Source organism: Scardinius erythrophthalmus (assembly GCF_964197995.2).
Source record: "Scardinius erythrophthalmus genome assembly, chromosome: 17".
NCBI classification, from domain to species: Eukaryota; Metazoa; Chordata; class Actinopteri; order Cypriniformes; family Leuciscidae; genus Scardinius; species Scardinius erythrophthalmus.
In genome coordinates, this window is record NC_138237.1 from 32,066,894 (window position 1) to 33,177,206 (window position 1,110,313).

Genomic DNA, 1,110,313 nt, shown 5'->3' on the forward strand with positions numbered 1-1,110,313 from the left:
GGTGGAATATTTAAACCCCAGGGGTGGCAAGGTGGCTTGCCAAGGGAAAGACACACGCTCAAAAGAGACTTACAGTGGAATACACATGTGGGGGTCGCCCAAAGGGGGGACCATGCACATGGAGGCACCTAGTCAAGCGCAAGAGCTGTGTTATGGCAGATTGGCATAACTCAGGCGTTGACGTAACCAGTGCTGGAGGAACTCAGAGCTTATCAGACTCACCTGAGAAGATGATCGCACGTATCCCGTCCGTGGAGAGGAATGGCGAGCAAGCGAAGACACCTGAGCAGAATCTAGTACCGGCTGGTTGAAGCGAGTACATGAGAAGAAACTGGCTCTACTCGGAGATTATAGAATCTCGCGAATGTGTTGGGTGTCGCCCAGCCTGCAGCTCTACAAATGTCTGTTAGCGAGGTGCCATGCGCTAGAGCCCAAGAAGAAGCCACACTACGAGTGGAGTGGGCTTTCACACCAAGGGGGCATTGACGACCTTGCTGCTGGTATGCCAAAGCAATGGTATCCACTATCCAGTGAGATAACCTTTGCTTTGAGAGAGCCTTTCCCTTCAGCTTCCCACCATAACAGACAAGAGCTGGTCTGAGGTCCTGAAACACCGCGTTCTGTCTACGTAAGCACGAAGGGCGCGTACTGGACAGAGCAGTGCCAAGGCTGGGTCTGCCTCCTCCAAGGGCAGCGCTTGCAGGTTCACTACCTGTTCTCGAAAGGGTGTGGTAGGAACCTTGGGCACGTATCCAAGCCGGGGTCTCAGGATCACGTGAGAGTTAACCGGCCCGAATTCCAGGCACGCTTCGTCAACCGAAAATGCCTGCAGGTCCCCTACCCTCTTGATGGAGGCCAATGCAACCAGGAGCGCTGTCTTCATTGACAGGAACTTAAGCTCCACTGATTGCAAAGGCTCAAATGGAGCACTCTGCAGGGCAGTTAGAACCACTGAGAGGTCCCAAGAGGGTACGAGGGGAGGACGAGGAGGATTTAGTCTCCTCGCTCGCCTCAGGAACCTGACGATCAGATCGTGCTTCCCCAAAGACTTACCATCAACTGCTTTGTGATGTGCGGCAATGGCGGCAACATACACTTTCAGGGTGGAGGGAGACAGCCTTCGCTCCAACCCTTCTTGCAGGAAGGAAAGCATGACACTGATCGGGCATTTCGTGGGTTCTTGATGTTTAGAAGAACACCAGTTGACGAAGAGGTTCCACTTCAACGCATAGGCATGTCTCGTGGACGAAGCTCTAGCGGAAGTGATGGTAGCCACCACCGCAGGTGGTAGGGTACTCAAACCTGCCTCGTCCCGTCCAGGAGCCACACGTGGAGGTTCCAAAGATCGGGACGAGGGTGCCATAAGGTGCCCTGTCCCTGAGAAAGGAGGTCCTTCCTCAGAGGAATTGGCCAGGGAGGTGCTGTCGCGAGGAGTACTAGTTCGGAGAACCAGGTCCGGTTGTGCCAATACAGGGCAACCAAAATGACCTGCTCCTGGTCCTCCCTGATCTTGCGCAAGGTCTGCGCAAGGAGGCTCACTGGGGGAAACGCATACTTGCGTAGGCCCCGCGGCCAGCTGTGCGCCAGTGCATCCGTGCCGAGCGTGCCCTCGGTCAGGGAATAAAACAGGTCGCAATGGGACGAGTCGTGGGAGGCAAACAGGTCTACCTGTGCGTCGCCGAACTGATCCCAAATCAGCTGGACCGTCTGGGGATGGAGTCGCCATTCTCCAGCGAGAGGCCGAACTCGAGACAGCTCGTCGGCCGCCTGGTTCAGGTGTCCCGGGATATAAATGGCTCGAAGCGACCTCAGATGCTTCTGACTCCATATGAGGAGGTGGCGAGTGAGTTGCGACATACGGCGGGAGCGTAGACCACCTTGATGGTTGATGTACGCTACTGTTGGGGTATTGTCTGATCGGACTAGTACGTGCTGACCCCTGAGCAGCGCATGGAAGCGGTGCAGGGCGAGACGTACAGCCAGCAACTCGAGGCAATTGACATGCCAAAGGCGCTGGGGTCCTGTCCAGGAGCCCGCGGCAGCATGACCATTGCACATGGCGCCCCAGCCCGTGGTGGAGGCATCTGTTGATACAACAACATGCCGGGAAACTCGTTCTAAGGGCACTCCGGCCCGTAGAAAATTGAGGTTCGTCCACGGGGTGAAGGTCTGACGGCAGGCTGGAGTCACTGGGACTTGGAGCATGCCGTGTTGCCATGCCCACCTCGGGACTCGATCGCGAAGCCAAAGCTGAAGCGGTCTCATATGAAGCAATCCCAGCGGCGTTACTGCGGCTGCGGATGCCATATGCCCCAGGAGCCTCTGAAATAGTTTCAGTGGAACCACACTCTTGCCCTCGAATTGGCGAAGACAAGTCAGCAGTGACTGCGCGCGCTCGCTCGTAAGCTGCGCGCACATGGCGACCGAGTCGATCTCCATACCGAGAAAAGAGATCCTCTGCACGGGGCAGAGTTTGCTCTTCTCCCAGTTGACCCGAAGGCCCAGACGAGCTAAGTGCCGGAGCACTAGGTCCCTGTGTTCGCAAACCTGGCCTCGATAGTGAGCTAGGATTAGCCAGTCGTCGAGATAGTTCAGGATGCGAACCCCGTGTTCCCGGAGGGGAACAAGGGCTGCCTCGACGACCTTCGTAAAGACGCGAGGAGACAGGGCTAGCCCGAAAGGGAGAACCGCGTACTGGTATGCCTGCCCCTCGAAAGCAAACCGTAGAACCGGTCTGTGTCGAGGTAAAATGGAGACATGGAAGTAGGCGTCCTTCAGGTCGATCGCTGCAAACCAATCCTGCGGCCGTACACACTGGAGGATGTGTTTGGCCGTTGCATCTTGAACGGCAGCCTGTGAAGGGAGCGGTTCAAGACGCGCAGGTCGAGGATTGGCCGTAACCCACCGGACTTCTTGGGTACAATGAAGTAAGGGCTGTAGAAACCGGACTTCATCTCGGCTGGAGGGACAATCTCGATCGCACCCTTCGCCAGTAGGGTGGCGACCTCCGCTCTCATGACAGGGGCATTGCCCCCGACCATAGTGAAGCGGACTCCCCTGAAGCGGGGAGGAGATATCGCGAACTGAATCGCGTAGCCGAATCTAATGGTTCTCCCGACCCAGCGGGACAGTCTGGGAAGCTCTAGCCAGGCCTCCAGAAAGTGCACCAGCGGGGTCATACGAACCACAGACGTACCGTCGGTGGGGCAGCGAGGCGGAATGACCGGCACCGGCGAGGGTGGCATAGCGGCCCTGTGCGGGGGCACGGTCATAAACCGCATCCTGCCAGAGGAGGCCAGGGGAGGGCGCGCGTCCCACGGGGGCGTGCTCTGGCAGGGGTCTGGCGACAGAGGGGGGATGAGAGGAGCGTGGCCCGTGGGCGGCGCGTGCTGTCATCCACTGCCTCTTAAAGCTCAGAGAAAGAGCATCAGTTCTTTTAGAACAAGATTCTCCCCCAGCCCTCCACTGGGGGAAGGAGTGGTCCTGCTCCCAACTCCCCGAAGAACTGAGCCCTAACTCCAAGCTGCCCATCTTAGGAGTGCTGCTTAGCCAGGTGTTAGCCGGCTAAGGGGCAGAGACAGGCGGTGCCAGCCTCCAGCAATCTCCTCGTGCTCGAACCGGTGAAGGCTCGAGGGAAGGAGCCGCATGGAGGTGGCGTCGGCGGGAAGCGGACTAAGCAGACCACACCAACGGATGACCGTCAGTGCATAGCCTCAGTCCGCTTCTGGAGTGATCGAAGACTGTTGGGCGCAGTCCTCAACCACACCGCCGACCAGGCTGCCCGCCTCAAGGGTGCTGCTTAGGCTGACGTGGCAGTCTAAGGGGCGGAGACGGGCAGCGCCACCCTCCTGCGACTTCCTCCTACTCAGAGCTGGTGAAGGCCCGAGGGGAGCAGCCGCATGGAGGGGGCCTTGGCGGGAAGAAGACTAAGGAGACCGCACGGATGGATGACCATCGGTACAGAACCTGAGTCTGCTTCAGGTGGCCGAAGCCACCCCGCCAAAGAGCTCAGCCTGGGACATGGGGGAGCTGAGAAAATTAATTCTCAGACCCTACCACATCAACCTGGCTAAGCCCATGTCTGGACCACATAGTGGACATCACCTGACCCAGGATCACGCAGGTACCGATGTCGCCCGAGAGCGAGGTCAGAAGTGTGCGCGGCGGAACAACCAGGCCGGGCATGGGAGGCATAGCGTCCCAGCATAGGGGCGTGGTTAAAATTTTCCGCGTTCTGCCAGGGTTGGCCAGGGAAGGACAAGCGTTCCACTGCGGCCGGTTCGACAGAACTCCCGGGACAGCACTGCATCGAAGGCGCAGGCGACACACAGTACTGCATGACCGTGCCATGATAGTGACAGGGAACATACAGACCATGATCACCGTGCGATCGAAAGCAGCGAAGGCGGAGGACACCCGCGAGCCGCGAAAGTCACGTGGAGTCTCGCGCAGCGCAGGCGTCCTGATGCACGTCCGGGAGAAGCTTACAGCGCTCGGGGGGAGGGCGGGGCCACTCCAGCCGATGCTTTCAGCTGCCCGGGAAAGCATGGCTGACAGCTCTGGATCGGTCCCGGCAACGATGGCACTCCCGTGGGAGGCAACGCAGTCGAAACTTCATTTCCAGAGGAATCAAGCCCGCCTTGTGATGCTGTGAGTGCATGGTCTGCGATGTGGAGGGGGGTGTGGCCCGAGGAATTGACTCGTCGGTTGTTGTGCCACACCAAACCCTCAGATCACCCTGGCCACCAGCCAAAGTATCCCTTCTCGAGGAAGAGATAAATTGGGGTGTGGCAGAGGGGACTCTACTCACATGGAGATCATTGAGTCTTGATCTATAAACATCGCGATGGTCATGTTCCCTTCTTTTTTTTTTTTTTTTTGCAATGAAAACATGACTCATCAACGAGCGCTGCCAAGCGTGATTAAGCCTAACACGCAAAACAGCGCTCGCGACCGTTAGGCAGATGACCGCACAGTGCGCACACACATCCAGAAAATACACGGGCGAACCGTCTTGAAAAAGACGTGCCGCGTGCAGCTCTTTTAGAGAGTGGAAAAGCTCAGCAGAGTGCTGAAGCGCCCAGGGAGAAACACACTCACTGTCGGCAGATTACTGCACAAATCAGCAGCAGGAAATGCGATCTCGCTGGAAAGCGCCGTCACACAAACACACTGAAGAGCCGCTCGTCTCGAAGAGATTTGAGATGACACTCAAAAGGCTTGTGGAGTGAAGTACTGAACTTGGCTCCGAAGCGAAAACATATCTGCATATTGCAGCGTACTTCCTTACATACCCCCTGCGGTGGGCGGAGATACGCTATGCAAATTCCGCAGACCCATGGCATTTCATTGCCATTGGCTCGTTTTATATACTTGAAGGTGAGAGGCTTTCTAAGCGAAACCCCAATCGTCGTCATCCGACGTAACTCGGAGTGACCACGAAAGGGAACTGTCTTTACCTTCAAATTATAGAGCACAGCATCTTCTCGAAATGCTATCCAATATCCACAGGAATCAGCAACAGGTTTGAGGTTCAAGTTTTCCCTGGTGTCTGTGTGCACAATAAGTGGATGGGCAATATGCTAATGTTTCGTATTGACATCACAACGAAACGGCTTATTGACGTATTTCAATGAAAATATATGATATATTTCATTATATACGGTGCACTTTCAGATTTAAAACTTTGCAGAATGTTTTCATTCACTTAGAGCTATGTTACACACTACATGAAAGGTAATTTTAAAAAATCCATAATAGGGGCCCTTTAACTGTAACTAACTTGCTCAACATGAAAAAAAAGAAAAAGAAAAAAAATGTTTACACTGATGCCCACTATCTAGCGCCTCGTGTGGCAAAGCTGAGAATGTGACTAGCATAGTAACTCCTCTTCCATGAACTATTAACAGAACAACAATCTAGATGCTGAAAAAAAATTCTGATGACAATATTTCGCTAGTCCACTTTAGATATTCTATTAAACAATGTACAACAATGTAGTAAAAACAGAAAACCTCGGATCTAAGATGAGAGATGTATCAGCTTGTTATTCCACTAAGGGTATAAATCGGTAATGGGTCAGGTCAGTTGTTCTACCATTGGGGCAATGTCTCCATCTTTACAGGGTTTCGCAAATTGCTGGGAAATCAAAAGCAATGCTAAAGCAACTTCTCTCAAATTAACCCATCACAAATGCTCCCTTGACATGCCTGTGGAAGAAACTCAATATCAAAGGGCAAATCATTCCCCCTACACTTTCTCCAAAGGTCATTTGGCACAGCTGATAATTTGGCTATAATCGTGATGTATGGCCGAGGCAGCAAATTGTAAACATAGCAGATTTTTTGCGGCTTCATCAATTCACCTGTGCTCCAGCACAACACTTTACTTAAACCTTATTTTGACTTTCTTTTTTGACATTTATGGTACAACTTTTATTGCAAACATACATCCATGACGCACATCTTAGTAAGTATGGGACAAAAGAAGACCGTTCTCGCACAACTGCACTAATAAAATAGACATTGAATCATCCAGTATGTCAGAGAAAAAACTTTCCCACGTTCAAGTGAGTCAAATCTTGAGTCAAGAAGTGTCGCCTTAACGAGATTTAGAGGGATTTTAGTCGTTCCCTATGACATGGTCTATGTCGCCTATGTCCTTGTTCTATCAGCCTCTTGGTATTGAATCACAGTGTGACACGACATAATAAAATATCTAGCATGCGCCAGAGTACAACAAGCATGACGTGACGAACTACCAGGAGGTACAAGATTGATGTCTTCAAAACAAACCAACTGTCCTTACAAGATAATGTTCGTCTTAAACTATTACATTAATAGAAGCCTGGCTTTCCCACTACTATTTATCAAGAATAAAGCTTTTTGGAAAGAACAAGCCACATTTCAAACCCAGACATTGTGAAAAGAAATCAGAAAACTGAATAAGATAACATCTACCACGGCTCCACAAACCACAAGGTTGTGTCAGATGCAATTGGGACATGCAGCCAAAAATAAATAAATAATAAATTGTCTTTTTTCCTTCTTGATACAGTATATACAGGGAGCCTGACAGATTGTACATCTGCCTCTTCACAGTAAATGTTCAGAAAAGTGCACACAAGGTGGTACATCTGGCAAATCTAGCATTAGGCTAGTGTCATTAGCAAAGATGATAACCATTCAACATTACCCAGAAATATAAATTTCAGATCTGAAACACACAAGGGGGCAAAAGGGGGACTTCAAATGTGTAATCATCTTAACACCACTATTTTAAATAGTAAATCAGCATAATTTTGCAAGTTTTTCAGTTAGAATTTGTCAGTGATTACTTTACCAATTAGTTAACTAATATTAGCCTTTACATGCATGTAAAAAGCCAGATGTCACACATTTTAGACAAGTATGCTGACAAAATTTACAGTAAATCCAATATACAAGTAATATGGCAATTAACACAACTACGTTTCCCACATCTCTTATTTTAAGTTGGCTGACAAGATCTAAAAAAATATTACATCTTTTACTTGTTCTTATATTTGAATAAACTATTAAGACACTACCCTGATAGCACACGTAAGCTACATAACAGAGATGTATATTTGATGTGCATGTTTGGAAGGTGTATTTTTTAGTTTGATAAAAAAAAAAATAAATAAAAAAAAATCCAGTCAGATATTAAAGACATTTAGAAAAAATATGTTAATGATTTAGAATGTATGTAAAACTGCAAATTAAAAGTTGGGTTTCAGATGCTCGTATACAACAGATAGCCTATTTTCCAAATGAGGTGTTCTTTAACATAACTTGGAGATGTGCGTGTGCTATCTGGCATAGCTCTTCCCAATATTGTTTTTGTACATCTGTACTGAAGCTGTCAATGTTATGCCTTATACAGTAAAAGCACAGATAATGTATGCTATCAGATAAGTAAATAGATTAAAATTCCTATATAAATATACTTCTTAGATGTGGTTTTATTTATGATTTGTACTACTTGTTTCAACAATCAATACCAACACCAGCTGATCTAGCCCTACCATAGCTCAAATGAAATGTAAGGAGCCTATTGAATATGGCTATTTGAAGGGCCCTTACGAGATACAAAGGGCCCTTACGAGAAAAAAAAAACATGAAGCCTCATTCAGAAAGATATAGCTTATGTGATGATGTAACTAATGAAAAGATTGTCATGCATTCATTTATTCTTAACACATCCTAATAAATGGGAGAAAAAAAACTATTCTTATTTGGAATATTAAAATAAAAAAGAGCCCTATCTATTATTTCACTAATAAATCCACTTAAAACTGATTTTATGTTGTGTGTCTGAAGCTATTGATCAACAGCCACATTAATGGTTCATGAAACAAGTGAAATGGCAAAGTTAATGTTTTTTTGCTTAATATAGCTTGCTGTCACATAAGTACATACTTTACGCAACTTCTTAGTTTATCTACAAAAATGTCTCTATTTAAATTCACATGTAAACCTAGCACTTTCTAAGTGAATGCAAAAGATTTTTCGGTAACACTTTCTATGAAGACCATGCTTATAATGAATTATAGCTCCTTTTTACTTATTTATAAGTATGTATTACTATTTTATAAATACATTTATAAAGACTCATTAAGACCATTACTGCATAATAAGAACAGTTATAGTTACATTTAGAGTATTTTTATAATTCCTTATAATTCATGCATTTGCTTTTTCAATACGCATGCTCATAATCCATTATACACTGATTTATAAGTATTTATTAGTCAGTCGTATGGTTCCATGAATGTATTTATAAAGATGCAACCTGCATTGCTATAATGTTATTATATTATAGTAACAATGACTTTTTAGTAATTCAGATTTATTTCTGTCAAATAAGTAAATATATTGTTATTAATAGCCGTGTTATGTTCTTATAAATACAGTTACTGACCTCTATAAATGCATCATTGATGGCTTTCAAGGATTAGTTCACTTTCAAATGAAAATTAGCCCATGATTTACTCACTCTCAAGCCATCCTAGGTGTATATGACTTTCTTCTTTCAGATGAATACAATCAGAGTTACATTAAAAATGATCCTCTTCTATGTCTTATAATGGCAGTGGATTGCAACCAACAGATTGAAGCTCAACAAAGTGCATCCATCCATCATAAACAAACTCCAAACGTCTTCTGAAGCAAAACGATGAGTTTGTATAAGAAAAATATTCATATTACAAAGTATATATAACATGTTACAAAGTAAAATTCTAATTTGCAAATGCATGACTTATAAGGAATTAAAAAAATAATATAAATGTATATATAACTGTTCTTATAATGATATAAGGTCTTATAATAGGTCTTAATGAGCATTTATAAATATATTTATAGAATAGTAATACTTACTTATAAATAGGGCTATAATTCATTATAAGCATGGTCTTCATGGAAAGTGTTACCGATTTTTCTTCTAAAACCTGATGCACACAATTTTTTAACACACTATGTGAAATAAATTAAATCATAAGGAAACAATGGTGATAACAGCACAAATGCACATCCATGATGAGTGTTTGTACTAAGATTATCTAAAATATATGCTTAAATTAACATGCCATTGAAACTACTTCTACATTTTGTGTACATGACATCTCACACACAGGAAACTATGATATTGGCTTGCAGTTGCCAAATTAACAATGTTTTATGATTTAGAAAACAATAAAAATAGTGCATTCACAAACATGAATTCTGTATTGTACAATACATAAATCAGGAAATCATTAGTGTAAAGATCAAAACCACCAACACTTCAGTGTGAGGTAATGGAAATGCATGTTCCTTCATGTGTGGCACTGGCCCACATCTAAAATCTGGTCTTGATATTCTTCACAACTAAAATGCTTTATAGCCTGTTATAGTGTCATAATTCACTCACTACTTTCTCTGATCCCGGCTGCTCATACTGGCCATAAACAAAGAACCGTTGGCTGGCGCAGAGCCTTACGGTTAACCATCAACTCTAAATCAACTTGCATGCAGGACGACTCAGAGTTTAACACCAACCTGTGAGAAATCAATCAACACGGTTTTCAGTAGGCAGGCATAAGCTTGAAGACAATGTCAGCATGTGCCAAACTATTCATCTCTATGGCGAGTGATTAAAAAGGCACACAGTTTCTTTATCTTGGAGCCTGCTCAGGCTGTTTAAACAATAGTCACTGGACAGGTAAATGCACAGATATAGACCCATGGGGATAAGAACACAACTCTAGATGATATTACTCTGGGTCTGCGGAGTGTCAAAGGACAGATAGTTAATGATGCGCCTACAGGCATCGCTACTGGCTGCTGAAAGGCTACAGGTACTTGTCATGGCGACAGACAGCCAATGGTGACTGAAGTTTTCCTCCTGATGATAGACAGTGGGAGGGTTTTGTGGGTAAGTAATGATCATCCATACGAGACCAGTTATAAAGTCATAATATTAATTATTCATACTTTACCTCATGCAACACAGGAAATGTCAAATACAAATTTGGAAAACCACTGACTAGGGTTATGTTACATACATAGGGATAGGGTTACATGGCTGTTTGCCACTACTACAAAATGTAGGGGAAAAAAAGGATGATGGGAAATTTGGAAAATGAAAACAGTAGCATGGTAGACTGGCAGTTTTCCTCTTTTGGCAGTCGCCATGTTCATTTTTGTGGGCTGGACTGGTTGATGGTCGGCTTTCTGTTGACATACGTGGCCCAGTAACCCAGGTTGAAGATAAAGAAGAGTACTGGAAAGATGATACGAGAGATCTTGTCCACTTTGCTGACGCGATTGTATGACTTTTTTCCACCCTCTGGCACATATTCACCATCCATTTTGGGTAGTCGGATTTCTCGGACCGACTGTGATGGGGTGGATGTGGATGTGGATGTGGCACTCTTGGAGATGGTTGTCAATCCGGGATCTTTGGCTACGCCCATGCTGTAGGTGGTTCCCACAATGTTGAAAGTGTTGTTGGTCTTCTTGGAAAAGGAAGCTGACTCTCGCCTCTGTGGAAATGTCAATAGGAAAAATTAGAGCAATAATTATTAAAAGAAGTGAAAGTATACCTTGTCAGTTCTTTTGTAAAAAAGTTAAATATTCATCTTACTGATGGAGCTTTTAGTACATCTGTTTTCTACGGAAGAGTATTAGGGCCAAGCAAAAATAAAAAAATAAAACCATCTCAAGATTAAAGTCATTATAATGAAAGTCGAAATACAATCTTGAGAATAAACTCATTAAATATTGAGAATAAAGTCGTTGTGTTTCGAGAAAAAACTCGTTAAATTTCGAGAAAAAAGTCGAAATACAATCTTGAGAATAAACTCATTACATTTCGAGAATAAAGTCGTTGTGTTTCGAGAAAAAAATCGTTAAATTTCGAGAAAAAAACTCGTAATACAATCTTGAGAATAAACTCATTAAATTTCGAAAATAAAGTCGTTGTGTTTCGAGAAAAAAACTCGTTAAATTTCGAGAAAAAAAGTCGAAATAATCGTGAGAATAAACTCATTAAATTTCGAGAATAAAGTCGTTGTGTTTCGAGAAAAAAAGTCGAAATGAAATGTAGAGAATAACGCATTCGATCAGAGTTCATTGCATACGAGGCTGAATCCAGTTACTTATTCGTTATAGACTATTTATTGACGCTCGGACCTCCCCTTTAAATGACGCGACGCTTCCTTAAGCACCCTGTGTGTATGGCATTGGCATTGCTCGCACCAAGCTCTGTTAGAAATGAATGAAGAAATTCTGCATTTCTCAGCCATATGTAAGGGTGCGTTAAATCCGACTAAAGGGAGTAATAAAGCATATATATTGATCTAGTGGAAACCGAAATATTGGCACAAATTTCTGTAGGCTACCGGGGTTTTTTTATGGACTAAAGTTTTAAATGGGACAAACAAATTCAGAGTCGCCTTATTGCGCCATCATTCCTACTAGTTGTGCATTTTCTAGGCCGCATCAGAGGGTGCGTTAAATTGGACATTATCCCATTATAGAAGAGCTGTTGTCTAACGAAATCCAAATTTTAAGCAGTTTTTACTGTGGAATTATTGTTTTATGAAGCTTTGAACTTGACACATTACACAATGCACAAAGAGCAGTCTTGCATTTTCTGCATAATTCATGGCGCTGTTTCTCACCCGCCTATAGGGTGCATTATTCCATGATAGTAGGCTACAGCTCCTCCTCTAGCCGACCTAGACGGCTCCCACTGCGCAATGTGACGTCGTAGTGACGTCATTTTCATGTAATTTTTGGACGTCCAAATTTGGTCCATTGAAGGGGTTGTTTTGTAACGCCAGGCGACGTCTTTTTTCGACGTCTTCCGCACGTCATTTTTCGACGTCTTCCGCACGTCATTTTTCGACGTCTTCCGCACGTCATTTTTCGACGTCCATCCACAAAAGTTTGTTTACAATAAATCGCGCTCAGTGCTCTCAAACAAAACAGCGGTTTCTTACACACACACACACACACACACACACACACACACACACACACACACACACACACACACACACACACACACACACACACACACACACACACACACACACACACACACCTTGCTTTACCTGGGACTCGAACTCGTGATCATCTGCTCCACGTGCCAACGCTCTACTGTTTGAGCTACAGAGAGAGTGATATAATTTATGATTATCGCGTTTAGGCTAAAAATAGGTTCGGCGCTTGGATCACGAGCATCTTGCAGTACATTTAAAATATTTTAAATATAATATTTTAAATATTTTAAAAATTTATTACATTTTAAATATAGCGATTTGGAAACGTGGATGGAGCAGTGAATAGGTTCATTACACAGCAAAATGACACGACAAACTCGCGTTTTGGAAAAGAGCTCTTCATTTGTAAATTAAAAAAATTATAATAATCATGTAAATTTCCTGCACCTGTCATAGACGTCCAAAAAATTACCCAGTTCAGGTCCAATGTTGAACGTAAAAATGACGTCCAAGTTGGGTCATGGTTGGACGTCCAAATAGTGGACCTAGTTTGGACGTCGAAAAAAATCACCCAGTTCAAAGGTCCAATGTTGAACGTCAATATGACGTCCAAGTTGGGTCATGGTTGGACGTCCAAATAGTGGACCTAGTTTGGACGTCGAAAAAAATTACCCAGTTCAAAGGTCCAATGTTGAACGTCAATATGACGTCCAAGTTGGGTCATGGTTGGACGTCCAAATAGTGGACCTAGTTTGGACGTCAAAAAAAATTACCCAGTTCAAAGGTCCAATGTTGAACGTCTATATGACGTCCAAGTTGGGTCATGGTTGGACGTCCAAATAGTGGACCTAGTTTGGACGTCGAAAAAAATTACCCAGTTCAAAGGTCCAATGTTGAACGTCTATATGACGTCCAAGTTGGGTCATGGTTGGACGTCCAAATAGTGGACCTAGTTTGGACGTCGAAAAAAATTACCCAGTTCAAAGGTCCAATGTTGAACGTCTATATGACGTCCAAGTTGGGTCATGGTTGGACGTCCAAATAGTGGACCTAGTTTGGACGTCGAATAGATGTCCAGAATTGGTCATGGACCGACGGACCCAATATAGACATGATCTGCACGTCTATCCGACGTCCAATGTTTAGTGGGCTTTGTTACTTAAAGAAAGTCTAAAATATAGCTTGACAAGTGATCCAACTCTGCCATGTCCTCTAGGCTATGCAATGAACACTGATCGAATGCGTTATTCTCTAAATTTAATTTCGACTTTTTTTCTCGAAACGCAACGACTTTACTCTCGAAATTTAATGAGTTTATTCTCACAATTATTTCGACTTTTTTTCTCGAAACACAACGACTTTTTTTCTCGAAATTTAATGAGTTTATTCTCGAAACACAACGACTTTATTCTCGAAATGTAATGAGTTTATTCTCAAGATTGTATTTCGACTTTTTTTCTCGAAATTTAACGAGTTTTTTCTCGAAACACAACGACTTTATTCTCGATATTTAATGAGTTTATTCTCAAGATTGTATTTCGACTTTTTTTCTCGAAATTTAACGAGTTTAATCTCGCATTATAATGACTTTAATCTTGAGATGGTTTTATTTTTTTTATTATTGCTTGGCCCTAATCCTCTTCCGTAGTTTTCTCTTACTGCTCAAAATATGAATTTTTTTAGTAATGTGTGTACAATTTATCTACTTATATGATTTATTTATTTAGGGGAGGTAATCGCATTTGGTGCAGTAAGAAAAACTATGTTTCATGATACCACATCTGATCTGAAAGGTAAATACAATTTATTCAAGCTTGTGATGAAATATAACGTTCCAAAGATTTAAATCAAATCAATTTGCAATGATGCATAAAAATGTTACTGATTAAGCCAGAATATGGCATACACAGGAGGAAATTTACTAAGAATAAATTGTGGCCACTATTATAATTGTTTTAGCACTCATTTTACTAAAGGAATTATGCAAATCAGGTGCACTAGTGCAAACATGTCCACAGAATTTCTGCTGAATGTATTTTACACCTTGCAATTCCCATATCTTATGTGGAAAATGCAGCAGATTAGTGCATTTGTTACTTGGTTAAGCTGTGGGTATAGTTAGTGAGCAAGACACATGTTTTAACACTCAAAAACTGAAACTGCCATATTAAGCCTTTGTTATGTGTGCCTTTGTTACGACAAAGGCATAATAGGGCAGTTTCATTGAAATACATCTGAAAATGTATCAATTTATCAACAACAGAACTTGCTCATCAAGTTCTCTAATCAGGCAAATATATGGGTACTGTTATGACCGCAGGAGCCTTTGAAGTTTGTTTTTGACAAAAAAATATTCAATAGCCAAGATTCTTGTGAGAAACCTCTTTTTTCCCTCTCGAAATTAAGGACGTCCACAAAAGTGCCAGGGATTGTCAAAATGTAAAAAAAAAGAAGAGTAAAAATGAAAGGAAAATAGCATTAAACAAGCTTCACCCACAGTTTATACTTGCACATGAATTAGAGCAAGCAAAGAGATTCTTAGATTTCTCATTATTAAACTCACTAAATAGTTGTGTCTATAGGCCCTCAGTTTGATCAGTCCTGTGTTTGGTATTGTTGATGGCTGCTTCTGATATTGCATACTTCCCTACGATATAAGGTGAAAAACAGAATGTGACAAAAGAAAAAGTGTGTTAATAGTATTCATAAAAGAGCGGGCAAAAAGTACCCGGTTGTAGGAATGGGAAAAACAAAGCTTTTCAAAGCTTCGAAACAATTGAAGCGATTGGAGAGCAGCCGGCTGATTCGTTCTGCACAGCCTCTCCAGAGCGGCTGCACAAGCTCTGATGACGACACAACTGTTCCACGATTGGCCAAACCCACCGCATGACAACGATCACGTGTGTTTCGGGTTTATTCGAACACCTTCAGTTCCATTAATGTTCACAAATCAGTTTTTTTTTATAACAATAAAAGCTATTTTTATGAAGTCGCGATATTATATTGTGTCATGTTTATCAAAATAAAACTGATTAAAAAAAAGTAGACCCCACTACTGGTATTTCAATAGTATAGGCTTAGGTTGAACTTTATTCTTGTACAAACAGATGCTGTATTTAGCAGTGCATAAAGTATTAAATGTAAACGTATCTGAAACATCTGTGTATTTGACAAATATTGCATTTATCTCACTTCAGCTGTGGTAAAGTATGCAAACACAGTGCAAGCGTAACTACGGGAAGCAGAAAGTGTCCTACTTCACTTCTCCATTTTCAGCTCCTCCCACCTGCACGTGGCAACTTTCGCCAATCGGTTAAATACAGCCGCAGCTGATGTCGAACACACCTACACACTCCGAACAACTGATTCGAAACAAAAGAATTGTAAAGGTTTCAAAGCTTCATGAAGCAGTGTTTCGAAATTGACCAAGACTAACTGAATGACTTACTACTTCCTAAGAGATTCTGAAGTTTGCATAAGAACACATTTTACAATCCCATGAGGCCATGGGAGAGGATTTGTGAATGGCAATGAAGAGATGCAAATGACGCTGGTAGGTCACATGATAATGACAACATGGCGAATGTAATATGTCTGGATTATATTAATACTACACAAATTCATCCTATATAGAACATACTTTTTTTGCGGTTGTGAAGTAATTACTTAAATTACTGCAAAATATTTACCTACTCAAGAGAATATGCGATTTCGGAAACAGAAAGTCACCTTCATTTATATAGGGCTTTTAACAATATAGATTGTTTCAAAGCAGCTTTACAGTGATAATAGGAAATTAAAGTAACAGAGATTGTTTTGTTTTTTTCTTTACGGCAGCTCTAGAATAAAAAGTTATTGTCCAGCTAAAGTTAGTTTTGATTGATTCACTTTCGTCGCAACGATCATTGGTTATTAACTTAGGGGCCGCTAACACGACACTGTTCTAACAGAAAACCCTTAAGTTCTCTCTGCGCAAATTTTAAATATGCGAACCTGTTATAACGCTGATGGCATGCACATGCGTATTACGTGTTTAGTCTATAGGTATGCACGTTTGAATATATATGTGTGCAGGCGTGTAGTCCTTCTTTACAAACCAACCCTCAACAAACTACTTGTCTGGCCTTAAAATTTATAATACATAATTTTTATCGCTTCCACATAGCCACGTGAACCGGAATTATCCCGACAACGTTTTATCTGTACAGAGGTGAAGGGAAGGAGGCCTTCATAGGGGAGAGACTAGTTGACACTTTATTAATTAACAAAGTAAGCTGCACTTAGATCCTCTGCTGCTCTTCCTTTATCTGCCCACCATTGCTCATTCACTTTCAATCTATGGAAAAGATAATTGTAAACATTCTTATAATAAATATCTTATTTTGTGCTCCACAAAAAAGGGATAAAATAAAAGATGTGTGGGTGAGTAAATGATGACTGAACTTTAATCTGACAAGAATCAGACAATTAGCTGACTTATAGCTGGTTTCAAAGATTTTTACATCCTTTATAAATACAAGAAAATGAGAATCTTTAAACACGTCATTAAAGGGATAGTTCACCCCAAAACGGAAAATGATCCCATGATTTACTCACCCTCAAGCCATCCTAGGTGTATTTGACTTTCTTCTTTCAGATGAACACGATCAGAGTTATATTAAAAAACATCATTGCTCTTCAAAGCTTGTTAACGGTATGGCGGTCCTGATTTTGAAGTGCAAAAAAGTGCATCAATCCATCATAAAAGTAATCCATACAACTACAGGGGGTTAATAAAAGTCTTCTGAAGCAAAGCAATGGGGTTTTTTAAGAAAAATATCCATGTTTAAAACTAAAATAACTAGCCTCTGGCAGAAGGCCTACGCAAGTCAACTTACGCCAAAAGAGTAACCCCTGACGCAATGTAGGAGTAGCGTAAGCTTTGATGCCTCTTGCGGTTCAAACAAATAGGGTTGGGCAACAAACTCAAGCTCCTCTTCTCTTATACCGAAATCCTCTGATATTTTTCTTTAAAAATTCTCGTTTTAGAATTCTAATTCATGACTGGTGTTTTGTTTTGCTCTATCCTCTGCGCTTTCGTGTTCGCCAATACGTCAAGCATCAGGTCAGGGGTTACTTTTTCGCCGTAAATTGATGCGTACGGCCATCTGTCGGAAGCTAGTTATTTTAGTTTATAAAGTTTTAAATAAAGATATTTTTTCTTACACAAATCGCTTCACTAGCAGAAGGCCTTTATTAACCCTGCGGAGCCACGTGGTGTACTTTTATGATGGATCGCTGCACTTTTTTGGGCTTCAAGATCTCGTCCTCCATTCTACCATTATAAAGCTTAGAAAAGAGACAGGACATTTTTTAATATATCTCCAATTGTGTTTGGCTGAAAGAAGAAAGTCATATACACCTAGGATGTCTTGAGGATTAGTAAATCATGAGGTAATTTTCATTTCTGGGTGAACTATCCCTTTAAGTTACACACTGAGGATTTTGCTGCAGAAAATCAAATAGGAGGGTTTTGATGTAATGCTATCAGATGCTATAATCCTCAGTATAATAACTATGTGCAAACATTTTAATCTTTAGTTAGGCCTCTGATGATCTGTTCAGAAAAGCTGGAAATGTGGATAACATGAGTGTAATCCTCTGTGAAAAACTGATCATCTATGATTTAATATACAGAGTCAGCTTTACAGGACATGAGTGACTTATAAAAATAGGTTACCGAATCAGCTTGTTTGACAGCTATCAGAATAAACTAGATTAGTGGTGCTTACGCAATCAAAACTCACTGGCATAGTGCTATGCAGTTGCTAAGGTATTTTTAGAGCATGTGTTCTTATGGGATGTTAAGGTATTCTGGTTTCTATAAAGCAATATTTATTGTGAAAGGCAATACACAAATAAATTAGAACTATTCAAGGGTTAGTTCACCCAAAAATGAAAATTCTGTCATTAATTACTCACCCTCATGTTGTTCCAACCCCGTAAGACTTTCGTTCATCTTCGGAACACAAATTAAGATATTTTGGATGAAATCTGAAAGCTGGCTCACTCCTTCATAGGCTGCGAGGTAATCGATATCTGCCATCCCAGAAAAGTTAGTAAAGACATCGTTAAAATAGTCTAAGTGACTACAGTGGCTCAACCTTAAGTTTATCAAGCGACGAGAATACTTTTTGTGTGCAAAAAACTAACAAAAATAACGACTTTTTTGTAAAAAAATAAATAAGTTGGTCAAACAACTGGTGTCTATCCATAGCCATCTTGCAATGTTTACTAATGACTTCGAGGTCACAGTGCTGTCGTCATCTGTTTAGCTCGCCTCTGGCCAATCAGATAACCCGATGTGATTGGTGCAGCTAGGATACAAGGACATATTTTATGAGCATCATTACTCGACGCCAGAGTAAACTCGCTGAGCAAATTCAACTTGTGCTCTCGCAAGAACTCTGGATTTCCAGGGTACCGGTGTGGTGCACGTGTACCGAATGCATTACATTGCAACATTAAGGTCTCCTGTTTTGGAACACTTCAGTTTCCCGGTGAATTACGACAACGGACAAAGACAGGTGGATAAGATAAAAGCAGTACACGACAAATAAAGCATTGTAGCCTAACCACCAATAATCGCAATAAGCTCTGTGTTTTGTTACTTTTGATAAGAAACTAAGTGCCATTTTTTTAATTCAGTCCATTTTATCACAAAATTCAAACAGAAAATGCCGTTTTGACAATCTTTAATGTGGCGTGACAGATCTCTGTATAGGCGCCTCACTTCACACGATAGCATGGAGCATGAGTGAACGCGATCATCTCTTCCTAGTTACAGAATGGACATCTGAAGGTATGTTGAAAGATACAGTACAACTTATTGAAACGTATCGTATCTTGTGTAATCGCTCAATCAGTGTTTCAATGGCGGAAAGACATCAATAACAGCTTGTAAAAAAATATGTCACGTAGCATTACATTATTTACCTCAGGAAAGTCATTCAGTGTCCACAGCTTTTGTAGTTCGCTAGAGAAATTAACTCTTTCGCTAAATATATGCACTGTATTAGCCTATATATTCATTTTACTGAACCTGTTAGTGATGTCTTGATTATTTACTGTAGGTTTAAATAAATCTGTCATGAAAATGACAGCCACTGTGTATAAATGATTTTATTTCAACAATGAATTGGAGTAAAAACATAATTTTATAATTAGATTTAGAAGTTAATGCAAAAACTTCCTTATGTGCATCTTACATGTTTGCTTACAATTTGTTATTTGAGTGTTATTATATCTAAAAATAAATAGCAATTGAATTTAGGTAAATAATTTGGGCTCTGTTGTTAACTATGAAGGTAATAATGACGTCATAAAGAATCGCATGCGCAGAGTAAGATTTGTGAAAGTGTACATAAGATTGCAAGCGTAAATTAAATTAGCATGCGCAAGAGAAGATGCTGCATTTTACTGTTATTCGTAAGCAGTGGCGTGCACATACCTCCTCCGGGGCAGGGGCGGAAGGACCAAAAAGGACACTTTTTTTAAAAACATTTATTTTTCAAATAAATCACCTTTATTTAAAGCAGTACCCGTCTGTCTGTTGTGTTTTTATATATTTTAATAACTTCCTCACAATTATTTGGAATATCTCGCTCGATGGAGAGCAGCAGCAGGTCAGAGAGCCTCTCTTCATTACCAATGAAAAGATGTTGATACAATTAGAATGCATAACACATCAAACAAAAATAGGGAAATGATGATAATATTACTAAATATTATTTACTTTACAAAACAAAACAGAGAATCAAGTCGATAATTATGAGGAATTCATGTTTAGTTATGTTGATGTTATAAATTGTAGGCCTATGTATTCATTAAAGTGTGAGCTATCATGAAATCATTAACACTTTACAATAAGGTTTCATTAGTTACATTTGTTAACATGAACTAATAATGAACTGCACTTCTACACCATTTATTAATTTTAGTTAATTTTAATTTCAGCATTTACTAAAACATGATTAAAATCAAAAGTTGTATTTGTTAACATTAGTTAATGCACTGACTGTGACATAACATGAACAAACAATTAAAAGTTGTATTGTTATTAACTAAGATTAACAAATATGCCTACAGTAGCCTAACAAATGTTTTGCTCATGATTAATTAATGTTAGTTAATATGAATAATAAACAAATTAACCTTACTGTAAAGTGTACTATGGAATCAAAGATATAAATTCCTTACAATTTAGAGCTGGACATGGACTTGGAATTTCCTTTCACTAGATGTATTTACCTATGTTACCTGCTGCCCGCGTGCAGTTTGAAGACTCGCGGCGAACTGCTGCGTATGAGGCGCTGCAAAGAAAACTCCGCCACCACTTCACTTCCGCCAAATGTAAAAAATAAAACTGTAAAAAAATATGGACGTAGTGTCCGTGCCGTCACCCGTAGGTTTCTGAAGACCTTTTCTGAAGCTTAAAGTGGGTGTAGAGTCACTCCCGATTCCCGAATTTATTTATTTTTACAGTCAGACAATGAGCTGAGGTAACGTGACGGCTAACAGACAGCAGACAAACGGCTAATGATGACTAATGACCACAGAAGCGGGAATCCACCTGTCACTCAAAAGTGGACACCCTTAATTATGCAGAAATTTAAGGCTTGATATAATTTAAACGGATGAGTTATAAAAAAATTCACTCATTGAGTGTTGTTCAAGTTTATTCACAAGAATAAGCCAGTAATTATGGCTAAGTTGCCAGTAAAGACAATTTCTGTTGTGTTCATTGCTTGACTAGTGCAAAATAAATGCCTAATATTACATTTTTAATACATGTTCAGTTAATCATTAACTACTGGTGAGTTAATGGTTAACTACCACGTTAATTGATCCTTAAAATAAAGTGTTACAAAAATAAATAAGCACACAAACAAACAAACAAACTAACAAACACAATGCATTGTGGTCCATGTAAATCTCCAATAAGAGCAAAGGAACTACCGACACCAACACAAAAAGAAAACGGTTGCTTCTGAGTTCTGCATTGGGAGTGTCACGTCTCAATGCTCATTTGGACTTTAAGTTTGTGTTTTGATTTGTTCCTGTTTGCCATTGTTCTTTTCCTGCCACTCCTTTTTTTCTATGGTTACAATCATTATCAGTTCAGTTGTTTCACCTGTTTAGTCATCTTTGTCATCTGTCTCACCTGTGTTCTGTTAATCAGTGTAATCTGTGTTTGTATCTGAGTGCGCTTTCACACTGGCAGGTTAGTGCGGACCGGGGAACGGTTCGCATGAAAAATCGCTAATGTGAACGCTGTCATCGGACCCGGGTGCGCACTAGAGTACCGAACCCGAGACTACCTGGAGGAGGTGGTCTGAGCTCGGTTGCTCCCGAACCGTGGTGTGGTTCGCGTTAATGTGCAAGCAACACGGACTCGGGTGCGCGCTTGTTCAGGAAGTATAGTATCCCGCGCATGCGTATCACTGTCGATATCATTGTTTCCTCACACAAGACAACCAAAATAAAATAATTTAAATCGCGTTCATGTTTGAATGCCTTCTGTTTGTGATGCAAAAGACTATGCGCGCTAACCGTTACCATAGTAAACATAGTAAACGCTTGAAGATACGCATATTAAAAAAAAACATAGCGAACGCTTGAAGAAATCAGACCAATCTTAAAGGCTATCACAGTCATGTTTTTATTTTTTAAATGAGTGGCAGGGGAACGTTGTGGGACACTGAAGAGGTGAGGTGCCTCATTCAAATTCATACAAATCTCATTCAAAAAACATTCCTCATTCAAAAAAATCTTCTACGAGCAGCAGAAACACGGCGTCCCCTGGATATGTGCTGAATTACACCATGTAATGCACATAAACGTAGTTGTCTCTCACTATGTTGTGCATAATAGCACCAAAAAACCCGACAAATTACAGCTATGCTCAGTCGAGTTGTATTCTCCATGCGTTTTCCGTGTGCGTTTGCGATGACGTAAGATCACTGCAAACGCACCTGGGTTCGATACAACTAATTGAGTGTGAAACCAGACCAACGCTGCGGGGGGCGCCGGGAACTAGCGCACTCGGGTTCAGACCGCAGCAAACGAACCCAGTGGAAAAACGCCCTAAGTTCTGTCTGTTCTGTCAGTCCTTGTCCGATCTTCGTCTTATTTAGTGTGTGTTGCTACCTGTTCTGCCATCCTGTGTTTAATTACTAATAAACCTTCGTTGTGGAATTATATCCTTGTTTCTGTCTGCCTTCCTGCAACCCACTGTGACAGGGAGATGCCAGACCATTGGCCCTGTTTTCTGATGCCCATATCTGTGCTAGGGATTGCACAGTGGGGACTGCTGCAAGCTGCTTCCCCAATCACAGGCCATCGATCCCTGCTACTACACCAACACCCGAGTTTCTAAATCACAGGCTAGGCTTATGTCAGCATTAGTAAAGGATCCCAACTACACATCCAACATGACCCACACTGATACAACTGTTACTTTTGGCTTAGGTATTGGCAAAATAAGCTCCCAGAGTTCACTGAGAAAATACGTAAGAGAATTAGTATGTGATTAAGACTCCAAATTCTGCACAAGTGCTTTTGTTCTGGAAGTACAAAGAGATAGAGAGAGAATGAGAGAGAATGTTTTTGGATTTCAACACACCTTCATTAAAATTATCCTAAACTAATAAAATCAATTCCTACCTAAGACATAATACACATACAATTCATATCAAATACCCAAATCAAAAATCAACATACATTAAACAAATCATTTTAAAACATGTACAAACTGTAAACTCTCATTAATAATTTCACACAGAGCCCCCTAATACCACCAAATCAATTCAAAAAACAAAATATCCCCCATAGCCTTATAATACCAAAAGTCAATTAAAATTCTGGATTTCACTAGGTTAAAACCTGAAACAATGGTACATAGGGATGGGGCCGATCTAATCCAGTATCGGTATCGGGACCGATACCAGCGTAATTCACGTATCGGATTTTCCCGATCCAACCTGCGGAGATATCCGATATCCATGAGCCATGTCTGCGCTTTAACGTTGTCTGCTGAAATGACTCCAAAAGTGATTCCCGCCGGCGAGTCTGCTAGATGGCTGCAAACTGTGGAATGGATTTCCTGAACAGAGGCGCGGCTCAATGAGACACAGAGTTATGAGACACGCCCCCGCTCAGGAAATCCATTCCGCAGTATGCAGCGAGCTAGCAGGATAGCATTAAGCAGCATTGTGGCTAGCCAACATGTCCGCTGTGTGGAAATATTTCACACTAGAAACACCGCAGAGCAAGAGAGCAAAATACAACGTTTGCAAAGCCATAATTCTGAGAGGCGGAAGCTCCCTCGCGTCGTACAACACAACTAATGCAATAAAACATTTAAAAAAGCACCACGTTAAAGAGCACAAGGATTTTTTAGCCAGGGGGCAGAAAGACAACGGGAGCTGTCAGGAATCACTTCTGGAGTCCTTCCAGAAGCAAGGTAAACTCCAGGCAGACAACCTAAAGGCTAAAGGGATTACCGAGAAGTTGCTCAACTTCATCGTACTCGATGACCAACCATTTTCAGTGGTGGAAAACGCTGGATTTCGCAGCCTGATTGAACACTTGCAGCCACGGTATAGTTTACCATCCAGGAGATATTTATCAGAGACTGCGTTACCTGAACTATACAGCCGAGTGTCAACTAAGTTAGCTGATAAGTTAAAAGGAGTTCCAGCCCTGAGCTTTACTTCAGATATTTGGACTTCAGATGTCTGCCCAATGTCGCTGATAAGCCTCACAGTGCACTGGGTTGACTCAGATACACATGGCCTCTGTAGTGCGGTGCTTCAGGTAAAAAAGTGCAGGGGCTCACACAACCGAGCTACAATCGCAGCCTCCATTACAGAGATGTTAAATCACTGGGAGATCCCTCTGGAAAAAGTGCACGCCGTTCTACGGGACAATGCACATAATATGAAGGCTGCGATGGAAGACTTGGCAGTTCCTAGTTTGGGCTGTTTTGCTCACTCACTGCAGCTCGTTGTGCAGGAGGGACTAATGTCACAACGCAGTGTTAGTGATGCATTAGCAAACAGCAGTAAGATCGTAGCAAATTTCAAGCATTCACAACTCGCACAGTCACGCTTGGAAGACCTGCAGCATGAAATGCAAGGTGCGGAAACCACGACCACCCCAACTGTTCAAACAAGATGGAACAGCTCCTTTTATATGATCAAGAGCCTTCTGAAAGAGAAGCGACCTCTCTGTGCATATGCTGCTGACCACAACTTGCCGGCAACACTGTCAGCCAACGAGTGGGGTTTGCTGGAAAAAACAGTAATGGTAACTCCCTTTGAGGAGTTAACCAAGAAAATCAGCTCAGCGACCTCCACTACAGCTGACGTAATCCCAGCCGTCACCGTTTTAACACGCCTGCTCGCCGAGGAGAACAGTACTGACAGCGGCATCAAAACAATGAAAAGCACGCTCCTCCAAGCTGTCAGCAGGCGATTCAGCAGCATCGAAAGTGAACCCCTCTACGCTGTTGTCACTTTAGTGGACGCTCGAGACAAGGATAGGTGAGTCGTCTTTTTATTAATGCCCTATTTATTAATGTTGGCTAAGTTTTAAAACTGAAAAAGTTAAATCCTGCTAAACCAAAACTACATGTTGATTGATAGTTAATGTGTCCTACAATGAATTGGATAAGGGGGAGGTGTCTGTGTGTGTCTGTCTGTCTGTCTGTCTGTCTGTCTGTCTGTCTGTGTGTGTTTGTGTGTGTCTGTCTGTGTGTCTGTCTGTCTGTCTGTCTGTCTGTGTGTCGTCTGTCTGTCTGTCTGTCTGTCTGTCTGTCTGTGTGTCTGTCTGTCTGTCTGTCTGTCTGTGTGTCTGTGTGTCTGTCTGTCTGTGTGTGTCTGTGTGTGTGTGTGTATGTCTGTCTGTCTGTGTGTGTCTGTGTGTGTGTATGTCTGTCTGTCTGTGTACATGCATGCAGGCTGGGTTCTTGCAGCAGCAACAAATAAGTTGTACTCAACCTATTTAATTTTTGTGTCCATCAGATTCTTTATGGGTGAAGAAACTGCCAGGAGGGCGAAGGCTCTCTTGACACAAGAGCTTGAGAAGATGGAGCAAGCACTGCTCAGGGCATCAGCTGATGAAGCAGGGGCAACGGAGGCAGAGCCAGCAGAAAAGTTTGCTCGCATGGAAGCTGGTCCAAGTACTGGTTCTCCTCCAAGCACAAGTAAGAGCAGCTTCAGCAGTCTGTACAACAGAATTCTGGAAGAGCATGATGAACCTGCAGGAGGTACCCAGGCAGCAGTTATCCAAATGCAAATGTATTTGAAAGAACCAACTATGGCAGAGAAAGACAGTCCTTTCCAGTACTGGGCAAACAACCATGCTCGCTTTCCTCTCCTTGCTGCTGTTGCGGTAAAGTTCCTGAGTGCCCCTTCAACCAGTGTGGAAAGCGAAAGACTGTTTTGCACGGCATCCAATATTGTGGATGAAAAGAGGAATCGTCTGACAGCAGAGAGAGCAGAAATGCTCATATTCCTCAAAAAGAACCTGCCATTGTTTAAGTGAGATTTGTTGAACACTACATCACTCCCTCGGTGTTAACTTTTTATACATTTACTTTTTATTGTTTTCTTTTGAAGAATAGTTAGACTCTGGCGTCAAGCTTAATCCAGGTCATCTTCAGTGCCAAACCTCCTATACCGCACCTCCTATACTGGTACCTCAAATAGTATGATGATTTAGCATCGTTTGATAATCGTCATTGTCAAACCCTCTATACTTCTATTTGTAAATGTGGAGTCATTTGGACAATGGATGAATAATGGAGTACGACTAACGAGTATTCAGCTGACCGAGCCCAAACACGCACAAGTAAATTAAAACATCAGCCTTGAAAGTGTTGTTGGAAGTTGGTAAATAAAGTAATAGACCCAGTTAAATGGCTATATGTTTTCTCGCAAACATTTTCTGATGTCCATTATGCTCGCAGTAAATTTACTTGCAGTCGCAGTAACCTTGCGTAAAAGGCTTGCTGGTGCTGTATCTTAATACGTATCTCTGCTGCTGTATGCTAGTATTTTACTCCTGTGTCAAATGCAAGATTGTAAAACACCTTTCTTAAACAAATAAGGCATTGTTTGTTGTTTCATAGATTAAGCAAAGGTTAATATTTAAATGTGCATGTCCATCCCAGTTCTGGAACCCAGAGTTCCCAAAATTTAGTGATGGTGCTTAATGCAGATGCTGTATAGCAGTGTCCACCAAGAGAATAGAAATGTACTATGAACATTAGATTTACGAGTCATTATTTTATGATATTTGAGAAAGAACTCAAATATTTGAGCTGATATTCTATTATATCTATTGTCTGAGTTACACTGGTATTGCGTTACTACTCTGCATTTCATATCTGTCCCATGCAGTGGTTGTGTCAACAACACAATTTGAGAGTTAATCCCACATATGTCACTCCTGAACTTCGCAGCCTGCAACCGACTGTCTGTCCTCACCACAGCATGAACACTTATTCAATGAATGACATATAGTCGCTAGAGCGTGCAGCTGCTCACTCATGTCTGCCCGTGCGATTTCAGAAAGTGCCGCTACATCAGTGAGCTGTGCAAACTGCAATCTCCTATTTACACTCCTATTGTGAAGCAAATACTTCTGCGTTCTAAGTAGTGAGTGATTCTGACTGATAATAAACACCTCTGATGGCCACCACACATGATCAACGACATGTCTGTGATCGAAACGCCCACTGCTGCAAACGCACCACAAGTGGAAATCCTTGTTTGCATTTTAATAATGGTAATGTTTACATTTCATGACCGACTGATTAGCCGACACATGGACTCAAATTAGCAAACACGTACAGTGTCTACTTAACCGCAACGTCTGCTAGTGTTCTACTGCTGTTGATATTCGTTAACATTGCAATCTGATTGCTATAAAATACCAGGAATTGCTGTATTGCTGTATCTCTGTTAGATATGTGAAACAAACAAAAGCCTTTCACTTTAAAGAGTTCAGCAAAGCTTGTCTATGTATTCTTACATTGCCTGATTGCTGCTGTATAATGTAAAATGCACATTCTCTAGCTGCTAATGCTAGTGATTCACTCTAGCATTAATTCTGGACTGCTGACATGACACATGATTTTGACCTTGTGAATGATTAGTTAATGACGAATTTATTAAGCAGACTACACAAAACACAGTGATATAGCGTTAAAAAACCCATGCACTTAGCTTTGATGTTGAATTTCAGGGGATTTCTGAAAGCGCGCTGCACTGTTAAGGCAAATGCTACCCAAGTATTTGAAGGTTGAGCAGCGAGCTCGTTGGCTACTGATGGCAGGAACCAATCAGCTGCGCCCTATAGATAACGATGTGATTATGAACAGGTGAGTAAAAGGACCTATTAGCCTGCACAATCTAGAATTTCATTCCAGAACTTTGTATCTGTCAATTGACCAAACTTTCATTTGACATCGCATTGGCCGTGAGACAGACTTTATGCGTTCCCTCCGGTGAAGGTTTTGCCTCTGGTGTTACACAAAGTCAGACAGGAGAGAGTGTCGGTGATCCTTGTTGCCCCGAACTGGCCGAATCAGCCTTGGTTTCCAGATCTGAGAGAGATCCTAGAGGCTCCTCCTTGGCGGATTCCCCTCAGGAGGGACTTACTTTCTCAAGGGAAAGGCACGATATGGCACCCCAGCCCGGAGTTGTGGAGCCTTAATGCGTGGCTGCTTCAGGGGTCTTAGAGGGGCTAGGCACCCTGCCTTCTCGTGTGCTCGATACACTCACAGAGTCTTGTGTGCCTTCCGCTAGGCACCTTTATGCTCTAAAATGAGGAGTATTTGTGAAATGGTGCCGTGATAACGATATCGACCCAGCAAACTATCCTGTGTCGAATGTTTTACGTTTCCTGCAGCACAGGTTGGATAACGGAAGCCTACCATGAACCGGTAAGCTTAGCCAAATGCAAACCTGAAGTACTTCTATATCTAGATGATCTGAAAATAGAATATGCATTCTTTAGATTAATAGTTATGAACCAACCTCCTGTTAGAATCTAGACAAAATGTGTCTCAGCATCAACATTATGAAACTGCACTTCCTCAGTGTGAAATTCAGCTGCAAAACCCCATCCTTTTTCGGTGCCAGAAAATATTATCATGTAAAACCTGGAATCCTTCTGGGAAGGAAGCACTTCCTCTATGGATTATTTCTCCAACAACGAGTGAATTCCTACCTCAACACAGCAATGACAATGGCTGATGTATTTCCATAATCTAATGCAAAAAGGACTTTGATGAGTATTACATGAACAACCCTTTTATTTTATACAACTATGTGCTTCGTAAATTCCCTGCCTGCAGCACAAGACTCTGGGATAGGCTCCAGCATCCCTGCTAGCCTAGAGAGGAAAAGTGGTTTAGAGAATGTATAGATGAATGGGTGGAACTATGTGCTTCATAAATTATATAAATGTGATATATTTTCATATTGACAGTATCTCTGTTTTTTTTTGTTTTTTGTTTTTTTTTTCGTCCCGGGGACATACTCAGATTAAAGCAGACAGACTCTGCATACTTGCTGTGCAAAGTATTATCCTCTATTTTAATGCACATCTCCTTACTCCTCATGTGGAGACCTCATTTGCAAGGGCATCGGAGCAGCTGAAAATAACTCTGAGCTGAAGATATCTGTAATGGTGTAGATAAATCTAACAATTTAACGCATAATCAGTCATTGGGTAAATATTAAATGTTCATATATTAACACTGTAATAAGCAATGGTCAATTTTAATTAAGTTGAGAACTTCAACCCTTCCTAATCCTAAAAATTTCAAATGTCTTAGAAGGATGTAACAGAACTTTTTAGGTGAATCATTTGGCTGGTATAAATTACTTGTTTGATCTTGCATTTTACATATTTAAAACCAGGTTGTATTTGTGTCCAGGAGCATGCTTGATGGTATGTTAACTTTTGCAAACTGTTTCCAAAAAATATAGGGCCAGATTATACCACAAATACCAGTAAATTGACAAGCGCAAACCTTAGTAAATCATTGATTTAAATACTCTCCCATAAATTTTGCATCTGATAGGGAAACTCCTACAAATGCATATGCAATAGGGTCAGCTGCAAAAATAACTGTGTCCACACCTTTTCAGCGCCAATTTTTTACTACGTGTCTTTAGTAAATCCTAACAGTATTTTTTTTAACACCAAAAGAGGGTTTGTGCTGGTGTTAGTAAATCTTGCCCATAGTGTTTTCTCTGTATGGGCTTTTGTGTTACATCCCATTTGTCAGCCAGAATGAATTAAGCATGTTTTAAAACTTTCATCAAGGTAACTACTGCTGTCTTCGCTACATGGTTGTTCCACACTGAACTGACTTCAGCTGAAATGCATAATTTTACAGTTATCGCTGTAAAGCTGCTCTGAAACGAAGCGCTACATACATAAAGGTGACTTGACTTGACAAAAATATTGTTTAAAAACAAGTAAAGATTCTGAAAGGAGATCCCATAATAATTTAAAATGGCTTAACACAAGCAACAATAAACATCATATTATATGAAACGAATAATATAAAATGTTTAAATATCATGGTTTCATTATAAATATGATGATTATCTCTAAGGTGGACACCCAACTTAATAAATTATATAAATTTTCTGAATCTTTGTCATGTCAACAAATAGAAAAGTCAGTCAGTTATTTATGATTGTGTAAATATATTTTTGTGCTATTAGTCCAAACGGCAGGGGAGCTTTTTAGCCCAAATACTATACATATTCTTCAGTTATTGAAAACCTGTTGTTGTTTTTTTTCACCTTGAACAAAAATGAAAATCATTAGCAAGACCTTTGTCTCAAAATACATTCTGCAATTTTAATGATTCTCATTTTCTACATACATCTATAACATAAAAACAAAAAAACAAAAAACTTACTATTAGATCAAATTAGCACAGAATCAACTTTGTATTGCTGATGATTGCTATCAAAAACTTTGACTGCATCAAAAATATGCTAAATTTCCGCATGCATAGTGAAACGTGGATATTTAGGAAAGTTTTTGTGCCTTCTAGTGGTTTACAGGAGAATACAATCAAATACATATTTTATACCAGTGAGCCTTTAGCCCTGTTGTACCATCTTATTTTCTTTAGAAACACAAAAGGAGACGTGTTTTTATAGTCCTGGACACTCTTTTCCATCCAATTATAATGAATTGGGACCCACATAAACTTGTCCTTTACACTAGGACATAGTGTGACACATTTCAAAACTATTTACCATAGCACCATTACATTGCATTGAGGACTACAGTGAACATTTTACACCTTCAAGTAAATTTAATTATTTATAAACAACAACAGCAACAACAATAAAAATATGTAACTGATTTTACCCTTTTTCTGAACTAAATATGAGCCATGTTTACTTGTGAAATATTTGCCGAACAATGCTAGGGGGTTGTTCTGAGTGGTTGCGCATTATGTAATCAAGTAACAAATAAAGAAAAGCATTACATTAAACAAACAAAGAAAAAACGGAGACATGGTCGACGTGTCGACTGATTGGGATCACGCTAGGGAGCCTGTCATCTTCGAGTACTGTAAAAACGAGCCAATGGACATTGGCGTGCGTGAATCGCTCACATGCCCCGCCCCGCAGCGCGGGTATAAATGTTGTTTTTCACTGAGGAGCCGAGCGGAACCCGGTCAGCGGAGGTACAGCAATAGTGGCTAGGGGACTACGTCTCCGTTCCCTCCTTCAGGGAACGAGGGTTACATACGTAACCGAGATGTTCAGTGACCGGTCAACCGGTCAGTGACAGCAGAGCAGGCTCTGCCAAGGGAAGACACGGGCTCGCCGCAGGGAGTCAACCCGTAGAAGAATACACATATGGGATCACCATAGGGATCACAACATATGGACCCCACCTAACACAAGTACACAAGCATACAAGTGATAGGTCTAGTATCGGATGCCCCACCACATCCAACACCATTAAAATCTGTGAATATATTGGCAACTTTACTGAACTTGAGTTAAGCACTGACTGCATTTCTTTTCTTTATATTTGAGTCCAAGTTCAAGCACTATGAAACACTCCATTGTTAACGTACGGAGCTGTCTGAAACACTGCCAGGGGGACATTAAACAGGAACTGTTTGTCCGAGCTCACAACGGGTTTTTCAAGTGAAGGCATATATCTTTGCGAGGGAACACAACAGGTTTTGCAAGGGAACGCAAATATCTTTGCGACGGAACGCAAAAGTTTTGCAAGGGAACGCAAAGTTTCTCGGGGGAACGCAAAAGTTTTGCAAGGGAACACAAAAGTTTTGCAAGGGAACGCAAAAGATTTAAAGAATATTTTTTTCTCCCATCCCACATTTTTCCCACCACCATGTCCCTTTAGGGGCTCTGTAAATCTTTAATATTTGGCAACTTCTTTTAGAAATGCTACAGCCACTGTAATTTTTTGAATAAGAAAATGTGGACATCAAAACATGCAAACTCAGAGCGAGGGTTTAGAATTTTATTTTGAAATCGCAATGAACAGTTTGCATATTTAGAAACATATAATGATGTATTCTCCTGTGTTGACGTAGGTTTATAAATGATTCACTTTACAAATCTGATGTAATGACGCACATTGCATTCCCAAATGAACATTATAAGCAACCTAAACACACAGCATATGCAGAGATGGAGTTTGAGATGCTCCACGCATGTAAATGATAACAGTTCATGTGGCGGCAGTGGTAGCATCTGTGAACGCTCTGAGAAGCATGTAACCTGTATGTAAATAATTAAAGCACTCAATAGCATTATCTATGCTGTAGTGTGTTTTTAAAATGGTTTTAATACATTGTGCAGCCTTAGAAAACGCTCTAATAATGTGGTTCATGGAACCTCATCCGTCGAATGCGTCACTTCCGGTATTTTGCCGCTAACTCGACACGGCTAAATTACAATTGAGGATTTTTTTTAAATCAAGTATTTGAATTTCCTATGATATTTAGTCTCTAAATATGTCCCTCCTTTAATATTAGTCTACAAATTTTTTGGCCATTTTTTTGTGTAAATAGTTTTGTAGTTAATTACATAATATGACTGATGTAGCAAGCTGAATATGTTATCAGATGTTACTACTATCCCTATCACCAAAACTGTGAGCCACTCTCAACAGTCGAGGCGAGACTTCAAAAGAGCAAACGGCCGATGCAGGACTTTCTTCCCACTCAGGTAAATCACATCAACCCCAATCTGTATGTCATTCCATGCTCCAAAGACAAGTGAACCTTAGAGAGCACAGAGGTCAGTGCCCAACTTGATCTACTGTGGAAATACAGAAAAGAATCAGTATAATAGCCAGTATCCAGTGTTGGTCCGTAGAGCGAGTTCTGTTAGATAATGTCTGTAGTTAGCCACCACTCACACTCTTGCTATCACCACTTTTTCAGCTGTGACTATGTGACCCCACCAACCCCTGCGGTAAAGCCAATGAGATGAGATCTCAACGGTTCAATTTCTCATCATGAGGCCAATGTTCAATACCAACCCATTTCTTGTTCCATTAATCATTCTCTTTTCCTTTCCTTAAAATGTATTCTCTTTCTTCCTGATTGTCGCATCTGTTTGTCTGTTGCTTGCTCTGCTCTTTCTTTTCTTTCATTTAACTATAACAAATCAGTTTTCATCTCTTTAGGCATAGACCCCAGTGTTTTCACTTTGTTTTCAATTTATCTTTCATCTGAGTGCTTTCTTCTGCTTTCGATCATTCTCTTTCTTGCTATAAATAGCCATTCATCTCAAAGGTCCAGCAATTTTAAACGGTCTCAAAGCTGCCCATAGCTGTTCTGCCTGTCATAGCCTGTCATTTGAGGAGTGAAGCCTGTTGTACTGTACATAAACAGTTATCAGTAGCTTTGCTTGATCCATTTAGCTTCACTTGATCTACCACCACCACACAATATGGTGACAGAATTATATTTGACCATATATACAGTGGGGAGAACAAGTATTTGATACACTACTGGTTATCCCACTTACAAAGCATGTAGAAGTCTGTATTTTTTATCATAGGTACTCTTCAACTGTGAGTGACGTAATCTAAAACAAAAATCTAGAAAATCACATTGTATGATTTTTAAGTAATTAATTTGCATTTTATTGCATGACATAAGTATTTGATACATCAGAAAAGCAGAACTTAATATTTGGTACAGAAACCTTTGTTTGCAATTACAGAGATCATACGTTTCCTGTAGTTCTTGACCAGATATGCACACACTCCAGCAGGGATTTTGGCCCACTCCTCCATACAGACCTTCTCCAGGTCCTTCAGGTTTCGGGGCTGTCGCTGGGCAATACGGACTTTCAGCTCCCTCCAAAGATTTTCTATTGGGTTCAGGTCTGGAGACTGGCTAGGCCACTCCAGGACCTTGAGATGCTTCTTACGGAGCCACTCCTTAGTTGCTCTGGCTGTGCATTTCGGGTCGTTGTCATGCTGGAAGACCCAGCAACGACCCATCTTCAATGCTCTTACTGAGGGAATAGGATTATTCCATCCATCCTCCCCTCAGTACGGTGCAGTCATCCTGTCCCCTTTGCAGAAAAGCATCCCCAAAGAATGATGTTTCCATCTCCATGCTTCACGGCTGGGATGGTGTTCTTAGGGTTGTACTCATCCTTCTTCTTCCTCCAAACACGGCGAGTGGAGTTTAGACCAAAAAGCTCTATTTTTGTCTCATCAGACCACATGACCTTCTCCCATTCCTCCTCTGGATCATCCAGATGGTCATTGGCAAACTTCAGATGGGCCTGGACATGCGCTGGCTTGAGTATGGGGACCTTGCGTGCGCTGCAGGATTTTAATCCATGACGGCATGATCATTTAATCCTTCCTCTTGATCATTGATGCCCCACGAGGTGAGATCTTGCATGGTTCCCCAGACCGAGGGAGATTGACTGTCATCTTGAACTTCTTCCATTTTCTAATAATTGCGCCAACAGTTGTTGCCTTCTCACCAAGCTGCTTGCCTATTGTCCTGTAGCCCATCCCAGCCTTGTGCAGGTCTACAATTTTATCCCTGATGTCCTTACACAGCTCTCTGGTCTTGGCCATTGTGGAGAGGTTGGAGTCTGTTTGATTGAGTGTGTGGACAAGTGTCTTTTATACAGGTAACGAGTTCAAACAGGTGCAGTTAATATAGGTAATGAGTGGAGAACAGGAGGGCTTCTTAAAGAAAAACTAACAGGTCTGTGAGAGCCGGAATTCTTACTGGTTGGTAGGTGATCAAATACTTATGTCATGCAATAAAATGGAAATTAATTATTTAAAAATTATACAATGTGATTTTCTGGATTTTTGTTTTAGATTCCGTCTCTCACAGTTGAAGTGTACCTATGATAAAAATTACAGACCTCTACATGCTTTGTAAGAAGGAAAACCTGCAAAATCGGCAGTGTATCAAATACTTGTTCTCCCCACTGTGTATATATATATATATATATATATATATATATATATACACACACACACACACACATATATATATATATAAATATATGTGTGTGTGTATATATATATATATATATATATATATATATATATATATATATATATATATATAATCAATTAAGAGGCACTTGCTTTAGGTTTCATCCATCCATCCACTTCATCAGCAGCTGCAGGTTCTTTATTGAAAAGAAAGATGGCGGACACTATCCCGCAGCCCTTGAACAATTAAGCAAATTCAGAATCTTCACAAACCTAGATTTAAGGAGTGCATACAACCTAATCATGATCCGGAGGTGGGACAAATGGAAGACAGCTTTTCTCACCACTAGAAGGCACTAGAGAGCATGTTAGGTTATGCTCCATGGCAGGGGTATTCAATTAAAGTTCCTTCTTTCCCATCGGAGGTCCGAACAATACTTTTTTTGGAACAGTAAATTTCCATCGAGGTAGCTGTAGTACTTTGTAAAAGAAAAATCCTAAACACTCAAAATATTCATCAAACATGGAAATATTGGGCCCCAAGAGCCAAATGGCAATTTTTTTTTTTACTAATATTTACCCCCCAAAAAGTAAATATTCTTCCAACTGGATATGTATAAAAGGGTAAGATCAGATGTTTTATCAGGGTTTTTTTTTTTTTTTAGGACACCTACATGGATGGCACATAGAAGGCCTTGGGGCTGAGAAAACATACTAGGAGTGCAGGGTTTACCTCTTAAGAAAAGTATGGACAATTTTTATATTTTGTTTTTGCTTTTATATTTTTATATATTAGAATAAACTACTAAAAACAAACAATGTACATAATTTAATAATCAAAACTCTCATCATGAGCACAAAAAAAGTTAAAGGGGACCTATTATGCAAAAATCACTTTTACATAATATTATAATACACATGGGTGTATTATTATTTTACATAAATGTGTTGTGTGTACACAACCACCCTATAATAATAAAAATCTACTGACTCCTATTTTAAATCCCCATAAATCTTAAGCAGTATCTCAGAACAAGCCTATTGCAAAGTTACGTAACTTTGTACAGGCCCCGCCCACGACTACTGACGGACTCTGCTGTATTAGCATAGACCCCGCCCTGAGCGAGTTGAACACTGTCCACCATTTTCTCCAGGCCGGAGCAGCTGTAGCGAGACAAGAATGTCTTGTAAGCCATTCAGGTGTTTTGTTGTTAGAAGTAAGAGTTAACATAACAGTCTTTGTGTACTCCCAACATCAGAGTCGTTGAAGACGCAGTGGATTAGTTTTATTTTTGAAAGTAATGCGCCCCCATATACCTAAGATAGTTTATGCCTGTGCAAATCATTTTACACATATAACTTATGTTGTCATCTTGCTTTTATCCACTATTAGTACAAGCCTGTTGTAGAGGACCCCGTCCGAATGATGGCCAAAACTTTACTGATGAATTTTTATGAAGTTTATTTTATTTCACACAAAAGATGAAGCATCTGTTTCACTTCAGAAAATCACCGTAAGTGCTGCTAGTGAGAACCAGCTCATTTGCATTCAAAGGGACACACACAAAAACAGTGCGTTTTTGCTCACCCCCCAAAAGTGGCAATTTTAATATGCTTTAAAAATGATCTGTAGGGTATTTTGAGCCAAAATAAGAATGATAAGATTGTAAAATGTGTACCTTGAAATGCAATGTAAGTCGCTGTGGATAATAGTTGGGGACCTTAAGCACATAAATAGGTAATTTCACGCAAATTCATCTAAAAGCACCAAATTTGGCACAGATGTAGCTCAGGTCATACCGAAATGATTTAGCTAGGGTGCCGGAGCCAGCGACCCTCGGGGCCAAGATGGCGGCCAAATCCAATATGGCCACTGCCCGAAAAGGGTTCCGGCTTTAACTTTTCAACCACAAGAGTTACAAATAGGGCTGTCACTTTTGTGAAAAAATCCTGTTTGATTTTTGAGACATAAGTGTTCATTGAATCGATTGTAAAATCGATTTTCCATGTCTAAAGACGTTTCCATTTTAAACGCAAAATATGGGCAAATCCACGGACAACTAACAGGCATTAGGACGAACGTAAAGAGGGCGCTTGAGACGCGCACAAGTCTGCAATATTTCGGATGATTTATTGGCGTGAAGTTTCGTACACAGTGACAAACAGGAGTGCAATATTCTCGAAAAACAATAAGCAGAGTGGACTGCCATAGCATAAATGAAAAACATTAACTCAGTCTTCAACATGGCTGTGTTTACGATTAGAAATGTCAAACAAATTTCGCCTACGTAGGCGATTGTAGATGCGTAGCCCGAATTTGTATCTGAATGCATGAGACTGTCTGCATACCGGCAGAATTCACAGTTTTGTAGTAAAAAGAGACGCATTATGCAGAAAGATAATTTGCTGTTATGCGTGTTTGTCAGAGCCTGCAGTTGCTGTATGACGCGCGTTCGCTGCGGGTGTATCGTGACGAGCTGGACGCACTGAGAAAAGACCGTTAAAATCGATTCCCTATTTTCGTTTTCGAAACTTGCGTTGGTTGGTCCAATCGATTGTGCAATCGATTTTCGAACGTAAAGTGACAGCCCTAGTTACAAATACAAACTTGATATGTTTTTCAGCTTAATTGATCATGAGAAACACATAGGAATGTTTATATTTATGACCCAGTATATCTGGACCCCTTGATCCTCCAATTCCAATATGGCCGCTGTAGTATGGGGCCTTACACCCCAATGTTCGCGCAAATTCATCTACAAGCACCAAATTTGGCACAGATGTAGCTGAGGGGATACTGAAATGATTTAGCCAGGGCGCCCGAGCCAATGGTCCCTGAGACCAAGATGGCGGCCAAATCCATTATGGCCGCCACCTGAAAGGGCTTCGGCAATAGCCTTTGAGCCAGATGAGATACAAATACAAACTTAATGTCTATTTTACCTTCTTTGACCATGGGAAACCCATAGGAATACTTACATTTATGATTGGGTATATCAGGACCCCCAAATTCCCTAAATTCAATATGGCCGCTGTCCGAAAAACGGTTTTGGCTACAAATTTTGAACCAAATGCGCTACAAATGAGGATGTGGTGTCTATTTTATGTTTATTGACCACAGGAAGTCCATTGGCATATTTATATTTATGCTTGTGTAAGACTGGAACCTGAATTCTTTTCAAGACTGTGGTTGAAAATCCTTTTTTTTTTACTTTGAAGGTTATTCTCAATGTTGATTCATTTCCTTATAAAAGTGAAATGGTTTTCAGTGTACTACAGGTGAATACATTTCAAAGTGTAATCATATAAGAAAGAATAAGACACAATTATTATTGCAAGGCATTATTTATATTATGTCAAATTGTTAAAATAATAATATAGTCAATTTTTCTAAAACTCTTAACCTGTTAAGCTGCAACCCCACTTTTGAAAAATCCCAAGAAATGACATACCCAAACTGAAACAGATACAGTTCATGAACCCTTTGTACTAAAAGCACAAGTATGATCTCATTTGAAAGCTGACACCTGGCAGTTTATTGTAATGTAGAATTAATTATTGTCATAATGACAAAAATTGTTATAAATAGCTTCAAAGTTTTGTAAAGTTATTAGAAATTATTTTTTATGAAACATCCTCATGAAAATAAAATTGAAGTTGGCCCTGGAGCAGTCTAGAAATGCACTACAGCTAATGCCACATGTCTAAACATTGTATGTTTAAAATCTTAAGATAATAAGTCCAAAACTCTGTATTTAGTGAAATGTTTTTCAAGACCATGTCATGTGACTTTATTTTGATTTGATGCTAAAATGCTACTGATATTTAGTGTCATCTTCTTACCATCTATGCAGTATATTGTCTTTATTGTTTTGTGGTGCAAACGATCCCCATTCAGTCTCAGTCTCCCCCTGCACACATTCACACCTCTCCAGCCTGGTTATGGCTCTAAATATGCATTTCTTTTGTCTGCATTAGTTACTAACGACTGGCTATTCACATGCTATTCATATGGTTTCAGTCACTAATTTATTTTCTCAAAGTTCACCCTTACATTCTAAACTGTTTTAAATGCATTTCTTGAATAAAGAAACATTTCAGTAAGCATTCAAAAAATAATAAAAATATAACTTCTAGGTGGCAGGTGCACCTAGGGCTAGCTAGCATGTTAGCTTAGCACACCATCAATACACAACAATTTATGAGATTAAAACCATGTTTGTGCTTATAAACTTACTTTATAAAGCAAATCGAGTATTTTAAATAATTTTCTGTGATCTAATTTGGCTTCAGATAAAAAAATCAGACAGAAAATATACTATTGTATACTGTTCTGCACAATGATAGTCTATATAGATTAGCATTACATTATAAATATAATCTATTATTATGGAAATACCTGGCATGGATTGAAAAACACAGGTAACTCAAATATCATAGCAAACATGTTTATTGTCTTCAAAACGACTGTATCTCCATGTTACAGCCATAGTTACAGCGCGATCTCTTGTTAGCTGTGTGTGTGTTCGAGGCTTCCTGGATTGTCACATGATTATGGCACTTCTTCATGTTCTAATACTGTGCACAGGGCGGCGAGGGCGCCCTCAGGCTATTGGTATGAATTGAAAACGCATTAACAGAGTATACAAACGCTCATAATGATTACATCGACGCATTTGGGTATAAATTCAATAAATATTATTCCTGTCTATAGAAATCTGATGTAAACCTATGAGAATATATCAATATTTCTCCAAATCTGCACAATTTTTAGCTAAAAGCCCGGAAGGACGTTGTTTTGTGTATCGCTGTCATGACGACGGCACGGGAGTTTTTTTATGAATGAAAGCGGCTGACGCGCATAATTCATATCAAAGGTATCGACTCATTTTTTCATTTCATAACTCCTGACACAAATTAAGAAATAACTGTCGCTATAAGTTTCTCAGAATACAATAGTGGTCAAATTCTGAAACTTGAGTCTTATATCTTTGTAATGATGTATAGTTTGTCAAGGTATAACATTAAATCTGATAGTAACTTTGAACTATTTATAAAAAAAACCGCTTCAGTGCGCCCGCGCTCTGGCAACGGTTAACAGGTTAATGGTTTGCTTAGCATAACAAAAAAACAGCAATAACATAAAAAAACAACAGTGAATTCTCATGGTCTCTCACATGAATTATCATTATCACTCACAATCACCGGATCTCTCATTGTCTCCACCATCATTGTTTGTACAAGCACCCTCACATGCATATATACAGTGGGGAGAACAAGTATTTGATACACTGCCGATTTTGCAGGTTTTCCTACTTACAAAGCATGTAGAGGTCCTTAATTTTTTATCATAGGTACACTTCAACTGTGAGAGATGGAATCTAAAACAAAAATCCAGAAAATCACATTGTATGATTTTTGAATAATTAATTAGCATTTTATTGCATGACATAAGTATTTGATCACCTACCAACCAGTAAGAATTCCGGCTCTCACAGACCTGTTAGTTTTTCTTTAAGAAGCCCTCCTGTTCTCCAATCATTACCTATATTAACTGTACCTGTTTGAACTCGTTACCTTTATAAAAGACACCTGTCCACACACTCAATCAAACAGACTCCAACCTCTCCACAATGGCCAAGACCAGAGAGCTGTGTAAGGACATCAGGGATAAAATTGTAGACCTGCACAAGGCTGGGATGGGCTACAGGACAATAGGCAAGCAGCTTGGTGAGAAGGCAACAACTGTTGGCGCAATTATTAGAAAATGGAAGAAGTTCAAGATGACAGTCAATCTCCCTCGGTCTGGGGAACCATGCAAGATCTCACCTCGTGGGGCATCAATGATCATGAGGAAGGTGAGGGATCAGCCCAGAACTACACAGCAGGACCTGGTCAATGACCTGAGGAGAGCTGGGACCACAGTCTAAAAGAAAACCATTAGTAACACACTACGCCATCATGGATTAAAATCTTGCAGCGCACGCAAGGTCCCCCTGCTCAAGCCAGCGCATGTCCAGGCCCGTCTGAAGTTTGCCAATGACCATCTGGATGATCCAGAGGAGGAATGGGAGAAGGTCATGTGGTCTGATGAGACAAAAATAGAGCTTTTTGGTCTAAACTCCACTTGCCGTGTTTGGAGGAAGAAGAAGGATGACTACAACCCCAAGAACACCATCCCAACCGTGAAGCATGGAGGTGGAAACATCATTCTTTGGGGATGCTTTTCTGCAAAGGGGACAGGACGACTGCACCGTATTGAGGGGAGGATGGATGGGGCCATGTATCGCGAGATCTTGGCCAACAACCTCCTTCCCTCGGTAAGAGCATTGAAGATGGGTGGTGGCTGGGTCTTCCAGCATGACAACGACCCGAAACACTTAGCCAGGGCAACTAAGGAGTGGCTCCATAAGAAGCATCTCAAGGTCCTGGAGTGGCCTAGCCAGTCTCCAGACCTGAACCCAATAGAAAATCTTTGGAGGAAGCTGAAAGTCCGTATTGCCCAACGACAGCCCCGAAACCTGAAGGATCTGGAGAAGGTCTGTATGGAGTGGGCCAAAATCCCTGCTGCAGTGTGTGCAAACCTGGTCAAGAACTACAAGAAACGCATGATCTCTGTAATTGCAAACAAAGGTTTCTGTACCAGATATTAAGTTCTGCTTTTCTGATGTATCAAATACTTATGTCATGCAATAAAATGCAAATTAATTACTTAAAAATCATACAATGTGATTTTCTGGATTTTTGTTTTAGATTCCGTCATTCACAGTTGAAGAGTACCTATGATAAAAATTACAGACTTCTACATGCTTTGTAAGTGGGAAAACCTGCAAAATCGGCAGTGTATAAAATCCTTGTTCTCCCCACTGTAGAAGTGCAACGAACTCCGGCTTTACAGCACTTACAGTGCCCTCTACATGCTGTCTTGCAGCCACAGTGGAGGAGAATGGTGCAGGCTTTACTGGCGTCTCCGAGATTAGTCCAGTAAGTTTCCCAAGTCTTGCTAGTAGAGTCCCGATACCATCCCCATGCATCGAACTCTGGGATATCTTGCTGGATAGTAGAAGCTGGCCTGCAGCAGTGCTCTCATGATGTGCTGAATCAGTGCAGCTTGGGTGGGTGGCAGGTTCTCGAGAGACTTGTGAAGAATAACAAATTTTAAGGTTCTATTTCAAATATGCATCCATACATAACATCACGGTAAATAATATTGTATTTAGCTTTTAAGGTTAAGATAATGATTCTGCTCAGCAAAGTTGCAATTCCTGTTTTCTCCTTATTGTCTTTAATGGCTCTTGGAGTCCCAGTTTCACTCAGACAGATGGGATTAGCACACGAATGATTCGTCTATGCAATTTGAATGATAGTGTTATGCTGATTGGGCCTGTTTCTCTTGAGCAAGCCAGATAACCTGCCTAACCGGTTTTCACTTGATAGAAAGATTCATCCCTACATTTGCATGCTTTGTTTGAGTTTGTCTCCACCTCCAAAAGTCCCTCCCCCTTGGAAGGTATATAACCTACAATGTATAATGTTTGAATTAGACTTGATGAACTACAGACTTGGAAGAATAAATCTCTTCTGCTTATAAGATCCATCTCAAGTCTCCTGGTCTTGCTTCGATGAAGGAATAAAAGTTTCCAACACTTGGTACCATTCGAGAAAAGGTGATGTCTAGCTTCATCTACACGGCTGGAACCACAGCTCTTGCTGTACATGATGACGACCATACGCTCCAGTCTTTGGACATGGACGTCATTGTTGATCTGTTCAGGCTCCAAGGTGAGGGTAACCAGGGATTCTGTGAGATCTGGTGTTGCCTCCTAAGCTGCCCATGCACTCTTTTTCCCATGGCCCAGGAAGGCTGAGGTTGTGTCACAGCCTGTTAAAGCGTGGAAGAGTGGTAAGGCTAGTGACTTCTGGGGACCAAGGTCCTTGCTGATTTCATGAGCAGGAATGTCCCTATAGTTTCTTCCACCTGCAAAGCCGATCCAGAGCTCTGTGAGGCCAAGTGTGTTGAAGAAGCGGATGGCAAGAATGACAACATTGCTGTCGACAGTTATAGCCATTGGCCCCAGCATGTGCAAGATGCAGGATTATTCTTGTATCTGCTTCTGGATGATTACAAGGCTGAAGGGCAGACATGTCATACCCTGGTCTGTTGGAGAGTACAGCATCTTTCTTGGTGGAAAGGAGGAGTTTACCTGACATGCCATGCTTGGTTATCTCTTCACTGATATATCCAAATAGTTCATCCTTGTTGTCCTCATTTTTCAGGAAGTCACTGTTCCAGTTACATTTTGGAATTGGAGTTCTCCCATCTACTTTAGTTCTTGATCCGGTTCCTCTGTGTTGGTGAGTTTGTGTTTTGAGGTTCTTCTCTGGATATGTATCAAACACAATATGCAATCGCGTGACAGATTCATAGCTCATGTGTGACCTCACAAACCCGTTAACCGTTTTTTGGACAGCGGCCATATTGAATTTAGGGAATTTGGGGGGTCTTGATATACCCAATCATAAATGTAAGTATTCCTATGGGTTTCCGATGGTCAAAGAAGGTAAAATAGACATCAAGTTTGTATTTGTATCTCATCTGGCTCAAAAGCTATAGCCGAATCCCTTTCAGGCGGCGCCCATATTGGATTTGGCCACCACCTTGGTCTCAGGGACCAATGACTCGGGCGCCCTGGCTAAATCATTTCAGTATCCCCTCAGCTACATCTGTGCCAAATTTGGTGCTTGTAGATGAATTTGCGCGAACAATGGGGTGTAAGGCCCCATACTACAGCCCAAACTGCTTTTTTGGACAGCAGCCATATTGGAATTGGAGGATCAAGGGGTCCAGATATACTGGGTCATAAATATAAACATTCCTATGTGTTTCTCATGATCAATTAAGCTGAAAAACATATCAAGTTTGTATTTGTAACTCATCTGGCTCAAAAGCTATAGCCGAATCCCTTTCAGGCGGCAGCCATATTGGATTTGGCCGCCATCTTGGTCTCAGGGATCATTGGCTCGGGCGCCGTGGCTAAATCATTTCAGTATCCCCTCAGCTACATCTGTGCCAAATTTGGTGCTTGTAGATGAATTTGCGCGAACAATGGGGTGTAAGGCCCCATACTACAGCCCAAACTGCTTTTTTGGACAGCGGCCATATTGGAATTGCAGGATCAAGGGGTCCAGATATACTGGGTCATAAATATAAACATTCCTATGTGTTTCTCATGATCAATTAAGCTGAAAAACATATCAAGTTTGTATTTATAACTCATGTGGTTCAAAAGTTAAAGCCGGAACCCTTTTCGGGCAGCGGCCATATTGGGTTTGGCCGCCATCTTGGCCCCGAGGGTCGCTGGCTCCGGCACCCTAGCTAAATCATTTAAATCAACGTTACATACATCAACAACATATGAAGCAGCCTCTATGGAAGACACTATAGTGTCTATAGCACGCATTTCAGACGTGAATCATGGCAGAGTCGACGAAGAAAAAGAAGAAAGCGCGGTCGGAAGAGTGCCGAGACGGCTAAATACAAGTAGACTCTAGGGGTCGCTGTTTGAGAAAAATGGAAAGTGCATAGTGTGCCTTTAAAATAACGTGTCATCTGTAGCTCTTCAGATCTGTAGAAACGGAAAAATGGTGCCATTATATCCCGGGGTCCCGAACCGGAACGCTGTCCGCCATTTGAATACCATTGCCCTATACGACTTGGCCAACCCACCAGCAGTGTTCCAATAATTAATAAATTTAATTTAATTTCATCAATATATATTTTGACAAATACGTCATCATATACATCGACGACATTCTGATTAAGCCAGGTGCACTCTGTATGATTTATAATAGTCCTTAATGAATGTTGCTTGTCACACTGTACAAACATGATCCCCGCTGTAAGTCATGTAATTTTGATCTCAGTTGTCATTGATGTCAGAGTGTACAGTAGTCAAGAATGTAAAAATGGATGCACACACAAAGACCCTTTCAGAGTTTTAAATCATCAATCTGTGACACGTTTGGTGATGGTTAGCTGCATTATATGCAGAATTAAAACAAGCATTAATTTTGATCATGGCTTGCCTTGGGAAAAAAATAATAATAATAAAATAAATAAATTTCATAAATGAAGCAAGTGGTGGTTTGTTGTTGTGGGACTAATTTTATCATCAATGAAAATTGTAATTTTCTCCTATTGGTTTTTGATCAAAAACTACAAATTTTAGCCTAGGAACAGATTAATCTTTTAGGATTCACAGAACTTGCCACAGATGGCCAAATCTTGGCATGAATCATATAGTTGGCACCTGGCTCAATCAAAATTGGATCAACACATCCAACACGTAAAAACAGAGCTATCTCGACTGCTGGAGAACCAACTTTATGTCAAATCGGAGAAGTGTGAATTCCACACCACAAACATTAGCTTTCTCGGGAAACTGCGGCACTGGCTAGAGGGGGCCACTCATCCCTTTCACGTAATCACTGACCACAAGACCCTGGAATTCATCAAGAGTGCAAAGAGACTGAACACAAGCTTGTTAGTCTTTATTCTTCACTTTCACTTGACAGTCTCCTACCGACCAGCAAAGACAATAAGGCAGATGCTCTCTCCAGAAGGTACGATCCTATGCACACTACTTAAGGTGAGTGAGTGTGTCAGATGATTCCTTCCCAAATGACTTCCTTCTCAGGAGAATTGTTGGTAACGCTTTACATTAAGGTTTCCTTTGTAAAGGGTTTATAAAGGTTTTCATTAATGACTAATTACTAATTTACAAATTGTTGATATTAACATTGACACAAATCTGCAATAATAAACACAATACCTGCCAAATAGTGATCCATTTTTAGCTCACGTTATAATGCTTATATTTATTCACATTTATTTTATTATACAATAAAAACAGACTATATATTCTCATTAATATCTCATGTCATTTACTGTGTTGCTTACCAGTAGCTATTCTGTGTCTTACCCATAATACTCTGCAAAAACTTCATGATACATATTCACAGCAATGTATAAAAACTGATTTATTGTTAATTAAAATGAAATGTATAGGGTGGATCATTTAATATATATGATTTCATGAATTATTAGCATTAATATTAACTTAAATAACCTATGAAAGTGCACCTTAATATAAAATGGACACATATGAAACATTTATTCATGAGTTACAAACATGAATAACCTGTGAAAGTGAACCTTAATGTAAAGTGGACACCTGTGAACCATTTATTCATAAGTTATAAACATTAAATGTTACATATGATTTATTCTGTATAATTCTGAAATTATTATTCCTAGTATAGATTAGTGTGGTTTACCGCAAATCTCTGTCAGGACAGATCATACCGAAGACCCAATGAATGGTAGCCTGGCAAGCCAGACCTACATCAAGATGTTAGGTCTGGAAACTCACCATAGTCACGGCTCAATCCGAGGGGCGGGATAAACGGCTGTCTTTCAAATTCCCTCTGCACGCAATAGGACAGCGCTTCAACCAACCAGAGCGTTTTCCCTACAGCGGAGCTAGTTGATAGATTCAACTTTTGCCATATCTGGCCGGCAAACCGACGAACACATCTTCCTTTTTTTAAGAATGACTTAAGTGCCGTTCTTTGCTCTTTTCTCAAAGAAAAACTTAACTCCAAGTCCTCCAGAGTCCCGGGCCAAAGCCGATTCGAAAGACCGTTGTTCTCCATCAGCAGCCGTCATTCTTTGTTTTCAAGTGGCAGCCAGGTAACCGTCGCAACTCTGTCGTCATATGTTAAGCCCGCCCCGCCTACTCTATACACGACGTGATTGGCCTGACCCAATTTGGGTTTTTGTAGCTAGAAGGTTTATTGAGAGTGTCTAGACTACCCTGGCTGCGAAATACATTTTGCTGCCGCTAGGGTGCATCTAGATTTCTAGGCTAAATGAATGGAGCATGGAGCACATCATCTGGGACCTTCCGATTTCTGACTCAGCAAGTTGCAGTTTCGTGAATATATTTTTTTTTTTACAATTTTGTAATGAGCAAGCAGAGAGCGGCTGACTTAATGGTAAAATAGATTGCCCTGCATCCTCTGTCTAATGTCATAACTGGCTAGTATGAGCTAATGATTCGGCCGATTTGCAGTCTCAATGCGATACCCTAATGAACGAATATTTGAACGTATGGGATACCCAGAATAATCAAAGATCTAAATTTATACATAACCAATATTAATGGTTAGTTTTTTAATGGAAACACAATCTAAATTTAATAATCATTTGAAATTGGAGTCAAATTAAACATGGAGCTAAAGTAAAATTGAAACTAATTTCTGAAAATTAAGTGAACTCTACCAGAGCGCTGAAAAGGCACACACACATTATACCTTCGCCCATGACATTGGATTCCGTCGTTAGTCCTTACATACTCAAATAAGTACTGAGTAATATTAATAACTACATGTACTCTATAGAGTTATGGTTAGGGTTTGGTTTAGAGTTAGTTAGTAATTATGCATAATTGACTGTTATTACTATAGTAAGTACATGTAGTAATGTGTAACTACGTCTCCCTAAAATAAAGTGTAACCTATATAACAACTTTGTTATAGTCATCACATCAGTAGCCGAAAGCACCATTACAGAACATTAATACATCAATAAACAGTCAATAATTATTTTTTATATCATCTGTAACTTGAGTATTTGGCCATCCACACTTGCAGCAGAGATGGTCTTAATATTGGGAGATAAGAGGGTCCGTGGCTCTACCATTGGAAAAACAGTAACAGCCAACTTGGATCACATGAACATTGATAACCAATCACATTACAGCCTCGCCGTCATATCGCTCAGAGTTGTGCGACAGTCAATCACTGGAAATGAGAAACCAGACTTGGAGACAGAGATGGAAGTGAATCAGACTGGTATTCATTGCACATATGATAAATGGCAGGAAACAGCTAAGCAATGCAGCTACAGTATAGTGATGTGGTAGGTGGGTAGGCAGTAGGGTAGGTGGGTAGGTGAGTGGTTAGGTGGGTAGGTAGGTAGGTAGATAGCCTAACTATGCACGTTTCACACTTCCTTTATGCAGAATTTTCCGACCATCAGTGCTTCAATGCCTGTTATCTCTAGACATGTATATGTCATTTATACGTGAAAACTGCAAAGAGCAACGAAATTGTCAAAGACATCCATTTAGCACGTTTACATATGAAAACAACTGCAGAAAAGTGCTGTTTGTTCTCTATATACTGTCTTGTTTGTTTTACTGACTGAGAAATCGCTTCAAATGATTCAGTGGGAGAGCGTTTTTTGCAAATGTGTTTGGCCAATTCACCGAAAAGAAAGAATTTACTCAAAAGAATGATTAATTCACAAATGACTGGAATCGCTGGTTCAGTCGACAGAAATACGGAACATAATAATAGCTGAATTAATCCCACGGAAAAGGTTTATCAGGTCAGTCAAGAATAATTCATAAATAAATGATTTACTTTAAGGTTTAATTTCACATGTTACTAACGTTTAAAACTTGTGAAAAATGGTTCACAGGTGTCCACATTACATTCAGGTGCACTTTTCACAGGCTATTAATGTTTATAACTCTTTAATAAATGATTCACACTAGGTTGACAGGTAACTAATATAGGAATTAAATTATTCATTATTAATATCTCATCAAGATATAGAGCTATTTTTTTCTTCAAAATAATGTTTGATAATTTCATTATGATAAACAAAAAATCAGATTTTATCCACTGCTGTGAATAGGCATCATGACCTTTTTGCAGAGTATTATGCTGCCCTACAAAGCAAAAAGGCAGTAACTACGCAGAGTACAGAACTGAGAAAAATTACTTTAAAGTTATCCTGTCATCCAGCCTAAGTAGTTATAGGTAGATTATTTGACATGTGGCTGTTTTGTTACTTTATATTAGCTTATTCTTTGTACATATCAATCCTCATATTTAATTTGATATTTTACCCCTATTTTGCAGTTACTGTATTCTTGCTTTGTAAATTTGCTTTGTATTACTTACCAAAAACGTGGCACCATACCAAGGAAAAAGGCAGTAACTACAGATTCTCCAAAAACTATTAAAATTTTTCTCCAAAACGACACACATTTGAGATAAGATGTTTTGTCACATAACAAAGGATGCCTTGAATGTCATGAAAATGATAATAACTCATTTTTGACCAAAAATGCAGTTTATGCCTTTTTGTTTTGTAGGGCAGTATGGGTAAGACAGAGTAGCTACTGATAAGCAACTAAGAGTTGAGAATATTAATGAGAAAATCACACAATTTGTAATTGCGTGTTTTCTACTCAAAATTCTGACTTCTTGCTCATGTGCACCTCTCTGTGAATGTTAAGCCTGGTTCACACAGGACGATTTTAAAATTGTCAGCCGATTTTCCAAACCTGAGAGACCCCACACACGGCGAAAAAAATCACGGGTCTAACAGTTTTGGTCGTACAGTACTGTGGTGTGCAGCCACACGGCAAAATCAACACATCACACACGAACCGATTTGACTCCCGAGCATTCCCAGCCAGGTCAGACGGGAAATCTCGCAAAATCCCTCGAGATCAAACGTAATTTAATACTGTGCTTACGAGGATACTCGACAAAGTGAACATTTTGGCATACTTTTGTGTGTTTTTGTCCGTTCAAGCGTGAAAGAGAACTCAATGCGGCTGCGCGCTGTCTGAAGCGGCAATCTGTGCGCATGAGTCCTGTGTGTGTGTGTGTGTGTGTATCACACAGAGAGGAGATTTACAGACAGCGCGCCGCCAGTACAGATTTAAGTTCTTGTTTTTGCGTTTTATCGCGCTTGTTTCTTAGCACTTGAATGAATGATAGCGTGATAATACTATAGAGCAGCCAATGGATGAAAGGAAAAATCTACACGCCACAGATCCGCAGGCTGCGTGCTCGTTTGTCCCCGGGGAACACCACACACGAGGAGAAATCGGGCCAAATCAATCCAACATGTTGGATATCCCCGATTTGAGATCGGAGCGGTCCCGACGTCCTTCCGAGCAGACGAGAGCAGTCTTAACACACCACACACGGCAGGAATATCTGATCAGATTATTTAACGATAATCGGAGTATCCTTAAGATTGTCGGAAGGGGTGAATCGGGGCTAAAATCGGCCTAATTATCCTGCCGTGTGAACCAGGCTTTAGGATATACAGTATACACATTTAGTTAAAATTTCTTTAGACACAGAGACCATGATCTTCTTTAGTAATCACAAGGTTTATCACAAGAGCAGGCAACAGCAAATGAAACTAGTTTCAAAGAAAAGTCTAGGTTACGACTGTAACCTCTGTTCCCTGAGAAACACTGCGTCGATGACACTATTGGGGAACGAAGTACAATCCCACCATGCTGAGGGGAGTGCATGCCAATTATGGCTCGTGACAAAACGTCAGAACTGGCCATTTCAACCTGAAATGCCAAGAAAACACTCCCCCTTATGGTCACTGCCCAAACTATATGTCTCAAAGAGGCCTCCAAACAAGGAAAAACCTGCCAAGGCCGCTCAAGGGCTTGAAACCAACAGCTTCCATGAAAGGGGTTCCTTTAACCCTCTGGGGTTGACAAAAGCGCCGGGGCTTTTTGCTGGATTTTTTTCACATAGCAGCAAAATAGACTTAAAATACTCCGTCATTTATGGTCGTACAAGACTTAAGAAATATGAAAAAATAAACTGTTAAATGTCCACTTTTTTATTTGTCCACTTGCAATCGAAACAAAACATTGTGCTTTTGTAAAATAAAGAAAATAAACAGGGTGTGCTTTCTGCCTCTCCGTCCCCGTGAACTTTTTTTCTGGAGCACGTCTCTAAACTTAAAACTCAGCGAATACTAGTCACACAGGCAAGAGCAATATATCTTTATAATCATTTAAGTGTCTACTTTTAAATGATCTAATTCAAAACGAAAACAAATATTCTCTGTTTATGTAATCTGTATGAAAATAGAGAAATGTCAGTCATTCTCATGGCAACTCATTATCTGCTAATGTTAACACGCACACAGAGAGCGCACGCTATTGAATATATATGATCTGAGGCAATCCATGCAAACCTGTCAACACCCACATCAACTCGATAAAACACATCAAGTTTAATCAGATTCATGTACTTTACGTCGTCTTGCGATGCTGTCAGGAATAAAAATAGCATAATAGTAATATAATTCTGGAAATATTTACCTCAAAAGTGCTGGTTTCGGTATCAGTTCAAGGAGCAACAGATCCAGCTGAGGATTGTGAATAGTAAGTTCTTTATTCTTAAGTGCTTTGTTCTAATCGCAATATAATGTATGTAAACCGCAAAAAGACTGTTTAAATATGAATCGCATGTCTATGTGTGAATGAACGGCACAGATGCACACTGTTGTTTACTACAGGCATTTACATTAGTAAACATGCTATTTTTACATGAACATGAACACATCTATTAGTTTAGCTTTTCCCAAACTATATTGCTATATAGAGATGAGTAAAAATCGACTGAAATATGTTGAAATAAAATGTCTTTGTATAAGTAATGTATTAAACTGCAAATTAACAATTATATCATAAAAACGATATGTTACAGACCAAATATGAATGTTTAGAAGATTTTGTTGACTAGTTTTGGATAGATTATAAAGTTTTTACAGTAAAATAGACTACTGCCACATAAAATAAGCTTTTGTTCTCCAATTTCTGCTCATATGTTAAATATATAGAATGGGATGTTTTGTCACAAATAAAGTAGGTATATTGAATTACCAACTAAGATGTTTGAGCGTGTTCCAATTCAAACTAATGAATCATTAACTTTGAAATACGTATGATAAAATGTATGCTTTTTACAAGGAAAAATTACACTTGAAATATTGTTAAAATTGTAATTGTTGTTGATTTACTTGTGAAAACTATTTAATAAAATAGCAAAAATATATTTACAAGGTAGATGTAAACAAAATCGTAATAGGTGAATATAAGCCTTCTCATTAAATTATTTATTATTGTGTTTTATTAGTGACGAATTTGGGGAGAGGTTAAATATTCCAAAACTTTATAAAAATACAGTATGAGAATTAACTGCACAGTTACTAGAAATGTTTACCTTGGATATAATACAATTTGCATGCACACAAAATTTGTTGAAAAAGACACATTTTTTCAGGATGCTTCCAACTCTAACTTTGAACCAATTCTCTAGAATGGCCCATATAGCCTATTTGAACAGGATTTGTTTCCAGGTAAGACTGTGTACTCAAAATGTGCTTTTGACTTTCATTTATATTTGGATTATATTGTTAACTATTTTCTAAATACATTTAAAGCAATATATATATATATATATATATATATATATATATATATATATATATATATATGTATATATATATATATATATATATATATATATTTTAGGGCTGTCAATCGATTAAAAATTTTAATCGATTAATCGCATGATTGTCATGAGTTAACTCGTGATTAATCGCACATTTTTTTATTTGTTCTAAATGTACCTTAAATTAATACTTTTCAAGTTTGTAATACTCTAATCAACGTGGGCATGGACAAATATGGATGCTTTATGCAAATGTATGTTTATTATTGAAGCCATAGTCAACATAGATCATGAAGACGAGACATGTTTCAAAGGTCATAGATGTTTTTCAAAGAACTTGTTCATGTCTATTAGACACATGTAGAAAGAACAAAGAAATACCAGGTTCCCATTACTTCTCTTTCTTTGCACTGAGCAATTAACACAAACATGTTTAGATTTTTGCATTACAGGGCAGCTCTTCTTCTATATATATATAATATAAATTATATATATATATACCTACAACGTAGGGCTGGGCGATATGGCCTAAAAAAAAAATCCCAGATTTTTTCACAAAAAATTCGATTTACGATTTAAATCGATTTATTTTTCTTCCCTTACTTAAAATCAATCTGCAGATGACAAAGAAATTATTCAAAACAAGTTTTAACTTTATTTTGTTTTGATTTTCCCTTCTGGGATTTGTATAAAGTGTATTGTGATTGTCAAAACATTTGGTAACTAAACAGAATTTTATTAAGTTTAGTGACAACACAATGTTTACATGGTACAATGACATGCTACTGTTTTTATTATTGCTTTCACAATTTCAATTCAATTCTTGTGATTTGATTCTGATCTTTATTCAATATCGATTCTTTTGGATAAATACTAGATACAGTAGATACATGTTAATTTAAAGGCCTGTCAGCTGGTATTATTATTAAAGGTTAAAAATAACATCTCAAATTAAATATTATGCGTTTTTTATAATAACAACATTATAATATTTTAATGATATAGGTAAAAATATAATAAATATGTAATATAGTTATCATATTTAGCAAAATACTCCTCTCTACAGCAATTATTTTAAAGTCCAACTAACGTGCTATGGTCATTAAATGGCTTTCCAGAGGTAAGTTAAATATTATGTTACGTGACATATTGTGCTCCAGCTGGTATTATAGACCTCTTTCCGCAGTTGAAAAACACAGATCGATCGATTTTATTTCATTTCGGTAAGTTGAACTGTATCTTTCAAATTCATTCGTGTTTATTTAGCCTAGTGATCGCTTGACAGATGATCGGTTCACGTGCCACTTGAACTCTGCCAGTGATCTGTCAAGCGCCAAAATGGTGTTTATTGTTTGAATTTCGTAATTAAATCGACAGAATCTGAGAGCTGGGAATTTGTTTCATAGCAATAGTAACCTTCTCTGTCGGTGTTAGTGTCCTCTTTGCTTCGCGATTTTTCTCTGCATGAGAAAATGGATGAGTGGCGTGAGAGCGTTTAAAAAGTGACGATTGCGTGAGTCTCACGGTGAACACGTGAGAGTTGGCAGCCCTGTGGATTCAGTTTGTAAGACTGTAGGTTTTTTTTTGGCGGGTGTGCATGTGCTGCCACGGTCTTGTTAATTTGCCATATTGTTTGTGTATCTCTATGGCAAACACGCGGGGGAAGGGCTGATAAGGTGTGCAAGTCTACCTATAAAAAAGGGAACTTCAGGGCCCTAATTCCTAATTTTAATATTATTTCCTACCAAACATACCCCTTAATACTTTCTAAAGAAGGAACCAAGGTCTAAAGTTTAACAACCTTACATAAAGACCAACCAAGATCATCCTGGCCTAAATGCCAACGGTGACATTTTAAAAATGTGAAAAAGTACTACTTTTGTTTTTTGCCCAAAGTTTGCATGCCTGCAACTCATATTACAAATATGTTAATATCCTTTTAGATTCTAAGTCTTAACAAACTTTTCTTTTGGTTTCTTAATTTTTAAGGCCGAATATGGTTAATTTTATAAGAATGTCTCAATATATAGGGATGTTAATGTGGCTCCATGAGTAAATTAGTACACGTTTTCAATGGTCGCACATTTTCTGAAGAACAAATAATGTTGAAAAATGTATCTTTTTTTTTTTATATCAACACAACTGAAAATTACTGAGTGCCATAAATAGTATTTTTCCAAAGTTTGTGTGCCTGTAACTCTAAAAGTAATAAAGATATCTTAATATCCTCCTATATTCTCATTCTTAATAAACTTAATTTTAAAGGCCCTATATGGTTCAATCCCATAGATATAAAGTGGCTCCATGTTCAAATTGTTGAATTTTACCCATTTTCAATATAAAGATACACCAACGGATATTACTGTATCATCAGTAATACCTCTATTCAAAACAATAAACATAAAAGGTGTTTTTTTTTATGTTTTTTTTGTCAGGAAGATACATATAGATGGTATAAATTATAAAAGCACAATAACTGAACGTCTTTGAAATTACAGCCAAAAAAAAAAAAAAAAAAAAAAAAAAAAGCATTTAAACAATGCATGTTTTCTTGCGTTACTAATGTGTAACAATTATCACATTGTCTGTAGTCGCCCAAACTGATTAGCCGGAATCAAACGCGGACAGTGAAAGAATGGATTTGCCGTTAGCGCGAGTCCCGAAGCTGTGAAGCGGGAGCGACAGCCGGTAAAAGATTCTGCTGGGTCTTAAAGCCTTCCGCGAACGTCTATGTTTGCAAATCAAACAAAGATTTGTCTCAAAGAAATTGTTAATTCTCAATTTAGAGCGTATGCCTGAAAATACGGGACAAACTGTGTTCCGTATGGCTTTCATACAGGACGATTCCGTATTATACGGAACGGTTGGCAACCCTAGGCATACACTTAAACCGATTATGGATAAGTACCTCATCATGCAAGCACACTTCAAAAATATTACACATGCCTTTAATACTTTGCACTGATGTATGAAAAGGTGGTTTCAGACTCCAAAAGCAGAAGGGGATTGTAGAGAAATCGCAGGCGATTTCTACATTTCTACAAATGTCAGTGTGGGGGCGCAGGGTAGAGCCTCTGATGCTGGAATCTTTGCACAGACAGATTGTATAGTTAATTCGGGATAGTTCACTTGGTAGAAACACTGTATTTAGTGCAAAGAAAATGCAGATTATGTTTTTTTCCCTACTTGCCTAGGTATCAGCAGATGTGGCATTACATGTAAATCAGATTTTATTTTCACAGCAATTATGCATATTCACACATAGACACACAACACCTTTCTCATCCCATTTGTTGCTAAACTTAATGTCCAGGGGCCTGATGTATAAACGTTGCGTACGCACATCTCAATAAAAAAATGTGTGCGTACGCAACATTTATACATTAATATGGAAATGATATGCAGATGATGTTATACATAGTAAAACTAGGTGGAGATGCATGTACGCACAATCTTCTGCTGACTGGGTTTTAAAAAAGGAATTTTGTGTAGGTTATGCAAAAAAAAAAGAAAGATAATTTATTTTGCCAGGAAGGAATCTTGTCCTTTGTAAAAAATAAAAAGATGGAGAACTATATATAAATGTATATTTTATTTATTTATTTATTTTATTAGTTTATTTGTCAGGGACAATGTACAAAATACATTAATCTTACGAAAAGCCCGGGGATCTTGCTGTGAGCAGTGGAGCGGGATGTTCGGTTCGTTTGTTCAGAATAAAGTTTTATGATTTTTTCATTGAGGGTGGAGCAATATTATTAACAATTTTGAAAACAGTTCTTAAATTTGTATATCGAATTAGAGAGTCAAAACTTAATATTTTATATTTACTGAGAATATTACAGTGATGATAGCGAGGGGCTTTTCTGTCAAGCACCTTTAAGGCCTGATTCTAGACCGATCTGAGCGGTTTGAGTGTGGTCTCGTTGGCCTGAGACCAACAGGACAAACAGTAGATGATGTGTGAAGAGATCATGGCATTAAAATACATGAAAGAAGCTTCAGCTGTCAAACTATTCCTAATGTGTCTAAAGATGGAGATATTATATTTAATAGAGTTGCACATTCTTTTAATATGTTTTTTAAAACTTAAAGTTTGGTCCAAATGGACACCTAGATATTTTATCTTTGTCAAGATGTTAATTTTTTGTCCATTAACATAGATGTTAGGCATATCTTTAACTTTGGACTTAGCGAAATACATTCCAACAGTTTTTTCAATATTTAGTGTTAAGCAAGAAGATTTAAGCCAATTACTTATTTTGTCCATGGCTGAGGACAATTTAGTGGCTACTTGCTCAATATCCCTCCCATGTACGTAGATGACGGCATCATCTGCATACATGATGATGTCTACGCCCTTGCACACAGCCGGAAGATCATTGATGTAAATACTAAATACTCAATGCAGTTGCTCAATGCTGCTCAATGCAGTTGCTCAATGCTCTATGGACAGATTATACTCAGAGAGCTTAGACAGGAGGACACGGTGGTTTACCGTGTCGAAGGCTTTTCGCAAGTCCAGAAAAACGGCACCCACCGTGCCCCCTCTGTCCAAGTTGGCCTTTATGTTTATGTTTATATCAGATAGCAGCAGGCTGCGTCGGTGGAATGGTTACGTCTAAACCCGAACTGCATGGAGTGCAACAAATTATTACAATCTAAGTGATCAGTTAACTGCTCTACGATAGCTTTCTCAATAATTTTAGATGCTACAGGCAATATACTAATAAGCCTGTAGTTGCTTATTTCATTTTTGCTTTCAGATTTATAAATTGTGGTTATAAACGCTGTTTTAAAGACACTGGGGAAGATACTCTCATCAATAGATTTATTCACAATATATGTGATAGCTGGTGTTAAAATCTCCCTATGTTTTTTAATGAGAGAGCTATCAAGTCCCCAGAAATCTTTAGCTTTTGAGTTAGATAAGGATTGTATTATTTTATCTGTTTTAGAATAATCAATGTGTTTAAAACACAGAACCTCATGATCATAAATGGAGGGCTGAGGTGATGAACAAGGATGAGGCAATCCAGATGCGTGTTGGATAATTTCCTTCACTGAATCAATAAAATAATTATTAAAATAGTTTGAAACTGTTAGACCATCTTTATGGCTTTTGTCATCTATTTTCAGCTCTATTATTCCACTCTTAGTTTGCATCTTTCCAGTTAATTTGTCTATAGTTTGCCAAAGTTGTTTAGAATTGCCCTTTGCTTGTTTAATTATATTCAGAAAAAACATTGCTTTTGCTTGTCTTAGCTGTTGAGTGACTTTATTTCGAAGTCCCTTATAGATCAGGCGATCAGTTGTGAATCCCGTTTTATGCTTTTTTTAATGCTGAATCTCGAGTTCTCATCAATTTCCATAGATTATCATTTAACCAAGGTAGAGGGATTTTGCCTTTAGGCTTTACCTTTTTTCCTTTAGAATATTTAAAAACAAGCTGCTGAAACATCTTTATCAACTCACTAGAAGCTGTATTACTGTCTTTATCATTTACCATTTCAAACCAATTTACCTTTCTTATTTCATTATCAAACTTCTCAATATCTTTCCTGGGGATATAGAGTACAGATTCATTAATATCAACCTTATTTAAATTTCGGTAGCGCGCTTTTGACAGTTTCCTTGCAACCAATGTTAAATTATGATCAGAAAGACCTGTTATTAAATTATAAACTTTACCGATACGGTCAGCTTTGTTAGTAAAAACTAAATCAATAAGCGTTTGAGATGTCTTAGTAATCTGAGTTGCTTTTTCAATCATTTGTGTTAAATTCAATTTTTGAGTAATCTCCTTTAGTTTTTTTCTAACATTTTTATCGATCCAATTTATGTTAAAATCCCCCATGAGAAGTATTTCTTTCGCATCACATTTTTTAAGAATATCAGTTAGGTGATCAAAAAATACATTAGTTGATGCCGGAGGCCTATACAAAACAAGAACAGCAAATGACATTTCTGGAGACAGCCTAATTTTTATCCCTACACATTCCAAAACATCTCCCACTGATTCCATTTGTACACATTGAAAAGTGTCCTTGACATAGATCATTACTCCGCCCCCTTTGCCATGACCACGGTCACGCCTGTAGATGTTATAGCCTGGAATATAAACAGCACTATTTGAAGTGGTGGGTTTTAGCCAAGTCTCAGAAAGACACAAAAAGTCAAGGTTGGAATGTGTTAGCAACTGTTCAAGTTGTTCAGATTTCGATACAGCGCTTCTTATATTTAGGTGTCCCCCAAATACACCTTTAGGTTTAACCTTTCGGTCCCAGAGTACTTTGGCATGATTAACAGTCTGAAATAGTCTGTATCTCTGTTGTTTGGTGACAGCATTTGAGAGACACATGGATAGATGAGACGAGTGCACCAAATCACATGCCGCTCCAACTTTCTCCACAGCGCCATTTCGTTTGTTTACCCCAGTATCCGGACAAAATGTATCTGTGCGTGGTGTCTCTATTTTTTATAGGGACACTCTGATCAGAATTTTACAGTTATTAATTCAGGGCCTAAATTTTTTTTTGGAAACTGGGGTGAATTTCCCCCTTAATTTATCAAAAAATACATAATTATTTCAGCTAAATGTTTGATCACGCAATTTTTGTTTTTCAATTGGGCGATTTTGTTGCACAATAGCTAACACAGCACAAGCTTGATTTCAAACTCTGAATTGAATTTACAAAAAAAAAATAGAAGTAAACAGTTAATAATAAAATAAGAACAAATAAACAAATTACAAGAAGTAGCACAAATAAATGCAACAATAATGATACAACTGAAATAGACAGTGCTTTAAGTTTTTTAAGGTAGGTCTACAGTAGTATTCAGGTAAGAAATAGTACAGAAATTGAATAATCAAATGTAAAATACCGATGGATAGTCAGATTAATCCTAACATTTAAAGTTACAAAAAATATTCAGTCAAGAGTTTAGCTGTCTTTTGTTGTTTGATTAGCATTAATGGCACAAACGGCAACAGGTTTATTAGACAGCTGTCACTTTAAAGAACGAATGCACAGATCCAATAAACTGTCAAGTAAATTAGTAAATTAAATTAAGTAAATTAAGTAATAATAAAGTTTGGTAAAACACAGAAACCATCATCGGGTGCATGTGATAACTTCCGACAGCGATTGTATTTTGATTGAATAATAGGCAGATGTGCATTATTTGTAGTGTTTTATAGTAAACTGATTGCTACACCTGCTAAGCATTTCTCATTTTTTATTGTTATAAAAATACCCTGAGCAGCATGAAAAAAACATACAGAACATATATCATCGTATAATCATATATTTATTTGGCTTCATGTTTCATCTGTGGAAATGTTTCTCTCAGTTGTATATGTGTGGAACTCAGAACGAGGAAATTAACACAATGTCGTCATTCGGAAGAGCAGGAGTTATGATCACATAATATGATTGACAGCTCTAGAGCAAATTAACTCTCTGACTCATAATAGACACGCATGGAAGAAAACAGCGTTCTATCAGTGTTCATTTTGGCATCATTTTGGCATCCATTTTGGCATCCATTTTCATTTAGTCTTAGTCTTCATCTTCAGTCGAAAATGCTTATTGATCTTAGTCACATTTTAGTCATTTTGTCTTTCATAGTTTTAGTTGACGAAAAGTCATTGCATTTTTTGTCAACTTTTAGTCATTACTTTAAGTCAAACTGCAGTTACCGACATTAATTTTGGTAGCTATTTTATATGTAGTCTTTATTAAAAATGTCATTCTAAGTTTTCTCTCTAGGCCAATTCAATTAAGCTTATGATAAATTAGAATCAAGGTAACAGGATGTATTGACATTGGCACTCTTTAGCAGTAGCACTGGTGCAATTTTACATATTCCTTTTCCTTAGTTCAGTGGTTCTGCAATTTTTTAGAATGTACGGTCCCCTCTTTTCCACTTAGACTGCAGTCACACCTTTTCCATTAAGGAACAATATTTGCCCCTTTAATCGATTTTTCCAGTTAATTTTTTACCTTTATAAAATAAATAATGCTTTAAATAAAACAATGTTCAATAAATATGCAATGATGGTAAAAACGAAGTGATACTTTTAAATATTAAATTAAAATCGCCAGTAGGTGGCGGTAATTCACTGTCTTTATGAGTGAGTCCTCGAGTCATTCATTCATTCATTCAGTAATGAAGCAAGTGGCTGTATTTATGAACTGATCATTGAATCTCACGATTCGTTCAAAGCCACAGATTCGTTCACGAATCACCGCTGTGTGCTGCAGTTCTGCTATGGCTTTCGTTGCAAAATAGAGCAATGATATAGCCTACTGACATCCTGTTTTTAATGTAGTACATCACTTAACAAAAGTTTCCCTTTTGCTTGTTGAACTGTTGAACATTGAAAATCAATGTCACATTTAAAATCTTGTGGATATTCGGGAAACATTGCATTCTTGCCCGTATAATATGATCAACATTAAAAACACTGCTGGATATCAGCCTGCATTTTGATCGCAGATTTAGTCGCACAAACAGCGCAAGCGGCTCGTGACAGAACACGGATCGACTGAATGACATTTTAATTTAAGTATAAAATCTCAAATGAAGATCGCTGAACTCCAGCTTACTTGTCTGTGTTTTCAGATCATCCGTGCTTCTTCAGCAGTGTAGAGAGTGTTGCCAGATGGTTGCCAGATACTATTGAAAAGACCGGGTAGAAAATGTGTTCTTTTAACAGAAAAAGAGCTCTGACTAGAGTTTAAATGATTGAAATCTGGCAACCGTAAGCATGAATGCTCGTAAAAACAGTCTGTAATGTGTTGTCTCCTCCTTTATTTGACAAAGATAAGTAGTTTTGGTCAAGTTTTTGTTAAATATTTTAAATACATTTCAGTCTCATCTTTTTTCGTCAACGATATTGCATGTGTTGATATAGACCCTTTTACAGTTGGTAAACATGGTGACGTATTTGTGTGGGCGGGGCTTAGCTGGAGGCAGAAAGAACCCTCTGGCCGCTTCACTAACGCTAGTTTGCAAGTTTTGTTAGCTGGTTTTTTTAACAATGACTGGAGAAAATCCGATTTTGTCTTAATGCGCGAGGTCACTCACTGTCCAGGACCGCGATTGTTATTTGCAAAAGTTAATTTTAACGGACGGAACCAGATGACCGTACACGCTCAGTCAATGGACGATCTGACAGGATTAACGTTAACGCTCCCTCCAGTTGAGTGGCCTGACTTCTACACCTACCCGATAGAGAAACCGAGGGTAAAGAGAAACTGAGGGCATATATTTAGATGCCTATAACTATTTGCTGAATGGTCATGTAAAGATTTGTGTGTATGATCCGCAGTTCTGCCTAACCAGCGCCAAGAAGAGTGACACTACGGTGTACCCAACAACACAACAAGATGACATTTAATAATAAAAATAATAATTTAAGCTCCTTATTATGTAGCCGAATCTGTGCTGGTTTGTATTGGCCGCCTCCAGTTTTCCGTTTGTTTTGCCTCCAGCTAGCGCCGTGACGTAACTGTGACGTCCGCGCAAAAGGGGTCTATAGTCACAGTTATCGTTTAATGACGTGGGTATCGTCTCTCATCGTCTTGTCTTGAAAAAAAGGTTGTCAACGAACATTTTTCGTCATAGTTTTCGTTAACGAAATTAACACTGCGCTCTATGCCATTTCAAGCTCTTCAGATTGCATAATTCAGTGGAACATGAATAGAAATGATAATCTATATAAAGAACGTGTAAGAATAAATCTGTTCTCAGACACCAATGATAACACTCAACATCCATTCTCTTCTCCCTTCCAGGAAAAATATCACTTTGTCGTGCTGCGATTGATGAATAGCTATAGAATAGATATGTGAATCGATTCACGACTCTTGACCATAGGGATCTATTGTTTCATCATTGCGACGTACATTCGCACCGTTTAATCGTGCTCAGTGTGAAAGGCCCTTTACACTTGCGTTTTCTTTATCGACTGTTTACTTTTATTTAAGACAGAACTGACGGTGTTTATGTGAAAACTTGGCAAGACAGTAATTTTGTACATGTGTGCATTTAACTATTAAAGCGCATTTTGATAATTGAGCTGTTAGGCGGCTTTATGTGTGCACGCTTTGAGCGTGCATGAGTGCCCCGTCTCTCAGAGAGCGTGCGAGTAGGCCTACTGAATGGTTTAAAAAGAGACAATTCCATCAACTGTGCAGCGTGCAATTCGCTTATGTAGTGTGTGATGTAGTGATGTGAAGCCATTTGCCCATTTAGAGAGAGAGAGCACTGATTCTCTCGTGCCATTTGTGAAATCACTTCTCACAGAAAGTTTTCACATTTATTTAATAAAGATATATGAAGTGTATCTCACCTTCAGTATTAGAATTATTTTTCCTGCGCCGACAGAGATTGAGACGACGCCACTGCAATTCATGCCGTACCTCTCAAGTTCACGATTGGCAAATTGAGAGATTGCCGATCGGCCGGTAGTCTATCAATCGGAGCACCCCTAGTCGTTAACTAAACGTTTTGCAAACATTCCCCCAAACTTCCATAAAGGAATGGGTTGTGAAAATGAGAATTTATTCAACTAAATTATGTTAGAAAAAGTTTTTCATCCATATTATACATAAATTGTCACTTTTTTCTTCAATACTACATTTTTAACAGCCGGCTTCAACTTCTATTGTCCAAGCCTATATGTGCTATCAGTTTTGCATTGTACTCTCCTTGAAGAGACTCTGCAGCTGTTCTCGACGCTTTCTGGAGACACACAACATTTCTATTCTATTGAACAGTTAATGAAGAAGTAAAGTGTTTCTCGATAGATTAAGTATGGGTTACAACAAGAGAACAAAACAGGAATTTATATTAGTGATTCCCAGGTACAATATCTCCTCATACTGTGAGCAATGCGGCACCTCGCTGAGCTTTCTCTGCAGCAATTCACATTCATTAGCTGTAAGCACTTCATTTCTCAGAGGTTATCAGGGCCAGGACAGAGGGTGGCAATAATCAAGAGCAAGCAAAAGCGGTGGTGGAAAAAGAGAGAAGGTTGGCAGCCCTTAAACTTATTGAATGGCAACAACCTCAACCTCAACCTCAATATTGTAAAAAATTACAATAGTGACAAGCTTGCTAACAAGAAAGCCCATGTTAGTTTAGGATTTATATGCTGAATATTTATTGCTTATTGTCTGGAGGAACTATGAAATATCTATCAATGAAAGTGCACTATTGTTGCTACCTTTAGTGTGGTAAAATAAGGGACACCCATTCACGAATCCATATTTTACGGGACGGTGGCAAACCTATAGTGCTCCCATTAACTCCATGACAGGATCTTAAAAGAATATAAGCACAGGAAGTGTACAGGAAGTACTGTGCTTTCACAGCATTGTGACATCCTACTCCAGCGTATTAAATGGTCTATCTTACCCGCATCTCCTGGGCCTCCTTCTGGCCATCCCAGGCCCAGCTGCGCTTTGTGAAGTAGTTGACGGTGGCAAACTCAATGAGAGCAGAGAAGACAAAGGCATAGCACACTGCCATAAACCAGTCCATGGCTGTTGCATAGGCCACCTTGGGAAGTGAGTTCCGGGCACTTATACTCAGTGTGGTCATAGTCAGGACAGTTGTGACACCTAAGAATGGAAATTGATAAGTGTTAGATCAATGCAAGCATCACCTGTTGTGGTGCAGATTACAGAAAATGTGGAGTAATCTATTAAAAATGTCAGTTTGCTTGACATTATAGTTGATTTAGCTAATATATTTTAAAAGCTGACAAGCAGTGACTGGTAAATGATGTGAAGTAGATTTTAAAAATGTGCCTTAGAAAAAAAACATAACTTGAGACAAAACAATGGCACTGACATATTTTAAGATATGTCAGTGCAAGTTGCTTTCAGTTAAAACAGCTCAAACATGCATTTTAATCTGGGACTACTTTTAAGCCTTGTCTGTGAAACCGGGGGATTGTTCCTTAAAGGGCACCTATTATGCAAAATTCACTTTTACATGGTGTTTGAACATAAATGTGTGTTGGCAGTGTGTGAGCAAAACCACCCTAGAATAATAAAAATCCACCCAGTAGTTTTTTTACTATCTCCATAAATCATAAGCACTGTCTCAGAACACCCTGTTCTAGATTTCCCTCACTGTGACGTAGAAATGAGCTAAGCCCCACCGACGTGATTTGATTGACATCTGGTTTTGGCATAGACCCCGCCCTCTGTGATCTTCATCCTCCATTGTTTCAAGGACAGCCGGTAATGTCTCCTAAGAAGTGTAACTTAGGTGTTCTGTTGTGGGATGTAAGAATGGACATACTAGTCTTCACTGACATCAGAGCCACTGAAAATGCAGCAGATGGATTTTATTTATGAAGAAAAGGCACCACTTAAACTTCCTAAATACGAGATTCATTCTCTGACTGACTGTTTATAGTGAACGAGGGTCAAAGTTAATCCTCAAGTGTGGATCGTTGCCTACAGTTCGCGATCCAACGTCACCTCCAGAAAAAGTAAGTGTATTTTATGATTTTTGAGCAAATAGTCATTTCAATCGATGTCAGCCAGTTCAACAACAAATGCGTCTAAAGCTATTTATTGTCGTCGTCATAGGATGTCTCAACAAACAATAGCTGTTTCTCAATGTCAAGGATACTTCCTTGGCAGGACTGGTCCTTCCAAGTCACTTCCTTCAGAGGCTAGGCGAGGCTCCTCTTTAGCATTCTACTGTCTATGGTTTTTCAACGGCTTTGGAACAGGCTAGCAAGTGCACGTCAGTGCGTCATAACGTCAGTGAAAATGAAAAACAGAGCGTTGCTATGGACGCAGTTCTGTTCACTCAGGCAATATAATCGTTTTTAAATCAATAAACTCCTTTTTAATCATATTGATTATTTGACTGTCAAGTGTGTTTAAACAGTGCAGGTCAATTTGACCCATAACATGTAATTATTTTTTTAAAACAAATGTTTGGTAACATAAATATATTTACATTTGAAAGCATATGACCCGTTAACGCTCCGACTCCGCGTTAGTCCGTTAACGTCCAACATTTTGAATTTTTTGAACAAGATAGCAAAGCTGCGCGCATAGGATTGTGGGTGATTTGAGAGCGCGAAGAGCGCGAAGGCTACACATATGCATCCTTTCCTGTGTATGGGATATTTTTCGAACGAAGGACTGAGTCCTTGGTGGAAATTCCGAGGATCCTCGACATTGGAACAGTCCTTCGACGGATGTCGATGACGTAGCATCCTCGAAATTCTGGCTTCCGAGGATCCTTCCTTGACATTGAGAAACGCCTAATGTCAGACAGTTTTATGTCACGTAGGCATTTTTTTTGCAGCATTTACAAATGTAAATAAATTAAGGTCTGCTCTATCTCTATAGACAGTAGGCTATATAAACGTCTATCTCCCTCCCCTTAAGAAATAAATAAATACATCGTTTGTACTTAGCAAACGTTATCACAGTAGTGTGTGTGTGTGTGTGTGTGTGTGTGTGTGTGTGTGTGTGTGTGTGTGTGTGTGTGTGTAGTTTCAAAAAATTGCGCGAACGTTATCACAGTTCGTGTGTGTGTGTGTGTGTGTGTTGCACATCCATAATGGCAAAGGGGACGCGATTAAAACTTTGTAAGTACATAAATGTATCAAATAACCATTCCGAGACGTTTAGTCCATTCTCATTCGTGTTTATTGTGTGCCAGACTCTCTTCATCATCTAGGTCCAGCAGCAGGGCGGGGATATGCAGCTCATTTACATTTAAAGTGGTACGCACAAAACAGCTCTTTTTAAAACAGGCCCCAAAAATGACATTTTCAAATGGTTATAATAAATTAACTGTGGGGTATTTTGTGCTGAAACTTCACAAATGCATTCTGGGGACACCCAAGACCAATATTTCATCTTCTAAAAAGGGGCATAATAGGTGCCCTTTAAACAAAAGTGAACAAAAATGTCCATGGAATGAAACACTGAAATGTATTAATATACACAATAATTCAATTAGCATTAAGTATGAATGTAATACACTGTAATTAATGGCATTTTATGTAATTTAATAATATTACCATCATTTTTATTTATTTTTTTCAAGCTTGTCTTTGTTGTCTGAGTGTTTGTTTTCTAAAATTCCCTCGGTAGCAAATAACTACAAGTTCATCGTAAAGTTCACACAAGTTCATCCTTGTTCCTATATTTAATGTTGTCTGGGTTGTATTTTCTTTTACACTGTGTAGCTTTGTTCCTTAGATATGAATTTATTATATGCCCTAAATATGGTTGCATTGTATAATTTGTTCCCCTGTTATGACCCTTATAGGTCTGTGACATATTTTTGGATCAGGACCCACTTGCTGAGAACCAATTTATTTAAAGGAATAGTTCAAAATAAAAATGTTGTTATCATTTACTCCTCATATCATTCAAAGCCTGTTTTGAGTTTCTTTTCATGTTACAAACATGGGAAATGCATCAGAATGGTATAGTTGCTTTTTTCAATACATTGAAATTAAAATTGTAATTGGTCAAGCTCCAAAACAAAAAAACAAAAACAAAAAAAAAAAACACTGTAAAAGCAGTCAATATGACTTCTGAAAACTTTTGAAGACTGATGATTTCTGAAGTCATATCTTTGTGTGAAAAAAAAAAAAAGAGCACTGAAAGATCCCATCTGCCATAACTGTCAAATCTCATTCACACTTGAAGTTCAAAACAGGGGCCTTTTTAGGGGGCTTCAGTCTTTTATCGATCCAGCCCCTCTAAAAAAATTGTGATTAACTCCATAATCATTAAAGACTGTCAATCAGTGACAGACAGCACTGTCAATGCACTTATTTAAATTTCTTTTCAGAGTAAATGACAGAGAAATGTGGAGTTATTTCGTTCAATTAAATAATGACCCAGCAGCTGATTGTGACACATTTATTAGCCTTAGAGTAAAGAGATTTGTGGTTTTTGATGTCACTTTGAATTATAGAATGGTAAATTGATTTTTTAGAAGTGGCACACGATTCATGTGCTGTTTTTTTATATCATAGTAATATACATTTTGTCCATATTGTTAAAGGTACAATATGTAAGAATTTTGTATCAAAATATCCAAAAACCACTTGTGTTAAAAAAACACCACAGTGTTATATTTCTTTCAATTGTGTACTTCCATTATCCCAAATGTTTCCAAGAATTTGTAAATTCAGAGAAATTCACAATTTTAAAAAGTACCCGTCCCTGTTTACTTGTCGCCCGTCAATGACATAATATCTGTGTAATCCCTGGTTCCCCTTTGTCAGGTAGATTCGAGATCGGCCTGTAATTGACTAATTCTGTACGATCAAGTTGCAGTTTTTTAACAAGCAGTTTAATCATAGCCAGCTTTTAAGTTTTTGGTACATATCCTAATGACAAAGATGAATTAAAGGGGTCATATAATGGGACATGCATTTTTACAAGTTGATTGTACTGAAATGTGTGTTGGCAGTGCCTGTACACAACCATCATAAAATGATAACAATCCATCCAGTGTTTTTTTTTTTTAATCTTCTTATATGTTTTCCCCGTCTCAAATCAAGGTCGGACGCCCCTCCCACGATTGTTGATTGACAGCAGCGTTTCAACACAGACCCGCCCTAGCTCGTGAGCGAGCTGTCAATCATAGTCCGCGCGTCATTGTTGAAACGCTGGAGCACTGTCTATGAGCAGTTGTGGTGTTCTGTTCTTGGGTGTAATAACGAACACAGCAGTCATTTTGATGTTCCTAAATCCGAACCGCTGAAGACGCAGTGGCTGAGTTTTGTTTTCGAAGGGAATATCGCCCACGATCAACGTCAATGCTTTCATGTTTGCGCGAATCATTTCACCAGACTGCTTTATAAACGAGAACATTGAAAAAGGTATTAGCTCCTGTCTGAGTATGTGTTATGTGCCTAATGACTGTCATAGTCTCACAGACTGCTTATTTTTTAAACAGATCAGTCAAATTTTAGTGCTTCAGCCCTGACAGTTGTACCTAACACTGTGTAGCCGGGTGACTGAATCCACTTATGAGGATCTCATTCACCTGTGCTTAGTTTAAGCCCCCGCCCCTTTCTTATTTGATATAAGGGATGTGTGGTTGCCACATGGCATGCGTCTTGGTATCGCCCTTGTGACGTCATCCGTGGTTGCCGCAGGCTTAGACTGTAAGCTGGCATCCTCGTCTGCTGTGTGCTGGCTGCTCACGCCTCACAGCATGTGTTCCTGACTGAGCTGCTGTACTGCAATATGGTGCGCGACTGCGCAGCGGTTTGTGTGCCGGGATCATCCCGCGGCCCCCCCTGTATAAATGAGGGTCTCTTGGGCTATTCGTGGGAATTGAGTATCAATGCTGAACTGTGATCACGTATAATTGCGACTGCGTCGCTGTTTTGCCTCGACATCCATCAGGATAGTAACTTTTAGCTGCTGTGTTTCTGTTGCACGTACGTCGCTTGTGAAGATTGTGCAATTCGTCTGACTGTGCGGGCGGGCTGTCTTCTTTGGCTGCCGCCTATTGAACTCCATTGATTCATAAATTTATATGTATGATTATTTGTTTTTGTTCTTTCTTTTTGTTTATTTCGTGTTGTATTTTTAATCACTAAAACCGAGTGAACTTGTTTTCATGTGGTATTGTGAGTCCTAATTCTAGGTTAAGTGGTATTTGACATCTTTGTAATCCTTGAAGTATTTGACATCTTGTCTTCCTGAGTTGTATTTATATTTTTGTTGTGTGTTTCTCATTGTTTTCTTTGTTGCAGGAGCTGGGGGGTTCTGGAGGGTGAAGGCGAAACTGCCATTTGTGTGGTGTGCTCACACCTAATGCTGTGTCTTCTGGCATCTAACCTTCACGTGTGTGTGTTTGGGTATTTGTAGTGGACTATTGGGGGGGTTCTATTTTCCAATTTGGCAGCTGGCCCTTACCTCATACCTCTGCTCTTGGTTGAGTTTCTTTAAATTGAGTGTTATTTGTTGTGTGTATATTTGAGTAGATTCTGATTGATGGTGTTCATCATATTATAATGCCAGTGTAAGATTTTTAACTTTGAATTTCCAACTATTTATTCAACATTGACAAAGAAAAAAAAACTTTTACATTTTTTCTATTTATATGACTCGTGTCCTCTCACCCACCCACTCAAAATGAACCTGTGTGCCCTTAGGGCTATTTCCCTGGTTTTCCGGGGTGGCATAGTCGATCATATATTGCCATTTCTGTTAAAAGTGTGGTAAACCTTTCTCAATTCTCTTACTCTCGCACCGCAACGCTACAGCTGCATAGATAACGTTATGCATCACTGACAAGCCTAACGTTACATTTACCGAAAAAAAAGTTTTTCATGACCATTAGCTGTAACATCAATCTTTCAATGAACTAACGTATAGACCCCTTTTGCGCCGACGTCACAGTTACGTCACGGCGCTAGCTGGAGGCAAAACAAATGGAAAACTGGAGGCGGCCAATACAAACCAGCACAGATTCGGCTACATAATAAGGAGCTTAAATTATTATTTTTATTATTAAATGTCATCTTGTTGTGTTGTTGGGTGCAAGAATCGCTGAAAAATGAGTATGCTGTATCTGGAATTTTTTTTTTCTAGAAAATATTCATATCATTAAAATTGCACCGTAGTGCCACTCTTTACATTGTCATCTTCTTGGCGCTGGCTAGGCAGAACTGCGGATCGTACCACACAAGTCTTTACATGGCCATTCAGCACATAGTTATAGGCATCTAAAAATATATATATATATATATATATGCCCTCAGTTTCTCTTTACCCTCGGTTTCTCTATCGGGTAGGTGTAGAAGTCAGGCCACTCAACCGGAGGTAGCATTAACGTTAATCCTGTCAGATCGTCCATTGACTGAGCGTGTACGGTCATCTGGTTCCGTCCGTTAAAATTAACTTGTGCAAATAACAATCGCGGCCCTGGACATTGAGTGACCTTGCACATTAAGATAAAATTGGATTTTCTCCAGTCATTGTTAAAAAACAAGCTAACAAAACTGGCAAACTAATGTTAGTGAAGCGGCCAGAGGGATCTTTCTGCCTCCAGCTAAGCCCCGCCCACACAAACACGTCACCATGTTTACCAACTGTAAAAGGGTCTATACATCAGTAAACACATAGCGTTCGTATCTCACTACTCTACCCTGTCAGTACACACAAACATAGATCAAAGTGACATTACGGTAACCAACCATTCAGAAACATCCTGTTTTTCGACTCCGGTTCAAATTGATACGGTTGCACAGTGTCCTCAGAGACTCCCGCAGCCGCTGCCATTCTCCAAAATATACCCTCAACTGTTGTCAAGGAAACACTCCACGTGTGATGATGTGGCAAAACGCCCCACAGAACAGAGGGGCGGGGTGAGCAAAGCTCATTATCATTTAAAGACACATGCACTTAAACGGCTTGCTGAAAATAGAGATGTTTTTGACCAGGTAAAATTAGTGTTTTCTTACAATACTAATGAGAATTTTTAATGAAAGTATATTACAAACTTTTAATTTAGACCCTAAAGAATCATATTAGCTTGTACAAAAATGTCATTATATGACCCCTTTAATGATATTAAGAAGAGGATTTATGACCTCTGGAAGCATCTCTTTCAGTAGCTTAGTCGGTATAGGGTCTAACATATGTTGTTGATTTGTTGTGGATGATTGTCCTGATATATACTGTATCTGTACACAAAGTTTCTCTGGAAATAAAAAATAATAAATAAATAAAAAATCCCTTTTATTTAACATTTAGGATTATTGTTTTAATTCGAAGATATTTAAAGAATTTTTATAAATTTTTATATATATATTATGTTATACAAAGCATGTTTGTTCAATGAAAACTAGGAAGGTAACATAATTACATTAAAAACCAGCTCCTCATGTAATTTCACAAACTTTTGACTAAAGCCCTGGCCATTTCTGGATTTATCCCAATACAGATACAGATACAAATCATTTTGAGATTGTTACAGATACAGATATAGGCTCTGCTACCATAGCAGAGCCACCATGTGTAGAGCTCAAAGCTATACATTTCATGATAATGTAATGTATGTGGTGGTCTGGTCTCAAAAAATCTGCTTTACAAATGTGATTAGAAAGTGAGCTGAACATTTAAGAGTGTTTCAAGGACGCGCATTTATTATACAGGTATATACCACTTTATTTTGTAAAGTGTTTTATTTGTTTTCACCTCAAAATGAAAGCTCTCCACACTGGGATGTATGCCAATGTGCACAGTGTCATAGGGTAAACAGACACATCCTTATACCTGATGAGAGTAAACACAAGGGGAGGCGAGTAAACACCCTACAGGAAATATGTGTGTCTCTGAAACCACAATAACATAAGAAAATATTATGGGCAACATGTTCTCAAAACTTTCTTCAATTGTTCAAAACCTTCATTATTCCAAAATTATGCTTTGTTTTTGTTTTGTCAAAGTTATGTTTTTAAGTATCTTGGCATTTTTTTATATGTTTATTAAGGCAGCTACAACTGAGGAAAAAAACAAATAGTTCCACTCTACAACATGTGGTTAAGGTGGACAAATATTCAGTTTTGTCAACTGGTTTCCCACTGCTTAAGTCATGCAGGTCGGCACAAATAAAATGTACGTAATTGATGCGGTTTCTAGATCCTTTAGTTGCTGCCACAGGGCGGCACATAATAATGCTTACCATTACACTCAACCTAACATAGCCTTTTTGTATTCTGTGAGCTACTGGAGGCGCAAAATTAGACGTACTGTACCGCTAAAAGGAGAGAAACAAACCACTGGAAGGATTGTTGTATTAATTAAATATTAGCTTAAAAATTAACTAGACATCTTGTTCAATTGGTTGTTGTTTTAACCTCAGTTGGACCTTTGTCAACTCTCTCAGTTTTTGTCAACTCCCTCAGTATTTAACACTGTCAGATGAAGGTTTCTGTTCATTAGGGCCCAAGCCCTGAAAGGGCGAAGGCCCTATTGTTTCCGGAAGGATTATTAGGGCCCAAGCCCTGAAAGGGCGAAGGCCCTGTTGTTTTCGGTAGGATTATTATTAGGGCCCAAGCCCTGAAAGGGCGAAGAGCCCTATTGTTTTCGGTAGGATTATTGTTTATTATTAGGGCCCAAGCCCTGAAAGGGCGAAGGCCCTATTGTTTTCGGTAGGATTATTTATTATTATTATTATTAAGTATTAATTATTACAACTAAGTTATTAGCTCCGCCCAACAGGAAGTCGGCTATTATGGGTTGTTTGAAAAACGCATGCTGTGGATTTTGATGTACTCCTCCTAGATAATTCATCCAATCACCTCCAAACTTGGTCAGCATGAAGTCAAGACATTGAGGATGCTAAATTGCGGACGGATTTTTGATATCTCGAACGGTTTGGCCGTGGCGAGGACACGAATTTATGGCGAGAAAAGAGAAACACGAAGTGGTATAACTTCTGCACACATTAACTGATCTTGATGAAACTTCAGCAGTGTGTTCGTGGTAAGAGGCTGATCAGATGGATGTAACTATTGTGAGTCAAAGTTATAGCGCCACCAACTGGCAGCAGGAAGTGTGTCACTTTCAAAATGTTTTTGACAAAAGTGGGGGGGTTACTTTTACCCACAGTTACAAAAATCAGTACCTATATTGTTCTCATCAAGCCGGACAACTTTCTAATTTACAGTCATTAGCTCCGACCAACAGGAAGTCAGATATTTAGGTCTGAATGTGGATTTTTTGGATATTTCAGACTCTGAGTTTTTACATACTCCTCCTAAGGAACACGAGTAAAATACAAATCCTATAATAAAGAATAGTTTAGCATCCAAATACATCGCAAATGTTGAAACATTTTGATTCTAATGAGAGGATTACATGAGCCCAACACTGCTGACCTTCGTTTTTATTTTTACATTAAATTTAAAGGATTTGTTGTGGAATATTTTGAGTGTATCATAAAATCAGAATAAGGTAAGTCAAGTAATATTTTCTGTCTTTTATATATACTGTGTATATATATATAAATATAGCTGCGAGCAGCGATTACGGGCCCAAGCCGGTGGCACCGCAACCCCGATGCCACCGGGGTGGCGGTGCTGCCGGCTTTGGCCCTTCATCGCTGCTCGCAGCTATATTTATTTATAATGTATTTTTATCATGTTGAAAAAGTTTGGTGTGAATAAAATAAACCACTTAGGAGGAGTAACTAAAAACTCAGAGTCTGACATATCCAAGAAATCCACATTCAACCCAAAATATCTGACTTCCTGTTGCTCGGAGCTAATGACTGTAAATTAGAAAGTTGTCCGGCTCGATGAGACCAATATGCGTACTGATTTTTGTAACTGTGGGTAAAAGTAACCCCCCACTTTTGTCAAAAGCATTTTGAAAGTGACACACTTCCTGCTACCAGTTGGTGGCGCTATAACTTTGACTCACAATAGTTACATCCATCTGACCGGCCTCTTACCACGAACACACTGCTGAAGTTTCATCAAGATCAGTTAATGTATGCAGAAGTTATAACACTTCGTGTTTCTCTTTTCTCACCATAAATTCGTTTCCTCGCCACGGCCAAACCGTTCGAGATATCAAAAATCCATCCGCAATTTACAATCCTCAATGTGTTGACTTCATGCTGACCGAGTTTGGAGGCGAGTGGATGAATTCTCTAGGAGGAGTACATCAAATTCCACAGCATGCGTTTTTCAAACAACCCATAATAGCAGACTTCCTGTTGGGTGGAGCTAATAATTTAGAGTGCGGAAGTTGTTCGGCCCGATGAGATCTATATGTGTACCGAGTTTCATATTAATTCATGCAAGAGTTTTTGATATATGGACCAAGTTTTCAGACCGTGTTCAAGTGGGTGCTGTTGAGCCCCCCTGCCACGCCGGGTACCAGCTTCAGCCCGGCCCTGATGACCGTGGGCTCTGACCTGTGTGCAAAGTTTCAAGAGTTTTTGAGCATGTTAAGGGCCCCAAAAGCCCCTGAAACCTTGAAAAACAAAGATTAAATGGAATAGACAAATCCCCCCCACCCCCTCCACACACACACACACACACACACACACACACACACAGAGACAGAGAGAGAGAGAGAAAATTCTCCAGAAAATCCACATTCAAACCAAAATATCTGACTTTCTGATGGTCTGAGCTAATAACTGTAAATTAGAAAGTTGTCCGGTTTGATGAGAACAATATACATACCAAGTTTTGTAATTCTATGAAAAACTAAGCCCCCATTTTTGACTAAAGGTGGCGCTACTGAGCCATTCCACCACGCCCGTTTCTGAAACTTTGCACATGTCTACTGGATAATAAATGTGATGTGTCTGTCGAGTTTCATGCATTTTCAAGCATGTGAAGAGTCTCAAAAGCATCTGAAAATAATATTAAAGTTTGATGCGTTGCCACGACAACAGTATCTAAGATATCAATAATCCTTTCACAGGTCTACATCTGCCGTGTCTACATTATACACATAAAGTTTGAAGCAAATCGGGTAAATATAAGAGGGGGATTTCAAAGCATTTTGTAAGTGACACACTTCCTGCTGCCAGTTGGTGGCGCTATAACTTTGACTCACAATTGTCACATCCATGTGATCGGCCTTTTACCATATACACACTGCTGAAGTTTTATCAAGATCAGTCAATGTATGCAGAAGTTATAACACCCTTCCTGTTTCTCTTTTCTCGCCATAAATTAGTTTCCTCGCCACGGCCAAACCGTTTGAGATATCAAAAATCCGTCCGCAATTTAGCAGCCTCAATGTCTTGTCTTCATGCACACCGAGTTTGGTTGTGATTGGACGAATTTTCTAGGAGGAGTATTTCAAATTCCAGAGGATGCGTTTTTCAAACAACCCATAATAGTTGACTTCCTGTTGGGCTTTTGTAAAACTTAGAGCACGAAAGTTGTTCGGCCCGATGAGATATATATGTGTACCGAGTTTCATATTATTATATGCAAGCGTGTTTGATTTATGGACCAAGTTTTCGGACACCATTCCAGGGGGCGCTGTCGAGCCCCCCTGCCACGCCCGGGTACCAGCTTCAGTCCGGCCCTGATGGCCGCGGGTTCTGACGTGTGTGCAAAATTTCAAGAGTTTTTGAGTATGTTAAGGGCCCCAAAAGTGGCAAAAAGGCAAAAAAAAATAATAATAAAAAATAATCCTACCGGAAACAATAGGGCCTTCGCCCTTTCAGGGCTTGGGCCCTAAATATAGCTGCGAGCAGCGATTACGGGCCCAAGCCGGCGGCACCGCCACCCCGGTGCCTTTAAGTAACTAAAGGCAATGGGGTTGCGGTGCCACCGGCTTGGGCCCGTAATCGCTGCTCGCAGCTATATTTATTATTATTATTATTTTTCTGTCAACCTTTCGGGCACTTTTGAGACCCTTAACGTGCTCGAAAACTCTTGAAACTTTGCACACGGCTCAGAACCCGCGGCCATCAGGGCCGGGCTGAAGCTGATACCCGGGCGTGGCAGGGGGGCGCGACAGCCATAACCCCCCCGCCCGCCTCCCAAAAAAATTTCAGTCTCAGGATTTTTTTTCACTTTAACCCCTGTAGATCTCATCGGGCCGAACATCTTTCGTACATTTACTTTTTACGCCAGCCCAACAGGAAGTCGGCTATTATGGGTTGTTTTGAAACGCATGCTGTGGAATTTAATGTACTCCTCCTAGAGAATTCATCCAATCGCCTCCAAACTCGGTCAGAATGAAGTCAAGACATTGAGGATGCTAAATTGTGGACGGATTTTTGATATCTCGAACGGTTTGGCCGTGGCAAGGAAACGAATTTATGGCGAATAAGGGACACAGGAAGTGTGTTTTAAATTCAGCATACATTATCTGATCTTGATGAAACTTCAGCAGTGTGTTCGTTGTAAGAGGCCGAACACAAGGATGTGACTATTGTGAGTCAAAGTTATAGCGCCACCAACTGGCAGCAGGAAGTGTGTCACTTTCAAAATGCTTTGAAATCACTCTCTTATTTTTACCCAATTTGCTTCAAACTTTATGTGTATAATGTAGACACACGGCAGATGTAGACCTGTGAAAGGATTATTGATATCTTAGATACTGTTGCCATGGCAACGCATCGAACTTAAATATTCTTTTTTGATGCTTTTGAGACTCTTAGCATGCTTGAAATTGGATGAATCTCGACAGACACATCACATTTATTAGCCAGTAGACGTGCAAAGTTTCAGAAACGGGCGTGGTGGAATGGCTCAGTAGCGCCACCTTTAGTCAAAAATGGGGGCTTAGTTTTTCCTAGAATCACAAAAATCGGTATGTATATTGGTCTCATCGAGCCGGACAACTTTCTAATTTAGAGTTATTAGCTCCGACCAACAGGAAGTCAGATATTTTGGTTTGAATGTGATTTCTTGGAGAATTCTCTCTCTCTCTCTCTGTATCTGTGTCTCTGTGTGTGTGTGTGGGGTGTAGGGGATTTGTCTGTTAGGAGAAAGTTGCTTTTATAATTGTTTTTCAAGGTTTCAGGGTCTTTTGGGGCCTTTAACATGCTCGAAAACTCTTGAAACTTTGCACACAGGGCCGGGCTGAAGCTGGTACCTGGGCGTGGCAGGGGGGCTCGACAGTGCCCCCTTGAACGGGGTCTGAAAACTTGGTCCATATATCAAACACGCTTGCATGAATTAATATGAAACTCGGTACACATATAGAGCTCATCAGGCCGAACAACTTCCGCACTCTAAGTTATTAGCTCTGCCCAACAGGAAGTCGGCTATGATGGGTTGTTTGGAAAATGCTTGCTGTGGAATGTGAAATACTCCTCCTAGAAAATTCATCCCATCCCCACCAAACTCGGTGTGCATGAAGTCAAGACATTGAGAATGCTAAATTGCGGATGGATTTTTGATATCTCGAACGAATGATTGATGAAACTTCAGCAGTGTGTTCGTGGTTAGAGGCTGATCAGATGGATGCCACTATTGTGAGTCAAAGTTATAGCACCACCAACGGGAAGCAGGAAGTGTGTCACTTTCAAAATGCTTTTGACAAAAGTGGGGGGGTTAGTTTTACCCACAGTTAAAAAAATCAGTACGTCTATTGGTCTCATCGAGCCGGACAACTTTCTAATTTACAGTCATTAGCTCCAATCAACAGGAAGTCAGATATTTTGGTTTAAATGTAGATTTTTGGGATATTTCAGACTGTGAGTTTTTAGCTACTCCTCCTAAGTGGTTTATTTTTATTCACACCAAACTTTTTTAACATGATGAAAATACATTAAAGATGCTAAATTGTGAACGGATATTAAATATCTCAAACGGTTTTGCTATGGCGAGGGATTAAAGGAATGTCAAAAAAGGAAACACTAAAAGCCTCATATCTTCTAAAAATGTAAAATATAATATATATATATATATATATATATATATATATATATATATATATATATATATATATATATATATATATATTCTTGTTACATTTATATATATATATAAATATAGCTGCGAGCAGCGATGGAGGGCCCAAGCCGGTGACACCGCCACACCGGTGCCTTTAGTGTAACTAAAGGAACCAGGGTGGCGTTGCCACCGACTTGGGCCCGCAATCGCTGCTCGCAGCTCGCAGCTATATTTTTATTCTTTTTTTTTATTTTTATTATGTTAAAATATTAAAACATCAACTGAACTACATGATGTTATGTCCGATTTACCTACAAATATTGGTTATATATGTTTAATATTAAAAAGGAGGGTAGATAATTAAGGAATTTAGGAACTAGATTGTTCATAATAACCCTAACCCAGGAAAAAATATGTAAAATGTAATGATGAAAACATAATAAATAAATAAATAGAGAAAGAGAGAGAGAGAAATGATTCTGAATAGTACTTGTGTTACCTCCTGCCCCATTGTCTGAGAAAATAATGCTGAAGGAAGACACTGATATAATATTCCCAGATTGCAGTGCAAATAAAACTACATAAGAGTGTTACATAAATAAAACATAGCTATATAATGTGCCATACATGGTGTGTTGTTGTGAATGGCTACTATTTAAATGAATACTGAGTGCTGTTTGCTCCCATAAACGTCAGTGGCTGGCAATTAAATTGAAATCTATGGCTGATGAGTAGCTGTAGAGTGACAAAAAGTTGAATGGCAGAGAAGATTCTCATTAAACTTTTCATTAAGCATTATCTCCATCTGGAAATGAAGTGAAAAGGCATTGGGGACATTAGAAAGAATGTCACATAAGTTCCTATTGTCTCTGCAGAGACAGACTGCTATTACGCGCAGCGTGTATTGAAGTCATAAATTAAACATTACACTGCAGAGCAGTAAAGAAAATGACACAACAGGATTGTCTGTGTGAAATGTCAGGATGGATCATCAGAGAACATCTGAGAAACTGGCAGTCATCCAGGAAATAAGAGACTGAATATCAGTCTCAAAGTGAGATTTTGTATCAGCCTATAAATAGCGACACAGGCTTTGCTTTTTAGGTGGGTGGATGAGATGTAATCTTCTCTGAATAATTTGTACAGTGGCCAATGCCAGGACTTTATGATTTTTTTTTAGTTATTAAAAAAGTTGACATTATATTTTCTTTAGATTTTTTAACATACAACCAAAAATAGAAGCCTAAACGGGTTGTGATATTTAATAAATATAAATCTACCCCTCTCTCTCTCTCTCTCTCTCTCTCTCTCTCTCTCTCTCTCTCTCTCTCTCTCTCTCTCTCTCTCTCTCTCTCTCTCTCTCTCTCTCACTCTCTCTCTCTCTCTCTTTCTCTCTCTCTCTCTCTCTATATATATATATATATATAATGAGTTTTGGAAAAATAACATGTTAAACTGATTTAATACATTTAAAGACCTACATAGGCCATCTTACATTTCATACAGTTGTTTGTTGATGAACATGTTTCATGGAAACAACTTACTGTGTGGTGATGTAGCCTATACAACATAGTTAGAATGCCTATAAGATTCAAGATATCAGGGCAAAAATGCCCCTGTAGGAGTTTTTGTCTCATATTTATATCATAAGATACACTCACCTAAAGGATTATTAGGAACACCATACTAATACTGTGTTTGACCCCCTTTCGCCTTCAGAACTGCCTTAATTCTACGTGGCATTGATTCAACAAGGTGCTGAAAGCATTCTTTAGAAATATTGGCCCATATTGATAGGATAGCATCTTGCAGTTGATGGAGATTTGTGGGATGCACATCCAGGGCACGAAGCTCCCGTTCCACCACATCCCAAAGATGATCTATTGGGTTGAGATCTGGTGATTGTGGGGGCCATTTTAGTACAGTGAACTCATTGTCATGTTCAAGAAACCAATTTGAAATGATTCGAGCTTTGTGACATGGTGCATTATCCTGCTGGAAGTAGCCATCAGAGGATGCGTACATGGTGGTCATAAAGAGATGGACATGGTCAGAAACAATGCTCAGGTAGGCCGTGGCATTTAAACAATGCCCAATTGGCACTAAGGGGCCTAAAGTGTGCCAAGAAAACATTCCCCACACCATTACACCACCACCACCAGCCTGTGGTAACAAGGCATAATGGATCCATGTTCTCATTCTGACTCTACCATCTGAATGTCTCAACAGAAATCGAGACTCATCAGACCAGGCAACATTTTTCCAGTTTTCAACTGTCCAATTTTGGTGAGCTCGTGCAAATTGTAGCCTCTTTTTCCTATTTGTAGTGGAGATGAGTGGTACTCGGTGGGGTCTTCTGCTATTGTAGCCCATCCGCCTCAAGGTTGTGCGTGTTGTGGCTTCACAAATGCTTTGCAGCATACCTCGGTTGTAACGAGTGGTTATTTCAGTCAAAGTTGCTCTTCTATCAGCTTGAATCAGTCGGCCCATTCTCCTCTGACCTCTAGCATCAACAAGGCATTTTTGCCCACAGGACTGCCGCATACTAGATGTTTTTTCCTTTTCGCACCATTCTTTGTAAACCCTAGAAATGGTTGTGTGTGAAAATCCCAGTAACTGAGCAGATTGTGAAATACTCAGACCGGCCCATCTGGCACCAACAACCATGCCACGCTCAAAATTGCTCAAAATCACCGTTCTTTCCCATTCTGACATTCAGTTTGGAGTTCAGGAGATTGTCTTGACCAGGACCACACCCCTAAATGCATTGAAGCAACTGCCATGTGATTGGTTGATTAGATAATTGCATTAATGAGAAATTGAACAGGTGTTCCTAATAATCCTTTAGGTGAGTGTATAGTTAAGCAATATCACACGAGTAATGAGCAAAATATCACACGAGTGTGCTGTTTTTGTCCTGAATAGCACGAGTGCAAATGTTATATTGGCAAGGCAAGGCAAGTTATTTAAATAGCACATTTCATACACAATGGCAATTCAAAGTGCTTTACATAGAAGAAATTAAAATAATAAAAAGAAATAAGAATAATTAAAACAGTTTATAAAATAAAATAAAATAAAATAAAATACAGTACAGTACAAACAGTCGGACGAACAGTGGCACAGTGCTCATTCAGTAAATGCATAGCTAAACAGATGTGTTTTGAGTCTGGATTTGAATGTGACTACTGTAGGAGCACATCTGATCTCTTCTGGAAGCTGGTTCCAGCTGCGGCTGGCATAATAGCTAAAAGCGGACTCGCCATGCTTAGAGTGAACCCTTGGTATTTCTAGCTGATATGATCCTAATGATCTGAGTGATCTGTTGGGTTTATATTCATTGAGCATATCTGCAATATATTGAGGTCCTAGGCCATTGAATGATTTATATACCAGTAATATTACTTTAAAATCAATCCTAAATCTAACTGGGAGCCAGTGTAAAGACCTGAGGACTGGTGTGATATGTTCATATTTTCTGGTTCTGCTCAGAATCCTGGCGGCAGCGTTCTGTATTCTGTATTCTGTCTTATGGTCTTTTTGGGAAGGCCAGTGAGGAGTCCATTACAATAATCCACCCTGCTGGTAGTGAAAGCATGCACAAGTCTTGTCTGGAAACAAAGCATCTAATTCTTGCAATATTTTTCAGATGATAGTATGCTGATTTAGTTATTGCTTTGACATGACTACTGAAACTAAGGTCTAACTCTAGTGTCACACCAAGATTCCTGACTTGATTTTTAGTTGTTTGACCCCTAGAGTGAAGGTATGCGTTCACCTTGAGAACTTCATCTTTGTTTCCAAACGCAATGACTTCAGTTTTGTCTTTGTTTAACCCTCAGAGGTCGGCAATCACGCCGGCGTGATCTGCTCGCTTTTTTCCTTATGAGTTGAATTGAGACCCGAAATACTGTTCTGACTTTGATTTTACAAAACAAGTTTCATACATCAATCGATTCTGTTAAATGTGTATTATTTTTGTGTATACTCACAATAAAAACAAAGTGTTGTGCTTTTTGCCAAATAAAGAAAAATAAACACGAGGCGAGTTCTGCCTTCTCTCTGCCAGTGTAGTCCATTCTGAAACGCGTCCAAAAATGAACAATAACTAAGCGAATACTCAGTCAAACAGGCATACAGACACACAGGCATGCAGCTTGAATTCTCTTCTTTTAAATGAAGTAATTTATATAAAAAACAAATATTCTCATCTTGTGAAATCTGTATTAAAAGAGAGCGATTCCAGTCGAGCTAATTACAGCTGATTCAGATGTAATGTGACTCCACCCACGGAGAGCGCACGCTATTCAAACGCAAATGGCTGAGGCAATCCAAGCGCAATCCTGTGAACGCCCACATATCAGCTCGAGAAAACACACAAGTTTATTCAGATATTCAGATATTATTCAGATAGGTTTATTCACTTGTTTACACCGTCTTGCAGCGCTGTGAGGAACTCAGAAGTGCGGGTATATCGAGGAGCGAGCTGAGGAATACTAGTAAGTTTTTTCCTTCTCACGTGAATTTCTTCACGTGGGTTTCTGTTTATGAATGAATAAACGGCAGAGATGCGCGCTGTTTACCACAGCTGGCAAAGACAGTTTAAATTTAAATCGCGTGTGTGAATGAATGATGATGTTTTAGCAAACTGTATTGCTATACTGAGATGAGTTAAAATCGACTGAAATATGTTGAAATAAAATGTAGGCTATTTGTATAAGCAACGTATTAAACTGCAAATTAACAATATGCCCTAATATTTCATGAAAACAACGTTACAGTCAGGTGAAATATGAAAGACAACATCTTGTTGACTAGATTTGGGTACAGTTTTTACTGTAGAATATACTGCCACGTCAAATAAGCTTTTGTTTAGCAATTTCTATATATAAAATACTATTTTTGTCAAAAATAAAGTCATCAACTAAGATGTTAGCTGTTCTATATTCAAACTAATGAATACATAGATAAAATGTAGGCCAATAATCATTTTTTTTTTTTACAAAGAAAGAGTACACTTGAAATATTGTTGAAATTGTAATTATTGTTGTAATTGTAACCTTTTTAATAAAATAGCAAAACATATTTACAAGATAGATGTAAGCAAAATCTTAAATGGTCAATATAAGTCTTCTTCTAAATATATCTTTTGTCCTTGCATTGTGGCTCAGTCAGTTTCACACCTGAATGAATGGCTCATTATGCAGAGTGGGTGGGACATTGTATTCTAAGGTGTAAACCACTCCTCGTTCATGCCCCCCTCGCATATTGGCTTTCCAAGCAAAACCTGTTTTACATCAATTTAAATCAATGTATGGTTTTATGTGAACAATAAAGCAAGACTATTTTCACATAATTTTGAAGAAAAAACTCTAGGCGAGGACATCCATTTGTCAAAAGTCTTATTGACACATATTTACTATGTGTTTTGTGGCCTTATTTCAGAAATTTTAGTTTTTAGTTTTTTCAATAACCATGCATAAACATTATTCTCTCAAAAATGAAAACATGTACATACACGTGGCTCACATATTATGGTAGCCCTGTTTGTGCTTTATAGAGTGAATTTACACCTTTGCCATTAATATGTTTATAAGCAACTGAAAAAAGCACAAATGTCAGGGCATGTCAGAACATCTCAAGGGCCCCAAAAACAGCCCAGACCCCAGAGGGATAACTGAAGAAAGTTTTGGCACATCCAACTGTTGACTTCATCAATGCATTGGCACAGGGAGTCAATGGGGCTGTAATTGTTAGGCGATAGGGCTAAGTAGAGCTGTGTGTTGTCTGCATAGCTGTGGTAAGCAATTTGGTTCTTTCTCATTATTTGGCTTATTGGGAGCATATACAGGTTGAACAGGAGTGGTGCAAGAATCGAGCCTTGAGGGACTCCGCATGTCATGGATGTCCACTCAGACTTATGGTCTCCTATACTCACATAATAATCTCTCCCAACTAAGTATGACCTGAACCATTTTAGGACTATCCCAGAAAGCCCCACCCAATTTTCCACCCTGTCAAGAAGTATGTTATGATCGACAGTGTCAAATGCAGCACTGAGCAATCGTCAAAGTATCCATTCGAGCTTAAGAATTTGTTCAGCTGATTGAAGACAACTTTTTCAATGATCTTGCCTATGAAAGGAAGATTTGAGATCGGTCTATAGTTGCTTAATATGGTCTTATCCAGATTGTTCTTTTTAAGGAGGGGCTTAACAACTGCAGTTTTCAGGGAGTTTGGAAAACTCCCAGAGAGAAGTGAGGCATTTACCACTTCTAGAAGATCTGCTTCTAGACTGTTTAACACACTTTTGAAAAAAGATGTGGGAAGTGTGTCAAGAGTGCAGGTTGATGTTTTAAGGTGCTGTACGGTTTCTTCCAAAATTTTGCCATCAATTTCTTTGAAATCAGACATAGTAACTACTTTCTCAGGTGGTCTGATCTGTCTGACCCCAGAGCAACTCAAGGATGTGCTGATCACCTTTCTGATATTATTGATTTTCTCAGAGAAGAAAGAAGCAAACTCACTGCACTTGCTGTCTGAGAGCATTTCACTGGGAATCTGGCTTGGAGGGTTTGTCAGTCACTCTACAGTAGCAAAAAGAGTGTGTGTGTTGTTTAAATTGCAGTTTATAATATTTGAGAAGAAAGTCTGTCTAGTTTTGCCTAGTTCCATATTGAAAGCATGAAGGCTGTCTTTGTAGATGTTATAATGGACTACAAGTTTTGTCTTCCGCCACATGCGCTCTGCTTTTCTGCATTGTCTTTTCATATTTTGCACTGCTGTTGAGTTTCTCCAAGGTGCTTTTTGTCTGCCACTCTTCTTCCTGGCTTTCACAGGAGCAATATCATCAATTACACTTTTAACTTTTGAGTTAAAAGAATCAAGGAGAAAATCAACAGAGTCAGCAGATATGCTTGGTGTTAAGGATATAGCCTTCATAAATAGTACACTAGTGTTCTCATTTAAGCATCTCTTCTTGACAGACACAGATCTAGCTTCAATGGCAGGAGAGATCAATATATCAAAGAAAATACAGAAATGATCAGACAGTGCTACATCCTTAATAACAATCGATGAAATGTTTAGACCCTTACTGATAAGTAAATCTAGAGTGTGTCCACGATTGTGTGTGGGTCCATGTACATGCTGAGTCAGATCAAAAGTTTTTAAAACAGTTTTGATTTCTTTTGCCATATTGGTTTCTGCCTTATCTATGTGAATGTTAAAATCTCCAGCAATGGCAAAACAGTCAAACTCTGAGGTAATTGTTGATAACAGTTCTGAAAATTTTTCAGCAAAGGCTGGATAGTATTTTGGAGGCCTGTAAATAATGATGAGTAAAATGCGTGGAGCACCTTTTAACACAATACCCAGATATTCGAAAGACGGGTAATTCCCAAATGATATTTGCTTACATTGATAGATATCTTTTAAAAGAGCAGCTAGACCCCCACCTCTCTTAACAGCTCTGCAGACACTCATAAAAGTAAAGTTAGGAGGGGATGTTTCATTGAGGATTGTTTCACTGCAGTTGTCTTCTAACCAGGTTTCATTTAGAAGCATAAAATCCAGGTTGTTTGCGGTTATTAAGTCGTTGACTAGAAGAGATTTATTTTTAAGTGAGTGGATGTTTAAAAGTGCTAACTTAACAGTCTTACTTTTTGTCCCAGCAGCAATCTTAATTTGACGTGTAATAGGCGCCAGGGCCCGGTTCCCCAAAACGTTCTTATCAAAACGAACTATTAAGTAGTTCTTAACCTATTCCTTAACCTCTCTCTTAATGCTATGTCACGATTCCCGACACGTTCGTACGCTAAGTATACCTTTTGTAAGTCACACTTTCGTAAGGTTGGTCTGGACCACTCTTAGCTTTACCTTATCACTGTTGCAGGTCTATTCGAATATAATTCTGAAGTTTTAATACACCCAGACAGTGTTCATTTAGGCTAATTCAAGTGTTTTCATGCAAAGAATAAAATTGTCATTACACTGTTGTTAGATTTTTAATTATATTATTATACAACATTATTAATTTAATTAAAAAGCGCTTTTAAAGGCCAGTGAAAGCATAGGCTACTGTCAGTTAAGTCCTATTAATTTTGTTTCTCATGGGCTTGTATGGTATTTTAAACATTTATGGGGTAAGTCGGTGATTTTAGTGCCGTCCGAATCCATAATATCAGTGTTTTTCTCACCCAACCCGCGTAAAAATCCCTGTCCAAATTAGTACCTACTGTTTTTTGACAAACAGGTCGTGTGGCAATTTAATTGCTGTCTGAATCCACATCTCTGAGTTTACAAGAAGAGATTCAAAATTCACAGTTTAAGGCGAGACACTACAGGTGAATAGAGTAAAATTTTAAAATAATAGATATCACCATGAAACTTCCTCAGTTGATTACTTACACAAGTATATAAAAAAATATATATTACAAGTTTTAGAAATGTGTATGTTTAATTATGCAAATTAGGCATTATCTCATTAAATATGCATGATTTATATGCATATATTTTTGGTAGATAGATCTGAACATATGATAAAGCCAGGTGCAAAATTTTTTTTTAATTTTTTTTTTTACACACAAGATGAAAAAAAAAAAAAAAAACTCAGAGGGATTTCAGGATATATGCTTTCATTACCTAGTCCTAGAAAATCAAAATATACTGTCCATAGCCTTAAAAAAATCGATTTTAGCCATATTTTTTTTTATTAAAATGTCACATAAATCAGGCCAGGAATGATTTATTAACAAATCCCTCTGAAAATATCTTCAGAATACTGCTAAGTGTATAACTGGAAAGTTTGGTGTACATAGGTGCTACATAGGCTGATATGTTTATACTGGAGAATGACAAAAAACTCATTTTGAGAAAACGGCAGTTAAAGATTTAAATAGCTCTAAATGAGAAATTGTCATTAGCTTTAAATCCCCCTTTGGACATTCACAATTGGTTACTGATAGAAAGGAAATGCCTATATTTGGGTTACATAGCGTTGTGCAGGAGACTCAGAGCTTTACAGCGATACCGGTCATGACAGACTTCAGTAAACAGACGGAGGCTCATGGAGCTCGGCATGTGGCGTTGGAATACTAACTTCCTGGTAAATTCGGGAGAAACTTACTGCCGCAAGTAAACAAAATGTAATAAAATAAACATCTTAATGTATATTTTCAGCGTTTTCTTTATAGCAGCTTGAAAGAACACATATTAAAGGAGTAAACTAGCCCAAAATCTCAAAACTGACCACTGCATGAAAAATCGATGTTTCACTGCCGAGCACCGTACGTAAGATGTAAACTTTTATTACTGAAATGCTGGAAAGTATTTACCAGAACAATATTTCATCGCAGCTCCACCTCAGCAAACAAAACTGGGAAAGAGAAGAAAGCACGTAATTTTTTTTTTTTTAAGGTTATTGTGGCAGCAATATATGTTACAATTTTAAAATATGTAGGCTAGGCTATTATAGGCTATTATAGTTTGGATTAATTTTTATAATATCCAATAGTCCTAATAAATATAATTTCAACTATTTCTGAAGTGCTTCTTTAATAAAGAACACCGCTTTCTCACATAAACAGCCCCTGCACGAGAGAATAATTGATTCTCGAGCCATCGATATCAACCAATTCAGCACCATCGCCACGGACAGCACCCGGTAACGTCGCACGTAAGAAGGTATATCAGCTTCCTAAGGTATAATTCGGGGAACACACTTAGGAACATAAACAACTTTGGTAAGATATATCTTTTGAGTCTTCTTAGCGCGCTAAGAGTGAGCGTTATCGGGGAACCGGGCCCAGATTAGTTTGGTTTGCTGTACGGCTATTGAAGGCCTTAGACTTTCTATCTTGTAATAGAACAGCAATAGAGAAAGATACAGGCACACTGGGTTCCCGCTTGTTCTGTAAACATTTGAGAAAGTTACTGTTATCATAGCGGAGACCCAACACATATCACTGAGAGCTGGTATCAGTTGTTTTTGGTTCACCTCGAGGAGATGGAGGAGGGTGTGGGCCCTGGCGTTGTGGCAGAGGCCGAAGAGCTCTCACAGAAGGAGGGGGAGGGCGAGCTGGGCCCGAGGCTTTGGTGGTTGCGGTGCCTGCCGTTTTTTGGTTGATATCTGGGGGCTTGCAGCAAAAGAGTGGGATAGTTTGGTTCCAGCATACACCAGTTCTTCCATTTTCTGTGAGAAGCACAGAAGTGGAGATGCTGGAGAGAGGGATAAAGTGTCTGGTGAGAGGGGCTGTTGCTCTGGTGTTATCGGAGGCTGTAATATGCTGTCCTGGCTTCCCTGGCTGTTTTCCAGGAAGTCGTCCTTGGGTGCTGAATCTTGGAGCAGTTCTAATATGTCTGTCTGTGGTGAGCTCTGTGGGCAGGGCTCAGCTGAGATTGTGTCCGTGAGCAGAGGTTGTTGTGGCTGAGTGGTGTTGTCATTGTCCTTGTGTGATATGTCAACCGCATGTCCATTTTGCTGCTGAAGTGAAGTCCTGTGGTCATTCATACTGTGTCCAGGTGTGTGTGTGCCGTTCAGATTGAGTGGATTGGCACACACTGCAGAAAGATGATTGAGGGAGAAGTAGATATTGTGCTTTAGCACTCTTGAACCAAGTTTGTTTGGGTGGTGGCCATCCTGATGAAACAGTTGTCTCTGACTCCAGAAAAGATTGAAGTTGTCAATGAAGTTCACTCCTTTTATACTGCAGGTCTTTTAAGTGTTTCAAAAAGTTCATTGAAATACTTCTTAAGGAGTTCTGACTGCTCTTTATGAATATCATTCTTCCCCATATGAATGATGAGTCGATTTGCAGTCTTATGTTTCATCAGAATGTTCTGAAGTTCCCTGTTTACATCAGAAGTTGTTGCTTGTGGAAGGCAGCACGTAGTTGTATCCCTGCTGCTAATGTTTCTGATTATGGAGTCACCCACTATCAGAGTCCTGTGCTCGACTGAGCTCTGAGCTGAGTGCCGCTGTCTGCTTGACCTTGAGCGCCAGTTAGCATCAGTGTTAGCTACTGGCTGATTCAGTCTGTGTTCGATCACATTCATCACGTTTGGGGATTTCTCATTTACATTCATTAGTACTTCAAATCTGTTCTCAAGATGTATAGGCGGTGGTAGGAGACCAGTGTTTGCAATCCTTGTCAGAGCTGTATCTGGGGTAGAGGATGCTACTGCGGCAATATGTGATGCTCGTGAAAATCTGATGTCTCGAGTGCCTTTGGGTCTCGCTCCCTGTTTGTGCCATCGATTTGTAAGTCGATCGGCTTGTTTCTCTACCTGTCGAGGAGCACTAGTTTCATGGGACTCACCGGCTATATGCTGAGAGTGTCCATGACGAAGCTCTGTTGTGTGTTCCATCTGGTTTGGTGGTCCCGTAAGTAACTTTGTTTCAAGAACTGCAATCCTTTGTAAAAGTCTGTGGCAGTTAGTGCAGCAAGTAGATTCTTGAACCAGAAGAGACATTTTCTCTCTTATCCTTATGAATGTAGGCAGTTGTGTTTTCCTTTCCCCGGAATGTAAGCTGGTCGGGTAAAATAATTCTGCATTTTTGTAGTAATCCAAACTTTGTCGTTTGAGTACTGTGCTGATTTGCTGAAGTTAAAATTAGGTAATAAAAGGAGATAAAATATAAAAATATATAAGATAAAATATAAAAGCGATAGAGCAAACTGCGGAGCAGTAAGCAAGAGCGTCCGAACTGTAGCTGAGCAGGAAGTCACCTTTGAGCAAGAAGTCAATATTGATTTTAGCAGTTAAATAAATAAGTTTCATACTGTCTGTTTTTGCTCTATTTTGCAAATGAAAATATTATAAAGCCAGAGCAGAACTGTTGTTGTACCCATTTATAAAGAGAGCCATTTACGGTTGCGTTTGAGTCAAATTTTTCAAATCCTTTCCCTCGCTAACTTCCCCCATCTCAATCACTTGTACATCATTACTTACATTGCACAAGGGCCCACTACTGGTGTGTTTAAATGGAACTACTGAGATGTGTGTTAAATGGAACACCCTAAGCCCTTGATCACTTGGAATCTGCTATGGAGCTGATTTATTATTATTATTTTTTTTCCCTTTTGAATTTGTTTTACACACAAATTCTATAGGGCTGTATGTATGCTTGGGCTTTTGAAAAAAAAAATATAAACAAATATTAAATATTAATATAAAATATTAAAAAAACACACAAACGAAAATAATAAAAATTAAGTGTAGCGTCAGTTCTGGCAGGTCACGTTAGTCAAGCTCGCATTAGCTGACTTTTAGCTGATACACGTCTACCTATAGGAATACGAAGCCTATCACTGTAAACATATATAAGCTCCTTCCGTATTATCAGCAGCTATCGCATTTCTCAGGAGCAAATTAAATGGCGAAATTCGGCAGGCAAACCACATTATCTCACAAGGAATCGTGCAATCGAAAATTTTGTAAGAATTCGTTCCCCACAAGGATTCACCTCAGATTCATTCATGTCCATGAATTTGAACACGAGATTTGCCGCATTGATCATAAGCAGCCTGATTTGGAAGTGACCTCAGTTTGCATTTCTTCTCACATCGCTGCATTTTTGACACAGGACTTGATGTGATTCACTCTCCACATCTCTGAAAGTCTTCACGAAGCTAAGCTAAGTTCATTTTTAATGCACATTGCTAAAAGCAATCCAGGGTATTGGCAACATGCTTGTTTGCTAATGCTATCCGTGTTGCTTGGGCTTATATATTCAATTTCATTAAAATGCTCTTGCTAGGCTTATGCGATCATATTTGCGTTACTTGTCATGGCAACTGCACACGTTGTATGCTGTCCTTTTAGCACTATGCAGCACAGATTCAAGCAACTTGCAGTGATAGTTAGGAAATAACAATTCATGGTGCAAACAGAATCATTTCTGCTTTGGCACAGCTTTAAAAATACATAGTAAACACTATTCAGTTGAGTCAGTTCAGCATTGATTCTGTCGGGTATCGGACACACTTGGTCTAAACACAGCATTCTTAAAGGTGGTATCAGTGATTTCAGGCCCAAAAATATTTTTATCACATTCATCTAATCTTTCCTAACGATCCGCTAGCTGCCCGCCCCATAAGCATGCCATCAAAAAACCGTGTCTCTGTAGGCAGCCTAGGCTCTGAGATCTGTACACAAAAACAAATGGTTTAGCCAAACACTCAAAACCAAAACAAATAGTGTTCCAACCAATCACCGACAGGGGGAGGGTGTTGTGAGGTTTTGAGCCAGCTTTTTCTTCAGCTCTGACTTCGCGTGCAGCCGTGCACGAGCATAAAACCTCACAACACCCTCCCCCTGTCTGTGATTGGTTGGAACACTATTTGTTTTGGTTTTGAGTGTTTGGCTAAACCATTTGTTTTTGTGTGCAGATCTCAGAGTCTAGGCTGCCTACAGAGACGCATTTTTTTGACGGCATGCTTATGGGGCGGGCAGCTAGCGGATCGTTAGGAAAGATTAGATGAATGTGATAAAAATATTTTTGGGCCTGAAATCACTGATACCACCTTTAAAGCTATAGTGAATTGGAAATATTATTGCTCTAAAGGCTATCTGTTGTTATTGAAACATGCTTGTATGTTAGACCCTATACCGACTAAGCTATTGAAAGAGATGCTTTCAGAGGTCATAGTTCCTCTTCTTAATATCATTAATTCATCTTTGTCACTAGGATATGTACTGGAAACTTTTAAGCTGGCTATGATTAAACCTCTTATTAAAAAAACGCAACTTGATCCCACAGAATTAGTCAATTACAGGCCGATCTCGAATTTACCTTCTCTGTCAAAACTAATAGAAAAGGCAGTATCCTCACAACTATGTCCCTTTTTAGAAAGGAATGGTATCTGCGAGGATTTCCTGTCAGGATTTAGACCATATCATAGTACTAAGACTGCTCTCATTAGAGACACATATTATTTACTATATACTATTAGTGTTACTGGATCTTAGTGCTGCATTTGATACCATCGACCACAACATTCTTTTGAATAGACTAGAAGGGTTAGGGTTAGGTTAGGATTAGTGCACTATTTTGGCATTAGTGGAATTGCACTAGCATGGTTTATTTAGCTGACCTTTATCAGTTTGTAGCAGTAAATGAAGAGATGTCATATCGATCAAAAGTCCAGTATGGCGTACCACAAGGCTCAGTACTAGGACCGTTGCTGTTCACTCTGTACATGCTACCCTTAGGAGATATCATTAGGAAGCATGGAATTAGTTTTCACTGTTAGGCTAATGATACTCAGCTCTATATTTCTTTGCACCCCAACGAAACGCACCAATTCACAAAATTAATGGAATGCATAGCTGATGTAAAAATTTGGATGACTAGTAATATCCTACTACTTAATTCTAAAAAAACAGAGTTTCTAATTATTGGGCAAAAAACCTCTGCACGTATTTATCAGTATATACTGTCTAACAATTGGTGGCTGCTCTGTGAAGTCTTCGTTGTCGGTTAGGAACCTAGGTGTGCTCTTTGATACCAATCTTTCATTTGAAAGCCACGTTTCTAGCATCTGTAAAACCGCATTCTTCCATCTTAAAAATATATCTAAATTACGACATATGCTTTCAATGAAAAATGCGGAACAGTTAGTTCATGCATTCATGACCTCAAGGCAAGATTATTGTAATGCTCTTATGGGTAGTTGCCCTGCACGCATAATAAACAAACTACAGCTGGTCCAAAACGCAGCAGCTAGAGTTCTTACTAGAACCAGGAAGTATGACCATATTAACCCAGTTCTGTTAACACTGCATTGGGTCCCTATTAAACATTGTATACATTTTAAAATATTGCTGATTACTTACCAAGCACTAAATGGTTTAGCTCCCCAGTACTTGAGCGAGCTCTTAATGCATTAAAGTCCTTCACGTCTATTGCGATCTCAAAACTCTGGCCAGTGGATAATAACAAGAATGTCAAAATCGACTTCTGGCAGTAGATCCTTTTCCTATTTAGCACCTAAACTCTGGAACAGTCTCCCTAACATTGTCCAGGAAGCAGACACACTTGGAGGACCTGCACCTAGACATGACCACAACGCATCCCTGAAGTGTCAGCAGAGGTTGTGTCAACTAGACTCCCCCCTGTGAAGGCCTCATCGACACGACAGCCATCGGCACTGATCCTCAACAAACCCGTCTCCATACCAGCGTGATGACTCCGATCTTAAACCAGATGGAACTGGATAATATTCTGATTGTTCCAATCCAATCTGACTTCTGACCTATAATGCTGCCTGAATCATAATCATAAACTGTTTGTTCGTTGGCCAGAGGAAAACTGGTCCCCCGACTGAGCCTGGTTTCTCCCAAGGTTTTTTTTCTCCATCCTGCAAACTTTGTTGCCGTTGGCTCTTGGCTTGCTTAGTTGGGGACATTAAATTTAACATTTAATTTAATATTCAACAATAATACTGATCTGCCAGCATTGACACCATCATATGAGAATTGAATTGAGCTGGACGATGACATTGCGGTTTTCTCCAGAGCAGCTATAAATATAAATTAACTAAATTAATAATTTAATTTTTACAGCAAAATGAAATATCACTGAATTTACTTAAGATGGACTGTGACGCTATTTTCTTCTGGAAACAAACTCTGTTGCATTTTCCTGTAATCTCTGTAAAGCTGCTTTGAAACAATCTGTATTGTAAAAAGCGCTATATAAATAAATGTGACTTGACTTGACTTGACTTGATGAAACAAAAACTGGACATTTTGGCTTCAATTTCAAGTGTCATGTCTAGAGAAAAATAGGCACCACTCATCACCTGCATAATACTGTCCCAAAAGTATTTTATGGTTGTGGTAACATCGTGTTGTGGGAGAGTTTTTAAGTAGGACTTGGGGACTGATTAGGATAGAAGGAAAGCTTAACACAACAGCATACAGACATATCCTTAATGAAAACCTGGTCCAGAAAACTCAGGACTTAAGACTAAGCCAAAGGTTCAACTTCAAACAGAACAATATGACCCTAAGCACACAGCCAAGACAACACATGAGTGAATGTCAATTCTGTGAATTTCCATGAGTGGCCCAGCCAGAGCCCGAACTTAATTCTATGAATTTCCACGAGTGGCCCAACCAGAGCCTGAACTTAATCCAGTCGAACATTTCTGGAGAGACCTGTCCATTGACAGTCCCCATCCAACCTGACAAAGCTTGAGAGGAGAAGGTTGGAAAAACAGAGATCTACAGAGAAGATTGGGAAAAATCCCCAAATCTAGGTATGCAAAACAAATCTATGTATGCAAAACTCATACCAAAAAATTTCTGAGGCTGTAATCACTGCAAAAAGTTCTTAAAATATTTTTTTAAGTTAAGGGGGAGCTTGAGAAAGGTTAACTAGAAGGGTTCACATATAATGGTATTAGGCTATAAAAAAAAAAAAAAAAAAAAACATGGTATCCTTGGAACCTAAAGGGTTCTCTCATGGCATTATATATACTAAAAAGGGGTCTTCTATGGCATCATAGAAAAAAAGTGCTCCTATATGGAATCGTATGAACCAACAAAAGTTCTCTTGTGGCATCATAGGAATCTAACAGGCATTCGTATGGACAGCACAGGAGCTACAAAGCATTTCCTATAGCCAAAAAACAAATGTTTTCCAAATCTATGGGCAGCAGTCAGAGAGCAGATTGTTTGGCTAAAGCTGCTGAGGTTTAGTGCTCAGGAGAGCTGCCTTTTAAGGCCAATACAGTAGAGCCTCCAGACACCTTGGGAAACACTACATTTAAGATGGCTTTTCTACCAGCCTGGCTACTCCATTACTTCAACGTCCAGCCTGCAGCCTGTTTCATCACATCTGCAGAAATCGGTGTGCAAGCCCTGTGGAATATCAATAAGGGACTGTTGTACACCTCATTAGTACCTCTCGATTGCAGCCTACCAGCATATCTATAGTGGTTGTCAACAAACATAGACACAACTGAGAACCTCAGAGAACAATGAATTTGATATGCTAGTATTACATTCACATGACGAGGACAAAGAAACTTTGAACAAAATGTTTATTAAGTATGTAAAATAAAATGAAACGTAAAATATTTATTTTATGCATTGCAGTTTCCTATAACACAACCCCATTACTTACATAATTTCTACCAGTAAATAGTCATTTAATTCTTTGCAACAGCACTTTATCATCTTTGAATGTTTAACAGATTTAGAACATGTTCTAATATTTATTTAAAATCATTAATTCATTAATCATTAATGTTCCCTTTCAGTCAGTCACGTTCAACGTTGCTTCAGAAGTGCACTGACGAATTGGGATCTCGCCTGAGAGCCCACTCACCTTTGAGTGTAAACTAAATGAGCCAGTGCACATTGGTGTGCAAGATTTACATCACGCATCACGATCCACGGGCATAGATACGGAAGCCTGTGCAATCGAACATTCAGCTTTTTTGCTTCGGAGCTGAGCATTTGGGAGCTCTTCAAGCAAGTGTTGGTGTGACGATGCGTCAGTGGTGTTTCTCGATCTAAAGAGCATTTCCTGCTGCTACTGCATTTTTTCTTAAAGAGTCTTCTGCACACTGCTGATTAAAAAAAGTATGCCAATTGTGATGTGGCCTTCCCCTTTGCGCTTCAGCACTTATGAAAGAGCAATTTCCTTAAAAGAGCAGTACGGGTGTGACACTGCATATTTTTCATTCCACCCGTGCATTTTTGGATGCGGTTGTTCCTATCCTCATTTGATGGCCACGATCAATGTCTTACATGCCTAGACATAGGCATGCTGAGACTGTGTTTGTGGGTGGTTCATGTTCTCACATGAGAGCATGACCACGTCAGCACGCTGGTCGTCTCGTCACGGCAACCCAGCGCTCCATCCGGCTTTAGTTGTGCGGTCGAGACTAGAGTACCTCAAACAAGGTAAAGCCCCCTTTGCTATGCCCCGATCTAGGTCCTCCCAGGGGGGACTACTTCGGCGAATGGCCAGGGTGCTTCCGGATGGGATTGCTGGTCTTTCTCATGGGGGACCTAACATTTCATTTGGGGCTTTGGCAGAGGATCAGATGTTGATTGCTGCATCGGAAAGAGGGATATTACGCTCTGGAGATGAGGATGACGCAGAGTTTGCTCATCCTGAATCAGATTCAGAGTTGCAGCCACACTTGCCCGGGCTGCTGTGCGCTCGGACCCGCTCTGAGAGAACGCAGTTGGACGATTGGTTTCTGGGGGAGCAGTATTACATGTAAATAGCCTTGCCACGCCCCGGTGCCTTTCTCCCCGGATGTGGGCAAGGAACTTTGGCAGTATGGAGATAAATATGTGCCAGTATGGAAGGACGATGTTGCCAAAATCTGCTTAAGTTTTTCCTCTCTCACTACTCTTGATGTTGGGGCGGTCAGAGTGTTGTGGTGACTCCCCAGGTGGACTGTGCAGTTGCAGTGCATGACCGCAAAGTGCTGCCACCTGTTGGGGTCATCCGCAAACCCATCCAGCACCTGCGAGACAGCAGCAGCTCTGGCTGCTGGGGCTTACAGTGCTGCTGGACAGGCCGGCTCTGCCCTGCATGTGATGGCCACCCTGCAAGTCTACGATGCCAAATCACAAGGTAATTCTGTACTCATAATGTACAAAGGTAATTCTGAGCCGGGGTTGATGAGGGAACTTCACATGGTGACTGACCGCGATGAAAGTCACAGCACAGGTCCTCGACCAGATGATGTCCACCCTGGTGGTCCAGAGCACCCCCTGGCTAACATTGCAGAGGTGTGAGATGTCGTCAAAGTGCGCTTTCGCAATGCTCTCATCTCACAAGGTGGCCTTTACGGTGATGCTGTTGAGGACTGTGACCAGCATTTCTCTGCAGTCCAGAAGCGGGCTCAGGCAATCAAGAGCTTGCCCCGACATGCCAGAACCACTTGTGGGCTGATGGCAGTGTGCAACGCTATGCCTTGCTACTGGGTCCAGTTCGAGAACACTTCTCGCACCGTGGAGCCAGGTAAGTATTGCATTGCGCACTCAGACCCCACTCTGGGACGCTGGGCCTTCCGGGTCAGGTCCCTGCACTCCACCCTCACTACCCCACTGCGGCTATGTCTGTAGTTCCTTTGACCCCACTTGCACGGACTCTGGAGGCCTGGTTTGCGCTTTCCAGACCATCTCGCTGGCTAATTCGGACCAGATGCGATTCAGTTCGCCCGGCACACTCCCAAATTCAGGCACATTTAGTTCACCTCCGGTTTGACAAAGATGCTCTTGCCCTGGGGGCAGAAATCGCAGTCCTGCTGGCGAAGGAGCCTGTCCCTCCAGCCGATATGTAGTCAGGATTCTACAGCCCCTACTTCACTGTAACCAACAAAATTGAAGTCAAGTCAAGTCACCTTCATTTATATAGCGCTTTTAACAATATGAGTTGTTTCAAAGCAGCTTTACAGTGATAATAGTAAACTACAGTAACAGATTGTTTTGGCTTTACAGCAGCTCTAGGATAAAGTTATTGGGTCTCATTCATGAAACACGAGCAGAACGAATTTTTGTGTAAATCGTGTGAAAAGTGGTTCTGGCATAAATTTTCGGATTCATTAAAATGTTCGTATTTTCCAAATGTTAGTTGGTACGAAAGAAATCTACACCTGCTCCCAGTCACGCGTAAAAAATGCGTTTAACATCCGAACGTTTTGCTCATTAATAAGGCTGCATTTTACCTTAATCGGGTTTATTTGATGGGGTTACTGTTATGAGTGGAGAGAAAGATGACCCAAGAGCGAGATGCAGCAAATCAGTCTTTTAATTAACAGAGTCAGAATGTCCAGAGGTAAGAACAGAAACTTTCAGCATATTATAATAAACAACGAAAATCTTCCGGAAAACTGTAGCCGGGAACTTCAACTCAATTTCTCCGTCAAAGCAGCGGAGCGTCTCTGGTAGTAGTGGTTACCGTGAGAAAGCCAGCCGACTCCGGGACCTCCAGGATCAGAACAGAAGGCAACGAGCGCAGTCACAGGTACTCTGTAACAAGTATAGCTTAGTAGCAATTCACAGTGGTAGAACAATCCTCTTACGTGCTCAGAACAGACAAAACAGGACAGGACAGGACTTCGACACGGCAGGATGTTTGGCAGAGAATTCGTACGCATAACTTCTGAAATAATCTGGCAAAGAGACAGGGGAAAACAAGGCTAGAAAAAGAGAAGATAATTAGGGAAAGTGATGACTGGTGTGTAACTGATGATGAGAATAATAAGTAATGAAAGAGAACACCTGGGAAGAAGGCGATGTGTGTGCGTAATGACCAATGAAGTAATCAGGGGTGTGAGAGCGTAAATGTGTGTGTTTGAGTGTGTGGGTGACCAGAGGGGGGAGACAAAGTAAAGGAAGAACCAGGATCATGACAGTACCCCTCCCTCAACGAGCGCCCCCTGGCGCTCCCGAGGAAGGGGACTGACGAGACCGAAGAAAATCATCGACCAGCGAAGGGTCCAGGATGTCCCGGGCAGACACCCAACTCCTCTCCTCCGGGCCGTACCCCTCCCAGTCCACTAAGAACTGATGACCACGACCTCGGCGACGCATGTCCAAGAGTCGACGGACCTTGTACACAGGAGACCCCTCGACACGAATAGGAGGAATAGAGGGGCGTGAGGGCGCACGAATCGACGGTTTAATGCAAGAGACATGGAAAACGGGGTGTACGCGACGAAGATTAGGAGGAAGCGACAGCTTGACTACGACAGGACTAATGATCTTACAAATGCGAAATGGTCCGATGAAACGAGGGACCAACTTACGAGATTCAGAGTGGAGTGGCAAATTAGACGAAGAAAGCCAAACCTTCTGGCCGCGAACGTAGCGGGGACTCTTTACGCGACGCTTGTTGGCTGTGGTGCTCATGCGTCTCCTCGAGCGACAAAGAGCTGATCTCACCGTTCTCCAAGTGCGCTTGCAGCGATCAATAAATGCCTGAACGGACGGGACATTAGATTCCGAATCCTGCGAGGGAAATAACGGGGGTTGATAACCCAGGCAACAGGAAAAAGGAGAGAGACCCGTGGCTGACGAGGGGAGCGAGTTATGTGCGTATTCAGCCCAGGCGAGCTGCTCTGACCATGACGAAGGATTACGAAGAGCCAGACTGCGGAGAATGCGGACGACAATCTGATTGGCCCGTTCGGCCTGACCGTTAGTCTGTGGGTGAAACCCGGACGAAAGGCTAGCGGAGGCTCCAATGAGACGACAAAACTCCCTCCAGAATTGTGAGGCAAACTGTGGTCCCCTATCAGAGACGATATCAGTGGGCAGACCGTGCAATCTAAAAACGTGATCAACCATGACCTGAGCCGTCTCCTTTGCGGAGGGAAGCTTGGAGAGCGGAATAAAGTGAGCGGACTTAGAAAAACGATCAATGACTGTTAGGATGACCGTGTTACCCGCGGAAAGAGGGAGGCCGGTGATAAAATCGAGTCCTATATGGGACCACGGGCGCGAAGGGACCGGTAACGGACGAAGAAGACCGGCTGGAGGAGAGTTACCGGACTTAGTCTGGGCACAAACCACACAGGAAGCGATAAAACGCCGCGCGTCACGGACCAAAGTAGGCCACCAAAAGCGTTGGCGGATCATGGCAAGAGTGCCCCGCACGCCGGGATGGGCAGACAATTTAGAGGAATGTCCCCATTGGAGAACAGCCAAGCGCGCAGGGACGGGAACAAACAGACGATGCTTAGGACAGGCGCGCGGGACAGCGACACGGGTTAGTGAACGTTTGACCAACCTCTCTATTCCCCAAACTGCCGCGCCCACCACACAGGCAGAGGGAATGATCTCCTCTTGGGTAGTGGCGGGAGTTGATGAATCAAAGAGGCGAGAAAGAGCGTCAGGCTTAACATTCTTAGACCCGGGGCGAAACGAGATGGTGAAATTGAAACGTGTAAAAAATAGAGCCCAGCGAGCCTGACGAGCGTTTAATCTCTTAGCAGAACGAATGTATTCTAAATTTCTATGATCCGTCCAAACAATGAACGGAACCGGAGCTCCCTCCAACCATTGACGCCACTCACCGAGAGCCAAACGAATGGCGAGTAGTTCGCGGTTACCGACGTCATAATTGCGCTCCGCGGGAGTGAGGCGGTGAGAAAAGAAGGCACAGGGGTGTACCTTCTCATCAGAAGGTGAGCGCTGAGACAGGACAGCCCCGACCCCCACCTCCGAGGCGTCGACCTCGACGATAAATTGTCTCGAAATGTCCGGAGTGAGTAAAATGGGAGCCGTAGTGAAAAGAGTCTTAAGACGATCGAATGAGCGTTGAGCGGAATCGGACCAGTCGAATCTAGAGTTAATAGAAGTCAAGGCGGTGAGAGGAGCGGCCACCTGGCTGAAGTTGCGTATAAAGCGACGGTAAAAATTTGCGAAACCAAGAAATCGTTGGAGCGCGACACGAGACTCGGGGGCGGGCCAATCGGTGACCGCCCGTACCTTGTTGGGATCCATACTGACTCCCTCAGCAGAAATGACCGAACCGAGAAATGAAACTGAAGAGACGTGAAACGAGCACTTCTCTGCTTTAACAAAGAGTCGATTCTCCAGTAAGCGCTGGAGGACTCGTCGAACGTGTTGCACGTGCACTTGGAGAGAGGGAGAAAAGATCAGTATGTCGTCGAGATAGACGAAGACGAAAATATTAAGCATATCCCGAAGGACATCGTTTACGAGGGCTTGAAACACGGCAGGAGCGTTGACCAGGCCGAACGGAAGAACCCGATATTCAAAGTGACCGAGTGGCGTATTAAACGCGGTCTTCCACTCGTCACCCTCCTTGATGCGCACGAGATGGTAGGCGTTACGGAGATCGAGCTTGGTAAAAATCTTTGCTCCCTGCAATAACTCAAAGGCAGATGACATCAATGGTAAGGGATAGCGATTCTTTACAGTGATGTCATTCAGCCCTCGATAGTCTATGCAGGGACGCAAAGAACCGTCCTTCTTTTTAACAAAGAAAAAACCAGCACCGGCTGGAGACGAGGACGGGACGATAGTACCCGCATTTAACGATTCTGAAAGATAATTCTCGAGTGCTTCGCGTTCTGGGGCTGACAAGGAATAGAGTCTGCCGCGCGGAGGAGTGGTACCCGGGAGGAGATTAATGCTACAATCGTACGGCCGATGAGGAGGAAGAGAGGTTGCCCGGGACCGACTGAAAACCTCCCGCAGATCGAGATATTCCTCCGGGACTCCAGACAAATCACCTGGCTCGACCTGTGAAGAAGAGACAGAAGAGACAGGAGGAATAGCAGAGGTTAAACAATCAACATGACAAGACAATTTCCATGATAAAATCGAATTATTAGACCAATTGATAAGGGGATTATGTTTGACCAGCCAGGGGTGTCCTAAAACCACCGGACTAAAAGGGGAAGAGAAAATTAAAAAAGAAATAGTCTCTTTATGGTTCCCCGAGACAGTGAGAGAGAGGGGGATGGTCTTCCTTTGAATCCTAGGAAGCGAACTTCCATCTAAGGCAAACAGGGGGGTGGAGTCTCTTAAGTCTATGAGGGGAATACCTTGTTCTAGCGCCCACGTCTCGTCGAGGAAATTTCCTTCAGCACCAGAGTCTATAAGGGCAGAACAAAAGACTGAAGTGTCAGGCCAGTGGATAGAGATAGGAAGAGAAGTACATGATCCAGATGGAGAGTCCTTGGAGTATGCGCTCGCCAGTAGCCCTCCGTTTACTGGCGAGCCCTGGCTTTTACCGGACAAGCGCTGACGAAATGGTTAGGCGCGGCACAGTACATGCACAGACGATTGGTAATTCTGCGCTCTCGTTCCTTTGCAGAGATGCGTAATCCACCAAGCTGCATCGCCTCCGGCTCAGAACCAGCAGAGGGCGAAGTAGAAACGACAGGCGGAGCAGACAGCAGAGACGAATCCTGGCGGCGCGCGCGGTGACGTAACTCAAAGCGCTTCTCTATACGGATCGCCAGGTCGATGAGCGAGTCGAGGCGAGCAGGTATCTCCCGAGCGTAGATCTCGTCCTTGAGTTCCGGAGAGAGTCCCTCCAGGAAGCGGGCCACCAAGGCTGGCTCATTCCAGCCACTGGTGGTAGCTAAAGTGCGGAATTCGACTGAGAAGTCCGCCGCAGAGCGCCTTCCCTGGCGAAGAGTAGACAGTAATCGTGAAGCCTCCTCTCCATAAGCCGAGCGATCAAAAACTCGGATCATCTCTGCCTTAAACTGGGAAAAATTAAACACACAGTCCGCGTCGATCTCCCAGTTAGCAGCTCCCCATTCACGGGCTCTTCCGGCCAGGAGAGAAATGACAAAGGCGACTCGAGCACGATCCGTAGCGTAGGTCGAGGGCTGGAGAGAGAAGACAACTTCACATTGCGTCAGGAAGGCGCGACATTGAGTGGGCTCACCGGAGTAACATGGAGGATTATTTATCCGCGGCTCAGGCAACTCACGATGATCCTGGGCGGCAAGTGCTTCAGGACGCAGATGAAGAACTCGAGAGGAGAGGTCCGACACCTGAGAAGACAGGGACTCGACAGCCTGTCTAGCAGCAGAGAGCTCCTCCTGATGTCGGCCCAGCATCGCGCCTTGGAGTTCGACCGCTGCCTGAAAGGGGTTGCTGCTCGCTGGGTCCATTCTTGGCCAGATTATTCTGTTATGAGTGGAGAGAAAGATGACCCAAGAGCGAGATGCAGCAAATCAGTCTTTTAATTAACAGAGTCAGAATGTCCAGAGGTAAGAACAGAAACTTTCAGCATATTATAATAAACAACGAAAATCTTCCGGAAAACTGTAGCCGGGAACTTCAACTCAATTTCTCCGTCAAAGCAGCGGAGCGTCTCTGGTAGTAGTGGTTACCGTGAGAAAGCCAGCCGACTCCGGGACCTCCAGGATCAGAACAGAAGGCAACGAGCGCAGTCACAGGTACTCTGTAACAAGTATAGCTTAGTAGCAATTCACAGTGGTAGAACAATCCTCTTACGTGCTCAGAACAGACAAAACAGGACAGGACAGGACTTCGACACGGCAGGATGTTTGGCAGAGAATTCGTACGCATAACTTCTGAAATAATCTGGCAAAGAGACAGGGGAAAACAAGGCTAGAAAAAGAGAAGATAATTAGGGAAAGTGATGACTGGTGTGTAACTGATGATGAGAATAATAAGTAATGAAAGAGAACACCTGGGAAGAAGGCGATGTGTGTGCGTAATGACCAATGAAGTAATCAGGGGTGTGAGAGCGTAAATGTGTGTGTTTGAGTGTGTGGGTGACCAGAGGGGGGAGACAAAGTAAAGGAAGAACCAGGATCATGACAGTTACATGTCGAACCATTTTCTTTCACTTCTGGGACTGTTCGATTAACAGATGAAACTCCATTAACTGCATCTGTAATATGCCGCCAAGCTTCCTTTTTTTAAGGACCTGATACACCACTATGTACGCTTGAAAATAAAATGTGGCGTTTTGAATGAACTTCTGATAATAAAACTTCAATTTCTGCATCTGAGAAATTTCTCTTTTTCATTCGTTTTTGAGAAGACATGTTGAAATCCTTCGTTTGGTGTCATGATATGATGCCCATATATAGTTGTCAGTCGGATTTAATAGGCGGGATTTATGGTTATTGAGAATGAGCGTGCACGCACGTCCCATTTACAACTGATTGGAATTCATTAACACACACACACACACACATTTCACTATCACATCTGACATTTACAAGTATTTGTGAATCAGGAGAAGAGTTTTCGGGAAGGTCTCTTTACGCGCAAATCACTCACATATTTACTCGTATATTTACGAATGTTTCATGAATGAGACACACTGTCCAGCTAAAGTTCGTTTTGATTGATTGACTCACTTCTGTTGCGAATATCATTAGTTATTAACTTAGGGGCCGCTAACACAACACCATTCTAACAGAAAACCCTCAATGTGCTCTGGCCGCCCATCCGCACAAAACAGTGCCTGGTGGCTCAAGAACGCACTCCCGGAAATAGGTTCCAAGGTGCAAACGATTATCAGTTATCTCTGCGCAAACCTAAGCAACCTCTGCGCAAACCTCTGCACAAACACTGACGCCGTGCACATGCGCATCACATGTTCAGTCCATGCACGTTTGAATATATATGTGCGCAGGCGTGTAGTCCTCCTTAGTTTCAGTAGTCATGTCAAAGCAATAACTAAATCAGCATACTATCATCTGAAAAATATTGCAAGAATTAGATGCTTTGTTTCCAGACAAGACTTAGAGAAACTTGTGCATGCTTTCATCAACAGCAGGGTGGATTATTGTAATGGACTCCTCACTGGCCTTCCCAAAAAGACCATAAGACAGTTGCAGCTCATACAGAACGCTGCCGCCAGGATTCTGAGCAGAACCAGAAAATATGAACATATCACACCAGTCCTCAGGTCTTTACACTGGCTCCCAGTTAGATTTTAAAGTATTATTACTGGTGTATAAATCATTCAATGGCCTAGGACCTCAATACTAGTGATGTAGTACTCGAGTCCGGTCTCGAGACCGATTTCTGCTTTCTCGGACTCGACTCGGACTTGTTCCTTCAAAGACTCGGTCTTGACTCGGACTCGACCCTTCAAAGACTCGGTCTTGACTCGGACTCGGCATAGGCGGTCTCGTCACCATCACTAGTCCACTAGAATACATACCACTATACAATTTTAATTTGCTCTGCATGTCCTAACTATGATTAAAAAAAGTCAGGTTGGGCTTAACATGTTGATGACAGAGCAGCACTGTTGAAGCAGTTTAGAAAAATAGGCAGAAGATGATGCATGTGGTAGGGATTTTTTTAATGATAGTAAAAGCATAGTCCATATTAAGACGTTAAGACTGCTCCTCTAAACAATTCCCAATCTAGCTTAGTCTGTAGGCCTAACTGTTGATTATTAACTGGGGTGATATTAAATCATGAATATGAAAACTGACATGTTTTTATGGTCTTGGTCTCGACTCCTAAAGACTCGGTCTCGACTCGGACTTGCTTCCTCAAAGACTCGGTCTTGACTCGGACTCGACTGAATTTGAAAACCAACGGACTTGGTCTCGACTCGGACTCGACCCTTCAAAGACTCGGTCTTGACTCGGACTCGGCATAGGCGGTCTCGTCCCCATCACTACTCAATACATTGAATATAAACATCACTGAATATAAACCCAACAGATCACTCAGATCATTAGGATCACATCAGCTAGAAATACCAAGGGTTCACTAAGCATGGCGAGTCCGCTTTTAGCTATAATGCCAGCCACAGCTGGAACCAGTTTCCAGAAGAGATCAGATGTGCTCCTACAGTAGTCACATTCAAATCAAGACTCAAAACACTCCTATTTAGCTGTGCATGTAATGAATGAGCACTGTGCCACTGTTCGTCCGACTGTTTGTACTGTACTGTATTTTATTTTATTTTTCTAAACTGTTTTAATTATTCTTATTTCTTTTTATTATTTTAATTTCTTCTATGCAAAACACTTTGAATTGCCATTGTGTATGAAATGTGCTATATAAATAAACTTGCCTTGCCTTACCTTGCCTTTACAAATCAACCCTCAACAAACTACTTGTCTGGCCTTAAAAATTTATAATACAGAATTATTTATCTCGCGTCCACGAAGCCACGTGGTGAGAGGTAAAGGGAAGGAGGCCTTCACAGGGGAGAGCCTAGTTGACACTTCAGGACTGTGTTGTTGTTGTATCCAGGCGCTGGTCCTTCATCAGATCTGGATACAGTCTGGATACAGCCAGACACTTTGGGCTTTGGGTCAACTGGGAAAAGAGCAAACTCTGCCCTGTGCAGAGGATCTCTTTTCTGGGTATGGAGTTGGACATGGTCAATCTGACAGCAAACAGGGATGTGCTTGGGCGGTGCTGAACTGCTTGAACTCGATCAAGGGCAGGATGGTTAAACTTCAAATCGCTTCAGTCGCTAAATCACGAGCACAGTTTATGCCATCTGGATACTAATTTTTGATCAGGGGAATATGCGTTTTAAACTGTTTCTGTACAAGTGATTTGCCGTACTAAACTAGCGTACTGCTTCCTTGTGGCTTAAACACACAAGTACAAACAGTAGCTCGCACATTACGTGCAGATCGCATGCAGTCACACACAGAATCATTAAGACCTTTTTGTTAAAGCTGTCCTGCGATTTATCAACAAAATTGCTTAGAAATTGTAAAGTTTTTGCATATATGTATTTCTGTTTTGAAGTAATTTAAACCTACAGCTTCACTATTGGTAAAGAGACGCTGCACAGTCTGGTAGGACAAATTCATACACGCAATCATTCTCACTAATACATTCAAATAAATGTAAACTTACCGTTCCACTTCATCTGTATCTGATTTAGCATGAACAGAAATCGGCAAGTAATGTAATGACCCTGTGGCGAGGGGGGGCGTGGTTTTGTGAAGTCTGTAGCGGGAGAGAGAGGACGGAGCCGAGCGGTAGGTAAGTAGGTCAAGTGCAGATGATAAACACCTGTGTCTGATTCCAGTAATTGGCGTGGAGAGTCCAGATATAAGCCAGCGGGAATGAGAGAGAGGGAGAGAGAGTTGGACTGGGACCTCGTCTGCTGCTGCTTTCCACAGAGAAATCATCGCGAGAGAATCTGGATTATTGATTTGTTTTTTGCTGTGCTGATAGCACGGAGAACGCGCTCTGTGCGCAACCTTCCTCTTTTGAACTTTTTACTTTAATAAAAACGAGTGTCCCAGTCTCGCCGACCCCTGTCTTCTTCCTTCCCTTTATTACAACGTTGAAACTCATCACAGACTCATAGACAGATAAATTATGAAAATAAACTGTTATGTTGAGGGTTCCTACTGTAAGGATGTATTTATCCTAAGACTGAATTCAAGAATTGCGAACCTGCAAAAAAACAATAAAATTCACTAATCTGAAGAAGGAATCTAAGAGAGCACACCACAAGTGACCTAATCTCATCTCTTCCCCCCATGCTGAGTTCCCGACTCCTCACACTGTTTCCTTCCCCTCAGGTATCATTCAGTCATACAAAATCTCATGAATCTACTGTCTCCAGCTGTTTTATGTGAGGTCAAAATAAATACTTCTGGTGCGAATGGTAAAGGGGTTTCATTCCTGCAGCAGCAGAACAGTCAGAAAAAAGAAAACAATGCCTGTTCTTCTGATGTGGGAGATGCCCCAATGAAGATCCTTGATAACCATTTGTCTTCATCCCCCAAACTCTGGCGTGACCACTTGGGGCACGAGAAAAGGTCCAAAAAAATCTGAATAAATATTTGGGTGCTACATTTTTATTGTTCTTTTGTTCCATTTGGGTATATAAAGGGAACTGGCAAACCAATCAAGGAAGCATTTTAAACAGAACTTCCCACACTGTTGCCAGGTATGCTGACTCTTTGAAACTATTTTGATATTGCATTTTGAGTTGTGTCTCTATTATATGCTGATCAGTTGTGTACTAGGTACCCTTTTTGGTAACACTTTATATTACAGCCCAGAAAGTACTGTGTAATTAAGATGAATTTACAGCATAACCTTTAGTAATTATACTTTACCTACACTACCGTTCAAACATTTGGGGTCACTTCGAAATGTCCTTGTTTTCAAAAGAAAAGCAAATTTTTTGTCCATTAAAATAACATCAAATTGATCAGAAATACAGTGTAGACATTGTTAATGTTGTAAATGACTATTGTAGCTGGAAATGGCTGATTTGTAATGGAATATCTACATAGGCGTACAGAGGCCCATTATCAGCAACCATCAGTCCTGTGTTCCAATGGCACGTTGTGTTTGCTAATCCAAGTTTATCATTTTAAAAGGCTAATTGATCATTAGAAAACCCTTTTGCAATTATGTGCTGATTAAAGAAGCAATAAAACTGGCTTTCTTTAGACTAGTTGAGTATCTGGAGCATCAGCAATTGTGGGTTCGATTACAGGCTCAAAATGGCCAGAAACAAAGAACTTTCTTCTGAGGCCCCGTTTACACGTAGATGGTTATTTTGAAAAACAGAGACATTTCCCTTCGGTTGTGCCCCTCGTTTACACGCAAACAAAAAAAAAATTCGCCTCTGAAAACGATTCTTTCTAAAAACTCCAGCCAGAGTGGAGATTTTGGAAAACTCTGCTTGCAAATTTGCATGTAAACTGAGAAAAACTGAGTTTTAGGCAGTCGACGTCACAGTATGCGACAGAACTTGCACTGCATCAAAGGTGCGACCTATATTTTCGGGATTCTGATTGGCTAACATGGGCTTGAGCTTCTCGTTACACTGCCACCTACAGGTTTGGCATGCTCTTGACGGCATATACACAGGCTTGTGTAAACAAACACTTTTCTGAAAACGGAGAGGGTGAAATGTCCGTTTATGAAAATAACTGGCCACGTGTAAACGTAGCCTGAAACTCGTCAGTCTATTCTTGTTCTGAGAAATGAAGGCTATTCCATGCGAGAAATTGCCAAGAAACTGAAGATCTCGTACAACGCTGTGTACTACTCCCTTCACAGAACAGCATAAACTGGCTCTAACCAAAATAGAAAGAGGAGTGGGAGGCCCCGGTGCACAACTGAGCAAGAGGACAAATACATTAGAGTGTCTAGTTTGAGAAACAGACGCCTCACAGGTCCTCAACTGGCAGCTTCATTAAATAGTACCCGCAAAACACCAGTCTCAACGTCAACAGTGAAGAGGCGACTCCGGGATGCTGGCCTTCTGGGCAGAGTTGCAAAGAAAAAGCCATATCTCAGACTGGCCAAAAAAAGAAAAGATTAAGATGGGCAAAAGAACACAGACACTGGACAGACGAATCTAAGTTTGAGGTGTTCGGATCACAAAGAAGAACATTCGTGAGACGCAGACCAAATGAAAAGATGCTGGAGGAGTGCTTGACGCCATCTGTCAAGCATGGTGGAGGCAATGTGATGGTCTGGGGGTGCTTTGGTGGTGGTAAAGTGGGAGATTTGTACAGGGTAAAAGGGATCTTGAAGAAGGAAGGCTATCACTCCATTTTGCAATGCCATGCCATACCCTGTGGACGGCGCTTGATTGGAGCCAATTTCCTCCTACAACAGGACAATGGCCCAAAAAGCACAGCTCCAAACTATGCAAGAACTATTAAGGGAAGAAGCAGTTAGCTGGTATTCTGTCTATAATGGAGTGGCCAGCACAGTCACCGGATCTCAACCCTATTGAGCTGTTGTGGAAGCAGCTTGACCGTATGGTACATAAAAAGTGCCCATCAAGCCAATCCAACTTGTGGGAGGTGCTTCAGGAAGCATGGGGTGAAATCTTTTCAGATTACCTCAACAAATTGACAACTAGGAATGTCAAAGGTCTGCAAGACTGTAATTGCTGCAAATGGAGGATTCTTTGACGAAAGCAAAGTTTGAAGGACACAATTATTATTTCAATTAAAAATCATTATTTCTAACCTTGTCAATGACTATATTTCCTATTCATTTTGCTATATTTCCTATTCAAACTCATTTCATGTATGTTTTCATGGAAAACAAGGAAATTTCTGTGACCCCAAACTTTTGAACGGTAGTGTATAAAGTACTTACATGTAAGTACTATATAAGGGAACAATATGTTAAGTTTGGGGAATAAAGGCATACAACCAGGAGAATAAAAATAATATTTATACTGTAAGTATTATAGAACTAAGGGGCACTTATTCTACTATTATGATACAACAATCTTACATTTGGGAGCAATTTAGCAAGAACATACCTTATTGTACCTTTTTGTAATAATGGTGCACCAATACATACTGTGTATGCTTTAAAAAAAAATACAGGGTGCATATCTATGGATTTCTACAGGGTTTTTGTTTTTTTTATAGGAAAAGTGCAGATGTTTAAGTTTGGGCTTACATGTTTCAAGGCAAGTAAAGCTAAAACTATTGCAATTTTTTTTTTTATACTGGGAAATGTTCTATGTAGTTACAGGGTAAGTGTGACATTGCAGGCCATAAATTAAAGTGGTGCTTGTGTGGTGCGATATTCTACAGTAAAAAAAAAAATATATATATATATATATATATATTGCAATTTGTCTTACAAACACTTATCGTTTCACTTCAGAATACATTGATCCATCCATTGGGGTCGCATGGATTACTACAGTTATTGCAGTATGTGCTGTTTGATGCTCCAACTTTTAGAAACACATGAGCTTGCATTATATGTATTCCCAAAGATAATCCCAATAAGTGCTACTTTCTGTCAAGACTTAAGCATTTGAAATGAATTGTTGATTAAAAAGCAGTTTTAAACGAAAAAGAAGTGTTGTAAATTTGTTTTGAATTAAGTTATTTTTCAAATAAAGGTTTCCGAGTCAGTGAAGATTGTGTGTATGTATTTCTATTGTACTTACCCTGTAACTACTTTTGAACAAGAGGTTAACAAGCACCACTTTAATTTACGGCCCGCAATGTCACACATACCCTGTAACTACATGGGACAAGAGGGTAACAAGCACAACTACATGAAACAAGAGTATCTTTCCCCAATATTTAAGCAAAAGTTTAAGCACTTTTGTTAAAAAGATTACTGTATAAATGCATAGATATGTACCCTGTAATTTTTAAAAAGCCTATACAATATGAATTGCTACACCATTATTAAAGGGTAACTAAACCCCTGGTCAGAGCCTGACTCCACCCACTGTCAATATTTGAAAAATGCTAGAAAAGTGGGCAGACCCCAGCGGAGAGAGAGGGGACGAACCGTGAGCGGGGGGGCGTACACCTGAGACCTGCTGTCAGACTCTAAAATGGAGTTTGCTCACAGGGTCGCAAGACGACGTAAAGTACATGCATCTGATGAGTTTTATCAGAGCCCGTCATTCTCTGATTTTATCAAGTTGATGTCAATAGCGCGCGCTCTCTATAGGCATATTCATATTTTGCCGCTATGTGAAAAAATCCAGCAAAATGCGGCGACGCGTTTGTCGACCCCAGAGGAATAACTTTAGCTAACCATAAATTTTGATTAAATATGATCACTCACATCAAGGCGCCGCTGCGGTGGTGGAGTCCATGCATGAGAAGCAGGGGCGCAACTACCCAGTGTCAGAGGTGTATGCAGCAACAATTTTGGCGCCCCCCCCCCCCCAAAAAAAAAAAAAAAACAACAACAAAGAAATAAATAACTGTGCCATGTGAGTGAGGAACGTGTGATAGCTAACAGATGAAATAAGTAGAAAATTGTAATTTATTAATAAAATTGAAATATATTTGACAGTGATGAATCCACTGCTGAGTGGACCTCTGTCCCTCTAGGGGGGTTCGGGGGCATGCTCCCCCGTAGGAAAATTTTGTGCTTTTTAATGTTGAATTCATCAATCTGGTACACTTTGAGTGTTCAAAATTAAAAGCTCCAACCCATATTCAGTGTGCAAATTAAACAAAGAAAAAATTCAATAGCCATATATTGTAAAACAAATGCACTGAAAACTAAAGGAAACTTTCATAATTAGTTTTGTACTAATTTCTATACTTCACATTAAAGATGTGATTGGGCCAGCCCAGTGTCAGTCAAGATCGAAAAGAACCAATGGGCTGATAATCTACGTGTGTAATTAAAAATGTAAAAAATAAAATAAAAAATAAAAATAAAAATAATGCTGACTTTTTTTTTTTACCAATGCATTACAACGGCACTAACCCAGCGGCGCCAATTAAGCAAAACAAAACGAATGGGCCGCCGATGTACGAGTTAAGACAAAGAAAAAAAAATAGCGTATTACGTTAGATGTACCCCACCGGGAATCTCCTAGCCTGGACGTCACACTTTAAATCCTACCTGTTGCCTTTGACCATCCACTTATTTAGCTGCTGGCGCATCAATTGACATGCCATCTCCTTTTCCCTCTTTCTTTTTCTATTTTTAGTCCCGACAGCTTTTTTGCTTTATCCATCTTTTTCGACTCGTGCCGGCTCGCTCAGCGCTCACGGCGCCCCTGCCTGCTCCGCTCGTGACGCGATATTACCCCCCCCTCTCTATGTCAAAATTATATGATGGAATCTTATGAATATACTACTCTATCCTGTTAGTCCTCTAAAAAAGTTATATAACATTGAGGAAATGCAGAAATTATTTAGAAACGCACAACAGCAGCTACATATAGATTTAAAAAAAAAAAAAAAAAAAAAAAACACCATCGCTTTGGCGCCCCCCTGGTGCTGCGCGCCCCTATGCGCCGCATATAGCGCATACCCACTTTTTGCGCCACTGATGAGAAGCCGCGTTTTGCACTGCGTCGCTTTTCAGCGCGAGCTGTGTGGAGAAGCCCATTTCCACCTCTATTGCGTTGGAGAAGCAATCCCGCGTTAAATGCAGGTTTCACACTCACGGTCTTCCAGGCCAAGTGCATGCAAACACTGGTTCCTATTTTCCAAGTCTGCTGGAAAGTTATGCAGTCCAGCAGTGCTGTTGCACCCAGCAACACTACACCTAGTACCCTCCTGCCCACTGTACAATACAGATAAATCTACGCTTGCTCATACCAAGGGCGTGGTGAGCTCGTACCAGGGGGCGTGGTAGAGCTGGAACCTGCTTACGTCACCTGCCACCTTTTACGTCACTTGCCACCGCAACATCCAATAGGAAAATTCAACTGCAGTAGCCACCGTTCAACCTTAAGAGGGCAGCACTCAGACGTTTTTACACCATATATTGTAAAATTAAAACACTTTATACCCAAATGTCAAAAAAGTTACTCGAATCAATGAACAGCACTAATAAAGCCTCATTCTTACAGATCATTAAATAAAAAAAGTTGGTTTAGGGTTTAGTTACCCTTTAAAGGTACGTATGTTCTTGTTTAATTGCTCCTAAATGTAAGATTGTTGTATCATAACAGTAGAATAAGTACCCCTTAGTTCTATAATTCTTACAGTATAAATACTTTTTTAATTCTCCTGGTTGTTACCACTTTATTCCCCAAACTTTACATAGTGTTCCCGTATACTTACATGTAAGTACATTTACATTTATGCATTTGGCAGATGCTTTTATCCAAAGCGACTTAAATAGCATTTCAAGGTACACATTTACATTCTTATCAGTTCTTTATAGGTACACTATAATTACCAAAAGTTGTGCTGTAAATTCATCTTAATTACGCAGTACTTTCCGGGCTGTAATCTAAAGCGTTACCCCTTGATTTATTCTGCATTATTCTGAAATCATTATTTTTAGTAGATTAATGTGTATTCTGGTGATTCCTCAAATCTCTGTCCATGATATTTCAAACTGCAGGCCCTAATGAATGGAGCATGGAGCACATCATTAAGGAGACCTTCCGATTTCTGACTATCACTGACTTAGCACGTTGCAGTTTGCGACTATTAAAAAATATACACCTTTGTTAGGAGTCAGCATTGAGCGGCCGCTTAGGGTAAAATAGTTCGCACTGCACCCTCTGACTAGTTCAGAACTGGCTAGTTTGTGTCCGTGAGCTCACATCCGCGACGTGCAGTCTCAAAGCAATACCGGGTCCTTAACCCTCTGGGGTCTAAGGGGTTTTTGGGGTCCTTGAGATGTTCTGACATGCCCTGACATTTGTGCTTTTTTCAGTTGCTTATAAACATATTAATGGCAAAGGTGTAATTACACTCTATTTAGCACAAACAGGGCTACCATAATATGTGAGCAACATGCATGTACATGTTTGTATTTTTGAGAGAATAATGTTTATGCATGGTTATTGAAAAAACTAAAAACTAAAGTTTCTGAAATAAGGCCACAAAACACATACTAAATATGTGTCAATAAGACTTTTGACTAATGGATGTCGTTGCCTAGAGTTTTTTCTTCAAAATGATGTGGAAACCATCCTGCCTAATCATTCACATAAAACAATACATTGATTTAAATCTTGTAAAACACTTTTTGTTTGTAAAGGCAATATGCGCAAAGGGTGTCAACGATCCAACACCATCATGCATATTTAGTGGTTCACACCTGAGGAGACAATGGGGCCCACATACTTAATGAGCCATTCATTCAGGTGTGTGACTGAGCCACAAGAAAGAATGCAAGAGCATTGGTTCACAGTTGGAAGCATCTCAATTTTCTTTTCTTTTTTTCACAAATTGTGCTTGCAAATTGTATAATATCCGAGGAAAACATGTCTAGTAATTGTGCAGTTAATTCTCATACTGTATTTTCAGTTTTGGAATATGTATCCTCTCCCCAAATTTGTCAATAATAAAACACAATAAAAATTATTTAAAGAAAAGGCTTATATTTACCTTTTACATCTACCTTGTAAATATATATTTTTTATTAAAAAGGTTACAATTACAACAACAATTCAAGTGTAATCTTTCTTTGTAAAAACTAAAGTATACATTTTATCATACATATTTCAAAGTTAAGGATTCATTACTTTGAATATAGCCTACATTGACAAAACATACTATATTTAACATATTAGCAAAAATTGGCAAACAAAAGCTTATTTGAGGTGGCAGATATTTTACAGTAAAAATATATAATCTATCCAAAACTAGTCAACGAAATGTTGTCTTTCATGTCTGTAACATAGGTCTTTAGTTTTTATTATAAGGAATATAAATGTTAATTTGCAGTTTAATACGTTGCTTATACAAATACATTTTATTTCAACATATTTCAGTCGATTTTTACTCATCTCAGTATAGCAATACAGTTTGCTAAAAGCGATCATTCATTCACACACGATTCGAATTTAAACTGTCTTTTTGCGAGCTGTGGTAAACAGCGTGCATTTCTGCCGTTCATTCATTCACACACACGAAACGCGATTCACTTGAGAATGAAAAAAACTTACTACAGTATTCCATCCGTTGCTCCTCGAAATACCAGCACTTCTGAGGTACATTTTCCGTTATTATTATTCCTCACAGCGCTGCGAGAGAGTGTAAACAAGTACAATGATCTGAATAAACTTGATGTGTTTTCTCGAGCTGATATGGGAGCGTTCACAGTTTGCATGGATTGCCTCATTCATTTGCATTTGAATAGCGCGCGCTCTCCGTGGGTGGGGCAGATTAAAACATAATGAGCTGAGATGAGAACGACTGACATCTCTCTCTTTTCATACAGATTACATAAACAGAGAATATTTGTTTTTTATAAAAATTACTTAATTTAAAAGAAGAGAATTCAAGCTTCATGCCTGTGTGTCTGTATGTCTGTTTGACTGAGTATTCGCTGAGTTATGGTTAATTTTCGGACGCGTTTCAGAATGGACTACACTGACAGAGAGAAAGCAGAACTCGCATCATGTTTATTTTTCTTTATTTGGCAAAAAGCACAACACTTTGCTTTTATTGTGAATATACACAAAAATAATAAACACTTAACAGGATCGATTGATGTATAACACAAGCATATAAGATAAAAATTAATATTAGAATTTTTATTCTTTTTTGCACTGATAAGGAAAAAACGAGCCTATCGCGCCGGCGCGATAGCCGACCTCAGGGGGTTGAACGAATATTGAAATTATGGGATACCCAGAATAATCCATGGTCTAAATTAAATCACAACTATTCTGAGGACCAGATGTTAAGATAGAAAATTTGTAAAAACAAAGAGTCACTTAAATTTAGAGTCAGATTAAATTATTCTTGGAGTCAGAATTAAAATTTGAAATAAACTGTTTAATAAAATTCAAGTGATTTTTCCAGAAGCCATACACGCAGAGTACCTTCAACCACGACATTGGATTCCGCAATGTCTCAAGCAGTGTGTTTTCACGGCAAAACTTTAGTGATCCATTAGTGATTGTCGACCACAATTGAATAAATTCAAGGTGCACAATTTTATGTAAAACTCTTTGTCTTTCACCATAAGTGAGTCTCTTTTAAACTTCACTAAATTAATGCGTGTGTGCCACTCAAACCAGCAACAGATAAAGAAACAAACAATCTAAATCAGACTTTACTGATCATTCAACATCAAACAACGATTACAGTATTAATCCGATGTATCAGACGTAAATATATGCAGGTTATTAAGCGTTTAGGCTTCTCATCATGTAAGCACGTTATCACTTCGAGAAACCAATGAAAAAAACAGAGAAAATAAGAATATTTACAAAAACGTTTAATAATCAATCTCTCAGCCTCGCACGATTTCCACTGAGCTCGAGATTCCAATTGCCCAGGTTAAAACAATGGGTCCAACCACGTCCACTGAATTCTGGGCATTAACTTGGATACAGTTAATTTCCAGGCCTCACTGCACAAGGAACAATTTATAGGATATTTCTGGTCAAGTCCACCTTCCCAGACAAACTGTTCTAAACGCGAACTGAAATCTTTGCTTGGCCACTTAAACTTCAGATGCCCATAATCCTGCAAGGCTGCCCTTTCATCTCTCACCTCCTCTTCCTCACGTCTTTGATTCACGAGCTAGAAGACGAGTGTCGGCCAGCCAGGCCCCACTTTCCTCCTCCTTTCACTCAGCTACACACCACAGCTTTTCCTGGCGCCACAGCCTCATTGTCTCCACATACAACAATGCCTGCCCCTCTCAATGAATGCCTTCCCCTTAGCGTGAAGTTGCCTCCGCTAATGGGACAATCTCAGCCATTTCATCCCGCCGTCTCTTCCCATTATCCATGGCCTGCAGCTCCTAGTACGAGGCTGCCTCCGCTAGCGACGCAGGCCCAGATAATACTTCCTTCTCCTCCCACTGCATCAAACCTTTTTAACTACCAGTGGCCTACAGCTCCTTCAGCAGACCCTAGCGTGAGGATGCCTCCACTAGCAATGCAGGCCCAGATAACACTAACTTCTCGTCTCGCTGCCTCTTACCCATTTCCCTACCAGTGGCCTAAAGCTCCTTCAGCAGCTCCTTCAGGCCCAGTTATCAGTGTCAAAAATTCTTCTTTGCCCTTGGCCTACAGTCGTAGACCCTAGAGTGAGCTTGCCTCCGCTAGCGGCACAGGCCCAGATGGCCTATTTTCCAACACAGCCTTCCTCTTCTTTTACCTTCCCCACTACAACCCAAGCCCCGGGGGCTATCCCAAGCATGAGGCTGCCTCCGCAAACTACTTTGGTCCCGGAGCTTCCTCCTCCTAACTCTCTTGCCCAGGCTAGATCATCATTTTCCCTCTTCTCTGTAACACAGATGCCCATACCACTGAATCCTTATCAGCTAAATTGTTCAGCTCCAGCTTGTTCTCTCACTAAAAACCTACAAGCTCACTATATCCGCCTCAATTAACATCAATCCACTAAAATTGTGAAAAAATTCCAATCTTCCCACCCGCTCCCGCAGGAGCCCATTCCGTTCTTGCACTGCCACAGCAGTGTGATCTCCTCTGCTCCCACAGGAGCAATGTCTCTGGCTAACCTTGCCTTCACGGCCGTAGCAGTGTTATCTCCACGTTCCCGCAAGAGCTCAGTTCATCTGGCTAACCTTCTCCACTGTCGCAGTAGTCCCTTCTGCTCCCACAGGAGTCCAATTTCTCTGGCTAACCTTGCCTTCACTGCCGCAGCAGTGTTATATTCCTGCTCCCACAGGAGCTCAGTTCTCTAGCTAAATTTCTTCCACTGCCGCAGCAGTGATGTCCCGCAGGAGCTTAGTTTCTCTGGCTAATTTTCTCCACTGTCACAGCAGTGATGTTTCCTCATTCTCCCGCAGGAGCTCAGTTTCTTTGGAAAATTTTCTCCACTGCCACAACAATAATGTCACCTTGGCTCCCGCAATTTCTCTAGGTAATTTTCTCCACTGCCACAGCAGTGAAATTCCCTCACGCTCCAGCAGGAGCTCTATTTCTCTAGCTAATTTTCTCCACTGCCACAGCAGTGATGTCACCTCTGCTCCCGCAGGAATTTAGTTTCTGTCTAACCTTGCCTTCACTGCCGCAGCAGTGTTATTCCCCCCCCCCAGGAGCTCAGTTTCTTTGGAAAATTTTCTCCACTGCCACAGCAGGGATGTCACCTTGGCTCCAGCAGGAGCTCAGTATCTCTGGCTAATTTTCTCCACTGCCACACCAGTAATGTGAACTCTGCTCCCGCAAGAGCTCAGTTTCTGTCTAACCTTGCCTTCACTGCCGAAGCAGTGTTACACCTGTCCTCCCGCAGGAGCTCAGTTTCTCTGGCTAATTGTCTCCACTGCCGAAGCAGTGATGTTTCCATCACTAATTATTTCCACTGCCACAACAGTGATGTCCCATCCACTCCCGCTGGAGCTCAGTTTCTCTGGCTAATTATCTCCACTGCCGCAGCAGTGATGTCCCCTCTGCTCCTGCAGGAGCCCATTTCTGAATAAATCTTACCTTCACTGTATATATATATATACTATTTTATATAGCTGATAGTTTATATTTACATTTACAATGTTTTCTAAACAAAACTACTAAAATAATACTACTAATAATAAAAATGATATATATATATATATATGAACAGGTCTAGGGACAGGAACAGGTCTAGGGACAGGAACAGCCTCTGACGTGGCGGTGGCCATCACCTGTTTAGTCATCTTCATCATCATCTGTATCACGTGTTCTGTTAATCAGTGTAATCTGTGTTTGTATTTAAGTTATGTCTGTTCTGTCAGTCTTCTTCCGATCTCTGTTATATTTAGTGTGTGTTGCTACCTGTTCTGCTGTCCTGTGTTTAATTACATTAAACCTTCGTTCTTGGAAATATATCCTCGTCTCCGTCTGCCTTCCTGCAACCACCCGTGACAAGAAGATTTGTCGCAATTGTTCAAGAGAGCACGGAATTTTTCTCCTTCATGGTGAACTTTGTCCGTCGAGCCGTCACTAGCTCCCTCAATGTTGAAATCCTCAAGCTGCTCTTCTAGATTGATTGGTGAGCATCGTGTCCCGATCCAGAGAACAACCACCATCACCAGCAGCCGCCGAGACCACCCTTCCAGAGTCTCGTCCCGCCCTGACCGCCCTTCCAGAGTCTCGTCCCGCCCTGACCGCCCTTCCAGAGTCTCGTCCCGTTGAGACCACCCTTATAGAGCTTCTTCACGTCATGCCTGTCGAGCCCTCAGCAAAGATGGCCGCCGCCTCACCGCCTGAGCCCTCGACAAAGATTGCCGCCGCCTGAGTCCTCAACCAGGATGGCCGCCGCCACATCAGAGGCTGTTCCTGTCCCTAGACCTGTTTCTGCCCCAAAAACTGTTCCTGTCCCAAGAACTGTTCATGTTCCTAGACCTGTTCCTGTCCCAAGAACTGTTCATGTTCCTAGACCTGTTCCTGCCCCAAGAACTGTATCTGTATCTGTTCCTGTGCCTGTATCTGTTCCTCTATCGGTTCCTGAGCCTGTATCTGTTCCTCTATCTGTTCCTGAGCCTGTATCTGTTCCTGAGCCTGAGATGGTTCCTGAGCCTGTTCCTGAACTCCCACCCAGCCTCCCTCTCCCACCTCCTCCCATCATAATCTCCTCATCCACGCCTCCGCTGCTTCCTGTCCCCTCAGCTCACCCTTATTCCACCATCAGGGATGTGGGGTCGCCATGTCCTTCGGGATCCTCAGCATCGCATTGGCTCGTCGGCTTCATCCGGGTCTCCTCTTCCACCTGCTCCACCTCCGTCAGTCGGCCCCCTGCAGTCGCCTGCCCTGCCTCCACCATGGCTCCTCCCTCCGTCTGCCCTGCCTGGCCACCTGCTCCACCCTGGCTGCCTGCGCCGCCTGCTCCTCCCTGGCCTACCTGCTCCGCCCTGGCCTCCTGTGCAGCCTGCTCCGCCCTGGTCCTCCTCCTGAGCCCCCTCCCTCCGCAGTTGGTCTATCTACGGTGTGAGGTCACGCCTTCTGGGAGGGGGAGGTACTTGTCACGTGTTAGTGTATGTTTTGACTTTCAGTTTGGGTTTTGATTTGTTCCTGTTTTCCTTTGTTCTTTTCCCGCCACTTCTTCATTTCCATGGTTACTGTCATTATCAGTTCAGTTGTATCATCTGTTTAGTCATCATTGTCATCTGTATCACCTGTGTTCTGTTAATCAGTGTATTCTGTGTTTGTATTTAAGTTCTGTCTGTTCTTTCAGTCTTCTTCCGATCACTCGTGACATATATGTCAAGACAATAGCATCAGTGAAGAGTATATTAGATATTAAATATGTGATGTATGATGAAAACAATAACAAATAAGGAGGTAAATGTCCCTTGTTAACGGATCACTATTGTTGTGTCATTTCCAATCAAACTCAAATTATATAAAAATTGTGAAAAACATTATCAGTTTTATTTCAAAAATATTTTTAAATGTAATTTCGACTACACAATACAACATTTAAATAAGGGATGAGGTGTAAATAGCTTTTCTTTTCTTTTTTGTTTCAGTGTGTTTTAATGGATTTTTTAAAAAAATGTTTCGTTTTTATGTAGTGCTCCTCTTCACCAAGGTGAATATCAATGGTCCAGACCGGGTCTCTACAAAAGTTGGCTACTATATTCAAGACAAAACATTCACAAGGCATATCATTGTCTCTGTGGGCTTCCCACATCTTTCTGGCATATTTTTTTATTAGTTGAAATGCTCCCCCTGGGCATGTGTTTGCACTCTGAACAACAGCAGGCTCCAGATCGCTGACTGGTTTACACAGTCGCCTGGTGGGAGACACTTGGGGTAGCTATGACACACTCCTCACCTCTGGACAAGATGAGCAGGAGTGAGTGATCAAGAATCTAATTCGTCCCACCCCCTACATTATAAATAGACTTTGAAGCTGCAGCTAAAATTGGTCACTTGTTCACAGGACTTGTTTAGTAAGATTTTACCAGAAAAGGTTTTAGAATTTTTATCATATGTTAATGTTAAAAATCTTGGATAATATTTATTGCTGTATTTTACTTGGTTTTTATTTTTATTGTATATATGTAACTTGTATTTTTGTAATTCAGTTTTCAAAATATATGTAATAAAAGCCGTCCAATCAGATTGTGAACATATCCCTGTGCCTTTAGATTCAGTGTTAAAATGTCAATGTGAATGCTAAGCGGACCAGGACTACATTTTTATTTTTATTTTTTGGTCAGGACCAAGCAAACCGAACTACAAGGGCCCTATCTTGCACCCCGCGCAATTGACTTTGTACACCGACGCATGTATCATTCCTATTTTGCACCCGCGCAAAGCGCGCTTTTCCCTCCACAGAAGCACGTCGCTAAACTAGGGAATGAATTTGCGCTTCCTGGGCGGTTCAGCGCAAAAAAGGAGGCGTGTTCCGGCGCAAACGTTCCTTCATGCTATTTTGCAGGTTTAGAAAACAATTGCGCCACTAACCAGGAAAAAATAGTTCAAAGTCAGTGGCGCGTTGCTCATGTTATTCATATGCTATTTTAAGGGCGCATGCTTGGCCATAATCAATGTAGCGTGTGCACAACGCGCATACACTTTGATTCTCTCATCTACACAGAAGCAGCAGTTTTCATTTTTGCAAATCATATATTATTACGATAGATAGATAGATAGACAGATAGATAGATAGATAGATAGATAGATAGATAGACAATTTATTATAAAAGCATACATCTAGCTTACACATTTACCCAAATTATCATACGCCTTTTTAACCTAAGTTAATTTGGGTGGGTTTCTCCATCCCCAACGTCCCTGACGAGAGCGTTGCTTTCCTCGGCTATGAACCGCTCCTGGCGCGCGCCTGGCAAATCCGCTGTTATAATAGGAATCCGCTTTAGAACAAACGTGCCTGCTCTTAAAGGGAATGTGAGATGACGCTCTGATTGGTTTATTTCACGTTACGCCCAAACCACACCTATGAATAATGAAGCTACTTCAGACCAACCCATTTTAGATTTGCGCCGGGCGCAAGAGTCATTTATCCCGCCGGGAAAATAGCAACAGCGCCAAGACCCGCCCACAAAGTTACTTGCGCGTTGCGCTTTGACACTTGCGTTTCAGATCGTTAAAATAGGGCCCCAAGTGTGTACACAACCTAAAAGACAACAGAGAATAATGAAAAGAAAGAATTATGAAGAACAAAGGGATGAAAAGGAAAATATAAAACACATACAATGGTACCAGTGGCAGTACAAGAACATCAGCAGCTTTATTCAATATGGGTAAATAACAACTTTAGTATAGGTGTAGAAATATTGGGGATTCTGAAAATGACCAATGAGAAGAAAAAAAAAAAAATAGAAGATGAAAGGATTGGAATAAGAAAAGTTTCAATTATTTATGTAACCCTGGAACTAGACACTTCATCGGTAGCTGATTCTATGGTGTAACTTACTGGTTGAAGATGATTGTTATAAAACCAAAGGTTACCACAACTTGTGGAGAAATTAAAGCAAACAAATTATTCCCATAAGAAAGTGCAAACGTCAAATCAACAAAATTCAGAACAGGGTATTGAATGACAGAGGTGGACAAAGTACACAACTTCCTTACTTGAGTGAAAGTGCAGATACTTCTGGTCAAATATTACTCTGTTACAAGTAAACGTTGTAAAGATGTAAAGATATATGTAGCCTATATTATGCTCTTCCTGCCTACCCTCATATCAATATCAATTTTATTTCTAGAACACAGTTCCAGTAGTGGGATTGAATGTGAGATTGAATAAGTGCACACAATGACGGAGTCGGACAGTCAAATGGCTGTTCCCTTAAATAGTGCCCCATTTAAAGTTGTTTGGCTTTTAGTATGAATATGTTAGCCTTACTGTTATCTATAAGCTAGTGTGCTCCAAAAACAATGACAAAATTCGCATTCAGAAGACCAAACCCAACATTGAAAATGAAAATCAGGTTGATGTCAGAATCCAACATCAGATTAACGTTAATCTCCAACGTTGGACAGACGTTGTATTCTGGTTTAAAATGAAAATCGGGCTGACGTCAGAAACCAACATCAGTCGGACGTCAGGTTCTGACGTCAACCCGACTTTCATTTCTAACAAAAATGCAACCCCTGCAACCAAAATCATCCCCTGATTGATGGTAATTTCTACTCAAGGACCTTTACAGAAATGTAGTGGAGTAAAAAGTACGATATTTGTCTTTCAAATGTAGTGAAGTTAAAGTAAAAAGTTTTCAGAAAAAATAATACTCAAGTAAAGATACAGATACAGATACAGATACTCAAAAAGTATACTGTAACAACAATGAGAAGGAACCAACCACCGACTCATCTTCTTTTTGAATATTAATTCAAATTCTCTGCTTCTCGATGAATGGGGGGGGGGGGGGGAAAGACTTGTTCAGAACGTCTCATGATCCTCATCCATCTTGTCATCGGGGCCAGGCGCCAACCAGTCGGGCTGTTTAAAACTGACCCCCAGCACTAACGAAATAACTGGTCAATACTATCTTTGTTGCCGAAATTACTGATTGGTTAAGAGAAAGACAAAGACCAAGGTCTCACACAAGAGTCCTCACGAACCAGAGCCATAAATCATCCAGTCTCCAGAAAGTCTGCTTACCAAAGACATTTTTATTGGTTAACTTAAGGAAAAACTGGTCAACGTTTGATAGTTTTGCAAGACGGATCAGTTCAGAAAATGGTACTGCTGACCCCTGCGGCCAACGGACCCCATCTTGGTCCCATGAGAGATGAACAAAACCTCTCTTCAGCAAGAACTATCCATGACCTCAGATTGGAATGTCTAAACTTTGCACACCAAAAAGACTTTACCTATCAAGATCCATAAAATCATTCAAGAACAATTTTCAATGGACTCATGATCAAACAATCATGCAACTACCTAATCCTGGGTTGTTTCCACCACTTATATGCATATTTTAATAAAATAATATGTTTTGATCCCATTTAATTCATGTAATTGTTATAATTATAATTATTAGACGTGTGAATGTGTGAAGTGTGTACTGTTTCATATCAATGCTATCTTACGAACACAAATAGCAAGATGACGGGAATTAAATCTGTTTAAAAATGTTCATATTCTGATAATTCGAAATCATGCCTAAACTGCATCTGGTCTTTTAGTTTCATTAGAAAAACCCCTCAGGGAATACATGATTTATGACTTTGAAAACAAAGAACAGTGTCTAATTGGTCCGCTCTCTTCAGAAGGGGAGGACAAATTTTAGTTAAAAACCTTAGACCCAAAACTCTCTAAGTTCTCTCTCTCGCTGCTCTCGAAGCTCTCTCTCCAAGTTCGCTCTCGGGAGTCCAAAAGTTAGTTCGTTCAAAATGTTCTGATACAGAAGAGCTCTCAACGAGTGCAGAACAAAGACGGAGACGGCAGACGATGGTTTTAGTAACCATGTAACGTTAACAGACGAGCAGATCAACCCAAATTAATATCAGATATGGGTTAGATTCAATTTCCAGTCATCTAGCTCCTTTCCGTATCTTATTTTCTTTCTTTCTTTTGTGTTATTCTTCTTTTCCGATTGAAAGTCTCGGTTTTAAGTTAAGTTTTGCTGCAAAGTTTCGTTCCACGATTCACGGCTGCAACGCACGCTTTCAACTTCAAAGACGCATCAACCATCCGCGACCGCCAGCCACACGTGACTGGTCCTCGCCCCATCTATCCAGGCACGAGGAGACTATAACCAACGAACGAACCCTGACGCTGACCAAAGGAATTCCCAAAAGGAACGCAAAAGCAAAGACGCAAGTAGACTACCTCCAGACTAAAATCTTAACTGGTGTTTTGATAAATGTAATAACCTGTCTAAGAAACGATAGAAGGGTTAAATTAATGATTGATGGTTCGTTCAGGTCATGTCTTACAAGTGCATATAGAAATTCGGAATTTCCTTCCTCTTACCCTTAAACCCATTCTTCCCAAACTCATTCTTCTGTTTGTATTTCTTTCTTTATTACTCTCTTCCTTTCTGCAACCTGTATGAATGTGTGTGTATGCGTGCGCGTGTGTTTGTGTTAGTTGTTAGGATAATCAATAGAGTCTTGTTTGTGTTAGTTATGAGTTAGTATATAATCAATAAAGTATGGTTTGTATTTGAAAAGATATTGCTTGTGTATGTGCTTATCAGATTTATTGTCTTGAACTTCGATCAAAAGTTACCTATGCTTTTACCCTATTTCTTAATTTACTGTTAGGGGGTTATTCTTTCTTGGCCAGGAAGATATTATATTTCCTAGAGTTAATAATTGTTTATGCCTTCTGTTCATTGGATGAACTGATAAATGATCATATTATTGATTCTGTTACAGTAAATTTTGAAAATAATTAAATTATTAATTATTGATCATAATTCGTTATGAATAATAATTAATTATATTTATACGTGGGCGTATAAACGCTACATTATTTATGGTGGAGAATGCGGGCAGTTTAACCTAAATTGTAAGCATATACGAAGTAATTTATATTTTCATTTTCATGCGGATGAGAGATCCGAACCTCTGAGGGTCTGTGTATGACGTATGCAGCGCGCGCCGCGCGCTGTTTGAATGGATGTCTGCTGCTTGAGCTGCTACTCTAGTCTAGTCTGCCTCCCTTCCCGTGTTATTTTATTTTAAACTGCAGTAAAATAACCCAAGATATAAAATCTCACACAATGATAAGGTAAGGATTGAGCGTGTCCCTCAATCTCTGAAATACTTTGATTATAGCGTACTGACGTCTGCGTGTTCCAGCGTCTTTCAAAGCTGTAACTTATGTGTGTTTGTATCAGTCAGAGAGCTGAATGAAATTAAAACTGCAGTAATTAAAATAACCATGTAAAGGACGGACGAGCGTGTCCCTCGTCTAACGTGAACGTTAGTCCTTATTTATCTGATCGTCACTCAGTGCGTGTTCCACTGGGACGAATATTCTCCTCACAGATTAGTCTTTATTTCTCAGGTTGTCCGTGCGTGTCCCACGGCAATTCCCGTGATAAACGATAAGCTTATCTGTGTCTGTTCAATTAATTCTCTTGTAAACACTGCGTATGTCCGAGTGTAGTTGAATAGGAATTATTTAAAGTTGTATTCAAGTAAAGCTTGACGTTGAAACTCAACCAACAGTTAAAAACCCTGTTGTCTTCGTGTGCTCAGATAAAATTGCACAGAGACGATCCACAGAGATCGCTATAATTGTTCCATCTATTACAGCACAAAGCGGCCCTTTAAAGTTAATCTCACTCCTAACAAACTGAGTGAAGCCCCACGTCGTAAAAACAGCTACGAGTGGCGTCCCATTTGTACAGTTTGAAATGCGCCGTCATTTCACATAATATTATCAACTGTACGTGCATATTTCTTTGAACATTGTTGAAATGCGCCGACATTTCATGTAACATGCATAACTGTTTACAAACTGCAATTCACTTTTTGCCCACTATCGTTTGTTTTGTCGCCATAGTTACAATCGTGACACGGAAGTCTTAACCAACGCTTCCGGGTGAACTCTGACCAACGCCACAGTGTAAACAAACTGAAACAAAACCCATTTGTGGCTAAGCTAAGCTAAGCTAAAGCTAAGCTAAGTAGTTGTTTACATTGAGGCCTAACCTATATGCTAAAGCCTTAAGCATTATCTACGTATGTCATTAGTATTAACATCAGTGGTTAAATAGGCTACCGTGTCTGTTTGAACAACGTTAAAGTGATTTAACCATTTAAACACCGACTGTTACACCTGTTGGGTTTTTCTTCTTTCCTATTTTACCTGTCTCATACTTTACCCATATTTGTCTGTGAAAAGGAAATTTCGGTTCACAATTATTAATTTCATTTACCTGCATTTTACTTGAAAAGAAAATACTGGTTTATGATTATTAATTGCCAAATTCTAATTTGATTTAAAAAAGGGAAATATTAAATCAAGATTGAAGTTTTATTTTTCTAAACAGGTAATTTCTAACGATTTCTAGATTTATTTTTAATAAATCTAATTTCATAATTTTCATAATTTCTAAATTTCTCTTTTGATTCCTAGCTTGGGAGTGAAACACCTGAGCCTCAATAGGAGACATTGGCATCTCACTACAAGTTTCAAATAAATCAGAGATAAACCTCTCTTACAAAGTTTTATTTGTGAATGTTTAGTTGTTGGAAACTATCAATTCTATACTCGTAGGTTGACAAAGGCTCCAGAGCCATTTGTGGATCCAATCTCCTTCCCTCCTTTCCTTCCTACATCCTTCCTGTTTTGTCCTGCGTTCCCATCCTTCACATTTGTGGGAAACAAATCTGGAAGAACCATCAATCGAGTCTAAAGAAAGAGAAAGATAATTTTTCCAAAGAAAACAATTTTAGGTATTTGATTTGTAATCAAACCCTTTCTTGTTCTCCATACTCTCTCTGTCTTTGTAAACACAATTTACAATTTAACATCTTATCCAAGATCAGTTAACAGAGACAAGTGTTGAGCAACCGTCGCCTTCATAGCATCCCAGCTGTAAGCGGTCCAACTGACGGTGTGTGGTGTCAATCCTGTAAAACTCGGAAAAAGGTATCAGCATTATTATTGTATTGTTTTTCCTTGTAAACATAAACAATAATATTGTTTACCTTTCTGGAAACAGATTCTCACCCATAGGAAGCATTTACGAGAAAAATAATATTTCTCCCACTTAAGAATTTTCTTTCTTGTTTTATTGAAATTAGTTTAACCTCTCTCTCTTTTTCCCTTACTCAGTGAGTGACATAGTCCTCACAGCACGAGTTTAAACCAGCTTTTCATTGATAGAAAATATTTATAAAAAAAAATATTTCTCCCATTGAAAAAAAAAAATTTCAATTGAGATTTGCTTTAACCTTTTTCTCTCTTTCCCTCACTTAGTTGAGTGACAAAGTTTCCACATCACTAACCTACCTGCCTACACTGAGACCAACACTTAGACATTACAACACTTCACTATTGTTGTACGGTCACTTAGACAACATTTAGCTGTTCAACCACATAGGCTTATACCCCACACAGATCTGTGTCAGTCTTTTCACCCCAGCGTGCCAACATGCCGTGGACGACGAACCCCACTGACGTGGACGCCTGGCTCAGAGGCATCACAGACTGCCTCACACCAAAGACAATTGAACTGTTATTATTTTTAATAATAATCATAATTCTGAGAAGACTCCTGACACATGATTCAAGCCAGAATCAGAACCACAACCACGTGGAACTAACCAAGATCATCTGTTCCCTAAGCAATGCCTTCACAGCCCAGCTGACACTAAGCGACAAGCACATCACCCACCTTCAGGAGGAGCTGACACGTGCTCAAAGCCGCATGGACAAGCTGGAAGTGAAAGTCCAGGACGACTTCAAGCGTCAGACTGCTGAGTTCCTGAGAGAGCTGATGCACACTCAACGCTGCACAGACCAGCTCAAAGCGAAAGCTCAAGTGCCTGACGAAGTGGAGCAAGAAACAAAGAAACAAATTGACAAGCTCCAAGAAGCCCTTGCAGTCACTGAACGTGACAAACAAGAATTAAAGACTGTCCAGATGCACCTGGTAAACCAACTCCAGGCTGCTGAACATCAGCTAGAGAAAGCCAAAGCTGACATTAAAGACAAGAACTCTGAAATTAATGCTCTGAAAGACCACCTGGAAAGGTGCAGTGCTGAAATTGACCATCTGACCCAACAGCGAGATGACGCCAACGACGAGCTCTACGCGGTCAGAGATGAACTCCAGCACATTTTCCAACAGAAACCAGAGCCAAGAAGGGAGAGACCTCCCTCAGCATCACCACTGCTGAGCAGAACAGAGTCCTCCATCCAAGAACTGGCATACAGAGAAAGAAGTGAATGGCCACAACCCAAAACATCACCAGCCTTCACCACAGAACCGTTCACTGCCAACAAGCAACGAGAACTCATCCAGGCAGACTCCAAAGCTGCACAGGGGATGACCTTTAAAGATCTCAACCAGCTGGTTAAGAATATCACTCAGTTCAACCCGAACTCCACGGAATGCCCGGACATCCAGTCCCACATCCGAGATATCAACTTCCACCTAGAGGTGAGACCACATGTGACTGACAGAGACAGGTTCTACCTCCTCAGATCGACATCCAGTTCAGAGGTACGAAGCTTCCTAGACCGACAACCTGCTCATGTCAAGTCAAATTACCAGCTACTATGTGAGACACTGATAAAAGAATTCACAGGCCCAGAGTTGGAACACGGTGTGTTAATCGCCTTGGAAACCAAACAAGGTCGACACGAGACTCCTCAAGCCTACTACCACCGTTTTCGACAAGCCTTCTTTGGTGCACATAACTCACCTGAACATGAAGAGGATGTGAATTTCAAAAACCTCTTCCTGAGAAACCTGCACCCTGGATTAAGTCATCATCTCGGTCTCGAGGCCTGCGCAGACACAATGACAATTCAGCAGCTACGTGACCTGACACACAAGGCCCACATCAAACAAAAGATGTCCTCAAAGAAAGGTTTGAAAACATCCACAGTTTCAAACTCCTTCAGCCAAGACACAAGCCTTGCACTGGAAGACAACCAGTGGCATGACAACTCCACAGTTCTTCGTAAGAAGCACAGAGAACGTGATTCCCATGCCGATGACAGATACCACACCAACCGCATGGAAAAGTCATGGGACCAGCCACGCTTCTCAGGAAACCCACCTCGGCACCACTCAGTTAAGCACAGCACTGAGTATGCCCAAGAACAAGACAGTTTAACCTCAGAAGACATGGAGCAACTAATGAGGCGACTGGAAGTGTTCCTAGAAAACAGGATGGAACGGGAGACCACCGATTCATCTGATACACCTTCATAACGAAGATGACAACCACTTGTTCTACAGCAACACAGAACAAAGTGGTCTCTCACAGTCAACCACTGAGGTACCAGAAAACACCATCCTGGCTACCCCATCACTCATAAAGAAACCACCAAACGAGCTCCAAACCCAAGAACCATGTGTGTGCTACAGCAACAACAGTAAGCACAGAAGGTCAGAAAGTCTGTCACAACCAGGAGGCATCATCGGAGGAATGCAACAACGGAGACAAAGTTTTGCACCACAGCTTCACGCAGCCATGCCAAACTGCCTCCCAATGTCTGCCAGAGAACTTCCTGCCTTACTGGTTTGACCCCAGCAGATCACAGAAGATCCCTTTTCTAAGGCAAAGAGGCAGCAAGCTCATCCAAGCTCAGCCATCAAGCAAAGGGGGGAGCGAAACAGACTGAACAGATCTGACCATACATACATACATACATACATGTACTACACAACACCCCTAACATACTCACTAACATACAGAAGTTAACCACCTCTGCCATGCAAAACATGCAACAAACATGTTTTCCCCCACAGATAGAAACTAACTTCAGAAACTAGCTTAACAACTTAGCTACACTTACCATAGGAAACATGGTAACTACCCATCCAACAAGTACACCTGAGAACACCTCTCATTACATCATGATCCCTGACACCTTAGCTGTGCAACAGTAGTTACAAGTCATATCCGGAGGAACACTCAACTGCTTTGTTTTGTTTTACCTCTTCCTTCCTTCCTTTCCTTCTTTTATTAGGTAAAAGGCCTGTCCAACCCATAAGGGTCAAGGTCACAGTAATAGGATTGACACACCACGCCTAATATTTGTAAGTCACCTTAAAACGAATGTGAGCCAAAGAACTCCCTGCATCATTCGTATCACAAATTGAAAGGTAAATTGGTCCAAGCCTAGAACAATTTAGAAGAGAAGAAAACAAACAAATCAAATTTAGTCACAAAATTGATTAATCACCATCCCAAAATAAATTAGGATAACGTCCTAAAATTGAACTAAACTTTATTCAACGTGATTAACTATATTGAGAGAGTGAACCTGTTTATGCCTAGGTAATCTAATGCCCTGCACCAGTAAAGTGACCAGTCATGGAGGTGTTGTCTTGTTGTTTGCTGTTTGTGTTTGCTTCCTCTACTCATTTCTCCAGCGTTCACCGATGCCTTCTACTCAACCCATCAGTGACCGAAGGGGGGATATGTAACAACAATGAGAAGGAACCAACCACCGACTCATCTTCTTTTTGAATATTAATTCAAATTCTCTGCTTCTCGATGAATGGGGGGGGGGGAAAGACTTGTTCAGAACGTCTCATGATCCTCATCCATCTTGTCATCGGGGCCAGGCGCCAACCAGTCGGGCTGTTTAAAACTGACCCCCAGCACTAACGAAATAACTGGTCAATACTATCTTTGTTGCCGAAATTACTGATTGGTTAAGAGAAAGACAAAGACCAAGGTCTCACACAAGAGTCCTCACGAACCAGAGCCATAAATCATCCAGTCTCCAGAAAGTCTGCTTACCAAAGACATTTTTATTGGTTAACTTAAGGAAAAACTGGTCAACGTTTGATAGTTTTGCAAGACGGATCAGTTCAGAAAATGGTACTGCTGACCCCTGCGGCCAACGGACCCCATCTTGGTCCCATGAGAGATGAACAAAACCTCTCTTCAGCAAGAACTATCCATGACCTCAGATTGGAATGTCTAAACTTTGCACACCAAAAAGACTTTACCTATCAAGATCCATAAAATCATTCAAGAACAATTTTCAATGGACTCATGATCAAACAATCATGCAACTACCTAATCCTGGGTTGTTTCCACCACTTATATGCATATTTTAATAAAATAATATGTTTTGATCCCATTTAATTCATGTAATTGTTATAATTATAATTATTAGACGTGTGAATGTGTGAAGTGTGTACTGTTTCATATCAATGCTATCTTACGAACACAAATAGCAAGATGACGGGAATTAAATCTGTTTAAAAATGTTCATATTCTGATAATTCGAAATCATGCCTAAACTGCATCTGGTCTTTTAGTTTCATTAGAAAAACCCCTCAGGGAATACATGATTTATGACTTTGAAAACAAAGAACAGTGTCTAATTGGTCCGCTCTCTTCAGAAGGGGAGGACAAATTTTAGTTAAAAACCTTAGACCCAAAACTCTCTAAGTTCTCTCTCTCGCTGCTCTCGAAGCTCTCTCTCCAAGTTCGCTCTCGGGAGTCCAAAAGTTAGTTCGTTCAAAATGTTCTGATACAGAAGAGCTCTCAACGAGTGCAGAACAAAGACGGAGACGGCAGACGATGGTTTTAGTAACCATGTAACGTTAACAGACGAGCAGATCAACCCAAATTAATATCAGATATGGGTTAGATTCAATTTCCAGTCATCTAGCTCCTTTCCGTATCTTATTTTCTTTCTTTCTTTTGTGTTATTCTTCTTTTCCGATTGAAAGTCTCGGTTTTAAGTTAAGTTTTGCTGCAAAGTTTCGTTCCACGATTCACGGCTGCAACGCACGCTTTCAACTTCAAAGACGCATCAACCATCCGCGACCGCCAGCCACACGTGACTGGTCCTCGCCCCATCTATCCAGGCACGAGGAGACTATAACCAACGAACGAACCCTGACGCTGACCAAAGGAATTCCCAAAAGGAACGCAAAAGCAAAGACGCAAGTAGACTACCTCCAGACTAAAATCTTAACTGGTGTTTTGATAAATGTAATAACCTGTCTAAGAAACGATAGAAGGGTTAAATTAATGATTGATGGTTCGTTCAGGTCATGTCTTACAAGTGCATATAGAAATTCGGAATTTCCTTCCTCTTACCCTTAAACCCATTCTTCCCAAACTCATTCTTCTGTTTGTATTTCTTTCTTTATTACTCTCTTCCTTTCTGCAACCTGTATGAATGTGTGTGTATGCGTGCGCGTGTGTTTGTGTTAGTTGTTAGGATAATCAATAGAGTCTTGTTTGTGTTAGTTATGAGTTAGTATATAATCAATAAAGTATGGTTTGTATTTGAAAAGATATTGCTTGTGTATGTGCTTATCAGATTTATTGTCTTGAACTTCGATCAAAAGTTACCTATGCTTTTACCCTATTTCTTAATTTACTGTTAGGGGGTTATTCTTTCTTGGCCAGGAAGATATTATATTTCCTAGAGTTAATAATTGTTTATGCCTTCTGTTCATTGGATGAACTGATAAATGATCATATTATTGATTCTGTTACAGTAAATTTTGAAAATAATTAAATTATTAATTATTGATCATAATTCGTTATGAATAATAATTAATTATATTTATACGTGGGCGTATAAACGCTACAATACTTAACCCCCTGGGGTCGGTGGGGTTGGTGGTATCGCCGGCGATACCAGCTTGCGTTTTTCCTTATCAGTGCAAAAGAGACTCTAAATACTCTGTTGACTTTGATCTTCCATACACGTTTCATACATCAATCGATCCTGTTAAGTGTGTATTATTTTTGTGTATACTCACAATAAAAACAAAGTGTTGTGCTTTTTGCCAAATAAAGAAAAATAAACATGATGCGAGTTCTGCTTTCTCTCTGTCAGTGAAGTCCATTCTGAAACGCGTCCGAAAATGAACTGTAACTCAGCGAATACTCAGTCAAACAGGCATACAAACACACAGGCATGAAGCTTGAATTCTATTCTTTTAAATGAAGTAATTTTTATAAAAAAACAAATATTCTCAGTTTATGTAATATGTATGAAAAGAGAGAGATGTCAGTCGTTCTCATCTCAGCTCGTTATGTTTTAATGTGACTCCGCCCACGAAGAGCGCGAGCTATTCAAACGCAAATAATCTGAAGGCAAACCTGTGAACGCCCACATCAGCTGGATAACACACACCGCGAGTAATCAGTCATGTACTTTACGATGCTGTGAGGAATAATACTATCTTAATAATAATCCTGGAAAATTTACCTCAGAAGTGCTGGAAGTTTCATTTCGAGGATCAGCGGATCCAGGAATAGGTCAGTTCCATATTTGCTTTGTTCTAATCGCAAGTGTCTGTACATGCAAAAAGACTGTTTAAATATAAATCGCGTTTTTGTGTGTGAATGAATGAACAGCTTTTACCAAGCTCTATTGCTATACTGAGATGAGTAAAAATCGACTACAAAAATCGGATAGATTATAAAGTTTTTACTGTAAAATAGCCTACTGCCACACATCAAATAAGCTTATACCGTTGCCAAATTCTGCTCATGTTAAATATATATGTAGCCTATATTATGTTTTGTCAAAAATAAAGTAATCAACTAAGATGTTATTATAGTGTTCCAATGTAGGCAATATTCAAACTAATGAATCCTTAACTTTGAAATACGTATAATAAAATGTATACATTAGTTTTTACAAAGAAAGATTACACTGGAAATATTGTTAAATTTTTTGTTGTAGTTGTAATTGTATAACCTTTTTAATGAAATATATATATATATATATACATATATATACATATATTTATATATACATATATATATATATATATATATATATATATATATATACATATACATATATATATATATATATATATATATATATATATATATATATATATATATATATATATATATATTGAATATATATATATATATATACACAAGGATAGATGTAAACAAAATCTTAAAAGGTCAATATAAACCTTCTCTTTAAATTATTTTTATTGTGTTTTATTAGTGACACATTTGGGTAGAGAATATATTCAAAAACTTTCTGAAAATACAGCATGGGAACAATTAACTGCACAATTACTAGAAATGTTTACCTTGGATATTATACAATTTGCAAGCACAATTTGTGGAAAAACAACAACAACTGTGAACCAATATTGTACATTGTATATATACTGTATATAGTCCTTGCATTCTTTCCTGTGGCTCAGTGACCTACTCTATATGCATGATGGTGTTGGATCGTTGACACCCACTCGCATATTGCCTTTCCAAACAAAAAGTGTCTTACAAAATTTAAATCAATGTATTGTTTTATGTGAATGATAAGGCCAATGATAAGGATGATTTTCAGATCATTTTGTAGAAAAAACTCTAGGCGACAAAATGCATTATTCAGAAGACTCGTGGACACATATTTAGTATATGTTTTGTGGCCTTATTTCAGAAACTTTCATTTTTAGTTTTTTCAATAACCATGCATAAACATTATTCTCTCAAAAATACAAATATGTACATACATGTTGCTCACATATTATGGTAGCCCTGTTTGTGCTAAATAGAGTGTAATTATACCTTTGCCATTAATATGTTTATAAGCAACTGAAAAAAGCACAAATGTCAGGGCATGTCAGAACATCTCAAGGACCCCAAAAACACCCCAGACCCCTGAGGGTTAAGTACAGTACTCAAGTAAATGTACTTTGTCACTATCCACCTCTGGAATTAGACAAACAATGTTAAATAAATACAGTGCAAACAAAGAATCAGATAGAAAGGATGGATTCAAAGCAGATAAATCAAACAAATGCAATAAATCAACAAGAATAACATGTGTATTTTATGAGAGAAGAGATATCCAGTGTATAGTCCAAAATGAAAGATAAATGTCCTTGTTGAGTCCAGAGTGACAAATCCAAATGGAAAATGCATTGCTCAGATTGGCTTTTTATATGGCACAACCATTTAGTATCTATTCATAGCATATACTTAAATGTCCTTAACGTAGCAATGTCACAGAAGACAGTGTCACAGTGTGTCAGGTGCTTTGACAGATGCTGAGATGCATGTGATGTTTAATGTGTGATGTTTCCTCAGCGCAAAACTTTAAATTTAAAAACTTTACTGAATGAGCGCTGACATGTGCATTTGGGTGAAATAGACGGGACACATTAGAGAGGGAGACAATTAATATTCAGTGCAAAAATATGAATTTTTCTGAAATATCTGTTGTTGGACATTAAATTTAGGTTTAAAAGTCAACATATATTTCAAGTATTTTATGAGAGTGGTAAATGTACAAGGATAACAGCATATAATTGAATATAAATGTAAGACATTTCCTACATTTTCTGGATAAAGAAATGACAGTAACAGGTTACTGTGCCCAGAGTGAAGAATGTGTGTGTTCCTGCAGAACATTCCTTTTATCTGAGTTTGTGTTTTTCTTTTTCTTTATTATCTTTATTATATCTTCATTTTTGATTTAGGGATTTAAACTGCCCTTTTGCTTTATAGCATTTTGCATATACAGTCACGGCCAGAATTATTGGCACCCTTGGCAAATATGATCAAAGATGGCTGTAAAAATAAATCTGCATTGTTTTTCCTTTTGATCTTTCAATCAAAAAATTGCTAAAAAATCGAATCTTTCATTGAAGTAAAAAATCATTATGAAATAAACGTTTTTCTCCAAAACATGTTGGGAACAATTATTGGCACCCCTAGATTTTTTTTATCAGAAAATTTGGCTTTTTTATCTGATTATTCGAAATAATCGTTAGTTGCAGCCCTAATCAGCAAAGTACCTGAAATCAGTCTTGCGAGCCCCCTAGTTCGGCACTTGAATCGGTCTCTGAGGAGATTAACCCTCTGGAGTCTGAGCTGTTTTCCGGGCCCTGGAGGTGTTCTGACATGCTCTGACATTTGTGCTTTTTCGAGTTATTTATAAACATATTAATGGCAAAGGTGTAAATTCACTCTATATAGCACAAACAGGGCTACCAAAATATCTGATCAACATGCATGTATATGTTTGAATTTTTAAGAGAATAATGTTTATGCGTGGTTATTGGAAAAAATAAAAATGAAAGTTGCAGAAATAAGACCACAAAACACATACTAAATATGTGTAAATAAGACTTTTGACCAATGAATTGTGTAGCTTTGAGTTCTGGCTTCAAAATGATGTGAAAATTATCCAGCCTTATCGTTCTCATAAAACAGTACATTGATTTGAACTTTCTAAAACAGTTTTTTTGTCAGAAGAGGTTTATGCATGGGAGGGGTAATGGCCCATCAATATTAATGAGATTCAGACCAGGGGTGTGACATACACTCTTCCAGTGGCTAATGGGCCATCAGGTGCCTGAACAAAGAAGAGGAGATTCAAAGGTTTTGTTCAATCTGTTTTATTGTAATTCCTCTATGTGGAGGAACTAAATGTTCTAAATTTGCTCTAAGCAAATCAAATGTGAGCAAAATAAATTAAATTAAATTAAATGCAGTTGCCTTGGCAGCTTGAGCATTTGTGTTGTGGCACAGAGTTGACACAGCACTTTCTGAAAAAAATTGTTTGAATAGACTCATAGGCGAATGTGAGTCAACAGGGCTCAGTTGTGGTCCAATTTCCCGTGCAGGACAGAATTGCACAGTCTGCGGAACCATGTCAACATCAGTCTCTGTTTTCCATGCCAGAGTGGACTGCCTGTTGCTTGCATGCTGGTTAGACTTGGCTCTCTTCGGGACAGGTGCTTGGACATGTTCATTGTCACATCTGTTAAAAAACAAACAAAAAAAAAAAAAAACACATGAGCATGCTGATAACACAATAAAAGAACTTGTATTATCATTATCAATCACTAATGGCCATGGATAAAAAAAGACAACGGTTTTTGTCATTTCACACAAGAATAGGTATAGGCTACTTTTATATTATTATGATGTAAACACAATTAGGCTACATTTCATCTGTAAAATATTACGTATATGTACTTACTCAGTATGATTCTCGATCGCACTGAGAACTGAACGACACCTGCGTGCCCCTCTGCGAGGTGCTGGAGAAGGAGAGCTTGAAGCAGACACATTCCTAAAAAAATAAAATTAAAATAAAACTGTTAGCATACATTATTCAAAGTAAACTGATGAGCAATTGATGGTTATGGACCATTGATGGGCCATATAGACCGCAATAATTTAGTGAAGCACGCAATAAACGGATCGTTCGCGAACGACACATCACTAAAACGTTTACACAGTCTGTATTCAAAAACATCTGCAGCATGATAAATACTGTCATAGGCCAACCAAAACCAGAACATTTATATAAAAATATAATGTATTTAGACAGTATCACATATTTTACCGGAGGCTGAAATATAGTTGCACTAAACCACATAGGCTATAACCTATAAGCAGATATTCGCAAACAATCTACATTATGCATAATGCAGTATTTTAGCATGAATCAGTGTCATAAGCTAATCAAAACTGAGTGAAATATATTTAATATACAAATATGTTTAAAGAGCAATATCACATTTAAAAAAAAGTTTACACTTGAGCATATAAGTTCCACGGATGTTAGGGATATTGTAAGGCAATCGTTCCTGTAAGTTGTCAAAAGCTAGCCAAAACTAGGGAAAATATAGTCTGAAAATTCAGAAATTAAATATATATAAAGTTCTATATTATCAGAAAAGGAATTATATAACAGTAAACAACTTACTCTGAACTTGTATCCTCTGCGGGATCAATTCGCTCTTGAAAATGCTGCCGTTCTTCGTCTGAATTACAATCTTCCTCTGAGGAAAAGGTGAATTCTTCCTCGCTGTCCAGAATCATCTGAAGGGCGTCTTTGCCAGAGAAACGAGCCATCCTCTCTAAACACGATGAATTATCAGTGAATCTGATCTGATGAAACTTCGTGTTTTCAAGGCATTGATCAAGGCATTCGCACGCGTGTGCGAAGCAGAGATTACCTAAACTATTTACATGTGAATAGCCGCCGGGGGCGGGGCGGCCTCAGCTCATTAGGAGATAATGAGGGGAGAAGGAAAAAAACGCACCTCTCCTTGCTTTCAAACGGATTACATGAGTTGAAAACATTTGTTTTTTATATTAATTACTTCACTTAAAAGAAGAGAATGCCAGCTTCATAAAGACATATCTCACGTGTCTGTGTGAGAAGTATTCGCTGAGTTACAGATCATTTTCGGACGCGTTTCAGAATGACAGAGAGGAGGCAGAACTCGCATCATGTTTATTTTTCTTTATTTGGCGAAAAGCACAACACTTTGTTTTTATTGTGAGTATACACAAAAATAATACACACTTAACAGGATCGATTGATGTATAACACAAGCATATAAGATAAAAAGTAATATTTTTTTTTTAAATTTTTTTTTCACTGATAGGGAAAAAAACGAGCCTATCGTGCCGGCGCGATAGCCGACCTCAGGGGGTTAAGATTCAAGATGTTAACTTTCCCACTCATCGTGAGTCAGATCAAGTCCAAGGACTGGTTTTTTGCGATAGATCTAAAGTACGTTTTATTATGGAGGTCATGGAGGGCCTCTTCACAAGGGGTCTGTGGAAAGAGATCATCATCTCTCATGGCACAAGAATTGTCTGAAGATAATGGCTGTATTTCTAGCACTGAGGTACTTTCTCCCAGACCTCAGGGGCCATCGTGCTCTAGTATGAACAGATAATATGTCAGTAGTCTCCTATATAAATCATAGATTGCGCCCTCTGTACAGACTGGCACATCATATCCTCCTGTGGTCCCAGATAAATTTGCTGTCGCTCAAGGCGATGTATATCCCTGGGGACCAGAATGTGGGGGCAGACGTCCTGTCGAGGCAGGGGCTGAGGCCCAGGCTCCTTCCAGAGATGGTGAAGTTAATCTGGAGGGTGTATAGCCAAGTGGAAGTTTGCGTTTCGAGACACAACCCACTGTCCTCTATGGTTCTCCCTCATGTATCCAGCCCTGCTGAGGTTGGAAGAGGCGTGGCTGAGGCGGCACATTTATGCATTTCTAGAGAGGGTCAAGAAAGACAGGATCAATCTACTACTGGTAGCCCTGTTCTGACCAACCCGAGTGGTTTTCAGATCTCATAGTGCTCCTCAGGTCAGCCTTGGGAGATTCCATTCAGGAGGGACTTTCTCTCGCAGACTAAGGGCACAATCTATCACCCTCGACCGGAACAGTTGAAGCTATGCTTCTGGCCCCTGAGGGGGACCAGCTCTTAGGTGTTGGTATCTACACTGAGGTTGTTTAGACCATCCTAAACTCTAGAGCTCCCTCCACGAGGAAACTATATGCGTTCTAGTGTAATGTGTTCACTTTATGGTGCAAAGAACATCAGTTGGAAACAGTTAACTGCCCAGTGGCTTGAGTGCTGGAGTTCCTTCCAAACTGGTCTTTCCCTGTTTACACTTAAGGTCTACGTGGCGGCCATAGTAGCTGACCCCGCAGCATTAAGTGATGGACCTTTGGGGAGGCACCACTTGGTTGCCTCTGAAGGAAGGTAGGAAAGAAAGAAAGAAAGAAAGAAAGAAAGAAAGAAAGAAAGAAAGAAAGAAAGAAAGAAAGAAAGATGGCACCGGTGTTGGCTTGCCGTCTGTTGCTCTGCTTGTTTGTCCCACTTACTTTCTTTCTTCCTAAATGCTGCACACTTTTGACCTGCGATCGTCAAACGCTGCTGGATATTCGTGCCTCTGTTTTTTCTACCAGCAAGGCTGATGCGGAACTGGTCATTTTAGAATTTCGTGGGGTGCCGCCTTCAGATGTATGGGACTGTATGTCATTGGCCTTTCGAACCAACACAGAGAAAGCGCAGGAGGAAACGCAGTAAACGGCTGGGATCTCCTTCCGATGGAAAGTACATCTGCTGGCGAGTTATGTATCTAGCCTGTTTCTCCTGGCCTGGAAGCCGGATTGTGATGTTGCTATCGTATGGCACCCGCTGAATTTTCCCTCCCGATGGCTTCTCCCTATCCGCCCTGCCTGCTCATCTCTCGACCCCTGGTTCGGCTCTGCTCACATTGGCTTTCACACATGGCAAGCTGGGGTGAATCCTGCCAATCTTCGCTCCCTGTGCAAAGTCCCGGCCACTTCCAGCGTCATCAGTCCACCGAAAATGGCTCTAATAAATGCTTGTTCCCTGGCAAATAAGACTTTTCTGCTGAATGATTTTTTCTCCTCTCACAAGTTGGATTTTATGTTTATTACTGAATCCTGGATACAGGTAGAAGATTTAAGTCCTTTTTCTGAACTGGCCCCAAATGACTGCTTTGCAAATGACTGTTCATTAACTCTCCCCGGCAAAATAGTAGAGGAGGTGGTTTGGTGACAGTCTTAAAACAGACTTTATTCACTCGCTGTCAGATGGTTTCTGGAATGGCTTTCACTAGCTTTGAAGTCCAGTTACTAAAACTTTAGTGGAATGGCCCCATTTTGTTAGCTGTGTTGTATCACCCTCTACACATGGTAACAGATTTAATTACTGAATTTACTGAACTAATGGGGTACATCACTACAAATTATGATAGTTTTTTATTAGTTGGGGATTTTAATATCCATGTCTGCTGTCCATCTAACTCCCTTTCAAAGGAGTTTCTAAATATCATTGAGTCTTTTAACTTAGTGCAATGGATAAATGAGTCTACTCATATACATGGTCACACCCTGGACCTAGTGCTTACATATGGATTTTTAATTTCTGATCTTGAAATTTCTGATACAATGATCTCTGACCATAAGCCAGTTTTATTCTCATTGTCACTTCCAAATATACTTTCTTTATCTGTCAATGCTGATAGGCTTTCTCAGGCTTATTCTTCTCAGTTCCAATTGGATTTTAATTTGCTTTTTAATGAACTAAGCTCTGTCATGGACATTTTAAACTGTATATTAAACTAACCATGTTTCTAACATCTAACCTTATTTAACATCTAACATTTGAACAGGATGTACTGTACGAAACCAATGGAAAACTTGTGACACTGAGTGTGTGTGTGTGTGTGTGTGTATAAATAGCATAGTTTGGGAAATGAAACTAGATAGTCTGTTAGAAACTTGTGATTAACAAACAAAGTCATCATTAAAACAAAGTTTGCTTTACCTAGTAACAGAGGGGTTTGCATATGAAGAACCAATCAAATAGTGTGGAAATTATAATATATAGTGTGTCTGAGATCCTCCAGCCTTGCTTCTTGGGAGAGATTCCCTGAGAAATGCTCGAACACTCTCCCGGCCATTAACCCTCTGGGGTCTAAGGTGTTTTTGGGGTCCTTGAGATGTTCTGACATGCAATGACATTTGTGCTTTTTTCAGTTGTTTATAAAATTATATGGGAAAGGTGTAATTACAGTCTATTTAGCACAAACAGGGCTACCATAATATGTGAGCAACATGTATGTACATGTTTGTATTTTTGAGAGAATAATGTTTATGCATGGTTTTTGAAAAAAACTAAAAACTAAAGTTTCTGAAATAAGGCCACAAAACACATACTAAATATGTGTCCACAAGACTTCTGAATGATGCATTTTGTCGCCTAGAGTTTTTTCTTCAAAATGATCTGAAAATCATCCTGCCTAATCATTCACATAAAACAATACATTGATTTAAATTTTGCAAGACACTTTCTGTTTGGAAAGGCAATATGCGAGTGGGCGTCAACGATCCAACACCATCATGCATATTGAGTAGTTCACACCTGAGGAGACAATGGGGCCCGCATACATAATGAGCCTTTCATTCAGGTGTGTCACTGAGCCACAAGGAAGAATGCAAGAGCAATATATATATATATATATATATATATATATATATATATATATATATATATATATATATATGTATATATATATATATATATATATATATGTATATATATATATATATATATATATATGTATATATATATATATATATATATATATATATATATATATATTATGATATACTGTATTTTCAGTTTTAGAAAATGTATCCTCTCCCCAAATTTGTCACTAATAAAACATAATAAAAATTACACTGTGTGCCTGTTTGACTGAGTATTCGCTGAGTCATGGTTAATTTTCGGACGCGTTTCAGAATGGACTTAACTGACAGAGAGAAGGCATAACTCACTTCGTGTTTATTTTTCTTTATTTGGCAAAAAGCACAACACTTTGTTTTTATTGTGAGTATACACACACAAAAAAAAAATACACACTTAACAGGATCGATTGATGTATGAAACTCCTATGGAAAATCAAAATCAACAGAGTATTTTGAGTCTCTTTTACACTGATAAGAAAAAAAGTGAGCTGGTATCGCCAGCAATACCGCCGACCCCAGGGGGTTAATAAAGGCATTTAAAGGACATTTGCTTAAAGTTTGTCTGTTATTACTGCTGCGCAGCAGGTCAGTTTAGGGAAGCAAGTAAGTTAGAGTAAGAGACTTGGTCATTTGACGACGGAAGACGCAGAGAGCTAGAGTAGAGCTAGTGTCGATTTAAAGACGCCAGATTTATTTATTAACCCTCTGGGGTCTGGGGGGTTTTTGGGGTCCTTGAGATGTTCTGACATGCCCTGACATTTGTGCTTTTTTCAGTTGCTTATAAACATATTAATGGCAAAGGTGTAAATTCACTCTATATAGCACAAACAGGGCTACCATAATATGTGAACAACTTGCATGTACATGTTTGTATTTTTGAGAGAATAATGTTTATGCATGGTTTTTGAAAAAACAAAAAACTAAAGTTTCTGAAATAAGGCCACAAAACACATACTAAATATGTGTCAATAAGACTTTTGACCAATGGATGTCGTATATATACGACAATATATATAGATATAACTGGTTCACAGTTGTTGTTGTTTTTTCCACAAATTGTGCTTGCAAATTGTACAATATCCAAGGTAAACATTTCTAGTAATTGTGCAGTTAATTGTTCTCATACTGTATTTTCAGATTTGGAATATATTCTCTTCCCAAATGTGTCACTAATAAAGCATAATAAAATTATTTAAAGAGAAGGCTTATAATGACCTTTTAAGATTTTGTTTACATCTATCCTATATATATATATATATATATATATATATATTTCAGAGGTGGGCATAGATTATTTTTTTTAATCTAGATTAATCTAGATTAATTTTGAAATTAATCTAGATTAATCTAGATTAAAATGGCTCATTTGAATTCTGCCGAAGGCATTCAGAATATGTGTGCTACCCAAATAATGACTATAAAAGTAAGTCTTTGAGAACGGGTTTGTCAAGCCAGGTGGCGCATTAGACCAGGGGCTCATCTCCTGTTTCCAAAATGCATCGCAAACTGCTTGAGAAAGCTGTTCGACTCACTGTAAAGGTTACTACTGTACTGTTACCGTCCGTAGGCAACATTAGGTAGGCCTATGTTATTATCAACTACTAGCGATGTTGCCTAAAATCTATATTGTGATATACATTGCAGCCTCTTGCAATAACTATTATAATAAAACCATTTCAGAACAGGTTACACAGACCCAAACAACTGCTAAATGTATTTTTTTTTTAAAGGGTGTATGTAGTTTTGAGAACATATATTGTGCAAAACTGTAAGTATACAACATCATTTTGCAGATAAATAAAATTTAAGTACACTAGCTGCAGAGACTTAAGTAGGTCTAATGTTTATTATGGCTTGGAGCTTATGAAACCCCAAATTTAAAATTAGAATATTGTCTAACTGATGTCTTTTCAGTTAAAAAGAAACACAACAACGATTCTTAAAATCGGGCGCATACAGAGATTATGTCCTACACCACTAAGATATATTGGGAATAATACGCGCGCGCTGGTATTCAGTGATATGTTTCGTTTTGAATTTGAGGTGGTAGAACGGATAAGTCACGTTTTAACTTACCGAACTGTTACACCACACACTCTGTCTATATAGTTTGCTGCTGCTCATTGCACCGATCTTTTTCACCAGTTTTCACTTTCAGCTGTGTTACAGTGTTTACTTAAGATGACGACGAATATGATCCGTTGCAGCCGGTTGCAGCCGGGTGTTCCTCGCGGCCGCGGGTAGATTGCGTCATCATAGCTTGTGTAGTATTAGCCAGCTCCCAACGCAACTTGGAGAATAGATTAACGGCGATATTTTTTTTATCGCGCGATAAGAGTCTCGCGTTAACGCAGCGCATTAACGCCGATAACGGCCCACCACTAATATATATATATATATTTTTTTAAAGGTTATACAATTACAACAACATTTAAAATTGTAACAATATTTCCAGTGTAATCTTTCTTTGTAAAAACTAAAGTATACATTTTATCATATGTAATTCAATTCATATGAGAAGAAATTGGCAACATTATAAGCTTATTTGATGTGGTAGTATTTTACAGTAAAAACTTTATAATCTATCCGATTTTGTAGTCGATTTTTACACATCTCAGTATAGCAATAGAGTTTGATAAAAGCTGTTCATTCATTCATACATAGAAACGCGATTCATATTTAAACAGTCTTTTTGCCAGCTGTAGTAGCTCCACAACAGCGCGCATCTGTGCGTTCGTTCATTCATTCATACACAGAAACGCGATTCATATTTAAACAGTATTTTTGCCAGCTGTAGTAGCTCCACAACAGCGCGCATCTGTGCGTTCGTTCATTCATTCATACACAGAAACGCGATTCATATTTAAACAGTATTTTTGCCAGCTGTAGTAGCTCCACAACAGCGCGCATCTGTGCGTTCGTTCATTCATTCATACACAGAAACGCGATTCATATTTAAACAGTATTTTTGCCAGCTGTAGTAGCTCCACAACAGCACGCATCTGTGCGTTCGTTCATTCATTCATACACAGAAACGCGATTCATATTTAAACAGTATTTTTGCCAGCTGTAGTAGCTCCACAACAGCACGCATCTGTGCGTTCATTCATTCAGATTAGAAAAAAGCAAATAGAACTGACCTATTCCTCAGCGGGATCCGTTTGCTCCTCGAAATGATACTTCCAGAACTTCTGAGGTAAATTTTCCAGGATTATTATCAAGATATCAAGAAGATATTATCAAGAGTATTATTCCTCACAGCATCGTAAAGTACATAAGTCTGAAAGTGAACTCGCGGTGTGTGTTATCCAGCTGATGTGGGCGTTTCACAGGTTTGTATGGATCGCCTCACATTTGCATTTGAATAGCGCGCGCTCTCCGTGGGCGGAGCACATTAAAACTTAATGAGCTGTAATGAGAACGACTGACATCTCTCTCTTTGCATACATATTACATAAACTGTGAATATTTGTTTTTTATAAAAATTACTTCATTTAAAAGAAGATAATTCAAGCTTCATGCCTGTGTGTCTGTATGCCTGTTTGACTGAGTATTCGCTGAGTTATGGTTCATTTTCGGACGCGTTTCAGAATGGACTACACTGACGGAGAGGAGGCAGAACTCGCATCATGTTTATTTTTCTTTATTTGGCAAAAAGCACAACACTTTGTTTTTATTGTTAGTATACACAAAAATAATACACACTTAACAGGATCGATTGATGTATAACACAAGCATATAAGATAAAAATATATATATATATATATATTTTTTTTTTTTGCACTGATAAGGAACCGACCTCAGGGGAGCCGACCTCAGGGGGTTAAGTGTCGATTTGCAGACGCTAAATCCCCTACAGCTCACAGCTGTCACTGGACTCGTCGCTTTCTGACCTGAATGTCAACCAACACCAAAACCTAGAACTGACCGGTGGCTAATTGCTGATATCCTGTAACGATCGTTACTGTGTATTCATGTTTATCACATTATAGTGCAGTGTGCCCTTTAAGAGAGATGGTTACGTCACTCATGACGTGTACTATGCGTGATGACGTTGTTAGATGTGAAAGAAGAATGAGTTAAGATCATTGTAGATGCTAGACGTGCTCTACCTTTTTTTCTGTATATTTTTATTTGTTGATTTTTGTGACGCTAAGAAAGAGCAGCTCTCATGTATGAGAGGATTGCATTCCCTGTGCACTTATCATTAAACGTGCGTGATACAGCCTTTTTCACCTTCAAGCTCTTTCTTCCCTCGATTTCTCTCGAGCTATCCGGTCCAAGCGTTACAATCCGCTCACTAAGACAAAAAGCAAAAAATGGAAAAAGGACAGACTTCATACTTCATTTGAGCTGCTTAAGTCAAAGTTTTTCTGGACTAATTTTAAGTAACCAAAGTAAGCCTAAGGCCTTGTTTTCAGTTATTAATGCTGTCTTAATCCTTCAATTGCACAATGTGAAAGTTTCTTGAGCTACTTTATTGATAAAATCTCTAATCTTAGGCCCCAGGTGATAACCACTTATAATGACCCTTCCACTGTTATCTATTCGTCAGCCTCTTGGGAGGCCTTCAATCCTATTTCTTTATTATCTTTAACAGAAATTATTGTCTCTCTCAAACCTTTCTGTTTTTATGCTCTTCTGCTCCAGTATCCCTGAAATTGGCCTCTGTTACTCCTTTGCTCAAGAAGCCTTCCCTAGACATGTCTGTTTTAAATAACTACCGACCTATCTCTGTGGTTCCTTTTATTTCTAAGGTATTAGAAAAAGTTGTGTTGTGTCAAATGCAGTCTTTTCTAAATACAAACCATGTTTCTGAAACTTTTCAGTCAGGTTTTAAATCTTGTCATAGCACTGAGTCTGCACTACTGAGAGCATTAAATGATATCTTAGCTGCTACCAATGCAGGCGACCCTGTGATTTTAGTGCTCTTGGATCTGAATGCTGCTTTTGATACTGTCTGTCACTCATTACTCCAGTCTAGATTAGAATCTGTGGGGTTAAAAGGTTCAATCTTGAATTGGTTTAAATCGTATTTAACTGAGAGATATTTTTCTATCAAGACGGGCAATTTTATCTCCTCTGCTGCTTCTCTTGTATCTGGACTCCCCCAGGGCTCTATATTGGTCAAATTTGTTTTTCTCTCTCTACATGCTTCCTTTAGGTTCGATTCTGAAAAGGCATGGTGTATCCTTCCATTTTTATGCGGATGACACCCAGGTCCATCTGCCTCTAAAAAGAAATGACCCTTCTGCAATTCAATCTTAATTTGCATGTCTTGTCGAGGTAAAGCTTTGGCTGGCTAGTAACTTTTTAACCCTAAATGACTCAAAGACTGAGGTTATAGTCTTTGGCCCATCTGACAATTTTAAATTTAATAACTCTATTTTAGAAAGTCTGTTACCTTTTAATTCAGGGTCTGTACGGAACCTTGGTGTCCTTCTTGACAGTCAGCTAACTTTAGATAAACATATATCCTCTGTTGTTGCCTCTAGCTTCTTCAAGCTCTGTCTCCTTTCTAAAATTAAACATTTTAAACATCAAAATTAAATATGATCACGCCACTCCTATTTTACAGGCTCTTCATTGGCTTCCGGTTCATATTAGGATTGATGTTTACACAACCTTGCACCAAGCTACCTATCTGAACTGCTGCATCCTTATAACCCTTCCAGAGTCTTACGATCAGGTAACCAAAATTTACTCATGGTTCCTTGTACAAGGATGAAACGTAGAGGAGATAGAGCCTTTTCGGTGGTGGGACCTAGTTTGTGGAACAGCCTGCCAGCACAACTTAGGGCTGCTGCCTCCCTATCACTTTTTAAATCTCTCTTGAAACCCCATTTGTTTTCTTTAGCTTTTAAATTATGTTGATGGTCTTATTTTTTATGAGTTACTTCATTTCCTGTTGTGTTTATCTGACTTGTACAGCACTTTGGTCAGTCCTCAGACTGTTTTTAAATGTGCTTTATAAATAAAAGAACTAGAACTTGGTTGTACATTTCCTTCATGGTGCCTTGAGGATGAGGCCTGCGGCTCATGTCAGGGTTCATGCCTGGGACCTGGTTCTAGAAGGGTTATCCCTAGCACCTTATGAACCCATAGAGTCTGTAACAGAATCAGTTCAGTATACAAGTAAACAATCTTTTCAAATCACTGTCAAATCATGGCAATCGTAATAGCCAGTGACACCCTATTACATAATACTAGTGCGTCCAGGAAGTATATAAGGGGTGCCTAGAGAACATGTCATACACTTATCATCTAAGGGGACTGTGCAGGAGGACTAGTGTGTGAAAAGAAGGGGTGAGTGGTTGTGGCATTTCTGTTGAAACTGACATTATTTTGTTATAATTAGCATGGCTGCGCGAGTATTTCGTTACCCATAAGCGTCTCAGGATGTTCTCAGGGAACAATGGTTACAGTCGTAACCCAAAAGGGAACTCACACTGCATCCTGAGATGCTTATGGGGAATGAAATACTCGCGCCTCCATGCTGAGGGGAGTGCATGCCAAAAAAATGACTCACCCCTTCTTTTCACACACTAGACTGTCATCGACAGTACTCCCTATGGCCAATGCCTGAGCTATCACACTTCAATGAAGAAGTACCTTCGTATAGTCACAGAAGGATTGCCTAGAGCTCAATAGAGCGGTGGCTTCAGCAGAGAGACTCTTTAAAAGAGAGGAACGAGGGAGTACCTAACAGCCGAATAAACACTGATCTACCAGGGAATTCTCATAAGAGTCCTTCGACCTACTGACCAGACTCAGGGAGTGGAGTCCTCTACAGAAAGAACCTCTCAAATGAGGGAAGTACTACCTAAGCTCAACTGAGTAGAGAACTCTAGGGCTAGTAACCAGGAGGCTCCTGTGAGGCCAGCAACATGATATCAATCTGCGCCAAACTAGGGAGCCAGGACACTCATTAGCTAGAATGCTAAGAGTCAAGCTCAACCAGGAGGATTGCTTTCAAGGCGGCCTTCGGAGGGTCAACTACTTGGTAGCAAATCAATTTCTAGCAGAGATAACCACCAGAGGTATGAAGGGCTTGGGATACTCATTTACAGTGCCAACACAAGCAATGTACTCAGCTTAGTGCCTTATACCCTTTAAGCAAGAGGACCACAGATCTCATGCACACAGACTGTTTGAGGAGGCCCCTATGTAGGCCCTACTCCTCTAGTATAACACAGGCATGTGCTCGGGGCAAATGTTTGAGCTCTAAGGGAGCCTACTTAACACCATCCTGGGGTGCGTTTCCCGAAAGCATCGTTGGCCAACTATGATCGCAAGTTCATTGCAATGTCCATTGGACTCTATTGGTAACGGCGGAACTTTTGGGAAACGCACCCCTGGATAGGAGGGAGTACTTAGTTGGCTCGACCTTAGCATCATTGGAGTCAAGGGTCTTCAGAGCTCTGGGAGCAAAGTATTCTTAAAAAAAAACAAAAAATCTTTTTTTTTTTTTGCAAAGGTAGTGGATATCAGCTTGACCCGAGATAAAACTCAAGGGTGGAGGCCTGAACAAATACTTGACTATCTCCAAGAAAGGTTGCTGTCTGAACTAAGCTCTGTAGAAGTGGAGGTCTCAACAGGATGAAATTCCATGGAAGAGAAACACTTGACTTGATGGTTGTAACGACTGCGAGTATGAACCAAACACAGACTAATCTTCCTCCAGAAGATTAATTCAAACTCTCCGCATCTCGCCGAATGAAAGGGGGAAGATTTGGTCAGGACTTCGCATCCTCATCAATCTTGTCATGGGGTCCAGGCGCCACCAGTCTGGCTATTTAAAAGAGCCCCCCAGCACTAACAACACTAACTGGTCAATGCTAGATTTGTTGCCGAATACTGATTGGTTAAGAGAATGACAGAGACCAAGGTCCCACACAGAGTCCTCACATTCCAGACTCAAATCACCAAACCCAGAGCCATAAATCACCCACAGGCTCCAGAGAGTCTGCTAACCAAAGACCCTTTTATTGGTTAACTAAAGTAAGTTTTGCAAGACGGATCGATTCAGAGATGGTACTGCTCAGGGCCCTACCAAGAGGTCACCTGACCCCTGCGACAAAATAGACCCCATCTTTCTTAAAGATCTCTGAATGACACAGAGTAAAATCTCTTCAGACCACAAGAACTGAGATTTTACCCATAACAATAAATAAAATAATTCCAGAACAATTTTTTTGATGGACTTATAATCAAACATCATGCAAATGCATAATCCTGTGTTGTTTCTACCACTTATATGCATGTTTAATAAGATTATATCCCATTTAAGTCCTTTAATGGTTATAACTATTAGATGTGTGAATGAAAGTGTGTACTGTTTCATATCAATGTTATCTTACGAACACAACTAGCAAGATGGCTGGAATTAAATCTGTGTAAAATGTTTCGTATTCTGATAATTAGAAATCATGTCTAAACTGTTGCATCTGGTTTCCTCTTAAAGCTAGAGAACCGACACACCCAGGGAAGATATGATTTACGACTTTGCAAACAAAGCAGCAGTCAGAACTCCCCTTTGTAGGAGGAACAAACCTCTTTTTGTTTTAAAATACCTTTAAAAACCAGCGCAGAGCGTTAGTTAAAAAAATGGAGTGCGCAGAACAAAAATGCAGCGGGAGATGAAGATCTAAATCAGACCAGTAACCATGTAGACGCAAAGAGAAAATGAACCAAAATTAAGATCAGAAGAACGGGTTCAACAGCTTTATTCAAGCCATCTTACTACTCTCGTCTCAATTTTCTTTCTTTTCTGAGTTTTCCTTTCTTTTCTGTTTTGAGTCTCGGTTCTAAGTTAAGTTTTGCGGCAAAGTTTCGGTCCACTTTTCTTCTGCAAAGCCAGCTTCAAACAAAGACTTCCATCCACTCGCCAGCACACCACGTGATTGGCCGCCTCAGACCCAGGCACGAGAAGACCAGCCAACGAACTCGGGAAACCCCTTTTACGTCCAAAAAGGGAATCCCAAGAGGAAAAAAGGAACGCAAACAAGCAAGTACTGCCTCCAGACTCTTAAACTGAACTGGTGTATTTGATGCAGATTAAGTAACCCACCTAAGAAACGAAGGGTGAAATTAATTATTGATGGTTCGTTCAGGTTATGTCTAATAAGTGCATAGAATCTTGAGATTTCATCATCTCACTCTTAAACTCTTTCCAAACTCTTTCTTTCGTTCTTTCGGCAACTTGTATGAATGTGTGTGTATGCGTGTGCGTGTGTTTGTGTTAGATATTAGTTTTATGTGTTAGTACATAATCAATAAAGTATTGTTTGTATTTGAAAAGAGAAGTATTACTTGTGTTATGTGCTTACGAATTTATTGTCTTGAATTGCGATCTAAGTTACCTATGCTTTTACCCTTGATTTATTTCTTAATTTACTGTTAGCTGGGGATTATTCTTTCTTGGCCAGGAAGATATTATATTTCCTAGAGTTAATAATTGCTTATGCTTTCTGTTCATTGGATGAAATGATAAAATGATCATACTATTGATTCTTCTACAGTAAATTCTGAAAATAATTAAATTATTAATTATTGATCATAATCCGTTATGAATAATAATTAATTATATTTATACGGGCGTATAAACACTACATGGTCAAAATCAAAGAGTTTTCACAGGAGAGTCCTAACCAGAGCTCTAGAGAGCATAGGCTTCAGCATAGTGCTTGTCACTCTCTAAGCAAGAGGAAGACTAACAACACCCAGGTGACAACCACAGGGGAGGCTTTTGAAGAAATATCCTGTAACACCTGTCTGTTTATCTGTTCCAAACACCACTAGGGAACTGCAGCTCAGCATATTGCTTTTACTCTATTATCAAGATGAGTCAGCTCAACCAAGGCAGATTGAGGAGGCCACGGGGCCTGCAACTCGCATTATTAGCCCAATGCAGAGGGCGGGCCCTGGCCGGGCGACTCTCACAGTGAGAAGAGGTGTACCAGGATCACTAGCTGCCAGTCTTGGGCTAGAGAGGCTCTCCTTCAGGAGTAACCTACTCTGAGCTACTGCAGACTAGGGGCCGGAGATGCTAGAGTAAAAACCGCCTCTGTCTAAGAGACGTATTCCTAAAGTACTAAGCCTAGGCCGGATATCAGGGCAGCCCAAACATTGAGGGCCGAACACACATGCATTCATGACCTTCCTGGAGCTCAATGGAGTGGTGGCCTCAACATAACGACTCTCTAAGCGAGAGGAGGCCAACTCACTCAATACAGGGGAACTGACCACCTGGAGCTCAGTGGAGCAGTGGCTTCAGCATTACGACTCTCTTAAGTGAGGGGGAAGTCAACTTCACTCACCACAGGGAAATTATCAAGATGGCCATACCACAGGCCTCCACTTGAAAACATCATCTACCTGGAGCTGAGTGGAGTGGTTGCTTCAACATACTGACTCTCTAAATGAGAGGAGGCCAACACATTCACCACAGGGTTATAGTCAGGGTGGCCTTATGATATGTCAACACTTAAGACATCATACACCTGGAGCTCAATGGATCTAAATGAGTGGAGGCCAACACACTCACCACAGGGTGATTATCAAGGCAGCCCACAGAGGACCATCATAATCTATCTGCAGCTCGGGGGAGCGGAGGCTTGAGCATAGTGTCCTTTACTCTCTTAACGAGAGGAAACCACTTCATTCAACCTAGCGTGGTTTAACAAGGAGGCCTCTCTGAGGGCCATATGCTTGAAATTGTGATCTTGCCTGGAGCTCAATGGAGCAGTGGCTTATTTCCCAGAATAACTCTCTAAAGGAGAGAAAGCCAACTCACTCAAACAGAATGATTATCAAGGCAGCCCTCTCTTTAGAGGGCCAAACGCTTGCCATTTAAATTATCTGGAGCTCAGATGAGCGACGGCCTTAGTAAAAATGACCCTCTAATTGAGAGGAAGCCAAGTTACTCACAGGTGATGTGTTTTGTTCTAATGCTACCCACCGTACAAAAAGCCTCATAAATGACTCTTGGTTGAGAGGAGGCAAATAGTAAGGGTGTCACAATAACCTTCCCTAAAAAATGGAAGCTCCAGGGCCCCAGTTCAATTTTGCCCATTTCATATTTTTCTGATTCGATGAACAAACATCCCCTTATTCCCTTTCTATAGGGAGCTGAGGTCGCTTCACAGTGTTTAATAAATCAAATTTTTACACTTTAAAAAGTTCTTGGTTTTAAAGCCTTGGGAGTGACTGGGGATTCCAGGGATCTTATTGATAGGATTCCTGTTAATTGTTGCGGGTATTTTCTTTCTCTTTGAGTAGAGGTTTAATCTATTCGTAACAGCACGTTTGGAAAAAAAAAAGCACAACATGACACAACCACCATAAACAGATACAATTTTTATTTGCCGGTTAACTTGCAGAACACATTTGTGCATTAAGAAACAATAGGAAAGAAAAGCTTACCAAAGACAGTGCGTGCTGGCACAGACTCCCGGTTCAGCCAGAAGGAGACCTGAGAGAGAATGACGGTCATTATGCAGGGGAGATACGTCTGGATCACGAAGTAGCCAATTTTCCTCTTCAAATGGAAATATGTTGTCATCACTACATATTCTCCTATATAAGAAATGAGAAAAAGAGAAGAGAGAGACCATAATAGAGATGAATTATTGATTATACATACATAGACTAAAATATTCCTTATTTATTTACGAAAAATCATTATTATTTATTTACCAAAGATCATACGAGTAAAGTAAATGAGATATAGAGAGATGAGGTCTTATGTTGGAGAAGAAAGTTAACTGCTTCCTCTATGTCAAAGTGCCAAAGATGGTGAAGGACTTTTACCAGGAAGTGTTTTACCAGCATGGTTGGGGCAGATTGGATGTTCTAACATTAACAGCAGGAAGAATGTTACTGTAAGAACTGATGTTTCTGCTAAGACAAAAGCTGAGATAAAACTCACCCTGCAATAAAGCAATAAAATGCACCCCGGACAGAAGGTTGCAAAGAAAGAGCACATGACATTGTCTTGTCCAAACTTATCTCCTTGTTTATATATGCATCCCCATCACCCTTCTCCCTTTCTTTCCCCCTGACTCAAGTCACTAAAAGTTCACTAAAAATGCCTATATATCACATATGATGTATCTTGTCAATCTATTGTTTTTCCTTTCATGTTTGGTATCATTTTAAATGTCTCAGTGAGATGGGTAAAATGGTCTTAATTTCATAGCAGTCATTGGTATTATGAGAAAGATTGAAAATCTTTGGGTGGTGTCTCTTCAAGATATCTGATAATTCTCTCCTCTCCCCTGAAACCCGGTGTTACCCTCTGGGGTACATGAATTAACCCAAAACAACTCTTTTGTTGTTCTGGTCTGGGTATTTAAGGGCAAGTGGCAGAGCAGTCTTTGGAAATCTGTAACCAGGAAAACCCCCATGCAGTGCTGTGTCAGTGTCTTCCACACTCACACAACAACGGGCGTGTCTCTATCAGGAATGCATTTCTTACACTTGGAGTAATATTTGAGGAAGTGATGTCATGTATTTATTATTTCTGAATTGGCTTTTAATCATTTACTTGTGTAATTGGCATGATACATTTTTTACCTGACAAATAAAATGTTATATTTGATTTATTTTGAACTATTCTGAAATCATTATTTTAGTAGAGTATAAGGAGGCTGATGCTAAAACAAATCTTAGTTAGGGTAGGTCAAACTAAAGGCGTATGTATGAACGGAGCAGTAGGCACGTCATCTGAATACCTTTTGATTTCTGTCTATCACTGATTTAGCAAGTTGTATGGAAGTGGCTAAAATAAACTACACTTTTTTGTACGAGTGAGCAGTAGGCAACTGACTTAAGAGGTATTAGCAAACCCTGCATCGACTGACTAAAGTCAGAACTGACAAGTTTATGTCCGTGAGAAACACGATCCGGCCGACGTGATCTCTATGCGGCATTGGGTCCATAATGAATTAATAATTGAAAGTATGGATACTCAGAATAATCAAAGATCGAAATTAAGTCATAATCAGTATTTATGAATATTTTCTAATAAGAAACACAATCTAAATTTGATAATCATTTGAAATTGGAGTCAGATTAAGCGTAGAGCTAAAGTAATATTGAAAATAATTCTAATAAATAGTGAACTTCACAGGAGAGCTGAAAAGGCATACACCATTATACCTTCGCCCGCACCGTTGAATTCCTTCGTTGGGCCAATGGGTGGTCTTTACATTACAGACAATTGACCAATATGGAAGCCCTACCATTTAGTTCTTTTTAAAGGTCTGATGGAGCATGGAGACCTGCGATTATGCCATTAAAATCAGAGGTAGGATGGCCAATTTGCTATGTTTAAGTCACATAACATATGTTAAAAATTTTGAAAATCCAAAATAAAGGAAATATTATTCCTTAAGGCTGGTCTATGGTATATCAGGAGTAGTAGGAGACTTTAAGTCTAAATTGTCTCTCATTTAATCACATTGCTGTCTAGAGATATTCAAGATATTATTTTCTTCTGAGAAAAAAAAAGAAAGAAAAGAAAATATGCCTTTTTTTGTTGTATTTTGTAATTTTTTTGTTGTTGTTGTTGCAGCTTCATACTAAAATTCTTTACATTTATATATTGTTTTCCTCATTAATCTAAAGAAAATTGTATTGACTGTAAATGTCTGTGAGTGGCCCAGCCAGAGCCCAGACTTGAACCCATAAATTTGCTGAATTTTCCCTATGCCACTTTTGTGCTATCTTGGCTGTGTGCTTATAGTCACTGTCCTGTTGGAAGGCCAGCCTTTTGCCCGCCTATGGCTGTGAGTTCTCGGAATCAGGTTTTTATTGGACATGTCTTGTCTCTGAAAAATAAGCCCAAAGCATGATACTATCACCACCATGCTTCACTGTTGGAATGGTGTTGTGCAGATGATGATGCGATGCCTGATTTCCTCCAGACATGAATTTTCAGTCTGAGATTAATTTAGGTGCATTTTTGTAAATTCCAAGCAGGCTTTCATGTGTTCAGCACTGAGGAGAGGCTTCCATCTGGCCACTCTGTCATAAAACCCAGGAGGTCAATCAGTGATGGTTGTCCATCTGCAAATTTATCTCATCGCCGCACATGATCTCTGGAACTCAACCAGAGTGACCATCAGGTTCCTTGCCACCTTTCTTTCTAGTGTCTGTCTTCCCTGATTGTTCAGTTTCGCCGGGCAGCCAGCACTAGGAAGAGTCTTGGTCATTCCATACCTCTTCCATTTATTGAAGTATGAAGGCCCCTGTGCTCATAGGAATCTTTAATGCAGGCGATTTTTTGTAGCCTTCATCTCTAAAGGTTACCTAAAATATATATTCAGTCATATGGTTCAAGGATAAGAATTTTGAATTTTAAAGTACTAAGAACTATTACTTGTGAAAATAGCGAAACAACAACATCTGTAAACATATTCAAAGTTGATGTGTTTGGTTACAAGACACTTGAGAACAAATGCCATAGTTTCATTGACAAAATCTGGTGCAGACCAAATTTAATAGTGCACATGTGCAAACGTGAATAATTAGCCTGACTTCGTCATACTCATATATTCTAGGCAGAATGTGAGTCTGATACTGCTCCATAAAGCTTTGATTATGAGGCGTGTCTTAACCGAACCAGGAAAAAAAAAAAACCCTCTGCACTCAATTGGATAGACCTACAACCAATCTGGGGTGCGTTTCCCGAAAGCATCGTTGGCCAACTATGGTCGCAAGTTCATCGCAATGTCCATTGAACTCTATTGGTAACGACGGAACTTGCGACCATAGTTGGCCAACGATGCTTTCGGGAAACCCACCCCAGAGCAACGCAGCAAGTTCTCTTACATTCATGATTTGTTATTAATAACTTTAAACAGAATCATCAGCTGAAATCTGCACGGATTATCAAAAATACGACACATTTATAGGACATAAAAGGGTCTCTGCGGCAAAAGTGAAAGTAAATCACAGAAAAGCATCCGTTTCAATAAAAGGATATATCAAAGTTTATATAACAGGGTCGGGAACAGACCATACACTCGCACATCTGTATAAAAGTGAAGTCAACGCATCTTGACCTTGTGGGTTTTCGTGAGAGGAGTTTGTCAAAGGCTGGAGAAATTATCCTTAAAAAAAGAAGTAGGCTAAGTCCTTCCACAGCAGAGAAATTAATATTTTTTTATAAAAAATCTATAAAAAAGTGAGACATTGTGGCTTGATTTCTTTTATTAATATTCATTTTTCATGACCAAAATAACATTATGCACAGTGAGGAGCCTACAGGTTACAAGCTTCACGTATTAGAAAAATACAATAATAAAAAAACACATTTTTAATGGCTCTTCAAGGTTGTTTCAGATCAGCACCTGCAAGTGTCGCCCGTTGAGACGGGTGTCGGATTGTTTCGAAGCCTCGACACAATATAGCACATTTGCTTCAACTGTTTCATTGTTTCACAAATCCTCGATCTGCCTACCACCAGTTCTCTGTTCGTCTTTTAAAATTAATGTGCTGTCGTTTTCTTTAATAACAGACGCGATAGCGGAATCTAAACATCTTAATTCTCCAGCTGCAGTCATCTTTTGTTGAAAACCAATTCAACCCAAGCGCTATTTGATGACGTGGGTGATTACGTAACCGCAGATCATCTGTCCATCATCGATTAAAGCCTGCCCTGGCAATTTGATTGGCCCGGCCTTCTGGGAGCCGAGCATAATTACTCCTCAACGGATCGAGTCCAGACCGAACTTCCCGACCAAAAATTTTGTGGGCGGGGTTCGGGCTGGCACCCAGGCTAGTGAATAATGACTTTTAATAATGAATCTATACCTCACCCACAAATCATCACATCGTATGACATAAGTCGTATGGACCACATTTCATGGTGCTTATTTATAATTTTTTGGAGTGCAACAGACCTCATTATGTGAAAGAAATCCCTCTGCATTCTGTGAAATATCTTCTTCTGATGACATCATTTTCATTTTTTTCATTTTTGACTAGATCTGAGGTTGAAATTCTAATCTCTGTGGGAAAAGCAATTTTCAACTAAGTTAGTGTTCTCTCCCTGCACTGGGAGGTAGAGCAGAGAACAATTAAAATGTCAAAATGAAGAATAAACGGATGCTTCTGGTGCTTTAAAAAACATTTTGTCTTTTCCATTTCATCTGAGGGGGGCAAGTCAATACGAAAGCCTTTCACCAGTGCTGACATACACCGAGAGCTTTGTCTCTAAATAATCACTGTCTCAGAACGTGGCTTTGACATGTGACTGACTAATGTGTTCATTACAGAATGAGTAAAAAAGGCTGCTTCTTATAATACCAATAAGGTGCAAAAAGGTTTGTATGGAAGGGTAAGATGGGGGAAGATGCCTACCTTAAGAACAAGGCCCATTTGCTTTAACATTTTAACATATTTAGATATTAGTTTAGCATGCTCATAGCACAAAATGTAAAATTATTCAAATGTATACACTCTACCATATATACAGTACAATTTATACACCCTACCATTCTCCACTGTGCCACTTGATTTCACAGAAATTGCTGGTTAGAATCTGATTGCCATTCTTGTTATACTGGAAACTATGGAGGAGTAGAAAATAAAGTTGTGGGTATCAGCAATAAAAAAGGATTAATGGCCACTACTACAATCAGAATTATACATAGCCTACAGAAGTATACAGAGTTGGATAGAGTCAGGCTGCAAACTGTTGATTAAAAAAACAAAAAGGAACTCTGAGCATACTCAGAATCGAAGGGGAGACATATTTTCATCTTTTGTGTACAGAAGAGCAGAGTGGCACTTCCACAGCAAAAAACGATACCAGGAAATAGCAGTGCTAATAATATATGGGTTTTCAAATACAGGGTAACATTTAATTTAAAGCAGGGGTCACCAAATCAGAAATCAGTGTTTTGTCAAGTGTAATGTCAACTAAAATAGTACATCATTCACATTTTTCTACTATTCAGTATATATATTTAAATTATTAAAACCTTATACGATATGATACACAAATGAGTGCACACTCTATGAATGAAATGAGCGTAATTTGATATGATAGGCCTACATTATGTTTCTCTGTCTCAGTCTCTGGAGCGGCCCCACACGTGAGCTAATGCTGTTTGTTCACTACAGTAATGGAGGACGCATGTTCACCAGCAGTATGAACGTCTAAAGCTGTTTAAAAGTACCAGTCATCACAATGGCTGATGATTTCGATGTAGCACTAGACAACGAGGATTTTTTTTGCACAACCATACTGTATGTGTTTGAACCAGAATACTCAGATCAAGAACTGAAAGAGGTGGAGGAAGCAGCTGCAGGGGCACGTATCTTACCCTAACCTTCATATATATATATTTTTTTGCAGCTATCAGGATAAACACAGGTAAGTGCCATTTTGATGAATGATATACAACACACGTCCTCCCTCTCTGTAGACAAACAGCGTTAGCTCATGTGTGAGGTTGCCCCCACACGCCATTATGCGACAGAGGCCAAGGCTGTGGATTAGAGGTAAAATTTTGTTAATAATGTTCAGTTTCTTGCCTAAACTGATAGTTTCACTTCTTAAGACTGCAATGTATTGTCAGCAGGCGCAGGTATTAATTTAGTTTTGTCTGCATATGTTTTATTTTTTTTTTATCTTAAAGGGCTGGCACCCATTGACTTCTATTATATGAATCACAGAGGACCACAGTTTCAGCTAAAGATCTTCTTTTTTAGCCACAACATTAAAACCACTGACAAGTGAAGTGTATCGATTATACATTGATTATATGCTTACAATAGCACCTGTCAAGGGTGGGATATATCAGGCAACGAGCGAACAGTCAGTTCTTGAATATCATGCTTTGGAAACCGGAATTTACTAGGAGTTGAAAATAAAGAAATTGAAAATAATTTTGTTTAAAATAATTGAAAATAATTTCTGAAATAATTTTGAAATGGCAAAGAATTACAAGCAGAGTGTTCCACCATGCCCTCGCTACATCACTAGGGATGATGAATGACAATCTTTGAGTCATCTGCTTGGCAGTGGAGCATGCTTGATCAGCTCTCGAGGGAGCCAATTGCCCTCATTGTGAGAAGCTCACTTTGAGGAAGCTCCGCTCACATCTTGATCTCTTCGCGAGCAATGGGAGTCAGGCGTCTGCGCCCCGTAGTTCAGGTCCTACATCTGCTGAGATGACTTAAATCCATTAAAATCATGATGTTCGCAGATGGATCTGGTTTATGAGTTTGAAACGGGCTCTGCCCTTTCTCTTTCTCATTTGCCAGAATCCGTGGACTGCGTTCTGGATCAGGAATTTCTATTGGTCCAGACGAGGACCTACTTTCCGCCGCCTCTTGTTCTGAAGAGCTGGGTGGCTACTCGGATGTCGTGAGTGCCACTCATTTGTCATCAGCACAGTTAAATTGTGCATTTGAAGAGCTTTTGGAAGTGGTCACTCATCCAGTAGACAAGCTCAAAATAGAATGGCCAGATGAAAAAAGGGATGTTAAGAGAAGCACGCTGGACGTTTGCTTCCTGTCTAGTGGGCGAAGTCAGCAGCCTCATAGGAATCTGCCATTCTTCCCAGACCTCCATGCTGAGATCCTGGGTCCATTACTTCTTGATGCCTCGGTTTTGCGTTCGGGCCTGTTCGGGAACACAGTCAAAACTGTCATCAACACGTTCCAGGTGGCCAAGAAGCAATTCATGCAGGTGACATTCATGCAGTTCTTGCTTTACCTCGCCGAATTAAAATAAAAGCGTCCCTTCTCAGAGTCAGAGGGCAACCTTTTTGGGCGTGGTATGGGACTTTTTAACCACTCTGAAGGAATATGCACAAAGGATTTTGTACCCTTATTGCGTGAAGCAGTCCCTGGTTTCTTACCTTGGGATTAGTTGGTAATGACAGATGCCTCCCTCATGGGTTGGGGAGTGATATCCCAGATGGTGGCCCAGCACAGGGAAACTGGGAAGACCAACATCTCTCTTGGCACATACATTGACTAGAGGTGAAGGCTGGATTTCTTGTCTTATAGCACTTTCTCCAAGATCTGAGGGGTTTTCAGGTGTGGGTGCAGACAGGCAACACGTCTTAGTCTCTTATATAAATCATTAGGGCGGTCTGCATTTATGCCCCCTGTTCAGGCTGGTGCATGGCAGACTTTTTTTTGAGAGTGGTTTACATTCCAGGGCACACAAATGTGGGGGCAGACATCCTGTTGAGGAAGGGGCTGAGGCCCAGGGAACGGAGACTTAACTCAGAAGTAGTGGTGCAAATCTGGCAGAGGTTCGGCAAGGCACATCTGTTCACCTCTGAGGAATCGGCCCAATGTCTTCATTGGTTCTCCCTCATACCTCCACCTCCGTTAGGGTAAGATGCTATGGTACATGTGTGGCTGAGGCTATATCTGTATGCCTTTCCCCCTATTGCTCTGCTCCCCAGAGTTTTAGCCGGAGTTCGTAAATTGCTAGTTGCTCCATTCTGGACCTAATGTCTCTCCTGGAAGGCTCTCCATGGGAGATTTCTAACAGGACAGACCTTCACTCCCAGGCTCGGGAGACAATATTTCATGCCCGGTCCGAGATATGAAAGCTGTGGGTCCGGCCCCTGAGGGGCACCAGCTCATAGATTCCGGTCTCTCAACTAAGGTTGTCGAAACCATTCTGAATGCTAGAGCTCCCTCCACTAGGAAACGGTATGCCCCGAAGTGGCGTCTCCTCGAGTCATGGTGTGCCACATGAAATTTGCCAATCTAACCCAGTCCACTATCCTGTTGGTTCAGTGCTGGAGTTTTTACAGGAGTGCCTTTCAGATGGTTTATCCCCTGCTATGCTTAAAGTGTACATGGCTGTTATGACTGCTTGCCATGACCAAATAGACAGAGTTCCTATGGGGAGGCATTCCCTGATATAGTATCTGGCTTTCTTCTTGATGTCAGACGGTTGAGGCCTATCTGCAGACTGTGAGAATTCGCTGGTCTACTTTGGATGCCATGGCAGAGGTTCCACCGTCTCCAAGCAGAGGTTGTCCCATTGGATTGTTGATGCTATTACCTATGGCTTCACCTCTAAGAATTAGGGCTCTCAATTAGGAGTGTCACTTCTTCTAAGTCGCTAGCTAAAGATGCGTCATTGCAAGATGTTTGTGCTGTGGCAGGCTGTTCCTCCCTGCACCCATTCATAAGGTTTTACATTATGGATATTCAGGAATACCCGTTTGGATTGATTCCTCTATATCAGTTCTTATTGTTTCTTATTGTTCCAAGAAAAAAAAAACATTCTTGGATTTCAATTCTAAAAGAGGTGTTGGGCTATGGATATACCCATTATTTCTGAATGTTTGTTGCAGCAGGTTCCACACACATTCTTAAAGTGTTTCAGCATCTATGATCTCGATTCCATTGATCTTAGGACATTCAACAACCTTATTTTACAGTGGTCTATTCTTTGCTTATGTAGCACGCAGCATGCTTCGCCTTTGGGCTCTAAGTATATGATTATGGAATTTGCCAGGTCTTGTTCCTTCAGGCCTGTGAGGTGCATGACATACTCAGTATCGCATCAGGCAGTGCATTGTAGTCTCCCGGAGGAAAAATTTGATTTGTTCGTTGCTATAGGAGAGGAATAATTTACTAAACTCGTTAAATCATCTAAATCTACAACATGTATGTTAGACCCTATACCGACTAAGCTACTGAAAGAAATACTTCCAGAGGTCATAGATCCTCTTCTTAATATCATTAATTCATCTTTGTCTCTAGGATACGTACCAAAAACCTTTAAGCTGGCTATGATTAAACCGCTTGTTAAAAAAACGCAACTTGATCCTACAGAATTAGTCAATTACAGGCCGATCTCGAATCTAGCTTTTCTGTCAAAGATACTAGAAAAAGCAGTGTCTTCACAACTGTGTTCCTTTCTTGAAAGAAATGATATCTGCAAAGATTTCCAGTCAGGATTTAGACTGTACCATAGTACTGAGACAGCTCTCATTAGAGTCACAAATGATTTGCTCTTATCATCCGATCGTGGTTGTGTCTCTCTATTAGTGTTACTCAATCTTAGTGCTGCATTTGACACTATCGACCACAACATTCTTTTAAATAGACTCGAAAAATATGTTGGCATTAGTGGAATTGCACTAGCATGGTTTAAATCATACTTATCTGACCGTTATCAGTTTGTAGCAGTAAATGAAGAGATGTCTTATCGATCACAAGTTCAGTATGGCGTACCACAAGGCTCAGTACTAGGACCGCTGCTGTTCACTCTGTACATGCTACCCTTAGGAGATATCATTAGGAAACATGGCATTAGCTTTCACTGTTATGCCGACGATACTCAGCTGTATATTTCTTCAAAACCTAACGAAACTTACCAATTCACAAAATTAACGGAATGCATAGCTGATATAAAAAATTGGATGACTCGTAATTTCCTACTACTTAATTCTGAAAAAACAGAGATTCTAATTATTGGACAAAAAACTTCCTCACGTAATAACCTAGAATACTGTCTAACACTTGATGGCTGCTCTGTTAAGTCTTCGTCGTCGGTTAGGAACCTGGGTGTGCTCTTTGATACCAATCTTTCATTTGAAAGTCACGTGTCTAGTATCTGTAAAACCGCATTTTTCCATCTTAAAAATATATCTTAATTACGCCATATGCTCTCCTTGACAAATGCGGAACAATTAGTTCATGCGTTCATGACCTCAAGGCTAGATTATTGTAATGCTCTACTGGGTGGTTGTCCTGCATGCTTAATAAACAAACTACAGCTAGTTCAAAACGCAGCAGCTCGAATTCTTACCAGAACCAGGAAGTATGACCATATTAGCCCAGTTCTGTCAAAACTGCACTGGCTGCCTATTAAACATCGCATCAATTTTAAAATATTGCTGATCACTTACAAAGCACTAAATGGTTTAGCTCCGCAGTACTTGAGCGAGCTCTTAAAGCATTATAATCCTTCACGTCTATTGCGATCTCAAAATTCCGGCCAGTTGATAATACCTAGAATATCAAAATCGACTGCTGGCGGTAGATCCTTCTCCTATTTGGCACCAAAACTTTGGAACAGTCTTCCTAACATTGTCCGGGAAGCAGACACACTCTGTCAGTTCAAAGCTAGATTAAAGACACATCTCTTTGACCTAGCATTCACATAATACATTATAGACTTCTATAATTCAATGTTAGGCTGCATAGATTAGGTCAGCTGGAACCGGGAACACTTCCCATAAATCCTGATGTACTCGTTACATCATAAGAAGAATGGCATCTACGCTAATTTTAGTGTCTTTGTTTATCCCAAGGTTTTCCCGCAGCCTGCCGGATCCAGGCCGTATCCAGATCTGATGAAGGACCTTCGCCTGGACCCGATGACAACGCAGTGCTGAAGTGCCAACTAGTCTCTCCCTATGGAGGATCCCTTTACCACTCTACAGATAAAGCGTTGTCGGGAAACTCCGACAAATTCGCGTATCTACCCCGAATTGATAAAATAAAATAAAATTCTGTATCAAAAAATATCAAAAGGAAACGCCAATACTTTGTTTAGGCTTGGTTTGTAGGGAATTCCAAACCTGCGCACATATATTCAAATGCACATAACTATAGAACCAATTCTTAATGCGCATGTGAAAGCCATCAGCGTTTCTCACAGGTTCGCGTTTAAAGTCTGTGTAGAGAGAATGGTGTCGTCTTAGCGGCCCCAAATTAAATAACAAATGATCGTTGCGACAGAAGCGAATCAATCAAAACTAACTTTAGCTGGAAAATAACTTTATTAAAGAACCGCTATAAAACCAAAACAATCTCTGTTACCTTAAATTATACGTTTATCTCTGTAAAGCTTCTTTGAAACAATCTACATTGTTAAAAGCGCCATATAAATGAAGATGACTTGACTTGACTTGACATACTCCACCTTCTGGTACTTGGGAACTACCTTCTTGGAGAAGGTTTATGTTTTGTGTCTCTCTCTGTTTGTTTCTATGAATGTGCCCTTTTCACACACATTCGCCACATTCGTTTGGATTGATTCCTCTATATCAGTTCTTATTGTTTCTTATTGTTCCAAGAAAAAAACATTCTTGGATTTCAATTCTAAAAGAGGTGTTGGGCTATGGATATACCCATTATTTCTGAGTGTTTGTTGTAGCAGGTTCGGCACACATTTTTAAAGTGTTTCAGCATCTATGATCTCGATTCCATTGATCTTAGGACATTCAACAACCTTATTTTACAGTGGTCTATTCTTTGCTTATGTAGCACGCAGCATGCTTCGCCTTTGGGCTCTAAGTATATGATTATGGAATTTGCCAGGTCTTGTTCCTTCAGGCCTGTGAGGTGCATGACATACTCCACCTTCTGGTACTTGGGAAATACCTTCTTGGAGAAGGTTTATGTTTTGTGTCTCTCTCTGTTTGTTTCTATGAATGTGCCCTTTTCACACACATTCGCCACATTCGTTTGGATTGATTCCTCTATATCAGTTCTTATTGTTTCTTATTGTTCCAAGAAAAAAACATTCTTGGATTTCAATTCTAAAAGAGGTGTTGGGCTATGGATATACCCATTATTTCTGAGTGTTTGTTGTAGCAGGTTCGGCACACATTTTTAAAGTGTTTCAGCATCTATGATCTCGATTCCATTGATCTTAGGACATTCAACAACCTTATTTTACAGTGGTCTATTCTTTGCTTATGTAGCACGCAGCATGCTTCGCCTTTGGGCTCTAAGTATATGATTATGGAATTTGCCAGGTCTTGTTCCTTCAGGCCTGTGAGGTGCATGACATACTCCACCTTCTGGTACTTGGGAAATACCTTCTTGGAGAAGGTTTATGTTTTGTGTCTCTCTCTGTTTGTTTCTATGAATTTGCCCTTTTCACACACATTCGCCTATACTTATTTTTAAATGGGTTTTCCCCAGGCTCGTCTCCTTTGGATAACCATTCTTCAACCATTAGGTTAGGTAAGCCTTCAGTATAGTGATGTGGGTATTAACATAGCATCAACGCCATAATTGAGTTCCACTCAAAAGGGACTGTCTCAAGTTATGTACTGTATGTAACCCAGTTCCCTGAGAGGAAATGAGACTCTGCGTCATTTTGCCATACTTCACGCAATACCTGTAAATGTCTTACTTCAGACAATTAGAATCTGGGGACATGCGTTTCAGGCATCCATTTATGGTCTTTGTGATGCGCTGATGCTATGTCACCTGACCACACTTCTGGCCATTACGATTGACCACAATTGAATCATGTTTCCCACACTGGCTCATGCAGGGGCGTTCCCATAGCATCAACGTCATGACGCAGCACTAATTCCCTTTCAGGGAACCAGGTTACATACGTAACCTGAGACGTTATTCGCTTACTCACAGTAAACTTACCCAGGTCAGTAAGTTGCATGACCTCCTTTCTGGAATAACCACTGTTTCAGGGTATGTATGCAACTTGCCATATCAGGTTATGTTCCAGGGTTAGTTTACTTCAGAGGTATTCAGCACATGCGTGCCATGGGAGCATGACAGATCAAGCACAATATTATAATATTACTATGACCTACGACTACGAGACTCTGAAGTGTGCATACGATGGACACTTTACTATTCCATGAGGCTATGGGAGGGGATTTGTGAATGGCAGTAAATCAACAAAACTGATGCTGGTAGGTCACATGATAATGACAACATGGCAAATGTAGTATTTCCGGTTACATTCATACTACACATTTATACTATATAGAACATACTTTTTAGCAGTCGTGAAGTAATTTATATTCAAAATAAGTACCTACACAAGAGAGTATTCAATGTCGGACGCAGCCTTGGAAGCGCATGTTTCCATGGTGACTCCTGGATTTGGCCCTCTGTTGAGAATGTCTTCAGGTTTTCATTGAGAACATACTCTGGGTTGACTGAACTCCTGGCCACATTTTTGGAACCGTATACAAGCAAGGTTTGGGGTAATTAACCGAGAGTTGAGGGTATACTGCATGTGGCGGTAAGTTAACCTTGCTTTCTGGGATGCACTCCTGAAGACATTTAATGCATTAATTTCTTTGCTAAATTAAATAAACTATTTATGTTTTCTATATATAGTTGTTTCACTGATAACTTAAGGGATTTCACCATGGTTTCCATTTATGTGACCATTCTCCGTTTTATTTAACCTGTTACTCCCTCTTCCAACCCTACACTGAGGAGGGGAAGTAACATTTGTTAGTCTTAAGATTACATAGCATTCAAGTAGATTGGAACATTAACATTACACTGCTTGAAAATAAATGGTTATATGTTATAAAATATACAGGCACAGGATTGGACCAGTGTTAACTCTTTCCTCGCCGCGCTTTAAAAAAAAGCTTGCAGCATTTTTAATAATTTTCACAAAATGTTTATGTCCTCCAGAATATTTTGTTGTATGAATGTCTGAATTGGGAATATATCAAAAGAAAGAACAGAGCCTCTGCTTAAAAAAAACAACAACTCGTTTTATTCTAGCTTAATGTATGCTTTATCAACACTTGAATGTGGGTAAGTTTAATTAAAAAATATATAATTTGCTCATACATTTTGAGCAAAAAGCGTGTTTTTAACAAAGACTACATCCAGATCGAATTCAGAATGATGAGCACAACATAGATGGAGTAGATCGAGTTCATCAACTAAGGTTGCACAGTCCAATACCTTGTCCTGGATCGACATTTTATTCAGTAACATTAGGCAGTTTTGATTTAAATGCTGTTTAATGTTGATGGTTGTGTTATTTTACATATGCATCTGCTTACATATGCTATCGCTTGTGTTTTTAAGAAGTATTAAAAATGTGCCTGTGATTGTGACCCTTGAAATACAACCTCAGTACAAAGCATGCCATTCATTCAGGTTTTCTGTTTATGAGAAGATATTGATATATGAAATTATTTGCATTTCACTGGCTTTAGAAAAAGTGCACCATTAATAATGTGTATTTCATCTTTGTTTCATTTTCATATGTGCACATTGTCATATTGAGCATGTACACTTCTTGTGGACTCAAACTGGTTTGGGTCCTTCTTTCTTTACAGAGGTTGAATGACCACAATAAATGAGGCATAAAGCAATTGATAAACTAGGTCCTTGTAAATCAGGCTAGATAAAACAGACAAAAAATGAATTTGTAAGCGTATGACAAGGCTGGAAAGGAAAGAGGGGAAAAAATGTGTGGGAAGCAAGCAAAATTAATTTATTCAGGTTGTCAGGTGCAAAAAGAAAGATTTCATAAAGGGAAGGCTACAGCATTACAGACTTGTGCATATAAATAAACTGTGTTAAAGATCAATAGAGGTTTTTCATTATCCAGCATAAATCTCTATGCCTCAAATACTGAAAAACAAAGAAGGCAGATGTTTCCATATCCTTCAGGGATAAATTTTAAAAGGCTGATTGCAGCATTCAGTGTAAATGCAAGAGATTTGGCAGTGTACAAAACTGAAAATAAGTAGGGCCAGGTACAGTATTGGCAATTATCTCATGATGACACAATATGTACTCTGATATACATTTTGTGACTCATATCACAATCCATACTTCAATATATCACAATATCATAACTGGATCGGGTTACACTTTACTTTAAAGGGCACCTATTATGCCCATTTTCACATGATGTAAAATAAGTGTCTGATGTCCCCAGAGTGTGTATATGAAGTTTTAGCTCAAAATACCCAACAGATATTTTTTTACAGTATTTTTAAATTGTCACTTTCTAAGGCTGAGAAAAACGCGTCATTTTAGTGCAGTGGTTCTCAACCCGTGGCCCGTCACAAATGTTGATGCGGCCCATGCTGACCACGTAAGAAAAAAAATAATAAAAAATTAATAACTTATAGTTTTACAATTCATATTTCATTATTGTTTTTTTTATGTATTAAACCAATTAAAGTTTGAACAATATTTTTTTTTTGTAAAATAATTTTGCTGATCATATGGTTTCAGATATGCGCAGTACTGACGCAACTGACAATTACACAGTTAACGCACACAATTACAAGCGCGCGCTCTGGCAGATTTAAAACTCAAAATGGACAATTTTATTATTAGAGGAGAAAAAAGATGCGAGGAAAATAGTGATAAAGGAGCACATGCAATTGCAAACAAGAAGAGTCGTAGCATCAGCAGTGAAGGTAGGAAAGTGCTTGAAGAATGGAAGAATCAGTTTGCTGTCAACGAGCGAGATGGACAGCCTTTCTGCTTGCTCTGTAATAAAATACTGGGAGTTTGCAAAACTTACAATCTCAAAAGGCATTTCGATACCACCCATGCAATTTTTGACACGAAATATCCACCTGGATCTCAGGAAAGAGCTTTCAAGATATCTAGTCTTGAAAAAAATGCCATTGTCGAACAGAATACAATGCGAGCTAGCTTAAAAGTGTCTCAGGCCGTGACATTAGCAACGTTCAAAATTTCCTGGCTCCTTGCCAAACACGGCAAACCATTCAGTGATGGAGAGCTAGTTAAGAACTGTTTTCTGGAATCACAATGTCTGTTTGATGATCTGAGCAACAAGAGCGAGATAATTCGCAGGATAAAAAGTTTACAGCTCAGCAATGACACAGTTACTCGTCGAATTTCTGAAATGTCTGAGAATTTGACAGAACAACTAAAAACTAAGCTAGCCACTGCTTCAGCACTCAGTTTGGCTGCGGATGAATCGACAGACATCGGAGATGTTGCTCAGCTTTGCATTTGGGTAAGATGTGTGAATTCAGAGACTTTTGAGGTTACAGAAGATTTACTGGCATTGAAATCGCTACATGAACGAACAAGGGGCGAGGACATTTATAGGGCACTTAGTGAAGCATGCAAAGACATGAACGTACCGGAATCCTCAGTTGTCTCCATCACTACTGACGGTGCGCCCTCAATGACGGGAAAACACAAGGGTCTCGTAGCTGAAATGCGAAAAATCTCCCCTGACTTGTTGGCATTTCACTGTATTGTGCATCAACAAGCACTATGCAGCAAGTTAGTTGATGGATACTTTGTGGAGGTTATGAACACTGTGGTCAAGGTGGTCAACTTCATTCGAGCGCGGCCTCTAATGCACCGCCGTTTTATTACGTTGTTGGGCGAACTGGACAGTGCTTACGGAGACCTCATTCTGCACAGTGAAGTGAGATGGCTAAGTCGTGGGAAAGTCTTGCATCGCTTTCTGGCTGTACTCCCCGAGATAGTAAACTTTCTTAATGACATCGGCGAGGGAGAAAGATTTCCAGTCTTGAGAGACAATGAGTGGAAAACAAACGTTGCTTTTCTTTCAGACGTCACAGCTCACCTAAACAAGCTGAACTTACAACTTCAAGGTGACGAAAAACATGTTGATGACCTGTTGGGCTGTGTTGAGAGTTTCAAAATGAAGCTAGGGCTGTACACTGCACAACTCAAAGATGATGATTTAACTCACTTTCCACTTCTGAATGACGCGTGTGAGGGTGTACTGGACATACAACAGAAAGAACGATTCGTTAAAACTGTCAGTCAAATGCAGGAAAAATTCACCTCTCGTTTTTCTGATTTTGAGAGAATAAAATCTGCAGGACATTTCATCAGAGAGCCATTGACTTTCCCTGTGGTAAAAATCAAGGACTTGGCTGCAACTTTCGGTTTGTCCCGCCGCGCCCTCGAAGATGAACTGATGGATGTTCAGGCAAGAGGACACAGCCATAACGCGCAACAGTCATCCTCAGTTACAGAAATGTGGCGAAACATCTCTGGACAAAACCTCAGATTATTAAGTTCAAAAGTGCTTTCCATATTTGGGTCGACATACATTTGCGAACGCACATTTTCTGCAATGACGCGCATCAAGTCACGTTTCCGGTGTCCCATTAATGGTAAGTAGAATTATACTCTCTAATAATAATAATAATAATAAATCTAACTGTAATCATTTAGATACCTTAATATCTGGTTAGTTTGCATTGGTGACGTCAAATGTCAATTATATGCGGCCCGTGAAACTTGAACTTAGACATAGTGCGGCCCACTGAAAAAAAAGGTTGAGAACCACTGATTTAGTGTATATCCATTTAAATGCAAATGAGCAGCTGCTGCCGGCACAGAGGGCGGAGCCTCAAAAGCTTGCACTAAATGTCAGGACAATCTCATCTCACGAATGATAATATCAAAACAGAAACTCTCAGTAGTGGTGTTCATTTCGACCCAGAGTTGGACAATAATGCCCACAGAGCCAGAGAATATATGCTGTACGGAGAACAGGTATAGTTTAGTTCAATTACGGTTAAAACTTATTTTTCATCTTGCTTTTATACACTATTAGTACAAACCTGTTGTAGTGGACCGCGTCAGAATGATGGGCAAAAATTTACTGATGAGTTTTATTAAGTTTATTGTACATCACACAAAAGATGAAGCGTCAGTTTTACTCCAAAAAATCACAGTACAAGCTGAATAAACACAGTATAAGAAGTGCACATTAAAGTCTAATTCATAAACTCTCTCTCTCCCTTTCATTATCATCAACATACGCAGCGAATTAAACAGAAACACTCGTTACAGCTAACAGTCAACAAATATATACACAGCTTTTCAGGGGCTGCTTAATAAACTGGTAAACTTAATATCCGTAAAACGATGAACTGTAATAAAGTGCACGCTCTCTCTTCCATTACTGCCGTGATCAGTAACGTTAGGCCAATCACTCCAGAGTCTGTAAGCTGGATCATGAACAGTTGGTACAGATCTAACCTTGAGTAACAACGCACAACACTTTGTTTTTATTGTGAGTATACACAAAAAAATAAGACACTTAACAGGATCGAATGATGTACAACACATATATGTAAGATCAAAATCAACAGAGTATTTTGGACTGATAAGAAAAAAAGCGAGCTCATCTCGCCGGCGCGACAGCCGACCCCAGAGAGTTAACTAGCCTAAAGATATGTGGGGGTTAATGCTACAATGCAGTTTAGTTGGTAAAGCTCAAGAAGTATGTTCTGCTTTGCCCATCGAGGAGTCTCTTAACCCTCAGAGAGTCTTCGTTTAGCAGTCACACTCAGTGCCTTCCCGGTCAGAAGTGACCGGACACCTAAAAATGAAACTTCCTCCATCCCAGTAAAAACCAATGCAATTTATTTTTGTTCTATAATATTTATTCTTTTTAATTTAGTATTTTGAGACAATTTGATTGAACTTATTAATATTTATGCAATATTTATTGTCCATTTTTTGCCATTGAAAATAATGTTTGTTTTTTTTTATTATTATTATTATTATTTTTTTTTTCTATGCGGTATTTTCGGTTAAAATAGAGACTAGGCTTTCATAAAAAAAATAAAAATAAAAAAATAAATCAATTTATTAAACATAAAATTAAATAAATCATGTTATTGCATGGGTTTACCACTAGATGCCTGTAATAGCTCTAAATGGAGATGCTTGTGAATTCTAGTTGTTTTTGGACCAAATTACTTACTTTTAAGATGTGGATTAATTTTATTTTTTTAGAAATTCTCAAATAATACTTTTTGCCAAGGTTTATAACATTTTATTAATTATTATTTTAATAATTTTAATAATTATTATATTAATTATATATATATATATTAATTATAATTATTAATTATGTTATGTTTTTCACTCTTGATGTTTTAGAGTTTCACCCCTTCATTGCTGAGCACTTTTTTTCTGCATCGTGGCCGATTTGTAGCGAATTTTTTTGTTTTTGTCAATTTCCCATTCATTTCCTATGGGGGTCATTTTTGACCGAAGACCATGAGTGTGACTATTTTTTTTACGACCACTTAGCATGCTCGGATCATGACCTCAATTTTTTTCTGTGTTCACATACCTAATGCCAGAAAAGTCACCAAGTTTCGTAACATTCCAATGAAGCTGTGATTTTTAAAAATTCAAAACAGATTGTTTTAATCTGAATTTATTGGTGTGTATGTGTATAAAAGTGTGTTTCTATGTGTGTGTGTGTGGGTGGGTGTGAATTTTTTGCACTCTTGATGTTGTAGAGTGTCACCCCTTTACTGCGGTGTACTTTTTTTTTTAATCGTGGCTGATTTGTAGATTGTACAGACAAAAATTCAGAGATTTTTTGTGTTTTTGTAAATTTCCCATTCATTTCCTATGGGTCGGTCATTTTTGACCGAAGGCACTGAGTGTGACTATTTTTTTTACGACCACTTAGCATGCTCGGATCATGACCTCAATTTTTTTTTGCATACACATACCCAATGCCATAAAAGTCACCAAGTATCATAACCTTCCGATGAAGCTGTGATTTTTTAAAATTCAAAACAGAAAATTTTTCGGTCAGAAGTGACCGAAGACTCTCTGAGGGTTAATTATGATTTGGTGAAAGCTGCTGTTTTGCGAGATTACGAACTTGTGCCTACAGGCGTACAGGCAAAAGTTTCGTAACCATACCAAATCGGCTAAACAAACTTTTGTGCAGTTTGCACATGATAAGTGAGCTCTATTAGAAAAGTGGTGCGCCGCTTCTAAAACGACTACATTTGAGCAATTTCAAGAACTGATTCTGTTGGAGGATTTAAAAAATTTAGTGATTTACCTAAATGAGCAAAAGGTTAAGTCCCTCTCAGCTGCTGCAGTGTTGGCGGATTAATATATTCTGACACATAAGACTGTATTTTCTTCTGCTGCTAGCCCGAATCATAGTACTTCGATGTCTTCAAGTGTGGAGAAACCTTTGATGTGCACTCGCTCAACGAAACCTATGATGCGCTCTGCAGTGCAGGGTAAGGAAGAGAGCAAGAGTGTTGAGAATAAGAGTTTGTTTTTAATGCTTAGACCCAAAACATCTTATTGTTGATTGTAAAGCTTGGAAGAAAAAGAATGCTGCCTTCAAACCTAAAAGTGTAGCTAATATTGTTCTTGAGCAAATGTCTGGTGTTGAGAATTGTTCAGACAGTTCTGCATTTACTCCCTTTGTATTTAAGGGTAGTGTGTCAGTTTCTCTTGATGGTACTATAAATTCAATCTTGATTTTGAGGGATACGGGGTCAGCTCAATTGTTTATACTGGAAAGTGCATTACCATTCTCAGATGTGACGTACACTGGAACTGATGTGTTGGTTCATGGAATCGAATTGAACTGTGTTAAAGTTCCACTTCATACTGTGTTTTTGACCTCTGATCTAGTTTCAGGTCCTGTAAAAGTAGGGGTACGCTCAAGACTGCCTGTAAGTCTAATCTTGGGAAATGACTTGGCCGGTGCTAAAGTTTTTCTCACCCAATTGTAGCGAAGAATCCGGTTTGTGATGCGGAGCTTGCCAGTCGATTCCCTTCAACATTTTCAGCATGTGCTGTTACTCGTGCACAGACACGCAAAAATGAGGATGTGATTGATCTGTCTGACACTTTTCTTGCTTCTCCAGATTCTCCCTCTGAGTTAAGGTTATCTGTATATTCCAGTGTGGGTAACACAGATAATGAGATTCCTGATCAAGAACCTTCTCTGACGATAGGGAGAGAACAACTTGGTAAAGCCCAAAAGTCTGACCCTTCTCTAACGAGCTGTGTTGAGGCCGTGGAGGGTAAAAGGGAAGGAGGTAATGCTGATGTTACTATCTGATATAGCTTTCATTCTCTAGGTCAAGTCATAATTTCGTAAAAATAATAAATCAGTTTGCCATGTCCAGGTGCACTGATGAATCGTTGTCATAGCATCCTTTCAAGGGTTAAGGAGATTTCACATGACAGACATCAGTGCTGGTCAATGTTACTGTGGCACTGCGTTGCTTGTCGGTTGAGCCTCGCTAAAGGTGGTGTGTAAAATTCTAATAATATCAAAGTTTAAAACCTTATTTCATTCCTGAATCAATTAGCGTTTGTGTATTGACTGGATGGACTATCGTCTCTCCCCACTATTTTATTGGTGAACACCCAGTCACTCAATTAAAAAGTTGACGAAGTTAATGCTCGGATTACCTTTCAGAGAGATAAGAAACTGCTAGGTGCTGGCTTTCAGTGAAATGTTGCTTCACAACACGGTGCCCAACGCAGCCATCACACAGCCAGGATTCTCTGTCTTCCATCAGGACAGGACATTAAACTCCTATAAGAGCTGATCATTTCACTCAATCTCTACCAAGTTTTGAGTTCACAATTGGATATTTATTTCTAAACCATAAAAAAATAAATAAAATAATAATATATACATCTGACTGGCACAAAAGAGAACAGTAATTACCTGTACTGGAGCTGATCGTCTCTTTGCCAATGACATGGCCCAATAGGTCATACTGGTTGAGTCTAGAGCCATCAGGAGCCACAGAAACAGATTTCTCATCATCCGCTGTCCAGATGTAGACAACCTCGTTGTTGGTGTAGGCATCTTAGAGAGACAAACCACAGTAGGCTACTAGTTTATTCTGACCAAACATTTAACTTGCAAACAATTGCAATGCTGTTCTGGTATTCTTAATGCAGCCTTTATAATTTTTGTATTTCTTTTTAAAGTGCTTTAAATTTAGCATTTTAGTGTTGCTTCAATTACTCTTAGAACACTCTCAGTCCTGTTCCTGGAGATTATATTTAGAGTTCAGCTCCAACCTATTTTAACACAAGCATCCTTACGTCATTTATTATGCAACTTTTTGTTTTGAAGAAAACTGGAATAAAAGTAATAATATACTGCCTAATAAATTTATAATTTATGCCACACAGCGATTTTCACTTGATGGTGCTACACGTATCAGAAGATTATTACAGAGGCAGCTGCCTTTGATGGAGGAATTTGCAGCTTACTCGCAAACTAATTCCTGTTCATCAATAAGGTAAGAACCAGACACTTATAAACCTAAATATACTTGAATTAATTATTTGAAAAGTGTACAATCCAAGTAGTAATAGAAGACGTTTGTTGTCGTAATAATGACAGTAACACACATAAGATTTCTGTGCTCCGGTGCGGTTAGCGATCACACTTCATGTGTACTGAGCCAAACTGAACCGTGCTCTGGCCCACCTCTTCCAAGCGGGCCAGGGACGGTTAAACAAACTGCACCCGGGCACAGTACGGAGCGATCACACTAGTCAAACGAACCAGACTTTTGGGGTCAAACATGCTTGGGCACGGTTCAAATCGCCTAATGTGTGTACATCCAAAACAATGACAAAATCAATATGGATCAATGATTTTGTGGACATCACTCTGCACTTCAGCTTTTCATCAGATTTTCTGTCCATTCAAATGCTCTCTAGAATCTAAAGCATCCCACATTATAAATAGATGCTGAAGCTGCGGTTAAAATTGGTCACTTGTTCACACATTTATTATTTTCTACATGGTGAATGGCACATAGTGCACTATATAGGGCATAGGGAATGATTCAGACAGTGTAAATATGCTTTCCATTGGGACAAGTGAAGTCTGGTTTCACGTTAGTGTCACATGAACCGCCGCAGTGCGCACACAGTCTGCTCCGGTTTAACCGTTTCTATTCTTAATCTCCATATCACTTTAAAATATAGGAATCTGTACAGAATATCCCCTATATAGTGCACCATGTGCCATTCACCATGTAGAAAATAGAAAATGTGTTAACAAGAGACCAATTTTAGCTGCAGCTTCCCGTGAAGGCCTCCTTCCCTTCCCTTTACCTCTGTACAGATAAAATGTTGTCGGGATAATTCCGGTTCACGTGGTTACGCGCGGAAGCGATAAACAATTTTTTATTATAAATTTTTAAGGCCAGACAAGTAGTTTGTTGAGGGTTGGTTTGTAAAGAAGGACTACATGCCTGCGTACATACATATTCAAACATGCATATCTATAGACTAAACATGTAATGCGCATGTGCACGCCGTCTGCATTTTTGCGGGTTTGCGTTTTTGAGGTTTGCGCAGAGATAACCTTTTTTCAACATTTTTCAAGGCTTGCATCTTGGAATCTATTTCAGGGTTTGCGTTCTCAAGCCACCAGCCACTGTTTTGTGCGGATGAGCAGGCTGGAGCGCGTTGAGTTGAGAACGGTGTCGTGTTAGCGGCCCCTAAGTTAATAACTAATGATCTTTGCAATGGAAGTGAATCAATCACCTTGATTAACTTTAGCTGGACAATAACTTTATTCTAGAGCTGCTGTAAAGCGAAACAATCTCTGTTACTATAATTTCCTATTATCACTATAAAGCTGCTTTAAACCAATCTATATTGTTAAAAGTGCTATTTCTGTCAGGACCACTATTGTCAAATACGATTGACAATTAGCATATAGTTTGGATTGGCGGTATGGTTCCGTTCTGGGCGAGAACTCCCTGCGCATCCATGCAGCCTAGCATGGATAGGCAAGGCAAGTTTATTTATATAGCATATTTCATACACTATGGCAATTCAAAGTGCTTTACATAGAGTGGAATAAAATAATCACAAAATAAAAGCAAGGAAAATTCAAACAGTTATTCAAAAGCTTTACATAGAAAGGAATTATAATAATCACACTATAGCAATTCATAGAGCTTTGCATAGAAAATAGACACAAAATAAAAGCAGGGGAAATTAAAATAGTTATAAAAGGAATTAACAGAGATCTATTATACAGTTATAAAATGAATTAGAGTAAAATGGATTAAAATAGTAAAAAGATGATACATATAATAAACTTCTCATCTGGCAAAACACTGGTGTATCTTATTTTGACTCTGAGATTTCCCCACGACGGTCAGTATTCTTCTGTGGATTTACAGTTGGCATATATAACTCTAGACGTCTCTAGAGAGGCACTAGAGCACTTGCTCACACATTTGGTCATCAGGACCATCAGGGTTTCCCCCACTACTACAGTACCGTGGATTTTCTGAACCCAACAGATTAGTAATCTGTACCAATCCAGACCAGTAATCTGTACTAGTCACCAAAGTGTTCTCTTGATAATCCGTACCAGACTAGTAATCTGTAATAGTCAACACAGTGTTCCCTTGACCGTCATGAGTCAATCCCTCTCAAACTCCACAGATTTAGTGCAAAACACCAGTTACCAATCAGTGCCATTTGAGTTCAGTTTAGAATCAAAAGGAAGAATACAGTAGTTTAGAATCAAAAGGAGAATGCAGACATAAAATACAGTGTAATCAGTCGGACGCACAGTGCTCAATCATTTAAATGCACAGCTAAACAGATGTGCTTTGAGTCTGGGTTTGAATGTGACTACTGTAGGATCACATCTGATCTCTTCTGGAAGCTGGTTTCAGCTACGGCTGGCATAGTAGCTAAAAGCAGACTCGCCATGCTTAAGGCCTATTTATACTTCTGCGTCAAACTTACGCCGTAGCTACGTCGTAGGCTGTGTGTAGCGCGCGTACCCTTCAGCGTACCCTGACGTGCACCTCTCCAAAAATGTAATAACGCGTCAACTCTACGTGGACGCAAGCTCTGTGATTGGTCTGCTAGGACCGCTCCCTCGGGTTTCACATGCTCCCTCTTCAAGTGTAATTGTGCGTCAACGCGGACAACGACGCAGAAGTATAAATAAAAAACCAACGCGTTGCCTACAGCGTAGAGGCTCCGGCGTAGGTCCGACGCAGAAGTATAATGAGGCCTTTAGAGTGAACCCTTGGTAATTTTAGTTGATGTGATCCTAATGATCTGAGTGATCTGTTGGGTTTATATTCAGTAAGCATATCTGCAATGTAGGTCCTAGGCCATTTAGTGATTTATATACCAGTAATAATATTTTAAAATCAATCCTAAATGTAAATGGGAGCCAGTGTAAAGACCTGAGGATTGGTGTGATATGTTATTTTTTTTTTCTGGTTCTGCTCAGAATCCTGGCAGCAGCGTTCTGTATGAGCTGCAACTGTCTTATGGTCTTTTTGGGAAGGCCAGTGAGGAATCGATTACAATAATCCACCCTGCTGGTGATGAAAGCATGAACAAGTTTCTCTAAGTCTTGTCTAGAAACAAAGCATCTAATTTTTGCAATATTTTTGAGATGATATTATGCTGATTTAGTTATTGTTTTTACATGACTACTGAAACTAAGGTCTGACTCCAGAAACACACCGAGATTCCTGACTTGATTTTTAGTTGTTAGACCCCTAGCGTCAAGGTATGCATTAACCTTGAAAACTTCATCTTTGTTTCCAAATGCAATGACTTCAGTTTTGTCTTTGTTTAACTAAAGAAAGTTTTGGCACATCCAACTGTTGACTTCATCAATGAATTGGCACAGGGAGTCAATGGGGTTGTAATCGTTAGGCGATAGGGCTAAGTAGAGTTGTGTATCGTCTGTATAGCTGTGGTAAGCAATTTGGTTCTTATTCATTATTTGGCTCAGTGGGAGCATATACAGGTTGAACAGGAGTGGCACAAGAATTGAGCCTTGAGGGACTCCGCATGTCATGGATGTCCACTCAGACTTATGGTCTCCTGAACTCACATAATAACTTCTCCCCTCAAAGTATGACCTGCACCATTTTAGGACTATCCCAGAAAGCCCGACCCAGTGTTCCAGCCTGTCAAGAAGTATGTTGTAATCGACAGTGTCAAATGCAGCACCGAGGTCGAGTAGTACCAGCACTAAATTTGGATAGTTTTCTTTTAGAAAGACAAAAAGTTCAGGTGGAGAAAAAACTTTTCCTTTACCTTGACATGTTTCGACTGCAACCTGCAGTCTTCCTCAGAAGCGTCATCTGACAGCTGTGACGTGTCGTTTATCAACAGTTATTTCCTGGGCGTCGACACGTCACACGCCTTAAACGACACGTCACAGCTGTCAGATGACGCTTCTGAGGAAGACTTGCAGGTTGCAGTCGAAACATGTCAAGGTAAAGGAAAAGTTTTTTCTCCACCTGAACTTTTTGTCTTTCTAAAAGAAAACTATCCAAATTTAATCATTAAGAAGACAATATGAAAATTTTTGTACTAGTACCAGCTTGCTGATCATTTGCCTGTATCAGTATTTAAGCGAATATCGTTTATTATCTTTATAAGCTCTGCCTCTGTGCTGTGATGCGGTCGGAAACCAGATTGAAAATTGTCAAAGTATCCATTCGAGATATACATATATGTTCTCATTTAAGCATCTCTTCTTGACAGACACAGATAGCTTCAATGGCAAGAGAGATCAATATATAAAAAAAAATACAGAAATGATCAGACAGTGCTACATCCTTAATAACAATCGATAAAATTATTAGACCCTTACTGATAAGTAAATCTAGAGTGTGTCCATGATTGTGCGTAGGTCCATGTACATGCTGAGTCAGATCAAAAGTTTTTAAAACAGTTTTGATTTCTTTTGCCATATTGGTTTCTGCATTATCTATGTGGATGTTAAAATCTCCAGCAATGGCAAAACAGTCAAACTTTGAGGTAATTGTTGATAATAGTGATGTGTCGTTCATGAACGATTTGTTCATTTTGAATGAATCTTTAATATGACTCGGGACTACCGAGTTGTCTCAGAGAGTGATTCGTTCATTTTGTGTTGACCGCGCAAGCGCACAACATCCCATAGGTTCTTTACATGAAACAGAACCTATGGGATGTTGTGCGCATGCACGGTCAACACAAAATGAAATTTTACTTCAGTGCGTCTCGAAGTTCGAAGACACGAGGCGGGGAACAGACGTGATCAATTTGAAGTTTTATAAGAATAAACGTCTCGGATCGGGAGGTGAGGTCAGGTGAACTAAACAGACTGCATTAGCTTGAACTTTAGACCCAACTAATCAATTAATTAAACATTTCTATTTCTTATCAATTTGGATTTGGCTGCATTACCCTATAGTTTATTTTTGTTTTTTCAAATGTAATCAACATTTTTGTAAGTACTAGATGTGTTGGGCTATTTAACATGACATTTTAATTATATTCTGTTGAAATGAACGAAATGAACAAAATGACTCGAACAAAGATTTGTTCATTTTGCTGAACGAGGTTCAAAGATCAGAGTCCGTAAAATGATCCGAACTTCCCACTACTAGTTGATGACAGTTCAGTAAAGTCATCAGCAAAGGCTGGAGAGTATTTTGGAGGCCTGTAAATAAAGATAAGTAAAATGCGTGGAGCACCTTTTAACACAATACCCAGATACTCGAAAGATGGGTAATTCCCAAAGGATATTTGCTTACATTGATAGAGATCTTTATAAAGAGCAGATACACCCCCACCTCTTCTACCCGCTCTGCATACACTTTTATAAAAGTAAAGTTAGGAGGGGCTTCATTGAGGAATGTTGCACTACAGCTGTCTTCCAGCCATGTTTCATTTAGAAACATAAAATCCAGGTTGTTTGTGGTAATTAAGACGTTGACTAGAAGTGATTTATTTTTAAGTGAGTGGATGTTTAAAAGTGCTAACTTAACAGTCTTACTTTTTGTCCCCACAGCAAACTTAGTTTGACGTGTAATAGGCACTAGATTAGTTGGGTTTGCTGTAAGGCTTTTGAAGGCCTTAGACTTTCTATCATGTAATAGAACATCAATAGAGAAAGATACAGGCACACTGGGTTCCCGCTTGTTCTGTAAACATTTGCGAAAGTTACTGTTATCATAGCGGGGACACGACACATATCACTGAGAGCTGGTATCAGTTGTTTTTGGTTGACCTCGAGCAGATGGAGGAGGGGTGTGTGGGCCCCGGCATTGTGGCAGAGGCCGAAGAAGTCTCACTGGAGGAGGAGGAGCGCAAGCTGGTCCCACAGGCTTTGGTGTTTGCGAGGCCTGACGTTTTTTTGGTTGATAATAAAAAATAAAAATAAAATAAAAAAATTTTGGTTGATTTGCTCGCAGCAAAAGAGTGGGATAGTTTGGTTCCAGCATACACCAGTTCTTCCATTTTCTGTGAGAAGCACAGAAGTGGAGATGCTGGAGAGAGGGATAATGTGTCTGGTAGTGAAAGTGAAGTCCTGTGGTCATTCATACTGTGTCCAGGTGTGTGTGTGCCATTCAGATTGAGTGGATTGGCACACACTGCAGAAGGATGATGGAGGGAGAAGTATATATTGTCGTTTAGCACTCTTGAACCAAGTTTGTTTGGGTGGTGGCCATCCTGTTGAAACAGTTGTCTCTAACTCCAGAAAAGATTGAAGTTGTCAATGAAGTTCACTCCTTTTACATTGCAGTTTTTTTGCAGCCATGTATTAAGCCCAACAACTGTGAAAACCTGTTTGTTCCTCTTGCTGGGAGTGGTCCACTGATGAATGTCTGAACTTTCAGTTTTTAAAGTGTTTCAAAAAGTTCATTGAAATCCTTCTTAAGGAGTTCTGACTGCTCTTTATGAATATCATTTTCCCCCACATGAATAAGTCAATTTGCAGTCTTATGTTTCAACAGAATGTTCTGAAGTTCCCTGTTTACATCAGAAGTTGTTGCTTGTGGAAGGCAGCACGTAGTTGTAACCCTGCTGCTAATGTTTCTGATTGTGGAGTCACCCATTATTAGAGTCCTGTGCTCGACTACGCTCTGAGCTGAGTGCCGCTGTCTGCTTGACCTTGAGCGCCAGTTAGCATCAGTGTTAGCTACTGGCTGATTCGATCTTTGTTTGATCACATTCATCACGTTTCAGGATTCCACATCTACATTCATTAATACTTCAAATCTGTTCTCAAGATGTATAGGCGGTGGTAGGAAACTAGTGTTTGCAATCCTTGTCAGAGCCGTATCTGGGGTAGAGGATGCTACTGTGGCAATAAGTGATGCTCATGACAATCTGATGTCTCGAGTGCCTTTGGGTCTCGCTCCCTGTTTGTGCCATCAATTTGTATGTCGATCAGTTACGGCTTGTTTATCTTCACTCAGCATGGCCTGTCGAGGAGCACTAGATTCATGGGACTCACCAGCTGTATGCTGAGGGCATTCATGACAAAGCACTGTTGTGTGTTCCGTCTGGTTTGGTGGTCCCACAAGTAACTTTGTTTCAAGAACTGCAATCCTTTGTGAAAGTATGTGGCAGTTTGTGCAGCAAGTAGATTCTTGAACCAAAAGAGGCATTTTCTCTCTTATCCTCTTGAATATGTCACGGTTCATGAATTCACTGTCTCTTCCTTGTCTCGTGTGATTGTGTAGTGTGTATGATTAGTGTGGGTGTGTCCTCTGATTACCGCTGATCATCAGCGCCAGCTGATTCCACTCTACTCAGCTATATATTCTCAGTGACTGGTGTCTTGTGTTGTCAGATCAGATTGTGGTGTTTCCGGTGTTTGTTCCTGTTCCCGTTTGGCATTCTCTCACGGTCTCCATTCCTGTTGGATTGTTTGTTGTGTCTTTGTCTCCGTTCTTTGTCTTCACTCTCTGGAACTGGACTTGTCATTCATCCACCATCCACCTTCAGCCCGGTTGCCCGTCTAAGTCCCTGCATCACTCTCCCGCCCCTGTGTGTCTTATTTTGTGTGGACCTGACCTTCTCTGTTTATTCTCGAATAAACGTGATTTGACCTGCTTTTGCCTTCTCTCTTTCGTTCATGACAGAGCAATCTGACCAAGGCATGGAGGCAGCAGATGGTTCTGAGATCAGCTTAAATTAATTCATCGCTCGCAGTATCTATCGGATGGATTCGCAGGAGGAGTGTATCGCGAACATAAGGCGGGCGGTACAAGCTTTAGTGGCGCAGGTGTCCTAGCTCACCCAACAGTTCCAACACCTGAGGAGTCCCGCTGCGTCACCCACACTGCCAGTTCAGCCCGCACCACCAGAGTCGTCCTTCCAGGCGGAGCATCGTCTTCCTGTCCCGGAGGCATATTCTGGAGAACCCAATTTCTGCAGGGTGTTCCTGACCAGGTGCTCCATGCAATTTTCACTACAGCCCCACACTTTCAACAACGAGAGATCGAAGGTGGCCTTCATGTTGACGCTGCTGACTGGGAGGGCGGCATTATGGGGAACGGCGGTGTGGGAGAACCAAGACCCATGCTGTGCCTCGTTCCAGGCACTCGCCGAAGAGATGAGAAGAGTGTTCGACCGGTCGATGGCGGGAAGAGAGACGGCCAGAGTCCTCGCCAACTTATAACAAGGTGATCGATCCGTGTCCAACTACTCAATCGAATTCCGCACTCTGGCGGCCGAGTGCCAATGGAACGAGGAGGCGCAGTTGGACAAGTTCCTGCAAGGGCTGGCTGACCGTGTCCAGAAGGAGATCTACGCGCTGGATTTGCCCACAAGCTTAAACGGACTCGTGGATTTGGCTCTCAGGGTGGACGGACGACTTGCCAGGATGGAACGTCGCGTTCTTCCAGTCCGTATTCCTGGAGTCATGGAGGGTCCACGAACCAGTGGCGGGGACACGGTCAGCCCAGTCGTTGATCACAAGCCCATGCAGGGGGGTAGGGCTCGGCTTTCCCGGGAGGAGAAGGAGAGGCGGAGATCCCTGAGACTCTGCCTTTACTGTGGGGAAGGCCAAGCCCGGTAGTAAACTTGAGGCTACTATCGGGTGGGATCTCCGCCGAGAAGACCTCATCACCATCGTCCACGCTCCTCCTGGTAAGACTGAGATGGGCAGCCAGCACTCACGGCTATCATGCCTTACTGGACTCAGGAGCGGACTATGGACTTACTGGACTGTGGACCATAAGCTTGCCCAGAAACTTCTCATCCCTGTCACCTCACTTACTCACAACATATCCGTCAACGCTCTAAATGGTCAAAGACTGCCCAACATTTCACTCACCTCCGGACCCATAACACTCACCACATCAGGCAATCATACTGAGACTTTGTCATTTCTCCTCTTGTACTCACCCCTGGCACCCGTAGTACTTGGTCACCCCTGGCTCACGTTACACAAGCTCAGGGTGGACTGGCACCAGCACTCCATCTCCGCATGGAGTACTCAGTGTTATAAGTCTTGTCTTGCGTCTGCTTGTCCGTCTGTACCTGTTTATGTGTTTCAGGAGGAGGCGGTGGATTTATCTAATGTGCCCGTTGAGTACCTAGACCTGAAGGAAGTGTTCAGTAAGTCCCGTGCTGCTTCTCTCCCTCCGCACCATCCCTACGACTGTGCTATAGATTTACTGCCAGGTTACTGCAAGGGCAAGTTATATTCGTGTGCTGCGAGATATGGTAGATCAGTTCATATATGTCTACCTGGATGACATATTGATTTTTTCATCTTCTCTCCAGGAACACGTGCAGCACATCTGACGAGTACTTCAGAGGTTGCTAGAGAATGGGCTTTTTGTCTCGTATGAGGGAGTGCGTATGGATCCTGATAAGGTTAAGGCTGTGGTACATTGGCCAAGTCCAGATTCTCGTAAGGTCCTACAGAGGTTTCTGGGGTTTGCCAATTTCTATCGGCATTTCATTCGCAATTTCAGCCAACTAGCTGCTCCTCTGACTGCCTTGACCTCCCCCAGAACTACGTTCAGGTGGTCTGATACAGCGGAGGCTGTATTCGCCAAACTGAAAAGTCGCTTTGTTTCGGCTCCCATCTTGATAGCCCCTGATCCCTCACGTCAGTTTGTGGTGGAGGTCGACGCGTCAGAGGTGGGGGTAGGCGCAGTTCTCTCCCAACGTTCTCCCACAGACGACAAGATGCATCCGTGTGCCTTTTTGTCCCATCGTTTATCACCTGCCGAACGTAACTATGACATTGGTAACAGAGAGTTGTTGGCGGTCAAGTTAGCGTTAGAGGAATGGCTTCATTGGTTAGAAGGGTCGGGGGTACCTTTTATCGTCTGGACTGATCACAAGAACTTGGAATATATCAGAACCGCCAAAAGACTCAACTCCAGGCAGGCTCGGTGGGCTCTTTTTTTCGGTCGTTTTGATTTTTCTCTCTCGTACCGCCCGGGTTCCAAAAACATCAAACCCGATTCTTTATCACATATTTTTGTCCATGGAATATATAATATACATATATATATACATATATATATATATATATATATATATATACTTATTGTCTTTGAATACTCTGGGACAAACTTTGCAAAAGAGATTGGATTTTTTATTTTTTTTTGGGGTCCATACGCAGAAGCAAACAACACACACATGCAGACCGACACCTGCACTCACATGACTCAAAGCAAGTGAGCATGAGAAAAGCTGGCAGGCTTAACACTAGAAACATAATTCACACAGCAGGCAGAGGTTGGCTAATTAAATTTTGATGGCCACAGAGAAAAGTTATTGTTTTATTCAATTAGAAGGTCATTAATCAAAAGCTAAACACATCAAATTTAATGCCACTTCATCCATTATAAATAGTATTTCATAATGAAGTGCATTATTCCATATTCAAATATATATTTGCATTGTACGACTGACATTGGTTTATATTTATGAGGAGTCTGGCCTACAGGAAATGGTACGAGCTGAAAAGGTCAGTGGTGTCACAGACTTTCAGCACATTATACAAGAAGTCCTAAATTTAGTTCCTGGGCTAAAATTCAATTAATACTGTGATGAGAGAGAGAAAAAGAATGGGACATGAGATGATGAATTAGAAGCCATTCAAATTGAATTGGAGAAGGAAATATTTAATTGAATATCAATTTCCAACACTGTATTCATGTGAATAACATTGTTATAAATTGATTAATAGTCCAATAATAGTTTATAAGTCTGAGTTTATAAGTTTATAATAGTGTTTCCTATTAATGCACAAAACACACACCACAAGTATTTGTATAATGTACAGTGTAAATATCCATTACATCTTAAATGAGCAGCTTGTTAATGAGGGAATAAAGAGCTTGTATTTATTAGGGGTGTGCATTGGCACTGCCCTCACAATTCGATTCGATTACGATTCACCAGGTAACGATTCGATTCAATTCGATTCTACGATGCATTGCGATGCATCAAAATTCTACTGCACACATCAAGGAAAATTTTTCATCAGTCATGAGGCAATACAAGCAGTCAGATATTGAACAACAGATTTTATTGGCTGCTATGTGTTAGGGCTGGGCGATATGGACCAAAAGTCATATCCCGATATATATTAGGCTGAATATCGATATACGATATATATCCCGATATTTTTTCCGCAAAGTGAGAGCAAATGTTCAGTCAAAGCCAAATATGACGTCACAAGTAGTTTTATTGAAACCGGCTATTTCAGTGAACAGTTGCAAAATCAAATGAATAAATAATCAACAGGCTTCTTCACCTAAGTTATGGCTGCACGATTATGACAAAAGTCATAATTGCTGATTATTCCCTTGTATAAACATGTTATAATTTGCCTATATATATATATATATATATATATATATATATATATACACATACATACATACATACATACATACATACATACATACAAAACACTAAATAGCAGACCCAAACTAGTTTTTGTTAATACAATGTTGGTATGAGCCACTTAAAAATATAAAAAAATAACACAAAGAAAAACAAAGTGGCATTTTCTGGGTTTTCTGAAGTAGTCATGATTCGCCTCTCATAACGTAACATGCTCTAAACACACACGCATAGTGAAAAAGGAGCGGGGGTGCGGGGAGCAAGGATCACAGTGCAAATTTGAACTAACATTATATCGATATATGCGATATGGTCTAATTCCATATCGCATTTCAAAAATATATCAATATATTGTTTATATCGATATATCGCCCAGCCCTGCTATGTGTGTATTATCACTCTCCTGTATCTTTGACATAAATGTCATTAAATAAAATAAAATTGAATGGTACAGGGTATTGGAAGTAATTGTAAAAAGTAATACCGGAAGTAATTGAAACGTCACAACTTTATTGTCCAACTCAAGGACCAGAAAATAAACAGTGACATAATCGATTATGGCACTTTGCCGCATCGATGCTGAATCGTGCATGCCCTCATTGCGATGCATCGCCGAATCGATTATTGTTGACACCACTAGTATTTATACACTCTACAATGAATCCTAAAGAGCATTAGCTCTGACCACCAGGTTTGAATGTGTTTTTTTTTTTTTTTTTTTTTATTCAGGCTTTGAATTTTTAACTACTCCTCCTAAGTGGTTTATTTTATTCACATCAAACTTTTTCAACATGATGAAAATATATTAAATATGCTAATTTGTGAAAAGAATATTGGATATCTCGAATGGTGTTGCCATGGCGAGGGATTAATGTCAAAAAAGGGAAACAGGAAGTGTTATAACTTATACATTGGCTGATTTTGATGAAACTTCAGCTGTATGTTCACTGTAAGAGGCCGATCACATAAATGTGACTATTGTGAGTCAAACTCTTAGCGCCACCAACTGGTAGCAGGAAGTGTGTCACTTTCAAAAATGTTATTTTTACACGATTTGCCTCAAATTTCATCAGTATAATGTCAAAACACGGAAAAAGTATACCTGAAAAAGGATTCTTGATATCTTAAATACTGTTGCCATGAAAACACGTCAAACTTTAATAATATTCTTGCGTGTTTTTGAGGTTTTTAGAATGCTTCAAATTGCATTAAACTCGAAACACACTTCAAAGTTGTCAGCCAGTAGACATGGGCAACGCCTTAGAAACAGACGTGGTGGAGGGGGCTCAGAAGTGCCACCTTTTGACAAGTGGAGGGCTTAATTTTACCTACAGTCAGCAAATGTGGTACATAGAAATTGTTCTCATCAAGCTGGACAACTTTCTAATTTACCGTCATTAGCTTTGACCAGTCTGAAGTCAGATATTTCGGTTTGAATGTGGATTTTTGGAATAATCAGGTTCTGAATTTGTATCTACTGTTCCTATGGTGACAATATATTAAATATCATGTCATTCATTTCAGCAGAATATAATTAAAATGTTATATGTTAATAAAATTCCCCAACACATCAACTTGATCACATTTAGAATAAGAAAAATATTTGCAATACAAGACCAAGGCCAAATTATGAGCAACAGAAACGATTCATTCATTGCTTATCTGGGTCTTCAGGCTTTGTAGTCTTTACCTCACCTCCCTATCTGAGTTGTTTGTTCATGCAGTGACATCCTCATAAGCTGAGCTAAGCAGTTGGTACCGGATACAGAAATTATTAGTTCACCTCTCGAGTCTTCGGGTTCGAGTCGTCCGTTCATCACATGACAGCCCCATAGGCTTATAGCAATACTATGTAGTCGGCTATGCAGTCAGTACTGGATACAGAAATAATTAGTTCACCTCTCGAGTCTACGGGTTCAAGTCGTTCATCCTTTTGTCATATAACTGTATTGTTACATGTATGCTCTGTGTCGTGTTTCCCTGTGACCTAGTTTTCCCAATCGGTTTGATTAGTCATTTCATTCTCCTGTGTCCTGTTAATTATCTGATTAAGCTACCTTGTTTGCTACATGTATTTAGTCCCTGTGTTCTCCCTCAGTCTTCGTCCGTTCTAGTTAATATGGTTTTGAGTGTTTTGGTCCTGAGTGTTTATGATTAAAGTCTGTTTCCTAGAACTATTCCTCGTCGTGTGATTTACTATTATACCACGTTACGTAACATGTATGTTCTTATTGTATGTAGGTATTTCCTTTTATCAGATGGATGAATTTTAAAGCATTACCAGCTCTTTATTACCACATTCAATGCTATGGAAAAAAAATGATAAATTGTGAGAAACAAAAAAGCTACACTTTGTTAAAAAACGGACTATGCTCTTGTTTGTAAGGACGTTTGGGAATTATTATATTTTCTGTATCCAATACAGCTGTAATGTCACATGACAAAAGAACAAATGATTCAGTCAGACCCGAAGACTCGGGAGGTGAACAAATCATTTCTCTTTCCAGTACAGACTGCATAGCCTCTATGGGGCTGTCACAGGATGAATGAACGACTCAGAACCGAACCCGAAGACTGGCATCCGAAATGATTGAGATGTGAACTATTCATTTCTGTTTTCTGTACAAAACCTATAGGATGTTGCACATGTGCGGTCAACACACAATGAACAAATCACTCTCTGAGACAGCTCGTTATTCATGAGTCATTTTAAAAATTTGTTCAAAATGAACGACAAACCATAGCAACTTTCCAAATGTCACCAGTACTGTTCTGCGAGCGCGAGGTCTTGCTTTCCAGCTGCAGTCACACCCACCTCTCTCTGCGTCTCCTCTGTTCAGTGGGCTGTCTGGCTGAGAGGAGCAGCACATTCTGTTGACCACACAGCTGACATAGACTTGAATGAGCTGAGCATGTGCACGCTGTTTTGCTATGGACCAATCACTTATCAGCTTCTACTTTGTTTTAAATTTAAACTATTTAATTTGACCATTTATTCTTTTCATGCGCAAATATTCCTAACTCACACTGCAGACATGTTTCAGAACATGTCTTCATAACATTCAGCTCATGCCAAACGGATTCCATATTGGTAAAACATGGATATATTCATCACACGTCCCAAAAGGAGTTGTGGCGACAATGCGTTCAACATTCAAACAAATACCGGTAGTGTTGCTGTTAGCAGTCTGCAGTGCACTTTCAGAAACCCTCTACCTCTCCCAGCGCCACCTGTATAGATCTGCAATGGGGGTTAATTAATTTAACGTGCAGCAGCAGCGGTATGTCTTATATGCTCACAGCAATGTCTGTGAATGTATTGGCAGAAGCAACTCTCGGTACTTGCTCTGCAGCAGCAACGTACTGTAGCAGATCTATTCCACCAAGACCAAATACATTAACATTGCCAAATCCATTACCATGCCAATCTCTATTACCATACCAATGTCCAGAGAGTTGTCATGATAGAATTATGCTTACAGGGCACATCTGGCCCTGTTGTAATTGAGACAATCTGTACTTTGACAATTGGCAGATTAATTAGTACCATAAAGTCATAGTCTTTTAGACAACAAAAAAAAAAAAAAATTATTACAAAAAGAGGGAAACATTTAATGTGAAACATCTAACATCAGTATCCACATTTTCACATCACCAAGTTAATGTATTGGGCTATTCATCACATCATGTGTATGATAGCTGGAGCTGTTCTCTGCTTGCTTTAGAGAGAATAAACTAACTATTATTAATATTGATGATAACATTTCTCCAGCAATGCAATGCAAAAAAAAAAAAGTTACATACAAATAGCCACTTTTCTACTACTTCTTAGATCTTTAAACAGAAATGAGAAAACATGCCTTGAGAAAAAGACAGATTCATTGTGAGGTGGAAACAAGGTTGATTGGGGGATAGAGGGAACAGTGCTTATAATCGACTGTAGTTAAAAAGCTAATTATGCAGCAGACTGTATGACATCTTATATCTCTTAGAGAGCCAATTGTTTGCTGTCTTTTGGCTTTATGCAATACAAATCCAACTAGATGTACCGCATCGCGGTACAAAATATGACCGCCGCTCAGGCCTGCACTGGCTTTCCACAAAAATAAATGATGTGGAGTAATTTGGCTGTATTGCGTGTTTATGTATATACCTAAAAAAAGTAATAGTATGTGCATGTCTGTCTGTGTGTGTGTGTGTGTGTGTGTGTGTGTGTGTGTGTGTGTGTGTGTGTGTGTGTGTGTGTGTGTTTGTGTGTGTTTGTGTATGTGTGTCTGTGTGTGTGTGTGTGTGTGTCTGTGCGTGTATGTATGTGTGCGTACATGTGTGCGCGTGTGTGTTTGTGTGTGTGTGTGTGTCTGTGCATGTGGATTTGTATGTGTGTGTATGGGTGTGTGTCTGTGCGTGTGGATGTCAGTGTGTGTGCATGCTTGCGTTTGTTTGTATTCCTGCATGTGTGTGTGTGACAGTATCATCCTAAACCAGCAACCCTTCGCTCAACAGCACCATCTACAAGCCGATGGGTGTACAGTCACTAAATGTGCACATAAATGAATTTATTTTATACCCCCCCATGGATGAAATTCTACAAAACTTAGCAGAGGATACCCCCAGAGGATGTCAAGTTAATCATACACATGAAATATGGTGCAGTTCTGAACATCTCCACTGAAGATAGGGGCGATTAAAGCAGAATAATATTGCATTTTCATTTTTTATGGGAGGGGCGCAAATCACAAATGAGTGATTATGGGCTAGGTTGATGTGGGCCCTTAAGAGCAACATACCATAAAAATTTCTTCATCCTCGGTGCCCTCGGAGTGGCCCCCGGGGACCAAACGAAATTTTTCCGTAGAAGTCTAGTGGGGCTACATGCCCACCAAATTTCATGTTCCCCGGTGTTTCGGTGTCCCTGGTATCGTTGACGAAAAATTTACGGGGGCCCCAGCGCAGGGGGGGGAAGTGGCCCCCGGGGACCAAACGAAATTTTTCCGTAAAAGTCTAGTAGACCAACATACCATAAAAATGTCTTCATCCTCGGTGCCACGGTTCAGGTAGTTATTTAGGAAAAACTGCATTTTTTTGGGTTTGGGGGGGCCCAGCGCGGGGGGGGAGTGGCCCCCGGGGACCAAACGAAATTTTTCCGTAAAGGTGTAGTGGGGCTACATGCCCACCAAATTTCATGTTCCCCGGTGCTTCGGTGTCCCTGGTATCGTTGACGAAAAATGTACGGGGGCCCCAGCACGGGGGGGGGAAGTGGCCCCTGGGGACCAAACGAAATTTTTCCGTAAAAGTCTAGTAGACCAACATACCATAAAAATTTCTTCATCCTCGGTGCCACGGTTCAGGTAGTTATTTAGGAAAAACTGCATTTTTTTGGTTTTGGGGGGGCCCAGCGCGGGGGGGGGGAGTGGCCCCCGGGGACCAAACGAAATTTTTCCGTAGAAGTCTAGTGGGGCTACATGCCCACCAAATTTCATGTTCCCCGGTGTTTCGGTGTCCCTGGTATCGTTGACGAAAAATTTACGGGGGCCCCAGCGCGGGGGGGGGGAAGTGGCCCCCGGGGACCAAACGAAATTTTTCCGTAAAAGTCTAGTAGACCAACATACCATAAAAATGTCTTCATCCTCGGTGCCACGGTTCAGGTAGTTATTTAGGAAAAACTGCATTTTTTGGGGTTTGGGGGGGCCCAGCGCGGGGGGGGAGTGGCCCCCGGGGACCAAACGAAATTTTTCCGTAGAAGTCTAGTGGGGCTACATGCCCACCAAATTTCATGTTCCCCGGTGCTTCGGTGTCCCTGGTATCGTTGACGAAAAATTTACGGGGGCCCCAGCGCGGGGGGGGAAGTGGCCCCCGGGGACCAAACGAAATTTTTCCGTAAAAGTCTAGTAGACCAACATACCATAAAAATTTCTTCATCCTCGGTGCCACGGTTCAGGTAGTTATTTAGGAAAAACTGCATTTTTTTGGGTTTGGGGGGGCCCAGCGCGGGGGGGGAGTGGCCCCCGGGGACCAAACGAAATTTTTCCTTAGAAGTCTAGTGGGGCTACATGCCCACCAAATTTCATGTTCCCCGGTGTTTCGGTGTCCCTGGTATGGTTGACAAAAAATTGACGGGGGCCCCAGCGCGGGGGGGGGAAGTGGCCCCCGGGGACCAAATGAAATTTTTCCGTAAAAGTCTAGTAGACCAACATACCATAAAAATTTCTTCATCCTCGGTGCCACGGTTCAGGTAGTTATTTAGGAAAAACTGCATTTTTTTGGGTTTGGGGGGGCCCAGCGCGGGGGGGGAGTGGCCCCCGGGGACCAAACGAAATTTTTCCTTAGAAGTCTAGTGGGGCTACATGCCCACCAAATTTCATGTTCCCCGGTGTTTCGGTGTCCCTGGTATGGTTGACGAAAAATTTACGGGGGCCCCAGCGCGGGGGGGGAGAAGTGGCCCCCGGTGACCAAATGAAATTTTTCCGTAAAAGTCTAGTAGACCAACATACCACAAAAATTTCTTCATCCTCGGTGCCACGGTTCAGGTAGTTATTTAGGAAAAACTGCATTTTTTTGGGTTTGGGGGGGCCCAGCGCGGGGGGGGGAGTGGCCCCCGGGGACCAAACGAAATTTTTCCTTAGAAGTCTAGTGGGGCTACATGCCCACCAAATTTCATGTTCCCCGGTGTTTCGGTGTCCCTGGTATCGTTGACGAAAAATTTATGGGGGCCCCAGCGCGGGGGGGGGGGAAATGGCCCCCGCGGACCAAACGAAATTTTTCCGGAAAAGTCTAGTAGACCAACATACCATAAAAATTTCTTCATCCTCGGTGCCACGGTTCAGGTAGTTATTTAGGAAAAACTGCATTTTTTGGGGTTTGGGGGGGCCCAGCGCGGGGGGGGAGTGGCCCCCGGGGACCAAACGAAATTTTTCCGTAAAAGTCTAGTAGACGAACATACCATAAAAATTTCTTCATCCTCGGTGCCACGGTTCAGGTAGTTATTTAGGAAAAACTGCATTTTTTTGGGTTAAGGGGGGCCCAGCGCGGGGGGGGGGGAGTGGCCCCCGGGGACCAAACGAAATTTTTCCGTAGAAGTCTAGTGGGGCTACATGCCCACCAAATTTCATGTTCCCCGGTGTTTCGGTGTCCCTGGTATCGTTGACGAAAAATTTACGGGGGCCCCAGCGCGGGGGGGGAAGTGGCCCCCGGGGACCAAACGAAATTTTTCCGTAAAAGTCTAGTAGACCAACATACCATAAAAATGTCTTCATCCTCGGTGCCACGGTTCAGGTAGTTATTTAGGAAAAACTGCATTTTTTGGGGTTTGGGGGGGCCCAGCGCGGGGGGGGAGTGGCCCCCGGGGACCAAACGAAATTTTTCCGTAGAAGTCTAGTGGGGCTACATGCCCACCAAATTTCATGTTCCCCGGTGCTTCGGTGTCCCTGGTATCGTTGACGAAAAATTTACGGGGGCCCCAGCACGGGGGGGGGGAAGTGGCCCCCGGGGACCAAACGAAATTTTTCCGTAAAAGTCTAGTAGACCAACATACCATAAAAATTTCTTCATCCTCGGTGCCACGGTTCAGGTAGTTATTTAGGAAAAACTGCATTTTTTTGGGTTTGGGGGGGCCCAGCGCGGGGGGGAGTGGCCCCCGGGGACCAAACGAAATTTTTCCTTAGAAGTCTAGTGGGGCTACATGCCCACCAAATTTCATGTTCCCCGGTGTTTCGGTGTCCCTGGTATCGTTGACGAAAAATTTAAGGGGGCCCCAGCGCGGGGGGGGAAGTGGCCCCCGGGGACCAAACGAAATTTTTCCGTAAAAGTCTAGTAGACCAACATACCATAAAAATTTCTTCATCCTCGGTGCCACGGTTCAGGTAGTTATTTAGGAAAAACTGCATTTTTTGGTGTTTGGGGGGGCCCAGCGCGGGGGGGGAGTGGCCCCCGGGGACCAAACGAAATTTTTCCTTAGAAGTCTAGTGGGGCTACATGCCCACCAAATTTCATGTTCCCCGGTGCTTCGGTGTCCCTGGTATCGTTGACGAAAAATTTACGGGGGCCCCAGCGCGGGGGGGGAAGTGGCCCCCGGGGACCAAACGAAATTTTTCCGTAAAAGTCTAGTAGACCAACATACCATAAAAATTTCTTCATCCTCGGTGCCACGGTTCAGGTAGTTATTTAGGAAAAACTGCATTTTTTTGGGTTTGGGGGGGCCCAGCGCGGGGGGGGAGTGGCCCCCGGGGACCAAACGAAATTTTTCCTTAGAAGTCTAGTGGGGCTACATGCCCACCAAATTTCATGTTCCCCGGTGTTTCGGTGTCCCTGGTATCGTTGACGAAAAATTTAAGGGGGCCCCAGCGCGGGGGGGGAAGTGGCCCCCGGGGACCAAACGAAATTTTTCCGTAAAAGTCTAGTAGACCAACATACCATAAAAATTTCTTCATCCTCGGTGCCACGGTTCAGGTAGTTATTTAGGAAAAACTGCATTTTTTGGTGTTTGGGGGGGCCCAGCGCGGGGGGGGAGTGGCCCCCGGGGACCAAACAAAATTTTTCCTTAGAAGTCTAGTGGGGCTACATGCCCACCAAATTTCATGTTCCCCGGTGCTTCGGTGTCCCTGGTATCGTTGACGAAAAATTCAGTAAGGTGACGAAAAAAAAAAAAAAAAAAACTTTGACAATCCCTATATGACCGCTTTCGCTAGCTACGCTAGCGGCGGTCATAATGAGGGCTCACCACGTTGCAACTGCCAAAAAGAGATATTGTGGGGGAAAAGGTACTAGTGAAAATGTATGAGCAGAGGACTTTTGTTTTATTGCCCAGTGCAATGTTTTATTCATAAAGACGTGACTGCTAGCTGTGTCATGGCGACTGTTATGTGGGAGTGTATTTACTTTGTGCTGTTGGGGAAGATGTATATATTCGTGGTCTAGGTTTCCCTAGTGTGTCTTTCTTTCTTTCTTTCTTTCTTTCTCTCTCTCTCTCTCTCTCTCTCTCTCTCTCGCTGTACTGACTCACAGGTGGAGCTGCTAATGAGTGACCTGATTGGTGAAGGGAGTGATTGCCGCTGTACTTAAGTCTCCTGAACCATGGATCTACAGCTCCCTGCTCTCATGGCTTCCTTGATGGACATATGTGTTCATTGTTTATGCAGCACAGATGCGGTGAGCACCAGATCTAACATTATGTACAATTTTGAGTTCTGAAGAAAGACACTGTATGATTTGGTTCTCTGAGCTGTGACCAGAAGATAAGTTATTATCAAATTGTCTAATCTGGACTGTCTTTAAGACAAAACAGGAGTCTGTCTGTAGTCATAGGCTGTTGGATGCTCTACCTGCACCCATCTAATCCAGTTCAGTATGCTACACAGATTCCGATGTCAAGCTTATCACCAAGCTAATTGTGCAGGGTACATGTGCTCAAGGCAAACATGTAATATACTAAAATACTCTAGAGAATCTGAAAAATGCACTTAGACAATCTAGACCAGTGGGTCTCAACGTTTGGGCCTGCGGCGCCCCCCTACCAATTATCTAAGTCCGTCCCCCCATCAAATAAAATGCAGTCTAAATGTCTTTCTTGAATATTAATGTTGATTATTATTCTGTGATTTATTATAATTAGGCCTATTATTATATTTACACTACCATTCAAATGTTTTGGGTCAGTGCAAATGTTGTGTGTGTGTTGGTTTCAAAACTACTTAAAGTATAAAAGTAATAGTAATGTAAGGAAAAAATGCCATTTGTTATGGGATTGCAGAGAGATGAACCCAATCGCAGACGGTATGCAATACACACAGATTTATTAAGACAAAACAGGGAAAACAAAACCCACGAGGGGGCAAAACAAGACAGGATAGACTAACAAGACTAGACTAAGACTGACAGAAAACAGAACAATAAACTAACAGCTAAGACAGGATCAAACACTTCACAAGACTTCTCAACAGGTTACTCACGAATGAATCTTCACATAAAGATTGGCAATGAACCGGCACAGGACAGCAAACACAAGGGGATTAAATAGGGAGAAACTAAAGATGACAACAGGTGACACAGATGATTAATAATGACTAAACAAGGGTAACAAGGGGGCAGGGTTATGTGACGAGACAACACAAGCACATGGCCCAAACAAATGGCCATGTGCTTGTACACAAAACATGGGTCTGTCATGATCCTGCCTCAAAACAAGAAAGATCTAGGACATGAAGGCAGAATCATGACAGAACCCTCCCCCCAAGGAGCGGCTTCCAGACGCTCCCTAGAGGGAACATGAAACACGGGACAAGACCGACTGAGACAGACACAAACCAACAATACATGACAAAAACTAATAAAGGCAGACATGAATACACAATGACAGGATTGGGGTGACATAATAAAAATAAAAAACAAGGAAGAGGAGGCGGAGACAACACAGAGTTCATGGGGGAATGTCCAGAGTGGGTGGGTGGGACTGTGGTCTTGGGTGGACAGGACGATGGCTGAGGGCGAGGGGTCCGGGCAGACTTGGATGGGGACACACGAGGAACAGTCTTAGGGGAAACAGTCCGGGGTGAAGTGGTGACAGAGGGAACAGCTACAGCCGGCAGCGGAGCGAAGACAATGGGTGAGGCAGGTGGTAAGGGAGTGGAGAAAGATGTAGACTGTGATGCTGGGACAGGGCTGGACATAAAATTAGGGACAGGGCTGAACACAGACATCCTCCTGTCAGCTGGGACAGGGCTGGACACATTAGCTGGGAGAGGGCTGGACACATTAGCTGGGACAGGGCTGGACACATAAGCTGGGACAGGGCTGGACACATAAGCTGGGACAGGGCTGGACACATTAGCTGGGACAGGGCTGGACACATCAGCTGGGACAGGGCTGGACACATCAGCTGGGACAGGGCTGGACACATCAGCTGGGACAGGCATCTCCAGAATCTTGGCTAGACTGGACAGATACTCGGACAAGGCTCTTGCAGCGATGACAATCGGCATCTCGTGGCTCGCCGAAACCGACCGCAAAACAGCCTTAGCAGCTGAATCGGCCGCTGCTCGCTCTGCAGCCTTCCTGACTGCAGACTCTGGAACAGCGCTTGCAGAAGCTGGCTCTGGAACAGCGCTTGCAGAAGCTGGCTCTGGAACAGCGCTTGCAGAAGCTGGCTCTGGAACAGCGCTTGCAGAAGCTGGCTCTGGAACAGCGCTTGCAGAAGCTGGCTCTGGAACAGCGCTTGCAGAAGCTGGCTCTGGAACAGCGCTTGCAGAAGCTGGCTCTGGAACAGCGCTTGCAGAAGCTGGCTCTGGAACAGCGCTTGCAGAAGCTGGCTCAGGAACAGCGCTTGCAGAGGCGGGCTCAGGAACAGCGCTTGCCGTGGCGGGCTCAGGAACAGCGCTTGCCGTGGCGGGCTCAGGAACAGCGCTTGCCGTGGCGGGCTCAGGAACAGCGCTTGCCGTGGCGGGCTCAGGAACAGCGCTTGCCGTGGCGGGCTCAGGAACAGCGCTTGCCGTGGCGGGCTCAGGAACAGCGCTTGCCGTGGCGGGCTCAGGAACAGCGCTTGCCGTGGCGGGCTCAGGAACAGCGCTTGCCGTGGCGGGCTCAGGAACAGCGCTTGCCGTGGCGGGCTCAGGAACAGCGCTTGCCGTGGCGGGCTCAGGAACAGCGCTTGCCGTGGCGGGCTCAGGAACAGCGCTTGCCGTGGCGGGCTCTGGAACAGCGCTTGCCGTGGCGGGCTCTGGAACAGCGCTTGGGACAGCGCTTGCAGTGGCGGGCTCTGGAACAGCGCTTGGGACAGCGCTTGCAGTGGCGGGCTCTGGAACAGCGCTTGGGACAGCGCTTGCAGTGGCGGGCTCTGGAACAGCGCTTGGGACAGCGCTTGCAGTAGCGGGCTCTGGAACAGCGCTTGCCGTGGCGGGCTCAGGAACAGCGCTTGCCGTGGCGGGCTCAGGAACAGCGCTTGCCGTGGCGGGCTCTGGAACAGCGCTTGGGACAGCGCTTGCAGTAGCGGGCTCTGGAACAGCGCTTGGGACAGCGCTTGCAGTAGCGGGCTCTGGAACAGCGTTTGGGACAGCGCTTGCAGTAGCGGGCTCTGGAACAGCGCTTGCAGTAGCGGGCTCTGGAACAGCGCCTGGGACAGCGCTTGCAGTAGCGGGCTCTGGAACAGCGCTTGCAGGAGCGGGCTCTGGAACAGCGCTTGAAGTAGCGGGCTCTGGGACAGGCTGAGACGAAGGACAAGAGGCTCCCCTTCTCCTCTTCTTTCTCTTAGGTCGTGGTGTGGAAGTCATAGCCGGACTTGTGACCGGTTGAAGAAGCTCAGCGGGATCTGTGACCTGAGTTGGAAGGGCAGTCTCAGGCAGCGCTGACTCGGTCGAGGATGACTCCGACGGAGAATCCCACGAAGTTCGCCTCCCTCGTTTGCCACGGAGATCAGCAGGTGTGGGTAAAACCTCGGGAGACGAAACAGTACCAGCCTGAACACCCTGGGCAACAACAGCCAGGACACGACCCTCCGGGATCACAGGCAGCGAGACGGATGGAGAGAAGACAGAGCCCCGCAACTCCCCTCGTGACAGGCCGTCCACCATGTCAGAAAACGGGCGATCTATCAACCTCTCCCGTTCAGCCAGAGGAGGAGGAGCGTTGAGACCCGCTATGAAGTAGCGGTTGAGAAGGATATCAGGGAGGAAGAGCCGCTTCTCATTCGCGACCCGGGCATACTCCCTTATCGAAAGCTCTCCCTGGGAGGGGATCGGGAGTCTGCCCCTCTTCGAGTCGGCGATGGTCCTGTGCCACCACTCCTTAAGAAGGTCCGACTGAGACTCGACGGGCGAGGACCTTCTGTCTGCTGGGTTCGAAGTTGGCCGGTTCATTCTGTTATGGGATTGCAGAGAGATGAACCCAATCGCAGACGGTATGCAATACACACAGATTTATTAAGACAAAACAGGGAAAACAAAACCCACGAGGGGGCAAAACAAGACAGGATAGACTAACAAGACTAGACTAAGACTGACAGAAAACAGAACAATAAACTAACAGCTAAGACAGGATCAAACACTTCACAAGACTTCTCAACAGGTTACTCACGAATGAATCTTCACATAAAGATTGGCAATGAACCGGCACAGGACAGCAAACACAAGGGGATTAAATAGGGAGAAACTAAAGATGACAACAGGTGACACAGATGATTAATAATGACTAAACAAGGGTAACAAGGGGGCGGGGTTATGTGACGAGACAACACAAGGACATGGCCCAAACAAATGGCCATGTGCTTGTACACAAAACATGGGTCTGTCATGATCCTGCCTCAAAACAAGAAAGATCTAGGACATGAAGGCAGAATCATGACAGCCATTAAGGACAAAAGCTTAGGCTGCGCCACAGGGGCCTATAGTGCACTACCCCACCTCCTCAAAAAAACAGTTTTCTAAAGGCCATAATGACTATAATGTTATATTAAAATGTTAATGTTGAAACATTTGGGATGCACTAGGCTACCTGTTTCAGCCGCATATATGCCCATTGAAAATGAATGCATTTTAGTACAATGCAAATACATTAAAGCCATATGGTAAAGATACCATATCCACCTTATTCCTGATGACCTTACTGCGATTTGAATTATGGGTGGCACTTCCGGTTTGGGGAACTTCCATCCAAAAAGGCTGAAACAAATCATTTCAAATCATAAGGTTGCCCTACAAATAAAGCTGATCACTCAGTTTGACTGGATGAGCTGTCAATTTTCCTTCATGATTTATTTTCAGACATCATGAGAATAATGTTATACTTGGTATTTTAACGTGATATGTCATAACAAGAATATCTATGGCAAGAGCTCTTTTCAGTCGCTGCTCCTTTTCCTCATGATTATTTTCATTTTTCCCTTTGCAATCTGCTGTAAAAGTATGAAAAAGGAAAATATATACTGCACATTTGTGGCACATTTAATTTACGATGTATTCCATTAAAGGGATGGTTCGGAGTAAAATCAACCTAGGGTCATGACCTCGAGCCAAACACCCCCCAGAAGCTTTTTTTTCCCTTGGTCGAACATTATTAAAGTTAGAGCTTATTTAGAGATATGTGACCCTGGATCACAAAACCAGTCATAAGTCACACGGGTATATTTGTGGCAATAGCCAACAATACATTGTATGGGTCAAAATTATCAATTTTTCTTTTATGCCGAAAATCATTAGGATATTAAGTAAAGATCATATTCCATGAAGAAAGGGAGGTGTTTGGCTTGAGGTCATGGTGCAAAGGACCCTGGGTTGATTTTACTCCAAACCATTCCTTTAATAATTCACTGGAATGCACAAAGAATCTCTCGTTATTCTCCCCAAATCCTCACGTCTCATTCCAGGTTTGTTTTCACAGGTAAATGCAATTTATAATCTGTCAAAATGACGGAAATCACTTTGAAATAGTATCACGTTATGCTGAAGTTAAAGAACATTTTGGATTAAGACAACATATGTTACATAATACAGATATACAGTATATTACTACAGTGATATTTAACCCGTCCGTTATTGCTGTGGAAAGACTTGCGCTTTTGTGGTTATTTGGTCTGTTGAAAGTACCTTGTTGATGCTTTTACACTTTTTAAAAATTAAAAATTTCCTTTTAATGTTCGATGGTTTGAAGGGTGAGTAGAATAATATCATCTCATTGTGACACTTTTTAACGTATTGCGTTCATGAGCAAGCTTTTTCACTGTTTGTTTACAGCTTAACGGAAGTTACAGCCATAATTCGTGCAAAGCATCATGGGGCGTAGGAATAAGGTTGATATGAGTACTACTGAGCATTAACGTGTTTCATGGAGCTGAAGATGATGATGACTAGTTGCCTATAAGTATGGTAATAGTGCACAGTGTTGCCAGATTGGGACGGTGATTTCCAGCCCAAAACCTCATCTAAACCTGCCCACTCTAAGAAAAAAACTCCCAAAATTTTAATGCCAAAATAATGTGATATTATTTTATTACCATGTCATTCCAGGTTTATAAGCACCATTTTTATTTCCTTAAAACAAAATAACGATGATAAAATTGAATACAAAATTAGGGCTGTCAATCGATTCAAAATTTTAATCGATTAATCGCATGATTGTCATGAGTTAACTCACGATTAATCGAACATTTTTTATCTGTTCTAAATGTACCTTAAATTACTTTTACTTTTAAATTACTTAAAATACTTTTCAAGTTTGTAATACTCTAATTAACATGGGCATGGATAAATATGGATGCTTTATGCAAATGTATGTTTATTCTTGAAACCATAGTCAACATAGAGCATGAAGACGAGACGTTGAAGATGTTTCAAAGGTCATAGATGTTTTTCAAAGAACTTGTTCATGTCTATTAGACACATGTAGAAAGAACAAAGAAATACCAGGTTCCCATTACTTCTCTTTCTTTGCACTGAGCTATTGTTTACATGTTTAGATTTTTGCATGACAGGGCAGCTCTTCTGAAAATGCTAAATGTACATTTATTATTTATTATACATTAGTTTGTCTCTCTCTGTGCCCATTTTGATTAAGTTAAATTCTCAATAAAACTGTTTTCATTGGTATATCTTACTGTTTCTGTTGTCAGTCAAACAACGGAATGAATATGAAATGGTGACTGAAACGCGACCCATTAAGACATAACCAGCTCTCCGTTCCCAGATGTTAATCTGCACAAAAATCCTGTTAATCGAGCCGTCGTCTGATGAAATCAAATACACATAAGATAAAGACAATATCTGTGCTATGATTTCGGCTATGCTTGCATGTACAATTAGAGAAGCAACATATTATCTGTGTTTAACTGAATTAAAGCGCTGCGAGACGCAGAGAGAGAGAGAGAGAGAGAGAGAGGTGCGCGCGTGCGCATGCTGGGAGAGCACCGGCGGTACCGGTAGATTCTCAGAAACTAAATAAGGTTTGGGCGCTTTTTTGAAGGGAAACAATCGCTAAAGGGGTCTGCAATGTCGCCAAGTTGGCAACACTGTGAATCTCCATTTCTCCAACTAGGGGTTGGGCCACGGGTCAAACAGAAAATACGCGCTGCGTTAATCGTGCTTTAAAAAAAATAGTGCCGTTAATATGATTTTGCGTTAACGCGTTAATAATGCGCTAACTTTGACAGCACTATAAAAAATAAATCAATATTTCAGGAAAACGGATCAAAACAGGGCAATAATTAAGGAGAATTAGCAAATATGACTAAAATGTCCAGGTGGACACTGTCAAAACGGCAATCAAGAAATTAACCAATGACTTTAACCTTCGGAAGTACACACTGCAGAACATAACGCAGAATTTAGCAGTCAAAACTGATTCATCGTTGATTCAAACCTTTTTCAACAGCTGTCAGGGACAAGTAGAGTGCATGCAGTCTGGACGGTGTAAAAGTTGCAGATGTCAGGTTAGGCTAGTGTGCACATGATCATGGACAGGAGTCGTCCCATATTTGATTTCAATTCAAGTCATTCAACTGTGCTCTCCTCTCAGAGTTATATTCACCATCGAGTCATCTCCCACCACATGTGCACGTTTTTAGAGTTGCTCACTATCTCCCTCTTTACTGTAGATACAACTTACTGTACAGTATGCCACTTTGGCATTAGCGATCACTTGGATATACAGCTACAATTTATTGTGCTAAATCGCGTCTGCCTGCTGATCGCTGATTGGCTAAAAGTGCGTGCTCGACGGTGACATCAACACCAACGCCAGCTGACTCTGCATGGGCGTGTGTGTTTAGAAATGTCATGATGACTGATTTTATGGACTACAATGCACACTTTAGTTTAGTTTTTTAACCAATTAGACTTTAAAATGTAGATGTTTGAAAACCGCCGAACTGACCCCAAACCGGCCCAAATTTTGTCCACCTGCCCAAACCTTTTTTTACCGCACAATCAAATTCAAAACCACCCAATCTCACGTACAAACCAATAGGGTGTTGGAATGGTATATTGTTTATACTTCTCATCCAACCACAATCAAATTCACTCTATCCCGATGGCGCGATCTATCTGGATAGTTTTTTTGTTTTTGTTTACGATGAAAAGCCGGAATGAAAACAAGCCGAAATGATATAGGAGTAACAAGGCTATTTTTAAAATGTAAAGAGTAGAAAGAAAATGTAAGGAGTAGAAGTAAAAAGTCGGCTGAAAAATAAGTACTCCAGTAAAGTATTTGTACTTTATTACTTGACACCTTTGGTGTTTAATAAGCAGAGTGTACACGCGTTGTGGACCCGATAGGCACATATTACTAACGCGCTCTTAAAAAAAAAAAATAATAATAATAATATTGTGCCACTGACTTTAGACCAGGTTTCAGTTGGTCAATGGCGCAGTCTATTTCTGTTGCCTCAAATAGCAACACGCCAACAATGCGCCAGAACACACCTCATTTTCAGACCAGCACGCCCAAGGGCGCACAAATGGGCGCAAATGCATTTGCTATTTAAACAACGTGGCGCAGGACGTGAAAATTGAAAAACGTGAAAAAACACTTTTGACACGTTTGGCACTCCATTGCCCAGGGTGTAAGATAGGGCTGTATAGTTTCTATACAGAATCCAATTCTCTATTATGAAGATGCTAGGAGGTGAAGGGGTGGAGGTGGGTGTAAATGTCTGTGCGACAGACTGCGGAGTATTCGTTGAATGAGCTTAAATACAATAGTTGATTAGAGTAGGTGGAGTAACAAATCAGCTGAGCGTCAGCTGATATTGTTTAGCGATCAGTGGTCTACCTGAACTACTCTTCTAATTCCATTCGATCACTCAAGCTCTATTTAATATGACAACATAGTAACAAAACAAAACAGTAACGAATGGCTCAAAAGTCAGAAAAATGCCTGTTTACTTCACGTATCTGCCATCAGACAGTCTGAGACTCCGTTGCCATAACATGTCAGTAGTTGCATATTCATAACTGTGACCACACAGTCTGTTTACAAAAGCGATTGAGAACTGCAGACCAGATATATGGCTCTCTCTGTGATTGCTAGTGTGTTGATTCATTTAAAAATAAAGCCTCTGGCTTGCTTCGTTGGGGACACGTATTATTCAGCAATATTATTGATCTGACTGTACTGGCACTGTTGTATGTGAACTGAACTGAGCTGGACGATGACTTCATCAGAACTGCTTTATAGATGAAAGGAACTCATTTAATAATTGATGATCTTTACAATGGATCTGAATCAACACTGAATTGACTTCAGCTGAACAACAGCAGAAATACCTCCTTTTTCCTGTTTATGACTGTAAAGCTGCTTTGAAACAATCTGTATTGTATTAAGCGCTATATAAATAAAGGTGACGACTTAAGAAACATTACATGTGTAGCGACTGGGCTATTTGAATCATTCGTTCATTTGATTCTGAATTAACAAATTCGGACTCTCTGTGCTTTCTAAGCACATTCCTCCCCAAAACGTTCTTTGCTAAGCTTACTAAAGCTTGTAACCTCTTGACTTCAAAATTACAAATCATACGCCGGCTCCAGAGAGACTGGAACAAATGGACTTTTACGACACTAATTGCACCTCAGAGACACTCCAGAACCTGAAACTAACATTCCTCTCTGCACCAAAGAGATAACGAAACTTTCTATGTGACATAGAACACACACACACACACACACACACACACACACACACACACACACACACACGCACACACACAAAACATCCTTTGGATGCAACTTCATATAGAAATATGCTCTTGAATACATACCTTCCGATATGTATGTGTGATTAGTTTTGCTTTATAATAGAGGTGTGGTTTTGAAATGTATTCTTTAATCAATAGTGTTTTAGTTAGAGAATGTTCACCAACATTCTCTGGCAATTGCCTCCCCCCCCCACTTTGTTTTATTGCCTAATGGAATGTCAAGCAACTAAGATTTTAGGAGTGGAGCAGAATTAAAGTGTTAATCTTTACTCCTACTTAAATCCTACATTTTCTATATGTATAACCAGAGGTGGGACAAAGTCATTGTTATGCAAGTCACAAGTAAGTCTCAAGTCTTTGCCCTCGAGTCCCAAGTCAAGTCGAGTCAAAGATGAGGCAAGTCCCGAGTCGAGTCAAAAGTCAAAGCCAACAAGTCTCAAGTCGAGTCCAAAGTCCTACCATTTTAGTTTCGAGTCATTTCAAGTCCTCTTTCTTACCACAGAAATAAAATGTATACAAATCAAGTATGTCTGTAAGATTTGTATTTATTATGACCGCTTTCGCTAGCTACGCTAGCGGCGGTCATAATAAATAGGTTTTTTAGGATTGTCAAAGGTGTTTTTTTTTTTTTTTTTCGTCACCTTACTGAATTTTTCGTCAACGATACCAGGGACACCGAAGCACCGGGGAACATGAAATTTGGTGGGCATGTAGCCCCACTAGACTTCTACGGAAAAATTTCGTTTGGTCCCCGGGGGCCACTCCCCCCCCCCCGCGCTGGGCCCCCCCAAACCCAAAAAAATGCAGTTTTTCCTAAATAACTACCTGAACCGTGGCACCGAGGATGAAGAAATTTTTATGGTATGTTGGTCTACTAGACTTTTACGGAAAAATTTCGTTTGGTCCCCGGGGGCCACTTCCCCCCCCCGCACTGGGGCCCCCGTAAATTTTTCGTCAACGATACCAGGGACACCGAAGCACCGGGGAACATGAAATTTGGTGGGCATGTAGCCCCACTAGACTTCTAAGGAAAAATTTCGTTTGGTCCCCGGGGGCCACTCCCCCCCCGCGCTGGGCCCCCCCAAACCCAAAAAAATGCAGTTTTTACTAAATAACTACCTGAACCGTGGCACCGAGGATGAAGAAATTTTTATGGTATGTTGGTCTACTAGACTTTTACGGAAAAATTTCGTTTGGTCCCCGGGGGCCACTTCCCCCCCCCGCGCAGTGGGGCCCCGTAAATTTTTCGTCAACGATACCAGGGACACCGAAGCACCGGGGAACATGAAATTTGGTGGGCATGTAGCCCCACTAGACTTCTAAGGAAAAATTTCGTTTGGTCCCCGGGGGCCACTCCCCCCCCGCGCTGGGCCCCCCCAAACCCAAAAAAATGCAGTTTTTCCTAAATAACTACCTGAACCGTGGCACCGAGGATAAAGACATTTTTATGGTATGTTGGTCTACTAGACTTTTACGGAAAAATTTCATTTGGTCCCCGGGGGCCACTTCCCCCCCCGCGCTGGGGCCCCCGTAAATTTTTCGTCAACGATACCAGGGACACCGAAGCACCGGGGAACATGAAATTTGGTGGGCATGTAGCCCCACTAGACTTCTAAGGAAAAATTTCGTTTGGTCCCCGGGGGCCACTCCCCCCCCGCGCTGGGCCCCCCCAAACCCAAAAAAATGCAGTTTTTCCTAAATAACTACCTGAACCGTGGCACCGAGGATGAAGACATTTTTATGGTATGTTGGTCTACTAGACTTTTACGGAAAAATTTCATTTGGTCCCCGGGGGCCACTTCCCCCCCCACGCTGGGGCCCCCGTAAATTTTTCGTCAACGATACCAGGGACACCGAAGCACCGGGGAACATGAAATTTGGTGGGCATGAAGCCCCACTAGACTTCTAAGGAAAAATTTCGTTTGGTCCCCGGGGGCCACTCCCCCCCCCGCGCTGGGCCCCCCCAAACCCAAAAAAATGCAGTTTTTCCTAAATAACTACCTGAACCGTGGCACCGAGGATGAAGAAATTTTTATGGTATGTTGGTCTACTAGACTTTTACGGAAAAATTTCGTTTGGTCCCCGGGGGCCACTTCCCCCCCCGCGCTGGGGCCCCCGTAAATTTTTCGTCAACGATACCAGGGACACCGAAGCACCGGGGAACATGAAATTTGGTGGGCATGTAGCCCCACAACACTTCTACGGAAAAATTTCGTTTGGTCCCCGGGGGCCACTCCCCCCCCCGCGCTGGGCCCCCCCAAAACCAAAAAAATGCAGTTTTTCCTAAATAACTACCTGAACCGTGGCACCGAGGATGAAGAAATTTTTATGGTATGTTGGTCTACTAGACTTTTACGGAAAAATTTTGTTTGGTCCCCGGGGGCCACTTCCCCCCCTGCGCTGGGGCCCCCGTAAATTTTTCGTCAACGATACCAGGGACACCGAAACACCGGGGAACATGAAATTTGGTGGGCATGTAGCCCCACTAGACTTCTACGGAAAAATTTCGTTTGGTCCCCGGGGGCCACTCCCCCCCCCCCGCGCTGGGCCCCCCCAAACCCAAAAAAATGCAGTTTTTCCTAAATAACTACCTGAACCGTGGCACCGAGGATGAAGAAATTTTTATGGTATGTTGGTCTACTAGACTTTTACGGAAAAATTTCGTTTGGTCCCCGGGGGCCACTTCCCCCCCCCGCACTGGGGCCCCCGTAAATTTTTCGTCAACGATACCAGGGACACCGAAGCACCGGGGAACATGAAATTTGGTGGGCATGTAGCCCCACAACACTTCTACGGAAAAATTTCGTTTGGTCCCCGGGGGCCACTCCCCCCCCCGCGCTGGGCCCCCCCAAAACCAAAAAAATGCAGTTTTTCCTAAATAACTACCTGAACCGTGGCACCGAGGATGAAGAAATTTTTATGGTATGTTGGTCTACTAGACTTTTACGGAAAAATTTTGTTTGGTCCCCGGGGGCCACTTCCCCCCCTGCGCTGGGGCCCCCGTAAATTTTTCGTCAACGATACCAGGGACACCGAAACACCGGGGAACATGAAATTTGGTGGGCATGTAGCCCCACTAGACTTCTACGGAAAAATTTCGTTTGGTCCCCGGGGGCCACTCCCCCCCCCCCCCGCACTGGGCCCCCCCAAACCCAAAAAAATGCAGTTTTTCCTAAATAACTACCTGAACCGTGGCACCGAGGATGAAGAAATTTTTATGGTATGTTGCTCTTAAGGGCCCACATCAACCTAGCCCATAATCACTCATTTGTGATTTGCGCCCCTCCCATAAAAAATGAAAATGCAATATTATTCTGCTTTAATCGCCCCTATCTTCAGTGGAGATGTTCAGAACTGCACCATATTTCATGTGTATGATTAACTTGACATCCGCTGTGGGTATCCTCTGCTAAGTTTCGTAGAATTTCATCCATGGGGGGGTATATAATAAATTAATTTATGTGCACATTTAGTGACTGTACACTCATCGCCCTGTAGATGGTGCTGTTGAGCGAAGGGTTGCTGGTTTAGGATGATACTGTCACACACACACATGCAGGAATACAAACAAACGCAAGCATGCACACACACTGACATCCACACGCACAGACACACATCCATACACACACATACAAATCCACATGCACAGACACACACACACAAACCCACACGCGCACACATGTACGCACACATACATACATGCACAGACACACACACACACACACACACACACACACACACACACACAGACACACACATACACAAACACACACACATACACACACACACACACACACACACACAGACAGACATGCACATACTACTACTTTTTTTAGGTATATACATAAACACGCAATACAGCCAAATTACTCCACGTCATTTATTTTTGTGGAAAGCCAGTGCAGGCCTGAGCGGCGGTCATATTTTGTACCGCGATACGGTACATCTAGTTTAAACCTCTTTTTATACAATGACATTAATAAAATACAGTAAAAAACAGAGAATTTAATTTTCACAAAAAAATTCACATGAATTTATTTCTTCTGCTGAACAGAAAGGAAGATATTTAGAAGAATGTCAGTAACCAGGCAGTTTCTGAGTCCCATTGACTTCAATGGGGGATGCAATTGTGATGCAATTATTAATGATTGTGATGTAATTTTTGCATCACAATAAGTGTATTGTGATTGTCAAAACATTTTAGTAACTAAACTGAATTTTATTAGGTTTAGTGACAACATGTTACAATGTTTACATGGTTCAATTTCTGGTAAGCTACGCTTTTTTATTATTTCAGTTCAATTCAATTATTGTGATTTGATTTAATATTGACTCATTTGGATAAATATTAGGTAGGCTACACAAGATAGGCATTAATTTTTCTCAAGAAAAAAACAACTCACCTAATGCTGTAAACATACAGAGAGCCCTATCAGCTGGCGGTATTATTTAAGGTTAAAAATAACACAAATTAAATATAATGCGTTTTTTTTATTATAATAACAACTTTATTTAATGATATAAGTAAAAATATAATAAACATGCAATATAGTACACATATTTAGCAAAATACTCTCTATAGCTCTTTTTTTCTAGCCAACTAACGTGCCTATATTATGGTCATTAAATGGCTTTCCTGAGGTAAATGTTATGTGACATAATTGTTCTCCAACTGTTTTATTGACCCCTTTGATTGATGGGTCGATATTATGTATGAGGAATATAAATTTCGGTAAGTTGTACTTTATCTTTCAACAGTGTTCATTCGTGTTTAACGTTATTTACTATCAGCTAGAAATGATCGGTTCACGTGCCGCTAGGGATCTGTCGTGTCACATTTACAAGCGCCAAAACGGTATTTATTGTCTGAATTTCGTAATAAAAGTGACAGAATCTGAGATCAGAGATTTTTTTATATAATAAGTAACCTGCTCATGCTCTGTCTAGTCTGTCGGTGTCCGTGTCCTCTTTGCTTCACGATTTTTCTGTGCGTGAGAAAATGGATGTGTGGCGTGAGAGCGTGTGAAAAGAATGCGTGAGAGTTGGCAGCTATGTAGCAGCTAGTAAGTTACGGTACATCCAATAAGGTGCTTAGCATTCGTTCAAATTCGTAGCATGCGTTGTTGCTTGTTGCGCTTCATTGGTTGTCTTGCAATGATGCTGTCGAATCAAAACAACGTGGGACTACAGTGATTGGATGTCGTGCAGGCAGCGCGCGTGCTCTCTGCATGCATACAGGTGGTGAACATTTTTTCACAGATGCAGATAAACTGAGAGCGGTGCGGCCGTGTGAACATTTTTTCCCCAGTTTTCATGGGAAGTAGCAAGTCTTCTCGAGTCAAAAGGCGCAAGTCCAAGTGAAGTCACGAGTCATTGATGTTAAAGTCCAAGTCGAGTTGCAAGTCTTTGTACATTTTGTCGAGTCGAGTCTGAAGTCATCAAATTCATGACTCGAGTCTGACTCGAGTCCAAGTCACATGACTCGAGTCCACACCTCTGTGTATAACCACTAAATAAATGTAAACATGGATGTAATTTCCCATCTCATAATTTTTCTTGTACGTGGTGTAGTTTGTGTATCCTGGTAAACTTTGGTAATAAGGTTAGACAAATCAGGTGTGTACCATGTTTAGTTCCTTAAGCCTCATCTCCATTTGTAGCCTAGGGTACAACACATTTTTGGTAAATCTTATTTCTAGCCATGTAACGAACTTTAAAATGTTTGTAAATATGCATATCTTATGTAACTTGATATTCTTAAAATCTTCATATGACGTGTGTGATATAATTGAAATTCTCTCAATATAACGGAGTCGAATTCCGATAGCAGAATGAAGTAATATGCATTATTTTACATTTTTTTATATTTCGGGAGCCGAACAGCTCAAAGCCCATATCCCTCATGACTCATTCGAGTGGGCGTTGTCTTACAAGACAAAGAAAAATCTTCCCGCCCGAGATGCTCTAAGATGATTGGTCTGCGTACGCAAAGTAGGCGTACATTAAGTCTTTCCATAAGAAGACCGAGCTAGAGTTCTTCCGTGAGCACTTTTACGAACCCTCTTCGTCAGCGAGAAGATCCATATGGCTCCCTTTTAGGGAGCATTCTCCGTTTTCTCTTTTATTTCCTTTAAGTCTTTTCTTTATTTTCGTCTTTGGACTCTACCTACGTTCAGTGAAGCGAACGTAGCCGGCAACTTCAACTTTAAAGAGACTTGAATCTCCCGCGGCCGCGCTCCTCTTCCTTAAGGACGTGCACGAGCACTGTGTCTGAGAGAATTCCTGGCTCCATGGCTCCTTAGGGAGTCCTCATCTCCGTTTTATTTTCTTTACTAAGTTGTATTTCCATATTTGCCTCTCCCTCCACAAAGGGAGATGAACTCTGAATCATGTTTCTGGCAACTTCACGTTCGGTGAACCTTTAAACTTTGCGCGAGTCTGCTCGCCCCAAAGACACGAGGAAACACGCCCCGCTCTAAAAAGAGCTCTTCTTCAGCAAATACAAAGAGAACCATACGCAAGTAATGATTTTTGATTTGATTGATGTGATTTCTTGTTGTCTCTCTCAAAAGGTTACTGTCTGTGATTTTGCCTAACTGTGATCTTTCTTTGATCGCACATGTTAGTTTCACTTTCTCTCTCTCTCTCATTTTCGTTATTCGTTTAGTCTTGTATTCGTTTACGTGTTCTGTATATACATACATATTTACTCTGTGTGAATCGTAGTTATGTATTCATTAGTTCAATTATTAAATTCCATATATTCCTGATTGTCTCAATGCCCATTTTACGAAGTCAATGATTTGTTGATCTTAAGCTACATGCTTTATCTTGTTACGATTTCAGTAACCTAATTTCATAAACACAGAGAGTTTTTTTTTTTTTCAAGGCCAGAAAAAAATACTCTTTCCTGCGTTTGTAAGAAGGATAATTTTCTTTGAGAAGTCGATAAGTTAATCTTACATTTAATGTTTGCTGGACAAACAGATTGTCTGATAACTAAATTAATTCCATCGAAAGTTATCCCATAACTTCGATTTGAAATAAGATTATTGATATATGAATGAGGAATTATAATTCGTTGTGATTGGTTATTCATATATACATATCGATCTAGTTTCAGTTTCGATAAATTAATGTAACTGTAATATGCAAAATATTAATCATATTCATGATTAATTATTAAAATTCCCTATAGATCATTTGAGCTAATGTTAAATGTACTACTAATGCCAGTGCGGCTACACATGTTTTAAAAATATTACATAATTAATCAATGACCGTTTGTCACAAATTATACACCAACCAATCGTGATATGGCACAACAAGCTCACATTTCATTGGACAATGTGAAGTGCTAGTTTCCCCGCCTTACTTAAATCGGTTGAAAACTTTTTTTTTTTTATTATTATTAATTATTATTTTATTTATTATCAAAGGTGAAATATCTAAAATTAAATGAATTGAATTGCGTCACTTAAAAATCGGATGTGAATTGACTACAAAGCACTCCGCAAAACCATGCAGAACCCGAAGTTGCCATTAATGGCAAGTTGTTTAAAATTTACACTTATAATTTACACTTAGAAGTACTGCATATTAATTTACAGCTTGATAAAACTATTATAGTTGGATAAATTAAGTTCAAGTGCCGTCTACAGGCTTATTGTATGAAATGTAGACTGTGACAGTAAACAGATTCTATTTCTGACGTTGTTCCCCCGTTTGTCTTTGAACGCCCCCATTGAGAAACGGTAATCTAGAAAAAGTAAATGACAATGACAGAGATCACTTACAGCTTCCGAACTTCAGTGGGCAGGCATGGGCATCCATAGGAAAATCTTCCAAATGCATGGGGCACTCAGCATGGATGGTTAATCTATGTAGAGAGGAACAGACACATAGAGAGATCTTTAAAGTCAGCATTAAACAGTAATTTCAACTTATTTTACTTTTGTAATGTGATGTATTTCGGAGTGAAACAAGAACTAATGTATGTCAGGACTTGTCTTGAGCCATCGGGAATTGACTATCATTGAAAGTGGGTGTTTCTGACTAGAAATAGGATATTAATGTTTGAAAAAATCTTAAAATCATCATGCCGTATAGTCACATTTAGTAAATTAGAGTTGGGCGATAATATAGTTTACATTTTGCGATGATACAAGCAATCAAGGAGTTGCGATATCTCTATAGTATCGCTGAAGCAAGTATACTCTCATAAAGTTGGACATACTTATATATCCACCTTTATATAAAGATCTGGGCAAAAATTGTATATAGTGAAACAGCACTGGCTTCCACATTTGAGGAGGCTTTTTGACTGGAATGAGGAGGATGATGGTCAGGTTCACCCTCTAGATCTGTACAGTGTCAAGTCTTGCTTTCATTTGCTATTAAATATTAGCAATAACAAAATCCAGTTCATATGCATATGTGCAATAGTGTCAGGATCCTGTGATCTCTCATACCTTTTATTTTGAAATTCATGTGTTCATTTGTAGTTCTGTCCTTGGTCTTTGTAGTTATTTTGCTCTTTGTAATTGGCTCCAAGTGTTCCTTGTTATTATTGTTTCAGTTAGCTATTTAACCTTGTGTCAATCCTTGCTTTTTGGTGGATTATTGTTTGTTTGCTTTCTCCTAAATTGAAAGTATCATGTACCTATTCTTCAAAGTTTCATGTCATGGTTATCATCGTCAAGTAATGAATTATGTATAATGTTTGAGCCATTAAACCATTTTTTATTAGCATTTAGATCCAGTAATCTTCCTTTTGTTTTTGAGGCTGTGTTACAGATTTGTTTCATGCTTGTACTGAAAATCATTTCAAATTTCATTGACTGAAATATGGTTAGTGTACTGTTGAAAGCATTTATGGTAAACTAGATTTGTTCCAGAAACATTTTTATGCTGGTTGAAAGTCTCTTTAGATCCTGATAGCAATCACTAAATTAAGTGGTCTAAATGTATTTGTATATATCTCGTCTGTGGAAGGCGTAGGACCATAAAATGTTTGTACAATATGATGTCCTACCTGCCTGTTAGCGTATGTATTTCCATACAGTACCTCCGCGAGTAAACGAGTAAACAGGGCTGATTATATTTTATTTGGACTTTAAAAACAAAGATTAGTCAACAATAAAGAACTGCTGAATCAAATGCTCAATTATATATTGTATTTCATTTAATCCAATGAAGAATCTCAGATAGTAATTCACAACATCTTGAGACAGATGCCAGGGAAGAAAAATCGAACAGAGCATGAGTGTTAATCTAGTATTAAGAAAAATCTAAGTAATCTAGTGGATGAAGTCTTGTGTTTGTACACTGCATGAGCCAATGCTTGAAATTAGCTGAGTCACAAGCTGACAGCTTGTATGGAGTCGGGTAAATTGACCTATAAATAGATCCCTGAAGCTTTTAATTAGCGAGTATCAAGGCCTGATCCATTGAGGTGAATCAAAGTCATTTCTCAGACAGTTTAATGACTGTGAGGTGCTTCTTGTTCACATCTGTGGACTAAAGGTGGTTCTGTAATTCATTCTGTTCCCCTCTCCACAGATTGATATAACATCGTCTGAGTTCGCTTTGTTCCTCCTTGACTCTCTCCAAGGCCATGGCTGTGAAACCAGAGGCACAATTTATATACAGCTCTCAGAAGGATGTGACATATTTTTCCAGTATAGGACAGAGAGAAGAGTATGTGTTTGTGCAATGATGTAAGTAGTCTACTGAGTGCCAGAGTGGATGAGTCTGTGAGGACATTAAAGGTCACTAAATTCGAAGTGTTCTAAGTTTTAAACATGGCAGCCCATGAGTATGAACATGTGCAAGGGTTTGAGGAATTCTCAGACATACTGTTTGTTGCCATTTTGCTTCTATACCTCCTCATACCTCTAGTGTTTGTGTACAATGTCATTAGAGTGTGACAGGAAGCCAGCATTTCAGCTCTAGTTCAGTGTGCACATGTGTGCCTATGGTCACATAGCACAGCTGGCCTGTCAGTGCGCATGCACGACGCTGCGGCTGCTTTACTGGCCATTTGTCAGTTTCACGGTCAGTGACCGTCATGGCTCTCTTGGGTAGGCAGCTCCCCCTGGGCTTTTCCTCCCGCTTTGCGCTAGGTCTCAGGCACTCCGAGCTTCTGCGCCTCTCATCTCCTCAATAACATATTGACCCAACGGTCCTCAGCACATTACCTGTTCCCGAGGCAGCCCTGACAAGGCCAATGGCAGGGAATTGCTTTCAAAAGTCTCTACTCTGGGCGTACAGACATATAATCCAGATTCATAATACTATTTGGTTCACCTGCTTCAACTGAAAACATTTACCCTTCATAAATATTTCATACAGCCCATGAAACTATAATTTATATTCTTTGATTACACGTTTTCCAAGGGCAGTTTTACCTTTGCAAGATTTTTTTTTTTTTTAATGAATGCATCATCTTTTAAATGGAATTCTTATATATAAATGTAAATACATAAAAAAATTACTTAATATGTATTGATTTGCAAGTAAGAAATTGACAAATTTGTATTACCAAAACTTACACTGATAACTACTAATAATAATTCAAGCGTGCAAACAAGTGACAAAATATACTATATAGTACGCCATTTTAAAAACAAGGAAAAGCACATTGTGTGAAAATGTGTGTTGGCAAATATAAACATAAAATATAAACCAGACTTCATATATGGGGCAAAATGTGTAAACATTTTGAGAAGAATGCTATTCAAAGATTCATTTACAATAATAAATCCTAAATTTCAGCATTAGCATTAGTACCTTATTTTCCATTCCATCAGTTGTGTGTGCACTCAAGTTCAGAGGATCTCCTGTTTTTGGCTATTTTTAAGTCAGACTTGTGAATTCAGTGGAGATTCGCTCTGACCGGATCATTCGAATCAGCGAGTTGTAGACTCGAGAACAGATGCAATCGGATAAAAGATTCCCAAAATAAAAAATACTCAGATAAAATACATATACTTGAAAAATTAGCTTAGGGCCAACTCAGTTATAAGGCAAGGCAAGTTTATATAGCACATTTCATACACAATGGTAATTTAAATTGCTTTACATAGAAGGAATTAAAATATTCAAGATATTACAGCAGATGCATAGGTATTAAAAAAATGCATGCTTAAGAAATAAAAATAACAATAAGAGTTAAACAAGTTCAGAATAAAAAATGAGGATACTGAAGGCTAAAATACTATTCCTGACCTGAATAACTAAGTTCGGGGATCCCTTGTCTGAAATGGAAGAGATTGAGAGTCAGGTTCACGATTTTACACTACAACTTACCGGCGTCTATAGTGTTTGCGTTATTCACTCTCACACAGAAACGTATAATACTGACGTATTGATAGCACTAAAACGTAAATTATTTACGTATGAACAACTTTACTGACAAACAAATTGAGAGGGGGTTCAGCGAAAAATCGGCAGCTGGCAGCAGGAAGTAGCTGTCACTGGCAGGTGACATCAGCTGCCGCTAATAACCGGAAGTCAGAGGTGGATGCCGCTTTTAGTCAGGCAAATAAGTTATTATATCAATATAAAATTTTAGTACTTATTTAAATAAAATACTTCTATTAGTAATTATTTTATATTATTTGATGAAAAAAAGGTTTATCAAATATAAATCAAGTAATGAAGATCATAGACACAGCCTAATACAAAAAACAAACATTAAGCTGCACTTAAAATTATGAATTTGTACGTGTATAAATATAATTTATGAATGAATGTACATGCTTGTTAAATAATGAAATCTACACATACAAGAAATGCCTGTAATCATATTGTATATTTATTAAATATACATACCCATTTATTAAACTTAAATAATGAGAACAGGCAAAGGCAAAATTCCTTTCAGGATAAATCTCTGTCCAAATAGGCCCTATCTTAATTAAATTATAAATATTGTAGCTAATGTAGCCTATTTAAAGGTTTTTCATAAAAAAAAAAAAAAAAAAAAACAATTGGAGTGTTCAATCCAGTTGTTTCAATTGGTTTCGCAGTTTTAGAATGTTTGAGCAGTGTGTATGATTGTCAACAATCTGGCTTATTTAAGCCTGAACTGTTGACGAAACGCGTTCATGCCAGCTAGAAACGAATGCGAGTGAGCAGCAGATACAGAGCGCTTTAATTCGCGATCAACCTCGTTTTATAGTAGTCCTATAAGGTGAATTCAAAAAGACATTCTTTTTCTTTGAAGCAACAAAGGCTAAATCATTTGTTATAGTTGTTTTTTTGTTTGTTTTTGTAATTGGTGCGGATGACACGCAGCAAAATATAATAGCCTATTATAAATATAATATATAAATTATGAATTTTTACGTGTGTAAATATAATTTATGAATGAGTGTACATGTTTGTTAAATAATTAAATATATACATACAGAAAGAAATGCCTATATAATCATATTGTATATTTATTAAATATATATTCTTTATACATATTAAATATACAACATTTAAACTTAATGAAAGTCCTGTCTAAAAGAAAAAGAAATAAGGACTTTGTCTCATCGATTACCTTTATTTAAAATCATATTTTGCTATCATTTAAGTTCAGTTTTACATTTGTAGTACTACTTTAATATATTCTTGTCTTTGTTTAATGAAGCAGCTGTAACTGTTGAAACAGGCTTTGTATTTGTTGTTCTGAAATCAGAATGATAGACCACAATCCTGAACTAGATGGTAAAGTTCGTAGACAAACTTTAAGTTGGCTTGAAAAAGCCTAGCCAGAAAGTTTTAAAAAGTTTTAAAATGTTCTAGTATGGTTTAACATGATTTACCATGTTTTATGGTTATCGTCGGCGCCACCATTGACCATTGGCCGCTGTCGCTTGACTTCCAGTTACATGTGATTGTTTGCTACTACGTTGGACGATACTGATTGGCTGCCACGAAATGGCAGGTCCATCGTAATATGGCAGGGATTCCGGCTGTCAACCGCAGCTACTTCCTGCTGCCAGCTGCCGATTTTTTTGCTGAACCCCTACTGTACAAATTTGTACATATTCCTATTTATGCATATTAAAAACGTGGCATTAATGTTTTGACTATTGTATTCAGTCATATCAATGACATGTTTTCAGATGCATTTATTAAATTCAGTTTATTCATTTACTTAAGTAATAATAACATTTCACTCTGTTCATGACTTCTGGTGCAAACTCGTTTCAAAGGATTACATAATGTTAAACAAAACTACACTTTAAAACCTTAAAATTAATACAATTTCTTTAATCGTTAACCTTTCTATAATATTTATTTTGTTTGCCGTGAGACACAAAAGGCGTGTTCTCCTATACAACGACTGACCATAGAACCATAAAATACACCAAAACACAACATAAATTCACAAAAGACATTCATTTTATCTATGGATTCCTATACGTTTGCGAGGAACAGATCAAGTCAGCCCTTTATCCTGCAATCTTCTTCTCCATTCTCAGCAGTAAATGTCAAATCCCGCGCTGGTTGTGATGAATTCAATAAGCGGTACGACTTGTTTTACAGCAGTGATATCAAACGCTCATTGGCTTGTTTCAGTCGGTGTACACTTGAAAATGGGAAATGCATGCCTTCACGGAGAGAAGCCGGGATTAACATTTTCATGGATTAATAGCTTAAATTCTGATCTGTACCTCAAACAAAACTATTATACACCGCCAGAGAGGATAAGCAGTGTTCTGTATGAGCTGCAGCTGTCTTATGGTCTTTTTGGGAAGGCCGGTGAGGAGTTTTAAAGTAAGTTTTAAAGCACTCTCTTTGGGTAGAGAATATAGCCTAGTATATATTTCACAGAATAAAAAGAAAAAGACAAGGAATCTCAATGCCTCTAACATTCTGGGCCTAGATATGGCTCCAGGTAAGGTATAACTTGGGTCAATGTATTATTTTGCAGTTCCTAAGAAAGGTTACCCAACTGACCAGTAAATCAACCATTTTTTATTGGCATTTGGGAATTTTTGGTACATTTATGTTATTTTTTAGCCTGGTTGCCAGCCCGAACCCCGCCCACAAAATTTTTTGGTCGGGAAGTTCGGTCTGGACTCGATCCATTTATGCTCGGCTCCCAGAAGGCCGAGCCAATCAAATTGCCAGGGCGGGCTTTAATCGATGATGGACAGATGATCTGCGGTTACGTAGTCACCCACATCATCAAAGAGCGGTTGGGTTGAATTAGTTTACAACAAAGATGACTGCCGCTGGAGAATTGATATTTCCGAGTTCACACTTACAAATAAGTCAGATAGAATAAATGCATAGGCTATATGAGATTTAACGAGTTCACACAAATAAGTCAGATAGAATAAATGCGTATATGACGTGCTGTCCGAGGAGAGGGCTGTGGGCTCGGTAGCCATACTCCCCCCGTATTCCTGGTTGTGAGAGAACAAGCCAAGACAAGAGTGAGGATTCGGGGTGGTGGAGGGATGCTGAAAAACTGTCAAGGACTGTTAGGTAAGTTGACAGAGTGAATATGCTTCCTCATGCTGATAGATAGGGTAACGTTAGACATGGTATTGTTTGATGACAAGTTGATATTGGATTGATTATTTGTATGTGCTCCTCCCGAACTTTGTTTATGAAACATCATGTGTAGATTCCGCCATCGCGTCTGTTATAGAAGATATCCACAGCGCATTCATTTTAAAAGAGGAACAGAGAGCCGCAACATTTTGTTGGTTGAAAAAATGAATGAAGAACATGCGTCATGTACTCCGTTGCTCTGATTGGTTGTAGGTCTATCCAATTGAGTGCAGAGTTGTTGTTTTTTTTTCTGGTTCGGTTGAGACACGCCCCATAATAAAAGCCCTATGAAGCAGTATCAGACTCACATTCTGAGTAGAATGTGAGTATGACGAAGTCAGGCTAGTTCTTTTTATTTTTTATCAAGTTTCTCACTCTCAATGTCATCTTAAAACCATAATAATTGAATTCTCTTTTCTGATCCATGTTGAGTAAAAAAAGATAATGGTTATAAAAGCCACACTGCATCTAGAACACAGCTGTCTCTCCTCCCGCTACATTCCTGTGATTTGATCTGAGCAAGGTGAGAGGTCCCTAAAGCCTGTAAGGACGAGTGAAACCATCTGTCCATCCTACACCTCTAGCTAACTGCACCCCAGGGCTGGAGAAGTGAGCTGTCTGAAAAAGGCCAAAAGCTGGTGAACTGTGTAAAAGTGCAGGTGGGCCCTGTCAGGATTCATGAGATGTGTTACTTGTGTAAAGGAATTTTGCTGGTAATGTGTAGTAGAAAACTAGTTAAACATTTAAAGGGTCATTTTTTTTTCTTGATCTTTTGACATATAAGAGATCATTGTATTATAAAAACATCCTGTAAGTTTTAGAACTCTGAACTTCCTTGTTAGTCCAAAAACAGCTTCTTTTTTTTAAACCATGCTGCCAAAAGCATGCGTTTTAGATTTTTTTTTTAGTATCAGTATGACGTCATAGTGCGATGAAAGACTGCCTCTGCAGATGATCAACGCCTACTTTTAAATCATTTCCTTTTTAACTTGCACATAGTAGGAGGTAAGTAAATATGAGAGAAGTAAACACAGGATTACTAAAGCAACAAAATGATTGAGATGCCTCTGACGATTATAAGTTGTGCTGTGTGATGTTGTGCAGTGGCAAATAGCCTACTGGAAAAACAGTCTTTGCATTGCTCTCTGTTTGATCCTAATGTTAGGAAAACGTGGATGAACTTTACTTTTAACAAAGTTCAAGATCACTTCAGTAAAATTGAGTAGTGATGGAAAAAACAAAGCTTCTTAAATCTTTGAAGCATTTCTCTGATCATTTCTGGAAAATTCAAAGCATCAAGAGTGTCAAAAACAGTACTATCTAGTGACAGGCAAAGTATTTCTGTTCAGCCTGGTCTCATTGTTAATACGTAGGTATTAATACGTAATTTTCAAAGATAGAAAACGTACTTTTTTGTACGTTTGGATACATGCTGAAACGTATATGGACGTATCTGCAACGTTTAAACGTAACATTATTACGTGTTTTCAGCTAAAAAACGTAAACTATTTACGAATATTTCATATCATAAAGATATCTGTATAATTTCCCTTTTACAGATTATAAATGTAAGATCCCTTAACCCTAACGTTACTCCCACACCTAAACATACCCATTTTATAGACAATATTAAAAGGATAAAACGTAACTGTTAATGGACAGATATGTGTAGGGAAATGGCAGTTTTATTAACAATATAGCATTAAAAGATAGTTTGAGCCACTAATCCTACCCCTACCCCTAAACCTAACAATTTCTTAAAACTACGTAACGTTAGGCTACAATTAAGTTATAAAGAAAAACAAAGCAGACACGTATAATCACAATAATGTATTTATTGAGAAAATGTCGAAACCGGTACCAAAAGTCGTTCACATGACGATGTGTCGCAGTCCTCTCTGGCAGTATATAATAGTTTTGTATGAGGTAACGTTACAGAGCAGAATTTAAGTTATTAATCCATGAAAATGTTAATCTGGTTTCGGTTCGCTGTTCGCTCTGTGAAGGCGCGCGCGCTTTTCCATTTCAAATGTAGTACACCAACTTAAACACGGCATGTCGCAATCTGTGACGAAGCATGCGAGAGCCAATGAACGTTTGATATCACTGCCGTAAAACATGTCGCAACGCTTCGGGCGCAATTTTTGAATTTGAATTCACCACACGAGCGCGGGATTTCTATATGGGGAGGCTGCTGCAGACCTGGAGCCGGTTGATATACTCTCTGCTGAGAAATGGAGATGAAGATCACTGGATAAAGGGCTGAATATGGATCTGTTTCTTGCAAACGTATGGATTCTAAAGATTTGGATTATATCAAGCTAATAAAATGTATGTCTTTTGTGAATTTATGTTGTGTTTTAGTGTATTATTATGGGTCTATAGGAGAAAATGCCTTTTGTGTCTCACGGTAGATAAACCAAATATTACAAAATGGTTAAACGATTAAAGAAGGTATTTTAAGGTTTTAAAGTGTATACTTGTTTAATACCATCATGTAGGCTAATCTCCCGAAACGAGTTGCAGCAGAAGACACGAACGTTATTATATGAGTAACGTTAAACTGTATTAATAAATGCGACTGAAATTTTAATTGATAAGACAATTGAATGCAATAGAGTCAAAACATTAATGCCACGATTTTAATATGCATAAGTTAAATAGGAATAGCCTACGTACAAATGTGTACGTCGGTAAAGTTGTTTACGTAAATAAATTACGTTTTTTTTTTGCTGTCAATACGTAAATAATTTACGTTTTAGTGCTGTAAATACGTCAGTATTATACGTTTCTGTGTGTATAAAACGTAAATAAATGTACGTATGGTAAAAATACACACGTATTCTCATGAGATCACGTTGTTCTGTTCGTATACCCTGAGAAAAAATCCTGCAGGCGCCCCTGTTTGTGGTTACTGCTTAAAGGAGAACTCCGGTCAATTTTAACATTGAGCTAATTTTTTTGTACATTTGGAGTGCTGTCAATACAGAGAACAACGACAAAAATCGGTGTTGCCTACACCGAGTTATTCTATTTTTAAAATTTGCACCCTGTTGACTTCAATGGGGCAGGTACTAAACCTGCTTTTAGCCTCTTAACATCCTTGATGTGTCATTACAAGTGCACAGAAAATGTGAGAGATTCCTTCTGAGTGAACACGAGTGAATCTGACTGCAGTAGATGTGAAAGATATGTATAAAAATGATGTTATTTAAGCCAACGCAAATACCTGTGTTTACATCCTGTTTTCGGTTGAAGTCCAAAGTAATCGATTGCCGAGTTCACGCGCGTGATCATAGGTAACTAAACCTATGCGCGTGAACTCGCGCATAGAACAACACCGATTTTTGTCGTTGTTCTCTGTATTGACAGCACTCCAAATGTACAAAAAATGAGCTCAATGTTAAAATTGACCGGAGTTCTCCTTTAAGAGAAGAGCTTGTGCTTAGGTTGTGGGTGTTACACATATTAGATTGCATGTTGCTTTCCTCAGTGAGTATTAGCTATATGAACGTAAGTCCAGGGGAGTAACTTACTTGTTCATTGCAAACATTTGCAATAAAGCAAATATTTTTAAAATTAAATAACAATCAAGGGTTCATATTACTTGGTTTTCAAGTAACTAAGTTATGTAATGTATTGGCACGTTAGATACTTTACACTGTAAAAACAAATTTAAAAAACAACCTCAATTTAACAGCTAGGACACATTAAACAAATCAGGTAATGTCGCGACACTCGTGTGAGTAACTTCAATTCTTAAACTGTATTTGCCTTGTAAAACTTATAAAGCATATGTAATACACATAAATATTTCACAGTTGGCACTTTCTGTAACATCTTTGTTTAAATAGTAAAAGTATCTCACAAATACACAAGGAATAAATATAAATAATGATGATTAATTCCCATGCTGTCGCAGACACTTAGCATTTGAAGTGTAAGTTCATTGACTGAATTTCATTGGTTGTAATTTTTCAATATCGGAAGTTTTCAAAACAATTCCACATGTGTAATGGTGTTTGAAAATTATTTTAATATGCATAACTGTTACCCAATCATAGCAAGTCTTGAATGCGATATGCCCATCAAAACATAGTGTTTCAAAGCAAGGGTCAAAAACAGGATAGAAAATAGCATATTACTTATAAATTAAGATATAAGATAAAAATTAAGCACTAGTTTACCAGGGGTGAGATATACTTTTACAAGTAATGCATGTGAATAGTGGAGCCAAAATGAAGATTGATGGAGATTTGTCCTCATCTAAAGAGATGATCTAAAGGCTTTCTCATTCCTTATACTTTGGTGCTGCTTGGGTTTGTGATAAATGAGCAGACAAAGCTATTTTACATGCGTTTTGCAAGATCTATATCTGAAATCCATGAACAATTGAGTTTGACGCAGTGCGCTGTAACAGACAGAAAAAAAAGAAGAAGCTAATGGTGATATTTCAGCTAAGCTCCCAAAAGATGCAGCAGACCATGCGCTGAGTACTACAGTTTGCAGCACAGACAGATTTGCCCAGTCATGGTGTTAGCACTTTTGTGTCTTTTTCTTCCTAAACTTTTCTTCAGCAAGATCCTAGCACCTTTAACAGTTTAATGAGATAAATATGATACCTCATGGGTATTGTGCCCACATGATGTTATTGGCCCTGCAAATTAACTTGCATTTGCATGTAGAAGAAGACTGTGGAATTTGACTATCAAATTAGTATTCAGGGGGATCCTGAAATCCTCCCTTACCCCAGCCAGCAACAAATCAATAATAAGGACCTAGAGATATTCACATAGTCTTTTGAAAGGACTTATCTGTGTACAAATTACCTCAAAAGAAACATATGAATGCACAAACTTTTCAAAAGCATTTTTGTTGTCACCACCTTCACTGCAGTATTGTGAATGGACAGGCCAGTTTCTTAAAAAAAAAAATCTTTTGTTTTGTTTTTGCTCAACTATAAAGTACTAATACAATATACAAAATATAAATATTATTTAAAACCATTATTATATATTCTGCACAATCTTGTTGTCACTGTTATGTTAAGTTAATTTCAGATTTCATGGACATCTATTTTGTTTTCATTTGTCACGTTCCTTTGTTTAGATTCCCGCCACTCTTTAGTTTATATGGTTACTATTATTAGTTAGTATGGTTCAGCTGTGTTAACCTCGTTATTAGTATATAAGGTCCTATGTGTACCTTTTGAGTTTGTCCGGTCATATTTCAGTTAAGTGTGTCTCTCCTGCTACCTGTTTGGATTTGTACCTATTTAGATTCTTATATTAAACCTTGTATTGGAACTTTATTCGTCTTTGTCTTCATCAGTCTACCGACGCACGTACACTGCAACAATTATTTTCTTAAGTATTATTATTATTTATTATTCAGTAATTTTGTGTTCCAGTAAGAAATTCTAAAGTTTGTTAAAACAAGATACATTTACTTGAGAAGCAGGTTAGGAATAATAAGACTTATTTTTAAAGAATATACCTTGAATGAACCCTTTGATACACATTATAAAATCTGTGTGATCATTTTAGCCTGATCTCTGGGGGTTCTCACAACAGTGGAATTTTAACATTCTACTCTTTATTTTTACGCTACAAACAGTGAATTAATAAAGTGCTAAGATAAAAGTTAATATTTTGAGTAGGGAAAATCACCTTTTGGAAGCAGTTTTGATGTTTAATTGGCTCTTATTTCAAGAACTGTCTAAAGGATTTTTTAAAAACGTGATTGACAAATGGTTAAATAAAATTATTTGGCAAAATATAAAGAAAAAACAAATGTATTATATAGGGCTAGATTTGCTAACAGCTTGCACCAGCACAGGCCCTCTTTTGTAGTGATGGGTCGGTCATGAACGATTCATTCATTTTGAACAAATCTTTAATATGACTCGGGACTACCGAGTTGTCTCAGAAAGTGATTCGTTCATTCGTAGACCACGCATGCACAACATCCTATGGGTTCTCGAACCCGAAGTCGATAGACTCGAAATGTGAACTAATCAATTTTGTATCTGGTACTACAGACTGCATAGCTCAGTTTATGAGGATGTCACGGGATGAACGAACCGAACGGCTTAGATCGGGAGGTGAGGTAAACTAACAGACTGCATAGCCTGAAGACCAAGATAAATTAATCATAATTTGATATAAATTATTTACATAAAATTTACATAATTTCATTAATTAATAAATTCTCATAATTTGGCCTTTTCCTTGCATTGCAATTTTTTTCTTTTTTTTCTAAATGCGATCAACATTTGATGTGATTGGGGAATTTGGCTAACATGTAACATTTTAAATACATTCTTCTGAAATGAACAAAATGACTCAAAAAAAGATTTGTTAATTTTGATGAACGAGATTCAAAGATCCGACTCAGTAAAATGATCCGAACTTCCAACTACTTACTCTTTTGGCGAAATTGGGCTGAAAAGGCGTAGACACAGTTATTTTTGTGGCTGACCTTATTGCATATGCATTCCTAGGAGAAATGTATTAGAGGAGAGTATTTAAATGAACCATGCAAGGTTATTTATTAAGGTTAGTGCCATTATTTACAGCCCAAAAAACATGTCTTAAACCAGATGCTAATTTGCGCTGCTCTTGGTAGATTGTATTGATTATTAAGTGTGCTTGCTGAAAGCAGCACACTTATTGATCTTAAGTTTTCTTATTATTATTAAGTGTGCTTGCTGAAAGCGCACACTTATTGTTCTTCTTAAGTTTTCTTATTATTATTATTATTATTAAGTGTGCTTGCTGAAAGCGCACACTTATTGTTCTTCTTAAGTTTTCTTCTTCTTATTATTATTATTATTATTATTATTCCCGGGAGAAAATTTTTGGCCAGCTCCTGCGCCTAGGCCCTTTGAGACAGAGACACCGTTCCAACTTTAAAACGTTCGGTCAGTACCGGTGTAAGTTGCTCGCGAAGATGACATCACAAGTCCATGTCGTTCGTCCGCCATAGTGGATTGAACAGAAAGCGAAACTAAAGTTTCACAGGTCACAAATTTGGTCCGAACTTCACGAAACTAGACGTACATGATCCTTGGAGCAAGCCTTACAAAAGTTACTAGAAGGATTTTTGATTTTCGGAAGCGTTTGCCCGTCACAGCCAAACGAAATCGGCGGCGCAGTCGCCAAAACAGGAAGTAGTTCATATCTCAGGAACGCTGTCACGTATCGAAACCAAACTTTATACATGAACTCGGGACTCCAATGTGAGGATGTACAAGATAAAAAAAAAAAAAACATTACAAAATTGTACATTATTTGGCATAATTTTTTATTTCAGGCTAATAGACAAACCCATTTACCTATGTCTATGCAAGAGTCTCACCTCACACTTTTAATGTTAATGCATTTAGACAGTAGGTGGCACTGTTGTATTACATTTCACAGAGCTGCCAAGTCAGTGTATATACTGCATTCGTTTTTACTAGGTTTGTCCTAATAAATGCAGGCATGAATTTCGTTTTTTGCATTGGTCTAATTTAATCTTCATCTGTATTTATTAATATATACAGATTTGTATGCATGAATTGTGCATTTCCAGTTCTCAAAGCAGTTAAAAAAAAAAAAAAAAAAAAAAAAAAAAACTTTATACAAAATACATCATGCTCTTCTTCGCTAACCGAACAAACAATTCATTGTCTGTGGCTGTGTTTGTGCGCACGGGAAATATGCTGCGCATAACAATAGAAAACAAGGAGAAACGCGCAGTCACATGCTCAAACAATCAACAGGTGCGTTCCATTTGACCATAAGTGGACTGCGAAGTGGACTTCACAGGGTTTTCCGCCATCTTAAGTTAGATTCTAATCCGAAGGGAGCGAACATGTTCAGTTCGAAGGGCACTGCGCATGGCATAGGGAATAAGGGAACATCGATACATCACTTCACAGGAAGTGGAGAGCGACGATCACCAACTGTAATTTCGCGCACCACGTCATCACCAGTCAGAACGGTCATAACTAACGATGGAGGAGTTTACGTATGTGTGTAAGTATTCATACATTTCGCCATTGTTATACAAATGACAGTATTTTTAACGGTTATTGTTGTGAATATTACATATACTATTTTTGATGATTATAATTTACCTCAGTGAATGCAGCCAGCTTAGCTAGTTTGTGAAGTAAAGTGATTTTATTTTAGGTAGTTGTAAAATAGTGCAATATAATTGTAAATATATAATATAATAATAAAAATAAAAATATGAATGTAGTCCTATATATATTTATGTTATATCATAATCTGCCCGAGCTCCGTTGTTGACTTTCTTTGATGACATTTGCAGGGCGTTTCAAATGAGCGGTTATTGTCAGTGAAGTCCACTTGTGGACACAGTGAACACTGCATATGGACCCTGTCAAATGGAACGCACATTAGATGTGTAAAAACAAGTGGAAAGCGCGAGCGCGCCGCTGTCTCCTTTCCACAAGCGCTTGTTCTCCTGTGGCGTCTGTCGTTGCTATGCAACCATGAACTGCACTCTCCATGATGACAAGAGCTGAGTCTGAAATCGCTCCCTATCCACTATATAGTGCACTATTTAGGGTGTCGGCCATTTTGTAGTGGTGTCCGAATTCTGAGTGAACGACACCATTCCCTACATTCTTCACTACTTTTACCCACAATCCTCTCTGAATTCGAGTGTACATACGATGTACACTTGCTGAGACACTATTTCCCACAATCCAACACAATAAGGCGATACAGTGCGAATGAAAAATAAACAAAAATGTCACCATGGCAACGGTGCACGCGAGTTAGAAAACAATCATTTATAAGACCAGACGCCTGGTTATTTATTTATATATACCGTTATATCTATATTTGAATAAACAAATGTGTTGTGTAGTGTTTTGTTCTCTTTTATTTTCACATATAAATGTAAAAAGTAAATAAATATGACAAGCAAGTGTTTTTATTATCTTTTTTTATCAAATAACGCAATAAACGTGAAAAATACATACATACAATTGTTACATACAATTCATACAGCCAAAAAAAGTAAATATTAAAGATGGGTAGGTAATGTTTATGACAAATTGTCTGAGCTCTCTGGCGCGTGATAATTATGTCAGCGTCCGAATTCTTTGCTGATGTAGTGCACTCAACTGCCATTCACTATGTAGGGATTAGTGAACGAGTGAGCAGTTTCAGGCACAGCTAAGGAAGTATCAGCAAAAGATTAATAGATTTCTAGCCCTTGCATTAGCTTTACTACTAGATATATTTATGGAGATGGAAAATAATAAGGCGCCCTGTACAGCTATGATCAGCTGTTCGGCCGAGCATTCAATGTTGTTACGCTGCAAGCTGATGGTTCGTTGCTGCCGAGCTCTATCACTCGCACACCATAAAGAGCAAATTGTTTTTTAATGTTTAAATTTCGTGATTAAAATGACATAATTTGGAAGCGGATAATTTCTTCACAAACAGCTCATTATGACTCAATGTTAGAATGCTGCACCTACACTCGATAGTGTGAATAAGATCAGCGCAACACAGACCACTGCATTGACAGGGTAAAACATATGATCTGTCTACGGCCAGGGCTCAGCGGAAGACAGAAAATGCCGGTCCAGCACTGATTGAGGAATTAAATTCGAAAATAAAAGACAGTTTGACATCTTTTTTCTCGCATTCTCGCATTTTTTCTCGCATCTCGCATCTATCCACTACCTGCTAACGTTAGTGCACTGCACCCGAGCAAGCACACTTTGCAGTTCCTCCGGAAATGCATTTTTCTAGTTATGGAAATTATCCAGCTTTGTCTGTGTTATTTAATTTGTGCATCGTCAGTAGATCATCTCGGTTTACTTGACTGTAACCTTGTTCCCTGAAAAAGTGGGAACTAGATGCTGCACTAGATTCAGTGGTCTGGGAACACTTTTTGTGTGCAACACATACTTTTATAGCTTAGGACAGTGGCGTCATAAGAATGCATGCTCGTCAGAGGCTATAATTAAATGTGCCACATGTGCATCAACAGGTACCATTTTTCCTGAAGAACAGTCCTGAGTCATCAATATCTGGTGAGTGGCACTAAAGCATGAGATAAAAAATAAAAAATAAAAAAAACTTTGCAACCATGCAGCTTTAGCTTACTTCCAAAAGACTTTCTGTCTGAGTTATTTTGTCGAGTGCCATGTTTTACGAGACTCCTACATGTGCAAATTAAACGTTGCACCAGGTGAGCAACCAAACAATTTTAATCCTGTGTCCTAACCAGACATGATGTGATTCCACACAGACAAGACGAGATGCAACAAATTAATAAAAAATCACAGCCAATCAGAAAAGCTTGTGGGCGAGCTTTCTCATTCTCTCACAAATATTACACGTTTTCAACAATATTAAAAATTCAAACTGAGTGACTATCATAATTTGTATTAAAAGGAAAAATTTATGCTTCTAACCAAAGGTTGAGAGCTGTAATTCCAACCACACAAGTTTGCACTGATGTTTGCAAATGTTTGTTGGAAATACAAAGCTCTGTCATGAAACTCTAAATGCGAAGGCTGATAGGTCCTTAACTCAATTTGTTAGCGATCACATCGTTATCTGCATAGCGCAGCTGATTGGTTGCTGTGGCATCAGCAGTCAATGAGCTTGCTGCTCAACATTCATATAGTTGGCATTGTTTGCTATTAGCAGTCCGCAGCACACTTCAGAAACACTCCACCTGTATAGATCTGCTACGGGGGTTATTTAGTGTATGTTATATGTGCAGTAGCAGCATCTCTATTGTATTGGCAGTAGCAAGTCTCTGTACTAGCTCTGCAGCAGCAGCATAACAGATCTATTCCGCCAAGACCATATACAGTAACACTGCCATATCAATTACCATGTGTGATAGAAATATTTTATGTAATGGATATTTTCAACATTAAATGTACAGAGAAATGCAGACTAAGGATGCTCATGTCAAAGGCCATATATACTTAAGCACTTTTTGGTTAACACAGTAGAACTAACAGTCATATGATTAGCTTGATTAGCTCACTTTGGTTGTTGTGGCCTGTGATCTCCCAGCCGAATAAAACTTCATTTCTACAAAGAGCAACTTGGGAGTCGTGTCAGGTATATGTTGCGCAGCTGAGAAACAGATTCTATGCTCAAAAGACAACAAAAGAATCTATGTGTGATTGAGGTAGTAATAGAAGTACTAAAGATTCTATGCTCAAAATACCACCGCAGAGACAGTGATAGTGTTGGAAGTGTGAGGAAGCCTCCCTCGGGGTGAGGCTGTAATACTCTGAGTTAGTATTAATGATCCTGTGTCGGACCAGCGTACACCTGAGAAGGACAGTGAGAGTGTATAGATGCTAAAGACCTGTGTGCTCATGTGTGATTGAGGTAGTGATAGTAGCTTCTTGATGGGAAGCCGTCACCTTATTTCAGGGAAGTATTGTATTGTAATTATTCAGGTAATTCAGGGAATTACCTCAAGATACAGTAGTTATTATTTTTAACAACTGGAAATTGTTTAAATTGTCCGTGGTGAAGAAGTCAGATTAAGTATGTTGTATTCGTATAAATAATTTCCATGACACATGCCAATCAATCGAAAGTTGTCATGACAGCACTATGGTTTTGCAAAATGTTGAACTATGTTGGTAACAATGAATCTTGTGACCATATTTGGCTAACAATGCTGTGAGGTTGGGGTGGGTGGTTATCTGTTAGTCTGACCCAAGCCAGGTGGGGAGTAGGAAATTTAGTTTATTAAAAAACTAAATAATCCCATTTAGGTTTTTGTAATCCCATTTGGGGGCTGATTACATCACCTACACCTTTGCTCTAATTGAATAAATGAGGTGCCCCATGATTTTCTGTACGCCTCTGAACCTTCCATGTTGTCAGTGAATCTATCAACACTCTTGTACTCACTAAACTCTGATTTGTTCATTGTTGTGCATGAAATAAACTGCATATTTTCTTGAACATTTCTCTGCCTCTTTATTCTCTCATGCTGGTAGGTTAACAACCACCACTAATGACCACCTCTGTTACACTATGAAATTAAGTGTCTTTCTCAAAGGCAAATATTTCAACAATAAACCAAACAAACTACTGGTGTCAGCTGTCTTACCCAATCTCTTACTTTAACATTGTATTACTGTAAGACTGGAACGATTACATCTGAAGATTTGTCCTTCCTCAGTCCTCACAGTGAAAGATTTTGGAGCTACTTCCTGAAGAACAGAAGCTTTTGTCTTCCAACCATCAGGATTTTCAATCCTGACTGTGTCATTAGTCAACAGAAGTGGAAGCTGCTTAGCTGTCCTGTCATAGAATAACTTCTGCTTCATCTTTTGTTGTTGTAGTTTTTGTTCTAGCCTTGGATCTTTGTTTTGTTTCATGTAGCTTGGCAGTGTGGTGCGTAGTTTTCGATTCATCAACAATTCAGCAGGTGACAGTCCGCACTCCAGTGGTGACGCTCTGTAGCTCAGTAGAGCAAGGTAAGGATCTGAGCCACTGTCAGCAGCTTTCTTCAGGAGCTGTTTGAGAATGTGGACTCTTGTAATGCTCTACTGGGTGGTTGTCCTGCATGCTTAATAAACAAACTACAGCTAGTTCAAAACGCAGCAGCTCGAGTTCTTACCAGAACCAGGAAGTATGACCATATTAGCCCGGTTCTGTCAAAACTGCACTGGCTGCCTATTAAATATCGCATCAATTTTAAAATATTGCTGATCACTTACAAAGCACTAAATGGTTTAGCTCTGCAGTACTTGAGCGAGCTCTTAACGCATTATAGTCCTTCACGTCTATTGCGATCTCAAAATTCCAGCCAGTTGATAATACCTAGAATATCAAAATCGACTGCTGGCGGTAGATCCTTCTCCTATTTAGCACCAAAACTTTGGAACAGTCTTCCTAACATTGTCCGGGAAGCAGACACACTCTGTCAGTTCAAAGCTAGACTAAAAACACATCTCTTTGACCTAGCATTCACATAATACATTATAGACTTCTATAATTCAATGTTAGGCTGCATAGATTAGGTCAGCTGGACCCGGGAACACTTCCCATAAATCCTGATGTACTCTTTACATCATAAGAAGAATGGCATCTACGCTAATTTTAGTGTCTTTGTTTATCCCGAGGCTTTCCCGCAGCCTGCCGGATCCAGGCCGTATCCAGATCTGATGAAGGACCTTAGCCTGGACCCGATCCAACGCAGTGCTGAAGTGCCAACTAGTCTCTCCCTATGGAGGATCCCTTTACCACTCTACAGATAAAGCGTTGTCGGGAAACTCAATTTGCGTACCTACCCTGAATTGATAAAATAAAATAAAATTCTGTATCAAAAATTATAAGGAAACGCCAGTACTTTGTTTAGGCTTGGTTTGTAGGGAATTCCAAACCTGCGCACATATATTCAAACGCACATAACTATAGCACCAATTCTTAATGCGCATGTGAACGCCATCAGCGTTTCTCACAGGTTCGCATTTAAAGTCTGTGTAGAGAGAATGTTGTCGTCTTAGCGGCCCCAAATTTAATAACAAATGATTGTTGCGACGGAAGCGAATCAATCAAAACTAATTTAGCTGGAAAATAACTTTATTAAAGAACCGCTATAAAGCCAAAACAATCTCTGTTAGGCTAAATTATACGTTTATCTCTGTAAAGCTGCTTTGAAACAATCTACATTGTTAAAAGCGCTATATAAATGAAGATGACTTGACTTGACTTGACTTGACTCCTTTTTCCGCTTTTCCATTTAACTGTGCATACAGAGGACTGGATGTCACATGCTTGAAGTCATACTGTTCTACAAAGTAATGCCATTCTTTACAACTGAAACATGGTCCATTATCACTCATTAGAGTGTTGGTATGCCATGCCTGGCAAAAATGGATTTTGCATGGGTTATGACACAGTTTGATGATGTGTTTGACAACAAAGCCATTTCAGGGAAGTTTGAGTAATAGTCAATGATCACCAAGTAGTCTTTTCCTTTAAGCTGAAACAAATCCATTCCAACTTTGTGCCATGGCATTGTTGATACCTCAGTTACCACCATAGCCTCTTTGGTTTGCCTGTTCCTGCGTTTTTGACACGTGTCACATATTCTTATCAATCTCTCAATGTCCTTGTTTATTCCAGGCCAAAAAAAACAAACAAAAAAAAAACTTTATCTCTCGCTCTCCGTTTGCATTTTTCGACACCGAGATGACCTTCATGGATCCTATGTAGTACATCCTGTCTCATCTTTAGTGGAATGACAATTCTGCTTTGCTTCAGCACCAGTCCATCAATGACGTTGAGTTCACCTCTGATGTGATAGAACTGTGTACAGGAACCTACAGGCCATCCATTTTTCATGTTATTAATAACACACAGCAGCTCTGTATCTTTTGCTGTTTCAACAGCTATCTGTCTGGACTTTGCATCTGATATCGGAAGTACAGAAGACACCATGCTCACTTGACACTGAACATCCTCTTCAGTGGTTCTTCCGATGTTACTTGTAGGAGCTTGTGAGAGCACATCTGCTATTATCAGGTGCTTTCCTGGCATGTAGATCAGCTCAAAGTCATACCTCTGCATTTCACCATCAAACGTTGAATCCCTGGTGACATTTCATTCAGATTCTTTTTGATAATGGCAACTAGTGGACAATGATCTGTTTCCACTGTGAAGGAGGGTAGGCCATAAATTTAGCTGTGGAATCTCTCCAGGCCAAACACTAGCCCCAGGCATTCTTTTTCTATTTGAGCATATCAACACTCAGTTGAATGCCAGCACAGGTGCAGTTGTCATGCTCATGTCTACTTGTCCATTTAAACTCAGTCTCTTTGTGTAGGAGTTCACGGATGCAAGATGTTTTTGTGGATACATTTGGAATAAATTTACCTATGAAATTGACCATTCCCATTATGCGTAACTCTCCAGTCTTGTCTTTAGGCCTTGGCATGTCTTTTATGGCATTGACTTTTTCTTGGTCGGGTTGAATGCATTGTGCAGAGAGCTTGTTTTATTTGCTCTTGTTTAGCACTTTTGTCAGCCTCACATTGTGTTCTTGGACTGTGAAGCCCCATACGATGATGTAACAATATTAGCTCAAAGGGGAAATATTAATAATAATCCATAATCCTGAGATGATGCTGAGATGCTGAGATGATGCCAAAGGGGAGTCTGGGGAAGCATTATCTGCCAAAAGGTGTTTTAAAGGTTCAATATTTGGTGCTGTTTTCATCCAATTTTAGCTTCCAGAAACCTTGTGATGCATCAAGTTTTGAGAAATATCTGGCACCCGCCATCTCATTTGTGATTTCTTCAAACTTGGGTATCTGATAATGCTTGCTCACGCCTAATGTTCTCATTCAGATCCTATGGGTCCATACATATTCTCAGGGTCGCCATTCTTTTTCTTTGCGCACACCATGGAGTTGACCCAGTCGGTTGGTTCTTCGATGTTCTTTATCACACCTAGCATCGTCATCCTGTCCAGTTCCTTTTTTAAACGGTCTCTTGCATGACTGTGCTTTAAGCTTCAGGTCGGTCAAAGTTATTAAAAAGTTTGCACTGTTGCTGCACTCGTGAGCGAAAAACATCTCTCTCATATGTCTTGTTCTTTTTCGGAGAGACGTGGGCATCAAACTTCTCAAGCACTTTTTCCAGCTTATCTTTATCATCTGCATTATCATATACAAAGGTATTGTACACTTCTATGGCTTGAGGGCCTGCTATAGTTAGCAGTAACGCTACCTTCCTTGTGTCCGGCTTCGTCTCTAGGCCCATGGCCGCGATATACAGCTGAAACTACTGCTTGAAGGTGCGCCAATTGCTGTCGACATTCCCCATTAGTTTTAAACTACCTGGTGGCTTCAAAGAATCCATGTCGCTTTTCACAATGCACCCCGTTTTGGTTTCTTGTACTCTTGAACTCTTTTCACTCTTGTCCAAGTATGCTCTTCATAGAAAGAACATCAACAATGACCTCTAGTCTGGCCTCTGGGAGATTTAAACCGCTGATGGGAAGTGAAAAGTGTTCTAGACGTGTGACAAATTTACCGTCAGTACAGCACAGAGTCATCCGTTACATTTATCATCATATCCCTAGACGTAGAATTTGATCAATGAAGATTTACAGAAGCTGAGACAAGATTCCCAATGCACTGGTTCTACTGTACTTAATGATGACAGTTTCTGGATTGAGGACTTTGATGCTTGCTCTCGACAACCAGTCTGCAGTCACATTAGAGTCGTATGGGACAAACAAAAGCCAGACAGAACAAGGATCATTACACTTCAGAGACAGAGAGGAGGAAAACTAAGACACGAAGCTGAACATTCCAAATAAAGAGAAAAAAATAACCTGGGTCAAAATGTAGAGTGAAAAAAGTGTTTAGCATTTGGATATTTTTACCCTATTTAGGGAAATCTTATCTCAATGACACACTAGTGATCACACCAATAACCTGCCATAATTTAGTCAATACTTGGTAAATAAAATATGTATAATAATACAAAAATACATGTCAAATAGGGAAATAAAGGGGAAATCATTGAAAGTAAATTCTGTTAATTTTCTGTTCCATTGTTCCATTCGACTCGGAATATCAGAATTTTAAGCTTTTTACTGAAAAAAAGAAGTATATTATGAATAGGGGAATAACAACCATTTTTCTAAGTGTAAATAGTTGTTATATGCTATTTATACTTAGTACAAATAGCGGCAGATGCTATTTGCACCTCAGTGTATTATAGTATATTATAAAACAGTATGCAATAACAACAACATATTCTGTGTATATGATGATATTTATTTAAATCAAAAATGGATGTTGCCTTATTGGGACCATATTGTCCCTATCCCTAAAGCCCTCCCCTAATCCTAACCATATTGAACCTGCTGATCGGTAAAGGTGTCTGGGAAAGGGAGAATGATGAGTTCGGAAAAATGCGGATTTAAACTAAATCAGACAGTGGTGGGCGGAGTTAGTGTAAATAGCCTATTTAGGACTGAAGCACAATAATTAAATGAATAAATGTTGAAATAACAACTAAATGTTGTTTTTTATATTCTTATTTTGTAATGGGCCTACTTGATCCAGATTGGTCAATTGTGGCATTTAGTAGTCGGATATAATCACTGTTGTCCTTGGCAATGCTGTATCTATTTTTTTTTTTTTTTTTTTTAAACAAACACATCTGGTTTTATTTATTGTATTGCAAAAAGATGTCAGAGAACTTTATTTCAATATAAAAATTAGGCAACTATAATATGGTTGCATCCTATTGGGATTTATTTTGTGATGACTTTAAAGGGTTAGTTAACCCAAAAATGAAAATTCTGTCAGTAATTACTCACCCCCATGTTGTTCCAACCCCGTAAGACTTTCGTTCATCTTCGGAACACAAATGAAGATATTTTTGATTAAATCTGAGAGCTGGCTCGCTCCTTCAGGCTGCTAGGTAATTGTTATCTGCCAGCCCAGAAAAGTTAATAAAGAGATTGTTAAAATAGTTTAAGTGACTGCAGTGGCTCAACCTTAAGTTTATCAAGCAACGAGAATACTTTGTGCGCAAACTTTATTCACTTTATTCAACTATTCATTTTCTTCTGTGTGGGCCTCTGAGTGAGTTCACTTAGTGAAACAGCGCAACGCTTCTGGGTTGTACGTCAGAACGTAGTGTGATGCTGGCTAATAATGAGCCTACATTCTGACGTACAATCCAGAAGTGATGCACTGTTACACTACATGAACTTAGTGACTCATAATCGATTATTAAATTCCACAATGCACTAATAATAGGAAATACATTTCGTAAACTGTCTTCTTTAGTGTGGGGAACAGTACATTCCAGGGCCCAGTTTTATGGCAGGGCCCCTCTCTTACTGCAACAGTGGAGAAAGGTTTGCTACATTTAAACTGGATCTAGGTGGACTAGCACAAACAGATGTCCAATACAATCAGATAAGGATGCTAGAAAAAAAAAAAAGCATATTTAAAACTTTATAAAGTGGAATAACTAGCTTCCGGCCAAACGAACATATGAATTTGACTTGAGTCTAAAGCGCAACTTATGCGAGTAATGCAACTTACTGCTGAGATTTACGCTATGCCATGATGCACCATGCTACTTCCGACCTCATAAGTAGTGCTTTAGGCACAAGTATACTGTGTATGGCCATTTGGCCGGAAGCTATAATTTTACTTTGTGTACGAAGAAAATCATATTTAACACGTTACAAACTCATCATTGTGCTTCAGAAGGCCCCAGAGCCATGTAGAGTTATTTTATGATGGATGGATGCACTTTTTTGAGCTTCAAATGGATGGTTGCAATCCACTGCCATTATAAAGCTCAGAAGAGCAGGGTGTTTATTAATATAACTCTGATTGTTTTCATCTGAAAGTCATATACATCTAGGATGGCTTGAGGTTGAGTAAATCATGGGGTATTTTTCATTTTAAAGTTAACTACTCCTTTTAAGGACGTTTTGGATGCACCAGTAGTGGCTGAAACGAAGGTAATCTGGTGGTGCTTTGGAAAGTAGGTAAAACTTTAAAGACAGTGAATTAATTGTGTGCGTTATATTATGCAAATGATATCTTAGCAAAAGAGTGCCTAAAAATGTTTTGGTGGACACACATTAATTGAATATTTGTTGTTAGGCATATGACAATTAGTCTCTTTAGCATTACTGCAATATACTGGAGTCAAACATGAGAAGGGTGTCCAGAAGATTCAACAGCATTCCTGAACACCTAATCTAGGTCATTGAAACTCATGGGCAGGGATTATGCTAATTGTAGATGAGAGTTCACGCCTGCCCTATTTATGAATGATTGGAATTCACTAACATACACACATTTGACTATCCAATCGGATGTTTAAGAAACGTTTGTGAAAATGGAGAGGAGAGTTTCCGGGAAGGCCCATTTAACGCCCAAATTAGGAAAGTTTAAGGAATGAGGCCCAATATGTGTACCCCCTGCAAAGGTGAGACATCACTAGATTACATGCTCTGAGTCTATATATTGTGAGGCAACAACAAATATGACCACGTTCTGAACTTACAAGTTTTAACCTGTTGCCCACATAGACCAAATCCTTACATTTATGGTGCTCATTTTAAGCATAAATCACTACTATCAGACATGCTTCTCACAGGGTATGTGTTGTTCAAAACTTGTAAGTTTGAGCTAGTAAGATTGGAATACCTTTGATGATAAAAAAAAAAAACAGGATTACTTATGATCCCAGAAGAATTCATTGAAGAATTGGATTCAGGGGGGCGGTTGTAAAAATAACTTGGGTGTAAGCTCTACACTGGGCTTCCGATAAAAAATGACACTAGTTGCACATACTAAAACTACTGTACAACCAGGCGCAACGACGGCCAGCATAGATGATGCACTTCAACACTGACACATTTTACCTCAGTTATATTTACGACACCATTAAAGGAGAACTCCGGTCAATTTTAACATTGAGCTCATTTTTTTGTACATTTGGAGTGCTGTCAATACAGAGAACAACTACAAAAATCGGTGTTGCCTACACCGTGTTATCCTCTTTTTAATATTTGCACCCTGTTGACTTCAATGGGGCAAGTTTTAAACCAGCTTTTAGCCTCTTAACATCCTTGATGTGTCATTACAAGTGCACAGCTAATGTGAGTGATTCCTTCAGAGTGATCACGGGTGAATCTGACTGCAGTAGATGTGAAAGATATGAATAAAAATGATGTTATTTCAGCCAGTGCACATACCTGTATTTTCTTCCTGTTTTCGGTCGAAGTCCATAGTAATCGATTGTCAAGTTCACGCGCGTGATCATAGGTAACTAAACCTATGCGTGTGAACTCGACAATTGATTACTATGGACTTCGACCGAAAACAGGAAGAAAATACAGGTATGTGCGCTGGCTGAAATAACATCATTTTTATTCATATCTTTCACATCTACTGCAGTCAGATTCACCCGTGTTCACTCTGAAGGAATCACTCACATGGCTGGGCACTTGTAATGACACATCAAGGATGTTAAGAGGCTAAAAGCTGGTTTAAAACTTGCCCCATTGAAGTCAACAGGGTGCAAATTTGAAAAAGAGGATAACATGGTGTAGGCAACACCGATTTTTCTCGTTGTTCTCTGTATTGACAGCACTCCAAATTTACAAAAAAATTAGCTCAATGTTAAAATTGACCGGAGTTCTCCTTTGATAAAATAAATAAATGAATTGCTCATGACATCATAAGTGAAGCCACCGTGCCATCTGATTTCAATGCATAGGCGTTACTGTCAGCAAGGCTGCAGGAATACACGAAGAAGAAAAGTTCAATAAAAATCCACACAGTAATCCACAGAAGGTTCAGAACTGACGCAATTTACAAACTCAAACAAGACCGGACTAACCCCTGGTTCACACAGGACGCCGAAGCGACACGGAACGGAAAATCACGCGCGGTCCGGCGCCTGCCTGTTCACACTAGAGGCGTATTCTCCGCGGCGGTCTACAAGCGCTTCTGCTCAGTTGTTGTTTATTCAGAGCTATTTTTTTACATCATGGGTAAGTAAATAACCTCATAAAATGAATACACCATGTTTCTGTAACCAAGAAGTTTGTACACTTCTTGTATTAATACTTTTTGTTAATACTCGCGGTATTTTAATTTGAAAATTGCTTATATTTTGACAATTGACCGGATGTCTCGTGTTTCTTGGTGTGACTCCCTGCCGGAATGGACGCGGATCACTCGCGGCTCGCGAAAAAAATAGACCAGACGCCGAAACTGGCGCTTCACGGCGCGGGCCGGCCGCGACGCGCCGCGGCGCACCGCGTCTGGTGTGAACGACACCATAGGTTAACATGGGCGCCGAAAGGAAGCGGCCTCCGTTCCGCGCCGCTTCGGCGTCGCTTCGGCGTCCGGTGTGAATGGGCCGTAACACAGAGTGAGGTTGAGGAACTTTAATCTTCATCACAGCTGATGGTCATTTAGTTCTTCACCATGTTTATTTGTGTCCATGGAAACTGATGAGTGGCGGGAAGCTCAAAGGAACACATGTGATTAATGAAAAAAACCTTAAAGTCCATGAAAATGAAACTAACAAACACAACTGATATATTATAACAGAACGCCCCTTCCTGGAGACGTGACCTTGTGGTGTGGAGAGGAGAAGGAGGAGGCAGACGACGAGATGGTGAAGGGATAAAGACAGGAGCAGGCAAAGGGATGATCACAGGAGGACTACAAAACCCCTGCGGTGGAAGATGGAGAGTGCCCGATGCTGAAGACCCAGAGAATGGCAGTGATGACAGCCCACGGCGGAGTGAGAAGCCATCGCTGGCACGGGAGACCTAGGCGACAAGTTGGAGTCAGAGTGCTTGAGGACTGAGATAGAGCCGGAGGGAAGGAGGAACACACTGTAGCCATAAGGGTGGAGGGATGGAGTGCAGCGGAAGGCTCGCAAGTCTGTGGCGGAAGTAGAGTGACGACTGACCAAGGGGGAGCCGGTGGGTTGACAGGCTGTGGTGGAGCGAAGGGATCAGAGGCTGGAGGCGGACCCTCGGGCGAGGCTGGTGGGGAAATTCCAATTCCCAGCAAGTCAACGAAACAGTCTTAGTGCTGTCTTGAAACAGCAATGATTCCAAACAGATCCATCTGTCCAAATCCATCAGCCTGTCCTCGTTGTCCAATTCCACCAAATTTCCCTCTGCCACTGATGTCGCTAGCTCACACCCCTGGTCAGACTCACTCAAGGGCACCGGCTCCGGGGCAATGGTCGGCGTTGTCCCTTCCTCTTCAGGCTCTGGCTTACTCATTGCGGCGGGTGGTCGCTCTCCGTCTGTGGGGGCTCTAGTGAATTCTCTGCGGTTGAAGGTGGTGGTGGGCTGGGCTCTGGGTCTGGCTGTGTCCTGGATCGGAGACAGATGCTCTCCAGACACTTGATGATGGCCTTCCTCCAGTCAAGTCCTGAGGTATCTGGAAGGTCTATAGGGTGGTTGTAGTTCCCCCCGATCCAGAACAGCGATTTGAGGATCTCGTCGTCGTAGGTGCAGGTGATGGCAGAATTGTTCATTGCAACAAAAAAATGATGATGATGATGATGATGATGATGATGATTCAAAACACAGTTTAATAAAAATCCACATAAGGTTCAGAACTGACGCAACTTATACACACGCTAACTCAAACAAGACCAGACCAACACTGAATAAAGGTGAGGAACTTAAATACACATGGCGATGAACTAAATAACAAACAGCTGTAATGAAAATTAGTGTCCATGGAAAATTAGTGTCCATGCGTGGCAGGAAACTCAAATAAAGGAACCATCATATTGTGTTTGGGGTCTATATGACCCCATAAGAAGTTTCCTAAGTAAAAAAAAAAACATGGTTCCCTTCATCTCAGCAGCATAAAATTGTCCCTTTTTCTATATTATCTATCTACACACACAAAAAAAATCTAGGCTTGATTCGGTTGTTCTAAATGTGATCGTGACCCAATCAACTTACACTAATAAAGCCCGTACTTGGGACCCCAAATTTTCAAGCCTCCCCGATAACAGGCTTTCAACTAAATGAAAAGGACAAGCAGAAACATAATGCCACAGACCACAAGTTTATTTATCAAATAGTTACTAAAACACAACACATGAGCTCAACATCAATAATAATAAAAAAACACTTTACACTTAAAATTTCAACCAGTAGGCGTAAACCAAAAGCAAACATTCACTGGCATGAGTGGCCAAAATACTTCACTTATGAGGTCGATAATACAATCCTTTAATCACTGTAAGTAAATCAGCCCAATGGGCTTCGTTTTAGTTAGATCACATGGACTGGCCACCCCTACGCTGGCCAAACACACACAAAACACAACAACAACAACAACAACAACAATAACAGCAAATAATAATATACTAACAAAAAAAAAGAAAAAAAAAGAAAAGGAAGATACAAAACTAACCAAAGGTGGTTTCTTTCTTTGGTGTTATGTCTTTGCACAAAACATTAGACTGCTAAAATTATAAAGAAAAAAAAAAAAATACAAATCAAAACACTTCAAACCAACCAACCAACCAACCAACCAAACCCAAAGATACAATAACTATTTAAACCCACTCAACACAATACACCAACCAAAGAAAAAGAAATCAAAAAGGACAAAAAAAATTGTCAGCTCCTTAATTGAGCAGTATCAAGGTAAAGCAAGACAAAGAAATGATATTCACAACTTTCCCGAACTCTGACCTTTCCCATGATCACTATGGCAATGTAGAACAAGCCGGTAACGAACTTCCGGTTTACGTTAGCCTGAAGATACTGCTATCAGAGAGCCTCAACAAGCCCAAACAACTTGCTTGGGTAATGACGAGTAGAGCTTAGATCGGGCCCAAAAAATCAAGCCCGACCCTACCTGAGCCCTTTGTGTCCGAGCCCGGCCCGGCCCAACACATTAACTGTATTTATGAGCCCGAGCCCGATCTAGACCCAACCATTTTTAATACGTGGGCCGTTATAACCTGGGGCGGTGCCAGATAATATTTTAACATGTGCTGAGGGGGTGCTAGATATATTATATATAAATACTTTTAATAAATGAGCAAAAATTGGCCACTTAATATTTAATATTCAATTATTTTAATTATCACAATTAAAGTATTCATTTTATTAAACTGAACAAGCACAACATTCGACATTCAATCAAATATTATTAAAGATTTATTATTATTAATAATGTTATTTCAACACAATATCTCGTTATTTCAACATAATATGTGTGCCGAGTGTGCGTGCAACAAGCAAGATGTGCATTTGTAAATCCGGTGACACGCGTGCATTGATTTTTATTAATAAACTAGTCTTTTCTGTCAGTCTGCTGCAAAGATGAAGTTGACGATCGCCATCTTCGTAGTGAACACGCCTATAGCCTAGAGAGAAATGCACATCTTGGATTACATAATCAGAGAGTAGCCTATTTATTTTCATTTTGAATTGTTTCGTTTAAAAGATATTTAAAGCTTTCTTTAGATAGGCTAGCCTACATTTCTCATGTCTGAGTTTCATTAATTTATGATGAGATGCGCTCCTGTTCATGTGCAATGCAAGCGACCGCGGCGCGCCGGCGCCTCCATGTCATGATTTATATTGTCTGCTATATTTGCTTCTTATTTATTAAATCCAGGCTGGTTGATGAAAAATGTATTAAAATTAAGATACAATTTATACAAAACAAAATTCACTTTAAAGAAAGGCTTTCTACAAAAAAAATTATAATAATGAAGAAAATTAAGTTTAATCATGTCTGACCCATTAACAAAATCATGTCTGACCCACTCTATGTCTCACGATGCATCCTATCATGGTGTTCACTTTTCATAATCAACATAGATGGAAAAAATAACATTATAATATTTGAACAAATATGAAACTAAATGCTCTTATTTAATGGCTACAACAAATATAGTAGGCCTACATACTCTCAATTTGTACAAATTGCTGCACATTCAAGTTAATTCTCGAATTAATTTTCAAATTATTGAAAACAATAAATATACCACTTAAAAAAATATATAAAGTTGTACTGCAGTTTTTTCCTAAGTACAAGAAACACTCTTTCTGCGTAGAGGGTCCGTTTATGTTGGAAACAGGTCCCATTCATAAAATTCTTCAGTTTTCGCGTGTTGTTTGTGCACCCAACAACGGTACATGTTGAGCCACAAGGAGCGATTGCTAAATCTGTCAGCATTACTACTTGTCAGTAATCAGTTTCACCTGTTTGTACCGCGACGTGAGTATCCCTTGTGTGCTAGCTTCATTAAGCGTTAGGCTAAACCGAAACTGAGATACCGTCAACAGGAAGTATCGAGTGTCATGGGGACGCCCAACAAGACTTGCAGGAAAGTTGTGAATACAACCAGAGAATGTCTAATAAGGGGAGAAGTTCCACTCTCAGTAAACTTCCGGCTTCTGAACTGGTTGCAGTTCCACTCTGGTTCCATATGAGGGCACTCACAGGATGAGTGCAGAATGAATGGAGTTCTATGGCGCTATACCCCTCAAAATCCACTTTTCTCAGGAAAAAAAAATTTTGTCTAGTAATTTGGATGTTGTATTCGAAAGGAGATGCAAAGAAATTACACATTGCTGGGTGTTAGATTTTTTAGAGTCACTTATTTGCTTTAAAAAGTCTTTTAAAATGTCAATGACGTCATACACATCGTACGACCAGAGATACTGCTTTACGGCAATCCTTCAGTCACTTTGGTGCTTTCGCGCACTGCACTTTCTTTTCTCTCGAGGCATTGACAACACAGCTGACACAGGTAAATACACGTGCTAGAAGAGTTTTTGTTTTGTTTGTTTCTGGTCCCGCTTCAGATGCCATGATGCCATCAAGCGGTATCTCTGGTCGTAATCAGTCCTTCACTGACCAATCAGCGTTCATTAGCAGAATGCTAGTATGTTATGGGCAACAACAACTCAACCTGTAAGAAATCGAAAGGACATAAGTACTCGTTAATTCAACTTTCAACCTATGACCCATGTTGAACTTGCAAAACCTACAATCAAATCTGAGATTTCTCAAAGGCAATCGGGTGAAAGAGACAAATTTAGCCGTCTAGATCCATAGACTCCCATTCATTTTGCACTCATGGGCGATCGCCCCCAGTGGAACTCTGGTGGAACTACAACCAAAATTCGGTACAATAGGACTTAATAGGGAGTTGGCAGGCTCTCTGTAGACAGGCTCTGATACAACCAACCCTTAATAACAGTATACAAACAAAAACCTGAACCAAATAACTTAACAAAACCTAATAATGATAATACAATAGAGCAAACCATTAAATAAAACTTCAATCCAACTCACTTTTGAACAAAATACACAAACAAACAAACGAACACAAATCAATAAAATTGCACAAGCAAACACACAGGTGGCGCCAGAACCAAAGGCCTCGGTTTTACAGTGCATCCAAGGTAAGCGGAGTACAGGCAATAGCGAATATGCAATCGCATGCAAGCAAAAATCCCGCGTCCCAAAACTGGAACCGCTATTTAAGCCACAGCAAAGCAGCAGCAGGCAACTTCTGCAAAACAACAAAGACATGTTTTCATTTGCTTTCTTCTCCCTCCCCACTCTTTTCCTCTCAAACATTGTATCACACAAATAGGATAAGGGATAAGAATGACCTTTCATATGCATGACACTTACTTACACTCCCACGAACACCCACATTCTAAATTTATAATTCCCTCCCGTCTATGAGCCTCAAAGTTGACAAAACATACCTTTCCAGGGGAGTGAAGGAGATACAAGACCTACACAAACAGGTCACTTCAGTGCAATGCCACGAGGAAACTAAATCTCACCTGTGTCTATATAGGTACGTGATTAGCTGACATAGCAATCCACGCAACATTTTTAAAGGGGCCATCCTACTACACACTCAGACTATCCTTAAAGGGGCAATCCCACTACATAAAGGTAAAAAAAAAAGCCACAGTCATGTCAATATGACCCCACATTGGCTACGTTTACATGTACAACTTTTGTTTAAATTGGACTGAATACATTCCAATTGATGAACCCGAACATAGTGTTTACATAAACGCTAAACATGTGATTGGGTTGATGTGCACAAATATATATAGAATTTCCTGCTGCCTGCGCATAATAACCATTCGCCTACATTGGTTCTTTATTTGTTTTAAACAGCAGACTTAATATTGATCCATTTCTGGTCATAATTTGGAGACAATGAGCATATGGACCGCTGTGCCGTGCTGCTTATATTTATCACGCAGTAAAAATGCCCCTCCCCGTGCCCAAAACCAATCGTCTGTGGATGAGAATCTGAAACAAGGACTGGTTGGACGTTGTCCTGCTCTACTTCACAGACGCTGAGTGAAAGGAGAATTTTAGAATGACGGGACACTCATTTATGACACTTTATTCAACAGGAAGAACAGCTTGCTCCGTGCGCCACACGTCATTACACTATTTCAACGTCATTGCACATGCGCAGTGCTTTCTGTTTCGGTTTTCAATCCGATAAAGTGTTTTCAAATTCCCTCGATCGGATTAGAAAAAGAATAAACTCCCCCTTTCAATCCGATCAAAATTTGGATCGAGCTCAATCAGATCGATTAAGGTGTTTACATGAAGGCTTTTCAGTCCGATTGAGCCGTCAATCCGATTAATAACAAATTATTTGGTTGCATGTAAACGTAGCCATTGAAAATGAATGGGAAATATTTTTTATAATTCATTTGTCAAAAAATCTATAAATCCATCTTAAATCAGAAATTTTCCAGACATAAATGAAGGCAGCAGCATCAGCAGCGCATGAGCTTTCTGCTCAACATTCAAATACTTTGTTTGCCGTTCATTGATAGCACTCTGCAGCACGCTTCGGAAACCCTCAAGTCTCTGTACTTGCTCTGCAGCAGTAATAATCAACAGCAGCAGCAGCGTAGCAGATCTATTCCACCAAGACTAAGTACATTGCCATATCAATTACCATGCCAATCTCTCAGAGAGTTGTCATGACAGAAATATATAGTATTATATATTATATGTAACCGAAAGTTGAGGTTCTCCACTGACTTACCATTAAACACACCCGGTATGTCACATAACCTGCTTTCTGAAATAATGTTTAGGTAGATGGAAAATGGCAAATTTAGGGTTTCCAAGCTGGAACATTGCCCAGAGTATCACAATCCCTCCACTGGCTTGTCTTTATCCCACAGTGCATCCTGGTGCCATCACTTCACCAGGTAAACAGCACACACATACACGGCCGTCCACGTGATCTACAAGAAAAAAAGGACTCATCTTGCCATAACAATTTGGCCCTTGTCAAAGTCGCTCAGTTCTTTATTCCTTCCCATTTCTCCTAAGGAGAACTGATTGTTTGCTTACCATCTAATCTACCCACACCTTAAAATGTGGCCTTGTTAGGAGATGATCAACGATATTCACTTCACCTGGCTCATCAATGTGTGTATGTTGTCAGATGAGGGGTCTGACTGTTTAAAAGAAAATGACTAAAAATGGAAAAGGATGTTTGTATTTGTTATATTTTGCTGAAAAAAGTGACCCAATGCTGACTAATCTACCTGTTGTTCTTTATATAGCTAGTAGCCTATATTCTCATGTGTAGTCCCATTTAGATCACTGGTAATCAGTAAACAATTTATCTGGTTTAGGATGATCTTATCCAATGTTTCTTTGAAAAACTGGCACAAAATTAATATGGATTACCTAGCCCTGGAGAGCAAAATATGAGATTTTCAAATCAAGATCACTCTGATCCAGATGAAACCTTTTGGGCCATGAATCTTGACATAATGAAACTAGCTTAATGTGTACACAGACAAAAGAATGAGAGAGAGCAGGAAAACTGCAGCAAGGGTAACCAATGGCAGGATTAATACAAAGCAGGTAAGTACTGACTTGGATACAGGGTTGCCAACTTTGGGACTTTGGCTGGAGTGAGACTCTGTAAAACTTCAGTGCGCGCGGAGAATTTTTTTGGCAACCATAATTTAAAAAATGTCAGTCCTTGTTTACTTAGTATAAACCCTGATTTAAAAAAAAAACAATAGAATGGAAACGTTTTTTCAAAATGTACAATTAATTTATTGATTGCACTAAAAAAAAATTAAGATAGAGGTGATTAAATAAACATGTAAAACAACAATATCAAAACAATAAGAAATCTCAAAACAAAAGGGACACATAATAGTTACTCCACCTCCCCAGAAAACCACAACACAAGTTTCACACATTAGGCCTGTTGTAGCCTATGCCACAGTGGCAGTTTGGCCTGCTTCACCACCTCTGCAGGAGGCTCGTATCTGAAGCAGGGTTCGATCCGTTCATGAGCCGTAATGCGTCTGTCACGTGACAAATAAACGAAAGACTCCGAAGGTAAAGTAATTATTTTTGTTCCCTGTAAATGATTTTTGACTGCATTATAATGATTTTTTAATTCAGAATATGATAAAGACTGCGTAGGTGGATGTGTTCTTGGAATTTGGCTGTTAAAAGTTTAACGTTTAAAGCCCCTTAAATGAACGAAATGACTCGAAAAAAGATTTGTTCATTTTAATGAACGAGGTAGAACAAGCGAGTCAGTAAAATGTGACCCTGCCTGTGAAAACCCAGCTAAAGTATTTTTTTTTGTGATTCAATGTTTTCTACAGAAAATCATTCTACAAAATGTAAAGAACATTCTGTGAAAATACAACCTTGATATCTTTAATATTGACCTAGTAAGGCCATGTCAAAGATTTGCTAAAATTCGGGCTCAGAAAATCATATTTTTGAGAAATTCCAATTTAAAAATAGGTTGTGTTAAAACTGCAACACATTTGATCCATAGGTATCCTGCATATGTGCCATATAACACATTAAAGCTGAGATTCTCCCCTTTTTAGTGATATATGACACATCAGTGGAAAAATTCTTAAAGTTTTGTAAAACAGGTCTATTTATTATGATGTGCATGTCCAAAAAGCATAAAAACATTGAAACGAATGGGGGTGCCACAAGAGCTTGATCATAACAACAATTACCATGTCAATTCAGTGGAATGATTTGTATAACTTTATTAGTAAAATGTAATATCAGTGAAAAAAATGTCAATAATATATCAATTAAATAACATAACATTTCTCATTCGCTGAAATTATCATTCTCTTACTGACCCACGGTGTAACATTTAGTAAATCTGGAGTAAATAAATAAATAAATAAAATTTCAAGGGATATTTTACCCAAAAACTACAATTCTGTCATCATTTACTCACTCTGATGTTGTTCCAAACATGTATGAGTTTCTTTCTTCTGCTGAACACAAAATAAGATATCCTATAACTGCAGCTTTCCGTTCCTGCTCATACTTCGGTGTTGCCTTGTCAGATGTCAAAACAACGCATTAACATTCAGCAAATAACACGTAGCAGGCCAAAAATGTCCTTAAAATAAGTTTAATAGTATTGGCAGAATACTGAGCTACAAAACAAATAAGCAGTGCTTAAAATATTGGTTATGACAAGAAAAAAATCACCACAGACATCTAAACCCGGCTTAAAACCGGCTTTTTTTTTTTTTCATTGTGTTGACCTGATTACCGCTCGCGGATTGATATTAAAGTCTGTTTTTAGTCTTTCTAATAGAAAAGACACAGAAACGAAGTTCCTGAACCGAATGATATACGAATCAGCAGTGTTGTTGCGCGAAATAAGCCCAGAGACGATTGAAATCAACGTTGAAAGCCCACGTCCGTTTTTTTTTCTTTTTTTTTTCGCAAATGTAGTGTCAATAAAATCATTAATTTCAGTATTTATCATGTTATAAATGAAAATGTAAGTATTGCATCTCAAAACCATTGGTATAATCTATCATTTACAGCAATAAACACACATAGCCAATTTTTTTCATTTTTATGGCTATGACTACTTTGACGCTCGTTAACTCGTAATTCGATTCTGCGACTTTAGCCGGGTTTTCACAGGCGGGGTCACAAATGATCCGAACTTCGCATCACTCACAGGGTGCCATCAAGTGACAGTCTGTTCCTGGTGTCAGTCTTGTTTAGGCCAATAACTGAAAAGGTTCGCTCAGCATCCGCATTTGACTGTGGCAGGCTCATCACAATCTGGGCAACCTTTGATAATTTAGGGAATTTTAAAATGCCACTTGCCCGATCTGCCAAAACGTAATTTGTACCATGAGCCTATTTTTATTGAGCAATTAGCTGGCCCACATAACGCACGTCAGACAACGTTCGCAACTATAGTTGAAGTCTGTACTCTCGGCACACAGACTGATTAGTCAAGGCTAGGTCTATAGTGACAAGGCAAAACCATTTTATTATCTGCTTATCTTGATTGTCATCCAAACTTTCAAACGCGCATCAGTGGCTCCGAATCCAAACCTATGCTCTGAACTCTCTATGAACATATCACACGCAACTGACGAATTAGGTGCAAGGTTTTCAGCGAATCAACGATCAGAGAACACTGCAGTGAGAACGTTGTAGGCAGATGTTACAGCTGTGGGCCTTAAACTCCTCTCCTGTCATTAATACGCTGTGGTCTAGTATAGTCATCAACAGAAAATTAACGGACTGAGAGGGGAGAAACAGAGTTGGCAACCCTGTGGATAACAGACTGCCGATAGAACAAACTGAATGATAACTTGAGTTTTATATTTTGCAGGTGGAGAGTGGAGCGCAGACAAGACGAGCACAGAGAGGATCACTGGGAGCAGACTAGTGATGTTCGATTCTTGAACATCGTTCTTTTGAGCCTGTACTCAGGAAGTAACCGGTCAAGCCGGTTCACTAATCGAACTGAATTGAACTTTAGTTCCGGGTTGATGATGCAAGACACACAGCCGAATTAGCACGTCCAACTCGAAAAGAACCGAATTAGCCAGTTTAACCAACTGTAGAAGTTTGCAGAGGATTACTGAGGAGTCTGATGAGTGAGTTGACAATTCTATGCAAGCCTGAGGCACATACTGGAAATATGCTTATTATGACTACTGTTATTAAATAATATTTTATTAAAACCTGCAAAAAGCTTTCTGTCGAGAGATGTAAATAAATGTTACTATTAATTGTGCATGCAGATTATATTTTAAGTTGTTAAGCAAAATCAAAGAGTTTATAAGACTGCTTTATTCTTTCCATATAGTTTAGACATTAGAGATTTTACTCCAAGGCCCCCCTCCTCTCCAAATCAATACTGCAAGCCACCAAACCCCTTTTTATTCACAAAAATTCTAGTGTTATTACTTTTCAACTCTATATGAGATTTTACTGTAATCGTCTTTACCTTCATTGCAATTGTCCTCCATTAAAACTTAATTAGTGACACTGGTTTTCTTTACCCAACTGAGAGATGTAGTTTGCGTATCCTATGTTCATGGAACGGCTTGGGCAGCTCCGAAACAATCACAAAATACGTACAAGAGAGGTGGTGCTTTTTTAAAATTATTTAACATATAAATGATAAAATTAATGAATTATATTAATATATTAAAATAAATTTTAAAACATCTCGCGGCCCCCCCCTGGAGGATCATTGAGGCCCCCTAGTGGGACGCGGGCCCCCGGTTGAGAACCAATGATATAAATCATATCCGTGTTTGTGCATCAATGACTGTAGGTGCGAAACTTTAAGGAATCTTGTCCAAGATGTAGGCTAATTAATTTGTATCCGACATAAAGGATCCATGAATTAAACTGACCACAAACACCATTAACTTGAATGAAAGGCAATAATCAGCAATATGCATTCACACAAATATATATATTTACTATTTCAATATATACGCTGATACTAATTATTTTTAGAATGTTTCCTTGATATAACATGACACTGAGTTGTTAGAAAAGAAATGTATAGTGACATCGTTGCGGGATGATGTTAGGAACTGATGAATCAGTTTTGGTTTCCCTTTATTTTGATGGTCCCTTTGACACATTCTGTTGACTATAAGTAACGTTATACCTACATGTCTACTGACTCTCATGAGTGTTAGTAGAGGATTTGTAGACTGGTATGTTTAGGGTTAGAGTAATTTAAGCCCGATTTAAGCCCGATTTGCAAGTTAATTATTATATTATAATATTATATATTATATATTGTATATATATATATATATATATATATATATATATATATATATATATATATATATATATATATATATATATAATATTATTATTATTATTATTATTAATTTATTTAAAAATTATAATAATAATTTACCGCCAATTTTGTCCCGCCATCCATTTTCAAATAGACAATGAGCCATTGGAATGCACCATTTCCCATTCCACTTCTTGCGCATGTTTTCGTGACAAAATGTGGTTTTGGGACAGGATAGAGTCGTTGGGTGACAGAGTTGTTGTCAGCTCATGTAGTGTGTAACCCCCTGTTGCAGAACATTTACGTAGTGTCACATAGTGTGAACACCACAATGACTTCAAGACTCCAGAGCAAGTCATGTAGTCTAAACAGCACAGCGATCTGCCAACGTTTAAAGTTGTGTAGTGTGAACTAGGCATAAGTTGATGTACTTGCATAGTTACTTATAGTCAGTAGAATGTCTTTTGGGGGACCATCACAATAAAGAGTTTGCAGATATTAAGCAGACAGTCTACTAATACTGTTAGTTGATGTTAGTTGACATGTTGCAAAGTTACTTATAGTCAACAGAATGTTCAAAAGGGACGATCAAAATGAAGTGTTGCCTCATTTTTTTTTTTTAACGGGTTCATTGAAATTAACTGTCCAAAAGGACCGGTTCGAGGAAATTAATCGGAATTTACATCACTAAAGCAGACGCAGAAACTAGGAGATGACTTGAGTGATATCAAGGATACAGCGTTGGTGATTGTTCAGCTAAGTTTCACCAGTGAGTCTGTTGCTCAAGACGAGGCCAGACCATGACTGTCTGTGTGTGCTGGGGTTTTATAGTGTGGTGAATGGAGTGATGATGAAGATCCATGATGAAGATCATGGGAAATATGGTTTGTGACAGAAATTGTGAGTTAATTTAATCAATTACACTAATATGTTATCTGTTAATATGTTATTCACAGTATTTTGAAGTGTCCATGGTAACAATATTGTGCATATTAATGATAAACGGTATTTTTTAAAATGGCATGCATCTAATATTCACATCACTGAAGCATGTGGCTCATGCAGACTATTTTATAATTCTATCACAGTCTTTTGGCAGAAACATGATTTTGTTTTTTATTTTGATTAATAATGCCATCCTACTTTTGATACGTAAATAAGCCCTAGACAAAACAGGAGAAAGATCACTGAAGCACTGTATAATGAAGATAGCAAGTTTATTTATACAAGTCAGTTTTGACTGGCTGCTTTCAGAGTTAGTCGGACAAAAAGAAAAAAAGAACTGGCCATCCTGTGAGTCCTTGAAAGAAGGGCAGCTAAAATGCAATGGCAAACAAATAAACCTGATGATGGCATACCGAACTGACAGACAGCTTACATGAGAAAATGAAAACAAAGTTTCTTTATACCTCATCATGCTCTCAAGGTTCATTGTGAAAACTGCCTTGGCAAGTGTTATTTCCAGGCTGTCTGACTTTCGTGGTGTGATTATACAGTGATGTCTGACTCATCCAAACAGAAAAAGCTCTCTGTTTCCACATCTCAACAGGTAGAACTCACAGCACCAACCAAATGAGAAGTTTATTAACCTGACCGCCACAGTTTATCAAAATACAAGATGTCACATTAGAGCCAAAGTGACTTTTAAGAAACCTGACATCTGGGTGCTACATTATGCAAATATTTATAGAGTTTAGCTTGGATTTGACATTTCTCTTGACATCCACAAAATATATGCCCCTCCCCAAACCCTGTGGGATTTCAAAGTGGTTTTGCACAGAGTGACAAGGAGACAGTCATTACATAATGACCGCAAACCCATAAGCGTCACTAAACCCTATTTAGAGTGGTTTAGCCCCCATGTCTTTCATCTCAGCTCCCCCAAAAATTAGCGATTAACTGTCAGCACTGTAAAAAATCTGTGATTATGTGGTGTTACCAGAGCTATCATATCATGTTTGCTGACAACAGCAGTTGCAGTGAGCTATCTGAGCTATCACTCTGAAAAATCCTATTACCGGTTATTAAAAATCATTGAAGTCTGTTACATTAAGTATTGTCCTTCTGTGTAGTTAGTGACAGACCCAGTCATTGGTAATATAGGGCAGCAATGGTCAGCATCAGGTGTTGCTGTCACAGATCTCTCATCCAAAACACTACACTGTTCCATCTGACAAACAGATGCAATTTTAATTCATTTAAAAACCTCAAGAATGGTTTAAACACCCAATCTCTTGAACTTGGGCATTTGTTCGGCTTATGCCACTTTCATGTCCCAGAAGTTGATATATATATATATATATTTTTTTTTGTGAAACTAATAACTTTACATTATTTTTGTTATATGAAGATCATTTTAAAACGGACTTAAAAATAATAATAATAAATAAAAACACTGCTTGTTTATTTTATTATTTTATTTTTTCTCTCCATTAGGTCACCTGATGGAGTTTTTCGGTTCCTTGCCACTGTTGCCTTTGGCTTGCTCAGTTGGGGATATTTTGGGGATATTTAATTTTAATTTTATCAATCAATAAATTCCATTAGAAACAAACCTTGTTGTATTATTTTAATTTAATACTGTGAAGCTGCTTTGATACAATTTGTATTGTGAAAAGCGCTATACAAATACACTTGACTTGACTTGACTTGACTTGTTTATCAAAGCGACAACAGTGTCAGTGCAGAGTATGCATGATATAAGATTTGACACATGTAATCAGTGTTCCCTTTCGTAAAGGGAACTCCCGCTGCATCGATACTCGATACTTTGGGGAATGCCTCTGGCATGAAGCGTCTGAAGTCAACTATGCAACTATTCCAATCTTGATTGGTGCAACGTCATTACGTCACCCGTGACGTCGCATGTGATGGTGATCCGGAAGCTATAAAACGGTCACAGGAACCAGGAAATGTTAGCTTCTGGTCTTCAGCAAGCGCTCTATGTACAACTTGTCTGTTCTATTTGGTGTTGTTTGTCCCGTGGAAAGAGTTATATTAAAAATATATTATGGCGGAAAAGCAGTTCAGGCAGTGTGCGTCCCCTTGCCCACGTTATCTAGCTGAGGGTGACACACACTCGCTTTGTGTGGTTTGTCTGGGAGCGGAGCATGCACAGGCAGCGCTCGAGGGTGCTGTCTGTGCTAACTGTGAAACCATGCCCCTAAGAACGCTCCGCTCCCGGCGAGCTATGTTTAATGAGGCCGGCCAGCCTCGCGATCCCCGTGGATCAGGCCCTGCGTCTGTTGAGGCAGCGCGGCGTCTGCATTCTTGGGGATCGCAGCGGGATCTAGTGGATGATGTTGAGACGGCTTCTGCCCTTTCTGAACATTCTGAAGATAGTTCCCATAGTTCCGCTCAGGGTGTGGAAGCCCGCGCTGCGGCTTCTTCCGCCCCGGTAGTGGAACCGATGCTCGAATTATCTGGTTCCGAGGAGCTAGATATTTTGGGCATCGAGGCAGGGGAATGTGAAAATTCGCCACCCCATTCCCCTGCCTTTGAGGAGCTGCTAGAGGTTGTGACCAGAGCGGTGGAAAAATTTAAGATCGACTGGCCACCTGAGATGCAGGAAGCGACTAAAAAAAGCAAACTCGATGAGCGCTTCCTGCAGTCTCGGTCACAACCTCTACGCCGGAGTCTGCCATTTTTTCCCGATCTCCACACCGAGGTGTCGAGATCGTGGAACAAGCCCTTCTCCTCAAAAATATCTGGCGCCAATGTTCATTTATATTCCAATATATTGGGTGCCAGGGAGGAGGGCTATGGGATGATGCCCAGGGTTGAAGAGTCGTTTGCATCGCACCTCTCCCCTGACGTTGCATCATCCCTGCGGGCTCCGGCGCTTCCCACCAAGCCCTGCCGTACAACATCGGCCTTGGTTGGGAAGGCATATATGGCGGCAGGTCGGGCTGGTAGTTGTCTGCATACGATGGGGCTGTTGCAGGCATACCAGGCCGACCTCCTCAAAGAGGTGGACGACAGCGGGGAGGTCGCCTTCGACGACATCCGCGAGATGCGTCGAGTGGTCGACTTGTCTCTCCGTGCTACCAAGGAGACGGCCCGTGCCATCGGCCGCTCCATGGCAGCACTGGTAGCCACAGAGAGACACCTGTGGCTGAATCTGTCGGGCATCGGGGACAAGGACAGGGCTTGTCTCCTCGATGCCCCGGTTTCGCCTTCTGGCCTTTTCGGCGACTGTGTCAACAATGTCGTTGATAGGTTTCAGGAGGCAAAACGACAGTCAGCCGCATTCAAAGAACTCATCCCCCGCCGTCGTTCCAGGTCTCGTGGGTCTGCTGCCAGGGGGCAGTCCCACGAGGCCGCCACCAGCTCCTCACACCTGCTGAGGCAGAAGGAGAGTGTTGCCTCTCGTGCTCCCCCCCAAGGGGCCTGGAGGCAGAGGCAACACCCTCAGTCGAAGCCTTCCAAACTGAAAACAGATCTGAGGACTGTTATTCAGGCGAGGAAGGCTTCGACTAAAAGGCCATGACGGGACGTTCAGGCCTCTGAGGGCATCCCCCTCCGCGTGGGCTTTTTAAAACTTCGCTCCGCGGAGCCCTCAGGAAATCGATGTTGCTTCCCGCCGTCAAGTGCGCTTCGGGACGCATCGACTTCTAGCGAATGTATCACACAGAGTGTTCCTATGAAATCTATGGCTCTGAAACATTCGCTACCTCTCACGAGGCCTGTAGAAAAAATGATTCGGTTAGTTCCTGCCAGAAGATTGCTTCAGGTCACCGAAAATGAAAATGAAAATAAGAATAAAAACGGAATTAAAGATGTGAATAAAACATCTGAGGTCAGTCCTGAGAGACTGATTCCCTTAGTAGATTATTTAGACACCTGGAAAGGTCTTCAAAATGTATCTCAGTGGGTCCTGAATACAGTTGAGAAAGGATATAGAATCCAGTTCCAGTATAGACCACCCAAATTTAGTGGTGTTATTCATACGCTGGTATCTCCTGATCAGGCTCAGGTGATGGAAGATTAAGTTCAGACTCTCCTAGCTAAGGAGGCCATAGAATATGTGCCCTTAGAGCAGAGGGATTCCGGGTTCTACAGCCGGTACTTCATAGTTCCAAAAAAGGATGGTGGGCTTTGTCCCATTATAGATCTTAGGGTATTGAATAAATCTTTGAGGAGATTCAAGTTCAAGATGTTCACTATACCTATGATCGTTCAACAAATCAGATCCGAGGACTGGTTTGTGCCGATAGATCTTAAGGATGCATATTTTCATATTTCCATCATCCCACATCACAGGAAGTTTCTTAGATTCACTTTTGGGGGAAAAGCTTATCAATACAGAGTTCTTCCTTTCGGCCTAGCCTTATCCCCTCGCACCTTCACTAAATGTATGGATGCTTCCCTTGCTCCATTGAGACTTCAGGGGATTCGTATCTTAAATTATATAGATGACTGGCTCATTTTAGCTCAGTCAAAAGAACTGGCAATTCAACATCGAGATGTTGTTTTGCGTCATCTGAGGTGCTTGGGGTTGAGACTCAATGTGAAGAAAAGTTCCTGAACTCCTCTTCAGAGGACTACGTTCCTGGGAGTAGAGTGGGACTCAGTCACGATGAGGGCACAATTGTCTCCTGCTCGTATTAATACTATTTTACACACAATGAAGATTATTAGGTTAGGCCAGGCTATCACTGTCAAACACTTTCAAAGAGTTTTGGGTCTTATGGCTGCAGCTTCCACGGTAATACCCTTTGGTCTGCTCCATATGAGGGCCTTGCAGTGGTGGCTCAGGAACAAGGGATTTTCTCCTCTGGGAAACCCTTTTTGCACGATCAGAGTTACGAGCAGATGCCTTTGTTCTCTTGTCATGTGGAAGAAACCATGGTTCCTGTCTCAGGGCCCGGTGTTGGGAGCACCATGTCAGAGAAAGACTTTGACTACGGATGCGTCCCTCACGGGCTGGAGTGCGGTTATGGAGGGCCGTTACACCCGAGGTACTTGGAAGGACCATCATCTCACATGGCATATCAATCGCTTGGAGATGTTGGCCGTATTTTTTGCCCTGAGGCACTTCCTTGTGGACCTCAGAGGCCATCATGTTCTTGTTAGAACAGACAATATGTCGGTGGTCTCTTATATCAACTGCCAAGGAGGTTTGAGCTTTGTAGACTGGCTCATCAAATTCTTCTTTGGTCCCAGGACAAATTTCTCCCTGTCAGATCTATTTATATTCCTGGGGTTGAAAATATGGGAGCAGACATCCTGTCGAGGCAGGGGCTGAGGCCTGGGGAATGGCGGCTCCACCCCTGAGGTGGTTGAGCTTATATGGAGAGAGTTTGGCCGGGCGGAGGTTGACCTGTTCGCTTCTCATGAGAACTCTCATTGCCCGCTCTGGTACTCTCTCTCACATCCAGCTCCATTGGGCTTGGATGCCATGGTACCGATGTGGCCGAGGTCACATCTGTATGCTTTTCCCCCGATCGGTACTGGTGTTCCATCCCGCTCTCTAACGGGATTCCTGTTCATGCTTAGGGCCTCTGTGGCGGCCTCAGTGCCCTCCGCAAGCCTCTTAGGGTGTTTTCGAAAGGAAGTTCCCACTGAAACTCCATGTTCCTGTAGATTGGAGGATAAATCCTTTTCATCCAGCCTATTGGCATCAGGCTGATGGGCTATCCCTGGCACCCATCATGTCCCGTTGGATGACATATATGAATATATATAAGTATATATGAGTATATAGGAGAATCTATTGAGTCTGCTTCCTGCTCGTCTTACTCCCTGGAAGAGTGGTGGTGCTGCCCCCTCTCACTTACTAGCGTGGGAGCCACTCTACATTATTTTTGCCCCGGTACTGAGGTGCCTGTAGGCAATATCAAGATTCTTCAGGTATTCCATCCTCCATCGCATGTGTCGGATGGTCAAGGTTTAGCCTGGGAGGTTCCTATGCTAGGCCTCGGGCTAGGAGGAGTCAATCCATCTAGTAATGTATCAAGGGTTAGGAGCTATTTCCCTTTATCAAGTAGACAGTTGGTTATCTGCAGAAACCACTCATATCTGAAGTACAGGGTGCGCTTTTGGCCTTCACCTCTTATCTAATACTTTCTAATACTTTTGTCTGGGATTCCCCTTCCATGAGGTCAGTCGAGCCTCTGGCTCTAGGCCTCCCCTTCTTACACCAAATCTAATGACAAGCTAGTTTGGATCTGCCCGCTACTCATTCTATCATCCATGAGTGTACCAGATGCTTTGTACCAGGGCGTTTTTCTCTCAGTGTGGCGGCATGGGTATTCGTTCCCCAAAGTATCGAGTATCGATGCAGCGGGAGTTCCCTTTACGAAAGGGAACGTCTCGGGTTACTAATGTAACCCTCGTTCCCTGAGTAGGGAACGAGACGCTGCATCCCTCGGCCACACTTTTCGCGCCCCTGAGAACGACTTGCTTTGACCAATTAGAAGCTAACATTTCCTGGTTCCTGTGACCGTTTTATAGCTTCCGGATCACCGTCACATGCGACGTCACGGGTGACGTAATGACGTTGCACCAATCAAGATTGGAATAGGTGCATAGTTGACTTGAGACACTTCATGCCGAAGGCATTCCCCAAAGTATTGAGTATCGATGCAGCGTCTTACATTAGTAACCCGAGACGTTTTTTTCTGCATTGACACATTTTCTGAGTCTGCTTAAGTTAAATTTCAGACTGCTGCAGAAAGGTTTTATAATTTCATGATTTTTTTGTTTTTGTTTGTTTGTTTGTTTGTTTTTGGGTGAAGTGATAGTGTCATATCCTGTTTTGCACTTGAGAGCTTTGGTAGAAAAATATTTGTGCTACAAACTAGTGTGTTTATAATTATGACAATACATTAAATTAGTATGGTAAGAAATAACAGTTTGCAATACCAAGCAGCATAACAAGCTGTTGTGTACAGCTAAAAATAACTGGAAGGAGAAGCCAGACACATTCAATCTACAAACGTCCACTCTTATATTAAAAATAAGGTAGATACTCTTTTTTGCTCTTCGCTTATGGGTAAAAAGAAGTTTGAATTACCTGTGCAGCGATATACTGTTAGCAAGGGCGAAGTTTTGGTTTGAACATTGGGGGGATTGAAGTGTGAACCATTTAGCGGGGGACATGCTCCCTCATGAGATTCATTTTTTTTTTTTTTTTTTTTTTTTTTGAACAGGGACAATGTAAAATATACATTAACCTTCAAAAGGAAAGATGCATTTTACCAGGTTGTAGCACATGTGCTAATTTCCACCTGTAGTCCCTGGGCAGGCTGATGTCAACAAATAAAGTTAATAATACATTTATCCCAAAACAGCATTAAAATTATCACACCCTTCATTCATTCCTCAGCATTCATTTACAAATACACTCTCACATACACATCAAATACAATACATTATGCGAACATTTTTGTTTTAAAAGAAGCCATTTTTTGGCCCGATGTAAAAAGGTGTTAAAATTTACACATGTGGTCAGCTCTGTTGGCAATTTATTCCACTGTCTGATGGCCACACTTGAGAAAGCTGAGCTGCCGAAATGCTGCCGAATGCTGTTTTACACTGAGGAATCCTACACTCACCGCGAACAGTTGACCGAGTGGCTCGAGATGTAATTTCTGATGTAATTTATTTGTTTGTTTATTGTACTTTTTTACGTAGCGCCTAAAAACGTATCAGTTTCACAGAATTTTTAAATCAAAGTGTCATGGGGTCAAACTAACTTTATTTAACATTTCTTGTATTGAAAATGTAAATTTCTTGTCATCTCTTGGAATATCTGAAAACTAGGTTTTTCCAAATATCTGTCATTATTAGCTGAACACATATTGGGGAAAACCAATTGTTCAGTCAGTTAAGTTAAATTCTGCCTACCCTTCACACAATCACACAGGATCGCTGCTCATGGATCGATTGCTCCGGTCTGCCTCGCTGTATTGCTGCTGTGTGGTTTGCGTCTGGCTCCATATAGCTTTCCGCTTTGAATCTCTATTTATTATCACTCCTTGTTGTTTATATCGCTAAATATATAGTACTCATCAACCAGATATCTGATATTATCTAATTTTGTTTGTCACATTGATCTGACTTCGCTAGCTTTTATCTAAATCACTATCGCTAGCCTTCCGCTAGCCTGTTAATTTGCCATCCGTGTTTGCCGTCTTTTTTTTTTTCTCTCGTGCTCACGCCTTTTTCGAGTCCATCAAACAACTGTGGTGAATAGGATCAGTCAGAGTCCTGCAACGGGTCGGGTACCCGGGCGGATAATGAACTCCTTGCGGGCGGGTAGCGGATGAAAAATATGTGCAATATTTGTATGTCTAAACTACCATTACACATACGCAAATATGTGTTTTAGTCAGGCCATCCTTAAAAATATTCTTGTTTGCCGTAGCCCGACCGACCCTGTCAATTTAGGAACGACTCAATTAATATTTTTTTTTCCTTTCAGTCTGACCGACTTGCCGGTTGTAAATTTGCGTTAAGACCTACCGATTTTTTATTTTACTCTTCAAACAACTAATACAAATGCAATAAAATGATAATTATATTTTAGTAAGTATTGTGTATATAAATTGCCCATATATAGGCCTACATACAAACAGGCTACGCTCTTTCTTTTAAATAAAAACCCGTGGCGTTATCTATGATTATAAGGGCTGTAGGCTATATGCAAAATGAAACCAAAATCGCGACACTCAGGGCCACGAACCTACAATTAAAACTTTCACAGAGATCTCAAACAAGCATTTAAAACACCAAATATTAAGAATTGGCATATCAAGCAAAATAATATTCGATGATTGATCGAAAATCGTATCTCTCCCCCCACATGCTCACCGGCAACGTTCCGACATTAGATTTCTCTGTACTGTAGGCTAATAGGCCTATGTGTTGTAGCCCAGTCATTAAAAAACGATTTAGTTTCATATTCATGTTTAAATGTACAGTATGGCATTTTTCGCCACTAGGGGTCGCTAACCTATTTACAATAACAAAGGCGTAGATTGATGACGCAACATTTGCTAAGAATTATGGATCTTGTCGTCAACGTCAAGCCGACCGATCTAATAATGTTTATGGATGAGTAAATACATCGATGTTTTTATCATGACTGTGATATGAAGCAGTTCGGGATTGCTAAGTGACAGCTATCAGATCCAAACGCGACGCGAGTCCCGCGGATATAAAAGGAATATGGACATTTCATTCTACAGAACTACATGCAGAATTACTACTCACAGGTCAGTTTATTAGACAAATTAAACTTGTGAGGTAACGCAGCGCTGTTTCACTTGGTCTAACATTACACTAGCACACTAAACTGCATTTGAATGTGTTGAAATGTATGTGTTAGTCTGTCTGTATGAGACTAACAGTAAGCTAGATCAACATTAGAATAACATACAGATCATATTATAACATTTTATCATTGTTGAACTATAAAACATTGATTAGTTTTATGTAAATGTGCTCACCTGTTTAATAAAGTACATGTAGGAGCGGTCGTCAGTTGCTTTGGTTACTATCAGACGGCTCTGGTTCATGGCTCTGGTTGCCATGGCAGCACGAGCGGAAACCAGGGACAACGCGGATATGACGGCATTGGCGGCGACAAAACGGAAATAAAGAAACGGGACGTTTCTCGAATTAAATTACAAATTTCTCCTGGTTTGAAAGTTGTTGGAAACAGTCGGGATAATGTAAGTACACAACACACAAAAAAATATAACATAGATATAGTGATTTTTGCTATTTTTAAAGCAAAAAAGTTACATATTGTGCCTTTAAATAAAATATATATATATATATATATATATATATATATTTTTTTTTTTTTTCATGTTGATTATATGAAAAGTGAAAAGCATGAATAAGATAAGATGATCCCGAATATCGGGAGACAAATGGAGTGGGCAGACATGATTTTGACCACTTCATTAAGTTTGTTTTTGTAGAAAACCTTTCTTTAAAGTGAATTTCGTTTTGTATTAATTCAAGTTCAAGTTCAAGTTTGTTTGTTTATTTCTAGAGCACATTTACTACCGGCTTTTGGCTGGAAGTTGAATAACAACTTCTAGAGAAGCATTAGATAGGAAAGATTTAATTTTGGAAAAGGAGCGAAGATGAAAAAAACTAGAGCCCACTACCGAGGCAATTTGCCTATCAAATTGTAAGTTGTTATCAATTACCACACCTAAATTACGAACTTTTGCTGAAATAGAAAAATTTAAAAGATCAAGGTTAGGTAAATGTTAGGTAAATATTGTCTTCTATGTTCGGAGGGGCCAAAAACAATAGCTTCCGATTTATCTGAGTTTAAAAAAAGAAAGTTTTTTTGAGAGCCATGCCTTTACATCATTCAAACATGCTGATAAATTACTAACAGCATTCTCGTTACCGCTGGTCAAAGGCAGATAAATTTGCAAGTCATCAGCGTAACAATGGAAGGCTTCATTATGTTTCCTGAAAATGGATCCCAAGGGAAGTAAGTATAAAGAAAAAAGAGTAGGTGCAAGAACAGATCCCTGTGGTACGCCACAGGATAGCTTGCGTAATGATGAAGTAAAATTTCCAATTTTAACAGAAAAAGTTCTGTTAGTTAGGAAAGATTTAAACCAGTTTAACACTAAAGCTGAAGACAAGTCCAGCATGATTAAAATGACAGAAGCTCCCAAATCAGTAATCATTTAAGACTCTTACGAGGGCCATGTCAGTACTATGTAATGATTTGAAACCTGATTGGAAGATCTCATAAATGCAATTAGTGGATAAGAAAGCCTGAAGTTGCAGAGAGACAATTTTTTCCATCACCTTAGAAATAAAAGGAAGGACAGACACGGGGCGAAAATTCATTAATATAGATGTATCAAGTGTGGGTTTCTTTAGCACTGGAGTCACTGTGGCCCTTTTTAAGCTATCAGGGATAAGCCCTGACTGCAAGCATTTATTAAGCAAAGTTACAAGGCCAGGTCCTACAATATCAATTAATAACTTCAGATAGCAGGGGTGCATAATGTCAAGGGGACTTGAAGAGGTTTTTAGTTTTAAAACTATTTCTTTTAATGCTTCTAGGGAAATAGAATTAAAAGTAGTCCAAGAAGCCAAAGGACTCGTTGAGATCAAATTATCATCACTGGTATCTTGTATTTGAACTCTTAGATTTATAATTTTTAGTCTCGAAATAATTGAGAAAATTTTCACATAATGCTTTAGTAGGATTACGGAAAGTCTGTACAGAGGGATAATACTGAATTAATAATCGAAAAAAGAACTCTAGGAATTTGATGATGTTCCTTGATCAAATTAGAAAAAGAGATTTGGCTTTCTTAACTGCACTCTGATATGTCCATAGACATTCTTTAAGTATGGTAAAGGATATTTGAATTTTGTCTTTCTTCCATTTTCTTTCTGCTTTCCCATATGATTGTCTCAGGGAGCGAATATCTTGATCTATCCAAGGCTCAGCTTTACGTTTCGGCTTTTGCAACCTATAGGGTGTATCTTATATTGTATATTGTATCTTAATTTTAATCAGTGTTTCATCAACCAATTTCCTGGATTTAATAAATAAGAGGTAGGCTAAATATAGCAGGCAATATAATCAGGACACGGAGGCGCCGGCGCGTGAGGCTATTGTGATGTTGAGAGAGGTGCGAGATAAAAAATAAAGCACTTTAATTGGAATGATTTTAGCTTGTGTGTGATTTATCGCGGGCACGGGTCGGGTAACGGGCCAAATATTAATGGGTCTGGGCGGGTGCGGATTTAGTTTTGATATTATCACGGGTGACGGGTCGGATCTGGTGCTGAACTTTGCGGGTACGGGCGGGGGCGGTTTGGTTTCTCCAAAAATGGACCCGTGCAGGACTCTGGGATCAGTCAACAAACACGATGCGTAATTCTGTTATTGTCACTTGCACTGCGTGTCATGTATAGTATAGCCTACTCTGTCAGCCCCGAGGACTTTACATGTGATAAATGCAGGGAGATAGACAGGCTGACGGAGAAGATTTCAGAATTAGAGACACGCATCCAAACTTTAATCGAGGATAGTAAGAATGCAAGGGCTTTAGATACTGCTTTGGATGCAACTAGCTTAGTGAACTCTTAGAGCCTGTGCAGCAGGGCAACTGGGTGACCGTGAGACGTAGTCGCGGGACAAAACACAGCTCTTCCGTTCCGATAACAACATTACACAGGTTCTCCCCACTCAGTGAAGCAGCCACTGAGAATCCTGTAGAAAGTGCCCTAGTTATTGGCGATTCTATTACACGGAACGTGAAAATAGACACACCAGCCACCATAGTCACATGTTTGCCGGGAGCCAGAGCGCCTGACATCAAAGCAAATTGAAAAGTGCTGGCTAATGCTAATCGTAAATTCTCTAAGATTATTATTCACGTCAGCAGTAATTATGTTCGACTTCGCCAGTCGGAGATCACTAAAATTAACATTAAAGAGGTGTGTGAACTTGCAAGTACGATGTTGCAAGGCACATTAATTTGCTCTGGCCCCCTTCCTGTTCGAAGGAGTGATGAGATACTTAGTAGACTGTGCTCACTCAATGGCTGGCTGTCTAAGTGGTGTCCGCAAAATAATATAGGGTTCATAGACAATTGGAAAAGTTTTTGGGGCAGACATGACCTGTTGAAAAGAGATGGTATTCATCCCTCCTGGGATGGTGCTGCTCTTCTCTCTAGTAATATGGCACATAGTCTTAGAGCTCAAACATGACAATCTGGGGCAAAGGTCAGGAAGCAGACAGACTGGCTAAACCGACCGTTCTGTCTCACGTCACCGAAGTCAGATAAATCCCATCACATAGAGCCTCTTTCACCTAGATATCATCATATGGAGACTGTGTCTGCTCCCCGAACTAAGACATACAAAAAACTTCCAAACCCATTTAAGGGTAAAAATTTGATTGATGTTCAACAAATAAAAAACAAATATAATGCAGATGAACAAATGATAAATCTCGGGGTGCTGAATATTCAATCCCTTTCTTCAAAAGCACTTTTTTTTAATGATATGATTACAGACCATAACCTAGATGTGTTGTGCTTGACAGAAACCTGGGTAAAACCAGACAATTACATTACTTTAAATGAGTCCACCCCACAAGATTAGTACTATAAACACAAGGCTTGTTTAAAAGGAAAAGGGGGAGGTATTGCTGTAATTTATAGCAATATCTTCAGTATTACTCAGAAGTCTAGTTTCAAATATTATTCCTTTGAAGTGATGGTGCTTTCTGTAACGTTATGTAGCGTAAGTGATAAATCCTGTTTGACTTCTGTTCTGGCTACTGTATACAGGCCACAATACAGATTTTATCAAAGAATTTGCTGATTTTCAATCAGAGTTAGTACTGGCTGCAGACAAAGTCCTAATTGTTGGTGATTTTAATATCCATGTAGATAATGAAAAAGATGCATTGGGATTAGCATTTACAGACATTCTAAACTCTATTGGAGTTAGACAACACGTGTAAGGACCCACTCATTGTTGTAATCATACTCTAGATCTAATATTCACATAGAAAAAAATGTTGATGCCGTTGAAATTCTACAGCAGAGCGATGACATCTCAGATCATTATTTAATCTCATGTATACTTAATTTAGCCAAGGTTGCAAAGCCGACTCTTTGTTATAAATATGGTAGAACTTCTGCCACTAAAGATTGCTTTATAAATAATCTTCCTGATTCAGATCATCTCGTCAGCATCCCAGATAGCTTAGAAGAACTCGATGTTGCAACAGAAATGATTGACTCTCTCTTTTCTAGTACTTTAGACACAGTTGCTCCATTGCGCTTAAAGAAAATTAAAGAAAATACTCCAACGCCGTGGTACAACAAGCACACTCGGGCCTTTAAGAGAGCAGCCAGAAAAATGGAGCGTAGCTGGAAGAAAACAAAATTAGAAGTTTTTCGCATTTCGTGGAGAGAGAGTATGATTGCGTACAGAAAGGCCTTAAAAACTGCTAGATCTACTTGTTTTTCAACACTCTTAGAAGAAAACAAACACAACCTTAGGCATTTATTCAAAACAATAGCTAAATTAACGAAAGATAAAACTTCAACACCAGACGTTTTCAAACAGCACTGCAGTAATTACTTTATGAACTTCTTCACTTATAAGATTGATAATATTAGAGAGAAAATTAAACCTATCCAACCATCTACTACAGTATCGCATCAGACAATGCATTGTAGTCTCCCTGAGGAAAAATTCCATTCATTCATTGCTATAGGAGAGGAAGAATTTTCTAAACTCGTTAAATCATCTAAATCAACAACATGTATGTTAGACCCTATACCGACTAAGCTATTGAAAGAGATGCTTGCAGAGGTCATAGATCCTCTTCTTAATATCATTAATTCATCTTTGTCACTAGGATATGTACCAAAAACTTTTAAGCTGGCTGTTATTAAACCTCTTATTAAAAAAAACACAACTTGATCCAAGAGAATTTGTCAACTACAGGCCGATCTCGAATCTACCTTTTGTGTCAAAATTACTAGAAAAGACAGTATCCTCATAACTATGTTCCTTTTTAGAAAGAAATGGTATCTGCGAGGATTTCCAGTCAGGATTTAGACCGTATCATAGTACTGAGACCGCTCTCATTAGAGTTACAAATGATTTGCTCTTAGCATCCGACCGTGGTTGTATCTCTCTATTATGGCGCTTTTCCACTGCATGGTACGGTACGGCTTGGTTGGGTACGGCACGCTTTGGCGCTTTTCCACTGCATGGTACGGTACGGCTTGGTTTGGTACGGCTCACTTATGGCACATTTCCACTGCATGGTACGGTACGGCTCGCTTCGGCTCGCTTTAAATGGTACCACCTCTGTTGAGGTTCCAAGCATACCATACCGATACTAAAATGTGATGTGAAAACACTGCAGATCACTGATTGGTCAGACAGAATCGTCACTACCAGCGTCATTGTATTTGTGACACAAGACACTAAACCCGCTAGATTTAAATAGCCAGTAGACAACAGACAACGCTGTAGCACCTGTTTTTAAAGTATTTGCTTGAAAAAAATAAGTAAAAAACTTCAAATTCTGCCATCAGCCTCACTTTAAACACATTTCTCCGTCTTGCAGTTAAAAACATCCACATGCCGAGAATCAAGAACACCATCCCCTCGATAGGCTCCATTGTTCCTGTGTTGTGCGGTTTAAATGTGCCGCGTTTACGATGATGTCATGGCAGTAGAGGCGAGGACTATAATGATCAGTCCCACCCACTTTGAAGCGGTACTAACTGCAGTGGAAAAGCAACCGAGCTAAAGCGAACCGAACCGTGCTGTACCAAGTCGAGTCGTACCGAAGCAAAAGCGAAGCGAGCCGAACCGTTCCGCGCCGAGCCGAACCGTTCCACACCGAGCCGAACCGCTCCGCGCCGAACCGTACCGAGCCGAACCAAGCCGAACCAAGCCGTACCGAGCCGTACCATGCAGTGGAAAAACGCCTTTTGTGTTACTGGATCTTATTGCTGCATTTGATACCATCGACCACAACATTCTTTTGAAAAGGCATTAAAAAATTATGTTGGCATTAGTGGAATTGCACTAGCATGGTTCACATCATACTTATCTGACCGTTATCAGTTTGTTGGAGTAAATGAAGAGATGTCATATTGATCAGAAGTTCAGTATGGTGTACCACAAGGCTCAGTATAAGGACTGTTGCTGTTCACTCAGTACATACTACCCTTGGGAGATATCATTAGGAAGCATGGCATTAGTTCTCTTACGAGAGGTCTCTCGTATTGCGTAAGGTTAGCTTACGCATCGGGAAAGTCTTCTTTCTTCGAGATCTGAAGCCAAAAAATTATCCTTAATTTTGTATACATTGTCAACGCAGTGCAGCAGCCGACAGACCTAGGCAGGCTGTATAAGCGTGCTCATTGGCTGCTCGGCGGCAACTGCTTAAGCCTATCGGTGAGCGCTCTGAACGCGGCAACCAATGAGGGCGCTTCGCGCCCTCCACACCCTTCTAACCGTCAGAATGGGTGTGGCCAGCGTGTATATATTCAGCGCTCATAGGCTAAAATTCTGATTTTCTTGTCTTCAGCGACGCTCTTCGCATCGCTGGATCTTGAGAGCCGCCGCCGTTGAAACCAGCGACCAGCAAGCTTAGGACAGCGCCTGAGGAAGCCGGCCGTCTTCGCCGCCTTCAGCCATCCGTGCCTGCTACGCTATCCGGCGACATATCCTTTACATTATTACTGTTTCTGTGTGTACTCTAAAAGAGCACGAGGCGTTTTTGTAAAAACACCTCGTTTTTGCGGCTCGTGCCGCGCCACGCTCAGCAACAGAGACCGCCACCTCTCTGCGCTCTCCGCCTGGGCCGCGGGCACGCCGCCACCGCACTCTCCGAGTGCGAAGAGCTTTCAATGTCGACCCTGCGGGCTCGACTTGAAGCTTTCGACCAAGCTGTCGCTCCGCCTGTCCCTGCCGGGCCGCGCAATAAGAAGCGCCGCTCGCAGCGACCACCGGAGACTGTTGTGACTGAGGAGCTCGCCGGAACATCTCCCTCGAGCTCTCTCTCGCCCTCTCCCTCCCGGCCGCTCAACCGCCGGCTCTGCCCGCGCCGCCGCCGCGTCAGGAGATGAGGCGAATGTGATAGATACCCGTACTCTCCCTCTGTTCGAGCCGTGCAATACGCCGCTCACAAGGGATGGCAGAAGCGGACGGTCTCGGAGCGAGTTTCCTCTCCCTCTGTTCGAGCCGCGCAAACTGAGCCGCTCACGAGGGATGGCAGAAGCGGACGGTCTCGGAGCGAGTTTCCTCTCCCTCGTGAGCGGCGTATTGCACGGCTCGAACAGAGGGAGAGGAAACTCGCTCCGAGACCGTCCGCTTCTGCCATCCCTCGTGAGCGGCTCAGTTTGCGCGGCTCGAACAGAGGGAGAGGAAACTCGCTCCGAGACCGTCCGCTTCTGCCATCCCTTATGGCAGGAGCGGACGGTCTCGGAGCGAGTTTCCTCTCCCTCTGTTCGAGCCGCGCAAACTGCGCCGCTCACAAGGGATGGCAGGAGCGGACGGTCTGAGCTCTCTTTACATTACAAGAAAGCTACTCCGTCCTCGCGCGTCACCGGTGAAAGGGGAACAGAGTGTTTTCGTCCCGCCGTGGCCTGGACTATAACCTCCATTCTCACACATTTCTCAGTCCCCTCTTAAGTTCAGGCGACTGGAATTGTTACTATTGCAGTATACGAGCCTGTTATAAATACACGCTCGCCTGCAAGCGTACGCCGTCACAAGACATGATACTAATGTATTCTCCCCTGTGGCTCAGTGTCGGAATCCTAGACTGTCAAGCTAGAGACCAGGGTTCGGACCCCGCTCTCGCGGCAGTTAAAGTTTATGCTGTTCGCTTCTCCGAGCTCGCGGCCAGTTTTTCTTACATACAGAAAACAAGCCCGCTCTCTCCCTCGTTGGGCCGCGCAGATTGCGCCGTTCAAGGGATGACAAAGCGGACGGTCACGAGCAGCGTTCAGCGTGCGCGCCTCACTCACCGGCGAAAAGAGAAGAGAGTGTGTTAGTCTCGCTACGGCTGGACAACCGCCAATCCTCACACATTTCTCAGTCCCCTCTTAAGTTCAGGCGACTGGAAATATTACTATTGCAGTAAACGAGCCTGTTTTAAACACACGCTCGCCTGCAAACAAACGCCCACGCGACACATGAGGTCGCTTTTTATATGCTCGCGCTAACTGAAAGCTTATGTGTTTCCCCTGTGGCTCAGTGGCAGAATCATACGCTTTCATGCGAGAGATCCGCGTTCGATCCCAGCTCTCGGGGAAAATAAAATTTATGCTGCTTGCTTCTCCGAGCTCGCGGCCAGTCTTTCTTACTTACAGAAAGCGAACCCGCCTCTAGCACCACACCTTCTCAGGGTGCTCGAGTATTTTTGAGCGTCTAAACACGAGAGAAGAAAAGACGGTTAAATCCCGCAGCCCTGCGGCTGGACCACCGTCGAAGCTTAACGCTCTGTCAGTCCCCGTTGCCACGGCTACTGCAGCTGTTTACCCCGCAGTCAACGAGCCGGTATCTACCCGCTCGCCTGCGCGCATCCGCCGTTCTCACGGCAACCCAGAAAAATTTCAAAAGAGCATAATGTCTGGTTGCACGGCTGACGCCGTATGTGTTTCTAGTACAGTGAATGTGCCCACGTTCTGTGCTCACCCCTGTACACAAGCACTATACATCCCGTGTCTCTCACAGAGCCCACTCTCATGAAGCAGGCAAAAGCCGCTTTAGTGTTAAAAGTAGGTCACGTGTCCACTTCTCCGTGCCCACACCTACTCACTGCCCGCTCTGTCACACGGCCTCGCACGACCGGTCATGTTTTAAATGTGAGTCCTGTGCCCGCCCTCGAGCGCTCACACATACTAACTACATTTTCGCCCCTCACACTATATGTTCCCCGTCCAAAGCCACCGGGACACTGTGTGTAAAACGGCCAGCTATCGCTACGTGCGATCCGCCGTATCTAACCACCAAGAGAGCGCGCGCCGCGCCCGCGCCGCGCCCGCCCCTGAATGTAACTCCTGTGCCCGCCCTCGAGCGCTCACACATACTAACGAACATTTTCGCCCCCGACGCCGCCATCGCGCGTCGCGCCTCACACTTTATGTTCCCCGTCTAAAGCCACCGGGACCGCTGCGTGCGATCCGCCGTATCTAAGCACCAAGAGCGCGCGCGCCGCGCCCGCCCCGCGCCCGCCCCTCCGTTTCGAGCTCTCGAGCCCGCGATGCGCGGCGATCGGAGCCCGGAGGCCTTTCTGCCCCTGGCTGCACACGCAAAAGCGTGGGAAACTATTCCAGGCGCATCAAAACGGGTGCTAAGCACAGTAAAACAGGGCTATACTCTGCAGTTCGCTCGCCGCCCTCCGCGCTTTCAAGCGCGTATCGAGACCAGAGTGAATGGGGAAGTAGCACATCTACTTCGAGCAGAAATAGCTACACTTCTGTGCAAAAGGGCTATAGAACCGGTTTCCACTTCCATGAGCGAGTCGGGCTTTTACAGCCGTTATTTCCTCGTTCCCAAGAAGGACGGAGCTCTCAGACCAATTTTGGATCTGAGACGTTTGAACGAGGCTCTTATGAGAAGACCGTTCAAAATGCTCACAACCAGACAAATTCTCGCGCAAATTCGCCCGAGGGACTGGTTTATATCTCTCGATCTAAAAGACGCGTGCTTTTCAGATCCTGATAATACCCCGTCACAGGCCATTCTTGAGATTCGCCTTCGACGGTCAGGTATATCAGTACACGGCCCGCCTGTCGACACAGCGCGCGCGCTGCATTCGACGCCTGGCCGTGTCCCTTCGGCCGGGCAGCACCGTACCTCTCAAAACATTTCAGAGGTTACTAGGTTGTATGGCCTCAGCCGCAGCAGTGCTTGGGTCTTTTACGGCTGGGTCTTTTACGAATGCGCCCGCTACAACGCTGGCTGAATGCCCGAGTGCCTCACAGAGCATGGGCTTCCGGCGGTATCCGCATCAGAGTGACTCAGAGCTGCGTTTCAGCTCTGAAGCCCTGGTTAGCGGCCGACTGGTACCAGCGGGGAGTGACAATGGGAGCTATCTCACACCGCAAAGTTATCTCGACGGACGCTTCCACCTCAGGCTGGGGCGCTCTGTTCGAGGACAAACCGGCTTTTGGCCTGTGGTCAGACCGGGAAAAATGCCTCCACATAAACTGTTTGGAGATGATAGCGGTCGAGAACGCGCTCAGGCGCTTCCTCCCATTCATACGGGATCACCATGTGCTAGTCCGCTCGGACAACACGTCCGTGGTATCCTATGTGAACCGACAGGGCGGTGTCAGATCCAGGAATCTGTGCAGGCTGACAGAACGCCTTCTCGTGTGGGCTTACCGCTCGCTGCGCTCGCTGAGAGCCGCGCACGTGCCGGGCCACCTGAATGTCGGTCAAGACAGACTGTCCAGGGACAACATTCCCCCGGGAGAATGGTCTCTGCACCCCCAGACAGTCCAGTTTCTCTGGCGCCTATTCGGCAGAGCGGAAATCGACCTCTTTGCGTCGAAAGACAATGCTCAATGCCCGAAGTTTTATTCGAAGAGCGAGGACGCGCTGTCCCAGACATGGCCCAGCCTCCCGCTGTATGCTTTTCCTCCGATCTCCCTGTTGCCACAGGTCATTTCGAGGATCAGAGAAACGCACCACTCAGTGCTGCTTATAGCCCCGCGATGGGAAAACCAAACTTGGTACCCAGAGCTAGTGAGGCTGTCGCACTCACCCCCATGGCCGATCCCGGTGAGAAAGGATCTCCTCTCCCAAGCCGGTGGATCGATCTGGCATCCCCATCCAGAGCGCTGGTCGCTGCATGCATGGGTGATCAACGGATACCCGTTGACCTGTCAGAAGGGGTCGTGAACACGATCACACAGTCGAGAGCCCCCTCCACGAGACGGCTCTACGCGTCTAAATGGTCGGTGTTTTCTAAATGGTGCGCTACTAAAAACTTGGATCCGCGCGCATGCGGGGTCCCGCGGGTGCTCTCCTTCTTACAAGAGCTGTTGGAAAAGGGCAGATCCCCTTCCACGCTCAAAGTATATGTGGCCGCTATTGCAGCGTTCGCTGAGACGACGCGCGGCCGGGCAATGGGAAGGAATGAGCTCATTATCCGCTTCCTCAGAGGAGCTAGACGGATGAATCCCCGCGGCCCCCCTCGGTTCCCTCGTGGGATCTGTCCTTGGTCCTAGCGGCCCTAGAGGCTTTTCCCTTTGAACCGCTTGAATCCGGGGATCTAAAGTATCTGTCGCTTAAAACCGTTTTTCTGATAGCTCTGTCTTCAGTCAAACGAGTGGGTGATTTGCACGCGCTATCTGTTAGCCCTGCATGTCTTGAGTTCGGGCCGAATGACTCGAAAGTCATTCTCAGACCGAGACACGGTTACATCCCCAAAGCGATTGGAACCCCGTTTAGGGCACAAGTTATGTTCCTCTCGGCTCTGCCAGCATCCGACAGTGGGGACAGTGATAGCCTCCTATGCCCTGTCCGGGCGCTGAGAGTTTACATCACGCGCTCCGCCGCTTTCAGGCGTTCAGAGCAGCTCTTTGTTTCCTTCGGCGGACGCACCAAGGGTCTTGCCGCCTCGAAACAGAGCTTGTCCAGGTGGATAGTGGACGCGATAGCAGCAGCTTATGCCTCCAGACACCTGCAGTGCCCTCTGGGCTTCAGAGCCCACTCCCCTAGAGGCATGGCCTCGTCGTGGGCCTGGTCCAGCGGAATTTCTAATCACGGTATTTGTATGGCAGCGGGCTGGGCCTCCCCATCAACATTCGTGAGGTTTTATAACCTGGAAGTTCCTGCCCTACAGGCAAAAATACTGTCAGCATAAGTGACATGTATGCTCTGCCCATTTCTCGTGTGCAGACTACGTTCATATGCTGGCGCTATTCTGGTACTATACTCAGGGTGAAGTGTTTGACTCAGACCGGCTGATCCGCTCTGTTTCCTATTTCCCGTTACGCGCTGTTGTCGGTGCTGGCCCGCGCTGCTGGCCGCCCGTATTATTCTCTGTCGCGCGGGAATTTTTCCCTTCATGTGAGACCGACTATGTCGTTTTTCTCCTACCCTTATGAGTGCTTATGTACTGTATGGGCTCGCTCTGCCGGCCCTACTATTTGTACTGTTATATGTTTATAGACCGGCCGCGCCGCTCTATTTCATATGCTGCATGAAGTGCCTGTACTGCGCTGGCCCGTCTCTCCGACCGGCCACATTTACCAGCAGAGTGTTTTCCCCGGTTTCCCTGGGATTCATGGGCTGGATGCTCGGCGCACACGGCGTTGACAAAGGGTTCCCGATGCGTAAGCTAACCTTACGCAATACGAGAGACCTCTCGTAAGAGAACGTACTCGGTTACTAATGTAACCTCGGTTCTCTCTAGAAGAGGGAACGAGTATTGCGTAACCTGCCGTGTCGCGCCACGAGCTTTTGCGCTTCAGACTGCGAAAACCAGAATTTTAGCCTATGAGCGCTGAATATATACACGCTGGCCACACCCATTCTGACGGTTAGAAGGGTGTGGAGGGCGCGAAGCGCCCTCATTGGTTGCCGCGTTCAGAGCGCTCACCGATAGGCTTAAGCAGTTGCCGCCGAGCAGCCAATGAGCACGCTTATACAGCCTGCCTAGGTCTGTCGGCTGCTGCACTGCGTTGACAATGTATACAAAATTAAGGATAATTTTTTGGCTTCAGATCTCGAAGAAAGAAGACTTTCCCGATGCGTAAGCTAACCTTACGCAATACTCGTTCCCTCTTCTAGAGAGAACCGAGGTTACATTAGTAACCGAGTACGTTTTCACTTTTGTGCTGATAATACTCAGCTCTATATTTCTTCACGCAAAATTAACGGAATGCATAGCTGATATAAAAATTTGGATGACTAGTAATTTCCTACTACTTAACTGAAAAAAAAACAGAGATTCTAATTACTGGACAAAAAACTTCCTCACTTAATAACCTAGAACCCAGGCCAAATTAAAGTCAAGTCAAGTCAAGTCAAGTTTATTTATATAGCGCTTTTCACAACACAGGTTGTATCAAAGCAGCTTCACAGTAATAAATTAGAACAATACATCAATGTTTGTTTCTAGTGGAACGTCTACGTTTGGTAATGCTGATCAATAGTATCGTTGATTGATTAATTCAATTAAATATCCCCAAATATCCCCAACTGAGCAAGCCAAAGGAAACAGTGGCAAGGAACCGAAAAACTCCATCAGGTGACCTAATGGAGAAAAAAAAAACCTTGGGAGAACCCGGGCTCAGTCGGGGGCCAGTTCTCCTCTGGCGTTTATGAACTAGAGGTCGGATTTAACTGTAGGATTAAAAGTATTATATGAATGCCTGGCTGAAGAGATGCGTCTTTAATCTAGTTTTAAACTGGGAGAGCGAGTCTGAGCAACGAACAGTATCCGGAAGACTATTCCAGAGTTTTGGTGCTAAATGTGAAAATGCTCTCCCTCCTTTGGTGGACCTAGATATCCTAGGTATGACCAAAAGCCTCGAATTTAGTGACCTTAAAGAGCGCGATGGATTATAGGGCGATAGAAGATCCGTTAAATAGACTGGAGCTAAGCCGTTTAGGGCTTTATAAGTCAGTAGCAATACCTTGTAATTAATACGGGACTTTATAGGTAACCAATGTAGAGATGATAAAATCGGTGTTATATGATCATATTTTCTTGATCTAGTTAGAACTCTAGCGGCGGCATTTTGGACTAACTGTAGCTTGTTTATTGAGGATGCAGGACAACCGGCTAATAACGCATTACAGTAATCTAGTCTCGAGGTCATGAATGCATGAACTAACTTTTCTGCATTCTGCAAATTAAAGAGACATTTCCAGCCAGATGATATTGATCTACCAGTAATTTCCCAGATGAAGGAATGATTCAGGCAGGACTTTGACGGTCGCTACACATATCTCCAATACCTCCTCTACTATGCCTCTGCCCTTGATCCATGCTTCAAAGACCTGGCTTTCCTGGATGACAATGACACCAATGACATGATATTCATGAAGCTAACTGCAGAGGTGGTGAAGATGGATGAAAAGGTAAGAATATACTCAGTATTCTATAGCTAGACTATAAGGAAATCTAACAGTTAGTCTCTGGATTATAATAATCATTGTCAGGCAGGGAGCACAATGAATGAGGACCAGGCAGCTAAAACAGGTGACAGGAGCCCCCACAGAGAGGAAGAGACAGGTTTGCTATGTTCTGATAGGAAGTTTAGGAACTGTTGCAAAATTTATAAAGCTACTGTATGTTGATTTGATGATGCATGTGTTTTTATGGTCTAGTATGTCACATTTTTTGTAGTATAGTATTGACTGATATAATTTTTCAACACGACTGAAAATACCCTCTTCTCTTCTGTTCTGCTGCTAGATGATGTTCCTCCCAAGAAGAAAACAGCCTTGGACAAGATGTTTGACGATTTCCACACTGTGAGACCACAGGCGACAAAGAACACAAGGGAGAGAGCTAAGGAGGAAATTTTAAAGTACAGAGAGGGATTCTTTAGGTCTGAGTGGTGACATGCTGCAGTGGTGGAAAAAACAAGTGGATCTTCCACTGCTTTCAGCATTGGCAAAGAGCTACCTCTCCATCCCAGCAACAAGTGTACCCTCTGAAAGAGTGTTTAGCACAGCTGGAGACATAGTTACTGCGCAGCGCAGTTGCTTCATCCTGATCATGTAGATCAACTGATTTTCTTGACGAAAAACCTTAAAGTAGGACATTTAAGTTAATCTGTTTTACAGCAGCCTGTGACTGCCAATAATAGTTTTTCATACATTTTGAATACAGTTATGAAAGACCTGTTTGTGAAAGTTTATGTTTATTTTTGTTTATGTTAAAACAGCACCTGCTTTCTGCTCACTGAGTTAGCCTACCTGCTGAAATCACATTAGCCTGCTGGCAAGTTACGGAACATTTCTTCTTTGTTTATCCCTGATCATCCTTAAATTGTTTCACTGTTAAATGTGTGAGCTGTTAAAAATGTAACTGGAGACAGGACAGGAAAAGAATGTCTGTTTTTATTTAATCTTTTGGTTTTGTGAAAACCAAATCTTTTGTTTGTGAAAGAGCCATGCATTAAAAATCAGATGGCACTTAAGCTACTTTATGTTATGATTTGCTGTATGTCTGAACAAAAGAAATAAAAGTTAACTATCTATACCATATTGAACCGCATCGCAATTAGCCTGGCAAGCCTGGCCTGTTAGGTCTGGCAACTCACGATAGACACGGCTCAATCCAAAGGGGCGGGATAAACGGCTGTCTTTCAAATTCCCTCTGAACGCAATAGGACAGCGCTTCAACCAACCAGAGCGTTTTCCCAACAGCGGAGCTAACGTTAGTTGATAAATTCAACTTTTGAATCTGGCCAGCAAAACTACGAACACATCTTCTTTTTTTAAGAATGACTTAAGTGCCGTTCTTTGCTCTTTTCTCAAAGAAAAACTTAACTCCAAGTCCTCCAGAGTCGCGGCCAAAGCCGATTCAAAAGACTGTTCGCCAGCAGCAGCAGTTCTTCTTTGTTTTCAAGTAGCAGGGAACCGTCGCAACTCTGTTGTCATTATGTTAAGCCCGCCCCGCCTACTCTATACACGATGTGATTGGCCTGACCCAATTTAGGTTTTTACAGCTCCGAAAGTCAACGGAGAGTTGCTAGACTACCCTGGCTGCAAAATAAATTTTGCTGCCGCTAGGGTGCGTCTAGATTTCTAGGCTACATCGCAATAGTAGTGAATCGTATTGCATCGCATTGGTAGCTACTTATATGTATGTGGTAGGGTGAGTAAGTCCCCTCCCATGTATTTAGAGTGACAACCTATCAACACCCGATTCCTGTCTATTTAAAGACTGTTTATGCCACCTGGTCATGCGTTATTGTTTGCTCCGCCCCTTGGTGCGGGCGCGCCGCCATTCAATGCTGGACTAGTGTTTGGTTGGCGGCTCCACGGTGGTGTGCAGGCTGTTATTTTCCCCCAGGTAGGTTATAGTTAAATACTGTTTGTTGATGTGGACTCGTGCTGTTTGCGATAACCTGCATGCTCTGCATTCCAGTTGGTTTGTTTCCATATGTTCCATTCATATGTGTAAGCTGCTGTGAGCAATCGTACGCCTATGCGTTTCCGTGATGATCACCTGGTACGTAAAGTTATTCTTTTAAGTAAATATTTTACTCAATTGCGCTAACCAACTGATGTCTGATGTTTTTAGCAGGATATCTGATTCCTTTGAGGATGCTCTGTCTTAATGTAGGTGTTTCGTTTTCTGCATAAAGGCCATTTAGATGGTGCTGCTGTTTTGCTGCTGTTTCGTTGTGTGTTTTGCTGTATGTTTTCCACGCTAAAACCATTTGATCCGTTTACCGCTGCATGCGCCTGAATTGTGCACGTGGGCTTGCTCTTCAGTCACATTACTATCGTGCTAATTAGTTTTTTGTTTTTTACTTTGTCTTTTGTTTCAGTTTGATGTTGACTATTTTGTAATTTTATTTAGTTGCAAAGTGATTTTATTTTTTGTCTACAAGTCAGTGCTCATTTGTGGTGAGTGTTTTGCATCACCAACAACTCAGAATTCTGTTATTATTACTTGGTTTTAGTATCATTTGTTTAGTGTATTTATTGTCTTTTTGTGTATATTTTAGGCTGGAGGACCCCGGGTTAGGAGGCTAGTTTTTCTTGCCTTCTGGTGGTGGTATTTCAAGCACTGAGTGTGGTTTGACGCTTATAACCCATATGGAAAAGGTTTGCCAAAAACATCTGTGATTCTTATATGTTCCAACAGAATATTGTAAGGGACATATATGCTGCAAAAACCACATATATAAATTGCATAATATTAATGTATTTTTAATCATATATGTCATATATGTCCTACATACAACTAAAGCCATATAAATTTTCATGATGTAAAAACATAGGAAAATAATGCTAATTTAATATGAATGTCCAGCATGAACGTGTATAAAACACAGTGCACTTTACCAATGAGTGTAAGGCTGTACTTCACTCATGCTTGCTCTTATCTTGTCCTAAGTCGAGCCCTATGCCTGTAGTCAATCATACTGTATAATCAGCCTTAGACGAAACACATTTAAACTACACAAGCACACATTTTAATTACAAAATTATTTATTAGAGCATATTCTAAAAGATACATTTGCATATTTCACATATCAATAGTTTTCATTTTAAATCCTGCATCACCAGATTTCATTTTCATTTGTGACAATTTCTCTAAACTTTATCACAGTACTACTATGGTATACAACAGTTCTATTATTAACCTACAAACATAAAACTTTCCTAAATGTCGAAGTGATTCTTATGCGTATCACTCTAAAAAATAATTCAGTGGCTTAGTAAATATCACAGTAATAATTAACTTTATTAACTTAATAAAATCTCTGAATATCATTTACTTGATAGTTTGAGTTGAACATACCGAAATGACTAAAACTTATTTTGTCTGAAATTTACAGTTTAAGTTTTTCACTAAAATAATTTAGTATTTGACTAAGCAATTATTTATTTAAAATACGCTTAGAGCTAAGAAATGATGGAAATTTTACAAATATATTAGCTCTAATATATTTGTGAAATTTCCATCACATTATTTGGGAATGGATAATTAAACTGATCTGTTTCAAGAACCACAAATAGCCTATTACTTAAAATCAATATTATTAATTTTTAACACGCATAAAATTAAATCAATTAAAACAATGCACCCCTCCCCCACCCTCTGACGACACTCAGCGGTTGAGTGTGCGCGCGCTGTTTGAGCTCTCTCCTCCACTCTTCAGTTTCTCGCCAGTCTTCAGAGAGTTGAGTTCTCATCTTCTCTTCTCAGCGTCGCTGAACTGGTGCAACTCCTCTGTGAAATTCAGGTGTGTGTATGTTTTTATTTATCTGTATAATCATTAATGTGCTTTAAATCATTTTATTTAATGCGGAAGAACATACAGAGACGCAATGTTACTCACGAGTTAAACGAGTGTCGACTCGCGCATGCCTTTTCCCGTGATTGTAACGCCTTGCATAAAAAACACACGACTATATTCCTAAAGATAATGAATATAACTAATTTGGATGATAAAATGTCCTCAGAACTGTGCACTGTTTGTTTATTGGCAGGTTATGGTGTCAGTCGCGTCGCTGCATCTTTCGGCTGTGAGTGACGCAGGACGGCGGTGTAAAGTTAGAGGTTCCCCCGGAGAGGCGAGTCCATCTCCGGCACGGCAACCAGCGCCGATCCGGTGGATATTGGATAACAGACCGGTTGATTACACTTGAATTGCTTGAATGTTTAGGCCTAAATGTTTAATTTGTACTTCGAAAATGTTTGTTACATGAGTTTAAATGTAGGCAATATTGTATATGTGTTAAAAATAGTATAACAAATGCTGTATTGCTGTAGGCTAACGTAGACTCACTGTATTCCGGACACTTAGCACAGTAAAAAGTCCCGTAAGATATAAATCCGCGGAAGGATAAACCTGATTGGCTCGTCTGTCTCTGGGGACATGCCTTCCACACGTTTCAAAGTTTGATTGACACATTTTGGACTAATCATTTTGGAGAAATCTTGAAAAAACTGCCGGGAGACGCAGTGTCCGGATTACCGTTAGAACTCACTGTGTTCCGGACAGCGGAAAATATCTACTCACTGTGTTTCGGACAGGTAAGGAGTCATTTCTAATATAAAATACATACATTTTACCAACTATAAGTTTGTAAAATAATTATATTAATCTGCATATGTTGTAAATTTATTATTTATAAGCGTCTAACACTCTTTTAATCGACGATTGCTCATGTGAAGCACATGGCAGTCCAAAATGGTGATGCACAACTGAAAACTGACGTCGATAACACTAATTCTAATGTTAACTTTATATTTAAGAATTTTATATTTGAGTTCTTTTACTTATGGCTTGAAGTGTTTTTAAAGCATTAATGTTTTTTTTTTAACAGGCGAGGAGAGAGGCCAGGACACAGCAGGGAAAGGGGGAAACCTGACTTAGTTTTTTTGTTGATGTTTTTTATGTTATTAAAAAATTCCTTTTATAAAATGGTCTAGATTCAATTTTATTGGGTCCTCAAATAACTTAATGTTATAGAAATTATGATTAATGTTATTAACGTTACTTTTATGGCTTATAAGTAACGTTAACTTAAATTAACTTAATGGCTTGAAATGTTGTTAAATTGCATGTTATTATAATGTGTGCTGTCCTAACTTAACCAAATAACGTGAAATTACACAGATGAAATCTGTGGAAATGACCTTTAAAACAGCATTTAACATGAACGTTAATAAATTTAACTTGAGCTGAGGTGTTTAAATGAGGGTGCAGTGATGCGCCGCTGCCACTCAAATTCATGTCGACAAAGTGGCTAATTGAACGTGTATATCCCTTAAAAAAGTAAAAATATTTGCAAATTGTAACTCATAATTATTTTATAAGACCATAAGAATGTTTTTTTGTGTCATTTTCTGGTGGGTGATCATGGGTAATCCTGTTTTAAGAGCCGAGGTATTCTCCCCTCTTCATTTTGTCCTGCCGGAAAACCCTCCCCCCGCCATTTTCTGAACAGTCATTGGTGTACGTTAGAAATTCGCGTTAATTTCTTTGAAACGACTGGCTCTGGAAACACAGGGTTGGTCGGAATCGAAAGAGGAGGAGGCAAAGATAACACAGATATATATAGATGCCGTGACCTGGAAGTGTTTATTTATAGAATTTGCGGAAAAGTTCAAGTGTCCGGAATACCGTGATGTCCGGAATACAGTGAGTCTACGTTACTCATCGACAATAAAGGCCAATGTCATGTAGTTATACCGGTGGTTGTATGGAATATTTTTACAAAGGTTTAGAGGAAATAAAAAAGTTAATATTACTAGCATATAAACACAGTTAATAGTACTCATAAATATTTGTTTCTAAATGCCCCCCCCCCCATTATTTTTACTCAATTTTATTTGTTAATGTACCAAATGCAGTTACTCGGATCTATTTAATTTGTTTTACTTATATTTACTCTGTTAATACAGTGTATGTAATGGATTTCACTGCTTAATCTAGGCTAATCAGTATTCTAAGTATAAAAAAGTTTCACCAAAAAAAATTAGTAAATCATATTAAAAGTGTTTAGTGCATCACCACCAGAGTTCATGTGACATAACAAAAACATATTCCAGCTAATTTTCAACATTTTAATCACTGTTCTAGAAACATGTTTGACTCAACTTTGTTCATTTGCAATATGTTATGATTTGTTTTGTTCACAAACAACAGGCCCAGACAGTTCACAATTAATGTAAATACACAAAGTTACAATGTCATTGCTTTTCAACTGCTCTTTCAAATCCTTTAGGAAAATTAACAGTCTTATAAAGGTCAGTGATACTCTGACTGTAATCCTCAAACCGGCTTCTGCACTGTACAATTTAAAAATTTTGCCAACTGCATATAAGTGAATCAGATGTTGGTCATCAAAACATGAAATCTGTATGAAACACATAAACATATGACACAAAATGTGTATAAATTTTATATGACTTTAATTTGACTAGCATATGATTCAATATAAGAACTTTAAATGATTTATATATGAATTTTATATGAGTTTTATATATTTCTACTTATACCATACACATTTGCACACTTTTGTCATGTAAAACTCATATAAGTCTTTTAACAGTAGTCATATATAACGCAAAAATCCCATACAAGTTGTATGTGTGCTATTTAGTATGAAAGTGGCCATAATCGGTCTGATTTTGTCTAAGACATGTATGGGCCTTATATGAAACACAGAAGGTAATTCTGGTCGATTTATGCAAGGAAGATATATGGTTGCTGTATATGAACCATGCAGGTTTTTTTCATATGGGTACCGCTTTTGCGTGTGTGTGTGTGTGTGTGTGCGCGCATGCATGTGTGGTTTTTGGATAAGACACCTAGCTAGCCTACCCTGCTACGGGTAAGCTTCAGCCACCTTAGTAATTTAATTTTCTTTATTTTGTGCGTGTTGACGTACGGTGCTGTACTAGTCATTTGAGTGACATTCTGCCTTGCAGTAACCTGAGAGTTTTATCTATTCATGTGAATTAACTCTTTTTGTACTGATATCCATGTCTCTTTGCCCTCCATGGTAACAAACCTGTGTGCCCTATTTCCACTGGATGGTTATTTCCCCTTTGTCTGAAAAGGGGTGGCGTAGTCAGCTTGTCATATTAAATTACCACGGTAAGATTTGGTATTTGTCAACCATTTACCCTCACCACAACGCTACATGTATCTTTAATGTATTGTATCGTTGGCTATGCATTGAGATGCGTATCGCATCGGCCTCAGTTGCACATCCCTTACATACTGTATATATCAACAAAAACCACACACACAATCTAACCAATCCATTAAAAAAAAAAACTTTATAATGGCATTATCTTGCATTAGAGAATAGAATTATTTAAGATAATCACTGCCATTGGGACAAATGATTTTTTAAACTGGTTTCTTCTGGCCAAAGGAATTTTGACTCTACGCCCAGATGGGGGAATTTCAAAAGTAGAATGAAGGGGGTGAGTATAATGTTTACAAATTGCAATTGCCATTTTGTTTTCCATAAAGCAATCAAATAAGGCCTGAAGTGAGTGTTATTTACAGTATCTGACGAAAGTGAGTACACCCCTCACATTTCAGCAAACATTTTAGTATATTTTCTCAAGGGACAACACTATAGAAATGAAACTTGGATATTTTAGAGTAGTCAATGTGCTGCTTGTATAGCAGTATATAGTTACTGTCTGAAAATAACTCAACATACAGCCATTATTGTCAAAATAGTTGGCAACAAAAATGAGTACACACTAAGTGATAATAGCTGTACGTTGTTTAATCATGCAAAGCCACATGTCCTATTCATCATTTTCATGTTTTTTTTTTTTTTTTTTACTTGACAGGACCATACAAATTTGTGTATCTTGTATTAGAACAGTTAAAATTTGTGCTTTGAGTACAGTTCTCTTGTACTGACCACTGGATGTTCAACATGGCACCTCATGGCAAATAACTCTAAGGATTTGAGAATTAGAATTGTTGCTCTCCTCAAAGATGGCCTAGGCTATAAGAAGATTGGTAATATCCTGAAACTGAGTTAAAGTACAGGCCAGGGTCATACAGAGGTTTTCCAAGACTGGTTCCACTTGGAGCAGGCCTCGCAAGGGTCAATCAAAGAAGTTGAGTCCTCGTGCTGTGCGTCAGGTGCAGAAGCTGGCTTCAAAAAACAGACGCATGAGCGTGCCAGCATTGCTTTAGACGTTGCAAAAGCGGAAGGTCAGCTTGTCAGTGCTCAGACCATACACTGTACACTGCAACAAGTTGGTTTGCATGTCCATCGTCCCAGAAGGAAGCCTCTTCTGAAGCTGGCTCACAAGAAAGCCTGCAAACAGTTTGCTGAAAGCAAGCTGTCCAAGAGCATGAATTACTGGAACCATGTCCTGTGGTCTGATGAGACTAAGATAAACTTGTTTGGCTCAGATGATGTCCAGCATGTGTGGCGACGCCCTGGTAAGGAGTACCAAGAAAAATGTGTCTTACGTACAGTCAAGCATGTTGGTGGTAGCATTATGGTCTGGGCCTGCATGAGTGCTGCTGGTACTGGGGAGCTGAGCTTCATTGAGTGAAACATGGATTCCAACATGAACTGTGACATTCTAAAGCAGAACATGATGCCCTCCCTTCAGAAACTGTGCCGAATGGCATGATAACCACCCCAAGCACACCGCCAAGATGACAACTGCCTTGCTGAGGAAGGTGAAGGTGATGGAGTGGCCAAGTATGTCTCCAGACCTGAACCCTATTGAGCACCTGTGGGGCGTCCTCAAGCGGAAGGTGAAGCGCCATGTGTCTAACATCCATCAGCTCCGTGATGTCATTATGGAGTGGAAGAGGGTCCCAGCAACAACCTGTGCAGCTCTGGTGAATTCCATGGCCAGGAGGATTAAGGCAGTGCTAGATAACAATGGTGCTCACACAAAATATTGACACTTTCGACACAGTTTTGACATGTTCACTTAGGGTGTACTCACTTTTGTTGCCAGCTATTTTGTAAAAAGTAGTGGCTGTATGTTGAGTTATTTTCAGAGGACAGTAAATATATACTGCTATACAAGCAGCACATTGACTACTCTAAAATATATCTAAGTTTCATTTCTATTGTATTGTCCCTTGAGAAGATATACTAAAATGTTTGCTGAAATGTGAGGGGTTCACATTCACTTTTGTGAGACTCTGTATGTCCAGTGATCGTATTTGCTTGATTAATTATTTGTGAAAGTTTGTTCTTCTGTTTAACTGTTAGATACTATACCTTGAAACAATTTTATATGTAAGAATAGTCTCAATCATTGATCGTAATATCATAGTTAGTGTGTGCATGCTAACGTTTAAAACTCCTCAGTTTTCTAAGAAGACCAAGGCCTTGTATTGCCTTCTAGTGGATGGACTCTGTTACTTTCAAAGTTAAGTTTATCATCAATAACTGTTCCTAGGTATTTAAAATCTGAGACCTGCTCTACAGTTTTTCCTTTTATGACGACTGGTTTGTATACAGGGCCTGTACCTACTATTCCTCAGAATTGCTAATTCATTGCTTTCTGCAAGTAAAATATACCAATGTAACATCATTCATTACATAAAAAATGTAAAAAATATATATATATATATAATACTACTACTACTACTACTACTACTAGGGCTGTCACTTTTGTGAAAAAATCCTGTTCGATTTTTGCGACATAAGTATTCATTGAATCGATTGTAAAATCGATTTTCCATGTCTAAAGACGTTTCCATTTCTAACGCCAAACATAGGCAAATCCACGGACAACTAACAGGCATTAGGACGAACGTAAAGAGGGCGCGCCACGCTTGAGTCAGCAAATATTCCTGATGATTTATTGGCGTGAAGTTTCATGCACAATGACAAACAGGAGCGCAACATTCTCGAAAAACAATAACCAGACTGCCATAACATCACTGACAAACATCACTGCAGTCTTCAACATGCCTGTGTTTACGGTTAGAAATGTCAAACAAATTTCACCTCCGTAGGCGATTGTAGACCATAGCCCGAATCTGTATCTCTATGCATGAGACTGTCTGAATACCGGCAGAATTCACAGTTTTGTAGTAAAAAGAGACACATTATGCAGAAGAATGATTTGCTGTTATGTGTGTGTGTGTGTGTGTGTCAGAGCCTGCAGTCGCTGTGTGACGCGCGTTCGCTGCGGGCGTATCGTGACGAGCTGGACGCGCTCCGAGAGAAGGCCGTTAAAATCGATTCCCTGTTTTTGTTTTCGAAACTTGTGTTGGTTGGTCCGATCGATTGTGCAATCGATTTTCGAACGTAAAGTGACAGCCCTAACTACTACTACTACTACTACTAATAATAATAATAATAATATATATATCATTAGTATAACATGTAACTTTTAAAAGTGACATATACCAACACTGGTCCCTAACGTGCAGGCTGAGGGTTGGCCTCACAAACAAGCCCTCTGTAGTTCCAATACTGCATGGTAATTAGCACAAAGCAATCTTAGTAATTACCATTATTAGAAATGACTGGTAGGAGTGCTTTTATATCAAGCAGCCACACACCAAACAATTAATTTCCCTTCACATTCAGAAAATTTTCATTATCTCATGCAGACGTTCAACTAAAGAGGTGGCGTGCACTGGTAATCACTCAGTACCGCTCCGTTTCTCAAGGTTCCAGAGGGGAGTGGTGGATGTATGGGGGAACAGATCAAGGCCATCAGGGTTCAGGGCTGTTTACCAGCATTGTGTTAATCTGTTTCAGGAGCCTGTTGCTCGGAAACCTGGGCGAGAGGTTTATTTTTAGTCCACTCAAACCATATGAATGGTTGTTACAGTGGGGGTCTGTTAAAAAGTAAAAATAAGAAAATATCTGCATCAGGAGACGATCTTGCTTTCAACTTGACACAATGTCAAGTCAAGTCAAATCACCTTCATTTATATAATGCTTTTTGCAATACAGATTATTTCAAAGCACCTTTTCTGTTCCAGCTGACCTAATTTATGCAGCCTATCATTTTACATGATTTTAATTATATAAATTTATAATGTGTTATGTGTATGCCAGGATAAAGAGATGTCTAGATTTAAACTGACATATTGTGTCTGCTTCCTGAACAATGCTAGGAAGACTGTTCCAGAGTTTAGGTGCTAAATAGGAAATATTTTGCTAAATATATTTTGATATTCTAGGTATTAACAACTGGCCAGGATTTTGAGATAGACGTGAAGGACTAAAATGCATTAAGAGCTCACTTGAACTAACTTTTCCACATTTGTCATTGAGAGCATATGTCGTAATTTTGATATGTTTTTAAGATGGAAGAATTTTACAGATGTTAAAAACGTTGCTTTCAAAAGAAAGATTGGTATCAAAGATTTCGCGTAGTGTTTTTGCGCAGCGCGTCTGTGTTGTACGTCACACGTAGGCTCACTATTGGCCGACGCTGGTCATGTGTGATGCGTGTGACGTACAACACAGACGCGCTACGCAAAAACACTACGTGAACTCACTCGAGGCCCAGAGAGAAGGAAATGAATAGTGGAAAAAAGTCGTTATTTTTGTTTAATTTTTGCGCACAAAAAGTATTCTCGTCGCTTGATAAACTTAAGATTGAGCCACTGATGTCACATGGACTACTTTGATGATGTCTTTATTGCCTTTCTGGACATGGACAGTATGCCGTCCATTGACTTTCAATGGAGGAACAGAAAGCTCTCAGACTAAATCTAAAATATCTTAAACTGTGTTCCGGAGATGAACGGAGGTCTTACGGGCTTGGAACGACATGAGGGTGAGTCATTAATGACATAATTTTCATTTTTGGGTGAACTAACCCTTTAATGCTGATGTTAGCTGGTACATGGAATCATACACAGGTACTGTAAACTCCGCCTCTGTTCGTAACCAGTCCTCAAGCCCGTGTTGGCTCGCTTTGGACCAAGGTATTCAGCGGGCCAAAAAACCTGACAGTGGAAACGCGGCTAGTGAAAGCTAATGCCATGCTTCCTTATGATATCTCCCATGGGTAGCATGTACAGGGTGAAAATAAACAGTCCTAGTACTCAGCCTTGAGGTACTCCATACGGAACTTGTGATCTGTATGACAACTCTTTGTTTACTGCTACAAACTAATAGCGGTCAGATAAGTATAATTTGAACCATGCCAATGCAATTCCACTAATCCCAACATAATTTTCGAGTCTATTCAAAATAATGTTGTGGTCAATAGTATCAAATGCAGCACTAAGACCGAGTAACACTAATAGAGAGATACAACCACGATCAGATAATAAAAGCAAATCATTTGTACGCTAATGAGAGCTGTCTCAGTACTATGATACGGTCTAAATATTGATTGGAAATTCACACAGATACCATTTCTTTCTAAACAAGGAACATAGTTGCGAGGATACTGCCTTTTCTAGTATCTCTGACAGAAAAGGTAGATTCAAGATCGGCCTGTAACTGACCAATTCTGTAGGATCAAGTTGCGTTTTTTTTTTAATAAGCAGATTAATAATAGCAAGCTTAAAAGTTTTCGGTACATATCCTAAATGACAAATATGAATTAATGATATTAAGAACAGGATATATGACCTCTAGAAGCATGTCTTTTAGTAGCTTAGTCGGTATATGACCTAACATATGATTTTTAGACAATTTAGACAATTCTTCATCTCCTATAGCAATGAATGAATGGAATTTTTCCTCAGGGACACTACAATGCACTGTCTGATGTGATACTGTATTAGACAGTTGCATGGTTATAATTTTCTCTCTCATTATTAATCTTGCAAGTAAGAAGTTCATAAAGTCATTACTGCTAATTAACATTAAGCTTTATTTCTCGATAATTTAGCCACTGTATCAAATAAATACCTAGCGATGTATTTGTTTTCTTCTAAGAGGGTCAACAAATAAGCAGATGTAACCATTTTTAAGGCCTTTCTGTATGCAATAGTGCTGTCTTTCCACAAATGCGAAAAACCTCTAGTTTTGCTTTCTTCCAGCTGTGCTCCTTTTTTCTGCCTGCTCTCTTGAGGGCCCGAGTGTGCTTGTTGTAACACAGCATTGGACTATTTTCTTTAATCTTTTTTAAAGGATTAGTTCACTTTCAAATAAAAATGTCCTGATAATTTACTCACTCCCATGTCATCCAAGATGTTTATGTCTTTCTTTCTTCGGTCGAAAAGAAATTAAGGTTTTTGAGGAAAACATTCGAGGATTTTTCTCCATATAATGGACTTCAGTGGCAACCAACGGTTTGAAGGTCCAAATTTATTTTCTCAATGCAGCTTCAAAGTCTCAATACGATCCCAGTCAGAAGTAAGGGTCTTATCTAGCAAAACGATCGGTCATTTAAAAAAAAAAAAATAATAATAATTATATACATTTTAACCACAAATGCCCATCTTGTACCATCTCTGAGATGCACCACGCATTCATTGGAAAGGTCACGCGTGACATCATTAAACATCCAGGATATGCACATGTAAGGACCATTTTAAACAATAAACTGACACAAATACATATATATATATATGTGTGTCATTTAACATACAATAACTTTGAACGGTCCTCCTACTCCAAACTTGTAAACACTGGGTCAATACTTCCGACTACGTCACACGTGACCTTTCCAACGTGATGACGTAATGCATGGCGCATCTCAGAGATAGACGGGCCAGATAGCCAGAGATGGGCATTTGTGGTTGAAAAGTATTTAATTTTTATTTTTTTAGAAAATGACTGATCGTTTCGCTAGATAAGACCATTATTTCTCGACTGGGATCGTGTCAAGCCTTTGAAGCTGCATTGAGACTGACATTTGGACCTTCAAACCGTTGGTTGCCATTGAAGTCCATTATATGAAGAAAAATCCTGGAATGTTTTCCTTATAAACCTTAATTTATTTTCGACTGAAGAAAGAAAGACATGGACATCTTGGATGACATGGGGGTGAGTAAATTATCAGGATTTTTTTTATTTGAAAGTGAACTACTCCTTTAAGCACAAAGGAGCAACTGTGTCTAAAGTGCTGGAAAAGAGAGAGTCAGTTTCTGTTGCAACATCACATTCTTCTAAGCTATCTGGGATGCTGAGGAGATTAAACTGATCAGGAAGACTATTTATAAAGCAATCTTTATTGGTAGAAGTGATAGTTATACTATATTTGTAACAGAGTGTCGATCCGTTCTGACACAACATCTCCGTTCCCTCCTTCAGGAAACATGGGTTACATACTTAACTGAGACAATTTTCTAGAACAGGGTTTCTCAAACTTTTTGGGGCCAAGTTTAAGAACCAATGGTCTAAAATGATTATGTAAGCAAGGCTTTGGATTTCACTCGTGTCCCAATATCACATACAACATCCTTCACATGCACAAAAATGTGTTTGGAATAACAGTGCAACGGTAGGGTGGTGGTCATGCTGACTGGAACAGCCTACATATTGTACAACAGACCATTTAAATTTAGCCGAATAACCTTTTCTATGTTTTTTCTAGAACTTCTTTCTGAAGCATTGTTATACTGTCACACATGACACATGTTTTAAACACTCTATATATTATAATGATTTTGATATTATGTATATTAGAGTTTTAATAGGTTTACATGTTGTCTTAGTCATTTTAGTCAATTTTATTCCTCTTATCTGTTTTATGTGTGTATGTCTTTAAATGATCATGAGTCTGCCTGTCATGTGAACAATCACATGACAGAAAACAGGAAATAGACAGTATAAAGGAGGCAGCAAATTTGGATTGCAAGTTTGTAGCAGTAAATTAAGTGATGTCTTATCGATCACAAGGACCACTGCTGTTCACTCTGTACATGCTACCATTAGGAGATATCATTAGGAAGCATGGAATTAGCTTTCACTGTTATGCCGATGATACTCAGCTCTGTATTTCTTCACAACCTAACGAAAACTACCAATTCACAAAATTAACGGAATGCATAGCTGATACAAAATTGGATGACTAGTAATTTCCTACTACTAAATTCTGAAAAAAAACAGAGATTCTAATTATTGGACAAAAAAACTTCCTTACGTAATAACCTAGAATACTGTCTAACACTTGATGGCTGCTCTGTTAACTCTTCGTCGTCGGTTAGGAACCTGGGTGTCCTTTTTGATACCAATCTTTCATTTGAAAGTCACGTGTCTAGTATCTGCAAAACGACACTCGGTTACTGACGTAACCTCGGTTCTCTCTAGAGAGGGAATGAGTGTTGCGTAAGTTTAGCTTACGCTATGGGAAAACTCCTTTTCTCGAGAATACTGAAGCAAAAAATTATCCTTAATTTTTAGAATGTAAAACGCATTTGCTGCAGCAGGCAGACATAGGCGAGACAGCTTGCGCGCCTATTGGCTGCTCTGCGGCAACTGCTGCAACCTTGGCATGACTCCAGCGCCAATGGGAAGCCTTCCCGCGCTGTCGTCATGGCCCGCCAAAAGGGGTGTGGCTTCAGCCTATAAAAACCCCTCGCCCAGGTTGCACAAGTGATTTCAGTTGGCTAGAAGCGAAACCAAAGTGCAGCACAAGCACGGCAGGCTACGCAACACTCGTTCCCTCTCTAGAGAGAACTGAGGTTACATTAGTAACCGAGTGTCGTTCTCTTACAAGAGTACTCTCGTGTTGCGTAAGTTTAGCTTACGCTACGGGAACCCTATGTAAAGCGCCGTGCGTGCTGAGTTTCCAACACTTATGTCCCAAGGGCAGTAGCCCGGGGCTCATGTATAAGTGAAGTAATCGCAATGGCAGAACAGGGCGGGACGACTCGGTGTTATGAGATAGGTGCATACACATATATACACATGAGATAGGTGCATACACATATATACACAGTTAAGGTAGTATGACCACCTTAAACTGCATAAGGCCACAGGACGTTGCAGCATATCAATAGTCTAATCAAACTGAGTTGGGTAGACAATGTTAATATAACATAATCAGACTGAGAACAGTCTGGCCTGTAAGGCGGGTACTTCCAGGTTATAAAACCTTACAAATGTAGACATCGAGGCCCAGCCTGCTGCCATACAAATATCATGAAGTGAGACCCCACTTGTCCATGCCCACGACGAGGCCATACCTCTAGTCGAGTGGGCCCTAACCCCCAAGGGGCAATCCAGGCCCTTGGACGCGTAAGCTGACGCAATAGCATCTACTATCCATCTGGACAGGGTCCGTTTCGAAACGGCTAGCCCTTTGACGCGGCCACCGAACGAAACAAAAAGCTGCTCCATTTGCCTAAAGGCAGCAGAGCGCTCCACATAAATCCTTAACCCCCTGGGGTCGGCGGTATCGCCGGCGATACCAGCTCGCTTTGTAAAAGAGACTCAAAAATACTCTGTTGACTTTGATTTTCCATAGGAGTTTCATACATCAATCGATCCTATTAAGTGTGTATTTTTTTTGTGTATACTCATAATAAAAACAAAGTGTTGTGCTTTTTGCCAAATAAAGAAAAATAAACACGAAGTGAGTTCTGCCTTCTCTCTGTCAATTAAGTCCATTCTGAAACGCGTCAGAAAATGAACCATAACTCAGCGAATACTCAGACAGTCAAACAGTCACACAGGCACACAGGCATGAAGCTTGAATTCTCTTCTTTTAAATGAAGTAATTTTTATAAAAAACAAATATTCTCAGTTTATGTAATATGAATGAAAAGAGAGAGATGTCAGTCGTTCTCATCTCAACTCATTATGTTTTAATTTGACTCCGCCCACGGAGAGCATGCGCTATTCAAACGCAAATGTGAGGCGATCCTGCAATCCTGTGAAACACCCACATCAGCTGGACATAATGCTCTTTTAGCCATGGTATGCAGAGCGGATGCGGCCTGACCGGCGGCAGCGTAGGCGCGACCAATCAGCGTCAAAGTAGTCCGGCAGGCTTTGGTAGGCAGACTCAACTTGGACCGCCATCCTGCAGAGGGCAGACACAAGTGCGTCGCTACAGCTTCCTCGACAGGAGGAACGGAGAGATATCCCCTGTCTTTCGCGCCGTCAACCGCAGAGAGTGTCGAAGATACAGAGGATCTCAGCCTGGCCGAAAATGGGGCTCCCCACGACCTGGAGAGCTCATCGTGCAGCTCGGGGAGGAAGGGAGCGGGCCTCGAGACAGGTGCAGAGCGGCGTCCAGGCAGAAAACAGCCATCCAACCTGTTAGGCGCGGGCTCCTTGGGCATAGACCAGTCAAGGCCGAGGTCCTCCACGGCCTTTGTGAGGAGGCGGAGAAGCTCAGCGTCGACGGAAGCCCTCACGCTGGATTCCTGAGTCAACGGGGCAGGGTCAGGGATGGATCCTGACCAGTCCTCGCTCCCGGACGCCAGGATTGAGCAGCTGTCATCCTCCACGACATCCCGCTCCATCTCTTCGGCCGCCGTGACAGCAGGGCGTTGGCTGTCGAGGAATGATACGGGGGACTCAGAGAAAGAGGCTTGCGGGGACACCGCCGGTGAGTGCTCTATCACAGAGACTTCTGGTGGCCTTTTTTAGCGGTAAAGCCCTGCATTTCAGCCCGAGCCCGACGGGCCCCGACTTTTTTACGCCCCTAGGGCCGGGCTTCAGGCCAATTTTCACGTCATAGTTCACATGCGGGCCGGGCCTCGGGCCTTTTTTGGGTTATCCTTCTTTTTATATCCTTCTTCCTATCTTATTTTATATCCTTCTTCCAGTCAGCGCAACCAACGATTCACCTCATGTGCAAATAATGGAGAATATTAAGAGAAAAATTGCAGAGTGATAGAAGAGAGGACTGGGTTAAAATCTTCCACTGTGGATGCTATTCTTTTTCTCCATGATGCTCTGTAAGAGACTGTTATAACTTTTCGTTTGATTGGACTTTATTTTCGTTTAACTGTTGGAAACTACTGATGTTTTTCGTTTTTCGTTTGATTGGACTTTATTTTCGTTTAACTGTTGGAAACTACTGGAAAAAAGAATGGCCATGTTCTGTGGTGCATTTTTGAGGTAAGATAACCTGCAAGTTTGTTTTTGATTTATTTAATTTAATTTGTTTAGATTGGCTATTGCTCATTCCGTTTGCGAGCGCTGTTGCGAGCAGCCTCAGCCTGCCTCAGTATTTCAAAAAAATGTACTCACTGTGGTTTAATAAATAAACATTAAACTAACTGTCTGTGTGATTTATGCTTGAAGTGTTTTATATCTATGGATTTTATTGTAGCCAACTAAAGTATTAGCGTTGATTTGAGAGGCTAAATTGATCAAACATGTTTTACTCGCTGTCGGCTCGTCTTGCTTGGTCTAGGGATGGGCATAATTAATCGACGATCGATAATCGATCGTTAAGAATTTCGTCGATCACGTTTATTTGTTATCGATTAATCTAATGCAGGTTGCGTTGCGTAGTGTGAGTCTTGAAGCAATGGAATTGATTTTAGCGCGGAGGTACCTGTGCATCCCGGCAACGTCAGTCCCCTCAGAGCGGGTGTTTTCAGCGGCTGACTGGCTGTCACCAGGTTGCGGTCGCATCTGATCCCAGATCATGTCAACATGCTTATCTTTCTCAACAGAAATCAGTGGACTGGTGCAGAAGTTCTATGGGAACTTCATGCGTTTTCTCAGATCGGATAGCTATCTGATTTATCAAAACGATTCCATTTACACCCGGTCATATAAATGTGTTTTTGCAAAACGGATATAAATCCGATCTTGAATTCCCGCGCTACATATTTAAATTGTTGCACGTCCGAAAGCAACTGATATGACCTGCATTTTATTGATCATCAGCGAAAATGTCTAAATCAAAGACTGCAACAATATTGCGGCAACAGCCCTGGTAAGATCATTTCGGTTCTTTACTTTTAATGAAGATGATTGTGTTTTGATGAATGACTTTCACTTTGATTTGCGATAGTTTGCACGTTGGCTTGAATAGATGCTCATCTGTGGTGATGCGTGTTCCAGTAACGCCGTCATATCTGGCTATAACATGACATAGCCTAGGCCTATAAAACGCTCTCACATGTTTATTTCTTAGCATTTTTGGGATAAGTCAAATTTACATATGTAGTTTCAACAACCAGATGCATTTACTCTTGTCCAGTTTCGTCTGGAATGCGTCTCAGATCTCCTCCTGAAGTGGTTTGAGCGATCGGGTTTAAATCCTCCTCGAATGCGTTTCGGAGGGCATTTACATTTGGTCTTTTCACGATCGGATAGTTATCCGATCACAGAAAACGCATGAAGTGGCCATGGGTCTCTGTTTAAGAACGCCGGCTCGCTGTTCCGCTGTTTTAGAGCACCGCAGGGCATCTTCAAGTCTAACGTTACCGAACGTGCAGTTTCACTGCCACAAGTTGATCTTCTTGTAATAAAGATCTCATCGAGGACAAACAAACTGTATTTTTGTATTTTCATTGCATTTTTAATTTATAAAAAGTTGAAGAAATAATGAATTTCAATATAAAAATATTAATGATTAATCGATAGTCGATCGTTAATTCTCCCGACGATCGACTAAGAAAATTTAATCGAATGCCCATCCCTAGCTTGGTCGTAATTATTTTTTTTTTTTTAAATGCTCCAAACATTTGTCTAAATTAACTTAACCCTTTCACACGTAAGTTTAAAATATTTTGGCTGACCCCCCAGCGTGAGTTTTTCAAGGCGACCGTTATTTAGAACGTGTCACTTTATGGTTTCCATGGTGACGCGTCATTGCTTGTCACGTGACATACCGCAGCAACAACAGCGCTGAATGGATGATGATCTGCTTTTATGTCAGTTTTCCTTTTTAATTCAAAATATTCACAAATGTGTTAGCTATGGCATGAAATATCTGATATTCCGATTGTCAAATATATGCAAGTGGAAGTGTTATGTTGTTTAAACACCTTTATAACGATTGCGTTAGTTGAGCTGTATGCGCGATGGGCGCCGCCATCTTAGTTTGTGCCGCAGACGCAGTTCAGAGAATCAGATCTGTTGGATTTACAACACGTGAATTCATCCACTTCTCCCGAAATACATAAAAGTAAGTTGCTGGTGAACTGGGAGAAGAATAGAGTAAACTTTAAAGTTACATACACAATGTGTATCTGATATGAATAAAACGTAATTATAATGGAAAGGATTATTATTGTCTCTTCCATAGACATCAGTGTGTATTTTACAAACTCTAAATGTATTGTTTTTTTTTAGTACTTATGTGAATTTATATGTCTGAAACCTACAATAAACATTATGTGGTTGAAAACACTGAAAAGTTGTGATATATTACAGCTCTGAGTGCGCCTGTCTCTGGCTCAGCGCCAGCCAACCATAGACTGTAAAAAATATGGACAAAGCGTCTGTGACGTCACCCATAGACTTTCTCAAAAACGGTTTTGAAGCCGTTTATGGGGGGTATGGGCGGCGCCATCTTGGAAAATCTTGGGAAATCCTAACCCCGCCCACCTTCTGGCCAATCCATATATGGGCTAAGGACGCAGCGCGCGTCTCTCAGCTCGCTCTGCTACTCCGGTTATCTCTGTGTATATTTTAGGCAACGAAATATGTTATAAAACACCATACTAACTCTTTTCGTTTTCATTTAAAGAAATCTTAAACATTATAGACACACAAATGTGGTTCAGGCAACGCGTATTGATTATATTCACTACATATAACGTTTGCCTATTTATAACAAAACGAAATATAAAACACAAACCTGCCTCTTTTCATTTTAAATATAATATAAAAACATTAAACATTTTAATATGGTCCAGGCAATATGTGCATTTGTACTAAACAACAGATTTTGCAGTAAACAACATTACAGATCATCTTCGTTGTATTAAAATTTAAAATGACAAAACTCAACCCAGTCTCTTATTGTTAAATTTCAGTTTTATCAATATTAGCCATTATAAAAGTATAAGTAAAAGGTACAAGAAGCTATACAAATAAAGCAAACAATTCAGTCAAACATCAGCACTCTAGTCTAACCATACAACGGTAAAGTTAAATACTTATAAAGTTATGAAACTTCCCCTCAGCCAATACGATTGGCCAGGGAACAAATTATAGATTCACGAGACCAAAAATCGCCCATTAGATACACACAAGATGAATTATATCTCATATTTAACCACTACAGAGACGCCAGAGTCAGCGGCAAACGTCAGAACGACTAGCCGAGGAAAGGCTGTTCCAGGCGGGGTACGTGAGCGCGGAGCACCCGGTGATCGCTGGATCTCACAACTGGATATTTTTTTTATAAATCTTTAAATAAACCACAGATTTGAGCTTTAAACAACTACATTCTCGCCTGAAAAACTCTTAAAACTACATTTCATGATACAGAAACAGTAGTATTATATTTCAACTGTGTAAAAAAATGGCGCTTCTTATGTTGTCATTCTCCTTGGCGCAGCCTATGCTCGTTATCAGCTGTCAATCAAGCTGTCAATCAAAGTTAACCACACCCTTATGTGTCATACATTTTATATCTAAATACGATCTAAACTAACGAGTTAGAAAAAAATTCACAGCCCTCATGGTTGTCAGGCACTCGGAACCTATCGAAAAATACAATAAAAGTCCATGGGACCAACCTGTAAAAACATGAATTTATGCTGTGAAAACGGACATTTTAACATGGGGGCTATGGAAATTTGCTCCCTTTTGGGACCTCGCCCTAGCGGATTTTCGATGTATTGCAGTTTTTCGCACTTCCGGGTAGGCTTCATTTTTCAGATTAGAATGTTGCCGCTTGCAGCCAACGCGTGAAAGCACATTTGAATTTAGCAGTTGATCACGTGATGCACTAATCGTTCTAATCACACTGGTGTGATGGTACGCTCCAGCGACCAGCCTAGACTGATCACACCGGTGTGATCGTACGTGCGAAAGGGTTAATAAAGAAATGAAAAGAAAAGAAACATAACTAACAAAACGGACGTGGATACAGCGGACTTGATGGCGAACAAAGCCTGTCGAGCCCACAGGGTCGAGAGAGGCAAAGATTCGCATTCACGGCAGCTGCCGTCGGCGAGCGCATGGTCCGTGTGTTTTTTTCCCAGGCAGAAAGCGCACAACTCGTAGCGGTCCCCTTCGCACGAGCCGCAGGACATGATGGGCATTGAAAAATGCCTTTGCTCTTTTAGTGAGAGAAACGTGTGTGTCGAAGCGGTGAACAGTGAATATCCAGCCAGTGTCCTTGACTCGAGCTCGTCCCGCTGAGATGCTGTTCAACGGCGTTGCTTCTCTCTCGTAGATCCAGCGAAGTCCTTCGCTGAAAGGAGACGAAATCACTTGTGCAACCTGGGCGAGGGGTTTTTATAGGCTGAAGCCACACCCCTTTTGGCGGGCCATGACGACAGCGCGGGAAGGCTTCCCATTGGCGCTGGAGTCATGCCAAGACACACTGATAGGTTGCAGCAGAGCAGCCAATAGTCGCGCGAGCTGTCTCGCCTATGTCTGCCTGCTGCAGCAAATGCATTTTACATTCTAAAAATTAGGGATAATTTTTTGCTTCAGTATTCTCGAGAAAAGGAGTTTTCCCATAGCGTAAGCTAAACTTACGCAACACGAGAGTACTCTCGTAAGAGAACTTTGATACCAATCTTTCATTTGAAATTCACGTGTCTAGTATCTGTAAAACCACATTTTTCCAAAGTATATCTAAATTACGCCATATGCTCTCTTTGACAAATGCGGAACAATTAGTTCATGCGTTCATTACCTCAAGGCTAGATTATTGTAATGCTCTACCACGCTTAATAAACAAACTACAGCTGGTCCAAAACGAAGCAGCGCGAGTTCTTACCAGAACCAGGAAGTATGACCATATTAGCCCTGTTCTGTCAACACTGCATTGGCTCCCTATTAAACATTGTTTAAATTTTTAAATATTGCTGATTACTTACAAAGCACTAAATGGTTTAGCTCCGCAGTACTTGAGCAAGCTCTTAACGCATTATAGTCCTTCACGTCTATTGCGATCTCAAAATTCCGACCAGTTGATAATACCGAGAATATCAAAATCAACTGCTGGCGGTAGATCCTTCTCCTATTTAGCACCAAAACTTTGGAACAGTCTTCCTACCATTGTCTGGGAAGCAGACACACTCTGTCAGTTCAAAGCTAGACTAAAAACACATCTCTTTGACCTAGCATACACATAACACATTATAGACTTCTATAATTCAATGTTAGGCTGCATAGATCAGGTCAGCCGGAACCGGGAACACTTCCCATAAATCCTGATGTACTCGTTACATCATAAGAAGAATGGCATCTACGCTAATTTTAGTGTTTTTGTTTATCCCGAGGTTTTCCCGCAGCCTGCCGGATCCAGGCTGTATCCACATCTGATGAAGGACCTGCGCCTGGACCCGATGTCATAGCGGGGTGCTAAAGTGCCAACTAGTTTCTCCTTATGGAGGATCCCTTTACCACTCTACAGATAAAGCGTTGTCGGGAAAATTTGGTTTGCGTATCTACCCCGAAGTGATAAAATTCTGTATCAAAATGTTAAAGGGGTCATATAATGCCATTTTTGTACAAGCTAATATGATTCTTTAGGGTCTAAATTAAAAGTTTGTAATATACTTTAATTAAAAATTATCATTAGTATTGTAAGAAAACACTAATTTTACCTGGTCAAAAACAGCTCTGTTTTCAGCACGCCGTTTCAGTGCATGTGTCTTTAAATGATAATGAGCTTTGCTCACCCCGACCCTCTGTTCTGTGCATACACAGTTTGTAATAACACAATAACCATAACGCGTTGTTCATTATAAACGTGGGATTATGAATTATATTGAGAATGTCGTACATAGAAAACATGCCGTAATGTACCCTGAGTGTAAACCTTAGACGCATTCATCGTGAAGCCTGCAGCAAGGTTTGCAAATTTTGCAAAGATTAATATAAATACTAATATAAAGGTTAATAAAACATTACACTCACATCTTCTGGAGGTTCAGCAGGAACACGTTGGTACCGATCCGTTTTTTCTCGTTTGTAAAGCTGTCTGGTGTGAAATGATTCGTGCAAACATGAAAGTACAGACCATCGTGGTGAATCCCCGTGAGGGAATCCCCGCGTCAATCCTTTGGGCATATCACTTCAAAAACAAAACTCAGCCACTGCATCTTCAACGGCTCAGATTTAGGAACATCCAAATGACTGCTGTGTTCCTTATTACATCTAAGAACAGAACACCACAATCGCTTAGACGCCATTCTGCTCCAGCATATCAACAATGGCGGACTACTATGACCACAGCTGTCACAGCTCGCTCAGGGCGGGTCTTGTGTTGAAACACTGCTGTCACTCAACAATCGCGGGAGGGGCGTTGGATATTGTGACGTCACAATATCGAACGGCTTGATTTGAGACAGGGGAAAACATATAAGGAGATTAAAACAAAACCACTGGATGGATTTTTATCATGATAGGATGGTTGTGTACAGGCACTGCCAACAGACATTTCAGTGCAATCAACTTGTAAAAGTGCATGTACCATTATATGACCCCTTTAAGGCCAGACAAGTAGTTTTTTATGGCTTGGTTTGTAGGGAATTACAAACCTGCGCACATATATTCAAATGCGCATACCAATAGACTGAACTCGTAATACGCATGTGCACGCCATCAGCGTTCTCACAGGTTTCGCGTTTAAAGTCTGTGTAGAGTTTCCTGTTAAAATGATGTTGTGTTAGCGGCCCCTAAGTTAATAACTAATGATCGTTGCGATGGAAGTGAATCAATCAAATTAACTTTAGCTGGAAAATAACTTTATTCAAGAACTGCTATAAAGCCAAAACAATCTCTGTTACTTTAAACTATCCTTGTATCTCTGTAAAGCCACTTTGGAACAACCTACATTGTTAAAAGCGCTATATAAATGAAGATGACTTGACTTGACTTGATTATCACTTCCGTGAACTTTGTATACACCGGTGGACATTTCTCACATTCACTTTGGGACTAGAAACTCCCCAGGATTCTTATGGACTGTTTTAGGGTATCGTGCAAACGGACTCCACGCTTTTAACAACTTAAGTTATTCTAGTTTTATTAAGTTCCTTTATAAAGTGAATATTATAAATACACTTAATTTATTCATCTTATTTTTGTCGTCTGTCTTATCTTTCTTAACCACTCAATCCTCACACAGTTTGATCTGACCCCATTTTAATTCACGTAACATCTTCCAATAAGGCCGGTCGTTACAGCATGTCATAAAAATGAACCAAAACACAGCAAATACTTGACACATAGATATCAGAAAAAAAAAGAAAAAAAAAACTTTAGGTGTCTACTTTTTTATTTGACATTAAATGCATTATATAAGTGACTTTGGCATATAAGTCACAGCACATTTTAGATGATGATAAGAAAAAAAAAACGACTTATAGTCCGGAAAATACAGTATAAGCAAATTATTTCAGGGACCCCATGGCAATTGGTCGCGGACCCCTGACCCCACTTTGAGAACCGCTGGACTATACTACTACACTGTTAGTATATAAATTCCTCCTTTGTTGTAGAAAGGGTAGTGAATTAAATGTTTGACAGCCATAGAACTAAGCATTGTTTATGCATTTGGGCCACAAATGACACAGCCATCATCGTCAAATCTGCTTGCCAACAGAATAAACAGACGATTATTTCTTCTTGCTAAGAATAAAGATAACATTATTTGGCCTCTGCTGATTTTTTTTTTTTTTTTAATCATCATCTTTTGAATATCTAATAGCCTGACACCTTTATTGAGGGTTGATTAGACAGGAATCTCTTGTTTGAATGTATGTCAGTCATTCATTCAGCCTCATGAGACGAAATACTACAATCTCACACACTGCCTCTTATCTCCCATGTCATAATGACTCCCTAGTCTGCTCTCCCCCTCACTCAGAGACCTCATTAGCTCATTAGCTTGAATGTTCCCATCAATGAAGAAACAGGTCAAAAAACAAAAAAAAAACAAAAAAAAAACTCAATACTGATTAGCTTTTGCTGGTGTTATGGATGGAAACACAATAGGTTTTCTGTAGGAAGCAAGAAGAGATTTGACTGCTTTTGAAATGGAACCCTCGTATAAAATTTACTGCACAGTATCCACTGTATATACTATGTGAAAGACTATGCAGTATGCTACAAAAATGCTTCTAACAATAGTATGCTCTATTGCTGTCGTGTGACCTCACCTCATTGCATGTTTATATCAGCGAGTCATGTCCTTTTTAATAGAATTTAAATAGCAATTTCACATTTTTAATTCAGCTCTGGGTAGAAGTCTTATTAGATGATTAGAAAATTAAGTAATGGAAAAGATTGTATTAATCAGTTCACATTACTTCTTATCAATCACATTGGAAATGGAAGGTTAAGTTGAGTGCATTGCATTCTGGCATATAAGATTTCCTTGAAGTGTGCTCTGTTGTATAGACCATTTTTACGGCTATTTGTTGGTTTAAGGAAGTGACGTCTTTGTTCCTTGGACGTTTCCGGTTAGTTGTCAACTGCATTCAAAACATCGGTGGGAGGCGATCAATGGACTGTAGGATTTTGATAATTTATTTAATCCTGCTATTAAAAATATAATTAAATTTAGGGAACATGTTGCTCGGTGGTTGGATGTTGGAAATTAAAGTGTTTTTAGATTTCCGAAAAGATTATGTGACACCTGGATTGCAGCAGTGAAGAAAGAAAGGCTGGATATCAACTAGCAACTCTAGGATATGCAGCACACATTTTGATTCTGTTTAGTAAATTAATTTCCCTTTCGAAAGGGAACTCGCACTGTGTCAATGGCGCTATGGGGAACTGAACTGAACTGACCACGTGAACCGGTGTCTGGAAAGCTATCCAATCACGGAAATCGAAATTGACCAGTGACAGCCTATGACGTCACTGCTAGTGCGACCTGGAAGTATAAAAGGGGCACCTAGAGAACATGTCATCCTCTTTTCGTCTTCAGGGACTGTTTTGTCTGATTTGCAATCATCTGAAAAAGGTAAAAAACAATTATGGCAAGTGATAAGCCTTTCAAGAAGTGTGTGGATCCGTATCTCTGGTATCTGACACCAGATGACACACACACCTTGTGCATTTACTGTTTGGGTGAAGAGCATGCACGATCAGCTCTTGAGAGACCTGATGCAGAATGTGAGAGTTTTCCACTAAGAAAACGCCGCTCTCATCTGGCCCTCTTCTCGAGGGAAGAGGGACAGACATCTGAGCCCAGTGGTTCGGGTCCCGCTCCTGCTGCGGAGACTCGGATCATGGGGATCTCAGATGGAGCTCGCCGATGAGGTGTTTCTCTCTCATGCCCATCAGAAGCTTGCGAGGGTGAGTTGCTGGAAGAGGATTTTATCTCTTACATCCTCTGATCCAGCAGCAAGTGCTCTGCTGACACCTAGCCCAAGAGAGCAGGAGATGGCTGATGAGGATGAAGAAGAGGTACTACCTAAACCCTCACAGCCTCCCTGCCCAGCGAATGATGAGCTGTTGGGTGTTATGGAGCACGCTTCAGTGAGGCTTCAGCTGCCGTGGGAGTGCGTGAAGGAAGGAGCCGTTTGCGGCAGGCTGGATGAACGTTTCCTTTCTGGTCATAATTCCCCAGCTCCCGTGAGCCTTTCATTCCTTCCTGATCTACATACTGAGATCAAGAAGGCATGGAATAACTCATATTCTGCACGCATCCATCTCCAACAGCGAGCAAACTATGCTGATGTTGAAGGGATGTGTGAACATGGCTATGTGTCGATGCCCCCAATCGACGAGACGTTTGCAAACTATCTTGGCGCTGGAGAGGCATCGGCACTGAAAGCTCCGGCCCTGCCTTCCAAGCCACTCGAGATGATATTTACATACAACCCAGCACATATAATCTAAGATTATAAAACAAAGTATAAAACAATTACAAAAATTTTTATTACAATGAAATGCAAGAGAGAAGAGATGAGTCTATAAATATGTTTTAAATGCATCAAGGGTGGCACAAGATCTAACATGGAGGGGTAAGCTGTTTCATAAACAAGGAGCTGCAACAGAGAAGGCCCTGTCTCCTTTTGATTTAAGTTGAAACTTAGGAATGGTTAGCTGAAACCTTTGTACAGATCTTAAAGGCCTAGAGGATGCATGTTGCTAAAGAAGTTCATTAATGTAACTTGGTGCCATCCCATTTAAGCCCTTAAAAACAAATAATAACATCTTATACTTAATCCTAAATTTGACTGGAAGCCAATGAAGGGATGCTAGTACAGGTGTTATACTCTCATATTTCCTAGTCCCGGTTAAAAGCCTGGCAGTAGCATTTTGAACCAACTGCAGACGTGAAAGTGATGCATGAGAAATACCATAGTACAATGAATTACAATATCCAATCTGGACGTAATAAAAGCATGCATAACAACTTCCAAATCATTAAAAGACAAAAAAGGTTTAAATTTCGCTATATTCCTTAATTGGAAGAAGCTACCTCTAACCATCAAACTTATCAAACTTTAACTCGGCATCAAAAATAACTCCAAGACTTCTAGCTTGATTATGTACCTTCGATTTAAAAAGACCTAATTGATTAATTGTATGTTTGGTAGAACTCGGAGGGCCAAACACTATTACTTCAGTCTTTGATTCATTCAAGTGGAGAAAATTAGCTGACATCCACTCCTTAATATCATTAAAACAATCAAATAGACACTGCAAGGCTGAATTATCCCCCATTTTTATAGGTAGATAAAGCTGAGTATCATCGGCACAAAGATGATAATATACATTGTTTCTTACAAATATCAGCCAATGGAAGCATGTAAATAGAAAATAAGACTGGACCCAATATCGATCCTTGTGGAACCCCACACTTCATTAGAGCAGAAGGAGATGAAAAATGTCCTAATTCCACAGAAAAAGTTCTCCCAGATAGATATGAGTTAAACCAATTTAGAGTTTTTCCTTGAATCCCTGCCCACTCTCTTAGACGCTCCAACAGTATAGTGTCACGGGGTGACAAGCGGCTGGGCGGAACCTTTTTTTTGAGAACTTGTTTCCCCCGGGGAGCGCTTCCGATGTGACATTAGGATGGTTCCGGTTTCCTATGTGAGTAATGGCGGCTAAGGAGGCTTGATGAGAAACTCGCGGCAGGTGTGAGAGGAGAGGATATGGGATGGTGATTGGGACATGGAGGAGGAAGGTGTCTCATAAAAGGACACTTTGGCGGTGAGGAAAGAGGGCAGGAGGAGAGAGGAGATGTGAGGCACGCAGCACGCGAGCGGCCGCGGCCGCGGATGCGGAGGGAGGCCGCGAGAGAGAGAGAGAGAGAGAGAGAGAGAGAGAAAAAGAGAGAGACAGAGAAGACTTCGGCTGGATTGCGGGTGTAAGCCTTGGTTGCACCGTGAGTCTGTTGAATTGCAGTTTTATTGTGGAAATGAGCACGAGTGAAACCTTACAGTGTGTGGTGGATATGCGAGTGTGGGAATTGTTTCTGCTGTTCACTCGCAGTCACAGCTACTATTAACCTCTTCTCTGCCTGAGCCCTGTGAGTGTACAGCTGCGCTGGTGAAATACTATTAACCTCTTCTCTGCCTGAGCCCTGTGAGTGTACAGTTACGCTGGTGAAATACTATTAACCTCTTCTCTGCCTGAGCCCTGTGAGTGTACAGCTGCGCTGGTGAAATACTATTAACCTCTTCTCTGCCTGAGCCCTGTGAGTGTACAGCTGCGCTGGTGAAATACTATTAACTAGGGCTGGGTATTGTTAGGAATTTCACAATTCGATTCGATTTCGATTCTTGAGGCTTCGATTCGATTCGATTTCGTTTCGATTCGATATTGATTTATTAGCTTCGATATCGATTCAATAATAAGTAAATACACAAGTAATTAAGTACCTGAGTATATTTTTAAATAATGTGTGCAGTATTACCAATGTTTAAGAACAAATTGACCCCAGTATGTTTCCTGTCATGGTTTATTTAGCAGAACAAACTGTACAATATTGTACAGGTGTTAAATACAAAACACAACTGTAACAAACAGGTGCTTTATTAACACCTCTAAAGTGAATGTAACTGTAAGTAGTAGAAAGTATATTTCTTTCTTCCTATACATTCAAGTTATAAAATAAATGTAAACAGAAGCACAAAATGTGCATACTCATAAAAAAAGTCCAACCATATATTATAACATTACAAAGTGCTATTTTGTCAACACAATAAATAACACTGCCAATTAAAAGTTCCTATTTTTGCCCTTCGAAATATGATAGTTAAAAGACATGGCTACAAGTGAGACTGTGTATCGTGATTCTGTACTATTCTGCTAGTTGAAAATGTATAAACGTTATGCAGTAACTTAATATTACTCTGAGAGAGGGTGTGTGTGGTGATTTATGTGCATACATGTCAGCGCGGCATCGCTCGTCAAGTTCGTAGAGAGCTTATTCAGTCCATTTTAAATTCTGATTTTGGCCGCCTCTCAAATGGGTTAAACCATAGATATATTGCCTATGAAGATCAAGTAATGCGCTAGAAAATCCGCGCTCATTCGTGGATGTGCATTTTTATCATGGACGGAGAAAGCGCCGACGCCTGCATGATTTCACCTGACGGTATAAACATATTATAATCTATCTGTTCCGTGAGAGCAGAACGAACGAGCCTTTATTGACGTTTTTTAAATCTGAAAACTCCAAAAAGCAATGAAATTGTCAGACATCCATTAGTGCATGTTCACAGAGGAAAACAACTGAAATACAGCGCTGGTTGTTCTCTCGAACGATAACTCGACGACAACGACGGAATCCTAAGCCGTGGGCAAAGTAACATTAATGGGTGTATTAAATTGTATGAAATAATCCCGGAAAAAAAGCACAAAACACTGCAGAGATGGCAAGTTCAGCAGCAACATTAGCTGAGGTGAAGTGACGGCTAGTAACAGCAGACAAACGGCTAGCATTGACATCAGCGGGAATCCACTTGTCACTCAAGTGGCCACCCTTAATTATGCAGAACTTTAAATATTAATCAACTAAACGGATGAGTTATAAAAAAAATTCACCCTCCTCACAGTTGTTATGAAGGGCAAAATTAGCTGTATAGACCAAAGCCACATAGAGATCCAGGCTGTAAACATTTTTTTTTTTCTGCTGTAAGAGACGGGGAGGTTGCCGCTTGCTTGTACAACGCTGAACGCTCTCACTACTAGTGTGTTGCCCACAGCGCCGCCACTGGCCGGCGGGCTGAATCGATTCATAGGATTTGATGAATCGATATTGAATTGAGAAACAAATAATTGCAATGCATTGATGAATCAATATTTTTACCCAGCCCTACTATTAACCTCTTCTCTGCCTGAGCCCTGTGAGTGTACAGCTACGCTGGTGAAATACTATTAACCTCTTCTCTGCCTGAGCCCTGTGAGTGTACAGCTGCGCTGGTGAAATACTATTAACCTCTTCTCTGCCTGAGCCTTGTGAGTGTACAGCTGCGCTGGTGAAATACCATTAACCTCTTCTCTGCCTGAGCCCTGTGAGTGTACAGCTGCGCTGGTGAAATACTATTAACCTCCTCTCTGCCTGAGCCCTGTGAGTGTACAGCTGTGCTGGTGAAATACTATTAACCTCTTCTCTGCCTGAGCCTTGTGAGTGTACAGCTGCGCTGGTGAAATACCATTAACCTCCTTCTGCCTGAGCCCTGTGAGTGTACAGCTACGCTGGTGAAATTCTATTAACCCCCTGGGGTCGGCTATCGCGCCGGCGCGATAGGCTCGTTTTTTTCCGTATGAGTGCAAAAAAATAATAAAACAAATATATTAATTTTTTATCTTATATGCTTGTGTTATACATCAATCGATCCTGTTTAGTGTGTATTTTTTTGTGTATGCTCATAATAAAAACAAAGTGTTGTGCTTTTCGCCAAATAAAGAAAAATAAACATGATGTGAGTTCTGCCTACTCTCTGTCAGTGAAGTCAATTCTGAAACGCATCCGAAAATGAACTGTAACTCAGCGAATACTCAGTCAAACAGGCATGCAGTCACACAGGCATGAAGCTTGAATTCTATTCTTTTAAATGAAGTATTTTTTATAAAAAACAAATATTCACAGTTTATATAATATGTATGTAAAGAGAGAGATGTCAGTCGTTCTCATCTCAGCTAATTAAGTTTTAATGTGACTCCGCCTACGGAGACCGCGCTATTCAAACGCAAATGTGAGGTGATCCAGACAAACCTGTGAAACGCCCACATCCGCTGGATAAGGCCGGTGAAACACTGGATGCGTGGCGTAAGCGTCTCAGCTGCGTGGCGTGTCCGTTTTTATTTCGGCTCCCATGTTAACAGTTTAGAGTTTGCACACTGCCTGTGTGAGACGCGCGTCTCAGGCGCAGCACGAGCCGCGTGGAAAACGTGTGCATTCTAGAAATAGAACCGACGCCTATTTTTCACGCGACACGCAAGCGTCTTGGAAGCGTTTCCATGCAAAATTGAATAGGAAAATCTGTTTATTTGTCATTTTGACACGAATACATATTAATAAATGTCCTTTTGATGTTTAAAAGTGTCTAGGTTTTGACATAAATGCAAATATAAATGTAATTTTACAAAATATGATCGATTTTCAAATACTGCTGTATTGAATGAACAGCTTTTAGCAAACTCTATTGCTATATTGAGATGAGGAATATATACTGTATGTGTCAAAAATAAAGTCATCAACTAACTAATGAATCCTTTACTTTGAAATACGTATGATAAAATGTATACTTTAGTTTTGAAAGACGTTGACTAGTTTTGAAAAGATTATAAAGTATGTATGTGCATGCATATATATATATCTGTGTGTGTATATATGAAGAGTTCAGATGCAAAAGCCTCTAAATGCCATCTGAAATTTTCTCCTAGAATGATCATTTTTATGAAGATTGTATATTTAAGTTAGCTATAGGTGACACACCTGAATGAATGGCTCATTAAGTATGCAGGGACGTAGTCTCACCAGGTGTGAACTACTAAATATGCATGATGCTGTTGGAGCGTTTACGCCCCATCCGCATATTGGCTTTCCAAACTAAAAGTGTTTCACAAAACTAAAATCAATGTATCGTTTTATGTGAATGATTAGGCAGGATGATTTTCATATCATTTTGAAGAAAAAAATCTAGGCGATGACATCCATTAGTCAAAAGTCTTATTGCCACATATTTAGTATGTGTTTTGTGGCCTTATTTCAGAAACTTTAATTTTTAGTTTTTTCGATAACCATGCATAAACATTATTCTCTCAAAAATGAAAACATGTACATACATGTGGCTCACATATTATGGAAGTCCTGTTTGTGCTATATAGAGTGAATTTACACCTTTGCCATTAATATGTTTATAAGCAACTGAAAAAAGCACAAATGTCAGGGCATGTCAGAACATCTCAAGGGCCCCAAAAACAGCCCAGACCCCAGAGGGTTAACCTCTTCTCTGCCTGAGCCCTGTGAGTGTACAGCTACGCTGGTGAGATACGTAACCCCCTTCTCTGTCTGAAAGTGCTGAGATGCGCGAAGAAGAGAACGCTGAACAAGAGAACGCGGAAGCTGTGAATTATGTTCATTCCTCTCTCTGTCTGAAGGTGCTGAGATACGCGAAGAGAACGCTGAAGAAGAGAACGCGGAAGCTGTGAATTCTGTTCATTCCTCTCTCTGTTTGAAAAGTTCTGAGATACACGAAGAGTATGCTGAAGAAGAGATTTTTTAAGATTGTTTTTATTATTTAATAAAGAGCATATTTATTTTGAATTCTGTGTCCGCCTTTCCCTTCGTGTCCACAGCCAGCTCCTCAGGGGCGGCACGCAAGCGAGGGGTGGGCGGCCCGCTGGCGCTCCACCCCGACCTGTGACAATAGCATGCACTTTAGTATCAAATGCAGCAGTCAAATCAATTAAAACTAAAATTGCACACTTTCCTAAATCGACAGCCAAAAACAAGTCATTTGACACTTTGAGAAGGGCTGACTCTGTACTGTGTTGAGCCCTAAATCCCGATTGGAACTTATCAAAAATACCATTTCCATTTAAATAAGTAGAAAGATGTTGAAAGACAGCCTTTTCAAAAAAAATTGACAGGAAAGAAAATTTTGATATTGGCCGATAGTTCTTTAAATCAGATGAGTCCAGATTGGGCTTTTTTAGAAGGGGTTGCACCACTACATGCTTGAAGCAGGATGGCACGACACCACTCAATAAGATGGAGTTCACTATTGACAAAAGATCTAAACCAACCACGTCTAATACCTGAACAAGGAGGCGCGAGGGAACAATATCTAAAGAACACTGAATGGGCTTCATTTGGCAGACTAAGTCCACCAAATCAGGAAATTAAATTGGTTTAAACTCACTTAAATAATGTACTAATGAGGATGGAATGACATAATCAATGATGAGGCCTGAAGGTATATACTAGCTGTAAGAGCAGCAATTTTGTTAATGAAATACTCTAAAATGTTTCCACATGTTATCTGAGTAATATCAAGGCCTGTTGTTATGTCAGGATTTAAAACTGAGTCTATTGTCTTGAATAACACTTTAGGATTATTTGGAATCTTCTTAATAAGATCAGAGAAGTATTTTATCTTTGCAGTTTTAGCAGCCTTCTGATATTTAATCATAGCATCCTTCAGTATATCATAAGACACCTGCAACTTATCTTTCTTCCATTGCCTCTCTGCTTTCCTCCACACTTGTCAGAGGCAACGAGTATCATTATTAAGACATGGCTGTTGTTTGGATTTTGCACCTATGATTTTAAAAGGAGCACACGTGTCCATAATTTCATTACAGATGGAATTGACCATTGGCACTGTATCATTTAAACCCAGACCAAAAGATAGGGACCCTGGGGTATGCAATACTGAAGATAATGTATACGTTTTTGAAAACTCACTGGCAGTTGAAGATTTTATAGAATGGACATACAAGCCTAAAGGCTTACAATTTAAAGATGAACTAGAAACTGAAATATTGAAAATTACTGGATTATGAACAGAGAAACAGGCATCCTTAATATCTATATTCAAGACAGGAACACCCAGAGATAAAATCAAATCCAAAGTATGACCAAGTTTATAGGTAGGACTTGAGACAAATTGGGTGAAATTAAATGACTCAATAAGATGTAAAAACTCTTTTACCATGGGCTGATTAGAGCAACAGATATGCAAGTTAAAATCACCAAGTATTAAAATAATCTCAAAACTCGGCACAACTGCGGTTAAAAACTCAGAATTCTTGAATAAACAGTTTGTTGTATTTCGGGGGTCTATAAGGGCACAAATAACTGGACAGTTTAAATCTACGTTAACCAGCTGCCTCAAAACTAGAATAATCCTGTACTGTTAACAAGCGACATTTGAAACGGTTATTAAATATAGTAACAACCCCCCCTCTACCAGATGTCCGTGGAGTACTTAAAAAGTTAAAGTCACTTGAAGAGGTTTCAGATAAATAGTCAAGATCACCATCATTAAGCCAAGTTTCAGTCACAAACAGAAAGTCCAGCTCCCGAGATGAAATAAAATCATTTAATATAAAGGTCTTGTTTGAGATGGACCTGGCGTTTATTAAAGCCATCTTCAAATTGTTGGCTGTAGATACATTTGGGGAGGTGTTGATAGACAATCTCTGATTTGACACAAACTCCAGCGCTCTAAGATTATGAAGGTTTACTCCACCTCCACGAAACCCCGTGCGCACTGTTCTGCAATAGAGCGTTGATTCTGGATGCTCCGGGAAAACATTGAAGAGAAGAGTAGCCTACCTTGCTGCAAGGGAGAACGAAGAATACCGTCTGCTTGGTGATAAACAGAGACTGATGCCATCCACTGCTGACAACTCGGAACATCTGACAAAGACTCCGGTGGATTTTTTTAATCTCACCAGAACACTGCCTCTCTTCCCCCGTTTCCTATGCCATGCAGTTCATGAAGCGAACAATCCGCTGTGCAACAGATGTTTGCCGGTAAACGGACTAAAAGTGCAGACTCTAACGGCTTCTGTCCACATGAATTCCAAACGCACACATCCGTGACAAGATTGCGAATGCTAAGCAGGTATTCGCGATCATAGATATGGAGTGTGGTAACTCTTTATACAGATAGACAAAAGAGTAGAAAAAGAACAAACACAAACGCCAGGCGACGGCTTGCCGACAGGTAGGCTACACTGGCGCCATCTTGCCATAAACCTAGGTAAAAGTACAAATGTAATTAATTTTTAAAGTACTTAAAAAGTAAAAAGCACTGATCAATGTTTTTTTTCTTTTTTTTTCAAGACAGTTTTATTCATTATTCAGCCCTAATGAGAAAGATAAGTGCAGACATTTACCTATCGTCCCTGTCGGATGGAAACCTCCTATGTCCAAATTTTGTCAATTTCATATTTTTTTTCACAAATTGATGCTATTGGTCAGTCCCCACGTGGGTCTGTAATTTTTACAAATTATTATCTAAATTGTTGAAAATAGCTTGAGAGCAAATCTCTTAACTCCATTGGACACTTCAACTGTCAGAGGATCCTCATAACTCCACCTCTTCTTCACTCTCCTCAAGATTAAAAGTCGCGATTAAGAAATCCTCATCGAGCAACACGTAAAGCAAGCCTTAACTATGATTTTATCTGTTTTAAACTATGATATCAGTTATTGATGCATTTTAAATATCTACTTATACTAGGCTTATTATTACTAGGCTTATTATACATGTGCATTGAAGTTTTAAAATGTATCTAATATAATACTTGAATTGAATTAAATGTTTTGGATACCACCATTAAATTATTGTTTTTATTACTACTGACTCGAAGTTGGCACTGTGCATGTAAAATACCCCAAGTAGCAAGGTTTTTATTTATGGGAGAAAAAAGGGCTGTCAACTGGCACCAAGTAAGCCTTTCTTTGGATAACTCTGTCTGTTTTTTAGACAATAATGAGTGAACATAGTTAGGTTAGATAAATTTGAGTAGGCATGTTTTGTTAAAAATCGATAGCTGTAATGCTTCTGTGCAGAAGGAAGCCTGTGAACCTCGAAGGTAAGTTTGTGTGCAGATTAGGCTAATTTCCGCCTATTAGACAGCCTAGTCAGCTCATCGTTTTTTGTTTTGCATCACTTATAGCTCTTAAACCTTTAAAATGGAGTTTAGGAAGATGTATGTAACCACAGTCGTTAGCTTTGTTTAACTATTGAAGCCTTTCCTCTTGTCAAAAGGCTCAATGCGGCCGCCGACTTTGTTTGCGTGCAGATTAATTTCCGCCTATTAGACAGCCTAGTCAGCTATCGTTTTATTTTGGTATTACATCACTCATAGCTCTTAAACGTTTATAATAGAGTTTAGGAAGATGTATGTTGCCACAATCATTAGCTTTGATTAGCTCTTAAAGCCTTGTCTCTTGTCAAAAGGCTCAACACAACCACAGAATTTGATGAACACTGCTGGCAGCAGCGACGTTTGTGTCCGTACCATTCTTATCAATGACAGCGTAATCTCGTATCTCCCTGCTCCCAAGTCATAAATCTCGTATCTCCAATTAAACATGATTTTGGGGAAATGTTGTGTTAATGTTGGTACACAACAGTATATGATAGCAATATAAGGTATAATACCAACTTTAACGATACAATGTTTAATAACTAAAAGAAAAATGCAGTTTTTTTTTAATTTCCTGAAAAATAATGGTTTTGGAGATGCGAGGATTCCGCCCGACAGCGATGATATTGATCTGCAAATAAGCAAACTTTTTATTTCATTAGCAAAACTTATCATAATGTACATTACACCTTATATACATTATACATTTTAAACTTCTTTTGCACCATTCAAGTTCTGGCAATATCGCAGTAGCCTACACTACATTTTACAGTGATTTGGTGATGCAAGAGCGCGAGCATTTGCATCCTCCTTTGGAGAGTTCTCAGCACCGCTGATTTGATGCATTTCTTCTGCGAAATACAGGTTTGTGTATGTTTTACTTAACCTATAAAATCATTACTGTGCTGTAAATCATTTTATGCAAGGCAACATACAAGGTCGCGATGTCAGTTAGCCTACCTAGCTAACGAGTCAGTCTTTTTTGCTTGATGGAAACGCCTGATCCGTTGCATAAAACCAATTATTTTATTTCTAAAGATACTAAATCTATTTACATCAGAAGTTAAAATATGTTCTCTTACGAGAGTACTCTCGTGTTGCGTAAGTTTAGCTTACGCTACGGGAAAACTCATTTTCTCGAGAATATTGAAGCAAAAAATTATCCTTAATTTTTAATAATTTAAAACGCATTTGCTGCAGCAAGCAGACCTAAGCGAGGCAGCTTGCCCGCCTATTGGCTGCTCTGTGGCAACTGCTGCAACCTATCAGTGCGTCTGTCATGACTTCAGCGCCAATGGGAGGCTATCCCCGCGCTATGTCATGGCCTGCCAATATGGATGTGGCCTAGGCCTATAAATACCCATCGCCCAGGTTGCACTATGATTTCGTCTCCTTTAAGTGAGTGACTCACTTCGCTGGATCTTCTGAGAAGAGAAGCTGCACCGCCTTCACTCGCCGTGCCTGCTGTGCTATCCGGTGCCCATATCCTTTTTACTCGCTTCCGTGTGTGTTCGCCGCCGCGACACACACGTTATCCGCTAAAAGAGCAGAGGCGTTGATTCAAATGCCTCGTTCCAAGTGCACACACTTTCCCAGGGCGGCTGCTCGGAAAGCGACACCATGACTACGTCGACCCTGCGGGCTTGACTAGCCATTTCCAACGTGGACCCTGCTTCCGCCTCTCTCATTCGGGTCGCGCCGAAAAGCGCCGCCCGCAGAGACCACTGGAATGTGATCCTGTTCGTGAATGCACGCCGGTGGAATCCCCACGTGCATCATGAGCTCGCGGCCAGTTTTCTTACGTACAGAAAGCGAACCCACCCCTCGCGCCCTCCCGTTCATATGGCGGGGCTTGAGCATTATGAGCGTTTTAAACATATGAGCCCACGCCGGTGCCTACCCCGTGTGACTCACATGACGCTCTCTTATATGCTCACGCTAACTGAAAGCTTCTGTCATTTCCCTCAGTGGCGAAATCTAAGGCTTTCGAATCCCGGCTCTGGCGGCAGAAAAAAAATGATGCTGCTCTCTTCTGAGCTCGCGGCCAGCTTTCTTACATACAGAAAAAGAGGTGTGTGAACTTGCAAGTATGATGTCAGGCACTGTAATTTGCTCTGGCCCCCTTCCTGTTCGCCGGAGTGATGAGATAGTTAGTAGATTGTCCTCACTCAATCGCTGGCTGTCAAAGTGGTGTCCCCAAAATAACATAGAATTCATAGACAATTGGAAAAGTTTTTGGGGCAGACCTGACCTGTTGAAAAGAGATGGTATTCATCCCTCCTGGGATAGTGCTGCTCTTCTCTCTAGTAATATGGCACATAGTCTTAGAGCTCAAACATGACAATCTGGGGCTCAGGTCAGGAAGCAGACAGACTGGCTAAACCGACCGTCTGCTAGCGGCCTCGCGTCACCCAGGTCAGATAAATCCCATCACATAGAGCCTCTTTCATCTAGATATCATCATATAGAGACTGTGTCTGTTCCCCGAATTAGGACATACAAAAAACTCCTAAACCCATTCAAGGGTAAACATTTAATTGATGTTCAACAAATAAAAAACAGATATAATACGGATGAACAAATGATAAAGCTCGGGTTGCTGAATATTCAATCCCTTACTTCAAAAGCACTTATTGTTAATGATATGATTACAGACCATAATCTAGATGTGCTGTGTTTGATAGAAACCTGGCTAAAACCAGACAATTATATTACTTTAAATGAGTCAACCCCGCAAGATTACTGTTATAAACATGAACCTCGTCTGAAAGGCAAAGGGGGAGATGTTGCTGTAATTTATAGTAATATCTTCAGAATTACTGAGAAGTCTTATTTTGAATATAATTCTTTTGAAATGTTGTTGCTTAATGTAACATTATCTAGTGTAAATGATAAATCATGTTTAACATTTGTGCTGGCTACTGTATACAGGCCACCAGGGCACCATACAGACTTTATCAAAGAATTTGAGTTTCTATCAGAGTTAGTACTGGCTGCAGATAAAGTCCTAATTGTTGGTGATTTTAATATACATGTGGATAACGAAAAAGATGCATTGGGATTGGCATTGAAAGATATTCAGAACTCAATTGGAGTTAGACAACACGTGTCAGGACCTACTCATTGTCGTAATCATACTCTCTAGATCTAATATTATCACATGAAATCAATATTGATGCCGTTGAAATTCTGCAGCAAAGTGAGTGTAAACTTCATTTAGCCAAGGCTGCAAAGCCGACTCCGTGTTACAAATATGTTAGACCTATCACTTCTGTCACTAAAGATTGCTTTATCAATAATCTTCCTGATCAGTTTCATCATCTCAGCATCCCGGATAGCTTAGAAGAACTAGATATTGCGACAGAAACTCTTAACTCTCTCATTTCCAGCACTTTAGACACAGTTGCTCCTTTGCGCTTAAAGAAGATTAAAGAAAATAGTCCAACGCCGTGGTACAACGAGCACACTCAGGCCCTTAAGAGAGCAGCCCGAAAAATGGAGCGCAACTGGAAGAAAACAAAACTAGAGGTATTTCGCATTTCATGGAAAGAGTGTGTCCTTTAAATCATCTAAATCGACAACATGTATGTTAGACCCTACACCGACTAAGCTACTGAAAGAGATGCTCCCAGAGATCATAGATCCTCTTCTTAAAGGAGAACTCCGGGTTTTTTTTAACATTGAGCTCATTTTTTTGTACATTTGGAGTGCTGTCAATACAGAGAACAACGACAAAAATCGGTGTTGCCTACACCGAGTTATTCTATTTTTAAAATTTGCACCCTGTTGACTTCAATGGGGCAAGTAATAAACCTGCTTTTAGCCTCTTAACATCCTTGATGTGTCATTACAAGTGCCCAGACATGTGAGTGATTCCTTCTGAGTGAACACGAGTGAATCTGACTGCAGTAGATGTGAAAGATATGTATAAAAATGATGTTATTTAAGCCAGCGCAAATACCTGTGTTTACATCCTGTTTTCGGTTGAAGTCCAAAGTAGTCGATTGCCGAGTTCACGCGCATAGGTTTAGTTACCTATGATCACGCGCGTGAACTCGGCAATCGATTACTTTGGACTTCAACCGAAAACAGGATAACTTAAAGGGTGTAGCTTAAATAACATCATTTTTATACATATCTTTCACATCTACTGCAGTCAGATTCACTCGTGTTCACTCAGAAGGAATCACTCACATTTTCTGTGCACTTGTAATGACACATCAAGGATGTTAAGAGGCTAAAAGCAGGTTTAGTACTTGCCCCATTGAAGTCAACAGGGTGCAAATTTTAAAAATAGAATAACTCGGTGTAGGCAACACCGATTTTTGTCGTTGTTCTCTGTATTGACAGCACTCCAAATGTACAAAAAAATGAGCTCAATGTTAAAATTGACCGGAGTTCTCCTTTAATATCATTAATTCGTTTTTATCACTAGGATATGTACTGAAAACTTTTAAGCTAGCTATGATTAAACCGCTTGTTAAAAAAACACAACTTGATCCTACAGAATTAGTCAATTACAGGCTGATCTCAAATCTACCTTTTCTGTCAAAGATACTAGAAGAGGCAGTATCCTCACAACTATGTTCCTTTTTAGAAAGAAATGATATCTGTGAAGATTTTCAGTCCGGATTTAGACCGTACCATAATACCGAGACAGCTCTCGTTAGAGTCACAAATGATTTGCTCCTATCATCCGATCGTGGTTGTATCTCACTATTAGTGTTACTCGATCTAAGTGCTGCATTTGACACTATCGACCATAACATTCTTTTAGATAGACTCGAAAATTATTTTGGCATTAGTGGAATTGCACTAGCATGGTTTAAATCATACTTATCTGACCGTTATCAGTTTGTAGCAGTAACTGAAGAGATGTCTTATCGATCACAAGTTCAGTATGGCGTACCACAAGGCTCAGTACTAGGACCGCTGCTGTTCACTCTGTACATGCTACCCTTAGGGGATATCATTAGGAAGCATGGTATTAGTTTTCACTGTTATGCTGATGATAGTCAGCTCTATATTTCTTCAAAACCTAACGAAACTTACCAACTCACAAAATTAAAGGGATAGTTCACTTTGAAATAAAATTTTGGTATGTTTTAGCTTACCTCAAGGGCATCCAAGATGTAGGTGTCTTTTTTTCCGCAGTAGTTTCAATTTTGATATTTTTAGGCCAAACCGTTCTTGTCTGTCAGTCATATAATGCAGGTATACGGTCACTGTCTCAAAGAGCAAGCACAGTCCAAATTAAAACAATTCCACATCGTCCAAATTAAACAATTCCCCATCGTAAGTACACATTGATGGCCTAAGACACGAAACGAGCGGTTTGTGTGAGAAAACGAACAGTATTTATATCGTTGTTACCTCCTGAACACAGCCGCGTCCAAATGATCTGAGGGCGCGAGCGGGTATAGATATATACACTAGATGTCGCCTTGGCTACTGCAGTTCATTGGAACGAAACCGTAGCCAAGCGACATCTAGTGTATATATCTATACCCGCCCGCGCCCTCAGATCATTTGGACGCGGCTGTGTTCAAGAGGTAACAACGATATAAATACTGTTCGTTTTCTCTGGCCTAAAAATATCAAAATTGAAACTACTGCGGAAAAAAAGACACCTACATCTTGGATGCCCTTGAGGTAAGCTAAAACATTCCAAAATTTTATTTCAAAGTGAACTATCCCTTTAACGGAATGCATAACTGATATAAAAAAATTGGATGACTAGCAATTTCCTACTACTAAATTCTGAAAAAACAGAGATTCTAATTATTGGACAAAAAACTTCCTCATGTAATAACCTATAATACTGTCTAACACTTGATGGCTGCTCTGTTAAGTCTTCGTCGTCGGTTAGGAACCTGGGTGTGCTATTTGATACCAATCTTTCATTTGAAAGTCACGTGTCTAGTATCTGTAAAACCGCATTCTTCCATATTAAAAATATATCTAAATGACGCCATATGTTCTTCCGACAAATGCGGAACAATTAGTTCATGCGTTCATGACCTCAAGGCTAGATTATTGTAATGCTCTACTGGGTGGTTGCCCTGCACGCTTAATAAACAAATTACAGCTGGTCCAAAACGCAGCAGCTCGAGTTCTTACCAGAACCAGGAAGTATGACCATATTAGCCCTGTTCTGTCAACACTGCAGTGGCTCCCTATTAAACATTGCATAAATTTTAAAATATTGCTGATTACTTACTTACAAAGCACTAATAAATCAATGGTTTGATTACTTACAAAGCACTAACTGCTCCGCAGTACTTGAGTGAGCTCTTAACGCATTATAGTCCTTCACGTCTATTGCAATCTCAAAATTCCGGCCAGTTAATAATACCTAGAATATCAAAATCGACTGCTGGCGGTAGATCCTTTTCCTATTTAGCACCAAAACTTTGGAACAGTCTTCCTAACATTGTCCGGGAAGCAGACACACTAGCTGTGTCCCAATGTGAAGGCTGCATCCTCCGAAGGCCGTATTTAAAGGCCGATTGGCTGCATTTGAAGGCCGATTGCGTCACAGCGGCGCGACGAAGGACGTCCCAATTCAAAGGCTGCATCCTTGGAAGGTCGCATTTGAAGGCTGATTGCGTCACGCAGCTCGATGAAGGCTGTCCCAATTCAATTCTGCATCCTCCGAAGGCCGTATTCGAAGGACGGTTGCGTCATCGCGCCGTGACGAAGGCTACCCTGATTCAAAAGCAACGCCAAATGCGCCCTTCGTTTCCCCGTGAAAAGAAGGATACATAAATGGACACTTAGCGGCCTATCCTACCCCATAAGTCATTGCGTGCCGTTGACGACAGGCCGGCGGCCGAGACTAGAGATCGGTGGTGGACAGCAAATTCACATTTAAATGTAAGTATTATGTTTTCATTTACTCAAATAGCAAGCGAAACCACAGTTAAAGTTTATTATATATTTATTTATAACTCATTCGTCACCATTGCGTGGCTTCATTTGTCAGGTAGTTTTAGGCAAAACTTGTGGTAATAAAGTTATTAGTTTAACGACCTATTTGTAATATTTGCACTAGTCTCTCACTTGTGTATTATAAGAAATATCACTCACCCTATAAAGCCTAAAACAACCAACCCCCAAATTTGTTTTTTAACCAAATTTGACTATACAGAAATATTAAGTATATTTTGCATGTCTTGATGTGTCATATTTTGCAGTGTTAACAATGCACTTAAGATTGCACCCCTGTGTTAAAGTAACCTTTTCTGCTTTTTTTAGAACAATTCAGGGAAAAATGGGTCTGGGGAATGTAACTCCCATACAGGCACAAAATAATAGGGGAATGTAACTCTCATACAGGCACAAAATAATATATATGAGTTATATTCCCCAGACCCATTTTTATATGGGTATAATTTTATATATATAAGAAAATTAATACACACATCTTTGCTGAAATGTATTGTGCTTTTGTATTGTGCTGTTGTTGTTAACAAGCCATGGTTAATTTGCTCTGCCTTAGATTGCACGTGTCCTGGGACAGGAGACGGTGTGAGTGGGAAACCCACTGCTGAAACTTGGCCCTGGTTTGTCCTCATGGATGAGATGTTGGGACAGAGGCATTGCACCAACCCCACTGTCCTCATGGCCTCAATCCCTGAGGACACACCAGGGCCGAGTTCAGCAGTGTGTGACCAAGAAGAGGAGGAGCCAGGGGCAGCACCGGCACGAGCACTAGCACTAGCACTAGCACCAGCACTAGCACCAGCACCCGCACCCGCACCCGCACCAGCACCACGAAGGAGAGACAGAGAGGACGAGTTTTTGGACTTGATTAGAGAAGACATGGGACTGCAGAGGCGAGGAGAGCACTGGAGAGTAGGGAGAGGATGGACAGGCTGTTTTCTCTTCTTGAAAGAATTATTGAGAAATATATATTTTTGTTTAACTTTTTTTCACTTATATAAAAAAAATAAAAAATAAAAAATCTGTACATTTATTTATTTTTATGCAACTTTAAATGTGTAAATAAAATAATTGCTCTGGACATTGTTTATTTTTTGTAATGATAGTAATAATTTCTACATGAAACAAATTCTTCTGTACCTTCTTTTCCCCCAACTATTTACAACATACATTAAACATATCAAAATCAACATAAACATTTAAATTTACAGTACATAAAATAAGAAAAATTATGTAGACTTTTATTCAGCTGAGTGGGAGACCCTGGTGTGCTGCTGGACTGGGATGGGCTCCACAATATAGATAAGGCCTTTCTGCTGGTGGGACATCATGGGCTCCAGAGTGTTTGACTGCATATTTTCACTATCCACTAAGTTGTCTACCAACAGGTTTGCAGAGCTGACTCATGGAATAAATATTGAGATACTTTACACTAAAGTACTTTTAATAAACACTAATACCGCATTGGCAAAAAACTACAAGTCATATATTTTAAACCTTAGTTAAGCAATTTTTTTTTTCATTATCTTGCATACTCTAATGTACTTAAGGTATCAAGAGTAAAAGTAAAGGAATTCTGTAGGAAAAAAAAAAAAACCTTGTCAGGGTTTTTATGATGTTTTGCATTTCTATTACTGCATGTTGCATTTTACTTCTGAATATTTTCAAGGTTGATACATTTAAACGATATACTTTTGTGTAGTTTAATGTAAAACAATGCATCATATTGTAAAATAACAATTTTGTAGGCTAGTGTTGCTGTCCCGTGTGGGAAAATTACTTCGAGTATTAACGAAGTATGTAGTTCCTTACATACCACCACTGGTTATTTTGAAAATTAAAGTAACAAAATGTAGGCCTATTGTCACAATATTATCAAATTGTTGCTAACTACAGCTCCGTCCCATTTCAAAGGGCGCATCTGAAGCGCTTGGACCGGTCTCCCGCATGTCTAGCCTACGGAGGATTGTTCTTGTCTCCTAGCAACAGTGACGAACAGTGACAGCTGCCGATGACGAGCGGGAGTAACATTCGCACTGGACTTTTTATATTCAAATGGGTTTTATATTCAAATGGGGTTAAAAACCTGAGTAAATATATTTACCATGGTCCATTTATGACAAAATCACATCAAAGTAAGATATAAATGAACATTTGAATCTTCGGCTAAGCCGAAAGTATGACCTGAAATATCCTTAATACCATGTCCTCCAGTAAAATATAAAACATAAAAATGACAATAGCCAATTCTGGCTCCAAAGCATATCAAATGAATTATCAGGATGGCAGCATACTCTCGCACCGTTGCTTGGCGCCTGGAGCGGTAATCGGGAACACCTGGCTGCGCAATTAGGAAATCCTACGGAGCCTACATGGTGCGTAATGCGTTAGGTCAGATGGAACCGGGAACACTTCCCATAAATCGTTACATCATAAGAAGAATGGTATCTACGCTAATTTTAGTGTCTTTGTTTATCACGAGGTTTTCCCGCAGCCTGCCGGATCCAGGCCGTATCCAGATCTGACGAAGGACCTTCGCCTGGACCCGATGTCAACGCAGTGCTAAAGTGCCAACTAGTCACTCCCTATGGAGGATCCCTTTACCACTCTACAGATAAAGCGTTGCCGGAAAATTTGGTTCGCGTACCTTTATTTTGAAGTGACAAAATAAAATAAAAGTCTGTACCAAATTTATAAGGAAAGACCAGTACTTTGTTTAGGCTTGGTCTGTAGGGAATTCCAAACCTGCACACATATATTCAAACGCACATATAGAACCAATTCTTAATGCGCATGTGAACGCCATCAGCGTTTCTCACAGGTTCGTGTTTAAAGTCTGTGTAGAGAGAATGGTGTCGTCTTAGCGGCCTCTAATTTAATAACAAATGATCGTTGCGACGAAAGCGAATCAATCAAAACTAACTTTAGCTGGAAAATAACTTTATTAAAGAACCGCTATAAAGCCAAAACAATCTCTGTTACCCTAAATTATACGTTTGTCTCTGTAAAGCTGCTTTGAAATAATCTACTTTGTTAAAAGCGCTATATAAATGAGGATGACAGAAAGCGAACCCGCCCCTCGCGCCCTCCCGCCCGCCCTCCCGTTCTCCCGTCCTCCCGTCCTCCCGTCCTCCCGTTCAAATGGCGGGGCTCGAGTATTTTGAGCGTTTTAAACATATGAGCCCACGCTGGTGCCCCCCACGTGACTCACATGACGCTCTCTGATATGCTCAGCTAACTGAAACTTATGTAATTTCCCCCTGTGGCTCAGTGGCGAAATATAAGGCTTTCACGCCAGAGACCCGTGTTCGATTCCAGGCTCTGGCGGCAGCTAAAAAATTATGTTGCTCTCCTTTGAGCTCGCGGCCAGCTTTCTTACGTACAGAAAGCGAACCCGCCCCCTCGCGCTCTCCCGTTCAAACGGCGGGGCTCGAGTATTATGAGCGTTTTAAACATATGAGTCCACGCCGGCCCTGCCCTCCGTGTGACTCACATGACGCTCTCGTATCTGCTCACGCTAAATGAAAGCTTATGTCATTTCTCGCTGTGGCGAAATCTAAGGCTTTCGCGCCAGAGACCCGTTTTCATATTCCGGCTCTGGCGGCAGAAATAAATTATACTGCACTCTCCTCTGAGCTTGCAGTACTCTTCCCAACCAGGCTTGTGCAAAATTCAGAATTTCAGAATTAGCCTCCATTCAATTCATGAATTGGAATTTGAATTGAATTTACTCCGCCCCACAGGACGTTGAATTGAATTTGAATTGGAATGACAGGAAGTGGAATTAAATTCATGGCAATTCAAAGAAATTCCACACAGTCACACAACAGAAAGAATGTGTTGAGTCTCGCATGCATTCAGTGTTAGGAAGGTTACTTTGGAAATGTTATTGCTTACTGTTATTAGTTACCCATTATAAATGTGGTTTGGATTACTTTATTTGGATAACTTAATCAATGCAAAGCAATTTCGTTTTTAGTTGATTAGTAACTAATTGAATTAAACATTTTACCTCAGTAATACAACTAAATACAATTACATTAATTTTGTAATTTAATAACAGAAATTTAATTTCACTTAACTATTTACTCCTTAACCCTGCATACATTTTGTTCTAAAATAGATATTGATCAAATTCTTGAAATAAATTACCCCCTCAATGTTGTTTAATTGGTTTTGTTCCAATGTAATTTTCATTTCAAAGTAATCACACAAACACAAAGTTGTTGTAAATGCAGTTATCATTTATTTCAATGCAAAAAATTACTGAGCAACACTGTTGCATCTAATTCTCAATAGCTCCTAAAATGTTTTTTTTCATTGAGTCTGCACCATTCTGGTCTGAATATCTTTCCTGCAACACTAAAGATTCTCGCAACAGGTGCAGAGTGAAGTTGTAAGGGACTTCTGAAACTTAAAAAGTCCAGTGTTGCCCATCTAATTGTGCTTTCAAACAAATGTCCACCTCAAATTGTTTAGAAACCATTTTAAATACTTGGTTAAAGTAAAGCATTCTGGGAAATGGAGTCATGTTCCATCATGTTCCACAAAATTACAATTACAATAAATTAAACTTAATTATTTGTTCTGTGAACTAGAGCTTTTAACATTCATTGCTGGGGGAAAAAATATCCTTTTAATGTAATCTGTACAAGTAGTTCAAACTAATATCATTTATAATGCAATCATATCTGACATATACTGTAAAGCTTCATTGTTAAACACTTCATTTAAAATATGTATATGAATTTCTTTGAATTTTTATTGAATTGCAATTCTGCTTCCTTTAATTCAAATTCGAATTGTAATTCTAGATCCTGTTTTTGACATCAATTCAAATTCAATTCAAATTCAAGAATTGAATTGGAATTAAGGAGTAATTCTCAATTCAATTCTGAATTGTGCACAAGCCTGTTCCCAACGCTTCGCTTTCACAGTTCCCACAGCAGAGGTGACTGGAGGAGTGTATTTTGCAGCCAACGAGCCCGTTATACAACCTGCTCGCCTGTACCCAAACGCCGTTTTCACAGCAACCCAGATAAATCTCATTATGTCTGTTGGTCCGGCTCACGCCAAAAGTGTTATAAATGTAGGAATTGTGCCCACTTCCCAGTGCTCACCCCTACACATAAGGGGTGAGCACGGCCCGTTCAGTGAAATTCACTCATTCAGGGCCCACATCAATAAAATCGGCTCAGGCTGCGTGTGTTTCAAATGTAGGAAATGTGACCACTACCCAGTGCCCACCCCTACACATAAGCACTAACCTCTCTGTGAGTCACACTCATCCAGGGTCGAAAACAATAAAGTTGTCTCATGCCGTTCGACCGCTAAGTGTAGAAAAAGTGCCCACTACCCAGTGTTCACCCCTACACATAAGCATTATCCATGCAGTGTCTCACACCACCCCGGGGTCCATATCAGTCAAACCGGCTCATGCTGTTCATGTTTTAAGTGTAGGAAATGTGCCCGCTGTACAGTGCTCACCCCAACCTATGAACACGACTGTATCTGTGTTACGCACACACATAATACCCCAGCGTATGAACCCAGCTCATGTTGGCGGTGTTTCAGGTGTAAATTACATGTCTGCCACACAACGCACACACTTTCTGAAAAGCACCTCGTGCCGAGAGCTCACATAGCCTCGTCTGTAATACAACACCTCCCCGTTTCTACGGCTGGGATGTTAGTTACAAAGCTGCCGTACGAAGTGCCGACTGCCCCAGTGAATATGAACTTGGTGAACAAAGTATGTCATCATGGCCGGGTCCCCGAGTCCCTGAATATCAGGGACCGGAGCCCAGATTTCATTCTACTCCTGGCCATTCACGCGAAAGCGTGGGAATCGATTCCAGGGGTCTCAAAATGGGTGCTAGAGATAGTGAAACGGGGCTATTCGCTACAACTCGCTCGCAGAATGCCGCGCTTCACAGCCCGGGTCGAAACTTCGGTGAATCAGGAAGTAGCACACCTACTTTGCAACGAGATAGCGAATTTGCTAAGAAAAGGGGCGGTAGAGACCGTCCCCTTGGCCGAGAGCGAGTCGGGGTTTTACAGCCGTTACTTTTTAGTACCGAAGAAGGACGGCGGGCTCCGCCCCATACTAGATCTCAGGCGTTTGAACAAAGCTCTTATGATACGCTCGTTCAAAATGCTCACAACCAGACAAATCATCGCTCGAATTCGACCGGGGGACTTGTTTATATCAGTGGATCTGAAAGACGCCTACTTTCAGATTCAAATAGCAGCCCGTCACTATGGAAGGCATTTTCTGCCAAATTTAAATAAATAAATAAAATGATTAAAATTAAAATTAAAACCAGATTAACAATTTCATTACAGAAAACAGTACGCAAAAAATGTGACAAAATTGAGAATGAAATTAAATGATTTCATTTTCACAGCATTATCCCTGTCAAATTGAAAAATAAAATGCAATTGGTGATTTCACATTTCATTTCCACTACAGTCTCAAGGCAAGACAGCCAATATTAAAATGAAAAGCCAAACGTGAAAAAGAAACTACAAATACAGTTTTTACAATGCTCTTTGGTAACGCTCGCGCAATAATAGTGACACAATTCAAATACAAATGTACATTTTCGTTTTCATTTTAATTCCTCTTTTATTTCACAGTTTTCATTTTCGTTTTCATTTTCAAAGACAACCTGCATGCAAATTATATGTTAATGAGTGGGTGTGGCTTATTCTAGTAACGGCGCTGAGACACGCCTTCTGTAAAGCTAAGTCATCGTCCCGTGTGCATGAGTTGAATGTGTGAAACAAAATTATTTAAATGTGATTATATTGTAATGAGACGACGAGATAATGGCGAAATCTGTTAGTGAGCTTTTGCGGGAAGCTGCCGCAGCATTAGAACATGGAAACAACCAGCCTGACCATGTTAGTTATAGTGTTAGACTCAGACTAGACCATAATCGACGATGAGGTTCATTCATGTATTAGGCTGTTTTGGAAATTCAACTATTTGGGTGTACAGAAGTCTTAGTAACACAATTTCTACAACAATTATAGCCAGACATTAATACCCAATGGCTTTAACCGAGAACCTCGGCCAATGTTTCATACGCGTCGCGCTTAACAACGCCCTTCAGCCGTGACTTATTCAGATGATACAGCACTAGCCTAGAGTACCTTATTGTTTTTATAAAACGGTTACCACGCAATACAAATATTAATCCCGAAACATATGTATCTATGCAACTTTCATGAAGTAAAATTAATCACTAAAAGCCAATTCCATCCGCTGGAGAAAAAAAAAATAGTCCCTGACCATAAAGCAACAGAAGAAGTTAAATTAGTTCTCCATTAGATGGAGACAAAGACGGTCTTAATGAGTGAGTCAGTCAGAGAAGACTTTTGAAATGACTCAAACTTGTGATCACGGAGAAGAAAGACGCACACAACTGACATGACTACAGGCACGGACAACCCCTATTAACTGTTAAAAGTACAAGATATCACACAGGACATTCAAACAGATTTTTTATTATGAATACAGGACTGACCTGAAGGAAAATGCTATATCTAGCCTACTGTAAATGCAGGTGGTCAACACTCGCTTTCTCGATCTCATCCAGAAGTTGTTACTGGAAATGAAAACCAGCATTGTGATTCTTTTTGTACACAAACTTAAAATAACCAAAAGACACGTAACAGTTAAACAGCGGACAGATACAGGCTGTCCTGATACTGTATCTGAATAAGTTACGGCTGAAGGGCGTTGTTAGGCACGACGCGAATATGAAACATTGGCCGAGGTTCTCGGTTAAAGCCATTGGGTATTAATGTCTGGCTATAATTGTTGTAGAAATTGTGTTACTAAGACTTCTGTACACCCAAATAGTTGAATTTCTAAAACAGCCTAATACATGAACGAACCTCATCGTCGATTATGGTCTAGTCTGAGTCTAACACTATAACTAACATGGTCAGGCTGGTTGTTTCCATGTTCTAATGCTGCGGCAGCTTCCCGCAAAAGCTCACTAACAGATTTCGCCATATCTCGTCGTCTCGATTACAATATAATCACATTTAAATAATTTCGTTTCACACATTCAACTCATGCACACGGGACGATGACATAAGCCTGTTTCATACTTCTGCGTCGGACCTACGCCGAAGCCTCTACGCTGTAGAAGGGTGTCTCAGCGCCGTTACTAGAATAAGCCACACCCACTCATTAACATATTATTTGCATGCAGGTTGTCTTTGAAAATGAAAACGAAAATGAAAACTGTGAAATAAAAGTGGAATTAAAATGAAAACGAAAATTTACATTTGTATTTGAATTGTGTCACTATTATTGCGTGAGCGTTACTAAAGAGCATTGTAAAAACTGTATTTGTAGTTTCTTTTTCACGTTTGGCTTTTCATTTTAATATTGGCAGTCTTGCCTCGAGACTGTAGTGGAAATGAAATGTGAAATCACCAATTGCATTTTATTTTTCAATTTGACAGGGATAATGTTGTGAAAATGAAATCATTTAATTTCATTCTCAATTTTGTCACATTGTTTGCGTACTGTTTTCTGTAATGAAATTGTTAATCTGGTTTTAATTTTCATTTTAATCATTTAATTTATTTATTTAAATTTGGCAGAAAATGCCTTCCATACGTCACAGGCCATATCACAGGCCATATCAGTACACTGTCCTTCCATTCGGCCTGTCTTTAGCACCTCGTACATTTACGAAATGCATGGACACAGCGCTCGCGCCCCTCAGACGAAGGGGCGTGAGAATTCTGAACTATTTGGACGACTGGCTGATTATAGCGCAGTCGAAAGAGGAACTGGTATTACACAGAGCGCTTTTGCTGGACCATCTGGAACAGTTGGGTCTCAGAGTCAACTGGGCCAAAAGCAATCTATCTCCCAGCCAGGAAACGTCCTTTCTAGGGATAGAGTTGGACTCCAGGTCTATGTTGGCGTGCCTAACGCGAGAACGCGCGGCAGTAATCCAGCGCCTAGCAGCGACATTCATAATATGGAGAAGTCTTCCCCTCAGAGTGTTTCAGAGGATGATGGGTCTTATGGCCTCAACCTCGACGGTGCTGAGGCTGGGTCTGCTATACATGCGCTTTTCAGCTATGGCTGAGGCGGCATGTTCTAGTGTGAGCATGGACATCAGGTTTGCTTCGTCTCACGGTGAATCAGACATGCGCAGCAGCGCTGAAACCGTGGACGAGGGCCGACTGGTACCAGTCCGGCCTGAACCTGGGCATAGCCTCAAAAGTGGACAGTAGTCTCGACAGATGCCTCCAACACGGGTTGGGGTGCCCTTTACGAAGGGAGGCCATCAATGGGCCTGTGGTCAGACGCAGAGAAGTCTCTACACATAAACTGTCTAGAGATGAAAGCGGTCGAGAATGCCCTACAGTTTTTCCTCCCTGTGCTGAGGAACCACCACGTTCTAGTCAGAACAGACAACATGTCAGTGGTGTCTTACATAAACCGCCAGGGCGGCCTCAGGTCCCGGAGCCTTCTTGCAAGAGCAAAACGGCTCCTTATATGGGCCCAACACAATTTGTACTTGCTGAGAGCAGCGCATATGCCGGGCGTCCTGAACGTGGGCCCAGACATGTTGTCCAGGGCCAAGCTTCCCCCAGGGGAATGGTCCTTGCATCCCATGGTGGTACAAAACATCTGGGACATCTTCGGCAGAGTGGAGGTAGACCTGTTCGCGTCACAAGCCAACGCTCATTGCCCAATGTTCTTTTCAAAAGAAAGGACGCGCTGGCCCTAGACTGGCCCAGACGCCCTCCTTATGCATGTCCCCGGTTGCCTTGGGGGAGCACAGCTCCATGGCCAATTCCACTGAGGAAGGACCTGTTGTCTCAGGCCAAGAGCGCAGTTTGGCACCCATACCCGAGCTTTGGGCCCTACATGTGTGGGCGATCAATTATTACAATTTCACCTCCCGGAGGGAGTGATGAACATGATCACACAGGCTAGAGCTCTGTCTACTAGACGGCTCTAAATGGTCAGTGTTCGCTGAATGGTGTTCAGCTCATGAATTGGACCCGCTAGATTGTGAGGTAACAGTGGTGCTTTCTTTCTTGCAAGAGCTGTTGGACAGCGGGAGAACCCCATCCACGCTCAAGGTGTATGTGGCGGCCATAGCAGCATTTACGAAGCCTGTAAATGGCCAGTCGCTGGGAAAGAATGACCTCATAATCCGTTTCCTCAGGGGAGCTAGGACGCTGAACCCTCCTCGGCCCCCCTCGGTTCCAGTTTGGGACCTTTCTACGGTCCTAGAGGCCATGAAAGGCGGCCCATTTGAACCATTACATGCGGTGGAGCTAAAATACCTTTCCTTCAAAACCGCTTTTCTGCTGGCATTGGCCTCAGTAAAACACTGGGCGACCTACACGCGCTCTCGGTGAGTGCTACGTGTCTGGAATTTGGGCCTAATGACTCTAAGGTCATCCTCAAACCAAGGCATGGCTACGTCCCGACGGTGCTTGCGACTCCGTTTAGAGCGCAAGTTATTTCCCTGTCAGCCCTCCCTGCATCCGACAGTGAGGTTGGGGTTAATTTCCTTTGCCCAGTAAGGGCCTTGAGGATTTATGTGGAACGTTCCGCTGCCTTCAGGCAGACAGAGCAGCTTTTCGTTTCTTTTGGTGGCCGCATTAAAGGGCTAGCCATCTCGAAACAGACCCTGTCCAGATGAATAGTAGATGCTATTGCGTCGGCTTACGCATCCAAGTGCTTGGATTGCCCCTTGGGCGTTAGGGCCCACTCAACTAGAGGCATGGCCTCATCGTGGGCCTGGACAAGTGGGGTCTCACTTCAAGACATTTGTATGGCAGCAGGCTGGGCCTCCCTGTCTACATTTGTAAGGTTCTATAACTTAGAAGTGCCCGCCCTACAGGCTAGGCTGTTCTCAGTCTGATTATGCTATATTAACAACGTCTACCCAACTCAGTTCGCTTAGACTGTTGATATGTTTGCAACGTCCTGTGGGCCTATGCAGTGTTGATATATTGCCTTAACTGTATATATGTGTAAGCACCTATCTTTCATAATACGGAGTCGTCCCGCCCCGTTCTGCCACTTATGCGACTATTCCACTTATACATGAGCCCCGGACAAACTGCCCTTGGGACATTAGTGTTGGAATCTTAGCATGCACAGCGTTTTACATGGGGTTCCCGTAGCGTAAGCTAAACTTACGCAACACGAGAGTACTCTCGTAAGAGAACGACACTTGGTTACTAACGTAACCTCAGTTCTCTCTAGAGAGGGAACGATTGTTGCGTAACCTGCCGTGCTTGTGCTGCGTTATGGTTTCGCTTCCAGTCGACTGAAATCATAGTGCAACCTGGGCGATGGGTATTTATAGGCCTAGGCCACACCCATATTTGCGGGCCATGACGTAGTGCGGGGATAGCCTCCCACTGGCGCTGAAGTCATGACAGACGCACTGATAGGTTGCAGCAGTTGCCGCAGAGCAGCCATTAGGCGTGCAAGCTGCCTCGCCTAGGTCTGCTTGCTGCAGCAAATGCGTTTTATATTATTAAAAATGAAGGATAATTTTTTTGCTCCAATATTCTCGAGAAAAGGAGTTTTCCCCGTAACGTAAGCTAAACTTACGCAACACTCGTTCCCTCTCTAGAGAGAACCGAGGTTACGTTAGTAACCGAGTGTCGTTCTTAGAGCTGTGCACTCTTTGTTTATGGGCAGGTTATGGAGTCAGTCACAGCATCTTTCGGCAATGAGTGAAACGCAGGGCGGCGGTCTGAAATTAAGCAGTTTCCCCACCAAACACGAGCCAAGCTCCCGCAATAGATCCAGCACCACTACCGGAGAACAGAGACCGGTTGATAAGATTTGAATTGCTTTTAAAGGTTCAACTTTTGATTGAAAATGTTTGTTAAATGAGCTTAAATGTAGGCAGAATTGTAGGCTACATGTTAAAACGAAATAAAATATGTTCTCATCTGAAATAAAGGAAGATATCATGTAGCCTAAACGAGTCATTGTCGTGTATTTTACAAAAGTTTAGATGATTACGTTAATAATGTTTTTATTTTTTTACAGTAAGTTTGATTTGAGTCAGAATTATGTGGTAATTCTTTATTAATTACTAATGGGTTCCCTATATTTTCACTTTAGAATTATGTTTCAGGTTACGTAATTCCTGAAGAATGATCTAATAATTCTTTATTAATTACTAATAAGTTCCCTATATTTTCACTTTAGAATACTGTTTCAGCTTATAAGTAGCCTAATTCCTGGATAATTATTTGATAATTCTTTATTAATTACTGATGGGTTCCCTATATTTTCACTTTAGAATACTGTTTCAGGTTCAAACTAATTCCTGCAGAAGTATCTAATAATTCTTTATTAATTACTAATAAGTTTCCTTTATGTTCAGTTCACAATGGTTTTCAATGCTGAGGAATACAGACACACACACACACAGTACTGCATATAAAATATAAAAACTAATCTGAGGTTAGTTATGGCAAGGCATTTGAGTGGGGTTCCTTTCTGAAGTTGATTTCTTACAGAACACACTCACAAAACCACACAGGCAAAAACCTCTTTAACATTTATATATATTTGTTAAAATTGTATTTTCATAATACTACTTCTATTAATAACATAATAACACATAGTAAATAAGGAAGGTCACAACTCAATGTAGGTTTGTATGACTGTTCATTAGTTCCTTCTTAGTTATTTTTCTTGAACCTTAATTAGTAGATAATTAATAGTGGTTCTTCAGGAGGTATGACATAATTCATTAGTTATTGATTAACTAACTGTTACTTAACACAATCATAAAATTCCATTACATACTGATTAGTTAACACATCTTCCTTAGTAGTTAACAGTAGGGAAGAAGTAGTTAATGAAGAATTAGGCTACCTATTAGTTCTTCAATAATTCCTTATTAGTTATGCAGTAAGTAAGAAACAGTACTCTAAAGTGTTACCGGGAATCCTTCTGAAGGTCTTGGAGTCGGGCTTGGTAGCTTTTGGGTGGTAGGCCTTCATTATGAGAATAAAGTTTAAGCCGCCGCTCTACGAGCAACAGGATGATCTTGGTAGGTCTTTATTATAAAATACTTTAGTTAAACTTTAGACCTCGGTTCCCTGTTTAGAAAGTATTAAGGGGTATGTTTGATAGTATATGTAAAAATAGGAATTAGGGCCCTGAAGTTCCCTTTTTTATATGTAGGCTTGCATACCTTGTCTTGAGCCCTATTCGCACAGGATAAGTATTACCTGGTGACCTCTAGTCATTTGTAAAAATTGTGGAGGTTGTCTGTGATCTTAATCCCGTTTGAATCGGCCATGTCTGTAATTTGTAAAGTAAAAATTCCCCCGCAAATGACCAACCATATTTTGCCGAACACCGATCAGCCTCCCTGCTAGATCAGCCCTAGAGCTGGAGGTGCTCCCCTTATCTAGGGTCCCTTGTTAGAGTGCCCGGCCTCCACAATGTTTCAAAGCACTGTGTAGATCCAGGATTGAGTACTCCCCTCGTTTGCAAGGGTTATAAAGCGCTATGCTGAGTTCTAATCTCCAGGATGCCCGTCTCTATGATCCGGTTTCACGATTGTTTTTTGTGAGAGGCTCTGTTAAGGAAACAGACAGGTTGTTGGCAAGATTAGGTCAGTAGATTTGATCAGGTCAGCCTCCCAGGTGGCATGTGGGGTTGACTTTATGTCCCCCTCAGAAAGCGACTGGATGGGACTCCTTTCGGACCCCCCGGCCATATTCCCTTAAAGGAACCCCTTCTATGGAAGCTGTTGGTTCCAATCCTTTGAGTGGTCTTGGTAGGCTTTTCATTGTTAGGAGGCCTCTTTGAGGCTTATAGCTTGGGCAGTGACCGTAGGGAATAATGTCACTGATAGCCTGTATGTGACCCAAAGGGGGAGTGTTTTCTTGGCATTTCAGAGTGAAACTGACAGTTCTGACGTTTCTATCACGAGCCATAATTGGCATGCACTCCCCTCAGCATGGTGGGATTGTACATCGTTCCCCATAGCGTCATCGACGTAGTGCGAGTTCCCTTTCGAAAGGGAATGTCTAGGTTACGACTGTAACCTCTGTTCCCTGAGAACAGAGAACGAGACACTGCGTCACTACACAGTAAAATTTCCAGTGTTGAAATCCTGGTGTTAAGGACTTTTAGAGTAAAGTGTTAATTTTCTGGTGTTGAATTTCAAGGGATTAACACTGCTAGTGTAAACTGCACCCTCTGGGTGGTGAAAATATGTGGAGTTAAATTAATAACACCGAGAGAGTGTAATTAGTTACATCCGGGACATTTACGCGCTGGGCGCGACCAGACGAGCTGAAACTTTTTTCAAAGACGCCATTTTCTTTGACTCGCGATGCAAGGCACACGAGGAGGGAAAACGCATCAATTAAGTGTTTTATCGCATTTATACATGCATTTTATAACATCATATTGTTTTATAACAATATGTATATGCTGTGCATGGCTAAACTGCTCTCAGAGGGGCATTTTCCATGACGCGCGATGTGGAGCAGACCAGGATGGTGTTGCTTTTTAACAGGGAAACGACGAAAGTAAGTGTTTTAACTAATTTACAATATGTATTTTATAACATATTGATTTATAGCGATATTTAAATGCTCTGCGCGCTTAAACGAGCCGACACTTTTTTCAAAGGCGACATCTTCTTTGACTCAATACGGAGCTGACGACGAGGAGATTTGCTTGTAATGTTAACAGGGAAAACACCGAAAGTAAGTGTTTTTACCTAATTTACAACATGTATTTCATGGCATTATATTGTTTTGTAACGATATTTATGTGATGTGCGCGCTTAAACCTTTCTCACAGACTAACGTTAGGCCCTCCATCTTCTTTGACTCGTGACGCAGTGCAGACACGGAGTTTGCCTTTAACAGTGAAAACACGGAGTAAGTGTTTTAACTTATTTACAATACGTGTTTTATAATGTTATATTGTTTTATGATAATATTTGTGATGTGCAAATATCATAAAGTAGCCTATGTATTTATCCTCAAACTATCTTTTACTCTCGTTTGCCAGCACACCTAACATATAGGCTAACGTTAACTGAAAAACAGAAGAACAACTCCACAAACTGTCTGCGGACCGACAATGCACGTGAAATTGTCACTTTATTTCCTTATTTGGTGGACCAATTTTCTTAAAATTGGTAAGTAGCCTAGTTCTTTCAGATTAAATATGTATGCAAAATGTATTTATCAGATTTACTTTTGGTTGATGTTTGGATATGCTTTAAATGTATTGATTTTGCTATTTGTGTTTGCTAGGAGCATTTCTATGATGCACCAAGTAGCTAGGAGTAGCAGGCTGGGTGTTTAAAGACAGACTAGAACCTGGTGATGGTAAGATTTAACAGATAACATACATGTATGAGAGAATCATGGGCACAAACATAAAAAATAATCATAGCTTTGTTACTATTTGGTAGATTTTCTGTGTTTCATAACACTCATTTTGAATTTGTCCAGTCAAATTATTTTACAAAAGTAAATCCTTTTTTTTTTTTACTTAAAATGAGTTTTCAAACCTTTTCATGATTTGACAGGTATGTTTTCTTGCTGTTTAATTTTAGACTCAACTGATTGGGAAAAATCTGCCCATCACCTGCCCCCAACATCACAAAGCCACAACAACGACCAAAGATTCTTCCGGCAGCTGACTATTTAGTGAGATTTCTTAAGGTGCGTGTCTTAATTTATTCTTAAAGGGATAGTTCACTTTGAAATTAAATTTTGGTATGTTTTAGCTTACCTCAAGGGCATCCAAGATGTAGGTGTCTTTGTTTCCACAGTAGTTTAAATTTGGATATTTTTAGGTCAAACCGTTCTTGTCTGTCAGTCATATAATGCAGGTCTGTGGTCACTGTCTCAAAGAGCATGCACAGAGTCCAAATTAAACAATTCCCCATCGTAAGTACACATTGATGGCCTAAGACATGAAACGAGCGGTTTGTGTGAGAAAACTTAACAATATTTATATCGTTTTTACCTCTTGTACACAACCACGTCCAAGTGATCTGAGGGCACGCAAGCTTCCTGGTGTGTACGTCACTCATTGTTTACCACTCCCGGATGAGTTCACGCGAGCATACGTAATTGTTTTCTTTTACGTCGGTTTAAACATCCCAGATAGGCGCAAATTAGTACCATTTCTATTAGCCGTCTTACCTACAGTCTCTGTTCTGTGTAAACAATGAGTGACGTATACGCGCGAGAGATCACTTCCGGCGCTTTCCGGCGCTTGCGCAGACTAAGCCAGAATGCGCGCACACTAAGCCAGAATGCGCGCACACGTCACACACCAGGAAGCGCGTGCGCCCTCAGATCACTTGGACGTGGTTGTGTACAGTAGTAAAAACTATATAAATACTGTTCGTTTTCTCACACAAACCGCTCGTTTCGTGTCTTATGCCATCAATTTGTACTTACGATGGGGAATTGTTTAATTTGGACTCTGTGCATGCTCTTTGAGGTGGTGACCATTGACCTGCATTATACGACTGACAGACAAGAACGGTTTGACCTAAAAATATCAAAATTGAAACTACTGCGGAAACAAAGACACCTACATCTCGGATGCCCTTGAGGTAAGCTAAAACATACCAAAATTTAATTTGAGTGAACTATCCCTTTAAAGGGTTAGTTCACCCACAAATGGAAATTCTGCCATTAATTACTCACCCTCATGTAGTTCCAAACATGTTATATTTTCTTTCATCTTCACAACACAAATGAAGATATTTTTAATGAAATCTGAGAGGTTCCTGTCCCTCCATTGACAGTCCACGCAACTACCACTTTCAAGCCCCAGAAAGGTAGAAAGGTACATCATTAAAGTACTCCATGCGACATTTTATTAAACTATGCAAGTGCTGTGTTTGCAGCAAAAAAAAACATTTACCACTTAATTTATAAAATATTAATTTCCAACATGCGTTCATGAGATAATTACAAGACATGCATGTTGTTAATGCGAGAGCAGATGTTGTTGTGTGATTGTGCATTGAAGATTAATATTTTGTAAATAAAGTTGAGTTAAAATTGTTGTAAAAAAAGTCATAAAATTGAGGTCAAACCACTGGAGTCACATGGATTACTTGTGATTTTCTTTATACCTTTCCGTGGCTTTGGAAGTGATGGTTGAATAGGCTGTCGATCAAGGGACAGAAATCTTTGATTTCATTAAAAATAACTTCATTAAGTGTTCTGAAGATGAGCAAAACTCTTACTGGTTTGGAACAACATAAGGGTGAATAATTAATGACAGAATACAATTTTTTTGGATGAATTAAGTCTTTAATTTACTTGTAAATCAGTAAATTCAAGTCTTAATCTTACCAAAATAGTTTCTTGTTTGAGTCACGAAAGTCTAAGATGGTTGAACTTTTTCCACCATAAACTTGCTGTATTTATAAAACACAAATTGTATTGATTGTAATTGGTCTGGTTTTGTGTTGTCTAGGGAACCAGCACTCCAGGATTTTTCGAGAAAGTTGGATCTGCACAGCCTTTCCTTCTCTGTGAAACAACTATGCACTGAACTTTACTGTTAGCAACTGGACACAACGAATCCACTCATATTCTGCAATTGTTTTTCATCTGCTGAATGTTGTTGACCCAAGCACTGCTGTACTGTTGCAAAGTCAAAGGTACTGAATCAACTTCACTGACACAGAGCTTACATTCACTGACATGTACAGGACTTGAGGTATTGCAGACCATTTGAATAAGCAGCTTTCATATAATTCTGGTGACAGAAATGCCTATATTGTGCCTTCATCATTTATTTTAAAAGTTAACCTATGATGTAAAGGGGCTTGTTAGTTAATAAAAAACTAGTTTGTTAAAACAACTGCTTGCATTTTGCCTTTATTTTTAACTTTACAATGAACAGAATTCTACTATGATCCCAGACTGAGGTTACAATTTAACTTTCTGGATTGTTTTGAAATAAAGGTTTGAAAGAGTAATATAGAGTGATGTGTTTATTTCAAAGAGTTTATTTTACAGTTCTTTAAAGTGGCAGATGCAGAACACTAATAAGAAAAACTGGTAACTCCCTTAGAGTTTTTATTTGTAAAAATGTGTTTTATCAACACCAGGATGGTGTAATATTTGACTCCTATAAGGTTGAGAAGATTGTGATTTCCATTCTATTAAATGTGTTAGGTCAACACCAGAACAGTGTAGAATTTTAACTGTTCTCAGCTCTGTAACAGTGTTGTTGTTCTCTGCATTGGTGTTAATATTTTACTCTCTTAGTGTTCATATTGTAACACTGTGTCGGTGTTGCGAGAGGCAACACTTTTGAAAGTGTTGAACTAACACTTTGTGGGTGGTTCCCATATATACACTTTTAAAGTGTTGAAATTAACTCTATTGGTGTTGATTTCCGGATTTCAAATTTACTTTGTACAGGGTTTCTGCAGGGTTTGGTCAGTCAAATTTAAGACTTTTTAAGACCTTTTTATGACCATTATGATTGAAATTTATGACCTACACGAATTACGAAAAATTAATTCAAATTCCTTTCAAAAGTTTTTTTTTTAATTGACTTTCATTGAAAGTAACAAGATGTATTATTTAAATGCCTAAAGACAGCTTTGAATATATTAATAGACAGCAATATTCTTGATACTGATTATTTGCAACGGGCTTGAGCCAACTACTAAACACACCAGACTTTAAAGGCAGACTGTTGCTTCTAAGTGAAAGTTGTAGAAACCAGAGCGTTAACTTTACTCTTTATTGTCAGAAAATATAATGACAAACACTTGCTAAAACAAGTGAACATTTCACAAATCTGAGGTAGAACATTCAAATATTTGTCATTTGTCCTTAACAAAATAAATATCTTTATTGGGAAAATAATTACTTAGTTTCTGCATGTGCTAATAGGGGTCAAGTCTTGAAACAGGTTTGTGTTGCCTAACTTTGATGGCTCTTATCTTCAGGAAATGTATGAAAAACAGTAGCCTAAATACATTATTAAATACTGTAAATATTCCATTAGTCCTTTAATACATTATCAGCACTAATAATATAATAAAATTCAATATGTATATCCCACATGGTGCAGTTAATATTATTAGGCTAATGTTACAGTAAATCCATGGTAAATGATGGGAGATTGTAGACGGAAAAGCCTTCTGACTGTATCGTTGTGCAGAGTTTCTCCTGTTGGTCAGCGCTGTTTCATCTGCCTTTAAACTGGTTTAAATCACTGAGACAGTGTGTTCTTCGCTGAATTCAAGCACTTCTCACTGGATCTTGTGACCGAGACCGGTCAGAGTAAACGCATCAGTTGTATTGAGCTCGCGCTGCGCTGCCGTTTGGACTTGGAGCCGAGCGGGTAAATGGTCCGTGTGGCGCGCGGTTCAAAAGAGCGTTCCGCTTTTGGCGCATTTAACCTGTGCATTTAACATGCCGCCAGCGCATTTTCAGGGGGAAAAGGCAATGGTAGAACCAACGAATGAACGAGCATATAAATTTAAGACGTGGCTAAATGAAATTTATGACCTTGTATGGAAAATGCGGATATTTTTATGACTTTTTATGGCCTAAAATTCTAATTATTAAATTTAAGACGTTTTATGACTTTTTATGACTCCGCGGAAACCCTGTTTGTAGCCATGCCTCGGGGATGCCTGCTGAACAGTCCACGATAAGTGGATGACATGTTCTCTAGGCGCCCCTTTTATACTTCCGGGTCGCACTAGTAGTGATGTCATATGCTGTCGCCAGTCAATTTCGATTGTCGTGATTGGATATCTTTTCAGACACCAGTTCACGTGGAGGGCGTTCCCCAGGGAACAGAGGTTAAAGTCGTAAACTAGATGTTTTTTTCGTTTTTTTTTTTCATTTAATTATTTGTATTTATTCACGTAATCTGTTTAAGTATGATGCAGCATAATTTAAGATAGCATTGTGGCTCTGTCATTGTTTACATACAGTATGTAGTTTTACTTCTATATGTTGTGCGGGCTATAATTAGTAGCAGTTCACATTAGTTGTCTAGCTATCTAGTTATGGAATTACTTCTGTGCCAATCATAATGAATATAACTTTTCAAGAAACTAATGAAAATATAAATTGAAACTGAATAAAATATCTTTGAAACTGAAAATAATAAATCGCAGGCAATTTTTTTTACTTCATTTTTAATACACTGCATGTTTTGATAACTTTTTTCTCATCTTTCTTTCACTGATCTGAACTTACAAATGCACTTCCAGAGTTTTCGTTTACACTCCCTGAGTTTTCGTTCGCCATTCTGGCACATATCTCTCTCGGGGGCGGGGCTAGCACCAGTGTGTTCTCATTGGCTACTGAGTTTTTGATTGACAGCTTCTTGACCTGGAAATGAAGGTGTCAGTGTTGTGTTTACATTTGTGGATGTGAACGTCTGTAAGCGCAGCTTTCCATTTAATTTTAGTGATATTAAGTTATGAGTTTTGTTTTTGTATTTGATTGTATTTATCTGCTGCTACTACTTTGCAAGTACGATGTCAGGCACTGTAATTTGCTCTGGCCCCCTTCCTGTTCGGCAGAGTGATGAGATAGTTAGTAGATTGTCCTCACTCAATGGCTGGCTGTCGCGGTTTTGTCCCCAAAATAATATAGAATTCATAGACAATTGGAAAAGTTTTTGGGGCAGACCTGACCTGTTGGAAAGAGATGGCATTTATCCCTCCTGGGATGGTGCTGCTCTTCTCTCTAGTAATATGGCACATAGTCTTAGAGCTCAAACATGACAATCTGGGCCTCAGGTCAGGAAGCAGACAGACTGGCTAAACCGACCGTCTGCTAGCGGCCTCACGTCACCAAGGTCTAGGGATGTTAACCGATGACCGTTTGACCGATGGTTGACCGTATCAACGTTAACCAATCAAAGCTGTCGATAGTCGGTAAAAAAAAGAAAAAAAAGAAAGTGATCTCTAAATTAGGCTATTATAGACAGTGGACTAAACGCTACTACAGTTAGCCATCTCATTCCAATATCTTTTTGTGTGAAGTGAACAAATCCCTCACACTCAATTTTTCATACTCGCCTCTTTGTACTTAATAAACCAATAAAAACATTTGGCACGAGGTCACAGCGTTTGGGTTCGCGCGCTCATAAGGTTTGCGAAAAATAAAGGCTACAGGCTAAAACACTCGAGGTTAGAGCCAGGGCAGACAATAGGATGAAGCGTGCAAAGAAAAGTAGTGTGTGGGACCATTTCACCAAAAAGAATGACACAGATGTAACTTGTGTGATACAGTGCTTAAATACATTAGTAGCACATCATCTATGATGTAAGGTGATGATGATCATCATCTTTCTTTATTATTGTTAGCACTACCTCAAACTAAAGCGGCGTCTCTTCGGAGCAGTCATTTTCTTAAATGAGCCGCGGCAATGTTTCAAATGAGCTTCTAACGCTAGACAAATGCCTTTATTTTCAACGCGATCACCTTGTAACTGTTACCCAAACCATTTAGAAACTAAGGAGCCATTTGTCCTCCGATTACATACAAGCTCCTCGGCGTCGCGTTTGCGGGACTCATGTTTCGCGCTGTAAGGGATTTAAAAAAAGTGACGTGAGTTGAAGGGCGGTGCCGGTGTCGTGCCGAAAACTGATGGTCTGCCGAAAAATGATTGCATTATTTATTGCAATAAGTAGAGGCTTCAGTCATTTTGTTGTAAGTAGAATACTGCATTTTATGGGTTGTTTTCGACATTTAAAGGTATTTTAACAGGTAAAAAGGGCTGGATTAGTTACACAGCAGGTAAAATAATGCAGTCATAAGGATAATTGCAAAAGAGATCATGTCTTTATTTTATATATAGCTCAGCAGTAAGTCATGTTATTATAGGCTACAGTCCGTTTTCCAAATACAAACACATATTCCATCGGCAACAACAGGCTTCTATTATTTCCTATAATCATGTACATGTCATACCTGATTAAGCTATAAACTGCAAACACTTATTTGGCCACAATTGTTATTATTATGTTAAAAGAAACGTTAAACACACCTGAACCAGCTAATCAAGGTCTCACTAGGCATACTAGAAACTTTCAAACAGGTGTGTTGGAGCTGGTTGGAGCTAAACTCTGCAGGACAGCGGCCCTCCAGGACCAAGATTGGTGAACCCTGTTTTAAACTAATCGGTTAACCGGTTTCAACCGGTTAATGAGGCTCGGTGGTCGGTCAAGAAATTTTTTAGTTTTCGCCATCCCTACCAAGGTCACATAAATCCCATCACATAGAGCCTCTTTCACCTAGATATAATCATATAGAGACTGTGTCTGTTCCCCGAATTAGGACATACAAAAAACTCCTAAACCCATTGAAGGGTAAAAATTTAATTGATGTTCAACAAATAAAAAACAGATATAATATGGATGAACAAATGGTAAAGCTCGGGTTGCTGAATATTCGATCCCTTACTTCAAAAACACTTATTGTTAATGATATGATTACAGACTATAACCTAGATGTGCTGTGTTTGACAGAAACCTGGCTAAAACCAGACAATTATATTACTTTAAATGAGTCCACCCCGCAAGATTACTGTTATAAACATGAACCTCGTCTGAAAGGCAAAGGGGGAGGGTGTTGCTGTAATTTATAGTAATATCCTCAGAATTACTGAGAAGTCTTGTTTTAAATATAATTCTTTTGAAGTGTTGTTGCTAAATGTAACAATATCTAGTGTAAATGATAAATCACGTTTAACATTTGTGCTGGCTACTGTATACAGGCCACCAGGGCACCATACAGACTTTATCAAAGAATTTGCTGATTTTCTATCAGAGTTAGTACTGGCTGCAGATAAAGTCCTAATTGTTGGTGATTTTAATATACATGTAGATAACGAAAAAGATGCATTGGGATTGGCATTTAAAGACATTCTTAACTCTATTAGAGTTAGACAACACGTGTCAGGACCTACTCATTCTCGTAATCATACTCTAGATCTAATATTATCACATGGAATAGATGTTGATGCCGTTGAAATTCTGCAGCAGAGCGATGACATCTCAGATCATTATCTAGTCTTGTGTAAACTTCATTTAGCCAAGGCTGCAAAGCCGACTCCGTGTTACAAATATGTTAGACCTATCACTTCTGCCACTAAAGACTGCTTTATTAATAATCTTTCTAATCAGTTTCATCATCTCAGCATCCCAGATAACTTTGAATAACTAGATATTGCAACAGAAACTTTTAACTCTCTCTTTTTTCCAGCACTTTAGACACAGTTGCTCCTTTGCGCTTAACTCTCTGAGGTCGGCAAACGCGTCCCCGCGTTTTGCTGGATTTTCGTCACATTGTAGAACTATAAATTTAAATTACTCCGTCATTTATGGTCATACAGAAAAAGGAAATATAAAAAAAGAATCTGTGATATTTCTACTTTTGTGTGTGTCCACAATCAAATCAAAACATTGTGCTTTTGTAAAATAAAGAAAATAAACAGGGTGTGCGTTCTGCCTCTCCGTCGCGGTGAACTTTTTTTTCTTGAGCACGTCTATAAACTGAAACAAAACTCAGCGAATACTTGTCACACATTTATGAGCCATATACCTTTATAAACATTTAAGTGTGTACTTTTAAATGATCGGATTCATTTACAAATATTCTCTGTTTAAGTAATTTGTATAAAACCAACAAGATGTCCAGCTTCTCAAACGCTTCCTAATTATTTTTAATTTGAACACGCCCACTCGCGCAAAAGATATTCACATGCAAATCTCCACATGGAACGCGAACGCGCTCATTACCTCAAAAACAAAACACCAAAACACTTCACAAGTCTCTGCTTTTCGTCGAGTTTGAAAGGCGCACCGTAGGCTTACATTGGATTTAGGCTACCTGAGAAGAAGAAGAACGCGATTTGAAGACAAGAAAGACGTAAGGTCAGAAATTCTTACATATTAGTTTGTTATTGTTGCATAAATTTCACATTGCAGTTGAACTGTTGCTAGATATATGGTGAATATTATAATATTTAGACCCGTGTTTACTGTTACTGTGTTTGTGGATATCTGCTCAAACGTAGATATGTATATGGTAACCATAATGTTTTATATTTGAGCGCGATCGCGTTTGAATGAATCAAATTTGATACATTCGAAAAGCAAAACGCACCAAACGGCTTCATGTTTTTACTATTATCTCATTTCATATCATCATAATGAATGGAAACATTTGAAGTAACATGATAATCAATATATTTTTCTCTAGCTTAGTTGTTACTGAAATATTTTGGAAGATTTACAGGCTGCTATGGTTATTGTTATTATTATTTTATGCAGCACTGTGCATAGCCTATGCCTACAAGGCACAACAAACCTGGTGTTCATTATATTATATATTGTTGGAAACATTTGTGTGTGTGTGTGTGTGTGTGTGTGTGTGTGTGTGTGTGTGTGTATTCTGTGAATTTTAAAAAGCAATTTTAACCAGAAAAATCTAAAATGTATTCCCAAAATCGTGCAGGCCTTTCTCTTGATATCAGTATGTTCACTTTTTTTTTTTTTTTTCAGGGCCCAGATGCCACTGAGTCCTGCTGACTTCAACATTCACATGAATCTCTGTACATGAACCTGGTAAAGTGAAAATCAAACACCTTGGAAATGAAAGGTATGTACAATGTTTTTAGGAATGGCACAAAGGTCTCTGTCTTTGGATCATTGTTTTCAATAAGTGCTTTTTTGTCATTTGTTATGTATCTTTGGATTATGTTGTGTTGTAAATAAATCAAACAATCTAAAAGCCATTCTTTTTTAAATCTCCTCATTCTTTGTGCAAGGTTGCTCAGAATGATAGGGCCTGATAGCTCCTAATAGGGCCGTTAGGGGAGGGTCTTTGTCTTTCTCAGGTGTGAAAAGCTTACATATTAATGAGCTCCCACATAAAGCTTTCTAACACAAAACACGTCGTAACATTTTTAAATCAATATATTGTCTTATCTGAATGAGCAGTCAGGGTGATTTTCACATAGTTTTAGAGCAAATATTCTAGGCTACGTCATACAATTTTCAAAAGTCTTGTGAAGAAATAATCAGTATGGGTTTCATGACCTTATTTCAGTGAGAATTTTTTTTTTTTGTATTTTTACAAACCACGCATAAATGTCATTATCTCAAAACTACAAACTTTTACACACATGCTGCTGATATATTATTGTAGCAGAGTTTGTGCTGAATACAGTGTAATTAGACTTTAGCCATGAAAATGTCACAAGTAACAGAAATAAGCACAAATGTCAGAGCATGTCAGAACACCTCCAGGGCCCAGAAAACAGCTCAGACCCCAGAGGGTTAAAGAAGATTAAAGAAAATAGTCCAACGCCGTGGTACAACGAGCACACTCAGGCCCTTAAGAGAGCAGCCAGAAAAATGGAGCGCAACTGGAAGAAAACAAAACTAGAGGTTTTTTTGCATTTCATGGAAAGACAGCCCGATTGCATACAAAGAGGCATTTAAAGCTGCTAGATCTGCTTATTTTTCAGCCCTATTAGAAGAAAATAAACGAAACCCTAGGTATTTATTTGAAACAGTGGCTAAACTAACGAAAAATAATTGCTTCATGCCCAGAAGTTTCCAAGCAGCACAGCAGTAATGACTTTATGAACTTCACTTATAAGATTGATAATATCAGGGACAAAATTATAACTATGCAACCGTCTACTGCAGTATTGTCATGGTTTGGTGTAAGATGATGAAAAAGAGGATGAAGGCAGAGGATTCCAATATAAACTTTTACTCACAATAGGTATTTCCACAGGTACAGACAGGCAGGATTACACTCACACCAAAAACCACTTAGTATAGACAAAAACGGACCAAGACTGACTGAACAGAAGGAACTAAATACACACACTGATGAAACACTGAGGGCCCTATTTTAACGATCTGAAACGCAAGTGTCAAAGCGCAAAGCGCAAGTAACTTTGTGGGCGGGTCTTGGCGCTGTTGCTATTTTCCCGGCGGGATAAATGACTCTTGCGCCATGCGCAAATCTAAAATGGGTTGGTCTGAAGTAGCTTCATTATTCAAAGGTGTGGTTTGGGCGTAACGTGAAATAAACCAATCAGAGCGTCATCTCACATTCCCTTTAAGAGCAGACACGCTTTTTCTAAAGCGGATTCCTATTGTAACGGCGGATTTGCCAGGCGCGCGCCAGGAGCGGTTCACAGCCGAGGAGAGCAACGCTCTCGTCAGGGACGTTGGGGATGGAGAAACACACCTAAATTAACTTCGGTTAAAAAGGCGTATGATAATTTGGGTAAATGTGTAAGCTAGATGTATGCTTTTATAATAAATTTTCTATCTATCTATCTATCTATCTATCTATCTATCTATCTATCTATCTATCTATCTATCGTAATAATGTATGATTTGCAAAAATGAAAACTGCTGCTTCTGTGTAGATGAGAGAATCAAAGTGTATGCGCGTTGTGCACACGCTACATTGATTATGGCCAAGCATGCACCCTTAAAATAGCATATGAATAACATGCGCAACGCGCCACTGACTTTAAACTATTTTTTTCCTGGTTAGTGGCGCAATTGTTTTCTAAACCCGCAAAATAGCATGAAGGAACGTTTGCGCCGGAACACACCTCCTCTTTTGCGCTGAACCGCCCAGGGAGCGCAAGTTCATTCCCTAGTTTAGCGACGTGCTTCTGTGGAGGGAAAAGCGCGCTTTGCGCGGGTGCAAAATAGGAATGATACATGCGTCGGTGTACAAAGTCAATTGCGCTGGGTGCAAGATAGGGCCCTGATTGACAGAACACAGGTGATACGGACAACTAACTAGACACAGGTGATACAGTCCAATGAAAACAAACTAAACAGAACACAACAGTGACAAGTATCGCATCAGGGAGTGCATTGTAGTCTCCCTAAGGAAAAATTCGATTCATTCATTTCTATAGTAGAGGAAGAATTTTCTAAACTCGTTAAATCATCTAAATCAACAACATGTATGTTAGACACTATACCGACTAAGCTACTGAAAGAGATGCTTCCAGAGATCATAGATCCTCTTCTTAATATCATTAATTCACCTTTGTCATTAGGATACGTACCAAAAACTTTTAAGCTGGCTATGATTAAACCTCTTGTTAAAAAAACACAACTTGATCCTACAAAATTAGTCAATTACAGGCCACTCTCAAATCTACCTTTTCTGTCAAAGATACTAGAAAAGGCAGTATCCTTACAACTATGTTCCTTTTTAGAAATAAATGCTATCTGCGAGGATTTTCAATCAGGATTTAGACCGTACCATAGTACTGAGACAGCTGTCATTAGAGTCACAAATGATTTGCTCTTATCATCCGATCGTGGTTGTATCTCTCTATTAGTGTTACTCGATCTTAGTGCTGCATTTGACACTATCGACCACAACATTCTTTTAAATAGACTCGAAAATTATTTTGGCATTAGTGGAATTGCATTAGCATGGTTTAAATCATACTTATCTGACCATTATCAGTTTGTAGCAGTAAATGAAGAGATGTCTTATCAATCACAAGTTCAGTATTGTGTACCACAAGGCTCAGTACTAGGACTGTTGCTGCTCACTCTGTACATGCTACCCTTGGGAGATATCATTAGGAAGCATGGCATTAGTTTTCACTGTTATGCTGATGACGCAGCTCTATATTTCTTCACGCCCTGACGAAACTTACCAATTCACAAAATTAACGGAATGTATAGCTGATATAAAAAACTGGATGACTAGCAACTTCCTACTACTTAATTCTAAAAAAACCCCAGAGATTCTAATTATTGGACAAAAAACTTCCTCACGTAATAACCTAGAATACTGTCTAACACCTGATGGCTGCTCTGTCAAGTCTTCGTCGTCGGTTAGGAACCTGGGTGTGCTCTTTGATACCAATCTTTCATTTGAAAGTCACGTGTCTAGTATCTGTAAAACCGCAATTTTTCATCTTAAAAATATATATAAATTACGTCATATGCTCTCAATGAAAAATGCAGAACAATTAGTTAATGCGTTCATGACGTCAAGGCTAGATTATTGTAATGCTATTATGGGTGGTTGCCCTGCACGCTTAAAAAACAAACTACAGCTGGTCCAAAATGCAGCAGCTAGAGTTCTTACCAGAACCAGGAAGTATTACCATATTAGCCCGGTTCTGTCAACACTGCATTGGCTCCCTATTAAACATCGTATACATTTTAAAATATTGCTGATCACTTACAAAGCACTAAATGGTTTAGCTCCGCAGTACTTGAGTGAGCTCTTAACGCATTATAGTCCTTCACGTCTATTGCAATCTCAAAATTCCGGCCAGTCGATAATAACTAGAATATCTAAATCGACTGCTGGCTGTCAGGATTCCATCTCCACCACCACGCTCATCATCACCTCCGCCCACTCATTCTCTTTCTCCGCCTTCTCATCCAGTCACCCGTTCATTATCCCCGGACTACTAATCACTGTCACCTGTGTCCCATCACCAGCACTCCCTTTATAAGGTGCACTCTCCCTGCAGTCACTTGTCTGGTCTCGTCATTACATGACTCACAGACTCCCTTCACACTTACCTGGATATTTACCTGACGCTAATCCTCATCCTTCTGCCAGCCCGCCTCATCCTTCTGCCAGCCCGCCTTCCTCTTCAGCCTTCCATCCTGGGTCAACTACGAGAGAGAGAAATAGAGAGACATTACCAATCAGCTAAGCATTCACTGTTATTCTGTGTTGCTGTTACTCACCATCTTCCTGCATCTCCGTTCATTCTGCAATTAAAAGAGTTAAACTTACCATCTTGTCTGCTTCCTCTGTAAACCCTGACAGAAGACCAGACCACAACATGCAGAAAGCGGAGTCTTCCGAGGACTTATACATGGATTTCCCTGCCGAATCCGTTGCTTCCATTCCATCACGTTCACTTCCGCAAACACCCGCTGCTTCGTTCACTGCCTCTGCCGGGGACTGCCGCCATGGGACTGCCGGCCAGCGACCTACAGTGGGTTCCTCCTTCAAACATCACTATATTTCACCATGAATGAACATCAATTCCGTAACGATTCTGCCCGAGTGGCTTTCATGATTTCCCTTCTATCAGGTCAAGCACTTCAGTGGGCTCAGTCTTTGTGGAATTCAGAGTCTACAGTGGTAAAATCCATTACAGATTTCACTCAACATTTCAAAGAGGTTTTCGGGCAAACCGTCTCCGAACTGTCAGTTCACGACCAACTGTATAATCTTCGTCAAGGAAAATCATCGGTGAGTTCTTTTGCCCTGCAGTTTCGCACTCTAGCCGCATCCAGCGGCTGGAATGAGACCGCTCTGATCACAGCTTTTCGACATGGTTTAAATCCCAACATCCGCCATCTGTTGGTTGTGTACGAAGACAGCATGGGGTTAGAGAATCTTATCCAGAAATCTATTTGCATCTCCCAGCGCCTCACAGCTTGTGATCAGTCTGCACCCACTGTAAGTTCTCCGCCTGCGGCTACATCCATCACTCCTCCAGCACCTATTCCAATGGAAGTTGACTCCACCCATCTATCACCCTCTGAACACCAGCGCAGAATTCAGCATCATCTCTGTCTATACTGTGGATCAGATAAACACCTCCTCAGCACCTGTCCCATTCGACCTCCGCGTCCGGCGGTAAGTTCAATTCAGCTAACTCCAAAAATTGAATCCTTAATCCGTACCAGAGTACATATCCTGACGTCCTGTGTGTGTCTCCCAGCGCAAGCTCTCATTGACTTCGGGTCAGCGGGGAACTTTATATCCACCCAATGTCTTGAGATGCCGAATATCCGCCGACGCCGCTTCGCCCAAGATCTTCCTATACAGAACATACAAGGCAAGCCATTGGGACGAGGTCGTGTTCGTCACTACACACCCACTTTAATTCTTCGCATTGGCTGCTTGCATACTGAGGAGATTTCGTTTATGGTGCTGGAGGAGTCCACCGCGGATATCATCCTGGGACGCCCATGGTTAGTGCAACATCAGCCAACACTCCACTGGGAAACCGGAGAAATTCTTCGTTGGGGTGAAGAAGAACGTTTCCTGTCTTAGTTCTATCAAGAAGACTCAACCTTCAGTTCGTTCCAAGTCTACTACGGGTGAATCCAGTGTTCCTATCTGCTCGACTTCGGTGGAAAGCCCAGAGACTCAAGTTCAGGTTGAGATCCCAGTGGAGTATCGGGCGTTCCAGGATGTAATCAGTAAGGTACTGGCAACAAAATTACCACCACACCGGCCATGGGACTGCGCAATCGACTTGCTACCCGAAGCCATCCTACCCAAGGGTCGCATATACCCTCTGTCCATCCTGGAACAAAGGACCATGGAGGAGTATGTCAAGGAAGCCTTGGAGCAGCAGTTCATTCGACCATCGACCTCCCCTGCCGCTTCAAGCTTCTTTTTCGTGGCCAAGAAGGACGGAGGCTTGCGGCCGTGTATCGACTACCGTCAACTGAATTCACAGACGATAAAGTTCAGCTATCCCCTTCCTCTGGTCCCAGCCGCCTTGGAACAGCTACGAGGTGCACGCATCTTCTCAAAACTGGATCTCCGAAGTGCGTACAACCTGATTCGAATCCGGCAAGGGGACGAGTGGAAGACAGCCTTCGTGACCCCCTCAGGCCACTACGAATATCTGGTTATGCCCTTCGGATTGTCCAACGCTCCTGCCGTGTTTCAGGGATACATGAATGAAGTCCTTCATGAATTCCTCAATCGATTCGTAGTGGTCTACATAGATGACATACTCATCTACTCCTCTTCACTGTCTGAGCATCACCAACATGTCATCCAGGTACTGGAGAAACTGAGAGAACACCGGTTATATCTAAAATTGGAGAAGTGTGAATTTCATATCTCAACCGTGCAATTCCTGGGTTACATCATCAATCAACACGGCATTCAAATGGACCAGAGGAAGGTGGATACCATACAGAACTGGCCACAACCCTCTTCCGTTAAAGAACTTCAACGATTCCTGGGTTTTGCTAACTTCTATAGACGATTCATCCAAAATTACAGTCAAATCAGTGCTCCTCTCACTTCATCACTCAAAGGACGGCCCAAGTCTCTGTCCTTCTCTTCCAGCGCGATTCAAGCCTTCCAACGCATGAAAGAAGCATTCTCTACAGCTCCTATCCTCGTCCATCCAAATCCTGATCTTCCATTTGTGGTAGAGGTGGATGCCTCTTCCACTGGAGTTGGAGCTGTATTATCTCAGCGGCAGGGTGAGCCACCTAAACTCCTTCCATGCGCCTTCTTCTCCAAGAAGCTGTCCCCGGCAGAGCGGAACTATGACATCGGCAACCGGGAGCTGCTGGCCATCAAACTGGCCCTCGAGGAGTGGAGGCATTGGCTGGAGGGAGCTAACCATCAATTCGAGGTCATCACAGATCATCGTAACCTCGAGTACCTCAGAGAAGCCAAAAGACTGAACCCTCGCCAGGCCCGTTGGGCTCTCTTCTTTACACGGTTCGACTTTGTGGTGTCGTATCGGCCTGGGAGTAAGAACTGCAAGGCGGACGCACTATCTCGGCTTCATCATGCCTCCGTGGAAGACCTTCATCCTGAGACTATCCTCCCTCCAGCCATGATCCTCAGTCCCATCCTCTGGGAACTAGACCAACAAATCACCCAAGAAGTGGCACGCCAACCCGCTCCGCCAGGAGGTCCAGAAGGGCGCATCTTCGTACCTCCACATCTTCGGACACCCCTTCTGGACTCAGCTCATACTGTTCCGGGCTCTGGACATCCGGGTAGCAAGCGTACCCTCTCGCTCCTCAGTCAACGGTACTGGTGGCCGTCCATCTCCGAGGATGTTTCCAAGTTCGTCCGCGGATGCTCAGTCTGTGCCATCACCAAGACCCCGAGGAGGCTACCTGAAGGCAAGCTCGTGCCGTTACCTCTTCCTCGACGACCATGGTCCCATATCAGCATAGATTTCATGACTGATCTACCCAATTCTGGAGGCTTCACCTGCGTGTTCGTCATTGTGGACCGGTTCTCCAAGGGCTGTAAGCTGATTCCTCTTCCTGGTTTTCCCACAGCTTTTGAAGCAGCAGAAGCTCTCTTCAATAATGTCTTCAGGAATTTCGGTATCCCAGAGGACATCGTCTCGGACAGGGGACCCCAGTTTATCTCCCGGGTATGGCACGCCTTCTTTAAGCTCCTCGGGGTCACTGTCAGCCTCTCTTCTGGTTACCACCCTCAGACGAACGGACAGACTGAGCGGAAGATCCAGGAGATAGGACGTTACCTGCGTACATACTGCCATTAGTACCAGGACAGCTGGAGCCGCTACCTCCCTTGGGCCGAGTACGCTCAGAACTCCCTTCGGCAGAACACCACCAGGCTCACCCCCTTCCAATGTATTCTCGGATATCAACCTCCACTCTTTCCTTGGTCGGGTGAGCCCTCGGAGGTTCCAGCTGTCGACTTCTGGTTCCATCAGAGCGAGAGGGTATGGGACTCAGCTCATGTGCACCTCCAACAGGCAGTTCGGAGGCACAAGGAACATGCGGACCGTCGTCGTCTTGATGCACCTCAGTATCGGCCAGGACAGAAGGTATGGCTATCAACTCGGGACATCCGCCTCCGACTGCCTTGCTGTAAGCTGAGTCCTCGATTCATCGGACCATTCACCATCCAGAGGCAGTTGAAAGAAGTTACCTACAGGCTCAACCTTCCTCCTCAGTACAGGATTTCACCATCATTTCACGTTTCATTACTCAAACCTTTCACTGACCCAGTCATTCCTGTTCCCACAGATGGCACTTCCACGGACGTACCTCCTCCTCCCGTTCCTGTAGAAGAGGAACAAGTCTACCGCGTCCATACCATCCTGGATTCCCGGCGGCGAGGTCCCCGTCTGGAATACCTGGTGGACTGGGAGGACTACGGGCCAGAAGAACGCTCTTGGGTTCTATGTGATGACATCTTGGATCCAGCTCTACTTTCCCAGTTCCATGAAGACCATCCAGACCGTCCAGCACCCAGGGGTCGGGGTCGACCTCGCCGCCGGCAGCGCCCTTCTCAGGCGTCGAGAGCCGCCTCGGGGGGGGGGGGGTGGTACTGTCAGGATTCCATCTCCACCACCACGCTCATCATCACCTCCGCCCACTCATTCTCTTTCTCCGCCCTCTCATCCAGTCACCCATTCATTATCCCCGGACTACTAATCACTGTCACCTGTGTCCCATCACCAGCATTCCCTTTATAAGGTGCACTCTCCCTGCAGTCACTTGTCTGGTCTCGTCATGACATGACTCACAGACTCCCTTCACACTTACCTGGATACTTACCTGACGCTAATCCTCATCCTTCTGCCAGCCCGCCTCATCCTTCTGCCAGCCCGCCTTCCTCTTCAGCTTTCCATCCTGGGTCAACTACGAGAGAGAGAAATAGAGAGACATTACCAATCAGCTAAGCATTCACTGTTATTCTGTGTTGCTGTTACTCACCATCTTTCTGCATCTCCGTTCATTCTGCAATTAAAAGAGTTAAACTTACCATCTTATCTGCTTCCTCTGTAAACCCTGACACTGGCGATAGATCCTTTTCCTATTTAGCACCAAAACTTTGGAACAATCTTCCTAACATTGTCCGGGAAGCAGACACACTCAAATCTAAACTAAAAACACTTCTCTTTGACCTAACATACACATCACACATTATAGACTTCTATAATTCAATGTTTGACTGCATAGTTTAGGTCAGCCAGAACCGGGAACACTCCCCATAAATCCTGATGTACTTGTTACATCATAAGAAGGATGGCGTCTACGCTAATATTAGTCTCTCTGTTTATCCGAGGTTTACCACAGTCCGCCGGATCCAGGCCTTATCCAGATCTAATGAAGGACCTGCGCCTGGACACGATGACTGCGCAGTCCTGAAATGTCAACCAGTCCATCCCCTGTGAAGGCCTCCTTCCCTTCCCTTTACCTCAGTACAGAAAAAATGTTGTCGGGATAATTTCGGTTTGCGTGGCTATGCAGACGCAACAATAAATGTCTGTATTATTCATTTTTAAGGCCAGACAAGTAGTTTATTTGTAAAGAAGGACTACACGCCTGCGCACATACACTCACCTAAAGGATTATTAGTAACACCTGTTCAATTTCTCATTAATGCAATTATCTAATCAACCAATCACATGGCAGTTGCTTCAATGCATTTAGGGGTGTGGTCCTGGTCAAGACAATCTCCTGAACTCCAAACTGAATGTCAGAATGGGAAAGAAAGGTGATTTAAGCAATTTTGAGCGTGACATGGTTGTTGGTGCCAGACGAGCCGGTCTGAGTATTTCGCAATCTGCTCAGTTACTGGGATTTTCACGCACAACCATTTCTAGGGTTTACAAAGAATGGTGTGAAAAGGGAAAAACATCCAGTATGCGGCAGTCCTGTGGGTGAAAATGCCTTGTTGATGCTAGAGGTCAGAGGAGAATGGGCCGACTGATTCAAGCTGAAATAACCACTTGTTACAACCGAGGTATGCAGCAAAGCATTTGTGAAGCCACAACACGCACAACCTTGAGGCGGATGGGCTACAACAGCAGAAGACCCCACCGGGTACCACTCATCTCCACTACAAATAGGAAAAAGAGGCTACACTTTGCACGAGCTCACCAAATTTGGACAGTTGAAGACTGGAAAAATGTTGCCTGGTCTGATGAGTCTCGATTTCTGTTGATACATTCAGATGGTAGAGTCAGAATTTGGCGTAAACACAATGAGAACATGGATCCATCATGCCTTGTTACCACTGTGCAGGCTGCTGGTGGTGGTGTAATGGTGTGGGGGATGTTTTCTTGGCACACTTTAGGCCCCTTAGTGCCAATTGGGCATCGTTTAAATGCCACGGCCTACCTGAGCATTGTTTCTGACCATGTCCATCCCTTTATGACCACCATGTACCCATCCTCTGATGTCTACATCCAGCAGGATAATGCACCATGTCACAAAGCGCAAATCATTTCAAATTGGTTTCTTGAACATGACAATGAGTTCACTGTACTAAAATGGCCCCCACAGTCACCAGATCTCAACCCAATAGAGCATCTTTGGGATGTGGTGGAACGGGAGCTTCGTGCCCTGGATGTGCATCCCACAAATCTCCATCAACTGCAAGATGCTATCCTATCAATATGGGCCAACATTTCTAAAGAATGCTTTCAGCACCTTGTTGAATCAATGCCACGTAGAATTAAGGCAGTTCTGAAGGCGAAAGGGGGTCAAACACAGTATTAGTATGGTGTTCCTAATAATCCTTTAGGGGAGTGTACATGTATATATTCAAACGTGCATACCTTTGGACTGAACACGTAATGCCCATGTGAGCGACGTCTGCGTTTTCGCGGGGTTTGCGTTTTTGAGGTTTGCGCAGAGATAACGGATAACCATTTGCACCTTCGAACCTATTTCAGAGAGTGCGTTCTCGAGACACCAGGCACTGTTTTGTGCGGATGGGCAGCCGGAGCACGTTAAGGGTTTTCCTTTTAGAACGGTGTTGTGTTAGCGGCCCCTAAGTTTATAACTAATGATCTTCGCAATGGAAGTGAATCAATCAATCAAAACTAACTTTAGCTGGACAATAACTTTATCCTAGAGCTGTTGTAAAGCCTAAACAATCTGTTACGGTAAGTTCCTATTATCTCTGTAAAACTGCTTTGAAACAATCCATATTGTTAAAAGCGCTGTATAAATGAAGGTATAGGTGACTTGACTTAACTGGCTTTTGAAAGCGCTCCGCGGACAGCGCCGTCTTTTAGAACAACTATTCACTGTATCACTGCTATAGTTTGCTATAGTTTGAGCAAACTCCCCACCACAAACATTCCCTTTAAATAGACTCCTAAGCCTTTGCTGCCTAATGGTTTTCCAGCTGATGTACCTTTTGATCATATAATTAAAAAGAAGCACCGGCTTGACCCGCTGCCGTGTATGCTCTGCCATTCAAACAAGCTGTTGTTTTAAGCGGTTTGGCTGGCAGGGTTGGAGCTCTCAGTGTCGACGCCTGCCCAAACACGAGACAGTTCGCAAACGTCTCGTCAATGGGCGGCATCGACACATACCCATGCTCTCCGATCCCCTCAACATCAGCAAAACTAGCCCGCTGATGTCGGGGAATACGGGCAGAGTATGGGTTCTTCCATGCCCTCTCGACCTCTGTGTGAAGATCACGAAGGAATGAAGGCTCACCTGAGCTGGTGGCCTATGGCCGGGGAAAAAACTATCGTCAATCCTGCCGCGAGCGGTCTCTCCCTTAACATCCATACCATTCACCAGCTCCGCATACATGGGGCAGGATGGTTGAGAGGGCTTAGGATCTTCCTGATTATCACCCTCATCAACCATCTCCTGCTCGTCCTGAAGAGCACTTGTTGCAGGAACAGTAGGAGAATAATCTTCGTCATCCACCTGCAGCTCACCCTCGTCAGCCGTCGAATCGTCTGAGAGGTTTACACCCCTCTCAAGATGATCAACGAGCTCCATCTAGGAACCCCATTATGCAGGTGACTTGACTTGACATAGTCCTGCTGCAAGAGCCATGATGCCTTCAAATGACACCAGACCAATAAACTGCATCGTCCGTGATGTAAGACGCCTAAAGGCCCTTTCACACTGAACGCGATGTGATAAAGTGAGGCGAATCACTGACGAACGGAGCTTTCACACCAAACGTGGAACCATAGCCTTCAGATAATTCACGCCAGCACATAAGGAGGCGCTAACTGACGATTTATTTTTCCTCATGTATGTATCTCGTAGGTTTTTCTGTTTGCCTTTAAAATCATAATTATCCCACAACATGCAGCATTAAATTAAGATAAAGTTTGGTACTACACCAGAAACACAAAATACAATGCTTATGAGAATAAAAATAAAAAAAGACAAGAGAGGTATAATTAGCAGATCTAGAGCTAATGCGCTCTCTGACTCATAACACTCGCCAAACCGATGTCGTCAGTTAGCCTGGCTAACGTCAGACCTAGTCTCATTGAGACGTCTGGGAACCACATGTTAATTTTCTCGTATTTGAGGCGTGGTTTACGAATGCCCAGAGCCGTTTATTGGGTGCTACGAATGTCTATCAAATGCGCCTGTACGTAGCTCATAGACAATCGTTTCAATTATACCAGATGACGTATGTAGAGCGACAGAAATTCGACGAGGAAGAAGGCGATGGGTCAGAGATTTATGTGTACACGATGGCGTTCAGCGACTATTGCCGTTTGTGCAAGACAAACATGAGGGCAGAATGTATGTATAGATATAAACAAACTGCTTCGGTGTGTCGCATAGACGTCGTCATCGTCTTGCTGCTCCCCGTTCTGTGATTGGTCCCCTCGCTGAAGTGAAAATCTGCTCCATGGAATCCAGGCTGCCTAGCAGTGTGAATTAAATCGCGCTGCGCGCAAGGCAGCATGGGGGAACCCAGGCTAGTCGTCAGTGGTCACGTGGCTTAAACGGAACGCAAACTTGTCATTTGATTTGAAGCATAATAACTTTAGTTACATCACACCAACTAAACTGTTACTTTACTAATTTTAAAGTATAAACCACTCTTCCTAGTTTAATGTTCTCATTCGCCAATGTTTCTTCAGCAATCAAATGTCAGAAACTATGCAATCCACTCAATGAACGCAATACAGATATACACGCAATGTAGGCTATTAAAGCAACACTACGGAACTTTTCCTCTTCGGTCGCCCTACAGGTTGGAAGAGGAATTGTCCATTACCGCTGTCGTAAATAATTTCGCCGCCCGCAGCCTACCGTCGCACGCATGCTCCCTGTTTATCCAGCATCGGCTTTGAATGAACGATGTCCACAGACAAGGTAGAGTATGTTGCATGATTTCATGAAAGCATGATGTATTGCGACATCAGAAACGAAGAAAAACTAAATAATGACTATTGTAACGCTTGACTTAAAGCAAGTCAAATTTGTAGTTTTCTACACAGCAGCATTATAACTTTGCAGAGCTATTGGTCTGTATGAAAAATGAGGAAGAACATTTACAAATATAATGTTTATATACATATAAATATGTCCATAAAAACTTGAAACACGCTTGCTCCAGTCAGGATATGAACTGAGATCTGCGCTGCAACTGTTGTTAAACTCATCGCGGCGTTCCGTGTAGGATCTGCTCTCATGTGCACTCCACATATTGTTACATATTAAAAATATAAACAGTATTGAGGGGAAAACATCATGAGCCAACATAACTTCCTCTTGTATCTCCTTTTCCCTTTTTGATTGTAATTGCATGGGGTAGAGAGAACAAGGGCAATTCACTCTTAAAGAGGCTGTTTGAATGTGTTTCATATCAGGAATTAAACAATTAAAATACAAAAAAAAAAAAAAAAAAAAAAAAAGGTCTCAAGTTGTAAGTACAATTGGGCTGTCTTTTTCAATCTATTCTTCTATAGGTAGATCTTGCCTTTCATCAAGGCCGAGGTCAGGGATCTTGGGCTTGAAAAGGTTGGTGACCACTGCTTTAAAGGATATAGTAATTCCACATCATCATTTATTTTCAGTTTTTGCTTAACTGTTTCATTTGCGCTAGACTAAAAGTAGCCTATGTACTTGTTTTGACAGATCTGTGATTTAAAAATTGCACCACCGGAAATGCTTTAGGACCAGACATGTGCAGTAGCATTCCAACGCATCTGCAAATTCTTTTGCAAATTAAATGGCACATCTGGTTGTTCCATGCACACAGAATATGTTCGTACTGTGCACAGTATACATGCTGCAAAATGGTGCTATGTACTAAGTAGATGATCTGAGCATAGGCTTTGACTTGAATACCCCTTGAGCTATTACAATCTGAATTGGATGTCATGATATCAGGCATGCTGCACAGATTTAATATAAGTTTAGACCATCAATCTAAACGGCTGTGGCATTGTTAATTGCATTAATGAAATATGATTAAGATGCCCCCGCTGTTCAGTTTAGAGCATACAAACATCATTAAAATGATGCCCTGAGCCCCTTTTTTTTTTTCAATTCAAAAGCAGACTGGCGATAATGTGATGGCCTTTGAAAGCAGCAGTAGAATTTCTCTTTCTTTTTATATCCAGTACATGAATCAAATCTTTATAACACCTAGAAAGCTCATTAAAATGTGCTTTTTGTGGTTAAGGTTTTTAAGATGGTCATCATGAATAAAAATATGCTGCATAACAGTTTCATTAACCCTCTGGGGTCGACAAACGCGCCCGAGCGTTTTGCTGGATTTTCGTCACATTGTAGCACAATAAACTTAAATTACTCCGTCATTTATGGTCATACAGAAAAAAGAAATATAAAAAAATAATCTGTGATATTTCTACTTTTGTATGTGTCCACTTACAATCAAATCAAAACATTGTGCTTTTGTCGAATAAAGAAAATAAACAGGGTGTGCTTTCTGCCTCCCCGTCGCGGTGAACTTTTTTTTCTTGAGCACGTCTATAAACTGAAAAAAACTCAGCGAATACTTGTCACACATTTATGAGCCATATACCTTTATAAACATTTAAGTGTGTACTTTTAAATGATCGGATACAAACTGAAAACAAATATTCTCTGTTTAAGTAATTTGTATAAAACCAACAAGATGTCCAGCTTCTCAAACGCTTCCTCATTATTTTTAATTTGACCACGCCCACACGCGCAAAAGAGATTCACATGCAAATCTCCACATGGAACGCGAACACGCTCGTTACCTCAAAAACAAAGCACGAAAAAACTTCACAAGTCTCTGCTTTTCGTCGAGTTTGAAAGACGCACCGTGAGCTTACATTGGATTTACCTCAGAAGAAGAAGAACGCGATTTGAAGACAAGAAACATGTAAGGTAATAAATTCTTACATATTAGTTTGTTATTTCATATCATCATAACGAATGGAAATATTTGAAGTAACATATGATAATCAATATATTTTTCTCTAGCTTAGTTGTTACTGAAATCTTTTGGAAGATTTACAGGCTGCTATAAGTTATTGTTATTATTATTTTATGCAGCACTGCGCATAGCCTATGCCTACAAGGCACAACAAACCTGGTGTTCATTATATTATATATTGTTGGAAACATGTGTGTGTGTGTGTGTGTGTGTGTGTGTGTGTGTGTGTATTCTGTGAATTTTTAAAAGCAATTTTAACCAGAAAAATCTAAAATTTATTCCCAAAATCGTGCAGGCCTTTCTCTTGATATCAGTATGTTCACTTTTTTTTTTCTTTCAGGGCCCAGATGCCACTGAGTCCTGCTGATTTCAACATTCACATGAGTCTCTGTACATGAACATGGTAAAGTGAAAATCACACACCTTGGAAATGAAAGGTATGCACAATGTTTTTAGGAATGGCACAAAGGTCTCTGTCTTTGGATCATTGTTTTCAATGAGTGCTTTTTTGTCATTTGTTTTGTATCTTTGGATTATGTTGTGTTGTAAATAAATCCAAACAATCAAAAAGCCATTCTTTTTTAAATCTCCTCATTCTTTGTGCAAGGTTGCTCAGAATGATAGGGCCTGATGGCTCCTAATAGGGCCGTTAGGGGAGGGTCTTTGTCTTTCTCAGGTGTGAAAAGCTTACATATTAATGACGTGATCACACCTCCCTCATAGAGCTTTCTCACACAAAACACATCGCACAAATTGTAAATCAATATATTGTCTTATCTGAATGAGCAGTCAGGGTAATTTTCACATAGTTTTGGAGCAAATATTCTAGGCTATGTGATACAATTTTCAAAAGTCTTGTGAAGAAATAATCAGTATGGGTTTCATGGCATTATTTCAGTGAGAATTTTTTTTTGTATTTTCACAAACCACGCATAAATGTCATTATCTCAAAACTACAAACTTTTACATACATGCTGCTGATATATTATTGTAGCAGAGTTTGTGCTGAATACAGTGTAATCAGACTTTAGCCATGAAAATGTCACAAGTAACAGAAATAAGCACAAATGTCAGAGCATGTCAGAACACCTCCAGGGCCCAGAAAACAGCTCAGACCCCAGAGGGTTAATAACATTAACTCTATTACATAAAATAATTATTTACTGATTATTAGTTCTTGCACATTTAAATAGTTTGAAATGACAAATTAGTATTTTATCATGCTGGTATTTGGTACATCAACCACTGATCTGTTAAGTATTACATAATGATGTATTAATGCAATTAAAGTGTTACTGATGGTTGCATACTTAGCTATTAGTTCTCGAATGCACTGATGCAGCCAGAATAGCGTATAATTGGGCTGTCATAAAGTCTCTGTCTGTAAAATATAATTTCAAAAGATCAATTAAGTGTCTGCTCTGCACCTCCAGAGATTTTATGAAGAGGTGGTGAAAAAACATTTGCTAAAAAGAACCGACTTGTGGGGTTGACTACAGGGTTTGTGTCTATTTTAGTGCTCACTGTAAGCACAACTTTGTCTTGATATTTGCATGTGAACATGTTTGTATAGTTGTCAGGATCTGTGTTGTTGTTTTTTAACAAGATTATCCGACAGCATAGCAAACAAGTATAAACGGACACAAATATTATCTGAATACAGACAAGGAAATAGACATTACATTCACAGCTATTTAAGATAAACAATATTAGAGTTTACTGAAGCCAAGACAAAATTAAATAATTTCATAAACTGAAGTAAAAATAAATAAAGACAAAAACAAAACAAAAACAAAAATATTGTAACATTGGTCAATAAAAAAATCCACAATGCTAATAGTAGCATGTAAAATTTATCTGAGGTAAATGTTACTGCGGCAACATTTTACGTTTATATGCATGTATAACATATACAAACTTATTTGCTGAAACCAACTTGCTTCTTGCTTTGAGCTCTTTTTTTCAGTTCACGTAGTACAGCATTATACTCCTAATACAACCAAGCAAGTTTATGTCCAAAAAGCCATACGGAGCAGATTAAGTGATGCAAACATTAAAATATATTTGTTTACCAATAATGCACTATGGTAAAAGTGTTGAGGTAATAACATATTGTTTTAGGTACTGCGTAAAAATAAGTCTGCAGTGAAATGTATTTGTCTTTGCTGATTCACAGAAATGTCTCGCATATTTCTAAAAAGCCTGAGTTGAGAATAACCGTGATTAGAGTATTCTAGAAAAGATGAACAGGTTATCACATTTTTCTTTGTGCACTTTTATTGAAAATAAATCAATAAATGTCATTTTCTGACAGTGTGGGTTAAACACCATTAATACACCAGGTATTGTTGCCAGGTATTTTTAAAGCCAATAGTTTCATTTCCAATAAACACAATGGGGACCCATTCTAACGTCAGGTAGTTGTGTTAACAATCCTGTCGACCACACAGTGTAAGAGTAAGCAAACAGCATGCCGTCTATTCAGCCCAACACTCCCAGAAGCACATATGAGGCACCAAGGATAAAATTGTCAGTCACCTGAGCATGATGGGACATCCATTCTTGTTCTTCTTGCTCCCAATCTGAACACACAGTGTACTGCCCCAGTGACTTTCCTCCCAATTCAGGGGGGTAGACGTCAGTATTGGTTCTCCGATGGCAGTCCGCCAACACTCTCCAAAGAGAGTTCCTGTAATAGCTCTGAACATGCAATTAAATCCTAACCTGAGCAGCTTGGTATTGAGTGCTGGGATGGAGCCAACACTGGGACAGAAGCTGTGAAGGAGAGGCAGGCTTCTTTCTGTGAACTCATCCGCCGGCTAATCCCAAGCTAACAAACTGCCGTGGTTGGATTCCCAGGCAAGATGTGAATGTCACTGTGAGGTCAGGGAGCGTTAATTCAACCACAGGGAGAAAAGTAGCTTCTCTTTCATTCTGGGCAGGTTCATATGGAAGAGTGTGCCTTTAACGTCTCCTTTCTGACATTGACAGTGAGGGCCAAAATACATTCTACACGAGTATTAAAGAAATGGAAGAAACAGATTTATTGGGCTGACCGATAACAGTCATCACAATAACCAGAGCAATTATGTCATGCGGAATGATGAGTTAGCATTAAATTCTGGCTTATGTTATTTCCAGATTGCATTTCCCATTCTTCTTCCTATTATTTCAAGCATGGCAGAAACCTACTGATAAGCTTATGCTCAAGCATCCTGATGTTAAAAATAGTAAAACACCAGTCAAATTAGTTCATATAACCAGTGCAATATATTCAAGGGCCAGCTTCACAAGGGTGCAACACACCACCAGCTTGACTATCACACCCCTTCATTCAAGATGAAAGTGAAACCAGACTTTAATGAAATATATATATATATATATATATATATATATATATATATATATATATATATATATATATATATATATATATTTCTCGACGCGAAGCGGAGGGGTCTTGAATCAGCCTGAAGGGGTTGTATTCGCTATAACAACCGCCTCGCTCTACATTATCCCGCTTATTACATGGCTACCTACCAAATAAATCAACAATTTGACACAAAATATTGATTTAAAAAGGAGTTTATTGATTTAAAAATGATTGTATTGCTTCCGCTAAAGAAAATGGTCCGTTCCGTCTCTACGGTAAGAATCCTGCGTCCATAGCAACGCTATGTTTTTCATGGCAACGGTGTGTTATCCTTAGCAGCGGTCTGTTATCAAGAAATAACAGACCGCATTCTACATTAGAATTAAACCAAGCCATGTAATATATACTGTTAAAATCAGGCTGCAATAGAAACATTTTAGTTGAGGGCAGTCTGTTTCCCAAATGGGTTGACCGGGTAAGCATGCTCCCATTCATTAGCCTATGATATGTTAATCTGAACTGGCCACAAAGACTGCAGCTCTACTAAATATACTTTTTTCCATATTTTAGAGGGCTAGATAATTGGTCAAAGCCCAGTGCATTGTTGCCTTGCGTCACATGCATCTGGGCCAAAAGGTTGTGCTTGAACGCTCTGTTAAGACTACAGCCAGGGGGTTTCAATGGAAGTGTCCCCGCCGGGTAATTCCCCACAGACCTCCCATTCCTCAGCACGCTCATTGATGAGGAAGGTGGTTAACCCTTGGGTGAATTTAATTTCTCATTTGGTGCAGCTCAGGAGGAAGATGAGCTGTCAATCGTAGCATCACAGGGTGAGCTTGTGCCTGTCGATGCTGACGAATTACCTGGGTTTCCACCACTAGGTGTGGCTGCTCAGACTGGGACTGACGCTGAGATGGTTTCTGTGCTTGCCCGGGCTGCTGCAAACATCAGGTTTGAGTTGATTGGTTAGATTATTGGGTTAGATGATTGGTTTCTATGCTATGAAGGCAGCTCACAGACAAAGTCCACCCCAATTTCTTCCTGGAGGTGAATGAGGAGCTCACAATGTCATGGAAAACACTTTTTACTGCCAGAACACACTTCCTGGGGTCTTCCACCCTCCACGGTGGGGCGACCAGGGGGTACTCCAAGGTTCCCCATGATGTCCCGAGCTTGCAGCCTGACTCCAACGTAAGGCCCGTTGCAGGAAGGTGTCTCTGCTTGCAAGCCAGCTCAGCACTAAGAACCCCAGACAGGCTTTGAAGCATTCCTGAGGCAGGTGACCCAAGGTTGATAGAAATTGCTCCACGAAGCCCGACCCAGAAGATGTATTGGCAATACTCAGTTCCCCTAAGAAGGTATGAATTTTCATTCTTAAAAGAAATTATGTTTAAGAAATGCTTTCTTTTTCAGGGAAAAAGCAGTTTCCTGGGACACACACATACTATTAATGTATAGGGCCCTCATTCTCACAACAGCCATACATCAAGTGCTTGCTGTGGAAACATTATAGACATAAGTCTTTCACCTCACACTCAGCTGCAGCACACAAACACACACACACACACACACACACTGCACCTGCAGTCACTTGACCGTTGAAGTTACCGTTAGTGAGAATCCGCTTGATATTGCTCAAAATGCTGAATGAGTTTGTTTAGCACAAGTTCACAAAGTTGTACATGCACACATCCTTTTATTATAACAAACTAAGTGAGGGAGTAACATTTGATGACATCATCTTAGCTTGCCATGACTTTGCTTTTGGTGAATAGACCCAACTGAGCCAATCACAGTGATCTCTCTAAACAACTGCCCAATGGCAATTCAACATGCTTAATTGGCCAATAAAATGCTGACATGATCCGACTAGTGCCAAAAACTGGGCTGACAGATGCTCAATGATGGCCCGACATTTTTTGCTGTGTGTCACGGCCTTAAAACGTATTTAATGTAAAGCTGGAGGTCTATGGCTATGGCTTTTAATACGTTGAGTTTTCAAATATGTCGACCTAGACTATTTTTCCTCTCATTTTATGTTGTAAGATTATTCATTGCTCTGCCATCTGTAAATTGATCACTAGCTTTTAGTTTCATGTTTGTAGAGACATGTTTGTTTATGACCCAACAAAAAAATCTTGGGAATCAGTCAAATATGTTCTTCTAGTTGCAATACTTTGCGTTACCACCCTCTATGATCATGTTTGTTCTTGTTTCATGTTTTCTATTCATGTTTTCATGTCTTTTATTTTGAATTAAACACTAAAGTTTTCGCTGCGTTCACCCCTCATCACACTATTGTTTTCCTCCAGCGAAAACGGAACATGAAGACACTTTAGAAAATGTTATTGTGGATGTGGCATTAGATTAACATCATGCAAATAAAGTATTAAATACACAACCATTTGTTTGGTTTATCTAAAAGTATAAGTAGCCTAACCTGGTTGCCTTAAAATCTTGACCCAACACAGTTTTTGTTGTCACTTAAGTCATTATGACATGTGATTTCTTTGGTTATTGTGTTATTTTTTCATTGTTTTGTATCTTGTAAGGTGATTATCAGTTCTGTATTCTCATTGGTCCATTGTCTTGATTACATTCAGGAGTTTCTTTTTTAGTAATTAATCCATGTGTGTATATAGCCCTCATGTTTCCTTAGTCTCTGATCTAGCTTTGTTTGTGTAACCAGCTGTTGGTGAGTGTTGTCAGTTCATATCAAGTTGGGCTTAAGTCTGCTCACTGTTTCTCTTGGTTTAGTTATGTTTAATTTGTATATGGTTTTGGATATTAAATAACACTGCACATGGGTTTAACTCAACTTGCCTTGAAAATTAGGACATTACGTCACAATCAGAGCTAGTGCTCACAATCAGAGCTCACATTCTCGCTTCATAGAAACACATCTGGCAACATCTTGCGTCTCAGTTAATCTTGAGGACTTCAGTATTAATATTATGATACTAATGCAGTGTTTCTATTGTTGCTGGGCCATTTTTTTTATCTTTTGAAGAATCATTGATATACAGTTGGTCAAATTATAAAATCAACAAAACATATTTTGCACTCAGCTGGTCATTGTAGCAAACTAAACCCCTTCAGGGTGATACAGGACCATTCCATACAGGGATGATGATCAGGGTTAATTTTGCGATAATGTCTGGCTGTTTGTACATTAAGATGATCTGAAATCAGCCTTACACTCAGCAATGAATCCCTCCTCTCCAGCATGGGTTTCTATACATGAGTGCCACAATCAAACACACACTTCTGTCTATCTTCATCCTTCCAGCGGTTCAAATGAGAGCTTAAATTAATCATCACTCATCCAGGGTGGGAGTAAGAGGTGACTGGACATGGTGCACAATATATAACATGTATTGCCAATCAGAAAAGAGTGGATGGGAGGACTGCCACCTGTTTTCCTCACCTTGTCAGTTTAGCTTGCACCTGTAATGGATGGAGCTCTCTCATGCAGATCTTATAGGCCTACGTGTTAAATGCTGATTAGGGCTGCCCCCTAATAGTCAACTAACCATAAGTTGACTAGAAGACGTTTGTTTGTCCACACGAACAAACAAACAAACAGAACAAACTGTATGTTGGAACCAGTCAAACGCACATTGCCCGCCTGCAGCTAGTACAAAATGCTGCTGCAAGGCTGTTGATGAATGCTGGGAAAACAGACCATGTTACTCCCCTTCTATCTGTGTTAGGTTGGCTACCAATACAATTTAGGATACAGTATAAGATCCTGATATATGTTTTTAAAGCACTACACGGAATGGCGCCAGAATACTTGGCTGAGCTCATCAAGCCCTATAGCGCAGGTGCAAGACTAAGATCAGTAAACAAGTTTCTCTTAACGATTCCCCGTACACGTCTTAAAACGAAAGGTGATCGTGCTTTCGCTGTTGCTGGACCTAGATTGTGGAACAATCTACCATTGGACGTTAGATCTTCCTTGAATCTTAATGTTTTTAAGGGTCGTTTAAAACCGTATCTGTATTCTCTGGCTTTTTAGCACTTTGTACATGGATGTTGTATGTCTTTTTCCTGTCCTGTTGATTTTATTGCAATGTACAGCACCTTGGAACTACGGTGGTAGTCTGTAAGGTGCTATATAAATAAATAAACGAACGAACGAACGAACACGAAGTGGCGAAATCACACAGTCTGTGATGGACAGATCGTTTCCGGCAGGAAATCCAAACATTTTCATATCATTCATCGACCTCAAATATGCCTTATCACTTGAAACATGCAAACTTTACAAGTCCACTTGCTCTAATGTTAGATAAATGTGTGCTATAATTAGGCACATAAGTTTGTGTGTGGAGAGCGCTTACTGCAGGTGCCAATGAAATCACTTGCATTTAATTTTAAATATTCCGTAATTTTTGGCCATACAGATAAAGAGTAATGCAAACTGTAAAGGGTCTACTTTCGTTTCTGTAAACTTACAATAACAACAAAACATTGTTCTTTTGTAAAATAATGAAAACAATCAGGATGAGGTTTCTGCCGTCTTGGTCTCAGTCACGTCACAAAATGAACACAACTCAAACTCAGTGTATACTTGCTTAACAGACATGATATATATATATATATGGTGTATTTATATATATATATAGAGAGAGAGAGAGAGAGAGAGAGAGAGAGAGAGAAATAAACCAATTTAAATGGAAAATAAATGTTCTCAGATTATGTAATCCGTATGAAATGGGCATATAGGCAGCTAGGCTCATCCACTAGCAGAGATGATGAGTCAGCATCGTGATTTAGTCTCTGCAGCCAAAAACACAGAAAACATTATCAATAAATTATTAAAATGTTTAGGCAATCTCCTTCAGTTTTTTTCATGACACACTCATAATCATTACTTTTGCCGGTGCTGTGGCAAGCTTTATGTGTGCATTTGGGTGCTGATTAGGCTATGAAATATATAGGCAATTAAAGGCTCATTATTATGATTAATGGCTTATTAATATAAACACGTGATTAGTCGACTAATCGCATAAATTAACAAATACTAGTTGACTAGAAAAATCTTTAGTCGAGGTCAGCCCTAGTGCTGATGCATCGGACAGATCTGCCTTCTGGAGAGTATTCTCTGCAGTGCTGTGGCATTTTTGTGTATGTGTTCCCTCTCCTTATCAGCTGTTTAGTTTAGCATGTTAAAGACACATATGAGATAACCTACATTTCCCCTGCTGCAAAAGCAAGCGGGTGAATCTCACAAAGATATGTCAGGGTCATATTTCACCCAACCCAGACTCATTGTAAAAATGTGCCTGTACTGTGCAAAATGATTTTGTTGTTTTTACACTTTAAAAGTAAAATGTTCAGTGAGTGTCGCTAAAGGCACATTCAGTTTTTTCCGAAACAAATGCACGTGAATCTGGTAAGTTTCACATTGATCTGGCAGTTTGGAAAATAAATAGCAATTTAATGGAGCTAAAAACTTTATCAAGTTTGAATATCATGTACCACCTACACTAAACACTACCCTAGATCTAACCAATTCTGTCAACAAAAGCAAATGTGACATAAAAAATGCATTTGCTGAAGCAACAATGCCATTTTAGCTTGCTTCTGCACATTTTAAGCTCTTTTTTGTTCTTAGGACTCATACCCCAACGTTCCACATTGCAAGTGTAATGCTGTACCAGGTGAACTAAAGGCAGGTGTTGAAAACTTTTTCTTCGTCGAAGCAAGAGACCAGGAGACGTTGGGGATCACGTTCAAACAAAGTTATTCTTTATTGAGGACTTCGCTGTACGCGGCTGCAGTTCTTCCCAAATCATTCTAACTAACATACTTCACATGGTTTCTTTATAGGCCTTTCAGTGGGCTGTCTTTAAAGGTGCTAAACATACACACAGCCTTAGAGGTAACCACTAAATCTAATCATCTAAAGACAATAGAGGTAATTGCCCCCAACTGACTTCCCCAAATGTTATAAACACAAATGGTCCCGAGAACTAAGACTAGGTAACATTCACACACAGTCCAACTCTTAGTTGGAAGATCAAAGGCTAACAAAACCCCTGACTATTACAATGTTTAGACAGCTGACTTAAAGCTGACTTCTGATCAGTAAATTGATGCCATCATGTTCACCTTGAATGCCCAATACAGTGTAATTCACCTTAGTTTTTCATGTGATGTTATGTAAGGAAGTAAGATCAGCAGATCTTAAACATATTCTTAAATTTGGATTCTTCACAGGCATACACTGTGTGATTTCAGCAAGGTACCTACTCACACTGAACGAGTAGATCGCATGCGATGTAAAGCCAAAGCTCAGGATTTATGTGCTCACACTATACGGTCCGACCGTCGAGCTGCGATTTCACTGCTCACACTATACGTGTGAAATATGCGCGAATCAGCGCGATAAACCCTTGTGCCGGGTTGCACCTATAGACGATATCATGTATCCAGAGATATTGTCAAAACAAGCATCAGCTATCAATATCAAGATGATTTAGCATTTCCAATTTAAGTATTAAATGTCTCGGTTACTAATGTAACCCTCGTTCCCTGAAGGAGGGAACGGGAGACGTAACGTCGACGTGATGACGTAATTGGGATCACTTCAGGGAGCCCTATCAACTTCGAGTGTCTACAGAACGAGCCAATGAACGTTGGCGTGCGTGAATCGTGTCACGCGCCCCCACCCCGCAGCGCGGGTATAAACAGGAAGCGGGCGCACGCACACATTGTTTTTCGCTGAGGAGCCGAGATTTGTGACGGCCATGCAGCGATGGTCAGCAATGATGGCAACCTGGGAAACAGGAAAAGATGTTTATATGTCATTTTGACAAGAATACATATTAATAAATGTTATTTTGATGTTTGAAAGTCCCGGAAGTAATTGAAACTTAACAGAAGTAACTTTCCCGGAAGTAATTGATATCTTTCCAGGGGAAAGAACGCTGCAGAGCCACATCCTGCCCGAAGGGTAACGTGGAGAATAGCAGACTCTGCCGAGGGAAGACACGGGCTCACCGCAGGGAGCTGGTCGTGGAAGAATAGGGGTGTGCATTGGCACTGCTCTCACGATTCGATTCGATTACGATTCACCAGGTAACAATTTGATTCAATTCGATTCTACGATGCATTGCGATGCATCAAAATTCTACTGCACACAACAAGGCAAATTTTTCATTAGTCATGAGGAAATACAAGCAGTCAGATATTGAACAACAGATTTTATTGGCTGCTATGTGTGTATTATCACTCTCCTGTATCTTTGACATAAATGTCATTAAATGAAATTGAATGGTACAGGGTATTGCATATGGCATTTTCAAAACTGAAAACTGAAAAAGAAAACATAAATCACTGCTTTCAGTGCTTTGAATGAGAAATGTTTCTCTTCTCTCTGCTTTAGAACCATTTGAAATTAAATAGAGCAATAATAACAGCCAACTTTTTCCAGCAGTGAGCATAAGTGTTTTTTTAAACTAACTTAAGTTAGTTGTATTGCCAACGTGCTTGATTTTAGTGTGGCAGGTTTTACACACCGCATAAGGCCGGCAACACACTGGCTGCGTGGCGTGAGCGTCTCAGCTGCGTGGCGTGTCCGTTTTTTTTCGGCTCCCATGTTAACAGGTAGAGCTTGCACACTGTCTGCGTGACACACGCGTCTCAGGCGCGGCTCGAGCCGCGCGGAAAACACGTGCATGCTAGAAATAGAACCGACGCCTATTTTTCACACGACACGCAAGCCTGTTGGAAGCGTTTCCAGGCAAAATAGAACAGGAAAAGATGTTTATATGTCATTTTGACAAGAATACATATTAATAAATGTTATTTTGATGTTTGAAAGTCCCGGAAGTAATTGAAACTTAACAACTTTATTGTCCAACTCAAGGCCAGAAAATAAACAGTGAGATAATCGATTATGGCACTTTGCCGCATCGATGCTGAATCGTGCATGCCCGCATTGCGATGCATCGCCGAATCGATTATTGTTGACACCACTATGGAAGAATACACATATGGGATCGCCGCAGGGATCACCACATATGGAACCCAGCCTAGCACAAGTTACACAAGCATACGAGCACTAGGCCTGGCGTCGGACGCTCCGCAACATCCGACTGCCGAAGGGGTACGGAGGAACTCACAGGGTTCGCCAATTGGGGAACTTGACTGGAGCAAAAAGCGCACGTATCCATTCCTAGGAAGGGAGTGGCGCAGCAAGCCGACACTAGAGCGGGAACTTCGGTGTTACCGGCTGGTTGAAGCGAGCACACAGGAAGAAACCGGCTCAACACGTAGGCTATAAAACCTAGCGAACGTGTTAGGTGTCGCCCAGCCCGCAGCTCTACAGATGTCTGTCAGCGAGGCGCCGTGTGCCAGCGCCCAGGAAGAAGCGACACCCCTAGTGGAGTGGGCTTTCAACCTGGGCGGGCAGGGCACGCCTTGGGCTTCGTAAGCCAAGGCGATGGCATCCACTATCCAGTGGGCCATCCTCTGCTTGGAGACAGCCTTCCCCTTCTGCTGGCCTCCGTAACAGACGAAGAGCTGATCTGAGGTCCTGAGGCTTTGCGTTCTGTCCACGTACAGACGCAGAGCGTGAATGGGACAGAGAAAAGCCAGGGCTGGGTCTGCCTCCTCCGAAGGCAGTGCTTGCAGGTTCACTACCTGGTCCCGGAACTGAGTGGTAGGAACCTTGGGCACGTATCCGGGCCGGGGTCTCAGGATCACGTGAGAGTTATCCGGGCCGAATTCTAGGCACGATTCGTCAACCGAAAATGCATGCAGGTCCCCTACCCTCTTGATAGAGGCCAATGCAACCAGGAGAACTGTCTTACAGGACAAGATTTTTAACTCCGCTGATTGCAGAGGCTCAAAGGGTGGTCTCTGAAGTGCCGAAAGGACCAGAGACAAATCCCAAGAGGGTATAGAGAGCGGGCGAGGAGGATTCAGTCTCCTCGCTCGCCTCAGGAACCTGACGATCAGGTCGTGCTTTCCCAAAGACTTACCATCAACAGCATCGTGATGTGCGGCAATAGCGGCAACATACACTTTAAGGGTGGAGGGAGACAGCCTTCGCTCCAGCCCTTCTTGCAGGAAGGAAAGCACGGCTCTGATCGAGCAAGATCGGGGTTCTCCTCATGAGAGGAGCACCAGTCAACAGGTTCCACTTCAACACATAGAGGCGCCTCGTAGAGGGGGCTCTAGCAGAAGTGATGGTGTCAACTACCGCAGGGGGTAGGTCACCTTAAACCTCGCGTCCCGTCCAGGGACCAGACGTGGGTGCCATAGGGTGCCCCGTCTCTGAGAGAGCAGGTCCTCTCTCAGAGGGATGGGCCAGGGAGGGGCTGTCGCGAGGAGCACTAGTTCCGGGAACCAGGTCCGGTTGGGCCAATACGACGCAACTAACAAGACCTGCTCCTCGTCCTCCCTGACTTTGCACAAGGTCTGTGCAAGAAGGCTCACTGGGGGAAACGCATACTTGCAAAGGCCCCGGGTCCAGCTGTGTGCCAGAGCATTCATGCCGAGGGTCCCCACGGTCAGGGAATAGAACAACTGAGGATGGAGTCGCCATTCTCCCGGTAGCACCTGCTGCCGTGAGAGCTCGTCGGCTGCACGGTTGAGCAGGCCCGGAATGTAAACGGCACGAAGCGACCTCAGATGCTTCTGACTCCAGAGGAGGAGATGGCGTGCGAGTTGTGACATGCAGCGGGAATGCGGGAATTGTGACAATGAAGTACGGGCTGTAGAAGCCGGTCTTCATATCGGCTGGAGGGACCGGCTCGATTGCGACCTTCGTCAATAGGACTGCGATCTCTGCCCTGAGCACAGGGGCATTGTCCGCCAGAACACGGGTGAACAGAATGCCCTTGAAAGCAGGGGGACGCCGGGCGAACTGAATCTCATAGCCGAGTCTGATGGTACGGATGAGCCAGCGAGACGGGCTGGGAAGCATGAACCAGGCTCCCAGAGACTGAGCAAGCGGGACCAACGGCACCACAGACGTACCCGGGGTGGGGCAGCGTGGCGGAATGCAGGGACCCGACTCGGACGGCACAGCGGCCCGAAGTGGGGTCTGAGTGTGTGGTGCAGCACATACCTGCTTCCGTCGAAGGGCAGAGTGAGTGTGCGGAGGCGTCAGAGCGTCCAGAACACAGCCACTGCTGCTAGCTGGCAATGAAAGAGGGGCTCGGGAGTGACAAGGCATGGCGGCGGCGTCGTCGACTGCCAAGCGCGCCCTCTTGGGGCCCAGAGGTTTCAGAAATTGCTCTTTTTTTGAAAATGTGGGACAAAAAGAAAAGGAAACAAAAGATTCTCCACCCGGCCCTCCACCGAGGGAAGGAGTGGCGCCTCCGCCATCTCCTGAAGAGCAACTTGATCCACCTCTGGGCCGCCCGTCTCAGGGTCGTTTGCACCGTCGCTTGCCTCCTGGTTTGGCAGCGGCCTGGACGGGCGGGGTCGGCTTCCTACGGCTTGCTCCACGCTGAGGCCTGGATGGTTGCTGCTGCTGGGGCTTTGCGGGAGCGGAGGATGCCACAGAAGGCCGACCTCGGCGACGAGAAGACGGAGGGTCTGCGGCCGGCGGACGGGTGGGAGCAGCAGCAGTCCTCCAGGGCAGGATGTGCCGGATGGCCTCCGTCTGCTTCTGTGCGGCCGAGAACTGCTGGGAAAAGCTCTCGACCGTGTCGCCGAACAACCCAACCTGGGAAAGAGGGGCATCCAGGAACCGATATTTATCAGTGTCCCTCATATCCGCCAGGTTGAGTCAAAGGTGGCGCTCCTGGACCACCAAGGTGGACATCGCCTGACCGACTGAACGTGTGGTTTCCTTCGTCACCCGGAGGGCGAGGTCGGTTGCCACACGGAACTCCCGGAGGAGCTCTGGGTCAGAAGCACCCTCGTTCATGTCCATGAGTGCCTGGGCCTGGTGGACCTGTAAGAGCGCCATGGCATGGAGGGCGGAAGCAGCCTGTCCACAGGCCTTGTAAGCCCTCGCCGTTAGACCGGACGAAAACTTACAGGCCTTGGATGGGAGGCGTGGATTACCCCGCCAAGAGGAGGCGGAAGCCAGGCACAGTTGCATCGCGACGGCCCGCTCCACTGGGGGGATATCCACATACCCCTTAGCTGCCCCGCCGTCGAGGGTGGCGAGGGGGGAGGAGCCACTAAGACGGCTTCGGGCACTATACGGTGCCTTCCACGTCCCAGAAAGCTCCTCATGCACCTCCGGAAAGAAAGCTACCGGGGCGGCGCACTGAGAACCAGCACGCCCCGCCCCGAGAAACCAATCGTCCAACCGAGAAGGTTTGGGACGTGGTGGAGGGTTCCACGCAAGCCCAACCTTCTCGGCGGCCCGGGAAAGCATAGCCGCCCATTCTGGATCGGTCTCGGACAACGCTACACGCCCCGAGGGGGGCAACGCAGCCGAGTCGTCATCTCCAGAGGACTGAGGCTACCCCTCCGATACTGCGATCGACATCTGGTCGTCAGGAGGAGCCCCAAAGGAAACGGTTGGTCGTTCCGGAGAAGGACCAAGACGTTCGCTAAGGGACTCCAATGGCAACAGCGCTTGTGAGGCGTCAGGGGCCCGCGGAGGTTGACTCACGGGGAAGCCCTCATGGTAATCCTCAGATCACCCTGGTCATGCACCGAAGTAGGTCTATTCTGCGGGGCAGAATAAACACTAGATCGGGGCATAGGTGAGGGGACTGCACCTCCCTTGAGGTAAGCGAGTCTCGATCTAAGCGCAGAGATAGTCATATTCCCGCAATGGAAACATGAACTATCCACAAAAGCTGCCTCAGCGTGTTGAATGCCCAAACACGTGAGGCAACTACTGTGGCCATCTGCTGGCGCCAGGGAACGACGGCATCCAGAAACGCACAAGCGGAATGACATCTTGAAAAAGACGCAGGGTCACGCTTGTGTTGCTCTTTTAGTGAAAACAAAAAAAAATGAAAAATAACTCTCTCAGTGCTGAGGCACCCAAGGGTAGCCGCGGTGTGAATGAACACACAGGGAAACGCCCACCGAACCGACACACACACACACACACACAGACACAGAACAATAGTGCTGTGAAAACAGCAGTTGTGAGCCGCAATGCTCGCGGCTACCGCTGATCGCGCCGTCACACCAACACAAGGAGAGTCCTCTTCTCGTTCTCAAAGGCAGTCTTTTCCTGTAGAGTTCGGAAGTGAAAGCAAAAGCTCGGCTCCGAAGTGAAAGACAATGTGTGCGTGTGCCTGCTTCCTGTTTATACCCGCTCTGCGGGGTGGGGGCGCGTGACGCGATTCACGCACGCCAACGTTCATTGGCTCGTTCTGTAGACACTCGAAGTTGATAGGGCTCCCTGAAGTGATCCCAATTACGTTGTTATGTCAAACATGAGCGACTGAAAGGGAACTATTATTAGTATTATTGTATAATTGTTAGGGGTTCAAGCATGAAGGGAGCGAACATGTTCAGTTTGAAGGGCACTGTGCACGGCATAGGGAATGAGGGAACATCGATACATCACTTCACAGGAAGTGGAGAGCGATGATCACCCAACTGTCATTTCGCGCATCACGTCATCACCAGTCAGAACGGTCATAACTAACGTGTGTGTAAGTATTCATACATTTCGCCATTGTTAAATGACAGTATTTTTAACGGTTATTGTTGTTAATATTACATATACTATTTTTGATGATTATAATTTACCTCAGTGAATGCAGCCAGCTTAGCTAGTTTGTGAAGTAAAGTGATTTTATTTTAGGTAGTTGTAAAATAGTGCAATATAATTGTAAATATATAATATAATAATAAAAAATTAAAATATGAATGTAGTCCTATATATATTTATGTTATATCATAATCTGCGCGACCCGTCGTTGACTCTCTTTGATGACGTTTGCACAGGGCGTTTCAAATGAGCGGTTATTGTCAGTGAAGTCCACTTCAACTTATATAGCGTGCTCAGGGAGTAGGGGAGCAGTGAACACTGCGTATGGACCCTGTCAAATGGAACGCACCTTAGATGTGTAAAAACAAGTGGAAAGCGCAAGCGCGCCGCTGTCTCCTTTCCACAAGCTTGCTCTCCCGTGGCGTCTGTCGTTGCTATGCAACCATGAACTGCGCTCTCCATGATGACAAGGAAGTATCAGCAAAAGATTAATTGATTTATAGCCCTTACATTAGCTTTACTACTAGATATATTTATGGAGATGGAAAATAATAAGGCGCCCTGTACAGCTATGATCAGCTGTTCGGCCGAGCATTCAATGTTGTTACGCTGCAAGCTGATCAGTTGGTTCGTTGCTGCCACGCTCTATCACTCGCACACCATAAAGAGCAAATTGTTTTTTAATGTTTCAATTTCGTGATTAAAATGACATAATTTGGAAGCGAATAATTTCTTCACAAACAGCTCATTATGACTCAATGTTAGAATGCTGCACCTACACTCGATAGTGTGAATAAGATCAGTGCAACGCAGACCACTGCATTGACAGCGTGAAACATATGATCTGTCTACGGCCAGGACTCAGCGGAAGTCCAGCGCTGATTGAGGAATTAAATTCGAAAATAAAAGACAGTTTGTCTATTTTTATTAGTTTGTCAAATCTTTTTTCTCGCATCTGTGAATTTATTTTTTAATCATTTGTTCTGAGATGAACCAAATATATTTGTGCGGGAATTTCTCGCACTATAAAAGCTAACCTTGCGGGAATAGTTTAAATTATGCGCAATCCCCACATTCCCGCACCGAAATTCAAGCCCTGAAATGGCAGCGGGGTGTGTAACTCTAGCATATGGCGCATATGTCATATAAAGTTAGGCAAGGCCAAACAGCATTATCCATGTTGTTGCGATTGCATCACTAGAGTAAGCTAATAGTGAAACTGATAGCGTTTTTCATTTAATTACTATATGAGGACTGATGGTAGGCTATAAAAATCAGTGTTTCTGTGTAGGTGATGACAACCATCTTGACAGCAGCAATCAAAGCATCGCTAATTACGGTAGACCGTAATTTGAGATAGTAAATTTTTTCCTAATCAAAGGGAACACTCAACCACAGAACAGCTGGGTGAGTTTTGTATTGGCTTATCGGATACAGTAAATGAAGACTGTCAACTTCTTTTCAATAGGCTACTATTTCATCACCCAAAACACTCCCACTCTCTGCTGTATATTCATAACCAATTATTTCAAAACCAACAACCAAGCCACATAAACAATGCCATTGGCACTCTACATTCTTAATGAACATAACTTTTCACCTTTTTGCACAATCTTGGAAAAAGTACTATTGTTGAAATTCTCAGATCAGGCAAACTTCAACGCACCCTTATCCACTACCTGCTAACGTTAGTGAACCGCATCCGAGCAAGCACACTTTGCAGTTCCTCCGGAAATGCATTTTTTTAGTTATTATTATTATTATTATTATTATTATTATTATTAGGGAAGGCTACTTTTATTATTAAATTGATAGGCTATTATAATTAAATTGCCATGCAATAATTTCATAGCGAATCACCACATAACCAACGTGCTGTGAGGATAATAAAATATTACATAGAAGCTTGCTCCTCCTCATTGAAAACTGTCTAAAACATTTAGGTCGATTACAATGAATTGTAGGCATATAATTATTAACAGTCTATAATATGTCCGAACACTGCAATAATTCATCAATGAAAATTAAAAACAGCTTTATTTCAAAAACATGTTCAACAAATTAATAAAAGAGGCAAAGTGTACATCACAGGTGGCTTGGAAGATGTGGGTAATGGTTAATCCATTTTGCAACATAAACTGGAGGTAAGCAACAGTAACTTGTGGCTAGTTTGAACTACAGAACTAAAACTTACTTTTTTTTTTTGCTGCAGGTGAAACTTCTGTTTTCACACAGGCGCAGTGAGGGAAAAAATAGGCTACTGAGTTTAGGGCAATCGGTTCGTAGCTCTGCTTCAACTGCTTCTGCTTTCCCCCTGTACACTGCACGACAAAGCTGAAAATCGTCCCAACCCGAAAAAGAGCCGCACTAATCAGAATTTGGCTCAAAATCGCACAGTGTATGCCGTAATATGTGTAATTTACAGCACTATGAAATCCTTATATATGGAGCTGGTTATGTGATGTAAATGTAACCCTTGGCAAATATTAAAGAAACCCGACTACACCACCTAGGATACTTCTTTACCCACGAAAGTAAAAATAATAAAAATACCCCAAAAAGAATTACAAAAGGATGAAGTACCCTGCTGATTCGGTGTGATGGCTGATGACGTGGCCACACAAAAGGACGGTAACTGAGAACCCATGCATACATGCATCCTTCTTTCTGGGTTGTTTACACATTATTTTGGGTTATTTTTAGTATTTCATGATTAAACATTTGTTGCAGATACCTAGGTTACAGATCACACTATATTTCATAATAATGACAGACACCGATTTGGTTCATTTTCACAGTTTTATTTTCAATTTGTTTCCTGCCATAAATTACTAATTTGGGTGCACACTTTCTAGTTATTATTGCTATGTTGTTAATGTTTATTTCTTTTGAGTTGAAGTGGCTTACGTGAGAAGAGCAGAGGTTTGACGCTGTCTAGGACACTGCACTCCGTTGGAGGTGCGTTCCAATAAAGGAACGGCTGGCGTTAGTTGCTGCCATTTTGTTTTGTTGGGCTAATCCATGCTGCCAATTAGCTGGGGGGTGCATGATTAATTGTATGTTTGTTTGTTATATTTATTTATAATTCTATGTATATTTTGTTGACTATAATTCTTTGGGTAAATTACTTTTTGTTTATTACCCATTTATTGATATTTCTTAAGTTAATTACTTTATTTATTTTAATTGTGTTTAATTGGTGTTCCCTGCGTATGTGTAATGGACTAGTCCTTATTACTTGTATATAAGTTCCCCATGTCTGTCATTTGGGATGTCATGTTTTTTTTGTTTAGTTTGGTTTGCTTAGTTGGTTTGATTACTGTTAAGTTTGTTTCTGTTCAGTTGACCCTCTTTATGGGTCAAGACCTGACTTTATTTTGTTCAGTTTTCAAGTAATTTAATTTGTATCTTTGTTTGGCATTTAATAAATTTTCTTTGTTTGGAAATCCCGCATTCTTTGCCCTTGACTGCTTGGTTCCTCACATATTAAAGACAGAGACGTGACTTACCAAAAGAATACAAAGTTTCACACAGGAAAAATCCTAAAAATAGATCTCGTACACAGTTTACCAATTAAATACCCACAGTTAATAAGAGACCGTAATACACCCACTTTAACAGAAAGGGACAAACCACACAGCAAATCAGTAAACAAAGTTTCTTAAAACAAGTGATAAACAAAATAAAGAAACAATACCAAAAGAAAACAAAAACACTCTCCCCTTCTGTTAAGCTTCAGTATCACAGTTCAAGTAGTCACATGTGGATATACACTGGTAAATAAATTTGCCATACCAAAGAAAGAAAAACAAAAAAGAAAACAAAAAGGAAAAGATTACATAGACAATCAAAATGACACAATATTTAACATCACAACTAATAACATTTAAAAATCATTCAAGCTGCTGTAATGGACCAGACTGCCAGCGTGTTAGTTTAATATAATAACCCAAAAGACACGCATGTCCAATACTTCAACACATTTCATACAGACCGATTAGGGCAGAAGTCTTTAAAGCACTTGGTAATAACAGCAGTTCGCAACTGAGTCCACTGCAGTCTGACACAGTCAGCCTTATGATCAGAACAATGAAACCGTAACACAAACGGATATATAAACAGCAGCTAGCGCTCTTGGGCCGCACCTGCAATAAAAGCACGAATAGTGCATCAATTTCAATTGATTTCACCCCTCTCAAAAAGAGAAAACCCACAATAACGTTTCTTACCTCGTAAGGGAAATTCTTAGGCTATAGTGAGCTTTATGCTACCTGTGCTCGCCACTTCATGCACACACATTCCTGATGACAAACATATATTTAGACCGTAATCTGTGATTGAGAAAGAGCAATAAAGCAAACAACTCACCAGGGAGAGGAACGGGTAGCCTGTTACTACACACAGAACGTAGGAGAATGACAACGCCACACTTAGACAGGCTTTTTATCACGCCACTAGAACATGACGCACCTCCATGATTGAGCCACACAGGTGTGCTCAATGTCAAGCCATGGTTCAACGCCAGTGGGTGTGTCTTCTCATTTGAAATATACACAACCATTAAAAATGATAACTACTTCTAATGAGCCAAGAGCCAAAACAAATAATAAAGATTCTCAACCTGTCACATAAACATCAAAATGTATTCTTTACAAATAATGCATGGTAAAAGTGTGTGAGTGTATGATAGTTGTCAAATGCACCCTGGACTCTGTCTGCACTCTCACTCTATGACATGGGCTGTGTCGAAAAACGGCCCCATACCATTAAATAGGGCATTATTTGAAGGGACAGCCATTTGTAGAGGTGTCTGAAACCATAGTGGATGTTATCAAGTGCACTCATTCAATTCCACAATGCACCGCAATAACGAGTGCACAACTGGTGTATGCTCAACGGCTAGAGAATACCCATAATCCATCAGCAAGAAACTGCAGTGAATTGTATGATTATACGGTTTTAAATTCTGCAAAAATTTAAGGAGAGGCACACTTTTACAGTGAGTCTACCTGTTTGATGATTTTACCTTCAATCAGAAGAAAAAAATAAGGTGTATTTTAGTACTATAAAGAATTTTACAGTAATGAAAAGCATCCTTTCCAGACAACTTATTTTTAAAACAATATTATATTACAAATACAAAGGTTTTTTTTTTTTTTTTTTACAGTAATGAGAATGTAATGAAATGTTTTCACATTGCAGTGACATGCTAGGGAGTAAGTAGGCTATTAGGGAGTGGTTTGATTTTGTTTTAATGTCATAAAAATTTCTTTTTTGTTTATTTTTTAAGACAAATATATCATCTTTTAATTGTTTTTATTTTATAAATTATGACCAATTATTGGTCGTTTTCATGAGATTCACCCAAAGGAGCTGAGGAGGAAGGCTTATTTGGCTTCTGTTATCCAATATTGCTGCCTCAAGTTCAGAACAAACAGCACAGACAATGAATTAGCAACCTAAATGTGTCTTTCAGTCAATGTTTAACCTTGCACAGCCATTCCAGGAAAAATAGCTGCGTTCAATGGCATGTTGGAGGTCGGCACATCATAACAAGTGAAATGTTGGCCTCAGATTTAATGAGATTATGCCAGACTGTCTGTCTCAGAAAACAAAACAGCAATCACTTCCTTGTTCTTTTTTGTGTCTTGGCATATTGATTTTCCTGCCACATATGTCCTGTTTTCTGTCCAAGAGAAGAGCCTACGGCTGCACATACCACAATTAAATGAAAACACAAACCTTTTGATAGGCTATTATGGCTCCATTACTATCTCCAACAATTACAAGATTTTATTGAAATTAAAGAAGCTTAAAAAGAAAGAAAGAAAGAAAATAACAATGACAAAAAAAATCCAGACCAAAAATAATTTATATTTTAACGCTAATGGTAGGACCATAGATACCCTTCCTAAAATACATGCCATATATACTGAAAAAAAAAATATTAATTATAATTTACAAATTAATTATAATTCATTTGGTCTTAACCAGTCATAATATATATATAATTTACATATAGGTTGCACAGTTAACAAAAGTTGCAGTAGCAAAAAAAAAAAAAAAAAAAAAAAAAAACCTGTTAAATCAAGTCAGACAGAGGGAGAATAGGGTAATATAAAACTAAATTATGACTTAAAAAAAAAAAAACCTTGACATGAATTATAAATGGACTAAAAGCTACAAAAGTATAGAATACAACCTCTTTAATTGCCCCAGACTGTAATGTGTTGTAATTCCAGCTGATTCAAGGCCATGGAGCTCAATGGGTGGGAAGGAAAGTTATGCAGTTTAAGTACAAATTTAACAGTTTAAAATCTATTTGATTCTCATTCACCATGCTCCACAGTAGTTTATGATCACCGAAACAGAATGCTCTGGGCCAAAACAGCTGCAAAACCCCATGTTTCAATTAATAACTCATTTATGGAATTAAAAGATTAAAGAGCACTGCTGGCATTCCGTGTTTCTAACTCTAAAGCAAACAGACATGCAACATTCCATTATCCCTCCAGGACACTGGAGCAGTCACAGTAGTAATTTGAACTTTCCAAAGCCAAAGGAAAATTATTTGATTTAAAGTGGTGGAAATATTTTCAGCAGAGGTGAGATTTATTTATATTGCATGTGAAAGTCATTGGAGTGAAAATAGTTAAATAATCATCTATTATTGAAATAGTTCCACCACTGTAGCACATGGTATTTCAGTGTGAAAACCTGCATCATCTACAGTCTAGTCGAACCAGATGCTTAACATGCTAAAATAGCGCTGTGCTGTATTTAAATTGATTATTTATTTGCAGTGCAAACACACCTTTTTATGTATATTAGGTCATTACAGATTGTGCCTTAATCAAAAAAGCAAAAAATGCTTTTCTTACTGGTCAAGTAGACAGTGGATCACACAAGGACATGGAGAAAAAAAATTGCTCTCTGAAATTGGCCAGTAAAATGCATTTTTTGCTTTTATACAGGGTAAAATGGAGCTAAAAGGCGTACCGGGGTAAAAGGTGCATTTGATTTAATTTTCAACTAAACCACAAGATAGCACAAAAACTTGCATCGTCACTTTACAAAACGTCTCTGGATATGCATGTACATGGTTCCCTAAAAATAGGGAGCAAGACGCTGCATCCCCTAGGGCAGTGGTTTTCAAACTTTTTCAAGAGCGACCCTTTTTTTTTTTTTTTTAATTGACGCGACCCATAGGCCTATATAGGCCTATTCTTAAGCCTTTTGTTAACAACCGCTTTTGATGATGCACGTGCAGTGGCTTATCCGTGACGCGATCGTAACGCAAAGTTGATTCTGCACTCTTTTGATCTAGCTAAAGCTACAGGGATGCTAATTAACCGATTAACCATTAACCATTGTAAGAATTTTAACCAATTAATAGCCTACTATCGTTTGCTGTATGCTTAAAAAATTCACTAAAAATATTCCACAACAAATCCTTTAAATTTAATGATATTCAGAACAGAACAAGAATGAAAAAATATATATAAACAAGCCAAAGCGAAATAATTTAAAGCGAAAGTGAAAGTAAGCGGCGTTGGGCTCACGTAACTCTCTCATTCGAATAATGTTTTTTTCCATATTCGCGATTTATTTGGATGCTAAACTATTATTTATTATAGGCTTCTAAGAAAAAATTAAAATGATTATCCCCCAAATTTTAAATATTTATAGGCTTCAAAAAATATAAAAACTTTTAATTTAAGTGAACTTAAAACAAACCTTACATAAACCCATTATAAATGTCAGATTTACCTGTGCCTTTCCTGTCTAACAGGTATGAAATACAGAAAATGAATAAGGTTATCAAAACATTCTGCACTGCATAAATTATAAACTAAATATAGATAAATCCTTATTAAAGCTACAAGCATTCTTTAGTCAAGAGCAGTTAGTAATTTTCTCAGAGAATTAGCTGCTGCCACTTTAGGACCAGCCACAGCTGACGATCTCACGCATCCCATTCTCTCACTACTCTTTACTTTCATTTAAGATTTTATTTAACTCATTTAAGACTGTTCTTGTGAGGATACTCGACAAAACGGACATGGCATACGTGTTGTTCGTTCTAGCGCGAAAGAGAACTTGATACTGGCGCGCATCTATCTGTGGGTCGTGTGTGTGTGTGTGTGTGTCAGGAGGACATTCACTGACAGCGCATTCTCTTTTGTCTTGTCGCGCATGAAAAAGCATTGCATGAATAAGAGCGGGATCATATAACGATAGCTTAGTCACCTGTTGTTGTTTCTGGCGTTTCATCGCCTGTGCCGCAAACGCGATACCACGGAGGAGCAGGACCGAGCCTATGTCGATGCGCGCGCGTCTGGGAACATCGCGTGCACACTAGCTATAAACAAATTTTGAATTTTGAAAAGTGGGGAGGACATGTCCCCCCTGTCCCTATAGGAAATTACGCTCGTGGGCTTCTTTGTACTTCACTCACGTTCCAATATCGATCCCTCTTCAGAAAATCACCCTCTTCACATGCGCAAAAATGTGCTTGGAAACATCACAGTGGAGCGGTGCTGAATGGCACGAATTGTAGGCTATTGACTATTTAAACAGAGCAGTGTAATTTTTATGTGAGGTTGACTATTTTATTTTGATAATGAGCCGGCTGCGATGTCAAGATTGCAATGCTGGAATATGTTGTGTGCATGTGAGGCGCCACCGGCATGATGGAATCATATAAATAAATATACTCCGTTATTTTGTTCAGGACATCATTCGAAACTGCAAAGTATTTATTTATATTTGTGTACACTCGCAATAAAACACAACATTGTGCTTTTGTAAAATAAAGAAAACAAACAAACTGCCGTCTCGGTTTCCTTTCCGTCAACTGGTTTGTGAGGCGCCGCGCCTCACAGAAATGAACCAAACTCAGCAGCATGCTGCCAGTTTTTTCTTTCGTTGTATTAATCTATTAATTGTTTAAATAGCCATATTGCGCGTGTTTCTTTTATATAGGCCTATAGACTATGATTTTATGAAAACAAATTTTGTTTTTTAATTTAATTATATTTTCCTTAAATCATCCTGGCGACCCATTTTTTAAGTCTCGCGACCCACCCGAGGGTCGCGACCCAGGGTTTGAAAACCACTGCCCTAGGGCTCGCTATGGGGAATGCCTCGTGCATGACTGGTGTCTGAAGCATGAGTCTAAATACGACAATGAACTTGGTATTGCAGGCGGTAGCCTATGACGTCACCACAGGTGCGGCCGTGAGTATAAATGGGCACCTGTGAAATACGTCATCCACTTCTTGCCTGAAGGAGATGTGTGCAGGAATACCGGAAGCATGGCAAAGGGACACAGCATCTTGTTCCCTATTCTCAGGGAACCATGGTTACATGCGTAACCTGAGACGTTCCCTTTCAAAAGGGAACTCGTGCTGCGTCCCCTAGGGGCTGCTATGGGGAAAGGAACACACTGCTATGCTGAAGGGATGAGTGCCGTATTGGCTGAGCTAAGTCAAAGGACTCAAAGGAGTCCTCATCCCTAAGGTGCACCAGCAATGATCATAGACTGGAGCTTCTCAAGAACGGAGGCCTCAACAGGATGACTCTAAAGAGAGGAAGCCTAAATACGTTCAGGCCAGCGAATGGGGAGTTTTACAGAGAGTCTAACACTCAGAACTTCTGTTCTGGCAGCCCTGAAGAGTGGAGGCCTCAAACAAGAGGCATAAGCAACACTCTAACCTAAGGGCAGTACCGAGAAAGTGTCAGAAAGAGCTATAAGCTCAGTCTAAATGGAGACCAGAGTGGAGGCCTCAATACAATGAAGGCCTAGCAACACTCCGCACTGAGGTCAGTAGCCAAGAAGGCTCTAAGAGAGCCTAACAACATACTACTCTACTGCCTGGCCGAGCTCTAGGAGTGAAGACCTAACTATGATGACTCTCTAAATCGAGAGGAGACCTAACAATGCTTCATGCTCAGGACATCTCGCAAGGAGACTCACGAGAGCCTACCTCTCACAGTCGCTATCCCAGTGGAGCTCAAGGGAGAGGAGGCTTCCATAAATATAACTCTCTCTAGCGAGAGGAGGCCTGACAATGCTCGCCGTAGTAAAGGAGGCTCACAGAGAGTCAAACAACTTAGCAAAACTTAGCTAAGCTCTAGGAGCGGAGGTCTCAGTATGACAAATCTATACATAGAGAGGAGACCTAACAACGCCCCATATCTCGCAAGGAGGCTCACAGAAAGCCTACCACTCACAATTGCTATCCCAGCGCAGTTCAAGGGAGCGGAGGCCTAAATGATAAAAAACACAATATTCAATCACTGGACAAAAACTTCCTAACTTCATTTGAGATTGATTTTGGTAAAGTGTTAATAATGGCATTTGCAAGTATAAAGCCACAATATCAACATCAATTTTATTTTTATTTTTTAAGTGTTTTTTTCCCATTTCCTTTAAAAGTAGCGGTTTTGGTCATATGGTGTGAGGGTTGTGGGGGGCCCAAAATTAGCTTTTGCCTATATCACAATATGAGATAAACCCGGCCCTGTTTGTATTATCTATCCGTGTTTTTAAAATTCTTTAAATGACAGATGCTCTACCAGCTCATCAGATGCCCCGATTCGATTAGATTCTGATTCATAAGATCTCAATTCGATTCGATTCTCGATTAGATTCTCGATTTTCGATTCGATTAAATTAATCAAATGATTCAATTTGCACTGAACGCACCAGAAATAAAAAGAATAAAACAGTTATTGTTTTTGTTGTTTTTGACCCATGTACAGTATCCTTGTATTGTAATAAATAAGGTTATGACACCCAAAATGTTTGACAAATTACATTTTAGAAAATGTAACAATTCTCGATTGTTCCATTAATAAAAAAAGGAACAAATAATTAAACTACAAGCAATAGCACAAATAAATAAATACAAAAGAACAAAGATACAAATAAAAATAATCAGTGATTTTTCAGGTAGGTCTTTCAGGTAGGTCTTCAGTTACAGAAACTGAATAAAGTAATCAAATGTAAAATAACACTGCATATAATCTTCACTGTACAAATTAAAGAAAGGTTAATCCATGTTAAAGTTACAAAAACACTATTCAGTGAAGAGCAGCTTTAAGACTAATGCATGGACCTAATATAATGATGCACATGCGTTCTTTTTCTACTGTTCACTTAAGCCATATCTGTGTTTTTATGGTTTATTTTATGGCCATAACCGTGTTTTTATGGCATATAAATGCACTTTTATATACTATGTTTACTTGGATACTCGCAAAGGCGGGCATTTTGAGATAAATCTGTGTGCATTTTTCTGTTAGGTGCAGGGAGAAAGAGAATTCATTTTTATTATTTGCACGCTGTCTGAGATGCATAGCTGTATGTGCTCCAGGTGTTGGGCACAAAAAACTTCTCACACAGCCGCATGTTCTCTTTCGCTTGAATGCTTAAAATGGCAAGGTTTGATAGCGCGTACAAATGATAAACTACTTTTGTGTAAGAAAAATATGAAAAAATAAAATAAATATCCATATTTAAAACTTGACTAAAATAACTAGCTTCCGGCAGACGGCCTACACAAGTCGACTTACGCCAAAAGGGTAACATTTGTAAAGAATATGACTTAGCTCAAATGATTATAGGGAATCAAAATTATGAATCGGGTTGATTCATCTATATTCTTACAATATTAATAAATTATTGAAGCTGAAATTTAGACCCATTCGTATACATCAATGTTCAATTACAATGAATTATAATTCAATCATTAATATACCAAAAGGTCCCTCTTTCAGATCAATTAATCAGAATAATTTTAAGGGAAATTAATGTATTAATTAAACAGTTGTTTGTCCCGCAAACTGGTCGTAAAATTATTTCCATCAACTTCTCAACAAAATTATCTCTTTCTTATAATTCGAAGAAAGCTATATTTTCTGGCCATGAAAATTACTTTCTTGTTCTTATAAAATGTAGGTTACTTAACAGTAGCGCATTTGTAAAGCGTAGCTTGATCGTCGTTTCATTGACTTGTAAAATGAACACTTATACAGAGACAATCTAGGATATAATGGGTTTTTAATAATTGGACTAATACTACATCGAACTAAGGAATACAAGTTCTACAATTTACATGAGTATGCATATAACAATACAAACAGTAAAGACAAATACAAGACTAAACGGATAACAGATGAGAGAGGGAGAGGATGAAAGGGAGAAAGTGAAAGTAAAGTTCAGGACGAGAGAGATCACCGAGATGATCTCAGCATGGCAAAATCACAGGCAGTAACCTTGAGAGACAACAAGAAATCAGAATCATCAAATCAGAAATCAAAATACTTGCGTATGGTTCTCTTTGTATTTGCTGAAGAAGAAGACCTCCTTAAGAGCTGGGCGTGTTTCCTCGTGTCTTTGGGGCGAGCCCGAATCGCGCGAAGTTTAAAGGTTCACCGAACGTGAAGTTGCCAGAAGAGTTCATCTCCCTTTGTGGAGGGAGAAACGAATATGAAAATAAAACTTAGTAAAGAAAATAAAACTGAGTTGATGAATCCCTAGCCATGGAGCCAGGAATTCTTTCAGTGCTCGTGCACGTCCTTGAGGATGATGAGCGCGCGCCGCGGAAGATTCAAGTCTCTTTAAAGTTGAAGCTTCACTGAACGAATGGTAGAGTCTAAACAAAGACGAAAATAAAGAAAAGACTAGATAAAGAAAAGATAAATAAAAGAGAAATTCATTCACGAAAACGGTGAATGAATGCTCCCTAAACGGGAGCCATATGGGTCTTCTCGCTGATGAAGCGGGTTCGTAAAAGTGCTCTCGGAGATTTCCTGAGTCGGTCTTTTATGGAAAATATGGGTTGACGCCTCTGTTCGCACGAACAACCAATCACCTTCAGAGATTGCAGAGCGGGAAGAAGATTCCTTGTCTCTGGGGCAACGCCCACTCGAATGAGTCATGAGGAGATGGGCTTTGAGCTGTTCGGCTCCCAAAATATGAAAAAGTGTAAAATAATGCATATTACTTCATTCTGCTATCGGAATTCGACTCCGTTAGATTGAGAGAATTTCAGAGATATGAAACTTGTCATAGGAAGATTTTAGGAACACCAAGTTACATAAGATATGCGTAATTACAAACATTTTAAAGTTACCATGGCTAGAAATAAGGTTTACCCAAAATGTGTTGTACACTAGCTACAAATGGAGATGAAACTTAAGGAACTAAACACGGTACACATCTGATTTGTCTAACCTTATTACCAAAGTTTACCAGGATCCACAAACTACACCACGTAAAAGAAAAATTATGAGATGGGAAATTACATCCATGTTTACATTTCTTTAGTGGTTATACATATAGAAAATGTAGGATTTAAGTAGGAGGAAAGATTAATACTTTAATTCTGCTCCACTCCTAAAAGCTCCGTTGCTTGACATTCCGTTAGGCAATAAAACAAAGTGGGTGGGGGGAAGGCAATTCCCCTGGAGAAACATTCTTCACAAATACATTTCAGAGCTCAACACTAGAAAATCATAATAATATGATCAAACAAATTAATAAAACATGCATACAGGAAGGTCAAACCCAAATCTGAGTTACATACATTAAAACTATATTTCTATCCTGAATAACACACAGAGGATGTTTGTGTGTGTGTGTGTGTGTGTGTGTGTGTGTGTGTGTGTGTGTGTGTGTGTGTGTGTGTCACATAGAAAGTTTTGTTATCTCTCTGTGGTCCAGAGAGGGGAAGGGGGTTTGGAATGCAGAACTTTGCAAAGTTAAGGGAATGTGTTGACTGTTTATCCTCCAAGGTGCAATAAAGTGTCGCGAAAGACCATTTGTTGCCGACTAGCTGGAGCCAACACAACTGATTTACCTTCGGGGGTTCAGACTGGGACAGCAAGAAGGAATGTGCATTTGTGTTCTGATTCAATGAGCCATGATTCATAGCCAATGCTGCTACACACTTGACGCAATTTATGATGAAGTACATAGGATGTAGGAGTAGCATAAGCTTTGACGCCTCTTGCGGATCAAACAAACAGGGCTGGGCAACAAGCTCCTCCAACATTTCTCTAGTATAGTATACTATACTATACTATAGTATAGTAATAGCATTATATATAGTAATAGTATTCGCTGAGTTTTGTTTAAGTTTTGAGACGTGCTCCAGAAAATAAAGTTCACAGAGACGGAGAGGCAGAAAGCACACCCTGTTTATTTTCTTTATTTTACAAAAGCACAATGTTTTGTTTCGATTGTAAGTGGACACATAAAAAAGTAGACATTTTACAGTTTTATTTTTTCATATTTCTTAAGTCTGTATGACCATAAATGACGGAGTATTTTAAGTCTATTTTGCTGCTATGTGAAAAAAATCAAGCAAAACGTGGCACGTTTGCCGGCCCCAGAGGGTTAAAAATTCTTGTTTTAGACTTCCAATTCGTGAGTGGTGTTTTGTTTTGCTCTATCCTCTGCACTTCTGCATTCGTCAATGCGTCAGGTCAAGGGTTACTCTTTCACCGTAAATCGATGCGTATGGCCGTCTGTTGGAAGCTAGTTATTTTAGTCGATAAAAAGTTTTAAATATGGATATTTTTCTTACACAAGCGCCCCGATTCGCTTCAGAAGGCCTTTATTAACCCATCCGGAACAGTGTGGATTACTTTTATCATGGATGGATGCACTTTTATGGACTTCAAAACAGAAAAACTGCCATTCACTGCCATTATAAAGCTTGGAATTTTTTTTGTATTTAACTCCGATTGTATTCGTAGAAGAATGTCATATACACCTAGGATGGCTTGAGGGTGAGTAAACCATGGGGTAATTTTAATTTTTGGGTGAACTATCCCTTAAAGCAATGAATGAATGACAGGATCCCCGCTGTCACTCTCACGCAAGGTAAATAAGAGGATGACATCTAGTGGAGAAGACTAGAAGTACATAATTACTTAAGACTTGAGTAATTAAGACTTAATTACTTAAGACTAATAATATTAACGTCAATCAGATATTGTTGAATGTACATGAAAAAAAAATTATGCGTGGCTTTTGAGAATCAGTATCGAATCGATCACATTTTAATATGTTAATATGAATCAAACAACAAAATAAAGACAGAAAATCCCTCACTGCTCTTGATTGAATATCTTTAGTAGCTTTAAAAAGAATACATTTCTTACTTGAATGCTGCTGTTAAGTGCTCTGGTGAGGAGATAAACATGGCGGACTGTGCATAGCTCACTCAGGTCGGGGTCTATGCTAATAGGGCAGTCGTGGGCGGGGCCTGTGCATTGTGACATCACATTGCATATAAACTGCAAACAGCTTATTCTGAGACGCTGCTTATGATTTATGGGGATTAAAAAAAGCACTGGGTGGATTTTTACTATTATGGGGTGGTTGTGTACACACACTGCCAGCACACATTTATGTTCAAAGACCATGTAAAAGTAAATTTTGCATAATAGGTCCCCTTTAAGGTGTGCCTTTAGCCCCATTGTATATGTATATATATATGAAGATGCTATATAAGATGCTATATAAATGAATAAAAAAATAACCCTTAAAAACTCACTAGGAATACACCATTTATACTACCAAACCAATGACAAATAGAAAATTGGCTTTTTAAAAGAGATCATAAGAGACACATTCACATGTTGAAATATTTACATTTTATGTATTTTCAGTGCTCAACTCTAGGGGTGGGCGATATGCTAAAAAAATATAATATCACGATTTTTTTCAGAAAAATCACGATTCACGATTTTATCACGATTCTTTTTTTAATGTTGGTTTTACTATTTTGTGACTGAGCATTACAGCCAAACTAATGTCCATATTTTAAAAAACAAAGCCTTAGGTAACAAAATATAAAATAAAAAAGAATAGCAGACAGGGGCGTAGATATTTTTTTTTGTCATTTTCTTTGTTATTAAATATTAAGATCAAAGATACACATTACTCATACACAACTTAATATACAAATTAAATAAACAGTGCTTTATGTTTTCAGCTAGGTGTATTTAACAGTAGCACTGAAGAAAGTAATTAAAATAACAAAAATAACAAATATGAAAATAAAACAAAACATAGACTTCACTGTATAAATTATACATTGATACTTATTAAAGGTACTATAAAAGTTATCAGTCAGGAGCAGTGAGTGATTTTCTCTTTGCATTTTGTTGTTTTATTAACATTAAAGGGATAGTTCTCCTAAAAATGCTATTTGTCATAAGTTACTCTCTCAAGTTGTTTTAAACTCGAATAAGTTTCTTTCTTCTGTTGAAAAGGCTCTGATAGGAAGGGCCGGATCTTTCTGATGTTGTATAAGGCAAATCAGCAGGATCACACAGCAAGGATGGTTTGGCTGAAACCATAAGCAGTTCTGTCTTGGCAAGGTTGAGTTGAAGGTCATTCATCCAGCAAGAATTTTCCATCAGGTAGGCTGAGATGCGAGCAGCAACCATCAGATCCTCTGGCTGGAATGAAAGGTAGAGATTTGCGTCATTAAGTGATAGGAAAAGTCATGTTTCTAAATGACAGAGCCTAGTTACACTACACTACAAAAAAAAAAAAAAAAAAAAAAATATAATAATAATAAATAAATAGATGGGTCACGTGGAATCTAACACAATCGTGGTCTTACTGTAGTAAAACCAAACATTGTGCAGCTCCAGTGGCCTCACAAGGATCAAATGAATATTCACATGGGAAAATACAGTATAAAACAAATTAAATGTTCTGCCACTTTTAGTGCAATCATATGGAATCAGAAGACTCGGCCATTACAATATTTTAAATTACTTCTTCCCATACCTTGTTTGCCATGATCATTCTGCTTTCCACTTGACCTGACATCAAAAAAAAAAAAAAAAAAAAAACATTTTTAACAACTCAGTATTAAATTTACACATGTCAGAATATGTTCCACTGGGACAATGCAAAACCTCAACTGACTATGATCTGGAAGCTGAGCAGGAAAGGCTAATAGTGAAGTTTTGAGCTGAGACACCTAGGGGTGTAACTTTCTGTTCATCTGGATCAATGCAATTTTCATAACCAATGATCAAAAGTATCCTATGAAAAAGGCTACTATGATGAACCCAGTTCATCCAAAATGTAGATAAGTTCATTTCTTCATCAGAACACAAACATTCTATCAACTTTTATTTTATAAGCCTAATATATGCACATGTATGCATTTTATAGCTAACGTTACGTGTTGGCAAGCAGATGCAGCCAGAATATGCAATTTATCATGTTGTGTTCATATTCTAGTCTCATGTGCTTTCCTGTATCAAGTAAGTTACAGTACGAAAATTAACTATGGTTTAACCACAAAGAAACAAACAAACAAACAAAAAAAACATGGTAGGCCTATTTGTAGTATAACTGTGGTTATTAAAAATATTAATAAAAATCCGCCAAAAACGTGGTTACTATAATTTTACTATAATTAAAACCAAGGATATTTTTAAGAGAAGAGTTTTCAGCTTCCAGACAGTGTTTCAAAATGTCCCGCCATTTAAGAGATTGATTTACTGACAGATAGTATCGTGTATTAACGAAGATTTTATATAACGTTACAATTAAACGGACTTTGATATGTATAACAAGTCTACGAAAGCTCGTTTTAGGTCTTTTGAGGTGTGGGTTCAACAGATCTTTCTTAAAACAGATGGAAAATGTAAAGACGCATGCTACATTTTCAGTGTTTTGCCCTCCAGCTCTCGCCAGTTAACTGAACATCATTTAAGAATGCTAACGTTAGCTTGAAAACTGTAAACTTAACACAAATGTAATATAAAATATCGTTCACATGTAACTTAGTATAATGAGACTCTTACCTCAGCCGGTGATCGGTTGGCATGATGTCCGCTCGCTGTGACGAACAAGGCTCACTGAAAAGGGCGTTATTTCCGAAGAATCCAAACAGACTGACTAAAAACAGAGCTCCTGCTCACGGCTGCTCTTGACTACGATTGCTTTGAACCCCTGTTGATCTCACAATCCACTTCACGAGAGTAGACTGAATTCTGAATTCAAATCTCCCGCTTGCCCAAACTCGACTGATCAGCTAACGTTAACCGTTGTGGGCGGGAGTAAACAGCGGAAATGAATTTGAACCTGCGTCATCGCGCGCGCACACTCAAACACACACACACACACACACACACACACACACACACACACACACACACACACACACACACAAAGCCCTGAATGTGCAGCAACGGAGATTTGGAAAAATATTCATAAAATATACATGAAATTATGGGAGAATAAGACAATGAAATAATGATCAAAATGAGTAGAATAAAATGTGAAATAAAAAATAATTCAGGCCTACTGTAGTCTATGTAGGGTACTGTATGTACAAATCACAGTCTATGGTACAAATACTTTTATTTAACCTTAAAAAAACTCACTTTAGCCCCCACATGCTTAATAATCTGTAAGGAAAACATATTGAATAGATGCTGATTTCCGCAGTTATACCTTCTTTTCTTTGTTTTCTAATTTCACAGAAAAAATCTGTAAAATATTACTTAATTTCTGTAAAATTACACATAACTCTGTAAAAATACAGACAAGTTCCTTTTAAAAAACGTAAAATTGCTGTAAAACCAAAATACAAGCAATTACCTGTAAATTTAACAATGGACCTTTAAATTACAGCAAATGCCTTTTATTTTACAGATATTTGCTGTATAATGACAAAACGGTAAAATTCTGTAAAAAAATACAGTCAATTACCTGTAAAATTACACTTTTTTTTACAGTGTGTGCTCTTTACAAACATAATAAAGTGCAAATACTTTAAAACTTCATACAGTAAATATCAATCCCTTTACTAATTTGATATATGTGTGGTTTGCTCCCTGTACTCATATATCCAGAGTCAACTCTGTACCTACTGAAGACTTCTAGCCTATCTCTGTACTTACTGAATACAGATCAATATTGAATGATTAAAAAATCATTCTTACAGCTTTACCTTATAGTCCTAGTATATAATAACATATACTGCTAGCCAATGCACCGCTGCTGAATGTCAGAAAAGCTGTTGTGTTAGCATTTTTTGTGAAATTCTTTAATACAAGGTAACATGAAAGGAATGCCTGATGATTTCACTATGATCATTTGGATTTCATGGTCCTTACTCACTTTGGCGATCTGAAATATCTGAATATAACTGATGTAACTGGTTTTAGACAAAACACACAGACAGTGGATGTGGAATCTAAAGTGGATACTATTATTGTGTCTATATGTGAATATAGCAGTCACATAGAAATAAGAAATAAGATGGCCAAATAATACACTCATAATACCAAAGCAACTGCATCGCAATGCCCATGCAACCACTCGCAACACCCTAGCATTGTGTTGGCAACTTCTGCAGGAGAAAGAACCGCTCAAATTTTCTGTAGAAAGAAAATGTAAAGAATATAGTTTAATTCATGTTTTTGTAAGGCTTTTTATTACTTACTTAGTTATTTATGTCAGTAAACTCCTTGAATCTAAATCCTTTAAGGGGTAATTCACCACTGGCAAAATGGGCTTTTGAAAAAACTGCCTATTAGAGCTGCATGATTAATCGTTAAAAGATTGCGATTTTGATTCAAACATTCACCTATGTCTATTAAACCTTTGACAAAATCACACCAGAACATTCAAATCTGAGTTGGTGCTGTTGCTGACCCAGAGAAAGCAGTTGTCATGTATAGCTATGAAACCGCTTCACACACAGTCTTTTCAACTACACAATATAATTATCTCTGTGTTACAAATATTCAAATGATCACAGAAGTACTGGGATAAAAGTTTGTAGGTTGGAAAACTTAAGCACCCATAATGCACTAGGTTTGTTGCCATACAAGGCCACTCTCAATCTGTTCCTATTGGATAGGCTTTATCAGAGTCAAATACAGCCTTGTTGTTTGAGTAGGAAATATATTTATTTTTTGCAAACTTTTAATCACAATGTCAACTTGTATTGTTCATGGGTTCAAGAATTCAAAGAGTAAACGTGTACCGGGAGTGAGTTATTTTCGGTTTCCAGTGAAGGATCCAGAGCGTTGTAGGCCACAAAGAATTGTAAAAATGTGTTTGTCCTCTGTGTTTGTAGTCTCAAACAGAGGGATAAAACTGAATGAAACTGCATTTTTCATCAGTTAATTAGGAAAAAACAGGGAGCACCTTCTGCCCAACCCCACAAAGCAAAACTCAGTCGCGTAAAGGTAAGAAGGCTGTTGCCAAACTACCATAAAAATACTATGGCGCACTATAGAATTTTAACCATGCTGTATAAAGAGTATATAAAGTATGATATAATTTTCAGTGATGAACCTTCTCTTAGAATAACTGTTTTGTTAATAACCTTTTTTCAATCCGAATGTTCGTGGGAGATGATACAAAGGACAGTCTGTACGAAAGCACTGGAGCTGTCAAAAGTCTGCAGAATGATGTTTTTTGCATCATTCGCTGGACTTTTGATGACAAATAAACGCACATTTCTTGGTCTGGGTAACATGGAGGAATAAACACTTATATATACCAAGATTGTAATAATACAAAGCGGGTTGAAAATCTGCGAACTTACACTTTAACCCACAGAGCAGCAGTCGTTGTCACATTTTCTGTAGCCTGACCCTGGACAGACTCTTCTTTAATGCATGAAAACACACTGTGTATTAAAAAAAGGGTTGACACTGACTTCACTCGAAAAGACTATCACGACAAAGAGCAAAAACAGGCATGCTGCTGTAAGGAGGTGATAAACCATGATCAATAATTTAGATTCTCTTTCTTTTTCTACTTATCTCAACACAAAGGCTTTAAAAAATGTGCTACACTAACCAGGAGAGACAGAACATTTTAAAAGCTGTGACGGAAACCTTCCATTTTTCAAGATGTTGCATTAGCAAGTGCTACACGGTGATATGTTATGACAACACGTAAGGGGGAAGGACAGCATATTTTTTGTTAGAATGTGGTGAAAAAGTGGAAAGTCAGGAAGTATTGTACCTGTATTACTACTGACTAAAAAAGTTTGAGAGCTGCTAACTAACTGAGTAAAGCAAATTCACTGAGCGAATTTTGTGAAAACTCTAAAAAATGATGCTATATTCACTTGCAAAAATAATCAGAGACCAAATACCTCATTGTTTTTTTGTGAGGTATCCTCTGAGAAATTCTGAAAAGCATTTGGGACATTGGCAAGTAAACCATGCACTTACAAATATGCAATGCAATTATGCCCTTGCCCATAATGGTCTGGAATCATCACTTTCTTGTCCCTGGGAGCTCTAGCTAACAACTTCTCTACAACACCCCATCCCCGCGGGCAAACACGATGAGAGTGACAAGCCTTCATTAAAGCATCCAAATTCAAATGTTATTCTTAGCCTGGGGAGCAGTGAAGCCATATTGAATGAATTCATATGAGACAGGGCCTAGAAGAGAACGGAGTGACACCCCCTTCCAGTACTAAAGTATATCTAATGTGCCACCACATAGGGCCTATTTCATGTGCCACCTTCATTATCAGCTCAATCCCTGTGGACAAGCACTATTATGAATTTTTAAACTCTGGTTAGATTTACAGTTCTGATTAAAGGAGAATTCCGGTCAATTTTAACATTGAGCTCATTTTTTTGTACATTTGGAGTGCTGTCAATACAGAGAACAACGACAAAAATCGGTGTTGCCTACACCGAGTTATTCTATTTTCAAAATTTGCACCCTGTTGACTTCAATGGGGCAAGTACTAAACCTGCTTTTAGCCTCTTAACATCCTTGATGTGTCATTACAAGTGCACAGAAAATGTGAGTGATTCCTTCTGAGTGAACACGAGTGAATCTGACTGCAGTAGATGTGAAAGATATGTATAAAAATGATGTTATTTAAGCCAGCGCAAATACCTGTTTACATCCTGTTTTCGGTTGAAGTCCAAAGTAGTCGATTGCCGAGTTCACGCGCATAGGTTTAGTTACCTATGATCACGCGCGTGAACTCGGCAATCTCAGGTCAAACTCTCAGGTTTAACACCTTATGTGAGTGAAAAAAAACAAACAAAAAAAAACAAAACAAATTGTGACAGGAAAATAATCTTTAAATCACTGGAAAGCAACGGTTTTGACACTGTACTGTATCTTGCATGGTTAAAATGCAATGTATCCAGACTATTGCACATGATGAATTAGTAAAATGTCACTGTGCTATGTTATTGGCTTCCTGGCAAGAGCAGTCTCTTCCTTCAGGGTAATGGATTTCATAAATATTTTTAAGCTATGTACGTACTGCAAATGTGAAATTCATGTATGTTTAATGCATCGGGCGTGTTACCATTAAACTCTGAACACAGCAGAGTCAGCAAAAACTTACTTTAATACTTTAATAAATTGCATACGGTTCAGTAGGGCGCAGATCAACATCTAGCATCGATTTGGAAATCTTTTCAAGGACATAGTAGCTTCTCAAAATCATTTCTGCAGTGCTTCAAGAATCGCAATTTCTCATCCATTCAAGTATAAGCCTTTTCTTTTTGTTATGGGAAACCTCAATGATATAGTACCTTTTTTATGTAGGTTGATGGCCATTTATAACATCAGGATGAGGTTAAAGTTTTGGAGAGATTAAACCAATCCTAACTCGGAGATGGCCAATCTCTCATTGTGACTGTGCATGAGCAGCCCAGGTGCTGTGTCGAAATGGCTGGTGGAATTGGTCTACTCTGTCTATGGCAGCTGAACACATTGCTCTGGACAGCTCCTGGCCAAGCTAGTCACAATTCAATTCCCTGACTCATTCATCAAGCACTTGGGGTGTTTGGGTCACAGGCTGGCCAGCTCCCGATCGCCCCGTTGATTCAGAGTCCTCCATCGATAAGAAGACATTAGTCTACATCTGCCAGCTCATCTGAAAGGGCTGGAGAAATCAGGCTGGATTTGTTTACTGTTTGATAACCTGGTGTCCATTGAATTTGAAATCCCCCCCCAAAACGTTGATTTAATTGATTTAAGAAGCCAGATAACAGAATGATTGAATAATGCATTAGTTCACCATTTTGTTCTGTGAAAAATCCATATACAGTACATACGTTGCAAGTGAGTGATGTAATAAAATTTGATTGTTCTCATTATAATCAACTAAGCTGTCTAAACTGTAAACACCCAAAGTCACCAACTGATTCCATTGTAGACTGGATGAGGAAGTTGTTCAACATGCATCAAGGGCTTTTACAGAGACTACCAAGAGTCAAAATCATACCTCATTGTGTAGAGAAGAGTTCCATTGTCTACCAGTCGCAGAAGTTTATTAGGTGTAGTCATATTGTGGGCTACTGATTTCTTCCCATTGTGGAAGAAGGTATCAGGAGTCCAGATCTTGCTGGCGAGCAAGTTGTTAAGTGGAAGGACCTGCATAGGCCCATCAAACTTCAGCCTCTCATCCCGCCAACTTTGCCGGAAGAACACATCAATCGTGTACTCCTAGAGAAAAAAAAAAAAGAATGAGTCAAGACTCTCTGACAGCCCTTTTAAAACTTCACTTCACCCCCCAAGTTTCCACATGTGCCTGCGCTGGTGTGTGAAGCACTTCAACAATCTTGGCAAATGACTCAAGAGTAGGAAAAAGATTTTGACTTTTGCTCAGACTTGACATTTAACAGAGCTTCCTGTTTGGCTGGCCCTGATTGGTCGAGATGCTTTTCTCAGTTGTACACTTCAATAATTCATCGCACTTTAAGGAGAGATTCAGCCTTGTCGGTGTGAGATCCTTAAGGCTCCTTCAAAAGTTCAAACTCGAATGATTGCGTTTTCACAGCTGTCGCTTGAGGGATAAAACAAGCTTTTTTCCAAGAGTTATCTCTCTGACCATATTGCCAACATGGAACAGGGGACACTGTCCTCAGTGAACTTTTGCTTAGTTGGGAGTAGGAATCATCTCAAATCCACAGTGTCTTATCCAGTGATGAGTATTGCTCATGTTTTATAACCTCCATTATTGATGATGCAATCCTCTTCATGTTCTCTATGGGAACAAACATCAAAAGAAATCTTATCTCCTTGCATTTGCTTTTAATAAGTCATCTAATGCCATGCATAAAAATAGTGGCAAAAATTCAAAGTTCTTCATGTGTTAAAAATGAATGTTGAAATCTTTAGAGGGCAGCATTAATCACTGAGAAGTATCTATAACTGATTCTTGTAATTGAGTAAGCGATAGCAAACAATTGGAGTTTGCAGCATTAAAGCATGTATGCTCTTCATGTGCATGTCTCTGTACATCATTTATTTAGTAAGCTCCAGACTTCAATCTGAAGTTGTCAGATTAAAATTCTGTGGGCACTTCTTATTACAAATAAGTAGTCTCCACACCATGAGAAGTAAGGAACGAAGTGAAAGCTGACATCAAATGATATCTACATAAAAAAGCACATGAGTAAGTTCAAGCAGGGTTTTCATAATCAAATTCAATGCTTTTAAGACCTGGACATAAAGTTAATACCATTTAACACCAGAATAATCCCAAACAATCTCAAAATGCATCATGTATCACAGATACATGATGGAGCGGAGTGATTATAGAATGCTTTGAGCAAATAAGGGAAATTACTGTCGCTCCACTACACTAACATACTTTGCTCAGAGTCCCCTTAACTCACCAGAGTGAGTCTTGTGTCTTTCCATCCGCAAATCTAAGACCTCTACAAATGATTAATAGAATTAAATACTTTTTAAAATACTATTTAATATATTTAAGACTTTTTACAGCCTTAAATTGTAATAATTTTAAGATATTTTAATACTGTTTGAGGGCCTTATGAAGTGTTTGTAGCATATACAATTGTTTAAAAAAATTAGGTCAGGGGTGTGCAGTAATATACAGTAAAATACTGTTTCTGTTTTGACGTGAAAAGTTAAAATTAGATCCATGGGGTAAGATGACCCCTGTAGAAGTTGAGGCATTGTAGTGGGTGTCATTATTTAATCATTATTATAATTCACTGAATATATATTTATTTTGAGTAAGTGTCTTACTTAGATTGTGTACGTTCATGCAAGGAACTGTATTAAACCTCAGTGAAGTTTAGCACATATAATGAGAGAGAGAGGGAGAGGGAGAGGGAGAGGGAGAGGGAGAGGGAGAGGGAGAGGGAGAGGGAGAGGGAGAGGGAGAGGGAGAGGGAGGGCCTGGAGGGTATAATCCTGCATTATCCAAGACAATATTTCTTACCAAAACAATGAAAAGCTTGCACTTAAATATTGCAAATGCCCTTTCCTATGAACCCATCAAAATGACAATTTGATAGATGAAGTACTCCCCTTCTGCTCAGTTTTTTTTTTCATATATTTTATAATAATAATAATTGTTTATAGCAATTACTTACAAGACTGATGTTCCCTGTATGTAGACATTCACTTACAAATCAGCACTAACATGGTTTCCGCTGCATGATTTCATAAAGTGACAAATAAATACAGCACCATTGCTTCAAGGCAAATTGGAATGGAACAAGAAACAGAAGTTTACTGTTCATGAGAATGATTGTGACAAAGTGTTGGTGAAGGGCAATGGTCACTTTGGAATTTGACTGGACAAGCACAGATGTTTCTACAATACAACCCAATGAGAGGGTCATTTGCTTGGAGCTTTTTCAGAAAGCTGTACATAATTCTGTTGTTTTGGTCAGACAGGAAAGACGTGTTATGTATGGGATGAATATCAAAATGATTAACACGTGCAAGCACAATTATCCATGAACTTGATAAATGTTGTAGATATGTTTTACTATCCACAACCAAATGCCTTTCAACCTGTGTGTAAAATTCAAAATTTGTACAAATAGAGACATTTTTGTGAATAAAAAACTTTTCTTTTGTATTAGTGTATCATAATTTGCGCATGCAACAAATAAGATGTGCATGTGTGGATCAGGTGACACGCGTGCATTCATTGACGTCTTTTCTTAATTTGATTAATTTGGATTTTGAGACTTTCATTTCACGGTTTTTAAGCATTTAAATCCACAAATGTGCGTCACTACATTTAAACTAATAGGCTACAATACAACTTGTGTGTGCAAAATCCAGAATTACATAAATGTGCAGAATTTTTTAAAAATAGAGACATAAGCCTCGATTTTGTATTAATGTAGGTCAGAATTTGTGCATGCAGTAAGTAAGATATGCATTTGTGGATAAGGTGACACGCTTGTATTCATTGACTCGTTTCTCGGTCGATCCTATTTGATTCATTTGGGTTTTGAGACTTTCAATTCGCCGGTTTAGCCTCGCACAATCCACACACAGCTGTCTGAGAAAACCTGCTACCACTAGATGGCAGTAGCTGCTAAAACAGACAACGGCAGCGCAATCAAGCGTTCTTCCCCATTTAAGACGCTTAATGTGGGTTAAGAAAGTGATATTGAAGCAACAAATTTAGTACACAATATATGCCTACCTTATTAATAAAGCATACTTTGTAGGAGCAAACAGATTAAATCAGATTATGAACAACACCCATAAGCCCTATTTGGACGGGACTAGTTTCACAGGGGGACGTTAGAGAAATTTCTGTTTCACAGACGTACTTTGAGATTTTAATCCTGTCCGAATCTGCCATGTCTGCCTTTTTCTCACACGACCTCTGTAAAGATTCCAGAGCAAATTACCTACTGTTTTTCGTCAAACTCGGCGGTCCTCAGAGAAATCTAATCCCGTCCGAATGTGAATGTCTGTGATTGCCGAAAATGTTTTTTCCAAAACGCTTTTCTTGTGTGTTTTGGTCAACGTGAACTACCGTACAATCTTTCGCTATCGCGCCGGTATTCAAGTTTCTGCTTTTTGCGCACTGATAATGGATGTAGATGTGTTCGGTACACTGCGAAGAAATAAAAAAAATAAATCAACAAGAAGAGCCAAATCACGTAAACTGTTAAGACTGGCTACTGTAATATCAGTTTCAGGTAAGATTACTTTCATTTCTGCACTTAATTACATAACGTGTAAATTTTATAAGTTAAAACTTTTTATTCCAGTGGGTTTATTATAAGAACCCAGTTCTATAAAATCATGATGATAAATGTATGTTTATTTTTTTTATACTACAATTTTTATAAAATGATTACAAAACACTAAATACGTTAGGACGTTTTACTTTATATTTCAAAGTGCTTAATTTTAAAAGTACTTAATTTCAAAATACATTTGAGCAAATTTCATAAATTGTGTTCAATGGCAGTTTTTAAGTTATATTCCTGAAATGTACTTGTACATTTTGAACACGTGATCTTCTGCAATGCCCACATGTAAAACACAGACACTCCTACCTCGGTAATAAACACGGAGATGTTAGTCCCGTCCGAATCCGTACATGAAATCACAGACGTAGGTTGATAAGAATTGTAACCATTATAAGAATTATTTAAGAAAACCATTATAAAATGCTTAACATGCAATAGCGCGTTGCATGTTCAATAAGGTGTATAGGCTACTATACTATAGTTCTCTTACGAGAGGTTCTCTCGTAGTGTGTAAGTTGCTTACGCTACGGGAAAAACTCTTTTTTCTTGAGATACTGAAGCCAAAAAATGATCCTTAATTTTGTATTTATTGTCAACGCGTTGCAGCAGCTAGCAGACCTAGAGCGAGCTAACTAGCGCGCTCATTGGCTGCTCCGCGGCAACTGCAGCAGCCTACCACTGAGCCCTGCGTGACGTCACGCCAATGGGAGCGATTTGCGCCCCTACGCGTCATAGCCCACCAGAACGGGCGTGGCTTAACGTATAAAATACGGGCTCGGGAGCTGCTAACCTGATTTTCATCTCTTCATCGAAGCTCTCCACATCGCTGGATCTCCGAGAGAAGCCGCTGCTGTCGAAACAAGCGACAGAGCAAGCCCAGGACAGCACCTGAGGAAGCCAGTCGATTCTCGCCGCCTTCAGCCATCCGTGCCTACGCTATCTGGCGTCATATCCTTTTCTGCTGTGTGTGTTCGCCGCTGCGTCACACATTTTCTCTCTGAAAGAGCATGAGGCGTTTTTGTCAAAATGCCTCGCATTTCCTGTGGCTCTTGCAGAGCCCCGCTCAGCGATGGAGACAGCCATGTGATCTGCGCTCTTTGCCTGGGCCGAGACCACGCAGCCCTCGCCCTGTATTCGGGCGGCTGCGTCCACTGTGACGACATGACAATGTCGACCCTGCGGGCTCGACTTGCCATGTTCAACGACGAATCTGCACCTCCACCTGCCTCTGCTGGACCGCGCAGTAAGAAGCGTCTCTCCCAGAGGCTACCGGAGCCTGCCATGGCCTGCAAGCGCTCGCCGGAACCTTCCCCTTGAGCCTCATGATCTCCTTCTCTGCTCTCCCTTACAAGCGTGCAGATGCCGGCCGCCGCCCTCATTGTTGGCGCTTCCGGAGAGGAAGCGGACGGAGATGCCTTGGATGACAGCTGTTCCCTCCTGGCTTCAGGAAGCGAGGATTGGTCTGGTTCCAACCCAGACCCCGCCACTTTGCTCCAGGAATCCAGTGGGACTCGGGCAAGTGTGGACGCCGATCTTATTCGCCTCCTCACCAAGGCCGTAGGCCAACTTGGCCTTGAATGGTCCCCGCCTGAGGAGCCCGCGTCCAACAGGCTCGACGGGTGTTTTTTACCTGGCTGCCGCCATGCGCCCGCCTCCAGGTCAGCAGCTTTCCTGCCAGAGCTCCACAATGAGCTCACGAAATCATGGAACGCATTATTCTCCGCGAGACTTCACTCCCCCGTCTCCTTGATGCTCTCCCAAGTGGACAGCGCCAGTGGGAAGGGATACAAGTCGATCCCCCCCCGTGGAAGAGGCGGTAGCAGCGCACCTTTGTCCGCCCTCTGCGGGATGGCGTGCAAAGGCTGCCCTCCCGTCTAAAGCTTGCCGGGCCACATCAGCTCTCGTCGGCCGCGCTTTCACCGCCGCTGGACAGGCTGCTTCCGCCCTGCACTCGATGGCAGTTCTGCAGATTCTGCAAGCCAATCTCCTCCGTGAGTGGGATGAGAAAGGCGCGAACCAGCCCATCATTACGGATTTAAGAAGCGCAATGGACCTTTCCCTTCGTGCTACTAAATCCGCGGCCCAGGCTATTGGGAGGACCATGGAGTCCATCACGGAGAGGCATCTCTGGTTGACGCTCGCTGACATGAGCGAGGCTGAGCGGGCCATGTTTCTTAACGCCCCGCTCTCCCCATCCGGCCTCTTTGGCCCAACTGTTGGTGGGATTGTCGACCGGTTTTCTGAAGTGCAGAAGACCTCACAGGCCATGAAGCTATTTCTGCCCACGGGGACCCCGGTCTAAGATTGCACTGACACCTGAGCCCGCGAAGTCCTCCTAGCAGCTTCAAGGAGGAGAAGAAGGTCAAGTCCCACTGCGGCCGGACCGCCTTCAAAGCTTTTCGCTCTGTCAGTTCCCTTAGAAAAGGCGACTGCAGATGTGTATTTTGCAGCCAACGAGCGCGTTGTACAATCCACTCGTCTGCACCCAAATGCTGTTTTCACGGCGACCCAGAGAAATCTCATAAAGAGTACAATTTATGGTTATCCGGCTCATGCCGATGGTGTCTTGAGTGTAGAAAATGTGCCCGCTTCTCAGTGTTCACCCCTACACACAAGCACTGTTCCCCCTGTGTCATTCACTCATGCAGAGCCCATAGAGCTGGCACATGCCGCTCGAGTGTTAGATGTAGGAAATGTGCCCGCAAAACAGAGCCAACACCTACTCACTTCCCACTCTGCTACACTTTTATCCCAGGGGACAAAACCTATAAAGCCGACACACACTGGCTATTTTGTAAGTCCTGTGTCCGCCCGCGAGCGCCCACGCTTACTGATAAACACAACACGCCCTGCGCTACTCGCGCGCCCCGGATTTTTCCCCATGAAATGTTCCCCGCTCAAAGTTACCGGGACGTTACATGTAAACCGGCCAGCCGCCGCTTTCAGCGCGCTGCTGTGTTTGAGCATCGAGAGCCCGCTCACCACGCCGATACCTCAGACTCAGGTTCGCGAGCCCACGCCGTGTGGCGACCGGAACCGAGAGGCCATTCTACCCCTAGCTATGCACGCAAAAGCCTGGGAAGCTATTTCGGGAGTGTCAGAATGGGTGCTGAACACAGTTAAGCAGGGCTATTTGCTGCAATTCGCTCTCCGTCCACCGCGCTTCCTAGCACGGATCGAGACACAAGTGAATCAAGAAGTAGCACACCTACTTCGCGCAGAAATAGCAAAGCTGCTATGCAAAGGGGCCATAGAAGCAGTACCGCCTTCCCAGAGCGAGTCAGGCTTCTTCAGCTGGTATTTCCTCGTTCCAAAGAATGACGGGGCTCTCAGACCTATCCTAGATCTGAGACATTTGAACAAAGCTCTCATAAAGCGACCGTTCAAAATGCTCTTGACCAGACAAATCCTTGCACAAATTCACCCGAGGGACTGGTTTATCTCTCTCGATCTGAAAGACGCATACTTTCAGATTCAGATAATACCCCGTCACAGGCCATTCTTGAGATTCGCCTTCGACGGTCAGGTATATCAATACACCGTCCTCCCGTTTGGCCTGTCCCTAGCACCCCGTACATTTACGAAGTGCATGAACGTGGCTCTCGCTCCCCTCAGAAGTCAGGGCATGCGAATATTGAACTATTTGGACGATTGGTTGATTCTAGCACAGTCAGAGATAGAATTAATATCTCACAGAATGTTGCTTCTCAGCCATCTGAATAAATTGGGTCACACGGTCAATTGGACCAAGAGCTCATTACTGCCCAGTCAGACAGCCTCTTTTCTGGGGATAGAACTGGACTCCGTGTCTATGACGGCCCACCTGTCGACACAGCGTGCGCGCCGTGTTCGACACCTGGCCGCTTCATTCCGGACGGGCAGCCTTGTTCCCCTGAAAACTTTTCAGAGAATGTTAGGCTGCATGGCCTCAGCATCAGCAGTACTTCAGCTGGGCTTGCTACGTATGTGCCCGCTACAACGCTGGCTGAATGCACAGGTACCACACCGAGCTTGGGCTTCCGGCGGTCTGCATATCAGAGTGACTCAGAGCTGCGTTTCAGCTCTGGAGCCTTGGATAGCGGCCGAATGGTACCAGTCTGGAGTGACAATGGGAGCTATCTCGTACCGGAAGATTATCTCGACAGACGCCTCCAACCTAGGTTGGGGTGCCCTCTTCGAGGGCAGGCCGGTCTTTGGACAGTGGTCAGACCAGGAAAAGGGCCTTCACATAAACTGTCTAGAGATGATAGCGGTCGAGAAGGCGCTGAGGCACTTCCTCCCTTGCCTGCGGGGCCACCATGTACTGGTTTGCACGGACAACATGTCAGTGGTGGCCTATGTGAACCGCCAAGGCGGCATCAGATCCAGAAATCTCAATGCTCTGGCGGAACATTGGCCTCCTTGTTTGGGCTCAGCACTCCCTGCTCTCGCTGAGAGCCACGCATGTGCCTGGTCGCCTGAACGATGGTCCAGACAGACTGTCCAGGAACAATGTTCCTCCAGGAGAATGGTCCCTGCATTCTCAGACAGTCCAGCTGCTGTGGCACCTCTTCGGCAAAGCGGAAGTCAACCTATTTGCGTCAGAAGACAACGCTCAATGCCCAATGTTCTTTTCGAAGAACGAGGACACGCTGGCCCAAGCATGGCCCAGCTGCCCACTGTACGCTTTTCCCCCGATCTCGCTGCTACCACAGGTAGTCAGGAGAATCAGGGAGACTGGCCGCTCGGTGCTCCTCATAGCCCCGTGATGGGAGAACCAAGCTTGGTTCCCGGAGCTAAGGCGGCTGACGAGCTTGGCCCATGGCCGATTCCGATGAGAAAGGATCTCCTCTCTCAAGCGGCAGCTCGATTTGGCATCCTCATCCAGAGCGTTGGTCTCTGCATGCATGGATAATCAACGGATACCCGTTGTCCTGCCAGAAGGGGTTGTGAACAGGGGTTGTCTAGTGCTCCTTCTACGAGAAGGCTCTACGCGTCTAAATGGTCTGTGTTTGCTAGCTGGTGCGCCGACAAAAACCTAGATCAACAAACCTGTGGGGTCTCCGGGGTGCTTTGTTTCCTTCAAGAGCTACTGGATAAGGGCAGGACCCCTTCCACATGTTGCGGCCATTGCGGCGTTCGCAGAGTCGATGCGCAGCCAGTCAATAGAATGGAATGTGTTCGTCATCCGCTTCCTTAGAGGAGCTAGGAGGATGAATCCCCCACGACCCCCGTCGGTTCCTATTTGGGATCTTTCTATGGTCCTGGAGGCCATGAAAGCTCATCCCTTCGAACCTTTACAGACTGTGGATCTGAAATACCTTTCGCTCAAAACCGCTTTTCTGACAGCCCTGTCATCAGTCAAGCATGTGGGTGACTTACACGCGTTATCTGTTAACGCCGCGTGTCTCGAGTTTGGACCTAATGACTCTAAAGTCATCCTCAAGCCAAGACATGGTTATGTCCCCAAAGAGCTCCCTTAAGAGCGCAGGCTATTACATTATCGGCCCTACCGGGATCCGGTAGCGAAGTTGATGTTAACCTCTTTTGCCCTGTTAGGGCGTTAAGGGTTTACGTCACGCGCTCCGCCGCCTTCAGGCGCTTGGAGTAGCTCTTCGTTGCATTTGGTGGGCGCGCCAAGGGCCTCGCCACCTCGAAACAGAGTCTGTCCAGGTGGATTGTGGACGATATTGTGGCAGCATATGCGTCTAAGGACCTGAAGTGCCCCTTGGGCGTCAGGGCTCATTCCACTAGAGGTATGGCCTCCTCGTGGGCTTGGTCCAGCGGGATTTCTATTCACGACATTTGTATGGCGGCAGGCTGAGCCTCCCCCTCTACATTTGTTAGGTTTTATAACCTAGATGTTCCTGCCGTGCAGGCTAGACTTTTGTCAGTCTAAGTTACGAGTATGTTCTACTCAGATTAGTTTGCGCGCAGGCTACTCTCACATTAACCCTAGCTCCTTTGATTGAACTGCCGTATAAGGGTAGATTCCCTTTCAGTATGGACCGGCTGTGCCGCTCTGTTTTTCTTGCCACATGATACTGTGTGCTTATGTACATGTATTGGCCCACTCAGGTTGGCCGTCTTATTGTCACGATCCACACAAGGAACAGGCAAGATCCAAATGCAGTGTAAGTTCTTTTATTTAGGGTAATCCAAATCGTAGTCTTCCATGCAAAAAGGTCAAAATCCAAATATCAATCCAAGAACAGAAAACAAACTGGGAATACAGGGAACTGAAGTGGTGTGAACAAAACAAGGACTCCGTAACACATACTAAAACAGACAGGGTTATATACACAGGGAAAACAAGCTAAACAAGATAACAAGGGGGTGTGGTTAAACTGAAACACCTGGGAAGACTAATCAACATAACGGGGAACAGTTTAACATGGGACAAGACACATGGCAGGATCACATGACAAGCAGTGAATTACATGACAGACAAGAACAAGGAACAAGACACAAAACCCACACCATGACACTTATTCCCAATAATCTGTGTTCCCCGGGTGTGCCCCTGGGACTATATGTGGTGGATGCTTGGCGCGCGCTGACAAGGGGTTCCCGTAGCGTAAGCAACTTACGTAATGCGAGAGAACCTCTTGTAAGAGAACGTACTCGGTTACTAACGTAACCTCTGTTCTCTCTAGAGAGGGAACGAGTATTGTGTAACCTGCCGTGCTCGCGCCTCGAGCTGGTCTCGCTTCAGTCGATGAAAACCAGGTAAGCAGCTCCCGAGCCCGTCTTTTATACGCTAAGCCACGCCCGTTCTGGCGGGCTATGACGCGTAGGGGCGCGAAGCGCTCTCATTGGCGTGACGTCACGCAGGGCTCAGTGGTAGGCTGCTGCAGTTGCCGCGGAGCAGCCAATGAGCGCGCTAGTTAGCTCGCTCTAGGTCTGCTAGCTGCTGCAACACGTTGACAATAAATACAAAATCAAGGATAATTTTTTGGCTTCAGTATCTCGAGAAAAAGAGTTTTTCCCGTAGCGCAAGCAACTTACGCAATACTCGTTCCCTCTCTAGAGAGAACCGAGGTTACGTTAGTAACCGAGTACATTTTAATATCACCTTCTTACTGCATTAACGTTAAGCTTTCTTTATAATAGGTCTATATGGGAGGAAAACTATACACAGGCAATAGCCTATATGAACGGGAAGCACAAAGTTTCACGTTAAGGGCATTTTGCTTCCTTAGAACCTGTTTAAAAGAAAAATCTTAACGTGAAATTTCGCAGTTGAGTTCAACTTTGCATGTGTAGGGGAGAGCAACCGCTCCGGGAGCACAGTAAAGTAAGTTTTAGGTTTGATATTTGCTGCATTTTCTAAGGACCATCTGCAAATTCCACTCACAGTTCAAAAATATAAACGTCCAATCATTCACTCAAATGATCGATACTTACAAGGTTATAGTAAATGCCTAGTGGGCAGAATGACTTACTGTATGAGCTTCATTCAATATCTCAATTGAACAGTACAATTCTTTTTTAAAATACTGTAACTCACCAAGTGTTTTTTTTGTTTTTGTTTTTTTGTATATGTTCCAAAGGTTGTGGTACGTTCCTAGTGACAGTCAGGTGAGATTTTGCATTATTCACCTGTAGTAAGTCACCAAAAAGTCACCTTTTGGTGAATTACAGTAATTTTTTATTAAAAAAGAAAATAGCCTAATTGTTTACTGTAAATACATGAAGGGAGGCATTGGCACAATTTAACCTGTAGTAAGTCAGTCTAGTCACTAGGGACATACTACAACCATTTGAACATGAAAAAACCCTTTTGGTGAATTACAGAATTTTTTCTGAAAATAGTTGTGTAGCCTACTGTACTATTGTCTGTGTATAGGTTTCCTCCCATAGAGCTTATTATAAAGAAAAAGCTTAATGCAGTAAGACGGTGATATTAAAACTCACTAGCCCATACACCTTATTGAGCATGCAACGCGCTATTGCACGTTAAGCGTTTTATAGCCTAATGGTTTTCTATGGGTGTTGTTCATAATCCGATTTAATCTCCTTCACTTCTCCGTCACTCCTCTGTTCATCTCTCTGCTCTGGCTACCTCTCGCTGCTCGCATCAAGTTCAAGGCATTGACGCTTGCTTACAGATCTATCACAGGCTCAGCTCCCTCCTACTTTCACTCACTCCTACGAGCCTACATCCCTACCAGAAGCCTACGATCGGCCAACGAGCGACGTCTCGTGGTTCCATCACAGAAAGCCACAAAATCTCTTTCCAGAACATTCTCATACACAGTTCCATGCTGGTGGAACACTCTCCCCACCCTCATCCGGAATGCAGAATCCCTGGCAACATTCAAAAGACAGCTGAAAACCCATCTCTTCCGTGAGCACTTAACCTCATAAAAAAAATAAAAAAAATAAAAAAAAAACCCTTCCCTTTCCCTTTAAAAACCTCGCTTACCGGGCTTATGCTACTCTGAATAATGCCTGAACTTCGTATTTGAGACACCCCTCGCTGCAGACTGTAGCGCGGTTACGTCACGTATTCACGTCACGTATGTACGTCACGTATGTACGTCACGTATGTGTTACCACGCATGCGCAAAGTCTGTTTATAATACACACGTGCGCACGCGCATTTTTTTTCAATCACTTCCGACGATGGATTCGATGGCAGTAAGTCAATAACATAGTCAATAAGCAATTATGCTTTAGACATTAATGTAAGTTGCACTTTTTGCTCTTTGCACTTGGAAACAGAACCCACATTTTCTGGCATTGTAGTCATGTGAAAAAATGGTATGATGTGTTTGTTTATTAAGGAAAATATATTCTTTAATTTTGTTTTGCATTTTGAAAATGTAATTTTTGGATATTTAAAGTATGATAACAGTGTGATTAAGGAGGCTTTGGTATATACATGCATTTTACATGCATATGTATTTTATATTTGTGTTTTCTTTGCTACCCTGGCTCTAAAATGTATGTAAAATGTTTTGTTGTTTAAAACTATTAAAAAAATGCTGTTTTAACAATTGTGCTTTTGTGTTAACGACTTTTAATTGTAAGAGATGCCATAGAGCGCGTCATAAATGTTTAAAAAAAAAAAAAAAGTTATGACATGTTTTATGATAGGTCTATATGTTAGCATTCAAAATGACAGGGTTTCAGCAAATCTTAAAATATGTAAAAGTCTTAATTCGCCTTTAAACAAATTAAGGCTTGAAAGATGTCTTCAAATAGAGCAAAAAAACTTAAATGAATGAAGTCATGTAGTTGATTGTTGCATGCATTACAAAAGAAATGTTGTTCCTCAGTATCAGATCGTACTGTAAAAGTTACATTCCTGAATGTATTGTATGTACTGTAAGTTATGTTAAATAAATTTGTGGTAAAAGAATTAAAAAGTAATGAAGTTAAACATTGTATTTTGCTTTCACTGACATGCAAGATTTTCAGGGGCGTTGTCAGCAAGCCCAAAATCAGAGAAGAGGCCCACATTGTATGGCTGGACAGTAAGTTCTTTAAATCTAAGTTGTGAGTACTGTAAAAGGTACTTGAGAAAGTCTGTCCTAGATCTATCTATTTGTCTGTCTGTCTGTCTGTCTGTCTGTCTGTCTGTCTGTCTGTCTGTGTCTGTCTGTCATGTCTATCTGTGCCTGATACACTGTATTGCCTTCAAAACTTTCAGCTTGAAAACTTTGAACTTCAAACTGAAAACCTTCAAACTTCAAGCTTTTAAAACTATTTCAAACTTTCAGACTAGGCTTTCTCAAGCCAATCTAAAGTTTGCCTTTCTTGATAAACTTTTTTTTTTAAACTATTTTATGTTGTTCATAAACAAAGTAAGTTTCTTAGGTACTTTACAGACAAAGCCAATAACACTCAAACATATCTTTGTCTAACATCTTAATGTGTATAAAATAATTAAAAAAGAAATTCCTTTTATGACTCTGTACTATGTTAATGCCTTTCTTCAAAATGATTCAATATTGTTTGTTCTGTATTTTATACAAATTAGGTGTTGTGAACTGGAGTGCATTTTCCAGACAATATAAGCAAGAGTTCCGGGTGCCCTGCTCGTTGACTCTGCTTGCACTGCACTGAAGTATACAAGGACTGCCCACCTGGGTCTGTAGGTGATGGCAGAAGGAGTCCTGTGTGGATTTTATTCCGATAAGGAGGTTGAGGGTGTTTTCAGTTGATTGTTTTTTCAATGATGGAGGGGAATTTCAAGCTGAGTATTTGAAGTGTGTGTCTGTCTGTCTGTTGATGTACAGATATGTATGTGAATATCTGTATGTGTACATATTTCTTTTATACAATTATCATCTTTGTTTTGAAATAAAATTGATCATTGTTATTAGTTTGTTTTTTTGAGTTGGCATGCATAAAATGGGATACAGAGATTAACAATGTATGTAGTTGGTTTAACTTCATTCAAACTACTTTATTGGAGTAAATGTTTTATAATAGCCTATATAATGCACAAAAATAAACAATTATTAACCATTACAAAGGGATGATTAAAAAAGGTGCCATTAATGTTTACAGTCATTTTGTAATTTACACAGTAATTTGTAATTTTGTGAAGTGCAACATAATGTGAAAAATACTACACAGATATTACACAATATATACTCTGAAATTCCTTATAAGTTTACCTTAGATCAGACATAGTTAAAACTGCTTTCATTATTACTTCAGAGTTTTTTGTTTTGTTTTGTTTTTTAATACATTAACATTTAAAAAAAAAATTGTCAAATGTTTTTTTATATATATATTGAAAACATTATACAAACAGTCAAAATGTAAAACAAATAAACAAAAAGAAAGACAGGGGTATAACTAATCAGAAAAAAAAATACATTAAAAGATTAAAAGATTAACATATTTCAATTGTTTTTAAAGCTTTCTTGTTACACGAGTCAGATATCCGTAATGTTGTACTTCAGTAATCAAAACATAGAAAAGTTGTTTCTGACCTGAAAATTTACATTTATGTAGCCTATATAAAATTTTGTTAACAAAAAAAGAAGATTAATTAAGAATATTTTGTTTTTGTGTAATTGCTAATTTTTCCAATTAACAATTCCAAACAAAACATTTTCCCAAAGTAGAGAAAAATCCTTATCAATGTTATCAATAACAAAACGGGAAAAGTCTTTCCACAACAATTTAGAATAATGGCAAAGCCAAAACAAATGCACTATAGTCTCTGGGTGCTGTCCATAAAAAGAACAGTCTGCATTAACATCTACCTTGAATTTCTTTAAGAAAGTATTAACGGGATATACGCGCATATTATGTCAAATATGCGCATGCGTTTTAAAGACGCGTGACGTCACCGCGTAACGCGCATGCGCTGTCACCGCGATATGGCGCATGCGTGGTAACACATATGTGTGACGTACATACGTGACGTACATACGTGACGTCGATACGTGACGTCACCGCGCTACAGTCCGCAGCGAGGAGTACTTGTCGTTTTGAGCACTTCTTGCGTTGTTTTTGCCTCTTCATGATGACTCGCTTAACTTAGTCCTAATCTGTAAGTCGCTTTGGATAAAAGCGTCTGCTAAATGACTAAATGTAAATGTAAATGTAATCTGTTTGCTTTTACAAAGTATTGTAATGACCTGGCATTCAGCGTTAGCAGCTGGGTGCATTATGGGTAATTGTTTGTTGGGAGTTGATTTATGCATTATTAAAGCAAGATGGTTGGGTTTTTGTGTTAGTAAAGTTATGTGTGTTATGAGTTAGTTCGAGTGTTCTTGGTTCATTTACTGCTTTGTTATGTAAAAATGTGGTTCTCACCGTCATGGAAAGAGATGTGTAAGATGGGATTTTGCCTGTGCAGTTCTTATTCTGTGATCTGAATAAAAGAGGGAGTAAGATAGCAGTACTGCCTCCTGCTGGTTTGTATTACTGATGCACCACTTACAGAGACACTCATGGTTTAGCGGTGTATGGGACATGAGTGCTCTTAGCTCGCGTTAGCAATTTGCCTAGTAAAAGTAATATAGAGTAGTTTAAGCTCCAGTCAGCTCCCACGTTTAATAACTGCTAGTTATTACAGTATGCTTTATTAATAAGTTAGGCCTATATTGTGTACTAAATTTGGTGCTTACATTTACATTTAGTCATTTAGCAGACGCTTTTGTCCAAAGCGACTTACAATTTAGGACTAAATTAAGCGAGTCATCGTGAAGAGGCAAAAACAACACAAGAAGTGCTCAAAATACAAAGTTCAGGCATTGTTCAGAGTAGCATAAGCCCGATAAGGGAGGATTAAAGGAAAAGGAAAGAATTATTATTATTTATTTTTTTTAAGAGGTTAAGTGCTCACAGAAGATGAAAGAGCGTTGTCGAGAGAAAATGTATTGAAGAAAGGTATTGAAACAACATACTGAGTAAGGGTAAATAAGATAAAAGTGTGAAAGGGAGAAGAAGATACTTAAGTGCCTTCCTGGTGTCCTTGCTCGGTGAGTTTTCACACGAGGAGGCTGAACATGAGAGCTGAACGCTTCCACTGACGCTTCCGCGACAGCGCGCAAACAATATGCTTTCACCGCTGAGTGAGGACAGCTGTCTCTGCCCAGCAAAAAACACAGAGCTAAGGGGCTCTGGAACGTTTTCATTCTACATTAAAGTCGTTACTCAGAGCCTATTGCGTCAAATTGAATAGGGACTGGGAAGAGGGCCTGCCATGGCTGATGCTGGCAGCAAGAGAGTTTATGCAGGAAAGTATTGGTTATAGCCCAAACTAACTGGTTTTTGCACACAAAGTCCAGGGATTGCTAGCCGTTTTACACGGTCAATGGACGGATTCTGAACCACCTGGGAAATTATCAGATTATGTACTGGGTTTCCGTCATTGACTAGCATTGGCCTGGGATTTAGCTAAAAAGTGGCTGGAGAAAACTCAAGAAAAAATGAAATGATTGTTTGACCATTATGCGTAAATTTAGCGTGGGTGATCAAGTCGTTGCACTTCTTCCGGTAGTAGACTCACCTTTCAGGACTAAATACACCGGGCCTTATGAGGTGATACATTGTGGCAATAACGATAATTCTACGATTTTAACACCAGACCAGAGAAGGAACTCACAGGTCTGCCATGTGAATCTCCTTAAGCCCTACTATCGTAGAAACAGGGGAAACTCAGTGCCAGTGGGCCCCGTGCTGCTAGTGGACAGCTCCCCTCAGTCTTGTGCTACGCAGTTCGAGACGGTCTCGCCTGTGGATGAATTAAAGTTGCATGACGACTGCATGTTACAGGGGCGACAAAAAAATTCAGAAACAATAAAAAGTCTGATCTCAAACATTTCGACGTAGCTCGACGGCAAGAACTAGTATTTACCAGTATTAACTGGATAACAAGTTAGCCGAACCCTCCTCTTCTAGCTGGTCCTCGCCATGTCTACTGGTTAAGAAACGGGACGGGACTTTCCGTTTTTTGCACAGACTATAGAAAACTAAATTCGGTCACAAAGCCGGACTCCTTCCCTCTGCCAAGGATGGAAGATTGGGTTGACCAGGTTGGTGCAGCAAAATTCGTTACTAAACTGGATTTGTTAAAGGGCTACTGGCAGATCCCGCTGACGCGAGGTAGCATGCGCGAGGTATCATCTTTTATAACACCAGGTGGGTTATTTTCCTACCGTGTTATGAGCTTCAGCCTTCGAAACGCACCGGCTACGTTTCAAAGATTAATGAACAAAATAGTCACTGGATTAGACGGCGTAACTGTTTACTTGGATGATACAGTCATAATAAGTGAAACGTGGCAAGAACATTTCCAATGTTTACGTCTTCTCCTCGTTCGCCTTTCTCAGGCAAATCTCACGTTAAATCTGCAGTGCAAAAGAGACTCAAAATACTCTGTTGATTTTGATCTTACATATATATGTTTTACATCATTCAAACCTGTTAAATGTCTTCTTTTATTTGTTTACACTCATAATAAAAACAAAATGTTGTGTTTTTCGTAAAATAAAGAAAATAAAAATGATGCGCATTCTGCCGTCTCTCTCAATGTGAAGTTCATTCTGAAATGCGTAACTCAGCAAATGCTTGTAACACTGACGTGAGACATAAGTCTTTACAAAGCTTGAAGTCTCTATTTTTAAATGATGTAAATTATATCAAAAACAAATATTCCCTGTTCAAGTCTCTGTCTTCAGATTAGTGAGTTCAATAATGTGCTTTTTTGTCCTTTGTTGTGTATCTTTGGATTATGTTGTGTTGTAAATAAATCCAAACAATCAAAAATCCATTCTTTTTTAAATCTCCTAATTCTTTGTGCAAGGTTCCTCATAATGATAGGGCCTCATAGCACCTGATAGGGCCATCAGGGGAGGGTCTTCGTCTTTCTCAGGTGTGAAACACATCAATATTCATGATGATTCACACCTCCTTGCATAAAGCTTTCTTACACAAAACATGTCTTACAAATTTTAAATCAATATATTGTTTTATCTGAATGAGTATGCAGGATGATTTTCACATAGTTTTGAAGCAAATATTCTAGGCTACGTGATACAAGTTTCAAAAGTCTTGTGAAGAAATAATCAGTATGGGTTTCATTGCCTTATTTCAGTGACAATTTTGTTTTGTTTTTTCACAAACCACGCATTAATGTCATTATCTCAAAACTACAAACTTTTACATACATGCTGCTGACATATTATTGAAGCAGATTTTGTGCTGAATACAGTGTAATCATACTTTAGCTATGAAAATGTCACAAGGAACAGAAATAAGCACAAATGTCAGAGCATTTCAGAACACCTCCAGGGCCCAGAAAACACCTCAGACCCCAGAGGGTTAAAAACCCAAACCAACGGCTCATGTGTTGGTGTCTATTCCTTCAGCCTTACCATTTAGATGTCCGGCACCTAAAGGGTTCTGATAACTTAGTGGCCTGTGTGTTGTCAAGGGCGCCAATATAGAAAACATTGTGTAAAGTTTGGTATCGGGCTGTGAGCCCACAGGTTTGTATTTCTTATTTTTCCAATATACCTTGCTACCCTGATGAGGGAGTTTTTTGGATGTGATATTGATATGTTATTGTATGCAAACAAATTTTCTTTAAATATTAAAACCTTTGTTGTTATGGTTTTGGTTGTTGGTACCGTTAATGGAAACTTTTAGTTCCCTATTCTTAAGGGGGAGGGTGTCACGGCCGCTGCTCTTTGTTACTCTTTCGCCGTGTGTTGTGCTCCCTCTACAGGTGCACTGCAGTGCTGCGGGGAGTAATCAGCTGTATTGGATACACCGGTGCACAGGTGTGCCCTGTCTAGAAAAACATGCTGGCTTGCTTTCATGGGGCGCTTTTTCTCCTTACATCGATCCCTGGCGTAAACCGGCGCTGCCGCGTGCTTTTGAAGGCTTCGTAGCTGAACTTTATGTGATTGACCCTCATAAATAAATTTGTTTTTGTAGATGCCGCTCTCACTTCCTCCTCTTTTATTTTTCCTCCCTTCCCAGGGCGTAACACTCCCCCAAAAGTGTAAACATTGAGCACCTCAGGCCCCATCAAAACATTGAGAGCGGCCCGCTCAGATTTGTTAATCTCTTTATAGCTCAACTTATACAGTATCAAGAGTTTGTGGCATGGCTACTGTAGCAGACTGAGCCAGTGGATTTATAGCCAGTGTGGGACCATGACTGACACATTACAAAGCAAAATAAATTAAGCTTCGGTTGCAGAAGTACAAGCCAAGTTTGCTGCATTTAGTCCATAAAAAATTTAACAGCCCTTAAAAAGTAGAAAAAAAAAGTAGATTTCAAGTGTTTTTTTTGTTTTGTTTTTTTAAGTATTTTTGAGTATACTTTATGTAGTAAGTATACTAATATCAATGTTCTAAAACTATACTTGTAAGTGTACTGTTTCAATATTACTTGGAACTAAATTGGCCCACCTTTAGTGTATAAAGGTATATGTTTAAGTATACTTTAAGTGTAACAGTATTAAATGTTGAGTACACAATTAGTAAAAAAAAAAAAAAAGTGTTTGTACTGCAACTATACTACAAGTGAACGTATAGGTATACTGAAAGTTTACTTGTCGAATACTTTAAAATATACTCTCAGTAAACTACTAGTTTAGTAGTTTTATACTGCAAGATACTTGCAACTTTTTTCTTTAAGTGAACATCACATCTGTGGCGAGCTCCCCGAGCACTTGTCAGCGTTGTTATGCGAGAGGATCCAATAGCCAGGAGGCGGAGTCAGGAAATGAGAGCCAACTGAGAGCCATCAGGAGAAGAGAATATAAGCACAACAGAAAGAAGCTTAGGGGAGACTAGATCTCCCAAGAGCAGACTAATACTTTCTCTGGTTCTTTTCTCATGTAGGCTCCAGTGATTGTTAAATAACCCATGCTGCAGTTCTACAGCAGATTGTCACACATTCACTTATGCACTGAAGCACCAATTTTCCTGCACCTTGGAACATCTGCACTAAATGTAATCTTTGTCACTTAATAAAGGCCCCTCCGGGAATGTAAATGTATTATTAATCATAATCATAAAATCAAATCATAGAAGATTTCACAGCAAAACTATTTTACTTGATAAAAAAAAACAAAAAAAAAAACATGAACTATCAATCAGAGGGCAGAAGGTAGGAAGCAGATTGTGTTTAAGGTTTATATAACAGGCTAATATATTCATAAATAGACATTATATTCATTGTTTAACAGGATATTACAACAAATGTTTCATTTAAGTTATGAGAGAATAAAATATTTTTTTAAAATGTTGCTTTAATTTTGTAGCATGCATTGGCAAACAAGCATTCTGTTTTCAATCAATTTATACCCCCAAACGTGTAACGTATCCTGGGGAATACAAATATTTAAATCAAAAAGAAAAATGTTTAAATGTTAAAATGTTACTGTTTAAAAAATGTAAAAAACAACAACAGAAATAAAGGTAAATGTTTAAGGGTGATTTTTAGGCAGGTTGGTAAGGTGGGTTCACCAGAGCCTGTCTGATTTCAAGAGCTGGAGCATCAGGTTTATCCCGGTTGTGTCCCTGAGGCTGTTGTAGTTGAGGAGCTGGGTGTAATGCTGCAGTTGGCAGATGCTGTTTTTTTCCCTCACATATATTATGGAGAATACAACATGCAGTCAACACTAGAGGCATGAAATCGTCACACATTTTGGGCAGGACACGCCATCTGGTTTTTAGGTGTCCAAATGTATGTTCCACCTTCACACGGATGGCACTCCCTGAGCAGTGTTTGTGCTTCTGTCAGGTTTGGACCTGAGAAGCCCTTCATGACCCATGGTAGTGGTGGGTATGCAGGGTCACCAGCAAGGAGTAGTGCACTTGGACTCCTTCAATTTCCATACTTGCTTGGGGGAGTTTTGCTGGATATCTGGAAAGAGCACACACATATGCACTGTGCCTACAGGCTACCATTAAACTATGGCTAATAAATTATTTAAACACGTGCAAAAAATAAATAAATAAATAAATGCAACAGGTGAAAGTTGGTGTAAAAAGATGCTCAAATACCTGAACAGATTGAACATGACAAACACTGCTGCATCAACGCTGTGCGCTGCCAGGTGACCCAACACAAATATCTCTAATCATCAGTTGGTAATCCACAACAGCCTGCAGAACAATGGATGTCCAACCTTTTCTGCTTACATAATCCCTATACCCATCACTTGGGGAACAAATGGGGATTTGGGATCCATCAATTGACACATAGACTTGAGGTATTCTGTGTGCCTCGTAATTGCGTTATGCAATCTGTTGTGCCTCATGCACATTTGATAAAGAAATGTACTGCTTCATAAGCTTGGTGCATATAGGTTAAAAATACTGGCTAGTGGCTGTGATATACAGTATGCAAACGCACCAATATCCGTCACCATGATTTTTGGAATGACTTATCGCGAGAGTAATTATTATATATATATATATTTTTTTTTTTTGTTGCATAATATAATTTAATGGAAACGCTGTCATTTCGCAATAGTTTTTTTATCAACATTTAGAAAATATCGCAAAAGTTTTGCGCAAATCTGTAATGGAAACGAGGCTACTGGCATTCTGGTCACACACTCACAGCACGTGCATGCAGCCTGGATGGTCGTATTAAATATTTGCACACCACATGGTCATTGATGCATTCAAAGCGCTTAGACATTCTTAATGTGATTTAGCCATGTATAAAATTTTCCTGAATCCTGGATTTTGGATTGTTGGTGCTGTTGGTCTTTCATTCCTGTCCAACATAACCTTCATAAGTACATGATAGCCTACACAAAATGTTCTTCAAGCCCAATCTTATGGTGTAAAATGTAAAGCTATAGTGAAGAATATTGAAATTTAATCCATCATGAAACTAAAATAGGCTCTCCCAACCACAATACTTTCTGTCGGCTAAAATTTCTGCTCCGGCTAACTTGGCATTTTCAAAAAAAGCACAGGGCAAAAACTCTTGCAAAGTATTACAAGGCCCATGGGGTGATCACACACTATGTACAGTGGCTGGGAATCAGGAGTGATATCAAGAATAAAGTTACAAAGTGCAAACACTGTCAGACTAACTGTCTGGCACCATGCAAAGGTCTCTAATGAGAAGTGAACTGCCTGCGAGACTGTGACAGCACTCCACTTTAATTACCTGATTGTAATGCAGTACTATTTCAGATACATAGAAATTGCACATCTGTCAGACTCTGTTAGCAGAAGTGTAATTGGGAAGCTGAAATTACATGTCTTTGCATGCCCAGTATTCCAGAGGAGCTCCAGTGTTCAAGTAGTTCCCACTAGTGATGGGTCATTCATAAACAATTAAACAGTAATCACATTCCCACAATAAAGGTTATTTATTTGTGTTTTTTTTTTTTTTTTTTTTTTTTTTGCAAAATCAAAATGTGAACAGTGATTATATTGGTTCCCATGCAACTGATTATACAAAAACTAAGCTATCTTTCTATAAATTGTATTCATCCGTACACAGTAGTTACTGTATGAGAAGGTCAGATCATTTTACTGATTGATCTTTAAATCTTGTTCAGCAAAATTAACTAATATTTATTCAAATCATTTAATTAATTTCAAATTTACCTAACACGTCCACATATGCAATCTCTGATCATTCTGAATAAGGAAATCATTATATAGACCATAGGCTTGAATGAGTGTGTGAATGTGTGAGTGTTAGATTTCAGTGAACTGCCAATGCATCCAGAGTGTTTCCCTGCCTAACAACATGAGGCAAAAGGGCAAGCAATTTAGAAAATGGATGTATATAATGCAGCTAAAGATGAATTATGAGAAACATAAATGTTTTGTTCACCTCCGGAGTCCCAAATCGTTTGTACTTTTTGTGAATGACAGACGCAATTAACAAATCATGAATAATCAATCATTGGTTCTCACAGGGTGTCCCTAAGCACATAATTATCTAGAATTCCCCTTTGTACTTCAAGTATAGCCTATCATATAAATTACAATTGTTAATTTGTGGCAGTATGATAATATAGAAGCTGCTGGATTTTATTTTAAAATAATCAATCTGTTTGTAAGGACCAGGGGTTTCAAAGGATATAAATACATGAATGAATACCTACATGTTTTATACATGAATAAAAATGTATATTTTATGTTATTTTTAAGCTTTTATATAGTAATTTTGCTAAAGCAAATTTAGTTTTAATTTTTACTTTCTATTAGCATATCTTTGTTGTATGAATTTGTACGAAATTGCCACCTCGTAAAATTTGTACAAATTGCCGTGAGATCGGGTTGGATATCCTCTGACTGGATAGAATAATAGCCTGAAGCTGCCATAGTCTGTGCCCTTCGTACTCCACATGATTTTCTGGTGAGATCTTGTCAATTCTGACTTCCCAAAATCTGCAGACTTGTTATGATTCTTCTAATTGCAAATATCTGTGCAAAAGTCGTGTGGATCTGTAAATGGCATACACATAGAAAATTATACATTCCTATTATTCAAATCAGTTAAATGATTATTAGGCTGCATAAATTAGGTCAGCCGGAACCGGGAACACTTCCTTTAACACCCGATGTACTCGTTACATCATAAGAAGAATGGCATCTATGCTAATATTAGTCTTTCTGCTTATTCCGAGGTTTACTGTAATCAGCCGGATCTGGGCCGTATCCAGATCAGATGGAGGACCTGCGCCTAGACACGACCACAACGCATGATGTAATCAGCCATTTCCGAGCCGTATCCAGATCAGATGGAGGACCTGCACCTAGACACGACCACAATACATCCCTGAAGTGTCAGCAGAGATTGTGTCAACTAGACTCTCCCCTGTGAAGGCCTCATCAACACGACAGCCATCTGCACTGATCCTCAACAAACCCGTCTCCATACCAGCGTGATGACTCCGATCTTAAACCAGATGGAACTGGATAATATTCGGATTGTTCCAATCCAATCTGACTTCTGACCTATAATGCTGCCTGAATTATAATCATACACCAGAGGAGAACTGGCCCTCCGACTTTTTTTTTTTTTTTTTTTTACATGTAAATACTATTTTACTTTATTTTTTCATCCTTATTTCTTCAAGCGGGGTTGCACAGTGCTTTGTGTATGGGGGTATTTCTGCTTTACTATAAATGCTACCTACTGTCAGAGAGTGAAGCTGCATTTTAATTCAGGCTGTCTGCCATTTCATTTTTACACGTTGTGTAAACACAAATTACATGTGACAATTTCTGAGTTGTTACATTTCTGTGTTGAACATTTGTGTTGATGTGAACAGTAGTGATGCGCGGGTCGTCTCATAACCCATGGGCCCCGCGGGTAGCCCGCGGGTCGGGTTGGGGCGGGTAAAGAAATTGTCACTTTATTTGCGGGTCGGGTCATTAAAAACAAAATAAAATAAAAATCCATATATGTTGCATGCAATGTCCAGCCTATACTAAATATTTGGAAATATCTATCTAATCATATTTTAATAGTTTATTTGATAAGGCCGTAGCAATGCAACTTGCGTGATTTCCCCAAACCTTTGGCGTCACGTGACACAGCTCGCGCAAAGCAGCTTGCGCCAAGCAGCTCCCGCCGCCAGCCACAACAACAAAGACGGAGAAATAAAAGTGAAGATGGAAGATGAGGTGCGGGAGAAATTGAGGTCGGGATTTTACATAATTAAAAGAAAAAAAGGTGAATGATGAATTAGATGAATACAAACACTGCTTTGTAAATATTGAAAATGTTTAAATCATTATCTTATTAATATGACCTGATTTATGGTTCATATTCAGAATCGTCTGTTATTGCCAGTTGGCGATGTTTCCAAGCACTTTCAGGCTGAAATAAAGGCTGTTTTCATTTACATTACAATGCCTAATAGCTATGTCTATTTAATGGTCGCGGGTGCGGGGCGGGGCGGGTTGTAAAAATAGATACAGTGGTGCGGGGCGGGGTGGGGCGGGGCGGGGCGGGGCGGGCCAAATAATTTCATAAAAGCGGGAGCATCACTAGTGAACAGGCCTTCAATCTGACAGCTGTGATCTTTTTTTATCCTCAGACTTCAGCATGAAAACCCCTGTAAGTGGTAAAAAACCCCATTTGGTTGCATTTTATTTTGTGATTTCAACAGAGAGTGGGTCATGGTTGGATGAGTGAAAAAGAACTGGAATGCATGTCTGAGAGCTGCACGAGAGACTTCCCATGCTGCCGTAGAGAATAGTAATGCAAATGACTACACTGTAAAATTAAATCTTAAAAAAATGCATATGCCACTGCATCAGCAACTACACAGTTACTGTCTGTTAAATAAAGCAACATTCAGCATAACATCAATGTTCCTCTGCTCATCCTGGACTGAAGCACAGGCTCTATTCTCTAACTCAATGGTGACCCACAAAACACAGAAACACAATATACAGAAACACTTTAAATCCCAACAGAACATTAAATGCTAACAGATCTATCAGTATCTCAGCATCTTCACTTATTACAATCCAGACTTTATTTAATTCATACTAACATTCTTATTAAGAATTATCAGAGGTTTAGAAGTTGATGTTTTATTGAAAATAATAAAGTTTGATGTCACCATTTTGGTGATCAGTGTTTGCTTTCGTTGGGCTCTTGACCCTTCAGTTTTTAACATTAGTTTTTCTCTGGCTGCTTTAACTGTGTGCTTCTGATACATATTTGTTATGGTAGGAATTCAATAAAAACTTAGATCAGATGATGGTCACTTTTTAGTGATTATAATCATCATGTAGTGGCCTCATTTATTGATACCACCTGAAGCCTAATATCTGACTAAAGGTGGTATCAGTGATTTCAGGCCCAAAAATATTTTTTATCACATTCATCTAATCTTTCCTAACGATCCGCTAGCTGCCCGCCCCATAAGCATGCCGTCAAAAAAACACGTCTCTGTAGGCAGCCTAGGCTCTGAGATCTGCACACAAAAACAAATGGTTTAGCCAAACACTCAAAACCAAAACAAATAGTGTTCCAGCCAATCACCGACAGGGGGAGGGTGTTGTGAGGTTTTGAGCCAGCTTTTTCTTCAGCTCTGACTTCGCGTGCAGCCGTGCACGAGCACAAAACCTCACAACACCCTCCCCCTGTCGGTGATTATAACCATATGACTATAACATCATCAATAAGTGACCAACATCATCTGATGAGATTTTCTCCTGCATTTATTGCCATAACAAATGTGTATCAAAAACTTCTTGGTTACGTATGGTAACCCTCGTTCCCTGAGTCCAGGGAACGGAGACGCCTCGTCGGGGGAGTTCCCCTGACGAATTGGGATCACGCTAGGGAGACCAATAGCCTTCGAGTGAATTAAAACGAGCCAATGAACATTGGCATGCAACACTTGCATTCCGCAGCCCGCCTACGAGTGCGGGTATAAAGCGGAAGCAAGCGCATACACAAATGCTTTTCGCTGAGGAGCCGGACGGTGTCCAGTCCTCCACGAAGGTACAGCAGAATGGCGACGGGACGAGGCGTCTCCGTTCCCTGGACTCAGGGAACGAGGGTTCCCATACGTAACCGAGACGTTCCCTTTCGTCATCAGGGAACTCCAACGCCTCGTCGGGGGAGTTCCCCTGACGAATTGGGATCCCTACCAAAACGCCATGGTGCTGGCCCCTTCCAGCGCCCAGCTAAGCTACAGCCCTGCAGCAGTTTCTAGAAATTTTGCGGGAGCTAGCTAGGGAATCACACTGCTGTTCCGCAAGACCCAATCAGTGGATATTGGATAACACTGGGAAAGCGTGCCCGTCCCCAAGGAAAATAATAATGGGGGGGAACGCTGCGGAAGCTGAGGCAGCCTAGAGGAAGGCCCTCAAATACACACATGTACTAACCACGTAGGGTAGTGAAACATATGGCAGTCCTTGAAGGTAGTCCCAGTCCGGAGGAGTGAGGAGCGTACTCAACAGGGACGACAGAATGAGTCTGTGAAGGGGAAGACACGGCTGAACTGCACGTGGCAATCATGGGTCGCCGCAGGGACCACTGGAAAAGGCACCCAGTCTACTAGCAACTCCTTACTGAAGATAGCAGACCTGGTGCCGGGCGGTCCGCAACGCCTGGCACCGGAGGGGGTGATGGAGGAACTCACGAGGTTAGCCGTTTGCTGGGTAACCAACGGAGCAAAAGACGCACGTATCCGCTCACGGAATGGCGTCGCAAGCCGACACACCTATTCCCTCTAATTACTGGCCGTAGCGAGTACTCGGGAGGAAACAGGTTCCACACGTAGGCTATAAAACCTAGCGAACGTGTTCGGTGTCGCCCAGCCCGCAGCTCTACAAATGTCTGTGAGGTCCTTCCTCAGAGGAATCGGCCAAGGAGGGGCTGTCGCGAGGAGCATGAGTTCTGGGAACCAAGTCCGGGTTGGCCAATACGGGGCCACCAAAAGGACCTGCTCCTCATCCTCCCTGACCTTGCACAGGGTCTGTGCAAGAAGGCTCACTGGGGGAAACGCATATTTGCGTAGGTCCCGGGGCCAGCTGTGTGCCAGGGCATCTGTGCCGAGAGTTCCTTCGGTCAGGGAGTAATACCACTGGCAATGGGTCATGTCCAGAGAGGCAAACAGGTCTACCTGCGCGGCTCCGAAAATTCGCCAAATCAGCTGGACCACCTGGGGATGGAGTCGCCATTCTCCTGGCAGGGGAGGCAGCCGTGAAAGCTCGTCGGCCACACGATTGAGCTCCCCTGGAACATGAACGGCACGAAGCAACCTCAGATGCTTCTGACTCCATAGGAGGAGGTGGGAGGCGAGTCGCGACATACGACGGGAGCGTAGACCACCTTGTCGGTTGATGTACGCAACGGTCGCAGTGCTGTCCGTACGGACCAGTACATGCTTGTGTTTGAGAAGCCCTTTGAGGCGACACAAGGCTAAGTGTACTGCTTGCAACTCCAGGCAGTTGATGTGCCAATGCAGCTGGGGCCCCGTCCACAGACCCGAGACTGCATGCCCGTTGTACGTGGCCCCCCAGCCCTTTGAATTGTATAATTTGAAACTGAATTTATTTGTTTGGAACTGAAGTACAATACAATTTGATCCTCACTGAAAATTCAACTCTCTATTCTCACATTCAGTTCTCACAATTCAGATTCAGATCACTAATTTCAATTGCAAGTTTGCTGTGACAGACATCTGGGTAGTTGGAGGATGAAGGAAGAGCAATCGAGCACAGATCGATAGATAGAGTTCAGTGGCGAAGATACACAGTACTCCTCTTCGGCCAATCAGCACCTACGTTTTGGAGCACAGTACCAGCAATGAAACGACGAAGAAGTGCTTGCCTCACCTTGACCCATATATATATATATATATATATATATATATACACACACACACACACACTGACTAGATGTCACCTTGGCTACTGCTGTTCATTGGAACGAATGTGTCAATAGAGCCAGCATCTTGGCGCGGGGAAGCCACTCCTCTACATTGACGCTGATGTCAATGTAGGCAAAGGTCTAACGGAAATAAAATCACCATAAATCGTCAAAATTTCATGCGATTTTCTAGTTTTTTTGGTTCGTTCTAAAGGTCAGACATGTATTTAAGATCGAGTCCAGAGAAAATGTAAGCTTTTGATATTAATATAATCTACTTCATGTTCAAAATATAATGCCTAGTGCTAGTAGGCCTAGGATTTATTAGTCACATTCTTCCACTTAAGTAATCTTAAAATGAACTATCGCTACTTACCTTAGCATAGCCTACTGCATGCAAAATGGCTACAATGGTGTGACTATCCATATTTGAAAATACATGGTTTACTTATATTGGTTTACTTTGTACATCAGCAAGCCTGTAATACAATGTGATGTAAGAGCCAGTCCCCTGAGTTTATACAAGATGTTTCCACATTAAAACACAAAATAGTAAATTATTATTTGAATCTATTTTTAATCAGCTCTAATATCTTATTGTTTGTCTCCTTCCTTACAGCATTTATATAAATATTAAAGTTAGTTTTGTTTGTGATTTTGAAGTGTAGCTTTATCATCATGTGCAGTAACAAACAAAACAAAGAGACTAATTAATGTGTTACAGTAATACAAAGAATATTTATTATAATCAGTTCACAGCTTCTGCTTCAAAGTGAAGTTTAAACAGACTGAAATGTCCAGGCTCACTCCTCCACTATTTATTCATTTATTTCTGCATGGATTTATTTAATCAATGACACTTAGGCCCCGTCCACACTACTGCGTTTTCGTTTAAAAACGGAGACCTTTTGCTACGTTTGCACCTCCCGTCCACACTAAAAAGGCAAAAACGGAGACCCAAAATGGAGAAGTTTAGAAACGCTGCCGACCCGTTTTCCGTTTTGAATCTCCGGAGGGCGTTTTAGTGTGGACGGGTCAAAACGGAGGACTTTAGAAACGATGACGCAGAGGCTCACGCTCGGCTCTATGATTGGGTGTCATCAGTCATGGAGTACACAGGTAATATTCAGTAAACTTCACCCGCTGGAACAGTTTCTTACAGTAAGAAACTGCCGCGTCTCAGGCGCGGCTCGCGCGGTAAACGCGTACATGCTACAAATAGAACCGCAGGGTTTTTCCCGCATAGAGAATTATGAGGCGGCCGCCTCCGTCAAATTTCGTGCCAGACAGTCATGGTCAGATACAGTTTTTCCACCGTGGCGGTTCGGTTGCGGTTACCGCTTGTGTCCATTCTCAAGCCGTATAGTGCTGCGCGGATCGCGGATAATCCGCAGGTCGGGCGGGCCAAGTAATACAAACATTCCATTCCAATTAATCGAGGGTGGATGACCGATAAATTATAATGTTTTGAGTTTAATAAAGACACAGAACTCTCATCACGGTAAAACGCAATGAACGTGCGTCACTTTTACTTTCGTTTTCAACAACGTAACGTTAATTCTCTTCAGGGAAAACCCATCAAGGAAAACATCAAGGCTTGACAATAACGCTTGTCTGGGACACGTGTGTTTGTTTTCTTTTTTTTTTTAAAGGGAAAAGTGAGAGAGAAGTGTACTACTTTTCCTGATTAAATTTTTTTTTATTTAAAAATAAAAAATATCTAGGGAATCACCGAAAACGTGAGGATGATTCTGTTTTATTTCATTGTTGTTAAGAAACAATATATAGCCAAGGCTACACACGACAAGAGTGCTGTTTTCCTGAATGCCATCAAGACTGAAACTGAAACTGATTTCTGTCACGGTTCATGAATTCACTGGTTTCTTCGTGTCTCGTGTATTTGTTTTTCTGTGTGTGTGGGTGTGTGTGAGTGGGCGTGGCTGCTCGTTCAGCTGATCAGCACTCCACCTGATCTCATTCCCCTCACCAGCTGCTGTCAATTGTTTCTGCTATAAAGACTCATCGCACTCTCCTTTCCCTGTCAGATCGTTGGTTTTGGTGTCCTCAGTGTTTTGTCGTCGTCAGCCATTCCAGTTCCTGTTCCAGTTCCTGATCGTGTCCTGTTCGGTGTTTTCGTGGTGTTCGTCGTGTTGGATGTTCACTTCACTGGATGCACCGTCACCTGTCTTCACCACCACGCTGACCATCAAGTCCCTGCGCCACCAGCCCACCCGTGTGTTTATTCTGTGTCTTCTGACCCATAATAAAAGAGAATACTTGCATTACTGCTTCCGCTTCTGAATTATGACAGAACGATCTGACCAAACGATGGGAGCAGCAAGTGGATCCTCCTCTCTGGAAGACTTCATCAGGGTAACCATTTCTCGGATAGAGGCTCAGGAGAGGACTTCTAATGAGTCGGGTCGGGCCATTCAAGCTCTCGTGGCGCAGGTGTCCGAGCTCACCCAGCAGCTGCAACATCTCGTCTACCGGTCCCTGAGCCCTACAGTGGTGAGCCGAATTTTTGCAGAGCATTTCTAACACGCTGTACTATGCATTTTTCTCTGCAGCCCAGAACATTTGCCACCGAACAAAGCAAAGTGGCATTCGTACTCACACTGCTGTATGGGAGGGCAGCTCTGTGGGGGACGGCGGTGTGGGAGAATCAAGATCCGTGTTGTGCCTCGTTCCAGACACTCGCCGCCGAGATGAAGATGGTGTTTGACCGCGCGATCGCGGGAAGAGAAGCAGCACGAACCCTGGCGGATCTCAAGCAGGGAGGCAGATCCGTATCAGATTATGCCATAGAGTTCCGGACCTTGGCGGCTGAGTGTCAATGGAACGAGGAAGCGCAGTGGGACATGTTCCTGCATGGGCTGGCTGACCGCGTCCTAAGAGAAATCTACGCCTTGGATTTACCCGCTACACTCAACGGACTCATCGACCTGGCGCTTCGCGTGGATTCTCGTCTCTCTCGTGTGGAGCGGATGAAGTTACCGGTTCGGGCTTCTACTACCGTTGAGACCACGCAAGCCAGCGGCGGGGACGCGGTCAGCCCCGTCTACGATCACGAGCCCATGCAGGTCGGGCGAGCTCGGCTTTCCCGGGAGGAGAAGGAAAGGCGGAGATCCCAGGGCCTTTGCCTGTACTGTGGAACTGCTGGTCACTTCGCTTACAACTGCCCGGTAAAAGGGCAAGCCCGGCAGTAAATCTGAGGCTACTGTCGGGTGGGATCTCCGCTGAGAAGACCTCATCAACATCAACTCTCCTCCCGGTAAGACTTAGATGGTCAGCCAACACTCACGACTGTCTTGCACTTTTGGATTCCGGGGCAGAAGGTAACTTCATGGACTACACATTCGCTCACAAGATTCACGTTCCCCTGTTACCACTCACCCGTTCCATTGCTGTTCACGCCCTCAATGGTCAAGCCCTTCCCACCATTGCATTCACCACTGGACCCATTACACTTACAGTATCCGGAAATCACACAGAGACTACCTCATTTTACATCCTGGACTCCCCCCTTGCACCTGTTGTTCTCGGTCACCCCTGGCTAATCAAGCATAACCCCAAGATTGACTGGAAGCAGAGATCAGTGTTGGAGTGGAGCAGTTTTTGTCATGAGTCCTGTCTTGTGTCTGCTTGTCCGTCTGTTATTGTTTCTGCTTTTCAGGAGGAGGCAGTGGATTTGTCAAACGTGCCCACGGAGTATCTGGACCTGAAGGAAGTGTTCAGTAAGTCTCGGGCTGCTTCTCTCCCTCCGCATCGTCCCTATGACTGTGCAATAGATCTACTGCCAGGTACATCTCCGCCTAAGGGCAAGCTTTACTCTCTATCCATTCCCGAGAGGGAGGCCATGGAGAAATATATTTCTGATTCTCTGGCATCCAAATTCATCCGACCTTCCTCTTCTCCTGCGGGGGCGGGGTTCTTTTTTGTGGGGAAGAAGGACGGTTCTCTGCGACCTTGCATTGATTACCGAGGGTTGAATAACATCACGGTAAAGAATACTTATCCTTTGCCGTTGATGTCTTCAGCCTTCGAGAGGTTGCAGGGAGCGTCGGTCTTCACAAAACTGGACTTACGTAACGCTTATCATTTGGTCCGCATCAGGAAGGGGGATGAATGGAAGACTGCTTTTAACACCCCCAGGGGGCACTTTGAATATTTGGTTATGCCTTTCGGGCTGTCCAATAGTCCAGCGGTCTTCCAGGCACTCGTCAATGACGTGCTGAGAGACATGGTCGATCAGTTCATTTATGTCTACCTGGATGACATATTGATTTTTTCCTCGTCTCTCCAGGAACATGTTCAGCACGTCAGACGAGTGCTTCAGAGGTTGCTAGAGAATGGTCTTTTTGTCAAGGCGGAGAAATGCGCTTTTCATGCACAGTCTGTTCCTTTCTTAGGGTACATTGTGTCGTCTGAGGGGATGCGTATGGATCCTGAGAAGGTTAAGGCTGTGGTGGATTGGCCAAGTCCAGATTCCCGTAAGGCCCTACAGAGGTTTCTGGGGTTCGCCAATTTCTACCGGCGGTTCATTCGCAATTTCAGCCAACTAGCCTCACCTCTGACCGCCTTGACCTCCCCCAGAACTACGTTCAGGTGGTCAGACGCAGCCGAGGCTGCGTTTGCCAAACTGAAAGGCCGCTTTGTTTCAGCCCCCATCTTAGTTACCCCTGATCCATCACGTCAGTTCATGGTGGAGGTCGACACGTCAGAGGTGGGGGTAGGTGCAGTGTTATCCCAACGTTCTCCTACAGACGACAGAATGCATCCGTGCGCGTTTTTGTCTCATCGTTTGTCCCCTGCCGAATGTAATTATGATATTGGTAACAGAGAGTTGTTGGCAGTCAAGTTAGCATTGGAAGAGTGGCGTCACTGGTTAGAAGGGTCGGGGGTACCTTTTATCGTGTGGACCGATCATAAGAATCTGGAATACATTAGAACCGCTAAAAGATTGAACTCTAGGCAGGCTCGGTGGGCACTTTTTTTCGGACGTTTTGACTTTACTCTCTCGTACCGCCCGGGCTCCAAAAACATCAAGCCCGATTCTTTGTCACGTATTTTTGATCATTCCGATCGCCCGTCTACTCCCGAGTGCATTTTTCCGGAGACCCTAATTGTCTCCACACTCTCATGGGAGGTCGAATCGAAGGTCAGAACGGCCTTAGAAGGGGTAACGCCTCCGCCCGGTTGTCCACCGAACCGTTTATTTGTGCCAGAGCAATTACGGTCCAACGTCATTCAGTGGGGTCATTGTTCCAATGTGGCTTGTCATCCAGGAGTCAGTCGTACCACATCTTTAGTTAAGCAACGATTTTGGTGGCCACGTATGGCTCGTGACGTTCACAGTTTTGTTTTGGCTTGCTCAGTTTGTGCCACTGGTAAGACTTCCAATCGACCCCCAGATGGGCTTCTTCAACCGCTGCCGATCCCTTCGAGACCCTGGTCCCACATCGCTCTAGATTTTATCACCGCCCTCCCACCCTCTCAGGGTAACACGGTAGTTCTGACCGTGGTGGACCGATTCTCGAAGGCGGTCCATTTCATTCCCTTACCCAAATTACCCTCAGCCAAGGAGACAGCGTTAACAGTCGTTGACCACGTCTTTCGGCTACATGGCCTCCCGACAGACGTGGTCTCCGACAGAGGACCCCAATTTGTGTCCAAATTTTGGCAAGAATTTTGTAGATTACTGGGTGCGACGGTTAGTCTGTCCTCAGGGTTCCATCCCCAGAGCAATGGCCAAACTGAGAGAGCCAACCAGGATTTGGAGAGAACGTTGCGATGTTTGGTCTCCAAGAATCCTTCCTCATGGAGCCAACGACTGTCAATGGTGGAGTACGCCCACAATTCGTTACCAGTATCATCTACGGGCCTATCACCGTTTAAGTGTAGTCTAGGTTACCAGCCACCAATTTTTCCTAGTCTGGAATCTGAAGTCGCGGTCCCCTCCGCTCACGCCTTTGTCCAGAGGTGTCGTCACACTTGGACTAGAGCCCGTGAGACTCTACTCCAAGCGGGAGCGCGCACCAAGGCTAAAGCCAATCGCCACCGGTCTAGGCCTCCCGTATCCGCGTTGGTCAAAAAGTGTGGCTTTCTACTAAGAACATTCCTCTCTGTTCCGTCTCTAATAAGCTAGCTCCCAAATTTATTGGCCCATTCACTGTCACTAAGATTATTAGCCCGGTGGCAGTCCGCCTCAAACTCCCTCCAGTGTACAGGAGGATTCATTCCGTCTTCCATGTTTCCAAAATCAAGCCCGTGTTTCGTTCTCAGTTTAATCCACCTGTCCCGGTTCCTCCCCCGCCGCGTCTCGTAGAAGGGGAACCTACGTATTCGGTTAATCGTATTCTGGACTCAAGGCGGAGGGGACGTGGATTCCAGTACTTGGTGGACTGGGAGGGTTACGGTCCGGAGGAGAGGAGTTGGGTTCCTGCCAGAGACATCCTGGATCACTCTCTTATCGATGATTACAATCGACAGGTAAGGGAGTCTGGGGACGCCAGGAGGCGTTCCTAGGAGAGGGGGTACTGTCACGGTTCATGAATTCACTGGTTTCTTCGTGTCTCGTGTATTTGTTGTTCTGTGTGTGTGGGTGTGTGTGAGTGGGCGTGGCTGCTCGTTCAGCTGATCAGCACTCCACCTGATCTCATTCCCCTCACCAGCTGCTGTCAATTGTTTCTGCTATAAAGACTCATCGCACTCTCCTTTCCCTGTCAGATCGTTGGTTTTGGTGTCCTCAGTGTTTTGTCGTCGTCAGCCATTCCAGTTCCTGTTCCAGTTCCTGATCGTGTCCTGTTCGGTGTTTTCGTGGTGTTCGTCGTGTTGGATGTTCACTTCACTGGATGCACCGTCACCTGTCTTCACCACCACGCTGACCATCAAGTCCCTGCGCCACCAGCCCACCCGTGTGTTTATTCTGTGTCTTCTGACCCATAATAAAAGAGAATACTTGCATTACTGCTTCCGCTTCTGAATTATGACAGATTTCATAACAGTTCATTAAACAGTTAAAATTAAGTCACTTACATTTTAGACGCAATGGCTGTTTTTGTTCTGTTTCTGCAGCGAAAATAGTTCCAAACAAAGATCACAGCAGAACCATCGCGCATCTCACAGCAACGAACACTTGTAGCATTACTGAATGATTCAGCGTTTCGAACGAATCGGTTGAGTCAAAAATTCAATGACCCATTAATAAACTGCCTCATTCTGAATAAATCAGCCGTTTGAACAAATCGTTTGAATGAATGACTCAATGACTCGGTCATTAAGACGGTCGCCTGCCGCCTCCTACTGGCAGTTTACTTTCATAAAGTATATTCTTTTCAACATTCCTTATTTGTATATTCAAAAATATTTAAAATAATCTCATTTAATACAGTTATAATTTTTCAATGTTAATTATTGAATTTGATTGGTAACAGCCTGTGTCTTATTATTTTAATTGAATATATTGATCAAATTTAAGAATCTGAAATGAAAAATGGAGCATGCATTTATTAAAATTAGGGGGAAAATGCCCTTTATAAAAGGTACAAAAAATGTAAAAAAAATTAAAAACAGGAAATGTAATTTTGTCAAAAGAAGAACTTTTATTTTAAATAAATGTTAAATTTTAATTAGCCAACTTCAGAGTGATATGTTACCATATTAGCATGCTTAACACTGAGAATTTGAATAATTGTAATGTGATGATCAGATGCAGATATCTAAATCAAAGAATATGGGCGGTTTGCGGGTGGATTATTTATTTTTAACAGCGGATTCGGGGGACTCAAAGTGCACCAGATTAATGAATTTATCTTTAAAATGTACAAAATTTTCTTACGGGGGGACATGCCCCCGGACCCCCCTAGAGGTACCGAGCTCCACCCACAAACATGAATGTGGGAAACACATTAGGCTATATGATGACCTACAAAAAATACCTTATTAATAAAATACATTATTAGGATTTTACCACCTCCGCCTCATTTTGAGCCAGGAAAAACCCTGGAACCGGCGGCTATTTTTCATGCGACATGTGTTGGAAGCATTTCCAGGCAAAATAGAATAGGAAAAGATGTTTATATGTCATTTTGACACAAATACATATTAATAAATGACATTTTGATGTTTGAAAGCATTTTTTTACAGTCTATGTCTGAAAGTCTCTAGGTTTACACCGGCACGCGCATGCCCAGTGTTGATGAATAGTCACGTGATCTGCGTTTTCAGTCGTTTTAATGTGGACGGAGATCAATTCTAATACGCAGCTAAAACGCTGGTGTGGACGGAGATCGTATTCGTTTTAATTCTCCGTTTCTAAACTAAAACGCAGTAGTGTGGACGGGGCCTTAAAGTCAGGTTTCGTCGTCCACAGTCCGAGTCCCGCCAGACTTCCTTTAGGAAACCTGTGATTTAAACGTCAGCAGGCTGTGACAGTCCGCTCCGCTCAGTCCTGGTTCTGATTCTCCCGGGCTTCCCTTCCCTCCAGTGAGCCCAGCAGTACGGCCTGGGCCTCCAGCAGCGTTGTGGCGGTTTTGGCTCCCAGGAAGCGGGCAGTGATTCTCCAGATCCTGCAGCCGCAGACGAACTCTGCTGCCCCGCTGTAGTTTCTCTCCGTCCGCCGGCCACCGGCAAAGGCAGTGGAACTTCCCGCCGAAATATACGTACAGGTCGTACGTGGAAGATCCTCCCGATCACCACTCTGCCTTTGGCCAGTCATCTGGCCATCTTGATCAGCGGGGACCGGTGCAGCAGCGAGGTGAAGCTGTGTTCCTGCCCGGGAGAAGAGACGCTGCCGTGGGCCACGGAAATCTCCGCCTCCCGCCGCCGCCGCCGCCGCCGGACCTCAGATTGGAGGTCGAAGGCGGCATATAGTATATCATAAAACACATTCTCACCTGTGAAATGTTATCCCTTGCTGTTATTTTTATTTATTTTTTCATTTCTTTCGTTTGAACATCCATAAGCAGCACAACAGCCTGGCATGTTTAGTGCTGAGTGATGATCTTGCGACACTGAACTCTATCTATCGATATCGATCTGCGCTCGATTGCTCTTCCTTCATCCTCCAACCACCCGGATGTCTGTCACAGTAACTTGAAATTGAATTTGGTGATCTGAATCTGAATTGTGAGAACTGAATGTGAGGATATATATAGAGAGTTGAATTTTCAGTGAGAATCAAATTGTATTAGACTTCAGTTCCAAACTAATAAATTATACAATTCAGATTCAGTTTTTAAATGCCATTATTCAAATTAAACAATACAATTTCAAATTATGTGATTCAAATTCATTTTTACAACGCAATTATTCAAGTTTAGCAATTCAAATTCAAATATAAATGATTCAAATTCAGTTTCTGGTGGCCATATTTCAGCCCATAGTTTTTACGTGGTATTTCCTGTAACATGACTGTAACATGACAGGAAAGCTATACGTTTAATACAAGTTACGGAGCAGCTCTGCAGCATCTGTAGAATGTATTATCTGCCTAAAAAATAAGGATTGGGCAAGTGCTGTGTTGCCCTTGTAAATCATTTGTTAATCTTGTACATATTTTTTTATACATTTAAAACTTGTAATTTATAGTATAATTTGTGCTGCAATTACTTTGGTAATTTGAACTACCATTTGTAGATATTTTGTTAGAAGTTCCCTATCAGTCGGTCACTCTCTACGTACGTCGTGACCGACGAATAGGAATCTCGCTAGAGAGGCCAATCTACTTCGAGTGAAACTAAACGAGCCAATGCACATTGGCGTGCAATCATTTCCATCAGCTGCTCAGCTACGCAGCGCGGGCATATGTGACCCGTCACGGAAACCAGGGACTCAAGTCGGCAGCTCAACTTTCGAGCAAAATGAGAAAGAAGCTTTTTTTTTTTAAAAATTGGTGATTTTCGTTTTTTTTGCAGAATCTGTTAGTTGAGATCACGAAGAAGCCTCTGCATGTTTGAGATAGCAGTATTGGTATATTTAAAAGCGTACATTTTGATATTGAAATCGGCTTGTTTTTCGGAGATTCTAGCACGCAGTAGGGGCGTGTCATTGTCTGTGTGTATTTCCATACTGAATAAGCAGGCGTGGCTACTTATTATGCAGCGCTCTGGCCGGCTCTATCTGATTTCAAAATTCAATGAAGATGGACGCCAATAACATTACGATGTCCAGCAATCGATTTAAATAGTAGGTTACATGGGGTTTAATTTGTCGTTTAATGAGATGTAGCCTAATACATGTTGTCAGTGCGAATATATAGATCCGCCAACTTAACACGTGTATCTTAATGGTCCAGTGGTAGAGCTTTCGCCAGCCGTGTCAGAGGGTTTGAGTTCGAACCCGCCCTCGTATAGTTTTTTTTTTTTTCGTATAGTTTTTTTCTCTCATCAAAACGATTATGTTCAGCAGTGGTTGTATATCAAGCAGGGACACGCAAACGTTTGCATTATGTTTTGTGATATTAAACAGAACGAATAGAGAGTATACGCAACGGATTGAAGCGCGCGTCGAGTGAAGACAATGGGGTGTGTGCGCAAGCCACACGAGAAAACACTGCATCTGCGCCACTGATCGCCGCGGCAACGAGCACTTTGATCACTTGATTTAAAAAAACACATTTCAGTTAGTATCTTATTTAAAAAACGAACTAAATGAATGCTATAGCCTGCTAATAGCCTACTCATACTATATATATACATATCACATAGCACATCCTGTTTTTGATTTGAATTGTCTAGAGTTTATCTTATTTTTTATTCAGTGTACACAAGAGTTGCCTATACAGTTTTATCGGTAGATGCTAAGAGACATTTATTTATATATTACCTGCAAACTTTATTTTTAATTTTTTATTTGATGGCACATTTTCCTGGCCTTTCTGCTCCCCCCGTGCTTACAGCTTTACAGGGGGTATGGCTTATCTAAATGAGATGTAAATGAGCCCTATTGTCACTCCCAGCAGGAGAAAGGTGAGAATCTTCAGACGCTGTTTTCTCCCCTTTGTGCGTTTTTGAGTGCCTACATTTAAATGGCCATAACTTCTCCAAATATTATCAGATTTCCTTGTGTTACACATCGTTGGAAAGCTTGGAGACTACACTTTCAGAATATGTGAATAACTCAAAATGCCCCAGAACCGACATGTGTCCCTACTTTCCGTGACTGGTCACATATAATGAGCAGAGGTGCGACTGCACTTCAGCTTTTTGCTTCGGAGCCGAGCGTTTCGATGCTGTTTAATCTACTGAGTGATCAAACAATGAGCAAACACTTCAGGAGGATCTCTCGTGTCTGGTGCGGGCGATACAGCGCGGCAGCGGGGTTGACTTTCTTTCTCTCTCTCTTTTGTTTTTGTGTTACTGAGCAAAACAAAAAGGCTGTTTTCACAGCTGGTAACGGTGCGCCCAAAGCGCTGAATAGCCGTTCCCCTGAAAGAGCTTACAAGGGTGTGAGTTGCGTCTTTCTAAAGATGACTTGCCACCCGTGTGTTTCTGGATGCTGTCGTTTCCTGTCCTCACTGACAGCCACGATCACTGTCTGGCATGCCTGGGACACATGTGAGACTGTGTTCATGGGTGGTTCATGTTTTCGCATGGGAACATGACCACGTCAGCACGCCGGTCGACTCTTCTTTCTCCAGAAAGCTTGAGTCCCCTCTGTTGTTGGCCAGCCACTGCTTGTGTGTAAAAGCACAGCTGTAGGTCTGCTCGACACTCTGGGAGACCGTGGAGATCAGCAAGAGCTTCCGCCGGGCAAAACCTGACGGGTCTCTCGCTCCTCAACATGTCATGTACCGTCGAGCTGACAAGCTGCAGTGCGGATTGTCACGGCAACCCAGCGATCGCTCTGCGCCCTAGGTGCGTGGTCCCCTTTTCTATTCTCCGTTGTAGCGCCATCCCTGGTGGCCACCAGGAGAGGTCTGCTTTAGTAGAATAGCTTGGGTGATTTGAGAGCTGATGGCTTCTCCTTCGGGGAACAAACCCCCTAGGGCCCTTCCCCCTCTAGCGCATCACAAGCTGTGCAGCTTCTGGATGGGATTGCTGGTCCTAGCGTTTCATTCAGGGCTCCAGCTGAGGGTAGATGTCGATTGCTGCATCGGAGAGAGGGGCTGTTTTGCTCTGGAAATGAGGATGATGCTGAGTTCCCACTGTAACAGTGTGTGTGCTTATGCTGAATCAGATTCAGACCTGACAGCCATGCTTTAACGGGTCTTTCTTGGATGTGCATTGGAAACTTAGCAGGATGGAGCTATACTGGTGCCAAAATATGGAACGCCAAAAGTGCCAAATTCTGCATAAAAGTTTTCACCTCTCTCACTACCCTCGACGGTGGGGAGGCTGTGCCTCTGGCAGGCCACCTCAGCCCTGCATGCAAGGCCAAGGCACTCTTATTGCAAGAGTGTAGTTCTGAGCCGGGGTTGAGCTGCGCTTGTCGACTGATCATGATCAAGTCAAAGCGCAGGCCCTCGGTCAGACGATGTCCATCTTGGTGGTCCAGAAGCGCCCCTGGCTGTCCTTGCAGAGGTGCGAGAGGTCATCAAAGTACGGTTTCTCAGTGATCCCATCACACAAGGTGGCCTTTTCGATGACACTGTTGACGACTGGCCCAGCAGTTCTCCGCAGTCAGCAGCAGACTGAAGCGCTTCCCCCGACATACCACCAGAGTGCCTCGTGGGTCGCCCCTCAGTCTACTCGTTGCCAAGAGTGTCATCCCCTGCAAAAAAAATAAAAATAAAAATACTCCGGCACAGCCTGCTCTACTGTGTCCACCACAGGAGGATGACACCTCCCGTGTGAACGGGTGATCCGGAGATGGGTGGAGCTGCTCTCTCCCGGTGGAGGGTCGGGAAACAAATCTTTTGAGTCAAAATTCTGTTCCACCACTGGAGTCAAAGTGGTACCCAAATTCTCAAAAAAAAAAAAGAGAGCAGATCCACTATCCCTGGGTTTAAAGAGGGCCTGGAGAGAAGTGGGAGGAGAGAATCCTCACCACTCTCATCCGCCTCTTCTATCGCCAGCGGGCAGCAGCGTTCAGTTCGAGAATGCAACCAAGCCTCCTCCTGCACCTCCTGCCCCGTGGAACCAGGTAAGTGTTGCACAGCACACTCAGACCCCGCTATGGGCCGCCTCCCAGAGAGAGCTTCCCGAGCCTTGTCCCTGCGTTCCACCTTGCTGCCCCCCCTGCGGGTACGATTACGGTCCCTCTGGTCCCGCTTGTACAGTCTCTGTGAGCCTGGTTAGCACTCCCCAGTCCGTCTCGCTGGTTCATTAGGAACATCAGGCTCGGCTATGCGATTCAGTTCGCCTGGCATCCCCCCAAGTTTCGGGCCATCCACTCCACTACATGCCCATGTCTTGTGGGCAGAGATAGCAGTCCTACTGCCGAAGTACGCGATAGAGCCGGTCCCTCCAGCCGATATGAGGTCAGGGTAATACAGTCACGGAGGGGGCCCTTGTTCCCATGAGAGACCAGGGCATTCGCATCCTCAACTATGTCGACGACTGGCTCATACTAGCACACTCTCGAGATCAGTTATGCAAACACAGGGACCTCATGTCCAGGCACCTCAGCCAGTTGGGTCTTCAGGTCAACTGGGAAAAGAGCAAACTCGCCCCCATGCAGAGGATCTCTTTTCTCGGTATGGAGTTGGATTCGGCCACACAGAGGAACGCTCTCAGTCGGTGTGAAACTGCTTGAACACATTCAAAGTCAGGACGGCGGTCCCACTGAAATTCTTTCAGAGGCTCCTGGGGCATATGGCAGTCCCGATATCGAGTCCCGAGATGGGTGTGGCATCACGGCACTCACCGGGTGACAATCACACCAGCGTGCCGCCAGACCTTCAGCCCGTGGTAAGATCCCTCGTTCCTGCAGGCAGGTGTGCCCTTGGAACAGGTGTCCAGGCATGCTGTGGTGTTCACAGATGCCTCTGCCACCGGCTGGGGTGCCACGTACAACGGGCATGCAGTCTCAGGGGTGTGGACGGGCCCCCAACTGCATTGGCACATCAACTGCCTCGAGTTGCTAGCAGTACGTCTCGCTCTGAGCCACTTAAAAAGGCTGCTACAGGGCAGGGACATGCTGGTCCCTAAGGACATCACTGCGACTGTTGCGTACATCAACCGACAAGGTGGTCTACGCTCCCGTCGCATGTCGCAACTCGCCCGCCATCTCCTCCTCTGGAGTCAGAAGCATCTGAGGTCGCATCGATCCATGTATGTCCCCGGTGTGCTCAACAATGTGGCCGATGAGCTATCACGAGCTGTGCTCCCAGGAGAATGGCGACTCCACCCCTAAGCGGTTCAGCTGATATAAAGAGAGTTTGGGGAGGCTCAGGTAGACCTGTTTGCCTCCTCAGAGACCTCCCACTGCCAGTTGTTTTACTCCCTGACCGAGGGAACACTCGGCATGGATGCACTGGCACACAGCTGGCCCCGGGGCCTCTGCAAATATGAGTTTTCCCCAGTGTCCCCCAGTGCAAAGTCAGGGAGGACGAGGAGCAGGTCCTTCTGGAGGTTCCCTATTGGCCTACCCGGACCTGGTTCCCAGAACTCATGCTCCTCGTGACAGTCCTTCCCTGGCCCATTCCTCTGAGGAAGGACCCTCTGACTCAGAGACGGGACACCATATGGCACCTGCGTCCAGACCTCTGGAAACTCATGTGTGGTCCCTGGTCAGGATACGGAGGTTCTAGGTGACTTAGAACACAGAAGGGATGGTAAGTACCTCTGGGAGACTTACCATCACTTCTGCACAGGCGCCGTCCACGAGACGTGCGTATGCCTTGAAGTGGAACCTGTTCGTTGAGTGGTGTTCTTCTCGCCGAGAGGACCCCTGAAGATGTTCGATAGGGTCCATGCTTTCCTTCTTGCAGCAAGGGTTGGAGCGAAGGCTGTCTCCCTCCACCCTCAAAGTACAGGGTGGGCCATTTATATGGATACACCGTAATAACATGGGAATGGTTGGTGATATTAAAGTCCTGTTTGTGGCACATTAGTATATGTCATGGTCACCACCCATCTTGAGGAGTTTGCCCCCTCACATATACTAATGTGCCACAAACAGGACTTTAATATCACCAACCATTCCCATGTTATTACGGTGTATCCATATAAATGGCCCACCCTGTACATGCTGCCGCTATTTCAGCATATCACGACCACATAAATGCGAAAACAGTAGGAAAGCACGACCTGGTCATTAGGTTCCTTAGGGGGGCGAGACGGTTAAACCCTCCTCGACCCCCCTCCATACCCTCTTAGGACCTTTTCCTGGTGCTCCGAGCACTCCAGGATGCTCCCTTTGAGCCTTTGCAATCAGCAGACTTAAAGCTTCTCTCCATGAAGACTTTGCTGCTGGTTGCACTGGCCTCTATTAAGAGGGTAGGGGACCTGCAGGCATTTTCAGTCGACGAATCGTGCCTAGAGTTTAGGTCGGGTGACAACCATGTTGTACTGAGAACTCGGCCTGGCTATGTGTCCAAGGTTCCTACCACTCCCTTCAGGGATCAGGTGATGAACCTGCAAGCACTGCCCCTGGAGGAGGTAGACCCAGCCCTGGCTTTGCTCTGTCCCGTTCGCTCTCTGCGTCTGTACGTGGACAGAACTCAAAGTCTCAGGACCTCAGACCAGCTCTTTGGTAACCCTCGTTCCCTGAAGGCTGAGCAGCTTATGCAAATGATTGTACGCCAATGTGCATTGGCTCGTTTAGTTTCACTCGAAGTAGATTGGCCTCTAGCAAGATTCCGATTCGTCGGTCACGACGTACGTCTTCGTTCCCTCCTTCGGGGAACGAGGGTTACCATATGTAACCGAGACGTTATTTAACCCCCATTAAACACACAAACACAACATTTGTATAGAGGACATCAATTATAAAAATAATTTTCTGAGGAAAGCAGCAGCATGTCTGTGTTATTGTACATGGAGTACTTGGCACCTAAGAAATTCTTTTTAAATAGTTTTAAAACCCTGTTTCAGTGGGCTTTCTTTAGCCTTTTAATTACATTTCTATGTGTTCTGTTTCTACTTTTCCCACAGCCCTTTCCACACTCTTAAGAATTTACTTTATCCCTTTTAAGTCATCTGTATTAATTATAGCACATGGAATGTGTTAATTATGGCCGAAGAAGCCCGATGGAGACAGAAAAAAAAACAAAAAAAAAAAAACGAAAGAACAAAAATGAGAAAGAACATTGTTGTTCATTTAATCAAGAATTATACAGTGTCCTTGTGCAAGTTTTGGACTTGAAAGTAAGATGTGACATTATTATTATCCTCAACATCCATAAGCACTGATCACCTTTTTTTCCTGCATTTACAGTATGTGCTTTATCCAGAGGGCTAATTTCATAAAACACAATCACTGAGTATAGGACATACAGTAGCTGAGCTAACACATTCTTCATATTGAATATGAAAGCACAAGTGCTGTTCTTCAAAGGAAAGTCAATAGAAGTGGATTGTCAATATATTCATTTGAATATCAAAACTCCTGTGCAGAGGTCATGTTGATCCATGCAAGGTCACACAAGAGAAGTAAGAGTGTTTGGGGCTTCTCTTACATATCCCCTGCTGGGGCACTGGGTTGTGACCTACTTTTGAGCATTAGAAGAATAAATGAGAATGGGGAAACCCCAGGAGTTGTGGATTCTACCTGGACACAATGCTACAGAAGACACTACAGCAATAAGTACCTGATGGGCTTAAAAAAGGGTGCCCACTGGCTTGTGGCATAATATGTTGAGCTAATGAGCTGTGAGATGCAGTATGGGGATTTGTCAACCCAAAATGTAAGGTGTTGATAATGCTAAGCCACTTCAAACGGGGGAGAAAAACCCTCTAAAGCTTGAGTGAGAAGTGAGAATGGGGTTTTAGTTTTTATCCCTACTGCAGCATAGCAGGCCGAGAGGACAATGTGACCACTTGAGCTGCTCTTCAGAGAGATGATGGGGGGGGGGGGGGGAACACTTCACTTTCTAACAGAAAAACAAAATAAACCCTCAGATGGTGATGTTTGAGAAAGGTTTATAAGATGGTTGAATATTTAAATGCTAAAGCTCACTTGTTTTCATCTTTTATGGGATTTTGTGTGTGTATGTGTGTGTGTGTGTGTGTGTGTGTGTGTGACCGAATACAATTCAATACTATAGTGAGAATACATGTGTTAATGCCATTGAACAAGATTAAATCTTACAATTTATACCTTAATCTCTATCTGCACTTTATGAGATTAAAGTCCTTGCAGAATGTTCCTGCTATAAATGAATCATTAATTTCCCATGATGTTACAGTGATGAGTTGTTACTATATTCTGGTCTACTAAAAAATAATATGATTAATTATTAAACCTATTTAGCCAATCAGGATGTAATACTCCATGAGTACTATTATTTATTTATTTTATTTTTATTTTATTTCATTTTGATAATTAGAAATGCCACAGGTTCTTTTCCATTTGTGTTTTCAGATATCCTAACTAGTCTATATGTGACCAAAAGATTGTGGGTAGGCCACCTTAGTTTGGCTCCTAATTGAAGCTACTTTGAATATCTTTGTCTGAGCAGCAGAAAAGGATGATCCCAGCCACTGAGCTGCTAGCCAGTTTGTGTGAGCTGAGAAGTCATTCACATCACAATGCTTATCTGCAGGGCACAGGCTCTACAAGAATGTCTGACATGAGCAAGCATGGTGCCAACTAACGGGACGCAAGCTACTGCACAAATTGTGCTGGAAAGAATTTGCTCACTTAAAATGAGCTTAGATGCTCAAAAGGCAAGCGGCAGACATGTTGCTTGGAGACCGCCCAGAAACAACAGGCTGACAGCTGAGAGTTTTGTACGGTTTTCTGAGTGGAACAGCATCCAACGAAGCGATCAATCTAATGATCTGTTTAATTCACTTCATTTCAGCCAACCTCTTTAATCCACTTAAACAACCAAATAGAGAATTTTTTTTTTTTTTTGCAGAAAAAAGTGAGAAATGAAAGGGTGTGAAATCAGGAATTTGCATTGCTGTAGTTCTGTAAAAGAGTGATAACACTTTCTGTGAAGATTTATATGTATTCATAATACATCTTATCAAAAGGACAGTAGATACATCTTTAAAGGAATGACCAAATCTTATGAAAAAACAATAGCTATGCGATTGCATTACAATAGCATCATAGAACAGACCAACATTTACTTTGAAATCTTGTCACAAAATGTAAAATTTAATTTAACTAATCTTATTCGTTATTGTGGACATCATGTCATGAAACCAAGGACAACCTTAATTACATTTTTATAGTGTTTATTATCCTTTTGGGAGGTTGACATAAATCATCTTCTAGATTTTTTTAGATAGGCTCATTGGAAAAACGTGACTACCTACATTTTTGCAAAACTCCAAAAAGTACATATACATACAATTCAGTGCCATTTCTTTCTGAAATTAACAATAGTGGCTAAGGGTGGGAATCTCTAGGCACCTCACGATTCGATTCGATTACGATTCAGAGGGTAACTATTATGCTTTTGTTTTGTGTGTGTGTGTGTGTGTGACTACTTGGTACTTTTAAAGCAAAGTATTTATGATGACCCATAAAGAATTTACTTCCAATACTTCTTATATTCATTTTATTAATAAAACAAATGGAAGTGATTTGGCAAGTCAGTATATGTCCCATATTTTCACATTTGCCAGCATATGTCCCAACATTGCAAAGAACCAACAGGAAAATAAATGTGTGCCTGTACTAGCAGCGTACTTGGAGTAAATGAAAAAACTTCAGCATATTCTGAATCTCCAGCATTTAATAATAGACTTCTAACCAACATCCTCCTGTTATTTCCAATGAGCAATATAATCCCTTCAGACAAAAAAAAAAAAAAAACAAAAAAAAAAAAAACATTTTGCTGTTGCAAAATCACAAACAGTTTCCGTTCAAAAATATAGAATTATGTACCAGCAGCTCTCATACAAACATAACGCTTGTGGACTTAGGTATATTCTGAATAATTAGTAACATACAAAGCTAAAATAATAAAGAGTTATGAATTGAAATGTTTGCTGTATACCACAATCAAAAATACAAAAAAGTGAATGAACATCTGCAGAGAGCACAGTCAAAATGAAACTTTTTGTGACTGGCATAGCACTGACACACACTGTGGAGACTGTGGAGGGCAGTATAATGTACGTATAACAGATCGGTTTACAGCATACTGATGTGAAAACTAAACAATACAGAAAGCAGCTCTCATACAAAAAAAAAAAAAAAAACTAAATAGGTCACAATGAAATTGGCAATTTTCCATACGTTAGCTTTTAACGAAGAGGGTGTCGTTCGAATTTGGCGCTCAACCATCATGCGTCTCTGTTATGTGCACGCCACACGTCCGCTTTAGAGTTCCACCTTTTGCATTCCGTCAATTTTGTATTAGAATTTTTTTTTTTTTTTTATGAAAATCGATTTTTGACATTTGTGAATCGATTCAGAATCGTCCGCATCGCGATGCATCTAAGAATCGATTCCCCCCCACACCCCTAATAGTGGCAGTAAAACACTAAGTTGTATTCATTTTCTTACAAACTATGATTACAGGGTCAGATTATGCATTAAAAAAGACTTCTTTTACTCAGTTCCTTGCACAATAGTATGTTAAAGGGTCATAATCCTATGGTCTATTATTAAAGGGAACATGTTTTTTTTTTTTTTTTTTCTGAGATTTCTTTTTCCCATTTAAAAAGCTGAACCAATGTAACAAAATGTGAGGTATACACAGAGTGGCAATTGTCTGTTGTGGCTTGAGAGTATGCCTGTGTTACGTGATAACTAAAGAAAACTAGGTGAGGACTCAATTGCAAAAGAATAGTGATTTATTTAATAAAAGAAACAAAGTAAAACAAAAACCCACAAGGGGGAAAAACATAATATAAAACAACAACTTCAAAAACAAACACACCGGAGGGTCACGGGAAAACATGAGACGTATACAAGACAACGTTCCGACACAGACTGCAAACACAAAGGAACTTATAAAAGGGACAAATCAGGCAGGTGATGAGGGAACAACAGGTGGGGCAAATGAAACCAATAATGAGAGAACAAGGAGGGTTGGGATCAAGACAGAGACAGGAACACAAAACACCACATGTGCTACACGAGACAGGACAGGCATGTGATATTAACCCCTCCTTAAGAAGCGGCTACCAGACGCTCCACTAGGGACAGGAGGGACAGCCCAGGGAGGAACAGCCCAGGGAGGGGCGGGAGGAACAGCCCAGGGAGGGGCGGGAGGGACAGACCAGGGAGGGACGGGAGGGACAGACCAGGGAGGGACAGGAGGAACGGAGTCCAGGGCAGAGCAGGCTGTGCAGACGGCCAGGGCGGAAATGTCAGTCCATCTGGCGGCCAGGGCGGAGACCTTCCATCGGGCGGCCAGGGTGGAGACGGCCAGGGCGGAGACTTTCCCTCGGGCGGCCAGGGCGGAGACTTTCCCTCGGACGGCCAGGGCGGAGACAGCCAGGGCGGAGACTTTCCCTCGGGCGGCCAGGGCGGAGACTTCCCCTCGGGAATCTTGGGCGGGGCCGGCAGGGCGAGCAGCTCAGGCAGGGCCGGCAGAGCAGGGCGCCTGGGCGGCGTGGGTGGAGCAGGGCGCCTGGGCGGTGCGGGCAGAGCAGGGTGCCTGAGCGGCGCGTCAGGGATGGCAGTCACCTCCGGGATGGTCTCTGAGTTAGGAGCCACCGGACAAGTCGTTGAGGAGGCCTTTCTCTTCCTCCTCCGTCTCCAGACCACCGGACTCGAGACCACCGGACTCGGGACCACCGGAACTGGGACCACCGGAACTGGGACCCCGGAACAGGGACCACCGGACTCGGGACCACTGGACTCGGGACCACCGGAACTGGGACCACCGGAACTGGGACCACCGGAACAGAGACCATCTTCCTGGCCTCTCGCTCGCTTGCACCCTCCACCATCGCCTCAAAGGTACTCCAATCATACGCCCTCCTGAGCAACCAGTCCATGGGCTCGTCGAGAGCATAAAAGAAAAGGTCCTTAAGAGGACCTTCATTCAATTTTAATCCCTCCGCCGCTCTAAGGAATTCGGCCACGAACTTCCTAATATCAGCCCCTTGTTGGCGGAGGGAATTTAGCGACTGAAAACGAAGAATACATTCGTAGTTGGGGCACGAGACAGGGGGAACTGGTGGGTGACTTGAATTCCTTTGCTGAGTCCTCAATATGGTCGGATCATTATGTTGTATGATAACTAAAGAAAACTAGGTGAGGACTCAATTGCAAAAGAATAGTGATTTATTTAATAAAAGAAACAAAGTAAAACAGAAACCCACAAGGGGGAAAAACATAATATACAACAACAACAACAACAACAACAACAACCACAACCATACCGGAGGGTCATGGGAAAACATGAGACGTATACAAGACAACGATCCGACACAGACTGCAAACACAAAGGAATTTATAAAAGGGACAAATCAGGCAGGTGTTGAGGGAACAACAGGTGGGGCAAATGAAACCAATAATGAGATAACAAGGAGGGTTGGGATCAAGACAGAGACAGGAACGCAAAACACCTGTGACAGCCTGTACTTCATCAGTTTCCGAGCATTTTTCCACATTATTCATGAGAATGAACTTTTTTAATCTAATCACTATGAGATTGCATTAGAGTGGATATTCAAATGTCACAAAATACATTTTGTTTCAGCGCTGTTCCTTCACCTCTGCCTGTTCAGCTTTGCACACGCCACCTTTTCCCGGAAGTTCCGGGAGTCTCACGCATATTGATAGTGGCTCCCTAATGCCCACAAATTATGTACAATATCCCAGAAACTGAGCGAGCGAGAGAGAACGTCTCGGTTACGGATGTAACCCTCATTCCCTGAGTAGGGAACGGTGACGTTACGTCGGATGACGATGAATGGGGTTTCGCTTAGAAATCCTATCATCTTCGAGTATATAAAACGAGCCAATGGCAATGAAATGCCATGGGTCTGCGGAATTTGCATAGCGTAACTCCGCCCCACCCTGGGGGTATATAAGGAAGTCGCTGGCAACATGCAGATATGTCTTCGCTGAGGAGCCGAGACTGAACTCAGGCGTTCCAGCGGTACAGCGGAAGTGGCAGGGAGAAGTAACGTCTCCGTTCCCTACTCAGGGAATGAGGGTTACATCCGTAACCGAGACGTTCCCTTTCGTTGTCACTCCGAGTTACGTCGGATGACGACGAATGGGGTTCCCAGTGTAATCACGCCACCTCTCGACTGTCTTCCAGTGCCCTGCGTAAGTCTGAGCTCCCTGTCGTGAGACTAGCACGGACGAAGGAGTCCTACTTAATACAGGAATACCAAGGTACACTGGGAAGCATATCCAGTGGAAATATGCAATCATGCCCAACCCGAAGGGGGGGACTTGGAATACACATATGACCCCGAAGGGCTGCATACGGAATAACACTGGGGTGTCCAGCCACAGGTGGAATATTTCAACCCCAGGGGTGGCAAGGTGGCTTGCCAAGGGAAAGACATATGCTCAAAGAGGCTTACAGTGGAATACACATGTGGGGGTCACCCAGAGGGGGAACCATGCACATGGAGGCACCTAGCCAAGCGCGAAAGCTGCCGGTGGCATAACTCTGGCGTTGACGTCGTCAGTGCTGGAGGAGACTCAGGGCTTATCAGGCTCACCTGAGGAAAATATCGCACGTATCCCGTCCGTGGAGAGGAATGGCGAACAAGCGAAGACACCTGAGCAGAATCTCTTACCGGCTAGTTGAAGCGAGTACATGAGAAGACACTGGCTCCACTCGGAGATTATAGAATCTCGCGAATGTGTTAGGTGTCGCCCAGCCTGCAGCTCTGCAGATGTCTGTTAGCGAGGCGCCATGCGCTAGAGCCCAAGAGGATGCCACACTCCGGGTGGAGTGGGCCGTCACACCAAGGGGGCATGGTCGACCTTGCTGCTGGTATGCCAAAGCAATGGCGTCCACTATCCAGTGAGACAACCTTTGCTTGGAGAGAGCCTTTCCCTTCAGCTTCCCACCATGACAGACAAAGAGCTGGTCTGAGGTCCTGAAACACTGCGTCCTGTCTACGTAAGCACGGAGTGCGCGTACTGGACAGAGCAGTGCCAAGGCTGGGTCTGCCTCCTCCAAAGGCAGCGCTTGCAGGTTCACCACCTGGTCTCGAAAGGGTGTGGTGGGAACCTTGGGCACATATCCAGGCCGGGGTCTCAGGATCACGTGAGAGTTAGCCGGTCCGAATTCCAGGCACGCTTCGTCAACCGAAAATGCCTGCAGGTCCCCTACCCTCTTGATGGAGGCCAATGCAACCAGGAGCGCTGTCTTCATTGACAGGAACTTAAGCTCCACTGATTGCAGAGGCTCAAAGGGAGCACTCTGCAGGGCAGTTAAAACCACTGAGAGGTCCCAAGAGGGTACGAGGGGAGGACGAGGAGGATTCAGTCTCCTGGCTCCCCTCAGGAACCTGACGAACAGGTCGTGCTTTCCTAAGGATTTACCATCAACTGCGTCGTGATGTGCGGCAATGGCGGCAACATACACTTTCAGGGTGGAGGGATACAGCCTACGATCCAACCCTTCTTGCAGGAAGGAAAGCACGACACTGATGGGGCATTTCGTGGGTTCTAGATTTTTAGAAGAACACCAGTTGACGAAGAGGTTCCACTTCAACGCATAGGCATGTCTCGTGGACAATGCTCTAGCGGAAGTGATGGTAGCCACCACCGCTGGTGGTAGGGTACTCAAACCTGCCTCATCCCGTCCAGGAGCCACACGTGGAGGTTCCAAAGATCGGGACGAGGGTGCCATAAGGTGCCCTGTCCCTGAGAAAGCAGGTCCTTCCTCAGGGGAATAGGCCAGGGAGGTGCTGTCACGAGGAGTACTAGTTCTGAGAACCAGGTGCGGTTGGGCCAATACGGGGCAACCAAAATTACCTGCTCCTCGTCCTCCCTGATCTTGCGCAAGGTCTGCGCAAGAAGGCTCACTGGGGGAAACGCATATTTGCGGAGGCCCCGCGGCCAGCTGTGCGCCAGTGCATCCGTGCCGAGCGTGCCCTCGGTCAGGGAATAATACAGGTCGCAGTGGGACGAGTCGTGGGAGGCAAACAGGTCTACCTGTGCGTCCCCGAACTGATCCCAAATCAGCTGAACCGTCTGGGGATGGAGTCGCCAATCTCCAGCGAGAGGCCGAAGCCGAGACAGCTCGTCGGCCGCCTGGTTCAGGTCTCCCGGGATATAAATGGCACGAAGCGACCTCAGATGCTTCTGACTCCATATGAGGAGGTGGCGGGCGAGTTGTGACATACGGCGGGAGCGCAGACCACCTTGACGGTTGATGTACGCTACAGTCGCGGTATTGTCCGATCGGACCAGTACGTGTTGACCCCTGAGCAACGCATGAAAGCGGTGCAGGGCAAGACGTACAGCCAACAACTCGAGGCAATTGACATGCCAAAGGCGCTGGGGTCCTGTCCAGGAGCCCGCGGCCGCATGTCCATTGCACATGGCGCCCCAGCCCGTGGTGGAGGCATCTGTTGTCACAACAACATGCCTGGACACTCGTTCCAAGGGCACTCCGGCCCGAAGAAAACTGAGGTTCGACCACGGGGTGAAGGTCTGACGGCAGGTAAGAGACACTGGAACTCGGAGCGTGCCGTGGTGCCATGCCCACCTCGGGACTCGATCGCGAAGCCAAAGCTGAAGTGGTCTCATATGAAGCAACCCGAGCGGCGTGACAGCCGCTGCGGATGCCATATGCCCCAGGAGCCTCTGAAATAGTTTCAGTGGGACCACACTCTTGCCCTCGAACTGACGAAGGCAAGTCAGCAGTGATTGCGCGCGCTCGCTCGTAAGCTGCGCGCACATGGCGACCGAGTCGATCTCCATACCGAGAAAAGAGATCCTCTGCACGGGGCAGAGTTTGCTCTTCTCCCAGTTGACCCGAAGGCCCAGACGAGCTAGGTGCCGGAGCACAAGGTCCCTGTGTTCGCAAACCTGGTCTCGAGAGTGAGCTAGGATTAGCCAGTCGTCGAGATAGTTCAGGATGCGAACCCCGTGTTCCCGAAGGGGAACAAGGGCTGCCTCGACGACCTTCGTAAAGACGCGAGGAGACAGGGCTAGCCCGAAAGGGAGAACCGCGTACTGGTATGCCTGCCCCTCGAAAGCAAACCGTAGAAACGGTCTGTGTCGAGGAAGAATGGAGACATGAAAGTAGGCGTCCTTCAGGTCGATCGCTGCAAACCAATCCTGCGGCCGTATGCACTCGAAAATGCGCTTGGCCGTGAGCATCTTGAACGGCATCCTGTGAAGGGAGCGGTTCAAGACGCGCAAGTCGAGGATTGGCCGTAACCCACCGGATTTCTTCGGTACAATGAAGTAAGGGCTGTAAAAGCCGGACCTCATTTCGGCTGGAGGGACAGTCTCGATCGCACCCTTCGCCAGTAAGGTAGCGACCTCCGCTCTCATAACCGGGGCATTGCCACCGACCATAGTGCAGCGGACTCCCCTGAAGCGGGGAGGAGACCGCGCGAACTGAATCGCGTAGCCGAGCCTGATGGTCCTCGCGACCCAGCGGGACAGCCTGGGAAGCTCTAACCAGGCTTCCAGGAACTGTACCAGCGGGGTCATACGGACCACAGACGTACCCTCGGTGGTGCAGCGAGGCGGAATGACCGGCCCAGGCGTGGGTGGCATAGCGGCCCGGTGCGGGGGCACGGTCATTAGCCGCGTCCTGCCAGAGGAGGCCAGGGGAGGACCAGCGTCCCACTGGGGCGTGCTCTGGCAGGGAGCTGGCAACAGAGGGGGACGAGAGTGGCGAGGCTCGTGAGCGGCGCGCACTGTCATCCGGACACTCTGTGTGCTCAGAGATGGGGGAGTGAGTTCTTTCTTTGACCACAAAAGGGTGCTGCCCGTCGTGGGACGAGCAGCGGGGTGGGAAAAACCAAGGATTCTCCCCCGGCCCTCCACCGGGGGAAGGAGCGGCCCTGCTACCGGCTCCTGGGAAGAACTCAACGCCATCTCTGAGCAGCCCGTCTCAGGAGCGCCGCTTGGCCTGGCGTTTAGCGGGGCACGGGGCGGGAGAGGGCTGTGGCGCCTTCCTACGGCGTCCTCCATGACGCGACCCGGATGGAGGCTGCTGCTGGGGCCGTGCGGGAGGGGCGGGAGCCATAGAAGGGCGCCCTCGGCGGCAAGCAGACTGAGGCACCTGTGCCGACGGCTGGGTGGAGGCAGCAGCTGGCCGTCGGGGCAGGACATGTCTGAGAGCCTCAGTCTGCTTCTGGGCGGTCGAGAACTGCTGGGCAAAGTCCTCAACCGCACCGCCGGAGAGGCCAGCCTGGGATATGGGAGTGTCGAGGAACCGGGTCCGCTCGGCCTCACGCATATCGGCCAGGTTGAGCCACAGATGTCTCTCCTGGACCACGCAAGTGGACATCACCTGACCCAGGGAGCGTGCGGTCACCTTCGTCGCTCGGAGAGCAAGGTCGGTGGCGGCACGCAGCTCATCAAAGAGCGCTGGGTCAGTCCTCCCCTCGTGCATGTCACGCAACATCTGGGCCTGGTAGACCTGGAGTGTCGCCATGGCATGCAGTGAGGAGGCCGCCAGCCCCGCAGCTCTATAGGCCTTCGCCACAAGCGTGGAAGAGAATCTACAGGCTTTGGAGGGGTGCTTTGGGTCCCCGCGGGAAGAAGCACTCTGAGGACACAGCTGCATCGCAACAGAGCGTTCAACCTGGGGAACCCCAGTGAACCCTTTGGCGGCCGCCTGATCGAGAGGAGGCAGGGCGGAGGAGGTCGCCGAGCAATCACGAGAAGACAATGGTGCCTTCCAGGACCTCGTGACCTCCTCATGCACGTCCGGGAAGAAAGGCATTGGGGACGCGCGCTGACGGGGATCAGCGGCGGCACCCAAAAACCAATCGTCCAGCCGCGAGCGCACCGGACCAGGTGGCGGGGACCACTCAAGCCCAATGGCCGCGGCTGCCTGGGAAAGCATGGCAGTCATCTCGGGATCAGACTCGGGCAATGCTGGCACACCCGAAGGTGGCAGCACAGCCGAATCCTCACTTCCCAAGGACTCTTGCCCACCCTGTGATGCAGCGATCGGCATCGAATCTTCCTCTGGAGCGCCAAATGAGATCCGCGGCAAGTCAGAGGACTGTACTGCGGGCTCATTTGGACCACTCGCGGGTTGCACGGCACTAGAGGACGGTGTGGAGCGTGGAATAGTCGGCGCTTTCTCCCACAACGTAACTCTCAGGTCACCCTGGCCGCCAGCCGAAGTACTAGCTCTCGCGGAGCCCGTAGATCGGGGTGCGGATGAGGGGACTCTCCCATGAAGGTCATTGAGTCTCGACCGTAACCGTGCGATGGGCATGTTCCCGCAACGGGAACATGACTCATCCACAAACGCTGCCTTAGCGTGCTCTAAGCCCAGACACACAAGACAGCGATTGTGCCCATCAGAGTCAGAAACAAATAGACCGCAACCAGAAGTGCACGGGCGAGGCATCTTTAAAAAGACGTGCCGCGTGCAAGCTCTTTTAGAAAGGAGATTTCTCCACAAATGTTGAAGCGACCAGGGAGAGAACACACAAACACTGGCAAATCACTGCACAGATAAGCAGGGAATGTGCACTCGCTGGAACTAGCTGTCACACCAACACTTGGAGAGAGGCTCGTCTCGAAGAGAATGAAGAGATGAATCTCAGGATTGGCTGTGGAGTGAAGTACATCAACTTGGCTCCGAAGCGAAAACATATCTGCATGTTGCCAGCGACTTCCTTATATACCCCCAGGGTGGGGCGGAGTTACGCTATGCAAATTCCGCAGACCCATGGCATTTCATTGCCATTGGCTCGTTTTATATACTCAAAGATGATAGGATTTCTAATGTATGGACAGATATTATAGTGCTTATAAATGTAATGAAAATATTATTAGATATTTTAAATGTTCTTCCAAATTCTTCATACAGACCAATAGCTCTGGAAAGTTATAATGCTGATTTGTTGATATTTTAAAGAATAATTTATCAAAAAGTATTGGATTTGTTTATGATAGTTGTTAGTAGTCTCTAATGATAAGAGTTTTGTGAGTTTAAATACATCACGGTGCTGCCAACTCTATTGTTTGTTTGTTGTCCTCCACTCATATTGTAACATTAATTTGTCTGTATAATGAGTGTGTTGTAGGTCTGTGTTTTATTGGTTGCTATCTCCCCTCTTTCCACCCTCTACAATCCCAATCTTCCACAGCTTTACACGCTCACTTCTTGAGTCTTTTTCAAATGTAATAAAACATAGCCTGATTCACAATTCTATTTCAAATAAACTTACTGGACATTTCACTTTGAAACTACCATCAAGAAGCAACGTAATAACATTTTGCGGAGATGTTGCCACAGAGACGTTTTTCCAATTAGCCTGGGGTTGGAAAAACAGGTTTTTCTGCAAAAATGTATTCCATGTTGAAATAAAATCATACAGGTCTGGAACAAAATGAGGTTAAGTAACCTATTATATTCCAAAAATATAATAAGAAAATACACATGATTAATGACAAAGCTCATGTGTTATAAGAACTATAGGCCTATCCTTTAAATATGTAACTACTGTTTGAATGAGGTTACATCAAACCTTTCATTTGACATTTACTGCAGAATGATAACACAATTGTTGTGGTGTATCTAACTTTTTAAAAAGTTTGTTTTTCATTAGTGGCTGGTTTGGTGTTTCTGGGTCTCCTGCAGTGTGTATACTGTAGATGGTCATGTAACAAAGGAGTGGTCTAAAATACAAACTGTGCCTTTTAATTCCCTGCTGCTACATGAGATTGGATCAGCTCTTACGCCAGCAGCTCTGGTAAAAAGCCCTTCATCAAAGTGCCTGTAACACGGGCACATTTTTTTTTTCCAAACAAATGTACTGCTTCTACTCCAAGTCTATAGCTTTCCACCAGCATTAAAAAAAAGCAAATTCTGTCATTTGAATGTCTTTTTTTTTTTTTACTCTATTTTAATCTGTGAAACACTATACGATCTTAGACCAGAGACTTAGGTCATTTCACATGATTCATAACTCAATATAGAGTATATAGAAATATAAGCTTAAATTCAACCTAAATGGCATTCAGAACTCATTTCAATTCTTTAATATGACTTCTGAGCAAAAAGAAACAGGGTTGAAAAATAAGAGAAGTAGGTGATGCCAGAGGTGGAAATATTTATAATGCCAAAGAATCATGTACAATACAACCATTTTAAACCCCCTCACCAGGTCTTAAAAACTTGTGTGTGTTATTCAAATTCATGGATCACTCTGATTATTGAAAAGATATGATTATGAAAGCAACATAGAAAAGGGAGATGCAAACAGGCCGTCTCGTCAGCCTGATTGCTGATTATTTCAGAATTACCTGCATGTATTACAGGCAAGCATTGGTGTTGGTTACAATCACCTTCCATAATAAAGAGAATTAGTGCAATGAAAGCAGTGAGAGATTTAAAAATCTCTCTATTCGGGGGAGACAAAGATGAATGGGCCATTGAGTAATGGGGACAAATAAGCTTGTTTGTTATTTTCCTTTGTTTTGTCCCTATACAGTGTCATCTCTCTTTCTCACTTAACATGTGTTCCTGTTATGGAATATATATGTTTAACCCATATACAGTATGTCTATAATATAAACTGTAAAACTCTTTTCTGTTTTTTATTGTATAAAAAACTGTTAAATTACAGACATTATCTTTAAATTAAAAGCTCAACTGTTATTTTAGGTACTATTCCAGTAATGACTGTAAAATGTATTGCATTATTTATGCAGTATTTTACGACAGTAATGATCTGTAAGTATGCAGCTTATTATATAGAGGTTTATATAACCAATATATGGCAGTTTCTGTTTGTGGCCTATAGGTACTAAATGTTACCATACATTATCACATTTTATTCATAAATGGCAATAAAACCAAAATTTGACTAATTAATCAAATATAACATCCTACAAATAAAACTAAATACACACATTTCATTTTTTAAACAAGTCATGTTTTCCTATAGCTGTTATCTTACCACACTGAAATAATTGCTATTGGCTGTCTCACTGTGTTGCTTTGAGCATGATTGATGAATCTTATTGTCATCCAGAAAACTGGCCAATGACAACTGTGCGTGCCTTTTTACTGGTCAAGTTTGAACATATGTCAGTTTGAGTCACTGTTGCCAAGATTTCTTCTTTCTTTCTTTCTTTCTCTTTTTATATATATTCCGTGGATTAAAGGCTTGATATATTGCATCAATTATGTTTGGCAGAAATGCTTGTACTGAAATATTTTACTGTAACGAATTTATATTCTACCAATGATAAAAACTGTGCTATATGATGAGACAGAGTAAGCACATTTTTGTGAGGGAGAGGCACTGACACCATGGACTCTTGGACCTGGAAAATGGTCAACATTTGTAGAGAAAAAAATTCTGTAAAGAGTGGGAACATGAAGACGGCATTAAGGAGTGGATACAGTGTGTGACTGGGGATGATACCAAAGCTTTCTGTAGGTACTGTAAAGCAGAGATTCGAGCGCATCACAGTGATCTTTTGAATCATAGCAAGACAGAAAAACTAATTCTAAATGCGGCCCCATTTTCAAGCTGTTGAGTGCATACTTTGTTTGACAGTGGCATAGTGAAAACTGACCAGTCTGTTAAGGTGATGGAGCTAAAACTCCATCAGGCATCAGGCTTACAATGCAATCTTATGTCTGGACAGCAAAACTCGGTTGTCACCAAATTTCGACAGTACAACCCCAACTTTGTGTTTGTAAGAAGTGTGTGCCACTCAATTCAGCTGTGCTCAACATAAGCAATGTGCGATTTGCCAAGAAATGTTGAATATCAGATTTCACAAACATACGCCTAGTTTTCACATTGCACCATCCGTCAGCAAAACTACCAGCAACTTTATGCAGCAATCAATGCTGAAGGAGCACCAATAAAAATCATTCAGCTTTCAGACATGAGATGGCTAGCTGTCAGTGCATGTCTCAATAGGGTGCTGAATCAAAATGATGAATTAAAATTACACTTCCAGCTATCCAAGGATAAGGACAGAAGCTTCAACGCGAAGATCCTATTTCAAATGTACGGTCAACAAGCTGTATTTACTGTTCCTGCAGCCCATCGTTCAAGAAGCAAACAGAATTAATAAAATGTTTGAGCTGGAAAATGCAAATCCATGCAAGCTCTTCCATGAACTGAACACATTCTGCCTGAACCTACTATGAAGAGTTGCAAAAATCAATCTGGTGGACGTGGTCCGAGATTATTGACTTTGACATGATTCTCTCTGCAGTTGACTATGGCCTACAGTTCCAAATGGAGCTGGATAATGAAAAGCTTCCCATATCCGTTGCAGAGAACATTAAACACAGCTGCAAAGAATACCTGCTTGAATTTGTCAGGCAAATCAAACAACGTTTGACCACTAATATGCAGCAACTTCAGTGTCTTATGTCATTGAGCCCATCTGTAATGCTCAGAATATTATTTTTTTTTCTGTAGTCATTTTTTTTGTCTGTACACAAGAGATATTGCAAAGCTTGATAAACAGTGGAGAGTCCTGGACACATTGTCATGGGAATACACAGAGGACTGCCAAGAGGAAAAGTTCTGGATTGACGTGAAAAAATGCTACCAGAGACCAAGATTTTTATGCATTTGGGTCTGTTGCTCATTCGCTGCTGGAATTGCCATTCAGCAATGCAGCGGTTGAATTCACATTCTCTAAGATGAATTTGATAATGACAAAACTGTGCAAAAGAATGAAGGACACTCTTCTGGAGAACATCCTTTGCATTCAAGCCTTCATGCAAAGATATGGAATCTGATGTCATCAGTTCGAACCAACAAAAGAGTTGCTGACCTTGTTCAATACAGACATGTATGACAAGGAGCAAGAAGGAGAAGAGTAACATCAGAACATGCCCATGAACATCATCTCTTTATATAAAAGCATGAATGAACATTTGAAGGTATGTTGAAAGATACAGTAGGCTACAACTTACTGAAACGTGGCTAGTGTAATCGCTTAACCCCCTGAGGTCGGCAATCGCGCCGGCGCGATAGGCTCGCTTTTTTTTATCAGTTCAAAAGAGATTCATTTTGCTCTGTTGACTTTGATATTACAAACAAGTTTCATACATCAATCCATTCTGTTAAATGTGTATTATTTTTGTGTATACTCACAATAAAAACAAAGTGTTGTGCTTTTTGCCAAATAAAGAAAAATAAACACGAAGCGAGTTCTGCCTTCTCTCTGCCAGTGAAGTCCATTCTGAAATGCGTCCGAAAATGAACAATAACTCCGCGAATACTCAGTCAAACAGGCATACAGACACACAGGCATGAAGCTTGAATTCTCTTCTTTTAAATAAAGTAATTTATATAAAAAACAAATATTCTCATCTTGTGAAATCTGTATTAAAAGAGAGCGATTCCAGTCGAGCTCATTACAGCTCATTCAATTGTAATGTGACACGCCCACGGAGAGCGCGCGCTATTCAAACGCAAATGTCTGAGGCAATCCACGCAAACCTGTGAACGCCCCCATATCAGCTCGAGAAAACACAAGTTTATTCACTGTCTCGCAGCGCTGTGAGGAATAATAATAATGGAAAATGTACCTCCAGAAGTGCGGGTATTTCGAGGAGCAAGGATCCGACTGAGCTGAGGAATACTGTAGTAAGTTTTTTTCCTTCTCACGTGAATCGGGTTTCTGTTTGTGAATGAATGAACGGCAGAGATGCGCGCTGTTTACCACAGCTCGCAAAAAGACAGTTTAAATTTGAATCGCGTGTGTGAATGAATGATGATGTTTTAGCAAACTGTATTGCTATAAGTAAGTATAAGTATAAGATGAGTAAAAATCGACTGAAATATGTTGAAATAAAATGTAGGCTATTTGTATAAGCAACCTATTAAAATCTGCAAATTAAAATTTATATGCCCTAATATTTCATAAAAACAACGTTACAGTCAGGCGAAATATGAAAGACAACATTTTGTTGACTAGATTTGGGTACAATTTTTACTGTAGAATATACTGCCACACCAAATAAGCTTTTGTTTAGTAATTTCTATATATATAAAATACTATTTTTGTCAAAAATAAAGTCATCAACTAAGATGTTAGCTGTTCCAATGTTGGCTATATTCAAACTAATGAATACATAGATAAAATGTAGGCCTATAATAATTATTTTTTTACAAAGAAAGAGTACACTTGAAATATTGTTGAAATTGTAATTATTTTTGTAATTTTAACCTTTTTAATAAAATAGCAAAACATATTTACAAGATAGATGTAAGCAAAATCTTAAATGGTCAATATAAGTCTTCTTCTAAATATATATTTTGTCCTTGCATTGTGGCTCAGTCAGTGTCACACCTGAATGAATTATGCAGAGTGGGTGGGACATTGTATTCTCAGGTGTAAACCACTCCTCGTTCACGCCCCCCTCGCATATTGGCTTTCCAAGCAAAACCTGTTTTACATCAATTAAAATCAATGTATTGTTTTATGTGAACGATAAAGCAAGACTATTTTCACATAATTTTGAAGCCAGAACTCGAAGCGACAACATCCATTAGTCAAAAGTCTTATTGACACATATTTATTATGAGTTTTGTGGACTTATTTCAACAACTTTCATTTTTATTTTTTCAATAACCACGCATAAACATTATTCTCTTAAAAATTCAAAAATATACATGCATGGTGATCACATATTTTGGTAGCCCTGTTTGTGCTATATAGAGTGAATTTACACCTTTGCCATTATCATGTTTATAAATAACTGAAAAAAGCACAAATGTCAGAGCATGTCAGAACACCTCCAGGGCCCAGAATACCGCTCAGACTCCAGAGGGTTAACAATCAGAGTTTCAACCACGGAAAGACATCAGTAAAGCATCTAAACAATGTCACATAGCATTACATTTACCTAAGGCAAGTCATTCAGTGTCTACAGCTTGATAGTTCACTAGAGAAATTAACTCTATCGCTAAATATATCCACTATATTAGCATACATATTCATTGTATTTTACTCAACCTGTCTTGATTATTTAATATATGTTTAATGTATGTTTAAATAAAATTGGAGAAGAAATATTTTTTTATAATTAGGTTTAGAAGTTATTTCTTCTTATATGCAATTTACATGTTTGCATACAATTTGTATGTGAGTGTTGATTATTACATCTAAAAATAAATAGCAAATGAATTTAATGAGTTTGGGCTATGTTGTTATTTGTAACCTTTAATATTATAATAATGTGTAAGTAAGAGCTCCCTATAGTTTACAGCATTAACAGAGATTTTTTTTTTTTATCCTTAAGAAATTTCTGTACCGAACCGTGACGTCTAAACCGAGGTACAAACCAAACCGCCAGGTGCTCTCCCTACACATACCCCAACCCTAACCCTAAAACACTTTATTATTAAACACACGTTAGCCATTTTATTTCCACTTTTTGAATATTTTCCTAATTTTTATTGAAAATAAATGCTTTTCCGATCTGAAATGTGATGATAAAAGGAAGTACAGCGAGTTTGGCAAAAGACGGATTTGAACTTGAATTTGCATCAAAACTTTCTGCCACTTGCCTTAACCCTACACTATTGCTACTGTTGATGATCCAGTGTCTTCCGTAATTTTGTCAGGCCCAATCAGACGTCAGTGTGCAGAGTTAGTCTAAATAGCCTCTGCCAACAAGGCAAAATATTGTAATATGTGTAATAGAGTAAATAGACACTCAGACAGGATCTATTTAGTCACCTAAGTTATGTGAACTTATATCTTGCAGAAAAATTGGTGATATCAGGTAAGAAATAATTTTCCCTACTATTGTCTGTAACAACCTAATGTAACGTTATTTTTTATGTTCATGCCCTTAACTGAAATTTACAGAGTTTGTTTACAGTACACATTAGCATTTTACCAATGGGTAACGGGCATGCACAGAGTTATTTACCTTCTGCAGGTAGCAGTGTGTATTTTTGTACTGCTTCATCAAGATATGGTGTGTTAAAGTGCGATTCTAAACACGCTTATAGAGTGCTAGCGATATTACCACATTTCAGTGTAGTAGCAGCTAATGTTACTGTGGCAAGCAAGACGAGGCCAAGGGCCTGATAAGATAAAAAAAAAAAAAAAACTGACAAAAAGATAAAAAAAAAAAACAGTATATATAAAATGAGAATTAGAAAATAAAAATATCATGGTATGGTACGTATTAAAGTTGACTCAAATCCAAATGATCCCGTGCCAGTCATATGTATTATGATTTCAGTAAGACCTACTTACCTCGGCATCAAACATGCTTTCTTAGTAAACTTAAATTCTCCTCACTTATAATCATTATTGATTATGTGACATGCCTGATTAAATTCTGAGTCCAGTACTCTGCCTCTATTGTGCAGCAGAATATTTCATGTGAAGGTCAAAAAGTTATCCACTCTGTGTGATTTTGTTTCAATGGACCAATGGAAAATCTTACTCATTCATAAGCCTACAGCCTACAGTCAGAGCATGTTATTAAATCATGAAGCACTCATAATTCAAAGTCCTGATTGCAATCAAACAAAAACGTTTTATCACACCCATCCCAATGAAAGTTCATTAGAGATCCAACATTGGGTAATAGTAATAAACTAATCTGAGAGAGAATATCTAGACTGAGACATGGGAAACAGATTCTTACATTGCCTTGCAATTACACAGCATGGATTTGTGCAAACCAATGTAATGACTTGTAGCTATGGAAACACAATACCAGCGCTCATGGGTGCTATCCATTAAGGATGCAAATTGTTCTCATGTAGACACTGCCTGAGAAGATTTTAACACAACAGCCTTAACATGGACATGTCAAATTATATTAAAAGAAAATAATAATAATAAAAAAATAAAAAATAAAAAGCTAGGAGAAAGATGATTTATTGTTAGAAAATGAAATTGGATGGATTTGATTGGGACATTTACCCAAAGAAGATAATTTTTTGGACAAATCTTGCAAAAAAATGGCTGTATATCCTTTTTAGAGTGCTAATTTGGTTATCGCTTCCCCCTGAGCAAGAACACACTGTGACTGATACGGGCAGCCCACACACAGCAACCTCTGCAGCACAACACATGACTAAATTACTTTGCATCGTGTTAATGTTAAAAGATTGTTGGTAAATAATGACTTCTGTTACTCACAAAGCAATAGTACTATCACAGTCTTGTTTTCATTAGTCACATGTCTTCCTTTGTTCTGTTTTCCCACCACTCCTTGGTTTCCACGGTAACCTTCATTAGTTCATCTGTCACACCTGTTTCCTCGTTAGTCTTGTCAGCTGTGTCTCGTTTCCCTGATCTGTTTCCTTATGTATTTAAGCTCTGTGTGTTACCTTGTTTTTTGTCTGATGTTATATTATGTGTGTGAACTCTTTGCCTGTCTTCTATGTACCAGTTTGATATATATATTGTGAGTAAAAGTTTGCTTGGAACTTTTGAGTCTTCTTCTGCCTGAACCACACCGTGACAGAAATTCGGACCGGCCAAAATGGATAGGGTTAGAATTATCGTCATGGCTCAAGAGAGCAAAAACTTTTTTGCATTTACCCAGGACTTTTGCTGCCTTGCCGTCACCAACACCCTTGACAGCGAGAGCCTGAGTACCTTATTCCGGATCGGGGCCACATTCAACCATCTCATCGACCTTCCTGACACCACTGGACTGGAGGGAGACCGTCCTCCGGTGTCTGGAGAGCGTCATGCCTCGATCCGGAACACAGCCAGACCCAAGTCTTCATGTCATCCACGCCGCCAAGCCAGTACTTGTTCCTGTTCCCCATTATTTTCCTCGACCTGTTCCTGCCCCAAGAACTGTTCATGTTCTTAGACCTGTTCCTGCCCCAAGAACTGTATCTGTTCCTGAGCCTGTATCTGAATCTGTTCCCAAGCCTGAGTCTGTCCACAAGCCAGAATCGGTTCCTGAATTCCCACCCAGCCTCCCTCTCCCATCTGCCACCTCAACTCTTCTGCCACTGCCTGTCAGCCCCTCAGCTCAAACCACCTTCGGGGAGATGGGGTCGCCGTGGGTCTACCAGCCTGCAACTCCAGCCTGGTCGGTGGATCCCGGTCTCCGCCTCCGACCTCTGCGACCAGGAGTCCGCTTCAGCCTGATGGTCCATTAGCTTCACCTTGGCTCCTACCTCCCTCATCTCCACCGTGGCCCATCAGTCCACCAGCTTCGCCAGGCTCCCTCGTCCCCCCGGCTCCACCTTGGTCATTTGTCCGCCTGCCCTCGCCTCGGAACATTCCTCTGGCTTTGCCTCGTCCCTTTGTCCCTTCGTCCCTCTGGCTCCGTTGGGCTCCTCACTCCCTCCAGCTCCACCTTGGTCCTTTGTCTCGCCGGCTCCACTGCGGCCTTCTGTGTCCCCGACTGCACCTCAGTTGCCAGAGCCAGCGGCTTCGCCATGTCCCGCCGGGTCCTCGGCGATGACTGGGCTCGTCGGCTCCACCCTGGTCTCCTCTCCCACCTGCTTCGCCCCCGTCAGTCGGCCCCCAGGAGTCGTCAGCCCTGCCTCCACCATGGCTCCTCCCTCCGTTGGCTCTGCCCTGGCTGCCTGTACAGCCTGCTCCGCCTGCACTGCCACCTCCGCCCTGGCCGCCTGCACAGCCTGCTCCACCCTGGTTCCTCCCTGGTTCCTCCTGCCTTCTGTCTGCTCTTCACCTACTCTACGTCCTCCACCTATTTATATTTTTTGATCAAATGTACAACAGTTAGATCAAGCACAGACTACTAAATGTCAGGCCTGTGGCCTACCAGTAAGTAAACATGCTTCTATACATTGAGCGGTGATCAATATGAAACGGCATTCACTGTGATGTTTTTCCTTATGGAGCCCCCGTAGTATGGAGCCCCTGAAGGGACCTTTACAAAAAGTAAAATATACAGACCTTCGCATGAGAAACCTTTTGCAAGCTTATGAGAAACTATTGTGTGTGCACAAACTTTTCACATGCACTTTCCTTTGTGCGTCATTGCTATTTTACTATGAAGAAAATGAGTATGGATGTGAATGAATAAGTTATTTTTGCTCAATATACCTCTAATATCACGGCCTAATGTCAGCTTCAACACATCCTCTGTGACGGCCGAGAAACCACGCTGTGGTGCAATATGGCTGTGTGCATTGTCCTATTTGCCAAGTTCAAAGGTCCATAAACAAGACTGATACAGTAAAAAATCGCTCAATATTTGGCTTTCATTAGGCCAGTACATCATATTTCAAGGCCTTATGTACACTGTAACAAATTTAACTCTGTGGTGGCCAAGAAACTGCACCATGAGATGGCACAATAGGTTGCTCAGTGTCCGTTGTCCTATATGCCAAGTTTAATGGTTCATAAAAAAAAAAAAAAAAAAATATTGGTACAGTAAAAATTTGGATTTTGTTAGGGCAGTATTTATATTGTCCCATATAAAACTTCAACGCCCAATTAACAAATATTGGTGCAGTAAAATGTACTAAAATTTCATATTTCACAAGATCAAAACACTATATTAAATGATGTTTCATAAAGTTCGAGAGGAGCACGTTCAAATAATCAATCCAAACAACTTGTCATCAAACAATGTCTACCCTATCAGCATGAGAGGAAGCATATATATATTCACTCGGTCAACTCACCTAACATTCCTTGACAGTTTTCAGCATCCCTCCACCACCCCAACTCCTCACTCTTGGCTTGTTCTTTCACAGCCAGGAATACGGGGGGAGTACTCTGGGTTCAGGCTGAATACCGAGCCCAGAACCCTCTCCTCGGACAGCACGCCAAATACGCATTTATTTTATCTGACTTATTTATAAGTGTGATCTTGTGAAAGTACTTTGTAAGATTTAATGCATCCTTAAAGGCGGCGGAGATTTTCTTCATTCAATTCCAACAGCGCTCATTACGAGCAAAGCCATAGACATAAAGGGCTTTAGAAAGCATTGTGTTATATAAAGTGGAGACTCATGCTTCAAAAAAAGACAAACAAGTAGCTGGATTTAGCCTTGTACTAGACCAACTGCTCAAACGAAATTCAAAATTTGAGCACATTTTATCAGCCCAATACACACAGCAATTCTGCGCCATTAGCCCATTTCAAGGCCACCACAAAGCATTCTTCAAGAACATTCTTGACCACCACAGAACATGCGATAAAGGTAGGGTAGGCAGGAATTTCCTAAAAAAAAAAAAAAAAATCCAAATTTGTTTAAACTTTCTTTATATATCAATACATAATTAAAATGTAAGTACTCTGAAAAAGAGAGTATAAAAATCGAGTGTCTGTAGTCCTCTCAGGACTGCAATAAACACAGCTACTTATTCCATTCGCTCCCACCCCCTCCCTTCTGGGCTCTTTCCAAAGCCACGCCCCAAAACACATGAACGCGCGATGCCGACGTCTGCAGCTGGAGGACGCGTTTGCCAGTGCCAAGCGGAGGAGAGGAGCACAGTGCATGTAGTGACATCATGTCAGAATCACATGTAATAAAATACCTAACTTTATCATTATGAATATAAACAACTAACATGGCTGTTAGTACTCACTATCAAGCTAGCATATCGATACGGGGTAAAGTTTAAAATATATTGAGTTTGATTCGGTAACGAGCTAGTAACATAAGGCAAAGCTAAAAACAGGTTGCATTGATACACGTTTTACCATTACCCATCAGTTACACTGTGATGAAGGTGAATTTCGTGTAAGATTCATATCATATACGGTGTTTTGCATGTAAGCGCTTCCACGATGAAAGCACTGTTGGCTCTGAAGAGGACTAACATTACACTCCGGTGACAAGTAGTAGCCTACCTTTCTACCTTACTAGTTCCTTTTGTTTGCCTTGTTTGCCTTCGCTGACTTTTTATGCAAATTGGGAATTGTGACTGCTCTTTCTCTGCCATTATTGTGATTCTTCCTTGCGATCCGTGCCTCTCTCCGTGCCTCTTCCCCTCTTCAAGTCAAACGGGTGCGCGCGCATGCAGGGGTGGTTGCCATGGTAGCGAGGGAGAGTGACAGTCGACTCGGCCAATAATTTCATTCGTCCCGAATGGAAATAAGTAGCTGTGTTTATTGCAGATTAAAAGGTCTAGAGTCACTCGATTTGTATACTCTCTTTTTCAGAGTACTTACATTTTATGTATTGATATATAAAGAAAGTTTAAACAAATTTTGAAAAAAGTTTTTTATACAATTCCTACCTACCCTGCCTTTAAAGCAGACATAAGGCCGTGCCATTTCATGGTGCGGTTTCTCAGCCGTCACAGATGATGCATTAAAGCGGATATAAAGGCCATGGACATTACAGATAGGCTATACTGCCCTAACAAAAGCCACATTTTGAGCAAATAGATCTTTATTAATTAATGCACATCCATACTCTTGTTTACTTCATAGTAAAATGGCTGGGTTATAGTTTATATACATAAAACGGAAATTATAATGCGTGAGTAAGCAAAAATTTTATAGGCGCATGTGAACATTTCCACGTGCACATGTGAAAGTCTGTATTTTTTTTTTTTCAAGTCTCACCTCAGAATCATCGTAATCTACATCACTTTCCCTCTTTCCACATTCCTTCTCTCTAATGCTGAGATCACCAAAATTCAGCCAAGAATATGGTTTAATGTGAAAAATTATCATACAGTATTATACATGTTTGGTATCATTTGAAATGTCTCAGTGCGACTGATACAAAGGTCTCATTCCCAAAGAAGTAAACAAAAAGGTAATAAGGTATTTAAGATTTTAGAGATAACTCGCACACATAGGACGGTGTGTCTTCCAGGCAAATGGCATCCTGCTCCCAAAAGGTGTAAACTCTGAATGCAAATTCCCATTGTTAGCAAATGTTTCCATGAGAAAGAAGTTTCCGTCTGGGTATATAATGCATTGCAACAAGAGATTCGGGGCGATTTGTAACTCAAATTAGCCTGTGATGTTGAGTGTATGCAAAACACTTCACATCATTTATTTTATAATGTCAGGTAGAGTTGAGCCGGATAATCGGCTGAAACGAGTATCCGGTACTAATAAAGCACTTTTGTCGAGTACGAGTATTATACGAGTAATACGAGTCAATATCTGTGCTCGGATAAAAAAAAAAAAGAAAGTTATGTTGAGATTAGGGCTGGGCGATATATCAATATAAAGAATATATCTATCTATCTATATATCTATATATATATATATATATATATATATATATATATATTAGGGGTGGAACGGTGCATGTATTCGTATTGAATCGAAACGGTACGGGCTTCACGGTTCGGTGCATAAATTTACACAGAGAATACACGGTATAAAAATAAATAAAACTTGCATGCAAATTAATTAACGTAATGTGGAACTAGGCTACTGTTAGATACGCGGGTTCTTTAGGGACACCTAATAGCCTGTAGCTTCCAGTTCCGCCTTAGCTCTGAAGCAGGCTGCGATGTAAAGATTGCAATGCTGGAATATGTGACCCGTCACGGAAACCAGGGACACAAGTCGGCAGCACAACTTTCGAGCAAAATGAGAAAGAAGCGTTTTTTTTTTTCAAAATTGGTGATTTTCGTTTTTTTGCAGAATCTGTTAGTTGAGATCACGAAGAAGCCTCTCCATGTTTGAGATAGCAGTATTGGTATATTTAAAAGCATACATTTTGATGTTGAAATCGGCTTGTTTTTCAGAGATTCTAGCACGCAGTAGGGGCGTGTCATTGTCGGTGTGTATTTCCATGCTGAATAAGCCGGCGTGGCTACTTATTATGCAGCGCTCTGGTCGGCTCTATCTGATTTCAAAATTCAATGAAGATGGACGCCAATAACATTACGATGTCCAGCAATCGATTTAAATAGTAGGTTACATGGGGTTTAATTTGTCGTTTAATGAGATGTAGCCTAATACATGTTGTCAGTGCCAATACATCGATCCGCCTATATATTAAACGTACATATGAATGGTACAGTGGTAGAGCTTTCGCCGACCGTAACAGAGGTTATGAGTTCGAATCTGCCCTTGAGCAAGTTTTTTTTCTCGTATAGTTTTTTTTTCTCTCATCAAAACGATTATGTTCATCAGTGGTTGTATATCAAGCAGGGACACGCAAACGCCTGAATTATTTTGTGATTTCAACAGAATGAATAGAGAGTATCTGCAACGCAACGGATTGAAGCGCGCGTCGAGTGAAGACAGAGAAAACACTGTATCTGCGCCACTGATCGCAGCGGCAACTAGCACTTTGATCACTTAAAAAAAAAAAAAAAAAAAAACCTTTCAGCGCTAGTATCTTATTTAAAAAAAAAACACCGAAATGAATGCTCTGCCAGTTAACTGGAGATGTTTTATTTAGGCTATTTATAGAATTGGTACATTCGTGTCGCGAGATGTTTTAAAAAGTGGTGGGAACATGTCCCATCCGTCCCATCCGCAAATTATGCCTATGCCTATTTCCATAGTTTATTGCTTATTATTTATAATTAGTCTGTGAAACCTTTCATTGACAATGGCAATACAATCTATTCTGATTCTGATTCATAGCCTACTCATACTGTGTGTGTGTGTATGTATATATATATATATATATATAGAAAAAAAAAAGTTAATATGGTAATAGGTAACAGGTAATATATAAATATACAAACAGGTAATATATAAATAAATGTCTCTTAGCATCTACCGATAAAACTGTATAGGCAACTCTAGTGTACACTGAATAAAAAATAAGATAAATTCTAGACAATGTTCAAATCAAAAACAGGATGTGCTATGTGAGAAATATATATATATATATATATTGTCTAGAATTTATCTTATTTTTTATTCAGTGTACACTAGAGTTGCCTATACAGTTTTATCGGTAGATGCTAAGAGACATTTATTTATATATTACCTGTTTGCAAACTTTTTTTTTTTCTTTGATGGCACATTTTCCGGACCTTTCTGCTTTTTCGTGCTTTACAGCTTTACAGGGGGGAGCTTTACAGGGGGTATGGCTTATCTAAATGATATGTAAATGAGCCTCTATTGTCACTCCCAGCAGGAGAGAGAGGTGAGAACTGAACAATCTTCAGTGGCTGTTTTCTCCCCTTTGAGCTTTTGTAAGTACCTACCTTCAAATGGCCACAACTTCTCCAAATATTATCAGATTTCCATGTGTTACACATCGTTGGAAAGCTTGGAGACTACACTTTCAGAATCTGTGAATAAATCAAAATGCCCCAAAACCGACTTGTGTCCCTACTTTCCGTGACTGGTCACATATGATGAGAGAGAGGTGTGGGCGCGATCGAAAAGTCGTAAAGTGTTTACTTATATTTGTGTGCGTGTATGTGTATGTGAGTCAAGTCAAGTCAAGTCAAGTTTATTTATATAGCGCTTTTCACAACACAGGTTGTATCAAAGCAGCTTCACAGTAATAAATTAGAACAATACATCAATGTTTGTTTCTAGTGGAACGTCTACGTTCGGTAATGCTGATCAATAGTATCGTTGATTGATTAATTTAATTAAATATCCCCAAATATCCCCAACTGAGCAAGCCAAAGGCAACAGTGGCAAGGAACCGAAAAACTCGATCAGGTGACCTAATGGAGAAAAAAAAACCTTGGGAGAACCCGGGCTCAGTCGGGGGCCAGTTCTCCTCTGGCGTTTATGAACTAGAGGTCGGATTTAACTGTAGGATTAAAAGTATTATATGAATGCCTGGCTGAAGAGATGCGTCTTTAATCTAGTTTTAAACTGGGAGAGCGAGTCTGAGCAACGAACAGTATCCGGAAGACTATTCCAGAGTTTTGGTGCTAAATGTGAAAATGCTCTCCCTCCTTTGGTGGACCTAGATATCCTAGGTATGACCAAAAGCCTCGAATTTAGTGACCTTAAAGAGCGCGATGGATTATAGGGCGATAGAAGATCGGTTAAATAGACTGGAGCTAAGCCGTTTAGGGCTTTATAAGTCAGTAGCAATACCTTGTAATTAATACGGGACTTTATAGGTAACCAATGTAGGGATGATAAAATCGGTGTTATATGATCATATTTTCTTGATCTAGTTAGAACTCTAGCGGCGGCATTTTGGACTAACTGTAGCTTGTTTATTAAGGATGCAGGACAACCGGCTAATAACGCATTACAGTAATCTAGTCTCGAGGTCATGAATGCATGAACTAACTTTTCTGCGTCAGAAACTGATAGCATATTACGTAGCTTAGCAATGTTTCTAAGGTGGAAAAAGGCTGTTCTTGTAACATATGAAATATGATTTTCAAAAGACAGGTTGCAGTCTAATATAACACCCAGGTCTTTTACTGTAGAGGATGAAGTAACAGGACATCCTACTATGTTAAAGTTGTATTGTGAGAGGTTTTGTGGGTGGTTTTTTGAACCGATAAGTAGTACCTCTGTCTTGTCTGGATTTAATAAAAGAAAATTATGCGTCATCCAATCTTTTATATCTTTAACACACTCTGTCAATTTGGATAATTTAGCGTTTTCATCTGGCCGTGATGAAATATAGATTTGAGTGTCATCAGCATAACAATGGAAACTAATTCCATGTTTCCTTATAATATTTCCAAGTGGTAGCATATATATTGAGAATAATAGAGGGCCTAACACAGATCCCTGCGGCACTCCATAGTTTACTGGAGTTATGATAGATTTTTCTCCATTTAAATAAACAAAATGGTAGCGGTCAGATAAATACGATCTAAACCAGCTTAATGCTTGTCCTTGAACACCAGTATAATTTTGTAGTCGATCTAAGAGTATTGTATGATCTATAGTATCGAACGCAGCACTAAGATCAAGTAAAACTAATATTGAGATACAGCCTTGGTCAGAAGCTAAAAGTAAATCATTTGTGATTTTAACGAGCGCAGTTTCAGTGCTATGATGCGGCCTGAATCCAGACTGAAACTTTTCATAGGTGTCATTTTCTTGTAAGAAAGAGCCCAGTTGAGCGGACACAACTTTTTCTAGTATTTTAGACATAAAAGGTAGATTTGAAATGGGTCTATAATTTACTAGATTATTCGGATCTAATTGTGGTTTCTTAATGAGAGGTTTTATAACTGCCAGTTTAAATGTTTTTGGAACATAACCTAAAGATAAAGACGAGTTAATAATATTGAGGAGAGGCTCTTCCACTACAGGTAACACTTCTTTCAATAGTTTAGTTGGTATGGGATCTAATAAACATGTTGTTGTTTTAGAGGAAATGATAAATTTATTTAACTCTTTTTGTTCTATAGTTGAAAAGCACTGTAATTGTTCTTGCGGCGTGATAATTGAGGCTGAATTATAAGGCGCGATTGAGGATTGAACGTTTACAATTGTGGTTCTGATGTTTTCTATTTTCTCAGTGAAGAACTTCATGAAATCATTACTACTAAACTGTAATGGAATACTTTGTTCAGGAGACATCTGTTTATTTGTTAGTCTCGCCACGGTGTTAAATAAGAACTTAGGATTGTTATGGTTGTTTTCTATTAGTTTGCGTAGATGCTCAGCCCTGGCCGCTTTTAGGGCCTTTTTATAACGTGACATACTGTCTTTCCATGCGATTCTAAAGACCTCTAAGTTGGTTTGTTTCCATTTACGCTCTAAATTACGGGTTTCTCTCTTTAGAACACGCGTAGTACTGTTGTACCATGGTGCTTTACTTTTCTCTCTGACCTTTTTTAATCTAATGGGCGCAACAATATCCAATGATCCAGAGAGAATGGTGCTCATAGTGCTAGTTAATTCCTCAAGTTCATCTGTTTGTTTGGGTTCACTGAGCAGCTGAGACAGATCCGATAAGCTGTTTGAAAAATTATCTATGGTGGATGGAAGGATTGTTCTGCCTAATCGATAACGCGGCGCAGCATGATATATTACAGGAGTACGTAATATGCAAGTTACCATGTAATGGTCAGTGACATCGTCACTTTGTGGAATGATATCTATATCGGTTGGATCGGTTCCATGTGATATAATTAAATCGAGTGTATGATTAAATCGATGAGTCGGTCCGGTAATGTTTTGCTTGACCCCAAAGGAGTTTAATAAATCTGTAAACGCAGCCCCTAACGCATAATTTTGATTATCTACATGGATATTAAAGTCTCCAACAATTAATGCTTTATCGAAGTTAACTAATAGGTCTGAGAGAAAATCTGCAAACTCTTTTAGGAAATCAGCGTAAGGCCCAGGCGGTCTATATACGGTAGCCAAGGCTAGAGATAATAGGGATGTTTTTCGAACATCTAAGAGCGTAACATTTAGTACAAGTACTTCAAATGAAATAAACTTATAACCCGTTTTCTGAGTAACATTGAGAAAATCTCTATAGATTGTTGCAACACCGCCGCCACGACCATTCAGACGGGGCTCGTGCTTATAGGAGTATCCTGCTGGAGTAGACTCATTTAAACCAAAATAATCATTTGGTTTAAGCCAGGTTTCAGTAAGGCAAAGTACATCGAAGCTATTATCTGTGACTATTTCATTTACAATAACTGCCTTAGGTGTGAGTGATCTAATGTTTAGAAGACCTAGCTTTAAAAATTGTTTTTGATTACCAATAGCAACATTTTCTGGTTTAATAACAATTAGATTTTTTCTAGATCCTGCAGTAGATTTATGATTTGATCTCACTAAACGAGGAATAGACACAGTTTCTATGCAATGTTCTACACTATTTATATCAGTTAAATTGGTGCAGCAGAGACTATGATTTGGACTTTTGTTTACTAGTCAAAAGGTATTTAACATTTTGGAGATGTTATCTGACAGAAGATCCGATCCGAATCTGCTTGGGTGTATGAGTGTGTGAGGCGCGGGCGCGATCGAACAGTGGAAACATAAAAACATACTCCATCATTTTGTTTATACAGGACATCATTCAAACTGCAAGTTACTGTTAATTCAAATTTTAAGGAAAACAAATATATTAATCTGAAAAGTAGCTAATTCATTTTCAATTCATTCAGGTACAATTACCAAACATATCTCAAGGTCTTTTTGTCTTTTTATTAATTTAATTAATTATATAAAACTATTGTCAGTGCACTACAAATAAACTTGTTCTATGCCTTTACTTTATTAATTAAACTTATATTAAAAAAATACAAGGCTTAAGTAATTTATTTTCCTTTGGTGGTTCAGCCTGAGACATGCACAAGCCATCTGCATTTTTGTTTTGCTTTTCCCTCCATTGTACCGAACTTGTACCGAACTGTGATGCCTGAACCGAGGTATGAACCGAACCGTGACTTCTGTGTACCGTTCCACCCCTAATATATATATATATATATATATATATATATATATATATATATATTTTTTTTTTTTTTTTATATGCGATATGGAATTAGACCATATCGCATATATCGATATAGTTCAAATTTGCGCTGTGATCCTTGCTCCAAGCAACTATCTCTGCACTGCTCCCCGCGCCCCGCCCCTCCTTTTCCACTTTGCGTGCGTTTAGAGCATGTTATGTTGTAACATGAAATAAAGTCTTTCACCTCAGAAAAACGGACTTTCTTGTCCTGTCAGCCGTTATACTGTAGTCGTAGCTCACACTCAATTGCACGCGCAAATGCGGCGGCGCGCGCTGTGTATCGCCTCACTGTATATAAAGGGTAAAAGAAACTACGAGCATGCAACGCCGTTACGTTGTAAATTACACGAAATAAAAGTAATGCAGGTATGATTTTCATTCTATTCACCAGGAGCAGTTTCCATGTTTCATTAACAGTTCTTGTTAGTATTGTGTATTCACCATGGTAACTGTCGTTTCCATATTAACCCCAAAATGCCACTTTTTTTCTTTGTGTTATTTTTTATATTTTTAAATGACTGTGGTGGCTCATACCAACATTGTATTAACAAAAACTAGTTTGGGACTGCTATTTAATACCTTCAGCATAGGCCTAATGTTTATTAGTACTAGTCTTTACTATTAGTCATATTCTTACAATTTATGTTAAGTAAAGGGGGACAGTACTTGTGTGTGTGTCAACAAATTTTGAAAAAAATAAAACATGAAAAATAAAAAATATTGGGATATATATATCGTATATCGAAATTCAGCCTAAATATATTGGGATATGACTTTTGGTCCATATCACCCAGCCCTAGTTACTTCATAATTGCAACCGCATGTGTTGTATTCATTGCTGCAAAACTTGTTCTGTAGTTCGTTTGTTATTGTGATCAAAACCATTGATCTGAAGCTCAATGCTGATGCTGTCATGTAAATAGTTTTCTAATCAGCAATAAATATAACAATTTCTGATCAACCCATATCAATTGCATGCTTAAAATAACATACCGGTTAAAGCCCCACCCATTTCAAGACAACCCGACCCACTTCCGGGTTAGGCCTCGCCCAGTCCGAGTACAGATACAGATACAGATAATTCATATGGTTAACAGATACAGATACAGATAATGCTGTACTCGCTCATCACATTTTATCTCTTTATTCCAGAGCATTTGACGTTTTGTATTTATTATCTTTGAACTGATTCTGAAATTGGTTTTACCTGACATAATAAATTGTTACATTTGATTTTATTCCGACTGAAATTGTTTTCCCAAGTAGATTATTACGGATTCGTATGTTACCACAAGTTTTGCGTCAGATTAGTGACGACTAATAGTTGGCATTAATTCAAGTGTACTTGGTTTGCAAAGACAAGAAGTGAATTTCCGTTTAGGGCAGCAAATGTGCTGCTTGACCAACCTAGATCTGGTTGTCTTACCTCTGTTTTAATTTAATGTTACTTTAGATAAGTGTACATGGGGAATCATGGCATGGCCAATCCAAAACTAATATAAGAGAAGTAAAGTTGGTTGACTTATCTGTAGTAGTGGCCATACCTCTACTGAAGTAAACGTTACATTAAATTCAAGTGTATGCAATTCCATGGGGGCTATACCAAAGTATCTTTGATTGTGTAAGCGTGAATGCGACCAATCTCAGGTATATAGCATTTACCTCTGTTTGGTGACCAAAACTGACGAGCTTGTGAACGTGAGACCCACGTTTAAACAGAAGACGTGAGGACCTCTGAGCGTCATAGTTTCCTAATCTGAACGGGTAAAATATAATTAACCTGTTAAGCTGCAACCCCACTTTTGAAAAATCCCCAGAAATGACATACCCAAACTGAAACAGATACAGTTCATGAACCCTTTGTACTAAAAGCACAAGTATGATCTCATTTGAAAGCTGACACCTGGCAGTTTATTGTAAATGTAGAATTAATTATTGTCATAATGAAAAAAATTTTTATAAATAGCTTTAAAGTTTTGTAAAGTTATTAGAAATTTATTTTTATGAAACATCTTCATGAAAATAAAATTGAAGTTGACCCTGTAGCAATCTAGAAATGCACTACAGCTAAAGCCACATGTCTAAACATTTTATGTTTAAAATCTGAAGATGATAAGTCTAAAACTCTGTATTTAGTTAATTTTTTTCAAGATAGAAGCACCTAGAGCTAGCTAGCATGTAAGCTTAGCACACCATCAATACATGACAATTTATGAGATTAAAACCATGTTTGTGCTCCAAACTTACTTTAAAACGCAAGTGAAGTGTTTTAAATAATCTTCTGTGATCTAATTTGACATCAGATAAAAAAAATCAGACAGAAAATATACTATTTGATCATATTCTGCACAATGATGGTCTATAGATTAGCATTACATTATAAATATAATCTATTATTATGAAAATACCTGGCATGGCTTGAAAAACACAGGTAACTCAAATATCATTGCAATCATGTTTATTGTCTTCAAAATATCTGTATCTGCATGATACAGCGCGATCTCTTGTTAGCTTTGTGTGTATCAGTGACGTCCTGGAATGTCACATGATTATGGCTCTTCTTCATGTTCCATATATGGGTTATTCTTGTGCATATAGCACCCTCAGGCTATTGGTATGAATTGAAAACACAGTAAATGAGAGTGCCAAACGCTCATAAAGATTACATCGACGCATTTGGGTATAAATTCAATAAATATTATTCCTGTCAATAGAAATCTGATGTAAACCTATGAGAATCTATCAATATTTCTCCAAATCTGCACATTTTTGAGCTAAAAGCCCTGAGGGAAGTTGTTTTGTGTATCGCTGTCATGACGACAGCACAGAGTTTTTTTATGAATGAAAGCGGCTGACGCGCATAATTCATATTAAAGGTATCGACTCATTTTTTCATTTCATAACTCCTGACAGAAATTAAGAAATAACTGTCGCTATAAGTTTCTCAGAATACAATAGTGGTCAAATACTGAAACTTGAGTATTATATCTTTTTAATGATGTATAGTTTGTCAAGGTATAACATTAAATCTGATAGTAAATTTGAACTAAAAAAAAAAAAAAAAAAAAAGCTTCAGTGCGCGGGCACACTGGCAACGGTTAACAGGTTAAAGAGTTAAATCAAATGTATTGCAAAACTATTATATAATTGACCAATTGGCAATCTAACTTAAATTCGAGGTTGTGATAAAATGGAGTCAGATAAAAGCTTAAATGGAATTAAATTACTTTGCCACGCGGAAAGACAGTAACACGCAGAGACCTTCACCTGTTCGATCGGAAGCCACCTTTGGGCCGATCTAGACGGGCTTACACTATGTAGGATTGCATAGTATTACATATTAAAGAAAGATTACAAAACCATTTTGTAACCAGTACACTGATGAATTACCCTTATTGAGACCAAAATCAATTCAGTTTATTTTTATGTTCACTTTAAATTAAAACATGTTCATTAGAACTGGTTTTGATTACTAATAGACCTATCCTGATTTGCCGCTGCATTTATATTTACAATAGTAATGTTTGTGTTTGGATACAGAGTTTAATCATTACAAAACACAAGTGAATATTTTGACACAATGGTAGTAAACCTAAATAGAATGCAGTAACTGACACTTTTTCATTAAGGTTTTTTTTTGTTTGTTTTTTTTTTTTTTTTTTGTAGCAGCAGCAGCAGCAGCAATAATCGGTAACAATTTTATTTTGATGGTCCCTTTTGAACATTCTGCTGACTATAAGTAACTTTGCAACAACATGTCAGCTAATTGTGATGTGATCTGGGAAAACCCACCACATGGTGAAATTTTACCGATTACAGGTGTTGATACCATATTAATGCTGGTTCCTAACCTTTTCCAAATCAGTTTTTATTTATTTCAGCATTTGTTGGTAACAAAAGTTATGGCTATCTGAAGTCGGCTGATCGCTATGATTTTCAGGAACGGAATTTTGAGAAAAACGGGTTTAATTAACTCTTTATTGTGATGATCCTACAAAACACATTCTACTGACTATAAGTAACTTTGCAACTATGGGTGTATTCACACCAGGAAAGTCCGATAGTTCACTTGCTTTAGTCCGGACCAAATAGAGTGTTGATTTTTTTTGTTTGGTACGGTTCGCTTTCACACTGCTCTTTTTGCAAGTGAACCAAAATGTGTAAACAAAACCACACGTGTGCTAAGGTCGTCCATTCATTGGACAGGAATTCTCAAGCAGGGAAAAGCAGGAAGTGCACAAACAGGCTCAGCATGGAGATATTTCGTAACGCAATATTTGTTATTTTACTGATTTAGTGTTATTCTCTACAAACACAATATGAAGAAACTAATGAGCATCATATGATACAATGTCATCTATACGATGTTGTAATTAGGATTTTGAGAAGACGACAATATGCTGCAAGACGGTTCCGGAGGTGAGAACAAGATTTTAAACCATTTAAGTGCGATAAGACAAAGGAGAATGGTCTGTCTGTGAATGTCCTGATGCACACACGACGCGCATGCAAGACGCGCAACAGTATCGCGTGCACAGACAGCGCGCCGGAATTCTCTTTCTCTTTCACTCTTGAACGAACAATAAGACACCATTATGCCAAAATGTCTGTTTTGTTAAGTATCCTCATAAGAGCAGTCAAATAAAAAGGCGCAGTTTTTTGCAATTGGGTCGGTTCATGTTCACACCGTAAACGAACCATACCAGAGTTCGTTTGGAACCGTACCGAGACCACCTCTTCAGCTGGGTCTCGGTTCGATTGTTTGGTCCGCACCCGAGTTCGATTGCTGTATTCACACCTGCCCAAAAGGTCCGCACCAAGGGGGGAAACGAACTAGAGTTCGATTCAATCGAACCAAACAAGTCAGGTGTGAATACACCCTATATGTCAACTTATTCTAACCCTAACCCTACCAGTCTACTAATACTCGACTAACACTCTAATTAGAGTAAGTAGACATGTGGGTGCAACGTTACTTGTAGTCAACAGAATGTGTTAAGGGGACCATCAAAATAAAGTGAAACCCAATAATCATAACATTGCCCAAACTGAAAAAATGAAGTAAAAACAAACAAACAGAAGAAATGGGAAAACCTTATGAATAAGCCCATGTTTCACTTGAAAACTTTAAAAGCTGAGTTAGTCTGCATTAGTGTGGTCGATACCAGTGGTCTCCTGAGGTCCGCTGTACAAAGTGTTTTTCAAATGAGACGAGGACTTTTCATGCTACAGGACAACCCCCAACTAGCAATGTCATCCTCAGTTTGCACAAGGCTCGACATATCACCTGGGGCGAATTAGCCTGGCCTAAATTTCAAAACAGACGACTTGTCAGATGAAGCCCAAGATAGAGAAAGGGAGGAATGGGCAATGACAGTGCGGACGAGCGAACAAATGTGACACAGCAGTGAAATCTTTCACAAGACAGGTGGAAAAAGAAGCATTAGGCAGAAACAAAAATAGAAGCTAAAAGACTCGGTATGAGAAATGTAAAAAAAAAAAAAAAAAGATGATGTAGAAGAAGATCAAGGATGGAGGTGAAAGGAAAAATGAAATGACACATCTGCTATACTTAAAACTGCAGAAATAACCTACGGTTAATGACTGTTCAAATGGCCTTGTAAAGAGAAAACCGCTTCTGTTACTAAGTGAAATAAATGTCTCTCGTAATCTGCCGACGCAGACACCATATAAGTGCTCTGCTCTTTACTGGTCTTATAAGCTACTTCTTGACCTTGTTTCACTTAATGTCTTTCCTATATTTCTTCTATAATAGTGAAATGTCATGACTGACAGCTCAGGCACTCGGTCAAGGCTGTGGTGATATAATGGGACTAATGTTAGGCATACTAAGACTAAGGGACTAAGAGCATAGATGCTGTTTTTCCCCTCTGGAACTTGTGACCATGTATCTGTTCAATAGCATAGTATATTTAGAAAGATTTTTGACACCATGCTATTTTTATCCCTTTTGATGAAGATGATTAAGGAGGTTCTTTCATGTTGTCATTACACTACAGTAAAGCTGGTGAAATGGGAAATAGACAAAAATGGCTCCACAGCAGAGTAGGTAATAAAATGACAACTAACACTAAGTTTTAGTCAGAATACAATGAATGCATTACATTCTTTGATTTTAAGAACAGAAATTCAAGGTTCCATCTTTTTTTCTTCCTTATCAGTTAAACACAATGAAATCAATAGTACTTTTGACAAATATGAATAAAATGAGGTACATCTGATGAAGACTCATATCATCGAGTAGGAATGTCAAAACTACTGACAGTGTGGTTCCAAATCAATACTAAAATAATAATAATAACAACAATACATGTAAAGATGTCAGTCTTCTTCAGTGTTCTGTCAAATGCACTTCTTGGTCAAAATGTACCTCTTTCCAAGGTATTAATATTAGTGCTGTCAACGTTAACACATACAATTCATTTTTCTCCAGTTTAACGCATACAAATATTTAACGCAATTTACGCAGCATCCTTATTTTCTGTCATCCTTTGGCTAGTGTTACATGATCACACTCTTATTCATGCAAATGCTTTTAAACCATTCAAGCGCGACAAGACAAAAGAGAATGCGCTATCTGTGAACGTCCTGGTCCTGACAGACACACAACGCACAAAAAGACGCGTACCAGAATAGAGTTTGCTTTCACGCTTGAATGAACAATAACACACACATTTATGCCAAAATGTCAGTTTTGTCGAGTATCCTCATAAGAGCAGTCTTAAATGAGTTAAAGTCTTAAAAGAAAGTAAAGAGTTGTGAGAGAATGAGACGCGTGTGAGATCCGGGTCATGTGCAGCAGTGGCAGATTTTAAAGTGACAGCAGCCACTAATACTGTATGGCATTAATGTTAATCAAAGAACAAAATTAACAGAGAAAATTACTCCTTACTATTGAATAAATTCTGTAACTTTAATAAGGATTAATTTATAGGCTATTTAATTTAATGTAGTGCAGACTTTGACTACTTTATTAAATATCTGTGTATTTCACAGGGCACAGAAAAATATAACATTTATTATGGGTTTATGTGAGGATTGTTTTAAGTTCACTTAAATTAAAAGTTGTTATATTTTTGAAGCCTAATAAATGTTAAAAAATACACTGTAATGTTGAATGGCTATAATTAATGTTTAAAATTGTGGGGGAAATAATTCTCATCGAGACATCAGTAGCTATATTAGTATCAGTGATACTGGCCTTCAGACATCAAAAGATGCCATTAAACAAGTATTTCAAATATCCTTTATTTATGTTGTTTCTACAAGTAACTGTGAAATTATTACACTATAAAATATATTAAAAACGTACAAAAACGTAAGTGTTTTTAGTCACGATTAATCGCGATCACAGAAAAAAATTGTGATTAATCTAGTTTTTTTTTTTTTTTTAAATCGATTGACAGCACTAATTAATATATTAAACAGTTAGTTTCTCTTAAGTGAATTCAAACAGCCAGGAAAACAAAATTTGATATGTATTGGCTCTATGCATTAGACCTCCTAGTTTAAATGGAGCCACATAAATATTTTTGTTTTGTTTTGTTTTTAGTTTTTTTCAATATATGACGCTTTTAGATAACTGAAAAACTTCAAACACTGTTTACTTCATCCTTTCTATATTGTTTTTACTTATTATGCTTTTTGTGCTTTGATTTTATTACAAGTTGTTTATTTCAATATTTATTTGAGAACTCGTTTACTTAATCAAGAAATATTTTAAATGTTTTTATCTCAAGAGTGATCTACCTAGACTTACTGAGGACATAATAACATTGAAGCCAGTGCTCTGTCATATTGGTGTTCCCACATGTAAGGGCTTTTCACACTTAAAATAACTAACCCTGGGTCATTCTAAACCCCAGGGTTAGCAGTTAATCCTGGGTATTCATAAACTGATGTTTCACACTGTGCATTCCTAAACCCTGGGTAACGTTCTTATTTGCAAATTTGCGGTGTCAGTGTCATTGATTAGATGAACGTAGCAAGTGACCTGTTTACATAAATGCTCTAGCATTGCACATCCTTGTATTGCAGACTGTACTATCGAGTTTACACTGAATGAACATTTTGGACTATAAAGGTAATAATGAAACGGCCTATTCTTCACTCAAATTGTTGGGTTTTCTGTCAGCATTTGACATTTTCCCTCTCAAAAGCTGAATTTACAGTTTATATGCAATGTGCAGTATTTCTGTGACTGACCGAAGCGCGCAAATATGAGAATGCGATAAGTTGTCTGTTGCTAAGAAGAAGAAGAAGAAGAAGTTCTCTTACGAGAGGTTCTCTCGTATTGCTTAGTTGCTTACGCTACGGGAAAGCCTTTCTTTCTCGAGATACTGAAGCCAAAAATTATCCTTAATTTTTATAATCTTGTCAACGCAGTGCGGCAGCCTGCAGACCTAGGGCAAGCTAACTAGCGTGCCCATTGGCTGCCCTGCGGCAACTGCAGCAGCCTACCGCTGAGCCCTTGGCGTGACGTCACGACCAATGAGCGCGCTTGGCGCGCTTAATGCGTCACAGCCCGCGAAAAGGGGTGTGGCTTAGCGTATATAAACAGGGCTCGGAGGCTGCTTCTCTGATTTCTGTCTTTTCAGCAAAGCTCTTCGCATCGCTGCTCTCTGAGGAAGCCGCCGTCGAAACAAGCGACCAGCACGCCGAGGATCTCGGCCTGAGGACGCCGGCCGCCTTCGCCGCCTTCAGCTTTCCCTGCCTGCTTCGCTATCCGCCGATCATATCCTTTACTGCTCTGTGTTGTATGTGTTTGTGTGTTCGCCCCGCGACACACTTTTGCATCTAAAAGAGCGCGAGGCGTTGTTGCAAATGCCTCGCTCATCCTGTGGCTCGTGCAGAGCCCCGCTCAGCGATGGAGACCGCCACGTGGTTTGCGCTCTCTGCCTGGGCTTCGACCACGCAGCCCGCGCCCTCTCCTCGGGCGGCTGCGAACAGTGTGAGGACTTGCCGATGTCGACCCTGCGGGCTCGACTCGCCATGTTTGATGATCCTCCACCTTCCCCGGCTGCCTCTTCAGGGCCGCGTAAGAAGAAACGCCGCTCTCAAAGGCCTCCCGAGCCGGTGGTTATAGCTGAGCGCTCGCCGGAGCCCCTCCCGCGAGCCTCGCTTTCTCCATCTCCCCCGCCCTTCACCGACGCGCAGCGGCCGGCTACTGCCCGCACTGCCGTCGCCTCAGGGGATGAAGCAGATGACGCCGCGGACAGCTGCTCTCTGCTTGCTTCGGACAGCGAGGAGTGGTCGGGCTCTCACCGCTCCGCCTCCTCGACTCCTGAGTCTGGCAGGTCCCGCTCCAGTGTCGACGCGGAGCTTATCCGCCTCCTCACCAAAGCGGTCGACCGACTGGGATTGGACTGGTCCCCACCCAAGGAGCCCGCGCCTAACCGACTCGACGGGTGTTTTCTGCCTAGCCGCCGCCAAGCGCCAGCCTCTAGGTCAGCACCCTTCCTGCCTGAGCTCCACCAGGAGCTATCGAAGTCGTGGAGCGCACCCTTCTCCGCTAGACTCCGCTCGTCTGTCTCCTCGGCTCTCTCCGATCTCTCAGATCTATGGCCGCGCTCACCGTCATCGACAGACACTTATGGTTGACGCTGGCGGATATGAGTGAGTCAGAACGCGCTGTTTTCCTCAACGCCCCGCTCTCGCCCACCGGCCTCTTCGGCCCTGCGGTCAGCGGGATTGTGGACCGCTTCTCTGAAGTGCAGAAGGCGTCGCAGGCTATGAATCTCTTCCTGCCTCGCCGCTCGAGCCCAGCCGCAGGCCGCTCTCAAGCTCAGCCTCCTGCGCGCAGCTCCACACAGCGCTCGTCTCGGCCACCAACCACTTCGCAGTGACGCCAGGGCGGCCGCCCTAGGTCGCGCTCGACCAGCCGTCACAGACCGCCGCCCCCCCCGGGGTCCGCGTCCCAAGATAACGCTGAAGTCTGAGCCCGCGAAGTCCTCCTAGCACCCGCAGGGAGGAAGAGATGGCTGAGTCCCGCTGCGGCCGGACCGCCATCAAAACGCCCAGCTCTGTCAGTCCCCTCAGTGCAGGCTACTGCAGCAGCTTACACCGCAGCCAACGAGCCAGTAATACCACTCGCTCGCCTGCACACAAACGCCGTTTTTACAGCGGCCCAAATAAATCTCAGAAAGAGTGTAAATTCGGGCTTTCCGGCTCCGGCCGAAGGTGTTGTAAGTGTAGAAAATGTGCCCACTCCATCCGATGGAAAATGTGCCCACTCCATCCGATGGGACCGAGCTACTGAACGCTGTACAGTCGGCCAATACTGTTTACCAGCCCCCGTGTTCGAGCACCAGCGGCGCGCGCGCTGCGCCTTTCTCTCTGATACAGGCTCCCCATCCCGCGCAGCGCGGCGATCTGAGCCCAGAGACCATTCGACCCCTAGCTATGCATGCGGAAGCATGGGAAGCGATTCAGGGCGCGTCAGAATGGGTGCTGAAAACTATAAAACACGGCTATTCGCTTCAATTCGCTCGTCGCCCTCCGCGCTATACAGCACAGACGGAGACGAGAGTGAGTTCAGAAGCTGTATGTGTTGTATGTGTTTGTTCGCCCCGCGACACACTTTTGCATCTAAAAGAGCGCGAGGCGTTGTTGCAAATGCCTCGCTCATCCTGTGGCTCGTGCAGAGCCCCGCTCAGCGATGGAGACCGCCACGTGGTTTGCGCTCTCTGCCTGGGCTTCGACCACGCAGCCCGCGCCCTCTCCTCGGGCGGCTGCGAACAGTGTGAGGACTTGCCGATGTCGACCCTGCGGGCTCGACTCGCCATGTTTGACGATCCTCCACCTTCCCCGGCTGCCTCTTCAGGGCCGCGTAAGAAGAAACGCCGCTCTCAAAGGCCTCCCGAGCCGGTGGTTATAGCTGAGCGCTCGCCGGAGCCCCAGCTTCGAGCCTCCGGCCGAAGGTGTTGTAAGTGTAGAAAATGTGCCCACTCCCACGTGCTCACTGCTTCACACAAACACGGTCCCCATGGTAACGCGTTCAGAGCGCTCTCTCATAAAGCGGTCACACGCCGCTCGAGTAATAAGTGTAGTAAATGTGCCCACAACTCTGTGCTCACATCTACCTGTAACTCGCTCTGCCACTCGGTTACCCCGGGCAACAGCGGCTCAAGCCGAGGGTGTTATAAGTGTAGAAAATGTGCCCACTCCCATGTGCTCACTGCTTCACACAAACAGGGTCCCCATGGTAACGCGTACAGAGCGCTCTCTCATGAAGCGGTCGCAAGCCGCTCGAGTATTAAATGTAGAAAATGTGCCCACAACCTTGTGCTCACACCTACCCGCTGCTCGCTCTGCCAGCCAGTTACCTTGGGTCACGGACCCTCTAAAGCTCCCAAACACTGGCCGTGTCATAAGTGTAAACCCTGCGCCCGCTCACGAGCACGCGCATTCACTTGTAGACATTATAATCCCCACGCCACTCTCGCGCCTGGGATGTTTGACAGCAAATCACGCTCCATCCGATGGGACCGAGCTACTGAACGCTGTACAGTCGGCCAATACTGTTTACCAGCCCCCGTGTTCGAGCACCAGCGGCGCGCGCGCTGCGCCTTTCTCTCTGATACAGGCTCCCCATCCCGCGCAGTGCGGCGATCTGAGCCCAGAGACCATTCGACCCCTAGCTATGCATGCGGAAGCATGGGAAGCGATTCAGGGCGCGTCAGAATGGGTGCTGAAAACTATAAAACACGGCTATTCGCTTCAATTCGCTCGTCGCCCTCCGCGCTATACAGCACAGAGGGAGACGAGAGTGAGTTCAGAAGCTGCGCACTTGCTTCAAGCAGAAATAGCAAAGCTGCTGCGCAAAGGGGCTATAGAACAGGTTCATCCTTCTTTGAGCGAGTCGGGCTTTTACAGCCGCTACTTCCTCGTGCCCAAGAAGGACGGAGCGTTCAGACCTATTTTAGATCTGAGACATCTGAACAAAGCCCTCATGAGACGGCCGTTCAAAATGATCACAACCAGAAAAATCCTCGCGCAGATTCGCCCAGGAGACTGGTTTATCTCTCTCGATCTAAAAGACGCATACTTTCAGATCCAGATAACTCCCCGTCACAGGCCATTCTTGAGATTCGCCTTCGAGGGTCGAGTATATCAGTACACAGTCCTGCCGTTCGGCCTGTCTTTGGCACCCCGTACATTTACGAAATGCATGGACACGGCCCTCGCTCCCCTGAGGAAACAGGGAATGCGAATACTGAATTATCTGGACGATTGGCTTATTCTAGCGCAGTCAGAGACGGAACTTGTGTCTCACAGAACAGCGCTTCTCAGCCATCTGGAGGAGCTGGGTCTCTCGGTCAACTGGACCAAGAGCTCGCTATCACCCCGTCAGTCAATTTCCTTTCTTGGAATAGAACTGGACTCGGTGGCTATGACGGCCAGACTGTCGGAGCAGCGCGCGCGCCGCATCCGCCTCCTCGCCGCATCCCTCCAAATAGGCAGCCGGGTTCCGCTGAGGACATTCCAGCGTATCCTGGGGCATATGGCCTCAGCTGCAGCAGTGCTCAGTGGCCACCTGAACGAGGGCCCCGACAGACTGTCCAGGGACAACGTTCCCCCTGGGGAGTGGTCTCTACACCCCCAAACAGTCCAGTCACTGTGGCGACGGTTCGGCAAAGCGAAAGTCGACCTTTTTGCGTCAAAAGACAACGCTCACTGCCCAGAGTTCTTCTCGAAGAACGAGGACGCGCTGGCCCAGATCTGGCCCAGCGGCCCGTTGTACGCTTTTCCCCCGGTCTCTCTGCTGCCTCAGGTCATCGAGAGAATCAGGGAAGCGCGCCACTCAGTGCTCCTCATAGCCCCATGCTGGGAGAACCAAGCTTGGTTCCCGGATCTAATACAGCTGGCAGACTCAGCCCCCTGGCCGATACCGGTGAGGAGAGACCTTCTCTCTCAAGCACGCGGATCGATATGGCATCCCCATCCAGAGCGCTGGTCTCTGCATGCGTGGAGCCTCAACGATTACACGCTAATCTGCCAGACGGGGTCATGAACACGATCATACAATCTAGAGCCCCCTCTACGAGGCGGCTCTACATGTCGAAATGGTCAGTGTTTAACACATGGTGCACTGCTAAGGGGCTCGATCCACAGACATGTGGGGTATCGCGAATACTGTGTTTCCTTCAAGAGCTACTGGACGCGGACAGGTCCCCCTCCACGCTCAAAGTCTATGTTGCGGCCATTTCAGCGCTCTCTGTTTCTGAGCAGGGCCGCGCATTAGGAAGGAACGAGCTCGTCATCCGCTTCCTTAGGGGAGCCAGGAGGATGAACCCCCCGCGACCCCCCTCGGTTCCTATGTGGGATCTCTCTCTGGTCTTGGAGGCCCTGAGAGCGCATCCCTTCGAACCCTTGGAAACTGTGGATATGAAATACCTCACGCTCAAAACCGTTTTTCTGATAGCTCTGTCGTCAGTCAAACGAGTGGGAGACCTTCACGCGTTATCTGTTAACGCCGCGTGCCTCGAGTTCGGACCTAATGACTCCAAAGTCATTCTCAGACCGAGGCATGGGTACGTTCCAAAAATTTTGGGCACTACCTTCAGAGCACAGGTCATTTCCCTCTCAGCCCTGCCGACGCACGGCAGCGAGGCCGATAGTAATCTCCTCTGCCCGGTCAGGGCGTTGAGAAACTACATTTCACGGTCCGCCGCTTTCAGGCGCTCGGATCCGCTCTTTGTTTCGTTTGGTGGGCGCACCAAGGGTCTCGCCGCCTCAAAACACAGCCTGTCCAGATGGATAGTGGACGCTATTGCTGCTGCTTATGCGTCTAAAGACCTGCAGTGCCCATTGGGCGTTCGAGCTCATTCCACTAGAGGCATGGCCTCGTCGTGGGCATGGTCCAGCGGGATTCCCATTCATGACATTTGTGCAGCGGCAGGCTGGGCCTCCCCCTCCACATTTGTTAGGTTTTACAACCTGGATGTTCCCGCCTTGCAGGCGAAAGTGTTATCAGTCTAAGTCTCGCGTATGCCAGCCCACTATCTGTGCGCGGGCTACGTTGTGTGATTTAGCTCTACTGGTTGAGCTGCACTATGCAGGGAATTGTCAGTTAGGACCGGCCGTGCCGCTCCTAACCCCCTAGTGTGTGCTTATGTACGGCGCTAGCCCTCTTCGGGCTGCCCGGCTCTCCGCTATCACGTTCCCCGGGCTCTCCCTGGGACTCATTCAGTGGATGCTGGGCGCGCACGGCGTTGACAAGGGCGTTCCCGTAGCGTAAGCAACTACGCAATACGAGAGAACCTCTCGTAAGAGAACGTTTCGGTTACTCACGTAACCTCTGTTCTCTCTAGAAGAGGGAACGAGTATTGCGTAGCCCGCCGTGCTCGCGCCACAAGCTCATTTCGCTTCATGCGACAGAAACCAGAGAAGCAGCCTCCGAGCCCTGTTTATATACGCTAAGCCACACCCCTTTTCGCGGGCTGTGACGCATTAAGCGCGCCAAGCGCGCTCATTGGTCGTGACGTCACGCCAAGGGCTCAGCGGTAGGTTGCTGCAGTTGCCGCAGGGCAGCCAATGGGCACGCTAGTTAGCTTGCCCTAGGTCTGCAGGCTGCCGCACTGCGTTGACAAGATTATAAAAATTAAGGATAATTTTTGGCTTCAGTATCTCGAGAAAGAAAGGCTTTCCCGTAGCGTAAGCAACTACGCAATACTCGTTCCCTCTTCTAGAGAGAACAGAGCTTACGTGAGTAACCGAAACGTTTTATTTATATAGCGCCTTTCCACAGCTCAAGGTCGCTTTACATTGTACATTACAATACATTTACACACCCGCACACACATTACAATTACATAAGGACATATAAAGTCACATTATCCAAAAAACATGTTATATGTTTTTAGCTGAGTCTTAAATATAGCCACAGATGAGATACAAAGTGTAAGCGGTAGTGAATTCCATAATTTAGGAGCATTAACACTAAATGACCTTCCAGCTACAGTAGACAACCGGAAACGAGGGATGGACAATAAACCAAGTTCAGCTGATCTAAGGGACCGGGCAGGGCGGTAAGAGTAAAGTTGATCAGACAGATATGGAGGTGCAAGACCATTTAATGCCTTAACCCCCTGAGGTCAGCTATCGCGCCGGCGCGATAGGCTTGTTTTTTTCCTTATCAGTGCAAAAAAATAAATAAATAAAAATATTACTTTTTATCTTATATGCTTGTGTTATGCATCAATCGATCCTGTTAAGTGTGTTTTGTTTTTGTGTATACTCACAATAAAAACAAAGTGTTGTGCTTTTCGCCAAATAAAGAAAAATAAACATGATGCGAGTTCTGCCTCCTCTTTGTCAGTGAAGTCCATTCTGAAACACGTCCAAAAATGAACCATAAATCAGCGAATACTCAGTCAAACAGGCATACAGACACACAGGCATGAAGCTTGAATTCTCTTCTTTTAAATGAAGTAATTTTTATTTAAAAAAAATATTCTCTGTTCATTTAATCTTTATGAATCTCATTACGTTTTAATCTGCCCCGCCCACGGAGAGCGCGCGCTATTCAAACGCAAATGACTGAGGCGATCCATGCAAACTGTGAACGCCCCCATATCAGCTCGAGAAAACACATCAAGCTTATTCAGATCATTGTGTCTCGCAGCGCTGTGAGGAATAATAATAATTATAATGGAAAATGTACCTCAGAAGTGCTGGTATTTCGAGGAGCAACGGATGGAATACTGTAGTAAGTTTTTTTCATTCTCAAGTAAATCGCGTTTCTGTGTGAATGAATGAACGGCAGAGATGCGCTGTTTACCACAACTCGCAAAAAGACGGTTTAAATTTAAATTGCGTTTCTGTGTGTGAATGAATGATCTGCTTTTAGCAAACTATTTTGCTATACTGAGTAAAAATCGACTGAAATATGTTGAAATAAAATGTATTTGTATAAGCAACGTATTAAACTGCAAATTAACATTTATATTCCTTATAATAAAAACTAAAGACCTATGTTACAGACATATGAAAGACAACATTTGACTAGTTTTGGATAGATTACACATTTTACTGTAAAATATCTGCCACCTCAAATAAGCTTTTGTTTGCCAATTTTTGCTAATATGTTAAATATAGTATGTTTTGTCACTGTAGGCTATATTCAAAGTAATGAATCCTTAACTTTGAAATATGTATGATAAAATGTATACTTCATTTTTTTTAAAAGAAAGATTACACTTGAATTGTTGTTGTAATTGTAACCTTTTTAATAAAAAATTATATTTACAAGGTAGACGTAAACAAATTTTAAAAGGTAAATATAAGCCTTTTCTTTAAATAATTTTTATTGTGTTTTATTATTGACAAATTTGGGGAGAGGATAAATATTCCAAAACTGAAAATACAGTATGAGAATTAACTGCACAATTACTAGACATGTTTTCCTTGGATATTATACAATTTGCAAGCACAATTTGTAAAAAAAAAAAAAAATTGAGATGCTTCCGACTGTGAACCAATTTGGAAGAATATATATATATATATATATATATATATATATATATATATATATATATATATATATATATATATATATATATATATATATACTGCTCTTGCATTCTTTCTTGTGGCTATAGGTGACACACCTGAATGAATGGCTCATTAAGTATGTGGGCCCCATTGTCTCCTCAGGTGTGAATCACTAAATATGCATGATGGTGTTGAATTGTTGACGCCCTTTGCGCATATGGCCTTTCCAAACAAAAAGTGTTTTACAAGATTTAAATCAATGTATTGTGTTTAGTCAATGATTAGGCAGGATGATTTTCACATCATTTTGAAGAAAAAAACCCTAGGCAACGACATCCATTAGTCAAAAGTCTTATTGCCACATATTTAGTATGTGTTTTGTGGCCTTATTTCAGAAACTTTAGTTTTTAGTTTTTTCAATAACCATGCATAAACATTATTCTCTCAAAAATACAAACATGTACATGCATGTTGCTCACATATCATGCTAGCCCTGTTTGTGCTAAATAGAGTGTAATTACACCTTTGCCATTAATATGTTTATAAGCAACTGAAAAAAGCACAATTGTCAGGGCATGTCAGAACATCTCAAGGACCCCAAAAATCCCTCAGACCCCTGAGGGTTAAACGTTAGAAGTAATACCTTAAAGTGAATACATGATGCCACGGGTAGCCAGTGAAGGTCATGAAGCAGAGGAGTAATATGAGCAGAACGCCTGGTGGAGGTGAGAACTCTTGCTGCTGAGTTTTGAACATACTGTAATCTTGCAACAAGTTTTTTGGGCAGACCAAGACGTAGAGCATTACAATAATCCAGACGTGATGTGATTAATGCATGAATTAAGGTTTCAGCATCAGCTAAAGTGAGAGAAGATCAAAGACGTGCAATATTACGAAGATGGAAAAAATAGTTTTTTAACAAGAGACGATTAAGACACCAAGGTTACGAATAGATGACAAAGGCTTTAAATGAACTCCATCAATATCAAAGGACAGGTCCATCCTTTTGACTGAGGCAGCAGAGCCAGTCACCAATATCTCATTTTTTTTATTATTTAATTTGAGGAAATTCAGAAATTCATCAAGATGTTTGTCAACCCTGAATCCACAGACAATAGAATGTCGTTAACCACCCGAAGAAGAGCAGTTTCAGTGCAATGAGATGGGCGAAATCCTGACTGAAAAGGTTCAAAAAGACCATTAACATCTAAATATGATCACAATTGCGAAGCCACAACCTTTTCAAGGATTTTGCTTAAGAATGTTAAATTAGATATTGGCCTGTAATTGTCCATGTTTAGATGATCAAGGCCTGGGGGTCACCACGCATTTTTAATTCTGCTGGGACAATGGCGGAAGCCAAACTACAGTTTACCATATGTGTTAATGAAGGGTGCAGCCTTGAGGACACACGTCTTAAGCAGAACAGTAGGTGTAGGATCAAACCGGCAGGATGTGGAATTAGACTTCACAATTAGATAACTTATGGCAACAGGAGTAGTCAGAGTAAAAGCAGAGAGAATTTGTTGAGTGAGCTGAATCAGATAACATAAAATGAACATTTGAGTCACTTGTATGAGGGGTGTCTTTGGTGATGGATTCAGTGATTGACTTCAATTTGTCTGATAAGAATTGGGAAAAGCTATTCACAAGCACCCCAGAGCCCGAAATAACATGTTGTGGTGGATTAGTGAGTTTGTAAACCATAGCAAAGAGTGATTTGGGCCTGCACGTGGAATTCCTAATGGTAGAGGAGAAATAAGAGGATCTTGAATCGTTGAGGGCTATACAGTAGTTGAGCAAATGTTCTTTAAAAGCCAGAGAGTGCACAATGAGTCCAGTTTTCCTGTATAGTCTTTCTAGGTGGCGACCCTCAGTTTTCATCGTTCGAAGTTCAGGGGTGAACCAGGGCGAGGCACGAGTAGATGAAACCAGTCTAGTTTTAACAGGAGCATGCCTCTCAAGTATTTTAGAAAAAGCATTATTGTAAATACAGCAGATTTCTGACGGACAGTTAGATAGTAAACATTCTGACAAGGTAGAAGCCCTTATTGAAACAGAGAAAGAAGATGGATTCACAGAATAGATTTTATGATAGGTGAACATTTTCTTCAGTGGTGATATAGATATTTGGAGTTTGTGATCTGAGAAAGCAAAATCAGAGCCCCTAACAATAATATTATATAAGCCAGATGTACATGAGATCCAGTATATGACCCCTGGAGTGAGTAGCACAAGTTACATGTTGAGTTAAGTTGAAACTGTCCAGCACAGGCATCAATTCTTTGCATTGTGCAGTGTTTTCATGTATATTAAAATCACCAAGCAAAATAACAGATGAATGACTACCACAGACAAGAGTAAGTAACTCACTAATCTCAGAGAAAAATTATTTTGGAGGTCAGTAAATTAAGATTACACCCAGTGACATTTGGCCAGTCATTTTCAGCGCTAGGTATTCAAATGCTGCAACATCATGAAACTCGATCTTGGATATTTTAATAGTCTCATTGCAAACTACATCCAGCCCTCCACCTCTACGCTGAAAACGCGGTTGAGAGAAAAAGAAAAAAGGTTCAAGTTGAAAAGATCATTAGGCACCAGCCAGGTTTCCGTCAAAAGTAGCATGTTCAGGTTTGTGTCAATGATTGTGTCAATGTCATTCAACACTGATGTAAGTTAAAGAGCAAGTGTTCAACAGTGCACATCACAAGTCTGAAGATGTCGTCTGAGGTCGGGATCAACGATTTTAGATTTCCAGAGTTGATAAGTCGATTTTCCTGCTGTTTTACCCGAAGCACGGGTGTTGGTACAGACAACCGGAATATTATTTGAAGACGAGCAGTGATAAATCCGAAGTTTCTTCTGCAAACTGTGTGTGTAGCGAGGTCGGCGTAAAACTTTTTCACACCATTTATAAGTGTCCGGAGCCAAGCAGAAAGATCCTTTTAATGTTCTGAGTTGAGCAGCAGAAAATTGTAAAGCCATCTCGGGAAAAGTAGTTTGATTAACGTCATCCAAAAACAGCACAAAAAGACCAAAAAACTAAACCTGCAAGTGGATATGCAACGACATGACCAGTGATGACCAATGTGACCCACACAACAATCTATCGGTTTAACTACATTAGCCAGAACCGTATCAGATCCACAATCCACAGAAGGGAAGGCTACCCAAACATATCAAGGATTGACACCACAAAAAGATAAAGAGAGTGGAGACTCACTGTATCAGATGTCGAGAGGGATATAAGGATAGGAATGGAGAGGGCTCGCAGCCGATCTGTGTGACAGGATCACGGAGACTGCCGGGTCAGTTATCCAAAACTTTTTGAGCGTGTAAAGTGTAAAGAGTTTGCAAACCAGTGAGGTGGTAAACTAAGCATCTATCTATAACATTTTAAGACCACATCGTTTAGTAAAAGCAGTGCTAACACTGATCCGGAGCAGGGTTTCAAAATCTTGGGTAAAAAGCAGTGCCCGCTTAGTGTTTAGAATGACAATAACTCAGGGTTAAGCGCAGTGTGAAAAGCCCTATACACTGTAAAAAGTCATAGCCTGCAATTGTTAATCTTAAAGAGCTATTTCTACCAGATCTAACCCTTAAAAGTAGGGTAGGTAGGATTTTTGTAAAAAACTTTTTTTCAAATTTGTTTAAACTGTCTTTATATACCAATACATAATTAAAATGTAAGTGCTCCGAAAAAGAGAGTATAAAAATCGAGTGACTGTAGACCTTTTAATCTGCAATAAACACAGCTCATTATTTCCATTCGGGATGAAACAATTGATTGGTTTGGGCGACTGTCACTCACTCTCGCAACCATGGCTACCACCACTGTTGCTACAAGATCTTCCCATATGCGTGCGCACCCGTTTGATTTGAGGAGTGCAAGAGAGACGCGGAACCTACGAAGAGTAAAATTATGGCAGAGAAAGCATTCAAAATTCAAAGCAACTGCATATGCAGTCAGCGAAGGCAAACAAGGCAAAAACTACTTCCTCGGACCCTGGTTGCCCGCACTCCTGAACTTCCTCCTCTGCTTCGCCCTCGACCCCGGACCTGTCCTCGAACCGACGATGCGGTACTTGTCACCGGAGTGTAACGTTAGTCCTCATCAGTCAACAATGTTTTCATCATGGAAACTCTTACATGCAAAACACTGTATATGTTATGAATCTTACACGAAATTCACCTTCATCACAGTTTAACTGATGGTAATGGAAAAACGTGTATCAATGCAACCTGTTTTTAGCTTTGCCTTATAAATATAGCTCGTTACCTATAGCCTAAATATAGCTCGTTATCGAATCAAACAAAATATATTTTAAACTTTACCAGTATCGATATGCTAGCTTGATAGTGAGTACTAAAAGCCATCTTATTTGTTTATATTCATAGTGATAAAGTTAGGTATTTTATTACATGTGATTCTGACATCATGTCACTGCATGCACTGCGCTCCTTCCTCTCCACTCGTCTCAGGTAAATAAATGCGTCTTCCAGCTGAGCCTGAGCGTTTGGCGTCGCGCGTTCATGTGCGTTTTGGGGGCGTGGCTTTGGAAGGAGCCCAGAAGGGAGGGGGTGTTGAAGATTTTATTATTTAGAAAATAAGTAATTTAACTGGTTTTTGTACACTATTATTTCCTTGTCTGTGGGTGACTTTGGCTGACTTTGGAACCTGAGAGCACAAGGTGTTGTTACAGCAGAAAATTCTATTTCAGTAATGTCACATGGTACAAAACTATTTCTCAAAATACCTATAGAATGTATTACCATGTTTGGGACAAGGAGAGGGTATATACGTTTGCTGGGCAATTTTTCTGGAGGGTCTTTTCTGCAGAGGGACACTCGGCTTTGTTTGTTAATAAAGTCTAATTTTTTCTGATGTCAAATATCTTTGAAGTCATTCCCCTGAAAATAATTAAACCACAACAAATGGCGCCCAACGTGGGGCTTGGCTTAGGAGCTGAAGGAGCCACAAAGGGATCGCTGGTGACTGACACAGACAACAGTGGCCGCTGTACTTTGAGGTGAGCAGTTTTTGCTTTTGAATAAGGTGTGTGTAAGTCACCAGTGGCCCGGATGTGGTAAGAAAAGCTTCTCCAAATTTAAAGAACTTAAAAAGTGAAAAGGAGTGTTTGATATCAGAAAAATTGCATGCATTGTCTTTTTAGATGTCAAGTAGTTGGTAAAAGCGTGGGGGGGCTCCCGATAGTGTTTGCTAGTGCTTGTTTAATCCTGAGTGGATTCTATAACTACTGGTGATGCTGATTTAGCGCAAAGAGTTTTGACGTACGTACGTAAGGTTCTGTGTTTGTTCATCAAGTGGGCCTTGAAGGATGATGAGCAAAAAGCATGCACACAGAGGGTTTGAATTCACTGATAAGGATATCAGTTAAGTTTTGTGTTACTTGTCAAGAGGGCCTCGATGGATGACAAGCGTACTGATATAAGGATATCAGTTATTGATGTGTTATACCTGTAAGTGGGCATTGATTGATACAGGTGTAGTTTAGCTTATAGCCTATAGATGGTTGATCTGCAGACATTTGTAAGAGGGCCTTGAAGGATACAAATGAACATGATTGCAGATAAAGTCAATTTCCAGGTACCTTATTAATTTAATAAGAGTCTGCTCAGGGGAATTAGGTCTTATTTCACTCTGTTGTGTTGAGGAAGTGAATCACAGAGGTTTATGGAATAGGATAGTTAAAAGTGTCATTGTGTTGATTAGTGAATATTTTAATGTATTGTTCAGATCTGACAGAGAAGGGAAAAAATAAGTGTGTTAGATCATGTTGGTGTGCCTGTAGGATCCTGTGACTGTGCCTGTGGTTGAAAATAAGTGACCTCTGACCCTGGTTGCTTGAAGGGACAGAGAATGTGTGACTGACCTGTGAATGAAGGGACTGAAATGGTGTGTATTAAAAAAGAAAAAAGAAAAGTAAGGGAAAACAATTGTTTCAAGATATTAGCTTAGCAGAATATAGTAGTATAAAATAAGTTAAAATAATAAGATATATGGTTAATCAATAAATGTAATGATAAATATTAATAGATGAATATAAATAAGATTGCACGTGCTTAATATATTATATATTATATCTGAAGACGTCTAAAATTTGTATCTCATTATCCCTGAAGACAGTGTGGAAAAAGTATTCCATTGCAGATTAATAAGTTTGTGTTAAGAGAAAAATAACTGGTGCAGTGTGCAGAAGGCAAGATTGAGTGACCAAGTTTCAAAAGTCAAAAATACTTTACAGAAGTTGATGAGAGTAAAAAATAAGAAGAATTCCTTGATGATTGTTGAGAAACATACTAGATTATTGTGAACACAGCATGCAAATATAGAAGAAAGATTGAAGTCTGATTTTATGATAGGGAAAATTATTTAATTGAATTATTCTCAGATCAACAGAGTTATATTATTGCTGATATAGAAAAACAGAACTAGCTTGCTTTTTCCTGCAATGAAGAACTGCTTACTAATAGAATAAGGGAACTGCTATGGTCAACCAGTGAGATTTTTATATAAAAGAACCAGTGAAAAGATGCAGGTTAAAAAAGTAGAATGTAGATAAAGAGCTAATAGCTTATATGTAAAAGTTCAATTTGACTCATACAGATCTCTGAGTGTTCAAATTGCAGATGGAAACAGAGCCCTGTGGAAGCAACAAGAGGGCAAAGGGCAAAGACATGAATGCAGAGACACTGACGCAGAGAAGAAGAGAGTGGGTGAGGGGTTCTCAGCTCCCCTCCTGAAGTTCAAAAAGACCCAAAAAGACTGAGTTAATGGAAAGACTGGAAAAGGTGAATCTTTCACTTGAGACTTTTCCTAAAGACAAAGACTAATCCTGAGATGCAAAACTGTTACAGGATTGATCAAAATCCCAAACTGAGAAGAGACAGAGAAGCAGCAGAGCCTATATTCCACTCTGCAATGGCAATTGAGTGACAGCAAGGCTGAAAAACATGTCAACGAACACTGATCTAAAAACAGAAGAACTGACCCTTACGGCACCACAGGTGTGACAAAACTAATGAACACTCCAGAGACAAATTTAGTTCATTATTATATTAACTTAATTCATTCTGATTATTCACTGGTCTCATGGCAATTCTTTATATTCTCTGCTAAACTAACCCTCTCTGCTTTTTCAATAGGTCCAGCTCTATAAGAAAAGAAAATACAGAGAAGTGGGTGCTCAACTCACAAAATAGTTAAAACTGAGGCTGGATTTGGTATAGTGAGGGCTATTATATTAGACTATTGGGCTAAAAGCATGATAGAATTATTCTCTGGCAAAGAAAAAGACACAAAATGTCAGAGAATGATTATTTTTGTTTGCAAAACAATGGTACTGGTCACTCCATCTTGTTTTAATATTTTTATAGAGATAGATTGGAGAAGGAAAATAACTCCAAGTACAAAAAAAATGAAATTAAAAATGCTGTCAAAACTGGGAAAATGAGATGGAAATGTTATTGGCCATGGATCCAAGATTAGGCAGAGATCTCCAATTGTATTCTTAAAGAAGCTCATGAGCAAAAAACAAAAAGAAAATGAAAAAGTAGACCAAACAAATGACAAAATGCATTTGAGAAATTACAATTGGCTGTCTTACTCTCAACTGCACCATACTAAGGCCTATTATTCTGAAATATTTAATCTATTAGAGTTTGGGAAAAAAACAAGAAAAAAGGGTTTATAACAACAGTAGTAAACTAAGCATTAAGATAACTGACACTTCTGAATAGTGTTGCGTAGCTGTGCTGTGATGTTGTCTGTCAGACCTTTGGAATTCCACAGCTAAAAATATAAGTTCCGCATTTAGAGCACAACCTGCGGAAGAAGAATGTGTGATGGCCGATGAGTGACTAAGTATGAATGAATGGGTGTACACCAAGGCAAATCAATTATTTTGCCTACAGCTGTATCTAAATTTCATATGTGGGCCCACAGGGCATATTCTGCCCAATAAAATAATGACCATGGATGGATTTGGTTAATTTCCTGGTCGAAACTGTAGTGACAATAGAAAAAGAAAATGGGAAAAAATAAAAAGAAAAAAAAATGGTAAAAGAAAACAAAACGATACCACATTTGCGCAGCGCCTAACACATCTGACTTTCCTTTCAGAATATCATGATGGAGCATAACACATCTGACTTTCTTTTCAGCATATCATGAAGGAGCTGACGTTTTGTCAAAAGTATGAAATATTGTTTGTCTTTTAGCAAAGTGGGTTGAGTGTTGTCCAAGTCTGATAACTAGTATGCTGATAGTGGGACTCAAAACAATGAGATAACTGAGCTGAATTGACTAATTGTAAAAAGTAATATAGGGGTTAAGCCCTACTGCTAATGAGCAGAAAACACACAAAAGAGGCCAGAACACCACTCAGCCCACATGATCATTTTACAGGTGACACCAAGAAGGACAATGGAGCAGATGATTTAAAATGTTGTTGTCACTAACAAAACTAAAAAGAAATAATGAAGGTTGCATTCGCAGATGAGAACAGTTCAATTCCAGGAAGGGTTCTGGGACGATTACAAAAAGAACCAGTGACTGTGCTTTGTCATCTCAGAAGAATCTTGAACATTGATCAGCAAAGTGACATTTGAGTCCATGCCTCTCAATTTAAGATACACCAACAAGCCTCTACTCGCCACAACAGGAAGTGAGGGATCAAGAGGGCTTGTGCTAGTAACAGCCCCCTCACCTCCGAGGGAAGTCCATGCAACGGCTCGTAAAGAGTCACCCTGGTGAAACATGTAATGACTGTTAAGACGGCTAACAAAATGATCAACATGAATGGAAAAAGAAGCAAATGACAAGAAGAACTTTAAATGAAAAGTTGCAGAATAAGAAACTTTCAAGGAGTTGTGCAAAGAAGAGAGAATCAACAGAGATGAGTACAAGTTCAAACAATAGTCAACATCAATCAAACTGTCTTTAAATGTAATGTTAAAGCCCTTGAATATACTAGTAGCAACTTAATAATAACCCCAGAAAGAAAATTATTGAATTAAAGAATATATCAAAAACAACGTAAAAACGATAATGAAAAATCAGAAAACAAATGAAAATAATGAATGATAAGCGACTAATTCAAGTAATTGTCATAGCACAGTGCGAATTAAGACAAGTCATGAAGGAAAATACAAATAGACCTAAATGACATTTTAAAATAGATCATAATGGGTACTCGGACGCAATTTGTCAATAAAGGGGTATACATAATTAATTTAAGACTACAGTTGAAAATTAAAGAAAAGATTAACACTGACTATTAACAAATATTTGATTTCAATTATGATTTGAATTATAATTTGATTCAATATGCTATTTGACTAACTAAATGTATTTTAAATGGTGCTAATAGAACGACCACCTCAGATGGAAATTGTTCAAATTCAATACAAAAAGATTGTTATAGCATATAGACTGTCCAATACCATGTAAATTATTGCCTTATGAACAATCTATATGGTACCAGAGGGGGGTAAGAATGACAAGTTATTGCACAAAGACATACTTTTTGAATATTCTAAATCCATACGCGCATAGTTTTCAACTAGTGCGCAAAGGGGGGAGTAAAGAGGGATTAAAAGAATAAGGAAGGAGAATAATTAAAAGGCTAAATTAAGAATAAGGAAAAGAATAAGGAAAATTAAATAAAAGGCATTTTTTGCAATTTTTGACTGTGCACAAGAGAAATTTGTGACAAAAATAAAGGTAGGAAAGGAACAATAACACAAATAAGGCTATATATCAGTACCAGAAGGACTAATAAAACTCTTGGTAATAAATTATATGAACAAGATAGAGATGGGTAAAGGCAATGAGATCAACAGAGGAGGGTCAAGAGAAGTAATTAAATTTAAGACCAAAGAAGTATTTCTTAGATTTGAAATTCTATCAGAATTAAGTTAAATAATGGTTTAGCAGTCATTCCAGAAAAATTGAAAATTAACATTAATTGTATGCAGAAACTTAAATTACAGAAAAGGAAGTTTTAACAATAATTAAGTTATAATGCTTTATGTTTGAAATGGTTGAGAACGTATAGATTTATTTAGTTATACGAGAAAAAGAAATGACCGTACAATAAATATGTAAGAGTATAAAAAGTTATTTTCGAGAGTTATTTTTTCTAATTGTCTAATGAGTTCATTGAATTACTTTTATGAAGTAAATGTAACATTGCTCTTGAAGCTTTCTTAGTTTGAGTGATTACATGTGACATAATTAAGTTTATTCATGATAGTTCATTTAGAAATTAGTAGAAAGGAAGAAAAGGTATTCAGTTAAGGTATGCTTGAACTGAGGAGCTATAATGAGAAGAAGCTGCAACACGTGAGGTATTTATTGTTTAAATTTGGTAATAAAGTAGACAGAATTTGAAATGTAAAACGTTATAACGAAGCATATTGCGATTTAATGGATAGAAGATGCACTACAATGTTATGTTTGTTCATCAACTAAAAATGACTGACTAAAAGATTGATTCTTTAAAAATAAAAAGCGAATAAATAAGAGAGAAAGTTATGTTTACCCACTTCTATATTAAATAAAAATTCATAAGGATTATGCGAAATAAACATGCAAAATAAATCAATTATTCTACTATAATTAGCAGAGATTTTTGTAATGATTTGCCTTTATTATAATGAAAACAATTACATGAAAAAAGTAGAATGACTTTACAATTGAAAAAAAAAAAAAGTTAAGGAAAACTTGATTTAAAAAATTAGAAATGTTTTTTGGAGTTGCAATATTAAAAGAGGGTTATTATTCAGTTGTGTACTTCCCATATTAAGAAGATAATGAAAACTAATTTGAGAGGGCAACAAATCATATATTTGAGCTTATAAACCAAATTAAGATTTACAATCATTGGACGTTGATTGAAGTACCTCGGATAAGGATGAAGAAGAAAATGAATAAGCCAGATCCTGAGTGTCTGGGTCGAAGAGGATATCTACACCGCAAGAGAACTCTTAACTGTATAAGGGATTTTTGTGTTTGACATGTTCTACATAACTGTGACAATAAGACAATGCTGAACCAATTTCATCCACACACTTGTAACAATGTTTGATTTTTGATTAGGGAGGATTCGAGTCTTTTACTTTCTCCATTGAAAAAGAAAAAACAACTGAAAGAGAGAAAAATGTATGGAGAAAGATGTTTGGCTCGATTGCTCCACCGGAGTGTGGTGGCATAATTTCAGTCATTGGAACTAAGAATGAGTGACTTAATTTAGTCACTAAGGTAGTATAACTGAGGGGACTGGATTTTGAAACTACACTCTGGAAAAGGATAGCGAATGTGGGGCTTAAATAAGCCCCAGAGGAGGGAATGTTGAAGATTTTATTATTTAGAAAATAAGTAATTTAACTGGTTTTTGTACACTATTATTTCCTTGTCTGTGGGTGACTTTGGCTGACTTTGGAACCTGAGAGCACAAGGTGTTGTTACAGCAGAAAATTCTATTTCAGTAATGTCACATGGTACAAAACTATTTCTCAAAATACCTATAGAATGTATTACCATGTTTGGGACAAGGAGAGGGTATATACGTTTGCTGGGCAATTTTTCTGGAGGGTCTTTTCTGCAGAGGGACACTCGGCTTTGTTTGTTAATAAAGTCTAATTTTTTCTGATGTCAAATATCTTTGAAGTCATTCCCCTGAAAATAATTAAACCACAACAGGGGTGGAGTGAATGGAAATAATGAGCTGTGTTTACAACAGTCGTGAGAGGAGGTCTACAGACACTCGATTTTTATACTCTCTTTTTCAGAGTACTTACATTTTAATTATGTGTTGGTATATAAAGACAGTTTAAACAAATTTGGATTTTTTTTTTTTTTTGAAAAATCCTACCTACCCTGCCTTTAATTTTTGTTTTGTTTGTGAAACCTTATATATTTAAGTTGATTCAGTAATGTTAAATAACGTTTTTAATTTGAATAAAATAGATTAATTTAGATGTTACCACATTAAGCATTTACTATTTTTTGCACTACTGTATAAATAGTAAATAATCTGATTTGAGCAATGAGCAAATATTACCATCCAATAGCAGTTAGTATATATGAAGTTTGGCAATATAGCCTTACAGCACTAACATGTACATATGTTCTGAATTTTTCCTCTTTATTGTAAAGTGTGATCTTTAGAAAATACAAGATTTAAATACAATTATTATTGTTAAGAAGAAGTAGTAGTAGTTGTAGTATTACAATACTTCAAGAAAAATACTTTAAATTAAACAAAAGATATACAATGATGAAAAAAAAAAAAAAAAAAACAGCAGGAATCAGTAAACGTGTCATGCATCCACAAATACAGGTATCAGTATAAAGTCTAAGTTCTACACAAACAACATCGTACTGGGTGTTCTTTTAAGATAAAGAGATTAAATGTAAAAGTATGGTCACATGGTAATTTAAGAAGCACATCCAAGCTAGAAAAGTCAGAACAAGAGTTTTGTCTTAACTGTGCAAATTCTGTCACCCACTCTGGTACCAAATCCCTACAAAGTGATGTGAACAATGAGTCTGTGACAAATCTGGATAAGCATGAACAGGGTCATAAGAGAGATTTGCTACAAAGCCTGACAACAGATAATGTTATCTGAAGCAAATCTGACATTTGCACAAGCTGTTGAAATAGCTCTCAGTATGCAAACTGGGGACCTGACTTGAACTACTTATAATTTAAATAAGGAACATGACAAAAACATCCTGAATATTAACATGACATTGCTAGTAGATTGTAGGTTGTAAGCAAATAGTTTGTTGCTATAGCTTGTTCTATCTACTATCTCATGTATAGATTCAGAAATGCATTCTATACAGTGCTTCTTATAGGTTCTATCCAGCTCAATCTTGCAAAGAATTAAGAAGAACTTCTTTAAAGGGTTAGTTCACCCAAAAATGAAAATTCTGTCAGTGATTACTCACCCTCATGTTGTTCCAACCCCATAAGACTTTCATAACTTTTCTGGGCTGGCAGATATCAATTACCTTGCAGCCTATGAAGGAGTGAGCCATTTTTTTTTTCATAAAAAAATATCTTAATTTGTGTTCGAAGATGAACAAAAGTCTTACGGGGTTGGAACAACATGAGGGTGAGTAATTACTGACAGAAATAAAATTTTTGGGTGAACTAACCTTTTAAGGCTCTCAATGAAATAAGTTACCTACAAAACCTTCAAGAAGGACAAAAGATGAACCCTAAAAAGGCAGAGACATTTAAAAAAATGCAGGTTCAGGGTAAAAAAAAAATAAAATAAAAAAAGCCCAAAAGTGATTTTGGTAATAAAGGAAATGTCAAAAGACCTACATATAATGTATTAAGGGATGCTGAAATGCTAATGTTATGCTTTTTTATATATATATATATATATATATATATATATATATATATATATATATATATATATATATATATATCAAATGAAAGAGCTTCCATGGAGATCTTCAGGTAATGAGAAAGTCCAGTTATAAATGAAAGAACTTACCTGACATTGTGGGATGACCTGGATGTACCAAAAATACTGCCACACATATGGGGGGAGGAGAGATAGTGTGAGAATACGAAAAGATGGCAAGCAGAATAGCAGACAACAGGAACCACCCGTACATTGACCTCAGGCGCAGGCAGCATGGGCTCATTCCCTTACAGCTTACTCCTGATGCCTTTGATGAAAGATCACAAGACTAACACTGCAAATTGAACAAGTGTAAATATGTTATACAAATATACTAAAATCAGACTTTTAGTGTCTACAACTTATTTAGAGACAATATAATGAAGAGTAAAGAACACCAACAGCTGCACATGACTAGGATACTGATCTGGTGAACTCTTTGAGAGGGCACCCTTGTAGTGAGAGTAATGACCTACTAAATGGACCCTGTGACTATTAGTTGAACAGTCAGATACCTGACCAGTCTTAGTCATAAATAATGCATGTGCCAAATTCTTAGAAATTTAATCTCTGTATTCATGTTGCTTTCATATGGATTTGAAAATTGAAAAACTTTTATACTATTGTCCATAAATAATTAATATTAAATGGTATAATCATCAAGTAATACGTTTACATTTTATTGACACTCTGAAAACATTTCAGTGAACTGTGTAAATTGTGTAGTTTTTTTTTTTTTTTTGGTTGACTGACAATAACTTTTACACCCTAACTATGAGAGAATCCATAGAATCAGATTGGAGCTTTCCATTTTGGTCAATATGGTGATTAATGAATGTACGATTCTCTGTATGAAGTTCCCACATAACCTTCTCAAAGCCACTATTTTCCACCAATTTATGTGAATCCTCCATTTTAAACTTGCACTGTTTTTAGACTCCGCACTGATGTTCCCATATGCAAACCCAATAACTTGGAATCATGGGGGGTTGATGAGATGCCATAGAGAGACAGCCGATCACTTAGGGATGGGTATTCTCAGCACAATCAAAATTACTCTTCTGATGGCAAAACAACAGTCAGAGATGAAAATTTACTCACTATCTGTTTGCATGAAGGAATTTCACATTTCCACCAAACGAGGTCTATGGTACAAACATAAACTGTACCCTCAATACAATGCAACTATTTATAATATATCATTAACATTTACTTCAAATTTCCACATCTAGCCCCATAGACATTTTAGCTGTCTCCCTATCAATATGAACTATTCTATACTGACCTTTCTGAATATGAGAGGCTGTCTCTACTTCCAGTGTAAATGTCCTAAAAAGACAACACCTCTGCAGATGCCTATGACGATACCCTAAACCAGGGATTTTATACAAATACTACTGCTGATGTGTCACATAATGTAGTTTTAAGAGTTCTTTGGGAGAAAAGTTATTAGTTATTTAGACCGCAAATGTGCGACTCATACTGTATACAAACATAACACATATTTTAAAATTTGTTTAGACACTTTCGCAGATGTGAGCTCCAGGCCGTCAGTGGCTGTTCAGCACTCATGTACCCGACCAGAACAGATTTGTCTCAGCCAGTCCTTCGGGAATTTGCCGCTGGCTCTTATGTAGATACTAGATAGTGGTTAAACATGAGATATAATTAATTTTGGGTATATAAAACAAACAATCTATTGCGTATTAATCTATTGCTTGTCCCAGAGCAAATCGATTTGGGCTAAGGAAAAAAAATAAGTTTCATAACTTCATATTTAGGCTATATTTTACTTAAATCCTGCAGGGTCTACTAGAGCACTGGTTTTGTAAATTTGACTGAATAGTTTGCTTATGTTTTTTTTTATTTTTTTTTTTATAATGGCTATTGTTGTTAATGTTAATATTTTTGTTCAATAAATATTTATTTTATATAAATAACATGCTGTTTTTGGTAGTGAGAACGGGTCCGTTAGTGATTGTGATTTTGACTTCAGTGAACGTTACATTATTATACCATCAATAATAATTAAATAATAATAATAATAATAAATTGAATTTGTATAGCACTTTTCACGAACTCAAAGTCGCTTTACAGGGCAGGTAGGTAATAATAACAATGCAAAACAAAACAAAACAAAACGAAACAGAACAAGAATCAAACACAAATGAAAATGGAGGGGGCATAGGGCTACGGATAGGCAGAGGTGAAGAGATGGGTCTTGAGGCGGGACTGGAAGATGGTGAGGGACTCAGAGGTGCGGATCTCTTGGGGGAGGGAGTTCCAGAGTCTGGGAGCTGCCCTGGAGAAGGCTCTGTCCCCAAAACTGCGGAGGTTGGACTTGTGGATGCGGAGGAGACCGGCTGAGGTGGATCTGAGGGACCGCGAGGGTTGGTAGGGGGAGAGGAGGTCAGTGAGGTATGATGGGGCCAGATGGTGAAGTGCTTTGTAGGTGTGGACCAGGATTTTGTAGGTGATCCGGTGGGAGATAGGAAGCCAGTGGAGTTGTTTTAGGAATGGAGTGATGTGGAGCCAGGATTTAGAGCGGGTGATGAGTCGGGCAGCTGCGTTCTGGACCATTTGGAGTCGTTTGATGTAGGTATAGCTGATGCCAAGGAGTAGTGAGTTGCAGTAGTCCAGTCGGGAGGAGATGAAGGCGTGAATGACTCTTTCAGTAGCGGGGGGTGTGAGAGAGGGTCTGATTTTGGCGATGTTGCGGAGATGAAAGAAGGAGGTTTTAATGACATGACGGATATGGGGCTCGAGGGAGAGGGTGGAATCAAAGATCACGCCAAGGTTGTGGGCCAGGGGAGATGGGAAGACAATAGTGCCGTTGATGATGAGAGTGGGGTTATTTATTTTGCTGAGTGTAGATTTGGAGCCTATGAGGAGGAATTCTGTTTTATCACTGTTGAGTTTGAGGAAGTTGTATTGCATCCAGGTTTTAATAGCTGACAGACAGGTGTTGATGTGGGAGAGGGGAGGATTGTGGAGGGATTTAGTGCTGAGGTAGATCTGAGTGTCATCGGCATAACAGTGGAAGTCCAGGTTGAAGTGACGAAGTATCTGACCAAGGGGGAAGATGCAGATGATGAAGAGGAGGGGGCCGAGTACGGAGCCTTGAGGAACACCTTCGGTGACTGTGGCAGAAGTGTGGTTATGGAGAGAGATGAAGTGGGATTTGTTGGAAAGGTAGGAGCAGAGCCAGCTGAGTGCAGTACCTTCGAAGGCTGCACTCAGGTCGAGGAGGATAAGGATTTTGAGGGAACCGATGTCAGCGGATGTGAGGAGGTCGTTGAGGACTTTGAGGTTATTGGCATAACGATAGGATTGTAGTTGTGAGGCGACTATACGTTCCAGGGTTTTAGACAGAAAGGGGAGGTTGGATATTGGGCGGTAGTTGTTGAGGGAGGAGGGATCCAGACCAGGATTTTTTAAGGATTGGGGTGACAGCGGCATTTTTTAAGGCAGACGGGACAGTTACAAGGGACAATGAGGAGTTGAAGAGGTTAGTGAGGTAGGGGCATAGGACGGGGAGGCAAGACTTCAGGAGTGGAGTAGGGAGGGAGTCAAGGGAGCAGGTAGTGGGTTTGGAAGAGCTGATGAGTTTATAGATTTCAGGAGGGGTGACCAAGTCAAACTGGGAAAGGAGGCAGTGTGGAGGAGGGGGAAGGAGGTCAGGAGGGAGAAGAGGAGCCGTGGTAGGTGCTGGAGTATATACTGGGAGGTCAGATACAGAGGATAGAGATTGGTGAATGATGTTGATTTTGTCAGTGAAAAAGTGGAGGAATGAATTGCAGAGATCCGGAGTAGAGGTAGGGAGGGTGTTGGTCCGAGGCTTGATGAGGTTGTTCATAGTGGAGAAGAGGGTTCTGGGGTTTTGACAGGGCTTGGTGAGGATGGTGGAGAGGTAGGCAGATTTGGCAGCAATGAGGGCGTCTTTGTAGGCAGTGAGGTGGAGTTTATAGGCTTCACGGTGGACTGTGAGAGATGATTTTTTTGTCAGACGTTCAAGTTGGCGGCCAGTTTGTTTCATTTTCCGGAGTGCAGGTGTATACCAGGGTGAAGATGTGTTAAAGGTGACGGTTTTTGTTTTGAGGGGGGCCAGAGTGTTGAGGGAGGTAGACAAGGTGGAGTTGAGGTGGTTTGTGAGATCATCAGGTGATATGAGAGTTGAGTCCAGGTGGAGAGTGGTGGAGAGCAGGTCAGGGAGATGGTGTGGATCGATAGATTTAAGGTTGCGGAAGGTGATTTTTCTGAGGAGGCTGGGGCATGGGGTTGGAGAAGGGATGGTGAACCGTATCAGTTTGTGATCAGAGAGGGGAAAGAGGCATGGATGAAGGTCGAGCACCGGTTGGTTTGTGGAGCATACCAGATCAAGGATGTGTCCTTTTTCGTGGGTGGGGAATGTGACATGTTGGGTGAGAGTGAAGTTGTCCAGTAAAATGGTGAATTCTGATGACAGCTTGCAGGTAGGGGAGTCTATGTGGATGTTTAAGTCACAGAGTAGCAGCAGACATGGAGAAAGAGATGAGGCTAGTGTGAGGAGTTCAGTAAAATCAGAGAGGAAGGAGGGATTTGTTTTAGGTGGCCGGTAAATGAGGATGACTGTCATGGAGGAAAGAGCTTTGAAGGTGAGATATTCAAACAATGATACTGAGGGGAGGGAGAGTTCTGTGATCCGGAAGTTCTGATTGAAAATAACGGCGAGGCCACCTCCACGGCGGGAGGGGCGGGGTTTGCAGATGTAGTTATAGCCAGGGGGGGTTGCTTGATTGAGGGAGAAGAAGTCATTAGGTTGTTGCCAGGTTTCAGTGAGCAGAAGGAAGTCCAGAGTGTTGTCGAGGATTAGTTCATGGAGAGCAGGGGCTTTATTATTGAGCGATCGGGTGTTGAGGAGGGCAAAGTTGGCATGGTGAGAGAGTGATGGGTTGAGAGCAGGCTGGAAAGATCTGAGATTGTCCCGGTTAGCAGTGCGTGTGGACGGTGGGGAGGGGGGGTATTGCAGTTGGGGGAGGACAGTGAATGGATTTGCAAATGATTGGAGAAAAGGTGTATCTGAAGTGCGGATAGCACTGTAGTCCAGTACGGGTTTTCTGCGCAGCCAGACGGTGCGTTCGGCCCTATGTGATCCAGCGGGGGAAGCATTCTGATGACGTGCGAGAGGTGTGACAGAGCATGCAGGTGACCAGATGGATGGAATGGATTGTGCGTGGTGAAAGTAAACAAACTTGCGGCGAAAGCTTCTGTGGATGTAACGGGGTCGACGTAGAAGTCCAAGCTGTTTGATGACTGGGATGCAGGATGTTTCGTTGATTAGTTGGAGTAGTTGATTAGTTTGACCAGTTGCAGAGTTGAATATTTGAACACGATACCGAGCGAAGGGACTGAGAGCTCCGTGATAGCAGTTAGCCGTGGACTAGGGGCACAGTGGTGGATAACTGATGTGAGTGGCAAAATGATCCACGGCTCGAACACGGCTCGCATCTGGTGGAGGTTGCCTGTGAGAAGGAGGTAGACAATCGGGTTAGCCGCTGTAGCAGCTAGGATTAGCCACCACGCATTGGATGAATGAGGGCAGCCAGTTGCGGCTAACCGACGAGGCGACAGTACGGTCGAGGAGCCCAACCGTCTTTGGAAAACAGCTGAGCGGCTGTCCAGAGGTAGAGAGGCTGACTAGAGGTAGGGGTACAGCAAACACAAATAAACAGGAACAAGAGGGGCAATAGCAGACAGAGAAGCGGTGAATAAACAGCGCCAGCGTCCTCTCACGTCATTAGATGGCAGCAAAGAGTGAGTGACAAATTGAAATAAACTGGTTGTAAACAAGGCAGTTTGTTTTAGTGCTGTCATGGGAAATATTCTAAAGAGACAAAGACAAATATATTGCTTTCCTCAGCAGACATTCAAACTGATATAGTATAATGGAAGTAATATCATGACTTAAAAAAAAAATCACTCGTTTAGTCAATCTTCCTCTCATAATACTATAGGTTCTGTGTTGTCTCCATTGTTGCCTTGTTCACCTCATGTCTCCCTGCTACTCTGTTCCCTTGTTTGTTGCCACGGACACTCACTTGACCACACCCATTTCCTTGTCTGTTTCCATGGTAATGTATTAATGAATTAATTTTGAAAAGCATTTATAGCCCTGCTTGTCTCTATTTTGTTTATCAGTCATTGAATGTATGTACCCTTGGATTATCTCATGTTTCCTCCTGTGTCATTGTTTGCTCCAGCTACCTTGTGGATTATTTTAATAAATCTTACTGCACGTGGATCCCCTTCCTAGCCTATTTCTTCACCTGCCTGTATGCCCCGTTGTTACAGTTCTAAAGTTACGTTTCAGAATTAGTAATGGAGGCTTGGGCTCAACTGTTAACCCTCTGGGGTCTGATGGTGTGTTGGGGTCCTGGAGAAGTTTTGACATGCCTTGACGTGCTTTATTCAGGTTCCTAAAAACGTATTAGCTAAAGTTCGATTACACTGTGTGCAGCACAAACAGGGCTACAATAATATGTGAGCAGCATGAGTGTACAAGATAACAGATATGTATGAGAACAAAATATGTACAGATGGTACTCAACCAGAGTGCCTATTACCGCCGCGCCAGCCACCGCGGCAAAACTACCGCGGTAAAAATAATCCAGTCGCATTTCAAAGTCATTCGCGAAATGACCGCCAGGTGGCGCAGAGGGACATTGTGCAAAACAGCAGCTATTGCCGTATTTTGAAATGTAAGCGGGGTTAATGTCAATTAACAGATGAAATAGGCTACTATAGAACATTGTTTAGGACAGAAAAATAGAATCATAATTTAAAAATAGAGACGAGAACAATATAGCCTTTATTTCATATTGTAGCCTACGCCTAGACGTCGGTGGGCGACATAAGCCTATTGCCCGTTGGGAGCAGCGTGATAAAAAAAAAAAAAAAATAGTAATAATAACAAAAATAACAAACAAAAATAAATTAGGTGCAATGAAGCTGATTATTTGTTTACTATTCTATTGAGGAATGAGACGAATGATGAGTGCTTCTCTGGAGAAGACTGGAGAAACCGGGCATTTCTCAGTGAGTAAATTCATGGCCGAGTGGTAGAACTTACGTATCGATCATTTGGATGACACCGGTTCAAATCCCGAACATACATAGACTATAGTACATTTTATATTAGCCTATTAATGCATGTCATAGCCTATTATTAATGCAGACAATCAAACAAACAAAACATTTTTTTATACAGGATAGCCTTTTTTTTTTTTTTTTTTTGGTTCCTAGCCTATAAAGAGTTTGTAAAAACATGGTTTTAAGCAAGGTGCGATTTGCCAAGGGGGACGGGGATTTCCTTCTGGTCTAAACATCCCTGCTTCTGATTAATTATTTTAATCCCCCCTCCCTCCACAGTAATCAATGCTATAAATTACTTCACCAATAGACCATATAAAATATATAAAATAAAGATATGCAATAGGCACGTTTAAACGAAAAACAATAAAATCAGAACCAGTTTGAGTTACAGTACGTTCACGGTTCCAGTGGCCTTAATGCATGCACTGCTTTCAAAATGTCACAAAGCGTTTTGAGATTATTTTGAATGAAATATTGAAGTTTATAATTAAGTGTTTTGGCACACCACGCCGAGTGGCGCTATCCATTGTTCTAAAGTCGGGTTTTATTCTGGCATGTTTAATTAGTGTTCGACAGACGCGGCGGCGCGTTCATTTGAATTTATTTTTCTCATAACAGACAGGTAAAATAACTTAGGCCCTAATAGGCTACTCCGCAGTTTTTTAGTCATAGCCTACAGATCAGAGTAGAGTAGCCTACATCGTTCATAACTGTAAACTTTTATTCATATTAGGCTAACGACAAAAGTTTATCTGTCGTCTCTGTCTCCGGGAACTGCGCGTCACAAAAATGAACCGAAAGACACTTTCCTCAGCTCAGTCACGATAAGAAATCGGCTATGTCTAAAGCCTTTAAATGTCTAAATATTTAATAAATGTTATCTGATTAGGTAATCCGTATGAAACAGAGAGGTGCATAGGATCTACTCAAACTAGCTATGTGAGCGCTTCCCAATGATGAACGGACAAGGGTGAAAATCTCGCTATAATTAAATGTAGTCTAGGCTAAATCGCCCTGAATTAAATTGTAAAAACAGATCAGATTATTTATTTGTCGAAATGTTGCGATATTGTTTCATTCAAGTTCATAATTATTCTATAAATGTTATTTAGTTTAGCAGCAGCACGAAGCACTGTGGTTCGGAAAAAATAATAATAATTCACAAATCGCATGCACACCCTGGTTGTAAGGATCCAAAGATCCCCGTGGAATTTAACATTGAGTTGAACATTGTATTCATGACAACAAATGAGCATGCGTTTAAACAAATGAACATGCGTTTGTATTTAGGTTTGCTTGGAAAAAGCTGGCCCAAACCGAGGTAGCGTTTTATTTCTTCAATTATTGAAATAATTAAATGTTTAGTAATAAACTTTTATGACAGAAATATTAGCCTACTAGCCTACATGTAGCCTAAATAATTAAATTCTTTCATTATCAACACTTTACTAGCCTAATGCTAATGTCTAGAATTAAGTGTGAATTGCGACTTCTCTTTGTTTTAAGTCGGTCTCAAACTCAGATAGCCTGTGGGGGGTTGGGGGGTTCAGGAGGTGTTAAATGTTCTGTCTTTCATATGGAGAGTGAGCCTGATGACCAGGCAAAGGCAAAATACTTTTAAAGATAAATCTCTCGATGTGTCCAAATGTAGGCCCTTAAATTATAAATATTGTAGTTTTATGTATTGTATTTAAAGGGGTTTCACACACACTTTCAGTTGAAGTGTTCAATCCATTTGTTTCAACTGGTTTTGTAGAATTTTAACATGTTTGAGCAGTGTGTTTGTCAACAATCTGGCATTATCTAAACATGAAGTATTGACGAAACGCGTTCTTGCCAACTAAACGAATGCAAGTGAGCAGCAGAGAGCTCTTTTATTCGCGATCCACCTCGTTTTATTGTAAGGTGAATTCAACCAGGCATTCTGTTTCTTTGAAGCAAGGCTCAATAATTTGTTACAGTTTTTTTTCGTGATTTGTATGGATGACACACAGCGACATACTACAGTATTATCAGCTGTATGATGGGTTTTTACCCTGAAATGTTTCATTTCGAGAGAGACCCGGCGCGCGCAGTGCAGGGAGACTAAATAAACTAAAATAAAAGAGATCCAGCGCGAGAGAAAAGCAAAGAAAAACGCATGATCTTAATTTATGTTGCTTTGAACTATTTTCGTTTTGTAGACTAGCTAGCCTACTGTTTTAATTGTTTATTTAGCTGCAATTTCTTTGGCAATACAAATTTAAAATGTAGCAAGAATAAGATTATGTTTCTTACTTAGAAAATAAACTCTAACTCGATGCAACCCTGTTTTAAATAAATAAACTGCCCCCGACACTTTATTTAAACCTTGAAATGTCCAGGATCTGTTTTTAAAAAAAATTTCCTTTGCTATGGCGGGTATCAATGTCAGTCATCTCAATTTCGTGAATGATTCACAAAACAATAATTTAGCAGATTAAAGATAGCTTCATCATTTTCATTTTCTGACGCGATCGGCTGATAATCTTCCTTCATCAGTTTTCTCGTCTCGGCAGCACCGCCACTGGAATGTAGCAAATTTATGTTGTAATGTGCCATTGATAATTAAACAAAACGCTTGACTTCAATAAACAGTTACCTATCTAAGCATCAAGTAAAACATTTAACGCTGTCAGCCAAGGCTAGTGAGATTCGATCTCGCATCGCTTGAAGCTCCGTGAAGCTCATGCTGTTGCGTTGTTCACAGAGCTATCATCGGACCGCTGTTAACATCACATCTTATGCTCTTGGAAAGCCTCATTGATGTAGCCTAATATTTTTCTATTGCAATGTTTTGTGTTGAAATGTTTTAATTATTTATTAAATGTATTACATTTCATTTCAGTCTTGTGATAATATGAATTCGTTTAACTACATGTTTCACTTGAATTGATCTGCTAGTATCACATTTCAATCACTCTCAATGAGCCGCGGCGCGGCGGCAGATTACGCAATAGAGAGAATAAACTGACACTTTTCAAAGTCTGCGATTGTAGCGCCTCTTAGCGATCAAAGGCAGCAAATACACACCCGCAATTTTACCGCCGCGGGAACGGCGGCGGTAAAAGTATTATTCTGGTTGAGTACCATCTGTATGAGAAAATAATGCATGGTTTAAAAAAAAAAAATAAGTCACTGAAGTAAGGCCATATAGCACATATTAAACATTTGTTCACAAGACTTTTTAGAACTGGATATTGTAGCTTAGAGTTTTTGCTACAAAATGATGTGAAAATCATCCTGATCACTCATTCATACAAAACAATATAGTTATTTAACTGTTGTAAGACACTTTTTGTTTACAAAGCCCATATGCGAGTATGTGCGAATGATAATGAATAATGCTGAATCACACCTGAGGAGACAAAGACCCCTCTAGGCCTATCAATGAGGAATGTGAGAGAGGGTACTACAAGAAAGAATGTGAGGACAAAAGAAATATAATATAATATATATATATATATATATATATATATATATAGTGACACCTATCCCTTAGACTTTTTTTAAGGGACCAACCAACCAAATTTTACTCATGAGTAAAATGTATTACATAAAGTTATACAGAACATACAAATTCAACATAGCAGTAATAACTGATGGTCAAACAGTTGAACCAGAGGAATAAAAAAAAAAAAAAAAAAAAAACAGTCTTTGGTTTGCAATCACTTCGAACCATATTGCTCAGTCTTTGTTGGAAAAAAAATGAATGGAGAAAAACAGTACTTGAATGCCAAGAAGATTCCACAGTAAACAACAAGAAGAGAGATTTGGCATCAGATGATTGAAGTATAATGTTGCTTAATAACAGGTAAGTCAAGTTTAAGCCACCAAGTAATCTATATATGCACAGAACACAAACCATCTGTAGACAAAACATTCAAACAAACAAACCATAACTATATGCTGCACACCCTAATTGTTAATGAAGCAAAAAATACCAATGACAATTACTTACAGATGATCTTAGAACTATAAAGTTCCTCAAACAGGGTAAAACGGCCTAAACCACCATGAGGTAAGCTTCTCCTGGGCTGCGTTCGAGTCCACTTTTAGACACGCACTTGCAAACTTCCCTAAGCACTTCCCCTCGGGGGAATCCCTGCCGCCATTTTGAAGTGTGTTCCACTTCGTGAAGTGGACGAGGGAAGTTTATATGGACAGACCCTCGATCCCTCGATTTTGACCAAGGGAGTGAGTCTACTAGAATGCTGGATTAAACAATTTCGTAAGGGAAAAAAATAAATAATAAATCAACCCCATAGTGGATTTTAAGTGATCAAGGGCTTAGCACGTTCCAATTCAGCCTATTGCAAAGGTTCCGCCAGTAGTGGGCATTCATGCAACGTAAGCAATGACATACATCCGAGTGAACAAGATGGAGGGAAGTTAGCGAATTAAGGGCATGATAATTTTGGACTGGAACGCAGCCCATGAAGGTAGAGAATTAACTTCCTACCATTTCTCCTTCTTTGTTCCCTTAAATAGGTGAACTCATGCATTTCTTGAGCAGAGCACACCCTAATGCTCAGGTGAGTAATGACAATGCTGCACTGAGAGGACTACTGGTATTTTAGTAACAGGGAAACTGTTACATACACCTCCCCTTAAATAATTTGTTTAAACAGCTCCATAAAACAATTTTATTTTCTCTACATGAAAAGTTTCAACTCGTTTTAAATCATCCAACATTACTACCTGGTAGTTAACATTTTTAACTTTTTTCAGAACTTTACCTGGACCTTGCCATTTCGGTGCCAGTCTGGCCATATATGAGTCTGAAGCCCGAGACAGAGGGTGAATACTTATCCAGACTAAGTCTCTGTCTTTGAATGACTAAATTGTCGACCTTGTTGAACGACCTTTCTTGTCACTTTTGAGCTTGACTAGTCCTCTATTTTACCCGTTAAAACAGTTCTCTCTACCTCTCAACAGTAGTAGGCTACAAACAGTACTACAAACCTAGGCTATATGATAAGGATTAGGCAGGTTTCGGATGAGGCGTTCCATGGGTCCTTTTTAACTTGCGGCCTAAAGCAATCTCTGCAGGGGTTAAACCAGTACTTTCCTGCCAGGCCGTGTTTATGGCAAACCAGACATCTGATAAACATCTGTCCCACTGCCTGTGGTTGTCCTTAACATAAGAGGATATCATGGTCTTGAGAATTCGGTTGGTTCTTTCTGTAATATTAGTTTGAGGAGGATTTGCTGTTGTTAGCTTCTAAATAACCCCCCAGTGCTTGTAAACTTCATTCAGGAGCTATGCCATAAACTGTTGCCCACAGTTAGAAACTTGGTAGGTGGGTGTTCCCCATCAAGTGTATATCTTTTTTATCAAGATGTTAACAATGAGGTGGATCTTGGCAGGTCTTAGAGGAAATAATTTCACCCATTTACTGCAGTAGTCTACCACCACCATCATGTATTCATTAGACGGTGGTAGGGAAGGGACCCATGAGATCAACACCCAACAATTGTCTAGGCTCCACTACTGGTGTTGACTGTAGGTGACCAGACAGCTTGGAGATTCTCAGTTTATAAATCTGACAGGTTTGACATGCTGTACAAAAGCTCCAAAAATCCTTGCATAATCTCTGGCCAGTAGACAACATTAAGTAAATGGATCTTGCTTCTGAGCAACTCCAATTTCATCCCAGCAGACAGGCAAGTCTGATCCAATGTTAGTCGTCTGACAAATAGCAATCAGATCCTTGAATTCCTGGAAAGGTATACCCCGAGAGAGTGTGTTGGGTACCATGTTACATTGTCCCTTTCAATATTTGACTGAGAAGTCAAAGCTTTGTAACCTCAAAGCCCACCTGGTTAAGCGAGAAGTTGCTCTGGGATGATTGAAAACCCACATAAGAGCAGCATGATCTGTAAATACTTCGAAATGTTTCCCTTCCAGATAGTGTTTCCATTTCTCGACTACCCAAACCACTGCCAGACATTCGTTTTTGGGCATGGAATAGGACTTCTCAGCTCCATGAAGAAGTCTTGACGCATAAGCTATAACATGTTCAGCTCCATCATGATCCTGAGACAACACAGCTCCTAGGCCGACATCACTGGCATCTGTCTGGACTTTAGAACATTTTGTGAAGTCAGGGGGTGCCAACACAGGTGTTTTTTGAAGAGCATTTTTCAGTTTGTCAAAAGCCTGTTGGCATTCCATTGTTCATTCCCAGGCAATGTTTTTGTTCTTCAGAGCATGTAAGGGTGCGGCGATCCCTGAAAAATGTGGAATAAACCTATGGTACCGCCCAGCAAGATCTAAAAAGCGTTGTACCTCTTTGAGCGTTATAGGGACAGGAAAAGTGTGGACAGCCTCTACTTTGGCAGTTTCAGTACGAACTCCTTCAGCAGACACAACATGTCCTAAGAAAGTGATCGATCATTGGAGAAGGTTGCACCTCGACAGGTTCAGGGTCAACCCAGCAGCCTCTAACATGTTAGAGCTGTTTAATGTGTTCAAAATGCTCTTGGATTTTCTTGGAATAAATTGCAATATCATAGAGATAGACAAAACAGAACTTTCCAAGACAGTCTCTCCATACCGTATTCATCAGGCGTTGAAAAGTTGCAGCGGAGTTTCTCAGTCCGAATGATAGACACATAAATTCATACTGTGCATTTTTGGTTACAAAAGCAGTTTTTGGAATGCTATCCTCATCCATAAGCACCTGCCAATAGGCACTTTTGAGATCCAATGTACTGAAAATTGAAGCACCATACATTGATTCAAATGTGTCTTGGATCTGCGGCATGGGAAATTCATCTAAAGGTGCCTTGGCATTTAAAGCTCTGTAATCAATACAGAAACGTATTGTACCATCCTTCTTGGGGACAAGAACTATGGGAGCTGCACATGGGGAAGTTGATGGTCTGATTATTCCTTTTTCCAACATGTTGAAAACTTCCTGATCAATGAATTGCTGTTTGGACACAGAAACAGGGTAAGCTCGTTTACGAACCGGAATATCATCCAAGGTGTTAATCTGGTGCTGGATCACAACAGTGTGTCCTAAGGAATAGGTGCAGACTGTTGGCCGATCAAGCATGAGTGCTTCTAGCTGACGTTTCTGGGTTCTGGGAACATCCGCTCGACTTGCCAGTTCTTTAATGGTTGCCAAGGTGGAGGAAGATACTTGAGCTAAAGGTAATGCCAGATGTAGACTAACTGCTGCTGAAGAAGCATACAGCATGAATGGATGTTTTACCCCAGTTTCCTCAGACAGAATGTTGGTCTTATCCTTGAAATCAATCTGGATCCCTGAATCCATCAAAAACTCCTGACCAAGTATAATGGGTAAAGTTAGATCTTGATCTTCCATCACGAAGGCTCTGAATGGATATTGATGTCCATGAAGTGTACAATTCCAGACTACCTTTCATATAGCTGTCTGTACATGACCATAGGCAAGAGAGAAAGTCTGACCTCTGCTGGACTGCCAAGTTTCAGTGCTTGACTTCAACTTTTTCCTGTAAGATTCCTGAATTAAAGAATAGGTGCTTCCAGTGTCCAAAACTGCTTGACATCTATAGTCATTGATGGTGATCGGCAAGGATAATGGGTCAAGCTGTCTCTCCATAATTCCTGACAGCACAGCAATGTGACTGTCACCCTTTTGCTGCTTTATTAGCTCAATTTGACTTTGTCTGATGCTCTGCTTGTCTCCCTTTCCACCAGGGTAACAACACATACCAACTCGTCTACCGTAGAGACAGTGCCTCTGAGTATGCTGGCGACACAAGGATTACAGTTTCTGAGTGTAGCTTGGAGTATTTCACATTCTGACATTGAAAGTTTCAATCGCAGGCACAAGGCTCGATATTGATAAGGAAATGTTCGAATATTTTTCATCAAGTCCTTGTTTCCATTCTCTAATTCTTCTTTCAACCTCAACTTCATGGTCATCAGGCAGGAAAGTAATAAACTGTAAACTGCTTTCTTAAATTTACACCAAGTTCTTACCCTCTTCTTCTCTGCAAGCCACCAATCCTTATCTGTATGAGTTTAAACAGAAGGCAACATGGCTAATATCTCAGCATCATTCAGTGTTTGAATTAAACATTTTTTTAAGATAAGAAATAGGGTCTTCTCCCTCCAAACTGCCAAACCATTGAAACTCCAGCTTGATTGGTGTTTTAAAATGTATAGGATAGTGAAAGATTATGTGTATTTTCAGTTAACTTTAGTCAGATGCATTTACATTGTTACTGTGCCTCAGATGTAATCAACTCTATCTGTGTCTGTGAAGGTGTGAACCAAATGATCCAAACAGACATATGGCCCCATAGAAACTGATGGGTGTGAAACAACATTGCTCAGGGTAGATTGCAGTGTAGATCAATCTCCTATGGGAGGTCCTAACAGTTTTCCTTTGTTTGTAGCTCTTTTGTCTTCATGTATAAAGTTCAGTCACACAGACTGAACTTTGGGTTAAGATTCTTGAAGGGTGACATGCTAACATCGCTGCTGAAGGACTGCTACACTACAGACCTTCAATAAATTCTTCTCCCCACAGAACTCTGGTCAAGCTTACTTATTTTATGTATTGGAGAAATCGAATACATTGGCGAGCCACCCAAACCACTGTTCGGCCAAATACACCAAAATCTAACCTGTTTGTAGGGGTGGACTATATTATGCTGCACATCATTAGAAAACACACCAAAAGAGTTCTCCAGTTCATCCATTTTAGATTCTATCATGCTCACCCTTAATTCCAAACTGGAAGTGGTTACATCTTCCTCTTTAGGAGGAGGAGGAGGTGGTAACAGCAAGTACTGAGAACTGTCATCATGCTCCACCTCATCTACCTCATTCTCTAAATACAAATGACTGAGAGATTGAATAAGGTCTTGAACTGGTTCTCATCTGGTGGTGAAAGGTGCAGTGGAATAGTCTGGTTATAGGATTCTCACCCTCTGCCCCATCACGCTAGTGAATTAACTGGTATTTGTGCCATTATTTAAAAAAAAGCAGGTAGAACTTTATTTTCCAGTCATGTTCCCAATGTACAAACTATGTACTTATTATAGTAATTACAATAACAGGGTAATTACTAGGTACTAACCCTGAACCTACCCCCAAACCTAACCTTAACCCATGTATTTATCTTATATTACTCAGTACTTTCCTAGGTAAGTACGCTGTAAGTAAACATAAGTGGACATACTGTAAAATAAAGTGAAAACAAAAAGTATGTCTCCTGTCACAGAGCAGATTCACTGGCCAACCCAAAACCAGCTGCTTTGGTTGTGCCTCTATCTTCGTATTTAGTCTTAACACCATTGCGGAAAGTAGGTTGAAGATGATAAGTTATGAGAACATGCTAGGGCTCTATTGCAGAATGTGATATTCTTACTTAAAGGCATAGATCAAAGATAATAAGTTTTCTTTATCTCAACAGCAGCCAATTATAGCAAGCTTGTGGATCTTAGAGGCTTTTGGGTGTTTCCCAGCCACATTTTTGGTAAGTAGCACTACAGTACATACTGTATAGAATATGTGACATATTTATTTTTTTGTATTCGCAAACATCTAGAAAAGGTTTTGTTGTGGACCATAGAAACTTGTCTATGTACTGTAACTTAGATTATATGATACATTTTCCCATTGTCCTCGGTCCAACAGATATCGTGTAATTTAATAATAATTAAACTTTCAGAGCAGCAGTTCTACTTTTTGAGGTGGAGTGAATCCTATGTCATATTTGGAAATGCACTATTTTCGCATACATTTTAACCTTAAAATTAACCATGATGATTATTGCTGTGTAATATGAGTATCGTTTCATGCTCTGTATAATCTGATAGATTGTGATGTCGTCTTCTCACTATTAGAAAATTATGTCTCATACAAAATACAAAGTGCTGCTGCATGGCTGTGATGATTCATCTTGCATACCAGACCCAATTGTGTGTATGATTAAGACGCATACATTTCTCCATGCAGCCTCACAACCAATTATCTTCTCTCTTAAATGAGCCCATAAAGGAACACAGCTTCACATATTCACAGGGACAAAGGGAAATAAAGGACGGTACTATGTCTTCATCTGTGGCACATTTGACAATTAAATCTTTCTGAATTCAATTCAACGACAATGAAAACATTTTAGTTTCTCATATGGGATATGTGCTACAGTACATGTAACAATACCTGGTTGAAGTATAATACATTATATAAAAAGCAATAAATCTGAAGGACATACAAATATTGACAGAAGCGAATATGAAACTTTAAAAATGAACCTAATTTTGACCCAGAGAAAAAATAAATAAAAATGAAGGAACAATGGAAAGAACACACATACCATATCGGTGTCTGATACTGGTCCGAAGCTTGTCACATAGATGTTTGTCCTCACTTCAGTCACACTTTCTGAAAGAACAAGCATAAGAGCAGAAATATCTACACTGTAATATACATATTTAATGAATTTTAAAGCTATTATTGGTTACACTTTGCTTCAATAGTCCACTTTAGACACTCAACTAACTATAAGTAACCTTTCAACAACATGTCAGCTAACTCTCATTAATTTGCAACTACATGTCAACTAACTTTCTTTAGAGTATTAGTAGACTGTTATTGCTAGGGTTAGTAGAATAAGTTGACATGTACTTGCAAAGTTACTTATAGTCAGTAGAATGTCCATTGGTGAAGAAACAAAATAGTTTTAGCAGATATCAGACAGTCTACTAATACTCTAATGACTGCCAGTTGACATATATCTATAAATGGTCTATAAAGACAACAATTCACCACTAATGGCCAGTAAAATAATACATAATGCACATGGGACCATCACTGTCAGACAGCTGTACAATGTATGACCTTGTGTATTTTTATCAGTAGATTTGTTTCCATTTCTTGCATGCACATACCTCAAAAAGGGTCTGGGTCATTATAGTCCACTAGTTGACTGTCCAACAGGCAAGCTGATTAGTAAGATTTATTTGAGATATTTTTGTTTTGTTTTGTTATGTTTTATTATTATAGCATGAACAACAACAACTAAATAAAAAAATAAAAAAATAAACAGCAATAAATCGTGAATCATCCAGTTAATGACACAGAATAAAATAATCAAGCATATGTAAAAATTTGAAGGGTGCTGGGGGGAATTTGTCATTTGTACAGTATATTCAGTTTGTATTTATATATATCATTTGTATATGTGTAGCTTATATGTAAACACCTGTTATGTGAAATAGCTTTTTCAGGGCAGTACAAAAAAAAAAAAAAAAACATGCAATTTTTATGGTCCATCTTATTTTTGTTAAGATTAGGGATGCACCGATACCACTTTTTCCAGAACGAGTCGATACTTTTATTTTTAGTCCTTGCCAATACTGAGTACTGATACCTGTATTTTCATTGCATTTTTAATTTTCTAAAATACTGGGCAGAGAAACCAAAAGAATTTGAATCAAATTAGTTGGCTTAGCCAATAGAAATTTCATTCAGTTATTTTCTTGCCTTAAAAATCTTAAAAGATTTTATCTTTAATTTAATAGCACAGTGAATATTTAAAGCTGCTCCAGCAGGGCCCAACTAGTCAAGAGCAGTGAGTGATTTTCTCTGTCTTTTGTTGTTAGATTAACATTGAGGATAAAGACAGCAGTAGGTTTATTAGGCTGCTGTCACTTTAAGAGCTGCACGTATCCAACATACTATTACACAAAAGCTTTCTTTTCAACTGTTCAAACTATACGTTCACTTAAGACATAACCGACTATGTTTCACAAGGATACTTGCCTATACGGGCACTTTGACATACTTTTGTGTGAATTTGTCCGTTAGAGCACAAGAAGACATGAAATAGAACTCAATTTAATAAGCTATTTGCATGCTGTCGGAGAGTCAATATTCTGGGCGCGTGCTTCGGATGTTTGCGCACAGAAAATCAAATGTCATGTGATTACTGTACCGCATTCTTGTAATAATGTAGGGAACCACTCGTTATACATAAATCATGTAACAGTTCTCTCTCTCTCTACCATCAGTTAACGTTAGTTATGTTCCTTATTTTACATTCTTTGCAATTGCCATATCCGACCGAACTATAAACTTTCCAGCGATGTCTGTGAAAAAGGAATGTGTGCTTGACAAGCTCACGGTGCCGCTATATAGGCATAAACATTTCATTTGTTTAACATTCTATTAATTCAATATAGGGCTGCATTATTAATCGTATTTTAATCGCGATAACGATATCTGCCTCTCTCAATTAATTTTAAAAAATCGTCATGATATTTGCCCACTCGTTTTTTTATCCTGAAAACGCTTTTTTTTTATTAGACATTTGCATTATCTTGCATTGCTAACATGTCCCCACTAGCATTGATGTTTGTGGTTGCCAGATCTAAATAGCTTAAATCTCCCAAATCACCCAAACAGAGCTTTTCTGTTACAATTTATGACCAGTGTTTTACTTAATCGGTGCAATCTGGCAACCCTGCACACGCTCGCTCTACACTGCGGAAAAAGCACTGATCTCCACAGCGATATTCTGTTTGCATGAAATTTTTATACAGCCAGTCTGTTTCTTCACAAGCCACTTGTGCTGTTTGTGTGACTAAATCTGTTTCTAAATTAATTTCACTGTTCTATTTTTTGAAGTTTAAGTTTTTACCAGTTTTCATGATGTGAATCAGCTGAAAACGACAACCACTGACCGTTTTCATTGTGTATCAACAAGTAGACTATTTTTCCTTGCAGTACGAATTTGCTGAGCAATCTGGATCTGCACTTTGTCTCATTTGCAACCGAAATGTGTCGCTTAGAAGATCTAATGTGAAGACGCATCACAAAGCGCTCATCTAACGTTAAATCATGCCATTTGTATTGACTTGCTGTCTGAGGAAGTTGTCATAGTTGGTTAAATGAAGTCTGATGGTTTGAAATTAACACCCGGTAACACTGTCAAATCACTGGCCAATTTGGCATGTTATTATGTTTACTCACTTTGCTGGGGAAATTCGTGTAAGCCAAATCTGCGCGGATATTGCGCAAATATTCGTGAGTCATCATGATCTATTAAATACAGCGTATTGCGCAGAATCTGCGCATTTCTGGCTTACTTGAACACACACGTCACTACACAAATAACGGTACGCTTGTTCACTTGCACTGAAGCAATAGCATAGATTTAAAAGCATTTAAGATATTGATATTTTACAACATCCTACATGTTCTTTGTACTGTATTGATCTGTCCACCTAAAACACATTTTTGGTAAAAAAAAAGATGAGAATGAATGAGGAAGTGGAGATATCTGGATGACAGGATTTTGTTTGAATAAGAAATGAATGCATGCAATCCAAATTTGAATATAGCCTTATATAAATAAGCTGTGAAATTAACTTTTTTGGCTTGTAAAATACTAATAATAATAATAATAATAATTAATTACATTTAAATAGAGCTTTTCTCGGCACTCAAAGCGCTTTACATGGAAGGGGTAATCTCCTCAAGTAGAAGTTCTGAATGGCCGGTAACTTAAATTTTGTAACCAAAATGGCCGGTGGGTGAAAGTTAATTTCAAACCCTGTTTTATATATATATATATATATATATATATATATATATATATATATATATATATATATATATATATATATATATAAACTGTTAACTGTCCCTTCTCTTTCCCTGTAGTTTCTCAAATGAGAATAATCATGATTAATTATCGCGATTATAATTTTGAGCAAAATAATCGTGATTATCAGTTTAACCATTATCATGCAGTCCTAATTCAATATATTTACTTCATAGACATCCTTCTCGTGATTATCAGTTTAACCATTATCGTGCAGCCCTAATTCAATATATTTAATTCATAGACATCCTTCTCTGATATATCTGTTCTGCTCTCTGTTTGCTCTGTTGTCCGTGTTTCTTTGTCAGAAGCAGTATACTGTACAGGCTGTGTGATATCGGTTGTTGGTATCTGTAATGGTCACCAGCTGGAGTGCCCTTGAGAGCCGCCAGAGGGCAGTCCACATCAGATTATTGCCATTCCCCCGTATAAACCTGGTTTTCACATTCATTCCCTTCGAAGTCTTGTTAGTTGTTTACACTGCATCGCTGAGCATTTTCCTCTGTTTTCCATGTTCCTTGTTTTTGATATCTGCCTGTGTCCTGGTTTTCCCATTCCTGTATCACCCTCTGGATATGTTTGTTTGATTGGTCTGATTTACTGTGCTCTGATCTCTTGCCTGTTTTCGACTACGATTGTGGATTACCCTTTCAATAAAACTGCATTTGGATCCTCAACCTTCTTGTCTCAGAGCAGTATGTGACAGTATCGGATCATTTTAATGAGTATGAGTATGAATACACAAGCGCAGTATTGGGCCCGATACCGGGTGCATCCCTAGTTAAAATTATTAACATATTGCAGATTCTGCAAGGTTTATGTGTAACTTGTATAAAATATTCTAAATGCTATAAATATATTATGTATGCAATTTAATATATGCATAGTGTGTGTATATATATATATATATATTAGTATTAATTTTTAAGTGTGGAAACCTATCAAAATAAAGGACAGCATTTTAAGTAATCCTCTAAAATGCTGTAATGTTTTAAAAATTTGCTCAGTAGTTTCTTGATAAAATGTGCCCACCACTACAATTGTAGCAGCTGTATTTGAACCTTGCTCAGCTGAGCAAATTCAAATAGCATATATTTGTTAGTAGATGTATATTGTTAGTGGTGGTGTATTTGGTTGTTTATTTAGTGAATACACTTGAATGGAGATTTTCTGATTGAGAAATTGAGAGTTCATCTGTGACAGCTGTGCATGGGGAGGAACACTCACACTGCTGCCTCATGTCACCTATGACTGGGTCTGCCACTGACTAATGGGAAGGATAATACTTAATTTAATGAACTATAAAGTTGTTAATGGAGAAAAGAGGGAGAAGAAAGCTTTCCCTTTCCCTTCGTGTGCAATGTAGCCATTTGTGCATGTAAATGATCTGCAAACTATTACAAAGCACAAAGTCATCACCAAAAGGAGTTAATCTCTCCAAAAGAAAACTCTTGCCTGAACCAGTCGTTTGTAGTTCTGCCATTATTTCTGTGACTTAGCTATGTCACCATGTTATACATTTGCATAATGCCCACCTGGCTGCTTTGGCCTTCCGTCAAAGAACAATTTCGTAATGTTGAGGAGACGTTGATTTTTTCAGTTTTTTTCTTTTCTTTTTTTGTGGCAAGGGCAAAACACATGGAAATCCAAAACTGGCATCATAGTTATCATCGATATTATACTGTTTACAGCAGCTCATGAAGCCTCGGAAGCCTAAATACACAGTCTAAGAGGTTGACCAGTCACAACAGACTGGACCAGCAGACCAATCAGAGCAGATTGGGCTTTTCGGAAAGGTGGGCTTTAAAGAGAACGGAACTAAAACAGAGTGTTTTCAGGGTAAAAATAAGTGCTGCAGCAATGTACAGTATGTGAAATTTATGTGTCTTTGTTTTTTACATAAACCATGTTAATGTATTCTTGCAGACTTGTAAATGAGCATAATATGGACACTTAAAAATGTGTCCTGTGTATAATGCACTGTAGGCCTTTAAAGTCATCTGAAGTAAGTCATCATGTTCCAGTTAGCAAATTTGATGTGATGAGTCCTGTATTACACATCAGCATCTATGTAAAGCAGGGTGGAAATGAAAAGATTTGATCGAGCTTAAGAGAGGTGACTGGAAGGTGGCCAGGATAGTGGAGACAGCAGGACTCGGGCAGTTGAGTAATGGAAGCCATCCAGCTCCACAGCATCAGCCCACAGCTCTCGGTGTGGCAATGTGACTTAGTCCATTTATCAAAAACATACATCTTGATTTTTGACTGCCCAGCAATGGGATCACAATTTAGGCTCTGTGCTTCAAAGGTCACCAGGGATTCCCTCTGTGAGACCTCTGTGGAGAAGGAAAAATGTACACAGAGGGAGATGAACTAATGGACTTTGGTGGGCCATTTCAGCAAATGTCATTAGGAAATAGACTATAGTTTATTGATGCTCAGAGACCAGCATTTAACAGTAATGCACTGAATCCAAAATGATCGGGGGATCCGATCTTCTTCATTATGATTAAGTGAGCAATCTGTCGGTGCACCATCACAGCAGCGGTCAGGACTTCCTCTTTATTTTATTTCATTTAAAATATATATTTTTTTTTTAATATTTGTTATTATTATTTTTTAACAGAGATGTATAACACACAGTACTCCTGGGGCTTCTTAACCCTCAGAGGTCGGCAATCACGCCGGCGTGATCTGCTCGCCTTTTTCCTTATGAGTTGAATTGAGACCCGAAATACTCTTTTGACTTTGATTTTACAAAACAAGTTTCATACATCAATCGATTATGTTAAATGTGTATTATTTTTGTGTATACTCACAATAAAAACAAAGTGTTGTGCTTTTTGCCAAATAAAGAAAAATAAACACGAGGCGAGTTCTGCCTTCTCTCTGTCAGTGTAGTCCATTCTGAAACGCGTCCGAAAATGAACTGTAACTCAGCGAATACTCAGTCAATCAGGCATACAGACCCACAGGCATGAAGCTTGAATTCTCTTCTGTTAAATGAAGTAATTTATATAAAAAACAAATATTCTCATCTTGTGAAATCTGTATTAAAAGAGAGCGATTCCAGTCGAGCTAATTACAGCTGATTCAGGTGTAATGTGACTCCGCCCACGGAGAGCGTGCGCTATTCAAACGCAAATGGCTAAGGCAATCCGCGCAATTCTGTGAACGCCCCCATATCAGCTCGAGAAAACACACAAGTTTATTCAGATCATTACTTGTTTACACCGTCAGCGCTGTGAGGAATAATAATAATAATGGAAAATGTCCCTCAGAAGTGCGGGTATATCGAGGAGCGAGCTGAGGAATACTAGTAAGTTTTTTTCCTTCTCACGAGAATTGGGTTTCTGTTTATGAATGAATGAACGGCAGAGATGCGCGCTGTTTACCACAGCTGGCAAAAGACAGTTTAAATTTAAATCGCGTGTGTGAATGAATTATGATGTTTTAGCAAACTGTATTGCTATACTGAGATGAGTAAAAATCGACTGAAATATGCTGAAATAAAATGTAGGCTATTTGTATAAGCAACGTATTAAACTACAAATTAACAATATGCCCTAATATTTCATGAAAACAACGTTACAGTCAGGCGAAATATGAAAGTAATGAATACATAGATAAAATGTAGGCCTATAATCTTTTTTTTTTTTTACAAAGAAAGAGTACACTTGAAATATTGTTGAAATTGTAATTATTGTTGTAATTGTAACCTATTTAATAAAATAGCAAAACATATTTACAAGATAGATGTAAGCAAAATCTTAAATGGTCAATATGTCTTCTTCTAAATATATCTTTTGTCCTTGCATTGTGGCTCAGTCAGTTTCACACCTGAATGAATGGCTAATTATGCAGAGTCATTATGCAGAGTGGGTGGGACAAACCACTCCTCGTTCACGCCCCCTCGCATATTGGCTTTCCAAGCAAAACCTGTTTTACATCAATTTAAATCAATGTATGGTTTTATGTGAACGATAAAGCAAGACTATTTTCACATAATTTTGAAGAAAAAACTCTAGGCGAGGACATCCATTAGTCAAAAGTCTTATTGACACATATTTACTATGTGTTTTGTGGCCTTATTTCAGAAATTTTAGTTTTTAGTTTTTTCAATAACCATGCATAAACATTATTCTCTCAAAAATGAAAACATGTACACACACGTGGCTCACATATTATGGTAGCCCTGTTTGTGCTTCATAGAGTGAATTTACACCTTTGCCATTAATATGTTTATAAGCAACTGAAAAAAGCACAAATGTCAGGGCATGTCAGAACATCTCAAGGACCCAAAAACAGCCCAGACCCCAGAGGGTTAAGCTTAGGATTTGTAAGTGATCTCAGGAGAGCATTGTGGAGAGCATCTGTTATAGATCTGAGAGGTGTGAGACTTGTGGCAAGAAGTGTCAAAATGAAAGCAAGACTGAGAAGGATCATACTCCATCCACAAGCTAACAGTAAGGCCAGCATGTGGACAATAGAGACAACCAGGAAGGAAATGTGTACATGTATTAATCGTACCTCCTAGTCCAGGACGCAATCTGTTGTCATAACCATCCAGCAAGCGGTCCAAGATCCGGGTAAAGATGGTGATGTTGTCTTTGCTGTCATCAGGAATGGGTTCTCTGTGCCCGGTTACAACCCTGTGGAGAAGAAAAAAGAAAGAGATTCAGGTCTCGTAAAGGAAGTAAAGGCCCCAATATACTCACGGCAATGTTCTTTTTTGTTCTTTGTTTAGGGGTAAAAAGTTGTTAAAATTTTGCAAACCGTAGTGCACAACAAAAATAACAGCTATGAGAAAACAACAGTTAAGAACGGTATGTGGATGTGTTTGCATAAGCTCTGCAACTCGGCACTCCAGTCTAGTCACATTACGATTATTTTTACCACTTATACAATATGTTGCTTTAAAGCAAACAGCTTTACAACATTATGGGCCCTATCTTGCACCCAGCGCAATTGACTTTGTACACCGACGCATGTATCATTCCTATTTTGCACCCGCGCAAAGCGCGCTTTTCCCTCCACAGAAGCACGTCACTAAACTAGGGAATGAACTTGCGCTCCCTGGGCGGTTCAGTGCAAAAAAGGAGGCGTGTTCTGGCGCAAACGTTCCTTCATGCTATTTTGCAGGTTTAGAAAACAATTGCGCCACTAACCAGGAAAAAATAGTTTAAAGTCAGTGGCGCGTTGCGCATGTTATTCATATGCTATTTTAAGGGCGCATGCTTGGCCATAATCAATGTAGCGTGTGCACAACGCGCATACACTTTGATTCTCTCATCTACACAGAAGCAGCAGTTTTCATTTTTGCAAATCATACATTATTACGATAGATAGATAGATAGATAGATAGATAGATAGATAGATAGATAGATAGATAGATAGATAGATAGATAGATAGATAGATAGATAGATAGATAGATAGATAGATAGATAGATAGATAGATAGATAGATAGATAGATAGATAGATAGATAGATAGACAATTTATTATAAAAGCATACATCTAGCTTACACATTTACCCAAATTATCATACACCTTTTTAACCGAAGTTAATTTGGGTGGGTTTCTCCATCCCCAACGTCCCTGACGTTGCTCTCCTTGGCTGTGAACCACTCCTGGCGCGTGCCTGGCGAATCCACCGTTATAATAGGAATCCGCTTTAGAACAAGCGCGCCTGCTCTTAAAGGGAATGTGAGATGACGCTCTGATTGGTTTATTTCACGTTACGCCCAAACCACACCTATGAATAATGAAGCTACTTCAGACCAACCCATTTTAGATTTGCGCCTGGCGCAAGAGTCATTTATCCCGCCGGGAAAATAGCAACAGCGCCAAGACCCACCCACAAAGTTACTTGCGCTTTGCGCTTTGACACTTGCGTTTCAGAGCGTTAAAATAGGGCCCTAAATATGAAAAACAGTTTCAGTCAGAACTTTATTTTCTACTTTAAAGCTACTCTCCGGTGTGTTATTTTTTTTCACTTTACACGTGGACGTCTGACTCTGGACTGAACAGAAGAAATTAACCTGAGAAGATTTGTCAAAGAAGTCGGAGCCCCAGAGCATACCTACCCATTACGTAATCACCATGGACCAATGTTAGTTTGAAGGTGTTTACCAGCCGGAGCGAATTTTTATCTTTTGGTTTCAAACTTCCGAAACAAACTTAAAACAAACTTGATTTTGAAATGACTTCACACAAGATCATTCTTTGATTTCGCTTGAAGTATATCGGTGGATTAAGGATGCATTACAAACAAAGATATGAGTCAAAATCGGCTAAGGGTTAATTAAATGTAATAAATCATGTAAAAATGTGTAGCAAATTAGCTCTAAAGAAATATTTGGATCAGTTAATAGAATTAACTTAATGTTGTAAATTAATACTACTATCAATTAACTTGTTTGTCCTGTGAACATTCAGTGTTAATTGTTTATTAATTCTAAGAAATGTACATTTCCTGGGTATGGAAAATGTCTTTCTTACTTTACAGTACAACTAAGAGCAAGTAGTCAAAATCTATGATTAGGGACTCCAGTATATGAGCTTGAGACACGGACAACTTTACGTGTGACATTAACAAGACTTTATTAAACAGACTAAGCATTTAAACCACTCAAACATACACATGCATACATGCATACAGTTTACCAAGGGAAAGAGAGCTGAAGCAGAATACAGGAAAACAAGAAGTTATAGCATTGTTTGAAATCCAGCAGATCAACAGCCTTGAGCAAACCATCAGTTTAGTTCTAACACGCCCTTCTTAAAAAGGGGTAAGGAAACTTAATCAAATAATGAGACTAAGTCTGATACTTGCATGTCTCCCCCATTTGAATTTAACTGTCCTGATGCAATTTGTCAAGGTTCACAAATCCTTGTGTTCATTTTGTGGATCTGTTGGTGTGTTGTAGGTGTTGGGTCTATGTGTGTGTTGCATGTTTGTTGCTTAGTGATCAGCTCATCACTCCAATCAGTCACTTCAGCTACAACTAGTTTACTGCGTATATCTAGCTGGAGTGAGTTATGCTGGGTGTCGGTCCGTTACTCATATCTTGTTCTCATTGCCAGTTACCTCGTCAGAACTGCTTGCTGTGTTTGATCCCCGCGTTCTCCTCTGAGTCCTGTGTGGCACTGGATTACCAGTTTGGGACTTTACATCGACCAGTCTCTTGTAGTGCACCCTGAGTTTCTTCCTTGTCTGTGATTCCACTTTGAGAGTTCCTGCATTGAACCCTGAGTATTCCAATTATGGTATCGTCTGTCAAGTTTCATCAGTCTCCTGCATCTTGTCTAATCTGAGTACTTTCTCTGTCTAATAAACTTGAGCTACTTGCATTTGGATCTGGAACTCGTTATTGTGACAGAACGAACCGACCACCATCATGGATCCAGCAAGTGCGTCCGAATTGAGCGCAATGCTGTCTAAGAGCGATATTCGCATGCAACAACCGGAGGAACAGACGATAGCCACAGGTCGCGCTGTCCAGGCGCTGGTGACCCAAGTCTCCGAACTAACGACCAAGATGCAACAACTAAGGACTGAGACTGCGTCTGTGCAACAACAAGTCACCGCCATCCCATCTGCTTTTGCCGATCAGAGTCAGACCACTCGTGCCACTGAGCCGCGTCTTCCGCCTCCAGCATTCTACTCCGGTGAGCCCCAGTTATGTCGCTTGTTTTTAGCCAAATGTTCTCTGTACATCTCTCTTAAACCTTCGTCATTTCCTACGGAGGAGGCTAAGGTGGCCTTTGTTATAACCCTGCTCTCGGGTCGAGCGGCCAGTTGGGGAACTACTGTGTGGGAACAGAGACTTCCGTGCTGTGCTTCGTTTGAGACATTCTCCCGGGAGCTCAGAAAGGTCTTTGATCATGCTGCTTCTGGTAGAGACGCGGTGCGACTTCTCGCGGAGCTGCGTCAGGGAGATCGTACTGTAACGGACTATTCGATTGAATTTCGCACATTGGCTGCGGAGTGTGGCTGGAATTCAGAGGCTCAATGGGACATGTTTTTATATGAATATATTATAATTATATATTATATGATATGTTATAATTATATATTATATATAAGTATAATATATAATTATACTTTCTGAGACCATAAAGGATGAAATTTACTCTTTGGATTTACCCACGGGGGTGGATAAACTTATAGATCTGGCTATTCAGGTGGATACGAGACTACGGCGACGGGGTCCACGGACACAGCGAGAGTGGCTTGCCAGTGCACAGAGTAAGGTATCGTTTTCTCCTGGTGAAACTATGTCTTTTCCAGATCCTGAACCCATGCAAATGGGCAGGTCCCGTCTATCGCAACAGGAGAAACAAAGAAGAAGAGAGAGGGGACTGTGTCTGTATTGTGGAGCCGCCGGTCACATCGCTCTGCAGTGTCCGGTAAAAGCCAGCACCCGCCAGTAGGTAAAAGGTTACTGACGGGTGGAACTACACTGACTAAATCCTCTTTTTCAGCTACTCACCTTTCTGTCAGTTTGAAATTACCTTCTCAGAGTTTTGATTGTGAGGCTCTGGTTGACTCGGGAGCGCAGGGTAATTTTTTAGACATTAACCTGGCTCTTAAGCTCATGATACCGGTGAGGACACTCTCTCAACCTATCTCGGTCATTGTACTTAATGGTCAACTATTACCCTCAGTCACACATTCCACTGCCACCTTAAGACTCGTCACCTCAGGCAATCATTCTGAGGATATTGACTTTCTTTTGATCGACTCTCCTTCTGCTCCTGTGGTTCTGGGACACCCCTGGCTGGTGCTCCATAATCCTCATATAAACTGGCGTATGAATTCTGTTTTCGCTTGGAGTTAATTTTGTCATGCCACTTGTTTGTTGTCTGCGTGTTCTTCTGTGTCTTGTTCTGTGTTTCAGGATGAACACATGGATTTGTCTAACGGGCCTTTGGAGTATCTGGACCTGGAGGGAGTGTTCAGTAAGTCTCTGGCTGCTTCTCTACCTCCGCATCGTCCCTATGACTGTGCTATAGATTTACTGCCAGGTACGTCTCCGCCTAAGGGCAAGTTATACTCACTTTCTGCCCCAGAAAGGGAGGCCATGGAGAAATATATTTCTGATTCTCTGACAGCTGGGTTCATCCGCCCTTCCTCTTCTCCAGCGGGGGCAGGGTTCTTTTTTGTGGGTAAGAAGGATGGTTCTCTGCGACCGTGTATTGACTACCGAGGGTTGAACAACATCACGGTAAAGAATACCTATCCTTTGCCGTTGATGTCTTCAGCCTTCGAGCGGTTGCAGGGAGCATCCATCTTCACAAAATTGGACTTAAGTAACGCTTATCATTTGGTTCGCATAAGGAAGGGGGATGAATGGAAAACTGCTTTTGACACCCCCAGGGGGCACTTTGAATATTTGGTTATGCCTTTCGGGCTGTCTAACTCCCCGCAGTTTTCCAGGCACTCGTGAATGACGTGCTGAGAGATATGGTAGATCAGTTCATATATGTTTACCTGGATGACATATTGATATTTTCTTCTTCTCTCCAGGAACACGTTCAGCACGTCAGACGAGTGCTCCAGAGACTGTTAGAGAATGGGCTTTTTGTCAGAAATGTTCGTTCCATGCACAGTCGGTTCCATTTCTGGGTTATATCATCTCCTCCGAGGGTGTGTGCATGGATCCTGACAAGGTTAAGGCTGTGGTGGATTGGTCAACTCCAGATTCCCGTAAGGCCCTACAGAGGTTTCTGGGGTTCGCCAATTTTTACCGGCGTTTCATTCGCAATTTCAGCCAACTAGCCGCTCATCTGACTGCCTTGACCTCCACCAAGACGACGTTCAGGTGGTCTGGTGCAGCTGAGGCTGCATTTACCAACCTCAAGAGCCGCTTCGTTTCAGCTCCCATTCCTGTAGCCCCTGATACATCACGTCAGTTTGTGGTGGAGGTCGACGCATCAGAGGTGGGGGTAGGAGCGGTTCTTTCCCAGCGCTCACCCCACAGATGATAAGATGCACCCTTGCGTGTTTTTTTCTCATCGTTTATCGTCTGCTGAGTGTAATTATGACTTAATTTAACAGAGAGTTACTGGCAGTCAAGCTAGCGTTGGAAGAGTGGCGCCATTGGCTAGAGGGTTCGGGGGTACCTTTTATCGTCTGGTCCGATCATAAGAACCTTGAATATATCAGATCTGCTAAACGACTTAACTCCAGGCAGGCTCGGTGGGCACTTTTTTTTGGACGTTTTGACTTTTTACTATCGTATCGTCCGGGTTCTAAGAACATCAAACCCGATGCTTTATCTCGAATTTTTGACCGTTCCGTTCGCCTGTCCACACCCGAGTGCATTTTTCCTGAGAGACTCATTGTCTCCACACTCGTATGGGAGATCGAGTCGAAGGTCCATACGGCCTTAGAAGGGGTAATGCCTCCGCCCGAGTGTCCACCGAGTCGTTTATTCGTGCCGGTACGAGCAGGTACGGTCCGACGAGATTCAGTGGAGTCATTGTTCCAACGTAGCATGTCATCCAGGAGTCAATCGCACCAGTTTTTTGGTCAAGCAACGATTCTGGTGGCCTTCCATGGCTCGCGACATTCGAAGTTTTGTTTTGGCATGTTCAGTCTGTGCTCGTGGTAAGACTTCCAATCGCCCACCGGATGGGTTACTCCAACCGCTGTCTGTCCCTTCGAGACCCTAGTCCCACATCGCGCTAGATTTTGTCACTGCCCTACCGCGCTCCCAGGGCAATACGGTCGTTTTGACCGTAGTGGACAGGTTCTCGAAGGCGGCTCATTTCATTCCCTTGCCCAAATTACCGTCTGCCAAGGAGACAGCGAAGATATCACACCCTCTGGAGGGTTGTGAGCCAATAAGAAGTTGTTCCCTTTGGAGGGAATTGCTTTACGACCTTTTGTTCAAGCAGGCCTTTGAACATGTAATTTGATTGGGTGTTTAACAAAAGAATCTTATAATACTAATGCGTCACATAGTTAGCAAAATGTCATGTAAATTACCAAATGGGGGACGAAGATTGGAGTTTATAAAGACTAAACATGCTACACATATGATTTTGGTTAACCATAATATGCAAATCTGGAACATTAATCTAAAAAAGTTTAAAAGAGAGAATGAATACATTACAATGGAAATTAGATACATGTTTATACATTTCTCAAGTGGTTATATATAGAATATATAGGATTAAAAGGGTTTATTTCTCCTTCTCAGCAATAATTAAGTGAGAGTCACAACTCTGCAAATTCCTTTTGGGGTTGTAAAAAGTCTTATCAGTCTTAATGTGTCCTGTAACAGGACACCGGATTCTGCCAGTGTGTTAGCTTCATTTGGGATGTTAGTTTTGGGGGAAGTTTCATAGACCTTTGTTGGGAGATTGAGTTTGCTGGATTATTCATTAAATATAATGAATAATTTGTTTGTGTCTGATTGGTCCAGATGCTACAAATGTTTTGTTGGAAAATTATACAACATTTGATCAAACTTTAATAATAGCCTTAATCTTTTAAACAAAATGTAGTTTGATCACTGTCAAGCTTATATCTATTACATCAGCATATGAGAGTCAAATCGGACGACTACAGGGACTCATCTCAAGATCACTCATTTAGCAATTAATCTATTGCCAAAATTCAGAAAACAAGATCAGTCAAGAATAGAAAATTATTGAAAATATTCAAATCAGGAATGTCAGAATAAAATTTTGTCAAAACCAACACATTGAACGATGTTCATTAACCCGGCAAAGTTTTTCAATTATATTGGCATTTATTCTCTTTAACATGCAGTGTGAAGTATTTCACTCAGTTCCCTGATCATTCCGAATCAATTTTAGCAAATGAAGAACAAAATTATACTCGCGTATGTTATGTTTTATGCACGTTATTGTTTCTGATATACAGCATGTTAAAGGTAATAATTATTTATTTCTTAGATAATAAGTATTCAGTAAAGTGATTTATACTAATGTGTGTGTTGCTGTTTTTAGTTCTAATATTTCAAGCTTGCTGTCAAGCCTAAGTTTTTGACGAATGTGATAACGTATGCGAGGGGTGAACTATGTTTGATTTTTGGGTAATTATAAGACTGAACTATGTTTGATTTTTGGGTAATTATAAGACGTTCTGAAGATGTTCAAAATGCTTTTTTGTGTAGGTCATTATAGTTGTTTTACAGAATTGTGTGACAAATAAATTGCATGTTACTCAGAGACTGACATGTTTGGCTTGTCAAAAATGCTACATTCAGCTGATGCAAATTCATAGACTTTTGAAAATCAAGAAACATTTTTGTTTGTCTTTTGGCTTCGTAAGCCAAGGCGATGGCATCCACTATCCAGTGGGCCATCCTCTGCTTGGAGACAGCCTTTCCCTTCTGCTGGCCTCCGTAACAGACGAAGAGCTGGTCTGAGGCCATGAGGCTTTGCGTTCAGTCCACGTATAGGCGCAGAGCACGAACGGGACAGAGAAAAGCTAGGGCTGGATCTGCCTCCTCCGAGGGCAGCGCTTGCAGGTTCACCACCTGGTCCCGGAAGGGAGTGGTAGGAACCTTGGGCATGTATCCGGGATGGTGTTTCAGGATCACATGAGAGGTAGCCGGGCCGAATTCTAGGCACGATTCGTGGACCGAAAATGCATGCAGGTCCCTCCCCTACCCTCTTGATGGAGGCCAATGCAAACAGGAGCACTGTCTTCCAAGACAGAATTTTTAACTGTGATTGCAAGGGCTCGAAGGGTGGTCTCTGAAGTGCCGAAGGACCAGAGACAAGCCCAAGAGGGTATCGAGAGCGGGCGAGGCAGATTTAGTCTCCTTGCCCCCCCAGGAACCTGACGATCAGGTCGTGCTTTCCAAGCGACTTACCTCAACTGCATTGTGATGTGCAGCAATTAGAGGCAACATACACTTTAAGGGTGGAGGGAGACAGCATTCGCTCCAACTCAGCTTGCAAGAAGGAAAACACTTCCCTGATCAAGCAAGTTCGGGGTTCTCATAGTGAGAAGAACACCACTAAATGAACAGGTTCCACTTCAACGCATAGAGGAGCCTCGTAGAGGGGGCTTAGAACCTCTGCTTCCCGTCCAGGGACCAGACATGGAGTTTCCAGTAGAGCTTAGATCGGGCCCAACAAATCAAGCCCGACCCTACCCGAGCCCGAGCACGTTGTGTCCGAGCCCGGCCCGGCCCGACACATTCACTGTAATTATGAGCCCGAGCCCGATTTAAACCCGACCATATGTGGGCCGTTATAACCAGGGGCGGCGCCAGAATATTTTTTAACGCAGGTGCTGCTGTGCTAGATCATTTAAGCTACAGGGGGAGCTGCGCAGTTATATATATTATATAAATACTATTAATAAATGAGCAAAAATTGCCCACTCAATATTAAATATTCAGTTATTTTAATTATCACAATTAAAGTTTTAATTTTATTAAATTGAACAAACACAACATTCAGCATTCAATCAAATATTCTTAAAGATTAATAATGTTACTACAACATATTGTTATTTCAACATAATATGTGTGTGAGCAACAAGCAAGATTTGTAAATTCGGTGACAGGGAGTGTTACGGGGTTGCACACTCAGGGAGTGTTACGAGTTTCAAATGGTGTACTGTAGGCTAAGTGACGGCGACGCGCCGGCGATTGCATGTCATGATTATATTGTCTGATAGGCCTATTGCTTTTTATGTATTAAATCCAGGCAATTGGAATGTATTAAAATTAAGATACAATTTAAACAAAACGAAATTCACTTTAAAGAAAAGCTTTCTTTAAAAAACTTAACAAACTTGAAACTAAATGTGCTTATTTAATAGCTAAAACACGTAGGTTACTACAGACACTCTTTTTGTACAAATTGCAGCACATTCATTTAATTCTGAATTTTGCACATGTAAAGGAAAGGCATTTGTTTGTGCATAGTAGGCTAAACATATCTGTAACATTTATCAAGTTCATGTGCGTGCATTTATTAATTATCGTATGAATAATGCGACAAGGAAGAAGCATGTAAACATTGTTTATTCAGAAATAATTGAATGGATCGGAAAAGTAACAAAAGAGGACATTGAGGCCTGAGGCTGACTACTATCATAATTTCTGCCATGGCAAGACTGCTTCATGTGTCTGTTCATCGTCGAAGTCCCCGTTTTTTTTGTTGTCATAGGCGAGCAGCGTGCCGCATTTAATGCACGAGACAAAGCCAACACATATTGTCACTCCGCACGACTAGTTTAAAATGTTTCCATACCTCCGATTTTCCTCCAAACTTGCTCAAAGTTATTTCTTCTGTTTAATTTTTTTTCTTTGCTTCTTCAAGCTCCATGTTGCACTTAAGCAGCAGAATAGTAGCCTACAGCACGCACAGCAGGTGTGATGCGTCACGCGTGCGAGACTGCGAGTGAGAGTGGACGAGACGCTGCGCATGACACGTAACGTGCTTTAGCCTATCAAGGGCCCGACCCGACCCGGCCCGAATACAGTGGCGGGAAATATCGGCCCGACCCGGCCCGCGGGTCGGGTCGGGTTGAGTCCGGGCTCGGGCTCGGGCAGAGAATCTAAGCTCTAGTTTCCAGAGGTCTGTAGGCGGGTGCCATAGGGTGCCCCGTCTCTGAGAAAGCTCCAGTTCTGGGAACCAGGTCCGGTTGGGCCAGTAAGGCGTAACTAACAAGACCTGCTCCTCGTCCTCCCTGACTTTGCACAGAATCTGTGCAAGAAGGCTCACTGGCGGAAACGCAACTTGCATAGGCCCCGGGGCCAGCTGTGTGCCAGTGCATCCGTCCCTCGGTCAGGGAGTAACACAACAGGCAGTGCGACATGTCCGGGGCGGCAACAGATCTACCTGTGCGGTCCCGAAGCGCCAATTCAGCTGGACCACCTGTGGATGGAGTCTCCACTCGTCGGCTGCATGGTTGAGCAGGCCCGGAGTGTGAATGACATGAAGCAACCTCAGATGCTACTAACTGCATAGGAAAAGATGGCGGGCGAGTTGTGACATGCGGTGGGAGAGTAGATCACACTGGCGGTTGATGTACGCAACTGTTACGATCAGGCATACTAACCGCAACATAAAATGATGGCAACGTCAGTTGGACTCGTTTTGTCTAGGGATTTATTAAACAAAGAATAAATAAATTGCCAACAAATACAATAAACCTGCACACAATAAACAATAACAGAGCAGCCAAACAGAGACAAAGGAAACACAGGTAGTGAAGGGACATAACACACCCCCACACCAAAATGGTGACTCCAGTCCCCATAACAAAATTAAACAATTTAAAGTACAAAAACACACAAACAAACATGTCAATACCGTGTCAATACAGTGTCAAAACCCATGTCAATACAGTTACCCCAAGTAACTATAAACATGAGAATACTTAACTAAGGTACTCTGGATAAAGCGTCTGCCAAGACATTATCAGTACCACGGATATGCTTGACCTCAATATTAAAAGGTTGTAAGATCAAACTCCACCGCATCAGACGCTGGTTGGCATTTCTCATGCGACTGAGGAACTTCAAGGGGTCATGATCACTATAAACAATTGTCTTATCCGAAGCACCTAAGTATACTTCAAAGTGTTGGACAGCAAGAACAAGGGCCAGCGTCTCCTTTTCGATGGTGGAGTACCGCCGTTGATGTTGATTGAACTTCTTGGAGAAGTAGCAAACAGGGTGATGGACATTCTCAACACCATCTTGGAGAAGGACAGCTCCAGCACCTTGATCACTTGCGTCAACCATTAAAAAAAAAGGTGTCGCAAAGTCAGGTGCAGCCAACACAGGAGCTGAAATAAGTAATGCCTTTGCATTTTCAAAGGCACTCTGACACTGACCAGACCACTGATATACCACCTTTGGACTAAGCAAATTAGTCAGTGGAGCTACTACAGATGAAAAATTTCTACAAAAACCACGGTAGTAGCCCACCATACCAAGAAATCTGCGTAACTCATGACGATCAGCAGGGGGAGGAAAACTACAAATAGCAGAAACTTTGGCATCCAAAGGACGCACCTGACCACCTCCTACTATTCTACCCAAGTAAGTGACTGTTGCCTTGCCAATCTCGCATTTAGCCAAATTGATTGTCAAGTTAGCTGCAGACAGTCGACAAAATAGCTCTCGAATCTGCTGAACATGTTCTGGCCATGACGCACTATAAAGGACCACATCGTCCAAATAGGCCTCACAGCCAGACATGCCAGACAGCACTGTATTTATTAATCGCTGGAACGTTGCGGGAGCATTACGCATTCCAAAAGCCATAACGTGATAATTCAGAAAGTCATCTGGGGTAACAAAGGCAGATATTTCTCTTGCACGACTAGTGAGGGGAATCTGCCAATACCCTTTTAGCAAGTCAAACTTGCTAACAAAAACTGCAGAACCCACCTGGTCGATGCAATCATCCAACCTGGGCAACGGATGACAATCAGGTCTGGTGACTGCATTAACAGTCTGATTTTGCACTGATTATTAACAGATAATCAGTGCAAAATCTAAACGTACCATCAGGCTTTGCTACCAAGAGACATGGAGAACTCCATGCACTCATGCTAGGTTCCGCAATGTTGTTTAAAAGCATGTACTATACTTCCTTCTTTAACACAGCACGTTTCAAAGGATTTACTCTATATGGATGTTGTTTTATCGGTGCTGTTTCTCCAACATCAATGTCATGCTCGATAATATGAGTTTGTTTTGGAACATCACTAAACAACTCTGAAAATTGATGGACAACATCCAAAATATCAACCTTCTCAGAGTCTGTGAGGTGTGGGAGATGATCAGCTAAAACTGAGAGCATTTCAGTATTGTTAAGAAGACCCTCAATTAGAGCCCGAGATGGATTATTTTCAATTTCATCACTCTCCTCCACCACAACAGACAATAGTATAGATTTATCACCTGACGAATCCGGAGATGAATCTAGGCTAGCAGAAGAAGTACGCTCAAAATAAGGCTTCAACATATTAATGTGACAAAGACGCTTCTGCTGCCGCCGGTCTGGAGTGGCGATTACATAATCGCGGTCAGAAACTTCATGCATTACCACATATGGACCACTAAAACGAGCCTGTAGAGCAGATCCAGAGATAGGAAGTAACATGAGTACTTTATCGCCCACTTTAAAGTGTCGACCTATGGTCTTACGGTCATACCAATTTTTCATCTTGTCTTGTGCTCTCTCAAGATTCTCATGGGCTAACTCACGGGCTCTGTATAAACGAGAACGAAAATTTGACACATAACTCAAGATGTCTTTTGCAGGGCGTTCACTTAAAAAGTGATCTTTCAATACAGCCAACGGACCTCGTGGAGTGTGTGCAAAAACAAGATCAGCAGGACTAAAACCAAGTGACTCATTTCCAACAGTTTCATTTCCAACTCGTTCTCAGAGACTCTTAAACGCAACACTTCTCTTTCATTGTCTAACTCTCTCTCCCGAATAGAAAGCTCTTTCAACCGGATAAAATCTCTCATATCAACAGGAGGCAAAACCCTCTTCTCTACCAAAACTGGTAACAAAGCAGTTTTAATGCTATTTTTAAGGCGTTTATCAGAAGCGGACAACTCAACTTCATAATAAGTAGCTAATTCCAAAAGTTGCTCCTTTTTAAGATTATTAAACGTCTCTACCGAGGGGTTTTCAACAAACTCCTGAACTATAGACATGATCAATATAACAACAAAATAAACAAAACAATACTACAGGCTGCTACACCACTACAGGAAAAAAAACGAAGTGATCAAAAATCCCAAAAATGACCACAAAATTAACATAACCAACCGAACTTGCAAAATAGCAGGAAAATAAGTATTTGAACACCCTGCTATTTTGCAAGTTCTCCCACTTGGAAATCATGGAGGGGTCTGAAATTGTCATCGTAGGTGCATGTCCACTGTGAGAGACATAATCTAAAAAAAAAAAAATCCAGAAATCACAATGTATGATTTTTTAACTATTTATTTGTATGATACAGCTGCAAATAAGTATTAAGCTGCATAAAGAGACCTGTCCACCCCATACAATCAGTAAGAATCCAACTACTAACATGGCCAAGACCAAAGAGCTGTCCAAAGACACTAGAGACAAAATTGTACACCTCCACAAGGCTGGAAAGGGCTACGGGGAAATTGCCAAGCAGCTTGGTGAAAAAAGGTCCACTGTTGGAGCAATCATTAGAAAATGGAAGAAGCTAAACATGACTGTCAATCTCCCTCGGACTGGGGCTCCATGCAAGATCTCACCTCGTGGGGTCTCAATGATCCTAAGAAAGGTGAGAAATCAGCCCAGAACTACACGGGAGGAGCTGGTCAATGACCTGAAAAGAGCTGGGACCACCGTTTCCAAGGTTACTGTTGGTAATTAGGGTTGGGTATCGGTTGGGTTTTATCCGATACCAGTACCTACTCGGTATTTTTCAAACGGTTCCGGTGCTTAAACGGTTCTTGAAACGGTACTTAACAAAACTAAACCGCACACACTTTATCAAAAAAAATAATACCTCTGTGTGTGTGTGTGTGTGTGTGTGTGTGTGTGTGTGTGTGTGTGTGTGTGTGTGTGTGTGTGTGTGTGTGTGTGATTTTCTGAAAAAGATTTTCTGATTTCTGATTAAATGAAAAATTGTGCCGTTTAAAAGGCTACTGATGTAGCCGAAAACACTTGAGTTAACATCAAAATTTTGTCTTCTCATATTATGACTTTTACAAAACAGAGAAATAACTGACACTGAGCAGAAATATTTAACACACACAGTATAGCCTCATATAAATATACTTGATATTGATATACTTCATACTTGATATGCAAGATTTGCAGTTGGCATTAAAATATTAGACTTATCCGAAGAGGAACACTGGCAGCTGAACTTGAACTTTAGTCAGGCGTGTCAGAGGTTTTGGGTTCTAATCCGCATTCGTAGTTTTTTTTTTTTTTTTTTTTTTTTAACGATTATGCTCATCAGTGGTTGTATATCAAGCAGGGACACTTTGTGTCCATTATATTTTGTGATTTCACCAGAATGAATAGATAGGCGTCGTCTAGGGGTTAAAGGGATACTCCACTTTAAAATGAAAATTCTGTCATCATATACTCACCCTCATGTTGTTTCAAACCTGTATGAATTTCTTTCTTCTGCTGAACAGAAAGGAAGATATTTAGAATAATATCAGTAACCAGACAGTTTCTGGTCTCATTGACTTCCATAGGCTAGTAGGAAAAAAAAATACTATGGAAGTAAATGAGACCAGAAACTGTCTGGTTACTGATATTGTTCTAAATATCTTCCTTTCTGTTCAGCAGAAGAAAGAAATTCATAAAGAATTGAAACAACATGAGGGTGAGTATATGATGACAGAATTTTCATTTTAAAGTGGAGTATCCCTTTAAATCAAACTTCATTCACGCACATATGAAACCCTTGCATACACATAGGCCTACTAAGTAGTCATACATGTATACTGCTGAATGCTCAAACTAATATGAAATGCTCAACATCACATCTAAAGTCGCTCACGCACAAACACGCAAACTCTACACACACGAGACGCGCGGAACTCTCCGCGCATACTCATCTGAGACGCGAGCACACACACACACACACACACACACACACACACACACACAAACTCTCCGCGCACATAATCATATAGACGGCGCCTCATAAATAGATCGATCTCCGCAACGAAGCGCGCGTCCGAGTGACAGTGCGGTGGGCGCGAGCCACAAGAGAAAACACTGTATCCGCGCCACTGATCGCAGCGGCAACGAGCACTTTGATCACTTGATTTAAAAAACGCATTTCAGCGCTAGATCGCCTCTTATTTAACAAACGAACTAAATTAATGCTTGCTCTGCTGGTTTACTGGAGATGTTTTATTATTGGATCATTCGTGCCGCGAGATGTTTTATAGGGGGCGGTAAAAAACGTCAGGCACCGAAATCAGGCACCGAAAGTTTCGTTCTTATTCGGTCTGGTTACTACCGTTTACGTCGGAACCGGTTCCCTATTGGAACCGGGTCTCGGTACCCAACCCTATTGGTAATACACTAAGACGTCATGGTTTGAAATCATGCATGTCACGGAAGGTTCCCCTGCTTAAACCAGCACATGTCGAGGCACGTCTTAAGTTTGCCAATGACCATTTGGATGATCCAGAGGAGTCATGGGAGAAAGTCATGTGGTCAGATGAGACCAAAATATAACTTTTTGGTCATAATTCCACAAAACGTGTTTGGAGGAAGAAGAATGATGATGAGTACCATCCCAAGAACACCATCCCTACTGTGAAGCATGGGGGTGGTAGCATCATGCTTTGGGGGTGTTTTTCTGCACATGGGACAGGGTGACTGCACTGTATTAAGGAGAGGATGACCGGGGCCATGTATTGCGAGATTTTGGGGAACAACCTCCTTCCCTCAGTTAGAGCATTGAAGATGGGTCGAGGCTGGGTCTTCCAACATGACAATGACCCGAAGCACACAGCCAGGATAACCAAGGAGTGGCTCTGTAAGAAGCATATCAAGGTTCTGGCGTCTATATATATATATATATATATATATATATATATATATATATATATATATATATATATATATATATATATATATATATATATATATATATATATCTGTTAATGATAGGGTTACTACCGTGCAGAATTCAGTCACTGATGAAATTGCACTGAACTTAAGTGATTAGTGAGGGCTTCCCCGCTCGGTAACCAATCCTTGTGGGCCCCTCACTCCCCTATCGCATCACAAACAGGTTGAGACTGTGTTTGTGGGTGGTTATATTCTCTTATAAGAACATGACCACATCAGCATGTTGTTTGTCTTGCCTTTCTCATTAAGGCAAGGACTGGGAATCGATTAAAAAAAAAATAACAAATTAATTGCACAATTTGCTGTAATTAATTGCAATTAATTGCATTTCCCCCAAGCTTGTAATCATCAATATTTAAACTTAGAATCACCTAATTAAATTAAACAACACAGGGGAAAAAAAGGAACAGAAAATAGCCCTATATATATATTAAAATAATATTAAACATCAATATATCAATATATTATTCTTTTTCAATAATCAATCAACATAGTCAATTTAACAGATTTTTTTTTTTTTTTTTTTTTTTTTTTTACTAATTATCAAAATAAAATATAGTCCTACAAAGCTATTATTACCAGAGCATGTGATCAGAGCAGGTAATTTTACCATTGTTGCCCAGCATGACTATACCAGCTCAGCAAACAGAAGTCTACTACAGAAAAATTTCACGTTATTTGAGTGGACTTTGCTTTTCCAGTGCATGATCAGTACATGATTGGAGCGTTTGGGCCGTTAACGACAGAGCAGAACGCACAGCGCAAACACGGAGCAGAACACGGAACAGAGAGCGCAGCGCACAAACAGAGTGGAAAAGACCCGCTCATGAAAGCTGCGCAAGAATGAAACATGATCGCCGAACACGGCATATTTTCGGCCTTTTCAATAGAAGCCACAACAGGAAATCATTCAAACGAGGCAAAAAAAAGTGCTGCGTTAATTGCGTTTTTTTTTTTTTCGCGTTAAACATCTCAAATTAATCGCAAAGATTAACACGTTAATTCCCCCAGCCCTAATATATATATATATATATATATATATATATATATATATATATATATATATATATATATATACATATACAGCGGGGGAAATAAGTATTGAACACGTCATCATTTTTCTCAGTAAATATACTGAGAAAATATACTCCCCTGTCAATTGCTAATAAATAACAGCTGGTTCAGTCCCAAATGATGGCCTACAAACTCTTCTGATTATTCTTTTCACTCCTCTATCAGAAATCTTGCGAGGAGTACTGGTCGAGGCAAATTTATGGTGAAATTATTGTCTTTCCACTTCCGTATTATGGCCCCAAAAGTGCTCACTGGACCATTCAGAAGCTTAGAATGGCACATATAACCAATGCCATCATTATGTTTTGCAACAATTAGGTTGCGAAGGTCTTGAGACAGCTCTTTGTTTTTACCCATCATGAGATGTGTCTTGTGTGACACCTTGGCAATGAGACCTTTTTGTAGGCCATCATTTGGGACTGAACCAGCTGTTATTAATTTCCACTGACAGGGGGCTGGATTGCTTTTTAATTACTGTAAGTTTTCAGCAGTTGTCTTGGCTTTCCATGCCTTTTTGCGCCTCCCTTTCTTCATGTGTTCAATACTTTTTCCCTGTGTCATTTCACATTATTACACATAACTTAATTTCTGAACTTATTTTTGTTTGTTTCTTTGTATGTATGGCTTACTTGGGTTGTTACCAACATCTGGTGAAAATTTCATGTCAATAGCACCTTTGGAAATATATTTACTGAGAAAAATGATGACGTGTTCAATACTTATTTCCCCCGCTATATATATATATATATATATTCATATATTAGTGCTGTCAAACGATTAAAATATTTAATCACGATTAATCCCATTAATGTCATAGTTAAAGGGGTTAGTTCACCCAAAAATGAAAATTATGTCATTGATGACTCACCCTCATGTCGTTCCAAGCCCGTAAGACCTCTGTTCATCTTCGGAACACAGTTTAAGATATTTTAGATTTAGTCCGAGAGCTTTCTGTCCCTCCATTGAAAATGAATGTACGGTATACTGTCCATGTCCAGAAGGGTAATAAAGACATCATCAAAGTAGTCCATGTGACATCAGTGGGTTAGTTAGAATTTTTTGAAGCATCGAAAATACATTTTGGTCCAAACTTTATTTACGACTTTATTCAGCATTGTATTCTCTTCTGGGTCTGTTGTCAATCAGCGTTCACGACTGTGCAGTGACACTGCTGACGTGTTATCTGGTGCGCCCGAGCTTCGTTTACAGTCAGAGGGAGACGCACGCTGTATTCAAGCTATTCTACATTGTTTGTATTTTGGTATTGCTATATTTTTTTAAATGGTGCGTAAGTGTGCATGTCGAGAGCGTCAGCAGCGTCTTACGTCAGCAGCGTCACTGCGGAGTCGTGAACGCGGATTGACAACAGACCCGGAAGAGAATACAATGCTGAATAAAGTCATAGTTTTTGTTATTTTTGGACCAAAATGTATTTTCGATGCTTCAAAAACTTCTAACTAACCCACTGATATCACATGGACTACTTTGATGATGTCTTTATTACCTTTCTGGACATGGACAGTATACCGTACATACATTTTCAATGGAGGGACAGAAAGCTCTCGGACTAAATCTAAAATATCTTAAACTGTGTTCTGAAGATGAACGGAGGTCTTACAGGCTTGGAACGACATGAGGGTGAGTCATTAATGACATAATTTTCATTTTTGGGTGAACTAACCCTTTAACTCGCGATTAAATCGCAATTAATCGCACATTTTTATCTATTCTAAATGTCTCTTGATTTCTTTTTGTCCCATTATTTTTTTTTCTCATTTTAATGCTCTTATCAACATGGAAAAGTGGATCGGCTTGCTTTGTGCAAATGTTTTTTTTTTTTTATTTATTGAAAACAACACTGGCATATACTGTAGTGTTCAATTTCACACTAACATTCTCACTTGGAGCAAATAATCTCTCACACAATGTAACACTGTCCATCAATAAAAGGGTGAAAGAAATACTGACGAGGTCCTGATATTGACGAGGTGGCGGAGAATTCGCATCAGCTGTGTGTGTGCTTGGCCATCAAGTGGTAATTCAGACTGGATGTGCTGCAATGATAGCTCAGTTCACAACGACAAAACACACAGATCACTTTGGTCTTGTCAATTGAACCATTTGGCCACTTTTTTAAAATTAAACTTTCCATTCAGAATCTTATTGGCATCCATTTCGGAATCTCACGCTCATCATTCATCCACTCAAAACATAACGTTAAAGGGGGTCGCACACTGGACGAGAAGCAAAGTGCCTCGTATTTAAAATTCGAACACATTATTACATTTTTTTAAATAAAAAAATTGACATTAAAATGGGTTTGCGTTAACGCCGTTATTAACGTGTTCAACTGACAGCCCTAATATATATATATATATTAGGGATGGCGAAAACTAAAAATTTTCTTGACCGACCACCGAGCCTCATTAGCCGGTTGAAACCGGTTAACCGATTAGTTTAAAATATGCTACGCTATTTGAAATAACAGGCATTTCTAGCCGCGCCTGCAATTTCGCAACGCTGTCACGTCGCATCTCTCTGCCGCTCTGCCTCCAGCTCACACACACACTCACGTCACTTTTTTAAAATCCCCTACAGCGCGAAACATGAGTCCCGCAAACGCGGCGCCGAGGAGCTTGTATGTAATCGGAGGACAAATGGCTCCTTAGTTTCGAAATGGTTTGGGTACAAGGTGATCGCGTTGAAAATAAAGATATTTGTCTAGCGTTAGAAGCTCATTTGAAACATTGCCGCAGCTGATTTAAGAAAATGACAGCTCCGAAGAGACGCCACTTTAACCTTGAGTGTTTTAGCCTGTAGCCTTTACTTTTCGCAAACCTTGTGAGCGCGCGAACTCAAACGCTGTGACCTCGCGCCAAATGTTTTTATTGGTTTATTAAGTACAAACAGGCGAGTTATGAAAAATTGCGTGTGAGGGATTTGTTCACTTCACACAAAAAGATCTTGGAATGAGATGGCTAACTGTAGTAGCGTTTAGTCCACTGTCTATAATAGCCTAATTTAGAGATCACTTTTTTTTTTTTCAACCGACTACCGACAACTTTGATCGGTTAACGATGATACGGTCAACCATCGGTCAAACGGTCATCGGTTAACATCCCTAATATATATAGGCTTATATATAAATGCAGTTCATTACCCCTTTAAGTAAGGATAATGCCGTGTTTTATTTTACGATTACTTTATTCAGTTTCTGTAGTATTTTTTTACTTGAATACAACTGCTGTATAGACCTGACTGAACACATACTCAGCAACTCAATGCTTATATTAGACTGTGGACAGATTCTTAGCATTAGAGCATGCAGACCAAGTCAGTAGGAAAATTAGTTGAAGTGAGAAAAAGGAAAGAGAAACAGAAAGACAGGCAGAGAAGTGATATAACTTATGTAAGTCCAAGTGGATTAGTGAAACCTGTCACACAATTGAATATGGCTTTGCAGAAATCCCTGCTCTGGGATTTGGCAGCATTATTTCCCAAAAGTTGCAAATGGGGTCTTGAATATGCAGCCAAGCGCTGTTTCTTTAATTACCTGAAATATGCAGAATAATTATGTCCTGCTGGGGCTGTGATTCCCTGATGAACAATGCAATAGCACGATGGAGGGCATGATAGACAGAAAGCTGATGAGATGAGTACTGTCTTCAATCAAGGGCTGCGCTGGAAGCGACCTTGCACCAATTACATGCTGACCTTTAAAGGCCTTAAAATAGCATGTAAACTGTCTAAAATGCTTGTACTGCATGTGACAATGTTCCATTAGGTTTTGCTTAGTCCTCTTGTGGCAGCCAAAAAAAAAGTTGTTTTAGATTTTCTTATGTTGTAGTAATTTATGCACAACATTGGTTAGTCATTTGTGGGAAGAATGACACAGAGAGAGAACACTGAGATAAAGAGGTAAACATGGCGGAACGACTGCCTTCAGCCTTCAGCCCACAGCAACAGCAGAGCAGTCTCCATCCAATGTTAATTCAAACCTAAACCTTTAGGTTTAGTTTATGTTAGTTTGCACCGAAATTCTGATAATTGTATCTGTCAGATTTACAACACATCAATTCATCCACATCCCGAAATGCATGAAAGTGAGTGGCCGGTGATGTGGGAGAATAATAGAGTAAATTTCAGGGCCTGAATTTCATTTTGGAAAATGGGGGGGAAATCCCCCCTTAGGTGATTCTTATGGGGGGGAATTTTTAATTTGAGGGGGGAGTTTAGACTTTTTTTTTAATTACATTTATCTCGCCTAAATGTATGCTTAGCCTACTCATTGCATTTTTACAATGGGGTCATTTTGTTCTTAAGAATTTACACAACTCAAGGAAGCTTGATTTTAATCTTTGAATTAAATTGAAAAAAGTAGCACAAATAAATACAATAGAATAAAGATATCAATAAAGAGAAATAAAGAGAAAAGTTTTTGCTTAGGTCTAAAACTAGTAGGCTATTCAGAAATACTACAGAGACTGAATAAAGTAGCCTAATCAAATGTAAAATAACACTGGGTAGTATTTTAGTCCTGACTAAATTAAATTCATAGGCTATTAATCCTGATTCCTTAAAATGAAAGCTATGTTTTGTAGTTTTGACAAACAAATTAATGACAGACACATATGGCTGCTGTCCCTTTAAGAGCTAGTGCACGGATCCTGTTTTCATTATACGGTCACGTGCGATTTATGCTTATTTAAGACATAACCGACTGTGTTTAGATTAGAGGATACTCTCCAAGACCGAAATTGACATCATTTTCTTATGTTTTTGACTGTTAAAGCGATTTATAATCCACGAAAAATAACTTTTGTTACCCGCGAGCTGTTTGTGAGGCTGCTTTACTCTATCTATGTGTGCAGAGAAAAAAGCATCTCTCAGACAGCGCGCAAGTACCGAAGAGTTTAAAATCGCGTGACTGTTTAAACTGGTGAGACTTGAAAAGACGTGCAAATGGTAAACTTTAGTTACTCGTGATGCAATGCTGGCCCGATCGACTCCCGAAACGCGAGAGTGTATTTCCGCCGCCTGCTGCGCGCTTAACGATTGCATTGTGCAACCCATTTTGAGAGACGCGAGATAGAAGACGCAGCGCCGCTGAATCACTCACGCTGTTTGTGAAATTGCGTCTCGCAGACAGTTTTAAAATGACTGATTTGATTTTCCATCTGCGTGGATTAATTTACTAATACAACCTGAACCTACATGCTAAAGTGAATCAATGTTTGCGGGAATTTCCCGCATTATAAATGGGAGACCTGCGGGAATGATAAAAAATATGCGCAATACCCGCAATCCCGCACCGAAATTCAAGCCCTGAAATTTTATAGTTACCTAATACCTACACAATGTGTACCTGATATGAATAAAACACGTTGTCAATTTATATAGTCTGTGTGGTGCACTGAACGTTCTAATCACACCAGTGTGATCATATGCCAGCCTGGACTGATTCAAAGGGTTAATGACACTCCAGAGCACTGTTTGTATACGAAAATTGTTTCCCTGCATATTCTGTCTCATGTAATTTTCACTGCTGCTTCTTTGTATATCAGCTCATTGATATTAATAAGCAGTGGATGATGCAGCCTCTTTCCTTTGTCAGAAACATGGCAGCTGCATTTAACAACTCACGTTATAAATGAAAGAACAATAGACACTGTCTATGACCGTTCTTTCTGAGGTCTGTGTGTAGAGAAGATAAAATGTACAGGCTTCCAGGAGAAACCAATCAGGTAGAACAATAACAGCTAATGCCGATTGATTGACTGAGGTGACAGAGTGAACATTGTGGCTTTTCATGGTGTGATGTGTCCACATTGCATTTTTATGTATTGAGTTGAAGCTAATGAATGTCTGATGCTTGCCAAAGAACCAGTGAACAGGGCCATTAAGTGAACTCAAACCAGAGGTTTATTAGAGGGATTCATGAGGCTGCAGTCCAGGTCCTCCTTCACATTTGTTTCCCAGCCTCTTCAGTGAGTTTATGTAACCTTGTGAAGGCGAAGCTTTAAAGGTAATTTACAGCCCATTAAAACAAGCAGAGGAGGATAAGAGTGAGTGCATGGTAGGGCAAACGTGAAATACTGTATGGAGTGATTGCCAGAGGGAGAAAAAGTCAGGTGAAGAAAGATGATACAAGCTACCAGGTTTCGTTGCCCACGCATCTTTACAATACAGTCCTTAAGGAAAACCTTTGAGAAGTATCTCTTCAAATGCTTTCCAGGGCTCTAGCGTTCATCGTTTACCTCAAACAAGCACTTTCAACTAGAAGTTTCCATTGGAGCTGTGGCCTAGTGGTTAGTGAAACACGTGTGGTCAACACAAGATTAAGTCCCGCTCATCATTTTCTAGTCACTTCACTACTATCAATAAAATGCAAATACAAAAGAGCCCACCCTCGTGTCTCTAAGATATGATCTTTGGTTAAATTTAAAAAATGTTTGTTTTATTGTCCACCAAGCAAAAGGGTAAATGCGTCCAAGATTTAATAATAATAATAATTATTGTGTGTGTGTGTGTGTGTGTGTGTGTGTTTGTGGGGTGGGGGTGGGGTGGGGTGTGTGTGTGTGTGTGGGGGGGGGGGGTAGGACACGTTTGGGTCCACAAATGCTGCCAAAAAAAGGCAAGCAAATCCAATCGACAGATTTGCTTGATTTGAGTTTACGAGGTCAGTCAGATTGGACAGGAAACATGTATCATCTGTGAGCAGCCAAACATAAAACATGTGTGTTCCCATCTGGTGTTATGTGAGGTGTGTGAGTGGATTGGAATTTCTCTCTCTTAGATGCCAGGCTGGAGGATCATGAGCCCTGGCGGCAGCTGCTTCATCCCTCTTCATTACCACCACATCATCCCTCAAAAAAAAAAAAAAAAACCTTTTCCTCATAACACCCTTCCTCCACCCCCATCCCTACACATTCTCTGTATTGGTATCCTTGAAGCTCTCTTTCTCTGTCTCTTCCCATCTCTCTCTCTCAATCTCATGTCTCCTTCTTTTTAATCACCTCCCTTATTCCTCTCTCTTCACCATATTCCTCTTTCTTAGAAAGTATGTGGCAAAGAAAAATATTCAGGAGGCCAAGACTGTCGCAAATGTGATTAATTTCACATTCATATAGCCACCCCTATTTCGTATGTATAGAAACAGTACACATAATATTTCAGTAGAGTGAAGTACAGCAAAGACACAGTGTTGAAATTAACTCCTAAATATTGTATAATATATTTGAACACACACTGTTCAGATTACGCACTTTCCGAAGATTGCAGGGGTGTTTATAATGCAGGAAATGACTTTGTTAGCGTACAATCTCCTTCTGAAGCAGAAAATATATTAATAGAATGGTTTAAATCATTTTCAATTAGTATTTCACTACACAACAAATAACATGACAACGCAAGTTTCACTAGAGAAAAGTATGTGGTCTGCTGTGGACACTACTAAAGCTGGTAATTGAAACCAATTATCAGCCAATTAAATTTTTTTAAGAAATGGAAAAATGCACATGACAATACATTTAGAGAATATAACAGTAAAATGTAAGTAAAACATCTCTCAAGTACATTAAGCAGCACAATAACTCGGTCAGCCTATTTAGAGATTATTGGCTGATAACCCATTCAAAAAACAAACAAACATATGATTTGGTAGCAGAATTGTCAATAAATAATAACCTAAACATGTTTTTTTTCTTCTTACAGGCCCATTTTAAACAGGCCAATTTAAGAGAATATCACCAGCAATATTTAAAAAGCCTCCAACAGCAATTATCACAAAATATTAATAACCCCTAAAAAACCAACAGTTGAAATAAATGCTTGGAGAGACACCTTGCAGTACACAAAAACTTGGTTGAATATTGGGCAAACTATGACAATGTTAAAGGATTTGCTTACATTTTCTACATATGCTTTACGAGGCATAAATAGTTCTCACTTTAGATGAGCTCACAAAAATAGTTAACTGACAAATACTAAATGTTTTATAACTATGTAGGATTGAGTGCAAATCAAATACAAATTAATCTTCCAGGTGATTTGTTCAAACATAATTCCACACAGAACTCAACATTCCAGACACCAAATCACCAACCCCAGAGCCATAAAAGAAGGCTCCAGCCAGTCTACCTAACCAACGAAAACCCCCAGCTAAGAACTTTATGGCCATGCAAGCTTCAAAGAGATGAGCCAAACTAAAGGAAGAACTTGTCAATGTGAGATAGCTTGGAAAAGAATGATTGGCTCAGAGATGGCACAGCTCAGTGCTCGATCAAGATAACAGCAGAGAAGCTGCTGGACTCCACACAGGCACAAAACAGACCCCAGTCTCCTTAAGGACCTCTGAATGACCCAGAGTTTTGAAATCACTTCAAACCAAAGAGACTGAGACTTTGACTACAAAAATAGATAAAAATCATCCCAGAACAATTCTCGATGGACTTATAATCAAACATCATGCAACTATATGATTCTATTTTGTGTCTACAATATGTGTGTGTGTCTAATATGCTTAGATCCCATATAATTCATGTAATTGTTATAACTATTAGATGCTTGAATGAAAGTGTGTCGTGCTTCCTATCAGTACGATCGTATGTTCTTAACCCTCTGGGGTCTGGGCTGTTTTTGGGGCCCTTGAGATGTTCTGACATGCCCTGACATTTGTGCTTTTTTCAGTTGCTTATAAACATATTAATGGCAAAGGTGTAAATTCACTCTATAAAGCACAAACAGGGCTACAATAATATGTGAGCCGCGTGTATGTACATGTTTTCATTTTTGAGAGAATAATGTTTATGCATGGATATTGAAAAGACTAAAAACTAAAATTTCTGAAATAAGGCCACAAAACACATAGTAAATATGTGTCAATAAGACTTTTGACTAATGGATGTCCTCGCCTAGAATTTTTTCTTCAAAATTATGTGAAAATAGTCTTGCTTTATCGTTCACATAAAACCATACATTGATTTAAATTGATGTAAAACAGGTTTTGCTTGGAAAGCCAATATGCGAGGGGGAGGAGTAGTTTACACCTTAGATTACATTGTCCCACCCACTCTGCATAATGATGAGCCATTCACTCAGGTGTGAAACTGACTGAGCCACAATGCAAGGACAAAAGATATATTTAGAAGAAGACTTATATTGACCATTTAAGATTTTGCTTACATCTATCTTGTAAATATGTTTTGCTATTTTATTAAAAAGGTCACAATTACAACAATAATTACAATTTCAACAATATTTCAAGTGTACTCTTTCTTTGTAAAAAATAAATGATTATAGGCCTACATTTTATCTATGTATTCATTAGTTTGAATTTAGTCAACATTGGAACAGCTAACATCTTAGTTGATGACTTATTTTTGACAAAAATAGTAATTTATATATAGAAATTGCTAAACAAAAGCGTGGCAGTGTATTCTACAGTAAAAACTGTACCCAAATCTAGTCAACAAGATGTTGTCTTTCATATTTCGCCTGACTGTAACGTTGTTTTCATGAAATTTTAGGGCATATTGTTAATTTGCAGTTTAATACGTTGTAACAACAATGAGAAGGAACCAACCACCGACTCATCTTCTTTTTGAATATTAATTCAAATTCTCTGCTTCTCGATGAATGAGGGGGGGGGGGAGACTTGTTCAGAACGTCTCATGATCCTCATCCATCTTGTCATCGGGGCCAGGCGCCAACCAGTCGGGCTGTTTAAAACTGACCCCCAGCACTAACGAAATAACTGGTCAATACTATCTTTGTTGCCGAAATTACTGATTGGTTAAGAGAAAGACAGAGACCAAGGTCTCACAAGAGTCCTCACGAACCAGAGCCATAAATCATCCAGTCTCCAGAAAGTCTGCTTACCAAAGACATTTTTATTGGTTAACTTAAGGAAAAACTGGTCAACGTTTGATAGTTTTGCAAGACGGATCAGTTCAGAAAATGGTACTGCTGACCCCTGCGGCCAACGGACCCCATCTTGGTCCCATGAGAGATGAACAAAACCTCTCTTCAGCAAGAACTATCCATGACCTCAGATTGGAATGTCTAAACTTTGCACACCAAAAAGACTTTACCTATCAAGATCCATAAAACTCATTCAAGAACAATTTTCAACGGACTTAAAAACATCATACATCATTCTATGTGTTTCTACGATATATATGTGTCCGTTTAATATGCTTTGATCCCATATAATTCATGTAATTGTTATAATTATAATTATTAGACGTGTGAATGTGTGAAGTGTGTACTGTTTCATATCAATGCTATCTTACGAACACAAATAGCAAGATGACGGGAATTAAATCTGTTTAAAAATGTTCATATTCTGATAATTCGAAATCATGCCTAAACTGCATCTGGTCTTTTAGTTTCATTAGAAAAACCCCTCAGGGAATACATGATTTATGACTTTGAAAACAAAGAACAGTGTCTAATTGGTCCGCTCTCTTCAGAAGGGGAGGACAAATTTTAGTTAAAAACCTTAGACCCAAAACTCTCTGGGCTCTCTCTCCAAGTTCGCTCTCGGGAGTCCAAAAGTTAGTTCGTTCAAAATGTTCTGATACAGAAGAGCTCTCAACGAGTGCAGAACAAAGACGGAGACGGCAGACGATGGTTTTAGTAACCATGTAACGTTAACAGACGAGCAGATCAACCCAAATTAATATCAGATATGGGTTAGATTCAATTTCCAGTCATCTAGCTCCTTTCCGTATCTTATTTTCTTTCTTTCTTTTGTGTTATTCTTCTTTTCCGATTGAAAGTCTCGGTTTTAAGTTAAGTTTTGCTGCAAAGTTTCGTTCCACGATTCACGGCTGCAACGCACGCTTTCAACTTCAAAGACGCATCAACCATCCGCGACCGCCAGCCACACGTGACTGGTCCTCGCCCCATCTATCCAGGCACGAGGAGACTATAACCAACGAACGAACCCTGACGCTGACCAAAGGAATTCCCAAAAGGAACGCAAAAGCAAAGACGCAAGTAGACTACCTCCAGACTAAAATCTGACTAAAAGACAGATTTATTGTCTTGAACTTCGATCAAAAGTTACCTATGCTTTTACCCTATTTCTTAATTTACTGTTAGGGGGTTATTCTTTCTTGGCCAGGAAGATATTATATTTCCTAGAGTTAATAATTGTTTATGCCTTCTGTTCATTGGATGAACTGATAAATGATCATATTGATTCTGTTACAGTAAATTTTGAAAATAATTAAATTATTAATTATTGATCATAATTCGTTATGAATAATAATTAATTATATTTATACGTGGGCGTATAAACGCTACAACGTTGCTTATACAAATAGCCTACATTTTATTTCAACATATTTCAGTCGATTTTTACTCATCTCAGTATAGCAATACACTTTGCTAAAACATCATCATTCATTCACACACGCGATTTAAATTTAACTTCTGGCAAAGATGAAGTTGACGATAGGCTTTTGACTCGCGATCTTCGCAGTAGGCTAGTGAACGCACTGGAGAAATGCACATTTATTAGGCTACATAGTTTTTTGTTTTGGATGGTTTTGTTTAGAACCAGCTTTCTGTAAATATATTTCAAATTTTTTAGACATTTGAGGCGAGTAGGCTAGTTCAAGAGGAGAGAGTCCAGTTCAAGCACCTTATGTAGTGATTGCTAGCCTAATTTACTTTAAATCCAGGAAATTTGTTAATGAAAAAAATATTAAAATTAAGACACAATTGATACAAAACGAAATTCGTTTTAACCCTCTGGGGTCTGAGCTGTTTTCTGGGCCCTGGAGGTGTTCTGACATGCTCTGACATTTGTGGTTATTTCTGTTACTTGTGACATTTTCATGGCTAAAGTCTAATTACACTGTATTCAGCACAAACTCTGCTACAATAATATATCAGCAGCATGTATGTAAAAGTTTGTAGTTTTGAGATAATGACATTTATGCGTGGTTTGTGAAAATACAAAAATAAATTCTCACTGAAATAAGGTCATGAAACCCATACTGATTATTTCTTCACAAGACTTTTGAAAATTGTATCACGTAGCCTAGAATATTTGCTCCAAAACGATGTGAGAATCACCCTGACTGCTCATTCAGAGAAGACAATATATTGATTTAAAAATTTTACGACGTGTTTTGTGTTAGAAAGCAATATGCGAAGGGGCGGATCACCTCATTAATATGAAAGCTTTCCACACCTGAGAAAGACAAAGAACCTCCCTAATGGCCCTATTAGGAGCTTATCAGGGCCCATCATTCTGACCAACCTTGCACAAAGAATGAGGAGATTTAAAAAAGAATGGCTTTTAAAATTGTTTGGATTTATTTACAACACAACATAATCTAAAGATACACAACAAAAAAGCACTTATTGAAGAAAGAGACCTTTGTGCCATTCCTAAAAACATTGTACATACCTTTCATTTTCTAAGGTGTTTGACTTTCACTTTACCATGTTCATGTACAGAGACATGTACTGTGAATGTTGAAGTCAGCAGGACTCAGTGGCATCTGGGCCCTGAAAAAAAAAAAGTGAACATACTGATATCAAGAGAAAGGCCTGCACGATTTTGGGAATACATTTTAGATTTTTCTTGTTAAAATTGCTTTTTAAAATTCACAGAATACACACACACACTCACACAAATGTTTCCAACAATATATAATGAACACCAGGTTTGTTGTGCCTTGTAGGTATAGGCTATGCGCAGTGCTGCATAAAATAATAACAATATAGCAGCCTATATATATTTTCAAAAAGATTTCAGTAACAACTAAGCTAGAGAAAAATATATTGATTATCATGTTACTTCAAATGTTTCCATTCGTTATGATGATATGAAATGAGATAATAGTAAAAACATGAAGCCGTTTGGAGCGTTTTGCTTTTCCAAAATATGATACATTCAAACGCGATCGCGATCAAAAATATGATACATTAAAACGCGATCGCGATCAAAAATATGATACATTAAAACGCGATTGCGATCAAATATAAAACATTATGGTTAGGCCTACCATATACATAGCCTATCTACGTTTGAGCAGATATCCACAAACACAGTAACAGTAAACACGGGTCTAAATATTATAATATTCACCATATATCTAGCAACAGTTCAACTGCAATGTGAAATTTATGCAACAATAGCAAACTAATATGTAAGAATTTCTTACCTTATCTTTCTTGTCTTCAAATATCGTTCTTCTTCTTCTGATGTAAATCCAATGTAAGCTCAGGCACGTCTTTCAAACTCGACGAAAAGTGAAGTGAAGTGTTTTGTTGTTGAGGTAATGAGGGCGATCGCGTTCCATGTGGAGATTTGCATGTGAATATCTTTTGCGCGAGTGGGCGTGGCCGAATTAAAAATAATTAGGAAGCGTTTGAGAAGCTGGAAATCTTGTTGGTTTTATACAAATTACTTAAACAGAGAATATTTGTTTTCGTTTTGAATCCGATCATTTAAAAGTACACACTTAAATGTTTATAAAGGTGTATGGCTCATAAATGTGTAACAAGTATTCGCTGAGTTTTGTTTCAGTTTATAGACGTGCTCAAGAAAAAAAAGTTCACCGCGACGGAGAGGCAGAACGCACACACTGTTTTTTTTCCTTATTTTACAAAAGCACAATGTTTTGATTTGATTGGAAGTGGACACATACAAAAGTAGAAATACCACAGATTCTTTTTTTATATTTATTTTTTCTGTATGACCATAAATGACGGAGAAATTTAAGTTTAAAGTGCTACAATGTGGAGAAAATCCAGCAAAACGCGCCGGCGCGTTTGTCGACCTCAGAGGGTTAAAGAAAGGATTTGTAATTTCTGTTTTGAGGTCTCTGTGAAAGTTTGAAAGTCTTGTAGTGCTTTTTTTAGAGCGCTCGCGTCCATAATGGAGAACTGTCACGTAATATTGTTTTTGCCAGCTGTGGTAAACAGCACGCATCTATGCCGTTCATTCATTCATAAACAGAAACCCGAGAAGGAAAAACTTACTAGTATTCCTCAGCTCGTATTCCTCGTATTCCTCATTATTCCTCAGAGCACTGCGTTGTAAACAAGTAATGATCTGAATAAATTTGTGTTTCGGTTTTCTCGAGCTGATGGGGGCGTTCACAGGTTTGCTTGGATTGCCTCAGACATTTGCGTTTGAATAGCACGCGCTCTCCGTGGGCGGAGTCACATTACATTTGAATTAGCTCTAATGGAATCGCTCTCTTTTAATAGAGATTTCACAAGATGAGAATATTTGTTTTTTATATAAATTACTTCATTTAAAAGAAGAGAATTCAAGCTTCATGCCTGTGTGACTGTATGCCTGTTTGACTGAGTATTCACTGAGTTATTGCTCATTTTCGGACGCGTTTCAGAATGGACTACACTGGCAGAGAGAAGGCAGAACTCGCTTCGTGTTTATTTTTCTTTATTTGGCAAAAAGCACAACACTTTTTTTTTATTGTGAGTATACACAAAAATAATACACATTTAACAGAATCGATTGATGTATGAAACTTGTTTTGTAAAATCAAAGTCAAAAGAGTATTTGGGGTCTCAATTCAACTCATAAGGAAAAAAGCGTGCAGATCACGCCGGCGTGATTGCCGACCTCTGAGGGTTAATTCAAAAGATGGCTTGAGTGAAATCTGTGTGAAATGTTCCGTATTCTTATAATAGTAATAATGTCTAAACTGTGGCCTCTTTCCTCTCTGCTAGAGCTTAGAGAGTAAGGAGAGCACAGATAAGCTTGATTTATGATAAGAAGTGAAGAGAACGCCACCTCCTAAATAAAGACAGTGTCTAAATGGTCAGAACTGATTCAGGAGGCTGGGCGGACATTTGAGTTTAAAATCTTATCACCAGAGCAAAGTTTAAGTTTAGTGCAGAACAAAAATGCAGCGGGAGATGAAGATCTAAACCAGGCTAGTAACCATGTAGACGCGCAGAGACGAAAGAACCCAAATCAAGATCAGAAGAACATGGGTTAAACAACTTCATTCAAGCCATCATCTACTCTCGCCTAAATTTCCTTTCTTTTCTTAGTTTCCTTTCTTTTCCATTGTGAGTCTCGGTTCTAAGTTAAGTTTTGCGGCAAGATTTTGGTCCACGTTTCTTCTGCAAAGCCAGCTTCAACAGAGACTTTCATTCATCCGCCAGCACCCCACATGACTGGCCGCCCCATCTATCCAAGCACGGGGACACCAGCCAACGAACGAACTCGGGAAACCCCCTTTGACGCCGACCAAAGGAATTCCCAAAAGGAACGCAAAACGAGCAAGTAACCTCCAGACTCTTAAGCTGAACTGATGTATTTTGATATAGATTTAATAACCTACGAAACGATAGAAAGGTTAAATTAATGTTTGATGGTTCATTCAGGTCATGTCTGATAAGTGCTTTGTGTTAGATATTAGTTTTATGTGTTAGTCAGAATAATCAATAAAGTATTGTTTGTAATTTTAAAGAGAAGTGTTACTTGTGTTATGTGCTTACGAATTTAATGTCTTAACCCTCTGAGGTCTGAGCTGTTTTCTGGGCCCTGGAGGTGTTCTGACATGCTCTGACATTTCTGGTTATTTCTGTTACTTGTGACATTTTCATGGCTAAAGTCTAATTACACTGTATTCAGCACAAACTCTGCTACAATAATGTATCAGCAGCATGTATGTACAAGTTTGTAGTTTCGAGATAATGACATTTATGCGTGGTTTGTGAAAATACAAAAAAAAAATCTCACTGAAATAAGGCCATGAAATCCATACTGATTATTTCTTCACAAGACTTTTGAAAATTGTATGACGTAGCCTAGAATATTTGCAGCAAAACTATGTGAAAATCACCCTGACTGCTCATTCAGATAAGACAATATATTGATTTAAAAATTTTACGACGTGTTTTGTGTGAAAAAGCTTTATGCGGGAGCTCATTAATATGTAAGCTCTTCACACCTGAGAAAGACAAAGAACCTCCCCTAACGGCCCTATTAGGAGCTATCAGGGCCTATCAGAGCAACCTGGCACAATACTGTAAATGAGGAGATTTAAAAAAGAATGGCTTTTAAATTGTTTGGATTTATTTACAACACAACATAATCCAAAGATACACAACACATGCCAAAAAAGCACTTCAAAGACAGAGACCTTTGTGCCATTCCTAAAAACATTGTACATACCTTTCATTTCCAAGATTTTCACTTTACCGTGTTCACGTACAGAGACTCATGTGAATGTTGAAGTCCTCAGTGGCATCTGGGCCCTGAAAAACATACTGATATCAAGAGAAAGGCCTGCACGATTTTGGAAATAAATATTAGATTTTTCTGGTTAAAATTGCTTTTTAAAATTCCTTTTTAAAATTCACAGAATACACACACACACACACACACACACACACACACACAAATGTTTCCAACAATATATAATATAATAAACACCAGGTGTTGTGCCTTGTAGGCATAAGGTATATGCGCAGTGGCGGATAAAATAATAAAAACAACTAAGCTAGAGAAAAATATATTGATTATCATGTTACTTCAAATGTTTCCATCCGTTATGATAATATGAAATGAGATAATAAAAACATGAAGCCGTTTGGTGCGTTTTGCTTTCATCCAAAATATGATACAGTACATTCAAACGCGATCGCGCAGCAAAATATTAAACATTCAAACGCGATCGCGCTCAAATATAAAACATTATGGTTACCATATACATATCTACGTTTGAGCAGATATCCACAAACACAGTAACAGTAAACACGGGTCTAAATATTATAATATTCCACATATATCTAGCAACAGTTCAACTGCAACGTGACATTTATGCAACAATAACAAACTAATATGTAAGAATTTCTTACCTTACATCTTTCTTGTCTTCAAATCGCGTTCTTCTTCTTCTGAGGTAGCCTAAATCCAATGTAAGCTCAGGCACGTCTTTCAAACTCGACGAAAAGTGAAGTGAAGTGTTTTGTTGTTGAGGTAATGAGCGAGTCCGCGTTCCATGTGGAGATTTGCATGTGAATATCTTTTGCGCGAGTGGGCGTGGTCAAATTAACTGTAATGAGCAAGCGTTTGAGAAGCTGGACATCTTGTTGGTTTTATACAAATTACTTAAACAGAGAATATTTGTTTTCGTTTTGAATCCGATCATTTAAAAGTACACACTTAAATGTTTATAAAAGTATATGGCTCATAAATGTGTGACAAGTATTCGCTGAGTTTTGTTTCAGTTTATAGACGTGCTCAAGAAAAAAAAGTTCACCGCGACGGAGAGGCAGAACGCACACCCTGTTTATTTTCTTTATTTTACAAAAGCACAATGTTTTGATTTGATTGTAAGTGGACACATACAAAAGGAGAAATATCACAGATTCTTTTTTTATATTTCTTTTTTCTGTATGACCATAAATGACGGAGTAATTTAAGTTTATAGTGCTACAATGTGGAGAAAATCCAGCAAAACGCGCCCGCGCGTTTGTCGACCTCAGAGGGTTAAACTGGTGATCTAAGTTACCTTGCTAACTATAGTGTTTCACTATAGTTTTGGGTATTTATATTCGCTGCAGAGCTGAGAATTACAGCCAGTTCAAATGAACCGCGAACGAGTCATTTGCTCGGTTGTAATAAGTGATTCTTTCGAATTCCCTATAAATGAATTAATAATTCCTTTGAGCTAAATTAAATTGTCAGAATTACTAAATTATCTTACAACTACATGAATTAATCATGAATTACAGTAGGAATACATGTTAATAAAGCATTTATTAACACACTGAGTAACTATTACTATATGTCTGAATAAAAAATATGTATAAATGTACATTTAAATAGTTCATTAATCATTTACTTACACTTTCTAAATGATCTTATGAACCACTGACAACTCCTAAATAACTTGTTTGTAAATAATGTAATACATCATTTAGAAATGATAAATTGGTTATTAATAAAATATGAAAATACAATTATTGAACACATTATAGATATGCTTATAAATCAATAATAAAGCATTTATAGTTGTATTTATAAACTGCTTATTAATGTATATTAATGCTTTATAAATTATGAATTAACTATTTACTAATGCTTAACTAATGATTCATTGCATGCAGTTATAAAGTGTTGCATTGTCATGTTTTGCTTCAATAAGTAAATAAATAACATATCATTGAAGAAAAAGTGTTATATTTGTGTTATGTCTTCACTGTCTCCCATTACCATTGGTATTCACTACATCATGTCATTGTTCATTTGCTTAAAGTGTTTTTATTTTATTTTTCTTTCTTTTTTTCTTTCTGGGTGCTTTCTCATGGCAAATTGCTGTCAGTGTGAATACCCTTAAGGTTGGTACTTTGGTCTTCCATTGGAACAGGCCGTTTAGAAATGTTTTAAGGCGAGACACAGCAGGCAAAAACATCGTTTTTTTTTTTTTACTGGTCAATTTTGAGATTTTTGGATATTTGTCTTCAATAACATGTCTTCTTTCAGACTTGTGGTGAAAAAAAGTCTGAAATACACATTTAGGCCTTTATTTTACGACACTTTGTCTGTTTGCGTCTGTAGATTTCTCATAAATTCAACAAAAGTTGGCGTTCTTAATCAACATGCTGCTCCACGATCGCTGCCTGCACCCTGTCATCACATACACCGCTGGAAAGCTCTCTCTCTCCTGTACAATGCTGTCGGATCCAAATATGGTCATTTCCTTTTTATCAGCAACCAATCGTGAAAGTAAAAGGTGCTGAATGTGCAGTCTCATTGGCTGATGATAAATCTTTAAAGCCCGTTTTCTCAAAATGACTTTTCTCTCATACTCCAAGTCCGAAATCTCCACTTCAGTAGCACCTATATACACCACACTTTCCAGTCTTGTACCTAGTTATATTATGAATACTTTTACAGAGGGATTTGTAAATATATTATTCCTAGCCTGATTTATATAACATTTTATTACAAAAAACATGGCGAAAATAATTTTTTTAAGGCTATTGACAGTATATTCTGATTTACAGGATAACAAAAGTAGACATCCATAAATCCCTCTGTATTTTTCCCCATCTAATATGTGAACAAAATGAAAAAAAAAAAAAAAATGTAACCTGGCTTTATCCAATACTCAGATTAAATATATGCAAATTAGTGCATATTTAATTAGATATTGCCTAATTTGCATATTTAAACATTAAATTACAGAAAACTTGTAATATATTTTTTTTCTCATCTTAATGTAGGTAATCAACTGGGAAAGTTTCATGGTGATATCTGCTAGTTAAAATTTTTACCCTATTCACCTGTAGTGTCTCGCCTTAAATATTTTTTTGTTAAACTCTTGTTAAGCAAATTTTTACATTCTGTCAGTGATAATTAACTCAAGGCACTGTATCTACAAACTTAAAACATTTAATGAAACTATGACAAGCTCCTCTGAAAGTGTATTCAAGACCATATTCAGTTCTCTCTAAATTTGCTCCAATGTCTCCAGGAGTAGAAATCTCTTAAAGGGGTGGTTTACTGCCTTTTTTCTTTGCTTGATTGTGTTTATGGGCTGCAATATAACATGTCTTCGTGTTTCGTTTGTTAAAAAACGCCTTATTTTTCATAAATTTCACCTTTATTGTAAGCCGCTTCCTCCTCTGTCATTTGAACGACCGGTTGACTTCCTGATTCTATGAAAACACTCCCTCAGAAAGAGGCAATGAGCTCAGATTGGTTAGTTCGGCCGGTGTGTTGTAATTGGCTAAACTGCGTCCGGAATCTTCACGCCCATTACCTTTACGGGCGACAGTTGCATGTTCTCCGGACCTGGGGGCTGTTCCATAAAAGCCGCTTAGAAAAGCGGGGATTAAACTCCAAAACCGGACTTGAATGAGCCTAACAAATGAGTTGGGGCTAAAGTGGTTTCATAAAAGGTAATTGAAGCTCACGCAATCTCACTAATTTGATCCAGGTGTATCTAGTCTAGATAATTGCGTGTGCACGCGTTTCTGAAGCAGCCCTAGAGGTCGATCGTGGATCAAATCGATCCACCATCAAACAGCGTATATTTTGTGCTGTTTTATGCGTTTGTGACATAAAATGTGACATGTTTCCCCCCCCCCCCCTTAGTTCAAAACGGACATTTTACAATTATATTCTCCATCTGTAAATGTTAGAAAGTCATGCAAATGTATCCATTTTGCTGATAATTTTCATATTGAACGAGCGCTGCTGCGCGCATGCGCGCCAAATAGGAGCGCAATAATTCTGACTAAAATATACATTTTGCTTGGAAAATTAATATGCGATATTTTATAACACTACAAATATCTTCTAATTATAATAATTTATCTTTAGGATGTTGAATAAGTTGCACTGAACTTCTAGCGAACAGAAGTACTTCAGTGAAGTAGCCTATAATTCAGGGAAGTTTATTTTAAGAAACTAAATATATAAAGATACAAAATATAGTTTTGGGTATAGGACCTATGCTACTTAATAAAGATGATGTATACTTATTTAGAATGCTGAGAATTACAGCTTTTAATGCAATATTTTTTTTGAGAAAGCAAGAATCCCCAGTTTTAAATGAGTAGATTTAGTTTCTAAAGTACATTATGGAGAGGATAACATTAAATTAAGAGCAAATGTATACATTTTGAAAAGATATGTGCAACTCTAAAATCAAAGAATATTCCATAAAATAAAGGAATATATATTATTAACTACATTTTTATATAACACTCCCTCCCTTTTATTTCTAGTAATTTGTTATTTTATTTATTTACTTATTTAATATTGAATATTTGATATTCAAATAATATTACTTGAATAACTATTAGGAATTATATGTCATTATAAGAGTTTGATATAAATATGTTAATGTTAAATTTTATTACTATTTATTTATTGTTTTTTGTCTTTTCCCCCTTAAATCATATGTAAAAGTGTCTATGAACTTTTTGGTTATTGTTCTATTCATGTGTGTTTTTAGGCTATGTGTTGGTGGGTATTATCACAAAAGAAAAAAAGTAGAAGGAAAAATAAGGAATATTTATTGGGGGGAAATATGATGTCTTTAAAGGAACTGTCAATTTGTATAATTGTGTTAAATGTGTTTGAATTGAAAGACATAATAAAGTACATCTTACAGTTAAAATTTATACTCTGTTTTTGTAATTATTTATTTTTAATTTTGTGATTTTAACTTATGCTTTACAAAGCTTTTTTTAGATTGTGTTCTAATGTTCTTCTAATCATAAACATGTACTACAGCTGCCAAACAAAACCAGAGAGAAATGTATTCATAAATCTTTAAAACAATCTAATTAAATCTTGGGCACAAAACATTCAGGCAAAAAAGAAAACCTGTAGTATATATATATATATATATATATATATATATATATATATATATATATATATATATATATATATATATATATATATATATATATATATATATATATATCATTGTAGCCTTATTTAAGTTGATTTTCTGTATACTGTGTATTTATTTTTGGACTTATAGTGGTTAATAAAGTCCAATAATGGTATGAGAGAGTGTCAGTGGTAATATCATTGTGTTCCTATTGGTCAGTGTTAGAGGATCTGTGCAACAACTGAGGCTTAGCCTGACAGTTAGCCTGCCCTGGACCAGGCTAGTTTCCCAGCATAAGTTGCCGGGGTAACTGAGTTTCAACTTTTTTAAGTTTGATTTATGAAACCGAATCTACCAAAAATAAGCCTGACTAACCGAAATAAGCCTGGCTTATACTCTAATCTTGGTTTATGGAACAGCCCCCCGGTCAAATGTAATGGTGTCAATATTGCCTCATCAGTTTGAGCCAGAATCAGACCCAGAGAGCGGTGATGAAGAGAGTCAAGCAGAACCTCCGCAAACACGGCTCTTACTAAACGTTTCTGAATGGTAATTTTTTTTAATTATTATTATTTTCTCAAAGAATTCCCATACGCTGTTACTTGAAAATGCTACTGCTGTTTGTTAGCTTTTGAGATACGCTTTCCCCCTGATTAAACATTTAATATAACTGAATACATGACTGAGTAATACCGTTTTTTAAAGATATTGTTGTATTGATAGAATGAACAACCGTTTAACTATTCACAAAACTTACCGGTAGTTTACTCAGTTTGTCGTTTTCTTTAGGTGTACATGTGATAACAGCAGCTGAAGTTTGCTGTTGCGATAATTTTTTGAAGTTTGTACACGTTTCTTATACACACAAAATAACATCGAACTAACTAGCTACTATAACCAAACAGCTTTGGCATTGGTTTGCGTTCTTGATCAAATAAAAAAAATACGTCATAAAGTATACATGGAAAATACGTTTACAAAATTTGTACATATACAAATTCGGGTCCAAAATGTATGTACGCATCTGTCATAAAGCCAGCGCTGGCATTTTTTTACATCCTTGATAAAACTAAAACATTACGTCTTAAATTATACAGGCAAATACATTTAAAATGATTAAATCTTACTTGCAGGTTGTGGCCTCTGGTTTTAAAGCTGTAACTGCTTCATGTTGGAGTAATAGTTTCTTGTTGAATCCGACATTGAACTCGTGTAGATTCTGGAAGCTGTCTTCCGTAAAATGCACAGCACAGAGAGCTAAACTACGATTGTAATTGTCAGGAACATAATCAAACTTAAATTTTAACCATTGTTGACGAACTACAGCGTCTGTAGGAAGCCTAACCACAGAAGAACTGACAGCTGGGTGAAAATAACACTTTGACGGCTACAGCTCTCCACTATAACTCCTCCTCTTCGACAGAACATGTTCCGGAGGGAGGGTTGATGTAAATGTATGGGTTAGTTACGTATAAAACCCGGGAAGTATCTCGTTGTAGTCCCATTCGACTCGTTTTTGTAGGCATTAAACTTCCTGGTTTTTAAAAGACAATATCTCCGCTTAGGTTGAACTTTCAGCGCAGCAACTTTGCAGATACTGTTCATGCACCAACAGCAACATTACACAGTATTTAAATTTAAAAAAGTGAAATAGCAATCAACCACCCCTTTAAGTATTTTAGAGGAAGTCATTCTGAACTTGCACTTAATACTGTGTAACCTTTCAACCTTGTTCATTAAAAGCTACTTTTTTCAGAGGTTTCAGATAAATTAAGAGATTCTGCATTAGGCCCCCTATGAATTATAAATCCACCAAATATAAACTCAGAAAGAGCATATTTTAGCTTGTAGTCTAAATATTGTTTTGTACATTTTCTGAATGTGTCTTCTAGCCTTCTCATACTTTAACTGTATTCTTTATTTTACAGACAGTTTGTAGCTTTCACTAGATAGCCCAAGGTATTGTGAACAAACATTGATTTTCCACCTAGCCTCAGACAGGTCAAGACTGCACTGTAAAATTTTATTGGAGTCTCAAATTCTTGTCCAACTTGCTCCGGCTGTGACAACTTTCGTTTTAGGCCGATGTAACCTAGGCTGCACAAGCTATTGGTTAATGTTAACCAATGGCTAATTTCGTATTTGTTCTTTTAGTGGATAGCAGGTTGGGGCTGAAAAAATAAGACATTGGTTCTCATTCACTAACCGTGCTTATGCACAAATTTGTATGTGATATCTGCGTATGAAAGTTTTCACAAAAACATAATTTATCAATAACTTTCATTTTGTTGTATCATACAATAAAATGCAGTACAATAAAATGTATTCTAAATTTCTGAAAAAAAAGTAGGAACAACAAATCACATACCCTGTGATATATACGTTATAAACGTATTAAGATGAATTTGTATACAAAGATATAGATCTTAAATATATCTCATCATATGTAATCTGGGTCCATGTAAAAGGTGTTTATTGCATTAAGACTTGTTTTGAGGATGGTACACTCTGCATTGCACCAGGATCTTACTGTGTGTGATCTCAGGCGAGAGCGCATCTTTAGAGAGGGTCATGTTTGCTGTGAGCGACAAAAGGAAACGGTGTGTGGAAAGCCCTTATATTGACATGGTTTGGGTGCAATTTACTGTCTTTGGGCGCGCGGACACTCATTTAGAATACTCCAAATTCATTAATGTTATAAGGCTAAGAACAAATTCATGTGCGTACGCACGTGTTGTGAATCAGGCAGAAGATTTTCGTGAGAAGTTCTCCTGTGTGTATAAATAAGAATAATCCATGCAATCATTAGTGAATGAGACCTAGGACAAATGAGGTCTTGTAGAAATGGCCATTTTTCACAGTCCAATTAATGCCCGATGAATAAAATCAACTCCCAGCGTACATTTTCACTCTTAAATGCATAATACTATTAGGTGAGTGCAATATTGATAAAAATGATATCTCTGTAAATAACGATAATTAGCCAATATTTTGCTGAGTGGGTTTTTGGGTTAGTACCTTCACTGGTGTATTTGTCATGGACAGCTAACTGTATGGTGGTTTACTCTCAACAAATTCAATTATAATAATAAGACACTGTTACAAATTAAATGAAAGAAGTATCAAATAAATCTATCTTTGCACTGCAGAGGTGACACAGAAACTGCATTGGTATTTGGATGTATTTATACAGACTGTTTAATGCAGCTCAGAGGTGACTTAAATGCATTTACACTGCATGTACAATTGCCTAATGCTAAGCAATTTATTTATTTATTTTCTAATTGAATATTTAATTATGACTTTTTTTCCATTTTTCTTTCAAAAATTGACACTAAGTATGAATCTTTCAAGTTCAAGTTCAGTTTATTTGTATAGCACTTTATCTGTATAACACAACAGTTAAAACAGTTAATTAACAATTTATATATATATATATATATATATATATATATATATATATAATTATAAGCCATGGAAAACAATCTGAAATCAATTCTGAATTTAATAGGCAGACAATTAAGGGTCCTCAGAATTGGAGTGATATGGGCGCTTTTACGGCTATTAAGAAGGAATCTTGCAGTAGCATTTTGAACTAGTTGAAGACGAGCAATTTGAGACTTTGAAATCCTGCAGTAAAGTGAATTGCAGTAGTCTAGACATGAGGTAATAAGACATGAACAGCCATCTCTAGAGTTTTATGATTTAGGAAATGTTTGACTTTAGACAACAGACGAAGTTGATAAAAACTAGAGCCAATTACAGAGGAAATGTGTTTGTCAAGGTTTAAAGACTTATCTAGCAGAACGCCCAGGTTCCGTACACATGAAGATATAAACCAGATAAGATCGAAGCTGGTAGCCTGAGAATTATCAGTGGGCCCAAAAATGATCACCTCGGTTTTGTTTTCATTTAAAGACAAACATTTTTGAGCTAGCCAAGATTTAACTTCATCTAGGCAACAAGTAGGTGGTGACAAGTCATTAACTGCATTCCAATTCAGAGGCTGCATCCTTTGAAGGACTCAGACTTCAAATGCCTAGCAGTTGAAGGCTACGAAGGTCGGACCAAGCTTTGTTTAATGGGACGGTCTAGCCTACGGAGGAATGTTTTTGTCTCCAAGCAACTCTGACAGCTGCCTTTGATGAGTGGCAGTAACGTTTATACTGGACTTTTTATGTTCAATTGCCTAAAAAGAAAACAGGGTTCGAAACCTGTCAAAATATGTTCACCTTGGTGCATTTATGAACATAGTAAAGAGCATTACTATATAAAATTGCATCTTGGTAAGATATAAGTCAATATTTGAACCGCTTTATATATGCATTTTTTATATTTTACATTTGTATCATTAGATACATTATTTGAGTAAGAGTAAACCCAATTCTTATATTTAAACGAGTAATTAAAAAATACTGTCATCACCACCGTGCAATGAATTCTGGGGTAGGGGATGAAGCAAAGGATCTATCCGTTCTATCCTATAATGAAGAGCCTTCGAATTGGCACGGCCTTTGTTGCGTAGCAGTGAAGCAATCATCCTTGAATGCAGCCTATAAATAAATATCACAAACACCTTTATATACTATACAAGTAAATTGGGTTACAAATACTATTTCATGTTAACCTAAAACTAGTGCATGTGTTGGAGACAGCATAGACACTGAAACTACTTTCAATGCTGCTACACCCATCATATACAGAGTGTTATAATTTCACCACAAAAGGTGAAACTCTGCTGGTCTAACTCTGCCGGAAATTTACAGTGGTCATCTTATCTGGTATACACATTGCCTGACCATCAGGGTGACCCTTGTCATTGTTTTCTGATAGACTATGACAAAACTCTCCATCAGTTCAGCTAAGCCTCCTCACGTTTGAGTGTCAGACACATTTATCTTGAAGACAATGAGGAGTAATTTCAGGAAGGGCAGGATATGGAGGACATAGATTCAAAAAGACAGTTAGAAAGAGAAGCAAAAATTTAAAAACAAAATGCTTTTTTTTTTCTTTTTTTTTTTGAGTATCATGATTCAGCTTTTTATAGCTCATATAGTATAATATAGTAGAATATGGTGCTCACACTCAAGAAAAATAAAATAAAATACAATTTTAATCAGAGGCCCAAACTGAGCAAAAACATTCAATTTGGTGCAGTTTCTGAAATGTAAATGTGATGCGATCTGGGAACCCACCACATGTCTGGGAGGCAAACCCACCACAAGGTGAAATTTTACCGCTTATAGGTTTTGATACCATATTAACCCTCTGGGGTCGACACAAAACACAAAACACGTCGTACAAATTTTAAATCAATATATTGTCTTTATCTGAATGAGCAGTCAGGGTGATTTTCAAAAAGTTTTGGAGCAAATATTCTAGGCTACGTGATACAATTTTCAAAAGTCTTGTGAAGAAATAATCAGTATATTCTATGGCCTTATTTCAGTGAGAATTTTTTTTTTTTTGTATTTTCACAAACCACGCATAAATGTCATTATCTCAAAACTACAAACTTTTACATACATGCTGCTGATATATTATTGTAGCAGAGTTTGTGCTGTATACAGTGTAATCAGACTTTAGCCATGAAACTGTCACAAGTAACAGAAATAAGCACAAATGTCAGAGCATGTCAGAACACCTCCAGGGCCCAGAAAACAGCTCAGACCCCAGAGGGTTAAAGCTGGTTTCAAGCCCTTTCCAAATCTGTCACGTCCTGCTAGCGGGACAATTGGTGGTCTTTTGTATTGCCTTTTTTCATATCACATATTTTAGTAATCATCAAAGATTAGGTATCATTCGAAAGCTTACAAACTCAAAATTCATCCTGTGAAAACCGTTTTGAAATTGGACGATTGAGAGGCGAGCAAGATCTTTTAAGCAAGCTGCTACATCAGACTCCTTTGTTCTCTTGTGCTCCGCTCCACATCTCACAATAACGTTGGATAAAAAAAACAAAAAAAAAACTTAGGTGCTGTTGTAGTTTAAACAGGACTGGTGGGGAATGCGCATTGATACACCTTTATTCTAGATGTTGTGTGGCTTATTTTGATAGGTGAACTGTCTTTGTAGTGTTAAGAGAAGGAGAGTTGTGGGCGATTTTTTTTTTTTTTTTTTTTGCACCTCTGCCGACGTGTGTGTTCTTAAAGAGAAAGACAAAGTCTTTTCAGCTTTCCACTATAAATCACTATTTTTTCTGCACTAAACTAGTGAATTTTTCCAATATACATTCAGAGATGATAGTCAAGATGTTATAGAATAATAATTTAATGAAAACCCAATTTTGACAAAAAAGTAACATCTATTTTTAGACCTTACTGAAAACGTACCAGCGCGACATCTGACGGGTTTTCCCAGATCGCATCACAAATTGCCAAAAAGTGAGATATAAGTCTGATATCTTTTATTTTTAATCAATTAGGCTGAATATTAATAAAAATAGCAGACTATTTTCATAAACTGCATATAAATATAATATGTATCAATATCAATAACACATCTCTCTGTATCACACAATAAAATGTCTTAGTAAGATGATATTTAAGTACTTAGTCTTAAAATCACAGCTCTGTAGTTTTTATTGTGGGGGCAAAACATATAATGCGATGCAATATGATGATTGAAAGACAAATAAACGTTTCTCAAAATACTTATGGATCATATTTGATATGGATGTGATACATGAAAGAAAAGAAAGCCTGTGTCTGCAACAAAAGTCGCACAGCTGTTTTAAACCTGTGATTTTCCCTTGCAATTAAGAAGCAAATCAGCGGGGAGGATTAAAACATCCACAGCTGATGGTCCATTTTTGACAGGCCTTTCCAAGTTCCACTACACATTTAAAAAAATCCTGCAGAGCACCCTGGAGAAAATCCTAAAAAGATAACTAAAATTAAAATGCTTTCCATTCAAAATGTTTTGAAGAGTATTTGAAATGTAATTTTCACTATGAATACATTATGGCCATTTAAGAGGAAGATTTAGGTTGAAACATGCATTATTTTGTTTCCTTTCACCTCTTGTATGAAACAAACACGTGCCGTGTAAAATCCTTCTTCAAAATAAAGGCTCATGTTGCGACTGGAATGAGATAGTGTTCGTTCCATGCACTAGGATGATGACATTGATTTCCTCCTTTTGGCCTGCAGCCCTTCAGAAATACCCTCCGCTAAGCCAACGGGGAATGTAATCAGTTTCCCACAAAGCCAGCTGAGACCATCAGCCACTTAACGTTTCTGATGTTGACAATGCTATTACTCAGTTTATCAACAAGTGTAGAAATGCTACAGTGAGAGAGGGAAAACATACTAGCTAATTAGCATAAGTATCAGCAGTATCACAACATGGGGAACATACTGTATGCACTACTTGTAATAGACAAAGAAAAAATTTGTTCTGCAGTTACATTTATATCATTAGATCCATTCGATTATTTGAGTAAGTCGAAACCCAACACTTACATTTAAAAGTGTAATCCAGCAGTTTCTTTTTTTAAAAATCCTGTTGTCACAATGTTTTTTAGGAGTACTTAGTGTTAAGTAACTTAACTTAGTGGAATGTTCACTGAAGTAATGCAACTGCAAATCCTGATAAATTACCCTGCTGGAGGTGGCAAACGTTGAAACTCTTGGTAAGTGATGCACGCTGAGAAATTGCTAAGTGGACTCCTGCCCCTCAACTACCCTTTCCCCCAACCCTCTAACACAGGGGTCGGCAACCCAAAATGTTGAAAGAGCCATATTGGACCAAAAAAAAAAAAAAAAAATCTGTCTGGAGCCGCAAAAAATTAAAAGCCTTATAAGCCTTATAATGAAGGCAACACATGCTGCAAGAGTCTATATTAGCGTTATTAGCCCCCTAGTATCAAAATGATAAGTAGGCTACAAATACATAGTGAGCGTTCATGATTATGTTTATTTTCCCTGCAGCGCATCCTGGAGAGAATGACGCACCACGTGACTACTCTGCTGTACTTATAATTTTAATGTATTATGTTTCGATTTATTTATTCGTGTATTATGTTTACAACGTTGAAAAACTTTAACCCTTTCACACGTAAGTTTAAAATGTTCTGACTGACCCGTGAGTTTTTCAAGGCGACCGTTATTTAGAATGTGTCACTTTATGGTTTCCATGGTGACGCGTCATTGCGTGTCACGTGACACACCGCAGCAGCAACAGAGCTGAATGAATGATGATCTGCTTTTGTCATTTTTCCTTTTTTATTCAAAATATTCACAAATTTGTTAGATATGGCATGAAATATCTGATATTCCGATTGTCAAATATATGCAATTGGAAGTGTTTTGTTGTTTAAACACCTTTATAACGATCGCGTTAGTTGAGCTGTATGCGCGATGGGCGCCGCCATCTTAGTTTGTGCCGCAGACGCAGTTCAGAGAATCGGATCTGTTGGATTTACAACATGTGAATTCATCCACTTCTCCCGAAATACATAAAAGTAAGTGGCTGGTGAACTGGGAGAAGAATAGAGTAAACTTTAAAGTTACTTATACAATGTGTATCTGATATGAATAAAACGTGTCTAATTATAATGGAAAAGGATTATTATTGCCTCTTCCTTTAACATCAGTGTGTATTTTACAAACTCTAAATGTATTTTTTTTTTTTTTTGTATTTATATGTCTGAAACCTAAAATAAACATTATGTGGATGAAAACACTGAAAAGTTGTGATATATGACAGCTCTGAGCCGAGCGCGCCTGTCTCTGGCTCAGCGCCAGCCAACGCGTGAGAGCACATTTGAATTTAGCAGTTGATCACGTCATGCACTGACCGTTCTAATCACACCGACCGATGTGATCGTACGTGCGAAAGGGTTAAGAATGTTTGTCATGTTTTTCCTCCTACCGAAATTATATTAAAACAAGAAATATTTTTTCCATTTTCATATTTTTTAAAAAAGCTCCAGGGAGCCACTAGGGCGGCGCTTAAGAGCCGCATGCGGCTCTAGAGCCGCGGGTTGCCGACCCCTGCTCTAACACATTAACCATGACAACTTCACGCCAGCCATTGACAGCATGTTATTTGTTGGCTCGGTCACATCTCTGAGTGCCACCCATTCCTTCTGAAGCCTGTGAATAATGCATGCATGAAGAGCAGGAGGGAGAGAGGGGCCGGAGCGCGAGAAGTTCAGAGGTAATCCATATGGAAGGAGTGTAGGAGTGACTCTCTCCCCTTCTTTGTTATTGATTTTATGTCACTTTGGACAGTCGCACTGATACTGATTCCAAACAAAACAGAAAACAAAAGAGGTTCGAGCTATCCACAATCGTTAACCCAAGATTGCACCATTAAGGGGTGGGGTGTGTGTTTGTGTGTGAGTGTGACGGAAAAGAGGCTGCAGCACTCTGTCTGGGAGGCAAAACACAAGCGGCTCATTCATATGTAAAAGATGGATTGTTGTGAATAATAGTTTAATCAAACCCTGCCTATCGGTGCACTTGCGCACAGTGAGGGATGGCTGCGATGCATAGAGTGACATTAGCTAATATGGGAAATTTGTCTGTGACAACTTTATCCATTAGCAAAGTCTTCGGCCTGTGCTGTTGCAAAAGCCGATTTAGAGTTGTGTGATAGTATCGTAGAGCATCAGTGAGCCTGCAGGACTCGTTGAGCGACAACTGTGCTGATTCGGAGAGATACTCATGAGGTATAAGCACTCTGCTGATCTGAAGTCTAAAGGGATTATGCCTAAACTTGGTCATGGGTCTTCCGGGCTTGCTGCATTTTCAAGGAGGCACGCAAATATCCACGGAAATGAGCCGTCCACACAGATTGTTTCTCTCTGCAGCATGAGGGAATAAAAGAGTAGCTAGTCGAAGCTAAAAGTGTGTGATGAGGTCAACGTCAAAGAGCCACTCTCTTGTCTTTCTTGTGATTGAGGTTGCCTTGTTAGTATGCGCAGAGTGTTTCAGCTGGTTTGATCTGCCATCCAAAATAGACAAATATAAGGACCTGGCAGTCAAAATAAGAGTGTCAGTGGTCATTTAGACTTGTTTAACAACATATTGATAGCTCAATCAATCTCCTGAAGCTTTACAGGCAAGTATATTTGAAGCTGGGGACAATAAGGACACAAGATGTGCTATTATGTTGTCTCCAGTAGTGCCTCTGATATGGCGGAGTGAGTTTGATGATGGAGATAGTGGATTGCTGGGAGAATTACTTCACCATTCTCAATGCTTATTAGTATGTGATCCAGATTGCAGACGCTTGCCTAGATAACATTAAGCACATCTAATCTACACTAAGACATGTTTTTTGTTTGTTTGTTTGTTTGTTTGTTTGTTTTCCCTTGATAGAAGACCAACTTTAATGCTAACATTCAGCCTTGGTCCATTGGCTCGCACCGCCTCATTTCTTGGATACTTTTCTGCCTTTTTTTTTGGGCAAGGTTTTATTTTGTACATGCCTGAGAAGGCTGAAATTAAATTTATTTGGGAAGAAGCTAAGCAACAAAGGGCTATGGATCACAATAAAAGCTTATCAAACCCAAAGAACCCTCTCTCACTGTAAGGGAAATGGGTCAGCTGAATAAACAGCACTTTTTAAGTCTCTCACTTTAGACAAAAGGAAATGTATTCAGCACAACAAAGTAAGTAGCACCATGAAGCATGCTGTAACAAGGCCCTGGTTTGTCCATTTAATAGTCTTGTTTATTCTGTTTTTTTGTTTTTTTTTTAATCTATATCAATTATTTACAACCAAATAATGAGCTCATGTTTCTGAGACAGACCAACAAGCAGACACAAAATTCTTAAAGAAACAACTTGAAGTTTCCCAGAGAACTGTATTGCTCTGAGCAAAAGAACAATCTATTGTTTAAAGTATCATATGTTTCTCTTTAAATTGCTTATAGCACTCTTCCTTGTAGTGCTGTAAAATCAATGATGATATAGTTCAGATAACTTGGTCTTCATACTGAAAGTGATGCACCAATGTAAATCTGGTTCAATCTTCGTGGATGGTTGTCCTCAACCCAAATGTATATGATAAATGGAGAGTCAATTCGAAAGTGAAGTGAAGCAGAATGACGGTGAACAATGAATTTTAACGAACACTTCAAGAACTACACAAAAACATATAACATTAATGCAGACCTATAAACTGAATAAACTGAAGGCCTAAATACAGAAACAGGGAATCAAAGAAACAAGGAACAGGTGTGAGCTAATCAGAAACCATAGTAACAAATGAGAACTCAGGCAAAACCAAGACTATAAACTAAACAAAACAAGACCATGAAACTATAAAAAAGACACATCATGAATGTTACACTACTATGATTAGACATTATTTTTTATTTTTTTTTATTAAATAAGGGTCCCACTTTATAGTTAGTGTCTTCAACAGCTATGTACTAACATTTAAATTAGTAATTGGGGTTACACCTTTATTTTAAGGTGTCCTTGTTACAGTGTAATTATACATTTAAGGATTGAGTAATAATAATTAACTACATATACTTATGATTGTCACTTTTTGAGTGTTTTTTTTTATCTGTTTCTCTATTCTGTTCATGTTTGAGTTTCTTTGTTAATCTTCTAAGCTGTTAATTAGTTCAGTTCTCCTCCTCTGTTCTCCATGTCTGTTTGTCTCCATGGTTTCTAATTGATTGGGTCTCTCAGTTCAGGTGTGTCTATTTAGTTTCTCCCTTTGTCAGCTGTATATATAAGCACTCAGTTTGCGTTAGATCTTTGTTCTGGTATTATTTTTAAGTAAGCTGTGTAGTTCTGTTATTACTCCTTCGATACCCTCGCTTCTGTTTGTGACTTCTGTGGATTTGGATTCCTGCTTCCAGTGAGTGTTTAACTATACAGCATTACATAGTACTGGAACCTTTAAGACAAAATAATGTCAAGATGGTCATCCTCTGAAGCAGTATGTGGATGAGTTTTTAGAGTTTTCCCATCTGGTGAGTTGGAGCAGAACTACACTCAATGCCTGCTTTCAGATGGGACTGGATGATGAGGTAATTCGGTTCCTGTTTCCTGGGTGTTGTGATTCACCCTTAGCCATTTCCATTATTTATTTATTTTTTTCCTTTGGCTAAATGGTTCTGATTTCTTGGTTGAAGAAGCTAAAGAGGACAATTACAATCTAGTACCATCCCAAAAGCTTTTGGGCACTCCAACTCACCCTCAAGCCTGCAACCAAACCCTCCACATCCCTGAACAACAGGACCATCTCATCTGCTCCAGATTCCACTCCAGCCCCAGAACCCACTCCAAAATTCAGCCAAGAGTCGACTTCCAAGTCCGTTTCAGTGATTTGACACAATGCACTTATTAGGTACATACAGATTTTTACATTGTACTAATTTTTTTAATTACCTGCATATACAGTGAGGAAAATAAGTATTTGAACACCCTGCTATTTTGCAAGTTCTCCCACTTGGAAATCATGTAGGGGTCTGAAATTGTCATCGTAGGTGCACGTCCATTGTGAGAGACATAATCAAAAAAAAAAAAAATCCAGAAATCACAATATATGATTTTTTAACTATTTATTTGTATGATACAGCTGCAAATAAGTATTTGAACACCTGTCTATCAGCTAGAATTCTGACCCTCAAAGACCTGTTAGTCTGCCTTTAAAATGTCCACCTCCACTCCATTTATTATCCTAAATTAGATGCACCTGTTTGAGGTCGTTAGCTGCATAAAGACACCTGTCCACCCCATACAATCAGTAAGAATCCAACTACTAACATGGCCAAGACCAAAGAGCTGTCCAAAGACACTAGAGACAAAATTGTACACCTCCACAAGGCTGGAAAGGGCTACGGGGAAATTGACAAGCAGCTTGTTGAAAAAAGGTCCACTGTTGGAGCAATCATTAGAAAATGGAAGAAGCTAAACATGACTGTCAATCTCCCTCGGACTGGGGCTCCATGCAAGATCTCACCTCGTGGGGTCTCAATGATCCTAAGAAAGGTGAGAAATCAGCCCAGAACTACACGGGAGGAGCTGGTCAATGACCTGAAAAGAGCTGGGACCACCGTTTCCAAGGTTACTGTTGGTAATACACTAAGACGTCATGGTTTGAAATCATGCATGGCACGGAAGGTTCCCCTGCTTAAACCAGCACAAGTCAAGGCCCGTCTTAAGTTTGCCAATGACCATTTGGATGATCAAGATGAGTCATGGGAGAAAGTCATGTGGTCAGATGAGACCAAAATATAACTTTTTGGTCATAATTCCACAAAACGTGTTTGGAGGAAGAAGAATGATGATGAGTACCATCCCAAGAACACCATCCCTACTGTGAAGCATGGGGGTGGTAGCATCATGCTTTGGGGGTGTTTTTCTGCACATGGGACAGGGCGACTGCACTGTATTAAGGAGAGGATGACCGGGGCCATGTATTGCGAGATTTTGGGGAACAACCTCCTTCCCTCAGTTAGAGCATTGAAGATGGGTCGAGGCTGGGTCTTCCAACATGACAATGACCCGAAGCACACAGCCAAGATAACCAAGGAGTGGCTCTGTAAGAAGCATATCAAGGTTCTGGCGTGGCCTAGCCAGTCTCCACACCTAAACCCAATAGAGAATCTTTGGAGGGAGCTCAAACTCCGTGTTTCTCAGCGAAAGCCCAGAAACCTGACTGATCTAGAGAAGATCTGTGTGGAGGAGTGGGCCAAAATCCCTCCTGCAGTGTGTGCAAACCTGGTGAAAAACTACAGGAAACATTTGACCTCTGTAATTGCAAACAAAGGCTACTGTACCAAATATTAACATTGATTTTCTCAGGTGTTCAAATACTTATTTGCAGCTGTATCATACAAATAAATAGTTAAAAAATCATACATTGTGATTTCTGGATTTTTTTTTTAAGATTATGTCTCTCACAGTGGACATGCACCTACGATGACAATTTCAGACCCCTCCATGATTTCTTAGTGAGAGAACTTGCAAAATAGCAGGGTTTTCAAATACTTATTTTCCTCCAATAATTTCTGTAATTACATCTATAATTGTTTTACATTTTTTTAGTTTTGCAATACAAAATGAATAAAATAATTACATAGTACATTTTATTTGATTGACTGATTTATTGATATTAGTTAAAGACACCTACGTGTGACCAAAATATATTACAATTGGAACTGATTGTGAAAAGTGTTGATTACAGCATTATATTTAGATCTACCACAATGTAAAGTTGAATGTTTAGTCCCTGGCTTGATTTACCAATGCATAAACAGCAATAAAAGTTTTTGAAACTATATAGTACAATGACCTCTATATGTTAAAAGATCAAAGGAAATGTAATCCCTTTAAACAAAAGGCTCTATTTTCACACCATTAATTCTCATTAGGTGGAATAAAAAAATAAAGTGATCTGTTTTGTGATATGAGCCAAAGGAATGTCTCGGTTACCTATGCAACCATGGTTCCCTGAAAAGGGAATGCGACGCTGTGTCGAAACGCCATGGGAACGCCTCTGTGTGACTGCGTTGCAAAGGACGCAAGAAGTCAGTCCAATGGCCCAAGCCTGTGAGGACCAGCCTGCCGCATCACAGACATCTTTGAGGAAAACTCCTGACAGTAAAGCTTTAGAAACAGCCATATTCCTATTGGAGTGGGCCCGGACAGCCAAAGGTGAAGGCTGGCCAGTCGACTCATAAGCAAGTGAGATAGCCTCGACCACCCACTTGCTCATCCACTGCTTAGATGCTGGGAAAACTTTCCTGGGTGACCCAAAACAAACAAACAAACAGCAGTTCAGACTTTGTACACAGGGCAGCTCTATGGACGTAAACATCTAGTGCCCTAACTGGGCAGAACAAATTTAGTTTCTCTTGGTCAGACATCCAAAAGGGAGGAGGACAGAAGGCCTGCAGCACAATAGGTCTTACAGTAGTAGTAGGTACCCTGGGAATATAACCCGGTTTAGGAATAAGAAAGGCCTTCACCATACCAGGAGCAAATTCCAAACACGTGGGAGATACCGTAACGGCTTGCAAGTCTCCAATTCTTTTGAGAGATGAGATAGCGAGGAGAAAGACAGTTTTCAGAGTGAGAAACTTCTCAGGAACCTCCTCAATAGGCTTGAAGGGAGCCAAGGAGAGGCCTTCCAATATTATGACCAAATTCCAAGCCGGTACTCTCGTGCAGACTGCAGTTCTAAGCCTCAAAGTGCTTATTCCAGCACTGCACCCACTGGACAGTTCAAGGCATCAAGTTTCCTTGTGGAGAGAGCTCTGGATTGAAGGATGGTCTCAACAACCTCAGTTGAGAGACCAGAACTTATGAGCTGGGCCCCCTCAGAGGCCAAGCCCACAGTTACTATAACTCTGGATGGGGGTGAGGAATCAGAAAATGCATACAGAGATAACCACGGCTACATCTGTACCATGGTGTCCAGTTCAATAGGAGCTGGATGAGTAAGGGAGAACCACAGTGGACAATGTGTCGTATCTAAAGATGAGAACAGATCTACTTCCACTCGGCCGAACTTCTCCCACAGGAGCTCCACTACCTTGGGGTGGAGTCTCCATTCCCCGTGCCTCGGCCCCTGCCTTGACATGATGTCTGCTCTCTGATTTAGATACCCCTGGAAATATACTGCCCTCAAAGAGAGCAGCTTCCCTTGGGCCCACAGGAGGATCTGATGAGCCAACTTGACCGCAGACCCCCCCTGAAGGTTTATGTAAGAGACCACCGATGTGTTGTCTGCTTGAGCAAACACATGGCAGCCTCTTAGGTCTGGGAGGAAGTGTTTCAGTGCCTGAAACACAGCAAGCATTTCCAGGCAATTTATGTGTCACGAGAGATGATGAGCCGAGCAGCCCCAGCCCGTGAGGGTTGCATCCGTCGTAAGTGTGACACGACGACAAGGAGCCCCTAGCACAGGTCCTTGGGAAAGGAACCACGGATTCTTCCACATAACTAAAGCACAAAGGCAACGCAGCATGACCTTGATCATGCTGGGTGGGTTTCCCCTCTGGGAGAACCCCTTGGCTTTAAGCCACCACTGCATGGGTCTGAGCAGGAGACAGATGTGTGCATGCATTGTCGTCAAATCCCATTTCACTAAATAACCACTAAAAAAGTGGTTCTCTGAGCTGGAGAAAACACATTCTTCTTGGCATTCAGCCTTAGCCCCAATTTTCTCATGCGTGCGAGAACGGAATCTCTATGTCTAACTGCCAGGTGCTCTGATTGAGCTAGAATCAACCAATCATTTATGTAATTTAGCATGCGGATGCCCTGGAGTCATAGGTCACAGAGGAGCTAGAGCTGCATCCACACACTTCGTGAAAGTGCAGGGTGATAAAGCTAGGCTGATAGGAAGAACCCAATAGGAACTTTCTGTGTTGAGGAAGGGTGGATATGTGGAAGTATGCGTCCTTGAGATCTATCATGACAAACCAGTCCTCGGATCTAATTTGTGACATGATTTGCTTCAGAGTAGCATCTTAAATTTGAGCTTCCCTACAGAGCGACTTCCCAAAGCACACAAGGTGGCGGGGTTGGCAGAATTGCCCCCTGAGGGCACTGCCCTCGGAAGCTGCCAAAGCCCTCTTAGAAGCCATAACAGTCCTCAGATCTGTTTTGCCCTTCGAGGGCTTTTAACGTCTCCCCGATCCTCAGTCTTTCTCAGAGTATGGGTAGCGATGCTCTGCTTCTGATGCGCCCTATGTGAGGAGCTCGAAGACGGCTAGGGATGCTTCCGCCCAGCAGCCCCAGAGACCCGAGAGTGGCGAGGGAGGAATTTTTGGAATGCCGCCACTTGCTTTTTTGCCTCCCGGAACCTATCGGTGACTGAAATTACAGCGTTGCTGAAAAGGCCAGATGGAGAGAGTGGGGTGGCCAATAAAAAAGCTCTTGTCTTTTTTTCTTTGAATCCAGACAGATTTAACCACAGATGTCTCTCCGTAACCACGAGAGCTGCCACAGAGCAGCCGACTGACTTGGCCGTCTCCTTGGTGGCCCGGAGAGATAAATCTGCTGCTTGATTTAGTATCAGAGCTAACTCCCTCGCCCTTATCAACGTCTCTAAGCAGGTTAGCCTGGTATGCCTGCAAGATGGACATAGTATGCAGACACGCCACGGCTTGACCTGCAGCCGAATAAGCTTCACCAGACAAGCAAAGAAGTGGCTTGGTGACTCAGGGGAGAGATAGCACACAAGTGTCTCTTCAATCCTGGGCATCGCCTTGTAACCCTGTTGTTTTAGCCCCAAGATGTTTGAATAGTTGGAGGTATGAGGGATAACCCTCTGGGGTCTGAGGGGTTTTCTGGCCCTGGAGGTGTTCTGACATGCTCTGACATTTGTGCTTATTTCTGTTACTTGTGACATTTTCATGGCTAAAGTCTGATTACACTGTATTTAGCACAAACTCTGCTACAATAATATGTCAGCAGCATGTATGCAAAAGTTTGCAGTTTTGAGATAATGACATTTATGCATGGTTTGTGAAAATACAAAAAAAAATTGTCACTGAAATAAGGCCATGAAACCCATACTGATTATTTCTTCACAAGACTTTTGAAAATTGTATCACGTAGCCTAGAATATTTGCTCCAAAACTATGTGAAAATCATCCTGACTGCTCATTCAGATAAGACAATATATTGATTTAAAATTTGTAAGACGTGTTTTGTGTAAGAAAGCTTTATGCGAGGAGGCGTGATCACATCATTAATATGTATGGTTTTCACACCTGAGAAAGACAAAGACCCTCCCTAATGGCCCTATTAGGAGCTATCAGGCCCTGTCATTCTGAGCAACCTTGCACAAAGAATGAGGAGATTTAAAAAAGAATGGCGTTTTGATTGTTTGGATTTATTTACAACACAACAAATGACAAAAAAACACATTATTAAAAACAATGATCCAAAGACAGAGACCTTTGTGCCATTCCTAAAAACATTGTACATACCTTTCATTTCCAAGGTGTTTGATTTTCACTTTACCAATTTCATATACAGAGACTCATGTGAATGTTGAAGTCAGCAGGACTCAGTGGCATCTGGTCCCTGAAAAAAAAAAAAAAAGTGACCATACTGATATCAAGAGAAACTATAGGCTTGCACGATTTTGGGAATACATTTTAGATTTTTCTGGTTAAAATTGCTTTTTAAAATTCACAGAATACACACACACACACACACACACACACACACAAATGTTTCCAACAATATATAATATAATGAACACCAAGTTTGTTGTGCCTTGTAGGCATAGGCTATGCGCAGTGCTGCATAAAATAATAATAACAATAACCTATAGCAGCCTATAAATCTTCCAAAAGATTTCAGTAACAACTATGCTAGAGAAAAATATATTGATTATCATATGTTACTTCAAATGTTTCCATTCGTTATGATGATATGAAATGAGATAATAGTAAAAACATAAAGCCTAATGTTTGGTGTGTTTTGCTTTTCAAACGCACAGCATGCTCCAAAATATGAAACATTACGGTTACCATATTATACATATCTACGTTTGAGCAGATATCCACAAACACAGAAACAGTAAACACGGGTCTAAATATTATAATATTCACCATATATCTAGCAACAGTTCAACTGCAATGTAAAGTTTATGCAACAATAACTAACTAATAATTAAGAATTTCTTACCTTACATCTTTCTTGTCTTCAAATCGCATTCTTCTTCTTCTGAGGTAAATCCAATGTAAGCTCACAGCGCGTCTTCCAAACACGACGAAAAGCAGAGTCTTGTGAAGTTTTTTCGTGCTTTGTTTTTGAGGTAACGAGCGCGTTCGCGTTCCATGTGGAGATTTGCATGTGAATCTCTTTTGCGCGCATGGGCGTGGTCAAATTAAAAATAATGAGCAAGCGTTTGAGATACTGGACATCTTGTTGGTTTTATACAAATTACTTAAACAGAGAATGTTTGTTTTCAGTTTGAATCCAATCATTTAAAAGTACACACTTACATGTTTATAAAGGTATATGGCTCATAAATGTGTGACAAGTATTCGCTGAGTTTTGTTTCAGTTTATAGACATGCTCAAGAAAAAAAAAGTTCACCACGCCAGAAAGGCAGAAAGCACACCCTGTTTATTTTCTTTATTTGACAAAAGCACAATGTTTTGATTTGATTGTAAGTGGACACATACAAAAGTAGAAATATCACAGATTCCTTTTTCATATTTCGTTTTTCTGTATGACCATAAATGACGGAGTAATTTAAGTTTATTGTGCTACTATGTGAAGAAAATCCAGCAAAACGCGCCGGCGCCTTTGCCGACCCCAGAGGGTTAAACACACAATATGAAACCGGCCTCTTCCACGACCTCGACATCTCGGTGTGGAGGTCGGGAAAAAACGGTCAGCCCCAATGAGGAGGTTGTGAGTGTGATGGCAGAAAGCGTTTGTCTAATTCACTTTTATGAGGAAGCTCCTGTTTCTCGGCCGGCCAGTTGATGTTTAGCCTGGTTACGGCGTGAGTCACAAGATCCTCAAATGCAGGGGTATGAAGTGGCGAGTCTCTAGTATCTACATCTGTATCCCCACCCGTAATACAATGTAGGCAGGGATGAACACACTTCCTAAATTGTTGTTCGCTCGCCACAATTAAAGCCACCTACACAATGGTGAAAAACAGTTTTCTCTGAATATGCTGAGACAGACAAACACCAAGGGGACAAATGGTTTCACTAAGAGTTTTTGCTAACACTGCCTGGTTTAGGTATGATTTATAGTTTCCTAGTTGATGACATCACCGGCCTATGATGTTCCGTCACGCAATTGGACTGATTTCAAAGGTGTTTCACGATGCAAAGGCATTCCCATATTCCCGCAGAAGCATTCCCACAGCGTTTTGACGCAGCACGAGTTCCCTTGAAAGGGAAACTTGATTCTTCAACTTAATACTTGACAAATTTTGTGGAAAAAAGGGTAAAACAGGGGTTTTAAATGCTGATTCCAGAGGGAGAAGTATGTCAAACTTGTGCCAGCCTCTTCAACAACTGAAATCATCTTCTGAAAAAAATGTGGTGTTATTTGTAATGGGGCTGTTGGAGTGATAGATGTTCCATAAGACTGGTGCTGTGATATCACACTGAATCAAATTCAGTACATTTTCAATCTGCTGACATAGTGGAAAATGAATTTCTGCTCCCAAAGCAAGGACATCACATTCAGTCACCCCTACTGAATATCTTGTGTGTTGTGGGTGGAGGGAGGGGGAGCACTAAAACTAACGTCTGCTCTCCTTCCGCTTTCATCTCAGATGCTTCTTTCATCACTCTCTCTTGTGCATGTGTCTCTTTTTTGCCTATGTTACTGGCAGATGGAATTGGTAGATTCCAATCAATGTTCTTCTTTGACTAATTACTCTGACAAAGATGGTGAGGATCCAGATGAATGCGCCTGCTGCGCATATCTGGCAACACACGCGCACACGCTGTACCAAGAAAATGCCAAATATATCCTGATAAGCAGCAAGAAATCTGCAGTATAATGATTCTCTATTAAACACTTACCAAGTTATGATCTGGTATGATGGCTCTGGATTTAAGGCCACTGTTAAAGCCCTGTTATGCTTACTGCAAAGTTCGTTTTTGTCCTTCACCCAGGGCTAAAAAGACATTTGAAATGGCTGAACAATTATATACTGTTTGTAAAAACTCTGACACCACTGCTGGGAACTGTGTTTAAATGAATTTTTAACCTGTTAACCGTTGCCAGTGCGCGGGCGCACTGAAGCGTTTTTTTATTATATATATAGTTCAAAGTTACTATCAGATTTAATGTTACACCTTGACAAACTATACATCATTAAAAAGATATAAGATATAAGACTCAAGTTTCAGTATTTGACCACTATTGTATTCTGAGAAACTTATAGCGACAGTTATTTCTTAATTTGTGTCAGGAGTTATGAAATGAAAAAATGAGTCAATACCTTTAATATGAATTATGCGCGTCAGCCGCTTTCATTCATAAAAAAACTCCCGTGCTGTTGTCATGACAGCGATTCACAAAACAACGTCCCTCAGGGCTTTTACCTCAAAAATGTGCAGATTTGGAGAAACATTCATATATTCTCATAGGTTTACATCAGATTTCTATAGACAGGAATAATATTTATTGAATTTATACCCAAATGCGTCGATGTAATCATTATGAGCGCTTGGATACTTTGATACTGTGTTTTCAATTCATACCAATAGCCTGAGGGCGCTATATGCACAATAATAGTCCATATATGGAACATGAAGAAGAGCCATGATCATGTGACATTCCAGGACGTCACTGATACACACAAAGCTACAGAGATCGCGCTGTAACATGCAGATAAAGATGTTTTGAAGAAAATAAACATGATTGCAATGATATTTGAGTTACCTGTGTTTTTCAAGCCATGCCAGGTATTTTCATAATAATAGATTATATTTATAATGTAATGCTAATCTATATAGACTATCATTGTGCAGAATACTATACCATAGTATATTTTCTGTCTGATTTTTTTTATCTGAAGCCAAATTAAATCACAGAAGATTATTTAAAATACTCGACTTGCGTTATAAAGTAAGTTTGGAGCACAAACATGGTTTTAATCTCATAAATTGTCGTGTATTGATGGTGTGCTAAGCTAACATGCTAGCTAGCCCTAGGTGCACCTGCCACTAGCAGTTATACTTTTATGATTTTTTGAATGCTTACTGAAATGTTTCTTTATTCAAGAAATGCATTTGATACAGTTTAAAATGTGAGGTGAACTTTGAGAAAAGAAATTAGGGACTGAAACCCTATGAATACCCTGTGAATAGCCAGTCGTTAGTAACTATAATGCAGACAAAAGAAATGCATATTTAGAGCCATAACCAGGCTGGAGAGGTGTAAATGTGTGCAGGGGGAGACTGAGACTGAATGGGGATCGTTTGCACCACAAAACAATAGAGACAATATAATGGATAGATGGTTAGAAGATGACAATAAACATCAGTTGCATTTTAGAGTCAAATCAAAATAAAGTCATTTGACATGGTCTTGGAGTTTTGGACTTATTATCTTCAGATTTTAAACATAAAATGTTTAGACATGTGGCTTTAGCTGTAGTGTATTTCTAGATTGCTACAGTGCCAACTTCAATTATATTTTCATGAAAATGTTTCATACAAATTAATTTATAATAACTCTACAAAACTTTGAAGCTATTTATAACATTTTTTTTCATTATGACAATAATTAATTCTACATTTACAATAAACTGCCAGGTGTCAGCTTTTAATTGAGATTATACTTGTGCTTTTAGTACAAAGGGTTCATGAACTGTATCTGTTTCAGTTTGGGTATGTCATTTCTGGGGATTTTTCAAAAGTTGGGTTGCAGCTTAACAGGTTAAATGTGCATAGCAGAGGTGGAAAGTAACTAATTACAAATACTTTCATTAAAGTACTTCAGTACATTTTCAAGTTGTTCTACTTTCTTGAGTACAATTAAATTGTGGTACTTTTACTTTGACTTCAGTTAAATAAAAATAAAGTATTCAACTTTGCTACATTTATTTTTCAACAAAAGTACAAAGTACAAAAATGACAAAGGTGCTGACGGAACAACAGGGCGAGCTGGCATTTGACAGGCACTTTTTAAACTGCGGTTGAGCCCTGCGCTTCAGGCAATAAACAGGTTTGACTCGAGTGCAAAACCAATCAAAACTTCTAGTTCAGTTGTGGGGCGTTTAAACCACACTTTGACATTCAATCACTGTCGTTGTCATTTGGAATCAGTATCCCTAACCAGTGGTGGACAGTAACGAAGTAAATGTTATTCGTTACTGTACTTAAGTAGTTTTTTTGTGTATCTGTACTTTACTTGAGTATTTAAATTTTGGAAGACTTTTACTTTAACTCCACTACATTTCAAAGTCAAATATCTTACTTTTTACTCTACTACATTTTCAAAATCAGTCGTTCCTTTTTATTTATGAGTGGATAAAAACTTAACTGGTCAAACGAGCCACAAATCACTAGCCTACAACGTGCGTGCTTTGTTTTGAACTTGCCTTGGCGCTATCTGCGTGAACCAGAGCTGTTAAATATGAGAGTTGCGACCATAGACAGTATAAGGTTGCGACACACTAGGCTTGTTCGACTTGAACCGGAGCTGCACAGACCGATCAGTTTATGACATCGCGAGAGTGATTGAAAAGCATACAGAGCCGTCTACAATAGTACACTCTAATCGATCTCGCAGTATTTTAATATCATTCGAATGGTCTGTGCAGTGTGCAGCCGCTGTGATCTTGCCGCCGCGCGGTCACGTGATTCGTGTAGCTCTCAATAGTTCCAAACAAATCGCGTTGCCAATGATTTTAAGCGGGGCAGAGCAATTATTTTAATTATTTTATTATAATTACTATTATTGCAGCAATTATCGGTAAATATTGACGCATAATGAGCATTGCTTATTACGTTGACACTAAAATTACTTGCATATAATAGCATTTTTTTTTCTGGGGAGTAGCAGAAACACTGCATTAATACGTTTTGGTGTTTAATTTTGGAAGGAAATAGGCTGCTCACATAACGTAGAAAAAAAAAAAATAAAAAAAATAAAAATTATATATATATATATATATATATATATATATATATATATATATATATATATATATATATATATATATATATATATGTATAAATGTGTGTGTGTGTGTGTGTGTGTGTGTGTGTGTGTCTGTGTGTATTTAATGGCATTGTGCAGGTTTATGTGAATGTATCATAACATTAGGATGTTTATAATAGGCCTATTATAACCATAGATGCTCGTGAAAAATATATACAGTAAATACTGTAAATGTATTATACCTTATGGGAACAGTCCCCTTCCGTCCAAAATTAAACACACAAAAAATGTATTCAATTCAAAAATATATATAATATAAATATATATAGAGACTAATTAATGTCATTTTATTAATAGATTCATGTGCCAAGAGTGACATTGGAGTCTTCACGTAGACTGAGTTAAGCAAGAGTCTTGTGACAAAAATTATAATAGGACATTATAGCCATAAAAAAATCATAGTACTTGGATACTTAAGTACATTTGAAGGCAAATACTTTTGTACTTTTACTCAAGTGAATGTTTAAAGGCAGCACTTCTACTTTTACTTGAGTAATATTTTACCTTGAGTATCTTTACTTTTACTCAAGTACATGGTATGTGTACTTCGTCCACCACTGTCCCTAACGTTTCAATATTGTAGTGAATGTAAGTGAGATATGCTCATTTTCTGATTTTAAATTGCAATTTTTGCAGCTCCTGAAATGGGTCATATCATTAATATTACCAGAGCACTGAGCAGTTGAAGTAAATACAAAACTCTGCTCACACAAGGATGCACGTATTGCATGGTTAGAGCAAGAACATGATGTTATTGTCTAAAATGCAGGCGCACAGTTCAGTTGAATGTTAAAGCATTTTTGGTACAATGAAAAAACAGCATTTTATTTAAAGGGGTTAGGGTTAGGTGCACTTATAATGTTAATATGATTTTTACATAAAAAATGGTCAATTTAAAAATAAAAGGCCCTTTTCTACCCTGATTTTAGCCCTCTGATTAGAACGCTCTGTTAGATTAGAACGCGTCTGCTGTGAGACTTCAATATAAACGCCCACTGCTATGTTTGGCTAACATCTTAGCATCTGAAATAAGTATTACATGTGGAACTCTCTTGAAAACTTTTACTACATTTGAAAAACAGCGACAGTGTCACAGAATTATATTATAATTGCAAAATTATCATTACAATTTCAACTACAAAGCAGCTCTCCAGTGTGCTCATGTTTTTACTCGTGTCTCACCTCGACGGGCTGAACAGATGAATCAGAGAAGATTTCCACATCAAAGAAGGTGGAGCACCAGAGAACACCCACCTATTGTTTGTCTTGGCCAGCGGTTTAGAACGACCCAAACAAACTCCAAACAAACTTCAATTTGATCACATTTTGTTCTAAATGACGTCATACCAGTTCGTCTTTTGATTGAAGTATATCGAAGCTGATTCTATATTCTTTCTGATTGCGCACTTAAAACACTTGGAATCAGCCAGGAAAGATGTATGTCATGACAAGGGGTCATGTGTTGTAATTTAATGTTGTATTTTACTTTTAGAAGACCATTAGCTCTGGCACTTGATTGCAAGCACAAAATCCCTTTTTACCAAAATCCCTGTCTATATGTACCTTCACAATGCTGACATGTGTGAGTGAGCTAATGAGCAGTAAAAAACCAACTGGCATCACTGTAACACAATCTAGGTTAAACTCGTCTCGGAATCCCACAGGTTTTTCCAGCGTCAGTTTCTTTCCAGGTTATTGAGTCATACTTGTAACCAAGCCCGCTCCGCCACTGAAAATCCAATTCATGGCAGTTTGTGCAAGCGATTTACAGCCAACTACGGTGGGCTTCAATGGCATTTTGCAGATTGTAAAAGACCCTGCACAGTAATACAACCTTATTAATGAATGTATTAGTTGCAATGCTTCCCTAGAGCCTGCAACATGGGAAAAAGAGAGGCTAGATGGGGAGGGTTGATGAGTCATCCTACCCGCTTTGTGAGCTGGGGTCGAAAAGCATGAGGAAGATCCACACGCAGGGGACACGTGCTGTGAGCTTGTGGAGAACGGCAGCCATATCACTTCGAGTCCTGAAAGCCTGTATAAAGAAAATGTGGTTTAATAACACATCTGGAGCGTGTTTTTTTTTTTTTTTGTCTTCTTTTTTTTCCTGTAGATCAATACAATCCACATGTGCCTCATGTTGGTCATGAGCAGTTACTGTAAGCAGACATTTCTTGAATTAAGTGCCATTTACAACAAATGATAAGCCACCTACACCTCACAACTACACAACACACAAGATTAAAACATTGCACTTTAGAACATTGAATGTATGTTGAATTTTAGGACAAAATTCTGAATTTTAGAATTGGTTTTCTTTCTACTCATGTAAGGGAGTATAAGTTGAAATTGAAGATAAATTAAAATGACTGGAAGTGGAATTTAATGGATTACAATTCAGATAAATTTAACTGGTAATAGCATTCTGAAAAATAAGTTATCCGCTCAACTTGGTCCATAAAATGACATTTAATTTAATATAAAAAATACAAAGAACATAAATTTCTACAGGAAGGCATTTTAAATAGATATTTGTGTCTGTCTGTCTGTCTTTCTGTAATTCCTTTAAAATCCTAAAGACTTAAGTAAACTTGTCAAGCGATTGTTGAAAGACTGATTAACTTTTCTATTCTAGGTAATAATTCTGCAATCCTTGCTATCTCAATTCATATATTCATGAATTTAATTTGAATTTAAGGTTATTAAATATTATTTTAAGGTTGTCGTTTTTTTAGTCAAAATATTTTTTTTAATAACTGGACAAACTATAGATATTATAGCATAGATAGTATATAAAAATTGTATAAAAAAAATCTATTTTCTATACTACAACTCTATATATTTGTTCCCTAAACATAAACAAATTCATGCCTTTAAAACAGGGCTCCAGATTGCGACGATTTTTCCTGGTGGTGCAACCAAAATTTTGATATAGGTCGGGGCTGGCGCAACCAAACCATTGCCCAGCATCAAATGACAAATGAAATGAAAGCGGAACGAAACTGCGCTACTCATTTGTGCTTAGCAGACCGTTTATTAGGTCAGACCAAAAATAGGTAAGTGCAGCGCATTCGAACTACTCGCCAGTCGCGGGCCAATCTGGATCACACGACACGTTTACTCCACAGCGCTAGGAAATACAGTGAAGAAATCCATTGAATTCGCCACAGAATTAATAACATCGCTGCGAGGTCTAGAGAAAAGCATTCTGATTCGGCGCAGAATTCTATTTTATAAACCTTAGATATCAGATCAAACAGTGCTGACATGGAAATCAAGAGAAACATTGTTCCATGATTGAACAAGTTATAGAAGTTAAGTCCACAAATAAGCAACATTCACCATTAATTTAATGTAGTAACACTAACTGTAAATACGATATTGTGATAGAAATAGTCAAACGCTTACAAGCACTATACATCTTTTTCCAGCACTTCAAAATTATATCATATTTAAATGTTATTTTTAATGTGATGGCCCAAACATTATTTGTTCATCCTTCAAAGATTGTCCCCAATTATGAAACTAAAAGTTTCAAGATGTTGGAAAACTCACACTTATTTAAATATTTTTTTTAAATAATTAAATTGCCACTGTGACCAGTAGGTGGCTGCAGAGGAGTGCTTATTGGCTTATTAGCTATTTTCACTCCCTAATATCTATTTTTTCACTTGTTTTGCTTTTGAATAAATATTAAGACATTATGAATGATAATAATTAATGTTATCCCCACAGTATTACCAAATACTTTCTGTAGAACTTAGTGGCTCCGGTGCTGCTGTCCCTCAAATGTTAATCTGGACTGGAGCCCTGTGAACTTAAAATAAAATATTGAAATTTCTGTACGTTAAGTCTATTTATTACCAAGGCATTTTTCAGTAATACAGTCAAAATGGGGGGAAATGTGAATAACTGCGTTGCAGGTTGATTTAAGGTGTGCCCCTAAATTTTCTGCTTGTGCGTCTAAAAATTTTCAGTTAAGGGCTACAGTGCTCCTAGTAAAAAAAGTTAGTCTGGGGCCCTGCCTTAAAACCATGATCAAAACAAGAAAGGTGAACCATTACATCTAGAACCAGTAACCCCACTATTATTCAAAACACAACAATATAGCTGATCACCAAAATGTATGTATTTGTTTGTTTGAAGAAAAACAAATGTATTGTGTTAAAGATCATGGGCAGGTGGGCATCATAACATCAAGATCATCATAACTTTGTGGGCAGGTCTTGGGCGCTGCTGCTATTTTGCCGGCGGGATAAATGACTCTTGCGCCCAGCGCAAATCTAAAAGGGGTTGGTCTGAAGTAGCTTCATTATTCATAGGTGTGGTTTGGGCGTAACGTGAAATAAACCAATCAGAGAGTCATCGCACATTCCCTTTAAGAGCAGATGCACTTTTTCCATAGCGGATTGCTATTGTAACGGCGGATTTGCCAGGCGCGCGCCAGGTACGGTTCACAGCCGAGGAGACCAACGCTCTCGTCACGGCCGTAAAAGAGAGAGAAGTTACATTGAAATGGAGAAACCCACCCAAATTAACTTCGGTTAAACAGGCGTATGATAATTTGGGTAAATGTGTAAGCTAGATGTATGCTTTTATAATAAATTGTCTGTCTATCTATCTATCTATCTATCTATCTATCTATCTATCTATCTATCTATCTATTGTAATAATGTATGATTTGCAAAAATGAAAACTGCTGCTTCTGTGTAGATGAGAGAATCAAAGTGCGCGTTGTGCACACGCTACATTGATTATGGCCAAGATTATGTGCACGCCTCCTCTTTGCGCTGAACCGCCCTGGGGAGCGCAAGTGTATTTCCTAACTTACCGATGCGCATCTGTGGAGGGAAAAGTCTGCTTTGCGCGGGTGCAAAATAGGAATGATACATGCGTCGGTGTACAAAGTCAATTGCGCTGGGTGCAAGATAGGGCCCCATATATAGAAATGATATCAGTTCAGTCATGACAACTATCTGAGGGTTTAGCATGGTGATGGATATGACAATATTAATGTATTTTGTCTTGGCGGAATAGATCTATTACGCTGCTGTTAATAATTGCTGCTGCTGAGCAAGTAGAGTGACTTGCTACTGCCAATACATCCACAGACATGCTGCAGCAGCACATATAACATACATGAAAATACCTCCCAACAAAGCAGGGGACACATTAAGTTGACAAAACACGCCAATATATGCATGTTGCTGAGTGTATATCACCAAACATGGGATGACTGTAAACAGGTAATGAAAGGACAATAAGCAGGTCTACCATAAATCTAGTAAAAAGAACGTTCACTTATCTTAAGACGGGTGCACTATGTACGATTTTGGCCACGATTTGGCCTTCTAGGGTTTCCTGACTGAAATTTGTTTATATATTAGTCTCGTAAACATTTTTTTTTTTTTCATTTTTATGTCTAAAGATATATTTGGTAAGAACTTATGTATGGGATCAATCCCTAGACATGTCAGCGTGAAAATGCAACCTGTTTGTGACAAGTATTTGCTGGAACTTACTATGCAGAGCAGTACTGCAAGAATTTGATAAAACTGTCAGGAGATTTTTTGCTCTGATAGCCTTCCAAATGGCAGCCTGCAGTCACATTTCTTTGCAGAACTTTTTAATAAATATATACTATATATCTATAGCTAAAGCTACTAGGGGCAAACATGTCTCTGATAGGAGGCTTGAAATTGTTTTCACTTGTAAAATGTTGAGAGGAACATTAATATGAACATTTATATGCAAGTTCCTCTAAGTGCATTGAGAATTAGGAGCGGACTTTAATCTAATTGCAAAGAGCCAAAAACAGAAATGCAATCCCTTTGCAAAGCAGTACTCAATAAACACAAAGTAATTTATTTAACAAAAGTAATCTGCAGTAGGCAACTGCATTCAGAGCAGGCTGTTTTTTTTTCTGCTAGTACTTACAAAGCCATTTTTGCTATGTATTGCTAGTGGCAACACCTGTGTATGCTGAATACATTTCAAAGGATTAATGAAACACACATACACAACTTTGCATACTTTGATTCAAGAAAAAAAGAAAGAGCTGAACTGAAGTCTCAGCACCTTTGACTGATCCACAATCAACAACGAGGAGAAATGAGATATTGGCGTCCATGTTGGCCCGCTGCTATGGCTTATCTTAAATTAAAAGGTGAAAATACATTAGGTTCCAAGGTGCTTGTGGGCTTTGCAGCAGTGCTACCCTTGATTTTATAGTCTGCTGCCAGACATACACAGTAGAACAGTATAAGCACAAGGGTAGCATGATAAATAAGTCCTTCATCTACCCTATTGATCTGTCTTTCTTTTCTCAAAGCTGTGGCAACTTTACACATCATGTTCCATCTACAGCACTAGTACAGAACAGCAGAAATTCCTTCTCTTGTCATCTGATTTTTCATGTTGACTATAATCTATATTAAAGAAACAGTTGGTGTGCATTCCTTGATCCTAGTATTCTCTGGTTCTTTGTGTGCCTTAGTTTCTAGTTTCAGTTTATGCTTGTTTGTTCTATAAACCCCTTGCACTTAGATCCGCTCTACACCTGCCATCTCTTCCATTCATGCCACAGATTACATACCACGACTGTAACCCTGATTCCCTGAGAAGGGAACAAGACGTTGCATCATCATCATCGATGCTTTGGGAATGCCTCTGTGTGATTACGGAGCACTGTGTGAAATCAGTCCAATGGCATGACGGAATATCACAGGCGTAATGACGTCAGGACCAGGAAGCCATAAAGTGCACCCAGACCAAACATTGTCAGCATCTAATAGGTCAAAACAAGTTGATCACAGGGATACAGGGAAGCAGTATGGCAGGGAGATGCAATGTCTCGTTCCCTTCTAAGGGTACCAGGGTTACAGTCATAACCAGAGACGTTCACTTTTGAGGGAACTCACGCTGCGTCATCATCATCAATGAGGATCCCCAAATCGACAGACTTCCAAGTGCCTGTCTGTGTGAAACACTGCGAGCACACTAAGACGAAAGCACCTGAGAACCTGGTGTAGACCCCAGGTCCAGATTGTAAAATCCTACAAATGAGAGCAAACAGGACCAGCCTGCCGCATACCACATCCTGTAGGGATACCCCTTTTATAATAAGGCTTTCTAATCCGCCATACTCCTCTCACTGCCTCAAAGCACCACAGAGGAAATGTGTCACCAACGGGTTTCTCCCCAGGGATACACCACCCAAAGGGCCATGGTAGGCAGTTATGTCCAGCATGTACACCTTAAGTGTGGAAGGTGATAACCCTGTGAAAAAAAAAAAATTCTTCTGGAACTCCAGCACGGCAGTTAACTGGGACCCACTGTCGAGTTCAACACTATGAAATGAAAACCCTCCACTTCAATGCATACAGTTTCCTAGTGGAAAGAGTTCTGGAGTGAAGTATGGTCTCAACAACCTCAGTTGACAGACCGGAGTGTAGGAGTTGGGCCCCCTCAGAGGCCAAACCCACAGCCTCCATAACTCTGGACAAGGTTGAAAAATTGTACCCCTGCCTGAGACAGCAGGTCCATCCTGACCAGAATCTCCAGGGGAGAGCCAACGAGGAAGGACACAATGTCCGAGAACCACTCTCGGGCTGGCCAGAATGGGGCTACTAGTAGTAGTCTGACGCAGTCCTGGCAGACTCTCTCCAGAACTCCCGGGAGCAGAGCAATTGGGGGGAAAGCGTACAGACATAGCCTCGGCCATTGTATGTACTATGGCATCCAACCTAAGCGGGGCTGGATGCGTGAGGGAGAACCAGAGTGGACAGTGTGTCATATCTTGAGACGCAAACAAATCCACTTCCGCCTGGCCGAACACCCTCCATACGAGCTTGGGGTGAAGTCTCCATTTCCCGGGCCTCAAGCCCTTCCTCGACAGGATTACTGCCTCCTGGTTTTCTAGAAAGTAGACTACTCTCAGGGAGAGAAGCTTTTCCTGGGACCACAGGAGGATCTGGTGTGCCATTATATATAGTGGGCGCAACCTCAGACCCCCCTGATGGTTTATGTAAGAGACCACCGATGTGTTGTCTGTCCGAACAACCACATGATGACCCCTCAGGTCTGGGAGGAAGTGCTACAATGCTAGGAAGACACCCATCATTTCCAAGCAATTTATGTGCCACGAGAGGGTCTGCCTCTGTGAATTGCATTTGTAGCTCTGTATAGCTTTGTTTTTGTTTCTTGCCCTGCCTACCACATGTATAACATAGCCTTCTCTGTCAGCAGTGAGGGTCTCATATGTGATAAATGCAGGGAGATAGTCAGGCTGACGGAGAAGATTTCAGAACTAGAGACTTAACACACATCCAAACTTTAATCGAGGATAGTAAGAATGCAAGGGCTTTAGAAATTGCTTTGGATGCAACTATCTTAGGGCGCTTTCACACTTGGTTCGATTGCCTGTTCCGAACCCGAGTTCGATTGCTCCCCCCTCCCCCTGCCCCCGATGGACTGTGTTCACATTATATTATTTCTATCCGAACCGCGGTACACTTGCGTCATCAGGCTGCAGCTGGCGTAATGGTGTTGCTTGGTAACCGCGAATGAAAAGGCGCCCAAATGGATAGACTTGCTCGGTTGACATTTTTTCTTCTTTTTTTTAACCTTTAGTTTTGTTTTCAACATAAACATACAGAAACACACTTGCGTCTGTCTGCCGCAAAAATTCTGAAAACGTGTCAAAGACAGCGGGCCGTCCGCCGAAGACACATAGGCTACGTCAATAATAGCGGTTCACTTCCGCGGTTTGGTTCGATTGCATTCATATCAGCAGCGAACCGTACCCGAGTTCACATGAACCGTACCCCAGACCACCTTTTTAAGCGGACTCGAGTACGGTTCGCGGGTGCGCACCCGAGTTCGGAAGACAGCGTTCACATCATCCAAACGAACCGAACTCTGACGTCATTCGAACCCGGGTGCGCACCAAAAGTGGTAGTGTGAAAGCGCCCTTAGTGAACCCTGTATATTGTTTGGTTCCGACTATAGAGTCCGTGCAGCATGGCAAATGGGTTGACTGTGAGACATTGTCGGGGGACAAAACACAGCTGTTCCATTCCGATTAGCACATCAAACAGCTTCTCCCCACTCCGTGATGCACCCACTGAGAATCCCGTTGAAAGTGCCCTAGTGATTGGTGATTCTATTACATGGAACGTGAAAATAGAGACACCAGCCACCATAGCCACATGTTTGCAGGGAGCCAGAGCGCCTGACATCAAAGCAAATTTCAAAGTGCTGGCTAATGCTAATCAATCCGTGTATCATTCGTTCAGTCATTTTGTTTTTTATTTAATATTGAAAGTAGGAAAATGAGAAAACAGTTCCTATTTCGTTTTTTTTTTTTTTTTTTTTTTTTCGTTCTGAGGTATAAAAAAAATAATAAACAGCTGGAATATTAGATTTCTACACATGGGCGGGAATGAAACACCCCTTTCCTCTGATTTGTCAGCCGAAGATCAAACTGTCCCATCATCAGTTCTTCCTCAGTTCTGCACTGCAGAATAAGAGTCCTCAGTTGTGCGGATTCTTAACGTGTTTATTGCAACTTCATTTAATCTTTTTCCATCAACCAGACTAACGAATGGCTCGACACAACCTGTACTGGGGAATCAAGCTGAATTTATTTTATTTTATTTTATAAAAAAAAAAAAAAAAAAAAAGAATCGTTTTCTCATTTTTCTACTTTCAGTATTAAATAAAAAAAACACTGAATGAATGATACACAGATTCTAATCGTAAAATCTTTTAAATTATCATTCACGTCTGTACTAGTGATGTCCAACACTAAAATTAAAATTAAAGAGATGTGTGAACTCGCAAGTACGATGTCAGACACTGTAAAATGATCTGGCCCCCTTCCTGTTCGCCGGAGTGATAAGATACTTAGGAGACTGTCCTTACTCAATGGCTGGCTGGCTGTCTAAGTGGTGTCCGCTGAATAATATAGGGTTCACAGACAATTGGAAAAGTTTTTGGGGCAGACATGACCTGTTGAAAAGAGATGGTACTCATCCCTCCTGGCGTGGTGCTGCTCTTCTCTCTAGTAATATGGTACATAGTCTTAGAGTTGAACCTTGACTAACTGAGACCCAGGTCAGGAAGCAGACAGACTGGCTAATCTGCTAGCTGTCTCATGTCACAGAAGTCAGATAAATTTAAACACATAGAGCCTTTTACACCTAGATATCATAATAAAGAGACTATGTCTTTTCCACAAATTAGTAAATACAAACAACTCTCAAACCCCTTTAAGGGTAAAAATAACAAATAAAACAAATATAATTCAGGTTGCTGAATATTAGGGCTGGGTAAAAATAATCGATTTCTCGATTTTAATCGATTTTCATTTTTACGAAACGATATTGATTCTTTAATCCCAAGAATCGGTTAGTCATCCTGTTTTCAGTTGATAAATGAATGGAATATTGTTGTGCGCATACCATCCAATAAATCGCAATAATCTTTGTGCTTTGTTATTATTGATATGTAACAATGTCTCAGATTTCAAATTATGTCCATTTTCATACGAAATTCAAAAACATAATTATCGTTTTGGCACTGTGGCGCAATAGCATCCAGCTGCAGCCCCGCAGACTCACCTCCGGCTAGACACCACTGGCTGGACACCAGTGGATAGACAGCCTACGTCATTTCCATTTTCTCCGTCATTTTCATTTCGCCGCTAATTTCCGTTTTCACCGCTGGATGGACAGCAATTTTATTTCCTATTTTCACCTCTGGATTGACATATATTTATTTTATATTTTCACCTCTGGATAGACAGCATATTTAGTTCTCACCTCTGGATGGACAGAATATTTATTTTATATTTTCACCTCTGGATAGACAGCATATTTAGTTCTCACCTCTGGATGGACAGAATATTTATTTTATATTTTCACCTCTGGATAGACATATATTTATTTTATATTTTCACCTCTGGATTGACATATATTTATTTTATATTTTCACCTATGGATAGACAGCATATTTATTTTCTGTTTTCACCAGTGGATAGACAGCATTCTTTGCATGCTTAATTGCACACGTCTTTTCCGTATTGTCATTTTACTTTTATGACTTAAAATATATAATATAAAAGCTGTGTGCAAATTGAAATATGATCTTTATCATATCTCTTTACATAAAACAATTCTCAATAATATACTTAATATTATAACATCAATAATTCATGCAAACTGCATTCACAAGAACCACCTTGAAATATATATTGTTCAGATCATATAACTATTTTTTGTGACTTAAATTCAGCCTAGATCAATGGACTATAACGTTTTGTCAATACAACAAACTTGTACATGTTAATTGACCACAGTTTTTTGCCTTGCCCATTTGGATATTCAATTCTTCTTTTTTTTTTTTGTAAATGTAACCACTTCTGTTTTTAAAATATACGTAGATTCACATGATCAGACAATTTACCAAACAATCCAGATCAAATTAACACTTCATGTTTTTGCAATATTTATTGGAAATTACACAATCTAATTAGTAAAATTAGTCAAATCTGACCATCAGAATGAAGATGCCACAGTCAGGCCCGTAAGGTTGTGGGGGAAGTCCCTATTTCAAGAGAAAATAAAACATGAACAGTTCCAAATAAACTATTGCACACTGTGCACACCACACCTCATTCCTGCCCCCTAAAACTGGCAGTCTGGGCAATGCTCAGGAAATTCAGGGTCTGTATAAAACCCTTGCAGGTCTCCACGTCTTCCGTTTCCACAGTACCCCACCCAGTCTTTGAAAAAACATCTGCAATTTCTGCATTGTACAATTTTAAAAGGGACACACATGTCTCTTACAGCCTGGGGCAGTTTTTTGACATTCACCACACCTAAAGCAAGAACAGATGTACAATATGATTAGAATGAGCATGTTTATATTTAAAGAGGTTACATGCGATTTTCTGAAATTTAAACTCGCGACTGACACCTGTGGCCAAAAAACGGAACTGCTCTTCCTTTCTGCTCGCTCTCGTACGTGCACACTTCACAAGTCATCCGCTGCAAAGAAGTCAACATTATGTTTACAGAGGTAAGAACAGTCAAATACATATATTGTTTGAGAAACTAAGTTTGTTTGCTGACTAGCGGTGGTGGCAGAGTGATCTGAAACGTTTAACATGAACGCGCTTGACGTCACATCCGCAGACAGCGCGCGAAAAATCCGACCCGACAGAAAATAGGAAATATAGGATACAGGCTTATACGTGCACCCACTGTGAGCTGACAAGGTGTCAGTATGCTCATCAGGAGATGTTTGAGTCATAAATGGTCAAATAAAAAGGCTATTGTTACGTTTATTTTGGGGAAAAAGTTGCATGTAGCCTCTTTAACTATATTAGAGTACAAGTGTTGATTTTTTCTTACCGCTGACATCTGCATGGCGCATCAAATTTGAAAAGTGAATGACGATACGGAAATGACGTCAATTTGAAAAGTGAATGACGATACGGAAATGATGTCTGCTGTCCATCCACTGGTGTCCAGCCACTGGTGTCTAGCAAGAAGTGAGTCTGCGGGGCTGCAGCTGGATGCCTCTCCTGTGGCGTGAGATCGCTCTGGCGCAGCTCAGCTTAAGAGAAGCAGCAGCGCGGAGCGCACATGACCTTCTCTGTCATGTAACGTCACATTTACCTCAGAAAAAACATATCCAGTGACCATAAACCCGTTAGTCAGCTAGAAAAATTAACTCTAGAGAGGAGTATTTTGTTAAATATATGCACCATATTACATATTCATTATAATTTTTAACGTTCTTCAATATTTAATGCATGTTTGAATAAATCTGGAAAGTTTTTATGACAGCCACCATTTAAATTTTTATATAATTTCATATAACTTTATTATTATAAAAATAAATAAAAGTGTATTTTAAGTGTTTGTATACAAATCAGTTCATTTTTACCTTCAATATTATAGTAGGCTAATGAAGCCAATAGGCTACAACTGACTCCCATAGTTTACAATAATAGTTAAGAGATTTGTTTTCCTTGAGAAAATTTGCAATGTATTGTACCAGATATCCAAAATAATCAATATTGAATCGAATCGAATCATAATCGAAATCGAATCGAATTGCAAGCTTGTGAATCGAAATCGAATCGGGAAATTTGTGTCAATACCCAGCCCTACTGAATATTAAATCTGTTTCTTCAAAAGCACTTATTGTACATTCATCACAGATCATAACCTAGATGTGCTGTGTTTGACAGAAACATGGCTAAAACCAGACGATTACATTATTTTAAATGAGTCTACCGCCCAAGATTACTGTTTTAACAGTATTTTTTGCTGTAATTTATAGTAATATCTACATTCATTCATTCATTCATTCAATCTTTATTAAGGACACAGAATCGCGGTCCATAGTGTTAAAAGAAAACAAACAAAAAGGAAAATAATAGTAATTAAATAAAAAATAAAATAAAATAAAATAAAAATGACATAATACATTATTTACACATATAAGCAAGAGTCAGTGCTTCCAGATTCTTGAAGTAAACCTGACCGAGCTTTTCCTCGGACAGACCAAAGCTTGTACAATACAGTTTGACTTATTCAGGACTCTACACATAAATGTACAGTGCCTAATGCCAGCTGCACAAGATCTTATTCCACTGTTAATAAACATCTCACTTGCACTGCTGTGCCGCGGTACTTTCAATAGCATTCTCAGAGACTCATTGTATGCCACCATCAGAGCCTGCATGCTCTTCTTTTTGTAGCTGCGCCAGAGGTGCGCAGCATACAAAGGCGAGCAGAAACTTTTAAACAATACAATTTTGACATTGGTGGAACACATGTGAAACTTACGAGCCAATACATTAGCCTGCCCATATAGTTTACACCTCTGCCTAAACAAGTCTCTATCATCCGAAAGGTCATTTGTAATATAGTGTCCAAGATATTTAACCTCATCTGTGACCTGTAGAACATTTCCACAAAGGTAAAAGTCTGGGAACATCAACTTCTGATCCTCTTTTGTTTTAACAATCAGTGTGTGGCTTTTTAGAGCATTATACTTAATATCAAATGCATCGCCATAGGAGGAGCAGATATTCAGAAGCTTCTGCAGGCCTGCACTATAAGGGCTTAACAGTACTAAGTCATCTGCGTACATCAAATGGTTACACAAGACATCACCAACAAGACACCCAGTATTACATTCATTACGTTTCACAGACAGGTCATCAATATATAAATTGAACAAAGGTGGAGACAAAATTCCACCCTGATGTACTCCATTACTCACTTTGAAACAGTCTGATATAGAGTCGCCCCATTTCACCCTCATAGTCTGACAAGAATACCAAAAAATAAGAATCCTAGTAAGGTATCCTGGAACACCTCTTTCTGTTAGTTTATCAAACAATTTACAATGATTAATACGGTCAAAGGCTTTAGAAGCATCTAGAAAACACATGAATATTGTAGACCCCTGGTTGTTATATTTATCCAATAGTTCTTTAAGTGCAAAAATGCACATGCCTGTGCCATGCCCATGTTTGAAGCCAAATTGGTTAGCTGTGGTGTACAAATATGACTCAAGTCTCGACAATAGAATCCTTTCAAGCACCTTTGACACAGAGCTTGCCAAGGCTATAGGCCTATAATTATTCATGTCACAAAGTTTACCGGTCTTATCCTTAATCACAGGGACCAATACAGTCAACAAAAGTGGCTGTGGCAAAAAGCCATGTACCAAAAAACCTGTAAAACAGATGGCCAGTAGAGGATAAAGTCTTGTACTGGCATATTTTAAATGTTCAGATGTAATATTATCCAACCCACAAGACTTCTTATTCTTCAACTTTGAGACTGCATCGTACACCTCTTGAGGAGTAACAATCCCTCCTACCTGGCTTTCTATAGCCCCGCCCCTTTTCACAGCACCCCTGACACAGTTATACAAATCATAACAATGCTTTTCTACAGTATTACTCGGAAGTCTAGTTTCAAATATAATTATTTTGAAGTGTTGGTGCTTTATGTAACTATCACTATCTATTGACATTTGTGCTGGCTACTGTACACAGACTTTATCAAAGAATTTGCTGATTTTCTATCGGACTAACTGGCTGCACATAGTTGTAATCACACTTTAGATGTAATATTGTCACGTGGAATCAATGTTGATGCAGTAAAAATTCTGCAGCAGAGCGATGACATCTCAGATCATTATCTAGTCTTGTGTATACTCCATTTAGCCAAAGCTGCACAGCCGACTCCATTATAAATATGGTAGAACTATCACTTCTACCACTAAAGTTGAATCTCTTCAGCATACCAGATAGCTTAGAAGAACTCGATGTCGCAACAGAAACTTTTGACTTTTGAAAGTTGCTCCTTTGCGCTTAAAACAGATTAAGGAAAATAGTCCAAAGCCATGGTACAATGAGCATACTTGGGCCCTTAACGCCTGTTTCACACACTCTGTTTGCAGTGCATATGCGGTGCGTGTTGCAGTACGTATGCGATGAAGGAGCAGCATGCGCTATAGTGCTTTCACATATGCCGCGTTTGCAGTTCTCAATTGATCCGCGGCTGTATACCACAAACACAACATTTATTCTCTATTTTTATTTCAAATCCAAGTTGTTATCAGCAACTTTTATTAAAAAATTTTTTGTCAGCATTGCGATTCTCTTCAAAGAAACCTACAGTTATACACTTGTTCATAGACGTACTCATGTTTAAACACAATAAACGTATTAATCAATGCATTACTTCAATATAGATTTATATATTAGGTTGCTCAAGCAAGTGGCAACACAAGTAAATGTGTACTTAAGTTAATATCGCAAACATTTAAATTAAAAATTACTGTTGACAAAAACAGTTGACTCTCATACATTTACTTTTGTATTTAAATCTTTATTCAAGAAATATAGCGGGTTACAAAGAACTTGTTTTTCCATCTCAAAGAAGAGCCAACCATTATGTCGCCTTGTTTAGGTAAGTTGTAGTTTTTCTTGCTTTACCCTGGGCTTAAAGAAAAAGGTGACTGTGAAAAATAGTAGTATAATTTAATTAAATGCATTTATGATGAGATTACTACATTTTTATGTAAATCCGTGTTCATTTTAACCATGAACCATGCACTGTCACTTTAATTCAGCACGTGCAGCACAGTAAAAATAGATTCGGTGCATAAACGATCACTGCACTGCTATATACGCACCACTCCTGGAACCATGCAACCGTCTACTACAGTTTAGCATCAAACAGTGCATTGTTGTGTCTCTGAGGAAAAATTCCATTTATTCATTGCTATATGAAAGGAAGAATTGTCTAAACTCGTTAAATCATCTAAATCAACAACATGTATGTTAGACCCTATACCGACTAAGATACTGAAAGAGATTCTTCCAGAGGTCATAGATCCTCTTCTTAAGGGGAGACACGGCAGACAAAAACATAGTTTTTTTTTTCACAGGTCAATTTTGAGATTTTGGGCTATTTGTCTTCAATAATATGTCTTCTTCAGGGGTGATAGTAGAAAAAAATCTTGAGCCTGAACTTTTTTCCCTGGGAGGTAAGCGGGCCCCTAAGCCAAGATATATGCCCTGATCAACATAATTGTCAAGCGGGATCCAGGGGTGTGCTCCCCTAGGAGAACATTTTGATAAATAGTCCCTTAAATGAGTCTTGTGACTTTTGTGGATATAAATGGACATCATTCAGACATGAGATGAACAAACCTAATACAAGCCTATATTACAGTAGCAGGTTTCAGTAAGTCAAATTTAAGACCATTTTAAGACATTTTAAGACCATAAAGACTTAAATTTAAGACCTACGACGCATTGCCAAAAAAATCGAAGAATTCATTTTATTTCAATGAATTCAGTCATTGAAAAAGCACTAATTTAATTTACAGATAAAGCAATCACATTAGTAACCTTCCACAACCAACAACGCGTGTCAGAGAAAAGAACAGAATCAGATTTTTTTTTTTTTTTTTATAGAAAATTGTACTTTGCATATTATACTGTAAAAAACACATAATTAGTTGATTTCAGTTGATCATAACTAGAGATGAAATGGCATGAACATTTCATTTCATGATTATAAGGACAAAAATTATGACTGTTATCACTGAATCCTGTACAAAAAGTACTCATACTACACAAAAAAAATCAATTCACCAAGTTTTATGTCGAAAACCAGCAAATAACAAATAAAATAAGCATCAATATGCACTTTTTGTTTACATAAACATTAAAATAATACCATTAAAAATGATAGACAGATTTTAAAAGTGTCTTGCAACATGTTATACTAACATGTAGAAGTTCAAAAGTTTTGACAATTTTTTTTTTTTTATAAAAAGATAAACCTCACATATTTCAGACCTTAAATGATTATTTATGAAAAGAATGAGTCAAAAAAAAGACATTTACAATGCACTTTAGCTTATCTTTTATTATTAATAGTAAAATTAGGTCCGATTTTCCCGTGGCGTCTGCGCTCTCCACAACGACAAAAAAGTTTGAGTGACTAATGGATTTCCACCGCCGAAAAACATGGAAAAAACAAGCGCGTCGCTTCAAGTATGATTACCGCTTACCGCGCGCCTACATTTGAATGAACTTGAGCGCGCAAAAGACGCGATATATGAACGGTCTGTTGGCGAGCTACCTCAAATCAGGCCACGATAATTTTTTCATCAAGTTTGATCTACCTTTATGGACAAGTTTGGTGTCTTCCCCTGGCTTCATAAAGTTGCACTCCATGACTTTGGCTATGTTTCGCGCTGCCAGTGTGGGAAACACATTCGTAGTGTATGGGAAACACAAAACAAATTCGCACGTAGAGTGACTGCTGAATCAATCTGATTGGCCAAAACCCAAGACCAGCCCCTGCCTACCCTATTACCGATTGGCTGAAGTAGGCTTACTGGTGTGGTTTAGTGAAAGCAAAGCGCCTCTCATGCGAACGCGAACCTGATTTTTTTTTTTTTTTTTTTTGCAGACATGTCTGTACACCGGAAATCCAGCGTAGCGCCGGAGCGCTATCAGGCCTGCTTCTTTCAGACTTGTGGTGAAAAAAAGTCCAAAATACACATTTAGGCCTTTATTTTACAACACTTTGTCTATTTGCGTCTGTAGATTTCTCCTAAATTTCTCCAAAAGTTGGCGTTCTAAATCAACATGCTGCTCCGCGATCGCTGTCTGTACCCTGTCATCGCATACAGTATACTGTTGGAAAGCACTCTCTCTCCTGTACAATGTTGTCAGATCCAAATATGGTCATTTCCTTTTTTATACAATGGGGCATTTAACTCTAAAAAGCGAAATCTCATTGGCTGATGTCAATTTCTGACAACGTGATTCCGTTTGTGTATGTTTTATAACTGTTTTTTTACTGGGGTTCTGTTCAGTTGAAGGCCATAAATGCTGTTATAAGTTTTGATGTGTTTTAGGTGGTTTGTATTGTTGCTGCTAATGATTTGATAAGATATTGTGTCTGTAAATAGTTGTTTCCAGTAAAAAAGTATGAATTTTTTACAATACAAATCTTTAATGGCCGTTTTCTCAAAATGTTTTTTTTTCTCATACTCTGAGCCAGAAATCTTCACTTCAGCAGCACTTACATACACCAAACAGGGGTTTGTTCACATATCATTCAGATTCGATTATACAACATTTTATACCTAAAACCGTGGCGAAAATGGACAGATTTATGGCTGTTGACAGTTTTTTTCTTATTAATGGAGTGATAAAAAGAGATATCCAAAATCCCCTCGGTAAAAACCTTTGACTCTAATATGTCAAAAAAATTAAACAAGAATTTTGAGTCTGGCTTTATCCAATGTTCAGATTTCTCTTCTGGAAATATATGCAAATAAGTGCATATTTAATTAGATAATACATAATTTACATATTTAAACATAAACATTCTAAAAACTTGTAATACAAAAGATATTTGTCTTAATGTCAGTAATCAACTGGGGAAGTTTCATGCTGATATCTATTAATTTTTTTTGTTGTTGTTTTTCTTTTCTTTTCACTTGGGGTGTCTCCCCTTAATATAATTAATTCATCTTTGTCATTAGGATACGTACCTAAAGCTTTTAAGCTGGCTAAAACCTGTTAACCTTCACGAGGACGCCGACGCACTGAAGCGCTCTTTGTTTATTTAGCTCAAAGTTACAGTTAAATGTTATGTAATTACCTTGACAAACTATACATAAAAAATCTAAGATTCAAGCTTACATTTTTTCCAGTCTTACTCTCAAAATCTTATAGTGACCGTAATTTGTAAATATGATTCAGGATTTATGAATATAAAATTGATACCTTTTGTTTGAAATATGAGCGTAAGCTGCTCCTATTCAGAAAAAAATCTCCTGTACAGTCGTCATGGAAATGCTTGACAAAACAACGTCCCTCAGAGCTTTTAGTTCAAAAGCATGCACATTTGGAGAAATTGATAGATTCTCGTATGTTTCTGTCAAATTTCTATACAGATGAGTAATATTTATTCCATTTTTACCCAAAATGCACCGATGTAATCATTATGAGCGCTGAATACTCTGATGTACTGTGTTTTCAATTCATATTGGCAGCCTGAGGGCACCCTATGCACATTTAGTCCACAAATGGCACAAGTGAGGAATAGGCATATCATGTGACATTCCAGGAACTTCCTGACATAAACAATGCTTCCAGAGATCGCTAAACTCATGATTGTGACGATGCATGGTTTATCTATTTTCTTCATACCATGTCAGCTATTTTCATAATAGATTTTATTTATAATGCAATACAGCCTTTATCATTGTGCAGAATAATATAAAATAATATATTTTGTTTTGTTGTTGTTTTTTATCAGATCACAGAAGGTTATATAACCTCTTATTTAAAAAAATGCAACTTGATAATAGAGAATTAGTCAATTACAGACCTATCTCTTAGGTGATCACTTCCTGCTCAGCTACTGTTCGGATGCTCTTGCTTACTGCTCCGCGCTTTGCTCTATCACTTTTACATTTTATCTCCTATTTTTTTATATTTTATTTCCTTTTTTTATATCCTTTTCACCTAATTTTAACTTCAGCAAATCAGCACAGTGCTCATCCAACAAAGTTTGGATTACTACAAAAACTGAGAATTCTTTTACTCGACCAGCTTACATTCCGGGAAAGGAAAACACAACTGCCTCAAGGATAAGAGAAAATGCCTCTTCTGGAATCTACTTGCTGCACTAACTGCCACAGACTTTTACAAAGGATTGCAGTTCTTGAAACAAAGTTACTTACGGGACCACCAAACCAGACGGAGCACACAACAGAGCTTCGTCATGGACACCCTCAGCATACCGGTGAGTCCCATGAAACTAGTGCTCCTCAACAGGTAGAGAAACAAGCCGATCGACTTACTAATCGACGGCACAAACAGGGAGCAAAACCCAAAGGCACTCGAGACATCAGATTGTCACGAGCATCACATATTGCCGCAGTAGCATCCTCTACCCCAGATACAGCTCTGACAAGGATTGCAAACACTGGTCTCCTACCACCGCCTATACATCTTGAGAACAGATTTGAAGTACTAAGGAATGTAAATGAGGAATCCCCAAACGTGATGAATGTGATCGAACACAGACTGAATGGGCCAGTAGCTAACACTGATGCTAACTGGCGCTCAAGGTCGAGCAGACAGCGGCACTCAGCTCAGAGCGCAGCCGAGCCCAGGACTCTGATAGTGGGGGACTCCATAATCAGAAACATTAGCAGCAGGGATACAACTATGTGCTGCCTTCCACAAGCAACAACTTCTGATATAAACAGGGAACTTCAGAACATTCTGATGAAACATAAGACTGCAAATCGACTCATCATTCATGTGGGGAAGAATGATATTCATAAAGAGCAGTCAGAACTCCTTAAGAAGGATTTCAATGAACTTTTTGAAACACTTAAAAGACTGAAAGTTCAAACATTTATCAGTGGACCTCACCCAGCAAGAGAAACAAACAGCTTTTCACGGTTACTTGGGCTTAATACATGGCTGCAAAAAACCTCCCTGAAAACTGCAGTTGTCAAGCCCCTCCTGAAAAAGAGCAACCTGGATAAGACCATATTAAGCAACTATAGGCCGATCTCAAATCTTCCTTTCATAGGCAAGATCATTGAAAAAGTTGTCTTCAATCAGCTGAACAAATTCTTATGCTCGAATGGATACTTTGACAATTTTCAATCTGGTTTCCGACCGCACCACAGCACAGAGACAGTGCTCATAAAGATAATAAACGATATTCGCTTAAATACTGATTCAGGCAAATTATCAGAGCTGGTACTACTCGACCTCAGTGCTGCATTTGACACTGTCGATCATAACATACTTCTTGACAGGCTGGAAAACTGGGTGAGGCTTTCTGGGATAGTCCTAAAATGGTTCAGGTCATACTTAGATGGGAGAGGTTATTATGTGGGTATAGGAGATCATAAGTCTGAGTGGACATCCATGACATGCGGAGTCCCTCAAGGCTCAATTCTTGCGCCACTCCTGTTCAACCTGTATATGCTCCCAATGAGCCAAATAATGAGAAAGAACCAAATTGCTTACCACAGCTATGCAGACGACACACAGATTTGCTTAGCCCTATCGCCTAACGATTACAGCCCCATTTACTCCCTGTGCCAATGCATTGATGAAGTCAACAGTTGGATGTGTCAAAACTTTCTTCAGTTAAACAAAGACAAAACTGAAGTCATTGCGTTTGGAAACAAAGATGAAGTTCTCAAGGTGAACACATACCTTCACTCTAGGGGTCAAACAACTAAAAATCAAGTCAGGAATCTTAGTGTGACACTAGAGTCAGACCTTAGTTTCAGTAGTCATGTCAAAGAAATAACTAAATCAGCATACTATCATCTGAAAAATATTGCAAGAATTAGATGCTTTGTGTCCAGACAAGATTTAGAGAAACTTGTGCATGCTTTCATCACCAGCAGGCTGGATTATTGTAATGTCCTCATTACTGACCTTCCCAAAAAGACCATAAGACAGTTGCAGCTCATACAGAACGCTGCCGCCAGGATTCTGAGCAGAACCAGAAAATATGAACATATCACACCAGTCCTCAGGTCTTTACACTGGCTCCCAGTTAAATTTAGGATTGATTTTAAAGTATTATTACTGGTATATAAATCATTCAATGGCCTAGGACCTCAATACATTGCAGATATGCTCACTGAATATAAACCCAACAGATCACTCAGATCACTAGGATCATATCAGCTAGAAATACCAAGAGTTCAATCAAAGCATGGCGAGTCCGCTTTTAGCTATTATGCCAGCCGCAGCTGGAACCAGCTTCCAGAGGAGATCAGACGTGCTCCTAAAATAGTCACTTTCAAATCCAGACTCAAAACACATCTGTTTAGCTATGCATTTACTGAATGAGCACTGTGCCAATGTTCGTCCGACTGTTTGTACTGTACTGTATTTTATTTTTTTGTTTTTCTAAACTGTTTTAATTATTATTATTTCTTTTTATTATTTTAATTTCTTCTAATGTAAAGCACTTTGAATTGCCATTGTGTATGAAATGTGCTATATAAATAAACTTGCCTTGCCTTGCCTTGACTATCTCGAATCTACCTTTCTGTCAAAAAAATACTAGAAAAGGTAGTATCCTCACAACTATGTTATTTTTTTAGAAGAAAATGGTATCTGTGAGGATTTCCAGTCAGGCAGTGTGTGTATACAACCACCCTATAATAAAAAAACAAAAAAAATAAAAAAAACACCAAGTGCTTTTTTAAAAATCCCTAGAAATCATAAGTACTGTCTCAGAACAAGCCGTTCGCATATTCTGGGCAAAGTGACGTCACTTTGCACAAGCCTCTCCCACGACTGTTGACGGACACTACCGTCTTAGCATAGACCCGCCCTGAGTGAGCTGTACACAATCCAACCTTTTTTCGGCACGAGAATGTCTCGTAAGCAACTCAGTTGTTTTGTTGTTGGATGTAAGAGTGAACATAGCAGTCTTCATGTTCTCCTGAAATCAAAGCCGCTAAAGACGTAGTGGATTAATTTTATTTTTGAAGGAAATGCACCCCCATATACCTAAATGCGTTTATGTTTGCGCAAATCATTTTACGCCAGACTGCTTTGTGAACGAGGATCAATACACAGGGACAATACAAAACAGGTTTAGCTAAAAAGTTGTTACTCAAGGATGGATCAGAACAAAATGTTTGTGATCCAGCTTACAGTCTCCAGATCGATACTGGCCACGGCAGTAATGAAAGGGAGAGCACGCACACACTTTATTTACAGTTCATCTAAGTTGTTTTACATATATAAAGTTTACCAGTTTATTAAGCACCCCACGGAAAGGCATAAAGTCTCTATATATTAGTTTACTGTTAGTTGTAACGAGTGTTTTTGTGTAATTCGCTGTGTATGTTGATAATAATACAAGGGAGAGAGAGAGAGTTTATGGATAAGACTTTAATGCACACTTCTTGTACTGTTTTATTCAGCTCTTACGGTGAGCGTTTTCTGGAGTGAAAACGGACGCTTCATCTTTTGTGTGATGTACAGTAACTAAGTTTTGGCCATCATTCAGACGGCGTCTGCTACAACAGGCTTGCAGTTGGTAAAAGAAAGGTGACAACATAAGTTATAACCATAATAAAACTAAACTTTGCCTGTTCTATCTCCATATAGCATATATTCTCTGGCTCTGTAGGTATTATTGTCCAACTCCAGTTTGAACTGAACAACGCTTCAGTGCATGAGATTATCCTGTTTGTTTGTTGCATGAGCTCTTGAAGCTCTGCCCTTTTCTTGACAGTGGGCTGGGAGCAGCAGCTCATTTGCATTTAAAGGGACACACAAAAATGGCGTGTTTTTGCTCACCCCTAAAAAGTGGCAATTTTAACATGCTATAAAAAATGATCTGTGCTGAATTTTGTGCTAAAACTTCACATACACAACTTCGGAACAGTCTTCCTAGCATTGTTCGAGAAGCAGACACACTCTGTTAGTTTAAAAAGCGCTATATAAATAAAGGTGACTTGACGGGAGATGATGGCACCTCCACAGATCTTGAGCCGAGCGGCATTCCATGACTGCTTCCCAGCCCGTGAAGGATGTATCCGTCGTAAGTGTGACGTGATTACAGGAGCTCCCAACACTGGACCCTGGCACAAGAACCCAGGCTTCTTCCACATTACCAAGGTACAAAGGCATCTGCACGTAACCTTGATCACGCGGAGTGGGCTGCCCCTTCGGGGAAAACCCCTTGGTCTTGAGCCACCACTGCGAGGGTCTTATGGATAGCAGGCCAAATGTATCACGTTGGACACAGTTGCCATCAGACCCAACAGTCTCTGAAATGTTTGACAGTGAGTGACTGGCCTAGCTTTATCTTGTTTACGGCTGTGCGAAGCGAACCCATACGAGCAGGAGACAGATGTGCCTGCATGCAGCCAAAGCTCAACCACACAAGTTAACATGGTCTGGATGAAAGGCTGAATTTATTAGAATAGTTCCAATATACAATAAAGAATCATAAATTCAAAGCTTGCAGACACACATAACTAGTTTGCATGCCAGAATATGAATGAAAGAAAGGGAATTTCCCATATGGTCAGTTCCCTCCGCATTATATTCTCTTTACGGACTCAGAATCTATGCGTTGCCTTGGCAAATGTGAGATCCAAGCCACTAGATTCTTTATTGTATAAGACTTTTCTTCGCTCGAGAACAAAAGTCAACATGAGCGGAGCTAAAACTCCCAATATTGCATTCCTGTACAAGTCAGGAAAATGTATGAATGAACACAGCCAGCCCCCTTGTGAGCTGACCATGCAAGCTCCTCGTACACAGGGGATGAGGATGGAGAGTCCTCAATTTCCCCAGCATCGATGCTCAGCACATCTACCACCTCAGAGCTAGACAGAAGCAGCACCGGGCTCTCACTCGGGGTGGAAGAAACCACAGCGTGGGCTTCTGAAACCAAAGAGAGGCATGTTTTTCATTTTTATATTATGAAAAGTGGTTATGTGTAGGTTTGGGGTATAGGATTAAGCGATCTGAATTATAGCAATAAAACGGTGCAAGTTTGGTCATCTACCCAACATACAAAAATAACAGTAAATGTAATGCACAAATAGTATAAACAATAAGACCAGGCAGGAAAAAAATAGCCAGGACATTTTGCTAAAAGACTCGATGAAGACAAACAAAAAATACAGGGTTTGTAACAACATAAGGGTGAGTAGATGATGACATTATGATTTTTACTTTTTGTGAATTTCCTTCCTGTTTTGCTCTCGTCTAAAGAAGATACATAATTCAATGACTACAGTGGTTCATGACACTACTGACAAAGTCAGTAAAAAAGTTCATAAACCAAAGATTAGCTGATGCAGCTACACACAAGTCTGAGAAAAACAAGCAGACAAAAGAGAGTTATATGTAGCTGCTGAAATTGTCAAAGCATCAGCGGAAGGTCAAAGACCTTGACCATCTTTACGTACATGCCAAGCTGTGTCAGTAATTCTGTGCTGTTAGCTTTCCCGCCTGTCACTGTCCTCCAAAAACTCATACACATACACATACACAATCACACAATTGTCTGTTGTATGCCTAGGCTATTTGGAGACCATTAAATACACATGGCCTCAGGAGTATTGCTAGCATGGTGGATATTGAATAATTTAAAAGCAGTTAATCTAAATGGGAAATTCTTAAGGCTGTTGTTCTTATAACATAATCAACAATGCCATGTTAGTGTTTGCGTCCTTATTAACTTGTCTCAAATAGAAATAAAACTGCATAAACAACTACTCAAATTCACAGTGATTTAAAACCTCAAAAATAATTTATTAAAGCTGCAGTCCATAGTTTTTCCTCTTTGTCGCCATCTCTGTTTGAAATCTGCAATTGCAGTTATTCGCAGAATTATCAACTTTACGTGGGTTGTGCCTCGGCATGGCACAGCGTGGATGAATCCAATGTTTTGAGGAGAATGTGTGGCTGTCAGTCACCGCGCCGGTGTGGATACTGTCATTCGGAATCACAGATTCTACGTTTTGGAAGTATGACCAACAAAATAATTTTCACCGGAAAATGTCATCTGAAAAGTAACTAACATCCACTTTTGTTCTGACCAACTAAGGAAAAAAAAAGCATTGCAGTAAATCACGATGATTAAATCTAACGATCGCTTATCATATCATGTCAAACAACATCAGCATTGGGTGACTACATTTAATGTGTATTAGGGCTACCTGTAGTACAGTTTCCATTTCTGTGCAGTCTAATTTCTAATCTTCAGAAAAAAGCCGTCTCTGCATCCGTTTGAACCCCTTCAAAACACAGAGTTCACGTAACCTTTCAAAAGCCCTTCCGATATTTATCCTTGTTTTTGCATGGGCCCGGGTGCAGTTTCTTTTTTTCTGTAGCCACTCCAAAGTCTGAAGTCTTTTGCATTTTACAACGGGTGAATCTCCAGTTGTCACTGGTGATTGTCGTTTGAACCTTTCTGGAACCACCATCAAATTGATAAGTTTAATTATATCAAGTGCTGTGAGAAAAGGCTATAAATCTCCACCTCCAACATCCTTGCACGCAATATCGCCTACTAGCCGGGACATCTTCTTTATGTGTACAGATGTGACGTAATGACGGCAAGACATGCTTGAATTTCCCGCGGAATCCGCCAGTACCACTGGGAATTAAAAAAAAAATATTACAAACTTAATCTTGCAGTTTAATTTAGCCCCAGAAGGTTCTCTGTGAAAAATGTAATGTTCACTGTGACAGGAGTGCAGGAGATGCAAGGCTGCCTTCAAGTACACCTGAGAAACTCATACCTCCAAGTCAGGCATTCATTATTACAATATGTCATGCAACACGGAAGAAGCCTAAACCAAACAAAATAATTATATTGTGAAAAATAAAACAAAAAAACTTACATTTGAATTCAAAATGATGAAAATTATTCATTTCTATCACTTTATAGGCTACATGATATCAAACTAAACGTTATTTAACATAAAGCAAACAGTGAAAGTTGAGTGATTAACTTTCCACTTGTTTTCTATCAGCTGTTCTGTGATGCAGATCTAAAGAAGACTGCGATTTATTCAAAAATCAGAGTTTATACCCTGCTTTAGTGACAAATATAGTACAGTCTGAACAGTTTTGAAAAATAGTTGTTTAACTAATGCTACAATATCCTACTATATACAAGAGCCAGATCACACAAGCTGATGCTAAGCATCATTTTTATAATGATATTATTAATGAGCCAACATTACAACTAATTCTGCATCATTCGTAGAGACGTTTTGTGAGCTATAAAAGCTGTGGGACACCTGCCTTTTTCAAGAGCCAGAAATAACATTTCTATGGTCATTAAATGACAGATGATATTACTTTTCTTAATGTCATGTCTTCCTCCACATTCAATGGTAACGGTAATTTCTAATAAGGGCTAGCTCATATGCCGGTTGTTACATCAAATGTTCTACTCTTAACAGACCTAAACATAAGTGATGAAGCATCACAGGGATGAAATCGTCACAGATTTGATGGTTGTGCAATAATTAAGTAACAAAAAAAGACATTTAGACCTGTATGTGCCTAATGACACTATAGACATTTGCTGGACTAATATGGCCATCATGAATGATTGATTTCTGACATAATTTTATTTTGGCTCTGAATATCTTGCACATTTTAAGGTTATTAACAGTGACCATTCTTCTGGGTTTTCAAGTTATTATCTGTGAGACCATGTGGATCCCTATCAATATGTTAACATTTGAAGCTGGCATTAGGAATGCAGCCAATAGTCAGTTGCATTTCACCAACAAAGGTCAAACTGGTCACTATATTTCTGCTACATGCATGCAGATATTTATTTTGCTACATGAACACAGAACAACAGTGATTATAACTGGATTTTGAAACAACATCAATCATGTTCCTAGAGATCTACCTATCTGCAGAGCTCATATCCGACCCTGATCCAAAAACGTACTAGGGGTGCAACGGATCAAAAAACTCACGGTTTCGGATCGTTTCTCGGATCAGAGTCACGGATCGGATCATTTTTCGGATCAGCAAAAAAAAAAAAAAGACAAGACAAGACAAATAAACAGAAGTTTTGTCTTTTTGTTTATTAACACTTTTAAAATATTAAATTAAAATATATAAAATCAACAGTGGGTGCGCGACGGGATGACGTAACGTGGCCATGCTTGATGTGTTTCCACCATAGACTGTAAAAAGGTTTCCACCGATGTCCCGATACCACTTTTTCACTTCCGATACGATACCGATGCTGCAGCTTTGGCTATTTGCCGATACCGAAATCAATCCGATATTTTTATTTTAATCTTGAACTAATACTACTAATAATAAAATATATGGAAGCACTTTGCTCAGTTAGCCACATAAAAACATCTCACTCAAATGGAGAACAAATACTTCTCCAGTATATAGTCCACAACAACAGTTGATAATGAAAGACTGCCACCCTTTTGAAAGACCTTGAGATATGTTTGGTAATTGTACCTGAATGAATTTAAAATTAAAATTAAACTTTAACGTTATTCTCATCTGAATTATAAATAATTTATTTCTGTATAAAATAATACTACCATTAAAAACACATTTGATTTTCTTTTTTAATCAATGTAGAATGTGTAACTTCAAAATAAACAGATTACTCTGTTTGAGGACAAGAAATGAAAACCAATGCAATATGATGAATGTCCAAAAGATTAGATAATTTTTGCTTTTAAACACCGTGTGTGTGTGTGTGTGTGTGTGTGTGTGTGTTTGGGTGACAGTTGTAGGTTACAGTTTGACAAGAGTTTACAGTTTGACTGTTCCACATGTTTCCACTGTTCGATCGCGCCCGTGCCTCTCTCTCTCGCTCTCTCTCACACACACACACACGCATTGCAATCTTGACATCGCAGCCTGTTCATTTTGCTGCGTTCACACGAAACGCGAATAGAGCGTCAAATTCGCGTCTAGTTCGATGCTTGAACAGTTTGAATCCTTTCGCGCGTCCAAAGCGAATAGGACGCGGCGCGCGCGTATAATGATAAAGCGAGCGTTTGAAGCGAATTAGACGCGTGTTCCAGGGAAGCCAAAATGCTCCCATACAGGTAGTTTTAAATGACGCGGGGCGTTCAAGCTCCTCCGTTCGGTTCCTCTGCTCGCCATGACCACGCTGTGTGTGGACTGAACATGCGCACAACTTCTTATTTTTTTCATAAATCAATCCGCGAATCACGTGTGTGCCGAACCGAAGATATTGATCCGAACGGATCACGGATCAATGATGATCCGTTGCACCACTAAAACTTACTGTACTTAGAACATATTTTTGTTAGCTGGGTATCTACTAGGGCTGCACGATTTGGGGAAAATGTCATATTGCGATAATAGAGGTCAATATTGCGATTGCGATATTAGCGCGAGTCTTTCTGTGTGTCACAGTCAGGACATTCACAGGCAGCGCGTTCATTTTGGCATACATGTGTGTTGTTCGTTCTACCGCGAAAGAGAACTTGATACTGGCGCGCGTCTATCGGTGGGTCGTGTGTGTGTGTGTCAGGAGGATATTCACTGACAGTGCGTTCTTTTTTGTCTTATCGCGCATGAATGGTTTAAAAGCATTTGCATGAATAAGAGCGGGATCATGTAACACTAGCCAAAGGATGCCAAAAATTAACAGATGCTGCGTTAATTACGTTAACAGCGCTAATTTGTTTATTTAATATAAAATTTTGCGTCATATAATCGCGTAGGCTTGACATCGCGATTGCGATTGTGATACGATTAATCGTGTAGCACTAGTATCTACCAATCAATTAATCAATCAAATGTCAATTCAATTAAAAAATAGTCCAACTTTTAAAGCCCTATTCAGATGGGATTGTTTTTTAAGCGTAGATGGAATAATGTAATTTTACCACATTTATTAATTAAATTAATTAAATTCTGATTGGATTCTGTTGGCAATAGGCACTTCCCTAAAGCTAAAAGGTTTCGTGCCTCTAACAAGTGCTTTCCACCTTCTTTTTAATCTGATTAGTATGTGGAAAACACTTGAGGTTTTCCACAGACTTGTCCCACCACCTAGAACGCAAATTAACCCTCTGGCGTCGACAAACGCGCCCGCGCGTTTTGCTGGATTTTTGTCACATTGTAGCACAATAAACTTAAATTACTCCGTCATTTATGGTCATACAGAAAAAAGAAATATAAAAAAATAATCTGTGATATTTCTACTTTTGTATGTGTCCACTTACAATCAAATCAAAACATTGTGCTTTTGTAAAATAAAGAAAATAAACAGGGTGTGCGTTCTGCCTCCCCGTCGCGGTGAACTTTTTTTTCTTGAGCACGTCTATAAACTGAAACCAAACTCAGCGAATACTTGTCACACATTTATGAGCCATATACCTTTATAAACATTTAAGTGTGTACTTTTAAATTATCAGATTCAAACTGAAAACACATATTTGTAATTTGTATAAAACCAACAAGATGTCCAGCTTCTCAAATACTTCCTCATTATTTTTAATTTGACCACGCCCACGCGCACAAAAGAGATTCACATGCAAATCTCCACATGGAACGCGAACGCGCTCGTTACCTCAAAAACAAAGCACGAAAAAACTTCACAAGACTCTGCTTTTCGTCGAGTTTGAAAGACACGCCGTGAGCTTACATTGGATTTACCTCAGAAGAAGAAGAACGCGATTTGAAGACAAGAAAGATGTAAGGTAAGAAATTCTTACATATTAGTTTGTTATTGTTGCATAAATTTCACATTGCAGTTGAACTGTTGCTAGATATATGGTGAATATTATAATATTTAGAACCGTGTTTACTGTTACTGTGTTTGTGGATATCTGCTCAAACGTAGATATGTATGGTAACCGTAATGTATCATATTTTCGAACGCGATCGCGTCTGAAAAGCAAAACGCACCAAACGGCTTCATGTTTTTACTATTATCTCATTTCATATCATCATAACGAATGGAAACATTTGAAGTAACATATGATAATCAATATATTTTTCTCTAGCTTAGTTGTTACTGAAATCTTTTGGAAGATATATAGGTTATTGTTATTATTATTTTATGCAGCACTGCGCATAGCCTATGCCTACAAGGCACAACAAACCTGGTGTTCATTATATTATATATTGTTGGAAACATTTGTGTGTGTGTGTGTGTGTGTGTGTGTGTGTGTGTGTGTGTGTGTGTGTGTGTGTGTGTGTGTGTGTGTGTGTGTGTGTTTTAAAAAGCAATTTTAACCAGAAAAATCTCAAATTTATTCCCAAAATCGTGCAGGCCTTTCTCTTGATATCAGTATGTTCACTCTTTTTTTTTTTTTTTCAGGGCCCAAATGCCACTGAGTCCTGCTGACTTCAACATTCACATGAGTCTCTGTACATGAACATGGTAAAGTGAAAATCAAACACCTTGGAAATGAAAGGTATGTACAATGTTTTTAGGAATGGCACAAAGGTCGCTGTCTTTGGATCATTATAAGTGCTTTTTTGTCATTTGTTTTGTATCTTTGGATTATGTTGTGTTGTAAATAAATCCAAACAATCAAAAAGCCATTCTTTTTTAAATTTCCTCATTCTTTGTGCAAGGTTGCTCAGAATGATAGGGCCTGATGGCTCCTAATAGGGCCGTTAGGGGAGGGTCTTTGTCTTTCTCAGGTGTGAAAAGCTTACATATTAATGACGTGATCACACCTCCCCCATAGAGCTTTCTCACACAAAACACGTCGTACAAATTTTAAATCAATATATTGTCTTATCTGAATGAGCAGTCAGGGTAATTTTCACATAGTTTTGGAGCAAATATTCTAGGCTACGTGATACAATTTTCAAAAGTCTTGTGAAGAAATAATCAGTATGGGTTTCAAGGCCTTATTTCAGTGAGAATTTTTTTTGTATTTTCACAAACCACGCATAAATGTCATTATCTCAAAACTACAAACTTTTACATACATGCTGCTGATATATTATTGTAGCAGAGTTTGTGCTGAATACAGTGTAATCAGACTTTAGCCATGAAAATGTCACAAGTAACAGAAATAAGCACAAATGTCAGAGCATGTCAGAGCACCTCCAGGGCCCAGAAAACAGCTCAGACCCCAGAGGGTTAATGCTTCTTCAAGCACCTCTATACTTGAAAAACCATGGAAAACTACTTTTAAAAAGGAAATTATAGAATAATAAGTACATATTTACAATCTGGATTATCTTTACCTGAGGTAATTTTTTTCAGAACTTTTTACAGAAGGTATGTCATTGTAATCTTTACTGACATTGTCCGTAATGAGTAATGAGATGGCACATTCGGAAAGGACTAAAATCACTGAGAAGAAGCTCTGGTAATAATTACTTTACCCCATCCCTCCATGTAAAACTAATCCCGTCCAAATAGGACAAAATAAACCAATCAGACAATACGTTTGATCAGGGACAGGTAAACCTAAAACCATCCTCAATTTGTTGTGTGGGCAACCCTGTAATTTTTGGACATCCCTAGTCAGCAAAAAACACCTGCTACTGTAACTCAAACTGGCATCAGTGCCAAGTCACCATTTTGGCACAGCCAACACCTCTGTCAGAGCAGAGTGCCCTTTCCAATGGTGTCTGCTCCTATTCACACCAACAGGTCCCGGGATCAGGCAGCACACACAGTACTGTCATCACTGGCATTTAAAAAAAAAAAAAAAAAAAAAAAAAAAAAAAAAAAACCTGATAACCAGATAACAATGAGGCAGGAGCCACACACACACATACTCCGGCCAAACAGGTGCAGGCAGCTGACAACAAATAATGAGCCTGTAGGCGACCTTGGTACCCTTAAGAACTGATATGTTCTTGAGGTAATACAAAGCACTTCAAAGCAATACCTGCCCTTCCTCTGGCAAAAGCACATTAACAGCCAGAAGTAGTGTGGAGGATGGAGAATGTGGAGTCATACCAATGACATGTATTTTTTTGGCATACTGAATGGTAAATAGACATTATCCACCATTGCTGCAGCCCATTAATCATTTGGAGTATGTCAGACATATGCCAAATGTGTAATAAGAGGAGCTATAAGAAAGGCAGGATTATGATCTAAAAAGGCAGGATTATATGATTGTGAAAATGTTTTTTCTCCAGCATCTTTTTCTTCATAATTTGTTCTTTTCCAAAAATGAAAAAAAAAAAAAATCAGTATAGTAAACAATCTGCATTATAGGCTATTTTTCCATTACACTGAAATATGGGATCCATTAATCATTTCTTCTGCAAAGCCTGACACAAACAGAAACAGCTCTATAGATAATATTTAGTGGTGAAAATGTAAAGTTTGAAAACAGTCTAGATATTGTCAAGATATTGAATCCTTTAATTTCCTGACCAAGGCAATGGTTCAGAGAGAAAAATAACAATGTGTGCATGATTTATCCAAATTTTCATTATACTATAGCTAAGTTTTAAACAACTGCATGTATTTTTCTGTGTAGTTGTACCAGGAACGTATCTATGGTTAAACAACAAAAGTCTCACCGTATAGAGAACAGCCAGATATGTGCATTAGTAAATTTTGCATCTAGATACTTTTCTATACAGAAGGATCAAAACTCTCTGCCATAATGCATGATGGGTGGTTATCAGAGTATTGTTAAGGTGTTATGAGAGGTTTTTAGCTTGTTTTTATGGATATGTTAGGGTGTTCTGGGTGGTTGCTTACCGGCCCAAGTCAAAAGACCCCATCTCCAAGTCTTCATCATATTCTGGTCCCTAGATATGTTTCAGTTCCACCATTAACATTTTTTTTACCCATTTTATCATGTGTCAGGCACTAAACCCAATCATTTAGAAAAGTGATAGCACTACTCTGTAATATAATAAAATAAAACAATACAGCAAAGCACAATTACAGAGAAGATGGTGGTTTATCAGAGACGAAAGAAAACATCATTCTTATGTTATTGTTTACCTCTGTGCGGTAATTCATCGAGATACGCTGAGATTATCTTTCATTCTTTCTCCCAGTGTTTCTGTGGTTCAGTCTCAGCGGTTAGTGAAAATCCACAGGGATCTCTTCATTCATACAAAACACTCAAGTGTGTAATATACACATCCTGATTTTATTGGAGATACATTGTAGCCTGTCTCACAGGGCAAACGTGTGGAATGTTTACGGGATATTTTATGCAAACTCTCTAATCAAGGTTATTCCTGTAGTTGCAAGCTTTCATCTGAGTTCTCAGGGAAGCACAAAACATATTTTTCTGATCCAGGTAGGCTACCAAGTTCCAGTATATATGTATAATCATTTAAAGATATTTCAGTTAAAATGTTGCACAACAAGTATGTGTAATACGAATATTTTAGATAGGTGTGGATGCGTAGCTTACTGATGTGTCTGTATTATGTATTTCCTTGTTTTTACACAAATTTTTTGCTATATTTTATTTTTAAATTAATTTACATTTACATATTTTTTAATTTACAGTAGGCATAATTGTTCAGGGAATAAGACATTATGTATGTGTACATGCGTCCGTTTTAAATGTGATTGGCTCATGTAATAGGAATATAGATCAAATATCATTTTCAGCTTTCACAGGCTCTCTGCACTGGCGTCAGGTGCAACCGGAAGTGTCCATGAACACACTCGCTAGATCGGAAATCCAATATTGTGGCCATATGTAACTATAGCCCATTTTCCTATTAGTATGATCAATATTACCAGTGATGCCTGCCACAGCAAGCACCACTAATTATGCAAAAGTATTTGCCAATTAGGATCACTAGAGACCTGTAGCATGCTGCTGTGACTGTTCACACATAGATGATAATGATGATAACATTCATCATTACAACTGGGACCAGCTGCAAGTGCAATGCCAGCGTGCCTAGTGGGTGAAACCTGTCCTAATGCATTACAGCTCCGTTCTGAAGACAAAATGCTACTCTACACCACTGCCACCTGTACTTGTCACTAAGCACTCTTTTCTGGTTATATGCTCTGTTACCACACATTTGTGACCCACCACACACAACACACACCAGTGATGTTTTTTGTATAGGCTGTGATCCACTGAAAGCATACAGCTAATGAGATTTATCAATAGGCCGTCATGGGTGCCTGCATATCTAGTAGTGGTTGTCTAGGTAGCAAATCCACATTGGGAGAGAAGTGATTACTTTCTGTCAATAAAGGATGCTGGACTGAATGGAGATAACTGGATATAGACCACAAATTATGGCAGTCCCAACATAAAAAGTAAAGGTTCTCCCAAAAATGCACATTTTCTTATTTACTCTCTCTAATGTAATTTCAAATGGATTATATGGATTTGGAATATATATTTGCAAAAGAAGCTCTAGTAAAAGTGGATGGCCATTGAAGGGTTAAAATTTAAGAATATGTTTTCAGATATGTTTCCTTACATAACATCACGGTGAAGAATACTGATTTTAGCATTTGAGGTTTTAATTTAGATAGTATATAAACTGAGAAAGTGATTATTGAGTCTCTAGCAAGAGTCTCCTATTCCTACCAGACCTGTTTTCTCTATTGCGTTTTAAATGAGTCTTTAATGGCTCTAGCCAGTAGCTCCAAGACGCACCCTTTGTCTTAAATGGCTCTGGGATGGCTCGTGGAACCAGAGTTTCCTGGCCAGTATCAGCATTTGAATAGGTATGCTGATTAAATTGATACTGGTAAACACGCTGGGGTCTGGGGCAGGTTACCTTAACCTGTATACCTCATTTACATGCTTTGTTTGTATTTGTCTCCACCTTCAAAAAAGTCCCTCCTCCTAAAATGCCTATAAGATAACATGTAAAGTTATGTTAGATCAGATCATGTTGGAAGTTTCTACAGCCGCGTACAGAGGAGTTCTCAATAAAGAATAACTTCCGTTGAACGCGATCCCAACTGTCTCCTGGTCTCTGCTTTGAAGAAAGAAAAACTTTACAACACCATTAATACTGTCAAGTTTCAAAAATGACTACATAATTCCATAAAAGCAACATGCAAAGATAATTCATACAATTTGAATGTTATATTGCTATAGATAATTATTAAATCTGTCTATAGCGTTGTCTCTAAAATATTAAAAGCTGTTTGATAGGTTTATGAGGAACAAACCAAATTATGCATGAAATGTAGCACACAGGGCACCATCCTCTTTAGCTGTGCTTAGACATGTTGTGGTCATCCAGATTTTCATCAACGTGACTAAATTACTTTTTTTTTTTTTATAAAAGGGCTCCTTCAGAACATATTTCTCAAGAGTGATTTTTTTTTTTTTTTCATAGTGAAGATAATGTTTGATATATAGTATTATATTAAGAATATCCTTAGATTAGAGAAAAGCAACAAAAAAACAACAAACTATGAACTGGCCACCAACACACCTAAAATTCACTTTGCCATTTTCTGTTCTTTGAAGAAAACAACACTCAACACACTATTATGTTTTGTTTTTAGTCCCCAGACTGAAAAACATAAGAAGTGCCTACTGGAGCTGAACAGAAACACAGCATTTTGACTTATCGTTACAGACAAGAAGAGGAGGGAAGGAATCTCATTATAAATTGTGTTTTCTGTGTGTTAGTTCAGAATGGTTCACACTTCAATACTCCTTCTCTATACATGAGCACAACTACCGGCTGATGCTAATGCTGTTTACTCTGAGCACACTCTTTATCTGAGTAACAGGGAATAACACTGGGAAATCCAGACCTTTTTGTGTGCATTTTGCTAATGTTTAGGAATAAATCATTCTAAAAGTCTATTCATGCAAGTCTAAAACAACATGAACATCTAAGTTTCTTGTAGAATGTTTGTCTATGCTCATTTTACACGCAACAGATTGTATAGTCAAATTGTTATTGAGTTTACATTTATAGATCTTCTTTTATTGTAAACAAGAGAACACTCATGCAGTCTTTCCATCTTTCTGTGAAATATAAACAATGAAAGCTGGGATAGGCTCAGTCATTAAGAACACCTCAAAAGTTAATAAAAATCTTTGCATCATACATCATTTTGAGGTTTTGAGAAATGCTTCCTGATAGCATGGAACGCTCTGGCAAGGAGCTATTAAGTAGGACAAGAAAGTTTACATGCACATTAGCTCATTAAAACTGATTAATTATGGAACACCATTAAGGTATTGCAGAATCTAAAATGATCAGGGGTAATTGATTATTCCAAACTCTGATGTGACTTTAAATGTCTTTAGTTTATGTAACTTACAAAACACTTCAAGAGATGGTTAATGACACAAATATACTGGCTGGGACGACACACAAAAATATATATGTAATAAATATTATCAGGTAATCTTGTTTGTTTAACTAAATCGGATACCAGTGGTCAAGCTTTTAATTACCTTTTCATGGCCAGAAAATTACACTGTATTTGAGCAAAGTCTCCTAAATCATGACACTATGCTAGTATGCTGCAACAGTACAAAATTCTGTACTGTAACATCAAGTATGTCACCACTTTGCTTGCAGTTTTTACGACTGAACGGTTTCAGTTGACATACTGTCAAAATCCTTCGTTCTTACTAACCCATTCACACAAGCACTGACACATACGCAATTCTTCTTCTAGGGTACAAAGACAGTCTAATAAATGGAGATGGCAAAAAGGGCAAAAGCAATTCCATTATAAAAAGGAAAGAACAGCAATGCCAAAGTTCTCCAGAGGGCAGCGCTTTCATTTTGAAACAAACCCAAACTTGTGCAGTGTCAAGATGCATTTACACTCGCTTGAACATGCCTGCATGAAATGACCTATCGACCCTGCCACATCAGCACTGCTTCATGTGAGTCACATGCGAGGGTTGACAGGCGGACGGATTGAGGGCGAATGGGGTTTTATGGCTTCTCGCCTCAAATGTCAAAAAGCACATTTATGATACACTCGCTCCAATAAAGCTCTTTCCAAGCAACACCGGGGAGCGATATCAGTGTTCCTGCAAGGCCCATGGAACTCAAAATAGTCCTTTCATCCATGTGACAGCTGTGAATGAAGTGAAGGCTTGAGGGTACCGCTAATTAAACATCTAGGTAGGTAATGAGGGTAAGTAAGAGACCTTGGTTCTCCACAGAACTGGAAGTGGAACCTAAATGAAGATGTACTAATGTGTGGTGGAGTCATTGTAAACCATGTTCAATATCTCAGAAAAAAACAAGGGTTATTTTTAGAGACAAATACATTTTATAAGTGAATCATAAAATTACTATTGTTCTGCATTGTTTTGTTACTAATATAAGTGTAGTTACTAATATTACTAGTGATGGTGATACCGGGCCTCCGATGCTCTGACGCAGTTTTCAAAGCCCTATTGTATCACACACTACCGATGCTTGTATCGAAATGACAATACCACGTGATTGATGACGCTTGAAGCTTCAAACGTCATGCAGTATCAGAAGGTTGGGACAGCTGGTTTGAAAAAAATTGGCTTTTTGCGACCACACCTGATGCATAAAAGGGAAATGTCCTCCTGTCACTTAGAGGGCTGTCAGTAGGAGATGAAGACACGCAAATGACTGTATTGTGTGTGTGTGTGCACTTATTTGGGATTAAGTAGAATAGTTTTGAGTTAACTGAAACCTCAACACCAAACAAAAACTGAATGCACCTCTATTGCATTTAATCATGTTTTATATGAGGAGGAAGGGGGTTTAGGAGGAGGGCGAGGAGAAGCTGGAGATGGACAGGAGGAGACGGCAGAGAGGAACACCACGGCGGAACTGGCGGAGGGAGAAGCCAAGACGGAGTCCTAAATGTCCTACTGGGCAGAGCCTGGTTATCAACCTGGAGCCCTGTGTAGAGCCTCTAAATAGTGTAAATATACACTATCCAGTCCTGAGGATTCTAGTAAATGTTTCAGTCACACCTGCATATCTCAACTTATTTATAGATGCATGGCACACTGCCAAAGAACGGCTCTGTCAAACAATGATCAGATGTGATAGCAGCAGTGTATTCTTTTTTATGCTTTTAATTAATCAAAATATTCCTAGTGAAATGCATGCTTGATGATCCATGTTTGGATATAGGTTGTCCACACATGGTTCATACAATTTAGTTTAATGAAAATCTATATTTCTTTTTGCAATATTTTAGCAGCAGTGCTTTAAAGAGGATGCATTTTAGAGGTGCAATTTCTTGAATAGGGCTTTAGCTGTGCGCGAGAGTCCTATATGTCTCTATTCTGTTGTGTTCCATCTAAGTTGTTGAACACAATCCTAAACCAGCCTAATTATACAGGTTTTCTTCAAGGGCGACTAGTTTTCAGACAGCCCACCAATCCTCTGGGCCAAATGCAGATACGTCACAAGGTTATCAGTGGTCCACCACCACAATCTGGATTTTTGAGAATTATAATTAAGCTTCTTTGTATGCATAGCAATTGAGCATATAATCATGCATTTAATGAATACCATTATAATAAAAGAAAAATCTACACTGCAGGCTTGTCGATTATAATGCAGTATGAGGAGCCATTCGTACAGGACACATTTTTGCATTCCTTTGGCTCCATTTTTTTAATTGTTGGCCTATAAACACATGCACTAGATGGGTGTTTAACCCCCTGGGGTCTGCAATCACGCCGGCGTTATCAACTCACTTTTTTTTTCTTATCAGTGCAAAAGAGACTCAAAATACTCTGTTGATTTATACATCATTTGATCCTGTTAAGTGTCTATTTTTTTGTGTATATTCACAATAAAAACAAAGTGTTGTGCTTTTTGCCAAATAAAGTAAAATAAACATAAGGCGAGTTATGCCTTCCAGGGTTTTTCCTGGCTCAAAATGAGGCGGAGGTGGTAAAATCCTAATAATGTATTTTAATAATAAAGTGATTAAATGTTATTTTTCATAGATCATCATATAGCCTAATGTGTTTACGGCATTATTTTTGTGGGTGGAGGTTGGTACCTCTAGGGGGGTCCGGGGGCATGCCCCCCCGTAAGAAATTTTTGTACATTTTAAAGATAAATTCATTAATCTGGTGCACTTTGAGTAACCCAAATCTATTGTTAAAAATAAAAAAATCCACCCGCAAACCACCCATATTCTTTGATTTAGATATCTGCATCTGATCACATTACAATTATTCAAATTCTCAGTGTTAGGCATGATAATATGGTTACATATCACACTTAAGTTGGCTAATTAAAAATTAACAATTTAAGAATTTAAGAATTAAGTTCTTCTTTTGGCAAAATTACATTTCCTTAATAGCCTTAACAGAGGCTTTACTCCATTCAAACGTAAATTGTCAATGTTTCATTACATCGCTGTTTGAAAACAGAATAATTTTTTGTACCTTTATAAGGTTTTATTTTATTAAATGTTTGCTCCATCTTTCATTTCAAATTCTTAAATTTGATCAATATATTCAATTAAAATAAGACATTAGGCTGTTTCCAATCAAATTAAATAATTTACATTGAACAATTATAACTGTATTAAATTAGATTATTTTAAATATTTTTGAATATACAAATAAGGAATGTTGAAAAGAATGATACTTTATGAAACTAAACCGCCAGTAGGAGGCGGCAGGCGACCGTCTTAATGAGCGAGTCATTGAGTCATTCATTCAAACGATTCGTTCAAAAGGCTGATTCATTCCGAATGAGGCAGTTTATGAATAGGTAATTGAATCTTTGACTCAATCGATTCGTTCAAAACGTTGAATCATTCAGTAATGAAACACGGCTGAGTGTTGCTGTGAGATACGTTACGGTTCTGCTGTGACCTTTGTTTGGAACTATTTTCGCTGCAGAAACAGAACAAAAACAGTCATTGCGTCTCAAATGTAAGTGACTTAATTTTAACTATTTGTTTATTGAACTGTTATGAAATCAGTCTCGGTTTCAATCTTGATGGCATTCAGGAAAACATCACTCTGATCGTGTGTAGCCTAGGCAATATATTGTTTCTTAACTATAATATGTTATAAATAACAGCACGAGCCTCAGCAGCGCAACTTTGTTACCGTCAGTACATTAGGTAGGCCTATATTATCAACTATAGGCTATCAATCGCCACTTACATTAAATTAAATAAAACAGAATCATCCTCACGTTTTCGGTGATTCGGAATATTTTTATATACATTTTTTTTTTAATCAGGGCATTTGTCCGGATGGGCTACAATTCTCTCTCACTTTTCCATATTCTCAGTTTATGTAATCTGTATGAAAAGAGAGAGATGTTAGTCGTTCTCATTTCAGCTCATTATAGCTCATTATCTGCTAATCTGAACATTATTACAATACTATCGTAATAATAATCCTGGAAAAATTACCTCAGAATTGCTGGTTTAGTTTTGTTTCGAGGAGCAATGGATCCAGCTGAGGATTGTGAATAGTAAGTTCTATATTCTTAAGTTCTTTGTTCAAATCGCGATATGGAATAGTGTCTGTAAACCACAAAAAGACTGTTTAACCCTCTGGAGTCTGGGGTGTTTTTGGGGTCCTTGAGATGTTCTGACATGCCCTGACATTTGTGCTTTTTTCAGTTGCTTATAAACATATCGATGGCAAAAAAAAATTACACTCTATTTAGCACAAACAGGACTACAATAATATGTGAGCCACATGTATGTACATGTTTTCATTTTTGAGAGAATAATGTTTATGCATGGTTATTGAAAAAACTAAAAATGAAAGTTTCTGAAATAAGGCCACAAAACACATACTTAATATGTGGCAATAAGACTTTTGACTAATGGATGTCCTCGCCTAGAGTTTTTTCTTCAAAATGATGTGAAAATCATCCTGCCTAATCATTCACATAAAACGATACATTGATTTAAGTTTTGCAAAACACTTTTAGTTTGGAAAGCCAATATGCGGATGGGGCGTAAACGATCATGCATATTTAGTAGTTCACACCTGATTAGACAATGCCCCTGCATACTTAATGAGCCATTCATTCAGGTGTGTCACCTATAGCCAACTTAAATATACAAGCTTCATAAAAATTATCATTCTAGAAGAAAATTTCAGATGGCATTTAGAGGCTTTTGCATCTGAACTCTTCATATATATACACACACACACATATATATATATCGCATATATATAATGACGGAACACCAATCGAGATTGGACTAGTTCCATATGGGCTTCAGACGCGTCACGCTGAAGGCATTCCCCCAATGTGTCTATTCTCAACGCAGCGTCTACCCTCGAGTTACAGTCGTAACCCGAGACGGTTTCGGCCCACAGAAGCAGTGTCAAATTAGCTTGAATTTGAAAGATATACAAATTCCATCATTGTTGACTTCTACACAGTGACATGCTACACTCTGAATATTCAAATATATATATATATATATATATTTTTTTTTTTCACAAATTGTACTTGCAAATTGTATAATATCCAAGGTAAACATGTCTAGTAATTGTGCAGTTAATTCTCATACTGTATTTTCAGTTTTGGAATATTTATCCGCTCCACAAATTTGTCACTAATAAAACACAATACAAATTATCTAAAGAAAAAAATTATATTTACTTGTTTACATCTACCTTATAAATATATATTTTTTATTAAAAAGGTTACAATTACAACAATTCAAGTGTAATCTTTCTTTTTAAAAACTAAAGTATACAAAACGTATTATTTGATGACTTTATTTTTGATAATTTTTGATATTTTTCCTCATCTCAGTATAGCAATAGAGTTTGCTAAAAGCTGTTCATTCAATACAGCAGTATTTGAAAATCGATAATATTTTGTAAAATTACATTTATATTTGCATTTATGTCAAAACCTAGACACTTTATTTCAACATATTTCAGTCGATTTTACTCATCTCAGTATAGCAATACAGTTTGCTAAAACATCATCATTCATTCACACACGCAATTTAAATTTAAACTGTCTTTTTGTGAGCTGTGGTAAACAGCGCGCATCTCTGCCGTTCATTCATTCATAAACAGAAACCCGATTCACGTGAGAAGGAAAAAAACTTACTACATCATTCCTCAGCTCGCTCCTCGATATACCCGCACTTCTGAGGGACATTTTCCATTATTATTATTCCTCACAGCGCTGTGAGACGGTGTAAACAAGTAGGCTACAATGATCTGATTCAACTTGTTTTCTCGAGCTGATATGAGGGCGTTCACAGTTTGCACGGATTGCTCAGTCATTTGCGTTTGAATAGCGCGCGCGCTCTCCGAGGGCGGAGTCACATTACAAGTAATTAGATGAGATGAGAACGACTGACATCTCGCTCTTTTCTTACAGATTACATGAACTGAGAATATTTGTTTTTTATATAAATTACTTCATTTAAAAGAAGAGAATATTCTGAGTATTCGCTGAGTTACAGTTCATTTTCGGAAGCGTTTCAGAATGGACTACACTGGCAGAGAGAAGGCAGAACTCGCTTTGTGTTTATTTTTCTATATTTGGCAAAAAACACAACACTTTGTTTTTATTGTGAGTATACACAAAAATAATACATATTTAACAGAATCTATTGATGTATGAAACTCCAATGGAAAACCAAAGTCAACAGAGTATTTATGAGTTTCTTTTACACTAGGGGTGGGACGATACAGGTACCTCACGATTCAATTCTGTGGCGATATGTGGTCCACGATATGATAATATCACGATTCGCGATATCTACGATATTCAAGATAATGGAAGAAATTTCATAAACGATATATCACGATATATGTGACTGAAAAGAAAAAGAAGGAATAAGGAAATAAGGAAATTTTATGCATTTATTAATGCCAACATTTCCAACATTGTGCAAAGAAATATGCATTTGCATAATAACTCACTGCCTCCTGGTCTTAAATGTAAACACTGTACATCTAGACAGATAAAAGTGCATGAACATTACAAAACAACATGAACATTAACATGTGTAAACCATAATACTGAAACGTCAGTAGCGAACGAGGTGCATTTGCAGATTCGTAGTGTTGCTGTTATATTTTATCTTTGCAAAGCAGTTCTTGCAGATTGCATAGTCTTTATCCAGTGCCTTTCCGTCGACTGTCTCGTAAAACCCTTTAGAGTGGAAACTAGCGGGTGGGTCTTTGATTAGTTTTTAGCGCAATTTTCCACCGGACAAAATTGCGATTGTTAACTCATGATTTCTGTTCTGTCTGTGCGCACCAATCTTGTACTTCTATCTACTCCTCAACCAGACCACCTAGAGACTTCAGGTTTTAGGCATTATGTTAAGGAAGGTCTAATCTCGGGAACGCACAAAAAAAATCCAGGAAAAGATTTACTATCTCTTAGTGTTGTGATCCCATGAGGTGAGAAAATTGCGCTACAACACTCACCGAGTTTTTATTACTTGTTTATTGTTTTCCGCCATTCTTCTTGCTTCTCTTTTTTTCTGCAATTCTCTGTTGTTGTTAGTTAACTTGTGTTCTTCACCGGCCTCTGTTTGCGCCACTTTACCCCTATTTACTCGAACAGCGCCCCCCGCAAACAGAATGGTAGATATTGGGTAGTGACAGTGACACTGACAACGGGTAAATTAATAATTTTGTGTTGTAATAAAATATCGATATTGGGCGTTAGTGTATCGATTATTTATTGCGACAGAGAGCACAACAATATATTGCAATATCGATTTTTTTTCCCACCCCTATTTTACACTGAAAAAAAAAAGCGAGCTGGTATCGCCGGCGATACCGTCGACCTCAGGGGGTTAAATATGAATCGCGTCTGTGTGTGAATGAATGAACGACACAGATGCGCGCTGTTGTTTACTACAGAACAGCTTGCATCTGTGCCGATTAGCTTTTACCAAACTATATTGCTATAGGCTACTGAGATGAGTAAAAATCTTCTGAAATACGTTGAAGGTATCGACACATCGAGAATACACCCTATAATAAATAAATTTGTTTTTTTTTTTAGTTCTCGAAGGGTTATACCTGGCAATGGTCCTCGAAGGGTTATACCTGGCACCCTTCGAACCTTTGGACAAGCTATCACGTCCCTAAAAAGAGTCGGGGACCTGTTGCTCCCTCTCTCCTCGAGTTCGCTCCTGGAGGAGTGAGAGCCATTCTCAACCCTAGACCCGGTTATGTGCCTAAGGTGCCTACAAATGCAGAACGGTCTATAATCTTGCAGGCATTCCATCCTCCAACGCATGTGTCGGCTGATCAAGCTGAGCTACATCTATTATGCCCAGTCCGAGCTCTGGAGGCCAATGTACACAGGTCCTTGGGCTGGAGGAAGTCGGACCAGCTGCTTGTGTGTTTTGGGTCACCTAAGATCCCATGCTTCTAAACAAACTATCAGCAGATAGTTTGTAGTTTGTAGTAGAGGCTATTTCTTCAGCTTATGAGGCACGCAACTTGCCTTCGCCTCTCCTGATAAGAGCCCACTAAACTAGAGGAGTGGCATCCTCTAAAGCCCTGTTAACAGGGGTTTCCCTTCAAGAGGCCTGTGATGCCGCTGGCTGGGCCTCCCCACACACCTTCATAAAACATTACAGTCTGGATCTGCCCTCTACACCGGGTTCACAAGTTCTCTCATCTTGAGTGTGCCAGATTGCTTCACACCAGGGCGTGCACTACTCAGTGTGGCGCAGAGCATGTGAGCGGAGTGGAGCGGTGAGAATCTCCGCTCGTCGCTCACGGAACTCTTCACCCCTCCGTTCCCCCGCTCAAAGCTACATCAGGCCGCTCCGCTCATTATCGCTCAGCGCTCAACGCAGTTTGCTTCGCGCTCCACTCAAATCGCCCCCTGCTCGCTCCAAAAAAGGAAAAAAATCTACATGTATATCACTTTTAGCTTAGACCACAGCCTTACCTCCTAAAGAACTAATGAGCAACAACAACATTTTTCAAATAGAAATGTTTAATTTCAAATTACAAATTAGGCCTATGTAAGATGGAATATAGCCTAGTCTACACAAAAAGTCCTGTAAAATTAAACAAATGAATGGGCCTAATAATTATAAATAACAATTATATAAACAAAAATATACATAAGTTTTAAAAGTAAATTTACTATTAGGCCAGAATTTTGATAAGTGAACTTTTGCGCAACGCGCACAAATTTAAATTGGCTATATCCATTGTACACACAAACTGCTGTAAAATTAAATGAATAAATGGGCCTAATAATTTAAATAAAATTTATATAAACAAAAATATAAAAAAATATACATAAACGTTTTAAAAGTAGGCTAAATTAACTATCAGGCCAAAATTCTTATAACTGAACTTTTGCGCAGCGCGCAGGATTAAAATTTAAATTGGCTTGTATCAATTGTTTGAATATTACGCTATATTTAATTTACACTTTGTTACAAGTTACCGTATTCAATTTGCTAACCTTTTGCTTTCTTCCCAGCGTGTTCACATAGCACACTGCATGTTTTCGAGAGATGAACGTTAGATTCCAAAATGAATCTTTACTGACTGAAACGTCTCCACATTCGTTTTCTTCTACCACATTATAGTTAGTTTTATATTATAGTAGGCCTACACCTGTATGACTTCTTATTTTCCTTTTTGAAGTAGCCTACTTTTTGAACTCCATTATTGAGCTGAGTTTTGACTGAAAATGGAATCCATCTTGCACAGTCATCAACAGTAGACTGAGTCAGGCTTGACTGAGCATAATTCTGACTCGTGGTGTGAGCTGAGCGAAATTGGAGCGGGAAATAGGGCGACGCTCCGTCCTTTTAAAAATGGCGCTCTGTGCTCTGTCCAAGATCCGCCTGCTCGCGCTCCCCACTCGCTCGCGCTCCACTCCGCTCACATGCTCTGGTGTGGCGCAGTGGGCATTTCGTTCCCCAATGTGTCGATTCTCGACGCAATGCGAGTTCCCTCGAAAGGGAACGTCTCGGGTTACGACTGTAACCCCTCGTTCCCTGAACTGACGTTTGCATCGCCGTCACATGCGACGTCACGAGTGACGTAATGACGCAACACCAATCGAGATTGGACTAGTTCCATACGGGCTTCAGACGCGTCACGCTGAAGGCATTCCCCCAATGTGTCTATTCTCAACGCAGCGTCTACCCTCGAGTTACAGTTGTAACCCGAGACGGTTTCGGCCCACAGAAGCAGTGTCAAATTAGCTTGAATTTGAAAGATATACAAATTCCATCATTGTTGACTTCTACACAGTGACATGCTACACTCTGAATATTCAAATTTAAACTGTATGCATTAGGGCTGGGCGATACCTAAAATTGTTATAGGAACCAGAGGAAGGGTATAACGATACTTGATGGTTACTGTGTTAGTATTCCGGTGATAGGGAGCGGATGATCTGGATTTGAGGGTGTGATGGTTGGTGTGGTAGAGCCTTTGACAAAAATATGATATCTTAATATCTTTCCAAATTTGAATTGATATACTGTATGTCTCCATATTTTTGCATTTGCTCTAGAATAAGGTAATATATATATATATATATATAAACACATACAGTACATACAGTAAAAAAATGTAGACCTAGCGACCACTTCTTTTTATCAAAAATATTGCAAAATAGGTACAACAAGTCCTTTCTGACAGCTTCTTTAGAGCAGTGAATGTGGGGTAAATTGTGTTGTACAATTTTTTAGCTAAGAACACAAGTCTATCTATGGTTTCTGGTTTAAGAGATGCTCTGTGGCATGACACTATGTTCCCAGTGGCAATAAAAACACTTTCAGATGGGGAACTAGTTGCTGGAACACATAAGTACTTGGCTAGTTTTACTAATTGTCATGGACTCATGGATTCTCCAACACTGAAGTTGATTTATATCACTGTCAGCACTTGCAGATTAGTAGCTTTCCAGTTCTGTCTCAATCACCTCCCTCTGGGATAGAGTTCTACACAAGGATTGAGTGCAGACAAGGAGAGTTTTTTTGTTAAATATTTATTTGTTTTGTTTATACACCTATTGTTTTGCACCATAAAATATTAATTATTAGCAAATGATGTACCATTATCTATTTCTTCTTTATTTATTTTCTCTCCATCTAGTGAAAGTTTGACATGTTGGTTTACATTATATACTACATATACTAGAAATGTTAATTATGTATTTTTTATGTATTATTTTTTTATGTATTGTAGAATTATAGCTGTAACCATTGCTGCAAGTACAATTTGAAACGGTATTGAAATGGTAGAATTACGGTAAATGACTGGAACCACAGCTGCCCGTATTCTACTGTTAAATTACAGTAAAGCTGTAAAATGGAAAAATGGTGTTAAAACTGTAAAACGGAAAAAACGTATTGAAACCATAAAATTACGGTAAATGGCTGGAACCACAGCTGCCAGCATTTTACTGTAAATTTACGGGTACATTTTTTACAGTGAGGATAACTCTTTAAAGAAGCTCAGGTGGATCTTCTGCACTTGCTTTTGGACTTACAGGAGGAGACAAGGAGGAGGAGTTAAATGACTTATTGGTGCCATCTTTGGCACATTAATCTTATTTTTTAACAAAATTCAATATTCTGTAATTTTATATTGCAATATTATATTATAACAATATTATATCGCCCAGTTCTAGTATAAGGGTGGGAATTATGTAATTTTAGGGGCAAGGCCATTTACGGCTTTCTTTTTTTTTAGGGGCACCAAGGCCATATGACAGGGCACAAAGGCCATTGAGTACAATTCGATGGTTTTCCCATTCAGATTGATACCATAACATCCTAATTTGTAATAAGACATGGGTTATGACTTTTTTTAAAAAAATTAAAGTTATGAGAATTTTTTTTTTTATGAAACATCTTCATGAAAATAAAATTGAAGTTGGCATTGTATCAATCTAGAAATGCACTGCAGCTAAAGCCACATGTCTGATCATGTTATACTTAAAATCTGAAGATGATATGTCTAAAACTCTGTATTTAGGTAAATGTTTTTCAAGATCATGTGATATGACTTTATTTATTAGCTTAGCACACCATCAATACACGACAATTTATGAGATTAAAACCATGTTTGTGCTCCAAACTTACTTTATAACGCAAGTCGAGTGGTTCTAAATAACCTTCTGTGATCTGATTTGGCTTCAGATAAAAAAAAAATCAGACAGAAAATATAATATTTTATGTATAATGCAACGATGATAAAGTCTATCGATTAGCATAACATTATACATATAGGGCCCTATCTTGCACCCAGCGCAATTGACTTTGTACACCGACGCATGTTTCATTCCTATTTTGCACCCGCGCAAAGCGCCCTTTACCTCCACAGAAGCACGTCGGTTAACTAAGAAATACACTTGCGCTCCCCGGGGCGGTTCAGCGCAAAGAGGAGGCGTGTTCCAGCGCAAACGTTCCCTCATGCTATTTTCCTGTTCCATAAAACAATTGCGCCACTGACCAGAAAAAACCTAGTCTAAAGTCAGTGGCGCGTTGCGCGTTGTTCATTATGCTATTTTAAGGGCGCATGCTTGACCATAATGTATAGCGTGCACAACGCGCATACACTTTGCTTATGTAATCTACACAGATGCAACATAACTGCAAATTATAAATTATTACAATAAAAAATATTAACACATGAGATGACGGAAATCATTGTGGTGTGCACGAAGATGTGAAAAAATAGGCATAAATCTAGCTTACAAATTTTTCAGGCTAATTGTAGTAATTAACCCTCTGAGGTCGACAAACGCGCCGGCGCGTTTTGCTGGATTTTCTCCACATTGTAGCACTATAAACTTAAATTTCTCCGTCATTTATGGTCATACAGAAAAAATAAATATAAAAAAAGAATCTGTGGTATTTCTACTTTTGTATGTGTCCACTTCCAATCAAATCAAAACATTGTGCTTTTGTAAAATAAAGAAAATAAACAGTGTGTGCGTTCTGCCTCTCCGTCGCGGTGAACTTTTTTTTCTTGAGCACGTCTATAAACTGAAACAAAACTCAGCGAATACTTGTCACACATTTATGAGCCATACACCTTTATAAACATTTAAGTGTGTACTTTTAAATGATCGGATTCAAAACGAAAACAAATATTCTCTGTTTAAGTAATTTGTATAAAACCAACAAGATTTCCAGCTTCTCAAACGCTTCCTAATTATTTTTAATTCGGCCACGCCCACTCGCGCAAAAGATATTCACATGCAAATCTCCACATGGAACGCGATCGCCCTCATTACCTCAACAACAAAACACTTCACTTCACTTTTCGTCGAGTTTGAAAGACGTGCCTGAGCTTACATTGGATTTACATCAGAAGAAGAAGAACGATATTTGAAGACAAGAAAGATGTAAGGTAAGAAATTCTTACATATTAGTTTGCTATTGTTGCATAAATTTCACATTGCAGTTGAACTGTTGCTAGATATATGGTGAATATTATAATATTTAGACCCGTGTTTACTGTTACTGTGTTTGTGGATATCTGCTCAAACGTAGATAGGCTATGTATATGGTAGGCCTAACCATAATGTTTTATATTTGATCGCAATCGCGTTTTAATGTATCATATTTTTGATCGCGATCGCGTTTTAATGTATATTTTTTATCGCGATCGCGTTTTAATGTATCATATTTTTGATCGCGATCGCGTTTGAATGTATCATATTTTGGAAAAGCAAAACGCTCCAAACGGCTTCATGTTTTTACTATTATCTCATTTCATATCATCATAACGAATGGAAACATTTGAAGTAACATGATAATCAATATATTTTTCTCTAGCTTAGTTGTTACTGAAATCTTTTTGAAAATATATATAGGCTGCTATATTGTTATTATTTTATGCAGCACTGCGCATAGCCTATACCTACAAGGCACAACAAACCTGGTGTTCATTATATATTGTTGGAAACATTTGTGTGAGTGTGTGTGTGTATTCTGTGAATTTTAAAAAGCAATTTTAACAAGAAAAATCTAAAATGTATTCCCAAAATCGTGCAGGCCTTTCTCTTGATATCAGTATGTTCACTTTTTTTTTTTCAGGGCCCAGATGCCACTGAGTCCTGCTGACTTCAACATTCACAGTACATGTCTCTGTACATGAACATGGTAAAGTGAAAATCAAACACCTTAGAAAATGAAAGGTATGTACAATGTTTTTAGGAATGGCACAAAGGTCTCTTTCTTCAATAAGTGCTTTTTTGTTGTGTATCTTTGGATTATGTTGTGTTGTAAATAAATCCAAACAATTTTAAAAGCCATTCTTTTTTAAATCTCCTCATTCTTTGTGCAAGGTTGGTCAGAATGATGGGCCCTGATAAGCTCCTAATAGGGCCATTAGGGAGGTTCTTTGTCTTTCTCAGGTGTGGAAAGCTTTCATATTAATGAGGTGATCCGCCCCTTCGCATATTGCTTTCTAACACAAAACACGTCGTAAAATTTTTAAATCAATATATTGTCTTCTCTGAATGAGCCGTCAGGGTGATTTTCACATAGTTTTGCAGCAAATATTCTAGGCTACGTGATACAATTTTCAAAAGTCTTGTGAAGAAATAATCAGTATGGGTTTCATGACCTTATTTCAGTGAGAATTTATTTTTGTATTTTCACAAACCACGCATAAATGTCATTATCTCAAAACTACAAACTTTTACATACATGCTGCTGATATATTATTGTAGCAGAGTTTGTGCTGAATACAGTGTAATTAGACTTTAGCCATGAAAATGTCACAAGTAACAGAAATAACCACAAATGTCAGAGCATGTCAGAACACCTCCAGGGCCCAGAAAACAGCTCAGACCTCAGAGGGTTAAGGATCAGACCTGTTTGCCCAATAGTGGCAAGACATATATGTATATAAGGACATCTGACAAATTGGTTTGTCTGTCAAGAACCAGGAAAAAAAATTCGGAAGACTGTGAAATCACCTTTACCATAATGTAAGTACATTAAAAACCTTAGTCTTCAACTTACCAGTTAAGTTGAGCTTGCTCATATTTTTTTCTTTTGCACAGTGAGATGGAGTATGTCTTGGGACAAAGAATTAGACGCCGGAGGGAGAGGGTATACCGGCCCAGACAGACCTATCTCTCCCTCAGTGAGGAGGAATGCATACGTAAGCTACGCCTGACCCGCCAGTCTGTGACAGACATCTGCCATCTCCTGGCAGATGAGCTGGGGACTGATGCACCCTGTCCCTATGCCTTCCCCGTTGCAGTAAAGGTTACAGCGGCATTGCATTTCTATGCATCTGGGTCGTTTCAGCACCCCCTTAGCTCCATTGGAGGCATTTCACAATCTGCCATAAGTTCGGCTATACATGCAGTTACATCAGGTCTAGTCCGACATGCTGGGGAATACATCAAATTCCCCGTCACACCTGACAGCCAGGAAAGAGCAAAGCAGGCATTTTGTGCGAAGTATGGGTTCCCTGGTGTCCTTGGTGTTATAGACTGCACCCATGTGCAGCTACGTGCCCCATCAGAAAACGCACTTGTATACATCAACCGCAAGGGAACCTATTCAATCAACGTACAAGTCATTTGCGATGCTTATAGTAAAATCACCCATGTCTTTGCGAATTATCCTGGCTCGAGCCACGACTCATTCATACTGGCAAACTCTGCCATTCCTGCCATCTTCGAGGGGAATCCCCCGTTGGATGGTTGGCTGTTAGGGGACAACGGGTATCCGTTAAAGACATGGCTGATGACACCATTTTTGATGCCAGCAACAATTCTTGAAATGCAGTTTAATCAAAAACACACACAAACACGCTGTGTAATTGAACGAACGTTTGGCATACTGAAAATGAGCTTCAGGTGTTTGAATAGATCAGGAGGCACTTTACAGTACAGTCCTCAAAACGTCGCAGCATTCTTTGTGGCGTGTTGTGTTTTACACAACATTTCAATAAATCAAGGTTGTGTTTTTGACATAGATGAGGAAATATTAGAGGACTTAAGGAGACGTGATGGTGAACTGCATGTGCCGATGCCACTTAACCCAAATGCCCCAGCAGCAGCACGGGAGAGGAGAGCTTATTTGGCAGAAGAGCTGCTGCATCGTCTATAGTGAGGTAAGCAAAGTTATCTCGGTCTAATGTTATAATAATAATTTATAATTCGTTACATTTATATAGCGCTTTATCTGAGACCTCAAAGCGCTTTCCATAGAAGGGGGGAATCTCCTCAACCACCACCGATGTGCAGCATCCACCTGGATGATGCGACGGCAGCCATATTGCGCCAGAACGCCCACCACACACCAGCTTACTGGTGGAGAGGAGACAGTGATGAAGCCAATCAGTATATGGGGATGGTTAGGAGGCCATGATGGATAGAGGCCAAGGGGCAAATTTGGCCAGGATGCCGGGGTTACACCCCTACTCTTTTTCGAAGGGCATCCTGGGATTTTTAATGACCACAGAGAGTCAGGACCTCGGTTTAACGTCTCATCCGAAGGACGGTGCTCTTTTGGCAGTATAGTGTCCCCGTCACTACTGGGGCGTTAGGACCCACACAGACCACAGGGTGAGCACCCCCTGCTGGCCTCACTAACACCTCTTCCAGCAGCAACCTGTTTTTTCCCAGGAGGTCTCCCATCCAGGTACTGACCAGGCTCAGCCCTGCTTAGCTTCAGTGGGCAACCAGTCTTGGGCTACAGGGTGATATGGCTGCTGGCCATACTACATTGCAAAAATATAACCATACTCGTGATTCAGAGAGAACGAGTCCAAAACATTCAAAAGTATTTATTTGTGACATTTCTTTATATTTTGTCAAAAACAAAACTCAATAGCAAACAGTAATTGATAAAAAAAAAAAAAAAAGGAAAATGAGCTTAAAAATATTTCAACAGAAAAACTTTATTTCTTTTTCCCTCCTCTGGTAGTTTTGCGACGCGCGCCACGGCGGGATTGGACACCTGAGGGTCCGGGAATGGCATTGCGCGATGTGCGCCTAGTGGAACGAGTGGACGGAGATGGACTGGGGGAAGGAGGAAGAGGCACAACAGGAGGAGGAAGAGGCACAACTGGAGGTGGTGGTGCGCTTGAAGGGCCACGCTCCATGGCTGCAGTAATCCTCTCCAGGCTTGAGGAGATGCGCCCGAGAGGCCGCAGCAACATCGCCATCCGGTCAAGATGGTCATTCACACTTTGCCGCATCCCAGACAGCTCCCGCTCCAGCATTTCAAATCCGGTTTGCTGGAGCTGCAGGAATGGGTGGTCCTCCGGTCTAGCGACGCTGCCACGGCGTGTAGTGGGTCTGGACCTTGATGGTTGCGCTGTTCCCTCCTCAGATGGCCCGTGCGCACGGCTCGCGAGGCCAGGGTCTTCCTGCGAAGCTGTTACATTGTTTTTATTTATTGTGTGGCTGCGTTACATTTTTTTTCATGTAAATAACGATTAAAATATTTTCATAAGAAACCTTAATGTATGTGAACTTGTGTACCTAGGGGTTGGACTGCTTGCGTTTCTGGTTGGGTGCCGATTTCAAAGCCCCCAAATCCTTCAACGCTTTCAGCGGTGAGGGTGGACGCAGCGATGTCCTCTGCTGGCGTCAGGTCCTGAGTAGAGGCAGATCCACCTCCCGTTACACGGCGTGCCCGATTGATGCTGGCATGCTTGGACTTCCCCCGTCTTCTGATGTCATTGTAGCGCTTGCGGCACTGGTGCGATGTCCTGGGGATACCAGCTGATGAAACAATTGTGGCTATTTCCTCCCACGCCTGTTTAACCGACGCTGATTTGGGTGGGTTTCTCCCATCCCCATACAACATAACTTCTCTGTCTTTTACTGCTCTTACAAGAACATCAGTGTCCTCGGCTGTGAACCGCTCCTGGCGTGCGCCTGGTAAATCCGCCATAATATTAGCAATCCATAATGGAACTTGCGCACCTGCTTTTAAAGGGAATGTTGGATGACGCTCTGATTGGTTTATTTCACGTTACGCCCAAACCACACCTATGAATAATGAAGCTACTTCAGACCAACCTCTTTTAGATTTGCGCCTGGCGCAAGAGTCATTTATCCCGCCGGGAAAATAGCAACAGCGCCGAGACCCGCCCACAAAGTTACTTGCGCTTTGCGCTTTGACACTTGCGTTTCAGATCGTTAACCCTCTGGGGACCAAGCTGTTTTTGGGGTCCTTGAGATGTTCTGACATGCCTTGATATTTGTGCTTTTTTCAGTTATTTATAAACATGTTAATGGCAAAGGTGTAAATTCACTCTATATAGCACAAACAGGGCTACCATAATATGCGAGCAACGTGTATGTAGATGTTTGTATTTTTAAGAGAATAATGTTTATGCGTGGTTATTGGAAAAAAATAAAATGAAAGTTGCTGATTTAAGAACACAAAACACATATTAAATATGTGTCCACAAGACTTTTGACTAATTGATGTTGTCCCTTTGAGTTCTAGCTTCAAAATTATGTGAAAATCATCCTGCCTAATTGTTCACATAAAACACTACATTGATTTAAACATTGTAAAACAGTTTTTTTGTCAGAAGAGGTTTATGCGTGGGAGTGGTAATGGGTCATCAATATTAATGAGATTCAGACCAGGGGTGTGACATAGACGCTCCCCCAAGTGCTAATGGGCGGCCATCAAGTGAGGCAGCCTGAACAAAGAATGAGGAGATTCAAATGTTTTGTTTTTCAATCTGTTTTATTGTAATTTTGTAAAACAAAAGTAAAGGCAGGTATCTCACAGTAAATGCTTATGCCCCGTTGATGCGGGTAAAATAGTGGGTAAATATGTACTTACTCTTTCTGATTTCTGACTGTGTTGCTAAGCGCACTCCGAGTTGCAGGCGGAGGTAGTGATGAAGCTACATTCCTTTTAAAAAAGTTGAAGAATATTATTACATAAATATAACTATAGTAGCATTAGTCTATAATGAATAACTGATGTAAATAATTTTAGACGCGTGCAATAAGCCTATATGCGTGTCAATGGGCCATTACCGGAGAGGCACACCGCAAACATTAGCCTAACACATTTGTGCACTTCATTAACTGGGTATATTTACACATTTCAGCACATTTACACACATTTACAACTGATATTTGCGAGCATGCATCGTTAATGATAATGAGGCAGCATTTATATAGTCAAAATATAATCTAAACACCTACTAGGCCTACTTTCTAAAATAATTTCTAAATTCTATCTTTCATACATAATGATCTAAACATATCATTTAGGCTACACATACAAATACAAATTTCCTAACCAAGGGGTGTAGCATATGTACACAAAAAAACAAAACAAAACATTTTTGACGTTGAAATGGTACGAGATATTAAATTCATGGTATAGATATGCACTTTCATTAGATCGTGTTGAATATAGGTAGATATCAAATGTCAATACTCTGGATGGCAAGTCCACCCAGTATAATATGTAAGCTCATGTTTTGAATAGCTTGTCAACTAATGCAAGTAAGAATAAATACTTACTCATCCGAAATTCTATCCACGGCTGCATCAAGTCGCACTTCAAAATACAAACGGTCGTCATCAGAGTAGTCGCGCTCCTCTTCTGATGAAAATCTGGACTCTTCGTCGCTAGTATTCCAGGACGAACTGAAGGGCTTCCGCACCGGTGTACCGTGTCATCTTCCCAACGCGCAGGTGACGAAATGATGAAACTTGAAGCGATTAATGCATTTGCTTGGGGGCGTTTACCTGTTTTGCATAGAGGGCTTAGCACATTATCTTGTGAATAGCGCGCTCCGTGAGTAGGCGTGAACGAATTAAAGTCAATGAGCTCATAATGAGCTCGACTGGAATCGCTCTCTTTTTATACAGATTACAGAAGCTGATAATATTTGTTTTTTATATAAATGACTTCATTTAAAAGATGCAATCTCAAGCTTTATGCCCGTGGGTCTGTTTGCCTGTTTGACTGAATTTTCGCGGAGTTATAGATCATTTTCGAACGCGTTTCAAATGGGAGTTTACTGACAGAGAGAAGCCAGAAATCGCATCATGTTAAAGTTTCTTTATTTGTCAAAAAGCAAAACACTTTATTTTTATTGTGAGTATACAGAAAAAAAATAGAAACTGAACAGGATCGATTGATGTATTACACGAAAATGAAAGATCAAAATTAACAGAGCATTTAGTGTTTATTTTCATTGCTAAAAAAAAAAAACGAGCAAAACGCGCGGGCGCGTTTTTGGTCCCCAGAGGGTTAAAATAGGGCCCATTTTCTATTGTTATGAAAATGCCTGACATGGCTCGAAGAACACAGGTAAGTCAAATATCATTGCAAAAATGTTTATTGTCTTCAAAACGACATAATCTGCATGTTACAGCGATCTGTTAGCTCTGTTTGTGGTCGGGGATTTGGGATTTCCTGCATTGTCGAACGCTCTTCTTCATGTGTTTCAAATATGGACTATAATGTTCAGTAGAGCCAAAGTCCTTTTAGGCAAGTCGTGCCACTCGGCCGCCATCTTGGCAACGCCTCCGGGCAGCTATTTCGGACTAACAAGACCAGGCTCCTATCTAAATGAATGGGCAGAGAGTCAGAACTGCACTTTCACTGGTCACTGGGACATAAAAACTGCATGTATAGAAACAGCAGTAAAATATGATAAAAATCGCTGAAAAAGTTTGATGACTTTGCCCCAAAATAAGGTTTAAAACGCCTTTCCCCCCACAGGTTATACTTTTACTACGCATGCGCAAGGGTTCACGACACCAACTTCATTTACGTCTCTATCCAGAATGTCGGTGTTGTGCATATTCAATGTCAGTATTGTTCTCCTTTATTTAAATATAAGCAGGTTTGCACTTTATCAGTAATAACAATGTATTGTATAGATCAGTTGTTTTAACTATTCATTAAAATGAATCGATTCAAATGAAACATTAGTTCGCGAATTGGACGTGTCATAGCCTACGGTTGTGTGATTATCCCAGCAGTTAGGACATGGACATCCCACAAGGTTAGTGTCAACACAGAAAACATTACATCACTGGATAGGTTTTTTCGTTTATTTAGAGAGTAATTTTATGTCAGCTGAATGTGCGGAACGCATTTCAGAGAAGATAAGGCAACGTATTTTAGCACAATTCACACCCAGCGGTAATTCAGGGGGGAAAAAAATCTCTGAATGCTCCAACATGAAACTTTGTTGGAGCATTTTTCCGACCTTTTACCATCATGTCGCTTTATTTAGATTAATATGCGTGCGGGAGAGAGAGCAAGACAGCGCTTAATTTGGAGACGGTGGAGTCTTGTTTACACTTTCGCCTGGCTTCGGAAAGAGAGAGAGAGAGCGCGCGCGCGACCGGGGCTCTCCCTCTCTGCTTGTCCTTTCCATATGGTTCTTTCAGTTAAATATGCGCCCTGTCACTGATCTTGCACACACAACAACTCGCTGTCCCCAAATCGTCTCCGCTGTCGCAAAACCTCAACTGTGCGCATGCGTCAGTGGAACCAGACGATAGGTTTAAATGTTTCGCGACTTGACTGTTAAAAGCAGATGTTTGGCTTTCCAGCGGGAGGGGCGGGACATGTTCATACAACCGCCATCTTTGCCGTTACGGGTTTTCCTTATATAGTTCTATTGAGGATTGAGGAAGTGGCATGTCTCTTATATAAATTGTCTCTCGTAGAGCGCCCTCAGGCTGCTGGTATGAATTGAAAACACAGCACATCAGTATAAAGCGCTCATAATGATTACATCGACGCATTTGGCTATAAATTCAATAAAATACTATTCCTGTCAATAGAAATCTGATGTAAACTGAGAATATATCAATATTTCTCCAAATCTGCACACTTTTGAGCTAAAAGCCGTTGGACGTTGTTTTGTCAAGCGCTGTCATGACGACAGCACAGGAGTTTTTTATGAGTTTTTTATGAACTCCTGACACAAATTAAGACATAACTGTCAATATAAATTTCTCAGAATACAATAGTGGTCAAATACTGAAAGGTGAGTCTTATATCTTTTTAATGATGTATAGTTTGTCAAGGTAATAACATTAAATCTTATAGTAGGCCTAACTTTGAACAATAAAAAAAAAAAAAACGCTTCAGTGCGCCGACGCACTGGCAACGGTTAACAGGTTAAGACATAACGTTACCTCTGGAGGCGCTTTTACCAGAGTAAAAACACAGTAAACAAAACAAACTTCCTAGCAACACAGCCGCGCTAAAATCAACTGGGAAAAGTAATCACTCACAGACTGATGGTCTCTCCTGTTGTTCGACTGCTTCTTCTAATAAGTACTAGCAGTTTGTTAGAATAAATACTTTAACTTAGGTCCCGCCCTCCTGTTTAGTCAAGCGAAACTAACAAGTCACGACGCACAAACAACGTCACACGGGCGCTTTTACCAGAGTAAAAACACAGTAAACAAAACAAACTTCCTAGCAACACAGAGCCGCGCTAAAATTCAGTTCAGAGACTACTTGGGTGGCTCGCTGTAATTCAAAGCAAGCCCACTATGCCGCACTGGCGCTTTATACATGGAACTTGGACAGGGCCAGGGTACATAGGCCACTGTGGCCGTACAATAATTTTTTTTTCACGGGGCATGAAGGCCAAAGTGTAGGGCAACGGCGGCCATGACCGCGTGGCCGCGGTATAATTCCCACCCTGCCTAGTATGCATTTTATTTAGCAGCAAAGATGTGTGAAAAAAAGAAAACACAACGGAGTGAAAAAGTTGTCTTCTTTCCATCTTTCCAATTACTGAAAATTTTAAAACCAAACAAAAGTTAAGTATCACACAGTCACTTTATTTATGGACCTCTAGTCATGCTGCATTTTCTAAAAGTGGCCCAGGCAATAAAAGTTGAGTATCCCTGGTCTAGTTTTTTCGAGATTCGAGAATGTTTTCTATTTCGAGAACGTGTAGTTTTGCAGATCCCTAGTCAATTTGGAGCTAGGCTGTCTCCTCTTAGATTTCCAAGACTTTAGTGTTCCCTCTTGTAAATCCTCCTGGAGGAGGAACATTTTGTGGAATCTGTTAGGTGTAACCGCAACTGAGGAAGAAAGCCGTTCTAATGTTTTGCTTCACAGATGACTGTCACCTAAAGGGTAAACAAAACACAAGATGCCTGCACGCTGGTGGGTCTCATGACTTATCAATACCATCAGTCAAGTGCCATGTGTGTCACTGTGCATTATCTTTCCTGCCAAGGCATTCTAGCCCTTCAGATGTGACAGGTTTCAAGCTCTCTGCCCTCATCTCTACACACTTGCTTCCACTGTGTAAACAACTTATCTGTTAGCTAACAGTTTAGTGACATCATGTCATTTTAAGATGCCTCAATTTGATAACCTGCTGCCCTTCCATTGACTGACCGCATTTGATGCCTCAGGTTTGATCAATAGCTAATGCAATCTAAAACTATCCGTCATACTGATTAATGCCAATTGAAATCATAATACCATTATTGTTCTCAATCTGGCTCACCTCCAATCCCAACTTACTCTATGTGAAATAATGAGTCTGAAAATGATTAATAGGGTAGAAATGGAAAGTAAAATGTTGACTGGGCTCCGGCAGGCAAGAGAAAATTAGTGTGGAGCAGTCAACACGTAGTTAACGAGGCCAGTGCAGCCACAGGACCAGACGAGTGAAAGGTAGAGAAATGACCAAGGTCTGAGTAATTGTCTCAATCTGTGCCTGAAGACCACTATGGTTAGTGGGTTGAATTTTTATGGACGAGTCCAGGTCATTATATGCTTGTGAGCAGGCAGCCACCGAAAAGTCTGCGAAGATGATAAGTAGTTAAGCTCTGGGGAGAATGTGAGGCTGTGACCTCAATTTCTTTTTTTTTTCTTTTTTTTCTTTTTTTTTACCTAAAATTAATTCTGTCCTTATCTTTAACTTTGCAAGTCTTCTGTTTTCCATTTTGTCTCTTCAACTTCCAAGTTCAGCTGTCAATAAAAAATTTAACAAAGAAAAAAGGGCTTACTTAATGAGACCATGTACCATTCAAACTGGTCTTATCAAACAAAGTTTAACGATATTTATTCTAGACAGAATAAAATTAAGTCAAAACAGTCCCTTGAAGCTACTAAAAAAATAACATTATCTACATGCTAAAATGTGTGACAACTACCTTTTAAAGATGAGACGTGTTGGTCAAAGTGTAAATTATACTGGCAGGGAGAGTTGAGAGTATAAAAATCTGGAATAACATTGCCTCTCTCCACCCCATGAATAAAAAAAAATATATAAAAATGAATTCAGTTTCAATATGTTAATTTTAGTTCCCTGAAAAAGGACAAACATTTTTGATATTTTGAGGACAGAAGCAAAGTTAGCAATAATGGATGGTTGGACCAAACAACGGCACAAACTAATAATTCCTCCTAGTAACTTTCATAATTTTGGGACAATTCCTTTAAAAGTGACATTTTAATCTCTCCATGAAGATAGCAAAACCAAAGCCTTAGAGAAAGAGCAGACATAAACTGTTGCTCACTTCAGCTTTGCAGAGGTGCTGAAAGCAGGTTATTTTTTTTGTTTGTTTTAACCTGTTATCCTTTACCCACGCTTTAAAAAAAAAAATCAAAGAAAAGTAAACAAAGAAAAAAAAGGGCTTGCTTAATTTGTTCTAGACAGTTGTAGCCAAGAATAAAATTAAGTCAAAACTAGGGCTGACTTCTAATAGTCGAGGATTCGACGATTCGATTCGGAGAGGTCTGATTCGACTATGAACCTCATAGTCGAATACATGGGCGTCAGCTTGGTTTGAAATGTGCTGGGGACAGAGACGCATTCGCATTTTCAGAAGGGCTGGGTACCATTTTTTATTTTATTTTTTTCAGGTCATGTTTTGAAAGACGATGTCCTGTAGCTTACTAATGTAAATAAATAAAAATGTATTAAAAAATCTGCTTCACATTTTCAGCAGGGCTGCGGAGCGGCTGTGAGTTGACTCCACACGGTTCTCATGTGCGTTAAAAAGCTTTACGTGGTTTAATGTACCTAAACAATGATTACTAAATTCCCCTCTCATGTTGCTCCACATAACCACTTAAAATGATAAAAAAAATCGAACCCAGAGTCCAATTATTATGGACGTTATCTGATATTAAGCGTTTCTGCTTCACATTTTCAGCAGGGCTGTGAGTTGACTCCACACGGTTCTCATGTGCGTTAAAAAGCTGACTCCACACGGTTCTCATGTGCGTTAAAAAGCTTTACGTTGTTTAATGTACCTAAACAACGATTACCAAATTTCCCTCTCATATTGCTCCTCATAACCACTGAAAATGGTCAAAAAATCGAACCCAGAGTCCAATTATTATGGACCTTATCTGATATTAAGCGTTTCTGCTTCACATTTTCAGCAGGGCAGCGGAGCGGCTGTGAGTTGACTCCACGCGGTTCTCATGGGCGTGAAAAGCTTTACGTGGTTTAATGTAGGCTACCTAAACAACCATCACCAAATTTCTCTCTCATATTGCTCCTCATGTTTATGAAATGTTATGATATATGTGTGATATATATGTGTTTTTTAGCTCTTTTGTTTGAAATGGAAAAAATCTAGCTGCTATCTAAAAAAAAAAGAAAAAGAAAAAAAAAGGTTCGACTATCAGTCGACTACGGAAAAATCTAACGAATCAGATTTGACTATGAAAATCCTTAGTCGAAAACAGCCCTAGTCAAAACAGTCCCTTGAAGCTACTAAAAAATTAACATTATCTGCATGCTAAAATGTGTGACAACTACCTTTAGAAGATGAGACGTGTTGGTCACTGAAGTGTAAATTCTATGTACTGGCAGGGAACAAATTACAATTACACCAATTACAAGTTTTTCTTGCATAGTACATTTATAACATATTTGAATGTAAAGTGAAGTAATCTTACTAGATACATTTCTAGATTGTATATGCATTAAATAGATGCACATAAGATTTTCATTTGCTACACCAAATCAGTGATTTTACATATGGCTTAGGTACATGAGCTGAATCATTGAGTCATGAGTGCTATGGACTAACTCTCATCTCTTCTACCTTTCACATCTCTGTCCACTCACTGCTTGTGCTAGTGAGTGACAAGCCCTTCACTGACCACGGTGAAGTCTTCTTGCCATTAACCCTCTGAGGTCGACAAACGCGCCGGCGCGTTTTGCTGGATTTTCTCCACATTGTAGCACTTTAAACTTAAATTTCTCCGTCATTTATGGTCATACAGAAAAAATAAATATAAAAAAAGAATCTGTGGTATTTCTACTTTTGTATGTGTCCACTTCCAATCAAATCAAAACATTGTGCTTTTGTAAAATAAAGAAAATAAACAGTGTGTGCGTTCTGCCTCTCCGTCGCGGTGAACTTTTTTTTCTTGAGCACGTCTATAAACTGAAACAAAACTCAGCGAATACTTGTTACACATTTATGAGCCATACACCTTTATAAACATTTAAGTGTGTACTTTTAAATGATCGGATTCAAAACGAAAACAAATATTCTCTGTTTAAGTAATTTGTATAAAACCAACAAGATTTCCAGCTTCTCAAACGCTTCCTAATTATTTTTAATTCGGCCACGCCCACTCGCGCAAAAGATATTCACATGCAAATCTCCACATGGAACGCGATCGCCCTCATTACCTCAACAACAAAACACTTCACTTCACTTTTCGTCGAGTTTGAAAGACGTGCCTGAGCTTACATTGGATTTACATCAGAAGGAGAAGAACGATACTTGAAGACAAGAAAGATAAGGTAAGAAATTCTTACATATTAGTTTGCTATTGTTGCATAAATTTCACATTGCAGTTGAACTGTTGCTAGATATATGGTGAATATTATAATATTTAGACCCGTGTTTACTGTTACTGTGTTTGTGGATATCTGCTCAAACGTAGATAGGCTATGTATATGGTAGGCCTAACCATAATGTTTTATATTTGATCGCAATCGCGTTTTAATGTATCATATTTTTGATCGCGATCGCGTTTTAATGTATCATATTTTTGATCGCGATCGCGTTTGAATGTATCATATTTTGGAAAAGCAAAACGCTCCAAACGGCTTCATGTTTTTACTATTATCTCATTTCATATCATCATAACGAATGGAAACATTTGAAGTAACATGATAATCAATATATTTTTCTCTAGCTTAGTTGTTACTGAAATCTTTTTGAAAATATATATAGGCTGCTATATTGTTATTATTTTATGCAGCACTGCGCATAGCCTATACCTACAAGGCACAACAAACCTGGTGTTCATTATATATTGTTGGAAACATTTGTGTGAGTGTGTGTGTGTGTATTCTGTGAATTAAAAAGCAATTTTAACAAGAAAAATCTAAAATGTATTCCCAAAATCGTGCAGGCCTTTCTCTTGATATCAGTATGTTCACTTTTTTTTTTTTTCAGGGCCCAGATGCCACTGAGTCCTGCTGACTTCAACATTCACAGTACATGTCTCTGTACATGAACATGGTAAAGTGAAAATCAAACACCTTAGAAAATGAAAGGTATGTACAATGTTTTTAGGAATGGCACAAAGGTCTCTTTCTTCAATAAGTGCTTTTTTGTTGTGTATCTTTGGATTATGTTGTGTTGTAAATAAATCCAAACAATTTTAAAAGCCATTTTTTTTTAAATCTCCTCATTCTTTGTGCAAGGTTGGTCAGAATGATGGGCCCTGATAAGCTCCTAATAGGGCCATTAGGGAGGTTCTTTGTCTTTCTCAGGTGTGGAAAGCTTTCATATTAATGAGGTGATCCGCCCCTTCGCATATTGCTTTCTAACACAAAACACATCGTAAAATTTTTAAATCAATATATTGTCTTCTCTGAATGAGCAGTCAGGGTGATTCTCACATAGTTTTAGAGCAAATATTCTAGGCTACGTGATACAATTTTCAAAAGTCTTGTGAAGAAATAATCAGTATGGGTTTCATGACCTTATTTCAGTGAGAATTTATTTTTGTATTTTCACAAACCACGCATAAATGTCATTATCTCAAAACTACAAACTTTTACATACATGCTGCTGATATATTATTGTAGCAGAGTTTGTGCTGAATACAGTGTAATTAGACTTTAGCCATGAAAATGTCACAAGTAACAGAAATAACCACAAATGTCAGAGCATGTCAGAACACCTCCAGGGCCCAGAAAACAGCTCAGACCTCAGAGGGTTAAAAAGGCTCACCAAGATTACCTCCTGTCAGAATTGATTAACCCACAACTCTACTGTTCTTTTTGTTTATGTGGCTCAATGGACAGTGATTTAAACTCAAGATGACATCTCTAACACAATTGCATCAGAGTAAACCAATCAATTTTAATGTATGCTAACAGTTAGGCTACGATTGGTCTTGGTTTTGAAAAGGAAAAGTCTTGTGTTTATGAAATGTGATTTTTTTTATTTTATTTTTTTTATATAAGAGGATTTACAATTACACATCAACAGCACCTATCCAGTGTTAAACAAATTAGCTTACTCGGTTCTAATGTAGTAACAATTAATCCAGTTGGTATATAAGTAACAATAAAAAAAAGCTATGGGGAAGTCTGCCAAATAATATCATAAAAAAATTTAATAAATCATTTGACCTCTTAAAGGACACCGAAGCCATTCTGACCGAAGCTAGTATTGCAGTCAGACACAACATGGCCAGGTCTGACCTGAGACAACCAGATACATAAATGTGGCTGTCTGGCACACTCTCCTTTGTGTTTTCCTCCTGCATGCTGACCACATGCAAATTTCAGTGGGGATTGTCAAATAATCCTACTTCAGAGGCGTCAAAACTGCGGAGTCATCTAGGAATACCAAATACTAAGGATTTGGATAGCTCAGACACATTTTTCTACGTTAGAAAAAAGCAGTGCTTTTTTTCAGCCAACCCAGTTTGACGTGTAAATCTGGATTTTTCACTTCTTTCCAGCATAGCCGCCCACTCAAAAAGAGGCTCTGAGCTCCAAGCACTTGAGAGGTTGAAGTAACAGTGAAAAGTCTGTATAGAGACAGTCACAGTTAAGAAGTCATCTTGTTATTTGCCTCGCTCTGCTTATGTGATACTGTAAACAAGGTGTAAAGGGTAGGGCAAGGTTAATGCAAAAACCTGCAACGCCATGGTAGATGAGTCATAGCTCATTTAGATTAAAACAGGTGGTCAAATGTCAAAGAGTTGAAGAGGGTCTAAAATTCTGGAATAACATTGCCTCTCTCCACCCCATGAATAAATATCTAAAAATGAATTCAGTTTCAATATGTTAATTATAGTTGCCTGAAAAAGGACAAGCAGTTTTGATATCTTGAGGACAGAAGCAAGTTTTAAAAGTTAGGAATAATGGATGGTTGGACCAAACAACAGCACAAACTAATAATTCCTCCTAGTAACTTTAATCACTTTGGCACCATTCCTTTAAAGTGAAATGCTAATGCACAGCATAAATCTCTCCTTGAAGTTAGCGGAACCAAAGCCTTAGAGAGAGCAGACATAAACTGTTGCTCACTTCAGTTTTGCAGAAGTGCTAAAAGCGGGTTCATTTTCTTGCTTTAAGCACTACATTTGGAGCTATAATTCTAACTTTGGCCTGAGCCAAGCTCACAAGCTAGCTGAAAATGGCTCCCTTGAGGGAGGAGTCTTCTCTCTTTTTTAGGAGCTCACAGGCCTTCAGCTTTCAGAACTTAACCTGCCATATTTCTTATCTGCCACAGACCTCATTATCATGACCTTGCCCAGAGATATGGGCTGTGGTCTTCACATCTTTAACATGGTTTTCAATCTGTTCCAGGCCATTTCACAGCTGTATTTCTATATGTCTTCTCTCCCACCGATTTGCATACACACCAACAGCAATGCTATGAGTTAATTTTTCTTATTGTTGAGCTGTATTGAGCAACCTTTAGTGTGGAATATTTATATAAAATAAAGGTTATAACCGATAGACAAAAAAAAAGATGGACGACGCCCCTTCACTCTCAATTGGTGAGACATCTGACATCTTGCACTGATTTGGGACCTGATTCTGCGCAGTAGTGAATGGATTACTTACACACAGTCACCTCTGATAACAGATCACTCTAAATTGTAATTTAGACACATGCATTTTCTGTAAAGCTGCTTTGAAACGATATGTATTGTGAAAAATGCTAAAGCTACAAATAAATGTGAATTGAATTAAATATAGGCTACTGGGGGGGGCGGGATATATGCCTCGCGCTCAGCACACATAAAGCTTGCTGCAAAGCACTGGCAAAAGTAGTCTAATGATTATGAATGTGTCTGGAAAAATAGCAAGGAGACATTTTAATTGTTTATTAATAAACTAGTGTTTTCTGAGTCTGTGTTAGCTGCAAAGATGAAGATGACGATGCTGACTCATCATTCCTGCAGTAAAGTGAACGCGCGCGTGCCTATAGAGAGAAATGCACCTTTTTTTTGGATTACATAATCAAACTGTATGTTTCGAATTGGTTCATTTAAAGGTAGACATATTTTAAGCTTCTATAGGCCTATTTCTCATGTTTTGTGAGGCATGTATCCTATATGCTGAGTTTCGGTTCATTTGTTTAAAAAAGCAGTCGAAGACGGAGCAACCTTCTGCTCTCAAGTTTATTCTGTACACTGTCAAGTGCTTCATCAGATTTGTCGTGTTGCCGTTGTCAGTCTTGGCAGCAATCATCTTGTCACAAATATTGCATCGCGCGCTGTTGGCATCGAGTCTGGTGAAACGTAGCTACACTTTTGATCTTTTCAACATATTTTCCATATATGGGGGTTGGGATGCTTACACACACACTACAGCCTCACGAGCCACGTCTCTTTGGGCAACCGCGTAAACTAGTGTTTTTCCGCCACAGCCAATCATGCTGCATGCTTATTGGCTCACTGACTTTAACGAGATTAACCCTTTAGGTATTGAAATTTGGTACCGAAAAACAAGACGTTTCGATACTCAATAGTATCGAGGCAATTCGGTCGGTACCTAAAAAGTATCGAACTTGATACTCAGCCCTAGTCCCATTAGACTTCATGGGGAGGGCGGGGTTTATGACCTATACTGCCACCTGGGGGCGATCGAGACATATTGGCTTCACTTCACAAATTTTGAATTATGTTAGCATTTACTTGCCCTCATGCCATTCCATATAGGGCTTTGTTGATACAATTATATATATAAAAATTAGGGATGCACCGATGCATCGGCTGAACATCGGTAACGGCCGATATTTGCCTCGTTAACTGCCATCGGCCATCGGGAAATAAAAATGACATTCGCCGATGTCACATGGGCGTCAGTTTGGTTTGATATGCTGGGGACAGAGACGCATTCGGAAGTGCATTTTCAGAAGTGCTGGGTACAATGACGCATTTATTTATTTATTTTTCTATGAGAAAACTCCTTTTCTCGAGAAAAGAACGACCATGGTGTGTAGCAGAAGAAGCGGCGGAGTATGCACGATCCGCGAGTGCTGAAGACGTTCTGCACGGCTTTGATGGGTGCGCAGGAGGACACAAATGGGCAGCGACCGCTTCTTCCAGTGGCGGGAGCTTTTCCCTCAGCGCCGTCAACAGATAGAGCGTTAACTGTACACACCGCCGCCGACTTGAGCTGCAAAGAAGCTCTGGCCTCCCTGTCAAGGACGCTTGTCAAAAAGTACGGGGAAGCTTGACCGCTCTGAATAGTGAGTGAGAGCGCGCGCGCGGTCGGGGCTCTCTCTCTCTCTCGCAGAAGAGCGCGTGCGCGTTTAAAATTTAATATGAACATTCACCCGTGTTTTTTCCCTCATAAATGCGAACACGAAAAATAAAATGAATATTATAATGTTTTTTTTGTTGGGTCAGACAATGATTACCAAATTTCTCTCTCATATTGCTCCTCATAACAACTGAAAAAGAACTTATAAATAAGGTTATAACTGTCAACCAGAAAGTGACATTAAAGGTTTTTTTTGTTTCATAAATTGCTTGGTCTGATTGAATTTGTGCTCATTCTAGGATAGTGTGATCAAGAGCCGAAAGACTTGTATGTTTCAGTGGCACAAAAGAAGGAATAAATAACAAAAAGAAAAAACATCGGCATCGGCATCGGCCATCGGCCAAGTTGTTATGTTAAACATCGGTATCGGTATCGGCCCAGAATTTCCCAATCGGTGCATCCCTAATAAAAATAATCATTCTACTTTTTCTAACAATATTGTATTGATTCTTAAGGTCCTATTAGCAATGACCGTTCATATTATGTCCTAGTGACTATTTACACTTGGCCACATCATGCATTTTCTCTGATCAAATAGCTATAGTGAAAAGACTAGGTTTAAATGCGATCTGAAATGCTTTCATTTTATGAGGTGATTTGAGACACATTCCATATGCAACTGGACAAATGTAAATGCGAATTCGCCACAGCAGACTAAAAGGTAAAAAATAAATGTGTGAGAGCGCGTTATACTGGCTACCAGTAGCCAGATTTCACAGCACTACTTGCAACAAACATCTCCACAGATATGGCCCACCAGAGATGAGCAGAACTGCTGAAAATGAAACTCAATGTTCTGCATTACATCCTGAAGCTCAACACACAGGCATCTTTAAACAGTGGAACAATAAATCAGCTTATTATAAATAAAATGCAGCACATCTGTTGCTTTAAGTGACTTGAACTCTGTTGAGTTTGCATTTAGTGCTGGATTGGATTTATATTTAATTTATGTAGACACATTTATTTGACCAAGTGTAAGGATCAATAATGAAGAAGTGTGTCTAAATAACAGCAAACATTAAAAGCAGACCTGCTTCCATGAGACACAGGACTAAAATTGAACAAGGCCTGTTGAGCTCAAAAAATGACCTTTGAATACCACTGAAGTAGTCTATAGATCGCTGCAAAAATGTTTTTTGTTTTTTTTACACTTTCCTATCAAATTAAAGCCAAAAGACTAGATATGATTAAATTAATTTCTCTTTTGTCAAACATGGCACTTTAAACATACAATATGTAATTTTTTTCACCGCTAGGGGTCGCTAACCTCTTACAATAACAAGGGCATAGTTTGATGACGCAACATTTGCTAAGAATTATGGATCTTGTCGTCAACATCAAGCCGACCGATCTAATAATGTTTATGGATGAGTAAATACATCGATGTCAGGGAACTACACTAGGACCAAAATGGTCGCATATGCAACCTTTTGAAATGCCGTTGCGACCCTAATTTTTAATGGGTCGCAAATGTATCACTGATTATTTTTGTACCTATGTTTTAGGCAATATGCTATGATTTAATATGAGCATTCATTAAAACAGAAATGTGTATAAAACGTATTTTAAGAATACGTTTTATAACGTGCTCTGAGCATTCAACACATCAAGTTGGCTTCAGTCCCGCGACCGTTACTTAGATTAAAACGTACCATTGTATCAGTCGCTGCGCAAGCTCTCTCTCTCACACAAACACGGACGCGCGCACACAGAGAGAGAAGATAATTGTAAAATGAAAATTGACGGGCTATAGTTTAAATTTTGTTCTTGCTTGTTTTTTTTTTCTGTCAAAATGTCAGAAAGCATTTTGTATTATCCATCCATCGTTTTTAAAATTCGTTAAATGACGGACGTACTGTTAACACAGCCCTCGTTATATGTCGGATTCGTCTAACTCAGTGATCTCAAACTCAATTCCTGGAGGGCCACAGCTCTGCACAGTTTTGCTCCAACCCTAATCAAACACACCTGATCCAGCTAATCAAGGTATTCAGGATTACTAGAAACTTCCTTGCAGGTGTGAGTTGGAGCTGGTTGGAGCTAAACTGTGCAGAGCTGTGGCCCTCCAGGAATTGAGTTTGAGATCACTGGTCTAACTTATACTTGACATTATTTTTAGAATAAGTGATTCGTTATGCTATTCACGAGTTCACATCTACATATAATTAATACAATAAGTTTATGCGTATTTGGCGTGCTGTCCGGGGGGAGGGCTCCGAGCTCGGAGTTAGGCCCGAACCCAAAGTACTCCCCCCAGTTGGTAAGAGTAGATGGAAATGGAAGTGTAGATGGAACTGCAAGTGAGGAGATGGGGTGGAGGAGGGATGCTGACAAACTTTCAATGAACAGAGACAGGTCTGCTGTGAATTTATACTCTGTCATTGAGTTGATTACTGATTAATCAACAGCTGTGCATGATTTGGTTAATTATCTGAACCTGCTCCTCCCGAACTTTGTTAAATAAAACCTCATTTATTGGACTCCTGTCTATTCATTGTCAACTGTTTTCTATAAATATGTTTGTATTGGCTAACATTTATGCATGACATTTATGCAGCTAATGCGTGTCCTGTTTAAAATGTGCAATGTTCAAACGCAAAGCCCTTTTCCCGGTATCATATTTGGATATTGGAATAATAAATTAAGTAGCCTATCTTAATTGTACACAATGTTCCTGTTTTTTTGTTTTTGTTTTGTTTTTTACTGTTTAGGGGTTTCGTAATTTTAGACAAGTTGACCAGCACACATTAAATGCAATGCAATGCAATATAATGCATGTGTGTCCTATGTGTGACATATTTTGCACACAGGTAAAGGTGCCCAATATCAGTCATTTCTAAAGTAAAAAAAAAAAAAAAGTGTTTTGGAAAATATCTCTTTATTTGATTATCAGTAAATTTGTTTTCTATACAGAGATATCGATATCGGTATTGGCCATAACAGCAATATTAATATCGTTTATTATTGGTATCGGCCACAATTTTCACATCGGTGCATCGCTACTTAAGAGTTCAGGAGTCTGCCCATCTGTGCTAACCATAGCATGTTGAAATCCATTTTGCACTTTATTGTGTACTGTATTTTCTATCACAGTAAATCTATCCCAACCAATGTTAAAGAAAACAAAAACAAGAAGGCATGAGGTTTAAAAGATGGCAAGTAAAATAAAAAGCACATCTGTATGCAATATAGTTTCATTATTGTTCATTATTATCCAGAGCGGCTTACTATAAATAATTTGTGCGACCAAATCATGTTTTGCGCCAGTAACTGAAAAAGTTAGTAGTGGTTTCCACCAGTGTAGTTTTCCACCAGTGGAAAAGGTTAGTGTAGTTCCCTGGATGTTTTTATCATGACTGTGATATGAAGCAGGTCGGGATTGCTAAGAGACAGTTATCAGCTCCACACGCAACGCGAGTCCCGCGGATATAAAAGGAATATGTACATTTCATTCTACCGAACTACACGCAAGTGCAGAATTACTACTCACAGGTCAGTTTATTAGACAAATTAAACTTGTGAGGTAACGCAGCGCTGTTTCACTTGGTCTAACATTACACTATAACACTAAACTGCATTTGAATGTGTTGAAATTTATGTTATTCTATGTGTTAGTTTGTCTGTATGAGACTAGCAGTAAGCTAGATCAACATTAGAATAACATACAGATCATATTCTAACATTTTATCATTGTTGAACTATATAACATTAATTCGTTTTATGTAAATGTGCTCACCTGTTTAATAAAGTACATGGAGGAGCGGTCGAAGTCTCGGACGTGGAGCTCTCGGCATCTCGAAAACACCCTGCTGATATTGATTCTCGTTTTAGTTCTCCTTTTTTATCCAAAGTCTGCTTGCCATGGTCCATAATGTTTGAACGAAACAACAACAGCGTGCAGATAGACATTACGAACTACACAATTATCCACGTCTGTCGCCTTGGTTACTATCAGAGGGCTCTGGTTACTATGGCAGTACGAGCGGAAACCACGGCGACAAAACGGAAATAAAGAAACAGTACGTGTCTTCGAATTAAATTACAAATTTCTCTTGGTTTGAAAGTTGTTGGAAACAGTCGGGATAATGTAAGTACACAACTAAAATATATATATAACATAGATATAGTCATTTTTGCTATTTTTAAAGCAAAAAAAATACATATTGTACCTTTAAGGCACATCATACAAGGGCTGATAGTATGTCAAACATCATTGGATCTCGTTTCTAATTCACAATGAAACTCAATTAACTTGCAAAAATTAATGAGATTTAAATGCTACAGCAAACAGGCAGAATGTAACATTATTTTCCTCATACAGACCTATGATATGTCATCAGGATACATAAAATATGCTGCACAGCATAAAGAAAATCATGGAAACGACATCCATTCATCCATTTTCCAAAACTGCTTGTCCTAGGGTTGGGTAGACGGATGGCCAGTTGGGAACAACATGATGATGATTAAATAATGACATTTCTTATTTGGGGGTAAATGTTCCCTTAACATTAGTCTATAATGAAAACTGCAACAATTTTGATGAGCAATGTGTAATTGCAGACCTACAGTACATTACAAAGTGTTTTCATACATTTCCAAGGCGCTTCATGTTTGCGCACAAAGACACATGTCTCTCTCTCTCTCTCTCTCTCTCTCTCTCTATTAATAAATAAATAAATATTCACACGTCTTCCATCTATTCCTGCTTGGAAAGCAAGCTCGCTTGCATTAGGAACCGGCTGCATACTCGCTTTACTGTTGGGCGCATTAATAGAGTAACTCCATAAGAACCATACTAGGCTATTTGTTGACTGACACGATTTGTCACGATATGAAAACCAGCAGACAGAACAAACTACACAATACGCACGCGCAACCCAAGTGTTATCTCTTACAAACTGCGATCTGACCGATCGAATTTCCAATACTAAGATCTAGTTTTTAAACAGTGAATTAATTAGTAGTCATATTACAATATATAAGTTCCGAATATGACGACAATATCACATTTCTACTCGATAACACATTGGAATTTTTAATGGGAAAACAAAATCATGACATGTAGTACAAGTTTTCATTCAAGGTTATACGTTGTTACAAGAGTAACCCAAATTTCTTCCACATTTCCTATTAGAAAAAATGTCCATTATAAACGCACAACTCAGTTACACGTTCACTTTTACCTCAGTAAAACAAAAGCGTTATGTCGCATCATTAGCTAGTACAACAGTGTGAATAAAATGCCGATCGACTGAGTGAATAAAACACATCTTTAAAAAAAACGCTTCTTATATTTGAGTGATATCCTCTCAGAGTAACATTTGTCAGTCTTGCCCGTGATAAGCTCTTGCTCTTGGTCAGGTTCACGTCAGTGTATCGGTCTGCGGTGGCGAGAGGAGACCTGTTAAACCTTCAAACAAATGACGTGTTCCTCTCAAAACCACTTCCTCGTGAATAAAACACTGCGGGATTTTACAAAGACGTGCCTTTAACGACGTTTTCCGATCTTCAAATCCATATGGCACACGTTTTACGCACCATTCACTCTTAAAAATATGAAATGCACCTCACCAGATATAAATCCTTTTTTCCTCCGACGGACTTCAGACACTTTCTGAGCTCTGGCAGTTGATTTCCACCTCTGTCTTTCCACTTATTTTCCAGCAAATTCTTTCATGTCCAATAGGTGATTTTTTTAAGTATTTGCCTCAGATGCTGAAAAAATGGTAGTGGGGGAGCGCTGGTAACGTTGGTAAGCCTGCCCTCCTCAGACGAACCTTCCCGCCCCCTCCTTCTCTCACGCACAGATTGGTGCTGGATGGCGATAAATTTCCCGCTCGGAGGGGGGTATAAATACATCGCCGTGGATCGTTACGAAGCAGTTAGATTAAGGCTACGTGACCCATTGGTAGTGCGCCGACAAACAATTAAAGTAATAGTTCAGCCAAAATTATTTTACTATTTCACAATACTCATGTTGTTCCAAATCTGAATTTTCGTTGGAATCCAAACGGGTTTATTTTTATTTTATTTTTTTTTTTTTTTCACATATAGGTTCATTATTAAGTTCAGTTAAATTTCCTCAGAGTTTTGTATAATTAAGACAAATCCTATTACAAATTGTATGGATTACTTTTGTCATGCTTTTAGTTATAAGAATTAATGCACACATTTTTTTCGCCCCTATAATTGCAAGATGAGTCATCAATATTTCTGGTTTGTTTCCTGGAAGTAAAATATTTTCTATAAATAATGTATTAATTAGTCACACAACTATTTTAGACGTTTTACACAAATATCTACAAAAAGACAATTATGTAAACATGCAAAACAGTCCACAGCCATAGTATACCAGTGGAGCTGATAGAGATGAGCTAAAGCCAAAATTTTTTTTTTTTTGTGGATTTCATAAGTTCTTTAAAGGTGGGATCAGTAGTTTTTGAAAAACACTTTTGAAACCTGTATTGGACCAAGTACCAAACCACACTTGTAACCAAACAGCACTAAGAGGCGTGTCTACTAATGATGGGGAGGAGAGAGCACTACAGAAAGAGAGAGATGGCAGATAAAAACCAATAGAGGAAAATGTCTGCAGAACTTACGATCATGCAAGAGGTAGAACTCGTGTTAATAGCTTACAAGTGCTGTAGAGAACTCAAGGAGCGGAAAGGTGTAACATCGGATGCCGAGGTTGCTTTATTTCTTCTCGATAGGTGAGTAACATTGTTTAGCTTTGTTTCACAGCACTATGCTTGCCATTGCTTGAATATGCTTGTGCGTCATCTTATTTTTCATTTGCGATCTTATTGTCTTTCACTTCAGCTATGAAAAAGACACATTCATTTCCACACCATATAAGCCTGGGGCATCTAAACCTCCTTCATTGTCTGTTTCAAGCGTCGCCTCCAAAAGTGTGTCTAAAAGGTAAGATAATATACTCCTAATTTAGGCTATGTTTGCTTCCTTTGGTTCCTCGTTTAGTGATCGATATATAACCCCCTAATCTTGTTATATTTGTAATATATTCATTACTATGACTGTCGTGCTCATGCTATCGAATTGACCATGACTTTGTGTTTTTGGGATGGGTGTTGAGCGTCGTCTTCCATTTTGAAATGGAGCTGAACCATTGACGTGTTAAAACACACATTACTACCAAAACACATTCGACATGGATTACCAAAGTAACACATTGCTTTCACTCAGTGTTCAAATTATACCGTGAGCTTCAGGGGGTAGGGGAGAGTGGGGTAAGATGAGTCAGTTTTTACTCATGTGGATCTCTAGGCAAGGGAAATTGAGACATAAGTATAATGAAGACATCTGCTGTTAATTTGGGATGTTGCCTATCAACTGAAAATACAAGAATGCAACTATGACAAAGAGCCTTGAAAATATGACCTCAGAAAAAAAAGGGTTCATGTGACTCAACTTACCCCAGGCTAGGGGTAAGTTGATCCCAATCAGTGTAAATTGAGCCATCTGGGGGTAAACTGACCATCCTATTTTTCACATTTTAATGCAAGCATAATAAAAAAAAAATAACTTGCCTCTTAAAAAAAAAAAATCATTTAATAATACACTTACCTTTCTAAACAATGTTTTTTTTTTGTTTTGTTTTTTTAAAGCTACCTCAAACAACACAAAACAAACCAATTAAAGTTTAATTTTCCCTTTAATCTTTTATTTTTTGTATTAGTGAACAATAGTTTTAACCATTTCTATTAAGTGAAGGACTGCCAGCATAGTTTTCAGGAGCAAGAAATATTATATGCTGTATTTCTTATGCTGTTAATCAAGTCATGTCCAATCACACACACACACACACACACACACACGCACACATAAACGTGTTTGGCAGAAAGAACGTCCCTCCAGTGTTGTTCAGTTCTAATTTGCAATTTTGTTAAACAGTTTCACAGTTTTGAACTTGTGAGAAGAAAAGAACAGTTTGAACTTCCAGACGTTTGCAGGGAAATATGAGTTGTTGCTCCCTCCTTGCAGTTCCATACACACACATAAACGTGTTTGGCAGAAAGAACGTCCCTCCAGTGTGTTCAGTTCTAATTTGCAATTTTGTTAAACAGTTTTGAACTTGTGAGAAGAAAAGAACAGTTTGAACTTCCAGACCTCAGCACAGTGAAAATGACTATTGGACATTCCATACATCAAGTTTGCAGGGAAATATGAGTTGTTGCTCCCTCCTTGCAGTTCCTCCAACCTTTTGAGTTTAGGAAGCTTCTTCAGCACATCATTCAGTGGGACAGATCCCACATCATGTTCTTTGAATGCAAAGGTGGCTTTGTCTTTGCCAGTGCTCCCTCAAATTCTTTTGAGGAATCTTGCATTAACTTCATTGTCCTCAAGGCTCTCAACCAAGCCAATATAATGGTAGCTGTTGCATTTGGTCGCAAAATTCACAATGATAAAGTCACCCACTGACAGATCTGAGATGTCTGGTTCACTACTCTCATTCTGGGAGCTCTCACACTCAGAAGTGTCATCAAGTGGGATGGGAACATCACTCTCCTCAGAGCTGCTGTACACTGGGGTTTTCTTTTTGGTTTGTATCTTCTTGGACTTTCCTTGTTCTTTGATGTTGGTTACTTGTTTCCCCTTCAGTTTGTTTTTTTGTTATTTGAAATGTTCCATTTCTATTGCCTGCTTTTCAGGTGTATCAGTCAGGATCCTTGTCTTCACCCACTTTCTCTTAGTCTGTGCCCTATGCTGCTGACTTTTGGGTAAGGGTAGAATTTCAGTGGGAGACACATATCCAGGGGAGGTGAGGAGTGAATCTGTCCCACATGTTGAAGAACATGCCTGTGAAGGCAACGCCTTTGAAGCAGAGGTGGAGGTTGAAGCTATGGGTGGATCTTCTTCAGAAGTAGACAGCACATCAGGGTTTGGCCTGTCTGACACCATGGATGGTTCAAACTCTGCATCAGAGAAAATATCTCTGTTGTAAGGAAAAATCCCTGTGGACCTGAATCCAGAAGAGATATTCCGTGGTGTCATTGCCGACATGAAAGCCTAATTCACCCATACATGGATGTGGTATATGCTGGCTGTTTTGCCTGGGTTAGATCTCATCCAACCATCAAGAGCTCTGTTGTAATAGGTCTTGAATGGACCATAGACACTCTTGTCCAGAGGCTGCAGGCGATGAGATGTGTGAGGTGGAATTGTGAGCATAACAATCCCCTTACTCTTTGCTAAATCCAGTGCCCTCAGTGAAATATGGGCCTCGTGGTTATCAAGGAGTAGCAGCATGGGATGGTCAGAGGAGCACTTGGTATGCTGAAGCAGACGTTTAAGGAACTCAGCAAAGGTGTCTTCATTGATCCAGCCAGATCTGGTGGAGAAACCAATTGATCCTGGAGATGCTCCTGTACTGAAATGGACTTTGTATGGTTAACAGTTGTGTAATACTATATTTAAAACAATGTTATGCTTAAAACTTAACAACTTCAGTGCCTTAAGTTAGGGATAAGTTGAAACACTGGTTCAGTTTACCCCACATCATCTGGCTCACTTTGCCCCATTGTCACCATTTTGGTAAAAACGGCCTAGCTTAGCAATTAAGGCTATAGTCCAGGCAAAATAGCGTTTTACGACAGACTAATTGTAAAAGAATTTTTTGCAGCTTAGATCATTTCTATGAGGTGTCCAGAACAACATACTAAAAGTCCTAAGAAATCCTAGTTGAGGAAATATGTTAAATTCTCATTAATCCGAGATGTGTGCCAATAAGGCCAGGCAACAATACACCCCAATGGGGCAATTTTTTCCCTTTACTCCTATCAAAATGAAACTTTACACAATGAAAGCACCCATGAAAAGTAACAATTTTTGTATTACAAGTTTCTTTGAAAATGAATTTTAATATGCAAATGAGCTATACACTAATTGAATATGCCCAAAATACACCCAAATAGGCTTAATTTTTTCCTTTACTCCTACCACAATAAAACTTTACATAGTAAAAGTATACATGACAAGTAACTTTTTTTGTATTACAAGTTTCTTTTGAAATTAATTTGAACATGCACATGAGCGCCACACTTATTGAATATGTCCTAATTTGCATAGGCAGAAACACCATTAATGTATGACAAATACATCGGCCCAATCTTCATCCAATCATCCTACTGCCAATGGGTGATGGCAATGCTGCTTTTAGACTGGCCTCTAACCTGAACACTGCCTGGCTTGGTAGTACCTGGGGTATAACCCCCGCCGGTATAGTCTTCAGGGTCACGGAGGCACACAAGCCTCCCCACCACGACAAGGTAGCAACAACAGGGGAGGTTTCTTTTTGGTGTTTTTTTTTTTTTTTTTTTTTTTTTTTTAACTCACCTAGATATTGCTATTGCTAGATTCTCATTACACTGCAAAGCTACTTTACAAACGGTGGAAGTCTGATGTGTGGCCCGCCTGGTCTGAAATACTTGCTAACTACAAAAAGAGAAGCAGTTTTGGTGTCTGGTAAAATTATTTTAAAGAGCTGGAATGTCTGGAAAGTGTGTCTATCTGGTTTTTCATCTGTCTTCTGTGTGAGAGTGAATCGTTTAGTTGGTAAGAATGACTTCTGCCTGTAATCTCTTACCAACAATATCAATCATTTGTAAATCTACCAGCCCAAACTTTAATCTCACCACGTTACTAATGACTAAGATGGCTATTCTGACTTTCTTCTGATGTTATCTGTGGGGGAATGTCATTAGGTAAGGCTTGTTCAAAAAAAAAAAAAAAAAAAAGAATTTAGTAAGCAACTGGAGGCAAGATTGTGCAATCAATTCTTAAAGATGAACTGAACTGAAAAAATCAACATTGATAACGTGTTGTTTATGACAATTAAAAGTAAATTACACAAAAAAAATGATTAAAAATATCAATATTGTCATGATTCTGGCTTTTCCTATCCTTTCCCGCCCTCTTCTGGTCACTTCATTCTTTACACTCACTTGTTTTACGCTCGCTATCAATCACGCTCTCTCTTTGTCCCAGCTGTTTCCTATCTTCTCCTGCTCTACCCTAAGTGCATCGCACCTGTCTCCTTTTCTCTCTAATTACGTTTGCTACTTCTTCTCTCTCTTTCTCCTGCCTCTTTGTCGGATTGTTCGTTGACTTCAGCTGAATGAAGAACTGTGTTACTATCTCGCTCTACCTTAACCCTGACCTGTCCTGTCGTGTCCAGTCGTGTCCTGTCGGGGAATTCTTCTAGCAGCAAGTATTTGAAACCCATGCTCTAACCAGCTCTCTGTGTCTAGTGATTCGCTTGACTGTGCTGCTGCTGTTCCTCCCTGCGTATCTGCTGTGCATCCATTCCCGTGACCTGAGGCTAGCCACCTGCTGTGTTCACGCATCGCCACTGCCCGCTGTCTAAGTTCTTTTTTTCAAGAAGATTTTTTCTGTTCACGATTACTGGCCTTTTTGGCTGTTTCTGTTGTTTATTATCTACAAGGAAGATTTCTGTTTTACTGCTCTGCTGGAGGCTACCTCACTCTCTTTCAATTAAAAGACTGATTCACAGTAACTCGCTATTGGGTCTTTTCTCACCTCATTACAGTACAATCCGACCAAGATGGACCCAGCGAGTGAGACTCCCTTTCAAGTTGCTGTCGAGCGCCAAGGTGCTTTACTGGGCAGGCATGAAGAGGAGCTGGTCGCCACAAGACGCGTGGTGGAATCCCTGGCTGCGCAGGTGTCTGATCTGACCACGCAACTTCATCATCTTCGCCAAGAACCCTCTTCATCTTCTCTGCTGCCCGCGTCTCCAGAGCCTAGAATAAATAATCCACGTGTTATTCGGGTGAGCCAACTCAGTGTCGTTCATTCTTGACACAATGTGAAGTGATCTTTTCTCTTCAACCATCTACTTACGCCAGGGACCGTGCCAAGGTCGCATATGTGATCTCCCTCCTTACTGGACGGGCTCGTCAGTGGGGAGCGGCCAGCTGGGATGCTGAGGCGGATTTCCTGGGCCGATTTTCCTTGTTCAAGGAGGAGATGATTCGTGTCTTCGATCGCTCCGCTCATGGACCTGAGGCTTCCCGCTTGCTCTCTTCTCTTCGTCAAGGGAGGCGTTCAGCCGCTGATTTCTCAATTGAGTATCGCACTCTTGCCGCGACTTGCGGCTGGAACGAGCCGGCGTTGGTGGCCCGCTTCCTGGAGGGTCTCAACACCGAGATCAGGGACGAGATCCTCGCCAGGGAGATTCCCAGTCGTCTCGATCCACTCATCGACCTCGCCATCAGAGTGGAGAAGCGCTTCGACTTGCGACGACGAGCCAGAGGTACCGAGACGTTTCTTTCTCTCCACCCTCAGCCTCTTCTCTTTCATCTTCTGTCGCGGAGCCCATGCAGCTGGGGTACTTACGAATCTCCTCGAAGGAGCGTGAACGAAGAATTATGAACCGGCTCTGTCTCTACTGTGGCTCCGACAAGCACTTTGTGTCGACGTGTCAAGTAAAAGCCAACGCTCGCCAGTAATAGGAGGGATACTGGCGAGCGCTACTTCTCAGGTCCCTTCTCGTCAAGCCAACACTCTCATTCCTGTTCATCTCCATTGGCAAGATTTCTCTGTCTCTACCAACGCCATGATTGACTCTGGGGCCGAGGGGAATTTTATTGACGAAACCTGGGCCCGTGAGCAAGGTATTCCTCTCAATGACCTGAAAGAGGCCACTCCCCTTTTTGCCCTAGTTGGTAGTTCCCTGTCCAAGATCTGCCGTCAGACTGTTCCTGTATCTCTCACGGTCTCAGGCAATCATCGCGAGACAATTTCCTTTTTAATTTTCCGTTCCCCTTTTTCTCCCATAGTGCTAGGACATCCTTGGTTAAATTTGCACAATCCCCATATTGATTGGTCTGAGGGAACCATCCTGTCATGGAATCTGTCGTGTCATGTTAGTTGTCTTGTCTCTGCCATACCTCCTGTTTCATCTGTCTCTGTGTTTCAGGAGGAGCCAGGAGATTTGTCTGGAGTGCCGGAGACGTATCACGATCTGCGAGCGGTTTTCAGCCGTTCACGGGCCACTTCTCTCCCCCCTCATCGCCCTTACGATTGTTGTATCGATCTCCTTCCCGGTACTACACCACCACGCGGTAGATTATATTCTTTGTCGATTCCTGAGCGTAAGGCCCTCGAGAATTACCTCTCTGAGGCTCTTAATGCGGGTACTATTGTTCCCTCTTCCTCCCCTGCCGGCGCGGGCTTCTTTTTTGTGAAAAAGAAGGATGGTTCCTTGCGTCCCTGTATAGATTACCGTGGACTCAATGACATAACGGTAAAGAATAGATATCCTTTGCCGCTTATGTCATCTGCTTTTGAGATTTTACAGGGAGCTAAGTTTTTCACCAAATTAGACCTGCGCAATGCCTACCATTTGATACGCATAAAGGAGGGTGACGAGTGGAAGACCGCGTTCAATACTCCTCTCGGGCACTTTGAATACCGGGTTCTTCCTTTCGGGCTCGTAAACGCTCCCGCTGTTTTTCAAGCACTTATTAATGACGTCCTTCGCGATATGCTCAATATCTTTGTCTTTGTTTACCTAGATGACATTCTGATCTTTTCACCCTCGCTTCAGGTTCATGTACAGCACGTTCGACGCGTCCTTCAGCGCCTGTTAGAGAACCGTCTCTTTGTCAAGGCGGAGAAGTGCTCTTTTCACACACAGTCGGTAGTTTTTCTCGGTTCCGTTGTTTCGGCGGAGGGAATTAGTATGGACCCTGCTAAGGTCCAAGCGGTCACAGATTGGCCAGTCCCTGATTCACGCACGGCCCTTCAGAGATTCCTAGGTTTTGCTAACTTTTATCGCAGGTTCATTCGAAATTTTAGTCAAGTGGCAGCACCGTTAACCGCGCTTACGTCATCCAAGTCTTGTTTTGTCTGGACCGTTTCCGCTCAGAGTGCGTTCGAGCGTCTTAAGAGTCTTTTCTCTACTGCTCCCATTTTAATTACTCCCGACATTTCTAACCAGTTCATTGTCGAGGTCGATGCTTCAGAAGTGGGCGTCGGGGCCATTCTTTCCCAACGCTCACTCCTTGATGACAAGGTACACCCTTGTGCCTATTTTTCCCACCGTCTTTCGCCTTCAGAGCGCAACTATGACGTCGGTGACCGCGAGTTACTCGCCATTCGTTTGGCTTTAGAAGAGTGGCGTCACTGGTTAGAGGGAGCATCAGTTCCTTTCATTGTATGGACCGATCATCGTAATCTCGAATACATTCGTTCCGCTAAGCGTCTGAACGCGCGTCAGGCTCGTTGGGCTCTCTTCTTCGCCCGTTTCGAGTTTACCATCTCGTATCGCCCTGGGTCTAAGAATATAAAACCTGACGCGCTTTCTCGTCTTTTCGATTCCTCTGAGATCACTCCAACCCAGGAGGTTATTATTCCTCCTGCACGGGTGGTTGGGGTGACGATTTGGGGAATAGAGAGACTCGTCAAACGTGCGCTCGCTCGCTCCGTTCCACCGCGAGGCTGCCCTAAACTCTTGGTTTTCGTTCCCCTGTCTGCTTGGCGCGCGGTCCTTCAGTGGGCCCATAGCTCCAAATTGGCAGCTCATCCCGGTGTTCGGGGTACCCTTGCTTTAGTTAAACAGCGTTTTTGGTGGCCGTCCCGTGAGAAGGATATTCGTCGCTTTGTTGCAGTATGCGCCGTTTGCGCTCAAACCAAGTCCAGTCATTCTCCCCCGACTGGCCTTTTAAGACCATTGCCTGTTCCGTCTCGTCCTTGGTCACACATAGCTCTCGATTTTATTACTGGGCTTCCCTCGTCGGCGGGTCATACCGTTATCCTTACAGTCGTTGATCGCTTCTCTAAAGCCGCACATTTCATCCCCCTTCCTAAACTTCCCTCCGCCAAAGAGACGGCGCAGATAATGGTCGATCACGTTTTTAAGCTCCATGGTCTCCCTTCCGATGTTGTCTCTGACAGGGGTCCCCAATTCGCTTCTCAATTTTGGAAAGAATTTTGTCGTCAGATCGGAGCTTCCGCGAGTCTCTCGTCTGGGTTAAACCCCCAGACCAATGGTCAGGCCGAACGCGCAAACCAAATTGTCGGCCGCATCCTGCGCAGTCTTGCTTTTAAGAACCCCGTGTCTTGGTCCGAGCAGCTTCCCTGGGCTGAATACGCCCATAATTCTTTGCCGTCCTCCGCTACCGGGCTCTCGCCTTTCCAGAGTTGCCTTGGTTATCAACCGCCTTTATTCTCTTCCCAAGATCCAGACTCGTGCGTTCCGTCTGTTCAAGCTTACATTAAGCGTTGCAAACGAACCTGGAAGAGGGTTAGATCAGCCCTTTGTCGTTCTAGAACTAAGATGTGCGTTGCAGCGAATAAGCGTCGTGTCAAGAGCCCCCGCTATCTTTGCGGTCAAAAGGTGTGGCTTTCCACACAGAATCTGCCACTTCAATCCATTTCACGGAAGCTGGCTCCTCGGTTTATCGGTCCTTTTCGAATTTCTAAGATTGTCAATCCTGTCTCAGTCAAATTGAAGCTACCTCCTTATCTCCGACGCGTCCACCCGGTCTTCCATGTCTCGTGCATTAAGCCCGTTATTCTCGCCCCGTCTTGTCCTTCACATCCTCCTGTCTTAGTCGAGGGGACTCCGGTTTATAGAGTCCGTAAGCTTCTGGACGTTCGCCGTCGTGGTCGCGGTTACCAATATTTAGTAGACTGGGAGGGGTACGGTCCGGAGGAGAGAAGTTGGATTCCATCTCGGGACGTCCTGGACCGTTCGCTTATTGATGATTTCCTCCACTCTCGCCAGTCTTCCTCCTTGGGAGCGCCAGGGGGCGCTCGTTGAAGGGGGGGGGGTACTGTCATGATTCTGGCTTTTCCTATCCTTTCCCGCCCTCTTCTGGTCACTTCATTCTTTACACTCACTTGTTTTACGCTCGCTATCAATCACGCTCTCTCTTTGTCCCAGCTGTTTCCTATCTTCTCCTGCTCTACCCTAAGTGCATCGCACCTGTCTCCTTTTCTCTCTAATTACGTTTGCTACTTCTTCTCTCTCTTTCTCCTGCCTCTTTGTCGGATTGTTCGTTGACTTCAGCTGAATGAAGAACTGTGTTACTATCTCGCTCTACCTTAACCCTGACCTGTCCTGTCGTGTCCAGTCGTGTCCTGTCGGGGAATTCTTCTAGCAGCAAGTATTTGAAACCCATGCTCTAACCAGCTCTCTGTGTCCAGTGATTCGCTTGACTGTGCTGCTGCTGTTCCTCGCTGCGTATCTGCTGTGCATCCATTCCCGTGACCTGAGGCTAGCCACCTGCTGTGTTCACGCATCGCCACTGCCCGCTGTCTAAGTTCTGTTTTTCAAGAAGATTTTTTCTGTTCACGATTACTGGCCTTTTTGGCTGTTTCTGTTGTTTATTATCTACAAGGAAGATTTCTGTTTTACTGCTCTGCTGGAGGCTACCTCACTCTCTTTCAATTAAAAGACTGATTCACAGTAACTCGCTATTGGGTCTTTTCTCACCTCATTACAAATATAGCTTTTTTTAAAAGCAACACAAAAATTGCGTTTGTTAGTATAAGAACACTGGCAATTCTGATGACGTCACTGGAATGGTATGACCTGCGAAGGTATATAGGCAGCTGCAACTGCAGGTCCTATACACACGAAAATGAGTCATTTTGGTTACGCGTTTGAGCCTGTGAGGGACAGGCCAGTAGTACCTGACTACCACCACAAGGAGGACGATCAGTTTCTGGCTCCACCTACAGTACAGGATCGTTTGGGGGGGAAGTGACTGGTGTGAGTGCGGGTGCTGCCGGAGCACGGACACTGCACCGGAATCAATCTGTTGCAGAGAGGTCAACCTGGAACATTTATTTTTGAAATGCGATATGGAATTAGACCATATTGCATATATCGATATAGTTCAAATTTGTGATCCTTGCTCCCCGCGCCCCCGCTCCTCCTTTTCCACTCTGCGTGCGTGAGAGGCGAATCATGACTACTTCAGAAAACCCAGCACAATAGGAACTACCAGGCAGTGACATAAGTGTACACTGAAATAAAGTTTTTCACCACAGAAAAACGGACTTTCTTGTCCTGTCAGCCGTTATCCTGTTCTCATAGCGCACACTTTTCAATTGCACGCGCAAATGCAGCGGCGCGCGCTGTATCGCCTCACTGATCAAGCTTGTTAAGTTAGCTGCACGCAAAATGTTAAAATCAAAATACTGCACGGCCGGTTACTGCACAGATACCTCTTACTATGGACCTAGCAGCTAACGTTAGTTCTGCGAGTTTAACTCCCTGCATCAACAATGTTTCCTGACACGATGAACATCAGCTAGCTTCAGGGTGAGTAGAGAGGGACATTGGATTCTGTTTACAGACCTGCTGCGTTTTAGTTAGCTGCTAGTAAACGCATTATTATCGATCTGTGATATCGTCGGAGTCATGATTTATTTATACGGTTTATATGGTTGGAGTGGTGGCTAGCTTGTGGAGTTTGACAAAAGTGCTTCCAACGTGTTTAGCTGCTAGCCCTTTACCTAGGTTGGATCGTTTGGTATCTAGCTTGGTTTTGTGACTCAATTTCAATGAATGCCGAGTGTGTCAGTCTCAGTTTTGTTGAACGCTATAAAGCCTGGTTTCCTTGTCAAAGGTAGCCTGTGAAAATGTATTGTAACAACTGAGACCAGATCAGACACACTTATTTGGTACATGTACCATAAAAACTTTCAAACTTCTCTGGGATCTGCATCCCATCCTCCAACAAGACGGTCTCCGTTACCCGGACAATGATCAGATAAGGTTTTATGGGTGTTAAAGAATGCAGGCCAAAGGTAAGAGAGAGACCATGGAAAGACAGAAACAATCTGCTAAACAGACTAGTGCTGGGCGGTTTGACCAAAAATCAACATCACGTTTTTTTTCTAAATTATACCGGTTTCACGGTTTTTACCGTTTTTTTTTTTTTTTCAAGCATGATGGGTGTTAACCACATTTTCTACTGAGTGAGAGAGGAAATACTGCAGTAGATTTACTTATAATGCCCTATTTTATTGTCATGAGTGAATATTATAGAAAAAATCCACACTAATATTAATAATACAGGTTTGCAAGGCTGTTTACAAAGAGGTGCCAGCAGGACGCGCTTTAGGAGCGGCAGAAACAGTGGTTTCCCCGGTAACGGCTGTACACAAAGCAGCAACGCTCATAAACACTGCTTTATCAGGAAAGATAAAGAAAGATTCAATCGTAATAACAAAGAAACTTTTCTAAAGACCGTCAGTTCAGTTCAGATACGTTAATACAGTATAAAAACACGCGCGCCGCGAGAAAAAAGACACTCTCACCCCCACACGTCTCGTGCCCATTCTAGTCAATGCTTGTGTTTCAGATCGAAGCTTCCCAGAAGCGGCTCTCCGCGCCGCTTCGCTAAATATAGGCGCCTAGTCTATTTTGACGCACCGCGTGGAGGACGGAATAAAACCTTGTCGCAGCTGTAATGCGCCGCAGACGTGTGTTGTAAATGAGGGGTGAGACTGTGTTGCGCAGCGCCGCGTTCCGATTAAAGCGACATACACCGGTATTGCGGTATATTAAAAATTCATATCGTAACAAAAATAAACACCGGTATTCGGTATGAACCGGTAAACCGCCCAGCACTAAAACAGACTCTCCTGCATAGCCTAGAAATCTAGATGCACCCTAGCGGCAGCAAAATGTATTTCGCAGCCAGGTGGGTCTAGCAACTCTCAATAAACCTTCTCGCTGCAAAAACCCAGATTGGGTCAGGCCAATCACGTTGTGTATAGAGTAGGCGGGGGCAGGCTTAACATATGACGACAGAGTTGCGACGGTTACCTGGCTGCTACTTGAAAACAAAGAATGGCAGCTGCTGATGGAGAACAACGGTCTTTCGAATCGGCTTTGGCCGCGACTCTGGAGGACTTGGAGTTAAGTTTTTCTTTGAGAAAAGAGCAAAGAACGGCACTTAAGTCATTCTTAAAAAAAGGAAGATGTGTTCGTCGTTTTGCCGGCCAGATATGGCAAAAGTTGAATCTATCAACTAGCTCCGCTGTTGGGAAAACGCTCTGGTTGGTTGAAGCGCTGTCCTATCGCGTACAGAGGGAATTTGAAAGACAGCCATTTATCCCGCCCCTCGGATTGAGCCGTGACTATGGTGAGTTTCCAGACCTAACATCTTGATGTAGGTCTGGCTTGCCAGGCTATCTCCTGCATTCATTTATTGATGAATCGACTAACATGAAATTAACATGCATTCCAGAACATTTTGAGAATGATTTACTATTATGTGTTTTGTCTTTTAATAATTCTGTTGATACTATGATCTCTTTGACACTATGTAGTTATTACAGGACCAACGGTCAATGTAACCCACTTATACCATGTTTAGTCTCGATAAATTGGTACTCTGAAGATCGAAATGATTGTGTACATGATATGCCAATAGCTGTGCAACATATTAGTATTACAAGAATCTTTCGTAGTTGTATCATCAAACACCAATTCAGCATGCCAGCCCAGTGAGCACTCTTAAGACAAAGGCTTGTAAATCCTGGTGACAGAGGAAACTCCCACCAGAAAATTCTACCCTTCTCATTGGTTGAACCAGCCTGCATAGGGCTGTCCTTTGTCAAGCTTTAAAAAGGCCTTTTCACTAGATCAGCCCACTTTTTGTGTTTGCGCTGCTGGCCTCCACTGTACTCCTCGCATTGGGGGCCCCTCCCCCACCACTGGGGCCCATGGCCCTGGGTCCAGCAGGCCAGAGCACTGCCTGCCATGCTTTCACACTCCCCAGAGGGAGATAGACTGCCTTTTCTTCAATCCAGAAAAACTGCAACTTTACCATCATTGAATTGGCAACGATCAGCTCCTGGCCGTCCTGGCACTTCAGGAGGCCGCACCAGCCAGCGTGCACTCAGCAGGCCAGGACAGCAGGCTTCGACTCACCACAGCCATGTGCTCGAAGCCACCATGCAAGCTCCGACCCACACCAGCTTTGGAACAACAAGATGGCAACTTGCACCATGACTTTTGACCCTCACGGACCCACCAACGGACTCTTCAAGAATTGTCCACGATTTGCAACTGACCATGCAAGTATTTAATGAGGTGCTATAAAATAAGCTGATGGTTCTTCTTTTCATACGGAAATAGATCTTACTCCATAGTTCTATTTCCTGTTTCCGGTTCCACACCACTCACCCCTTTACCTATGCATGTATGTATGGATGTATGAATGTATTTATGTTTGTTTAGTGTTAGTTATGTTTGTGATTTAGTTAATAAAATTTGTGCACGATTATGAATTTGGTTTCTGATCCTCTGTTTGCATACAAAGTCCCTTTTACGATTTTGATCTTGCTACATGCTAATTGCTGTACATAAGGAATAATTATTTTTCAGCGACCATAAACAATACACTTTCCTTAGAATAAATGAATAATCAAAGAGTTCGTTGGAACTGATTAATTGATTGTAATATTAATTTGGCTTACCTCACAGTTAATCTAATTAACTGACCCAAATATTAATAATTAATCATAATTGGTAATTATGAATTATTATTAATATTTCCCCGTTGAGTTAATGTCCTTACAGTATCATAACCCCAGCTGCCTTAGCCCTATACAATTCATTACTACAGCCAGGGGCAATACAGTATGAACCCCCCCAGACCTGTTGGTTTCTGTTTCCTCAGCCATGTCAGCTAGCCTCAGACTGTATGCTATGGCTGCTCTGCTTGTGTTGGTTAGCAACAGAGTAGCTTACCATGCCAGTGACGTAGCGAATGCTGAAATCCAACATGGTGGCGCCGTGTAACAACAACAACATTTTCAACTTACCATTTTATCCCTTTTAACAAATTCTGATATTTTAATAATTGTACCAATCATAATTGGTAATTATGAATTATTATTAATATTTCCCCGTTGAGTTAATGTCCTTACAGTATCATAACCCCAGCTGCCTTAGCCCTATACAATTCATTACTACAGCCAGGGGCAATACAGTATGAACCCCCCCAGACCTGTTGGTTTCTGTTTCCTCAGCCATGTCAGCTAGCCTCAGACTGTATGCTATGGCTGCTCTGCTTGTGTTGGTTAGCAACAGAGTAGCTTACCATGCCAGTGACGTAGCGAATGCTGAAATCCAACATGGTGGCGCCGTGTAACAACAACAACATTTTCAACTTACCATTTTATCCCTTTTAACAAATTCTGATATTTTAATAATTGTACCAATGAGAATAAATAAAATACATCTGTTATATCACCTTTACTCAAATTTTCAGTTCAGTTAATCTTTAAGGTCAATATAAGTATTTTTGTGGCAAGTGACCCAGGTGAGTGTGGCAAGTGACTTCAAATTTATCGTGTTTATGTCATCATTCTTTAGAGGTTAACTTACTGAATGGACATGAATGTGTTAGTTTTTTGGCCCCTGTTTTTTCTACTTGTGACTTTATGGTTTCTTGGCCATAAGTCAATTAGGCCTAGTGTTGAGCTCATTTGCATATTTAAAATAGATTTTTCAAAGAAACTTGTAAAACAAAAATGTTACTTTTCATGTATACTTTCACTGTGTGAGGTTTGATTGTGATAGGAGTAAAGGAAAAAATAAGTCCATTAGGGTGTACTTTGGGCATATTTGATTAGTATATTGCTCATTTGCATATTCAAATTCATTTTCAAAGAAACTTCTAATACAAAATGTTTTACTTTTCTTGTAGACTTTCATTGTGTAAAGTTTTATTGTGGTAGGAGTAAAGGAAAAAATTAAGCCTATGCAGGTGTATTTTGGTAGCCTACCGGTATATTCGATTAGTGTATAGCTCATTTGCATATTCAAATTCATTTTCAAAGAAACTTGTAATACAATTTTTTTTACTTTTCATGGGTACTTTCATTGTGTAAAGTTTCATTTTGATAGGAGTAAAGGAAAAAAATATCCCCATTGGGGTGTATTGTTGCCTGGCCTTATTAGCCGCTTTCCGACCAAGTAGTTACAGGAACTTAGTTCTAGGAACTGTCCACTTCTAAACAGTTCTAAGAACTACTCTCCCCCAAACTCGGTTTTGCCGTTTGCGTTCGCACTGGCCAAGTGGCCATAGTAACTGGTAGGAGGGGTAAGGGAGTGACACAAGCACGGCGACTTTTATTTTGACGGCGCGACGGACCTTTATTTTGGCGGCGCTGAGAACGCCAGAGCAAACAATGCTCGCATTCTCAGTGTTTATTAGTTAGCAATCTGTCTAACAGTACTGTTTAATATCTTATTAAATAGAACTGTTATAGAAAGTAGACAGTATATGAAAAAAGGTTATTAGCCTACGCCGTGTGGTTGATGTCCAGTGTTGCTAGCTTGGCAGATAAACATAATCATGTTTGGCTTGGTCCCCTCAAAGTTGCGTTGGATTTTCTCTTCAGCATAAAGGTTTAGAGACCCATCTATCACTGTTTTCCATGTTTGTATTATGGAGTAAATATATAGGCTATAATCTGTGTGTTTACATTCTAGCTGTTTTAAAAATGGCAGGTGTTGGTGTTCCGCGTGCGTTCGGTCAATCAGCGTACACTAACGTCACGGGTAGTTCCTATAGTGCTCGTTTAGACCCTACTCTGAAGTAGGACCTAAATTAGTTCCTACAAATGGAGTTCCTAGAACTAAAATCGTTCCTAGTTCCTGCGGTGCGAACACGCCGACATCCGGGTACTTTAGCCAATAGTTCTAGGAACTGTGAAAAGGTTCCTCCGGTCGGAAAGCGGCTATTGTCACACATCTCGGATTGATGTGAATTTAACATATTTCCTCAACTAGGATTTCTTAGGACTTTTAGTATGTTGTTCTGAACACCTCATAGAAATGATCTAAGCTGAAAAAAATTATTTTACAATTAGTTCTATTTTTGGCTCCAAAATGAGTTACTTTGCCTGGACTACTAACCTTTAGCTTAATGATTCACATGGTTTTATATGTTGACAAATCACCAACATGTACCATACACAACTTTAGACCTAGATAAATTTGCTTTGGTACAACAGCTAGTATACCTGCAATGCAGAAAATTTACTTTAACAAGCAAAAAAAGTGTTTTTGTGAAAAAAAAAAAAAAAAAAAAAAACTTACCTCGTCACATGTGCTTCTCCTCTTCATAGCAAAATAGAAATGATGGAGTCCTTCAGAATGTATGGTCACATGACACTAAATGTGTATAGTTACAGAGGGTGGGTCAACTTACCCACTGGCTCATCTTACCCCACTCTCCCCTACAGCTATTTCGACTGGTGACATCACTCTCCATTTTATATAATAGCTTTAAAACCATGTTAGTGGGCAGTAGATTATTTGTCAATACCTGCTCTCTCCTCATATCCATCACAGTTTCTTTTTCTCTCTGTCGTTGTGAATACGCAGGCCACAAGTAATTTTTTTTTTTTTTTTTTTTTTTTATCTATCACTTTTACTCATGACATGCTAGCTGGCAACAAAGGATTCCATTCATTATGCTAAGCTAAGCTAGCTGTGGTGCTTCCAAACTAAAACAATGCATGCACTGAGACAAAAATGAGTTTGCCCACCTATCTAAATGTAGGAAAGACGGTGAATAAGCCCTATTTAAAAAAACGGTGGAGTGTTCCTTTAATTGGGTTTGTTATTTTGCATTTTAGGCTTATTTTAAGCAGTAAGTATGTGTATGCTGCAAATGTATTTGTTTGCAAGTGTAATTGTTTAGTGTGTGTATATATAGTTAAGATGTGTGGAAATTGCTGTTGTCACTTGCATAATGAGTCATTCTTCCTCTCAGTAAAACTGCAGCTGTTACAAAAACATGAAGACATATTTTGATTTTGTTCCTCATATGTTCACTTTGGTGGCTTAATGCAAATGTTTAACATATGCATCACCACATGCAGTTCTAAAAAAAGACTGCTGAAAGTTGTGACAATGTTTTCTCTAGGAGACAGTTTTATATTAGTCAGGTCCCAAAATAGATAAATAGCCCTGGATAAGATGCAGTAGGCATTTTTGAGGAAAAGTACTTCAAGTGTTGTTTCTATGTGATTTTTAGGTGCTGAATCCATTTCTGCCGTATAACAAGTTGTAAACATCAGTGTTTTGGCATAAACAATAAAAACAAAATGGCTGCCAAAAAAAAAAGTTTTAATGCATTTATTGCACATTAGAACTAAAACTATGCATTCTCAGAATATTTAAACATGTAAACAATGAAAAAACAACATTAACATGAAAGGGATAGTTTTTAATGGCTGCTGGAATTATGCCAAGGAACACTGGGAAGCATATATCAGTGGAAATATGCAATTATGCCCAGCCCGAAGGGGGGGACTTGGAATACACATGACCCCAGGGGGCTGCATATTGAGAATCACTGGGGTGTCCAGCTGCAGGTGGAATATTTCAAACCCAGGGGTGGCAAGGTAGCTTGCCGAGGGAAAGACACATGCTCAGAGAGGCTTACAGTGGACTACACACGTGGGGGTCGCCCAGAGGCCGTGTTAGGTGTCGCCCAGCCTGCAGATCTACATATGTTTGTTAGCGAGGCGCCATGCGCTAGAGCCCAAGAGGATGCCACACTCCGGGTGGAGCAGGCCGTCACATCAAGGGGGCATGGTCGACCTTGCTGCTGGTAAGCCAAAGCAATGGCGTCCACTATCCAGTGAGACAACCTTTGCTTGGAGAGAGCCTTTCCCTTCAGCTTCCCACCATGACAGACAAAGAGCTGGTCTGAAGTCCTGAAACAATGCATCCTGTCTACGTAAGTATGGAGGGTGCGTACTGGACAGAGCAGTGCCAAGGCTGGGTCTGCGTCCTCCAAGGGCAGCGCTTGCAGGTTCACCACCTGGTCTCGAAAGGGTGTGGTGGGAACCTTGGGCACATATCCAGGCCGGGGTCTCAGGATCACGTAAGAGTTAGCCGGTCCAAATTCCAGGCACGCTTCGTCACCCGAAAATGCCTGCAGGTCCCCTACCCTCTTGATGGAGGCCAATGCAACCAGGAGCACTGTCTTCATTGACAGGAACTTAAGCTCCACTGATTGCAAAGGCTCAAAGGGAGCACTCTGCAGAGCAGTTAAAACCACAGAGAGGTCCCAAGAGGGAACGAGAGGAGGGCGAGGAGGATTCAGTCTCCTCGCTCCTCTCAGGAAACTGATGTTCAGGTCGTGCTTTCCAATGCACTTACCATCAACTGCATCATGATGTGTGGCAATGGCGGCACCATACACTTTCAGGGTGGAGGGAGACAACTTTCGCTCCAACCCTTCTTGCAAGAAGGAAAGCACGACACTGATTGGGCCTTTCGTGGGTTCTTTAAGTTTAGAAGAACACCAGTTGACAAAGAGGTTCCACTTCAACGCATAGGCATGTCTCGTGGACGATGCTCTAGTCTAGCGGAAGTGATGGTAGCCACCACCGCTGGTGGTAGGGTACTCAAACCTGCCTCGTCCCGTCCAGGAACCACACATGGAGGTTTCAAAGATCGGGACGAGGGTGCCATAGGGTGCCCCGTCCCTGAGAAAGCAGGTTCTTTCTCAGAGGAATTGGCCAGGGAGGTGCTGTCGCGAAGAGTACTGGTTCTTGGAACCAGGTGCGGTTGAGCCAATACGGGGCAACCTAAATTACCTGCTCCTCGTCCTCCCTGATCTTGCGCAAAGTCTACGTAAGAAGGCTCACTGGGGGCAAAACGCATACTTGCAGAGGCCCCGCGGCCAGCTGTGCGACAGTGCATCCGTGCCGAGCGTGCCCTTGGTCAGAGAATAAAACAGGTCGCAGTGGCAAGAGTCGTGGGAGGCAAACAGATCTACCTGTGCGTCCCCGAACTGATCCCAAATCAGATGAACCGACTGGGGATGGAGTCCCCATTCTCCAGCGAGAGGCCGAAACTGAGACATATCAGCTGCACGGTTCAGGTCTCCCGGGATATAAATGGCTCGAAGCGACCTCAGATGCTTCTGACTCAATATGAGGAGGTGGCAGGCGAGTTGCGACATACGGCGGGAGCGCAGACCACCTTGTCGGTTGATGTACGCTACTGTGGCGGTATTGTCTGATCGGACTAATACGTGCTGACCCCTGAGCAACGCACAGAAGCGGTGCAGGGTGAGACGTACAGCCAGCAACTCGAGGCTATTGACATGCCAAAGGCGCTGGGGTCTTGTCCAGGAGCCTGCGGCAGCATGTCCATTGCACATGGCGTCCTAGCCCATTATGGAGGCATCTGTTGATACAACAACATGCCAGGAAACTCATTCTATGGGCACTCCAGCCCATAGAAAACTGAGGTTCGTCCACGGGGTGAAGGCCATATGCCCCAGGAGCCTCTGAAATTGTTTCAGTGGAACCGCACTCTTGCCCTCGAACTGACGAAGGCAAATTAGCAGTGACTGCGCGCGCACGCTCATAAGCTGCACGCACATGGCGACCGAGTCGATTTCCATACTGAGAAAAGAGATCCTCTGCACGGAGCAGAGTTTGCTCTTCTCCCAGTTGACCCGAAGGCCCAGACAAGCTAGGTGTCGCAGCACTAGGTCCCTGTGTTCACAAACCTTGTCTCAAGAGTGAGCTAGGATCAGCCAGTCGTCGAGAGAAACAAGGGCTACCTCGACAACCTTCGTGAAGACGCGAAGAGACAGGGCTAGCCCGAAAGGGAGAACCGCGCACTGGTATGCCTGCCCCTCGAATTATATATATATATATATACTGGTATGCCTCATTTGCATATGTAAACATGACATTTCAGAAAACTTGTAATACAAAAAATGTCTGTCTCTATGTAAGTGAAAAACTGGAAAGGTTTTATGGTGATATCTATAACTTAAAATTTTTACCCTATCCACCTGTAGTGTTTTGGCTGTGAATAATGCACCTATTGTTTCAATGACAATTACAAGAAAATGGGACCCTTATTTCAATGTTATACGGTGGATCCTTATTCAGGAGACATTGAACTTTCTAAAAATGTGGTATAACAACTTTTCCTCAAAAATGCCTACAGGGTTACACAATCTTGAAGATTCGGACCTGACTATATGGATTACTCATGTAATTTATTGTAAAGCAGCTAATTTTAAGATAATAATTCTAACAATTTGATTTAAAACATATTATATTAAAGTTATATGCCAACTGGAAAAAAAAATATTTTCTTCCCAAAGCCAATTTTACTCCAGTGTTAATCTTGGATCCTAGATGCCAGGCTCTCAGGTGAAAAAAAAACAAAAAGGATTACAGTGAGGCAAAAATATCAGGGGAATTCCAACTGAAATTGAGCATCACCTCTGCCTAAGCACTTAAAATGAGAATTCAGAACATTGCTGTCTAATATGTGCCTGTTTGATACCAACTGAATTTATAGTATATTCCTGGCTACTAGTTGTCATACATTTACAGGAATGATTACAGTAGCAGGTCTACAGTGTATTAGAATTAAATTTCAACTGTATGCTGTGGCTTCACAATAAAAAGATGGAAATTGAGCAGCATAGTGCTGTATTCACCTTATTTTTCAATGCAGAACTGGCCCCCCCACCCCCAACACAAAAATGGTTTGGCCACTGATCAAAATGTTATGTTGTCATTTGATTTGAAGTTCAGTACACTCAAAATGTCTGGTCAGCACAAGTCCGGTGCTCAGAAAAGGAAAGAAAAGAGAAGTTTTCTAAACATATATATATATATTAAAAAAAAAGGTGGTGACGGTGAAGCTGGAACTAGTAAAGTCAACGTAGAGCAAGGTAAGAAACCGCGCAGCCAACGTTTACGATCCTTGCTGGGGTTTTCCTGCATTGACATTTTTTGGTGGCCACCAAAGCAAATTTTTGTCCCGCCAAAGCCTTATTTAATCGGTGAGTGATGTAGAATAGAACCTTTGACGTTCTGTAACCTTTTGAAAAAAATAAAAATGTTATACTTATAATACAAGGTTAAAATTACTACCATGAAGTGACCATCGGCCATACACTTCACTGAAAAGCTGCTTTCAGCAGTTGCAGCTGAAGTGTGAATAGCCCCAAAGAAATCAAAATATTTTCATTTGAGGCTGAGGCATGGGCGTCCTTGACTACTGTGCATTTTCTATGCACACTTTATACCGCAAATAAGATGATTAAAACAAGTTTGGCACATATTATTTAATTTATATCTGCCTCCCTATAGTTATAATGGATGTAACAATATTGTATACATGATTACATTTGCAATAAACTCTATAAATGTAACTTTTTTAATATAATGCCATAATATCTTAAATGGTAAATAAATAGTAAAAAATTTAGGGACGGAAAGAAACTATAAATAAATATGATTAAATACTATTTGAATTTATTTTTATTCAAGTTCATTATTATTGAGTTCATTTAGTGATAAACAGGAAGTTGATTATTTTCAATTATGTTGTTATTTCAAACAAGTTAGCTCAAAAGGGAAATATTAGTAATAACTCATAATTATCAGTTATGATTAACTATTAATATTTGGGTCAGTTAATTGGATTAACTTGAGGTAGCTAAATTAATATTACAATCAATTAATCAGTTCCAACGAACTCTTTTGATTATTCATTTATTCTAAGAAAAGCGTATCTTTCATGGTCACCGAAAAATAATAATTTCTTAGCATGTACAGCACTTAGAGCATGTAACAAGATCAAGATCGTAAAATGGACTTTGTTGCAAGCAGAGAATCAGAACCAAATACATATTGTGCACAAGTTTTATTAACTAAATCACAAACATAACTAAACTAAACTAAACAAACATACATACATACATACATACATACATACTGTCATGATTCTTGTCTTGTGTTCCACTTGTTTTGTGTGTTCTTTTGTCATTTCCTGTCTTGTGCTGAGTTTTGTAGTCCTTTGTAGTTTTTCTAGTTTATTAGTATCCCCAGGTGTTTCTCATTAGCCACTCCCCCTTGTTATCTTGTTTAGCTTGTTGGTCCCTGTGTATTTATAGCCCTTGTGTTTCACTTGTTACTTTGTCAGTTGTTGTACATGTAATGGTTGCCTCTGTGATTCCCTGGTTTTGTTCCTTTGACCTTTGTGTTCTGTGTTACTTTATTAAATACCCTGCGTTTAGATCCTTGTCTTCGCTTGTCTTCCTCAGCATCGTTACAGAACAACTGACCAAACTATGGATCTAGCAGGTATTATCCGGGACCCACTGAGCAAAATTTGTTCTATTTTTCAAGATGATCGCAGCATCGAAAGTTATGTGGAGGAGTTCCTTTCTTACAGTCATCTCGTTCCTGGGAACGAGGCTCGGCTGAAGGACTGTTTCTGGAGTGGACTAGAACAGGACATCAGCTTAAATTTACCAGAGGAAGACCCCAGCTGGACCCTGGTACAGTACATTGACTTTGTCCTGCAGTTTTGTGGTTCCCCCTTCACTGTAGGGGAGGTAGTGACTGCTCACGTCGCTTCTGCTGATCCAGAGACTGTTCACGTCGCTTCTGCTGATCCAGAGACTGTTCACGTCGCTTCTGCTGATCCAGAGACTGTTCACGTCACTTCTGCTGATCCAGAGACTGTTCACGTCGCTTCTGCTGATCCAGAGACTGTTCACGTCACTTCTGCTGATCCAGAGACTGTTCACGTCACTTCTGCTGATCCAGAGACTGTTCACGTCACTTCTGCTGATCCAGAGACTGTTCACGTCGCTTCTGCTGATCCAGAGACTGTTCACGTCGCTTCTGCTGATCCAGAGACTGTTCACGTCACTTCTGCTGATACAGAGACTGTTCACGTCGCTTCTGCTGATCCAGAGACTGTTCACGTCGCTTCTGCTGATCCAGAGACTGTTCATGTCGCTTCTGCTGATCCAGAGACTGTTCACGTCGCTTCTGCTGATACAGAGACTGTTCATGTCGCTTCTGCTGATCCAGAGACTGTTCACGTTGCTTCTGCTGATACAGAGACTGTTCATGTCGCTTCTGCTGATACAGAGACTATTCACGTCGCTTCTGCTGATCCAGAGACTGTTCACGTTGCTTCTGCCGATCCAGAGACTGTTCACGTCACTTCTGCCGATACAGAGCCTTCACCGCTGGTTCCGTCCAGTACCGAGCCCTCTTCACCGCTGGTCCCGTCCAGTTCAGAGCCCTCTTCACCGCTGGTCCCGTCCAGTTCAGAGCCCTCTTCACCGCTGGTCCAATCCAGTTCAGAGCCCTCTTCACCGCTGGTCCCGTCCAGCACAGAGTCTTCTTCGCCGCTGGTTCTGTCCAGTTCAGAGCTCTCATCGCTGCCCAGCTCCAAGCCCTCTTTGCCGCTGGTCCTGCCCAGCTCAAGGCCCTTTTCATCGCTGGTCCAGGACTCATTACCGGGGAGCCTCCCCAAGAAAATTTTTGGGGGGGGGCAATACACCTCCGGACCAGTCTGATCCGCCAGGACCGCCAGAGGGGTGGTCTCCTGTTCCGCCGTGGCCGCCCGAAGGGTCGTCTCCACCGTGGCCGCCCGAGGGGTCGTCTCCACTGTGGCCGCCTGAAGGTTCGTCTCCGCCCTGGCCGCCCGAGGGGTCGTCTCCACTGTGGCCGCCTGAAGGTTCGTCTCCGCCCTGGCCGCCTGAAGGTTCGTCTCCGCCCTGGCCGCCTGAAGGTTCGTCTCCGCCCTGGCCGCCTGAGGGTTCGTCTCCGCCCTGGCCGCCTGAAGGTTCGTCTCCGCCCTGGCCGCCCGAGGGGTCGTCTCCACTGTGGCCGCCTGAAGGTTCGTCTCCGCCCTGGCCGCCTGAAGGTTCGTCTCCGCCCTGGCCGCCTGAAGGTTCGTCTCCGCCCTGGCCGCCTGAAGGTTCGTCTCTGCCCTGGTCGCCTGCACAGCCTGCTCCGCCCTGGTCGCCTGCACTGCCTGCTTCGCCCAGGTTGCCTGCACTGCCTGCTCCGCCCTGGTCGCCTGCACTGCCTGCTCCGCCCTGGTCGCCTGCACTGCCTGCTCCGCCCTGGTCGCCTGCACTGCCTGCTCCGCCCTGGTCGCCTGCACTGCCTGCTCCGCCCTGGTCGCCTGCACTGCCTGCTCCGCCCTGGTCGCCTGCACTGCCTGCTCCGCCCTGGTCGCCTGCACTGCCTGCTCCGCCCTGGTCGCCTGCACTGCCTGCTCCGCCCTGGTCGCCTGCACTGCCCTGGTCGCCTGCACTACCTGCTCTGCCCTGGCCTCCCATCTTGCCGCAGTCTCCAGGTCCTCTGCCATTCCACGGACCTGGCCCTCCATCCCTCCCCCGTTCCACCTCTGCTCCACCACCCTCCTTGACATTTATTTATTTTTTTATTTTTTGTGGAGTGTCTGGAATTCACTCCTTAAAGGGGGGGCTCTGTCATGATTCTTGTCTTGTGTTCCACTTGTTTTGTGTGTTCTTTTGTCATTTCCTGTCTTGTGCTGAGTTTTGTAGTCCTTTGTAGTTTTTCTAGTTTATTAGTATCCCCAGGTGTTTCTCATTAGCCACTCCCCCTTGTTATCTTGTTTAGCTTGTTGGTCCCTGTGTATTTATAGCCCTTGTGTTTCACTTGTTACTTTGTCAGTTGTTGTACATGTAATGGTTGCCTCTGTGATTCCCTGGTTTTGTTCCTTTGACCTTTGTGTTCTGTGTTACTTTATTAAATACCCTGCGTTTAGATCCTTGTCTTCGCTTGTCTTCCTCAGCATCGTTACACATACATACATACATACATACATACATAGGTAAAATGCTGAGTAATAGAATGGAACTGGAAGCAGGAAACTGAACTATGGAGAGTAATAGAATGGAACTGGAAGCAGGAAACTGAACTATGGAAAAAATCCATTTAACTATGAAAAGAACCATCAGCTTATTTTCAGAGTAAAAAAAAAAATTGATACTTGCATGGTCTGTGCAGTGGACACAATTCTTGAAGCGGTCGAAAATGGAAGTCGTTGATGGATCCGTGAGTGTCAAATGTTACTGTACAAGTTGCAATCGTTTTCTTCTCCGCTTGATGGAGAAGATATGATGAACTTGCATGGTTATTTTGATGCTGTTCTCGTGGCTGGAGGGCAGATTGTGGCCTGCCGGCCCTGGGCCGGAGACAGCACACAGGGCAAATGATAGGAGTTGTGATGGACTTCTTCTGCATTGAATGAAGATGTTGAACCCCACAAAATAAGGTCAGCTATTAGGTCCATGTTTTCCTGTGTCAGCTTCTCAAGCTTTGAGAAAATTCCCAGTTTACAAGTTGTAATTATGAGTTCTATGAGGACGTGAACACTTTTTATGATGTTTTATTAAAATACAAGAGGAGCATGTTCAGATAATCAACCAAATTAGCAGGGGAGGAGTATAAAAGGATAAAAGGAGGAGTGACGACAGTGAAGGACGAGAGAGGACCAGGCCTGGACTGTTTTATGTTGTAATTTGTTTCTGTTTTATGTAATCGTCCGTGAGTGACTGCTGCCTTTACTTTCGTTTTGTATTTGTTTATTTTATTATAAGTCTGTGAAAGTTCGCTGGTTCCCCCCTCCTTCTTCCCACAACAACGAACTACGTTACAGAGATATATATGCAGCAGGTTTACCTGTCCCATGACAGTTTTCCAGCATTTGGGCCCTGCCCTACGTGCCCAACATGCCTGTATTTGAATTCACTCCAAGTCGACCCTGTCATTACGAACATAAAGTATATGTTGTATATGTCTTTTTGGTGGGATGGCGCCTACCGTGGCAGACGTCTCTGTGTCTCTGTGTACTCCTGCAGCCATCATTATTTGATGTCTATTTTTGTTTGTTTAGTCTTGTTTAAGTCTTTAAACGTACATGATTCATCAGCAAATAATCACATATGACAGAGAAACGTTACTGAAAATCGGGAAGCAACCTTATGTCCTTTACCAACCTAACCTTTAATCTGTTGGATCTGGACTACCTGCTGCATCCGAGCTCAAACCAGCAGGGCCCACCAACACCGGAGTCGGGTGAACAGCACAGCCAGCGGAAGGAGCAACTCAAGCGGCGACGAGGCAAGAGAGGTGGGCTACATGCCAGGCTAAAGGCTAGAACTAGCCGACCGCCTCTCCCTAGCCTTCTGCTTGCGAACGTCCGATCCCTCGAAAATAAGATGGATGAGCTCAGAACCAGGATTATATCCCAGCGAGAAATTAGAGACTGCTGTGCACTAATTCTCACTGAAACCTGGCTATCGGACAATATACCGGACTCAGCGGTTCAGCAACAGATCCACCGTGGGGACCGCACAGCGGCATCAGGAAAACACAAAGGAGGGAGAACCTGCATCTATATTAACAACCGATGGTGCTCAGTCATGCAGACTGTCAGCAAACACTGATTATTGTTAAAATGTAGACCCTTCTATCTACCGAGGGAGTTTGCTGCTGTATTTCTCCTGGGTGTTTACATCCCGCCGCACGCGAACCCCGCGGCAGTGCTTGGGACTCTGTATGACGCTATAAACACACAAGAAAACACACACCCTAACGCGGTGTTTATCGTTGCAGGCGATTTTAACCACTGTAATGTACAGACTGTGATGCCAGCATACCACCAGCACTTTGATTTCCCTACAAGGGAGAAAAACACACTTGAACAATTGTACAGTAACGTGAAGGGGACATACAAGGCTGCACCCCGCCCCCACTTCGGACAGTCCGATCACATCTGTAACGAATGGACTTAATCCAAAATGCTCTAGGTCTCATAAAACCTTCCCCCTCTCCCCTGTTGTCATCGGCCCTCAAACCAGTTCTCTTCAAAGCCCGTTATCACCTCTGCTCTCCTGAACAATCTGAGCAAGAGACTGTGTCTGCCACCCTCAAAGACAGCACGAGAGTCCAGACAGAACTAGCCATTTGGTTAAAGACTATAGAGATAAACTCCAATACACAAAGGACATTTACTCCATTCTTACCCACAAACTTTCCCAAATGTTTATAGTATTTCTCCTGTGTTTTATGCATGTCCCTATGTTTTATTAGTTATGACTAGTTATGATTCTTTAGTTATGTTATATTACATAGCACCGAATCAGCACTTTTAAGAGTTTTTAATGACATATTTTTAGCTACTGACTCGGGTCACCGTGTTGTCCTTGTACTTTTAGATTTGACTGCTGCTTTTGATACAGTGGATCATGAAATCCTGATTACTCGTTTGGAGCAGTGGGTGGGCATCAGTGGCACAGCGTTAGAATGGTTCAGGCACTACTTGTCCCAGCGAACTTTCTGTGTTGGCCTTGCTGACTTTGTTTCCTCGACTGCTCCCCTGTCACATGGGGTGCCACAGGGCTCTGTGCTTGGCCCTCTCTTATTTTCCCTCTATCTACTCCTACTTGCATGCATGGTATTTATTTTCATTGCTATGCAGATGACAGTCAGATCTATGTCCCTCTTAGAAAGTCAGACTCCTACTGTGTTAAGCCATTGCTAGAGTGTTTACATGACATTAAGGCCTGGATGTCTCTTAATTTTTTTAATTTTAGTGAAAAAAAGACAGAAGTCATGATCTTTAGTGGTAGTGGAACTTCTGTGACCCCCCTGGTTGATCTGGGTTCCTTAGCACAGTATCACAAGCAAATCATTACTAATCTGGGGGTAAAGGTGGACACTGACCTTAAGTTTGACACCCAGATTAAAGCCGTAGTGAAGTCCAGCTTTTTCCAGTTAAGGCAGCTGGCAAAAATTAAACCAGTCCTTCAGAGACAGCACTTCGAGACAGTAATTCATGCCTTTGTGACTACTCAGCTAGATTACTGCAATGCACTTTATTTGGGGGTTAGTGGGTCCACCATTGCCCGTCTGCAACTGGTTCAAAATGCTGCTGCTCGTCTTTTAACTGGCACAAGAAAGTATGAGCACATTTCACCTATTTTAGCTTCACTCCACTGGCTGCCTGTTCATTTTAGGATTCATTTTAAACTCCTTTTATTTGCTTTTAAAGCCTTGAATGGCCTTGCCCCACCGTACCTCGCCGAGTTGCTGCACCCCTACATTCCCAGCCGCTCTCTCAGGTCAGCTGACCAGCTGCTCCTGACAGTGCCTGGAACTAGGCAAAAACTCAGAGGAGAACAAGCTTTTGCCTTTGCAGCTCCAAAACTATGGAATGTATTGCCATTACACATCAGACAAGCCTCCTCACTGTTTCATTTTAAATCTCTGCTTAAAACCCATCTTTTTACTCTGGCTTTTAACACCAGGTAATCATGATTGATGTGATTTAAATGTGTTGTGTGGGCAGTGCACTTTATTTATTTATTTGATTTGATTTGATTTTATTTAATTTTATGTTGTTTTATCTTTTTTTAGTACTTTTATCTTATTGTGTTTATCTTATTTTATTACTTTTATCCTATTGTGTCTTTTATTGTTGTGGTGTACAGCACTTTGGAAACCTTGTGTTTGTTTAAATTGTGCTATATAAATAAAGTGGATTGGATTGGATGTTAGAGTAACTTCAAATGTTGATATCCAAAGATGATGTATCACTGCTTTAATGTCTTCAAGTCCCCTATCTTGGTATCAAAAGAATCCTCTTTTGATTTTATAATCAATGGTGTACAATATGTTAGGATAAAGTGCATCATGATATTTGTACTTTTATGTAAAGACTGCACCAATTCTACATGCCAGCATTAACATGCAAATAGGGATAAGATGAACAAAGACATTCTCCCGGTCATCTTTGATTGGTCACCTCAACAAATGGGTGTGGACTGATAGGACCTTTAAGAGTGTCTGATTAGTTCAGATCTTGGCTCAATCTTTTTGAGACAACATTCTCCTGTCTCCTTACGGCAACTTCATCTTCAAGTTAACTTCTTTGGATGTAACGAGGACCACCCCATGAACCCAAACGAACGCTTCAGCGCACTCCTGGCAAAATCAACAAGAATCTCAAGAATCTCCTGCATCTGGACTTTTTCAGCAACCGAAGTCAATGCAAATACCCATGCACAGCCTTTAGATGCGTTTGTAAGTTATTGTGCCCCTTTAAGGTGACCCTAATTCTTTTATGTTTCTCGTAGGTTGTGGTTAACTGATTGTAATCTTGCCATTCTCCTTTCTTCTCTCTCTCTTTCTTCACTTTTCTTTACTTTCTTTATTCTGTATACAATATTTGCTAGTTAGTTGTGTGTGTAGTTGTGTGTGTAGCCTACCGTAGTTTCATTTATTAAACCAGTAAATCCACGCTTTATTGTCTCTGTGTTTGCCACATATCGAAATCACTTAAACATCTTGATCTAGCGATACCTATGCTATTACCCTGCTAGAACTTTATTTAATTTAGTTGGAAAAGGTTATTCTTTCTTGGCCAGGAAGATAATATATTTCCTAGAATTAATAATTGATTATGCTTTCTGTTCATTGGATGAGCTGATTTATTATTTTAATTTTTTTAGCTAATTTGCTACACATCTCAGTGTTTCTCTACCCAGCATACAGACAGCTCCTCAAGCAAGCCCCCACTGTAAGGAAAACAGTACAAGTGTGGACTGAAGAATCTGATCAGGTGCTTCAGGACTGCTTTGAGTGTACTGAGTGGGACTTGTTTAAGACAGCTGCTAGGCGTAATGACTGTACTGTTGATCTGGATGAATACACTTCAGTGGTAACTAGCTACATTAGCATCTGCATAGACAACATTGTGCCCCGTAAACACATCCAGACATATCCCAACCAGAAACGATGGATAAACTGTGAGGTCCAATCCATGCTGCATGCTCGCTCCAAGGCATTTGTTTCAGGTAATGCCAGTGACTACAAGAAAGCCAGATATGACCTATGAAGAGCCATAAGGGAGCCAAAAGACAATACAGACTGAAACTAGAGGGTCACTACACGTCAAGTCATCCTCATTTTTATAGCGCTTTTAACAATGTAGATTGTTTCAAAGCAGCTTTACAGAGACAAACGTATAATTTAGGGTAGCAGAGATTGTTTTGGCTTCATAGCGGTTCTTTAATAAAGTTATTTTCCAGCTAAAGTTAGTTTTGATTGATTCGCTTCCGTCGCAACGATCATTTGTTATTAAATTAGGGGCCGCTAAGAGGACACCATTCTCTCTACATAGACTTTAAATGTAGAACCTGTGATAAACGCTGATGGCGTTCACATGTGCATTAAGAATTGGTTCTATAGTTATGTGCGTTTGAATATATGTGCGCAGGTTTGGAATTCCCTACAGACCAAGCCTAAACAAAGTACTGGTCTTTCCTTATAAATTTGATACAGACTTTTATTTTATTTTGTCACTTTGGGGGTAGGTACGTGAAACGAATTTTCCGGCAACGCTTTATCTGTAGAGTGGTAAAGGGATCCTCCATAGGGAGAGACCAGTTGGCACTTCAGCACTGCGTTGACGTCGGGTCCAGGTGAAGGTCCTTCATCAGATCTGGATACGGCCTGGATCCGGCAGGCTGCGGGAAAACCTCGGGATAAACAAAGACACTAAAATTAGCAGAGATGCCATTCTTCTTATGATGTAACGAGTACATCAGGATTTATGGGAAGTGTTCCCGGTTCCAGCTGACCTAATCTATGCAGCCTAACATTGAATTATAGAAGCCTATAATGTATTATGTGAATGCTAGGTCAAAGAGATGGGTCTTTAATCTAGTTTTGAATTGACAGAGTGTGTCTGCTTCCTGGACAATGTTAGGAAGACTGTTCCAAAATGTTGGTGCTAAATAGGAAAAGGATCTACCGCCAGCAGTCGATTTTGATATTCTAGGTATTATTAACTGGCCGGAATTTTGAGATCGCAATAGATGTGAAGGACTATAATCCGTTAAGAGCTCGCTCAAGGACTGTGGAGCTAAACCATTTAGTGCTTTGTAAGTAATCAGCAATATTTTAAAATTTATGCGATGTTTAATAGGGAGCCAATGCAGTGTTGACAGAACTGGGTCATACTTCCTGGTTCTGGTAAGAACTCGAGCTGCTGCGTTTTTGACCAGCTGTAGTTTGTTTATTAAGCGTGCAGGGCAACCACCCAATAGAGCATTAAAATAATCTAGCCTTGAGGTCATGAACGCATGAACTAATTGTTCCGCATTTGTCATTGAGAGCATATGGCGTAATTTAGATATATTTTTAAGATGGAAGAATGCGGTTTTACAGATACTAGACACGTGACTTTCAAATGAAAGATTGGTATCAAATAGCACACCCAGTTTCCTAACCGACGACGAAGACTTAAAGAGGCTATATGCAACTTTTTCTCAAAAATTAACGTAACAATAGCCTTTTTTTTACCATTTATGACTCAACCATCTCCTGATGAGCATACTGACACCTTGTCAGCTCACAGTGGGTGCACCTATAAGCCTGTATCCTATTTTTCCTATTTGCTGTCGTGTCGGATTTTTTTCGCGCTGTCTGCGGATGTGACGTCAAGCGCGTTCATGTTAACCTGTTAAGCTGCAACCCCACTTTTAAAAAATCCCCAGAAATGACATACCCAAACTGAAACAGATACAGTTCATGAACCCTTTGTACTAAAAGCACAAGTATGATCTTATTTGAAAGCTGACACCTGGCAGTTTATTGTAAATGTAGAATTAATTATTGTCATAATAAAAAAAATGTCAAAGTTTTGTAAAGTTATTAGAAGTTATTTTTTATGAAACATCCTTATGAAAATAAAATTGAAGTTGGCACTGTAGCAATCTAGAAATGCACTACAGCTAAAGCCACATGTCTAAACATGTTATGTTTAAAATCTGAAGATAATAAGTCCAAAACTCTGTATTTAGTTAAATGTTTTTCAAGACCATGTCAAATTACTTTATTTTGATTTGACTCTAAAATGCAACTGATGTTTATTGCCATCTTCTAAGCATCTATCCAGTATATTGTCTCTATTGTTTTGTGGTGCAAACGAGCCCCATTCAGTGTCAGTCTCCCCCTGCACACATTCACACCTCTCCAGCCTGGTTATGGCTCTAAATATGCATTTCTTTTGTCTGCATTATAGCTACTAACGACTGGCTATTCACAGGGTATTCATAGGGTTTCAGTCCCTAATTTCTTTTCTCAAAGTTCACCTCACATTTTAAACTGTATCAAATGCATTTCTTGAATAAAGAAACATTTCAGTAAGCATTCAAAAAATCATAAGTATAACTTCTAGGTGGCAGGTGCACCTAGGGCTAGCTAGCATGTTAGCTTAGCACACCATCAATACACGACAATTTATGAGATTAAAACCATGTTTGTGCTCCAAACTTAATTTATAATGCAAGTGAGTATTTTAAATAATCTTCTGTGATCTAATTTGGCTTCAGATAAAAAAATCAGACAGAAAATATACTATTGTATAGTGTTCTGCACAATGATAGTCTAGATAGATTAGCATTACATTATAAATATAATCTATTATTATGGAAATACCTGGCATGGATTGAAAAACACAGGTAACTCAAATATCATTGCAAACATGTTTATTGTCTTCAAAACGTCTGTATCTGCATGTTACAGCGCGATCTCTGTAGCTTTGTGTGTATCAGTGACGTCCTGGAATGTCACATGATGATGGCTCTTCTTCATGTTCCATATATGGACTATTATTGTGCATAATAGCGCCCTCAGGCTATTGGTATGAATTGAAAACACTATCAAAGTATCTAAGCGCTCATAATGATTACATCGACGCATTTGGGTATAAATTCAATAAATATTATTCCTGTCTATAGAAATCTGATGTAAACCTATGAGAATATATCAATATTTCTCCAAATCTGCACATTTTTGAGCTAAAAGCCCTGAAGGACGTTGTTTTGTGTATCGCTGTCATGACGACAGCACAGAGTTTTTTTATGAATGAAAGCGGCTGACGCGCATAATTCATATTAAAGGTATCGACTCATTTTTTCATTTCATAACTCCTGACACAAATTAAGAAATAACTGTCACGATAAGTTTCTCAGAATACAATAGTGGTCAAATACTGAAACTTGAGTCTTATATCTTTTTAATGATGTATAGTTTGTCAAGGTATAACATTAAATCTGATAGTAACTTTGAACTATATATAAAAAAAAAACGCTTCAGTGCGCCCGCGCACTGGCAACGGTTAACAGGTTAAAGGAACACTCCGACTTTTTGGGACTTCAGCTTATTCACAGTATCCCCCAGAGTTAGATAAGTCCATACATACCTTTTTCATTTCTGTGCGTTCTGTAAGTGTTATTTGACGCACCCACCGCTAGCCTAGCTTAGCACAAAGACTGGATGTAAATGGATAAGGTAGCATACTAATCCCAATAAGTGACAAATTAATGCAAACATTTTCCTATTTACATGTTGTGATCTGTATAGTCACAGCGTGTACAAATAACAAGGCTATATGAGACAGAGACCATTTTTAATCGTATAAATACTGGGAACTATATTCTCACTAGGCGTAGGAGCACAGCTACTTGGGCGGAGTGATTAGCGCAGCACACGAGACGCCCTGTGGTGAGGAGCAGAGAGTTCGCTCAGAGTTGGAGTAATAGAGTCAGCAATTACTAGATAGTAAATTTATAGTTTACAATCATGGGTGTTCGCTGTATCTTGTCTTACAGCTTCCAAAGTTTGTAACTCCTCGTCTGTGTATTCTGGCTCAAAACTATATGGTTCTGGATCTTGGTTTGATACCCAGTAAAATTCCTCTGACAATTCCTCAAAGTCAGCCATGATCACGAGTCACGTTCGCTACTAGCTAGTTAGTCACGTTTGTTTTGTTTACGGAACCAACAACAGGGCGTCTCGTGTGCTGCGCTAATCACTCCGCCCAAGTAGCCACTCCGCCCAAGTAGCTGTGCTCCTATGCCTAGTCAGAAAATAGATCCCAGTATTTATACGATAAAAAATGGTCTCTGTCTCATATAGCCTTGTTATTTGTACACGCTGTGACTATACAGATCACAACATGTAAATAATGTTTGCATTATTTTGTCACTTATTTGGATTAGTATGCTACCTTATCCATTTACTTCCAGTCTTTGTGCTAAGCTAGGCTAGCGGTGGGTGCGTCAAATAACACTTACAGAACGCACAGAAATGAAAAAGGTATGTATGGACTTATCTAACTCTGGGGGATACTGTGAATAAGCTAAAGTCCCAAAAAGTCGGAGTGTTCCTTTAAACGTTTCTGTCACGGAATAGTTGAACATGAGACGAGGATTCAAATGCAGAGGAAATTTATTAGACACTGGCAGACAAGATACAAAAACTCCGGTGGCAAGCAGGAAGGAAACACCAGGAACAGGTAACTTGGACAACAAACCAGCACAGGACTACAAACACAGGGAGGCTAAATAGAGGAACAAACAAAGGAGGGTAACCTCTGTTTACCTCTGTAAACATAATGTTGACTTCTTTGCAGCGGATGACTTGTGAAGTGTGCACGTACGAGAGCGAGCAGAAAGGAAGAGCAGTTCTGTTTTTTGGCCACAGGTGTCAGTCGCGAGTTTAAATTTCAAAAGCTGCATATAGCCTCTTTAACAGAGCAGCAATCAAGTGTTGGCTTACGTGGATTACGTGTCCAATAATTAGAATCTCTGTTTTTTCAGAATTTAGTAGTAGGAAATTGCTAGTCATCCAATTTTTTATATCAGCTATGCATTCCGTTAATTTTGTGAATTGGTAAGTTTTGTCGGGGCGTGAAGAAATATAGAGCTGAGTATCATCAGCATAACAGTGAAAACTAATGCCATGCTTCCTAATGATATCTCCTAAGGGTAACATGTACAGAGTGAACAGCAGTGGTCCTAGTACTGAGTCTTGTGGTACGCCATACTGAACTTGTGATCGATGAGACATCTCTTCATTTACTGCTACAAAATGATAACGGTCAGATAAGTATGATTTAAACCATGCTAGTGCAATTCCACTAATGCCAACATAATTTCCGAGTCTATTTAAAAGAATAGACTGCAGCGGATACCGCAACACCACCGCGGATACCCAACGCATGTGGCAGGGATTAGAAAGTATCACAGATTACAAAGGCAGAATCAGGGGTAAGATCAATGACAGTCACATTTCACCGCTTTGAGGCCCTTAACACCGAGCAACTGGGGAGAGAATTGGCCAGTGGGAGCACGCTGAACCCACCATTCACAATCACATCTGCATATGTAGCAAAGACTCTGAGGAAAATAAACCCCCGGAAGGTAGCCGGCCCGGACAACATTCCGGGACGAGCCCTTAAAACCTGCACATGGATGCTATCAGATGTCTGTGTGGACATATTCAACCTGTCCCTCTCACAAACCTCAATTCCAACCTGCCTTAAGACAACCATCATCATACACCTGCCAAAAAAGGATAAAGCAACCTGTCATAACAACTACCGGCCCATTGCATTGACTCCTATAGGTATGAAATGCTTCGAGAGAATCGTCATGAGCTACATCCAGACGATTGTACCAGACACTCTGATCTTGAGAGGTGCAATGATCCACACACACACACACACACACACACACACACACACACACACACACACACACACACACACAAGCAACACATGCACAGGGATATGGAAGACGAACAACCACTGACAACCTACCTCTGCAGACTCCTCATGTTTACATGGCATATACATGCACAACTACTTACTTTTTGCACATTGTTACCAAGGCCGTTGGTTAGCGTCTACATGGCACGTCCAGCTGTTAGACTCACTGCAGTCACTAACATCCTCAGCTCTGTTCGAGTTGTATGCTTTAGTGGTAGCAGCTTTTCTGTGGGGTAAAGAATGGTCCACTAACAGCATCATAGTGCACTGTGACAACGAAGCAACCGTGCATTGCATCAACAAAGGCCGCTCAAATTCCCCCACACTAATGCCTCTCCTAAGACGCCTCATTTGGATTGCAGCCTGTGATCAGTTCATCATAACTGCAAAACATGTTCCTGGGTCCAAAAATCAAATAGCCGACTCTCTCTCTCTAGTTTTGCTTTCCAGAAATTCAGGCTGCTGGCACCCATTCCCAACCCCAGTACCTCACTATTCAGAGTTGATATTCCCATAAACCACTCATTGAAACCACTTCGACGTCTCTCTTAATTCCATTCTTCAAGCCGTTTCACCCAGAACCCTCCACCCAGCACCAATTCTACTTAACCGCATGGAAGTGTTTTAAGTCTTTTCACTTCACATACAACCTGCCTTTTCCCAATTTTTCTCTGCTCACCATCACTTCATTCATATCTCAACAGCATCAAGAACCTCAAAGCCTGCTCCATCAAGGGTTATCTAAGCGGAATCCAATTCTTCCACAAACTCATTTTTGGTTCGCCTTCTTTAGAGAGAGCAAATTCTCAGACATCAATGCTCATCAAAGGCATCCAAAAAACCCAACCTACCCACCCAGATGCCAGACAACCAATGACATACTCACTAAATGCATCTCCACCCTCCGCCGAGGCTACCACTCAACCAACATCCTGGACGCCATGTTCATATTGGATTTATTCGGTTTCCTCAGATGCTCAGAACTCACCATCACTTCCAGCTTCAACCCAAAAGCCCACCCACACAATCACAGATCTATCAGTGTTAGACAACGAAACCATCTCTTATTTCATAAAGCAAAGTAAGACCGATCAAACCAGGAAAGGCCATTTTATATACATTTTCAATCTGTCATCACCAATCCAAACATACCAAATTCTCAAATGCTTTTCAGAAACTCACAGACTAAATTCCCCTCCAACCCACTTTTCGCAGACGACTCCAACGGTCCCGTCACACGTTTCTGGTTTCAAAAAAACAGTTTAAGTCCATTTTGATCCATTCAGGCATCCCAGCAGACCACTTTTCCAGCCATTCTTTTCGCATAGGCGCAGCAACCACAGCTGCCCAAAACAGCCTCTCTCAGCAGCAGATCCAAGCACTTGGCTGCTGGTCATCGGAGGCCTTCAAGAGTTACATCCGCTCAAATCGCTTCCATATCAAAGAAGCCCAACGAACCCTCATCAGCTACATTCGTATTGCCAACTTCTCATACACCCAACCCTACAGGCCACCACTCCTGCAGGAGCCACATTCCCCATCCTAACTCGCTTTACTGCCACAGCAGTGCTATTTTCCGCTCCAGCAGGAGCTCAGATCTCCGTCCCAATCACCTTTCGGATCACAGTTTGAAAGCAAGTTATTTCCAACACCACAGCAGCATCATCTCTTCCTCCAACAGGAGCCCATTCTCCACCCAACCGGCTCATCGGACAGTTAAAGCAAGTCAAAACCCAAGTCTTTCTACTACAGCTATTCTACTCCGCTCCCACAGGAGCTCCGTTACTCCGTCCAAACTCGCTCCACTGCCGCAGCAGTGTCATCTACTCCACTCCCGCAGGAGCTCTGGTGTTCTATGTCCAAAATTGTTTTGGATATTTAAAAGCAAGTTGAAAAGCAAGTTTGGTCCACTGCTGCAGCAGTGTCATCTACTTCGCTCCCACAGGGTCTCCGTTACTCCGTCCAAACTTGCTCCACTGCCGCAGCAGTGTTTCCACTTCCGTCCCCATAAGTACTCAATTCTCCATCCAATTTGCCATCGCATAGTTGGAAAGCAAGTTGAAAAGCAAGCTTGGTCCACTGCCGCAGCAGTGTCATCTCCTCTGCTCCCGCAGGAGCTAGTTTCTCCAACTTGCTTCCACTGCAGCAGTTATGCTGTTCTCCTCTGCTTCCGCAGAAGCTCACCCCTTATGACCATCCCCAGACAACCACCTGCGAGGCCCACCCATCTGATGCCATGACAACCAACTCCCGTCTGATGAGGCAAAAAGCCTTCCCTATCCAGCGACTAACCCCCTCCCTACGATTGGCACCATAAACTCGCACTCCGCAAGTTTTGGGGGGTCATCAACACCATTCTGGCGACTGTCCTGCATTTATTTGGAGCTTTTGGGGGAGTACTCTGGGTTTGGGCCGAATACCGAGCCCGGAGCACTCTCCTCGGACAGCACGCCAAATACGCATTTATTCTATCTGACTTATTTGTAAGTGTGAACTCGTGAAATGATGTTTCATAAACAAAGTTCAGGAGGAGCACGTTCAAATAATCAATCCAATCAACTTTTCATTTGTCATCAAACAATTACCATGTCTACCTTATCAGCATGAGAGGAAGCATATACACTCACCTAAAGGATTATTAGGAACACCTGTTCAATTTATCATTAATGCAATTATCTAATCAACCAATCACATGGCAGTTGCTTCAATGCATTTAGGGGTGTGGTCCTGGTCAAGACAATCTCCTGAACTCCAAACTGAATGTCAGAATGGGAAAGAAAGGTGATTTAAGCAATTTTGAGCGTGGCATGGTTGTTGGTGCCAGACGGGCTGGTCTGAGTATTTCACAATCTGCTCAGTTACTGGGATTTTCATTCACAACTATTTCTAGGGTTTACAAAGAATGGTGTGAAAAGGGAAAAACATCCAGTATGCGGCAGTCCTGTGGGCGAAAATGCCTTGTTGATGCTAGAGGTCAGAGGAGAATGGGCCGACTGATTCAAGCTGATAGAAGAGCAACTTTGACTGAAATAACCACTTGTTACAACCGAGGTATGCAGCAAAGCATTTGTGAAGCCACAACACGCACAACCTTGAGGCGGATGGGCTACAACAGCAGAAGACCCCACCGGGTACCACTCATCTCCACTACAAATAGGAAAAAGAGGCTACAATTTGCACGAGCTCACCAAAATTGGACAGTCGAAGATTTATTGTTGAGCCATTTAGATGGTAGAGTCAGAATTTGGCGTAAACAGAATGAGGACATGGATTCATCATGCCTTGTTACCACTGTGCAGGCTGGTGGTGGTGGTGTAATGGTGTGGGGGATGTTTTCTTGGCACACTGTATTTTGGGTTCATGCCAAATACTAAGCCCATAGCCCTCTCTTAGCCCCGTAGCCCTCTCCCTCTATTTGACAGCATGTCAAATACGCATACCATTTACTCTATCCGACTTGTTTGTAAGTGTGAACTTGTGCAAATACTTTCAAGTGAAGGTATTGACATAGCCTCGCTTATCTCTGCTCCCACCCAGCAAGTCAAATCACTACATTGACACGAAATCTAAAAAAAATGATAAAATGACAAATAAATGCATACCCCGAGAGCGCTCTACTACCGCTCCATCACAAACACAAATATGCCATAATATCCATTAGGTGAATGCACATTTTATACAGTTATTGTACAGGTGAGTAAGCCCGCACATCACATACAGATCGCTTGTGCACAGAAACTTTCAGGAGTATAGAAAATTAGTGTCAACGCCGTCCTGAGATATATCAATAAAATAGCTTGCAAACTGCAAAGCTATGACAGATATTCCTTTCTATTTAGAAGTAACCTAAACCCACAGCTTCACTATTAGTAGAGATGCTCAGACAGGTAGGAATAATTCTCTCATGCAATCGCTTTCTCACTAATGCACAGTTCTGTCATGAAACTCTAGATGGTGCAGGCTAATGGGTCCTTAACGCAAGACGATGATATTTACAGCGTTAACTACTTTGCTTAATCTGACTGGTTCATGTCGCATCTGCAGCCAATGAGCTTGCTGCTCAACATTGGATACCATTCATTATAGACCATTTCAAGGATGTAAACAATAACAAATGTATTAGAATGCTACTGCGCATGTCTGGTCCTGAAGCATTTTCAGTTGGGTATTTACAAAACTGAAAATAAATGATGATGTGAAATTACTGTACCCTTTAAATAAAACTTTGAGGTGCATACTTTTCACACAGAACATTTAACGTTTACCTGAAGTATCCAGACGTTTATCATTATCTGGTTGTCTGTGTACGTCTAAACGAGAGATGCGGTAAAAGATTATCGCAGTCTGGATGCTTACAATTACTTTCTTAGCAGAAAGTTTGGGTGCATTTGTTTGTACAATGTAGATGACATTTGCCTTGTATTGGGTGAAGCTGAAGCAAGCCAAACGTTGTCAAAAATGTCGCTAAAGGCGGGCGTACACGGTGCGAGTTCAGACACTCAGGAGGTTGTGAGATATTGCACACGTTATGAGTCAGTTAAACTGATAATTGCGTCAAAATAGCTGGTACACGGCACGACTGTCCTGCACAAATTTTTTCCCGAGCCGGTGGCAATCACGTGAGCTTTTGCGCTAAACACCGAGACCGGAGCTTTCAATGTTGCAGGGAACTATAGCTTCAGATAGAAAAATTACAAATGTGTGTGCAAATGATTTGTTGAAAAGCAGAGAACAGTAGCCATTCCTTTCAACATAAAAACTTTGAGAGAGAGAGAGAAGTGCGTGTGTGTGTGTGTGTGTGTGTGTGTGTGTGTGTGTGTGTGTGTGTGACTGTGTGCACATGGGGACATGTGCAATAGGGGACAGCCTATACGCCCATACACAAAAGAAATATATTTGAAATATATTTTCAGAATATATTTTGGAATATATGCAAATATTTGAAATTGGCCCAATAAATATATTTTAGTTAAATATATGTAAATATATATATATTTTTTTTTTTAAAATATGTTTTAACTTTTGCAAATTGTTTCATTTGAAATATATTTTGATATTTAAAAAGTTAACATTTTCAGATGTTTTCCAGTAGGCCACAGCTGCCCCTTTACTGACTTATTGGCCTAAAATGACAATTTTATGTAGGAAATAACACACAGAATACAGTGAATACAGTTATTTAATAGTGTGTATATGCAGTGTTAGACACTGAGTTCTATCTATTGTTTAAGTGTACTTCACTGTTGGAGTGTCACTGTTATACTTGCATCATACATATTGTGCATATTTTCAATATTTAAATGACTTCAGGAAAGATGTCAATAAAACACAACAATAAATCTAATAATTGCACTTAGTGTTAGGTACGTGCCACCTAATATGGCCTAATAGTCCTAGGGAAGCAACTATCTGTCATTTTACATTGCAGTCATTTAAATGTAAGTACAGTATTTATTATAGCTGTGTGTCATAATACAGTAGTGAAATATTTTAGCCTACTGTTGTGTATAGGGGAAAAGGTAGAGGAATTACTATGATCAAAATACATTTTCTTTAGCAAGCTAAACATTTTATGACCATATATTTTGTCATATATTTTACATTACATGTTATACATGTAAATATATTTCACACTTAACATCATATATTTTTGTTATATTTCAGAATATATTTCAAAATGATAAATATAAGTGAACAACAATGCAAATATATTTCGATGTATTTGGAATATATGCCACATATATTTTTGACACTTTAAAATATATTACAAATTTTTTTTTTCTGTATGGGCGATGGTGAAAATCGGGCTGACTCCCAAAATTTTTTAAACATGTTTAAAAATTATCGGGAGGTCGGAAGATGCTCCTAATGTGCTCGGCTCGGCTCGTAATTCCTCTCACATGCTGTGAGCAGCGACCATGCGAGTATAACCGATTGATCTGCGAGCTCGTAAAACAGCAACAATCGCACCATGTACGCCCGCCTTAAGATGCCCGGGGAGGTTATTAGTGGATATCACACTTGCACGGCTGGGTCAGTCTGTTATCTATGCAAATAATAAATTACATTGCTAACTCTATGCTGGTAAACTAATTTATACGTTGCATTATTGCTTGTTTCATACTTTTAAAATGTGTGTGCATAGGTTAGGTAAGGTTTGGAGCCATGTTGCTTTGGAACAGTGTAAGAGAGGTTGAATCTGCAACACCTGAGCCCTGCGTGTGGTCACGAATAAACAGAAGGTGCATGCTATTCAATGCTGGCTACCGTGTTTTTTTTTTAATGCATAAATCTGTAATACTCCTTTTAGATAGAAGTATATACTTGCAGATTAGAAAATGAACAAACCAACCAAAACCAGTGGAAGACATTGACTTCCAAGCCAGCCCAAGAGCAGTTCAGAATAGAATATACAGAATATACTTTTTAGGTACCCTTAGTTACCCTTGAAGGTAAGGTAAAGATTTGTAGAAACCTGATAAATGACAACATATGCAAAATATGTTCCTATATGGTTTAAGTATACAGTCACATACATATATGCAAAGCAACACACACACACACACACAATATATATATGTATAAACAGATAATATAAATACACAGGGGTGCACATAACTTTTGTGGTCTGGTTCTCAAGGGAGCACCTGGATATGCTGCTTGGTACTCACACTTATCCTACAAGCTGTCATCATCACTTTCCTCCTGACTGCTCTCCTCGCTACCTTCTTTTCTCTCGAACATGGTAGATGATGATGATGATGTTTTATTTTATTTTCATTAATGACACAAACAACAGCAGGAATATTAGGCTGCTGTCACTTTAAGACACACATCCAGTTTCTTTCTCTACTGTTCACTTAATGATGTTTTATTAACAAAGTTTGGGAGGAGCACGTTCAACTAATCTATCCAATCAACCAGAGGTGTAAAGTCTAGGTTCAGAAAGTCCTCCTCAGTATTTTGTTCCAATCACCTGGATTTGCTAATTAGCACAGTTTTTCAGCCAGGGGATAGAACTAATTAATTGACCCCTGGACTTTACACCTCTGCAATCAACTTGTCATCAGCAATTAACACGTCTATCTTATCAGTATGAGAGGAAGCCTATACACAGTCGACTCACCATCATTCCTCGACAGTTTTCAGCATTTGGTCCCACCCAATTGTTACGATGTCCAGATTGAATTGTTCTCGTACCCCAAGAGTATGGAAGTAAAATAATGTCAAATGTTTTTGAAATAAAAAAGCCTGTTGAATTGCACTACTCGAAAAAAATTGGCATTGCATTAACCATGCTTGCATTTTTATGCATTGTATTTTTAGGGCTTGCATTTTTATTGGCTGAAATTCAACATGGTTGAATATCTAAGCTGTGAATATTTCAATTAAAAACATTTCAAACACATTTTCATTATTAAAAATTCAATAATCCATATTCACCTTTCATATTTCACTTCCAAAATATTCAAACTGTTTAAAAATACAACCTATAATATTCAACAGGCAATTTTCGGTCCATTTTATTGCGCTTTGCAAATTCGCTTCCACAAATTCAGTGGTTCAAATTCGACAGTAAATTCAACATTGACATACAGGAACTGCAGGAAAAGCAGTCGATTGCCGAGCATACTCTCCATCTGCTGTTAGTCGACCTCACCAGCAGGAGGTGCAAAAGCGCGTGTTGTTGACGAAGACCAGCAACAGTTAGAACAAGTCATTCATTCATAAAACTCATTTACAGCAATGTAAGTGTATTTGTGATTATTATGACGCGGTTTTAAATTCAGTGTCTTCACGGTTACTTTTCCTGTGTAGCCTACATGCATCTTTCTCTACCGTGAACGAGATGTTATTCCCCGATGTGGATGTACAGATCCAATGTTACATTTTTGAGGTTGACATATTTCTCTTGGTTGTTTAGTTGCCTCAACTTTATATTGTGGCGATGTGCTGCATGCAGGCTAGGGTTTCCCTCAATACTTAAGGATTCCCCTGCTGGACATATACAAGGCTTAACGTAGCTTAATGGACTACAGTGATATAAAAGACCAAACTCGCAGGCAAGCAGATGGACTCAGAATAACGCGCAAAGCTAATGCTGAGCGTTTCCCAGTGACTGGCATAAAGTTGGCTTGACGTTGGACATTCGCACATTTAGGGACCGTCTCTAAAGTGTATACGACTTTGGTATACACGTTTCTAACTTCGATAGCATTTGAATAGAACGACTTACAGTCATAAAACCAACTGAAAAGTGTTCATGTAGTGTCAAGCATAATGCGCACCCTTTGGATTTTTGATATTTATTCAAATAAATTTAAGTTTGCTATTGAAGTTAGAAACGTGTATGCCAATGTTGTATGCAACTTTAGAGACGATCCCTAAATGTGCGAATGTCCAATGTCAAGCCAATTTTACATTTAGTAATTTCAGGGCTCCAGACTGCGACCATTTTTCCTGGCAGTGCGACCAAATATTTATTCAGGTCGTGCTGGCGCGACCACAACGTTGCCGAGCAGCGAATGCAAACAAAATGAAAGCGGAACAATAATACGCTACTCATTTATGCTTCACGGACCGTTTATAAGTTCGGACCAATAATATAACTTGCCAGCCACGGGTCGAGCTCGATCACGCGACACTTTTAGTATGAGATCCAGTGAAGAAATCCATTGAATTCGCCTCAGAATTAATAACATCATCGCTGCGAGATCCAGTGAGAAACATTCCGATTCAGCGCAGAGTTCTCTGTTATAAACCATAGATGTCAGATCAAACAGCGCTGACGTGAAAACCAGGAGAAACACTTATAGAAGGCTTTCAGTCCACAAATCAGCAACATTCACCATGGATTTAGCCTAATGTAGTTGTCACCGCTAGGGCCGAGGACAACCACCACTCCGGAGGAGCTACACCAAGACACACCAAAAGCCAGACAACTACGTGATGTAAAAGGCTTGATTCTTTTTATTGAATATAAAAACACTTTAAAGGAATGTCACTGCCACAGAACTCTTCATAGGGGCCACTCATCGGAACGGGGCTTCAGTGGAGGAAGGCTCAGGTCAGCCGCCAGTTAATCACCTCCTTGCACGGATCGGTACAGGGGGAGGGGAAGGGGAAGGGACAAGGGACGGATGCCTTCGGTTAAGCAACAGCAGGGGCTGGGAAACTCTGCTCACAGGACCACAATAGAAGGAGGGGGGAAAAGGGACGAGGGACGGATTGGTCCAGAGGCCAGGACCTTCAGATGGCAGACAGCAGACCAACGTAAGTAATGGGCAGGACACAGGAGGCTACAGGTAAGGGTCGACAGACGGTGGGTTTTCTCTTCTCACAGGACAGCATCAGATAACTGAGTGTCACCTCTCTTTCACAGGACAACGGGGATTGGACGGAGGACCAGGACCTTTTAGTAGGGAGCAATGAGCAGTATATGGTAGGCAGAAGGCAATGACCGTCAGATGAAATGCAGTAGTCAGCAGTAGGTGGCGGGCAGGGTACAAGGGACTACAGGTGGGTGGCAGCAGACAGTGGGCTTTCTCTTTTCACAGGACAGCGATGGCAGCATGCAGTGGCGGATAACAGGTTCTCTATGTTCACAGAACAACAGTGGTGAATACAGAATCCAGCAGTTAACAACTGAGTCTTCTTACCACAGGACAGCAATGGCGGCATACAGTGGCGGATAACAGGTTCTCTATGTTCACATTAATTCTTGGTACTCCACCAGACTAGACGGTATCCGACTAAGCTTTCAAAGTGCTGGTAACATCAAACGTTCAAACACTCGTGCATGTATCAAACCACTTTAAATATTCAACGTGCTCACTTCAATCGTCAGACACTGCAATGACACACCGCTTAACAGTGAAAAGTGTACCTTCACTTCAGCTCGTCGGGGCCGGCAGATCCACTATGATGATACTTCCAAAAGGGAGACACCAAGTTCGACCAACAATCTGCAATTCAGACACCACTCATTTCCCTCGCCACGCCAACCGTCTTTACTTCCGCTGCCGTCCTGCCGCCTCTGCCTCTCGTCTTCTCGTAACCTCGACTTTGATCATGACCGCTCCGCTTGCCTGCGCACTCCTCTCTTCAACCTGCCGCCTCTCTCTTTTCAAACCGCCACACACCTTCTCTCGTACCCAACACACGCTCAAATAGCCACTTGATTATCCACTGCAGCTGTTGCTCATCAATATGGGCAGCCATTGCTTTTTAATTAATATTAAGACATTATGAATGATAATAATTAAAGTTAATTTCATCTTCACCCTAAATTAAGCTTAGTGCTTTATTGTCAGCCCCAGTGCTACCAGATATTTTTTTGTAGAACTCAGTGGCTCCGGTGCTGCTGCCCTCAAATGTAAGTCTGGAGCCCTGTGAACTTAAAATAAAACTGCACATTGTAATATCTGTACCTTAAGTCTATTTATTATTAAAGAATTAGTCAGTATTACAGTTATTTTGGGGGAAATTTGAATAATTCCATTGCAAGCTGATTTAAGATGTGCCCCTAAATTTTCTGCTTGCGCTCCTAAAATTTTCAGTCAGGGGCTACAGCGCTCCTAGTAAAAAAAGTTAGTCTGGAGCCCTGCATTTAGCAGACGCTTTTATCAAAAGCGATTTACAGTCAAAATAACAATAGGAGGACAACAATATGCAAGTGCTATGACTCTTCCCAGTTTAAGCTAATGCAGTACACGTAGGCATATATATATATATATATATATATATATATATATATATATATATATATATATATATATATATATATAGAGAGAGAGAGAGAGAGAGAGAGAGAGAGAGAGAGAGAGAGAGAATAGAATAGAATAGAATAGAATAGAATAGAAGAGAAAGTGTTAGTATTAATTGATCAAGTGTTGATATTATGCCAGTATCACGAAACGCTCAGCATGAAAATTTGTGCGTTAAGTTCATATTCTGAGTTCATCTGCTTGCCTGTAGCCTAAATAGTAGCCTACAGCCTACATCCCCAATAAGGTGTGAGTTTGGTCTTTTATATCACTGTATTAGTCCATTAAGCTACGTTAAGCATTTTGTCCCGACGGAATGGGAATCCTTGAGTATGAGGTATTGAGGGAAACCGATTATAAACCCGTTCATGGTAGAGAAAGTTGATGACATGTAGGCTACACAGGGAAAGTAACAATGAAGTTATTGAATGAAACATAAACACAGCTTTTTTATCATCTTTTCCGCATATATACTGACACAGATAATCATTTTCATTTTATGAATGAATGACTTGTTCTAACTGTTGCTGGTCTTCGTCAACAACACGCGCTTTTGCACCTCCTGCTGGTGAGGTCGACTAACAGCAGATGGAGAGTATGCTCGGCAATTTACTGCTTTTCCTGCAGTTCCTGGATGTCAATGTTGAATTTACTGTCGAATTTGAACCACTGAATTTGTGGAAGCGAATTTGCAAAGCGCAATAAAATGGACCGAAAATTGCCTGTTGAATATTATAGGTTGTATTTTTAAACAGTTTGAATATTTTGGAAGTGAAATATGAAATTTGAATATGGATTATTGAATTTTTAATAATGAAAATGAGTTTGAAATGTTTTTAATTGAAATATTCACAGCTTTAATATTCAACCATGTTGAATTTCAGCCCATAAAAATGCAAGCCCTAAAAATACAATGCATTAAAATGCAAGCATGGTTAATGCAATGCCTATTTTTTCGAGTAGTGCAATTCAACAGGCTTTTTTATTTCAAAAACATTTGACATTATTTTACTTCCATACAAGAGCATCCTCCTACACCTCAGCAATCTACAATTCCTGCAATAGAAAAATGGACAGTGCTGGTGTTAAGACAAGCGCTAATCAGAAGAATGAACAAAGCAGAGCTATACAACCTGTATGTTTCACTTCAGTCAGCATTTCCATCTCAAAAATCCACTCCGCCTTTCAAAGCCGCTAACAAAGAGAGTAAGAATCGCAAGTAGAGGTCGACCTATATTGTTTTTTTCAGGCCGATGCCGATCTTTTGAAATCTGGGTTGGCCGATGGCCGATATGTGCTTGTTTTTAACCTCTATTTGAAAGATAAAATATAACACAAATAATTACTTAAGATAGACAAAATTTCTCAACAAAAACATTTATTGAACACTTGACCAATCTGCACTTGTACACTTAAATTAAAAGTCTACAGTAGGGGTGGAACGGTACACAGAAGTCACGGTTCGGTTCATACCTCGGTTCAGACATCACGGTTTTGGTACAATAGAGGGAAAAGCAAAAAAAATGCAGAAGGCTTGTGCATGTCTCAGGCTGTACCACCAAAGAAAAAATTTATTCCTTAAGCCTTGTATTTTTTTAATAAGTTTTATTAATAAAGGCATAGAACCAGTTTATTTGTAGTGCACTGACAATAGTTTTATATAATTATTTTATTAATTAAATTAATAAAAAGACAAAAAGACCTTGAGATATGTTTGGTAATTGTACCTGAATGAATTAAATTAATTTGCTACATTTCAGATTAATATATTTGTTTTCCTTAAAATTTTAATTAACAGTAACTTAAACAATTTGCAGTTTGAATGATTAGCATTACATTCATTAATTTGCATGCGAGATTTATTTATTTTTATACTGTGTATTCTCCGTGTAAATTTATGCACCCATTCGTGACGCCCGTACCGTTTTGGTTCAATACGAATACATGTACAGTTCCACCCCTAGTCTACAGTGAAATACAGTCACACTTTACCAGCATGTTTGGCCAGCATTTTAACCGTGTTTAATCCAGCTACTAGCTAACGGTATGCTAAAGTTAGCTGCTGATTAGCGTCACGTGCAGCGAAGCGATGTTTCTTTTATTCTAACGTCCGTTTTCAGAGCATCCAAGAGAAGCACAGGCATAACAGTAGCACCGAAATGAAGCACAGAAATCCGCGTTGATATTCGGTCCGATAGAACGGTCGTTAAGACACCAGTGCCGTATTAGCACCGGGTCTGTCTGTAGCTACCCAACCCTAACAACGACGACGACGCTAGCAAAGCAAACCAAAAAATATTTTCTTTGCTCTGCTGAGCTCCATAACGCAGCTTTCCCCAGCGCTGCTCCTCACATCACAATGCCAACATCCATCGACACAGGCCGCCTATTCAGCGTGAGTACAGCTGAGGCTGAGGCACAGCCATCACAGGTTTTTCCTATCACTTTCTCCAATCCCCTCCCGTCTGTGGCCTGCAGCCCAACCATCAGACCCCAGCACGAGGCTGCCTCTATTAGTGGCACAGACCCAGGCGTCCTATTTTCTTCCTCAGCTCCCTTTCTACCACTTTTTTCATCCCTCCCCAGGCTCCCAAGTGCGAGGTTGCCTCCGCAAGCTTCCTTGGCCCCAGCCTTTATTCCTCCTAACACTCTCCCCCAAGCTAAATCCCCTTTTATTCTGTTTTCTGCAACACCGATGCCCATCCCACCGAACGCCACAGCCCTGGAACCGCCCCCCCATCAACAACAACATCAGAGCACAGATCCTCACAGGTGCAGACATCAACTTATCTTCCCAACTATCATTACTTCCTCCTTCCGTCTCAAGTCGCCAAATCGACTCTGCCAATTATGTAGTTGTTACGACCAGCTCGTTTCAAGCCGCAACATAAAAAAGGGATCACACAACAACGTTTAATTAATGCAAAGGTTTTATTAAATTAACCGAATACCACAACCAATAATAATAAACAGAAGTCCAAGGATAATAAAGGAAAAACAAAGAAATAAACAAAATAATTATAACAGAATATCAAGCTACATGTGTAAGCAGAAACACAAAAATGAGCCACTCCTGAGAATTTTCCCCAGAGAATGCCTGCCCCAAATAATGCACAGCATTCTTTTATACTCTAGCTAATCATCAATTAGTCACCCTTAAAGGGGTGGTTGATTATGATTTCACTTTTTTAACTTTAGTTAGTGTGTATGCTGCTGTTTGAGCACAAACAACATCTGCAAAGTTACAATGCTCAAAGTTCAAAGCAAAGGGAGATAATTTCTTTTAAATAAATTGCTTTTTAAGGACTACAACAAATGGCTGGAAGGTACTACACGACATTCCTCCAGGGTTAGTGACATCACCAATCCTAGAATTTACATAAACCCCACCCCCTGAATGCGATTTATAGATTATCATGACAGAATATGCTAATCAATGACTAGAAGATAACTACACATAAGCTACATAAATTCACCAACTAACCATTCAGAAACGTCCTGTTGCATTCTACATGTTGTCATTTCTTCTTGAGTCTCTCCATTTTTGTCTGAATCCGGTTTGAACATAAAAGGCTAAAAGTTTTAGAAATTTTCAGTGCATGTCTGTGTGTGTGCAAGCTGTTGAAGCTCCGCCCTCTGTGCTGGGAGCAGCAGCTCATTTGCATTTAAAGGAACAGACACAAAAACGGTGCGTTTTTGCTCACCCTCAAAAAGTGACAACGTTAACATGCTATATAAAAATATCTGTTTGGTATTTTGAGCTAAAACTTCACATACACACTCTGGGAACATCAAAGGCTTATTTTACATCTTGTGAAAAGGGCATTATACCACCCCTTTAAAAATCCAACACACAACCCTTCCCGCACTCTTTCTTTTTACAAATTTTCTCTTTCAGTCATTACAGCGAAATAATTTGCGCCACACTTCCCCACAGAAGACGAGAACTGAATGAATATCTCACTATAATCGCAGAACTCACACTATCATATGGAGGAACTCACTTTTACATGTATCACAAGCTTTTTCTGTCAAATGTGAAAGATGCCATCACCCTAGCCTATGAGGCGCGGTCAAGCTTCGCCTATGGGCGTTAGGGCTCATTCTGTCTGGGGGGTTGCATCCTCCAGGGCTTTAGCAAGACCCCTTTCAAACAAATATGTGATGTAGCAGGTTGGTCCACTCTGCACACATTTATTAGATTCTATAGTTTGGATGTTCATGCAACTCCAGGCTCACAAGTCCTTGAGTCAACATCCCAAACTCATCTCTGAGGCCTTTCTCATGTTTGTGCGCACACACTAAACAACCTTGAGGGGTCCAGACACTTCCAGTGCGGCGGAGTTGATATTCTTGTTCCCATAGCACTAATCAGCGCAACATCTCGTTCCCTCTTTTTCAGAGAACAGGGTTACATTCAAGTAACCCGAGACGTTTTGCTCTAATTAAACAACATTCAATAAATCTCATTTTCTTTTAATTTACTTTCTTCAAATGGAACACAGTATGTGTGTGTGGTTAGCAGTCTGTGCAAATAAACATTATTGTCATAATGCAATTATTTCAAATAATGTAACTGTTAACAATTGCCAGTAATTACAAAGGAGTACCCAAATTAAATAATAATTTAAATTTTAATAATAAAAATACTGAATAAGAGCACTGAAAACCATTTACATGCAGCAACCATTGCTATTTTTAACTGTAATTTTAAAAAAAGTTAATGTGCTTAATTATGCATCAGTCAACAGAACATAGCTTGTCCACTTTTCAGAAAATGCATTGCATCAACTGTGCTTGCATTTTAATGCATTGTATTTTTAGGGCTTGTAATTTTATGGGCTGAAATTCAGCATGGTTCTATTTTAAGCTGTGAATATTTCAATTCCAAACATTTCACACACATTTTCATTATTAAAAATTAAATAATCCATATTCACCTTTCAGATATCACTTCCAAAATATTTAGTGTTTTTAAAAATACAACCTATAATATTTGACTGGCAATTTTCTGTCAATTTTATTTCGCTTTAAAAATTTGCTTCCACAAATTCAGTGGTTCAAATTCGACAGAAAATGTAACATTTGATATCCGGGAACTGCAGGAAAAGCATTAGAGTGCCGATAATAATCTCCATCTGCTGTTAGTCTTCCTAACCAGCTGTTGATGAAGACCAGAGCAACAGTCAGTCATTCATTTAATTCACAAAAAACGGATTTACAGAAATGGAGCAAGTGGTAAGTGTATGTGTAATGATTATCAGCGCCAGTACATATGCGGAAAAGCTGATAAAGACACAAGCTGCATTTTATGTTTAATTCAATGTCTTCATGGTTACTTCTGTGTACATGTAAGCAGCTTTCTATACCATGAACAAGATTATAAAGTTATTCCCTGATGCTGATGTATTGATCAAACTTTACATCTGAGGTAGACATATATTTCTCTCTGTTGTTTAGTTTCCATAACTTTATATTGCAACTTTGTGCTGCAGTACTAGAGTTTCCCTCAATACGTAATACTACAGGATTCCCCTGCTGTCCGACATATACAACGATTAAGGTTGCTCAGTGGACTAATACAGGGATATAAAAGACCAAACACGCACCTTATTGTGGATGTAGGCTATACTAAATAGGCTACAGGCAAGCAGATGGACTCAGAATATGAAGGTAACGTGCAAAGTTTGATGCTAAGCGTTTCCCAGTGAAATACTGGCATAAAGTTGGCTTGACATTGCATGTTCGAAATTAGTTCGATATTGGACCATCTCTATAGTTACATAGACATTCATTAACATTTGAAGAGAATGACTTACAGTTGTTTTTATGACTGCAAGTCATTCTCTTCAAACCACTGAATTTGTTGAAGAAAATTTGTAAAGGGAATAATATGGACAGAAAATTGTCTGTCAAATATTATAGGTTGTATTTTTAAACATAATATATATGAAGTGAAATCTGAAAGGTGAAAATGGATTATTGATTTTTTTAAAGGGCACCTATTATGCAAAATTCACTTTTACATGGTGTTTGAACATAAATGTGTGTTGGCAGTGTGTGAGCAAAACCACCCTAGAATGATAAAAATCCACCCAGTAGTTTTTTTACTATCTCCATAAATCATAAGCACTGTCTCAGAACACCCTGTTCTAGATTTCCCTCACTGTGACGTAGAAATGAGCTAAGCCCCACCGACGTGATTTGATTGACATCTGGTTTTGGCATAGACCCCGCCCTCGATGATCTGCATCCTCCATTGTTTCAACGACAGCCGGTAATGTCTCCTAAGAAGTGTAGGTGTTCTGTTGTGGGATGTAAGAATGGACATACTAGTCTTCACTGACATCAGAGCCACTGAAAACGCAGCGGATGGATTTTATTTATGAAGAAAAGGCACCACTTAAACTTCCTAAATAGGAGATTCATTTTCTGACTGACTGTTTATAGTGAACGAGGGTCAAAGTTAATCCTCAAGTGCGGATTGTTGCCTACAGTTCGCGATCCAACGTCACCTCCAGAAAAAGTAAGTGTATTTTATGATTTTTGAGCAAATAGTCATTTCAATCGATGTCAGCCAGTTCAACAACAAATGCGTCTAAAGCTATTTATTGTCGTCGTCATAGGATGTCTCAACAAACAACGTCAGACAGTTTTATGTCACGTAGGCATTTTTTTGCAGCATTTACAAATGTAAATAAATTAAGGTCTGCTCTATCTCCATAGACAGTAGGCTATATAAACGTCTATCTCCCGCCCCTTAAGAAATAAATAAATCGTTTGTACTTAGCAAACGTTATCACAGTTCGTGTGTGTGTGTGTGTGTGTGTGTGTGTGTTGCACATCCATAATGGCAAAGGGGACGCGATTAAAACTTTGTAAGTACATAAATGTATCAAATAACCATTCCAAGACGTTTAGTCCATTCTCATTCGTGTTTATTGTGTGCCAGACTCTCTCTTCATCATCTAGGTCCAGCAGCAGGGCGGGGATATGCAGCTCATTTACATTTAAAGTGGTACGCACAAAACAGCTCTTTTTAAAACAGGCCCCAAAAATGACATTTTCAAATGGTTATAATAAATTAACTGTTGGGTATTTTGTGCTGAAACTTCACAAATGCATTCTGGGGACACCCAAGACCAATATTACATCTTCTAAAAAGGGGCATAATAGGTGCCCTTTAATATTGAAAATGTGTGTGAAATATTTTTAATTGAAATATTCACATCTTAAATATACAACCATGTTGAGTTTCAGCCCACAAAAATGCATGCACTAAAAATACAATGCATTAAAATGCAAGCACTGTTAATGCAATGTATATTTTTTCAAGAAGTGCAATTCAACAAGCTTTTTTGTTTCAAAAACATTTGGCATTATTCTACTTCCATGTGTTTTGGAATCCGGGCAGGAAAAAAGCTACACTTTCTGACATTTAAGTCAATTACAAAAGTATTATAGTTGCTGATTTGGCTATATATCACTTCTCATGGTATTTGGCAAAATAATTTTCCAAGGACCTGACTATTTCAGATGGACCCCTGTTTCACATTCACTTTGAGAATTTCTCTGAGCAGTGGCAATGCCACAAGGCCACATTTTCAAGGATGACTTGGTAGCTCGCTGATGTGAGTGGGCCGACTGGTCCTGGAACCACACTTGCCAGAGGTCAACCAAGACATGGTTTGTGGACTGTTTTTTCCTTAGCCTTTGCCCATGCAGCACACCTTAAGGCATAAATCTGTGCTGACCAAACACATCTCCTCTCAGCAGCAGGAGAACATTGTCTTTTATAATCATCACCAGCCACTGAGGAAGGACAACTTGAATCACTGTTTGCTTTATGGCTAACACAAAAACAATGCAGATATGTGCTGGGTAACCAGCTAACAAGTATATGTTCTAAGAATATTTTGGCAATGTTCTCATTAAGTTATAAAAAAAAAAAAAAAAAAAAAATCTGAACATTCAAAATGTCTAGTTTATTTATTGTTTAAAAAAATTTCTTGGTTATGTGCATGCTAGAGATAACATTCCATTTTATCAATTTGCAAACATAATGGGATCTGTAGTTGCGAATGATCTCTTAACGTTCTGAAACAAGTAGCAAAGTAGTAACACCCAGAAAATGTTAGACGAACATCCAATTAAAATGTGTTCGAAAAAAAACATTCCAAAATGATGCATACATAACGTTCTTGTGCTAACCGTTTGAGAAAGTTTGTTCATAACTTTGAGAGAACCCTGCCAGAATGTTAGCCCAAGTTCTGAGAATGTTCCTTGTCTGCTGGGGTAGTACACACTGAAGCGTAGCTCAGTTTAATGAAGTTTTCACTGTTGGAGAGCTCATTGTCTGTGGGTGGTATTAGGATTTTATTTCTTAATTGTCAATAGTTGGAACACTGAAACTCACTAAACTACTACAAAATTGTCATGTTGGTTTAAGCCGGCTTTGCATTGATCGACAGCTCAGCCTAATGCGAAATGCTTCACAGCAAGTTGACAGGTAGCTGGAGGTTAGCCACTAATCAAGAACTGAAAATGCTGGGGGAAACATATTATTTTTATACAATAGCTCAATAAGATAAATTAATTCACTGAGGGGATATCCTGAGATGCAATTAAAGTGCAGAATCCACAGGTAGGTATGCGCATATGTGTGTACTATCATCGAGCAGGATGAGAACACAAAAGAAAGCACTGTTAACAACTTCTTGTCACACTCCAATGTAATCCATAAGAGATTCAAACAGAAATTTAGCTGGGGACTGAATACAGTCATTAAAAACGTCTAATGAATTTTACTGGTTTAGGTGTGATGTACTGGTATATGTTGTTGCAAACTAGTTTTTGAATAACACTAATGTTAATATTTATGTCTCTTACCAAGCAATTTGTTTGTACTTTTGTTGTTTCCTTTTTTTTTCACATTCACTTCCATTTAAACCCAATATCTCATTATGCACCAAGGCACCTAATCGACGCCCCTAAACATCGCCTGATCGACGTTCAATAATATTTATCCTCTAGCGCGTCTCCTAATCGACGTCGGTTGAGTCGGTCAACGTCTTGACCCCTTTGAACACTATCACTTGGGAAATAAGACCTCTAATGCTCCACTAACATGCTGCGCAGCAGTAGCAGTAACCAGACAGACTACAGACAATGCCTTAGAATATGCTATAATCACGGCCAGAGGACCTCAGACTAATTTCATAGAGAATCCCACCAGCAAAAATAATACAACAGTTTTTTTATAGAATAGGAGCATGGCAAATGTGACATGATTCATTACATATTTTTTCTACAATATGATTCACATATATAATTCAACAAACCCTTCTGTTACTAGGTAAAAGCAAATCTGGATTTCTTGATTACTCAAAATCATGAGTTTATGAATTTAAGTTTCATTTCCCCTTCTGTTATATTCAGACATGATTAAGACACACACACACCGACTTTGGCCAAAAGTGTCGGGGACATTTAGATTTTAAAAGCACATAATTGTTAATTATTGTTTGTTGTGTTTTCATATTGATGAAATTATAAGCTAGATGCAGTTTTTTTGGGTTTGCATCGAATGTTCTTCGACTTATATACATAAAGTCGTTCATGAATAAAGATTGATCTATTGAAAGCAGTTATTTTGAGTTAGATGCTAAATGTTCTCTTCCTATTCAAATTTGACATTGAGGGGGTGCATACAACATATTTGCTCATCGGCAACTATAGTTGCCGCACATTCAAACACGATTTTCAAGAAAAAAATAAAAATAAAACCTAGGGAAAATAAATACAGAACATGTTCACATAGGACACTATTAACACAAATATATGCATGAAACCATTCAGAAAAATGTGGGCACAAATGGGTTAACATTCTATTTTCAAGAGTCAATTGATGGACATGGTGTCATGGAACAGCAGATAGCAAACACAAAGTCTGAACAGAGTTTATTGAAAGACACAAGCTATTAGCAAGAAGTCTCTGGATTTCAGATAGTACTGGTGATACTGGCATGGGAATGAAAGTCTTATCTGTTATAGATAATGGAGACAAGTGGCTGGAGGACTGGCAGACAATGACACCTAGCAGACTAGACAGTTCAATGCACAGGTGCATTTTGTATGTAGTCAGGTAAGAGTTCAATGTCAAACAACAAGACAAGACCAAGATCAAGATGTGTGTTTGGTGCTGGCTTTAATGGAGGAACTGATGAGGCTGATGGCAGACAGGTGTGGTGAATGTTGAGCGTGAACAGGTGGTAGCCAGAGAGGATAATGGAAAATGTAGTGTGCTGAGGTGACTGGTCTAGTGACTGAGGACTGTGACTCATGGAATGTTCTACCTCTATTTTAAACTAACTCGAGGACAATTTAGGTAATTTTTTGCAAAGCGGAATGGTTCATAATGGATCCATTGATCCAAATCATTGACTCTGTAACCACATTGCGGATTAAGAAAGCTTTTCAGAATTTTGTTGTATTAGCAATTACTCTATTTTGCTGGGATGTCTAAACTGTTCAGATTCATGTTTTAAAGTTTGGGTCACATTTTTCTTGGACTAGGTTTGTGCCCCCAACATAAATTAGTTTTATTCATGCTCTGAGCTTGATTAAAACATTAAAATATTAGCAATATGTTGGAAATTTTGTTATGGTATATAGCCATACAACTAATAATAATCTAGAAATGAAATGTGTTTCCCCTTACAAATCAATCTCCTATGTCGATTTATAGGTCTTATTATGATCCCACAACTATAAAGAGTTTCTACAAACACGGGTTGTCTTTCCCGTAACCAATAGCATCTTCGATTTTCAGGATTAGTTTGATTTTCCCCTCCTTGAACTGCCACCTTACCGTGGTGGAGGGGTTTGAGTACCTGAATGACCCTAGGAGCTATGTTGTCCGGGGCTATATGCCCCTGGTAGGGTCTCCCAAGGCAAACAGGTTCTAGGTGACGGGTCAGACTAAGGCCCAATCCACATTACTGCGTTTTCGTTTAGAAAAGGAGACCTTTTGCTACGTTTGCATCTCCTGTCCAGACTAAAACGGCAAAAACGAAGACCTAAAACGGAGAAGTTTAGAAATGCTGCCGACCCCGTTTTGCGTTTTGAATCTCCGGAGGGCGTTTTAGTGAAGACGGGTCAAAACGGAGGACTTTAGAAACGATGACGCAGAGGCTCACGCTCGGCTCTATGATTGGGTGTCATCAGTCATGGAGTATACACAGGTAATTTTCAGTACCAGTAAACTCACCCGCTGGAACAGTTTCTTACAGTAGTCAGGCCGGCTCGCGCGGTAAACACATGCATGCTAGAAATAGAACCGACGCCTATTTTTCATGCGACACGCAAGCGTGTTGGAAGCGTTTCCAGGCAAAATAGAATAGGAAAAGATGTTTATATTTCATTTTGACACAAATACATATTAATAAATGACATTTTGATGTTTGAAAGCATTTTTTTACAGTCTATGTTTTAAAGTCTCTAGGTTTACACCGGCACGCACAAGCCCAGTGTTGGTGAATGGTCACGTTTTCAGTCGTTTTACTGTGGACGGAGATCAATTCTAATACGCAGCTAAAACGCTGGTGTGGACGGATATCGTATTCGTTTTAATTCTCCGTTTCTAAACTAAAACGCAGTAGTGTGGATGGGGCCTAAGAGCGGTTCAAAACCCTTTATGATGGCAATAAATTCGAGGATCGTGACGTCGCCCGGCATGGCGCAGCCGGGGCCCAACCCTGGAGTCAGGCCCGGGGTTGGGGCTCCTATGCAAGTGCCTGGTGGCCGGCAGTGTTGGGGAGTAACGGAATACATGTACCAGCATTACGTATTCAGAATACAAATTATGAGTAACTGTATTACGTTACAGTTACAATTTAAATAGTTGGTATTTAGAAAACAGTTATATTGTTGAAATCAATGGATTACATGATGATACTTCTCTGTTTCACGAATTTATTCATTCTCTAAATGAAGGCAACTCCATGCATTTCCCAGAAGCCCCAATATGAAAACGAAAAAATGCGCGGTTTGCGTGACCAGTCACAATGGAGTCGGAAGAGGAGCAGCGGGAGCTAGAGGTAGAGATGGAGCCGGAACAACAGAGCCAGGGCAAGAATGCGTTTATATCTTGGAAATTCAAACAGCATTTCACATTAAAGAAAGAAAAGGGAGAACGAAATATAACTGTGCAGTGCAACCTTGCCAGCAACCAACCTCCTTTCAGTGTCCAAAGACTCCACCTCAAACCTGAAGAAGCATCTTAAAGTAGGCTACGTTTTTTTTTTCAAATACGTAGACCTACACCACAAAAGTAGTTGAAGATTTTTTTTTTTTAATTGGTCAATTCCAGCGTTATGGACGTGACATTTGCAGTCAAAACTTGAAATATAAATTCTCAGAAAATGCATTAATACCAATAGTGAAACATCTGTTTATATATTGTGATGATCCAAGGGGCTGTTGTACTTTATTTTGTCCAGCAGGTGTCTTTGGGTAATACTTTTTGTGTCTTCAGGTTAATTGATGTCGCAGGTGTGGAGAATTGGTTGATTAACCATGCTGCTTATAAGATGCTGGCTTTCTCACCCTCGGGAAGGAAAAAGATTGGGGCTTGGTCTTTGCTGGTCTCGCTGTTTGGTGGACATGCTGACTTTCTCACACTCTCCAGTCCAAGGCTTGATGTGGTTGTTTTTGTGTTTGTAGATTTTTGTCTTTTACTTTAAATGTAGTTATGTCTGTACTTTCTAATTAAACTACTTATTTGTACAAATTTGATTATGTGTTTGGCCTCCCCATTCATGTTATTGCTCCTTGAGCCAAGGGGTTGTAACAATATCCATACTCCCTTAATAAAGGAGTCCAGACATTAGAAAAATATCGGTCTACATGCATTTTATATTTAATATGAGGGAAATAAACATGCGTGACACAAACACATCTTTAACTTTTAGCTGGCAAAATATATATATTTTTTGTAATTCTGTGAATTACATTGCGCAAACCAAAAGTAATAGCCTACTACTGACAGGATAAGGAAGGGTTGGCTCTCCAAAGAACATAAAATATTCATTTTATTTTATTTTTTGTATTCGCATTTATGAGGAAAAAACAATGTTACGGTCGTGACAGTTCTCCGTTACGGACGTGATCGTTCTGAAAGCGGCACTAAAAGACTGTTTTATAACTTTCACAGAGACCTCAAACAGAAAGCACAAAGCCTTTCTTTAAAGTGAATTTCGTTTTGTATTAATTGTATCTTAATTTTAATCAATGTTTCATCAACCAATTGCCTGGATTTAATAAGAAGTAGCCTAAGGCTGCGTCTCATTTCTCTGTCTTACCCCTTACTCTTACCCCTTCCCCTCGGTTTTGCGCGTTCATGTGAGGGGAAGTGGTGTCCCAATTCTCATTTTGATTAAGGGCTAGGGCCAAGGCGTAGGGCTACATAGCCCTTGAAACGAAGTTTGCGGAGGACCACACTTGAAAGAGAGGGGTAGGAATTTCTCAGAAGTGAGTCGAACAAATGTATGTATTTTCAGCAGTTTAATGACACTCGTGTTTTATGATACCTTTAATAAAACGTTCAAGCGGTTTTAATTGTAATGTTTTTTTTTTAATCACTAGTTAACCGCTAGCTAGCAGCTATGCGCCATTTGCCGTTTGCTAACGTTAATGTTTTGCTTATGGTGTCGCCGGCGCCGCCGTTAAATACAATGAAACAATGTCTTTGACTGATGGCACACAAGCGTGCAAAGATAAAGAGAGACCAGGCAATCGATATCACAACCCGAGACGACGGCATCTTCGTTTGTTTATGTCAACGCGTATCGCCTCTGTTGACGTAGCAGCCAGCTAGCGGAAAGGGAAGATGACGCAAACGGTAATCGAGTGGTGTCTCATTTCTTAGAGAAACGTTCTTCCCCCTACCCCCCTTCACTCGGTATCGAAGGGCAAGGGGAAGACGCAGACAAAGGGGTAGGGGAAGGGGAAGGGGTAAGACAGAGAAATGAGATTGGGCCTAAATATAGCAGACAACAGATAATCAGGACACGCGCCGGCACGTGAACTGGAGCTTGTCTCATAAATGAACGCCCGTTTCACATATACTCTTTTATACTCGTATATACAGCAGTGCAGCGATCGTTTCCGCACCGAGTCTATTTCTGCTGTGCTGAATTAAAGTGACAGCGCATGTTTCGTGGTCAAAATGAACACAGATTGAGCTGAAAATGTAGTAATTTCACCATAAATGCATTTAATAAAATAAAATGTAGTAATACCACCATAAATGTATTTAATTAAATACTGCTTTTTTTCACAGTCATCTTTTTACTTTAAGACCAGGTAAAGCAATGAAAACTACAGTTTACCTCAAGGCGACATAATGAACAACACTTCGTGGAGTTCTAATTCGTGGAGGTTGAAAAACAAGTTTTTTGTGGCATGCAAGATTTATTGTATTAAAAGTGAAATGCAAAAGAAAAGGCATGATAGATAGTCGGCTGTTTTTGTCAATTTTAAGTTTTAATTTAAAATGTTTGCGATTTTAATATAAGCAGCCTACATGGTTAAATATGTTACCACTTGCTTGAACAACTTAGGCCTATAATCCATATAGAAGTAATGCATTGATTAATATGTTGTTTAAATTGTTTAAACTTGAATACGTCTATTAAAGAGTGTATGTGTGTAGGCTACAAAGAGAATTGCACCGGTGACAAAACTTTTTTTAAATAAAAGTTGCTGATAACTTCTGGATTTGAAATACAGATATTGTGTATGTTTTTGTGGTACAGCCGTGGATCAGTTACGCACTGCAAACGCATGTGAAAGCACTATAGCGCGTGCTGCTCTTGTAGGCTACCGAAACGCACCGCAACACGCAGCGCATACGCACTGCACACGGAGTATGTGTGAAACGGGCACTCAGGGTATAAGGTAGTAGGCCCTATTTGCCTCACAGACATGTCTACTTTTAAACAGAACAATTAAACACGAAAGAACTGCTCTCTGCATATGTAATCCGTATGAAATGTGCATTTCTCTCTGGCGCGTTCACTAGGCAACTGCGAAGATCGCGAGTCAGCTTCGTCAACTTCATCTTTGTAGCCGACACTGACAAAGAAAACACTTGTTTATTAACCCTCTGGGGTCTGGGCTGTTTTTGGGGCCCTTGAGATGTTCTGACATGCCCTGACATTTGTGCTTTTTTCAGTTGCTTATAAACATATTAATGGCAAAGGTGTAAATTCACTCTATAAAGCACAAACAGGGCTACCATAATATGTGAGCCACGTGTATGTACATGTTTTCATTTTTGAGAGAATAATGTTTATGCATGGTTATTGAAAAAACTAAAAACTAAAATTTCTGAAATAAGGCCACAAAACACATAGTAAATATGTGTCAATAAGACTTTTGACTAATGGATGTCCTCGCCTAGAGTTTTTTCTTCAAAATTATGTGAAAATAGTCTTGCTTTATTGTTCACATAAAATCATACATTGATTTAAATTGATGTAAAACAGGTTTTGCTTGGAAAGCCAATATGCGGGGGGGGCGTGAACGAGGAGTGGTTTACACCTTAGAATACAATGTCCCACCCACTCTGCATAATGACTCTGCATAATTAGCCATTCATTCAGGTGTGAAACTGACTGAGCCACAATGCAAGGACAAAAGATATATTTAGAAGAAGACTTATATTGACCATTTAAGATTTTGCTTACATCTATCTTGTAAATATGTTTTGCTATTATATGTTGTCTTTCATATTTCGCCTGACTGTAACGTTGTTTTCATGAAATATTAGGGCATATTGTTAATTTGCAGTTTAATACGTTGCTTATACAAATAGCCTACATTTTATTTCAACATATTTCAGTCGATTTTTACTCATCTCAGTATAGCAATACAGTTTGCTAAAACATCATCATTCATTCACACACGCGATTTAAATTTAAACTGTCTTTGCCAGCTGTGGTAAACAGCGCGCATCTCTGCCGTTTATTCATTCATAAACAGAAACCCACGTGAAGAAATTCACGTGAGAAGGAAAAAACTTACTAGTATTCCTCAGCTCGCTCCTCGATATACCCGCACTTCTGAGGGACATTTTGCATTATTATTATTCCTCACAGCGCTGCAAGACGTTGTAAACAAGTAATGATCTGAATAAACTTGTGTGTTTTCTCAAGCTGATATGTGGGCGTTCACAGGATTGCGCTTGGATTGCCTCAGCCATTTGCGTTTGAATAGCGTACGCTCTCCGTGGGCGTGGTCACATTACATCTGAATCAGCTGTAATTAGCTCGACTGGAATCGCTCTCTTTTAATACAGATTTCACAAGATGAGAATATTTGTTTTTATATAAATTACTTCATTTAAAAGAAGATAATTCAAGCTTCATGCCTGTGTGTCTGTATGCCTGTTTGACTGAGTATTTGCTGAGTTACAGTTCATTTTCGGACGCGTTTCAGAATTGACTTCACTGACGGAGAGTAGGCAGAACTCGCATCGTGTTTATTTTTCTTTATTTGGCGAAAAGCACAACACTTTGTTTTTATTATGAGCATACACAAAAAAATACACACTAAACAGGATCGATTGATGTATAACACAAGCATATAAGATAAAAATTAATATTTTTTGTTTATTTATTTTTTGCACTCATACGGAAAAAAACGTGGGGCCGCCCTCCCGTGGGCTCACCACTTGCAGGAGGGACCGTAAGGGGCCGGTGCTTAGTGGATCGGGTGGCAGTCGAAGGCGGGGGCCTCGACAACCTGATCCCTGGACACGGAAACTAGCTCTAGGGACGTGGAACGTCACCTCTCTGGCAGGGAAGGTGTTAGTATCACACGCCCTTGATCCCTCACTTTATGCTGTGTGGGGTTGTTGAGGCTGGTTGGTGTAGTTTAAGGTGAGAGGCTTAGACCCAGGTGTTACACTCCAAACATTTTGCTGATATTTGCCACTGGTCCTTATTGGTGGAGTAAACCATTTCCTGGCTGCTTTCATCTGTGAATGGAGACCTTAAGTATTTTCAACGCATTCTCATCCTTGGGCGTCATAATACTGACACTTTTGACATTTCGTCTACATCGAACGCACATGGCACCCTTTAGCGTCAATATGAGACGCACAGAGCTTTGTTCGGTTATGGGTAGGTTTAGGTCTAGTGTAGGGTTAGGGTTAGACCGCTAGAAGGCGCCTTCTGGCCCATTTCTATCTGGGTCTCATATTGACGCTAAAGGGTGCCATGTGCGTTCAATGTAGACGAAATGTCAAGAGTGTCAATATATGACGCCCTAGGATGAGAACGGGCTGGTATTTTTGTTAGTGACAACATGTATTCTCATCTGCTTATTGTCATAGAACTGTGCTGTTAGAATACACACGAACACAATGATGAAGATGAGGCAGTCTTTAATTAAGCCACAGGCAGGTAAATACAAACAGAGAGCACAGCTTTCAACACAGCTACACGTGAACGAGACTCGACAACAATGAACAGAAACAGAGGAACTTAAGTATACATGCAAACGAGGATAATTAACGCCACACATCTGAACTAAATGATGAAATCAAATTAACAACCATGACCACAGATTCAAGTCAGGAAAACAAACTGAAAAACAAAGTCCAAATGGTATGTGACTGTGATACTTATCTGGGGTGTGTTTGCCGAAAGCATAGTTTCTAAACTATGGGCGCAAGTTCCGTTGTTATCAGCATAGTTCAACGAGTCAGTGTTTTCCGAAACCATCGTTCAAATGAACATTCGCAAACAGCATTGCAAAGTTGTGTGGTTGGAACAACAGCTCTCGACCTGTGGTTAGAAGCATAGTTTCTAGTTTGGATGACATGTGGACTTAATAAATCATTATCTTGAGCTAATTAAGCAAGCGGACATTCAGTACAACCCGTGTCTTTTATTTAGAATACATACAAATGTAATATACGTCTTTTAGTTTGTCAAGAGATTTAAAGCACCGTTTTTGAAGACTGCACATGTGCGAACGTGCTCTACTGTGTAAGAACAAGCCTATGATTGAATCTGGAAATAAAGCAAAATAACTGAGAAAAAAATAGAAATAGTCCTCAGATGCCATGTCTGTAATTTATATCAAAACATCTAGCGTTAATTCGATCTCGAACAGTTTCATTAAAAGAAGTTATGACTCCACCGCGTGCGTGACTTCATAAACCAACGTGGTTGAATGACCACTTTGCGACACTATGGTTTCGGGAAACAGTCGTGACTAGCTAGTTGATTTCTTCAACGATGCATCATACTATAGTAGTGAAGCAGCAAGTTACGTCGTTGTACGGGAAACGCACCACTGGCTGGTTGTCCTTTTTGGTGTGACCCGTGGAAATGTCATTTGGGTTGAGGGTTGTCCTGGCTCTTTTTTGGGCTCTTATAATTTAATTGTTATCAATACAAAGATGTACTGTAGGCTTGAACCCATTTCTTCCCATTTTCTGTTATGCACAATGCATTTCAGATTAATTCTCAACATTTAACCAATTCAATTCTGTTTCAATCCTTGTTTTACAAACTGAAACATGTTATCACCAGATAATTTCTCAAGCTCACACAGTAGCATAGGCCTTTTTACCTGGAAAACCCTCAACCCACTTTGCTCATGTTAACAGTAACAAGACAATATTTTATACATTTGGAACAGAATCAGTTACGTTCGATGAAACTTTCACACCCACCTCTGGCCAGGGAATCATGCCTTTTTGTCTGCCTCAGCAGACTGTGAACTGAATGGGGAATGTATATATTGTTATAATGGTGGAATACCACCAAATCTGAAAGGTAACACAACTCTGCAGTCCTTGCAGAAGCTACTGAACTACACTGTGGCAGTCCCCTTGAGGCAGTGTCTAAATGTTAGGACGTTAATTGCAATTGTCTGATGTCAGTCGCCATGGGATTGATTTTAACACCGCAAACATAAACCTTCCAAAATTGAATAGTTTAAATGGTTTAAACAAATGATATAGACCTCTGCCTGCAGTTGAAAGAGACAATTTCAATTTCCCAAATGGAACTTGTCATTCATTGCACAATTAAAAATTTTCAACCTTTTTATTGTTGCTGTAACGACTGAGACAAACCAGACACATAATTATGTTACATTTAACAAATAAGCTTTAAAGCCCACTCTTAGTAATGAAACGTCCCCGAAAAGAGACATGAGAACAGAAAAGGCCTCAGTCACCAGGCGACCATCAGATAAGATGGTTTTATTGCTGTGAAAAATGTGGTCATGTGGTAAAACAGAGGCCATAGGAACATGCATAAATCCTGAAAAACAGACTTTTCTGCATTAATTTATAGACAAACTGTTTTAAAAATGAAAATGCATATTCCCAGGATGGGGGATCTTTTATTACTGTTTGTATATTGTCTCTAGTATTGTATTTCAATGAATGCCTATGAATGCGTCATGATAGAATTATTAGATAATGTACCCTATTCCTACTCAGTCGAATAATCACTTGAGGCATGTACAATCATGCTTCCCATTTCCCTATGTGGTCACACATTCTTTATAGTGCTTTTGCCTACTGTGTGTATCAGTCCTGTTAAGAATGTTTTATTATTATTCAAATAATTAAGATTATATATATATATATATATATATATATATATATATATATATATATATATATATATATATATATATATATATATATATATATATATATATCATTCTGGGTATCTACGAACTTTTATTTTGACTTGCTGCATGCATGTATATCATATGTTGATACCTGTGCGACATATTAGTATTACAAGAATCTTTAATAGTTTCTTCATCAGCAACCAATCCAGTTATATATGCAAACGATCTGCTTGAGACAAAGGATCGTAAAACTTTCCCTCCAAAAGCTTAAGTACGATTGGCTCAGGTTAAAAAGCCCCCTTACAGATCCTACACTGTAAAAACTAAAGGTGCCTCAAATATCCTGTCGGATACTCAATGAACTTAAAAATGTAATTTAAGTGCCTCAAAGCTCTTTCTCCTATAGTTACTGGTGGAGCATTGACAATCTTTACGGTTCTTGCTGGAACTTATGGGATCCTTTAAGCTCTTTGTATTCAGTTCAGAGGTTCTGGAGTCACCTTTTCATTACCATGAGACCTCGAAGTGCTTTGGGGGAAATTAGAGGAACTCGAATTCTATAAAAGGGTTATTGTAAGATATTTTTAACATTTAGTTGGTTCCTGGAACATCTCTTATGTTAAAGCCAGCATCTGGAGGAACCCAATGGTTCTGTGAGGCCATGATACGATTTTTATTATCCTATTATTATTACATTTAATCATTTAGCAGACACTTTTATCCAAAGCGACTTACAAATGAGGAAAGCAATAGAAGCAGTTAAATTAACAATAGGACAACAATATGTAAGTGCTGTGACCCTTCCCAGTTTAGTCTGACGCAGTATACCCTATGTTTATTTATTTTTTATTTTTTTTAAACAGATATTAAGTAGAAGAGAAGAGAAAAGAAAAGAAAAGAAAAGGAAGCATTAGTATTAATGGATCCAGTGTTTATATTTAAGTTTCATTCAGTATACATATGCTTACATTTATGTAGTATATTTTATTGATTAATTTAAACCTTAAAAACGACAACAACAATAAATAATAATAATAATAATAATAATAATATGAAGAAGAAGAAGCAGAAGAAGAAGAGGAGAAAAGTTTTATTCTGTCACGAAACTGCTGCTATTCCTCTGCTGTCATCACTTCAGTGATCCTCACGCTGCTCGCGTGCAACAAAGCTCAGCTGATCATCATCGGATTTGAAAGTAATGGCTCCCCTCATCAAAGCCGCAGCTTATGCCGTTTGTTCGGCTCTCCGTTACAAGGTTTGTAAACTCGCCAAAGAAATATATACACAGTCTATTCACTATATATTCAAACACATACATATAAACTAAATGTATTATACATCACTACGTCTTTACCACTCGTTTATTGCACAGTATGTGGTATGAAGGTTTTAGCTGTGATGCTAACTAATATACACAAATGGATATTTGCCACAAATGGAAACCATTGACTTATTGTGTTAGATTTCAATGTATTGTGTACAACTGTGTCTTCAAATTGCTGGTATAACTAATTTAGCTGATTCCTGCTGTCGTCATTGGTGATTGTTATGAATAACATAAGTGGTTAATATAGTTTTGTCTGTTTTATTTACTACTGGTGCCCTCATTCTCTCAAAGAACCTTTTAAAGCCCTTTACTGGCTAATAAATATTATGTTTTGAATGTATATAATCAGATTTGTTCTTTTGTTTCCCCAGAACAACCAGTAGGCCTACATTTCTAAAATAATCTGAACATTTCAGAGGCAACATTGAATTATAGTAAGTTACCTGCACCACATGCAAGTACTTTATTACTATGAACTTTTCTGTGTGAAATTGTATTGTTTGACTGTGTACTTGTGTTTTTTAATCAGTTATTCTCTGAAAATCTTCCTTCATGCTCTCAAATCTCATTCCTGTTATTTTTACATGTAAAATAATATCACAAGTTTGGCACCAATAATGCTATGCATTTTTTCTTATACCTTAATCATTTGCATTTGAATATAAGACTTTTGAACTCTGATACATAACTTCAAGTTTAGTCTTTTTAGACAACAACAACAACAACAACAAAAAGCTATTATATGGCTTCAGAAGACTTACAACACAACCCATAACACATGAGTTGTGGACTCATTTGATTATTTTTAGTATCTTTTCTGGGACATTTTTTTTAGCTTAACAGAATATTTATCCATTTTTACATAAATTGTTGCATTGAATTGAACTAGACAAGTGTACATAAGAATAGTTTCATGAATGATTTACACATTTGTTTTCTGCTTGTGTTTCATGCAGTGAAAGCGAACGGTTACTGGGGTTGCATTATGCCTGAGATCTGCTTTTGGGTTCCACAGACAGAAAGTCAAACAGGTTTGGAATATTATTTTAATTTCACAACTATCACTTTAATAACCATTACTAACAGTAAATTGTGTACTTTGCAGGGATATCGGTAAGCTGAAATACAAGTTTGAACAGGAATAAAAATCCTCCTGTAGACCTGAAAATCATTGAAGTGCCTGGACCATCCACCAGAAAAGAGGAAAAACAAACGGAAAATTAAGCTGCTGCCTTTTTTCACTTTTCCAACTCGTTAAGTACCTCACATGTCCCTTGTGAAGATTTTATTATTGATTGCATTTTATGTTGAGTAAAGGTGCGGTTTTTGAATTTCGTGAAATTACACAGGCAAAAAGGTCTATTGACCATTGTCAGTAGTGTAGCGACGTAATGGATGAAGCACAGCTCACACAGGAGTCACTTTCGCACAGCTTTCTGTTGGTCAAATCCAGCGAATTCCAGTGACCAACTTGGTCCCATAGTGAAATTTTTGACCACACACGAAATTGCAGATCATGTGGATTCTTATGGAAATAACTGGAATTCACCAGTGAAAATTCACAGAACAACAGCTAATTTTACTGCACCTTAACTCTGTTATAATGGAAAATGTTTTATGCTTGTTGTGACATATAAGGAATACTGTTTCCGGGTCAAAGCCTCTACTTCTACTTACTCTATCTTGTTTCTAGTGAGAATACTCAACAACCATTTATGAGCACTGTTGATTCAAGTCACACATTTAAGCTTTTCAAAAGCCATAGTATACATTACAGTCTCCAGTCTCACAACATTCCAGAATTCAATATTTTACGATTCAAAATAGCTGAATAACTAACCATCTGAGATTTCGGTATAGAGATAAAAGTTAGGATCATAATTTTCAGGAATATTACAGCACAATGAGTGTATATTAGCACCGTTTGTTGTTTGTTTTTGTCATCTGATAGAGCTTTTGGATTTGGAAACATTGACGTCAGACTTAAGAAGCTTAACAAAACTTAAGTTAAGTGAAAGATGCACATTTTTAATTAGGGTAGTCAAAATGTTAATGTCAATTTCTTTTTTACATTGATTTATTACATGGAACATATGTGTTTCCATGCATTTTGTTGAGATGTCTTTTCTTGTATAGCCTAATGTATATATTAATGTATTATACTATTTTTTTGTGTATTCTATTCATATATATTCATCTATTACTAGCTTTTTTTCCCCAAGTGCATGGAAGTGTATGTATTAAAATGGATCTGAAATATGTAATAAATAATTCTTATTTTGTATTTGGTTCAGTTTGTTTATTATAATAGAAGTTAATGGTAACCATAGTAACAACATGAAATTAATAAAATATAAACAATAAAATATGTGGTTCCTGGAGGCACCCAAACCGGTTCCAGGCAGTGCCTAATATAAGAGTTCCCCAGGAAACCTGTGTGGTTCCTCAGAGAACCACCCCTTTTTAAAGGGTGCCTAGAGGATCTACAGACGGTTCTGCCGGTGTGGCAAAGTGAAGAACCCCAAAAGGTTCCTCCAGGCACCTTTTATTTTTAGTGTATGTTCTCTTCCCTCCAGGGCCGGAGTGGGGCCACTTTTCAGCCCGGGAGTTTCAGGCCCAAGACCAGCCCTCTTTTTCCATGCTGGAATTCCAAATTAGCACTTTTTCCAAATTGGATAAATGAAGCAACAGTTCAGCTCTTACTATTGTGTAGTTTTTATTAATACCATGGTTCAACAAATAATGTAAAGGTTAAATAATAATTCACTTAAGCTGAGAAGTTAACAAATATTCCACTATTCCACAAGGATAGGTTGATAAATTAACAAAAGCAGAAAGAAAGAAAGAAAGAAAGAAAGAAAGAAAGAAAGAAAGAAAGAAAGAAAGCATTTGAAATGTCTTCCACAAAGAGGCATATTGAACTAATGTTTACAGTTTTATTTGTATTCAAAAATATTCAAAAATAATGTTTTTTTTTAAATAAAAAAACGTGATACCTACTCTCAGATAAATGAGGCCTATGATTAATCAGATGCAAATAGAAATATAAAACCAGTCCTAATTGAAAGAAAACAAGTTGACAAAAAGATTGAATCCAATATTGGGTGATAATATAGCATAACAAGTGATTTATAAGCTATTTTTTGTAGGCCGTTCACTTTTGACCGGGAACACAAAAGGTGTTATAGGGTTTTGAACACAACCTGAGGGTTAAATAACTTTAATTCATATTGTTTACTCTGGTATCCTCTCTACTTGTCCCTGTAATCATCATGGCCTCCTTATTTTCAGTGGGGGACTGGCTTATCTGCTGCTCAGAAGCTACAAAAACAATAATTAAGAGGTAATTTTACTGCATACACAGATCAAGCTTGAGTTTTGTTATCAATATTAAATTGCATAATATTTGCAAAGTCTATGAATCGCCATGTATTGGGTGATACAAAAAGGCTAATATTTTAATAAAATTTTTGTATTTTGCTTGTGAATAGGTTGACAACGCTACAACGGTATTAGCCGAATAATTACGTTGCAGCGTTGCTAATGCTAATCTTTACTAGGCCTATCTCTCTTTACCTGTTGTCACTTGTGTTTGTCCTCTTGAAAATAAATCTGTAAGCTTGGCACATTTGGCAGCATCCTCCTCCAATGCCTTTCTTTTTTTCAACCTGGCTTTTTCAGCCCCTCCTGGCCTCTTCCTCCCATCCATCCTCCCTGACGTGTACCGTTACGGTAGGGCCGACCCAGCTATCGGTAGGCGCCAGCGGTGCCGCGGTAGCCTACGTGAGAAAACGTTTTGGAAAAGACGGGCTATGGACCCAACCAACTCTATGGGAGGGGAGGGGAGAACTCCCTCACATGGTACAACCCATGCAGAGGCTGCGCGCTGCGGTGTCAGAATGCAGAATGTGTGTAGCCTAATGTAACTAACGTGACAAATGTAAAAAAAAATCAAAAAAATCCTCGCCCGGCCCAAAAGTGAAGCGGCCCACCGGGAACTCTCCCGATTCTTCCGATTACCCACCCCGGGCCTGCTTCCCTCTTTTGGCCCTTCTCTGTATCTTCGGGTTGCTGTCCTGCGTGGCCTCTCCAGGCCCCAGGGCAGCGGGCCATGACTCACAACCAGCCATGTGCTCATTCAGGAGAGAGAGGACTCTCTCAACCACAACAGAGCCAAGGACAACATCACGAGTTCGTCACAATTTCCTAATTCAATGCCGAAAAAAAAGTCAATCGCAACTCCAACCACATCGACTCACGGAATCAATGAGATCTTCTTTAAAGAGCACTGACTTTGGCCAAAGTGTTGGGGACATTTAGGTTTCAAAATCACATAATTGTTAATCCTGCAAGAAAAAGAAATGTTAGTTATGATTAATTAAAAAAATCTTTCACAGCTTCCATAATGAACAAATAGTCACATGAAGCATTAAAATGGCAATTTAGTAGAACAAACAAAAATGAAAAACAATATCTCTGGTAAATTACTTTAAAATGTTGATGACAGTACAGTTATTTATTTCATGGCCATATTCACTAATAAGCTTCTTCTTTCATTAAATCAAAATATATCTAATCTTATAATAATGTTTAGAGGTGCATGCAAATCTTGTCCATCCATTAATTTTCAAATTAATATGCATTGCAAATTTTTATGAGCAAAACATTTTCCAGATTTTTAGGTAGCAGAGGTATTTTATCAAATTGTCTCCACAGAAGAAATAAAGATGGAACAACTCATTTCTGCCACTGGAAGGTTTTCATAAAACATAAATCTCCAGATATGATGCTGCAGTAATATCACCGTCGGCTGTCAAATGCAATGACTGAGTTTAAAGTTCCCCAAAGTGTGTGATGCAACACCATGCCACGGATTTGTTTTGAACAGACTTCCCCATCACCTATCGTTCTCTGTCTTGCCTAGCAGGCAACTTGACATGAATAATATTTTAGCACTTGCTTCCTTTTCCTTTGGGTGAGTCGAAGTGAATTTCAGGTGCCAATTTCACACTGGGTCAAAAACTGAGCCAGCCCATTTTACTCCTTATTTAATAGACTTGAATGGTTGGAGATTGACTTAGATTAATGGGTCTCATAAAATGGAAAATCGTGTCATCTAAATCCCACCAGGGGGAAAGTCTACAGTTCTTAACTCTTAACATAACACCATATGATGCTTTAGTTATTCAGTTGCTGTTTGATCATATACTGTACAGTAAATGGTAGAAAAGGAAATCGTTTTATAATTCAATTTTTAATTCAATTCAATTTGATTAAATCAACAATATTCAATCATTTATCAAATTATTTCACTAGATTACACTTAAAATCTTTCCTCATTTATCTTTCTATAGAAAGTGCTTTATAACTTTTCTCCATTTTCTTCACTTACAATCCCTGTTTCTTGTCTCTCCTTTTACTGAGGGTTTCTATCTGACTGCACTGGATAATTGGTATAATTGGAATGAAGGTGTAAATCTCGATGCGGAGGTTCTAGGTGATCTACCTCAAAATGATCGTAGATACCATCACTTCTGTGAGAGCACCCTCTAAAAAATGAGGCTTGCTTACGACCTGAAGTGGAACCTGTTTGTTGAATGAATGAATGAATGAATGAATGAGGCATTTATATAGCGCTTTCATATGTACTACTGTACATCCAAAGCGCTTTACAATCATATCAGGGGATCTCTCCTCAACCACCACCAGTGTGTAGCATCCACTTGGATGATGCGACGGCAGCCACAGTACAACGGCACCAGTGCGCTCACCACACACCAGCTATAGGTGGAGAGAGGAGAGAGAGAGATAGAGCCAAATCAATGTAAGGGGATTATTAGGAGGCCATGATTGTTAAGGGCCAATGGGTGGAATGTGGCCAGGACACCGGGGTTACACCCCTACTCTTTACGAGAAATGCCATGGGATTTTTTAATGACCACAGAGAGTCAGGACCTCGGTTTTACGTCTCATCCGAAGGACGAGACGTAAAGTGGTGTTCTTCTCACCGAGAAGCCCCCCGAAGTTGTTCGATCACTTCCGTGCTTTCTTTCCTGCAAGATGGGTCGGAGCGAGGGCTGTCAAAGCTGTCCGCCCTCAAAATGTATGTTGCCTTTATATTAACGCACATCATGATGCAGTGGATCCAAATCCGTGGGGAAGCACGACTTGATCGTCGGGTTCCTGAGGGGAGCAAGGAGACTGAATCTGCCTTGCGCCCCCTCTATACCTTCTTGGGACTTATCTCTGGTGCTACTGCACTCAGAGACCTTCCCTTGAGTCTGCAGGCAGCTGAGTTAAAGGAACACGCCACCGTTTTTTTAAATAGGGGTTATTCACCATCTCCCCTACATTTAGATAGGTGGGCTAACACATTTTTGTCTTAGTGCATGCATTGTCTTAGACTGGCAGCGCCACCGCTAGCTTAGCTTAACATAATGAATGAAATCCTTTGTTGCCGGATAGCATGTTGTGAGTAAAAGTGATCCAAAAAAAAAAACAATTACTTCTTGTGGCCTGCATATTCACAGTGAGTACAAATAGCAATACAGATTAAGACTAGACGATTTCCTAGGCAGATATTAACTTGGGACTATATTGAGGGGGAAGCACAGGCAAAGCACTGCTACTTCGACAAAGAGATATCAGATATCTTGGGTGCAGAGATAGTGGATTTCAGGTGTTGCGTGATATCTCTGTGCTCAAGTAGTAGTGCTATTCATGACATGCTATCCGGCAACAAAGGATTCCATTTATTATGCTAAGCTAAGCTAGCAGCGGCGCTGCCAGACTAAGACAATGCATGCACTGATACAAAAATGCATTTGCCCACCTATCTAAATGTAGGGGAGATGGTGAATAACCCCTATTTAAAAAAAACGGTGGCGTGTTCCTTTAAAAATCCTGTTTTTAAAGAAGCAGTTCTCCTGCTTGCTTGCCTCTATCAAGAAGGTAGGGGACCTACACGCATTTTCGGTCGATGAATCGTGCCTGGAATTCGGGTCAGCCAACATTCACGATATCCTGAGACCCTGGCCTGGATATGTGCCCAAGGTTCCTATCTCTCCCTTAAAACGGGACCAGGTGGTGAGCCTGCAAGCGCTGCCCCAGAGGAGGAAGACTCAGCCCTGGCTTTTCTCTGTTCCTTCCGCTCATTGCTGTTATAACAGGACCGAATGCAAAGCCTCAGGACCTCAGACCAGCTCTTGTCTGTTACGGAGACCAGCAGAAGGGAAGGCTGTTTCCAAGCAGAGGTTGGCCCACTGGATAGTGGTTGCCATTATCTTGGTGTGTTTACCCAAGGTGCACCGTGCCCGCTTGGGTAGTGAGCCTCTCCAAAGAGAGAGTGTAGCTCCTTCCTGGGAGTTGACACAGGGTGCCTTGCTGACAAATGTTTTTAGAGCTGCACGCTGGGCGACACCAGCACATTCGGTAGAAAAATAGCCTATGTGTCGAGCCGGTTGCTTTCCGTGGGCTCCCTTCACATGAAGCCAGTTTCACTGTAAGCCCGGTGCGAAGTGTCGGCTTGCTGTGCCATTCCCCTCCTATGGACTGGATACGTGTGCCATTCTTGCTCCAGTAGAGTTCCTCTTTAGCCGAACCCTTTTGAGTTCCTCCACACCCTTCGGCATCGGACATGGCGGAGTGTCTCGTATGCACTGGTGGAACATGTGCTAGGCTGGGTCCATATGTTGTGATCCCTACGGCAATACCATATGTGTATTCTTCCATGGTACAGCTCCCTGGGGTGAGTCCTTGTTTTCCCTTGGCAGAGCCTGCTCTGCTGTCACTGACCGGTTGCGTCTCCCCCCCTGTTATAGGCTGGAGCCACCTCAGTGACATTCCATATGTTGTACTGCCCGGTAAATCGGCCAGTCCATATGTGTATCCTCCACGTTACCTCCCTATGGGCAGGATGTGGCTTCCGCAGCGTATTCCTTTCCAACGAAAGGGCACGCTTTCCCAGTGTTATCCAAGTCTGACTGAGTGGGTCTTGCGGAACAGCAGTGACTTGCCTGGCCTAAGCCCTGTCCCATCTCCGCCTCAATAATGTGGGGGGATCAGGAAGCTTTTGTCTAGGCACTGGAAGGTGGCAGCACTAGTGGCGTTTTAATAGAGATCCCAATCAGTAGTAACATCGACTACGTCGAACGTGAGCGACTGAGAGGGAACGGAGATGTAGTCCCGTCGCCACAGTTGCTGGACCACCGCTGACTCCGGGCTCTGCTTGGCTCTTCAGCAAAAAACAAGTGGTGCGTGCATCCACTTTCATTTTTATATCCACGCTGCGGGGCGAAGCGTGGATGCAAAGCTCGCACGCCAATGTGTGCATTGGCTCGTTTTATCAATACTCAAAGATGACAGGCTCCCTTAGCGTGATCCCAATCAGTCGTAACGTCAACTACGTCTGTGTTCCCTCCTTCAGGGAACGAGAGTTACATACGTAACCGAGACGTTCTTGCTATAAGGCAAGTATCATTATTACTATTGCTCCTACTAATTAAGCTAATTTAAACAACAAATAAATTAAGTATTAAATTAGGCTGGACAGGAATTACATTTCAATATCATTCTATTATGATATGACTATTTAAATAAAGTTTTATTTTCAAGAATTTCATTGGATAATTAAGACTTTTTTCTTCATTATGACTTGAGTTTACACCCTCAAAATTATTACAACTAATTTAAATTGAGAAATGAAAACATGCATCATAGATATGGTGTATTCAACCACTATATCTAGAAATTGCATTTTAAATATATATTTGAATAAATGAATAGATCCAGACATCGTTTAATTGACCCAACCACCTAAAACCCACTCAAAATACCCAATAATGTACAATAATGCCCTAACAATGACCCAGAAATCATTAGTAACTGCATAGTAATGCCCGGCCAACAACCAACCACTCACATCATCTTCAGAAATGTCAAAAATCTACTATTATAATGTATAATATATGAAGTGTGTAATAATGATGACACTACCTGTTCTGGGTATGTTATTGTTGTATATGACAACCCAGACCGTATATGTAAAATTGAGATGGCTTTATGTATGTTACAATGCAGTCAGTTGAGAATCTTTTAGGCGATTGACTTACTGTTTGCAGAGTGGGTGGTGGAGAACTGGGAACGGTTTGATTTCTCTTCCTCTAGCTTTAGGCCTTTACATATTTACTCTCCCTTTCTCTCTCTCATTCTTTTACACTCTTATATCTGCCTGTGTGTTGAGTAGTGAAACTGTACACTCTCCGCTTCCTCTTGCCAAACTGCAGCATTTGGATATAGTGACACATCATGTCCACCTGCCAGACGAACAATCACATCACTGCGCCACGTCAAATTACAGTAATCCTGCTAATAAGATTCACACACACCAGGAAGAGTGTGTGTGTGTGTGTGTGTGTGTGTGTGGTTTTAACCTACATTGTGGGGACCAGATATATTATCCCTCAAGGATAGTAAAACCTGAGATCACCTGCATTGTGGGCACCAGCCAGCGTGGTAGAAATTCACATTCAATTCAATTCACATTTATTTTGTATAGCGCTTTTCACAATACGTTTCAAAGCAGCTTTACAGAAAATGCATTACACATTAATAATGGATTAATAAACATAAAAAATTGTGCTTATTTAAAAATGTAAAAATGCAGAAAGTTTTCTGTGATGGGTAGGTTTAGTACGGAAGCCCTGAACCGCAAGGTGAGAAAAAAAAATAAAGAAAACTTATCTCGTTATTTCGACTTAATAAGTCGTTATTTCGACATAATATCTCGTTATTTCGACTTAATAAGTCGTTATTTCGACATAAGTCGTTATTTCGACATAAATATCTCGTTATTACGACATAATAAGTTGTTATTTCGACATATCTCGTTATTTCGACATAATATCTCGTTATTTCGACATAAATATCTCGTTATTTCGACATAATAAGGGGACATTATAATATGCATTAAGCTACATTTAGCGTTCTTATAATGAGTTTCAATGGGAGGAAAATGCTTAACGTCAAATTAAACGCTTTGCGTTCATATTCTGGACTTATCTGATTTTTGTAGTAGCCTATACTTTATTATGATTTTAGTATCATATTGATTAATAAATGCACGCACAATTATCCGTGAACTTGATAAATGTTGCAGATATGTTTTAGGCTACTATCCACAAACAAATTGCTTTCAATTATGTGTGCAAAATTCAGAATTCAACGAATGCAGTGCAACAACAACAATAATAGTTAAATTAATATTAGTATTATTATTAATAATAATAATAATAATAATAGTCGCAGTAGTGCTAGGCTAAGGCAGTGCAAGCCACTACTACTATACCACTACTGCGGCTGTTATCATTTTTATTATTATTAGTGTAATTGCCAAAGTGCCATTAATAAGCAACGTTTTAGAGAAGTATAAATTAGTAGAATATCCAGTGTTATGAAAACAGTAGGTCAACATAACTACAATGCATTCTATAATTCCCGGTCTTATTCTGCCCTCTAGTGGCATATCGAAATGAATACAAACCTTAACATATTTACTAACAGACCAAACACAGTAAATAATCATACTAATAAAGTATATGTACAACAAAATCTGATGAGCTCAGAATATACGCGTTTAATTCCACGTTAAGCAAATTGCCGAATACACTCAAATGAGATCGACTCAGACGTCAATAAATGGACGCGCAAATTATAATCACTAATACAAAATAAAACAAAAATGTCTTTTATACCAAAAATGTCTCTATTTGTACAAATTGCTGCATATTCGTTGAATTCTGAATTTTGCACATTTGAAAGCAATTTGTTTATGGGTAGCCTAAAATATCTGCAACATTTATCAAGTTCAAGGATAATTGTGCGTGCATTTCTTAATCAATATGATACTAAAATCATAATAAAGTATACTACAAAAAAATCAGATAAGTCCAGACTATGAACGCAAAGAAACTCTGTTTTACTTGACTTTGCTTGCACTGCCTTAGCCTAGCACTACTGCGACTATTATTATTATTATTATTAATAATACTAATATTAATGTAACTATTATTGTTGTTGTTGCACTGCATTCGTTGAATTCTGAATTTTGCACACATAATTGAAAGCAATTTGTTTGTGGATAGTAGCCTAAAACATATCTGCAACATTTATCAAGTTCACGGATAATTGTGCATGCATTTATTAATCAATATGATACTAAAATCATAATAAAGTATAGGCTACTACAAAAATCAGATAAGTCCAGAATATGAACGCAAAGCGTTTAATTTGACGTTAAGCATTTTCCTCCCATAGAAACTCATTATAAGAACGCTAAATGTAGCTTAATGCATATTAGAATGTCCCCTTATTATGTCGAAATAACGAGATATTATGTCAAAATAACGAGATATTATGTTGAAATAATGACTTATTATGTCGTAATAACGAGATATTATGTCGAAATAACGACTTATTAAGTCGAAATAACGAGATATTATGTCGAAATAATGAGATATTTTGTCGAAATAACAACTTATTAAGTCGAAATAACAAAATAAGTTTTCTTTATTTTTTTTTTCTCACCTTGCGGTTCAGGGCTTCCGTAGTTTAGTGTAGGGGGATCGAGTATACAGTTTGTACAGTAAAAAAAAAAAAAAAAAAAACATGTCTATGTAGAGTCCCCATGAAGATAGTTAAACGTAACGTGTGTGTGTGTGTGTGTGTGTGTGTGTGTGTGTGTTTGTGTTTAACTAGTCAGGCTAAATTAATGGAGTTTTCATTGGGTCACAAGAAAAGGCTTGAAGGGTGAAGCTTCCCCTTCCAGAAATCATTAAAAAGCTGGAATGCAAGGCCAGGAATGTTCATCAAATTAATGCCTGAGCCTGAGGGTTTCGTAGCAGGCCATGGAGGCAATAAGGCCCCTGTCAACAAACCAGCAAGCTTTGGCGACAGAGGATTGGATGAATGGACAAAATGAAGAGGGAAAGCCAGGAGCAGAAAGTATAAGAAAAATGGACTATATAGGTATTATGGTTCATTGGCTACACAGGGACAGTGCTGATTTTTGCTTTTGGGGAAGCCAAAGGGAGTTTGGCACAGTTAACCATTAAATTCTAACATAGACAGCTGTGGATTTGTTAGTCATTGTTAGTTCTTTGTATCTTGAAAAAAAGACCCCCCCCCCCCCCAAAACACAACAACCAAAAAAACTGTCACCATTTACTCACACTTGTCTTGTGTAATTCCAAACCTGCTTGACTTTCTTTCTAGGATATATTTCTAAGTCTCTGACTAGATAAGTGCCTTATTTGTAAGACTATTCTTTGGTTTTAACTTAAATGTGGCCCATGGCATCAGTTTTCAATCAAGCATGTACCCGGCAGATGCATTTGAATTCTAAGTCAAGACCCTACTCCTGCCCCTCCCCCTCTTCAACATCCATTGTTGCAGCCACACAGTTAATGCACATGAATCGAGTGCCCTGCGGAGCAGCATCCACGCCTTCGGTGACAGCTGTAACAATTGTGTTTGCCTTAAAATTCAGCACTGTTTTCATTGCTGTGAAATTAAAACATTATTAAAATATCTCAATACAGCCAGCCCAACTTAAGCCTTATTTATACTTTCACCTGACTCCGCAGTGCGAGCCTCCGCTGCTTGTGTGCGCACCTCCCCAAACGGACGAGGCATTTATACTTGACGCGCTCGCCGTTGTACTATTCTTTGAAACGACAGGAGGCGACTCTGAGTAATTGTCTTATAAACCATCAGGAATCAGTGGTGAGAAGAAGTAAAGTACACATTTGAATGTTTATTTTAGTACACCACCAATACCACTACAAAATAATCGTGTAAAGCAGTAAACCTTGAGATTATTGCTTGTGGCATTAGAACAAAATAAATAGATATGAGAACATAGCCTATACACAGGGGCGGATTAAGGTGGTCAGGGGCCCCTAGGCTGCTCTTTGCGTGTGGACCATGTATGGGGGGTAACTACGGTGAACTGGCATACACACACATTGAGACAGCCAACACTACAGTGTTTTCTTTACATTCCTTCAAGTGGTGGACCACAACAGTAAGACACCACACCACATAAGTAAAATGAAAAATTGAACATTACAAACAAAACACAAATACAAACAAGCATAAGGCTCAGTGCTTAGAATCAACCATTTAATTATGATCAAGAAACACTGGCAGTACAACAAAAACTAACATAAACAGAGGTGTAAGTGGAAAGAATCAGATATTATCCTCACCACTTGCTGTTGTCTCTCTCAAACTAAATAAGCTAAAACTAAATAAGCTATGTATTAATATTAATAAAAAAACAAACAAAAAAAACATCCTCACCATCAGCATTGGCGTATTCCACCTCTTTAGGTGACGGCTTACAAAAGAAATCTGTCAGCGTTCGTTTCATCTTCTCTCTTATGGAGCCGATCACACCAAACACGTTTTTCAGGTTCGATCACACAGAACGAGCAGTGCGCTGCGTTTCTTATTTCGCTATACTAGGCAACCACCGAAACAGCTGTCCTGTCACTACAACTAAATTAACGAAATCTTACATATTTTCTAATTTCACTAAACATTTTCATATCGTTTCGTGAACATTTTGAACATAAAACTTGGACCTTTATTTTTATTAAAAGAGCTTATGTATGCTATGTAGGCTCATTTTGTAAATGTAAGCAACTAATTTAGACGAACAAACTGGGTGCCGGTGTGGTGAGACAGATTCGGCTCGAAGGTTTGCATCTTTGGATGCGGATGCGGCACTCAACGCGCACGACCAACGAAACAACAAAGTAGTGTGTTGAGGGTTGGTTTGTAAAGAATGACTACACGCTGGCATACATATATTCAAACGCGCATACCTATAGACTAAACACGTAATATGCATGTGCACGCTATCAGTGTTCTTACAGGTTTGCATTTTTAAAGTTTGCGTAGAGAGAACTTAAGGGTTTTCTGGTAGAACGGTGTCGTGTTAACGGCTAGCTAAATTAATAACTAATGTCCGTTGCGACAGAAGTGAATCAATAAAAACTAACTTTAGCTGGACAATAACTTTATTCTAGAGCTGCTATAAAGCCAAAACAATCTCTGTTACTTTAATTTCATATCATCACTGTAAAGCTGCTTTGAAACAATCTATATTGTTAAAAGCGCTATATAAATGAAAGTGACTTGACGACCGCTCACGAGTATAAACCAAGCTTTACCCCTCCATTAAGGTTTTTGTAATTTTTTTTAAATAGTACATTTTCACTGTTTTTGTTCTATTGTGCCAGCGAAAATAGAAAAACAAAGAAGAACAGTTGCATCTACCAGCAACAAAAAGTGTAGCCTGGTAATACCAAACTCTGCTACTTCGCTTTGCTTCGTAGACAGAGTCTGGAATGGCATAATAGAGAAGTGTTTTCTCTCTCGCGGGGGGGGCGCTTGTCTGAAGTTTAAAATCATTGGTTACCCGTAAGCCAATCACATAACGTTTGGTTATGGCGTGTGTTATGCGCATGCTCAGCCGCATCTAACTTCCACTGTAAACACATATTTGATGCGAAAACAAAACCATCGAGTGAAATACTGGAGTGAACATGGCTGTGCGCGACTTTTGCAGATTATGTGAAGTAAAAATCTACGCATCCACGGTACAATCAGCATCTACGTCACGGCTCTCAGCCCGCCCTCTGTTCGTTGATTGGCCCGGCTGTTTTCAGGCCGGAGGAAAACGGAAAGCTATTACGCTGTCTCAGACTGAGTACAGAAGCGAAATGAAATTGAGCGGAAGTAAGAAGTCTGACGTAGTCAGGCTACAAAAAGTGGTGCTTCCGTGTTGAATGATTCAGCATTTTTGAACAAATCACAGTCTATTATTTAATGACCCATTCTAAACAGTGGTCACTTTTGAAAAAACTCGGTTGAATGAATGATTATAACTTGCTGACACCAATTGGCAGTTTTAGATTCCTATATTGTAGTATAATTTCATTTTTGCTAATATTCAATATTACTGTATTCAAAATGTTATATTTAAAACAAATGTAAATGTATTTTGATAAGTTGGATTTTGTTGATACTGATTTCATTTGATTGGTAACAGCCTGATAGTGTTAATTAGTGTAAAAATAAATAAATAAATATGTATATATATACAGTATATATATATATATATATATATATATATATATATATATATATATATATATATATATATATACTGTATATACAGTACCAGTCAAAAGTTTGGAAACATTACTATTTTTAATGTTTTTGAAAGAAGTCTCTTATGTTCATCAAGCCTGCAGTTAAAAAAAAAAAAAAAAAGCAGTAATATTATGAAATATTATTACAATTTAAAATAATGGTTCTCTTTTTTAATATATTTTAAAATGTAATTTATTTTTGTGATGCAAAGCTGAATTTTCATCAGCAAGTACTCCAGTCTTTGGTGTCTTATGATCCTTCAGAAATCATTCTAATATGATGATTTTATACTCAGTTATTATCAATGATGGAAACAGTTGTGCTGTTTAATATATTTTTTTGGAATACTTTTTTTAGGATTCATTGATGAGTAAAACGTTAACAGCATTTACAGTATTCATAAAAACAGCATTTATTCAAAATAAAAACATTTCTAACAATATAAATCGTTACCATCACCTTTTATCAATTTAACGCATCCTTGTTGAATTAAAGTACTAATTTCTTAAAAAAAAAAAAAAGTTATTGTTCCCAAACTTTTGAACGGTAGTGTATATTGTTACAAAAGATATCTATTCTAAATAAATACAGTTCTTTTTATTCATCAAATAATCCTGAAAAAAGTATCTCAGGTTATAAAAAAAATATTAAGCAGCACAACTGTTTCCAATATTGATCATAAATCAGCATATTAGAATGATTTTTGAAGGATCATAAGACACCAAAGACTGGAGTACTTGCTGATGAAAATTCAGCTTTGCATCACAAAAATAAATTACATTTTAAAGTATATTAAAAAAGAGAACCATTATTTTAAATTGTAATAATATTTCATAATGTTACTGTTTTTTTTTTTTTTTAACTGCAGGCTTGATGAGCATAAGAGACTTCTTTCAAAAACAAAAAATAGTAATGTTTCCAAACTTTTGACTGGTACTGTATATATATATACAGTACTGTGCAAAAGTCTTAGGCATGTTAATATCTATATTAACATGTTAATAAAATAGAAAAAGGTTTCTTCAAGCATCTTGGAGACGTTCCCGCAGTTCTTCTGGATTTAGTCTGTCTCAGTTTTTTCTGTTTCTTCATGTAATCACAGACGGACTCGATGATTGTGAGATCAGATCATACCGGCTGTTGTCAGACTCCTTGTGCATACACAAATCTCACTGGATTATTACAATTAATGGCAAAAAGAATGTTTGGAAATGTAAACTGATATTTCCTATTGACACACTACAGAAAAATATATAAGGGGGGTACAGTACTGAGATATATATTTTTCCACTTAAACACCTGCCCCCCAAAATGTCAGTGCAGTGTGCACGGCCCTGATTATGTGTAAATGACACCATTTTTGGTCGAACTATTACTTTATCAACTGTTAAATGAGAACTTTCATGCTGTCCGGAAATAAGCACAAAGGTATCTGCATTGACAGCAGCATAGAGAATGTTCTTGTTTAGCACACACAAGGGGATTTGGAGAAAAAGCTTTTATCCATATTCAGCATTTATTTTGAGACTTAAAGCTTTCATCTTTCGTATGTGTTAACAAGCTACAGATCCATATAAATGTCCAACATACAATCGATGATAACAACATCAGCAGTGTACATGTAGAGAATAAATCAGATTACTTTGCATATACTCTTCTGCAAACCATAGAGGTGCCTTTGTGCATACAAAAAATGTTAGTGTTAATGTGTTGCTCACAAACAAGAAAGCTACAAACATGAGAGGTTTCATGCTATCTTTGTGTCCAAGAGTTTTGGACAGTCCTATAATGAAATAGGGCAATTGTATAAGGGTTTATAGTGTTATAATATACAGGGTGGGCCATTTCTATGGATACACCGTAATAACATGGGAATGGTTGGTGATATTAAAGTCCTGTTTGTGGCACATTAGTATATGTCATGGTCACCACCCATCTTGAGGAGTTTGCCCCCTCACATATACTAATGTGCCACAAACAGGACTTTAATATCACCAACCATTCCCATGTTATTACGGTGTATCCATAGAAATGGCCCACCCTGTATATACAGTATATATATACTGTATACATAATTCCCTTCATGTATTTACAGTAAACAATTCTTTTTAGAAATAAAATACTGTATTTCACCCATTTTTTTATTTTTATTATTATTTTTATTGTAGTACGTTCGTAGTGACCAGACTCATTCATTCATTCATTCATGTAGTAAATCAGTCTGGTCAGTCTAGGAATGTAGCTACGAGGAACGTAGCTACTATGTAGCTAGGTATTGGCAAAATTTCACATGAAGTAAGTCAGGCTTACCAATAGGAAACTAATACAAGCATTGGAACATAAAAAACAAATAATACAGTAATTTTTTTCTAAAAATAATTGTTTACTTTTTAGCATTCCTGTAAAACTTGCCCTAAAACGCCTAAAAGGCATACCCAAAATAAATTGGATGCTGTTCTTGAACCATTTGGAGAATATATGGATTTGGTCTCTTTTGAAAGGGGACACTTTGAGTTTTGTTCCTAAACAGTCAGAATCACTGTAAGTCTTACTGGTATTGAGTAATAGAACTTTGAACACACTAAAAAAAAGGGGAGGGGGTGGGGGGTGGGTTGGGGATATGTGCCTACATTTTTTTTTTTTTTTTTGTACAGATGCCTGCAGATAACTATAGCTGGGAGCTATTAGCTGTAAAATACAGTGGGATCACAGCATGAAGCCTTACCAAGCCCAATTTAAAAGTTGATAACAATACCTTAGATAATGAGTGTTTTACACATGTTTATCTAAGTGTATGTCTAGGCACTTCCCAAAAAAAGGCCACTTGGAGACTCCAATTGACACTTTGTAACCACAGACACATAACATGCTGCTATTCTTGAATGCTTTACTGTACAGTCATAATTTTGGGCTCTAATGAAAGGTTACACTTAGAGCTATTATATTCCTTATCCAGATTCACTGTAATTGCTGACACATAGTAACTGAAGCATAAACACATTATAGATTTTTTTTTTTTTTTTTTTGCAATTCTTGAAACTGCAATTTGTGCAAATAATGATACAAAACAAGTGCTATGGTATTAAGGGAGGTATTGGGGAAATCTCATCTGTAGTAAGTCAGTCTGGTCACTGGGAAGTTCTGTGAAAGTACTTCAACCACTGGAACATGAAAAAACCCTTTGGTGAATTGCAGTATATATATATATTTTTTTTACAAAAATAATTGTTTCCTGTACTGTTTCCTGTTTCCTGTATTGTTTTTTTTTTACAAAAATAATTGTTTCCTGTACATACATTAAAGGGATAGTTCACCCAAAAATGAAAATTAGCCCATGATTTACTCACCCTCAAGTCATCATAGGTGTATATGGCATTCTTCTTTCAGACGAAAACAATCTGAGTTATATATATATAAAAAAAGTCCTGGCTCTTCCAAGATTTATAATGGCAGTGAATGGCCGTTTCTGTTTTGAAGTCCATAAAAGCGCATCGATCCATCTGAAAAGTGCTCCACACGGCTTCGGGGGGTTAATAAAGGCCTCCTGAAGCAAAACTTATTTGTGTAAGAAAAATATTCATATTTAAAACTTTATAAAGTAAAATAACTAGCTTACGGCCAAACGAACAAACAGATTCCACTTACTTTTTTAAATATGAATATTTGCTTTCTATATTCTTTTGTGTTGTGGCTTGATTCCGTTTTGTTGAATGGTTGAGATTAAATACATAAAGTATATTTGTGTAATTCAAAATTTAATTATTGCAGGTTTGCATAATATTCTGAGATTGCATCTCACTGATTTTATTCATTTTGAGGAATACTGAATCTGTTTTTGTGCAAGTGAAATGAGTAAAAACAATATGTTTTATTTATATAGCACCTTTCCAGTGCTCAAGGACGCTTTACAATGTACATGCAATAAGGAAGGAATTACACCAATAGGGTAGAAAATGATGACAAACAATAGTAGTAGGTTAGAGTAACAAGAATACAGCAGAATAGAGATAGGCACAACAAAATACAGAACACAACTTAAGAATGATATCATTCAGAAAATAAGTGAGTTTTGAGTAATGATTTGATTTCAGAAATATTATTAACACAACAGAGTGATCAGGGTAGATAATTCCATTTTAGGTGCAACAACACTAAATGATCTGCCCCCCATTGAAGAGAGGCGATGCTGTGGGACAACGAGAAGGCCAGAGTCAGATGATCGTAGTGAGCGTGTCGGGGTGTAGAGGAGGAGCAATTTACAAAGATGGGGGGAGCTAAGCCGTGCATGCTCACATTTAGTCTAGAACTACAATACCCATCATGTTTACACAGTGCACACAACGCCTCTGCACTTTCTCTCGATTCCTCTGGGGGGACACTCATCTTCATTGGCACATAAATTGTCTCGAAATGAGGGCAGTATTTCTAACACTGACATGTGTTAGTCCTCATATATAAATTATATAACCATGGTGGAATGAGTTTGCGCCCTCCATTTCAGGCAGGCGCAGCAGATCCAGCTCTGGGCGGAAGAGAAGCTCTTTGAAAGTCTTTAAGGCGAGACACTACAGGTGAATAGGGTAAAATTTTAAAATAATAGATATCACCATGAAACTTCCTCAGTTGATTACTTTCACAAGTATATAAAAAAAATGTATTACAAGTTTTAGAAATTTGTATGTTTAATTATGCAAATTAGGCATTATCTCATTAAATATGCACGATTTTGCATATATTTTCGGTAGATAGATCTGAACATATGATAAAGCCAGGTGAAAAATTATTTTTTCATTTTGTTTACAAACAAGATGAAAATTAAAACTCAGAGGGATTTCAGGATATATGCTTTCATTACCTAGGAAATCAAAATATACTGTCCATAGCCATAAAAAATAGATTTTCACCATATTTTTTTGATTACAATGTCACATAAATCAGGCCATGAATTATTTATTAACAAATCCCTCTGAAAATATCTTCAGAATACTGCTAAGTGTATAACTGGAAAGTTTGGTGTACATAGGTGCTACATAGGCTGAGATGTTTCTACTGGAGAATGACAAAAACTCATTTTGAGAAAACGGCAGTTAAAGATTTAAATAGCTCTAAATGAGAAATCGTTGTAGCTTTAAATCCCCCTTTGGACATTCACGATTGGTTACTGATAGAAAGGAAATGCCCATATTTGGGTTACATAGCGTTGTGCAGGAGACTCAGAGCTTCACAGTGATACCGGTCATGACAGACTTCAGTAAACAGACGGAGCTCGGCGTGTCGCGTTGTAATGCTAACTTCCTGGTAAATTCGGGAGAAACTTACAGCCGCAAGTAAACAAAATGTAATAAAATAAACATCTTAATGTATATTTTCAGCGTTTTCTTTATAGCAGCTTGAAAGAACACATATTGAAGGAGTAAACTAGCCCAAAATCTCAAAATTGACCACTGCATGAAAATCGATGTTTTTGCCTGCCGTGTCTCGCCTTAAGAGCAGTTTACATTCCTGGGGCATACAGTTGAGCAGAAGTGGACTTGATCGCCTCAGAGGCTACGTTTGTACACCTTTCTTCTGATACAAAGTGTTCGCCAAGACTGAGTCCACATTCTCCTAGTGGCTTTGTTCTGGCCGGCACAAGTATGGTTCTCAGACCTGGCATCTCTCCAAGACGGCACTCCATAGGAGATCCCGGTTCAGAAAGATCTTCTGTCTCAAATGCAGGGGACAATCTACCACCCCAAGCTGGAGATCTGGAAACTTTGGGTCTGGCTCCTGAGGGGTACCAGCTCATAGATTATGGTCTCTCAACCGAGGTTGGTGAGACAGTTCACCACCGGAACCCAGTCAAGAGTTCCTTCAAGATCGCCTTTCAACAGGTTTGACCCCTGATATGCTAAATGTCTATGTGGGAACCATTTCAGCTAGCCACATACCTTCATATGGAGCTTCTGTTGGGAGACATCCTTTGGTGTCTGGACTTGCAGGCCCTTTCAGTAGCCTGTTCCTGTTTAAACTTTGCTCCAGTTGATGTCAGAGCTATATTGCTCTGCAGACCGCACTATATTCATAAGGTTTCTTTTATAGCTGGTCAGCCAGTGGTTTTGCAGGCTTTCTTCCCTACACCTTATGAGACGCAAGAGCAAGAAATTCTGCACCTGTTATATCCGGTCCATGCTCTGAGGATCTATGTCCACCACTCTGTCCAGTGGCGTAAATCCTCTCAGTTTCTGGTCTGCTTTGGTGCCCGCAACGGAGGGAATGTGGTCACCAAGCGGCATATTTTGCACTGGATCACTCCCTCTCCTACGAGGTGCATGAAATGGCTTTGCATCTAGGGGTTATGGTCCACTGCACTAGGAATGTTGCATCTTCCAAAGCTTTTGCCAGGGGTACACCCTTACAATACATTTTTGCTGCAGCAGGATGGTCCTCTCCACACACCTTCATGAGATTTTATAGTCTAGACATGGATCCATCCCCAGGGTGTCAAGTCCTTCAGGGTTGATCCGGACTCAGCCTGCGCTCAACAACTGTCTGTGCAGATAGTTTAGTTTAGTTTATTTGAGCTGTTCACAATCATGTTTGTTACAGAAGTCATAAACTTACACAGTAATGGAAGCTCAAAAGGAGTAGGCTGAAGCAAGAAAGCTTATGTGCGCCTAACCCTATGTTCAATACTCTCAGTACTCATGGATTTCACATTTGTATTCCCAATTGTAACTCAATTAATAACACTGCATTTAACAATTTATATTACATTGATAAGGTTACCATAAAATATGCAAAATTCAAGTATATCATTTTCATACCCAGGCACACACCACCACGAGCGTGCACCTGTTTATGAGTTACATTTCCAACCATACAATCAGTAATATGGACGTTACAAATTGCAGCATTTGAAATGGTAAGAGCTTGTAGCTACATTCCACATCAAGCGTATATTGTCACAAGCTTATAGAGATAACTGTACTATGTTTGAGTTATACATCTATTGTACAAGCAGCATCACTACATCTGTATATACATAGCCTTGTGGGGCAGGCACTATCCTACGGCTTTGGTATTGATGTTCCCATAGCATCAACGCTATGACGTGGCATTGATTTCCACCACAAAAGGTCTCAGGTCTCAGGTTACGTACATAAAGGCGGGCGTACACGGTGCGAGTTCGGACCAGGATCGGACACTCGGGAGGTCGTGAGATATTGCACACGTTGCGAGTCAGTTTAACTGATAATCGCGTCAATGCAGCTGGTACACGGCACGACTGTCCTGCACGAATTTTATCCCGAGCCGGCAGCAATCACGTGAGCTTTCGCGCTAAACACAGAGACCGTCAATATTGCATGCAGGCAAAGCTTCAGATAGAAAAAATGACAGAAATGTGTGTGCAAATGATTTGTTGTAAAGCAGAGAACAGTAGCCATTCAACATAAAAACTAGAGAGAGAGAGAATTATTATTTTTATTTTATTATTTTTATTTAATATTATTATTATTATTTTCTGTAGTACAATGTTCAAAATAATTTTCTATGCTGTTTTGATGCTTTGGCAATACAATTGTATTTTTGTCATGCCAATAAAGCTTTATTGAATTGAACAGAATTGAATTGAGAGAAGTGTGTGTGTGTGTGTGTGTGTGTGTGTGTGTGTGTGTGTGTGTGTGTATGAGAGTGTGAGAGAGGGAGAGAGACAGTGTATGCGCACGCTGTATGGTTGCTGCCACTGAGGTATAGCCCCACGTGGTTGTGTATAATTTGGAAATAGGGGACAGCTGGTGAAAATCGGGCCGACTCCCCGAATTTTTTAAACATGTTTAAAGATGATCGGGAGGTCGGGGAGGTGCTTATAACGTGCTCGGCTCGGCTCGTAATTCCTCTCACACGCTGCGAGCCGCGACCATGCGAGCATCACCGATTCCACTCGATTTCTCCCGAGTGAAAAAAATCATCTGCGAGCTCGTAAAAACAGCACAAATCGCACCGTGTACGCCCGCCTTAACCCGGCTCCCTGAGAGGGGAACGAGACAATGTGTGGCCCAAACATGCCATGGCTCAAACATGCCTGTGCATCTTCTTTAGACAATTACAATTTGATGATACGCTGGTCACTATTTATGATTTCGATGACGTACTGCACTGCATCGCAACATCATCACGTTCGTGCAATCAGGGACAAGCATGTATAAACACATGCTTCGGAAAACACCCATAGCGTCGACGCCATGATCGCCAGAATTTTGTTCCCCTCTCAGGAAACCGTGCTACATATGTAACCTGAGACAATCTTTTTTTTATTATTATAGTGTAACTAGTACATGTGAAGATACGGCAGATGAAGATGGCGCCAGTGTGTGTGGCCGGCCGTCCGTCGCTGTCAAACTTGTTTGTATTTTTTTTGTTTTTGTCACTGTTAATACAAAATATTGACTCTCTGCTGGTCTACGATCGCCAAACGCTGTTTGATCTCCGACTATCTGTGGGATCATTGATCAAATATGATCAGGGTGGACAGAAAACCTCTCTTCCTCCTTTACTGTCAGAGATACCTGCTCATCTCCTGTACAATCCGCCATCCCGGCCTCGGAGAAGTCGCTTCAAGCGGCGGGGAAAGCGCAGTGGACAGCTGGTAAGGCTTAAAGCATACCTGGTGCTCTATCCTGGATTGGTCGGATCGGGTCGGACTCCTCGAAGCTTCTTGTCAGAATATAGATCAAGGTATGGTCGTAATATCTCGCTTCGAGTTTTGGACCCTGCGGACACCTGGCTGGTACCTGTTGTCGTCGGCACGGATGTGAAGGCTCGGCCTGCTCGCAGAGTTTCGCCCCGACTCCGCAGAGGTGGTGTCAACCATGGATATCTTCAGCCGCTGAGTCGAGTACCTAGGACGGCCAGTCCGGCGACACAGGCTGCTCCTGTCAGAGCTGCCTTGGTCAATGCCAGATCGCTGGCGAATAAGACTTTTATCCTGAATGACTTTTTTACCTGTCATGAATTGGATTTCTTATTCGTGACTGAAACCTGGCTAAACGTTGGTGAGTCGCGTGTGTTTTCTGAACTTTTACCGGCTGATTGCTCTTATTTTAACTCTCCGAGGACTACTGGTCGAGGAGGTGGACTTGTTACTATCTTCAAGAAAAAGTACAGCTGTAGACAGCTGTTACCGGTCTCCTTCTCAAGTTTTGAACTAACCATGTTTGAATACTGCGGTCAAGCTCAGCCAGTACTATGTGCAGTTATATATCGTCCTCCTAAGTACAATAAGGACTTCATCAGTGATTTTTCTGATTTCCTGTCTGAAATTATGCCGAAATATGATCGGATTTTAATTCTAGGTGACATGAATATTCATGTGTGTTGTCCTACGAACCCGCTGGTAAAAGACTTTTTAAATCTTATCGATGTTTTTAATCTTACACAGTTTGTTTCTGGTCCGACACAGGTCCATGGTCACACATTAGACCTGGTTCTGTCATACGGTGTACCTATTTGTAATGTAGAGGTATTAGAAGCTGTTTTCTCTGATCACGCGCCTGTTTTATTTGATGTTTCTCTTCCCTATCAAACCGCTAAGCAATACGTTCCACCTCGTATCTGCAGGATGATCAAACCCACCACTGCTGCCCAATTCTCTGGTGCTTTTAATATTGCTAGGGAGGCTATGGGATCCTCTGCCTGTCAAAACACAGCGGAGTTAATCTCTTCTTTTCTATCCACTTGTTGCAATATTCTTGACACCATTGCCCCATTTAAATCCATGTGTTCTAAACCTAAATCTGAACCTTGGATAAATGATTTTACTCGGGCTGCTAGACAAAAGTGTAGAAAAGCGGAGCGCAAGTGGAAAAAAGATCATTTGCAGGTTTCTTATGAGATTCTTAGAGAAAGTTTGCATAGTTATCAGAGAACTGTTAAAGCTGAGAAGACCAAGTATCTCTCAGATTTTATTTTAAATAATTGCCATAAACCTCATGTTCTTTTTAAAACAATTTACTCTGTTCTGAATACCCCCCAAACCGTTTATCATGTAGAATCTTCTGAGGCCTGTGAAAAATTTCTCCATTTCTTTGTGGATAAGGTTGCCTCAATTAGAGCAAGCATTTCACTTCCTGCTTTAGACCCCTCCATTTCCATAGAGTGTGCAGCTGTTTTCACCCGATTTGAGTCTGTATCCCTCGCTACACTTACAAACATTGTTACACATTTGAAACCCTCAGTGTGTCCCACTGATATTGTCTCACCTCGCCTTTTTAAAGAGGTGTGGGACACTATTGGACCTAATATTCAAGAAATTATAAATAGCAGCCTTGATTCAGGCTTTGTACCAGTCTATTTAAAACAAGCGGTGGTGCAGCCACTCATTAAAAAAACTAATTTGGACAAATCGGTACTCTCAAACTATCGCCCTATCTCTAAACTTCCATTTGTCTCGAAGATTTTAGAGAAGGCAGTTCTATTACAGTTACAGTCCTTTTTAGACACACATGGTGTTCTTGAAGTTTTCCAATCGGGTTTTAAGACATTTCATAGCACTGAATCCGCACTTTTGAGAGTTTTTAATGATCTTTTAATTTCAACTGACTCTGGAGATTGTGCAATTCTTATGCTTTTAGATCTCACAGCAGCATTTGACACAGTTGACCACAGTATCCTTATATCTCGCCTCGAGCATGCCGTAGGGATTAAGGGTACTGCCTTAGAATGGTTTAGGTCATACTTGTCAGACAGAGATTTTAAAGTCAGTTTTGGTGGCTCTATTTCACCTTCTGTGTCTCTCACATGTGGAGTTCCCCAGGGTTCGATTCTCGGGCCAATTCTCTTTTCACTCTATTTGCTCCCCCTTGGATTAATATTAAAAAGACACAACGTCAGTTTCCATCTCTATGCAGATGATTTGCAAATCTATCTGCCCATCAAAAGAAATGATGGTAATTCTTTAACAGGATTGGTTGACTGTTTTAATGATATTAAAGCCTGGAAGGCTATACATTTTTTAAACTTTAATGAGAGTAAAACTGAGGCCATGATTTTTAAACCCAGTGCCACTTCTGATGTCTCACAAATAAATCTGGCCATTTTGCAACCTTATGTTAAGTCTGTTGTAATAAACTTGGGAGTTAAAATGGATTGTGATTTTAAAATGGAGAAGCAGATCAACTCTGTTGTGAAAGCCAGTTTTTTTTTAACTTAGGCTTCTCACTAAGCTTAAGCCCTTTTTATCCATCATAGACTTTGAGAGGGTTATACATGCATTTATCACAACACGTCTTGATTATTGTAATAATCTGTATGTAGGTGTTAGCCAGGCCTCCCTTTCTCGTCTACAACTGGTTCAAAATTCGGCCGCTCGTCTTCTTACTGGCATTCGTAAGCGTGAGCATATCACCCCTGTCCTTGCCTCTCTTCACTGGCTCCCTGTTAATTTTAGGATTCATTTTAAGATTCTATTGTTTGTTTTCAAAGCCCTTCATGGACTAGCTCCTGTTTATATTACTTCTCTGTTGAAGCCACATGCTCCTTCAAGATCTTTAAGGTCTGCAAACCAGTCTCTTCTTGTCGTCCCTAAAACGCGTCTCAAAAGCAGAGGGGATCGAGCTTTCTCAGTCGCAGCCCCGAGACTGTGGAATGAATTGCCTCTTCATGTTAGACTGGCCCCCAGCCTTCTGGTTTTCAAATCGCGACTTAAAACACATTTTTATTCCTTGGCTTTTAATCCGGCATGAGAATTGTTGTAATTGTTTGGTGTTGTATCTTGTCTACTTATTGTTTCTTCTAAATGTACAGCACTTTGGTCAACATGGTTGTTTTTAAATGTGCTATAGAAATAAAGTTTGTATTGTATTTGTATTGTATGTAAAAAAAAAAAAATCAAAAAAAAAAATCCAGGAGCCCTATCTAAGAGTAATTAGGGGTGTATTCCAGAAAGCAAGGTTACCTTACTGTCAGATAAACCTTGACCTCTTGGTTGGTTAAAGGGTTAGTTCACCCAAAAATTAAAATGATGTCATTAATGACTCACCCTCATGTCGTTCCAAGCCCGTAAGACCTCCGTTCATATTCGGAACACAGTTTAAGATATTTTAGATTTAGTCCGAGAGCTTTCTGTTCCTCCATTGAAAGTCAATGGACGGCATACTGTCCATGTCCAGAAAGGCAATACAGACATCATCAAAGTAGTCCATGTGACATCAGTGGCTCAATCTTAAGTTTATCAAGCAACGAGAATACTTTTTGTGCGCAAAAAGTAAACAAAAATAACGACTTTATTCCACTATTCATTTCCTTCTCTCTGGGCCTCGAGCTATTTCACGTAGTGTAACTGCGTAGCGCGTCTGTGTTGTACGTCACACGTAGGCTCACTATTGGCCGACGCTGGTCATGTGTGATGCGTGTGACGTACAACACAGACGCGCTACGCAAAAACACTACGTGAACTCCAGAGAGAAGGAAATGAATAGTGGAATAAAGTTGTTATTTTTGTTTACTTTTTGCGCACAAAAAGTGTTCTCGTCGCTTGATAAACTTAAGATTGAGCCACTGATGTCACATGGACTACTTTGATGATGTCTGTACTGCCTTTCTGGACGTGGACAGTATGCCGTCCATTGACTTTCAATGGAGGAACAGAAAGCTCTCGGACTAAATCTAAAATATCTTAAACTGTGTTCCGAAGATGAACGGAGGTCTTACGGGCTTGGAACGACATGAGGGTGAGTCATTAATGACATCATTTTCATTTTTGGGTGAACTAACCCTTTAACCCCAAACTTGCTTACTCTGGGTATGTCGGTTCCAAAACACCTGTGAGGAGTTAGTTTAATCAACCTCCTGTTGGTAACCCAGAGTTAATGCTCGCGCACGGCGAGTACATAAAGACATTTTCAATGGATCGCCGATTTCAGGAGTCACCATGGAAACCATGGAAACCCAGGGAGAAAAAAAGCAAGCTATACTTCGGTGAAACTGAGTTGGAGGTTTTAATGCTTGCTTATGAAGACTATAAGCCCATTATAACTAAAAAAAGTAATACTGCTGCATCAGCAAAAGAAAGAGAGTTGGCTTGGCAAAAAATAACAGACAGAATAAATACGTGAGTTTATAAAATTATAAATGGGCTATTTTCCCCTTTCATTGTGACGCAAAAATTCTTTGGGGCATGTAGTAAAAATAGACAAGTATTTACTTTTTGGCCTCCATACATTTCTTAATATTACAGTAGTAATGCACATAATTGGCTAGTAATATATTGGCTTCTTGTTTTATCAGATGTAATCCTTCTGGAGCCAGAAGAAGTGTGAGCCAAGTCAAAATGAAACACAAAAACATTCTCCAGCAAGGTAATATTTTCTAAACTTACTAAACTTGTTACTGACGCCATGTAATTTAGTATTTAATGTAATTTTGTTTTCTATGTAGCCAATAGGAAAAAGGCTGAGGCCCGTAAAACAGGTGGGGGTCCACCTCCACCTTCCCTCACCTCAGCTGAGGCACTGTCCCTTAATAAAGGGCGACCTGTGGTCGATGGGATTCCAGGGGGCAGTTTGTCAGACTCAGCTACTAAGACAAGTGGCTTAGTAAAATGTAGGTGTACCATATTAATACTTATGATTTATTGATGTTTTCACTGTTTTTGTCAGTGTTTTAATAAAGAAAATCATCAACACTGTCACCATTTTAAAAAGGCATTTTGAATGCATTTTACAGTCATTGATTCACTTGTGCAGTATGCATGCTGCTTTGACTGCATATGCTGTATACTGTAATCTTATTACTAGTACTCTTAGATGTTCCTAATGTCATTCTTTATCAGTTGTATTTGTTTAAGAATATACATTGAGTATTGAATATGCATGATTATCTTATTGGTTTAATTATCTTGCAGTTGCTGATGGCCACATTGTATTATTGGATCCTCCTGCAACACCACACTCTGTCACAGTTGTAAGTGATTATTAGGGCCCGAGCACCGATGGTGTGAGGACCCTCTTGGAATTGCTCTGTTTATTATTATTAGGGCCCGAGCACCGATGGTGTGAGGACCCTCTTGGAATTGCTCTGTTTATTATTATTATTATTAGGGCCCGAGCACCGATGGTGTGAGGACCCTCTTGGAATTGCTCTGTTTATTATTATTATTATTATTATTATTCTTCTTCTTCTTCTTCTCCGCATTTAATTGCATTTTTGAGGGCCTAAACATGCTCGAAAACTCACGAAACTTTGCACACGCGTCAGAACTGGCGAAAATTTACATCTGATATAGGTTTCAGAATTGGACGGGGCAAAATGGCTCGATAGCGCCACCTATAAAAGTTCAACGGAGTGCGCCTCCCGCAACGTTCCACGTACGTGCACGAAATTCGGTACATAGATGTAATGACCTAATACCTACAAAAAAGTCTCTTGGAGCATAGCCCTAAACACAACAGGAAGTCAGCCATTTTGAACTTCCTCTCAGATTTTTGTGCAGTTTTTGCCATTTTCAGGCCTCGTACTTTAACGAACTCCTCCTACAGTTTTAATCTGATCATCTTCAAATTTGGTGAGTGTAATCTTAAGGCCTTTGCGACGTTAAATTGCGAAGATCTTGAGTTTTCGTCAAAGGGCGGGTCCTCGGCGGCCTGACAAATTTCGATGTTTCGCCATGAAACAGGAAGTTGCTGTAACTCAGGCATGGAATGTCCAATCTGCCCCAAACTTCACACTTTTGATAAGCGTTCTGTCCTGAACACATGACCATGCTCATATTCAGTTACAGTCATAGCGCCACCTGCTGGCAACAGGAAGTGACATGTTTAACACTGATATGGACTCCTAATAACATATAAAAAAGTGCCAGCAAGTGCTAAACATGCTAACAACATAATAGAAGCATGCTAAAACATGCTAGCAAACTCTTAGCTAAGTGCTAAAGCATGCTATTATTGCAATTAAATAGGAATTTGCTGTAACTCAGGCATGGAATGTCAAATCTGCCCCAAACTTCACACTTTTGATAAGCGTTCTGTCCTGAACACATTTACATGAGAAAATTCAGTTATAGTAATAGCGCCACCTACTGGTAACAGGAAGTGACATGTTTAACACTCTTGTGGTCTCCTAATAACATATAAAAAAGAGCCAGCAAGTGCTAAACAGGTAAGCAACATACTAGAAACATGTTAGCAAACACTTAGCTAAGTGCTAAAGCATGCTATTACTGCAATTAAATAGGAATTTGCTGTAACTCAGGCATGTAATGTCCAATCTGCCCCAAACTTCACACATTTGATAAGAATCATGGCCTGAACACATGTCTATGCTCAAATTCAGTTATAGTAATAGCGCCACCTACTGGCAACAGGAATTGACATGTTTAACACTTTGATGCCGTTCTAGCAACATGTTAAAAATGCCATTGAGTTCTATACATGCTAGAAACATGTTAAAACATGCTAGCAGTACTTAGCTAAGTGCTAAACCATGCTAATTCAATGAAACAGGACTTTGTTGTTACTCAAGAAGGCAATGTACAATCTACCCCAAACTTCACACGTTTGATAAGAGTTATCTCTTGAACACATGTCCATGCTCATATTTAGTTATAGTCATAGCGCCACCTGCTGGCAACAGGAAGTGACGTTTAACACTGTTCTTGACTCCTAATAACATATAAAAAAATGCCAGTAGGTGCTAAACATCCTACCAACATACTAGAGACTTGCTAAAACATACTAGCAAACACTTAGCTAAGTGCTAAAGAATGATATTACTGCAATTAAATATGAATTTGCTGTAACTCAGGCAAGGAATGTCCAATCTGCCCCAAACTTCACACTTTTGATAAGCGTTCTGTCCTGAACACATGATCATGCTTACAGTCATAGCGCCACCTGCTGGCAGCAGGAAGTGACATGTTTAACACTGTTATGGACTCCTAATAACATATAAAAAAGTGCCAGCAAGTGCTAAACATGCTAACAACATACTAGAAACATGCTAAAACATGCTAGCAAACTCTTAGCTAAGTGCTAAAGCATGCTATTATTGCAATTAAATAGGAATTTGCTGTAATTCAGGCATGGAATGTCCAATCTGCCCCAAACTTCACACATTTGATAAGAATCATGGCCTGAACACATGTCTATGCTCAAATTCAGTTATAGTAATAGCGCCACCTACTGGCAAAAGGAAGTGACATGTTTAACACTTTGATGCCGTTCTAGCAACATGTTAAAAATGCCATTGAGTTCTAAACATGCTAGAAACATGTTAAAACATGCTAACAATGCTTAGCTAAGTGCTAAAGAATGTTAATTCAATGAAACATGACTTTGTTGTTACTCAAGAAGGCAATGTCCAATTTGCACCAAACTTCACACGTTTGATAAGAGTTCTGTCCTGAACACACATCCATGCTCATATTCAGTTATAGCCATAACGCCACCTACTGGCAACAGAAACTGACATGGTTAACACCGTAATGCAGTACTAACCACATAATTATTGTGTACTAAGCATGCTAGAAACAGACTAAACATGCTAGCAACACTTAGCTGAGTCATGAAGCATGCTATTATCACCATTATACAAAACATTTTGTAACTGACTTTGACATACTCTTACTATATATACCTCCTTAAATGTACATTTCCCAACCATGCTCTGTCTTCCTAAAGCCACCGAGTGTTGATGGCACGGGTGCGAGGGCCCTTTCATCGCTGCTTGCAGCTTTAATTAGGGCCCGAGCACCGATGGTGTGAGGACCCTCTTGGAATTGCTCTGTTTATTAGGGGTTCAAGCACGAAGTGCTGAAACCCTATTGTAATTGTACTGATTTTTATTATTATTATTATTTTTCTTCTCCGCTAAAACGCATCGTGCAGCCCAAACCGTAAGAGCTGGAGCTTTGAAACTTTGCCAGATGGTAGTACAAAAATCGAGGAGAGGTTATCAAATTATGAGCCCGATTGGCCCATAGGTGGCGCTATAGCAACCAAAAGCGCGAAACTGCTCATAACTCCTAGACCGTAAGTCATAGACTCAAGTGTCTTATATCATTGGAAAGCTGGACGCCTGACGAACAAAACGTATATCTCCGATTTTATTTCCGCCATGATAGATTTTCCGCCATTTTGAATTTTGTCGAAAACCTACTTTTGCGAACTAGTCCCTGGTTTTTTGCCCGATCGGAACCAAACCAGTGCAGAATTGTTCTGTGGAGTCTGAAGATCAATAATTATCGAAAAAAAGTTGAAATTTCGATTCACGGTCGCTAGGGGGTGCAAAATTAACGTTGTGGGAGGAGCCTATTTTACTAAAATGGCTATAACTCAAGAAGTAATTCAGTAAACTTCACCAAACTTGCTAAACGTGTGTAAGAGGTCAATTTGAGGTCACAGTAAAAAAATTGCGTCGATTGGCCACATGGTGGCGCTATAAAACAAAAAAAACGTATAGACACCTGCCCGTTAGTCCGATTGACTTGAAATTTGGTATGCAGTGTCTTGGCCCAAGGGGCCATGTATGTCTAAAAGGATATTGGCGTATCTCGAAAAACATGGCCGCCATTGGCCAATGAGTTTTGAGCACCTATTAAAAGAAGGTTAACGAAGTGCGATCGGAACGAAACTCGGTGGGCATGTTCGGCTCAAGCCCCTAGAGGTCTGTAAGAATTTTGAAAGAAATCGGCCACTAGTTGGCGCTAACGAGTTTTAAGGCTCGGTAATCACGTGGTGTAACAAATTTCATCACAAAATGCATATCATTTGATAGACCTCCTCATGTTGAACAACTTTGCCTCAAGAACCATTAATGTCAATCAAACCGTTCAATAAATATTTACGAATATGTTAAAAACCTACTTTTGCGAACTAGTCCTAGGTTTTTTGCCCGATCGGAACCAGACCAGTCTAGGACAATTCTCTGGACACTCTAGATCAATAATTATCAAAAAAAAAGTTAAACTTTTGCATTAGGATGGCTGTAATAGGGTTATTTATAAAAGGGGCGTGGCAAAATGCACTAAAAAGCCTATAAACCCTAAATGAAAACTCAGAACTTCACAAAAATTGGTGAGCATATGTGACATAACATCATTAACAAGCATGCAAAATTTTATGGAGATCGGACCAAAGATAGCACTATAACAGTCAAAAGGCTTTAAAACCATATATTTCCTATGGTAAATTGCCTGTATTGGCTGTAAATGGACTTTTCCATCTATTATTTCAGTGGTTAAAAGCTTTCTAAATAAAACTTAATGTCTTAAATGCTTATGTGCTTAAAGGCCTTAAATGCTTGAACCCCGATAAATGCTGCTTGCAGCTTTAATTATTATTATTATTATTATTATTATTCTTCTTCTCCGCATTGAATTGCATTTTTGAGGGCCTAAACATGCGCGAAAACTCACGAAACTTTGCACACGCGTCAGAACTGGCGAAAATTTACATCTGATATAGGTTTCAGAATTGGACGGGGCAAAACGGCTCGATAGCGCCACCTATAAAAGTTCAACGGAGTGCGCCTCCCGCAACGTTCCACGTACGTGCACGAAATTCGGTACATACATGTAATGACCTAATACCTACAAAAAAGTCTCTTGGAGCATAGCCCTAAACACAACAGGAAGTCAGCCATTTTCAACTTCCTCTCAGATTTTTGTGCAGTTTTTGCCATTTTCAGGCCTCGTACTTTAACGAACTCCTCCTACAGTTTTAATCTGATCATCTTCAAATTTGGTGAGTGTAATCTTAAGGCCTTTGCGACGTTAAATTGCGAAGATCTTGAGTTTTCGTCGAAGGGCGGGTCCTCGGCGGCCTGACAAATTTCGATGTTTCGCCATGAAACAGGAAGTTGCTGTAACTCAGGCATGGAATGTCCAATCTGCCCCAAACTTCACACGTTTGATAAGAGTTCTGTCCTGAACACATGACCATGCTCATATTCAGTTATAGTCATAGCGCCACCTGCTGGCAACAGGAAGCGACATGTTTAACACTGTTGTGGACATATAAAAACATATAAAAAAGTGCCAGCAAGTGCTAAACATGCTAACAACATACTAGAAACATGCTAAAACATGCTAGCAAACACTTAGCTAAGTGCTAAAGCATGCTATTGCTGCAATTAAATAGGAATTTGCTGTAACACAGGCATGGAATGTCCAATCTGCCCCAAACTTCACACGTTTGATAAGAGTCATGGCCTGAACACATCTACATGAGAATATTCAGTTATAGTAATAGCGCCACCTGCTGTCAACAGGAAGTGACATGTTTAACACTGTTGTGGTCTCCTAATAACATATAAAAAAGAGCCAGCAAGTGCTAAACAGGTTAGCAACATACTAGAAACATGCTAGCAAACACTTAGCTAAGTGCTAAAGCATGCTATTACTGCAATTAAATAGGAATTTGCTGTAACTCAGGCATGGAATGTCCAATCTGCCCCAAACTTCACACGTTTGATAAGAATCATGGCCTAAACACGTCTATGCTCAAATTCAGTTATAGTAATAGCGCCACCTACTGGCAACAGGAAGTGACATGTTTAACACGTTGATGCCGTTCTAGCAACATGTTAAAAATGCCATTGAGTTCTAAACATGCTAGAAACATATTAAAACATGCTAGCAATACTTAGCTAAGTGCTAAAGCATGCTAATTCAATGAAACAGGACTTTATTGTTGCTCAAGAAGGCAATGTACAATCTACCCCAAACTTCACACGTTTGATGAGTTATCTCTTGAACACATGCCCATGCTCATATTTAGTTATAGTCATAGCGCCACCTGCTGGCAACAGGAAGTGACGTTTAACACTGTTCTTGACTCCTAATAACATATGAAAAAATGCCAGTAGGTGCTAAACATCCTACCAACATACTAGAGACATGCTAAAACATACTAGCATACACTTAGCTAAGTGCTAAAGAATGATATTACTGCCAATTAAATATGAATTTACTGTAACTCAGGCATGGAATGTCCAATCTGCCCCAAACTTCACACTTTTGATAAGCGTTCTGTCCTGAACACATGACCATGCTTATATTCAGTTACAGTCATAGCGCCACCTGCTGGCAACAGGAAGTGACATGTTTAACACTGTTATGGACTCCTAATAACATATAAAAAAGTGCCAGCAAGTGTTAAACATGCTAACAACATACTAGAAACATGCTAAAACATGCTAGCAAACTCTTAGCTAAGTGCTAAAGCATGCTATTATTGCAATTAAATAGGAATTTGTTGTAACTCAGGCATGGAATGTCCAATCTGCCCCAAACTTCACACTTTTGATAAGAGTCATGGCCTGAACACATCTACATGAGAATGTTCAGTTATAGTAATAGCGCCACCTACTGGCAACAGGAAGTGACATGTTTAACACGTTGATGCCGTTCTAGCAACATGTTAAAAATGCCATTGAGTTCTAAACATGCTAGAAACATGTTAAAACATGCTAACAATGCTTAGCTAAGTGCTAAAGAATGCTAATTCAATGAAACATGACTTTGTTGTTACTCAAGAAGGCAATGTCCAATTTGCACCAAACTTCACACGTTTGATAAGAGTTCTGTCCTGAACACACATCCATGCTCATATTCAGTTATAGTCATAACGCCACCTACTGGCAACAGAAACTGACATGGTTAACACAGTAATGCAGTACTAACCACATAATTATTGTGTACTAAGCATGCTAGGAACAGACTAAACATGCTAGCAACACTTAGCTGAGTCATGAAGCATGCTATTATCACCATTATACAAAACATTTTGTAAGTGACTTTGACATACTCTTACTATATATACCTCCTTAAATGTACATTTCCCAACCATGCTCTGTCTTCCTAAAGCCACCGAGTGTTGATGGCAGGGGTGCGAGGGCCCTTTCATCGCTGCTTGCAGCTTTAATTAGGGCCCGAGCACCGATGGTGTGAGGACCCTCTTGGAATTGCTCTGTTTATTATTATTATTATTATTATTATTATTCTTCTTCTCCGCATTGAATTGCATTTTTGAGGGCCTAAACATGCGCGAAAACTCACGAAACTTTGCACACGCGTCAGAACTGGCGAAAATTTACATCTGATATAGGTTTCAGAATTGGACGGGGCAAAACGGCTCGATAGCGCCACCTATAAAAGTTCAACGGAGTGCGCCTCCCGCAACGTTCCACGTACGTGCACGAAATTCGGTACATACATGTAATGACCTAATACCTACAAAAAAGTCTCTTGGAGCATAGCCCTAAACCCAACAGGAAGTCAGCCATTTTGAACTTCCTCCCAGATTTTTGTGCAGTTTTTGACATTTTCAGGCCTCATACTTTAACGAACTCCTCCTACAGTTTTAATCTGATCATCTTCAAATTTGGTGAGTGTAATCTTAAGGCCTTTGCGACGTTAAATTGCGAAGATCTTGAGTTTTCGTCGAAGGGCGGGTCCTGTACAGGCAATGTACAATCTACCCCAAACGTCACACGTTTGATAAGAGTTATCTCTTGAACACATGTCCATGCTCATATTTAGTTATAGTCATAGCGCCACCTGCTGGCAACAGGAAGTGACGTTTAACACTGTTCTTGACTCCTAATAACATATAAAAAAAATGCCAGTAGGTGCTAAACATCCTACCAACATACTATAGACATGCTAAAACATACTAGCAAACACTTAGCTAAGTGCTAAAGAATGATATTACTGCAATTAAATATGAATTTGCTGTAACTCAGGCATGGAATGTCCAATCTGCCCCAAACTTCACACTTTTGATAAGCGTTCTGTCCTGAACACATGACCATGCTTATATTCAGTTACAGTCATAGCGCCACCTGCTGGCAACAGGAAGTGACATGTTTAACACTGTTATGGACTCCTAATAACATATAAAAAAGTGCCAGCAAGTGCTAAACATGCTAACAACATACTAGAAGCATGCTAAAACATGCTAGCAAACTCTTAGCTAAGTGCTAAAGCATGCTATTATTGCAATTAAATAGGAATTTGCTGTAACTCAGGCATGGAATGTCCAATCTGCCCCAAACTTCACACTTTTGATAAGCGTTCTGTCCTGAACACATCTACATGAGAATATTCAGTTATAGTAATAGCGCCACCTACTTATAACAGGAAGTGTCATGTTTAACACGTTGATGCCATTCTAGCAACATGTTAAAAATGCCATTGAGGTCTAAACATGCTAGAAACATGTTAAAACATGCTAGCTAATGTTAAAACATGCTAGCAATACTTAGCTAAGTGGTAAAGCATGCTAATTCAATGAAACAGGATGTTGTTGTTACGCAAGAAGGCAATGTCCAATATGCGCCAAACTTCACACTTTTAATAAACGTTCTGTCCTGAACACATGACCATGCTCATATTCAGTTACAGTCATAGTGCCACCTGCTGGCAACAGGAAGTGACATGTTAAACACTGTTGTGGACATATAAAAACATATAAAAAAGTGCCAGCAAGTGCTAAACATGCTAACAACATAGTAGAAACATGCTAAAACATGCTAGCAAACACTTAGCTAAGTGCTAAAGCATGCTATTGCTGCAATTAAATAGGAATTTGCTGTAACACAGGCATGGAATGTCCAATCTGCCCCAAACTTCACACGTTTGATAAGAGTCATGGCCTGAACACATCTACATGAGAATATTCAGTTATAGTAATAGCGCCACCTGCTGTCAACAGGAAGTGACATGTTTAACACTGTTGTGGTCTCCTAATAACATATAAAAAAGAGCCAGCAAGTGCTAAACAGGTTAGCAACATACTAGAAACATGCTAGCAAACACTTAGCTAAGTGCTAAAGCATGCTATTACTGCAATTAAATAGGAATTTGCTGTAACTCAGGCATGGAATGTCCAATCTGCCCCAAACTTCACACGTTTGATAAGAATCATGGCCTAAACACGTCTATGCTCAAATTCAGTTATAGTAATAGCGCCACCTACTGGCAACAGGAAGTGACATGTTTAACACGTTGATGCCGTTCTAGCAACATGTTAAAAATGCCATTGAGTTCTAAACATGCTAGAAACATATTAAAACATGCTAGCAATACTTAGCTAAGTGCTAAAGCATGCTAATTCAATGAAACAGGACTTTATTGTTGCTCAAGAAGGCAATGTACAATCTACCCCAAACTTCACACGTTTGATGAGTTATCTCTTGAACACATGCCCATGCTCATATTTAGTTATAGTCATAGCGCCACCTGCTGGCAACAGGAAGTGACGTTTAACACTGTTCTTGACTCCTAATAACATATGAAAAAATGCCAGTAGGTGCTAAACATCCTACCAACATACTAGAGACATGCTAAAACATACTAGCATACACTTAGCTAAGTGCTAAAGAATGATATTACTGCCAATTAAATATGAATTTACTGTAACTCAGGCATGGAATGTCCAATCTGCCCCAAACTTCACACTTTTGATAAGCGTTCTGTCCTGAACACATGACCATGCTTATATTCAGTTACAGTCATAGCGCCACCTGCTGGCAACAGGAAGTGACATGTTTAACACTGTTATGGACTCCTAATAACATATAAAAAAGTGCCAGCAAGTGTTAAACATGCTAACAACATACTAGAAACATGCTAAAACATGCTAGCAAACTCTTAGCTAAGTGCTAAAGCATGCTATTATTGCAATTAAATAGGAATTTGTTGTAACTCAGGCATGGAATGTCCAATCTGCCCCAAACTTCACACTTTTGATAAGAGTCATGGCCTGAACACATCTACATGAGAATGTTCAGTTATAGTAATAGCGCCACCTACTGGCAACAGGAAGTGACATGTTTAACACGTTGATGCCGTTCTAGCAACATGTTAAAAATGCCATTGAGTTCTAAACATGCTAGAAACATGTTAAAACATGCTAACAATGCTTAGCTAAGTGCTAAAGAATGCTAATTCAATGAAACATGACTTTGTTGTTACTCAAGAAGGCAATGTCCAATTTGCACCAAACTTCACACGTTTGATAAGAGTTCTGTCCTGAACACACATCCATGCTCATATTCAGTTATAGTCATAACGCCACCTACTGGCAACAGAAACTGACATGGTTAACACAGTAATGCAGTACTAACCACATAATTATTGTGTACTAAGCATGCTAGGAACAGACTAAACATGCTAGCAACACTTAGCTGAGTCATGAAGCATGCTATTATCACCATTATACAAAACATTTTGTAAGTGACTTTGACATACTCTTACTATATATACCTCCTTAAATGTACATTTCCCAACCATGCTCTGTCTTCCTAAAGCCACCGAGTGTTGATGGCAGGGGTGCGAGGGCCCTTTCATCGCTGCTTGCAGCTTTAATTAGGGCCCGAGCACCGATGGTGTGAGGACCCTCTTGGAATTGCTCTGTTTATTATTATTATTATTATTATTATTATTCTTCTTCTCCGCATTGAATTGCATTTTTGAGGGCCTAAACATGCGCGAAAACTCACGAAACTTTGCACACGCGTCAGAACTGGCGAAAATTTACATCTGATATAGGTTTCAGAATTGGACGGGGCAAAACGGCTCGATAGCGCCACCTATAAAAGTTCAACGGAGTGCGCCTCCCGCAACGTTCCACGTACGTGCACGAAATTCGGTACATACATGTAATGACCTAATACCTACAAAAAAGTCTCTTGGAGCATAGCCCTAAACCCAACAGGAAGTCAGCCATTTTGAACTTCCTCCCAGATTTTTGTGCAGTTTTTGACATTTTCAGGCCTCATACTTTAACGAACTCCTCCTACAGTTTTAATCTGATCATCTTCAAATTTGGTGAGTGTAATCTTAAGGCCTTTGCGACGTTAAATTGCGAAGATCTTGAGTTTTCGTCGAAGGGCGGGTCCTCGGCGGCCTGACAAATTTTGATGTTTCGCCATGAAACAGGAAGTTGCTGTAACTCAGGCATGGAATGTCCAATCTGCCCCAAACTTCATACGTTTGATAAGAGTTCTGTCCTGAACACATGACCATGCTCATATTCAGTTATAGTCATAGCGCCACCTGCTGGCAACAGGAAGTGACATGTTTAACACTGTTATGGACTCCTAATAACATATAAAAAAGTGCCAGCAAGTGCTAAACATGCTAACAACATACTAGAAGCATGCTAAAACATGCTAGCAAACTCTTAGCTAAGTGCTAAAGCATGCTATTATTGCAATTAAATAGGAATTTGCTGTAACTCAGGCATGGAATGTCCAATCTGCCCCAAACTTCACACTTTTGATAAGCGTTCTGTCCTGAACATATCTACATGAGAATATTCAGTTATAGTAATAGCGCCACCTACTGGTAACAGGAAGTGTCATGTTTAACACGTTGATGCCATTCTAGCAACATGTTAAAAATGCCATTGACTTCTAAACATGCTAGAAACATGTTAAAACATACTAGCAATACTTAGCTAAGTGCTAAAGCATGCTAATTCAATGAAACAGGATGTTGTTGTTACTCAAGAAGGCAATGTCCAATCTGCGCCAAACTTCACACTTTTAATAAACGTTCTGTCCTGAACACATGACCATGCTCATATTCAGTTATAGTCATAGCGCCACCTGCTGGCAACAGGAAGTGACATGTTTAACACTGTTATGGACTCCTAATAACATATAAAAAAGTGCCAGCAAGTGCTAAACATGCTAACAACATACTAGAAGCATGCTAAAACATGCTAGCAAACTCTTAGCTAAGTGCTAAAGCATGCTATTATTGCAATTAAATAGGAATTTGCTGTAACTCAGGCATGGAATGTCCAATCTGCCCCAAACTTCACACTTTTGATAAGCGTTCTGTCCTGAACATATCTACATGAGAATATTCAGTTATAGTAATAGCGCCACCTACTGGTAACAGGAAGTGTCATGTTTAACACGTTGATGCCATTCTAGCAACATGTTAAAAATGCCATTGACTTCTAAACATGCTAGAAACATGTTAAAACATACTAGCAATACTTTGCTAAGTGCTAAAGCATGCTAATTCAATGAAACAGGACTTTGTTGTTACTCAAGAAGGCAATGTACAATCTACCCCAAACGTCACACGTTTGATAAGAGTTATCTCTTGAACACATGTCCATGCTCATATTTAGTTATAGTCATAGCGCCACCTGCTGGCAACAGGAAGTGACGTTTAACACTGTTCTTGACTCCTAATAACATATAAAAAAAATGCCAGTAGGTGCTAAACATCCTACCAACATACTATAGACATGCTAAAACATACTAGCAAACACTTAGCTAAGTGCTAAAGAATGATATTACTGCAATTAAATATGAATTTGCTGTAACTCAGGCATGGAATGTCCAATCTGCCCCAAACTTCACACTTTTGATAAGCGTTCTGTCCTGAACACATGACCATGCTTATATTCAGTTACAGTCATAGCGCCACCTGCTGGCAACAGGAAGTGACATGTTTAACACTGTTATGGACTCCTAATAACATATAAAAAAGTGCCAGCAAGTGTTAAACATGCTAACAACATACTAGAAACATGCTAAAACATGCTAGCAAACTCTTAGCCAAGTGCTAAAGCATGCTATTATTGCAATTAAATAGGAATTTGCTGTAACTCAGGCATGGAATGTCCAATCTGCCCCAAACTTCACACTTTTGATAAGCGTTCTGTCCTGAACACATCTACATGAGAATATTCAGTTATAGTAATAGCGCCACCTACTGGCAACAGGAAGTGTCATGTTTAACACGTTGATGCCATTCTAGCAACATGTTAAAAATGCCATTGAGGTCTAAACATGCTAGAAACATGTTAAAACATGCTAGCTAATGTTAAAACATGCTAGCAATACTTAGCTAAGTGGTAAAGCATGCTAATTCAATGAAACAGGATGTTGTTGTTACGCAAGAAGGCAATGTCCAATATGCGCCAAACTTCACACTTTTAATAAACGTTCTGTCCTGAACACATGACCATGCTCATATTCAGTTACAGTCATAGTGCCACCTGCTGGCAACAGGAAGTGACATGTTAAACACTGTTGTGGACATATAAAAACATATAAAAAAGTGCCAGCAAGTGCTAAACATGCTAACAACATAGTAGAAACATGCTAAAACATGCTAGCAAACACTTAGCTAAGTGCTAAAGCATGCTATTGCTGCAATTAAATAGGAATTTGCTGTAACACAGGCATGGAATGTCCAATCTGCCCCAAACTTCACACGTTTGATAAGAGTCATGGCCTGAACACATCTACATGAGAATATTCAGTTATAGTAATAGCGCCACCTGCTGTCAACAGGAAGTGACATGTTTAACACTGTTGTGGTCTCCTAATAACATATATAAAAGAGCCAGCAAGTGCTAAACAGGTTAGCAACATACTAGAAACATGCTAGCAAACACTTAGCTAAGTGATAAAGCATGCTATTACTGCAATTAAATAGGAATTTGCTGTAACTCAGGCATGGAACGTCCAATCTGCCCCAAACTTCACATGTTTGATAAGAATCATGGCCTGAACGCATGCCTATGCTCAAATTCAGTTATAGTAATAGCGCCACCTACTGGCAACAGGAAGTGACATGTTTAACACGTTGATGCCGTTCTAGCAACATGTTAAAAATGCCATTGAGTTCTAAACATGCTAGAAACATATTAAAACATGCTAGCAATACTTAGCTAAGTGCTAAAGCATGCTAATTCAATGAAACAGGACTTTGTTGTTACTCAAGAAGGCAATGTACAATCTACCCCAAACGTCACACGTTTGATAAGAGTTATCTCTTGAACACATGTCCATGCTCATATTTAGTTATAGTCATAGCGCCACCTGCTGGCAACAGGAAGTGACGTTTAACACTGTTCTTGACTCCTAATAACATATAAAAAAATGCCAGTAGGTGCTAAACATCCTACCAACATACTAGAGACATGCTAAAACATAATAGCAAACACTTAGCTAAGTGCTAAAGAATGATATTACTGCAATTAAATATGAATTTGCTGTAACTCAGGCATGGAATGTCCAATCTGCCCCAAACTTCACACTTTTGATAAGCGTTCTGTCCTGAACACATGACCATGCTTATATTCAGTTATAGTCATAGCGCCACCTGCTGGCAACAGGAAGTGACATGTTTAACACTGTTGTGGACTCCTAATAACATATAAAAAAGTGCCAGCAAGTGTTAAACATGCTAACAACATACTAGAAACATGCTAAAACATGCTAGCAAACTCTTAGCCAAGTGCTAAAGCATGCTATTATTGCAATTAAATAGGAATTTGCTGTAACTCAGGCATGGAATGTCCAATCTGCCCCAAATTTCACACTTTTGATAAGAGTCATGGCCTGAACACATCTACATGAGAATGTTCAGTTATAGTAATAGCGCCACCAACTGGCAACAGGAAGTGACATGTTTAACACGTTGATGCCGTTCTAGCAACATGTTAAAACATGCTAACAATGCTTAGCTAAGTTCTAAAGAATGCTAATTCAATGAAACATGACTTTGTTGTTACTCAAGAAGGCAATGTCCAATTTGCACCAAACTTCACATGTTTGATAAGAGTTCTGTCCTGAACACACATCCATGCTCATATTCAGTTATAGTCATAACGCCACCTACTGGCAACAGAAACTGACATGGTTAACACCGTGCAGTACTAACCACATAATTATTGTGTACTAAGCATGCTAGAAACAGACTGAACATGCTAGCAACACTTAGCTGAGTCATGAAGCATGCTATTATCACCATTATACAAAACATTTTGTAACTGACTTTGACATACTCTTACTATATATACCTCCTTAAATGTACATTTCCCAACCATGCTCTGCCTTCCTAAAGCCACCGAGTGTTGATGGCACGGGTGCGAGGGCCCTTTCATCGCTGCTTGCAGCTTTAATTATTATTATTCTTCTTCTTCTCCGCATTGAATTGCATTTTTGAGGGCCTAAACATGCGCGAAAACTCACGAAACTTTGCACACGCGTCAGAACTGGCGAAAATTTACATCTGATATAGGTTTCAGAATTGGACGGGGCAAAACGGCTCGATAGCGCCACCTATAAAAGTTCAACGGAGTGCGCCTCCCGCAACGTTCCACGTACGTGCACGAAATTCGGTACATACATGTAATGACCTAATACCTACAAAAAAGTCTCTTGGAGCATAGCCCTAAACCCAACAGGAAGTCAGCCATTTTGAACTTCCTCCCAGATTTTTGTGCAGTTTTTGACATTTTCAGGCCTCATACTTTAACGAACTCCTCCTACAGTTTTAATCTGATCATCTTCAAATTTGGTGAGTGTAATCTTAAGGCCTTTGCGACGTTAAATTGCGAAGATCTTGAGTTTTCGTCGAAGGGCGGGTCCTCGGCGGCCTGACAAATTTTGATGTTTCGCCATGAAACAGGAAGTTGCTGTAACTCAGGCATGGAATGTCCAATCTGCCCCAAACTTCATACGTTTGATAAGAGTTCTGTCCTGAACACATGACCATGCTCATATTCAGTTATAGTCATAGCGCCACCTGCTGGCAACAGGAAGTGACATGTTTAACACTGTTATGGACTCCTAATAACATATAAAAAAGTGCCAGCAAGTGCTAAACATGCTAACAACATACTAGAAGCATGCTAAAACATGCTAGCAAACTCTTAGCTAAGTGCTAAAGCATGCTATTATTGCAATTAAATAGGAATTTGCTGTAACTCAGGCATGGAATGTCCAATCTGCCCCAAACTTCACACTTTTGATAAGCGTTCTGTCCTGAACATATCTACATGAGAATATTCAGTTATAGTAATAGCGCCACCTACTGGTAACAGGAAGTGTCATGTTTAACACGTTGATGCCATTCTAGCAACATGTTAAAAATGCCATTGACTTCTAAACATGCTAGAAACATGTTAAAACATACTAGCAATACTTAGCTAAGTGCTAAAGCATGCTAATTCAATGAAACAGGATGTTGTTGTTACTCAAGAAGGCAATGTCCAATCTGCGCCAAACTTCACACTTTTAATAAACGTTCTGTCCTGAACACATGACCATGCTCATATTCAGTTATAGTCATAGCGCCACCTGCTGGCAACAGGAAGTGACATGTTTAACACTGTTATGGACTCCTAATAACATATAAAAAAGTGCCAGCAAGTGCTAAACATGCTAACAACATACTAGAAGCATGCTAAAACATGCTAGCAAACTCTTAGCTAAGTGCTAAAGCATGCTATTATTGCAATTAAATAGGAATTTGCTGTAACTCGGGCATGGAATGTCCAATCTGCCCCAAACTTCACACTTTTGATAAGCGTTCTGTCCTGAACATATCTACATGAGAATATTCAGTTATAGTAATAGCGCCACCTACTGGTAACAGGAAGTGTCATGTTTAACACGTTGATGCCATTCTAGCAACATGTTAAAAATGCCATTGACTTCTAAACATGCTAGAAACATGTTAAAACATACTAGCAATACTTAGCTAAGTGCTAAAGCATGCTAATTCAATGAAACAGGACTTTGTTGTTACTCAAGAAGGCAATGTACAATCTACCCCAAACGTCACACGTTTGATAAGAGTTATCTCTTGAACACATGTCCATGCTCATATTTAGTTATAGTCATAGCGCCACCTGCTGGCAACAGGAAGTGACGTTTAACACTGTTCTTGACTCCTAATAACATATAAAAAAATGCCAGTAGGTGCTAAACATCCTACCAACATACTATAGACATGCTAAAACATACTAGCAAACACTTAGCTAAGTGCTAAAGAATGATATTACTGCAATTAAATATGAATTTGCTGTAACTCAGGCATGGAATGTCCAATCTGCCCCAAACTTCACACTTTTGATAAGCGTTCTGTCCTGAACACATGACCATGCTTATATTCAGTTACAGTCATAGCGCCACCTGCTGGCAACAGGAAGTGACATGTTTAACACTGTTATGGACTCCTAATAACATATAAAAAAGTGCCAGCAAGTGTTAAACATGCTAACAACATACTAGAAACATGCTAAAACATGCTAGCAAACTCTTAGCCAAGTGCTAAAGCATGCTATTATTGCAATTAAATAGGAATTTGCTGTAACTCAGGCATGGAATGTCCAATCTGCCCCAAACTTCACACTTTTGATAAGAGTCATGGCCTGAACACATCTACATGAGAATGTTCAATTATAGTAATAGCGCCACCAACTGGCAACAGGAAGTGACATGTTTAACACGTTGATGCCGTTCTAGCAACATGTTAAAAATGCCATTGAGTTCTAAACATGCTAGAAACATGTTAAAACATGCTAACAATGCTTAGCTAAGTGCTAAAGCATGCTAATTCAATGAAACATGACTTTGTTGTTACTCAAGAAGGCAATGTCCAATTTGCACCAAACTTCACACGTTTGATAAGAGTTCTGTCCTGAACACACATCCAAGCTCATATTCAGTTATAGTCATAACGCCACCTACTGGCAACAGAAACTGACATGGTTAACACAGTAATGCAGTACTAACCACATAATTATTGTGTACTAAGCATGCTAGAAACACACTAAACATGCTAGCAACACTTAGCTGAGTCATGAAGCATGCTATTATCACCATTATACAAAACATTTTGTAACTGACTTTGACATACTCTTACTATATATACCTCCTTAAATGTACATTTCCCAACCATGCTCTGTCTTCCTAAAGCCACCGAGTGTTGATGGCACGGGTGCGAGGGCCCTTTCATCGCTGCTTGCAGCTTTAATTATTATTATTATTCTTCTCCGCATTTAATTGCATTTTTGAGGGCCTAAACATGCTCGAAAACTCACAAAACTTTGCACACGCGTCAGAACTGGCGAAAATTTACATCTGATATAGGTTTCAGAATTGGACGGGGCAAAATGGCTCGATAGCGCCACCTATAAAAGTTCAACGGAGTGCGCCTCCCGCAACGTTCCACGTACGTGCACAAAATTCGGTACATACATGTAATGACCTAATACCTACAAAAAAGTCTCTTGGAGCATAGCCCTAAACACAACAGGAAGTCAGCCATTTTGAACTTCCTCTCAGATTTTTGTGCAGTTTTTGCCATTTTCAGGCCTCGTACTTTAACGAACTCCTCCTACAGTTTTAATCTGATCATCTTCAAATTTGGTGAGTGTAATCTTAAGGCCTTTGTGACGTTAAATTGCGAAGATCTTGAGTTTTCGTCGAAGGGCGGGTCCTCGGCGGCCTGACAAATTTCGATGTTTCGCCATGAAACAGGAAGTTGCTGTAACTCAGGCATGGAATGTCCAATCTGCCCCAAACTTCACACGTTTGATAAGCGTTCTGTCCTGAACACATGACCATGCTCATATTCAGTTATAGTCATAGCGCCACCTGCTGGCAACAGGAAGTGACATGTTTAACACTGTTATGGACTCCTAATAACATATAAAAAAGTGCCAGCAAGTGCTAAACATGCTAACAACATACTAGAAGCATGCTAAAACATGCTAGCAAACTCTTAGCTTAGTGCTAAAGCATGCTATTATTGCAATTAAATAGGAACTTGCTGTAACTCAGGCATGGAATGTCCAATCTGCCCCAAACTTCACACGTTTGATAAGAGTCATGGCCTGAACACATCTACATGAGAATATTCAGTTATAGTAATAGCGCCACCTGCTGTCAACAGGAAGTGACATGTTTAACACTGTTGTGGTCTCCTAATAACATATAAAAAAAGAGCCAGCAAGTGTTAAACAGGTTAGCAACATACTAGAAACATGCTAGCAAACACTTAGCTAAGTGCTAAAGCATGCTATTACTGCAATTAAATAGGAATTTGCTGTAACTCAGGCATGGAATGTCCAATCTACCCCAAACTTCACACGTTTGATAAGAATCATGGCCTGAACACATGTCTATGCTCAAATTCAGTTATAGTAATAGCGCCACCTACTGGCAACAGGAAGTGACATGTTTAACACGTTGATGCCGTTCTAGCAACATGTTAAAAATGCCATTGAGTTCTAAACATGCTAGAAACATATTAAAACATGCTAGCAATACTTACCTAAGTGCTAAAGCATGCTAATTCAATGAAACAGGACTTTGTTGTTACTCAAGAAGGCAATGTACAATCTACCCCAAACTTCACACGTTTGATAAGAGTTATCTCTTGAACACATGTCCATGCTCATATTTAGTTATAGTCATAGCGCCACCTGCTGGCAACAGGAAGTGACGTTTAACACTGTTCATGACTCCTAATAACATATAAAAAAATGCCAGTAGGTGCTAAACATCCTACCAACATACTAGAGAAATGCTAAAACATACTAGCAAACACTTAACTAAGTGCTAAAGAATGATATTACTGCAATTAAATATGAATTTGCTGTAACTCAGGCATGGAATGTCCAATCTGCCCCAAACTTCACACTTTTGATAAGCGTTCTGTCCTGAACACATGACCATGCTTATATTCAGTTACAGTCATAGCGTCACCTGCTGGCAACAGGAAGTGACATGTTTAACACTGTTATGGACTCCCAATAACATATAAAAAAGTGCCAGCAAGTGTTAAACATGCTAACAACATACTAGAAACATGCTAAAACATGCTAGCAAACTCTTAGCTAAGTGCTAAAGCATGCTATTATTGCAATTAAATAGGAATTTGCTGTAACTCAGGCATGGAATGTCCAATCTGCCCCAAACTTCACACTTTTAATAAGAGTCATGGCCTGAACACATCTACATGAGAATGTTCAGTTATAGTAATAGCGCCACCTACTGGCAACAGGAAGTGACATGTTTAACACATTGATGCCGTTCTAGCAACATGTTAAAAATGCCATTGAGTTCTAAACATGCTAGAAACATGTTAAAACATGCTAACAATGCTTAGCTAAGTGCTAAAGAATGCTAATTCAATGAAACATGACTTTGTTGTTACTCAAGAAGGCAATGTCCAATTTGCACCAAACTTCACACGTTTGATAAGAGTTCTGTCCTGAACACACATCCATGCTCATATTCAGTTATAGTCATAACGCCACCTACTGGCAACAGAAACTGACATGGTTAACACAGTAATGCAGTACTAACCACATAATTATTGTGTACTAAGCATGCTAGAAACAGACTAAACATGCTAGCAACACTTAGCTGAGTCATGAAGCATGCTATTATCACCATTATACAAAACATTTTGTAACTTACTTTGACATACTCTTACTATATATACCTCCTTAAATGTACATTTCCCAACCATGCTCTGTCTTCCTAAAGCCATTGAGTGTTGATGGCACGGGTGCGAGGGCCCTTTCATCGCTGCTTGCAGCTTTAATTGTCTTTAGGTTTCTGTTTGCTAGACCAAGCATCCTTCCTTATTTTCACTGTAGGATGACGATGAAGAGACCACTTCTGCTGTGACAGAAACAGAAAACGTGGGGAGGCCCATAGAGGTATGATGCATATAATGCATTCCCCCTTTTTTACACAAGAGACTAAATAAATTGCCATTGTCATTTTACAGAATATGGCAGGAGATTTTAATACAGATGAGGGTCCATCTACCTCCACACAGAATCTTAGCAGTGTAAGAAATGTTCTGCAGTTCTCCTTCCTCATTTAAATATTTGGTCTGTGTTTGTATTACAGACTTTATCAGTCATGTTTAATTATTCTGTCTTTCTAGTTGCCTGCCAAAGAGCTGTATAAGGTCCACCTTCAAAAGCAAATCAAGTGACATGGAGATGGACCTTATACAGCTTCAAATGGAGGAGAAAAGGCTTAACCTAAAAAAGGCCAGACTTGAAATTGAATTTCTGGAGCACCAGCTTAAGGTGGGAAACAGTAGGGGTGGGCGATATCTCGATATTTACGATATATCGAGATATTTTTTAAACTCGATATGGATTTTGACATATCGTATATATAGATATATTGTTTATATTTAATTCTGATTTCGCCACTTTGCTTGTTTGCCTTCTCTGTGCTGTGCTCGCCCCCGCCCTCCTCCGCCTCCTTGCTTTTGTTCCCCCTCCCCTCGCGTGTTGTCTCATTCAACCAAGTCCCCCGAGTCCGGTCAGGCACATCAATCTTTCCCCGCCCAGCGAGTGCTTGAAGTGCGTCAGAAACAGCGCGCGCGCGATCAGTTGTTGTTGGTAATTTGTTGTGTAGCGTCGCCTCTCGCCGCATTGCTTTTGTTTGAGGGCGCTTAACACACTCACACTTAACATGCTCCCCTGTAGAAACGGGCCTGGCAGCTCGCGCCAGGTCTAGACACGGTGAAAGTTTCCTGATTGTGACGGATGGCCGAATTTACATGACACATTATAAATTAGCATTAGCCAAGTTACCTATTCTGCTATAGATACAGTGCCAAAAAGAAGAGAAGAGGATAAAGGTGGATAAAGACAGAGGTAAAGTGATGTAATGAATGAACAGTTTATCTAACTGCATAGTAGTAAGATACTGTAATTTAATGGCAGTTATTTTTACCTTAAACTTTATGCTAGCAGTTGTTCTGAGTTCTCCAGAGGCCCCAGACAGTGTGATTTTTGTAACAATCATGTCAATTTTTAGATGCATTTTTATCACTTTTTTTAAATTAATGTTTTACTCTACAGTTGTGCAGTTTTTTGGGGATATATGGCTTTTTTCTTCTTCTTTTTTTGCCAAAATTAGTAATGATATTTCTATACAGGTTTATTAAAAATAGTGCAATATGTATTATTTCTTCCTTTGTTTTACAGTTAAATTATTATTTTTGTATACAGGGATTTTTTTTTTTTTTAAATGTTGCAGAAGCACTTTGTTCCTACATAAACTGCCTACCTATTTGCACTTCAATAAAAAAAAGACTTTGTGGTATTTGGCATATTTGTTTTTGCAGTAGTTTTTGGGGGGTTATTTTTCCTGTAAAGATATCGAGATATATATTGTATATCGAGATATAGCAAAATATATCGAGATATATTTTTTGCTCCATATCGCCCAGCCCTAGGAAACAGTATTTGAACATTAATCTGTCATTTGTTGTTGAATGAAATCTAAAGCAATAAATACAAATGTCTTTTGTTACAGGAAATAAAGAAACAATGAACAACACTTGACTGTTAACTGGTTTTAATTAAAGTGATTTTGGCAAATCATGTCTCTCGTACCACCCTGCCATCTCTTTGGTCTACTGGGTTCACTGGGGGTTCCTCTTGGCCATCTTCATCAAGAGGAGGGGGGGCCCTCTCACCTCTCAGTGTGGCAATGTTGTGAAGAACAACACAAGCAGCTGTGATGTCACATGACCTTTCTGGGCTGACCCTGAGCCCACGCAGGCACTGAAACCTTGCCTGATGGATGCCTATGGTCATGTCCACCTTGACCCGTGTTCTGCTGTGGGCCAGGTTGAATTGTGCCTGTGGTCCAGGCTCAGGTTCAGGGTAGGGTGTCATCATATAGGGCAGACAAGGGTACCCTCTGTCCCCCAGCAAGTAACCATTGAAGTGTCCTATAAAGGTAGTTAAAGTGTATAATTGCATAAAAAAACATAAAAAAAATAAAAAATAAAAAAAAACATTAAAGCTGCAAGCAGCGATGAAAGGGCCCTCGCACCCGTGCCATCAACACTCGGTGGCTTTAGGAAGACAGGAGCATGGTTGGGAAATGTACATTTAAGGAGGTATATATAGTAAGAGTATGTCAAAGTCAGTTACAAAATGTTTTGTATAATGGTGATAATAGCATGCTTCATGACTCAGCTAAGTGTTGCTAGCATGTTTAGTGTGTTTCTAGCATGCTTAGTACACAATAATTATGTGGTTAGTACTGCATTACTGTGTTAACCATGTCAGTTTCTGTTGCCAGTAGGTGGCGTTATGACTATAACTGAATATGAGCTTGGATGTGTGTTCAGGACAGAACTCTTATCAAACGTGTGAAGTTTGGTGCAAATTGGACATTGCCTTCTTGAGTAACAACAAAGTCATGTTTCATTGAATTAGCATGCTTTAGCACTTAGCTAAGCATTGTTAGCATGTTTTAACATGTTTCTAGCATGTTTAGAACTCAATGGCATTTTTAACATGTTGCTAGAACGGCATCAACGTGTTAAACATGTCACTTCCTGTTGCCAGTTGGTGGCGCTATTACTATAATTGAACATTCTCATGTAGATGTGTTCAGGCCATGACTCTTATCAAAAGTGTGAAGTTTGGGGCAGATTGGACATTCCATGCCTGAGTTACAGCAAATTCCTATTTAATTGCAATAATAGCATGCTTTAGCACTTGGCTAAGAGTTTGCTAGCATGTTTTAGCATGTTTCTAGTATGTTGTTAGCATGTTTAACACTTGCTGGCACTTTTTTATATGTTATTAGGAGTCCATAACAGTGTTAAACATGTCACTTCCTGTTGCCAGCAGGTGGCGCTATGACTGTAACTGAATATAAGCATGGTCATGTGTTCAGGACAGAACGCTTATCAAAAGTGTGAAGTTTGGGGCAGATTGGACATTCCATGCCTGAGTTACAGCAAATTCATATTTAATTGCAGTAATATCATTCTTTAGCACTTAGCTAAGTGTTTGCTAGTATGTTTTAGCATGTCTATAGTATGTTGGTAGGATGTTTAGCACCTACTGGCATTTTTTTATATGTTATTAGGAGTCAAGAACAGTGTTAAACGTCACTTCCTGTTGCCAGCAGGTGGCGCTATGACTATAACTAAATATGAGCATGGACATGTGTTCAAGAGATAACTCTTATCAAACGTGTGACGTTTGGGGTAGATTGTACATTGCCTTCTTGAGTAACAACAAAGTCCTGTTTCATTGAATTAGCATGCTTTAGCACTTAGCTAAGTATTGCTAGTATGTTTTAACATGTTTCTAGCATGTTTAGAAGTCAATGGCATTTTTAACATGTTGCTAGAATGGCATCAACGTGTTAAACATGACACTTCCTGTTACCAGTAGGTGGCGCTATTACTATAACTGAATATTCTCATGTAGATATGTTCAGGACAGAACGCTTATCAAAAGTGTGAAGTTTGGGGCAGATTGGACATTCCATGCCTGAGTTACAGCAAATTCCTATTTAATTGCAATAATAGCATGCTTTAGCACTTAGCTAAGAGTTTGCTAGCATGTTTTAGCATGCTTCTAGTATGTTGTTAGCATGTTTAGCACTTGCTGGCACTTTTTTATATGTTATTAGGAGTCCATAACAGTGTTAAACATGTCACTTCCTGTTGCCAGCAGGTGGCGCTATGACTATAACTGAATATGAGCATGGTCATGTGTTCAGGACAGAACGTTTATTAAAAGTGTGAAGTTTGGCGCAGATTGGACATTGCCTTCTTGAGTAACAACAACATCCTGTTTCATTGAATTAGCATGCTTTAGCACTTAGCTAAGTATTGCTAGTATGTTTTAACATGTTTCTAGCATGTTTAGAAGTCAATGGCATTTTTAACATGTTGCTAGAATAGCATCAACGTGTTAAACATGACACTTCCTGTTACCAGTAGGTGGCGCTATTACTATAACTGAATATTCTCATGTAGATATGTTCAGGACAGAACGCTTATCAAAAGTGTGAAGTTTGGGGCAGATTGGACATTCCATGCCTGAGTTACAGCAAATTCCTATTTAATTGCAATAATAGCATGCTTTAGCACTTAGCTAAGAGTTTGCTAGCATGTTTTAGCATGCTTCTAGTATGTTGTTAGCATGTTTAGCACTTGCTGGCACTTTTTTATATGTTATTAGGAGTCCATAACAGTGTTAAACATGTCACTTCCTGTTGCCAGCAGGTGGCGCTATGACTATAACTGAATATGAGCATGGTCATGTGTTCAGGACAGAACTCTTATCAAACGTATGAAGTTTGGGGCAGATTGGACATTCCATGCCTGAGTTACAGCAACTTCCTGTTTCATGGCGAAACATCAAAATTTGTCAGGCCGCCGAGGACCCGCCCTTCGACGAAAACTCAAGATCTTCGCAATTTAACGTCGCAAAGGCCTTAAGATTACACTCACCAAATTTGAAGATGATCAGATTAAAACTGTAGGAGGAGTTCGTTAAAGTATGAGGCCTGAAAATGTCAAAAACTGCACAAAAATCTGGGAGGAAGTTCAAAATGGCTGACTTCCTGTTGGGTTTAGGGCTATGCTCCAAGAGACTTTTTTGTAGGTATTAGGTCATTACATGTATGTACCGAATTTCGTGCACGTACGTGGAACGTTGCGGGAGGCGCACTCCGTTGAACTTGTATAGGTGGCGCTATCGAGCCGTTTTGCCCCGTCCAATTCTGAAACCTATATCAGATGTAAATTTTCGCCAGTTCTGACGCGTGTGCAAAGTTTCGTGAGTTTTCGCGCATGTTTAGGCCCTCAAAAATGCAATTCAATGCGGAGAAGAAGAATAATAATAATAAATATAGCTGCGAGCAGCGATTACGGGCCCAAGCCGGTGGCACCGCAACCCCGGTGCCTTTAGTTACCTAAAGGCACCGGGGTGGCGGTACCGCCGGCTTTGGCCCTCCATCGCTGCTCGCAGCTATATTTATATATATATATATATATATATATATATATATATATATATATATATATATATATATATATATATATATATATATATATACATACATACATACATGCACACACACATATATATATATATATATATATATATATATATATATATATATATATATATATTATTGTTCAAAAGTTTGGGGTCAGTAAGATTTTTAATGTTTTTAGGAGAAGTCTCTTCTGCTCACCAAGGCTGCATTTATTGATTAAAAATACAAACAAAAACAGTAATATTGTGAAATATTATTCCAATTTAAAACAGCTGTTTTCAATTTTTGAATATTTTACATAGTAATTCATTTCTGTGATCAAAGTTGAGTTTTCAGCATCATTACTCCAGTCTTCAGTGTCACATGATCCTTCAGAAATCATACTAATATGATGATTGATGCTCAATAAATATTCATTATTATTTTCAATGTTGAAAACAGTTGTGTACAGATTATTATTTTTTTTCAAATATATATATTTTTAACATTATAAATGTCTTTACTGTAACTGTTGATCAGTTTAACTCATCCTTCATAAATAAAAGTACTGATTTATTTTATTTATTTCCCCAAAAAAAAAAATTTTAATTATTACTAACCCAAAACTTTTGAGCGGTAGTGTTTAACGTTACAAAAGCTTTAGATTTCAGATAAATGCTGTTCTTTTGAACTTTCTATTCATCAAAGACTGTACACAACTGTTTTCGACATTTAAAATAATAATGAATGTTTCTTGAGTATCAATCATCATATTAGAATAATTTCTGAAGGATCATGTGACAGTGACGACTGGAGTAATGATGCTGAAAACTCAGCTTTGATCACAGGAATAAATAACAGTTTAAAATATATTAAAATAGAAAGCAGCTGTTTTAAATTGGAATAATATTTTACAATATTACTGTTTTTGTTTGTATTTTTAATCAAATAAATGCAGCCTTGGTGAGCAGAAGAAACTTCTCTGTTATGTGCGCGCCACAGACTGCACGCACGTCCGCTTAGAGTTCCGCCTTTTGCCTTCCGTCAATATTACGTTATTAGAAAAATATTTTTTTAGAGAATCGATTTTTTGACATTTGTGAATCGATTCAGAATCGTCCACGTCCGCATCGCGATGCATCTAAGAATAAATTTTTTCTCCCACCCCTAGATTTCATACAACAGGTTAATAAACAGTTACAATTAAGTCACTTACATTTTAGATGCAATGTTGACTGTTTTTGTTCTGTTTCAGCAGCGAAAATAGTTAAACAAAGATCACGGCAGAACCATCACGCATCACGTGTTTTCTCATAACTGAACGATTCAGCATTTTTAACGAATCGGTTGACTCAAAGATTGAATGATCAATCCATAAACATCTGTCTTAATCATGATCGACTCATTCGAACAAATCGTTTGAACGAATGAATCAATGACTCGCTTATTAAGATGGATGCCTGGCGACACCTAATGGCGGTTTAGTGTTGTTTAAAAGCATCATTCTTTCCCACATGTGTGTGATTTGTGTGTGCAACATTATCATTATTTTTCTTACACTATTATATTAGCGATTTAAAAGCACCCACTCGTGTCACACGTCGATTAACCGGTGGGAAAATATCCTCAGACACATACCTAATACATGTATATTTAAATACAATATTGGCCTACCTGGTAAAAAGTTTTATATACTATTTTGATGTCCTTTTGGACACAAGAGGGCAGTATAGCCCTATGTTTGCTTTTTTGTTGAACCAAATAGCACTAAATAGCCTGTTTTAACTTTTTCATTCTTCTTGAATTGCAAAAACAGAATAAAATGGGTTTAGTTGTGATATTTGTATACTTTTATATATAAATAAATGGTATATAATTACATTTTTAGAAGATTTTTAGTGTTTCCTTTTTGGACATTATTTAATCCCTCGCCATAGCAAAACCGTTTGAGATATTTATTATCCATTCACAATTTAGCATATTTAATGTAGTTTCATCATGTTGAAAAAGTTTGGTACGAATAAAATAAGTAGTTTAAGAGGAGTGTCTAAAAATTCAGAGGCTGATTTTGCAAAAAAATTCACATTCAGACCAAAATATCTGACTTCCTGATGGCCAGAGCTATTGAATGTAAATTAGAAAGTTGTCCGGCTTGATGAGAACAATATACAAACTATTTTTTCTTTACTGTAGTTAAAACTAACCCCCCCACTTTTGTCAAAAGCATGTTGAAAGTGACACACTTCCTGCTGCCAGTTGGTGGCGCTATAACTTTGACTCACAATAGCTACATCCATCTGATCGGCCTCTTACCACGAACACACTGCTGAAGTTTCATCAAGATCAGTTAATGTATGCAGAAGTTATTCCACTTCCGTGTTTCTCTTTTCTCACCATAAATTCGATTCCTCGCCACAGCCAAACCGTTCGCGATATCAAAAATCCGTCCGCAATTTAGCATCCTCAAAGTCTTGACTACATGCACACCGAGTTTGAAGGGGACACGGTGAATTTTCTAGGAGGAGTATTTCACATTCCACAGCAAGCGTTTTCCAAACAACCCATAATAGCCGACTTCCTGTTGGGCTGGCGTAAAACTTGACCGGGGTAAAGTTGTTCGGCCCGATGAGATCTATATGTGTACCGAGTTTCATATTAATTCATGCGAGCGTGTTTGATATATGGATCAAGTTTTAGAACCCCGTTCAAGGGGGCGCTGTTGAGCCCCCCAGCCACGCCCGGGTACCAGCTTCAGCCCGGTCCTGATGGCCGTGGGTTCTGACCTGTGCGCAAAGTTTCAAGAGTTTTTGAGCACGTTAAGGACCCCAAAAGCCCCTGAAACCTTGATTAACAATATAAAAGCAATAGTCAAATCCCCCCCCTCCCCTCACACACACACAGACACAGAGAGAGGGAGAGAAAATTCTTCAGAAAATCCACATTCAAACCAAAATATCTCTCTTCCTGTTGGTCGGAGATGGTTCATGTAAATTAGAAAGTTGTCCGTCTTGATGAGAACAATACACATACCAAGTTTTGTTGCTGTTGATAAAACTAACCCCCCCACTTATGACTAAAGGTGGCGCTACTGAGCCCCTCACCACGCCCGTTTCTGAAACTTTGCACATGTCTACTGGATAATAAATGTGATGTGTTTGTTGAGTTTCATGCAATTTCAAGTATGTTAAGAGTCTCAAAAGCATAAAAAAAGAATATTAAAGTTTGATGCGTTGCCACGGCAACAGTATCTAAGATATCAATAATCCTTTCACAGGTTTACATCTGCCGTGTGTCTACATTGTACACATAAAGTTTGAAGCAAATCTGGTAAAAATAAGACAGTGATTTCAAAGCATTTTAATAGTGATGTACTTCCTGCTGCCTGTTGGTGGCGCTATAACTTTGACTCACAATAGTCACATCTGTGCGATCGGCCTCTTACAACGAACACACTGCTGAAGTTTCATCAAGATCAGTTAATGTATGCAGAAGTTATAACACACTTCCTGTTTCATTTTTTCGCCATAAATTCGTTTCCTCGCCATGGCCAAACCGTTCGAGATATCAAAAATCCGTCCGCAATTTAGCATCCTCAATGTCTTGACTTCATGCACACCGAGTTTGGAGGCGAATCGATGAATTCCCTAGGAGGAGTACATTAAATTCCACAGCATGCGTTTCCAAACAACCCATAATAGCCGACTTCCTGTTGGGCTGGCGTAAAACTTAGAGCACGAAAGCTGTTCGGCCCGATGAGATCTATATGTGTACCGAGTTTCATATTATTACATGCAAGCGTGTCTGATTTATGGACAAGTGTTCGTATCCCGTTCCAGGGGGCGCTGTCGAGCCCCCCTGCCACGCCCGGGTACCAGCTTCAGTCCGGCCCTGATGGCCGCGGGTTCTGACCTGTGTGCAAAATTTCAAGAGTTTTCGAGCATGTTAAGGGCCCCAAAAGTGGCCGAAAGGTTGACAAAATAATAATAATAATAATAAATATAGCTGCGAGCAGCGATTACGGGCCCAAGCCGGTGGTACCGCAACCCCGGTGCCTTTAGTTACCTAAAGGCACCGGGGTGGCGGTACCGCCGGCTTGGGCCCTTCATCGCTGCTCGCAGCTATATTTATATATATATATATATATATATATATATATATATATATATATATATATATATATATATATATATATATACATACACACACATACATATATATGTATATATATATATATATATATATATATATATATATATATATATATATATATATATATATATTATTGTTCAAAAGTTTGAGGTCAGTAAGATTTTTAATGTTTTTAGGAGAAGTCTCTTCTGCTCACCAAGGCTGCATTTATTGATTAAAAATACAAACAAAAACAGTAATATTGTGAAATATTATTCCAATTTAAAACAGCTGTTTTCAATTTTTAAATATTTTACATAGTAATTCATTTCTGTGATCAAAGTTGAGTTTTCAGCATCATTACTCCAGTCTTAGTGTCACATGATCCTTCAGAAATCATACTAATATGATGATTGATGCTCAATTCATTATTATTTTCAATGTTGAAAACAGTTGTGTACAGATTTTTTTTTTTTCAAAATGCTTTGATGAATGTAAAGTTCAAAAGAACAGCATATATTTCAAATATATATATTTTTAACATTATAAATGTCTTTACTGTAACTGTTGATCAGTTTAACTCATCCTTCATAAATAAAAGTACTGATTTATTTTATTTATTTCCCCCCAAAATAAAATTTTAATTATTACTAACCCAAAACTTTTGAGTGGTAGTGTTTAACGTTACAAAAGCTTTAGATTTCAGATAAATGCTGTTCTTTTGAACTTTCTATTCATCAAAGACTGTACACAACTGTTTTCGACATTTAAAATAATAATGAATGTTTCTTGAGTATCAATCATCATATTAGAATAATTTCTGAAGGATCATGTGACAGTGACGACTGGAGTAATGATGCTGAAAACTCAGCTTTGATCACAGGAATAAATAACAGCTGCTTTCTATTTTAATATATTTTAAACTGTTTTAAATTGGAATGATATTTTACAATATTACTGTTTTTGTTTGTATTTTTAATCAAATAAATGCAGCCTTGGTGAGCAGAAGAAACTTCTGTTATGTGCGCGCCACAGACTGCACGCACGTCCGCTTAGAGTTCCGCCTTTTGCCTTCCATCAATATTACGTTATTAGAAAAATATTTTTTTAGAGAATCGATTTTTTGACATTTGTGAATCGATTCAGAATCGTCCACGTCCGCATCGCGATGCATCTAAGAATAAATTTTTTCTCCCACCCCTAGATTTCATACAACAGGTTAATAAACAGTTACAATTAAGTCACTTACTGTACATTTTAGATGCAATGTTGACTGTTTTTGTTCTGTTTCAGCAGCGAAAATAGTTAAACAAAGATCACGGCAGAACCATCACGCATCACGTGTTTTCTCATAACTGAACGATTCAGCATTTTTAACGAATCGGTTGACTCAAAGATTGAATGATCAATCCATAAACATCTGTCTTAATCATGATCGACTCATTCGAACGAATCGTTTGAACGAATGAATCAATGACTCGCTTATTAAGATGGATGCCTGGAGACACCTAATGGCGGTTTAGTGTTGTTTAAAAGCATCATTCTTTCCCACATGTGTGTGATTTGTGTGTGCAACATTATCATTATTTTTCTTTCACTATTATATTAGCGATTTAAAAGCACCCACTCGTGTCACACGTCGATTAACCGGTGGGAAAATATCCTCAGACACATACCTAATAAATGTATATTTAAATACAATATTGGCCTACCTGGTAAAAAGTTTTATATACTATTTTGATGTCCTTTTGGACACAAGAGGGCAGTATAGCCCTATGTTTGCTTTTTTGTTGAACCAAATAGCACTAAATAGCCTGTTTTAACTTTTTCATTCTTCTTGAATTGCAAAAACAGAATAAAATGGGTTTAGTTGTGATATTTGTATTCTTTTATATAGAAATAAATGGTATATAATTACATTTTTAGAAGATTTTTAGTGTTTCCTTTTTGGACATTACTTTAATCCCTCGCCATAGCAAAACCGTTTGAGATATTTATTATCCATTCACAATTTAGCATATTTAATGTAGTTTCATCATGTTGAAAAAGTTTGGTACGAATAAAATAAATAGTTTAAGAGGAGTGGCTAAAAATTCAGAGGCTGATTTTGCAAAAAAATTCACATTCAGACCAAAATATCTGACTTCCTGATGGCCAGAGCTATTGAATGTAAATTAGAAAGTTGTCCGGCTTGATGAGAACAATATACAAACTGTTTTTTCTTTACTGTAGTTAAAACTAACCCCCCCACTTTTGTCAAAAGCATGTTGAAAGTGACACACTTCCTGCTGCCAGTTGGTGGCGCTATAACTTTGACTCACAATAGCTACATCCATCTAATCGGCCTCTTACCACGAACACACTGCTGAAGTTTCATCAAGATCAGTTAATGTATGCAGAAGTTATTCCACTTCCGTGTTTCTCTTTTCTCGCCATAAATTCGATTCCTCGCCACAGCCAAACCGTTCGAGATATCAAAAATCCGTCCGCAATTTAGTATCCTCAGAGTCTTGACTACATGCACACCGAGTTTGAAGGGGACACGGTGAATTTTCTAGGAGGAGTATTTCACATTCCACAGCAAGCGTTTTCCAAACAACCCATAATAGCCGACTTCCTGTTGGGCTGGCGTAAAACTTGACCGGGGTAAAGTTGTTCGGCCCGATGAGATCTATATGTGTACCGAGTTTCATATTAATTCATGCGAGCGTGTTTGATATATGGATCAAGTTTTAGAACCCCGTTCAAGGGGGCGCTGTTGAGCCCCCCAGCCACGCCCGGGTACCAGCTTCAGCCCGTCCCTGATGGCCGTGGGTTCTGACCTGTGTTCAAAGTTTCAAGAGTTTTTGAGCACGTTAAGGACCCCAAAAGCCCCTGAAACCTTGATTAACAATATAAAAGCAATAGTCAAATCCCCCCCTCCCCTCACACACACACAGACACAGAGAGAGGGAGAGAAAATTCTTCAGAAAATCCACATTCAAACCAAAATATCTCTCTTCCTGTTGGTCGGAGATGGTTCATGTAAATTAGAAAGTTGTCCGTCTTGATGAGAACAATACACATACCAAGTTTTGTGATTCTAGGAAAAACTAAGCCCCCATTTTTGACTAAAGGTGGCGCTACTGAGCCATTCCACCACGCCCGTTTCTGAAACTTTGCACATGTCTACGGGCTAATAAATGTGATGTGTCTGTTGAGTTTCATGCAATTTCAAGTATGTTAAGAGTCTCAAAAGCATCAAAAAATAATATTAAAGTTTGATGCGTTGCCACGGCAACAGTATCTAAGATATCAATAATCCTTTCACAGGTTTACATCTGCCGTGTGTCTACATTGTACACATAAAGTTTGAAGCAAATCGGGTAAAAATAAGACACTGATTTCAAAGCATTTTGAAAGTGATGTACTTCCTGCTGCCTGTTGGTGGCGCTATAACTTTGACTCACAATAGTCACATCCATGTGATCGGCCTCTTACAACGAACACACTGCTGAAGTTTCATCAAGATCAGTTAATGTATGCAGAAGTTATAACACACTTCCTGTTTCATTTTTTCGCCATAAATTTGTTTCCTCGCCACGGCCAAACCGTTCGAGATATCAAAAATCCGTCCGCAATTTAGCATCCTCAATGTCTTGACTTCATGCACACCGAGTTTGGAGGCGAATCGATGAATTCCCTAGGAGGAGTACATTAAATTCCACAGCATGCGTTTCCAAACAACGCTAAATAGCCAACTTCCTGTTTGGCTGGCGTAAAACTTAGAGCACGAAAGTTGTTCGGCCCGATGAGATCTATATGTGTACCGAGTTTCATATTATTACATGCAAGCGTGTTTGATTTATGGACACGTGTTTGGATCCCGTTCCAGGGGGCGCTGTCGAGCCCCCCTGCCACGCCCGGGTACCAGCTTCAGTCCGGCCCTGATGGCCGCGGGTTCTGACGTGTGTGCAAAATTTCAAGAGTTTTCGAGCATGTTAAGGGCCCCAAAAGTGCCCGAAAGGTTGACAAAATAATAATAATAATAATAATTAAAGCTGCAAGCAGCGATGAAAGGGCCCTCGCACCCGTGCCATCAACACTCAATGGCTTTAGGAAGACAGAGCATGGTTGGGAAATGTACATTTAAGGAGGTATATATAGTAAGAGTATGTCAAAGTAAGTTACAAAATGTTTTGTATAATGGTGATAATAGCATGCTTCATGACTCAGCTAAGTGTTGCTAGCATGTTTAGTCTGTTTCTAGCATGCTTAGTACACAATAATTATGTGGTTAGTACTGCATTACTGTGTTAACCATGTCAGTTTCTGTTGCCAGTAGGTGGCGTTATGACTATAACTGAATATGAGCATGGATGTGTGTTCAGGACAGAACTCTTATCAAACGTGTGAAGTTTGGTGCAAATTGGACATTGCCTTCTTGAGTAACAACAAAGTCATGTTTCATTGAATTAGCATTCTTTAGCACTTAGCTAAGCATTGTTAGCATGTTTTAACATGTTTCTAGCATGTTTAGAACTCAATGGCATTTTTAACATGTTGCTAGAACGGCATCAATGTGTTAAACATGTCACTTCCTGTTGCCAGTAGGTGGCGCTATTACTATAACTGAACATTCTCATGTAGATGTGTTCAGGCCATGACTCTTATTAAAAGTGTGAAGTTTGGGGCAGATTGGACATTCCATGCCTGAGTTACAGCAAATTCCTATTTAATTGCAATAATAGCATGCTTTAGCACTTAGCTAAGAGTTTGCTAGCATGTTTTAGCATGTTTCTAGTATGTTGTTAGCATGTTTAACACTTGCTGGCACTTTTTTATATGTTATTGGGAGTCCATAACAGTGTTAAACATGTCACTTCCTGTTGCCAGCAGGTGACGCTATGACTGTAACTGAATATAAGCATGGTCATGTGTTCAGGACAGAACGCTTATCAAAAGTGTGAAGTTTGGGGCAGATTGGACATTCCATGCCTGAGTTACAGCAAATTCATATTTAATTGCAGTAATATCATTCTTTAGCACTTAGTTAAGTGTTTGCTAGTATGTTTTAGCATTTCTCTAGTATGTTGGTAGGATGTTTAGCACCTACTGGCATTTTTTTATATGTTATTAGGAGTCATGAACAGTGTTAAACGTCACTTCCTGTTGCCAGCAGGTGGCGCTATGACTATAACTAAATATGAGCATGGACATGTGTTCAAGAGATAACTCTTATCAAACGTGTGAAGTTTGGGGTAGATTGTACATTGCCTTCTTGAGTAACAACAAAGTCCTGTTTCATTGAATTAGCATGCTTTAGCACTTAGGTAAGTATTGCTAGCATGTTTTAATATGTTTCTAGCATGTTTAGAACTCAATGGCATTTTTAACATGTTGCTAGAACGGCATCAACGTGTTAAACATGTCACTTCCTGTTGCCAGTAGGTGGCGCTATTACTATAACTGAATTTGAGCATAGACATGTGTTCAGGCCATGATTCTTATCAAACGTGTGAAGTTTGGGGTAGATTGGACATTCCATGCCTGAGTTACAGCAAATTCCTATTTAATTGCAGTAATAGCATGCTTTAGCACTTAGCTAAGTGTTTGCTAGCATGTTTCTAGTATGTTGCTAACCTGTTTAACACTTGCTGGCTCTTTTTTTATATGTTATTAGGAGACCACAACAGTGTTAAACATGTCACTTCCTGTTGACAGCAGGTGGCGCTATTACTATAACTGAATATTCTCATGTAGATGTGTTCAGGCCATGACTCTTATCAAACGTGTGAAGTTTGGGGCAGATTGGACATTCCATGCCTGAGTTACAGCAAGTTCCTATTTAATTGCAATAATAGCATGCTTTAGCACTTAGCTAAGAGTTTGCTAGCATGTTTTAGCATGCTTCTAGTATGTTGTTAGCATGTTTAGCACTTGCTGGCACTTTTTTATATGTTATTAGGAGTCCATAACAGTGTTAAACATGTCACTTCCTGTTGCCAGCAGGTGGCGCTATGACTATAACTGAATATGAGCATGGTCATGTGTTCAGGACAGAACGCTTATCAAACGTGTGAAGTTTGGGGCAGATTGGACATTCCATGCCTGAGTTACAGCAACTTCCTGTTTCATGGCGAAACATCGAAATTTGTCAGGCCGCCGAGGACCCGCCCTTCGACGAAAACTCAAGATCTTCGCAATTTAACGTCACAAAGGCCTTAAGATTACACTCACCAAATTTGAAGATGATCAGATTAAAACTGTAGGAGGAGTTCGTTAAAGTACGAGGCCTGAAAATGGCAAAAACTGCACAAAAATCTGAGAGGAAGTTCAAAATGGCTGACTTCCTGTTGTGTTTAGGGCTATGCTCCAAGAGACTTTTTTGTAGGTATTAGGTCATTACATGTATGTACCGAATTTTGTGCACGTACGTGGAACGTTGCGGGAGGCGCACTCTGTTGAACTTTTATAGGTGGCGCTATCGAGCCATTTTGCCCCGTCCAATTCTGAAACCTATATCAGATGTAAATTTTCGCCAGTTCTGACGCGTGTGCAAAGTTTTGTGAGTTTTCGAGCATGTTTAGGCCCTCAAAAATGCAATTAAATGCGGAGAAGAATAATAATAATAATTAAAGCTGCAAGCAGCGATGAAAGGGCCCTCGCACCCGTGCCATCAACACTCGGTGGCTTTAGGAAGACAGAGCATGGTTGGGAAATGTACATTTAAGGAGGTATATATAGTAAGAGTATGTCAAAGTCAGTTACAAAATGTTTTGTATAATGGTGATAATAGCATGCTTCATGACTCAGCTAAGTGTTGCTAGCATGTTTAGTCTGTTTCTAGCATGCTTAGTACACAATAATTATGTGGTTAGTACTGCATTACGGTGTTAACCATGTCAGTTTCTGTTGCCAGTAGGTGGCGTTATGGCTATAACTGAATATGAGCATGGATGTGTGTTCAGGACAGAACTCTTATCAAAAATGTGAAGTTTGGGGCAGATTGGACATTCCATGCCTGAGTTACAGCAAATTCATATTTAATTGCAGTAATATCATTCTTTAGCACTTAGCTAAGTGTTTGCTAGTATGTTTTAACATGTCTCTAGTATGTTGGTAGGATGTTTAGCACCTACTGGCATTTTTTTTATTTGTTATTAGGAGTCAAGAACAGTGTTAAACGTCACTTCCTGTTGCCAGCAGGTGGCGCTATGACTATAACTAAATATGAGCATGGACATGTGTTCAAGAGATAACTCTTATCAAACGTGTGAAGTTTGGGGTAGATTGTACATTGCCTTCTTGAGTAACAACAAAGTCCTGTTTCATTGAATTAGCATGCTTTAGCACTTAGCTAAGTATTGCTAGCATGTTTTAATATGTTTCTAGCATGTTTAGAACTCAATGGCATTTTTAACATGTTGCTAGAACGGCATCAACGTGTTAAACATGTCACTTCCTGTTGCCACCAGTAGGTGGCGCTATTACTATAACTGAATTTGAGCATAGACATGTGTTCAGGCCATGATTCTTATCAAACGTGTGACGTTTGGGGCAGATTGGACATTCCATGCCTGGGTTACAGCAAATTCCTATTTAATTGCAGTGATAGCATGCTTTAGCACTTAGCTAAGTGTTTGCTAGCATGTTTCTAGTATGTTACTAACCTGTTTAGCACTTGCTGGCTCTTTTTTATATGTTATTAGGAGACCACAACAGTGTTAAACATGTCACTTCCTGTTGACAGCAGGTGGCGCTATTACTATAACTGAATATTCTCATGTAGATGTGTTCAGGCCATGACTCTTATCAAACGTGTGAAGTTTGAGGCAGATTGGACATTCCATGCCTGTGTTACAGCAAATTCCTATTTAATTGCAGCAATAGCATGCTTTAGCACTTAGCTAAGTGTTTGCTAGCATGTTTTAGCATTTTTCTAGTATGTTGTTAGCATGTTTAGCACTTGCTGGCACTTTTTTTATGTTTTTATGTCCACAACAGTGTTTAACATGTCACTTCCTGTTGCCAGCAGGTGGCACTATGACTGTAACTGAATATGAGCATGGTCATGTGTTCAGGACAGAACGTTTATTAAAAGTGTGAAGTTTGGCGCAGATTGGACATTGCCTTCTTGAGTAACAACAACATCCTGTTTCATTGAATTAGCATGCTTTAGCACTTAGCTAAGTATTGCTAGCATGTTTTAACATGTTTCTAGCATGTTTAGAAGTCAATGGCATTTTTAACATGTTGCTAGAATGGCATCAACGTGTTAAACATGACACTTCCTGTTACCAGTAGGTGGCGCTATTACTATAACTGAATGTTCTCATGTAGATGTGTTCAGGACAGAACGCTTATCAAAAGTGTGAAGTTTGGGGCAGATTGGACATTCCATGCCTGAGTTACAGCAAATTCTTATTTAATTGCAATAATAGCATGCTTTAGCACTTAGCTAAGAGTTTGCTAGCATGTTTTAGCATGCTTCTAGTATGTTGTTAGCATGTTTAGCACTTGCTGGCACTTTTTTATATGTTATTAGGAGTCCATAACAGTGTTAAACATGTCACTTCCTGTTGCCAGCAGGTGGCGCTATGACTGTAACTGAATATGAGCATGGTCATGTGTTCAGGACAGAACGCTTATCAAAAGTGTGAAGTTTGGGGCAGATTGGACATTCCATGCCTGAGTTACAGCAACTTCCTGTTTCATGGCGAAACATCGAAATTTGTCAGGCCGCCGAGGACCCGCCCTTTGACGAAAACTCAAGATCTTCGCAATTTAACGTCGCAAAGGCCTTAAGATTACACTCACCAAATTTGAAGATGATCAGATTAAAACTGTAGGAGGAGTTCGTTAAAGTACGAGGCCTGGAAATGGCAAAAACTGCACAAAAATCTGAGAGGAAGTTCAAAATGGCTGACTTCCTGTTGTGTTTAGGGCTATGCTCCAAGAGACTTTTTTGTAGGTATTAGGTCATTACATGTATGTACCGAATTTCGTGCACGTACGTGGAACGTTGCGGGAGGCGCACTCCGTTGAACTTTTATAGGTGGCGCTATCGAGCCGTTTTGCCCCGTCCAATTCTGAAACCTATATCAGATGTAAATTTTCGCCAGTTCTGACGCGTGTGCAAAGTTTCGTGAGTTTTCGAGCATGTTTAGGCCCTCAAAAATGCAATTCAATGAGGAGAAGAAGAATAATAATAATAATAATTAAAGCTGCAAGCAGCGATGAAAGGGCCCTCGCACCCGTGCCATCAACACTCGGTGGCTTTAGGAAGACAGAGCATGGTTGGGAAATGTACATTCAAGGAGGTATATATAGTAAGAGTATGTCAAAGTCAGTTACAAAATGTTTTGTATAATGGTGATAATAGCATGCTTCATGACTCAGCTAAGTGTTGCTAGCATGTTTAGTCTGTTTCTAGCATGCTTAGTACACAATAATTATGTGGTTAGTACTGCATTACGGTGTTAACCATGTCAGTTTCTGTTGCCAGTAGGTGGCGTTATGGCTATAACTGAATATGAGCATGGATGTGTGTTCAGGACAGAACTCTTATCAAACGTGTGAAGTTTGGTGCAAATTGGACATTGCCTTCTTGAGTAACAACAAAGTCATGTTTCATTGAATTAACATTCTTTAGCACTTAGCTAAGCATTGTTAGCATGTTTTAACATGTTTCTAGCATGTTTAGAACTCAATGGCATTTTTAACATGTTGCTAGAACGGCATCAAAGTGTTAAACATGTCACTTCCTTTTGCCAGTAGGTGGCGCTATTACTATAACTGAATTTGAGCATAGACATGTGTTCAGGCCATGATTCTTATCAAATGTGTGAAGTTTGGGGCAGATTGGACATTCCATGCCTGAATTACAGCAAATTCCTATTTAATTGCAATAATAGCATGCTTTAGCACTTAGCTAAGAGTTTGCTAGCATGTTTTAGCATGTTTCTAGTATGTTGTTAGCATGTTTAGCACTTGCTGGCACTTTTTTATATGTTATTAGGAGTCCATAACAGTGTTAAACATGTCACTTCCTGCTGCCAGCAGGTGGCGCTATGACTGTAAGCATGATCATGTGTTCAGGACAGAACGCTTATCAAAAGTGTGAAGTTTGGGGCAGATTGGACATTCCTTGCCTGAGTTACAGCAAATTCATATTTAATTGCAGTAATATCATTCTTTAGCACTTAGCTAAGTGTTTGCTAGTATGTTTTAGCAAGTCTCTAGTATGTTGGTAGGATGTTTAGCACCTACTGGCATTTTTTTATATGTTATTAGGAGTCAAGAACAGTGTTAAACGTCACTTCCTGTTGCCAGCAGGTGGCGCTATGACTATAACTAAATATGAGCATGGACATGTGTTCAAGAGATAACTCTTATCAAACGTGTGAAGTTTGGGGTAGATTGTACATTGCCTTCTTGAGTAACAACAAAGTCCTGTTTCATTGAATTAGCATGGTTTAGCACTTAGCTAAGTACTGCTAGCATGTTTTAACATGTTTCTAGCATGTATAGAACTCAATGGCATTTTTAACATGTTGCTAGAACGGCATCAAAGTGTTAAACATGTCAATTCCTGTTGCCAGTAGGTGGCGCTATTACTATAACTGAATTTGAGCATAGACATGTGTTCAGGCCATGATTCTTATCAAATGTGTGAAGTTTGGGGCAGATTGGACATTACATGCCTGAGTTACAGCAAATTCCTATTTAATTGCAGTAATAGCATGCTTTAGCACTTAGCTAAGTGTTTGCTAACATGTTTCTAGTATGTTGCTTACCTGTTTAGCACTTGCTGGCTCTTTTTTATATGTTATTAGGAGACCACAAGAGTGTTAAACATGTCACTTCCTGTTACCAGTAGGTGGCGCTATTACTATAACTGAATTTTCTCATGTAAATGTGTTCAGGACAGAACGCTTATCAAAAGTGTGAAGTTTGGGGCAGATTTGACATTCCATGCCTGAGTTACAGCAAATTCCTATTTAATTGCAATAATAGCATGCTTTAGCACTTAGCTAAGAGTTTGCTAGCATGTTTTAGCATGCTTCTATTATGTTGTTAGCATGTTTAGCACTTGCTGGCACTTTTTTATATGTTATTAGGAGTCCATAACAGTGTTAAACATGTCACTTCCTGTTGCCAGCAGGTGGCGCTATGACTGTAACTGAATATGAGCATGGTCATGTGTTCAGGACAGAACGCTTATCAAAAGTGTGAAGTTTGGGGCAGATTGGACATTCCATGCCTGAGTTACAGCAACTTCCTGTTTCATGGCGAAACATCGAAATTTGTCAGGCCGCCGAGGACCCGCCCTTTGACGAAAACTCAAGATCTTCGCAATTTAACGTCGCAAAGGCCTTAAGATTACACTCACCAAATTTGAAGATGATCAGATTAAAACTGTAGGAGGAGTTCGTTAAAGTACGAGGCCTGAAAATGGCAAAAACTGCACAAAAATCTGAGAGGAAGTTCAAAATGGCTGACTTCCTGTTGTGTTTAGGGCTATGCTCCAAGAGACTTTTTTGTAGGTATTAGGTCATTACATCTATGTACCGAATTTCGTGCACGTACGTGGAACGTTGCGGGAGGCGCACTCCGTTGAACTTTTATAGGTGGCGCTATCGAGCCATTTTGCCCCGTCCAATTCTGAAACCTATATCAGATGTAAATTTTCGCCAGTTCTGACGCGTGTGCAAAGTTTCGTGAGTTTTCGAGCATGTTTAGGCCCTCAAAAATGCAATTAAATGCGGAGAAGAAGAAGAAGAAGAATAATAATAATAATAATTAAAGCTGCAAGCAGCGATGAAAGGGCCCTCGCACCCGTGCCATCAACACTCGGTGGCTTTAGGAAGGCAGAGCATGGTTGGGAAATGTACATTTAAGGAGGTATATATAGTAAGAGTATGTCAAAGTCAGTTACAAAATGTTTTGTATAATGGTGATAATAGCATGCTTCATGACTCAGCTAAGTGTTGCTAGCATGTTCAGTCTGTTTCTAGCATGCTTAGTACACAATAATTATGTGGTTAGTACTGCACGGTGTTAACCATGTCAGTTTCTGTTGCCAGTAGGTGGCGTTATGACTATAACTGAATATGAGCATGGATGTGTGTTCAGGACAGAACTCTTATCAAACATGTGAAGTTTGGTGCAAATTGGACATTGCCTTCTTGAGTAACAACAAAGTCATGTTTCATTGAATTAGCATTCTTTAGAACTTAGCTAAGCATTGTTAGCATGTTTTAACATGTTGCTAGAACGGCATCAACGTGTTAAACATGTCACTTCCTGTTGCCAGTTGGTGGCGCTATTACTATAACTGAACATTCTCATGTAGATGTGTTCAGGCCATGACTCTTATCAAAAGTGTGAAATTTGGGGCAGATTGGACATTCCATGCCTGAGTTACAGCAAATTCCTATTTAATTGCAATAATAGCATGCTTTAGCACTTGGCTAAGAGTTTGCTAGCATGTTTTAGCATGTTTCTAGTATGTTGTTAGCATGTTTAACACTTGCTGGCACTTTTTTATATGTTATTAGGAGTCCACAACAGTGTTAAACATGTCACTTCCTGTTGCCAGCAGGTGGCGCTATGACTATAACTGAATATAAGCATGGTCATGTGTTCAGGACAGAACGCTTATCAAAAGTGTGAAGTTTGGGGCAGATTGGACATTCCATGCCTGAGTTACAGCAAATTCATATTTAATTGCAGTAATATCATTCTTTAGCACTTAGCTAAGTGTTTGCTATTATGTTTTAGCATGTCTCTAGTATGTTGGTAGGATGTTTAGCACCTACTGGCATTTTTTTATATGTTATTAGGAGTCAAGAACAGTGTTAAACGTCACTTCCTGTTGCCAGCAGGTGGCGCTATGACTATAACTAAATATGAGCATGGACATGTGTTCAAGAGATAACTCTTATCAAACGTGTGACGTTTGGGGTAGATTGTACATTGCCTTCTTGAGTAACAACAAAGTCCTGTTTCATTGAATTAGCATGCTTTAGCACTTAGCTAAGTATTGCTAGCATGTTTTAATATGTTTCTAGCATGTTTAGAACTCAATGGCATTTTTAACATGTTGCTAGAACGGCATCAACGGCATTAAACATGTCACTTCCTGTTGCCAGTAGGTGGCGCTATTACTATAACTGAATTTGAGCATAGGCATGCGTTCAGGCCATGATTCTTATCAAACATGTGAAGTTTGGGGCAGATTGGACGTTCCATGCCTGAGTTACAGCAAATTCCTATTTAATTGCAGTAATAGCATGCTTTATCACTTAGCTAAGTGTTTGCTAGCATGTTTCTAGTATGTTGCTAACCTGTTTAGCACTTGCTGGCTCTTTTATATATGTTATTAGGAGACCACAACAGTGTTAAACATGTCACTTCCTGTTGACAGCAGGTGGCGCTATTACTATAACTGAATATTCTCATGTAGATGTGTTCAGGCCATGACTCTTATCAAACGTGTGAAGTTTGGGGCAGATTGGACATTCCATGCCTGTGTTACAGCAAATTCCTATTTAATTGCAGCAATAGCATGCTTTAGCACTTAGCTAAGTGTTTGCTAGCATGTTTTAGCATGTTTCTACTATGTTGTTAGCATGTTTAGCACTTGCTGGCACTTTTTTATATGTTTTTATATGTCCACAACAGTGTTTAACATGTCACTTCCTGTTGCCAGCAGGTGGCACTATGACTGTAACTGAATATGAGCATGGTCATGTGTTCAGGACAGAACGTTTATTAAAAGTGTGAAGTTTGGCGCATATTGGACATTGCCTTCTTGCGTAACAACAACATCCTGTTTCATTGAATTAGCATGCTTTACCACTTAGCTAAGTATTGCTAGCATGTTTTAACATTAGCTAGCATGTTTTAACATGTTTCTAGCATGTTTAGACCTCAATGGCATTTTTAACATGTTGCTAGAATGGCATCAACGTGTTAAACATGACACTTCCTGTTGCCAGTAGGTGGCGCTATTACTATAACTGAATATTCTCATGTAGATGTGTTCAGGACAGAACGCTTATCAAAACTGTGAAGTTTGGGGCAGATTGGACATTCCATGCCTGAGTTACAGCAAATTCCTATTTAATTGCAATAATAGCATGCTTTAGCACTTAGCTAAGAGTTTGCTAGCATGTTTTAGCATGCTTCTAGTATGTTGTTAGCATGTTTAGCACTTGCTGGCACTTTTTTATATGTTATTAGGAGTCCATAACAGTGTTAAACATGTCACTTCCTGTTGCCAGCAGGTGGCGCTATGACTATAACTGAATATGAGCATGGCCATGTGTTCAGGACAGAACTCTTATCAAACGTGTGAAGTTTGGGGCAGATTGGACATTCCATGCCTGAGTTACAGCAACTTCCTGTTTCATGGCGAAACATCGAAATTTGTAAGGCCGCCGAGGACCCGCCCTTCGACGAAAACTCAAGATCTTCGCAATTTAACGTCGCAAAGGCCTTAAGATTACACTCACCAAATTTGAAGATGATCAGATTAAAACTGTAGGAGGAGTTCGTTAAAGTACGAGGCCTGAAAATGGCAAAAACTGCACAAAAATCTGAGAGGAAGTTCAAAATGGCTGACTTCCTGTTGTGTTTAGGGCTATGCTCCAAGAGACTTTTTTGTAGGTATTAGGTCATTACACGTATGTACCGAATTTCGTGCACGTACGTGGAACGTTGCGGGAGGCGCACTCCGTTGAACATTTATAGGTGGCGCTATCGAGCCATTTTGCCCCGTCCAATTCTGAAACCTATATCATATGTAAATTTTCGCCAGTTCTGACGCGTGTGCAAAGTTTCGTGAGTTTTCGCGCATGTTTAGGCCCTCAAAAATGCAATTCAATGCGGAGAAGAAGAATAATAATAATAATTAAAGCTGCAAGCAGCGATGAAAGGGCCCTCGCACCCATGCCATCAACACTCGGTGGCTTTAGGAAGACAGAGCATGGTTGGGAAATGTACATTTAAGGAGGTATATATAGTAAGAGTATGTCAAAGTCAGTTACAAAATGTTTTGTATAATGGTGATAATAGCATGCTTCATGACTCAGCTAAGTGTTGCTAGCATGTTTAGTCTGTTTCTAGCATGCTTAGTACACAATTATTATGTGGTTAGTACTGCATTACTGTGTTAACCATGTCAGTTTCTGTTGCCAGTAGGTTGCGTTATGACTATAACTGAATATGAGCATGGATGTGTGTTCAGGACAGAACTCTTATCAAACGTGTGAAGTTTGGTGCAAATTGGACATTGCCTTCTTGAGTAACAACAAAGTCATGTTTCATTGAATTAGCATTCTTTAGCACGTACCTAAGCATTGTTAGCATGTTTTAACATGTTTCTAGCATGTTTAGAACTCAATGGCATTTTTAACATGTTGCTAGAACGGCATCAACGTGTTAAACATGTCACTTCCTGTTGCCAGTAGGTGGCGCTATTACTATAACTGAACATTCTCATGTAGATGTGTTCAGGCCATGACTCTTATCAAAAGTGTGAAGTTTGGGGCAGATTGGACATTCCATGCCTGAGTTACAGCAAATTCCTATTTAATTGCAATAATAGCATGCGTTAGCACTTAGCTAAGAGTTTGCTAGCATGTTTTAGCATGTTTCTAGTATGTTGTTAGCATGTTTAACACTTGCTGGCACTTTTTTATATGTTATTAGGAGTCCATAACAGTGTTAAACATGTCACTTCCTGTTGCCAGCAGGTGGCGCTATGACTGTAACTGAATATAAGCATGGTCATGTGTTCAGGACAGAACGCTTATCAAAAGTGTGAAGTTTGGGGCAGATTGGACATTCCATGCCTGAGTTACAGCAAATTCATATTTAATTGCAGTAATATCATTCTTTAGCACTTAGCTAAGTGTTTGCTAGTATGTTTCAGCATGTCTCTAGTATGTTGGTAGGATGTTTAGCACCTACTGGCATTTTTTTATATGTTATTAGGAGTCAAGAACAGTGTTAAACGTCACTTCCTGTTGCCAGCAGGTGGCGCTATGACTATAACTAAATATGAGCATGGACATGTGTTCAAGAGATAACTCTTATCAAACGTGTGAAGTTTGGGGTAGATTGTACATTGCCTTCTTGAGTAACAACAAAGTCCTGTTTCATTGAATTAGCATGCTTTAGCATTTAGCTAAGTATTGCTAGCATGTTTTAACATGTTTCTAGCATGTTTAGAACTCAATGGCATTTTTAACATGTTGCTAGAACGGCATCAACGTGTTAAACATGTCACTTCCTGGTGCCAGTAGGTGGCGCTATTACTATAACTAAATTTGAGCATAGACATGTGTTCAGGCCATGATTCTTATCAAACGTGTGAAGTTTGGGGCAGATTGGACATTCCATGCCTGAGTTACAGCAAATTCCTATTTAATTGCAATAATAGCATGCTTTAGCACTTAGCTAAGAGTTTGCTAGCATGTTTTAGCATGTTTGTAGTATGTTGTTAGCATGTTTAACACTTGCTGGCACTTTTTTATATGTTATTAGGAGTCCATAACAGTGTTAAACATGTCACTTCCTGTTGCCAGCAGGTGGCGCTATGACTGTAACTGAATATAAGCATGGTCATGTGTTCAGGACAGAACGCTTATCAAAAGTGTGAAGTTTGGTGCAGATTGGACATTGCCTTCTTGAGTAACAACAACATCCTGTTTCATTGAATTAGCATGCTTTAGCACTTAGCTAAGTATTGCTAGCATGTTTTAACATGTTTCTAGCATGTTTAGAAGTCAATGGCATTTTTAACATGTTGCTAGAATGGCATCAACGTGTTAAACATGACACTTCCTGTTACCAGTAGGTGGCGCTATTACTATAACTGAATATTCTCATGTAGATGTGTTCAGGACAGAACGCTTATCAAAAGTGTGAAGTTTGGGGCAGATTGGACATTCCATGCCTGAGTTACAGCAAATTCCTATTTAATTGCAATAATAGCATGCTTTAGCACTTAGCTAAGAGTTTGCTAGCATGTTTTAGCATGCTTCTAGTATGTTGTTAGCATGTTTAGCACTTGCTGGCACTTTTTTATATGTTATTAGGAGTCCATAACAGTGTTAAACATGTCACTTCCTGTTGCCAGCAGGTGGCGCTATGACTATAACTGAATATGAGCATGGTCATGTGTTCAGGACAGAACTCTTATCAAAAGTGTGAAGTTTGGGGCAGATTGGACATTCCATGCCTGAGTTACAGCAACTTCCTGTTTCATGGCGAAACATCGAAATTTGTCAGGCCGCCGAGGACCCGCACTTCGACGAAAACTCAAGATCTTCGCAATTTAACGTCGCAAAGGCCTGAAGATTACACTCACCAAATTTGAAGATGATCAGATTAAAACTGTAGGAGGAGTTCGTTAAAGTACGAGGCCTGAAAATGGCAAAAACTGCACAAAAATCTGAGAGGAAGTTCAAAATGGCTGACTTCCTGTTGTGTTTAGGGCTACGCTCCAAGAGACTTTTTTGTAGGTATTAGGTAATTACATGTATGTACCGAATTTCGTGCACGTACGTGGAACGATGCGGGAGGCGCACTCCGTTGAACTTTTATAGGTGGCGCTATCGAGCCATTTTGCCCCGTCCAATTCTGAAACCTATATCAGATGTAAATTTTCGCCAGTTCTGACGCGTGTGCAAAGTTTCGTGAGTTTTCGAGCATGTTTAGGCCCTCAAAAATGCAATTCAATGCGGAGAAGAAGAATAATAATAATAATAATAATAATAATAAACAGAGCAATTCCAAGAGGGTCCTCACACCATCGGTGCTCGGGCCCTAATAATAAACAGAGCAATTCCAAGAGGGTCCTCACACCATCGGTGCTCGGGCCCTAATAATAATAATAATAAACAGAGCAATTCCAAGAGGGTCCTCACACCATCGGTGCTCGGGCCCTAATAATAATAATAATCCTACCGGAAACAATAGGGCCTTCGCCCTTTCAGGGCTTGGGCCCTAATAATAATAATAATAATCCTACCGAAAACAATAGGGCCTTCGCCCTTTCAGGGCTTGGGCCCTAATAATAATCCTTACGGAAACAATAGGGCCTTCGCCCTTTCAGGGCTTGGGCCCTAATAATAATAATAAACAGAGCAATTCCAAGAGGGTCCTCACACCATCGGTGCTCGGGCCCTAAATATAGCTGCGAGCAGCGATTACGGGCCCAAGCCGGTGGCACCGCAACTCCGGTGCCTTTAGTTACCTAAAGGCACCGGGGTGGCGGTACCGCCGGCTTTGGCCCTTCATCACTGCTCGCAGCTATATTTATATATATATATATATATATATATATATATATATATATATATATATATATATATATATGTATATGTATATAAAAGACCAAAAATATTACTTGACTTACCTTATTCTGATTTTATGATACACTCAAAATATTCCACAACAAATCCTTTAAATTTAATGTAAAAATAAAAATGAAAGAAAGCAGTGTTGGGCTCACGTAACCCTCTCATTAGAATCAAAATGTTTCAACATTTGCGATGTATTTGAATGCTAAACTATTCTTTATTATAGGCTTTGTTCTTCACTCATGTTCCAATATCGACGGAAAAAATCATCCTCTTCACAAGCGCAAAAATGTGCTTGGAAACATCACAGTGGAGCCGTGCTTACTGTGAATGTATGAATTGTACTACTGACTATTTAGAGCAGTGTAATTTTTATATGTTAGGTTGACTATTTTATTATTATATTTTATGAAGGCTATAATGAACAGGCTGCGATGTCAAGATTACAATGCTGGAGTGTGTGTGTGTGTGTGTGTGTGTGTGTGTGTGTGTGTTCATGTTTTTCTATCCCGGCTGGGGACTTCAACCTGAATGCACACAGACTCATGGGGACTCGTGTCACAGTGGGGACCTAAATAGAGGTCCCCATGGGTAAACAAGCTTATAAATCATACAGAATGAGTTTTTTTGGAAAAGTAAAAATGCAGAAAGTTTTCTGTGATAGGTAGGTTTAGGGCTAGGGTTAGTGTGAGGAGATAGAATATACAGGTTTTACAGTATAAAACCATTAAGTCTATGGAGAGTCCCAACAAAGATAGTAAACCGTGTGTGTGTGTGTGTGTGTGTGTGGTGTGGGTGCGATTGAACAGTGGACACATAAAAACATACTCCGTCATTATACAGGACGACGTTCAAACTGCAAACTGTTAACTTATATTTGTGTACAGTCGCAATAAAACACAACATTGTGCTTTTGTAAAATAATTTCAAGCAATCCTCCCCCCAAAAGGTGCTAATTTTAAAATTAAACTAAAATGCTCATATTAGCGATTTAAAACGGTGCGCATCCACGGTGAGGAACGAGCAGAACAGAGTGAACGTTTTTCAGTTAATTCCTACTTCCATAGGAATTCATTTGAAACGCTCGCTCAACCACTATTAATGTCAGTGCGGACAAACATATTTTACTTTCGTTTTTAAGTTGGCAATTCAAAAGCCCCCAGCGGTGTTACACGTCGATTAACCGGTGGGAAAATATCCTCAGACACATACCTAATAAATGTATATTTAAATGCAATATTGGCCTACCTGGTAGAAAGTTTTATATACTATTTTGATGTCCTTTTGGACACAAGAGGGCAGTATAGCCCTATGTTTGCTTTTTTGTTTAACCAAATAGCACTAAATAGCCTGTTTTTTCATTCTTCTTGAATTGCAAAAACAGAATAAAATGGGTTTAGTTGTGATATTTGTATACTTTTATATAGAAATAAGTGGTATATAATTACATTTTTAGAAGATTTTTAGTGTTTCCTTTTTGGACATTACTTTAATCCCTTGCCATAGCAAAACCGTTTGAGATATTTATTATCCATTCACAATTTAGCATATTTAATGTATTTTCATCATGTTGAAAAAGTTTGGTGGGAATAAAATAAATAGTTTAAGAGGAGTGGCTAAAAAATCAGAGGCTGATTTTGCAAAAAAATCCACATTCAGACCAAAATATCTGACTTCCTGATGGCCGGAGCTGATGAATGTAAATTAGAAAGTTGTCCGGCTTGATGAGAACAATATAGAAACAATTTTTTTTTTACTGTAGTTAAAACTAATCCCCCCACTTTTGTCAAAAGCATGTTGAAAGTGACACACTTCCTGCTACCAGTTGGTGGCGCAAAAACTTTGACTCACAATAGTTACATCCATCTGATCGGCCTCTTACCACGAACACACTGCTGAAGTTTCATCAAGATCAGTTAATGTATGCAGAAGTTATACCACTTCGTGTTTCTCTTTTCTTGCCATAAATTTGTTTCCTCGCCACGGCCAAACCGTTCGAGATATCAAAAATCTGTCCGCAATTTAGAATCCTCAATGTCTTGACTTCATGCACACAGAGTTTGGTGGGGATTGGATGAATTCTCTAGGAGGAGTACTTCGCATTCCACAGCAAGCGTTTTCCAAACAACCCATAATAGCCGACTTCCTGTTGGGCTGGCGTAAAACTTGACTGGGGGAAAGTTGTTCGGCCCGATGAGATCTATATGTGTACCGAGTTTCATATTAATTCTTGCAAGCGTGTTTGATCTATGGACCAAGTTTTGGGACCCCGTTCAAGGGGGCGCTGTTGAGCCCCCCTGCCACGCCCGGGTACCAGCTTCAGCCTGTCCCTGATGGCAGGGGGTTCTGACTTGTGTGCAAAGTTTCAAGAGTTTTTGAGCACGTTAGGGACCCCAAAAGCCCCTGAAACCTTGATTAACAATATAAAAGCAATAGTCAAATCCCCCCCTCCCCTCACACACACAGAGACACAGAGAGAGGGAGAGAAAATTCTTCAGAAAATCCACATTCAAACCAAATATCTCTCTTCCTGTTGGTCGGAGATGGTTCATGTAAATTAGAAAGTTGTCCGTCTTGATGAGAACAATACACATACCAAGTTTTGTTGCTGTTGAGAAAACTAACCCCCCCACTTATGACTAAAGGTGGCGCTACTGAGCCCCTCACCACGCCCGTTTCTGAAACTTTGCACATGTCTACGGGCTAATAAATGTGATGTGTCTGTCGAGTTTCATGCAATTTCAAGTATGTTAAGAGTCTCAAAAGCACCAAAAAAGAATATTAAAGTTTGAAGCGTCGCCATGGCAACATTATTAAAGATATCAAAAATCCTTTCACAGGTCTACATCTGCCGTGTGTTTACATTATACACATAAAGTTTGAAGCAAATCGGGTAAAAATAAGAGGGTGATTTTAAAGCATTTTGAAAGGGACACACTTCCTGCTGCCAGTTGGTGGCGCTATAACTTTGACTCACAATAGTCACATCCATGTGACCGGCCTCTTACAACGAACACACTGCTGAAGTTTAATCAAGATCAGTTAATGTATGCAGAAGTTATAACACACTTTCTGTTTCCATTATTCGCCATAAATTCGTTTCCTCGCCACGGCCAAACCGTTCGAGATATAAAAAATCCGTCCGCAATTTAGCATCCTCAATGTCTTGACTTCATGCTGACCGAGTTTGGAGGCGATTGGATGAATTCTCTAGGAGTAGTACATTTAATTCCACAGCATGCGTTTCAAAACAACCCATAATAGCCGACTTCCTGTTGGGTCGGCGTAAAAATTAGAGCACGAAAGTTGTTCGGCCCGATGAGATCTATACGTGTTCCGAGTTTCATATTATTACATGCAAGTGTGTTTGATTTATGGACAAGTGTTCGGATTCCGTTCCAGGGGGCGCTGTTGAGCCCCCCTGCCACGCCCGGGTACCATCTTCAGCCCGGCCCTAATGGCCGCGGGTTCTGACCTGCGTGCAAAGTTTTATGAGTTTTTGAGCACGTTAAAGGCCCCAAAAGCCCCCGAACCCTTGAAGAACAATAATACTAAATATAGCTGCGAGCAGCGATTACGGGCCCAAGCCGGTGGCACCGCAACCCCAGGCACCGGGGTGGCGGTACCGCCGGAACATATATATATATATATATATATATATGTATTTATATATGTGTATATATATGAAGAGTTCAAATGCAAAAGCCTCTAAGTGCCATCTGAAATTTGCTTCCAGAATGATCATTTTTATCAAGCTTATCAAGCTTTTATCAAGAGGCTTTTGCATCTGAACTCTTCATATATATATATATATATATATATATATATATATATATGTGTGTGTGTGTGTGTGTGTGTGTGTGTGTGTGTGTGTGTGTGTGTGTGTGTGTGTGTGTGTGTGTGTGTTTTTAGGAGAAGTCTCTTCTACTCACCAAGGCTGCATTTATTTGATTAAAAATACAAACAAAAACAGTAATATTGTGAAATATTATTCCAATTTAAAACAGCTGTTTTCTATTTTAAAATATTTTACACTGTAATTAATTTATGTGATCAAAGTTGAGTTTTCAGCATCATTACTCCCGTCTTCAGTGTCACATGATCCTTCAGAAATCATTCTAATATGATGATTGATGGTCAATAAATATTATTATTTTCAATGTTGAAAACATTTGTGTACAGATTTTTTTTCAAAATGCATTGATGAATGTAAAGTGCAAAAGAACAGCATTTATTTCAAATATAATTTGTTTTAACATTATAAATGTCTATACTGTAACTTTTGATCAGTTTAACTCCTTCTCGATGAATAAAAGTATTGATTTATTTTATTTCTTTCACCCAAAAATAAAATTAAAATTATTACTGACCCCAAACTTTTGAACGGTAGTGTTTAATGTTACAAAAGCTTTAGATTTCAGATAAATGCTGTTCTTTTGAACTTTCTATTCATCAAAGACTGTACACAACTGTTTTCGACATTTAAAATAATCATGAATGTTTCTTGAGCATCAATCATCATATTAGAATAATTTCTGAAGGATAATGTGACAGTGACGACTGGAGTAATGATGCTGAAAACTCAGCTTTGATCACAGGAATAAATAACAGTTTAAAATATATTAAAATAGAAAGCAGCTGTTTTAAATTGGAATACTATTTTACAATATTACTGTTTTTGTTTGTATTTTTAATCAAATAAATGCAGCCTTGGTGAGCAGAAGAAACTTTGCTTAAAAACATTAAAAATCTTACTGACCCCAAACTTTTGAACAGTAGTGTATATATATATATTATATAAAAATGTAAGGGACAAGACACAGATAATTTTACTTGCCTGACCTGATTAAAACAATGAAAAAACTTAAATGAAAAAATAACTTGGGAATCACTAAAACGAGTGAATTAATCTGATTTTATGATACAGTCAAAATATTCTACAACAAATTCTTTAAATTCAACGATGTTGAGAACGGAACAAGAATAAAAAAAGAACTATAAACAAGCTGAAACTAAATAAAATAAAAATGAAAACGAAAGTAAGCAGTGTTGGGCTCACACAACTCTCTCATTAGAATCAAAATGTTTCAACATTTGCGATGTATTTGGATGCTAAACTATTCTTTATCATAGGCTTTGTACTTCACTCACTTTCCAATATCGACGGAAAAAATCATCCTATTCACACGCAAAAATGTGCTTGGAAACATCACAGTGGAGCGGTGCTTACCAATTGAATGGTGCGAATTGTAGTACTGACTATTTAAACAGAGCATTGTAAATTTTATATGTTAGGTTGACTATTTTAAAATGTGCTTGGAAACATCACAGTGGAGCGGTGCTTACCAAGTGAATGGTACGAATTGTAGTACTGACTATTTAAACAGAGCATTGTAAATTTTATATGTTAGGTTGACTATTTTATTAATATATTTTATTAAGGCTATAATGAACAGGCTGCGATGTCAAGATTGCAATGCTGGAATGTGTGTGTGTTTGGGGGGGGGGGGACACACACATAAAAACATACTTTGTCATTTTGTTCAGAACATCATTCAAACTGTAAAGTGTTAACTTATATTTTTGTACAGTAGCAACAAAACACAACATTGTGCTTTTTTAAAATACATTCAAGCAGTCCGCCCCCGAAAATGAAACTAAAATGCTCATGACTGCACAGGCATTCATAATGGTGCTCGTCCTCAGCGAGGAATGAGCAGAACAGAGTCAACGTTTTTTAGGTCATTCCTCCTTCCATAGGAATTTATTGAAAACGCTCGCTCTGCTCCGCACCATTATCAATGTCCGTGCGGACGAACATATTTTACTTTCGTTTTTAAGTTAGCGATTAAAAAGCCCCCAGCGGTGTCACACGTCAGTTAACCGGTGGTAAAATATTCTCACCGTCACATACCTAGTATATTTTTATATAGATATAATAGGCTTACCTGATTTTGAACACAAGAGGGCAGTATAGCACTATGTTTGACTTTATTTATTTATTGTTTAGACTAAACAACCATTCTGGCAGTTTTTAAACTTAAACTTCATTCTTAAATTGAAAAAAAAGAATAAAATGAGTTAAGTTCAGATATTTGTATACTTTTATATAGTAATAAATGGTGTATAATTAAATTTTTAGAATATATGACGTTTTTAGTGTTTCCTTTTTTGACATTACTTTAATCCCTCGCCATGGCAAAACCATTTGAGATATTTATTATCCGTTCACAATTTAGCATAATTAATATATTTTTATCATGTTGAAAAAGTTTGGTGGGAATAAAATAAACCACTTAGATAAAGGTGGCTAAAAATTCAGAGGCTGATTTTGCAAATAAATCCACATTCAGACCAAAATATCTGACTTCCTGTTGGTCAGAGCTAATGACTTTAAATTAGAAAGTTGTCTGGGTCGATGAGATCAATATATGAACGGAGTTTTTTTTACTGTAGTTAAAACTAACCCCCCCACTTTTGTCAAAAGCATGTTGAAAGTGACAGACTTCCTGCTGCCAGTTGGTGGCGCTATAAACTTTGACTCACAATAGTTACATCCATCTAATTGGCCTCTTACCACGAACACTCTGCTGAAGTTTCATCAAGATCAGTTAATGTATGCAGAAGTTATTCCACTTCGTGTTTCTCTTTTCTCGCCATAAATTCGATTCCTCGCCACGGCCAAACCGTTCGAGATATCAAAAATCCGTCCGCAATTTAGCATCCTCAATGACTTGACTTCATGCACACCGAGTTTGGTGGGGATTGGATGAATTCTCTAGGAGGAGTACTTCGCATTCCACAGCAAGCGTTTTCCAAACAACCCATAATAGCCGACTTCCTGTTGGGCTGGCGTAAAACTTGACGGGGGAAAAGTTGTTTGGCACGATGAGATCTATATGTGTACCGAGTTTCATAGTAATTCATGCAAGCGTGTTTGATCTATGGACCAAGTTTTCAGACCCAGTTCAAGGGGGCGCTGTTGAGCCCCCCTGCCACGCCCGGGTACCAGCTTCAGCCCGGCCCTGATGCCAGGGGGTTCTGACTTGTGTGCAAAGTTTCAAGAGTTTTTGAGCACGTTAAGGACCCCAAAAGCCCCTGAAACCTTGATTAACAATATAAAAGCAATAGTCAGATCACCCCTCCCCTCACACACACAGAGACACAGAGAGAGGGAGAGAAAATTCTCCAGAAAATCCACATTCAAACCAAAATATCTCTCTTCCTCTTGGTCCGAGCTAGTTACTGTAAATTAGAAAGTTGTCCGTCTTGATGAGATCAATACACATACCAAGTTTTATTGCTGTTGATAAAACTAACCCCCCCACTTATGACTAAAGGTGGCGCTACTGAGCCATTTCACCACGCCCGTTTCTGAAACTTTGCACATATCTACTGGATAATAAATGTGATGTGTCTGTCGAGTTTCATGCATTTTCAAGCATGTGAAGAGTCTCAAAAGCATCCGAAACGAATATTAAAGTTTGATGCGTTGCCACGGCAACAGTATCTAAGATATCAATAATCCTTTCACAGGTCTACATCTGCCGTGTGTCTACATTATACACATAAAGTTTGAAGCAAATCGGGTAAAAATAAGAGGGTGAATTCAAAGCATTTTGAAAGTGACACACTTCCTGCTGCCAGTTGGTGGCGCTATAACTTTGACTCACAATAGTCACATCCATGTGATCGGCCTCTTACAACTAACACACAGCTGAAGTTTCATCAAGATCATTAATGTATGCAGAAGTTATAACACACTTCCTGTTTGAATTATTCGCCATAAATTCGTTTCCTTGCCACGGCCAAACCGTTCGAGATATCAAAAATCCGTCCGCAATTTAGCATCCTCAGTGTCTTGACTTCATGCACACCGAGTTTGGAGGCGAATGGATGAATTTCCTAGGAGGAGTACTTCAAATTCCACAGCATGCGTTTCCAAACAACCTATAATAGCCGACTTCCTGTTGGTCTGGCGTAAAACTTAGAGCACGAAAGTTGTTCGGCCCTATGAGGTCTATATGTGTACCGAGTTTCATATTATTACATGCAAGCGTGTCTGATTTATGGACAAGTGTTCGGATCCCGTTCCAGGGGGCGCTGTCGAGGCCCCCTGCCACGCCCGGGTACCAGCTTCAGCCCGGCCCTGATGGCCGCGGGTTCTGACCTGTGTGCAAAATTTCAAGAGTTTTCGAGCATATTAAGGGCCCCAAAGTGCCCGAAAGGTTGACAAAATAATAATAATAATAATAATAATAATAATAATAATAATAAATATAGCTGCGAGCAGCGATTACGGGCCCAAGCCGGTGGCACCGCCACCCCGGTGCCTTTAGTTACCTAAAGGCACCGGGGTGGCGGTACCACCGGCTTGGGTCCGTAATCGCTGCTCGCAGCTATATTTATATATATATATATATATATATATATATATATATATATATATATATATATATATATATATATATATTATTGTTTAAAAGTTTGGGGTCAGTAAGATTTTTAATGTTTTTAGGAGAAGTCTCTTCTGCTCACCAAGGCTGCATTTATTGATTAAAAATACAAACAAAAACAGTAATATTGTGAAATATTATTCCAATTTAAAACAGCTGTTTTCAATTTTTAAATATTTTACATAGTAATTCATTTCTGTGATCAAAGTTGAGTTTTCAGCATCATTACTCCAGTCTTCAGTGTCACATGATCCTTCAGAAATCATACTAATATGATGATTGATGCTCAATAAATATTCATTATTATTTTCAATGTTGAAAACAGTTGTGTACAGATTTTTTTTTCAAAATGCTTTGATGAATGTAAAGTTCAAAAGAACAGCATATATTTCAAATATATTTATTTTTAACATTATAAATGTCTTTACTGTAACTGTTGATCAGTTTAACTCATCCTTCATAAATAAAAGTACTGATTTATTTTATTTATTTCCCCCAAAAATAAAATTTTAATTATTACTAACCCAAAACCTTTGAGCGGTAGTGTTTAACGTTACAAAAGCTTTAGATTTCAGATAAATGCTGTTCTTTTGAACTTTCTATTCATCAAAGACTGTACACAACTGTTTTCGACATTTAAAATAATAATGAATGTTTCTTGAGTATCAATCATCATATTAGAATAATTTCTGAAGGATCATGTGACAGTGACGACTGGAGTAATGATGCTGAAAACTCAGCTTTGATCACAGGAATAAATAACAGTTTAAAATATATTAAAATAGAAAGCAGATGTTTTAAATTGGAATACTATTTTACAATATTACTGTTTTTGTTTGTATTTTTAATCAAATAAATGCAGCCTTGGTGAGCAGAAGAAACTTCTGTTATGTGCGCGCCACAGACTGCACGCACGTCCGCTTAGAGTTCCGCCTTTTGCCTTCCGTCAATATTACGTTATTAGAAAAATATTTTTTTAGAGAATCGATTTTTTGACATTTGTGAATCGATTCAGAATCGTCCACGTCCGCATCGCGATGCATCTAAGAATAAATTTTTTCTCCCACCCCTAGATTTCATACAACAGGTTAATAAACAGTTACAATTAAGTCACTTACATTTTAGATTCAATGTTGACTGTTTTTGTTCTGTTTCAGCAGCGAAAATAGTTAAACAAAGATCACGGCAGAACCATCACGTGTTTTCTCATAACTGAACGATTCAGCATTTTTAACGAATCGGTTGACTCAAAGATTGAATGATCAATCCATAAACATCTGTCTTAATCATGATCGACTCATTCGAACAAATCGTTTGAACGAATGAATCAATGACTCGCTTATTAAGATGGATGCCTGGCGACACCTAATGGCGGTTTAGTGTTGTTTAAAAGCATCATTCTTTCCCACATGTGTGTGATTTGTGTGTGCAACATTATCATTATTTTTCTTTCACTATTATATTAGCGATTTAAAAGCACCCACTCGTGTCACACGTCGATTAACCGGTGGGAAAATATCCTCAGACACATACCTAATAAATGTATATTTAAATACAATATTGGCCTACCTGGTAAAAAGTTTTATATACTATTTTGATGTCCTTTTGGACACAAGAGGGCAGTATAGCCCTATGTTTGCTTTTTTGTTGAACCAAATAGCACTAAATAGCCTGTTTTAACTTTTTCATTCTTCTTGAATTGCAAAAACAGAATAAAATGGGTTTAGTTGTGATATTTGTATTCTTTTATATAGAAATAAATGGTATATAATTACATTTTTAGAAGATTTTTAGTGTTTCCTTTTTGGACATTACTTTAATCCCTCGCCCAACGGGCAAAACCGTTTGAGATATTTATTATCCATTCACAATTTAGCATATTTAATGTAGTTTCATCATGTTGAAAAAGTTTGGTACGAATAAAATAAATAGTTTAAAAGGAGTGGCTAAAAATTCAGAGGCTGATTTTGCAAAAAAATTCACATTCAGACCAAAATATCTGACTTCCTGATGGCCAGAGCTATTGAATGTAAATTAGAAAGTTGTCCGGCTTGATGAGAACAATATACAAACTATTTTTTCTTTACTGTAGTTAAAACTAACCCCCCCACTTTTGTCAAAAGCATGTTGAAAGTGACACACTTCCTGCTGCCAGTTGGTGGCGCTATAACTTTGACTCACAATAGCTACATCCATGTGATCGGCCTCTTACCATGAACACACTGCTGAAGTTTCATCAAGATCAGTTAATGTATGCAGAAGTTATAACACACTTCCTGTTTCATTTTTTCGCCATAAATTCGTTTCCTCGCCACGGCCAAACCGTTCGAGATATCAAAAATCCGTCCGCAATTTAGCATCCTCAATGTCTTGACTTCATGCACACCGAGTTTGGAGGCGAATCGATGAATTCCCTAGGAGGAGTACATTAAATTCCACAGCATGCGTTTCCAAACAACGCTAAATAGCCAACTTCCTGTTTGGCTGGCGTAAAACTTAGAGCACGAAAGTTGTTCGGCCCGATGAGATCTATATGTGTACCGAGTTTCATATTATTACATGCAAGCGTGTTTGATTTATGGACACGTGTTTGGATCCCGTTCCAGGGGGCGCTGTCGAGCCCCCCTGCCACGCCCGGGTACCAGCTTCAGTCCGGCCCTGATGGCCGCGGGTTCTGACGTGTGTGCAAAATTTCAAGAGTTTTCGAGCATGTTAAGGGCCCCAAAAGTGCCCGAAAGGTTGACAAAATAATAATAATAATAATAATAATAATCCTACCGGAAACAATAGGGCCTTCGCCCTTTCAGGGCTTGGGCCCTAATAATAATCCTACCGAAAACAATAGGGCCTTCGCCCTTTCAGGGCTTGGGCCCTAATAATAATAATAATAAATAATCCTACCGAAAACAATAGGGCCTTCGCCCTTTCAGGGCTTGGGCCCTAATAATAATAATCCTACCGGAAACAATAGGGCCTTCGCCCTTTCAGGGCTTGGGCCCTAATAATAATAATAATAATCCTAACGAAAACAATAGGGCCTTCGCCCCTTCAGGGCTTGGGCCCTAATAATCCTAACGAAAACAATAGGGCTCTGCGCCCTTTCAGGGCTTGGGCCCTAATAATAATAATAATCCTAACGAAAACAATAGGGCCTTCGCCCCTTCAGGGCTTGGGCCCTAAATATAGCTGCGAGCAGCGATTACGGGCCCAAGCCGGTGGCACCGCAACCCCGGTGCCTTTAGTTACCTAGTTTACTAAGTTGCCTTTAAATTTAATGTAAAAATAAAAACTAAAGTAAGCAGTGTTGGTCTCACGTAACCCTCTCATTAGAATCAAAATGTTTCAACATTTGCGATGTATTTGGATGCTAAACTATTCTTTATTATAGGCTTTGTACTTCACTCGTGTTCCAATATCGATGGAAAAATCATCCTCTTCATATGCGCAAAAATGTGCTTGGAAACATCACAGTGGAGCGGTGCTTACTGTGAATGTATGAATTGTACTACTGACTATTTAGAGCAGTGTAATTGTTATATGTTAGGTTGACTATTTTATTATTATATTTTATGAAGGCTATAATGAACAGGCTGCGATGTCAAGATTACAATGCTGGAATGTGTGTGTGTGTGTGTGTGTGTGTGTGTGTGTGTGTGTGTGTGTGTGTGTGTGTGTGTGTGTGTGTGTGTGTGTGTGTGTGTGTGTGTTCATGTTCTTTTATCCCAGTGGGGACTTCAACCTGAATGCACACAGACTCATGGGGACTCGTGTCACAGTGGGGACCTAAATAGAGGTCCCCATGGGTAAACAAGCTTATAAATCATACAGAATGAGTTTTTTTGGAAATGTAAAAATGCAGAAAGTTTTCTGTGATAGGTAAGTTTAGGGCTAGGGTTAGTGTGAGGAGATAGAATATACAGTTTGTACAGTATAAAACCATTAAGTCTATGGAGAGTCCCAACAAAGATAGTAAACCGTGTGTGTGTGTGTGTGTGTGTGTGTGTGGCGTGGGTGCGATTGAACAGTGGACACATAAAAACATACTCCGTCATTATACAGGACGACATTCAAACTGCAAAGTGTTAACTTATATTTGTGTACAGTCGCAATAAAACACAACATTGTGCTTTTGTAAAATAATTTCAAGCAATCCTCCCCCCAAAAGGTGCTAATTTTAAAATTAAACTAAAATGCTCATATTAGCGATTTAAAACGGTGCACATCCACGGTGAGGAACGAGCAGAACAGAGTGAACGTTTTTCAGTTAATTCCTACTTCCATTGGAATTCATTTGAAACGCTCGCTCAACCACTATCAATGTCAGTGCGGACGAACATATTTTACTTTCGTTTTTAAGTTGGCAATTCAAAAGCCCCCAGCGGTGTTACACGTCGATTAACCGGTGTGAAAATATCCTCAGACACATACCTAATAAATGTATATTTAAATACAATATTGGCCTACCTGGTAAAAAGTTTTAGATACTATTTTGATGTCCTTTTGGACACAAGAGGGCAGTATAGCCCTATGTTTGCTTTTTTGTTTAACCAAATAGCACTAAATAGCCTGTTTTTAACTTTTTCATTCTTCTTGAATGGCAAAAACAGAATAAAATGGGTTTAGTTGTGATATTTGTATACTTTTATATAGAAATAAATGGTATATAATTACATTTTTAGAAGATTTTTAGTGTTTCCTTTTTGGACATTACTTTAATCCCTCGCCATAGCAAAACCGTTTTAGATATTTATTATCCATTCACAATTTAGCATATTTAATGTATTTTCATCATGTTGAAAAAGTTTGGTGGGAATAAAATAAATAGTTTAAGAGGAGTGGCTAAAAATTCAGAGGCTGATTTTGCAAAAAAATCCACATTCAGACCAAAATATCTGACTTCCTGATGGCCGGAGCTAATGAATGTAAATTAGAAAGTTGTCCGGCTTGATGAGAACAATATACAAACCAATTTTTTTTTACTGTAGTTAAAACTAACCCCCCCACTTTTGTCAAAAGCATGTTGAAAGTGACACACTTCCTGCTGCCAGTTGGTGGCGCTATAACTTTGACTCACAATAGCTACATCCATCTGATCGGCCTCTTACCACGAACACACTGCTGAAGTTTCATCAAGATCAGTTAATGTATGCAGAAGTTATTCCACTTCGTGTTTCTCTTTTCTCGCCATAAATTCGATTCCTCGCCACGGCCAAACCGTTCGAGATATCAAAAATCCGTCCGCAATTTAGCATCCTCAAAGTCTTGACTACATGCACATCGAGTTTTGAGGGGACACGGTGAATTTTCTAGAAGGAGTATTTCACATTCCACAGCAAGCGTTTTCCAAACAACCCATAATAGCCGACTTCCTGTTGGGCTGGCGTAAAACTTGACCAGGGGAAAGTTGTTCGGCACGATGAGATCTATATGTGTACCGAGTTTCATATTAATTCATGCAAGCGTGTTTGATCTATGGACCAAGTTTTGGGACACCGTTCAAGGGGGCGCTGTTGAGCTGGTTCTGACTTGTGTGCAAAGTTTCAAGAGTTTTTGAGCACGTTAAGGACCCCAAAAGCCCCTGAAACCTTGATTAACAATATAAAAGCAATAGTCAGATCCCCCCTCCCCTCACACACACAGAGACATAGAGAGAGGGAGAGAAAATTCTCCAGAAAATCCACATTCAAACCAAAATATCTCTCTTCCTCTTGGTCCGAGCTAGTTACTGTAAATTAGAAAGTTGTCCGTCTTGATGAGAACAATACACATACCAAGTTTTGTTGCTGTTGATAAAACTAACCCCCCCACTTTTGACTAAAGGTGGCGCTACTGAGCCATTTCACCACGCCCGTTTCTGAAACTTTGCACATGTCTACTGGATAATAAATGTGATGTGTCTGTCGAGTTTCATGCATTTTCAAGCATGTGAGGAAGCCATGGCAACAGAATTAAAGATATCAAAAATCCTTTCACAGGTCTACATCTGCCGTGTGTCTACATTATACACATAAAGTTTGAAGCAAATCGGGTAAAAATAAGAGGGTGATTTCAAAGCATTTTGAAAGTGACACACTTCCTGTTGCCAGTTGGTGGCGCTATAACTTTGACTCACAAATGTCACATCCATGTGATCGGCCTCTTACAACTAACACACTGCTGAAGTTTCATCAAGATCAGTTAATGTATGCAGAAGTTATAACACACTTCCTGTTTGAATTATTCGCCATAAATTCGTTTCCTTGCCACGGCCAAACCGTTCGAGATATCAAAAATCCGTCCGCAATTTAGCATCCTCAATGTCTTGACTTCATGCCGACCGAGTTTGGAGGCGAATGGATGAATTTCCTAGGAGGAGTACTTCAAATTCCATAGCATGCGTTTCCAAACAACCTATAATAGCCGACTTCCTGTTGGTCTGGCGTAAAACTTAGAGCACGAAAGTTGTTCGGCCCTATGAGGTCTATATGTGTACCGAGTTTCATATTATTACATGCAAGCGTGTCTGATTTATGGACAAGTGTTCGGATCCCGTTCCAGGGGGCGCTGTCGAGGCCCCCTGCCACGCCTGGGTACCAGCTTCAGCCCGGCCCTGATGGCCGCGGGTTCTGACCTGTGTGCAAAATTTCAAGAGTTTTCGAGCATGTTAAGGGCCCCAAAAGTGCCCGAAAGGTTGACAAAATAATAATAATAATAATAAATATAGCTGCGAGCAGCGATTACGGGCCCAAGCCGGTGGCACCGCAACCCCGGTGCCTTTACCGCCGGCTTTGGCCCTCCATCGCTGCTCGCAGCTATATTTATATATATATATATACATACATACATACACACACATACATATATATGTATATATATATATATATATATATATATAACAAAAACAGTAATATTGTGAAATATTATTCCAATTTAAAACAGCTGTTTTCAATTTTTAAATATTTTACATAGTAATTCATTTCTGTGATCAAAGTTGAGTTTTCAGCATCATTACTCCAGTCTTCAGTGTCACATGATCCTTCAGAAATCATACTAATATGATGATTGATGCTCAATAAATATTCATTATTATTTTCAATGTTGAAAACAGTTGTGTTTTGAATTAATATGAAACTCGGACCACATATAGATCTCATCGGGCCGAACAACTTTACCCCGGAGTGGCTAAAAAAAAAATTTTTAGCCACTCCTCTTAAACTATTTGTTTTATTCGTACCAAACTTTTTCAACATGATGAAACTACATTAAATATGCTAAATTGTGAATGGATAATAAAATATTTAATAGCGATTTAAAAGCAGCCGCTCGTGTCACACTTCGATTAACCGATGGGAAAATATCCTCACAGTCATATACCTAATAAATTTATATTTAAATACAATAGGCCTACCTAGTAAAACGTTTTATATACTATTTTAATATCCTTTTGGACACAAGAGGGCAGTATAGCCCTATGTTTGATTTTTTGTTGAACCAAATAGCACTAAATAGCCTGTTTTTAACTTTTTCATACTCTTTGAATTGCAAAAACAGAATAAAATGGGTTTAGTTCTAATATTTGTAACATTTTACATAAAAATAAATGGTGTATAATTACATTTTTAGAAGTTATGTTGAGATGTTTCCTGCTTTCTTTTTGACATAAATTTAATCCCTCGCCATAGCAAAACCGTTTGAGATATTCAATATCCGTTTACAATTTTGCATCATTAATATATTTTAATCATGTTGAAAAAGTTTGGTGGGAATAAAATAAACCTTTTAGGAGGAGCAACTAAAAACTCAGAGGCTGATTTAGCAAAAAATCCATATTCAGACCAAAATATCCGACACCCTGTTGGTCATAGCTAATAACGGTCAATTAGAAAGTTGTCCGGCTTGATGAGAACAATACACCTACCAAGTTTTGTGATTCTAGGAAAAACTAAGCCCCCATTTTTGACTAAAGGTGGCGCTACTGAGCCATTTCACCACGCCCGTTTCTGAAACTTTGCACATGTCTACTGGATAATAAATGTGATGTGTCTGTCGAGTTTCATGCATTTTCAAACATGTGAAGAGTCTCAAAAGCATCCGAAAAGAATATTAAAGTTTAATGCGTTGCCACGGCAACAGTATCTAAGATATCAATAATCCTTTCACAGGTCTACATCTGCCGTGTGTCTACATTATACACATAAAGTTTTAAGCAAATCGGGTAAAAATAAGAGGGTGATTTCAAAGCATTATGAAAGTGACACACTTCCTGTTGCCAGTTGTTGGCGCTATAACTTTGACTCACAAATGTCACATCCATCTGATCGGCCTCTTACAACGAACACACTGCTGAAGTTTCATCAAGATCAGTTAATGTATGCAGATGTTATAACACACTTCCTGTTTGAATTATTCGCCATAAATTCGTTTCCTTGCCACGGCCGAACCGTTCGAGATATCAAAAATCCGTCCGCAATTTAGCATCCTTAATGTCTTGACTTCATGCACACCGAGTTTGGAGGCGAATGGATGAATTTCCTAGGAGGAGTATATCAAATTCCACAGCATGCGTTTCCAAACAACCCATAATAGCTGACTTCCTGTTGGTCTGGCGTAAAACTTGACCGGGGGAAAGTTGTTCGGCCCGATGAGATATATATGTGTACCGAGTTTCATATTAATTCATGTAAGCGTGTTTGATCTATGGACCAAGTTTTGGGACACCGTTCAAGGGGGCGCTGTTGAGCCCCCCTGCCACGCCCGGGTACCAGCTTCAGCCCGTCCCTGATGGCAGGGGGTTCTGACTTGTGTGCAAAGTTTCAAGAGTTTTTGAGCACGTTAAGGACCCCAAAAGCCCCTGAAACCTTGATTAACAATATAAAAGCAATAGTCAAATCCCCCCTCCCCTCACACACACAGAGACACAGAGAGAGGGAGAGAAAATTCTTCAGAAAATCCACATTCAAACCAAAATATCTCTCTTCCTGTTGGTCGGAGATAGATCATGTAAATTAGAAAGTTGTCCGTCTTGATGAGAACAATACACATACCAAGTTTTATTGCTGTTGATAAAACTAACCCCCCAACTTATGACTAAAGGTGGCCCTACTGAGCCCCTCACCACGCCCGTTTCTGAAACTTTGCACATGTCTACAGGATAATAAATGTGATGTGTCTGTCGAGTTTCATGCAATTTCAAGTATGTTAAGAGTCTCAAAAGCATAAAAAAAGAATATTAAAGTTTGATGCGTTGCCACGGCAACAGTATCTAAGATATCAATAATCCTTTCACAGGTTTACATCTGCCGTGTGTCTACATTGTACACATAAAGTTTGAAGCAAATCTGGTAAAAATAAGACAGTGATTTCAAAGCATTTTAATAGTGATGTACTTCCTGCTGCCTGTTGGTGGCGCTATAACTTTGACTCACAATAGTCACATCTGTGCGATCGGCCTCTTACAATGAACACACTGCTGAAGTTTCATCAAGATCAGTTAATGTATGCAGAAGTTATAACACACTTCCTGTTTCATTTTTTCGCCATAAATTCGTTTCCTCGCCACGGCCAAACCGTTCGAGATATCAAAAATCCGTCCGCAATTTAGCATCCTCAATGTCTTGACTTCATGCACACTGAGTTTGGAGGCGAATCGAAGAAATTCCCTAGGAGGAGTACATTAAATTCCACAGCATACGTTTCCAAACAACCCTAAATAGCCGACTTCCTGTTGGGCTGGCGTAAAACTTAGAGCACGAAAGTTGTTCGGCCCGATGAGATCTATATGTGTACCGAGTTTCATATTATTACATGCAAGCGTGTTTGATTTATGGACACGTGTTCGGATCCCGTTCCAGGGGGCACTGTCGAGCCCCCCTGCCACGCCCGGGTACCAGCCTCAGCCCGGCCCTGATGGCCGTGGGTTCTGACCTGTGTGCAAAGTTTCAAGAGTTTTCGAGCATGTTAAGGGCCCCAAAAGTGGCCGAAAGTTTGACAAAATAATAATAATAATAATAAATATAGCTGCGAGCAGCGATTACGGGCCCAAGCCGGTGGCACCGCAACCCCGGTGCCTTTAGTTACCTAAAGGCACCGGGGTGGTGGTACCGCCGGCTTTGGCCCTTCATCGCTGCTCGCAGCTATATTTATATATATATATATATATATTTGTATATATTATATATATATATATATATATATATATATATATATATATACACACATATATAAATATAAAAAAGACAGAAAATATTACTTTACTTACCTTATTCTGATTTTATGATACACTCAAAATATTCCACAACAAAACCTTTAAATTTAATGTAAAAATAAAAATGAAAGAAAGCAGTGTTGGGCTCACGTAACCCTCTCATTAGAATCAAAATGTTTCAACATTTGCGATGTATTTGGATGCTAAACTATTCTTTATTATAGGCTTAGTTCTTTACTCGTGTTCCAATATCGACGGAAAAAATCATCCTCTTCACAAGCGCAAAAATGTGCTTGGAAACACCACAGTGGAGCGGTGCTTACTGTGAATGTATGAATTGTACTACTGACTATTTAGAGCAGTGTGATTGTTATATTTTAGGTTGACTATTTTATTATTATATTTTATGAAGGCCATAATGAACAGGCTGCGATGTCAAGATTACAATGCTGGAATGTGTGTGTGTGTGTGTTCATGTTTTTCTATCCCGGTGGGGACTTCAACCTGAATGCATACAGACTCATGGGGACTCGTGTCACAGTGGGGACCTAAATAGAGGTCCCCATGGGTAAACAAGCTTATAAATCATACAGAATGAGTTTTTTTGGAAATGTAAAAATGCAGAAAGTTTTCTGTGATAGGTAGGTTTAGGGTTAGTGTGAGGAGATAGAATATACAGTTTGTACCGTATAAAAACCATTAAGTCTATGGAGAGTCCCCACAAAGATAGTAAACCGTGTGTGTGTGTGTGTGTGTGTGTGTGTGTGTGTGTGTGTGTGATTGAACAGTGGACACATAAAAACATACTCCGTCATTATACAGGACGACATTCAAACTGCAAAGTGTTAACTTTTATTTGTGTACAGTCGCAATAAAACACAACATTGTGCCTTTGTAAAATAATTTCAAGCAATCCACCCCCCGAAAGGCGCTAATTTTAAAATTAAACTAAAATGCTCATGGCTGCACGGGCATTCATAACGGTGCGCATCCACGGCGAGGAACGAGCAGAACAGAGTGAACGTTTTTCAGTTAATTCCTACTTCCATAGGAATTCATTTGAAACGCTCGCTCAACCACTATCAATGTCAGTGCGGACGAACATATTTTACTTTCGTCTTTACGTTGGCGATTCAAAAGCCCCCAGTGGTGTCACACGTCGATTAACCGGTGGTAAAATATTCCCACCGTCATATACCTAGTATATTTTTATGTAGATACAATAGGCCTACCTGATTTTGAACACAAGAGGGCAGTATAGCCCTATGTATGACTTGACTTTTATGGGACTAAATAGTACAATTACTATTTTTAAACTTATAAATAATTATTAAATTTAACAAAAAAAGAATAAAATGGGTTTAGTTGTGATATTTGTATACTTTTATATAGAAATAAATGGTGATTAATTACATTTTTAGAAGATGAGGCTTTTAGTGTATCATTTTTGTACATTAATTTAGTCCCTCACTATAGCAAAACCGTTTGAGATGTTTAATATCCGTTCACAATTTAGCATCTTTAATGTATTTTCATCATTTTGAAAAAGTTTGGTGTTAATAAAATAAGCCAGTTTGGAAGAGTAGCTAAAAACTCAGAGTCTGAAATATCCAAAAAATCCACATTCAAACCAAAATATCTGACTTCCTTTTGCTCGGAGCTAATAACTGTAAATTAGAAAGTTGTCCGGCTCGGTGAGACCAATATATATACTGATTTTTGTAACTATTGGTAAAACTAACCCCCCCACTTTTGTCAAAAGCATGTTGAAAGTGACACACTTCCTGCTGCCAGTTGGTGGCACTATAACTTTGACTCACAATAGTTACATCCATCTGATCGGCCTCTTACCACGAACACACTGGTGAAGTTTCATCAAGATCAGTTAATGTATGCAGTAGTTATACCACTCTGTGTTTCTCTTTTCTCGCCATAAATTCGTTTCCTCGCCACGGCCAAACCATTCGAGATATCAAAAATCCGTCCGCAATTTAGCATCCTCAATGTCTTGACTTCATGCACACCGAGTTTGGTGGGGATTGGATGAATTCTCTAGTAGGAGTACTTCGCATTCCACAGCAAGCGTTTTCCAAACAACCCATAATAGCCGACTTCCTGTTGGGCTGGCGTAAAACTTGACCGGGGGAAAGTTGTTCGGCCCGATGAGATCTATATGTGTACCGAGTTTCATATTAATTCATGCAAGCGTGTTTGATCTATGGACCAAGTTTTGGGACCCCGTTCAAGGGGGCACTGTTGAGCCCCCCTGCCACGCCCGGGTACCAGCTTCAGCCCGTCCCTGATGGCAGGGGGTTCTGACCTGTGTGCAAAATTTCAAGAGTTTTTGAGCACGTTAAGGACCCCAAAAGCCCCTGAAACCTTGATTAACAATATAAAAGCAATAGTCAAATCCCCCCCTCCCCTCACACACACAGAGACACAGAGAGAGGGAGAGAAAATTCTTCAGAAAATCCACATTCAAACCAAAATATCTCTCTTCCTGTTGGTTGGAGATAGTTAATGTAAATTAGAAAGTTGTCCGTCTTGATGAGAACAATACACATACCAAGTTTTGTTGCTGTTGATAAAACTACCCCCCCCCCACTTATGACTAAAGGTGGCGCTACTGAGCCCCTCACCACGGCCGTTTCTGAAACTCTGCACATGTCTACGGGCTAATAAATGTGATGTGTCTGTCGAGTTTCATCCAATTTCAAGTATGTTAAGAGTCTCAAAAGCATCAAAAAAGAATATTAAAGTTTGAAGCGTTGCCATGGCAACAGTATTAAAGATATCAAAAATCCTTTCACAGGTCTACACCTGCCGTGTGTCTACATTATACACATAAAGTTTGAAGCAAATCGGGTAAACCTAAGAGGGTGACATCAAAGAATTTTGAAAGTGACACACTTCCTGCTGCCAGTTGGTGGCGCTATAACTTTGACTCACAATAGTCACATCAATGTGATCGGCCTCTGAAAACGAACACACTGCTGAAGTTTTATCAAGATCAGTTAATGTATGCAGAAGTTATAACACCCTTCCTGTTTCTCTTTTCTCGCCATAAATTCTTTTTCTCGCCACGGCCAAACCGTTCGAGATATCAAAAATCCGTCCGCAATTTAGCATCCTCAATGTCTTGACTTCATGCTGACCGAGTTTGGTGGGGATCGGATGAATTCTGTAGGAGGAGTACATTAAATTCCACAGCATGCGTTTTTCAAACAACCCTGAATAGCCGACTTCCTGTTGGGCTGGCATAAAACTTAGAGCATGAAAGTTGTTCGGCCCAATGAGATCTATATGTGTACCGAGTTTCATATTATTACATGCAAGCATGTTTGATTTATGGACCAAGTTTTTGGATGCTGTTCCAGGGGGCGCTGTTGAGCCCCCCTGCCACGCCCGGGTACCAGCTTTAGCCCGGCCCTGATGGCCGCGGGTTCTGACCTGTGTGCAAAGTTTCAAGAGTTTTCGAGCATGTTAAGGGCCCCAAAAGTGCCCGAAAGGTTGACAAAAAAATAAGAATAATTAAAGCTGCAAGCAGCGATGAAAGGGCCCTCGCATCCGTGCCATCAACACTCGGTGGCTTTAGGAAGACAGAGCATGGTTGGGAAATGTACATTTAAGGAGGTATATATAGTAAGAGTATGTCAAAGTCAGTTACAAAATGTTTTGTATAATGGTGATAATAGCATGCTTCATGACTCAGCTAAGTGTTGCTAGCATGTTTAGTCTGTTTCTAGCATGCTTAGTACACAATAATTATGTGGTTAGTACTGCATTACTGTATTAACCATGTCAGTTTCTGTTGCCAGTAGGTGGCGTTATGACTATAGCTGAATATGAGCATGGATGTGTGTTCAGGACAGAACTCTTATCAAACGTGTGAAGTTTGGTGCAAATTGGAAATTGCCTTCTTGAGTAACAAAAAAGTCATGTTTCATTGAATTAGCATTCTTTAGCACTTAGCTAAGCATTGTTAGCATGTTTTAACATGTTTCTAGCATGTTTAGAACTCATTGGCATTTTTAACATGTTGCTAGAACGGCATCAACGTGTTAAACATGTCACTTCCTGTTGCCAGTAGGTGGCGCTATTACTATAAATGAACATTCTCATGTAGATGTATTCAGGCCATGACTCTTATCAAAAGTGTGAAGTTTGGGGCAGATTGAACATTCCATGCCTGAGTTACAGCAAATTCCTATTTAATTGCAATAATAGCATGCTTTAGCACTTAGCTAAGAGTTTCCTAGCATGTTTTAGCATGTTTCTAGTATGTTGTTAGCATGTTTAACACTTGCTGGCACTTTTTTATATGTTATTAGGAGTCCATAACAGTGTTAAACATGTCACTTCCTGTTGCCAGCAGGTGGCGCTATGACTGTAACTGAATATGCGCATGGTCATGTGTTCAGGACAGAACGCTTATCAAAAGTGTGAAGTTTGGGGCAGATTGGACATTCCATGCCTGAGTTACAGCAAATTCATATTTAATTGCAGTAATATCATTCTTTAGCACTTAGCTAAGTGTTTGCTAGTATGTTTTAGCATGTCTCTAGTATGTTGGTAGGATGTTTAGCACCTACTGGCATTTTTTTTATATGTTATTAGGAGTCAAGAACAGTGTTAAACATCACTTCCTGTTGCCAGCAGGTGGCGCTATGACTATAACTAAATATGAGCATGGACATGTGTTCAAGAGATAACTCTTATCAAACGTGTGAAGTTTGGGGTAGATTGTACATTGCCTTCTTGAGTAACAACAAAGTCCTGTTTCATTGAATTAGCATGCTTTAGCACTTAGCTAAGTATTGCTAGCATGTTTTAATATGTTTCTAGCATGTTTAGAACTCAATGGCATTTTTAACATGTTGCAAGAACGGCATCAACGTGTTAAACATGTCACTTCCTGTTGCTAGTAGGTGGCGCTATTACTATAACTGAATTTGAGCATAGACATACATGTGTTCAGGCCATGATTCTTATCAAACGTGTGAAGTTTGGGGCAGATTGGACATTCCATGCCTGGGTTACAGCAAATTCCTATTTAATTGCAGTGATAGCATGCTTTAGCACTTAGCTAAGTGCTTGCTAGCATGTTTCTAGTATGTTGCTAACCTGTTTAGCACTTGCTGGCTCTTTTTTATGTTATTAGGAGACCACAACAGTGTTAAACATGTCACTTCCTGTTGACAGCAGGTGGCGCTATTACTATAACTGAATATTCTCATGTAGATGTGTTCAGGCCATGACTCTTATCAAACGTGTGAAGTTTGAGGCAGATTGGACATTCCATGCCTGTGTTACAGCAAATTCCTATTTAATTGCAGCAATAGCATGCTTTAGCACTTAGCTAAGTGTTTGCTAGCATGTTTTAGGATTTTTCTAGTATGTTGTTAGCATGTTTAGCACTTGCTGGCACTTTTTTTATATGTTTTTATGTCCACAACAGTGTTTAACATGTCACTTCCTGTTGCCAGCAGGTGGCACTATGACTGTAACTGAATATGAGCATGGTCATGTGTTCAGGACAGAACGTTTATTAAAAGTGTGAAGTTTGGCGCAGATTGGACATTGCCTTCTTGAGTAACAACAACATCCTGTTTCATTGAATTAGCATGCTTTAGCACTTAGCTAAGTATTGCTAGCATGTTTTAAAATGTTTCTAGCATGTTTAGAAGTCAATGGAATTTTTAACATGTTGCTAGAATGGCATCAATGTGTTAAACATGACACTTCCTGTTACCAGTAGGTGGCGCTATTACTATAACTGAATGTTCTCATGTAGATGTGTTCAGGACAGAACGCTTATCAAAAGTGTGAAGTTTGGGGCAGATTGGACATTCCATGCCTGAGTTACAGCAAATTCCTATTTAATTGCAATAATAGCATGCTTTAGCACTTAGCTAAGAGTTTGCTAGCATGTTTTAGCATGCTTCTAGTATGTTGTTAGCATGTTTAGCACTTGCTGGCACTTTTTTATATGTTATTAGGAGTCCATAACAGTGTTAAACATGTCACTTCCTGTTGCCAGCAGGTGGCGCTATTACTGTAACTGAATATGAGCATGGTCATGTGTTCAGGACAGAACGCTTATCAAAAGTGTGAAGTTTGGGGCAGATTGGACATTCCATGCCTGAGTTACAGCAACTTCCTGTTTCATGGCGAAACATCGAAATTTGTCAGGCCGCCGAGGACCCGCCCTTTGACGAAAACTCAAGATCTTCGCAATTTAACGTCGCAAAGGCCTTAAGATTACACTCACCAAATTTGAAGATGATCAGATTAAAACTGTAGGAGGAGTTCGTTAAAGTACGAGGCCTGAAAATGGCAAAAACTGCACAAAAATCTGAGAGGAAGTTCAAAATGGCTGACTTCCTGTTGTGTTTAGGGCTATGCTCCAAGAGACTTTTTTGTAGGTATTAGGTCATTACAGGTATGTACCGAATTTCGTGCACGTACGTGGAACGTTGCGGGAGGCGCACTCCGTTGAACTTTTATAGGTGGCGCTATCGAGCCATTTTGCCCCGTCCAATTCTGATACCTATATCAGATGTAAATTTTCGCCAGTTCTGACGTGTGTGCAAAGTTTCGTGAGTTTTCGAGCATGTTTAGGCCCTCAAAAATGCAATTCAATGCGGAGAAGAATAATAATAATAATAATTAAAGCTGCAAGCAGCGATGAAAGGGCCCTCGCACCCGTGCCATCAACACTCGGTGGCTTTAGGAAGACAGAGCATGGTTGGGAAATGTACATTTAAGGAGGTATATATAGTAAGAGTATGTCAAAGTTAGTAACAAAATGTTTTGTATAATGGTGATAATAGCATGCTTCATGACTCAGCTAAGTGTTGCTAGCATGTTTAGTCTGTTTCTAGCATGCTTAGTACACAATAATTATGTGGTTAGTACTGCATTACTGTGTTAACCATGTCAGTTTCTGTTGCCAGTAGGTGGCGTTATGACTATAGCTGAATATGAGCATGGATGTGTGTTCAGGACAGAACTCTTATCAAACATGTGAAGTTTGGTGCAAATTGGAAATTGCCTTCTTGAGTAACAAAAAAGTCATGTTTCATTGAATTAGCATTCTTTAGCACTTAGCTAAGCATTGTTAGCATGTTTTAACATGTTTCTAGCATGTTTAGAACTCAATGGCATTTTTAACATGTTGCTAGAACGGCATCAACGTGTTAAACATGTCACTTCCTGTTGCCAGTAGGTGGCGCTATTACTAAAAATGAACATTCTCATGTAGATGTATTCAGGCTATGACTCTTATCAAAAGTGTGAAGTTTGGGGCAGATTGGACATTCCATGCCTGAGTTACAGCAAATTCCTATTTAATTGCAATAATAGCATGCTTTAGCACTTAGCTAAGAGTTTGCTAGCATGTTTTAGCATGTTTCTAGTATGTTGTTAGCATGTTTAACACTTGCTGGCACTTTTTTATATGTTATTAGGAGTCCATAACAGTGTTAAACATGTCACTTCCTGTTGCCAGCAGGTGGCGCTATGACTGTAACTGAATATAAGCATGGTCATGTGTTCAAGACAGAACGCTTATCAAAAGTGTGAAGTTTGGGGCAGATTGGACATTCCATGCCTGAGTTACAGCAAATTCATATTTAATTGCAGTAATATCATTCTTTAGCACTTAGCTAAGTCTTTGCTAGTATGTTTTAGCATGTCTCTAGTATGTTGGTAGGATGTTTAGCACCTACTGGCATTTTTTTTATATGTTATTAGGAGTCAAGAACAGTGTTAAACGTCACTTCCTGTTGCCAGCAGGTGGCGCTATGACTATAACTAAATATGAGCATGGACATGTGTTCAAGAGATAACTCTTATCAAACGTGTGAAGTTTGGGGTAGATTGTACATTGCCTTCTTGAGTAACAACAAAGTCCTGTTTCATTGAATTATCATGCTTTAGCACTTAGCTAAGTATTGCTAGCATGTTTTAATATGTTTCTAGCATGTTTAGAACTCAATGGCATTTTTAACATGTTGCTAGAACGGCATCAACGTGTTAAACATGTCACTTCCTGTTGCCAGTAGGTGGCGCTATTACTATAACTGAATTTGAGCATAGACATGTGTTCAGGCCATGATTCTTATCAAACGTGTGATGTTTGGGGCAGATTGGACATTCCATGCCTGGGTTACAGCAAATTCCTATTTAATTGCAGTGATAGCATGCTTTAGCACTTAGCTAAGTGTTTGCTAGCATGTTTCTAGTATGTTACTAACCTGTTTAGCACTTGCTGGCTCTTTTTTATATGTTATTAGGAGACCACAACAGTGTTAAACATGTCACTTCCTGTTGACAGCAGGTGGCGCTATTACTATAACTGAATATTCTCATGTAGATGTGTTCAGGCCATGACTCTTATCAAACGTGTGAAGTTTGAGGCAGATTGGACATTCCTTGCCTGTGTTACAGCAAATTCCTATTTAATTGCAGCAATAGCATGCTTTAGCACTTAGCTAAGTGTTTGCTAGCATGTTTTAGCATTTTTCTAGTATGTTGTTAGCATGTTTAGCACTTGCTGGCACTTTTTTTATGTTTTTATGTCCACAACAGTGTTTAACATGTCACTTCCTGTTGCCAGCAGGTGGCACTATGACTGTAACTGAATATGAGCATGGTCATGTGTTCAGGACAGAACGTTTATTAAAAGTGTGAAGTTTGGCGCAGATTGGACATTGCCTTCTTGAGTAACAACAACATCCTGTTTCATTGAATTAGCATGCTTTAGCACTTAGCTAAGTATTGCTAGCATGTTTTAAAATGTTTCTAGCATGTTTAGAAGTCAATGGCATTTTTAACATGTTGCTAGAATGGCATCAACGTGTTAAACATGACACTTCCTGTTACCAGTAGGTGGCGCTATTACTATAACTGAATGTTCTCATGTAGATGTGTTCAGGACAGAACGCTTATCAAAAGTGTGAAGTTTGGGGCAGATTGGACATTCCATGCCTGAGTTACAGCAAATTCCTATTTAATTGCAATAATAGCATGCTTTAGCACTTAGCTAAGAGTTTGCTAGCATGTTTTAGCATGCTTCTATTATGTTGTTAGCATGTTTAGCACTTGCTGGCACTTTTTTATATGTTATTAGGAGTCCATAACAGTGTTAAACATGTCACTTCCTGTTGCCAGCAGGTGGCGCTATGACTGTAACTGAATATGAGCATGGTCATGTGTTCAGGACAGAACGCTTATCAAAAGTGTGAAGTTTGGGGCAGATTGGACATTCCATGCCTGAGTTACAGCAACTTCCTGTTTCATGGCGAAACATCGAAATTTGTCAGGCCGCCGAGGACCCGCCCTTTGACGAAAACTCAAGATCTTCGCAATTTAACGTCGCAAAGGCCTTAAGATTACACTCACCAAATTTGAAGATGATCAGATTAAAACTGTAGGAGGAGTTCGTTAAAGTACGAGGCCTGAAAATGTCAAAAACTGCACAAAAATCTGAGAGGAAGTTCAAAATGGCTGACTTCCTGTTGTGTTTAGGGCTATGCTCCAAGAGACTTTTTTGTAGGTATTAGTTCATTACATGTATGTACCGAATTTCGTGCACGTACGTGGAACGTTGCGGGAGGCGCACTCCGTTGAACTTTTATAGGTGGCGCTATCGAGCCGTTTTGCCCCGTCCAATTCTGAAACCTATATCAGATGTAAGTTTTCGCCAGTTCTGACGCGTGTGCAAAGTTTCGTGAGTTTTCGAGCATGTTTAGGCCCTCAAAAATGAAATTCAATGCGGAGAAGAATAATAATAATAATAATTAAAGCTGCAAGCAGCGATGAAAGGGCCCTCGCACCCGTGCCATCAACACTCGGTGGCTTTAGGAAGACAGAGCATGGTTGGGAAATGTACATTTAAGGAGGTATGTATAGTAAGAGTATGTCAAAGTCAGTTACAAAATGTTTTGTATAATGGTGATAATAGCATGCTTCATGACTCAGCTAAGTATTGCTAGCATGTTTAGTCTGTTTCTAGCATGCTTAGTACACAATAATTATGTGGTTAGTACTGCATTACTGTGTTAACCATGTCAGTTTCTGTTGCCAGTAGGTGGCGTTATGACTATAACTGAATATGAGCATGGATGTGTGTTCATGACAGAACTCTTATCAAACGTGTGAAGTTTGGTGCAAATTGGACATTGCCTTCTTGAGTAACAACAAAGTCATGTTTCACTGAATTAGCATCCTTTAGCACTTAGCTAAGCATTGTTAGCATGTTTTAACATGTTTCTAGCATGTTTAGAACTGAATGGCATTTTAACATGTTGCTAGAACGGCATCAACGTGTTAAACATGTCACTTCCTGTTGCCAGTAGGTGGCGCTATTACTATAACTGAACATTCTCATGTAGATGTGTTCAGGCCATGACTCTTATCAAAAGTGTGAAGTTTGGGGCAGATTGGACATTCCATGCCTGAGTTACAGCAAATTCCTTTTTAATTGCAATAATAGCATGCTTTAGCACTAGCTAAGAGTTTGCTAGCATGTTTTAGAATGTTTCTAGTATGTTGTTAGCAATGTTTAGCACTTGCTGGCACTTTTTTATATGTTATTAGGAGTCCATAACAGTGTTAAACATGTCACTTCCTGTTGCCAGCAGGTGGCGCTATGACTGTAACTGAATATGAACATGGTCATGTGTTCAGGACAGAACGCTTATCAAAAGTGTGAAGTTTGGGGCAGATTGGACATTCCATGCCTGAGTTACAGCAAATTCATATTTAATTGCAGTAATATCATTCTTTAGCACTTAGCTAAGTGTTTGCTAGTATGTTTTAGCATGTCTCTAGTATGTTGGTAGGATGTTTAGCACCTACTGGCATTTTTTTTTTATATGTTATTAGGAGTCAAGAACAGTGTTAAACGTCACTTCCTGTTGCCAGCAGGTGGCGCTATGACTATAACTAAATATGAGCATGGACATGTGTTCAAGAGATAACTCTTATCAAACGTGTGAAGTTTGGGGTAGATTGTACATTGCCTTCTTGAGTAACAACAAAGTCCTGTTTCATTGAATTAGCATGCTTTAGCACTTAGCTAAGTATTGCTAGCATGTTTTAACATGTTTCTAGCATGTTTAGAAGTCAATGGCATTTTTAACATGTTGCTAGAACGGCATCAACGTGTTAAACGTCACTTCCTGTTGCCAGTAGGTGGTGCTATTACTATAACTGAATTTGAGCATAGACATGTGTTCAGGCCATGATTCTTATCAAACGTGTGAAGTTTGGGGCAGATTGGACATTCCATGCCTGGGTTACAGCAAATTCCTATTTAATTGCAGTGATAGCATGCTTTAGCACTTAGCTAAGTGTTTGCTAGCATGTTTCTAGTATGTTGCTAACCTGTTTAGCACTTGCTGGCTCTTTTTTATATGTTATTAGGAGACCACAACAGTGTTAAACATGTCACTTCCTGTTGACAGCAGGTGGCGCTATTACTATAACTGAATATTCTCATGTAGATGTGTTCAGGCCATGACTCTTATCAAACGTGTGAAGTTTGAGGCAGATTGGACATTCCATGCCTGTGTTACAGCTAATTCCTATTTAATTGCAGCAATAGCATGCTTTAGCACTTAGCTAAGTGTTTGCTAGCATGTTTTAGCATGTTTCTAGTATGTTGTTAGCATGTTTAACACTTGCTGGCACTTTTTTATATGTTATTAGGAGTCCATAACAGTGTTAAACGTCACTTCCTGTTGCCAGCAGGTGGCGCTATGACTATAACTAAATATGAGCATGGACATGTGTTCAAGAGATAACTCTTATCAAACGTGTGAAGTTTGGCGCAGATTGGACATTGCCTTCTTGAGTAACAACAACATCCTGTTTCATTGAATTAGCATGCTTTAGCACTTAGCTAAGTATTGATAGCATGTTTTAACATGTTTCTAGCATGTTTAGAAGTCAATGGCATTTTTAACATGTTGCTAGAATGGCATCAACGTGTTAAACATGACACTTCCTGTTACCAGTAGGTGGCGCTATTACTATAACTGAATTTTCTCATGTAGATGTGTTCAGGACAGAACGCTTATCAAAAGTGTGAAGTTTGGGGCAGATTGGACATTCCATGCCTGAGTTACAGCAAATTCCTATTTAATTGCAATGATAGCATGCTTTAGCACTTAGCTAAGAGTTTGCTAGCATGTTTTAGCATGCTTCTATTATGTTGTTAGCATGTTTCGCACTTGCTGGCACTTTTTTATATGTTATTAGGAGTCCATAACAGTGTTAAACATGTCACTTCCTGTTGCCAGCAGGTGGCGCTATGACTGTAACTGAATATGAGCATGGTCATGTGTTCAGGACAGAACGCTTATCAAAAGTGTGAAGTTTGGGGCAGATTGGACATTCCATGCCTGAGTTACAGCAACTTCCTGTTTCATGGCGAAACATCGAAATTTGTCAGGCCGCCGAGGACCCGCCCTTTGACGAAAACTCAAGATCTTCGCAATTTAACGTCGCAAAGGCCTTAAGATTACACTCACCAAATTTGAAGATGATCAGATTAAAACTGTAGGAGGAGTTCGTTAAAGTACGAGGCCTGAAAATGGCAAAAACTGCACAAAAATCTGAGAGGAAGTTCAAAATGGCTGACTTCCTGTTGTGTTTAGGGCTATGCTCCAAGAGACTTTTTTGTAGGTATTAGGTCATTACACGTATGTACCGAATTTCGTGCACGTACGTGGAACGTTGCGGGAGGCGCACTCCGTTGAACTTTTATAGGTGGCGCTATCGAGCCATTTTGCCCCGTCCAATTCTGAAACCTATATCAGATGTAAATTTTCGCCAGTTCTGACGCGTGTGCAAAGTTTCGTGAGTTTTCGAGCATGTTTAGGCCCTCAAAAATGCAATTAAATGCGGAGAAGAAGAAGAAGAAGAAGAAGAATAATAATAATAATAAACAGAGCAATTCCAAGAGGGTCCTCACACCATCGGTGCTCGGGCCCTAATAATAAACAGAGCAATTCCAAGAGGGTCCTCACACCATCGGTGCTCGGGCCCTAATAATAAACAGAGCAATTCCAAGAGGGTCCTCACACCATCGGTGCTCGGGCCCTAATTATGTAAGGCAAAACATACCCTGTTGAAATTGAATGACTCCCTAAACATTTTGGCATCATGTTCAGACCGTGGCCATTTGGCTTCAACATTAGTGATGAGGTGGGTTGCATCACATATTACCCAGTTAGTGGGGACCAGTAATGAGGGTTATTTAATGGTTTATACACCCAAACATTTAGCACCCAAACAATCTATTGTTACCTGCACATTGATGATATGGATTGACTTCCTATTAACATAGTCTCCTTCATTGACTGAAGGAGCTTTAATGGGAATGTGGGTTCCATCAATGCACCCAATCACATTTGGGAACCCTGAAATTTAAAGTTATATAATTAGAAACATTTAAAATTATTGTGACTGTATACAGTATGGATATTAAGTAGTGCTATGTAACTAAAATGGTCTGTCATAGAATATCATATATCATAATATCAGAACGGATAACACACTTCCTGTTTCATTTTTTCGCCATAAATTCGTTTCCTCGCCACGGCCAAACCGTTCGAGATATCAAAAATCCGTCCGCAATTTAGCATCCTCAATGTCTTGACTTCATGCACACCGAGTTTGGAGGCGAATCGATGAATTCCCTAGGAGGAGTACATTAAATTCCACAGCATGCGTTTCCAAACAACCCTAAATAGCCGACTTCCTGTTGGGCTGGCGTAAAACTTAGAGCACGAAAGTTGTTCGGCCCGATGAGATCTATATGTGTACCGAGTTTCATATTATTACATGCAAGCGTGTCTGATTTATGGACAAGTGTTCGGATCCCGTTCCAGGGGGCGCTGTCGAGCCCCCCTGCCACGCCCGGGTACCAGCTTCAGTCCGGCCCTGATGGCCGCGGGTTCTGACCTGTGTGCAAAATTTCAAGAGTTTTCGAGCATGTTAAGGGCCCCAAAAGTGGCCGAAAGGTTGACAAAATAATAATAATAATAATAATAATAATAAATATAGCTGCGAGCAGCGATTACGGGCCCAAGCCGGTGGCACCGCCACCCCGGTGCCTTTAGTTACCTAAAGGCACCGGGGTGGCGGTGCCCCCAGCTTTGGCCCTTCATCGCTGCTCGCAGCTATATTTATATATATATATATATATATGTATATATCTTTAATGTATTTTTATCATGTTGAAAAGTTTGGTGTGAATAAAATAAACCACTTAGGAGGAGTAGCTAAAAACTCAGAGTCTGACATATCCAAAAAATCCACATTCAAACCAAAATATCTGACTTCCTTTGGCTCGGAGCTAATGACTGTAAATTAGAAAGTTGTCTGGCTCGATGAGACCAATATGCGTACTGATTTTTGTAACTGTGGGTAAAAGTAACCCCCCCACTTTTGTCAAAAGCATTTTGAAAGTGACACACTTCCTGCTACCATTTGGTGGCGCTATAACTTTGACTCACAATAGTTACATCCATCTGACCGGCCTCTTACCACGAACACACTGCTGAAGTTTCATCAAGATCAGTTAATGTATGCAGAAGTTATAACACTTCGTGTTTCTCTTTTCTTGCCATAAATTCGTTTCCTCGCCATGGCCAAACCGTTCGAGTTATCAAAAATCCATCCGCAATTTAGCATCCTCAATGTCTTGACTTCATGCTGACCGAGTTTGGAGGCGAATGGATGAATTCCCTAGGAGGAGTACATTAAATTCCACAGCATGTGTTTCCAAACAACGCTAAATAGCCGACTTCCTGTTGGGCTAGCGTAAAACTTAGAGCACGAAAGTTGTTTGGCCCGAGGAGATCTATGTGTGTACCGAGTTTCATATTAATACATGCAAGTGTGTTTGATTTATGGACACGTGTTCGGATCCCGTTCCAGGGGGCGCTGTCGAGCCCCCCCGCCACGCCCGGGTACCAGCTTCAGCCCGGCCCTGATGGCCGTTGGTTCTGACCTGTGTACAAAGTTTCAAGAGTTTTCGAGCACGTTAAGGGCCCCAAAAGCCCCTGAAACCTTGAAAAACAAAAAAGCAAATCTCACCCAACAGACAAATCCCCCCCACCCCCTCCACACACACACACACACACACAGAGAGAGAGAAAATTCTCCAGAAAATCCACATTCAAACCAAAATATCTGACTTCCTGTTGGTCTGAGCTAATGACAATAAATTAGAAAGTTGTCCGGCCTGATGAGAACAATATACGTACCAAGTTTTGTGATTCTAGGAAAAACTAAGCCCCCATTTTTGGCTAAAGGTGGCGCTACTGAGCCATTCCACCACGCCCGTTTCTGAAACTTTGCACATGTCTACTGGATAATAAATGTGATGTGTCTGTCGAGTTTCATGCAGTTTCAAGTATGTTAAGAGTCTCAAAAGCTTAAAAAAAGAATATTAAAGTTTGAAGCATTGCCACGGCAACAGTATCTAAGATATCAATAATCCTTTCACAGGTCTACATCTGCCGTGTGTCTACATTATACACATAAAGTTTGAAGCAAATCGGGTAAAAATAAGACAGTGATTTCAAAGCATTTTGAAAGTGACAAACTTCCTGCTGCCAGTTGGTGGCGCTATAACTTTGACGCACAATAGTCACATCCATGTGATCGGCCTCTTACAACGAACACACTGCTGAAGTTTCATCAAGATCAGTTAATGTATGCAGAAGTTATAACACACTTCCTGTTTCCATTATTCGCCATAAATACGTTTCCTCGCCACGGCCAAACCGTTCGAGATATCAAAAATCCGTTCGCAATTTAGCATCCTCAATGTCTTGACTTCATGCTGACTGAGTTTGGAGGTGAATGGATGAATTCCCTAGGAGGAGTACATCAAAATCCACAGCATGCGTTTCCAAACAACCCATAATAGCCGACTTCCTGTTGGGCTGGCGTAAAAAGTAAAAGTACGAAAGTTGTTCGGCCCGATGAGATCTATATGTGTACTGAGTTTCCTATTATTACATGCAAGAGTGTCTGATTTATGGACCAAGTTTTCGGACCTCGTTCAAGGGGGCGCTGTTGAGCCCCCCTGCCACGCCCGGGTACCAGCTTCAGCTCAGCCCTGTTGGCCGCGGGTTCTGACCCGTGTGCAAAGTTTCAAGAGTTTTCGAGCATGTTAAGGGCCCCAAAAGTGCCCGAAAGGTTGACAAAAAAATAATAATAATAAATAATCCTAACGAAAACAATAGGGCCTTCGCCCTTTCAGGGCTTGGGCCCTAATAATAATAATAAATATAGCTGCGAGCAGCGATTACGGGCCCAAGCCGGTGGCACCGCAACCCCGGTGCCTTTACCTAAAGGCACCGGGGTGGCGGTACCGCCGGCTTTGGCCCTTCATCGCTGCTCGCAGCTATATTTATATATATATATATATATATATATATATATATATATATATATATATATATATATATATATATATATAAGGTGAATTAAGGCACTTCACCTTCAGAAGTGCCTTAATTCTACGTGGCATTGATTCAACAAGGTGCTGAAAGCATTCTTTAGAAATGTTGGCCCATATTGATAGGATAGCATCTTGCAGTTGATGGAGATTTGTGGGATGCACATCCAGGGCACGAAGCTCCCGTTCCACCACATCCCAAAGATGCTCTATTGGGTTGAGATCTGGTGACTGTGGGGGCCATTTTAGTACAGTGAACTCATTGTCATGTTCAAGAAACCAATTTGAAATGATTCGAGCTTTGTGACATGGTGCATTATCCTGCTGGAAGTAGCCATCAGAGGATGGGTACATGGTGGTCATAAAGGGATGGACATGGTCAGAAACAATGCTCAGGTAGGCCATGGCATTTAAACGATGCCCAATTGGCACTAAGGGGCCTAAAGTGTGCCAAGAAAACATCCCCCACACCATTACACCACCACCACCAGCCTGCACAGTGGTAACAAGGCATGATGGATCCATGTTCTCATTCTGTTTATGCCAAATTCTGACTCTACCATTTGAATGTCTCAACAGAAATCGAGACCAGGGCAACATTTTTCCAGTCTTCAACTGTCCAATTTAGGTGAGCTTGTGCAAATTGTAGCCTCTTTTTCCTATTTGTAGTGGAGATGAGTGGTACCCGGTGGGGTCTTCTGCTGTTGTAGCCCATCCGCCTCAAGGTTGTGCGTGTTGTGGCTTCACAAATGCTTTGCTGCATACCTCGGTTGTAACGAGTGGTTATTTCAGTCAAAGTTGCTCTTCTATCAGCTTGAATCAGTCGGCCCATTCTCCTCTGACCTCTAGCATCAACAAGCCATTTTCACCCACAGGACTGCCGCATACTGGATGTTTTTCCCTTTTCACACCATTCTTTGTAAACCCTAGAAATGGTTGTGCGTGAAAATCCCAGTAACTGAGCAGATTGTGAAATACTCAGACCGGCCCAGTCTGGCACCAACAACCATGCCATGCTCAAAATTGCTTAAATCACCTTTCTTTCCAATTCTGACATTCAGTTTGGAGTTCAGGAGATTGTCTTGACCAGGACCACACCCCTAAATGCATTGAAGCAACTGCCATGTGATTGGTTGATTAGATAATTGCATTAATGAGAAATTGAACAGGTGTTCCTAATAATCCTTTAGGTGAGTGTATATAAATATATAAAAGACAGAAAATATTACTTGACTTACCTTATTCTGATTTTACGATACACTCAAAATATTCCACAACAAATCCTTTAAATTTAATGTAAAAATAAAAATGAAAGTAAGCAGTGTTGGGTTCACGTAACCCTCTCATTAGAATCAAAATGTTTCAACATTTGCCATGTATTTGGATGCTAAACTATTCTTTATTATAGGCTTTGTTCTTCGCTCGTGTTCCAATATTGATGGAAAAAATCATCCTCTTCACATGCGCAAAAATGTGCTTGGAAACATCACAGTGGAGCTGTGCTTACTGTGTGAATGTACGAATTGTACTACTGACTATTTAGAGCAGTGTAATTTTTATATGTTAGGTTGACTATTTTATTATTATATTTTATTAAGGCTATAATGATCAGGCTGCGATGTCAAGATTGCAATGCTGGAATGTGTGTGTGTGTGTGTGTGTGTGTGTGTGTGTGTGTGTGTGTGTGTGTGTGTGTATGTGTGTTCATGTTTTTCTATCCCGGTGGGGACTTCAACCTGAATGCACACAGACTCATGGGGACTCGTGTCACAGTGGGGACCTAAATAGAGGTCCCCATGGGTAAACAAGCTTATAAATCATACAGAATGAGTTTTTTTGGAAATGTAAAAAATGCAGAAAGTTTTCTGTGATGGGTAGGTTTAGGGGTAGGGTTAGTGTGAGGAGATAGAATATACAGTTTGTAAAGTATAACAACCATTAAGTCTATGGAGAGTCCCCACAAAGATAGTAAACCGTTTGTGTGTGTGTGTGTGTGTGTGTGGCGTGGGCGCGATGGCACAGTGGACCCATAAAAACATACTCCGTCATTATACAGGACGACATTCAAACTGCAAAGTGTTAACTTATATTTGTGTACAGTCGCAATAAAACACAACATTGGGCTTTTGTAAAATAATTTCAAGCAATCCACCCCCCGAAAGGCGCTAATTTTAAAATTAAACTAAAATGCTCATGGCTGCACGGGCATTCATAATGGTGCGCATCCACGACGAGGAACGAGCAGAACAGAGTGAACGTTTTTCAGTTAATTCCTACTTCAATAGGAATTCATTTGAAACGCCCGCTCAACCACTATCAATGTCAATGCGGACGAACATATTTTACTTTCGTTTTTAAGTTGGCGATTCAAAAGCCCACAGCGGTGTCACACGTCGATTAACCGGTGGTAAAATATTCTCACCGTCACATACCTAGTATATTTTTATGTAGATACAATAGGCCTACCTGATTTTGAACACAAGAGGGCAGTATAGCCTTATGTATGACTTGACTTTTATGGGACTAAATAGTACAATTACTATTTTTAAACTTATAAATAATTATTAAATTGAAAAAAAAAAAAAGAATAAAATGGGTTTGGTTGTGATATTTGTATACTTTTATATATAAATAAATGGTGTATAATTACATTTTTAGAAGATGAGGCTTTTAGTGTTTCATTTTTGTACATTACTTTAGTCCCCCACTATAGCAAAACCGTTTGAGATGTTTAATATTCGTTCACAATTTAGCATCTTTAATGTATTTTCATCATTTTGAAAAAGTTTGGTGTAAATAAAATAAGCCAGTTTGGAAGAGTAGCTAAAAACTCAGAGTCTGAAATATCCAAAAAATCCACATTCAAACCAAAATATCTGACTTCCTTTTGCTCTGAGCTAATGACTGTAAATTAGAAAGTTGTCCGGCTCGGTGAGACCAATATATATACTGATGTTTGTAACTGTTGGTAAAACTAACCCCCCCACTTTTGTCAAAAGCATGTTGAAAGTGACACACTTCCTGCTGCCAGTTGGTGGCGCTATAACTTTGACTCACAATAGTTACATCCATCTGATCGGCCTCTTACCACGAACACACTGCTGAAGTTTCATCAAGATCAGTTAATGTATGCAGAAGTTATTCCACTTCGTGTTTCTCTTTTCTCGCCATAAATTTGTTTCCTCGCCACGGCCAAACCGTTCGAGATATCAAAAATCCGTCCGCAATTTAGCATCCTCAATGTCTTGACTTCATGCACACCGAGTTTGGTGGGGATGGGATGAATTCTCTAGGAGGAGTACTTCACATTCCACAGCAAGCGTTTTCCAAACAACCCATAATAGCCGACTTCCTGTTGGGCTGGCGTGAAACTTGACATAGGGAAAGTTGTTCGGCCTGATGAGATCTATATGTGTACCGAGTTTCATATTAATTCATGCAAGCATGTTTGATATATGGACCAAGTTTTCAGACCACGTTCAAGGGGGCTGTTGAGCCCCCCTGCCACGCCCGTTTCTGAAACTTTTCACATGTCTACTGGCTAATAAATGTGATGTGTCTGTCGAGTTTCATGCATTTTCAAGAATGTGAAGAGTCTCAAAAGCATCCGAAAAGAATATTAAAGTTTGATGCGTTGCCACGGCAACAATATCTAAGATATCAATAATCCTTTCACAGGTCTACATCTGCCGTGTGTTTACATTATACACATAAAGTTTGAAGCAAATCGGGTAAAAATAAGAGTGTGATTTCAAAGCATTTTGAAAGTGACACACTTCCTGCTGCCAGTTGGTGGCGCTATAACTTTGACTCACAATAGTCACATCCTTGTGTTCGGCCTCTTACAACGAACACACTGCTGAAGTTTCATCAAGATCAGTTAATGTATGCAGAAGTTATAACACACTTCCTGTGTCCCATTATTCGCCATAAATTCGTTTCCTCGCCACGGCCAAACCGTTCGAGATATCAAAAATCCGTTCGCAATTTAGCATCCTCAATGTCTTGACTTCATTCACACCTAGTTTGGTGGCGATCGGATGAATTCCCTAGGAGGAGTATTTCACATTCCATTGTATGCATTTTCCAAACAACGTATAATAACCGACTTCCTGTTGGGCTGGTGTAAAACTTAGAGCACGAAAGTTGTTCGGCCCGATGAGATCTATATGTGTACTGAGTTTCATATTATTACATGCAAGCGTGTTTGATTTATGGACCAATTTTTCCGACATAATTCCAGGGGGCGCTGTCGAGCCCCCGTGCCACGCCCAGGTACCAGCTTCAGTCCGGCCCTGATGGCCGCGGGTTCTGACGAGTGTGCAAAATTTCAAGAGTTTTTGAGCATGTTAAGGGCCCCAAAAGTGCCCGAGAAGTAGAAAAAAATAATAATAATAATAATAATAATAAACAATAATCCTACCGAAAACAATAGGGCCTTCGCCCTTTCAGGGCTTGGGCCCTAATAATAATAATCCTACCGAAAACAATAGGGCCTTCGCCCTTTCAGGGCTTGGGCCCTAATAATAATCCTACCGAAAACAATAGGGCCTTCGCCCTTTCAGGGCTTGGGCCCTAATAATAATCCTACCGAAAACAATAGGGCCTTCGCCCTTTCAGGGCTTGGGCCCTAAAAATGTATTTATGTATGTGTGTGTGTGTGTGTGTGTGTGTGTGTGTGTGTGTGTGTGTGTGTGTGTGTGTGTGTGTGTGTGTGGTTGTTTTGGGGACAAAATGTCCCCAAGGATAACAATACCAGAAATTGTTGACATTGTGGGGACATTTCTGGGTCCTCATGAGGAACAATGAACAATGGAAATGAAATGAAAATGAAATGAAAAAGTTTTCTGTGATGGGTAGGTTTAGGAGTAGGTTTAGGATTTATGGATATGCAGTTTTGTTTGTATATTGTGTGTGTGTGTGTGTCTAGCTTCAGTATGTTGCTGAAGGTGTGTTTTTGAGTGCTTGCACACATTTATGCATGTGGTGTCTCTGACACCAGACCCGGTTCTAATGAGGCGGTTCAGCAGAGTGGCTCAGGTGCCGCACCCTAGCCATGCCACAGAACAATGACAAATGGCTCTGGTCTCCTCATTTAATCTAAGTGAGCGAGGCCACAAGAGCTACCAGCAATTTCATAGAAACGAGTCCCCTGAGTCTAAACGTGACTTCCCCTTTGCCACAGTCAGAGTGCCATACAAGAACATTGCATTAATTTCCTTAGAAACAATTGTTTATATTGGAGAGAGAAAAGTGAGTGAGTGCACATTGAAATGGCAAACATACAAAGAGACTCTGTAAACTTTTCCTTTGCTTTGCCAGATGAAAGAGGAGGCTTATGCAAATAATTTCGCACCACAGCCCTTCAAGATAGCCGGGTTTAGGCTTTTTTTTCCCCTGTTGGGTTTTGCTGCAGCTTGCTTGTCTACTTTTCTCTGTTTAGCATGTTACACAAACATATGCTATGTTCGGAAAGCACACTTACATAATATTTATCCAGAAATATATTTACTCTGCATATTACACACATTTTTCTGTATGCACAGAATACCTGGATGATTGACTACATTTGCCAAAATGTGCAACAGAGTACATTGCATGCACTACTGTTTCCCACAATGCAAAATGCTTAAGTTGACCTTACATTTTAGTGCTGTAATTTTGAATATTGATTTTATTGAGATTTTTTTTTTTTTTTTTTTTTTTTTTTTTACATGTAAATAAATAAATACATGCATGCATACATACAGATGACAACAGGGTAACACTTTAGAATACTGTTCCTTCATTAATGAATAATTACACAGGAACAAATGAGTAACACACTATTAACATTCTAGTAACTACTATTAACTAACAAGAAACTCTGATTAACAAATTAGTAAGTAATAGTGCTCGGATGAATGTAGTAGTTCATTATTAGCTAATCAGCTACTATTTTTTTCATACCTCCTAGATAACTACTATCTACAGGTTCATAATTAACATGAATAATGCATAATTCATAATAAAAGGTAATGGTATATATATAGTAGTAGTTTATTTCAGGAATACATGGCCTCTCGGCCCATAGTTCCAACGTTACAATAGCATGACAGATGCTCTTTTTTTCATTCCATAATATATGTACAATGCTAATCTCCATGCATGCTTTGACTCACAAACCTGTGACACATCAACACAAACATCACCAACAAGTGTGAGATCACTCAGATATTTCTTACGCAGATCCATATACAAAGAACAGTCATACAAAAAATGCTTCTCATCTTCAATCGCAGAGATATTAGTTAGTTTACAATAACTACAAATTCTTTCTGTCATTGGTGTATTACTCCATCTACCCGTTTCAATAGCCAAACAGTCTCCAGAGCATCTGAATAACAACAAAGATCGTAACAACTGTATGTTATATACAGATGAAATGTAGCTCTCCTGTACCACCATTGATTTGCATTGTGAATATATATTCAACTTCTTATTATCTAAGACTGATGTGTACAATGCATTCTGTGCTCTTTTTCTTAATCGTTGGTTCAGAATAGATGTAAATATTCTTGTATCACCTACACTTCGGGCCTCCCAAGCACTAGAGAAACCATTGAGATACAATAGAACTCGAATGCAGGTAACCCATGTTTTTCTACCTACTTCATCCAACTGAAAGAGCATATTATAACATTTTCTTGGATACCGGTAATTAGGCATGGACACTAATTTTATCCAATACATTATGCACCTTTTTATATAGGTAGTGGATAATTACCACTACCTTTTTATAAAAGGTAATGGTAACCCACTAGTAATGACTCAATTATTACTACATCATTCTAAAGGAACTACTAATTATTTGGATCAGTATTCTAAAGTGAAAAACATGATAACTACCTAATATTGACTGAAGTCATTGTAAGCTTTTGAGATTTTTGTAGATTTTGAATAACAATTCCTTCCAATGGATTTGGTAACACTTTAGTCATTACTAGTGTGTTCCCATGATATTCACTTTAGAATACTGATCCAAATAATTAGTAGTTCCTTTAGAAAGATGTAGTAACACTTGAGTCATTACTATACAAAACCTTACAAAAGCCTTAAAAGCTTTCAATGACTTCAGTCAATATTAGGTATTTATCATGTTTTTCACTTTAGAATACTGATCCAAATTATTAGTAGTTCCTTTAGAAGGATGTAGTAACACTTGATTAATTACTAATGAGTTACTATTACCTTATTATATATTATGCATTATTAATATTAATTATGAACTTGTATATAGTACAGGTTCATAATTAATTTTCCCTTTCCCTACCCACTTTTTCTATTATATTACACCTTACTCAACATGTGCTTTCAATACATTCCTGTTATCTCTCGGCCACGCCCTTTCATCACGCGCAAAAGGCAGCGCAATACTGCTAATCTGCATCCCATTTTCTCATCCTCACACACACCTCTCTCTCTTTCCCTGGGTCTATGGAATTGTCAGTCAGCAGTCAACAAAGCTGACTTTATTCCAGCCTTTGCATCTCATTCTACTCTTAGTATCCTGGGCTTGACTGAGACCTGGATTCGTCCAGAAGACTCAGCAACCCCCGCTGCTCTCTCTAGCAATTTCTCCTTCTCTCACTCCCCTCGCCAATCTGGGAGGGGTGGGGGTACAGGGCTTCTCATTTCTAACAATTGGAAATACTCAGCGCTCTCTTCTCTATGCAACAACAACTCATTTGAATATCATGCTATTAAACTTACAACTCCCAATACGATCCATATTGTAGTCATTTATCGCCCCCCAGGTCAGCTGGGTAACTTCGTAGAGGAGTTGGATGTGCTGCTGTCCTCCTTCCCTGAGGACGGCACCCCACTTCTAGTCTTTGGTGACTTCAACATTCATCTCGAAAAGCCGTATGCAGCAGACTTCATCTCTCTCCTAGCCTCTTTCGATCTCAAACGACTCATCACCACAGGTACTCACAAATCAGGCAACCAACTGGACCTGGTTTACACACGCAACTGCATCACAGACAACATTTTGGTGAGACCTCTCCATGTTTCAGATCATTTCCTCATTACTTTCAGTCTACAACTCTCTACCTCTGCACCACCACCCCCACCACCAGTCACTTTCAGACGAAACCTGCGCTCACTTTCTCCCTCCCATCTTTCCTCTGCCGTGTCATCTTATCTTCCCCCACCCTCACAATTCTCATCTCTGGATGTGAATACCGCAACGGATACTTTATGCTCCACTCTAACCTCTTCTCTAGACAATATCTGCCCTCTCTCCTCCAGGCCAGCACGCGCTACTCCCTCCAATCCTTGGTTATCTGAGGTTCTCCGTGAACACCGGACCGAACTCAGGGCAGCGGAGAGGAAATGGCGCAAATCAAATGACACATCCGACCTGAGTATGTATAAATCTCTCCTCTCTTCCTTTTCTGGTGATGTTCATGCTGCAAAATCTTCATACTTCCACAACAAGATCAACAGCTCCTCCAACACACGATCACTCTTCAAGACATTCAACTATCTCCTCTGTCCACCTCCACCACCACCCACCTCCTCTTTAACTGCTGACGACTTTGCAAACTTCTTCACCAACAAAACAACAACTATCAGCAGTCAATTCTCAGCTCCACACGCACAGGAACCCAGTCTGACCCCTTCCACAGCCAATATCCCTCTGTTCTCCTTTTCTCCGCTAACCGAGGAAGAAGTATCCACACTTCTCCTCTCCAGTCATCCTACCACCTGTCCTCTAGACCCCATCCCCTCACACCTTCTTACAAGCCATCTCTCCCACACTTCTACCAGCACTCACACACATCATCAACTCATCCCTCCACACTGGCTCCTTTCCTACAGCATTCAAGCAGGCTTGGGTTACTCCACTGCTTAAAAAACCAACACTAAACAAATCATCTGTAGAAAATTACAGACCTACAGTATCTCTCTCCTACCATTCATTGCGAAAACACTTGAAAGAGCTGTCTTCAACCAAGTAACATCCTTCTTGTCTCTTAACAACCAGCTGGATGTCAACCAATCCGGCTTCAAGAAAGGCCATTCAACTGAGACTGCATTACTGTCGGTCACAGAAGCCCTACGGATCGCAAAAGCTGCTTCCAAATCTTCATTCCTCATTCTCCTGGATCTGTCTGCTGCCTTCGACACTGTAAATCATCAGATCCTTATGTCCAGCCTCTCATCACTGGGCATCACAGGTACTCCTCTCCACTCTCCACTATCTCACAGGTAGGTCCTTCAGGGTCGCATGGAGAGGCGAGGTATCCAGAGCACATCAGCTGACCACAGGGGTTCCTCAGGGTTCAGTTCTTGGTCCCCTCCTCTTCTCCATCTACACCACATCACTGGGACACATCATACAGGCACACGGCTTCTCCTACCACTGCTATGCTGATGACACACAGCTCTTCCTCTCGTTTCAACCAGATGATCCCACAGTAGCTGCACGGATCTCAAGCTGTCTGGCGGACATCTCGACATGGATGAAGGAACATCACCTGCAGCTCAACCTGGCAAAGACTGAGCTTCTCGTCCTCCCTGCCAATCCGTCTCTACAGCACGACTTCACTATCCAGCTAGACTCATCATCAATCACCCCATCAAGGTCGGTCAGAAATCTTGGAGTAACATTTGACGACCAGCTGACTTTCACAGATCACATTTCAAAGACAACCCGATCATGCAGGTTTGCACTGCACAACATCAGGAAGATCAGGCCTTTCCTTACTGAGCATGCAACACAACTTCTCGTCCAGGCCCTGGCCATTTCTAGGCTTGACTACTGCAATGCTCTTCTGGCTGGACTTCCATCATGTGCAACCAAACCTCTACAGATGATCCAGAATGCTGCAGCTCGTCTTGTCTTCAACGAGCCCAAGAGGGCACACGTCACTCCTCTGTTCATCTCTCTGCACTGGCTACCTCTCGCTGCTCGCATCAAGTTCAAGGCATTGACGCTTGCTTACAGATCTATCACAGGCTCAGCTCCCTCCTACTTTCACTCACTCCTACGAGCCTACATCCCTACCAGAAGCCTACGATCGGCCAACGAGCGACGTCTCGTGGTTCCATCACAGAAAGCCACAAAATCTCTTTCCAGAACATTCTCATACACAGTTCCATGCTGGTGGAACACTCTACCCACCCTCATCCGGAATGCAGAATCCCTGGCAACATTCAAAAGACAACTGAAAACCCATCTCTTCCGTGAGCACTTAACCTCTTAAAAAAAAAAAAAAAAAAAAAACCTTCCCTTTCCCTTTAAAAGCCTCGCTTACCGGGCTTATGCTACTCTGAATAATGCCTGAACTTCGTATTTTGAGCACTTCTTGCGTTGTTTTTGCCTCTTCATGATGACTCGCTTAACTTAGTCCTAATCTGTAAGTCGCTTTGGATAAAAGCGTCTGCTAAATGACTAAATGTAAATGTAAATGTAAATATAGTAGTTCTTAGTAGTCTTCAGTGAGGTATGAAAAATAGCAGTTACTGATTAGCTAATAGTGAACTACCACATTCGACTGAATGCTATGACTTACTAATTCGTTAATCAGAGTTTCTTGTTAGTTAATAGTAGTTACTACAATGTTAATAGTGCGTTACTCATTTGTTCCTGTGTAGGTATTCATTAATGAAGGAACAGTATTCTAAAGTGTTACCGACAACAGAAGCCTCACAAATGCAATGTGACAGTGGCATGCTGTCCATTTGAGACACGACTACTTGGCTTACCCAAGCAATATGAGATAGTGAGTGTGGGGATGTGCTAATTAATATTAACATTGCGTCTTCAAGTAATTTCATTGCCAAAAGGTAGTTTTATAACACATGTTTTACAAAGGGATCTGTCAATGGTCTGCATTCTCATTGGTTGTTTGGCATGTGGGCGATTTTAAGCTGCAACAAAATTGCTCGCACAAGCAATTTTCACAAAACAATTTATGTAAAATTTACATTTATATTGTGAATTCATGCTGTTTAATGTAAATATTAAAATTGTGACAAGCAAATAATTATTTTCAATAATTATTAATCATTTAAAAAAATTAAATGTTATGACTTATAATAAAGGCCAGTGGCCATTATTAAAATTGTATACTTTTTTGTAAGTATTTCTTCTATTTTTGTAAGTTTAACTTCAATTAAGCGTTAGATGATTGCAAAGATAATCTAAATGCAAAAATTGAGGAAATAAGCATACACAATGCTAAATTTATTGGACTGAAACCAAAAAATCTGAAAAAACAAAAAACCCTTTTTTAAAAAAATATATTTTTCAATGCTGTCTGTCTTCATGTTTGTGTGATGGCATTCTCACACATTTTAGAGATTTACATTTCCACATGTGTTTACAAGCTGGAATTCCAACTTCATATGACGTTCTGTTGCAGTTAAAATAGTATTCCCTTACAAACATAACCATTCACACTTGGTACAAAATGTATCGACATTCATGAATCCCATTGTGCAATTCGGACAATTCTGAATACAAACTCTTTACCTATCTTTGTAGCTACTCTACAAAATTATTAGCTAAGCTAAAGTCATCATTTAGAGAAAGTAAAGTTGCAAAAAGTAGCAAAATATATATTTTTAAAGTAATAAAGGAGATGAGCAGAGCGTGGCCGAGAGCCATGGGCTGGTGGAGTGACAGCTAATGAGCAACACCTGTGAGTTAAGCCTGGTTCACACGGCAGGATAATTAGGCCGATTTTAGCCCCGATTCACCCCTTCCGACAATCTTAAAGATGAACTGAACTGAAAATTTGAGTAAAGGTGATATAACAGATGTATTTTATTTATTCTCATTGGTACAATTATTAAAATGGCAGAATTTGTTAAAAGGGATAAAATGGTATGTTGAAAATGTTGTTGTTGTTACATGGGCGCCGCCATGTTGGAGTTCAACTCACAGAACGTTAGCTGCTAGGTCCATAGTAAGAGGTATCTGTGCAGTAACCGGCCGTGCAGTATTTTGATTTTAACATTTTGCGTGCAGCTAACTTAACAAGCGATCCCATTGGATGAATTCGTCCAATCACATTTGCCATTTATCGTCCTCGACTTTCTAAAACGCACAGTTTTAGTATTTTTCTCTAAATGCACACGACATGCAGTCTCTATTTACTAAAATGCATAATGTGCTTGTAAACAATAAATGAGAGACAGCCCTCCAACCTCCCACCACATTTACCTCTTATAACACCATGAACCACTATTGCTCCATTAATAATTGACTATGTACATTGCAAATACAATCTGTATCATACCTGCATTACTTTTATTTCGTGTAATTTACAACGTAACGGCGTTGCATGCTCGTAGTTTCTTTTGCACTTGGATCAGTGAGGCGATACAGCGCGCGCCGCTGCATTTGCACGTGCAATTGAGTGTGCGCTACGAGAACAGGATAACGGCTGACAGGACAAGAAAGTCCGTTTTTCTGAGGTGAAAGACTTATGTCACTGCCTGGTAGTCCCTATTGTGCTGGGTTTTCTGAAGTAGTCATGATTCGCCTCTCATAACATAACATGCTCTAAACACGCACGCAGAGTGGAAAAGGAGGAGCGGGGGAGCGGGGAGCAAGGATCACAAATTTGAACTATATCGATATATATGCGATATGGTCTAATTCCATATCGCATTTCAAAAATAAATGATCCAGGTTGTCCTCTCTGCAACAGATTGATTCCGGTGCACTGTCTATGCTCCGGTAGCGCCCGCACCCACACCAGTCACTTCCCCCCAAACGATCCTGTACTGTAGGTGGATCGTCCTCCTTGTGGTGGTAGTCAGGTACTACTGGCCTGTCCCTCACAGGCTCAAACGCGTAACCAAAATGACTCTTTTTTCGTGTGTATAGGACCTGCAGTTGCAGCTGCCTATATACCTTTGCAGGTTCTACCATGCCAGTGATGTCATCAGAATTGCCCGGGTTCTAATACTAACAAACGCAATTTTTGTGTTGCTTAAAAAAAAGCTATATTGATATTTAAAAAACATTTTTTTTTGTAATTTACTTTTAATTGTCATAAACAACACGTTATCAATGTTGATTTTTTTCAGTTCAGTTCATCTTTAAGGATGCTCCGATTATCGTAAAATAATCTGATCAGATATTCCTGACGTGTGTGGTGTGTTAAGACTGCTCTCGTCTGCTCGGAAGGACTTCGGGACTGCTCCGATCTCAAATCGGGGATATCCAACATGTTGGATTGTTTTGGCCCGATTTCTCCTCGTGTGTGGTGTCCCCTGGGGACAAACGAGCACGCAGCCTGTGGACTGTGGCGTGTAGATTTTTTCTTTCATCCATTGGCTGCTCTATACTATAGTATTTTATCACGCTATCATTCATTCAAGTGCTAAGAAACAATTCAAGCGCGATGAAACGCGAAAAAGAACTTAAATCTGTACTGGCGGCGCGCTGTCTGTAATTCTCCTCTCTGTGTGATACACACACACACACACACAGGACTCATGCGCACAGAATGCCGCTTCAGACAGAGCGCTGCCGCATTGAGTTCTCTTTCACGCTTGAACGGACAAAAACACACAAAAGTATGCCAAAATGTTCACTTTGTCAAGTATCCTCATAAGCACAGTATTAAATTACGTTTGATCTCGAGGGATTTTGCGAGATTTTCCGTCTGACATGGGAATGCTCGGGAGTCAAATCGGTTCGTATGTGATGTGTTGATTTTGCCATGTGGCTGCGCACCACACACTGTACGACCAAAACTGTTAGACCCGTGATTTTTTTATCGCCGTGTGTGAGGTCTCTCAGGTTTGGAAAATCGGCCGACAATTTTAAAATGGTCCCGTGTGAACCAAGCTTTACACCGGAGAAGCTCTGGAAGGATAATAGGAGTGACAACACAGAAGGACGAGAGAGGACCAGGCTTGGGGGGTATTCCGAAAAGCTGGTAATGTGACATACCCAGTTATTTTTAAGGCTACGTAAGCGGATAACCTCAACTTTTGGTTCCAAAAACGGAGGTAACTTTCAGGGTATGTAAGTAGCCATTGCAACTTACTCTCTAAACATAACCTGCTATGGAGCAGGTTCTGTTCCAGGGTTAGTTTAATTGAAAAGGCTCAAGTGGGCAAGACATATTGCACACAATATTATATATATATCGTTATATAAAGCACTATTAAAACAAGGTATTGTTATATATATATATTAGAATAAAATAAACATTACCTTGTTTTAATAGTGCTTTATTTTAAATGTTTTATATAAAATTTATCTCACACATCTTTGATCTGCATTCAGATGTTTTTTGTTTTGTTTTGTTTTTTTGCAACAGGATGTGGAAGCAAAAGGACTGCACATAAAAAATAAAATAAAATAAAAAACTTACAGCCATGTTATCTTTGCAAGCACATCCTGTTTAGTTCATGTTTGTGTGATGGCATTCTCACACATTTTAGAGATTTACATTTCCACATGTGTTTACAAGCTGGAATTCCAACTTCATATGACGTTCTGTTGCAGTTAAAATAGTATTCCCTTACAAACATAACCATTCACACTTGGTACTAAATGTTTCGACATTCACGCATCCCATTGTGCAATTCGGACAATTCTGAATACAAACTCTTTACCTCAGTAATAGACTCTAACACCAAACAAAAAGAGTGTCCACAAAGTGTACTGTCTTTCTCACTCTTTGCACAAAGAGTTCCAAGCAGCTTTTAAATCTGCCTAATGCATATCTCTCAATTAACAAAGGCTGCAGAAAAAGTCCTATTATTGGTTGCCCTCATTGGATTCCCTTTGTTATTTATTGCTTCCTTTTCTCCCGCTACCCTAGTCATACTCTTGGCTCTAATATTGTGGATTAGCCAGTCCTATTAACCCCCTCTCTACAGAACTCAACATTACCTCACTCTCTCTCTATCACCCCACTCCCATCCTCCAGCCGAAGCTCAGCCCACATGATCATGTAATCATGCGTACCTATACAGCTAGAATACTAAACACCAAGCTGAAGCCCTGCAGAGAGCTTCTGAGGCAAGATGAGCATTTGTGTTTTGACTGTAGCTGCATGATTCTAGCAGAAAAAAAACTGCACTTAGCAGTTGCTGCCAAATTAACTGGTGACAAATTGCTGAGCTGTGGTGCTCTCTTATTCAAATGTATACTCTTAAGAAGAGATTGACATTAATTATTCAGATGTAGACTTAAAACGGAAATGTTTGCCAGAAAAAACAAACATGATGACTTGCTATAAGGAAAGCAGAGCAGGAGTACAGTAACTACAGTGGAACTGGCCTCCAAAATGTCAAGTTTCAAATAAATGAATATTTGTGTGCCTTACACTTTGGCAAGCATTCATATAGAAGCTTGTTTCTGCCACGGAATAAAACATTTAAAAGATAATTGTGATTTTGTATCTCATAATTCTGACTTTTTTTTATCATATGTTTGAGTTTATATCTCGCAATTCTTACTTTTTTTCTCGCAATTCTGACTTTTTTTCTAGCAAATGCAAGTTTATATATCACAATTCTGATTTCTTTTCTCAGAGTTCTGAGATATAAACTCGGAATTTGGAGAAAAAAAAGTCAGAATTGTGAGATTAAAAAGGCATAATTACCTTTTATATTTTTTATTCAGTGGCAAAAACAAGCTTCCATACATTCTTGATTATAATTTTAATTGTTTCCACAAGCACTTTCTGTTTCTTAAAAAGTTTTCTATTTTTTTTATTTTTTTTTATTTTGAGATATAGGAGATGAAGTTATAATACTGTGATTCTTATGAGAATAACCTCTGCTAGTTTACACATTTGTTTTGTTAATGTGTCAGACTTGTTCGTATCACTGATTTATGTTTAAGGCTCGCATTCACACATGACTTGGAAATTTTATAAACTGAAGACTTCCTGATTAGGGAATTACCCCTGCTCCTCTGACACACTTTGATGTTTCCTCATATTTGAGAACTTCAAGACTTTTCAAAGGTTGTAGAAGTGGAAGAAAGAGAAACAAAGCACAGGATGTGCACAAAGGCCAGGTCAGTGTGCAGCAAGACATTCTCTCGATTGAGAAATCCCAGAAGTGGTGTGCCGCTTCCAAAACCGTGGCCCACATATCTTGTAGCTGGGAAAGGCAAAGACCTTTATGCATCCCCACAGAAATCCTTGTAAAAATACTCAGGAAGAAATACAACAAAACTCAGTTACCCAAACTAAACAAAAAGTGTGTCATAACCTAGATGTGTCAGGTCTTGCAATATACAAGGCTTATTATTCACATGAGAGCCTTTGTCCCGAGCTCTGTGTCAGTGGGAGAAGACTAGCGTGCTTGAAGATAATGGTAAGATCCATGTAAGGTCAAACTATGGAAACCGTAATGAAGGCTATAGCAACAAATTTCCTTTAAGGCAAGTCAGTTCACTCTGTAGCCAACTTGGCCCTGGGGCGTCTAGAGGCAACACTACATAGAGAAACACTAAAACATCCAAACACAGTTTGTCAAGATTAAAATTAAAGCAAATATATCAAAGCAGATATAAAATAGGATAAGAATTGCAAAAGTAACAAACAAAAAGTAATACAAATTTAAATTAAAAGTTACTAAAATGAACATTGTACCTTGTAACCAATCACGTCAACGCTGGCACAGTGGGCTTTTGCATATCATTAACAGTGAACTAGCAGGAGAGTCTCGAGAGATGCCAAGTTATCCTGGTATATTTTTTTGTTGATATGAAAAATCGGTTAGATTTATGATGTATTATTACGATGTTATGATGAACTATATGCCTGTCTCCACTGACATTCTGAGTTGTTCAAAATGTTTCTGAAGATTGTTAGAAGGCAGACTGAGATGGCGAATGGGAACATAGTTTGTGTAACATTAGCAACACATTAATAGCTGTTTGAAAATATAGTCAAGCAAAAGGCTAATCATATTAATTACTGTTATGTGTCCGATGTTGTAAAGAGCGATACCATTGTGCAGCGTTTACCTCAGTAAAGTTGACTGAGTGAATCTCTGAGCTGGAGTGAGTGGATGCGGGGCTAATTAGCATATTCATGGTTTAACTACTGCTACTCTGCTATACTATTAAAATTACTCATTATTCATTCAAAATTATTCATGCCTTAAAATAGCTTGAATGCAAATCTACACCCTTACTTCATTTAGTACTAAATGAAGTAAGGGTGTAGATTTGCATTCAAGCTATTTTAAGGCATGAATAATTTTGAATGAATAATGAGTCATTTTTTTTTCACTGGAAAAAACGTTTGAATGTTTTTGGTGATCAAATATGAGTTTTATGGGATAAAATTATTGACTTAAGAGGGACTTTAAAAAATACAGCAAGCTAAGCTACTCTACAAAATTATTAGCTAAGCTAAAGCCGTCATTTAGAGAAAGTAAAGTTGCAAAAAGTAGCAAAATATATTTTTTAAAGCAATAAAGGTGATGAGCAGAGCGTGGCCGAGAGCCATGGGCTGGTGGAGTGACAGCTAATGAGCAACACCTGTGAGTTACACCGGAGAAGCTCTGGAAGGATAATAGGAGTGACAACACAGAAGGAAGAGAGAGGACCAGGCTTGGGGGGTATTCCGAAAAGCTGGTAATGTGACATACCCAGTTATTTTTAAGGCTACGTAAGCGGATAACCTCAACTTTTGGTTCCAAAAACGGAGGTAACTTTCAGGGTATGTAAGTAGCCATAGCAACTTACTCTCTAAACATAACCTGCTATGGAGCAGGTTCTGTTCCAGGGTTAGTTTAATTGAAAAGGCTCAAGTGGGCAAGACAGATTGCACACAATATTATATATATCGTTATATAAAGCACTATTAAAACAAGGTATTGTTATATATATATTAGAATAAAATAAACATTACCTTGTTTTAATAGTGCTTTATTTTAAATGCTTTATATAAAATTTTCATCTCACACATCTTTGATCTGCATTCAGATGTTTTTTGTTTTGTTTTTTTTTGCAACAGGATGTGGAAGCAAAAGGACTGCACATAAAAAATAAAATAAAAACTTGCAGCCATGTTATTGTAACGGTCACCAGCTGGAGTGCCCTTGAGAGCCACCAGAGGGCACTCCACACCGGACTATCAGATTCACTCACAGACTACATTTCCCATCCTGCATCTACCTGGACTGATTACTTCATACACCTGCACTGCACTGATTACACACACTTGCACCTCATTCACACACACATCAAAGCCACTTCCACACTCCACTTCTCAGCGAAGTATTGCATTGCCCCGGCGTACAATTTCTGAGCGTTTATTCCTGTGTTTGCTGTTCTCGTTTACTGACCTTGGATTGTGTATCTCGACTCCTGATTGTTCTCTGCCTGCCTTAACCCGGATTGTTAATTGGACTTTGCCTTTTGCTGCCTGCCCTGACTTCTGCCTGTGACCCCGATCTGCTCTGTGTTCTCTCTGTTGTTCTGTCTGCTGTTGTTTAACCCTGCCTGTCTGACCACTCTAAATAAAGCTGCAAATGGATCTTACTGCGTCCTCCACTTCGTAACAGTTATCTTTGCAAGCACATCCTGTTTAGTTTAATCAGTCTTTCTTTTTATTATATAATTTGCATCAAACAAACAATATAATTCAGTTTTTACAGTGATTAAAGATTATTGATTATTGATAAAAGATTTAAAAATTATAGGTGGCGAGTATGTGACACGGTCACCACCTCCTTACTACATTTCCCATCATCCACCCTGGCCCTCAACTGCATGCACTTCCCAATCACAGAGATCACCGTCACCTGTCACCAATCTTCACTGATCATCATCCAGCACTATACAACTCTTCCCTCTGCAGTTCACCATTGTCTGGTCTCGTCGTTCCCTCAAAGAACACTTACCTGACTTCTTACCTGCACGATACCTACAAGATACCTACCAGAACGATCTGCCTTCAGTCATTTGCTTCCTTCATCCGTCTTCAGTCATCTGCCTCGATCTCCATTTCAGAACCTGCAACAGATAAGACCATTACTCAAACAGATATCCATCATCCATCTTCTTCCACTTATCCGGGGCTGGGTCGCGGGGGCAGCAGTCTAAGCAGAGATGGCCAGACTTCCCTCTCCCTAGACACGTCCTCTAGCTCTTCCGCGGGGACACCGAGACATTCCCAGGCCAGTCGGGAGACATAGTCCCTCCAGCGTGTCCTAGGTCTTCCCCGGGGTCTCCTCCTAGTGGGACGTGCCCGGAACACCTTCCCGGTAAGGCGTCCAGGAGGCATCCGGAACAGATGCCCGAGCCACCTCAGCTGGCTCCTCTCGATTTGGAGGAGCAGCGGCTCTACTCTGAACTCCTCCCGAGTGACCGAGCTTCTCACCCTATCTCTAAGTAATCACCCAGCCACCCTGTGGAGAAAGCTCATTTCGGCCACCTGTATTTGGGATCTTGTCCTTTCGGTCATGACCCACAGCTCATGACCATAGGTGAGAGTAGGAACGTAGATTGACTGGTAAATTGAGAGCTTCGCCATGTGGCTCAGCTCTTTATTCACCACGACAGACCGGTACATCGACCGCATTACTGCAGAAGCTGCACCGATCCGTCTGTCAATCTCCCTTTCCATCCTTCCCTCACTAGTGAACAAGACCTCAAGATACTTGAACTCCACTTGAGGCAGGAACTCTCCACCAACCTGAAGTGGGCAAGCCACCCTTTTCCGACTGAGAACCATGACCTCAGATTTGGAGGAACTGATTCTCATCCCAGCCGCTTCACACTCGTCTGCAAACCATCCCAGTGCATGTTGAAGGTCCTGGTCTGATGTGGCAAGCATGACAACATCATCCGCAAAAAGCAGAGACGAAATCGTGTGGTCCCCAAACCCGAAACCCTCCGGCCCCTGGCTGCGCCTAGAAATTCTATCCATAAAAATTGTGAACAGAAACGGTGACAAAGGGTAGCCCTGCCGGAGTCCAACATGCACCGGGAACAAGTCTGACTTACTGCCGGCAATGCGAACCAAGCTCCTGCTCTGGTCGTACAGGGACCGGACAGCCCTTAGCAAAGGGCCCCGGATCCCATACTCCCAGAACACCCTCCACAGGACACCACGAGGGACACAGAGTAGATGTGGATGTCATCCACCCCCGGTGCCTTGCCACTGAGGAGTTTCTTGACTACCTTGGTGACTTCAGCTTGGGTGATGTACGAGTCTACCTCCGAGCCCTCAGCCTCTGCTTCCTCAATGGAAGACGTGTCGTTGGGATTGAGAAGATCCTCGAAGTATTCCTTCCACCGTCCAACGATATCCCCAGTTGAGGTCAACAGCTGCCCACCTCCACTGTAAACAGTGTTAGTAGGGCACTGCTTCCCTCTCCTGAGGCTCCGGACGGTTTGCCAGAATCTTTTTGAGGCCAACCGGTAGTCCTTCTCCATGGCCTCACCAAACTCCTCCCAAGCCCGATTTTTTTTGCTTCCACAACCACCCAGGCTGCAGTCCACTTGGCCTGCCGGTACCTGTCAGCTGCCTCAGGAGTCCCACAAGCCAGCCAGGCCTGATAGGACTCCTACTTCAGCTTGACGGCATCCCTTACTTCCGGTGTCCACCACCAGGTTCGGGGATTGCCGCCTCGACAGGCACCGGAGACAGGCATTGCATCAACAATGGAGGTGGAGAACTTGGTCCACTCAGACTCAATATCTCCAGACTCCCTCGGGATCCGGTTGAAGCTCCGCCGGAGGTGGAAGTTGAAGATCTCTCTAACAGGGGACTCTGCCAAATGTTACCAACAGACCCTCACAGTACATTTGGGTCTGCCGAGTCTGTCCAGCTTCCTCCCCCGCCATCGGATCCAACTCACCACCAGGTGGTGATCAGTTGACAGCTCCGCCCCTCTCTTCACCCAGGTGTCCAAGACATACGGCCGGAGGTCGGATGAAATGACCACAAAGTCGATCATCGACCTCCTGGTGCCACGTGCACTGATGGACACCCTTATGCTTGAACATGGTGTTCGTTATGGACAAGCTGTAACTAACACAGAAGTCCAATAACAGAACACCGGTCGAGTTCAGATCAGGGGGGCTGTTCCTCCCAATCACGCCCCTCCAGGTGTCACTGTCGCTGCCCACGTGGGCGTTGAAGTCCCCCAGTAGAAAGACGGAGTCCCCAGTCGGAGCACTTTCCAGCAGAAAGTGCTCCCGGAGACCCCAAGAGGGCCGGGTACTCTGCAATGCCGTTCGGCTTGTAGGCACACACGACAGTGAGAGACCTATCCCCGACCCGAAGGCGCAGGGAATCGACCCTCTCGTTCACCGGGGTGAACTCCAACACATGGCGGCTGAGCTGTGGGGCTATAAGCAAACCCACACCAGCCTGCCGCCTCTCACCATGGGCAACTCCAGAGTGGTAAAGAGTCCATCCTCTCTCAAGGAGTGTGGTTCCAGAGCCCAAGCCGTGCGTGGAGGTGATCCTGGCTATCTCTATTCGGTGCCTCTCAACCTCAAGCACAATCTTAGGCTCCTTCCCCACCAGCGTGGTGACGTTCCACGTCCCTAGAGCTAGTTTCCGTATCCAGGGATAGGGTTGTCGAGGCCCCCGCCTTCCACTGTCACCCGATCCACTAAGCACCGGCCCCTTACGGTCCCTCCTGCAGGTGGTGAGCCCATGGGAGGGCGGCCCCATGTCACTCCTTCGGGCTGAGCCCGGCCGGACCCCATGGGGGGAGGCGCTCACAACCCCGGGCCTGGCTCCAGGGTGGGGAACCGCCTGCGCCATGCCGGGCAATGTCACAGTCCTCGTTTTTAAATCCATCATAAAGGGTTTTTGAACCGCTCTTAGTCTGACCCGTCACCTAGGACCTGTTTGCCTTGGGAGACCCTATCGGGGGCATATAGCCCCGGACAACATAGCTCCTAGGGTCGTTCGGGTACTCAAATCCCTCCACCATGGTAAGGTGGCAGTTCAAGGAATCCATCCTGAATACTATATTCATCAGTTACTCACCTGCTTCCATCATTGTGATCACATAATTCTGCAAATAAACCTGTTGATAACTTTACCTCTGTGAATCCTTCTGTTTCATGACAGTTTTTAAATTGTCATTAAACAAAAGAAAGATTCAAGAAGTAGGGGAGCGTGAGGCACAACCTAATGCGGGGTGTAACACGGACCTTTAACCCCCTGGGGTCGACAATCGCGCCGGCGCGATAGGCTCGCTTTTTTTCAGTTCAGTTCAAAAGAAATTAATTTTGCTCTGTGGACTTTGATATTACAAGCAAGTTTCATACATCAATCGATTCTGTTAAATGTGTATTATTTTTGTGTATACTCACAATAAAAACAAAGTGTTGTGCTTTTTGCCAAATAAAGAAAAATAAACGTGATGCGAGTTCTGCCTTCTCTCTGTCAGTGAAGACCATTCTGAAACGCGTCCGAAAATGAACTGTAACTCAGCGAATACTCAGTCAAACAGGCATACAGACACACAGGCATGAAGCTTGAATTATCTTCTTTTAAATGAGGTAATTTATATAAAAAACAAATATTCTCATCTTGTGAAATCTGTATTAAAAGAGAGCGATTCCAGTCGAGCTAATTAGAGCTCATTCAAATGTAATGTGACACGCCCACGGAGAGCGCGTGCTATTCAAACGCAAATTACTGAGGCAATCCAAGCAAACCTGTGAACGCCCCCCATATCAGCTCGAGAAAACACAAGTTTAATCATATCATTGTAGCCTACGTGTTTACACCATCTGGCAGCACTGTGAGAAATAATAATAATGGAAAATCTACCTCAGAGTGCGGGTATTGCAGGAGAGAGGATCCGAATATGTAGTACGTTTTTTTTCCTTCTCAAGTTAATCGCGTTTCTGTGAATGAATGAACGGCAGCCGCTGAGATGCATGCTGTTTATCACAGCTCGCAAAAAGTTTAAATTTAAATTGCGCCTCTGTGTGAATGAATGATGATGTTTTAGCAAACTGTATTGCTATACTGAGTTGAGTAAAAATCGACAGAAATATGTTGAAATAAAATGTAGGCTATTTGTATAAGCAACGTATTAAACTGAAAATGAACATTTATATGCCCTAATATTTCATAAAAACAACGTTACAGTCAGGCGTTTCTGTTTGTGAATGAATGTTTCAGTTTTAGCAAACTGTATTGCTATACTGAGTAAAAATCGACTGAAATATGTTGAAATAAAATGTATTTGTATAAGCAACGTATTAAACTGCAAATTAACATTTATATTTCTTATAATAAAAATGAAAGACCTATGTTACAGACATATGAAAGACAACATTTTGTTGATTAATTTTGGATAGATTATACATTTTTACTGTAAAATATCTGCCACCTCAAATAAGCTTTTGTTTGCCAATATTTGCTCATGTTAAATATAGTATGTTTTGTCAAAAATAAAGTTATTAAATAATCAATCAAATCCTTAACTTTGAAATATGTATGATAAAATGTATACTTTAGTTTTTACAAAGAAAGATTACACTTGAATTGTTGTTGTAATTGTAACCTTTTTAATAAAAAAATATATTCACAAGGTAGATGTAAACAAACTATTAAAAGGTAAATATAAGCCTTTTCTTTAAATAATTTTTATTGTGTTTTATTAGTGACAAATTTGGAGAGAGGATAAATATTCCAAAACTGAAAATACAGTATGAGAATTAACTGCACAATTACTAGACATGTTTTCCTTGGATATTATAGTCAAAATTGCAAGCACAATATGTGGAAAAATAAAAAAGAATTGAGATGCTTCCAACTGTTGCTCTTGCATTCTTGTGGCTCAGTGACTCACCTGAATGAATGGCTAATTAAGTATGCAGGCCCCATTGTCTCCTCAGGTGTGAACCACTAAATATGCATGATCGTTGACGCCCACTCCGGATATTACATTTCCAAACAGAAAGTGCTTTGCAAAATTCAAATCAATGTATTGTGTTATGTGAATGATAAGGCAGGGTGATTTTCACATCATTTTGAAGAAAAAACACTAGGTGATGACATCCATTAGACAAAAGTCTTATTGGCACATATTTAGAATGTGTTTTATGGCCTTATTTCAGAAACTTTAGTTTTTAGTTTTTTCAATAACCATGCATAAACATTATTCTCTCAAAAATGCAGACATGTACATTCTTGTTGCTCACATATTATGGTAGCCCTGTTTGTGCTAAATAGTGTGTAAATTTTAAATTTTGCCATTAATATGTTTATAAGCAACTGAAAAAAGCACAAATGTCAGGGCATGTCAGAACATCTCAAGGACCCCAAAAACAGCCCAGACCCCAGAGGGTTAACATAGTTAGTCAGGGTCAAGCAGGTTGTGTTTCCGCTTATTTTCTCTCGCTGCCAGAAGACAGTCTCCCGCTGATTTGTGGAAAGTTTTGATACGATTTTGTGAAGATACTGGACAAAGACTGTTTTGATACCAAGCAAGTTCTTTTTTTTTTTTTTTTTGGTTTCTGAGTTGCGTGTGTACGTCACCAAATCTAACTTTATATTACCTTAATCACCATTACCATTAACCACCATAACCATTTTTTAAACATGTCAGCAACTGTTAGCTAGGCTTAAAATATATTTTTTTACACAGCGGGGTTAGTTGTAGCAGTGTTACAACTAAGCCGCCAAGTGTACAACGATGATGAAATGAAAACAGTGAGCCACACAACTTTTCAGGTTTGAGTATTTATTTATTTTGCTACATTTAACTTTGTTGGACTTTCACAAACAATGTTGGAATTTAAATGTCAAAGTATTTTTTTCAAATTTGTTTACTATGCATTGATCACTTGTTTATGTATTAAGAATACAGCCTGTTTTTCATGCAATAAACCCTTTAAAATTTGTATTATTATTAGTGTTATTAATCATAATTTTGCATGCATCTGCCACACACAAATATAATTAAATTGCAATTACAATATTTGATTTTACTTACTGCAAAACTGCGCAGCCCTTTCCTATATCTTTATCCATGATATTGATCCATAATAGGATGATTGGATGAGGGATGGATATATGGATATCTATCTATACAGATACACAAATAATATCAAACTATACAGATAAAATAGTACTGAATTATGTGTTACACACAAGTGTTACAACTAACCCCTCTGTCTGTTACAATTAACCCTGCATATGGGGGTAAGTTGTAACATTTGCACTTCTGTCACTTTCAGTGCAACTGTACAAAAATGTTAGGTCCTAAAATTAGTTTATTTGTAGTAGAGATGTGTATGTTGCTATTTTTTTTTTAATAATTGAGCCGAAACCAAAATGTGTTAGGTTGCACCCTGCTCTCCCCTAGTATGACGTGCTTTTCCATAGCAACTGCCGGTCGATTCATTGTTCTGTTAAGAATCGTTTGTGAACATACTCTGGGTTGGCTGAACTTACTCCCAGACTATGGAATCAGAATACCTTTAGTAAGCAAGGTTTGGGTCAATCAACCGAGAGTTTGTGGTATGTTTGATGGTAAAAAAACCTTTCTTTCTAGAATAACCCCCAGGACTTTATGTTGTTGTTGTTGTTTTTGTTGTTGTTGTCTTTTAGTTTATGTGGCAGTTGTCCTTGAGGGGCTGCTTCTTTACTTTCGTTTTGTTGTGTATGTTTATTTTGGTATTATAGTTTTACATTTAACATTTAACATTTGCTGTTTCCCGCCTCATCCTTCCCTGAACTATGAACATCGTTATAATAAATATTAAAGCAGTCAGCTGCCATTTGATTAAATACTGTGATTATTTGAAAAAAACATCTCCAAAAAGCACAAAAGAAACAACACTGACAGATGCTGTGTGTGTTTGTCTTAATAAGGAAAGCATATTATTCTGTTGCACAGTAGGCTACTCTGCTGCTGTAGCTGTACGGATTTTTAAAATGTTCATTGCAATAACATATCGGGCCCTATCTTGCACCCAGCGCAACTGAATATGTACACCGACGCATGTATCATTCCTATTTTGCACCCGCGCACAGTGGACTTTTCGGTGTCTGTCCCTGTCCCTGAGCCGGTGTCTATCCCTGTCCTTGAGCCGGTGTCTGTCCCTGTCCCTGAGCCGGTGTCTGTCCCTGTCCCTGAGCCTGTGTCTGTCCCTGTCCCTGAGCCGGTGTCTGTCCCTGTCCCTGAGCCGGTGACTGTTCCTGTGCCATGGTCGCCTGCAGGGTCGTCTCCTCCCTGGCCTCCTGAACCGTCTGCTCCGCCCTGGCCACCTGAAGGTTCGTCTCCTCCCTGGCCTCTTGAACCGTCTGCTCCGCCCTGGCCGCCTGAAGGTTTGTCTCCTCCCTGGCCGCCTGAGGGTTTGTCTCCTCCCTGGTTGCCTGCACTGCCTGCTCCGTCCTGGCCTGCCGTCCTGTCGCAGTCTCCAGGCCCTCTTCCGCTCCACGGGCCTGGCCCTCCAGCCCACCCCCGGGTCCGCCTCCACTCCACCGCCCTCCTGGATTGTATTGGAGCGTCTGGAACCCGCTCCTTGTGGGGGGGCTCTGTCACGAATCCGGTCTGTGGCCTTCCGCCCGATAGCCACCAGAGGTCGCTTCTCCATCATATTGACTCTCACACCACACAGCACACTGGACTGCATTTCCCATCATCCATTGCACGGACGACACACACAGCTGATTACACTAATCACGCTCACAGCTGAGAACTATCTCACAATCACTGTCACCCAATCATACACTCTTTATAAGCCTTGGACTTTCTCTCTGTGAGCGCCGAGTATTGTATAGTGCATGTCCTAGAGACAGCTACTCTACGGAGCCCACTCAGTTGTTTTAAGTCTTGCCTTGCCTTGCCTGTTTTCTTGTGTTTTAATATCTGCCTGTGTTTCCAGAATTAACCCTTTGCCTTGCCCTGTTGGATATTGTTCACCGATCGTAGACCCACGCTTGCCCTAGGTTCTCTCTTGTGTCTTGCCCGTACCATACCTGTTTACCGTTGTCTGACCCTTGCCTGTTTACTATGTTTATAAATAAAAGCTTGCACATGGATCCGCACGCCTCACGTCTTGTTCGCCCTGTTACACAGAGATTGTTTTGGCTTTATAGCGGTTCTTTAATAAAGTTATTTTCCAGCTAAAGTTAGTTTTGATTGATTCGCTTCCGTCGCAACGATCATTTGTTATTAAATTAGGGGCTGCTAAGACGACACCATTCTCTCTACACAGACTTTAAACGTGAACCTGTGATCAACACTGGTGTTCACATGCGCATTAAGAATTGGTTCTATAGTTATGTGCGTTTGAATATATGTGCGCAGGTTTGTAATTCCCTACAAACCAAGCCTAAACAAAGTACTGGTCTTTCCTTATAAATTTTGATACATAATTTTATTTTATTTTGTCACTTCGGGGTAGGTACGCAAAACGAATTTTCCCGACAACGCTTTATCTGTAGAGTGGTAAAGGGATCCTCCATAGGGAGAGACTAGTTGGCACTTCAGCACTGCGTTGTCATCGGGTCCAGGCGAAGGTCCTTCGTCAGATCTGGATACGGCCTGGAAAAGGCTGGATACAGGCTGCGGGAAAACCTCGGGATAAACAAAGACACTAAAATTAGCATAGATGCCATTCTTCTTATGATGTAACGAGTACATCAGGATTTATGGGAAGTGTTCCCGGTTCCGGCTGACCTAATCTATGCAGCCTAACATTGAATTATAGAAGTCTATAATGTATTATGTGAATGCTAGGTCAAAGAGATGTGTCTTTAATCTAGCTTTGAACTGACAGAGTGTGTCTGCTTCCCGGACAATGTTAGGAAGATTGTTCCGAAGTTTTGGTACTAAATAGGAAAAGGATCTACCGCCAGCAGTCGATTTTGATATTCTAGGTATTATTAACTGGCCGGAATTTTGAGATCACAATAGACGTGAAGGACTATAATGCGTTAAGAGCTCGCTCAAGTACTGCGGAGCTAAACCATTTAGTACTTTGTAAGTAATCAGCAATACAATGGCAAAAAATCTGAAAAATCAGAAAGACAATGGACAATTGTGCTCCCGGGGGCGGTTCAGCGCAAAGAGGAGGCGTGTTCCGGTGCAAACGTTCCCTGGTGTTATTTTGCAAGTTTAGAAAACAATTCCGCCACTGACCAGGAAAGACCTAGTCTAAAGTCAGTGGCACGTTGCGCATGTTATTCATATGCTATTTTAAGGGCGCATATTTGGCCATAATCAATGTAGCGTGTGCACAACGCACAGGCACTTTGCTTATCTCAACTACACACAGACGCAGCAGTTCTCATTTTTAGAAAACCATAGATTACTACAAGGAAAAATATTAACACACGAGGGAAATCATTGTTGTGTCCATGAAGATGTGAAAAAATAGGCATAAATCTAGCTTACACATTTACCAAAATTTTTATACGCTTGTTTAACCGAAGCTAATTTGGGTGGGCTTCTCCCATCCCCATACAATGTCATTTCTCTGTCTTTTACGGCCCTGATGAGAACGTCGGTCTCCTCGGCTGTGAACTGCTCCTGGTGCGCGCCTGGCAAATCCGCTGTTATAATAGCAATCCGCCATGGAACAAGCGCGCCTGCTCTTAAAGGGAATGTGAGATGTCGCTCTGATTGGTTTATTTCACGTTACGCCCAAACCACACCTATGAATAATGAAGCTACTTCAGACCAACCCATTTTAGATTCATTCGGAAGAGTCATTTATCCCGCCGGTATAATAGCAACAGCGCCCAAGACCCGCCCACAAAGTTACTTGCGTTTCGCGCTTGATACTTGCGTTTCAGATCGTTAAAATAGGGCCCAATGATTGTTATGATTGTTGTCATTTATTTTTCTACAGGTGGTCGATTTCCTCCTCTTTAGGCTGTTTCCTCTGGCAATCACTAGCCGAGGTGAAAGGTCAGCTGCCAGTCATGGTACATCTTTAGCCTGATCAACTTATTGACTATAGTAAGGTGAATATTCCTAATATCTGGTTTGATTATTAACTCCACTGCTCTGAAGGGAACTATATACAGCCACAGGGTACAATTATAATGGATTGGGGGTGAGCGCTGCAGTTGCGAACCTTTGTGATGGATGGGGTGGGTGAATGAAGTTTGTCATTGATTGATAAAAGCTAATAAACATCAACATAGAAGTTAGAGGGAAAGAAATTAGCCATACAGTTACAAAACATTTATTACTCTGTGACTGAGGCAAAAAATTGGGAGCTTGGATTCATAATGAGATTAGCTAGAGACTGTTAACCTTTAAAATGTTTTTTTTTTTTTTTTATTATTGTAAAATACAATGCTTTCCTATATATTTCAAATGTCTGTGTATGATATGCAATCATTTTCCTTAATGATCATATCCATTATCCCCTGGTGTGCCCACCAGTGAACCCTCAGAGATCTGAGATGAAAATAGATGCAAGCTTGCACAAAAAATAAAAACACTTCACATCAATACAAGAAAAACCTCTTTGTAATCCATTGTGGCGAAAAAAGCTGGATGTGTTTATTTTGAGTGTTTGATATGAAACCATAAGACATGTCGTTTTGCAGAGGCGGTGGTGCTCATGGGAAATGGCAGCTGCAGTGCTAGAGGCCTCTCCACAGAACAGCATGCATCTTGTGCGTAAAGCTTACCAGAACATTACTTGAAAAATCCATGCAAGGAAAAGAGTTTGTTCAATATCCATAACTTTATTCAAAGACATGACCTTGTAAGCAGTGTTTGGAAATTTAATTATTTGAAGGTAGAAGGTTCACAGACTATAAGGATTGATATGAAATCCATTCAAAAGCAACCACATAGCCAAGGTTTCTGCATCCACACTGTGATCTTTACTAAATCACTATTATGTAATGAACATTTTAATATCTTAGTGTTTCTTCAACTTTTATGAGACCAGATTTCAAGTTTTTTCTCTTATTTTTTTTATATGAGGGTCACATTAAAAATTCTTATTTTTTTTCCTCTTCTTATTTTTGCTACTTGACCGATTCCTTGTACCACAATGTATTATGTTTTCCCTTGTCCCAGACCGTAAATCTTGAAGTATTAAAATTAATCAGAAAACATTTATTATTTTATAAAACTTGAAACTTGATGTCAGAAATTGTTACACCCCGTCTAGGGAAAAAGGGGCAACATGAAAGAGTCAACAATGTGCGAGGAATTAGAACAAAAGTTATTTATTTTCTTAATTTGGGACATATGATTCAGGAGCTGACAAAGCCAAAATAACAAACAAAAACAAAAACAATTTGTTTAAACAACAAATTTAAACCTCTTTCCTAAACCTTAACCCAAAAGAAAAGAAAATGAAAATACAATCGGTAAACCTATCTCCCTAACCAAAAACAGAGATTAAACAGTTTACAATAAAGAAAAGATTGGCGTCAAACTCCCTACTTTCCCAAAAATAAATCAGTATTTACAATATGTACAACCAGGCAAACAAACTGAGAAGGGCAGTCCAAATCAGTGTCAGTAAACAGGCAAAGGGGTCAAATGTGCCAACAGGGCCAATGAGATATTTAGGTACAAACAGCTTTCAAATCAAACAAACAAACAAACAAACAAACAAACAAACAAACAAACAAACAAACAAACAAACGGTACTCACAGTCTCAATACTCTTAACACTCAAATACTCTTTACACTCAAATACTCTTTACACTCAAATACTCTTTATACTCGAATAACAAGCTCTCTGCTCAAACACAAAACCCACTCCTTCCTTTCTTTAGAGGAAGTGATGACGTGTCTTTTTAAAACACGCTGCACCAATCAGGATCGAGCAGCAATCATCGTGCAGGAACCAATCAGATGACGTTCCAATCATCCTGCAGGAATCCATCAGATGACGTTCCTAGACAGACACACTGAGAGACTGACAAAACAACAGAGAGGCAGCAAAATACAAACCATAGGGTCGTAACAGAAATAAACAAAGAAAAATCAAGGTAAATATCACAGAACAGAATGTTTTATTGTGCAACTTTTCTACATTTTGCAAAACGTGTGAAAATATTGTTTAATTCAAATAAAAAGCAAAGGGAGATATTTGCTTTTAAAGAATTCACTTTTTAAGGACTACAACAAGATCAGGGAACGAAGACACAGGGAGGTAATGAGGACCCAAAGACTGCAGACTAATGAAGACGAAGATCAAGATCAGGTACGGGAATGCTCGTAATCTCTGGTGAGAGCAGGAAGAGTTTGTGTAACGTGTGACGAGACCAGACAGTGAACTGAAGGGAGTGCAGGCTTGATATGGTGAGGCTGATGAGGGTGAACAGGTGCAGGGGATTAGCATTCCGGTGATGATGAACGAGTGGATGGTGTGAGTGACTTCGTGACAGTACCCCCTCCTCCACGACAGTACCCCCTCCTCCACGGGCGGCTCCTGACGACCAGAGATGACGACGACGGGCACAGCCGCGACCTCTAGGCGCGGGTCGATCTGGATGGTCAAGGTGAAACTGAGTCAGTAAGGTGGGGTCCAGGATGTCGTCTCAAGCGACACAGGAGCGTTCTTCTGGGCCGTATCCTTCCCAGCATAAGAGGTACTCGAGGCGCGTCCCTCGTTGTCGTGAGTCAAGGATGGATTGGACCCGGTAGATGGTATCTTCGTCGGCGATGTCAGGAGGAGGAGGTACACCATCGTCACCATCACCAGATCCTGTGGAGGGAGACAGAGGGTCAGTGTAAGGTTTGAGAAGGGAAACGTGAAATGAAGGTGAGATTCTGTAATGTGAGGGGAGTTCCAGGCGATATGTGACATCATTGATCTTCCTCTGCACCTTGAAGTGACCCATATAGCGGGGACTCAGCTTACGGAAGGGCAGGCGGAGACGGATGTCTCGGGTGGACAGCCACACCAACTGACCAGGGTGATATTGGGGCATGTTTGATGTCTGCCTGTTCCTTGAGTATCCGCACTGCCTACTGGAGATGGACATAGGCTGAATCCCACACCCTTTCGCTCTGCTGGAACCAGTAGTCGACAGCTGGAACCTCCGATGGTTCGCCGGACCAGGGGAAGAGAGGTGGCTGGTAACCCAACACGCACTGGAACAGAGTAAGGCCAGTTGTAGCCTGGCGAAGGGAGTTCTGGCCGTACTCCGCCCAGGGGAGGAACCTGCTCCAGTTGTCCTGGTTCTGATGGCAGTATGACCTCAGGTACCTCCCGATTTCTTGGATCTTCTGCTCAGTCTGGCTGTTGGTTTGGGGATGATAACCGGATGAGAGACTGATGTTGATACCGAGAAGTTTGAAGAAGGCTTGCCAGACACGGGAGATAAACTGAGGACCTCTGTTGAAGACGATATCTTCTGGGAGACCAAAGTGACGAAAGATGTGTTGAAATAATGTTTCTCCAACTTCAAATGCGGTAGGATGTCCTTTTAGGGGGATGAGCTTGCAGGATTTGGAGAACCGGTTGACTATGACGAAGATGCAGGTATTGGAGTTTGAACATGGGAGGTCGGTCATAAAAGCGATGCCCAGATAGGACCAGGGACGGTTAGGTATGGGTAATGATGTGAGTTTACCTTCTGGGAGTCGATGGGGAGTGTTGCTGATGGCATAGGCAGAGCATCCTCTGACGTATTGTGAGATATCCTGGGCCATAGAGGGCCACCAGTAGCATTGGCTGAAGAGCGAGAGGGTTCACTGGCTACCTGGGTGTCCAGAGCCCAGAGAGGTGTGAGCTGAGTCCATAAGGGACAGACGATAGGTCGATGGTACAAAGATGCGTCCCTCAGGACCTCCCGGTGAAGCAGGTTCTGTCAAAGTGGCTTGACAGATTTGATCATCAAGTGCCCATTGGATGGGGCTGACAATCATGGCTGGAGGGAGAATGGGTTCAGGTGTTGCGGGCTCAGGATCCGGATGAAGATGAGAGAGTGCGTATGCCTTACAATTCTTGCTTCCAGGTCGGTAGGTGACTACAAAGTCGAATCTCGTGAAGAATAGAGCCCATCTGGCTTGACAAGGGTTGAGTCGTTTAGCTTCCCTTAAATACTCAAGATTTCTGTAGTCAGTAATGACTTAAAATTGGTGAGTTGCTCCCTCCAGCCAGTGTCTCCATTACTCTAGAGCAATCTTTATGGTGAGGAGCTCATGATTGTCAATGTCGTAATTCTGCTCCGCCAGGGACAGCTTCTTAGAATAGAAGACATATGGATGGAGGCATAGGGGATCACCCTGCCGCTGCGACAACACTGCTCCGACTCCAGTGGTGGATGCATCGACCTCGACAACAAACGACAGCTCAGGGTTTAGATGGTGGAGGACTGGAGCAGAGACAAATGCTGTCTTAAGTTCTTCGAACGAGAGGAGGGCAAGAGGTGTCCAGGACAGAGACTTGGGCCAGTTTTTTAGGAGATAGGTGAGAGGTGAACGAATTAAGCTGTAATTCTTGATAAAACTACAGTAAAAATTGGCGAAGCCCAGAAATCTCTGCAACGCTTTAATGGTGGTGGGTTGTGGCCAGTTCTGGATGGATTCCACCTTTTCCACCGTCAATTTGGATGCCATGTTGGACGATGATGTACCCCAGGACGTGGACGGTGGAAGTGTGGAACTCACATTTCTCTAACTTGAGGTAAAGTTGGTGATCCTGAAGCACTCGTTTCACATATTGATGTTCCGACAGAGTAAATCAGAACTGGTTGAGGAAGTCTCTAAATACCTCATCCATATAGTTCTGGAAGACGGCAGGTGAGTTGGACAGCCCACATAGCATGACCTGATATTCACAGTGCCCTGAGGGGGTCACGAAGGCGCTCTTCCACTTGTCTCCCTTCCGGATGCGGATCAAGTTATAGGCACTTCGAAGATCAAGCTTTGAGAAAATGCGAGCCCCACACAGCTGTTCCAATGCTGCTGGGACCAGAGGAAGGTGATAACTAAACTTGATGGTTTGTGAGTTCAGGATCCGGTAATCGATACACGGCCGCAAGCCTCCGTCCTTCTTGCCCATGAAGAAAATCTGGAAGCAACAGGGGATGTCAAAGGACGAATGAACTCCTGTTGGAGAGCCTCTCTGATGTACTCCTCCATGGCCTTCTGCTCCAGGATGGACAGCAGGTACACCCTTCCCTTGGATAAGGTCACCCAAGGTAGCAGGTCAATGGCGCAGTTCCATGGCCGATGTGGTGGTAGTTGGGTTGCAAATCGCTTGCTGAACACATCCTCGAACACCCGGTATTCAGGGGGGATCTCCACTTTGCATTCTGTCTCTGGGCTTTCAATGGAGGTTGAACATTGTGAGATGACAGGGTTCGGATTGGAACTAGGTTGAAGAGGGACAGAACAGGTCTTGACGACTGCAGACAGACCATGTTGGAAGCAGGATTCTCCCCACTGGAGGATCTCCTCTGAAATCCGGTCCACACATGGCTCATGTTTTTTCATCCACGGGCATCCCAGGATGATGTCTGTGATGGATCCTTCCAGCACCATAAACAAGATTTCCTCCATGTGTAGACATCCTATGTGGAGCATCAGGGTGGGGGGAGAAGTGACAGATGCGACTGTCTGGTTTCCCCAGAATGGAATGAATCTCGAGGTTTTGGGGACTACGTTTCCTCTTAACGTTAAGCCTTTGGAGGAGGTTGAGAGATATGAAGTTCTCCGCTGAGCCGGAGTCGATGAGGGCTTGTGCTGAAACAGGTTTGACGGGTCAGAACATATATGGTAGTACGGGTTAGAGGTGCAATTTTAGGTGAAAGATGAACTGTAATCAATGCTGGGCGTGGTGGTCGGATGGGACAGTTCTGTAGAACATGTCCTTCTCCCCCACAGCATAGACAGAAATGGTTGTTAATCCTCTGCTGACGCTCCACAAGAGTGAGATGATTGGAGTCAAGCTGCATTGGCTCAGGTGCTGGAAGGGTGACAGATGTTGCAGCGGGCAGAGGATGCAGCATGGATTGGTGTGGTGAGCAGACTGACAGTCATTGTGACACCCGGATGGTTTTTTGGATGAAATTCTCGATCCCCACGGCATCATCATAAACATGAGTCAGATCAGTTTGCGGATGTCAGAATGAATTATTTTGCTAATGAATTATGGTGAGGCTGATAAGGGTGAGCAGGTGCAGGTGATTAGAATTCCGGTGATGATGAATGAGTGGGCGGATCTGGTGCTGATGGTGTGAGTGACTCCGTGACAATCAGAGAATGGTAAGATATTTTGCTAAATAAAATTATCCTGCCAGAAGAATTGTGAAATAACTTTATCATATATTCTTCAGTCTGTATCATCTCAGTGAGCTTTTGTGAGGGTTTATGCACGCGCAATGAGGTGAATTTAGCGTTTTCTGATGTTTCAGTGTGGATGAGAAACTTGGAAAACGCCTGGACGGAGAGCATTTTTAAAACGAAAACTAAATTTTTAAATGTATCCGGATTAATGTAGACGTAGCCTCAAGGCTTGTTCGACTTCATACAGCGCTGCACTGACCAATTGGTGGCTGACTTGAAGCAGTGCATGCTGGTTAGAAATTGTGTCCGACTTGAGACAGTGCTGATGGCACGTGACTGTGACGTATGCCATCAAAGTACCGCAAGAGTGATTCGAGAGCAGCCGGCTGATTCATTCTGCGCAGCTTCTCCAGAGCGGCTGCACAAGCTCTGATGACGACACAGCTGTTCCACAATTAGCCAAATCCACCGTATGACAACGATCACGTGTGTTTCGTGTTTATTTGAACACCTTCAGTTCCACTAATGTTCACAAATCAGTTTTTTATGACAGTAAAAGCTCTTTTCATGTAGTCGCGATGTTATATTGTGTCATGTTTTTCAAATTAAAACTGATTAAAAAAACGTAAACCCTACTTCATTGGTATTTAAATAGTATAGGTGTATGTTGTACTTTATTCTTGTACAAACAGATGCTGTGTTTAGAAATACATAAAATATTAAATGAAAACGTATCTGAAACGTCTGTGTATTTGACAAATATTGCATTTATTTCACTTCAGCTGTGATAAAGTATGTAAACACCACGTTAGCGGTAACTAAAGGAAGCAGAAAGTGTCCGACATCTCCATTTTCAGATCCTCCCCGCCTGCACGCGGCAACTCTCGCCAATCGGTTACATCCATCCGCAGCCGATGTTGAACACACCTTCAGTCTTCCTCCATCCCCTGCCTGTTTGTCTCCTTGTTTACAGATTTGATTAGAGTCCTTAGTTCAGGTCTGTCCAGTTAGTTTCTCCATTTGTTTAGAGTATTTAACCCTCTGAGGTCTGAGCTGTTTTCTGGGCCCTGGAGGTGTTCTGACATGCTCTGACATTTCTGGTTATTTCTGTTACTTGTGACATTTTCATGGCTAAAGTCTAATTACACTGTATTCAGCACAAACTCTGCTACAATAATATATCAGCAGCATTTATGTAAAAGTTTGTAGTTTTGAGATAATGACATTTATGCGTGGTTTGTGAAAATACAAAAAAAAATTCTCACTGAAATAAGGTCATGAAACCCATACTGTTTATTTCTTCACAAGACTTTTGAAAATTGTATGACGTAGCCTAGAATATTTGCTCCAAAACTATGTGAAAATCACCCTGACTGCTCATTCAGATAAGACAATATATTGATTTAAAAAATTTACAACGTGTTTTGTGTTAGAAAGCTTTATGCGGGAGCTCATTAATATGTAAGACAAAGAGAAAGACCCTCCCCTAACGGCCCTATTAGGAGCTATCAGGCCCTGCCATTCTGAGCAACCTTGCACAATACTGTAAATGAGGAGATTTAAAAAAGAATGGCTTTTAAATTGTTTGGATTTATTTACAACACATCATAATCCAAAGATATACAACAAATGCCAAAAAAGCACTTCAAAGACAGACCTTTGTGCCATTCCTAAAAACATTGTACATACCTTTCATTTCCAAGATTTTCACTTTACCGTGTTCACGTACAGAGACTCATGTGAATGTTGAAGTCATCAGTGGCATCTGGGCCCTGAAAAAAAAAAGTGAACATACTGATATCAAGAGAAAGGCCTGCACGATTTTGGAAATAAATATTAGATTTTTCTGGTTAAAATTGCTTTTTAAAATTCCTTTTTAAAATTCACAGAATACACACACACACACACACACACAAATGTTTCCAACATAATATAATGAACACCAGGTATATGCCAGTGCCGGATAAAATAATAATAACAATAAATAACCTATAGCAGTATAAATCTTCCAAAAGATTTCAGTAACAACTAAGCTAGAGAAAAATATATTGATTATCATGTTACTTCAAATGTTTCCATCCGTTATGATGATATGAAATGAGATAATAATAAAACATGAAGCCGTTTGGTGCGTTTTGCTTTCATCCAAAATATGATACAGTACATTCAAACGCGATCGCTATAAAAAATATGATACATTCAAACGCGATCGCGCTCAAATATAAAACATTATGGTTACCATATACATATCTACGTTTGAGCAGATATCCACAAACACAGTAACAGTAAACACGGGTCTAAATATTATAATATTCCCCATATATCTAGCAACAGTTCAACTGCAACGTGACATTTATGCAACAATAACAAACTAATATGTAAGAATTTCTTACCTTATCTTTCTTGTCTTCAAATCGCGTTCTTCTTCTTCTGAGGTAGCCTAAATCCAATGTAAGCTCAGGCACGTCTTTCAAACTGTTTCAAAGTGTTTTGTTTCTGAGGTAATGAGCGAGTCCGCGTTCCATGTGGAGATTTGCATGTGAATCTCTTTTGCGCGAGTGGGCGTGGCCAAATTAAAAATAATTAGGAAGCGTTTGAGAAGCTGGACATCTTGTTGGTTTTATACAAATTACTTAAACAGAGAATATTTGTTTTCGTTTTGAATCCGATCATTTAAAAGTACACACTTAAATGTTTATAAAGGTATATGGCTCATAAATGTGTGACAAGTATTCGCTGAGTTTTGTTTCAGTTTATAGACGTGCTCAAGAAAAAAAAGTTCACCGCGACGGAGAGGCAGAACGCACACCCTGTTTATTTTCTTTATTTTACAAAAGCACAATGTTTTGATTTGATTGTAAGTGGACACATACAAAAGTAGAAATATCACAGATTCTTTTTTTATATTTCTTTTTTCTGTATGACTATAAATGACTGAGTAATTTAAGTTTATAGTGCTACAATGTGGAGAAAATCCAGCAAAACGCGCCCGCGCGGTTGTCGACCTCAGATGGTTAAGCCCCGTGTTTAGTCCTGTCTAGTTGTCTGTCGTCGTTACTATTTACTGGTTGTTCTGTCCTTGTTTTAGTTATTTCTGAGAAGCCTGAGGCACTAAGATCCAGTATTATCTCTACTGCAACCAGCCCGTGACAGACCTTAAAAATGAATTAGCAGTAGTGAGAAGTACTCCCGCTCCAAGGATTACAACATTACCAATTCCAGTAGTCACAATGGTTACAGTAAGTGATCTTCCCGAGTCCGCTCCAGTGAGTAATGTTCCCAAGTCCGTTCCTGAGGGTGAAATTCCTGAGTCTGAGCTAGGGATGCACCAATCCGATCCGATACTCAGCATTGGTATCGGCTCCAATACTACCATTCTTTGCCGGATCGGGTATCGATCAGACGAGGCCGATCCAAATTTGATATTGTGCGTATATTATTCTTTGTTATTGTGTTGTCCTTTAAGGAATTTAACTTTGGAGTTTTTGTGTCATGTGGTGATGTCACTTCCTGTTTGTCCTTCCTGGTACTACATGGAAACAATGAGACAGACATGAAATGTGTCCCAATGTGAAATCTGCATCCTTTGAAGGCTGCGGACTTCAAATGATGCAGCCTATGCGTCCTCTGAAGGACGCATCATGTAGCCTTCGTAGGATTTCCTAATTGCGCAACCAGGTGTTCCCGATTACCGCTCCAGGCGCCAAGAAACGGTGCGAGAGTATGCTGCCATCCTGATAATAAATTTTATATAATTGAGTAAACAGCTATGGAGCCAGAATTGGCTATTGTCATTTTTATGTTTTATATTTTACTGGAAGACATGGTAAGGATGTTTCAGGTCATGTACTTTCGGCTTAGCCGAAGATTCAAATGTTCATTTATATCTTACCTTGATGCGATTTTGTAGGCTAGTGTATTTTATTATGCACATAAATGGACCATGGTAAATATATTTACACAGGTTTTCAACCCTATTTGAACATAAAACCCAGTTGAATATAAAAAGTCTAGTGCGAATGTTACTCCGCTCGTCATCGGCAGCTGTCAGTCACTGTTGCTAGGCGACAAGAACAATCGTCCGTAGGCTAGACCGGTCCGAGCGCCTCAGATGCACCCTTTGAAATAGGATGGAGCTGTAGTTAGCAACAATTTGTTAATATTGTGACAATAGGCCTACATTTTGTTACTTTAATTTTCAGTGGTGGTATGTAAGGAACTACACACTTCGTTAATACTCAAAGTAATTTTCCCACATAGGACAGCAACTCTACAAAATTATGTTATTTTACAATATGATGCATTGTTTTACATTAAACTACACAAAAGTATATAGTTTAAATGTATCAACTGTAACGAATACGACTCTGGGTAAATATGAATTAGCTCAAGAATATGGGGAATCTTGGGAATATTAATATTTATGACTCATGGTCATAATTCATAAGTCGCATGTACATTTATTTTATCAATTATCGAGATTACCTTGTTCTGTAACTGGTCTGACCAACATTTAATTCGTCCAGCGAAACAAATGTAAAATCATTACAGTCACGAAGAGGTATTCACAAACTTCAAGGAAGTTTATGTCCTGGCCACGAACATTAAACTTTATTAAGTTTATTAATTAAAACTACTGAATGTAGTCTAATATCGAGCTTGTAGCTTAAGATCTTTTGTTTCATTGACTTTAGACTGGTGGGTTTTCAAACACGGAGACAGTGAAAAGTATTTATGAATTTTAATAAATGCAAAACTAGAGATTATATGAGCTACGAATACAAACGTACGTAAAAATGCAAACAATAAACAAACAAACATATAACCAAACAATAACATTAGTGATCAGAATGAAATGAAATGAAAGAAAGAAATAGAGAGGAGGGGAAAGCTAGTAATTATTACATACAGAAACCTAAGTTTACGAGACACCTGGAACAGCTTTATCAGACAATGTACTTGCCAGTTTCTGTGCTCTTTCTGGTCAGGCTGAAGCAGGAAGCGGGAAGCGGACAGCGCGGACGTGTCCTGTTTCTGCTGGGTCTTCCAGTGCCGCGAAGTTTAAAGGCTCACTGCATATAATATTACCGATAAAGTCATGTGCGTCTCCCGGGACGGGAGAGGTTTCAGATCTTGGTTGCAGAGACGGCAGGCTTTTTCATGGTGCGGGCCATGTGTCCCAGAGGCCAAGGCGAGGCCTGTCCAGCTGGAGCAGCGCTGCACGTGGAGAAGGAGGAGGAGGTCAGCGGGATCGATGAGAGAAGAGAGTTTAAGAGTGGGGGTCTCGTCCTTTTAACAGACATCTGTTTTACGCCCTGTTTGTGACAACAACGAATCAAAACTTCTGATCTGTAGCGGGAAGACGTCTTCTTTGTGTGAAGAACAACACGCCCCCTTTTACCATATGTCTTATGAGGGAAAGGATTCATACTTAGAAATATGATATTTCCTGGAACAAATGCATATTAGTGTACTTTGCAGTCAAGATTCGTCTCCGTGAGATGGAGAGGATTACAGAGACATCAATTATGACAGGTAAAGATTAATGAAACATAACGTTACAGTTATATGCATAATTACACACAAATAAAGTTTGATTAAACACACAATGAAATGGTCAGTATTTCCGTTATGGCATGTGAAGACACTTGAGAAACATAGGAATACATATCAACATTTAGTGGCTTGTTGAGTGGGGGAATATATGTTTCAAAGTCCAGAGTGTGTGTTCTGGAATGTCTTGCGAACGTAAAGTTTTATGGTCTGAGGTAGGGTTACCACAAGACACTATTGAGGAACTTCTTTCAGTGAACATTTAGAATTAAAGATTTTACTCTTAGCAACCCACACCTCTATTATAAATTTGTAATGAATGGTAAAATGAAATTTTACTATGTGGAAGTCCATATATGGAAATGTGCTTCAGTTGCATCTCGTGGTGGGTTTCTGGTTGAAAGTCCACGAGTGTGTGTGTGTGTGTGTGTGTGTGTGTGTGTGTGTGTGTGTGGAATGTCACGAGGCTGTAAAGTCACAGGAAGTCCATGCTGAACTAGGGGGTTTTACAAGGGATTCTTAAAAACAGGGTCCTCTTTATGGCTCAAATGTCCCTCTGGGGAAATTATTAACCAGACGATGTGTTTTGACGTCACATGATTCCTTAATTTGAAAAGCAGATGCCATTGTTGCTACACAACCTTGAAAATATTCAGAAGTAAAATGCAACATATGCAGTAATATAAATGCAAGACCATCATAAAAACCCTGACAAGTTTTTTTTTTCCTGCAGAATTCCTTTACTTTTACTCTTGATACCTTAAGTACATTAGAGTATGCAAGATAATTTTGCTTAACTAAGGTTTGAAATATATGACTAGTAGTTTTTCCCCAATGCGGTATTAGTGGTTATTAAAAGTACTTTAGTGTAATAAAGTATCTCAATATTTATTCCATGAGTCAGGCCTGCAAACCTGTTGGTAGACAACTTAGTGGATAGTGAAATTATGCAGTCAAACACTCTGAAGAACGTCCCAGATGATGTCCCACCAGCAGGAGGCCTCTCAGGGTCTCTATTGTGGCAGCCCACCCACCAGGTCCAGCAGCACACCAGGGTCTCCCACTCAGCTGAATAAAAGTCTACATAATTTTTTCTTATTTTATGTACTGGAAATTTAAATGTTTATGTTGATTTTGAGATGTTTAACGTATGTTGTAAATAGTTGGGGGAAAAAAGGTATAGAAGAATTTGTTTCATGTAGAAATTATGACTGTCATTACAAAAATAAACAATGTCCAGAGCAATGAATTATCTTTTATTTACACATTTAAAGTTGCATAAAAATAAATAAATAAACATAATTTTTTTTATCCTTTTAAAAAATATAAGTGAAAAAAAGTTAAAGAATATACACTGCTCAAAAAAATTAAAGGAACACTTTGAAAACACATCAGATCTCAATGGGGAAAAATATCATGCTGGATATCTATACTAATATGGACTGGATAATGTGTTATGAACGAAAGGATGCCACATCGTTTGATGGAAATGAAAATGATCAACCTACAGAGGATTGAATTCAAAGACACCCCGGAAATCTAAGTGAAAAAAGGATGCAGCAGGCTTGTCAATTTTGCTGATATTTTATTGCAGCAACTCAAAATGGTACTCAGTAGTTTGTATGGCCCCCACGTGCTTGTATGCATGCCTGACAACGTCGGGGCATGCTCCTAATGAGACGACGGATGGTGTCCTGGGGTATTTCCTCCCAGATCTGGACCAGCGCATCACTGAGCTCCTGGACAGTCTGAGGTGCAACCAGGTGATGTCAGATGGACCAAAACACAATGTCCCAGAGGTGTTCTATTGGATGTAGGTCAGGTGAGCGTGGTGGCCCTTCAATGGTATCATTCCTTCATCCTCCAGGAACTGCCTGCATGCTCTCGCCACATGAGGCCGGGCATTGTTGTGCACCAGGAGGAACCCAGGACCCACTGCACCAGCATAGGGTCTGACAATGGATCCAAGGATTTCATCCCGATACCTAATGGCAGTCAGGGTGCCATTGTCTAGCCTGCAGAGGTCTGTGCGTCCCTCCATGGATATGCCTCCCCAGACCATCACTGACCCACCACCAAACCAGTCATGCTGAACGATGTTACAGGCAGCATAACATTCTCCACGGCTTCTCCAGACCCTTTCCTGTCTGTCACGTGCTCAGGGTGAACCTGCTCTCATTTGTGAAAACCACAGGGCACCAGTGGCGGACCTGCCAATTCTTGTGTTCAATGGGAAATGCCAATCGAGCTCCCTGGTGCTGGGCAGTGAGCACAGGGCCCACTAGAGGACGTCGGGCCCTCAGACCACCCTCATGAAGTCTGTTTCTGATTGTTTGGTCAGAGACATTCACACCAGTGGCCTGCTGGAGGTCATTTTGTAGGGCTCTGGCAGTGCTCATCATGTTCCTCCTCGCACAAAGGAGCAGATACCGGTCCTGCTGATGGGTTAAGGACCTTCTACGGCCCTGTCCAGCTCTCCTAGAGTAGCTGTCTGTCTTCCTGGAATCTCCTCCATGCTCTTGAGACTGTGCTGGGAGACACAGCAAACCTTCTGGCAATGGCACGTATTGATGAGCCATCCTGAAGGAGCTGGACTGCCTGCGCAACCTCTGTAGGGTCCAGGTATCGCCTCATGCTACCAGTAGTGACACTGACCCTAGCCAAATGCAAAACTGGTGAAAAACAGTCCGAAAAGATGAGTAGGGAAAAAATGTCAGTGGCCTCCACCTGTAAAACCATTCCTGTTTTGGGGGTTGTCTCACTGTTGCCCATCTAGTGCACCTGCTGTTAATGTCATTAACACTAAAACAGCTGAAACTGATTACCAACCCCTTCTGTTACTTAACTGACCAGATCAATATCCCAGGAGTTTAACTGACTTGATGCTATTCTCTGAATAAAAAGTGTTCCCTTTATTTTTTTGAGCAGTGTATATATATATATATATATATATATATATATATATATATATATATATATATATATATATATATATATATATATATACATATTTCTCAATCATTCTTTCAAGAAGAGAAAACAGCCTGTCCATCCTCTCCCTACTCTCCTGTGCTCTCCTTGCCTCTGCAGTCCCATGTCTTCTCTAATCGAGTCCAAAAACTCGTCCTCTCTGTCTCGTCTTCTTCGTGGTGCTGATGCTGGTGCGGGTGCTCGTGCTGGTGCTGCCCCTGGCTCCTCCTCTTCTTGGTCACACACTTCTGAACTCGGCCCTGGTCTGTCCTCAGGGATTGAGGCAATGACGACAGGGGGGTTGGTGCGATGCCTCTATCCCAACACCTCATCCATGAGGACAAACCAGGGCCAAGTTTCAGCAGTGGGTTCCCACTCACACCCTCTCCTGTCCCAGGACACGTGCAATCCTAAGGCAAAGCAAATTAACCATGGCTTGTTAACAACAACAGCACAATACATTTCAGCAAAGATGTGATCTCAACTTTCTTACTTTGTATTTTTAAAATCATATTTATATTCATAAATCATATTTATGAATACTCAAATTTGGTTAAAACCTTTGTAGACATAGCTTGCATGACAGCACTACAAAAACACAAAAAATTGAAACCCCATTGCCTTATCTACTGCTTTTCTTATTTTTGTGGGCTGTATAGGGTGAGTAATATTTCTTATTTACACAAGTTAGACAGGCTAGTGCAAATATTACAATAAAATTTAAATTTATTTAGTTTTTTTTTTTTTAATCGCAATTTAATAAATTGAGCTGTCTGCTCCTTGATCCATGAAACAATTATTAAACTAATATTAGCACAAGTTTTGCCTCAGACCACCTGACAAATGAAGCCACGCAATGGTGACGAAGGAGTTAAGATAAAGTTTATAAGAAAGAAAATCTTGTGGCTTTTAACTCAGGTTTCACTAGCTATTTGAGTAAATGAAAACATAATACTTGCATTTAAATGTGAATTTGCCGTCCACCACCGAACTCTCGGCCATCATTTTTTTTTAAATAAAAATGCTGTCGTCACCGGCGCTTAATGACTTATGGGGTAGGATGAGGCCGCAAGGATCCTTTTATGTATCCTTCCTTTCACGGGGAGACGAAGGGTGCATTTGGCGTTGCTTTAGCCTTCGTCGCGCCGCGATGACGCAACCGGCCTTCAAATACGGCCTTTGGAGGATGCAGAATTGAATCAAAGAGTATAGAAGTACCAAGAGGCGAAACTCAATAGAACGTTCCATAGCAACAAATGTACCCATGCGCAGAGCTGCAGCTCCGCCATCTTGGACTGAACGCAACACAGCTGTCATAGAATTGAATGATACCGGTTCCAATTCAAATGCAGTTAAGGGAATTAAATAGTAGTTTCTAGTTTTTAATATCTCTATTGCAGACATCCCAAGCCTCCCGGAAGTTCCGGGAGTCTCCCGCATATTGATAGCGGCTCCCTGATGCCCGCAAATTAGCTAAAATTTCCCAGAATCTAGAGCGAGCAAGCGAGCAAGATTGCGCAGCTCCAAACCGTGTAGAGCACACGGCAGAAAGGGTGTGGGAGCGAGAGACCTTGCGTGTGTGTGCTAATGTGCGTGTGTGCCTCAACAAGCGCATGTAAGATAGAGAGCATCCTGATTGGCCTGTTTCGGTAAGTCAACCAATCAATTGTCATTGTGGGTGGGTTTTTATTTCTTCTCCTCAACCTAATTAATCAGTTAACTGTATCTAGAAACTGGAGCGCCATGGCAGAGGTAGAGTGTCGAAACGAAAACGAAAGTAAAAGACACATTCTTTTACTTTACAGGGGGTGGGGGTGGCTACCTCCCTGAAATGACCTTTTGCATGTTGGGATGTCTGCTATAGCCTAAACTAAAACAGCATGTTGAATAATGTACAACAAAATAATGCTTATGGATCGGTTTATAATTAAACAATTTCGTCATAGAGCATGAAGCTGTCAAATAGGCTATTTATTTACCCCAATAACTTTTGGGGATAACTCCCATTTTCATACACAGCACAATTTTACCAACACCAGTAACAACAGCCCATGTTCCTCATGAAATGATTGACAAATTCCTTAAAAAAGCCAAAAACACAATGAACAGTGAGTAGGTGAAAGGGACAACACATTAGTCAAGAGAGAATATTTAATAGTAATAGAAGATCATCACATAATTAACTAATAAAATTGGTGATGGTAAGTAGATCACCACATCATTTCTGCCTGCATTACACACAAATCAAACATCGTGCAAGTAAAGTGCACACATTTACTACAAATAGAATGACAGTGGACGTATATTAGCTATTCTATATGTTTTAGTCTTTAGTTTTATTATAATTTAATTAATCTTGACTGATAAAAACTTTGTACAACACATGTTACATTTGATACATAAAGAGAGAGTTAATGTACAGATTTACAGATGACTTAGCTTTAAAAAAATTCTGTTGCGCTTCTGTTTGGGCTGTGAGAGTTGTCGATTTTGGGTCCGTAATATATGATGGATTCTGACTCTATTAAATAGTTTCACCATGTATACAAGAGTGTTTTTGCACTTTTCCTTGTCACACACAACTTCTCTGCACTCACTGTTGTACACCTCCATGCCACTATTAAATAGCTTCCTTCCCAGACCAACTGTGTGGATGACTGATCTGATTTTTCTCCTAAAGTTTGACTCCAGGGCTATGATGAAATCTACCAGTTCAGTGCTGGGCACTTTTAGGCCTTTCTCCCCCAAAGTGAGGTCAGTGTATTGTTTTTCTATATATATATATATATATATATATACAGTACCAGTCAAAAGTTTGGAAACATTACTATTTTTAACGTTTTTGAAAGAAGTCTCTTATGCTCATCAAGCCTGCAGTAAAAAAAAAAAAATTAGAATGATATATCATCATATTAGAATGATTTCTGAAGGATCATAAGACACCAAAGACTGGAGTACTTGCTGATGAAAATTCAGCTTTGTATCACAAAAATAAATTACATTTTAAAATATATTAAAAAGAGAACCATTATTTTAAATTGTAATAATATTATTATTATTATTATTATTATTTTTTTTTTTTTAACTGCAGGCTTGATGAGCATAAGAGACTTCTTTCAAAAACATTAAAAATAGTAATGTTTCCAAACTTTTGACTGGTACTGTATATATATATATATATATATACTACAGGGCCGTTGAATGCTTGAATCTGATTGGTTGACGAACGTTCTAAGGTGTGCATTATTTTCAGGGAAACGCACAGCTGAAGTAGTTCCAGGCAGGTCTTGACCGCATTACAGTTCCATATCACTTCGCGTAGTTAACGGTAATAACGGAAAATAGGATACAATTCATAACAAGAAAAAAACATTTAGCCGCATGAGCTTGATCTGGAATTTTCAATCTCTAGCTTCACAATCAATGGAAACATGCAGTTTAATTTGAATAAATAAAGTATATTCCTATCTATAATCAATAGAAAATTAAACTGAATATAGGCTAAATAAATGGATAATCCTGCAGCACGGATTATTATTGCAGATAATATAACAAATAAATAATTATTGATAGGCCTACTTGTTAAAAGGGCTTTGTGTTTCATTTATTTGGCTAGTCTGTCATCTGTCAATAATAGGAAAAAAAAAAAGAATGAATTCGAATTAATTAAAAGGAATTGAATTAATAAATAAATAATAATATTGACGCACATGCTTTTCTGTCTCATTATTGCAACATCTCTCTCTCTAATAACTGCATTAATAACTGGGGACACACTTTAAGGCCGGTTATGAATGTAATTTGATACGAATGACTGATCATGCCCAAACGCGTGTTCAGCGCGTTCAGTCTGTGTTCAAAGTCGGTGTTTAAAATCTGCTGCAGTCGATGAAAATAGTCAGAGAATGTGTCAGCTAGTCGTGTGTCCCCAGCATTAGTCTGCTATCAGTGGCTCAAACCTCCGTTACTAACTCTAAAATGACGTTTTGGAATTAGCAACGGAGGCATTGGTTTAGATGTGTAAGAAATTAGTCCTACATACAAGAGCGTTTTAATGACAAAAACTTTACAAACGTCATGAAATACATAATCTGAACAATGTTTCGAGGTGTGGTAACTGTAGTATAAGCGGAATAATTGACTTCAGGCCGTTGAATTATTAGAAAAATAATGCACACCCGAGGTGAACGGCCACTCCGCTTCGCGTCGTGACCGCATTACCACCTCGGGTGTGCATTATTTTTCTAATAATTCAACGGCCTGTCGTCAATTATTCCTTACATATATATATATATATATATATATATATATATATATATATATATATATTTATTTATTTTTTTTTTTTTTTTTCTGAATACACTTAAATCTTAATGAGTGTTGTGTTTTTTTTTTTTTTTTTTTTTTGAAGAACATCCCCGATTACAAGTACATAACGTGTAAGGCAAGGTGAATACAATACACTGATATATAGTATATATTGAGTACAACATTGATGTTATATACCTCTAATGGATGAGTATGCATTTTCAAGGCAGTCTTGATTCAGCCGATTGGTCAACAGGTTAGACACCTGATGACGTTCACGGATATCCCTCCAGAGCATTTTGAGGCACAAGATGTTATGTTGGCATCCTTGCACACATGGGAGCTGCTTGGTTCCGGGGGGAGCACCAATAAGCATCAGATGGCTAAACTCCATACATTGATCAAAGAATGGAAAATGTGCGGATACATCAGAGAGGGCAGATTTAAGCTTGCGAGAATCCTTGAGGCGCTGGGAGTTGAAGCAGTCAAAGAGGCCTTCAAAGTTCTCGCAGAATTTGGCAGCGGCCATGTAGTTTCTCTGTGGTTGACCTTTGAGTTGCTTTATCTGTGCCAGTGTCTTGATTCCTACAGCAACTGAGTGACTCAAGACCTGTGTTTACTCTCATGGAGGCAAAAGGAGGGAGATAAACATTTGTGAGACGGCAACACAATCGGATCTCCTGTCTGCTATATAGATCTTCCAGAACAGCCCAGGTGATTTCATCTCCATCCAATGCAAAGCCGCGGTTGTGCCAGTTGTTGCGTATGTTTTTTATCAAATGAGGTGGATCCCACAGGCAAAACACTTTGATATTATCAACCTCAAAGTATGGCTGCTCCTTTGTCACCCCAAGGCGAGCAAGCATTGCACGATTACCAGCACCCTGGTCACAAATGAAGACTATGCACTCCATTCCAGCCTTCCTCAGCTCACGAATTCCCTCAAGCAGCAATGACTGAAGCCGGGAATGTGGTATGGGCCCACTTGTGAAGCAATATCCAAACAGTTGCTTCCACTTCCGGAAAAAGGCCTCTTACCATAAATGCTGAGGCATAGTTGGCCACAAATGGACTACGATAACTTTTTCCAAGCTCCTCAAAGCCTTTAACTCTATCTGCAGGCTCATCATAATGGACTGCCTGTTTGAGGGACATCTCGTCGGTGATGATGGCACATACCTTGTCCCTGGGCGTCATGGTCTCCATTGCCTTCTTTATGGTGGACAGAATGCTTTGATTAAAACCAGGTTTGAAATCAAGAGACTTAATGACCTTCTGGAGTGTGCGGACAGATGGCATCGAAAATACTTTGCAGAGTAGCCGATAACACTTAGGACTGGCATGCAGGAGAGACAAGAAAAAGGCTTTGTCTTGAACGGTCCAACGGAAACCATTAGCCTTGCGCTGGCACATCCGTAACTGAGTGCTGAAAAAAGCATAAGACTTGGCTGGTAACAGTCTCTTCAGTTCATTCATCACATCCATCTTGCTGGTCTTCTGGCGAGTGAGGTGCCTTACTTTTGCCTTCAGCTTGCAGATCTGTGACTTCAGAGAACTGATATTCATAGAATGTTTTTTAGTAACGCCTGTCAGGTCTGGTTGCATTGGTGGTGGTAATAAAGGTCCTGCGACAGCATTATTATCTGGTGATGATGGTGGCGACGAACGACCTGCGACAGCATCATCATCAGGCAAGCTATGTTCCTCAAAAAATGGACCAGTGGTGTGACTCTGTTTCCCTGTAAAAAATAAAAAGCACAATATTTGTAACTTAGGTCATAATTGAATAATTTTACAGCAAAAAAAAACATTAAATTATTCAACAGCAGAACAAGATGTTGATACTATTTGATAGACATTAAGACTGAGAATGCATTCCTCAGGTTCTGCACCCATCTGGCACACCTTCAAAATGTTGTACATAATTTCATTCATTTCACTTTTCGGAGGTGCACCTAACTAACTGTCGGTAACGTTAACGTTAACTTTAACTTTAACTTTAACTTTACTGGAGCTGAAGAAACTTCAACAGGATCATAAATCGGATCATCATAAAGTTGTCAGAGTGGATATTGCACATACAGTATGTGCTCTTTTTATGTGTTTATTAGAGTTTGAATTCAAATCAAATACTGCCAAACCAACCATACTACCTCTGAATAGGATGTCTACTTCATAAATTGTATGAAAATTATGAAAATACATGGTTCAGATCACTCAAAACATATATGAAACTAGAGGAGCCCTTATATGGTAAATGGTAAATGGACTGCATTTATATAGCGCTTTCACAGACCTACGGCCACCAAAGCGCTTTACATAGCCTCACATTCACCCATTCACTCACTCATTCATTCATTCACCGACGGCGGTGTCTGCCATGCAAGGCGCCATCCAGCTCGTCGGGAGCAGCTGGGGTTAGGTGTCTTGCTCATGGACACCTCGACACTTGGTCAAGTGGAACCGGGGATTGAACCACCAACCTTTCGGTTTGTAGACAACCTACATGAACCACTGAACCACTGCCGCCACTGAACCACTGCATTCACGCGCGTGATCATAGGTAACTAAACCTATGCGCGTGAACTCGGCAATCGACTACTTTGGACTTCAACCGAAAAACAGGATGTAAACAGGTATTTGCGCTGGCTTAAATAACATCATTTTTATACATATCTTTCACATCTACTGCAGTCAGATCCACTCGTGTTCACTCAGAAGGAATCACTCACATTTTCTGTGCACTTGTAATGACACATCAAGGATGTTAAGAGCCTAAATGCAGGTTTAGTACTTGCCCTATTGAAGTCAACAGGGTGCAAATTTTAAAAATAGAATAACTCGGTGTAGGCAACACCGATTTTTGTCGTTGTTCTCTGTATTGACAGCACTCCAAATGTACAAAAAAATGAGCTCAATGTTAAAATTGACCAGAGTTCTCCTTTAACGTTACAGCACCTGTTATCGTTGACGTTAGCTCACTTTAACGTTAATAAAAAACTTTTCTACTTTACCTCTCTGAAACTTTGGGGAATCTATGAAATGCTAGTTGCTTGGTGGTACACTGATAGTTGTTAGAGTTAATGGCAGAACACTGTTTTCTTTGTTTCCAATTTACAGACATAATGTTACAATGTTAATGCTGTAGTGTATACGGTAGTTCTGCCAACAGTAAAGCCGTTGGTTCAGTCCAAAGCGGCGGCAGCGCGACATCAGCGCCATCTAGCGATTGTTGTCAAAACTGCAACGGAGTTTCGCCTCTTTGTACTTCTATACTCTTTGATTGAATTGGGGTAGCCTTCGTCGCGCCGCTGTGACGCAATCGGCCTTCAAATACGGCCTTTGGAGGATGCAGCCTTCACATTGGGACACAGCTATGGTGTGCTCTCGGTGTAAAATCCACTTGCATCCACCTTAAAGCATTATAGAGGCAATGCCGTAAGTTTATTTATGTGATATTAGACATGTTAAAGATCATATATTAGTAGAGATTATGTTGAAAAGATGTTTGATAAGATTGCTAAAAACGATGTTTATTATTGTGTACAAGCTCACAGCAATGCTAATAGCCTGTATAACTGCTGCTACCGTGAGAATAGCAGCATTGTATATTCATGTTATAATCATTCACAATGTAATATTACTCAAGAAATGGACATTGAATATTGCTGTATTGTTTTATTACAGTTTTCACCACTACATGTAAATGAGGGAGCGTGACAGTAAAGCATCAAACTTACTATGACTCTGTCTTCATTTGCACGGTTTAACTTGGTGTTTAGTCAGATTTTCAATACACTGCACGAGAACACTACAGTTATTGTTAAGCCCCACAAAAGGCACAAAAATACTATAAAGCACCATAAAGTTTTTGTGCTCTATATTGTAAGTGTTCAGAAGTCATTCTATAGTATAATGTAAGGTATAAATTAATATTTAAGTCGTTAAATTCAAGTTCACGTAAACTCTTCCCTCTGCTGCAGCTGTCAGTCATTCAGCATTCAAACAGCGCGTCGAGTTCGGTTACGACAGTCAACACGATGAAACACTCTCCAAGATGATTCAATGTTACTATTATTATGCTTGATCTGTAGATAAAGGTCTATGGTTTCGCATAAAAAATTATTTTATCTTGCTGGACTGTACCTTAATCATGCAGCTTTCTACCGGGTGTGTGTTAGATCACAACACAGGAGTAGAGAGCACTATAACTGTTCTTCACTTGCACAGTAACTGAAATTTAAAACTGTTAAAAGAAAAGGCTGAATAAAACTATTGCATAGATATATAATATACTGCATAATATAAGTGCTGCACTGTATTAGAGCCTTTCATATCATAATACTTTTGCGCAATGAAAGATTAATAATAGCCTTTCTTGTTCTGTCCTATCTATCATATGTTGTTGCCTAATTAAACAGCTGAAATTTTATAGTATATATAGTCTAAACTTTTTTTCTTCTTCTTTTTTTGCCTCCTTGATATCCTACAAGCCTGTGGTTTCTATTCTGACCGTTGAGCTAAAAAATAAAGATGGTGTCTGAAAGCTGCAGTTGGTGGTCAGTTTGTGTGTAAATGTATGTTTTTGACCAATGTTTTCCACTTCTGATATAATTTTTAGTGAGAAATTACTATTGCTAAATATTTGCTTAGATTTAACCAAAGCGCTCTCTATTTTGCTGTAGCTCAATAAATCGTTACGCTGCCTTGGAAGTCTGTCTGAAATCAATTTCGTGAGGTAGCTTTGTATGCAAATGCTGCCTACAAAGTTATTGCCTGATAGGGCAGCGAGGCATCAAGTCAGCTGCTTAATGGCACTTTTCCACTACACAGTACCAGCTCGCCTCGACTCGACTTGCCTTTGTTTGGTTTTCCAATGTGTAAAAGTTGTACCTGTACCTGCTTCCAGGTACTTTTTTTCGTATCACCTCTGGCGAGGATCTAAGCGAGCTGAGGTGATACTAAAATGTGACGTAAAAACACGGCAGACTGCTGATTGGTCAGAGAAAATCGTCACTATTCACTGCGTCATCATTGCACGCGCCAGACGGAGTATCCTGAATAAAAAACAGCAAAAACAAAAACAAAAACAAAAACAGCATACACTCGATTTCCTCCATTGTCCTGTGTGTGTGGGTAGAGGGTATGGGTCGCGTAGAAGATTAAGTCACGGCAGTTTCCTGCGGCATCGCTATGACGACCAGGTACTATTGTGGAGGTACTATCTGCAATGGAAAACGGAGCGAAAAGCGAGTCGAGTCGAGTTGAGCTTGTACTGGTAATGGAAAAGCGCCTTAAGTTTTCGAACACAGCCATGTTCACTCTGGACTCTGTAGCACGTTTGCACTCTGTTAAACAGGTCTCCCTCATGCTCACAGTTGTTTTAAAATATATAAACTTGAGGGTTGGCTTCCATGTTTCTTATCTTTTATAGTGTTTTTCCCAGTGTGGTAGAGAGTTTTAATGAAACCCAAATAAAGGATGTGGTTGAGAGATTTGTTTTCATAGCCTGACCTCATTTAACTTTCTTGCAGGCAGACCTAGCTTGCAAGTAAATCATAAAACATTTTTGTTTTGTTTGTCTGAAAAAAACAAAACAAAAAAACAACATCAAACGGATAAGCATCCTCATTGTGTTTTTGACTGAATAGACTCAGGATTTAAATTTTTATCAAGACATAACCTTGGGCAACTCGGAAAATGTTAAAATTTGGCAAGCGTGTGACTACGAACAAAGATATGTGATGTCATCTAAAAAAAGAAAATCTTTATCCCCCCACATTGTACCTCTAGCAAAATAAAGTGTGTCAACTTTGTGTGACCATGTACTCCATCACTGAACCATTGCTCAGACATGATCATCTACAGGGATAATGTGGTCAATAAATCAATGCAACCAATCTTTTAAATACTCCTACAGCCTGGTGACATATCAATAATCAAACCTGTTCAATCACTTCCATTGTTTAATTAACATTAATCTTTCACATTTTACCATGGCCTTGCAGGCAAAGCTAAAGCGTTCCCTTTCGAATGGAGACTGGTGTCTGAAGCAAGTGTTTAATCGTAACAACTGTGTTAGCCGGCGAGTTAAATCCTAATGGTTAAAAACAATGCTTTATGCATTAATGCTGCCATTGTGAAAAATAAGTACATCATAACATACTTTTAAAAAGAGTAGCGTACTTATTACGAAAATAATATAAATATACGTCAAAAGAATAAACTTAAGTACCAACTGAACATAATGCTTTCAGACACTTTCTTTTTGCAATTAAAGCGATGTCACATGTTTTTTAGGCCAAAACATTTTTTGTCACATACAGCAAACATCTCCTCACTATCCGCTAGCTGCCTGTCCCCTTAACACACTGTAAAAAAATTGTGGGATGAGGGGGAGGGGACGGGATGAGGGGGAGGGGAGGGGACGGGATGAGGGGGAGGGGACGGGATGAGGAGGAGTGACGGTCGAGCTAGCCTCCAGTTTGTTTGACAATACTTTGACAGGGTTGCCAACTTTGGGACTTTGGCTGGAGTGCGCGTAACCCTAACCCTAATTTAATTTTTTTTTTACTTAGTATAAACCCTGATTTATGAAAAAAAAAAAAAAAGTTTTTTTTTTCAAAATGTACAATTAATTGATTGATTGCACTATAAAAAAAAATAAAGATAGAGGTGATTAAATAACAAACATGTAACACAACAACATCAAAACAATAAAAAATCTCAAAACAAAAGGGGCACATAATAGTTACTCCACCTCCCCAGAAAACCACAACACAAGTTTCACACATTAGGCCTGTTGTAGCCTATGCCACAGTGGCAGTGTTGGCCTGCTTCACCACCTCTGCAGGAGCTCGTATCTGAAGCAGGGTTCGATCCGTTCATGAACGTTCATTGCGTCTGTCAAGTGACAGAGCTGTTAAAAGTATAACATTTAAAGCCCCTTAAATGAATGAAATGACTCGAAAAAAGATTTGTTCATTTTAATGAACGAGATCTAACAAACGAGTGAGTAAAATGATCCGAACTTCCCATCACTCACAGGTTGCCATCAAGTGACAGTCTGTTCCTGGTGTCAGTCTTGTTTAGGCCAATAACTGAAAAGGTTCGCTTAGCATCCACATTTGAGTGTGGCAGGCTCAACACAATCTGGGCAACCTTTGATCATTTTTTTGATCACCACACGAAATGGGGGAAAAAGTTTTTACACTTTAAAAAAAGCAAAAATGTTTTTCACAATTTTAATCACATTTCCTGCATTTACATACCTTTAGGGACTATGGTGATACAAAATCCAGGAAATAATTAAGTTGATTATAATGGTAAATTCTGCCAAAAAGAATATAGTAGGCTACTAAACTATGTATAAGGAAAATATGTCTTACTTTCTTTATTGTTTAATAGGGCCCAATTGCCAAGACTTGAGAGAAGTCGTCCCCCCCAAAAAAATTATATTTACATGTGCCCTTCCTGTCTAACAGGTATGAAATATACAGAAATTTAATTAGGTTATCAAACAGTCCACACTGCATAAATTATTAATTAAATTAGATTAATCCTTATTAAAGCTGCAAGCGTTCTTTAGTCAAGAGCAGTTAGTGATTTTCTCTGTTCCCTTTGTTCTTTGGTTAACTTTACTGACTACAGAATTAGTGGCTGCTGTCACTTTAAAATCTGCCGCTGCTGACAGGCTCTCACACATCTCATTTTATCATTTACTCTTGTTCATTTAAGACTTTATGTAACTAATTTAAGACTGCTTATTGTTATGAGGATACTCGACAAAACTGACATTTTGGCATGTGTTATTGTTCGTTCAAGTGCGAAAGAGAACTGCCCAGCACAACTGATTCTGACACGCTGTCTGTGCGCTCAATACTAGCGCGAGTCTTTCTGTGCGTTGTGTGTGTGAGTGTGTGTGTCAGGACATTCACAGACAGCGCGAGGTATTTTTAGTGTGTGCAAGCGACGTTCCTGGACGTGGCTGCGTGCATTGATGCAGGCAGGCGCTTCGTGTTCTGCTCGGTCCTGCTCCTCTTTGGTTAAAAAATCATAACAAACTAATTTGAAAGTGGGGGGGGGGGGGACGAATGGGATTTTCGAAGAGAGATGGGGACCTGTCCACATAGGAAATTACGCCCGTCAGTGAAAGGCACACCATTTTGTTATCTGCTGTGCTTACCTTGATTGTCATCCAAACTTTCAAACGCGCATCAGTGGACTCCGACTCCGAACCTATGCTCTGAACTCTCTCTGAACTTCTCACGCGCAACTGACGTATCAGGTGCAAGGTTTTCAGCGAATTAACGATCAGAATATACTGCAGTGAGAACGTTGTAGGCAGATATTGCAGCTGTGGGCCTTAAACTCCTCTCCTGTCATTAATACGCAGTGGTCTAGTCATCAACAGAAAATGAACGGATTGAGAGGGGAGAAACATGGATTTTGGCGTGACATTTCTTGCGTGTGCGTGAGATTGATGCTGAAAGCGTGAGTGTCACGCCAGATGCATGAGAGTTGGCAACCCTGACTTTGAACGTCAACAAGAAGTGACGTCACCCAACATCGCTTAGAGCACCTTTAAATGAAAATGTTTTAAGTTCAGTTCGTTGAACTTAAAATCAGCATGAAATTTAAATTCACCCTATGTATTTTCAAAAGGCATGTTATTGATCTTATTGTGAACAACTACATTCCGAAATGCGATAATCTATCAGACTTGATTGTATGTCACAATGCCAAATAAAAGATCTGTCACTAATTCTTTTTCATCTTGACTTTAAGAGTGCTTTTTAACCACTTAAGTAGGGTTTCAGTAAATCTTTATTTGAAATTTCATAATTACATCTATTGTCTTTTATGCAAACTAAAATATGCTTTAATATTGTTTATATTGACACTTGTAAGCTATGTATTTAAATATATTAGTAATTACACATTTGTAATACCCTTGTGAAAAAAAAGTGCACTTAAGTGTACTTTTATAAAGTGTACTTATTACATAAATAATATACTTTAAATATATACACTTAAGTGTGAATTAAATGCCATCTTTTCGGCGCACTTAATGCACATTAAGTGTAATTAATTTCAAATATATCATATATTAAGTTGAAATAAAATGTAATAAGTTGCCATTAAGAGTGATTTTTTGGAACAACTTAATTGGTACTTTATTACAACTTTATATATACTTTCATAATTGCTTCTAGTCTTTTTAAAATATACTTAAAGTGCACTACAAAATGTAATGACACGCAATTAATGTGATTTAAAATATACTTTAATGTCAGTTAACAATACACTTAAGTGTGAATTAAATGCAATGTTTTCGACACACTGAATGCACATTAAGTGCAATTAATTTCAAGTATATCACATATTAAGTTGAAATAAAATGTAATAAGTTGCCATTAAGAGTGATTTTTTGGAACAACTTAACTGGTACTTTATTACAACTTTATATCTACTTTCATAATTGCTTCTAGTGTTTTTAAAATGTACTTAAAGTGCACTACACAATATAATGGCACGCAATTAATGTGATTTAAAATACTTTAATGTCAGTTAACAATACACTTAAGTATGAATTAAATGCAATGTTACAATCAACAAAACTAAATGTAAAACCCTCTAAATTTACTGACAAAATAATCTCTAAAAGAAGTACATAAAAACCTTTCTGTTGATGCACAAGAAAACCCCAAGAAACACTATGCATAAACACAAACAGTTTTGGAAAGAGTCCTTTGGGTAATGCTTTACAAAAATATATTAGTTACCTACTTCAGTTAACATGAACTAAGAATGAATAATACTTTAAGCATTTATTAGTCTAAGTAAGATAATATTAGTCTTGGTTAGATCATGTTGGCTAAAAAATAAACTAATATTAACAAATGAGACCTAATTAAAAGTTACCGAACCTTGTTATTTAGCTCTTAAAGGTATGTTCAGCAGAATAAAGAAATTGATACAGGTTTGAAACAACATGAGGGTGAGTATATGATGACAGAATTTTAATTTTAAAGTGGAGTATCCCTTTAAACCTTTACCAGCACCAACATTAAACAGGACCAAATGCTTACTCCAGCATTACAGTGAATCTAAGTTTGTCTAAAAAAAAAAAAACAATAAAAAAAAAAAAAAAACACTGAAGAACTCCAAAAGCACAAAAACCAAAATGATGTCACCCAATTTTTTAAGTTGTTGGAAAGTGCTGTTTATGTCAATGTCCCAGATGCTCTCCAGAGTATATGTGAATGGAAATGTTTCAAAGATGCAGGAAAGTCAGAAAAAATGCCTTGAGGAAAAAAACAAAAAAACAGAAAATTTGTTTATAATACAGATCCAGTCCATTATTATATTTGGCTCAATTGAATGAAAGAGATAGATATACAGTTGCACTTCAAAGTTGATATACACCTTGCAGTATCTGCAAAATGTTAACAATTTTAGCAATAATAGGGATCACAAAAATGTATACGTTTTATCTTTATTTAGTACTACCCTGATGAAGCAATTTATTCTGCAAGGTGTATGTAAACTTTTGACTGTTAACTGTTGATGAATGTGTGATGTGATTGATTACCTCAGTCACCAGGGCCACATCGTAGTAGAAAGCTGGGCAAGGTTCCTTCTATTTCCCACAAACAGCAGGATTCCACTGACTACACCATCTTTACTGACACTGGGCTTAAAGTGATTCAAAATAGATAACCTTTTTATTGCTACTTTACAGGGAATTAAGCATAACTTTATCAATTACACAAATATAGATATATGACCCATGCAAACCCAGGACCAATGCAAATTAAGAAAGGTATTCTTACATTTTAAGCTTGCCCCACATAGCTATCTTCATGAAGGATGTTCCTGTTCTTGTAATTACCACGGTTGACACAGCAATGCTGCAAGCCTTCTTCCTTTGGTTTGTTACGTTACCTATAAAATATATGATGATTATAGGGCAGGTGTAAATGCACAGGTGGGAATTTATTACTTGCACATGCAAAAGATTCAAAGCATTTAAAAGCTATAGGGATAGTTAGTGACTTGAAAGTAGTGTTTTAGCTTGATCAGGATGTGCTGTCATGATAAATCTTGTAACATCACCTCATCAATACAGGTCTGTGATTCCACACCACTTGCACTGTATCTCCAATAACAAATATGAACTGATCCTGCAAAATGAATGTTTCAATCCAGATAAACACAAAAATATTACATATTTCAAAACAATTAGTAATTGAACAACTCTTTAAATACAAAATGAAATTGAACAAATTACAAGCATTTTTTCTAGAGGTGGGTAATATATTAAATATTTATGGTGGTTATAAGATTGATTATTTGTATTAAATGTATATAAACGTCTTCGAGTGTTACAATATTGGATCAGCATTCAGCAAATGTTTAGTAGCTTGTTTAAAATAATTTAAAAAGTCGGTTTAGTTAAAAAAAAAAAAATCAGCAACCAAATTCCTTGAACACGACCACACACGCCTTCCTCACATTACAATGTAAGACATTATTAGAATGCAATCATATATAAATTATTGAAAACATGATTATTTCACCTCCCGAGTCTATTGAGTTTATAATATCTGCGATTAAAATGCACTCAGCAACTGACATGTTACGGTGGAAAAAAAAATTAACTAAAGAAAGCATCAATATATACTTACTTGACTGATTATTTGCTGCATAACGTCTCATCTGCAAACAAACATCCAAACGTGGTGCTCCTTTTGTTCACTTGTTTGACTAGCTTCAGCATCATCACGCATCGCAAACGGATCGCAAAACATAGCGCATTTTTCAAACTCTAGTGAAGTAGAGCGTCATAATGACGTAGCATTTCTCGCGCATGCGCATTAAAGCAGCACTCAGTAGCTTCGGGATTTCTTCGCTGTATTCTCGCTTTTTGCTCGCAGGTTTCTCTCTATCGCTCCCCCCACAGCTTTGGAATAGATATTTGACAACACTGTTGTAAAAACTCTTTGGTGATTCTCAGACACCAGAGGCTAGTAGATCAACGACATCAAAGCAGATGGGACATTCTTTAAAACGTCTTCTTCCTTTGGGTTCGGACAGCGTGAGGGAGCGCAATAATGACAGTATTTGAGCAGATTTCTTTTGGCCGTAAAGCAATTGTTTACATCGCGAGACCTGATATCACGCGATACTTCCTGCTGCTGCTGCCGGCGGCCCGCCGTCTCAAAGTTGCAAGTGCGAATTTTCCGCTCACGGGCACCAGGGGGGTGCGAAACGACCACCATTCAACCCGAAATAAGTAATATAACCATTCCAATGACTCCGAAGCTGTTCAGTTAAGGTAAAAAAGTTACTTAGTTCACCTTTAAACAACATATTCATATATCATGCATGGTTAAATGTTATTTCAGCTTTTCTGTTTAAGTTGTTCTAACTCATTGTGTTGTTAAACTCTGTAAGTTCACAAAACTTTACTCATTAACCTAACTAAAAGTCAATCTTTTTTTTTCAATGTAGTCTAGTGTGATTAAAATTAAATGTATTTTAACTGAATTTAAATGCAAATTCATTTTGTTTACATTTGTTTAACTTTTGCTCGCAATTAATACAATTTTAAATGTGTGTTTAATTGACTTAGAACAACATAATGATATTGAAAGTATTATGTTCACAGATGTAAAGTAGCTACAACACATTACTATTAGACTCCTCTCATATATTACATTTTATTTTCAAATATTATGTAGAAAGCTGACACTAGTTGAGTTCATAGAGCAAGGGCTGGTGATAAAAATGTCAACAATAAGTTGTACTGGATTATACTGTATAAACAGATGTATTGGAAAAATACATTTCAACTGCATAATGCACACAGTATATATTATAGACAAAACACATTTAAAATACATTTACAAATTAATTTTGGACAACACACTTGAGTTGGAATTAAAATCAATTATTTTCCATGTTTTCCATTAAAACTGTTATTTTATTTATTAGTCAATACATCAAAATAAATTCCCTTTAATAACTGATAACTTTAACTTTAATAAATTTAAAACACTATAAATCATAATTATTTAAAATGTATGTTTAAGTAAAACTTAGCAGACATTACAACATGCACTTAAGTGTGTTTATAAATATTGTCATGAAAGTGTTCTTTCTTTAAGTAACATTTAATTAGACATTATTAAAAAGTGCATTTGTAAAAAGTGCACTTAAGTGTGTTTATAAAAATTATGATGAAAGTGTACTTTCTTTAAGTTAAGCTTAATTAGACATTATTACAAAGTGCATTTTTAAAAAGTGTACTTAAGTGTGTTAAGAAATAATGCGATGAAAGTGTACTTACTTTAAATTAAACTTAATTAGGTATTATTACAAAGTGCATTTGTAAAAAGTGCACTTAAGTGTGTTTATAAATATTGTGATGAAAGTGTACTTACTTTAAGTTAAACTTAATTAGATAGTATTCCAAAGTGCATTTGTAAAAAGTGCACTTAAGTGTGTTTATAAATGTTATGATAAAGTGTACTTTCTTTAAGTAAAACTTAATTAGACATTATTACAAAGTGCATTTTTAAAAAGTGTATTTAATTGTGTTAAGAAATATTGTCATGAAAGTGTACTTTAAATTAGACTCAATTAGATATTATTACAAAGTGCATTTGTAAAAATTGTACTTAAGTGTGTTTATAAATATTGTGATGAAAGTGTACTTTCTTTAAGTTAAGCTTAATTAGACATTATTACAAAGTGCATTTTTTTAAATGCACTTAAGTGTGTTTATAAATATTGTGATGAAAGTGTACTTACTTTAAGTTAAACTTAATTAGATATTATTACAAAGTGCATTTGTAAAAAAATGCACTTAAGTGTGTTAATAAATATTGTCATTAAAGTGTATTCCCTTTAAGTACACTTAAGTGGTCTTTAATTTTAATTTTATTATATTATCTGCAAGTGCACTTTTCAAAAAGTATACTTTGATTATTTTAAGCACACAAAAAGTACGCTTTCAATACAATTAAGCACACTTCTTTTTCACAAGGGTAATAAAGTTGCAATTTAGTACATTTAAAATACACATACTTTAAATGTATAACTGGATAACACACTACAGTTCAAATTATTGTCCCATCAATGTGTTTAGTGTGATAGTCAACACATCAAAATAAGTGTACTTTAAAGAGGCTATATGCGATTTTCTGAAATTTAAACTCGCGACTGACACCTGTGGCCAAAAAACAGAACTGCTCTTCCTTTCTGCTCGCTCTCGCAGCGCGCGCTCGTACGTGCACACTTCACAAGTCATCTGCTGCAAAGAGGTCAACATTATGTTTACAGAGGTAGGAACAGTCAAATACATATATTGTTTGAGAAACTAAGTTTGTTTGCTGACTAGCGGTGGTGGCAGAGTGATCTGAAACGTTTAACATGAACGCGCTTGACGTCACATCCACAGACAGCGCGGGAAAAATCCGACCCGACAGAAAATAGGAAAAATAGGATACAGGCTTATAGGTGCACCCACTGTGAGCTGACAATGTGTCAGTATGCTCATCAGGAGATGTTTGAGTCATAAATGGTAAAATAAAAAGGCTATTGTTCCGTTTATTTTGGGGAAAAAGTTGCATATAGCCCCTTTAAAGAACGACAAAATATTTTCAAAACATAATGATTTAATGTACTTTAAGGTAAACCGTTTCATTTGAAATTATCACAAAGTGTGACTAATTTTGTTAGCGCATGCAGTGGTTCACCAAAAACCCATGAGGCATTTTGAATGGAGAGAGAGTGGAAATGCATGGAAAAGATAAACATCCAAATGCAACTTCAAAAAGTGGTTGCTGAAAAATATTTGTAATTAATTTAGTGCAAATTGTGAATTTCCAACATTTCTTGAATTTATCATACTCAGATATTTATATATTTACTTTATATTTATATAAAACATGTTGCCCTCCTTTACAAAAAAGATAAACGTAAAAAAAAAAGTAAATTATCGCAAGGTGTTGCCTGTAATCGTGGGTCTTGCTCGAGGAAATATTAAAAAAGAAAATAATCACATTTAAGCTGTGCACAGCTCAATAGTCTGCAGGGGCAGCTGAGGAGCAATGAATGTGCTTTACTCAATGCACAAAGGCTTTAGAAAATATTTACAGTAACACCTCTGAGGCTGCAGTGAGAATGTTTGGACATTTTTTTTTTTTCTCTCTATGCACTTTTCCTTCAGTCCGCACCGCTCACCCCCTTTGGCACTTGGCATCAGCTCTGTCAAAAATTTGAGAGAGGCCTTATCTAGCTGGTGGTCTGGTTGCTTTGTCAAATAATCAGCCCTCTGGGATTGAGCAGGATCTGAGAGATGGGGCTTTGGGGCCTCAGGGATTTCTCACCCCAGGTCTCGCCTCCATCCCTTCAGTCTTTAAAGGTCTCCCCTCTCTTTTTCTACCACCTCAGCCATTTTCCTCTCAAGGATATCCTTGTTCCTCATGTCCCCACAGGGCAGATCTTGTTAAATCCATTACCCTTTTATTCACTCTACCTACCAGGAGCAACTCACCCACATTATACCCATCTTAACCACTCAATTTCTGCTATCCTTTCCTTCAGGCCAGTCTTGTGCTATTTCGAAGAGATTTATTTCCTAAACAATGTTTGAGTTATTGGGTGTGCCTGCAGGATTTCATCTGAGGGTACACACAGAGGGGGATTTTTTTTTTTTTTTGGCTAAAAAAACTAAAAAGTAAAAAAAAATGTAAATAATACTTTTGTTAATTCAACTCTGAGAGAAGTTTTCTTGATAATGTATAGCATTTGTGTAACTATTACGCACTTCTAAGACTTGAGACTCTTCTTTCTTAATGTTATCAAAAAGTAGCCTTTTGTTTAAATTGTTTTTAGGTGAATATTAATTAATATTAATTACATTTTTTGCAGGGAAAACATTTCTCAGATCAGGCCACTGTGAGTCAACGTAGGATGCCTGTCATTTCATGATTGGCCATTAGGTTGTTATTTAGGTTGGAATTAGGTTGTTATTTAACCCTGTTTGGACTAGATTTCCCTATATATTTATATCATGACAACTCTCAGAAGATTTTTAGCATGATAATGGATATGACAATGTAAGTGTATTTGGTCTTGGCTGCTGCTGATATCGCTGCTGATGATGATTATTGCTGTTGTTGTAGATTATTGTTGCTGCTGTAGAGCCAGTACAGGTACTTGAAAAGTGCTATAGCAGGGGGACAAATCTCAGCCCTGCAGAATTTAGCTTCAACCCCAATTAAACACACCTAATCCAGCTAACCAAGTCCTTCAGACTTATTAGTCTTGGTTTAAACTAAACGTTTTAGGACAGTGGCCATCCAGTAACTGAGTTTTGCATCACTGTTCTTTAGTAAATGCTATTTAAATGTTGAACAGCAATCTCTTTGGCTTCATATGCGACAGGAACCAATCAGCTTGTGCCATGCAGTAAACAATGTAAATATCATCAGGTTGCATAAATGACCAATCAGTGCCAGAGTTGTGCCAGAGTTTCATGACAGAACTTAGTATATATGTACGTATATATAATTGTGTGTGTGTGTGTATATATATATATATATATATATATATATATATATATATATATATATATATATATATATATATATATATTATAGGCACAATTATATTTATTTACACACAACAAAATATCTACTGCGGTCATGTGCAGGCATTCACACAGAAAGAGTTTTTGTGTCCACCCGTGCTGTGTTTCTGTTGTTTTCCTATGTGAGCATGTTTTAGTCCATTTTGACCAAATGAAACCTTAGTTGCTCTCACTGATCGTTTAGCCTCAAGAACCTCATGTCAAATATTTAAGTAATTTTTTAAAAATCATTACCACTCTTACAAGCCACATCAAAGTCCTATCTCCTATGTTAATAACTTTAACTTAAATGGTGTTTGGAAAATGGATCCCATCTGAAATGTATAGAGATCTATAGGTATTAATTTGTCTTCATGTGGGCACTACAGAAGGTCATGTGCTTTTGGATATGCATATGGTATGATGTACATAATTAAGGGAAATAATTTATTAATATGATGGTCTTACCTGACGCTGCTACTAAAATGGCAAATTTGAGCAGATTGTGATCAGACTCTCCTTATTGATTAATTTCATGTTTCTCTTTTTAATGGGATGTCAGCAGGCAGTATTTGAACAACCAACAGTTGTTTGACCCAGAATGTTAGCAAAAAGGTCTAAATTCATAACGAAGATGCACCAGGCAGTCAGAAGGATCGAGCACAGCAAGAAAATTTGCATTATGGTATTCAACAAAGGTCAAAATAAATGAGGAGATGCCCTGTGAAAATTCAATCTGCAATTACGGACATTCAAATCCCAAAGGATGCACAAGCGAGGAAGTTAGGAATTCAGTTGTAGGAATGTTCAGTTTGGATGGGATTAAAAAGTATGTCTGTGAACATTTATATCTGTCTGAGTTTTCAGTGCTCGGTCCCTCTGCATGGTTAAGCAGATAACCTCTTATCAAGCACACTGAGGGACAGCCCCTCTGTCTGGCATCTCTGCGTGAAGTGCTGGCTAGAAGATTACAGAGAGCCAAAACTGGCCCACAGGCTCACCCAGGCCTCAATGTCCAGCTAAAGCCAAGTTCATTTTTTCTTCTTTTTTTTAAATCGTCCTACTTACTTTAGGACCATGTGGACAAAAGTAATTAAGTGAAGAGCAAAGAGGAAAACCAGAGTGATGGATGCCTTGTCTTACAGAGGATGGATATTTGAGACACCCTGGAGGAGATGAGTGGTAATGCAGCAGAATTAGACATTTGCCTGTTGCTATATATAGAAAAAAACGCTCACTGATGTATAACTGGTAAACCCACCACTTGTGTGAATGTATATTTGTAACATTATTTGAGGTGTAATTGTTAAACAAAAAATAGAGTTTGTGTTGCTGAATTGCCTTTTAACTGTAGCAAATGCCCTGTCTTGTTTTTCAGAGAAAATATGCAAACATGCTTAAAATAAGAAAAATTTGAAAAGTGTGAATCAGAATAAGCTTTATTCACCACTTACGCCAGCACAACAAATTTGATATCTGTAGCATAAGATGGCATAGGCACAACAGCATAAATATGTTAAATATATATAAATATGTATTTAAGTTTAGAATTAAAAGCACAGATGCTGGGATGACTTCAGCTTCCCTGACCTTAACAGGACAAGTGGTTTAGAAAAAAGATGGATGGATAGATACAAGGATAAAAGTCATCTTCATTTATATAGCGCTTTTAACAATGTAGATTTTTTCAAAGCAGCTTTGAAACAGCTTTTAAAAATCAAAGTAGGCCTATTTGATATTGCCCAATCAATCATAGAACTAATAATGTTATATATAGTTATCTAGGTAGTTAACCAGGATAAAATCCCACTGAGATCGAGACTCTTTTGCTCTTTTGAGTGACCTGACCAAAGCAGCATAAAAAAATATATATATATATATATATATAAAAATAAGACTGAGGTGCTGAAAAACAGGTGCTGAGGAGGTGCTAGATCACTGACGGGGGAGCTGCACAATTATATATATATATATATATATATATATATATATATATATATATATATATATATATATATATATATATATATATATATATATGAGCAAAACTTGGCCACTCAGTATTTAATATTCAATTATTTTAATTATCACAATTAGTTGTAATTTTATTAAATTGAACTAGCACAACATTCAGCATTCAATCAAATATTCTTAAAGAATTATTATTATTAAAATTTTTATTTCAACGTAATATCTTGTTATTTCGACATAATATGTAATCTCCCCCTCGCATTCGTCATGGTGCCATTGAGTGTAAAAGCGCGAAAGGCGAAGCTTGAATTTCCAGGTATGTCCCTCTTTGGCTAATGTATTTTCAAGATGGAGGCGCAACATGGCGTCCGCCATTCGAGTGACTGGCTTGTTTGTATTCTGAATGGCAGATTCTACGCTTACGAGAATACTTGATTAGTTGGTGGAAGTAAATACACGTGAATGAGCACATATAATTTTGAAAGAACATATAGTTTTTTTGCGAATAATCAACTTAAAAAATTACAGAGTGTAGCTTTAAAGACATTTCACGCTTTCTATATTTCTCATGTCTATGAGGCATACGCTGCGTTTCAGTTAATTTATGATGAGATGTGCTCCAGTTCACGTGCAAGTGACTGCGCTGGCGCCTCCATGTCATGATAATATTGTCTGCTATATTTGCTTCCTATTTATTAAATCCAGCCAATTTTTTGATGAAAAATGTATTAAAATTAAGATACAATTTATACAAAAACGAAATTCACTTTAAAGAAAGGTTTTCTACAAAACAAAACTTAATGAAGTGGTCAAAATCATGTCTGACCCACTCCATGTCTCCGATATGTTGTGTGCATCCTATCTTACTCATGCTGTTCACTTTTCATAATCAACATAGTAGGAAAAAAAAACCCCATTATAATATTTAAACAAATATTAAACTAAATGCGCTATATATATATATATATATATATATATATATATATATATATATATATATATATATATAATAAATATTAAATTAAATTATTTAATGGCTACAACATGTAAAGTAGGCCTACAGACTCTCTATTTGTACAAATTGCTGCAAATTCATTTAATTCTGAATATTGCACACATAAGTTGAAAGGCATTTGTTTGTGCATAGTAAACATATCTGGAACATTTATCAAGTTCATGGATAATTGTGCGTGCATTTGTTAATCATTATGATACTAAAATCATAATAAAGTAGGCTAAAATCAGAGGGGTCCAGAATATGAACGCATCGTGTTTAATTACACATTAAGCATTTTCCTCCTATAGAAAACCATTATAAGAACGCAGATTAGAATATCCCCTTATTATGTCAAAATAACGAGTTATGTCGAAATAACGAGTTATGTTGAAATAAGTTGAAAGGCATTTGTTTGTGCATAGTAAACATATCTGGAACATTTATCAAGTTCATGGATAATTGTACGTGCATTTGTTAATCATTATGATACTAAAATCATAATAAAGTAGGCTAAAATCAGAGGGGTGCAGAATATGAATGCATCGGGTTTAATTACACATTAAGCATTTTCCTCCTATAGAAAACCATTATAAGAACGCAGATTAGAATATCCCCTTATTATGTCAAAATAACGAGTTATGTCGAAATAATGAGTTATGTTGAAATAACAACTTATGTCGAAATAGCGAGATATTATGTTGAAATAACGACTTATGTTGAAATAACGAGATATTACATGGAAATAATTACTTAATATCTCGAAATAACAAGATACGTTTTCTTTTTTTTTTTCACCATGCGGTTTAGGGCTAGAATACATGCGGTATAGAATACAGCCTGAATCTAATTGCTTCCAGAAATTATTTTTAGGGGTGCTGTCGGGGTGCTTTGGTCATTCTTGGGGGTGCTGAAGTACCTGCTAGCCCCTCCCTAGCACCGCCCATGCAGCAATGTACTGTCACAGTTATGCTCAGTTAGTTTATGTTTTTATGGACTTTTAGTTTGTTATTTTCAGTCACATGTGTTTCTTTGTTCAGTTTCCCACCATTATTTAGTTGTCATGGAGATTCATTTAAAGGAGAACTCCGGTCAGTTTTAACATTGAGCTCATTTTTTTGTACGTTTGGAGTGCTGTCAGTACAGAGAACAACGACAAAAATCGGTGTTGCCAACACCGTGTTATCCTCTTTTTAAAATTTGCACCCTATTGACTTGTTTTTAAAACTTGCCCCATTGCGCATAGGTACTAAACCTATGCGCGTGAACGCGACAATCGACTACTGTGGACTTCGACCGAAAACAGGATGTAAATACAGGTATGTGCGCTGGCTGAATAAACATCATTTTTATTCATATCTTTCACATCTACTGCAGTCAGATTCACCCGCGTTCACTCCGAAGGAATCACTCACATGACCTGTGCACTTGTAATGACACATCAAGGATGTTAAGAGGCTAAAAGCAGGTTTAAAACTTGCCCCATTGAAGTCAACAGGGTGCAAATTTTAAAAAGAGGATAACACGGTGTAGGCAACACCGATTTTTGTCGTTGTTCTCTGTACTGACAGCACTCCAAATTTACAAAAAAATTAGCTCAATGTTAAAATTGACCGGAGTTCTCCTTTAATCTGCACAGATGTTAATCATCATTACCCTCATTTGCTTTGTATTTAAGTTGGTCTTTTCAGTTCCCATGCAGTTGTTTAGTCACATCTACATTAGAGGTTGTTCACCTGCCTGTTTGGATTGCCTTTTAAGTGGATTATTAAAGACTTTTGAAACTTGATTATCATCATCATCTTGTTCTTCCATCAACCTTGTGTGACAATATCACATATCCAATAAAATAAATATCAAACCTCAGTGGTTAGTGGTTATAGAAATGTATAGTAACACTTTATGATAAGGTTGCATTTGATAACATTAATTAACTACATTAGTTAAAGAACTAACAAAAAAAAAAAAAAACGATTGTAAAACTTTTCTTAGTTTAATTTCTAATTTGAACATTTATTAAAACATTAAAATAATAAACACTTGTAAAGCATTTCTTAGTTTAATTTCTAATTTGAACATTATAAAAACATTAAAATAATAATGAACAGCTATATTGTTATTAATTAACTTTAACAAAGATGAATAAAAACTATCAAATTAATTGCTCATTATTAGTTAATTTTAGTTAATACATCAACTAAACTTAACTAATAGGAACTTATTGTAAACTGTGGCCAAATATATTGTAATAAATAATATATATATATATATATATATATATATATATATATATATATATATATATATATATATATATATATATATATATATATATATATATATATATAAATGCATTAATAAATGGATTCTGGACCAGGTCTAGTGATTAGCCTTAAAATCAAAATGACACTCTCAAATCTCACATGATCTAAACCGCAGCTAATACACTGAGCTGTCAAACAAGAAACTGGACAGCAGGTGGCGGTGTTCAGGCACATTGAAGCTCGACAAAGAGAGAGAGCGCATGACATGCACAGAAGGAGAAGGAGGCGCTGTGGTTTGTTCATGCTGAGGGGGGAGATGGGAAAGTAGAGCATCCACATCAGGACGATCATTATATCTCCAGGCGTCTGGCGTGCAGAGAGATGTCCACCATAAATCAGACAGAGAAATAGGGCCAGCGTTCACCCAGACCCCCATGAGAGGATGAATTCTTCTGCATTTTACATGAATGAGGCGCAACTGTCTTTAAGCATTCTAATTGGATCACAGGGCTTTATTGGTTTATGAGTAAAGAGCATCAGGTAATTAAGCTTACTACTTCAAGGCATCCAATAACTAGTTAATTCCACTGACAAAGGTAAATCCAGCTCGACACAGTAACGTTGACTCAACCAACGGCATAAGTTTGGGGGCGGTACATTTTGTTTGTTCAACCAATGGCAAATGGGTTGATCATTTGAGGAAACCTATTTGAAAACAATTATTGGTAACACTTTACAATACGGTCTTATTTGTTAACATTAGGTAATGAATTAACTAACATTAAAGGAGAACTCGGCAACTCTAGCGAACTCTAGTCACTTCTTCGCTGATTTTCCCTTTAGTTGTCGCATGTTTTCCCCACGAGCTCCCCCTACAGCTGTGGGGGGGCGTATATTTCACAACACAGTCGTAAAAAACTCACTTGCGGCGGCCTCCTCCCCCTCTCTACCGCTGCTTATGTGCGTTTGTTTTGATCGGAGCAAGCCAACTGTATCGTGTGGAGCTTTGTCTACCGAGGTGGGTAATCTGGTAATACATCATGCATGCGTGTGTGTTTATGTCGAATTGCCATAAAGCAATTTGTGTTTCGCGCTCGTTCTCGTTCTAGTTCTCGCTTCTCACGAGACTTCCAATTTCTATCTTGCCGGGACGATAGTGAACAAGTTGCAAGGTTGGTTTTCCGCCTGGGAACGCTGGGGGGAGCGGGGAAAGTCACCAATATCACCAGAACAGGTTGTTTAACCATCCAAATGATTTCTAGACAGTTTTATTAAGTTAAAAAAGCTACCAAGTTCTCCTTTAACAATGAACAATACATTTGTTACAGTATGTATTTATCTTTGTTAATGTTAATAAAAATCCAGCTGTTTATTGATTGTTCATGTTAGTTCATAGTGCATTTTACTAATGTTAACAAATGCAGCTTTTGATTTTAATAATGTATTATAAATGTCGAAATTAACATTATCTAAGATTAACAAATTCTGCAGAAGTATTGTTCATTCTTAATTAATGATATCTAAAGTAGTTAAATAATGTTAACTAATGAAACCTTATTGTAAAGTGTTAACCAATTATTTTTGTGATTCTACTTGGTGAGGCTAGTGGTGCAAAAATTACACATTTCATCTTTAAGGGTGTGTTTGCATTTTACATTTTTGTTTGATTAAAACAAACCCTGGTGCGATTGTTCTGTTAGTGCGGTTCATTTGAATTAGGGTGAACGCAGCCATCCAAACCCTGGTGCGCACCAAACAAGTGGACAGAGACCACTGAAAAGATGGTCTCGGTCCACTTCCAAATTAACTCTGGTGAGGTTCGAATGAAACATGAAAGCAACAACACGGACCAAAGTAAACAAACCAAAAATGGGACAATGTCATAAGATGCAACCCTAAAAAGGACAGGATGTAAATACAGAAAGTCAAAGTCGCAATGTTGCTCATCACAGTTTAGTACAGGCATCAGAACCGCGTCTGCTCGCAGCAGATCTTCGTTTGTGTGTGATGGAGGGATTCCTGATGCTGTTTTGACTCCTTTACACAGAATGCTAAGTGGACCAGGACAAAAAATTTGTGAACCAGTGTGAACACCCAAAAATACAGAAAATAAATTAATAAATACAATAACTTAATTCTTATAATTTAGTTAAGAACAAATGCATCAATTTTATTAGCTAGATACATCATCTGGGTAGTATATGGAATATTCTTCAAATAAAGTAGTATTTTACCTCAAAATATTGGGAACTATCCATTTAATAATATAATAAATACCATTTACTAAATTTATCATTGTCCAATAAAATAAAAATATAACAAGCAAGTGACTCTGTGCTTCAGTTGTTCCTCAGGTGTCAAGCCTGGTTTCCGTATTTAGCCAGACCCCCACACTGCAGTGGCCTCAGTGGGCTATGCCATGTTATGGGAAATCCTAGGAGGCTCAGGTGGGCGTATGGAAGCTTGAGCTGGCATGGGGAATGACGGGAGGGAGGATGAGAAGAGTTCCAGATGGGTTTAGGCATTCCATTAGCCGCATACCGACAGTCAGGCCAGCTGCCACTCCAGACCGGAGAGACCTGGGACTCTTCCCCCAGGAGTTACCGCAACATCAGGATCCTCCCTGTCCCTAAAAGTGAGAGCAGGTCAGATTTAAAAGGTAAATGAGCGGATAATTATACATTAGCCATAAGGTATACCCTAGGTAGGGAATACCGAAGCTAAATTAGAACAGAATATTAACTTTTAGTTATTCCTTGTCTGAAGTTTATATATATATACATATTATTCCAATCTTTTGACTGGCAGTGTATATAAAACACAGATTTTATAATTGCAGAGCTACATTTAATCATTAATTACTTCAAAGGATTCAGAAATATAGCACACAACTTCATTATGAACTTTTTTTGTGTATCGTGGGACTACACGTGGGATTGTGTGAATAATTGCTTTTTTGATAAACTATTCCATTGTTTTTAGTTTTTTAGTTTTTTAAGAATCAAACATTTTTAGATCACAAGAATGCCTAGTTCATAATTAACAGCCACAAAAAAACACAGTCAGGCCCTGCCCTTAAACCAAAATATATTGTGTACCTACACACCTTTATGGAAATTGTAGTGACTGACAGGAAATAATTACACACGTGTAATTACTGCTCTGCATGGTTAAATAATTGCTGACACTGAGGGAGGCTGTGATTTTGCATTTGCCGCCCCAGCGGTGGGCAAGAACCCAGGAGCTTCTATGGTAAAATATCTAATAGACCTTGTTTCTGCATATGTACCAAAGCTTTCTGCATAGTATCACAATCAGTATCACACATTGCTATTACATCATGGTGTGGAAACTGTATGGAAATGCTAAAAAGCAGAACATAGCTTTACCACCGATTCTGTTTTCTCCTCCACATGGAGTGAGCATTTGTGTGGGAGCTGTATAGACACAGGAGGTGGCCGTGCCAGTACCGACAGCTCTGCTGCTTTAAAATGGGCTGCGCTAACAACGGGATTTCCTGCCCCCCGCTGCTCAGCTTCTCTTGTCAATCAAAGGGCCGCCATTTTATAAGTTCATCTAGCATTTCTGGTTTACATCTACGCTTTAGCACCAGTCAGATGAGACTTCTTTGTCATCATTGTCTGTTTTTCAATTTCCCTTTAGTTTTCTCGTCACATCTTAAATAGGCCTTTGTTCTCTGGTCCTACATCTATTTTTATCCCCCCGTTTCCACGGGAAGAGTCATGCTGATGACGGCGCTTGGGAGATTTGCTCCTGGTCACCATGGCAACACTATCAAAAGCTTGAGTCAAACAGGCTCATGGTTGCTGTCTCTCTAGAATCTTGCCTATGCCTTGTTTTTCCCTCTTTATTCTCATTCTGCTTCAGCCCATTATGATTTACTTACATTTTACACAATTTCAAGATGTTACACTGTTCTCTTATGTTTTTTGCTTTTTTTTACTTACAGTATAAGCACCCTGAAAAATTCTCAAAACCCCATATAACCCATCCCCCCAAACATGCAAATCAAGTCATGTTGTTTTCATTCCGCACATCTACCTCCTTTATACACGGGATTGAGCTGTCTTTACCTCCATAAACCAACTGGCGTGCTGTTGTAGAGTGAATCAGAGCCACCATATAGGACTTGTTTTGACTACTCCATTGGACGTATTGTAGCAAACACTGCTAGCAACCTTTCGAAAGAGTAATACAAGTGTGGACAATGGTCATGATTACTTGTGGCATTACCTTGCTACCTTTCTTTGAATGTTGTCCACTGCATTGAAAAGAAAAGTGTAACACATCTGTGATTGGTTGTTATTTGGTTTCAAGGTAGTCGTGATCTCAGTATAATATAGCCATTGTATATATATATATATATATATATATATATATATATATATATATATATATATATATATATATATATATTAGTCATAATCATTGGTCAACATCACAAAACCCCACCTGCTATCATCACCTGCTATCACCTGCCCCCTCTTCTCTTCAAGGGCTTTACCAGACAATATACCGAAACGCTTAGTGTGACACTTTCCAGAAGAGTTTTAAAAGCAACCCTAGCATTTCACATGAAGAAAAAGAACACTCCCTTTATGATCACTGAAGCTGTTACTCAATACAGTTAAGCGAGACCTCAATGATTGAGTTCTGCACTCATGAAACTCTCATAAGCAATCAGTGAAGCTTTCTACACTGCACTATGCATATCTTTTTTTTTTACATTGTGTCTACAATTTATTAGTTACACTACTATTACTATTATTAGAACTCAGCGCATGCTGAACACCACTTTGAAGTTTTGAGTGGAATTTAGCCCTATTTAGATGGCAATTGTTTCTTATGGTAAGGAAATTTCAACATTTACAGGGCCTAGTCAGTGATTTTATTGCCGTTCAAATAGAATGTAAAAAAGAATAGAAGAGTTAGAAGAAGAGTTTTTCTTTCACCACCCACGTAAATTCAACCTCTTACCCCACACCCCCCATTTTGGCAAGTGGGACATAAATGACATACCCAAAATAAAAAGGTTGCTGCTCATATGTCATTATGAATAGACACATAACCAACACATATTTAGAAAGCCAACACTTGAGAGTTTACAGTTCACAAGTTTACAGTTTAAGAGACTCAGAATTGCTCAGACTGTTGTTAATATGGAGATATATTAGCTCAAACATAAAAAATAATAATAATATCAACAATATATATTATCTAATGTCTGGCGAGGAGAACTGCTCATTTCATGTTCTATTGTTCTCACTTGACGAACCTTTCAAGCCTCTTCCGGTATGAGACCTAATCTTTATTATTCTTTTATTGTTATTCTTTTGTTTGTATTCAGCCATTATTAGCCTTTATTCCAACATTATGGCTTGCCCATCTACACCACTTTCATCCCACTATATGTAGCCGATGGTAGTAATTTCCTTTACAGATTGATAGGGGCGTGCCTTATTTCACATGTTTTATTTGGCCTATAAAGGCAGCTGTAGATAGGTGTTTTAGGAAGGCGACTCTCACAGTCACGGGCGACGTCATCTGTTTCCGGCCTGGCGTGGGAGTGTTTGTATGGTAAGGAGCTGCGGGTCGTGGCTGTAGTTGAATACTTGTATCGACTTGTGTTGTGTTGTACTGCGTGAGGCAAATGGTGGTCACACCAGATACATACCAGATACAAGATGTGTGTTGCATTAATCAACTAAGAATTCAGTGTTTAATGTGACGTTAAGTTTGAATACCCCATTACAGACAAGAGTAACCACCAACCAATGCCATGTACTCACAAAAGAAGACAAGGATCCTGTCACCAAATAAATATGACAGATCAAAGTGACAGGATCCTTAGACTCTCATTTATTATTGCTTACTCATATCATCCACTCCTACAAACATATAATCCAATTTTCCAATTAACTTAATGTGTGTTCATGGTCTTCAAATATGCTATCACACCGCTAAAGCAGGCTGTACAGCTACAGTACACACGTGCACACACAGGCCCATTTACTCAATGGTACAAAAGGAGTCATGCGTATCTACAGCAGGCTACAAAATTAAGGCAATCTTCAGTGAGATCCCATGTTAGCTGTTAAATAGGAAGGCTTTACTGCTCCCCCTGATGCTAAATGTTTTCTCCTACTGATGTCCTTCCTATTCCCACAGTGACCAGCTTTTCCTCCCAGTTTCACCTGTTGGCCAGGAGGCAGGTGTATGCAGCAGGCTGACTGTGCTGATAATAGCTTCACCTGCTAAAGCTGTCGCATCGCCAGCACACACCATGGTGCATTGCACCACACATGACCTACAGTTCAAATTAATTCAACACATATGCTACTCAAATAAGTTACACAGGGGCAGTTTAGAGGCTGGTTAGGCAAACCGGGCATTGTATAAGCTAAACTTATTTGTATAAACATTACTTGTATAAGGAAAATATGTTGTAATCATAAGGTCCTTCCAGGCCTGTTGATTAAATTCAATATATTTCTGTAAGCTCTAAAATACTTTATTCTTAAAACACAGAAAGGTCAAGTATTACATTGTATTGGAGGCCAGGCTGAGGCCTCATTAGAGTTGGATTGGCTATAAAGAGCACTTTTTTTCCTGGCTGTCAAAACCAAATTTATATTAACCTTTTTATATTTATATTTATATTTATAATATAAAGAGGGAAGAAGGAAAAATGTAAATTCCAGCCACTCATATCACTGAGAAGCTCCCTGTGCTGAGCTTCACTTCCCACCACCGCCAGTCCAACTTCTAATGCTATCTGTCTGCACACTAGTTTCCTCTACATGATGGGCAATAAATATTATGTTTAAAAGACGATACAGACAGGTGAAATTAATCAAGTGAGTGAAAATATATTTTGTCTGCTACTTTATTAAAGACTGCAATGTACAATAATTCAGAAAATGAACCAAAGTCTCTGTGATTTTCTACTCTACAGTAGAGTTGGGCAAAATTCTGAAATTTCCATTCAATATGACTATGTAATTATTATTAAAGGTTTACACATATCAAATATTAAATAAATATTTTACATTAAAATTCGACAACAATAAACATTTGCTCATTTAGAATTTCCTTTTTTCCATTCGCTCTTGAATATTTTCGCCTAATACAGCGACTAAATAATCTACAAATTTACTAAATACTAATACTAAAATACTAATACTAAAAAATATATATTAGCTTTTCACCACACAAAGGAATTGAGCATTAATTATGGTTTGAAATCAAAAACATGTGGTGGTGGTAGTGGTAATTAAACTATTTCGCATCATGCCTCTACTCTGGTGGTGGCAAGGCAGTATGCGCATCAGGTGTGCTTCATTATGCCAGCAGTTTGCAAGCTCATCCTTTTGGACATCTGCACGGAACGCTGCACAGTGATACAAAGGTGTGCAGAGATGCTGAATAAACATAAATACCATAAACCTTAACATTATGGTTTGCTCTATTATTAAATAGGATTAGTTTTGTAAATTATGTCTGCAGTACTCCAACTACCAACTATTATTTTACCCTGAAAGTTGGCATGACAACATGAAATTTAGCTTTAATTCTACCATAAAGACTTGGAAGGCAAGATAATGATAATATCACAATGACATTTATTAATTAATAGACCAGCAAATGAAAGCAAAATATTGAATGATAAAGTTATTTGGCGTGGGCCCCGTCCGTAGCTCACATTCAGAGGGTAGCTAACCTTGCATTTCCTGCCTGAAGATGAAGGCAGGGGCACAGCCAACCCCCAAAATTGGTAGGAAAACTAATCTCAACGGGACGGAACCTACCCCCAAATAATTTTTGTAAGAGGGAATATACCCACCAGCAGTGTATCTTGCGGTTCCTAAAACAGGAGAGAAAAAATAAAAAACAATATTTTAGTTAAACATAAAATGAGCATGACAAAACATAACATCGTGGAACCAGAATAAAGGCCTCGTAGGACATGAAGCTTAATCGGTAGAAGAGGGCCACTTCCGCCATGGTGTGTGAAAATGGCGAAAGCTGTAAGGATGTTGCATAAAGACATGATGAGGAAAAAGCAAGGGAGCTGTGAAAGAGTGAAATAATATACCAAGAGAGGAAGGCTACAATAGGCTACATAAAGACAAAAGCCACGTTAGGCCACATGGAGACAAGGCCATGATAGGCCACATGGAGATGAAGGCCACGAGAGGCCACATGGAGATGAAGGCCACGACAGGCCACATGGAGACGAAGACCACGTTAGGCCACATAGAGACAAAGGCTATGTTAGGGCACATAGAGACAAAGGCCACATTAGGCCATATAGAGACAAGGCCACGTTAGGCCACATAGGGACAAAGGCCACATTAGGCCACAAAGAGACAAAGGCCACGTTAGGCCACATGGAGATGAAGGCCACATGGAGACGAGGCCACGATAGGCCACATGGAGACAAGGCCACGATAGGCCTAAAAGTCTGAACGGCTAAGGAGACCCCAAAGAACAGGATAGATGAGTTGTAATAAATTGAGAAAAACATAACACCACCACCAGTGTTTGCATGAAAGTTACCTTGATCTTAACTTGAGTGCTTGCTAAGCTTTAAGGATGGTTTTGGAATCGGGTCTTATAAAGGATTCGAATGCAGAGTAGGACCATCTGCCCAGGAGCTTGATAACTGATGTTGACACACCACGTTCGGCTGCTGTGGTGGCTGCCCCAATCCTGAAGGAATGACTGGTGTAAAGAGAGGGAGATAAACCGCAGCTTCCTAAGACGGTAGCTAAGTGAGTCCTGAACCAAGCCGTAGTAAGAGGCTCTCCATTAGATAAAATAAATAGGGGGAAATAGTCGGGAGTTCTAGTATGAACTTTCAGATATTTAATCATGGATGTGAAGGGACAGAAAGTATTATTAATTTTATAAAGAAAAAGAGTAACACCAGATCCTTGAGAATCATTCTTAGAAAAAGAGTAAAGAAATTAGGTGAGAAACGTAAATCAGAAAAAGAAAGATCGCGGGCAGGATCGAAATGTTGAGATTCTGATTTAAATTTAGACAATGCAATATAGACAAGGTGATTGACAGGCGTTTATCTGGATGTTTACTAGAGGATTTGGTTATGCCTATAGCAATTGGTTATTTGAGTAGCAAGGGAACAGAAGGTATGGTGAGAAGACTTGGATAATTAGGATTAAAATACCTTGTGTAAAATTGAAGCGCATCAGCTATGACACTGCAGTGGCCGGGAATATGTGTGGCCTTAATTATAAAATTAAAGACGACTGATTGCCAGATTAAACTTACATGATTGTCAGGCAAGAAGATCTACTTTTGTTAATGATGGCAACCGTTGCTTCGTTATCACAAAACAACATAATACATTTCTGCAACCACGCCGAACCCCAAAGGACGTGTTGAATTACATATTTTATTAAATGTTTAATTTAGTTTTTCCACTGCAATAGTATATAAACTGATACAGTTTATAGACTGATTTATTGAGTCTCCAGCAAGAGTCTAATTTCCTGTCAGACCTGTTTGCTCTATTGTGTTTTAAATAAGTCAGATCACTTGATTCTCACCTTTCGGAGCCCAGGCGTTGAATCGTTAGGTTGATTGACTTTCACCTTTTGTCTTTAATGGCTCTGGGATGGCTCTTGGAATTGGAGTTCCTGGCTAGTATCAGCATGTGAATAGTTATGCTGATTCAATTGGACTCAGAGTAGGGTGTGTTCCCACTTCATTTGCATGCTTTATTCAGAGTTCCCGCCTCTATGTAATCCCTCCCCCTTGGAATGTATATAGCTACTATGTATAATGTTTTAGTTAGATCATGTTGGAAGTTTCTACAGCCGCGTACAGAGGAGTTCTCAATAAAGAATAACTTCAGTTGAACGCGATCCCGACTGTCTCACTGGTCTCTGCTTTGAAGAAAGAAAAACTTTACAACAGATGGTAGTGTTGAATTACATATTTTATTAAATGTTTAATTTAGTTTGCAACAGTAAAAGTTGAGTATATTGAAGTTAGCATTTTAAGGTTAGGTTAGGATAATGGTATCAACAGTTCCTGCCAGCCCTGTTTTCTCTATTGTGTTTTAAATGAGTCTTTAATGGCTCTAGCCAGTAGCTCCAAGACCTTTTGTCTTAAATGGCTCTGGGATGGCCCGTGGAACCAGAGTTTCCTGGCCAGTATCAGCATTTGAATAGGTATGCTGATTAAATTGATACTGCTAACACGCTGGGGTCTGGGGCGGATTCCTTAACCTGTATACCTAATTTGCATGCTTTGTTCAACCTCAATGTAAATCCCTCCCCCTAAATGTCTATAAATTTGCAAGGCAACTCTCTTGAGTTAGTCTTGATGATGATGATGAACTACAGACTACTTGGAAGAATAAATCTCTTCTGCTTATAAGATCCATCTAAAGTCTCCTGGTCTCTGCTTTGAAGAAAGAAAAACTTTACAACAGACGCTAGCTACCACTAGAGGATACATTTTGTGACGCGCGGATCAAACGAAGCATGAAGCAGGCTTGGGAAATACATTTGGCCATTTTTTTGCCATTGCATCAGTGAATAGATGTAATTCTACAGACAATTCGGAAACATCATTGTAAAAAAATGAAATGCTGTTCCAAGTATTTAGCAAGCGAGTCCAAAATATGAGATTGGACATGCACCCTTCATCTAGCTGGATTGGGTCGCTTAAATTTGGCACAGAGTGGGTCAGTGTTAACAGGCGAGAGATAAATGACCTGCCTTGAGGAATGATACTCATAGTGAAATTTAGGTGACCAAGCAGAGAAAGCATATCACGCCTAGATCCGACGCATAATGAGAAAAAGGACTATATAAAGGACCTGATTATTAGCTTTTCATTTGGGAGGGAAGTTGCATGTTAACCTAGTCTAGTAAAATGCCTAAAAATTCTAGCGAAGTAGAGGGACCCAGGGTTTTCTCTTCGGAAAGGGGAACGCCGATGTCATTGAAAATCTGTTTGGGCATGTCCAGATTTGAAGTTTGAAAAGAGGGAAAATCTAACAGCAAAAAGTCATCGAGCAAATGTAAAATGAAAGGGAGCTTAAAGACGTTCAGTAGGATCCAGCACAAAGCCTTGGAAAGGCAATTGAAAATATGCGGAATGCTTCTGCATCCGAACGTGAGCCTCACTGCAAAATAAAGAAAAGTGGCCAATCTGAGGGGTTAATTGGCATGGTCTTGAAAGCATCTGTAACGTAATCTTTAGCTAACCAGGCACCTTGTCCAGCTAACTTAATTAGCTGGATGGCGTTATCGACCAAGGCGTAATGCAGAGAAAAAGGGGCTAAGGGAATGCACTCATTAACACTTGCTGTGTTGTTAGAATGAAGAGAAGACATGTCAAAAATGAGACATTTTTTACCAGAATATTTACAGGTTGCGATGCAGAGAGAATGACGCCGTCATGCGAAAAGGAGAGAAAGGAGGAGAAGCAAAAGGGTCAATGACATATGCTTTATTTACTTCTTTCTCTAGCTAGGCTGAAACCATGTCTGGCTCTGATAGGGCTGATTGCAAGTTTTTAACTTCGAGTAGTGTAGTTTAGGAAATAGTGAGATGGGAAAGGATGCCCACCCAAAACCCTTGAGACAGGCCAGTGATTAAGTAATCAACGAAGGATGGATCAGGGTGAGAAGAGAGGTAGTGTGAAAGAACTAAAAAATTAATCGTGGTTTAAGGGTGTCTATTCAGAATTTTTCTGAGTTGGGGCCTTCCCTCGGGTTGCAGGCCTGTACCGATGTGGGCAAACTGATTTCGAGTGTGGATCCTTGCAAAAGCTACAAACATGAGAAAATTTACTTTGGGAATAAAAACAAATGGATTTGTTGAAATTGTTACATAGAGAAACACCGTTAAATTTAGTAATAGGATGACCTCTGGCGTCGAAAGGAAGTCTTACGTTTTCAGCACCATGTACAGCAGGCAGAACTAGGCTTGCAAATGCTTTAGGGGAGAACGAAGCCGAGTGTTCGTGAGAGCTACATATAGCACAAGCAAAGATTTTTTGACCGCCAAAGTGACGGACAAGCAGTTTGGTGTCGGTAACGGACCAGTCTTAGGGAGATGGGAGGCAGATTTTGCTGAGAAGGATTTGTGGTATTCATAAAACAAGTTGCCCCTGTATCTTTGGTTAAAGTCTGCCATCATTGCTACATAAAGATCTAACTCTTCCCTTCGGTCTGAAAAAAATTGACACAGAATGTCTCGGTAAATGCTAAAAGCAATTACGAACTCTGGAAAAGAGAGGTTACGTTACAATCTGAGATCAGATGTTTTGAAGAAAACTGCCACGTCACCATAGTCAACCATGTGCCTGTCGGCTGCAGTCGAAAGAAGCAGTAAAATAGCCATGTTTATGTCCTTACCTTGGAGGATTTAGTTCTTAGATGGGGAGACACCGTAACAGCCACAGGTGAGACAAAACGCCTAACGAAAACTTGGGCTGGGACTGCAGTGGAGAGATTGAAATTTGAAGTTGCAGGTGGAGCGGAAACAATTTAGGAATGGTGTCTGAACCGTGAGATGAGAAGCTGGCTCAGTAGATGTTGTCTGCCCAGAGGATCATTTAAAAATTGGTGGAACTGCTTAAGAGCCCGAACAGGGATCAGTTGTGAGGTTAGGAATAGCGGAGGAATTTTCAAACTTCACCATCTTTGACTCTAAACCTTTAACAGTTCCTGCAAGGCTTTGGACGACCTGAATTAGCTGGGAATATACATCGCCGGAACCGGAGATATCTGGAGGAGATGATACCCGTGCAGGCTGCATGGATTCTTTTGGCTGGATGAGGTGAAGAAGACTTAGCAGTCCTCTTCCTGCCGCCTTAATTGGTCTGGCCTGGAGGCGCTGGAGTAGTATCAGTAGTCTTTTGACTAATGGATGTTGTTGCCTAGAGTTTTTGCTTCAAAATGATCTGAAAATCATCCTGCCTAATCATTCACATAAAACAATACATTGATTTAAATTTTGTGAGACACTTTTTGTTAGGAAAGGCAATATGCGTGGGGGCATGAATGATCATGAATAATGATGTGATTCACACCTGAGGAGACAATGACCTGCATAATGAGCTGCACAATGAGCCTTTCAGTCAGGTGTGTCATTGAGAGGGTAGCATACCACAAGAAAGAATGCAAGGACAAAAGAAAAAAGATATAATATCTATCTATCTATCTATCTATCTATCTATCTATCTATCTATATATATATATATATATATATATATATATATATATATATATATATATTAGGGCTGGGGTAAACGATTATTAATTTAACGATTAGTCGGGCGATTATTTTATCGATTAGTCGACTAATCTAACGACTAATTGGAATTAATTATCCTATCTGTTATTCTCATATCTCTGTCGAACCGTTACTCTGATGGATTTCTAACTCGACAGCTGTCTGGGCATGAGTAAGTGCATTGCCAAGTTTGACGTTGTTTGGATGAGAAATGCAAAAGATATCGAAGCACTTAGAAGGTTGTGGTTTAAAAATAAACATTCTGACATAAACACTCTGTCAGCTACAATGTTTAATTCTGAATAATATAGATTAAACGTGATAAATCCATTTTAATTAATTTGAGTAAAAATGTGTTTTCTTTACCAAGAAAGTGGCAAGATGAAAACCGCTATTTTCTGTTTCAAACTTTCACATAGCATCTTTAGGTTATAATAACATAAATAATTCAAATCCAGATTTAGATTTTCAAAGATTTATTATAAAAACGGATTATTTTTTCCCAAAATGCAATAAATTCATGCATTCAAATGCAATTAATCCATTGAATCAATATAAAAGTTATTTTTCATATTGAAACTGTTGAAAATACACAAAGTTGACTGACTGAACTCGGTCAATACTAATCTTATACAGGCACGTAACTTACTGGACTAAACATAGGCTACATTCAATCAGCCATCGCTAAGAAATAGGCTACCTTCTGAACTTTTTTGACGGCGATCAGCTGTAAAATGGCTTGGTCCTGCTCGGTTTTCGTTGAATTTGAGTACAAGAATTGAACGTTTTTTAAAAGATCCCCTGGGGTTAACGTGTCAGCATTCGGCAGAAGTTTGACGCTGTCGTCGTGTCGTGTGAGAACAAGCAACAGTCGGCATTTCTCTTCCTCCCGAGTCCCGCGTGCTTCATCTTCTTAATCTCCTCACGTAAATGATTAGATTTCGATGGCTTACGTTTCTTCCCTACGCCAGAAATCACCACAGGTTCATCAATGTCGTCAAATGTATTAATTTTTTTGTTTGTTTGTTGATCAAAAAGTACAAAGTAGATAAGGAAAACTAGGATGCCGGGTGTTTACAATGTGTTACTGTTTACAATGCGTAGAATGGTGCACTGTGATTGGTTGAGCGGATTTATCGCATTCTGCAGAGAAAGGAGACTGGCGTTTGTCGCGGTTTGGAAAGAAAGGGAGAAAACATGACAGAATAACACGGCGGGCGGTGTGTGTGTGGCGAGCTGTACCTCCGGGAATGGTGCAAAAAATAAATAAATAAATAAAGAAGCGTCGACTCAAAAAATATGACGTCAACGTAATTTTGACGTCGAAGCGTCGACGTCATCGACGCACCGCTACAGCACTAATATATTGTAAGGAATATGACTTAGCTCAAATGATTATAGGGAATCAAAATTATGAATCGGGTTGATTCATCTATCTTATTCATATCTATCATATTCTTACAATATTAATAAATTATTGAAGCTGAAATTTAGACCCATTCGTATACATCAATGTTCAATTACAATGAATTATAATTCAATCATTAATATACCAAAAGGTCCCTCTTTCAGATCAATTAATCAGAATAATTTTAAGGGAAATTAATGTATTAATTAAACAGTTGTTTGTCCCGCAAATTGGTCGTAAAATTAATTCCATCAACTTCTCAACAAAATTATCTCTTTCTTATAATTCGAAGAAAGCTATATTTTCTGGCCATGAAAATTACTTTCTTGTTCTTATAAAATGTAGGTTACTTATAGCGCATTTGTAAAGCGTAGCTTGATCGTCCTTTCATTGACTTGTAAAATGAACACTTATACAGAGACAATCTAGGATATAATGGGTTTTTAATAACTGGACTAATACTACATCAAACTAAGGAATACAAGTTCTACAATTTACATGATTATGCATACAACAATACAAACAGTAAAGACAAATACAAGACTAAACGGATAACAGATGAGAGAGGGAGAGGATGAAAGGGAGAAAGTGAAAGTAAAGTTCAGGACGAGAGAGATCACCGAGATGATCTCAGCATGGCAAAATCACAGGCAGTAACCTTGAGAGACAACAAGAAATCAGAATTATCAAATCACAAATCAAAATACTTGCGTATGGTTCTCTTTGTATTTGCTGAAGAAGAAGGCGTGTTTCCTCGTGTCTTTGGGGCGAGCCAGACTCGCGCGAAGTTTAAAGGTTCACCGAACGTGAAGTTGCCAGAAACATGATTCAGAGTTCATCTCCCTTTGTGGAGGGAGAAACGAATATGAAAATAAAACTTTAGTAAAGAAAATAAAACGGCGATGAGGACTCCCTAAAGAGCCGTAGAGCCATGGAATTCTCTTAGACGCAGTGCTCGTGCACGTCTTTAAAGAAGAGGAGCGCGCGCCGCGGAAGATTCAAGTCTCTTTAAAGTTGAAGCTTCACTGAACGAATGGTAGAGTCTAAACAAAGACGAAAATAAAGAAAATACTTAAGAAAATAAACGAGAGAATGGTGAATGCTCCCTTAAAAGGGAGCCATGTGGATCTTCTTCCTGATGAAGACGGTTTGTAAGAAGTGCTCATCGGAGATTTCCTGAGTCGGTCTTTATGGAAAATATGGGTTGACACCTCTGTTCGCGCGGACAACCAATGAACGTCCAAAGATCTGAAGCGGGAAAAGGTTCTTTGTCTCTGGGGCAACGCCCACTCGAATGAGTCATGAGGAGATGGGCTTTGAGCTGTTCGGCTCCCAAAATATGAAAAAGTGTAAAATAATGCATATTACTTCATTCTGCTATCGGAATTCAACTCCGTTAGATTGAGAGAATTTCAGAGATATGAAACTTGTCATAGGAAGATTTTAGGAACACCAAGTTACATAAGATATGCGTAATTACAAACATTTTAAAGTTACCATGGCTAGAAATAAGGTTTACCCAAAATGTGTTGTACACTAGCTACAAATGGAGATGAAACTTAAGGAACTAAACACGGTACACACCTGATTTGTCTAACCTTATTACCAAAGTTTACCAGGATACACAAACTACACCACGTAAAAGAAAAATTATGAGATGGGAAATTACATCCATGTTTACATTTCTTTAATGGTTATACATATAGAAAATGTAGGATTTAAGTAGGAGGAAAGATTAACACTTTAATTCTGCTCCACTCCTAAAAGCTCCGTTGCTTGACATTCCGTTAGGCAATAAAACAAAGTGGGTGGGGGGAAGGCAATTCCCCTGGAGAAACATTCTTCACAAATACATTTCAGAGCTCAACACTAGAAAATCATAATAATATGATCAAACAAATTAATAAAACATGCATACAGGAAGGTCAAACCCAAATCTGAGTTACATACATTAAAACTATATTTCTATCCTGAATAACACACAGAGGATGTGTGTGTGTGTGTGTGTGTGTGTGTGTGTGTGTGTGTGTGTGTGTGTGTGTGTGTGTCACATAGAAAGTTTTGTTATCTCTCTGTGGTCCAGAGAGGGGAAGGGGGTTTGGAATGCAGAACTTTGCAAAGTTAAGGGAATGTGTTGACTGTTTATCCTCCAAGGGGCAATAAAGTGTCGCGAAAGACCATTTGTTGCCGACTAGCTGGAGCCAACACAACTAATTTACCTTCGGGGGTTCAGAGTGGGACAGCAAGAAGCAATGTGCGTTTGTGTTCTGATTCAATGAGCCATGATTCATAGCCAATGTTGCTACAGTATATATATATATATATATATATATATATATATATATATATATATATATATATATATATATATATATATATATATATATATATATATATATATTCTTCAGAATTGGTTCAAAGGTTCAAAATTGAACAGAATTGGTTCAAAGTTTGAGTTGGAAACATCTAGAAAAAATGTCTCTTTTTCCCACACATTTTGTATGCATGCAAATTGTATAATATCCAAGGTAAACATTTCTAGTAATTGTGCAGTTAATTCTCATACTGTATTTTCAGAAAGTTTTGGAATATGTATCCTCACCCCAAATTTGTCACTAATAAAATACAATAAAAATAATTTAATGAGAAGGCTTATATTTACCGATTTAGATTTAGTTTTGTTTAGATTTACCTTGTAAATATAATTTTTTGCTATTTTATTAAAAAGGTTCCAATTACAACAACAATTACAATTGTAACAATGTTTCAAGTGTAATCTTTCTTTGTTAAAAGTATACATTTTATCATACATATTTCAAAGTTAAGGATTCATCAGTTTGAATATTGGAACAAACACATAATAACATCTTAGTTGATAATTCAATATACCTACTTTATTTTTGACAAACATCCCATACTATATATTTAACATATGAGCAGAAATTGGTAAACAAAAGCTTATTTGATGTGGCAGTAGTCTTTTTTTACAGTAAAAACTTTATAATCTATCCAAAACTAATCAACAAAATCTTGTCTAAACAGTCATATTTCATCTGTAATATATCATATAATTAACATGATATATAAATAAATGCAAACATATATAAATGTTAATTTGCAGTTTAATATGTTGCTTATACAAAGACATTTTATTTCAACATATTTCAGTCGATTTTTACTCATCTCAGTATAGCAATATAGTTAGGTAAAAACTAAACTAGTAGATGTGTTCATGTTACATGTTTACTAATGTAAGTGCAAGTGTGAATGAACGGCACAGATGTGCGCTGTTGTTTACTACAGCTGTACATCAGTCATTCACGTTAGAGCTCGGCTAATGTATGCACTATTGAGTTCCCACATGTTCACCGCAATAAATTAGAAAAATACTCGGTGAGTAAATAAATAAGTATAAGTAAAATAATTGGTCTGTTGATGGACATAGACTTGTTAATGCTGATGGTGAAGAATTACAGTTGCAACATCTCATAATAGGGGTGTAACGATTCATCAACTACATCGATGTATCGATTTATATTCCTATGATCCAACTACATCGATCTGTGCTCGGCAAGTTGGCCTTCCGGACGACATATATCGATCTAACATTGTTTTAAAAGGTAATGAATCGATTGTATCGATACTAGGAAATAACGCATTGGATTTAAGCACGTCAGACTTTATGTGGATGTTTTTTCTTAGCACTTTTAATGATAAAGGCGTTAAACGTTACTCGATTCAGTCTGCCTATCTGTGACGTCATCGCCATGCGTGGTGCACCAGCAGCAGCGCAAAGACAACAAGCAGCGCAAATTAGTCTCTCACCTCAGAAAAACGGACTTTCCTGTCCTCTCAGCCGCTATACTGCAGTAGCGCGCACTCTTCAATTGCACACGCAAATGCGCCGGCGCGCGCTGTATCACTTCACTAAAGCGCAAAAGAAATACGAGCATGCAACGTCATAAATTAGTAAGTTAAAGGGGTCATATAATGTTACATGCACTTTTACAAGTTGATTGTACTGAAATGTGTGTTGGCAGTGCCTGTACACAACCATCATAAAATGATAAAAATCCATCCAGTGTTTTTTTTTTAATCTTCTTATATGTTTCCTCCCATCTCAAATCAAGCTGCTCAAATCAAGACGCCCCTCCCACGATGGTTAATTGACAGCAGCGTTTCAACACAGACCCGCCCTCGTGAGCGAGCTGTCAATCATAGCACGTGCCGACACGCGTTCATTGTTGATAGCTGGAGCACTGAGTAGAATGGCGTAGGTCTAAGAGATTGTGGTGTTCTGTTCTTGGGTGTAATAAGGAGCACAGCATCATATTGATGTTCCTAAATCCGTACAGCTGAAGACTCAGTGGCTGAGTTTGTTTTCGAAAGGAATATTCCCCACGATCAACGTAAATGCTTTCATGTTTGCGTGAATCATTTCACCAGACTGCTTTACAAATGAGGATCAGTAAAAAGCTGGTTATTTGCTAAGAAGCTGCTCCTGAAAAATGGATCGGTACCAACTATTCGTGTTCCTGCTGCACCTCCGGAAGAACTGAAGTGAGTGTAACGTTTTATTTACCTTTATATTAATCTTTATATTAATCTTTGCAAATCGCTAGCACGCTTCACGATGAATGCGGCTATTTTTACACTCAGGTACATTACGGCATGTTTTCTATGTACGACGTTATCAATATAATTCATAATCCCACGTTTATAATGAGCGACGCGTTATGGTTATTGTGTTATTGTGTTACAAACGGTGTACGCACAGAACAGATGGGGCGGGGTGAGCAAAGCTCATTATCATATAAAGACACATGAGAGGTTATAGTGTAGCATATGTCACTTTGAGTGATTTATGGCCATTAAGCCCCGCCCCCTTTTTGACGTGGGAATATTCCCACGCTTGCCCCGCCCCTTTTCCAGCAGGGGATTTTTTCCCACGTTTGCTCCTCCCCTTTCCACCAGTGGCTTTTTTCCCACGCTTGCTCCTCCCTTATGGGCGTGAACAGAACCAAGGAAATATTATAAATTAAATTATATATTAAATTATATATTTAGAATTGCAAACATTTTCTAGAATTAAACATCTAAAACAACATGTATTAAAATTATATCAAACAAATAGTTTATTTTCTAACATACATTTGAAGAAAAGTTGAACTTTCACCATTACATAGTGTTTAAAAGTGTATAAAATGTTGTATAAAGTTAAAATACACATGTCTTTAGCGTTCATACATTTGTAAAATGTTAAAATGTCAATGAAAAAGTTTAAATTGCATTTTCTTAAAGTTATCAAAATGTGTTAGTATTAAAAGATAGAAAGAACCAAAACTCTTATTATCTCCAAAGGTATATCCGGTTAGAATGTTTAAACATCATATTTTTTTAACAAATAACATTATGACAGGGGAAATTATATTTAATTTACAACTCTGAAAATTTCCCAACGCACAGAAGTTCTAAACGGTGTATGTTCAAAAACAGTGTATATTAAAACTTTTTAAGAAATGTACAATAAAGACATAGTCAGAGTGTGAGATCAGTGTTTTTTATTTATTAAAGAAGCCAGTTGTACTGTACATTCATTACATATTAAACGTTAAAACAACAGTGAAATAAGTTAAAATTACATTTTTCTCTAAAAAGAGATATTAAAAATGAGTTAGTGTTATTTTAAGATGTTAAAACATTAAAATTACAATGTTCAGTCATTCACAGAAAAGTAAAAACAAGTTAAGAGAGTTTTTTCATTTACAAAAACATCATTTTAAAAAAGTAAGCATTTAACTTTCAGACAGTATTTGTAAAAACTGTTACATAAAACACAAACTAGATTAAAAAGCCTTACGTTTTTACATACCCAATTGTTAAAGGACTCAGAGTTTAAATATACACAAAAGTGTTTCCTTGTGCTGGAGCAGAGTGGAGAGCATCCACTCACTCCGGAGCTCAGTCAGGATTGACACTCTGTGAAGCCAGTACAGAGACCCACGCAAACCCCGCCCCTACCCTACCCCCTCCCACAACAGGTGTTCCGTGGGAAAGCCCAGCAGCTCCTTTTCACTTCCCAAATAGAAAAACACGACCGGTCAGTTCGCTGTCCGAACTTAAATGACTACTAGTAGTAGTAGTAGTAGTATTTTTATTTCTTCGGTCATTATAAACATTTAAATCTTAGGTCACATATTATTCAAAGATCCTGTACATAATACAAAAAAAAAAAAAATACAGAAAAAAAAACAAATAAAGAAAAAAAAAACAAAAAAAAACAAAAATGTGTACATTAGAAAGAAAAATACAAAATGTGTACATTAGGAATTTAAATGCTAAATAATGCCTGACCGAAGGGGTTTAGGCTGAAGTCAAGACTTATTTTGCCTAACCCCTTTTACAACTGAGACACTATGTCCCAAGATGACACAATTATACAGTTTCTCTTATACCAACGATGGTAACATGTAAGCACAGAACTTAAACTTCACAATCAAAATTATATTATGCATCCTCTTTTAACTTCTTTTCTACTGTTCTTCATTCAAGTGTTCTATACTTTTCCATAATGTTTAACTTATAATTTTTCTTAAATGCATTAATAGTTTTAGAGCCCTTAAGTTGAGTTAGAAGACCGTTCCATAGATCAACTCCTTTAACTGATAAACACCTCCTCTTAGTATTACTCTTCGCCATGGGTTTTTGTAACAGATCAGTTCCTCTAAGGCTGTATCTAGATTCTCTAGTTTGAAACATCTCTTGTAAACAGTGAGGAAGCATGAGATTGTGAACCTTGTACATCACAACTGCTGTGTAAACATCAACAAGATCATGAAATTTTAATATATTTAATCTAATAAAAAGTGGATTTGTTGGAGCAAGGTATTCTGCATAACTAATCACTCTAATTGCTTTCTTCTGCAATAAGAAAATGGGTTGTATATTAGTTTTATAGGTATTCCTCCATATTTCCACACAATAGCTAAGGTATGGAAGGATGAGGGAATTGTACAGTATATATAATGCTTTTTGATTCACAAAGGTTTTTATTTTACACAGTATAGCAATAAGTTTAGAAATTTTAGTCATTAGTATATTTATATGCGCTTTCCAATTTAACTTATCATCAATGTTAATTCCCAAGAACTTTATTACATACACCCTTTCAATTTCTACCTCCCCAATTTTGAGTCGACATAGTTTGTTTACTACCTTGTTTCCAAATACAATATATTTAGTTTTATGCAGATTTATGGAAAGTTTATTTACTTCAAACCATTTTTTGAGTATCTTAAGCTCGGTTTCTACTGAATTCAAAAGCAGCTCAAGATCCTTTCCCGAACCGTACAAACTGGTATCATCAGCAAATAGGATACATTGCAATTTGTTGAGGACTTCACTAATTTCATTAATGTACATAATAAATAGTTTTGGTCCCAAAACAGAGCCTTGAGGAACACCGTGGGTAATTTTTGCCTCCATTGAACTGATACTATTAATATGTACATACTGATTTCGGTCACTTAGATAACTTTCGAGCCAAGCATGTGCTAAGCCCCTGACACCATACCTTTCTAATTTATTTAAAAGCAATGAATGGTCTATTGTGTCAAAGGCCTTGCTAAGGTCAATAAACACACCAACAGCATACTCACTGTTTTCAATAGATGTTGATATCTGTTCTACTAATTCTGTGACTGCCATTGAAGTGGACCTATTGGATCTAAACCCATACTGATGTTCACTTAACAGGTTATGCTTGTCTATAAAGCTATCAAGTCGTTTCACAAATAGCTTTTCCAATATTTTTGAAAACTGCGAAAGTATTGAGATTGGTCTGTAATTAGTAAGCTGTTGCTTATCTCCACTTTTAAAAATAGGTATTACTTTGGCAGTTTTCATTTTACTCGGAAAGATACCCATTAAAAAAGACTGATTACATATATACATGAAAGGAGTAACAATACAATCAATGATATCTTTCACAAGGACCATATCTATGTCAAATCTATCTGTTGTTCTCTTAGTCTTGAAGGAATGTACAATTTCAATAATTTCTCTCTCACTAACACTTTCAATGAAAAGTGAGTTTAGATTATTTTTAATTATTAATTTCTTCAAATTCTTTTGCATTGTTTGATTGCACAATTCCATTGGCTAACTTAGGCCCAACACTGACAAAAAAGCTATTAAATGCATTAGCAATTTCCTTTTTTTCACTGATGATTGAATTATTCACTGTGAAGTGATTTGGATATTCTTCCTTTTTTCTCCCATTCCTGATAATGCCATTCAAGACCCTCCAGGTACCTTGGATATCATTCTTTTTCTGCTCCAGCAAACTGTGATAGTACGCTTTTTTATTAAATCTTATTATTTGAGTACTGAATCAGTGTGTAATGGGTCAAAGAGACCACACCCTAACACACCCCTCTCAAAGCTGAGAGGCCAATTTCGATTTAAGGGCATCCCTAAAATGACATCACTCACGGGAATCCCCCTCCCACAGCGTCACAGTCACATGAGCTGTTTAAAAAGGAGCACAAACACGACACGAGATACTTGTGGTTTTATTCAAGTAGAACACTATGGCTGCGTCAGACCCCAAAACTCCTGAAACACTGATGAAGCTATGGTGGAGGATTCGACCTTAGCGCCGCGAAAAAAAACATAGTTACCAGGACCCGTTTAACACGATTTCTCCACGAGCTGGTGGAGCGCAAATGAAATAGGCTACTTTTCACCTGTCTGGAGGACGTGCGTGTACATATGACTTTGACAAAAAACAATCGTGAAGTCAGATTGGTTAATGGATAACGACGAGCGATTCACAACGAATACAACAGAGGATCCAGATTGGATTTTATTTTATACAGGAGTATGGAGAGATTTAAAAGATGATGGAAGTGAACCGGTTTTCATAGCAGAGTGGGCTGGATCAACCACGGGTACAAGATACCAACTTCTCACGGATTATTTCAATAAACACCCAGAGGATTATGTTTACATACTTTGCAGTGATTTAGGAATGGATGTACCCGAATGTTCGTGACCTATTTCTGAGGATGAGCATTTAAAATAGCCTACTACGATTTAAAATTCATGTTTCAATGGAAGGTTTACCTGTGTTGGAACAGATTTTTTCTAAAATCACGTAACTTTATTTAAATTGAGTGACGCATTTGGATCTGTTGATGGATACGCACCAATAGGATTACCGGCTGCAACGAATGGATACCCACAGAAAAGCATCGATTGGCTGAATAAATTTTGTGATTATTTAATCCTTTCTATGTAAAGTATTTTGAATTGCCAGTGTATAAAATGTGCTATATTAATAAACATGCTATGCCTTGCTTCGCCTATGTCACAGGAGAAATTATATTTAATTCACAACTCTATGCTCTCATACAGGCTAGAACTGGCTCACACAAACAACAAAAATACATCAAACGAATAGATTATAAGCAAAACTTTTTGACATAAACTTTTGTTTAGTTTTTAGCTAACAATATCTCTTACGCTGTCCCGCAAAGCACATGAATGAGAAATAGAGTCTCCGCCCACCTAAAACTCCGCAACGCATGAGAATACACATGTGCAGCGGTAGCCTATAGCTACAGATTTAAATCTTGGTGAAAAGACTTATCAAAACAACGTTTTAAATTGCGAGAGGTTTCCTCATACGAGTAAAAACGCTTTAGATGTGTTTGTGACAAAAACATTGTATTCACTTAGACTTTTTGAATGTATGACTGATCCTTTTTTCTTCTGAACAACTTACATTTCATATGAATTACCTGAGGCGTTTAACAACCACATATAGGGAATGCATGTTGATTACCATGTTACAGGCATAGTGCAAACATGCAATGTTCGAAAAAGCTAATATTGGTGTAATCTTTGTGAGATCTTACCCACAAACGCGAAACCATGAACAAATATTGCATAAAGAGAATTAAATGACGGTTCTTCTAGTATGAGAGTGTTTAAGACCAAACAAATCATATTTATTTTAGAACATCTTTCTGCTATGTCTACGAAACATTGACGTGAAAGATGAGTATTACACCAAACTCGTCTAACTATTACACTTATTTTGTTATCACACGGTTATTTTGTGTGTGTCACTAAACAACATGGTTAAGCTAATGAATTACAGTTGATACAGTGGTATTTTTACGTGAAAGGAGGGAATATTTAACATATAAAAATAAAAATATTTTAACCTATCGTCAATTTCAATTGTTAGATAAATCATCTAACAATCAACAGTTATATGTGAAACAGTTAAGAGTTGGTTAGAATTAGTAGCATTAGAGCAGGATTCTTGTTTATATTGAACATTGTTATTGTACCGCATGTTTAACAGCGCTATTGTTGTCTGCCTCATCAAAGTTCACACAGTTTTCACCGGAGCATACCGACTCTGAAACAAGACCAAGTATTGGCAAGTAACATTTTGGACACCTTTGTTTTTAGGCATCTTTGCATTTCTTCTGAAACACCCTGTTTTGAAATTGTTTAACAATTTTGAACATCACTAGCGTAACACTTATCGTATTGTCGGGTGATTGTAATGTTTTGTATGGCGTTTTCTTTACATTTTCCCCTGGATATCTGTTTCCTACAGTTAGCTGTAATGTTAGTGAACTCTAGGTCTTCTCTTTGTTCATATACGACCGTATTCACATGAATTGACTTGATTTGATAAAATGATGGTTTAAACCATCATCTTCACGTGAGACATTTACATTATATTATTATACCGTCCTAGTTTTTAAATAGCACTAAAATGTATATTTTACATCTTAACTCTTTATGCGGATATAGAACGCCGCACAAGGTTCTCTGACATATCTTATCGTGTAAAACATCTATGTAGATCTAGCTATGTTTTTAAAAATACCGCGAAACAAAGACAAGGACACATCTTTCTATATAGTGTGGGGAATTGTGTTATTTTAGAAACGGTTCATATAGATTTTTGCAACTGGTGTTTTTTTACTTGCTAGGACCCCACTGAATACAAAACAACCTGTTTCCAATTTTTTTCTTAATTTTTAGTGCCAAAATTTAAGATGGCAGACAATATATGCAGAAAAATCACAGAAAATTAAATATATAATCTTTTCACTTCTATGAAGGCTTTAAAATGGTAAACTTTTTGATGAATGTATTCCTAATAAGGCAGACAAGTGAGACACAGACTATTTTAAAAATATTTATTGGATCATTTGCCAAAAAATTGGGCGAAAAAAAAAGAAGGAAAAAAACGGGGAAAAAAAAATCTGAAAAAAAAAGAAAAAAAAAATCTGCATTTTGTTTCATTATTGAAGAGTTCAACAAAACAGTCAGTCATTGTCACTCAAGTATTTATCCTCATCACTCTCACTGTCACTGTCTGACTTTTCAATATTGGTGCATGTCTCCTCAGTATGGCAAGCCGTTTTAACTTTTATTCATTTCCAGGATATGAATTCTTGATATCAACAATTCAATTTTCACTAGTTAAAACGATAGTTATTGATATCAGAAATTAGATTTCTACTAGTAAGAAATACAAAGCTGAAATGTGTATTCAGAATTTTAACTAGTAAGAAATACATTTTTGATATCTGTAATAGTTTTGAATGGCAGCCTTTGGTGACATTTCACTAGTGAAAATACAATTACAGATATCAAGAATTATAGTTTTTACTAGTGAAAATTGAATTGTTGATATCAAGAATTCATATCCTGGAAATGAATAAAAGTTAAAACGGCTTGCCATACTGAGGAGACATGCACCAATATTGAAAAGTCAGACAGTGACAGTGAGAGTGATGAGGATAAATACTTGAGTGACAATGACTGACTGTTTTGTTGAACTCTTCAATAATGAAACAAAATGCAGATTTTTTTTTTCTTTTTTTTTTCAGATTTTTTTTTTTCCCATTTTTTTCTTTCTTTTTTTTTTCGCCCAATTTTTTGGCAAATGATCCAATAAATATTTTTAAAATAGTCTGTGTCTCACTTGTCTGCCTTATTAGGAATACATTCATCAAAAAGTTTACAATTTTAAAGCCTTCATAGAAGTGAAAAGATTATATATTTTATTTTCTGTGATTTTTCTGCATATATTGTCTGCCATCTTAAATTTTGGCACTAAAAATGAAGAAAAAAATTGGAAACAGGCTGTTTTGTATTCAGTGGGGTCCTAGCAAGTAAAAAAACACCAGTTGCAAAAATCTATATGAACCGTTCCTAAAATAACACAATTCCCCACACTATATAGAAAGATGTGTCCTTGTCTTTGTTTCGCGGTATTTTTAAAAACATAGCTAGATCTACATAGATGTTTTACACGATAAGATATGTCAGAGAACCTTGTGCGGCATTCTATATCCGCATAAAGAGTTAAAATGTAAAATATACATTTTAGCGCTATTTAAAAACTAGGACGGTATAATAATATAATGTAAATGTCTCACGTGAAGATGATGGTTTAAACCATCATTTTATCAAATCAAGTCAATTCATGTGAATACGGTCATATATGAACAAAGAGAAGACCTAGAGTTCACTAACATTACAGCTAACTGTAGGAAACAGATATCCGGGGGAAAATGTAAAGAAAACGCCATACAAAACATTACAATCACCCGACAATACGATAAGTGTTACGCTAGTGATGTTCAAAATTGTTAAACAATTTCAAAACAGGGTGTTTCAGAAGAAATGCAAAGATGCCTAAAAACAAAGGTGTCCAAAATGTTACTTGCCAATACTTGGTCTTGTTTCAGAGTCGGTATGCTCCGGTGAAAACTGTGTGAACTTTGATGAGGCAGACAACAATAGCGCTGTTAAACATGCGGTACAATAACAATGTTCAATATAAACAAGAATCCTGCTCTAATGCTACTAATTCTAACCAACTCTTAACTGTTTCACATATAACTGTTGATTGTTAGATGATTTATCTAACAATTGAAATTGACGATAGGTTAAAATATTTTTATTTTTATATGTTAAATATTCCCTCCTTTCACGTAAAAATACCACTGTATCAACTGTAATTCATTAGCTTAACCATGTTGTTTAGTGACACACACAAAATAACCGTGTGATAACAAAATAAGTGTAATAGTTAGACGAGTTTGGTGTAATACTCATCTTTCACGTCAATGTTTCGTAGACATAGCAGAAAGATGTTCTAAAATAAATATGATTTGTTTAGTCTTAAACACTATCATACTAGAAGGACCGTCATTTAATTCTCTTTATGCAATATTTGTTCATGGTTTCGCGTTTGTGGGTAAGATCTCACAAAGATTACACCAATATTAGCTTTTTCGAACATTGCATGTTTGCACTATGCCTGTAACTTGGTAATCAACATGCATTCCCTATATGTGGTTGTTAAACGCCTCAGGTAATTCATATGAAATGTAAGTTGTTCAGAAGAAAAAAGGATCAGTCATACATTCAAAAAGTCTAAGTGAATACAATGTTTTTGTCACAAACACATCTAAAGCGTTTTTACTCGTATGAGGAAACCTCTCGCAATTTAAAACGTTGTTTTGATAAGTCTTTTCACCAAGATTTAAATCTGTAGCTATAGGCTACCGCTGCACATGTGTATTCTCATGCGTTGCGGAGTTTTAGGTGGGCGGAGACTCTATTTCTCATTCATGTGCTTTGCGGGACAGCGTAAGAGATATTGTTAGCTAAAAACTAAACAAAAGTTTATGTCAAAAAGTTTTGCTTATAATCTATTCGTTTGATGTATTTTTGTTGTTTGTGTGAGCCAGTTCTAGCCTGTATGAGAGCATAGAGTTGTGAATTAAATATAATTTCTCCTGTGACATAGGCGAAGCAAGGCATAGCATGTTTATTAATATAGCACATTTTATACACTGGCAATTCAAAATACTTTACATAGAAAGGATTAAATAATCACAAAATTTATTCAGCCAATCGATGCTTTTCTGTGGGTATCCATTCGTTGCAGCCGGTAATCCTATTGGTGCGTATCCATCAACAGATCCAAATGCGTCACTCAATTTAAATAAAGCTACGTGATTTTAGAAAAAATCTGTTCCAACACAGGTAAACCTTCCATTGAAACATGAATTTTAAATCGTAGTAGGCTATTTTAAATGCTCATCCTCAGAAATAGGTCACGAACATTCGGGTACATCCATTCCTAAATCACTGCAAAGTATGTAAACATAATCCTCTGATATTTATTGTCATCTTCTTACCATCTATGCAGTATATTGTCTTTATTGTTTTGTGGTGCAAACGAGCCCCATTCAGTCTCTCAGGGCAGTAGTACTCAATAGATTCAAATCGCATTTATTTTTGTGTATTACGCGCTGCTCTCAGGGCAGGAGTACTCAATAGATTCAAATCACTGTTATTTTAGTGTATTATGCGCTGCTCTCAGGGTAGGAGTACTCAATAGATTCAAATCGCTGTTATTTTAGTGTATTATGCGCTGCTCTCAGGGCAGTAGTACTCAATAGATTCAAATCGCATTTATTTTTGTGTATTACGCGCTGCTCTCAGGGCAGGAGAACTCAATAGATTCAAATCGCTGTTATTTTTACGCGCTGCTCTCAGGGCAGGAGAACTCAATAGATTCAATTCGCTGTTATTTTAGTGTATTATGCGCTGCTCTCAGGGCAGGAGTACTCAATAGATTCAAATCGCTGTTTTTTTTGTGTATTATGCGCTGCTCTTAGGGCAGTAGTACTCAATAGATTCAAATCACTGTTATTTTAGTGTATTGCACGCTGCTCTCAGGGTAGTAGTACTCAATAGATTCAAATCGCTGTTTTTTTAGTGTATTATGTGCTGCTCTTAGGGCAGTAGTACTCAATAGATTCAAATCACTGTTATTTTAGTGTATTACGCGCTGCTCTCAGGGCAGGAGCACTCATTTAATTCAAATTGCTGTTATTTTAGTGTATTACGCGCTGCTTTCAGAGCAGGAGTACTCAATAGATTCAAATCACTGTTATTTTAGTGTATTGCACGCTGCTCTCAGGGTAGTAGTACTCAATAGATTCAAATCGCTGTTTTTTTAGTGTATTATGCGCTGCTCTTAGGGCAGTAGTACTCAATAGATTCAAATCACTGTTATTTTAGTGTATTACGCGCTGCTCTCAGGGCAGGAGCACTCAATTAATTCAAATTGCTGTTATTTTAGTGTATTACGCGCTGCTTTCAGGGCAGGAGTACTCAATAGATTCAAATTGCTGTTATTTTAGTGTATTATGCGCTGCTCTCAGGGCAGGAGTACTCAATAGATTCAAATTGCTGTTATTTTAGTGTATTATGCGCTGCTCTCAGGGCAGGAGTACTCAATAGATTCAAATTGCTGTTATTTTAGTGTATTATGCGCTGCTCTCAGGGCAGGAGTACTCAATAGATTCAAATTGCTGTTATTTTTAGTGTATTATGCGCTGCTCTCAGGGCAGGAGTACTCAATAGATTCAAATTGCTGTTATTTTAGTGTATTATGCGCTGCTCTCAGGGCAGGAGTACTCAATAGATTCAAATTGCTGTTATTTTAGTGTATTATGCGCTGCTCTCAGGGCAGGAGTACTCAATAGATTCAAATTGCTGTTATTTTAGTGTATTATGCGCTGCTCTCAGGGCAGGAGTACTCAATAGATTCAAATTGCTGTTATTTTAGTGTATTATGCGCTGCTTTCAGAGCAGGAGTACTCAATAGATTCAAATTGCTGTTATTTTTAGTGTATTATGCGCTGCTCTCAGGGCAGGAGTACTCAATAGATTCAAATCACTGTTATTTTTGTGTATTACGTGCTGCTCTCAGGGCAGGATGACTCAATAGATTCAAATCGCTGTTATTTTAGTGTATTATGCGCTGCTCTCAGGGCAGGAGTACTCAATAGATTCAAATCACTGTTATTTTAGTGTATTACGCGCTGCTCTCAGGGCAGGAGTACTCAATAGATTCAAATCGCTGTTATTTTAGTGTATTACGCGCTGCTCTCAGGGCAGTAGTACTCAATAGATTCAAATCGCTGTTATTTTTAGTGTATTACACGCTGCTCTCAGGGTAGGAGTACTCAATAGATTCAAATCGCTGTTATTTTTAGTGTATTACGCGCTGCTCTCAGGGTAGGAGTACTCAATAGATTCAAATCGCTGTTATTTTTAGTGTATTACGCGCTGCTCTCAGGGCAGGAGTACTCAATAGATTCAAATTGCTGTTATTTTTAGTGTATTACGCGCTGCTCAGTGCAGGAGTACTCAATAGATTCAAATCGCTGTTATTTTAGTGTATTACGCGCTGCTCTCAGGGCAGGAGTACTCAATAGATTCAAATCGCTGTTATTTTAGTGTATTACGCGCTGCTCTCAGGGCAGGCGTACTCAATAGATTCAAATCGCTGTTATTTTTAGTGTATTACGCGCTGCTCTCAGAGCAGGATTACTCCGATTCAAATTGACTTCAACATGCACTAACTGTGATAAGCATGTGACAATATAACTGTGTCCTTAGTACTGTTTTGAGGGCATTAAATGTATTTTAGCTTAAAGATCTTAAGATTTTTACAAGCAATTTTATTTGTTTACATTGGTACCACGTTACAATAAGCTTTCATTAATGTCCCTCGCACCAAGTTTACTCCACAAAAGAAATAGTCCAGGAAATATTTTAAAATGAGGATGTTCATTGTGCAATATCCAAACCTGAAGCTTTCAGGTGAAATACATTTTACGTTTTTTTTTTTTTTATGACTATCAGCTTACATTGAAACCAACATCTTTATGTAATTCATTTGCAGGAAGACCTACAGTTCTGGAGAATTTAAGGAGGAACTGACAGACATTTGACCAGGCGACCCGTAGCGTTGGGCCTGGTTTAACGGGAAGCCCATTCAAGTTCAATGACACCAGTCTAAAAGAAAAATAATAAAGCAATTAAAAACCTCTTAGAATAATGATATGAGCTAGTTAAAAGTACAACGGTTTAATGATAGGCTACATCTTTGCTCTGCATTTTTTTGTGATATGTTTCTGTTTTATACATTTAATTCACTGGAAATGTTTTGTAATACTATAAAAAAGGAAAGTCATAATTATGCTTGAACTGATTATTTTGTTGCAAAATTGGACCAAAAGACAGTTCAATAAAAATATAATTAGTAAACTAGTTATTTACAATCAATTTTTGTTCAGTCACTAAATGAAATCAAAATTCCATACTTTTGTAAGGATGGGTTTCCTACAGGGGTTCAGGCTGCCGAATGACTACAGAAACGTTATCAGTAAGATGGTGGAAAACTAGATTTCTTGTCTATTACCACCCACTGCTACTTATATCACCAACGGAAATAAGTGTAGTTACAAGTTGTAACAACAGCTAAATATGTGACAGATTGCTGCTATAGTGACGAATGACGATATTGTTTTGCAATAGGTAGCACTTCAAAGTCAATACCTAATCAAAACTAGTTAGCACATTATATGTAATTGAAAGGGTCTAATGACACTATTTATGGTTACACTTAAAGTTACAAAATAGATGTGATGATAAAAACTTATCCCATCCCAAAATACCATTAATTGAACCCCCCGTATATGTAAAGTGTTACCTGAGAGATATAAAGAGAGGGAGAGGGTGTGGGTGTAGAAAGAGACAAATAAAGAGAGCCAGAGAATAAAAGGGACAGAGAAACTGTTATAATATTTGATGCCTTCCTTGACCGTGTGTCTGTAACCCAAATGTGAGATGTTCAAATTGACTAATCAGATAATTACAATTTCCCCCATTGTAAAGGGTGTGACAATTTGTAGACCCCCGAAGTACACACATTTTGACACATTTAGCACCTCTGCCTTTAGGAATTCCAAATGGTACCCTGGAGTAAGAAAGGGGAATTGAAACAGTCAAAGAAAATGTTTTTGTTCATTTTCAAATATCTTTAATTATTTTCAATCTTACATTTTTCCACACAGACTTAAAATTGCAATCCTCTCTAGATTTTTCTTACCATATTAAACATTAATGATTCATAAAACATTATATTTTTGGTATAGAGTACAATCAGTACAAAAGTTTTCTGGAAGTGATAAGCACTTACAGGATGAGAAGAAACCTTAAATGCTTTATAACCTGTGTAGTTTGATGTTGCATGAGTTAAATGGTAGTCTGCTCCTTTATCTGTTGCTGGTAGAGGGGCAAATACACATTAATTTAGTGATATTCAAAAGAGACTCGCTTATGATAAAGACAAACAATCTCTAAATGATCACTGAACTTTTGCCATGAATTCAATCTGCTTTTGATCTTAATTTTATATTTTAGAAAAAAGAATGGTGGGAAAAGTATGGAAACAAAAATATTTTTCCATACTTGGAAATTACTCAAATCAAATGCCAAACTTTTCCAAATTGCCTAGGAACCCTGAAATTAAGTGTCTTTGTTTCTCTGCAATACTCAGTGGAAAATTAAGGATTTGAACATAGATCCATATTTTGCAATCACATTTTTGCATCACAAAGTCAACAGTGAGATTGTGTGCTTGTATCAGGTGGAACCAAACGCTCTCCATCTTTGCATCCAGGCGTTAATCATAGACTGGGTAGCATCAGGCATCTTCAGTGTTGGCTCCTTTTATTCATCCATTTTCTGCCAGCTCTTTCAGGTAACTGAAGAATGAGATAAAAGAACAAGTTAAAAATAGACCAAAAAGAAATGGTCTACTTATGTGACAACAAAACGATTAAAAATAATCAAATATACCCTTAAAAATGTGTAGGGCTATAGATTTACTAGACTATAAAACCAGCAAAAATATAAACAGAAAAAAAAAAGAAAGTATTTTGTACTGTATATTTTGGTATTGTGGGAGAACTTTGCTTTAGTTTTACAAAAGTGATGCCCTGAAGAATGCCCTAGGAGCTGACAGCCATGTTTACTGAATGTTTTTATGACTGATGTTTTTTTTTTTTTAGAATTAACAATGATTAGTTATAGAGAAAAATATAATTATTCTAGAACTGAGCTTAGTGTATCGAAAATTATTGCAGCACATAGTATCAATACTACTGTATATTACTGCAATACAGGAATATTACAGGACTTCATTTCTAGGAAAATGCAAAGCAATCAGAATCTCTTGAGTAGGCTACTCCTTCCCTGACAGCATGGAGTACTGCGCTAAAATAACAGCAATTTTAATATATTGAGTACTGCCCTGAGAGCAGCGCGAAATACACAAAAATAACAGTGATTTGAATCTATTGAGTACTCCTGCCCTGAGAGCAGCGCGTAATACACTAAAATAACAGTGATTTGAATCTATTGAGTACTCCTGCCCTGAGAGCAGCGCGTAATACACTACAAATAACAGTGATTTGAATCTATTGAGTACTCCTGCCCTGAGAGCAGCGCGTAATACACTACAAATAACAGTGATTTGAATCTATTGAGTACTCCTGCCCTGAGAGCAGCGCGTAATACACTAAAATAACAGCGATTTGAATCTATTGAGTACTCCTGCCCAGAGAGCAGCGCGAAATACACAAAAATAACAGCGATTTGAATCTATTGAGTACTCCTGCCCTGAGAGCAGCGCATAATACACTAAAAATAACAGTGATTTGAATCTATTGAGTACTCCTGCCCTGAGAGCAGCGCGTAATACACTAAAATAACAGCGATTTGAATCTATTGAGTACTCCTGCCCTGAGAGCAGCGCGTAATACACTAAAAATAACAGTGATTTGAATCTATTGAGTACTCCTACCCTGAGAGCAGCGCGTAATGCACTACAAATAACAGCGATTTGAATCTATTGAGTACTCCTGCCCTGAGAGCAGCGCATAATACACTAAAAATAACAGCGATTTGAATCTATTGAGCACTCCTGCCCTGAGAGCAGCGCGTAAAAATAATAGCGATTTGAATCTATTGAGTACTCCTGCCCTGAGAGCAGCGCGTAATACACTAAAAAAAACAGCGATTTGAATCTATTGAGTACTCCTGCCCTGAGAGCAGCGCGTAAAAATAACAGTGATTTGAATCTATTGAGTACTCCTGCCCTGAGAGCAGCGCGTAATACACTACAAATAACAGTGATTTGAATCTATTGAGTACTCCTACCCTGAGAGCAGCGCGTAATACACTACAAATAACAGTGATTTGAATCTATTGAGTACTCCTGCCCTGAGAGCAGCGCGTAATACACTACAAATAACAGCGATTTGAATCTATTGAGTACTCCTGCCCTGAGAGCAGCGCGTAATACACTAAAATAACAGCGATTTGAATCTATTGAGTACTCCTGCCCTGAGAGCAGCGCGAAATAAACAAAAATAACAGCGATTTGAATCTATTGAGTACTCCTGCCCTGAGAGCAGCGCGTAATACACTACAAATAACAGCGATTTGAATCTATTGAGTACTCCTGCCCTGAGAGCAGCGCGTAATACACTAAAATAACAGCGATTTGAATCTATTGAGTACTCCTGCCCTGAGAGCAGCGCATAATACACTAAAAAAACAGCGATTTGAATCTATTGAGTACTCCTGCCCTGAGAGCAGCACGTAATACACTAAAAATAACAGCGATTTGAATCTATTGAGTACTCCTACCCTGAGAGCAGCGCGTAATACACTAAAAATAACAGCGATTTGAATCTATTGAGTACTCCTGCCCTGAGAGCAGCGCGTAAAAATAATAGCGATTTAAATCTATTGAGTACTCCTGCCCTGAGAGCAGCGCATAATACACTAAAATAACAGCGATTTGAATCTATTGAGTACTCCTGCCCTGAGAGCAGCGCGTAATACGCTAAAATAACAGCGATTTGAATCTATTGAGTACTCCTGCCCTGAGAGCAGCGCATAATACACTAAAAATAACAGCGATTTGAATCTATTGAGTACACAAAAATAACAGCGATTTGAATCTATTGAGTACTCCTGCCCTGAGAGCAGCGCATCATACACTAAAAATAACAGCGATTTGAATCTATTGAGTACTCCTGCCCTGAGAGCAGCGCGTAATACACTAAAAATAACAGTGATTTGAATCTATTGAGTACTCCTGCCCTGAGAGCAGCGCATAATACACTAAAATAACAGTGATTTGAATCTATTGAGTACTCCTGCCCTGAGAGCAGCGCGTAATACACTAAAATAACAGTGATTTGAATCTATTGAGTACTCCTGCCCTGAGAGCAGCGCGTAATACACTAAAATAACAGCGATTTGAATCTATTGAGTACTCCTGCCCTGAGAGCAGCGCGTAATACACTAAAATAAAAGTGATTTGAATCTATTGAGTACTCCTGCTCTGAAAGCAGCGTGTAATACACTAAAATAACAGCAATTTGAATTAATTGAGTGCTCCTACCCTGAGAGCAGCGCATAATACACTAAAAATAACAGTGATTTGAATCTATTGAGTACTCCTGCCCTGAGAGCAGCGCATAATACACTAAAAATAACAGCGATTTAAATCTATTGAGTACTCCTGCCCTGAGAGCAGCGCGTAATACACTAAAATAACAGCAATTTGAATTAATTGAGTGCTCCTGCCCTGAGAGCAGCGCGAAATACACTAAAATAACAGCAATTTGAATCTATTGAGTACTCCTGCCCTGAGAGCAGCGCATCATACACTAAAAATGACAGCAATTTGAATCTATTGAGTACTCCTGCCCTGAGAGCAGCGCATAATACACTAAAAATAACAGCGATTTGAATCTATTGAGTACTCCTGCCCTGAGAGCAGCGCGTAATACACTAAAATAACAGCAATTTGAATTAATTGAGTGCTCCTGCCCTGAGAGCAGCGCGAAATACACTAAAATAACAGTGATTTGAATCTATTGAGTACTCCTGCCCTGATAGCAGCGCATAATACACTACAAATAACAGCGATTTGAATCTATTGAGTACTCCTGCCCTGAGAGCAGCGCATCATACACTAAAAATAACAGCAATTTGAATCTATTGAGTACTCCTGCCCTGAGAGCAGCGCATAATACACTAAAATAACAGCAATTTGAATCTATTGAGTACTCCTGCCCTGAGAGCAGCGCATAATACACTAAAATAACAGTGATTTGAATCTATTGAGTACTCCTGCCCTGAGAGCAGCGCGTAATACACTAAAAATAATAGTGATTTGAATCTATCGAGTACTCCTGCCCTGAGAGCAGCGCGTAAAAATAACAGTGATTTGAATCTATTGAGTACTCCTGCCCTGAGAGCAGCGCATAATACACTAAAATAACAGTGAATTGAATCTACTGAGTACTCCTGCCCTGAGAGCAGCGCGTAATACACTAAAATAACAGCGATTTGAATCTATTGAGTACTCCTGCCCTGAGAGCAGCGCGTAATACACTAAAATAAAAGTGATTTGAATCTATTGAGTACTCCTGCCCTGAGAGCAGCGCATAATACACTAAAAATAACAGTGATTTGAATCTATTGAGTACTCCTGCCCTGAGAGCAGCGCATAATACACTAAAATAACAGTGATTTGAATCTATTGAGTACTCCTGCCCTGAGAGCAGTGCATAATACACTAAAAATAACAGTGATTTGAATCTATTGAGTACTCCTGCCCTGAGAGCAGCGCGTAATACACTAAAAATAATAGTGATTTGAATCTATCGAGTACTCCTGCCCTGAGAGCAGCGCGTAAAAATAACAGTGATTTGAATCTATTGAGTACTCCTGCCCTGAGAGCAGCGCATAATACACTAAAATAACAGTGAATTGAATCTACTGAGTACTCCTGCCCTGAGAGCAGCGCGTAATACACTAAAATAACAGCGATTTGAATCTATTGAGTACTCCTGCCCTGAGAGCAGCGCGTAATACACTAAAATAAAAGTGATTTGAATCTATTGAGTACTCCTGCCCTGAGAGCAGCGCATAATACACTAAAAATAACAGTGATTTGAATCTATTGAGTACTCCTGCCCTGAGAGCAGCGCATAATACACTAAAATAACAGTGATTTGAATCTATTGAGTACTCCTGCCCTGAGAGCAGTGCATAATACACTAAAAATAACAGTGATTTGAATCTATTGAGTACTCCTGCCCTGAGAGCAGCGCGTAATACACTAAAAATAATAGTGATTTGAATCTATCGAGTACTCCTGCCCTGAGAGCAGCGCGTAAAAATAACAGTGATTTGAATCTATTGAGTACTCCTGCCCTGAGAGCAGCGCATAATACACTAAAATAACAGTGAATTGAATCTATTGAGTACTCCTGCCCTGAGAGCAGCGCGTAATACACTAAAATAACAGCGATTTGAATCTATTGAGTACTCCTGCCCTGAGAGCAGCGCGTAATACACTAAAATAAAAGTGATTTGAATCTATTGAGTACTCCTGCCCTGAGAGCAGCGCGTAATACACTAATATAACAGCGATTTGAATCTATTGAGTACTCCTGCCCTGAGAGCAGCGCGTAATACACTAAAATAACAGTGATTTGAATCTATTGAGTACTACTACCCTGAGAGCAGCGCGTAATACACTAAAAAAACAGCGATTTGAATCTATTGAGTACTACTACCCTGAGAGCAGCGCATAATACACTAAAAATAACAGCGATTTGAATCGAGCTCGAGAGAAGCGCTAAGGCGGGAGATCATTTTAACCGGCGTTGAAATATCGCGGAAAATTTGAACGAGTTCTGTTCTCTCATATCAATTTAACAGACAGCGAGGTACCATTGGAAAAGCATGTTTTACACCGGTTACACCATAAGCAGCTTTGTTTTGCTCGACTGATGAAACAGTCAAATCAAAATGCATACAATATGATATTTAGACGATGATATTAGTTCTGTGCATTTTAAATGTTCGCTTATTATCTTAGTAAACGTTAGAGGATGTTGAATTGTAACCAAATATAGTAGTAAATTCACTTACCTTGCAATAAATGCGCTCTCCCACGAACATCTGTCTTTTATTCCGACTATTCCTCAAGAATCCCTCCGCAGACCGCAGCGCACATCAAATTCAAACGTCTAAACCCCGCCCTTGCTTCAGTTTCATTGGTTGAAGCTGTAAACCAATCATTTTCCTTTCTGCCCTCAGAACATGTTTGAGTAAGTAAAACTCCCATCTGCTCAGCTTTAGGTACCAAAATGCATGGTGAACTCCAAGGGCTATTACTCTTTTTGGCAAAACCATTCTGGACCAGATAAGTTCAGTTCAGTTCAGTTCATCTTTATTCATTTCCCGAAGGCAATTTAGTTGCAGCAAACAAGCATACACATAAAACAGGATCACACACACATACACAAAAATAGGAGAAGAGAGAAAGTACCCAATAAATACATTTACCTGGAATTTAAAAACTTCACAGCTGAGGGGACAAATGAATTTTTAAACCGATTAGTTTTACTAAGCGGAGTTCTATACCGGCTACCAGACGGAAGAAGATGGAACTCAGAGTACAAGGGGTGAGAATCATCTAACAAAATGTTCTCGGCTTTTCCCAAAGCCTGTCTATGGTATAACTGAGCCATAGTCATCTGCTTCCTCCCTGTTATTTTGTTTCCCTGATTTACCATCCTCTCAATACGGTTTTTATTTTTCACATTCAGAGAGTTGAACCAGCACAACAATGAAAAGGATACAACCGACTCAATATAGGATCTATAAAACATGCACATCAATGTTTTATCCACATTAAATGACCTCAGTTTCCGTAAGCAATACAATCTTTGCTGCCCCTTCTTACACAAAGAATCAGTATTTGCGGAAAACGTCAATTTACAATCTAATACCGTACCCAAATACTTGTACTGTTCAACACTCTGGATACCCGCTCCATTAATACTTATCTGCTTATCATCAGTTGATTTCCCTCTCAATCTAAAATCGATAGTCATCTCTTTAGTTTTCAGAACATTAAGTTTTAAAAAAGCATTCTGACACCAAACAATAAAATCCTCAACAACAGGACCATGCGTAGAATCCACCTCACTTAATAAGCTAACGATTACAGAGTCGTCAGCAAATTTTAAGATGTGCCTATTTCCAAAACTACTCTTACACGCATTAGTGTACAAAATAAATAATAAGGGAGAGAGGACGCACCCTTGAGGTGACCCAGTCGATGACACCAACCATTCAGAATAACAGTCGTTTACTTTGACTCTCTGTGTTCTCTCCACAAGGAAATCTAAAATCCAGCCTACCAAATACAAATCCAACCCAAATTCTTCAATGAGTTTGTCAATTAAAATATGTGGCTGAATAGTATTGAAGGCAGATGAAAAATCAATAAAAAGTAATTTAACAAAAGTTTTCGGCTTCTCTAAATGCTGAAATACTAAATGTAAGAGAGTTGCGACAGCATCCTCTATGCCTCGCTTATTTCTGTACGCAAATTGAAGAGGATCTAGAGAACTCTCAGTCTTGTGCATAATTTCTCTCTTAACTAATTTTTCTAAACATTTCATCACTAAGGATGTGAGCGCCACAGGTCTAAAATCATCTAATAACTGTGCATTCTGCTTTTTTGGCAATGGAATCAGAGTAGACTGCTTCCACCGTGCAGGTACTTTTTGTATTTTTAGGGACCAGGCAAAAATGTCATAAAATATTGGTCCTAACTGCTCAGCACATTCCTTGAGTAAACGACCCCCTATATTATCAGGCCCCGGTGCCTTACTGATTTTACATTGTTTAAAAACTGTTATCACATCTCCTACATCAAAGGGGACACCAACATTATCTCTGTTTATCCTACACTTATTTTTCAAAACCTCAATTTCTGATTTAAAATCATGCGTATCAAATCTCATATAAAAATGATTAAAATCCTGTGATAAAGCTGCATCTGAACTGAATCCATTCAAACTAATTCTATTATTTATTTTCCTACTATCCTGACCTGTAATTAAATGCATCCCCTCCCAAACAGAACCTAAATTTCCATTTTTCAATTTAAACTCGAGTTCTTCCTTATAAACTGCTTTAGCCCTCTTTATTTCACACTTAATTTCTCTTTTTAGCATATAATGCTCTACAGTATTACCCTCTTTGAAAGCCCTATTTCTTTTTGACAGAAGAATCTTGAGTGATTTTGTAACCCACGGTTTACTGTTTGGAAATTTCTTAAACGATTTCACAGGTATTAACATGTCCTCACAAAATGTCACATAACTACAAATTTCATCTGTTACTTGATCAATGTCTGAACCAGAGTCCATAAAAACAGTCCAATCTGTACAATCCAGACACCCTTTTAAACATAACGTAGCATCTTCAGACCAGACTTTCGTCTTAATTACCTGTGCCTTTTCACGTTTCAAAACAGTTTTATATATAGGGACAAGTAAAACCATATTATGATCTGAGGTTCCCAAAGGTGGTTTCCCGAATGACTTGTAAGCTCCTTTAATCGACCCATAACACAAATCCAGAATTGAATCCTTACGTGTTGGGCAGGTTACATACTGATTAAAGTGGCCCAGTGATTTCTTCAAACAACACTTATTAAAATCTCCCAGAATAAAACAGGGTGCGTCAGGAGATGCAGATTGCAGTTCATGGACCACACGTTCAATCTCCCTTACTGCATTATCCTCATTTGCTCGGGGGTGGATGTAAACTACCGTAACGAACAGCTGAGGAAACTCCCGGGGCAAGTACTGAGGTCTTAGTGCCACAGTCAATAACTCGATATCTTTCGTGCACACTCTCCCCTTAATGTGCACAGATTTGCACCAGCTTTCTCTAATATACAGACATACCCCACCTCCTTGCGCTTTACCGGTTGCCGTCTCATCCCGATCCATGCGAACAGGCACTCCGAAGTCATCCAGTCGTAGGCTCGAATCCGAATCCCCCTCGGAGAGCCAAGTCTCCGTGAACGCCATCACGCAAACATTCCTGAAGTCATGCTGGAATTTCACCATAGCTTGAAGCTCATCCGTCTTTTTACGTAGAGACTGCACATTCGTTAACAAAATTGTAGGGAGAGGAATTTTAGAAAGAATTTGTTTTTTCATTTTCTGACGAACACCTCCTTTCCGTCCTCTCTTCCGAATTTTAAATGTAGAATCCTTTTGTCGTGAGCGATTTTGTTTTTGTCCAACAGCAGCAGGTGAAAAACTTCCCAAATCAGGATAACCAATTCCCGCCGGTTGTTTCACGTTGTTAGGTTTATACCATTGTAAAAGAAACTCCCGGGAATATTTGATTCTTACCGACTCCTGAGGTGCTTCAAACACACACAAACTCAGGTGGATTAAAGTCAGTAAAACAATAATCCCCATTTTCTCCATCAAGCCTCTCGTTTTTCAGTAGGGTATAAAACAAATCTCCGTGTCCGACAGTGTTGAGAGAAAAAAAGTTATTTTGAGACGCAGAAAAACAAAGAAAACAACTGACAAAGCACAAACAAGCACACCGACACCTGTAGCTGCGAGTCGCCGCGTGCGCATGCGCCTCCCTCCTATAATTCACTTCACATTTCATGATCTCCGCATGCTGTTTTATTGGAACTGCGTTACCCACCTCAATATCATGCTGGATGACAGAAGTACCCGACGGAACATCACTAAACAGGTTAGGATAACTTTCTACCAAGTCAATCACATCCTGACGCTGATCGCTACATAAATAAGATAAATGAGATGGTAAAACTCTTAAAACCTCTGAATTCTTTAAATGACCACCATTTAACATTTCCGTGGACATTTTCAACCCATCATCTACATCCTCAGCATCCATGGTAGGCCTATGGGACAGCAAAGACACTCGTTCTACGTTGGACACCGTCGGTATCTCACACTTAGACAAGTTACTCACCTCATCAGTTTTCTCAGTTCGGGCTACATATGGTTTCAACATATTTATATGACACAAACGTGTCTTCCGTCGTCGTTCCGGGGTATGGACTATATAATCAGTGTCACTCAGCTTACTCTTAATCACATGAGGACCTGCAAATCGTGCAGCTAGAGCAGAACCAGGTGAAGGAAGCAACACTAATACTCTTTCTCCAGGCGTAAAATTCCGCACAACCGCGCGCATGTCAAAACAACGCTTCATTTTCTTTTGCGAGAGAGAAAGAGCTTCTCTTGCAACAGCACAAGCATTTCGCAATCGTTCACGAGTACAAGAAACAAAATCGAGCACATTACATTTCTCAGTCGAGCCGGTAACAAAAAATTCGTACTTTTTAAAGTTTTGAGAGTGTCACATGTCACCTGAGTGCCTATCATCCAGAATCGCAGGGGGCTCTGGAGCGGTGGCATCAGACACTGAAATCTAGTTTGCGAAAATATTGCCTGGAGGCGGGGAATGAGTGGGATGATGGAGTCCCTTTGGTTTTATTTGCTCTGCGTGAAGCGCGACAAGAGTCGCTTGGTTTTAGTCCGTCTGAATTGGTCTTTGGACATAATGTACGGGGTCCTTTAAAAGTACTGAAAGTCTTGCTTTTGTTTTAAATTTCGACACTCAGCAATAATATGTCCCATTTTGTGACAATAGCCACACTCCTTATGAGTTTTCGGGCTAGATGGATTAGGCCTGATTTTAAAGGTCCCGTTCTTCGTGATCCCATGTTTCAAACTTTAGTTAGTGTGTAATGTTGTTAGAGTATAAATAATATCTGTAAAATTATAAAGCTCAAAGTTCAATGCCAAGCGATATATTTTATTTAACAGAAGTCGCCTACATCGAACGGCCCGTTTGGACTACATCCCTCTACTTCCTTCTTTAATGACGTCATTAAAACCGTTTTTTGACTAACCTCCGCCCACAGGAATGCTCCCTCAACTCTACCGAATTTCATTTATGTACTTGCGCACTTCTTATAACTTACTGTGTTTACTCAGTTCTTACGGTGATTTTCTGAAGTAAAACTGACGCTTCATCTTTTGTGTGATGTACAATAAACTTTATTAAACTCATCAGTATTTTTGATCATCATTCAGACAGCAGACTTGTAGGCTATTAATAAATAATGGATACATACAAGCAGATGACAAATACGTTATAATAACCGTAATTAAACTACTAAACTATACCTGTTTCATCTCTATACAGCACTCTGACTCTGTAGGCATTATTGTCCGACTCGAACTGAACACCGTTACTGAGAGTTTCTGATATTATCATCATTCCGTGAGATGAAATTGTCCTGAGAGACTGAGCGCGAGCTCATGAAGCTCCGCCCCCTGTGTCATCCAGCAGCAGCTTATTTGCATTTAAAGGGCACACACTAAAACAGCGCGTTTTACTGAGCCCCAAAAAATGACAATTTAAACATGCTGTAAAAAAAGATCTGTTGGGTATTTTGAGCTGAAACTTCACATACACACTCTGGGGACATCAGAGACTTATTTTACATCTTGTGAAAAGGGGCATAATACGGGACCTTTAAAGTCAGAATAATTAACTTCATTCTCCCTTTGTAAGGTGTATCCCATTAAGTCACTCGAACGCTTTACAAACACAGGTTTATGAATTAATGCATACTCGTCTGCCAGGACATCCGCTTGTTGCACAGTACAAACATTCTGTTCATTTAGGTACAAAGCAGTACGCTCCGGAAAACAATTCTTGAACTCCTCAATGAGCAAAAGTTCACACAAAGATTGATAGTCCGTGACTTTACACGCTTTTATCCATCGATCAAAAAGTATACCCTTCTCGCGGGCAAACTCGACATATGTCTGGGAAGCAGATTTTTTCGTGGTACGAAACCGTTGTCTATAATGTTCAGCCACTAACTCATAGGCACGGAGAATCGCATTTTTCACAGTCTCATATTGAACACTTTCTTCTAAAGGAAGAGAAGCACAAACTTCTTGTGCTTTCCCTGTTAACTTACATTGTAACATTAATGGCCAGACCAGTTGGCCACTTCAAAGCTGAAGCTATTCGCTCAAATGCCTGAAAATAAACCTCAACTTCTTTCTCACGAAATGGTGGAACTATTACAATGTTCTTTGCCACATTAAACGGAGAAGTCGAATGAGCATTTACAGAATCTGTTAACACAGATATAGGCCCAATCCCAATTCTATTTTATACCCCTTCGCCTACCCCTAACCCTTCGCCTACCCCTTACCCTTGCCCCTTGAAACAGAGTGGTAAGGCACCACTACTACACCGTTACACGTCATTATACGTCATTGCTAGCGCCTACGTCACAGGATGCGCCAATGTTTATCACAAACTTCCAAGATGCCATTGTCAGCTGTAATCTTGCGTGAGTTACAGCAATTTTTTGGCATTTTTCTTCTGAAGTTCGCAGAAAACATCGGAGATGATGATGTCTTCGACGCCTAATGCAGCGTTCACACCAAACATGAATAGAGTGTCTGGAGCGAGTGATTTCAATGTTGAGACGCGTTTACGCGCGTCTGGAGGTCTTGCATCTTGAATGAGGCATTTAGCGCGGCGCGGTGGGCGCGAATGAGGGGTTTAGCGTGGCGTGGTGGACGCGAAGTCGCCTCATTCGCGCGTCCACTTCGCTTCAAACTTTTGCTTTTTACACGCGTCATATTGTTAACGAACTTTAGCGATTTTTTTGCAACCGTTTCTTTGAAGAACATGACCGTAAATATGAACACAAGATTGAATGTGACGTAAAGAAAATGATTATTGGCAGACATGTTGCCTCTGTAGCTGGTGTATGCAGGTACATTTCTCATACCCCTTCGTTTGAAGTGTGGTCCCGAAAAATATTCGTTTCAAGGGCTATCTGGCCCTTCCCCCTACCCCTACCCCTACCCAACCTTAATTTCAAATGCAAATCTCCACGATATGCGGGTGATGCTTCGGTAGAGAGGGTAAAAGGCTCAAATTTAGGCAAAGAAAAAGGTGGTTCTACCTTCGCACCACCACCGGCACCCGGAGTAACTGGATCGCCAACAATAGACCGCCATGAGGTAAGAAAATGCAGTGGGGATTGTTCCTCTTCATCCACAATAGCTGCAACTGATTCTGCTGATGTAGGAACATCCTCCACCGAAGGCAACACCCTTTTACTAATTAAACCAGCCACCAAACAAGCTTTTAAGTCTTTCTTAAGCAATGTTCTAGAAACAGGTATTTCAAAATATTGAGCAATAAGGATCAAATCGTCCTTTCTACACGTTTCTAACACCGCAACACTAGATTGATTTATAAACTCATTTACATCAAAAGTCGCCATAATGATTGATGAGCAGAAGATTAACATAAAATAGTAGGCTATAAACGACTCCGGACCTACACCTACCGAACCGAGACCTAACTAAGACCCCTGTAATCTTCAGAGGGTACCAATTGAGAGGCAAGCCTCTCCCCTGGAATACCTCCAAAAATAACAAACTAAAATAGTAAAGAAAATAATAAATCAGTAAACCGTAATGAGAACCGGCACTAGACACGGTCCCCCTGGTTTACTCAGCCTACCCGGAGATCGCTCAGCACCACCATCATCATCATCATCTGCTCACACAAATCAAAAGATAATTAAACAAAGTAATCCCGGACGAGCCCCCATGTTATGAACCCTTCTTTAGAATTGGCAGAGAAAAGGTTTGCACAACATAAAGAAGGACACGTAAGACCTAAATGAAATGCTAGAACATTTATTTAAATAAACAAAACTAGGAAAACACGTATCATAACGAAATGAAAACAAAGATATTTCTAAAATTATTACCAAACTATGATAAACGCAAACAAACAACAAGACACTTCAAAATATAAAGGCAACGAATATCAACAAAAATTACAATTAACCCCCTGAGGTCGGCTGTCGCGCCGGCGCGATAGGCTCGTTTTTTTCCGTATGAGTGCAAAAAAATAAATAAAAAAAAAATATTAATTTTTATCTTATATGCTTGTGTTATACATCAATCGATCCTGTTTAGTGTGTATTTTTTTTGTGTATGCTCATAATAAAAACAAAGTGTTGTGCTTTTTGCCAAATAAAGAAAAATAAACATGATGCGAGTTCTGCCTACTCTCCGTCAGTGAAGTCAATTCTGAAACGCGTCCGAAAATGAACTGTAACTCAGCGAATACTCAGTCAAACAGGCATACAGTCACACAGGCATGAAGCTTGAATTTTCTTCTTTTAAATGAAGTAATTTTTATAAAAAACAAATATTCACAGTTTATGTAATATGTATGCAAAGAGAGAGATGTCAGTCTTCTCATCTCAGCTAATTAAGTTTTAATGTGCTCCGCCCACGGAGAGCGCGCGCTATTCAAACGCAAATGTGAGGCGATCCAAACAAACCTGTGAAACGCCCACATCAGCTGGATAACACACACCGCGAGTTCACTTTCAGACTTATGTACTTTACGATGCTGTGAGGAATACTACTATCTTGATAATAATCCTGCAAAAATTTACCTCAGAAGTTCTGGAAGTATCATTTCGAGGAGCAAACGGATCCCGCTGAGGAATTAGGTCAGTTCTGTTTGCTTTGTTCTAATCTGAATGAATGAACGCACAGATGCGTGCTGTTGTGGAGCTACTACAGCTGGCAAAAATACTGTTTAAATATGAATTGCGTTTCTGTGTATGAATGAATGAACGAACGAACGCACAGATGCGTGCTGTTGTGGAGCTACTACAGCTGGCAAAAATACTGTTTAAATAATATGAATCGCGTTTGAATTTTAAATGTTGTTGTAATTGTATAACCTTAATTGTATATATATATATATATATATATATATATATATATATATATATATATATATATAAGGATAGATGTAAACAAAATCTTAAAAGGTCATTTTAAGCCTTCTCTTTAAATAATTTTATTATGCTTTATTAGTGACACATTTGGGAAGAGAATATATTCCAAATCTGAAAATACAGTATGAGAACAATTAACTGCACAATTACTAGAAATGTTTACCTTGGATATTGTACAATTTGCAAGCAAAATTTGTGGAAAAAAACAACAAACCAGTTATATATTGTCCTTGCATTTTTGTGGCTCATTCACACACCTGAATGAAAGGCTCATTACGTATGCAGCCTCATTATGCGGGCCCCATTGACTCCACAGGTGTGAATCACGCCCACCCGCATATGGCCTTTCCAAACAAAAAATGTTTTACAAGATTTAAATCAATGTATTGTGTTATGTGAATGATTAGGCAGGATGATTTTCACATAATTTTGAAGAAAAAATTCTAGGCAACGTCATCTATTAGTCAAAAGTCTTATTTACATATATTTAGAATGTGTTTTATGGCCTTATTTCAGAAACTTTAGTTTTTTGTTTTTGAAAAAACCATGCATAAACATTATTCTATCAAAAATACAAACATGTACATGCAAGTTGTTCACATATTATGGTAGCCCTGTTTGTGCTAAATAGAGTGAATTTACACCTTTGCCATTAATATGTTTATAAGCAACTGAAAAAAGCACAAATGTCAGGGCATGTCAGAACATCTCAAGGACCCCAAAAACCCCTCAGACCCCAGAGGGTTAATGTCCGCGTGAACCGGAAGTTGCAAACGACTTTTCTCCAGTGTTGTGACGTATTTCCCAGTGAAAAGGAATATTGAACAGAGGGCAGGGTTTTACTCCTACTCCTTAGCGCTACTCCTTAGCGCTCCTCCTCTCCATCTCTGCTCATAACAGACTAACAGTTTGAGGGGAGTGGTTAAGCATTTCCCAACCCAAGCCGGCAAACCTACATCATCAGAGAAGGAACACCATTCCAGACCGGAAGTAACTTTTCAGACTTTGATTAAAGATTACGACGTCAAACAATTTTTTTCTGTGTATTAACTTTATTTTTTTTTTACCACAAGACTAGTAATATGCGCTAACAAAGTAAATAGGGTCAATTTTGATTTCAGTTAAGAAATAAATCAAAACAGAAAGAAAAGCTAGCTGTTTGCTGCTCCTCTCTCCTGTCATGCTCCGCTTCAGCGTCCTTAATAGCGTCGATTACCAACGCGTACAATGAGACGCAGGTGTACAACGACATGCAGGTGCACGGGGTGGACCTAGCAATCAAACTCAGACACAGAAACAAAAAACAGAGTCAGGACGTTGTACATAAAGAGAAGAACTCACAAGGCACAGGCCGTAACACAGCTGAAGTCAGTTCAGGGTTTATTCAGTTCCGTTGTAAAGATCATCAATTATTAAATTAGTTCATTTATAAAGCAGTTCCCTTTTGAGGGAACTCGTGCTGCGTCGAAATGACGACACTTTGGGGAATCCCTTCAGCGTCAGCACTCCTGAAGTCACATGTGCAACTTAGTCCAATCCTGATTGGTGCAACGTCATCCCGTGACGTGTGGCGGTGGAATGCGGAAGCTATAAAGGAGCCGGCGTCACAGCTGCTGTTAGCTTTCTGATCTTCAGCAAGCGCCTTCTGTCCGTCTAAGTCATATTTGGTGTTGCCTGTCCCGTAGAATAGAATATATATCAGAAAATGGTGAGTGAGCAACATAACTACAGAAAGTGTGTTCATGCCTGTCCTTGCTACATTCCGGATGGGGATTCACAAAATCTGTGTGTTAGTTGTTTGAGAGCAGAGCATGCTCGCTCACCCTCAAGGGGGTTGAGTGTGAGTATTGTGAGCGTTTGCCACTTAGAACGCTTCGCTCCCGGCTGGCACTGTTCGATCAAAGCGGCCAGCTCTGTGCCCCACACGGTGCGCGTCCCACGGTTGACGAGGCAACCCGGCGGCTTCACTTGTGGGGATCACAGATTGATCTAGGGGAGGGGTTTGAGACGGCTTCAGCCCTTTCTCAGCCCTCATCCGCTAGTTCTAGTGCTCATGTTCGGGATCCGAAAAACCATCTCCGCAGCTTCTTCTGCCTTGAACGAGGGTTTGACGCTGGGCTTATCTTCTTCTCAGGAAGTTGATGTGCTCAGTTTCGAAGGTGGTGATTTGGGTGATTCGCCAGCCCAATCACCACAGTATGAGGAGTTATTGGAGGTTATAATTCGTGCCGTGGCCAGGTTAAATATTGAATGACCGATCGAGAAGCAGGAAACTCAGTCAAAAAGTAAATTAGATGAGCGCTTTCTGCAGTCTGCACCACAACCTCCACGCCAGGGTTTACCTTTTTTTTTTCAGGATCTCCATACTGAGGTGTCAAGTATGGTAACAAGCCATATTCAGCCAGGCTTTCCAGTCCCACCGTTCATCATCATCATGCATCTATAGTGGGACAAAAACAGAACGGTTATGGCATGATGCCCAAGATAGAGGAGACGTTGGCAGCTTATCTAGCACCAGACACTGCATACTCGTTAAAAGTCCCGGCATTGCCTTCCAAACCATGCCGTATAACATCTTCTTTGGTGGGCAAGCCGTATATGGCAGCAGGTCAGGCAGATGCCTGTTTACACACTATGGCCATTCTTCAAGCTTATCAGGCCGACCTGCTAGGAGATTTAGACGGGGGGAGAATATCGATGTCGAAGATATTAAGGAACTGAGACATGCCACTGATTTGTCTCTCAATGATACCAAGGAGACGGCCCGCGCAATCGGCCGCTCCATGGCAGCGACGGAGAGACACATATGGCTGAATTTATCTGGCATCAAAGAAAGAGACAGAGCATTCCTTCTCGATGCCACACTTGCGCCTCCTGGTCTCTTCGACGATGCTGTTAGCTCTGTTGTCGAGAGATTTTAGGGGTCAAAGAAGGGACAGGGAAAAGGACAGCCCCAGCCATGTACGTCTGGCTCCTCATACAGACAGAAGCAGAAAGAGAGTGTTGCTAATCGAGCCCCTCCACAACGATCTCAGGACTCGAGGCAATACTCTCAACCGAAGCCCGCAAGCCAGAAAACGGATTTGAGGACCTGATGGTCAGATCAGGCCTCTGAGGGCAGACCAATTACACCCGCTCCTCCGTGGAGCCCTCAGAAAATTGATTTGTCAACCCCGCCACTCACGGCGTGGGATTCGGTCACGATGCGGGCACAATTGTCTCCTGCACATATCGAGTTGATTCTGGCCATGGTGTCCAGAATAAAGCCAGGGCAACACATCACTGTAAAACAGTTCCAGAGACTGCTAGGGCTCATTGCGGCAGCGTCCAACGTGATACCTTTTGGCCTGCTGCACATGAGACAGCTACAGTGGTGGCTCAGAACCAAGGGGTTCTCCCCGAGGGGCAACCCTTTTCGCATGATCAATGTTATGTGCAGGTGCCTTCGTTCCTTGGCCATGTGGAAGAAAGCATGGTTCTTAGCCAAAGGTCTTGTGTTAGGAGCACCATGTCAGCGCAAGATATTGTCAACAGATGCGTCCTGCACAGGGTGGGGGGCGGTGATGGAGGGCCGCTCAACCCAGGGTTTGTGGAAGGAACATCATCTATCCTGGGGCTTCGGGGAATGGAGACTGCACCCAGAGACGGTGCAGTTAATCTGGAGGAAATTTGGCCAGGCGTACGTGGACTTTTTTGCATCTCAAGAGAACTTGCATTGTCCCCTCTGGTTTTCCCTCACTTATCCAGCCCCTCTGGGACTGGATGCCATGGTACAGCCGTGGCCGAGGCTTCGGCTGTACGGATTTCCCCCGATCGCTCTGCTCCCCCGATCGCTCTGCTCCTCTCTTTTAGAGAAAATTCGCCAGGGCGGGGATCAAGTCTTGTTGGTAGCCCCGTGCTGGCCGGCTCGAGTTTGGTTTTCGGACCTAATTGCCCTTCTGGACGGCCCGCTGTGGGAGATTCCCGTCAGGAGGGACCTTCTAACTCATGCCGGGCGCATGATATTCATGATATTCATCACCCCCGGCCGGAGATGTGGAAATTATGGGTCTGGCCCCTGAGGGGGTTCAGTTCCTGAATGCCGGTCTCTCTACTGAGGTAGTGGAGACCATCTTAAACTCTAGAGCTCCCTCCATGAGTTAACTATATGCGCTGAAGTTGAGAGTATTCACTTCATGGTGTACAGAGCACCCATTGGACCCAGTTAACTGCCCAGTTGCTTCAGTGCTGGACTTCCTTCAGGGTCGTTTCTCAGCCGGCCATTCTCCCTCTACACTTAAGGTGTATGTGGCAGCAGTGGCTGCTTTCCATGTCCCTCTGGATGGCAGCTCACTGGGAAGGCATCATCTCATTACTCGTTTCCTTCGTGGTCCTCGGAGGATGAGGCCTCCGGCTCAGGTTAGAGTCCCCACATGGGATCTAGACGTAGTATTATAAGGGTTATCCTTGGCACCCTTCGAGCTTCTGGACACGGCATCAGACAAGTGCCTAGCCTTAAATATGGCATTTTTGCTGGCTATGTTATCTCTCAAAAGAATAGGAGATTTACAGGCTTTGTCGGTTGCTCCCTCCTGTCTAGAAATCGCTCCAGGGGGAGTAAAAGCTATTCTTTACCCAAGACCTGGGAATGTACTTAAAGAGCATCTTGCAGGTTAGAAGACCCAACAAGTCAATGTATAGAAAAATGATGTAGGAACTAGATTTTTTCTTAAAAAAAAAATTATAAATACACTACAGTGGCTTCTGGAGTCGTTTTTGTGAGAAAATTTTACTTCCGCATCTGAAAATGGGCGTGACGGGCGTGACGTAGCACGAGGGAGAGCGGTCGATTCAAACAACAGGGAAAAATGGATCGCAATGACATTTCGGACGCTGAGGAAATTGTTGACGGACCACAGCCATACAATTATGAGCCTGCTAGGCTGCCAAGAGAGCAGGGACAGGCCAGGATTAATGTTAGACAGAACATATTGGAACTTACAATAACAGAAACTAAGCTTTGATCAGGCGTTTGTCATGCTCATTAATATCCGCCCAGACTAACGTTACGTGATATAGCTTAGCGGTTTCTCATCGAGAGACAGAGAGATATTTATTCCTGATACATTTTTTGTTCCATACGGGCTTGTGTGGGAAATGCGAGGCAATGTTTACAGCTGAGGAAAGTCAGTGTTGCAGGGAGGTGGATGCATACTGGGCCTTAGTGGAAAATGCCAAACTTCCATGGTTGCAGTTAGTGTTTCTACAGTAAAGCCATGGTGAATGTTGCTGATCTGTGGACACTGGATAGTTCGTTCATTCATTGCACAATGTTTATTCCTGGTTTCCACGTCAGCGCTGTTTGATCCGTTAATAACGGAGAAATGTGAATATTTCTAAATAGATCTTGCAGCGATGTTATTACTTCAGTGGCGAATTCAAATGCTTTATTTACTGGATCTCGCAGTTACAGTGTTGCTTGATCAGGCTCGCGCTGCACTGGTCCAAACTGATAAACGGTCCACCACACAAACACAATAACGAGTAGCTCAGTTTCGTTCCGCTTACATTGCGTTTGCCAGTAGATGTTGTGCTGGCGCCTACATCCGGCGGGAGAACCCGAAGATGCGTGCACTGAAGGAACCGCACCAGCTCTGAGTCTCACCCGGTTCTTACTTCGGTATCCCATGTTGAACACCATCATATCGCCGGGACGATAATCCTCCGATCTGAAGTGAACGCTACACACGACCGCGTTTTCCGAAGCCGACGCGGAAGAGAAAACTTCACCTGCACAACCCGCACCCAGGCACGAAAGATAGCACCATCCTTTTTCTTGTTAGGAAACCGGTGGACTCGATGTCCTGACAGGCTGGAGTTTTTGCAAGCTCCACAAACACAAAAATTTACCATGACGATGATAAATTGAAGTACAAAAACTACTGAAAACACACTGACTCACGACCGCTCTTACTGAATACAGCACACATCTCCCTCGTGTGACGTAAAATGACATGATGTTGAAAAAAAGCGGTTTGTACGAGAAGTCAAAGAAACGCTCACTTTATCTACTAAATTGGTGTCCTTATGTCGTTTTAAAACATTTTAAATCCTGCATTATCTTTTCATATGGTATTTTCATACACGGTTATATATTCATTTAGATTTTTAGATTTTTTTTTTACCTGCAAGATGCTCTTTAAGGTGCCCACTAATGTGGCTTGGCCAGTTGTCCTCTAGGCCTTCCATCCTCCCCAAGATTCGGTGGAACAAGAGAAGCTCAGGTTGCTTTGCCCGATCAGGGCCCTTGAGATGTATGTTAGGAAGACATCCCAGTGGAGAAAATCTGACCAGCTTTTGTTATGCTTCCGGCCCCCTGAAAAGGGCTGCCCGGCTACTAAACTGACCGTAAGCAGGTGGATTGTTGAAGTTATCTCTATTGCTTATGAGGTGGGTGGGCTTCCCTCACCTCTTTCAGTTAGAGCTCATTCCATCTGAAGCATGGCTTCTTCAAAGGCACTGTGGTCGGGGGCATCACTCCAAGATGTATGTATTGTTAGATTCTACAGTTTGGACCTTCCGGCGACCCCGGGGTCTCAAGCATGAGTTGTCCTGAGTTGTGCCTCATTTCACACCGGGACAGACTTTCGTCATCATGGCGAAGTGGGCATATCGTTCCCCAAAGTGTCGTCATTTCGACGCAGCGCGAGTTCCCTCGAAAGGGAACGTCTCAGGTTACCCATGTAACCATGGTTCCCTATGTAACCATGGTTCCCTGAGAAGGGAACGAGACGCGGCGTCTCTCTGCCATGCTTCCCCCACACCTGAGAGTGACTTGCTTCAGCCGATCAGAAGGCTGAACGCAGCTGTGACGCCGGCTCCTTTATAGCTTCCGCATTCCGCCGGCACGCGTCACGGGATGACGTTGCACCAATCAGGATTGGACTAAGTTGCACATGTGACTTCAGGAGTGCTGACGCTGAAGGGATTCCCCAAAGTCAACGCACCATCTTGTTCCCTTCTCAGGGAACCATGGTTACATGTGTAACCTGAGACGTTTTTTCTCTCCCCCGAAACAGTAGTCCATTTCTGTTGTGACTTTTTACTTTTGACAAAATTTAATTTGTTTAGTCTTGTTATGGTGAAAATAATGTTAGGGTGAAATTGACTTTTTTTTTTTTAAAGCAACACCACAAACACAGAGATTAAGCTTTCGATTAAGCTATTTTCAGTAGAGCAACCACTCAAGCAAAAAACAGTGATTAGGCTTTGATAAGAGTGATTAGAGCCCAATTCGACCAGTTAGCGCATCACAGTTGTGTTGAATCTATTTCAGCTTTTCCTCTGCAGCAGACCCAGCTGGTCAGGAACGAAGCACTCTCTGGGTTTTCAGGGCCTTCTTCTGACATTACAGATACAGAGTTAAACCCTGCCTGTGTTTGATGACAGCTCATCAAATCTTTTGAGGGTTAAATGTGGCTCGGACCAGTGTTGCCAACTCTCGCAAGACAAATAAGCAACAGGAACTTCAAAAACAAGCCCAATATTTTTATATTATTTATTATCAGTAAATGAGCCTGCAACATATTAAACTGAAACCACTCAGAATTTTAAAAGCAAAAACAGAAGATATTTTACAAAAATCATCAAATTGCAACAAAGTGGGAAGCCACGCACTATCCTCCGATCACCTGTGAGCAGATAGGCATGGAGATGGAAAAGGAAAAGGAGAAAAAGACAAGAGCACTTAGGGGAGCTGTAATATAGTGACATATTTATAATACATTTTAACCATGTATATATACTGTTAGTATTAGTATACTTTTTTATTATTATTATTATGGCCTGTAATGATTAATACTTTATAAAAATAAAATTAAAAATTAATTACACTGACTATCATCTCCCATGTTTCCTCTCCATCTCTGTACATCGTACATTTATGTCTACTAACTATCATTGCTAGCATTCACAACATCACATGCCTGCATGTTGAATGCGATTTTTCTCCAATGAGCTGAAGCAGGGGGCTACAGCACTTGTATTATTGCATGGATTGGCTATTAGCTGTGAGAAAACATTGTCAATCAATGTATTGGAGGAAACATAACCATAAATGTAAAAAAACGCAGTGGCTTGTCAGATTTTCCTGACAAGCAACCATATTTTTTTTAAATAAGCCCAAAAAAACACAACCCGTGATTTTTTTATGCAACTTACCAAAAAAAAAAAAAAAAAAAAAGAAGTCCAAACTTGACAACTCTGGTTCGGACAAGTTAATCTATCGGACCATTAAAATAAAACAAAGCAATGTTTTGAAAGTGCCATAGAGCCACAGTGTTCATACTTTCCCCGAACTTATCCTACAAACGGCTGCCTCTGGGTATTAAATTAAGACAGGAGAAAGTATTTTAGCATGGAAGGAATATTTCTGTCCTCATTTACCCATTAGACATTTATGTTTCCTTTCGTAGGACAAAGTTTTTGAAGAAAATCTTTTCATAATGTTTATGCTGCTCTTTGCCATATCATGAATGGTACTCAGGGGTCAAGCAGCGAAAAAATACTTCAAAGAAGTAAAACTTGTGTGCTATATTTTAAGTGTGCTGTATTTTATTATATTGTTGAACCCTTTTATATATTGCAATATATTTGTGAACATTTTCATTATTTGTTATTCAATAATTTTTCAATAGTTGACTTTTTGCTCTTCAACTCTCAAATTTCATATGTATTCACATATTCAAACTGCGTGTTAGGATCACATGAGAATGAATTCACTTGTCACAACGTATCTTCACACACCATATCTGAATATGGCGAGAGGGTAATATGATATTTAATATGATAATGCGATATTTTAAGATGTATTTTGGTCCTTTTGAGCTTGAAAACCCTTGGTTACTTTCATTGTATGTAAAATAACACCTTGGGAATTCTGCTTAACCTATTCAGTAACACTTTGCTTAAAGGTCCCGTATTATGCCCCTTTTCACAAGATGTAAAATAAGTCTCTGATGTCCCCAGAGTGTGTATGTGAAGCTTAAAATACCCAACAGATCTTTTTTTACAGCATGTTTATATTGTCATTTTTGGGGGCTCAGAAAAACACGCTGTTTTAGTGTGTGCCCTTTAAATGCAAATAAGCTGCTGCTGGATGACACAGGGGGCGGAGCTTCATGAGCTCGCTCTCAGTCTCTCAGGACAATTTCATCTCACGGAATGATGATAATATCAGAAACTCTCAGTAACGGTGTTCAGTTCGAGTCGGACAATAATGCCTACAGAGTCAGAGTGCTGTATAGAGATGAAACAGGTATAGTTTAGTAGTTTAATTACGGTTATTATAACGTATTTGTCATCTGCTTGTATGTAGGCTATCCATTATTTATTAATAGCCTACAAGTCTGCTGTCTGAATGATGATCAAACATACTGATGAGTTTAATAAAGTTTATTGTACATCACACAAAAGATGAAGCATCAGTTTTACTTCAGAAAATCACCGTAAGAGCTGAGTAAACACAGTAAGTTATAAGAAGTGCGCAAGTACATAAACGAATTTCGGTAGAGTTGAGGGAGCATTCCTGTGGGCTTTTAGTTTTAATGACGTCATTAAAGAAGGAAGTAGAGGGATGTAGTCCAAACGGGCCGTTCGATGTAGGTGACCTGTTAAATAAAATATCTCGCTTGGCATTGAACTTTGAGCTTTAAAATTTTACAGATATTATTTATACTCTAACAACAACATTACACACTAACTAAAGTTTGAAACATGGGATCACGAAGAACGGGACCTTTAAAGCCTTTAATACAACATACAAGTATTTTAATGCATTAATTTTTACCATGTAATGCACATTATAATGCATTGTATGGTCTCATGAATAATAGTAACCACAAATGTTATGCATTATAATACTTATTTACTCATTTTTACACCTTTTTTAGTTTAAAACACGTGAAAAACGTGTGTTGACTAACATACAACACATGTAAAGTACTTTTTTTTTTTACTGTAGTGTATTATTTGATATTTTATTTAATTAAGTTAAAATATTTTAAATGTACTAATTTTCAACCTCATCATAACAAATGTGTCACTAAAAATATATATTTGAATACATGACATGCACATTTCATTAGAAATGACATTAAAGTGTGTTTAGTTCACCATAAATGCTTGTCATTACATTCAACAGTACACTAAAGACGATAGATGCAATTATGAAATTATATATAAAGATGTACTTAAAGCCTACTTGGTTGAAAAAGCACTACTTTGCTCAGATAAATGTATTTATTGTAAACTATAATATATTTTCATTTAACTGTAAATAACATGCATTAAATGTACTAAAACATTACATTCAGTTTGCACTTAAGTATATTCTTTAAAGTATATTATTTCTGTAATAAGTGCTCTTTTTTAAAGTATGCCAAAGTGTACTTCTTCACAAGAAATTCCTTTAATTTAAATTTGCAAGTAAGATATATGAGTCAGTATTAATGTCCTGATGGTTAGACAGAGATAACTTATATCGTCTTTAAAACAGAAGAAGCAACTGCCCGTCCTCCACCTCAAAGCTATTGCTTGTACACCACATTCACACTTCTGAGTAAATCCATTCAGTGACAAGAGGCCAGGATCTTGGCATCGGTCCTTACCCTACACTACAATAATATGCTGTGGACATAAGCCAGTCACTTGAGTGTGTTGGCACCTACTCACTGCCCCGTCTGTCTTCCCACCTCTACATCTTGCCACACACAACCAAAGCAGCCAGGCACAGACAACTCGCTCAGGAGGATTCTGTATGCGTTGACACAATCTCCCAGAGTGCTTCTCTTGCGAATAATAATAGGGATGGTCTAATGCACAGGAGTGGCGAGGGGGGCATGACCTCGCTGCAGTCTGAGTGACAAGTAGGCAATCTGCAACAGATGTCCCAGGTCACGCGCCATTGAAATACTGCCTGATCAATAATGGCAATGAGAGGTAACGGTTAGGAGGGCTGCCTATCAATAGGAAGGCTTAACAGCCTCCCAATGCTGAGGGCAGAGGAACAACTCAGATAAATCAATCTTGTCATTCAGGTTGGGCTGTCTCTCTGAGTCTTTGGTAATCTGGAGATGAGATGAGGCAGGTGGGGTTGTCCACCCCCACAGTGGAGTGATGTGTTTGCGCAATATGGGATGAGGCTTCCAGGAAGTGCCTCTTGAAGGGGAAAGAGAAATCAGGTCGAACTACATCGAGGAAGATGACTACAAGCAGATTGCTTTCTCTCAGAAATTTTAATGCAATGTATATCTACTGTAATTGCATATTTATGGCATTTCAGCCTCACCATATAATTGTCAACACAATGAGGTGCATGTTCATGTACTGTATTTGCCTAAATAGCACAACCAAACATTTAAGGCGCTTTTCCACTGCATGGCACAGCTCTGTACGGCTCGGAATGGCTCACTTAAAGGGCACCTATTATGCCCCTTTTCACAAGATGTAAAATAAGTCTCTGATGTCCTCAGAGTGTGTATGTGAAGTTTTAGCTCAAAATTACAGCTTTTTACAGCATGTTTAAATTGTCACTTTTTGGGGCTCAGAAAAACATGCCATTTTAGTGTGTATCCCTTTAAATGCAAATGAGCTGCTGCTGCCAGCACAGAGGGCATGAATGATAATATCAGAACAGAAACTCTCAGTAGCAGTGTTCATTTCGACTCGGAGTCGGACAATAATGCCTAGAGCCAGAGAATACATGCTGAATGTAAATAGAACAGGTATAGTTTAGTTTAATTACGGTTGTAACGTATTTGTCATCTGCTTGAATTCACTATTAATGCAAGCCTGCTGTAGCGGACCCGTCCGAATGATGGCCAAAAATATACTGATGAGTTCAATGAAGTTTATTGTACATCACACAAAAGATGAAGCGTTAGTTTTACTCCAGAAAATCACTGTAATAGCTGAATAAACAGCGTATAAGAAGTGCGCATTAAAGTCTTATCCATAAACTCTCCCTTTCATTATCATCAACATTCACAGTGAATTACACAAAACACTTGTTACAACTAACAGTAAACAAATACACACGTTTTCAGAGTGGGCTAAAATAAACTGGTAAACTTTATACCCGTAAAAACGACTTGATGAGCTGTCATAAAGTGCGTGCTCTCACTTTCATTTCTGCCGTGATCAGTAACGTTAGGCCTATCACTCCGGAGACTGAAAGCTGGATCACGAAAAGTACAGATCCATCCTCAAGTAAAAAACAAGGGTAAATGACGACTGCTATGTTCATTCTTACATCCAACAACAAAACACCTCAATAGCTTAGGAGACATTCTTGACATTCTTGACATAACTGCTCCGGCGTCAAAACAATGGCGGACTGTGTACAGCTCACTTAGGGCGGGTCTACGCTAAAACTGCAGTGTCAGTCAACAGTCGTGGGAGGGGCTTGTGCAAAAAGTATGTCACATTGCTCCGAATCTGAGAACGGGTTGTTCTGAGACAGTACTTTTGATTTATGGGGATAAAAAAAAAAACACTGCGTGGATTTTTATCATTATAGGGTGGTTGTGTACATACACTGCCAACACACATTTATTTTCAAACACCATGTAAAAAAGAATTTTGCATAATAGGTGCCCTTTTAAATAGTACCACCTCGGTTGAGGTTCCAAGCGAGCCATACCGATACTAAAATATGATGTGTAAACACTGCAGATCACTGTTGGTCAGAGAGAATCGTCACTATCAGCAACATTGGATTTGCAACACGACACACCAAACCAGAACAAACAAACTTCTTTTTGCAGTGAAAAACATCCACATGCCGAGGATCAAAAACACCATTCCATCGATATGCTCCATTGCTCCTGTGTTGTATGATTGTTTGTGTCGTGTTTATGATTATGTCATGGCAGTAGAAGTGGCACAACTTTGGCTGCATTTTTTTGCCTGTGCAAACGGATAATCATTTGCACCTTCGAACCTATTTCAGGGAGTGCGTTCTCGAGACAGCAGGAACTGTTTTGTGCGGATGGGCGGCCGGAGCGCGTTAAGGGTTTTCCTGTTAGAACAGGGTTGTGTTAGCGGCCCCTAAGTTTATAACTAATGATCTTCGCAATGAAAGTGAATCAATCAATCAAAACTAACTTTAGCTGGACAATAACTTTATCCTAGAGCTGTTGTAAAGCCTAAACAATCTGTTACGGTAATTTCCTACTATCTCTGTAAAGCTGCTTTGAAACAATCTATATTGTTAAAAGCGCTATAAATGAAGGTGACTTGACTTGACTTGCGTTTACACTTGGCATTAACATGCGATCACCATAATCCGATCAAGCAGATCAGATCATAAGCCAATCAGGACACGGTGCATTTACACCTGTCCACATAAAGTGGCTTTTGTATCTGGATAACAGATCGGATCTCGCATTCCCGCGGAAACAAAATAAGGATGGCTGCGGTGCAAAGTCGACCTGAAGTGGTGGGTTTTCTTTTAAAAACAGTTTTCAGTCGGGGTACATTTTACAAATCCTGCAAAATGAGGAGGATGCAGAGGCTGTAAGTACTAATAACGTGGATAGATTCCGTAAAGGAAACGGTACAGAGAAACGTATCCGAGAATGTTGCCAGCTGTGATGGGAAAAATGCATGTTCTTTACAGAAAATGAATGGTTCTGCAACTTTAGGGATCGAAAGCAAACATTTCAGTATATTTTCAAAACCACACAGCTACGTGCAGCAATACCTGGAGAGAGGAGGGGGAATAATGACAGTGGGCGGGGTTTTGTGTGACGTCCACCTGTGAATGCAGACACGATGGCTGGATTGCGTTTACATTACACTGAGATCCGATCAAAATGCGTCCTCGACTACCTCCGAACCTGGACACGCTGATCGGATAACATTCCGATCAATAGCGTGTTTACATTTGTCTTTTCGATGTGTATGTGGGCAACAGCCAGATTCAGGTCACATGTTAATGCCAAGTGTAAGCGCAGCCTATAATGATCAGTCTATAATCCCACCCACTTTGAAGCGGTACTAAACTGCAATTGAAAAGCAAACCGAGCCGCGCCATGCAGTGGGATGCAATCTGCAATTCTACCATGCAGTGGAAAAGTGCCATTAGTCTGACCTGGTTAGAGCTTAGCTGACTCTTTTTCTACATTTAAAGGTTGACCATTCAAATGTTTGTTCTGTGATGATTTTAAAACATTGCTCACCGACATGCCAGTCTCTGGTCAAGCAATGATGTGCATTTGGGGCAGGACTACCTGTTTGACTGAACAATGAAGGATGAGGGGAGTGTTTGAGAAACCTGTTTGAAAACCATCACTGGGGTAGTACTATTGCTCATTCTTAGGGTTAGGGATTTGAACAAACCCCTAACTCTATGAAATAACATTTAGGGTGCAAGGCAATGAATGAAACCTCAAATCACAGGGCTTGTTAAACTATACTATTCATTTTGCAGTTGGTCTTTCGCAAGTTGGACAATAAAACTGTTGAAAAAAATAATAATTTATAAGAGTGATCTTAGCCAAATCTACGGAACAAAATATCAGTGGTGTGCTTTTTGTGGACTGTAGATAACACCTATTCATGTATTTAAAAATCTAGTTTCCTAGTTTTGCAATTCCCCTAATAGTGCAGAAATTTTCACTTCAGCTATAAACATCAGGCGAGTAAAAAGCACTCATTTATTCACCATGATAAGCTGCAGGATATCCTGTGCCTCACTTTAAGACACACACAACACAGGTTATATACTCTCTATACCCCATCTCTTTACATTTAGCATGTTCGTTTACTTTCAACTCTTGTTCTGTGGAAACCTAAGTGGTGATGTAAGACATATGACAGAATCACTAGACCGATAGACAATGCTCGCTACCCGGGAAGGGCTCTGCATGCTTCATTGCCTGCGTTCTGATGCCCTCTACCTGATGAGAGAATAGACCCAGAATGTCTGTTTTTGAACCTACATGCATGAATATGGCATATTGCACAATTTGGATGAGCAGAACGGGATTGGCCAGCTAACAGGGATCGTTATCGGAAACAAATGTTTCTTCCAATAATGTTTCTAAAATATAAGTTGTATGGTCTTTAAAAATGTTCTCAAAAAGTTAGCACAAAACATTATTGGTAACACTTTACAATAAGGTTCATTAGTTAACATTAGTCAATGTATTAACTAACATGAACTAACAATGAACAATACATTTGTTACAGTATTTATTAATCTTTGTTAATGTTAGTTAATAAAAATACAGCTGTTCATTGTTTTTTTTTATGTTAGTTTACATTGCATTAACTTATGCATGGTAACAAATGGAACCTTTGATTTTAAAACTGTATTAGTAAATTTTTTAATTAATATTAACTAAGATTAATAAATGCTGTAGAAGTGAAGTTCATTATTAGTTTATGTTAACTAAGGTAGTTAACTAATGTTAACTAATGAACCCTATTGTAAAGTGTTACCACATTATTTATACATGTTTTTGCCTAAAATGTTTAGTTGGATGTTCGGGTTATCTACTTGAAATGAAAATTAACTGCTAAAATGAAATGTTCCCTTAACCCTCTGGGGTCTGATGTGTTTTCTGGGCCCTGGAGGTGTTTTGATGTGCCCTGACATTTGTGCTTATTTCTGTTACTTATCGCATTTTCATGGCAAAAGTCTGATTACACTGTATTCAGCACAAACTCCGGTACAATAATATGTGTGTATATAATTGTGTACAATACTATATTTGTGTGAAATGCATTATGGAAATTGGCAAGCAATTTCGACAAGCAAATACCAAGAAATAGGTTGCAGCAGTTTGTCTTTCGACTATACTTGCATCCGCGATGGGACTGAGCTTGAATAGCTTTAGCATCAGCGACCTTTTATTGTATGAAATCGCTGTCAATCAAAAGGAGATGGAGCCTCTAAACAAACCCTCCAATCATCACGCAGAAGCCCGGAGTCCAGGCCAGCCCACTCCTCCATTCACCCCCAGAGACGCTGAGCGTCCGTGGGTGGGACATAATCGCAGCATTTATCCAATGACCGTCTAGTTTCGAATAGTTCCGTCTAGTTTCACTGAAAAAAAACTGTTCAAAGCAGCCCTCATAGAACTCAATGGATGCTGGGCTTCAACAGGGAAATGCACTGTGATGCTACAGGAATGTATGAGAAGGAAATCGAGTCAGCCGACCTGCTATATGTAGCTGATTCTGAACGAACTCGTCTTTGAGATGAACGTTTTCTAACGCATTTTTAGTCAATAAAATGTTAACACAATAGTATATATTTGACCATTCATTTTTTGACATTATAGGGGAAGCCGAGCTCCCCACTGGTGTGCAGCATGTATGTGTAACCCGGGTAGGGTTATTATTATTATTATTATTATTATTATTATTATTATTATTATTGCTGAGCTAATACCAGAATGGGTTAATGCTGGGTGAAATAAAACAAGTTATTATTGAGTAAATAATATCTAATTCATGAGAAGGAGGGTTAATTTGGAATTCATACCATTTATTCTGCCCTCGTAAAAGAGTTCCCCTTCTTCAACTAGGCAGACAGATGACTCCTTCCTTAAGAAAGTTGAACTGAAGCATAGATTTATTAACATCACTACTTCAAATGCAAGTGGAACAGAGTAAAACTGAAATACAGAAAAATGGAAAAGTACTTTTCTAAAGACTGTACATTAATAACTGTAACAGTTCGCTTAAGGTATACCTGAACATAATATACACAATAAGAATCTTGATGCATGTAACATCGTACTGAAAAGTCTCTCTTAATATCAGTTTTATCCTAAAATTACTGGCACTAATTCCAAACAAAAGATGAAAAACAAGCTTCTAGTAAACGCATTATTACTTACTAGGGCTGTGTATTGGCAAGAATATGGCGATACGATACGTATCACGATACATGGGCCACGATTCAATATATTGCACTATATTTCGATAATGTGCATAAGGCGATTTTTTTTAAAGAAGGACTATAATTTTAGAAAAAGTAATATTTAAAAAAAGACATGATGTGCATAAAAGTCAAAGAAGTTTACTTTAGGTAAACAATTTAGTACACAGAAAATCAAACTGCCAGTTTGGGTGGTTCACATGTTCTTAGGCCAGCGACACACTGCTGCATGGCGTTTCTGTTGGTGTCAGCTGCGTGGCGTTTGCGTGGCGTTTTCCATGTCTTTGCACACCAGAAACGTGTCTGACGCGGCGCTGCTGCTGCTAGGTGACATGATAAGCCTCATTGGTGATATATTTGACATATGGGAGAGAGTTGTGGAAGGCCTATACTTCATGTTAAACATAAATATATAGCAGCAAAGACAACGTCAGCAGTGTTGACGGCAAAATAGGCTATAGAATATTTCGTTCTGTATTGAGAGGTGCAGTATTTGAAAATCGATAATATTTTTTTAAATTACATTTATATTTGCATTTATGTCAAAACCTAGAGACTTTCAAACATCAAAATGGCATTTATTAATATGTATTCGTGTCAAAATGGCATATAAACATCTTTTCCTATTCTATTTTGCCTGAAAATGCTTCCAACACGCTTGCGTGTCGCGTGAAAAATAGGCATCGGTTCTATTTCTAGCATGCACGCGTTTTCCGCGCGGCTCAAGCCGCACCTGAGACGCGCGTGTCATGCAGGGGAACTATACGGTTATCCGGACCACACCTATTTGGGTAGGGTTAGGGTAGGGTTAGGGTTAGGGTTAGGTTAACCGTATAGCATTCTAAATCCCTGCATGATTTAGAATGAAGTTTTATGAAACAAAGTTCGGGAGGAGCATGTTCAGGTAATCATCCAATCAGCACAAGAAGAAGCCAGTATAACTAAAGCCTTCCCTCACCTCCTGTCTCATGACAATTTCTCAGCATTTGACTCCGCTCTCGTGCCGTCAAGTCTGAGTTAGAGCTTTTCCCCTCTGACAATGATTCTCTCGTCACGGACGAGACTCCATCGCAATCCGCGGATCCACCATCTTCCTCCGCGTCTTCACACTCTCTAGCCCACCCAAACATCCCTTCCATAGGGAAGTGGACTGTTAAAGGGCTGAGACAAGCCCTAATTAACTCCGATGTAAATTTTTCTCACAGATTTATTTAATCTATATGTCTCTTTACAATCTACTCACCCTTCTGTTTCAGCTCCCATTTCATCGTCTCGAACGAGCAAGGCCCGCCGGGCCCCGATCGCTCGCCCCGCAGCGTCTTCACCTTCCTCACAAGCAGTGCCGGGCCCTGCCCACGCGCCACCTCGCCGCAGACCTTCGGCCAGCCTGGGCCGCGCCCCAGAGCCAGTCGCGGAAGGGCTTCAATCTCTTCCAGGTCAACTCTTCTCCTCAGCCCCTCCCACCGCGGCACCGCACGCTCCAGATAAGCAGTTTCAAATCATTTCACCTCTCTCTCACAACCTGCCGTTTACAGAATTCTCTCTTCTAACCGTTACTTCATTCATATGTCACCTCAATAGAGTTAACCCTTTCACACATAAGTTTAAAATATTCTGGCTGACCCCCAGCGTGAGTTTTTCAAGGCGACCGTTATTTAGAATGTGTCACTTTATGGTTCCATGGTGACGCGTCATTGCTTGTCACGTGACTCACCGCAGCAACAACAGAACTGAATGAATGATGATCTGCTTTTATGTAATTTTTCCTTTTTTATTCAAAGTATTCACAAATTTGTTAGATATGGCATGAAATATCTTATATTCCGACTTCCGGTTTGGCTCGAAAAGAGATGGCAGCATAGGAGAACGTTCTCCCGACCTTTGAGACGAAAACAGCCCATAGTAACTCGAATTCATAAAGACTTTTGCAAAAAGTAAAAATAAGAAGGGGCTTAAGATGCCAAAAATAAAAAATAAAAAGAAATCTACACAAAGCGAGCTACACGAGAGAGACGGAGACGAACTTACCTCACCTGCTAGCAGTGCTATGGAGGATAACGAAATGCTAACAGACGAAAGTGAACAAGCTAGCAACGCAAGTCTGGACCTTATACTCTGAGAATTGAGGGAATTTAGGAAAGATAATGACACGCAACTAAAGGGGATCCGAGAGGATATAAATAAAACAAATACGAGAGTGGAAGAGGCTGAGGAAAGGATCAAAGACGCAGAAACTCGAATACAAACTAACGAGGAAGCGGTAACTGAGATGCTTAAATTACATATCGAAATGGACGCTAAGCTGACGGATCTGGAGGGACGGTCCAGAAGAGAAAACATTAGAATACACGGTGTCAAAGAGGGATCAGAAGACGATGCACCATCAATGGTTGTTTTCGTGGAGCGTTTATTAAGGCACAAACTGGAGTTGCCGGAGTCGGATGTAGTGCGAGTTGAGAGAGCGCACCGCGCTCTCGTGCCAAAGCCACCGCCAAATGCGGCGCCAAGATCCATCGTTGCCAAAATAGCCAGCTACAGAACAAAAGAAGAAATATTAAAATTAGCCTGGCAGAAACGTGGGTTTGAGTACCTTGGTAACAAAGTTAACCTCGATCATGATTATGCACCTGAGGTTTTAAAGCAACGGAAGGAATATGCGGAGGTGAAATCTGTGTTAAAAGAGAAGAAAATCCGGTTCCAAACTCCATTCCCAGCAAAGATGAGAGTATTTTATCCGGAGGGGCCGGTGTTATATGGCTCGGTGGAGGAGGCGACTAGCGACTTGGCGAAGAGGGGATTCCCGGTAACTGTCATCAAACGCCCGGAGACGATTATAGAACAAATCCGACACCTAACGTGGCGCACGACGAAAAAGACCAGGGGTCAGATGAGTAAGGATCGGACCCGGGATTACAAGGAGAGACTCCAAGCATTCAGACGACAGGAACAGGTGCAACAGGACGTGACAGGACGCGAAAAATGACATATTATGGGGACCGACGGTGAGGCGTCTCTTTTTTTTTTCTCTCCTTCTTATTTTGTTTTCCTTTTCTCAAGACGTTCCCGAAGAGATAGTTAAGGTGAGACACATAAGAGATTTCTTTGTTTTAAAATCTGGAACTAAGCTAAATGTGGCAACAGAAATCATCAAAATGGTCGGGTGTTCTATCTGTGCTGTGAAAAGAATGGACAGCGGCCGGACAGTGCATGAAGGCCCTCTCGCACTTACAGATGAGAGAGGCCCTCCTTCAAAGCCCCCCTTTCATCGGGGCTTACTCAGGGTCATTTGGATGACCCCACAGTTGGAAGTCAACTATTTTATAATTGTTCTAAGGCAATTTAATGTTCTTTTTGCAGCTGTAGTTCTATACAGCTCTAATGTTTATAAAGTGATTGTTTATGTAACGTTATGTTCAGGGAGAATACGGATTGTGCCAGGTTTTGTTATTTCAAAAACATCCAGACATTCAGACTATGGCTAATGGTAAGATAAAAATTACTTCATATAATGTAAACGGCTTGTTGAATCCTATAAAACGTAATAAGATACTAACTAAAATGAAAAAAGAACAAGCACAAATAGTATATCTACAAGAAACCCACCTAGATTTGAAGGAACACGAGAAATTGAAAAGAATGGGTTTTACAAGCGTGTTTTCTTCTTCTTATAAATGTGGACGAAGGAGAGGAGTTGCCATCCTTATATCAAGTAAATTACATTTTGAAAAAGTATTTGAGATAAGTGACAGGGAGGGACGATTTATTTTAGTAAGAGGAAATATAGAGAATAACCCAATAACGCTGCTAAACATATATGCACCACCCGGAAGTGACATCAACTTCTTTAAGAATGTCGTTAATATGATGGTATCAGAGACAGTAGGCCTTCTAATCTGTGGGGGCGATTTAAATATACATTTACAGCCAAAACTAGATATTTCCAATGGGAAAGCTCAGAATACAAAGTTATTGATCAAGAAAATTAATACATTATTTGAGGAGGTTGGGTTAATTGATATATGGAGAGATTTACATCCCAATCAAAGAGATTACACCCATTACTCCTCACCCCACTCAATATATACGAGAATAGATTATTTTCTAGTATTTGGAAAGGACAAAGATAAAATAAACACATGTGAAATTGGGACAATAGACTTGAGAGACTCTTTACTCTAAAAAGACAGGAGGCAGCATGGCTGAAATAGATCATTTTTTGGATTCTCTGAAACTACCAGTATTAGATGAAGAACAGAATAAAATAATGATTGAGGACATAACAGAGAAAGAGCTAAAAATGGCAATAAGTAAACTCAAATCAAATAAATCACCAGGATCAGATGGCTATACGGCAGAGTGGTATAAGGAGTTGAAAGAAGAGTTAATACCAGTAATTCTTCCTACTTTGAACTGGGCTCTAAAGAAAGCACAAACACCACCCAGCTGGAAGGAAGCAATAATATCTGCTATTCCAAAAGAAAATAAAGATAAATTAGAGTGCGGATCATATAGACCTATATCGGTCCTCAACATAGACTATAGGCTATTTACATCCATTGTGGCTAGACGACTAGAGAAATTTTTACCTAATCTAATACACAATGACCAAACAGGCTTTATTCGAGAGCGTCAAACACAAGACAATATACGACGGACATTACAAATTATTAATCACATCCAAAGGAATAAAATAGCAGCTATGGTAATTAGTATTGATGCAGAAAAGGCCTTCGACTCAGTGAATTGGAGTTTTCTTTATCGAGTCTTACATACATTTGGCCTACACGAGATCATAATTAAAACAATACAAGCATTATATAATAAACCCAATGCTAGAATTAAGGTAAATGGCAGCTTATCTAATAGTATTACATTGGAAAGGGGCACGAGGCAAGGTTGTGCATGCTCACCACTTCTATTTGCACTGTATCTAGAACCGTTAACCCAATATATAAGACAAAACAGAGAAATAATAGGCATTAACATCCAGGATAAAGAGCACAAATTGGCCTGTTACGCGGACGATATTTTGATATTTCTGGGTCAACCAACAAAATCCCTACCCAAATTAATGCAATCGTTTCAATACTTTGGCAGACTATCAGGATACAAAATTAACATAAATAAAACACAACTGCTTAAATACAACTACAAACCACCAGAGGAAATTAGGAATAAATATGATTTAGCATGGGAGACGGAACATCTTAGATATTTGGGGGTTGTAATACCGAAGGATCTCGCAGGACTATTTCAATATAATTATTCACCGATTCAAAAGAAAATAAAAGAGGATATAGAAAGATGGAAATTAACTCCAAACTTAAGTTTCAGTTCAAGAATAGATTCGATTAAAATGAACATCCTACCCAAATTACTTTATTTATTTCAAACCCTACCGATAGAAATAGACCAAAAAGTATTTAATGAATGGGACAAAATGCTGTCCAGATACATCTGGCAAGGAAAGAGACCTCGAATCCGATTTAAAACCCTCCAATTGACCAAAGCAAAAGGGGGATGGGGCCTTCCTTCCCTCAGAGATTATTACTGGGCGGCACAATTGAGACCAATGATAAACTGGTGTAATCCATCTTATGATGCTCAGTGGAAAAAAATTGAAGTAGGTCTGACTTCCATCCCCATACAAGCACTTATAGCCGATAGTAGCCTGCAAGAATTCATAAAAAATACAGAAAACCCATGGTTAAAGTTGACACTTAAAATCTGGAAAACAGTAATAACAGAATACAAATTAGAGGAGGATACTGTGGTCCTTAAATGGTGTGCATATGATACGCAGTTTGTCCCAAATAAATTAGATACGAGATTTAAGGAATGGACAAATAAAGGAGTAACAGCTATATGTAAGATAATAAAGGATAACGCACTCCTTAGTTTTGAACAAATTAAAGAGAAATATGCTCTAGAGGCACAGGACTTCTATCGATACCTGCAGCTGAGACACTTTATCAGTGACAAGTTAAAGTATGTATCTGAATCAAGTAATCAGCTGTTAGATGTGTTTAAAAGGGCGTATGATGCAAACAAAGATAGGGGTATTATTTCAGGTCTATATAAAGGGCTTATAAACAAGAAAGCACATTCAACCATATACATCAAAACAAAGTGGGAAAGGGAAGGAGGAATAGATCTGTCAGAGGAGGAATGGGAAATAATCTGGAAATATCAATGGAAATGTAGCAGCTCACAGAGTTGGAAGGAGTTTGGCTGGAAGAGCCTGATAAGGTATTTTATTACACCTTATCAAAAATCACACTATAGAGGTAACTCCCCAGCCTGTTGGCGAAATTGTGGAAATATGAATGCAAATCATTATCATGTTTTTTGGGGCTGTCAGGTTATTAAAACTTATTGGAAGGAAATACATAAAGCAATTCAAGAAATTTTTGGGAGCCACCTGCCATTGCAAAGCAAAGTCTTTTTTTTTGGACTCATGCCAGATGGATGGACAAAGAGAGACAAACATTTGTTTAGTATTTTGTTAGTTGCAGGCAAAAAGGCACTCACAAGAAAATGGCTTTCACAGGAGAGTCCAACATTGACCATGTGGATGGACATCACGATGGATATATACAGGATGGAGAAATTAACTGCAGACTTGAACTACAAGAAGGACTTATTTGTTTTACGTTGGAAGAAATGGATAGATTATATAACATCACACAGGCCGGACTTTGATTTGTTTAACCTGGTATGATTATATCCTGTATATGTAGGAGCAACCATACTTCACTCCCTAAGTGTTCATGTTTTTGTTTTTATTTATTTTTGTTTATTTATTTATTTTATTTATTTATTTTTTATGTTCTTATTTCTGGAAAACGGACATTCATGTTGACACTTTGTGATTAATATTTAGGATGGATGTACATGTAACAATTGTTACAGAATGTCAATAAAAACTAAATAAAAAAAAAAAAGAAATATCTTATATTCCGATTGTCAAATATATGCAAGTGGAAGTGCTTTGTTGTTAAACACCTTTATAACGATCGCGTTAGTTGAGCTGTATGCGCGATGGCTGCCGCCTTCTTAGTTTGTGACGCAATTCAGAGAATTGGATCCGTTGGATTTACAATACGTGATTTCATCCACTTCTCCCGAAATACATAAAAGTAAGTGGCTGGTGAACTGGGAGAAGAATAGAGTAAACTTTAAAGTTCCTTACACAATGTGTATCTGATATGAATATGTCTAATTATAATGGAAAGGAGTATTATTGCCTCTTCCTTTGACATCAAGGTGTATTTTACAAACTCTAAATGTATTGTTCTTTTAGTACTTATATGTCTGAAACCTAAAAAAAGCATTATGTGGTTGAAAACACTTTAAAGTTGTGATATATGACAGCTCTGAGCGCGACTGTCTCTGGCTCAGCGCCAGCCAATGCGTGAAAGCACATTTGAATTTAGCATTTAATCACGTCATGCACTGACCGTTCTAATCACACCGGTGTGATCGTACGCTCCAGGGACCAACTCTCATTCAACCGTACCATTCTCTGCTAAATTACCTGCAGTATAAATGTTCTACGCTCAAATTCCCACTCGATCCACTCTTCACAGACGACTCCAATCATCCAGCCACGATATTCTGGTTTCAAAAAAATCTCAAAGCAGTCCACATCAAATCCAGCATCACAACAAACAAATTTTCAAGCCATTATTTTCGCATTGGAGCAGCAACCACAGCCGCACAAAAGGTCTTTCCCAACAACAAATCCAAACCCTCGGTCGCTGGTCATCTGAAGCTTTCAAAACCTACATTAGATCCAGCCGCTTCCACATCAGAAACGCTCACCAAGCCCTAACTAATTAGATCATTCATTTACATCACCTGTGGCGTCACATCCTTCGTCACTTTACGCACCAGTACTGGTCAAAACCCACTTTCCGAGTCTATTTTGCTCGCCGTATTTACACTCACTTCAATAAATATATCTATAATATAGCATTTTTACAAACAATTGCAGGCTCCCCCGTTCGCATGCAGTGATGGCTCCCCGTTCGTGGGCCGGGCTCAGTCCCCCTTCCGAAGCGCCGGTCGAGCCCTCCCGTTCGAATTGCAGTGAGAGCCTGCCTGTCTTAGCCGTCGCCGGACAGCCACACTCGTGTCGCTAGGTGGGCTCCCCATTCGTCGGGCCGCGAGGGGTCTATTCCCGTGCCCCAGCCCCGTCGAAGCGCCGGTCGAGCCCTCCCGACCGAGTCCAGCGGGCGCCCTCCGTTCAACCTGGCGAGGCTTACCCGTCCGATGCCGTGAGCATATAAGTTCCCGTCGGATGCTGCGAGAGCCCTCCTGGGTGAACGGTTAAACTCATTCACAAATTCACGCTCGCATAATTCTTGCATCATCGAGCTGTCAGTTCAACTGCAGAACGGGCTCATCCGTCCGATGCTGTGAGCATCCAAGTTTCCGTCGGACGTTGCGAGAGCCTTCCCAGTCGAATAGGCAAGCTCGTTCCTTGGTAAATACATACCCTTCACTTTTGGGGGAGATAAATTCTACGCTCGCTGTCCTGCGTTCATCTGGCCTTTTTGGGGGGAGTACTCTGGGGTCGGGCCGAATTCCGAGCTTGGAGCCCTCCCCCCGGACAGCAAGCCAAATATGCATTATAATACTACATCAGATTTCATTAACATGTGAACTCGTGAAATGAAGTTTTATGTAACAAAGTTCGGGAGGAGCATGTTCAGGTAATCATCCAATCAGCACAAGAAGAAGCCAGTATAAATAAAGCCTTCCCTCACCTCCTGTCTCATGACAATTTATCAGCATCCCACCACCACCCCATCACCTCACTTCGGCTGGGTCTGCTCATAGATACCATGGTCTATACATTCATAGGGGGGAGTACTCTGGGGTGGGGCCGAATTCCGAGCTCGGAGCCCTCCCCCCGGACAGCAAGCCAAATACGCATTATAATACTACATCAGATTTCATTAACATGTGAACTCGTGAAACACCTTTGGCGCTGTGGGAGACGATCAGCGCAACATTGCCACATTAGAAAGAGTGTGTTTGAGTTTCTGAGGAGGAATCTGAGGAGAACATCACTAATTGAGGGGAATTCAGGTGACCTTGTTTAATTTTATTTGCTCAATAGAGTGAAGAGGCCATTTGTTGTTTCAAGCCCCAATGATCACTAGCAACATACAGGCCTGCAACGGAGAGGGATTGTATGTGTGTGTGTGCGAGTGGCCACTAAAAGGTATAGTTTTACATATTGGTTTTGAAACTAATATTTTGTATTGATGTTATTGGTTTCTTTGAGAGTATTGATTCATCATTTGAGTTTGCCATTTTATTTGTTTATTATCTGGTGATTTAAATCAACACAACTAAAACAGTGAATGTGAAGTGACTATGTGAATTGATTTCATGTATTATTTATGAAGGGGAAAGAAAGACATTGCCTAGCTGAAATAGGGGAGAGGATAGCATTAGTGCATAGTCGAGAGACACTTTATGAACCCGGTGTGTCGCTCTGGTCACAGTCAGGGCATAGGTGGCGCTACACAATTTACAGTACAGTAATAGGTCCTACCCGCATTCCAGCTGAATTGCACAGAGCCGATGGGGAATGACATGGAGGGTCATTATAGCACCAGTTGATGTTCCTGCATCCGCTTTTTATGAGAAATTAGCAAAATTTCTGCTTGAGGGAGGAAAATCCACTTGGAATCTTTATTACATTCATCTAGTTCCAGTGCTGGTTCACCCGAGTCCATTATACGTGCAGTTGTAGACCTTCTGGTAAAACAAAGCCCTCTGGAGACTCTAATGCATATTGGCGATTGCGTATGTTTTCTGGTATTATTCCCACCCCGTCTGGAGAAGAGAATCTTGAGAATAGGTTGGAACAAGCCAGATTAATACAGCTGAATGTGAGTGTTCAGAAAGAAAAAAACACAGACGACTAATGGAGAGTTTGAAAGGCCCTGCATTTGACATTGTTAAGTGTCCGGAAGCTAGTGCTTCACAGTACCTTGAGGCTCCAGAAAATACCTTTGGAACCTCAGAAGAAGATAAAACAAGACCTTAACTTTGCTTTCAGACTTCTGAGGCAATTCCCTAGAAAATCACTGTCCTGCTTCCTGGGACGAATAGAGAAATCGTTGACAAAGGTTGTGCAAAAAGGGAGGTTGATGTCTCAGATGATGCATAAAGCTAGGATTGAACAGCTAAACAGGGGTACTGTCGAATCAGACCTGATGTTATTACAGCTGAGGCTAAGAGAACGGAAATACCAACCTCCCACTTTCCTTGAATTATTGAATGAGATAAAAACAGCTGAGGAAAATGAACTAACACGTCATAGAATCGTTCAACCGCTAAGCCTGTTCAAACTAACAGAGCTTTAGTAGGCTAAACTACAGAGCAATGCCTTTGCGTAACAATGAAAAACCAATTAAGCCTACAGATGATTTCTTCTGTTACCATTTTGGAGGAAGACTAAAATATAGCCACAAAATGCAGATAGCAGAAAATACCGCATAAGTCAGATAAAAAATGGTGAAATCCCTCCAAAGGGCTATAACAAAAGGGAACAGAGCAAAGGAAGATCCTGCTGCTTCTAAAGGTCCGGATTGTTTCTCCAAGAAGGGGCTCACTGATGTCAGTGAGAAGAAATGTGTGCCTAGAGGTTTAGTGGGATTTTCACGGTTTCAACCATTTCAGTAGACCTGAATGGATGTCCATACAGTGCTTTACTGGATAGTGGATCTCAAATTACCATTGTTTTTGACCAGTGGCATGCCAAGTACTTACCACAGATTCCCATACAACCTTTGACTGGATTGTCTTTCTGGGGACTAAGTTCTTGTAACTATCCATATAAGGGATACATTGTAGTGGATGTGTCATTTCCGGAGTCACCCCATAGAGTGAAAGAAACAGTGCATGTCTTTGCATTGGTGTGTCCAGAGCCACAAGGTCCTCAACACGTTCCTGTAATTATTGGAACCAATGCAAGTTTTTTTTCAGCGACTGATTTTACTTGGCCAGGAGTTTCGGATGCTGCACATTCCCTGAGGATTCAGTCAACTATTTCTACACCCTGTGTCCAGCAGATACAAAGGAAAGAGGAAGTGACTGACTCAGTTGAAGGAAGTGTTAAATGGATGGGACCTGGATCCTTAACCATAGCTCAGAATGGTGAAAAGTATGTGAAGTGTAAAGTCGAACTCAGGAAACATCCGAGAAGAGACATTCTCCTAGTGGAAGCCACTGATGAGAACCAATTACCTGCTGGAGTATTTATCCCACCTTGTCCTTTATTCATCTGATATAGACATAAATAAATTCAAATTGCTTGTGTGCAATGAAACTGCCAAATAAATATTCATCCCTACCGGCACTGTGATGGCAAATGTTTTCCACACTATTACTGTTACAGTTGTGCAGGGAGATCAGACAGCTTTCAGGAAATTGGATCCTAATATCTGTACATTTGGTGATTCTCCAATACCTCCTAATTGGGAGAAAAGATTAAGGGAGAAGCTGTCAGGGCGAGTAAACGGGTTTCAATATCAGAATGGGATGTGGGAAAAGCAAAAGATTAGGGCTGACTTCTAATAGTCGAGGATTCGACGATTCGATTCGGAGAGGTCTGATTCGACTATGAACCTCATAGTCGAATACATGGGCGTCAGTTTGGTTTGAAATGTGCTGGGGACAGAGATGCATTCGCATTTTCAGAAGGGCTGGGTACCATTTTTATTTTATTTTTTCAGGTCATGTTTTGAAAGACGATGTCCTGTAGCTTACTAATGTAAATAAATAAAAATGTATTCAAAAATCTGCTTCACATTTTCAGCAGGGCTGCGGAGCGGCTGTGAGTTGACTCCACACGGTTCTCATGTGCGTTAAAAAGCTTTACATGGTTTAATGTACCTAAACAATGATAACCAAATTCCCCTCTCATGTTGCTCCACATAACCACTTAAAATGATAAAAAAAATCGAACCCAGAGTCCAATTATTATGGACGTTATCTGATATTAAGCGTTTCTGCTTCACATTTTCAGGAGGGCTGCGGAGCGGCTGTGAGTTGACTCCACACGGTTCTCATGTGCGTTAAAAAGCTGACTCCACACGGTTCTCATGTGCGTTAAAAAGCTGACTCCACACGGTTCTCATGTGCGTTAAAAAGCTGACTCCACACGGTTCTCATGTGCGTTAAAAAGCTGACTCCACACGGTTCTCATGTGCGTTAAAAAGCTTTACGTTGTTTAATGTACCTAAACAACGATTACCAAATTTCCCTCTCATATTGCTCCTCATAACCACTGAAAATGGTCAAAAAATCGAACCCAGAGTCCAATTATTATGGACGTTATCTGATATGTTTCTGCTTCACATTTTCAGCAGGGCAGCGGAGCGGCTGTGAGTTGACTCCACGCGGTTCTCATGGGCGTGAAAAAGCTTTACGTGGTTTAATGTACCTAAACAACCATCACCAAATTTCTCTCTCATATTGCTCCTCATGTTTATGAAATGTTATGATATATGTGTGATATATATGTGTTTTTTTTAGCTCTTTTGTTTGAAATGGAAAAAATCTAGCTGCTATCTAAAAAAAAAAAAGAAAAAAAAAAAGGTTCGACTATCAGTCGACTACGGCAAAATCTAACGAATCAGATTCGACTATGAAAATCCTTAGTCGAAAACAGCCCTACAAAAGATGTGACACATACAATCTGACTGGACGTACTGGCCCAACAGACTCATCTTAAGGATTTGCTGGCTGCCGGTATAATAAGGGAATCAAGGAGATCCTATGTGTCACCCATAGTCATAGCTCGTAAGAAGAGTGATGCTATTAGACGCACAGTATTGACTATAGAACACAATATACAACACCCAGGATAGAGGATGCTCTGGATTGTTTGTCGGGAGCAAGTGGTTCTCTGTCTTGGACTTAAGGAGTAGTTACCATCAAATTGAAATGGCTGCTGAAGATAAGGAAAAGACGATTCATTTGTCCTCTTGGATTCTACCAATTAGAACGGTAGCCGCAAGGGATATCCGGAACACCAACAACCTTTCAACGATTGATGGAAAGAGCGGTTGGAGATATGCACTTGCTACATGTTATAGTGTATCTAGATGACCTAGATGTTTTTGGAAGAACGTTAGAGGAGCATGAAGAAAGGTTGATGAAAGTGCTGGATCGATCTTGAGCGACTCCGTCTTCCACCGCTTTTTTTCTTATCAGTGCAAAAGAGACTCAAAATACTCTGTTGATTTTGATCTTACATATAAGTGTTATACTTCATTCAAAACTGTTAAACGTCTTATTTTATTTGTGTACACTCATAATAAAAACAAAATGTTGTGTTTTTCGTAAAATAAAAAAAATGAACATGATGCAGATTCTGCTGTCTCTCTCAATGTGAATTTCATTCTGAAACGCGACAGAAAATGAACTGTAACTCAGCGAATGTTTGTCACATAGACTTGAGACGTATGTCTTTACAAAGCTTGTAAGAGAGTCTCTATTTTTAAATGATGTAAATTATATCAAAAACAAATATTCTCTGTTTAAGTAATCTGAATGAAAGTAACAACATGTGCAGTTTCTTCAGTCCATGCTCATTAACTCTAATGTAACCACAGCCATGCGCACACGAGCGATTGACATGCAAATCGTCCAAGTGAAGGAACGCAGACCTATAAACGCCCTCATCACCTCAAAACAAAGAATCAGAGACTTCAATCTTCTCCTCTGATTTTCATCGAGTTTGGAAGACACGCTGTGTTTGTGCTGTGCTGTCCTGTTTACCTTGGATTTACGCAAGGATGTTTTTGTGTTTGATAATAAAACACAGCATGACATAAAAGTAGGCTAGTATGAGTGTTTACTCTAATATGGTGAATATTATAATGTTTTGACCAGTGTTTACTGTTAAATACTGTGTTTGTGGATATCTGCTCAAACATAGATATGTATAATGTGGTTACAATAATGTTTCATAGTTTGGAGCGGCTCGATCGCTTCAGTAAATGTTCTCTGCACGTGCTGTGAGTTTGATTCACTCGTGCTGTGCGTTTGAAAAGCAAACACGCCAAACATTAGGCTTAATGTTTTTACTCCAAACTCATTTCATAACGTCATAACGAATGGAAACATTTGAAGTAACATATGGTAATCCACATTTTTCTTAAGTGTAGTGTTACTGAAGTGTTATAGGCTATTGGCTGCTATAGGCTATTGTTATTTTATGCAGCCCTACACGTATATACATACAAGACACAACAAACCTGGTGTTCAATATATATATATATATATATATATATATATATATATATATATATATATATATATATATATATATATATTATATATATATATATATATATATATATATATATATAACACCAGGTTTGTATATATATATATATATATATATATATATATATATATATATATATATATATATATACATATATAGTACATTTTAAATCGCAATTTTAACCAGAAAAATCTAAAACTGTATTCCCAACTGTATTCCCAAAATTGTGCAGCCTAGTTCTCTTACGAGAGGTTACGGGAAAGTTATCTTTTCTCAAGATCTGAAGCCAAACAATTATCCTTAATTTTGTATTTATTGTCAACGCAGTGCAACAGCCGGCAGACCATGGCAGGCTACATAAGCGTGCTCATTGGCTGTCCAGTGGCAACTGCTGCAGCCTACCAGTGAGCCCTGTGTGACGTCACGCCCTCCACACCCCTCTAACCGTCAGGATGGGTGTGGCTAGCGTGTATATAAGGAAGGGCTCACAGGCTGAAAATCTGATTTTCTTGTCTTCAGCGAAGCTCTTCGCATCGCTGGATCTTGAGAGCCACCGCTGTCGAATCTAGCGACCAGCAAGCCTAGGAAGCGTCTGAGGAAGCCGGCCGCCTTCGCCGCCTTCAGCCACCCGTGCCTGCTACGCCATCCGGCGACATATCCTTTTCTGCTGTGTGTGTTCGCCCCTGCGACACACACTCTCTCTCCTCTTCTAAAAGAGCAATTTCTATGAGGCGTTGTTTCAAATGCCTCGCACGACTTCCCGCTCTCTCTTCCTTCCTTAGTTCGAGCCGCGCAAACTGCGCCGCTCACAAGGGATGCCAGAAGCGGACAGTCTCGGAGCGAGCTTCCTCGCTCTCTCTCCCTCTGTTCGAGCCGCGCAGACTGCGCCGCTCACAAGGGATGGCAGAAGCGGACGGTCTCGGAGCGAGCTTCCTCTCCCTCTGTTCGAGCCGCGCAAACTGCGCCGCTCACAAGGGATGGCAGAAGCGGACGGTCTTGGAGCTCTCTTTACGTTACAAGAAAGCTACTCCGTCCTCGCGCCCCGTTCGCGAGCGTCACTCACCGGCGAAAGGAGAACAGAGAGTGTTTTCGTCCCGCCGTGGCCGGACCAACCTCCATTTCTCACACATTTCTCAGTCCCCTCTTAAGTTCAGGCGACTGGAATTGTTAATATCGCAGTATACGAGCCTGTTATAATACACGCACGCCTGCAAACAATCGCCGTCACAAGACATGATGACGCTCTCTGGCTACTTGCCCCATTCGTGTGCGTCACTCATCCCGCTCTCTCCCTTGTTGAGCCGCGCAGATTGCGCCGTTCACAAGGGATGACAGAACGGACGGTCACGAGCAATGTTCAGCGCGCGCGCCTCACTCACCGGCGAAAAGAGGAGAAGAGTGTTTTAGTCCCGCTGAGGCCGGACCAACCTCCAATTCTCACACATTTCTCAGTCCCCTCTTAAGTTCAGGCGGCTGGAAATATTACTATTGCAGTAAACGAGCCTGTTATAATACACGCACGCCTGCAAACAAACGCCGACACGAAACATGATGACACTCTCTTATATGCTCACGCTAACTGAAAGCTAATGTGTTCTCCCCTGTGGAATCTTAAGCTTTCGCGCCAGAGACCCGTGTTCGATCCCGGCTCTTGCGGCAGATAAAAAAATTATGCTGTTCGCTTCTCCGAGCTCGCGGCCAGCTTTTCTTACATACAGAAAGCGAACCCTCCTCTCGCACCCTCCCGCTCACATGATGGTGCTCGAGTATTTGCTGAGCGTCTAAATACAAGCCTTCAAGCATTTCGCTCTGTTAGTCCCCTTAAAAAGGCGACTGCAGATGTGTATTCCGCAGCTACAAGCATGTTGTACAACCCGCTCGCCTGTTTTTACGGCGCCGATGGTGTGTAGAAAATGTGCCCGCCTCCCAGTGTTCACCCCTACACACAAGCACGGTTTCCCCTGTGTCATTCACTCATGCAGTGTCCACGGTTAAGTCCCGCTGCGGCCGGACCACCGTCAAAGCTTCACGCTCTGTCAGTCCCCGTTGCCATGGCTACTGCAGTTGTTTACCTCGCAGCCAACGAGCCGGTAAATCTACCCTCTCACCTGCACACAACCGCCGTTTTCACGGCGACCCAGAGAAATCTCAAAAGAGTATGATGTCTGGTTGTATGGCTCACGCCGCATGTGTTTCAAGTGTAGTAAATGTGCCCACGTTTCTGTGTTCACTCCTACACACAAGCACTATAAATCCCGTGTCTCTCACAGAGCCCACTCTCATAAAGCGGCAAAAGCCGCTCGAGTGTTAGAAGTAGGTCACGTGTCCACCCCCTGTGCTCACACCTACTCACTGCCCGCTCTGTTACACGGCCTCTCACTACCGGTCATGTTTCAAATGTAAGTCCTGTGCCCGCCCTCGAGCGCTCACACATACTAACAAACATTTCGCCCCCGACGCCGCTCTTGCGCGTCGCGCCTCACACTATATGTTCCCCGTCCAAAGCCACCGGGACACTGTGTGTAAAACGGCCAGCCATCGTTGCATGCGAGCCGCCATATCTAAGCACAAAGAGCACATGCGCTGTCCCCGCACCTCCGTATCAAGCTCTCGAGCCCGCGGTCATGTTTCAAATGTAAGTCCTGTGCCCGCCCTCGAGTGCTCTTACATACTAACAAACATTTCATCCCCGACGCCGCTCTCGCGCGTCATGCCTCACACTATAGACCTTATGCACCAGAGAAACAAGGGCGCCGCCATCTTTGGAAAATTGTCTTTTAACTTCCGTTTTGCGGTCGCTCTGTATATTTATATGGCATTTCTGTCCAGGAGTAATTAGCTTTTTAAGTGGATTTACTTAATGTAAAGTTAACGAAAGTTATCATGAGGACTGTAATGTTTAAAGCAGATGACTTAACAAATGTAAATCGACCGGGAAGATTTTAAAACGAGCCGTTCATTAATAAACACGCAAAACGCTGTGAAAATACAGACCGGAAGTCAAAAGACAATGAGCGCAGCGCTGAAAAGGGGCGGAGCTACATAAGGTCTATAGGTTCCCCGTCCAAAGCCACCGGGACACTGTGTGTAAAACGGCCAGCCATCGCTGCATGCGAGCCACCGTATTTAAGCACCGAGAGCGCGCCCGCTGCGCCCACGCCTCCGTATCGAGCTCTTGAGCCCGGAGGCCATTCTGCCCCTAGCCGCACACGCGAAAGCGTGGGAAGCTATTCCAGGCGCGAATGGGTGCTGAGCACAGTAAAAAAGGGCTATACTCTGCAGTTCGCTCGCCGCCCCCGCGCTTTTGAGCGCGAACCGAGATGAGAGTGAATGGGGAAGTAGCACATCTACTTCCAGCAAAAATAGCGACACTTCTGTGCAAAGGGGCTATAGAACCGGTACCCCCTTCTCTGAGCGAGTCAGGCTTTTACAGCCGTTATTTCCTCGTTCCCAAGAAGGACGGAGCTCTCAGACCGATTTTGGCTCTGAGATATTCGAATAAAGCTCTTATGAAAAGACCGTTCAAAATGCTCACAACCAGGCAGATCCTCGCGCAGATTCGCCCGAGGGACTGATTTATCTCCCTCGATCTGAAAGACGCTTACTTTCAGATCCAGATAATACCCCGTCACAGGCCATTCTTGAGATTCGCCTTCGACGGTCAGGTATATCAGTACACCGTCCTGCCGTTCGGCCTGTCTTTAGCACCCCTTACATTCACGAAGTGCATGGACACGGCTCTCACTCCCCTGAGAGGTCAGGGAATGCGAATTTTGAACTATTTGGACGATTGGCTAATTCTAGCACAGTCAGAGAAAGAGCTTATCGCTCACAGAACAGTGCTTCTCAGCCAGCTGGAAAGCGTGGGTCTCACGGTCAACTGGACCAAGAGCTCATTACTGCCCAGTCAGTCAACCTCTTTTCTGGGTTTGGAACTAGACTCTGTGGCAATGACGGCCTGCCTGTCGACAGAGCGCGCGCGCTGTATTCGACGCCTGGCCGCGTCTTTCCAGCCAGGCACCACCACACCTCTCAAGACATTTCAGAGAATGCTGGGTTGTATGGCCTCAGCTGCAGCAGTGCTTCAGCTGGGTCTACTGCGTATGCGCCCGCTGCAACGCTGGTTAAATGCCCGAGTGCCTCACAGAGCCTGGGCTTCCGGCGGCTTTCGAATCAGAGTGACTCAGAGCTGCGTTTCAGCACTGAAGCCCTGGTTAGCGGCCGACTGGTACCAGCGGGGAGTGACAATGGGAGCCGTCTCGCACCCCAAAGTTATCTCGACGGACACATCCAACTTAGGTTGGGGCGCTCTTTTCGAGGGCAAACCGGTCTTTGGCCTGTGGTCAGACCAGGAGAAATGCCTCCACATAAACTGTTTGGAGATGATAGCGGTCGAGAACGCGCTCAAACGTTTCCTCCCATTCATACGGGATCACCATGTGCTAGTCCGCTCGGACAACATGTCTGTGGTGTCCTATGTGAACCGACAGGGCGGTGTCAGATCCAGGAACCTATGCAAACTGACAGAACGCCTTCTCGCGTGGGCTCATTACTCACTGCGCTCGCTGAGAGCCGCGCACCTGCCGGGCCACCTGAACGTCGGCCCAGACAGACTATCCAGAGACATCATTCCCCCGGGAGAATGGTCTCTGCACCCTCAGACAGTCCAGTCACTTGGCGCCTGTTCGGCAGGGCGGAAGTCGACCTCTTTGCGTCAAAAGACAACGCTCACTGCCCGCCCGACGTTCTTCTCAAAAAGCGAGGACGCGCTGGCCCAAACCTGGCCCAGCCTCCCGCAGTACGCTTTTCCTCCGATCTCCCTGTTACCACAGGTCATCAGAGGATCAGGGAAACGCACCACCCAGTGCTCCTTATAGCCCCGCGATGGGAGAACAAATCTGGTACCCAGAGCTAGTGAGGCTGTCGCACTTGGCCGATCCCGGTGAGAAAGGATCTCTTATCTCAGGCTGGTGGATCAATTTGGCATCCCCATCCAGAGCGCTGGTCTCTGCATGCGCGGATAATCAACAGATACCCGTTGACCTGCCAGAAGGGGTCGTAAACACGATCACGCAGTCTAGAGCTCCTTCCACGAGAAGCTCTACGCGTCTAAATGGTCTGTGTTCTCTAAATGGTGCGCTACTAAGAGCCTGGATCCACATACAGGTGGGGTTCCACGGGTGCTCTCCTTCCTACAAGAGCTGTTGGACAGGGCTAGGTCCCCCTCCACGCTCAAAGAGTATGTTGCGGCTATTGCAGCGTTCGCGGAGACGACGCGCGGCCGTGCAATAGGAAGGAACGAGCTCATCATCCGTTTCCTCAGAGGAGCCAGACGGATGAATCCCCCGCGGCCCCCCTCGGTTCCTATTTGGGATCTGTCCTTGGTCCTGGAGGCCCTGAAGGCTTTTCCCTTTGAACCGCTTGAATCCGTGGATTTGAAATACCTTTCGTTCAAAACCATTTTTCTGATAGCTCTGTCTTCAGTAAAACGCGTGGGGGATCTGCACGCGCTATCTGTTAGCCCCGCATGTCTTGAGTTCGGACCAAATGACTCCAAAGTCATCCTCAAACCGAGACAAGGTTACATCCCCAAAGCGATTGGTACCCCCTTTAGGGCTCAAATCATCTCCCTGTCGGCTCTGCCAGCATCCGATAGCGAGGACAGTGATAACCTCTTATGCCCCGTCAGGGCGCTGAGAGTTTACATCACGCGCTCCGCCGCCTTTAGGCGTTCCGAGCAGCTCTTTGTTTCGTTTGGTGGGCGCACCAAGGGTCTCGACGCCTCGAAACAGAGCCTGTCCAGGTGGATAGTGGACGTGATCGCAGCAGCCTTACCTCCAAACACCTGCAGTGCCCTATGGGTATCAGAGCTCACTCCACTAGAGGCATGGCCTCGTCGTGGGCTTGGTCTAGCGGGATTTCTATTCACGATATTTGCATGGCGGCGGGCTGGGCCTCCCCATCTACATTCGTGAGGTTTTATAACCTGGTAGTTCCCGCCTTGCAGGCTAAACTGTTATCAGTATAAGTGATATGTATGTTCTGCCCAGTTGCTCATGTGCAGACTACGTTCATGTAATGTTAATATTTCTGGTAAATGGCACCAAGGGAAGAGTTTTTCTGTACACAGACCGGCTGTGTACCGGTGCTGGCCCGCGCCGCTGGCCGCCTATCCTCCACTCAGTTGCGCTGGGGATTATTCTCTCTACACATAAACCGGCGAGACCGCTCTATTTTACCCTATGATGTGCTTATGTACTGTGCTGGCCCGCGCTGCTGGCCGCATTGCCTACATTGATACATAGACCGGCAGCGCCGCTCTATTTTATATGAAGTGCTTATTACATGTGCTGGCCCGTGTCTCCGACCGGCCACCTGTTCCAGCATGTGGTTTTTCCCTGGTTTCCCTGGGACTCATGCACTGGATGCTCGGCGTGCACGGCGTTGACAAAGGGTTCCCGTAGCGTAAGCTAACTTACGCAATACGAGAGAACCTCTCGTAAGAGAACGTACTCGGTTACCTAATGTAACCTCGGTTCTCTCTAGAAGAGGGAACGAGTATTGCGTAACCTGCTGTGTCGCGCCACGAGCTTTTGCGCTTCAGACTATGAAAACCAGATTTTCAGCCTGTTATATACACGCTAGCCACACCCATCCTCCCAAGTTTCTGTCTTTAGGTCAGTGTTCAATAATGTGTGTTTTTTTTTTTTTTTTTTTTGGCCTTTGATTTGTATCTTTGAATTATGTTGTGTTGTAAATAAATCCAAACAATCAAAAAGCCATTCTTTTTTTAAATCTCTACTCATTCTCTGTGCAAGTTTCCTCATAATGATAGGGCCAGATAGGGCCATTATGGGAGGGTCTTCATGTTTCACTACGGTGACGCATTGCTGCCACATACATATTATTTTTTCCCCTCAATTATGTCGTAATAACGAGATCTTATGTCGTTTTAACGACATCTTTTCTCGTAATAACGAGATCTTATGTCGTTTTAACGACATCTTTTTCTCGTAATAACGAGATCTTATGTCGTTAAAACGACATCTTTTTCTCGTAATAACGAGATGTTATGTCGTTAAAACGACATCCTTTTTTGCCCTTATTAGGGCATATGTTATCATGTACAAAATATGCCTTTATACACATAAAATTGACAGCCTATCGCGCCTTTATCACACGTTCAAAAAGCTTGAGGAAATAGTAGCAGCCCCCAATCATGCAAAATTAACCCTCAGAGGTCGGAGATCACGCCGGCGTGATCTGCTCGCTTTTTTCCTTATGAGTTGAATTGAGACCCGAAATACTCTTTTGAATTTGATTTTACAAAACAAGTTTCATACATCAATCGATTCTGTTAAATGTGTATTATTTTTGTGTATACTCACAATAAAAACAAAGTGCTGTGCTTTTTGCCAAATAAAGAAAAATAAACACGAAGCGAGTTCTGCCTTCTCTCTGCCAGTGTAGTCCATTCTGAAACGCGTCCGAAAATGAACAATAACTCAGTGAATACTCAGTCAAACAGGCATACAGTCACACAGGCATGAAGCTTGAATTCTCTTCTTTTTAATGAAGTAATTTATATAAAAAACAAATATTCTCATCTTGTGAAATCTGTATTAAAAGAGAGCGATTCCAGTCGAGCTAATTACATCTAATTCAGATGTAATGTGACTCCGCCCACGGAGAGCGCACGCTATTCAAACGCAAATGACTGAGGCAATCCGCGCAAACCTGTGAACGCCCCCATATCAGCGCGAGAAAACACAAGTTTATTCAGATCATTACTTGTTTACACCGTCTTGCAGCTGTGAGGAATAATAATGGAAAATGTCCCCCAGAAGTGCGGGTATATCGAGGAGCGAGCTGAGGAATACTAGTAAGTTTTTTTCCTTCTCACGTGAATTTCTTCACGTGGGTTTCTGTTTATGAATGAATGAACGGCAGAGATGCGCGCTGTTTACCACAGCTGGCAAAGACAGTTTAAATTTAAATCGCGTGTGTGAATGAATGATGATGTTTCAGCAAACTGTATTGCTATACTGAGATGAGTAAAAATCGACTGAAATATGTTGAAATAAAATGTAGGCTATTTGTATAAGCAACGTATTAAACTGCAAATTAACAATATGCCCTAATATTTCATGAAAACAACGTTACAGTCAGGCGAAATATGAAAGTAATGAATACATAGATAAAATGTAGGCCTATAATCATTTTCTTTTTTTACAAAGAAAGAGTACACTTGAAATATTGTTGACATTGTAATATTGTTGTAATTGTAACCTTTTTAATAAAATGGCAAAACATATTTACAAGATAGATGTAAGCAAAATCTTAAATGATCAATATAAGTCTTCTTCTAAATATCCTTTGTCCTTGCATTGTGGCTCAGTCAGTGTCACACCTGAATGAATGGCTAATTATGCAGTCATTATGCAGAGTGGGTGTTCTAAGTTGTAAACCACTCCTCGTTCACGCCTCCTCGCATATTGGCTTTCCAAGCAAAACCTGTTTTACATCAATTTAAATCAATGTATGGTTTTATGTGAACGATAAAGCAAGACTATTTTCACATGATTTTGAAGAAAAAACACTAGGCGAGGACATCCATTATTCAAAAGTCTTATTGACACATATTTACTATGTGTTTTGTGGCCTTATTTCAGAAATTTTAGTTTTTAGTTTTTTCAATAACCATGCATAAACATTATTCTCTCAAAAATGAAAACATGTACATACACGTGGCTCACATATTATGGTAGCCCTGTTTGTGCTTTATAGAGTGAATTTACACCTTTGCCATTAATATGTTTATAAGCAACTGAAAAAAGCACAAATGTCAGGGCATGTCAGAACATCTCAAGGGCCCCAAAAACAGCTCAGACCCCAGAGGGTTAATCAATGAGGCCCTTTTTGAAAATATATTTTAAATAGGCCTGTAAGTTTTTTATATATATATATATATATATATAAGATTTATTTTTGTTAATAGGCTATATCTTCATTCATTACCTAGAGATATAATTAAACAAAAAGTAGTCAAAACACATCTAAAAGAAAATTTTACAACATTGTGTTCTTATTTTGCTTAATTAACGAAATGTCAATCTTCGCCTATATAACAGAAGATACAATACAATACAAAAATCTTCAAGATACAGCCTACAATCTTCACATGTATAACGGATTGTCACCTTATAAACAGTCCTTTGTGTGGTGGAATAAGCAATGCTATATAGAAATATATGGTTAGTAGCCTATCTTAATTTAAAATTTATTTTATTATTTTATTAGTTCATTAATTATGCTAACTCAGCTAATTAAATGTGACGAGCTGGATACTAATTACTAATGAAATAATGTCAAATATTAAATGTAGACTATTGATTAGAGTTGCCATAGACTAAAGGATTTTTCTAGTTATTAATTTAAGCAATTAGGACTAATCGCACGTTTATATTCAATCCTGGGTGCATGTAGGCTATAGCCTATATTCCGCGCTCAAGCGCATGCAACTTGCCGCAAAGCACCAGCAAAAGTAGGCTAATGATATAATAAATGTATCTGAAAAAAATAACGAAGCATTTTAATTGTTTATTAATTAACTAGTCTTTTCTAAATCAGTGTAGGCTGCCTGCAAACATATCTCCATACATCTCCGCTGTAATGTAGATGCGCCTTTATTACGGACAGGATTAGCTACTTAATCAGATAGTAGCCTACCGTATTTGCTTTCGATTGGATTTTTTTTTTCGTTGGTGGACATTTTTTTTATTAACTTTATAGTTATATTTCTCATGTCTGTGAGGCTTGTCTATACACTGTTTGTCAGTTCATTTTTGAGGCACGCTCCAATTCACAGAGATCATGAAAGCGCGCCCTGTTCGTTTTATTTTGTTTTACAAAGGCACACCGTTTTCTTGTTGTTGTGAGTTTACACAAATAAAAGTAGTTGCGACTGATGTATTATGTTCTGTACGACCAGAAATGATGGAGTATTTTAAGTTGTTTCCACTGTTGATAGGAAAATGCGAGTGATGGCACCGGCACCTTCATCCATGTCATAGTGCGCGCTCCACACTCCGCACAAACACTTGGATATGCGCATCATAATAGCAAACATTTATCTAGGTTAACGTTAGAGCGAGCGGTCATGCCAGACGGATAATCCTCTTCATGTTTAACTAATCAAATTCTGTTGCATTTTATTGCGCCAGTTTGAAAAGGGCGGCTGAAACACTTAGCCTACAGATAAACGCCCAACGCTGGTGTTTTTCTTTAAACAAATTCGTTTAGACTTTAAAATAAATATTGTTGGGCTAATTAATGCCACAATAATTTGTTTATTTTATTGGCTAATTGTATTTTTCATTTTTGTTTTGCATTGAATACCATTGAATATTTTCATTGAATGCATTGAATATTCGCTGTGCACCGCAATACCACCCTCCCATAGAAAGACACGTTAAGAGCCACCTATTTCTTTATAATAAAGGGAAGGAAAACGCTTAATGTATAATTAAATGCATTGCGTTCATATTCTTTATAACTGAAGCGTTTTCTTTATTATAAGGGTGTATTATTCCATTAAAAAAGGACTGTTTATAAGGTGACAATCCGTTATACATCTTGAAGATTTTTGTATTTTATTGTATCTTCTTATAAAGACGAAGATTGACATTTCGTTAATTAAATAAAATAAGAACACAATGTTGTAAAAAATAAACAACTCAGGCTATGTTCTGTTAGATGTGTTTTGAATACTTTTTGTTTAATTATATCTCTAGGTAATGAAGATATAGCCTATTAACAAAAATAAATCTTATTAGGCCTATATAATATATCATATTAAAAAAACTTAGCCTATATAAAATATATTTTTAAAAAGGGCCTCATTGATTAATTTTGCATGATTGGGGGCTGCTACTATTTGCTTAAGCTTTTTGAACGTGTGATAAAGGCGCGATAGGCTTTCAATTGTATGTGGATAAAGGCATATTTTGTACATGACACATGTCCTTATAAGGGCAAAAAAAGATGTCGTTTTAACGACATAATATCTCGTTATTACGAGAAAAAAATGTCGTTTTAACGACATAAGATCTCGTTATTACGAGAAAAAGATGTCGTTTTAACGACATAAGATCTCGTTATTACGAGAAAAGATGTCGTTAAAACGACATAAGATCTCGTTATTACGAGAAAAGATGTCGTTAAAACGACATAAGATATCGTTATTACGACATAATTGGGGGGAAAAAATAATATGTATGTGGCAGCAATGCGTCACCGTATTTCACACCTGAGAAAGACATCAATATTCATGATGATTCATGCCTCCTCGCATAAAGCTTTCTTACACAAAACATGTCTTACAAATTTTAAATCAATATATTATTTTATCTGACTGAGTACACATGATGACTTTCACATAGTTTTGAAGCAAATATTCTAGGCTACTACACTGTATTCAAAAGTCTTGTGAAGAAATAATCAGTATGTTCTACAGATCTATGAGAGAACCCAAGCGCAGAATGGGTGTTAACAGGTTTTATTGAAAGACAGTTGACAAGATGAGATGGTGGGTGAGGAGGTGATAAGTCCAAACAGTAGGCAGGGAACAAAGCACAATGATAGGCAAGCTGAGAGGGTGACAGTTGAGACCAGCCCAAGGTGAACACACTGGTGTTCTGAGGTAGATGTGCAGAACAAGGTCAATGGATGCAGCAAGAACCAGACAGGATAATACAGCACACGTAGATGGACTCAGGGCACGATCAGTCACCGGTCTCGCTGCTTGGTAGTGTTGTTTTTGGCAGCCTGTTTTAATTTTAGTTTTAGTCTAGTCTTTGTGTCAGGCTGTCATTTTAGTTTTTATTAGTTTTAGTCACATTCATACTCTTTTTAGTCTAGTCAAGTTTTAGTCTACGAAAACTGATGACATTTTAGTCTAGTTTTAGTCAACGAAAACTGATGACATTTAGTCTAGTTTTAGTCGACGAAAACTGATGACATTTTAGTCTAGTTTTAGTCAACGAAAACTGATGACATTTTAGTCTAGTTTTAGTCAATGAAAATTGTATTTTAGTCTCTTTTTAGTAATGCGATTCTATTTAACCCAGTCAATATAGAATTTCAAGGTTATCTTATTATAGGCTAGTAGCCTATATTTAGGGCTGTGACGGTGGCAGTTTTTTTTACCACCGCGGTAAACGACCAACCACCAACTCGTTTTATATTTCCACACAAAGACGCGTGATATAGCCTACCACTCTGCGCTTTGAGAGGGATGTGGCATGTGGGACACGAGCAGGAAAGAGACCATCGATCTCTTTATAATATCTTCGTGTTTTCTACTTTATGTAAATTGGTCTGAAGAGCGAATTTTATCCTCTACAAGGGCGAAATATTTAGGCTATGTTTGAGATTGCACTGCCAGAGAAAGTGAAACTAAAAATCACCCGCGCGTGTGAAACGCGCTTTACAACCAAACTTGACGCGCCCTATGTCTAATATAACAAGCACAAACTGTGTTAAAAAGAATTTGACATGCAAGTACAAATGTAGGCTATCTTTCCTACAGCGTTTTTCTACTTTACCACAGTAAAGAATACGAATATAATAGGCCTAATTAAAAGCGAACCAAAGAAACGTTTATCCCTTTAGAAAACGTGAGACGTGAGTGAAGATTTGGGAAAAGAAACAAGAGATTCCATGCAGGGATTCACGATTTTTGGATATTCGATTAGTTTATTTATTTAAAGAATATCGAATGGGTTGTGCGATTATTCTCTAAAATAAAATCTCCATGTTCTGGCGCTGATGCGGTGACGCGACCAGAGACGCTGCCAATAACATACAGCTGTCACAAAGAACCGGCAAAAGTAATGATTATGAATGTGTCAAATATATCAATGAGACATTTTAATAGAATAACTAATGGAGTAATATTGTTAAATTCGCTGATAATCGGGTGACCAGATCGCAAACCAGAATTTAAAGCCGACAAAGCTATGGGTTCCCGCACAACTCTCTCATTCGTCGTGACGTTATAACATTTCGTCTCGTCTCGTTTTGGTCAACGAAAATGAAGAGACATTTTAGCATAGTTTTTATTTTGTAAACCACATTTAGTCTCGTTTTTATTCGTCAACGATATTGCATTATACATGTATTTTAGTCATCGTCACATGACCATGCATTTACGTCTAGTCTCGTCTCGTTTTCGTCAGGTGATAACGGTTCGTTGACGACAATATTTCGTCATAATTTTCGTTGACGAAAGCAACACTACTGCTTGGTAGAGAGAGGAAGCAGCCAGCTTGCGGGGCTGGAACAAACAGGGAACACAACAAACACAAGACAAGGTATCCAAGCACCATCCACAACTTGGAACCATGAGCAATAAGTAACAGGTAGCACAACACACTCAATGACAACGAACTGGCAAAACATGAGGGCAAGAGGACACAAAGGGAGCTGAGAACAAGAGGAACAGGTGAGCACATTTAGACAAGGAACAGGTGAACACTCAAGCAAACAAGGACTGAACAAGGGAGCAGAGAACATGAGAAACAGGTAACAACACTTAGACAAAGGAGGACTCAACTAGACAAGAGGGTGTGGTACAGAGAAACAAGGAGGCAGGAACAGAGGAGCACATGGCCAACACAAACAAAGACAGAGCCATATGTTCAAGCACAACACAAACATAGAGACATGAAACAAAGACAACACAGACAAAGCTGCCAGGGCAGAACCCTGACAGTATGGGTTTCATGACCTTATTTCAGTGACAATTTTTTTTGTTTTTTTTTTCACAAACCACGCATAAACGCCATTATCTCAAAACTACAAACTTTACATACATGCTGCTGACATATTATTGAAGCAGAGTTTGTGCTGAATACAGTGTAATAAGACTTTAGCCATGAAAATGTCACAAGTAACAGAAATAAGCACAAATGTCAGAGCATGTCAGAGCACCTCCAGGACCCAGAAAACACCTCAGACCCATCCATCCATCCATCCATCCATCTTCTTCCGCTTATCCGGGGCCGGGTCGCGGGGGCAGCAGTCTAAGCAGAGATCCCCAGACTTCCCTCTCCCTAGACACTTCCTCCAGCTCTTCTGGGGGGACACCGAGGCGTTCCCAGGCCAGCCGGGAGACATAGTCTCTCCAGCGTGTCCTAGGTCTTCCCCGGGGTCTCCTCCCAGTGGGACACGCCCGGAACACCTTCCCGGGAAGGCGTCCAGGAGGCATCCGGAACAGATGCCCGAGCCACCTTAACTGACCCCTCTCGATGTGGAGGAGCAGCGGCTCTACTCTGAGCTCCTCCCGAGTGACCGAGCTTCTCACCCTATCTCTAAGGGATCCCCAGCCACCATGCGGAGAAAGCTCATTCCGGCCGCCTGTATCCGGGATCTTGTCCTTTCGGTCATGACCCAAAGCTCATGACCATAGGTGAGAGTAGGAATATAGATTGACCGGTAAATCGAGAGCTTCGCCTTGCGGTTCAGCTCTTTCTTTACCACGACAGACCGGTACATCGACCGCATTACTGCAGAAGCTGCACCGATCCATCTGTCAATCTCCCGTTCCATCCTTCCCTCACTCGTGAACAAAACCACAAGATACTTAAACTCCTCCACTTGAGGCAGGAACTCTCCACCAACCTGAAGTGGGCAAGCCACCCTTTTCCGACTGAGGACCATGGCCTCGGATTTGGAGGTGCTGATTCTCATCCCAGCCGCTTCACACTCGGCTGCAAACCGTCCCAGTGCATGCTGAAGGTCCTGGCTTGATGAGGCCAACACGACAACATCATCTGCAAAGAGCAGAGACGAAATCGTGTTGTCACCAAACCTGACACCCTCCGGCCCCTGGCTGCACCTAGAAATTCTGTCCATAAAAATTATGAACAGAACCGGCGACAAAGGACAGCCCTGCCGGAGTCCAACACGCACCGGGAACAAGTCTGACTTACTGCCGGCAATGCGAACCAAGCTCCTGCTTCGGTCGTACAGGGACCGGACAGCCCTTAGTAAAGGACCCCGGACCCCATACTTCTGGAGCACCCTCCACAGGCCGCCGCGAGGGACACAGTCGAATGCCTTCTCCAAATCCACAAAGCACATGTGGACTGGTTGGGCAAACTCCCATGAACCCTCCAGCACCCTGTAGAGGGTATAGAGCTGGTCCAGTGTTCCACGGCCTGGACGAAAACCACACTGTTCCTCCTGGATCCGAGGTTCTACTATCGGCCGTATTCTCCTCTCCAGTACCCTGGCATAGACTTTCCCAGGGAGGCTGAGAAGTGTGATCCCCCTGTAGTTGGAACACACCCTCCGGTCCCCCTTCTTAAAAAGAGGGACCACCACCCCGGTCTGCCATCCCAGAGGCACGATGCGATGCTGCAGAGGCGTGTCAGCCAAGACAGCCCCACAACATCAAAAGACTTGAGGTACTCAGGGCGGATCTCATCCACCCCCGGTGCCTTGCCACCGAGGAGTTTCTTGACTACCTCGGTGACTTCAGCTCAGGTGATGGACGAGTCCACCTCTGAGCCCTCAGCCTCTGCTTCCTCAATGGAAGACGTGACAGCGGGATTGAGGAGATCCTCGAAGTATTCCTTCCACCGTCCAACGACATCCCCAGTTGAGGTCAACAGCTCCCCACCTCTACTGTAAACAGCGTTGGTAGGGCACTGCTTCCCTCTCCTGAGGCGCCGGACGGTTTGCCAGAATCTCTTCAAGGCCAGCCGATAGTCCTTCTCCATGGCCTCACCGAACTCCTCCCAGGCCCGAGTTTTTGCCTCCACAACCACCCGGGCTGCAGTCCGCTTGGCCTGCCGGTACCCGTCAGCTGCCTCAGGAGTCCCACAAGCCAACCAGGCCCGATAGGACTACTCCTTCAGCTTGACGGCATCCCTTACTTCCGGTGTCCACCACCGGGTTCGGGGATTGCCGCCTCGACAGGCACCGGAGACCTTACGGCCACAGCTCCGAGCGGCCGCTTCGACAATGGAGGTGGAGAACATGGTCCACTCGGACTCAATATCTCCAGCCTTCCTCGGGATCCGGTCGAAGCTCCGCCAGAGGTGGGAGTTGAAGATCTCTCTGACAGGAGACTCGGCCAAACGTTCCCAGCAGACCCTTACAGTACGCTTGGGTCTGCCGAGTCTGTCCAGCTTCCTCCCCCGCCATCGGATCCAACTCACCACCAGGTGGTGATCAGTTGACAGCTCCGCCCCTCTCTTCACCCGAGTGTCCAAGACATACGGCCGGAGGTCAGATGAAATGACCACAAAGTCGATCATCGACCTACGGCCTAGGGTGTCCTGGTGCCACGTGCACTGATGGACACCCTTATGCTTGAACATGGTGTTCGTTATGGACAAGCTGTAACTAGCACAGAAGTCCAATAACTGAACACCGCTCGGGTTCAGATCAGGGGGGCCGTTCCTCCCAATCACGCCCCTCCAGGTGTCACTGTCATTGCCCACGTGGGCGTTGAAGTCCTCCAGTAAAGTCGGAGCACTTTCCAGCACCCCTTCCAGAGACTCCAAGAAGGCCGGGTACTCTGCACTGCCGTTTGGCCCGTAGGCACAAACGACAGTGAGAGACCTGTCCCCGACCCGAAGGCGCAGGGAAACGACCCTCTCGTTCACCGGGGTGAACTCCAACACATGGCGGCTGAGCTGGGGGGCTATAAGCAAACCCACACCAGCCCGCCGCCTCTCACCATGGGCAACTCCAGAGTGGTGAAGAGTTCATCCTCTCTCGAGGAGTGTGGTTCCAGAGCCCAAGCCGTGTGTAGAGGTGATCCCGACTATCTCTAGTCGGAACCTCTCAACCTCACGCACAATCTCAGGCTCCTTCCCCTACAGCGAGGTGACGTTCCACGTCCCTAGAGCTAGTTTCCGTGTCCAGGGATCGGGCTGTCGAGGCCCCCGCCTTCGACTGCCGCCCGATTCTCTAAGCACCGGCCCCTTACGGTCCCTCCTGTAGGTGGTGAGCCCACGGGAAGGCGGCCCCACATCGCTCCTTCGGGCTGAGCCCGGCCGGACCCCGTGGGGGGAGGCCCGGCTACCAGGCGCTCGCATACGAGCCCCAACCCCAGGCCTGGCTCCAGGGTGGGGCCCCGGCTGCGCCATACCGGGCAACGTCACGGTCTTTCGATTTAATTTCTTCATAAGGGGTTTCTGAATTATCTCCCTATACAATAGCTTTTTACAATAGCTTTGAAGTATAGACATTACAGATTTCGTCAATTAATAGGTGTCACGAAACAGAAACTCAAGATCCAATTGCGAGTCAAATTAACAATCCGGCCATGCAAAGTCTTCAGCAAAGACAAGGAATAACTTCATCCAGTCCTCACCATCCAGAGAATGAGAGAACAGCAAGCAGTAGAATACAGACTCGAGTCACTAGAAGAGCTGACAGAGAGCAAGACAAGACATGAGCAACAACGATCCGATAACACACATACAGAACGCCAGCCAGATAAAGATAGTGCAGATGAGTTACACCTGTGCCCACTCTGATTAACTCATCAGGTGCGCAGTGATTAATTAACCCTAACAAGCCCAACGAGTGGACCTACACAAAGACATACACACACACACACACAGAAATGAGCATACGGATCCATGAACCGTAACAGTACCCCTTTCCTCAGGAGCGCCACCTGGAGCCATCCTCGTCCCCTCCGTCTCGAATCCAGAATACTATTTACCGAATAAGTTGGTTCCCCATCTACGAGTCGCGGCGGTAGGGGAACTGGGGCAGGCAGATTAATATCTGAACGAAATACGGGTTTCAATTTGGACACATGAAAAACGTAATGAATCCTCCTGTACGCCGGAGGAAGTTTGAGGCGGACTGCCACCGGATTAATGATCTTGGAGACAGTAAACAGGCCGATAAAATTGGGAGCTAGTTTGTTAGAGACAGAACAGAGAGGAATATTCTTGGTTGAAAGCCACACTTTTTGACCAACGACATATACGGGAGGCTTCGACCGGTGGCGATCGGCCCTAGCCTTGGTGCGTGCCCCCACCTGGAGCAGAGTCTCACGGACTCTGGTCCACGTGCGGTGACACCTTTGGACCGCGACTTCGGATTCCAGACTGGGAAAAACTGGTGGCTGGTAACCTAAGCTACACTCAAACGGAGATAGGCCCGTGGATGACACTGGTAATGAGATATGTGCATACTCAACCATTGAGAGCTGCTGACTCCAGGAGGAAGGATTCTTGGACACCAAACATCGCAACACTCTTTCCAAATCCTGGTTGGCTCTCTCGGTTTGGCCATTGCTCTGGGGATGAAACCCAGAGGACAGACTGACAGTCGCTCCCAGTAATCTACAAAATTCTTGCCAAAATTTGGACACAAATTGGGGACCCCTGTCGGAGACCACGTCTATCGGGAGGCCATGTAAGCGAAAAACGTGGTCAACCACAGCCACCGCTGTCTCCTTGGCAGAGGGTAATTTAGGCAAGGGAATAAAATGAGCCGCCTTCGAGAACCGGTTCACTATGGTCAAAACGACCGTCATGGGTCTTCTATATGGGTCAATATGATGGGTTTTAATAAATGAAACTACGAATACATGACTACAGTTAAACACGGAATATATATATATACAACAGAAATAATGGCAGTAAACTATGAAAGAGAATGAGAATGAGAGAGTGAGAGGAACAGGGAGAGATCACAGAATGATCACAGTATGGCAAAAATCACAGACAAGGTAACCTTTGAGAGACAACAAGAAATCAAATTACATTAGAAACTCGATAAAGCTAATACTTGCATACGGTTCTCTTTGTATTGCTGAGGAAAGGCGGTGCGCGTGTGTTTGTCCTTCGGCGCTAGGCGTGTTCATAATCTTTCTGAAGCTGGCAAACGTGACTCGCGTGGAATGTCTGCTTTTCCTGGGTAAACTCAGCGGGCCCATAAAAGGTGTCAGAGGGGTAGTTTGGCCTAGACTTTCTGGCGTTGGCCATGATTTGTAGATTAGAGTCAGGGGATTGAAAGCTTTAGGAATCTTAGCAAAGAATGTGTTTTAGAAGGAATGAATGAAAGAGTTATGATTCTTGTCCATCCATTACAGTCCCCCTTTTTGTCGGATGAAGTCCCTGTGTGGACATCATTGGACGACAATCACAAGGATCGGATGGCAGGTGGATCACGATAGTCGTTTAGCAGGTGTTTCCTACTTGTCCTCAGCCTTGAGTTCCTGGGGCTGAGGGTCCATCTCGATGAGGTCTGACACGATCTCAGTCTTGGTACCTTTTTTCCGCAGTTTCCGCTTGAAACCTTGAGAAAAAGTGTCCCGGGGCTTAGTCATAGCCGCTCACATCTCGTTGATCTTTTTACACAGGAAGAGAGCTACACCCAATGTTAGGGTGTAGCCTACTACTGTAAATAGGGAAAGTGCCGTGTCGGCGGCAGTCCAAGCTTGGATGACAGGCGAACTGGACAGGATAGGAAGTCGAGACAGTGCTCGGAGGGCCGTGTCGACGGGGGTAATGTCAACTAGCTGAAGCCCCTCTTTCTCAATCCTCAGTTCCAGTTCTGGATCTAGGGAGAAGTTGTAATTCTTGAAGAAGGGTGGCATTTCCAGTTCTGATTGATACTCTTCCCTCGGAAGATAGTACAGTGCCAGGTCATCAAGATGGAGGATGGCACCCTTTGGCACTCGAACCCACATACTCTGGTTGAGCAGGTTGACCCGAGTGGCAGTGTCATGTTGGTCGTAAGTAAGGGTAGCTGTACGCACGGGTGTGTTAACGAGCCACCTGTCACCTACAATCTCTGCTTGTGTTTCAGTGATTTGTGTGCGAGGCTTGGCCTCGGCAGGACAATGTGTGTTGCTGATCATGGACTGCAACCCGCAGATTCCTTCTGTGTTGTCTCTGAGGAAGGGTTCGCTAGGGCAGAGATAGTGAATGTCTTTGGTCAAAGTACACATGTGCAGATTTGGGGCCAAGTACAGCTGTGGATTGCTGTCGTGGTAGGCCACCACGTCGGGAGTGTGTATCTTGATGTGGGTGTCACTTTCCCAAAACCCGACATTGACAATGTCCTTGAGTCTGTAGATTCGGTTTGACTGTATGATGGGTAAGTTCAGGAGAAAGCCCACTTCCCTCTGCTCCGGGTGGATGTGAAGTGGGATGACGCTACCCAGAGAGTAAGCGAGGTGGGTCTGAAAAGGATCAGCTGGTGTGGTAAGTCTCGTAGCTGTTGGGTAGACATGCTACGTGGACAGGCCAGAACTCCTAGATGATTACTCACGGTGGGGTGCAGGTTTCGGAGGAACAGAGTTCTGAAGTTGACGTCCTCTTCCATGCCTGGTTAGTTACGTGCTCTGAAGTAGGCACGTCGAAGTCGGCTGTAGAAATTCTGTGAGGTTTCAAGTCGACCCTGCTTGAGGTCCATGGCAGTGATGAGCCCTTGGTCTGATTCTGGATCAGAGAATTCAAGAATCAAAGCTTGTCGCAGCTGCTGGTTGTCCGTTTTGACAGTCTCTGGTTGGCGGTCTAGGAAGCTGCGTACGTCACGGCTAGACGTAATTCTTAGCAGGTACAATCTGTCCCAAGTGGTCACGCTGGCGACAGTTTGCAAGTGAAAGTCTATGTCCTGCAGATAGGCGTGAACGTCATGCCCTCCTGCAGGATCTGGGCTGAAAGTAGGGATGTTTCTGGCCAGCTTGTCAAGTTCTCTGGGAGATACGTGGCTGTGGCTGGTGACAAGGACTTTCTGGAAGGGCTCTCCCTCCTTCACTGCTGACGGGGGTTCGTGGAGGCTGGCTAGTGACATCTTGAACAGTGGGCTTGCACCCCCCTTTTCAGCTCTAAGCTCTTGGCTGAGAGGCTGGGACCTGCTGGTCAGGGGAAACTCTGTGGTGTGCGTTTCCCCTTCCCGGTCTCTTTGCAGTCTATAAGAATGTTTCAGTTCTCTGTGAACAATGTCAAGTTCGTATTTGAGATCGTATCTCTGCTGAGTAAGCTCATGGATTTCAGCTCGGGCCGCTTGTAAATGTTTTTCACAGGCCTTGGCTTTAGCGTCTCTTTCTTTCAGTTCAGTCTCTGCTCTTGTAAGGAGAGCTTCACCTTGTTGGAGTTTTGCCTCGAGTTCCACTCTGGCTTCTCTTTCCGACTGTTCTCTTTGGTCTGTGTCAAGGCGAAGATCTTGCAGGGCATTTTGAAGTCTTTCTACTTCCTCCTGTAGCTTTGGATCTGTGGCATCCTCTTTTTCGCGCTGGTCTTGGGTCTCGAGAAGTAGCTGATCTAGACGACTCTGGACGTGGACCTGGTTCCTCCGGGCCTCCTCCGCTTGAAGCTTTAGCGCTGCGGCCTCCTGCTCCAGGTCGAGGTTGCTCCTTTCGCTGAGCCGTGTCTGGGCGACAAGATTGTGAGCTAGGCTCCCGATGATCCTGGTGAATTCTTTGTGGTTATAGCTCGCTATATGGGTTGGATCGTGTGCCATCAGCTTGTCCAGGTCGGCGTCCAGCTGCTCTTGGCTCAGGTGCTGCAGGTTACTGGCGTCCTTGGGTAGAACGGTGTTCGTCATCGCTTTCAGCCATGTCGCTAGGTGATCCCAGTGGGCTGCGGGACTGGACGAACGGGACATATTGGCTCACTGTAGGCGAGAGAAACACAGCACACACACAGAGACCAATGCAAGTTCGTTCTAAGGCTAACGAGCTATGCTAATACGGGCTATGCCGTCTATGAGCATAGCTCATTTGGGCTAACTGATGCAGACAGTTAGGCAGTTAGGCGGTGCCAATTAACTTGGGTCGACGAAGGACCCCGAAATAGAGATTTTGACAGGCAGTAACCTAGCGGGTCACGTGGTGACACCGGCTGCTTGGTTGTCACTCTATTATTTAGCTTCCTTGGTGGCTCTCACAGGTTACTGTCTCTAGGTGAAATGAAAGAAACAAATCACAACAGAACAAAAGGATAGAAAAGGTCAAGGTAAAACAAAACACTAGTTTTGCACTAGACACATTAACGCGCATGCGTCGTGACTGAGTGCGTTGTTGTGTTTGGAGCTCCGTCGAATTAATTCAGACACCTCGTTTTTCTTCTTTACACTCTTTTACAAACAAACTTTTTCATTTTTATAGCGTGTGAACATATCTGGAATACTATTCTCCTTAAAAAACAATCGGATTGCTCGGATATCGCTACATATATCCAACCTTTCGAACTTCCACTACTAGCCTTAGCCCGCTAGCATTACACGCGTGGTCGTGCCTATCGATCGACTTATTTACACCCGTATCACTGAAAGCTATAATTCGCCATTATAGCACATCTGCTATAATGGCGAATATATCGGATGTGTGTCTAACGTTACCTTGGAGTGCAGGTGAGGACACCTTCGAGCTGCATTCTGTGCAGTTAGAGCTGGAATCCGTGGAGAAGCAGATCCGCGACCTACTAGAGAGACAGGCCGAGCTGCGAGATCGACGATTCGCGCTTGAAACATCACGCGCCGATGTTCACAAGTCAGTGGTTAGTAACCTTTTGACTCCGACCTCGTCTACTCCGTGTGTTTCTCTGCCCAGGATGCGATCATCCCTGGTTTCATTCACTCCGGCACCGACACAACAACATGGACCCTGGGTGATTCCACAGCGGAAGACGCGGGCCAGGACCAGAGCTAGGACCTCTCCGCCCCTCCCGGCCTTCGAGATCTCCACCCGGAACCGCTTCTCCCCTCTACGCGAGACGGAACGCGACGCTGTGATCATCGGCAGTTCCATCGTCCGGCATGTCCATGCTTCCATAGGTAAAGGTAAGGTGCGCACTCACTGCTTTCCTGGTGCTCGTGTTCTCGATGTCGCTGCACAGGTTCCCGGGATTCTGAACGGTGACGAGCGAGTCGGAGCTGTCGTGCTGCACGCGGGAACGAACGACATCAGGTTGCGGCAGACGGAGGTTTTGAAGAAGGACTACAGGACCCTGATCGAGACGGTACGCAGCACATCGCCTGAAACAACGATCATCGTGTCTGGACCGCTTCCCACTTACCGACTAGGACACGAAAGGTTCAGTAGATTATTTGCTCTAAATGAATGGTTAATGTCATGGTGTAATGAACAGAGACTGCTCTTTGTAAATAATTGGAATCTTTTCTGGGAGCGACCTAGGCTCTTCCGTGCTGATGGCCTTCACCTCAGCAGAATCGGAGCGGCTCTTCTGTCGGACAACATCTCCAAGACGCTACACACCATATGACTAGTAAGTCAAAGTCCAAATCACACTCTTTGCTGTCCAAACTTAATTGATATAAGTACCAATGTAGAACATTATATTGAAACTGTGTCTATTCCTCGTTTAGTGAGATCAAATAATAAATCTATTGCAGGATCTAGGAAAAATCTAATTGTGATTAAACCAGAAAATCTCAATATTAGTGAACAAAAACAATTTATAAAGCTAGGTCTTTTAAACATCAGATCGCTTACACCTAAGGCAGTTATTGTAAATGAAATGGTCACAGATAATAGTTTCAATGTACTTTGCCTTACTGAAACCTGGCTTAAACCAAATGATTATTTCGGTCTTAATGAGTCTACTCCATCAGGATACTCCTATAAGCACAAGCCCCGTCTGATTGGTCGTGGCGGCGGTGTTGCTATAATCTATAAAAATATTCTTACTGTTACTCAGAAAACAGGTCACAGGTTTAATTTGTTTGAAGTACTTGTGCTAAATGTTACTCTCTTAGATGTAAGAAAGAAATCCCTATTATCTTTAGCCTTGGCTACTGTATATAGACCGCCTGGGCCTTACGCTGATTTCCTAAAAGAGTTTGCAGACTTTCTCTCAGATCTTTTGGTCAATGTCGATAAAGCATTAATTGTTGGAGATTTTAACATACACGTAGATAATTCAAATGATGCGTTAGGGACTGCGTTTACAGATTTATTAAACTCCTTTGGGGTCAAGCAAAATGTAACTGGTCCCACTCATCGTCTTAATCATACACTAGATTTAATTATATCACATGGAACCAATCCAACCGATATAGATATTATACCGCAAAGTGATGAAGTCACTGACCATTACATGGTCACTTGCATATTACGTACCGCTGAAATTTGTCATGTTGCGCCACGTTATCGACCAGGCAGGACAATCATTCCAACAACTATAGATAATTTCTCAAATAGCTTACCTGATCTATCTCAGCTGCTCAGTGAACCCAAACAAACAGATGAACTAGAGGAAATGACTAGCACTATAAGCACCATTTTCTCTAGTACATTAGACATCGTTGCACCAATTAGATTAAAAAACGTTAGAGAGAAAACTAAAGCACCATGGTACAACAGTGCTACACATGTTCTAAAGAGAGAAACTCGTAATTTAGAGCGTAAATGGAAACAAACTAATTTAGAGGTCTTTAGAATCGCATGGAAAGACAGTATGTCACGTTATAAAAAGGCCCTAAAAGCAGCCAGGGCTGAGCATCTCCGCAAACTAATAGAAAACAACCAAAATAATCCTAGGTTTTTATTTAACACCGTCGCTAGACTAACAAATAAACAGACATTACCGGAGCAAAATATTCTGTTACAGTGTAGTAGTAATGATTTTATGAATTTCTTCACTGAGAAAATAGAAAGCATCAGAAACACAATTGTAAATGTACAATCTTTAATGGTGTCTTATGATTCAGCCTCAATTATCACCCCGCAAGAACAATTACAGCGCTTTGCAACTATAGGAAAGGAAGAGCTAAATAAACTTATCATTGCATCTAAACCAACAACGTGTTTATGAGATCCAGTACCAACTAAACTACTCACTACAAGTGTTACCTGTAGTGGAAGAGCCTCTTCTCAATATTATTAACTCGTCTTTATCCTTAGGTCATGTTCCAAGAATATTCAAGTTGGCAGTTATAAAACCTCTCATTAAGAAACCACAATTAGATCATAATAATCTAGCAAATTACAGACCCATTTCAAATCTTCCATTTATGTCTAAAATTCTAGAAAAAGTGGTGTCCGCTCAACTGGGCTCTTTCTTGCAAGAAAATGATATCTATGAAAAGTTTCAGTCAGGATTCAGACCGCATCATAGCACAGAAACTGCGCTCGTTAAAATTACAAATGATTTACTTTTAGCTTCTGACCAAGGCTTTATCTCAATACTAGTTTTACTCGATCTTAGTGCTGCGTTCGACACTATAGATCACAAAATACTCTTAGACCGACTACAAAACTACACTGGTGTTCAGGGACAGGCATTAAACTGGTTTAGATCGTACTTATCAGACCGTTACCATTTTGTCTGCGTAAATGGGGAAAAATCGCAGATAACGTCAGTAAACTACGGTGTACCGCAAGGATCTGTGTTAGGCCCTCTGCTATTCTCAATATATATGCTACCACTTGGTAATATTATAAGAAAACATGGAATTAATTTCCACTGTTATGCTGATGACACTCAATTATATATTTCATCACGACCAGATGAAAACAATAAATTATCTAAATTAACAGAGTGTGTTAAAGATATAAAATACTGGATGACATGTAATGTTCTGCTATTAAATTCAGATAAAACGGAGGTATTACTTATTAGTCCAAAAAACTGCCCACAAAATCTCTTACAATACAACTTTAATTTAGAAGGGTGTCCTGTTACTTTATCCTCTACAGTAAAAGACCTGGGTGTTATATTAGACCGCAACTTGTCTTTTGAAAATCATATTTCATATGTTACAAGAACAGCCTTTTTCCACCTTAGAAACATTGCTAAGCTACGTAACATGCTATCTGTTTCTGATGCAGAAAAGTTAGTTCATGCATTCATGACCTCGAGACTAGATTACTGTAATGCTTTATTAGCAGGTTGTCCTGCATCCTCAATAAACAAGCTACAGTTAGTCCAAAATGTCGCCGCTAGAGTTCTTACTAGATCAAGAAAATACGATCATATAACACCAATTCTGTCGTCTCTACATTGGTTACCTATAAAGTTCCGTATTAATTACAAGGTACTGCTACCGACTTATAAAGCCCTAAATGGTTTAGCTCCCGTGTATTTAACGGATCTTCTATCGCCCTACAATCCATCGCGCTCTGTAAGATCACTAAATTCGAGGCTTCTGGTCATTCCTAGGATATCTAAGTCCACTAAAGGAGGGAGGGCGTTTTCACATTTAGCTCCTAAACTCTGGAATGGCCTTCCTGATATTGTTCGAGGCTCAGACTCGCTGTCCCAGTTTAAAACTAGATTAAAGACGCATCTCTTTAGCCAAGCATTCACATAATACTTACCTTTTATACTACAGTTGAATCAGATTGAATGCATTAATATTGCGAACAGCAGCTACGCTAATTATTTCCCATATGCTTTTCTGTTGTTATCTCGGGACGCTAGTCCCGAGGTAAATACAGATCGTCAGCTCCAGTTTGTATCCAGCCTCTCATGGAAACTACAGATTCTCCAACACCCGTGCAGAGACGACTCGGCGCCTGTGAAGAGACGACTCGACGCTGGCGATATGTTTATGCCCTAAATCAATACGTGATTAACTAACTGTATTTCTCTATGTACATTTCTGAAATGCACTTTCTGTAAAGCTGCTTTGAAACAATATGTATTGTGAAAAGCGCTATACAAATAAATTTGAATTGAAAAAATTTGAATAGTGATGACTAGGTCTGAAATTAAATAAAACAGAATAGTAACACAGTACGTGTTAGGGAGAATAAGGAGGCCTAAGCCTACTACCACTGCTAGGGTTTAAGATAGGGCCAACATGTGAGTGGGGGCTATCGGGGTAGAAAACCTAGGAGGAGGGTGTGGCTTAGAGAAGAGATGATGGGTTTTACCTTATTTACTTTGCCTGGGGTGAATTGAGTTCACTCAGGTGAGAACCAGCGGCGCGGTCAACTTCTCGGACGGTCCCAACACTCGACCGTAGTGTCCTCGGGCCCTTCGTCCCCCTGTACCACGGTGTGCCCTCTCAAACAACCTGTGACACCAAGGTGTCAACTGCCAGACAGCACGGCAAAATTGAGTTTTCGTAGTTCCTCTGAACCCTCCTTCGGAGTCCAAAGGAGTGGCCCTTTCAGCAGGCCCCGATTCGAGTAATTGTCTCAAAATTGCCTTGTGTGTCGCTGGTGTGGTTGACTTTCACCTTTGGCGTGCCAAATTGCAGATTGTCGAAGTTGCGTGCCACAACCGATGGTACGAGATTCGGAAGTGTCCGAAACTCACGCACAGTCAGTGTCAGTAACGCCGGTTGGGCAACCTTGCTCGCGGGAAACCAACCAGAGATGACTGTCAAATCACCACAGCGTACTACAATAAATACACAAAGGATGAACAAGTGAAACTTAAAGTGAATTAAGGCTTGCTTGTTTAACCCAAATGGAGTAAATATTTATGTAGCAATAAGAGTCAAAGCTTTTAATAAATAATAATCAAACAAAAGGAAATTATGATAATGTTGGTAATTATCAAAATGACCTAACCCAAAAGAGAGAGATAAAAGAATAAAAAAAAATGAAAATAAAAAGAGACAGGATGAACCCAGGAGAAGAGGCAGGCCGCAGTAATGGGTTTGCGCCACAAGGAGGCGTACTCCCTCAGTGGTGGTCCACCTGACTGAACAGACAACTTAATTTAAATTAAAATTCAAACTGGTTTAAATCAAATTTAAATAAGCATTTAAAGAAAATATAAAAAGGAGAATCAGAATAATATCCTATAATGATTAACGATAACAGTGAAGTATCATCAATAATTATAAAATAATCAAAAGAGAGAAGTAGAAATAGAACGATTCAAAACAGAGGAAAAGAGTGATAAAACCGACTTAGTAGGAAAGGCCACACGGTGGCGTTGTTTCCTCTAAGTGGATATCAGTGACTGAGAAACTTGATTTAAATTTAAGTTAAAGAAAAATTACTTTTTCTTTTAAACTCAAATTCAAATAAGTGTGTTCAGTCAGAGAGAAAGGAGACTTGGCTAGCGCCGAATACTAATAAAATTGCATAAATGAAAACATTTATAACAGTAAACAAAATTCACATGCCCTCAAGGGAATGGAATGGAGCTTTGTTCAGAAAAGAGTAATAGCAGAAAATAGAACTATCCGAAAATACCCACAAGATGGCGCTGTCGAGCCCACCCAGAATAAAGTTAGTTCTGAGAAATGCTCACAAGATGGCGCTGTTGTGCTTGCGCAGAATGAAGTTGGGGTGGTGCGTAATTCGAGAGCTGCTAAACATTTAAAGACTACCCTCTCGTGCTAGTCAGCGGAATTACAACCAACTTCAATGTGATTTAAAATCTGAGAGTGTTTCTACGTGTCGATTTTCTGCAAAAATCACAAGTATACAATTCAGATCTCGGCGGATCTTTTCGGTGCTATACTGCACAAGAGAGTGTAGCAGGATTTCTTCGCTGCAACACACTCACATGTGGAAAACAGGAATTTTCCGTCTGTTGCTAGACTCCCATACACATTTATCACAATAGCACTTATGAATGTATTAGGTTTACAATTGGGTAGCTAAGACAATTTTTCGACCAGGAGTTACCGTTATCTAACGATAGAATGTAAGGCCTTCTACTACTGAATCAGAGGAACATCGCTCTCGATCAGATTTACGTCACGCACTGAGAGAAGTTTCCTTCGTTCTAACAGGCGGTATTTAAACAATATTACAAATGTATGGACTGCAGAGATTTCCTCGTCTCTACAGGACATTTAATATTGTAACTGCAGTGTACTTTATGCAGTGTATTTTGATTTAGTCAATGTGACCCCACCAGTCAGTAACCTCTTACCTACTGACGGGTCCTGGCTTTTACAGGACACTGCGCTGCGATGTGTCCAGCAGCTCCACAATACAGTCAAAGACCCTCATTTCGCCGTCTACGCTTCTCCTCCAGGGACAGACGGGACCTGCCCACCTGCATGGGTTCCGGTTCTGAGAAAACGACATCAGCATCGCAGGAGGTGACGGGAAGATGGTTCAGCAGATTGGGTGTTGGTGCTCGGCGCGCACGCTGACCTCTCTGCTGCAATCTGTTATCCACCCGTATAGCTAGACTGACCAAATCATCCAGCGCTGTAGGTAGCTCCAGTGAGTAAATCTCATCCTTGATATAATCAGCAAGTCCATGTAAAAACACATCCCACTGTGCTTCTGAGTTCCAACGGCACTCCGCCGCCAGGGTGCAGAATTCAATGGAGTAATCTGCAACGCTCTTATCACCCTGACGTAACTCCGCCAGAAAACGAGCCGCCTCTCTGCCCGAAACCGCCCGATCAAAAACCTTTTTCATCTCCTCCGCAAATGATTGGAACGTAGAGCAGCAAGGAAGCCTCTGCTCCCAAACTGTAGTACCCCAGAGAGCTGCCCGTCCCGCGAGTAGCGTTATGACAAAAGGCTACCTTCGATTCCTCAGTAGGAAATGACGATGATTGCAGAGAAATGTGTAGAGAACACTTGGCAAGGAAAGAGCGGCATTGCTGGGGCTCACCAGAATAAAAGGCTGGCGGCAGAAGGCAGGGTTCGGTGAAACGAACAGTTCAATCTTGGTTAGCAGACACAGGTGGATTAGACGCAGTGAGTTGCTGGATAGACTCAGGCTGGAGACGCTGTACCTGGGTGGTCAGCTCCGAAACTTGAGAGACCAGGGCTTGAACAGCGTGATTAGAAGCTGCCATCTGTTCCTCCTGGCGATCAATACGTGAGTTACTGTGCGACAATAAGTCTCTAAAATCTCATGTACCCGCTGGATCCATCTAGATCGGATCGTTCTGTCACGAAACAGAAACTCAAGATCCAATTGCGAGTCAAATTAACAGTCTGTAACATTTCGTCTAGTTTTCACACCCAGACTAATTGCCACAAGATTTATATTAGGGAGGGAACCACCGGCTATGGTCTGTGTTAGTTCAAATACTCAAAAAGACAAGAAATAGATGCAATAATGAGTATTATTCACAAAAGAAAGAGGTAAAGAATACATACGATCATCAATACATGATAGGAAATCACACATATAATACCCAGAGTCAAAACATTTCAACATATAAGGAAAAAGTCACGCATCAACAACATTATTACAAAAGTAGTGCAAAAGTTCTTATCTGGATAGGCAGAAATGACAAAGTCCTTTCTGCTGTACTCAAGTGCACAACAGTCTGGAAATTAAATGGCTGGCACCAATCCGATATAATCCGTCATCAAGCAACAAGACTTTTGTCTCTGTACACCAACCCAGATGGTAACGAGGAGAATAGAATTAAGGTGTCCTGGGATTAAACAGTCCTTCTGAAGTACAATCCTCCTGGATATTATCAGGAAGGACTAAAGAGTCCTTATTGACTGAGCAGAAAATCCCCTAGATTCCCAGTCTGGACTCTAAGAGTGGTATGCCATGCTGTTAGTTCCCAAACACATCTAACTCCTTCTATCATTGCCTTACTGATATCCTAGAGCAATAAGCACACTACTTCCCCCTAGAGTCAGGTAGTAGCCTTACACACCAAAGGGAAACTAATGTGACAGGTCAAGACTGTTACAAGTCTTTATTAGACAACTCCAAACACACAGTCTCAGTAGAAGTGCAGAATAATCCGGCCGTGCAAAGTCTTCAGCAAAGACAAGGAATAACTTTATCCAGTCCTCACCATCCAGAGAATGAGAGAACAGCAAGCAGTAGAATACAGACTCGAGTCACTAGAAGAGCTGACAGAGAGCAAGACAAGACATGAGCAACAACGATCCGATAACACACAGAACGCCAGCCAGATAAAGACAGTGCAGATGAGTTACACCTGTGCCCACTCTGATTAACTCATCAGGTGCGCAGTGATTCATTAACCCTAACAAGCCCAACGAGTGGACCTACACACAGACATACACACACACACACACAGAAATGAGCATACGGATCCATGAAATCCATGACAATAGGTTTCTGGTTGCACTTGTATATCGCACTCCAAAGGCAAACAAAAACTTCATTAATTATTTTTCTGAATTCTTGAGCAGGCTGGCTACACAATTCGACCATTTTTTATTTTCTTGGGGATTTTAATGTACACCTACAGTATGTTGTGGTCACAATGCAGTTTCCAAAGAGTTTCTAGACAATGGGTTAAAGGGCCAACTCACAAGCTGGGCCACATGTTAGAACTGGTTTTATCATATAACTTTGATGAAGCAACTTTTTTCTGATCACAAGCCAGTGTTTTTCAAATCTATACATTTGTAAGGAACTGAGGCCACTGTAAAAAAAAGAAAAAAAAAGAAAAGTGGATCAGAAAAATAACCCCTACGACTAACGTTGAGTTTGCAGAGTTATATAGAAGTCATTGTGATTCTACTTTATCTGAAACTTTTTTGATCTCTTTAAATGTTGACCAACATCTGAAGCAATTTTATTCCACTTGTTCTGATATCTTGAACACTATCGCTCCTTTCAAAGCTATGAATTGTAAGCCAAATTCCCGACCATGGTTAAATGAAACGGTCTGTACTCTTAGAACACATACTCAGCAAATGGAAAGGAGATGGAAAAAATACAAATTACAGGTTCATTGTGAAATCTTTAGAGAATCTTTGGTAGCATTTCAGAAGGCTTCGAAAGATGCAAAACATACATTTTATTTTGATTTAATTTCTTGAAATGTAAATAAGCCTAAAATTCTATTTGCTACCATAAATTTAGTTATTAACCCTGCTCAAAGTCTGTATCCAGATTCCTCTATTTTAAGTTGCAAAGATTTTCTTTGCTTTTTCACTGAGAAAATTGCTGCTCTACACGCCAGTATACCTCAATTACCGGCTGCTGTATCTGTACCCTCAACCAGTAGTATTACTATAGTGGAGAGATTTTCAGTCTATGGGCCCTATTTTAACGATCTGAAACGCAAGTGTCAAAGTGCAAAGCGCAAGTAACTTTGTGGGCGGGTCTTGGCGCTGTTGCTATTTTCCCAGCGGGATAAATTACTCTTGCGCCCGGCGCAAATCTAAAATGGGTTGGTTTGAAGTAGCTTCATTATTCATAGGTGTGGTTTGGGCGTAACGTGAAATAAACCAATCAGAGCGTCATCTCACATTCCCTTTAACCCCCTGGGGTCGGCTATCGCGCCGGCGATATGATATGATGTTTTTTTCCGTATGAGTGCAAAAAAAAAAAAAAAAAAAAATTAATTAATTTTTGTCTTATATGCTTGTGTTATACATCAATCGATCATGTTTAGTGTGTATTTTTTTTGTGTATGCTCATAATAAAAACAAAGTGTTGTGCTTTTCGCCAAATAAAGAAAAATAAACATGATGCGAGTTCTGCCTACTCTCCGTCAGTGAAGTCAATTCTGAAACGCGTCCGAAAATTAACTGTAACTCAGCGAATACTCAGTCAAACAGGCATACAAACACACAGTCATGAAGCTTGAATTCTCTTCTTTTAAATGAAGTAATTTTTATAAAAAACAAATATTCACAGTTTATATAATATGTATGTAAAGAGAGAGATGTCAGTCGTTCTCATCTCAGCTAATTAAGTTTTAATGTGACTCCGCCTACGGAGACCGCGCTATTCAAACGCAAATGTAAGGCGATCCATACAAACCTGTGAAACGCCCACATCCGCTGGATAAGGCCGGTGAAACACTGGATGCGTGGCGTAAGCGTCTCAGCTGCGTGGCGTGTCCGTTTTTATTTCGGCTCCCATGTTAACAGTTTAGAGTTTGCACACTGCCTGTGTGAGACGCAGGCGCGGCACGAGCCGCGTGGAAAACGTGTGCATGCTAGAAATAGAACCGACGCCTATTTTTCACGCGACACGCAAGCGTCTTGGAAGCGTTTCCATGCAAAATTGAATAGGAAAATCTGTTTATTTGTCATTTTGACACGAATACATATTAATAAATGTCCTTTTGATGTTTAAAAGTGTCTAGGTTTTGACATAAATGCAAATATAAATGTAATTTTACAAAATATGATCGATTTTCAAATACTGCTGTATTGAATGAACAGCTTTTAGCAAACTCTATTGCTATACTGAGATGAGGAATATATACTGTATGTGTTTTGTCAAAAATAAAGTCATCAACTAACTAATGAATCCTTTACTTTGAAATACGTATGATAAAATGTATAATTTAGTTTTGAAAGACGTTGACTAGTTTTGAAAAGATTATAGAGTATGTATGTGCATGCATATATATATGTGTGTGTATATATGAAGAGTTCAGATGCAAAAGCCTCTAAATGCCATCTGAAATTTTCTCCTAGAATGATAATTTTTATGAAGCTTGTATATTTAAGGCCCCGTTTACACGATGGGAAAACGCAGATATTTCCCTGCGTTTTGGCCTGTCATTTACACGAAAACGCCGTTTTTATCCCAGAAAACGATTATTTCTAAAAACTCCGGCCAAAGTGGAGATTTCTGACAACGCCGGTTATGTGTTGCCGTGTCAACTGGGAGAAACGGGGTTTTAGGTTCTCAAACGTCACATTATGTGCCAGAAAATGCTTACGTCATGTGAGCGCCCTATGTTTAGAGTTTGTTTGGCTACTATTTGATCATGGATGCTGTTAAAGTGGTACTCATTTTTACTTTTGTGCAAACGCTTTTGGCCTGTTTGCATTTGCTTCGCTGTCTGTCCACACGAACGAACCTCGCGCCATGTCTGTTGTTTTGAAAGGAACAGGAAGTCGCTCGTGCTATTCGTTGTTGTCGATTTTGAGGATTCTGATTGGCTTGCGTGGCTTTATCCTTCTCCCTACACTGCCGCCCATTGTATTTATGCGGGTTGATGTAAACGACAACTTTTTTTGAAAACGATGTTGTGTGCACGATGTTATTTTTGAAAACGGAGGGGGAGAAATATTCGTTTCTCTAAATACCCGGCTATGTGTAAATGTGGCCTAAGTTAGCTATAGGTGACACACCTGAATGAATGGCTCATTAAGTATGCAGGGACATTGTCTCACCAGGTGTGAACTACTAAATATGCATGATGCTGTTGGAGCGTTTACGCCCCATTCGCATAATGGCTTTCCAAACTAAAAGTGTTTCACAAAACTAAAGTCAATGTATCGTTTTATGTGAATGATTAGGCAGGATGATTTTCACATCATTTTGAAGAAAAAACTCTAGGCGACCACATCCATTAGTCAAAAGTCTTATTGCCACATGTTTAGTATGTGTTTTGTGGCCTTATTTCAGAAACTTTAATTTTTAGTTTTTTCAATAACCATGCATAAACATTATTCTCTCAAAAATGAAAACATGTACATACATGTGGCTCACATATTATGGAAGTCCTGATTGTGCTATATAGAGTGAATTTACACCTTTGCCATTAATATGTTTATAAGCAACTGAAAAAAGCACAAATGTCAGGGCATGTCAGAACATCTCAAGGACCCCAAAAACACCCCAGACCCCAGAGGGTTAAGAGCAGGCACGCTTTGTTCTAAAGCGGATTCCTATTATAACGGCGGATTTGCCAGGCGCGCGAGGAGCAGTTCACAGCCAAGGAGAGCAATGCTCTCGTCAGGGACGTTGGGGATGGAGAAACCCACCCAAATTAACTTCGGTTAAAAAGGCGTATGATAATTTGAGTAAATGTGTAAGCTAGATGTATGCTTTTATAACAATCTATCTATCTATCTATCTATCTATCTATCTATCTATCTATCTATCTATCTATCTATCTATCGTAATAATGTATGATTTGCAAAAATGAAAACTCCTGCTTCTGTGTAGATGAGAGAATCAAAGTGTATGCGCGTTGTGCACACGCTACATTGATTATGGCCAAGCATGCGCCCTTAAAATAGCATATGAATAACATGCGCAACGCGCCACTGACTTTAAACTATTTTTTCCTGGTTAGTGGCGCAATTGTTTTCTAAACCTGCAAAATAGCTTGAAGGAACGTTTGCGCCGGAACACGCCTCCTTTTTTGCGCTGAACCGCCCAGGGAGCGCAAGTTCATTCCCTAGTTTAGCGACATGCTTCTGTGGAGGGAAAAGCGCGCTTTGCGCGGGTGCAAAATAGGAATGATACAGGCGTCGGTGTACAAAGTCAATTGCGCTGGGTGCAAGATAGGGCCCTATAACTCTTCCAGCACTGGCTGATATTATTGCTCAAGGATGATGTTATGCCACCACATCTTTTTAAACAGGTTTTTCAAATCATATCTCTCTGGTAGATCTTGCTCTGTCAGCACAGGGAAAGGAGGTTCATCCAGATCGCTTCCTCAGGGGTACCTCAGGGTTCCATTCTTGCACCAATATTATTTTCTCTTTACATGTTGCCTTTAGGATCCATCTTCCGAAAGTACAATGTATCATTCCACTGTTATGCGGACGACTCTCAGATCTATATTCCATTGAGTCAGTCGAACATGAAAATTATTGATAATTTATTGGCCTGTCTAAAGGAAATTAAAGCCTGGATGGCTGCAAACTTTTTGAAATTAAATGATGACAAAACTGAGGTCATTGTGTTTGGCCCTAGACATCAGGAAGTGGCTCAGTTTAAAATCGACCCCCCGCCAGACGTAATTACACCTAGTGTAAAAAAGTTACACTAAAAAATTAACAAACAAATAAACTTGGTTGTCAGAGCTAGTTTATTTTACCTTTGTCTCTTAGCCAAAACTAAACCTTTTTTATCAAGGTATCAAGAATGCTTAAGTCTGTCAAAAAAAATTTAATCAAATCAATTTGAGATCTGAGAATCAAAATCTTCTCTGTGTTGTCAGAACAAAATTCAAACACAAGGGCGACAGAGTGTTTTCCCATGTCTGACCCAAACTTTGGAATGATCTCCCGCTTTCTATAAGGTCAGTAAAGTCACTACCAAAATTTAAGGCCATGTTAAAAGCACATCTGCTAAAAACTTCCTGAGCATCTTCATGATGGGTGTTTGATCATTATCATGTCTGTTCCGTGCGTTTCATCTCTTTTTTTTTTTTTTTTTTTTTCTTCCTCTGTACTCCTCCTATTTGTGTGTTTTATTAGTGATTGTGAAGCACCTTGGGCAACAGCTGTTGCGTTAAATGTGCTATATAAATAAACAAATGAAATGAAATGAAATGAAATGAAATGAAATGAAATGAAATGAAATGAAATAAAATGATTGGAAGAGTTTGGACTCAAAATGTCTGTTGACAAGTGTCAATTTTGCCAGCCAAAGGTTAAGTATGTAGGACATATTGTGTCTGCGGAGGGCATAACACCAGACCCAGAAAAGGTGAAGGCTGTAAATTAATGGAAGATACTGCATGATCTAAAGTCATTGAGATTGTTTCTTGGATTCTGTATTCTACCGAGTTCTTGGCATTGAAATGGGCTGCCGTTGATAAATTTCATGACTACCTGTATGGAAAAAAATTCACAGTAAGGACTGACAACCTTACATATGTTCTATCAAGTGCAAAACTTATTGCTACTGGACATATGTGGTTGGCTGCCTTAGCCACTTATGATTTCAGCCTCCAGTATAAACCTAGTAGTCAGAATACGGATGCTGATGTACTGTCATGTTAGCTTTGAATACTTGTCTGACCACAGAATGGATAGATATTCCTAGATCAGGATTAAAAGCTATCTGTAAACGTGCTACTAGTACTTACCTGTCTGATGAGTTGAGTGACAGATTGGTAGATAAATTGGGTGTCTGTTCTAAAAGTATTCCTGAAGTGTATGTTTGCCCAATACACTTGGGCACAGATCATGGAACTCCACTGTCTAACTCGGATTTTAGATTAGCGCAAGAACAAGATCCTTTCATTGGTCCAGTGTTAATAGATGTGAAGAAGGGGAAACTTCTTAATGCTTCAAGGAGTTCTAATGTTTCTGAGACATTATAGAGGCAGAAGTTGGTCATTCGTCATAATCTCTTGTACAGAGTAACAAAGAACCCTGTTGGGTTCCTCAGAAGGAGCAATTAGTCTTGCCTGACAAATACCGAAAGGAGGTCTTGAATTCTCTTCATGACGAGTGAGGTAATCTAGGAATTGAGTTAACCACTGAACTGTGTAAGGACAGATTCTATTGGCCGCGTATGTCTATGGAAATGGAAAAAATGTGAAGAATTGTGGAAGATGCAGTGCGAGCAAAATGCTGCCACAAAAATCAGCCTACCTGAGTCATATTACCAGCAGTGGGCAATGGACTTTGTTTGCATTTACTTTTTGTCAATTGAACCGGATTCAAAGGGAGTTTTCAATGTTCTTGTAGTGACCGACCACTTCACCCGTTATGCGCAACCGTATCCTGTAAGAGATCAGAAGGCGTTAACGGTTGCAAAGATCCTAGTGGAGAAGTTTTTTGTACATTATGGTTTGCCTGCCAGGATTAATTCGGACCAGGGTCGTAACTTTGAGAGCAGACAAATCAAGGAGTTACTTGAAATCCTGGGGATCCGAAAGTCGAGAACATCACCCTACCATTCTCAAGGAGATCCCCAACCAGAACGCTTCAACGGGACTCTTCTATTCATGTTGGGTATGCTAGATACTGCTAAGAAGGAAAGGTGGAGCCAGAGTGTAAGTCAGTTAGTACATATATAACAGTATACAGTATAAAACTGTACTAAATGTGAAGTAACGGGATATTCTCCTTACTATCCCATGTTTGTGTAGCAGTAGGCATTAGCTCCGCCTATTAATGCTCGGCTGGATGGTGATTTAGCTCTAGTTATGGTGACTATAAATGCGGTTGGTGTACGTTACCTGTGAGGGCATTACACGTGACGTCATGTCGTTGTTCCGGCGCGGTGTGCAAGAGCTGGAGAGTGGACAGGGGAACTAATCGGCGTACACTCGGCGGCGCTCGTTGTTGTGCGACCTTCTAGAAACACGGATGAGTTTCGTGGTTCTTTAATGACGTGCTGTTCAGGTATGTTTTCAACCTTTTATATTTAATGCCTTAGTCCAACTCAAGTCCGCTTGGTGAGTTTCCTCTGTTTTAATCCAGGTGTGTTTCATATGCCTGTTTAAGGTTATGGTGGGCTGTCGTTGTCATTGTCGTTCACTGGACGTTTTAATCAACAGTCCGGTTCAACATAAACTGCTGAGCGACCACAAACTTACTACGTGCTGCTCTGCTGTGTAGCCTTACTGACTAGCGTCATTGCGACGTCTTCGACCTCAACGGCACCATTAACTTTAACTTTTCTCTTTCATTCCATGAGAACTGGTGTGGATGTTTTTATTGCCTGGGATTTGATATTGGGTACTCAGAATGTAAGGAGCTGTATTTAAAGTGACTCTTGATGCTCATTATTCTTAGTCATCACTGTTCATTGTTTTAATTTAAGTTTCTTTTTTTTTTTTCTTTTTTTTTTTATTATGTGAATGTTTGTTTTGTTTAATTCTTTCTTTTTGGCTCAAGTGCTGTCTTTGTGGCCCGGTACGAGTTAAACAAACACCTGGTCTGTATTTTCCTGATGCTGTCTAGGATATCCAGCTATCTAACTGTTCTCACAAGAGTACCCTGGATTTAAGTGGGGAATGTGTAATATTCAACAATGTGAGGTGATGATCATCTGGAATGTATCTGTCTGTGATGAGACTGCTTGTTATCATACTGGCTTGAGATGAACATTGTGCAATTGGGTCAAACAATTGTTTTTGTGTATTTCTTGTTTTCTCCTTTTTTTTCTTTATTTTGTGGTGTATGAGTCTGATGTGTGTTCTTTATTGTAGGCCTGGGCGGCAGGGAAACTAAGGGCGGCAGCCCTTCTCATCTTGGTGGTGGTATTTTGGGGTGATTGCTGTGCCACCTGGAGGTGTTTGACTGAGTGCAGTGTGTGTGTGTGGTTTTCTTTATTTCTTTTCTTTTAGGAGAATAGGGAGGCCCCTTGAGTGGAGTAATTTGGCTGCCGTTCCCAATTTCCGTCGCCAGGAGTGTCCCATTTTGAATATCCTTTTTTTGATTATTGTTTTTTTCTTTCTTTTTTTATTGTTTGTATCATTTTAATCAATAAAGTGATTTTATTGTTTGCATCCTTCACCCATGTCTCATGCCTGACTCCAACCAATACGAGCCTGTGAGCCTTGTGTGCTCCTGATTTGTTTAGGGCGATTCCCTGGTAATAAGCCCCCAGGGTGGCGTAGTTGGTTTATTCATTTGGTGTCCCTGTTTCTGAGCCCATCGCCACAATCTGGCGTAAGTCGGCAGGGTTTGGTTGTGTGGTCAAAGGCTGAGACAAGGGTGCAAAGTGTTTTTATTTTTATTTTATTTTTTCTCTTTTTTTTTTAGAATAGTGGTGACTGGTTCGTGAGTATTTTCTTGGGCCATCATGGTAAGTAAATCCTCTGTTAAATTATGGAGGACGAGTTACAAGTAATGAGGGATTTAATAGCCCAATTGAAGGCCGATAATGAGAGACTGTTGCCACACGCTATTACCAATGCTGACGTTGTTGTACGGGATCAATTTGTCGAGTACGTGTCAGATAATGCTCTTCGCAGGGAGCTCAAGCAGCTTATTCGACGACAGCCCACCATGACATTGTTGGAGGTTCGGGGGGAGGCAATTCGATGGGAACGAGAGGGAATGCCAGGCGGTGCGCGGGGTCAAAGTCATTCAGTTCCATCATTGGGTGGGATTCAGTATGGGGTACAAGGGGGGGCTAGTTTAGGTTCGAGTAATGGGAACCAATCGGTTGAGCTGAGGGAGTTACGGGAATTGTTGCAGCATCAACAACAGCAGATGAATCAGCTCACGCAAGCCCTCGCCCCTAAGCAATCACCCCGTTTTCACCGTCAATACCCTCGTTCAGATTGGTTGATTTGCAGGCGTTGTCAGCAACCGGGCCATTTTGCTCTGGAGTGCAATGGGGAACGGCGTCCCCCTTGCCCTCCACAGAGGTCTTCTGCTGTCCCTTCGGCTTCCGAGTCGAGGCCGTCGCATGTACTACCATCTTTGGGAAACTGGTGCCCGCCGGGCTGTAGAGCCACAGCTCGGTTGGGGGTGCGTTTGGCTCTCAATTTCCAGGTAGTAACGAGTCGGTATCCCGTTTGGTTTCCGCATGTCCACATTCTGTTGTTAAGATTTGGGGGAGTCCCGGTGCCCTGCTTAATTGATACTGGCTCCATGGTGTCAATTATCGAGCGTTGCTTTCAGCAACAGTTTGAACCACGGGGCCAGGATCACTTGCAATCGTGTCGTTGGCTGCAGCTCCGAGCGGCTAATGGGCTTGAAATTCTATATATCGGCTACCTCGAATTAGACATTGAATTGTGCGGTAGTACAGTCCCTGATTGTGGTGTGCTGGTTGTACTGAGAAGTGTCTCGTGTCTCCCGTGTAGCCGTCAAGGCAGAGCACTTGTAACCAGTGTCTCTCGTGTCTCCCTATAGCCGTCAAGGCAGAGCACTTGTAACCAGTGTCTTTCGTGTAGCCGTCAAGGCAGAGCACTTGTAACCAGTGTCTCTCGTGTCTCCCGTGTAGCCGTCAAGGCAGAGCACTTGTAACCAGTGTCTCTCGTGTAGCCGTCATGGCAAGAAGGCTCATAATTGGGGTCTTGTGGGGTAATACCCTTTAGATGTTTCACCGTCGGGACGACGATGACAAAGGGGGGGGTAGACTGTAGCAGTAGGCATTAGCTCCGCCTATTAATGCTCGGCTGGATGGTGATTTAGCTCTAGTTATGGTGACTATAAATGCGGTTGGTGTACGTTACCTGTGAGGGCATTACACGTGACGTCATGTCGTTGTTCCGGCGCGGTGTGCAAGAGCTGGAGAGTGGACAGGGGAACTAATCGGCGTACACTCGGCGGCGCTCGTTGTTGTGCGACCTTCTAGAAACACGGATGAGTTTCGTGGTTCTTTAATGACGTGCTGTTCAGGTATGTTTTCAACCTTTTATATTTAATGCCTTAGTCCAACTCAAGTCCGCTTGGTGAGTTTCCTCTGTTTTAATCCAGGTGTGTTTCATATGCCTGTTTAAGGTTATGGTGGGCTGTCGTTGTCATTGTCGTTCACTGGACATTTTAATCAACAGTCCGGTTCAACATAAACTGCTGAGCGACCACAAACTTACTACGTGCTGCTCTGCTGTGTAGCCTTACTGACTAGCGTCATTGCGACGTCTTCGACCTCAACGGCACCATTAACGTTAACTTTTCTCTTTCATTCCATGAGAACTGGTGTGGATGTTTTTATTGCCTGGGATTTGATATTGGGTACTCAGAATGTAAGGAGCTGTATTTAAAGTGACTCTTGATGCTCATTATTCTTAGTCATCACTGTTCATTGTTTTAATTTAAGTTTCTTTTTTTTTTTTTTTTTTTTTTTTTTTTTTTATTATGTGAATGTTTGTTTTGTTTAATTCTTTCTTTTTGGCTCAAGTGCTGTCTTTGTGGCCCGGTACGAGTTAAACAAACACCTGGTCTGTATTTTCCTGATGCTGTCTAGGATATCCAGCTATCTAACTGTTCTCACAAGAGTACCCTGGATTTAAGTGGGGAATGTGTAATATTCAACAATGTGAGGTGATGATCATCTGGAATGTATCTGTCTGTGATGAGACTGCTTGTTATCATACTGGCTTGAGATGAACATTGTGCAATTGGGTCAAACTATTGTTTTTGTGTATTTCTTGTTTTCTCCTTTTGTTTTCTTTATTTTATGGTGTATGAGTCTGATGTGTGTTCTTTATTGTAGGCCTGGGCGGCAGGGAAACTAAGGGCAGCAGCCCTTCTCATCTTGGTGGTGGTATTTTGGGGTGATTGCTGTGCCACCTGGAGGTGTTTGACTGAGTGCAGTGTGTGTGTGTGGTTTTCTTTATTTCTTTTCTTTTAGGAGAATAGGGAGGTCCCTTGAGTGGAGTAATTTGGCTGCCGTTCCCAATTTCCGTCGCCAGGAGTGTCCCATTTTGAATATCCTTTTTTTGATTATTGTTTTTTTCTTTCTTTTTTTATTGTTTGTATCATTTTAATCAATAAAGTGATTTTATTGTTTGTATCCTTCACCCATGTCTCATGCCTGACTCCAACCAATACGAGCCTGTGAGCCTTGTGTGCTTCTGATTTGTTTAGGGCGATTCCCTGGTAATAAGCCCCCAGGGTGGCGTAGTTGGTTTATTCATTTGGTGTCCCTGTTTCTGAGCCCATCGCCACATTTGGAAGAGAAGCTTTTCTGCCAATAGGTGTGCATTTTGGCAATCCCGCAGATGGAAGGGAATCATCAAAAGTATGTGGAGAAGATGAAGGAAGACTTAAGACATGCATATAAGTTGCATATGGGTACATGAGTATTTTAGTAGGGGATTATTATTATAATGATTATTGCTGAGCTAATACCAGAATGGGTTAATTCTGGGTAAAATAAAACCAGTTATTATTGATTAAAAAATATCTAATTCATGAGAAGAAGGGTTAATTTGAAATTCATACAATGTATATATACCATTTATGTTTATATGCATGTGATATTATGTGTTTCAGCAAAGGGATACATTTTCAAGTACTGTTTCTTTAAGAATTACCTTTGACATTTAAAGTTTGTATGTTATGCACTTAGAAAATTTGATTGTGGCTGGCAAGACCCCCTAAGGGTTAAGTACACTTGGTCTGCACTAACGTTTATTTCTATCTAATTTGACAAGGATTTCTGGATCGACAAAGACCCAGATAGGCATTCTAAAACATCGTGGGAGACGATTAGCGCGACATCGTCACATGAGAGAGAGAGTGTTCGTGTTTCTGAGGAGAACGTCACTAATCGAGAGGAATTCAGGTGACCTGTGTGTGTGTGTGTGTGTGTGTGTGTGTGTGTGTGTGTGTGCGTGTGTGTGTGTGTGTACGTGCACGTTTGAGTGGCCACCAGAAGGTATTCACATATTGATTTTATCTATTTATTTTATTTAGTCTGTATAAATAAACCTAACTAATTTTGTAACCTTGTGTTGATTGAAGTCATTATACAGTGACATTGCCTCTGAAATAGGGGAGAAGATAGCATTAGTGCATAGTCGAGAGACACTTTAAGAACCTGGTGTGTCGCTCTGGTCACAGTCAGGGCATTGGGGAAGCTACATATGAATACGTTTATAGTTTTGAGAAAATTATGTTTATGCGTGGTAAGTGAAAAATATATATTTTTAAGTCACTGAAATAAGGCCATAAATCCCATACTGAGTATTTGTTCACAATACTTTTGAAAACTGGATCTTGTAGCCTAGAATATTTGCTTCAAAACAATGTGAAAATCATCTGCCTGGCCACTCTATCACATGTATGTTCTGTTTCCATTCAGTTTTGATTAGCGAGAGTTGTCCTGAGAGTAGACAGGGAGGAGCTGCAAATGGAGACGTGAAGTCAGACACTTTTTGCTTCCCGTAGTGACTGATCACGTGGTGTTTGCATACTTTACCACAGCTATAGTGAAATAAATGCAATATTTGTCAAATACACAGAAGTTTCAGATATGTTTCCATTTAATACTTTATGTACTGCTAAATACAGAGTCTTTTTGTACAAGAATAAAGTTCAACATAAACCTATACTATTTAAAAACCAATGAAGTGGGGTCTACAATTTTTTATCAGTTTTATTTTGATAAATATGACACAACATAACATCGCGACTACATGAAAAGAGCTTTTACAGATTTGTGAACATTTGTGAAACTGAGGGTGTTAGAATAAACACAAAACACACATGATCATTGTCATGCGGTAGATTCGGCCAATTGTGGAACAGTTGTGTCATCATCAGAGTTTGTGCAGCCGCTCTGGAGAAGCTGCGCAGAATGAATCAGCCAGCTGCTCTCCAATCGCTCTCGCGGTACTTTAATGGCATATGTCACAGTCACGTGGTGTCTGCGCTGTCTCAAGTCGGACACAATTTCTAACTGGCATGCACTGTTTCAAGTCAGCCGCTGATCGGTCTGTGCAGCGCTGTATGAAGTCAAACAACCCTGGTGAAAAAATGTATACTTTATTATATTTGAAATATATTCCCTTTTTCAATAGTACATTGCAAATATATTTAAAAAAAATATACTATCTTTAAATATATTAGAAGTATATTAGCATCATGCTTTTTATCTATTTTTATAATACAACTTTTAACACACTTTAAAATAATAGTACTTTAGTATATTTTCTAAAAATATATTTAAAAGCAAGAATACTTTTAACATATTTCTAACAAGTGCACTATAAGTACATTGGTAATAAATATATGCTTAATTACACTTTTAAGAAATATGCTAAAAACAAGCATACTTTTAATATATTTCTAACAAGTGCACTATAAGTACATTGGTAATAAATATATGCTTAATTACACTTTTAAGAAATATGCTAAAAACAAGCATACTTTCAATATATTTCTAACAAGTGCACTATAAGTACATTGGTAATAAATATATGCTTAATTACACTTTTAAGAAATATGCTTAAAACAAGCATACTTTCAATATATTTCTAACTAGTGCACTATAAGTACATTGGTAATAAATATATGCTTAATTAAATTTTTAAGAAATATGCTAAAAACAAGCATACTTTCAATATATTTCTAACAAGTGCACTATAAGTACATTGATAATAAATGTATGCTTAAATACACTTTAAAAAAAAATATGTTAAAAACAAGCATACTTTTAATATATTTCTAACAAGTGCACTATAAGTACATTGGTAATAAATATATGATTAATTACACTTTTAAGAAATATGCTAAAAACAAGCACAATTTTAACATATTTCTAAAAAGTACACTACAAGTCCTTTTAAGTTTTTGTGTATTTAAAGAAAACATACTTATGTTGATCTACTTAAAATAGATTTGAGTATGCAGTGTACAAATGGCTACTTTTGTAATTGTGATTTAAGTATTTTTAATTTAAGTTTATACAATGTTAAAGATAGGCACAATGTACGGTAACGCTTTAGATTACAGCCCGGAAAGTACTGCGTAATTAAAATGAAATTACAGTGTAACTTTCGGTAATTACAGTGTACCTATAAAGTACTTACGTGTAAGTATAGGGGAACAATATGTAAAGTCTTGGGAATAAAGGGGTAACAACCAGGAAAATACTGCGTAATTAAAACGAAATTACAGTGTAACTTTCGGTAATTACAGTGTACCTATAAAGTACGTACGTGTAAGTATAGGGGAATAATATGTAAAGTTTTGGGAATAAAGGGGTAACAACCAGGAAAATAACAAATTATTTAGGCAAATTATTTAGACTAAGTATTTTAGAATCTTACTTTTGGGAGCAATTTAGTGAGTACATACACTGCACCTTTTTGTAATAATAGTGTATAAAAATACATAAAGGCTTTTTTTAAATTATTGGGTACATATCAGTGCATTTTATAAAGTAGGCTAATTTGTTATTATTGCAAAGGTGCACTGATTAAGTTTCAAGGCAAGTAAAACTATTGCCACTTTTTTTTTTTTTTAAATGCTGGGTAAATATACTGTTGTTCCATGTAGTTACAGGGTAAGTATGACGTTGCGGGCTGTAAATTAAACTGGTGCTTCTTACCCTCTTGTTCCATGTAGTTACAGGGTAAGTATGACATTGCGGGCTGTAAATTAAAGTAGTGCTTCTTACCCTCTTGTTCCATGTAGTTACAGGGTAAGTATGACATTGCGGGCTGTAAATTAAAGTAGTGCTTCTTACCCTCTTGTTCCATGTAGTTACAGGGTAAGTATGACATTGTGGGCTGTAAATTAAAGTGGGGCTTCCTACCCTCTTGTTTCATGTAGTTCCAGGGTAAGTACAATAAAAACACATGTACACACACACACACAATCCTATATCACTCCGAAAACTTTATTTGAAAAACAACTTATTTCAAAATGGATTTACAGCACTTTGTTTCTCTTGCTTGGTTTCCTCCTCCTCTTGTTCCTCTTCTTCTTTTTCTTTCTTTCCACTGATAAATCTTAAGAAGGAATCCCATCATGACATGTCTCTTGCTATTCTGTAATATGTGTTAAAAGAAAATACAGTACAGAAATGTCCTCACCATTTACTCATCTTTTACCCTCATGTCATCCGAGATGTATACGAATTTCCTTCTTCAGATTAACACAAACAAAAGTTTTTCGAAAAATAAATAATCTCTGTGAATGCATAGGCTAATGCATGCTCATGTGTTCCTAAAAGTTGACAACAGCACATACAACAATAACTACAGTAATCCATACGACCCCAATGGATGAATCAATGTCTTCTGAAGTGAAACGATAAGCGTTTGTAAGAAAAATACCTAATATTTTACATTTTTAAACTGTAGACTATCGCTTCCGACCAACTGTCACCTGCGCGTTCATGAGAGGGTTGAGTAAAGCGTGACGTAAGCGCACCGAAAAACCGAATGTCGAATTATTTTTTTATTTTTTTATGTTTTTATTATTGCTCACAAAAAAATACAAACAATAACAGATAATAATAATGAAAAACAAACCATGCAGAAGAACAGACACCAGTTCTCGCGCGAGTTTCACATCAAACTCCTGCGAGAATGCAATGAACGCTTAAAGCTTCACCAAACGCGAAGCCAAGCCATTCAAGCCGACTCTCATGCACTCGCTGGTGACAGTTGGTCGGTAGCGAAAAGATGAGTAAATTATGAGAACATTTCTGGGTGTACTGTATTTTCTTTTAATACATAATACAGAATAGAAAAAGACTCCTTAAGATTAGGCTAATCAGTGGAACGATAGAAAAAGAAGAGGAGGACCAAGAGGAGGAGGAAGCCATGCAAGAGAAACAAAAAAGGACAAAACATGCTACTTTCTTTCAGGACTTTAGTATTTGAAATGAAAAGTTGATTTTAAAAAAAATTATAAAGAATAAGAAGTGTAACATGTTGTAAATCTATTTTGAAATAAGTTGTTTTTCGAATAAAGGTTTTCCAAGTGATATCAGATTGTGTGTGTGTAGGCTACATGTGTTTTTATTGTACTTACCCTGTAACTACATGAAACAAGAGGGTAAGAAGCACCACTTTAATTTACAGCCCGCAATGTCATACTTACCCTGTAACTACATAAAACAAGAGGGTAAGAAGCACCACTTTAATTTACAGCCCGCAATGTCATACTTACCCTGTAACTACATGGAATACTTACAGTCTAAATAATTTGCCTAAATAATTTGTTATTTTCCTGTTTATTACCCCTTTATTCCCAAAACTTTACATATTATTCCCCTATGCTTACACGTACGTACTTTATAGGTACACTGTAATTACCGAAAGTTACACTGTAATTTCATTTTAATTACGCAGTATTTTCCTGGTTGTTACCCCTTTATTCCCAAGACTTTACATATTGTTCCCCTATACTTACACGTAAGTACTTTATAGGTACACTGTAATTACCGAAAGTTACACTGTAATTTCATTTTAATTACGCAGTACTTTCCGGGCTGTAATCTAAAGCGTTACCCAATGTACAATAAACACAAATCCATTACAAATTTTACATCAACATCACACCATTGGAACACACAAGAAAATGTGTTTTCTACTGTACAGAAAGTGGCAGCTACTGGATTGTGATGTCACAAGTGGCCGTTTAACATGCAGCCAAGTAAACACTGGCTATATTGCATGGCCAAAAATGGAAGTTCACTCACTAGGGTAGGTAATCCTGTTCAGAAACACTTTTTTTATACTGGCTGAAATGGTCCTTCCATCCTGAGAGTAGTCAATACATTATGTGTTCAGAAAAAGGAATGAAAAAAATCAGACCTCTGTAGCAGCTGCAGGACAGTAAAAACTCTGACCAATCACTGCCATTCGGTGCGAATGTAAAGAACCAATCAGATGCCTTCATGTCTCGTGCCCGAGCCCCACTGCGTGCGCTGCCCTGCGTGCACTCATCACATGTCACCGTTCCCGGAAACATTCAGCTCACTACACCGAGTAAGCAGGAGTTTGCGGCACAATGGAAGAGAAAATGCAGCAAAATCTACCAATGCCAGCTTTGCTGGTAACTGCTCGCCCTGATAAAAAGCCTAAAAAAAAAGAAAATCGGAGGCAGAAAAGGCTGCAACGAAACAGGCACTGGATAAAGCCAGAGGACAAACTCGCGTCAACATTGCAGCATTTGAATGGTGGAGACAACTGAGGGAGCAAAAGTGATGAAAAGCGATGCCGAGGTTGCGTTCTTTCTGCTGAACAGGTAATTATTTGTTTTGCTTCGGGGGGATTTGTTATTTCCATGATATATGTTACGTTAGGCCACGTAGCTACTTTTGTAGCTAGTATTAGCCCAATGCTAACATTAGCTTCTCTGTCGGTGTAAGCCAGTTGCGTTACAGGTCTGCTTATCTGACTTTTAGGACATGCCATTTTGAACATATTGCACAGCCATAGTCGCAAGTGTCTGCATTATAATTGTGATAAAATGACGTTAATATTGCTTATAAACGGGACAACTGTGGTGATGTGGCATATGTGTTTTGTTAGCTACGAGAAGAAATGTTTGTTACTGTGTGAAATGGAAACAAAGTTTTGTTGTCATTCTTTGTGTGTCTTTGAGATGCAGTAATTATTGTCAGATGTGTAATTGTGATATTCTTCCTAAAGGTAAATCACTGCCAAAGGAGTAGATCACCACAGCAGACGACGCCTCATGCAAAGCCTGACCTGTCAGCCATCACTGGACACTCCTTTTCTTATATATATTTATTTCTTATTTATTATATGTAAATACAGATGGTTTATGACAATCAAAAGCAGCGAAGTACAGATACTTGTGTAAAAAAGTATTTCTCTTAGGTCTCTCTTGTTCGTTTAAAAAAAAAAAAAAAAAAAAGTGTTATACCACATTCATTGTCATTATTCATTTAGCATGTAAGGAGGTAAGAAAAGTAATAGCTTGTTTATGCTGAAATGGTAAAGGAAAGGCATTTATCGTTTCAAAATATTTATTCCAACATGACAAAAATACTCTGCTTTCCTGTGACCTGCAGCTGACTCCGACTGTGGATGCGCGTTCATGTTTGTGGGGGCGTAGCTTTGGACGGAGTACTGACGGGAGGGGGTGGAGCTTAGAAGAGGTGCCGCTTTCAAATCTTGCTTGCTCTCCAACATTACCTACTATAGCTTTAAAGTATATTGTACAAAGTATAGCTAAGTAATATTTGTTTATTAATGTGCATTTGTTATTGAAGACAAAGTGTGCTATTTGTAGTATTTGGATTAAGCCAAAGGTATTACGGAGAATATCATTTTTACTCAAAAATAATAGACTTGTATATTGCTCGTAATGATTTTGTAATGTACTTGTAACACAGATAAAGTACACTTTATTATCACTTATCAAGTATGTAAATAGTCCCTACACAGGCATATACTTAAAGTATACTTGAAGTTGTTCCAATTTAGCACACAAAAGTACACTAAATAGACTTAAAGTTATGCTTTTGTAGCGTTTATACGCCCACGTATAAATATTATTAATTATTATTCATAACGAATTATGATCAATAATTAATAATTTAATTATTTTCAATTATTTACTGTAACAGAATCAATAATATGATAATTTATCAGTTCATCCAATGAACAGACAGCATAAACAATTATTAACTCTAGGAAATATAATATCTTCCTGGCCAAGAAAGAATAACCCCCTAACAGTAAATTAAGAAATAGGGTAAAAGCATAGGTAACTTTTGATCGAAGTTCAAGACAATAAAATTTGATAAGCACATACACAAGCAATCTCTTTCAAATACAAACAATACTTTATTGATTATATACTAACACGTACAGCTAATGTCTAACACAAACACACACACACACACACACACACACACACATTCATACGAGTTGCAGAAAGGAAGAGAGTGAGGAAAGAGTGGGTTTAAGAGTGAAAGGATGAAATCTCGCGATTCCATAAGCACTTAGACATGACCTGAACGAACCATCAAACATTAAATTAACCCTTCTATCGTCTTAGGCAGGTTATTAAAGTTAAAATACACCAGTTTAGCTTTCAGTCTGGAGGTTACTTGCTTGTCTTCTCGTTCCTTTTTGGGAATTCCCTTCGTTGCGTAACAGAGGGTTCCCCCGGGTTCGTTCGTCGGCTGTGGTGCGGCGTTCCAGTCACGTGTTGTGCTGGAGGATGAATTGAAAGTCTTTGTCTGAAGCTGGCTTTGCAGAAGAAACGTGGCTCGAAGTCTTGTCGCAAAACTTAACTTAGAACCGAGACTCACAACGGAAAATAAAGGAAGACTTAGAAAAGAAAAGAAGACTTAGACGAGAGTAGTAAGACGGCTTGAATGAAACTGTTTAACCCATGTTCTTCAGATCTTGATTTGGGTTATTTCTGCTCGTTTGTTACATGGTACTAGTCTGCCGGAACTTAGAGAGCTTAGAGCTTTTAGAGCAGCGAGAGAGCTTCGAGAGCAGCGAGAGAGAGAGCTTAGTTTTTTGGGTCTAAGGTTTTAACTAAAAGTTTGTCCCCCCTCCTGAAGAGAGCGGACCAATTAGACACTGGCTTTGTTTCATCGTAAATCTGGGGTGTTGGTGTGTTTTCTAGCTCTTAAGCAGAGAGGACAGAGGCCACAGTTTAGACATGATTTCTAATTAAAAGAAGATCAAAACATATTACACCGATATCATTCAAGCCATCTTGCTAGTTGTGTTCGTAAGATAGCATTGATATGAAACAGTACACACTGTCATTCACACACCTAATAATTATAACAATTACATGAATTATATGGGATTAAAGCATATCTTATTAGAATATGCATATAAGTGGTGGAAACACACAGGATTATGTAGTTGCGTGATTGTTTGATTGTAAGTCCATTGAGAATTGTTCTTAAATGATTTTATGTAGTTTATTGGTAAGAATCAGTTCTCTGGTTTGAAGAGACAGAACACTGTTTGTTCTGTTCAGAGGTCTTAAGGAGGAGGGGTCAGGAATGCTGTGGTGTCATTTCTGAACCAATTTGTCTTTTAAAAACCCCCTCATATTGACAAGTTCTTCCTTTAGCTGGGCTCATAAAAGTTCTTAGTTGGGGGTTTTCGTTGGTTTGGTCATTAGAAGGGTCTTTTGCAGACTCTGTGGCGCCAGGATGGGTGACTTATGGCTCTGGACTGTGAGGACACTGTCTTTATCTTAACCAGTCCATAGTTGGCCACAAAGCTAGCCATTGACCAGTTATTTAGTTAGTGTTGGGGGAGGCTCTTTTAAATAGCCAGAGTGATGAGGATCATTTGACGTTCTGAACAAATCTTCTGTTTTGTTCGGCAGGAAGTAGAGAGTTTGAATTAATTTTCTGGAAGAAAATTAGTCTGTGGTTGATTTCTTCTCATTGTCGTTACATATCCCCCCTTCGGTCGACGATGTGTTGAGTAGAAGACATCGGTGAACGCTGGAGAAATGGGTAGAGGAAGCAAACACAAACAGCAAACAACAAGACAACACCTCCATGACTGGTCACTTTACTGGTGCAGGGCATTAGATTACCTAGGCATAAACAGGTTCACTCTCTCAATATAGTTAATCACGTTGACTAAAGTTTAGTTCAATTTTAGGACGTTATCCTAATTTGTTTTGGGATGGTGATTAATTAATTTTGTGACTAAATTTGATTTGTTTGTTTTATTCTCTTCTAAATTGTTCTAGGTTTAGACCAATTTACCTTTCAATTTGTGATTCGAATGATGCAGGGAGTTCTCTGGCTCACATTCGTTTTGAGGTGACTTACAAATATTAGGCGTGGTGTGTCAATCCTATTATTGTGACCTTGACCCTTATGGGGCGGACAGGCCTTTTACCTAATAAAAGAAGGAAAGGAAGGAAGGAAGGAAGAGGTAAAACAAAACAAAGCAGTTGAGTGTTCCTCCTGATATGAATTGTAACTACTGTTGCACAGCTAAGGTGTCAGGGATCATGATGTAATGATAGGTGTTCTCAGGTGTACTTGTTGGATGAGTAGTTAGTTGCCATGTTTCCTATGGTAAGTGTAGCTAAGTTGTTAAGCTAGTTTCTGAAGTTAGTTTCTACCTGTGGGGGAAAACATGTTTGTTGAATGTTTTGCACAGTAGAGGCGGTTAACTTCTGTATGTTAGTGAGTATGTTAGGGATGTTGTGTAGTGTATGTATGTATGTATGGTCAGATCTGTTTCAGTCTGTTTTGCTCCCCGATTGCTTGATGGCTTAGCTTTGATGAGCTTGTTGCCCCTTTGCCTTGGAAAAGGGATCTTCTGTGATCTGCTGGGAGTCAAACCAGTAAGGCAGGAAGTTCTCTGGCAGACATTGGGAGGCAGTTTGGCATGGCTGCGTGAAGCTGTGGTGAAAAACTTGGTCTCCGTTGTTGCATTCCTCCGATGATACCTTTTGGTTGTGACAGACTTTCTGACGTTCTGGGCTTACTGTTGTTTCTGTAGCACACATATGGTTCTTGAGTTTGGAGCTCGTTTGGTGGTTTCTTTATGAGTGATGGGTAGCCAGGATGGTGTTTTCTGGTACCTCTGGGTGTTTGTCAGTGGTTGACTGTGAGAGACCACTTTGTTCTGTGTTGTTGTAGAACAAGTGGTTGTCATCTTCATTATGAAGGTGTATCAGATGAATCAGTGGTCTTCCGTGTTCAGCCTGTTTTCTAGGAACACTTCCAGTCGCCTCATTAGTTGCTCCATGTCTTTTGAGGGTAAACTGTCTTGTTCTTGGGCATACTCAGTGCTGTGCTTAACTGAGTGGTGCCGAGGTGGGTTTCCTGAGAAGCGTGGCTGGTCCCATGACTTTTCCATGTGGTTGGTGTGGTATCTGTCATCAGCATGGGAATCACGTCCTCTGTGCTTCTTACGAAGAACTGTGGTGTTGTCATGCCACTGGTTGTCTTCCAGTGCAAGGCTTGTGTCTTGGCTGAAGGAGTTTGAAACTGTGGATGTTTTCAAACCTTTCTTTGAGGACATCTTCTGTTTGATGTGGGCCTTGTGGGTCAGGTCACGTAACTGTTGAATTGTCATTGTGTCTGCGCAGGCCTCAAGACCAAGATGATGACTTAATCCGGGGTGCAGGTTTCTCAGAAAGAGGTTTTTGAAGTTCACATCCTCCTCTTGTTCAGGTGAGTTATGTGCACCAAAAAAGGCTTGTCGAAAACGGTGGTAGTATGCTTGGGGAGTCTCGTGTCGACCTTGTTTGGTTTCCAAGGCGATTAACACACCGTGTTCCGACTCTGGGCCTGTGAATTCTTTAATCAGTGTCTCACATAGCAGCTGGTAGTTTGACTTGACATGAGCAGGTTGCCGGTCTAGGAAGCTTCGTACCTCTGAACTGGATGTCGATCTGAGGAGGTAGAACCTGTCTCTGTCAGTCACATGTGGTCTCACCTCTAGGTGGAAGTTGATATCTCGGATGTGGGACTGGATGTCCGGGCATTCCGTGGAGTTCGGGTTGAACTGAGTGATATTCTTAACCAGCTTGTTGAGATCTTTAAAGGTCATCGCCGGTGCAGCTCTGGGGTCTGCCTGGATGAGCTCTCGTTGCTTGTTGGCAGTGAACGGTTCTGTGGTGAAGGCCTGTGACGTTTTGGGTTGTGGCCATTCACTTCTTTCACTGTATGGCAGTTCTTGGCTGGAGGACTCTGTTCTGCTCAGCAGTGGCGATGCTGAGGGAGGTCTCTCCCTTCTTGGCTCTGGTTTCTGTTGGAAAATGTGCTGGAGTTCATCTCTGACCGCGTAGAGCTCGTCGTTGACGTCATCTCGCTGTTGGGTCAGATGGTTGATTTCAGCATTGCACCTTTCCAGGTGGTCTTTCAGAGCATTAATTTCAGAGTTCTTATCTTTAATGTCAGCTTTAGCTTTCTCTAGCTGATGTTCAGCAGACTGGAGTTGGTTTACCAGGTGTTTCTGGACAGTCTTTAATTCTTGTTTGTCACTTTCAGTGGCTGCAAGGGCTTCTTGGAGCTTGTCAACTTGGTTCTTTGTTTCTTGCTCCACTTTGTCAGGCACTTGAGCTTTCGCTTTGAGCTGGTCTGTGCAGCGTTGAGTGTGCATCAGCTCTCTCAGGAACTCAGTGGTCTGACGCTTGAAGTCGTCCTGGACTTTCACTTCCAGCTTGTCCATGCGGCTCTGGGCACGTGTCAGCTCCTCCTGAAGGTGGGTGATGTGCTTGTCGCTCAGTGTCAGCTGGGCTGTGAAGGCATTGCTTAGGGAACAGATGATCTTGGTTAGTTCCACTTGGTTGTGGTTCTGATTCTGGCTTGAATCATGTGTCAGGAATCTTCTCAGAATTATGATTATTATTAAAAATAATAACAGTTCAATTGTCTTTGGTGTGAGGCAGTCCGTAATGCCTCTGAGCCAGGCGTCCACGTCAGTGGGGTTTGTCGTCCACGGCATGTTGGCACGCTGGGGTGAAGAGACTGACACAGATCTGTGTGGGGTGTAAGCCTATGTGATTGAACAGCTAAGTGTCGTTTCAGTGACTGTACAACAATAGTGAAGTGTTGTAATGTCTAAGTGTTGGTCTCAGTGTAGACAGGTAGGTTAGTGATGTGGAAACTTCGTCACTCAACTAAGTGAGTAAAAGAGAGAAAAAGGTTAAAACAAATCTCAATTGAAAGAAATTTTTTTTTTTTTTTCAATGGGAGAAATATTTTTATAAATATTTTCTATCAATGAAAAACTGGTTTAAACTCGTGATGTGTCACTCAACTGAGTAAGGGGAAAAGAGAGAGAGGTTAAAACCAATTTCAATAAAACAAGAAAGAAAATTCTTAAGTAGGAGAAATATTATTTTTCTCATAAATGCTGCCTATCGGTGAGAATCTGTTTCCAGAAAGGTAAACAATATTATTGTTTATGTTTACAAGGAAAAATAATACAACAATAATGCTGATACCTTTTTCCGAGTTTTACAGGATTGACACCACACACCGTCGGTTGGACTGCTTACAGCTGGGATGCTATGAAGGCGACGGTTGCTCAACACTTGTCTCTGTTAATTGATCTTGGATAAGATGTTAAATTGTCAATTGTGTTTACAAAGACAGAGAGAGTATGGAGAACAAGAGAGGGTTTGATTACAAATCAAATACCTAATAATTGTTTTCTTTGGAAAAATTATCTTTCTCTTCCTTTAGACTCGATTGATGGTTCTTCCAGGTATGTTCCCTACAAATGTGAAGAAAGGGGATGGAATAAAGCAGGACAGAACAGGAAAGACGTGTAAAGGAGGAAGAGGAAGGAGTGAAAGGAGATTGGGTCCACAAATGGCTCTGAAGCCTTTGTGTCGAACTACGAGTGTAGAATTGATAGTTGCCAACAACTAAACATTCAAAAATAAAACTTTGTAAGAGAGGGTTATCTCTGATTTATTTGACACTTGTAGTGAGATACCAATGTCTCCTATTGAGGCTCAGGTGTGTTACTCCCAAGCTTTCAAAGTTCAAAAATGTATTCACCTGAAGTGATTAAATCTAAAAGAGAATTTTAGAAATTAGGAAAAATTATGAAATTAGATTTATTAAAAATAAATCGAGAAATCATTAGAAATTACCTGTTTAGGAAAATAGAATTTAAACCCTTTTTAAATCAAATTAAAATTTGACAATTAATAATCATAAACCAGTATTTTCTTTTCAAGTAAAATGCAGGTAAATGAAATTAATAATTGTGAACCGAAATTTCCTTTTCGCAGAAAAATATGGGTAAAGTATAATATGAGACAGGTAAAATAGGAAAGAAGAAAAGACCAACAGGTGTAAACATCAATGTGTTTAAATGGTTAAATCCCTTTAACGTTGTTCAAACAGACACTGTATTTAACCACTGTCAATGACAACCGTAAATAATGCTTAAGGCTTTAGTATAGGTTAGGCCTCAATGTAAACAACTACCTAGCTTAGCTTTAGCTTAGCTTAGCTTAGCCACAAATGGGTTTGTTTCAGTTTGTTTACACTGTGGCCAGACGGGCTTTGCTGTGGGGTCCGAGTTCCCCCGGAAGCGTTGGTTAAGACTTCCGTGTCACGATTGTAACTATGGCGACAAAACAAACTCTAGTGGGCGAAGTTGTGAATTGCAGCTCGTAAACAGTAATGCATATTACATGAAATGTCGGCACATTTCAAACAATGTTCAAAGAATATGCACGTCGATCATATTATATGAAATGTCGGCGCATTTCAAAAATACAAATAAAGGACACCACTCGTAGCTGTTTTTACGACGTGGGGCTTCACTCGGTTGTTTAAGAGTGATTAACTTTAAAGGACAGCTTTGTGCTGTAATAGATGGAACAAACGATCTCGGCGGATCGTCTCTGTGCAATGTTATCTGAGCACGCAAAAACAACAGGGTTTTTAACTGTTGGTTGAGTTTCAACGTCAAGCTTTACTTGAACACAACTTTAATTCCTATTCAACTACACTCGGACATACGCAGTGTTTTACACGAGAATTAATTGAACAGACACAGATAAGCTTATAGTTTATCACGGGGATTGCCGTGGAACACGCACTGACAATCTGAGAAATAAAGACTAATCTGTGAGAATATTCGTCCCAGTGGAACACGCACTGAGTGACGATCAGATAAATAAGGACTAACGTTCAAGTTAGACGAGGGACACGCTCGTCCGTCCTTTACATGGTTATTTTAATTACTGCAGTTTTAATTTCATTCAGCTCTCTGACTGATACAAACACACATAACGTTATAGCTATTTGAAAGACTCTGGAACACGCAGATGTCTTAAGCTATAATTAAAGTATTTCAGAATCGAGGGACACGCTCAATTGTTACCTTGTCGTTGTGTGAGATCTTATATCTTGGGTTATTTTACTGCAGTTTTAAATAAAATAAAAATAGGCAGGCAGCCTAGACTAGAGTAACAGCTCTCTCTTGTATTCACTCAGCAGACAGTCATTCAAACAGAGCGCGCGGCGCGCGCTGCATACGTCACACACAGACTCAGAGGTCCGGATCTCTCTCGAAAAGATAATTACTTCGTATATGCTTACAATTTTAGGTTAAACTTCCCGCATTCGTCTCCACCATAAATGTAGCGTTTATACGCCCACGTATAAATATTATTAATTATTATTCATAACGAATTATGATCAATAATTAATAATTTAATTATTTTCAATTATTTACTGTAACAGAATCAATAATATGATAATTTATCAGTTCATCCAATGAACAGACAGCATAAACAATTATTAACTCTAGGAAATATAATATCTTCCTGGCCAAGAAAGAATAACCCCCTAACAGTAAATTAAGAAATAGGGTAAAAGCATAGGTAACTTTTGATCGAAGTTCAAGACAATAAAATTTGATAAGCACATACACAAGCAATCTCTTTCAAATACAAACAATACTTTATTGATTATATACTAACACGTACAGCTAATGTCTAACACAAACACACACACACACACACACACACACACACATTCATACGAGTTGCAGAAAGGAAGAGAGTGAGGAAAGAGTGGGTTTAAGAGTGAAAGGATGAAATCTCGCGATTCCATAAGCACTTAGACATGACCTGAACGAACCATCAAACATTAAATTAACCCTTCTATCGTCTTAGGCAGGTTATTAAAGTTAAAATACACCAGTTTAGCTTTCAGTCTGGAGGTTACTTGCTTGTCTTCTCGTTCCTTTTTGGGAATTCCCTTCGTTGCGTAACAGAGGGTTCCCCCGGGTTCGTTCGTCGGCTGTGGTGCGGCGTTCCAGTCACGTGTTGTGCTGGAGGATGAATTGAAAGTCTTTGTCTGAAGCTGGCTTTGCAGAAGAAACGTGGCTCGAAGTCTTGTCGCAAAACTTAACTTAGAACCGAGACTCACAACGGAAAATAAAGGAAGACTTAGAAAAGAAAAGAAGACTTAGACGAGAGTAGTAAGACGGCTTGAATGAAACTGTTTAACCCATGTTCTTCAGATCTTGATTTGGGTTATTTCTGCTCGTTTGTTACATGGTACTAGTCTGCCGGAACTTAGAGAGCTTAGAGCTTTTAGAGCAGCGAGAGAGCTTCGAGAGCAGCGAGAGAGAGAGCTTAGTTTTTTTGGGTCTAAGGTTTTAACTAAAAGTTTGTCCCCCCTCCTGAAGAGAGCGGACCAATTAGACACTGGCTTTGTTTCATCGTAAATCTGGGGTGTTGGTGTGTTTTCTAGCTCTTAAGCAGAGAGGACAGAGGCCACAGTTTAGACATGATTTCTAATTAAAAGAAGATCAAAACATATTACACCGATATCATTCAAGCCATCTTGCTAGTTGTGTTCGTAAGATAGCATTGATATGAAACAGTACACACTGTCATTCACACACCTAATAATTATAACAATTACATGAATTATATGGGATTAAAGCATATCTTATTAGAATATGCATATAAGTGGTGGAAACACACAGGATTATGTAGTTGCGTGATTGTTTGATTGTAAGTCCATTGAGAATTGTTCTTAAATGATTTTATGTAGTTTATTGGTAAGAATCAGTTCTCTGGTTTGAAGAGACAGAACACTGTTTGTTCTGTTCAGAGGTCTTAAGGAGGAGGGGTCAGGAATGCTGTGGTGTCATTTCTGAACCAATTTGTCTTTTAAAAAACCCCTCATATTGACAAGTTCTTCCTTTAGCTGGGCTCATAAAAGTTCTTAGTTGGGGGTTTTCGTTGGTTTGGTCATTAGAAGGGTCTTTTGCAGACTCTGTGGCGCCAGGATGGGTGACTTATGGCTCTGGACTGTGAGGACACTGTCTTTATCTTAACCAGTCCGTAGTTGGCCACAAAGCTAGCCATTGACCAGTTATTTAGTTAGTGTTGGGGGAGGCTCTTTTAAATAGCCAGAGTGATGAGGATCATTTGACGTTCTGAACAAATCTTCTGTTTTGTTCGGCAGGAAGTAGAGAGTTTGAATTAATTTTCTGGAAGAAAATTAGTCTGTGGTTGATTTCTTCTCATTGTCGTTACACTTTACTACAATTTAAATACAACTAAAATATACTTAGTACAAAATTAGTTGTTTCAAAATAGCACACTTAAAGTTAACTAATCCTTAACACACTTGAAGTATACTTATAATTAGTGTGGCTGCAAGTATACTTAGTATATATTTTTAATAAATTTACGGTATATTTCTTGTATGTTTCGAAGACACTTGTAATTAATTTGTAATGTACTTGTAACACAAATAAAGTACACTTTAATACACTAATCAAGTATTTAACTAGTCCCTACACAGGCATATACTTAAAATATACTAAATATACTTAAAGTTGTTCCAATTTAGTACACAAAAGTACACTAAATACATTTAAAGTTATGCTTTACTACAACTTAATTACTACTAAAATATACTTAGTACAAAATTAGTTGTTTCAAAATAGCACACTTTAAGTTAACTAATCATTAACACACTTGAAGTATACTAATAATTAGTCTGGCTTCAAGTATACTTAACATATTTTTTTTTCACCAGGGTTGTCATAAAATAAAAATTTCGATTTCTCCAATCGATTCCTTTGTGAGCATTTCAATATGACTTTTAACAATTCAAGCGTGAGACGACTCGCACGCTACTTTATGTGCTGCACACTTATCCAAAGGGCGCTCACAGAAAATGTGATTTAAACCATTCAAGCGTGAGACGACTCACACGCTGTTTTTCAGTGCTGCACACACATCCAAAACGTGCGCACAGAAAATGTGATTTTAAACCATTCAAGCATGAGACACGCTGTTTTCAGTGCTGCAGGCATGTGTAACTCTTAAAGTGAAAGCAACTGCCGTCTAGATAATAAATAACACTAATCAAACAACAAAAGACAATGAGAAGATTCAGTCATTCTTGACTGAATAACTTTTGTAAGTATATTTGTAATATATATTTTATTTATAAAGTGCAGTGTTATTTTACATTTGATTCCAGTTTATGTACCTGAAAATCTCAAAACACTTATTTCAATCATATCTTTGTTCAGCTGTATCTTTTGTTGACATTGCTTCTTTTGTATTTATTCTTTTTTAATTACTGAGTGTTTACTTGTCTTTAACCCTCTGGGGTCTGAGCTGTTGTCTGGGCCCTGGAGGTGTTCTAACATGCTCTGACATTTGTGCTTATTTCTGTTACTTGTGACATTTTCATGGCTAAAGTCTGATTACACTGTATTCAGCACCAACTCTGCTACAATAATATATCAGCAGCATGTATGTAAAAGTTTGTAGTTTTGAGATAATGACATTTATGCGTGGTTTGTGAAAATACAAAAAAAAATTCTCACTGAAATAAGGTCATGAAACCCATACTGATTATTTCTTCACAAGACTTTTGAAAATTGTATCACGTAGCCTAGAATATTTGCTCCAAAACTATGTGAAAATCGCCCTGACTGCTCATTCAGATAAGACAATATATTGCTTTAAAATTTGTACAACGTGTTTTGTGTGAGAAAGCTTTATGCAGGAGGTGTGATCATGTCATTAATATGTAAGCTTTTCACACCTGAGAAAGACAAAGACCCTCCCCTAACGGCCCTATTAGGAGCCATCAGGCCCTATCATTCTGAGCAACCTTGCACAAAGAATGAGGAGATTTAAAAAAGAATGGTGTTTTGATTGTTTGGATTTATTTACAACACAACATAATCCAAAGATACAAAACAAATGACAAAAAAGCACTTATTGAAAACAATGATCCAAAGACAGAGACCTTTGTGCCATTCCTAAAAACATTGTACATACCTTTCATTTCCAAGGTGTTTGATTTTCCCTTTACCATGTTCATGTACAGAGACTCATGTGAATGTTGAAGTCAGCAGGACTCAGTGGCATCTGCTCCCTGAAAGAAAAAAAAAAAGTGAACATAGTGATATCAAGAGAAAGGCCAGCACGATTTTGGGAATACATTTTAGATTTTTCTGGTTAAAATTGCTTTTTAAAATTCACAGAATACACACACACACACACACACACACACACACACACACAATGTTTCCAACAATATATAATATAATGAACACCAGGTTTGTTGTGTCTTGTAGGCATAGGCTATGCACAGTGCTGCATAAAATAATAATAACAATAACCTATAGCAGCCTGTAAATCTTCCAAAAGATTTTAGTAACAAAGATTTCTCTAAGCTAGAGAAAAAATATATTGATTATCATATGTTACTTAAAATGTTTCCATTCGTTATGATGATATGAAATGAGATAATAGTAAAAACATAAAGCCGTTTGGTGCGTTTTGCTTTTCAAACGCGATCGCGTTCCAAAATATGAAACATTATGGTTACCATATACACATCTACGTTTGAGCAGATATCCACAAACACAGTAACAGTAAACACGGGTCTACATATTATAATATTCACCATATATCTAGCAACAGTTCAACTGCAATGTGAAATTTATGCAACAATAACAAACCAATATGTAAGAATTTCTTACCTTACATCTGTCTTGTCTTCAAATCACGTTCTTCTTCTTCTGAGGTAAATCCAATGTAAGCTCACGGCGCGTCTTTCAAACTCGATGAAAAGCAGAGACTTGTAGTTTTTTCATGCTTTGTTTTTGAGGTAACGAGCGAGTTCGCGTTCCATGTGGAGATTTGCATGTGAATCTCTTTTGCGCGTGTGGGCGTGGTCAAATTAAAAATAATAAGGAAGCGTTTGAGAAGCTGGACATCTTGTTGGTTTTATACAAATTACTTAAACAGAGAATATTTGTTTTCAGTTTGAATCCGATCATTTAAAAGTACACACTTAAATGTTTATAAAGGTATATGGCTCATAAATGTGTGATTTCTCCAATCGATTCCTTTGTGAGCATTTCAATATGACTTTTAACAATTCAAGCGTGAGACGACTCGCTTGAACCATAAATGACGGAGTAATTTAAGTTTATTGTGCTACAATGTGACGAAAATCCATCAAAACGCGCGGGCGCGTTTGTCGACCCCAGAGGGTTAATAATGCTTGAAATTCATATTAGTTAGGCTAATTGTTTTTCTATGGTAGCCTATTATTTTATCCAACAGGCCTTGCATAAGTGTTCTAGCCTGTTGATCTTTGTTCATGATATTCAGCTACAATTAAATGATTTGCAATAAGACTAAATGTGAATATCTAAGTTGTTGTTGTTTTTTTCCCTTATTGGAATCGAAATTGATTAGCCTGGTTAAAACCAGACCATTCTCAGTAGTAACTGAGTTATGGTCAGGCAAAGCTTCATTAATAACTAATTTCAAAAGGGGAGTCACCAACGGATTTCGCTCAGATGCCTCTGGGCGCAATTGGATAGACCTAAAACAAATCAGAGCAATCGTCGTTGTGTAAAGCCATATGCTGCGTCCCAATTCGCCTAAGTTACACTACGCCATAAAAGTATGTACTCTTTTTGAGAAGAAAAGGTATTTACTTTTGAATGTGTAGCAAAAAAGTAGGCAAGCTTTGGGACATACTACTTCGTCATCTTTATCGGACGGATCTGTCGCGTGCATCCTGTCACGTAAACTGCCCTGTCAATCATCTTGTCACAGTTAAAATCCTCTATTAAATCTAATTTAATTTCCTACCGTTTCGGAGAGAAATGTAGTAGCACGTCTGCCAGTGGGTCCTCATGTGTTTGCAATTTGAATATAATAATGCATTTAAAAGTTGGTGCGCTTCGACAACGGACGTCGCTCAAATGCCTCTGGGCATTGGATACACCTAAAACCAATCAGAGCGATCGTCATCGTTTAAAGCCCGCCTCAACGTTTCTGATTGGTGCCTCGATTTGGACGGATTAGAAATCTGCTTGAATGGGCTCTTTGCCAGACTACTTGCAGAGCAAATCTAAATTTGCCGGAAATTTGTCTGGGTTTTCCCAGGCTAGGAATTGATAAGAATCGGTCAGCAGAATCGAAATTGGAATCGGAATCATTAAAATTCAAAAGATACCCAACCCTAATGACGACAGGAAGGAGAGAGAAGGAGGCGAGGAGTATGAGGAGATTGCGAAGGGATGGTGAAGAGGGATGGTGAAGGAGGCTGGTGAAGGGATGGCACAAACAGGCATGAAGAGGCTCTGGAGGTGGACGGATGACCGGGAGGAGGATGAACAAAAAAGCAGGGGTGGCCTCATGGCATTCCAGGCCACAGTCAGGACGGCGATGGTGGTGAAGGTCTCCTCGCCACCCTGGGGATGAACAGAGGTGACAGAGCCGATGGAAGTGGAGCCCTAAGCACAGACAGAGAGCCGAAGGAGCGGACTGGCGCTGGAGGTCCCTGAGTCTGCAATGGAGGCGCAGTGACGTCCCCCCAAGATGAAAACAATGGACCAGAGGGCTGAGGTGGAGCTGGAATGACTGAGGGCTGAGGCGTAACTTGAGCGAAGGTGGAGTCAAATGGAGCCGTAGGGGTAAAGGGCCAGAGAGCAGTGAACTATATAACTTTTGAATTCGGTTTTCTATCATGATTGAGCTGCATACAAAGGCACGGAGACGAAGATGAACAGTTCAATTAGTATTTAATAATATCTAAAGGTTAAATCCAGATGAAGAATAGCAAGCAAACGCAAACAAAAAATTAAATGAGACCGGACAAAGCTGAACTGAAAATACAGGACTTAAGTAAACAGACAAATGAAGTAATTAACGATACACAGCTGACAGTGATGATGAATCAAATTAGTGATTATGATGACAGACTGATGCTTTTAGCTGATTCAGTTAACAAAACTGGTCTGATAATAATTTGACTGATAACTTCTTGAGTTTAAATAACTTACTCAATGATCTAATTACTTTGGTTCCCTATTGATACGATTCACTTGCATCGCTAGACGCAGTGGGAAAGCTCCTTTTTCTAAGATTACTGAAGCCGTATAGAATCACGCAGTGAAACTGCACAAGTCAATTGTTGTGCTGCGGAGTTTCATGATTCAATGGCTGCACGAACCTACGGCGCTAAAGCCAGCTGAAATGGGTGGGGCTACCCGTCTATATAAGTGGCCATTCTGCCTTGGAACTCAGATTAATTCTCCTTCAGCAATGAAGATCTTATTTTGGTGGACTCAGAGACAAGACTGAAAAACCTTCTCGCTGTTGAACAAGCCTCGCAGCAGATCAAGCTCTGCAAGCAAGCTGATGCTCTGCCAGCAAGCTATTGAGTGGTGCTCTGCACACAAGCTGATTCAGCGTCTCCCCTGCGATTCTCTATTCTGCGATTACAATAAGAGGGAATTTCTGTGCATTTTGTCACAGGTCGGGGTGGAGCGCCAGCGGGCCGCCCACCCCTTCGCTTGCGTGCCGCCCCTGAGGAGCTGACCGTGGACACGAAGGGAAAGGCAGACACAGAATTCAAAATAAATATGCTCTTTATTAAATAATAAAAACAATCTTAAAAAGTCTCTTCTTCAACGTTCTCTTCGTGTATCTCAGCACTTTCAGACAGAGAGAGGAATGAACATAATTCACAGCTTCCGCGTTCTCTTCTTCAGTGTTCTCTTCGCGTTTCTCAACACCTTCAGACAGAGAGAGGAATGAACATAATTCACAGCTTCCGCGTTCTCTTCTTCAGCGTTCTCTTCGCGCATCTCAGCACCTTCAGACAGAGAGAGGAATGAACATAATTCACAGCTTCCACGTTCTCTTTTTCAGCGTTCTCTTCTTCAGGCTCGGGCAGAGGGAGCTATGAACATAAATGGACGTAACTCCACAGTTTCAGACAGAGAGAGGAATGAACATAATTCACAACTTCCGCGTTCTCTTCTTCAGCGTTCTCTTCAGGGCTCGAACAGAGAGAGCTATGAACATAAATGGACGTAACTCAACAGTTTCAGACAGAGAGAGGCGTGAACATAATTCACAGCTTCCGCGTTCTCTTCAGCGTTCTCTTCTTCAGGTTCGGGCAGAGAGAGCTATGAACATAAATGGACGTAACTCAGTTTCAGACAGAGAGAGGAATGAACATAATTCACAGCTTCCGCGTTCTCTTCTTCAGCGTTCTCTTCGCGCATCTCAGCACCTTCAGACAGAGAGAGGAATGAACATAATTCACAGCTTCCGCATTCTCTTCTTCAGCGTTCTCTTCACGTATCTCAGCACTTTCAGACAGAGAGAGGAATGGCATTTCACCAATGCAGCAGGTTCAGGCAGAGAAGAGGTTAATGAACAGCTGTGACTGCGAGTGAACAGCAGAAACACAATTCCCACACTCGCATATCCACCACACACTGTAAGGTTTCACTCGTGCTCATTTCCACAATAAAACTGCAATTCAACAGACTCACGGTGCAACCAAGGCTTACACCCGCAATCCAGCCGAAGTCTTCTGTCTCTCTCTTTCTCTCTCTCTCTCTCTCTCTCTCGCGGCCTCCCTCCGCATTCGCGGCCACGGCCGCTCACGTGCTGCGTGCCTCACATCTCCTCGTGCCTCCCTCCTCGACCAAAATGCCTTTTTATATCCATTAAGACACTCGTCCCAATTGCTGATCGCCTCCCTCATCTCTCACAGCTGGCACTCGTTTCTCACTTCATTACCCCGCGATCGACCATCACGTCAACACCGGAACCGGCCCGGTGTCCCACCAGAAATGCTCCGACAAGGAAACGCCCCCTCAAGAAAAAAAAGGTTCCGCCTGCCTTTTCGTCACCCCGTGACAATTTCATGACACTCAGTGGCTGAGAATGATGCTCCTCCCCTGCTACTATCAGGTGAGTCTAACAGAGCTTATTTCCCTAAAAGAGCATCTTTTCATAGAAGTTTTAAAATGCAACACCTTTAAGAGTTGCTTGCCGGGCCCCCCCGCCCCCCCAAGCTGCGTTCATTGAAGACAGATGCTCTCACTACGAGAGAGAAAGTCTCGCCTTGCTGTGTTCACGGATTGCTTTTTCTAAAGAAAGTGTCTCCTCCCCTCGTTCTCCACTGTTCTTTTTCGCTACCCATTTCTTCTCAATGGTGTACAACAGGTGCTATTCTCCCACCTCAGTGCGAGACGCAGCCTGTAATACTTCAACCATTTGCCACTCAACTTGGGGCATGGCAGGCCATCCCCGGAGTGTTGAGCTGGATTTTGGGGACAATCAAATGAGGTTACTCGCTTCAATTCGCTCGAAGGCACTTTAGGGGTGTGGTTTGCACGTCGGTAAGGAGCAACGTTGCTCACGTCCTCCGCACCGAAGTAATGAATTTGCTGGCGAAAAAGGCTTTAGAAGCTGTTCCAACTGCCCACAGCGAGTCAGGCTTTTACAGCCACTACTTCCTCTTTCTCAAGAAGGATGGAGGCCTCAGGCCCATCCTCGATCTCGAAACGGCCGATCAAGATGTTAACATTGAAACAAATCCTCTCGCAACTGTGCCCAGAGGATTGTTTTTTCTCAATGGTTCTGAAAGACGGCAATTCCCCCCCCCCATCACAAACCGTTCTTGAGATTCACGTTCAAGGGTGTGGCTTACCAATCTACCGTCCTTCCATTCGGACTGTCTCTGGCTCCGCACACTTTCACGAAGTGCATAGATGGAGCCCTCTCCCCTCTGAGACAGAAGGGAGTGTGCATCCTGAATTATGTCGACAACTGGCTCGTATTGGTCCAGTCGGAGGCTGAGCTATACACACAGATCCTTGCTCCTTATCCATTTAAACTGCCTGGGACTCAGGATCAATGTTGCCAAGAGCTCACTGTCTTCCAGTCAGTAAATCTCGTTCCTGGGAGCAGTTCTTGATTCGGGCCAAATGCGGGCCACGCTGACGATTCAGCAGCTTGTGGCGTCATTCAAGGCTGGGGTCCTTTTGATTTGTTCAACAGACAAGGTTATTATACGACTTGGTATTTGGGGCACCATACAGACCACTTTAATAATAAGTATTATTTTTTAAAGTTTAAAATCTTTAAAATTCCTACTAATTGCATAGAAAAGAGTCACCAGTGCCAATATATGTTCCATGGAAGAAATAGTTCTTTGAGTTTGAAAAGACATAAAGGTGAGTAAATTATTACAATATTGTAATTTGTTGATGAACTATTCCTATTTCTAAGTTTAAGATATTTTTAGGAGAAAGCCGGGAAATATTAACCTTGTTCCCTTGGGCACAGCATATATGGTGCATTCAAGTGCTCTTGGAAATTTGCTACTTGAAATTGTAATTACGATGTAAAGTGAGTCCAAGAATTTTTAGACAGAAAAAAAATATCATATTTATTCCTCTCTTTTTTCAAAGATGTTTCATGAATTGAACCGATCTGGTTCTTGAGTGCCACTTACTGACTCAATGATTCGGTCACAGTGGTTAATAGCGGTTAACAGTTCAGTGGAGGGAAAGATTATCTATGAATTGGCAAAGACAAAGAGCTTTTTCAGAGCTACTGTAACAAAATAAAGACCAAGGAATGTACATTAGTTGAGAAATTGATTATTTCTCTGTATATTTTACCATTAATGTGCTGTCATAGGTAATGATAGTGAATGTAGTTTTGTTGTACAAGCCAGTTGCCTCCTAAACCATTTCTGGCAAGATTTTATTATTCTTAATCAACTGTAATAATTATTGCAATTAACCTACACGTTTGTCCAGAGGAATTGTTCCTGTAAAATTATTTCATTTCAAGTTAATAGGAATTATAACAATCAGCTGTTGTGCTGCTGTACTACTGTAAGAATTACAAATGTGAAAACATATATGTGCTATTACACATATTTGTATTACACCATGTGCGTGTAAGAGAGAAAGCAGAGTGATAAACAGGATGTGAGCTCCCTCGACAAAGCAACACATGCATAAAACATAATGCACGTCTTTTTTTACAGTAGATGCCTTGCAAGAAAAAAATAATTGAATTAATATAACAAAAAATATATATTTGCAGCAACCCGAATGTCTGGACCACATCAATTGTGTAAAATAAAAGGGATCTAAATGCAAGATCTTGAGTACAAGGATCTCACATTTATCATGGCCATTATGAACCTATAGTATGATATGAAAAGTACAGTAACATAAAAAAAAATGCAGAAGGAATAATATGAGTTTAGATAAGAACATGAGAGTGAATGAACGATGACAGAATTTTCATTTTTGTGTGAACTATTCCTTTAAAGGCGCCCTTTAAGAAACATACTGTAGGCAATCAAATTGATATAAAATCCCAGTATAGTGATATATTAATAGTGTATAGAAAAAAAAGAGTGCTATTAATCATTGCATTAACAGTCAACAGAATGTTATTTATGGTACTTTTCTTATTTTAAAGCAGCAAGCAAAGAACATTTTAACACTCCATTTCAGCCATGTCACTGGACCTTGTGCTTGGCAAAAATGTCGGCCAGTTCCCAGTGAACACTGAAAGCACTTTAGCCAGCTGCTAACCAAGTGTCCTCAGAGAGAGACTTTCTGCTAGAACGAGTTACATGAGTGGCTGAAGGAAAGTCATGTTTCTGAGGTTACCTCATATTTCTGCTGTAGCTCATTTGTTTAAGCTCATATAAGATGTCCCCTGACATGGACAATTTAATGACATTTGCACTTACTGCTCTATTGTTGTTCATAGTTGTGCTGGAACATGTTGAGACAGGGACGCAAAGGCGATTCTAAATCAGTTGTTAAGAGTGGGGAGACGTTCAGAGCCCTTGGGCCATAGGCAGATCAGGTCATGCAAGGACTTGTGGGTAAATGTGCTGCTCAAGTCACTCTGTACAAGACTAAGGCTGCATTAGAATATGCATACTCCTCTACAATATAGAAGGTGAAAAACAGTATGCGAAAAGAGTAGTATGTTCAGATTCAAATTATTTATAAAACAGTAAGTGCCCTGATGATGTACTACTTCCAGTTAGATTCTGAAGTGCGCATCCAATGGACACTTTACTATCCCATGAGGCCACGAGAGAGGATTCGGGAATGGCAGTGAAGCGTCACAACTAACGCTGGTAGGTCGCATGACAACGGCAACATGAGCAATGTAATATTTGAATTGCATTCATACTACATACATTAATACTATTTGGAACATACGTTTTAATGGTCGTGAAGTAATTACATATTCAAAAGAAGTACCTACACATAGAGTATTTCAAATGTAGCATTAGACCTCCCATTTAAATTTAAAAAGTCTTCACATAATTAATTGCATACTGTATACAATTTGGATTTATTAATAACAGCATATATTGATAGATCCACATGGCAACAGTGAGTCCACCTGTACAGTGGAAAACTGTATTGCTAAATGTATCTACATCCTCCATCACACATAGGGAAAAGAGCCTACAGTATTCAAATGTGTATGCTTAACATACACTGCTGCTGAAATTGGCCGGGGGAGGGATTTGTCACCATGTGTTCACTTCTGTCTCAAAAGATTCAAGATTCAAGTGTGGGGCCTGACCCAACAGAATCAGCCCCTGGCTTCAGCATTTTGCCCATCCACTGAGATATTGAACTGAATCTATATGTGCCATTATACAGCAAGCAAGGCAGAACAAAAAGCCCTAGGGAGATTCTCTAGCCCCAAATTAGTGGCCATTGAAGGCTGCATTACGGAAGAGTGCATAATCAGCCTTCAAGAGTGCTTAGTGCAACACTGACCAATAAGAGAGCAAAACACACGCACACACACACACACACACACACACACACACACACACACACACACACACACACACACACACACACCCACACACACACACACACACACATATGTATGCAAAAGAGCAGTGATTCTCAACTGGTTTTGCTTCAGGTGCCTGATTTTACAGTCATGCAAAAAACATGTAATCAAACAGACCTAAATTACGGAGCCCCCCTAGTCCCACTTTGTCAAAAAAAAATTAGTATAACTATCTTGTGGCCTCAAGATAGTAACTCGTGGCCTCAAGATAGTAACTCGTGGCCTCAAGATACTAACTAGTGGCCTCAAGATAGTAACTCGTGGCCTCAAGATAGTATATCTCGTGGCCTCAAGATAGTATATCTCGTGGCCTCAAGATAGTAACTCGTGGCCTCAAGATACTAACTCGTGGCCACGAGAAAGTGAGTTTTTTCAAGGCGAACGTTTCCATGTTAATGTTTCCATGGCGACGCGTCACGCGATACACCGCAGCCACAATAATACTATATGACAGATGTGTCGCTTTTATTTCGCTTTTCCTTTTTTATTCAAAATATTCACAAACTTGTTTACCATGTCATCAACTAGCCTATCTGATATTTCGATTCTCACATACGTGTAAGTGAGTGTGTTTAGTCGTTTAAAAACCTTTATAAATAATCTTGATCTATAATAACATGATGGGCGCTGCAATGTTGTCCGTCGGATTTACAGCACGTGAATTCATCAGTTTCTCCCGAAATAAATGAAAGAAAGTGGCCGGTGAACTGAGAAGAATAGAGTAAACTTTATAGTTCCTTGTCTTGCACTATGTTTAATTGTCTAATATGAATAACACATGTCGGCAAATTATATTTGAATAGATTGTTATTGCTGCTTCCACATACATCAGTGTGTTTTACAAACTCCAAATGTATTGTTTTACTCGTGCTTATGTGTATTTAAATATTTGAAACCAAAAATAAACATTATGAAGTTGAAAAACTGCTTAGTTGTGATGACAGCGCTGAACGCGTCCGACTCTGGCTCGTTTAAAAACCTTTATAAATAATCTTGATCTATAATAACATGAGATGGGCGCTGCAATGTTATCCTGTCAGTCGGATTTACAGCACGTAAATTCATCAGTTTCTCCCGAAATAAATGCAAGAAAGTGGCCGGTGAACTGAGAAGAATAGAGTAAACTTTATAGTTCCTTGTCTTGCACTATGTTTAATTGTCTAATATGAATAACACATGTCGGCAAATTATATTTGAATAGATTGTTATTGCTGCTTCCACAGACATCAGTGTGTTTTACAAACTCCAAATGTATTGTTTTACTCGTGCTTATGTGTATTTAAATATCTGAAACCAAAAATAAACATTATGAAGTTGAAAAAACTGCTTAGTTGTGATGACAGCGCTGAACGCGTCCGACTCTGGCTCAGCGCCAGCCAATGCGCGAAAGCACAGTTTGGATCTGGCAGCACTGAACATTCTAAATGTGGCGCCGTACTCTCAGGGGCTAGTTGATGACATGGTAAGCAAGTTTGTGAATATTTTGAATAAAAAAGGAAAAGCGAAATAAAAGCGACACATCTGTCATACAGTAGCCTATTATTGTGGCTGCGGTGTATCGCGTGACGCGTCGCCATGGAAACATTAAAAGGAACGTTCGCCTTGAAAAAACTAACTTTCTCGTGGCCACGAGTTAGTATCTTGAGGCCACGAGTTACTATCTTGAGGCCACAAGATAGTTATAATAATTTTTTTTGCCAAAGTGGGACTAGGGGGGCTCCGTACTAAATACATTCGGTTAATACAAGCATTTTGAAGATAAGATGTATGGGACACCATTTTTGTGAAGATCTCGTCCAGTTTGGGCACTTCAGTGAATGAGGAGCAGCAGCTGTCCTCAAAATGCAACAGTCCCTTGATGTGATGTCCCTCCAGTCCCAAGACAGCGCCTCATACAGCTGTTCCTGATAAGAAAATGCTCTACGACTGGCCCAGTGTATATGCATGCAATATTTTCCCCTAGTGGAACGGGCAGCCAATGTCTACACCCCATGGGCAAACTGCTCTGGCAAGCATATAAGACAGGTAAATATTTACATTCAATATAGCATCATCATTGGTTTGCCCTCCAATGGTCAGCTTCTAATAATAGCCACACAGTGCTTATGTTTTACTGAGGTTTACCATTCACTGCTTTATTGTTATAGGCAACCTTTAATAAGTATAATAACTCAGAATGTGCAGTCAGTGATGTCATCTGACATGCACCATATATGGTAACAGGCTTTTGTGCAATGTATGCCAAAGCTCAGGCCTTGGATCCTTTTTAGCCAGTCGGTCATTTATGAAACATGACATCTAACAGGGCTTGAAACTAATTATGGAAACTAAATAGATGTAAAATGTTGATTTGGGGTCAGATTGTTTTATTTTATTATGTATGAAGAAATAGAGTGCAGGGTGATACTACAGACGTAAATGTAGCACAGCTGCTTAGGAAAACAGTAAAACAGTTTAGCAGTCATTATAAAAATATATTTGACCGCAGGATGCAGCAATTGACCAGCAAGCCTTCTAATGATATATAATAAAAAGATACATCACATATAACCACACAATCAGCTTGTTTTTACACTGAAGGAAATCATTCAAATCCATCGTCCCGGACCCCATGAGCTTGTCTTGTTATGATAATGACTTAACAAGGTTGCTGAGTAATGAAAATGCAGTCAGTGCAGTGAATGCCATTTGGTTATTATAGAAAGTGCAGAAACCTTCTGTGGGCACTCATACTGTACAGTACAGTATGAAATTCACATACATCTGTGAGCAAAGTAAAAAGACTTACATGAAGTCGCTATAGTAATAACTATAAATGATGCATAATTACATGCAACTAACCTTAAACCAAACCCTAATCCTAACCCAATAGTAATAACATGTAGTTACTTAATATTATAATATAATTCTTTATTGTCATTGTACAGGATACAACAAAATTAGATAGACAAATTTGCAAAATGCCACCTATTGTCTTTCATTGGCTGCCCGTGAACAATGGCTACTTTGACCCATCCTCAAACACTTTAATTGGTTAGTGTTGTTGACATGTCCAAAAGGAAACTTCCAAAGGATGAAGATGTGAAGAGTTAGATGTTAAGATTCATTTTAACATTGATACCACAGCAGTATAACTCCAATATTGTGTTGTGTTTCCTTCATTTTACTGTAGATTTCTCGAATGTCAGTGCTTATCCATTACAGATGGGGCAGTACAGACTTTTATTTGGACCAACTTGTCCCTCTGAATCACAACCTTTAAGTATGATTAATTATTGATGTTTATATTTTCTACCAAGCGTTTAAAATACATAGTGTTGTGAAGAGTATGCACCCATTCCACAGATATAGGTTTCTGCTAACCAGCTAACTCACATTACTGTTTTGAAATAGTTCTGCTAATCAGCAGTGGACTTTGGGTATTGAGTAATGATAAAGGATGGAGCAAGATTTTGGTTTTCAAACTGTAACATTACATCATTCACATCTGTGCTCTGCTAACTTATTTGCCATTATTGTTTGGGTAAGTACTATTTAGCTGTGGGTCCAGTTTGCTCACTTAATTGTAACACAAAGTGTTCTTTCTCTGAGTCTTTATTATTAGAACAAAGAGTAGTACTATAGTTGGATGTAAAGAGTAATAAGCACTGACCACGGTTGTCCTCGCTAACTTGCTCAAGTACTCTTTCTGTAAACACTCCCATTAATGTCCAACTTCAAAATCAATGCCAATGTACTGTCCCTACAGTGTGTTCAATTGTTGAGGATTAAGGAAGCCTCCGTAGATAAAATTCAGGTATGTTAATGGGCGTTTTGCGGTAGTCCAATGACCAATCAGAGCAGAGTATGGGTCGCAAAAAGGAGAGGTCTAGAGAGACAGAATATTCAAACAAACCGTTTCAGACTCTTTGAGAAATGGGGTGATGTGCAATGTGCATTACTATAGAACTTCCCTGAAGCACTTCCAGTAGATTGATGGAAGGGACACTATTTACTGTAGTTAAGACAAAGTTCATGTCCAACATGTCTGCATGACATAGGCATGACTCTAAATAACTGTCTCCATCCCGCTGTGGCTATTTATATCCTAATACCATGACAAGTGCTTCATCTTGCGGAGTTTAATTGACCTTACAGGGGGCGCTGGCACCCCAGGACAAAGCGGCAGTAAGATTAATGCAGCAGAGTGTTCAATGGGCTGGCGTGGAGGTTTTTCAGAGGACTCTGCATGCTGAGTCTATGCAATGCTGGGACTCGCCTCACAAGCTCTTTAGTGAAGGTGGACGTCCCGACTAGCTCCCGACTGCAGGGGCGTCTTATCAGAGGGACAGTCCGTGCAGCTTTTGTCATTGTCAGTGTTGACATTACCTCTTGCGTCCATCCTTTTGTTTTGGTTTTAATTACATGTCGGAAGATGAAGAGCCTGTCAGTGTATCTTTATCTGGAGCGCATGCTAGTGTTTGGGGACTCCATTGTTGTTCTGAAGCTTACACAGATTAGCTTTTCACCATCTCGGAAGTGCATTTTTTAAAGCAATATTGAGCTTCTGTGCTGTCTAAGACCCACAATAACAATGCTACAAGGTTTTTTTATGACTTGATGCCTGCAGAGAAATGTGAAAAACATGTCATCACTGAGCAATGTCTCCAAATATAACCAAGCTCACAGCTTTTTTAGTGATAACAGGGAGATTATTCAATGATACAAAAAGTTAATTACGGCTGTTCAGTCAGTTCAGTGTTGATTCAGTTCTGTTGTATTTAATAAATTATTCAATAAGTTCATTTAATCTATAAAGCAATTATAGATTAGTGATTTAATTCTGTATTTATTAGTTACAGTGCTAGTAATGTAACTTACACAAAACATTTTTTTAAACAGTTTTAGGGTTCAACTATAACTGCAGAAAGACAGCAAACAATACTATTTATTCTTAATTGATAAACAGTAATAAGCATCAACATTTGTCTTGTCCTTAATGTGCGAGCATACCATGGCTACCACACACAGTATGGGGATATGAGTTACACTTTGTGACATGCCTCCAAGGCAAAGGGAGTTTTTAAGCTGCCTCAAAACAAGATCACTAGAGATGGTGGAACATGGTTAACAAAAATCTTTAATTTAGACAAAAGACATGAGAAGGAAGTAAATCTAGAACTGAGGTTCTTCCTGATCTGGGGTATCTATGGCAGCTTCCTTCCACATGCCTAAACCAAAACTATGCCACCTTCAAAAGTAGAGATAAGACAGGAAAAAGGCAAGACTTTACAGAAGAGTTAGCAGGGATTACACAGGCTTCACTCTCTTCAGCCAGTCACACTCTGGGCCATCCTCATCTTCAGCACAATGTCCTAGGCAATTTGTATCCAGAACAATCCAACCTTAAGTGCAGCAGGGTTCCTGGTTTTGTAGACGGAGGTACTCATGATTGATGTTTTCTCCCAGCCAAGACCTACTCCTATGGATGCTATGGAAGTTGAATGAATAAAATGTAACTCCTTGTGTACAGATTAGCATGGAAGAACCATTACTATTTCTCATTTTGCTGCTGTAGGACATTGTTAAACATATGTAATGGGCACATTCTAGTGGTTACATTTGTAATTACTTATGTTTATTCAAACTAAAAACTGTCTAATATCATAGCACCACAGTCCAAATTGTAATCTGCCAGCTTGGATTTGAAAATTCAGTTCAGCCAAATTCTATGACCCTCCCTATGTTGAAGATTTTACTATTTAAAAAATAAGTAATTTAACTGTTTTTTTTTGTACACTATTATTTCCTTGTCTGTGGGTGACTTTGGCTGACTTCGGAACCTGAGAGCACAAGGTGTTGTTACAGCAGAAAATTCTATTTCAGTAATGTCACATGGTACAAAACTATTTCTCAAAATACCTATAGAATGTATTACCATGTTTGGGACAAGGAGAGGGTATATACGTTCACTGGGCAATCTTTCTGGAGGGTCTTGTCTGCAGAGGGACACTCGGCTTTGTTTGTTAATAAAGTCTAATTTTTTCTGATGTCAATCTCTGAAGTCATTCCCCTAAAAAGAATTTAACCACAACACCTATTTGTGACGTTATCGGCAAGACTCAGAGGTATATTTCATATTAGTTGACAAGCCAAGTAAACATATCAGAGCGCTGGCTAACTGTAGCATCAGCTTGTTCCTCTCACACAGAGCTGCTGGTAGCATTAGCATTAGCAAGCCTGATAAACAGCAGGGCAAGCTGTGTACTGACTCTCCCCCAGAGACATAATACTCAGTTATGAGTTGGTTTGAGTGGGCAAGAAGGCATAAATACTGATTGATGAATCAGTTTGCTTGGCCAGTAGGATATTCATTTTGACAAACAATTTGCATAAGTATAGGTCAGTCTGCCTCATGCAATGCAGTATTGCAGATTTACAGCAATATGCCTACTGAAGCTAGTCACTACAGGTGTTAAAGGTCCTATTCCATGGATTATTTTATTATTTTATAATGTTTCCTGGGGTGCCCTTATAATGTTAGTATGTTTTTTAGATCAAAAATTCTTATAATTTAGAAATAAAAGGCATATTTCCTAGCCTGATTTCATCCCCTGATTTGAACGCTCTGTTTGAAGGGGCGTGTCTGCTGAGAGACTTCAATGTAAACGCCCTCTGCTGTGATTGGCTGACATGCCTGCATATGAAATGTCTGGCATTACATGTGGAACTATCTGGAAAACTTTTACTATTACAGCTATTATACGTTTTTACTATTACAGCTATCGGTATTAATGAATCGAGAGAAGTTTAAGTATTTAGATCTATTTCAATCACATAAAAGGTTGCAGTTATGAGCATTGAGCAGATGACAGTCTGTTGATCGCGTGAAAAAAGATCTTATCATTGCAACGCAGTTTCTGCACTCACTAATGATTTCACCAATGCAAACATGAGGTATATAAATACATTAAGAGCTTCGTTGTGCAGTGTAACAGTGTCATTGATTTCATAACGAGTTTTGGCAAGTGTCCAGATAAACTCGCGCTGTGTGATTGACAGCTTGGGCGATTGGAAAGTTCTTTGATCGCTTTCTGTATATTAATCACAGTTTAAGTAAGATTATTTTCATCCTACTAAGAGAAACGACGTGAAGTTGATCGCTACTTCCATAGTAAATCACTACTTACCGCTTGCTGGAATATAGTTGAAATTGCCCCCTTCGTCAGTATGAAACGCTGAGAGAAGCCTGCTTAATATTATCCCAGGTTAGAAAAACAGTCCGTGGTGAAATGGACAGAGCAAACTAACAACTTCGAATTAAAGCTCCAATATGTAGGAATTTTGTAATAAAATTTCCGAAAATAACTTGCACAGTGTGATATATTTCCTCCAGTTGTGTACTTACAATATCTCAAAAGTCTCCAAAGATTTTTTATTTCAGAGAAATTCCGATTTTAAATAACTGGCCGTCCCGGAAAAGAAATGTCGCGCCTCAGTGACGCAATGTCCGCTCTATCCCTTTTTCCGGTGTGGACCGGATTTTATTTTATTTTTTTTACAACAACTTTATTGAGTTTGTTTTTCTTATCACAATAAACAATAAAGACGTCTGACAAAGAATAAAAAAAGAATAAAATAAAAAATATGACCCACCACACCGGAATATCGCATGGTCAAATGCGGAAGTGGTGGTTATAGCGTTATAGCCATAGACTGTATGGTTATAGCTGTTATGGATCACGAACTCTTTGGCGAGTATTGAAGTGAAGTGCCAACAAAATGAAAGCGTCCATATTCGGATACACGCGGAGTCGCGGACTGTGTGACAAACGGAGGAATAAAACCCGGATAAATATCGGCAGGCGTTTTCGAGATGGAGAGAGCTGCGCGACAATCTTGGACTTGACAGAGACTCTCTCGCGAGTGTATTGATAGACAGGTAAGACATGCAACTGTCAATAATAGCACGTATAAACAAAGTTATATTGCTCTTTGTACTTTGGTAAGGCTTTTTATCACGTGTGGTGACCGAGATTATGGCAGTACAATTAAATACAATCGGATATGATGTTAAAAAAATATATTTAGTCATTACTTGCAAATGTTCGTTCAAATTTACTTTTAGATATTGGTTTGAACACGTTAAACAACACAGCATTAACCATAAAAACGTAAAACTGCACAACATTAACCAAACAAATCATTTGACAAATAGCTGTATGTTGTAACGGGATAATATAGCATAACATTTCACGTTCCTTGCAGTTCATTAATTATGATGACATAAAATAATACGATCAGACATACAGGTAATACAAAAACGAATAAATTACCTCATCCGTGATCATGATTCATTAATTCCATGTAGATATATTGCTAGATGGTGAAAACGCATTAAAAACGACATCTCCCATCGTCACCTCCTTCGTAGCGTCATCAAGCTTCGCCTTTGTTATTGTTGGAAACTGCGCCCTCTTGTGGTCAAATACCAAAGTCGCATACTGGAGCTTTAAACTTTTGCGGTATCCGACTATAGATAAACATCAACCACTTCTGTTGACATTTCGCCATCAATACGCCTGTATTTCTGTGGGCGGAGGTTAGTCAAAACACGGTTTTAATGACGTCATTAAAGAAGGAAGTAGAGGGGTGTAGTCCAATACAGCCGTTCGATGTAGTCAACTTCTGTTAAATAAAATATCTCGCTTGGCATTGAACTTTGAGCTTTATAATTTTACAGATATTATTTATACTCTAACAACAACATTACTCACTAACTAAAGTTTGAAACATGGGATCACGAAGAACGGGACCTTTAAGTCTTTCCTTGATAACACTTTAAATCATGGTGCTATATTCATTAGACAGTTATTCTTGATTTTCATAAACATAAATAATCAAAACATAACATAAAACATAACACTATAGTGGAGACATAATGTACCAGTTAAAAGTTGGACACACTTTCTCATTCAAGTGCATGTGAGGGTTGGTTCAAACTTTTGGCTGGTACTGTCCATGTTCTACAACAAAAGAACAAAAAAGTTTAACGGTTAACGGTTAAACAACACTGAATTTTACACACAAAAAAAAAAAAAACTGAATTGATAAAATGACAGTAAACCATCATTCAGATGTCATACAATATAATTGTAACATGGATATTCTGTTTTGGTTTGGTTCTGTTCCAATTAGCCCTCTCATTATTTGTTGACTTGGGCTGCAGCCAAAATCACATACTTCCCTACATATAGTAGGTGAAAAACAGTGACAAAAAAAGTATGTCCGAATTCACAGTACTCATAACAGTACTTCTTTCATTAGTGCAATTTTTGACTGAATACAAAGTATTCTACTGTGAACTTGTATACAGTAATTTCCTGTGCACAAACACAGTAAATTACTGTAGATTTCACATATTTTTACAGTGTGTAATATGCATTCACCAGTTCTAACTCTATAGCAACACTCAGTAGCAGTTGACCCAAAGACTGCAATTGTCGCATTTACTAGAAAACAATCAAACAACAAGCACTTTGTGTCTGTCCTCTGCACTGCAACTTAGTATTATTTTTCTGCATGATTGATCATTGTTCAGACATCCCACCAGTATTATTAGTTTTAAAAAATAAGCAGTATAAAACCATTGCAGAGAACAAGATTCCCAGTGAATCGATGTTGCACTGTTACAGACATCCACACAATGTCTGGGGGCGCGCTTTTAAATGCATTGTGTAATCGTATTGTATCTGTCCTGTTTGATTTCATCCTCTCTGTTAAACTCTCCCCTTCCTATCCGTGACTATGTCAAGCTTAAATGTCACTAAACATGTGGCCAGTTTGGTTACCATAGGCCTATCCAAGTACAGATATGTTCAAAAACAATTCTGTCCTGTCCTCTTTACCTCTTTTTCCTATCTGTCACTCTCTTCTGCTCTCCTCATCTGTATGCTTGCGGGGATGGCCGGCCGGTGACTGCTTTGTGTAATCCATCCCTGCTCTGCATTGCTTGTCAAATTAATGAATCATCAGTCACCAGGTATTAAGGATTGAGAAGGCCCCCAGTGTCTGTACTCTCCTCCTTTATGCACTGTTCCGTCAATCCATCCATCTGTTTCATCAGTCCCAGCTTGGGACCTAGACAGGTCAATGCTCACCATTGATGATAACAATTAGCTTACTTTCTATTGTATGCTGGTGCCCAGATATGTCTTGGAACTGCATACATATACTCAATCAAATGAGTCTACCCTTATGTCTCTGTGATATTCTGCCAAGATATGGCTGAGGGCACATTGCTTGTTAGGTGGTTAATATAGTGTTGGATGTTGTTAGGGCATTGCTAGTGGTAGTTTTGTATTCTGGGTGGTTGTTAGGACATTGCCAGACTAGTTTCTTACTGGTGCAAGTCAATAAAAAGTTTCTTACTGGTCTAAGTCTAAAGAGTCCACCATCTAGGTATGACCATTTTCAGTGAGGGTTTAGGGATTTTTTTTTCTCTACAGTATTTTTCATCTGCCATGCATAATTCATTTGTCTGATCACTTTGAAAGATCAGATCACATCTCTCATCAAAAAGCCACATAATTTGCAGTATAATTATGTGCAATTTTTTTTTATCTGGAAGAAACAATAATGGTGATTATTTGCTTTGCAAGCACCAATAAATAAATACAATCCAAGATGTCCAAATAATTCCTCATTGCCAGCTTTTATCTGTCTCTCTGGGCCCATGCCCTCCCATTCCTGTCTCGCACCACCCCCACCCCCCGCTTCATAACGCCTGCGGAGAAATGTGAAAAACATGTCATCACTGAGCAATGTCTCCAAATATAACCAAGCTCACACTACAGACAGATGCAGCAGCAGATATGGGAGGGCCTGCATGCTCATTTGTATGACATCACATAAAGTGTTGACCATGGATTTATAATGCAGAAACAAAACACACTTCCACTCTGTGACGTATTTCCAGTCTGTTGAAATGTCCAGGATCCTTGGTCAACAGATGATGCGATATCCTCCAGCTGTGGATACAACTGCAATTGTAATCGCATGACTGTGCACAAAGCGTACAGGGATTATTTATAGCCCATCTGTTTAATTTGGGTCTCCAAAGTGACTTAATCTGATGGATGATTTTGCAGAGTTAAATTCAGGTGATAATATCCACATTAAGCTTCATACAATACCTCAAAGGTCGCCAAGACTGAGGTCAGGTAAATATGAGGATTTTGAATGTTACATTTTCTTTGGTTATTATAACCGTCTGAAAAGAATACAGATGGATGGGTTGTCACCATTAAAATGTAATGATATTCATATTACATTTATTATGTATGTCAGTTAGTGGTGTTTGCTACCTGCACAGATCACAAGGGATCTGCCGACCCCAGTTGGAAAACCCTGGCTCTATAGGATGTGTTTTACTATGGAGGTGGCCACGCTTGTCTGTAAATTCAGCTGGAGATCACCTGAACTCAACCGTTATCATAAATAGCAACCACAGAGCATTAAAAGTCCATTTAAATTTATGGTGCAGAAAGTTACCCCTTTATATCCTGTTCCGACCTAATTACAATGTCCCAGTATTGTTCAGATAGAAAAACAAATTTACATAGCTCTTCATCTGTGATTCTGATTTGGCAGCGGCCCCTGTGACGTTAAGATGAGTCCCTTGTGGAGAACTGTTTGTAGCATTGTCTTGATAGCAAGCTACCACACACCAAGACTGCACATACACGCAAACATTCTTAGACTTAGTACCTTCACTGCGCTATCAATTTGGTGGGGCTGGATGGGGCTGACACTAACACTATTGTGGAACAGTGGTCTGGAGCTAGGCTGTAAAGGATGCAGCAGATTAGCACAATCTGCTACATTTCACTGGAAATGTATAGCACTGTGATACAGATCATGAATCGGGCCTTTATACTACTGGAGGAGTACTTTGCTGCACTGAATAAATTGTAGCCTGTTGCTGAATCATACGGTGGCCGAGAGAACTCAACGTGCTGCAAGTGAAGAAAACACATGCAAATAGAAAAAACACCCGCAAATTAAAACAACATCTTCATCAGTTTCACAACACACGTGTGCTCCAAATACTCACAACACAACCACATACAGAAACGCGCTGCAAAAGTTCACAACACAACCAAATACAGAAACGCGCTGCAAAAGTTCACAACACAACTAAATACAGAAACGCGCTGCAAATAACACAGACCACAACAGAAATGTTTCCAGGGGACCCCAATAAGTGACGAACCCGGCTGATAACTTTATTCAATTTCTGTATATTCCCTACCTGTTAGACAGGTAGGAAGGGTAAATATGACATTTATTATGGGTTTATGTGAAGATTGTTGTGAAGTTCACTTAAATTAAAAGTTGTTATATTTTTATATTTTTTGAAGCCTAATAAATGTAAAAAAAAAAAAAAATACACTTTCAATTACACTGTAATGTTGAATGGCTATAATTAATGTTTAAAATTGGGGGTGGCTGTATTAGTTTCTGTGTGTGTGTGTGTGTGTGTGTGTGTGTGTGTGTGTGTGTGTGTGTGTGTGTGTGTGTGTCTGTGTCTGTGTCAGGTGTGTCTGTGAGTGTCTGTGTCTGTGTCAGGTGTGTCTGTGACAATGAAGCGCATGACAATGAATAATTCAAGGAAACAGTCTTTAATCCAAAAATCCACAAGAAAACTCAGGAAACAGAATTTACAACCACCTAACTTATATGACACCGAACAAAGAACTAAATGAGCACAGGACTTAACCCTCTGAGGTCGACAAACGCGCGGGCGCGTTTTGCTGGATTTTCTCCACATTGTAGCACTATAAACTTAAATTACTCAGTCATTTATAGTCATACAGAAAAAAGAAATATAAAAAAAGAATCTGTGATATTTCTCCTTTTGTATGTGTCCACTTACAATCAAACCAAAACATTGTGCTTTTGTAAAATAAAGAAAATAAACAGGGTGTGCGTTCTGCCTCTCCGTCGCGGTGAACTTTTTTTTCTTGAGCACGTCTATAAACTGAAACAAAACTCAGCGAATACTTGTCACACATTTATGAGCCATATACCTTTATAAACATTTAAGTGTGTACTTTTAAATGATCGGATTCAAAACGAAAACAAATATTTTCTGTTTAAGTAATTTGTATAAAACCAACAAGATGTCCAGCTTCTCAAACGCTTCCTCATTACAGTTAATTTGGCCACGCCCACTCGCGCAAAAGAGATTCACATGCAAATCTCCACATGGAACGCGGACTCGCTCATTACCTCAACAACAAAACACTTCACTTCACTTTTCGTCGAGTTTGAAAGACGTGCCTGAGCTTACATTGGATTTAGGCTACCTCAGAAGAAGAAGAACGCGATTTGAAAACAAGAAAGATGTAAGGTAAGAAATTCTTACATATTAGTTTATTGCATAAATGTCACGTTACAGTTGAACTGTTGCTAGATATATGGGGAATATTATAATATTTAGACCCGTGTTTACTGTTACTGTGTTTGTGGATATCTGCTCAAACGTAGATATGTATATGGTAACCATAATGTTTTATATTTGAGCGCGATCGCGTTTGGATGTATTTTGATAGTGATCGCGTTTGAATGTATCCTATTTTTGATAGCGATCGCGTTTGAATGTTTAATATTTTGCTGCGCGATCGCGTTTGAATGTAGCCTACTGTATCATATTTTGGATGAAAGCAAAACGCACCAAACGGCTTCATGTTTTTATTATTATCTCATTTCATATCATCATAACGGATGGAAAAATTTGAAGTAACATGATAATCAATATATTTTTCTCTAGCTTAGTTGTTACTGAAATCTTTTGGAAGATTTATACTGCTATAGGTTATTTATTGTTATTATTATTTTATCCGGCACTGCGCATATACCTTATGCCTAAAGTAAAAGTTAAAGTAAAGAGGGTTAAAGAGTAAATCAATTGGATAACAGATTAACTGAAACATTAATCAAGGGAAAACAGAACAAAAATGCAATGAAAACTAAATCAAAACAGAGCACACACGTTACACTAACTCCCCCTCCCATAAGGTGCATCCTCACGCCACGAGGAGTCCATCTGAAGAAGGAGGGAGAAGGCTCTGGTGGATGACATGGAGCTGGAGAGTGGTGTAACCAAATAGAGACAGGTAAAATAGTCCATGGGGTAGTGGAGGGTGGGAGGAGCTTTGGGTGAGCCAGCAGCAGGAGTAGCCAGGCAGGGACTCAGGCCATAGCCAGCAAGATGATCCAGGAGGGAGGAGCCATGGTGGAGGCCTGTGATGAGGGACCAAGGATGCAATCTCCTGCGACAGATCCGGCTGTGGTGGAGACCCAGACTGAGCCAAGGAGACATGGAGCCAGGGTGACACTGCAGGTCTGGCGGGCCAAGGTGGAGCTGACGGCTCTTGGGAGCAAGGTAGAGGTGGGGAACCATAAGACCGGGGTGGAGCCAGTGTGACCGAGTACAACTGCAGAGCCAAGTGGATCCAGTGGTATGAGGGACCATGGTGGAGAAGAGGGAGCATGGAGCCAAGGCGGAACTGATGGGTCCGGAGTCCGGGGCTCGGTGGCTGGAGGCAGAGATGGGGGGACGGACGGACGTGGACGTATAAACACGGACGTGGATGCACGCACCAGTTGCTTTTTCGCTGAGGAGCCGATCGGCCCCCGGAGTCAGCGGTGGTCCAGCAGTAGTGGCGAGGGGACTACGTCCTCCGTTCCCCCCTTCAGAAGAAGATGGGTTGCATACGCAACAGGACATTCCCTTTCAGTCGAGAACATCAGACGTAGTCGACGTCAACTGAATGGGGATCTATTAAAAGCGCCACTAGTACTGCCACCTTCCAGTGCCTAGACCAGGGTTCACCAATCTCGGTCCTGGAGGGCCGTTGTCCTGCAGAGTTTAGCTCCAACCAGCTCCAACACACCTGTTTGAAAGTTTCTAGTATGCCTAGTGAGACCTTGATTAGCTGGTTCAGGTGTGTTTAATTGGGTTGGAGCTAAACTCTGCAGGACAGCGGCCCTCCAGGACCGAGATTGGTGAACCCTGGCCTAGACAGAAGCCTCCTGATCCCCCCACGAATTAAGGCGGAGAAGGGACAGGGCTTTAGGCCAGGGAAGTCACTACTGTTCCTACAGGACCACTGGGAAAGCGTTCCCTGTACATGGAAGGAAGGGACGCTGCGGAAGCCACATCTTGCTCACATGGAGATACATGTGGAGAATACACATATGGACAGGGCAAATTGACAGGCAGTACAACATACGGAATGTCACTGGGGAGGCTCCAGCCTATAACCTGGGAGAGCTACTTTCCAGACAGTGATGGCAGAAAATTCTGCGAGTCGTATCGTGGAAGAAATGGGACACATATGGGACATCGCAACATATGAATCCAGCCTAGCCTAGTTCCACTAGTGCATACCAGTGGTAGGCCTGTCGCCGGAGGGTATGGAGGAACTCGACAGGGTTCGGTTAAAGGGAACTCAACTGGAGCAAAAATGGCGCACATATCCAGTCCATAGGAGGGGAATGGCGCAGCAAGCCGACACTTCGAACCGGGCTCGAGTGAAACTGGCTTCATCAGAAGGGAGCCCACAGGAAGCAGCAGTTCGAACATAGGTGTCGCCCATCCCCCAAATCTAGAATATCTCTCAGCGAAGCACACTGTGTCAACGCCTAGGCGGGAGCACCACTCACTTCAGAGGAGCTCACCACGTAAGTGGACACGTGCATCTCGGGATTTAACACCAAGATGAAGGCAGCAACCTTTATCAGTGGGCCAGCATCGCTTGGTAGCCTTCCCTTTCTGCTGATTTCCTTAACAGACAAGAGCTGGTCTAAGGTCCTAAGGCTTGCATTCTGTGCACGTATAACCGCAATGAATTGGACGGACAGAGAAGCCGCCTTCTCCGGGGCAGCGCTTGCAGGTTCACCACCTGATCCCACCTTTTAGGGAGGGGTAGGAACCTTGGGCACACATCCAGGCCGGGGTCTCAGCTAGTGAGAGTTATCCGGCTTGAATTCCAGGCACAACTTGTTGACCGAAAGTGAGCAAGTCCCTACCCTCTAGCAGAGACCAATGCAAGCAGGAGAAGTGTTTCTTTAAAAACAGAATTTTTAATTCACTGCCTGCAGTGGCTCAGGGGCTGTATCTGCAGTGCAGTAGCAGGATAAGGTCCAAGAGGATAAAGAGGGGCGCAAGGGTTTTAGTTAGTATCATTTTGAGGGTGGAGGACACAGCCCTCACTCCAACCCATCTTCCAAAGAGAGCACTGAAATGACCGAACCCTTTCAGGATCTCCTCACGGAGAGAAGACTCACTCAACGAATAGTTTCCACTTCTATTTGGTGTAAGCAACACTTCCTCTTAGGGGGTGCTCTCGCAGAAGTGATGGTGACCACCACATATTCCTGCGGTAACCACCTGAACCTCCGCATCCACTTTTAGGACCAGCCTGGGGTCTGAACCCGGGTGCCATTATGCCCCGTCCCTGAAATGTATTCAGGGGAAGTCAGGAAGGGCTGTCGAGGGGAACTAGGTCTGGTTGGGCCAAAAAAGGGGCAACTTTCAAGACCTGTTCCACTCCTGACCTCCTGAGTCTCCACTCTCCCTGGCCATAGGCTGTCGTGGGGCTCATGGGCGGCACGATTGAACAGGCCGAAAGAAATAGTGGAATGAAGCAACCTCAGAAGCTTCTGACTCCAAGGAGGAGGTGATGGGCGAGTTGTGACATGCGAGGGAAGGTCAGTGCAATGATCGCTATGTGTCTTTTAGACCAGTACCAGCTCGCTGAGGCAGCGGTGGTTCAATGCAAGGTGAACTGCAACAACTCGAGGTAATGGATACCAATGCAGTCGGAGGTCGCCCAGGCCTCCGTTAAAGCATGCCCTTTGTACGTGGCCCCTCAGTCGGTGTTAATGGACCTCTTTCTCAGGGCTGTGACCCGGAGAAACAAAAGGACTGAACACAGACTGAGGGTTTGACTGCAGGCCGGGGTGACCTGTTTCACACCGGGTATGCGGCTCTGCCACGGTCACCTCGGGACTCGACCTTAAGCCAGTGCTGGTCTCCATATGTGACCCTGGATCACAAAACCAGTCTTATGTTGCACGGGTATATTTGTGGCAATAGCCAAGAAAACATTGTATGGGTCAAAATTATAGATTTTTCTTTTATGCCAAAAATCATTAGGATATTAAGTAAAGATCATGTTCCCTGAAGATATTTTGTAAATTTTCCACCTTAAATATATAAAACATTTATTTTTGTGAATGGATGCAGCACTATCGCCAATAGAAATGGACAACTTTAAAGGCGATTTTCTAAATGTTTCGATTTTTCTGTACCCTCAGATTCCAAATTTTCAAATAGTTGTATCTCGGCCAAATATTGTCCTATCCTAACAAACCATACATCAATGGAAAGATTATGTATTCAGCTTTCAGATGATGTATAAATCTCAATTTTAAAAAAATTACACATAAGACTGGTTTTGTGGTCCAGGGTCACATATGGAGGAAGCCATGTGGCTGTATCTACCATAGGCCCCAGGAGCCTCTGAAAATGTTTTCAGTGGGACCCTTTCTCACTTCTGTGTAGCACCAACCATCTTCTTGAAAAGGCATGTTGGATCGAGTCCATCTCCTTACTGGAAAAGAGATACTCAGCCCGTGGGCGAGATTACTCTCTCCCTGCCAACCTGAAGACCCAACTGGCTATGGAGCACTTGAAGGGTAGGACTCTGTACTTGATACTTCGAACCCTCGAAATGCACACACAGGATGGCCCGTGGTGCGGAAGGGCTAGAGATCTGTGATCAAGTACATGTCATTCAGGTTGAACGCTGCAGACTAAACTTGGGGGCGAGACGCCTGACTGTGTAGTAACTTGGACGGGGGCTTTCGAAAAAGGGCCCATTTTAAGTGACACAGGGCCAAGATTGTCACGACCCACCTCATACTAGGTACATGAAGGACGAGTTCCTTAACCCTCTGGGGTCTGAGCTGTTTTCTGGGCCCTGGAGGTGTTCTGACATTTGTGGTTATTTCTGTTACTTGTGACATTTTCATGGCTTAAGTCTGATTACACTGTATTCAGCACAAACTCTGCTACAATAATATATCAGCAGCATGTATGTAAAAGTTTGTAGTTTTGAGATAATGACATTTATGCGTGGTTTGTGAAAATACAAAAAAAATTCTCACTGAAATAAGGCCATGAAACCCATACTGATTATTTCTTCACAAGACTTTTGAAAATTGTATGACATAGCCTAGAATATTTGCTCTAAAACTATGTGAAAATCACCCTGCATGGCAGGCCTGCATGGCAGGCGGAGGATCTGCCCCCGGCGGACCGATGAAGGCAACAGCGGGCCGCCGGGGCAGGATGTGTCGGGTGACCTCCGTCTGCACCTGGGCGGCGGAGAGCTGTTGGGCGCAGCTTTCCACCGCGTCACCGAACATCCCTATCTGGGAAACTGGGGAGTCCAGGAACCGAACCTTGTCCGCATCCACCATCTCAACCAGGCTGAGCCAACGATGGCACTCCTGGACCACTAGGGTGGACATCTTTAGACCGACTGTGCACGCTGCAACGCTCGTGCCTGTGAGGGCGAGGTCAGCAGCAGTGTTGAGCTCACTCATGAGCACACGGTCTAGACTACCCTCGTGCATGTCCATGCGAGTGTCTTGGCCTGGCCTGCAACAACGCCATGGCATGCAAAGAGGAGGCAGCTTGCCCGCAAGCTCTGTAAGCTCTGACCATCAAATCTGACGCGAGCTCACAGGCCTGCGAGGGGAGACAAGGATCCCCCAGAAGCAGCGGCTGTTGGACACAGGTGCACCTGTTGTCGCAACATACTGCTCAACTGGAGGGATAGCCTCATAACCCTTCACCACTCCTCCCTCAAGGGTAGCGAGGGAGGACTGCTCATTCAGATAAGACAATATACTGATTTAAAATTTTTATGGTGTGTTTTGTGTGAGAAAGCTTTATGTGGGAGCTCATTAATATGTAAGCTTTTCACACCTGAGAAAGACAAAGACCCTCCCCTAACGGCCCTATTAGGAGCTATCAGGCCCTGTCATTCTGAGCAACCTTGCACAAAGAATGAGGAGATTTAAAAAAGAATGGCTTTTTGATTGTTTGGATTTATTTACAACACAACATAATCCAAAGATACAACATAATCCATTGTGCCATTCCTAAAAACATTGTACATACCTTTCATTTCCAAGGTGTTTGATTTTCACTTTACCATGTTCATGTACAGAGACTCATGTGAATGTTGAAGTCAGCAGGACTCAGTGGCATCTGGGCCCTGAAAAAAAAAAAAAAAAAGTGAACATACTGATATCAAGAGAAAGGCCTGCACGATTTTGGGAATACATTTTAGATTTTTCTGGTTAAAATTGCTTTTTAAAATTCACAGAATACACACACACACACACACAAATGTTTCCAACAATATATAATATAATGAACACCAGGTTTGTTGTGCCTTGTAGGCATAGGCTATGCACAGTGCTGGATAAAATAATAATAACAATAACCTATAGCAGCCTATAAATCTTCCAAAAGATTTCAGTAACAACTAAGCTAGAGAAAAATATATTGATTATCACTTCAAATGTTTCCATTCGTTATGATGATATGAAATGAGATAATAGTAAAAACATGAAGCCGTTTGGTGCGTTTTACTTTTCAAACGCGATCGCGATCCAAAATATGATACATTCAAACGCGATCACGCTCAAATATAAAACATTATGGTTACCATATACATATCTACGTTTGAGCAGATATCCACAAACACAGTAACAGTAAACACGGGTCTAAATATTATAATATTCACCATATATCTAGCAACAGTTCAACTGCAATGTGAAATGTATGCAACAATAACAAACTAATATGTAAGAATTTCTTACCTTACATCTTTCTTGTCTTCAAATCGCGCTCTTCTTCTTCTGAGGTAATTCCAATGTAAGCTCAGGCGCGTCTTTCAAACTCGACGAAAAGCAGAGACTTGTGAAGTTTTTTCGTGCTTTGTTTTTGAGGTAATGAGCGCGTTCGCGTTCCATGTGGAGATTTTCATGTGAATCTCTTTTGCTTGAGTGGGCGTGATTTAAGTTTATTGTGCTACAATGTGAAGAAAATCCAGCAAAACGCGCGGGCGTTAGAACCAGGAATAGAGAAGTTTGCTCTTTTTCTGAAAATGTGGGTACCGCTGGCCCAGTTTTTTACAGGAGCCAACAGCGGAACAGACCAACACAAAACAAAAAACTCCAACCGGCCCTCCACTGGCTGGAGGGAGTGGATCGTTGGCCACTCCAAGAGCAACTTTTCCATCCCTGGGTGGCCCATCCAGGTTCAGCGTTTCCGCTGTCGCTTACCACCTGACTTGGCAGCGCCTGTAATGGGCTGGACAGCCCTCCTGTGGCCGGCTCCACATCGAGACCTGGGTGGAGGCTGCTGCGATGGTCCGACGGGAGTGGAGGCAGCCGCAGGGGGACGCCCTCGGTGACGGGCAGGCGGAGGATCTGCCCCCGGCGGACCGATGAAGGCAACAGCGGGCCGCCGGGGCAGGATGTGTCGGGTGACCTCCGTCTGCACCTGGGCGGCGGAGAGCTGTTGGGCGCAGCTTTCCACCGCGTCGCCGAACATCCCTATCTGGGAAACTGGGGAGTCCAGGAACCGAACCTTGTCCGCATCCACCATCTCAACCAGGCTGAGCCAACGATGGCACTCCTGGACCACTAGGGTGGACATCTCTAGACCGACTGTGCACGCTGCAACGCTCGTGCCTGTGAGGGCGAGGTCAGCAGCAGTGTGGAGCTCACTCATGAGCACACGGTCTAGACTACCCTCGTGCATGTCCATGCGAGTGTCTTGGCCTGGCCTGCAACAACGCCATGGCATGCAAAGAGGAGGCAGCTTGCCCGCAAGCTCTGTAAGCTCTGACCATCAAATCTGACTCGAGCTCACAGGCCTGCGAGGGGAGACAAGGATCCCCCAGAAGCAGCGGCTGTTGGACACAGGTGCACCTGTTGTCGCAACATACTGCTCAACTGGAGGGATAGCCTCATAACCCTTCACCACTCCTCCCTCAAGGGTAGCGAGGGGGGAAGAACCACTCAGGCAGTTTTCGGCAGTAAAAGGTGCCATCCACGACCTAGTAAGCTCTCCATGCACTTCGGGAAAGTTCTGGATCCGGCTCAAGCAACGTTACACTCCCAGAGGGAGACAATGCAGTCGAGTCATCATCTCCAGAGGCCGGCTCACCCTCCGATGCTACAATCGGCGTCCTGTCCTCTGGGGGAGCCCCGGGTGAAACGGCCGGTCCACCCATTACGGATGGAGCAGCACGCTCCATGGGGGACTCCACCTGCTGCGGTGGAAGGGAGGAGTGGGGAGCCCACAGGGAATGGTTACCGTACAAGACATCCAACACTGTCACTGTCACTGATCCTCCTGTCACCCACCCCACGCGGCACCCGAAGGCGGGGTGTGGTAATGGGGACTCACGCTTCGCGGACAAAGGCGAGTCTCGACCTCAACACCGCGACAGTCATAGTCCCGCAATGAGAACATGAACTGTCCACAAAAGCTGCTTCAGCGTGCTGTAAGCCCAAACACGTGATGCAACAATTGTGACCGTTACAGAGAGACAGGGAACGAATGCATCCAGAAACATCTTTTTCTTTCTTTCTTTCTTTCTTTCTTTTATATTATTTATTTATTTATTTTGAAAAAGATGTAAATGCACCATGTTGCTCTTTTAGGAAATGGGACCATCACCAGTGCCGGAGCACAGAGGGAATGACCGCGGCAACACTGAGTCAGTGAACTGAAACAGTGAAGCACTCACTTCTCGCCCTCTAACCAACGTCAAACACACAAACAAATAGAAATTTGTTGCTGTTAAAACAGCAGTTGAGAGCTCAAGAAGCTCATGATCACCGCTGCACTCACACTGTAGAAACACCAACACTGGGAGGTCTTCCCGCCAGAACACAGACACACTCGCTTGCTGTGTAAACAGTAGTAACTTCAGAGACATCCGATCGGCTCCGAGGCGAAAGGCAACTGGTGCGTGCGTCCACGTCCGTCTTTATACCCTCACGGCTGGGTAATGTGTGTAATCACGCACGCCAATGTTGAATTGGCTTGATTAAATAGTAGTACGAAGAAGACAGGCTCACTAGGCGTAATCCCCATTTAGTCGACATCGACTACGTCTGACGTTCTCGACTGAAAGGGAACACACTGGCACACGCTAGGAAACTAGGCAACACAGGGAAAACAGAACCACACAGAAACAGAAAAAAACTGAGATAAACTAATGCAGAACAACTTCGGCAACGTTTCCAAGACTTAATGACTGTATGAACTATGATAACTTCATTTCATCAATCTGCACAGACTGTGTTATTTTTACTGTTGTCCTGTCAAGTTTTGTGGCTCCGCAAAACTCAGCCAGTCCTCCAGCCCCGCAGGATGTCTACAGCTCTTGGCCATCTCCGGGCAGTCCCTGTGAGGCTTCGCTCCATCTTGACCTGTCGTCCTGTCGGCTTCGCCTTGGATCTTCCCGCCTGTCCTCCATCACTCCGGCTCCACCTCAGCCCTCGGGTACTCTGGCTCCGCCTCTGACGCTTTTCGCCCCGTGGCATCGCTGAGGTCTCCAGTGCCAGCGATGTTGCTCGTTTCCATCGGCTCTCCGTCTGTGCCTGTGGATCTATCGGCCTCATCTACGTCGGTCATCCCCCAGTTGTTGTCAGCCTTTACACCATCTTGGCTCCTCCGTCCCTCTACTACACCATGGACGGTTGGCACTGGGAGCTCTGGGTCTGTGCCATCGGGCTGTTCCCATCATCGCCGCCAGGTGATAGTCATAATCCTCACATCCCTCCTCTGTCACCATCTCCTGTCACCACCCCTTCGCCACCTCCTTGCCCACCTCCTAAACCCCCTCAATCCCTTCCTCTGCCATCTTTTTGTTACACCGCAAGGTCGTGCCTTGCCGGAGGGGGTGTATTGTTACAATTATGTTCAGTTTCTTTTAGTTCGTGGACTTTGAGTTTGTATTTTATCAGATCCTGTTTTCTTATGTTCATTTTCCCGACCCTCCTTTGTTACTATGGTCACCGTCATTATGAGTTTGTTTGGTTCAGCTGTGTGTGATTAATTACCTTGTTTGTATCTGTACTTAAGTTCCGTTTTCTTCTCTGTTCATTGTTTGTTGTTGTTCGTGTATAGCACATTGTCTGGCATGTTGGCTTGACATTCTGAGTTTGTAATAAATCATATGTTATTTTATGATCATCTTCGACTTCTGTGGATTTGAGCGTTACAACCTGCACATGACCACATTCAGACCGTCTGAGCAGGCCTGTAGCAAGCCAGGGCTGCGCCTCAGATTTAGTTCTGGCCAGTTCCCACTCTCCGCCTCCACCCCCTCAGTCCCCCTCAGTCCCCCTCAAGAACACTGCTCAAATCCTTGTGTTACTGTATGTCCATGGTTGGATTTTGCATCACTTTCAAACGCTACACTGAAATAGTTTGATCAATGTTCCCCCATAGATGCCACAAATTAAATGATTATTATGTTGGTTGAGAAGCCAACATATTATACTATTTAAATTATTATAATTATTATTATTGCCTCTTCTTCTGAGGCAATTTTTTTATTTTATTTTTGACTGCTACTCTTCTGAGAGATTTAACTCTTTCCCGCTATTGACGGAAATTTTCGTCATTTGTGAGAAAACTCTTCCCACGCTATTGACAGAATTGTTCTGGCTTTCCGTGTTTTCACTGTTATACAGTAGGGGGCGCTATTATACATCTTCTGAAAGAGTACTGAATCTTCTGATCAAAACATGTTCGAGGAAGATGCAGAAAAAAGTGATATCATATTTAATCATAAGCATATGTAAAATAATATGATCACCAACATTAAACAGCATATAAATCAAAACTGCATAATGTTACTGAATGACATTTTGACCCAGGAAGATCTATAGGACTGTGCAAGCTTTGGGGGTATTGATCGACTCAATCTACTCCCTCTATGTTTTGAACATTGTCCGATCTGGAGGTAGTCTTTGAAAAAAATGTGATTTTCTCAGCTTTTTGCTCAATTTTTTTTTTTTTTTTTTATGAAACTTGAAATGTGTTGATAAAAAAAAATTCATTAAGCTAGAATAAAACTTTTTTGTTTGTTTGTTTGTTTGTTTTTAAAGCAGAGCTTTGTTATTTCTATTGATATATTGCATGTACAGATATTCTGGAGGCCATGACATTTTTGTGAAAATGATCAAAAACGCTGGCGGTCGCAGGCAACTTTTTAAAAAAATGCTGGCGGGGAAAGAGTTAATACCTCAAGCACTAAACGTTTTTTTTTTTTTTTTTTTTTTTTTTTTGTACAGGTAAGTAAATCACCATTCTAAACTAACACGCTGCTTCCTTGTAGCTCACACTCTACAAACAATAACTTGCACATCACATACAGTTCGCGCGCACAGATCATTCACAGAACAAGCTCGGAATGTGAACCCGGAGTACTTCCCCTGTATCCTTGGTTTGGATAAGAACAGATAAGAGTGAGGAGTTGGGGTGGGAAACTTCAGATGTCAGAGCAATAGCCTTGTGGACAGGGCTATGATGTGCCGCAGCAGTGCTTCAGGTTACCTGAGTTTGAGTCCTGCTCAAGGTTTAAGCTTCTCAAGCCAACAAAGTTTGCTCACCAACTTTAGCGTCTAGTGTAACTATAATTGCGTAGCTCGCTTTATCCTACGGCAACAGCCATTTTTACACATACCACATGCTGTTTCAACAAAATGCATCGTCCGGGAAGTGGAATCAGTGTTCGTACACTGCTTTGGACACTGACCTCGACAATAGGGGTTCCTGGGCTTCCGTAGCATCTCTTCTAGAGTCTGTAGGTCGGTTGATCACTCCACCACATCCTGTTCGCAAATAAGCTCTCTAATTATGTCTTGCCCGGTTACAAATCAAGTTATATTTACAACCTAATGAGCCCTATTTTAACGATCTGAAACGCAAGTAACTTTGTGGGCGGATCTCTCCAAATCTAAAATGGGTTGTTCTGAAGTAGCTACATTACTCATAGGTGTGGTTTGGGCGTAACGTGCAATAAACCAATCAGAGCATCATCTCACATTCCCTTTAAAAGCAGGTGTGCTTGTTCCATGGAAGATTGCTATTATAGTGGCGAATTTGCAAGGCGCACGCCAGGAGCGGTTCACAGCCGAGGAGACCGACGTTCTCGTCAGGGCCGTAAAAGACAGAGAAGTGACATTGTATGGGGATTGGAGAAACCCACCCAAATTAGCTTCGGTTTATCAGGCGTATTATAATTTGGGTAAATGTGTAAGCTAGATTTATGCCTATTTTTTCACATCTTCATGGACACAATGATTTCCCTTGTGTGGAATATTTTTCCTTGTTATTATGTATGGTTTGCAAAAATGTGAACTGCTGCATCTGTGTAGATGAGAGAAGCAAACTGTATGCGCGTCGTGCACGTTACATTATGGCCAAGCATGCACCCTTAAAATAGCACCTGAATAACGTGCCACTGACTTTAGACTAGGTTCTTCCTGGTCTGTGGCAGAATTGTTCTCTGGAACTGCAAAATAGCACCAAGGAACGTTTGCGCCGGAACACGCCTCCTCTTTTCGCTGAACCATTCCAGGAGCGCAAGTTCATTCCCTAATTTACCGACGTGCATCTGTGGAAGGAAAAGTCCTTTGTGCGTCAGGTGCAAAATAGGAATGATATATGCGTCGGTGTACAAAGTCAATTGCACTGAGTGCAAGATAGGGCCCAATAAGTTAATTTACTTAATCCCGTTTATTCCAAACCCTCAGTCTCATGCTTAATTTCACATTTTGCTGTTTTTTTTTTTTCTCCCAGACAGCAACATAGTGTTGGCCCGGATCTGGGCTGACAACTTGTTGACACATGTTGCTGTCTGGGCTGGCTGCTGTCCGATGTTCATTTAGCTTTTTTGGGGAGTACTCAGAGCCTTCCTCTCTGACAGCACGCGTAATATGCACACTTTATCATATCTGATCTGATTACATGTATGTGCAAACTTATTTAAAGTTCGATAGTGGCATGTTCATGTAACCTTAACCCATCCAACCATTCACTCCACCACCCCAACGCCTCACTTTTGGCTGGTTCCTATCTAGTCAAAGGATGGGGGAGTTCTCTGGGTTCGGGCCAAATTCCGAGCTCGGAGCCTTCACCTCGGACAGCATGCCAAATATGCATATGTCACCGCTGTCTAGGGCCGAGGACAACCACCACTCCGAAGGAGCTACACCAAAACACACCACAGGCCAGACAACAACGTGATATACAAACTTAATTCTTTTTATTGAATATAAAATCACTTTAAAGGAATGTCACTGCCACAGAACTCTTCGTAGGGGCCACTCGTCGGAACGGGGCTTCAGTGGAGAAAGGCTCAGGTCAGCCGCTCAGTTCATAACTGAGTCTTCTCTTCCCACAGGACAGCAATAGCAGAGTACAGCGGCGGATAACGGGACTTCTGTTCATAGCAGACAGTGGGCTTTCTCTTTTCACAGGACAGCATCAGATAACTGAGTGTCACCTTTCTTTCGCAGGTCAGCAGCAGTCGGATTGCAGTGGCGGATAACAGGTTCTCTATGTTCACAGAACAGCAATAGTGAGTACAGAATCCAGCAGTTAACAACTGAGTCTTCTTACCACAAGGCAGCGATGGCGGAATGAAGTGGCGGATAACAGGTTCTCTATGTTCACAGAACAACAGTGGTGAGTACAGGATCCAGCAGTTAACAACTGAGTCTTCTTACCCAGGGCAGCAATGGCAGAATGCAGTGGCAGATAACAGGTTCTCTATGTTCCCATTAGTTCTTGGTACTCCACCAGACTAGACGATCTCCGACTGAGCCTTCAGAGTGCTGGTAACATCAAATCTTCCCATACTCGTGCATGCATCAAACCACTTTAAATATTCACACGTGCTCACTTCAATCGTCAGACACTGCAATGACACACCGCTTAACAGTGAAAAGTGTACCTTCACTTCAGCTCGTCGGGACCGGCAGCTCCACTATGATGATGCTTTAAAAAGGGAAATGCCAAGTTCGACCATCAATCAGTAATTCAGAGCACCACTCGTTTCTCTCTCTCTCTCTCGCCAACCATCTTTTCTTCTGCTGCTGTCCCGCCTCTGCCTCTCCTCTTCTCGTAACTTCAACTTTGATCAGGACCGCTCTGCTTGCCTGCACTTTATCTTTCCCGTCTCTGCTTCTGTTGCTGCCTCGTCGCTTTTGCCTCTTTCCTCTCCTCCGCCCTCCTCGGCCGCGGCTGCCCGCTGCCTCCGTTCTGCCCCTCCGCTTTTTCTTCCCTCTCCTCTTCAAAACGCCGCTTTTAAATCCCCCGTTCCCAACACGCGCTCCAATAGCTGCTTGATTATCCACGGCAGCTGTTACTCATCACTATGAGCGGCCATGACAGGCCGCCGGAACCGGCCTGATGTTACACCGGAACTTCTTCCCCAGGGGAACTCGTTCCGTTTGTCGAAGTTCCTGTTCGTCACCCGGTGACACATATATTATCATGTATGATCTGAATACATGTACTTGCAAACTCGTGATTTTTTGGGTGAACTTTAACTTACGTGTTCTGAACACAGAACATCCCTTTAAATGTCACAGGAATTTCCCATGCCAATTTTACACCTGGAATTTCAATTTTCTTGTTATGATCAGATCTCAATGCCTTTTCACCATATGTCACATGAGAATAAAAGAATTACAGTCCATCTGCCTTGCATGTAAAGACACATGAGCAGTAGAGTGATCTTTTTGGTCTCATCCTTATGTTCTCATCATTAGAGCGATACTATGTGATCACTAAAAAGAGAAGCAATTGACATCTGCCTAATTAACAATATGCCCAATAACACTGTAATTGCACAGCGAACATAGCCAATGATTAACCCCTTAGGTGCCCCAGGCCTGTCATCATACTAGTTGTACCCTTGTACATTAGTGTGCATATAGATCAGTCAGTACTACACACACACACACACTCACACACACATACTATCCAATTAGCTTCAGCTGATAGGCCTTAAAATAGACATGGAGGAGGTATTTCATGGACCACTTGCTCCTAGGCTCTGGATTCATGAATGGACTCATCCTCAGCGAAGTGGTGACATTTCTTGGCTGATTGCAATCAATATGGGTGACCTCAGAAAAAAGAAAGCTCAACGCTCAACTGACTCACTTAGTACCCCATGACAATTGGATGCTTATCAGGCTGCATCCAAAATGGTTTCTTAAACACGCAGCGGATGTGGAATTGGAGTTCCATTGGAGCAAATACCCTGTCAAGTGGCACACAATGATGCATGATTGATATGAACACCCCTAGCTTTACACTGGTGAGTCAACAACTGTTAGACCCCCACTGGATGATAGATCTATCAACATTATGTGACAGTGAGTTTCTCTTAATCTTGGCTATGAGAAAGAGCAATGAGCTACTTCTTAAAATTTTGTGAACATGAGTCTTGCGTAAATTTCTATGATTTAAAAAACAAATCTATATTTTACATTTTGTTTATATTTGTAGCATATTCTTACTTACCAAGGTACGAACAGCATTTCTGAACATTTCAAATAAAGGCTTGAAGAATATTGCAGCACACAAAATAATTTATAGTCAGCCATCTTTGTTTTGTGCTAAGAAAAAAAGGATCACTTGACAGAGCCAATATAAGAGTAAACACAATGAAATACTTGACTATAAGAAGAACTTGCCTCTGTTTGAACCATATGGACAAAAAAAACAAAAACAAAACATTTTTTTATAAAAAATATGTGAAAGTATGGTACTTTTCTTTCTTTTTCTGATAGACAACATTTAAAAAAGATTAATGTTTTGTTTCTTTGTTTTGCATTACTAAACAGAGTTATATCAAATGTTGTAACTCCGTTGATTATATTAGTCAAATGGAATGGAAACACATATGGACAATATTAGCCACTTTTCCACCATCAGGCCAAACCGTTGTTGTTGCTTAACCATTCCTGTCAGAATGAGAGTCGTAGATCCAAGTGCAAGCAAGCAGTTTATTGAAGACAGGTTAAAACAGGGATAATACTCAAAACATCACGTATAACAGGTGTGCGACCAGGATACACATTCACATGAGAGGATGAGTGATATGAATAAACCCAGCGCGGATGCCAAACTGGAAATGGATGAAGAGGGTGGGAAACCAGCCAGGTCAGAAAGTCTTAGGTGACCAGGGAGGGACGGGAGGGCTGAGCCAGGGCGGAGCGGGCAGTCAGTCGGGCGGCCAGGGCGGAGACAACCCCTCGGGCGACCACGGCGGAGAAACAGACACCGGCTCAGAAACAGGAACAGACACCATCTCAGGCACAGGAACAGACACCGTCTCAGGCACAGGAACAGACACTGTCTCCACAGCAGCGTGTGCGGAGACCGCCTTCACAGCAGCGTGCGTGGGGACCGCCTTCACAGCAGCGGATTCATGAACCGCCTTCACAGCAGCGGGCGCATGAACCGCCTTCACAGCAGCGGGCGCGGGCACGGCCTTCACAGCAGCGTCATTATGATCTAGCCCCACAAACATGGTCCAAAAGAATTGGGCAAAACCCCCCACCTCAAAGCCATCCTGGCGAAGAGAAGTGAGACCACGATGACGAGCCATTCTCTCTCGCATGTTAGCAGGTGGCAGGATCTTGATGCTCATTCTGCTGAGTCCTGAACTGGCCCGTACATTCTGCAATTTCGCCGTGCTGGCTGGATCTATTTATGGTCGGGTCATTCTGTCAGAATGAGAGTCGTAGATCCAAGTGCAAGCAAGCAGTTTATTGAAGACAGGTTAAAACAGGGATAATACTCAAAACACCACATATAACAGGCGTGCGACCAGGATACACATTCACATGAGAGGATGAGTGATAAGAATAAACCCAGCGCGAATGCCAAACTGGAACTGGATGAAGAGAACTCCAAACGATCTCCAGAAGTCTGGAAATACAGATGAGATCGATCCTATTCCATTATTCCTAGCTGCGGAAATAACTCCGCTAGGAAACTAGGTGAGAGAACACAGACAAGAGTGACGACCTGACACCCAGCAATAATCACTCCCGCTAGATATAGGCAGCTAACAACAGAAGTAACTAGCTGCAGCTGCGGACTAATTAAGTGATCAGCTGGTTACTAAGCAACAAACAAGCACTACACACTCAAAGCCCACACCCACAACAACCAGCAGATACACAAAATGAACACATGGATCGATGAACCGTGACAATTCCATTCTGTGCCGATCTGGCCCAGCCTGTAGGGAAATGGTTTAATTTTTCACTGTGGGGCTGATAACAGAGCTTGTTGGAATATAAATTCATCAGTCATTGCCTTGGTAATACAAGAGTTTACAGACGGTATGAGTTGTAAATAGCGGCCACATTATGGAGGATGATCAGATATTTCTATTCATTTTATAATTAACTTGTTTTTACTTCGCTCAAATAGCATGCTTTGGCCAGCTACAGAGAAACCCATGCACCATTAATGCAAGTCACCCTGGACTAAAGCCTTTTAAATGAACCTCATAATACAGTATGTATGACCTGAAATGTGTTAATGTGTTCATGAAATCATTTACATTAAAATGAATAGAAAAGCACGTGTTTAAGGCATTTGTTATTACTTGTTCTATCGGAGAAAGGACACTAAAGAGTTCATAAGAGTTAAAGTACTATCATAAATGATTCATTATGAAATACCAGCTTGAAACAATGTGATTCAAGTGTAAACCAAGCATATAATACAATACCTCAAAACCAAAGTTGTATTTGTTAAACACATCAATACTTCAAACAGCACTGTTGCAAAAAAAAAAAAAAAAAAAAAGTAGTGACTGGGTTGTGCTGATTCTAGAATTGGATCTAGAACACTCAGTGATCTGTTGTGATATAGAACCTCTCTAGATAAAGCCGTTCTTTCACATAGAATGTCTGACAGATAGAGAGTGCTGTACCAACAGTGTTTACAATAAAGGCCTTTCCATGGTCTTTAATGCATTCTCCCAGTTGCCTCGGGCAGTGAAAAGGGATTCTAAATGTTTCCAGAGCGCTGCTCCAGTGATTAAGTCAAACGCAGCACTGCTCAGCCAGCACTCAGAGGGGAAGGAGAGGAATAAGATGGAGGGGAAAACAGAAGAGGAGGGTAGGGGGATTCTCTGTGTGCCCCCTTTTCTACGTCATCACAGCTTTCTTCTCTCGCTTGCTCCCCTCTTTCTCTCTCTCGATTCGCTCAGCTGCACTGCCTAAGGTATTGCACTCTGGCAGTTAATTCCTTTATTTATGGTTTCGTCTTGCATTTCCTGAATTGCATCAACAGGAAGTGTAGTGTCAAACTATGCCTGCATCCAATGCCGCACAAACCATCTTGCATGTTATGTTTTCCTTTGAATCACACTGCATAGAAACGCTGAGTATAGGAAGGGGGGATTGGGCGGTACTGAGTTTCCTTTTCTGTTTTCCTTTTTAATCGACTCCACCCTTCTTAATTCTTAAATACAATCTAAGTGTGCTTTGAACGTCAGAGCTTTCAGAATTGTACAATACTTCTGGCGCTATTGTTCTGCCTCTGCCTCATTCTCAGCAACCCCCCACCCCCCACCACCACCACCACCACCACCCTCACCCTCCACCCTTGCCTGTGTGTACTGAATACAAGCTGCAAGCAGTCACGCAGCTGTTTCCATGGCAATATCTATCTGCAAGAAAGATTCATTAACCCTCTCTCACAGGCATTCCTCGCCGAGAGCCCACACTGTCTATGGCCAAAGCAGGGGCGCTGCTATTTACAACAGGCTGTGTTACATTACAGACACACATATGTCATCTTCTTCATGTGTTTTCTTCATGTGTTTCTGTATACAAATGAAAAATTTCATTTGTGTGAAAATATGTGGTAGGGTTTCCATTGTTGCTGATTTATTAATATCCACCAGGTTTACTGTACTCTGAATACACTGAATGTTATTGAAGAAAAGGAGATTTGGAATGGGGGGAGAGAAAGCCATTACTGCTCAAAAGAGGTTTTTTTGTTCTTTTTTCTCAGCCTTATTGTGTGGAGGAAATCAATTAGAAATGGCTACAAATTGTAATGCTACCAGCTGAAAAAGATACAAGAAAGAATGTAAAATGGTTTTTTTTTAGATTAGTCAGGACTCAGATTGTACCAAAACTGTTCTTGAAAGCAAAAAAAAAAAAAAAAAAAAAAAAAAAAAGGAAATGAACTGATGTTACTATGCAGAAATAAACACAATTATTAAAATTACAAAATTTATTTATTCACTAATTTATTAAAAACTTAATTTCTGTGGTTTCATGCTCTCAGTAGTCACTAATTCACCACATACAAAACACATTATGGTTGACACAAACCTTTTTGTTGCGTGCAAACATGCTTGTAGTGTTGTCTGGGTCACATTTTCTGTGGTTTTGTTTTGTATATGATTTTTGAGGATTAAGGCATGGTATCTGTCTTATTTTAATCAAGTGATGAATGGATATGCACACAATATTGGACGCACATTTTCCTTTCAACTGTAACCCTCTCAAAACAGATGTTCCACCCTTTTTTGGGGATTGTGACCTATGCTACCTGTTAAGAACTGTGTAGACAAATATTGTTTCAGGCAAGAGATATACAGAGTGATCACAATTAAAAGAGAGTTTATAAATTTAGATTTATGATATACATTGGGCTATTGGTTGTGAAGGAAGAAGAAATATAAACACAAATGTGTCTACACATTTTCATAATGTGCATGTTTCATACATGTGTCACGATTCTGAAATGGAGGACCCAGATGCAGAATGAGCGGGTGGTGATATTAACAATAAAAGACACAGCACAAGAATAATGAGGCAGGAACAAAGTCCAAACAATAGGGGCAGGACACAATGGGAGAACTGGCTGGTCAGGGTTGAGACAGCAAAGATGTGACAGCCAATGATGGAGACAAGGCAGCCGCTCAGAGAACCAGGGGCTTGACAGTTGGTGATGAGACTAGACGTAGCACCAGACTAGCTGCCAGGCCGGGAGAGTCAATGACCAGGGGTAGAACAGGATACAGGGCAGGAATCAACACAAGACAACACACAAAACAAGACAGCAAGAGATAAACAGAAACAAGAGTAAAATAAAAACTGGCAAAACTGTGACTAGGGAAAATACAAATTAACTATAATACTGAAGTAAAGAATTAAAATAAAAATAAGAAATAAACACCTTATCTTTCAGACAAGACAAAAACAAAAGCAATTCTAGAAATAAATACTGGACCTAAAAACAAAGGAAATTAAAAACAAAACTGCAAACTTGCAGTAGAAACTAGAGGAAAAAAAAACAAACAAAAAAACGAGAGAAACAAAAATAAGGTTAGGGGGAACTGGAACAAAAGACTTGAACTTGACTAGAGTAAAAACACAGGAACAAGGGAAACTTTAATTATCAAAAGAAAATGATCAAACAAGGAAAACTAAATATAGCACTGACTGACAAGATCTGCAAGCAATGCAAGCACACAATGAACGCACACAACAAACCAGCAAAGACATGAGGGAAAGGAGCACGATATAAGGGGAGCAGAGCACATGAGGATGAGGTGAACACAATCAAGCAAACGAGGACTAGACAAGAGGCTTGTTCGACTTCATACCGCTGTGCAGACCGAAGTAGTGCATGCTGGTTAGAAATTGTGTCCGACTTGAGACAGCGGCAACACCACGTGACTTTGACGTATGCCATCAAAATACTGCAAGAGTGATTTGAGAGCAGCTGGCTGATTCATTCTGCGCAGCTTCCACAGAGCGATGTCAAACACACCCAAGGGCTGAATCCCTATACCCTCAAATAGGGCATTATTTGAGAGGACAGCCATTTGTAGTGGTGTCCGAAACCATAGTGGACGTTATCGAGAACTCATTCTATACCACATTGCACCACAACAACGAGTGTATAGCCAATGTGCACTCAACGGTAGTCCGAATTCACTCACTCGTTTTCATTCACTCTTCAAGTGAACCGTATTAGTGGACTAACGTAGGGAATAGTGATTTAACGTTTAGGGGGCGATTTCGGATTCAACCAAGGACTGAACAAGGAGGCTTGGTAACGGGAAACAAGGAGGCGGGACGAGAGTAGCACATGGCCAAGACAAACAAAGACTGAGCCATGTGCTTGCTTAGGCACAAGACAAACAAAGATTCATGAGTTCACACTTACATATAATGAAGTAGAGTAAGAGTTATGCGTATTTGTTGTGCTGTCCAGGGGGAGGGCTCCGAATGTTGAATTTTGGCCCGAACCCAGTGTACTCCCCCCCCCGGTTGTGATAAGGCGAGTTAGGACTACAAGTGAGGAGATGGGGCAATGGAGGAATGCTAATAAACTGTCAACGAACTGAGGTAAGTCTGCTGTCGTTAATTGAGTTGATTGACTTAATGCGCTTCTCTCATGTTAATCAGTTTAATTATCTGAACGTGCTCCTCCCAAACTTAGTTAATAAAACATCATAACATTAAAAAAAGACAAAACAGACAAGACTGCCAGGGCAGGACCCAAGGCAAGGCAAGGCAAGGCAAGGCAAGTTTATTTATATAGCACATTTCATACACAATGGCAATTCAAAGTGCTTTACATAAAAGAAGTTAAAATAATAAAAAGAAATAAGAATAATTAAAACAGTTAAGAAAAATAAAAAAATAAAATACAGTACAGTACAAACAGTCGGACGAACATTGGCACAGTGCTCATTCAGTAAATGCATACCCAGACAACATGTGCATGTTTTTTCTTTCATATAGACTTGCAGGTTCTGAAAAAATGCTGTGTTGATGATTAGATATGCATACAGTTTGTTTTACATTATTCAAGGCATGAAGAGAATTACTTAAATATCAACACCTCTTCAAAACAATGTCTAACAAATGGGAATGAATGATTGTTGTGTGATGTTTTCCTCAAAGATGAGTGACTAATTATCTTACTATATGAGATCAAACAGAAATTATTCAATTTGTCAATTTTCTAATTCTTCTAATTCCATATAATATCTTGTTAACACTTTATTTTGATGGTCCCTTTTGAACATTCTCTTGACTATAACTTTGCAACTACATGTCAACTAACTCTCATTAGAGTATTAGTAGACTGTCTTCTTAATATCTGCCAACTCTTTATTGTGATGATCCTCCAACACACATTCTATTGACTATAAGTAACTTTGCAACTACATGTAGCTACATCAAAATAAAGTGAACCCAATATCTTTAGGTCAGGAATTGGCTGAAATTTATCAACAGCGTCAAACAACATTGGAATTTGCGTGTCTCATGAGTGATGATCATTGACAAAAAAAAAAAAAATTGAGGTAAAATGACCCTTGATGATATTCACAAGGCCACTGAATTTGAACATTATGACTGCGGTAGGAACACTTCATCTTACGACCACCCGTATCCCATCATGTATGAAGGGAAGGGGGTTGTGGGATTGGCCCTAGAAAACAGATGAATGAAATCCTTGCAGAAAGTCGTCAGCGAGATGATACGAGAGTAACGTCTCGGACATTCATCAGTTTTACAACCATTGATTTTCACATGCCGCAAGCTCTCCTGCTGTGACGCTTCCCATCAAGGTGAGACTCTTATATCGGGATGCATTTTTCAACCTTGTGACTTTGCTGTAGTCCTGGAATGCTCTGTTCCTTCTTGAGGCAAGAGGGGAAACAAAAGAAACTTTGGCCTGCTGTAGAGAAAAAACTAAAAAAAAAACTAAAATGTTAATGAGGATGAGTTTACAGATTAGATTTTTTAATTGGCTACAAATTGGAGAACCCTACAGCTAACTTAACTGATTTTTAAGCCACAAAATAAGGGAAATTCTGCACATAGTCAGTCACTACCTTGTTCTGTTTAACAACAAGATACATTTTGTTAAAAACATTAAGAAGTGTATGTTTTGGTATGCATAGACAACAGTCTTAAAGGGATTAAAAAATTAAATTGTGTCATCAATTATTCACACACATCGTTTCAAACCAGTACAACTACTTCTGTGCAAAGTAAAAGTTTTGTTTTGTCTATACTATAGAAGTCAATGGTAACCAAATCTTGTGTCAATTTTTTTATATGTGCAGTATATGACGGGGGAAAAAAATCCATATTTTTGAAAAAAAAAAAAAAACAATTACCCAATATTTGGTTAGATGTTAGAACTCTTAGTTACCATGAAGTCAAAATTGACAATTCATATTTGTTTGGAATACCGCAATGTTTACTATAGATGATTTACATTTTGTAAAATGTAATCCAAAAAAAAAAAAACAATGTAACACCAATGTCCAATGGTTTCCAAAGAAAATGTAGTATTTTACAGTAAGGTCTCGTTTGTTAGCATTAGTTAATGTATTAACTGATAATGAGCAATATATTTTACAGCATTGTAAACCTTATTGTAAAGTGTTACCGAAAGAATTTGAACACTTTTTTTACTCTGACCTTTGATATTAGAAGTATTCTTCCACATCTTTTTGTATTTTTGGCAGCTTTTTGTAAATTGGTTTTCAGCTTCCTTTGGCAGTCTGTGTGTCCTGAGGCTCTAGGGGCCCATGGCAGTCCAAGGCTCCAGGGCACTGGTCCCACTGGCCCAGTCTATAATCCAGCCCCGGTGAAAAGTCTTATTTGATTGATTTACTGATAAACTAGTCAAGGAAAGACTGATTTACATGGCTAACAAACACCTGACTTACAGGCAACCTGTTTTTCTAATCAATAGCTTAATTGATCTTTAACAGGTGTAAAATCTTTAAGGAAATATGAATCTGTACAGCAACCACCTGTATATTATGCCAACACTTGGTATTGTCTTGGTTGTGTGGTAGCACATGAAACCCTAGTTTATTAAAAACAATAAAACACATTTTATTGGAACTTTTGCTCTTCTGTATTCTTATTTAGACACAAATATTTGTGAGCAATGAACAGAGTATATACAAAGAGCAGACAAGTAGCTTGAAGGCAGCAATGCATTAAGCATGTGATATTATTTATAACTAAGAAGTGAGAGTGACCTAGTAACTTGCATGTCTTATGCAACATGTGTGTGTATAAATACGTGCACGTGTTGAGAAATACATATTATTCTCGAATTCTAAATGCTTTTACCTTAAGAGTACATTGCACCTCAGGAATTCAATGTTTCTGGATGAACAAAGAGAGGGAATGGACTGTCTACTGGAATCAGTCCTGATTACTTAGCATCATTACTCCAGTCTTGTGTCACACACACATCACATCCTTCAGAAATCATTCTAATATGCTGATTTGGAGCTCAAGTAACATTACTCATGAGTTTTGGAAACTGTGATACTTTTTCAGTATTTTCTGTATCTTTGATGAATAGAAAGATCAAAAGAACAGCATATAGGTAGACACATTTAGAATTTGAGAATAATATGTATTTATGTTGAGAGTGCACAGACACTTATTTATACACACACACACACACACACACACACACACATGCTGCAGAAGACGTGTGTATAGTAGTATGTAAAAGTCTTTACTGTCCTTTTTTTCCCATCTATTTTATAAAAAAAATTACCAAAAAATCCTACTGACCCCAAACTTTTGAAAAGTAGTGTATTTTGAATAGTAACAAAATAAAATTATTGCTGGCAATATGAAATTTTGCAATTTTGGAATATCACACTAATTGATAATACGATTTTAATAATTTTAATGCACCATTTATTTATGAAATGGCCATGTACATATACAGTATAAAAATGACTTTTTACAGTATTACTCTAATTAATATAATATAATCAAATAATAGAGTCAGTTCTGTTAAATGAAATCAGAAACGACTCTAATATATTTATTTCGTAATTATTTTCTGCAAATGTGACTTTCTTTATTGGATAATGTTAAGTCACATATTTAGGCCTTGTCTGAGAAAACGTACATTTAGGTCTGGCTTTATGGTGGTATGTAATACACACTTTTCATGATCTAATCAATTCCAGGTCGATAAAATCAAGTCATGTCCTAATAAACTATGAAATGCATCAAATTGTGATAGTAAAATTGGTTGCATTTAGCAGTTCGCAGTGACTTTGATGTGGGAACATTTGATGTAAGAAAGTTTTAGACATCCCTTACATTATACAGAGTTTCATGACCTGCATTTCTGGTCTGTTTTTCAGTCAAATCTTTTTTATTTGCACATTTTGCACCTCTAAGTGTGAAGGAATGATGTAGTGTCCTTTTGTATTCTGCAGACTTTAAACATTCACACTGAACTGTGTCACACTCAAGCAAAGTTTGAAATAATTGGTGTAAGCACAAATAAAGTGTTCAATAGCGCATTTTTAGAATTCAGCAACGGAAACAGAAAGAATGTCTATCTAAGCCATTTCAGGACTGCATTCCTACAGATAAAGCAATACATCATGATGTAAACCTCACAGAGAGGGGGTGGGGTGGGGGGACTTAATTAGCCTTCCACAACACAACTGAGTGACATTTTTAATAAGAGAATTTGCAACAAACAAATTCAAGTGTTGTAGCACTTCCAAAGTGCATGCGTTCAAGTATGCTTTCCAAAGCGCATTTTTGAATGAGTCAGCACTGGTGAAATTGCTGTAGCTATTCGAATTTACCTCATGATTGCCTTTAAGTTTCGAGATATTTAAATTGAGACAGATACACGTTTTATTTTCACAGCCTCCCCTGAGACAACATGCAACAAAACGTAAAGTGCATAAAAAATCAATGACTAATGATAGGTGATTATGGTTACCCAACATTTAATAGCCTCACTATATGGTGTGAAGAAGGGTTATAGTGGATTTGTGGATTTTAGAAAATAAACTAGTACAGTTTGTCAACTAACAATGGCCAACAATTGGTATACATACACCACAGGAGAATGTTGTCCTTTTTTTATTTATGAAATGCATGGACAACATCTGAAATTATGTAATATGCTTGATAATATTCTGTAGTGGAAATGTCATTTAATTTGAAATATTTTTTTTGATAAACTATTTAAAAAGACCCCTTGAAAGTAATTGTATAGGACTGAAGTTTGGCGATTGAATGTTTTGTTGGGGCAAGGGAAAACATTTTTAAAATCTTACAAAATAAATTATGATGGTATGGTAGCAAAAACAAATGGATAACACTTTATTTTGATGGTCCACTGTTTTCAAAAACATGCACTTTTGAACGCTGTTGTCATGTAAATGAATGGCCTTATGTTTTGGAACGACATGAGGGTGAGTAGCCTATTTAATGACCGAAATTTTATTTTTTTTATTGGATGAACTAATCCTTTAATATCTGCTGACACTTTATTTCGATATAGTCTTTGACTACAAGTAATTTTGCAACTACGTCAACTTATTCTACTTACCCGAACCCTAACAGTCTACTAATACTCTAATGAGGGTTAGTTGACATGTAGTTGACAAGTTACTTATAACAAGTAGAATGTCTAAAGAGGACCATTGAAATAGAGTGTAACCAAAAAATGTGAAATTTATATAACAATTTTTTTCTATCTATCTGTCTATCTATCTATCTATCTATCTATCTATCTATCTATCTATCTATCTATCTATCTATCTATCTATCTATCTATCTATCTATCTATCTATCTATCTATCTATCTATCTATCTATCTATCTATCTATCTATCGAGAAGATGATGACGGTGATGATCATCAGTCTGCTGAAACTGATTTCAGTTGCATTTACAAATAAAAAAGAAGCCATCATAAAATCTGGTCTCTTGTGCCTGCAGCCATGTTTCTTCTATTGCTTGACTGTAGAGCAATTTAGATTCAAATAACTACGCATACAGTGGTGTCAAAGGAGCACTGTCATTTCCATTGTCATTATCCCAGTGGTCTTTAATATCATAGCTGTCATTCTAATTCATTAAAGCATCTAATGGCGTTCGGACAGCCTGGAGCTCTCTCTAAAGTACCTTACTTTAATGAGATGACTGCAAAGATGTCTTGCATCCAACTTGAGGTTGGATAGAGGGTGAAGCTTAGAAGTAACTAGGAAATTTGTCTCAATGACCTTCTTACTATCTACATTCACTTGAAAGAGGTATGTCAAGTTTTGCACCATTTTACCAGAGAATGCACTTATACTAGGCTCATTGGACCCTTGGGTCAATGGGAATAGCAGGACTTTATTTGTACAAACATGCCTCTATTAGCTAATCATATGATAAATTTGCTCCTTAACTTTCAAATGCAGAGGCTGACTAATGCATATTCATCATGAAACACATGTACATTTGGGTGATGATACCTAGACCTAAAATGACCATTTTGAGGGCATTATCACATTGTAATTGCCATAATTTAGAATTCATAATCTGCTCATTTAATGTGTGCTGATTTAAAGCATTTTATGTTAGAATACTTGTTCCTAACCAAAGTTAAAATGCATTATAATATTTGATTGTTTATCATGTGTTTAATGTATTATTCTTTCTAAAGGTGTGTTGAATTATTAGATAAGTATTATAATGTATTATACCTGTAGTTACAGGTATCCATGAGACTATATAATGCATTATAAGGTGCATAATTAATGTATTAAAACTACTTTTATAATGCATTATACATAAAGGCTTTAAGTACATTGTTACCAAAGTAAGTAGTAATGCTACTTACGTTACTTTTGCGTTACCTTTTCTCACCTGAGCTGCGTTTGCTTGTTTGGTTCATAATAAAAACCAAAATAAAAAGTTCTAATTTTGGCAAATATAAAGGTCCTTTCACACCAAAAGTGATATCAGGCAGAAGGAAATACACATTCAGTCCTGTACAGTAGAGGGCGCAGCTCAAACAAACCTTTTAGCTGTGCAGCCATTCTGGATTGCAGAAGAATAGGATGCAGGAGAGGAAAGTTCTACGGTGCGTCCGAAATCGTGTGCTGTCTGAGTAGGTACTACATTTGAATTTGATTCTGAGTAATTTGAGACAGAACTTCTTTCGTACTCCACACAGATCATAAATTGTATTTATTATTGTATTTTTTGTTGTGAAAAAAAAAAAAAACACAGCTCCCAGTTTTGTCTTGCACGGACCAACATGACGAACTCGTTGATATATTGCAGAAACAGTCCAAAGATGCCAATGGGGCATCTGTGTATTTTATATGTCTATGACTACAACAACCATCATACTTACGCAGCACACACCTCAATCCCAATTTCTCTCCACAAGAGGACATAAGAGCTGTCAATCAATAAATGGGAAAACAAAATAATTTGCATTGCGTTTTTGAAAAAAGTAACTCAGATATTTTGATGTTAATTTAAAAGTAATGCGTTACTTGACTCGTTACTTGAAAAAGTAATCTGTTTAAGCAACTTGCCTTACTTGTTATGCATTACTCCCAACACTGGAAATAAGTGAATGAACTCAGCCATGAAATCATAAATAAGGAACAACAACAATATAACATACATTTCGATGAGTTTTATAACATACAACTCATCCGTCCTTTGGATGAGACGTTAAACCGAGGTCCTGACTCTCTGTGGTCATTAAAAATCTAGGAGTTATTAAAAAAGATTAGGGGTTTAACCCAGGCATTTTGGCCAAATTTGCCCACTGCCCCTCATCCATCATGGCTTCCTAATCATCCCCATATATATATACTGATTGGCTTCATCACTCTGTCTCCTCTACACCAATAAGCTGGTGTGTGGTGGGTTGTTGAGGAGATTCCCCCCTTCACTGTAAAGTGAGAAAATCGTTATATAAATGTAATGAATTATTATTATTATTATTATTATTATTATTAATTCAGTTGAAATAAGAGGTGAAATAGCATTAGAGCAAGCTAATAAATAAATAAATAATAAAATAAAATATGAAATAACTAAATGAAACAGTTTGTCAGGTTTATGTTAATTT

At 40.3% G+C, this 1,110,313-nt stretch overlaps 1 protein-coding gene across 1 annotated transcript; it reads right to left on the reverse strand.

The window, feature by feature from the left end:
• Positions 1 to 10,696: 10,696 nt before the first annotated feature.
• On the reverse strand, positions 10,697 to 669,118 carry gabra3 (gamma-aminobutyric acid type A receptor subunit alpha3; the record flags this gene model as incomplete). Its single annotated transcript, XM_081391376.1, has 10 exons — positions 668,901 to 669,118; positions 596,513 to 596,619; positions 532,418 to 532,539; positions 524,597 to 524,664; positions 401,160 to 401,380; positions 213,722 to 213,804; positions 175,305 to 175,448; positions 153,491 to 153,643; positions 63,845 to 64,050; positions 10,697 to 11,044 (listed from the first exon to the last, which is right to left on the reverse strand). The coding sequence occupies exons 2-10, from the start codon at positions 596,596 to 596,598 to the stop codon at positions 10,697 to 10,699; spliced, it is 1,431 nt and encodes a 476-aa protein (XP_081247502.1). The 5' UTR covers positions 596,599 to 596,619; positions 668,901 to 669,118.
• Positions 669,119 to 1,110,313: the final 441,195 nt, after the last annotated feature.